Source organism: Elephas maximus, chromosome 23 (assembly GCF_024166365.1).
Source record: "Elephas maximus indicus isolate mEleMax1 chromosome 23, mEleMax1 primary haplotype, whole genome shotgun sequence".
Classification (NCBI taxonomy): Eukaryota; Metazoa; Chordata; class Mammalia; order Proboscidea; family Elephantidae; genus Elephas; species Elephas maximus.
The window spans coordinates 15,709,463-16,862,895 of record NC_064841.1 but is presented as its reverse complement, the minus strand read 5'-3'; the positions used below and the strand labels follow the sequence as shown (position 1 = coordinate 16,862,895).

Here is a 1,153,433-nt window from a genome sequence, read left to right as displayed (position 1 = left end):
TTGAGCACTGAAGTATGGAACAACAGGCAGTTGGTTTCAAGCATTGCTGGGTAGAGCCTGAGCTGCTATAATCCTTGGGAAAGTTAATTGCAAAATCAATTAAAACTATACATGCAAATACTTTTTAACTCAGCAATTCCACTTTTTAAAATCTAGCTTATATGATAAAAGCACCAATATTAAAGAAAGTTTGCTACAGCCTTTTTTGTAGACCACCTCTCCAACAAACAAACAAAAAACTGAAAATAATCTGAAGGTTCCTAAATAAAGAAATGGATGAACAAATTGTGGAATATTATGCAGTTCTTAAAAAAAAAAAGGTACTTATATGTATTGACCTGGAGAAACAAGAAAGTTCCAGAGTAATGACATAATAAGCCAGTTGCCTTGAGTGGATTCCGACTCATGGCAACCCCATGTGGTCAGGGTAGAACCGTGCCCTGTAGGGTTTTCAATGGCTGGTTCTTTTTCATAAGTAGATCACCAGGCCTTTCTTCCAAGGTGCCTCTGGGTGGACTCAGAACCTCCTACCTCTCAGCTGGCAGCTAAGCACGTTAACCATTTGCAACGCCACATAATAGCTAACATTTCCTGCGGATTTAAAATATCCTAGGCCATTTACAGGAACCCTAGTGGCATAGTGGTTAAGAGCTATGGCTGCTAACCAAAAGGTCAGCAGTTTGAATCCACCAGGTGCTTCTTGGGAACCCTATGAGGTAGTTCTACTCTGTCCCATAGGGTCACTATGAGTCGGAATTGACTCGATGGCAATGGGTTTTATGGTTTAGGTTGTTTACATGCAATGGCCTAAATGTGAGGGTTCTCTCTCACCTCATCCGTATCCTCCTTGGTGGTGTACGCTGGGTTTAGACTATGTCTGCTCTGTTTCACTTGATTTGTCTCCCAGAAATGTATTGTCCATTGGTGACTTCCTCTCGGTTCTCTTTGCTATTTTAATTTTCTCCCCTCTCCTCCTTTCTAAAAATATCTATACAGTGATAGTCTCTGGAACAACAGGAGGCAACTGAGTATGTTTAGTCAACTCTCATGAACACTTAATGTCGTTTTGTTAAACAAAAAATGGGGAAAGAGCAGGCTGCATATATATGCATTGATTTATATGCATGAGGGCAGAGGGAGCTATGAAAGGATGCACAAAACAGTTAACATTTTTAACTAAGAGAGGTAAAAGACTGAAGATTTGAGACATAGGCAATCTGTTGTCTGGAGTGGAAAAGCCCTGGTGATTTTGTAAATTACATTATTTCACATTGCAGCTGTGGCTATAACCTGAATGAACAAGGCACTCTGTTGTCATCACATTACTTTGTCTCTTTGGAATTAGTTACTCACAAAGAAGGCAAAACACTGTAACTGCTAAGACCAATCTTCTTAATTAAGGCCTCCAAGCCAAACAGTCTTTTCAAGTTCCGATAGCTAGGAATAACTCATACTGTTTAAGAATTTAAGAACACCGTTTGTCAGATTTCTCTTTAAAATTTTTGAAAGATCTGTAGAGAAAAGCCTAGAAGAGAAGAAAAAGGAAATTACATTTACGAACACTTTTGCGACGTGTTCTGGAGTATAAGGAGATTTAAAAGCTGAGGAGCTCTAGTGGTGCAGGGGTTAATTAAGCGCTGGGCTGCTAACCAAAAGGTGACAGTTCAAAGCCACCAGCTGCTCCGTGAGAGAAAGATGTGGCAGTCTGCTTCCCTAAAGATTACAGCCTTGGAAACCTTATGGGGCAGTTCTACTCTGTCATATAGGGTTGCTATGAGTCGGAATGGACTCCATGGCACCCGGTTAGCCTTGATACGTATGCGTTTGTAAAATTGTTTTCCTTGCTTCTGTTCGTCAGCGGAGTAAGCTCATTAAAAGTCAACTGAACAGCCTGTTCCACTATCAGCAGACTAAACCACAGGATTAACGAATATTCTAGTGAAAGCAATCAAATTTATTAATGTCCTCTTGGAGCTGTCGTCTAAATGATGAATGTAAACATAATAATTTGGTATCTATTAATCAAATGAATTAATTCCTCTGTCTGCTATTTCTGGTATACTCCAAATTTCCTGATAATAAAAGAAGAAAAAGTGAAAAGAAGTATTTTGTTTATTTTCAGAAAGGATAACTTTGGAAGAAGAATAAACTCGAAGGGGCGTAAACAATTAATTTGCATGATTTGGCAATTCCTGGTTTTGGCAAAAGCACAAGGAAAGAGCTTGTGAGTCTGACCGACTGGATAGATAACCACATTGTATAGTTGGGGGAATTTAGAGCCAAAATGATTGCCTCGGAAGGCCACAGGGGCATGAAAAGACAGATGGCAGAGAAAAGGAATTTTTTCCCTCATTCATTCATCAGATATAATTAAGTACCTCCTTTTTCCCAGGGCTAGAGTCCCTGGGCAGTGCAAACACTTAACACTCTGGCTTCTTACAGAAAAGTTGGAGGTTGGAGTCCATCCAGAGGCACCTCAGAAGAAAGGCCTGGCCATCTACTTCCAAAATATCAGCCACTGAAAACCCTGTGGAGCACAGTCCTACTCTGACACATATGGGGTCACCAGGAGTCAGAATAGACCTGACGGCAACTGCTGAGTGTAAAATAATCCCACATTTCAAAGACTTACACAAAAAGATCGTAAAATATCTTGTTAACATTTTTTAAAATATTGATTACATGTTGAAATAATAATATTTGGGATATATTAAATAAAATATATTATTAAAGGTAATTATAACTGCCTTTTTTAATGTGGCTGCTAAAAAATTTTAAATTATGTATGTGGCTCACATTACATTTCTGTTGGACAGAGTTGATCTAGAAAGTGTAGGGTGAAAGGTTGGGAAAGGGATCAATAGTGTCAGGAAACAGAGAAGTTAGGGAATAACGAGGCCAGGGTCAGGTCAGAGCAGGGCTGAGGATTACCCTACAAGCTCTGCTGAGGGCTTGGGGTCCCAGCATAGAAAGCAGTGTATGGGCCTGGTTAGTCAGCTAGAAAGATTGAGGTACCCTTGTTAGGGACCTGGTGGTAGAGACAGTTCAGGACTTTCTCAGATTCTCTTTTTCCCATGAAAATGTACTCCTCCCACTGGTCTTAACTTGGTTGACAATACCTTATCCTTTTACCCCTTCTAGATAAGTGAGTAACGTGGGAAGGGCAGTGGCATGATGGAAGGAGATATTTGGAAGAGGCCATACCTCTTCAGGTTTTCCTCACTTGTTTTATATAGTAACGTTCACCCCTGATTAAGACCAGCCTTTCTCATACACACAGAAAAGATGCACAATTCAATCATAATAAGAGAAAAAAAAATTTTTTTTTTTAAAGAGGAAGCAAAATACAAGGTACCATTTTCCAGCTAGAAGTTTAAACCCAAAAACCCGTTGCTGTCCAAATCAATTCCAACTCATAGCGACCCTACAGGACAGAATAGAGCTGCCCCACAGGGTTTCCAGGGCTGTAATCTTTATGGAAGCAGACTGCCACATCTTTCTCCTGCAGAGTGGCTGGGGGTTTCCTCCTGCCAATCTTTAGTTTAGCAGCCCAGTGCTTAACCACTGCACCACCGGGCTCCTTCCTAGAAGGTTGGCAAAGAGGAAAAAGTTAATTACATTAGGGTCCACTCTTTGGTCTGTACAGTTTTATAGATTTTGACAAATGCATAATATAATACCCACCATTTCAGTATCTTGCAGAATAGCTTCACTGGCCTAAAAACCCTCTGTGCTCCACCCGTTTGTCTCTTCCCCACTCTCCCTATGCCCTGGCACCATTGATCTTTGATCTTTTTACTATCTCTGTAGTTTTGCCTTTTCCAGCAAATCGTATAGTTGGAATCATACGCTATGTAGCTTTTCCAGACTGGCTTCTTTCATTTAGCAACATGCATTTAAGACTCCTCCATGTCTTTTACTGGCTTGATAGCTCTTTGCTTTTTCTTGCAGAATAATACTCCATTGTATGGATGCACCACAGTTTGTTTATCCATTCACTTATCGGAAGATATCTTGGTTGCTTCCAGTTTTGGGCAATTATGAATAAAGCTGCTCTAAATATTCACAGGCAAGTTTTTGTGTGGACAAAAGATTTCAGTTCATTGAGGCAAATACCCAGGAATGTGATGCTGGACCATATACATGGTAAGCTGATGTTTAATTTCGTAAGAAACTGCCGGGCTGTCTTCCAAAGTGGCTGTTCCATTTTTCATTCCCGCCAACGCTGAAAGAGGAGTTGCGTTGCTCTACATCCTCACAGCATTTAGCGTTTTTAATGTTTTGGCTTCAAACCCTAATGTAAACCATGGAATTTAGTTAATAATTGTGTATCAATTGTAACAAATGCACAATACTAATGGAAAAGGTTTGTCAGAGGGAAACTGTGTGCAGGGGGGAGAGGAGTACGTGGGAGCTCTGTATTTTCTGTAACCTAAAGCTGCTCTAAAAAATAAGGCCTATTAAAAAAATTGTAAACTGTGTGGGCAAGGTACAGGAAAACAGGGTGGTGGGAATTTAACTAGCACAACCTTGATGGAAGATGAATTGAAAGTGGCTATTTTTATTAGAACTTGAGGTCTTCCCTGGATGGTGCAGATGGTTCAGTGCTTGGCTACTAAGTGAGAGGTTGGTGGTTCGAATCCACCGAGAGGCGCCTCAGAAGAAAGGCCTGGTTATCTATTTCCAAATGGTCACAGCCATTGAAAACCCTACAGAGTGAAGTTCTATTCTGAAACACATGGGGTTGCTGTAAGTCAGAATCGACTCCACGGCAGCTTATTTTAGTTTTAAATTGTACATTAAAAAAAAAAAATTTTTTTTTTCTTCTTTGACTCAATCTTGATATTTATCCTACAGACATCCACAATGTAAAATGACATATGTCCACAAATTTTCATTGTAATTAATAGTGTAAAAGCAAAAGATTGGAAACAATTGAAATGTCTATTAATAGGAATTGATTAAATAAATTATGGGCATGATTTCCATAGAATTTTAAAATAATGTTATTATTTCAATAGCAGGCAGCTGGTAAAAATAAGGTAGATCGATATGTACAGATATAGAAGTATCTCCAAGACACATTGCTAAGTTAAAAAAAAAAAATAAAGCAAGACAAGAACAGTGTATATAGTACACTTCCATCTCTGCAGAAAAATCTCATTATGTTTACTCAGATTCGTTTGTAAATAGATTTTTTTGAAAGATGCATAATAGTAACAATGGTTGCTCCAAGGAGGGGAGCTATGTGTTACAGGGAGAAGAGGGACTTACCTTTCACTAGACACTGTTTTTCGCTTTTTAATGTTGCTGTCAAGTCGATTCTGACTCATAACAGCTCTATAGGACAGAGTAGAACTGCCCAGTAGGGTTTCCAAGGAGCCACGGTGGTGTTGGAATTGCCCATCCTTTGGTTAGCAGCGGAGCAGATTTCCTTTTATCACAATTCCATAGTTTCTTTTGCCTGTACTCCACAATATGCATAGCTCTCTGCTGGTGCTGCAACTCTCTCTTTTTGCTTCCTAAAGAGTTGGTTACCCCCTTTCCACTTAGTAACTCAGGTGACAATTTTATTTATTTTTATTGTCGAGTATCAAACCCGTTTCGGTCGAGTAACTCCAACTCATAGCAACCCTATAGGACAGAGTACAAATGCCCCTTAGGGTTTCCAAGGAGCAGCTGGTGGATTCGAACTGCCCACCTTTTGTATAGCAGCCGAGCTCTGAACCGGTGCGCCACCAGGGCTCCTATTGTCAAATACAGTAGCCAGATTTACCAAAATTTATGTTCTAAGAATTTTGATTTTTTCTCTATTTTGTCCTTTTTTTATACTTAAACACATCTTTGTTATAATTTTTTTCTAAAACAGTTACACTGAAAAAATAGCATCTGTCTTCTTTGACAGTCTCTTGAAATATACTTTATGCTGAATTAGAAAAAAATCAAACAAACACAAAGTGCCCTCTAGTGGTTAAAGAACTTTCTTTCAAACTTCTTTCACTGTCGTTTTAAGAAAAATGAAGGAATGCTGAATTTTAAAAATCTGATTGAAAGCTCCAAGTTCTAAAGTTAAAAAAACAAAAGCTACGAGAAACGTCAACGTATCAGATGATGTTTCTTAAACCAGAAATGAATAGTAACAAAGGAAAAAAATTATGAAAAATATATTTAATTTGCTTCACCATCCACCTCTCCTGAGCCAACTACACAGATGAACTGTGATTTTCTGGGCTCAGTTATATGGATAACTTTATTGAATTGGAAGTGGAAAACTACATAACTGTGACTTTAATTTGCCCAGGGAAGAAACAAAAGTTGCCTCCTAAACAGCCATTGGAATTGGTTAATGAAAGAATGCCTGATGTGGTAAATAATCCAAGAAGAGGATTCATAGACATTTTTCAAAAATTACATTGCAGAGGGTGAGGGTCAAGGTCCTTTGTCTGTACAAAGCATTGTTGACCTGGTCATGGTCAATGATCGTGAAGGGGTCTGGAGGCCTATGGAGAGTTGGAATGTGGTCTTTTGAGCGCACCTTTGTCCAATAGGACTAGAAGGTCAACTTGGAGTGGGCTAAGTTGCGGGCCACCTTGACGAAGGTGACTGGCAATTTGACCCAGGTCAGTGGTAGAAAAACGGAACATTTGTGAAACTACTTTTCAAGGAAGAACTCACAGTACGCACTCCCTGTGGAGGGAGGACCAGGTACCTCAGCCACTTTGGCTGAGTCCCCAAACATGTGAGAAAGTGGAAAGCAGTTAGAACAGTAGGACCGTCCACCTGAGCCCAGCCGAAACTGCGAACCCACAGAATCATGAGTTTAATAAAATGGTTGCTGTTTCAAGCCACTGAGTTTTGAGGTGGTTTGTTATGCAGCAATAGACAAGTGATACTGCCGCACCAGCAAGGTGTGATACTTCCCACCAATATGTGGCATTATCTGGCTTTCTAATTCTTGCCAATCTTATAGGTGTAAAGTTACTGTCTTGGATTTCTTTGGGATTACTAATGAAATGGAGTATCTCTTCACATGTTCGGTGGACTTTGGCTTTTCTTAAACTGCTTGTCAATACCCTTTGCCCATTTTTCTTAGGAAGTTGTTGTTTTTTTTAATTGATGGTAGGTAGGAGTCCTTGTATATTCTAGATGTTAATAGCATTTCATGTTTAGGCTCTACAGATACCTTCTACTATCCAGTCGTTCATTATTTTTTATCCGTGATGTCCCTTGCTGAATAAAACTCCTTAATTATTGAAGTAATCAAATGTATCAATTTTCACCTTATGGTTTGTGTTCGTGGAATTTTGTTTAAGACGTCCTTCCCAACTCCTAGGGTGACAAAGACATTCTACCATATTTTCTTCCCATCAACGTTAGAGTTCTCCGTTTCACAATTATATATGTCTTTCATTTTGAAACCATCCTGGTGATTTGGGAAGTGAAAAGGGTATTTTGCACCCCAGTTCCATGACCCTGCTTTGTGTATGATGATAGTAAGGCCCCAAGTTTATTGTTCTCACTAGTGAGCCACTTTTCCCAAGATCTAGTAAAGAATTCATCCTTTCTCCCATTGATTCATGGTGATACCTTTATTGTATGTTAAGTTTGCTTGTACAAACGGGTCTCTCTTAGAGATCCATCTTCTAGTTTATTGGCGAGTTTGTCAGTTCTTCTGTTATGACAATGCTTTAAAAATGCCAGAAGCTTTCATATTTTATTCTTCTGTGCCAGGTATTCTGCTGTGATTTTGATTTCAGAGTCTCAATCCCCTCTGAAACTCTGCCGGATTTGAATTACTATCTCTATTTTACATAGAAGGAAATGGAGGCCCAGAAAGTTTAAATCCATTGTCCCAAGTTCATATGCCATTAGATGGTAGGCCAAGGGTTTAAACTAAATCAATCTGGCTTGAGAGCCTTGTGTTTCCTGCTCCACAATTTGCCCAACTCATGTCAGCTCATGGTCTGGTTGTTCTTCGAGCTCACTGAAGTATCCTGGCCAATTAGGAAAGGGGAAAAACTTATTATCCCCATCTCCTGGCAAATACTGCCATGATTCCAGATTTAATTGCCTCACCCTCTCACTCAGACTCCATCGTATCTTTCTCAGGTAACAAGACTAGTACTACCAATGGTCAAAGTTTCCAAAATCCGTGTTCCAAGCTGGATTTAGGTCACATGTGTGATCATTTTAAAAGCAATTCTGCAGGTGCTAAAAGTGCTGTAATGCTTTGTAATTGTAATATAGACATTTTAGCCAAATATTTAAAAAAAAAAAAAAAAAGTACATGTAGGTCCTCACACGTAGAAGGCAGTGTTGGCTATTGGCCACTCTCTTCCTCCCTTTTTAGCATAACCCAGATTTTATTCAGATAATCCACTCTCCAGTCAACGCTGTGCTCACATAAGCTAGCCATGGGCATCAAGACATTTCTGGCCAACGAGATAATCAGGAAAAGTCTGCCGAGGTAGCTCCTAAGAAGCTGTGAAAAAAGATACACAGGCTTTCAGGAAGAAAGGGACGTTTCTTCCTCTGGTGTGATGCTGAGAGCTGTGGTAGCCATTTTGTGAGTGTGAGAGGAATGAGCCTGAGGAAAAGGCTAACCCTTTGAAGATGGCAACGCAGAGATAAAAAGAACTGGGCTCTTGATGAGGCTGAACTGCTGAATTAACCAATCCTGGAACAGTTTGACTTCTGAACTTCTTGAAAATTTCGCTACAGCTTGAGCCCCACAAGTGGGAGCTTCTGTCAGTTGTAACTAAAGATATTCTAACTGATGCATGTTATGTCAAGAATGTAAATGACCTCTATGTGGGCTAAGTGTGTCCACTCCCCCTGCTGGGTAGGACTATGCACTGGACATGGGAAAACAAAAAGGGTGTGTTATACCAAACCAAAAAAAAAACCAAACCCAGCGCCGTCGAGTCGATTCCGACTCATAGCGACCCTATAGCACAGAGTAGAACTGCCCCATAGAGTTTCCAAGGAGCGCCTGGCGGATTCAAACTTCCGACCCTTTGGTATTATACCAGAGTCCCCATATTCTTGTCCTTTATCTCTTCTCATTTCCAAACAGGGAAGACAAAAAATGACAGCTACAATAGGAGAAGACCTATCCTAGAGCTGAATATAAAATACAAAAGAATCCAAACCAAACCCATTGCTGTCATGTTGATTCTGACTCATAGCGACCTTATAGGACAGAGTACAACTCTTCCATAGGGTTTCCAAGAAGCACCCGGTGGATTCAAACTGCAGACCTTTTGGTTAGCAGCCTTAGCTCTTAACCACTATCCCCAAAGGACTGAGGGACAAACTTATTTGGGGTACATACCAGGAACATAATTGCTGGATCATAGGGTAAGCACATGAGGTGGGCTGGTGTAGGGGTGGGCTCAAGGGCATCAGAGGAAGAGCCTGGAGTTGGGTTTTATATTTTGCGCAGGAATTAGTAGGGGTAAGAACCTTGGAAGAAACGTATTCTAAGCAGAGAGAAGGTATGAGTTAAGGGACAGAGCCCAGAAGCAACAGGGCACAGTGGGGGAACTGGAAGTTGTGGTGTGGCTGGTACACAGGGGAGCTAGCCTGGGAGAGGCAGGCTATGAGGTTGAAAAAGAAGGTATTTTTCCTATCTTCAAAAAAGGTGAAAGGATAGAGAGCTTCTTTTTGATCTGAAGTGATGAGATACAAGCTCAAGTTAAAGAAGGAATGTAAAATCTTCTTTGTGAGTGAATAGCAAATGCATGTAGACATAGGAAAAAAATTCATATGAGAATTTTATAAATAGATACTTGAAATTGTTCCTGGAGAATATTTAAAATATTCTTATTCATTTGTCTGTGTTGTTGTTGCTAAAAAAGCACTACATTCAAATAGTCCAAATGGTACACAGTGAAAAGTGTTTCCTCCTACCCTGACCTTCAGAATCCTAAGTTCCCTTTCTTGGTGGCAAGTACAGTTGCCAGGTTTTAAAGAAATATATTTATGTATATGCATAAACAAATATACATGTTATATTAGTTATAGTATATTGGATATACCATGGACTGCCAGAAGAACAAACAAGTCTGTCTTGGAAGAAGCACAGCCAGAATGCTCCTTAGAAGTGAGGATGGCGAGACTTTGTCTCACATACTTTGGACATGTTATCAGGAGGAACCAGTCCCTAGAGAAGGACATTATGATAGAGGGTCAGCAAGAAAGAGGAAGACCCTCAATGAGATGGACTGACACAGTGGCTGCAACAATAGGTTCAAACATACCTACTATTGTGAGGATGGCTCAGGACCAGGCAACGTTTCATTCTGTTTTACATAAGGTCGCTATGAGTTGGAACCGACTCAACAGCGCCTGACAACAATAACATTAGTTATCTACTGCTGTGTAACAAACTGCCCCCAAATTTTGTGGCTTAAAACCACCAACATTTATTACCTCATGGCTCCTGTGGGTCGGGAATCCAGGCGCAGCTTAGCTGGGTTCTCTGGCTCAGGGTCTCTCGCAAGACTGCAATTAAAATGTTGACTAGGGTTGCAGTAATCTCTAGGCTGACTGGGGGAGACTCTACTTCTAAACACACTCTGCTTTCAAGCTCCCTCAAGTGGTTGTCAGCAGGATTCACTTCCTCACAGGGTGTTGGTCTGATGGCTACCCTCAGTTCCTTGTTGTGTGGGTTTCTCCATAGAGCAACTCATAACATGGTAAACCCTGGTGGCATAGTGGTTAAGTGCTACAGCTGCTAACCAAAGGGTCGGCAGTTCGAATCTGCCAGGTGCTCCTTGGAAACCCCATGGGGCAGTTCTTCTCTGTCCTATGGAGTCGCTTTGAGTCGGAATCGACTTGACGGCACTAGGTTACTGGGTGGCTTCATCAGAGTGAACCAATGAGAAGACAGGCAACAAGGTGAGAAGCCAAAGTCTTTTTGTAACCTGATCTCAGAAATGACACCCCATTACTTTTGCTGTATTCTATTCACTAGAAGGGAGTTCCTGGGTGGTGTAAAAGGTTAACACACTCCAAGTTCATCCAGAGATGCCTGGGAAGGCCTGGCCACCTACTTCAGAAAATTCAGCCATTGACAACCCTGTGGAGCACAGTTCTACTCTAACACACACGCGGTTGCCATGAGTTGGAGTCAACTTGATGGCCACTGGTACTGGTAATTTATCAGAAGCAAGTTGCTAGGTTAAGCCCACATTCAAGGAGAGGGGATTACAAAATAGCATGAATACCAGGCAGCAGGAATCGTTAGAAACTGCCTACCACACATGTGTTAACTTAGATGCCTTAAAAAAATACACACACAAAGTTCCATACCTTGCTTCTGTCACATAACAATGTACCTTGGAGCCAGTTCCAAGTCAGTACATAAAGATCTCCTTCTTTCTTCTCACAGTGGTGTAGCATTTCAGCCCCGCCTTCACACTGATCGTTTTTTGAGCATGCCATACCTTATTAAACAGTCCCCTGTTGATGGACGTTAGGGGCATTTTTTATCTTTTGCTACAATGACCTTTGCTGCACATATTCTTTACCTGTCTGAGAGTGGGCTTGGAAAGTAAATTTCCTCAAGTGGAATTGCTGGGTCAAATGCACTTAACATTTTGATAGCTGTGGCCAAATTGCTTGTACCAATTTATCTTCCAAGCCCAAAGTATAAGAATTGTCTGCTTCTCTACACCTTGTTTTAATTTTCACAAGTCTTAATGAAAAAGGAAAAGAGAAATCAAAGGAGTAAAAGTAAAAACCAAAGATTGAAGTCATTAATTCTTTAAATTGTTTTATTGTGGTAAAAATATGTATAACAAAATATTTGCCAATTCAACATTTTTAACATGTACAATGCAGTGATATTGATTACTTTCATCATGTTGTGCTCACCGCTGTTTCTAGATTATTCCACCACCATTAACAGAAACTCAGTGCCCCTCAGTGGAGTCATTAATTTTTTTTTTTCTAAATTTTATTTATTTTGTTGTTGTTGTTGGGAATAAATACAGCAAAAATATACCAATTCAACAGTTTCTACATGTATAATTTCATGACATTGATTACATTCTTTGAGTTGTACAACCATCCTCACCTTCCTTTCTGAGTTGTTCCTCCTTCATTAACTTAAATCAATGACCCCTAAGGGTCTATCTAATCTTTTGAGTTGCTATTGTCAATTTGATCCCATATAGAAAGATCTTAAAAGAGCATAATGCTCAAGGCAGGCCTTTTTTAAAACTAGTTAAGCTAAACTATTGTTCCATTTTAAGATGACTTCAGGGGATATTTTTGGTTTAAGGTTTAAAGATTATCTCAGGGCAATAGTTTCAGGGCTTTATCTATCCTCCCTGGCTCCAGAAAGTCTAGAGGCCATAAGGATTTGTAATTCTGTTCTACATTTTCCCCATTTTGATCAGGATTCTTCTATGGAATCTTGGATCAAAATGTTTAGTAATGGCAGCCGGGCACCATTCAGTTCTTCTGGTCTCATGGCAGAGGAGGCAGTTGTTCATGGAGGCAATTAGCCACACATTCCATATCCTCCTCCTATTCCTGACTGTCCTTTTCCTCTGTTGCTCCAGGTGAATAGAGACCAACTGTTGTGCCTTGGATGGCTGCTTGTAAGCCTCTAGGACCCCAGGCACTTCACAACAAACTAGGAGGTAGAAGAGAAGCACTAACCACGTTATTAGGCCAATTAACTGGGATGTTTCATGAAACCATGACCCTATACCTCCAAACCCAAAACCAAATTCTATGAGGCATTTGGTTGTACATAAGCAGCCTCAGTAGCTGCTCTTTTTTTTTTCTTTTTTGTCATTGTTGTAAATATTAACTCAAAATGAAACAAGGCTCTGTTGCAGTAATTGTTGAATTTGATCTGGATTTACCAGGGTACTTCTCTAATATAATACACAAATGAGAGTGCGGACCCCTGAGTTTAGGCTCCCGAGTACCTGACGATCTGTTCTGGCACCTGTCACTATAACCTAAGATAACATCTCCTCCTTTGAGGGTTGTGGGACTCTCTTAACAACACTCAACAGTTACTTTATCAGATTTGTTTCTATTTCCCCTGGAGGACACAACACTAATGGGTATCAAACCAAGTTTACAGTGAATAATTATTTACATAGAGAACTTTACAGCTTCAGGCATTAGAGAGATGGAGAATGTTGGGATGAAAGAAGTTATAGCCCAGATAGAGCTCAGATAGTCCAATAGCGTGTTAACCATTGGTACCACCTAGGGACTCAACTCTCCTCCAAATTCTGGAATCCTTCCTACCATCAGTCAGCTTCTGTCTGTATATTTTCATGGCGAAATACTTATTTCATTAAAAGTAGACTGTTCCATTTTTAAAGCATTCTCATGGTTAAAAAATTACTTTGTACACTGAGTTGAAATCAGAAATCTGCTCCTTTGTGCCTCTGTCCAGTGCTTCCTCGACTGGCTTATAGCACAAAAAGGAAAAAAGTCTTTGTTCTTTGAAAACAGGTCCCACTGTTTTCTCCAGTCTGCTTTTCTCCAGACTGACGGTTTTAATATGCATCATTTCTTCTTCCCAGGAATTAATTTCCGGATGCACCACCACTCTGATTCCTCTCCCCTGGACATATGCCTCTTCTCGGGTTCTAAATGATGCCAAGCATAAGGATCCCCATAACGTCAGTTTTTCTGCTGATCACCACGTGATTGCACATGTACCTTTAGGACTATTGATTGAAAGTATATATAGTGACAAAGAGCTGTTGTGAATTCAAGAACACTCTGACAAAAAAATGTGATGAAGATCAAGGACTACAGCCTTCAGTGTCGATTACACCTCAACATAAGGAAAACAAAAATTCTCACAACTGGACCAATAAGTGACATCATGATAACAGAGAAAAGACTGAAGTTGTCAAAGATTTCATTTTACTTGGATCCACAATCAATGCCCATGGAAGCAGTAGTCAGGAAATCAAATGAAGCATTGCTTTGGGCAAATCTGCTGCAAAGGATCTCTTTAAAGTGTAAAAAGGCAAAGATGTCACTTTAAGGACTAAGGTGTGCCTGACCCAAGCTGTGTTATTTTCAACTTCTTCATATGCTTGTGAAAACTAGACAATGAATAAGGAAGACCGAAGAAGAATTGACGCCTTTGAATTGTGGTTTTGGCAAAGGATATTGAATATACCATGGACTGCTGTCTTAGGCTGTGTTCTCTAGAGAAGCAAAACCAGTAACACATATAAATATATATAGAGAGAAATTTATATCAAGGAAACAGCTCATGTGATTGTGGAGGTTGGAACGTCCCAAGTCTGTGGATCAGGATAGAGACCTCTCCCAATTCAGGGAGCCATAGAAGCTGGTGAACCCAAGATTGTCAGGTCAGAGAGCAGGGTTCCCACTCACAAGCTGTGAATGCTGAGGAATCCCAAGGTCGGCAGGCAATACCTCAAGGTTTCTCCTGATTCATTTAGCTGCAGAGGCTGTCAAACCCAAGATCGGCAGGTTGAGGAGCAGGACTCCTGCTCACAGGCTGTGAAGATTGACGAATCCCAAGATCAACAAGTAAGCTTCAAGGCCCAAGAACAAGATGTTAGACAAGAGGCAGCTGCTGAATCCAGAACAAGCCAAAAAACTTTGGCAAGGTGAGCAGGAAGGAAATACGCGGTACAGGGCAGAGAGATGAAAGTTGAGTGGGTAGTGAGCTGCCACAGGCCCTGCCTCCGCCAGTACCACTCAGCAGATTCCATCATGGGGTGATCACATATCAAATTTCAACAGGGAAGTGAGCACATTATACAACTGCCAAAACACTGAGAATCATGGCCCAGCCAAGTTGACACATGTTCTTAATCATTGCAACTGCCAAAAGAATGAACAAATCTGTCTTGGAAGAACTACAACCAGAATGCTCCTTAGAAGCAAGGATGGTGAGACTGCATCTCACATACATGTTACCAGGTGGGATCAGTCCCTGGAGAAGGACATCATGCTTGGTAGACGGCCAATGAAAAAGAGGAAGACCCTTAATAAGATAGATTGGCACAATGGCTGCAACAACGGGCTCAAGCATAACAACGATTGTGAGAATGGCACAGGACCAGGCAGTGTTTCGTTCTGTTGTACAACTCAACAGCACCTAACAACAACAATAATCACAGCAGCATCTCCAAATACTTGAGAAATAATTGTATATGTGTGGAAGAACTATTATTCAGATACTTTACAGTTAGTTTTGGCTTACCACCCACTCACCCACTTCACCCCTCCCATAGGGAGCCTCTGGGAGCCATTTGTTGTATGTGGCACTATTCGCTGGGGCAGTTGATTAGACCAGGAATAAGCAGCTAACCTGAGATGGACTATTCAGAAGCTCTCTCCTGAGAATTTGGTATCAGAAACTTGTTGTTAGCCTCTGTGCATGGGTAAAGATGAGGGAATATATGGTTCGGGGCATTAAGTAATTGTTTTTCTCCATGTTCACTTATTATTTATTCGACAAATACCTATTTTTTGCCTACTACGTGCCAGGCACTGTGCTAGGTGCTGGGATTCAGCAGTATCCTTGCCCTATTGGAGATTCCATTCTATCGAGAAGCAGAGCAAGCCTCACTGTACAGATATGATCTTTAATGTTATCACCATCTAATATTTTTTATTATCTCTAATATTTTACAGGCTGTTCTCTCCTAAATCAACAGCACAACATACCATGGTTTTATCACATTTAGCTTCCCCTTCTAAGTTATTTTTGAGCACATTTTCAGCATCAGCACCAATGCTTAAAAAAAAAGCTTGATTGACGATGGCAGGATATTAGAGAGAGTTTTAATTATAACAATGAATGTGGAATCAGTCACAGAAGTTGGGATGTGTGGTCACAAGGCTACCTAAAAAGGACAGTGTTTTTGTTTATCAGCTGTAGCAGTGCCGCCAGGTGGCGAAATGGTAAATGATGGACTTACACAATTAAAAAATTTTTTTTTAATTGGGGATGAGAAGAGATTCATGCACATTATTTCAAAATCTGCACATGATGGGAGACTCTTCAGACTGTTTCAAATGAGCGTAGTTTGAATTTTCTTCAAATGCAATATTGTACTAAGGGCTCCATCTTGCTCTCTGAGCAGCCTCTAGCAACTCTTGGAGAGTTAGCCCCAGAGGTGAAATCTTGAGAACTAGACAGGACCCCCCAAAGGTTCTACAGCATCCTTTATGAAGTCTTTCTTGACGCTCCTCAAGCAGTGCCAATTTTCTCACGTGCTCCCAAAGAACTGGCTTTTATGTTAACTTCATTCATTAACATTCACTGAGTGCCTGTATGGTACTCACTCTGGCCTATTCTAGGCACTGTGGATACAGCTGTGAACAAGTCAGGTTAAAATTTCAGCCTTCACTTATTACACTCTGATTGTGACATATCTGTCTTCTTTATTGTCCTGTGAGCCCTTTCACAACAAGGATCTGTCTCATTCCTCTTCAACGGAACCACACCTCACACCTGTGGGGTCCCCCAGTAATAGTCATGCTTCTCTTAATGTCCACGATACGTCCACGTAGAACGTTATGTGATTTGGACATTCTGTGACCATCATATTGTATACAAGCAGTCCCTGTGTTACGAACATCTGACTTGTGGCACACAAGTATTTAAGAACAGACCGCCCTAAAGCCTATGTCACGGATTGAATTATGTCCGCCCCTCCCCCCCAAAATGTGTGTATCAACTTGGCTAGGCCATGATTCTCAGTATTCTGTGGTTGTCCTCCATTTTGTGATTGTAATTTTCTGTTAAAAGGATTAGGGTGGGATTGTAATGCCACCCTTACTCAGATCACCTCCCTGATCCAATGTAAAGTGAGTTTCCCTAGGGTGTAGCCTGCACCACCTTTTTTCTCTCTAAAGATAGAAAGGGAAGCAGAGAGTTGGGGGCCTTACGCCGCCAAGAAAGTGGTGCCGGGAGCAGAACACATCCTTTGGACCTGAAGTTCCTGCGCTGAGATACTCTCAGACCAAGGGAAGACTGAAGACAAGGCCCTTCCTCCTGAGCTGACAGAGAGAGAAAGCCTTCCCCTGGAGCCGGCACCCTGAACTCAGACTTCTAGCCTACGGGACTGTGAGAGAATAAACTTGTCTTTGTTAAAGCCATCCACTTGTGGTATTTCTGTTATAACAGCACTAAATGACTAAGACAGCCTATTATATTAAAATTTTTACTTAAATACATATAATGGTTCATAATAACGAATGCACGTGCTACTCGGTGATGCTCATGAAAACACTGCACTGTTTGTAAGTGTTTCTTAAGTGCTATGTCTGCTTCATCCACTCTCCAATCACACACTTTGGACATGTTATCAGGAGGGATCAGTCCCTGTAGAAGGACATTAGGCTTGGTAAAGTAGAGGGTCAGCGAAAAAGAGGAAGGCCTGTTACCAATTGCCAATCTGACACAAAGGGTCCTTGTCTTTTCCTGAGTAAGAATACATGTGAAAGACAAACTTTATCTTCAGCAGGCTTTATTTTGCTTGAGTCAAGCAAAAGGAGTCGGGGGGATATAAGCCTCTCCAAAAGACTGAGTCGAAAAGGGAAGCAAGGCTAGGGCTTATATGGGTTGGGTGGAGACAATGGAGTAATGAATATTTAGTAGGCTTCTTTCAAGGGGCCGGTATTTCTCAGAATGGCGGTGTATGTTAATTAGGTTGCCCGTGCATCTGGAAGGAATCTAAGATGGAACCTGCTGATATTCAAGAGGGAGTCCTCTCGGCAGCCCTTGGCATCATTTATTATGGGATATAGTGCATGCGCACTTGATCTTCTGCACCACATTGCCATCTTTGGAGGGCTAAGGAAGGTCAAACAGCACTCACACTCTGCTCCTCTGCGCATAGGCAGCCTGCAAAGGAGGAGGGACTAGAAAGACACTAAGAAGACAGTAATTCCTGGGCTGCCCCAATCCTATCTCATGTTGACAGAGTGGGTTCCTGTTTACCCAACTTCTAGATGGTCATCTTTTTAAAAGCTCTTTTGTTCCACCAGCACAGTTAACCCCATGTGTCTCATGATAGGGTGTGTTTCCTGTTTAGCCAACTTCTAGAAGATAATCTTTTACCAGCTCTTTTGTTCAGCCACGGGCACAGTTAACCCTATCTATCTCAGGTCCTCAATGAGATGTGTTGACACAGTGCCTCCAACAATGGCTCAAGCATAACAACAATTGTGAGGATGGCACAGGGTCAGGCAGTATTTTGTTCTGTTGTACATGGGGTTACTATGAATTGGAACTGACTCAACAGCACCTAACAACAACAACAACATCGTAACCTTATGGGGCCATGGCCATATATGCGGTAGAATGTTGCCCAAACAGACAATAAACGTAGCATGACAGTAATTTCAGAACTCAACTTACTAGACATGAATCTATTTATTAGGACTATCCCCACGTCAAGGAGCCCTGATGATGCAGTGGTTAAAGCAATGGACTGCTAGCTGAAAGGTCAGTGGTTCAAAACCACCAGTGGCTCCATGGAAGAAAGATGTGGCAGTCTGCTTTCACAGAGATTTACAGCCTTGGAATCCCTGTGGGTCACTGTGAGCTGGAATCAGCTCAATGGTAGTGGGTGGTGGTGGATTCCCACGTCAGTTCTCTGGTGGGATCGAAGCTGCACCCTGCTAAGCAAGGACAAAATACAGAAGCAGGAAGTTCATTGCGAATCCATGATCAGCTGAATAATGGCCCTCCAAAGATGTCCATGGAAACCCTGGTGGCGTAGTGGGTAAGTGCTACGGCTGCTAACCAAAGGGTGGGCGGTTTGATATCCACCAGGTGCTCCTTGGAAACTCTATGGGGCAGTTCTAGTTTGTCCTATATGAGTCGGAATCGACTCGACGGCACTGGGTTTGGGTTTAAAGATGTCCACATCCTAATCCTTAAAACCCGTGAATATGTTACCTGACGTGGCACAAGGGACTTTGTAGATGTGACTAAGTTAAACATCTCCAGATGGAGAGCTTTTTCGGGATGTTCCTGGTGGGCCCAATGTAATCCCAAGGGTCTTTATAAGAGGCAGGTAGTAGAGCTAGAGTTAGAAGATGTAAAAATAGAAGCCAAGGTCAGAGAGGAGAAAAGATGACCAAAAGGTCAGCAGTTTGAATCCACCAGCTGCTCCTTGGAAACCCTATGGGGCAGTTCTACTCTGACTTATGAGTTGGAATTAACTTGAGGGCAGCGGATTTGGTTTTGGTTTAGAAGCTCAAATAGACAAAGATCTCTCCCTATAGCGGGTGCCCTGAATTTGTACTTCTAACCTCCTAAACTGTGAGATAATAAATTTCTGCTCTTTAAAACCACCTACTTGTGGTACTTCTGTTATAGCAGCACGAAATAACGAAGACAATGCCTCAGAATAAACGTAACCTGAAATATTCAAGATCAATGTGGAGGGAACAGTAAAAACTTGAAAAAAAGGAAGGTATACCATATTCTTTGATATACTCAACATGATAGCAATGTCATGGTGGGCTTCTGTTACTAACAATCAAATGAAATTGCTGAGGGAGATGGTTGTTTCATTTTCTTTCCTTAACTGCATTCTCCACCAGCCCTTTATATTACCTGGTATTGTTTCAAGAGTCCCAGTCTTCATGGGTTCCTCACAGGCAGAAGGACAGGTCACAGATTAAGTGAGGTCTTATCTTTGGGTGGTCCAGGCCAAGCCCACCTTTGAACTGCCAGGCCATGAATGGCAAGTGAGGGCATCCCAAGAGATGTTGCCTTCTGCTGGTTCTTCTGATCTTCCACGGATACTTGCAGTCCTCCTTTATTACACAACACACACACACACACACACACACACACACACGTACACTCACTTAGGAATACTCATTTCCACAATACTCCAGGTAGACCACCATTCTCAGTTTTATTAATTTTGTTGATACAGTAATTGCTACACAGAGTACTATTCTCACCAGGGTTACAGTTAAAATAGTAATTTTATTCATCTTCAACATTTGTCACTAGCCCATGCTTGGGGAGCCTTTTGGACACCATTTTTATTGATCTTTTATCATCCAGGTATTTGTAGCTTTAAATTCCACTGCTCATTGTTATTGCTAAAGGAATTCTAGATATCATCAATAAGTGAAACCAAAAAACCAAACCCACTGCTGTTGAGTTGATTCTGACTCATAGAGACATTTTGGCGGGAGAAAGGAGAAGAAGGGAGAAGACGGCTGCTGTTACCCCTGAAATCTTCCTTGTAAAGCTAGCAGCGGGGGTGGTGTGGACAAGTGATCAATTTCATTGGAAAGATTCCTCTTCCATTCCATGAAGACCACATCCTCCTTGAAGGCTATTCCCTGACTATTCCTAGAAACAGAATCACAAGAGGCTAAGTCTGATTTTCCGCTGTAACGCCCTTTCTTTCTCCCTCTTCCCTTTCTTTCTTTAGAGCCTGGGACATACTAGAAATTCAATAAATGTCAAATGCACAAATGAATGGGGTTGTACTTTCACTAACCTCTGTCCTGAGGCTTAGAAAGCGGGGAGAGGGAGAGCTGCTTAAACATCTTCAGAATAAAAGAGCCACCAAGTAAGTAGGAGCAGCCCATTGGCACAAATACAGGAGATTTCGGCTCTCGGTCATCATTCTTAAGGTCTTTATTTTTCAGCTCTCCTAGTGACCCTGTAGCACAGTCAGTGTGGAACTGCCTCATCGGGTTTAGGAGGCTGTAGTGTTTTCAGTGGGTACTGGGTTTAGTGTGTTCAGAAGCAGACTGCTACATCTTTTGCCCACAGAGTAGCTGGTGGCTTCCAATGGCCAAACTTTTGGTCAGCAGCTGATCGCTTTAACCACTGCACCACCAGGGCACCTTACAGGGTTGCTAGGAGTCGGAACTGCCTCGAAGGCAATAGGTTATCTTTCAGCATATAAGGGTACCACAGCCACTCAATGGCTACCTTTGTTCCAGCCTCTTCAGTTGTGTTTTTTCTTCTTATTTTAAAAGAAACTAAAACATTTTGGAGGGCCCTGAGTGTACCGTCGGCCCTAGGCACTGGGCCTTCTGCGCCTAATAAGTCTGTCTGGTCCGGTCAGTGCCTGGGGGACTGGTGGTTAAATGCTCTGACCATCACCCCTGATGTCTTAGTTCTCTAGTGCTGCTGTAACAGGAAATACCACAAGTGGGTGGCTTTAACAAACAGAAATTTATTTTCTCATAGTTTAGGAGGCTGTACATCTGAATCTCACAGTTAGGAGGCTCTATGTCTGAAAAGGAGCCCTGGTGGCACAGTGGTTAAGAGCTTGGCTGCTAACCAAAAGGTCAGCAGTTCGAATCCACCGGCCGCTCCTTGAAAACCCTATGGGGCAGTTCTACTCTGTCTTATAGGGGTGCTATGAGTAGGAATTTACTTGATGGCAATGGTTTTTTTTTTTTTTTTTTTTTTTTAATGTCTGAATGCAGGGTGCTGGCTCTAGGGGAAGGCTATCTCTCTCTATTGGCTCTAGAGGAAGCTCCTTGTCTCTTGTAGCTTCTGCTCCTAGGCGATCTTCATGTGGCTTGGCATCTCTCTTCCCCCATCTCTCCTCTGCTGGACTGTTTAATCTTTTTGTATCTCAAAAGAGATTGACTCAAGATACACCCTACACTAATCCTGCCTCACTAACATAACAAAGACAACTCATTCCCCAATAGGATTATAACCACAGGCATAAACCCATTGCTGTTGGGTTGATGCCAACTCACAGTGACCCTATAGGACAGAGCAGTACGGCCCTGTAGGGTTTCTAAAGAGCAGATGGAAGATTCGAACTGCTGACCTTTTGGTTAACAGCCGAGCTCTTAACCAGTGCATACTGGGGCTCCACCAGAAGCATAGAGATTAGGATTTAAAACACATACTTCTTTGGGATACAACCCATATCACCTCGTAAGTCTTCAACTGTACGTCACAAGTAGAAAACTCAAATGCCTACCAGCAGGCCAGGTGTGGTGTATTGTCCACAATAATGGAGAGTGGTGAAGGCCCTGGCAAGTGGGCACACAGCCCCCTGCCTAAAAGGTCACTGCAGCTCACTTCCACTGGATCGTCACCCAGTGTTGGCAGACCTTCCCATTTTTCAAGAAAAGCTGGAAATCTTCTCAACATTGAGAAGCTAGCTCAAATTTCAAAGAACCACCCCACTGCCACACACACACACACACACACACACACACACACACACACAAACATCAGGCCATAAAACACCTCTGTGGACTCCATCTGTCACTACTTTGTAATCTCTGTTGAACACAGCTGCAGGGAGAACCCTTAACAACAAATGGCAGGAACGAACATTGGTTTTCAGGAAGGATAAGCAAGTCCCCTTGGAGATCTAAGTAGGTTTCCTTTTAGACATTGAGGCCCCATGCTGGGAACCCTCCTGAACCTCGCTCTTTTCCTATCTTGACGGGTGGTGGCTGCACCTGAGGCGCATTGGGCAGGAATCAAACCCTGGTCTTCTGCATGGAAGGCAAGTATTTTACCACGAACCACCACTACCCCTAAGTGGAATTTAACAGGATTTGAAATATGGCAGCACTAGATAACTAAGACAAGTTGTATGAGTTATTTATACATTCTGGATATTAAACCCTTATCAGATATATGATTTCCAAATATCTTCTCCCATTCTGTCTTTTCACTTTCTTAACAACGTCCTTTAATCCACAAAAGTTTATTTTGATGAAGTCTAATTTATCTATTTTTTTTTCTTTTGTTGCTTTTACTTTTGATATTGTATCTAAGAATCCATTGCCAAAAAACAAGGTCCTGAAGATTTACTCCTATGTTTTCTTCTAAGAGTTTTATAGTTTTAGCACCATGTTTGCCATTGATTCATTTCCAGTTAATTTTTGTAGATACGAGGCAGGGGTCCAACTTCATTCTTCTGCATGCAGAAATCCAGTTATTGTAGCACCACTTGTTGAAAAGACTATTCTTTCCTCATTGAATGAACCTGGCACTCTGTCTTTTTTTTAATTGTACCTTAGATGAAGGTTTACAGAGCAAACCAGTTTCTCATCAGTTAGTACACACATTGTTCTGACACTGGTTAACAACCCCACGACACGTCAACACTCTCTCTTCTCAACACTGGGTTCCCTACTACCAGCTTTTCTCCCCTCCCCCCACCTTGTAGTCCCTGTCCCAGGGCTGGTGTGCCCCTTTAGTCTTGCTTTGTTCTATAGGCCTGTTCAATCTTTGGCTGAAGGGTGAGCCTCAGGAGTGACTTCATTACTGAGCTGAAAAGGTGTTGGGGGCCATACTCACAGGGCTTCTCCTGTCTCTGTCAGGCCAGCAAGTCTGGTCCTTCTTTTTGAGTTAGAATTTTGCTCTACATTTTTCTCCAGCTCTATCTGCGACCCTCTATTGTGATCCCTGTCAGAGCAGGCAATGGTGGTACCCGGGCACCATCTCATTGTACTGGACTCAGTCTGGCAGAGTCCATGGTAGATGTGGTCCATTAGTCCTTTGTACTAATCTTTCCCTTGTATCTTTAGTTTTCTTTGTTCTTCCTTACTCCCAAAGGGGTGAGACCAGTGGAGTATCCTAGATGGCCGCTTACAGGCTTTTTAAGACCCCCAGACGCTACTCACCAAAGTAGAATGTAGAACATATTCTTTATAAACTATGTTATGCCAATTGAGCTAGATATTCCCCATGATCATGGTCCCCACAGGAACTTGATACTCTCGATGAAGAGTAACTGGCTGTTAATGTATGGGTCTGTTTCTGGAATTTCAATTCTATTCCATTTATCTATATGTCTATTATTATACCAGTACCACACCATTTTGGTTACTGTAGCTTTGCAGTATGTTTTGAAATTGGGAAGTATTTTTATTTTTCAAGATTCTTTTGGCTATTTGGTGTCCCTTGCAATTCTGTATGAATTTAAGGATTGGCTTTCTCATTTCTGCAAAAAGTCCTGTTGGAATTTTGAGGGGGACTGCAAAGAACCTGTAGATTGCTTTGGATAATATTGCCATCTTAACCACATTAAGTATTCCAATCCATGAACACAGGATGTCTTTCTATTTATTTAGGTCTCCTTTAAAATTTTTCAGCAATGTTTTATAGTTTTCAGAGAACAAGCCTTTCACCTCCTTGGTTAAATTTATTCCTAGGTATTTTATTCTTTTAGATGCTATTGTAAATGGTATTGTTCTCTTAATTTCCTTTTCTGGTTGTTCACTGCTGGTATATAGAAACCCAACTGATTTTCAAATTTTGATCTTGTACCCTGCAACTTTGCTGAATTAGTTCATTAGCTCTAGTAGCTTTCTTGGAGTCTTTGAAATTTTTTATATAGACCATGTCATCTGTGATTATAGTTTTACTTTTTCTTTTCCAACTGGGATGCCTTTTCTTTTTTTTTTAGTGTAAAAATGGTGTGACAGGAGTGTCAGACCTCCTCATCTAACTTCACAAGGGGAAGAGAGAATCATTATCAGCACCAACAGACCAAGGCTGATTCCTACGAGAAGGCAGACATACCTCCTCTCTTCAACCTTTTTAGTAATTCTGACACCAGCCATCCCTCCCACGGCAATCTCTACTTCTCTGCTGGGTTCGATAATTCGTTGCAATGGCCACACAAAACTCACAGACAAAACTCACAATCATGGGGTTTATTAGGGAAGTAAAAACAAAAAACCGGTTGTCATCCAGTTGATTCCGACCTGTAGCGACCCTAGATAACGGAGTAGAACTGCCCCATAGGGTTTCCAAGGAGTGGCTGGTGGATTTGAACTGGTGACCTTCTGGTTAGCAGTTGAGCTCTTAACCACCGTGCTACCACAGGCTACAAATCAGGATCAAAAGTCACTCAGAATATAGCTCTTCAGTCAGGACAGTCTCTTCTCAGCCATGCCTGCAGGCAGGCCTCTCTTCCGGCCCTTGGCCCCTCAGCCCCCGGCACCTCAGGCTGTCCTCTGCCCTGCTCGGGCAAGTGTTACACATCTCTTTAGCTTCACCAGTAACTGCCCATGGGCATCCCACCCTGCCAGTAAGCCTCGGCCCAGAGGCACTTGCTTGCTCTTCCTCCGTGGGTTGGTAAGCCTAGCTCTGCTGACAAGTGCACGGAGGCACCCCACTCGGTTAGGAAGCCTCCTGCCTGAAGGCATTCAGGTCTCTCACTCTGTAGGTGGGCAAACCCACTGTAGCTGCCTTGCTCTGGGGGTGAAGAAGCCTGCGGCACTGTCTCATGCCAGTCTCCTGGTTCTGCTGCTGCCGGTTCTCTGCTGCACTTGCTGCTGCTTCTCACCATCTTGCACCATTTCCAGTGTTACAGCTCTCTGTAACAGGGATCCCGGGTCCAAAGGACATGCACCACTCCTAGCTCTTCTTGGTGGTACAGGGTCCCCTGCTCTCTGCTCACATCTCTCACCTTTTATCTTTTATAAGATAAAACGTGTGACTCAAGTAAGGGCATGACTTGAAAAAGGATGGTAGGGTAGTGACTGAGGTAAGAGTGGTGACTTAAGTCACATTCTCTAGTAAGGTGGTGACTCAAGACACATCCCACCTTAATCTGCCTCGTTAATACAACAGACAACTCACTCCCAAATGGGACCACAACCACAGGCACAGAGGCTAGGATTTACAATACACCACCAAGTAGAGGCTAATTATAGCAATCACAAAATGGAAGATGATTACATCATTACATAACTGCCATAACATAACATGGTCCAGCCAAGGTGACACATAACCTTAACTATCTCTGGTTCCACATGCCTTATTTGCACAGTCTCACTCAATCACTGTGTGGGAGTCACAAACTATGGCTAGAAGGGCCATATTAAGTAATTCATGTCACCACACTAGGACTTCCACTACAACGTTGAATAGCCGTGGTGAGAGCAGGAGTCCTTGTCTTGTTCCCCATCTTAGTGGAAAAGCTTTCAGTCTTTCACCGAGTATAATGTTAGTTGTGGGTTTTAAATTTAATGAAGACAGTACATTTTTACTCGTCTTTGTAAGCCCCACAACACTTTGCACAGGGTTTTGTAGAAAACACAAGGCTCAAAAATATTTTGAATGAATTAGGGAACACGGTTCCCTGTCCCTTCCAATTCTCCTGCACCCCCAATATCTTAAGTTGATCTTCCCGACTTAAATCTGTCTTCCGCTATGCTCTGAGCAATCTTTTAAAATGAAAATCTGACCATATTACAGCCCCACTTAACCCTATTGAGGGCGACGCTTCATCCTTAGAATATAACTCTTAACTCCTAATACAGGGTTCCTGTATGGTTATCTCGGCATCCTGTGTGAACTTGCTCCCATTCACTTCTCCAGCCGCGTCCCCCTAAGCCTCTTGGTTTAATAAAACTTGACTGCTTGTGGTGCCCTGCAAAACGGGCTGCAGTCATTCATGCCACAAAGCTTTTATTCCAACTGCTCTCTCTGCCTGGAATGTCTTTACCACTTTCCTTGCCTGGCTTGGTTCCAAGCATGACCTTCTCAAGCAAGCTTTCCTTCTGCGAATCCAGATCCCGATTTAGAACTTTCAAAAAGTCCTAAGTACCTAAAAAATTTATGGCGCTCCCCCATTTATGTGAATAACAGGAAAACAGTACAGAACAGTAGATTTACATGTATGCTAGATTGAGAATACCGTCTTTCTCTCGTTCATCCTCTCTCTGCTCGTGTCCATTTTGCAGGCGCCCTAAACAGTCAGTTTACCTGGTAACCGCAATGCTGGATTCCCGAACTGGGTCAAATGCCCCTCTTCTGGGCTTTCCAGGCACAACTCTAGCTCAACATTGACCATTTTAAAGTAACGTGAGCAGATGCCAAGTTTGCCTTTGCCAGTGGGGTGTGAGCTCCCGAGGAGGCGCGAACTGCGTCTTTGTTCACTGAGCGCCAGACTCCCAGTTGGCTTCAAACCTATTTTTTGAGTTGAAATGAATGCTCCTCCCAGATGTTCAGTGCATTTCTCTTTAAGGAGCGGCTCCCTCCTCGCCTGGGAAATACAACCGGCTGGCACCTATTGAGTGTTGGCCCTGGGAAAGGAGTGTGAGATATCAGTTGGTCCTGAACATCAGAACAAGGAGATTCTCTCCTAAATTCACTAGCACAACAACCCTGTCACAGAGACACAGACAACAACCCGTGGAAAGACTGACCCCGGAAGTCACGTGACTCGGCCCCGCCCGGGCTCACTACCTCTTCAGTCGACTACTCAGCCTTGCAGGCGCCTCAGGCGGGCTCTGCCGAGATCTGCGCTTTCGGTGCTCGACTCTCCTGTGCTGCTGCCGCCGCCGAAGGAGGGGCAAAGCTCAAGATGGCGGACAAAACGCCAGGCGGCTCTCAGAAGGCCAGTTCAAAGGTAATTTCTTAGAAGACTTCGTAAGTCAGTGGCTCTGTCGCTGTCGTCTGGGGCCTACAGACAGTTCTGGTCAGCGGGAGGCGAGCGGGTTGGGGGTGTGCGTTCTGGTCGCAACGGTAGGCCGGGGCGCCGCCGCACCGTGGTGCGCATGTTGAGAGGCCTGGTGTCGCCCCTAAGCCCCAGCCTGCACTCAGCTCGACACTGGCGGGCCCGGGGGGACGGCGTAAGTCCTTCGGCCCGCGTTTGGCGCTGGAGTCAAACCAGGAAGTCACAGTGAGGTCCGAGACCTGTGAAAACGCGCCCCTGTGTCTCAGGTTGTTGAGTCTGAGGCCGCCGGACACAGCAAGGGAGAGGCGGGAAGCGTTTTTCGGGGCTTGTGCCTGCGTCCCTTTATCTTGGGTTCTTTAGCTCAGATCATTCCGGCCTTCCTCAGTTTCCCTCGTGTCCTCCAGGGAATAAATAACCTCTAGGGCTGCCTATGAGGGGAGGGCTAATAGTGGAGGGACGCGGGTGGGAAGTGCAGAGGCGGGAGCACTTTTCCTTTGCAGTGCTGCACCGCCAAGGTTAATGCTACACGCTACACGTGGTCTTTACCTCACTTTAGAGGAAGTGTAAAATGAGCACTTGTTTTTGAGGGTCCAGGATTTGGCTTCGGCTTCATCTCCATGTTGTGTATTCTACTGAAAGGAGAGCTTCCGTAGACTTGGAAGCCATCTAAGAGTAGTAATTTGCATTTGGTTTTACGGGAACCCTGTTCGTATACTGTGAAACCAAAGTGCTGTAGAGGAGTAGTTTGTTGTCAGTAAGGTTGTAGTTAACGTCAGATCCTAGTTGCCATATCGGGCAGGGCATTTAATCGTTTTTTTTTACTTTGAGTTTCTCGTCTGGAAAACATGTTGAAAGAAATAGGTATTTACTGACACGAAGTTGTTGTGAAGCGTTTTGATGCTGATGCAAGAAGTTGTGTAATTCTTGAAAGTTCTGGGGACTGTTAACACATCTAAACTGTGTATGTGGTTGTAAGTCGGTTAACAGGTTTACGTTTGCCTTGACAAACTGGTTATGTTACCAAAACAACCCGTTTTATACTTGATTTCTCAGTTTCTAATAAATGTGAATCTTCATGCCGTTTGGTGAATGATGCTCATAATTAGTTCATAATTACTTATAACTTTACTAGTCAACCTTTACCAAAAAAAAAAAAAAAAAAAACTCAAAAAAGCAAAAAAAAAACCCCAAACCCGTTGCTGTCGAGTCAATTCCAACTCATAGCCACCCAAGAGGACAGAGCAGAACTGCCCCATGGGGTTTCCAGGGAGCACCTGGTGGATTCGAACTGTTCACCTTTTGATTAGCAGCTATAGGTCTTAACTACCGTGCCACCACGGTTTCCAGTCAACCTTTAGTTTAAAAAAAAAAAAAAAAAAAAATTTTTTTTTTTTTTTTTTAGTTATGTAAAAAAGTATGGTAGAAGGCCAGTTTTGGCTGCATTACATCAAGGAACCCTGTGTCAGTTCCTCCTCTCCCCAACACACTTCCCCTGTCTTGTGAGGGAGAGAAACAGGTGTGTACCTTACTCTTCTGCCCACTCTTCCCCTTAACAGACTCATGCTAAAAGCAGCCCATTTTGTATTAAGGAGCCTTAGTAAAGCAAGCTGCTATTATATTATTGTTAGACCAGAAAAACCAAACCCACTGCCGTTGAGTCGATTCCGACTCATAGCGACCCTATTGTTTAAAAAAAGTGCCTTCAAATCAGTTCTGACTCATAGAGACCCTGTGCACAACAGAAGGAAATACAGCCTGGTCCTGCACCATCCTCACAACTGTTTCTGTGTTTGAGCCCACTCTTGCGGCTACTGTGTCCGACCATCTTGTTGAGGGTCTTCTTCTCTTTCACAGACCTTCTACGAGGAATAATGTCCTTCTGCAGGGACCGGTCTCTTTTGATAACATGTCCAAAGTACGTGAGATGAAGTCTCACCATCCCCGCTTCTAAGGAACATTCTGACTGTACTTCTTTCAAGACAGATTTGTTTGTTGTTTTGGCTGTCCATGGTATATTCGATATTCTTCGCCAACACCATAATTCAAAGGCATCACTTCTTTTTCAGTCTTCCTTATTCATTGTCCAGCTTTCATGTACGTTTGAGGCGATAGAAAATACCAAAGCTAGCTACATCCATAGTAATGTTTCATGCATACATTTCACAATTTTTGTTTCTTGTTGAAGTAAGTATCTCTTATTTGAGGCCTTGGACACATTAAAAACATTTCAGTGTACATGTTCAGGCTTCCTTCTCAAGGTTGTGTATGGCTGTATAAGTTATTGAGTATTCCAGTAATAAAATTTTTTTTAGTTTATGTCACTTTAGGTTATCATCTCTTGATGCTGTTCATAGATTTTTATCAATGTCTGTAAAGGGAATCAATATCTCAGTAATCAAATGATGTTGACATGATTTTTTTTCCATTAATATGGCTGTTGTTGTGTGCCATCCAGTTGACTCTGACTTGTAGCAACCCTATCAGATGAAATAGAACTTCTTTGTAGTGTTTCCTAGGCTGTGATCTTTATGGAAGCAGATCGCCAGGTCTTTTCTCCAGCAGAGCTGCTGGTGGGCTCAAACCACCAGACTTTCGGTTAGCAGCCAACCGCTAACCGGGGCCCTTCATTAATATGGAAGCATAGCATATTGGAAAGGTTATGGAGTTTGATAATAAACAAGAGTTTTGGATTTGAATTCTGGCTTGGTAACTAGCTAGATTTTGTGATGTTAAGGCAAATTGCTTAAACTCTTGAGCTTCAAATTTCTCCTGTAATACGGTAGAATATGGATATAATCTCTCTCCTTTTTTTAAACAGGGTCGATGTAGGATTAGAGGAGTTAATATCTGTAACATTAATAAATCTTATAAACGTAACAAATCTTAGCTCCTTTCCCCTCTCTGGTTGTTTTTACAGGAAATACAAAGTCCTCAAAATGTCAGGAAAAATTTTAATCCTGAGATATAGAATCTTAAGTCATCAGGTATCGTGATGACATTCAGGCCGTTGCTTTTTATTTGGAACAGAAACCCAGAATTTATTGGAGAGAGTCAGAGAACATTTTGGCAAATACTACGTACAATATTTGGAGTTTCTAGCTTTTGATCTCTGGTTCGATTTCCCTTTATCTGGGGAGAGTAGATGAGGGACTTCTTACAATACAGATGATGGAGTGAACAGATACTTTCGTTTCCTGCTCATTCTGCTTCTTTGGTAGTTAAATTCCTATTGACATGTTAATTATATTTCTAGACATTAAGGAAAACATTAATTTTAAAATGTAAAATATGAAAGTTTTCTACTGTTGACAACAGCAAAGTCACTTAAACATCTCTTAATTATAAAATAAAGAGATTAAATTAGATAACCTCTGTAGTTCCTTCTGGAGTCCCTGGGTGAATTCCAACAACAAATCAGAAGTCTCTAGAAGTTAGAGAAACAAGTGACAGCTGGTTGAATGGAGCATGGGAAAGGCTTCAAGAGCGTAGTGGTATTTGATTGATTGGGCTCTTTGAACAACATATAGAGTTGTGAAGGGTAGAGAGGTTGTTGTTGAGTGTCCTTGAGTTGATTCTGACTCATAGCGATCTTACAGGACAGAGTAGAACTGCCCCATAAGGTTTCCTAGGCCGTAATCTTTATGGGGGCAGGTCGCCAGTTTGTTTCTCCTGCGGAGCAGGTCTGGTAGGTTCCAGCAGCCAACTGTCTGGATATCAGCTGAGCGCTTTAGCCCTTGCACCACTAGGGGAAGGGTAGATTCTGCGTTCTAAAACAAGTGATGGATGAGGTGAGAAAATAGAAATTTCTGGAAGGTGGATTTGTAAATAATTTGGTTTAGCCAGTGCATACTGCACTTGCACGAGGAATAAAAGGAGCTGAGACTGGAAAGTTAAGTGGGCGCCAAATAGTGGAGGAGTTTGCATGTGAGGGAATAAAATTATAGAGCCCTGGAAATTTTGGTCAGAAAAGTCCATTAGGAAAGGTGGTTCTGGGTGCATCGTTTGGGAAGGATTTGGGGGTGAGGAGAAGTGTTTTGGAGGTTATTTGCGGTGGTGCAGTTAAATATTGAGGATTGCGTAAAAGTCTTACCTAAGATCCTCTCCTGGGAAGCTTTTCCTAATGTCCCTTATCTCCATTAAGATTTGCCTGCCTTTTTGTGCTCTGTGGCAATCCACCTTGTTTTGCTTGTGTCCCTTTGATTAGCTCCTAACTGGGGGAGGGGGGATATCTCTTATTTTACTTTGTATTTCAATGCAAGATACAGCACCAGTCTCATAGGAGTTGCCAGGTAAATGGTTGAATAAAGGAAAGAGCTGAATCACAGTGGCGTCTATATAAAGGATAAGAAGGGCCCTCACGGAAGAGCTATGTTAGAGGTGGGGTGAATGGAATCTGACTACTTACCAACTGGTTATGGGAGTAAAGAAGTAGTAGCGAGTAGTCTAGGATGACTTTATTATAATGCTGCTACGGGCTAACACTTATTGACCAGTTACTATGTTCTAAGCACTGTTGTAAGTGCTTCTCCCGTATGTGCCCTTCATAACAATCCTGAGGCAGGTTCTTTTAAGTTCTATAGACTAGGAAACTAGGCCCAAGGTTACAAAGCTAGTAAAATGCTAAAGCCAGCTTTCACACCCAAGAAGTCTGGCTCCAGAGCTTGCGCTCCTCTTAACGTTAGATTACTTCCAGATTGAGTGATTGAGAGTTCCACCCCAGTGTCAGAAATGAGAAGGTCAAGGTGAGAGGCTAACTCGAGAAGGATTTCAGGTTAAGATGAGCCGGAGGCATCCAGTCCATTTAAGAACAGATTGGAGCCCAGGAACTGGGACTAAGATTGAAGGTCAAAAATTAGGAATCATCTTAGTACAGTAAAAGCGTTGATAAGCTTTATTCTTTTGGATTTTCTGAGTTCTGAGTACCTGGAAATGGATGCATTTCAAGGTGTGTTTCAAAGTGCATTTCACAGAGTTAAGTTTAAATATCGTAAAGAATTTCTTCTGTACCAGTGTACCTTTCAGGAACGGTTAGCTGGGAGAGAAAGTAAATGATGGGGACCCAGTAAAAGTTAGGAACAGAAAGAAGATAGACAGGAAGAATGGGGGTAGGAGGTGCCTCAGTGTTTGGTTTTCTTGAACTGATTTTGCCTTGGCCTCTGCAGTGGAGTTCAGAGGAGTAAATTGATTCAGTATGATAATCTGACCAGCTGCTCCTAGCTTTATGCTTAGACAAGGTAAGGCAATACTGTATAGACCCATGTGAAGTCTTCCTATATTTACCATTTTCTATAACATACAGATCTTCAGCTTTCTCTTGAAAATTAATATAATGTCTTGTGAAATCTTACTACCCAGGACCTTCAAAAATAAAAACAGCTCAGCAATGAAGTTCAATTCTGGGCCTCTAAAAATTCAGAAAGTTATCATCTGTGTTTTAGTTAATAGTCTTTCAGCTTCTTTTTCCTTAGATGCATAGTGAAAAAACAAATTATTGTATGTCACATGTAATCTGAAATGCAGATCAATTATGAAAAACTAAGATCAAATTATAGCAGTTGACATTCTTGGGAAGTGCCATTATTTGAGGACTGAACTCTTCCTGTGCAAACAGCTAGCCTGTGGCAAGCTGGAGTAGGAGCAGCCCCTAAAAACAAGTTGTACACGGTAGCCTGTTGGGGAATTCGATAACAGGTTTTTTTTTTTTTTTTTTCTCTTGTACTATTTCTGAAGTAGAATTCGTACCCCTTACTAGCCAGCAAGGGCTTCTGTGTGGATTTTCTTGCTGCTAGAATCTGCTTCCTATGAAGCTTTTTTTTTTTTTGCTGTGTAATGAGAGATTGCTGCTTGCGGCAGTTTTGTGGCAGTAGATAGTGTATCTTATGACTTGAGGAGAGCTTTTGCACAAAAATCCTGTTGGAAAACTGGTGGTTAAATTTCTAGTCTATGCTATAAAAAGGTAAATGTGTCCCGTTAGCATTTATGTCTTATTTTGGAAAGCATACGTTCTGAATTTTAAAGAATTAACTTGCGCTCTTATTTTGGATCACAATCTTTTTATAAGCCAGGTTGCTGGTGTTCAGTTTTATTAACTTAGAAGAAATTGTTACAAGTTTGGAAACATTGTATAACATCAGAAATACTGTTTTGTTAACGTAATAAGACATTTTCTGATCATTTAAATATTGGCTTTATTTTTAATACTTGTAGACAAGATCGTCAGATGTTCATTCTTCTGGATCTTCAGACGCGCATGTGAGTATAAAAGATAACCTTTGTCTTTTTTTCTTTGAAATTTAATTTCTCTTTCTGCATACCCCTACACCTGGGATTTTACTTGATGAATAAATGTGATTATATTGTACGTGCCAGGGCTTCAGACTGGTTCTCTCTTGGCCAAAGAAGCAAAATTGGAACAGACCCGAATTTCTAGAATTTGGGTGATGCATGCAGAACTATAACTGGAATGGGAAAAATTATAGGCCAAAGCCCTGGAATGGGAGACCAGGTAGAAGTGTGGTGAGCTTTTTCAAGAGCCTGATGCAGTCTCTTGGATGTTGCCAGGACTGTGGAGAGTGACACACGTTCAAAGCTGCATAGTCAGTCGCTGTCTTTGAGCAGGGCATTGCTGTTCGGACTCTGCTATGCAGTGTCCACGCTACCCTTGTTTTTTGAGAGGGTTATTAAGTTTCTAGCAGGGCTTTGACCCGTAAATTTTCCCGTTCCAGTTATCGTTCCAGTTCACCCACATTTTAAAAATTGAGGTCTGTTCGGCTTTCACTTCATTGGCCATGACTGAACTAGGCAGAACCAGTTCTTTTACCCTTTTTGCTAGTCACTCTCCTTTTTTTCAAGTTCTTCTCGCGGTCATCTCTAACCATGTTAAAAACCTAGTATGTGTATTTCCCTGTTTTTATTGTACTTACATGATTTTGTACAGACATAAAGGTGTGTATTAATACATTTACTATGGGATTGCATTATACACATTCTTACTGCACAGCACACCTGTTGGAAATCTCTGGCAAGTCAACTGGCATATGTCTATTATATTCTTTTTAATGGCACCGTAGTGTTCTGTGGTGGGGAGGTACAATTGTTTATTCAGCTATTTTCTGTTGACGAACATATACTTGTTTTCACAGATTTGCATGTTATCCTTGCATAGGGGCCATGCAATCTCTGCATTGTTCTAATTTTAGTGTATGTGTTGCCAGAATGAGCATGGTGTACAGTTTTTATTTAAATTTTTTTGACATTGAATAGCACTGGATTCAACATTCCTTTATATATGTTGTTAATAGTAGTGCTCAAAGTGTGATCCTCAGACCCTTGAGGGCCTTTGAGAATCTTTCAGAGGGCCTGTGAGTTCAAATCTGTTTTTGCAATGGTAACCAGAAAAACCCATTGCTGTTAAGTTGATTCTGACTCATAGCGACCATATCGGACAGAGTAGAACTGCCCCATAGGGTTTTTAAGGAGTGGCTGGTGGATTTGAACTGCCAACCTTTTGGTTAGCCACCGAGCTCTTAACCACTGTTCTACTGCGGTTCCTTTGCAGTGGTACTAAGACATTATTTGCCTTTTTCATTGTGTTGACATTCGCACTGAGGCGCAGAGGCAACTGGTGGGTAAGCTGTTGACAACTTAGCATAAGTCAGGGCTGTAGCACCAAAAGGTACTAGTAGTCGTTGTATTCTTTACCCCTAGACACAGTAAAAATACGCTAGTTTCCCTTAAGGATGTTCTTGATGAAGCAATAAATGGTATTAATATTATTTGATCTTGGCCTTCTGTATAGGTCTTTTTAATATGCTGTGTAATGAAATGAGAAGTACGCATAAAGCACTTCTGCTTACCTAAGTGTGATTCTTTTGTTGAGGAAAAAGTACTTACGTGATTGTTTGAACTGAGGAATTAACTAATTGATTTTTTTTCATGGAATATTTTTACTTAAAGGAATGGCTGACAAACTGTGGTTAATAAGACAGGTATTTGGCAGACATTTTTCTCGAAAATGAAGAAAATGAACCTGTTACACTTCAAGGAAAGCTACTCTTTGTTGCTAAGAGTAAAACTTGAGCCTTCCAGTACAAAGTAGAATTATTGAAAACTTTACTTTTAAAAGACTTTTCTGATGAGATCAGTGATGACACAGAGGGATATGATTTTTGATAGTGTATAATGAAATTTATCGACATTTGGGCTATTTCTCGTTTTCAATAATATGTATTGATTTTTTAAAACCTTGTTTTACTTTTTCTGAAGATGGATTCATCTGGACCCTCAGATAGTGATATGCCAAGTCGGACACGACCTAAGAGCCCAAGAAAACATAATTATAGGAATGAAAATACCCGTGAAAACCTCTGTGACTCTCCCCATCAGAATCCCTCAAGAGTGAGTATTGATAAAGACAAAAAGAGACAGTGAATGATTTTAACCTGTCCTTGATTGTAGTGGTTGAATATCTCAGTTTTGTTACTTGTTTTTCATATTACACTGTCTGAAAATGTATTAATTATAGCATCGTTTATAGTATTCTGTTTTATAAAGGGTTGTGATAAACTCAGGTTCATGTAAGGAAATGTTCTTTAGCTTGTATGTGAAATATGTTTCATTTAAAAAACAAAGAAGGACATTGGATGTAAAATGACTGATGATCACATTTATCTTTCCTCCTTTTCATTATACATTTACTGAACCAAGTTCCAGATATTAGTCACTGAAAATACACAGATGATGAAAACACAGTTCTTAGTCCAAGAGAGTTTGTAGTGTAGCCCTGGGCAGCAGACACAAGCAGGTGCTGTTCTCTCCAGACGTGCCTGGGGCACTGTGGGGATATAGAAAAGGAGCTGCCGTATTCATGCATCTGCAAAGTGATCGTGTGCTCTTTCAGTCTTTTTTCTATTTCAAACATTTTTTTCTCATGGTTATATTTGAAAAATATACATAAAGTACACAGTCATCAGCAGCCAATAATACTACAAACTTTTTCAATTTTTTTGTGTAATATTTCTAAGCATATTTTAATTTTTCTCATATCCATTTTACAGAAGGACATTTTAGAATACCCTGTTTTCAGTTCTAAGCTTTCTTCTGTTTTAGCAAAAATTGCACAGACATACTTTTTAATGGATGATTGCATTCCTTTGAGTAAACATTCTGTAATTTCCTTAACCATTTCTTTCTTGGGTATCTAAATTTAGCTCTTAGGATATAAATAAAGTTTGCGGATAGAAATTGTTTGCAGAATTATCCTCATTGCTGAATTTATGTGTGATTTTACAGCTTTTAACATTGAAACTAAAGATGCTGATGATGGCGATTTTTTTTTTTTTTTTCCTATTATGGGAAAAATTTACTTTGAATCTGTTCTTGAAATCCAGTATTGACTTTTGGGTTATGTACTGTTTTATTTTTTCTCAAAAGTATTATTTTAATATAACTTTAAAATGATTTGTAGTAATATTAATCTTCCATTTGGCATCTTCAAGGGCAAGCTCATTTAATTATGAGGGACTTAACAAAGCCTAATTTTCTAATTGGATAACTTACTTTAGTAGGGGGCAGAGAGAAACTTTGAGATTTCAATTACAGATTAATATTTTAGGTTGTATTTAATAAATATTCCTCTCTTAAATTTTTGAATCAAAATCATAACTTTCAAATGAATAACTGATAAACAACTAAAGGTCTATAGACAATTTACTCAAGCCATGTTTTAGAGGGAAATTGTTTCTAACTTACATAAATGAAGAGTTCATTAAAATAGTATTTTCTTATATTCAAAATGAGATGGCGTAGCTTTACTTAAACTGAAACTGAAAATACTGTAGGTGATACATTCCGCATGAAGAAAATGAAGTTAGGCTCATAAATGTTGGTATCGTGGGTGAAGATTGAGGTAATTTACTGAATTATGAAGGAAGTGATGCCATTTCTGGTACCTGGAATGAGAGTTATAGGTGGTAGTCAGATCCCTGCTGCGGGACTGTATGCCCCCGTTGCCCTATCTCTGAGTGTTTCAGGTCCCTGCTGCGGGGCTGTGGGGATGTGTGCCCCCGTCGCCCTATCTGAGTCTTTCAGATCCCTGCTGTGGGACCGTGGGGATGTGTGCCCCCATTGCCCCGAGTGTTTCAGATCCCTGCTGCGGGACCGTGGGGATGTGTGCCTCCGTTCCCCTATCTGAGTGTTTCAGATCCCTGCTGCGGGACCGTGGGGATGTATGCCTCCGTCGCCCTATCCGAGTGTCTTTTCTAGCTCTGTTTCCTTTGCTTAGAAACACCTGTGCTTTGTCTCCTCAAGTCTTTTATTCTTACAGCCAGCAAGTGGGTTGCATGAGTTCTATGACTAGCTCTCTGTTTTGTTTCTTACCTTTTTTAAAAAAATGGCCTTTACGTGTTACTGACCTTGAGCTAACAAAGACATTCTTTGATGAATACATATATCAGAATCAAGCCCAAAGCACCACTTGATGCTTAGAGTAGCCCCAACTCTGCTTCTTTACAGCGAACATTTTTTAAAACAAGCCACCTATTCAGAAGACTTAGTAATCAGTTGAGGTGTATTAAAGTTATAGATCGCATTAAGAATGTATATTTAAAGGTATGCTTTTCATTTCTTTTCATAGCCTGTTCTAGAAAACAAACTTAAAGCATTCAGTATTGGAAAAATGAGTACAGCTAAGCGAACACTAAGTAAGAAGGAGCAAGAAGAATTAAAGAAAAAGGTAATGTTTAAAATGTATTTTGAATTATCCTTGGAGATGAATGTGTCTAAGGGACCATCAGTGTATAGGCAGGAGAGAAATGTTTCCCAGAGATTGTTCACGTCCAGGGTATCCTCATCTCCCACCCCCAAGTCAAATCTGTAACATGGGGCATATTCAGAGGATCCAGCTTCTACCCCTGCCCCCTTCACCCTGTTCCTCTCTTCCTTTCTGTATAGAAATTTTGGTTATTTTCTGGTCTATTCTTTTTGTATATAAGCAAGTACGTGCACACTTGTCATACCCCACTTCCCTTTCTTAGGTTAACAGTAGCATGGTATTCACAGTACATTTTTCTTGGCCTTGCCTTTTTTTAACCAAAAATTATATCTCAGATTATTTTATAGCAGTGTATAGAAATTTTCCTCACTTTTTTTTTTTGTTTTAAATAGCTGTGTAGATGTGTAATAGTTTTTCAACTGAAATGATACTGAGGGCATCTGTGTCTGGTATTTTACCATTATAGATAGTGCTGTTAAGACTAGTGTTGTTCATATGGTTTTTCTTTCTTCTTCTTTTGTAATTTTACTAGTGTATCTTTGGAAAATATTCCTATAAGTGAGATTACCGGGATGAACGGTAAGCACATAAATGTGGTTTTGCTAGACATGGTCATATTGCCCTCTGAGGTACAGGGTGATTCTGCGTTCCTATCGGCAGTGTATGAGTAGTGGTTTCCCCATAGCGTTGCCAACAGGATGCTATGAAAGAAGTTTTGCCAATTTGCTAGGTGGAGAATGGTTCTTGGTGTACTTTTTAATTTGCATTTTTCCTCTGGGCAAGGTTGAGCAGCTTTTTTTTGTTTGTTTCTGTGAACTGTCTGCTTTTTTCCTATAAGTTAATAGGTCATCTCTATTGTTAGAGTCTATATTAAGCAAATTAACACTTGGTCTCTGATGCAGAGTATGGTGTTTTTTCTCAGTTTGCCAGTTGTGCTTTTATTTTGCTTCTGGTGGTGTTTTTTTTTTTTCATGAGAAAATTATTTTTACATAGTCAAGTTTATCAGTCTTTCCCTCTGGTTTCTGGTTCTCCAGTCAAGTTTTTCTCCATTCTCAGGAATTTCCCCATGTTTTCTTCTATACTTGTATGGTTTCATTTAAAAAAAAAAAAAAAAAAATCTGATTAATTTGGAATATATCCTGATGTACAGTATGATGGATGAATTGGTGCATTTTTTTTTCTTCAAATGGCTATCCTGTTATCCTAACTTTTTTTTTGAAAAATCTGTCTATTCCCCACTAATTTGAGAACCCCCTTTTGTTGAATACTAAACTTCTACATGTGGTTGTATTTATTAAGAAGCCCTAGTTGTGCAGTGGTTAAACGCTTCACTGCTCACCGACAGCAGCTCTGCGGAAGAAAGACTTGGTGATCTGCTCCCATAAAGATAATAGCCTAGAAGACTATGGGGCAGGGGCAGTTCTACTCTGTCACATGGGATTGCTATGGATTGAAATGTAGTCAGTGGCAGGCAGCAGCCATTATATTTATTTGTGGATTGTTCGTTTTGTTCCACTGGCCTTTCTATTTATATGTGTTTTAGGGACATTTAGAATACTTATAATTGAAAATGATAAGGTTCTGACCTGTTTTTTTTTTTTTTTTAATAAATACCATCTGTCAAGAGTAGAAATTTAGAAATTGTAGCAGCAGTATCTAATACTGTATCCATATCTTGGATGGTTTGAGAAGTAAACCTTTCTGTTTACTGGATTAAATCATGCCTTGGAAACTTCATAAACAGTAGTAGTATAATGTGTCTTCGTATAGTCCATGGTCTTATAGTTTGGCACTTGAATTGTCTCTAAACAAATTTACATGTCAGCTTATACTTAGTAGATCCTTTTCTTGTTTCACAAATTGCCAGTAGAGAAGCAGAGCTTCTTTTGGTTTCAATATTAATTAATATCTGATATCTACTAAGCATTGGAGTCCTGGTGACTTAACAGTGGTTAAGAGCTTGGCTGCTAACCACAAGGTTGGCAGTTTGAATCTACCAGCTGCTCCTTGGAAACCCTATGGGATAGTTCTACTCTGTCCTATAAGGTTGCTATGGCAAGAGGTTTGGTGTTTTTTTTGTTTTTTAAACTAAGGATTAGTATCACTACTTATTAAGACTGTTTTTTCCAGGGAAGGGAGATTTTTTTTTTTTAATTCTGCTTTTGATGGCTTACAGAGTATATTAGTTTCTCATTTAACAATTAATACACAGCGTTTTGTGACATTGGTTGCCAACCCCACGATATGTCAACCCTTTCATCTTCTTGACCTTGGGTTCGCCATTTCCATTTGTCCAACTTTCCTGTCCCCTCCTGCCTTCTTATCCTTGCCCCTGGGCTGGTGTGTCCATTTAGGGTCATGCATGATTGAGCTACGTGTATTACTGTTTGTTTCATGAGCTTGTCTAATCTTTGGTGGAAGGGTGAACCTCAGGAGTGACTTAAGTACTAAGTTAAAAGGGTGTCCAGGGGCCATACTCGTGGGGTTTCTCCAGTCTCTGTCAGACCAGTGAGTTTTTTTTTTTTGTGAGTTAGAATTTTGTTCTACATTTTTCTCCATCTCTGCCTGGGACTGCCTGTTATGATCCCTGGTAGAGCAGTCGTGGTGGTAGCCAGGCACCATTTGGTTGTGCCGGACTCAGCCTAGGGGAGGTTGTGGTAGTTGTGGTAGTCCAGGAGAGGAGGCTTTGTTTGCATTATTCTCTGATGAATTTAACCATATATACAAAAATGGTTTTTATATTATTTGATAAGTAAATTTATATCTTTATGTATATTAGGAGGATGAAAAGGCAGCTGCTGAGATCTATGAGGAATTTCTTGCTGCTTTTGAAGGAAGTGATGGTAATAAAGTGAAAACATTTGTGCGAGGAGGTGTTGTTAATGCAGCTAAAGGTAAGTGTGGGTATTGTCTTTGAGCAAACCCAAGCCTTGACTGAGGGGCTATAAATAGGTACTTAGGAGAGAAGTTTGGTTGCTTTTGGGTTTCACATTTCCTTTTGATTAGCACCCTCTAGTGGTGATATTACCTGACAAAATAAATGGCTAAAGTGAATTAATGAGAAATTGGAGCCAGATAACTTTTGAAAACAATGTACCTTTCTGGTTTGGAAGCTGCAGAGCATTTGGAAAAATTTTAATATATTTCATAATTTTACTCTAAATGATTAATGTTTTTGAGAAGAGGACAGTAATACCAGAATTTAACTTAATTTTGTCAGTAGTGGTAAATCTTAATACTGAAAGCATTCTATTTTTGTTTATTTTTAAGTAGAACTAGTGAGTGAATAAAATCCAAATAATACGGAATTAGTTTTGAAACTTAATATTTTAAATTTCAGAAGAACATGAAACAGATGAAAAACGAGGTAAAATCTATAAGCCTTCTTCAAGATTTGCAGATCAAAAAAATCCTCCAAATCAGTCATCCAATGAAAGACCACCGTCTCTTCTTGTGATAGAAACCAAAAAGCCTGTAAGTTATACTTAAATAATTTATGTTTGTGTTCAGAGATGATGCTGCCAATGACACTGTCAGTACTTCCACTGTAAGCAGGACTTTGGCTTTTTGTTTTTAATTTTTCGGGGTAGAGGTTGAGTTTTAATCTTTCTAACCTAGTAAGCTACTTAGACGATGATAGATGATAAAATTAGAATAGGGCATGTAGTTAATATTCGTTCATGTTCTTCGAGCAGTGACCGTTTGTTGTCACTATACTCGTAGCATCTCGGTGTGCTGCTACTGAACTTAGGGCATGTTTCTCTGGGCTGAGCTGGTATATAGACACGTGTAATTCTTATTTCGTAGTTGTGGTTTCAATTAATGTAAGTCAGCGATTGACTGTCATTCTAGATATAGATGTAAAATAATGAAGTTCTTTTAAAAAAAAATTGTGAAGTGAGGCGTTTAAGTTATATTACCGTCTATAATGTGAGTGGAAACCCTGGTGGTGTAGTGGTTACGTGCTACGGCTGCTAACCAAAGGGCCGGCAGTTCGAATCTGCCAGGCGCTCCTTGGAAACTCTGTAGGGCAGTTCTACTCTGTTCTATAGGGTCGCTGAGTCGGAATCGACTCGATGGCACTGGGTTATAATGTGAGTTAATTTTGGAAGACGATACATGTATTCCAACAATGTCTCTCTTGCCCAGAATATTCTTGGAACTTTTTTGGAATTATTATCGGAATGAGTGGCATTTTCTTTTAAGTATTCTCAGTGTTAGAAAAATTTTGTTCTTTGAGGGCGAAGTTTTTTGGGGGATAGGAATAGATGTGGGTCAGTTCATTTGGTGCCAGATTTGGTGAATAAACCCACTGCCGTTGAGTCGATTCTGACTCATAGTGACTCTATAGGACAGAATGGAACTGCCCCGTAGAGTTTCTGAGGAGCGCCTGGCGGATTCGGACTGCAAACCTCTTGGTTAACAGCTGTAGCACTTAACCACTATGCCACCAGGGTTTCTGATTTGGTGAATACATATGATTATATTGAATAAGGAGTTCTTGTGTGGCTTTTAAAATATCTCTGAAAGCAATTTTTTCAAATAGTAGCTTTATCGAGATAAAATTCATATTCCAATAAAATTCACCCTTTTAAAAGTGTGCAATTCAGTGATTTTCTAGTATTTTCAAAGAGTTGTGCAAAATAATTATTGCTATCTGTTTTTAGAACGTATCCCATTAGAACATTTTCATCATCCCAGAAAGAAACCTGTGCTCCTTAGCAGGCATTCCCCATTTACCCCAGTCCCTGGCAACCGCTACTCTATTTTCTGTCTCTGGATTTCATACAAATGGAATCATACAACATATAGTCTTTTTTTTTAATCTGGCTTTCTCACTTAGCATAATGTTTTCAGGACTCATCCATGTTGGTAGTGTGTATCATTACTTCCTTCCTTTTTATGATCGAATAATATTGTTTTATTCCTGTACCACATTTTGTTTATTCACTTGTAGTTTGATGGGTGGTTTGACCTTTTCAGCTATTAGGAGTAATGCTGCCATGAACATTCATGTACAGGTTTTTGTGTGGACAAGCGTGTTCAGTTTTTTTGGATATACTGTATTTTTATGCAAATAATGCGAGCCTTCTGTGTTTGCCACTGCGCCCTCCTCCTGTGAGGCATTTTGTAAGCATGCTATGCTAGTTTTTTTTACAGCAGCATGTGAAAAAATTGGCATAGTGGTATTTAAGAAAATACCTTATGGGCGGATGGCACAGTTGGCAGACAAACATAGAGGGCTGTGTTATTTGCATAAAAATATGGTATACCTAGGAGTGGAGTTGCTGGGTCGTATGGTACCTCTTGGTCTCTGGGTGGTGTGAGTGGTTTGCGCTTGAAGATTGGCAGTTCAGACTCACCTAGCATCACCACAGAAGAAAGGCCTGGGAATCTTCCATATAGATTACAACCAAGAAAACTATGGATCTCAGTTCTGCTTTGTAACTCATGAATTGGAATTGACCCAATGGTAGCAGGTTTGAGTTTTTTGTTTGTTTGTTTGTTTAAGGTAATTATGCTTAACCTTTTGAGGATCTGCCAAACTCTTTTCCAAATTGGCTGTACGAATTTATAGTCCTACAGGCAATGTATGAGAATTATGATTTCTCCACATTTTCACCAACACTTGTTATTGTCTTTTTTTAAAAAAAATACAATTATTTTCGTTTAGTAAATGTGAAGTTGTATCTCATTGTAATTTTGATTTGCATTTTCCTCGTGTCTGATAATTTTAAACATCTTTTCATGCTTCATTCACTTGTATATCTTCTTTGGAGAAATGTCTATTCAAATTCTTGGCCAGTTTTTTAATTGGATTGCTTGCCTTTTTATTGAGTTATAAGATTATTTTATATAGTCTTCAAGTTCCTTATCAGCTCATTCTGTTGGTTGTCTTTTCATTTTCTTGAGGGTGTCCTTTGAAATACAAAACCTTTATCTGTGTTTTTTCTTTTGTCTGTTGTGATTTTACCCATTGCCATCGAGTTGATTCTGACTGTTAATAGTGATTAAGTGCTGCAGCTGCTGTCTAGAAGGTTGGCAGTTTGAGCCCACCAGGCCCGCCTTGGAAATGAAGGGCACTTCTGCTCCGTCCTTTAGGGTCGCTGAGTTGGAGCCGACTCGACGGCGGTGGGTTTGGTTTTTTGGTTTGGCTTGTGATTTTGGTGTTATAGCCAAGAACCATTGCCTAGTTCAGGGTTATGAAAATTTACTCGTGTGTTTTGTTTTTAGGCTTTTATAGCTTTAACTCTTAAATTTAGGTCTAATTTCCATTTTGAGTTAATTTTGTATGTGGCGTGAAGTAGGGGTTGAACTTTATTCTTTGCTTGTGGATATTCAGTTGTCCTATTTTCAGTACTGTTTGTTGAAAAGGAGCCCTGGTGGTGCAGTGGTTAAGCGCATGGCTGCTGACTGAAGGGTTGGCCGTTAGAACCCACCAGCAGCTCCATGGGAGAGAGAGGCGGCAGTCTGCCCCTGTAAAGACGACAGCCTTGGAAGCCCTGTGGGGGCGGTTCTGCTCTGTCTAATACAGTCACTTTGAGTTGGAATTGACTCGACACCGTTAGGTTTGGCTTTGGTATTTGTCGAAAAGACTATTCTTTCCCCATCAAATTGTCTTGGAACCCTTGAAAGCAATTTTAAAAGAGGGATTCTAAAGGTGTTACGGATTGTTTTAGTAATTCATATCCTCTTAAGGTGATTGCTTTGAAGAGTGCATATTTTTGGTAGTTGTTCGTGGCAGTTACTTTGTGTGGCAGTTGAGTTACTTTATGGTTATTAATTTTGCCCCCCGTCCTGCGCCCATAATATTCAGACCTAAGTATTGTCAGCTTTGGGAGATAAACTTAATGGCTCCTTTAAGACTGCTGATAGCGTCAATTGTTATTTTGGAGAGGCAGGAAGGGAGATTTAGTGGTAACAGAAGTGTTCTTTTTATGTAAAGTTTTTAGACCATAGAAATGGCACTAAAATAAAGCTGGTTTTTAAATGATTTAATTATTGAACCATTAGTTTTGTTTAAAGTATAACTTGTCATATCCTTCATAGCCACTGAAGAAAGGGGAGAAAGAAAAGAAAAAAAGCAATTTGGAACTCTTCAAAGAAGAATTAAAACAGTAAGTTTTATAGTGTGGAGGGTAACTACCATAGGTATGAGCTGATGCTTAACAGATGCAGGTATGAAGAATGTAGTGTACAATTAGTTATTACTAACCAGTTTACCATGAGGTCGTTTTAGGCATCATAGTGATATTTTGTGAGGTATGTTTTGAAAATTAACCTTTAATCCAGCATCTAGATTGTTTGCATTAAGTGGGTTCAATTAAATTGATTTATCTAATGTCCGGAGTCCTGTTTGCAGTGGAAACAACGTACTCACTTGTGAGGTGGTGGTGGAACTTAGCCAAGAAATAACAAATTCTCTGCTTTTGACGAATTCCCTTCTCACCTTAAAAATGAGCTTCATATTCCATTTTAATATGATAAATGAGAAATTTGCTCTTGGCTCGTTATAGCTGAGGACTCTGTAATGTAGGTTGTCGTCAGTATTGGCATTTGATTACCCACGTATATTTCAAGTTATTTGAAAGTGGTACCTGGGTCAGGTGTATTTTTATTAAATGCGAAACAAGCAAATTTTGGCCCATTATTAGTGACTTTAAATGTTTTCAACAGAATTCAAGAAGAGCGTGATGAAAGACACAAAACAAAAGGCAGGTTAAGTCGATTTGAGCCTCCTCAGTCAGATTCTGATGGTCAGCGTCGTTCTAGTAAGTGACATTTATTTTAATGTTTATATTTGTGATTAATTGTTCTAAAAACTAAGAATTATTTTCTTGTCCTCCTTTTTAAGTGGATGCGCCTTCAAGAAGAAATAGATCATCTGGTGGTAATACAGTTTTTTGCTCTTTTAATTAACCAGAATTGTTCAGACTTTGTATTTTATGGGTTATAACTTTTTTTCCCCTCTTGTCCATAGTTCTTGATGATTATGCTCCTGGCTCACATGATGTAGGAGATCCAAGCACTACTAATTTATACCTTGGGAATATTAATCCACAGGTAATATTGGAAACATAATAGGAATTTTGGCTCATACTTTTGGAGGAAAACGGCTTTGTCAGTCAATGAAGAAGTAAAATCAGGAACCTCAGGTTAATGTGTCTGGTGCAACTAGACAGCATGGAAAATTATAAACTTCACCCGCAACTGGTCTGGGCCAGAGTATCTTGCTACAGTTTCTTAAGAGCTTATTTTTTCTTAGTCTGCTTTGAATTTAAAATGCTTTATTAAGTGTTGACTTTGTTATAATCGTGTTTATCAGATCAGGACATGTCTGGTGCTGGGAAACGTTCTTTTGAGACCACCGTTTCTGATGCACAGCTTCTTATGGGTTTTTTTTTTCTTTTTTCTCCTTGTAAAAGCAAAGTAATACTTGTGCTTTTGTTTTTTATATTTTCATTACTTTCTTTCCCGGTGCAGTGTTGCTAATTGTGTTATGAAGATGTAGTGTTTGTTATATATAATACGTGCTTTTAAAAATTGTATCTGTTTTGGATCTTGTTCCGTGCTTGCGGTTTTGGTTTTCTCTGTTTCGGATTACACTGGGAGTTGGGCGCTTGAATGAGAAAAAGCGATGAGATCCTTTTTTTTTTTACTGTTCATAACCGACAAATACTTTTTCCTTAAATGCGTTAATCACTCCTGCCTGACAAGTGCTGCTAAATCCCTAAAACCAACTACCGCTGTAGAACAGCTTATTAGGATCCAGAATCCTAAAAGGGGAAAGGGGAAGGGAAGGGGGAGTTTTGATTTCTGCAGCAACTAGGACTTCTCACCCCTAGTCACTTCTTAAAGTAAAACAGAAGTGTTCTTACCTGTGCAGAGTTCTTAAAGGTTCTTAGTACTTGAATAGAAAATTGTAGCATTAATACGTTTCATTCCACAAAGGCTACTTTGCTTTCTGTTGCATAGAAATTTTTTTTTTTCTTTTCCTTTATTTCTGTTTTTGCATACCAAAACACTCTGCATGCCTTCTTATAGATGAATGAAGAAATGCTGTGCCAGGAATTTGGAAGATTTGGGCCATTAGCCAGTGTCAAAATTATGTGGCCTAGAACTGATGAAGAAAGAGCAAGAGAGAGAAATTGTGGCTTTGTGGCATTTATGAATAGGAGAGATGCTGAAAGAGCTTTAAAAAATTTAAATGGTAAGAAACTTTATCATCCACTTACAGAATTCAGAGTTCTTTGGTTCTGAAAAGTTTATAAAAATTCTAGGGGAGAAAAATAGATCAGAAATGAAAAGACTGAAAATGAAAACTAATTCACCCCAAATTTTGTATTTCCTTCCGAGGGTTACCAAAATGATCTTTCTTTTCTTACAGGAAAGATGATTATGTCTTTTGAAATGAAGTTAGGTTGGGGTAAAGCTGTACCTATCCCTCCACATCCAATATACATTCCACCTTCTATGATGGAACACACGCTTCCCCCACCTCCATCAGGACTGCCTTTTAATGCGCAGCCTAGAGAGCGATTAAAGAACCCCAATGCTCCTATGTTACCGCCACCTAAAAACAAGGAGGATTTTGAGAAGGTAATTAAAAAAATACATAGGGCCGCATCTAATTTGTAAATACTAAATCTGTGCCAGTATTTCTTTCGACAATTTTATAGAAAATATGTGTATAAATTGTTTGGCAACTCTTAAAAGAAATAAGTAGATGTGTTCCCTGCCTTAGCCCATGGAATCCCTGTATTGAAATACTAGGTCATATTTTTATTTGTGGCTACCATTTCCTTTTTTGACCACTTGTTAAGTTTTTTTTTTTTTTTCTTTGTCCACTGTTGTGTCCAGGTTGCTTAAGTGCAGTATCTAAATTTACTTTGTTCTGAGAAAGTGATAATTTATATTTGGTTAAGTGACTTTTCAATTAGGAAGACTCCTAAATAGTTGAACTGTTTGAATGGCAGCTAGCTAACTTAGTTCTCAAGATCTGAGGTATTAGAATATTTGAGAGCATATGTGGTTTTTAAAAAATAGTTAACTACTCTAGTAAAAGCAAAGGGTGAGTATTTTCTTTTTATTAAACATAAAACCAACTTAATTTGAAGTTTCAAGAATTTGTTGGTTCTCTTATGAATTAATTACACTTAAAAGGACAGGGCTGGTTTTAAAGGCTTGGGAACAAAGTAGTGAACTGTATGGTCAGAGACAAACAGTTAATTATTTCACAAATTAAAATCTTTATCTGATAATTCTCAGTGTAGTACCTATTCCAGTGCATTGATGTGCATTCTGGCAGGAATGTTCTGATTCTTTGCATTTGGTGAACGTTTATTGTTCACTGAACACATCCATTTGCATTTATGTAATTGCTTAGTGTATAATTACTTCAAATGCAGTGATTGCCTGCAAAACTTGTGATTAGATGTGTAGTATTTTCAATGCATATGTATATTTTTGCTTGTTACTTGTTAACAATACTCACATATTCTATGTTTATTATCTGATGTGACTTCATATACAGACTCTGTCGCAAGCCATAGTCAAAGTGGTTATCCCAACAGAAAGGTACATGTTTTTCTTTATTATTACTGATCTAAATATAGACAATATCCCCTTCTGAATTAAAAAAAGAATGGTGTTGAGGAAAAGGTAATATCTTGACTGAGCAATGGTTCCTTCCCAGTACTTTTTGGGGGGATATGTGAAATTTAACTAACTTTAATGTAGTTTGTATTTTTATGTCATTATCTTTTTGTTTTTATTTTTGCCAATGTAGAAAATCTTATACTTTTAGTATTAGAATGTATTTAATAGATTTAATCTGGAATTATTGATCAAATGATGTTAGCCTGTTACAATGGGAAGATAGGTGTTTTAAACGTATCTTAAATTCTAGATAGTGTTACAGTTAGTCCCAAATGTATTTTTTCTTGGTTTCTGAATTATGTACAGTTAATATACAGCCTTGGTTTGAGTTTCCCTTACTGAAGACACAGCTTGTTTTTTTCCTAATTGACATTAAGAAGAAATTGCAGTCATTTTCATGAGCATGGGATATACTGTAAACTTTTTTTCACGATGACAGAGATACTTGGAATTTTTTTCTTTTCCTTTTTTTATTTTTTAACATAACATTAAAGCAGAAGAACTCACGCCCTAGGTTTGCTCTTGCTCAGTCAAGCTAAGCCTTTTCCCAAACCCAGGAGCACACACTGGTTGGATAATAAATGAACACAAAAGAATACCAAATTCTCTTTGACATTGGCCTTGGTGAGCAACACCAGCTGAACTGTCTGCGGCAGCGGGGGACCAGGAAAACATCATGGGATGGATTGGGAAAGTATACAGTTTTTGACCAGACATTGGTACGATCGACTCCAGTAAATGTGGTTTTATTATAACTGAGAGACATTTTTTTGTTGCTCAAAATAAGATAATTACCATTTTAAAATAATGCACTTTAAAGTAGATCATCTTTTTGTACTACACTGTTTAATTTTGATATAAACTAGTCACTGTTTTTTAAATAAGACCTTAAACACACAATCCTTAGGGAAAAAGAGTATGATTATAATTCTTTAATAATCTTGAATTCAAGTTAGCAAACAACTAATTGTCAGATTTTGATTTTAAATAATCATATGAAACATTTTAAAACTTTTTTAAACTAAATTTTCTAAAAATAGATTTATCAGAGTTACAAGCCTATTTAAAACTGTAGTGGTTCCCCTTCAACCCCCCCACCCCCCCACTGATAAAGTGTTAGCAGGAAAGTAATTTTACAGCATTCAGAAAGAATATATCCAGTAGTCTCACATGTGGCTCCGCTTATTTATAAACCAAACTTCAGTTGAATATACATTTTGCTGTAAAATCTTGACTCACCGTTAGTGTGAATTTTCTGTTTTAAACTTGCCAAGCCATTTTTCATCTATCTTTAATGCTGAAGTCAAGTTGCTTTTGACTTAATTCCCACAAGTTTCTGGATGTATCTAGCATTTGCCCATTTGGTTTTATATATTATGATAATCACATAAAATTTCCCCTAGCTTTAATTTGGCTCATATCAGTAGGGGCCTTGGAACTGAGTCATAACTTTGCATTATCTCCCTTCCTTCAAAATAACGTCATTAACTATATGGATGCTGAGAATGCATTCTCATTTGAATATCAAGAACTGCATGTTTGCAGAACATTTAATATTTCTGTGAAAGGAAAGTAATTTTTAGATTTAAAATTAAGTGATGCTTTTGGTCTTTTAACATCTTAAGGTTGAAGTAATAGTTTTAAATGTGTAGTTTCCCCTTAGTAAAGATTTAAACCGTCCTACAATTTTTTTGACCTTTAGGCTTAAATTAATTTTTTCTACTATGCAGAGATTTTAGTGTCCACTTAAGTAGGTCTGTTTGAAAACTGTGAGAAAATAGCTATAATCACCATAAGATAAATTATTTTATTTATGTATTTTGAAGCAGGGCATTATAGAGCCAAATGAAAAATCTGTTGTTCTATAACGATATACTTATTTATATTCTAGCAGTTACACGAACTTAATTTGAACTGGGAATGCTAAAGGTGTAATTTAGTGTGTGCCTTGTACTAAGAGCCAATATCCTTTTGCTTTCCCAATTGTTATTTGGCAACTCTGTATGCTGGGGGACTGGTGAAATGAGAAATCATGTTTGCCTGACAACATAATCAGTGTCTAAAATTGTGTTTGGAGTCTAATATCACATGATTTTAGCACCCAGCTTTAGATATTAAAAATAAAGTTTTTCTATGAGTCCAACCAATAAAATGACTGCACTATAAAGTTATAAATGTTTATTTTTGGCTTAAGTATTAGAAAATAATTGGCATGGAAAATGAAGCGGGCATCTCACCGTGTCCCCATATTGGAATATTTTGGACAGAGTAAGACTCCCATTCATTTAAAGCTTTGGCACTATAATTGCTTCACTGACTCATAATTAATATATAGGCAGAATTATACGTTTCAGGAATGATATGAACTAGTTTGAAGTGTGATCCAAAGGGATGTTGCCTCATTAAAGGTCAGATTCAATAAAAACTCCATCTGGTATATGTGTACCAGAAAAACACAGGCATGAGATGGATTTTTTATTAAGTCAGGCCTTAAACTTGTTAAATAGTTTTGCATTTTTATAAATTATAGTCATGGTTATAACATTTCAGTACCACCTCAGAAGTGCCTGTTTTAGGGATATTTTCTTTTAAAACATAGTATGTAAGCTTTTAGATGGTTATGATAACATGTAAGCTCTGAGGTACTGATTTTATGTATTTACTGCTTCCCAGTTAGTTGTAATTCATAATTTAATGTTTTGCATTTAGAAAATAAAATTAAGTGGCACTTAGAAAATTAAGTCTTTACTACTATGAGGCTGTGTTGTGGTCTCCCACCCTCCCTTCACCTTTCCTTCCTTTCCCACTCCCCTGCCCCCACTGCCCTGTCCCCCCTTAATGCACAAGGCTTTAACATATGCTCCAGGTTACTTTTTTGTTTGAAATTCCATATTAGTCAGCAAAATAATCTTTTCCTGCGCAATTATAGTAACTTAGATCAAGTGTAGTTTTATATAGTGGTAGGTCTGAATCCATTTTCTTTAACTGTGTTGTTGTTGTAGGAATTTGCTCGCCCTGATACATCGCATGATAGAGTTTGTTGTACGTGAAGGGCCAATGTTTGAAGCTATGATTATGAACAGAGAAATCAACAATCCTATGTTCAGGTGTGCATTTTAAAAGTACTTTTAACTTCAAAATTAAAAAATATTTCCAAGAACAAAATTCTAAAAAGTGTGGGATTTGTAATAGTGTGAAAAGGCAATTTTAGTAATTAGACTAAAAAGTGCTTGGGTCAATTTTCCGCATGATTTTGATGTAGTCAATTAAATGGTATTGTTTTCAGGATTCTTCGGGAGGAGAATATTGTCCATTATACCTTTCAAAAATGAATCTTTTATAAGTGAGATACACTAAAACAAATGAGGTTTAAGGGAATTTGCTTGTCTTTGAATTATGTCTAAGAAATTAACATTTTTTGCTTAAACCAAAAAACCAAACCTTTTGCCATCGAGTCAACTCTGACTCATAGCGACCGTATAGCACAGAGTAGAACTGCCTCATGGTGTTTCCAAGGAGTACCTGGTGGATTCGAACTGCCAACCTTTTGGTTAGCAGCTGTAGCTCTTAGCCACTATGCCACCAGGGTTTCCACTTTTTCACTTAAGTAGTATAAAATCACTACTTTTGAAATTGTATGTTGTGAAAATTTCACCATTGCCAGACACAGTATTTGACACATAGTGTTCCATAAAGGTGGTTTTAAGACTTGGCAAGATGCATGAAGCCCTTCTGAATATTAATGTAAGTCACTAAGACAGGAAATCAGTTTCGGGCTGGGTTGGAGGGAGTGGCTGGTAGCAGTGGGGTGAGGATTTCTTTTCTGGGATCTTTGCTTTCAGTTTTATTTGGAACTAATTAGGCAAGTAATTCTCATTTGTTAATATTTACTTGAGGATAGCTCTTTGTTAAAGAATGTGATGTTTAATGTATTTTTTTCTTTTTTGTTTTAGGTTCTTATTTGAAAATCAGACACCAGCCCATGTTTACTATAGGTGGAAGCTTTATTCTATTCTGCAGGCAAGTACAGTCTATTACTTTGTTTATTTTGACTCTGAGTTATTAGACCTTTCTAATAACATTCTGGGCTTTTATTAGGGAGATTCTCCAACTAAGTGGAGGACAGAAGATTTTCGAATGTTCAAAAATGGATCTTTTTGGAGGCCACCACCATTAAATCCATACCTGCATGGGATGTCAGAAGAGCAAGAAACAGAAGCTTTTGTTGAGGAGCCTAGTAAAAAGGGAGCACTGAAGGAAGAGTAAGATTTTTTTTTTCTTTCTATTACACATTCAGAAAAGTCACATACTCTTACAGTAGTCTTTCTAGAGATGGTAACCTAAAAGAAAGTGGTTTTTTCACTTGTAAATATTTAAAATGGTAACATTTTTTGTCATATGCAATGTAATTTTAAACAAACATCTTGGCAAATACAACTATGTGTGTGCTGCTGACCTCGGCCTCTTCTTACTGATAAAATTAATGATGATCTCTTAAAGATTGACTCTTCCTCCAGCATTGGAATACATCAGATTGTCACAGAAATTGTCTATGGACCTTCAGTATTCTTGCCTCTCTGAATACAATATAAAGAGGAAAAATTACTGTATGGCCAGTAGGGTCAGATGGTTGACTATGCAAAGCCCCTCCACAGAGTTTGTCAGTGTGTGGTGAGTTGTTAGGTGACCGAAGTATGTGTTGTTATTAGTACTCAGTCAGAACTGCTGTGGTTTTAAGAAGCAGGAACCAAGTTAACTATCGAATGTTCAGAGGAAGTTCTGTATACCACATGGGAAAAAGCTGAGTAAAAGAGTTTTTAGCATATAGGATTATATATTTTACTGCCTAGTCTGCAAATATTAATATTGGTTGCATTGATGTATTGTTTGTGAGACGACTCGTGAGTAGAGGGCTATAGTAATTATTTGAGGATATGCTTCTGAAGATAGGTGTTAGTCATTACCCCAGACGTTGGTACCATCAGCCCACAGGGCAAATCTGGCTACTGCCTATTTTTATAAATAAAGTTTTATTTATGGTTGCTTCGTTAGTACAGCAGCAGAGTTGAGCACTGTGATAGAGACCTTATGGCCTGCAAAGCCTGAAATATTTACTACGTGGCCCTTCATAGGAAATGTTTGCCAGTCCTTAATTTAGGCTGTCCTAATCCTATGCTATGCCACAGTGCTGAAGAAATCAACTTCTTTCAAAGAAGGGGAGTAAAGAACATGAAGGGTCTTCTTCAGTGTATGGAATAATAGGGCTGGCTGCACTTAGAGACACTTGAAAAACACCTGTAATTTTTTCCATGTGCTTACTGGCCATTTGTAGATCTTTTTAGAAATATGTATTCAAGTTCTTTGAGTTTTAAAGAAATTAGTTTATAAGCAGAAGGTATGTATTTGAGATTTGTATCTGTAAAGTATAAGTTAAAAATATTTGTATTCAGACAGAGGGATAAGTTAGAAGAAATCTTACGGGGATTAACTCCAAGGAAAAATGATATTGGAGATGCAATGGTTTTCTGTCTTAATAATGCTGAAGCTGCTGAAGAAATAGTGGATTGCATTACTGAGTCATTGTCCATCTTAAAGACACCCCTTCCTAAAAAGGTATGGGAATGACTTCTTTTTGAATGTTTAAGTAAAGGTGAGGTAATAGTTAACTTCTTTTTGTATTGGAAATGGTTGGCTTTTTTGCATGAAGAGCTGGACTAGAAGAAACCTTTCCTAAGCAGTCTTGTTTTCCTTGTACCTGAGAGCTTGTTATGTTCATTGCTGTACGAGCTATCAACAGGTTGAAATGTAAATGAGCTACAAATTTTATCACAGTTGTGGTGCTGTTGAATTTCTCATGGCTCTTCTAATTAGCAGCAATTATTAAAACACAGCTAAAAGTAGAGTTATGCCCCTGATTCCAAGAAATGATGGTACAGAATTTTTTCTAGATAATGACTTATGATTTTTTAAAGCTTTTTTTTTTTTAAGAGTTGTGTTTACAGAAAAATTACACAGAAGGGACAGAGTTCCTGTATACTTGCCCCTCCCCCCGTGTCTCTTATTAATATCTGGCATTAGTGTGGTACATTTGTTACAATCAGTGAGCCAGTATTGATACATTATTATTAACTAAAGCCTATAGTTTACGCTAGAGTTTACTGTCTGTGTTGTACAGTTCTGACAAATCCCTAATGTTATGTATCCACCATTACAATATCATACAGACTAGTTTCACTGCCCTTAAAATGCTCTGTGCTTTGCCTATTTATCCTCCCGTTCTCCCCCTGAACCCCTGGCAGCCACTGTTCTTTCATTGTCTCTGTAGTGTTCTCTTTTCCAGAATGTCATTTAGTTGGAATCGTTTCCCTTTGTGGCTTTGTTCACTTAGCAATATTCGTTTATGGTTCCTCCATATGTTTTTGTGGCTTGGTAGCTAATTACTTTTTATCACGGAATAATACTCCATTGTATGGATGTACCAATTTGTTTGTACATTCACCTTTTGAAGGATATCTCAGTTGCTTCCAAGATTTGGTAATTATAAATAAAGCTGTTATAAATATTTTTGTGTAGATTTGGCTAATGATTTTTGTTCCAAGTATACCACCATTTTTAATCTGCTTTGTATTATATTTCTGGTATTCTAGATTGCCAGATTATATTTGGTTTCTGATGTTTTGTACAACTCTTCAGCCAAAGTTGCCAATGCTTCATATTATAGAAAATTGTAAGTATAATACTTTAAACTGGTAATCCTGAAATAAAATACTTAAAGATAAGGAATTCAGAAAAAGAGGATTGTTTTGTCAATTGATACCCCTCCCCCCATAATACGATAATTTGAATTTATTCATGGTTGGTAAGATTAAAAAAATTTTTTGATTTTATTGAACTATAAACCACTGTAAGCTAAATTGTCAGAGCTATCTGAAAGTTTTCATTTCCTATTAGTTTCTTGACAGTGAAACAAACAGGTGGAATTAAAAAATAATTTCATTTTTATTGTATATTTAGCCATTTTTATAACAAGTTTGCAGTACAAATGATGGCAAGCACAAAGAAAAAAACTAAAGACAACTATAGGATCTGATCATTATTGTGTTGATTGTAATTCATTGTTAATATTTTCTAAGGCAGTAAGAAATTATGTTGCTGTACTGTAATTAATATGTTAACTCTTCCTTAGCTCTCCAGAGTTCTCCTTTATTTTAATTTATAAACTAGGCTCAGGGAAGCTGTTCCCTAGGAACTGATGATATCCAGTGTTCTGAAGGGAAATTTGGAGAGCTGGGTTCTAGTCTTAGCTCTGCCATTAGTTTCTTTTTCTTGGACAAGTTGCTTAACTTTTCTAAGCTTTTTATTTTATAAAACAAATCACAACTCGATGGCTTAAAGGATCCTCAGTGTAAAATTTCTCTTAATAAAGGGAACTAGTCTATTAGGACTCTTGGCAAATTTGCAGTAGAAAAATTCTGAGGAATAGAGTTAAAGCATTTCAGTTGTGGTTTTAGACTTCTTGATGTTCTGAAATTGCTTAATTAATTTATTTCCTAAATATTTTAAGTCTAAGAGAGGCTTTCATTGGCTAGCACATTGAAGTGGTTAGGGACTGGTTAAACAAGTTCTCTTTTAAAGAATAAATTATTTGAATTTCAGTTTTGAAACAAAGTTATGTCAGATATTTTCAGACCTCAATGCTACCTATCGTACAATTCAAGGCCATTTGCAGTCTGAAAACTTTAAGGTATGTGCATTATTTTACTATTTTTTGCCCTAGGTTTTTTTTTTTTTTTTAATTGATTTATGTGAAAGTTTACAGCTCAGTTTCTCATTCAAAAAATTTATACACATAGTTTTGTGACACTGGTTGCAGTCCCCACAATGTGACAGCACGCTCCCGTTTTCCACTCCAGGTTCCCCGTGTCCATTTGCCCTAGTGTTTTAAAAGGGTAGGGAGAGTAGTGGATGGTTGTGGAGGGGAGTGGGCCAGGGTGCATAGGAGGGATAGAAAAATACATAACACAAGTGTATGATGGTAATTTAAAACTTGGGTATTTTAGAAAATATTCCTTTAAACTTCTGCTACCACTGATTTTACCGTCATTGTCAAAAATGTCAGAAATTTAAAAAAGTATATTGACGAGTGTTATTTTTTTTTTTTTCAGGTATTTAGTTTTGGTGTTTTCATTTAATATTTTAAACAGTCTTTCCTAGAATGCATTTAGAAGATCATTTGTTTTGTAATGGTAGATATAATTTGACTGGATTAGGGAATATACATTTAGTATTTGTAACAGCAGTGGGTTTGGTTTTTGTTTTAGAAAATAGATTTAGTAACTAACTTTTTAATCTCTTAAGATGTGGACCAACTTTAAGAAAAGCTAAACAAATTACCTTACTTATAATTGAATAAATAAGTGTACTTTCATAGGAAGAAGACTTTTTGTTAGGGAAATATTTTAGTTTGGGAAGATTCCCAGTGACCCCACCATTTAGGGAACTCAAACAACTTCATTTTATTTTAGGTCATAAATCAGAACTTGCAGAAAAGTTTAGGGAAGGACAGAGAAAAGTATTAGCCAGAATTAGAAAGTACTTTATTGGACCATAAGGGATTCAGGTCAAGATTCGGCTATGCTGATTTCCAACTTCATAATTCTCTGTGATGGTGTCTCCTAGAATGTCGTCTAATGGTAGCGGTAGTGGTGTGGGCGTTGGCCGTAGCTGGTCAGTAGCAAACAGTTACTGTTTCTTTTTCATTATACTTATAAAACATTATTTTATGAACAAGTTTATTTTTTAGGGCTGCTGCTTTTCTTTTAATTAGAAGGCGACTTTGATTTTTTTTAAGTTACAATAGTGGTATATTATAATTTTCTTTACCTAAATTTTATAAAGAATGTCAGTTTAAAAGAAAATAGAGCAAGTAATAATGGTACTTCTCATAAACTGATGTTTGACACATGTTGTCCTACAAAAATAATTTGTTTCCTATTTTAGCAAAGGGTAATGACCTGCTTCAGAGCATGGGAAGATTGGGCAATTTATCCAGAGCCATTTTTGATCAAACTACAAAACATTTTCTTAGGGCTTGTAAATATTATCGAAGAAAAGGAAACTGAGGTAGGCACTCAGTGTATTTGTCTTTTTTTTTTTTTTTTTTTAATTTATTTGTGGGGGACACTGGAGGGTGTGGTATGTTATAGATGCACGTAACATTTTTTTGTGAAAAGTATCTTCTGTTTACCACTACCGAGTGGATTTTGTTGCTGGCATTGCCAGAGCTCTGGAGTTGAAATTATATATATAACAGTATTCTGTTTTGTATACTTATGTTAACATTGGTGGCTGATTTTTCATTTGATGACATGAAAAGATTTATATGTATGTGTGTATATGTATGTATAGCAACATGTATTATATGTGTGTATATACAGCAAGTAGAGCAGAAAAAGCAAGTAAGATCAATGTAGCATAATTGCATTTCGTTAAGTTAACCGTTGTTGTATAAGTAAATAAGGAGCCCTGGTGATGCAGTGGTCGAGTGTTTGGCTGCTGACCAAAAAAAAAAAAGGTCAGTGGTTACAATCCACCAGCCACTCCATGGGAGAGAGTTGTGGCAGTCTGTTTCCGTAAAGATTAAGCCTTGGAGACCCTATGGGGCAGTTCTACACGGTCCTACAGGGTTGCTATGAGTTGGAATCAACTTGATAGCAGCGGGTGTTTTGGTTACGTAAGTGAGTATGTACATGAAAAGTTCTGCGACTATGGTAGCAGATTGTCTTCATTACCATTCTGCTGTTTTTTACTTCCCAAATACTTGAATCCTTCTTCTTCTTCACTTCTACCACCTCAAGTTTGGGAATATGAGTGGATATCCACCTGGTTGATTAGTATTAGATTATAGATTACTATTGTAGCAACATGACTTTAGCAGGCAAAGGAACATGCCACGATAGTGCATGTCTCTGTAGGATGTACCAGATGACCTCGATGGTGCCCCCATTGAGGAAGAGCTTGACGGCGCACCTCTTGAAGATGTGGATGGAATTCCTATTGATGCTACTCCCATTGATGACCTCGATGGAGTCCCTATAAAGAGTCTTGATGATGATCTTGATGGAGTACCTCGTAAGTTCAAAATGGTTAGAATTTCTGATTAAGAAGGTGTCGAGTTATTAACTTTTTTCTTTTATCTCTTCACCTTTCAAAATTCAAATACCCAGTAGTACAGTTGAAAGCGCCAAGAAAAATATTCTCTTTCTGGTCGCATTTTTGTGTTGGGACAGTCAGCCTTCTATAGATTAGCAAGTTTTTGTTTTTTTGGCTTGATCGTCAGAAAATTATAGGCTAAGTCTTGTGCTTAATTATATTCATAGTCCCAGGTGCCTGGTTTTATCAGTTTTGTTTTTAAGATTAGTTTTCTTGGTAACGCAGTTATGCTAGCTGCCTAAAATAATTTTTGGAAATAAGTATACACAGTCTTAAGTACATTTGAATTATGTGTTAAAAGATTGAGCAATATGTGAATGCTGTAGTTAAAACAATATTTATAATAAAGTGCTTAAGATTTTTTACTTCCTCAACTTCTCCAGTGTTTGAAATACTGGTAATCTGTATTTTCTGAATTGGCATACTCTTTGAAAATTGGACCTCAGGTGTAAAGAATTGGATTAGTCATAGTCCTTCTCCACACTATCATCATTAGTCCATGCGTGGCCTTATTTTATTTTACTGTTCAGTAAGATAGTGAATACCAGTGAGTCCGTTGCTTTGGGTCAGCCTCTAGTAGACACTATCATCATTAGTCCATGCGTGGCCTTATTTTATTTTACTGTTCAGTAAGATAGTGAATACCAGTGAGTCCGTTGCTTTGGGTCAGCCTCTAGTAGACACTGTCATCATTAGTCCATGCGTGGCCTTATTTTATTTTACTGTTCAGTAAGATAGTGAATACCAGTGAGTCCGTTGCTTTGGGTCAGCCTCTAGTAGTCCACGTTAATGGTGCACCTCTCTCCAATAGTGGATGCGACGGAAGACTCAAAGAAGAATGAGCCTATATTTAAAGTTGCCCCATCAAAATGGGAAGCTGTAGATGAATCGGAATTGGAAGCACAGGGTGAGTGTAAAAGTATAATAAATATTGAGCGTCAGAAAATTAAGTGCTTATAAATTAAAGTTTTTCGTGTGTGTGTTTTCCTTTTATGTTTTATAAATGTTTGAACCTTAGCACCCAGTGTTAGCATATTTTGTGTCTGGTGGCTAAACTTCATTGTGGTTGCTGTTACAGTTTTCTTAAATCCTTTGGTGTGGAAGCTTACTTGAGTAATCAGAGAAATCACTAAAAACCTCTTAAGCCATTTCAGTAGAAAATGTAGAGTAGAGGGGTACCTATTTGGAAATCTACTTAAAGGTCAGTTTCAAAGAAACCAAGCTTTGACCCTCTCATAATGTGTGACTTACTAGATGCAGTTTAGACCAGCCTGCCTTTGATGACTTCCTTACTTGGACACATATCCTAGTGCTTATAACCTGTAGTTCTTAATATTTATGGGTTCTAATTAGATAAATCTTACCTGCCAGCACAGAAATGAGGATGACAATATTATTTGTCATTTTGTACGCTCGAATAAAATTATAGGTGTGAGGAAAGATTTATATTATTTAGCACATAGAAATGGCTGTTAAAAGAATAGGTAAATGTAGATAAAAACTTACGTAATACAAACTTTCAGTTCTGAAGCTGGGCTTCTACTGTGCTACTGCAAAATGCTAATTTACCTTATGGAATTACATCCTTTTTTTCCATCCATTCAGCTGTAACAACTTCTAAATGGGAATTATTTGACCAGCATGAAGAATCAGAAGAAGAAGAAAATCAAAAGTAAGAATCTAAGTTTCGAATATACTCAGCTCCTTGTGCATATACACTCTCTTTTTCATTAAGAGGTATGGTTGAAATAATGGTGAAGAGGAAAACTTGACTCTTAAAAAAACCTTGTAAGAGGATCATTTGTTTTTTAAGAGGATCATTTTTAGTTCCCGTTGTTTTCCCAGTGAATAAGGAGTTTTTGGTTTCTGGTCTTGACGCATCTAGTCTTGCCTTGCTTTCGCGTTTACTTTCTATGCTAGGTTATGCATTTTCACTTTGTAGTTGCTAATTGATCGACTGTATGTGTTTCAAATCTTTGTCATCAGATATTGTTTTGAGCTCTACAGAAAGTGATTTTTAAGATGTAAGTGGGAAGGTTTTCTTTTGGGTGTACATTACTTTAAAAAAAAATACTGTATTATGAATTAAGAATGAGTAAGAGAAAAAAATCTTCATAGAGAAATTATAATTTCGATTTTTGCTCTTTGGTGATTATCCCCAGAGTGTTTTTGCATTTGGCACTGAATATGATTTTAGGAATTCTTGCTCCCAAATTTTCCTGCAATGACCTTTAAAATCATTGCAAAGGAAGTTGATTTTTAAATAGGAAGAGAGATGACATCAAAAACACAGCCGAGCTCTTCACCACTGCACCACCAGGGCTCCAAGTGGGCATTAGTGGCATTTAAATTGTTAAGGAAATGTGGTCAACCAGCAGTTTGTGGAAACGCTATTTGATGGGATGAGGAAAACCTAGCAACAAACATGTCTTTCCAGAAATGGTGGTATGATTAGAACAAGTCAGCAATGATTATGACAGAATATTTACAAAATATAGATGTGGCTTGCTAATGGAAATAACTGTCTGAGGCTGTTGAGTCCAGGAATTGGAAACAGTTCAGTTTACTTTAAAGAGTGGGTTTTTTTTTTAACCATTTTAATGTCCATGAGCCTGTCATTAGTAACATCTCTCATCATTTTAGAGTTACTTCATTAAGAAGAGTTTATGTACTAATAAAATCATGATTATTTAATTTAGGGGGTAAGGAAGGGTAGAAAAACATTTACTTTTAAATTGTCATTGTAGAACTCAAAATGCTGTTCAATTGATTTTGTTTCTGGGTTTTTTTTTTTTGTTTTTTTTTTTTTTGCATAAATTTAATATTCCTGTTAACTTTGGAGTATCATTTTAGATGGATTTGAGTGTTTGACGTTGGGATGGTCATGGATTGATACAGTGAGGCATGGATCACTAGAAATATTTTTTTTTTTTAAGTTAGGAACTCCAAAGAAATCATACTGCTATAAAAATGACTTCATAAAGGTATAAAGGAAGGAATTTGAAATCAAACATGCGGATAGGTGATGGCCTGAATGGGAAAAGCATATCCGTTCTACTTTACACCATACAATTCAGTAATGATATTACCAGAAAAACAATCATTATTGTATTTATGTAAATTAATTCAAAAGTAGTTTTGTTTTGAATAAAATTAATGTGTTTCTGAACTTGCTACTTAAATCTAAAATGAAAGACAGAGTTCTTTTTTCACCTAGAACTTCCTAATTCTTGAAATTTTCTTACGCCTCGCTCCTACTCTCTGTTGGCTGGATTCAAATGCCTTTTTTTTTTTTTTTACTTAGAGCTGCTTGTTATGATTAGGAATTCTTGCCTTAATGGCAGAAATGTGATTTCTTTTTTTAAAAAAAAGCACTACTAACACTTTGGACAAAATGTTCAAGAAGCGATTTCATTTGTAATGAATTCTGTATGGATTTAGAGCCTCAAATTTCCAAGAAGAGAAAGAGCAATAAGATGTGATTCAAACCTAGAACTACTGGTAACAGTTAAAGCTAAAAGAGATTGCTCAGGCCTTTAAAAACTATAATAGGATTATGAAGTATATTTTTAAATTATCATGGTAGCGTAGCTCACTTAAAAAGTCTTAAATAATACAGCTAATGTTGGGTGTCCAGTCATCCAGACCTTTTCTGTGCATACGTAAGCACATATGTTTCTATTAAACATAAATGACTTAATATCATGTATGCTCTTCTGTTTGGGTGGGGATACTCTTCTGTGATCCACGGTTTTCACACAATTGTCGTAGGTATTGTTTCATGCCAGTCTATGTATTTATCTGCTCTGTATTCACCTATGGTTGAAAGCAGGCATTCAGATAAATATACAAGGATATTAACCAAGGAATATTTGAAATTGCCAAAAACAGAAACATTAACATTGGAAATATGTAAATAACAGGCTGGAATTACTTATTTCCACTATGTAGATACCACAATTTAATCAACAACTTCAGGTCCTTATTCCAAAGTAATTCTTCAGTAAATATCCCTACTTACATACACGGACATGAGTATGTGCATGCGTGTGTGTACACACACATACTTTAACTCTTTAAAAACATTTAAAACACTTGAAAAATTTTGTGTACTCTAAAAGAAGAAATACTTTGTTTTTAAGAACTAACCAAAAATTACATTTAAAAAATTTCTGACAAATGAATGAGAAATAGTAACTAAAAGGTTTATTTCCAAAAAGAATATGGCTTTTGTTTGTTTTATGATTGGTTTCGAAGTTTGTCATCCTTACCTGAGTGTTGTATTCAGTTGTAACTATATGTGGTATAAATGATTATGAGGCTCTGTGTATGAAGTATAAAACAGTTATCATCTGGAAAGAAATTTTTAACGGGAAATTGAAATGCTAGTAGCAAAGTCTTCTCTTAGTACCCATTTTATTCTAAATTGCTAGCACTTTTCTTTTTATCTGCCTAGCTTAAAAATTTTTCATGGAGAGTGTGTGTCTATTTACGAGATTTCTTTAAAATTGTTTAATTTTTATTTGGAGAGACTTTGGTTGTGTGGAACTATTTTTATAGAATTATGAATAATCTTTATACTAAAAGAACTCCTGCTTATGGTAGAATGTGTTTAGTATCTGAGTATCGACATCTAAGTGCTTAAAAAACTTACCAGGTTTAAATATTAAAGGGAAAAGGACATATTTTATAGTCTTTGCCAGTAATGTTAATGTTATAGTCAATATTATTGGTAAGGAATTTTGTTTATAAACATGCTTGTACTTACATGGATGTCTCATTTTGCCTGGGTTTCTTTGCCAATACTAGACACGCACAAAGCTCAGTTCCAGAACGCATAACTTTTTTTTTTTTTTTTAAGTCTTTTCATTCATTATGCTTCAAGAGCATTTTGTTAATTCTATTATACCACTGAGAAGCAGTTTGATACATAGTCACCTGCCTGCCTGTTGCCTCTAGAGTGCTTCTGGATGGCCAAGGGAATATTTTTCTTCTTGTATCCCAAGTGACTTTCACATGGCAGCCACTCCACTTTTCAATTTTGACTTGTCTGACCTAGAACCAATACAAGTACTGGTGCTAATATTTAAAATTTATACCTTGCTTTATGTCAGGGTTCATGTGCTAATCATATAAGGACTTTACTTGTGGCATTGATTGTTTTATTCTAACATAAGTGATTCAAATTTAAGACATCTAGCTGATAGGCTCTGCTGAAGGAATGGTAAACACTTGGCTTTTTAAGCATTAAGCTTCATGAAATCGTTCTGAACTGTGAAGTATGCAGAAATCATGGGCTTGATTACCCATTTCACTTCACTGCTGCAAGGGAAGCTGGTTACAGAACGAAAGGCGCAGAGATCACATTTGCGTAAAGCAGCGGTTGTATTGAAGCTCAAACCTTTTCTGGAGAAAACAGACATTTTTACAGAGTTGTTTATAAAGTAAGATTTGATCAAATATCTTACAGAATAAGTTAGTGATTAATTGTCCTCTGATGTTTGACTAACATTATTTAAGCTTTTAGGCAGTGAGAAACAAAACATTCAGGTTAAAAGATGTAACACCTCTTTTTGCTGCCTTGACATGGAGTGTATTGTGTTTATTCCCAAAGTCAAGAAGAGGAAAGTGAAGATGAAGATGACACTCAGAGTTCTAAATCTGAAGAACATCATTTGTACTCTAATCCAATTAAAGAAGAAATGACCGAGTCTAAGTTCTCTAAGTACTCTGAAATGAGTGAGGAAAAACGAGCTAAGCTTCGTGAAATTGAGGTTAGTAAACAGTGAAATTTAAGCTGCACCCCTGGCCTTTCTCTTCCTCCCCCAAGTTAGCCTCCTTCTTGGCATCACACCTTTGTACGTACTGTTTCCTCCCTCGGCCTGTTGCTGTTAGTTGCTGTTAGGCGATTCCGACTCCTGGCGATCCCGTGTGTACAGAGTAGAACTGCTCCATAGGGTTTTCAAGGCTGTAACCTTTCAGAAGGAGATCACCAGCCAGGCCTGTCTTCTGAGGCTCCTCTGGGTGGGTTCCAACAACGTATATAGTATGTATAATACATGTATAAAAACCCAAACCAAACCTGTTGCTGTTGAGTCAATTCCGACTTAGAACAACCCTGTAGGACAGAGTAGAACTGTCCCATAGGGTTTCCGAGGAGGAGCTGGTTCAAACTGCTGACCTTTTGGTTACCAGCTAAGCACTTAACCACTGCACCACCAGGGCTCCAAGATATATATATTTTTATATACATATATGTGCGTGTGTATATATTTTAAGCTGTTTTCTTCTCCAGATGTGTCCTATTAAAGGTGCCTATGTCTGAACACTTTTTAGCATGGGATTAATAAAAACCAAAGGATTCATGTTATAAAATGTTGACATTCTCCACGAAGCACTTAGAAAACATGCAGCTGTATGATACTGCAGTGTTGACTAGAAGCAAATTCTTAATTTTTCAGATTCCACTTAGAGCAGTAACTAACCTGGAGTTGTCTTTTTCTATTCTGTTATCCTCACTTCTTCCAACAGGGGTTGGAGGAGTGCAACAGTAGGCAGGGAGCCAGGCGCAGTGTCTTGTTTGTCGTGTTGTTTGGCAGGAAAAATCCCTTTGTGCCCTGGCTCCTGAAGAAGGAGTGGACAGTTGAGTGGGAAGGTGATGCCTGATTCATTGTCCCAGAGCAGCAGGGGGTTGGGTGGCTAAGCAGCCGTTGTGAGGACTGCTTCCTCTTGAGTTGGGACCTGAGACCACCCATTTACTGGGTGCTCTGAACTTGTTCTTGAACCTGAGTTAGACCTTATCAGCAGGAATTGTACCTAGGGATTTTATAATGATTTTTAAAAATGCTCCTTAGGAATGCCTCCTTTCCTCAAGTAACATTGAGATTTCTTGTTTGACTCTTGGACACTTAATTCTTACACTGATTTTCTACAAATACATTCTTAGAAGAGAGCTTGGTTGTTATGGGAGGCTTCACACAGTGGTGTACTCAAGCATTTAAATGTTTTTTCTCTCTTCACTCCCTCAGTCATATATCTTACTATCTTTTTAAATGTAACCATTAAAACAGGAGGAATCTCTAAGCAAAAAGGCAAAGACTTCGAGTTTTGGAAGAGGCGAGTGAGAACCTCAGAGCTCTGGTTGTAGAAGACAGCTGTAGAGTGAGACCTTAGACAGTGCAGCTCTGTGTTTGGTCCTACCTGGGCTGTGTTCAGAATGCTGCAGTTTTTTAAGCTGCTTATCCTCTCACCTTCTGCTGGCTGTCATATCTAGCTGATGGTATGTTTGCCTTTAGCAATCTAGCCTTTCTAATTTAGAGAACCAGATACCAACTCATTGTCATTGTGTTGAGAGAATAAGTAAGTTCTTAAGGGCATGCATGAGCCAGTTCATGGTTTTTGAGACATCTTAGGTAGCTGTGCGGAGAGTGTGTGGGCCCACACTGGATCATTCAATTCCTGCATAGTTGGGGTTGTGTGACAGGTGGCCTTCAGATAGGGGAGTTTTATGTTGAAGTTACATTTTTACTGAGTTCTGGTCAGTTACTACTTTGTATTTATGTTCTTCCTTTGTACACACTTGTTTTGAAGAAAAACGTTTTTTAAAAAGGGAGCAAAGCAGTGCTTAACTTGATTTTCTCTGGAAGTTGTAGTGATGACAGTACTTATTTTAAAATACCTTATTTTACAGCTCAAAGTTATGAAGTTTCAGGATGAGCTGGAATCTGGAAAAAGACCTAAAAAACCAGGCCAAAGCTTTCAGGAGCAAGTAGAACACTATAGAGATAAACTTCTTCAACGAGTAAGGAATAAGTATACTCAATAATAAGTATTTTCTAAAATTATTTGCTTGACTACCTAGAATGTTGGTATTTTTCCTCCAGGAAAAGTATATTGCAAATGATACCCTTTGATGTGTAAATGCTGAGTATTGGTATATAAGTAGCAGCATTTGAAATTTGGTGTTTTAAAAATACTTCCCTTTGGGAAAGGGATCTTACGATAGCAGCATACTATTTTATTCTCAACACTACCTGTGGACTAGAAGAGGAATCCTGCTAAGAGCATGTTTTCAGAAGTGGAAGACTACAGGAAGAGTCACGCTTGTGACACTGAGGCACCAGCAACCCTGAGAGGTGTCACAGAGACAGAGATGGAGTTGGGGTTTGGGAAGTTCGTTTGGGACTCCTTTCCCATTGTTGCCAAGGAAGGACAGCAAGTGGTAGAATACTTCATTGGTGACTGGGAACTTTTGAAGGACCTCATGTTATTCTCGTACACATAAAAATATGTAAGAATATGCAGAGAATTTTAGAACCAGGAGCCCCACATGATAATTGTTGAAGGGACTCAAGAATTTTGTTGGTACTGCTTTTACCTATGTAATGGCTGTCATTGCAAAGAAAATAATTAGGTTATATAGGAAGAGGAAAGAAATAGGGAAAAAGGTAGAAGAGAGCTTGCAGCCAGCAAGGAGCTGTTAATGGTGCAGAGTTGGTAATGGGGAACAGCAGGATGAAGTGATTTGGGGGCTGCGCCAACCTTCGGACACTGGCACCACTCCCTGGGGCATCCCTGGGCAAGTCACTGACTCCTGCTTTTTCTCAGATTAACCAGGGTTATATGCCCAAGCTTGCAGGCTTGTGAGTTAAAGTGTTTTAAAATATTTCAATGCATCCCACTTTGAAATGTGGCGTCTGGGGTCTTAAATGCTAACAAGCGGCCATCTAAGATGCATCAATTGGTCTCAACCCACCTGGAGCAAAGGAAAATGAAGAACACCAAGGCCACACGACAACTAAGAGCCCAAGAGACAGAAAGGGCCACATGAACCAGAGACCTACATCATCCTGAGACCAGAAGAACTAGTTGGTGCCCGGCCACAATCGATGACTGCCCTGACAGGGAGCACAGCAGAGGACTCCTGAGGGAGCAGGAGATCAGTGGGATACAGACCCCAAATTCTCATAAAAAGACCAAACTTAATGGTCTGACTGAGACTAGAGGAATCCCGGCGGCCATGGTCCCCAGACCTTCTGTTGGCACAGGACAGGAACCATCCCCGAAGACAACTCATCAGACATGAAAGGGACTGGTCAGCGGGTGGGAGAGAGACGCTGATGAAGAGTGAGCTAATTATATCAGGTGGACACTGGAGAGTGTGTTGGCAACTCTTGTCTGGAGGGGGGATGGGAAGATAGAGAGAGAGGGAAGCTGGCAAAATTGTCACGAAGAGACTGAAAGGGCTGACTCGAGGGGGAGAGCAAGTGGGAGTAGGGAGTGAGATGTATGTAAACTTATATGTGACAGACTAGATTTGTAAACGTTCACTTGAAGCTTAATAAAAGTTAATAAAAAAAAATATTTCAAGCATTTTAACTGCAGTATGCTTCCTATAAAACTATCAGTCAGGAAAGTAGATCCTATAGATCGTCAGAGGTAGTTCGTCTCCTTGGTATCAGCTTTTAAATGTGTAGCCTGTATGTTGTATTTGGAAAAAGGATAAATGAGATTTTTTTTAAAGATGCTACTTACCTGTACTGCATGGGGCCCTTTTGCCATCTGCGTGGAAGGCTGTACCTTGAGAGGTTCGCTCATCCTGGTGGTAGTAAGCTGAAAATGAGTATCGCCACTTTAGTCTCCTTGCTTACCGTAATTGTAGTTGTAAAAGGATGTGTTTTTTGAAAGTGTATGCCAGGGGTCAGCAGGCTGTTGTCTTCGGCTGATTTTGTAAATAAAGGTTTATTGGAACAAAGCCATACCCATCCCCTTCATTTATGTATTGTCTGTGGCAGCTTTTGCGCTATAGTGGTAGAGTTGAGTAGTAGTGACAGAGACCCTTTGTGGCCTGCAAAGCAGAAAATATTTACTACCTGGACCTTTACGCAAAAAACTTTGCTGACCTCTGATACAGGCTTTTTCCCCTTTTTAAAAATTAGAAGAGTCAGCTGTTGGATAGCTTTCTTGACACACACAGATAATAATAAAGCAGTTGCCTTCGAGCTGATCCTGGCACATGTGTGTCGGAGTAGAACTGAACAGGGTTTCCAATGGCTAATTTTTTGGAAGTAGGTCACCAGGCCTTTCTTCTGAGATACCTCTGGATGGACTTGATCCTCTAACCTCGCTGTTAGCGGCTGGATGCATTAACTGTTTGCACCACCCTGGGACTCCATATAGATTATAAAGAAATTAAATTCCTGTTAGTTAAGACCTGAATTGGCTTTGTGGTTAATTGCCTGTAGCTAGTCTTTTAAATATGCTATTATCAGCGGAAATCAGAATTTCAAGTCGGAAGTGGCAATTTGTAGCATCTGGGGATGAGCAAATGTGTTGTTTTCCTGGTTTATGTAATTTTACAGTCATGAAGTTAGTTTATATTTTTATAAATTAGGATTTTAAATTTCCAATGCAGTTGGTACTTACCTCTCATTAATACAATTTTCGGATAGAAGGTTATTGTGAATTTTAAGCCCATTTCCTTGGTAAGAGCTCTCTTTGAGTAAATCAGCTTGCCTTGACGTACAGCTAAAATCACACCTTACATAGCGCTATTAGCCTTTTCTGATTTTTTTGAGGGGGATGCTCTATAGGTAGTACTTAAAGTCTCTGGCTGTAGGGCTTGGGTGCAAATCTTGACTTCACCGTTTACTTGGTATGTGACCTGGGACATGGTACCTACCCTTCCTGAGCTTCATTTTTCATCTCTAAAATGAGAATAATAGTACTACTCCTAGGAGTGTTACAAAGGATTCTATGAAATGGTATATGGAAGGTTGTTTAGTGTGTTATTTGGCTTATGGTAGGCATTCCCAGAAAATGTTTACCCGCTGTCCCTGGTACCCCTATTATTATTCAGTAGAAGTAGAAGAAATGACTCGGTTTCCTGGAAAGGCAGACATATTTTTGAAAATGATATTGTACTTTAAGTAGTGATTTAAAAAAAAAAATAGTTCCCTGAAAGAGAAAATATTGTGAAATTAACACAGACTGATATGTTTTAAACAATTAAATATTCTTCCTTTAAAAAAAAACAGGAGAAAGAGAAGGAATTAGAAAGAGAACGAGAACGAGATAAGAAGGATAAAGAAAAATTGGAATCTCGATCCAAAGACAAGAAGGAAAAAGATGAATGTACTCCAACGAGGAAAGAAAGGTATGCATTTCTCATATTTAATGCGTGTACTGCTTTCAGGTTGTGGAATGGTGTATTATTTTGTGATACTTTTATCATTGATGCTGGCAAACTGGAAAAGTACTTTTCTATGATTAAAATGTTTGATTTTTGCCTGCAGGAGGCAGAATTAGCTGAGAAATGGTGCAGTTAGTTGGCTCTTGGCTTAATTAACTGGGGCATCATCCCTTCATGTCGCCCTAGTGGTGCCCTTAGGTTTGTTCTGTGTTAAGACTTCAGTTACGGTGTCAGGTAACAGACTTCAGACTTAAATAACAAAGCAGCTTGCTCCTTGTTGCGTCCACTATAAACATTTTGTCCAGTCTCTGTGTACTGTGGCTGCTACCTGTAAACCTCAATCTCTCAGTCTTGTCTTGAAAGGGGGGGTAGGCCATAGGGACTTACTTGGCACCTTACGTATTTATTGTAACCAGAAGTTTTTCTCTCAGTTTTTATTTCTTGTGTTCACAGTTCCTAAACCTGATTTAGTAAAGAAAATTGTTAACAGTTAACCCACCTGAGGTTTGCTAATAAAAACCAAGTGATTGCAAATAGAAAAATTCTAACTTAGTCACTGTATAAAAAAAAAAAAAAAAATAGTTACAAATAACATAGTTATACTAATTGGTTAAATAATAAACTTATCACTTTTTTGTCTTTTATTATTTTGACAAGACTTAAGATTTACAGAAAAGTTGCAAGAGTGGTACAAAAAATTCCGAGACACCCTTCAGCCAGATTTCCTAAATGTTAAAATAGTCTACTTTTGCTTTATTTTCTCCTTTCGCATACTCTTCCCCTGCTTCCTTCTCGCTGAACCATTAGTAACTTGCCAACATACATCCCTTTACCCCTATATACTTCAGTGGATATTTCCTAAAATAAGAAGGCCTCCTTCATAGCCACATTAAAAGTATCAAAACTGGGAAATTAACATTATCATACTACTATCTAATCCAGAGACTTTAATGAAATTTTGTTGGTTATTCTAGTGATGTCTTTTAGAGCAAAAGAAAATCCAGGTTAGTTGAATTCCATTGTTTTTTGATCAGCCCATCTTTAAGACTTGTTTTTGATACAAAGAGCTTTGAATGTAATTGGAAAGGAACATTAATAAGGTTAGTGAGAATAAATTCAGCATAAACTCGTAGGAATTAAAGCTAATTGAGTAGAAGAATGGAGAATGCCTGATCCTTTGCTCACTTCACAGCATTTGGGGGATTTGTTCCATAGGAAAAGGCGCCACAGCACATCCCCCAGCCCATCGCGAAGTAGCAGCGGTAGACGGGTGAAGTCGCCATCTCCAAAATCGGAGCGATCAGAGCGTTCAGAAAGATCTCATAAAGAGAGCTCACGGTCCAGGTCATCTCACAAAGATTCTCCTAGAGATGTTAGCAAAAAGGCCAAAAGGTAAAAATGCAAGTCATTTTTGTAATATTTCAAATGCCAGTTTCCTTGTTATTCTACAAGCTTTTAAAGATAGCTTGGTCGGCAGCCATTTTTTAAAGGACTTTAGAAAACCAAAGAGATAGACTTTCGTTTTATACTGTCTCTCCCTACAACACTCCCCCCAGTCTCTTTCATGACTAAGCACAAGAAGGCTTCCAACAAGTAAAAAGACCTGCCAGGAATTTTAAACATATCCAGTGTTTCATATATGGAACAGGGGTAGCTGCTTTAGTTTTCGTTCTATTCTTTAGTTTCCATAGAATATTCTTTGTTCCAAAACTGAAAGAAAAATACATTTTTTTTCCACAGCAATCTTGTTAGCAAGTTCATGGGCAGAGATTTGTGGAAGTAAATACCATAAATATCATCTCTTCAGTATGTAACATAGTATTTTATATACTTTTTCCCTTGTAGTTCCAGAAAAGCAGTTCAGAAATGTTATATATGTCTGGTGTTAAATAGAGGAATTTTCCTGAATGCTAAAATTGCTTTATATGCTAAAACTTTGTTATCGTAACCATTTTTAGTAAAATCCTTATAAAATAGATAATTTTCTCCGTTTCTAAATGACACTTGCTATTTACATGTTAATATGGATACATTTTTTTGAGGGGCTAATCTCTGTGAACAGCTCTTATAAGACTACGCTGCCTTAAATGATGCCCTTGAATGTTACTGCAGTAGTTGGTGCTTGTTTACCCTTAAGATAACAGGCTACAAAGCCACTGTGGTTTTTTTTTTTTAAATAGATTTTGTGAATGATCTTAAATGCCAGTTTTAAACTTTTGTAGATGAGAGGTTCAAACTTGGGAGTGTTACCAACCACCTGGGGAGCCTGTTAAAAATGCAAATCCCAGTTCCTTCCTCTAGAGATTTTAATTAGGTAGATCAGTGGTAAGGCTTGGAAATCTGTCTTTTTAAACAAGTGCTCTACTGATGACTGATGCAGTGCATAGTAAGTACAAGATCAGTCCTCTGTGTGCGCGCGCACTGCGTGTGTTTATGTGTGCACGATAGCAAAGTATAAACTTGAGAAATTTACACTCTTGTTTGTTTCAGTGACTTATTGTGCTCTGTTAAGGATCATTTTAGATAGTTGAAGACTAATCAGTTTTGATCATATGACTACTTTGATAAATTGTTTTTGTTTGCTTCCTTTTTCAGATCACCATCTGGTTCAAGGACACCTAAAAGGTCTAGGCGATCACGGTCTAGATCCCCTAAAAAATCAGGGAAGAAATCCAGATCCCAGTCCCGATCTCCACACAGGTCTCACAAAAAGTCAAAGAAAAACAAACACTGACATAGCGTTCACAGTTTTTAAGATGCTGTCACTTCTTGGAAATGCGATTTTGTTTTGTGCCTGAACAGTCTGTTTTTTAAAAAAAAAAAAACTCAAAGAGCATTCCTGGGGTTTTTTTGTTTGTTTGTTTATGAATGCATGTGTAAACTCATGAGTAACTGCATCTGTAGAATTGTCAATTGTTTTATATTGTACAAATTACTTTCGTTGTGGCTGTTTCTCAAGATAAAATTTTTATTGTGTTAATGAATTTCATCAGAAATGTGTATAATGGATCTGCTGGCAGTAGTAGTATTTTGTTTTAGGATGTTGTGACTTAGCAAAAAAATACAGATGTCTTCCCCCCCTTTTGTAGCTTTGAAAATTGGAATTAGATTTCAAATAAAATCTGAACAGAAAACTATAATGTTGTTTTTTTGCCCCACTGGTGACAGCAAGTCCCTGAAAGTTCTAAGTGAGTCTGCACTGCTGTTATGTTTCTTTCACTTAATGCACTTTACAGGCTCCAGTGTTCAAGTAGCTAACCTTCTGTGTTTAGATGGCTATCAGAACTAAAGAACCTGAGATTCCTGTTTGGTAGGTTTGCCAACCAATGTCTTCATTAAGATTCTCTTTGTTGGATAATACCAGTACCCAGAGATAAAAGACAGGTGGATATGGCATGGTGCTTTGTTAATGGAATGCCTGTCTAAAACATTTTTCTTTTTACAAATTAGGAGCAATATGATTTCAGTACACCCAGCCAATGTTCTGAGCAACTACTTATTTTTAGGGAAAAATCAAATGGCTATCTTTTGATTTTATCTTCTATCAGAAATGACATTTATTTATAAGAAATTTTCCAATAAGAGTTGGCCGTAGAGTCTTCTGTATGATAATTGCCTCTTTATAGACCTCTTAAGTTCTCTTTCAAACCCTGGTATCAGAATATTTCTACAGGCTTCTGTTTAAAACAGCTTAGTGTTTTAAAAGGATTTGGTTTTAGGCGTAACTTTAAAATTAAAAAACATAAAATAGTTGTCAGGAAATTGAACATCCATTTCCAGATGCAAAAGTTGCAAGGCAATTCAGAGTGCAAAAAGGTGATTTTAAACTGTTTGCCTATTTGAAATCTGTTATACAATAGGAATAAAATTACTGTGATATGAGGAATAAGAAAATTTGTGTAATGGTTATAATTTTCCTATAAGTATAATGTTATAAAGGGCTCTGTAGACTTGAACTGATACTACTATTTGTGAATTTTGCTTTTGGTTTTTTGTTTAGGCATTTAATTGTACAGTGTTTTTTTTTTTTTTCTGATAGAGAATGTAGAAAGCTATTTTCATAATGGATTGTTTTGGTTTAGGTTGATTTTTTTTAAAAATTTTGTCTAGTCACAAAATAAATACTTTACCCATGATTTAGAGAGTAGCTCTGTTAGCTGAGCACTAACTACTGTGTTAACTGAGTGTGCTCCTTCCAAACTAGGCAAACCCATAATAGTTTTGGAAATCAGCCAATCAGATTATTTTGCTTAATGGTTCTTATCAGCATGCAGTATTGCTTGAATAGTTATTCCCTTATCGTTCGTCCATTTTGTTAGGAAATGTTAATTCCTAAAAGTTGCTCAGAATAATTAAACGTGAACATTTGGTGCTGATTTTTAAAAACCTATAAATACAGCCATTTTATAAAGCAGCATGTTTTTCTCCTCGGTTCATCGCCTGGGAGAATGAAATTTTATATAATCTTCCTTTCCTTGCGAAAAATAGCAGTAGAGTTGCTGTTGATTTTGGCATTCTGTCATTCACTGTTGGAAACCCTGGTGGCATAGAGAAGTGCTATGGCTGCTCACCAAAAGGTCGGCAGTTCGAATCTGCCAGGTGCTCCGTGGAAACTATGGGGCAGTTCTACTCTGTCCTGTAGGGTCGCTATGAGTCGGAATCAACTTGATGGCAGTGGGTTTGGTTTTTGGGGGGAGGTCATTCGCTGTCATCTAGTATAGGCTTACAAACAATTGGTTAGGTAATGATTTTGCCATTCCAGTTTTACGGAATGCTTATTGCTCTCCCTTAAAAAATATCCTAGGGAAGCAGAAAATCTTCAGTCAGTTTTGGGTGCTTCTTTGTCATGTGTTTCTTCCTGGAATGGAATTTAGCACTTGTCTTTATCTGGCTCCAGATGAAACTATTACAGTTTGACAGTGAGTGAGACGGGCTTCCATTTATGGTGGGAGGATTGCTTAAGCCTGATAGAATGTATTTTCTGTGCAGTCTGTTAATGTATGTATTAGATCATATTGAATTTTTTCTTGAATTGCAAATGGTATTGGTAGATGGGTTATTTCCAATTTATGAGAAAATATCTCGATTAAGTCTGTTTATTTCGCCTTGGACTCAGTGAACGTTAAATGGGATCAGAAACTGGTGAATTGTGAAGGGGGGAGATAGTCTACCATATTTTTATAATAGCCTATTCAACTGTTTCCAATGTAAAGAACAGTCTTAAGTTACATAGTAGAATTCTAGAGGTTGACTAAAATGTTCATAGGCCCGACCTTCTAGTCAAGAGGAAGCACCCTGTTCTGGCTCTGTAATAAGCAGTTATTGTCCTCCCACAGCTACAGGGAAGAGGACATCCTCTTGTCTACTCTTCTTATAGAGGAGTATCTTGGGCTCTCTCCTTTCTAACCTAACATTAATACACAGGGGGTGTATTAATACCATTAAATAACAGGTTAATACTGTTCTTAACTCCTCTCCCTTCTGCAGGTGAGAGAAAGAAAATAAGTGGTAGTCAGTTTCTTGCCAAAGAAGCCCGCAGTTGAAGAGGATCATGCTTGTGAATCTTTTCTTTGGCATTGTTTTTCTTACTGCTAGTAAGTGAATGGGGATTTCTGGTCTGTAGCATGTGGAGATATTAGAGATTAAAGAACTAAAAAACAAAGATTCCTGACTCAAAAGGATGCTTTTATTTGGCTCAGAATGTTCTTGGCTTTTCTGCTTAAGTTTGCAGAAATTACTGTACACTGAGCTAATTTTTTTTTTTCATTGCCTACCATTCCTGTGGGCTTAACCTGAGACTTTTATTCCAATTAAAAAGAACTTACCAGAGAGGAAATACTTGCTTACGACTTCTGTTCCCCCCCGCCCCAAATTTTAAGATTCTTGAGCACTAGAAAACATTTGTAAGAAGTTCCAATCATGATCAAGTGTAGTTTTCTTAAAAAGTTCTCTACACATTTGCCTCCATGGTGGTGTACGTTCTGAAAAATTATATATCCATGATGGTAGTTTATCATTATTGTTGTTGTTATTAAAAATAAGAACAGAACTCTGTATTCCCACAGTGACTTAACCTGCTCTGATGACCACACAGTGCAGGGTCTTTAGTGGAGAAAGTTACTTTTAAAAATAAATGATACCGTTTTCCTAAGACTGTCCTATCAAGACATTTAAGAATTCAGAGCTTTTTGTTGTTTGTTTTCCTCTTCTAGTACATTTTAATGTAAAAGCCAGTTATAGAAAACTCAGTGCAGATGCTAGTGAAGATGTTAGTTTTAAGTTTAAAGGAACATGTGACCATTTGTAAAAACTCACACTTACAAAGTGTTCTCTTTGTATTTCACATGCATGTGTTGGAATAGATTTTAGGGGGTGTTTACTTCCTTACACTTTTCTCTTTAGTTTTGTTTTCAGCTTCCCAGGACTTAGATAATACACCAACGCAGATCCCAGGGGAAGTGTTACAATGATAGACTGCAAGGTGGGAACGTGCTGCTGTTCAGAGCGAGCCGAGTTCCGCTGGCGAAGATGCAGTGCCTCAGTGTTCATTCAGTGCCGCCTCGCGGAGCGTCACTGTAAATGGTTCTGTGTGTACTTGGTTATTTATATAGGTTTGTAGATCTATAGATAAAAGGCCCAAATTCATTTTCACATGTCTTTGTGCTTGGAGTATTTGTGTTTTATCCTTTTACTTCAACAGGCTCTTGTATATTATATATCTGATGATTTGAAATATCAGGAAAGACAGTTTTTCAGAAATGAGAATAATACAGTCAAAATCAGCTCGACTGAAATATCCTGTAGCAAGACAACTTCAGGTGAACCGATTCCAGGATTCACTTACTTTTGATGTAAGGGTTAAGTTTATTGTGAGCTGCTTTCCAGACCAGACTGTCACTTTATAGTTTTTCTACATAAAGATTATATAGCTGCAAACAAAGGTTGTGGAATTTCCCTTTTGTTGTTGTTTTTTGACTCTTAATTACTTTAATAAAAATACATTGTTTTCATAGCAAACTTAAGACTGTTCATGTAATTTTCTCTATATAGTAGCTTTTCTAATGCAAGCCTAATAAAGCACGTCTGGTTTTCAGGAGCTTTCTCCCAGGTGAGGTAAGCAATACGCCACCTTTATTGGTTGTGGCTAAAATGTTACTGCATTTCTCATGGGCTAGATGTTTAGCCTACAGTCAGATATGTTCATGATACATCATTCTGTTGATTAGGAAATTTTATTTCTTCATGAGCTCCCCCCCTTAAGAGTTATTTTGTTCTTTTTGTTTCATTGAGGAAAATTTCAAACATACAAAAGTAGAATAGTCAAACATCTATATAACCATCAACCTGCTTTAGCAAATATAAATTCATTAGTATGTATTTCTGAAAGGTTTGGTTTAAAACAACCATAATATCACGTTAGAAAATAATTGATTGGTTCCTTTTTAAAGCCCACTTTTTCTTTTAAGCATCTATTTCCCTGTAAAACTTGAAAAGGATTTTCTCAAATGGTACATTAACATTTTCTATTTCAAGAAAACTCCAGAAGAAAGCATGGAGTAGTACCAGGTGTCTGTGCCATCTACTCCACCATCTCATTAAAATCTTTACCATTTTTACCACTTACCAGGCTTGTCTTCACCTTAACGCTTATGTATGATGTCCTTTCCCGTGAACATGTCATAGCATGGGGTACAAAATAAGCTGAACACAAGCTATGAGATTTTGTAATTGTAGTGCTAATATTTTAATGACCATACTCAATTTTTTTTAGTTGTATTTATTGCCTGACACGAAATTAAAATTTTTTGGCAGTGTTTGTTTGGATTAGTTACTTTGCCACAATAGAAAGGGGAAAAAAAAAACCTTTGTTCTAATTTTTTATTTTTCCCTATTCTCAGAAAACAGAGCATCAAACCATTTTTGAATACAGAACTTTTTTAAAATGAGACATAGCATGGCACAGTGGTTGAGGAAGAGAACAAGCATGGGCTTTGGAGTTACATTTGGATTTGAACTCCAGGCCTTGTAGCTGTGGTATTTCAGAATCTTATTTCCTCTCCTGTAAAATGGGGATAATATTACCTTGCATAGTTATTGTAAGGATGAAGTCACATGTAAATCACCAACACATGGTTGTCATACCAAACCCGCTTCCATCGAGTCAATTCCTACTCCTAGCGACCCTATAGGACAGAGTAGAACTGCCCCATAGGGTTTCCAAGGAGCGCCTAGTGAATTCAAACTGCTGACCTGTTGGTTAGCAGCCATAGCTGTTAACCACTGCACCGCCAGGGTTTCCAGTTGTCATACAATGGTATTTAAAATGAAACATTGATTCAACATTCCTGAAAACTAATAAGGTGAACATCTTATAACTAGAACAGTAGAGTGACACCACAATTCCATAGCCCCAGGGCCTTCAAAAGATAGATTTTAATACGTACTCAGTTTGTATTTGGTTTAACAGATTGTTATAAATTTATACTTGCAGATTCATTAGCACGTTTATTGCACAATTAATACAACTTTATAATACGCTATCCCAATCTTAAAGATGATACTTAATTTCCTTTGAGAAAAACATTTTTATTAAGTAGATTTTAAAAAATATTTTTCTTTAGTTGTCGTTTTTTAGTAGATTTCACTAACCAGAGTTTCTGAAAGGAAGCTCATAAAAGAAAATCTAAATGTAATGCAACTGAAATAGGGTATATGCGGAAAGAGACTGGAGAATAGAGTGAAATATAATGAAGCACACTGGATTCTTTGTCCAAGGTCAAAGTAAAAAAAAAATCCTATCCAAATTACCAGAGCTGAGCAGCAAGATGCAATTTTCGCAGAATGAGTGGTCTGAGAACAGTATCCTGAGAGGAGAAGACTAAAAGCAGGGTTAGTAATTTGAGTGTAATTGAACTCTAGTGTTTTGTGTATGTTTGCAAGTTATTGTTTGTATTTTCAGGTTATGCAGGAGTAAGAAATGTCTCCTAAAACTACAGTAATTTAGTTTAATGTAGAGAGCTGAAACTACATAGAATTTGAAAAGGAAATTACACTTTAAATTCTACTCAGAAATAATAGCTTTGTAGTAATGTCCTCAGGACATTTGTAAAGCTCTTTGGAGTTCTCACAGCTGCGCAAACATGAACCTGGAAGAGCAAAACTCTGATTAAAAACGCTGTTTGGCCCGCCATGTAGCTGAAACATTGGAATAGAAAAGAATAAACACCTCACTGTAGATTGGCCACCTTAACAGCTAAATATTCCTATTGCGTGGCGTGGTATTAGATGATTTTTCTTGTTTCAGCGTATTTTGTTTTATTGCGTTGTGCAGTAGCTATTGGGTGTGAGCAGTTATTAAGAGCATTTAGGAAATGTTTTTCAGATGGCTTTTGACCATTCTAACGTTTTAATAAAGAATCTGTCAAATCTTTCACTTCTGGGAAAGTAAACAGTTCAAGCCTACTATAGGTCTCTTTCACATGGGGTATATGGCAAGGTATCAAAAACCAAAGGATGCTCTGAGTACATATTTTATCTTTATACACTTCAATTGCAATAACATTTAGCTAATGTAAATTTAAATGCTGTAAATTTCAATATCACGTATTACATGTAGCTTACATATTTCGTAGGACTAAAAAACCCAAACCACACCTGTTGCCGTCGAGTTGGTTCCGACTCATAGTGACCCCATACGACAGAGTAGAACTGCCCCATAGTGTTTCCAAGGAGTGCCTGGTAGATTTGAACTGGCACCTACTTGGTTAGCAGCCGAGCTCTCTACTTACCCTGAACTCTCCCTAATATAGCCTATCTTATTTTTTGTGTTTTTGGTATTTAAGAACGTGTATTTTCTAGAAAAATCTACAACTCTGCCACATATTGTGTATGTGTAAGTGCCACAAAGCAGAAATAACACTTGTCAAATATTTCTCAAGAGACATCAACATCTAAAAATACCGGTTTAATTCTCAATTGATGCGGTGAATGTACCCTTAATTCAAGATTTAAATAGCAGGCGTATGTTAGGGAATGCTTTTAAGCAGGGAATGATCTTTTTACTTGTTCTCATGACTGACAAAATTTCCAAACCTCCCTGATATTTGTTTGGGTATGTTTTGTAACAAGGCCTAGTATATTCTTTATTTTGTATATATTTTGTTGTAAAACCATCACCAACAGTATACGAAGAACGAAGGAAGTGTTTGATGCTAAGATAAAGAATTATTCTGCCTAATGTCTATTTTAGAGCTTATACCATTTATGATAAATTGCAGATTTCAACTATCTAGACTTGTTTAGCAAATTTCTAGAACAGTGTATCTTATAATACTCTTCATGATTAACAATCATGACATGAGTACTGATACTATTCTGCTTAGTGAAGAATTGGGATGACTCTCATGTGCCATAGCTATTGTAATGGAATTGAAAGTACTTAGCTACACACATCACCATCTCATATTTTTCCTTGTACCTTGTATGTCCTTATATAACTTGGATTGGTAGGGGAAAAAGCCTTCAAGCTAGTCCTTTGAGCTCTTTATGTATTTTGTGTGGAATGTGTTTTGTATAGATGAATTTCTGACCCTGATCATCTTTGATAATTTATCTAGATTAGCTGCTACAGGGCTCAATGAGACAAAGATCCAAGGCCTTCTGAGCCCATTTCCTCCTCAGCAGCATGAGTTGCCGTCTACAGGGTTCATCTACTATGCACCCCAGAATTAGCTACATCTGGCCTCTCTTAAACAGAAATCCAACCAATAGATGGTCAAGACATAGCACTCTTGCTGCTCTTGGACTGGTATATGTGGAAATCACAGATTTTATAGAATGCATAAGCATTCTTTTATATCTTCAAGTCACTCCCACCTATTGCAGTATACCCTAGAAGTATAGGGTATTAATATATGTTACTTGGAAAAAGGAGTTCTGGGGTCAATAAACTGGAAAAAACTAGCCTAATTATAGCAGTATTTCTCAGAATCTTTAATATGTATTACATTGCCTTCAGAGCCCTGGTGACACAGTGGTTAAGAGCTTGGCTGCTAACCAAAAAAGGTTGGTGGTTAAATCCACCAGCTGCTCCTTAGAAACCCTATGGGGCAGTTATACTCTGTCCTATAGGGTCGCTATGAGTGGGAATTGACGGCAACAGGTTTGGGGTTTTTTGTTTTTTTTTTTGGTTGCCTTTGAATTATGGCGTTGGTGATGAATATTGAATATACTATGGAGTGCCAGAAGAACAAACCTATCTTGGAAGAAGTACAGCCAGAATGCTCCTTAGAAACAAGGATGGCGAGACTTCATCTCACTTGGAGATGTTATCAGGAGGGACCAGTCCCTGGAGAAGGACATCATGCTTGGTAGAGGATCAGCGAAGAAGAGGAAAACCCTCAAGGAGGTGGATTGACACAGTGGCTGCAACAATGGGATGAAGCGTAACAAAGGTTGTGAGAATGGTGCAGGACCGGGCAGTGTTTTGTTCTGTTGTACATAAGGTTGTTTGAGTCGGAACCGACTCGACGGCACCTAACAACAAGAAGACCATGTTTCCCCAAGCGGGAGGCATCGTGTCATATTTCCCAAATTTACCTGATCTTAGAGGGCTGAAGTTCCACTGGGCATGCCTTGAGAAACATTTCGTAACTGTGATCCGGCATCTTGAATGTTTAGTGTCCGATTATCTACTTAATGGGTTGGTTAGGTGTGTCATGGCCCTTTGGTACAAACAACAGATGCCACCTCTAATCAAAAGGGAATTAAGTGGAAGCCTATGGATGCTCAGAGAATTGACTGGAGTTGGATAGCCAGGTGCGGGAATCAGCAGGACAGGAGGCAGCAGCAGGCTGAGGAAACTGAAACCACAGTGGGGGGCTACGGCCTGAGCAGTGAGGCCAGGCCTCCACCAGGAAGGAATGCAGCTCCAACCTCTTTCTGCCTCTGTCCTGAAGGTTCAGATTCCAGGAAGGGAGCGCCTGATGGATCTGGCTTTCCATGTTACAAACTTGGAGAAAGTATAACTTTAATGACTGCGTACTATTTCATTCAGTGCAACATACTGTAGCTTACTTTGCTAATAAGCTCCTGTTGTTAGAAATGGGCTGTGTCCACTTTTTTCTATTATATCTAATGCTGTGATGAACATCCCTATGCATAAAGCTTGTTTTCATCATCATTATTTTTAAATTGGGTTATTCTCAGAAATGGAATTATTGGGTTAAAGGGTATAAACATGTTAAAGTTCATGTGATGCATGTCATCAATTTTTTAATCCAAAAATGTACCGTTTTAGACTTGCTCTAACAGGGAATGAGTATTTCACCACACCTTATATCCACCAGCCGCTCCTTGGAAACCCTATGGGGCAGTTCTACTCTGTAGAGTCACTATGAATTGGAATTGATGGCAACAGAATTGCCAGCAGTGGGAATTTGTGGCATACTATTTCAAAAAGTAATTCAAATTGAATGAAATTATTTGCTCCCAGCTGGAGAGATTTCTGAAATCTGTAAAACAGGTTTTGGCAGGATATATAGATGAGTGAAGTAATTGGTCTAGTCATCTGAAGAAATTTGTGGGTCTAAACCAATCCCACCTGCAAAAGCCATACTGAGTGGCAGCCATGTCCCTAGATTCACACTGATTTCCTCTGACAGCTGAGGCAAAAAGCCAAAGACTCCCAATATGAATCAATTGTAACTGAGTTTTTTTTTTTTTAAATCACTATTTTATATTTGGAAAAATTGTATAACAAACCTAAACGTAAGTCTTTGGGTGACTTCAGCTGTTTTCAATATTTTATGTGTAATTTTGCCAAGTTATTTTTTCGTGTGTGTGTGTGTATGAGTGTTGGTGTGTGTGGTGGGGTAGGTGTTGGGGGATATAGAAAGGAATACATTTCTGACAAATGATAAAACACCAAGCAGTGCAATGTCCTATTTTCTAGACAAAGGAACATTTTGGTGGGTTTCCATTTTTCTACTATATACTGGTATGTAGTTAGAGGAAACCTTGTTCTTTTCCTGAATGATTTCTTGAGATGGAATGCTGCCAATCCTCCTATTTGATTAACCTGAGGAGTAGCAATGTTGAATGTCAAAATGTGGTGTGGGGTGACCTACACCTCCCCTCAGCTTCCTACCGTCATCATAATGAGGCACACCCAGCTTCCGGGCCAGGGAGGAGCCAGTGCATTTGGTCTGGGTTTGCCCCTCTTCCCATAGGAGTCAGGCTGGGAGTGAACCTCCCTTAAGCCTTTACCCCAATCACAAGGGTCAAGAAGGTCCTCATATTAAGCAGTGGTCAGGAGAAAAACCACAGACCCATAACCTTCCCTCCTTCCCTTCCCTCTCACAACCTCACCTACCACCATTTTCTTAGAATTCACCGTGACCGAATTCACCAAGCCCTTTATCCCAGGTCTTGTCAGTTATCATAAGAAGCCCCAGATTCCCAGGTCATCCTTCACCTCCAACATTCTAATATCCCTAGGACTGAATATCCCCTATTCTGTTTCCTTCTTCAACCCCGTGCGCAAATCAAATCTTCAGAACTCACAGTCCAACATGAGCAAAATTCACCATACGTGCAACCTTTTTTTCTGAATATTCCTATTTCTGTTGTAATGGAAACCTGACCCTGCCCTGAAGACATTGCTTCCTCTGTGGCCTTCACGAGAAGTGGTTTTTCCTCCCCCCCCCCCCCCAGAATTCTAGTTCCAGTGGGCTTGGTGGTGGGGTAGGTGTCTTCTCATTGCAACTTTCAGGCCATTGTTCCCTCTACTTACCTCTACCTCACAAGCGCACATCTTCAGGTTTTATCATCCATTATCCTTCGTTGTTGTTGCCAATTTCCATTGTTGATCATCTACGTTACTGTTGTCAGATGATTCCCCCTCATTTCACTTGGCCACTGCCGTGTGTTCCTACAGTATCTCTGTTTCTACTTTTTGTGATTTCAATATTCACATAATCCTTCTGACACTCTGGCCGCAGTTCTTTGCACTGCTCTTTTCCATGATCTTGCCGTCCATCCAGCCTCTACCACTCACTTCCATGACATGACCCAGACTTGTTGTTACCATCAACTAGAAGCCTTCCAAAATCTTGATGTCATGCCTCCAACTCCCTTACTGCTACTTTCCACCTTTCCAACTCTCTTCTTTAGCATTCCAGTTCCAACAATACTTTGACCCACCAGGACATCCAGTCCATTGATCTTACCTTCATATCTTATTCTCTGATATCCTCTTGTCTTAGTTATCTAGTGCCACTCTAACAGAAATACCACAAGTGGATGGATTTAACAAAGAGAAATTTATTCTCTCACGGTCTAGGAGGCTAGAAATCGGTATTCAGGGTTCCAGCTCCAGGGGAAGGTTCTCTGTCCCCGTCGGCTCTGGGGGAAGGTACTTGTCATCAACCTTCCCTTGATCTAGGAGCTTCTCAGCGCAGGAACCCTGGGTCCAGAGGACAGGCTTTGCTTGTGGCGCTGCTTTCTTGGTGGAATGAGGTCCCCGACTCTCTGTTCGCTTCTCAAAAGATAAAATCTAATCTTGTAGATTGAGTCCTGCCTCATTAACTGCCTCTAATCCTGCCCCACTAACATTTTACCAAACCAAAAACCAAACCCATTGCCACTGAGTTGATTCTGACTCACAGCAACCCTATTGGACAGCATAGAACTGCCCCATAGGGTTTCCAAGGAGTGGCTGGTGTATTCAAACTGCTGACCTTCTGGTTAGCAGCCAAGCTCTTAACCACTGTGCCACTAGGGCTCCCATTAATACTATAGAGGTAGGCTTTACAACACATAGGAAAATCACATCAGTTAACAATAACAACCACGCAATACTGGGAATCATGGCTTAGCCAAGTTGATGCATATTTCTGGGGGACACAATTTAGTCCAAAACACCTCTCTTCCCTTTTTACATAGCTTAAATTGCATGGTCACCATTATAATCACACCATTGCACACACCCTTCACTCCCTTGCTCTTCTTTTAGTGACAATGTGGCAAAAGCACAATCCTGCCAAATCCAGCTCTCCACATACTCCGTGTCTCCATGTGGGAAAAAAAATCCACAGCCACACGAACTTTAAATCTGTAGTCACTAAGCCTAAGTGCCCCATTGGCAGTCGAGTCAGTTCTGACTCATAGTGACCCTACAGGAGAGAACTGAACTACCCCACTGGGTTTCCAAGGAATGGCTGGTGGATTCAATCTGCCAACCTTTTGATAACCAGCTGTAGCTTGAAACTACTGTGCCACCAGACTGCTAACCAAAAGGCCAGTAGTTCGAATGTACCAGCCCCTCCTTGGAAATCCTTTGGGACAGTTCTGCTCTGTCCTATAGGGTTGCTGTGAGTCGGAATTGACTCCATAGCAGTGGGTTTGGTTTTTTGTTTTTTAAGCCTAAGTTGGCCCTTGGTGCTGCCTGGCAATCACCCTATACTACTCTAGTCCATTCACTCTTCCTATTGCCCAAATGACCATTTTCGCAGATTCTGTCTTCAAAATCCATGCCTTCCCCATCTTCCCCTTCAGCTGATGACTTTGTTTCCTGGGCCATGAGAAAACGTCATCAGAGAACGTCCACAGACCCCCGCTAGCACTTGTGTCTACCTATCATGTCTGTACTCAATATCCTGTCTTTTCTTTTTTTACCACAGGTGAGGATTCTGTGCTTCTAAACAAAACTATCCCCCCACTTGGGGTCTGGTCCCTCTCCCCTTTTGCTTCACAAGGGTGTCACTCTAACACAGCTCTCTTGCTCTTACATCATTGTGTTGTTGTTGTTGTTGTTAGGTGCTGTGGAGTCACAGAACGAAACACTGCCTGGTTCTGCACCATCTCTTAATCTTTGCTATGTTTGAGCTCATTGTTGCAGCTACTGTGTCAACCATCTCTTCAAGGATCTTCCTCTTTTTCTCTGACCTTCTACCTTACCAAGTACGATGTCCTTTCCCAGGGACTAGCCCTCCTGGTCATTACTTTTAAAAAGTATTCCTAAATTATTCCCATCACATAGAAGCATGCTGCCTTTCATCTTTAAAAGAAAGCTCCTCTTGACCCCACTTTGGCCAGTAACCTCTCATTTTTTTTTTAGAGAAAACACCATCTACTGTCAGATCTATAATTGGGATCAGGATTTGGAGAAATACAGCCTTGTTATGTGGATCAGAAGGAACTCTGGTGATGCAATGGTTAAGCAATTAGCTTAACCCAACAGTGGCTCCATGGGAGAAAAGACTTAACAATCTTCTCCCGTAAAGATTACAGCCTAGGAAACCCTATGGGGCAGTTCTACTCTGTCCTTTAGGGTTGCTGTGAGTCGGAATTGCCTCCTTGTCACCCAGCGACAACATGTGGACCAGAGCGCTAAGAGATGAAGTTACATTGTTGATTATAACAGGAAATATGTGTGCCTGTCTTCTACTGCAGTGACTGTTGTCTTGCTAATAGGGGAGGAAAAACAAAAGCCACCCACAGAGTAATATATTTTCTGAGAGCCTGGGTGGCGCAAAAGCTTTTGACTTCTAGCTGAAAGGTGCAGTTCGAACCCACCCAGAAGTGCCTTGGGAGTCAGGCCTGGTGATCTGCTTCTGAAAGGCGATAGTCTTGAAAACCCTATAGAGAAGTTCTACTTTGCACACGTGGGGTCGCCATGAGTTGTAATCAACCCTGTGGCAACTAGCAACAACAACAAGAACTCTAGAACAAGGGTCTTCCATTTTTCTTCACTTCGGCACCTGGCATAGTTCTGGATGAGGAGTAAACAGGAGACACTCACTGATTGGTTAAGGGTGTGTGGTGGTGAGAACAGGAAGCAGGAGTTAGGCCAAGAAAGAAGACTCCTAAGCACGAGGTTTTCTCCCTGTTTTTATTCAATGTATTTTTTCTACAGAATAAGGAATCCTATTTTTTTTTTTTTTTTTTAGCAAGGAGATGGAGATGCAAATTAGCCCATGGTAACAGGACTGGATGTAATTACAGCTCATCTAACAATAAACATGGAGGCAGTGAACACGTATGTGGCCTCACTATGTACCATGCACATACAAGTTCACAAAACCCTATGAGGTAAGTACTCTTATTATTCTCATTTTCTAGATGAGGGTATTGAGCTGAAGTGACTTGCCCCAAGTCACGTTAGTAAGCTACCAGGGGTAAGATCCGGATTCCAATCCAGATTGTCTTGCAGCAGAGCCCAGACACTCTCCTGCTTCCTCCGTCTGCCAATAGAAAGTTCCATCACACTGTTTGGCCTGGTGTCTCAACTGGGTTGGGCTCTCCATCATCTTGGTGATAGCTAGCTAGTTACATGGTTGTTTAGTAGGAAACACGCTCTCACCAGGCTTGTCCACTGGCCACGCCCACCACACTGCAAGAAGGGCCTACAAAGGTGGAGTTAGACCCTGGCTATTTAGTTCCATTTTGAGGCTCCTAGTTTAACAATAATACTACTAAAAATTCAGAGAGATTCCAAGCTACATAAATTAGAGTTTATCTTAAAAGGTAAAAAGTAAATTAAAATTTAAATTGTGAGATGTAAATTTCACAAATTAGTGATTTCACCTAGAACACAAAAAGATTGCAACACAGAATATTTATGCCAGTCTCAAGCTAATTACAGGACGAACACAAAAATTAATTCCTGTGCACTCTACGTGATGTGGCTCAGGAATGGGACCCAAATTTGAAGTTGTAGGAAGCACGCTTGCTCTCTCCCAGGCTGCCAGTACACCCCTGTGACCTCCACGTAGAATTTCATGTGGAAATAACATTGGAATTTAAGTTTGGGTTCTCATGTGCAACTGTGGCTTAAAAGGTCCCCTCCTCTTCCGTGACAGACACCGAGGTCCTCCTGGAGTTTGCAGCTCCAAGGAGTATGATTTCAGGGGTTTTAAAAAAAAGATCCCAGAGAACTCCCAAGTCACCTTCTGAACACTGCATTTAAACTGGGTCAAAGCATCCTGTTACCAAGAAACGGAGTACACCCAGGAGCATTTGCATTCAAGAGACTGTTATCTCCAGAGTGACCCTGGGCTAGAGTCCGGCAACTTGGGTTCTTCCAGAACCAGCTGCGTGAGCTTAGGCAGGAAATTTACTGTCCCTGTGTCAAAAGGTCAGCAGTTCGAATTCAATAGCCACTTCTTGGTAACTTTGTGGGGCAGTATTACTCTGTCCTATAGGGTTGCTGGTGGCGTAGTGGTTAAGAGCTAGAGCTGCTAACCGAAAGTCAGCAGTTTGAATTCACCAGGCACTCCTTGGAAACCTTATGGGACCCTGTTCTATAGGGTCACTATGAGTCAAAATCGACTCAACGGCAATGGGTTTTTTGGTTTATAGGGTTGCTATGAGTCAGAATCAACTCGTCAACAACAGTTTTAATGCTTCAGTTTAGGAGTCCTGGTGACACAGTGGTTAAGCATTTGGCTGCTAACCGAGAAGCCGGCAGTTCAAACCCACCAGTTGCTCCTCGGGAGAAAGATGTGGCAGTCTGCTTCCGTAAAGATTAGAGCCTTGGAAACGCTGTGGGGCAGTTCTACTCTGTCCTGTAGGGCCACCATGAGTAGGAATTGACTCTACGGCAATGGGTTAATGGGTATGCCTCAGTTTCCTTGTTAGCCAGATCCCTGTTTCCCAGACACCAGTCCACAGACAGCTACGTCAGAATCACGTGAGGAGCTCTCAAACCCCAGACCCAGGTCCTGACCTCTGAGGTTCTGGTTCAGCAGGCCTGGGGTGGGGCCTAGGACCTGCTTTTTTCTTTTAATTATGGAAAATTCAAACATACAAAAGTTAAGAGAATAGTATAATGAACCCTCTGGCGGAACTCAAGAGTATTAAACTGCTCTTCAAGTAATGCTGACCTGCAGCCAAGTTTGGGAACCACTGGGTTAAATCTGTGTTTCCTTCCAACTCTAAAATGCTATATTTTTTCTTCCTGTCAATTAAAGTAGCAAAAATATATTTGAAATGATTTATTTAAAAGGTATGTATTAAATAAAAATATTTTTTAACAGAAACCCTGGTGGCGTAGTGGTTAAGAGCTATGTCTGCTAACCAAAAGATCGGTAGTTTGAATTCACCAGGCCTTCCTTGGAAACCCTACAGAACAGTTCTAGTCTGTCCTGTAGGGTCACTATGAGTTGGAATCGACTGGAAGGCAACAGGTTTGGTTTAGGAAACCCTGGTGCTACTACGGCTGCTAACCAAAAGGTCGGCAGTTTGAATCCACCAGCCACTCCTTGGAAACCTGATGGGGCAGTTCTACTCTGTCCTGTAGGGTTGCTATGAGTCAGAATTGACTCAACGGCAATGGGTTTGTGTCTTTTTTTGGATATTATTTTTCTTTGATAATTGCACTTTAAATTGGTACAACTTTTTAAAATGCAGTTTGACCAAATGTGTTATGCCCTAAACATTTTTTCATACACTTTGACCCAGAAATTCCAGTTTTAGAAATCCAGTCTAAGGAAATAATAATAAAAAATACAGAAAAAGCTACATGTATCAAAGCTTTATTTGTAAACTATAAAAAATTAGACATAACTCAAACATCCCAAAATAGGGAAGCAGTTTGGTAGCTGGCAGAGAATTTACTGGAAAGAATATTATGAGGCCGTTAAACCATGCCTGGAGGACTACACAGCCAGATGAGAAATTGTATTTATGGCATTATGTTAAAATATGCATACAAAAAAAGTATGAAATGGTATATATCAGAATGATAACAGTGGGTTAGTAGATTTAAGGGTGATTTCCTTCTACTTCCCCTTTTTCAATTTTTTTTCCAAAATTACTTAAAAATGTATTTTAAATTTTCATAAGTCTGTGGATATTACTTGATTAACTGACTTTCTGTCCCTTGTCATTTAGCAAAGAATGAGGGTCAGGGAAATGAGGCAGAGAACATAAACTGCAGCCCAGAGTTGGGGACATTACTTGGGGAGCAATTGGGGGCAGTACGAAGCACTGGGCTGAGAATGGGCGGTAGGGTTGACAGTTGACACAACTGTGCCTCCTCTTGGGTTTTACCTGGAGTTCGTCCTCATTATGCTCATAAAGAGTTGAGTTACAAATGTGGGCTTGGGATCTTTAAAGGCCCCTTGGTCTCCCTGTTGGACATCTCAGATATTTCATCACTGGTAAGACTGTGGGTCAGTTTTCACAGCAAGGGCTTCAATAAATGTGGCTTAGTGGCAGGGATGATAGACCAGCTGGCATGCTAAGGAATATGGCTTCAGTATATTCAGACAACTAAGGAAATCAATGGAAATATTCTGGGAACTGGTTCTTTTGATTATTTATGCTTAGAGTAAGCTCCTTTGGGTTGCATTTATCAGTATATGAGGCATCTCTTCTCAAACCCCTGCTCACACTTGGAATGCCCTTCCCTGGCTTTCCCTCTCTTGATAGGAGATGCTATCTGATGGAATCACCACTTGTCTGTCAGCTCATTGTACTGTGGTGGCTTTCATGTTGCTGTGATTCTGGAAGCTATGCCACCAATATTCAAATACTTGCAGGATCATCAATAATGGATAGATTTCAGTGGAGCCTCTACACTAAGACAGACTAGGAAGAGGGCACTGGAGATCTAGTTCTGAAAAAAATTAGCCAGTGAAAACCGTATGGATAGCAACAGAACATTGTCTGATATAGTGTTGGAAGATGAGTCCCTCAGGATGGAAGGCACTCAAAATATCACTGGGGAAGGGCTGCCTTCTCAAAGTGGAGTCAACCTTAATGACGTGGATGGAATAAAGCTTTTGGGACCTTCATTTACTGATGTGGTATGACTCAAAATGAGAAGAAACAGCTGTAAACATCCATTAGTAATTGAAAGATGGAATGTATGAAGTATGAATCAAGGAAAATTGGAAGTTGTAAAAAATGAAATGAAATGCTTGAAGATCAATATCCTAGGCATTAGGGAGCTGAAATGGACTGGTATTGGCCATTTTGAATCAGACAATCTTATGGTCTACTACACTAGGAATGACAAAATGAAGAGGGACAGCATCACATTCATTGTCCAAAAGAACATTTCAAGATTTGTCCTGATGTACAATGCTTCAGTGATAGGATAATATTGATACATTTACAAGAAAGATCAGTTCATATGACTATTATGCATCAACTACTAATGCCAAAGATGAAGAAATTAAAGACTTTTACCAACTTCTGCGGTCTGAAATTGATCAAACATGCAATCAAGATGCATTGATAATTACTGGTGATTGGAATGCAAAAGTTGGAAACAAAGAAGGATCAGTAGTTGGAAGATGTGGCCTTGGCGATAGAAATGAAGGCAGAGATCACATGATAGAATTTTGCAAGACCAAAGACTTATTCATTGGAAACACTTTTTTTCAGCGATGTAAGTGGTGACTATAAACATGGACCTTGCTGGATGAAATGCACAGAAATCAAATTGACTACATCAGTGAAAACAGATGATGGAGAAGCTCAATATCATCAGTCAGACTAAGGCCAGGGGCTGACTGCAGAACAGACCATCAATTGCTCAAATGCAAATTCAAGTTGAAGAAAATGAAAACAAGTTTATGAAAGCCAAAGTATAACCTTGGGTATATCCCACCTGAATTTAGAGACCATCTCAAGAACAGATCTGATGCATTGAACACTAATGACTGACGACCAGATGAGTTGTGGAATGACATCAAGAACAGCATACAAGAAGAAAGAAAAATCTCATTACGAAGACAGGAAAAAAAGAAAATATCGAAATAAATGTCAGAAGAGACTCTGAAATTTGCTCTTGAATGTAGAGTAGCTAAAGCAAATGGAAGAAATTATGAAGTAAAAGAGCCGCACAGAAGATTTCAAAGGGCAGCTCAAGAAGACTAAGTAAAGTATTGTAATGAAATGTGCAAAGACCTGGAGTTAGAAAACCAAAAGGAAAAAACATGCTATGCATTTCTGAAGCTGAAAGAACTGAATACCCGAGTTGCAATACTGAAAGATTATATGGGCAAAATATTGAATGACACAGGTAGCATCAAAAGAAGATGGAAGGAACATACAGAGTCACTGTACCAAAAAGAATTCAACCATTTCAGGAGGTAGAATATGATCAAGAGCCGACGGTCCAGAAGGAAGAAGCCCAAGCTGCACTGAAGGAACTGGTGAAAAACAAGGCTTCAGGTACTGACGGATACCAGCTGAGATATTTCAACAAACGAATGCAATGCTTGAGGTGCCCACTCATCTATGCCGAGAGATTTGGAAGGCAGCTACCTGGCCAACCAACTAGAAGAGATCCATGTCCTCCCTGTTCCAAAAAAAAGGTGATCTAACAGAATGTGAAAACTATCGAATAATATCATTAATATCACATGCAAGTAAAATTGTGCTGAAGATAAAGATATTGCAGCAGTACATCGACAGGGAACTGCCAGAAATTCAAGCTGGATTCAGAAGAGGATGTGGAATGAGAGATATCATTGTTGATGTCAGATGAATCTTGGCTGAAGGCAGAGAATACCAGAAAGATGTTTACCTGTGTTAGTAGGGTCACGGGTCCTCACTCGCGCGGCTGTAGAGACACGAAACGAGTGAAAGTGAGAGAAGCAGCTATGGCCAAGCAAAGGAGCACACTGGGACTTGTGTTGCCAAGATAGCCCCCTGAACAATGGCTGAAATAGTACTTGTTAGAAGGGTCCTGGCAGAAAGGAGCAAGATCGTTGATTGGTCTGTCCCAAAAAAGGTGTTTCTGGGGCAGTTCCATCATCTGTGCTTGCTCAGTCCAAAAATTGGGGGGTCTCTCAAACCGGATCTTAGGCTTAGACCCTTCGCTCCTGAAAGTCTTTCCCCAACTTTGGGCTGCTAAAATTTGGTTCCTTCTGGTGGGAGGAAAGTTCTGGGGCCACCCAGAGTATGGTGTTGATGGTTCTGAGCAAGTCAGGTGGGCCAGATTTGGTCTTAACTGCTTCTGTGGTCTGTAGACCCCAGCCTCTTATTTTTCTTATCTTGGGCGGGAAGTTGGCCGATTGCCTAAAAAACGTCTGGAGAAACCAGTTAGAAGGGGAGGTGGATGTTGGTAATGGTGCCCAGAGGCTGTTGGCCTCACCTGCGTTTTATTGACTATGCAAAGGAATTTAACTGTGTGGATCATGACAAATTATGGATAACATTGCGAACAAAGGGAATTCCAGAACACTGAATTGTGCTCATGTAGAACCTGTACATAGACCAAGAGGAGTCACTTGAATAGAACAACGGGATACTGCATGGTTTAAAATCAGAGAAGGCTTGCATCAGGGTTGTATCCTTTCACTATACTTGTTCAGTCTGTATGCTGAGAAAATCATCTGAGAAGCTGGACTATATGAAGAAGAATGTGGCATCAGGATTGGAGGAAGACTCGTTAAGAAACTATGCAGATGACACAACCTTGCTTGCTGCAAGTGAAGGAGGCTTGAAGCACTTACTGGTGAAGATAAAAAACTATAGCCTTCAGAATGGATTGCACTTTAACATAAAGAGGACAAAAATCCGCACAACTGAACCAATAAGTGACATCATGATAAAAGGAGAAAAGGCTGAAAGTGTCAAGGGTTTCATTTTACTTGGACCCACAATTATCACCCATGGAAGCAGCATTCAAGAAATCAAAGGACGTATTGCATTGGGCAAATTTGCTGCAAAAAATCTCTCTAATGTTAACAAGTAAAGACGTCACCTTGAGGACTAAGCTGTTTCTGACCGAAGCCATGATATCTTCAGTCACTTCATATATATGAAAGTCGGTCAATGAGTAAGGTAGACCAAAGAAAAGCTGATGCATTTGAATTATGGTGTTGACAAGAATATTGAATAAACCAGGGACTGCCAAAAGAATGAACAAGTCTGTCTTGGAAGAAGTACAGCCAGATTGCTCCTTAGAAGCAAGGATGGCGAGACTAAGTCTCACATACTTTGGACATATTGTAAAGAGGGATCGGTCCCTGGAGAAGAACATCATGGTTGGTAGAGGGTCAGCAAACAAGAAGAAGGCCCTCAATGAGATGGACTGACACAGTGGCTGCAACAATGGGGTCAAGCGTAACAACAATTGTGAGGATGGCACAGGACAAGGCAGTGTTTTGTTCTGTTGTGTGTAGCGTCGCTATAAGTCGGGACTGACTCAATAGCACCTAACAACAACAAAAAATATATACACACACAAACACATATGTGTATATATATGTATATATATATACACTTATATGTGTGTGTATATATATATGTATTTGGTGCTATTTTAGAAATCAATGAACAGTCTGAGAAGAAATAGGCTTTACACAAACAACACACACAATACACACAGCCCAAACAAGCAAAGATTCAATAGTAATAGGACAATGACAAAACATTTTAACAGCATCTGATTATGTAACATGTGATGGAAAATAAATGTCTAGCTACTTATTTGCAAAATTTTATCTTAGAGGCCTGTGATAGTTAAGGTAGTGTGTCAGCTTGACTGGGCCATGATTCTCAGTGGTTTGGCAGTTATGCGATGATGTAGTTTGGCAGTGTAAAAAAGAGGCGTCCTCTAACTTCACAAGGATGAAGGAGAATCAAGAGCAACAGCCCAAGGCTGATTCTTATGAGGCAGAGGGCAGATATACCTCCTCTTGCCAACCCTTTTTACCAATTCTGACACCATCTCGTTGTCAGGAGAGATGAGTCCCTGGAGAAGGACATCATGCTTGGCAGAGTACAGGGTCAGCGGAAAAGAGGAAGACCCTCAGCGAGGTGGATTGACACAGTGGCTGCAACAATGAACTCAAGCATAACAACGATTTTGAGGATGGCGCAGGACTGGGCAGTGTTTCGCTCTGTTGTGCACAGGGTTGCTATGAGTCAGAACCGACTCGACGGCACCTAACAACAACAACAACGACACCATCTGTCCCTCCCACTCTCTACTCCTTTGCTGGATTTGGTAATTGGTTGCAATGGCCACACAGAACTCACAGACAATGCTCATAGTTACGAGATTTATTAGAAAAGTAACAGGTTATAATTCAGGTTCAGGAATGCCCAGGATGAAGTTCTTTGATCAGGATAGCCTCTTCTCAGCCATGCCTGCAGGCAGATCTCTCTCTGGCCCTCGGCCCCTCAGCCTGGCCTTTGCCCTGCCTGGCAGGGTTTACAAAGCTCTTTTGGCTCTGCTGATAAGTACCCAGAGGCACCCCACTCTGCCCGTAAGCCTCGGCCTGAAGGTGCTCAGTTCTACCTTCGTGGTTCAGAAAACCTAGCTCCACCAGGTGCCTGGAGGCACCCTACTCCACAAGCAAGTCTCTTGCTCAAAGTCACTCAGTTTTCTCGCTCTGTGGACTGGGAGGCCAACTGCATATTCTCCTGTTGTCTCCTGCCTCTGCTGTGGCTGTTTTTCTGCTGCCACTTTTCTGCCATCTTTGGTGCTACAACTCTCTCTCTTTCAGTCTCCTGGTTCTAGGAGCTTTTTGGCGCAGGGGTCCCGGGTCCAAAGGATGTGCTCCACTCCTGGCTTTTCATTCTTGGTGGTGTTGAGATCCTCTCTCCGCTCTTGAGTTACCTCTCTTTTAAGCTTAGTGGGTTGACAAAGCTGACCAATTCTCTCGTTAGGTTTCCATACACCTTATTTGCATGGTCCCACCCCCACAAGTTTGACATGCACTTTATTTACATTGTTAGCAAGCTATTTAATCCCCTTGCCTAGCCACAAGCCCTCATTTGCATAGTCCCACCCCCCAGTCTTTTGGTGGGAATTACAAGATCATGGCAAGAAAGGCCATATAAAAGTGATCTATCACACTGCGGGCAGTTATGTAATGATGTAGTCATCCTCCATGATGTGATCTGATGTGATCAGCCAATCAGTCATAAGGGGAGTTTTCCATGGATGTTCTGGCAAAGCTTGCTCACTTGTTCTGGATACTGCATCTGGCTTGTCATCATCTGACCTCCAGTTCTTGGGACTTGAGCCAGTGGCCTGCCGTATAGTCTGCTGATTTGGGGATTCACTGGCCTCCACAGCCAACAACCTGCTGTCTTCCCTGCTGATCTTGGATTTGTCAGCCTCCACAGCCCATGAACCAGTGGCCTGAAGTCTGACCTGCGGATCTTGGGTTCATCAGCCCCACAGCTACGTGAGTCAGGAGATGACTTCAGCCTGATGCCTGACCTACAGACTTAGACCTTGCCAGCCTCTACAACCACGTGAGCCATTTCCTTGAGATAAATCTCTCTCTCTATGTATATGTATGCTTCACTGGTCTTGCTTTTTTGGAGAACCCAACCTAAAACAGAGGCATTATAAGCTTTGTACACATTTCAAAGAAAACCAGCTTTCATTAGAACTGTCCCTCAATGAGGTGGCCTAGGACCTGACTTATAATGGAGGGGCAATATGAGGATGAGGCTCTATGGAGATGAGGTAGACCTGTGGGGCTATGGTACAGGGATACGGATGTCAATGTGTGTGGGAGCCGGGACTGTCAGGGGAAGTACTGCATAGAAATCCAGTATAGTCAAAGAAGGGAACCATGGTAAGAAGGGTTTGGGTTTTGCACACGTATACAAAATGCAAACACACAAATTGGAAAACTTGTGGTGGAGTCCCAAAGACCACAGGCCTGTTGTGGTTAATAAATCATGAAGTTGTAGACCCAGGTTGCCTCATGTTCTTGAAGATAGCAAGGAAGATGCCCATTCACTTTCCTAGAGGGCCCCCGGGAGCCATCTGGGCTCTGGTCATGGAACATGTGTTCCCTGCCTCTGCCACCTGTCTGGGGGGCTTGGTCTGCTTAGAGAGGGGCAGTGGAAATCAATAAAAACCATGGAAGCAGTTGGTGATGAGCAGAGGTCAAGGAAAGGCTGGGTGGGGACAGAGTAGGGATGGCCTTGGGTCCCTGCTAGGAAGAGCCATCCTAAGGCCTGTCTATGAAGCATCACCACACAGGGTGTGTACAGGTTTGTACCCCACTCATTGTTCAGTTTTTGCTGCATTTTCTAGAAAATTCTAGAGCCTGTGTTCATTCCCTCCCTTTGGGTGCCCCAAATCAGTGATTCATCTTGGAAACTAGTGGTTCTCCAAGTGTGATTCCAGACTTGCTGCATCAGCATCACCTGAGTACTTGTCAAAAATTCAAACCCTTGGGTTCCACCAGACCAACGGAACCAGAAACTCTTGGGCAAGGGGAATAGAAATCTGTTTCTTCACAATCCCTCCAAGTGATTTTGATACAAGCTCAAGTTTGAGACCATTGCCTAGACCAATCTGGAGTCCAGAGCGGACATCTCAGAGTAGGCTTCCAAAGAGCATCAGCCTTCTGACCTCTCTAGGGGGCTTCAGACAGGACCCACGGCCAGAAATGAGACCTATGAGAGGAGACTCAGGAGCCCAACTTTTCTCTTGGCTCCCAAATACTTTCAGACTGGGGCATCTCCTTTCTGTTTCAGCCTGAAGGAAAAAGTTTGGACCATTATATGTCTCCTGGGGTGTTAACTTGATTTCTCTCCCTCTCCCATCATGAACATAATCTATTGGGCTAATAAAATGGCACGCAGACCTCATTTCTGCGGTCCCTTAGTGGATCCAAGATATAGTCTATAATAAGCCCTCCCCACACAGAGGGGATAAAGGAAAGCTCTGCAAAGATGAATATCCTAAAAGACTTATTAATGACGTCAGTTCTGCTGTGGAGAAGCTAAAAGCCTCTGTGTAAGCTAATAGCTTTATGATCATATTTTAGACTCCTGGAAGCTACACACATCTAAGGTAAATATCTTTGTCAGGAGAGAGGCCTCTTGGGATGCACAGAATATGAGAATATTAGAATTGGAAAGGGCAGCTAGAGATGGTAACAAAGTTGTGACTTATCTAGGAATAATATTGAAAAATGCTAACACAAATTGTTTAAACTCTCCAAAGAGTTAGATCTCTGTGGTGCTGCCCAGTAGAGTGGATTATGAATGCACTGTTTAGAACAGGAATTCTAGAGCAATGCTGGGCGTGGTGCCTGCACCCAAGTCTACACCCCACCCCTCTTCCTCACTGGCCACGGGTAGTGGATGCCCTTTGAACTTATAGTGGCTGAAGCTTAGGGATCCGAACACATTCGGAAATTGTGCACAAGAAGCGTCTATCTCTAAGTGGAGGCCTTTTGGACTAGTCGTCTAGGACTGCTGTGACAAAGTACCACAAAGTGGGTGGCTTAAAACCACACAAATTTATTGTCTCACAGTTCTGGAGGCTAGAAGTTCGAAATCGAGGTGCCAGCAGTGCCTTGCTGTGAAGGTTCTAAGGGAGAATGTTTTCTTGCCTCTTCCAGCTCCTGGTGGTTCCTGGCAATCCTTGGTGTTCCTTGGCTTTAGATGTATCACTCTTATTTCTGCCTCAGCCTTCACACGGCCATCTTCCCTCCATGTTTCTCTGTGTCTCCTCTTTTTTTAAAGAATACCACTCAGATTGGATTAGGATCCACCCTACTCCAGTATGACCTTACGTTAACATCTTCAAAGATCTATTTCCAGACAAGGTCAACATATCTTTCTGGGGGATACAATTCAACCCATAATACCTTTCAACAGAATGCCTCATTATGCCCTGAGTAAGGGATATAACAGGTTAAGGGCAAACCTGAGGTGCTCAGCAGCCCCTACAGTGGGGGCTGGCACACCCCAGACCCCTTCCCTGGCCTGAGGCTAACCTGTGGGGCCACTTCTGACTGGACAAGGCTGTGCTTCAGGGAGAGGTTGGGGCTGGACTCCTGTCTTCCTTCTCTTAATTCCACAAGTATTCTCTGAGTTCTTCTGTATGTCGGGCTGTCCCACTAGGAGTGCGGAAGGATGAACAAACTCAGCCTTGAGCCCCGGAGAATAGTCATCCTTCCCCTGCCCCCTGGTCACCGGGGGCATCTGGGACCATGGAGTCAGCAGAACGTCTGTGCACCCAGATTTTGATGTTCTTATGGGAGCACCTTCCCCAAAAGGAGTTTCTGTGTGGGCCTTAGCCAGCTGGCCATGAGCATATCTGTGCCTGTTGGAGATATGCCGAGGGCGGGCGGGTGACAGACTGAGTCACAGAATTTTCTCTAATCTGCAGGTGTGAAAAGAATATGGGCTGAGGGTATCATAACTGATGAAAAAGGCTCCGCGGAATAAAATTGACTTTCCAAGTCACTAACACTGACAGGAGCGTGTTAACTCTGTCTGAGCAGCTTGTTCTGGTCTGATGTCCTGGAGCCCCTGGGGGCCCTGTTCCTTCCGGATGGTGTTGGCCCAGGGGCTGCCTCTTGTTAAGATTCTCCAACACATTCACAGTGACAGGGGGCACGATGCTGTTGGATGAATTTGCAAATGCGAGTGCGTGATGCTCTCTAAATTTTATGGACGCGGCTACCTCCTAAGATTAAAAAGAAAGTCATAATCAAGTAACGTTCTTCAGGTGTACTGCCTTTAACATCCTTTTTCATCTTTCCCCTTTAAGTGACCTTTTCTTGCAAGAACGGGCCTCTAACCTTCAGGGTTTCCTTGTGTTTGCTGCCTTTCTCTCCATCGCGGCTCATTGGTGGTGACATGATTTCCAGGTCCCCAGCCTCTTCCTCTGATGCTAGGATTGGAGGTTATAGCCGGCGAGAAGAAAACGGCTTGCAGAGATGGATTCTTCAGAGACCAAGGTCCTCTGTTTATCTCAGCAGCTTAAAAAAAGACACAGGGCAGGGAAACACCACAGCTGTGACAAAGAGGTGGAATTATGGCTAAGGGGAATGCTTTTCAAAGCTTTAGATGGCATTGTTGATCGTGTGAAAGGAATCTTCCTTTCTCCCAGGTGGCTCCGTAAATTGTGAAACACAGTCAGGCCTCTGCGCACACTCCCTCTGTGTGGGCTGGCGCCCACGTACGGCCTCAAAGAACTGGAACACAGATATGGCACAGCATTTCTTCTGGAGTCTTTTTTTTGTTTCTTTTAATTCTCTCCTCTGGCTTTGAAATTTGCATCCCGTTTAGTAAAATAAGCTGGTTCAAAAACGTGTGCACATACTTGTTTTTTTTTTGTGTTTTCACGAGTTATTCTTTTCAAGAATCCAGTGAAGTGGACGCTAGTGTTAAACCAGTTGCTGTCCAGTTGATTCCGACTCACGGTGATCCCATGGGTTTCAGGGTAGAACTGTGTTCTGTCGGGTTTTCAAAGCTGTGACCTTTCTCAAGATCACCAGGCCTTTTTGCTGAAGTGCCTCTGGGTGGCCTTAAACTGCCAGCCTTTCAGTTAGCACCTGAGTGTGTTAACCATTCGCCCTGTCCCGGGACAGAGGCTAGTGTTAGAAGCTTCGTATTCTAGGCGGGCAACTGAAGCGCACCCGAGGTCTGGCCTCTTCTCCGAGCACAGTGTGCTTACACTCCTGATCTAATACTGTACAAGTCAGGGTCCTTAACTGCATGCAGCAGAAACTGCCTCATGCTCCTTGAGGTCAACTCCCAGAATCACCGGGAAGGCAGGTAAGCCAAGCTCAGAGGATGGGTCGTGTCTTAGTTTCTTCGGGGTACCAAAACAAATACCACATTGTCTCATAGTTCTGGGGGCCAGAAGTTCCAGCTGAGGGCATCTGCAGAGCTATGCCCTCTTTCTTGTTGGCTCTAGGGGAAGATCCTCCCTTGTCGCTTTCAGCTTCTGTAGTCCCAGGTGTTTCTGGGTGTTCCTCGGCTTGTAGGTGATCCTCACATGGTGTCTTCCCCTTGTGCCTGTGACTCTGCTTCTGTATCTGTCTTTCTGTTTTCTAAGACACCAGTCGTTAAGATTAGAACCTACCCTACGCCGGTGTGACATTTATTTTAACTGATAACATCTGCCAAGAAAAACCCCATTTCCCCAAACAGGGTCATGTGCACAGGTACAGGGGTTAGAACTTCAACATATCCTTTTGGGGGGCACAATTCAATCCATAACAGGCAGGAATAGAAGAGCTAGCAGTACAGATCCTCAGCTGCCCCTGCCACGGCCAGCAGACTGGATTCTCCACCATTCCTGCCTGTGCATGTCAGATTGGCCTAGCTGAGGTCACAGGCCTGGGCCCTAAATGCAAAGGAGTTTGAGCATATCAGCGCTGGTCCCCTTTTGGCTTCTCTAGTGGGAGATGGATCTTGCTGTCATGGTGGAGAAGTTCCCAAATATGAGAAAGGAATTTGGTTGCCGGTTTACCAAAATGAGACATCATTAATGCCATCTGGCCCATAAACCTACACCAAGTGCCTCTTTGGAAGGCTTTTGGCTCACCTGCCATTGCAAAGTCTAAATACTAAGTTACTATGGCCTGAGTCCTTGAATAGCACAAAAGGTTAAGCATTCGACTGACTAACTAAAAAGTTGGTGATTTGAACCCACCCAGAGGCACTTCCAAAGAAAGGCTTGCAATCTGCTTCTGAAACACCACAGCTATGAAGATGCTATGGAGAGGTTCTACTCCGAAGCACATGGAGTTTCCATGAGTCAGAATTGATAGGATGGCAACTGATCTGTTTTTCGGTTTTTATGGTCTGAGTTGGTAGGGACAGTTTTGTGTGAAGATTTTGAAGGCTGCCAGAGCTGGGTTTAAATTCTGACTCATCCAGGTACCAGCTGTATGACTGTAGGTTCCCAGAAGAAACAGTTCCACAGTGAGATGTGGGAAGGGCTGACAGAAAATTTGAGAGGAGGCTGATACCATTTTTTAACAGGTTTATTGCAGTATAATTGATATACAATAAACTGCCCATACCCAAAGTTGATGCCTTTGAATTGTGGTGTTGGCGAAGAATATTGAATATACCATGGACTGCCAAAAGAACAAACAAATCTGTCTTGGAAGAAGTGCAGCCAGAATGCTCCTTAGAGGCAAGGATGGCGAGACTGCGTCTTACATATTTTGGACATATTGTCAGAAGGGATCAGTCCCTAGAGAAGGACATCATGCTTGGCAGAGTACAGGGTCAGCGGAAAAGAGGAAGACCCTCAACGAGGTGGATTGACACAGTGGCTGCAACAATGAGCTCAAGCATAACAACAATTGTAAGGATGGCGCAGGACCGGGCAGTGTTTCGTTCTGTTGTGCATAGGGTCGCTATGAGTCGGAACCGACTTGACGGCACCTAACAACAAGAACCCAAAGTGTACAATTTGGTAAGTTCACCTTTAAGTATCCATCCACATAACCACCCCCACAATCAAGATAATGAACATACCCATCAGCCCAAAAAGCGTCCATGTGGCTGCTGTGATCTTTCCCTTCTGCCCCTCCCCACGTCCCCCTGCACCACCTCAAGGCTAACACTGGTCTGCTTTCTGTTACTATACTGATTCTCAGTATTTTCCAGAATTTTTCCTAAGTGGAATCATACAGTATGTACTCCTTTTGTCTGGCTTCTTTCACTCAGCATAATTATCTTGAGAGTTATCCATGTTGTTGCCTATATCAATAGTTCATTTGCTTTTATTGTGGAGTAGTAATCCACTGTACTGGGGACCACGACCTGGTGGACATTTAGGTTATTTCCATTTTGGAGCTATTACAAATAAAGCAAATACAAGTCTTTGTGTGGATGTATGCTTTTATTTCTCTTGGGTAGATACATAAGAGTGGAATGGCTAGACCATATAGTGGGTGTAAGTTTACCTTTTTAAGAAACCAGTAAAGTGCTTTCCAAAGTGATTGTGCCATTTTTCATTCCCACTAGCAGTATATAAGGATTCCATTTGTTCTACACCCTTGCCAACACTTGGTATGATCAGTCTTTTTTAATTTTAGCCATTTTAATACATGTGTAGGAATATCTCATCGTGGTTTTAATTTGTATTTCCCTATTCACTACTGTTGAGTATCTTTTCATGTACTTATTTGTCATCTGCCCATCTTCTTTGATGAAGTGTCTGTTCAAATTGTTTGCCCCTTTCTTTATTGGGTTGATAATCCCTTAAAACAATACTTCTTTCAGAAAAGTTCTTTAAGGGTTCTTTCTTCCATATTTATCTTTCAGAAATCTGGGGAAGCAATAAAACACTTAAGAAGCTTGAGAAGCTTATCCCTAAACCATAAATTTAACATTTAATAAGTTTGTTTTTCAGACCAAAATATTCATTAGCAGCAGTATATTGTATGGGGTTACTTGGACATGTTTGATGTATACATCAATAGGGTGTCCTGGGGTGCCTTGATTTCTCATTTTTCTTGCTATCAGGCACAGTCCCAGAGGAGAATGAAAATAATTAAGCAGTTGAAGAAAAAAGAGCCTTGTTTGTTGTATTTTGATTTTTCAGGAAAGGCAATGTTCTAGAATTTCAAATTCTCAATGGAATCCACTGTCTGGAGCCACTGAGGCTGGATGAACCCTAGAAACCATGGCCCTATGTTAATCTTTAAACTTTAAACCAGAACTGTCCTCTGAAGTCTACTTTGAACCAAAAAACAATTTATCTTAATAAGTAAAGTATGTCAGCCTTGAGCATTGTGCTCCTTTAAAGACTTACATGAGGTCAAGTTGACAAATCAAAAGGTTAGATGAGAAGCTTAGGGCGCAGTGAGTTTAAGTCAATGGTGATGGAACAATTTGGAGAAGGATGATGAGAATGGCTGCGCAACTTGAGGAATGTAATCAATGTTGTGTTTGGAGAAATTGTTGAAATGATGTATGGCTGTGTACGTTTTCACCAAAATAATAAAGAAAGGGAAGAAAAAGAAACTTAAGTGTAAAGAAAAAAAAAAAGATAATGTTCTATACTTAAAACCTCAGAAAACTAAGGAACAGCTTCTTATTTAAAGTGATTATTTGAATTGCTAGTTTTTCTGTAATTGTAATAAAAGCATTTGACTCAGAGTGCATTGATCTAGAATTTCACACCACTTGCTTTAAACTGCACAATCCATTCTTCCTACCACATCTGTTAAAATGTATTGAACATTCACTACAACCTATCATTAAGGAGACCTAGAGAGACCCAATCCTGAGGCATTTACCAATTAGGTGAAGTGGGTCGCTTCCCCGTGAGAGCAGTGCATTTAGCGACCACATTCCCTGAAGGAGCAGAGCTGTTTAACCTCCCAGCCTGTGGAGAAGTCAGGCAAGGGCCTCCCCACTTGAATTCTGGTTTGACAATCTGATCAAGACATTTCACAGGCTCTCCTAATGTTTGGGGACAGTGGTGGTTCAGTGACAGAATTCTCACCTTCCCCGTGGGAGACTGGGTTGAGTTTCCGACCAATATACCTCAAGCATAGCCACCACCCATCTGTCGTGGAGGCTTTGTGTTGCTGTGAGGCTGAACAGGTTTCAGCAGAGCTTCCAGACTCATACTGACTAGGAAGAATGGTCGGGTGACCTACTTCAGAAAAATCAGCCAGTGAAAACCCTATGGATCACAACGGTCCCATCCATAATTGATCATGGGGATGGCGCAGGACTGGGCAGCATTTTGTTCTGTTGTACTTGAGGTTGCCATGAGCCGGGGATCATATTCTGGTGTCCCATTTTCTCCTTTATCCATTTCCTGTTCAGGCTCTGCACATACCTGACAGCCATGGGGCTGTGGCCTCTGTCAGCACATTTTATGAGAAAGGGGACAGCGCTGTCCAGTCCTTAGGGTCAGAGAATACCAAGCACCAAAAAAAGCCAAACCTATTGTTTTCTAATCAGTTCTGAGCAATGGCAACCCCATGCATGTCGGGGCAGGACTGTGTTCCACAGGGTTTTCAATGGCTGTGCTCTTACAGAAGTAGACAGCCAGGCTCTTCTGCATTGCTGTTGGTTAGATTCGAACTGCCAATATTTCAATTAGCAGTGAGTGCAAACCATTTGTGCCACTCAGGGACCTTTTCTGAAAAGACCAGTGGTGGCCAAATGTGACACAAAGGAGAACTCTGAAAGCCCCCAGATCAAGAAAACAAAATCCAAGGATCCCTGGAGGAAGTCCAGGCATCTGGGTGGAATGACTTTTTCGCTAGATCTAAAACAATTATGTGGTCCAATCTCAAGGAAGAGCTTCAATTAGTTCAGTGATAGGTTTTCTTGTGGAATGATGTAGACTTGCATCTGGGTACTTCGGGATCCATGCGGGGTGGATTAACCAGGAAGCACCATATGTATTGGCTTATGGTAAGCAAGGTGCACACGAGTTTATTTGTGCTTACTTAGTAATCTTAACAATTGTGCACTACAGATTAGTAAATAAGCACAATGAACCCCGGCCATACCTTGCTTATTGGGTAATCTGTCCCTGGATTGACGCTGTGGGAAGAACTGATTCCTATGATCTCAAGGTTGTGTGCTAAGATTGTGAGTTTGTGTAACCGATGTGTTGAAAGAGTAGGAGTCTTGAGGACTCAGAAGAAACAAGGTATTCACTCCCCTCGCCCTGTAACTCATTCAAACTCACTTTGTGGGACTGAGTTTTCTCTACTTTTTGGATGAAATCTGGGGTAGGTCCTAAAAATTTTCTTGGCACACACAGATAATTAAAAACCCTCCAGTCACTTTGGATCACATTAATTGGAATGTCCGGTTCTATGTAAGAGTCAAAACTCCCAACATCATTGAACATTAAAGAGTCTTCACTGTCAAGGGGAGGTAAGAGTCAAAACAAACCAAACCCGCGGCATCGAGTCAATTCCTACTCACAGTGACCCTATAGGACAGAGTAGAACTGCCCCGTAGAGTTTCCAAGGACCGCCTGGTGGATTTGAACTGCCGACCTTTTGGTTAGCAGCCATAGCACTTAACCACTATGCCACCAGGGTTACCAGGGAGGGTTTAGTCAACCAGTCCTGTTTTGAGCTGGCACTGGTGCACTCTAGACCTGACTAACAGTTGCAGCTGACTCTTTACCTGGGGGTACTTTTGTGGATTTCTCGGAGATATCCACCTGTCCCTCCCATGACAAGGGTTGATGCATGCTCCAGCTGACCTCTTTCAGTCTCCCCCAGCCCTGCCCTCCGGGGTCCACCCCAGTCGCTTCCTGGCAGTGACCCCTCACCCTGTGGACCACACTTTTGTTCAGCGTTCTCCAAGAGGGCTCCAGCCCAGATACCTTTTGTGTCCTTCTCTTGTCCCACGGGAACCTCGCACATCCTTGTCCTTGCTCATGTTGCTGTCTCTTTCTTCACCCCCCATCTAGACATTCTCAGGCATCACCTCTCACCTAACTTAGTCTTCTTAGGGGTGGGGCAAACACTAAGCCCCCCAGTTCTCAGAGGACACAGATCAATCTCTGCAGGAAGTCATCTCAAAGCCTTTCTTACCAAGCTTGAGGTGAAGGGAAAGCACTCACCACTCCCAACTCTCCCCATGGAAGGAAGGAGAGGAAAACATTTACCTTTTGCTAACAGCTTTCTCCTCAGCCTCCCAGCCTTTGCTGCCTCAACATTTAATACCTTTGAGGCGTATGGGGTGAAGGACTGAAATTTTTGATTCCCTCTTTCACAAGTCTTGTGTGGGTGGTCTAGTGGAATGTGGGAGTACTTGCCACCTATTGCTTTGTTCTTGGCCATATGGAGCATTTTAACATCTTGTGTGTTAGAAGCAAGGAGAATGAGGCTTCGTCCTGCTTATTTGGAGACATCATCAGGAAAGACCAATCACTAGAAAAGGACATCAAAGTAGAGGGTCAGCAAAAATCAGCAAAACCGTCCATGAGATGGATTGATGTAACAGCTGCAGCAATGGGCTCGAGCATACCAACAATTGTGAGGATGGCACAGGACTAGGCAATGTTTTGTTCTGTCATACATAATAAGGTCATTGTGAGTAAAAGCCGTCTTGACAGCAACTAACAACAACAACAACAACAAGGGTGTATATCTGTACTGCATCATCATCATCATCAAGAACGGCAGCATCTCTCACCTTGCCGTGTGTCAGATTTAAGGTAGATTACGAGGATACAAAACAGAGAACGATTGCATAAAGGGAAGTAGTGGGGCTTAGGAAGGAGTAATAGAAAAAGAAAAACAAGTGTGGGTACATAAAAATGGAATGAGGCTAAAAAACTACACACAGTTATTATAAAAAAAAACTAAAAAACCAAACCCATTGCCTTCGACAGTCATAGTGACCCTGTAAGACAGAGTAGAACTGCCCCGTGGGGTTTCCAAGGAGCGGCTGATGGATTCGAACTGCCAATCTTTTGGTTAGCAGCCACCAGGGCTCCAACAGCAGCCAAAATGTGGCCCTGCACTTTCTAGCTGGACCAGGAGGAGCCCAGCTGGTCTTAGAATATGAACCAGAAGGACTTTCTCTTGAGCCCGAGCGATCAGTAGATTGGTGCTTGAAGTCATTTTTGTCTATTTAAGTTGGATTTCTTTTTAAAAGCTAGACCATTAGGGTACCATGACTATCCTCTCTTGCCCACCCTTCTTCCTAAAAACTGCCACATCAAACAAATCAGCAACATAAAAATCCCCCCAAAGAATCAAATCTGACTAAAAGACTCAAAATTATCTTTGAGTCCACCTTAAATGTGAAGTTGGTGAAATGCTCTCCCTACAAATATTGTTGCAGAGACGGTTTCACTGAGGAAGGGAACACGAGTCCTCTTGTTGGAGATCATGGCGTTTTCTATCATTGCTCCATGCCAATAGCCAAGAGGTGGGCCAGGGGCTCAAGCAGCTGTTGGGAATTTCCTCTCTGGGATCTGAATCAGAGTGATGTAAAGTCGGAAAACGCTTGGCTGTCATTCGCTTCGGTGTGTGGCAGTGCCCGGACCCTGTGGCTCCCCAACCCTGGCCAGACCTTCTGGCCTGTCCCTCGCAAGCCTGGTCTTCTGCCTTCTCCTCTATCCGTTGAGACAGCCGCACCCCCTCCCCCACCCCATAGCTTTCCAAGAAAATCTCTTGTGACTGGAAAATGACTTCAGGTGGTCAGAGTCATCTCCTGTTTCTGGCAACCCAAGTGTTTTGATGGCTGCACTCTCAATATGGCTTCAGAGTGAAGTATGATCAGCGGGATGATTTGAGGTGGCACACAGGGATATTTAAAAATTTCAGTTATGTAATTATTTTAATGCGTGTTGGGGAAAACTATAAACAGTGCATCGAGCCCACAGTGTCACGGGTGTTATTGCTTAGGTGAGTCATTTTTAAAGAAAAGTACTAAGTGTCTGTGGATGTTGAAAAAACAACTCAGGGGCTGTATGTATAGCTGGTGGAGGCCATAGGGAAACTGTTGTATTTTATGACAGGAAAGGCGGCACCAGATTTGAGTTTGGGGAAGTTCACTTTGTGCCATTGTGGGGGCAGGTGAGAGAAAGGGAGACAGACGGTGGCCAGAAGCCAGGGAGGAGCCTCCTTCTAGAGCCCCAAGGGGGTGGGGGCAAGGCAGCCAGGCCCAGGCTGGAGTGGAGAGGCTGAATGTTCTGTATCCCCAGATGGCCCCTAATCTTCCCCTCTGACCTGCAAGCTCAGAGAAGATCAATGGAGGCAGGGTTGGAGGAAGGGCGCATCCGGGGAGCCCTGTCCTGGGTTTCTTGTTTTTCTCTCTTCTTTCTTTTCTTCCCCTCCTTTCCTTCTCTTGTCATTCATTGTCCCCTGATCACACCCACTGCCAGCTCAGGCCCTTCCGGCTTTGCTGCTGAGCAGCCCAGGGCGGGCCTGTGGCACGTGGGGAGCTTCAGAGACCACCTTGCCCCAACAAGGGAGTGAGTATGGTGTTTAACCCAATTTTGCAGCCTCTCATCTGAGGCTGACGGCAGCAAGAGAGGATCCCCTATGATGCTTTTTGATCCTTTCTGATATTGCTCCCATTTGTCAACCTCTAAGCTGAGACCCCACGGACAGGACAGGGTGGAGGGACTGTCCAGCCTCGGAAGCCAGGCCCCTCTCCCTCCCACTCCTCCCCCACCTACCTCCTTCAGTAATCGTGAGGTCACCTGGGTTCTTCGGCAAGTCAGGGAATGGGGAGGATCTGACCACTGTGACCTGAGCTGAGACTGACTGCTCATTCACCTCTTCTCCACCTACCTGGCTTTGCTCCCTGAGCTGGCCGTCAGTCCTTCCAGAGCATTGTGGATGCAAACCCATGATTCTTTATGTCTTCCTTTATTCTTTATTGTGCTTTAGGTGAAAGTTTACAACTCAAGTTAATTTCTCATACAAAAATGTATACACATATTGTTATGTGACACTAGTTGCAATCCCTATAATGTGACAGTACACTCCCACCTTCCACCCGGAGTTTCCTGTGTCCATCCAACCAGCTCCTGTCCCTTCCTGCTTTCTCATCCTGCCTCTGGAGAGGAGCCACCCATTTGGTCTCGTGTATTTGATTGACCTCAGAAGCACACTCTTCACGAGTATTATTTTATGTTTTATAGTCCAGTCTAATCTTTGTCTGAAGAGTAGTTTTCAGGAATGGTTTTAGTTCTGGGTTAATAGATCATCCGGGGGGCATGGCTTCAAGAGTTCCTCCAGTCTCAGTCAGACCATTAAGTCTGGACTTTTTATGTGAATTTGAGTTCTTCTCCACACTTTTCTTCTGGTCCATTAGTGGCTCTATGTTGTGTTCCCTGTCAGGGCAGTCATTAGTGGTAGCCTGGCACCATCTAGTCTCTGGTTTCAGGCTGGTGGAGTCTCTGCTATATGTGGCCCTTTTGTCTCTTGGGCTAATATTTCCTTATGTCTTTGGTGTTCTTCATTCACCTTTGCTCCAAGTCGGGCAAACCCACAATTCTCAGTGACTCCCTAAGCACAGGCATTGTTCGTATAGACAGCAGTGGCAGGGGCTCTATCTTAATTCTGCTTTATTGTTTTGTTGGGTTCCGTGCAGTCAATTCCAACTCATAGCGACCCTATGTGTTACCCCCATAGGGTTTCCTAGGCTATAATCTTTATGGAAGCAGGATGCCAGGTCTTCCTCTCTTGGAATGGGCAGGTAGGTTAGAATTGTTAGCCTTTTGATTAGCAGCCTAGTGTTTAACTGTTGAGCCACCCAGGGCTCCTTAATTTTGCTTTAAGGAACTGGTTAATAGCTTTCCCTCTAGTTCCTCAGGTGTAAAATTAGCGAGCCGTGCCATCTGATCTCTGTATCAGTCATCTGTGGTTGCTAACACACCACCCCAAACCTTAGTGGCTGAAAACAACAATGACTTTTAATTTTATAATTCTTTGGGCTGACTGGTCTTGCTGACTCTTGAGCTGCAGTCAGCTGGTGGGTCGGCAAGGGGTAGATGCAGCAGGGCCATGTGGGCTGGCTGGTGGTCTCTCTTCTTGTGGCCTTTCATCCTGGGCTTCTTCATGCCATGGTGGGCATACAGTGTTCTAAGAAGACAAGGGCCTAGACTCAGAAGTCTCACAACTTCACTTCCACCACATTCTCTTGTTCAAAACAACAGACAAGTTCAGCCCTGATTCAAAGGGTGAGGAAATAGACCTCCCCCTTGATATGAGTAGCACCAAATTCACTTTGTAAAGGGGGTGGACCTAGGGGGTTATGAATCATGGAGAAGAGGGTCGGCATTACTATAACAATCTACCTAATCTCTAAAATACCTTCTGGCACAAAGTACGATTCTGGGAACCAAATAATACCTAAAAATATTGGGGGAAAGAAAACATTGCTGTTAAAGGTGTGTGCAATTTCCTGGATTCAAATTTCAACCCCATCTCTTTTGAGCTGTGTAGCCTCAGGTAAGTTACTTTTACTTTACCTCTCTGTGTCTCAGTGGCTTCAACTCAGACATGGAGACACTCATAATGACACCTATCTCGTAGAGTCATTGTGAGTCTTGGGTAATGAGCATGCGTGGAGAACATTTAGAGTAGTGACTGGTGTGGAGGAAGTGTACTGTAAATAAATGTGTATTGCCATGAAAATTGTTAGTTGTCCAGTTGCGTTTTAGACAATAGAAACTGGAACCCTGGAACTACCGTTGAAACCATACTTTCTCTTCAGTGTCTCAGTCTCCTCAGATACTGCAGAAGACAGACACTTTGTTCTCCCAGATGTCTTTCCTCACTCCCCACTAAAACACCAAGCTACATTTTTTCTAATACGAATATTCTGACACTGGTTTGGTTTTCTCTCCACACACACACACACACACACACACACACACGTACATCGCCAAGGGAGTTGTTGAGACTTCTTAAACTCTCAGGCAGATGTTCTCAACCACACGTCTTTCTCATTGGCTTGAGTTGCAGTTGCTATTGATGCTAAATGTCTAGCTTGGGTGGGGAGCAATGGGTATGCCTTCAGCTTTTGGGGAGCGGCAACCTTCCAGAACCAAGATCTTAAAGGCCTTAAAACCTGCTGATACCAGGGTGTGAAAGATTCTTGCTTGTAATAGCCAGACTATACGTTTTTATTGCTGCTCTACAAAGATGACAGGGCTTCAGAGGAGGTACTAAGAGCAGAACAGTTTTTCCAATTACTTTATAAAAAGAGATGTGGAAAGGGCACCAGGGACTTTCAGGATTATTTGCTAAGATATATGTTTATCCTGATGATGAGGATATATACGTATATTTTTTTGTATGTATAGTCATAGGGCTCTTGATGAGCTCATCACTCAGAAAGAGGGTAAAACCTTCAAAATGACGGTAAAAGTTTTCTCCTTAGTATTGACATGGAATATTTGCAGGCAAAATCAATAGTTTTGGAATTACATGCTTATAAATTAAACTGGTAGAAGGTCAGTGAAAAAGAGGAAGATGCTCATTAAGACGGATCGATCCAGTGGCTGCAACAACAGGCTCAAGTATACCGACAATTGTGAGGATGGCACAGGACCAGGCAGCGTTTCATTCAGAACTGACTCGACAGCACCTAACAACAACGACAATGTCAAGTTAAACTAAAAGTGTGCATTTTTTTTTGAGTTCTCACACAAATAAATACTCATTTTTTCTCTCGAGAAAAAAGAAAAAATTTCTAAGACTTTATTTGATCTTTAATATCCAGCAAAATAAAATTCTTCAAAGATAAGTGGATTTTGAAATCTGGTGGAATAGGCCAGGAAGCTACTCAATTTAGCATGTTCCTCTTAACTGCATTTGAAAAACATTGGTGAAGATTACTAGGCTATAAATGCAAACATTCATTTTTTAATTTAAAAATTCCATTAAAAATACACCTATCTTAAAATGATAAATTCCAAATGCTTAGAAGAGCTAAAAATAAAAAGCAAAAATATCCTTCTCCAGCTACCAAGGAAGGCCTATCCTCACAGGCAACTACTGTCAATAGCTTCTGTCATCAATTCTTCTGGCACTTACCATCTTAACTTCATGTGATATGCTTATACCTCTGTTTCTTGATTTATCAACTTTACATAATTTCTGTTATCTTCCCTCTATAAACACAAAGAATGGAGACTCTCAGCAGTGCACGGTAGACACTCAGCCACTAGCAAAAAGGTTGCGGGTTTAAGTCCACCCACAGGCACCTTGGAAGAAAAGCCTGAGGATCTACTTTCTAAAGATCACAGCCATTGAAAATCCTGTGAAGCATAGTTCTACTCTGACACCCATGGGGTTGCCATGAGTCGTAGTTGACTTGATGGCAGCAGTTTTTTTTTTTTTTTTAATAAAGAAAAAAAAAGCTCAGCTAACCTACAGTACTGCCCTCTTCCTGTTCCTCATACTGATTGAGCTTCATATTGTTTCTAATTGTTTTAGTGATTGCCTCCATCAGTGGGGAGAATCCCAATAGATTACCCACTTACTTTTCCTTCAATCTCTTCTTTTTATATTTATAATGTCATGGTTTACCACAGCTACATTCTGGTCACAACACTATAACTAAACCTACCATCCTGTATTGAGGTAATTATAAAAATTGGAAACCTATGAACAGGCTTATAGTATTGTTACTGGTCATTAGAGAGCCACAAATGATTTAAGCCGTTCAGTAGGAAAGGTAATCTTTTTTTTTTTTTGATTTTGATTGTGCTTTAAGTGAAAGTTTACAAATCAAGTGAGTCTCTCACACAAAAACTTACATATACCTTGCTACATACTCCAATTGCTCCCCCGCTAATGAGACAGCCTGCTCTCTCCCTCCACTCTCTTTTCATGTCCATTTTGTCAGCTTATAACCCCCTCTACCCTTTCATCTCCCCTCCGGACAGGAGATGCCAACATAGTCTCAAGTGCCCACCTGATCCAAGAAGCTCACTCCTCACCAGCATCCCTCTCTATCCCATTGTCCAGTCCAATCCCTCTCTGAAGAGTTGGCTCATTTCTCACCAGCACCCCTCTCCATCCCATTGTCCTGTCTAATCCCTGTCTGAAGAGTTGGCTTTGGGAATGGTTCCTGTCCTGGGTCAACAGAAGGTCTGAAGGCCATGACCACCAGGGTCTTTCTAGTCTCAGTCAGACCATTAAGTCTGATCTTTTTATGAGAATTTGGGGTCTGCATCCCACTGCTCTCCTGCTCCCTCAGGGGTTCTCTCTTGTGTTCCCTGTCAGGGCAGTCATCGGTTGTAGCTGGGCACCATCTAGTTCTTCTGGTCTCAGGATGATGTAGTCTCTGGTTTATGTGGCCCTTTCTGTCTCTTGGGCTCATAATTACCTTGCATCCTTGGTGTTCTTCATTCTCCTTTCATCCAGGTGGGTTGAGACTCATTAATGCATCTTAGATGGCCACTTGCCAGCTTTTAAGACCCCAGGTGCTCTCCAAAGTGGGATGCAGAATGTTTTCTTAATAGATTTTATTATGGCAATTGACTTAGATGTCCCCTGGAACCATGGTCCCCAAACCCTCCCCCCTGCATTCAGCTTATTCAGGAAACATCTTTGCTTTTGGTTTAGTCCAGTTGTGCTGACCTCGCCTGTATTGTGTGTTGTCTTTCCCTTCACCTAAAGTAGTTCTTATCTACTATCTAATTAGTGGATACCCCCTCCCACCCTCCCTCCCTCCCCCCTCTCGTAACCATAAAAGAATGTTTTCTTCTCAGTTTAAACTATTTCTCAAGTTCTTATAATAGTTGTCTTATATAATATTTGTTCTTTGCAACTGACTAATTTCACTCAGCATAATGCCTTCCAGATCCCTCCATGTTATGAAATGTTTCACAGATTCATCACTGTTCTTTATCGATGCATAGTATTCCATTGTGTGAATATACCATAATTTATCCATTCATCTGTTGATGGGCACTTTGGTTGCTTCCATCTTTTTGCTATTGTAAACAGTGCTACAATGAACATAGGTGTGCACATATCTGTTAGTGTAAAGGCTCTTATTTCTCTAGGATATGTTCAGAGGAATGAGATTACTGGATTGCATGGTAGTTCTATTTCTAGCTTTTTAAGGAAGTGCCAAATCGATTTCCAAAGCAGTTGTACCATTTTACATTCCCACCAACAGAGTGTAAGTGTTCCAGTCTCCCCACTACCTCTCCAACATTTATTATTTTGTGTTTTTTGGATTAATGCCAACCTTGTTGGAGTGAGATGGAATCTCGTTGTAGTTTTGATTTGCATTTCTGTAATGGCTAATGATCGTGAGCATTTCCTCATGTATCTGTTAGCTACCTGAATGTCATCTTCAGTGAAGTGTCTGTTCATATCTTTTGCCCATTTTTTAAATTGGGTTATTTGTCTTTTTGTAGTTGAGGTTTTGCAGTATCATGTAGATTTTACAGATCAGGTGCTGATTGGAAGTGTCATAGCTAAAAACTTTTTCCCAGTCTGTAGGTAATCTTTTTACTCTTCTGGTGAAGTCTTTGGATGAGCATAGGTGTTTGATTTTTAGGAACTCCCAGTTATCTACTTTTTCTTCTGCATTGTTAATAATGTTTTGTATACTGTTTATGCCATGTATTAGGGCTCCTAACATTGTCCCAATTTTTTCTTCAATGATCTTTATCGTTTTAGATTTTATATTTAGGTCTTTGATCCATTTTGAGTTAGTTTTTGTGCATAGTGTGAGGTATGGGTCTTGTTTCCTTTTTTTGCAGATGGATATCCAGTTGTGCTAGCACCATTTGTTGAAAAGACTGTCTTTTCCCCATTTAACTGCTTTGGGGAAGGTAATCCTTTTTAAAGAAACTTTGCTCATTGAAGGGGAATTTTCCGAGCACCTCAGCCTGATGGGTTTTTCCTTAAATTCTTCCAGTTTCCTTCACGTCTATAAGATCATATTCAATGGCCACTCTTTTATTGCTTAATGTATGTTGTTGTTGTTAGGTGCCATTGAGTCAGTTCCAACCCATAGCGACCCTGTGCACAACAGAACAAAACACTGCCCAGTCCTGCGCCGCCATCCCCACAATCGTTGTTATGCTTGAGCCCATTGTTGCAGCCACGGTGTCAATCCATCTCTTTGAGGGTCTTCCTCTTTTTGCTGACTGGCTACTTAATATATGATTTCCTTTATTTCATTTTGTTTGCTTAGTTCTTTTTTCTAGTGTATGTGGCTGATAAATCTTTTGGTACTTGTTTGGCTAGAAGTATTTTTAGTTTACTGTAACATTTGATTCAGTTCGCTGGGGCATAAAATTCTAGGTAGAAAATCATTTTTCATTAGACTATTAAAACAATTGCATGGTTGTATTCTAGAGTCCCGTTCTGCCTAAGACGAGCTTGATCTTTGTTTCTTCCTGATAACCTGATTTTTTTTTTCTGGAAGTTTTTGGGATTTTCTCTATCATTGGAGTTAGAAAATGTTAGCAGGATGTGTCTAGATGAAAGTTTTTTGTGTGTTTGTTCTTTTCATTAACTTTGTTCAGTACTTAGTACACCATTTTGATCTGAAAATTCATATCTTTCTTCATTTCAGGACATCTTCTTTTATTATCATTTTGATTATTTCCTCTCTTCAGGTGTGACTGTGCACTCCTACTGCAGTTACTATTACGTAGACGTCAAATCTCTTGAATATATCTTCATGTCTCAAGGTTTTTGTCAGATTTTCTATCTCTTTGTCTTTTGGCTCTATATTTTGGGAGATTTTGCCTCTGCCTTTAAAATCAACAACCAGTTCTTCCATCATCTCCACTAATTCCTTCCATTTTTGTTTTTATTTTGATGACTATGTTCCTTAATTGCTAAGACTTCTTTTCTTCTTTCTGACTGACTGTTTTCTGCAGCACCCGGTGGCTGACATGAGTTTCCTTTACAGATGTGTAGGTCTGATTTTTTCCTGAAGCTGGAAACTTGTACTTTCCACTAAGTGGATGGGACACTGACAAAGTCAGGTAGGTGGCCTTGGGGGCGGGGCATATATGCCATCATTAACCAGTAATTAGTTGCTGGGATTCCTTAACATTTCTAATCTGCTGTTGATGGCTGGAGACGGCGGTGAGAACAACGGGGGGGGGGGGGGGGGTGGTGGCTCAGTCTGCCATCAGGAGCTAAGAGACTTGAAATGTTTTATCTTGTGTTGTTCAGAATTCTGCTATAAATTCCTCCTCATGAAACACTTCCCACCAAAGAGTCTATCAAGTTTATCTGCATGCTGAATTTCTAAGGTAGCTAATTTGCCTTGGCATCTAGATACAGCTCCTGCACGTTCTTTGGTTAATGAGATCTGCTATGAAATCATTCACTTGAGGACCACCCTAATGAAGCTAATAAAAGCCTTTCGTGCAGCGTCTATTCTTCGTACCTTAAGTACTGTACCTCATTCAGCTACACAGGCAGCCGAGCTCAATGACTCATTATCTCCCAAATTCTGATGTCTATTTTCACGCTCCGATGGTTTCATTAGATACAAAATAAAATCGCCACCTATTAAAGTTGCGTTAAAGCGCTAACTTAAACTGACAAAAGCATAGAAACTTAGAGCCAGAACAGTTGTCCTGCCTCCTGTCTGTGGGAGGTTTCTGCATTTTGCAGACTGTGTGGCTGGGGCCTGGCCTGGCCTTTATGGCCTAAACAGGCTGCATTTCTCCAGGCGGGGTGGGGAGCCAGGAATGCAGGCTGCCAAGGAAATTACCTACTTTCTCATTGGTCAGTGATTTAACAGTATATTAATAGTTCAGGGATTATTTTCTGATTTCACTGAATTTAGCGAGGTGAAATGTGAGGGTGGGAAGAGAGACGGTTTCCACATGACCTCTGCAGTGCTTGCAGAAAAGACCACGGATGGGACATTTCCAGCACTGATGGTTTGGGGCTGTGTGTAAAGAGGGCAGTAGGGTGGTTATAGGAGCCCTGGTGGTGCAATGGTTAAGTGCTTGGCTGCTAACCCAAAGGTTGGCAGTTCAAACCCAACCAGAAGCTCTGAGGGACAAAGACCTGGCGATCTGCTCCTGTAAAGATTACGGCCTAGAAAACCTTATGGTTCCATTCTGTCACATGGGGTTGCTATGAGTCAGAGCTGACTCGATGGCACACAACATCAACAAGTGTGATTATACTTCATGTATCACATCTAATCAATGTTACATTTCCCTGAGATTGAAAAACAAACAGAGACTGGAGAAACCCTGAGAGTAGGGCCCCCAGACACCCTTTTAACTCAGTACTGAAGTCACTCGTGAGGATCTCTCTTCAGCCAAAGATTAGACGGGTCCATAAATCAAACAATAATACCCGTAGCTCAACCACGTATATGAGACTAAATGGGCACATTAGCCCAGGGGCAAGGACGAGAAGGCGGGGGGGGGGGCAGGAAAGCTGGATGAATAGAAATGGGGAACCCGAGGTCGAGAAGGGGAGAGTGTTGACACGTTGCAGGGTTGGCAACCAATGTCACAATGCTGTATGTGTATTAATTGTTTAATGAGAAACTAATTTGCTCGGTAAACCATCAAAAGCGCGCACACACACACACAAAAAGAATACGAGGAGGAAAAACAAACAAACGAACAAAAAACAACCTTAGCTCTTGCAAAAAATAGGGGCAGAAGGTTAATTGTCTATGGCTTTCTAAAACCAATATGTAACCTGACTGTATCCAGGGGAATGAGACACAGTGGGCATCTGTGAGCAGGTTCTGGAAGTATACAGCTGGCACTTGCTGGGGAAAAGACATTGGCTGAGAAGCCAGGTGAACTTTGTTCCTGGCCCATACTGAGATCAAAACAGGCACACAGCAGCTTTTCAAGTGCCTTGGCATTCAAGAGAGTTTACCGTGCCATTAAATAATATAATACAAAAATGTACAGAAAAACTGACAACCAAGCCACCATTTATCAGCTGCTGGCTAGGTTTCAGGCTAAATCCTTATCTGCATCATTTCAAATCCTTACAACATTCTGACAAGGTAAACATTCCTGTCCCATATTACAGATGAGAACACTGAGGCTCAAAGGGGTTAAGTAACTTGCCCACGGCCTCAGAGCCACTTAAGTGGCTGGGTCAGGACTGGAGCCTGGAATAGTTAATGAGATGGAGAGGAAAGGGCAAGGCGTCGGGAGCTGGGGTTTTTCCCTCCATAACTTGACCTTTAACTAGTTCTGCCCTTTCAAATTCTCTGTATCTTTTGATCTTGCTTCCATATGGTTCTTCCTGGCTCTGAAATTCGGTGACCCTTTGAGAAGCAGACAAATAATTTGTGTTCTAGGCGTTTAGCAAATGGCAAGGTTATTGTTTAAAGCATGGAAGTCCCTGAAAGCACAGAGGAGATGCAGGTTATTCGGGGTAGAGGGTCAGCAGGAGCAAAGGAGGGAACTGGAACCCTGAGTGTGCAGGAGTCGGGGAGGGGGAGCTCACGGGTGGGGCTGAGAATGCCGAGCTTCCTGCTGTGGGCTGAGGCTGGGCAACGCCTCACTGGCAGTGGGGAACTAATGAAGTTTTCATATCAAGAGAATGAATTGATAAAAATACATTTAATTCTGGGTTACAAACACCTCAGAAGACAGGCAAGTGCCATGAGAGAGTAAAGTAGACCAGATAGGAGCTATGGTGAGTTGAATATCACATGGCCCTTCTGAGGGGCAGCCACCACTCAGCTTGGGCAGATTAGCTCACAGGAAGACAGGTCCAGAGCTTCTAGATCTTCAGATTTTTGTCAACACAAGCCAGAAATGTGGATGTTTTCTCTGAAATCTCCTTCATTTACAATTTAGACAACTGTATGAGTTATGGTAAAAAGCAAAGCTGCTATAACAAATACGCCTCAAAATACAGTGGATTTAAGAAGATGGAAGTTTATTTTTCCAAGGAGATGGCTCAGGCTGATGGGAAGCTGTACTCCACAGGATAATTCAGGGACCAAAACTCCCTCCATCTTGTTGCTCACCATCCCATATGGCATTGCCTGCATAAGCAAAGCTGGGTCATAGGTCTGTTGGGGTTCCAGTGGCTCTCTGGAGCTGAGGCCAACCCTGAAGGAGCTGAGAGTCGTAGGGAGTCTGCTGACCATAGTTCCTGCAGCTGGCCAGCAAGTCCTTCATTGAAGGAGTATCGGGGAGGTACATCTCTGTGTCTGCCCCACTAAATGACCCATCATGCCAATAAATATACTTTTACACCCATTCTTCACTCATCTACATGGTTAGGTTCCAAAAACCAGGTCGTTATGTGAAAATTGTCATTATCCGAAAATGGAGGATGACCACATCAGATCACAAAATGGAGGATGGCTGCATCATTACGTAACCGTCAAATTACATCATTACATAACTGCCAAATCACATCATTACCTAATTATTGCCAAACCACAGAGAATCATGGCTCAGCCAACCTGACACGTAACCTTAACTGTCACAGCCAGTATTACTCTCGCCTCACACCTCAGCATTTGTTACTGCCAGACGAACATAGCTAATGTGCAAAATAGTTGGATAGTAGATTTTTGACTGGTATCATAAGTGTGAAATGTCGGATAATTAGTTTATAAGTGAGGAGTAGATGTTGCTATGTAATGTCTTGCATAATAGTTACACAGACTTTGATTCTGTGGAGCTACCAGTTAACTCATCTCCTGCCTTGTTTTTGGACTTTTGGATTGTTTCCCACATTTGCTTTTAGAAAAAATGTAATGAACATTCTTAGCTAAAACTGTTCACACATCCTTATTATTTGTGTTTGGTAAATTTCTTAAATAGTATATTGGTCAGAGAGTATGTATCTTTTTATCTTACGTAATGTATTACAGGAAAACTTGGTGGCATAGTGGTTAAGTGCTATAGCTGTTATCCAAAAGGTTGCTGGTTCAAATCCATCAGGTGCTCCTTGAAAACTCTGTGGGGCAGTTCTACTCTGACTATGGGGTTGCTATGAGTCGGAATTGACTCGACAGTAACAGTTTTTTTTTTTTTTTGGTTAATGTAGTGCAATAGATTCTTAAATGGTCTTCTTGTCCCCAATCTCTTATTTCTTGCTCAGTCCCTCTTCTGCCCTCCCTCCTTTCTTTTTTCCTTCCCTCTCTCCCTCCCTTTTTCCTTCTTTCCTTCCTTCCTCTGTTCTTTCCTTGCCTTGTCTTCCTTTCTTATTTCCTTCTCTCTTAATTTTCTTATCTATTATAAAATATATCACACACAAGAAAAATACATGAATATAAATGTACATTCTAATTTATGCTGATAAAGTGAACACACGTGTATTACCATCTAAATCAAGAAATATAGTGTTGCAAGTCCCCAATGTTATCCTTGTTTGTCCTTCTCAGTTATATACCTTTCTCCACCACAGAGGTAATCACTGTCTGATTTTTGTAGAAAGCACTTTATTGCTTTTTAAAAAAAAATTAAAATTTATTCTTTATGTATGCATAAAGAATATAGTTTAATTTCACCTGTTTTTGAATAAAATCAAGTCCGCAGGTGATGCAAACAGTTTGCACTTGACTGCTAACCTAAAGGTTGGCATTCTAACCCACCCAATGGTACTGCAGAAGATAGGCCTGGCAATCTGCTTCTGCTAAGATTATAGCCAAGAAAACCCTATGGAGCAGTTCTACTCTGCACACTTGGGGTCACCATGGGTTGGAATTGACTCCATGGCAAGTAACAGCAACGACATGAGTAAAATAATACTCTACGTCTTGCTCGTTTTACTCAATACTGTGTCTGTAAAATTTATCCATGCTTTTCTTTTTACACTATTTCATTTATCATTTTCATTGCTGTATTGTATTTCATTGATGACACAGTTTAACTCTTTTGCTGTTTGTGATTTTATAAACAATGTTATTTTGAAGATTCTGGTCTATGTCTCCTGGAACACATAACCACAGAGTCTCTAGTGGATATGCCTATGAGTAGAATGGCTGGGTCATCAGGTATGGACATTTTTGAGTTTATTAGATAATACCAAAAACTCTTTTTCAAAGAAGTAATAATTTATGATTCTAAAGAGCAGTGTATGGGAGTTCCCATCCTCACCAACAGTTGATACTGCCAGACTTTTTTTTTTTAAGTTTTTGACAATTTGGTGGTATATATTAATATCTCATTGGGGTTTTTAATTGCATCTCCCTGATTATTAATGACACCGAGCACCCTTTTATGTTTATTGGCAATTTCAACTTCTTCCTTTGTGAGGTGTCTATTCAAATTTTTGCCTCTTTTTCCATTAGATTATCTGCCTTGCTCTTGCTGCTCTGTGGGAGTTCCTTGCGCAATGTGGATAGAAGGCCTTTGTCACTTACATGTGTTACAAAATCTTCCATACCATTGTTTTTCGTTCCATTTTCTTTATGGTGTCTTTTTGATGACCATAAGCTATTACTTTTCATGTGGTCAAATATATATGCATTTCCTTCGTGGCTAGTGCTCTTTGTATGTTGTCTAACAGCTTCTCTCCCTCTGGAGATCAGTAAGCTATTCTCCTACATTTATCTTCTAAAAGCATTATTGTTTTACCTTTCACGTTCAGGTTTATAATTTAGCTGAACTTGATCTTTGTGTATAGTATGAGGTATGTATCCATATTAGTTTCCTAGGCTGCTGTAGCAAAACACCACAAACTGGGTATCTTATGTTGTTTTATTTTTGTTAGATGCCGTTGACTCAGTTCCAACCCATAGCAACTCTACAGGACAGAGTAGAACTGCTCCATGGTGTTTCCAAGCAGCGGCTGGTGGCTTTGAACTGCCAACCTTTTGGTTTGCAGCTGAGCTCTTAACCACCACCACCAGGTGGCTTAGAAGAACAGAAATTCATTGTCTCGCAGTTCTGGAGGCTAGAATTCCTATGAACAAATCAGCAGGGCCTTTCTCCCTCCAAAGCCTCTATGGAAAGATCCTTCCTGGCCTCTCTCAGCTTTTGGTAGCCCCTGTCGTGCATTGGCTTGTAGACGCCTCTTTGCCTGGCCACCCTTCCACTGTCTCTCTTTTCTTTTATAGGACACCACTCAGATTGACTTAGGATATACCCTACTCCAGTATGACCTCATGTGAATAACTGACAATATCTTCAAAGATCCCTTTTCCAAACAAGGTCATGTTCACAGGTGCCAGGGGTTAGGATTTCAACATATTTTTTGGGGGGGACACAATTCAACCCATAACAGTGCCTACTGTCATTTTTTTTTTCCCTATATAGACACACAACTGTCCAAGCATCATTTATCAAAAGACTGTCTTGTCCCACCTTTTTGAAATGCCAGCTTTGTCACAGCTGAGGGTCTAGACATGTGTGAGTCTGTGACAGGCTTCCTAGTCTTTTCTAGGGCATGGTCTATTTGTCTGTCCCTGCACCAATATCACCCTGTCTTTGTTACAAGAGCTTTATACCATGTTTTGATATCTGGAGTAAACCCCCCTACTTATTCTCCTTTAACATTCTCTTGGTTGTTCTTGGCCTTTTCCATTATATATTGACCAGCTTCTGAAGTCACAGTGTGTGCTGATTTAAATAATGTAGCTTGTCATTCATGAAAGCAAAACCTTCCAAGTAAAACGTTTTTTAAGGATTTTGACATGTCACAACAAATGGCCCTCTGGGAAGGGTGATACCAACACTTAACCCATTGCTGTCAAGTCAATTCCAACTCATAGCGACTCTATAGGACAGAGTAGAACTGCCCCCATAGAGTTTCCAAGTAGCACCTGGTGGATTCGAACTGCTGACCTTTTGGTTAGCAGCCATAGCATTTAACCACTACGCCACCAGGGTTACCTGGTGGATTCCAACATGCCCTCCCACAAATAGGTTATAACAAGATTTTCAATGGAAAAGGATTACAGATATGTTTTGAGATTTAATTTGGATGGGAATACAATGTCAACCTCATACCTTTAGTAGCTGCTGAAAAAATATATGTTGAACAAATGAGTCTTATTAGGTTTTTGGCTTTTGGGTGAGTGAAAACGTCAAGCCCAATGGCAAGCCAAATGTATTTTCCCTTATCGTTGAAACTTTCATGTACAGTACCCATGTGGCTCTGAATTTTGAATAATTGGTTATATGGTATTCTGAAAAGAAGCAAAGCAAGTGCTTTTAAAAGGTCTTTTTAAAAAAACTATAAACCTTAACAACAAAAGCAAATTGTATATATATATATATATATATATATATATATATATATAGTTTACACAGCATTTCAAAGGAGTTCTCAGGTTTGCGGTGCATGGAGCTTGCTAGCATCTTTTGCAACACTCATGAGCCAGCGCTGGAAATACTCACAGTTAAGTTAATAGGACAATAGCATGAGAAAGTTGTTCAGAGGGCTGTAGCCAGAGCTGCAGGTTGCGTGAAGCTGTTCTCGGTTGCACAGCTGTAAACTCAAACCTTCAGGGTCAGAGAAGTTAATGTGACTGGAGGATTGGTTTTAGACACACAACCCTAAACCAAAACTTGAATTCAAAAACCAACCAGTGTCTCCATAACCTCTGTGGTTCGTGCCCTACCATAAACAGAAGGGGTGATTTGGCACACAAGATGAAAAGTGCCATAAACAAACAAAAAATCCACTTCTGCCTCCGTTAATGAGCATCCTGACCACAGCCAAATCCCACGCAAATCAGGAGCTATTAACTTGAATTGTGTCATGAGAGTTCACCCCCCCACCCCACCCTCCGGGGAAGGAATTCATAGATGGCATTTGTATTGTACTAGGGAGACACTGAACTGAGCCCCCAGAGACGAACGGAGCAGTTAAACTCAGAAAAGGTGCAGAATCAATTTTACAGCCTGGATATTTGTACATTCCTTCATTCATTCACTCAACAAATATTTGTTCAGTACACTCCCTATGCAAAGCACTCGTGCTAAGTCTTGAGGTAGTTCTAAAGATGTACACGACGGTGCTAGAAAATGTCCTGCCTGATTTCTCACGTGGCAATAGGGCTGCTTCTTAGCTGTTACATCTCCCACAGAATGAGGCCTTTGTCTCTGAGAAACTTTTCATTTCTGGGTCAGTGTTTCTCAAAGAGCAGGAACGTTACTAACTCACGGTCTGTGAGATAATTTTCTGGGGAGTGAGAAAGGATTTGCAACTTCAGTTTGGGGCCCATCTGTCTTCAATACTTTGTAACAGTTGCTAATCTCCCTCCTCTTTTTTTTTTTTTTTTTTCAAACAAAGAGAACAAGTCAATGCCTTTTATAGGCTATCATCTAACCAGAATTTAATAACTTCCTTTTGTTTTTATTACATTTTTTGGTTACTTGTCACTGCAGAACGTGATAATGGTTTTCCATTTATGGTGGTGACATTCAATTTTTATGGAAAGTAAACATAAGTAAGATCTTGAGCCGTTATGAGTCAGAATTGACTCGATTGCAGTGGGTTTCTTTTTTTTGAGGGGGGGTGTTAAAGTCTTGAGCAGTGAGTCAGTTGAAAGAAAGTAGCAAGAAAACAGTAGGGCAAGTCATATCTACACAGGGCAAGAAGAGCGAAAGTGGTAGAAGGACGCAGGGGGTTTGAGAAGGGCACACCCACAACTCTACAATATAAGCTAACTCAGTGGTTCAGGCATGAAGCACAGAAGGAGTCTGCTGCCTTTTCTTTCTGTAGCAATTACGGAAGGCTCCCTGGAGGTGGTTTTCCAGCCTGGCTTTCTATGGGCAGAGACTGGAATTGGAGCAAGAGGCGTTCCAAACAGAGGAAATGACTGAACGCCCGGGGGTCTGGGCGTGGGCTGGAGGTGACCGTGGCTCTCCAACCGGAGTGTGCATCAGAATCGGCTGGACGGCTTGTCTAGCTGGCTGAGTCCCAGCACCCACCCTTGGAGATGAGGTTTTGGTGTCTGGGTGAGGGTGGATAAACACCACTTTGAGAAGGTCCTGGGCCACAGTTTGAGAAACCCTGTGAATCTAGAGAATAAACACAGAGCTGGAGGTCAGAAACCCCTGAACACAGAGTCAGCATTCCGTTTGTGGCCTTGAAATACAACCGGGCTGCTTCCAGCTTCCTTGGCTCCTTAGTGCAATCAATGGCTAAGCTCAGTTTCAGTATATTTATGTCATCAAACCCTCTCAGAGTCCCTGGGTGGTGTGAACGATTAACATGTTCAGCGGCTAGCCAAAAGGTTGAAGTCCCGAGTTCACCCAGAGGCACCTTGGAAGAAAGGCCTGGTGATCTATAATTTTCAGTAATCAGCCATTGAAAACGCTATGAAACTTAGTGCTACCACGCATGGGGGCGCCATGAGTTGGAATCAACTCTATGGCAACTTTTTTTTTTTTTTAAATGTATCTCTCATGTGGCTTTCAAGCTTATTTGCTACTAATTAGGTAGAGTTTTTGTGGTAGTGACCAGGAGGAGAATGCCTGGATGTGGGAGAGTGGAGACAGAAGAATTTTTCTGAGTTCTCTCTTTGTGTTTTCCATACAAGCTTAATACAGGGTTCATTCAGTGGTCCGTGGCGGGGGGCTGGGGGGCGGGGTGGAGGGGATGTGGAAATTAAGATGCTAAAGTTCTGCTGGACCTATTATTTATGGGCAAAATTAACACCATGTTTCCAGTCTTTTGTCGTCTCTGGTGGCAGATGATAAGGACTAGAACCTGCCAATTGCTTTGAAAGTAAACCACGATGGTGCAAGTCAATGACATTCTCTGCCTTTTCCTGACAGCAAGAATTAGTGGCGTGGGAGGCCTTGTAGGTAAACAAGGACTTTTGAATCAGGAGGAACCGTGGGATTTGACGAAATGTGAGCCCCGAATGCACACATCACAGATTCAGCACTTTGCCTTCAACTTCCCCATGGATAATATTCTGTTAGGGGGTAATTGTGGGAGTTATTTAAAAGAAAGTGAAAGATTGCTGACCCAGGCTGGGACCATGGGCAAGCTGTGGGCACATCTGTAGTTCTGAGCACTTACTTCTCAGGGGTTCCAGCAGAACGTAAGTGGACCACTGCCTGCCTGAGTGACATGGGAGTTTCACAAAGGCCATAAACACCGAAGCTAATGGCCAACACGGCTGGCCAAATCCAGCTGTTTACAGAAACAATGCCATACAGCCAAAACACACCAAATGGCAATGTCTCTCTTGGGTGCTGCTCCAGCCTGCATTCCAGGCAAAAGAGCCACACCTGAGAGGTGGACACCCAAGTGCTCTGACCTGGTGACACCAGCAAAAAATGCTCCAAAAATGTGAAGATGTTGCAACCTCTTCATCACTGTGGTCAGAATTAAATAAGCCAGGGATCACAAAGCTTCCAAACAGTGCCTTGCATATCAATTGAGAAGAATTAATTTCTACCATCGGGATAGGGCTTGCTTCCGTCATTAGCAACTGATAACGTCCACCTTGCTGGCACTGCTGTTTTGTCAAGTCCAGCACGACGTGTTAGTTATGGTGCTGCACCCCAGGTCTGCACTCTCCAGGCAGTTTCATGATGGCCGAACATCTGCCATGGCTCTACAATCATGAGTACAGAGTGATGAATCGGAACAACCAGTCTAAGGCCCAATCTTCAATATTCCAGTCAGAAGAGATATTGGGAAAATCAAAGCAAAACAACCAACCTCCCCCCTACCCGCCCACCCCAGAAAACAACAACAAAATATCTGTCCTTAAAATGATGTTGGAAAAAAAAATCTGGGTGAACCCCAGCTACTTTTCATAAAAATCAAAACTGATATAATCTCAGTATGATACATTCCCAATTTCTTACGTTATGCTGACATTTCATCAAGTCAATTAGAGCCTGAAATAAATGACAAATCGGGTATTGGTTGGAGATGAAGAAAAGCATGTTTTCGTATGGAGGCCAGGGATTTAGATATTTGTTGAGTTGGAATTTGACCTGTGGCATTACAATGCAGATTGCCTTCCAAAAACTGTAAGTGGGGCGTGGATTTGCAGAAGAGACTTTTTCTGCTTCGTAAGTTGTGTTCTAACAATGAAGTCTTGCATAAAAACAGACAGCTAACAAGGCAAAGGGAAAGAAACAGTTCAACAAATCCACAAAATATTTCGTGCTCTGGAAATGGCTGTGGCAGAAACACTGCTTGAGCCGAAAGATTGCTCCTTTGAAATAAGTAGAACCATATGTTACGTCGTGACTGAGAAAGGGGAAATCTGTGGAAGGACCAGGATACATTGTCTGAAAACTAATGAGACATTCCATTTTGAGCCAAAATTGCATCCAACTTTTCAGCACGTAGCTAGGCAAGATCTGAGCCAAAGTATAAAGAATTGACATAAAACTTTGGGAATTCAGAGCTCAGACACTGTGATAGAAGATGAAAAGGGGGGGGGGGGAAGACTAACAGTAGAGTTGAGAACATGCAGAATCAAATAGTGTAGGTTGAGAGCTACTTTCTTTTTCCAGCTTTTTCCCCTGTTGGATTTTCTATCTTGAGTCTGTCAAAACAATGTACCTATGAAATTATACATGCCACCAGGTTCACAAATACACCAGAAAAATTAAACGTGTAAACACGGAGGTAACCCGTGGAAAATGGGCGTCTCGGGATAATAGTGTATCTATGAATGATGAGAAGAGAGATAAAATTGCCTAGAACGGAACTGGCTTCTGTGTGAGGTAGTGTGTACCCCGAGTCTCGTGATATGCCCAGAGCACTCTTCTTTTTTCAGAAAGAGCTGACGTTACAATGCTTTCCATGTGTCGACACTGTAATTAAGTGCTACCATATATATAGTTTTTCCTTTCAGTTTAATGCAAGCGAAGGAGGTGTTTTTTTTATTGCTCTTGGAAAATATGAAAGTTGACGGTGACAGACTAATTCTGGGGATTTATAAGCAATGTTTTCTTTACTTTTGTGCTGAGGACAGGCTCTCCATACGGTTGTGCAGGTTGTGTACTGAACAATGGCTCCGGTAGGGGAGTGAGTGGCCCTAGAAATCCTACCTACATCTGCTCAGGAGCTTTGCAACCTAGCACAGGGCTGTGCCCAGAGCCCTCTACTAGCCTCTGATAACCCTGGGCAGCAGAGAAGGAGGGAAAACCAGTCCACCCACCAGCATGACTTCCCAAAGTTTAATATGCAGACTGAGTGCTCAGGGGTCTTGTTAAAATGCAGATTCTAATGCAGAAGGTCTGGGAAGGGCCTGAGAGTCTGCATTTCTAACAAGCTCTCAGGTGACTCTGATTCTGCTGATCCACTGACCACACTTTGAGAAGCAAGGCCCAGAGGACATCCAGTCCAACAAAACACACAGGTAAGCTCTGACCGTGGCAGGCCCCAACCAGGAGGAGCACAGGCCCATAAGGCTCTTGCTCTACCCTCCAGCTGACTCCGGAAACTGCCACGATGTGGCCTCGACATATGACAGCTGGTAAATGCCACAGGGATCGTCTACGGCAGGGGCTTCCAAAGTGTGGTCCCCTGGATGGACAACATCGTCATCTCCTGGGAACCTGTGAGAAATGCAAATTCTCAGGCCCCACCCCAGACCTAGTGAATTAGAAACTCTGGAAGGGGGGTCAAGACTCTGTGTTTTAACAAGTTCTCCAGAAGATTCTGACGCCCAGCCAAGTTTGAGGACCATTGGCTTTACAGCAGTGTCTCTCAACCTTGGCTGCACTTTAGAATCACCTGGAGAACTTTAAAAAATGCTGATTTTTTTTTGAGTCTCATCTTAACTGGACTGCAACGGAATCTTCTGAGTGGGGGCCCGGGCATTTGTGTTTTTTTTAATTCTAATTTCCCATCGAAGGCTGAGACCCACTGATCTAAAGCAAGGCTTTGCCCTGTTGCTGGCCGTGTTACAGGCACTCCCGGACAGCACAAGAACTGGATGAGGCTGCACTGAGAGTGAAGGGGCACCAATTTGCCATGTTTCTCAGTTATGTTGTTGTTGTTAGGTGCTGTCGAGTTGGTTCTGACTCACAGCAACGCAATGCACGAAACACTGCCGGCTCGTGCGCCATCCTTACGATTGTTACTATGCTTGAGCCCATTGTTGCAGCCACTGTATCAATCCATCTCATTGAGGGTCTTCCTCTTTTCCGATGACCCTCTACTTTACCAAGCATGATGTCCTTCCCCAGGGACTGATCCCTCCTGATAACATATCTAAAGTACGTGAGACATAATCTCGTTATCTGTGCTTCTAAGGAGCATTCTGGTTGCATTTCTTCCAAGACAGATTTGTTCATTCTTTAGGATCTGCAAAGGGGGCACCCGGCCCTGTTTATTAAACCAAAGGCATAGCTCTGCCCCCAGACTCCCTCCCCATGGCCTCCTTTCTGCTAGCCACCAAACCCTCTTCCCCATCTTTCTGCCCCTACAAACCTGAGCCAAAGCACACTATTCTCCAAACCCATCCAGAGAAAGCCTTCACCAAATCAAACCTCCAAGTGCCCCTACAGAGAGAAGGATAAAGAAAGTGATACACCATCCTTCTTTCTCGTTGACCCTGAGTTCCTTTTACTTGCCGCATTTTCTCCTAAGGAGACCAAGCCACCAAACCCACAGCCGTTGAGTCTTCTGACTCATAGTGACCCTGTAAGACAGAGTAGAATTACCCCATAGGGTTTCCAATGCTGTAAATCTTTACGGAAGTAGACTGCCACATCTTTCTCCTTTGGAGTGGCTGGTGGATTTGAACTGCTGACCTTTTGGTTAGCAGCCAAGCGCTTTAACCACTGCACCACCAGGGTTCCTTTCCTAAGGAGAAGAGACCCTTAACTCTGGGCTTCACCTGAGATGGGGCAGGAATTACTATGTTCTGGCCACTCACCCAGGGCTATGCCCTGTGCATTACCTCTGTGCTCTTCCTGGATTTTACTACCCATGCTATGAGGTATGACCTTGAGTATATTCTACCTGGATTTAGAGACCATCTCAAGAATAGATTTGATGCATTAAACACTAATGACTGAAGACCAGACGAGTTGTGGAATGACATCAAGGACACCATACATGGAGCAAGCAAGCAAGAGGTCATTAAAAAGACAGGAAAGAAAGAAAAGATCAAAATGGATGTCAGAAGAGACTCCAAAAGTTGCTTTTAAATGTAGAGTAGCTAAAGTGAAAGGAATAAATGATGAAGTAAAAGAACTGAGCAGAAGATTTCAAAGAGTGGCTCGAGAAAACGAAGTAAAGTATTATAACAAAATGTGCAAAGATCTGGAGTTAGAAAACCAAAAGGGAAGAACATGTGTAGCATTTCTCAAGCTGAAAAATCTGAAATAAAAATTCAAGCCTTGAGTTGCAATATTAAAAGTACAGGGAAAATATTAAATAACACAGGAAGCAACAAAAGAAGATGGAAGGAATACACAGAGTCATTGTACCAGGAGGTAGCATATGATCAAGAACTGATGGGACTGAAGGAAGAAGCCCAAGCTGCACTGAAGGAGTTGGTGAAAAGCACTGCTCCAGGAATTGATGGAATACCAGTTGACATGTTTCACAAATGCATGCAGCGCTGGAAGCATTCACTTGTCTGTGCCAAGAAATTTGGAAGACAGATACCTACTGGAAGAATATCCATATTTGTACCCATTCCAACAGAATGTGGAAATTATCAAACAATATCATTAATATCACACACAAGTAAAATTTTGCGGAAGATCATTCACAAGCGGTTGCAGTAGCTTTCGCATGCATATGAGGCGGTTGAAGATACTACGATGGTTTGGGTCAGGTGCTCCTTAGTCCTCAGAGTGACATCTTAGCTTTTTAACACCTTAAAGGGGTCTTTTGCAGCAGATTTGCCCATTGCAGTATGTCATTTGATTTCTTGGCTGCTGCTTCCATGGGTGTTGATTGTGGATCCAAGTAAAATGAAATCCTTGACAACTTCAATCTTTTCTCCATTTATCATGATATTGCTTATTGGTCCAGTTGTGGGAATTTTGTTTTCTTTATGTTGAGATGTAATCCATACTGAAGGCTGTGGTCTTTGATCTTCATCAGCAAGTGCTTCACATCCTTTTCACTTTCAGCAAGCAGGGTTGTGTCATCTGCATAATGCAGGTTGTTGACGAGTCTTCCTACAATCCTAATGCTGCTTTCTTCTTCATGTAGTCCAGCTCCTCAGATTATTTGCTCATCATACACACTGAATATGTATGGTGAAAGGATACAACCTTGACACACATCTTTCCTGATTTTAAACCACGCAGTATCTCCCTGTTCCATTCAAGCGAGTGCCTCTTGATCTACGTACAGGTCCCACGGGAGCACAGCTAAGTGTTCTGGAATTCCCATTCTTCATAATGTTATCCGTAATTTGTTATGATCCACACAGTTGAATGCCTTTGCAGAGTCAATAAAACACAGGGAAACATCTTTCTGGTATTCTCTGCTTTCAGCCGGGATCCATCTGACATCAGCAATGCTATCCCTGGTTCCATGTCCTCTTCTGAATCCGGCTTGAATTTCTGGCAGTTCCCTGCTGAGATATGGCTGCATAAAGAAGTGGAAAGAGATGGCTGAAGCTGGATCTATTGTTTTGGTCAGCAGTTTCTCCAAAAAGTCTTTTCCGAGAAGTTATTCCTCCCTACGTACTTTGGCGTGAAAAGTAGATTTGCACAGCATGCTGAGATGAGCCAGCAAGTCAGTCCACCACAGTGGTGGACAGAGGGCACACTAACTTGCCTTTAGTGAAATAAGTATTGACATTAGGTCATTAGATTACATTGATTGGACTTACAAGAAGTTAGTCATTCCTCCCAAATTTACAGTTGTTTTTATTATAGATTGTAGAGATATAGTTATGAACATAGGCCACTTTCTATGCCACGTGATGTATAAGAGCCCACAGTAAGTCAATCAATAAAAATTTCTTGAGCTCTTGGATGCCAGACACTGCTATTATTGGGAATATAGCAGTGGCCAAAGAGATCACAAGAATTAAGCTTACAATGTAGAAGGAAGATACATTTTTTGGGGTCCCTATGGGTGGTGGGTATGTCAGGCAAAGCTGTCCATTTCCTGAGCAACTTTCCTTCTTTACTATGGCTCCTAGGAAGCTCAGGGCCATCACTTTTGGCAACTGCACAGGACCTCATGGAATGAACAGTTATACAGGCCATAACCCTGGCTTCATGCTATTTTCCCTTTGATCAATTTTCTTGTCTTTTCTTTTGAGGCCCATCCAGTATCCTTATTACACTTATTTTTAAACAGGGGCCTGTAATTAAATATTAACAAAAGAGCCCAGAGGTCAGGAGAGACCAGTGATAAGATGTGGATGGTGGAAGTAAATCCAACTAGAAATATGAACTAGTTAGAGTGAGGCAGGCCTGCCTGTGCGGCTAAAGGTGTCAGGAAGTCACAGGGAGCTGCCCAGCCAGTGTTGGTGATAAGCAGGGCCAGGTGAAAATTTGAGCAGTGAGGTCAATGACAGTATGTGAAGGCTGGCTTGATACCAGAATTTAGAGGTGGAGCCTACTCTAACAGATTGGCAGGATGGTAAGTCAGGTGTAGCATGGCAAAGAGGAATCAGAGAGGGCATGAAATGTAACTGGGTTTGTTATAGTCACAGTCTCCAGTGGCAAGAAGGCACAGCATGCCATGCCATACAGGGGATTATACCCAGTGGCAAGATAAAAGAAGCTGGAACTGTAGGTGAGGATGGCCAGGAGGGTGGGGTTGGTTACGTTTTAAAATCCCCTGGGGACTGGGGATTTTGAATAATTCTGCAGGCTCAGGGGGCACAGCGGCTGTCCCTAGTTGTTGGGTACCTGGTCCTGTGATGATTAGGATGGGTGCATAGTGGCCCAGAAGTGTAAGAACTTGGTAAAGGGAGTATCTAGAGAGTGCCTGTAGCTGCTTAAGGAGGGGAACGGACCGGCCTCTAGCCAGGGCCTCAAAAGTGTCAAGACAGCATTTTAAGAAAATTATATTGCAGGGTCTCTGTAGTGCAATTGATTACTTTTGTGTGGCCTTTCTAGCCATGGTCTTGTAACTCCTACCCAGCTGATTGGGCAGGACTATGTGATAGCGTCATTGTGGCTCACCAAGGGAATTGGTCAGTTTTGCCTTAAAAGAGAGCCAATCCCAGAGCAGAGAGGAGAATCCCAGCACCACCAAGGAAGAACAGCCAGCATGTCCTTTCGAACTGCATCGCTGTGCTGAGACGCTCCTGGACCCAGGAGATGGAGAGTGAGCTGTAACCTTGAAGATGGTGAGAAGTGGTGGCAGGAGAGACCCAATAGCAGAGACCCAGCAGCAAGAGATGATATGTGGCCTTCCCGGCTCACAGACAGAGAAAGCCTAGTGCTTTTGGGTAGAGGCTGAGGACCAGAGGCGTGTCTGCAAGCATAGCTGGGGAGAGGCTGTCCTGGTGGAAGAACTGTATCCTTGAGTGTTCCTGAGCCTGAATTATAACCTGTTACTTCCCTAACAAACCCCATAATCGTGAGTACGGTCTGTGAGTTGTGTGTGGCCACTGCAATGTCTTATAGAACCCAGCAGAGAAATAGAGTGCCAGGGGAGGGACGGTTGGTGTTAAAATTGGTAAAGATAGCGGAGAGAGGAGGCTTGTCTGGCCTCCGCCTCATGGGCGTCAGCCTTGCGCTGTTGATCTTGATTCTCCTTTCCCCTTGTGAAGTTAGAGGAGGTCAGACACTGCCCCCACACTGTTTTTGTAGTCTCAGAAAGTACCGCTTTGAAGGCAGATGAAAATAAGGCACAAAAACAAAGGTGTGAATAAAACCAAATCTTTAAATGGTAAGGTATCATGCCATTTAGGAATTTTTGGTTATAAGCAACAGAAATTAACTATAACTTAGTGGCATGGAATTTGTGGAAGGATTTGGGGGTAGCTCACAAAATCTAAAGAAAAGCCAAATAGGCTTAAAAGGACAGGGTCCCTTCTTTAGGGCTGCACTGTTGGAATGAAAGGGCAACAACCATTGGCTGTCTTTGGGTCTCTCTGCTGAAGATTCAGATTGCTTGGCACATAGTAAGAGCGCGATCCATATAGGTTAAAAGAACAAATGAATGGATGGAACTTCCATGGGCAGAACAACTAATTAGTTGAATTTGGGTCACATACCTGCCCCTTGTGGGGAGACCAGAGCACACTTTGACTGAAGGTCCCACCAAGGCCACATACAATGGGGTGGGTAGTTCAGACACTGTTACCAAAGGAGTAGAAGATGGATGTGGGGCAGACCCCAACAGGAGGACCACCATAGGCTCAGGCAGCACAGTAATGGCTGGTGGACTAGAGAAGGTGGTGGCTGTAGCAGTGCTGGGGTGGGGCGGAGGGTGGTGGACCTGGTTCAGTTAGCTCACCCCTGTCCTCTGGAATGAAAAATGTCTGGAATGAAAACCTTGAGAGAAACTCCAAGGCTTTGGTGACAACTTTCAAGGTTGAGACCCAGAAAGTAGACAGCAGGACTAGGGCTATGGACCCTGATTAGGTGGAGTCCAGGGAGGAGACATTGTTGCTCGAACAAGGACAACATGGGGCCAGGCATTGGGTAATTAGCTGCATACGTTTCTGGAGAGGTGAACCTGAGCCCTCTTCTCCCGTAATAGCCTTTTTGAGTTTCGTTTCTTCTTGTTTTTTTTTTTTTTTTTTTTTGCCTTTAAAGAACAAACATTTGTTTTCTCACAGTTTGGGAGACTAGAAGTCTGAATTCAGGGTGCGGCTCTAGGGGAAGATTCTTTTTTTATAAACCTTTTTTCGGGTGGTAAAAATATATATAACAAACGTTTGTCACTTCAACAATTTTTCCATATACAATTCAGTGACAGTGGTTATGTTCCTCATGTTGTGTAACCATTGCCACTACGCCCCCTAAGCAGTGACTCTCTTCCCCCGGTAACCACGATTAAGCTTTGGTCTGTGCACATTTGCCTATTTAATATAAGTGGGATCATACAATATTTGCCCTTTTGTGACCAACCTATTTTGCGCAATGTAATGTTTTCGAGGTTCAGCCACATTGTAACATGTATCAGGACTCCATCTCTCTTTAGGGCTGAGTAATATTCCATTGTACATATGTACCACATTTTGTTTACCCATTTGTCTTAGTCTGGGTTCTCTAGAAGAGCAAAACCAGTGAAGCATATATGTAAATTACAGGGAGAGATTTACTTCAGGGAAATGGCTCACACAATTGTGGGGGCTGGAAAGTCCCAAATCAATGGGTCAGGTGACAGGCTGAAGGCTTCTACTGGTTGAGGTAGTTAAGTGGACTGATGAACCCAAAATCTGCAGGTCATGTGACAGGCTGAAGGTTTATGCAGGCTTACATACCAAGAACCAATGTCAGGCAATGAGAAGAGTGCGGAGTGGAAAGAGAGGGAGCTTTGCCAGAATATCCATTTATATGCTGGAGGCAGACCCCAACTCCAAGGAAATTCTTTCGACTGATTGGCTGCTTACATCAGATCACAGAACAGAAGGTGATTACATAGTGTCTGCCAAATCACCGAGAATCAGCCTAGCCAAGAAGACAGGTAACGTTAACCACCACACATCATTCGTGTGTCAATGGACACTTGTTTCTGCCTTTTTGCTGTTGTGAAGAGTGCTGCAGTGAACACTGGTGCACAGGTTTCTGCTTGCATCCCTGCTTTCAATATTTTGGGGTATATACCTTGGATTGGGATTACTGGGTTTTATGGTAATTCTATAATTTCTTAAAGAGCCGCTGAACTGTTCTCCACAGCAGTTGGACCATTTTGCATTCCCATCAGCAAGCGATTCAGCCTCCAGTCCTGAACTGAGGTTTAATCATCCAACCGGGCACTCTAATGCCCAATCAGGGTTCGCGAGGTATTATAATTGTGCCATTTTACAGATGAAGTTGAGGCTATTTCTTAGCCGTTTTTCGTTCACTAAATTCAGAGAGAAAAAAACTTTCCCTTATTACCTTAAAAAAAAAAAAAGGCAGTGGTTAAACCAACCCAAGCCAAATAAAAAATGGCTTTCCAACAACGGTGTTTCCTTTGGGGTCAAGTCCTTTGATCTCATATATAAAACCAAGAAGCGGGACAAATATTTTACAGTAAATTAGAACGCAGAGTCTCTCCCATCACCCCCAATTTCCGAGGACGTCAATCGCAACCACGCATCTTTGCTAGAAGAGATGGAGGAGCATTCGCCATGGGAAAGGGGGACGTAATAAAACCCAAGGGCCCTGTCCACAGAACCAGTAAAGCTGGGGCAAAGACGCCTGATGGCACACCACCCGGAAAACCGAAGCGTCTTCTTTGACCGCAGGGTCATAAAGATTTACTACTTCCTCCAGGAGAAGCCACAGGCCAGCTGGGACACGGGAGCCGGAATTCGGGACCTTGCGTTCCGTGTCCTTGGTGCGCTCCAGGGCGCGGCTGAGTTCCGGGCGCGCGGCTAAGTCCTCGGCTCCAGAGAGCCCGGCCGCGATGAGTCCGGGAGGAGAGCGGAGCTGGAGGCCGCCGGGGGATTTCTGCCTAAACTTTATCACCAACTCTTTCCGAGAGCACAAACGTGGGGCCGAGTCCGGCAGCGGCGCGCAGAATGCCAGTATCTCCAAGCTCGAGGCACCGGAGCGCTCCGAATCCCGCGCCCGCCCCCCGCAGGCCTGGCGCATGGAGAGCTACACCCTCGGCCGAGCGGAGAGCGACCTGAGAGGCGCCACCACAAACCTGCACCCGCATCTCCAGCCCCCAAAGCGGAGGCGGCGGGAGCTGGAAGCTGGGCGAGGGGCGGGCGCGCGGCGGGCGGAGGAGGAGGGCAGCGCGGTGAAGGGGAGGAGCCGCGGGGACAGACGGCCGCGCGCACCAACCCGGCGCCGGCTGGCAGGAGCCGCGCAGAGGCTGGCCGGAGCGCGTTGCAGCCGCTCGGCGTAGGGAGAGTCGGGTAGCAGCATTCTCCGGGCGCCGCTTTCGCTTGGCGGCGGCAGCGGGGTCTTTTCGGCTCCTATACCTTGTTGGCTAGAAGCTAGTGGTGCCAGGGGCGGGGTGGGCAGGGTAGCGCTGGGGATCCGGGCGCCTTTGCCCAGAGGTGTGATTGCGGGGTCCTTCGGGCCAGTCGGAGACTGCGGAGCGGCGTCGGCGCTGCCCGCCCGGGCATCCTCTGGGTGATGGAAGAAGAAACCGCTGCCTCTGCAGCCGTTGCGGGGTCGCGCTGCTCCCCATCGCCGCTGCTGCCAGAGAGATGGGAAGATTCGCGGCGCTGAGGCCGAGAGCGAAAGAGGCAGAGCCGCTGTGCCGGGGACTGGGTCCCATGTGAACCCCCTCTCCCTGCCGCCCCCAGCCGGCTTCGCCCCCCGGAGCGCCGTGCGCGGGCGAGGAAGGGAAGCTGCGGTCTCAAGAGAGTGGAGGAGACGCCGTTCGAGACAAGGCGCTCCGGGCACTCGGCGGAGCGGGGAGCAGGAGGTCGGGCCCGGTGAAAGTTTCCTTTCCCGAGCCGCGGGACGCCCGCTGCTCGGACACTGTTCAGGACTCAGGCTGCCGAGGGCCGGTGAGTCCCGCGGCCCTTTCTAAGGTTCGGGGACCCGCGGCAGGAGAGAGCGGACAAGAAATCGAGGGACGAGTGGCAGCTGAACCAACCGCCGGGCCGCGTACCCGGGCCGCTCCGGGACGCGCCCTCGGCTCCAGGTGAGCTGGGGAGCCGACCAGACCCCGGGCTTTACTTAGGCGGAGGTGGGGGGCTAGAAGGAAAATGGGGCTCTCCCACTCACTGCACTTCCCTTCGCAGGTCCTTCCCGGAGCCGCTGCCATGGGAGAGCTAGCTCGGGGCGCTGGGGACCAGCCGCCGCTGCCGCCGCGCCCGCCTAGGAGCAGCGGCCCCAGCTCCCGCGCCTGCAGCGGGTCCGCTGCGTCCCCCACCCGGGCTGCAGGGCCTCCGCCGCTCTGCCGGCCCGGGCAGTGCCTGTGATGAGCCGCAGCCCGCCGCGAGCTCTACCCCCGGGCGCACTTCCCCGGCTTCTCCCAGCCGCGCCCGCCGCCGCGCCGCGCGCCCTGCTCCCGCCGTGGCCCCGGCGCCCGGGCCGCCGCTGGCCCGCGTCCCCGCTCGGAATGAAGGTGTTCCGCAGGAAGGCGCTGGTGCTGTGCGCAGGCTATGCGCTGCTGCTGGTGCTCACCATGCTCAACCTCCTGGACTACAAGTGGCACAAGGAGCCGCTGCAGCAGTGCAGCCCCGACGGGCCTCTGGGCGCCGCGGCGGGAGCTGCGGGAGGAGGCTGGGGGCGTCCGGGGTCGCCACCCGCAGCGCCGCCCCGCGCGCACACCCGCTTGGACTTCCGCACGCCGTACCGCCCGCCCGCTGCTCCCGTCGCGGGGGGGGTGGCAGGGGCCGCGCCCCCTCCGGGCAATGTCAGCCGGGGCGGCGCGGGCAAGAGACAGCTGGTGTACGTGTTCACCACGTGGCGCTCGGGCTCGTCTTTCTTCGGTGAGCTCTTCAACCAGAACCCCGAGGTGTTCTTTCTTTACGAGCCAGTGTGGCACGTGTGGCAAAAGCTGTACCCAGGGGACGCCGTTTCCCTGCAGGGGGCGGCGCGGGACATGCTGAGCGCTCTCTATCGCTGCGACCTGTCGGTATTCCAGTTGTACAGCCCGGCAGGCAGCGGGGGGCGCAACCTCACCACGTTGGGCATCTTCGGCGCGGCCACCAACAAGGTGGTATGCTCCTCGCCGCTCTGTCCCGCCTACCGCAAGGAAGTCGTGGGGCTAGTGGACGACCGCGTGTGCAAGAAGTGTCCGCCTCAGCGCCTGGCCCGCTTCGAAGAGGAGTGCCGCAAGTACCGAACGCTGGTCATCAAGGGTGTGCGGGTCTTCGACGTGGCTGTATTGGCGCCGCTACTGCGCGACCCGGCCCTGGACCTCAAGATCATCCACCTGGTGCGTGATCCCCGCGCCGTGGCCAGTTCTCGCATCCGCTCACGCCACGGCCTCATTCGCGAGAGCCTGCAGGTGGTGCGTAGCCGGGACCCGCGCGCCCACCGCATGCCCTTCCTGGAGGCCGCTGGCCACAAACTGGGCGCTAAGAAGGAGGGTGTGGGTGGCCCAGCCGATTACCACGCGCTTGGCGCCATGGAGGTCATCTGCAACAGCATGGCCAAGACGCTGCAGACGGCCCTGCAGCCCCCGGACTGGCTGCAGGGCCACTACCTGGTGGTGCGGTACGAGGACCTGGTGGGAGACCCTGTCAAGACTCTGAGGAGGGTGTACGACTTTGTGGGGCTGCTGGTGAGTCCTGAGATGGAACAGTTTGCTCTGAACATGACTAGTGGCTCGGGCTCTTCCTCGAAGCCCTTCGTGGTGTCGGCCCGCAACGCCACGCAGGCTGCCAATGCCTGGCGGACCGCCCTCACCTTCCAGCAGATCCAACAGGTGGAGGAGTTTTGTTACCAGCCCATGGCCGTGCTGGGCTATGAGCGGGTCAGCAGCCCGGAGGAGGTCAAAGACCTCAGCAAGACTCTGCTCCGGAAGCCCCGGCTGTGAGAGGGCTTCTGGGGTGATCTGACTCTTAGTGGAGACACCCACAGGATTGTGGTATGTTTAAACAAACACAGCCCAGACCCAAACTGAGGAAGCCCACATATTCTATTATAGATATATAATATAAATAACCACACAGGCATTTGCTGTCCATGTTTTGAGTCATTGAATTCCAAGGAACAGCCCCAACACACACCTCTTGGAAAAGGCAAGACTTGAAAGTTCTGACCAGCCACCTCCCCTCACCTCCCCTGGCCTTTTCTCCCTTCCACTATCTCCCATGTCTTACCCTCTCCCCCACCTGCTTTCTATTTTGAAGTGGGATGCTGATGATATCAAGTTCCAGTAATCCAAATCTTGTTTACAAACTTTTCGTGCTATCTGTGAACATGTAAAACAGTAATTTGGGTGTGGGGGGTGGGGTGGAGAAAGGGGAAGTGATCCAGGAACAAAGAGTCCCATTGGGTATGATCAGCCACCTGGAGGCATTCATCTAAAGTAGACTTTTGTGTCAAAAGCAAAGGTTACATGTGAGTATTAATAAAGGAGATAGTAAATAATACTGTTTTTATATTTGCCTCCATTACTTTGGATTTACCTGTGCTACGGGTCCCATGAAGCTTCAGACAGAACCTGCCCCCACCATCCTGTTTTTCCAGTCTGTTTCCTGGAGGACGGCTAAGGTGGTTGGGGGCGAAGCTTCTGACTCCTTGACAAGAACCAGGGTGGTTTTCTCACATAGATCACAGTTGGGTGCCCCTTCCTGGGCTTGGGAACAAACCTTGAAAACCTTAAGGCAAAAAACAAGAGTAGCAGAGAAAAAAAACATACACTATTTTCCTGTTTAAATGCAAGTGCAGAAAGGAAGAAGCAACACCTTGAAGTTCTGAAGACATTCAGTTTTGACTTAAGACCAGGGAACTTTGAAGCAGCAGAGCTGGTCCTGAGATTGGTTCAGAAAAAGGAGTTTTTTTTTTTTTTTTTAAGTATGTAATTAAAAAAAAAAGAAGTTTGAATGATCCGAACACCAGCCTCAGAAATTGGTTGGAACATATTGATGATGGAAGAACTTCTGTGGCTATAAAAGTGACAGAAGAACATGTGTCTGGAGTGTTTTCTTTCTTTTTTTCCCTGCCTCTGGCGCAGCACTTGAAGGCATCTAAAAACAGGGAAGTTTTATCTGAGAACTAAAAGGGCATTCACAGGCTTTCCTCTTCTTTCTTGCCTTCCATCCAAGTTAATGCAAAAGGGCATGTGAATTTGTAATGTTTTACTTGGGGTACTCAGTGGGGTATGTTGCTTTTCTTTGTCATGTTCCCTAAGTAAATTTGCAAAGGAAATAACATGCTGCTGATAAAATAAGGGTCCAGACCAAGAGCTTTGAGATGTGAAAATGAGTTATGGGGAAGGGGAAAAACAAGTGAGTTAGGAGTTAACGTGTAGGATTTTGAGATGTGGTATCTTCCAGGGAGAAAACCATTGAATTTTCCAGCAGTGGCAATGGTGTTGCTGCCGCCCTGAGCCCGTGTTGCACTGAAGCACTCTGGGGAATGTCATACTACAGTAAGAAGTTATAAGCCCAAATAGGAACAAGAGATAGTGTAGTTATAACCAAAAAAAAAAAAAAACCAAACCCGCTGCCGTCGAGTCGATTCTGACTCATAGCGACCCTATAGGACAGAGTAGAACCACCCTGTAGAGTTTCCAAGGAGCGCCTGGCGGATTCGAACTGCTGACCTTTTGGTTAGCAGCCGTAGCACTTAACCACTACGCCACCAGGGTTTCCAGTGTAGTTATATGTTACATTAAATACGGTACGAGTTCAGTATCATCCTGGCTTTATCTTACTGTGATTTATTTTGAGCTCTCTGAGGGCCAACATGTATAGGTTAAATGCTGAGAATTTCATTGTAGGAAAAAACGTGATGAAAAATAATACGAACATGGGAAAATGTTTTAACACAAGATGATTCTTAAGTATGTAATTCTAACGTAACATCTTAACTATTCACACTTAAGGATTTCAAGAGAAAGCACGGGTTCTTTATTCTTTGAAAAAATAATAATTAGGAGTTGATTTTATAACACATTCTAGAAAGGTTATTAATTTACTGAAATAGTTTATAGTATTTATTAAGCTAGATTACAGCTACCCCACCTGGATCAGCTTTTCCATGATACTTTCATGACACTGTATTCAATGGTGGTAGAATATTTGTAATGGTTTTAAGAATAAAATTAACTGAACAAAGTAAATACTAATGTCGGATGAGTATAGATGTCACAGGTTTAACAGGAAATTAAGACAGCATCGTTAAAGAGCCACCATTCTGGATAAAATAACCATTTAAAAACAAATTTCGTGTGGTATTAGAATCAGCTTTTACCGCTTCACCACAGTCAAATTCAGGCCTCGTTTTTAGAGTGAGGGGTTTTTTAACAGTTGGGTTCATTCTTCTCAGTGTTATCTGAGGACTTTGATTACGTTAAAGTAGAATTACAATGTGTTGGGACCTTGTTTTTAAAGTGATATTAGATACTATGTGGAATCTTTGTAGCTTGCAGAGGCTTCCTGGGCCTCTGCTCTGATGAAATTTTAAGCTAAACATCAACAGTTCTCCCCTTGCTGTGTGAACAGGCTGTGCTCCTGTAATTCCCTTGTTTTGAAGCAGCCTGGTTTGCTCCACTCCGCCACTCCTCGGCTCCGTAATTTGAGAAGCTGAATTGTTGCTCCTGGAGATGTGTACCTAGGTGCATTCTGGGAAAGGGAGACAGGTGGTGTTCCCACTAAAGGCCGAGATATCATATCAGTGACAGTCAGCTTCTGTAGCTTGGAGAAGGAGAGAAGCACTTTTTAGTGTTAACAAGCTCCTGTCACCCCCTGGCGTAAACAGACCCATGCCACAACGAATTGCCGCAGAGCCCAAGACCAGTTCTGAGGCAGGAGATTTTAGAGATCCTTTCACGTTTCCTAACCTGGCAATGTGTCCATCAGCAGGAGGGAATATTCTGCAGAGCAGGTTATCGGAGTGATTTCTGTTTTCAAATTCTGCTCAGTAGAGAGTGTACCTGACTTACCCCTTTGACTTTGCAATGCCTTGGTTAATTAGAAATGTCTCTTTATAAAGCAGAGTCTACCCAGTGCATTTAGTCAACAAATACTAGTTTGAAATAAGGCGGAAACACAGGGTTAGGCTGGGTGCTTGAGTTTCAGGGAACTCAGAGCCCTCAAAGACCTCATTCAGACTGACCCCAGCACAAATCTGCACCCTTCAGCGACCATCACGTAGTGAGTGCTTGATAAACTTAATAATGAGTTGATTGAAATATGCAGCTACCAAATTTTGAAAATGCTCAGAGGGAAAGAATGGAAGAATGCATTACCTGTTTGGAGAAAGTGCCAGGCTATTTAGTCACATTTGCTCAAGGCAGTGGGGCCTAAGCTGAGTTTAAGATGTAGGGAACGGGCAATAGGAGCGTCTTCAGATTTTCAGGGGTGGCCATGTGTAGACCACTGTTTGCCACTCCCGAAGTGGAAACAACTACGGGATTTCCAAACGTGGGGAAGTAAATGATTCCAAATAAGGAACTCAGTTTTTATCTGTTTTGCCAGATGGCATTAACAACACAGGGGCGGGGATCCAAGCTGACCTGCAGAGAGACTGCTGCCCGGGTGCTAGGGGAGGGCCAGAGAGTTGCTCATTAGTGCAGAGGCTGTGCCACCTTTCGGGGCTGTGGATGTGCAGTCTGAAGGCCTGCCCGGAGGATTTCACCAGGCACAGGGATACTTGCTTTCAGGAAGTTTGTCCTGTTGTGGGTGCTGAATGAGACAATGGCTGCCTGTTCCCATGTTCCCTGTCTGGCTGTGGCCAGTTTTGTCCAGGGTTTGTCTTGTACTCGGAGTACAGTTGTGGCTGGATTATGCTGTCGGTTTGAAATTAATGTGACTCTGGATGAGCCCATTAAATTAATATGGGCCCTGAGCAATGAAATAAAGATCATTTGTGAAACCCCGTCTCTAGAGATGACTTCAGCAAAATCAAGAGGGAAATAAAAAGGCAGCTCATCTGGAGTCATGGCAAATAAGGACATAAGGAGTAAGGAGGGCGTCCCTTTACTGCCTTTCCCCCTTCCCTCCCTATGCAACCCAACACACACACACACACATATACACACACACACAATTACTTTCTGCACCATCTTGAAGATACCTGCAAAAAGCGAATGTTTTAATACGGGCTAATGGGGGTGTAGAGTGAGGCAAACTTTTGATCTCAGGCCTCCCGAGAGCAAGTGACCAATTATTATATCACAAACGGTGACAGTTCTGTGTCAGGATCCAGTGTGGACAGGTAGGAAATGACAATCGCAATTTGAGGAATGGCTTCAGGTGCGTGACGGGCTGTCCCAGGGTAAATGCTTAGTTTACAGACCCATCGTGTCACTCAGCCTTGAGAAGGACCTTTTCAAATCTGTCACAACGTAAGGAAATAATTTGTTCAAATACTTCTCTCCTTTCTGGGCATCCCAGCTGCTACGTTTGCAGGGCAGGTACAAGCCACCAAGCTGCTCTGGTACAGGGTTTGGTACAAGTGTTTAATCATTGAAATTATGGTAATTGGCTTTTATTACACCTGATGAAATTCTGCACACCCTTAATCAAATTATGCTAAGGAAATTGTTAAATTCTGCGTAACACATTAAGTTTGTAGAACAGGAAAGTTTACGAACCAGTGTTTGGGGGGCGGTATCGTTTATAAACTTGAAGGAGCCTTGAAGGAGCAGGAGTCTCTCTGTATGCTTGGTAACAGGCTGATAAAGGGTGGCCACGGGCAACCTTAATTTGTGGTTGAACCAGTCATCTCTAATCCGATGTCAGAAGTGTTTTTGGACTGCCTGAACTTTCAGGTTTGTGACAGTCACCCTGCCAGGTGAATGACGGTGAAAATGATCACTGTAACCAAAAGCTGTATTCAAAACCATTCTGTGATGGCTCTTGCCCTGGGTGTAGAGGCAGGGCTTGATAGAAATTCACCTTGAAGCAGTTAGTCCTCCAGACAGGGCCAGCTACATAATTTGCAGGGCTCTGCAAAATTAAAGTGCTGTCTTCCTTGTTCTAAATGCATTAAGCATTTCAGGATGGCAACAGTGGAGGGTTAAACCAAGGTTGGCAGGGCCCTTCTGAGCGTGGGGCCCCGTGCAGCTGCACAGGCCACGTGCCCATGAGGCCAGTCCTGCCTCCAGGTGCAGACGCTGAGAGACCTAATAATGATGTCCCGGAGAATGGTCATGAAGATCTGAGTTGTTTTGTATAACCATAATTCAAGAAGTCCCAATGAGACAAGGACACTTTGCATGCCGCAATTCTAAGGAGGTGAGTGCACACGTGACAATGATCCTTGGTGATGGCTGCAATGATTGCCACTGCTCTCTCGATCCTTGGCTGGGTGTGAGAAACCGCAAGATGGATCCTGGTTGGGCCCCAGACAGCATGTACTATTGCCACGATCCTTCTCACAAGAACAGGTGAGATGTCTCCCATGAGGATGGAGAACGTGCCCTGACCCTTGTCCTTAGCATCTGGCTGCTGGCAAGTTCTGCTAAAACAATCCCCTTCCCTTTGCTTAATTTATGGTAGAGAAATCCCATCCATGGAAAAGCAAAAGGTCACGTGACAATAAACTCAAGAAGGAAAGGTGCGCCATGTGCTAAACCAACTGGTATGCCTCCTCCTTATAAGTACAGCTGGGTAAGACTGTTTTTGTTATATGTTTGACATGTCCTGTTTTTCTCTGGTTAACAGTTCTCCACCCTCTCCTAACCGTCTGTTTGCTTCCCATTTCTTCTCCAGGTTGTGAATTCCTACTCGTTGTTTAAGATCCTGGATCTTCTTGAAGCATTTAGTATCATCCCTGTTCCAAGATGCAGAAATGTTTTCCTGTCCCCTCTCTGCCTTTCTGACTCATGCGTTAATCTATTAGGGCATGTCAGTGTAGACTGGGATTATTTGTTTACAGGCCTGCTTCCTTTCCCAGGCTGGCTCCTTCAGGAGGGCCAGGACTGTGTATGTGTGCATCTTTTCTCCCCAGTACCAAAGGCGTGTCTTGTACATAGGTGTTTAATAAATGAGTGGTAAATAAAAGATGTGTCCCTGGGTGGCACAAATGGTTGAGTGTTTGACTACTAATTGGAAGGCTGATGGTTGAAACCCACCCAGAGGCGCCACAGAAGACAGCCTGGGGACCTGCTTCTGAAATGTCACAGCCATGAGACCCCTATATTCTGCACACATGAATCAGAATTGACCTGATGGCAACTATTTTTAAGGAGCTCTGGTGGTGCCGTGGTTAAAGTGTTCAGCTGCTAACTGAAAGGTTGATGATTCAAGTGCACCAACCACTCTGAGGTAGAAAAGATACGGCAGTCTGCTTCCATAAAGATTTACAGCCTTGAAAACCGTACAGGGCAGTTCTACTCTGTCCTATGGGGTCGCTATGAGTCAGAATTGACTTGATGGCAATGAGTTTGTGTTTGGTAAATAAAAGATACAGTCTCAAGAAGCCAGAGCAGAAAGATTGAAGGGCAATTTGTCAAAGAGACTGCAGAGTCAGTACTGCTGTGTTCCACCCTGTCCAGTATTTCACATGTGTGGCAAACAGATGCTGGAAAAGCAAGACAAATTAATATGGATGAGAAGGAAGACCGAACAATGCCTGCAGAAGGCCTCAAATGTGGTCTTTATAAATTAATGCCTGTAAAAGAGAAACAAATCATGTACAGAGGCCAAAAGAGAAAGGTAACACCCACGTTCCAGTCAAACAAAAACGATACAATTGTTGAAGGGCTGAGGAGGAGAAGCTATCGTTGTAATACATGCTATGGCTGTGTAGTATTTGGTTTTGACCTGTGGAGGTTCCTGCCAGCCTGAACATCTTTTAACCATTTCAGGGACTGGCAAAATTTCAAGAAACAATGTCTAAACCCAAACACATTGCCTCTGAGTTGATTCTGACTCATAGTGACCCCACAGGAGAGCGCAGAGCTGCCCCGTACAGTTTCCAAGGCTATAAATCTTTACAGAAGCCGATGGCCACATCTTTGTCCCGTGGGGTGGTTAGTGGGTTCCAATTGCTGAACTTTTGGTCAGCAGCTCAGCGCTTTAACCACTGTGCCACCAGGGCTGTTGGAAACAACGTGGCGGTCTAAATATTACATTTCCATTTTCAGATGTCCCAGTTACTCTGGCAAACTCTCAGTCTCTCTAGGGCTGAACTAGTTCCTGTGAGGAGTTAAAGTATTTGATGTTCTCATGTTGGGTCTTCAGCATCTTTAGATGAAAGATGGTATTATGTTATTCCTTTTAAAATAAAAATAGAAATAACACATTTCCTTTCTGAGATAATGGCATTCATATCTGTAGTGTCTAGCCTTGTTATTTAACCAGCCATACCTGTGGCACAAAGTTTAAGGGCTAACTGAAAGGTCGGTAGTTCAAATCCACCCAGCAGCTCTTCGAGAGAAAGATCTACCAATCTGCGAAAACCTTACGAGGTGATTCTACTCTGTCACGTGTTGTCACTATGAGTCAAAATTGACTTGATGGCACACAACAACATCAACACCACCTGCTGGTAAGAACAGGACCCTCCCAAGGAACACTGTGTTCACTTAGGTTGAGTCATTGCTGCACGTCGGTTTTCATTTACATTTTCACATTTCCCAACTGACTTCTCTGTGTTCTGTGCTCTTCTTTATAACTATCACCATTTTTATTTCACCTTCATTGCCCTAAATTGCAATAAGAGTGATGATGGTAGCACAACAATAACAACAACAACAATATAACAGTACTACTATTTAACCTTTGAAAAGTGTTTGTTATGTACTGGTCACCGTGCAAAGCATTTTATATGCGTGATTCCATTTGGTTCTCCTAACAAGCCTATGGATTAAAAAAGTGCTGTTATTGACCCCCTTTTATAGATGGGAAATACAAGTTTAGATATAAGCTAAATTATAGTAGTTAGTAATCTTCCTAAAGTCACACAGTCTTTGTATATCAGAGATGTATCAGAGACCACACTGTTTCCATTTAAGGGATACCAACAAAACAGCAAATCTTTTTGCCCCAGCCAAATGCTTTCTGAGAAAAGCACCCTGAATGCTGGCGGCATTTTGCCTTCGGCTAAGGAAGAGGTGACATCAGTATCTTTAGGGAAGCATTTCTGTGCAGTGGACCAAAAAACCCAGTGCTGTCGAGTCGATTCCGACTCATAGTGACCCTATAGGACAGAGTAGAACTGCCCCATAGAGTTTCCAAGGAGCGCCTGGCGGATTCAAACTACTGACCCTTTGGTTAGCAGCTGTGGCACTTAACCACTACGCCACCAGGATTTCCTGTGCAGTGGACAGGGCCAGTTTAAGGCATGTGATAATCTGTGGTGGCCCCTCCTTTGTTCACTCAAGCACTCAAACAGGGTATGTGAGTTAGCTATTTACTGCTGACTGAAAGGTCGGTGGTTCGAAACCACCAGCGGCTCCACAGGAGAAATGTGACAGTCTGCTTGTGTAGAGATTTACAGCATTGGAAACCCTATACAGTCACTATGAGTAGGAATCGACTCCATGGCAGTAGGTTTATGTGTGTGTGTGTGTGTGTGTGTGTGTTAGCTGTCCATGATGTAACTTCTTTTTAAATGTGACTATAACTTTAGGGAACGAATGCAAAAGTGACATATGCCATTTAGCAGAATGAGATGAACTGGGTTAGAAAATTCTTAGTGGGTGCAGGGTACCAAGATTTTTACTATATACCTACCACATTTTCTTCAAAAAGAATATTCCACATATTCTACAACAAAGAAAATGAGTCGGTGAACTTAATTGTTTCAAGAATCAAGGTAAACGTCTGTTGCTCTACCACCACGAAAAATTGACGTTCACCAGTTTTGCTTTAAACGGCTCATACTTTAATTTTGATGCTTGTTTTGCAATAAATGCTATAATTCTAAATGAACAAATGAAAAGATGTCCTAAAAGAAAATTTCATGATCGGAAAACAAATATTACAACAAATTGCTATATTTTATTTTTGATAAATCTTTCATCTCTAACATGTTATAATTAAAAACATTTCTTTTTATTCTTTGCTCTTACAAAGTCATCAGTGATTTTGTAACAATTAAGCTGCTGAACAGTATCTACCTTAGGAGGCAGATGTCAACGAAGGTGCTGAGGTGGTAGGGGCCTTATAGCTTAAACAACCTTGTGCACGGGCACCTCGTGACCCTGCGTGAACTTTATTTCCAGCCAGCACATTCCCACGTGCTGGAGCTGGTATCAGTTTCATTTAGTGCCCTGCCATTTCCCTTCCACTGTGGCACTCGCTTTTCCTTGTGTCCTCTCTGCTTGGCATCTATGGGTCTTTGCTTTGGACAACTGTTGCCCTATTTTATTTCCTTGGTTCCTACCCACTCTAGCATTCATCATTGTCTTCAAAGAATGCCTAGGGGTCAGAGAAAGAGTGCTCTTTGGTGTCCTGGTTAAGCTTTAGCAGGAAATGGGGCTGAAACTAAAGCAGTCAACTGAGTTTCTGGGTGACAGTCTTATTCTGTTAAGCACCAGTCAATGTTCTTCGGTTGCAACACTGACTCAACTAGATTGAGCAAAACAGGAAGTTAACTGGAAAAGATGTGGGGAGCCCCCAGGATTGAAGGAACCGTGAAGAGCCAGGCAAGGCATTCTTTTTTGTTGTTTGTGCCTCACATGTTCAGAACTCAAAGTCCTGGAAGAGAGCTGAATTGGCTGAGGTTGGGCCGATGTCTGTTCCTTGGCACCTGAGCAGCACCCTTGACTGACAGTTCCACAAATGTGCACACAATGTGAGGAAGTAGTCTCCCAAAAGAAAATCAGGGTGCAATTATCAAAAGTAGGGGAAATGAATGCCAGGTGGCCTCAAACCAATAAATGCCCTTTATATTCAATTATTTGCTTTATTGTTCTCCTGTTACCATAAATAATTGGAGGCTATTTTCTTTAGAGTCCAGTAAACACAAGATGATTTATTCTGCATTGCCTTGCTAAAATGTGGGCAGAGATGTGCCTCATAAGTTAATTGGGCTGCCATGTTTGTTGGACATAAATTAGACCATTGACTTATTTAGTCCTAAGTAATGCAGATAAATGGAACTCCAGATGGAATTAACATAGTGAAATTCAGGTAGATAATGTATTTTGTGATGTGCTTTCCTTCAGGTTTTAATAATAATGCCACCTTACACTTCCATAATGCTTTGTAGCTTACTGAGTATGGCAGACTTTGCTCGTTTCCCACCCATTATCCATTCTCCTTTCTTACTCATAGAACCTTAATTTTGTTTGGAGAGGCAATATGCTCAACTAAAAATATTTCCCAGTCTCCCCTGAAAGTAGAAATGATTATGTGATAGTCAATGAGATATAAATGCAAGTCTGCTTCCAGTATCTGGGTAAATTTTACGTTTTTGATATAGACAAAGCTTTTTCTTGCTTGTTTCTCCTTCCTCCCTCTGTCCTCCATCACTTCCTTCCTTCCCCCTCCTTCTTCTGGCTGGTTTGAAGTTGTGAATCTGGAATTGGAGCCTCTATCTTGTGAATGAGAGGCAATCATAAGGGTAAAAGCCACTCGTAGAAAGATGGGAGAAGTTGGGGACGTTGATAGCATCATGGAACCATAGCACCAACCATAGACCACCAACACTTAGAATATGTGTGATTTGGGAAAAATAAAATAACCTTCTTGTTTAAGCCACTGCTGTCAATTTTCTGTAAGTCATAGTCAAATTCAATCTTTTTTTTATAATTTTTATTGTGCTTTAAGTGAAAGTTTACAAATCAGGTCAGTCTGTCACGTATAAGTTTATATACATCTTACTCCATACTCCCACTTGCTCTCCCCCTAATGAGTCAGCCCTTCCAGTCTCTCCTTTCGTGACAATTTTGCCAGCTTCCAACTCTCTCTATCCTCCCATCCCCCCTCCAGACAGGAGATGCCAACACAGTCTCAAGTGTCCACCAGATATAATTAGCTCACTCTTCATCAGCATCTCTCTCCTACCCACTGTCCAGTCCCTTTCATGTCTGATGAGTTGTCTTCGGGGATGGTCCCTGTCCTGTGCCAACAGAAGGTTTGGGGACCATGACCGCCGGGATTCTTCTAGCCTCAGTCAGACCATTAAGTCTGGTCTTTTTATGAGAATTTGGGGTCTGCATCCCACTGCTCTCCTGCTCCCTCAGGGCTTCTCTGTTGTGCTCCCTGTCAGGGCAGTCATCGGTTGTAGCCGGGCACCATCTAGTTCTTCTGGTCTCAGGATGATGTAGTCTCTGGTTCATGTGGCCCTTTCTGTCTCTTGGGCTTGTAATTACCTTGTGTCCTTGGTGTTCTTCATTCTCCTTTGATCCAGGTGGGTTGAGACCAATTGATGCATCTTAGATGGCTGCTTGCTAGCATTTAAGACCCCAGACGCCACTCTTCAAAGTGGGATACAGAACGTTTTCTTAATAGATTTTATTATGCCAATTGACTTAGATATCCCTGGAAACCATGGTCCCCAACCCCCTGCCCTTGCTACACTGGCCTTTGAAGCAGTTTATTCAGGAAACGTCTTTGCTTTTGGTTTACTCCAGTTGTACTGACCTCCCCTGTACTGTGTGTTGTCTTTCCCTTCACCTAAAGTAGTTCTTATCTACCAACTAGTTAGTGAATACCCCTCTCCCACCCTCCTACCCTCCCTCCTCTCGTAACCACAAAAGAATGTTTTCTTCTCAGTTTAAGCTATTTCTCAAGTTCTTATAATAGTGGTCTTAAACAATATTTGTCCTTTTGCAACTGACTAATTTCACTTAGCATAATGCCTTCCAGGTTCCTTCATGCTATGAAATGTTTCACAGATTCCTCGCTGTTCTTTATCGATGCGTAGTATTCCATTGTGTGAATATACCATAATTTATTTGTCCATTCATTCGTTGATGGGCACCTTGGTTGATTCCATCTTTTTGCTATTGTTAACAGTGCTGTAATAAACATGGGTGTGCATATATCTGTTCGTGTAAAGGGTCTTATTTCTCTAGGATATATTCCAAGGAGTGGGATTGCTGGATCGTATGGTAGTTCTATTTTTAGCTTTTTAAGGAAGCGCCAAATCGATTTCCAAAGTGGTTGTACCATTTTACATTCCCACCAGCAGTGTATAAGTGTTCCAATCTCTCCACAGCTTCTCCAACATTTATTATTTTGTGTTTTTTGGATTAATGCCAGCCTTGTTGGAGTGAGATGGACTCTCATTTTAGTTTTGATCTGCATTTCTCTAATGGCTAATGATCGTGAACATTTCCTCATGTATCTGTTAGCTACCTGAATGTCTTCTTTAGTGAAGTGTCTATTCATATCTTTTGCCCATTTTTTAATTGGGTTATTTGTCTTTTTGTAGTTGAGTTTTTGCAGTATCATGTAGATTTTAGAGATCAGACCCTGATCGGAAATGTCATAGCTAAAAACTTTTTCCTAGTCTGTAGGTAGTCTTTTTACTCTTTTGGTGAAGTCTTTGGATGAGCATAGGTGTTTGATTTTTAGGAGCTCCCAGTTTTCTAGTTTTTCTTCTGCATTCTTAATGATGTTTTGTATACTGTTTATGCTGTGTTATTAGGGCTCCAAATATTCTCCCTATTTCTTCTTCCATGATCTTTATCGTTTTAGATTTTATATTTGGGTCTTTGATCCATTTTTAGCTCGTTTTTGTGCATGGAGTGAGGTATGGGTCTTGTTTCATTTTTTTGCAGATGGATATCCAGTTATGCAAGCACCATTTGTTAAAAAGACTGTCTTTTCCCCATTTAACTGTTTTGGGGCCTTTTTCAAATATCAGCTGCTCATAAGTGGATGGATTTATGTCTGGATTCTCAATTCTGTTCCATTGGTCTATGTATCTGTTGTTGTACCAGTACCAGGCTGTTTTGACTACTGTGGCGGTATAATAGGTTCTAAAATCAGGTAAAGTAAGGCCTCCCACTTTGTTCTTCTTCTTCAGTAATGCCTTATTTATCATGGGCATCTTTCCTTTCCATATGAAGTTGGTGATTTGTTTCTCCATCTCATTAAAGAATGTCGTTAGGATTTGGATCGGAATTGCATTAAAAGTATAGATCACTTTTGGTAGAATAGACGTTTTTATAACGTTAAGTCTTCCTATCCATGAGCAAGGTACATTTTTCCACTTACGTAAGTCTCTTTTGGTTTCTTGCAGAAGTGTTCTGTAGTTTTCTTTGTATAACTCTTTTACATCTCTGGTAAGATTTATTCCTAAGTATTTTATCTTCTTGGGAGCTACTATAAATGGCATTAATTTGGTGATTTCCTCTTTGATATTCTTTTTGTTGGTGTAGAGGAATCCAACCGATTTTTGTATGTTTATCTTGTATCCCGATACTCTGCTGAACTCTTCTATGAGTTTCAGTAGTTTTCTGGAGGGTTTCTTATGGTTTTCTGTGTATGAGATCATGTCATCTGCAAATAGAGGTACTTTTACTTCTTCCTTGGGAATCTGGATGCCCTTTATTTCTTTATCTAGCCTAATTGCTCTGGCTAGGACTTCCAGCACAATGTTGAATAAGAGCAGTGATAAAGGGCATCCTTGTCTGGTTCCTGATCTCAATGGGAATGCTTTCAGGTTCTCTCCATTTAGGGTGATGTTGGCTGTTGGCTTTGTATAAATGCCCTTTATTACTTTGAGGAACTTTCCTTCTATTCCTATTTTGCTGAGAGTTTTTATCATGAATGAGTGTTGAACTTTGTCAAATGCCTTTTCTGCATCAATTGATAAAATCATGTGATTCTTATCTTTTGTTTTATTTATGTGATGGATTACATTAATTGTTTTTCTAATGTTGAACCATAAATTCAGTCTTAATGAGTACACAAGACATTCTCACTAATATTTTATAAGATTATTTAAAACGTGCAACCACCAGACAGAAGTAGGATTATGATCCCTCTTTCATAGCAGAAACTGAGACTCAGAGACACTAAGTGGCATACTAAAGATCTCAAATTTCAGTAGATGTCAGTTTTGATGCCCAATTTACAGCTTTTTCCTCCACTTACCTAGATCTCAACTAAGGAGCCCTGGTGGCACAGTGGTTAAACATTCGGCCACTAACTGAAAGGTAGTCAGTTTAAACCCACCAGCCACCCCAGGGGAGAATGGCAGTCTGCTTTGGAAATTCGATGGGGGCAGTTCTATTCTGTCCTATAGAGTCACTATGAGTTTGAATTGCCTCCAGAGCAATGGGTAGGGCTCAACTAGAAGTGGGACTCTCCCTGCAATCTTGTGTGGGAGTGGGGCTGGGGGACCCCTTTGTAAAAACTTTTTTTTTTTGCTTGTTGTTGCTTTGTTTTGCCAGGACTGGGGAGTGATACTGGTATTTAGTGGGCTGTGAGCAGTAATGCTAATTGCTCTGCCATGCACAGGACCATCCCTTGTAATGAAGAATTGTTCTGCTCCAAACGGCAATAGTGGTTCCTCTGAGACACCCTGAGCTAAATGAAGCCAAAAAGAATTATGTACTTACTGACTCAGAACAGAGAGGAAGGCTGGCTCATAACAATACTCGATAAATGTTAGATGACAATATCACCATCGTCATTGTCATCATCATCATCATCACAACTATTTCGGGCATTTGTGGCTATAATGAATTTAAAGCTGCGTGATTTTCTCCAGCTCCATTCTGCTGTTTTGGGCTAGGTGCGGAGAGGATGGCTAGTTGGATGATGGGCAATAATGGATAGGGAACGAGTAGGAGGACGCTAGACTGGAATGCTCGATGAGATTGAAAATTTGTGGGGGCTCTGGCAAGAATTCTTGAAACTTACATTTCTGAGGTGGTGCAGTTGCTTGCTGTATTGGATCGAAGGTGACGATGGTAAGGAACTGAGAGATCAGGATGTCGGATGAGTCCCCCACATGGATGCTGAGCTCATGGAGAATGGTGGCAGGGGTTATGGTGGAGAGGCAGTCATTGATCCAGGCACTCAAATCTTGCAGTTGCCCTTGGTTTTTGAATGGCACTGACCTTGCCTATGACTTGTTTGGTCTCCTCATGTCCCATTGCATAACCTAGCTCATTTTTGCATCTGTATGTTCATGCCTGTGGAAACTTTTGTTCCAGCCCACACCAACTGCTCTTTTCTTTGATCACAAATTAGCACTCAGTTGTATAGTCTTTTATACTGGCTTCAAATTATTTGGTGTGTGACAATCCTGCCTAACTCTAAACTTAACTCTAAACTCCTCAGGAGCAATCAAAGCACACTTTTTATTTCGTCTTTATCTCCTACACAGAAAACAGTAAAAGAAATATATCTGGAATGACTGGTGTCCAGTACGGCTGAGGTGGGGTGGCTGAGTGTTGTGTTAAAGGCCCTAAGGAACCAATCCATCTATGTTGGCTTTGCCCTGTGGCTGATGATGACTCTTTCTCTCTCTCTCTATATGTTATTTTGTGCTGTTGAGTTGATTCCGACTCATAGTTACCCTATATGATAGAGTGGAACTGCCCCATAGGGTTTCCTAGGTTGTAATCTTTGTGGGAGCAGATTGCCAGGTCTTTTCTCCCATGGAGAGGCTGGTAGGTTTGAACCACTCACGTTTTGGTTAGTTGGTGAGTGTTTACCCATTGCACCACCAGGGCTCCTTATCTCATAGCATTTATTAGGTACCAGTGTCTTTTTCAGGCTCTCATTGCCCTCCTTGACCCCTTGTACATGCTTCTATCACAGCTCTGTAGAGGTGACTATGGGGTTTTGGCTGTCCAGCATACAACTCCTGACTTTCTTTTGAGAATCCATGCTTTCTTCTGATCAATGCATATGGTTCTGCTGGAACTAACTCCATCCCAAACTCTAGGATTTGTCATGCTGCCAAAGTCTGACTTTCCCCAGACCATAGTGATTGGTTAAGGGCTGAGCACATGACCCAGTTAGGGCCAATGAGATACACTGAGACTTTTGCTGAGGCTTTTGGGATAGGCAAGCACTCTTTCATAAGGGAACCAAACCACAGGAAGCAGAGCTAAAAGAATGATGGTAGATGAATAGATAACCACCAGTTACCTAAATGATAGATAGACAGACAGATAATCACCAGTTGTTGTTGAGCCTATTTGGATTTATGGTGGCCCCATGTGTGTCAGAGTAGAACTGTGCTCCATAAAGTTTTCAATGGCCAATTTTTTGGAAGTAGATAGCCAGGCCTTTTTTTTTTTTTTTTCAGAGGCACCTCTGGGTGGACTTGAACTTCTAACCTTTTGGTTAAGAGCCAGGTGTGTTAACTGTTTGTACCACTCAGAGACTCCAGATAGGTAAATTGATAGATAGATAGATGGATGGATGGATTAGATAGATAAGATAGATACATAGATAGATAGATACATAGATAGATAGGCAGGTAGATAGATGGGTAGACAGCTGGGTGGGTAGATGGACGGGTAGGTGGATGGATGGACGGATGGATGGAGAGATAGGTGTATAGTTAAACCAGGCACTGGTGGAGAGAGAGAAACTAAGTACTGGTGACATCATCTTAACCCTGCTTCAGGCTGGGCCTGAAGTCAGCCTTACTCTGGGCTTTGTAGTTACAGGAGCCAGTGACATTTCGTTTTTGCTTGATCCACTTTGGATTGGGCTTTCTCTTCCTTGCAATGCAAACAATCCGAGTGAATGCAGCACTAACCCAACTTATTGTAAGCATTCTCTCTTATTCCATTGCAAGCTCCTTTGGGGAGGGCCTTTATCTTACCATCTTTGTGCCTCCAGCCAAGCCTGGCAACTAGGACAGCTCCAAACCGTGTTTAATTGTGAATGGACTGGTGTGAGTGCTTTTGTTGTTGTTGTTGTGTGCCTTTGAGTTGATTCTGACTCACAGTGACCCTATAGGACAGAGTAGAACTGCCCCATAGGGTTTCCAAGGAGCGGCTGGTGGATTGGAACTGCTGACCTTGATTAGCAGCTGAGCTCTTAACCACTGTACTGCCAGGGCTCTGTGGCACTTTACAGCATTGTTACTCTAAGTGGAGTCCTCGGACCAGCCGCATACACCCCCTCAGGCCTGCTGCATAAGAATCTGCATTTTAATAAGATCTCCAGGTGATTTATGTGCACCTTAAAGTTTGGGAGGACTGCTCTACTACAGCTATGGCCAACTGCATTTTGCCAACATCCAGCCTGGAGTGGTTCGGCCCTGAACGGGGAGCATCACCCCGAGTCAGGAATTCTGGCTGCATTTCAGGCCTCCATCAGCAGGTGTCTTGCCCGCAGGGCCCCAAAATGATAAAGACGTTCAGAAAGCCAGGTGTGGTATCTGCCACTGTCCTGGTCCCACAGAGTGAGGAGATGAAAGACGGCCATGGCTCCTCCACAGATGCCCAGGCCCCTCCCCTGCACTGCATCCTGGCAGCCTGCCAAAGGACCAAAGGTTTGTTTACTTATGAATATGTTAACAACCCACTAGATTCTTTCCAGTTTTGGGATCCTGGAGAAGGCTAATTGAAACCTGAATCTGTCACAGACTAGGGAATACCCTACGTTAAAATGAGTTCTGGGCTTCCAGCCTGCAGCAGTTTAGCCATGTGGCTGGCTCACAAATTTGATTTTTAGAGTTTCCTTGAGCATGTATGATTAGAAGAACGAAAACAAACAAAATCAAGCATTGCATAAATGACAACAACAACAACAACAAAAGGCCAATATTCCCATTTTTTAGCTTTTTTTCAGGGAATGGGAAGATTTGACTGGCCAGACCCTCTAAAAATTCTATGTAAATGACAACACAGATCTTGTTCTTTTTTCTGATTTCTGCTCACCCCATATTTCTACCCTAACAGTCTTATCACCCTACTATCATACATGCATTTCAAATGAATATATAAAGACAGGATCTCACTTAAGGATCATGTATACATGTTTCTATACATATGCACACGTAACATAAAGCTTAGTGAAAATGATTTGCACAACTTTTGAATAGCTCCGGCAGAAAGAATGAGTCGTTTATATTCTGTAACTTAATTTGTTTAAAAATGGGTGTTGGGAGACTTCAAGGTGGGGGCAGGGGAAGAACACACTTGTGTCTTTTGTGACTGCGGTTTGCACTCCTGGAAGTGGGAGTCATGACTGACTTAGCACTGTCCGCACTGTCCCTGTGGAGACCGTCCCTGGCATTGACTGTCCCTGGCATTGCCTATCGACAGTTGCTCCTCCAGGCTTCTCAAATCACCTGAAAGAATTTCATACCTTGGTCGTCATTTCTGACAGTCCCTAGCCAACAACTGTGGGTCAGTTCTCTGGGTTGTGGTAGTGTTATCCTGCTCTGCCCCATAATATTACAGGGCTTCCACAAACCCCTAATTGCTATAGGTCTTCACCTCACCACTCTGATGAAAATATCCCTGTTGTGGTAACTTGCACTTTAATATCCAACATGATATTTGTCTTTATTTCTTTGTGGCAGGATAAGTACCTTCATTTACCTCATTTTTGACAGTCGGTGTGGTTTACAACTGTGCTAGAACTCCAAGTAAATGGCAGAAAGCAAAGCCACCATCGACTAGATAAGACCCATCATAGAACATGCTCAACTTGGGGTAGCCTGGAGGAGCACCCATTGGCAAAAGTGTTCTGGACAGTGGGCCACACAGGCTGTCATTGGGGAAGGCCCAGAACCGCCCGGAGATGGTGGGGAAAAACCAGCAGAGCATGGCCATAGCTGGGTATCTACATGTTGTATGTGTATGTGTGTGTATGCGTATGTAAGGCGTATAGTTACACATCTATGGCCATGTTCTGTTGATTTTTTCCCATGCTCTGGTGTATTTTTAATTAAAAAGAAGTTTTAAGGAAGGAAGTGATTTCGTAGACAAATAGCATTTTAGCATATTAGAGCGGTGCAAAGCGGGGCTAGATAGGATTTGAGTGCATCTACAGCCCAAAGTTCAGCTGATGCAGGTAAATCCCTCCTTCCATTGGCAGAGATACCAGTCCTTTTAGATTTGCTAAGCTAATGGTTGGTTCACTTTTCAAAAGCAGCTCTATATTTGCAATGGGTGAGGATGGCCTTGACTTCCAGGAGATGATAATAATTTGCCAACCTTGACTGACAGCAGTGTTCTAGCCACTGTGCTGTGCATGTATTTAATCCTCACAGTGACCCAATAAGGTAGCCACTTCTCATATTCCCATTTACACACAAGGCTCAGAGGGTTGGAGAAACCTGCCCAAGGTCACACAGCTAGGAATCGGTTAGAACCAGGCAGTCTCACCCGAGAACCTAATCTCTTAACCATTCAACTCTCATTCTCCGTTAGAGAATTTCTAGTAGCTCTCATTTTAGACCAACACTGCTGTCTTCAGTCAAGTTAAAAACCTAGAATGGGTCTGATTATTTGCCAGGTAGAGGGAAATAGCACTCAACCCCTTCCTCAGGTATGGGTAATTAGTGTGGGATCTTTATTTTTCTTTTTCCATTTTTTTTAATGCTTCAAGTTATCTAATCCAAAAACCTAATTAGGATCTAATTTCTGATTTGAATCGCTATCAAGGGTCATCCATATTTTGAAACAAACGAGCAGTTTTAATGGCAATGTCCTTTCCGAGTGTACGAGGAAAGCAATTATTTCCATTTTGATGCCATTTAGAATCAGGTGATAATGGAATGATTTTGGAGGGCTTATTTACTTGTTCTCTTAGACAGAAGTGTAACCGGGGTACTTTAGTGACCCCATTGTTAATAAAAATTCACACTGAGAACTTAGCAACACGTGAATACTTTTTTTTTTTTTTAGATCAGGTCTTCAAGACGTTATGACGATATCCTGTGATATCCAGGATAGGCTGAAAAAAAATTCCTCAAACCTGTCATCTTCCACATTATTATGCACTTAAAAGTAGCGATGAAAGCATTGCTTGTGTGTTTGTGTGACAACTATTACTATATCGTACAGTATCTTTGTGTTCATTGACAAAGGAGATGGCTGCAGAGCATAGATCTGATTGTACGTTGTCTAGGTAGTACGCTTAAGTCATTCTGGCCTGTTAAACATCCAGAAAGAGGCAAGAAGTCAGGGAGTTTTAGGTTAAAAATGGTGTCATCAGCCAGTCACACCACAGACTGGTAGGGACTAAGAACCCAGAATGATCTAGGGGGTTGTTAACATCCTCATAAAAGAGCCCTTTGGGCCCCTTAACTTTCAGGTACAGAAAGCATTGCATCTTTGACTTCTTTTCCAGATGCTCTCTGATGAGAAGACACCGTCATTTACTGGTTGGGAACCACTCTGAACCCTGTTTTGTTACTGACTTTATGTGTTTGGCAACGTCATTAAATGAGATGAAGCTTCCACTATAGTCTGACACTTAACAGGGCTTGACATTTTAATATTGAAAGAACACTAACCCTTCCTTCCTTAAACAAACAAAGCAAATCCTCAAACCACAAACTCGTGTAAAACCGCGATTCGGAAGTGAAGGAAATGGCATTAAACAAGGAAAGGGGGTAAGGAAAGGACCCTAAGCCTAGTAATAAAGTTAAAACTAGGATTCACAAAAAACCAAACCCATTGCCGTCGAGTTGAGTCCGTCTCATAGCGACCCTATAGGACTGAGTAGAACTGCCCCATAGGGGTTTCAAAGCTGTAATCTTCAATGAAGCAGACTGTCACATCTTTTTCCTGTAGAGCAGCTGCTAGGTTTGAACTGGCAACCTTCCAGTTAGCAACTGAGCACTTAACCACTGAGCCACCAAGGCTCCTTAGAGTTAGGATTCCAAAAACCAAAAACCAAACCTGTTGCCACTGAGTCGATTTTGACTCACGGCAACCCGATAGGACAGAGTAGAACTGCCCCATAGGGTTTTCGAACTGCTGACCTTTTGGTTAGCAGCCATAGCTCTTAACAACTGTGCCACCAGGGCTCCGTGGAGTTAGGATTAAAAAAAAAAAAAAAATTAGGTTAACTTTAATAAAACTTTTTTTTCCACTTGCCTACCAGTCGATTCTGACTCACTGCGACCCTATGTGTGTCATGGTAGAGCCGTTCTCCCTAGGGTTTTCAGTGGGTGCTTTTTCAGAAGTAGATTGCCTGGCCTTCTTTCTGAGGTACCTCTGGGTGGACTCGAACCTCTAACCTTTTGGTTAGCAGCTGAGCATGTTATTTACACTGCCCAGGGACTCCAGAACATCCTTATCAAAAGGTAACTTCTCTTTATTCTTCCATCTGAGCTTGATATTTTTCTTTCACCTCGTTTGTTGAACTTAGGCAAGCAAAACAACCAGGAACCATATCCTTTACTCTCCTTCCAAAGATAAACAAAAACAAACCCTGAATTCACAAACACATATTGAAGACTCTGATTTGGAACTAACGGAAATGGTACTAAGCAAGGAAATTCAGTGTTTTGGTTGAAATGCCTCTTCTCCTTGACTCACACAGTTTTCCCTTCAGCTCACAGGGCACCAAAGGAGAAATTAATCTGGAAAAAAAAAAATCAAAGGCTTTTAACATTAAACAGCCTTTTCATGTTCATAAGCCATCTGTGCTGTGACTTCAACCAGCAGAGCCCTGATGTTGCCTCACCAACTCTCTAGCGTAGGACTGTGAGTATTTGCCATTGTGAGTCCAGAAAGCCACAGCTGACTTCACTGAGGGAAGAGCTGGGGATGGGGCTTTGTTACCCTCCAGCTCAGCCAGGCATAAAAACCAAAGCCAGGAACCAGACAAGCTTTCCCGGGGGCCTGTGGGGCCCATAGCATGTGGACTCCTTTCTTCCTTGAGCAATGAGTCTGATTTCACTGGTACCTTCACTACTACCTGTCTGGGTCCAGGCCACACCCCCAGAGAAACATCCTTTCAACTGATTGGCTGCTCATATCTCATCATGGAGGCGAATACTTTACATTAGATCTCATTATAGAGGTAATTACATCATTGCATAGCTGCCAAACCATATCATAACTGCCAAACCACTGAGAATTATGGCCCAGCCAAGTTGACACACAATCTTAACCATCAATACCTAAAGGCTGGGGAGGAGTGCAGTAGAGCTGGTGTATAGAATGTGAGCAATGAAGCTGGAGAGACTGGCAGGACTACTGGTGGCTCCCCAATACTCATTCTCCCCTTCATCTGTAGTAAAAGAACCACCAAATTTTAGACTACATTTCCCAGCCTCCCTTGCAGGTAGGTGTGGCCTGTGTCTAAGCTTTGGCCAATGAGAAGAAAGCAGAAGTGATGTGCATATGTCTTGTGGGTTGTCTCTTTCCTCCTTTCCAAAATTTGCAAAATAGCACAAAGACTTTCCATATACTCTTGACCGAGTTTCCTGTATCTGCTGGCTGGAAATCTGGGAATGGGTGTGCCATAAGAGAGAAGGAACATTGGTCCTGACACTGGAGACACCTTACAGTCATGGACTATTCACACTGAGATGCTCGTGTAACAGAAAAATAAACTTCTGTCTTGTTGAAGTTACTGGTAATTTGGATCTCTGTTATAGCAGCCATATCTATACCGTAAATAATTCAAGAGATAAACTGGGGCCTTATATTTTCTTTCTTCCATTTAAAGTGCTGGGGTTATGATGGTGGCCAAGCTGGACAGAGTCCCCCCTCTCTTGGAACTAGAGTCTACTGAGGAGTTTATGGGGCTTTGTAAGCAAGATAATAGAAATAAAACTGATGAAGAAGATGACGATTAGAGCAGCCAACATTTATCAAGGTCTTTCTCTGTGCCAAACATAATGCTCTGTATTTTTCATGCTATTTCATGTCATCCTCACAACAGCCCTGTGACTTAATTTAGCCCCTAAAAAATTCAGTAGCTTGTTCAAAATTCAGAAGCTTGTTCTTCATTTTGATAGCAGTTGGGAGCAGGGCAGGGTCTGAAGCCTCTGTGGGTATAAATGGGTAAGTGGGTTTAGGTGGAATGGTTAGAGCAGAGACCAGGCTTTATCTAAAAACTTGTACCTCCAGGAAACCCTAATGGCGTTGTGGTTGAGTTCTGCTGCTAACCAAAAGGTCGGCAGCATGAATCCACCAGGTGCTCCTTGGAAACTCTATGGGGTAGCTCTACTCTGTCCAAAAGGGTTGCTAAGATGAGCTGAAATCCACTCAGTGGCACCAGGTTTGGTTTTTTGGGTTGCACCTCCAGGCTACTGCTGCACCCTGTTGGTGGCTAATTTCTCACCTCTCTGACAGACCACACAAGGTCTCTACAAGGCTGGTTCTAATGATCCCCTGCCTCCCACTTGCCAATTACCAGTCAGAACCCCAACCCGAACCATTGAAAGCATTTTATTTCTTTTTTTAACACTTCATTTTGAAATAATTTTGGACTTATCAAAAGTTGCAAAATAACACAAAGACTTTCCATATACACTTGACCGAGATTCCCCAAATGTTAACATCTCACATAGCCACTGTAAAATTATAAAAGTTAGAAAATTAATATTGATGCAATACTATTATATAATCTAGAGACCTCATTCAAGTTTCAACTGGTGTCCTGCTAATGTCCTTTTTCTGGTCTAGGATCCAATCCAGGACCCCACCCCACATTTATTTGTTATGCATCCTTGTCTCCTTGAATAGATGGCAGCTTGCTTGTAGGTCTCTGTTTGTCTTTCATGACCTTGACACTTGTGGAGAGTTCTGGCCAGTTACTTTGTGGCATGCCCCTCAGTTAGTGCTTGTCTAATGTTTTATGATGATTAAATTCAGGTTATGCATTTTTGGCAAGAGTATCACAGAACTGATGTTCTGTTCTCCTTTGTGTGGTGTAGCAAGGGCCACGTGAGATTTATTTGTTCCATAACTGATGATACGAACTTTGATAACTTGGTTAAGGTAGAGCCTGACAGGTTTTTCCATTGGAAAGGTACTACTTTCCCCTCATGTAATTAATAAATATTCTATGGTGAGACATTTTGAGACCACATAAATATCCTGTTTCTCATTACTTGTGCCCATTAATTTTAAAGCCTATTGATAACTCTTGCCTAGAACGATTATTACTGTGGCATTTGCCAGATGTATCATTTTGATCTCTCTCTGTCAGTTATTGAGCATTTCTTATTTTTTGTCACCAGAAAATAGTCTAGGCTTAGCTTGTTCTTTCCCTTCCCTGGTCTGGAATCAACCATTTCTCCAAAAGAGCCCTGGTTTCTTCTGTTGCAGAATGGTATTAGACATTAAGACCTGGGTGCTAGGTCTGCTCTTTCAATCAGAACAATTCTAAGCCTCAATACAAAGGGGCTTGATTGTGGGTTGCCAGTTTTCAGTCTTTCCTGCTCAGCTATGTCTTTATTATCAATCTATTTTTATGGCCTGGGAGGTTTCAGGACACAAGCTGCTGTGTTCTAACAGCTACAGAAATACCAGTCTATGCATTTACCTTTATTTACTGTGTTTCGGTGAATATTTATTGAATATTTGCTGTTCTAACCATTCATCCATTTACCCATGGGTACTAAAATTTATTGCCGCTAAAGCTGAAAGGACAGCTTGTTATCGATACTCTAACTCTGATTACATACTTGTGTGTTTTAGTGTGAATGTATTACCTATACAATTTCTTATCAACTGGTTAATTCATCCCATTTGCTCGAAGTACTATTTCATTCAGTAAAAATTGGCTTCACTAATTGTTTGGTATTGTTAGATCCTAGTTAACTACATTTTTTTATTTTGTAAACAATTGTGCTATTGTGTATATACAAACCTGAGGTAGAAATTCAATTTCCCAGTTAGTAATGCATTTACTGAGATGAATCATATCAAATCTCAGTAGATCTGATATTCCGGAACACCCGTTCTGCTGACGGATATCATAGAGTTATATGCACAGTCAACAGGTAATTTCTGATCTTCAAGGCCAAAGCTCTCAGTACAAAGCTAATCTGCTCTGTTTTGGTGAAGGATGTCTCTACTTCATTTCCTATGGATTGCTCATCAAAATCACTCTATAGATCAAACAGGAGTGCAGTGGGAAACCTTTGGAGAACACAATTCAATCATGTTGATTTAGCCAACAATTTCTCACGTAGGTAATGTGGTTAGAGCAATCATATAAATCAAAACACCTCATCCTTCTTATCTAGAAAGTCGAAGACTTTTTTACGTTGTGTTTGATAGGCTTGGTGGCCAGTGATAGATCAGGAGGAAACGATGCAAGATTTAAAGAGAGAAAAGTTAGGAAGAATTCTATATATTCTTCTCATAAATTTTTTGCTGTTGCCCAGGGTCAGTTTCCCAAAGGATGAGCAGCTTCTGAAATGATCAAACTTGGGTCGTTATTATAAAAGTAGTTACTGTTCAAGAGATACATCTGAGTAGGATGTACACCAGACTTTACGATGACAGTGTTCTTCCAAACAGAGGGACACTCCCAACAGCTTGGAAAGTACATCCAGATATTTCCATGAGCTTCTGTGAACCACAAGTGACTGTTTTAACAGGAGAGTAGTTCTTATTAGTCGTTGTTGTTGTTGGGTGCCATCAAGTCAGTTCCGACTCATAACGACACTAAGTACAACAGGACGAAACACTGCCTGTCATGTGCTATCCTCACAGCCACCACTGTTGCAGCCACTGTGTTAATCCACCTCGTTGAGGGTCTTCCTCTTTTTTGCTGACCCTCTACCTTACCAAGCATGATTTCTTTCTCTAGGCATTTGTCCCTCTTGATAACCTGTCCAAGTAAGCAAGAAAAAGTCTTACCATCTACTCTTCTAAGGAGCATTCTGGCTGTACTTCTTCCAAGGCAAATTTGTTCGTTCTTCTGGCAGTCTGTGGTATATTCAATATTCTTCACCAACACCATAAATGAAATGCATCAACTCTTCTTCGGCCTTCCTTATTCATTGCCTAGCTTTTGCACTCATATTTTGCTTGCATCCTCACAACTGGACCAACAAGCAACATCATGATGAACTGAAAAAATATTGAAGTTGTCAAGCGTTTCATTTTATTTGGATCCACAATCAACACTCATGGAAGTAGCAGCCAAGAAATTTGCATAGGATAAATCTGCTGTAAAAGACCTCTTTAAAGTGTTAAAAAGCAAAGATGTCACCCTGAGGACTAAGGTGCCCCTTACCCAAGCCATGATATTTTCAATTGCCTCATATGCATGCAAAAGCTGGACAATGAATGAGGCAGAGTGAAGAAGAATCGATGCATTTGAATTATGATGTTGTTCTTATCAGTAGTCTTGCTTTTATAATTGTGATGTGAAAACATAGGATCAATTCAAGTTTTCCATGCCAGCCTCTTAAACATAACATCATACTGTTTCGCAGCCACTTGGGAACATTACTTCATCCAAATTTCCTCCAATTATTATTATCCTCCTGTTTGTAAAGGTTAGAAAAGATGGATTTTGGTGGCAAGTGAAGGGCTCACCTCAGAAAGCCCGATTATCTCACCCCAGCACACAGAGACTTATCCACCCATTGGCTTCTGCTGCCCCAGTGGATAGTCCTCAGCTCCAATTCTCCCTCATAGCTTACCCTTGAGGACTCGTGACTCACCTGGATCAGCAAAGGTGGCAAAAGGATACGTGATCCATTAGTGTTTGTTAAAAACTTAACAACCTGATATTTGTTCAATACCTTCTCAGAGTTTCCCTAGCCCTTTTGATTCCACGATTATGTGGCAGCTGTTGATTATTGCCCTGGAAGGTTCAGAAGGGGTTTCTGTAGACCAGCTCTTGCATCTCGAAAACAGCACTTACATTTTCCTACTTTCTTGGGATCCTTAATACCCACAGGCACTACATTCACTTCTTCAATAAGGTGGTCATTTTCTGGCTGAGAAGCTTGCCCACGGTACACCCTGAAGAGCTGGGCCATCTGTTTAAGAAATGCTGCAGAAGGGAACATGGCACTGACTCACCTCAGGGACTTTGCACCTGCAGTGCCCTCTGCCTGGAAAGCTTGTCCCTGAGATCTTTGCATTGGGATGTTCCCCTCTTGCCGCTCAGGTCTCAGCTCACACATTCCCTTATCAGAGAAGCTCCCCTGACCCCACAGGTGCTCTCTTCCTCAGTCCCTAGTTTTATTTTTTCATGTTGTTGTTAGTTGCTGTTGAATTGATTTCAACTCATGGTGACCCCATATGCACAAAGGGATGCATTACCCAATAAGCAAGGTACTCATGGGCTTACTTACTAATCTGTAGTGCACAGTTTCACCTGTTTTTTGAAAAACAGTGTGAAATTGTGCACTACAGATTAGTAAGTAAACACAAGTAAGCCTGTGCATACCTTGCTTACTGTAAACCCAGGTATATCTTTCCTTACTGGTTAATCTGCCCGTGTGTGTGCAGAATAGAACTGCTCCGTAGGGTTTTCAAGGTTGTGTGAGCTTTCAGAAGCAGATCGCGAGGCTTGCTTTCCGAGGTGCCTCTGGGTGAGTTCGAACTGTCAACATTTTGGGTAGTAGTTGAGAACTTATTCGTTTGGGCCACCCATCATTACTGGATATCATTTTGTTAATTTGTTTACTTAACAGCTTGGGCTAGAACGGAAGAGCAAGTTCGTTTTGTTGGTGAATGTATCCCCAGAGCTTGGAACAGACAGCGGATCTGTCTTCAAATAGGTCTGCAATGTCTTTGTCAATTCATACACAAAGCTCTCACCTTTACCTTCATTGGTGTGCAGTGATCTCAGGTACGCTTCTGAATTGTAAATCCACATGTTTCTTTAGCTGTCTTTCTTCTGGCATCTCATTATTATGATCCTCCTCTTTTTAAAGGTTAGAAAAGATGGATTTTGGAGGCAAACGTAGAGTCATTTGCCTTTTACTTACGTTCAAGCCTTCTTCCCTAGCTGAACATTACATAAATTAAGCAGTCTCGGTGTCCAGGCTAGCAAGCTGTCAGCCCTGTGGGGAGGGTACTTCACACTGTAAGTCATCCTGTAAAGTAAAGAGGGTTTGCTTTACTGAGAAATCCCAGCTGGCAGCTCCTTCTGAGGAGCTGAGGGGGTCTGTGCTGCTGGCTGCCTCGCCACATGCTCAGAGAAGCCTGTCACTGACATCTCTGTCCTTGCCTGCCTCTCTCTCCCCACCCCAATTAATATCACGAAAGGGCAATGTTTATGCAAAACCACATGCCAAGAGGCCTTTTGCTCCTAATTTAAACTATTAAAATGCCATTAGAATTGCACAGCACATTTCAGCTGTTTTCCTTCATTATTTCTTGCTGAAGAACAACCATGTGGAAAGGAACGCTTTCTGTTTCCGTACAAAGTGGGGCTCCTTTTCCAGGACAGTTTATGGTGCATATTGGTGGGATTTATAGTCCCCAAACACAGTCCCCCGACTCAGAGAGGAAGTTAGCAGATCCAATTTCTTTCTGATTTCTGTCAGTGAAAATAAGTACAATCAATACAAACAGACCCAGGCATTTATTTTAAAGATGTGGCTGAATAAATAAATCATCGGGGCCACCACGCTGGAGACAACCATCACTGCGCAGGGCTGTGAAGCCTGTGATATTTCTACCCTGCTGGCTTGTTCCTTTTCAATAAAGCACCAGCATTTGCTGTATCAAGGTAAGTACCTCATCCGATGTTTCATCTCGCTGCTCAGATGCAAAGCTGGTTATCCGAAGACCGGTTCCTAAGTCACGGGAAACTTTTCAGGAATACATGGTCTACCCGCAGGGCTTGTTATTTTTGAAATTTTGGCCCAATTTTACTTTTTTTTTGAGATTAAAACACACGCAGTTTGATCTCAGCTTTGACCTTTTGAATTAGTACCAGTTTTTTTTTTTTTTAATCTTTGGCTAAAAGCATGGAGAATGGGAATGATTATATTTTGCGAAAGAAGCAGGTTATGTGCACAGAGGGTGACCTCGGTTATGGCAATGCGTCTCTTAGACAACATGCCGGTGCTGGAAATAGTATAAACAAAGAAAAACAGTATTTTCATGCATTTTTATTTAAAAAGCGAACTTGGATTCTGGATGGCTGCTTTGCAAACAAGCCGCTCCTGGGTGTTTCCCTTCGCCTCGCTCTTCTCCGTGTGAGCCAGCGTGGCCTGATCTGAAGCAGAGTCCCTTCAGGCGATGTCTTACTGACCTTTGAAGGAAGAACAGTTTTGTATCCTCTGGTGGCTCAGTGGTTAAGCTTTTTGGCTGCTAACCAAAAGGTCGGCAGTTCGACTCTACCAGCCGCTCACTGGAAACCCTATGGGGCGGTCCTGCTCTCTCTTATTGGGTCGCTATGAGTTGGAATTGACTCGAAGGCAACGGGTTTGGTTGGGTTTTTTTTTTTTCCTCCTCCCCCCCTGTTAACTACCCGCAGCTGGGTGGAAGTGGCTCCTTTGGGACCCTATACTTCCAGCTGGAAAAGACAGAAGTAATAGCTGAGCTTGTTAAGTGCCAGTGCTGTGCTCAGGGCTTTACATGCATTAGCTCATGCAGCTTTCACACCCCTCCCGGCTGAGGAACGTGCCAGTGACCCTCATTTTACTGATAGGGAAAAGTGAAGGGTAGAATTTACTTACCTGGTGGGTGGCAGGGGGAGGAGTTGGACCCAGGTGTGTCTGACCCCAGAGCCTGGGCCAGGCTTCAAGCCATGGAGGCCACGGCCTGTCCTCTAATGATCTGTGAGACCCTCCAATCCCACAATCCACTTGAATGAGGAAACGAGCAGAAATTCTAGAGATCACTGAGCCCTGGAGTCCAGGGAAATAAGTTCTATAGACAGCCTGATGATGTTTTCCCCCTGGGGACAGGAGCCATCAGGGCATCCCACAATGAAGTCTCGTTAGTTGTGACTACAACGTCAACTCCTGTGGGTGTGGTGTCCCCCAAAGTCAAAACCTGAGCCAAGAGGAACTTATTTCAATGGTGCTGCCAGTCCCTACAACGTTTTCTCCTTCTCCTTGGCCTCCATTCTGGACTGGGCACTGAAGTTCCTCTTTGCTAGAAATGGGGGAATGAGCACAGGAATTGCAGTCAGAAGATGTGGGGTCAAGCCTGGGTGGCATGGATGACAAAATAAATGACCTCAGCCAATTTACTTAAACTCTGAGTCTTTACTTTCTCCTCTGCTAAATAGGGATAATTATAACTGCACCATCATCAGAGTGTCGCCAACATGGGCCAAGTTTTTTCCTTGGAGGGTAGGCTTGGTTTTTTGGAACAGAGCTAAAAAATGTTTGCGGAAGGCTGTGAATAAGGTGGATTGTCTGTCTGGGAGAAGCTGGGCAGATAAGATGTAACTACTGTGTAATGATGCTCCTTTCCTCATGGGGTTTGTGAACTGGCTCTGCAATGATTTCAGAAGTGGGTTCCTCTTTGGCGCCGTTGTTGGAGGAAGCGTAGCACCTTTACTCATGGGGATGGGAAAGTTCTGTTCGTTAAGCTCCCTTATGGGTCATATTTGCCTTATGGATCTTGATTTCCTTGAGCTCATGGGCAAATGTTTGTTGTTGTTACTAGCTGCTATCGAGTTGACCCCCAATTCGTGGGCCCCATGCTCACTTGTTGTGATCCATAGGGTTTTCACTGGCTGACTTTTCGGAAGTTGATCTTCAGGACTTTCATCCTAATCTGTCTTAGCCTGGCAGCTCCACTGAAACCTGTTCAACATCTTAGCAACATGCAAGCCTCTCCCCAGAGATGGGTAGTGACTGTGCTTGACGTGCAGTGGCTGGGAATGGAACTGGGTTTCCCACGAAGAGGGCAAGAATTCTGCCACTGAACTACCACTGCCCCCAGGACAAATGTTTACTGCTCCTTAAGTTTTTCTTTTCAGGGCCTTAGTCCTGGGTGCTTAGGTCCTTAATTCATTCACAATATGGTGAAACCTGGTGAATGGGAGGGAACACCCATCAGGCATAACCCTGGTCCTCCACTTACTCCTTATGCCGCAGCCTCATACAATTCATCGAAAGTCTTGATGCCTCAGTTTCCTAACGGAAAACGGGAAAAGGTTACCTTCTTTGCAGGATTAGGCTTAACCTATGAAAGGATTAGAAATAGTCTATGTGTCCAGAACAGTGCCGGCATGAAGTAGGCACTCAATAAACCATAGCTTAACGGGATGTGGCAAAATTACGTTCGCCATCGTTGGAAGTCCTTGAGCAGAAAAGGATAACCTTTTCACAATTGGCTTTAAAATGTACCTTGTTTTCAACAAACTGTGACTCTCACAAGCACTTAGGGACTTTAACATAGTTTTTAATAAACAGAACTGTCTGTTTTGTGCCCAACTAATGAAGTGTTTCAAGAGATCTGGGGTCACCTCAAGTAGTGAGGAAATGAGGCCCGAGAGGGAGAGAGAAAAAGATTGGGAGGTAAGAGTAGCTGCAGAACCAAATGAGGATTATAATACATTCCCATGTTAATGTGGCAGGGACAGCAGATAGGCCCTGCTACAGTGTAGAGGAAGAACTGAGTAGTGGCTAGTGACATGGCTCTGGAGCCACTGTCTGGGTTTGAATCCCAGCTCTGCCATTCACTGTGTAACCTTACCCTCTATGAGCCTAAGTATTCTCGTTTGAAAAATGGGACAATAACAGCATTTACCTCATAGGGTTGCTGTAAAGTTTAAATGAACTAATATGTGTGAAGTATTTAGGAGCGTCTCTGGTAATACTCAAAAAATATTTGCTTAAAATAAAAATTGGACTAACATTTATTGAGCATTTCTATATGCCAGGAATTGCTCTAGGCACAGGAGAGAGTATTGGCAAAGTACCTGTCTCATGGAGCTTTTAGACACTGAACCAAGACATGTATAATAGGAGCACCATGAAGGAAAACAAAGAAAGGCAAGGAAACATCAACTGTGTTAGGAAAGGCAGCCAGGGAAAGGCTCCCTGAGAAAGTGACATTTGCCATGACACATGATGAATTCAGGGTTATCTCAATGCCTGTATTAGGATTGGAGATGGAGAAAGACTTTTTTTTTTTTTAAATTGCACTTCGTGTGAAAGTTTACAGCTCAAGTTAATTTCTTATTCAAAAATGTATACACATACTGTTTTGTGACATTGGTTGCAATCCCCACGATATGACAGCATACTTCCCTTTTCCACCCTGGGTTCCCTGTCCTTCTTGCCTTCTCCTTCTGCTTTTGGAAAGGAGCTGCCAATTTGGTCTTGTAATTTGATTGCACTAAGAAGCATGTTCCTCATGTGTGTTTTTTTTTTTTTTTTTTTACAGGCCTGTCTAATCTTTGGGAATGATTTCAGTTCTGGGTTAGCAGAGTGTCCAGGAGCCATAGTCTCTGGGGGAGGAAGACTAACTTTTAACAGGGTTTCAGACCTGTGACATAATCTTATGGTCAGGGACTCCCTGAGACATTATTTTATTCCATATCATTCCTTTTAATGAAATTGGAAAAAGAGTAATTATGGGAACAAATAATCACAAATGGTAGTCTACATGCAGCTGAGGAAAACACTTAAATTAGATGCATGTTTGACATTTTTAGGAGTGCTAATTTTCCCTTGTACCCACCAGATAATCCCAACTCTGTTTAGACTCATTTTATGGATTTTAGGCAAAACTGAGAAAACTGAGTCACTGACAAAGCAAACCCATATACAAACTTATCAGCAATGCATATTTGTACATTGATATCAAATGTCAGTGTGCTTCAGGCTGCCATTCAAACTCAGCAGATTACAATGCTTGTAGTGAATGATAAACCTGATGCCGTTGCATCGATTCCAACTCATAGTGACCCTATAGGACAACAGAGTAGAGCTGCCCCCTAGGGTTTCCAAGGCTGTAATATTTATGAAAGCAGACTGCCACATCTTTTTCATGCAGAGTGGCTGGTGGGTTTGAACCAGCGACATTTTAGTTAGCAGCCTAGCACTTAGTCACTGTGCCACCAGGGCTCCTTCATTGAATGATAGATTCTGCTAATTGTCTGGGTTGCTGCTTGTGGATGTACGTGGTGTAGTCAGGCCAACTGTCATGGTGGCTCTGCTGGTTGCCCATCCAATATGTTTTCATCTTATTAATAGAGCGGTGATTTTGTTAGAGGTTGGCAGGTTGGCAATAGGCCCAGGTAAAAATGCTCAGACTCCGTTATAGCTAAGAGTGACCATGTGACATCATCCTGGTTACTGAGTTGTAAGCAGAATGCTTCTGGGGATTTTTGGAAAAGTATTTGCTTTCCAGATATAAAGGTTTCTGTTTCTTTCTTCTTCCTGGAATGTAGATGTGATGACTGGGGTGCAGCAGGCATTTTGGAACCAAGAGGCAACAAGCATGAGGGTGGTGCCCTAAAATAAATGACTGGTGGGGCAGAAAGAAGAGAAGAGCCTCGAATCCTAATGCCAATGTTAAGTCTCTGAGCTATTGCCAGACTCCTGACTCCCAGACAGCTTCTTGCTTAAGACCAATAAGCCCTTATCTATTTAAGTCCTGATAGTCAGGTTTTCTGTTACTTGCAGCTGAACACATTTCTAAGTGGTACAAATAGCTCCCACAACAATAGGCTAGCAGACACATATAAAGGTCCTCTGTTTATGTGAAAACAGAGTATATAAGCAGATAATGAAAACAATATGCAGTCTAGTTCTATGTAGGAGAACTGACCTTTTAAGCTACTGCTCTGTCTTAAATTATGGCCTCTGGTCTCAGGTGTCTTTTCTTCCTCAAAAACATTTAAATTGAAGTGATCCAGTGTGAGAAAGCAGATGGCTCTCTTCTGTATCCAGACCGGGCTGGGCTTAGTTCTGCTCTTATTTAGCCTGATTTCTTATCCTGACTCTTTTGTTTTTGGTCACATCTCCTAGCTTCTTCTTGGCTCTGTTTGCCATGCAAATGCTGCCCTTTTGGCACTTGTAATGTCAGAGACAGGTTTGCCCCTTCATTTTGGCCAAGGCTGACTTGACTTAAGCTGTGAGAAAGGCCAGAGAGAGACCAGCAACAGTCCTATTTGCTTTTCTTGGCCCTTTAGAAAAAATTCAACGACCAAGTGCATCCTGGTAATTGTATTTTTTTCACCCAAACCCCTCTTGCTTTAGCCCCTGCTTTGCTGGAAGAGAAAAAGGGACAAAGATTTGGCAAAAGGTCCTGGTGTGTAGTTGCAGCTTGGGGTTTGATGGTCCCCCCACCCACCCCACAGTGTGGCTTGGTAAGAACGAGAAAATGCTGGAAACAGCACGTACCTTCAACCATCAGCAAATAGTGCCTTTGATGCTCTGCCAAGATGTGACACAGCCTTCAGGCTCCTCCTGGCTGCACAGAGATTTCTCAGAGAAAAGAAACCCAAAGATTTCCTCTTCCAAGGTGATGAGGGTCACTTGAAGAAAGCAGGGGGTGAAATGCAGAAGTGAGTATAGTACTTAGGGACTGCTCCTCTGCTCATGGAAAACAATCTCCCACTGGTTCCTTCTCTGTCCAATAAACATATAATTACATCCTAAATCAACACGTGTCAATACCACATACCTGCAAATGCCAAAAGTGGTAAATAAAATAAAATAAAACATTAAATTGAAATGGGCCTCCCCTAAGACATTCTGCCGTCCTATGTGCACTGGCAGCCTTGCTTGCTGCAGAAACATGTCTCATCCAAACTCCTTGTTGTGAAAAAGAGATTTTTTTTTCTTGTCTCCAATTTCATTTTCCTCACCCCTGTGTCCTTGTGTTATTTATGGGAGAAGGCTGAGGAGTGAGTTGCTGAGGCACTTCTCAGCATATGCTTCATAAGTTTTATGAACCTCAGTTGAATTTACTTTTTTGTCTCCCTGGTGTAGGCTGAATAACACCTCTCTGGGATATAACCTCTCAGAGGGCTGGAGGCAGTCAACACCAACCCCCAGCCCTCCCAGCCAGTCGTCTGGGACCCTTCCTGATCATTTGCTCCTTTTCCTCATGTGTTGGGGTGTCTGACATGGGTGCATCATTTCAGCCAAGGCCTTGTGGGATGTGCCTTCAGTCACCCCCTCTGCTCCTCAGCTCAATAAATACTCTTCACATGGACACTGCTGCCAAGTCCCTTTTTAGAAGTGAGGCCACCTCTGCTCTGTGGAGCCTCCTCCCCTCCCTCACAGGGTTTGTAAAGTGCCAAGCTAACTCAAAGTGCTCAGAAAACCAGAAGCAAGTGAATTTGCTAAAACCAAAAAGCCCAAACCCACCGTTGTCCACTCAATTCCGACTCATAGTGACCCCACAGGGTTTCCAAAGCTGTAAATCTTTATGGAAGCAGACTGTCACCTCTTTCCTCCTGCAGAGCCGCTGGTAGGTTTGAACTGCCGACCTTTCAGTTAGCAGCTGAGTGCTTTAACCACTGCTCCACCAGGGCTCATAAATTTGCTCCTGAATTTGCTAGACCCAGGCAAATGGATAGGCAGGTGGGGCACCCGTTTAATAATCAGGCAAATCTGCAGTTGAACTATCCAGGTGTGATTGACATCCCTGTTGGCCTTCTCAGCCTTCGAGTACTCTTCTTCTGAGTGACAAATTTCTCATTGTGAGGCTCTTGGAGACAGGCAGGGCCCTCACGCCCACTATGAAAACCAGAGACGTGGGCTATGCTGTCGTCAGCTGCTGCTGAGTCAGCCCCCCGACTTACGGCAACCCCATGCACGATGGTACAAAATGCTGCCCGGTCCTGCGCCATCCCCGTGATTGGTCGTGATCATCAGACTGTCGTGATCCATAGGGTTGTCACTGGCTGACTTTTTTGGAAGTAGATCTCCAGACCTTTCTTCTGAGGCACCTCTGGGAGGACTTGAATAGCCCAGCTTTCAGTCAGCAGCCGAGTGTGTTAACCGTTTGCACCACTCAGGAACTCCAAAGAGAAGGCAGATGCTCCTTATCTGCGTGGCTAATAAGATGCTCCCACCAGGATTTGGGTTTTTGGGGAATGACACAAAGATGCCAGGCCAGTTGGTGATGGGTGTGGCAGATGGTACAGGGTGATGCTGGCACTTTGGGGGATGACCTAAAACACCTGCCTGGGTGGGCACTGGCCTGTGTTCATGGCTGCCCGGACTCCCTTCTTCTGCCTGTTTTCCAAGGCTACATCTTCAGTCTTCCAACTGATTCAGGAAGTGTCTGTATCCTTCTCATGTGTCCCCTTTTGTACAACTTACAACCCCAACTGGCACAAGAAGGAAAAATTAAATCCACTCTGTCCTCCCTCCACCCTCCAGTCCACTAGATCCAAATCATGAGAAACTGGCTTGACGTGTTCCATTTTGATCATCATCTTTACCTGTGATGGGCAGCAGTTCATTACTTAGAGGACAGGAATGTCACCCCCACGTTTCCCGTCACGATCTGAATTAAGTCCACGCTTGTTTCCTTCAGTACATTTTAGGGAGGAGTGTGGAGGAGGTGACCAATTACTGATTTTTTTAAATCACACAAGTAATACATGAATGCATGCTTCTCATAAAAGATTCAAACAGTGCGGGGATATTGGGAGGAAAACACCACTTCTTCCTTAACACCACTCCCCTATCACTCTTGCTTCCTACCCCAAGTGGCAAGTGCTATGTGTACTGTTTTGCATCTGTTGGGTCTAAACACTTCTAAAGGACATCAGTGGGGCGTACTGTGGTCTTTGCTTTGTGACATGTTTTTTTCATTGAACAATTTGTCTTGGAGAGCTTTCTATTATTCTTTTAATGTGTTCTTCAATGTATTCTTTTATGGCTGCATAATATTCCATACCATACTTTATTTAACTTCTTCCATTTAGGGGTGTGCTTCAGTGAATAACCTTGCATGTTCATCTTTGTGTTAGTATGTAAATAATTTTTTCTAGGATTAATTTTTTTCTAGAATGTACTTACTAGATCAAATGTTAAATACACTTAGAGTTTTGAAAGATGCTGTCCAACAGCTTTCCAAGAAGTCTTCACCAGTTGACAAGCCCTGTAACAGAACAGTCTAGAGCTCAGTCCTTCAGTTGGTGGCTCAGTATTTAAGAGCTTGGCTGCTAACCAAAAGGTTAGCAGTTCGAATCCACCAGCTGCTCCTTGGAAACCCTATGGGGCAGTTCTGCTCTGTCCTGTAGGGTTGCTACGAGTCTGAATCCATTCAGTGGCAACAGGTTTGGTTTTGGTTATAGTCATCTAATTCTCTTTTCACTTAAAATAGCTGAAGTGGTTTTGATTTCTCACAGCAGAACCCTGCCTCTTATATCGTACTGTGATTACGAACACTACTCCTTTGTTTAAAACTCTTCTGTGGCTACCAAATATAGTTTAAACTTAAACATTACATTGCTTCCCGCAAGCCCCACCTTTACTCAAGGGCCAGCCATAGCTTCTTTGGTGTCAGGAATGACTCAGCCCGTCCTTCAGGCCCTCTCTCTGAGTCTCCACTCCTTAGTCAACCAGTTGCCTTGGAGTTGATTCTGACTCAGGGTGGCCCCGTGTGTGTCCACAGGGTTTCCACTGGCTGATTTTTTTGGAAGTAGATCACCAGGCCTTTCTTCCAAGGAGCCTCTTGATGGACTCCAAACTTTCAGGTAGCAGCTGAGCACGTTAACTGTTTGCACCACCCAGAGACTCCATTCCCTAGCCAGTCAATATGATTTCTCTGCTTCCTCACATCTATCTTGCGCTCCGGGTATCTCCCACTGGTCTGCTCTTTCCACAAGGTGGAGATACCTGACCCCCAAGCAGATTCACTTTGCTTCTTCCCATCTCTGGCTGGACTGGTGCTCCCAGCCCCATCCTTTCCTAATCCATGCACACTAAGCTCGGGGCAGTCTGCTCCTCTTGACTTCTCCAGGGATGGCTGCTCTGGTGCACGCTGTCCCAGTCTCTAATTGAACTCAACTTGACATAGAGCTGTTATTTGGTAATTATTTCTCACGTGTATGTTTTGTTTCAATCTAGATTATAAGGCCCTGATGTAAAAGGTACCATATCTTGTTTTCCTTTTGTATTCTAAAATGTTTAAAACAAAAGATAATGAAAGAAGGGATATTTACTGAGTACCTCTTATGGATAAAGAGCTTTCTTAACCATGAAACTTAAAATTCACAATAGTCCTGGAAAGATGTTTTTATATTTTACAGAGGAGGGCGTTATGTTTCAGCGATATGAGCCTTAACAAATGGTCTCTGATAAACTCCCCAAATTCAAACTCAGATCTTAGTCTTTCTACTGTGCTGCCCCCATCACCACCGCTGCTAGCTACCCCTCTGGCCCCGCCCCCTGTGGCTCCCTGCAGCTCCTTTCCTCTCCCATTGGCCAAGGCGGAGACCCACCAGATCTTTCGCCCACAGCCGGGCCACCCGCCAGCTTGACTGGCCTGTGATGGGGGAATATCATGAGTTATGCATTGGGTGATTGGTAACACCAACCCTAGTGTTGCCACTGCTGTGGCAGCCCCTTCCCTGAGTGCCAGCCTGCCCACCACCACCAGCCCTCTTGGACCCTGGGACATTTTGGTGTCATCCTCTTTGGCAATGTCAGGGGGTGCAGTCTGCACCAAGTGTACCCCCTTATTAACGCCACTGGGCTTCCAACCGCTGACAGTTCGGTCAGCAGCCAAGCACTTAACTATTGTGTCTTCAGGGCTCCTTTTTAAGGTGCCATAAAAAGCCAAACCAAACCCGCCATGGAGTCCATTCAGACTCATACTGACCCTGTTAAGACAGAGTAGAACTGCGCTGTAGGGTTTCCAAGGAGTGGCTGGTGGATTGAAACTGCCCACCTTTTGGTTAGCAGCCAAGCTCTTTGCCATTGTGCAACCATAGTACCTCCCAATGTGTTGACTATCCAGTTACCCTTTGTCGTTGTTGGGTGCCATCAAGTCAACTTCGACTCATAGCGACCCCATGTGACAAAGTAGAACTGCTCCATAGAGTTTTCTAGGCTACAGTCTTTACCGGAGCAGATCACCAGGCCTTTCATCTATGGAAGGGCTGGCTGGGTTCAAACTGCCAACCTTTCGGTTAGCAATTAAGTGCTTACCCATTGTGGCACCAATTACCCTTAAGGCCTTTATATTCCTGGGTGATGGAGCCGGTGAAATGCCTAACATGAGTAATAAATTAAAAAAAAAAAAAATTGAAAATGTGTGTTCTTTGACCAGAAAGCCAATATTTCAGGAGCCTTCCTTCAAAATATTTACTCTGTGTACTTTTTCATTTTTCCTTTAGATAATTAAAAAAAAAAAAAACCTTTTTATTTTGAGATAATTTTAAACTTACAGAAGAGTTACAAAAATAGTACAGAGTTCCCATATGCCCTTCACCCAGCTTCCCCTAGTGTTAACATCTTACATAACTGTGGTATGATTATGAAAACTAAGAAAATAACATTGGTACGATACTATTAACTAAATTACAGACTACATTCAAATTTTCCTACTAATGTCCTTTTTCTGTCCCAGGATCCCATCCAGGTTACCACTTGCATTTAGGTGTCACGTCTCCTTAAGCTCCTTCAGTTTATGACAGTTTCTCAGTCTTGTTTTTCATGACCTTGACAACTTTGAAGAGTACTGAGCAGGTATTTTGTAGAATGTCCCTCAATTTGGGTTTGTCTGATGATTTGTCATGATTAGACTACAGTTAGGGATTTTGGGAAGAATACCACAGATTGATGTTCTATTCTTGGAAAGTTCTATCAGGGGCTACATGGTGTCTTCATGATATCACTGGTGATGTTAACCTTAACCATTTGGTTAAGGTGGTTTTCCTGCCATAAAACTGCCACCTTTCCTTTGAAATAATAAATATTTGGGAGGAGATAGTTTGAGACTGGGGACAGTGGTGGTTCATTGGTAGAATTCTCACCTCCTGTGTGGGATACCCAGGGTCTATACCTGGCCAGTGCACCTCATGTCAGTGGAGGCTTGTATGTTGCTGTGATACTGAACAGGTTTCAGGGGAGCTTCCTACTTCTGAAAATCAGCTAGTGGAAAACCTTAGGAATCACAACAGTCCAGTCAGTAAGTACTTGATCGTGGGGATGGCGCAAGACTGGGCAGTGGTCCAATACACTGTGCGTGGCGTCGCTTTCAGTTGGGGGCTGACTCGAAGGCAGCTAACAACAACAAGTTTAAGATTATGCAGATACTCTGTTTCTTTGTAAATTTTCACCCACTAATTATAGCATCTATCAGTGGACCTTGCCTGCAACAATGATTCTAATGGTAATTATCTATTTCCCTTATTCTATCTACATTTGCAATTGGAGTTCTTCTGTAAGGAAGTACTATTCCTTCCCAACCCCCCCATTTATTTATTTATTTAATAATTTATTTACCTCTGTATAGCCTCAGGGGTATTTATTTTATTCTTTGGGTTGTAAGTCAATACTATTGTTATTTAGTTTGTTGCTCAAATCATCCCAGCTTTAGCAGTTGGGAGCTTTCAGGTTGGCGGCTGTGCCTTTTCAAAAAAAAAAAAACCAACTCCGACTCATAGTGACCCTATAGGACAGAGTAGAGCTGCTGCATACAGTTTCCAAGGAGCACCTGGCAGAATCGAACTGCTGGCCTCTTGGTTAGCAACCGTAACACTTAACCACTACGCACCAGGGCTGTGCCTTTTAGCATGGCCTTATTTATTTATTTTTAATTCTTTATACTTTCTGCCACCATGAGATGTTCTAGGCTCATCTTGTATTTTTCCTGCCTTAGCCTTGGAATCAACCAGTTCTCCAAGGAGCCTTTGTTTCTTTAATTGGAGAATGGTATTTAGAAACCAAGATCAGCGTGCTGGGTGTGCTGATTGCTACTGGGTTATTATTGCTTCTAGGGCCTCTCAGCAGGCAGAGCTAGGCCATATATGTGTGCCTACTAATCTATATATACACATACATCTATATTTCTTTCTGTATTTATCTAGCTGTACTGGGTTTATTCTAACCTTCCTCCTTTCCTTATTTGTAACTTCTTTCTCTAACAGTAAGAAACTTGGTTCTCACAATCTATATTTACTTATATCTTCAGCACTGGTATACTTATAAAGTAGCTTCAGGATTGCTAACCCAATACCTCTGTGAGAAACAAATTCATCCATTAGAGAACAGTGCTCATGTATAATTCATTTTGTCTGTAGCCTATGTTATCCAGTCAAGATACTATTTTCCAAAGTTACTTAGCTCAGTTCTTTTCTTCCTCACTTTCTTCTGTGTGGCTATGTCATTCATTTGTAATACAGTTACATTCATTTGTCACAACTGCCTTCTTGATGACCAATGAAATAATGCATGTGAAGTGCCTAATGCACTACCTGGCATGGAGCAGGGTCTTAAGAAATATGAGCAGAGTCCGAATTTGTGACACTGATTAGTGATGTACATCAGTTTCATCACTCTAGGCCCCAAGCAAATGTCAAAAGAGATTTTGACCAGGTTTCCAGTGCCATTAGTGTGTGTGACTCAGAATTGAGGTAACCAGCCCATAAGGATCCACTCAGAAATGCTGCTTTCATTAGCATCATGCTCTAACCATTGGAGCTACTAATCACAGGACATTAAGTCTATAGCTTTGAATGATGAGTAGCAGTGAAAGGTGTGAATCACGCATGCAAGGGACACAGGATCTCAGAGGTGTGAAACTATAAAAAAAACTCAAGAAAATCGAGCTTATATCCATATCTTCTTGTTTTTTGAAACAGCCCCCATTTCTCCACTTAGCCATTCTTCCATATTTGCCACCTCTGGGTGGGGTTTTGGGGTCTCTACAGTGAATTCTGACGCTGCAGTTTCACCAGCGCAAAATAGCATCTCCCCTTGGCCAACTGGAGATTCAGTTAGGATTCCTTGGTTGCAGGCAACAGAAACAAACCTTAGCTAACTTAGGTGGAAAACGATTGTGCTGGAGGATACGGGGTAGCTCACAGAACTGAAGGGAAAGTGTGTGAACACTGTTTCAGAATGACAGGGACTGGAGAAGCTCTGGAAATCCCAGTAGTTGGAGTCAATGGTCATTGTGCCCGGGGCATGGCTGCCAGGATGAATCAACTCCAGAAACTTCTCCTTGTGCCTCTCCGTTCAAGATTCAACTCCTAGAAGTGTCCCCTGGATCTAGTCTAGGTCATATGCCTACCTCTGGGCTGTGGGAAGGCAGAGTACCTTTAATAGAGAGTCACCAGTGGGAAAGTGGTGGTAAATCCCAAACAGCAGTTACCCACTACACACTGTGATGTTCTCATCTTCATTCGATCTATTCTGAGCACTAATTTACCAATAAGGCAATAAGCAGTAGAGACTCCTTCCCCACATTTAGATTCAGTTATCTGTATTAACTGAAAACCCCAAATAGTTTTCCCTTCACTGCCAGGGCAGATATGAGCCAGACAGTGATGTGGGTTTGGCTTTGCTGTGGTCTGAGCGGTGCATTGGTGGTCACTTGGATATCCATCCAGCTGCTCTTTAGCTCTTTAGCCCTGTGGGCTTAGGTGTTGGTTTGAAGCACTGAGCTTTCCGAATTTCATATTTTATGAAATTCTCAAATAAAATCCAGATAGAAATTAGATTGGGTGTGAGAGTCAGTTTAAAACAATATCAAGTGTCATGGATTGAATTATGTCCTCCAAAAACTGTGTATCAATTTGGCTGGGCCATGAATCCCGGTATTGTGTGATTTTCTCGTATGTTGTAAATCCTGCCTCTATGACGTTTATGAGGGAGTATGGATGGCAGTTGTGTTAGTGAGGCAGGACTCAGTCTACAAGATTGGATTGTGTCTTGAGGCAATCTCTTTTGAGATACAAGAGAGAAGTGAGCAGAGAGACAGGGGACCTCATACCACTAAGAAAGCAGTGCTGGGAACAGAGCGCCTCCTTTGGACCCAGGGTCCTGCATGGAGAAGCTCCTAGTCCAGGGGAAGATTGATGAGAAGGCTGACAGAGAGAGAAAGCCTTCCCCTGGAGCTGACATCCTGAATTTGGACTTTTAGCCTACTTTACTGTGAGAAACTAAACTTCTCCTTGTTAAATCCATCCACTTGTATATTTCTGGTATAGCAGCACTAGGTGACTAAGACATCAAGCTTAAGAAGATGGGCTTTGGAACTAGAAAGACTGGAGTTCAAATCCCAGTGTTATTTAACTTCTCTGAGTCTCAGTTACCTCATCTATGAAATGTGGATGCCATCTAGCAGAATTAAAAGCACGAGCTATGTGATCAGACACCTAGGTTCATATCCCTGGTCCACACACACTGGTTATATGATCATGGACGAGTTATTTAGTATCTTTAAATCCTTTTCTTATCTGTAAGATGGGGTAATGGTAATACCTCCTTCCAAGGCTTGCTCTGAGAATGAAATGACATAATTTCCGTAAATGTCCAATGTTATTATTATCACGGATTTTCTTGAGGATTAAATGGGCTTGTATGTGAGGTGCTTGGCACTGGCCTGCCTTATGGTAAGCTCTTAATAAATGGTGGTCATTGATGGTACTTGGCTTGATGGCTGTTTGTAAATTATCTGTGCTTTCTTTCACTGATGTGGGCAATTGAGTTCCTGTGTAGGTGCATATATTTTAAGCAAATTGCCTTGTCTCTGGTGAGAGACTAGCTGCTGCTGTTATTTTCTTCAGAGGATTCTAAAAAATGACAAAGACCTAAAGAGACTTTTAGAAAAATAGCTATAAACTGATTTGATTCGGCAATCTAACTTCCTCTTGAGTTACTGAAGTGGTGAGACTTGTCCTTAATCGCAAAGCTGAGCTTATTTTTAGAAGGGTAGAGCTGAGAATGTGTTCTGAAAATTTAGAGGAAGAAAACAAGAATTGGACAATCTTTTTTTTTTTTTTTTAATTTAAAGCCTGAGTCCCTGGATGGCACAAATGGTTATGTGCTAGGCTACTAACCGAAAGATTGGTGGTTTGAATCCATCCGAAGGTGCCTCGGAAGAAATGCGTAGTGATTTGCTTCCAGGTCACAGCCTTGAAAACCCTTTGGAGTACATTTCCGCTCGGCACACATGAGGTTGTCATGAGTAGGAATCAACTCCACAGCAACTGGAGTATATAGATACAGTTTCACAGTGATTCACTGAATCCGCCATTTTACTTTGCTGTGGGGACGGACACTTGACTGTATCTTCATGTTGAGCTCAGCCATTGGCTCCCATGAACTTGATTTTAAAGCCAAACTCCTTATAGCCTCCTTCATCAGGGGTGTTTCTCTTTATACCATTGGGATTTCATTTCTTCTGAGTTTGTGGCCATTGCTCTCCTGACCTCAGCTTCCTCTGGGAGCTGTTCTTCTGGAGACTTCTGGAAGGTTATGAAGTCTCTGTCACTGCCACCCATGATTTCCCCCTGACAGTGCCCTTGGGATGGGAACTGCTCCATCAGCTCTACTAAAGGACGGGCGTTTTGAAGAATTAATTTCTCAGTAACTGCATCACCACTTGAGGGCCCCAGGCCTGAGGATTCTCTGACTTCCAGACACCCTGTCCTCTGAGGGGCTCTGCTTCTTAGCGGTGTTTCTTGGTGCCCTTGGGCTTCCACTGTGGGCCTCCCTGTCTGTAGCTCAGCTCAGTGACCTCACATCCTCTGGTGAGACTGGCCTTTTAAATTCTTCAAAGTGACTTCTCCAGGACTTCTCTGAAGTCCCCTGGTCTGCCAGTGTCCCTATATTCAGTCCTCAGTCTCTTTTGTAATTCTTCTGTGTCCAGTAGGACATATGCAGTTCATATTTACAACAACAGTTCTCTGCAATTCATAGTTTGCAAAGCAACTCACTCACACTGTCTCCATTGACCCTCATAACACAGGTGGGAAGGACGCAAAGAGGAGCTGTGTCTTACATGAAGGTTCAGATTCTAAATATAGTACAGAAGGTGAAAGTTGCATGTGGTTAGAATTACCTTGCAAATTCTCAAATCTTCCATAAAAAGCAGCGTTCGTGGTTGGGGTAAGCAACCCTGTAGGTAGAATGTATGTATAATTGTATAACGTTGTAAGGGAGACCGTCGTTGTGTGCTGTTAAGTTGATTCAGACTCATAGCGACCCTGTAGGACAGAGCAGAACTGCCTCATAGGGTTTTCTAGGCTGTAATCTTTATGGAAGCAGATTGTCAGGTCTTCTCTCCCGCCAAGCCTCTGGTAGGTTTGAATTACCCACCTTTCCGTTAGCAGCCAAGCACTTAACCACTGCCCCACCAGGGCTCCTAATGTACATATGCAGAATCTAATTTTACAATTTTTAAAAATTATTGTCATTACTTTTGTTGAACCTGTGTAGTTGAAATTGTCTAAGTTAAAGAAGTACATGATGTGATGCCCCTAGGTAACTAACCCCCTTCCTGAAGGAGGGACTTGGGATATGACTGGTTAAGGGAAGATGGTTGTAAAGCCCTTAAGTGTAGTGCTTGGCCTTGAACTCATGTCTCCTGACTCAGATTCTTGTGTTCTTTTCATCTCCCCATGCTGCTGCCTCACTGTGAGTGAAGGGGGTTTAACTATTACTTTAAACTCCCCCTTTAAGTAATTGTTCGTTGTTCTTCTCCTTAATTTCCAGGTTCTACATAGGAGAATCCTCCCACTAAAATTACCTGCAAATTTTGCAAAATAAGCCCAGTGTCTTAGTTATCTAGCTCTGCTATATCAGACCCACCACAAGTGCATGGCTTTAACAAAGAGAAATTTATTCTCTCACAGTTTTGGAGGTTCGAAGTCTGAATTCAGGGTGCCAGCTCCAGGGGAAGGCTTTCTCTATTTGTTGACTCTGCGGGAAGGTCTTTGTCATCAATCTTCCCCGGCTGAGGAGCTTCTCAGTACAGGGACCCTGGGTTCAAAGGAAGCGCTGTTCTCCTGGCTCTTGTTTCTTGGTGGTATGTTGTCCCCCTGTCTCTCTGTTTGCTTCTCTCTTTTATATCTCAAAAGAGATTGACTCAAGGTACAACCTAATCTTGTAGTTTAAGCCCTGCCTCATTAATGTAACTGCTTCTAATCCTGCCTCATTAACTTCATAGAGGTAGGATTTACAACATCCAGGAAAATCACATGAGTTGACAAAATGGTGGACGATCACACAATACTGGGAATCACAGCCTAGCCAAGTTGATGCATATTTTGGGGGGACACAATTCAATCCATGACCTTCTACCCTTTGGTCCCCCAAAATTCATGCCCTTGCCACATGTAAAACATTCACCCCATCATATCATAGAAAAAAGTCTTAAATCAACTCCACATCCAAAATCCCAAAACATCTCTTCATCTGTGAAATCAAGAATACAAGTTATCTGTTTCCAAAGTACAATTGTGGAACAGGTACAAGCTAGAGCTTTCCATTTCAAATGGGAGAAATTGGAGGGAAAGTAGGGATAACAGGTACCAAGCAAGTCATCACATTAGCTCTCAAGGCTTGAAAATAATCCTCTGTTCTCTGAGACCATTTATGCAATGGCCCTGTCCTCCAGATTTTTGGGGTTAGCCACATTTCTCTGGACTCTACTTGGAGGCCCTTTGGCCCTGGGCTTTGCTCCGCCTTCCAGGCCCACTGGAATGTCAACTCTGCTCCTTCACATCTGGGTGGCTCGAGTCCACCAGGCGCTCCTTGGAAACCACATGGGGCAGTCTTACTCTGTCCTACAGGGTCACTACAGTGTTGCTATGAGTTGGAATTGACTCAATGGCAGTGGGTTTGGTTTTTGGTTGGTTTTATTCTCATAGTCCATCTGATCTTGTAGTTTGAGTCCTGCCTCATTAACATAACTGCTTCTAATCCTGCCTCATTAACATCACAAAGGTAGGATTTACAACACATATGAAAATCACATCAGATTACAAAATGGCGGACAATCAGACAATACTGGGAATTATTGCCTGGTCAAGTTGACACATATTTTTGGGGAACACTATTCAGTCCATGACACTGAGCATTAGACTTCTGTCCTGAATCTCTCCAAATAGTATACTGTGTATGGATTTTAGGAAATGTATTGCGGGAAATGTCATTGTATTCACCAAAATATAAATAACTTCAGTTTTGCTCAGGAATTATTTGGCATGATAAAAACTTCTTGAAATTAATTCCTCTTAGCTTCTAAAATCCACCATCCTTCTGCTAATCTATAGCATCACCTGGTTACCCAAACGGCTGAGGACATAAACCAATCTGGACAACTGGGAATTGGGGTGTTGAGGGGTCTTCCCTGTTGTCTTGGGAATCATTTTCTGAACCTCTGTATGAGTGAGCGATGACACTGTTCATTACTGGGGCAACTGAGGCAGGATCTGGTGACCTCACATAAGAGTCAAAGTGCCTTGAACAAGGTACCAGGGACACAAGCCTTCATTGTTCAAACGAACACTTCTTTTCCCACCCAAAGAAAGTATTTATTGTGCACCTACTATATATCTAGCACTGTGCTTTATGATATTTGTTGTCGTTGTTGTTAGGTGCCGTTGAGTTGGTTCCAACTCATAGCGACCCTATGCACAACAGAACGAAACACTGCCCGGTCCTGAGCCATCCTTACAATCATTGTTATGCTTGAGCTCATTGTTGCAGCCACTGTGTCAATCCACCTCGTTGAGGGTCTTCCTCTTTTCCGCTGACCCTGTACTCTGCCAAGCATTATGTCCTTCTCCAGGGACTCATCCCTCCTGACAACATGTCCAAGGTATGTAAGATGCAGTTTCGCCATCCTTGCCTCTAAGGAGCATTCTGGCTGTACTTCTTCGAAGACAGATTTGTTCGTTCTTTTGTATTCTTCGGCAACACCACAATTCAAAGGCATCAATTCTTCTTTGGTCTTCCTTATTCATTGTCCAACTTTCACATGCATATGATGCGATTGAAAATACCATGGCTTGGGTCAGGCGCACCTTAGTCTTCAAGGTGACATCTTTGCTCTTCAACACTTTGAAGAGGTCCTTTGCAGCAGATTTACCCAATGCAATGTGCCTTTTGATTTCTTGACTGCTGCTTCAATGGCTGTTGATAATGGGTCCAAGTAAAATGAAATCCTTGACAACTTCAATCTTTTCTCCGTTTATCATGATGTTGCTCATTGGTCCAGTTGTGAGGATTTTTGTTTTCTTTATGTTGAGGTGCAATCCATACTGAAGGCTGTGGTCTTTGATCTTCATTAGCAAGTGCTTCAAGTCCTCTTCACTTTCAGCAAGCAAGGTTGTGTCATCTGCATATCGCAGGTTGTTAATGAATCTTCCTCCAATCCTGTTGCCCCGTTCTTCTTCATATAGCCCAGCTTCTCGTATTATTTGCTTAGCATAGAGATTGAATAGGTATGGTGAAAGAATACAACCCTGACACGCACCCTTCCTGACTTGAAACCAATCAGTATCCCCTTGTTCTCTCCAAACAACTGCCTCTTGATCTACATAAAGGTTCCTCATGAGCACAATTAAGTGTTCTGCAATTCCCATTCTTCACAGTGTTATCCATAGTTTGTTATGATCCACACAGTCGAATGCCTTTGCATAGTCAATAAAACACAGGTAAACATCCTTCTGGTATTCTCTGCTTTCAGCCAGGATCCATCTGACATCAGCAATGATATCCCTCGTTCCACATCCTCTTCTGAAACTGGCCTGAATTTCTGGCAGTTCCCTGTAGATATACTTCTGCAGCCGGTTTTGAATGATCTTCAGCAAAATTTTGCTTGTGTGTGATATTAACGATATTGTTCTATAATTTCCACGTTCAGTTAGATCACCTTTCTTGGGAATAGGCATAAATATGGATCTCTTCCAGTCAGTTGGCCAGGAAGCTGTCTTCCATATTTCTTGGCATAAACGAGTGAGCACCTCCAGCACTGCATCCATTTGTTGAAACATCTCAATTGATATTCCATCAATTCCTGGAGCCTTGTTTTTTGCCAATGCCTTCAGAGCAGCTCGGACTTCTTCCTTCAGTACCATCGGTACTTTATGATATAAAATAGAATATGATTAAATTTAAGACCTGGCTTCTGCTAACCTCCAAATTATTAGATGTGACTAAAACATCCATTAAAAAAAACCTGTTGCCGTCCAGTCAATTCTCATTCATGGTGATCCTATAGGTCAGAGTAGAACTGCCCTATAGGGTTTCCAAGGAGCAGCTTGTGGATTCTAAGTGCCATCCTTTTGGTTAGCAGCCATAGCTCTTAACTACTACACCACCAGTGCTCCAAATACCCACAAGAATGACTAAAATCAAAATAACTGATGTACAAACAACTGCAACATTCCTATGCTGTTGGTGAGAATTTAAATGGTACGACCGCTTTGGAGAACTGCTTGACAGTCCTTACGAAGTTAAACATACATCTACCTTATGCCTTAGTGATTAAACCTGTAGCTATTCATCCAAGAGAAATGGAAACAGGTCCTCAAAAAGACTTGCACAAAAATGTTCACAGCATCCTTATTCATAATAGCCCCAAACTGGAAACAACCTGTATATCCGTCAACAGATGAAAGGATAAGTAAATTGTGGTATAATCATAGAGTTGAATACTGTTCAGCAATAAAAAGGGACAAGTTATTGATACACGAAACAACATGGATGAACTTTATTATGCTGAATGAAAGAAATCAGACACCAAAGAGCCCATATTTTATGGTTCCATTTACATTAACTTCCAGGACAAGTGACACTCATCTTTAGTGATAGAAGTCAGAACAATTGCCTTTATGGGAAGAAACTGATTGGAAAGTGGCACAAGGGATTGGTCTGGGGTGATGGACATAATGTCTATTTTCACTGGAATGGTGGTTACATGGCTCCCTGGTGGTACAGTGGTTAACCCACTTGGCTGCAAACCAAGAAGTTGGTGGTTTGAACCCAGCAGCTGCTCTGTGGGAGAAAGATGTGGTAGTCTGCTTCTGTAAATCTTTACAGCCCTGGAAACCCTATGGGACAGTTCTGTGTCCTCTAGGGTCACTATGAGTTGGAATTGACTTGACAGCAGTGGGTTTTTTTTTTTTTGCTTGGTGGTTATATAAATGTGTATAATAGTCAAAACTCACAGAAATGAACAATTTAGCTTTCTATGGTATGTAAATTATTTCTAAATTAAAAAAAGACAGTATGATAAAATGCATAATACATGGTAAACTTTTTGGTAGTGGTAGCCATGAGTATTGTGGGTTTGGATAACAATGCTATTCTTAGTTGCCATCCAGTGGATTCTGACACATACCCGCCCCACGCATGCAGAGTAGAGCTAGCTGCTCCATAGGGGTTTTAAGGCTGTGACCTTTTAGAAGCATGTCACCAGGCCTGTCTCATGAGGTATCTCTGGATGGGTTCGACCTGCCAACCTTTTGGCTAGTAGTCAAGCGATTAAATATTTGTGCCACCTAGAGATTCATGGATAACAATACCAGGCATTTTTGTTTTGACCTCCTACCTCGCTAAGGCAGTGGCTTCGTCAGTGGTCTCCCTTACCCATCGGGGTCCTATGGGACTCACGCAGGGCTCTTGGCAGATGTCATAATGTTTTCATTCTCTCGTCCCCAGTGACGCACTTTGCCAGGACAGTTTTTCTGGAGAAAAGTTCAGGAATCAAAAATCAGGCAATCTGTGCTTCTTGAATTCTTAACTCACACATTCTCTGCCTCTCTCTTTGTCTCTCTGTATCTCTGCCTTTCTCACACACACACACACACACACACACTCATGATTGTGTCTTCCTTCTCTTCCTTCTTCTCTCTTTCACTGTATCCCTCCTTCCCTTTCTCCTTCCTTCCCTCCCTTCCTTCCTTCCTTCCTACTTACTTATCATCTTTACTCCACCTGATTCCAAAGTCAATTTAATGGGCTTATGAAAATACATATCAATCACTGGACAAATTGATAGAGGAAATAAAAATAAAAACCAAAGCCACAATGAAACACAAACCATGTGGTCCTGATCCCTTGCTAGAGGCAGGCTACAGATTTGGCTCCAAGCTTCCTAGTCACTGCAAGAAAAGGGAAACATGATTAATTACTCAACAGACCACAAAGCAGATTTGCTTTATCCCAAAGCAGGGTCTTGAGTGCTACCTGCTCCTCAGAGCCCCGGGTTTCCAGTTTGTTTGCCTGAGTCGTACACTGGCAGTGAGGAGAGAAGGGGCTGGAGATTTTTTTGCTGGAAGCGAGTGGTGCTGGGGCTTTCTCTCCGGCAGAGACAACATTATTTGTGTTCTGAGTCTCTGTGGTCGTCCCCTGTGTGGGTCATCCTGCCCCACTGCACATTTCATCCTCAAGCTGTTTTTCTGGGATCTCAGTTTTGATGCTGACACATTTTCTTGAGTTATATGCTGGCAAGACAAGCTTGTTGCCGAATGGCCATCTCAGCAGAGGTCTCTTTCATTCTTCTCGGCTATTTTCCTTTGATTGTGGTAGGCTTACTTTTTTCCCTTCCCCTTCTCAGAGTTGTTTTAGATTTTAAAACCTTCTTTAGGGACTTAGCTGGAGCTATCAAGCACCTGGATGCAGTCATTTTTTAGATGGAGAGCCCTCTCCCATTGACCCTGTGAAGAATGAGCTTCCAGGATACAGGCAGTCATTGGTCTTGCAATATGTTATAGCTCCATCTTCTCCTTGTCTTAAAGGGCTACTTCCCCTAAAAGTCTGTCTTTTGGTAAGTGGAAATTAGATTATTTCCAGACAGATGAATAGCCAAAGCAGCCAGGAGCTGCTTGGCCATTAACAAACAAAACCTTAGGTGATGGTGATGGGTGTGGCTCAATTGGGAGCTGCTCAGACCAAGTAAAACCTGCCCCCTCCGGTCCATTGTCCTCAAAGCCCTGGATGTGGCTCAGGCCCATCAAACCCAGTTTACTAGCCTACATGCCAGAGAAAAAAATGCAATTTGTCTTATTTTGCCTGTGCACCTTGATAACATATGTAGTCCATATTTGTCTGTACTTCCTTGTGAGAGACGGTATAAAAGGTTCTGACTCCCTTTGTTCAAGGAGCTTGATTTGAGGTACACACCTCCTTGCTCCTTGCCTGCTTGCTTGCAATAAATGCTCTTCCTCCCTCCTCACCTCTGTGTGTCTTTGTTGACGAGAACCATACTGAGCAGAACTTACTTTGGGTGATGAGATCACTGGAATTAAATCCTGACTTCCGAGAACGGGCAGCTTGTTATATTGTCAGTTATACCAGACCAGGGGTGGTGGTATGGATTCCAGGCTCACTTCTGGGGCTGGCTCACCCTTTGAGCTTAGGCAAGTAACTCAGTGTGCAAGGGAGGAAAGAATATCAGAAGGTTGTTGTGAAGGTTAAACAAGACGTAACACTTGAAAGCGCTTTGAAAACCTGAGTGTATTAAATTGTAAGTCTGTAAGGGAGAGGACAAGAAGGAAAACTGGTTTGTAAGTTTGATCACCAGCATTGAATTTGCAGGTTGTATTCAGTAACTTTGGTGAAGACTTCAGTGTGTTGAATATACCACAGACTGCCAGAAGAAACAAACAAATCTGTCTTGAAAGGGGAATAGCCAGACTGCTTCTTAGAAGCAAGAATGGCGAGACTTCATCTCACATACTTTGGACATGTTATCAGGCAGGACAAGACTCTGGGGAAGGGCATCGTGCTTGGTAAAGTAGAGGGTCAGTGAAAAAGAGGAAGACTCTCAACGAGATCGATTGACACAGTAGCTACAACAATGGGCTCAAGCAAAACAACTATTGTGAGGATGGCCCAGGACCAGGCAGTGTTTCAGTCTGTTGTACATAGGGTTTTTATGAGTCGGAAACAACTAGATGGCACCTAACACAACATTCAGCACCTTAAAGGAGCCCTGGTGGCACAGTGGTTAAAGCTCTTGGCTGCTAACCGAAAGGTCGGGGGTCTGAACCCACAAGCTGCTCTGTGGGAGAGAGACGTGGCAGTCTGCTTCCGTAAAGATTACAGCCTTGGAAGTTCCATGGAGCAGTCTGCTTTGTCCTATAGGGTCGCTGTGAATCGGAACCGACTTGATGGCAGTGGGTTTGGTTTTGGATTTGGTACCTTGGTAGAGGGACAAAGGATTAGGAAACATATTCCCTGTCCTAAGGAGTTTCAGATACAGTCTGAAGATTGTAGGTAAAACGCAAAACAGTTACTGAAGATTCTGGAGTCACGCTTGTTTCTTTAATATTTCTTTCTCTAAATAATTACCTTCTTCCTCCTGACATGCAATCTAGGCATCCAAATGTATCTCTTCTCTTACCTCCCTTGAGTGGTACATTTCTGATAATGACTTATATGACTCATCATGTTTCCCTTTTTCCTTTGGCAACCAGCAACCTTAGAGCTACACCAACTTCTTAGTCTAAGTAATCATGACATTCAAGGTGGTTGAACATTACCTTCTTACTTCTTTCTCCTACCTGATGTCTGGTTTTTCTTTTGCATTTGAATTGCCTTATTGAATACACCCATTTTGGAGTAAGTTGTAGATTCTTTTTGGCAGTGGCCAGGCGTATAAATAAAACCAACTCATGCAAACACTGTCCTATGGGAAAAATGAATTCCGAGTTCTAATTGAGGTCATGAGGAGCAGCTCTCCTGTCTCAGTGGTTGAAAAAAGGGCCCCTGAATTCTAAAGCTGCTATAGCAATCAATGGCTCCCACTGAAGGAATTGGGTGCCAGGTGGGATGTGTTGACCACTTGAGAATTCTCTAGATGTGTAGAGAAGGACAAGCTTAGATCTAGTTCTTCCACAGCGGCTCAGAATGCTCTGCTCAAGCTGATTTCCTGGTCTCCATTTATACATACATGTATAGTCAATGCTGGGCACTCAGAGCAGTGTAACATGTACACGAATGACCTGGGGATCCTGTTAAAATGCAGTTCGGGTTCATTAGGTCTAGGCTGGGGCCCAACTGTCTGCATTTCTAACAAGTTCCTAGGTGATGCTCATGCTGCTGATCTGTGGACCATGCGCTGAGTAGCAAGGACTTTAGAAGTCACTCGACCCAGTGTGCTAAATGCGTGAATTTGACTTGTTCATGAGTCATACCTTATAGTTTGAGAGCTGTCTTAATCTCTAGCCTTGTATTTCTTAAGCACCCTCGATCTTCACAGTTCCTAATTTCTAACTCCCTGCTGAGCATCTTCCTCTGGAAATTTATCGTCCTTCTACCTCTTGCTGACCTTCTTCCTTCCTTTCCTTTCCTCCTGACTCCCACCACACTTGGGAGTTCATTCCTAAAAGGAATATGAGTGACCTTTGGTATCATTGGATGAGTCCAGTCTCCCTAGTGTCAGAGGTAGACTGGCTTGTACTTTTCCATAGATTTAGGGGTCTCACAGGGCTTTGTGCCTATTGGGTGCTTCTTAGATGTTGATTGATTGGCATGTGATTCTGAATATTTTAGATAACTGAGAAGAAACTAGGAAACTGGCAGAAATTGGCTACCATTTGTCAGCTGCTCCCTGCTTGCAAAAGTAGAGGCTAATGCATGCTGCAGGTTCTCCAAACTTTTTATAAATTGCTGAGTAGATTAAGGCCCAAATTTGTAAGAGGCCAAGGAGTGAAGATTGGTATCTGTGTCCAAGCACTGGTGAATTTAGTTCAGGCATTCAGACAGTCCCCATAATGCTGATTCACCACATGTTGGACCTCAGAGACCAAAGGCATTCACAACACATAGGCTGTGGTTGGAAAATGCTATCAAGGGTGCTGTGAGGGTGCATGTGTGTAGCTGCTGACATTATCCCACCCCTGGCAGCCCCCATGTTCTCTACCATGGCCACTTTCCACTCTCTTGATTCTCCATCACTTTCCTCCCTTCCTCAGTCAGGGAGGTAACTCAGGGATACATGATGCAATTAGCCATAATTTTTTACCTGCCCACATGAAATGTAATTTAGTAATGCAAAGTATAATGCAAAGAATAAGGAAGACTGAAAAAGAATTGACACCTTTGAATTGTGGTGTTGGCGAAGAATATTGAATATGCTATGGACTGCCAAAAGAACAAACAAATCTGTCTTGGAGGAAGTACAACCAGAATGCTCCTTAGAAGCAAGGATGGCGAGACTGCGGCTTACATACTTTGGACATGTTACCAGGAGGAATCAGGCCCTGGAGAAGGACATTATGCTCGCTAAAGTGGAGGGTCAGTGAAAAAGAGGAAGACCCTCAACAAGATGGATTGACACAATGGCTGCAACAATGAGCTCAAGCATAACAACAACTGTGAGGATGGTGCAGGATCAGGCAGTGTTTCGTTCTGTTGTACACAGGGTCGCTTTGAGTTGGAACCGACTCGATGGCACCTAACAACAACAACTGCAACAACAATAATGAGAAGTAGTACTTAACACTGACATCTTAGGACTTTTATAGCTGCCTGTATGGACCTCTCTGTATTGAGTTACTCACCTTGGAATGAGAATATAACAGTCAGAGTAAAGGAAGGGCTCTGTTCATGCTGCAAAACATGGTTTGTGAGGTGTGCCAAAAGAAACTTGTTATTTGTAATGCTTAATGAGTCTATGTTTCCTAATAATATATTAAAAAAAATAAATTAGAGCAAATTCAGGGGTTTCTGTGTAATAAAGTCATTCTTACAAGTGAGTGGGAGAGGTGTTTGGCTACAATCAGTGAGCAGTGTCTTGTGTCAACATCAGATGTTGAATGGCACTTCTGCTATTTTGAAATTGGGAATTTGGGATTTCACCCAGAGCCCTCAGACTGATGATGATTGGATAGTAAGTTCATAGGGAGTTGCTGCTGGACAGGTCTCTACAGCACCTACTTGAAAACCAAAACCCACTGCAGTAGAGTCAATTCTGACTCATAGCGACCCTATAGGACAGAGTGGAACTGCCCCATAGAGTTTCCAAGGAGCACTTGGTGGATTTGAACTGCTGACCTCTTGGTTAGCAGCCGTAGCCCTTAACCACTACACCACAGCACCTACTAAGAGGGGACCAAACTGGTCCTGGCCCTGAGACCTTCATCCCACCAACCACCTCTGCCCGTATGAAGGGAAGGCTAGGAATTTAAAGGGGTCATCAATGGAATGAATCAGAGGCCCTGAGGGAGAGGGCTTTGGCTCCTTCTCCCAAGCCAGGTGTAAGGGCTCCCTCAGGGCCCTGGCACCAAATCACCAGGGAACCAGTGAGGTAGCATACTTGCCTACTTTCCTCCATTCCCCTTCTCTTGCTCCAACCCTGGAAGAGGGATGGGTGGAGCTGGAGAAAATGTGAAAGGCAGGGGAGTAAGACCACTCTCCACCTCCATTGCAGGTCAGGGCTATACTGGGGGTTGGGAGCCGGTAGTGGAGGAAGGGGAGGCTGAGCATTGAATTGAATGAAATTAATATTTTGAATGAGACTGGATTGGGCCTAAAAGTGAACCTTGATTACCAAAACGAGGCTTGTTCTGAGAACTGACGGCTAACTGGAAAGTAAGTTGCCATCAAGTGGAAGAAAAGGGAGATCTGACAGAGCAGGTCTGGAGAAAGTGGGTGGAGAAAAAGAAAGCTGTGTCCTGTTTGAACCCTGTGTGATTCAGGACATTCAGTAAGCTGGTTTTCTGCATAAGCCTGAGCGGGTCTATGGGAGTGTGTCGTGTCCTGGGTGTCTCAGGGGAAAAGGGTGGAGACCTTCGGGCTATATCTTCTTTATATCCCAGCAATGGGCCTCATGAAATACAATCTTGGTGTTTGAGAGGTGATCTGAGGAGTGGTTTCCAGGCAAAGTGGTTAAGAACTCGGCTGTTAACCAAAAAGTCGGCAGTTCGAATGCACCAGGTGCTCCTTGGAAACCATATGGGACAGTTCTACTCTGTCCTATAGGGTGGCTATGAGTCTACTCAATGGCAATAGGGTTTTTTTTTTTTTTAACCCAATATATGTCCCTTGCAGGTATTCTCTCAATTGGCACCTATTTCTTTGGATTAGGGATCACCTGAGGCAATATCCGTCAGTGACTTTAGGGATTGTCTGACAGGATCAAGTCCCCATCCCTACTTAGAAGCCTTCAGTGATTCCCCAGTGGCTATGTGATTATGTCTAAACAATTTTGCGTGCTCTCCATGGATTTCTGGGAACTGGTCTCATGCTACCCTTCTGGACTAGTCTTCTAAATTCTCCCTCTCTACCCCACATGTTGATATTACAGGTCTTCTGGGGTCCACGCACTCTCTGGAAGATGCAGCTCACTTTTCCCACCTTTTCCCATCATGCTCTTCTCCCCATCTCTACCTTTGAAGTCTACCCACTGGGCTGGGTTCAGAAGACGTTCTCCTACATAAAGCCTTCCTTGAGCCTTCCAATTGCTTTCTCACTCTCTTAGTGATCCTCAATGCAGAAGCCAGCCTCTCCAATGATATGATGGCACTACACATCAGGAGTTTGAGAAAGAGAGGTAAAATCTCAATAAAATGGCAGCTCATAAAGGTTTTACTGGGTAAACACTTCTTTCTCTCAAGTGGGTTTTATCAGCACCTCTTTCCACACATCTTTTTGAAGCTTCCTAATTCACAGCTCTAAGGTTCACCACCCTTAACCCCCATATAGATCACCATGAGATCCCATCTCCCTTCTCTGAGTGTTAAAGCTTCCCGGTTCCCTGCTGACCACAAGGCAAGTCTCAAGGGGGATCCCCTGTAAATTTAATGTGCTAAGGAACTGACTAGGGAGCACTCCCCTCCTCCTTTCCTGAGATGCAGATCTTAGCAAATGACAAAGCCTTTTCAAAATTCCTGAGCCTGTGGACTTCAAGTTTGTAGCTTTGTCTGTACACAATTCTCGAACACAGTGCTGCCTGGCAGCCGTAGAATTTTTTTCTGATTCTCTTGATAGATAGTATGTTTTTTGGAAATCCCTTCATTGGGTGTACCTATTCTACTCCATGCAGAATACTTTATACTCTGTAAGTGATTAACCAGTGTTTGGTGAATGACAGGTGCACGAGATCTAAACCTACAGGAAAAAACTCCAGAGAGAAGCTAAGTGAGAGTGAAAGGAGAACTATTGGAAGAGGTGGTAGAACTAAGGACTCTGTGGACCAGCTTCCATCATGCCGCCATTTTGCCTGAGATTGGCCTGGGATCATGCTGCAACATCCCTGTTCATATAAGGCTGCAGACGCCCAGCCTATAAGGAACTCCATAGCCTTTTCCAGGTTTTACCTCTTCAGACATGCTCAGGGGCAGGTGGCATAAACATGGACTTGAGAAGGAAGGAAGCTGAAGTTTTGACCACTTCAGTGTATGCGGAAGAGGATTTAATTTTCAACAAATTCACCCAGTGGGGAAATACATGTCCCTACACCAGATCTGGAAAACCTGGTGGTGTAGTGGTTAAGAGCTATGGCTGCTAACCAAAAGGTCGGCAGTTCGAATCCATCAGGTTCTCCTTGGAAACTACATGGGGGCAGTTCTACTCCGTCTTATAGGGTCGCTATGGGCTGGAATTGATTCCATGGCAACGGTTAACAGTTACACCAAATCTGTGGAGCCCTGGTGGCACAGTGGCTAAAAGCTTGGCTGTTCACCAAAAGGTCACCCATTTGAATCCACCAGCTGCTCTTTGAAAGTCCTATGGGGCAGTTCTACTCTGTCCTATAGGGCGCTATGAGTTGCAACCGACTTGACTGCAACGGGTTTGGTTTGGTTTAAACACCAGATCTACTATAAGACCCTCTTTTGCTGGCTGGCAAAATGTAAAACAAATGTTACACCCAGACCAAAGAGGGTAGAAGAGACACACTAGTGTTCCCAGGGTTAGAGTCTTCCTTCTCCATGCAGCCTTCTCAGATAGGTCTGGTCCCATGAGTCATTCAGAAGAACCTACAGCTCTTAATACTTAATGCTGTGCAACTTAGTCACTGATTATAGTGTCTTGTTATTTTTGTTAGTTCTTTAAAAATATACCTTCCTTCGTCTATTTACTTCAAATCTCATCTCTTTCACTGCTTCTTTGCTTCTAGTCACATGAAATACAGTGTTGAACCTGGAGGAGCTCTAAAACCCCACGCCAAACCTATTGCTGTGGAGTAGGTTCTGTTTCAGAGTGACCCTGCAGGGTGGAGTAGAACTGCCCTATGGGGTTTTCAGGGCTGTACTCTTTATGGGAGCAGACTGCCACATTTTTCTTCCGTGGAGCAGCTGGTGGGTTCAAAACACTGACCTTTCAGTTAGCAGCTGAGTGCTTAACCACTGCGCCACGAGGGCACCAAGGAGCTCAGTAACTATTAATTGTTTGACTTTCTAATTAGACCGTCTAAGGATTAGATGCTACAGGGTTTTGGTTTTGAAAGGGGTATGAAAACAATTCTGGGGAGTCATCTTCAAAGACCGAATGTGCAAATCGTAAGGGAGGTTGCCACTGCTCAGTTCTCTCTCAAGTTCTCAGGGAACTGGAAGCGATCAGCAGGCTTTTGCAAGAAATAAACCACAAGTAGCTGAAAAACACAAAAGTTCAAGACTCATCCGGTACAACCCCGTGAGAGACTTTCTGCAGCAGGAGGAAGTCTGTTATTCTTGACCTGAACTTTGGTATTCTGCAGCAACTTGGGGGCTGCAAAAAGCTTCTAATCTCGCTGACAGTGTGTGTTCTTATCGCAGATTAGAGAAATCAACTGACTGATAGCAGAGGAAAAATTTCCTGGTGACCGTAGGCAGTGCATATACGTACATGTGTTTATGTATCCCTGTTTGCCCTCAAATCGGTCCTGACTCACAGGTTTGAACTGCCACCTTTAATTAAAAAAATGGACTGCAAATTTTTTGCACTGCCCCAGGAACCAATGTGTATATATATGTGTGTGTGTGTGTGTGTGTGTGTTAGCTGCCATCAAGTTGAGTTGATTTTGACTCATGGTGATCCCACGTGTCGCAGGGTGTAACTAACTGTTCCATAGGGTTTTCAAGGCTGTGATTTTTCAGAAGCAGATCACTAGGCCTTTTTCAAGGGCCTCTGGGTGGGCTCGAACCACCAACCTTTTGGCTAATAGCCTAACATTTAACCATTTGCACCATCCAGGGATCAATCGATTCTCTCTCTCTTTCTCTCTTAAAAAAAAAAAAACAACTAATTGGTTAATATTACAGAAGCCTCATCTCAATTTTAAGTGGCTGTTTCTTCTTAATTTGACATGCATGGTTTTAAAACATGGCACAGACATGCTTTTATTCATACTGACGCTTTCAACCAGTCGGCTTAGAAAGTGCTTTTTAAGCACAGCTCACATCATTAGAGTTTCTGCTGCCTAAGCAGAAAAAATTGGGATGCAGCTTCGTAAGAGGCCAAGGAAAACATAAAATACGCAGGGTAATGAATCTGTTTCTCGAACAGTTTTCCTGCATAATGAGCCTCTTCATGTGTCTTTTCAATTAAAATATTTTCACATGTCTCAGAAAAAGAAACCCAGGGAGATTTTGTTGGGATAACCTGTATTTACCAAGGATGTGTTCACTTTGGGGTCACTGGTCTTCACTCGGTTCTTGGTCTGCAAAGCTCCCCAGGCCACCTCACTTCTTCTGGGCCCCTACAGCTTGATGTCGGCTACTGATCTTGCTTCTGGGTTTCAGACTGTACTTTCCAGCTTCCTGATAGACATTTCAGAAATGTCGTATTGATATTCCTAACTCAACAAGCTAAAAGAGACCTCATTATATCACCTCCAAGTAACATTTGAGTTAACACCATTGACAGCCTCCACAAACCTGAGTCAACTTTGACTTTTTTTTTGGATCTCCTACATTCATTGGCTGCCAGGTCCTGTTGATGTTGACTTTGAAATGTCTAGACAATACTCTTTCATGTTTCCACTCCTATTTCTGCTGCCCTAGTTCAAGCCACACTCTCTCTTGCTTGGGCCATGACAACAAACAGCTGTCTAAGGGTCTTACGGAGCCTCTGGGTGATGCAAATGGTGAATGGGCTCAGCTGCTGATAGAGAGATTGGAGGTTCAAATCTACCCAGAGTTGCCTCAGAGGAAGCCCTGGAGATCTAGGTCTGAAAAAAATCAGCCACTGAAAACCACACGGGTTTGCCGTGAGTTGGAATTGACTCAACGGCAACTGGTCTTTTTTAAATGGGTCTCATTGCCGGCCATGAACTTGCTCTCAAAGTTACCCTTCAAGTTGCCCCCACAATGCTCTTCTTAAAGGACAACTCGGATTACGTCCCTCTCCTGAAAAACTTTTTTTTTCGTTGCCTAATGAACTTGTTTTCAATCTAACTCTTTAGACTCATTTTCTGCAACTTTCTGCCATCTTTGTATACTGAGCTCTAAGAAACCACTCACTGTTGCTCAAGGAGACATCTACTTTCATACTTCGGTGCCTTTGTTTGGGTTGTTCTCAATCCCTTGAACCTTCAGCAAGAGAACAGGCAAATGTCCTACAACTTCCCTTTCCTCCTCACCCCTGCCGGCCCCAAGCATCGCTCTTTCTCTGAGGTCTTCTAAAATAATTTTTGCCAGTCTGTAGGGAGACTTCATTTACATTTCTGTCTCTTGTCCACATTAAACTTTGAACTCCTAGGGGCAGGGACTATGCCATTTTTATCTTTGTTTTTCTGAGATTCAGCTTAGTCATGGATAAAGTGCTCAATAAATTCTAGTTGAATGAATCAATCAATTGGTGCCTCCTCTATGAATCTCTAACTGATTCGCCAAGGCAAAATTATTTTCTCCGTTGTGTAATTAAAACATCTTTACATTTTTCTAAAATTCTTCTTCTTGTATTTATTTTCCAGCCATTTTCTATGACGTGCCTTCGTGTGTTTTCCTTTATATTTATCCTGCCTGGGGCTTGAGGGACTTCTTGTATCTGTGACTTGTCTTTTGTCAACTTTGGAAAATGCTTAGTCATTATTTCTTCTAATATTGTTCTGTCCCTTTTTCCTTCCTCCTTTTTGGAACTCTAATTCTATATAAGTTAATCTGTCTACTGGGTCCCATATGTCTCTTGCAGTCTTTTCCATCATTTTTCTGTGTGCTTCACTCTGGATAATTACTACCGTCCATCTTCCAGATTACTAGTCCTTTTTTCAGCTGTGTCTAATCTTCTGTTCAACATATCTATTGTGCTGTTAATTTCCGATAGCAGTTTTAGAATTTCTTTTGATTCTTTCTTATAGATTCCGGTTCTCTTAGCTATTTTCCTTAACCCATCAATCACAGATGTTTTAAAGTAGTGAAATAACTCCTGGGTTTTCTGGAAGTTATGTTTCTATCGTGTATTTTTTCTTGATCATGTCTCTTAGTATGTCTAGTAACTTTTTAGTCAATGCCAGACATTGCATATTAGATATTGGAGAGGTTCTAGATGATACTTTCTTCCTCCAGAGAGATTAAAAAATTTTTTTTTGGCCTGGAACTATAGCACTGCTAAGGAACCCTGGCAGTGCAGTGGTTAAAGCCATTGACTGCTAATGCAAATGTCGGTGGTTCCAAGCCACCAGTGGCTCCAAGGGAGAAAGATGTGGCAGTCTGCTTCCATAGGGATTTACAGCCTCAGAAATCCTATGGGGTCACTATGAGTCAGAATTGACTTGATGGCAGTGGGTTTGGGTATGATAGTTCTATCTAGCTTCTCATTGTCTTAGAGGCCACTCTCTGCTTTTTCATAGGTGCTGCCCATGAATTAGCAAATGTCTCAAAAGAAAAGAAAAAGTAGCTCAGATTGTTAAGGTCACTTCTCTGTGCTTCTCTTCTCTCCTGGATCTTGGAGCTTTAAGTCCTTGCTGTTTTGCTAATCCTGAACTGCAATTTTTGTCTCCCTAGCCCTGTGAGATACTGAAAGCTCTGCTCAGGTTTTTTTTTTTTTTGCCTCTTAGCAGCTGCTTTCTGCTCATACTGCTTCTATACACGCCACTTATGAATCAGCAGATGCTTAGAGGAGAAAAGTGGTATGGGGGAGTCACCTCAGTGAGTTTCCCTTCATTGTGGACTCCTAGCCCTTCATTTTGGCTGCCTCGATAGTTTCCAAGGAGCCCTGGTGGCCCAGAGGTTAAGAGCTATGACTGCTAACCAAAAGGTTGACAGTTCGGATCACCAGCTCTTCCTTGGAAACCCTGTGGGGCAGTTCTACTCTGTCCTGTAGAGTTGCTTTGAGTCAAAATCAAGTCAGTGGCAATGGGTTTGGTTTTTTGATAGTCTCCAATGCCTTCAAACGTTTTTTTATTTTTGCATTTTATTACTTTTGTAGTTTTCTCTGTGGGATGCTTGGACGACTATAAGCTCGTATGCCATAACTGGAAGTAGGAGTCTATATTCTTCTATTAGAGAATTTCTTTTACTCTAAAATACCAAGTATGTTTCTTTCTCCCGTTTGTGAGTTCCTTAAGAGCAAAGGCAGTATCTTATTCTAGTTATATCTTGTAAAATGATGATTCATTCATGAATTCATTCAACAAATACTTTTTTGTGCACCTAATGTGGACCAGGTGCTGAGGATATAGCAGTAAGAGAAAAGGAGCTCTGGTGATGCAGTGGTTAAAGCACTTGGCTGCTAACCGAAAGATCAGCAGTTCGAACCTACCAGCCGCTCCGTGCAAGAAAGATGTGGCAGTCTGCTTCTGCAAAGATTTACAGCCTCGGAAATCCTATGGGGCAGCTCTGCTCTTTCCTGTACGGTTGCTATGAATGAGAATCGACTCAACTCGACAGCACTGGGTTTAAGATAGACAAGACCTCAGCAGTTGTGGAGCTTCTGTCCTAGTGGGGAGAAAACATACGCACAAAAAAACAGCAGAAAATCTAATAGTGAGAGGCGTTATGTAGAGAATTAAGGTGGAATGCTGGAATAGAGAGTGGGTGGCTGCTTAAAGCTTTCAGTGGGTAAAGGTCGAGCTGAGGCCTAAATGATAGAAAAGTCAGTCAAGAGAAGATCTAGAGAATTCCAGGAAGAGGGAAGAGCAAGGGCAAGGGATCCAAGATGTTTCTTAAAGTGCGTTCATTTTGTGAGAATCTGAGTAAAAATTTTCAAAATGAGCTTTTTTTTTTAAGAGAACATGACACATTTTGAAACTTTTCTAATTTTTGCTAAGTAATTTTTTCTTGGTTATGTGTGCTGTATATGGAGTACTTTAGCTCCTTCAGGAATCATGAATATTACTTACGGCTCCTAAAAAGCGGAAGATATCCCCAACAGGCATGACTTGCCACAGGAGAGCCCCTCACCCACCTGGAAGATTTTAAAAAAAAAAAAAAAAATTTTTTTTTTTTTATACAGCTGAATAAATACTTTATTTCCATTCAGAAGCAATAATTGTCTTTTTCCTTACCTTTGGGACTATATTCATATATGGAGATACTCTTTTCTTCCCTTTAAGGACCACATTCATGACATGGTTATATAAAATTATATTTTTGCTAGGGCTCTGTATCCATCAAGGTCTTAGCAACAAACAGAATCTAATTCACAGAGTTTGAGAGACAGCAAAGAAGAGGCTGCTTACAGGGTATGGGCAAGGCTAAGAGGACAAGCAGGAATGCCGAGGCCCCAGAGACCAGGAATAGCGCACATGAGCCATTACCACCCAAGCCTGAAGGGACAATAGGAGAAATGTGAGTTACTTCAGTCCAGTGGGAGCTGGCATCAGGAAGAGATGCAACCATTGCCAGAAAACATGGCCAAGAAAAAGAAAAGAGCAGGGGGAAAAAAAACACCCTGTTCTCTCTTTCCTTCTGCCTCTCCTTGAGGTGCCTCCCTTGGCCAAATTCAACCAAGACCAAGAGCCAGCTGGCAGTGAAACCTGGTGGATGAGTCCATTGGAGTCAGGCTTCCGGGTCTAGATCAGGGCAAAGAAGGGCTAACGATGGACCTGGGGGGAAGGGAGCAAACCAACAACAATGCCAGGCTCAATTTTGAAATAACAAGCAATAATGAATCTGAAGAGTGTTTATAGGGCTCTCTTGGAGACCCACTGTCACTAGGACTTATGTGATATAAAGTGGCTTTCCTAAACTAAAGATAGAGAGCCCAAAGGATTTTCAGTCATTTATTATATCTTCAAGGACAGAAAATTATTTTTTAAGAAAGTTGAAATTAGCTTGTGGAGTTTTGAAGGAATGTTTCAAGGAACAGTCTAGTATTTGTGCTAGTGGGAGGAAAAGCCAGTCCAGGCAAGTGAGTGGGGACAGGAACACAGGTCAGAGGGAAGTCCAAGAGAAAACGGGGATTGGATTTCTTAATGCGTCACCATCAATAACTAGAAAGACTCCTTTAAATCTAGTTACACGCTGAAAATCTGTTTGCTAAAAAATGTTTATAACATAGATACTAGTGTGGTATATGACACAGAAGTAACTGTCTTATCAAGCCAGTAAAATCTTGAAATTTTATTTCCCAGTGGGATAGTTGATTTTATGTGTCAACTTGGCTAGGATATATTTCCAATTGTTCGGCCAAACACTAGTCTAGTTGCTGTCATGGAGTAGTTACATGTGGCTAAGTCAGTCGGCCTTGGGTAGAGCAGATTACCTTCTATAATGCAGTGTAAGGATTTCCCCAAATTCAAACCCATTGCTGCTGAGTCCATTCTGAACTCATAGCAGCCATATGGTGACACTGTAGGACAGGGTAGAACTGCCCCATAGGGTTTCCAAGGCTGTAAATCTTTACGGAAAGAGATTACCATTCTTTGGAGTGGCTGGTGAATTCGAACCACTGACTTTTGGTTACCAGTTGAGTGCTTTAACCACTGTGCCATCAGGGCTTCTGTAATGACTTTACATGTAATGTAATGTAATATAATGTAATCAACCTCTCTAAACCAAAAAAACCAAACCCATCGCCCTCGATTCAATTCCATCTCATAGCTACTGTGTATCACAGAGTAGAACTGCCCCACAGGGTTTCCAAGGAGCAGCTGGTAGATTTGAACTGCAGATCTTTTGGTTAGCAGCCAAACACTTAACCACTGCACCGTCAGGTCTCCAACATCAGCTTCTATAATGTAATGTAATATAATGTGATTCATTAGTCTGTTGAGGTATTACCAGTGTAGGGTGGATCTTAACCCTAATCACTTCTGAGTTATGAAAAGACCAGAACAGACAGAGAGATACACACATGCTTGGAGGAAGGCTGATGCCACGTGAAGATCATCCACAAGTCAAGGAACCGAGGAACCAAAGGACCAAAGAACCAAGGAATGCCCAAACCCAAACCAAAACCAAACCCAGTGCCGTCGAGTCGATTCCGACTCATAGCGACCCTATAGGACAGAGTAGAACTGCCCCACAGGGTTTCCAAGGAGCGCCTGGCAGATTTGAACTGCCGACCCTTTGGTTAGCAGCCATAGCACTTAACCACTACACCACCAGGGTTTCCAAGGAATGCCCAGGACTACTTAAAAAGAAGGAGTGGACACAGTAGAGACCCTGATTTGGAATTTTAGCCTCCAAAACTGTGAAAAATAAATTTCTGTACTTTAAAGCCACCACTTGTGGTATTTGTGTTACAGCAGCACTAGGTAACAAAGACTTCTAGCATATATAAAAACAGCCAAAAATTGATGGTTCAAACCCGCCAGCCACTCCACGGAAGAAAGATGTGGCAGCCTGCTTCCGTGAAGATTTACAGCTGTAAAGACTGTCTGCATATCTGCCCATGTAAAACGTCAATGCGTTCCCAGACCCAGGGATTTTGTGTCTTTAGACTGAGTTACATTTAATCCATTGCTGATATTTTTCTCTAAAATAGTTCAAACCCAACAATCTCCCATTTAAACATCTGAATATTGTATAATTTTTCAGTCAAGAATGCTTCTGTGAATGTGTGACTTAAATTTCTATTGTTTCTTTCCACACTGAAAATAGGACAGCTCTTACTTGAGAAAGGGAAATGGGATAAATGTTATTGGTTTAAAGGATATACACACCATTTTATTCTGGGGGAACTTGAAATAATTTGTGCCACATATTACTTTTCAAAAGCTATATTGGTATATACCTTTCTAAGTACTCTACAAATTTTAACTCATTAAGTCTTACATCACCTCTATGAAGTAGGTACTATTATTAACGTCATCTCCATTATACGTTTTGGGGAGCCAAGGGCTGTGGCATGAAGAGGCTAAATAACTTGTGCAAATAACTAGCACAAGGCTGCACAGTTAATAAGTGGGGGAAGCTGGGGTTCAAACCCAGGACGCCCAGCCTCGGAGTCTGTGGGCTTAGTCATAATGCTAGGCTGTCTACATTGAATGGGGATTTGGGCTTAGGTAATTCCACTGCTATGAGGTTCAGATTCCCATATTAGGAATTTATGTGTTTATCAAACATTTAAACTAACGTTTTCAAATGCATCTGGGATATAAGGCCTCACCTTAAAAATACTAGTATTGATTATAATATTACCATAAGAAAATCCATTAATGTTTCTTTGGACCAATAGAAGGGGAAGATCTAATTTGGCATTGCCCAAAATGTGTTCACTGCAGGACTGTAACATGGCTCCCATCATCAAATAAGGTTGAAGAACATCGCGTGTCATATCCATATATTTGAAGTTCACAACACGCATATTGTTGCTGTTGTTGTTAGCTGCCATCTAGTTGGTTCCAACTTGTAGTGATGAAGTGAACTACAGAAGGAAACACTGCCAGGTCCCGTGCTGTCCTCATTGCTATGTTTGAGTCCATTGTTACAGCCTTTGTGTCACTTCATCTTGTTGAGCGTCCTCCTCTTTTTCACTGACCCTTTACTTGACCAAGCATGATGTCCTTCACCAGGAATTGATCCCTCCTGATAGCATGTCCAAAGTAAGTGAGACTAAGTCTTACTATCCTTGCTTCTAAAGGAGCGTTCTGGCTGTACTTCTTCCAAGATAGATTTGTTCCTTCTTCCGGCAGTTCATGGTATATTCAATATTTTTTGCCAACACCATAATTCAAATGCATTGATTCTTCTTCGGTCTTTTTCATTGTCTTGCTTTCACATGCAGATGAGGTGTTTGAAAATACCATGGCTTGGGTCAGGCACACATTACTCCTCAGAGTGACATCTTTGCTTTTTAACACTTTAAAGAGGTCCTTTGCAGCAAATTTGCCCAGTACAATATGTTCTCTGATTTCTTGACTGCTGCTTCCATGGGCTTTGATTGTGAATCCTAGTACAATGAAATCCTTGACAACTTCAGTGTTTTCTCTGTTTATCAGGATGTTGCTTATTGGTCCAGTTGTGAGGATTATTTTTTTTTTTTAATTTTTATTGTGCTTTAAGTGAAAGCTTACAAATCAAGTCAGTCTCTCACACCAAAACTTATATACCTTTGCTACATACTCCCAATTGCTCTCCTGCTAATGAGACAGCCCGCTCTCTCCCTCCACTCTCTCTTTGCGTGTCCATTTTGCCAGCTTCTAACCCCCTCTACCCTCTCATCTCCCAACATAGGAGATGCCAACATAGTCTCAAGTGTCCACCTGATCCAAGAAGCTCACTCCTCACCAGCATTCCTCTCCAACCCATTGTGCAGTCCAATCCATGTCTGAAGAGTTGCCTTCTGGAATGGATCCTGTCCTGGGCCAACAGAATGTCTGGGGGCCATGACCACCTGTGGTCCTTCTAGTCTCAGCCAGACAATTAAGTCTGGTCTTATGAGAATTTGGGGTCTGCATCCCACTGCTCTCCTGCTCCCTCAGGGCTTCTCTGTTGTGTTCCCTGTCAGGGCAGTCATCGTTTGTAGCCGGGCACCATCTAGTTCTTCTGGTCTAAGGATGATGTGGCCCTTTCTGCCTCTTGGGCTCGTAATCGCCTTGTGTCCATGGTGTTCTTCATTCTCCTTTGATCCAGGTGGGTTGAGACCAATTAATTGATGCATCTTAGATGGCTGCTTGCTAGCGTTTAAGAACCCAGACGCCACTCTTCAAAGTGGGATGCAGAATGTTTTCTTAATAGATTTTATTATGCCACTTGACTTAGATGTCCCCTGAAACCATGGTCCCCAAACCCCCATCCATGCTACTCTGGCCTTTGAAGCATTCAGTTTATTCAGGAAATTTCTTTGCTTTTGGTTTAGTCCAATTGTGCTGACTTCCCCTGTATTGTGTGTTGTCTTTCCCGTCACCTAAAGTCGTTCTTATCTACTATCTAATTAGTGAATACCCCTCTCCCACCCTCCGTCCCTCCCGCCTCTCAAAACCATCGAAGAACATTTTCTTCTCTGTTTATACTATTTCTCAAGTTCTTATAATAGTGGTCTTAAACAATATTTGTCCTTTTGCAACTGACTAATTTCACTCAGCATAATGTGTTCCAGATTCCTGCATGTTGTGAAATGTTTCACAGATTCACCACTGTTCTTTATTGATGCATAGTATTCCATTGTGTGAATATACCATAATTTATTTATCCATTCATCCAGTGATGGGCACCTTGGTTGCTTCCATCTTTTTGCTATTGTAAACAGTGATGCAATGAACATGTGTGTGCATATATCTGTTCGTGTAAAGGCTCTTATTTCTCTAGGATATATTCCAAGGATTGCTGGATCATACGGTGGTTCTATTTCTAGCTTTTTAAGGAAGCACCAAATCGATTTCCAAAGTGGTTGTACCATTTTACATTCCCACCAGCAGTGTATAAGTGTTCCAATCTCTCCACAGCCTCTCCAACATTTATTATTTTGTGTTTTTTGGATTAATGCCAGCCTTGTTGGAGTGAGATGGAATCTCGTTGTAGTTTTGATTTGCATTTCTCTAATGGCAATGATCGTGAGCATTTCCTCAAGTGTCTGTTAGCTACCTGAATGTCTTCTTCAGTGAAGTGTCTGTTCATATCTTCTGCCCATTTTTTAATTGGGTTATTTGTCTTTTTGTAGTTGAGTTTTTGCAGTACCGTGTAGATTTTAGAGATCAGGCACTGATCGGAAATGTTATAGCTAAAAACTTTTTCCAGTCTGTAGGTTGCCTTTTTACTCTTTTGGCGAAGTATTTGTATGAGCATAGGTGTTTGATTTTTTAGGAGCTCCCAGTTATCTAGTTTTTCTTCTGCATTCTTAATAATGTTTTGTATATTGTTTATGCTGTGTTATTAGGGCTCCAAACATTGTCCCTATTTTTTCTTCCATAATCTTTATCATTTTAGATTTTATATTTAGATCTTTGATCCATTTTGAGCTTGTTTTTGTGCATGGTGTGAGGTATGGATATCCAGCTATGCCAGATGGATATCTAGTTATGCCAGCACCATTTGTTAAAAAGACTGTCTTTTCCCCATTTAACTGCTTTGTGGCCTTTGCCAAACATCGACTGCTCGTATGTGGATGGATTTATGTCTGGATTCTCAATTTTGTTCCATTGGCCCATGTATCTGTTGTTGCGCCAGTACCAGGCTGTTTTGACTACTGTGGTGGTATAATATGTTCTAAAATCAGGTAGAGTAAGGCCTCCCACTTTGTTCTTTTTCAGTAATGCTTTACTTATCCAGGGCCTCTTTCCCTTCCATATGAAGTTGGTGATTTGTTTCTCCATATCATTAAAAAATGTCTTTGGAATTTGGATCGGAATTGCATTAAATCTATAGATCGCTTTTGGTAGAAGAGACGTTTTTATAATGCTATGTCTTCCTATCCATGAGCAAGGTATGTTTTTCCACTTATGTAGGTCTCTTTTGGTTTCTTTCAGAAGTGTAGTTTTCTTTGTATAAGACTTTTACATCCCTGGTAAGATTTATTCCTAAGTATTTTACCTTCTTGGGGGCTACTGTAAATGGTATTGATTTGGTGGTTTCATCTTCGATGTTCTTTTTGTTGGTGTAGAGGGATCCAACTGATTTTTGTATGTTTATCTTGTATCCCAATACTCTGCCAAATGCTTCTATTAGTTTCAGTAGTTTTCCTGAGGATTCCTTAGGGTTTTCTGTGTATAAAATCATGTCGTCTGCAAATAGAGATACTTTTACTTCTTTCTTGCCAATCTGGATGCCCTTTATTTCTTTATCTGGCCTAATCGCTCTGGCTAGGGCCTCCAGCACAATGTTGAATAAGAGTGGTGATAAAGGGCATCCTTGTCTGGTTCCTGATCTCAAGGGGAATGTTTTCAGGCTCTATCCATTTAGGATGATGTTGGCTATTGGCTTGGTATAAATGCCCTTTATTATGCTGAGGAATTTTCCTTCTATTCCTATTCTGCTGAGAATTATTATCATGAATGAGTATTCAACTTTGTCAAATGCCTTTTCTGCATCAATTGTTAAAATCATGTGATTCTTGTCTTTTGTTTTATTTGTATGATGGATTACATTAATTGTTTTTCTAATGTTGAACCATCCCTGCATACCTGGTATGAATCCCACTTACCAAAAACCAAACCAAACCCAGTGCCGTCGAGTCGATTCTGATTCATAGTGACCGTGTAGGACAGAGTAGAACTGCCCCATAGAGTTTCCAAGGAGCACGTGGTGGATTTGAACTCCTGACCATTTGGTTAGCAGCCGTAGCACTTAACCACTACGCCACCAGGGTTTCCTGGAATCCCACTTGTTCATGATGAATTATTTTTTTGATATGTTGTTGAATTCTACTGGCTAGAATTTTGTTGAGGATTTTTGCATCGAAGTTCATGAGGGATGTAGGTCTGTAATTTTTTTTTTTTTTTTATGGTGTCTTTACCTGGTTTTGGTATCAGGGATATGCTGGCTTCATAGAATGAGTTTGAGAGTATTCCGTCCTTTCCTATGCTCTGAAATACCTTTAGTAGTAGTGGTGTTAACTCTTCTCTGCAAGTTTGGTAGAACTCTGCAGTGAAGCAGTCTGGACCAGGGCTGTTTTTTTCTTGGGAGTTTTTTGATTACATTTTCAATCTCTTCTTTTGTTATGGGTCTATTTAGTTGTTCTACCTCTATTTGTGTTAGTTTAGGTAGGTAGTGTGTTTCTAGGAATTCATCCATTTCTTCTAGGTTTTCAAATTTGCTAGAGTACAATTTTTCATAGTAATTTGATGTGATTCTTTTAATTTCATTTGGGTCTATTGTAATATCACCCATCTCCTTTCTTATTCAGGTTATTTGCTTCCTCTCCTGTTTTTCTTTTGTCAGTTTGGCCAATGGTTTATCAATTTTTTCAGAGAACCAGCTTTTGGTCTTGTTAATTCTTTCAATTGTTTTTCTGTTTTCTATTTCATTTAGCTCTGCTCTAATTTTTATTATTTGTTTTCTTCTGGTGCCTGAGGGTTTCTTTTGTTGCCTTGTTTCTATTTGTTCAAGTTGTAGGGATAGTTCTTTGATTTTGACCCTTTCTTCTTTTTGTATGTGTGCATTTATTGATATAAATTGACCTTTGAGCACTGCTTTCACTGTGTCCCAAAGGTTCTGATAGGAAGTGTTTTCATTCTCGTTGGATTCTATGAATTTCTTTATTACATCCTTAATGTCTTCTATAATCCAGTTTTTTTGCGCAGGGTATTGTTCAGTTTCCAAGTGTTTGATTTCTTTTCCCTGCTTTTTCTGTTATTGATTTCCACTTTTATGGCCTTATGGTCAGAGAAGATACTTTGTAATATTTCAATGTTTTGGATTCTGCTAAGGCTTACTTTATGACCTAATATGTAGTCTATTCTAGAGAATGTTCCATGTGCACTAGAAAAGAAAGTATACTTGGTTGCTGTTGGGTGGAGTGTTCTGTATATGTCTATGAGGTCAAGTTGGTTGATTGTGGCATTTAGACCTTCTGTGTCTTTATTGAGCTTCTTTCTGGATGTCCTGTCCTTCACCAAAAGTGGTGTGTTGAAGTTTCCTACTATTATTGTGGAGCTGTCTACCTCACTTTTCAGTGCTGATAGAGTTTGTTTTATGTATCTTGCAGCCCTGTCATTGGGTGCATAAATATTTAATATGGTTATATCTTCTTGGTATATTGTCCCTTTAATCATTATATAGTGTCCTTCCTTATCTTTTATGATGGGTTTAACTTTAAAGTCTATTTTGTCAGAAATTAATATTGCCACTCCTGCTCTTTTTTGATTGTTGTTTGGTTGATATATTTTTTTTTTCATCCTTTGAATTTTAGTTTGTGTCTCTAAGTCTAAGGTGTGTCTCTTGTAGGCAGCATATAGACGGATCATGTTTTTTTTTAACCATTCTGCCACTCTCTGTCTCATTATTGGTGCATTTAGTCCACTTATATTCAGCATAATTACGGATAGGTATGAATTTAGTGCTATCATTTTGATGTCTTTTTTGTGTGTGTTGTTGACAGTTTCTTTTTCCCACTTAATTTTATGTGCTGAGTAGATTATCTTTATATAGTGCCCTTTCCTCATATTTGTTGTTGTTGATTTTGTTTCTGCTGAGTCTCTATTTTTTTCTTTTCTTTTATTTTGATGTGTAGGATAGTTTGTCTCCTTTGTGGTTACCTTATTATTTACCCCTATTTTTCTAAATTTAAACCTAACTTTTATTTCTTTGTATTGCCTTATCTTCCTCTCCGTATGGAAGATCTATGACTACATTTCCCTCTTTATTCTTTCTTCTTTTACATAAGAACATTGCTGTTTCCCTGTTTTGAGCATTTTTTTTTTTTTTTAATTTGATTTATTTCTGTGATTTCCCTGTCTGGGTTGATGGATTTTTGTTTTCTTTATGTTGAGTTGTAATCCTTACTGAAGGCTGTAGTCTTTGATCTTCGTAAGTAAGTGCTTCAAGCCCTCTTCGCTTTCAGCAAGGAAGGTGTTGTCATTTGTGTATGACAGGTTGTTAATGAGCCTTCCTCCAATCCTGATGCCCTGTTCTTCATATAGTCCAGCTTCTTGGGTTATTTGCTCAACATACAGATTGTATAAGTATGGTGAAAGGATACAGCCCTGATGCACACATTTCCTGATTTTAAACCATGCAATATCCCCTTGTTCTATTTGAACAACTGCCTCTTGGTCTATGTACAGGTTCCATATAAGCACAATTAAGTGTTCTGGAATTCCCATTCTTTGAAATGTGATCCATAATTTGTTATGATCCACATAGTCGAATGCTTTTGCATAGTCAATAAAACACAGGTAAACATTTTTCTGCTATTTTCTGCTGTCAGCCAAGATCCATTTGACATCAGATGGATATCCCTTGTTTCATGTCCTCTTCTGATTCTGGCTTGAATTTCTAGCATTTCCTTGTTGATGTAATGTTGCAGACATTTTTGAAATACTTTCAGCATAATTTTGCTTGCATGTGACATTAATGATATTGTTCAATAATTTCTGCATTCCACTGCATCACCTTTCTTTGGAATGGGCAGGAATACGGATCTCTTCCTGTCGGTTGGCCAGGTAGCTGTCTTCCAAATTTCTTGGCATAGGTGAGTGACGGCTTCCAGTATTGTGCCCATTTGTTCAAACATTTCAACTGGTATTCTCTCATCCCGGAGCCTTGTTTTCCACCAATGCCTTTGGTGCAGCTTAGACTTCTTCCTTCAGTAGCTATGCTACCTCCTGAAATGGTTGAATGTTAACCAATTCTTTTTGGTACAGTGACTCTGTGTATTGCTTCCAACTTTTTTTGATGCTTTCTGTGTCATTCAATTTTTTTGCCCACAGAATCCTTCACTATTGCAACTCAAGGCTTGAATTTTTTCTTTAGTTCTTCCAGCTTGAGAAATGCTGAGCATGTTCTTCGCTTTTGATTTTCTAACTCCAGGTCTTTGCACATTTCATTATAATAGTTTGTCTTTTCGAGCTTTCCTTTGAAATATCCTGTTCAAGTATTTTACTTCAACATTTCTTCCTTTCGCTTCAGCTACTCTATGTTCAACTGCAAGTTTCAGAGTCTCTTCTGATGTCCATTTTGATCTTTTCTTTCTTTTTAATGACCTTTTGCCTTCTTCATGTATGACGTCCTCGATGTCACCCCCTAACTCTTCTGATCATTAGTGTTCAATGTGTCAATTCTATTTTTTGAGGTAGTCTCTAAATTCAGGTGGGATATACTCAAGGTCATAATTTGGCTCTCGTGTTGTTTTAATTTTTTTTCCTGCTTCGACTTAAACTTGCATATGAGCAATTGATTTTCTGTTCCACGTTGGTCTTGCTCCAACTGATGATTTTGAGTGTCTTCATTGTCTCTTTCCACAAATGTAGTCAATTTAATTCCTGTGTATTCCATCCGGCGAGGTCCAAGTGTATAATTGCCATTTATGTTGTTGAAAAAATGTATTTGCAATGAATAAGTCATTGGTCTTGCAAAATTCTACCGTGCCATCCCTGGTGGCATTTCTATCATCGAGGCCATGTTTTCCAACTACTGATCTTTCTTCTTTGTTCCAACTTTCGCATTTCTGCATCTTGACTGCATGTTTGATCAATTTCAGACTGCAGAAGTTGGTAAAAATCTTCAACTTCTTTATCTTTGAGTTTAGTGGTTGGTGTGCAAATTGGAATAATGGTTGTATTAGCTGGTCTTCCTTGTAGGTATGTGGATATTATCCTATCACTGATAGTATTGTACTTCAGGATAGACCTTGAAATGTTCTTTTTGATGATGCATGTGGTGTCATTCCTCTTAAATTTGTCATTTCCGGCCATATGATTGTCTGATTCAAAATGGCCCATATCAATCCATTTCAGCTCACCGATGCCTAGGATATTGATCTTTATGCATTCCATTTCATTTTTGATGACTTCCAATTTTCCTTGATTCATACTTCATACATTCCACATCGCTAACGGATGTTTGCAGCTGTTTCTTCTCATTTTAAGTCATGCCACATCAGCAAATGAAGGTCCTGAAAGCTTTACTCCATCTGCATCATTAAGGTTGGCTCTACTTTGAGGAGGCAGCTCTTCCCCAGTTGTGTTTTGAGTGCCTTCTAAACTCAGGGGCTCACCTTCTGGCACTGTATCAATGATCTGCTGCTACGCATAAGGTTTTCATCGGCCAATTTTTTTCAAAAGCAGATTGACAGGTCCTTTTTGCCAGTCGGTCTTAGTCTGGAAGCTCTGCTAAAATCTTTCCACCATGGGTGACCCTGCTGGTATTTGAAATGCTGGTGGCAAAGCTTCCAGCATCACAGCTACATGCAAGCCACTACAGTATGAGAAACTGACAGACTAGTATGGACACACATGTTAAAGGTACTAAGAAGTCCTATAGTTATCTGTTTAACTTTCTTTCAATCAAATACTAACCAAGTTAAATTGGTCAAAGAATTCTTTTTTTCACAAAACACTTATTAACATCCCATAGAACCAGTATTCTACGGTATGCATTTGGCACTTCTACTGATTCCTTAGAAATCAAAGCATCAGCTCTAAGATTTCTAGAAGGCAAACAAAAAGTAGAGAGTGGCCGAAAAAAGAGCCAGCAAGAGAAACCAGGATACAGACTGTCATCTTTTTGCCTGTGTTGTCTGAATTCACCTTTTAAACTCTATAATAATTTGCTAAACTGATATTTCCTATCATTGGATAAAGTTGTCTTTGCTGGATTTCTTTCTGATCTTAGGCGGCTCTAGAGGTACGCTTGGGAAATATAGCAGTGAACTTCACTTGCCCTCCTGGCATGTGCTGGGGACATCTCCTCATATAGCCCTGCTCTGTTTGACATTTTAAAGTGATTTCTGAATGCTCAAAAAGGGCAGATTCTAAATCCAGATATGGTAAGAAATGCCGTTACTTATCTGAGAAGAGCAGCCATGGGGTATGCACACATATGTGAAAAGGAGGTCTTTCAAAAACACAGAAATAAGAGCGAGAGAGACCTTGATGAAGGGATTTATTATTTAAGGCTCTGTTTTTTTTTAGTCATAGCAATCATGTCATGCTCTGAATTATCTACATCTGGGCTGGGGTTTCAGCCACATTCTAAGAATATGGTTCAAGACATTGTATTCCTTCTTCCCTACCATCACACACACACACACACACACACACACACACACACACACTCTATCTCTCTCAACACCATATGTCATGTTTAGGTTTACCGCATTTCTGGAAACCAGTCTTGCCTGTGGTATAACCTCTGCCTTTGTCATCTCTTCCAGCACCTGTCCAATGGTGGCTTCACACATATGCTGGGTCTTTTCGTCTCTTCTGAACAAGTTACAGCCCCAAGAGCAACACAGAGAACAACTTCAGTTCCCACAGTCAGTTATTGCTCCTGTTTCTCTCCCTCAGCTGGGATGCAAAGGCCCAGGACTACCAGGAACCACTGTGGCACGGACCCACCTTGCCACGCTTCGATTTTCCATTAGACTTGGGCCTTCCCTGGCAGGGAGGAGACTGCTCTCTGGATGTTCACCTGTGACCTGTGCAAAATGAATTCACTCTACCATGGCACCAGAGGACTATTTAGTAAATTACTTTCATTGCACAAAATACTATCCTGGTGTCCTGGAAGATGGAACTGATGTCACACAGGTGAGTAATTTTCTCCCTGAGAAAAAGTGTACTTACACAGAGGGCTCTGGCATGTCAGTGGGGCCTGAGTCAGCTAGGAGGACTGAGGAAGTTTGCCTGGGGTCTGCCGGGACGGGCAAGCCTGCCCGAGATGTGCTAGTAATACTGGGATTGTTTGGTCCTGAAAGCTTCTAAAAAGGGAGTTAATAGGGTTTGCTGGGGACTCTAAAACCAAATTCTTGACTAAAATGGGGAAGCATTTGCCACAGTAACATTGATTAATGGTAATCGCAAAACCCGTTGCTGTCAAGTTGATTCCAACTCATAGCGACCCTATAGGACAGACTAGAACTGCCCCATAGAGTTTCCAAGGAGGGCCTGGTGGATTCAAACTGCCAACCTTTTTTTTTCCAATGATAATAACAGCAACTTCTTTTTAGGTCCTATTAAATTTGAGCACAATAGAAGATACTTCGTAATATAATATCATTTAATTTAGCAACAACACTATGAGATAGGTTTTTTTATATCACCATTTTGTGGATTAACAAATGAAACTTCAGAGAGGTTAAGCCCCTTGTTCAAGATCATGCACCTAGAACATGAGAGAGTGAGAGTGAAAGTTCATTCATTTAGTCAATAAATATTTATGTGACAGATGCTGTTCTGGATGCCGGGGACACAGCAGGAAACAAAACCCTCAAAAGTGAATATAGTACATTAGATGATGAGAAGTATAATGGAGAGAAATAAAACAGGGTAAGGAGAGAGAAAGCATCTATGTGGATGACAGTTCTATTTTACATGGGAAGAGATCAGGGAAGATCTTTCTAATAAGGCAGAGAGATGATGGGCATGCAGAAGCAAGCCATATACATATTGCAGAGATGAGGAAATAGCAGGTGCAAAAGGCCTGTGGTGCTTCATTTCTTGACTCTGCTTTCCTCTGAACTGGCTTCATGCTCAGGCAGATTCTTTCTATCCCTTGGCAAATATGGCCCCAGCAGCTCCAGTCTTACATCCATTCACATAGCCGCCCCTTAAGGAAGGACTCTTCTTCCTCAATGATTCTCCAGCAAGAGGCCTTGGGCTCCTCTCTCCGGAGGGCTTGGTTCATGTACTCATGTACTGACTTAGTCACTGTGGCCAAGGACATGTGAGACTGTAATTGGCCAGGTAGACCTCATGCCTGCCCCCAAAAATAGTTAATATGAACTGAGAGTGTGGAAGGGGTAGGTCCCTAAAGGAAATTTATTTAAATGTTTTTGACCACATCTATTTGAAGGAAATTTGTGTGGGAAGAATGAAGACTGTGGGGATAGTGTGTTCTGCCTTCCTCTAGTATCCCAAGCAATTCAACATTGACCCCAATTTTGCCTATACTTCAGCCAGATGAAAGCCTAGCAGTTTATTAGACCCACGCACCTTGGAAACAATTTAGGCATCACCCTGCATCAATTAGAATAGGCTAGGTTTTGCTGCAGTAACAGCCAACCACTAGAGTCTTAATGGGTTAAGTTTTCTTAATGCTTCTACAAAGTCCATTGTGGGTCCAGGAGGCCCTGTGTCATGTGGTGACTCAGAGATCCAGGGTGCTTTGATCATGTTGTTCCATCATCTCAACATGAAGCCCCATGTAGGAGTACTGCACCAGGATAGGAGACTGGGGAGTTGTGAAGGGACTTTTCACTGCCTCTGCTCAGAATTGACATACTTCACTTCTACTGACATCTCATTGGTCAGAACTGCTCATGTGTCCAACAGGGAGACACAGGTACTCCTTTTTGTTGCCATACTTCCTGTGTACACCTTTGTCATAGCACCTGCGTTACAGTGTTGGAACTCTGTGTTTATGTGCCTGGCTTCCCCACAAGACCGTGGGCTTCTTGGGGGGTAGGGACTGTTCCTAACTCATCTTTGTATCTTTGATGACCAGCACAAGTGCCAGACATAATATCATTGAAAAAATGTAAATTGAACTTGTCCAGTCTCCTTATTTGGCATAGGGTAGGAGACACAGGAGACCCCAAAAGATGAATACACTTAGAGAGGGGAAGACTGACCCAAGTTTATGCAGTAAGAACCCAAATACAAACCCAGTGCAGTTGATATTTAGTCCACCTCTACTAGTGCCACCAAGCACTATGTGCGGGTTGTGTATTATAATGGGGCACCTGGCTGAGCCCATGTCCATCCCTGTGTCTTTCCTATGAGCTGTGTCTGCTTTGAGGAAGGAGAACCTGTTTAATCCAGGTACAAGCCATGTACCTGGAGTACTTGGAGGGCTGCATCTGACAAGAAGGGGTAACTTTTTTTGATTTGCATTAAGCCATTGTAAAGGCTGGTGATAGTCCCTTCTCTAACCATGGGATATGTCAATCACTTGATACTCTTTAATCTCCTTGAATCAGGTGACACAGCCTCTATGCCCCTGGAAGAGAATAATCACCCTTAGGGTAACAATCACGCATGGATGGGTCACATGGGTATTCCAGTTGTTCACCCTTCCAACTATGAGATGGACTGACAGACACCCTCCTCATCACTCCCCCAGGTACCTTTTCAAACTTGGATAGGGAGGTAAGTTGCCCAGCAGAATAGCCCAGACAAGGCCCCTGCCCATGGTCCAGATCCATACACCACTTTGAGCGACAACAGTGAATATCTTGTCCAGATCTTCCCACATTTGCTCTGGAGAGACTTCCGAGATGAACCCGACTGTGGGTCACAAATCCTTTTGCCTTAGTCCTTAATCCTCATCAGATAACCCATCAGAGCATATCCATTTATCCCCACACTGCTCTGTACAACCTGAAATCTGACCCTTCTTCTATTCCTCTGCATCTGCCCAAACCCATCCACTGTGCCCTTTGGAGCTCATGGTCTGTCAGCAGCAGACATACATTCTCAACCCATAAATTCTCAACCCTTTCCCTGAATGTTTCCTTTTTCTTCTCATTCTAACTGGAACATGGCTCTCCCCAAGGACACTGCTTCCCCTGCAGCCCTCTCAAGCAGAGACTTTTTATTTCAGACCCCATGGGCTTTGGAGCCTGGAAAAAGGGTAAGTCTCTTCCTTACTCCCCTTTGATGCTTTTAATTAATCATTTCTCCTGCTTCCAACTTCAAAGACCACAGCTTCTTTGAAGCACATCATTAGATGTTACCACCTGCTACCCTACCTTGCTGCTGCCATCCACTAACCTTAGTCCTTGGTGCCTCTAGCACCTGCTTTGCTGTCTTTATTGCCAACAATAATCAGAGTTAGCATTTACTGAGTGCTCTCTTGCCCCCGGAACTCTTCTAAGCACTCGAAACACATTATTTTATTTAATTTCCGTAGTACAATGAGATAGGTACCACTATCAAACTCATTTTACAGATGAGTGAACCAGGTGCAAAGAAGTAATCTGTTTTGGCTAACATCACACAGTGACAGTCAGGACTAGGGATACGGTTTGGCTCCAGAGCATGAGTATTACATCAAACTGTTTCCTTGCCACTGTTTCTGGCAACTCTACTATCCATGCAGGTGACCCACCTAACACCCTGGCCTTTATGTTCCTTGACCTCCTGTCTTAGTTATCTAGTGTTATCATAACAGAAATACCACAAGTGGATGGCTTTAACAAAGAGAAATTTATTTTCTCACAGTCTAGTAGGTTACAAGTCCAAATTTAGGGTGTCGGCTCCAGAGGAAGGCTTTCTATCCCTCTTGGCTCTGGAGGAAGGTCCTTGTCCTCAATCTTCCCCTGGTTGAGGAGCTTCTCAGGTGCAGGGACCCCGTGTCCAAAGGATGTGCTCTGCTCCTGGTGCTGCTTTCGTGGTGGTATGAGATCCCCTTGTCTCTCTGCTTGCTTCTATCTTCTATATCTCAAGAGATTGTCTCAAGACACAGTCCAATCCTGTAGGTTGAGTCCTGCCTCATTTAACACAACTGCCGCCCATCCTCCCTCATTAACATCATAGACGCAGGATTTACAACATATAGGAAAATCACACAATACCAGGAATCATGGCCTCGTCCAATTGATACACAGATTTCGGGGGGGACATAATTCAATCCGTGACACGTCCTTAGTTCCTCTGCTGCGCCACAGCCACCCAAGCCAGTGGTTTCATGTCCGTGACCTTTTCATCATTTATAACAGCGTCATCTCAAAAATATTGATTTCAAGTTTTCCACGGTCTGGCATCATCTCCTGTCTTTTCAACCCTCCTGATGTAGTACTTCCAATTCAGAAATTCTTCAGCCCCATGGAAACCTCAAATCCAACAACTCTGCTGACTCTGCTACTATTTCTGTTATGTTAATGCCCCCTGAAAACCTCATTTCCTTTCAGTGGATGATAGCAACAAGGTGGGGGAACCTAGGTTACCTCGGGATTCAGTTACCTAATGCTGTGTAACAAACAAAGCACCCCAAAGCTCAGTCATTGAAAACAACAAATGTTCTGTTTTCTCACAATTCTGTCAGTCAGGGATTTGAGCATGACTTGGATGGATAGTTCTTCTGCTCCATGTGGCATCAGCTGGGGTTTTTCATGATGTTGTAGTCAGATGGTGGCTGAGGATGGAGCATCCAAGATGGCTTCACTCGCATGTCTGGAACTTTGGTGGGGGCATCTGGGATCTTTCTTTTGCTCTTTCTTTCTTCACAGGGGTCCCTCCGGGTGTCCAGCTTGGGCTTCTTTTCATGGCAGCTGGTCTCAAGAGTGAGCATTCCAATTAGCAAAAGCAGAATCTGCCAACCCCTTAACACCTTGTCTCAGAAGTTACAGGAGTCCCTGGCCTGCGTGGTGCAAATGGTTAAGCGCTTGACTACTAACAGAAAGGTTGGCATCTCAAGCCTACCCAGAGACACCTTGGAAGACAGACCTGGCAATCTGTTTCCAAAAGGTCACAGCCTTGAAAACCCAATGGAGTGCAGTTCTACTCTGAAACACATGGGGTTGCCATGAGTTGGAATGGACTCGAAGCCAACTGGTTTGGCTTTTTGGTTTTCAGAATTTGCACTGTGTCACTTCTGCTACATTCCATTAACATGATATAGGTCAGCCCAGATCTAAAGAGGGTGGAGAATAGACTCCACCTCTTTGTGGGTGAGTGGCAAGATCACACTGCAAAAAAGTAGGTGGAATGAGAGATATTGTTGCAGCCACCTTTGGAAACCAAATTTATCAGCAGTATAATTTCTCCTTTGTACCTCCCTTGCCCTCTTCCCTTTCCTCCTTGTCTGGCAATACTCCTGACCTGGTGAAATCCAACTGTCACTTTGCTCAATGTGTGTACCTGAGTAGCTGACTGTTTCTGGAGAAAAATCACACAACTTTCCTAACTAGTCTCACTTTTAAATTATTACCATGAACCTCAAATGGTCTCAGAAGACTGTTAGACAATCCGAACACAGTTTATTTTTACTTTCCCTGTCTACGACAAGACCATGTCATACTGCTTCTCCCTCCTTAAATTCCCAGCAACATTCCACCCCCTTCCCTGCTGTGGGGTTGACTTCAACTCACAATTTATAGAGAAAATAGGTGCAATAAGATGAGAAGTACCTCATTTTCCTACCATCATATCTACCAACTTGCATGTATTTATACTCATACACTTTGCCTTCCATTTTGTTTCAAAGGAAAGAGAATCCTTGATCTCATCCAAGGCAAACCCTCCACTGGTATGTGACATCATCCATCCTTTCTCACTTTATCAAAGACTTCATTCTTGCAACATCATCAATTTCTCTCTCTTCATTGGATCATTCCCATTAGCATACAAACAGACCTCAATATCGCCCATATTAAACAAAACAAAGCAAAACAATTCCACTCCATGTCTCTCTCCAGCTACCAAGACATTTCTGTACTTCACAAAACTCCTGAAAAGAACTATTTGTACTCCCTAATTCTTAAATCCTTACCTCCATTCCAATCAAGTTTCTGTTTCAATCCATTCCAGTCAAGCTTCTGTTCCACTACTCACTGCAACAGTTCTTGTCTTATCAAAGCAAAGTTAAGTTCTATGTCTCCATGTTACCTGACCTTTTGGCAGTATCCAAAGCTGTTGGCCACTCTCTTATTCTTGGTTCTTGGTCCTCTCTTGGTTTCAGTGATGCCATAAACATGCCTGGTTCACTTCTTACCTCACTGGCCTTCTCAGCCTTTGCTGGCTTCCCCACCTGTATTGGACCTTTAGATGCTGGAGTTTCCTCAGTACAAAAGGATGCCTTTTTTTCTCTATTTACCTTCTCTTCGTGGTGATCACATCTAATCCCATGGCCTTAAATGCAATCCAAACTCTGATGACTACTAAAGTATACACCAGGACTTTTCTCCTGAACTCCAGACTTGCATATCCTCCTGCCGACTTCACGGGTTCACTTGGATGACCAACAAGCATCTCCAACCTAACCCCTACTCCTATCCCAAACCGCTGCTACTCAGAGTCCACTTGAGCAAAAGACACCACCATCCATTCAGTTGCTCAGGTCAAAACATCTGTTCAAATGTCACCTTCTTCCAGAGGCCTTCTTTGATCCACTAGCTAAAGTAGTTTTCACATGCCCCCTATAGACAGTCTATATTTTGTTACCCCATTTTCTTCATAGTTATCGCCATCTGAAATTAGCTCATGCATTAAATTGTTTCTGTGTTGCAGTCTCCCCAACAGAACATCAGCTTTTTGAGGGCAAGAGGTTTTCTTAATACCCAGAACTTGGGCAAGGCCTGGCACACAGTAGATATTTTATACATACTTATTCACCGTCTGGACCAGTGCACTTTGATTTATTGAATAATACAAATAATTCAAGTACATGAGAACTTTATATACGTATATACAAATATATAAATTATATATATATAATGCTTTTGTCTGCCCCTAACACCTCCCCATCCAGGTTCTCCTCCCAGGAAGTAAGCTGGCTTTGGAACTTATAGAATTTAGCTCATTAACATCACTCCTCTCTTCCTTTTGTCCCAGTTTTTGAAGTTATATTATTACTTAAAATGTCTTCTTTTGGTTACTTTTATACCCATAAACAGTATAGTTAAGCCAGTATTTCTTAAATCTCCACTATGTTGGAAGAGAAAATGTACAGCCCCTATAATTCCTTCCTCTTTTTTTTTTTTTTTATTCCTCCCTCCCTTCTCAGCCTTGGCCATTACTCTTACATGATCAAGGTTTATTACATTTATATTCTGATCTGTTACTATAATTAAGTCTTCTTTGAGGATAGGTTGGTTTCTTAAAATTGAATACCATTAAGTGGCAATTGGAAATTATGATTATGTAAATATTATTCAAGGGAGAACCAAGCAGTTTGATTAGACTTGTAGAGAAGGAAAAATAATCCTAAATCACTAAACTCGTGATACGCAAAGAAGAAAACGCCAAACTTCAAGGTCAAATGGATTCCTTGTTTTCTGTTTCATATTCCTTCACTTGCTCAAAATTATACATTTTACTTTGCTGTGATCTGACATATGACATGTCTAGACAGCTTTATTTTGACTTTTTCAAAATCTCTAATTGCCTCTTTTTTCTTGTTGATGCAAATATTGTAATAATAAAAAGAAATCTTTTCAGAGAACTTACTAAGGGCCAGGTACTAAATATTTTGCATGCATTATCTCATTTAATACCTATAATGACCCCATGAAGTAGGAATTATTTTATATTTTTTGCCAAAGAAACTGAGCTGTAGAGTGTTTAAGTAACTGCCCAACGTCAGATACATTGTTTATGATTTGATGGAGGCAGTCTGATTCTAGATTGTGATTTTAACCACATTGTGATGTCTTTACCCAATTGGTAAGCTCATCAAGGTTCTTATTTATGTTATTTTTGAAGTGAAACTACTTCTTTATTGAAGACCTTCTTGTGGAAACTTCTGACTTCCCTTTTTGTCTTTTCAGTTTTAGTATTGCTGGCATAGCTGTCATTCTGGGATTTCGCGTCATTCCACTTCTGAGTTGGTTCACATGTCTTCCTTTTTCTTCTCTTTCATTAAATATTTTGCTGGCATATGATCACAAGTTTTTCAGAAAGGGTAATTGGGAGATAAAATTTCTGAGGCCTTGCGTCTTTGAAAATGTCATTGTATTTCCCTCATACTTAGTTGATAGTTTCACTAGCTAGAGAATTTATATTGAAAATAATCTTCATCAGAACTTTGCAGCTTTCCATTCTCTTCTAGCATCCAGTGTGATTGATGAGGAGTCTGATGCCGGTTCCTTTGTAGATATATATACTATGTACACTCACAGGAAGTTTTATGGTCTTTGTCTGCTGTTTCAAAATTTCATGAGGCTATGCATAGGTGTGAGGCCTTTTGCTCAGTAATTAGTGGGCCCAAGACTTGTGATTACTTCTGCCCTAGGAATTTTCTTCTATAGTTTATTTGATTATCTCCTTCCTTTTTTTCCCCTTTCTTTCTAGGACTCCTATTAGAATGGTGTTGGAGTTCTTTGACTAAAGTAGTTGTTAGCTGTCATTGAATCAACTCCAACCTGTGGAGACATTATGTACAACAGAATGAGACGTTTCTTGGGCCTGTGTCGTCCTCATGATTGCTAGCATATTAGAGTCCCTTACTGTGGCTATTGTACCAATCCATCTCACTGAGCATCTCCTACTCCTTCGTTTGCTCTCTACTTCATCAAACATGATCTCCTCTGGTGATTGATCCCTCCCAAGGACATGTCCAAAGCAAGTGAGTCAGACAGTGTTCTTTTGTGATCCATAACGTTTTTATTAGCTAATTTTTGGGGTAGGTTGCCAGGCCTCTCTTCCTAGTCTGTCTTAGTCTAGAAGCTCTTCTGAAACCTATCCACATTGGTGACCCTGCTGGAATTTGAAATACAGATGGCTTAGCTTTCAGCATCGTGACAACTCACAAGCTACCACAGTATGACAAACTGATGGTGGAGACTAAAGTTAGATCTACCATATCTCTTAAGTTTTTCTCTTTTTATTTCTTGTTCCTTTTCTTTTTTCTTTCTTTTTAATCCACAGTCTCTCTTTGACTTTGTCTTCTAGCCCTTCTATTTTTTTTTCTGACAAATATATTTTTAATTTCAAAAGGTCTTATTTGCTCTCTGCACCATGTTCAAATATGTCTCATTTTGATGGATGCGCTTTCTTTTCATATGTGTACATATATCCTTGGTGATCAGTTACTCTGTTTACCTTAGAGATTCTCTTTCATGCTGTTGATTTTTCTAAAATATTTTTTGAGCCTTGAGTGCTGTTTCTATTTGTAATAAAAGGATTAGATTATAGCTATGTTGACCTGCTCCACGTAGGTTTCACCACCCTTTCCTTCTCCAACCAAACCAGACCAGACCAAACCAAACCAAACCAAACCTATTGCCACTGAGTTGATTCTGACTCAGGGACCCTAGAGGACAGAGTAGAACTGGCCCGTAGGGTCTCCACGGAGCAGCTGGTAGATTTGAAGTAGCTACCCTTTGGTTAGTAGCTGAGCTCTTAACCACTGTACCACTGGGGTTCTTCCCTTCTCCACCAAAGCCAAAATAGGTGGATTTTACTATGGGGCACCAACACCTCATGAAGCCTCAGCTTTCCCAGGGCAAACATTCACTCTCTTTAACAAAACTTTAGCTTTATGTGAAGGCCAGTAATGTGGCTGTCACCTTCTCTAATATATGTGGAAGTTGAGGATATAGAAGATCTGGTCTGGATGTCTTGTACACAATCCTTTGATTCGTTATGCTGATTAAAGAAAATTTTTGCTCTCTGAACCTTTCAACTCTGAGCTTGGAGACTCAGTGTCTCCTCTAGGAAGAAAGATACCAACTTCTGCTTGACTTTTATCTTCTTTGAATTCTGAGATGCAGTTTCCTATGTACTGGTTTATTCCCCAATAGAATTACATCTACTTTTTCACCAAAGTCCCTGGGTATTGGTGGTCTGGGACAGTTCATACTGTTTGGCCTCCATGTATTTTTATTTAAGTGAAATCAGAATAGTGATTGAGGGCAGTCTTTCAGAAAAAAAAAAAAAGACATAACAAAAGGGGTGAATGTGAAGAAGTCTGTCTTATAGGTGGTGATTCTAGCATGGCTTTGTGTTTAATGGGGCTGATCGTATAGAAGGAAACCCTACAGGATTTTTAACGGCAGTGGGCTTTTTCTCCACTCAAATGCCAGCAGTCAGAACCATCTCCTTCAGCCCTGGGTACCTCACAGTATCACTGCCCAGAACCATTAGCAGCATAGTGGCCTTCTGGGACTCAGAATTTAAAGAGAAACTGTTTAAATCAATGTTGTCTGGAGAAGGTGCTGGACATGCTACCTTTGGACCAGGTCTGGGCCCTTCCTAATTTAGTATCCTATATTCATTTTAGTAATAACATGTTCCCCCTTTAATAAACCTATAAAATCATAGAGAAATGTGGTTTGGCCCAAGTAGTCCTAGACCAGGATTCTTGTCCCAGCTCTGCCAGCAACTGTCTGGATGAACTTGGACCTGGAACATCTTTGAGTCTCAGTGTTTCTACCTATAAAATGGGGAAGTCTTGATATAAAGTCTCTTCCAGCAACAACAGTCTGTGATTCTATGAATCATATGCAAAATCTATATAGAAAATGGCTCCCCCCAAAACAAGTAATATTACAATAGCTCACTGCACCATCATCACAGGCCTTAGCAGAGCTTTGTAGAATATATCCAGCCATTAAGAAACAGAAGAACTGTGTATACAATGGAATTAATTCCATTTGTTGCATTTTCCGGCTTTCAGTGCTGTGACAAAACAAATTTAAAACCACTCTACATGTCATTGTTTAAGTTCCAAAACAGAGGTGAGATGTGAACCCTCAATGGGAGTAGGTGGGCCTCATGTTGGAGGCATGAAGCCGTACCATTTTACAAAGCTCTAGGGAAGCTGAACAAGAGAAACAGAGTGGCTTTGAAGGTTCCTGCCAAACTCTTCTTAAGTGCAAGAGGACTAGAAGGAAAATGAGGCTTCTAAGAGCATGACCAAGCATTTAATATTCCCTTGGAACCCACAAAACCACAGTCATCTTCATTTCATGATTAAAAAAGAAAACACCACGTACAGTGGCTTTGTTTGATCTCTTTAATTGGATTATAAAGCTTAGATGGAAATTTTTACAGCAAAGTGGCCAAAGTGTTATAGCCTGGACAAAATAACTCAAAGCAAAGCTTCAGGTTCACCCAAGACCTTTCAGCCCCAGAAAAATGGGACTGAATTTCTATATCAGAAATGGTTTTAATCTGTACAAGTTTTCCTACTGCTTCTGAAACAATCCAAGAACAATGAAAGCTCGAACTCAGTTTGGTGGTGGCCATTTATAGCTCTCATTTGGATGAATATTTTCGAAGGCTTTTTTTTTTTTTTCATTGCCACACACACAAAATGAACTGGTGATGCATAAACAAAACATACTAGAAGAATAGCTTGATATACTGGCAGATAAAAACACGGCACATAATGAAGGAATGCATTATGGACATATGCCATAAAAATGTTTTCAATTCCTTTTGGTGTTAAGACAGAACATAAGAAACCTAGTCGATTTCTGAAGAGTCACTTGAGGCAATTTGCATATAGAATGTTTATTGCAGAATAGCAGATGTGATGGAACAAGCCCAGTCAGTTCTTGTGGATTTTGCTCCTCTCTCTGTCCTCGCTCCCAGCATCTGGAGGATGGGGCCACCAGCATTAAGAAACGTGACTCAAGGGATTGAGAGACAGTATTAGGTTTTCCGTACAAAGTTTATATAATCTTAACTTAATTTGCAGCTAATGGACATAGTGCAGGTAGAAGTTACTGTGAGCAGAGTTCTATTCAGAACTCTTTCAATATCAAGAGAAATATGTTTTTTCCCAGCCCCAGAAACCTTTTTATTTATTTTTTTAAAGATAGCATAACATAAATTCTTCCTGTTTGTACACACTGAGATCCTTTCCCGTTTTATGATGGAAGACAGCTCACTGCAAACTTCATTTATAGCCCGGTACTGGGGAGACATTTAATTACACATCGAGGGGAGGGGGGCTCGGGGGGAATACAGTGACCAAAGTGCTACGGAAAGTGACAAAGATGGAAAGACAGGATAATACGCCAAATTAACAAACCAAACAGATAAATTTCTTGGACTTCACTCAGACGTAAGAATGACACAGAGTGAACTAACTTTTCTGCACACAGAAGAATGTTGCCTCTAGGCCGCCCTGGGAGTGGAGAGGAGAGGCTGAGCCCGGCCACAGGTAGCAGCTCCTTCTGCATTTCTCATCCGGAAGGTAATGCTGGCTGCGAGGAGCTCCACTTCCTCTTCCGGGTGCCTTTGGGGCGGGGTCCCGGCCCTGAGATGTCCACGAGGCCCTGCCAGACTGACCTGTTTCCCGGAAGCCTTTCTCATGAGCAGATATCACCTCCTCAGGAAGGCCTTCCGTGACCTGCAAATCTAAATTAGATCTTCCAGTTATACTAGCTCACTGTATCCCGTGGGTTTCCTTTGCAGCTCCCACCGCTGTAAACGTGCATTTATTTGTGTGTTTGTTGGTAAAAAGAAATTACCTTTCTTTTTGGTTTCTAGGACGCCCAGCCTGGCCTCACTGCTACCTCCCCGGTACCTGGGAAAGGTCTGGTGCAAAGAAGATACCTAGCAAATACTTGGTGACAAATGAATGAACTTCATGGTTGTGGTAGGAAGACTGGGCTCCTCTCCCCTGCCTTGTCCACGTGGAATTCTCCAATAATTTGACTGTCATCTGTCTCCTTTTTACGTCGTCTCTCCCTTTCTCCTTCTTTCCCCACTTCATTTGTAACAACTTTATTGGTTCTTCCCCCCGCCCCCCCCCCAGCCCCGTGTTGTTCAAGAAGGAAACAGATGGGTAGAGGATTTCATCTGAATACCGAATAGCACATCCCCATCGATGAGATCATTTCAGAATTTTCTAAAATTATTCTTCACGGTTACATGGCCGGGGAGAAAATATCCCTGGATTTTTGAGAGTTGGGTTGCTGCAGTCTGTGCTTAAGTCATTGTTAAAAAGACAAAGGCTGGCCGGGATAAAGCTGCTGGGATGTTTTCTTTAACAGCAGAGAATATTCAATAAATGGAGCCCTGACGGCATAGTGGTTAAGAGCCTGGCAAGCTAACCAAAAGGTTGGCAGTTCTAATCCACCACCCTCTCCTTGGAAACTCTATGGCACAGTTCTGCTCTGTCCCATAGGGTTGCTATGAGTTGGAATCGACTCGACAGCATCTAACAACAACATATTCGATAACTAGCACCCACCTGGAGGAACAGTGCCAGAGAGCACCTTCCTTTGTGTGTGTGTGTGTAATTACTTGTTACTATATCTAAATGTCATATCCCGGAGAGCTATCTTCTTTTGGACATTCACAATTACATCCACCTGGGGAATACCAACAGGAGATTGCTCGGCTCAGGAAAGATTATTTTTAATGGGACAATATTAATAGCATGAGATATTTTCCCTCCCTTTAAAAAAATATGGGCAAATGTGTCAGAAGGGAGATTCCACGCCTTGAGCATATGAAAGGAGTGCCAGGTGCCAATTGTCTGCTTACCATGTTCGCTTATCTCATTTCTTCCTCTCTGGCAAATGAAGTACATATGGACATGGCTCCTTCAGGAAGCCAAGCTGAACTTTGCCAAGGTTAAGCTCATCAGTTCGGTGTTGAACAATCTCTGGCATTGATACTAGAAACAGAGCTGTTGTGTTAAAAGAGCAAGCAAACACAGCCATGATGTCTTGTGGCTTTCCAGTGATGTTCATAGCAATTTGACTCTAGGTCAACCACTTCTTTCTTCCACCTTCATGTCAGTCCCAGAAAGGCTGCCCTGGTGCAAAGCTGCAGCAAGTCTTGACATCTCATTGCAGGCAGGGAGGTCTGTCAATTACCTAGCAATGTGGCAACAGAAGCACCCCAGATGCTGTTTAGTTTTTTAGATAATGAGATGATAGTCACAACATTTTGCATTTAGGCAGCACAGTCTCCAAGGACCTCAAAGCCTGTCGTGAATAGAGGAAAGCCTCCAGGTATGGTAGCTCCATTTTGCAGATGGGAATACTAGTGCAAAACAGGGCACAATGGTCCATTCCACATGAGCCAAGAAGCATCCAGAAAGAACTTGCAACCTATGGAAAATCTAAAAAATGGAGCTATAAACTATCCAATTTTTCCTCATTAAAACTTCACAACTCCTAGGGAGCAGAGATTCTGTTCTTCATATATTTTGAAAATTACCAACCTTATTGATTGATAAATTATAGATGAAATCCATGAATAGGTGCTGATTGGGGAATCAACTACAGGAAAAGTTTGTATGACATTATTAGTTATCTAAAAGTGTGATTATCTGGGGCCTGTTTTCTGAAAATGTAATACATTTCCTATCTGAAGGCAGATACTGTTTACTTCTTTGCTAACAATGGTGGTTTAAAAAAATGATCACAAATTCTTTGACACTCTTTCCATTGAGAGATAGGGTCTTTGTACTCTTCTCTTTAAAGCCTGCACAGGCTTGTGATTGATTCAACTAGTAGAGTATGGCAGAAGTTGATGCTATATGACTTCCAAGGCTGAATCATAAAAAAGTGATACAGCTTCCAACTTGTTCACTGGAATATTCACTTTTGAAGCCCAAGGCAACCACGTAAGAAGTCTGATTATCTTAGCTGCCATGTTGTGTGGAAGCCTAAACCACACAGAGAGGACAAGTGCAGGTACTCTGGTTAACTATCTGAGCTCAGCCCAGCTTTTGAGTCATTCCCACCCAGACACCAGATACATGAATGAAGAAGCCTCCAGATGATTATTCTGGTCTTCCCTCACACCCCACCAGTCTATCTCATCTTCCCATTTTACACCCTAGATATCGTGAAACAGATACTAGCCATCTCTGCTGTTCCTACTCCAAACTATCTATGAACATAATTAAATATTTTTTGTTTTATTCCTCTAAGTTTAAGTTAATTTCCTCAGCAACAATAATAACTGGAACGTTAACAGAATCCCAGTTGTTCATCCTCCTCTGTGTGTTTATGTCCTGGAAGAGAGGCTGTGGCTCTTCCTTGACTCCTGAGGATGAATGTTTATTTATTCAAGACAATTATGGCCATCTCACTTCCCTTATGATGTGTTTAGATTGAGTGTGGTGGTGAGATGCAATTCTGGCCAATAAGTTCAGTAGAGAAATTTGTTGGAATTGCTTGCTGCAAAGTTTTTTTTCTTACTCTGGCTTAGGGTTGCAAGGCAGGGTGATTCTCAGTGCTACCTTTGGATGTTGTCCTCGCATGATGCCTGCATCTGTGGTACCCATCCTGGGACACCTAGGGGAGCCAGCAGTCTAAGAGGGCAAACCACAGTGAGGTCAGCAGGGCAAAAAAAAAAAAAAGGATGGCGAAGTTATGTCTTTGAGGATGCTCAAAATTAAGCCAGTAAATTAACCAGTCTCTGGGATTTTCACTTGTCGTTACGTGGTGAAGCTTTCTCATTGTTTAAACTTTTTGCCTGGGGTATTATGAAAGCTTCAGCCAACTGCTCCTAACTGGCTCTTTTCTTCCTTCCTTCCTTCCTTGCTTTCTTTCTCTCTCTCCCTCCCTCCCTCCCTTCCTCCCTCTCACTTTGTCTTTTTTAATTGTGCTTTAAGTGAAAGTTTACAGTTCAAGGTAGTTTCTCATACAAAAATTTACACACACATTGTTATGTGACCCTAGTTGCTCTCCCTATAATGTGACAGCACACTCCTCCTTTCTACGTTGTATTTCCCATGTCCTTTCAACCAGCTCCTGTCCTCCTCTGCCTTCTTATCCCACCTCTGAATAGGAGCTGCTGATTTAGTCTCATGTATCTACTTGAGCTAAGAAGCACACTCTTCACAAGTATCATTTTATATCTTATAGTCCAGTCTAGTCTTTGTCTGAAGAGGTGGCATCGGGAATAGTTTTGGGCTAACAGAGAGTCTGGGGGCCATGTCTTCTGGGGTCCTTCCAGTCACAGCCCATTAAGTCTGGTCTTTTTATTAGAATTTGAGTTCTGCACCCCACTTTTTTCCTGCTCTGTCAGGGACTCTGTGTTGTGTTCCCTCTTAGGGCAGTCATTGGTGGTAGCTGGGCACCATCTAGTTCTGGTCTCAGGCTGATGGAGCCTCTGGTTTATGTGGCCCTTTCTGTCTCTTGGGCTCATATTTTCCTTGTGTCTTTTGTGTTCTTCACTTTCCTTTACTCCAGGAGGGTTGGGAACAATTGATGCATCTTAGATAGCCACTTGCTAGCTTTTCAAACTCCAGACACCACTCACCAAAGTGGGATGCACCACATTTTCTTAATAAACTTTGTTATGCCAATTGATCTAGATGTCCCCTGAAACCATGGTCCCCAGACCCCCACCCATGCTACTCTGTCCCTGAATTGTTTGGTTGTATTTAGGAAACTTCTTAACTTTTGGTTTAGTCCAGTTGTGCTGACTTCCCTTGTATTGTGTGTTGTCCTTCCCTTCACCTAAGATAATTCTTGTCTACTATCTAGTTTATCTAGTTAGTGAATATCCCTCTCCCTCCCTCCCCACTCTGGTAATCATCAAAGAATGTTTTCTTCTGTGTTTAAACCTTTTCTTGAGTTCTTATAATAGTGGTCTCATACAATATTTGTCCTTTTGCGATGGACTGATTTCACTCAGCATAATGCCCTCCAGATTCATCCATGTTATGAGATGTTTCTCAGATTCATCATTGTTCTTTATCGTTGCGTAGTATTCCATTGTGCAAATATACCATAATTTGTTTATCCATTCATCCACTGATGGGCACCTAGGTTGTTTCCGTCTTTTTGCTATTGTGAACAGTACAACAGTGAACTTGGGTGTGCATATTCGGGTGAGGGCTTTTATCTCTCTAGGATATATTCCAAAGAATGGGATTGCTGCTATGTGCCAGACGCCGTTCTTGCTTCTGGGGAGATTGCTTTGAGTGAGACAGATAAGCTTCCAATCCTCATGGTGCTTAGATTCCAATGAGGGAGACAGCTAATAAGCTAATACAAGACAATTTCAGATAGTGGCAAGTGTTATAAAGATTAAATGAGTCGAGGTATTCAAAATCCTTAGCACTGTGTCTAGCACACAGCAAGCAATCAGTAGATGACGTCTATTGTTTTTATTATTGAAGTTAATTGTATTCAATCACTATTGGGAAAAGTGAGGGACAAAGAGGGCCTGAGTGAACTTTGATTTTGGTCTGGGTACTGTAGAAAAATAATGTTCTCCCTATTTCCATCCACTAGGATTAAGTGGTTGAGGTCTGTTCTGGAACATATTGGTCTGAATTTTTACCCCTTAGGATCTTGTAACTGGGGTTTCTACCTCTGCTCTGTCCCCCTAACTGAGCTGTAAAGAAGCTCATGAAAAGTGTGGCTGTCATGGAGCAGAGTCTGTGAAGGGGTTCTCAGTGGCCCTGTTTCAGTAGGCACCTGGGACTCTCCTCTGGAAATCACCTGCTGCCTGTCTGAGGCCACCCAAGTGTGCAACACGGGAGATGGGAAAAGATGGCTCTCAGGGTCCACATGCCCAGGCCAGTCATTGAGTGGTGGGAGGGCTTGGGTTGTTATGAGGATAGTTTAGCCTTTGCAGCAGCAGTTCTAGGTCTAAATACTCTAAATATCTAGCAATTGGAGCATCATGATAAAAAATCAACCCAGTGTATGTTTTTGTAGGGAGGTATGGACCAGGCATTTGTAAAGTATCTTTAAATTGTAGTGGTGTCCACGAAAGATTAACGTATGAAAGGCCATGAATCCCAATTCAAAGTAACAGAGAAATCCTGTACAGCGACCCTCTTCTTATCCCCATCGTTGCAGAGCCCAGACTACTTCTGTGCATTGTCTCATTTCTCTACTGTGTCCAACTACTCTTGTCAACGATGAATAGGGCTGAACAGCAGTTTTGGTACCTATTCCTGCCTCTAGCTGAGAGACTTAGAGGTTTCTTTGCCTGTGTATTTCAAGGCAGTGCTGTGCCGTGTGCTGCCTTGAACCTAGTTAACCCAAAGAATACGCCCTTCTCACATTTCAGCTTTCTGAACTGGGTGAGAATTCAACCTGGTTGGCTTGCCAGGCAGCCCTTTAGACCTGGCTGAGGGCTCAAGACTGCTGCTGTCAAGCTCATGGGCAAGAAAAACAAGTCACATCTGCCCAGACCTGGCTGCCAGGCTCCTGTGTGGCTTTAGTGTCATGAGTGATGGGCCATGGCCACTCAACTGTGCAGAATCTTGACTCCAAAAATGCACATGCAACCCTTTCTGTGTGTGTGAATTTGCTTTGCTCACTGAGGCATTTCTCCAGAGCTCAGGGTGGTGTTTTGTTTTGTTTTAGATCACCCTGTCACAAGTACTTCTTGCAGCCTTGCAAGGAAATCTTCTGAATCACCACGGTGGTCAAATACTGTGGCCAGAGCTGGTGTTCAATGGTGGCGCTGATGAAGAAGGCCACCCACAGTTCACTCTTTAGGACTTTGCAAAGGGAGGGCATTTTATTAGGAAGGGGAGTAGGAAGGTTAGTTGTTGCCTTCTGGGGCCACTACCTGTCATCCCACCTTTATCACTTCTTTTGATTATTGAGAAAATACCCGGGCTCTCAAATTAGCCAGATCTAGTCACTGTTTGAGCTTGGGTAAGTTACTTAACCTCTCTGAGTCTGTGTCTGTTGAGATGATGATAATGTGTAACTCGCAGGGCTGTAGGAAGGACTAGATGAGCGCACTGCATAGCACCGTTCTCAATAAATGTCTCAGTTTGAAAGTCCTCTTTAAAAATGCAGGGGTCCCATCAAGGATTCCCATAATACAAGGAATGCTTATCAATGAGCACTCTTTTAACACCTAATATAACTAAGGCAAGGACTGACAGGAATTAAGTAGAGAGGGTTTGAGGGGAGAGAGAGAATCTTGCAGAAAATGGGTGATAATACCAAAGACTCTGATTTTTTTCCCCTCACAGCTTTCTTCTCCTAAAGGGCCAAACCCTTTAGGAGAAACTACTATGTAACTACTATGTGTGTGTGTGTGTGTCCCTGATGGTGCAATAGTTAAGTGCTTGGCTGCAATCTGAGAGGAGAGGTCAGCATTTGGAACCCACCAGCTCTGCTCTGTGGGAGAAAAGACCTGGTGACCTGCTTCTGTAACGATTACAGCCTTGGAAACCCTATGGGGCAGTTCTGTTCTGTTCTGTCCTATAGGGTCACTATGAGTCAGAATCGGCTCGACGGCACACCACAACAAATACGTATGTCTTGAGTTGATTCTGACTCATACTGACATTATAGGACAGAGTTGAGTTGCCCCATAGGGTTTCCAAGGAGCATATGGTGGATTGGAACTGTGGACCTTTTGGTTAGCAGCCGAACTCTCTCTCTCTATACATGGAGTCTGTGGGTGGAGCTGGCAGTTCGAACCTGCTCAGAGGCACCACAGAAGACAGGCCTGGCGATCCACTTCTGAAAGGTCAGAGCCTTAAAAATTCTATGAAACAGTTTTACCCTGCATGCATGTGGTCACCATGAGTCAGAAGCGGCAACCAACAGCGCATACACAAATGCACACACATATATACATATGTACATAGACTATATACATAGTCTAAGATACACTTTATCACAGTTTAATATCTCTGAATTTTGAATTCATTTTCCAATTTATGGCACTTATAATGACAATTGTCATTTTTGTGGCATGTGAAATAACAGTGTATCTTAAATTGATGGCATCTTAGTTTCGATGAATGTGGTAATACTTTTTATGTACATAAGAATAGTCTCAGGAATCTGGGGCCTTCATTTGGCTTAGAGCTGATCGTTCAGTTCGGAGGCTGCCAGTCACATGTGGATTTTGAGTACTTGGAATGTGGCTAATCCAAATTAGTGGCAGCGTAAAATACCAGATTTTGAAGACTTAGTATGAAAAAGAAGTTAACTATCTCATTAATAATATTTATATTGATTACATGTTGAAATGATAATATTTTGGATATATTGTGTTAAATAAACTATATTATTAAAATTGATTTCACCTTTTTTTTAAGGTAGATAACTGAAAATTTAAAATTTCATGTGCAGTTTGCATTACATTTACCCTGCACAGTACTGCCTTAGAGCAGCAATCTCAGAGAATCTCTGTTTTGACGACCCTGTAGTAACGTGACAGACCCCCACCCAAAATTTGGTTCAGATCTCGAGACTAATGACACCACACACACACAGCGAGAGGGTACGAAAAGGTTAATTACTCACATAATGAGGCTTTCTGAGGAGAGCAGGAGACTCCCAAGCAAGTGTGAAAATGGCTTGAGAGAGCAGGGACAGGAGATTGGCTAGTGGTTTTTATGGTTGTTATGGGTGGGGCTGGGGTGAGGGGTCCCATGTGCTGGCAGGGGCTTGGGTGGTTTGAAACTCCCACCTACTCCAAAGGAGTGAGCACCCAGGCTTTTTCATCAGCTTGCCCAAATATTTTATTCTTTCTGCTCAAATATAGGGCAGAGGGAAAGAAGGAGGGGTGAGGTCTCAAGGCTGTCAGCAGTCAAACATCAAAAAATGGAGTCAGGCTGTTTATTATTTTATCTCACCCTGTGTCTTCATTTAACTGACAAGGATTCAGACACAGAGAAGGGATATGACTTGCCCAAGGTCACACAGCCAGTTAGTGGCAGGGCTGGCAGTAAATCCACAAAGACTCCAGAATCTCTTCCTTCTCCTCCATAGCACCATACGGAAAGCCACCTTGGGGGACAAGAAGATTTCTTTCTTGAGGGTATGGCTGCCATGTTTTGCGAATCTGTTGGGAAAGAGGAAATGCTGAAGGTGGCGGTCAGGCATGGCCTCAGCAGCCAGGGTCTCTCTCTCTCTAGGGCAGCCCCAGGCCAACTTGCTGACAAACAGACTCAGGAAAGGGAATTGAAAAGCAAATACTAACTCAATATAAAATAAAAAGAAAGTGAAGATTCTAAAAGAAACACAAAACAAAAACAAACCCCGTTAGAAGAGAGTGGGCATTGTTTGCTGTCTTCTTTTGACATTCAAGTGGCTTTGAATCGAGCCAGAAAGCTCTGACGTCTACGTCCCACTTGAGGATCACAAACTTCAAAGAGAGGTTATGAGTCCAGGGATGGAGTTCTGACACTGCAAGAGCAGAGCTTAAACGCTTTAAAGAGAAAAGGAAATACAGTTATCGGGGGCTTGTTTTAATACTTCCAGGAGAGTTGTTTTGAGTGTACAGGTGCATCTTGGAAGCTGTGACTACTTAAAAACACACTTGGGAAGGGGTTGGATTTAAAACCTGAATCTTCGCCTGCCTCTTGGCTTCTCTGAAGTGTCAGTAGTTTAAGTGTTTTCTGTTTATTGTGCCACACAGGAATAAATCCGAATTTGTCTTGATTTTTCTTTTTCTCCTACTCGGGAAGTAGAGTAGCCTACTTGGTGGCAATGACTTTGGATAAAACCTCAAATAATTAATTACCAGTTCGAGCTGACAATTGCTGGGGTCTTGGAACACACTTAATCTCCTACTATCTGGGAAGAATGAAGGATGGAAAGAGTTTGTAGAGAACCAGGTAAACAGCTCCTTCTATACTGTGGCCAACTAAGGGAATTTAATAAATATTTGCATGTACAGTCAGCCCACAGCTGTCTGGTGAATGGGGCATGATGGATAATGAAAGGTAAAAGCCATGGATGATAAACATTACTTACATTTAGCTTTGAACTGTCTTATATTTGCTACTGTCTTTTGAATATGGAGAATTTTATGGCTAAAACAATATCAACATATATTAAATGTGTATTCCATGCCAGGACTCCTGTAAGGCAATTTCACATTTGTGGTAGTATCTCTATTGATTCTATTATTTACTGCCTGGAGGTTTTATGCTTAAAGGGGGACACTCACCACTACACATCTTTCCTTTGGTGCCCAGTTTATTAACTTTTAGAACTTCATGAAACAATAAGTATTCTTTTAACCATTCAATAATTAATATTCCTCTAAATATTTACACCCTACTAAACTAATAAGTCCAATTAGGTATCTGAGAAGATATTTTCCCCCAAACATTTGAGTTTGTTGTTACTAGTTGCCATCAAATTGTTTCTGACTCATGGCCACAGTAGGGTTTTCAAGGCTGTGATTTTTCAGGAGCAGGTCGCCAAGGCTTTCTTCTGAGGCTCCCACTGGGTAGGTTCAAACCACCAACCTTTTGGCTAGTAGTTGAGTGCTTAACTGCTTCTACCATCCAGGGACTCCATAAACATAGATTGGAAATTTATTTAATTAAATTAGTTTTAGCAATTTTCACAAGTCTAATGTATCACATTCTCTTAACTGCCTTAAACATCCTAAGGAAACAAGACACAAAAAACATTGCAGTGAGTACAGAACCTATTATTATATTACAGTATGAATTTAAGTGTTTTGTTGTTTTTATCCATGTCTGTAGCCTCATTCTCACTCTTATTCTTACATCTTCCCAGGGAGCAGTAACTTCACCAGACCAACTTTACCAAACTCAGATAGCAGACTGTGGGTTGTACCAGCTGATTCTTGGACTGGACATACACCTATTGCTGTTGAGTTGATTCCAACTCATAGTGACCCTATAGAACATAGTAGAACTGCCCCAAGGGTTTCCAAGGAGTGGCTGGTGGATTCGAACTGCTGACCTTTTGGTTAGCAGCCGAACTCTTACCCACTGTGCTACCAGGGCCCCAGGACTGGACACTGGACTTGCTTTTTTAAGTTCAAGATGATTTAAAACAGAGCCCTGGTCATTGGGCTGGGCCTACTTTTTAATTTGTTTCTCTTGCTACATCATGAGATATTTTATTTTTTTAAAAATTGTAAATAAATAACAAGACATTTGACATGTAAACAATCTTCACATGTACAGTTCAGTGACCATCACCTTTATCCATTCCCAAATGGTGCCATTGTTCTTAACAGAAGCTCAGCGTCCCCTAACCACTGGGTTCTCCTTTCCACCTCCCTCCCACCTGCCTGTCCCTGATAACCATTAATAAGCCTTGGTCTCTATACACTTACCTAGTCTAGATATTTCATATGAGTGGGATCATACAATATTTGTCCTTGTGTGTCTGACTTATTTTGCTCAGCATAATGTTTTCAAGGTTCATCCATGGCGTAGCCTGTATCAGGACTTCATTTATATTTATGTCTGAGTAATAATACTCCATTATATGTATGTATCACATTTTGTGTATCCCTTCATCCGTTGATGAACATTTAGCTTGTCCCCTAAAGGGCTATTGTGAGCAGTGCTGCAATGAATACTGGTGTGCAGGTATCTGTTTGCATTCTCGTTTTCAATTCTTTTGGGTATAAACCTAGGAGAGGAATTACTGGCTCTTATGATAACTCTATGTTTACCTATTTTCCACAGCACCAGTACTGTTTTACAGTCCCACTAGCAATGGATAAAGGTTCCAGTTTCTCTACATCTCACCAACACCTGTTGTTTTCCATTTTCTTAATCCTAGACAGCCTAGTGGAGGTGAAGTGATACTTCGTTATGGTTTTGATTTGCATCTCTCAAATGACAATGAGGATCCCCTGGTGGCGCAGAGGTTAGATTGCTAGACTGCTAATTGAAAGCCCGGTGGTTCCAACCCACCAGCTGTTCCATGGGAGAAAGATGTGGCATCTGCTTCCGTAAAGATTTACAGCTTTGGAAACCCTATGGGGCAGTTCTCTTCTGTCCTACAGGGTCACTAGGAGTCGGAGTTGGCTTGAAGGCAGTGGCATTTTTTGGTTAATGACTAATGACGTTTTGAGCATTTTTTCATGTGCTTGTTGGTCATTTGTACATTATTTTTGGTGAAATATTTGCTTTTTGAGACTTTTAGGTTTTTAAGGTTGTTGTTGTTCCTTTTGTCCTGCCATTATTGTATGTTGGCCAGGTCCTTATGTATTATAGGAAATATAGTTATGCTTTCCAAGTGTTTTAGATGGAATTATGTTCCCCCAAAATATATGTTAAAGTCCTAACCTCTGTACCTGTGAATGCGACTGTTTGGGGAAATAAGGTCTTTCTTTGAAGCAGGGCTTCGAACCAGTTAATTCCAGTTCACACCCCTGCTGAGAATTTGCATTCCTAACAAGTTTCCAGGGGATACAAATGCTGCTGTTTAGGGACCAATTCTGAGAATCACTGGTAGAGCAGTGGTTCTAAAAACTTACTATACATAAGAATCACCCGGGGATCTTGTTAAAATGAGGATTCTGATTCAGTACATCTGTGGTGGAAATACAAATTCTCAGCAGGGGTTTGAACCAGACCTAATCAGTTTGAAGCCCTGCTTTGAAGATATTATCCATTAAGTCATACTGGAGTGGGGGGGGGGGTGGTGTCCCTAACCCTAATCCCTTCTGAGTGGGGGACAACAGACATGGAGACAGAGTTGCACCCACAAAGGGAAGATGGATGCTATGTGATGGCAGCGTCTGTAAACAGCCAAGAAACACCAAGATTGTTGCAGCAGCCAGAAACTAGGAGAGAGGATGGAACAAATCCTCTCTTAAAGCCCCCAGAAGGAATTCATGCAGCCAAGACCCTGATTTGGACTTTTAGAACTGTGAGAAAATAAATTTCTGTTCTCTAAAGCCACCCACTTTATAGCATTTTGTTACAGCCCTCAGAAACAAAGGTAGCTATTATCTCATTATAATAAGACCATTTGGAGAATTAGGTTTGCATAGTAAATTCTTTCCTTTGGACTCTGTAGTCATCTGACTCATAGCGATCCTATAGGACAGGGTAGAACTGCCCCATAGGGTTTCCAAGGAGTGGCTGGTAGATTCAAACTGCTGAGCTTTTGGTTCGCAGCTGAGCTCTTAACCACTGCGCCACCAGGGCTCTATGATGAGTCAGAATTGACTCGACAGCAACGAGCTTGGTTTGGTTTTGGTGGGCTCTATAGTGGATGCTGTGATGCTTCAGGATGGAGGTGCTCATTCTGCCAGTAGCCAGGCAGGTTGCCTACTGATGACTCGCCAGGGGCCTATCTATGGAAAATAACCCCTATGGCGATTAGTTTTAAATTGCTGAATGATTTCTCAAGGCTGGCAATGGAAACTGCTCATTAGCACCCCTACTCAGGCAGTGACCAGGGCACGCACCCTACCTCCCATACCTTAGTTATACATCTGCGGGCCACAGCAGAGTCCTTCCCAGAAATTTTCCTCAGCCAAGGGTAGCTGCCTCACCCCAAGGACTGGTCAATGTGGGGGTACAAAGGCCCAATGCCCTTGCCTCAATATGGGACATCTCTGAAGGGCCATTCCAATGTCAGAGCTCCCTATGGGGTCAGCCAAGGCCTCTGTTGCACCTGCATTACATCAACTCCCCCCACTACCTCATTCTGCTTCCCTCACTGTCTTACAGAAGTTGTTCCCAAGAGTATACCCCAAAAAACCTCCATCTCAAGTTTGTTCCAGGAACCTGCCCATGAAGGTTGGTGCCAGGTGTAGTCCTAGGTGTTCCCAAGAGTATACCCCAAAAAACCTCCATCTCAAGTTTGTTCCAGGAACATGCCCATGAAGGTTGGTGCCAGGTGTAGTCCTAGGAACCAGAGTGCTAGCCCCCTGGCATGTGGTGTGATGCAAATGTTAAAACTGTCACTAGTAGTGGCCTGAGATGGGACACTGGTGGAAAGGAACTCACTGGTAGGTGTAACGTGTAGTATCTCAGGCATTTGAGAGGTTCAAAGAAAGTAGAAATTTTTTAGGGTTATAGACTTAGTGTCTTAGGGTTCTCTAGAGAAGCAGATTAAGTAAGATATATATATCTTATGATTTATATGTAGGGTCGCTATGAGTCAGAATCCACTCGAAAGCAACAGGTTTGGTTTTTTTGGTTCGGTATATGTAATACATATACGTATATGTTGTGTATGTATTTATAACATGTACGTATATAAATATATATCAAAAATATATAAAGCATATATATGTAGAAAGAGAGAGAGATTTATTTTAAGGAATTGGCTCACATGATTGATGGGGCCGGGCTAGTCCAAAATCTGTAGGTCAGGTGATAGGAAGAGATCCTTGTAGTCTTGTGTCCCCAAATCAGGGGTGATAGGAAGGGTGAAAGGGTCTGGCAACGTGTTTATTTATAGTCCAGAGGCAGGATACACACTAGGGAGAACTCTCTTTTGCCCTTAAGGTCTTCAGTTGGTTGACTGAGGCCCGCCCACATTATAGAAGGTAAACTGCTTTACTTAATTAAGGCCAACTTACTTAACCGTGGGTAACTAGGGTTGCTATGGGTTGGAACAGACTTGCCGACAATGTTTTTTTTTAAATTATAACAACAACAACAAAAGAAAAATGGAAACTGTGGTGGTATAGTGGTTAAGATCTACAGCTGCTAATCAAAAGGTCGGTAGTTCAAATCCACCAGGTGCTCCTTGGAAACTCTATGAGGCAGTTCTCCTCTGCCCTCTGGGGTCGCTATGAGATGGATTGATGCAGTGGCTGCAACAATGGGCTCGAACATAGCAACAATTGTGAGGATGGCACAGGACCGGGCAGTGTTTCATTCTGTGGTGCATAGTGTCGCTGTGAGTTGGAATCAACTCCACGGCACCTAACATCAACAACAGATCAAAAACCAAAAATAAAAAAACAAAACACCAAACCCGTTGCTGTTGAGTTGATTTGGACTCATAGCGACCCTATAGGACAGAGTAGGACTGCCCCATAGGGTTTCCAAGGAGCGCCTGGTGGCTTCGAACTGCTGACCTTTTGGTTAGCAGCTGTAGCACTTAAACACTACGCCACCAGAGTTTCCACAACAACAACTATTACTTTATAACAGCAGCAGCTGGACTGGGCACCATAGCATAGCCAAGTTTTCACATAAAATTAACTATCTCAGATGGTTGTTGATGGGGGCTATTAAGGCATTTGAGAAGAGGTAAGACTAAGGTTGATTAATTACCAATTTAAGGTAAAGTGTGAGAACCAGAGAGACTCTTTGGAAGGATGTAAAGAGACTCTTCCCTGCAGCCAAAAGGCAGAAAAAGTTCAGTACAGGTCTAGAGCTTAATTATAAGGGTGATAGAGCTCCAGAGGAAATTGAGCTCTGAAACCCAGCAAGCCTGCTACACCAAGGCCAGGGTCCTGAAGAGGAAGGTGTGGGACTCTGAGACTTGGGATAAGGCTATCTGGGTTGATATATTTGAAGATCATAATCCCTAGATTCCCCCAAACCCTCTGAGCCTGTAGAAATGGCCCAGTCCTTAAAGACCAGTGCACCCTTTTTCTTGAAGACAAGGCAGAGGTCTCTGTTTTGGAAGACAACACATGCCCCCACCCCTGGCAACCCCAGGTTCTATTTACACCCCTTCTCTGAGTCTCCGGATCAATAACTGGAAATAACTCACAACATGACTTGACCAGAAGAGTGCTGGGCCTACTAAGAGAGGAAAGAGAAATGCAAGACCTGGTCAGCATGTGGCAGCTGGAGCGTGGCTAGGATGCTGGGTCAGGGGAGGAGGGTGGAAATATAAAGTTAGTGAAAGGAGAGTTTACCTATATGTGAGCACTCTCTGAGGATACATGAATTATTACCTTGGCAAGGACCCTGGGAGGTGATGCTAATGCATTGTGCCTTGGAAGCTTGGATAAAGTGATGGCCCACAAGAACTGAAACAGAAATGCCAGAATAGTTGTGGCAGGTAATAGAAGGAATCAAAGGCTCAGAGAAGTGAGCATGCTAAAGTGGACGTATTACGGACAAAAAACCCCACCAATTAACCGTGCTCCATGGGAAAGCCGGAAGAATTCTCCACTTAACAAAGTATAAGGAAAGAGCTGGTAAGAAGGACATTAGCATCAATGAAAGTTCAGTCAGGGCTTCAAACCTGTTCATTCTGGTTCGAACCCCTCCTGAGAATTTACATTTCTAACAATTTCCCTGCTGAGAATTTGCATTTCTAGCAAGTTGCCAGGAAGTTACACACAGGAATTACCCGAGATCTTGTTAAAATGTAGATTCTGATTCAGTATATCTGGGGTGAAATGGTAAATTCTCAGCAGGGGTTTGAACCAGAATGAACCAGTCTGAAGCCCTGAGTTCAGTGGTGCCTGAGCTCTGAATGCCGGGGCTGACAGTAGGAGACGCTGTTACAGCACTGAATTCAGTGATAGCAATGGGGCTGAGAGGACGCAGGTGGTGGTACCTAACGATCAGAAACAAGACGACAACAATCACAACTGATGGCAAAGTCAAAGTGGCAGCCAAAGGGGCCTGACCCACTGACAGCTAGGGAGTATCACAGTATCCCTACATGCAAGATAGATGGACAGACAACAAAGACTTGTTCAATCCATACAATCAAAAGAAAACAAGGATAGATTATCAAGAGATTGAGGGCTATGACTCCATTGACTGAGTAGAGGCAGAGTCCCAGGAGGAAGGATCCTGCAACACCACCACGGCAGTCGAAGATGGTAGTGAGTCCCCCGGCCTTTCTCCCAAGGGCCTCCAACCATTTACCCAGTTAATTGTACACTGGGTAAAGGGGGATGCTCAAACATTTCAAGGACTGTTGGAAACAGAGTCCGAGTTGACATTAAAACACCTCATCATGTACCTGTGTACGTGTGCACAGAGAACCAGGAAGGGCGGGTCTGCAGAGTGAAAAGAGAAACAGATTGGCAGAGAGTTTTCTTCTTTTTGACTTCTGCCCCTCCCCGATCCTACCGCCCTTTTGCCCTTCTGAGATACTCCTATATCTTCATAGCTCTTCCTGCCCCCGCTTTAAGCCAAACTGGGTTGGCTAACTGTTGTTTGTTGAGTCAGCTCCAACTTATGACAACCCCATGTGTGCAGAGTAGAGCTGCTCCACAGAGTTTTCAAGGCTGTGACCTTTTGGGAAGTACATCATCTTGCCTGTCTCTCTGTGTGTCTCTGGGTGGGTTCCAACTGCCAACCTTTTGGTTAGTAGCTGAGCACCTGACTATTTGCACCACCCAGGGACTCTGCCTTATAACTAAAGAGACTTAACTAAGACTCCCTGTTATCTGGATATCCTTCTGGATACATGTTGCTGTGTATATGTTGCTGCATGTTCTTCTTTCCTTCCTTCCTTCTTTCCCTCTTTCTAGTTTTTCTCCCGAGATTGTATTATGACTGTACATTCAGGTAATAGAGAGTCCCCATTCCAACCCAAAGCCATTTTCTTGCCAGGAATCCCATAGCTACAAACTCTCAGCTTTAAAGAGTGAATTAAGTTGAAGGGTCTACCTCCCAGAATATAGCTCGCAAAGTATTGTCTGAAAAAAAAAAAGCAGAGATATTGTTCTTCCCTAAAGGCAGGCTCCTCTTAGTTAAATGTGTATGTCTAGTTACATTTCGTGACCATCAACAGCTCCTTTCAGTGAGAAGGGAATAACAAGCACCCAGTTGATAAAGGAAAACAAGAGGGCCTTGTGGCCTTTTACTTGAGTTTTTTCATCCTTGTTCAAGGTTCTTTTGTATAGAAGAAGAGAGATATGACAGTCCCCCACCTGTCAGTCAAGGAGACTTAAAAAGCAATGGGCTTGTTTAAACATATTTTATAAATCCCCATTCAAATTCAAGTGTTCTTGCTTGTCATAGCAAGAAAAAAAAAAGAAAAACTTGGAAAACTCCAAATTTTTGGAAATAGGAAAATGGTTGTATTAACTATGACATATCCATACTTTAGGAAGCTGAGTGGCTGTTAAAAAGAATAGTTTAAAATAACATGTACTGTAGCTGGGGTAAAGTGTACTAGTTACTCCTTCCCCTCCTGCACCCTCATAAGTCTATTTCGGTCCATCATTTTTAGCTAGGCATTTAGCTGCCAGAGAAAAAAGACTACAGTTATCAACTTCCCTTGCCTGAGGGCATAGACCTGTGACCAGGTCCTGATTAATGAGATATGACGGAAGTGAGATGGGCAACTTAACTGATATGTTCTCAAAAGCAGGGCCAGTTTCCTTCTCCCTTTCCTCCATTTTGTTTCTTGGAATGTGGCCATGATGGAAAACCATCTTAGGCATGTGAATGAGGGGGACCGCCTGGGGAGTGTGGAACAAGGCAGAGAAAGCTTGGATGCCCGGCTCACTGTGTGGGGCCTAATTCCAGAGGTCCCCTGGACCATCTGCCTTGAGACTGTTAAGTCAGACAGATAGAACTTCTGTCTTGTTCATTTGGATCTCTGACACATGCAGCCAAGCTTATAGCCTAATTAATACCTTATCTGAGTAGGAAAAGAAATTCAGTTGTAGAATAATGTGTTTAGCATGATATCATTTTAAAAAATCTGCAAAAGAAAGGTTCTAACTTGAACATATGGATAAAAAAAGCAAAATCAAACCCATTGCCGTAGAGTCAGTTCTGACTCATAGCGACCGTATAGGACAGGATAGAACTGCCCCATAGGGTTCCCAAGGAGTGGCTGGTGGATTTGAACTGCCAGCCTTTTGGTTAGCAGCCACGTTCTTTACCACTGCGCCACCAGAGCTCTATACATATGGATGTACACTTGTAAATGTTTAAGTAATCAAGAAGAAAGGTGGAAAAATATATCCCCAAGCAGCCAACTTTGATTTCCTTAGGGATGGTGTGGGGAGAAAACCTGTTGCCATAGAGCCGATTCCGACTCATAGCGACCCTGTATAGGACAGAGAAGAAGTGCCCCATAGGGTTTCCAAGGAGTGGCTGGTAGATTAAAACTGCTGACCTGGTTAGCATCCAAGCCCTTAACCATTGCACCACCAGGGCTGTGGGGTGGGGAGAAGGCTTTAATATTTTTCTTTCAAAATCTTTTTTTTTTTTTTTTGTCTATTTGACTTATTATACTTTTTTTTTAATTTACAGAAAAAAAAATTATTTCAGGTCTTCCTGAAATGGGAGCAGTTACAGTGAAGGTGCTTATTTAAATCATGCATTTGAGTATTTGGGATAAAGGTTCAGGAGCAGAAACCCCATGTGTTGTTTTGCCATGGTAGGGGGGCTACATCTGAGAGATTTATGTTTGTGAGGTCTTTTTCACCAGTTGGTTTCTAGGTAGAGGTCTTGATGACTCTGTTATGTGGCTAGATAAATGCTTTGGGGGAAGACTGATTATTTTGTATTAAAAAAGAGGAACTGTTGTATTTTGCACAAAATTGTCTCTACATTTGCTTCTACCATGAATAAATTGTGGGAAGAGGCTGTCTAAGGCTGGGTTCTCTAAAGAAGCAAAACCAGTAAAGTGTATAAATATATATAGAGAGAGATTTACGTCAAGGACATGGCTCACATGATTGTAGACGTTGGAATGTCCCAAGCCCATGGATCAGGATAGAAGCTTCTTCTGATTCACACAGTCGCAGGGGCTAGCAAACCCAAGATTGGCAGGTCGGAGAGCAGGGCTGTTGTTCACAGGCTAAGAAGATCAACAAATCCAAGATTGGCAGGTAAGCCGCAAGCTCGAGTCCCAAGAACCGGAGGTCAGATGAACAGCAGGCAGCTGCAGGACCCAGAGCAAGTAAGAGCCAGAATGTCTACATATATGTGGATGCAGGCCACACACCCATGGAAACTCCCTTTCAGCTGACTGGCTACTCACAGCAGATCCCATCATGGGAGTGATCACATATAAACACTGAGAATCACGGCCCAGCCAAGTTGACACACAATCTTAACCATCACAGAGGTAGGCAGAATGAGTGAGGAAAATAATTAAGCTGTGGGAACACATTCTCCTAGTGACTCTTGACCAGCTGACCAAGTGGTCAAAGTTGAGGGTGGGCAGGGGTTTCAGAAAGCCTGCATTTACTGCCCACAATAGATAAGACAACATCACCGGCTGGGTGCAGAGAGATTTATGCATTTGTTGATACGGCCCCAGTTGGACATGAAAATTTGGAAATCACAAAAAGTCAGTAACCAGCAGCAAAACTTTCAAATACCTTTTCCAAGTCCTTATTCAGAAAAATATTCTCTTTTGCACTTCACCGTACATCCCTATTTCCCTAAGGGAAGAAGTGAATACACAAAACTATAGCTTGACAAAGGTTAAAATCATACTATTTATTGAGTATAGATGCTGTTTTTTTTTTTTTTTTAAAATGTTTTTTTCTGCTTTAGCAAGGAAAGGAAAACCAATGGTTTACTTTGTTTTTTCTTCCTGTAGTAAAGAGGAAAAAAATCGACAGGAAGGGAAGGATGTGTCACACACACAGTTAGAAAGCGCATCTTTTCCAGGACCAAAATGAAGACTACCAAAAAGTATTAAACTAGTTAGAAGTAACATCCTTAATTTGACATAAGTGGCATAATAGAAAGAACATGGACTTTGGAATCAGGTACTGTGGGTTCAAATCTTTGAACCACTATATTAGTATAATATTGTTATATTAGTATAATATTGTTGTTAAGTGCCATTGAGTAGGTTCCCCCTCATAGTCACCCTATGTACAACAGAAGGAAACATTGCCCGGTCCTGCACCATCCTAACAATTGTTATGCTTCAGCCCATTGTTGCAGCCACTGTGTCACTCCACCTCACTGAGGGTCTTTCTCTTTTTTGCTGACCCTCTACTTTACCAAGCATGCTGTCCTTCTCCAGGGACTGAGCCCTCATGATAACATGTTCAAAGTATGTGAGACATAGTCTCACCATCCTTGCTTCTAAGGAGGGTTCTGGTCATACTTCTTCCAAGACAGATTTGTTCTTTCTTTTGGCAGTCCATGGTATATTTGATATTCTTTGCCAACACCACAATTTAAAGGCATCAGTTTTTCTTCGGTCTTCCTTATTCATTGTCCAGCTTTCACATGTATATGAGGTGATTGAAAACACCATGGCTTGGTCAGGCGCACCTTAGTCCTCAAGGCGACATCTTTGCTCTTCAACACTTGAAAGAGGTCTTTTGCAGCAGATTGGCCCAATGCAATAGGTCGTTTGATTTCCTGACTGCTGCTTCAGTGGTTGTTGATTGTGGATCCAAGTAAAATGAAATCCTTGACAACTTCAATCTTTTCTCCATTTATCATGATGTTGCTTATTGGTCTAGTTGTGAGGATTTTTATTTTCTTTACGTTGAGGTGTGATCCATACTGAAGGCTGTGGCCTTTGCTCTCCATCAGTAAGTGCTTCAAGTTCTCTTAGAATGTTAAAATAAAACTTTTTTGGTATCAGTTTTGGCTCGGCCTCGTGGCAATGATATTAATTTACATTCCAATGTGAGATGTGAGACCACCAAGCAGGTCTTGCAAAGGAGGTGTTCAAAACCAGTTAGGGGCCTCTTATCCCCTTAGCCATACTAGGGATATAAAAGGGTTGAATAGTGATGAGAAGAATATTTTTGTTTGGAAAAATGGGATATTTTTCTTTTGCCTCAAGTCTAGGGAGAGACCTTCGATGGGGCCACCCAGTGAACTGACATGTGTGGGTATGTGTGTACTGACGTCTGAGTCACGTCTGAGACATCAGAAAGGTAAAAGCCTGTGGTTGCTTTATTGTTTTGACAGAGGAGTGAAAGGATGTTGCTGCCAAGGGGATGACTTTCACTTTGGCTGGGGCAAAGAATTCATGATTCCTTTTGACCAGATGTTGCCCACAAGTGTGACAGAGCTGATGAGGGTGGTCTTAGGTACCATTCAAGAGGACTGCCTGGAAGGGCAAGGTACCCCAGCAGAGTGCCGTTGGGTACTGCTGGGCCTGGTTAATGGGAGAGACCTAGTGTTGGGGAGGATCTCTGAAGAACTCACAAAAATGCCCCTTGAAACAAAGTACCAGTTGTATACAGCTACCAATCCTAGAAGGCACTGAGGGTTGCTGTTAGGGTTTGACTGCTAAAGAAGACTCCAGTTGGACCAGTTGCTGTTAAGTCAATTCCGGCACATGGTGACCCATACGTGTCAGAGTAGAACTGTAATCAGAAGGCTTTCCAATGGCTGATTTTTCAGAAGTAGATCACCAGGCCTTTCTTCCACGGCACCTCTGTGTGGACTCAAACCTTCAATCTTTTGGTTAGCAGCCAAGCAGGTTAACTATTTGCTCCTAAGAAGACTCATGAGATCCCAAATGACAATGCTTACTAACCTTCTGCCTGTTGCAGAAAGGATAAAATACAGTTATAGTATCAAGGCAAGAATATGTATCGCAGCCAAAGGCTGCCTCACTACAAAGTATCAGAAGAGACCAAGTACAAGCTCCTGTAAGGGCTGTAGCAGGATGCCCTTGCTTTCTCAGATCAGGACCCACAGATGTATGCACAGGATTACCTAGGAACCAGGGAACTGGTCACGCAGGCATATTTTTGCTATGCAACTAGCCCTAATGGCAGAGCCTTTTGAGGAGTCTTGCCAAGACCAGACGCAAATCATCAACCTTACTGTTGTCAATAAACAATGCCGACAAGTTGGCATAAACCACCCCAAACAGTGTTATAAAGTAACACTGTTAATCCTGCCTTGATCAGGAGCCAGTGCCATGCAGGTACATTTCTTTTTTGAGTAAAGCAGCTCAGGTTTATTCCAGGCTTGCTGGAATTAACCCTCATACCAACCAACTGCTGACAGTATCTGTCTAGTAAGAACCTTTCTGCCTCTTTCTTCTCCCTGCTTTCCTATGCTAGGGGTGGTGGAAGCAGCCTTGAGGATGAAGGAGGAGAATAGAAGCTCAAATGGAGAAAGAGAAGAAGAGTTGACCCCACTTATTCCCTTCTCAAAATAGTCTGACTTGGAGGACAGGAAGAATATTTAATTCTAAATGAAGTTGAATCTTGTGACTATTACATGGGACTTGAACGGAAACTGTTTTCATGACAAGAAATAGCTGAAAACCTTTTTATTAATGACGAGTGACCATGAAACCATAGGACTTGCCTTACGTTTCATCTACTGGGCAGAGGAAAATGAACTTCACAGAATGAGTCTGGATTGTAAGAGAAGAAACTATCAAGCTATTTATTGGTTACATCACTTGAGTTGGATTCTTTTAATATATTGCTTATATACGCTATTCGAAGTAAATTCGACAAATGCTAAGAAATGTCCACACAAAACTCAAGATGTTAAAAATAAAAAAATGGACAAAGAGATGTTGTTGTTGGCATTGAGTTGAGATCTTTTTGCTTTCTTTAATAAAGCAAACTGTTTACATACATCATTTGGTTTCATGATAAAGAAATAGAGATTTAAGATACCAGCTTCTTGAGCATAAAAGCATTTTGCAGGATTAGGGGTGTCTTGCACAGCAGGGAAGGTTGCAGGGCTGAGAAGCGAAACATGCTCTTCAAGTCTCTTAAGGCAGGAGACCAGAAGCCAAACGAACAGCCTCCCTTGCTGCGTGATTGAGTTCTGGCCATCGGAGGACAGCGGAATAGTGTATACCTCTTAGAGACCTGGTTCCTAACATCCTCTTGGGTGGACCCGCCACTATGACCTTTAAAGGTTATGTTTTCTAGATGGACTAGTTACAAGACAGAAGAGGTTCTCCTGACCTACAGAGGGCTTCGCATGAGCAGCTGCAGCCACAGACGTGTTGGGGTTAAAGTACAGGTTAACCTATTCTGACTCATACATGGGGAAAGAACTCCAAAGAAAAGAGGGAGCAGGAACGTAAAGCAGTTTTCACAGACAAGGGTCTAAAGGTGGAACTGATATTTTTTAAGGTCAGTATTTGTTGGAGAGAGCAGGCAATAGGGAGAGAAGGAATGACATCAAGTAACTCTATCTGATGGTTACATTAAAAGAAAACCCTTTTTTAAATGACAAATAACATATGTATAGAAATATATAAATCAGAGTATGTAGCTCAATGAATTTTCACAAACTGGACACACCTATGTAACCACTCAGACAGGTAATAAAACAACAACAGCGTATTGCCAGGATCACAGAACCTCTCTTCATAGCCCTTTTCCATCACAAGCCTGCAGAAGTAGCCACCATCCTGACTTCTAAAGCTTTGGCTGCACTTTGACCTTTGCTTGACCTCACAGAGGCCTAACTAAGGTGGTTGGGGGGCAGGTAGGGTGCTGTGCTCTGAGAGTCATGTGCATGCCCTGGGCACTGCTTAAGGCAGGGTGCCAATTAGCAGTTTCTATGCATAGTGGTTAAATGCTACAGCTGCTAACCAAAAGGTTAGCAGTTTGCATCCACCATCCGCCCCTTGGAAACCCTATGGGGCAATTCTACTCTGTTCTATAGGGTCACTATGAGTCAGAATCAACTAGACAGCAAAGGATTTTATTGGCCATATATTGAGCCCTACGGAGCACTGGTGGCACAGTGGTTAAGAGCTCGGCTGCTAACAAAAAGGTTGGCAGTTCAAATTCACCAGTTGCTTCTTGGAAACCCTATGAGGCAATTCTACTCTGTCCTATTGGGTCACTATAAGTCGCAATCAACTTGACATCAACGGGTTTTATTGAGCCCTGGTGGCACAGTGGTTAAGTACTTGACTGCTAAACAAAAGGTAGGCTGTTCCAACCCTCCAGCTGCTGCATGGGAGAAAGATGTGGCAGTCTGCTTCCATAAAGATTACAGCCTTGGAAACCCTATGGGGCAGTTGTACTCTGTCATGTAGGGTCGCTATGAGTTGGCATCAACTGGACGGCACCCAGCAACAGCATTGGCCATCACAGTTTTCGTCACCAGCTGTAAGAGATCATTCAGCATTTTAACACTAATTGCCCTAGGCACTATTTTCCATAGTTAGGCCCCTGTGACCATGTGGTTCAAAAAGAGTCAGTTAAACAAACAAACAAAAAAAACCCTCCATGTAACGTCCCATATTAACCAGAAACACTGGGCTTCTTGAAATTTCTTGATTTTTTTAGTTGTTCGTAAAACCAAACCAAACCAAACCATCAGTTCTGACTCGTTATGAGTTGTTTATAACTAGTAGAACAAACAAACAAAAAATCAGTAAAGACAGAGGAATTCAATGAAAGAATCATCAAACTGATTTTAACTTTTACCAAGAAAAAAAACCAAACCCACTGCCGTCGAGTCGATTCTGACTCATGGTGACTCTATAGGATAGAGTACAACCGCCCTATAGTGTTTCCAAGGCTGTCGTCTTTACGGAAACAGATTGCCACATCGTTCTCCCTCGTAGAGGCTGGTAGGTTCTCCCCACTAACTTTTCAGTTAGTAGCCAAGTGCTTAAGCACTGGGCAACTAGGGCTCCTTAACTCCTACTGTGAAGCTTATTTTAATTTTGTTTTCTTCAAATAAACATTATATGTTTTTGGCTGTCCATTAAAAATTCATACCCCATTGCTGTCGAGTCGACTCCAACTCATAGTGACCCTATAGAACAGAGTAGAACTGCCCCATAGGGTTTCCAAGGAGTGGCTGGTGGATTTGAACTGCCAACCTTTTTGGTTAGCAGCCGAGCTCTTAACCACTGTACCACCGGGCCTCCAAATAGTTTGTAGAAATAAGTTACATATGTTACCACAAAAGACAGCTTAACACATTTTTAAAGGTAGAGATTTCACAAGGTAAACTGTATAGTCATAATCCAGTAAAGCAAACCCTGGTGGCGTAGTGGTTAAGTGCTATGGCTGCTAACCAAAGGGTCGGCAGTTTGAATCCACCAGCCACTCCTTGGAAACTCTATGGGGCGGTTCTACTCTGTCCTATAGGGCTGCTATGAGTTGGAATCGACTCGATGGCACTGGGTTTGGTTCTGGGTTTTTTTGGTAATCCAATAAAATTAAAAACAAATACTGGAAAGTAAATAAGAAAAAAAACATAACACTTGGGTACAATTGGAAATCAAAATGGAATTTACAGTCTGTTTAAAAGCAATGAAAATATACTAAAATGTAACAGTCACTGCAAAGTCTGTTCTCAGAAAAAAATTCACAGCCTTGAATTTCTTCGTTATTATAGAAGACTAAAAGTAAAGAAACATACTACTGACCTTAACAAATTAGAAAAAAAAAAGATATAAAATAAACCAGGAATTGAGGATTACTCTATTTCATGGATTCAAGGCTCACTTTATTTTTTATTTTGACATCTCTGAAATCAGGCTGTGTCCTCAATTTCTGTTGAGCATGCAGCAGTGTGATGCAGTTGTTGTTGCTTGTTGCCTGGACATGTAAGAACTTGGCTGTTCTTCTTGGTGGCATGATTGAAATCCCCTTGGATGTCAGTCAAAAAACCATTTAAGCACTGTTTGAGGAAGAACTATGAGTACTGGCTGATGTCTGAAAATTTTCAGTTGCTAGAACTAGCACTGAGATTTGCAAAATGGGAATCATCTGTTTGGAAGAAAATCTTGGAAACAATAGTGCAACACTCTTATAAGACATGCTGCATTGGCAGCCCAGAGGATAATATTGGATGGAAAAATATGAACATTGATGATTAAGTGGGCAAGTGATTCCAAAGAGCTGGGCTCTCAATGAGAAGACATTTTGGGAACACCCCAAGCAACTTTTTTTGGACTATATTTTCCTTTTATGGATTCACAAGAGGGATAGGATTAAAATTTATAACTAAATAAATCTAAAAGAGCTCTTTCAACAAGTACAAAATAAACACTCTAAGTGATAAGAAGGCCTTATGTCCCAGTTTATGAGAAAGCATTTTGTCTCACTGGTATCCAAAATAATGATGAAATGTGGTAACATAGCCAAAAGCTAAAGTTAATGAAATAGAAAACCAAGAGTAGATGTATAAATAAAGATAAAAACTGGTTCTTAAAAAAAGATAAAAAATGTATACCTAAACCCTTCATGAGCCTGATTAAGAAAAAAAAAAATGTGAGGACAAAAACATACAAGATTATGAGACAGAACCACAGATAATGCAGAGATTAAAACAACCATTGGCAAGATTTTTGAAAATCAAGAACAGGGGTTGACAAACTTTTTCTGTAAAGAGTCAGGTAGTAAATATTTTAGACTTTTGTGAGCTAAGAGGCAAAATCAAGGATATTGTTTAGGTACTTATATAACCACTTAGAGTCCTAGGGCGATACAAATGGTTAATGTGCTCAGCGGCTAACCAAAAGGTTGAAGGTTCAAGTTCACCCAGAGGCAGTTTGCAAGAAAGGCCTGTGATCTACTTTAGAAAAATCAGTCATTGATATGGGGCATAGCCCTGCTCTAACATATATGGTGTGCCATGTGTGGGAATTGACTAGATAACAATTGGTTATATAAACCCAAAAAACCCAGTGCTGTCGAGTTGATTCCAGCTCATAGCGACCCTCTAGGACAGAGTAGAACTGCCCCACAGAGTTTCCAAGGAGCACCTGGTGGATTCGAACTGCCGACCCTTTGGTTAGCAGCCGTAGCACTTAACCACTACGCCACCAGGGTTTCCATTGGTTATATAGCCATTTAAGATGTAACCATTTAAAAACCATTCTTAGTTCAAGGGCTGTGGGAAAACCATTCTTAGTTCAAGGGCTGTGGGAAAACCATTCTTAGTTCAAGGGCTGTGGGCTATTGTTTGTTTACCCCTGATCTAGAAAAGAAGAATGACCAGACTAATATTATTTCTAAAACTGATCCAAGAAGAAGTGGAAAATTTGAAAGAACAATTACTGTGGAAAAAATTTAGAAAGGCACTTAAAGATCTACAGTATGAAAGGCACCAGGATTAGATTTCACAGCTGAATAATATTTAACCTTTGAGGAACAGATAATGCCGATGTTATTTAAATGATTTTGAATCATAGAAAAAAGATGGAAGTCTCCCAAATTCATTTAACAAAACTAGCATAATGTTAATACCAAACCCATTTTTGGCACAAATAGTACACAAAGCCTATAGACCAATATTACTTATGGATATAACCACAAAAAATAAAAATAAAATATTAGCAAAAAGAATACAGTAAGTTGCAAATGAATGGCAAGAAAGGCAAGGATGGTTGGATCTCAAAAATTTATCAGTATAAACAAATTATCAATAAACTAAGAGAAAAATCACATGATCCAAGCAGTAAATGCTGAGTAAGCATTTAATTAAAAAACAACCAGCAGTTATTGCTATTAAAAAAACTAAATAAATGGCAATAAAATAAAAAAACCTAAATATGATAAAAACAAAATATGATAAAGGCTACTTTAAAAAAACCATAGTAAGATATGTATGACACAACAAAGCATTTGCCACTACAACCATTTTCACACGTACAACTCAGCGACATTATTTATGTTCGCCATGTTGTACAACCACCACCACTACTCATTTTCAAAATTTTGCATCACCCTTCACAGGGACTCAGTGGCCTTTAAGCATCCTTGGTAAGCCCATCCCTGGTAACCACTAATAAACTTTGGTCTCTATGTATTTGCTTATTTGATGAGGTCATTTCATATAAATGGGATCATACACTATTTCTACTTTTGTTTCTAACTTATTTCACTCAATACAATGTTTTCAAGGTTTACCCATGTTGTAGCATATATCAGAACTTCATATCTCTTCATAAGTAATATTCCATTGTATGTGTGTACCACGTTTTGTTTATCCCTTCATCTGTTGATGGGCATTTAGGCTGTTTCACTTTTGGCTATTGTGAACAGTGCAATGAACTCTGGTGTACAAGTAGAGAAAGACTTCTTTTGAGAACAAAACAGTAAATATTCTACTTGATGAAATACTGAAGAGAATGAAAATCAGAAACTGGATATGATGTCAACTATTAACCTTCATTGTCCAATATTGTTTTGGAGATTCAAGTGAATGTACTAAGCAAACTAATAAAATAATACATATAAGCAGTGGAGAAAAAAAGAGCTAAACTGATCATATGATTCTACACGTAGAAAAACGGAGAAACTCTAGTTTTAAAAATGACTGGAAGAGTTGAGAGAACTTGGTAATACGGTTGGATACAAGTTTTCAGTACTCTGGAAATAAGAATCTAGAAATGGAAATAGGAAAACATTCCATTTAAAATGCCAACGCCATGTAGGTCAGCACCTATATGAAGTAAACTATTATATTAAATAAAAGGATATTTTATTAAAACTATAATATTAAATAAAAGAAACATCTGAATAAATAGAAAAAATTATCATGGTCTTGTATGGGGGAATTAATATAGAAAAATCAATATGTCAATGTAAATATGTTAACTTATGCAATTCCAATTAGAATCTCAATGAGGGCTTTTGGGAGGTAGTTGATTATGATGATCTTAAATTTCATATGGAGGAGAAAATGACTATGAATAGCCAATAAAGTGTAAAAAGAAACATAGTAAGGAGGCACTAAAACAGGTATTAAACAAAAAACTCATTGCTGTCGAGTTGATTCGGACACACAACAACTCTATAGGCCAGAGTAGAACTACCCCATAGCGTTTCCTAGGCAGTAATCTTTATGAAAGCAGACTGTCACACTAAAAAGCCACCATAATAATTCTGTATTATATAGGCATAGGGATAGTTATATAAATCAGAATATAGATGGACAATTTAGAAAGAGATTCCCTTTTAGATGAGAATTTCATACAAGAAAATGTGGTATTTCAATTCAGTGGACAAAGAATAAATAATGTGAGCAGAACAGGCTATCCATCTGGAAGAAAATTAAAGTGGATTCTTATTTTGTATCATTTATGAAAATAAATTCCAAATAGTCTTAAGGAATAAGACTTGTAGGTATTTTTTAACCTGGTGGACTTCATATTTTGAAAGTCAGCCTATTTTGACCACCACGTCTTGGGTCATTGTGTCCAAGATTGTCACAGGATGAAGGGGAAGCTGGAAAGACAAAAAGACATGGACTGGCCAAATCTGCCTAATTGCAAGAAAGCTTGGAAGTGAAGATTTTCAACATGGAGAAGAAAAGGAGAATGGATATTGGGTAGGTGACTGACTGGTGGTGTCTTCTAAAGAAAGCCAGCTGGAAAGAGAGAAAGAACGAGCCTATGTTGGTATGTTCTTGAGGTGGGCTGGGATCAACTTCTCTTACTGCAAGACAGCATGGTTTTCATTTGCTTTGCTTTGCTTTGACTTCTGACCAGATCTTCACCATGGTCCCTGCAGCTGCCCCTAGCATAGGAAGACTGACTTCTGTCTTAGGTATTAAGATAGAAAAAGTCCAAATATGGGTCTAGTACCCTACCCCTCTAATGCCCTCCCTACCTGATTCTGTACAGTAGGTTTTTCACAGGAAGGAAAGGGAACATAATGATTCTGCCTCTTTCTTTATACTTAATTACTTTTGGGGGGGGGGTGGGAAGGAATGAAAGCAAGAAAAATAAGCGGACAGCAGCTTGCTTTCTTTGCTCACTTTTAAGAGACTTCTGCTTGATCAACAGAAATGGGCCAGGAAAGGTCATTAACCATTTTCCCGGCAGCCTTAGGAGGAGGTCCTCCAGAAGAGTGGGCAGAAGTGGGCAGTTAAGACCCATTGGATAGTTGTTTCTGGCATCTGACCCTGAGAGACAACCAGACCCAGGCATCACCTGAGCCAAACAGTGGACATGGGGAGGAAGAAGCCTGAGGCTGGCTGAGTAGCAGGGCCCGGGAGAGGCCCATCCACTGCCCCCTCAGGCCTGCTACTGGCTGGGGGTTTCGAGGAGAACAAGAAGCACTTCACCATGCTCATCAAGGATGTGGTACATTTGAACTCCGATCCCAAAGGCGCAACATTGTTGTCATCACAGATCACCATTTTAAGGCCAGAGAAGTATTGGGGAGGGCCTGGCTGGACCCCAGCAGGGCTGGGAGCATCTCCAGTTGCTAGATAACCCTGCCCCAGGCCAGAGAGGATAATTCCCTTAAGGGGTAGTGGGGATAGAGGCAAAGCACTTCTAGGACCTTCAGGCCACTGTCAGGGGTTCTCTGACAAATCCAGGCTGGGTTGGGGCCTGTGTCCATGAGTTGTGGCAAAGAGGTACAACACTACAGCACTGGCAGCGCAGCCCTATCTGTCTGGCTCTCACCACCCTCGTCAGTTTGGCTCTCACCACCCACGTGTGAAGTGGTCAGGACTGGCTGCCCCTCAGGAGCAGTGTTTGAGGGAAGGAGTACAGTTTTGGAATCAGACACACCTGGGCTTGAATCCTAACTGACCCACTGCCTGACTAGCTGTTTCATCTTGGGCAGGTGGCCAAACCCTGTGAGCCTCAGTTTCCTTAGTCACTCATGTAAGAATAATGAGGCCTTACAGAGTTGTCAAGGGAATTAAACAAAAACGATGACAAAGAAAGCACTTAACACAGAGTCTGGCACAAAATAGGTGCTTAAACAATGTGAATTTTCTTCATCCCCATCGAGGAAACCAGAGAGGCCTTCCACATAGGACTTTGGGTCCATTTTCCTTTAGTTGGGCTCACCTGTTTGGAGCCCTGGTGGCACAGTGCCTAAGAACGTGGCTGCTAACCAAAAGGTTGGCAGTTTGAATCTACCAGCCGCTCCTTGGAAACCTTATGGGGCAGTTCTACTTTGTCCTATAGGGTCACCATGACTTGGAATCGGCTCGACGGCAATGGGCTTGGTTTTTGGCTTTAGGCTCACCTGAGCTTTATCTCAACTTACTATTTTATCACACTGCTACCTGCAACTATAACTTTGATACTGTTGTATCCCTTTGCCTGGAATAGCGTCTGGCACATAGGTGCTTAATAAATATTGTGGAGTGAATGAATTAACCAGTCTCTTCTATTCTTAGATGACTGAGTAATTGGCTTAGGCTGAGTTCTCTAGAGTAGCAAAACCAGTGAAGCATATATATATATATAGAGAGAGAGAGAGATTTATCTCAAGGAAATGGCTAACACGGTTGTGGAGGCTGGCAAGTCCCAAGTCTGTGGGTCAGACATCAAGCTGGAGGCTTCTCCTGACTCATGTAGCTGCAGGGGCTGATGAACCCAAGATCTGCATGTCAGATGGCAGGCTGCTGGCTCACAGGCTGCAAAAGCTGACGAATCCAAGATCAGCAGATAAGATGGTAGGCTGCTGGCTCGTAGGCTGTGGAGGCTGATGAATCCCAGGATCAGAGGTCAGATGGTGATGAGCCAGATGCAAGATTCAGAGCGAGCAAGAGCCAGCTTTGCCAGAACATCCGTGTATATTGGGTGCAGGCCACACCCCTGAGGAAACTCCCCTCATAACTGATTGGCTGATCATATCAGATCGTACAATGGAGATGATTGCATCATATCACAAAATGAAGGATAACTACATCATTATATAACTGCCCAATTACATCATTACATAATTGCCAAGCCACTGAGAATCAGGGCCCAGCCAAGTTGACGCATAACCTTAATCATCACAGTAATACCCTAAAAACCTCCCTAATTTTCACATGGACAGTTATTGTCACGTGGGCAACCATCTCCCTTTTCTCAGCCTATAGTTTTTGAGAAAGAACTGTCACATTTTAAGGTGAACACCAGGTTCCAGATCTCACATCACATTATACATATCAATGGACACCTGCCTCTACATTAGAAAATCTACCTTGCTGTATAATAAGAAAAGGATTTCTGTATGATTCTTTACAAATTATTGGCTACTTGGAAACTTACTTAATGGACAACTTGCTAGGATTTTTTGGCAATCATCATATCTGCTCAGGATTTTCTGCAAGGTGAGCAATCCTAACGTACAAATAGTTTTCAGATGTAATGAAATTTTTATGAATACTAAATCGAACAATTAATGAGGTTAAAAGAATACTGTATTTTGGCAATAAATAGTTATGAATTTATATTTTGTTGGTTTCTTTTCATATTTGGGAGTCAATTATTTTATATTCTGGCCTCAAACATTTCTGTAGGTCCCTGGAAGACTCACAGGACATGGGCACTGGGGCTAGAATGCCTGAAGGATAAAATAGTCTCCCAGGATTGTAGATTCAGCATATTTATAATTTATTCTTATCTAGAGTGGGTCTAGATGCTGTCTTGAAGAAGGGAAAGGATCTTGGGACACTTTCTTTCAGCTCTAGCCTCCTCTCCATCTAGCTCTGGTTCCCCTTTGAGCATCTTAGCCCTTACTTAAATTACGTTTTTGGTTTTCAACCATTGTAGTGAAACCTGTCTGTTCCATCACCTGCCCTCAAGGCCACAACTCCTGGCTAATTGGACACACTGATCCGTATCGTTAAATCTTGCAATGGGGATTGAGTCACTGGAATTTGTATTCCCTTAAAAAGGCACATGAATGAATATGAGTTGAAGGAAAGAAAGAGTGGATGAATTCTTTGCATCTTCCTCTCTCTGCTAAGGTGACTATCTAGAGTGGCCTTCCAGTGAAGTGTTCCTGTCTGGAGATCCCCCTTTATTCTGTCAACAGTCTCCAGTCCTAACTCTGTTCAGACAGTAGACGATGGAATGGGGTGGGAAAAGGCTGGAGGGCAAGTATCTGAGACCTGTTTATCCAACTGCCTTATTTGACCCTGCGACCCAGAGTATGAATATGATCTGAGGATAGGTAGTATCTGTACCACCTGGGAGTTGTTAGAAATGCAGAATCCCAGGCTCCATTCCAGACCTGCTACAGCAGAAGTTGCATTTTAACAAGCTCCCTGGGTGATTTGTGTGCACATTAAGGTCTGAGAAGCCCCATACTGACATCACCACCTGGATCTACCTTGTTATTAGGTGCTGTCGAGTTGGTTCTGACTCATAGTGACCTTATGTACGACAAAATGAAGCACTGCCTGATCCTGTGCCATCCTCAGGGTGGTTGCTATATTTGAACCCATTCTTGTAGCCACTGCGTCAATCCATCTCATCTATAGTCTTTCTTTTCTGATGTCCTTTAGGCACCTCAATGTCCATTGGTCCTAGTCTGACCCCATCATATGCCTCTATAACTTGTTCACACTCCTAAGGTTCCTCACTTCCTCGGGGTTCCTGTGGTACCTTAAACATAATTTTATTGTTGTTTTTGTTGGGGAGGAGCCCTGGTGGCACAGTGGTTAAAGTGCTCAGCTGCTAAGCAAAAGGTTGGCAGTTCAAACCCACCAGCTGCTCTGCAGGAGACAGATGTGACAGTCTGTTTCCATAAAGGTTTACAGCCCTGTAGGGCGGTTCTACTCTGTCCTACAGGGTTGCTATGATTTTGAATTGACTTGATGACAGTGGGTTTTGGTTGTCGTTGGGTGCCTTTTGCTGATTCCGACTTCCAGCTGTCCCATGTAACACAGTAGAACTGCCCCATAAGGTTTTCTTGGTTGTAATTTTTACAGAAGCAGACCACCAGGTCTTCCTCCTGCAAAGCCACTATGTGAGTTTGAACCACCAAACTTTCAGTTAGCAGCTGAGTGCTTAATCATAGTGCTGCCAGGGCTTCTAATTTTATCAGAGGAATTGTTTATTGTATGTTGTATTTTCGTTGTTTTCTCAACTAGATTATAAGCTTCCTGAGGACTGGTACTCTGCCCACTCATTTTCTATCTCCAGTAGCTTGCATTGAGCCTGAAAAGTGCTGAGTCAATGACTTCATTTCTCTAGACCTCAGTTTCCTCATCTTTCCTTTCCCTCTTGCCTCATTCACTACAGACACTCTGGCTGCTTTTGAGTTCCCCAAATATGCCAACCTCCACTTGCCTCAGGGTCTTTGCAAAAGCTGTTACCCTGCCTGAAATTTTCTTCTCCTCCCCCCTCTGAGTACTGTCTCCTTTTCATCCTTCAGGCCCCAGTTTAAATATAACTGCCTCAAAAATGTCATCTCTTACTGTTATATTTAATTTGGAATTCTGTTCCTTATTTTACTTTCTATATAGCACATTGAATGAATGAATGAATTATAATAGTGATTCTAGTCTTATCCTCTGGGGCCACCAGAAACAGCATCATCCCTCTTACACAGGCTACTCCTTCAATTTCCTGAAAAGACTCCTTCACCAGCCCAGGCAAGACTTTCCCCAGGAAACATAAAATATTTTCTAACTATTCCTTTCTCACATGATTTTGATGTTACCACTCTGGCAATTCCCTCAATGAATTCATTCAAGAAAATAAACAAATATCAGTTGCCCTCCTTTGGACAGGTTCCATTTCCATTTTGTCCATGTGCTTCTTCATATGTGCCTCCCCTCCCGCCCATGAATGGATGGCCTTTAGAGTTTGACAAACTCCCGTAGATGTTGACCGACAGGCTCAGAGTTGAACAGGACTTTCCCATTCCTCATTTTAGAATTTGCACTTCTATTGATTCATCCAAAGTGGGAATTTCATGAGGTGCAGGAGGGAAGGTGTTGTGGTGACAGTAGTGGAGAGGTGGGAATGTATCATTGAGGTGACTTGGGCTGCAAGTAATAGAAAACACAACTGTAACAATGGATTAAACATTTAGTATCTCATATGACCAGAAGCCATTCTGTAGGTAAGCTTAATACAGTAGTTCAGAGATGTCACCAAGGACTCAGTTCTTCTCCACCTTCCTTCTTTGCTGTCTTCAGTGTGTGTCTCGGTTCTTCAACTAACCTCTGTCATGGCTGCAAGATGGCTACAGTAGGTTCAGACATCACCAAGTCTGGAGGGGGAAAACAGGCTTCTTCTCATGCATCTTTTTAAAAATCCCACAAACCTTCCCCATGGCCTGTGCTACATCTCATTGGTCAGAACTGAGTCACATACCCGCCCCTAAACCAACCAATGGGAAGGAAACAAGATCATCACGGTGGACCTGATTAAGAAAGATTCTCTGGGGTGGAGAAGAACCAAGTCTCCTCTGAAGCACAAGGCCACCTAAGCCCTGAATCACCTCTCGGTTCTGTTAGCAAGGAAGACAGTGTGGGGAAATGGCAACCGATAAAGTCTGCTATAGGGCACGTGAAGCCTTTGGGTGTTCAGAACATATCTCTGTCCCTAATCAAAGTCTTCAAGTGGCTTCTATCTCAGGAAATGTGAACTCACCCTATTACCTAAATGCATATTCTCAAGTACTTTCAAGGGTACTTACGTGTTTTCCTGGGGGTAAAATTTATTCTCAACATACTGTATTCCATCAAACTTAAGAAACCATTGAGTATAAAATGCAACATTATTTTACAAACCTCTAAGAAAAAAAGAAGGTATTTTAGACTCTGACATAATGTGTCTTAGTTATCTAGTGCTACTATAACAGATATGCCTCAAGTGGATGTCTTTAACAAAGAGAAATATATCCCCTCACTTTCTGGGAGGCTAGAAGTCTGACTTTAGGGTGTCAGCTGTAGGGGAAGGCTCTCTCTCTCTCTGTCAGCTGTGGAGAAACGTCCTTGTCATCAATCTTCCCCTGGTCTAGCAGCTTCTTTGTGCAGAATCTCCAGACCCAAAGGTCATGCTGTGCTCCTGGCGCTACTTTCTTGGTGGTTTGAGGTCCTCCTGTCTCTGCTCTCTTCTCTTTTATATCTCAAAAGAGATGGACTTAAAACAACTTAATTTGTAGATTGAGTCCTGCCTCATTAACATAAGCACCTTTAATCCTACCTTATTAACCTCATAGAGGTAGAATTTACAACACATAGGACAATCACATCAGATAACAAAATAGTGGACAATTGCACAATACTGGGAGTCATGGTCTAGCCAAGTTGACCAATATTTTTGAGGGATACAATTCAATCCATGACATAATGTCTTAACAGCAGTCCTGCATGGCCCTTCAGTCTGTAATACTAGCCTCTTATTGCTTTGAAATTTCTCTTATTTCTTCTGAGGTATTTGGCAATTACTCCCGCCTTCATTGCCTGCATTGCTTCATTCGTTCCATTGCTTGACTTGAGGCAAATGTAACGGCTTTATTTTCCTGCAGATTTCTCCCTTTTTTCAGGTCTGTAAAGCACTTGGTTGTTGCTTTGTGAAAAAGCATGGAATTGCAGTTGTTCCTGTAACAACAAATATTTGTTTCACGGATGTCAAATGTATACCTTGCTCCTCTGTTTCTGTCTTTCTGCATACACAATAGCTTTTTGTCCGAATGCCAAAATGTAGGGTCGTCTTTTGAGAACATTTTAAAAGTATCATTGAACCTCAGCACCCATAGTTGCAACCATACATTTAACTCAGTTGAAATGACAATGTGAACAGCCATGACAAAAGTTTGTACATGCAGAGGCCTTGATTCTAAGACACATCCTAAGTTTAAAGATGTTAAAATGTAGGGGGGAAAAGGTGTGTCTGAGAATTGATGAAATATGGTGCCTCTGAACAGCTTGATCCGAGGCTTAATCGCAACTATTGATGGCTTCACATCCCTCACTAACACCCGAGAGAGCATGAGCACTGCAGCGTGCTAAGCTGCAGGGGAAGGCAGGTCACTCGTGGCGTGAATGGTTCCAATTAGATCAGAGGGACGTGGAGCCCAGCTCTTTGCTGAGCTGGTTGTTCAACATGAGTGGTCACCATCAGCGCTTGTAATTTTCGTTTTGCTAATTGAACAAATGCTGTGTCGTCTGTCACTTCCTGCATTTGTTTTCTGCTTCACTGCAGTCCTCACCAAGGCAATACGATTTTGCTAGAAAGGAAGGGATGTGTGTGTGTGTGCGTGTGTGTATGAGAGAGAGAGACAAAGAGAGAGAGAGAGAGAGGCCAGTCTTGTGTTTAGTGAAGAAAAACACACACCTTAAACAAATTGGTTCCTGAGGTGGTGGATCCAGTCAGTCATGTGGAGTAAAGAAGGAAAACACAAACCCTCTGTGGGATTCCATGGAAGGGGCACATCAGCAAGTTCCCCTCAAGAATCCCCTCTCTGAGATGAGGTCACGCACCTGCTGGGCCTGCATCTGAACACTGCAAACCATGGAAAATAAGACCACGCTCAAGACCACTTTGCTGTGGTATGGATTTTCAGGAAAAAAAAAGAGTGAGAAACATGTGAGAACAGTCTTGTCTGATGTCAAGAAAGTGAGCGAGTACTTTGTTTTTTGATAATTCACTGAAGAAAATAAGCTCTTTTGTCAAAGTTCCACTCTGCCTAGAAGTTTGTTGTTCTTCAGCATCTTGGCCCCTGGGCCACCCACCCTGGGTCATTCTTTCCCATGTGGCATGAACTACACTAAAATGTCAGCATGTGGCTGTCAGATGAGGAAAGGAAAGACTGGGCTAACTGACCTCTGTTCCCACGTTGCCCTTTTGCCCCCCTGACGCCACCAGGGAAGATGTGGCTGAGGCTCTTTCTGATGCAATTTTACAACGGTACTTTGCTTCTTGCTTCCTCTAAGTTTCTTCTTCTAGTGTTTACATTTTTAAATTTCATCTGTTTCTTGACAAAGAGTAGAAGGGAAAAAAAGGCTCTTTCTTTTTTTGTAACTAGTATGTGGTATCAAACCATTGTATGTACAGTCATTAAAGGGTTTGTCCTCTGTAAAAACTAGATTTAAAACTTGACTCCTCACTAGTGTCTTACCTTGGGCAAGTTTGTGTATCTCTACAAACTTCAGTTTGCTTATTTGAAAAATGAGGATAATAATGGAAGACGCTCCCTTGGGTTGTTTGGAGGATTGAATAAGATCACTAACACAGCCTTGTGCTACCTGGCACCTGCTAAGTACTCAGTATGCGTTAGCCAGCACTGGTATGTTATGTTTAGGCATTGGAGTTTCTTATTAGGCTTTACAAACTCCAACACTATTAACCCATATGTTCCCCGAGGCAGGGCTCTGGCCTTGACCGTGTTCTCAGCTCACAAAAAGGCATTCCATGGGCAATTGCAACTACCCTATCCTGTATCTCTTCCCAGCCTCAGGTTTGCAAATCCATCTGCTGACAGGATGAAGCTTGCAATTAGTCACTAAATTGTCCTGTCCACACATGCTAGTCCCACTCTGTTCCTCTCACCACCATCTGTCCATCCATCCTTCTGTCCGTCCGTCCTTCCATCCGTCCACCCACCCATCCATCCACCCATCCAATGCAGGGCTTGTCCCAGCTTCCTCCTTCGCTCTTACTGTTCACACCCAGTGATCACCAAGTCTCATCTTTCTTCTCCACTCTATCCTCACTCCTCTTGTCTTGGTGCCCCTGATGTTCAGCCTGGGGTTTTACCATAATGGATGTTCCCAACTGGTCTCCTCATTTCTTTCTTCTCCATCTCCCAGCCAATTGTTCACTTTGTTGATTGTTGATCGTATTTATTCACCACACTCTGCTTAAAACCTTCAGTGGCTTCATGTAATCTTCAGTGCAAAGTCCAAACTCATTAGCAAAAACCCCCAAACCAAACCCATTGCTGCTGAGTTGATTCCAACTCATAGCAACCCTGTAGGACACAGTAGAACTGCCCCACAGGGTTTCCAAGGCTGTAATCCTTACAGAAGCAGACCGGCACATCTTTCTCCCACAACTCCTTAGGAGGGCCTGTAAAATCTCTCCTGATTTGGGCCACTTCTCTTGCTCCATCTCTTTCTTTTTGTCTTCAAGTTCTGCACACAGTAGCTATATCCGAATGCTTGGAACAGTTGCAGATTGCTAGTCCTTTGCATAAACTCTCCCAACTGTCCGGAATGTACTTTCCCTAATTTTTTCATTGGTTTATTTATTTCTTTGAGATTCAGCTCACGTGGCACTTCCACAAAGCTTTTCCTGACTCTTTTCCTCAAATCTGGGTTAGGTTCCCCTCCCATTGTATCCTAAACCAAAATCAGTTGCCAGCAAATCTGACTTAAGGTGACTCCAAGTGTTTCAGAGTGGAACTGTGCTCCATAGTGTTTTTAATGGCTGTGATCTTTTGGAAGCAGATCACCAGGCCTTTCTTCCAAGGGACCTCTGGGTGGATTCAAACCACCAACCTTTTGGTTAATAGCGGGGTGCTTAACTGTTCTACCCAGGGACTCATTGCATCCTACCCATTGCCATCGAGTCAATTCCAACTAATAGCGACCCTAGGCCTTCCCTAATCACAACTCTTATTAGGTTCCTTCAATGCAGGGAATATGTTTTTTTTAGCTCTATAGCCACTGTATCTAGCATCAAGGTTGGCACACAAAGGAAATGTAGCAAATATTTCCCAAAAGGGTGAATAGAAGAAAGAAGGAAGGAATAGATACGATGTTAACCATAGTTTGATGAGAATACATCTAGCAGGTAAATGGTCCTCCAAGGCATGGTGTCTACACATTGGTAGTTAACAAAAGCAGAGAAACAAACAAACAAACCAAACCCATGCCCATCATGTCAAAGTCGACTCATAGCAGCCCAATAGGACAGAGAAGAACTGCCCTGTAGGGTTTCCAAGGAGCATTCCAAGGTGGATTGGAACTGCCGACATTTTGGTTAAGCAGCTGTAGCTCTTTACCACTGTGCCACCAGGACTTTAATTATGAAATGAATTGCCTGTGCTCCATCTCAGTTATCTGCACCTGGATAGATCCCCAGCTACTTACTCTGCTCCCCACAATCAAAGTAACATTGACCACTAGGGCCAGGTAGCTGGGCCTGAGAGGAATTAGCCAGCCTGCCTCCAGGTTCAGTTCTTCTGATAATGCGGTTCACATAAAGAGTTCAAGTCTGTCTTCTCAGCATGTTACTTGACTTACAAACATGCGTAAGACTTTGGAAGAATGAACGTTGAGATGCACTGGCATGTCAGCCCATCCCCAGCCTTTCTCCCTGGGTACTTTGTTTAGTTTTTATGCGTCAGTTTTTACTGTCAAGGGTTCTCATGATGGCTAATAACATCTCTTTCACTTCAGTTTGTATCATTACTTCCTGTTTCTCACTAACAAAAAGGAAATTTTGGCACTGCATGGGTGTATCTGTAGATCTGGGGTGCTCTTTGAAAGCGTGTGGGTTTTTATGCTTTTTAGCAGAACATTGAGACCCTGAAAGTCTTTCAGTTCTGAGCAGCTCTGATCAACTTAATTTTCAAAGCATTTGTCTCCAGTACACTGGGAGAGTTTTTAAAATGTCCTTTACCTGGTTTGATACATTTGGTTTAAATAAGAGAATTAAAGCAATGGGGGAGGGAGGTGTTAAGTTTGCATTTATTAGGAGGGCTCGCTCAACTCTTCCATTAGCAATGCCTACTGGAAGACTTTTTTTTTTTTTTCCATTCAGTTATTATAGATCAAAGGTTAATTTTAGATGACAGTTGTCTTAGTCATCTAGTTGTGCTATAACAGAAATACCGCAAGTGGATGGCTTTAACAAAGAGAAATTTATTCTCTCACAGTCTAGTAGGCTACAAGTCCAAATTCAGGGTGTCAGCTCCAGGGAAAGGCTTTCTCTGTCGGCTCTGGAGGCAGGTCCTTGTCATCAGCCTTGCCTTGATCTGGGAGTGACTCAGCGCAGGAACCTTGGGTCCAAAGGACATGCTCTGCTCCCAGTGCTGCTTTCTTGGTGGTATGATGTCCCCATGTTTCTCTGCTCACTTCTCTCTTTTATATCTCAGAAGAGATTGGCTTAAGACACTCTCTAATCTTGTAGATCTCATCAATATAACTGCCACTAATCCATCCCATTATATCATAGTGATAGGATTTATAACACATAGGGAAATCACATCAGATGACAAAATGGTAGATAATCATACAGTACTGGGAATCATGACCTAGCGAAGTTGACAGATATTTTTTGGGGACACAATTCAATCCATGATAATGGCTAATGTCTTTTCCTTCTTTAAAACATCTTTTAAGTACCAAGAAGGACATACCCATTCTGTAAGTGGATGAACTTGGCAAGGGACGTTAATAGATTTATCCAAGGTCATGTAGCAAATGAGTGTCCGAGTCTGGTAAGAACAATGCTCCTTCCCCAAGGCCCCGGCATGCTGTCTTTGCAAGATCTTGCTGACTGATCCTTCATAGTTTAGGTGACAAAATTCTTTCACCAGTCACTGTCCACCTTTATGACTAGACAAAGTTTTTTTTTTTTCAAAAGACAAGAGTGTTGGCGCCTGTTAAAACTGACTCCAGACCCTTTAATTCATAAGCTTGTCATCCTCAGGCACTGAAGACACAGGAATGTTCCTTGGACGCTTGCAGATATCTTTTCGCAGGTGGCACTAGCCTTTAGGTGAATCGGAAATGCTGACCTGAACCTGATGTCCCAAGAGTCCCAGCATCTTCTATACTTTAGTTCTCAACTCTGGCTGCACATTTAAAAAGAAACCTCCAGTACTTAGGCCCAACCCACAGAGACTCGCATTATAATTGGTTTGAGGTGAGGCCCAGGCATTTTTTAAAAAATCTCGTTGAATGATTTTAATGTGCAGCCAGGGTTAACCAATATTCTTGGCTCTCTTGCCAATTTGGTGTGAAACCACTTCATCCTAAAAAGCAGGCTTTGTAGAGCCATTGCCAAACAGGCCAAGAACTTTGGTCTATTTTTAATTTAAGCCACATTTATTGTAGTCTGCAGATGCTGAAGAAAGAATGTTGGCCTATCCTTGGGAATTGCTGACTGATGATATAACTCCTCTGTAGCCAGGCTGAGACAAACGGAGCAAGCTGAATCATTCAAGAATCTTTTAAAGCACCTGCAAGGGTAGAATTTGAATAGAAGAAGCCAGGATCCCTTTGGAAAGTGTAAAATTATGCCTCTTGAACCTGTCAGAAGTCCTTGAAATAAAAGGGACTAGTGGCTATAATTTATTTAGTCTTTCCAGAGGCATTTGATAAAGTTCTTCAGAAGAAGGGAACTTGGTAACCACGGAGGGAACTGCAGAACTGCCAGGGATTAAGGACTGATTGGGAGATGAGATACCTCCAGCCAGGAACAAATGGCCATTTTTCAGGGTAGTCAGCTTTGGCAGAGTCCGGCACAATGATCTGATCAACAAACTTCATGATTTTGAAGTTTTTTTTTTTTTTTTTTTTTTTATTACTCACTTTCAGAGCACCCTTTGAGGGTCCTCAAGCAAAGGAATTAATTACTAGCTCTCTGACCTCCCCTCCCAGCTCATATCCTTCCCTTTACCCAGCTTGTCTATGACAGAGCCGCAAGGTTAAGTGGCTATTTGTCTGGCTTTAACCCCAACCTTAGTTCACACTCAGAAAATGTGAGCTTCTCTAACGTGTTATAAAGAAAATGAATCATGGACATTCTAGGGACTGATTTGAAAGGCTGACGTGATGTGAAAATCCACCTAATGACGGGCAGATGGGCAAGAACTGTAACCTGCAGAGTGCTTAGAAATTACATGTCATTCCTCCTGTCTCTAGGGCCTGCCCCGTCTGCCCGGAGCTCTTCTGCTGCCCTGTTAACCTCATGTCCAGCATCCACATCTACTTCTTCTAATCTTAGCACTGTGGTTTTTCTTTGGAAAACTATTTATCGCTCGCTCTCAATCCATGGAATTCAGGTTGGAGCTGACCTCGCTTCCCAACACATGTGTATCTTCACTCCAAGGGTGGGCGTATCTATCACCTGTTATTGGTGTTAGGTGCCATTGAGTCGACTCTGAGTCATAGCAACACTATGTACAACAGAACAAAACACTGCCTGGTCCTGCACCATCCTCACGATTGTTGTTATGCTTAAGTCCATTGTTGTAGCCACTGTGTCAATACATCTTGTTGAGGGTCTTCCTCTATTTCGGTGACCCTCCACTTTACCAAGTATGATGTCCTTCTCCAGGGACTGATCCCTCCTGATAACATGTCCAAAGTATGTGAGATGTAGTCTCACCATCCATGCTTTAAGGGCCATTCTGGCTGTACTTCCTTGAAGACAGATTTGTTGTTCTTTTGGCAGTCCATGGTATGTTCAATATTCTTCTCCAGCACCTCAATTCTTCTTTGGTATTCCTTATTCAATGTCCAGCTTTCACATGCATATGAGGTGATTGAAAACACCGTGACGTGGGTCAGGCGCACCTTAGTCTTCAAGGTGACATCTTTGCATTTCATCAGCTAGGCCTAGCCAATTTGCGTATTCCACCCTTTTGGCCTCAGTGATTGGTATGGAACCGGCACCTGACCCAAGTTGATCCGAAGAGTGTTGGCCCAGGGACTTTGCTGGAACTATTAAGAAAGAGAGGGCAGTGGTGGGTCAGTGGTAGAATTCTCACTTTCGTACAGGAGACCCAGGTTTAATCCCTGGCCGGTGCACTTTATACACAGCCACCACTACTCAGCCAGTGCAGGCTTGTAAGCTTCTATGATGCTGAACAGATTTCAGTGGAGCATCCAGATGATGACAGACTAGGAAGAAAGGCCTGGTAACCTACAAAAAATCAGCCAATGAAATCCCTATGGATCACAATGGTCCTATCCCGTTGTACATGGGGTTACCATGAGTCAGGGACCTGCTCAATGGCAGCCAACAACAGCAACAAAATTGAGAAAGAGGTTCCCTCTGTGCTTTGAGTTTGCTAAGCTGGTGAGCAGGCACCAAGAGGGGGTTGCTTCTCGAGAAAGGGAAACAAAACAGAAGAAAGCAAAGCCAAGAAATAGAGCATGAGTACTTGGATCCAGTTGTTTTTTACCAGATGTGCCCACTGGACTTTTCTGTTACTTCAGTGAAGCCTTTTAAAGCTGCATTTCTGTCACTTGCAGGGTCCTTTCATAGAGGTTCCCAGTGGGTACCATTCATCTTCCTGCACAGCTTAGTGTCCCATCCCATTAAAACTAGCTTGTTCTGTGTCTTTTGGGCAAGGCTCTGTGGGCAGTGGTGCAGAGTGGGTTCATCTGAAAAAACAAGTCTGTGCCAATGAGCCAATGGGAGAGGGAGTGTCTCAGATAACAGGTGTGTATGTCAACAGCAGTTTTCTGGAGTCAGTAAGTCTCCTTTTTGATTAACCTGACAGAGTGATTGTGAGGATTGTAGTGGTTGGGAATCAATCCTGAGTATCTTCGATGTCGTGCCAGGTACTGTGTCCTGTGCTTAACGTATGTTACTTTATTTAATTCTTACAACAGTCTTGTGTATATTATTTTCTCTGTTTCACAGATGAGAATATAGTATCAATAGCAGTAATCACTGCTATTTACTGAATGCTATGTTCCAACAGCACCCCTGGTGGTGCAGTGGTTAATTGTTCAGCTGCTAACCAAAAGGTTGGCAGCTTGAATCCACCAGCTGCTCCTTGGAAACTCCATGGGGCAGTTCCACTCTGTCCTAAGGGTCACCATGCGTTGGAATCAAGTAGGTGACAATGGGTTTGGTTTTTTTTGAATGTCCCAACAAAGGGGTCCTGGTGGCGCAATGGTTAAGTACTTGCTGCTAACAGAAATGTCAGCAGTTGAAACCCAACAGCTGCTTCGTGGGGGAAAAAAGACCTGACAATCTGCTCCCGAAAGGGTTACAGCCTGGGAAACCCTATGGCGCACATGGGGTTGCTATGAGTCAGAATCGACCAGACAGCATGCAACAAAACAACACGTTCTAATATTATGTATAATTCTACATTATCTATTTCAATCATAATGATCTGAGGGGTAGAGAGGTGGAGATTATGATCTATATTTTACAGGAGATGAGACTGAGGCTTAGAAAAGTTAAGTAAATTGTTCCTGATTTCACAGGACAAAGCCTGTACTCAGACCTGGTTTGGAAATCAAGTTTGATGTTTGACAGGCCTTCATTCATAGGCTCATGGAAGGACTGACTGGGGAGATAGCTTGGGATAAGGGGGGCTGTCAGAATGTCTGACATTAGAAGGTGTGGCACAGTCAACAGGCATAGGTTGTGTATGGTGTTGACCCTTAGCTACCAACCTCAGGCAGTGTGTTAAGGGCCACACCTTCAGTTAGCACCTCTGGTCAGATTACTTGTTTAACAAGATCTAAAGGAATTCTCTATCCAGGTCTTTTACAAAGGCAACAAGTAGGAATAATTAAGAACACAGTATAGACAGAACCAAGTACAGCTTTTATCCAGCTTATATATTATGAAATAAACCCACATAGATCCTAAACATACTAGATGCTCTTTATGTGTGAGCATCTGGTGTTAATTACCAGTTGGTGAAATGTGGGGCTGGCTGGCATTAGTGGGGTGTTTGCCAGGCCCAATTAGGACTCTCTCCTTACATTGTGTAGGTCCTGGGTATCCTGTTGATCACATCAGTGTCTGATGGAGATCCATCTCTCACAATGATCCATACCAGCCCACTCCAGACACTTGTCTTCTTCCTGAGTCAGGGTCAATATCCAAGTTCTAAAGAGTTCTCTGTCCTTTAGACTGCAATCATTTGGAGCTCAGTCTGTAAGATTTATCAATTGCATTTCTGTCTTATCCCTGCTCGTGGCTGTGACAACCTGTGGTAAGCTGAGTAATGGTCCTCCAATGAGGTCCACATCCTAATCCTCAGAATCTGTTACCTTACATGGTAAAGGGGCTTTGAAGATGTGATGAAATTAAGTCTTTTAGTTGGGGAGATTATCCTTTACTGTCTGGGAGGAACCAATGTAGTCACAGGGTCCTTATAAGAGGGAGACAGGAGGCTCAGAGTCAGTACTAGGAGATGAGATCATGGAAGAAAGAGACTGGAGTGAAGTGAGGAAGGGACCATGAGCGACCTCTAGAAGCTAAAAAAGGTAAGGAAAGGGGTTGTCTCTTTAGAACCTCCAAAAGGAACTAGCCCTGTGGACACCTTGACCTCAGGCCAGTGAGACTGACTTCTGACTTCCAAGACTGTAAGATAATAAATTAGCATTCATTTATTAACCAGCATTAATAAAAATCAATAAATGAAAAAGAGTAAAAAAAAGGAAACAACCAAATTTGTGGTTATTTTTTACAGCAGCAATAGGAAATGAATACAAGTCTACACAACAAAGCTCAGATGCTAGAAGGATTTTTTTCCCCTCCAGCAAATGCCAGCCCTATGGGTCAGTTCTACTCTGTCCTACAGGATTGCTATGAGCTGGAATCTACTGGACTGTAAAAAGTTTTTTTTTTTTCTTCTCCCAGCAAATGCTTTCTACAAACACCTGCCACATGGTAGTTTCGTGACTTACCTGTGAAGGTGTACAAATGACTTCTGTTGCATCTGTGTAGGTTTCATAGGTCTCTCTGGATTTGAGGGGAGAACAAACAGCTTTTGGTTTGTGTGCATCCTCAAAAACTTTACTTACAAGGCTTCTACTCTCCGTTCACCTCCTGTGTCCCACTAGAAATCACTTTTCTGGTCACAGCAGCTGCCAATAAAAAATGTCTACTTGCTCTTCCACTGGGTTTTATGGTGATTGAAGAGTCCTTGTCGGTCAACTAACACAAAAACCCATTGCCATCTAATCGATACTGACTCATAGAGACCCTATAGCACAGAGTAGAACTGCCCCATAGAGTTTCCAACAAGGGTCTGGTGGATTCGAACTGCTGACCTTTTGGTTAACACTTAACCACTAATGCCACCAGGGTTTCCGAATTAATGCAAAGTTAACTGTTTAATTCACACTTACCTGTAGTACTTTGAAGAGAGCCTTGAGAGTAGTGAGTTCATCAAGGGGCAGGGGTGGGTCTCCTGTCAAATAGGACTGGAGGGTAACTTGACTTGGAATCTGATTTGAGTGTTATTGGAGTCAATTAAACTCAGGAGAACTGATGATTATACAGGATTTTATAGATTTGCAATTGGGCGTATTTAATTCTATGACTTATATTTATACTTGCCATTTGGGAGCCTTCTTCCTTCTAATAGGGAAGATGAATTACCATCAAAAGATTGCTTGGTGGCCATGAAGTTAGAGCAAAGGGAAGTATTAATATGTAAGAGAGTCTTGGGGAGTATTTAACTCAGGACAGCTGCTTTCAGATGAAGGCACTTAGTATTTTTTTCTACAATGAAATGTTCAATGAAGTCTAGTATGTGGGAGTTATCAAAGGAGAGCTGTCCTGGATGCATGAGGGTGAAAGTTCCAGAACAGGGCTGCTGGCTTCCTCCTCTAGAACACACCCCTGAAGCCCCCCTTGGGAACCACCTTGGCTCTGCCACCTGGCCATGCCAGGATGTCTCTTTTTGATAATTCCAGCCTCGGTATCTCTTGCATCCAGGCTAAGCTGGATGAGTCCTACCAAAGACGGGCTCTTTGGGCTTCTCCTTTTTGGGCTCCAGGCCAGGCATTCCCTTGTGTCCCAGTCTGTTCTTCAACTGCTTACAATACCATTGATTAGACATTAGATTTCTAAATTACAATTACAGTTCAGTTTTGTTTCTTTGAAATTATACCCCGGCCCCTTTGATTGGAGTTTTGAATGTTTCTAATCTCTTCAGTCACATGTTTTCAAATCTTCTGGTTGATTTCCACAGATGGCTGGGCTCATGCGTTACGTACAGGTTTTACTGGTGATGTCTCAGAGGGCGAGTTTATTTCGGGTTGCTCGCTGGGTACCATGGTCACTCTTATGTTCTAGCCACATGTGTGACAGCCCTCTTATGGGGCTCAGAGGGCTGCCTACTCCTCTCATGGGAAACCCGCCCATTAGCATAACAAAGACGCATGTGTGTGTGTTGGGGCATATAGAAAATATATTTTCATGTTTCCCCCCAAATTCCCAAAGAAGGAGGAAATTATAAGTGTTGAAATTGGATCAGAACGGTCAAGAGCATAAAAGCTCAGCTTCAAATCTTGAGAAAGACAGGCCATGGTTCTCTTTGCTCTGCCACAGTGCAAAATCCTCATGTTTTTCATCAGTCTAGAACAGAAAAGCAAAGAGCCAATGTCGACACTCTGGTACCACTCAGCTGTAATGACAGGTCAGCCACAGCATCTCCATCTTCAATGCGACCATGCTAACTTGGCCTTGCTTAGCTTAGCACTCATTTTGTACTCTCCTTCACAACTGCTATTTCAGCGGTGGTTGGTTGTGACTTCTTTCTTGTAATTGTGTTTAATTAAAAGTGATGTTGAAACAAGAGTTTTCTCTTCCCCTAGCACCCTGCAGGGATTGTGCACATATAGCTTCTGGTCTCCCCCTCTGCTCCCTTTCCTCTTTCATCACCACCAGCTCCTTCCTAACTTATTTCCTGGGAGAGGTTGAAGAAGAATCATTCATGACCTAGAAGAAGGGACACACAAATCGTGTGCTTTCCACCACCCCCAGCTCTTTAGTCTTATACCATGTGGTTCCAACTATTGCCTTGTCTCCCAGAGCATCAATATTTGCTCAGAGACCCTCATCCACCAGCCTCATCCCCACGCAGGGCTCTTTGTCATCATATGCAGCTGTGCTTCCTGCCTTCAGCCCTTAAACTTGACCTACTAATGCTGCCCTCCAGAGGATCAGCCCAGTGTGGAGATGCATCAAGGAGCTAATTACATGCAAGAGAGGAAAGTTTACCCTTCAGAGCAAGAACTCTTTTGAGGTTAAAGCCACCATAAATGCTTGTGAAATGCTGATGCCTGGAGAGAAAGAGCTAATAGTTCCCCTGTCATTTCCAGATCACCTGAGAAAACCAAGTCTAGTGGGTGTTAGAAGGAGGAGCTGTCATTGTACCAAGTGTGATGACTAGAGGTCATTTTAATTGAGCTGCTAAATGGAGTGGTGTATATTTTTTTCTTTTTAATGTGGATGGGTCACTCTTTTTATGGCTGTACTTGTTTCATTTTTCTTATAACTGGCTTGGCTTATGGGCTCAGCTGGGTGCTGTGGGCTGAAAATTACTAGAAGTATTTTTTTTTTCCTCTCAAAATGGAAAGCCTCCCCTATGTCTTCGTAGGTTGTATGTCAAAAGTACTTAGTATAAGCTGACTGGTGGTAGGTGAGTGTATGAATTGGATTTGCTTCCAGCTTCTTAGCACCTGCTCCTCAAAATTCTAGTATCTATAAACTACCTGGAGGAAATTTGGTACACCCATGGACCACAACTTTTGTGGAAAAAGGATTCAACACAAATTTTAAATTATAAAATGAAAATAGTATTCAAAATGAAAAACCTAAGAGTTTGGTCCAGTGAGAGAAACGATATATAGTTTATAGTTCCTCATCAACCTATTCATTCCCTTCTCAGCAATGGGGAGTTTGAGCTTCTCTATCCAGCCCATTGCTTTTCTTAGTTCGTATTTCTCCTAAATTTGAAAATCCTAACTCATATTTATAAGTTGTTGGTAATGGAGGCTGTGATCATTAAGGTGTGTCCACTTGACTGGGCCGTAATTCTCAGTGGTTTGGCAGTTATGATGTAGTTTGGCAGTCGTGTGATGATGTAATCACTTCCGTGATGAGATCTCATATAATGTGATCACCTCCATGGTGGGATTTGCTGTGAGTGGCCAATCAGTTGAAAGGGAATTTCTTTGGGGGTGTGGCCTGCATCCAATACAGGGGAACTCTCTGGCAAGATTTGTGGGCTTTTGCTTTTACTGGATCCTGCAGCTGGCTCCTGTTCATCTGACCTCCAGTTCTTGGGACTTTAGCTAGTAGCTTACATGTTGCCTTGCCTGCTAATCTTGGGATTTGTCAGTCTCTGCAGCCTGTGAGGCAGAGCTCTGCTGTCTGGCCTGCTGATCTTGGGTTTGCTAGACCCTGCACCTATGTGAGTTGTGAGAAGCCTCCAGCCTGACTCAGGGACTTGGGACTTCCTAGCGTCCACAACTGCATGAGCCATTTCCTTGATATAAAGCTCTCTCTATATATTTATATGCTTTACTGGTTTTGCTTCTCTAGAGAACCCAGCCTAAGACAGAGGCACATATAGGGTGACTCCAGCAGATAGTTCTGAATACCTGACTAGAACATGAACTCAAAATTACACAGGCATTTCTCACTCTAGTCTTGGTGTCCATCAGCCACTATGTGAATTAGTACGTTCCACTGTGGAGATCTGGGTATTTCAACAAGGAAGATGATAGTGGGTGGGTTCTTCCTTTTCTCTTTGGTTGTATTTAAATCTGGTAAGTTTCATCATATTCTGTCATTTGCATTTAGATGTAGCTTTTAAATATGCCCATTAATAAACGATGTATTTCTCTCTCTGGCAACAGAAGAAAATCCTCAGCTTCTAAGAAATCATCACTGCTGGGGGATGGAGTCTGCACCACAGTGCTTAAAAATCCTGAAGCTTTTCCCCCAAATTATAAATACGGTATTTCAACTCTGAAGTGGCTCAGACTGTTCAAGACACTGAACATACAACTGCAATACATAACTTGAGCAGCCGAGTTGAAATGGATGATAGGAATAGTCTCTAATGATGTCCAGTGTCATGAAGTCAAAACCATTAAGTCTTATCACCCATTTAAGAAAATTCCATGAGCCTCTTTTTCTTTGACAGAACGTTTAGGTAAGTCAAACAGCAGAAAACTCGATGCCCATTCTTTATACAGCACACTGAAAAACTTGGCACTCGGTAGCCACAGTTCAATTTGATTTGCATCTTTTAGTATTAAATCAAGATCATGGCTTAAAATGTTAACTATATGCCAATGATTTCCATGAAAAGAAAATGCCTAGTCTAGCTTGCTGGAAGAGAGACAGGTGGAGCAAAGCTAACCTCAGTGCGACTGTCTCCTTGTGACCCAGCCTAGGTAAAAAAAAAAAAACCCTTTGCCATCCAGTCGATTCGGACTCATAGCGACCCTATAGGACAGAGCAGAACTGCCCCATAGAGTTTCCAAGGAGTGCCTGGAGGATTTGAACTGCTGACCCTCAAACTGCTCACAGACACACATAAGTTAAATAAATGCTTGCTGTTTTGTATTGTTGAGATTTTGTAGTTGTTTGTAATGTAACAGTAGCTAACCAAAACACCTATTTCTACCTTTCCTGCCTGGAGCCCATTTTCAACTCAGCGGCTGGAGTGACCCTTTTAGAAGTCAGATTTTGTCAGTTACTTGTCACCCTGTGATTGGCTGCAGTTGGCTCCCATTTCCCTGAGAGTAAAACCAAAGTTCTCACAAGAGCTTACAGGAAATGTCCCCTCCCTCCTACCCATTTCCTCTCTGACCTCATCTCCCACAACCCTCCCCTCGCTCACTCTGCCTTAGCCACACTTGTTTCCTTGCTCTCCTTAAACATGCCAGACACGCCTGGCACATCCTCCCTGCAGATATCTCCATGGTTTACTTCCTCACCCAAGCCTTTTGCTGAAATATCATCTTCTCACAGAGGTTCACCCTGGTCACCCTATTTAAAATTCCAGCCTCCCTACCACTCCCCACCTTACATTCTCAATTTTTATTAAAAAAACCTACTGCTGTTGAGTCATTTCCAACTCATAGTGACCCTGTAGGACACAGTATATAGCCCATAGAGCTTTCAAGGCTGTGATCTTTGTAGAAGCAGGCTGCCACATCTTTCTCCGGCAGAGTGGCTGTGGGTTTGAACCACTGACCTTTCAGTTAGCAGCCAAGTGCTTAACCACTGTGCCACCAGGGCTCCTTCCAATTTCTCTCAGCAAAAAACAAATGAAAAACAAAAACCAAAATAAGCTGGTTCCTGTCAAGCCGACTTCGACTCACGGTGACCCCGTGTGTATCAGCGTAGACCCGTGCTCCACAAGGTTTTCAGTGTCAGCGTAGACCCGCGCTCCCCAGGGTTTTCAGTGTCAGCGTAGACTCACACTCCACAGGGTTTTCAGTGTCAGCGTAGACCCGCGCTCCACAGGGTTTTCAGTGTCAGCGTAGACCCGCGCTCCACAGGGTTTTCAGTGTCAGCGTAGACCCGCGCTCCACAGGGTTTTCAGTGTCAGCGTAGACCCGCGCTCCCCAGGGTTTTCAGTGTCAGCGTAGACCCGCGCTCCCCAGGGTTTTCAGTGTCAGCGTAGACCCGTGCTCCCCAGGGTTTTCAGTGGCTGGTTTTTTGGAAGTAGGTCACCAGGGCTTTCTTCCCAGGTGCCTCTGGGTAGACTCCAACTTCCAACCTTTCAGTAACAGCTGAACTCCTTAATTGTTTGCACCACCCAGGGACTCCCAACTTTTATGTCTACCCCCTAGCCCCATCCTGCTCTCCAAAGGTGCTATCGCTTGTTAACATACTACATAATTTGCTTACCGATTTTCATTGTTAGAACCTGTCTTCTGCTAGAATGTAAGCTTTATGAGGGCAGAAAACTTTGTTTTGTTCAGTGATATATACCAAGTACCTGGAATGGTGGCTGGCATTTTATACCAAAACCAAACCAAACCCATTGCCATCAAGTCAGTTCTTGTTCATAGGGACCCTATAGGACACCATAGAACTGCCCCATAATGTGGCTGGTGGATTCAAGCTGCTGATCTTTTGGTCAGCAGCCGATCTCTTAACGACTGCACCACCAGGGATCCAGGATATTACAAGCACTCATTGAGCATTTGCTGAATAAATAAAAGTCAGGAGGTATATTGGTGACCACTGAGGATCTCTTTGAATAAAGCTGTGTGGATGGGCATGTTTAGTGGCCTGGCAAAGGCCTTCCTGGCCACCTTACCAATATTTTGTCAGTAGGATCTGAACACACATGCTCTGGTCTACCTTAGAGTGCACAAAAACAATCATTTTCAAAATGGGAAGTCTTTTCTAAAGCAAGGACTTTCAGTAACAAAGAGAGCAAGAAGGTATAAAACACTTATTTCATTTCTTTATCACATGCAAGCCAAGGGCTGATATACTCTATTCACGGGTGGTATTATCCCACTGAAAAGTGAAATACCAGCTGTCAAACACACATGATGATAAACAGCTTTCCACACTGAAATACTACAGCTTGTTTTTGTTTTCTTTGTGAATATAATAGTTATAACTGAAGTGGTTTAACAAACTTTTTGGCAAAAGTCTAACTTGACATATTTTCACTTGTAGGTGCACAACTTTGAAAGATACTCTTGTGGGTTGTGACTTCTTTAACTTTGGGCCAAATTTGTCAATTTTGTACTGAAAAGGATACTTTTGTGATTGTTCTGGAAAAATTCATGGATCTTGACAATGAAGGCTCAGAAGCTGAAGTTAAAACTTTGCTAACATCATGTCCCCTTCTGACAAGTTTCATAATAGATAACAGCCACAGGAGAGGAATGTCTTAGTCATCTAGCGCTGCTATAACAAAAATACCACAAGTGGATGGCTTTAACAAACAGAAGTTTATTCTCTCACAGTTTAGGAGGCTAGAAGTCTGAATTCATGGTGCCAGCTCCTGGGTAAGACTTTCTCTCTCTGTTGGTTCTGGGAGAAGGTCCTTGTCATGAATCTTCCCCTGGTCTAGGAGCTTCTTAGTGCAGGGACTCCAGGTCCAAAGAATGCACTCTGCTTCCGGAGCTTCTTTCCTGGTGGTAATGAAGTCCCTCTCTCTCTGCTCAGTTCTCTCTCCGCTCACTTCTCTCTCCTTTTGTCTCTTGTAAGATAAAAGGTGATGCAGGCTATACCCCAGGGAATTTCCCTTTACATTGGATCAGGGCTGTGACTGAGTAAGGGTGTTGTATCCCACCCGAATCCTCATTAAAATAAACTAATCTTGCCTCATTAACCACTGGCAGAGGTTAGGATGTACAACACATAAGAAAATTACATCAGATCACAAAATGGAGGACGATCACACAATACTGGGAATCATGGCTTAGCCGAACTGACACATATTTTTTGGGGGATGCAATTCCATCCATGACAGGAAGTGTACAGGTAACTGCCCAGTTTCCAGGTGCTTTCGTGGCTGCTTGCATGCCATCCTGACTCTCATGGATTCACCTGCCTGACCCACTGGAACCCTGGGCTGTGTTCTCTCCGGAGCCTTGTTGGTTACCTCCATGTACCCCACTCCAAATCGTAGTGTTCATGTTACTATTCCGTCACTATGTTTATGCTCGAATGAACTGCTTTTGAGCCACTGACCCATTTTTCCAAATTGCCACGAGATAATACCAATAACATAAATGCACATTTGCCAAATGTAAACAGTGATGCCCCCAAAAGGTGAAAATACCCTGTTATCTGGAGATGAACTAGGGCAAACTGACCCATACCTTCCTTATCATACATGGGCATACTTTAAAAATAGAAGGATTTCTGTGAATACCACAGTTATTATTACACTTCACACATTCTGAGCCCGAGAAACACTGCTCTGGCCCCTTGCTACTCAAAGTGTGGTCCAGGGACCAGCTGATCTGCATCGTTTGGGAGCTGTCTAGGAATGCAGAACCCCAGGCCCCAGCTCAGGCTTCTGACTCTGAACCTACATTTTCAGAAGATCTTCAGGGAATCCAAGTGCACACTGAAGTTTGAGAAGTGCTGATCTATGCATCCCTTTCTGACTAAGTTGGCTATCAGAGGGTTACTTACTCTATTAATAAACAACAGTGGCGATGCAGTGATTTAAGGATGGCAGTGAACTCCAACTTAACTGGCAACCCCGACTCCATCAAAATACATCTCCCCATTTCTGGCTCTGCAGACTGTGCATGGGGGCAAGGGAGGGGGTGGCTGTGGGTCAAGGTTTCACCAGGAAAAGGATCAACTGAGAACCCATAGCCAAGGTTCTGAGCCAAAGCTGGGCCAGACTCCGATGCATCATTGGATCCAGTGTTATGAAAAGGAGACAATTTGAAGTGATTTGGTGGATGACGTTGTGTGGTCACAGGGGCTTGAAGGGAGAGGTTATTTTTTCTTCTTTTGTTCAGGCAGCAGCTGTGGCTCCCTATAAATGATATCCCAAATGTGTGGCTTGCCAGGGACCCAGAACTTGATGATTCACAGGTTTTGCGAGTTGGTCTTGGTAATAGTTACAGAATTAGAATTAGAATCTCAATGGTAGTACTACTCATCACCTTGCAGTTCCTTTTAGCTTAGATGTGTCTTACTGCTCCGACAAACAGGCTTGCTCACGTTCTTCCTTTTTCCTGGACTCTCAGCTTTTGAAATCTTTTACAGTCCATCCCAACTCCGTCTCTCTGGGAAGCTTTTGATGATTTCCTGCAATCAGATGATATCTCTCCGTGCTGGCAAGTCCCCATAATCTACTGGTTGTCAGCCTTGGATGCTCATTGAATCACCTGGGGAACTTAAAAAAATCCCGAAGCCTATGCCACAGCCCAGACAAATTAGATCAGAGTCTCTGAGGGTAGGACTCAGGCATCAGTATTTTTTTAGTTTTTATTGAACTTTAGATGAAGGTTTACAGGACAAACTAGCTTCTCATTAAATAATTAGTACACATATTGTTTTGTGACATTGGTTATCAACCCCACGACATGTCAACTCTCTCCCTTCTCGACCTTGGGTGCCCTATTACCAGTTTTCCTGTCCCCTCCTGTCTTCTAGTCCTTGCCCCTGGGCTGGTGTGCCCCTTTAGTCTCATTTTGTTTTATGGGACTGTTTAGTCTTTGGCTGAAGGGTGAACCTTAGGAGTGACTTCATTACTGAGCTAAAAGGGTGTCAGGGGGCCATACTCTTGGGGTTTCTCCAGTCTCTGTCAGGCCATTAAGTCTGGTCTTTTGTGAGTTCGAATTTTCTTCTGTATTTTTCTCCAACTCCGTCTGGAACCCTCTGTTGTGATCCCTGTCAGAGCAGTCAGTGGGGGTAGCCAGTCATCATCTGGTTGTGCTGGACTTAGCCTGGTGGAGGCTGTGGTAGTTGTGGTCCATTAGTCCTTTGGACTAATCTTTCCCTTGTGTCTTTGTTTTTCATTCTCCCTTGCTCCCAGTAGGGTGAGACCAGTGGAGTATCTTAGATGGCCACTCATAATCTTTTAAGATCCCAGACGCTACTCACCAAAGTAGACTGTAGAACATTTTCTTTATAAACTGTGTTAAGGCATCAGTATTTTTTTTTAAGCTCTTCAGGTGTGTCCAATGTGCCACCAGGGTGGAGAACTAGTACCATAATCCTTTTTCTCTCAAGGTTCCCCTTAAGCCTAACTCTGCTATGGATAACACAAGAGGCCACTGTTTTTACTTTGTCTCTACATCCAGATTGTAAGTTCCAAGAAGTCAGGGGCAGTGTTTTCTCACCTCTGTATCTTCCCCATGGAGACACTGGGGAATGGAAATGGTTAACGTGCTCGGAGGCTAACTGAAAGGTTGAAAGTGTGAGTCCACCCAGCGGTGCCTCGTAAGAAAGACCTGATGATCTACTTCTGAAAAATCAGCCATCGAAAACCCTATGGAGCCCAGTTCTACTCTGATATACACAGGTTTGCCATGAGCTGGAATCGACTCAATGACAACTGGTTTTTTAACTGGCATCATGCAGTGTATTTGCAGAGTGTTTCTCCTTCCAATCATTCACCCTGCTGTTGGGCCCTTGGGTAACCACAGACCCTGATAAAAAGGGTTGTGTGGTACTGCTCCTATCACTGCCACCGTCACCTCCATGTCTAGATTCAGGGGTTAGGGGTATATATATTGGCAGATATGTATGTCCTGAGACTAGGAGAGCTGAAAGCTCTGGTATTCTAGTGCCTTTGTCATTGAGCAAAGGGTTCCAGTCTACTAGAGAAACTGTCCTTAAAGGTATGAATGGCTACAGACATCTTTTTGTCTGTACAGGAAATTTTCCTTTGCAGAGCTATATTATCTATTGCTACATAACAAATCATTTTAAGCCCAAGACTTAGTGGCTTAATATAACAGTAAATATCTCTTATTTCACGATTTCTGTAGGTCAGGAATTTGGGAGCTTAGCTGGATGCTTCTGTCTCACTGTTTCATGTGAAGTTGCAATCAAGTTGCCAAGCAGGGCTGCAGTCATTTGAAGGCTTAAGTGGGTTGGAGGATTCCCTTCCAATATGGTGCATTCATATGGCTGAGAAGTTGGTTCTGGCTGTTAGCAAGAGCCCTCAGTTCCTTGCCACGTGAACTTCTTCACAAGACAGCCGAAGTGTCTTCATGACATGGCAACTGGTTTTCCCTTTGGAGCGAAGATCTAAGAGAGCAAAGTGGAAGCTGAACTGTCTTTTACAATTATGCACCATTATCTCTGACTGGCTATTAAGGTTGATGGGGGGGGCACACCACAAAGGACTTGATTTTTTTTCACCTGCAGGAGCCGTCAATTAGATGATGCTACTGACTGATCCTTTATAGGATGGCACATGATACAGGCTGGCCAACCCAATAACTGTGTCCCTTGGGCCAATGTGATTAGTGCAAACAAGGGCATATGACTCAGGTTGGGCCAATCACTGTCATTCCTAGGATTTTGCTAGAGCGGTTGGGAGAGAGCTGCACTCTAGGGTTGGGGATTACTGGCTGTCAGGATGATGAAAGCCCAGAGCTGTGGCGGACATTTTTGCCTTCACATTGGGCCTGCTGAGAATGAGGCCAAAATGATGAGAGCAGAGAGAACAGAGAGAGATAAAGAGACAGAGAGAGAAGCATCTTAGTGATGTGGTTTGGATCATTATATTCAGTCACACCAAAGCTGACTTCCACCCCTGGCCTTCTTAGTTACGCAAGTGAGGACTTCTGTTCTTCAGCTAAGTTGATTTGCCTCTTAGTATCAAATGAGTCCTAACCTATTCAGGGCCCAGAAGCCTGGGCCCTCTGGGCTGACTCAAGGCCACTCTTCTGTGCTCTGCATGTGGCTGTTCTCCAGTCTCTGGTCTGACTGTCATAAACCTTATAAAATTGGGGAGCGTTTTCCTGGTTCCCTACCCCAATCCTGGGGTATGGGAGATTCTTAGTGCATTTTGGTAGATTTGTGCCAAAGCTACTTGCAGAGTGAGAAAAATAATCACTGTTTCTGAAGCTCAGGACTTCCAACTGGTTCATTCCACTTCATTTGCATTTCCACCCCAGATATACTGAATCGGAATCTACATTTTAACAAGATTCCCCAGGAGATTCTTACGTATAATAAATTTTGAGAACCACTGCCCTACTAGTGGTTCTCAGAATTGGCTCCTAACCAGTAGCATTAGCATGGCCTGGGAACTTCTTAGAAATGCAAATTCTTGGCAGGGGTTCCAACCAGAACAAACTAGTTCTAAGCCCTGTTGGAGCTACAGTCCTGGGTTCAAAACTTCCCTCCACCATTAATCAACTGTGTGATCTTGGGCTAAGGGTTTAGCATCTTTTTCTCTCTGACTTCTGTGGACATAAAGCTTGTAATATGAGGCCCCTGGAGTCATTGTGAGGATAAAATATACATGGAAAAGTGCGGTCCATATCAAAGGGTCAACTAATATTTTTTTCCTTTTGCCTCCTGTCATTTTTCCTTTTCCTCTCTAGAAACTGTGCCAGGTACGATCAAGCTCTACCTAGCAGGATTTCATTAAATTCAGCTCAGCTTAATAAGCATATCCTACATGTTTGCCATCTGCAAAAGATGACGAGCAGAGAATAGGGTTTCAGGAAGGATGACTTGACAATTTTGCTTTACTGAGGGTTGCCATTAAACTAAGCAGGGGATTGGTGAGTTTCACGGTGTGATTCTGCGTTGCTTTAGGCCATGTTATGCAGTAGGAGGCATTTGAATCTGATTCCTCTCATTAGGTGCTGCTGAAGTGCCCCCCTCCCACTGACCAGTTCCTGGGGGGGGACACGGAGTAGGATGCCGACACAGAGAGGAACTGACCACTGCAGTGCTGTAGTTCAGCTGGTCTAGCCTCACCCTTTATCTGCAGCCTGTCTTCTTGGAGCACATCTCTCCTTGCCAGGCCTTGCCAAAACTAGCCAGTCTGTGTGATGAGGTGGGCCAAAAGGTCTCCACATTAATATGCTTTCTGGACTCTATTGTTGCTCCTTCTGTCCTGTCTTTGTCTATCCCATTAATGATACTTACATTGGCAATTCCTAACCTTGATTATCAACTAGTTCATTGCAAGGATTTAATAAATGTTTGTTGAACTGAATGAACGACAGATTGATGGACAATATTTGGGAAGCATATGAAACCTTCCATATTAAGTAAGTAAGCTTCTTAGCTTCCCCATCCTTCCCCACACCTTCCCCACAGCTGCTCTGCCCTGAATAACAAGTGCACCTGGATGCTCCTTCATTAATATGACAAGTACTTCAGGGCCATCCTTAAGAGCATCAGTTATCCTTGGACTGTGCTGTAGATGGAGAAGGGGTAGGAGAATATACCAACACCACGGGAAAATCAGGACATGGCATGGAATGGGGTTTTAAGAAACAAACACCTGAAGGGTGCCTCTCAAAATATCCTTTAATTCATCAAATAATCTACTGATTTCATTCCTTTCTGGAGAACATCTCTCTTATAGCCTTCGTTCTATTGTTCCTGTCTGGACTGGTTCATCTCTTCTCTGTGGCTGAGCTCTCACCCTGGGTGGCCATCACGCCCAGACTCTGCTTGGCCCCTTTGTGCCTTTCCTGGGTCTCATTTCTAAAATCTCTTGTCTTCTTCTTGTTTACATTCTTCCTGAGTTTTTATGAAGCATAGTTTCCAAAACTTCCTGAGAAGGATACATGTGGGATAAACATTTTGAGTTCATGCTTATCTATAAGTATCTTAATTCCACTCTCACTCTTGGTTGATAGTTTTGCTGTGTAGCATTCTAGATAGGAAACCATTTTTCCTCAGAAAGTGGGAGGCATTGCTCCATTGCTTCCTTGCTTCAGGTGTTACTGTTAAGAAATCTGATGCCATTCTCATTCCTAATCCTTTATATGTGGTCTGTCCCCTTCATCCCCATCAGAATTCTTTTAGGGTTTTTTTTAATCCCCAGAGATCTAAAATTTTATGGTGATGGATCTTGGAGTGGGTCTTAACTGCACTGAACAATTAGTACAAAAAAAAAAAAATCTTTGCTGTCGAGTCTATTCCAACTTATAGCAAGTGACCTATAAGATGGGGTAGAACTGCCCCATAGAATTTCCAAGGCTGAAATTTTTATGGAATCAGACTGCCACATCTTTCTCCTACAGAGTGGCTGCTGGGTTTGAACTGCTGACCTTTTTTTGGTTAGCAGCTGAACACTTTCACCACTGTACCGACAGGGCTTCTTGGACACTTAGTAGGCCTTTTCAATCTGAAGACTCAGGTATTTTAGGCCTCAACCAAGGGGGTATATATATGTATATATTTTAAAAATTGTATGTATATTTACAGGTATATATTTTAAAATTAGAAGAGGCCCAAGCTGCACTGAAGGCATTGGCAAAAAACAAGTCTCTGGGAATTGATGGAATACCAGTTGAGATGTTTCAACAAATGTATACAGTGCTAGAAGTGTTCACTTGCCTATGCCAAGAAATTTGGAAGAGAGCTACCTGGCCTATTGACTGGAAGAGATCCATATTTATGCCTATTCTAAAGAAAGGTGAGCCAACCAAAGTGGAAATTATCAAGCAATATCATTACTATCACACACAAGTAAAATTTTGCTGAAGATCATTCAAAAGCAGCTGCAGCATTACATCAACAGGGAGCTACCAGAAATTAAAGCTGGATTCTGACGAGGACGTGAAATCAGGGATATCGTTGCTGATGTCAGATGGATCCTGGCTGAAAGCAGAGAATACCAGAAGGATGTTTACCTGTGTTTCATTGACTATGCAAAGGCATTCAATTGTGTGGATCATAACAAATTATGGATAACATTGTGAAGAATGAGAATTCCAGGACACTTACTTTTGCTCATGAGGAACCTGTACATAGATCAAGAGGCAGTCATTTGAACAGAACAGGGGATACTGCATGATTTTAAGTCAGGAAAGTTGTGTGTCAGGATTGTATTCTTTCACCATACCTATTCAATCTGTATGCTGAGAAAATAATCCAAGAAGCTGGACTATATAAAGAAGAATGTGGCATAAGGATTGGAAGAAGACTGATTAACAACCTGCATTATGCAGATGACACAACCTTGCTTGCTGAAAGTGAAGAGGACTTGAAGTATTTACTTATGAAGATCAAAGATTACAGCCTTCAGTATGGATTACACTTTAACATAGAGAAAACAAAAATCTTCACAACTAGACAAATAAGCAACATCATGATAAATGGAGAAAAGATTGAAGTTGTCAAGGATTTCATTTTACTTGGATCCACAATCAACAGCCATTGAAGCAGCAGTCAAGAAATCAAACGACATATTGCATTGGGAAAATCTGTTGCAAAAAAACCTCTTGAAAGTGTTAAAAAACAAATGATGTCACCTAGAAGACTAAGGTGCACCTGACCCAAGCCATGGTATTTTCAATTACCTCATATGCATATGGAAACCCTCGTGGTATAGTGGTTAAGTGCTACAGCTGCTAACCAAGAGGTCAGCAGTTCAAATCTGCCAGGCGCTCCTTGGAAACTCTATGGAGCAGTTCTACCCTGTCCTATAGGATCGCTATGAGTCAGAATCGACTCTACAGCAGTGGGTTTGGTTTGGTTTTTCATATGCATATGAAAGCTGGACAGCGAAGAAGGAAGGCCAGAGAAGAATTGATGCCTTTGAATTATGTTATTGGAGAAGAACACTGAATGTACCATGGACTGCAAAAAGAAGGAACAAATCTGTCTTGTAGGGAGTACACCCAGAATGCGCCTTAGAAGCACGGATAGGTAGACTTATCTTACATGCCTTGTACATGTTATCAGGAGGGATTGGTCCCTGGAGAAGGTAAAGTGGAGGGTCAGCAAAAAAGAGGAAGACCCTCAATGAGATGGATTGATGCAATGGCTGCAACAATGAACTCAACTGTAACAATGATTGTGAGAATGGCACAGGACCAGGCAGTGTTTTGTTCTGTTGTACATAGGGGTTGCTGTGAGTTGAAACAGACTCAATGGTACCTGACAACAACAACATATAAAATTAAAAAAAAATTTTTTTTTTTTCTTCCTGGGACTCTAAATATTCTGGTTATTAAATCTCCTGGTCTGATCCTCTAATGTTCCCTCTTTATTTTCTATATTCTATTCTCATTAAATTCTTTTTGGGATATTTTCTCAACTTTTTCTTCCAACTTCATTATATTTCTAGATTTCTGCTATAATTTTTTAAGTTGTTTTGTTCTTTGAATGTTTGATAACACCCTGTTCTTATTTCATGGATGCAATATTTTTTCTTATCTCTTTGAGGGTATTAATTACAAGTTTTGAGCATTTCTTTTGCTCCGTATGTTTTTCTCTGAGTTAAAAAAAAAGTTCGTTTTAATCTCTGTCTTTCATGTGTGAGGCTTTCAATAAGTGTCTGTTGACCCTTGCTCCTCATTTATATTGAAGAATGAAGCAGTAAAAAGCTAATTGGAAGCTTGTCAAATGGAAGCAATCACTCTAGGGTAATGAGGCAAGTGTCTAGCTCTTTTATGGAGGGAGTGTCTGTGGCTGAGGTTTGCAGGCCTTTTGAATGGATTAGTTTTCCAGAATGGATTCCTCCAGTTTCTTGCTAGTATTTTCTAAACTGGTCAGAGTAGGGGCCTGGAGGTGTTACCATTTAGTGTGGAGACTCACTTCTCCTCTTGTCAATATTACAACCTATGACTCAGTAATGCCTCTGACTCAACCTTCCACTGGGCAAGCCTTCTGCCTTAGCTAAGATGGAGGAGGGATGAATATCTAAATGTGTGGGGTCTCTGATGGGGAGGTAACTCTAGGGCTCTGTTTCTTATATAGATTTTAAACAAATCTCTTGTTTCTCCAGACTCTCAGCTTCAAAGATTCCAGGTATCTGAAATTCCTGAGATTTTTTGGAATCCTATAGAATGAATCAACTTATTATTGGTGTTCTCCATCTGCAGCCACTTAACTTTCTGTTTTTTATTTGTTTGCTAAGTCAGTTACCACTAGTTCACTTCTAAAATATTGTTGACCACTTTCTCTGCTGTTGTCGCCTTTCCTGTCCTTGTGGGTTTGTTCCATTTTTATCCCTTTACTATAATTTCAGTTGGGCTTCAGGAGCAGCAAGTGTATTTGTTATATCCGACATGTTTATTAGGATCCAACACAGGAACTTCCAAAGTCTAAGTAGTGTGAATGTTCCTCAGGCACTGAAAGCTTGGAGGAGGTAGGCTGGTCTATCAGCCAAGGTTACACTAGACAAACAGAAAATGAATATCCATGGAATGGGTCACTCTGTCTACTTGGGAATTAAAATCATTCTCTGCTGAGGTCATCCTTTGATGAGCATTCATATGGGACACAAATATCTTCATGCTTTTTGCCTATTCAGAGAAGTCCGTTCACATACCTGTTCCTGTACCTGCTTGTCACCAATTTTCTAATCATATTATTTCCAAGTCCGTGTCCATATCAAGCCAAACCACTGGCCACAGCCCATGAGTTGGTAAAGACTCATAGTCTAGCCATTTCTCCTTCTGAGCAAAATGAACAAGCAGGTACACTGCTTTAAATTCTGTTCACTGGCAAGTTTTCCTTCACCACTGTCCTCCACGGATGTCACAGACAGGGGCTGTAGTGTTACACCTGTCCACTTGTGGGTGGTACCTGCATATAGTGCAGAACCATCTGTAGGCCAGGCCCATATTTTCTCTCCCTCAGTGAACTATAGAGAACTCCTCATGAAGCCATAGGTGTGGGCTGGGAGAGAGAAAGTAACACAGCAGAAGTAGGGATCATGGGTATTTAGTCTACTTCCTCGTGTAACTTACTTGCGCTTATGCCTTCGGGGCCTGCTTGAACCTTATATATACTACTTCCATTTGATAACAGAGTGCGGATGTACATACCAAATGTTATGGCATGGTGGGTCAGATAATACACAGTTCGTGATGGGCAGCTTGGGTGGCATATCTTGGTGGCCCATGGTTATGTGTTCAATCTCTATTAAAGCCCAGTAACAAACCAAAAGCTGTTTCTCAAAAGGAGAGTAGTTATCCACAGAGGATGGCCGAGCTTTGCTTCAAAATCCTGAGGGCCTGTGGTGTGATTCACCAGTGGCCTGCCAAAGGCTACAAACAGCATCTCTATGTGCCACTTTAAGCACTATTCGATCTGCTGGGTCATATGGCCTAAGTGGCAGAAGAGCTTACATGGCAGCCTGGATCTGTTGCAGTGCCTTTCCTTGTTCTGGGTTCCACTAAAAACTCGCAGATTTTTGGGTCATTTGATAGATGGTCCAGAAAATCAAATGAGGGGTATGTTGCCTCTAAAATTCAAAGAGGCCTGCTAGGTGTGCCCTTTTTAAAAGAGTGGTGCCTTCTGAAGAAAAACATGTTTGTCTTCTCAGTGAGTCTGGCATGGGGAGAGGGCATATTATAATCTCTTGGCAGAAGGTAGAGAAAGGTGAGGAGGGTCATGTGGCATTTATGTGAAAAACTCTTCAGTGAATCTGTGATGCACATTTTGCCCTCTAAAATATGTATCTCCAGCCCAGATCTTTCACCTAAACTTCAGATCAGTGTAGACAATGTCTCCATGTGGGTCTCTGTCATGGACTGAATAATGTCCTCCCAAAAATGTGTGTATCAGTTGGGCTAGACCATTATTCCCCAGTATTGTGTTATTTTCCTGTATGTTGTAAATCCTTCCTCTATGATGTTAACGGGAAACCCTGATGGCATAGTGGTTAAGTGCTACGGCTGCTAACCTAAAGGGATGGCAGTTTGAATCTGCCAGGTGCTCCTTGGAAACTCTATGGGGCAGTTCTACTCTGTCCTATAGGGTCGCTATGAGTTGGAATCGACTCGATGGCACTGGGTATATGGGTATGATGTTAATGAGGGAGGATGGGTGGCAGTTGTGTTAGTGAGGCAGGACTCAACCTACAAGATTGGATTGTGTCTTGAGGCAACAATCTCTTGAGATATAAAAGAGAGAAGTGAGCAGAGAGACAGGGAGACATCATACCACGAAGAAAGCAGCACCAGGAGCAGAACACGTCCTTTCGACCCAGGGTTCCTGCACCTGAGAAGCTCCTTGACCAGGGGAAGATTGAGGACAATGACCTTGCTCTAGAGCTGACAGAGAGAGAAAGTCTTCTCCTGGAGCCAATGCCCTGAATTTGGACTTTTAGCCTACTTTACTGTGAGGAAATATACTTCTCTTCATTAAAGCCCATCCTCTTGTGATTTTTGTTATAGCAGCACTAAATAACCAAGACAGTCTCCAATAGGAACGTCAGGGTCAACATATCCAAAACTGAATTTATGGGCTTTCCCCTCAAGCCTGTTCCTCCTCCCAACTCCCTACCTCAGTGAATGGCAGTATCAACAAATCATTGTCTACTCCTTAAACTTAAGGTCATTCTGTGCTCCTCCAGCCTCCTGTCATTCCATATCCAACAGCTACCAACTTCTGTAGGTTCTACCTCTGAAATTTATGGGTTCCATGTCTTCCTCTCCATTCTTCCCATTTCTGCCTTAGTTGCGCCTCTCGTCATCTCTCTCCTGGGTTACTTGTAATAGCATCTTAACTGTGCTCTTTTTCCTCCTCTTACTTGTACTCCCTCTCCCCAAATCCATTTAATTATCGTTTCTAATTAAAATATTTCAATACCTCTCTATTCTCACAGGATCATGGCCTGATGCCTTAGTTTTATCTGTGCCTCCGGGGTTGTCTCTTATTCTTCCATTTCCCTGCCCTCAAACACATAAATACCCTTTCTGCAGCCATGTGGAATAATGTATAGTTTCTTTAATGTGTCAGGCTGCTTCACATCCATTTGTCTTTCCCAGGCTATTCCCTTCAACAGGAATGCCTTTACCATATTTTAGTCATCCAGCTTCCACCTCCTGCCACCTGGGTCAGCACCAATCATGTCTGCTTGGTAAACGCCTCTCATCTTTCAAAACAATATTTTATCGTGCATTAGGTGAAAGTTTACAGAGCAAGTTAGTTTACCATTTGATAGCTTGTACATAAAGTGTTCCATGACATCGGTGTCATTCTCCATAATGTGTCAACACTCTCCCGGTTTCCATTCTGTGTTCCCTGTTTCCTTTTGTCCTGATTTTCTACCTCTTCCTGCCTTCTTATCTTTGGTTTTGAGCAAATATTGCCCTTTCGATCTCATATAATTGATTGTTGTAAGGAACATGGTCCTCTCTGGTGCTATTGTTTATTTTATGGGCCATGGTTTGGCTGAAAGATGGTCTCTGTGAATAACTTCAGTTCCAGTTCAGAAGTGTGCCTTAGGGACCATAGTCTCAGGGTTCCCCAGTCTCTGTCAGACCAGTAAGTCTGGTCTTTTTCGTGAATTTGGTTTTTTGTTCTACAATTTATCTCCACTCTGTCTGGGACCCTCTGTTGTGATCCCAGTCAGAATGGTTGGTAGTGGTAGCCGGGAGCCACCTAGCTCTTCTGGTCTTGGGTCATGAAGACTATAGTTTATGTGGTCCATTAGTCCTGTGGGCTAGTTGCGTCTTTGGTTTTCTTCACTCTCTCCTTTCTCCTGATGGTAAGAGATCAATAATTGTATCTTAGATGGCTGCTTGCAAGCTTTTAAGATCCCAGATACTACTCACCGAAGTAGGATGCAGACCTTTGTCTTTATGAACTATGTTGTGCCAATTTTGTGGCAAAAATTGATGAGTCTATGGTCCTTTGCCTTTGAGCCTAGGAAATTCATCCCAGGAGGTGTTTGGTTATGTTAAGAAGTTGCCCTGACTATGGTCCTTTTGTGCTCTATTGTCTATGTTGATATATAAGCAGCACCTACAGTTATGTATGTAGAAATATCCACCATGAAACCTATACCTGCAAGTGGCTGTGTTCCTTTACAACCTCCCACACCTCTTGGCATACCTGTCTACCTATGTATCCATTTGTAAATTATTGCTTGTTAATACTATTGTTGCAGGATTGTCTATGCTATAGTAATTACTGTTGTTGCCCTTTGTTCTTGCGTTCCTCTCAGTGTCCTCCCATGCCTTGATCATGTTTTGCTAACTTCCCCCATATTGTGTATTGCCTTTCCCTTCACCAATATTAACATGTGTCTTCTATCTATTTGGTAATTTCCCCTCCTTCCCCCTCCCATCCCTGGTAACAATCAAAGAATTTTTTTTTTCCTGGGTGTAAATTGTTTCTTGTTTCTGTATGAGAGTGTTCTCATACAATATTTGATCTTTTGTAATTGACTTATTTCACTCAGCATAATGTCTTCCAAATTCATCCACGGTGTAAGATGTTTTGTGAATTTGTCATTAGTCTCCATTGCTGAAAACTTCCCATCTTTCAAGATCTCACTCAAATATACCATCTTCTTGGAAGGCTTTCTTGACCATGCTTTCTTCCCTCTCCCCCATATTGAAACCAGGGCCATCCTTTAAAATCGACCACTTCTCTCTCCTCGGACAGAATTCAAAGACAAATCCTATACTTCTTTACTGACTTATATTTCTTAAACTTTTGAATCAAACTTAATATATAAGAAATACATGGATATAATATCATTGTAAAAATTAAAAACAATACAGATAAACCGAAAAGTCCTCTTGATTCAGATCTCTTAGTCCTGTTTCCCTCTTCGTCATTACCTCGGAAATATTCATGTCAGTGTATATAGACTCACTTCAGGCTTTACAATTGCTGCAGAGTATTCCCTAGTATGGATGTGCTGTCATAGAACTAATTCTTCTGCTATTAATGGGTATTTTGGTTATTTCCAATATTTTACAGTAAAAACCAGTGCCATACTGAATATCCTTTTTATACTTCTTTATGCACATATGCCAAGTGTTTATTTTCTACAGATATGCCTAAGAGTATAAGTTTTGGGCACCAAACCCACTGCCATCAAGTTGATTCTGACTCATAGTGACCCTATAGGACAGAGTAGAACTGCCCCATAGAGTTTCCAAGGCTGTAAATCTTTACAGAAGCAGACTGTCACACCTTTCTCCTGTGGAGCCACTGGTGGTTTTGAACGGCAATCTTTCGGTTAGCAGCAGAGCACTTTGACCACTATGCCACCAAGGCTCCCTAAGCTCTGGATACCCGAAAAAACCTACTCATAGCAATCCTATAGGTCACAGTAGAACCGCCCCATAGAGTTTCTAAGGCTGTGAATCTTTACAGAAGCAAATTACCACGTCCTTCTCCTGTGAAATGGCTGGTGGATTTAAACTGCTGACCTTAAGGTTAGCAGCTATGTGCTTAACCATTGCACCCCCGGGGCTCATATTCTTCACACATTTTTGTATTTGACAGTTTATTTTTCCTTTTCTCATGTGTTTGTAAGAGTTCTTTGTATGTTCTGAAGAATAATCTTTATTCTGATACACACACATATATATTTTTTCTCTCCCAGTTTGTTTCTTGTTTTTAAAATTGGTTATTGTCTTTTGTCAAAAGAAGTTCCATATTTTTATGTAGTCAAATTTATCATTCTTCTCTTTTGTTTGAGTCTTTCTCAGGAAGACCTTTCCTACTCCAGGTTATTTACGTATTCTTTTTTTTTTTTTTTTTCTTGTTATTCTATACCAAAACCCATTGCCATCAAGTCAATTCCTACTCAATGCCAACTCATAGCGACCCTATAGGACAGAGTAGAACTGTCCTATAGGGTTTCCAAGAGTGGCTGGTGGATTTGAAATGCCAACCTTTTGGTTAACAACCAGGCTCTTAACCACTTTTTTTTTTTTTTTAAGCTGTTTAAATTACTTGGAATTTAGTTTTGTGTGAGAAGATGTTACATAATTTTCTTTCTTTTTCCAAATGGAAAGCTAATTGGTCCACACCAGTTATGGAATAGTCCATTCCTCTCAACAACCAAATTGAAATGCTATTTTTTTCATGAACTAAATTTCTAAATATGTTCATGTGTCTGTTTCTAATAAGATTTCCTTGAATATTTCTTCAATATCATGCTGTTTTTGTTACCACAGCTTTATCATATACTTTGGTATCTAATAGGAAATATGTTTATTTCTTTAGCTGTCTGTCTTCTCATACTAGATATTTATGGATAGGACCAAGTCATATTTTATTCTTGAATTCCAAAGATCTGTTTGTATCCAAGTGTGTTGAATGATACAAATGAATAAATTCGAAATCTACTGGTGCTTCTTCTCAGTGTAGAAGTTGTTAGAACATTTTGTATTCTTTAAGTCTCAAAAAGAGCGTGATGAAAAATCACGATTTTCCCGTTTTCTACCTTATGTTACAGTTCCATACTAGGAATGAGTTATTTCATAGGAATCTTACTTACTTTCCAAAAATAATTAATGTAGGTAAAGTACAAAAGTGAAAAGCCTAGTCTCCTCCTAGTTGTTAAGAAGCAATCATATTACCAGCTTTTCCTACAGTTTTTCAGAATGATGGAGTCCTGGTGGTTAGAACTTGGCTGCTAAACAAAAGGTCAGCAGTTGGAATCCAAAAGCTGCTCCTTGGAAACCATGGGAGGCAGTTCTACTTTGTGCTATAGGGTCACTATGAGTTGGAATTGACTTGAAGGCAGCGGGTTTTGTTTTTTTTTTTCAACATGGTAGGACGCCATGCACACTGTTCTGCACCTTGCTGTTTCCATTTAACAATGTATCTTAGAGATGGTTCTGTATCTGTTCATATGATGCAGCTTCATGAGATGACTGTGCCAAGATTGCAATTCAGTTGTTGGAACAAACATCCTTATGTGTTATTTCTCAAATATCTAGAATGAAAATCCTGTGCATAAAATTGGTGGGCCAAAGGGTATTGGAATTTTCAGTTTTGGTTTATATTGTTACACTGCCTTCCAAGAAGTCTCCAGAAATCTCATGAAAGAAGACCCTGATGATACGGGCCACCAGTCTTCAGTGTTGTTCAGACATGTCTGAGTACCAGGGACACAACACAGAGGCTCTAGCTAGGACCTGGTAGTGAGAGAAATTGTGTATGTGCGTGTGTGCATGTGCGTGTGTGTGTGATACACACATGGCAAGAAGTTCCAGGAAGAATTGTAAGTTAATTAATTAATTAGAGTCCTGTTTAAAGCTCTCATAATGAGTGGAAATGTTAGTAGTTTGAAAATAAGCTCTTTTGCCTTTATTATTCATTAGAAACTGGCAGTAAAGAATAGGTTTAAATTTCACAGTCCTGATGCTGCTAATCAAACACAGGGCATTTCTTAAGATAATAAATTATCATCCTTCACAACAGGACCATAAAGGGAATTTGGCTTTATGAATTGTTAACTGGTACAGTAGCCTGTGTCTGGGTCTGGGGCTGATTGAGAGAGAGGGAGGCTGATAATCATATCTCGAAACCGGAATATTCTTACACATTGGGCAGGGCACAGTTTCTTCAATCTCATAATAGCCTACTTGCCTGATGTCAACTGGGTCAAGGGGCCCATGCCAGCTTAAAAAGTGCCCCCCGCTCCATTGTTTTGGTAGCAGTGTTCATGATATTTACCTGGAAAGAATTTTTTTTTTTTTTTCCTAAGCAAGGGGAGGGCTTTACCAGTGGGGCAAGAGGATATTTTTGCTATCTTCTCTGACCAAGTTACTGCTGGTTTTAGATTTGTACCTTTCTTTCCCACCCCATCCCAATTCCATCTACTATGCCATATTTCTCTCCCTTCTCTCCACCCCTGGTCCCCTTGATGTTTGTCTTTGGGAGGGGTGGGGGGACTTCCTCTCTTTTCCTGGTATGTCTTTCTCCATATAAAAGGAAGGAAAGAAAACACCAAGTTCTCATCTCATCCTTTCACACGATAGGGGCAGAAATAACATGATCCCTTCTGTCTTTCTTTCCTTTTCCCTCTTCTATCTCCTCCCTTTATATATGAAGCTCTTCCGTGATTTCGGGTCACCTACAGTGTGAAAGGAGAAGGCTGTTCCACTCTGCTTGACTCAGGTGTCCCTTCTCTGGTGCAACCTCCCAGCCCAATGCCACTCTCTTCATCCCTTTAATGACTTGGCTTGCCAGCCCTGTGGATGTTCCTGGGCCACAGGACCCTTGCATCTCCTTACATTCACTTCAGTGCCTGCTTCATTCAGCACTTTGAGTATGAGGGCTTAGAACTGCCAACTAGCAGCAACAGAGAAAATGTCTTTAGATAGACCATCAGCCAATGCAATTGTACTTTATAACAAAATTTTATTAGGAGTAAGTCAGATTAGAAAACGTCATGCTTCACCATCATTATTTACCCGGAATGACCAGAGTATACATAGCTGAGTACAAAAAACTTTGTGCCCCTGGAGTCCTTGGTTTGGAAAGTAAGAAGATCGATGCACGGAGTGGTATGCCTGACACCGCTGTGGTTACTGTTTAAGGCCTAGCAAGTGGTCAGCAAAGCTTTGGGCTGAGGAAGACGTCATTCCCTACCTCCCTCAAAAGCAGGCTCATCATAGCCTGGGCACCTAAGACTGGAGCCTACTTTTTGGAGTTTGATATTATAACATCTGTATTTCAAGAGAAGGCAGGCTTGAGGTATCTTTATGGCTTAAAAGGCACAGGTCATGCAGCTGAATGGAAAGCTGTTATGTTGGTCTCTCAAGTGCCAGCCGTGAGCCACGCCTGGTAAGGGGGTTCTGGCACCCGTCCCTGACCCCTCAGTGTGGCCCCCTCATCATGGGCTCTGTGTCTCTCCCCTGGCTCTGCGTGCTCACGAGCTGCGAGCGCTGGGGCCACAGGGCAGGTGGCTGGTCGGGGCTTCCGGCTCAGTCTCCTGCCATGTGGAAAGCAGCCTGTGCTGCAGAACCTCATGACCCAGGACACAGAGGGGACCCACCTTCAAGCCTAGAAGGGACTCAAGTGCAAGCAAGGACAGGGAGGATCACTCTTCATGTACAGCGCGGTATGGCGAAAAGAAAGCCCCTCTCCCCGGAAGGGGTCCTACCAGCCAGAAAGCGGCACTGCATGTTGCACAGAGCACCCAACCCCTTCCACAAACAGAAGCAGCAGCTTGTAAGGGATGCCAATAAGAACAGTGGGTCCCCCGACCCTGAGTGGGTCTTGTTAGGCATCAACAGTGGGTAATCGAGCCTTTATCTGCAAATAGTCCTAGGGTCATTTAGAGTAAGTGGTGATGGGGGCGTCTAGGCCTTAAAAACTTATCACTTAAAAATACTGGGCATGCCCTTAGGAGCAACATTTTACACTCAGAAGCTCTTTTTCTTATTTTTAAACTCTCCTTAATGAAAGGAATAAAGAGCCCTGGTGGTGCAATGATTAAGTGCTCAGGTCCAGGGTTCAGATCCACCAGTCACTCTGTGGGAGAAAGATGTGGCAGTCTGCTTCCCAAAAACGTTATAGCCTCGGAAACCTTATGGGGGGGCAGTTCTACTCTGTCCTATAGGAATCAACTCAAGGGCAACGGGTTTTGCTTTGGTTAATGAAGGGAATAAAATTCATAATCTAGGTGAAGGGCGTGGGGAGCTGGGCACAGAGAAGAAACACCCTGTAGACACAAAAGCATCAGTTTCATCCTCATAACAACTGGACTCCAGAGCCTGTTCCCTCTCTGTTCCACCCAATTCATTAATAAAAATGACTGCTGTCAAAAGTTGCATAATATAGAGGGATGACCATAAATCCCCATTTCTCCAGGCTCCAGAGGATATATGTGACAAGGTTTTGATTCTCTCCAGTCTATGCTCTTCGGCGCTTCTCCACCCTCTCCCTAACACTGCCTCATTAGCTTGGCTTGCGTTCCTCCCTCGGTGAGCCTTGCGTTACTTGTGATGACATCCATGCTGCTCAGGCCAATTAGTTCAGCTGGAATTGACCTGGGGTTTGCTCAAGTTTGAGTTCGTAGCCTCCCAGGCCGAGGTCCCCCTCATAAATGTTTTCCTTGCTTGGAGGCTGGGGTGAAGCGTTCAGGTCCAGTCCCAGCTTTGTGGGAGGGGCGCCAGGTGAGGAGGCTTGCTCCTGGTAATTCATGGCTAGTTCGTCTTGATTGACAATGCATTCCACATCGTCCTCTTTAAAATGTTCCTGGATTATGGAGACAGAGAGAGAGAGAGAGAGAGAGAGAACGATCACTTCATGATGAAGACAGAAAGCAGTAACGGCGTCCTAAAAAAAAAAAAAGCGTCCTAGAGTGCAATAAAATAGGGTGTGCGTTTCATTTTTTTTTAACTGCCCTAGTTTTGTCTTGGCCATAGCTTCCACCTAGGGCAGAAACCATCTTTTCCAACCTGTGGGCAGAGGGTAGCATGTCACTAAGTCAGCAGTAAGGATGTGAAACCTAACACAGTACTAAGGGATCTCTAAGGAACCCTGGTGACGCAACAATTAATTAAGCACTGGGCTGCTAACCGTAAGTTTGGAGGTTCAGACTCACCCAGCAGCTCCATGGGAGAAAGACGTGGAAATCTGCTCCTGTAAGGATGACAGCCTAGAAAACCCTATGGGACATTTCTGCTGTATCACAGTTGCCCCCAGTCCATCCGACTCGTGATGATCCTACGTGTGTCAGAGTAGAATTGTGCTCCATAGGGTTTTTCTTGGAAGTAGGTTGTCAGACCTTTCTTCTATGGTGCCTCTGGGTGGACTCCAGCCTCCAACCTTCTGGTTAGCAGCTGAGCGTGCTAACCATTTGCACCACCTGGGGGACCCCCTCCTTTGGTCAAGAGAAAAAAAAAAACCCGTTGCCATGGAGTCGATTCTGACTCATAGCGACCCTATAGGACAGAGTAGAACTGCCCCATAGGGTTTCCAAGGAGGTCCTGGTGGATTTGAACTGCCAACCTTTTAGTTAGCAGCCATAGCTCTTAACCACTGTGCCACCAGGGTTTCCAAGAAGTAAAGTGGAATTCGATGACTATTTCTTCCATTGGCTGAGGAGTTGAGTGGAGTTAGGAGTTGGCAGAATTCTGTGACCTCAGAGCACCCAGTGACTCTGTGTTGGTTTTGTAACAGCCCTGCATATCATCATGAAACTCTCACAACACAGTTTCTGTTAACTTCTGTTTTAGAAGCGTGTCTTCACAGAATGTTTCTTGGGTTGGGTGTCACAAGGCTAAAGAGTGGATAATGGCTGAAACTAACTGGATCTGGCCAATCCGGTTTTCCTCAGACAAAGGTTTCCTCGAAGCAAAAAATTAAGGTTTCAATTCTTCTTTCACTGGCTTTGGGAAAGCCACACACAAAGTTAAATGATCTTAGGCCACGGGTTTCCAACTTTGGCCTGTATCAGAGTCATCTAGCTGTCATTGCTGGGTGCTGTTGAGTCAATTCCGACTCATAGCGACCCCATGTGACACAGTAGAACTGCCCTGTAGGGTTTCCTAGACTGTAATTTTTACAGGAGCAGATCGCCAGGTCTCTTCTCCTGAGGAGCAGCTGGTGAGTTCCAACCGCCGCCATTTTGGTTAACGGTTGAGCGTTTAACCACTGAGCCACCAGGGCTCCTTTCTGAGTCACCTAAAGGGTTTGTTAGAAAACAGATGGCCCAGAGTTTCCGAGGTGGGGCCTGAGAGTGTGCATTTCTAGCAAGCTTCTCAGAGATGCTGAGGCTGCTGGTCTGGGGACCCACTTCGAGAATCACTGCCTTAGGCTGTTGTGCCCTGAATTCATCTAAGATCCACTGTGTTTATGCAAGGTGGTGGCCAGCTGGACAACATCTGAGGGCACTTCAAACTCGAAGATTCTGCTCGTCTCCAATCCCCTGACACTCCGATTTGCTGGTAATGATTCTAATTGCTTCTTTGTACTTTCTATTCCACTCCCTTGATCCATAAAGCACAGGCCTAATATTCAAAACCTCGACACACAGCAGTTTGCGGGGAGGCCACTTTACTTCTTTTACATTTTCTAAGTTCGTTTTATGGTTAGAAAATATTGGTCACAATAAAAAATTGCATTTGTAAAAGAAGAATAAGCCAACAGCAGCAAGAACTGAAAAGAGAAGAGAAAAATGCTTCTCGGAGCGGCCAATTTTAAAAAATGCTTCCTCTACTAGCTGAGAAAAAATAGCCTGAGGTTCCTAGGCTTATCAACGGTCACCGAGCCTGTCCCATGTGGGACGTTTACTCACCCCGTAGGCCTGCGGACTGGTGAGCAGCCTGGAAATTGGACTGCACCATTCTGGTAATGTGGTGGTCAGCGGAGGCCCAGAATGGGTTAAGATGGGTTTCAGGTATCTGTGAGGCCTGTTAAGGAATACTTGCCCAAAGGTAGTTAGGATTTAACCTGGTTAGTTTCTCACACAGCACAAACCTTTGCCTTCCTGTTTAAATCCCTTACTCCATCATTTAGGTAGCAATTCAGCACGCTGAAATTGCTCTTTAACATCTTTGCTCACACACCTTTGCAGCCCCCCTGGTAGCCTTCAATCATGAAGAAACGCCGAATTGTCCGTGAAACGTCAGCAAGAGGTATGTGCTCCTGGGCCCATCCCATCTCTCACTCAATGTCTTGTCTGTTTAGACAAGGCATTCTTTTAACACTTACCTTAAACAATAGCATAAAAGACTGTGTTTTCTTAAAACTGTGTACACCGATTAGGCCACCAGTAATTTTTGCAAAGATGCAAGAGGTACTTCATAAGATGCTCAGTTATTTTAGAGTGGGGTAGTGCACACAGGTTGTTTTCCAAAATACTTTATTTTCACTGTTCAACGCAGTCGCTTTCTACTTCATACATCAGTGCATCGCAATACAAAATTATGTAAATGAGCTGGTGCCAGTTTTTTTTTTTCCATTGTCTAGCACCTGTCTTTCTCATCTTTTCATCCCAAAGTGCTCTAACAAGTTAAAAGAAAAACCTGCTCATCTAAAGCCATTATGTTCCCCTCCAATCTATGAGTAATGAAATCCCCAGTGGCTGCCTCGGGTTGTCTTATTTTTTATTTTTTTGCTCAAAGAAAAGCAGTGGAAGTATTTCACCATTCCATCAGAAACGACTTTTAAGCTTTCTATTATTTCCTCTGCTGGAGAATATTTCACCTCATCAACTTGCTGAAAAGCTCTAATAAATAGGGAAAGGGAAAAAAATGGAAAGCAGTTAACACTGGCTGGCTTGTGGAGATCTGCAGTCTCCCACCAGGCACTTAGGACACGAGAAGATCTTGGTGATGGCTCCCCTGGGACCTGCCTGTGGCTGGACGACAGCACTCTGTCATCGCCATAATGCCCTGGGTGTGTGGGCACAGAGGGAAGAAGCAGCACAGAGGGGCTGGGATCTGCTTCACTCTGGTGACAGACAGCTCCCCACCACAGAAGTAGCAAACGGGGATGCTCATGAATACAGCTAGTCCTGATGTGAGGAGAGCCAACGAAAAGCTGCCTAAGACAGCCTGTAATTCCAACTGTGAAAGGAAAAATGAACTCCTTCTTTCAGACCGGCAGCTTTTGTGCCCAGTTCAGGACCAGGGAAGACATTAAAGTTCAGAGCCTGGCATTTGCTGCAATCCCTTGTAATTATACCTACAAATCTGAAAGGCCCTTGATGATCTCCCATTAATTTTCATTACCGATTGCTATTTCTTTCATTTTATGGACAAAGAAACTGGAGCCTAGAGATACAATGATTTAAATAATTCAAAGGCTCCCTTTGCTATTTGAATCCACCGCCATCATTCCTAGGGGAAAAGAATGATCAAGGCAGAAATATGCATTGTGACCAGCTGGGTTCTGCAGGATAAAGCACACAGACCTCTTCTCAGGCGGGGCACGTGTCAGGGCTTATGGTATGCATAAACCAAAAAACCAAACCCAGTGCCGTTGAGTCGATTACGACTCATAGCGACCCTACAGGACAGAGCAGAACCGCCCCACAGAGTTTCCAAGGAGCGCCTGGTGGATTTGAACTGCCGACTCTTTGGTTTGCAGCCGTAGCACTTAACCACTACACCACCAGGGTTTCCTATGGGCCAATACAAAATGCTTTTCTAGGGAGGTGAGGTGGACGAGGTATACGTACAATGGGAGTGTAAATCAAGGAAAATCCAACCAATTTTATTTCCAGATGGGAAAGTGATAGCAGGTAAGCAACATTTGTAGAGATGTCATGTGAGAAAAAGGAAGAAGTTTGTGGAGGCTCTCAGAGTTTGAGAGAGGCTTGAGCAATTTTCATTGTTTGAGGTTCTCAGTATACTAAAAAATACACATGCCAAATGCCAAAATAATGTTACAAAAGTAAAGCACAAATTTAGAGTTGCATAGTGTCATGGCTGGAATTGTGTCCCCCCAAAATATCTGTCAACTTGGTTAGGTCATGATTCCCTTGTGTGATTGTATAATTGTCCACCATTTTGTGTGATTTTCCTAAATGTTGTAAATCCTATCACTATGATGTAATAAGATGGATTGGCAGCAATTATATTGATTAGGTCTACAAGATTAGGTGGTGTTTTAAGCCAATCTCTTTTGAGATATAAAAGAGAGACGCGAGCAGAGAGACATGGGGACCTCATACCACCAAAAAGTAGTGCTGGGAACAGAGCATGTCCTTTGGACATAAGGTTCCTGTGCTGAGATGCTCCCAGATCAAGGGAAGACTGATGCATCACAAGGCCCTTCCTCCAGAGATGACAGAGATAGAAAGCCTTCCCCTGGAGCTGACACCCTGAATTTGGACTCATATCCTACTCGACTGTGAGAGAATAAACTTCTCTTTGTTAAAGCCATCTACTTATGGTATTTCTGTTATAGCAGTACTAGATGACTAAGGCATATAGTGAACATTTTCTTCTTTTAATTCTGATGATGTATGTCTTTGACTCTGTGTATAATGTTATTTGAAAACTTTAAGGCTAAATTTGCAGCATTTTGTGAGTGTGAGTCCTGAACAAAACAGGCATTTGGCCCCATCTGAACGGGGTCTCAGATTTGACTCAGAAGACCTGGGCATGAATGCCAGCTCTTCTGCTTTACGGATTATATGATTTGTGGTCTAGTTATTTACCCTTCTAAGCCTCAAGTATTGTTGTAAATATTAACTGAAATAATATGTGTAGAAGTGGTTTGTAAACTTTTGTGTGATATTCAAATGCTGTCTCTATCATCTATCTGTCTATCATCTATCTCTCTCTCTTTCTATCATCTGTCTATCTGTCTGTCTGTCTGTCTGTCTTTCTATCTACCTACCTATCATTCATCCATCCCCATCCATCCATCCATCTATCTGTCTGCCTATCTATCTTTTCAGAGCAATGCTTTCTGGAGAAATTGGTATCTCCATCATTGTTCAAATAATGGTGGAAAAACAATACTGAGGTGAGACAATGATATTTTAGGCATTTGGTGTAGTGTCAGGACTTATACTGTATTTAACTCCACTGGACAGAGTAGAATTGCCCTATAGGATTTCTAAGGAGTGCCTGGCAGATTTGAACTGCTGACTTTTTGGTTAGCAGGTATAACTCTTAACCACTACACCACCAGGGTTTCCATAAGCTATTTAGTAGGTGGAAAATCTAAGCTGCTCTTAACATCAAAAACAGCTAATTGGGTTAAAGATTGTTGTATGAGAAGCTAGCATGAGGTGGTAGGGAGAATTGGTTGATATAAGACTCTTTGGGAAGCACATGAATCAGTTTTGTGTGTTCTGGTATCTCTGTAGCTGTGAGTTAAAGGAAGGGGGCATAACCCTGTGGCTGTGAATGGAATGGGCAAGGGAGGCACTGTCCATGGCCATTGTAAATGTCAGGGCAGAGTCTATGTTCTCCAACATCTTGGTCTGCCCAGTACTTGCCATACAGTATGTGTTCAATGGGCTTTTTTTTTTTTTTTTTTTAATATTTTTACATGTTTAATTAATACATTTGAAAATAATCTTATTTTAGTGTCCATAATTAATTTCTACATTTCTACCTTTAATCACCTCACATAAGCAAACATGCAAGCACTGGGGTGGCCAAGGCTGAGGCTGGCTGAGTCATCCTGTCCACTTGGTTCTTTGGTGTCTCTGCTGTAGTGGCTGCTTTTTGTCAGAGGTTAACATGTGATGCTAAGATTCTCACACTCTCTGCTCACTTTCTTGTGTACATCCATCCACATATCTCTTCCCCACAAATCCTTATCCATGTTCTTCCAATCTTTGTCCTTCTGAGTGCTTAATCAACCAGCCATCTTATGAGGAATTGATGCTGGGCTCACCTGACTTATGACTTAATGATCCTGATAGTCCAGCACATGATGGGAAGTTCAGGTTGGTATAGGAAAAATATAATGGGTGGGGGCACTTGTTGTTCAGTAGTAGAATTCTTACGTTCCATGTGGGAGACCCGGTTTGATTCCTGGACAATACACCTCAAGCACAGACATCACCCCTCTGTCAGTGGAAGCATGTGTGTTTCTACGATGCTGAACAGATTTCAATGGAACTTCGAGACTAAGACAGAAATCAATCATTGACAACCCTATGGATCCTAGTGAATTGATTCCTTGTGCATGGGGTTGCTATGGGTCAGGAGCCAACTCAGTAGCAGCTAACAATAGCAACATGAGTAATGGAATAAGATTCTGAGTAACTGTTTTTTTTTTTTTTTTTGAGCTAGAGAAGAATGGAGAGGGCAGATTATAGCCGGTAAATAAGGCTTTCATGAGAATAAAAGAATGTAAGATGTAAAAACTAACTCAAAATGGCTCAAAAGCCTAAATGTTAAACGTAAAACTATGAAGTTCTTAGAAGAAAATATATGGACAAAACTATGGGACCTAATTAAAAAACAAAACAAAACTAACAAGCACAACTATAGATGCATGAAAAGCAGAGGACAAATTAGATAACAGGGATCTCATAAAAATTAAATACTTATGCTCATCAAAAGACTTTATCAGAAGTAAAACGACAAAAAGTCTTCAGAAATGACAAATCCAATAAGGGTCTAATCTCTAAGATATGTGGAAAACTTCAACAACTCAACAAAAAAAAGACAACCCAATTCAAAAATGGGCAAAGGACATGAACAGACACTTCACCAAAGAGGACACTCAAGTGGCCAACAAACACATGAAAAATATTTATGATCATTAGCCATAAGAGGAATAAAAAATCAAAACTACAATGAGATACCATTTCACCCCTGCTAAAAATGATAGAGGAAACCCTGGTGGTGTAGTAGCTAAGTGCTACGGCTGCTAACCAATGGGTCAGCAGTTCAAATCTGCCAGGTGCTCCTTGGAAACTCTATGGGGCAGTTCTACTCTGTCCTATGGGGTCGCTATGAGTCAGAATTGACTCGAAGGCAATGGGTTGTTTTTTGGGTTAAAATGATAGAAACAAAAATGAAAAAAAAAAAAAACCCAGAAAACAAATGCTGGTGAAGATGTGGGAAGACTGGAACTCTAATCCACTGCTGGTGGGATTATAAAATGGTAAACCACTATGGAAAACAGTATGGTGCTTCCTCAAAAAACTAGAAATAAAACTACCTTATAATTCAGCAATCCTACTTCTAGGTATATACCTTAGAAATCTAATAGAAGAAACATGGACAGACACATGCCCACCTATGTTCATTGCAGTACTATTCACAATAGCAAAAAGATGGAAACAACCTGAGAGCCCATCAATGGATGAATGGATAAACACAATGTGGTACATACTTACAATGCAGCCATAAAGAATATTGATGAGTTCTCGAAACATGGATGAATCTGGAGGACGTTATGCTGAGGGAAATAATTAAATCACAAAAGGACAAATATTGTATGATCTAACTTTTATAAAAAGATACGAATAGGTAAACATACAGAAACCAAGGTTCGTTGGTGGTTATTAGGGATGGGAGGGGGGAGAGAGGGGGAATCATTGTCTAGATAGTAGACACGTGTTATTTTTGGTGATTAGATACGTGACACCGAATGTGGGTAAAGTGTGCACAGCTCGACCAAGGTAAATGATGTCACTAAGAAGTACACAAGAATAACAGATGCTTTTAGTAAATGCTACAACATACAGTATTTTGCAACAGCAACCAAGAAATGTGTGTGGTTACATATGTAGGTATGTATGCATATATGTGTATAGGTAGGTATATGTGTATATATATGTGTGCATGCATAGGTATATCTATATGCATATGTATATACATGTATATTATATATCCATATATATAATAGGAGCCCTGGTGGCACAGTGGTTAAGCGTTCAGCTGCCAACCAAAAGGTCGGCAGTTGGAATCCACCAGGTGCTCCTTAGAAACCCTATGTGGCAGTTCTACTCTGTCCTGTAGGGTTTGCTATGAGTTGGAATTGATTCAATGGCAACGGGTTTGGTTTGGGTTTTATAAATATAATAAAGCACATGGGGACACAGTTTGGGTATGTCCTAGACATAACCAAAAACCTTGCAGGAGTGGTTTACTGGGTTCGAAGGCTTAGGACCATAGTCTCATGGGACAGCTCAGTCAATTGGCGTAATATAGTTTATAAAGTCCACAGACTTTATAAACGAATTTGGTGAGTAGTGTCTGGAGCCTTAAAAGCTTGCAAGTGGCCATCTAAGATGAAACTATTGGTCTCTACTCATCCAGAGCAAAAAAGAAAGAAGAAAACCAAAGGCTCAGAAAAGAAACTAGTCTACAGGATTAATATCCTACATAAACCATGTCCTCATCTACCCTGAGACCAGAAGAACTAGATGGTGCCTGGCTACCACTACCAACCATTTTGATCAGGGCCATAAATAGATGGATCCTGGTAGAATGGGAGAAAAATGTAGAACAGAACTCAAATTCTTAAAAATTCCAGACTTACTGGACCTGTTGAGACTAGGAGACTTCCTGAGACTATATCATCCTGAGATACCCTTTAAACTTTGAACAGAAACTACTCAGGAGATCACCTTTCAGCTAAATAACAGATTGGCTCATAAAATAACAAATATCACCCATTATAATCCTTCAAAAAAAATCTATATGAGACCATATGGTCAACATTTACTATAAAGAAAGATAAGAAGGTAAGGGTTTAGGGAAATTAGATTACTAGAAACAAAATTAGAGTGGAAATAATGAGAATGTTGACACATCGTGAAAACTCAATGTCACTGAACAATTGGTTTAAAAACTGTTAAATGGGAACTGAATTTGCTGTGTGAACTTTCACTAAAAACACAATAAAATATTATTTAAAAAAAAAAGGGGGATGTGACTTGTAAGATGGAACTCCTGGGCTTAAGTTATAGGACAAAGGGGACTAGGAAAAGAGTGGTAATGCCATAAAATAAAGGTGGTTAAAAATAACCTTTTTTGTTTCATTTGCTCACTCATTCATTTGGTCCTTCATTTACTCACTTTTTTTTTTTTTTTTTAATGTGCCCACCTAGTGAGTGACAGAGACCAGGCATTCACACTAGGAAATTGACAATTACACCACAGAATGGAAAGCTCCTTGTCTCCAGAGTATGATCTTCTTGAGGGCAGGGCTGTCCCCTTCACCTGGATACAGTACTTGGCCCATTTTGGGGGCTCAAGAAATAGTTGTTGAATTAATAAAGACAACAGGCTCAAAGAGGGGAAATAAATTGCTGAATGCAACCCAGCCAGTTAGCGGCAGAGCTGGGCCCCAGACCACGGGCTCTTCCACCACACCAGGCCTCCTTCTGATACAGAGATTCTGAGGAACTGATGTGGAATTGGGGAATTAGTGGCTTTCTGAGTTCTCCATCGCTGAGTAAGCTCTGTAAAGTGGCTGAATCTCCAGGGTTACCTGAATTATTAAAAAGGAAGAAAGCTCTTCTGATGTAAACAAAACAAGACCTCAGCTGCAGATTTGGCAAAATGTGTTCGGTTCTCACCGGGGTCTAGTAAATGTTTGAGGAGGGAGAGTCCCCAGTGGGTATTTTTGGTATGGCTAGTTTTGCTTCTCAAATAAGCTAAAAATGCATCGAGAAGAAATGTTAAACTCTGAGGGGAAAAAACCCCCAAACAATGACCTTTCTCATCTTCAAAGGGCATAGTTTGGGAAGTGCAGTGTGATTCAGGAGATGTAAGTACAAGTTGGAACTCGGCTCAGCATTCAGCATGGGTGAAACAGAAAATACAATTAGGGAATGCAGTTCTCTTTTGGCCTGAGCTATTTTATCTGCAGGTTCAGAGCTAAAAAAAAAAAAAAAAAAGGTAGCGCTTAATTGAATTAACATCCAAAATACCTCGGATTTGATTTCTCTCTCTCTTGTTTGTTAGTTTTTGTTTAGACTATTTAAAATCATCACGTTTTGTCCACTCTTAGTTGCTGTCATGGATTGAATTATGTCCCCCCAAAAATGTGTGTATCAGTTTGGCTGGGCCATGATTCCTGGTACTGTGTGATTGTCCACCATTTTGTCATCTGATGTGATTTTCCTATATGTTGTAAATCCTGCCTCTATGATGTTAATGAGGGAGGATGGGCAGCAGCTGTGTTATCGAACCAGGACTCAATCAATCTACAAGATTGGATTGTGTCTTGAGGCAATTTCTTTTGAGATGTAAAAGAGAGAAACAAGCAGAGAGACAGGGGAACTTCATACCACCAAGAAAGCAGTTCCTGGAACAAAGTGCATTCTTTGGACCCAGAGTCCCTGTGCAGAGAAGTTCCTAGTCTGGGGGAAGATTGATGAGAAGGCCTACAGAGAGAGTGCTGTGAAGAAATAAACTTCTCTTTGTTGAAGCCATCCACTTGTGCTATCTCTGTTATAGCAGCACTAGATGACTAAGACAGTTACCAAAACCAATAGGTGCACAGCTTGCTCATTCCTGTGCCTCAGATGACGCTGTCCTGCCTAGAATGGTGAGAAGCAAGAACCCCAAGCAAAGGTCCAGCTCCACAAGGTCCAGTTTCAAGAGGAAAGAGCTCCATTGGCCCTCTCTCTGTCTCTCTTTAAAAGTCTTTGAGAGTCTTGTGGAGTTGTGTTCCACCTTGGTTTTCTCTAAACTTGCCTGATAATGAAGCTCATCTTGGACATTTGTTAAAAATACAGATTTATAAGTCACTTCCTGGAGATTCTGATTCAGCAAGCCTGGGAAGTGACCTGGACTCTGTATTCTTAACAAGTGCCCTTGGTGAGGCAGATGATTAGACAAGTTTGGAATACAATGGTCTCTCTCCAGAGCATTGCTCTCCATATGAGATTCGAATCTCAAATAAGAAGACAAAATAACATGGTCTTTCTATGTCTATAAAGCTATTGTTTTTAGGGTAAGGAGAACTATACCAAAAAATCCAAAGCCCACTGCCGTCATGTTGATTCTGACTCAGGGACTGCACAGGATTTCCAAGCCTGTAAATCTCTATGGAAGCAGACTGCCACATTTTTCTCCTGTTGAACCACAGACCTTTCAGTTAGCAGTCAATCACTTTAACCACTGCGCCACTAGGGCTCCTTGAGGATAGGCCTAAAGTAAGCTCATTTGGCTCAGAAGCCAGACCTACCTAATGGCCTCTACCAATTGTCTTATCTAATTCGTGGGATGGGTAAGATGCTCAGGCTCAAGAAAATGAAGATTTGATGATGTTACACCTGGGAGTGGATTAATGAAGAGCACATTTCGACTTAAGTAGGAAGAGTTTGTGCCCATCGGGAGCATTTGTATGTATTTGTATGTGTAGGCTTGACAAACGGTCTTGTTACAAGGATAAAACTCTTGTCAATGCACAGCTGTGTCAAGAAGGAAAGCACATTTATCTCTGTATAGGGTTTCAGGAATACTTCTCACCCCCACATCTTTTCACTTATAAAGCATTTTCATACGTCTCATCTTATCTTTACAACCACAGGGTGGATATTGTATTTCCATTTTATACATAAAAAATGTGTAAACAGATGGCATTTCAGTACTCTTTTAATCTATTCTTACCATTATTTCCAGGGTGCTTTTTAGCTTCCTGTGCCAGCTTGCCACTAGGGAAGGCAAGGATCAATGCCAGGTGTGGGGGCAGGGGGAGGGCAAGTACAACCTTGGAGTGGAAGCCAACCTTGCCCTCGAAGCCCAAATATCCCTGCAGCATAATCAGGTCCCATTTGCTATTGAGTTACTGAGTCCTCACACTGTTATTTCCACAGCATCCATGAATGAAGCTAGCAGAAGACACCCAAAATTTTACACACTCCACCACTCTTTGATTCCGATGTACAAGCCACACCCCTTATGCTTGTTTCCCAGGAAGTGCAGCCTAACAAATTGAGTCTGATCTCCTGCTTCCCTTTGGATATGTTAGTTTCTGCAGTTGAACATTGATCATCTTGCCTTCTTGGGTGAGTACGTGATGAGCCATTCTGTTGAGCTGGTGTCTAGGATTCAGGTCAGAGGACAGACTTAGAACCCAATTGAAGAGCCTTCTTCTCTAAGCTGTTTAATCCCATCATCCTCTCTGGTTTGAGGGAGGAATTCCAACTCTCCACCAGGCAATTGAAGAGAACATGGCTGGGTGCAGTATCCTGCCTTTGCAGCAATCACTCTATTTGAAACAAAAGCTATCAAGATGGCACCTTCTTCTAGACTGTCCCTGAAGCTTTGATTTAAAAAAAAAGGAAGACACCCTAGTTTACTCTTAATGAGATTCTTGTTGTCTTTCACACACACACACACACACACACGAACACATGCTCCTTCCGGTTGATAATCCTAACCTGTGCCATCTTAACGGAAATCGCCCTAGACAGCAGCAGCAGAAGCAGAACGGAAGCAGTGATGCCCTGATGGACTTATTCCGAGAGCTCACAGGGGCTCTGCTGCGCCAGCCTCTTCAGTCCTCCTCACTAGGACCCTGTGATCACCCGTATTAGAGACGACGGTCTCCGCTCCCCGCTACCCCCACCCCAGTTCCAGGTGTATTTTCGAAGTGGCCCAGGGAATGTTGTTGTCGTTAGTTGCTGTTGAGTTGACTCTGACTCATGGCGGCCTATGTACAACAGAAGAAAACATCGCCTGGTTCTGCTTCATCTTCACAATTGCCAGCTCGTGTTCAAGTACATTGTTATGGCTATTGTGCCAACCCATCTCCCTGAGGGTCTCCCATACCCTTGTTGGCCTTCTACTTCACCAAACATGATGCCCTTCTCTGGTGAGTGATCCCTCCTGATGACAGCTAGCAAGGACAATGTTCAGTTGTGATCCACAGGGTTTTTATCAGCTAATTGTCAGAATTAGGTATCCAGGCATTTCTTCCTAGTCTGTATTAGTCTGGAACCTTAGCTGAAACCTGTCTACCGTGGGTGACCCTCCTAGTATTTGAAATACCAGCGGTATAGCTTCCAGCATCGTAACAATGTGCAAGTCACCATAGTATGACAAACTGGCAGACAGAAGGTGGTCCCAGGGAAACCAAACCAAACTGTTGTTGTTGAGTTGGATTCTGACTCATGGCGACCCCGTGTGTGTCAAAGTAGAACTGCACTCCATAGGGTTTTCAATGGTTGTAATCTTACAGAGTGGATTGCCAGGTCTTTTTTCTGTGGTGCTGCCAGGTGGGCTTGAATCACCAACCTTTCAGTTAGTAGCCTAGCACAAACCATTTGCAGCACCCAGTGACCTTGCCCAGGGAATACTTATTGGATGTTTAGGGGGCCTTCTACCCTGAGGCCCATCAGACACTACCTGATTGCTTTGTTCCTCCTGCTGCACAGACGCTAGTGCTATTGGTGACTTATCTTCACCCAGTTGTAATGTGGAGTCTGTGGAGATGCCTTGTCTCTGTGAATACGTGTCCATGCGTTTTTGGTTTTGTTATTTACTTGCTCTGCCTGTTTTTATGTAGGGATTTGGAGAGATTGAAAGACTATGCTGTTGACACCACTACCATCTCCCCAGAGTCCCCTAGGAACTGCACATTATTCGATTTTCTGCTTTTGGTGAACAGTAAGTGTCTAGCATGTTACTAAGGAATGGGGATCTGGTCTAGTTAGATTTTCAAATTGCACTTTTAGTGTGAGCTGCCTATGCTGGCTAGGAACTTTCCATAATTCAAACTGTGTAGCTTAGAATTATAAAAATGAACTTACTATACTACAGCCAGGATGCCAGGTGAGTCTGAAGAGATCTGGTGCCATGGTTCTTGACCTTTGTTGGCCATGGACTTGACTCACATCTCTGCAGAAATGTCCTTGTGGTTATCATTTGCAGACAATTTCACATGGCATTTCAGAGAGTTCCCAGATGGCCTTGATACCTACCCATGCTCCTCCAGAGGCGCAGAGTTAGGAAACTCTGGTCAGGTGTGATTAAGGATTGAGAATGAGGGCCAACTAAAACCCGATAAATGGTATGCTTGCTATCCAGTTTTTATTGGGAGTTGGTTTTTATCAGGGATAGTTAGAGGATCTACCTATCAAATGTTGAGATAATTCTAAGTATGAAGCTCCTCAGATCCTGACAAACAATTCAGGGACAGAGAAAGGTCAGTGGAGTTTGCTGGAAAGGTTGAAGGAAAGAAGACGGTTGTAGGATATGAAAGCAATTGGCTTAAGTAGGACAACTGGATACAAGATAAATAGGGGTACACCTTGGAGTCACGAGGCTGGAGGAAACCTGAAGCTTCACCTGATCTACAGCCTCAGATCTTAACGTAGGAATAAGTCTAAACCCAGGTTTTTCCAAATGTGGTCCCTTGACCATCTGCAGATTGTTAAAATATAGATTCTTGGTCCCTATACCTTTTAACCTGACCCCACCTGGGGGTGGGGTCTGGTAATCTGCATTTTAAAAATTCTCCTGAAAACCACTGGTCTAAATGATGTAGAGCAGAATGGTATCTGGTCTTAAGACTCTGGGTGTGGTGGTGCCACGTCTATGAGCTGCACAGTCTAACAATGACAATAATAATTTTAATAATATTACTCTTATTCCTCCTTTTCCTCCTGTTCATATTATTGTGGACACACAATGGGATTGATAGATTTCCAGGGATCTTTGCTGCCCACCAGATGTAGATGAAATCCATTTGGGTCAGAGAGAGTGTGACATCTGCCTCAAGTTATTTTGAGAGGAAATGATCCTGGAGAAAAATGTTGGTGCCACTCACATGGAGTTGACCTTGGCTTTTGGTGGCCCCTTCCTATTAGAAGATGTGTTACTTACACCTAGACCCTCTCTGTTAGCTCTCGGTGATTTTGACACCAGGCCTTTATGGGTCACCTCCTTGGTGGAGAGCTGGAGAATGGGGCTCTGAGGAGTAACTCTGCTCCAGGGTCCCAAGTCTCCACTCTGGTTTGGGAGAAAATTTCCAGTCGATTCTAGACCCCACCCCGATACTGACTGGATGTGGTCTCATGAGATTTGGAGCCTCAGCCAGCTACCCCAGAGTTCACGTTTCAGGCAGAGATGGCCAGCAGTGCCCAGGCCCTCTTGGGTTCATTCCAGTACCCAAGGGGACTGGGTCTTTCCCTTCAGCTCCCAGAATGGACTATAAGCCTGAAAAAGAACCAGTCCCCTGGGTGTGGATGGGCAGGGATCCCAGGGGCATGCATACTTGTACCTCATCGTCTACCTCTGGAGAAATAGGAATGATCACTTCTGCACTGACAGCTCCAGTGTGGACCGCATAGATCAGGATTTTCAGAAGTTAAGCAGGAAACTACCTTCTGTATTTTCACAGAGAGGGAAAGGGGTGAGGGTCTGGCTATTGTGACTGCCTCTCAATTTGTACCAAAGTCTCCAACTCTTTGTGCCTCAGATTTTCTCATTATTAAGGAGACATCCTAGGTCTGGTTAGGTAATTATTTGGAGATTGTAATTACCCTGCTACTTTTGAATAACCCCATGTCTTCTGTTTATCTTTTCATAGTGGTTAAGAAGACACTGGGGTTTGAATCCTAGCTCTGCTGCTTATTATCTGTGAGATCTTGAACATGTTTCCTAGGCTCTTTGAGCCTCATTTTAGTCATCTGTAAAATAGAAATAATTTACAGTAGTGACCTCATAGAGGAGAGGATTAAGGGAGATAAAAATAGGTACAATTTTTAGCACAGTTCTAGGCACATAATAAGCACTCAGTAACTGTTAGCTAATATTTTATTTTTTCACTGTGCCCCTTGAGGAGTTATAAGTATTAGAAATATATTTCAAATATCCCCAAGTCAATTTATTCTTGTCCACCCACCACATGGCTTTCAGAGTTCATAATATTTCTTCTGCTGGAGGCCTGAGAAAGATATTGCAAAGTTTCTCCCAGAAGGCTTCCTTCCAATTTTTGGAGCCCTGCATGGAGGAGCCAAGGGAGGCAGTGCCCATTGTTTCATGACTAATACTGCAGTTTCTCAGCAGGATTTCAACCAAGAACTTACATTATGAGGGTCCTCACAGGAATGATCTGTGTCTCCACAGAAATGAGGTGCGTACTCAGAGGTCAGTGTTTTCATTACTGGATGTCAGGTTTTGGTGTTACCTTCCAGCAGTACTCTCTGTTTATCAGGTTTGTTTCTCAAGGTCCTGGTTGTCCTTGAGGCTGCCCTCCAACACTCCCAGGGTCTACGGGCACCTTCTCTTCATGACTACTTACCAAACACCTCAGTAGAATGCATGGCCTGAGGCTCTGAGGAAAACAAACAAGAACATAGGCATGTGCACACGATAGCCCGCAATTCACACAACCTACTGAGTTTGTTATGGGAATCAAGGTATGTGGCAGTGGGTTCAGGAGGCATTAGAAAATATGTTTTCTTTGACTGAACAGACACAGAGGCTAGCCCTTTGTTGTTTCAGGGTCATATGTCACGAATAATGTTCTCCTCTCCAGGAACATTTTTCTCTCAGATGTAGCCACTTTCAAACTTTTTTTTCTGTTTCAGTTTTTTAAATGCTGACCCTGAGTTACCGAAATGATTCCACGACCCATTATGGGAAGCCACCTACAGTTTTCAAATCATTTCTCCAACAACCCAACCAACCAACCCATTGCCATAGAGTCAATTCTGAATCATAGTCACCCTATAGGACAGAGTAGAACTGCCCCATATGGTTTCCAAGGAGCCCCTGGCAGATTCGAACTGTGATCTTTTGGTTAGCAGCCGTAGCACTTAGCAACTATGCCACCAGGGTTTCCCATTTCTCCAAAGCATCTGCCAAATCTATAGCTTTCTGGGACTGTCGACTAGAGAGGAATAAGTGATTGTGTAACTAGGAACCCAGAGAGTCAGGGTGCAATTGCTTTGGTCGGGGAAGCACCAGGGACAAGTTCCAAAACTGACTGACTAGTGGATTTATTCTTTCTGTAGGAGTTTGCCTCTTAAATGTCTATGGATTTGGATTCAGGCCTCATGCATCTTGAGCTTTCTCAATAGGCCTATGGGCATTGAGAACCCAGATTACAAAGTGTACCCTGTGCATTATTAAAAGAACTGCACTGTGATGTACTATAAAGTGGTACAATCAGGAGGCCTATAGTATGGAAATTCCTCCGCTCAGAATACTTGAACTTCACTGCTCTGCACTGATCTGGCCCCACTTCTCTTTCCATCCTTATTCCCCTACTCTTTCATAAGCCTTAGTTTCAGACTAATGGAATCAAGCACTGAGTTGTGTTTGTTTCACTGTCTGCTTGGGCCTTTCTTTGCCTGTGCTGTTCCCTCTACTCGAACAGCTTTTTCCTTCGCCTTGACACTTGGAAATCTTAAATCTATTCAGGGACAGCTTAACTGTCATTGCCTTTGAAATCCCATTGATCTTTCATTAACCTCTCTCCTGGGTCTTGCCACTCTCTACCTTACATTATCATTATGAAAATGCATTTCTTTTCTGCATATCCCATCTTCAACTAGAGCTATTTCTCTCTGAGCATTTCGATCTTGGAGTTCCATATCAAAATCCATCCAAATGAAAGGGTTACTACGCAGCAGCAGCAACAACAGCAACAACACATGCCCAGAAGTTAGAAAATCCGCTGATCTAACAAAGAAAGATTGATTTACTGAGGCTGACATGTAAAGCAATTTTAGGCTACTCACAGTTACCCATGTCCCCCAAATACTTTACAGACTTTGTGTCTTTGCCCACTCTGTTTACACAACTTGGAATGTCCTTCTTCCCTTTTTTTTTCTGGGAAGGTCTATTTATTCTCTAAAGCCTGTGGCATAAATTGCTATTTGGGCACCCAATATCTAGTCTCCCTTTCTTCCATAAGATAGAAGCTCTAGTCTGTTGGGGTGTTCTATTGCCTTAGCAGGTTGAGAAAGCCAGTGAAATGGAAGTTGTTGGGTAGGACTTCCAGAAAAGCTCCTTCAAGAGAGCATGCCATTTTGAGGTCATGAAGTGAATTTGAGGATCAAAGCCATACGCTAAAAATGGCAGAGAAGAAAGATAGAAGGACCATGGGGATACTAAAGACATCGTGGAGCTCCATTATCAGCCACAGATGGCCTAACACCAGACTTATTTTATATGAGACGAATACCTCTATTTCGATAAAGCCACTGTTTTTTGGCTTTTTTCTGCTATAGGCAGCCAAACATAATCCTAATGGATACATGGCCCAATGCAAATAGGACCTCTTCTTTCCAGCTTTCCCTCTACCCCAACGAGATGAATTTCTTTCCTGGAGCTCTCACAGGCCTTCACTTGGACCGCTCTGATTAAATTTATTGTAACATATGAGACTTCCTTGTCTCTACATCTCCTCTACTGTTGGACTGTTAGCTTCTTGAGGGAAAAACATGGCCTCATTCCCCATTGTATCTGCAGCGGGTAAAGCCTGGCAGCCAGAAATGAGTCCTCTCAACCTGTTTGTTTTATTGAATTGAGACTTGAAAAGGATTCAGGGTTTTCTGTTAATGCACAAATTCTTTTGGGAAGGGTATTATCTGAAAGCTGTACCTTATTTGGGATTTAGTTGGCAGGCAACAAAGCCTTGAGAAATGACCCTGGGATGGAGGGGTGCGTGAGATGGGCCAGCCACTGGAAGGAAAGGTGGAGAAAGCTGCTGCTGTGGATTTTAGCCCGTCTGGATTTCCCCAGGGTGGCTCTTGTGTGCTGTTAGGTTTTCTTGGATGCAAAACCTTACTCTGCCTGGCAAGCCCTGAGAGGAGGCTGACAGTATTAGTAGTGCTTTTCGTTGCCCAGCTTCTCTAAGAGGCAGCCCTTCTCTCCTGAGACTGGGTATCGCAGATAACTGGCTCCATGGGTGTACCTGCGAGGCCCTCCTACTGGCCCCAACCCTGTCTCGATCTGTCCCCCCAAACCACTTTGGAAGGGTCCGTCACTCTTGAGTTGCAAGATTAAGTGAATGCATGTTTGGATAAGATGCTTTTGGGCCCAAGATCAAAGTCTTCACTGCTCAGGGTCCAGACCCCTTTCAGAATGAGTACAAAACCTGCCTTCCCCTTTGAATGCATTATGGGAGCCGAAGGAGAGGACGTACCGCCCACGTCCACCTATCAACGCATTTTCTCAGTAGTAGAGCCCAGATGGCGTCCTCAGAAGCCAGGGCGCTGAGAAAATGGAGAGCCGCACTTTCTATCAAAACCACTGACAGATTTTACTGGCAAGAACGAATATGATCCTGTGGCTAAATAAAACCACGGGGCAGCAAATTAAACCCTGCCTCACGATATTATTATTCTCGTCTTGTGAAAATAACAATGTTCTGGTAGCTTTGCTGGGTGCCTTTGTGTGGCCACTGTTATCGACAGATCTAGGCCCTTTTTTGTAAGTTGCAGATCTAGATGTCAGCCAAACGTTTCCCACCAGTGGCAGGAGCTGTCCCTCTCCTCACAGAAAAGAAAGAGAAAGCACCAAGTCGTTACATAATTTCACTCTCCTAAATCAAACCTTACATTTGTCACGATTATTTACCATGGCTTGGTAATTGTGAGCAGACAGCTGAGTGGAGCTGGAAGTCTATTCATCCTTTAAAGTGACATAAAGTGGCACTTGGGTTCCCAAATGATAATTGTTCTCTTCTCCTCGTTAATACCCAACTGCTGCTCGTAGTTCTGCGAAAGAAAATTCGTTTAGTGCCAGTTCCAGAAACTTCTGTGGAATTTAGTTCTTGGCCTCTTTTTGAAACCCAATTTGAAATCACCCTTAGGAATTAGGAAGGGCGAATTGATTGTGACTTCCAGTCAGAATCCCTCTCTAAATATTTTAGCAGGATAGAGAACTTCTCTCATTTACATCCATCTACTACCCAGCAGTAGCCGTAGCTGAAAAGTATTGGTAGTTTCTCAGAAATATGATTAGTTTGAGGACATTTCCAGTTCAATCTGGATCTTAGGGAACTTGATAAGGAAACTGGGTCTTAGGAGATTTCCACCTCAACTAAATAGGACCTTGGCACCTGGACAATCTCTTAATCATTTAAAGAGTGCTTCAAAAAAAAAAAAAAAAAAAAAAAAAACAACTCAAAGCTTATGGGAACCACTCTGCAACGGTAGGAGGGTCCTTGCTCTGCAGCCATGCTCTGGAGGACCCCTCTTTCCCTCCCCCCGTGACATCGCAGTGACCATTTACAGGCAATCTGCCGAGCCCAGCAAAACTTTCTGTTGACCAAGTGAAGGATGCAGACATAGGCGTCATTTGGGTTTACATGAGGTTTCAAATCCCCTTGAAATCCCTGTTGATCAACGACAAATAGGGATGGGGAGGGTAAATACGTGCTGCTCTCAGTGATGCTGCCCATACTATGGATGAGTTCCTGCTATTCCTGTCCCCTTCCCTCCCCCTAGTTTAAAATTTTATGCCACACTGTTCACTTCTGACCTAGGTTAGAATCAAAAGCAGCAGCCTCATGTCTCTCTGATCCTCCAGCTCAGGATTGCAATATTAATGGTGCCCAACATTTGTGAAACACTACGTTTCAAGCTCTGTGCTAAAACACTTCACATAAATAATCTCCTTTAAACACAGATACTTATACACCAGTGTTCACTGCAGCACTATTCACAATAGCCAAAAGGTGGAAACAGCCTAAGTGTCCATCAGCAGGAGAATGGATAAACAAAACGTGGAGCATACATACAATGGACCATTTCTCAGCCCGGAAGAGAAATGAAGTCTTGATACGTGCTACAACACGACTGGCCCTTGAAAACATGGTGCTGAGTGAAATAAGTCAATCACAAAAGGATGAAGACTGTATGACCTCAATTATATGGAATACCTAAAATAGGCAGGTGTATAGACCCCCGGATTTATTAGTGGTTACCAAGGGCAGGTGCGAGGGAGGGAGAAAGGGGACTTATTGCTTAGGGGACACCGAGCTTCTATCAAGGATGAGGGAATAATTTGGAGATGGACACTGGCAATGGCTGAACAGCATGATGAGCGTAGTTGATGTTGCTGTACTGTACTGTAAAAAAATGTTGAAATGGCAACTGTTTTGTTACATCTAAATTCACCACGATAAAAAAAAAAGCTTTAATCCTGGAAGTTTTATCATTATCACCATTTTATGGAGAGGAAGCAGGGAGGTGAAGGAGCCAGCTTGTGGCCACACAGCTAGGAAGTGGTGACTAAGCTTGCGCTCAGGCTCTGGACTGATCTGATTCCCCCTCGCCCTGGTTCTGGAGCTCAGAACAGCATGATCACATCCCCAGACTCAGAAACAGTCCGCAGAGGCACCTCGTAGAGAAGACTTTCCCTTTCTGCATTCGCTGAGGCTGCTTGGGCATCATTCACAAGTGAAGCCACCCCTAATAAATGGCTGTAACCCAGGAGCTTTGTGGCATGATTCAAGGGATTGGGCTGGGAGCCAAACTAGCCAGTGTTTGGTATGAAAAGATTTGCCATGGGGAGTTGACTGGAAATGTCGCTGCAATGATGGGAGTTTTAATATTTTGTCCCAGGTATCCCCAATTCCTTGAGGGGAAAGAAGAGCAGGAGAGGAAAACTGGGACACCACAGAAGATGAATTGAGATCTCTCACCTCTTCCTTTCTCTCTATCAAAAGTTTTGGGGTGGTCTTCGTGAGCTATGGTTTTTGAGCATTTTAGAAACTGAACACATAGTTGAGGAAGAGATGTGGCTTATAACCCAGAACCCAGAAGAGATTGGAATCTAGAGGTTAGTAATGTACCCAGAACTGAAAGTTTCTGTTTCAACCAATACAAGAGAGGCCGAGGACATTTAAAAGTTGGTAATTTTGGCAGTTGGAATGATCATATTCCATATGACATCTGGTGACTGAATGTTAGTTATAATTTTCTCCTGAGTTTTTTCTCCCCTATTACTGGTTTTAAGAGTCATTGTAAAGGAACAGGTGTATATGCAATGGAGGTGGTAGTGGTAGGGACAGGATAGAGATCTTGATGACCTTTCCCAGGACCTGCCTAAGAGCTACAGCAAGGCCCAGGGCCCATGTGGACGATGTTGACGGACACAGAGGCTCTATGGCCAGGCCTAGCGTGCCAGAACTCTTCCTGTTGGCATCACAGGGCTCCTTGACGTCAAGGCATTCTCTGTACCAGTGGTGCCCAGGGGCCCTGCTGATCACTGACTTTACTGCCTGGTGATGTCCCCTCCCAGCTCTCACCCATTCTTTTGGCTGCGGCCTCAGAGAGTGTTCTTGCTCAGGTTCAGCCCGCACAGTATTGTACTATGGAGTGGTTCTCTTTTTCCTCCACTGATTCCTCCCAGTGGAAGGATAGGGGTCTAGATCTAAATGGATCTGGCAATCACAGCAGGTTTCAATGACTGCTGATAACCATCAGAATGGTTCCTTGGGTGTTCCCCCTAAGAAGCAAATAACTCAGACTAACATCAAACGCTTTAGAATAATACTTCATGGTGCCTGACGGACTGTGAAAACTGGTGCCAGTAGAGGTCGGACTGTGAAAACTGGTGCCAGTACAGGTCACCTTTGAGTCGCTGTAGCCCACGTCATTAGGCGTCTTAAAGAAAAATGAGGCTCCTCTATCTTTGGAACTCACAAGGTGTGTGTCAGCAAAATTCCCCATCTCCCAGGCCCGTCTCTGTCCTGGTACCCAGGCTGGCGTGGGAAGGAGGATAACTGCTGGTGAGCAGGGGGGACCAAGAGTGTCCAGCAAGGCAGCTGTAGGTGGGCAGTTAGCATCGACTGGAAGAGGTAGAAAAGCTGATAATATTTTCCATTTTGTGTTTGACCTTTGGCTTAGCCAGCTCACACCTTGAGCAAGCATTTTTGCTTTGCCAACTTAGAAACTTGCTAATAAAGTAAACCATGATTTATTTGATAACTTGAAAAATTGGCTTTCAAGGGAGCAGATACCAAAGAGGTGCTGCAAAATGGAAAGAAAAAAAAAAAAATCAAAATCCCTTGACCTCTTCTTTATTCTCCGGGAGCTTCCCAACCAGTGCTTGCCATTGCTAATGTCTCTTGTGAATTTGTGTTTTTTTCTATGATTCACAGATTCCTCAGGTTGGAAGAAGAACCCGGAGCAGATTGTCCATTGTATTATCTTTGCAAATTCTCTCTTTCTTTGCCTACATAATGACAGAAATGACTGTATAGGTATTCCCTCAGAGTTTGGAATGATTCCTGTTGCTGCTATTCAGGCAGGCCAGTACAATCATTTTCCTATTTTCTGCTCAGCACCTTGTCCTTCACTGGTAATGGAATAATAGGGAGGTAGTTTGTGGAATCCTCCAACCTACAGACCTTTGCAGTTTAATTAGGAATGGCCTGGGTAAAGAGGAGAATTCACACGAAGAGATCTCCAAAGGGGATTTTGAGATTTAAAAAAAATCCTAGAGATAAGCTATTTGATTTTTCCTGAAGGTCTCACCCAAGATGGTGTTCTTCAGCAGATTCTGTCCTGTGCCAAAAAAATGTCTTCCTGGGAAAAAAGGAAAACAAATTTACGCTTTTGATCAAGTTGTTTCTATTCAGAAAAGCTGGAATGGAATTAATTTTACATGGGACAAACTGGATGCCCCTTCTCCTGCTGACAGGACTACAATAGGAAAGAATGGAACATTGCCCTCTGAACGGAATTGTAATGAATTGAGAACTAAAGAGCTTATGGAAAATAGCTTTCAAATGATTATTTTTGTTTGTTTAACTGCTTGATTACGATGATTGTAATTCTAGCTATACACAAAGAGAATGTGGGAAAAGAAAGCTAAGCCTGGGCTCCTGTTATAACAAAAACCAAAGAGTGCATCACACTTTATGTAATCTAAATGCTGATAGGTTTCTTGGGACTGCTAAGTGGGAAAAAAAAAAAAAAAAAATACAGCCTAGGTTTCACTTGTTTGCATCTTCAGGGTCAAAAGTTCCCTCATCAGTTCTCTTTAAAAGACTTAACTTGGCCTTAGATCACTGTAACAACACTTGAATTTGGAATTTTCTGACTTTGTACGCAAAGGTTGGCCCTCTTAATTATAACAGGAAGTGTCTGGGGGCAAACAATACATCTGCAGATGACCTGGGGTTGCAGACACTGGTTGGAAAGAGAACCTGGATGAACTGATTTCATTTTTTTTTTATGAGGTGATGGCTCCTGCTAAATACAGTATCATCTACCCACCAGAGCCCTATTGATGGCAGTGTCCTACAAAAGAATTTTTTTCTTCTTTGCTTGGAAAAAAAGAAAAATCAACCCCATTGCCATCAAGTTGATTCTTACTCGTAGTGACTCTTTAGGACAGAGTAGAACTTCCCCGTAGGGTTTACAAGGAGCGTGTGGTGGATTTGAACTGCTCATCTTTTGGTTAGCAGCCATAGCTCTTAAACACTATGTCGCCAGAATTTCCCTGCTTGGAAAGAGCAGGGTTATTACAGAACAGGTAGCTGTTTTAACCATGACCAAGATGGAGAGTATTAATAAACATTGAATCCAAGAACCTAAAGCTAAAAATGGTCAGACAATCAGGTAGAGGATTTCAAACAGCTTTGGAAGATCCAAGGGCTACCATGGGAAGTTAAAGCTCCAGCCCTCTTTGGCCAAAAGCAAAACAAATTCCCTTGCCCCCTGACCTCTTCCAACCTGCACAACAGCCCAGGGGTATGTAGTGGGCAGGGAAGTGGCAGCTAGTGAATGGACCCAGGGGGTGGATGGCTTAGGGTGCGGTCAATGGCTTCTGGAGTGTTCACCTTCAGACTTTAAGTCTACTTCAACCTGAGAAGGGACTGTGACCATTGGACAACTGCTGGACAACTACTGGTTCCCTCAGCTGGGCTGTTAGTGGTAATACAGGCTGGAAGCAGAAGGCTCTGTGCTCAGGGTGAGCGGGGAGGGAAACTTATAGGGTCCTTGTCTACACCACTCTGTTGTGTAGCTAAACAGAGGAGCTTGGCATTCGAAGCTCAATTCACTGCCTCCCAAACAACAGTAGTCAGTGATATGTAGTGCCGGTAACAAGGCTGCCCTGGTACACTTTGTCTTGGCTTTTTGTTTCATGAATGTTTCTGAATCATTTGTGTTAAATGTCCCTTTGTCGTAATTTACCCTTTAAGCCCTGGATCTCTAGAAACACAGCCAAGGACTCTTGGAGACACAGCATGGGCACTTCAGATTTGTCCTGATCAAAACTGAACTCAATGTCTTCTCCTGTCCCCAGACCCGTTCCTCACGCTATGCTACCTGTCTCATTGAAGGGGCCATCATCCGCTTGCTCAGGCTAGAACTCTGGGGGGTGTGACCTTCAACTCTTTCCTCTCCTTTTGCCACCACAGTCAGTCGATCACCAGGTTCTGTTGATTCCACATATCTAAGATCTCCTGATCCATCCATCCATCTACTTTCTTCCAACCCACGACTACTGCCCTCACCCAGGTTGCCTGTACCTCACCTTTCCCCTAGGTGGCTGCAACTGACTCTTCAGTGGTCTAGGGGCTCTCCTGCCCTGCTCCAACTCACTGCTCCACCTCCACACAGCCAGAGCGCTTCTTTCAAAATGTAGAGCAGGTCATGGTCCTTTCCTGTGTACAACCCTGTCAAAGATTTCATGTGGCCCTTAGGAGTCTAAACTCCTTAGGCTGGTACAACTGGACTCTTTGTGACCTGTCTTCTACCTGCTATAACTACATGTGCTGTGTCTTCTCTTATCCTTTTCTTTGCACCTGCTATTCCCCCTGAATGCTGACCCCACCACCGTCCCTACATACCTCCTTCTCAGTTATTCAGGACTCCAAGAAGCTTCCCCTGACCTTCCCTTCTCTGGACTTCCACAGCCTAAACCCATTATAGCTAGGAGGATCATGTAATGTACTGTCAAATTTGAAACATTTATGAGACTGAAAGGCACCTGTGTAAATACTATGCAGGGACAACAGGTGTAAATTGGGACTATCTCAGGCAAACCAGGATTTATGGTCACCCTAATCATGGCATTTATCATATCCTTGAAATTATTTGTCAACTGTTCATCCCCTCTCCCACTCCTAGCAGACCTTAAGTTTCTTGATGAGAGAAAATGCCTATGTTTTAATGTAGTTGCTTCCATAGTAGGTGCCCAATAAATACTTGTTAAATAAATAAATGAAGGGATGAATATGATTGGAAAAAAAAATAGGCGTCTAGTCATATGGTCCCAGATTCCAGTGTTCAATGGGAAGCCATCTGCCCCCAAGCCTCGCCTACGGACTTTGATGTCTAACAGAGCTAGATCTTTCTCTGCCACATCTCAGTCATCACAAATAGCAAAGAAAAGAGAGGTATACCATACTGCTTTGCTAATGTCCTCAAATTCTGAATTCCAAAGATATCTGGCTGAAATGAAGCAGAGCACGGGTCCCAATGTGTGTTCCCTGGTAGACAAGCTCCTTAAGATGGTGATAGATGCTACATGGTATGTGATGGGTCCAAATACTCATGAAAATGAAGCATATTTTCTTATTGCTAAGACCTTTCTAAACGTTGTAAAGTAAGCATTGTTTCTCAAATTAGATAGCCAGAGAACCTACCCCTTCTACCTTCCCATCTCCCAGACTTCACGTTCCATAGAACCCACTTTGAAAATCATGCTGCCCAGACATCTATGTGTAGATGAAAGTGTTGAGTCCCTGAAGGACAGGGTTGTGCTTTATCTATCTCTTTCCAATGCTAGTCTAGGACCTGGCACAGAGTTGATGCTCAAAAAATATTTGTTGGATGTGGATTAGAATGTCGTGTGTTATGGATTGAATTATGTTCCCCCAAAAGATATGTTGCAGACCTAACCCCCCACCTCCACCTGTGAATATGACCCAGTTTGGAAATAGGGTGTTTCTTTGGTTATGTTAATGATGTCATGCCAGAGTAGGGTGGGTCTTAAACCTGATTCCTTGTGAATGTAGTCTCAATAAGAGGGAAAACAGAGGCAGAGAGAGACACACACAGGGAGGAAACCACTTGAGGATCCATCTACAAGTCAGGGAATACCAAGGAATGTTTGGGGCTGCGGACAAGGAAGGCCCCTCCCCTACAGCCGAAGCCCTGACTTGGACTTCTAGCCTCCAAAACTATGAGAAAATAAATTTCTGCTCTTTAAAGCCGCCTATTTGTGGTATTTTTGTTATGGCGGCACAAGGAAACTAAGACACTGTGCTTTCAGCTGAGGGCAGAAGACCTTGGGGTTGGGGGAAGTCACGTAACCCTGCCAGGGCAGCACTTGTCTGGAAATGCCACTGGAAAATGGTGAGGTTGGTGAAGCTTGTCTTTCATACCCTGTCACCCTCCTTTTGAGCAGCTCGCTGCTCCTAGGTCCTCACATCCTGTTCCATCCCCACCTTCTGAGCCTCCACTCCCATAGGATTTGGCTGTCAGTGTCCGTTCACTGAAGCGCTGAGCTACGAGCCTTAACCTCACCCGGTGGCGTTCGCCTTAGATGGTTCCTGCTTACTAAAATCGCTTCTGGCCTCTAAGGAGAGCAGCTTGAGTGGCAGAAGGCCAGGTGGCAGGGCTAATTTTGAGCAGAAGCCTGCCCACTGCTCCCTCACATCATATTTCTCTCTCCACGCACTTGTGAGGCTGGCCCTGACCACGTGCCAGAGCCAATGTTCTCTCCTTCCACCCAAAGGAGAGAGCCAGGGGGTTCCAAGGGTCAGCATTCAGAGAGGCAGAGGATAAAGCTGTGGGGCTTGAGATACCAGGAAAGGAAAACACAAACCCAACTTACAACCACCCAATAATGGAGGTAAAAAAGATGACAGTTAAATTCAGCTCCCTTAGAGCAGGTTAAAAGGTCTGTCTTTAAGAATTTTTTGCAGTGTTCCTTCGATTTTTTTTTCCTGAAATATCATTCCTTCTTTCAAATTAATTGTATATTACAGATTGGCAAAATTCCCTGAAGCTGCATGTTGAAGCTCTTCCTTTTTCTCTTTTCGTTCAACTGCTAACCAACAGGCCGGCAGTTCGAATTCACCAGCTGCTCCCTGGAAAACCTATGGGGCAGTTCTACTCTGTCTGATACGGTGGCTATGAGTTGGAATTGACTCGACAGCAGTGGGTTTGGTTTGGCCTGGTTTTATGGTTTATAAGGGCAAAAAAAAAAAAAAAAAGTCAGGAAATGCCACAATGAATTTTGCAGCTGAGCCAGTAGGAGCTTCAGATGGGTCCAGGTGAAGGAACTGTCACCCCACACCCCTGCTGCAAGCCTGAGAGGGTGGGATCCAGAGGGGAATCTCCCACACACTTTGTTTGCTCCTGTAAAGAAAAGCCATTTTCCTTCCTGGCTCATTCCGGGTCTAATCTGTGGTCCAGCTGGAGCAGCAGGAGTGGGCTAACACCATCAGAAGCACCTGTACAGAGCATGTGGGACGAAGGACATGGTGCCCAAGGCCCCACATTTGGCTTAGAAGCCCTCCATTGAACGCAGGCACAGCACTTGGCTCATATAAGTGTTATGGGTTGAATTTTGCCCCCCCCAAATTTTGTTGTAAATCCTAACCCCTTTACCTGTGGCTATAATTTCATTTGAGAAAGGGTTTTCTTTGTTATGTTAATGGCAGTGTTAGTGTAGTGTGTGTTTTAAGTCAATCTCTTTTGAGATATAAAAGAACAGATTAAGCAAGCAGAGATGGGGGAAGAGAAATGCCAAGCCACGTGAAGATCACCCAGGATCAGAAGAAGCTGAAAAGAGACAAAGACCTTCTTCCAGAGCTGAGAGAGAGAAGGCCTTCCCCTAGAGCCGGCAGCCTGAATTTGGACTTCTAGCCTCCTCAACTGTGAGAAGATAAACTTCCATCTGTTAAAGCCACGTACTGGGGGTATTTCTGTTGTGGCGGCTCTAGATCTTTAATATAACAAGATAATAAAGAGGATGCAGAGCACACATCACTTCAGGTCAGTGAGTCCAGCAAATGAACTATGAAATCCTTCTGGTTTTCAGGTTGTTTGGATGTCTGAACTACAGACAACAGATTGTGGATTTACACTATTATTTCCATTATACAGATGAGTAAACTGAGGATTAGAGAGGTTTGGGAATTTGCTGCAGTCCATACATCCGAGATTTGAACCCAACTTTGCGTAGCTCCAAAGCCCATGTTCTTTCCACTGTCTCCTGCCACCGCCCGGCCACACTAAGGTCCGCTTTCCAGTGTCTGCTGGGCAGCCCCTGTGCCTGGGGGACATTTCTTAGCTGTAGAATGAGGGGTGTAGATTAGGTGATCTCAAAAGTCCCTTCCTGCCCTGGCATTTCATGACTGTGAGCAAACACATGCTCCAGTGTCTAACATGGGGTCCTACCTGAGTGGATACCTAGAAGAGCAACCTACTCTCCTTAGGGCCCGTCTTTCAAAAGGCAAGGCCCTGGTGCTTTTTGGACCAAGTGGCACATGTCAGTTCCCTGATCCCTCTGGGGGCTGCAGCATGGGTGGTCTTACAGAGACAGGATCCTGGGGCCGGTTAATGCTACATCTGCTTGGGGACATAATAGAAGACACCAGCTACAATAAGTCCCCGGAGGTGTTATTAAAACCCTGATTCCTTTTTTTTTTCTTAATTTTGGGGGAGAGACCCTCTAAATGAAATGGGAATCTGAGATGGAACCTGCAGCATTGGAGAATGTCTGGGTATAAATCTCTCTTCCCACCTATCTTTATTTTGGAGTGTGTTTAAGGATACATATTATATGCCTTCCTCTCCCCACATATCTCTATGCTTATATCAATTCATAAATAAAATATACAGCTGCTGGGCTAAAATGTATCACTTGTCTGCAAGATTTCTCCTGCAGGTTAATGTCTCCTGCCAGGGGAGCTGCTCTGGTTAGCACTGACTTTCAATGACCTACTTGTATGCACTGGATCAGGCAGCGTTTAACAAGTGGCCTGGCGGATATGTGTGTCTGCATGAATTCCTCATTTTTACGTTATTTTAATATTATCTGGCTTCACTCCGCCAAAAAATCAATACTCTGTGCATAAAGTTAGCTTGCAATCCCAAAATATTTTTGGATACTTTATAATTTATACAGCCATTTTATGGCTGTTCTGTTCTTGGCATAACTGGCCATTTTCCCTATAACTGCCCCTCTGTATCCTCGGTGCCTTCTGCGAGTGAGGACCTTCAAAATGGAATCCACCCAAGGACTGGGTGTCAACGTGCAAGTTCACTTTCCCGTTGTTGAAAACGATCTGAGATTGAGGCTGGTGGCTGTGAATTGTAGTGTGTTCCTGTCAGTCATGGGAGCTTATCTCAGGTTCGTTTGGCCTGGAATTGGAAATTCCTGAATAATGTGACAACTGAGCATTGGGTATTCTCAGAATCAGAGGTTGGCTTAATCACCCTGATCGGATTCTAAAATATGATTCTTGCAGTATTTAATAACACTGAAGTATTCCATCTTTTAGTAAAAGTCAATGTTTTCAATGCCTCTGTAACCCTTGCAGGGGGTATGAGTTGTTAAAAGCAAGCATTTGATTAGGCACCAGAGAGTAAAACAACAAAAAGACAAATTTTCCAAATCTCTTTTCTTCACCCATCTGTAAAAACCAATAGAACACACACGATGAGACGGTGAAACATAAATTCATGTACGTGGGTAGAGGCAGGCGCTGGGTGCACTGAGAATAATTCTGCTTCTTGTAAAGTAAATTGCAAAAAGTTGGATAAAAAAATCAATGGACTAGTATTTATGTTCCATTTAATCTAGGTGTTTTAATAATGTCTATCTGGCCAAATACAGTATTGATTTTTCATTGCTGTGGGATTCACTTAACCTCAAATAAAACTAAACAAAACGAAACCCAAATCGCCTACCCTCTCTTGCAATTATTGGTGTTAACAGTGGGAAAGGACACACTGAGGGAGGAAGAAGAAGGGATGTGGGAGCCTTGGCTTTCTGTTTGCTCTCAACTGCCAAACACCTGTAATAGGGTAGGACTCAAATCCTTAATGCACATTTGCAAATCTCAACAAGGCAAGGCCACTGCCAACAAAGGTACCAGTAAGCGTGCAAAAGGGAAGCATAGAAACCTAGTAGAGAGCCTCCTTCAGACAAAATTAGAAGCTCCAGTTTCTATTTTGCATTAACTTTTTGAAAGAATCAGCTGGATCCTAAGTGGGCTGCCCAAACAATGAATGAAAAGAAATTCACAGATAAGGGAAGGTAGAGGGGGCGGGTAAAAAAAAAAAAAAAAAAAGACAGTGGCAAATTCCAAGGCCTTGACCAAGCTCTTCTCGGAGAGGCTTTGTGTATGATAACTTCTAGTCATTGCCTCTTTTAAATCTCGTCTCGACTTTGTAGTTCAAGTGTCAGAATCACCATATAGCAGGTGAAAAAATTGATTGTTCAGAGAAGTTAAGTTGCTTGCTCAAGGTCATTACAGCTCCTACTTAGCAGGGCTGGGATTGCAACTCAGGTGTGTTAACGCCTGTGTTCTTCCTACATGTGGTCCATGGAAGAAATAGACAAAATCATATTTAGAGTAACATTATCGTGAGGATTAATATTTACAATTTTAATTAATGTTTATGAGTTATTGTAAAATTCTCAGCTGCAAAATGAAGGAGCAGATCAGAAGATCTCTGAGGTCCTGTCCACCATAAAATTTCAGGATTTGGTATTACCGGCCTAGGAGAAGCTGAGGTTACCTCTGGTAGTCCACGAGCTGAACTGGGTGTGCAGATAGGTTTTGTTTTGCCCGTCTGATGGTTAAAAATCTTTTGAACCAACATAAAAAAATGTAAAACGGGAAAGATGGTTTCAAAATCTGAACTTCCAGTTTCTTCTTAAAAAATCAGCAGATCTGGCAATTGGATCTGTATTATTAAAAGCTAACAGTGGGCTCTGAGTAACAGCTGTTCACGTTATATGGGTCTGCAATTCTCCACTTTGCCAAAGTCCCCACCAATCCTTAATGTTCCCCGACACTGAAACCAAATGTCTATTGCCTTTACTTTTTTTTTCCCCCTTAAATTTGGCAGTTCCCATGCCTTACATGACCCCTGTATGCAATTTTAGGTGGGCTTCCAGTACAGAAAGCAGCAGAAGATACAAGACAAGAGACTTGGTTTAGAACCTACCATGCCAGTAATCAGTTCTGTAATCTCAGGAACCTGAATCTAAGGAATAATAACATAGGAGTGAGGAATGGTCTGGGAAAGGTTAAGTAAAAGCCCATGAGATTATGGTCAGTAGATGTTAACTGGCTCTAAGACAACCTTAAAAGACATTTCTTCAAAAAAGTCTTGCTCTTCCCACCAATCCAGAGGAAGCTAAAGCTGATAATGTATCTAAAACTGTTCATGTCAATTCTCACAGGTAACCTTCCCCTCTCTCTTTACTTATTTTTCTATCCAAGGGAATCAGACCATTTCCAACATTCCTGCAATTCCATGGCAACATCTTTTGATAATAACAAAATACGAGTGACCAGAAACGTGTGCAAGAGCTCCTGCATCCCAACATCCCTCCACACAGCTGTTCATGGCACCTTCCTTTGCCCATTGTGTATGGGTATTTCTGGTATGTGGACACCACTTCCCATTATCACTCCTGTTTCAAGGGCCTGCGATAGTTAATAATACGGCATTGACCATCATGGCTGAGTAACTGTTTTTTTTTTTGGCTTTACTCAAAGTGTCCAGCCATGGTGGTGTTGTATATCCCTGAAAGGTGCAGTAAGGAGTGGAACTTGGAGTCTCTATAGTGACAAGTAAATGGAAATCCTTGAGCTGGATGCAGGTTTACAGGCAGGCCCAGCCCTGACTCAACCTCAAACAAGGGGAAAAATGGCCCAACATGCCCTTATAGAAATGACCTGCATTTTGGCAGTAGCATATAATTCAACTAAAATTACTCAGAATGGAGAACGGTGTTATTCTTGTGTGAGTGAGAAAGGCTGAGGCAACTTTGTTTTTGTTTTGCCTGCTAAGGTCTCTATAACTTTAGCCATTTGAGCCAAGAGTTGGAAGGACTTCCTCATCTTGGGGTTGAGGTTAACCACTGCGTGCCCACGCTGTGGATGAATGTGATAATTGGGAATTTGGTATTTAAAGGTTGTGCTGGGCAGGCATTGGGGCAAGAAGACAGGGAAGGACAGCAGTACGGATACACAACCCATGGTGGACCTTCAACCAAGGTCCATCTCTTTTTGTTCTCCTTGTTGGACCATAGCCAAGAGCCTTGTTGCATTCAATGGCATGTCTTACTTGGGAGGTGCAGGTGGGTATGGCTCACTAGCACTGTCTTCAGGTGTTCCTTTCTCTTGAGATTTCGTTTCCCAAGTTTTAGATGTGGCAAAGAGGTTCTCTGGTCTTCTGAAGAACAAAGCTCAAGGCTGCTCAGCAGGGTGTTCGGCAATGCTAGACCTGCTGCCTTGAACAGATGCTGCTGGTTACAAGCGATGACTAGGTGTTTAGCATGCTCCAGCACAGCTGAACTAGCTCACCTTTTGTGGCTGGTCTCTTCTGATGGTTCGAGAGCAACTTTTATGGTGCAGGAGAACACGGAACACCTCAGCACAGGGCCTCTCCCAGACACAGCACGGGTTTGTTGAGTTAGGCATTCCAGGGGTTTTGCGTAGGCAGATCTGTTATGGGAGCTTGCCCGGGGCATTCTGGAATCCAATCATTCCAGATACTGTGTGTGTGTGTTTGTGTGTCTTAAATTCATTTCCTTTCCTGCTGGAGGGCAAGAAACACCAGAGCACAGACTTTGAGACATATCCTGGGGAAACCATTGCATGCTGTGATCTTATGCAAGTTGCTTCATTTCTCTGAGCCTCACTTCCCTCGTCTGTCAAATGGGGATCCCTGTATGAAGTGAGAGGATGGGTGAGCAAGGTCCCATCCTGATGCCTGGCACACAGTGAGTGCTCAGGAAATGTCGGCTCTCTCTTCCCTGTTTGATGGCCACATGTTTACTGCCCCAGCAGAAAGTGGGTTGAAAGCACGGAGTGTTTAATATTTTATGTTACCCGCCATTTATGTTACAGCTCTTTCTTAAGAGATAAAGAAAGCCATAAGAAGATTAAATCAGCATGTAAATTTCAGCTTAGTTCAAAACTAAGCCCCTTAAGAAACCTTTATCTGCAGAGAAGCTCCAGTAGCAGGGGCTCAAGCATAGAAGCTCTGCGAAAGCACAAAGTGGGGCCGGGGGAGGGACATCGGGGTGACTTGACTCAGTGTGCTGGTTCTCAAACTAGGGAACATCAGATCACCTGGAGGACTTCTTACAACAGCTTGCTGGGCCCCACCTAGAAAGGTTCTGATTCAGCAGATTTATGGTACCAAAAAACCAAACCCAGTGGCGTCAAGTTGATCCTGACTTATAGCGACCCTATAGGACAGAGTTAGAACTGCACCATAGAGTTTCCAAGGAGCGCCTGGCGGATTCGAACTGCCAACCCTTTAGTTAGCAGTCGTAGCACTTAACCACTACACCACCAGGGTTTCCTAGCAATCTGCATTTTTACAAGTTCCCAGACGATGTTGAGGCTCCTGGTCTGGGGACCACACTTTGAGAACCACTGCTTAGTGGAAGGAGGCATGCAGGCAGTTGGGACACCTGGATTCTGAGTCCACCCTGGCTTTAAGGACCTGGATGGCCTTCGGTGGGTCACTTAAACCTGAGGGGACACAGTTTCTTATGAATGGGCAAAAGGTATAATTTGGAAAAATATAGTTTATAGCAGAGTTTTCTAATCTTTTTCATGTACAAAAAAGGTACTGCTACACTGATGGAAGGTGAGGGGATTAACATCTTGGCACATCTAGAACCTGCCTAGAATGCTCGGCACCCACTGAGGCAGTCTGACTAAGTGGGTAAGAGCATGTGCTTTCAAGTCCTGGAGACTTCGGAGTGAGTCTTCACTCTGTGTACTCACACGGCCTTTCAGCTGTCCACCTGTCTGAGCCTCAGTTTGGCCATCTGTGAAGTAGGCATCTACTTGTACCAGTAATTTAGGGTTGTTATTGTTGTTAGGTGTCGTGGAGTCGGTTCCGACTCATAGCGACCCTATGTACAACAGAATGAAACATTAGGCAATCCTGTGCCATCCTCACAATCATTGTTATGCTTGAGCCCATTATTGCAGTCACTGTGTCAATCCCTCTCATTGAGGGTCTTCCTCTTTTTTGCTGACCCTCTACTTTACCAAGCACAATGTCCTTCTCCAGAGACTGATCCCTCCTGATAACATGTCCAAAGTATATGAGAAAAGTCTTGCCATCTTTGCTTCTAAGGAATATCTAGTTGTACTTCTTCCAAAACAGATTTGTTCGTTCTTCTGGCAGTCCATGGTATATTCAATATTCCTTGCCAACACCACAATTTGAAGGCGCCAGTTCTTCCTTGGTCTTCTTGATTCATCATCCAGCTTTCGCATGCATATGGGGCGACTGAAAACACCAGGGCTTGGGTCAGACGCACCGTAGTCCTCAAGGTGACATCTTTGCTTTTCAACACGTTAAAGAGGTCTTTTGCAGCAGATTTGCCCAATGCAATGTGTCTTTTGATTTCTTGACTGCTGCTCCCATGGGTGTTGATTGTGGATCCAAGTATTTAGGGCTGTGGTGAACATCAAATGAAGTAATTCATGTGGAGTGCCTGGCAGAGTGCCTGGCACACAGTGAATGCTCATGTGGATTAGATATTATTTCTTACTATTAGCCGTTATTTCCGTTTCTCAAATTCTGTGATTCACTATGAGCTTCTATATTCTGCACCTAATTGGAAGAAGGAGTAAAATTCTCCTGTGTTTGCAAATATAATCACTTATTTTTGGAGGGGGGGTGCTCTCACACAGCGCTTCTCACACTTTAGTATGCAGACACAGTGCCTGGGGCTCCTGTTAACAGGCAGACAATGAGTCAGCAGCATTTCTAAGAAGCTCTCAGGCCAGGCCCTGGCTCCTGGTCCATGGGGTTATACCTTGAGTAGCCAGGCTCTATAGCAGTGGCTCTCTGACTACCAGATGCACGTTAGAATCCTCTGAGGAGCTTTTAAAAACCCTAGGCCACACCCCCAGCCAACTGAATCACAGTCTCTGAGGGTGGGGATAGAAGCACCATCATCCATGCTCCCCAGGTGGTGCCGGTGTGTACAAAACTGAGTACCATGGCTCTCCAGCGCTGCTTCTCAAAGTTGGCCGCATACTGGGGAGTTTGAAACAATAATGATGCTTGGGTATCACCCTCCGGGAGTCTGACTTCATCTGTGGTGTGGCCTGAGCATCCGGGGTTTTAAAAGCTCCGGCAGGTGCCGGAACTGAGCAGTAATGTTTGAGAATCACTGTGTAGAGTCTAGAGCGCAGTTCAGCAGGGCACCAGGAGAAGTCAAACTGAATTGTGTTCCAGGAGCTTGAAGTAATTTCCCTTCAGAGGGAGCCCCCTTTTCGTTAAAAGATTTGTACTGAAATCGGGCCAAAATAAGAACATTTTTTACTCTGATTTTCAAGGCGAAAGCCTGTTTAGCATCTGCATTCAGGCAGCTGTGTTGTGCGGTAGCTCAGAAAGAGGCCTGAGAGAAAGAACATTCACCTCCTAATCCCCTCCATTACTGCTTTCAGCATGACCTTGGGGAATCTTTTCTGTTTATGTTTCCATATTTTCCGTTTTGCAAACCTTGGCTAATCCTACCAAGTGACCACAGGACTGGTGCATGACAGTCACGGCTTCAAAAAAACACTCCTGCCTCCGGCCTCCTAAGCTGCTCTGATTTGCTGACGCAATTTTGACATTTACGCAAAATGCATAATTTGTGATTCTTGAAAATCTGCCACATTTAAAAATTAAAGTCTTGCCTCTCTCTCTCTCTTTTAATGGTATCAATTGCTTCGTGTCCTAGGGTTAGTGTACCCCAGAGATGCAGAGAAATCAGCAAGAGGGTGGAAGTGATTTTTTAAGAGTGGTGGCGAGAAGGCTGACCTTTCAGAATGAGTCCTTTTTGGTTGTCCCATGGAAAAGTCGACCTAATCTTGAGACGGGAGAAGCTGACAGAAAGGCTGAGGATCCTGGGGACAAGAGGAATTCAGTAGGCAGAGCTGAATGGAGTAGCTGCGTATTTGGGTGTCCCTCTAATAGGGACAAGCCAGAGCAGTGGTTCTTGAACATCATGGGTATCAGAACCACCTACAGAGCACGTGGAGCCCAGGCTGGTGAAGTAGGAGAAGGCCTGACCCTTATGTTTTTGCCAAGTTCCCCTGGTGATTCTGACACTAACCAAGTTCGAGAAGGTGCAAGAACTTTGCAGTCAGCTCCTAACTGAAAGGCTGGACGTTCGAATCCACCCAGCAGCCCCACGGAAGAAAAGCCCTGGCGATCTACTTCTATAAGATTGTTGTTGCTGTGTGTCATTGATTCTCACTCATAGTGACTGTATATGACAGAGTAGAACTGCCCCCGTAAGTAGAACTCCGAGGCTATAAATCTTCACAGGAGCAGATCACCAGGTCTTTTGTCCCATGGAGCCACTGGTGAGTTCAAACCACTGGCCTTACAGTTAGCAGCTGAATGCTTAACCATTGCACTACCACGACACCTTGCCATAAGATTACAGCCATTGAAAACCCTAGTACAGTTCTACTCTGAAACACATGGGATCACCATGAGTCAGAATCAGCTCCACATGACAGGTTTTCTTTTTTGGTCCTAGGGCCTTCAGCTTTCCTTGGTGTCTCTCAGATAGAAAAAAGCTGTATTGGCTTTTTCTTGGTGTGCAACTCACCTGTCTGTGTTAATTCTTAAGCCACTCAGGCTCTATCGGTGGAGGTGTTGTGATAAGACTGGAAGAGGACAGTCCTCACAGAGAATGGGATTGAAAAGCAGGCTCAGGGTCCTCCTTGTCTCACCGCCTCCTCTCTCACCCTACAAAGAGTGAGAGGGCTGAGGTAGGAAGGGATTGCTGCCTGCTGACCTAGCTTATTCCAGTGAGCCAGGGCGGGGGAGAGAGACAACGCAGGGCTCAGTCCTTCGTCTTCTGACCAAAATGTGACTTCAGTCTGTACCTCAGAGTCTCAAGAGGCGGGAGACAGGGCCAGCTTCCTGTGTGGACACACTGCCTTGTGACCGTGTCTCCTTCGGACACAGCTGGCTGGGGCCCTGGGAACTCTGGGTAGGGATGGAAGGGGTGAGGAGCAAGTTGCTTTGAGCTTTAGAGACATGTGGGGGTGGGGGCAGTGAGTGAGGAGGAGGGGTGAAGGCTGGCAGCCCACAATTCTGGATGATTCCTATACTTCAGCTTTTGTGAAGTAGGTTCATGTGTCTTTGTTTCACTTGTGCTTGGCATACTACCAAGAATAGAGGAGGTGCTTAAGAAATACCCTTCAAACAAATCAGTGAATGAAATGGTAGAAAGAGATAAAATCAGGTAGCACCAAAGAGCCAGAGGATTCCAGAAAACAGAAAAGAAACTGTATAGAAAAGAGGGAGGAAGTGAAAATAAGATTTTGAGGGAACTGAAGTAAGGGGCCAAAAAGGCCGAAGAAAGTAGACACAGGAAAGGCCAGGAGTCCCAAGACAGTGAGGTTTGTGTGGGGTGGGGACGGTGAGAGGGTCCTGAAACAGCTCGAGAAACAGGGAAAAATGACAGGAGAGAAAGGGAGAAAGAAGGGCAGTGACAAGAGACAGAGTGGAAATAAAGATCGAGGAAAAAGAGGAAAGAGCCAGGAAGAAGGAGGAGGGCAGAGAGGGAGAGCTGTCTAAAGGATAGCACCTCCAAGGGCCAGGAGGTTGGTCTTACTGCCCGCTGAGGCCAGACTGACTGTTTCTCCAGGGTGACTCAGGCCCGAGACAGGCAGAACTGGAGGGAAGAGCCAAACTGGTTGGAGTGAAGTGGGTCACTGTCAGGGCTAATCACGTTTTCTGGAATTGGATGTTTTCAAATTGCATAATCCTCCTTGTTCTCAGTTATCCTCCACAAGAGAGTAGAGTCCCTCCCACGCTACAAATCCATCTCAGTTAAGCCTGGGCCATCCACTACTAATACCACAGACGACTCCTTGGCAGCCTGCCCCGGCCTCCCACTCCCGCCCGCTACATCCGGCCCATTCCCTGCAGAGGCTCTCCAGGCATTTCCCTTCCCGACTTTCAGGCACTTCCCCCAGGATGACACACAGGTTCTCTGGGCCGCCTTCCTGTCCCCACAGACCCTCACCCTCCAGAGCTGCTGCCCACTCATAGCTTTTGTGCACTTAGAAAAAGGGGCCCCTTGGGCCCTGAGCAGATTGATCAGAGAGAGGCGCAGGTAAGGTAAGAACCAGGCACTAGGAAGAAGCTCCGCGCGCGCGCGCGTGCTGGGTCGGGGAGAGGAGCGCAGGGGAGTGTTCAGGGGAAGTTTTCCATAGAAAGTGGTATCTGAACTGCATTTCCAAAAGAAATATTTATAAACGACCTGCTTCATGTCACACAGTGAATGCAGAACCGCACCGCAAACCCTGTGCTAAGGGTAGGGCTCTTCGCGCACACCTCAGGCCTGGGTGAGGTCTGTGAGATTTTCCAGAACTTTCTTGTCCCGTCTCACCTCTCTCAAATTCCAAAAAAGATTAGATTCAGGTCAGCAAAAGTATTGCCTCTCGGGTCCCTAAAGACAGGATTAAGGACAGCTGTTTCCTCCATTCCTACACTACCACCACTGGTTGCCATTTTAGTCAACCCCAACTCATGGTGACCTACTATGTGTCAGAGAACTGTGCTCCATAGGGTTTTCAGTGGCAGATTTTTTGGAAGCAGGTTGCCAGGCCTTTCTTCTGAGGTGCCTGTGTGTGGGCTCGAACCTCCAACCTTTTGTTTAATGACCCAGTGCACTAACTGTACCACCCAGGGACACCCCATTACTTAATGGAAGGACTTTATTCATTCTAGGTTGAAACAAAACAAAATAAAACAAAACAAAAAACCTGTTGCGGTTGAGTCGATTCTGACTCATAGTGACCCTATAAGACAGATTAGAACTCCCCTTAGGTTTCCAAAACTCTGTGGGGGATTTCTACTCTGTCCTATAGGGTCCCTATGAGTCGGAGTCGACTTGATGGCTGTGGGTTTGGTTTAGGGTTTCCAAGGAGCTGCTAGTGAATTTGAACTCCCAGCCTTTTGAGTAGCAGCTGTAGCTCTTAACCACTGCACCACCAGAACAGTTAAAACAAAATGTTCTGCTTGAGGTTTTTAGAGTTGATTTCCAGAAAACATTTATACAGAGTGTCAGCCAACTTGAGGGCAAAAGAATCCAGAGATCCCCTTAGACCTTCCTGGGAAGATGGCAACTAAAGTCAATTCTCAGCTGCCCACTAGGATGCCGGACGAGGAAGCCGGGTTATGTCCGCTGGTCTGTTCTCAGCTGCCCACTAGGATGCCGGACGAGGAAGCCGGGTTATATCGCTGGTCTGTTCTCAGTTGCCCACTAGGATGCCGGACGAGGAAGCCGGGTTATGTCCGCTGGTCTGTTCTCAGTTGCCCACTAGGATGCCGGACGAGGAAGCCGGATTATGTCCGCTGGTCTGTTTCTTCAGCATAACTTTTTACCAGGCCTGCTGATGATAACCAAATGGACTTTCTTAAGTGTTTTTTCTTTTCCTATTTCTCACACATAAGTAAAGTTACTACCTAAACAGGGAGATGGCCTGAGGACTTTGGAAATCCAGAACTTGGGATAATCTGAATCACTGGTTGGCTGAGCCATCCAGGAAACACCCACCTTAATGGCTGAGACGAGGAGGAGGCTTCGTTTAACTCCAGCAGCAACAAGTAGGTGAGTTAACCGGGAATGTTCCGTGGAATCTAGGGGAACTAAGAGTCTCTTAGTTGTCTGGAGTTTTACAAGAGAGGCACTTTGGTACAAGAGAGGCACTTTGGTACAAGAGAGGTTGTTTATGCCTTGTTTAGACTTGGCTTCATTTTGGAGGCATCCAGGCTTTGACCAAGAACTTGGTTTCAAGTTGATAGACTTGTTAAAAGTCCAGCCAAGGCTGGTTCATAAACAAGACCTCCAAGGCCTAAATTCAGAGAAGGCAATAAATTACTAGTATCACTGCAATGGGTTATCACTGCTGATAAGGCTGAGTCTCTCTGACGTTTCAACACAGATAATGTGAATAAAAATGACTCTCCCTAAAATATTCCCTCAGACATTCAAGATTCAAAATCCATCTTCTCTAAATAATTTTTTAGAAAGTTGGTTTAACATTCTATCTTCATTCTATAGTATTCCTATTAAAATGTAAGTCTTGTTGTTGTTAAGTACCATTGAATAGATTTTGACTCATAGTGACCCTGTGTTGCAGAGTTCAACCCCCATAGGGTTTTCTAGACTGTAATCTTTATGGGAACAGATCGCGAGGTCTTTCTCCCACAGAGCTGCTGGGTGGTTACACTGATATTTCACTTGGCAGCCGAGTGCTTAACCACTGTGCCACCAGGGCTCCCTTAAATTTAAGTCTAGGGGCATTGAATGTCTGAAGTTTAACATACAAATCTTTCTAAGGGTTGACTGCTTATCTGCAAGCTCCTGTAAGGAGCACCCTACCCTTAGGTGGCCCCTTTTTCCCCTTCCCACACACACTTTGGCAGTCTAGCTCCTCCTGCTAGTGACTGCTCAGCTCTGCTTTGCTTACAACCCAGGTTAAACCAATTTACTTGGGTCTTTAGATATTAATTTTGGAGAATATTTTTAATTTATGTGATCTGATCCTGGACCAGATATCAAAATCATATTAATTTTGGGACGAAGAAACATAGCCCTCTTTCCTTTGTTCAGGCAGCAACAAGGCAAAATCATAACTTTTACACCAATATCTGTTTGCTCTAGAATCCTGAACACCACCTGATGTGCGCCATTTAGGTAGGCTGGGAAAGGAAGGGTTGAGGGCTATTTTTTGGGAAGCCCCATCAAAAGGTTCTTCTGCTGCTTCCCACCATGTACTAGCAGGTGACCCCTACTCCTGTTCCCTCTTCTTTAACCCCTCACTGAATCATCATCATTTGATTAGAATGATGATGATAGCAACAGACGCACTGAGTGCTAAGCACTTTATATACTTTACCTCATTGACTCTTCTTGACCATAATATAAGCTAGGTAATACCGTATTACAGCTGAGAAACTGAGGCTCAGAGAAGTAAATTTCGCAGGGTCATGCAGCTCAGAAGTGTTGGAAATCAGGACTCCAACTGGGTGCCTCTGATCTTAAAGTCCCCAAGGCAATACTGTTTGGCTTGATAAAAGTGCACAGATACATAGGTTTTAACCTCTTTGTGACAGGGATGCTGGAAAGAGAGGAGTTGGTAGGAAGAGAAATTTTGGGAAAAGGCTGCCTATGTAAAAAAAAATATATATATATATATATATATATATATATATATATATATATATAATAAATAGATAATGGGAAATGGTCCTGAGGAAATTTTTTGGCAAATTTGATGGATCTAGTTAATGCAGCTCAATTCTCTTTAAAACCTCTGATCAAAACTAACTGCCCATCACCTCATAAAAGAGAAATAACTGAAGATAAAAAGAAGTGTGTCTTTGACCAGACATGGGCTGGCAGAAAGCACGGCTTGAGTCACAGAACTGTCTCCTCGGCTTCTTTCCTGGATCGTCTCAATCTCTCAGTTGTCAAGGGGTGGAGGAGAAGCCTTGTTGTTTGCCAATTTCCTATTTGTTTGAGAATGGACAAGTTGGTCTAATAAATCCCCCCTTTGTGGTATATTCTAATTGGGAATTTAATCAGAGTATGAACATTTTTTCCCTCTTTCTGGATATGATCTGAAAGTCATGAAGATGGAATTTCTTAAAAAAAAAATCTAAAATATGAGACATGGACAAATACGGGTGTCATTTTCCTTATGGCCCACTCTGGCCTGCTTTCCTTCCTGAATGGATACCATTCTAAAACATCTGAGAAGAGTCATCAGGAAGGTGCTGGGGGCACCAGAGAAAAGGCATTGGGCTGGAAGGCAGGGGGTTGTTGGGAGAAGGTTGAGGGCTCCCAGAGGACCTGGCCCCTTCCTCCATCACTCTAGCATTCACACGCCTTCCAGCCCTCATCGTTTCAACCACGTAGGGCAGCTAAAATCCAGGGCAGAACCTGCCTGCTTCTACTTTACTCCCTAGTACCTCAAACAAGGGAAACATTCAAATCTATTCCCCAGACTTGTGAGAATTAAATGCGATAATGCATGCAAAGTGGTAAGTACAGTGCCTGGTGTGCAACAGCACTCAAGCTAACTGTTATTCTGTCTTTAAAAATATTTCTGTACCTGCCTATAAGCTCCACGAAGGGTAGCCTAGTGTTCTGTTTGATTAATTACAAGTTCTGAGCACAGTGATTGAGGCCCTCGGTGGTACAAAGAGTTAATGTGCTTGGCTGCTAAACAAATTTTGGTGGTTTGAGTCTACCCAGAGGTGCCTTGGAAAAAAAGCTTGGCGATCTACTTCTGAAAAATCAGCTATGGAGCACAGTCCTACTCTGACACACGTGGGGTCACCATAAGTTGGAGTAGACACAACAGCAATTTGAGAAAGAGTACTGAGTACACAGCACAAGCTCAATAAATACCTGTTAAACAACTATTTAAAACTGCCACTCTGGCCCAGGTTGCTAGTATCCTTTGCCCAAGATACTGCAATGGCCTGATCTCAGTGCTTGCCGTCTTCTCCCTCAACACATTCTCTACATTTCAGCCAGAGTAATATAAGTATTTTGCCAATGGTTTCCTTAGGATAAAATCCAGTTCTGGAACATGGTGGCTTTGCCTTCTGCATTTTTCTGGTCTCTGTTCCTCCCTAGTCTTGGCCTCTCAAGCATGCTTTACTCTTCTGCCTCTCTCTCTCTCATTCTGGATGGCGCACATGCTATTCCCTTACCCTGGTTACGTCTATCCATCCTTCAGGTCTCAGCAGAAATCCCACTTCCTCAGGTAGGCCCTCCCTACATCTGTGTCCAAAGTGATATTGACCTGTTTCTCCCTTTACTGCCTTTTCTAAAATACTCACCATGTCATAGATTAACTGTCTGTGTTTCCTAACGGAGTTAGCCTAGCTGGTACAGGCTTCCTAAAAGAGATAATGCATGTTATCTTCCCAACTCTGCGTTCAGCGACCTCATGTTGGCAGCTTGAAATCAGCCATGGTGGGGGTATTTATACCATGGGAATTGGCAAATGTTACAGTTTTTACTTTTCTTCCAGATTGCTGGTTGTTAAACACTCATCAGGGCATCACTGGTTAGTCCCATGAAAATACCGGGTATCCTAGCCCCTCCCACAAAGTCTGGCACATAATATGGCTCTATAAATATTTATGGAATTAAATAAACATGTATCGAGCCTTCCAGGGTGCACTTTGTATGTATTATCTCTTGTCTTCATCTCAAAACCTGGAGGTTAGTATTGCTTTCCTTACCTTACAAATGAGGCAATTTAGGTTCAGCACAGTAAAGTGATTTGCCCAACGTCACAGAGCAAGTAAGCTGAAGACCCCTTGGGCCTGCATACAGTAGCTCTGTTCCAACCTGTTGCCTTTCTGCTTACCTTTTGCTCCTGGCTCTTTGTACTCATGTGTTCTTTGGATTGGCTGCCTGAATGTGACCCTAAACTTGCCTGTTCTCAAGCTGTGCCATCTCTGTAGCTTCCAGCAGGCTCTACCTCACTTGCCTGATCCCTAGCCTAACAGTGACAAACAGCTTGGCCCCAGCCCTCTGCCGCAATCATGGTCTTCAGCCTGCCTACCGATGGGCACTGCCTTTGGGGGCCTGGCTGTGACCCACTGGACAAGGACATGGCATGACAGATGACAGCTGGGAAGTCCCGTGCCTATGAATGGGCAGTACGGTGACTAATTCACCCCAGTTTGCCTGGAACTGTCCCAGTTTTAGCACTGAAAGTCCCTCATCATGGGAAACCCAGTAGTCCAAGCAAACTGGGAATAATTGGTCAACCTATTTGGCAGCATGACCCCAGGGCACAGAGAGACCTGAAGCCATCTAGGAAGGGGAATTCCATAGGGGCTCTGAAATCACAGCATCCACTTGGCCACTCCCTTAGGTCAGTACTGTGTCCGCCTCCCATCTTCACTCTGTCAGCTGACTTGAGGTCTGTGTCCCCACCTTCATGAGTGGCTGGGACCAAGAGCAAGTCACTTAATTTCTCTAAGCCTCTGTTTACACATCTCTAAAATGGAGATAATGAGGGCCAGCTGTGTAATTAGTCAGGCTCAGTGCAAAATGAAAATGTGGGACCACTTGTCAAAAATTATTAAGATGGCGACAGCAGAGCATTAAGCCAAGTGTGGGACCCTTCAGGATGGGTTTCTATGCAGCTGCACTGGTTCCACGCACAGGAAGCTGTCCCTGGAGATAATACTACCAATCATTCAGAGTTGTGGGGGCTAAATGGCCCAAAGGATCAGTGACACTGAGCAATGTGCCTGGCCCAGGGTAAATGTTCAGTGGATGGTGGTGGTTTTTTCTTAGGTCCAGCCTGGCTCCCCATGGCTTGCTTGGCCTCTCCTAGGACACCTGAATTCACACCTGGGTGCTGATGTGAATCGGGTGATCTTTTCTAAGTCCCGTTATCTTTTCTAGGCTCAGTTTTTTTCCCCTATAAAACATAGGGATTGCTGGGAATCTCTAAAGAGCTTACCAGCTCTAAATCTGTTTCAGCCAACTCGTGACATTTATACATATGAGCAAGGTCTTAATGTTCTTTTGGAAGCACTTTCTCCCTCCGTGGGTTTGCTGAGATTCTATTTGGCCTTCAAATTCCACTCATATCAAATAGTCTCTCCCTCCAACCCTGAATACATAAATCAAAGGTTCTTAGATTATTTCTGAAGTGCCTCTAATTCAAAGGTCAACCCATTTTGTGCATAAGCAGTCTGAGGTTTGGGGAAGATTGAATGACTCACTTGGGGCCATATAGTGAGATGGGGGAGAGGGCGAGAATCAAACCCTCCTTCTCCATAATGCTAGGCTGTTTCTTTCCTGGCTAAGAAAACACCAGAGGACTCCTTTTTAAAACTTTTATAATTGTACTTTAAAATTATTCTTTCTGGAAAATTTCTCATAAAAATAAAATAATGAAGAAATAGAAATAAAAAAATTAATTTTCATTTGGGCTTACTACAGGGTTTTTTTTTTTTCCAGGTATGTTCCTATTTTTCTCAAACTCTGGGTACCTGACCCAGGCTTGGTTTCATTTCTTCGTTAGTGTTTAGTGGTGCAAACAGTGAATGCAGTTGGCTGCTAACTAAAAGGTTGGATGTTCAAGTCCACCCAGAGGCACCTTGGAAGGAAGGCCTGGGGATCTACTTCTGAAAAATCAGCCATTGAAAACCCTATGGAGCATAATTCTGCTCCCACACACTTGGTGTCACCATGAGTTCGAATTGACTCCGTGGCAACTGGTTTTCCTGTGGTTTATTTAGTAAGGAAAGGGTTTTCCTCTCTTCCTAGTCGAGCACAAGATTTCCAGACTCTTTTTTTCTCACAGTTCTGTACTCTAGAATGAATAAGCAGATGTTCTTTTAAAGGTGCATCTTTTTAACCTTTTCTTTCCCTTTCTCAAGTGGTCTTTTGGGAATATCTAACCAACAAAAGGTAGAAAAGAAGAAAGGTTTGCCTCTCCCAGAACAGACACAAGGGTTGGAAACAAAAGGTTGAAAAGAGGAAAGAAATGTTCTCAGCCATTCTCTGTGTCTGGCCCACGGGAATTCCCACCAGACCTCTGTGTGGGGCAGCTGGTCATGTGACTGGCGGTTGGAGATTTCTGAGTTTTTCCCAAGAATTAGAGAGAGAGAGAAAGTCTTCTGTCCCTGGAAACCCTGTTGCTTCCTCAAATTGTGTCCGACTTCATCTATACTTGTCCTTTCACTGATGGAGCCCTCTCTGGGCAGTGGATCCAGCTCACTCCCTGTATAATTTATTTTTTAATTTCAGGTTGTACTTTTCACATGAATTGGCTCAGGGCCAGACAAAACATACATTGCTTTAGTGGGAGTAAAGACTGTGATTTCATAATTTTTAGCGTCTTAGTTGAATCCAAATTTCTTCTGTTGCTGTGCTTCTGAATGAACAGACACATCAGAGTCAACTATAAAGGATTTTTTGGTGCCATCCCTTGACATTCATTGAGATCTAAGGTAACACGCCATTTTCTCCATTTTCAAGCAGCTTAGAAAGGAAGCCCAAAAAGGCTCCACTTCTAAGGAGCTCTGATTTGCCAACCAGCATGAATCTGCCTGTTGAGTGAGGTTGGTAAACAGTTCCCAGTGGGCAGTTTCTTTTCCAAAGGGCTCTGTAACAATCTCCTTTCTAGTAGAAAGTCACGTTAATCTGGGGCTGCTATGAATTTTCAACTGGTATCAGGCCAACATGAGGCTGAGATGCTTGCAGTGAAATGTGGGGGCGGTGTGGCCTTTACAAAACAAAACCAGAAAGTTTTACACTTTTTTTTAAGAAATCTCAATTTAGTATCCAAGCTTGCATCAGTTTCAGAAATGGAAAATTCAGCTTCCTGCCTGCTATCCAGACACGGGGGATGGTCTCTATTGGTGGAACTTTTGGACAATTACTGACAAGAGTGTGTAGGTAGATGGAACATATGATAGAGGGACAAAGAAAACTAGCTGGCATTATCCTGTGCCTGTAGGAAGGGCAACAAAGAGAATTAGGGTATCCAGAAGAATTTATTGCAGGGGGCCCCTCACATGCTCATGAGGCTTTGTAAACACAGTTAAGCATACAGTGGTCCTAATTTTTATGACCAGAAAAGCAGAGGGGAACTTTAAGTTCTAGAAAAATCTTCTGGACCAAAAATTATTCAGGGCCAAGAATGTCCTTGAGTCAAACTAGATTGTTTATCTGGGAGGATGTGGGATGTGTTCAGGCCTCTCCTTTTAGAGATCAGGAAATGGGCGTCCAGAAAGGTTAAGTGGCTTGCTCGAGGTTGTAAAGGGGAAGAACTCTATGTATAAACAACTTGATTTCCAGTTCAACCAAGACTACAACGGGCTTCTTGCAAAGCATGGTTAGTGGGAGATAGTGGTTGTTTCTTCAAGATCAAGTCCATTGTGCACTAATTGGCCCTTGGTCAACAGACTTGTCTACAGCAGCCAGCCTCTTCTTATCTGCCCACATCTCTCTCACATAGGAAGGTTTATACTTTATGAATGAGTAAAGAGAAGAATGTCTCAATGAGCAGAAAAGATAGTAAAATATCCCTGATAGCCAGAAACCAAGACAAACATGCCCCAATATTCCAGATTTTGATAATTTGGGTCTACAGGTGGAAAACAGAAGATATCACATGGTTTGTGACGTGAAAGGGCATATTATTTTGACATGGGATCAGAAATAATTCTTCATTAATAAATCAATGTGTTGGCTTTCTCTACTGATTTTATGGCCCTCTCTCTGGTTACTTGGGAAATTAAAGAGAATCAAAACACTAAGATATGCTATTTTATACATTTGTAGGGCACATAACAGTTTAAAGACTTCTCAGATTCGTCATCTCATGTGCTCCAAACATCTGTTTTGTGAGGTATGTGTTCCCATTTTTACCAATAAGAAAATTAAAAGCATAGGAAAAGAATGACTTGCTCAAGGGCAGACATTTAGGCAAGTGCCAGAAGTGGGGCTTGAATCCAGGACTTCTTATTCTGATTCAAAATTCCCTTTCAACTACATCACCATTCAATTTTTCCAGGTTTAGACAGATTTCTTCTCAATGAGATTTCACTTCCGGGCAAGGTAGGTGCTTCAACTATCAGCAACTACACCTTTAACCTTGCAGAACAAAAAAACAGAGTAATGGCAAGATGAAGACCAAGTAAAGCTGTGTTAGAAGCAGGTCATATGTCAGGTTTTGTTACATAAAATAAAACATTGGGAAATAAGTCTCTCCTCTCTGTAAAAGAATTTTTTTTTTTAAGGATGTGCTTGTTGACAGTGGTGGGATGGTGGCTGACTGTATTCTGAAGTTTCTTGTCTCTACCTCTTGCTCTGGTTGACTCTGGTCCCCTGTCTGCTGAATACCAAGCCTAAACATTATGAGACTGAAGTGTGAGGACTGTGATCCCGCATTTTAGTTTATCTGAGGTCTTTCTAATGTCAGCCTTTGAAAATATATCACATTTCCCTGCCCAACTGGGGAAAAAAAATGAAATGAGTTTGTCCTTTTGAAGAATGAGGCACATTCTACTTATCTACCTGAAGGTGGAAAAAGGCGTGATGTTCTGAGCTCCACGGAGGAACAAGGCCTGAATGCTGCCAATTTTGCCTGTTAAATCTTTTTTTTTTAAGTTACAGGGAATCAAAACATCCCAGGAAAATACCCAATTTCCCTCTCCCAATGTCAGAGGTTACAGTGTAACCTACTTCTGTCATTTACTGAACAAGAACTGGTGTGCCTGGCAAGGCTCAATCCAATAGAAAGTCAAAAGGAGCAGGAATCAACTTGAGAGGAAAAACCAGAAATGGTTTCCAAGCAGCTGACCCTGAATTGCAATGTCACAAAAGTACCTCCACAAATGGTCTGGTCTTGCTGTTTTTGAAGCATGGGCGTTTGTCTAGACTGAGGCTGTTCTCAAATCTTTGCTCAAACCTCCATTCTGCTTATCTCTGAATCTGTCCCAAAGGAGAGGAGCAGGTGAGCTGCCTGATGCCAGTCCAAGGCAGTAAACATAGCCTTTCTGAATTGGACACTAGCTCCCCAGGCCGGAAGGTGACATGGGACCCAGTGAGGTCATCTGTTCCATCATTCTGACTTTCTGTCCAAACAAACCCAAACCAATCCCACTGCCATCCAGTTGATCCTGATTCATGGAGACCCTATAGGACACAGTACAACCAGCCCATAGGGTTTTTAAGGCTGTAAATTTTTACAGAAGCAGAATGCCAAATCTGTCTCCCACAGAGCAGCTGATGGGTTTGAACCACTGACCTTTGGTTAGCATCTGAATGCTTTTGCCACTGTGCTACCAGCTACTCCTACTCCACATAGCTGGCAAGAAGTAATACTCTGTACCTTCCTTCAGGCAACTCATTCCTTGGGTAGCAACCGCAGTGTTGGGCCACTGCCTCATCTTCCTTCAGTGCAGCTGGTCACTCATTATTTTCTAATAGTGCCATACATTTGGGGACTGAAGTCATTCCCAGGTTTCTGCCCCCCTCACCTCTGACCATGGCTCAGAACAAGATGGTAGGCTGGACACCACAGCAACCCCTGCCTTAGGTTGCGGACTTGAGAGTTCTTTGATCCTCTACCTCAGAGAACAGGCCCTTCTTTAGATATACCCTGCCTCTCTTTTCAAACGTCCTCCTTTGGTGGGGTGGGGGCACTCTTCTGGACAAGACAGATAACAAACTCTTTTATAAGACTTTGATGAAGCCAAATCATTACACAAGAAACAAACAAAAAAGCTGAGGAGATGAAACAAAAAAACAAACTAGAACTAACTGATCATCTACTGTAGATCAAGTACCATGCTGAGGACTTCCACAGAGACTGTCACTGTTAATCCTCGTGACGGTCCTTCAATGCAGCTTGGGCTGTTGCTGTTTTTGTGGATGAGGAAACAGAGCCTCAGGGAGGTTATTTAACTTGTCAATGAAAGAGCTGCGGTTCAGTGTCTTGCTGATTCTAAAGCTCTGCTGGCCACGTGGCTACTCAGGAGGGCAAGGGATCAGTGATGGGGAAACATTTCCTTCTGAAGGCTAATTCCTGTTCTTGTCTCTTTTTTTGTGTGTCTCCTTGTAGCCATAGGAAAAGGAGCCCTGGTGGGACAGTGGTTAAATCATGCGACTGCTAACTGAAACCCACCAGTCGCTCCACGGGAGAAAGATGTGGCAGTTTGCTTCCATAAAGGTTTACAGCCTTGGAAACCCTATGGGGCAGTTCTGCTTTGTCCTATAGGGTTGCTATGAGTAGGAATCAGCTTGATGGCAGTGGCTTTTAGTTTGGTAGCTAGAGGAACAAGGAGCCCTGGTGGTATAATGGTTAAGTGCTTGGCTGCTAAAGGTTGCAGTTCAAACCCATCCAGTGCCTCCACGGGAGAAAGGCCTGGCCATTTGCTTCCATAAAGATTTAAAAAAAAAAAAAAAAATCCAAACCCCTTGCTGTTGATTCAATTTCAGTAGTGACCCTATAGGACAGAGTGAAACTGTCCCCTAGGGTTTCCAAGGATTGGCTGATGGATTCAAACTGCCAAGCTTTTGGTTAGCAGCTGAACTCTTGACCACTATACCACTAGGGCTCACCATAGAAACTACAGCCTAGAAAACCCTGTTGGACATTCTACTCTGTCACATGAGGTCTCCATGAGTTGGAAATGGACTCGCCGGCACGCGGCAACAACCATAACAACACAGCTCAACAGGCAATCCACAAAACAAGCAATCCCCAGCTAGTTTGGATATTGGCAGAACAATCTAAGCTACAGTCTGCACCGTCCTGGCAGCCACATGACAGGAAACACTGCTCCAAGCCTTCTTAATCATAAGATTTCTTTCCAGAACTCTAATCATTCTATTTTCTCCCTGAATCCTCCCAAACTGTTGCAAGGGTTATTTCCAATCCACAGATGGAGAAACTTGTGCCCTGAGCACGATGGAAGACTGAAAGTCACAATCACTGAGCCATTGGCAGCCATCTTTTGACCTCTTGGCTTTTGAGAAACACTTGGGTTTCTCTTTGTCCTCCATTCTGGGCACAGCCAAAGCAGCGTCTCTCTCTTCTCTAGTCTGTCCTGCTGAATGGCCTTGGCTGGGATGCTGGCTTTTGAAGTGGTCCCACCACTCATGGGACAGGGTGCAGCTCAGTGAGGCAGCAGCACATTCTTGCTGAGCAGAACCCATTCCCAAAAAGTGACATGGCAGGCCCACTCACTGGGCTCACCAGGCCACCCATGCCTGCCTCTTTGTGGGACTGAGGAGGTGGGTGTGCAAGGTGGGGCAGAGAGGGAGTTCAGCGACCCTTGTCTGAGCAACCATTGTACCTTGAACCATCCTCCATCATAGTACTTACTCCCTGTATTGTGATTTTTTTAAGCATCCGTCTATCCCATTGAACTGTGAGCTCCCTGAGAGCAGAGTCTGCATCTTCTCATCTTCATCCCTAGTTGGCATCATAGTTTGCTAGCGCATAGTAACCGTTTACTAAGCATGCGTTGGATGAATGGAAGGAGAAACACTGCTACCTCATGTACGTTGGTCCCTTGCTGCTGAGATTCTTTGCTATTCCATCAGATGTCAGGGTCCTGGGCTTCTCCGGGCTCACACTGCTCCCCCTGCGTGGTGCTGGTCCATCTCTCCCTGGCTTGCTTTCTCCACACAGGGACTGGTCCCATGGATTAGTAGTAAAGGACCCGCCATACAGAGCCACACAAATGAGCATTCTGAGTAGGCTTGGGGGTAGGGAGAGGATGGTTTGAATTATAGTTTTCCAGGGCTTGAAGGGGGACAATGAGAGTGACACAGAACAGCTGTTTCCACTTAAAATTGATTAGCAAGTATCACTACAAACGAACTCAGAATTTAAAACAAAACTCCATGGAAACAAATCATTCTAAACTGGTCGACAGCCTATGGATACAAGGAAAAGAAGTTTTTCCAGCCAAAGACCAAAAAGAGTTTCTTTAGTCGGCTTCTCCCCACTGGCCAGCCCTCCTTGAGGCTACAGTTCCCCAGATCACAGAGGAGAAAGAAATCCCAATTGCTGCCTGCTGGTTGCTTGTCATGATCTTTAACTGGCCCTGAGCAAATGCCCCATCCATGTCTGCAAAGCTGACAGTAAAACGTTGCCTGAGACAGAAGCAGCCAGGAGAGCCCAGCTCTGTTTTGGGAAAAAGAGCCATGTTCTTGGAGGTGAACCCAGGGCAGCTCTCAGAACTGGCCCACTGCTGCACTCAACAGTGAGTAGCTGAGAAGCCCACGGGCAGTGCTGTTTGCATTTGCCCTTCAGCCCCTGGGAAGTTAAACATAAGATACTGTTTGGTTTTCGAAATGTTCTCATTAGAGAGTTAAGAATGTAATCTGCAGAAACAAATAACCCCAAGGTGTGATATACAAGGAAATTTCAGAGAGGCCTGTGGTTATTAATGGCCAGACAACTGGGCAGTCTTGGTAGAAGGTCTAATAGCGGAGGTAAATCAAATAAAGAAAATCAATTTTTGAGAATAAATTAAATTTAAAATGCGTCAGCTGTAGGGCCCAGTGATGGGGCAGTTACAGTACACCTTCTGGTCAGCTAACTAATGGAAGTCACATTTTATTCCCATTTAAAAAAAAAAAAATTTTTTTTTTTTTATACTGGGCACATATTACCAAGCTCTGATCTCTCTAAAATTAGATCTTTGTGAAGATTTAGTCAGCTCATCCTGACAGGGCTGATGGGTGGTGAAAGCGTCTAACAGCAAACGGTCCATCTGGGCAGGTTCTGTTCTGCTCAGCTCTGTATAGCATTTTTTGTGTTCCAAGAGTTGATGTACTGCTACGTGGAAGGACAAAACAAAACTCCGGGGTCCTCTTCTCTTTCCTCTGCTATTCTACACACAGAGCAAGTACAAGGCCTGTCCTTGCCAGACGTCCCTGTCAACTCCAACAAGAATTGAAACATGCTGTTTAGTCACTTTCCTGCCTGGTTTCCTATTCTATTTTTTTTTCCCTGCTTAGTTTTGCTTAAAACCACGTGTCAGAATGGTGGTTCAGGAGCAGTAAGATAATAAAGGCACAAGAGCTGCTTGTCCTCTGGCCAAGAAGACTTAATGACACATATGGTCTGTACCAATTTTAGGTTTTCACATTATCTTCTTTAATTGGAAGAATTCCCGCTTGGGCAGAGATAAAATAATTAACCCAGCATTAAAGCCTTCCTGGGATAATGCTGAAATGAGTATTAATTGGGTAGCAGTGGAGTGAGCACGATCCCATGGCTCTGTGCTATAGAAAGTACTAGAGAAGATGAAGTCTGTGATCTGGATGGAGAGACAGGTCTCCAAATGGCAGCCAGCAGGGATCCTTGACTGGAGAGAAGAAGCCAGAGAGGGAAGGTGGTGACACATAGTTTCCCTTTCCCAAAGCCACACCTACAGGGTTCCGTGATGTGCCTCTGAGTTTCTGAGCAGACAAGTGGGATTACATTCAGCTGAGGCAGCCAGGATGGAGGGATATTGGTGACAGAGGCGTTGGGGGTCTGAAGCTAAGAGATGAGGAAGGAACACTGTGTTTCTGCAGCTACACAGGCAAAAGCTTTCCCGCACATTCAGCCATTGAAAACTACCTGTCACTCACAAGACCTTGAATTTGGCCACATGGGCAAAGGGGTGGCCAGCTTTATTTCATTTTATGAATCAATCCACTCAACATTTATGATGTATAATTCCTATGTGTCAAGCGCTTGGCTAGCCTGTGGGGATATCACAGTAACCATGACAAAGATCCTGCCCTCAGACATGCTCCTACCCTTATGAGGGAGACAGGAAGTTAGCAGCAGCTTCAGTACCTTGTGCTCACTGCTCTGAGAGGGATTGGATGGGAAGCTTTGGGAGGACATAGGACTGGCAGCTATTACCAAACTCCGTGGCAAGACAAGTTATAGTCAGCGCTTCCCAGAAGAGCTGGTGGACAACAATGTGCCCAGCAGTCAATATTCCAGGTAGTGAATTACCTTAGGGATGTGCCTTTAAGATGGCACTGACATAGAACTCACAGTGGTACTAAAACCTGCCAGACTGGAACCTGTATAAGGCAGAAACATGTCAAGGAAAACACAAATATTTTCCACTAAAACGAGTGAGAGAAAAGTGGTAAGATGGCACCCTGTCAAAGTAGGAAAATTTGGGAGACCCAGAAAAACAAGGCAGTCCCATCAAGTTCCGGCTCTCACAGGTTTCACTGTACCTTGCAGCGTGTGTTCCAACTTCGTTGGCCCCACATGAGGTATGTAAATATGAAAAACACACTCTGGATGGTTGATAAAACCCTGATCATCTGACCTGGGCCAAAAAGAGGATAGTGGGAAAAGTTAGCCCTGTGGGAAATCAACTGAATAGCAGGATATACATAATAAACTCGCCAGGAGAGGCATGGAGGATGATATTGATAATATTAAGAGAAAATTCTTATTGAGCACTTAAAATATTTTCAAGTGTTACCACATTTAATTCTCTCAACAACCCGCCAAGGAACATTTCATCATTATTTCCATTTGTAAACTGAAGCTCACGGAAGTCAAGTAGCTTGCCTATGATCACACTGATAGGAAGTGATGGAGGCAGAACGCAATCTTAGTTCTGATCCTAGGGTTCTTGTGAGGATTAAATCAATTAATACTTGTTAAGTCCTGGGAACATGGCCTGAAGCATAGTCACCACTCAATAAGCATTAACCATTATTACTAACACAGATAGAGCTCTCTCACACACCTCTTCCAAAAGAAAAATAAATGATCTCCCTTCAAATAACTGACCTCATCTGAACTCCTCAGTGATTAAAGGCACTAATGATCTGCCTCTAAAGTAGAAAAGAAATGAGGCAGGACTTGCCAGCTCCCTCTGTCCAGCCAAACAGCAGGCTCGCTGTGGAATGAGAACTTGGTACACACTGCTAGGGCAGCTCTCCTCAGAGGCTGGCGCCTGCCTGCGAATCTGCTGCTCATGTAAAACTCATGGTGACAGCTCTCACAGGAGCCCACAGCTGAGGGGAGCTCCCGCCTCACCTGGCCCTTCGCTGTCCTCTCTGACTGAATGTCTCATTGTCACCTAGATTAAAAGACTTTCTTCTGTCAAAATCCTCTTGATCCCCACACCAGCAGGAGGGTGTGAGGTCTTTGGGGAGGTGGATGACAGGTGCGATTCAGTGAATCATATTTTCCAGCAGTTTTTTGTTTTTCAAGATGTAGACCCTGTGGCCACTGGGGTAAGCAGACATCTATTTTTAAAGAAATTGGAGCTACAAGTTTTCATTACTTATTTCTAGATGTTTGAAATGCTCTGTGTTCCATTTTCATCCTTCTCTTCCCATCCCAATCTCTTCATAGGGCTTTGCTACCCAATGGGCTTTCTAGAAGATTGTTACAACCACAAGCAGTGGGGCTGGATGTTGACTATAGTCTTCTTTTCATTTTTACTATTTTTCAGAAAGTCTACTTTCAAAAACTGTACTAGGATTGTTTTGCCACTGACTAATAAATGCCCACAAATGCTTTCTACCCTTCTTTTGACAAATCAGGGCCAGGATACCTTGAAGGGAAGATGAAAAAAACCAAACCAAACCAAAAAAACCTAAAACTGTATTAGTAAGAAGTTGTCATTACTGTAGTCCTTAAAATAAGAAAGGTAAGCTGGCATTTTTCTGTAATTTCTTTGAGAAACTCAGAAGTTACAGTTAATTAACTTTGTGAAGTAAATATGAGAGAAATGTTATTAGGTGCATTTTTCTAATGAGGAAACAAACATGGACTGAAAAAGTGATTTGCTTGTTCAGAACACAATGTAGTCAAGCAGACCTCACAATTAGCAAGCAAATGTAAGAGCTAATTGTGCAGAAATATGAATTGGCCTAAATAAAACAAAACAACCCGTTAACTACAAATGGCTGCCCTTTAGATGGGGCACCAGCCTTCTGGTTTGCCAGAGTCTCACCATGTTTCCCTGATATGGGGAGGAGTCTCAGCTGTCATTCCTGGTCTTTACTCAGCCTATATGCCCAGTTCTGTGACCTTCCCGAGTACAAGACCCATGACCACACAATGTAGATATTTCTCGGATCCTTGAGACTAGTTGCATGGGACAGAAAGTCAGGGCAAAGAAAGTTAGAGATGCTGCTGTGGATTGAAGACTTCTTGGGAGAGGTGATCGTCCTAGGCCTTGTAAGAGGGGGCCTGGCGAGTTGGAGAGGACTGGAAGTGAAAAGGTAACAGAGAAGACATAGATTGTGATCATGCTAAATAAAGGAGTTGGTAAAGTAGGGCTGGGTTTGGGTTGTCCTCTGATTTCGCCTGTCACTAGCTCTGGGTCTCTGGAAATGTCTCTTATTTTGACTTTGATCTCTCATAATAAATGTCAAACTAAAATAAGTAAAAAGAAAATCCCACTATGTAAAGATAACGGAAACCATAAAACCAAAACCAAACCCGTTGCCATCGATTCAATTCCAACTCATAGTGACTTACTAGGACAGAGTAGAACTGCTCCATAGAGTTCCCAAAGAGTGGCTGGAGGATTGGAACTACTGACTTTTGGTTAACAGCCAAGCTCTTAACCACTGTGCAACCAGGGCGCCAAAGATAATGGAAATTGCCGGAAATTTGGCCTCTTGAAGTAGCACCTAATAAAATGCGAGCTTCCTCACTTTGGACCTGATCAATGACTAGGCATGCTGGAACCCATGTCCCTATACCTGGATTGATGGAGAAAGTCCCTAATATCTATTTGAAAATGAAAGTGAAAGTGAGGCTGTGGTCCTCAAGGTGGGCCCTGGGTGGCCAGGGCTAAGGTTCTCTTCTTGAGTGTCATGAAAATTTCCTTTTTGACCTTGGCAAAACCACCTTGGCTGTTGCCTCATGCTTCCCACGTGCAAACGGTAGCTAATGATACCTACCCACAGGGTGTGGGGTGGATTAATTAGCTAATATTTGTCAAGTGCTTTGAAGAGCGGAGCTCTGCCTACTGCAAAAGCTTTTTAACTGCTGTTCCCGAGAAGCCACTTCCCTTAGAAAAAGAGGCTGCCTCACTGGGCAATGGCTGCTCTCCATCTGATGGGATAAGATCTTTCCCACGTTTTCATCTGTCAGAAGAAAGGGCTTTGTTTAATTAGTAGGGAATGTTTTTCTGGAAACAGCCTTTGTGAATTAGCCAAAGGGCTGCAACTGTTAGTGTATTATCTTCATTTGTCTTTCCCCCTGGTTGATATTTGCAGTCTGTTGCAAACCACAAATTCCTAAAGGATAGATGTACTGAGGGGAACGCTAAGGGGGGAAGGCGACAAGTCACTAAGGGTTTCTACTGAAATTGAAATTTTGAGCCCTCACGGAAAACATCTGTATAATCATCAGGGCAAAATGGCGGCAGAGAGAGTGGAGGCCTGAAGGGACTATGGGTGAATGCCTTCACATTTCATGTTTCCATTTTCCCGACTCTGAAGTAGGAGTGGTAGTCCTCCACTGGCTCTTTGCTTCCCCAGCATGTTGTATGGGCTGGAGTGGTCATCTGTGTCCACTGTTTCAAGATCTTTGCCACAGCATACCCTATAAAATGAGTTATTTGTCCACCAGAGAGCCACTTAGTTCTCTGCCACCTGGACGGCCTCTTTGGAGTGGCTGGGATGATAGTTCTTACCACCGTCCAGGTTATTTTGTTTTCTTGTTCAGAATCTGTGTCTGGTCACTGCACTGTGAGCTCCCTGAGCACAGGCCCCTCATCTGGCTTACTCAGTATGGTATCTTCAGTGCCTGGAACTGGTCTGGTGCATAGCAGTTGCTCAACAAATGTTGGTTGAATGAATCACCGCGTGTCCTCTGTATACTACCACTCCACTGACAACAAATTCCTGTTTAGAAGAAGAGGGAGTTTCTGTTTCTTTAAGGTTATTACACACTAATAAGAGACCGTTGAGGAATGAGAAGGGAAGCCCTTTCACTTTTGCTTGGAAGCTCAGTTTTCTTATTGCTTCCAAAGCAATATGTTTTTAATCGTAGCTGATTTGTCAGAGTGGTAACAGATATGGATAGGAAGGGCAGGGTAGTGTGTGGGGTTTACAGAGCCCTTCCCTTTGTGCTGGGAGCCCTGGTTGCACAGTGGTTAAGAGCTTGGCTGCTACCCATCAGGCACTCCTTGTAAACCATATGGGGCAATACTACTCTGTCCTATAATGTCGCTATGACCTGGAATCAACTCCATGGCAACGGGTTTGGCTTGGTTGGTCCCTTTGTGCTAAGGGGGCCTCTGATCCTTCTGATCACTGCTGGTCTGTCTGGTCTTTAAAGACAGGCACCTGGAGTCCTTTGCATTCCAGGGGGCATTCCTCCCAGGGTTAGCTTTGCTTGGCATGTTCATGACCATGGATACCACCAGCTATTCACCAGTTGTCCTTCATTCTGGAATTTCATGTTCTTACTTTGCATGGTCTGTATTCTCTCTTTTCAGTGAGACCAAAAGATCAACTGTGGGCACTGTGGATAGTGTGATAACTATGTTTTAGAACATTGCCTCTCATGAAGGCCCCAGGAGTCCACTCAGATGGTACATACATTGCTCTAAAGTATATCCTTTCTTGTAACTAAAGAACATTTAAAAATTTAATTCAAACATATATGGAGTATCAGTGGTTCTTGGTTCTGATTTTAAATTCCTTAAGGAAGACTCTACTCATTCTGAAGCAGTGGTACTTTATATATACATATGTGTTGTTGTTAGGTGCTATGGAGTTGGTTCCTACTCATAGTGACCCCATATACAGCAGAATGAAATGCTCCTTCTTCCTGTACCATCCTCACAATTGTTGCTATGTTTGAGTCCACTGTTGTAGCCACTGTATCAATCTATCTCATTGAGGGTCTTCTTCTTTTTTGCTCACTCTCTACTTTACCAAGCATGATGTCTTTCTCAAGGGACTGGTCCCTCCTGATAACATGTCCAAAGTACATAAGACAAGGTCTCACAATCCTCATTTCTAAGGAGCTTTCTGGCTATGCTTCTTCCAAGACAGATTTGTTTGTTCTTCTGACAGTCCACGATATATTCAATATTCTTCAACAACACCATAATTCAAAGGTGTCAGTTCTTCTTTGGTCTTCCTTATTCAGGACCAGCTTCCACATGCCTATAAGGTGATGAAAATACCATGGCTTGTGTCAGGTGCACATTAGTCCTCAAAGTGATACCTTTACTTTTTAACACTTTAAAGAGGTCTTTTGCAGAAGATTTGCCCAATGCAATATGCCATGTGGTTTCCTGACTGCTGTTTCCATGGGGGTTGATTGTGAATCCAAGTAAAATGAAATCCTTGACAACTTCAATAATTTTCTTCATTTATCATGATGTTGCTTATTAGTTGAGTTGTGAGGGTTTTTGTTTTCTTTATGTCAAGTTGTAATCCATACTGAAGGCTGTAGTCCTGGATCTTCATCATAAGTGGTTCAAGTCCTCTTCACTTTCAGCAAGCAAGATTGTGTCATCTGCATATTGCACGTTGTTAATGAATCTTCCTCCAATCCTGATGTCATGTTCTTCTGCATATAGTTCAGTTTCTCAGATTATTTGCTCAGCATACAGATTGAAAAAGTATGGTGAAAGGATACAACCCTGACACATACCTTTTCTGATTTTAAACCATGCAGTATGCCCTTGTGGTGAAAATATACTTAACAAAAAATATGCCATCTCAACAATTTCTACATGTACAATTCAGTATGAAACAGTGGTTCTTAACCTTGTTTAGGTGACAGATCTTTTGAGAGTCTAAGTATGGTCATGAAGTCTCTCCCCAGACAGACTGAACATCTATACAGCATCCAGATGATGCCTTGAGGACCCTGGGTCTCAAGTTGGAAACCACCCCCCTTGCCCTAGACTTGATCATATCCCTTATCTCAGCTTGTCAGAAGGGGAAGCCCCTTGACCCTTCCTCTTCCCAACGTCTCCAAACACAGGGGAACGTGGCAGGGCCCTGACATCTGACTTGGGGGAAGACAGGGGAGGAGCCCTGACTTTGGGGCTGATCTCACCTGGCTCCTCTTCCTTTTTTAGATAGTTCACCGGGACAGGAGGAGGTGGAATCTGCACCTCCTTTTATCTGTGAACTAATTTTTCCTCAATGGATCTAGGTCTTTCTTTTATGTATATTCAAATCAGAATTTCCAAGGGCTATTTTAGGGTGTTAACTAGTACAAAATAGGATGCCCACGGATTAAAGTAGGAAAAAAGCTTATCAGACCAGGGAGTCTAGCATGGTCTTTATGCAATTGTAATCATAAAAGATGGTTATATTTGGTTTGTTTCTAGCGTATAGCCCCTGAGGTACTGATATTTTTAGAATGGATTCTTGAAGCTGGCTTCTGTTAGTCTTCAGTTTGTCAACCTACAAAATTGGTTACCTAATCTCCCAGTTATTTAGTCATTCCTATATATTTTTTTGGTCCCAACGTATCCGTTTTTCTTTCCATTATGTTCATCGTTCTGCTCTTGGCAGTGGGGTGATAATCCAGGTGAAGTCACTTCCCTCTAAGAAGCAGCAGCTGCTGTTTGCTGTTATCGTCACCTCGCTCCTTTGTTTGACTTAAAACACCTGCTCTACAGGGATGGGGCAGGGGGGTACAGGGGGACAGGGCCAAGTCTTCCTTGAACAACACCCACTGAACAAGCAGGAGTTCCGTGGGGCCATCATAGTGATCCCTGGCAGTCGGTGAGCCTGGTCTGTGTCTAGAAGGCTCTTCTTCTCTGTCCCCATAGCCAGTCCTAGGCCCCTACAGCTCCAACAACACAGTCTGTCAGACCAACCGGGGCTTGAATTGCAGCTAGTTACTTGGGACAAGTTCCTTGACTTCTAGAAACAAAACGAAACAAAACGGTTGCCGTGAAGTTGACTTCTACTCACGGCGACCTCACGTATCTCAGAGGAGAACTGTCCTCCACGGTGTTTTCTGTGATTGATTTGTTTGAAAGAAGATCACCAGGTCTTTCTTCCAAGGCCCCTCTGGGTGGGCCTGAACCACTAACCTTTTGGTTAGCAGCCAAGTGCATTAACTGTTTGCAGCATTCAGGGACTCCCTGAAAACAATGGCTGCCTGTGAGGGCCGAGTGAGGACCAGGGTGAGTGTAAAGGACTTCGGACGGTGTGTGCAGCCAGGATGCTCAGTAGACGAAGCATTAATTCGCTCGCAGCATTAATGCTTTCATGGCAGCCTCTTAAACGGCCTCGTTTCTCTTCTGCTTCTTCCATCTCATACACACTGTCAGCTCATCTTCTTAAAATAATGGCACTTCCCTGAGCAAAAACCTACAAGGGAAAATATGTGAAAAGGCCCCAAATCCTTTACTATGGTTGGTGAGATTGTGGATAACTGCTATTTTTTCTTCATGTGTTTCTGCCTCTTTTCACAGACAAGAAGCAAAATAAAGAATAAAACTAGCCTCCAACACATCTCCTGTTTCCTCAGTACTGACGGTTTGGGCTCACTCTCTGGGTGGACAGATAGTTGTGTTTGAAGTCTGTCCTTCCTGGCCATGCTGGCCTGCCACTTAACCTTCCTAAACCCTAAATTCTCCACCTCTGTAAAATAAGGTTTGGGCAAGGATTGAATGGAAAAATGCAGGTAAAACACCCAGCGCAGTGCTTAATCAGTGGGAGCTTTGAGTCCCGGAAAAAGTACCTGAAATACTGACCTTGTTAAGTGTTTGTTACCATATCTGGGATCTGCTCTAGACTACTTTTTTCTCATTTCCAAATCCTCTTTAAGTCCAAGCCTTGCCCTTGGTTTCCGTTCAAGCAGAACTGAAAACTCTCTGACTGGGTTTTGCTCCAGCAGGGTCCGACTGGCTGGCTTTTAGGTGTTTTCCTCTGTCTCTGACTGCAGGCTTCCAAGGCCATGGCCTTGCCTTACACAGTACATGTACAAGTCAGGACTTCCTTAGCATTGCTCAGGATGAGTATGCTGTGGACAAGAGCAACTGAGCTGAGCACCAGAGATGCTCCTGGAAGGCTGAGGTGGCCTGTTCCACAGGACATGTCCCCTTAAGCTCTGTAGGGCTTTCATATCTTTGGAAGTCCATGGCCTTAAACCAGCCAATATTAGCGGCAGCAGCTGTGGACTATTTATTGGTGCTTTGTCAGTAGCTATTTAAAGTGAATTCCGCAGACCTGTTCCCTACCTGTAAGATCAGCTCATGGCAAGCAGAGAGAAATGTGTCAGGCATCACTTACTTCTGTTCTGGAATGTACAGACATGCCCTCAACAAATAATTAGGCATCACAGTGCACCTGGTTTAATGTATTCCTTCAGGAAGGATGTATCTGTTTTCTTGTGGTTGAGGCTCTGATACCACTTGGTATTGGTTTTCTATTCACGTATGCAACTGCTCTGTGAGTACTTTATGCACTCAGTTGTATGTGAATTTTTATAAGAAAGTCAGTAAAAAGTTGCTAGCAATAATGGAAAAAAAATATCTACACACTACAGCTGTGAGGTAAAAAAAAAAAAAAAAAAAAGGAGGTTTGGGGCCCAATTATTGGAGAAATGAAAAATTTGAAGAGGATGAAGGAAGAATGAGAAGAAATTCCTTCCAACATCCATTTCACCCCTCTTTGGCAATACAACGTTTGGGTTTCATTTCCCTGAAAGCTTTGCAGCCTGGCAGGCATATCTAAGCTACCAGGTGTTAGCACCTGAACAGGGACACGTTTCTGGAAAGTCAGCTGTCTTTCTCTGGGGCAAGTGAATATGTTTCTCTCTGGACAGCATTGGAGAAAATTACTCAACCCAGCTGTGGTAACAAACATTAATTGGGATACTTTGGCCTGCCAGATGACCCTATTATAGTTGCTTAGAAGACTGGCTTTCCCACTCTCTAAAATGATGCGTCCTACCTTTCTCTCCTCTAACTTCCTGCTCTACCCTCATTCTCAGCTGATGACCTTGGCACTTAGGTATTGAAAACAAAGAGGATCCATCAGATGCAATAGATGGGAACCCCTCATCTTCCCACTGCCCTGTCTCTCTGCACTCTCTCCTTTTCCTCCTCATTTGCCTCCTCTTTCTTCCACTTGTTTGTCTCTCATGTTCAAAGGCCAGTCCCTCCCCATGGAATCTGGATTCCCATTTTAGGGACTTCCCTTTTGATTCACTTCTTCATCATTGCTGTCTCCCCCAGCACAGTGCTTAACTGATACAAATCTGATCTAGTATCGCACACACTTAACTCCCACATTTTGCACCATTTTTCTTCCTCCGTCCCTCCCTCCCTTCCTTCCTCTCTTTCTTTCTTTTCTTCCTTCCTTCCTCTCTCCCTCCTTCCCTCTTTCTTTCTTTCCCTTTAGAGCTCAACAACTCAAAAGAATTAATTTATGCTCATTGTCTCCAATTCCTTATTTTTTTCACTCCTCGGTCTACCCCCATCTGGCTTTTGCCCCAGCCACTCCACAGTATTTGCTCTTGTCAAGGTCAACAATCATCTCAGTGTTGCCCAAACTAAAGGACTCCTCTCCGTGTCCCTCAGCAGCCCTGGCACAGTGGACACTTGTCCACACACTCTCCTCCCTGAGCTTTCAGGACCCTGTGCTCTCCTGGCTGTCCCCTACCCATAGGCTTCTCTTTCTCAGTCTTCTTTGCAGGCTCCTACTCAGGGGTGGGTGAACCAATAAGCAAGGTACGTACTGGCTTGATCGTGTTTATTTACTAAATTGGAGTGCACAATTTTACCTGTTTTTCACCATATCATGTATTACAATACATGTGAAATTGCGCACCACTGATCAGGAAGTGAGCGCTAGTGAGCTCGTGCATACTTTACCTGTTGGGTAGTCCGGCCCTGTCCCTTGGCCTCTGTTGCTGTTAGTTGCCCTGGAGGAGATCCTGACTCATGGAGACCCCATATATGCAGGATAGAACTGTGGTCCATAGAGTTTCCAAGTCTGTGACTTTTTGGAAGCAGATCACCAGTCCTGTCTTCCGAGGCACCTCTGGGTGGGTTCGAACAACCAGCCTTTTAGCTAGTAGCCAAATGTTTAACTGCACCACCCAGAGACTCTTCCTACCCTACTCACCAAAAACCAAACCCGATTCTGAATCATAGCAACCCTGTGGTCCCTCTACCTATGTCTAAATAGTGGTGTCTCTCTCTTCCCCCAAGGACCTTCTCTCTAGGTAAGGTCACCCAGGGTTTTAATTGTATCTATAGGTTAATAAATCTTGTTTTTTTAAAAAAACTCTAGAGACTTACATATCCAGTTGGCTACTCAACATTTGCATTGGCCAATCTCCAACTTAACAGGTCTAAAACTGAACCCTTGAGTTTTCCCTGCCCCCACCCCCATCCGTCTCTATCTCTGTAAATGGTGCCACCTTCTACATGGTTGCTTAAGTCAGAAGCCTGGGAATCAATCTTGAATTCTCCTTTCCCTCACCCCACCCCTCATGTCCAAGGCATAGAAAGTCCTGAGATTCTGCTTCCAGACTAGATCTCAATGCATCCTGATTCCCTACGTTCTCTGCCACCGCCCTGGTTGAGGCTACTATCACCTCTGGTGGCAACAGCCTCCTAACTGGTCTCCCAGATGCCACGCTCACTCTCTTACAAACCTCCACACAGCAGGCAGGGTGATCTGTAAAAAAGTAAATTAGATCACTTGATTTTCCCCTGATTGAAATCTTTGGCTGGATGCCCCTAATTCATGTAGGATAAAGTTCACACTCCTTACCCTGGCCTCCAAGGCCCAGCATGATCTGACCCCTGCCTGCCTCACTGGCTTCCACCTGGGCCTCCCTCCTTTTCGCTCACTCTCTTCTTCACCACACATCAGCCATACTGGCCTCCTGTTTCTGAAACACACTAAGCTCTTTGCCTTCTGGGCCTTGGCACAGGCTTCTCCTACCTGAACACTCTTCTTTCAGCTCCTCATGCGGCTGGCTCCTTGTCATTTTCAGTCTCAGTCTCAGAAAGCCCTTCCGTGACTACCTTCTCTAAAGTAGCTTCTCCCCGCTCCAGTTATTTTCCATTGCCGCAAACAATGATCACACTTTGTAATTTTATTCTACTTGTTTGTTTTTTTTTCTCTCAACTGGATTGCTAGACTATAAGCTGTATGATAACAGGGAGCATGTCTTTTATCCTTAGCATTTAGTACAATGCCTGGCACTTAAACAAAAATAACCAAATCTATCACTGTCGAGTCGATTCTATCATAGCAACCCTACAGGACACAATAGAACTGCCCCATAGTGTTTCCAAGCAGCAACTGGTGGATTCAAAGTGCCAACCTCTTGGTTAGCAGCTGAGCTCTTAACCACTGTGCTACCGGGGCTCCACCTGGCACTTATAAATTATAGTAGGCGCTAAATAAATATTTGGTGAATCAATGAAGTGTGGTAATTTTGTGCATTTAAAATCAATGGTCACATGTGTCTCTCTGTCGGGAGCCCATTTTTTCTTGTCTTGTGCTCACAGTTCATATAAATGATAATAGAAGCCACTCATATATCTTGTGGTGAACTAAAGCAATTTTTCCCCCAACAGTAATGATCTCCTTGACTTTGTCAGTAGACAGAGTACACACGTTCAGAATTCAGTCTTCTTAAGATAATTCCAGGTGAAAAAACTCAGAAATGGTCCTTGCAAGTATCCTCCGAGTAGAGCAGGGGGGCTGGAAATATATCCCTCTAGAATTTCAATTAGAATTCACTTGTCGAGGCTCTTTCAGACAGGAAAAAATAAGGAAGGAAGTCTAAATGCTCCAAAAATGGCAAATGGTAAATCCAAGAGAGAGCTAAACTTCCTCTCTCAAAAAACCACTACCTTCCACAATTAAAGGGAAAAAAAAAATCTATTAAAAGTAGACTTGTGGGGGTGGGTTAGAGGAGATAGAGGTGAATGGACCGTCCAAGAACGTTCCTCCTGTACGTGGGGGGAGAAAAGGGACAACCAACTTAGACGCTGGATCAGACAGTGCAACGCGGAGACATCTCTTAGCATGTGCCAGACGCAGCAAACAGGAATCTTCATTTAACAGCAAAAAAAGAGACAGAGGTATTCTCGGTTTTATTTTTTCCATCTCTTCTTATTACTATCAGTAGCTTGGTTTCATTTCTCGTGCCCTGAAGCTTTTCCTGTTTCCTATTCATTTGAATTTGGAAGGATTCCTTCACTTCCCCCACCTTGTTATTCTTGGTTCTCCCACAAACACCTTCCATCTACAGGCCACCCACTGGACATACGGGAATACTGCCCTGACAGCTTTCTCATTCTGTGTACTTGGGGGTAAGGCTGTGAAGGCATCTCAGGATTAACAGGATATGCTGATGTAAAAAATCTTGGTGAGTTAGTTTGCACACTGTTCAGGAACTTGGCAGTAGCTGCAAATTTTCTGGGCTATCTTGGGGAAAAAAATCAATTATGGGCAATTTTTTTTTTTTTTTAATTTTTTGAGGAGCAGGGCCAGTTCTTCCAAATTCATCCCAAACTCTTTGAGCGCTCACTACTCCAGTTCCCAACTTTCATGTTCCATTGGCAGTTGCAAACTTGGATAAGAAATTCTTACTAAGAATGTTCTGAAAGGCTGCTCCCTTCCTGCTTGCAACACCTATCAACAGGTCAAGTTTTTCAACATGGCAATGGTTTCTGCTGTATGCACAAGTACTACCTGTTTTTACTGCCTGTATGTGTTTTCATCAAGAATAGATCTCTAGAAATCAGGATCTCAGCTTCCTTTCAAAAAGTACAAAAATAATGTCTAATCTCTTTCATTTTAAGATCTTGGATGATATCAGAAATTGTCTCACTGCGCTTTTGTGGACAGCTGAAAACACGGCTATAAAGAACCACAAAGAATCAGGTGAACTTCTCCCATTGTCTGAATGGAATGTGATATAATTCTGAAGTCTAGGTGTCCCTGGTCATGTTCAACACCTCCTCTTCCCCATCTTCTTGATTATAAAACCTGCACAGAAATTCAAAGCACAGCCCAATAAAAAAAAATACCATCCCCTTTATCAGGCCTTCCCAGGCTCCGCCTGGAAGTCATTTCTGCCAGGTCTGAACACTGGCGGGAATTTGCTTGAACTTTCTTCGCCTCCACAGGCTTCTCCTGTCCCTATCACCTGCTGTCTTTAGCTGCTGCAAAGTATTTGAGTTGTTCTCCCTGGTTAGCTTGACCCATCCCCCTAACATCCTGTTCATTATAGACCCAAAGACCGCTACAAAAGTACCTGGATTTTCTTCCTCTGGTAGGGCTCTGCTTGCTTGTCTGTGGGTCTGCGTGTTTGGAGCTGTTTCATATTCTGCTGTCAACTTTGCTTGACCACATTTGACCCATTTAAAGATCTTGCCAAAGAGTCCTGAAAATATGACCTTGTTTCCTGCTGTGGACCCCAAACTTTCCACTCAAGTTGACCTTTGCATATAACACTTTAAAAGGGTCATGAAACCAAACAACCAACTTAAGAATCTAAACATTAAAGACCTGGGGGCCATTTCAGAGGTCTAGCCCAACTATAACCCAAACAACATATTGCTCTATAATGCTCACAATAAACCCTGTGGTAGAAGGAATGTTTTCTATTAAGGGCAACCTTACCAATCTGGTAATTTATTGTTCTGGACAGTGTGTGTGTGTGTGTGTGTGTGTGTGTGTGTGTGTGTGTTTGGGGTGGAGGTAGCAGTAGGGGAATTGAGTAAAGGAAAAAAAAAAAGATGAGAATTGGTGACCAGGGGCAGTGACCAGGGGCAGAGACCATGGCTACTCTGTGCCATGGAGGAACTAAATAGTCAAAATGAAAACCAGAGCTGCAGAATCTATTTAAAAAAAAAAAAAATTCCCCTTTGTGTGTTGTTAGCAGCGGGTCTGTACTGACATGAAAGCTGAAATCACTTATTAGCAAAACAATTTTGATTTCTCCTCAAGTTCTTAGCAAAGAGGGAAGGAGTAACACTAGTGAAGCTGGGTCACCCCGACTCCGCCTCCTGACAGCCCAGGCCTGTGGGCCGCCTTGGCCCCTTGGCCTCCAGCTCGTGCTGGCTGGGTGGCCGGCTGGGTGGAAGGGTGCCCGCCCCACCGGCCCCCCGGGGTGGGTCGTCTCGCGGTCCTCGCTGCTAATGGAGCCGCGCTCACCTCTCCAGCCAACAGAGCATCATTTCCGTTCCTTTCAAGTCCTGGCTGTTCAGCAGTTTCCCCCATTCCAACACGGCAGTTCTTCCTCCATAAGAGGCGGCGGGGTTCTCACGGGCGGGACTTCAGGGCCCAGGTCCCGGTCCCTTCTTGGGTCCGCCCAGCCTTCTGCACTCTGCCCTCAGGTTTTCTTGCGCGCCTTTACTCCCTACAGCTCTCCCTCCCGGCCCTGTTTCTGACCAGCTTTTTTTCCCTCCACTAGACAGGTGAAAGGGTAATTAGGAGGAAATCCTGAGAAAGATGCTCCGAAATACTTATAAAATGCTGGAGGTGCAACTGGTGGAGAGGGGCACTTGGCCTGGCCGTGATCCCGGCACCAGGCTTTGACTCCAGGCTGGAGGAGACAGATGGTGAGGTGAGGACCCGTGTGTGACCTGACCGCGGGGCCAGAGCAATCTGCGGGAGCAGGGATGAGCAGAGAACGGCCGGACTGCATTTTAAAACAAACGTGGACGTTCGGGCAGGAGAATAAAAGCATGAAGCTTTACAAATTGGAAGTCAAGACGTCAGTGAAGGGAACGAGCTCAGTCATTTTATTTTAAATTCCCTGCCACATGATAGGGGTGGGCTCTATTAGCTTCCCAAACCTCGCATTCCACATCCGGGGCGGCTCATCCGAAGCTGAAGAGGACAGTCTTGGTCCCTTTCTGAGCATGTGCCTACTGGTCAACTGATCAGATCTGAACTGAGGATAGCGGTGCCTGGAAACATCTCTCTCATTAATCTGCATTTAGAAATAGACAGTTCAGTAGTTTGGATATTATTTTGAGAGTATCTCTTTAAAGTAAAAGCTTATTAATAATGGAAATTATTTTAGGGCAGGGTTAGCTGCATTTTCCTGGGTGTCAAACACATGCTGTTTCCTGAAAATCATAAAATATCTTTCTCCTGTTCCTAGGAGAAGTGACATATTACAGAGACATCCCATTCTGTTGTCACTGTGCTTAACTGTCTTACAGCAAATGTCAATAACGAATTAACTAGCCCTTTGAATGTTTCAAATGTGGCTTTTAATTAAGCATATTAACCTGATGTATCATCATTTGAGCAGAAACTAAAATAAGATTATATGCATTTTAAACTTTCGGATGCCAGCGCAACATGAAAAGCACTTCACAAGGCTTGCATTAATGCGTATTTCATTCTAATGTAATTCTATATTAGACATTCCACTTACGCATGGAGCCAAAATAGCTCCTGCTCTGCAGCACTGCCGATTTAAGTGAGGAAACCACAAGGAATAGAGAGGGGAAGCTTAACTCTCTGTGGATCTCAGCACTGTTGTGTTTATAAAAGAATTCTTTTGGGGCGGACTGCCACCTTTAGATAACAGAGAGAGCGCATATTTCAGGTGGGATCAGGGGTGGATGATCCAGTAGGCAAGGTAAGCACAGTGCTTACCTTGCTTACCAGATCATCTCTAGTGAGCAATTTCACATTTTTCCACTACATCAAAGATTCTGCTTCTAGGTTTGGCTGGCATCTGTCTCTCTTCCAACCCCACAGCACCTTCCCACAGAACCAAAGCCTCTTTTCCAGTTTACAATCCCTGACAGGGACAGATGACCCAGTAAGCAAGGTAAGCACAGGCTTACTCGTGCTTACTTACTAATCTGTAGTGAAATTGTTCTGGTAAGCCAGGTAAAGCACTGTGCTTACCTTGTCTGTTGGACAACCCCCCCTCGGCGTGGGATGGGCTGAGAAAGGATGGACAAAACATTTCTTCTGGACAACATTAACTGATTCGGGGTATTTCTGAGCATAGCGGAGATACTGCCTTTACTCACCCGTAGACTGCGCACCAGTTTTGCTGCACTGAGCTTTCAGCAGGGCTGAGTTGCACAGAGAGGTTAGTGGGGGGGCTGGTGGGCCGCCTTGGCCATGCAGATAAGAGAGCGCGTGTAACATAAACGCGTAAAGAAACTACAGGAGCTAGATGCATGGCAGGGCTACCATAAAGCATCTTGTGCCACATTACTATAGACCTTTTACAGTTTTTACAGCTTCCCGAGTTATTTTTGAGTCAGTGTTAGCATTCAATTATTTCCTGTTGAATAAGGAACAAAACAGGCCTAAAGACTGAAAGAAAAGCTGCCGTGGGGAGCGGGCTCTCCAGATGGACGTTTTCTGGCAGATTGTGATTTGTGACTCACAATGAGCCCAGATTTCTGTGCCATATGGGTGGCAGCAGAGCCTGTAGACACCTATTCAGCCACTCAGACTCCTCCTGAACTCCTACTATGTACCAGTTCCTGGCCGGGCACCGGAGAAATAAAGAAGAGCAAGAGCTAGTCTTTGCCACCAAGGAGTCCATTCATTCATTCAACAAACATTTACTGAGTATCAACTATGTGCCAGGCACTGTGCATCGTATATGAGGGAAGTGGAATGTGTAAACATAGAGTAAATTACCATATGGTATGACAAACTCAGTGATAAAGATAGGGAAAAAATGCTACGCAAGCATAGAGGTGGAAGGAATGACTAATTATATCTGGGGCAGTCAAAGGAATCCTTGCGGAAAAGGTGACCTTCACCCTGAATCTTGAAGAAGGATTAGGGGGTTATTGAGGGTCAAGGAGGGAGGGCAAGGCCATCGCAGACAGAGGGAACAGCATGAGCAAAGTCAAGGAGCTGAGGATCATGTTAGAGAAGAAAAATTAAGAAACTGAATGTGGATATAGCTTGTAGGTCACAGGCAGGAAATGCAGCTGGTGAAATAGCCTGTGCAGGGTCTTCTGTGTCATGTCAGAGGTTTGACTGTATTCTGAATGCTGGAATGGCAAATCCCAGAGCTCTCCCATTTTGATCCTCATGGTAAAACCTGCTGCTGTCTGCTCGATTCTGACTTATAGCAACTCTATAGGACAGAGTAGAACCGCTCCATAGGGTTTCCAAGGCTGTACTCTTTACAGAAGCAGACTGCCACATCTTTCTCCTGCGGAGCAGCTGGTGGATTCAAACTGCCGACCTTTTGGTTAGCAGCTGAGCACTTTACCACTGTACCACAGGACTTCTTACTTAAGTAATACCACCAATAATGACTATGCTTTCTTGACGGTCTTCTGTGTGTCTGCTGACATATACACACACATATATATAGATATAGCTATATCATTTCATTTAATCCTTATATTAATCCTCTGAATATGTATTTATTACCCCCAACTTACAGATGAGCTAACTGTCTTTCAGTGACGTGAAGTAACTTGCTTGAGATCGTAGGGCTATCAGATGGCAAAGGTTATATTCTCTCCACTACTCCATGTTACTTTCAGGGCTTTTCTATAAATTGCATACAAAACACAGGGAATATATTAGAAAAAAGAACAGCTGAAGAGCATGCTGCTATTCTCCAGCATGATCAAGTTCACCTTCGGGAACTAAAGCCTGAGCTTCCTGCTGTGAAACAAGCAGGCCCAGTAAATGGGTGATTTCACACCTACTGGAGTCCTGGTGGCCCCGTGGTTAAGAGCTCGGCTGCTAAACCAAAAGGTCGGCAGTTCGAATCCACCAGTTGCTCCTTGGAAACCCTACCGGGCAGCTCTACTCTGTCCTATAGAGTCATTATGAGTCAAAATCCACTCGATGGCAATGGGTTTATGGGGCAGACTTTGTGGGCAAGACTGACGGGAACGTGAGCATTTCTGTCCGAGTCCAGACAGAGCCCGGACAAGGACGTTCCGACCCGGCAGGAACCGTGCTTCCCCTTTGTGTTCTGATTGGCTCAAATCCTTGCGGTATGCACCACACACAACTGCGTGCTTAGGTGAGTTTGCTTGGTTGTGACTCCCGTGACCACCCCGTCCAAAGAAATACCCAAAATTCAGAGACACAGTGACTTACTTTAAATGTCCTTTTGCAAACTTCTGTAAAACTTGGGTTTGTCCCCCCATTGCTATCTAGCAACCCCATGATGCTCCACGGCTGCCTAATTATTTGGATTGCTTCAGAACTTGGTAGGCAGGAAACCAGTAGTAGCAGTAGTGTTTAGAGTAGAGGCCAAGTTCTTACTTGATCTGAAACTTCAGTTCTAGACTTTCCCTCCATAACAACAGCAACAAACAAAACAAAAAACCAAACCCTTTGCCATGAAGTTGATTCTGACTCATAGTGACCCTACAGCCAAGGCAGCTGTAATAGCTAGAACCATGGTGTACGTTTAAGTTGGGAACCTGGATCTCATCTACAAGCCAGCAGGCTCCTTCGTGGCCTGAGTGGCAGGTCATGGAGGGTGTGCTCGAGGAGGGGTAAGCTACTACAGCCAGGCGAGCCTCATGGCCTGCACTGAAGGACACCAGCCGTGGACTGCACAATGGAGTGCAGAATTCCTGACTCCGAGGCTAACGCTTTCAGTGAAGATTGTATTAATTCATAGCAATGGAGTTAAGTAAAGGTGTTTTATTTATCTGTTATGGTTTACCCTCTTGGCAAAATCGTGTGCATTTTGTAGGCATCTGCTTTGTTATTTATCCAATGGGAAGGAGTCTCTAGAGCCTTGGGTTTCCAGCTGTGTTCTGTGGCATCCAGGATTCCTTGGTGGGTGAGGGGGACCTCGGTGGATGTCATGGGGAGGAGCAGGAGGTAGGGAAGAGGTTGGACTCTAGGCTCTAGGCCTTTCATCCACTCCATGTTCAACTAAAGAAGCTTTGCTTTCATTAATTTTATAAGTGAAAAAATAAAAATCTGCTAAATTGGTGTGGGAAACCCTGCTGGCATAGTGGTTAAGAGCTATGGCTGTTAGCCAAAAGGTCAGCAGTTCGAATCTACCAGGTGCTCTTTGGAAACCCTATGGGGCAGTTCTACTCTGTCCTGTAGGTTCACTATGAGTTGGAATCAACTTGACAGCAATGGGTTGTTGTTGTTTGTTGTTTAAATTGGTGTGAAGAGCATTCACTAGACATAACTTTCTGGAAAAACTTTTACATGTGTTACTCAACTAGACTTCTTGCAGGTTTAATCATTCGGAAATCCAGTTTTGATCCTGTACATGTCTGGAAAAAGTGGACCAAGCATAGCATAAAAAAGTTGTCACAAAGGCCTTGAACTCAGGAGAGGTCTGGACTCACCTTCAAGTCCTTATGCCATGGCCAATGGACTTAACAATGGATATAAAGACAAGGTTTCTGATTTAACAATCCTTGCTACTAGGTTTCAAGAAATAGCATGTTAGCAGAGAGCTGTTGGAAGCTGACATGCTGAAAAGTATTAGCTCTGACAAGGGAGGAAGCTAGTTAAGCCTTAGTCACTCACTGCACTGGAAGGAGTATCTCATAGTGGATAGGAACATGGACTCTGGGATCTGACAGATATAGATTCATGGCCAAGTTTGACCCTTAACTTGCTTTGTGACGTGGAGTCTCAGTGTTTTCTTCTGTAAAATGGGCATAGTATCAATACTTGCCTCATATTGTTACTGTGTAGATTAAATGAAATCATGCATGTAAATGAAATCATGCTCCTGGCAGAAAATAAAGACTCAGTAATAAGAGCTCTGATTATAAAGCGAGTCTGAGTCATTTTGTGTCAAAACCAAAAACTTTTGAGGGCATCAGAGCTTTATAACTATACATATTAACTAATTCATTAGGATGACTCTAAATCATAAAGATGTACCAAGTCACATCTAATAAGACAGAAGACTACGTAATACATTTTAGAAAACTTTTAAGAACAAAAAACACTTTTAAAGAATTAGTTTGTAGAATTCTTGCCATCCATGCAGGAGACCAGAGTTTGATCCTGGCCAATAAATCTCACGGGCAGCCATCATCTGTCTCAGTGGAGGCTTGCACGTTGCTATGATGCTAAACAGATTTCAGTGGAATTTTCAGACTAAGATAGGCTAGGAAGAAAGGCCTGGCAATCTACTGCCAAAAATCAGCTGATGAAAATCCTATGGATCACAACGGTTTGAGCTTGTTGTTCATGGAGTTGCCATGCATCGGGGGCTGACTCAATGGCAGCTAACAACAACAACAAGAAGCTCCAGTTATCTGGAAAATTGACACAAGTTGCACATTACTAGGCCCTGGTGGTGCAGTGGTTAAGCATTAGGCTGCTAACCAAGAGGTCGGCAGTTTGAATCACCAGCCACTCCCTGGAAACCCTATGGGGCAGTTCTACTCTGTCCTATAGAGTCGCTATGAGTCAGAATCGGATTTTAGCACATCACCATGGCAGTGATCATGGTGTGCGGCAAAGTTCTTATTAATTTCATGAAAAAGTAAAAACTCCAAGTTATCTCAAATTGGATGACTAAACTACAGTTAATTGTTACATTTTAAAGAAGATTATTTATGGACTGTAGGAAAGAGAATATCAATTTTGTTAACAAATACTAAGCCCCTACCAGGAACAAAAAGTTGCTAAAATTGCTTGCTGGACTCCAAGAATATGACTGGCATTGCTCCCCCTTGGACTGAATTTTTTCAGCCTCAAGTAAACGAGAACCTTCCCTTTTCCCACCCCTCCCAGCCCGTTATGAACTGGTCACTCTGGATTTCCTGAGTCTTTTATGGCCTTCCGTAAATTGTATCTTGGTACCTGTGTTCTACCTGGATGTCACCTGTGCGCTACCTGGTTGTTACCTGTACTCTACCTGGATGTCATCTGGTAGAATATGAGCTGAAATGAAATGATGCAAAAGGCAAACTTCCAAAGAGTTAAGGAGAACTCCAGCACTCCCGCTACCTGTTCATTTATCGGAGCTGATCATTCACAAATACCCTACAGGAGTCAGGCTGTACTTGAATCTGACAGGGAAGCTCTTTTGCAGAACGTCTGAACTTTCCCAAAGGTTTTCTGTGGCTCTGCCACAGCAGAATTCCCTGGGACACTGGTTAAACATACAAATCCCCCGGCTCTACCCCCAGACTGCCTGAATCAGAATCTTCACAAGTTGGGCCAATGAACTGAACCTTCAACAAGTGCTCCAGGGGATTTGGAGTTGCCTCCATATTGGAAACCCTACTTTAGAGGCAGCTTGACAAACCCCGAGGAAGGTTCTTGGAGAATGAGAGAATGGGAAGGGCAATCAATCCTCAGCCTATGGTAACCTCAATCTTACACCCACGCCCCTTTCTTCCTAGACCTGTGCCCTCTCTGTTGGGAAAGGAGCATCTGCTTGGGTTCTTTGAAAGTCAGCCCATTACTGCTTCTTGTAAGGGCCAGAGTGGACCAGCCATGGATCATGAAGGAGATTCACATGCTTTTAGCTTTTTTGTCCTTGAGAAAAGGGTAAAAGAAGGAAGGAGGGATACTTGAACGCCAATTAAGTGACTTTTGTATATAAGAGACTGATACGGACGTCTCCCTAAATAAAAAGTTCTATTAAAACATATACTTATTTGTATTTGGAAAGGGATGGAATGTGTACTTCTTGTACCAAGCTGAAAAACTGGCTCCGTTATCATAGAGGTCTTGGAGAGGTTCAAGAAAGAAAAGAAAGACCTCTCATATTGATTGCAGTGCCAAAGTGTTATGGTTGTCAACCCAGTTGTGCTAAATACATTTTAGGAGGCTTCATTGTTAGTAAAACTGAATCCTGTTTTTGAATATTTCAGTTTGCATGGAAAAATGTGACAAAGAGAAAGATATTGTAAACGTTTCGGGCTCCATTTGGTTATTGTGTCTTTCTGTGTCAGGCTGAAAATCCTGATAGGCAAACAGGGCAGTGTGATATTTAACAAACACCTTTGTGAAACCCATAAGGGAAAGAAGAAAGGAGGGAAAAGGGAGGGTAAGGGAGCAAGTGAGAGCTAGTCAGCTCAGTTTAATCATTTATTTCTGATTTAACTATTCCCAACCCAAACAGTACGTACAGATGTAGACATGCACGCATTTTTAAATGATTCTTTAGAAATAATGATACACTGAACTGTACCCCAAACCAGGTGATGTCTTATAGGTGTTTGCTTCTGCTCACAGCAGCCACTGGGTAGAAAGAAAATTAGAATGGTCCAGGGCAAATCTATTACTTTTATGGCAAAAACAACTTAAAACAGTCTGAGGGTTGTATATCCAGGCTGCCAAGGTATTAAAATAATCATAAATGTGTGTACGATGCTTGGCAGGTTACCATGATCACACCAGCGCTCCTCATTTTAAAGATTAAAAAGCAGAAATTTAAAAAAGTTAAACGACTTGCCCAAGTCACTCATTTATTGAACTCATGTGTCTTGAATCCAAAGCCCTTCTGAGTTCCACATCACACTGCCTTTAATTTATAACGTAAGAGAATACTGTGTGAACTGAAAATTGGTTACCGAACTTAAAATTGCTTCTCTTCTCTGCTAGGCAGTGCTGGCTTATTAGTGAGTTATAACCAAAGAGCGGTTGAGAATGCTAGGACCCTTCAGGCCCCATAATTTAAATCTTACTGATGCCTCCTACACAAGGCTCTGTGTCAACCAACAGCCTGAGGGGAAAGATTTTGGCTTCCTTATGCCACTACCTGCCACCAATGGCTTCACTCTCAATCATCATCAATAATGATTTGTGAGTCCTCTGGAATCCCGCCTTGCTCTACCTCACAGTAATTTCGTTAGTGCTCCCTCCCAGTGTGGAGGTTCGCCGTGTCACTCCTTGGACAGGTGCCCGGAGCCTCCTTCTTTGCTAGTACGTATTGTCTGTCATCTTTTCCTTTCATAATTAATTGCGATTTGTACAGCTGCGTATGAGCAGGGTGGTTGGAGGCAAGAAATGTAGCTCCTGGCTCTCTTGCTAACCCACTCAGCTCAAGCCTTGGGTGAGGAATTTCTCTGCTTGAGTCCCAGGCTGCTCAATTCTCACTCGGTGGGTGGGCAACGTTCCTTTTTTCCCTCCTCCCCCGTTTCCATTGTACCCCCACGCCCTTCTACATCTGTGTGTGCCTTTGTTTCCTAACACGAATGAATTACCCTTCAGGTCCTTTTTACTGATGTTGTTTAGTAACAAGAGTTGTTACTAAAAGATCAGATTGTCGAGGTGTACTCTGGAGTTCTCAGTAATCACATCTACTCTGATCATTTCCTTTCCTGTCCTAAAGCTGAGCTTGGCTGTATTCAGTGCTGATCGTTAGATTCGTGTTAACAACTGTTGCTCAGTTCCCTGTTTTCCTACAGTTATTAATACAACCCTGGGAGTGACAACTGCTTCTATAAAAGTGTCATGCTGCCTGGATTATGGGGTATGCTACCTACAGATACAGCTCTCACGAAGATGTTAACTGATACGGGGGAAATAAAAAAGCATCCGAGTCAGAGATTAATGTATAGGAGACATCTCAAAAGCATTAAGGACACAACATGAGGACTTTTTTTGCATCATGTCATTGTAAACAAAATAGTAAGTGACTCGGAATCATGGTTGATTAAGTTCATGTTAGAAGCCCTCTCTACTATGATATCAGGCTTAGTCTCCTGGGCACTCTTGCACATTGTCAGCCAACAAACTATAATTTCATGCTTGACTGGCCTAATACAGACTTAGGTTCCCAATTCTGGGTACCAATCATGCCACGGCCCAGAAGTTAAGTGAAAAGCAAATCAATAAATAAAACCATGGGCAGAGGTGGAAAGACAACACTAATCACTAACTTGAAATAGAGCAAGACTTCCGTTGGAACACGTTAGTGTTTTTACTGTCATTTAACTAAAGGATAATTTTGATTATCTGCTGATTCAGCATTTACCAGACATTTATCAGAGCATCTGCTCTATGCTAGGTATGGAGCTAGGACTTGAGGCTATCCAAAAAAAACCAAACCCGTTGCCATTGAGTCGATTTCCAACTCATAGCAACCGTGTAGGATAGAGTAGAACTGCCCCATAGAGTTTCCAAGGAGCACATGGTGGATTCAAACTGCTGACTTTTTGATTAGCAGCCATAGCTCTTAACCACTACACCACTAGGGTTTCTTTGAGGCTATAGTGATGAGAAAATATGTACTAATGAGTGGTTGGAATTTCTCAGTGGAAAACCAGTTGGGCCCCCATCTGAACCGCTTTACAGCTGATGGAGTCTTTAGAGAGACTATCTCAAAGAAGTTGCAGTTCAGGCTGTTGGCAGCTTTCCCATGCTTCTCTGTTCGCACTCTCTTCAAGGTGCTGAAAAGAGACTGCTTTCTCAGGTGCGATTCACATTATTGCTCTTACTGTATTCATCTGTCTATTTTTCAAAGGATACTTAGAAAAGGGCTCCTGCTCAGTCTTATCTCCACTCTTATAGAGATCCCTTAAGATCCAGAAACCTGTCTCCACGGTGCCTTTTCATCTGATTTTCTAAGGTGACAGTATGAATGACCAGAATGAGGAATGTAAAGAAGGGAGATGGAAATTCATTGAGCTTCATTAGTTGTTATCAACACAAAAGGCTTTATTCATTAGAGAAGAACCTACCTTTCATGTATTTTGTGCAGTTAAGATCATCTGGACTTTATACTATTATTTGTGGTAGAACTGCAGTTAAAGCTGAAAAGGGCACTTAATTCTAAGAAAATTCTTTAAAAATTCTTAAAACTATTCCTCTTGCTATCTTTCAGGCTATAAAATCTTTGTCCAAATTCCTTTTGGCACTTCCTATTAAACATAATCCCTTTCTCCAGGTTTATCTCGCACTAGCATTAATTTCATGTGATTGGGAGGCAATTTGCTTTAACTAAGTTTTTTTCTTTTTCTTTTTTTCTTTTTTTTTACTATTTTTCAGTGCTTCTTGTATAGGCCCTTTGAAGCAGAAGGCTTAAAAAGTGCAAACAGTTGATGCGCTGAGCTGCTAACCAAAATGTTGGAGGTCTGAGTCCACCCAGAGGTACCTTAGAAGAAAGGCCCGGTGATCTAACTTTGAAAAATCAGCCATTGAAAATCCAGTGGAGCACAGCTCTATTTCGACATGCATGGGGTCGCCATGATTTGGAACTGACTTGATGGCAACTGGTTTAGCTCCCGTGAACTTTTGTCGTAAGAACATAGACTTAAGATGGGTTCAGTTTGGGAGCCTCAACTGCACAAAAGATTTGTGGTCTTTTGGGTGGCTTGAGGGGGTCCAGGTTTAATAAAAATAATTATCAGTCCATAACTGGATTGAGTTGCAAAAGGAGGCAGGAGAGTCATTCTAGGTCGTGGCTGTACAATGCAAATTTAGACTGAAGAATGAGAATTTTATTCCTTGCAATGGTCATTACTGGGTACCTGCCAGTTTAAACACACTTGGCAAGAGGTGACAAGTTGCTTGCCATGGCGTTATGAGCAGGGAAACTATGGTAAAGGGGCTAGGGGAGAGATACGGGGAAGAATAACATTGGCTCCAGATAACCATACTAAGAATTAAAATTCCTGAGAAATTTTTGAACCCTGCTCAAGTAAATGGAAGATAGTTTACTTACGAAATCTCCTCTCCAATAAACAAATGTAGAAAATAGTGCTATATGGGTGCTAGGGATCCAATCCTTTCACAGTGATGTAATTAACTAAATATATTACAATTGTTGTTGTTGTCAGGTGCTGTTGAGTCAGTTCCGACTCATAGCAACCTCATGTACAACAGAATGAGACATTGCCTAGTCCTGCACCACCCTCATAATCATGTTTTGTTTGAGCACATTGTTGTAGTCCCTGTGTCAATCCATCTCATTGAGGGTTTTCCTCTTTTTCTCTGACCCTTCACTTTACCAAACATGATGTCCTTCTCCAAAATATGTTATAACAAGAAGAGTGTGTGTCTTTATCATGGTTTCCTACAGCGCTTACTGACATGGACAGGAGTGGGTCAGATTTTGTGAAACCCAAAGGTTACCCAACTTGGAGCACCCTCCTTAACAAAAAGAAGACAAATTTTGAATATAAAATAAGCACAGGCCCCTTAGAAGGGGCTGTGCAAGCGAAGAACCATGAAACTTGAGCTTGATTGATTTCTGATGAGTCCATCTCTGGATGTGAAGCTGTCATGGAGCTCTCCTGCCTCCTCAGCCCGAGTGAGCCTGGAAGGTCAGAGACAGCTTTCTATGACTCAGAGATTGTCCTACAGCTATACAACCAGCAGAGGTAAGTGTGGAAATGATGGTCCTGAGGTTCCTAGTTTACTGAGCCCAGCTAGCACATCTCAGTGCTTTGCTGACCATCATAGAAGCTGCTGTCTGGATCCCTTAGGCAGGGACCTCGCAGTGAAACAAACATCTGAACTTCTGCTTCCTTATGACCAGCAGGCCCTGATCCATAATTCACTAGCTGGAAGGTTCCTCGTGAGGTACTTATAAGGCTTGTTGCTGACATGTTCCTGTTTATTGTTGGACCACCTTAGATTTAAAACACTTTACCCAATGCCACTATCTAGCGGCATCCTCAAATAACATTCAAGGCCAAACAGCTGCGAAAATCCAGATCTGCCAAGATTAATTTGAGCAAGTTGTTAAAATCAGGCAACACTTCTAGACACATACCCCTGTGCACATCATAAAATATTGCCTTATTTTAAAAGACTGAGGGAACTAAAAATGAGCTTCAAAAATTCTCCCTGTGTGATCTAGTGAATCACTCAGGTTGGATATGGTGTGGCTAAAGCATGTTCAAGTTCAAATACACTGTCACACACGCACACTCATAAAAATGTGTCTCTTCTTTTATTCCTTTTTTCCGTTCTGTCAGTGAACAAATTGTCAAAACAACCCTCAAATGCTAGATGATATAATCCTTGAATGCGAGTAATATAAAAATGACTGTAATGATGTAAGTGATACCATGGCCATCCACGGCACCAGCACTTTAACTGTTTCTTAAATCTGCCACTATCCTATTTTCAGTCTTTATTCCTTTCTTCTCTGAAATGACTGATATGGGCAGCTTGGACGTCCAGAGGGAGAGAAAATGGTTTTGACTTTAATGGATGGTTTGACTCTGCAGTGCACCCCATAGACTTAATACCAAAAGGGGTTACAGATGTCCCCCCCCCGCCGCCGGATTCTCTTCCTCTTTATTCTTGAGGAGACTAATGGTATGTGATCACGTGCACATGAGCATGTGTGTGACGGGAAATGTTAAATTCCCTTTGATTGTGTGTGTGTGTGTGTGTGTGTGTGGTGGCAAAAGCAAGAGAGCATTCTTTTAAAATTCTTTTCTGTTTCTAGGCAAAGTGTGGGTACAGAGGGCAAGAGTGAGTCAATGCTCAGGGTAAGGTGTTCTACCAAGATGTAAAGAGGAAAACCTAATCTTCAATAGCTAGGGGAGAACTGCCACAGGTGGTCGTCGATCAAATCAATGACATGGCTTCATAATGTGATCTCGAATTCAGCAAGAAAACACTATGGAAAGCAAATTGCAGGAGTCCCTGTTTTGTCCCCCCAAATGAATTTAAGGGGTCTGCTGGAACTTAGAGAGCTATGAAGGTGGCATATCTACCACTGATGCTTCTGATGGAATCAAAGATGATTCATGGTTATGTATAAAGAGAAGCACTTTTGTCTGCTATTCATACATCAAACATGACAAACGATACAGATTATCCCCTAGGGTATTTACCCAACAGGCCTGCCTCAGAAGCATGGTTCTAGGTCCCAGGAGTTCCCATACAAGGAGTTTCTGTCTGTGACCTGAACAAGGCTCTGAGCCGAATACCTGAGCAACATTCTGTCTAAAATTACAGCCAGGTGTAGTGATCAATGATCTGAACAACTTGCAAGTTATGGCTGAAAGAATGGTTTACCCATCAAAACCGTGTAACTCCCAGCCTAATTATGACTATAGTTTTTGGGCTGGGAATTATTTAAACCAAAGATTATTTATAAAAGGAACAGCAGGTAGAAGAATCATGTAAATTAGATTCATTAAATGGACAGATTCATTCACAGTACATTTTGGGATAATTTATGCCAGTTTTCTCTGATGTCATCTGTTGTTCAGGTTACTAATTAGTCATGCTCATTAACTGATGGAGGTTACTTTGTCCATTGGCAGAGGGCTATTATTTGCAACAGCCCCTATGAATATTGAGCTTTCCTTATGGGTACAATGGTTTATTTGCAAAAATGTAATTCTTATTTTCCCAAACAATTCAATATCCTGATGCATTTAGCATTGTATTCTCAGGAAGTTTGCAAAGGAACATACATATATATATATATATATATATATTTATTTTTAAACTAGTGTGTAAACAGTCAAGACCAAAAGAGAATAGGGTAAACAGTTCATTCCAACATTGTCGTGTTTTCTGCTAGAACTAAAGATAACATTTTCAAATACACCGAGATGACTTTTTTATAAGTTATGAATCTCTTGAGAAACCCAATATGATGATGCCCATTTATACGATTCTGTAAGAAAATTAGCTTTAAAACTCTGTTTTACAAGTCCACCACATGTAAGAAATGCATGTATCTACATAGATATGCTATATATCATTTAAATCTTTGATATTCCTGGTATAGCTTGCAGTTCTTTATGAGTCTCAGTTTTGTGTAATTTAGTGACTGTGACCTTGAGAACGTAAGAAGAATGGTGTCAATTATTAATGTTTTTCCTCTTTTAAAAAACAAAATTGTGTCCTGGCATGTACTTGTTCTTTTTTTTAAAAAAAGGACTTGACTCTGTGCAGTGTTACTCTGACATCACTTCCCCATTTGTAATTTTTTTCTTGTTTCAGTGTGTTGGAGAAAAAATTAAAGTTTTACGTAGTCCTTGAAAAACATTCAACCAAAAAATAACAATCACAACATTCTAAACAATTTTTCCTGAATATGAATTCTGGAGGCAGTAAAATTGGTGAGAAATGATTTACATAAGAACTGAATGAATGAAGGAATATCCAGCACAACTCTTGAGCTTTTTATTTCCGTGACAGAATGGATAGAACACTGAAGCGGAAAACGCTGAATGTAGATTGGATTTGACATAGACAAGTGAAGATATCAAGTAAACCGCATCTGTATGTCTGGAGTTTGACAGGGGTATAAATTTGTGACTCATCTCTGTTTCCATGTTATTTTAATCCAAGGGTGTAGATGGAATTACTTAGGGATAGAGAATAGAGTGAGAAACTATTAGGGCCTTGGATAGAACCTTGATTAAATCCATCATCTAACAGACAAAGAAAGATGAGTCTTAGAATGACCAGAGAAGTAAAGGAAACTGAAGAGTGTTGTGTCAGGGAAGACAAACGAAAGAGTATTACAAAAGGAAGTATCACATGCTGCTAAAAAGATATTTCAGAAGAGACCTGAAAAATGTCCATCTGCTTCAGAGATATGGAGGCTATGGTTAACCTAACAAGCTGCCTTAGTAAAGCAGCTGACGTGGAAGCCAGATCTACGTGGGAAGAGAGCAAATGGAAACAGTAAGTATAGTCAACTTTCCTGAGAAGTTTGACTGTGAAGGAAAGGAGATGGAAGAAGATAGATGAAGAGTTAACAGGCTAATGGAAGTATTTATTTATGCTGTTATTGTTAAATGATTAAGACTTAAACATGTTCAAAAGCCAATTCAAAGGACCTAGTTCAGAAGGAATTGTTGACTCTAGAAGACCAAGAAGATTGGAGAGGATTTAATGCAAAGGGCATGTGGAAAGATTGGAAGGAAAAGAGAAGGTGAAGGAATCAATTGGTTTTACTTTATGTTTGACAGAATGTTGGGAGCCATTCCCATCTAGGTTTCTATAGTCTCTGTGAAGTAGGAGGTGAGCTCATTTGTTGGGAGTAAGATGGGAGGTTAGGGAGCTGAAGGTGTGAGGAGAGTGAAGATAGGTTTGAAAAAGTAATTGAAATAAAAAATGACGAGAGAAGTGAAATAGGATAGTCAGAATTAGTAAGGTTCATTCGAGGTTGGTGTTCAAGAACTTATAAGAAAATCAGTCTTCACTGGTGTGTAACTCTCTCCAATAGGGCAGAGCTACTCAGAGGCAATCCGCTCAAAAGCAGAGAGTTGGGTTCATCGCTGATTGGGGTTTTGCCAGGTGGGCAGATCAAAAGATAATGGGCAAAGGAATCTGGAGTGTCTGCGAGGGCGTTATTGAAATCATGGAGCATGGATTCCAACCTACATAAGGAGGGACATGAAGAGAGGGTAGACATTAGTGAACTAGAGCCCCTATCAGGTCAAAGAAGGGTCTCAACTATTCATATGCACCTTTAATATAGTTTGTCGATAAACCAAAACCTGTTGTCATTGAGTTGATTCCGACTCATAGAGACCCTACAGGACAGAGTAGAACTGCCCCATAGGGTTTCCAAGTAGTGGCTGGTGGATTCAAACTGCCAACATTTTGGTTAGCAGCCAAGCTCTTAACCACTGTGCCACCAGGGCTCCAATTTGTCTATAGAAGGAAGAAAAAGAAATGTCTTCTTCAAAGCTATCCCTTTAATGCCACTTAGTATAAAGACATTCTTCTTGATGAAGTCCAAGAGCAAAAGAAAACTAAATCCAATTTTAACAAATCCCTTTCCTCCCCGCAAATCTATGAGGGCCCAAGCATATGTAAAACAAATGTCAAAGACAAGCCCAAGTTTGACTATGTTCTCCTCTGAATATAGATTCATCCCTACATACCAGTTGAAACTATCTCGGCACAAAAAACTTAAAAAAATCCCAAACTCCCTCAAAGCTCTGTTCTTCTCATTTTTACTAAGGATTAGCAGACATCATTGTATACAAAGAACTGTAATCCAAATTAGGAAACAAACGGAAGATGAGGATGAAAACCATAATTTTACTCAAAGGGGAACATCCTTTAATTTTTCCATTATTTTCAGTAAAATGAATGCTGAGCTAATTGCTAGAGAAAACCTATTCTTCATGTTGCAAAAAAAATTTTAAAAGAATCATTATAAAGTTTCATTTCGTTTTCTGCACAGTGTGGCCTTTTTATATTATTTTATTTAAACCTTTTGGGTAAGATGAAAAGGGAAAGAACTAAAATGCTAGCTATGTAGGGAAGAGGAAAGAGGAGCTATATAGGAAAGAGGAAAGAGGAGAAAAAAATGTGCAGAACAATTTTACATTCAAACTTCACAAATTTTTTCAGATGACTGTTGTTGATTTCCCTCACCAAATAATAAGTAATATCACAGCCAAAGGGCAAGTCTATTTGACTTCTGTGTACCCCTCCTCCGATAGGAAAATGGCTAATTATTCTGGAGAAACAAATGAAAGGAAATGGAATTTTTTCCTCACCAACCAAATCTTAAATAAACAAAAAGCATCTAACAATTCAAGGACTTGAACCTGGAGCTGGTAGGAGACATGTATTGAAGCAGTTGCTAGAACTCTAGAACATGCCAGTCTATGAGCCTATGAGATGCTGGATCAAATGTTTTCCGAGCAAGGAACATCTAAGAGATATTTCGACATTGAACTTGACCACGTACGTCAGTGACTTTCACAAGCATGGCAAGCAATCATTTAGGGCTTTCCTAGAAACCAAAAAAACAAACCCACTGCCGTCGAATCGATTCTGACCCATAGTGACCCTACAGAGAAGAGCTTTGTGTCTGGTTTCTTCAAATGGTAGCTGTGGGAAAGGGTTGGGAGTAGTTTTGTTTGTTTTAACAAATGCAGTGGTGACAAAGACAAAAGGGAAAATAAAGAAATTACTCAAAGGGAGACAATAGAGACATCAAAGAGTGAAAATTAAATTCAAACAACCCCTAAAGAGAAATTGCCCTAAGAAAATACAGGCACTTTCAGCAAAACCAGAAATCAAATGGAAAATATATCCATTTGAGGCCCAGAGTTATAAAGCACCAGATAGCAAGAGGGCCCATGGACGGGAGTGTGCTGTGCTCTGGGTGTTAATTCCAGCTTTGCTGAGCCTCAGTTTCCTCATCTTTAAAGTGAGAGGAACCCACCTGATCCGTGCTATGACAAAAAAACACCAGAGTTGTAACCTTGCCCCCTCTCATCCAGAGCCATTTTACTGACTTAGAATACCTATCGCGTCATCTCTTTCTTGCGAATACTTGAGGTGTGGGTGGCGCAGATGGTTTGTGCTCACCTACTAATCTAAAGATTGTTGGTTTGAATACACCCGGCTACACTGCTGAAGAAACACCTGGTGATCTGCTTCCATAGTGATTACAGCCAAGAAAACCCTATAGAGCACTTCCACTCTGTCATGTGGGGTCGCCGTGAGTCAGAATCAACTCGTTGGCGACAAGTTTCTTTGTTTTTGTTTTCTTTTTAATGAGTGAACAGCTATTTCTAACTTCACCTTGATAGGATTACTCCAAAACCAAGATAATGAAGGGGATCCCGTTAGAGAAATTATTTGTAAGGTGACCATTTAAGGAGCCTCATAAAAACAAGATGAGTTCATGCTTGTGTCAGGAACAAGATAAGATTGCTTGCCTTGTTCCTACCAGAAATACAGTCATGCCCGAAGCTGGATGAGGAATTAGCAGCTATCGACGGCAGCATGTTGGACTTTATTCCATTTATTTCTTTCATCTTCATGTGTACTTCCTGTGATCCAATAACAGGAAGTTAATATGTCAATTATTTACTTCCTGGGAGTCTCAGAAAGCACTTTCATTTACTATGTGCCATCAAACAGGGCTATTACATTGTTGTCGAACTTGTAAGGATAAAAACATGACAAGTGCACCATATTTCTAGAAAATAGATGGCAAGCGTGTAACAGAGAGCCAGATCTCTTTCCCTTCGTCACATAAAGCCTGAGAGAATATACACTCCTTTCTATAAAAGTGGCTTGTGTTTGGCCAATGAGAGGCCAAATCCTTACAGAATAATTTGTTAAAAGTGGTGCTATTGTGCACTATGGTTTTGATAGAACGCATAAATAAACACACCAGGCTGAAACACAAACTCTCATTTCCAAGCCTATTAAAAAATGTGGGGATACTGTATGGGAGTCATCAGGGGTTCCTGAACTTGAACCCAGACTGCTCTGTATTAGGGGAAGTTGTTCTTGCAGTTAAATGACAAGGAAGGGCCTTTTTTACTTAATAGATGAGGAAACTGGGGCTTGGAGGAACCGGCTCAAGCTCACACGACCAGCAAAGCCGGGGATAGAAACCAGGGCTTCTCACTCCTAGTCTTGCTGCTTTGTGACCTCTGGGGCCCAACTCCATGTTCTTTGAACATGATTTTTGGTTTAGCTGGAAAATGCTTGACTTTTCTCACAATGAACACTCTAGTCACTTAAATTAGTAGAAGATCATACATAATGCCTGCAATCACATATAATGGTAAAGAAATAGGCAATTTATGGTCATGGCCAGATGGGATTCCCCAAGGCCTGTACTCATGGGGACAGAAGGAACCAGCTGCCCTAGGTCCCTGCAGACTGTAGCCGTGGGGGCCCGCTCTCCCCTCACTTCCCATGACACTGGGAGCCCAGAGTAGTGCTTGTGAAGTGCTCCACCTCTGTGTGCTCATTCCCAGTGAGAGATAGTTGGCAAAACACAATGGCACTTTCTGACTACCGATGAACTGGAAAGAAAGTTATTTTGCCTGAAGAGCCTGTAGCTGGGCTTAAAGTGTTTACCCGAGAGAGAAGGTGCAGTGATGATGTTTTGGCTCCAGCAAAGGCTGGTGCTGCCTGGTCGGCCCTGGCTGTGTCTCTCCCTAGGCAGAACGCAGGTAACCCTCACCCCATGGAACTAGGGAAAAGCTGCGAGTGTGGTTAGGAAGGAGGGCAGGCACATTCAATCACGTCCTTGAATAATAGCAATAGCTGTCTTTCTGTTGTCAGTTGCCATCAAGTGGGTTCCGATTCCTGTTATTGAGGATCACTATGAGTTGAAATCAACTAGACAGCAACGGGTTTGGTTTGGTTTATTTATGGTGAATTGGTGGGTGGCACAACCAATTAACGTACTGGGCTGCTATATTGGAATCGACTCGACAGTAACTGGCTTATTTATTTTATTTCTAGGCCCTAGGCCAGGTATATTAAGTATAATATCATATATCTCACAACTATTCTTTAAGATAGATGTTATTATCATTATTTTCATCTGTAATCTGTATCGTTTTGTGGATTAGGAAATCTAGGTTCTGAGAATTGAAGTAATTTCCCAGAGTCCCACAGTTAGTAAGTGGCAGAGATGTGAACTGGATATTCGACTGATGCTCCATGTTTCTCTAGCAAGTAAGTTTGAACTTGACACTGCAGGATGTGTTACAGCAGTGCTATATTAATAACATGAGCTAACCTTAGGGTAAATTTAGGTGAAGCCTACAAATAGAAGACATGTTGATAAGACTGAATTAGCACAAAACACTAAGTGTTCTGCCTCTTTTTGAGTAGGGTATTAATTGTGGAGCATCCCCCTACGAGGGAGCAGCTAAGAGAAGAAAACCAAGGTCGCTCAGAGGTCTGGAGGACTCCATCTGTGAGGCAAGACTGAGAGAGTAGCTTTTTGTCCCAAAGGAAAACAGTTCCTGCAAGAATATGGCGCAGGTTCATATGAACAGGTTTCCACTCATTTCTTCCCCACGAGAGTAGTCTTCCTGCCTTCTCTCTTTCTGTGACTGGCAGAGCAGAGTGACAATTATGTGTGCTGGAACCCCATGGTCATTCAGGTGCCCCCTCTTCTTTATACCTTGCACCTTCCTGGACCTTCCTCTCCATAGTCTCAGTGCCCCTTGACAATGCAGCATCAGATTCTGTGGATTTGGGGTGAGAGATTTTTCTAGCATCTATCCCATTCCTTTCCATTCCCATTGCAACTGCCGTTATTTAGACCCAAATGACTTCTCCCTAATCAATGCTGGTGGATCAATCTTTCTAAAACTAGACTCCGTGTCACTTTTGTGTCTACAAATCATCCAGTTCCCCATTATCTACCGAATCGAGTCTAGACACCTTCATCTCATTCTCAAAATCTTTATAGATTTCCCTAAACACAGTTTTTTTTTTGGGGGGGGGGTCCCTTCTTCTCAAATCACCAACCCTAAATGTTCTATGCTTTAAGCCTCACTTTATCCCAAGCACATACAATACTTTCCCACGTTCTCACCTTAACTCGTGACCTTTGCTTTGCCTACAAAAAAGTTAATGAGCGTATCTTGTGTTTGTTTGGCACTTCCCAGTTTTCAAAGTGGTTTCATATACCCTATTCCATTTGAAAATTATAGTCACTATGTGGGTCAGATATGATTATACTCATTTTACAGATTAGAAAATAGTGGCTCTGGGAGGTTGATAACATATCTATGGTTCCACAGCTGAGGGGCTGAGGCAGTTCTAGCAATCAGATCTTCCAAATCCTGTTTCTGTTGTACACTCTATATTGTTGCTGCACTCCTCCAACTGGCCTTTCCTCTGGCTCCCTCCAATTTCTACTTGCCAAATTCTACCCTTTCCTTAAAGCCTGGCTCAAATTCACCAACCCCAAGAACTCTTCCAAACTAACCCCAGATGAGTAAATGGTTCTCTTCTTGAGCTCTTCCAGCAGCTTGTCCAACTTGCCTGTCACTTAAAGCAATTAGGTGAAAAAGCTTGAGGGTTCCTGCGTGGAGATTTGAGGAGAGCGTAGATCAAGGTTTTTAAAATGTCTTTGATCATGACACCCATGATCAAAAGAAACACATTTTGTATAACAACCCAGTGTATACGCATACACACACACGTCCCATGAAATAATATTGACTTCTAATTCTATAATGCAGTATCGTATTTTCTCTAGAGTACTCTCATTTATTAAAAAGTGCTGGTAAGGAACTCACTAAATTAATTTTGAGAACCACTAATGAGTCCTGATGATCAATTTGAAAAACTTGTGGTTTAAATTTTATTCTTAAGGATTGGTAAAAATGACTGAGATAGAAAGAGAGAGATGTCCATCATGGATTTAATCTGTAATTCAAACAGGAACACAAGCAGTTCTGACACCAGCTTCTACTTGTGGGAGGGTCAAGAAGACAGATTCTTAATGGTCTAATTGATGAGTGGGTGGCATCTATTCTAAGCCAGGCATTTTTAAAAGTGAGACTTGTGGGAGCCAGAGATCTGAACAAACAAATGTCTTGGAAGATATACAACCAGAATGCTCCTTAGAAGCAAGGATGGGGAGACTACGTGTCACATACTTTGGACATGTTATCAGGAGGGATCAGTCCCTGGAGGATATCATGGTAAAGTAGAGGGTCAGCAAAAAAGAAGAAGACCCTCAACAGATGGATTGACACAGTGGCTACAACAATGAGCTTAAGCATACCAACGGTTGTGGGGATGGCGCGGGACTGGGCAGTATTTTGTTCTATTGTACTTCGGGTTGTTATGAGTTGGAACCGACTTGATGGCACCTAACAATAACAACAATGAGATCTGAGGAGGATGATTTCTTAATAAGGCATTCTTGTAGACTGAGAGGACACTTACATGCTCTTCATAATCTTGAAGATAGCAGGAAATCAGCTAGAATTTAAAAATAATAAAAATGTAATAGAATTTTTTGTTTATATCTGCATAGCGAGTGTGAAGGCCTTCAGGCCTATAAACCTGTCACTGAATTTAGTAGCATTTCAACTTTACGAAGCACTCTATGTTTGCAAAGTGCTCATACAATTACCAATTACCATAACGTTCATTTTCTGAACATTTCAGTTCAGAGAAGGCCTGAGGATGTCAGACTAAGTGTGAAAGAAAGAAAGAAAAGTGGGGACAAATTCGGTCAAGCTAGTCAAAGGCCAGGCTTATAACAGTGTGCTAGTGGAGCTGTTTAAGGGGTGACTGCTTATGAGTGCTTCAGGGGCCCTCTCTTCCCTCAGCACCTGGGGTCTGCAGTACAGGCTGCACGCCTTGGTCGCTCTCTCTCCTGACCGGTGCTGGCACACTGCTCCAGGCATGGTTCTGTGTCTACATGAAGGTGTTTTTGCTGTGTACCGTCGACTCGATTCCAACTCAAAGGGACCCTATCTGCCAGAGCAGAGCTGCCCCATAGGGTTTCCAAGGCTATAATCTTTATAGGATCAGATTGTCAGGTCTTTCTCCCCCGAAATGGCTCATGGGTTAGAACCATCAACCTTTCGGTTAGCAGCTGAGCACTTAACCACTGTGACGCAGGGTTCCTTCAACATGAAGCCAAACCAGAAAACCCACTGTCACGGAGTGAGTTCTGACCCCATAGGGTTTCCTAGGCTGTAAATCTCTATGGAAGCAGACTGCCACGTCTTTCTCCCGAGGAGCCACTGATGGTTTCAAACCGCTGACCTTTCAGTTAGCAGTCGAGCTTTAACTACTTCACCATCAGGACGCCTGTCATTCTACATGAAGCAGGGGAAGGAAAAGACAGAAGATTCGGCAAGTTGCAACAGAGAAGGACGTGGGAAGAGGCGTTTGAGGTTGCTGGGAGAAAGCAGCGAGGCAAGGGTCAGAGCGGTTACCTTCCTTCCCATTCCAGCTATGACACACATAATAAAGGATTATAGAAAGATTTGCTCAGCAGCCTGTGTGAGGGGGAAATCAGTTCTGGCCATATTTGCAGGCAACAGGTCAGTGAAACCTACTGCTGGTGGATTTCAAGGAATTCCAAGGGAATAGCTTCAAGGCATGTCGAAGGCAAAAGTCTGAGGATGTGTCTGTTTCCTTTGGAAAAGGTTAGCTCTCCTGTGCTTTTCCCTGCATTTAGAAGCCCTCAGCGCCAGCCGTCACTAACAAGTAGCTGCCCAAGGAGACTCCATGTGGCCTGAGGGTTGGAAACATTCCAGCTTAGGGACAAAAAACAGCTTTTCCTTTAGAAATGAATTTTAATTCGAACATTTTCTGTTAGCTATCAGAAATTCTCTCACTTCTCACTGTGGGTAGGTAACTGAGGTTCCAGAAGCTGAACTGAGAGAATAACTCAGCTTTGTGACTAGAGAACATTCTGTAGACTTCAGCAATTATACCACTGGATCGTTTTTGTTAGTGGAAATTTAAGAATCAATCTCTTAATGAAATGATCCATTTGGATTTTAACTCGCTTATTTTATGTTGCCTCTTTAAAAATATCTTTCAAACTATTTATGTTGCCTCTTTAAAAATATCTTTCAAAGTAGACAGTAGAAACCTTCCTGTCCTCATTTTTATCCATGTAGGAAACTGGTGGGTGTTTTCTTGAGCAACTGTCCTGGGTCGCTTGACATTTACTGTTCTCCTTACCACAGTCCTGTCTTTCCCCACAGCCACGAGTCTTCATTATAGCACACTGGGCCGTGTGACTCTGTGCTTGAAGTATCACGTTGGTCTCCTGCTGTCAATAAGATGAAATCCACTTTCTTGACCACATACGCGTGGTCCCGCATAATCGCTGGTGATTGACTATCCTCCCCTCTGACTTCATAACACTCTTTGCTCTTACCTTTGCTGTAGTTCTTAGTGCCTTTGTGGCTGCTCTTTCTATCTCATTAGGGTGCTGGCCTCTCGAGGGCAGCCACCATTTTGTATTTATCACTGTGGCTTCAGAAGAAGCTAAAAAGACATAATTTTTTTTGAGGGAAGAAATATTAAAACTAAATTCAGTTTAAACAGCTGAATAAAATGTAAACAACATACTTACGTTTTTCTGGGGGAAGAAATATTAAAACTAAACCCAATTCCGGAGACCTTAACTGTGTAGATATCCGCTAAATGTCTGTCACATGGATGAGTCAGATTTGTGACAGGAAAAAAAAAAAACATTGCTCTACCTTTGATCAAACACACATGTAAAATTAATACTGGCAAGAGAGCATTCCAAGTACACTAGGCATTGGGAATATGAGTTTCATCCTTTGCTTCAAAGGCTCGCTACATTGTTCTCTGGAGACCACTTCTCTCTTCTTTCTTCTAATTCTGTACCTTTCAGGTGTATTTATTCAGGTTTTCTTTCATCTGTTCATGCCACACTTGCCATAGGACTTTCCACCATGTTTTTCTCTCTGCTCACAATGTCCTTCCTCCCTCCCCATTATTTAATTTCGTGTTACCAAATCCCAATTCCTTCAGGAATTCTTTCCCACATGACTGGAAGAACAGTGCTTATTTTCCCAACAAGCTCTTCCTCCATTAACCGCCAGTGTACTTATCTCTCTGCCTACTCTTATTTGTGAGTTGGTTTGACATATGTTCAAACTCTATCATCGCCACCCATCTTGTGAAGTGAACTTTAATTAGGGCAGAGCCAGGTGTGCCCAGCACGCTTTGTGTGGTGTCTACCATGGCAAGGACAAGTGTTGAATAACTGCAGTCACGAGGCAGACCCAGGCCTCCGCCTCACTGTTGTCAGGTGGTAACATGTGAAGCTGGCAGCCACGGCCCAGGCTGACAGTGTGTCTCTGGATGCTCATGAATTTGTTGGCGGCCTGTAAATACCTTGGCTCCTATAGTTGAGAAGGAGTGACCAGGTAGTAATTAAAGAAAATTTAACCCAGATATTCTTTTTTCCCCCATGAGGAAGAGATATTAAAACAAAATTCAATGTGGGCAACATTAAGGTAATATATTTTTGTAAGCTTTAACAGTTTTTCTTCTTTTTTGAATAAAATGATTCAATACCAACCGAGAAATCTTCAAGTATAATATCACACTGCTAATGACAAAACACCATGGCTGCACCTGAAAGGTGCAATTGAAAGATTGCCTTTATCACAGGAAGGCAGAAGAGGAATAATTACCATCAAAGGCTTATATTGACTCTATTGTGGAGCACAAAAATTGCTACACTTCCCTGGCAAGTTGAAATTGCTGTCTATGGGGTAATTTCTGAAAAATTACCCTGGGATGATGGACTATATCTTAGAAAGATAATAAATGAAACAATTGCATGTGAAGAACAGGGAACACAAAAGAACTGCCTAACTACATCCATTTACTCAAGATCATATAAGAATTGGGTCTGATTAAAAGCCTAAGTGAAACCTTTTGTTTATTGAGACTGAAGACTTTGTTATGGCTTTAAAATACAGCTGTTGCAACTAGAAGTTATTATAAGCATATCAAACAATGGGAATTTTGGTCACTTGATAAATAATTTGACCATGACTACTAAATACATTGCTTGATGCCTTCCTTTAAGAGACATGGATATCAACAGGGAGTAATAATAATAAAACTAATACTTACTGGGCACTGTTCTAAATGTTTTGTTGTTAGCTGTCTTTAAGTTGGCCCCTGACTCATGGCGACCCCCATGCCCAACAGAACAAAACCCTGCCCAGTGCTGTGCCACCCCTTGAATGATTGAGGATCTGGCTGTTGTGATCCATAGGGTTTTCACTGGTTGATTTTTGGAAGTAGATTGCCAGGCCTTTCTTCCTAGTTCATCTTAGTCTGAAACCATCTTAGCCCATCTGCTAAAACATGTTCAGCATCACAGCAACACGCAAACTACCACTAACAGATGGGTGGTGGGGTGGTGGCTGTGTCTTGGGTGTACTAGTGGGGAATTGGGCCTGCATCTCCAGCATAGAAGACAAGCATTCTGAACCACCAAAGTCCTCATACTGTGTTAGGTGCTTTACATAAATCCATTTCATCCTCGAAACATGGGGGTCCATGAGTAACCTTGGATGTGCCTTTTTCCTCCTTTGGGGTCAATTCCCTCGTTTATAAAACGGGGATCACAGAGCTGACATTCCTTACTGCTTGTAAAGCAAACTCAAGTCATTCACAAGGCCACCGTACTACCCCAATAAATAATTCATGGATGCTCAGCTAGTCAGAATAGGGAAAAACTGCAATGCAGCGATTGTCATTTAAAATGGAAATTGCTGCTCACACTATTCATACCTATGATTTAAAATAAGCACGACTGTTTGGGAAATAATTCTGTCAAGTTTTAGGAGGGGAAGGTTCCTTCCTCCCTCCCTCCCTCCCTCCCTCCCTTTTTCCCTTCCTTCCTCTCTTGTTTGCTTGCTTGCTTGTAGACTAAAATACCGTTACATTTAAATCCTTGGTTCAGAGCATCATTTTGAATGACCCTGATGTTCACGTTTACTTTTCGTGGAATAAAGCCCCTGTCTGTCACCCCGAGGTACAGGAGGGGCTCTAATACCTGCCACTTCCCTTGCCAGTCTCTTCAAAATGGAAAATGAAAGATCTGCAGCATCCAGGGCAAGCACTGCGGCACCCACACATGCCGTACATTTACCCAAATAATGCACGCCATCTATGTTTGTTTGCCAACTGCGCCCTCTCACCCTTGAGGTATTTTCATAAATTCCACTATGCCAATTGTTTTTAAGAGCTGCTGTAAAAAAAAAAAAAGGATAGCCTGCTTATGAAAATGCCTGCAAGGGGGAGGGGGCAGCTGGCAAACAAGCGTAGAAGGCGATGTTATTTGTGTAAAAATATGGCACTCCCCTGGGCCTTTCAGCTTTGTTGGTAATATCCCAGTGCACTCTTCATCCAAATCAGTGATGGGAAGGACATCTCTGTCCGTGTGGCTTTATGCAATTCCGTTACTGTGTCAACTTGCCAATCCATTGTTATCTCTGTGCTTTCTTTACGCTTATGTAAAACGTTGGCAACCACATGGTAACTCCTTATTTTCAGTTGATGTCAGGAGACAGGAAGTGCTAAAAAATTATTTTAGCCTGCCCTTTTTTATTTTGGAAAGGTCATTTTTATCCTGTGTCATTCACATTTGTAGCACTAGTATGTACACGTTTACGGAGAGAGATAGTAAATGATAGAACGGAAGGAGCCTCTAGGAAGCGGACAGCCCAGCAGGATCATTAGTTACCTGCTAACGAGCAACATAAGATTCCCAAGCCAGCTGTAATGTGGTGGTCCTAAGCAAATAAGTTTATTGGACTCCTGAAAATCTGAATAAGGGGGCGTCAATTTCTGCTTCTAATCTTCTCACTATAAGAGATAAATTAGCGAGGGTGATGGGCCTCTCTACAATGCTGAGTTTGTTACTAATACGATCGGCGAGATAAGATGCAGTCAAAGTCACCCAGAGAAAGAATGGTTGCTAAGCCGGAGCCAGGCTTGAATGCACCACATCAGTTGTCCTATCCTAATACATCCCAAGAAAAGGGAGGCGGTCAGTCATGGGGAAGAGGTCAGCTGAGAAAACACAGATCCAGTTCTGCCTTGAGTGGCTCTCACCATCCAAGGAGAGAGGCTGGGAGGCAGGGGTGCTTGCAGAGAGTGAGCCCTTCGGGTGCCAAAGGGGAGCCTGGGTGAAACATTCTCAGTATTATCTACTCTGCTTTGCTCTGCTTTCAGATTCACTTAAAAAAAAAAAAAAATTAGCAGCCTTCTAATAATTAATTTTCCTACAACAGTGGAAACCCTGGTGGCGTAGTGGTTAAAAGCTATGGCTGCTGACTAAAAGGTCGGCAGTTTGAATCTACTAGGTGCTCCTTGGAAACCATATAGGGCAGTTCTACACTGCCTACAGGGTCACTATGAGTTGGAATCGACTCGACCGCAATGGGTTTGGTTTTGGTTTACTACGACAGTATCTGGAACAAAGGTGCCCTGGATAGAAAATATTGATTGATGCTTGCTTGCTCATTCATTCAGCATTGTTCATTCACTATGTTTCAGGCACTGCTCTATGGCTTGAGGATATACTAAAACCCATTGCCATCAAGTCGATTCTGACTCATAGCGAACCTATAGGACAGAATAGAACTGTCCCATAGGGTTTCTAAGGAGCACCTGGTGGATTCAAACTGCCAACCTTTTGGTTAGTAGCCCATAGCTCTTAACCACTACGCCACCAGGGTTTCCAAGGACATACTAGCTAATGAAAACAGACCTAAATCCCTGCTCCCAGAAAGCACATACATCCTGGTTGGAAGAGGCTGTCAATAGACAAATAAGTAAAGTGCACGCTACATGATATGGCGATAAGTGCTATGGCAAAAAATGAAGCAGGAGAGGGTTAAGGGAGTGCTCTTGTTGGGGCTGGTAATTTAAATATGGAGCCAGGAAGGTCTCACTGACAAGTTGAAGAGATGAGGGAAGGAGGCATGCAGATGTCTGAGGGAAGAGCATCCAGGCAGAGGGAACAGCCAGTGGGAAGGTCTGGAAGCAGAAATGTGCTTGGTATATCTGAGCAAGCCTGAGGTAGCCAGAGTGAGCACAGTAGTGAGAGGTAGGAGAGGATGACAGAAGGATGCTAGGGACCAGAGTGTGACTTGAGCCTTCCCGTCACAGGAAAAGGATATTCCCCCATGGGAAGATCTAGGAATTTGGTGTCTGGTTTATGCTTCTATCTCCTTTGAGTTTGGCTAGAGTCAGTCCATCTCTATGAGACAGAACCACTCTTGGATCTTTGGCATAATTAACTGTCCCTGAAAACTTGAAGATCTGACTCAGGACCTTGGAGACTCATTCCTGATGCTTCACTCTGGGTGACCAACCCTGACTAGGACCTCTAACCTTGTTATCACCCCATGTATCTTCAACAGATTTTTTTTTTATCTTCAACAATGTTTGAGGACATGTGAGCTCTGTACTACACAATGTAAAAAAAAAAATACCCAGTGCCATCGAGTCGATTCCGACTCATAGCGACCCTAAGAAGTCATAATTATTCATTGCCTCAGTGGTGCCTTTATGAACATATTGAGACATGGGCCTTTGCATATAGAATAAGGGATATCATGGACATAGAGTTGTCAACATTGAAGTTCATTTAAGTATATTTATGGAATTTGGAGTGAGATAGATCTGGTCTTGATTCATGGAATTGACATTTATTAGCCATGGGATCTTAAGAAAGTTGTTTAGGTCCTCTAGTAGCCAGTTTCTTCCACACAAATAGGTGTTTATAAGAATAAAATGAAATATGCCCAATGGCAAAGTGTCAGTGCTCGGTAACAAACGTTCCCTTGCTCATCTCCCCCCTTCTCAAATTCTTCTTGGCATTGCATGATTCAGAACTGCTGCACACACCAAATCGTAATAAAACCTTAAACAGTTATCTATGTTGACACCATAGCTCTCCAACGACGCTATCGCATAGAGGAGCCCAGGTTGGTTCAACAGAGGCCAGTGCAGTTATCAGTCCATTTGTGTTGTGGTGTGCTCTCTAGACCCTCCCAGCCTTTTAGGGAGTTGAGGAGGTGAAACAAAATAATAACACAACACTTGACACAGTTCTTGGCCACTGTTCACCCTCCCTTAATATTAGCTTTCATTATTTTTACTCTCCTGTATTTCTTGGGAGATTTTATGGACTCCATGCATTTATTACTCATGCTATAAAAAAGTAGGAAAAAAAAGTATGAGCAAATTCGGTTTGTTTTATTGATAAAACACAAACAAACAAACAAAATACAAACTCGTTGCCGTCGAGTCAGTTCTGACTTATGGCGACCCCATGTGTTGCAGAGCAGAACTGCTCCATAGGGTTTTCAAGCTGTGACCCTTTGGAAGCAGAGCGCAGCCCTTGCTTTCAAGGCACGTCTGGGTGGGTTTAATACACCAACCTTTTCAGTTTGTAGTTGAGCGCTTAACCATTTGTGCCTGGTGAATTAAGAGGGTCTTTCTATTCTTGGGTCTGAATATTCGGCATAAATTGAATGTGAACGGGGTGCTGTGATGGTTGTTAGTTTTTTGTGTCAACTTGGCTAGGCTGTACTACCAGTCATTCCATCAAACACTACTTTAGGTGGTGCCGTGAAGGTATTTTGGAGATGTGGTAACATCTACAATCAGTTGACTTTAAGTAGAGGAGATTATCCTTAATAACATGGGTAGGCCTCATCCAATCACCTAATCAGTTGAAAGCCCTTAAGCGTAAAAACTGTTTCCCTCAGGAAGAATAAATTTCTACCTCAAGACTGAAGCATCAACCACTGAGAGCTTTCAGCCTGCCATCTGCCCTACAGATTTCAGAATTACCAGCACCTACGGTGTCTGCCCTACAGATTTCAGAGTTGCCAGCCCTTACTGTGTCTGCCCTACAGATTTCAGAGTTGCCAGCCCCTACAGTGCATAAGCCAAATAAAATAAACTTCTTACTATGTACACACAGATACATTACATATGTGTATATATATTTTTTCTAGTGGCGCAGCAGTTTAGAGCTCGGCTGCTAACCAAAAGGTGTGCAGTTGAAATCCACCAGCCACTGCTTGGAAACCCTAAGGGGCAGTTCATAGGGTCGTTATGAGTCAGAACTGACTAGATGGCAATGGATTTGGTTTTTACACACACACACACACACACACACACACACACACACACGTGTAGATACATGCACAGAGCCTTGGTGGCAAAGTGGCTAAGAGCTTGACTGCTAACCAAAAGGTCAGCAATTCAAATCCACCACCTGCTTCTTGGAAACCCTATGGGGCATTTCTACTCTGTCCTGTAGGGTTGCTATGAGTCAGAATAAACTCGACAGCAACCAGTTTGGTTGGCTTTTTTGGTACACACACACACACACACACACACCCACACACACCCACACACACCCACACACCCACCCACACACACCCACACACACACACACACACCCTGGTTCTGTTTCTCTGGAGAACCTTGGCTGATCCACATACATAAAAAGGCTTATTTATTATTCTTTTCCCTTTTTTTCAGTAATTCTTTAAAATGCCTCATTTGCATGATGCAATTTTACTGAAATGAAACTTCAGCAGCTCCAAAATGTACAGTCAATTTCTTTCTGCCTCCTGACAATTTCTGTTTGGCCCAGGCCAGGCAGCCTGACCCCAGGGTGGAGAGATCACCCATACCCTGGTGATGGTGGGCATGGCTTGTCTACGAGGTTCATGGACACACAACCTGGGTTCTAAGTGAATGACGGAATGAACATAAAAACCACGTGGATGATTTGTCTATAAAAATACAGACATATCAAGAGGTCACAGAGTCAAAACTGGTTGGCTTGCTACTCTCCGAGTATAAATTCAGAGCATAACTATGATCTAAAATCCATTGTCTAAGTGCAAATATATTTGTGCCGTGATGGCAGCGCTGCAATCTCTAAAATGAATGCCCAGGGGGACAGATCACCAGGCGAAGAGATATTGCTGAGGGTGTAAATCTGCTCTCACTTTTGCTAGCCTGTCCATAATCACATGAAGATAAACCCCTCACGAGAAGTGAGACAAAATCTATGACATCATCTGAATGTCCGCTAAAAACTTCCGAGGGCTCCCATGTTCATTTTCTTGCTTCCAAGTTACTTTTTCCACCTCATTCCTTTTCTTCATGGTGCAGCCTTCCTCAAAGCTCTGTCACAATTTGAACAAATGCATCTTCTATCTCATTTTCGATTTAGCATTTTCCTGCTGTGCATTTCAGCATACCCAAGCAACCTTTACGTTTACTCTTTAATCGAATTGCTATAATTTCATACAAATCTGGTTATCAGATACCTATAAGCAATGGCAGGACCAAATTCTGTTTCCAGATGAGAAATCAACCAGAGGCATAATCCAGCATAGCTTCTAAGAACCAGTTTCTCTTAGACAGACCAGGGAGTCTTCTGGTAATTAATGAGATACCAGAATCTCCGGAACCAAAACCAAACCAGTTGCCATAGAGTTGATTCCGACTCATGGCAACCCCATGTGTTCAGAATTCCACAGGGTTTTCAATGACAGCGATCTTTCAGAAGAACATTGCCAGGCCTCTCTTCTGAGGTGCATCCAGGTAGACTTGAACTGCCAACCTTTTGGTTAATAGTTGAGTGCTTAACCATTTGTGCTGCCCAGGATTCCTACCAGAACCTCTAAGAGGTAGTTAATAGCCAAGACAGACTGCTTTTAAGGCGGAGGCAACATATGTGGCCCATAGTCTTAGTCATCTAGTGCTGCTGTAACAGAAATATCATGAGTGATGGCTTTAACAAAGAGAAACTTATTCTCTCACAGTCTAGGAGGTTAGAAGTCCAAAGTCAGGGTGCCAGCTCCAGGGGAAGACTTTCTATATGTTCTGGGTGAAGGTCTTTGTTATCAATCTTCCCCAGTCAAGGAGCTTCTCAGCACAGGAACCCTGGATCTAAAGGACGTGCTATTTTCCTGGCTCTTGTTTCTTGGTGGTATGAGGTCCCCATGTCTCTTTGCTCACTTCTGTCTTTTATATCTCAAAAGAGATTGGCTTTAGACAAAACCTCAACATAATTGCTGCTAATCCCACCTCATTAACATTTTAGAGGTAGGATTTACAACACGTAGGAAAATCACATCAGCTGACAAAATGGTGGACAATCACACAATACCGGGAATCATGGCCTAGCCAAGTTGACAGATATTTTGGGGGGACACAATTCAATCCATGACACCCATACAAGCTCAAGATTGAGTGAGGCAAAACATCTGGCCACAGATAACAAAACTATGGAAAAACAAAACTGTAACCTCAAAAGAACGTGTGCCTTCTATATCACCATTTTGCAATTCTTGAAATGCCCTGCCTTTACAGAATTGCTTTTTAGTTCTCACTTGGTTTTCCTTTTGCTTATCTCGTGATCTTCAATTAGCTTTTCTTCACTTCCTTTTAAATTTCTTTTTCTGTTATTCGCAGTCATTTCTCTAATTTGTTTTCCTTTCCTTCCTACTGTGAGTTTCTTGTATTTCTCTTGCCTCCTCTTCCCTTTCCATTTTTACCTCCTCTCCTTTGCCTGTTCTTTGGAGTTTTTTTTTTCCCCCATATTTCAATTCTTTATCCTCCCCCACTGATCTGTTGTGTCCTTAATCATTGCTTATGTGCTTAAAATCAGCCAGGGACTGACATTTTCTCCCTGAAAGGAAAGAGATTTGTGAGTGTGGAAAGCTAGCTACAAAGACCCTAATGCATTCAATTTTCAGCACAGTCCTTTCCTTTCTTCTGGGGTGCCTTGTGCCTGGGATTAGAGATGGACCACTTACTGCAGCTCACAATGGCAAAGCTCTTCAGGCCCGACTTCTCGGCCCTTTGAATCCCAGGGCAGGGCCAGGTGTATCTGAGCTACTATGTTTACGCTGATTGCCAGAATTTTTAAATTGCCCTTCGCTGGAAAAACAAACAAGCAAACAAACAAAAAACTTGCTCAAGTCTGCCAGGAACACGAAGTGCTTCTATTTTATAATATTGTGAATCAGACTTATTCTCCTCAGACCCATCTTCGTTTTTCCCACAGCATGAAACAAAAGCACACAAGTAGGTTCTTGGGAGAAAGGTGTACAAGCTTTTTCTGGGTCATCTTGACCAGAGAGACTGTTTGTATAACACCAACTTGACCAGGAGGAGGAAGGACAGTAAAATAGATCAGTTCTTTAGGACTGTATGATTTTATCATCTGGCGTTAGAAAATAATATGATATAGCCATAAAAAAAAAACCATTGATTCCAACTCATAGTGACCCTATAGGGCAGAGTAGAACTGTCTCATAGTGCTTCCAAGGGGCAGCTGGTGGATTTGAACTGCTGACCTTTGGTTGGCAACCATAGCTCTTAACCACTGTACCACCAGGGCTCCTAGATTGCCATGAACACACCAAATACATTTGACCTTGAGATATTTCACTTTAGCTTTTTGTAACACTTAAGTATGGACTAACCAAAAAACCAAACCCAGTGCCGTCGAGTCGATTCCAACTCATAGCGACCCTACAGGACAGAGTAGAACTACCCCAAAGAGTTTCCAAGGAGCACCTGGTGGATTCGAACTGCTGACCCTTTAGCAGCCATAGCACTTAACCAGTATACCACCAGGATTTCCTAAGTATGGACTACACAACTTTTTATTTTTTGAAACCATTCTTTCTCATAAGCATGGCTATGAATTTGCTTTACCTTTCTGTGTTTCTTGATGAGCAGGAGTACACACCACAATGATGAAGCACTTGAAGTCATCCTCTGCCATGTGGCAGTATGCGAGAGACTGTAATAATCAAAGGATACTTGTGGTCAAAGCCATACCACACTCTGAAGAGCCAGGCACTCTCTGTTTTTGTCGTGCTTTTATCCAAGCTATTCGCTTCCTGGAGAGAAACCAGCAAAAAAGGCATTGGATTAATAAGAGAACACATTTCAGTACAAAAAGACATGTCAAACCAAACTAAATTTAACCAAATTTGAAAAAAAAAAAAATTTTCTAGGTATAGGCATTTTCATCTAAACGGTGAAGCAGTTGCCAAGAAAATTAGCTCATAAATCTTGCCCTGTGGATGGGGCTCTCATGGCATGATTCAACATTTACTTTTCTTAATAATCCCAATTTTATTAAGTGGCCAAGAAATGCCATTTTTTGATGTCAATAAAAGTGATATTTCTGTCAGATTGCCGTTGTGGAAATTTTGCAGCTAACTTCTGTCAAATTTGGATGGAATTTATTTACGGCTTACCAAAAGGTCAAGACTAAAGGGATGATGACAGTCTAATAATTGTTACACTAGTTTTCATTCATTTTCTTTTTGGTAGATCACTTCCAAAGTCCCTGGTTAATTTTTGATATCTTCCTGCTTAGATTTGTGAGTGTTTTGAAATAGGGAATTCTCATAGGAGACCTGTAATAATTGTTCTTGTCTCATTCCCCACTATCCCCACCCCACCAAGGGTCACAGAGGGAGGGAGGAAGAAAAAGTATTAAGAAAGATAAAAGAGATAGGTGCTTATGTGAGAACAGAGGGTGAAAAGGTCAGAAAAAGGAAAGAAGGTGAAAAATTTTGTGAACTTTAGAGGCAGATGATAATGAACGTTATAGTGTGGTACGGAGGATATTTAGTGACACTTTGACTTTTTTTGTGAATTTCATTTTGCATATTAAGAGAATCGAACACCAAGCTTCAAAGGGTTCTAATTATCCCCATCATTAAAAGCATTTATATCGTAATGTGGATTTCTTTGTTTTTGGGGGGCTCACATTTTCCATCCCCAAATTGTATCAAGAATTCCCAGTCTACAAATAATGCAAACATTCTTCTGTGGCCATGATGGCATACAGAATGACAATCCAATCAATGTACGCAAGTCAGCCCTTAGGTTAGCCCAAATTGATTTGCTTTCATTTTATTATTTTATTTTATTTGCCCTTTTCCAACCAGTTCCATTGTTGGTTAATGATAAGTAGCTGTATTCTGGCTTCTGGAACATATGTGTACCAGTAGATGCTATAGTTCCATCACTCACAAATAATATCAGAATACAAGAAAGTAAAACATGGTCTATTTTTATTAAGCCATTTATGTGTTGTCTAATGGTTGAAATGGCGACTCGAAATGAAATTAAAACCCAAACTGGCAGGCCTACTCATCAGTTGTCTCAAGATCTCTGATTTACAAACCTTGTACACTTTCCCAAACATTGTCCCCTAGTATGCCACTGTTCTACATGATGTTGATAGGAATTCCATCCCAATGGTTCAGGAAGGATGAGTTCAACAGCATTAAATAGGTTTCATAAATGTAGAACTTCTCAGAGTCTCTAGTTTATAAATACATGTCATAAATCTTCAAGAGGGAAGTCTTTCTAAAACTTACTTGTCCATGGAACCCATCCTCCATTCCCAGTTCCCACTGCGGGACATGTATTATCTTTTCCTGGACATTGAAACTCCAAGAAATAGTTGTCTGATAGAGCTGGAGTGCCATGTCTTGTTATTTAGAATTTATTCATCATATTCTTTAAAAAGGAAACCAGGGTGTCCAGTTCAATTTCCATCTTTCCTTTCACCTTTCCCTAGCTATTTCTACCCAGGCAAATGTGTCAGATTTGTAGAATCACTGCTGCACACAGTGTTTTCTTCATCATCTTTGCAAGTTGTTTCTGAGTCACCATCTTTCCAACAGGCACAGCATGTTGGGATTCAGCTGGCAGAATGAAATCACTCATGTTATACTAAACTAGTTAGAAAAAGATGTGTTTTCCTCTCCCTCACCCCCTTTTCTTTTCCTTCAGAACAATAAGGACTTAGAGAATTTTATCCATCAGTAAAACAAAAACAAAAAACTAAAATCATTGCTGTTGAGTTGATTCCAACTCATAGTGACCCTATAGGACAGAACAGAATTGCCCTATGGGGTTTCTAGGGAACAGCTGGTGGATTCGAACTGCCGACATTTTGGTTAGCAGTCAAGCTCTTAACCCCTGAGCCACCAGAGCTCCCTCCATCAATTTTTTATAATTTTGATAGCTTATAATACCTACTGACAACAAGATGATCACTGAGGAAAACTGACAAAAAGAAAAATAAATGTCACCAAATTTCTGTTTTTTGCTTTGCTAAAGTCAGGGTGGCATAGTGAGGAGCTCGACTGGCAGCCAGGAGACCAGAATTCTAGCACCCACGCTGCCTCAGCCCAGCTGAATGATGCTGTCAGTAACAACAGCTCCCTGCTATTGAATGCTCATTAAATCCTAGGCAATGTGCTAGTCACGTTATCCTGTCATTAATTTTTTCAGTCATTACGTTTTAATTTTTACAACAATCCAGCAAGGTAGGTTGTGCTATACTTATTTTACAGAGAAGCCCAGAAAAGGGAAGAAATGATTCCCCAGGGTCACACAGCTAGCATATGACACAGCTGGAATTTGAATCCAGAACTCCTAGACTCCAAAGACTGTATTCTTTCTGCTGATACTTCACTTAGCCTCAAAATTCTGGAAAGCACAGACATTCTGCATTAATCTACTGAAAGTTATTGTGGTACAGTTTCCAAGTTTGTAAAATGGATTGAGGAAATTGGATAGGCTGGTCCCTAAGGTCCTAATCATATGGAAAATACTGTATATTTTTTATTAATGACAAAAAGGACAGGTAACATTTCTTGATCACTTAACATGTGCCCAGACAGTGTTCTAAGTGGTTTCCATATATTAACTCATTTAATTCTCATAACAATTTGATGAAGTAGTTCTATTATTATTATTCCTATTTTACAGATGAGAAAACTGAGGCATCTGGGGTATGGAGAAGTTTCAAAGCACACTTACAGCCTCTCAGTTGCCAAGATTCCTCCCATCCAGGTGGGGTCCCAGGGGATAAGTAGGGAGCAGAGGTATCTGAACAGAGACATGAGGTCAAAATACTGGGGTACCCATGGAGGCTAAGACAGAGCAGCCATATATACCCCCAGACATAGTGAAAATACGTGGCTTCCCCTCCACTGAGTGAACTGCTTATGGCTTTGAAAGTATCCCTGCAGAAACGAAGCTTCAGTGTTAGGAATTTCCACAGACTTCTAGATGCTGGTTTCAAGGGTTTCTCAAGGTCTGAGAAAATTTCCTTGCCTCTCCTTCCCTTTTTTGTTTTATTTCTTTTGGGGAGTCCATCGGAACTCACAGGCATTCCTGAAAGAGCCTACAATCTACTTCCAGCAAAACTTTCAGGGATATTTTTGTCAGCTGATGGGAACAACACATATTAGTAGTAGCATTTTGAAAAAATGTTGATTCATGCATTCTTTTTTTTTTTTACTTTATTTTACTTGGGAGACTGGAGGTGTTATTCACTTCACTACTCTGTAGAGAAATAAACTGGGATCCAATTAGAAGAAAACATTTGTGAAGCATGTTTTTCCAGGTGGGGAAAATACCACCAATGACCCAGCCTTGACTTTTCTGCTGATCCTAGATGAAATTTTCAGTGTATATCTTAAATATCTATTGGTCCAGATCTAGATCCATTCATTTGCTTCTCTGAAGTTATTGATGACTTAATAACTTGCTTATGAAGGGCCATCAATAAGTGAGTAGAAAAAAATGAGTTAGTCTAGCATGTGTTCTGTCTGTGCACTGGGGGTTGAAGATAAATGTGCCAAAGGAAGGCAGGCCTTTGCAGTCACCCTGGAACACGGAAGGCATCTGATGAGCCAGCACAGAGAGCAGACCCCTGGGAGGCTCCAGATGGGCAGAGGACAGCAGGTAGCATCAATCTACCTGGATTATTCTGAAGCAGAGAGCAGCTCACACCCCAAGGACCATGGATATGAGCAGTCATGAGAAGTAGTGTCTGGAACTTGCTGATATTTTTCTTTATCCATAACACTATTTCTTCTCTTTTGAGTTCCTTCATCCCAGAGGGGAAGTGGTATGCATGTTAGAACAAGCATAGAACCTAGAAACTGAAGACCAAGATCTGAGATCTGACTCTCTACTCTTTAATAAGAATAATAACACTCACCAACTCTGAGCCTCATGTTTCAAAACTGTAGATGGAACTGGAGATTCAAGGGTATTGCATCTCAACTTTTATTTGCCCCTGATACTTCTAAGAAGCAGAATTTTTGATGTATATGAAACTTCTGGCCCCTTTATTATCCTCTATTTTCGGGAAAATTTAAAAATGACTGGGGCACTTAATATCTTTCTTTCTTCTCCTTACACAAAGGGAATAGACCACAGGTTGGGAAATGAATGAGCCCAGTAGGGAGTAGGCAGTTGTATTTTTTTTCCCATAGATATGTTGGTCACTTTATTTATTTTTAAGTAATATTTTATTGTGTTTTAGTGAAAGTTTACACAGCAAATTAGGTTCCCCTTTAAGAATATTTATATAAGTTGTTTTGTGCCATTGGTTACAATTTTTACAATGTGTCAGCATTCTCATTATTTCCATTCTATTTGTTCTGTTTCTATTAATCTATGTTCCCTTGCTTTCTCATCTTTGCTTTTAGGTAAATGTTGACTCTTTGATCTCATATAGTTAATAGCTTAAAGGAGCATATTACTTGTGGATGATGTTGCTTATTTTATAAGCCAATTTATTGTTTGGCTGAAAGGTGACCTGCAGAAATAGCTTCATTGCAAGTTCAAAGTATATCTTAGGGAGATAGTATCAGGGGTTCCTCTAGTCTATATTGGTCCAGTAGGTCTGGACTTGTTTAGGAATTTGAGTTTTGTTCTACATTTTCCTCCCATTCTATCTGGGGTCTTCTATTGTATCACTGGTCAGAATGGTCAGTAGTGGTAGCTGGGCACCATCTAGTTCTTCTGGTCTCAGGTTAGAAAAGGCTGTGGTTCATGTGGGCTATTAGTCCTGTGGACTAGCTTCTTTGAGCCTTTGATTTCCTTCATTCTCTGTTGCTCCATACAAGTAGAGACCAATAGTTGTATCTTAGGTGGCTGCTCGTAAGCTTTTAAGACTCCAGGTACTACTCACCAAAGTAGGATGTAGAACATTATCTTTGCGAACTATGTTATGCCAATTGACTAAGTTGTACCCTGAGACTATGGTCCCAATACTTTTAATCCAGTAGAACAATCCTGCAAGTGGTCTGTTTGGATATGTCTAGGAAGCCTCTATAACTATGTCTCCTATGTGGTTTGTTATAGATGTGGATATATATGCAGTACAAACATGTGTACTCACATGCCTACAGATACACCTATATATGCATGTGCACTTGCTCCCATATGCCTTCCTATACATGTATACGCCTCCATATCTACCTGTGTAATCACACACATATTTTTTGGTTGTTTTTACTGTTGTTGCAAAATTGTATATGTTATAGCACTTACCGAAATTGTCCCTTTTTTTCATGTAATTCTTAGTGTCTTTTTTTTTTCTTGGTCAGGTTGTGCTGACTTCACCCATATTTGGGATTGCCTTTCCCATCACCAAAAGTAACAAGTGTCTATCTAGAAAGTGATTCCCCTTCCCTTTCTTTCCCATGGCTGCTAACCACCAAAGAACTTAGCTTTCTGTGTGTATATCTATTCTTGACTTTTTGTAATAAAAAAAATAGTGGGACCATATAATATTTGTCTTTTTGTGATTGACTTATTTCATTCAGCATAATGCCCTCCAGATTCATCCACTTTATAAGATGTTTCGTGGCCTCATTATTCTTTATAGTTGCACAGTGTTTCATTGTATGTACCGCAATTTGTTTATCTATTCATTCACTGATGGGCACTTAGGTTGTTTCCATTTTTTGCTATTGTGAATGATGCTGCAATGAACATGGGTGTGTATATGTCTATTCATGTCACTGCTGTTATATCTCTAGGATATATACCTAGGAGTGAGGTTGGTGGACCATAAGGTATTTCTATTTCTGGCTTTTTGAGGAAGTGCCATACTGTTTTCCATAGCAGTTGTACCACTGGTAGTTATCTTTTAAGTGAACCCTTTCACCTTTAGCACCACCCCAGAGAGCAAGAACAACAGGAAAATTACAATGGTACTCTTTGTTTTATGCTTATTTGAACCCCTGGGAGAGAGAAAAAAAAAAAAAAAAAAAGGCTCTGGCCAGAAATCTGTGAAAACCAGACACTGAAGCCAGAAAGGATTGTTTGTTGTATTAACTTTAATTAAAAAGAACTAAGCAAATGTAAATATAGTCCTCTACCAGTATTCAAATATGGGGACTTTGTACGTGAATGGATGAACTCTGCTCTGGGCTAATCATGTGGGATTCCTCCTCATTTCAGGGGGATTCAAGGGATTTCGAGAACTAGAGTGAGAGTGAGAGGAGATTTTCCTTCTTATGTCTTAAGATTTTATATTCAATATTAATGTCAGTGGAAGTTGCATGGAATGATAAAAAACCAAATAATTATCATAAGAAATCTGTAGATCTCCTTATGAGTTCCAAAGTACTTTTTTAGATATTACATGTGGATGGAATTTGATAGCAGTACTTTCCCCCACCATCTCTCCCAATTTGGACTGTATTTATGTAGTAAGTTCAAGTTCATTGCCTTGCTTTTCAAATTATCAGGGAGTGGACCAGATTCTGTGCACCCAGTGAGAAAAACTTGATTCGGAAGAGACAGCATAGTATAATTGGGGGTCACATTTTTTTTCTTTCAAATTTGCAGTTTAAAAGGCACATCATTAATTCTTAGCCTCCAGGTTGAATGGATTTTATGCAAATATTCTCACTTTCCCCATCCCAAGATAAATTCATGAATGTTCCCAAGAAGGTACAGTCAGAAAATACATGCTTAGGGAGAAAAAAGTGAAGGAGAAAACTTGCCAAGGCTGGGTAAAGCTGTTAAGATGACACATAGACATCATAAATATACTACCAGATGGCCTAAACTCATGGCTTAGCTAAAAGAACCACAGGAAAGGGTCTGTCCAGGTCACTTTGTCTGTATAACAGGTCCAAGCTAATCCAGGGAAAAAGAAATTGTTTCACCAGGTAAATATAATATTGTGATGGTTTTTAAAATATATGTCCACAAATTATTTAATATCTCTCATTTTAAAAGATGGACTCTAATTTTCTTCCCATTGAGTGTGGGTTGTACTTACTGATTCATTTCTAATGAATAAAATCTGGCAGAAGTTATGGTGTGTCATAGCTCATAAAAAAACACTATGGTTTCCTTCTCACTGTCTCTCTTGAACTTTTCACTCCGAGGTAAGTCAGCTGCCATTTTGTAAGGACACTCAAGCAGCTCTATGGAAAGGCCTATGTGGGAAGGAACAAAGTCTGCTTGCCAACAGCCATGTGAACCATCATAGAAATGAATCCTTTGGCCCTAGTCAAACCTTCAGACTACTGTAGCTCAGTTGAACCTCATGAGAAGACTAGTTGAACCTCATGAGAAACCCTGAGTTAGAAACACTTAGCTAAGTTTATTTCAAATTCCTGACCCATAGGAACTGTGAGATACTAAATGTTTGCTATTTTAAGCCACTAAGGTTTGGGATAATTTGTTGCACAGTAATAAAAAGCTAATACAACTATATACTGGAATCATAAATTCTAGATGTGAAAGGCAATGAAGTGGGAGTTGGAAAGAGGTAATAAAATAATGAAGCCTTGTAAACTTTTGCCTACATTTGTGTAACTATTTATAGCTTACAAAGTATTTTCATAAAGGTAACATATTTGAGGTGCAGGAGACATGTTTTCCTCCTTAAAAGTATATAGAAAATTATCCTGTGTCCAATATTCTCATGCTAAAGATTAAAAATTAAGTGCAGAGCATAAAACGACAGGCCAACTTAGAGGCAGGAGGACGTTCACATCCTCTCACTGTACCTGCTTCACGTTATTCTTAACTAATGCCTGATTTATTATATAATTTACCTATTGTGCTAATCCTTTTATACATATGTATACACACACGTACACATATGTACACACATACACATCCTAAGGGAAATTGAACCTGGGAACAAGGAGATGATGGCTTATGTGGTCACCTAGTGACAGCATCCAGAACCACAAACAAGATAACAAAGAAAGATAAGAATTTCACTGTTAGACTTGCGATTATAGCATATAGGATTCTGTATTTGTATGAAAACAAAACAATGTTTCCCCCTAGAAAACTACTTTAAAATCTCTTTTAAAATATATAATGGCTGGCTATGATAAAATAACTGGTATTAGACCTACCCTCCCTCCATAAACAACCAGAAAACTGGGCAAAACATACATATATATTTAAAAAAAAAAAAAAAAACTAATTCAGGCATTGGATAATAGGCAGCAAGGGGCCTATGATTCTTGAGAAAAGGGAAACAAGTGAGGTGAGCCTCATATTCTCCCTGACTATACCTGGAAGCTCTTTCCTAATTACATTGGATGGAGGTAGAATCCAAGCATAGAGTAGTCACACTGAATTGAGGAGCTAGAGATTGGAGTTTGGGTACTGCTGAAGTGGCTGTAATTTTTACAGTAGGAAGGAGCTGGGCAGAAAGGGCACCCAGGTGTCTGCGTAGATGTCTTCCTCAGGTCTTTGGCTGAGGACTTAGCTGAAAGTGAGATTCATAAGGCCTTTCAGAGAGCAGCTGAGCAGAGAGCTGAGAAATAAATAGTGAGATTAAGATCACACAGTGCTGGGAAACATTGGAGTTTGGTTCAGTCAAAGTGGAAAGTCAGCTGCTCTGTTGAGAACCCAGAAAAAGTAAGCTTTATGAGTAAGGATGATGTCTTAGATTAAGGATCTTGGCCTAAACCTAAGGACAAAATGAAAATAGGTCAGTCCAAGCAAGCATAAAGCCAAGACTTACAAAGCTTTAATTGACTGAATAAAATTCAACACCTTTTACAGAATGACGACACAATCCAGACTTGCTACAATGTGATATGCATAATTTCCAGCATATGATCAAAAACTACCAGACATAGGAAAAAGCAGAAAAGCATGACTGACATTCAAGAAAAAAAAGTACTCTATAGAAGCAGACCCCAAGATGCTCCAGATGGTGGCATTAACAGGCAAGGGCTTTAAAATAGCTATAAAAATATGCTGAAGTGTTTAAAGAAAAAGATGCATGCAACAAAGGCACAGATAGGAAATCTCAGTAGAGAAATATAAACTATAAAAAAGAACAAAATGGAAATTCTAGAACAAAAAGTACAATGTTTAAAACAGAAAATTGACTGGTTTAAGGGCAGACTGGACACTACAAAAAAAAAGTGATGATTAACTTGAATAGAGATCAATAAAAAATGTTCAATTTGTAGAACAAAGAGAAGTGACCAAGTGGTGTAAGAAAAAAAATACATAAAATAGTCCATGCTCCCACACTCCAGGTACCAGAGTGCTAGAAAGAGAACAGAGGGAGCATGGAAAACAAAAATCTTTGAAGAAATAATAGTTGAATATTTCCCAAATTTGATGAAAAATATCTACCTAGAGATTTGAGAAGCTCAGTGAACCCAAATATGGATAAATACAGAGAAAAACAAATGACATAAAATAGCCAAACCTCTGAAAATCAAAGATAAAGAGAAAATTTTTTAAAAATTCAGAGGATAAAAGGGCATCTCATGTTTTGGGAAACAAAAATATACTGCTGGCTTACCATCAGAAACAATGGAGGCCAGAAAGTAATAAAATGACATTTTCCAAGAGTTGAAAAAAAACCCTGTTCAACCAGAGTTCTATATCTAGTGAAAGTTTTAAAATACATGGAGCAATATCTGACAGAACTAGAGAGAAATAGGCAAATCCTCAATGACAGTTGGAGATTTTATCAGTAATTGATAAAATAAGTAGGCAAAATCAATTTGACGTTATTAGCACTTTTGAGCACAACAGGGTAGCTCCGAGTTACGATGTATTTGAGTTACAACGAACTGCACTTAGAAACGTCCATTTTTTAAAATGATTTGTGTATCTTTTTATGTATGTATGTATTAAAATATATCTGTAGTTTATATGTAATGTTTCCAACCACTAAAGACAAATAAAGATTGGATTTATAAAGATACTGGTAACAAAAGGCAATAATAATGAAAACTTGCTCATGGAGGTACGAGGGCATAAAAAAAAAAAAAAATGAAACCTGTTGCCATGGAGTGGATTCCGACTCATAGCGACCCTATAGGACAGAGGCGACCTCCCCCATAGGGTTTCCAAGGAGCGCCTGGTGGATTTGCACTGCCGACCTTTTGGTTAGCAGCTGTAGCACTTAACCACTACACAACCAGCGTTTCTGTGAGGGGATAGTAAGGATGAAATAGCGTCTGGCTTTAGTCCTGGCTCTGAATGTCAGTGGTTTGTTGTCTTGGAGAGGTTACTTTAATTCTTTGAACTTTGATTTCATCATTTATAAAATGGGGGTTATACTAGGTATCTTGATTGGTCAGGGTAGAGATTAAATGTGATGATGCACACAAAGCACCTAATGTATAAAAAGTACCCTTCCTCTACCTCATTATGATTTCTGCTTTCTGGAACATGTAATTATAGAAGCTACTGGTAAGATAAACATATGGAATTCAGCTGTAAGCAGTAAAAAGTTAGCATGGAGGGGGATATTTTTAGATATATAAGCCATAAGTAAGTACAACCAAAATAAATTCAAGTTGGCCAAAGGAAAACACAAGATATTTACTCTGTTATATTGGTGTCTTGGAAACCCTGGTGGCATAGTGGTTAAGTGCTATGGCTGTTAACCAAGAGGTCGGCAGTTTGAATCTGTCAGGCACTCCTTGGAAAATCTACAGGGCAGTTCTACTCTGTCCTATAAAGTGACTATGAGTTGGAATCAATTCGATGGCAGTGGGTTTGGTTTTTTGGTTTATTGGTGTCTTAGTTTCTAGTGCTGCTATAACATATATACCACAAGTGGGTGGCTTTAATGAACATAAATTTATTTTCTCACAGTTTAGTAGGTCAGAAATCTGAATTCAGGGCACCAGCTCTAGGGAAAGGTTCTGTCTGCTTTAGGGGAAAAATCCTTGTCTCATCTTTCCTGGTGATTTCCACATGGCCTCTATCTTTCCCCTATTTAGGCTAGCTTTTCTCTCTGTGTCTAATCTGCTCTTTTTATATCTGAAAAGTCATTAGATTTAAGACACATCCTACACTGATAATGGCCTCATTAACATAACAAAGAAAATTCTATTCCCAGACGGGATTACATCCACAGGTACAGGGGTTAGGATTCCAACATATATTTTGGGGGAACACAGTTTAATCCATAACAATTGGTTTTATTTTTCTCAAAATACCACTAGTTACAATGTAACAAAAATTCTCATCTGAATCAGATCAATTTTTGAGCCTAGTATTCCACTTCTGAAATACTGGTTGGGGAGTGGCATGGAACTCACATTCTGTGAAGCTAACTCCAACAGTATAGGAACAATGAATGGAGCCAGTGCAGAAAGGTGTTGATAATTGTTAAATCTGGGGGATGGGCATATGGAATTCATTATATTGTTCTTTATACGTTTATTAGGAATATTTGCAAATTTCACAAAAAGTAAACTTTATTTAATGACCTAGATGACCCTACCATCTGCTAATTAATGTCTTCTCCTCCTGAACTTATTTATATTTCCAATCCTAATAACTCTTGAAGACCAGGGATAATAATTGTCTATTGTACAGAAGAATAGATGCTTTTGTTCTTCCCCAAATGGACTCTCCCAAGTTTCAAGGGTATTCCAGGTTACGTTGTTTGAAAAGTTGGCAAACAGGTCCTTATTCACCTTGCTCACACCCTTCATATTTTTACAGACACTGCATTGTATCCCTTCTGAGATCTAGTCTCTGTAAGGGAAAAAATCCTAATCCTTTCAATCCTGGATTGTTGGGTGGCAGCTCCCTCCACTGAGTTATTGAAGTTGCCCTTCTCTGGACTTTTCTCAGCTCTGCAATGGCCTTCTTGAGCTGCAGTGACCAGAACGGATTCCCCTAGGTTACACATACCAAAACCCTGTTGCTGTTGAGTTGATTCTGACTCATAGTGACACTATTGGACACAGTAGAACTGCCCCATAGGGTTTTCAAGGAGTGGCTGGTGGATTCAATCCGCTGACTTTTTGTCTAGCAGCTGAACTCTTAACCACTGTGCCACCAGGGCTCTAGGTTATACGTAAGCAAAAAGGAAATGAAAGATAGCATTAAGAGAGTATTTAGAGAGATAAGCATAGCATAGCATTAGAAAATGAAATTGTGTTAAAAAAGATAAAAATTAGCCTCATTGTAAGAGTTGGCAAGGTGGAGCTGGGAAAGAAATGAGTTTTTAAGAAGGTTGATAAAGATTTCATTACTTCCTAGCTCCAGACCTTCAACGGTAACTATCACGTGTACAATACAACCAAAGTCACCACCATTGCCATCTGTCTCACCTCAATTCCAGCCAACCCCCCTTTTGCTCACTCTGTTCCAATCACACTGGCCTTCCTGCTGTTCTTGGTGCACACCATAACCCACTGTGACTCCAGGCCCTTCATCTACCCACTGCCTGCACCATTCTTTCCCCAGGTCCCATAAGGCTCAAATGCCACCTCCTCAGAGATGTCTGCCCTGACCAGCGAAAAGCCTCTTCTGAAATTTTATTTATTCTCTTACTTGCTTTATTGCTACCAACCTCTGATCTTACAGCATGTGGTTGTTTACCATTTCGTTATCAGTGTCCCGCATTAGAGTATACACCTTGTGAGGGTGAGGACTCTGAATAGGTAGCTGCTGCATCCTCACACCTGGATTAGTGCTTGACCTGGATAGGTGCTAATAATCACTTGTCATAGGATAAATGAACGAAGGAATGAATAAGGAAGGTAGGCAAACAAGCACAGTGTCTTGGTTATGTAGTGCTGTGACAACAGAAATGCTACAAGTGGGTGGCCTCAACAAACAGAAATCTACTCTCTCAAAGTCCAGTAGGCTAGAAGCCTGAATTCATGGCATCAACTCCAGGCGAAGGCCCTCTCTCTTGTTAGCTCTGGAGGAAGGTCCCTGTCATCATTCCTTCCCTGGTCCAGGAGCCTCTCAGGGCAGGGATCCCGAGTCCAAAAAACACGCTCCGCTGCTGGCTCCACACTCTTGGTGGTATGACGTCCTCTTCTGTGTGCAACTCTCTTCTTTATATCTCAAAAGAGATTGACTCAAGATACAATCTAATCCTGTAGATTGAGTCTTGCCTCATCAGCATAACTGCCTCCAATTCTGCCCCATCAACACCTTGGAGGTTAGGATTTACAACACACAGGATAATCATGCCCGATGACAAAATGGTGGACAACCACACAATACTGGGAATCATGGCCTAGGAACACAATTCAATCCATAATACATGGATACCAGTTAAGAGTGTGAATGCTGGCACCAAATTGTCTGGGTTCAAATTCCAGATCTGCCAGCTGTGTGCCCTTGGGCAAGTTATTTAACTTCTATGAATGTTGTTATTGTTTGCCATCAAGTTGATTCCAACTTATAGTGACCCTATAGGATAGAGTAGAACTGCCCCATATGGTTTCCTAGGCTATACTCTTTAGGGGAACAGATTGCCAGGTCCTTTCTCCCACAGAACCACTGATGGGTTTGAACCATTGACTTTTCGTTCACAGCCAAGCACTTAACCACAGTGCAACCAGGGCTTCTCAATTCTCTGTACACAGTTTCCTTATCTGTAAAATGAGGATAATAATAATACCCAGTCATAGGGTTATTTTGGGAACTAAATGCTTAATACATGAAAGGTTCTTAGAAGAGTATAAAGAACAAATCAGTGCTCAACAAATAGTAGGATGATTATGACCCAATGGGAAAAAGAGAGGCACTAATGGCAACTCTTCTTGGGTAAGAGCACCTTTACATGAAAGGATTAAGGTGGATGTGATGCTCTAGTGGTTCTCGCCTGCCCTGCAATGATGCTCTTCCAAGGACCAGGAATTAATTAGAAGGAATACTTGCTATCTACGGAATGTCCGAGGTTTTCCTTTTTTCACTTTTGAGAGACATAAAATTCCCAACGGCAATATCTTTAGTTTCTCAAGTAGACATTTGTATAGGGTATGTACTGAAAGTTTAATACCTGAGTGGAACATGCTCTCTAAAATCCCTTGGTCTGGCACAAGTAAGAACAAAGTGCCATTCACACTGCAAGGTGTTACAAGGCAAAAAGGAAAATTGAAACGTTACTGGTTAGCCACAGCCACAAGTTCATATTTACCAAAGATTATTTTACTTTCCACAAACAAAGAGAGATGAAATTCCTTTGAAATATGTGCATGTAATTATATATGTTCCAATTATCAATGGATGTTTGCAGCTGTTTCTTCTCATTTTGAGTCGTGCCACCTCAGCAAATGAAGGTGTCAAAAGCTTTACTTTATCCACGTTATTAAGGTTGACTCTATTTTGAGGAGGCAGCTCTTCCCCAATTGTCTTTTGAGTGCCTTCCAACCTGAGGGGCTCATTTTTTTTATATCAGACAATGTTTTGCTGCTATTCATAAGGTTTTCACTGGCCAATTTTTTCAGAAGCAGACCAACAGGTCCTTCTTTGTAGCCTAAATCTGGAAGCTCCGCTGAAACCTGTCCACCATGGATGACTCTACTGGTATTTGGAATACTGGTGACATATCTTCCAGTATCACGGCAACATGTAAGCCACCACAGTACAACAACCTGACAGACGCATAGGGAAGAAACAGCTACTAACATCCATTAATAATTGGAACACAGAATGTATGAAGTATGAATCTAGGAAAACTGGAAGTTGTCAAAAATGAAATGGACCACATAATGACTGATATCTCAGGCATTAGTCAGCCTAAATGGACTGGTATTGGCCATTTTGAATCACACAATCGTATAGTCTTCCATGCTGGAAATGACAAATTGAAGAGGAATGCCATCGAACATTTCAAGATCTATCTTGAAGTCCAAAGCTGTCGATGACAGGGCAATATCCATATGCCTACGAGGAAGACCAGTTAATACGACTATTACTCAAATTAATCCAGCAACCACTAATGCCAAAAACCCAAAGATGAGGTAGTTAAAGATTTTTACCAATTTCTGCAGTCTGAAATTGATCAAACATGCAAGACCTGGAGTTAGAAAACCAAAAGGGAAGAACATGCGCAGCATTTCTCAAGCTGAAACAACTGAAGAAAAAATTCAAGTTTGAGTTGCAATATTGAAGGATTCTGCTGGCAAAATACTGAAGGAAGCAGGAAGCATGAAAAGAAGATGGAAGGAATACACAGAGTCACTGTACCAAAAAAAAAATTAGTCAACTTTCAACCATTTCAGGGGGTAGCATATGATAAAATAACCGGTATTATTGAAGAAGTCCAAGCTGCACTGGAAAGAATGGTAAAAAATAAGGCTCCAGGAGTTGACGGAATACCAACTGAGATGTTTCAACGAGCAGATGCAACGATGGAAATACTGTCATGTATGCCAAGAAATTTGGAATACAGCCACCTGGCCAACTGACTGGAAGAGACTCATATTTGTGCCATTCCAAAGAAAGGTGATCTAACAGAATGTGGAAATTATTGAACAATATCATTAATATCACACACAAATAAAATTTTGCTAAAGATACTTCAAAAGTGGTGGCAGCAGTACATCAACAGGGAACTGCCAGAAATTCAAACCAGATTCAGAAGAGGACATGGAATGAGGAATGTCATCGCTGATGTCAGATGGATCTTGGCTGAAAGCAGAGAATACCAGAAAGATGTTTACCTGTGTTTTATTGGCTATGCAAAGGCTTTCTACTGTGTGGATTATAACAAATCAATAACATTGTGAAGAATGGGAATTCCAGAGCACTTACTTGTGCTCATGAGGAACTTGTACATAGAGCAAAAGACAGCCGTTGGAACAGAACAAGGAGATACTGCATGGTTTAAAATCAGGAAAGCTGTGCATAAGGGTTGTAACCTTTCACAATACTTATTCAGTCTGTATGTTGAGCAAAGAACCCGAGAAGCTGGACTATATGAAGAAGAGCAGGGCATCAGGGTTGGAGGAAGACTCATTAACAACCTGCGATATGCAGATGACTTAACCTTGCTTGCTGAAAGTCAAGAGGACTTGAAACACTGATGAAGATCAAAGACCACAGCCTTCAGTATGGATTACACCTCAACATAAAGAAAACAAAAATCGTTATAACCGGACCAATAAGCCACATCATGATAAATGGAGAAAAGACTAAAGTTGTCAAAGTTTTCATTTTACTTGGATCCATAATCAATGCCCATGGAAGCAGCAGTCAAGAAATCAAATGACATATTTCATTGCACAAATTTCCTGCAAAAGACCTCTTTAAAGTGTTAAAAAGCAAAGATGTCACTTTGGGGACTAATTTCTGCCTGACCCAAGTCATCATACTTTCTATCACCTCATACATATTTGAAAAATAGACAATGAATAAGAAAGGCCAAAGAAAAATTGATGCCTTTGAATTACAGTGTTGGCGAAGAATTTTGAATATATCATGGACTTCCAAGGAGACCTTCAACAAGATAGATTGACACAACGGCTGAAATGATGGGCTCCAGCATAGTAACGATTGTGAGGATAGTGCAGGGCTGGGCAGTGCTTCATTCTGTTGTACATTGGGTGTCTATGAGTTGGAACTGACTCGATGGCACCTAACAGTAATAAATATGGACTGCCCGAAGAATAAATCTGTTTCAGAAGAAGTTCAGCCAGAATTCTTCTTAAAAGTGAGAATGGCCAGATTTTGTCTCATGTAATTTGGACATGTTATCAGTAGGGACCAATCCCTGGAGAAAGACATCATGGTTGGTAGAGGGTCAAGCACAAGAAGGAAGACCCTCAACAACATGGATTGACACAGTGGCTTCAACTATGGCCTCAAGCATAGCAATAATTGTGAGGATGGCGTAGGATTGGGCAGTGTTTCCTTTTTTTGTACATAAGGTAGATATAAGTTGGAATGTACTGGAAGGCACCTAAAAACAATAACAACCATATTCTGGAACTTGAGAGTGTAATATCAGTAATTACCATAACTACCTGTGAAACTTTTGTAGCTTTGGGTAAGTAAAAAGAGAGTCTTCTTTTTTTTTTTAAGGTTGACCAGTGCAAAGATTATAATATTTGTTAATGTAAACCCAATTTAATAAATGTGAAACAAGTGGAATCATGCAATCCTCTTAAGAATTAGGGTGTATGCTCTGTATTCTCAGAGACAATGAATGCAAAGAGCTGTCAGGCAAAATGAGGGCAGAGAAATTCTGGATACATGGTTTGGAAAGTACCAATGAAACTCTGTAGGGGTCAAGAAGCAGGTGCACAGACTCTGTGGTTTGTCACTTCCCGCCAGACCCTGCTCTTTCCTGTGCTTGACTTCAGATAAGAATTATTTTAAGGTGCCAAGAAAATGTCCTTCTGAAATGGAACTATTTCAATGGTAAAACATGATTGCCAGTAAGAACACTTCCAGGACGCTTCTTAAAAATCAAATTATTTTTAAGCAGCTGCAGTTCAGTAGCGATCATGCAAATTATAATGAGGTTAGTTACTAAACATTTAGATAGCTTTTTTTTTCTTCTCTACATAAAGGCCTAAGTGAGAAATTTCTTTTAAAACACATTTACCTGTGAAGTTTTGCATTGCTTGAAGAAAGGGTTTGATTTTTCTCAAACGATATAAATTTAGTAGATTACTGATTATTATTTCTTCCCCTCCACCCTTTAGTAACCAGAAAGGTTACTTCTGGTTTGACTATAGCAAGTATGCAGGACCTTACGATGTGCTTATTCGTGTTTCTTTTTACCCCCCTGGTTTTAACTTTCTGCTTTTGTTAATTTTTACTGTATTTTAAAATCCTTTTAAAAGTATTTTAGTATTACCATATGTGGTGATGATGCAAACTGTCTCAAATCCTTCATAAAATGGGGTGGGTTGAACTTAATTAAAAAGGTCGCTTGGTGACAACAACGGTTTGAGCTTGACTGCTAACCAAAAGTTTGGTGGTTGGAAGCCACCCAGGGGCGCTTGGATGAAAGGCCTGGCGGTCTACTTCTGTAAAGATTACAACCAAAGAAACCCTATGGAGCAGTTCTACTCTGTAACACATGCAGTTACCATGAGTCAGAACTGACTTGATCATAACCAGTTTTGTGTTTACCTCTTAGTTTAATTAAGCTGGGTAGTTTTCGTAAATATAATTTCCCTCGATTCTTGTAACAAGATGGAGAGGTAGACATTATTACCCTTTGTATTTTATATAGATGAGAAAGTGAGACTGAAAGACGTAAAAATCTCACCCAAGATTAGACAGCAAGTGAACAGCAAAGTCAAGACTAAGAACCAGGGTCTCTGACTCCAAATACCACGTCGTTTTCACTGTACTATGCTGCACTATCCCACTTCTCTAAGAAAAATGCTTTCTGTGGCTGTAACCAAAACCAACCAAACCGGTTGCCGTCGAGTCGATTCCGAGACTCATAGTGACCCGTTGTACAGAGTAGAACTGCCCCACAGAGTTTCCAAGGAGCGCCCTGGTGGATCTGAACTGCCAACCTTTAGGTTTGCAGCCACAGCTCTTACCCACTACGCCACCAGGGTTTCTGTAAGCATCCTTAAGTACTAGTTATTACTGAGTTAACAATGGCGAACTTTGCTTTAAAGTGCCACATTAGCTAATTTGAAACACATTTAAATCGCAGGAGGAAGGACTTAAGGTGGTGAGAAATCTTTCCAAAAATTATATATTATCGTAAAATAATAGGTAGTTGGAGGAAGGTGAAGAATTTTCTTTGATGAACTTTCTTATTCTGCCTCTTTTTTTCTTTTTTAAATGTTAGAAGGATACAATTTAGATAAAAGCTTTGCTTGAAGGTAGGAGAATGGATTAGTTGACCTATACAAAATGAAAATGTTTTCTAGAAATCAGCCACCACAGGGCCTCACTAACTATTCATTCTAGCCTACCAGTGTAAGAAGGTGGCTTTGATCTTCCGAAGGTCATCAGGCTGGCCCTAATCCTAGCATGCTAGGCACCCTGCTGAGTTCAATCCTGCCGTTAAGTGTATCTCCTGGGCAATGAAGTCCGTGAAAACAGCCCCAGTCTGGTCTTGGAACATATATGACAAAAAAATTCAAAGTATGTGTGAGCCAGGATCGTCAGCAACTTAAATTTCCCTGCCCTTTCTGCAGAGCATGGGGCCCTTTCTTCTTTATAGCTAGAGAAACCAGGAAATCAGCATCTTCCCCAGTGACACTAACCCGATGTGACTCATGAAGGCATTTTTAGAAAGGAACACAAAACCCGCAAGATAGAAGAGCGATAGATCTTTCAAATTTAAACTTGATTGTAACACAATTGATCAAGCAACATCGCTTATTTAAGACATTGTCCTATCATGTTTGCCTACTTTCAATTTTAGCAAAAGATGCAAAATCTTACGCCTTTTTTTTTTTTTTTTTTAAGTACTGATTTAAAAATGGCTGATTAGGAGTCCTGGTGGGGCAGTGGTTAAAGCCATGGACTGCCAACCAAAAAGTTGGTGGTTGAAAACCACCAGTGGCTCCCCAGGAGAAAGATGTGGCAGTCTGCTTCTGTAGAGGTTTACAGCCTTGGAAACCCTGTGGGGTCGCTACGGGTAGGAATCAACTCCATGGCAGTGGGTTTCGGTTTGGGCAATGCAAAATTGCCAGTGACAAATTTGACCATGGTGTCAGGTTCAAGTCCAGAGTTTGGAGAATACTTTTCCCTTGTTTACTTGAGGAAACTACACATTGTTCTGAATAATTTTCCATAAGAATTTTCAGGTCTCTGCAGATAATGGTTGCTCAGTTAAGTCAGGAATGGATCACCTGGACGGTTTCCCTGTGTTTTGCCCATTTCAATATTTCTGTGCACTTATGGAAGGCACTGGTGTTTCAGTGGCAGAGTTTTCGTCTTCCATGTGAGAGACTTGGGTTTGATTCCCAGCCAATACACCTCATCTGCAGCCACTGCCTGTCAGTGGAAGCTTGTGCGTTGCTATGATGTTGAAGAGGTTTCAGTGGAGCTTCTAGACTAAGATAGACTAGGCAGAAAGGCTTGGCAGGCTGCTTCAAAACAATCAGTCAATATATTGGATTATGATGGTCTGATCTTCAGTCAGTCATGGAGATGGTGCAGGACTGGGCAGTGTTTCATTCTGTTGTGCATGGGATCACCACAAGCTAGGGGCCAATTTAATGGCAACAGACAACAACAACATACTTGATACATGAGAAGTTGTGCAGGAGAAGCAGGTCTATTTTTTGTGTGCCCAGCATGCACTGGATCACTATTCTTATTTTTATAAAATGAGCAAACTGAGGATAAAAGAGTTTGAGCTAATTTCAACAAGATCAGCTGGCTAGCAAGTTGCTGGGCAGGGATTTGAACCCTTGGGTATCTCATTCCAAGAGCCATGCTCTTACCCCTATATTGTACAGTGAGTCAGAATTGACTCAATGGCTAGTTCTAAGCATTCATATGCTAAAGTTTATTGAGCACTCTGAATTCTCCTGCTTTGTTTTATGAGAGAGGCAGCCCTGTTTAGAATAAGCCCCTTGGCCACATGCTGTACAAGCATCTCACATTGCTGTAGTCTACACAGAGGCTTCTAGGACTTGCCTGGTGTGAGGAAGTCCCCTCCTTCAGATCTACATCCGGATCCACACCAACTCTGTTAAAAGAAAACAGGAAAGCTGGTAAGTGCCCTGCTGCAGGCAAGATGGTCATGTGTGTCAGGCTACATAACCCAAACGTGATAGGAATCAGAGGAACGATTTGGCAGAAAACCACTCTACCTCTCCTTGCATTAAAAGAACCTGAAATAGATTCATGGCAGAATGAGGACTTGTACAGCTGGGCTTCAGGACAGCTGGAGAGAAATCAAGCACCAGCAGCTGTTCCTCACTCTTGCCTTTCTCAGCCAGAGCAGGAGCCTGAGAACTGGGGATGAGAACCATCAGGAAAAGACCTTGTAGCCCTGAAAACAGACCTGGGGGAAGAGCGGGTTGACGTGGTACCCTCGCAGGACAACTGCCCCGAGAATGTGGGAGCCCTGGCTGGAGTAGGGCTCCAGGGGCAGAGAAACCTGGTCCTTTGTCCAGGTGCTCACCCTGGCTGCCAGCAGGGAAGATCCAGCTCTGTGGGACCTGAGACTTATACAATTCAGGGGTCCTCTTTAATAAAAAGAACATAAAAAATACAAATACAAAATTAGTACAAAAATGATTCTTTAGAAGAAGAAAATAAATCATTAAAAAAGTACATATTTTTTAAAGATGGCAAATCCGAAAGATAAATCAAAATCTAGAAAAAACAATATTTGCATTAATTAGGTACCTGACATCCATCTAGGATAGCTTTTCCCCCTGTAATTTTCAGCTGCTTGCTCTTTGATAGGCTTTTTATATAATGATTTTGTGTTAGAGAGACTAGAAAGACAAGGTACTCTTTGCTCTAGCAAGATTGATCAAAATTATTGATAGTTCGGTGACACTGCAGCATTCTTTCTCACATGCAGACACACTTGCTGTGTGTAGGACTGCTATGAATTCTGTTTTTTTTTTTCATTACTTGTGATTCCCGTAACAATGTGCAGTCTTTTTTTTTTAGATTTTTTTAAAAAAAATCAGAGTAAATATAATGAAACACTTGTCAAAAACTTTTACTTGCACACTTCACTGACATTAATTATGTTCACCATGTTGTTCAATCATTACACTTATCCATTCCCAAATTCTTCCCTCACCCCTAACAGAAGCTCAGTATCACCGAAGCACCGAGTCCTGCCCCCTTTCTGACCATACCTGGTGTTACAGATTGAATTGTGTCCTCCCAACAAATACATGTTGTAAATTCTAACCTCTATGCCTGTGGTTATAATTCCATTTGGGGATGGGTTGCTCTTGTTATGTTAATGAAGCAGGATTAGTGTAGGGGGCACCGTATTTTTACGAAAGTAAAGCAAACAACATGCGCCTTCTACATTTGTTTGCCTAATACCTCTTGCCTCTACGAGGTATTTCTGTAAGTATAGTATGCTAATTTTTTTTTTTATGGCAACATGTAAAAAAAATTGGCATAGCGGTGCTTATGAAAATACTTCAAGGAGTAGGAGGAGGGTGTGGTTGGCAAACAAATGCAGAAGGCACATGTTATTTGCGTAAAAATGTGGTATCTTGAGTCAATCTCTTTTGAGATATAAAAGTGATTAAATAAGCAAGCTAAGAAACAGAGATGGGGGAAGACAGATGCCAAGCTACATGAAGACTGCCTAACAGTGGATGCTCAAAGAGACAAGAACCTTCCTCCAGAAAGAATAGAGAAAGACTTTCCCTAGAGCTGGCACCCTGAACTTGGACTTCTTGCCTCCTAAATTGTGAGAAAATAAATTTCTGTTTGTTAAAGCCATCCATTTATAGTATCTCTGTTAGAGCAGCACAAGGTAACTAAGGGGTGCTACTCTAACAGATGCCTAAAATGTGGAAGTGGGTTTGAAATTGGGTGATGGGTAGAGGCTGGAAGAGCTTTCTAATAGTAAAAGCCTAGATTGCCTTGAAGAGACTGTTGGTAGAATTATGAACGTCACAGGCAACTCTGATGAGGGCTCAGAGAGAAGAGAGGAGAGCTATAGAGATAGACTCTACCATCTCGGAGAATACATATGGCGCCAGCAACACAACATTGCTAGAAGTATACACATTAATGTGCTTCTGGTGAGGCTTTAAAAGAAAATGATGAGCATGTGATTGGACAATGGAGGAAGGGTGATGCTTTTTATGCAGTGGCAAAGAACTGGTCTGCATTACGCTCAAATGTTTGGTAGAAGGTAGAACTTGTAAGCGATGAACTTGGATATTTGGCTGGTGAGATTTCTAAGATCTAAAAGGGACTGCGTGGTTTCTTCTTGCCACTTATAGTAAAATGTGAGAGGAAAGAGATGGACTGAAAAATGAACTGTGCAAAATGAAAACAAAACTTAATGATTTGGGAAATTCTGTTTTACAAACTAAGGACACATGTCCTAGAATTTCACCAAGGATGTAGCTATGCAATCTTTTGTTAAAGAGATTAAGCCTGTGACTGATGGGTCTAACCAATTACCGGAGGAGAAAATCCGTATGCTTAGACTGAAAGGGACAGAGAAAGAATGAATGGAGAGAACACTGTCTGCCTCTTGGAATTCTGCAGATGGGAAATAGGCCAAAGGAGCTACATCTGTTGTCTTTCAAGGAAAGCAAAGGACCATCCCTGTAGCAACTTGGAGATCAACAGAGCTGTTGGAAAGAGCACAGGAAGCAGGGCTGCACTGGTTTCAAAGGGTGGGGCCATGGCCTCAGGGGTCTGAATGTGTGGGGCCACAGCTTCTGTGGTGTCAAAGGGTAGAGCCACAGCTTCCTAGCACCCATCTGCTCCCATGTCAGATTTCAGGTCAGGATCTGCTCGTGGGACCAGGAGCTCTTCTGGACCTAGAGGAGAATGAACATCTCAAGTGGCTTGCAGAAAAAGAACTTTCTGTTAGTTACTTCCCTTCTGGAGAAACCAGGGTGAACAGGACATGGTCTCTGCCCTCATAGGGTGTACAGTTTGGGAAGGTTAATTAGAAAAATCATTTTTTATAATTATATTTATAATGATATAATAATAAATACAATAATTTATAATTATATATTTTTATAATTATAATTATATAATTTTTTATAATTATAATAATTGAAGTGCCACCAAGGAAAGACACATAAGTACAATGCCTTCCTTCACCTGTAATTTTAACTTTTTTTGATAAAAATCTTGCTAAAATACATTCCCTGGCTCCCTGCCTCCTTAAGCAGAGCATAATGAGGGTAGGTTAATCTTTCCTTGAGGTCTCAGCATCACCACTGGCTCCACCACATGTCACACGCACTGCATTATAGTCATTTCCTACTTCTGTAGGAGCCTCTTTATGCCCATATTAAATGTTCCCTGGCTACTTTGTCTTCTTCTTTTTTTAATTCTTGTATCTGCCAGTTAGATGCCTTGTTTTCTGTCTGCAGCAATATGTTACAATATTGTCCCTCATGTCCCCTCACCCTTTTTAATTTAGTATGGGACTAACTAACAAACCAGTTGCGGTTGAGTCCATTCCAATTCATAGTGGAATAATCTATAAATTGGAATTATCTAACTGCACTCCATAGGGTTTTCATGGCTGTGATCTTTCAGAAGCAGATTGCCAGGGCTCTCTTCCAAGGAGCCTTTGGATAGGTTCGAACCTCCAACCTTTCAGGTAGTAGCCCAGGGCTTAACCATTTGCACCACCCAGGGACCGGAATGGGACTAGATAACCTGATAATCAAGCTTAATACTTTTTTCTTTTCAAGTATGTGTGTGTATTTTTAAATAATAAAACCCAAATATTACAGAAGGGTCTAGGGTAAAACACAGTTGTTCTCTGCCCTACCCCTGCACAGCCCCAACCATCTCTCCATCGCTTCTGAGAGCAATTTTCTGCATTTCCTCAATTGTGATATATAAACTTCTATTGGCATGCCTGGCACATTCGCACAACATCCCCGGGGTTATGCAAACATGCCAGCTGCATCAGTGTCTCTTACTCTCTAGTTCAAGGAAGCAAGTCAAGGTGTGAAAGTGTCATAATTTTAGGGCTAACCTTGAATCTGCTCACATTTACACATAAAAGATCATTTATGCACTTTAGTTTTTGGAAGGTTATTAGAAAGAAGACGTGATGTCACCTCAGTTTATGGTTCCACATTGTATATAGCAGCTCCCGAGGTGAGAATCACAGGTGTATAGGATGAAGTCCAACCTTCTACAGTGATAGCCAAGGCTCTTTATCGCCTTTCCCTCAGCATCGAGCTATCCTTTCTGCTCATCTAATCCGGACACAGCGTCCCAGGTCTGGTAGATGGACTTGTTCTTATTTCCGAGCCCCACTACCTACTATCTTCCCTGAGCTCTAGCCCTGCCTTGATCTGCCAGTGATTCTTCCATAGACCGAACCCTTTCTGTCCAAATTCCAGGCTGCTGGTTTGGGCATGCTGGCACCCAGGGACCTAACTATGGAAAACAGTGCCTAGGGCAATTAGTGTTAAATTGCTGAATGATCTCTCACAGCAGGTGATGGAAACTGTGATGGCCAATAGAAACTGCTGATTGGTGCTTCACCTCAAGCAGCACCCGGGGCACGCATGTAACACACCCTGGGCATGACACCCTTCCTGCCTCACCCACCCCAGTTAGGCCTCTGCTGGCACCACTGGGCTTTTGTGATACACCTCCTCCCTCCTGCTTTTCTGAGCTTTCAATTACTGCCCATCCCCTCCTGGTCAACAGCTTGGCCCATACGTGATGATGGCCTTTACGCAGGCTCAGGTCCCCCATCACTTAAATTTTTCACTCTCTTAGGCTGGAAATAGCTGTATTCCTCTGTTAGGGATTGAATTGTGTCCTAAAAAGATATGTTGAAGTCCTGACTGCTGGTGCTTGTGAATTTGACCTTGTTTGGAAATAGGGTCTTTGAAGATGTTATCACTCAATATGACACTGAAATCACAAGCAACGAAAGGCAAAATAGATAAATGGGATCTCATCAAAATTAAAAACTTCTGTACATCAAAGGACTTTATTAGCAAAATGAAGAGGCAAACTACAGACTGGTAGAAAATCAGGTAAGGGTCTGATATGCAGAATATATAAAGAACTACTACAACGTAACAACAAAAAGACAAACAACCCAATGGACAAATGGGCAAATGACCTGAACAGACAGTTCACCAGAAAGGATATAGAAATGACCAGAAAGCACATGAGAAGATGCTCATCGTCGTTAGCCACTGTAGTTGTGCTGTTGAATTGATTCCAGCTCATAGCAACCCTGTAAGACAGAGTAGAACTGCCCCATAGGGTTTCTTAGGCTATAATCTTTATGGGAGCAGATCATCAGGTCTTTTCTCCAGCAAAGTCTCTGGTGGGTTCAAACTGCTGACCTTTCTTTCACAGACAAGCGCCTAACCATTGCACCAGCATTAGCTATTGTTGTTGGTTGTATGTTGTTAGGTGAAAAGAAAATAACAAGTGCTGGTGAGGATGTGGAGAAACCAGAATCCTCATCTGCCTTTGGTGGGAATGCAAAATGATACAGCTGCTGTGGAAAACAATTTGGTGGTTCCCCAAAAAGTTAAACATAGAAGTACCATGCCAAAAACCAAACCCAGTGCCGGCGAGTTGATTCCGACTCATAGAGACCCTATAAGACAGAGTAGAACCGCCCCATAGTTTCCAAGGAGTGCCTGGCGGATTCAAACTGCCGACCCTTCGATTAGCAGCCGTAGCACTTAACCACTACTCCACCAGGGTTTAGAAGCACCATATAACGCAGAAATTCCACTCTTAGGTATATATACCCAAGAGGCTTGAAAGCAGCGACACAAACAGACAGATGTACACCAGCGTTCATTGCAACATTATTCACGATAGCCAAAGGTGGAAACAACCCAAATGCCCATCAACAGTGAATGGATTAAAAAAATGTGGTATACGCATATGTGATGGTTAAGGTTGTGTGTCAACTTGGCTGGGCCATGATTCTCAGTGGTTTGGCAGTATTATGGATTGAATTGTTTTCACCCAAAATGTGTGTCAACTTGGTTAAGCCACAATTCCCCATACTGTGTGACTGCCCACCATTTTGTCATCTGATGTAATTTTCCTATGTGTTGTAAATCCTACCTCTTTGATGTTAATGAGGCAGGATTAGAGGCAATTATGTTAATAAGACAGGACTCGATCTACAAGATTAGGTTGTATCTTGAGTCAATCTCTTTTGAAATATAAAAGAGAGAGTCCAGCAAAGACATGGGGAACCTCATGCCACCAAGAATGAAGAACAAGGTGGGAAGTGTGTCCTCTGGACCCAAGGTCCCTGCACTGAGAAGCTCCTAGGCCAGGAAAAGATTGATGACAATGACTTTCCCCCAGAGCTGTTATAGCAGCACTAGATAACTAAGACAGGCAGTTATGATGTAGTTTGGTAACTATGTAATAATGTAATCAGCTCCATGATGAAATCTGATATAATGTAATCACCTCCATGATGAGGTCTGTCATGAGCAGCCAGTCAGTTGAAAGGGAGTTTTTAGAGGGTGTGGTTTGTATCCAATACGGGTGGACTCTCTGGCAAAGTTTGTTAGCTTTTACTCACTCTGGGTCCTGCAGCTGGCTCCTATTCATCTGACCTCTGGTTCTTGGGTCTTGAGCTAGCAGATTACCTGTTGATCTTGGTATTTGTCAGCCTCTGCAGCCTGTGAGCCAGAGGCCTGTTGTTTGACCTGCTGATCTTGGGTTTACCAGCCCCTGTAGCTATGTGAGTCAGGAGAAGCCTCCAGTGTGACCCACAGACTTGGGACTCTCCAGCCTTTAAACCACATGAGCCATTTCTGTGATGTAAATCTCTCTATATACGTATTTAGACACTTTACTGGTTTTGCTTCTCTAGAGAACCCAGCCTAAGGCAGCATACAATGGAATATGACCCTGCCATAAACAGAAATGAAGTCCTGGTACATGCCACAACATAGATGAGCCTTGAAAACTTTATGCTGAGTGAAATAAGTCAGTCACAAAAGGACTAATATTGTATGATCTCTCTAGTATAAAATACCTAGACTAGACAAATGCATAGAGATCGAGTTTAATAATGGTTACCTTGGACAGGAGGGAGGGAAAAAGGGGAGTCACTGTTTAGGAAGCACTGAATTTCCATTTATGGTGGTGGAACATTTGGCAATGGATATTGGTGATGGCTACACAAGTACATGTGATAAATGTTCAATTGCCAAATGCTGTGTTATCTATATTTTTACAACAACAAGAAGACAGAGAAAAAAAAGAGATGTTATCAGTTCACATGAAATCATACCGGCATAATGTGGGTCCTAATCCAATCTGAGTGACTCCTTATGAAAGAGGAGAAGAGGCACAGAGAGATAGACAGAGGGAAGACTGCCATGTCGCTATGGAGTTACGCTGTGTCGGCAAGCCAAGGAACATCTGCAAGAAACCAGGAGAGAAAGAAAGGATCCTCCTCTAGAGACTTTGGAGAGAACATGGCCCTGTGGACACCTAGCCAATAAATTTCTGATCCTATAAGCCACCCAATTTTTGGTATTTTGTTATAACAGCCTAGGAATCTAATACACCCTCCAACTTGTTCTCTGCTTCCAGACTAAACTCCCTCTGGGGGCACCTGTGATTGTCTTGCTCTATTTATGACAAGCCCCGGTCCACACTGTGCTCACCTATCTTGTTGTACCCAGCCATGCAGTGCAACCTAGTTCTCTGTATGATATGGCAGCCACAGCTGGAACCTGAGGATTTCAGTACTCCCCCGAATTGCTGGGGGGTCAATGAAACCAAGTATCAAGTGTGGCCTGGAGTCAGATGGCTTGGGCTTAAAACTATGACTTTCCGCCTCTAGCTTGCTGTGTGAAGTGAATCACTCACTGTGCCTCGTTTTCTCATTAGTACAATGGGGATAATTGTGGATCTTACTTCCCAGGGTTGTGATGAGGATTAAATGAGTTAATACTTGTAAAGTGTTTAACTTGAGACCTGGTACATAGTAAATGCTCAAGAAATATTAACAGCTATTATTACTATTGGAGCCCTGGTTGCACAGCGGTTAAGAGCTTGGCTACTAACCAAAAGGTCAGCAGTTTGAATCCACCAGTCACTTCTTGGAAACCACACGGGACAGTTCTACTCTGTCCTGTAGGGTCACTATGAGTCAGAATCAACTCGACGGCAACGGGTTTTTTTTATTATTGTCTGTACTTTTCATCAGTGGCACCAGAGTCCTGCCATGCTTGATTGTTCACTAATTTTAGAGATAAAGCTTTCTAGTTCCCGGTTCTGCATTGGGCAACCCTTGAATATAGAGCGGGTAACCCTTGAATACAGAGCAACAGCCCAGTGGAGCCACAGGGAATGGCCAGCGTGCACCAGGGAGTTCCAGTTTTACAGTAAAACATCATTTCTATTTAAGGAGGGCCAACCTTCCCAGATTAAAATTTATAATTTATTAGTAGACTAGTAGGACTAGAGGGAAAGAAGGTGTCTAATGATCAAGGAGAAAGAAAGGAGAGGAAGATCTGAGCAAAAAGGGAGCAAGGAGAAGGAAGGTGAAAAGGAAGTTGCTAAAGAAAGAAAAAAACAAAACCAAATCGTTGCCATCGAGTCAATTCTGACTCCTAGTGACCCTATAGGACAGAGTGAAACTGCCCCGATAGGGTTTCCAGGGAGCGGCTGGTGGATTCAAACTGCTGACTTTTTGGTTAGCAGCTGAGCTCTTAACCACCGTGCCATCAGGGCTCCAAAGAGAGAAAGGAACCCATTATTATAAAGAATAGGTGCAGGTGGTGAATAAATAACTGTAATGGCGCACGCAACGAGTGGTGGATGGGTGAACAACCACGCAGGCCAAGAAAATGACTAAAAATATAAATACAGAACCAGGAAAGGATTAAAAAGCAACTAAAAAGGCTAGTAAAAAATTTATACGATGTTTTGCATTCTCGATGTTCCTTTTAATTTTCAGCAAGTCTAGTGCTACCTCTATGGCATTCAAAGGGAAATGGAAGTGAGCTTTGCACAGATTCCCAGCTGTGCTCTCGAACATCTCACTCTGGGTTCCTCATTTACAGTGAGCATCCAGCTCCATTTTCATAGCAAATGCATCCCTAGTGCACCATTACACCCCTCCTTTCCTATTGCGCCTCCATTCTTTGGTGAGTTTTATTAGACATATTAAAATCTCGGGATGCTCCCGTATCCAATCACAGCCAAAAAGAATGCTTCCAAGTTGAGTTTTTCTTAGAGGAAGAGCAAGGTAAGTAACTAACAGAAGGCTCACTTTCCCCATTAAAGCCAACAAGATCCATTCTGATCCTTATCACTTAGCACCTCTGGAAAGGCAGTGAAATATTGTTAGGGCTTAGTTCCATTGTATGAATTCCAATGGTCTTAGGATTGGTTTTGATTCTTTTGAGCCCTGTGCTGACAGAGGATGGGTGCTGGGGGAGGAGAAACCATTTCCTCTAAGAACTGTATTTGATGGCTAAGTGGAAAAAATGACATTCCCAGTAAGGGAAGAATGAGTGGATATTGAGCACATAAATACAGCAGGACAATGAAAGAAACCCGTGGAGTTTGGGGGTACTGTGCAATTGTGAGAACATACACAGGGTCCCAAATCTGAGGCTTTGCTCTGTCCCCGCCCCTGTCACACATCATTTGCATAAATATTAGTGGCGCTTGTGTATAAACAAAGTTAAACTAATTCAATTAATTGTTTAAATATTTTTAATGTGTTTTAGGGAAATAAAAAGATGAACTAAACTTGGTGGAAAAACTGACCTCAGTTCATTTTATTTCAGTGTGGCACGGTAGTTGTGAGTTTGGACCCTGAAGCTAGGCTGCATAGGTTCAAATCTCACTTCTATTACTTACTACTTATGTAACTTTGGGACAAATTACTTAACCTCTCTAAATCTCGGTTTTTCTCAACTATAAATGGAGATTAAACATCTGCCTACTTTATGGGTTATTATAAAGATTAAATAAATTAACACATATAAAGTATGTAAAACATTGGTGGCCACTTAGGGAATACTCATGAAATGTCAGTTGATGTTTTGTTGTTATTCCTATTTTTATTAGGGATAAATTGAGGTACCCTAAACTGGGAGGTCCACCACCCATTTGTCAGTTTTTCCTACTGTGGCGGCTTGTGCGTTGCTGTGATGCTGGAAGCTATACCACCAGTATTTCAAAAACCAGCTGGGTCACCCATGGTGAACAGATTTCAGAAGAGCTTCCTGACTAAGACAGACTAGAAAGAAAGGCTAGGCAATCTACTTCCAAAAATTAGCCATTGAAAACCCTATGGATCGCAGAATATCGTCCGAATCTTCGACTTATTTATTTGGACTTGTCATCAAGAGGGACCAATCACTAGAAAAAGACATCATGCTTAGTAAAATGGAGGGCCAGTGAAGATGAGGGAAACCTTTAATGTCATGGACTGACACAATGGCTGCAACGTGGAGTCAAACATACCAACAGTCATGAACATGGCAGGGCTGGGCAACGAAGGTTTTGTTCTGTTATACATGGGGTCTCCATGAGTTGAAGCCAACTCAACAGTGACTAACAACAAAATTGAGAGGTAAATACAATACAGGTTAAAGCCTAGGGTGGATTTTCTGTAACTTGTATTACCCTGAAAGATAAATGGCCTTATTTGTTTAAATGAATGTAGTAAACATTTATTTAGTATCTACTTTGACTTACTCTGTGATAGATGCTGGGACATAAAGGTCAATGACAGGATTCCTTCCATCAATGACCCAAGATCTATTGAGGGAAGACAGACACTGTAAATGAAGAGTTGCAGTATGGTGTGCTAAGCATTGCACACAGAGTTATTTGAACACACCAAAAAGAGAGCCCAAACTAAATGGGTTGTAGAAAGGTTAAGTATATTTCACGGAGGAGCTGAGTGATGAAAAGCGAGGGTGAGTTTAACAGCAGGAGAAAAGGAGGCTGAGGGAGGGCACTCCAGACTGAGGGCACAGCATAGACAAAGGTATAGAGGCTTAAAAGAGCAAAGTAAGTTTGGAACACGGTACACAGCTGCACCACTGGACTGTGAAGGTAATGAAAGTTAAGGTGGGCAGAGTTGTTTGGATGGGATCAGAAAGTAAGCAGAAGCCAAGTTACACAGTATCTTCAATGCTATGCTTTATTTTGGTGGTGCAGTGGTTAAGAGATCAAGCTGCTAACCAAAGGGTTGGCAGTTTGAATCCACCAGCCACTTCGTGGAAATCCTAGGGGGGCAGTTCTACTCTGTCCTGTAAGGTTGCTATGAGAAAGAATCAACTCATTGGCAATGGATTTATGTTCTAGAAAGATCACTGGTGGCATATATTGTGATATTAAGAAGCTAGAGGTATGGAGGCCATTTTGTAGACTACTGTAATGTTTAGCCAAGAATCCATTAGGGCCTAAACAAAGGTAGTAGTGGTGAAGAAGAGGAGATAGATTTGAGAGATGTATGCATAGGGTTGGAGGGAGGGACTGGTACATGACAAACTGACTGGAGCGAAGGAGAGGAAAGTATTGAGATGCATCTGAGTTTCTACTCAGGGCACCTGGATGGATTGCCCCTGACATCATCCCTATTAAAGGAGGAGGAGCATGTGTGGTAATCATCCCCAAGGGACACGCTGTTAAGAAGAAGAAACTGAAGCTCAGAGTCAGTTGGGTCTGAGCATTTCTTTTGTGGATGAAGCAAGGCTGGCTCTCTATATTTTTATTAACTCAAGCAAAACAGCATCCTGCTCCCCCCTTTAAGAGTTTTGGCTATTTACTTGTCTGAAGCAAGACAAAATGGTAAAATTCTAGGAATAAAATTCAAGGGATAAGGGAGTGATAATAGGTTTTTTAAGACCAAGATCAGTGGAATGGGAATACTCATGGAAACTGGAGAAGGCTGTGACACGGTCAATGTTTGAAGACAGTGTGGGCATTTTATAAGATGGACTTTGGGGAGGCTGGAGTCCCTGAATGGTGCAGATGGCTAAAGGACTCAGGTACTAACCAAAAGGTTGGAAGTTTGTGTCCATCCAGGGACACCTTTGAAGAAAGGCCTGACAATCTACCTCTGAAAAAGCAGCCATTGAAAACCATATGGAGCAAAGTTCTACTATGGCACGTAGGTGGTCACCATGAGTCGGAGTTTATGTAACAGGAACGGGTATAGATGCTAGCAGGAAAGAGGCCCAGGAGAGTAGATGACCATAATCTTGGAGAGACATGAACATTTTCTGGAGGAAGGTTATGATGATGGACATAGAAAAATTTTGGTTTGGATTAATGTGTATCAGATGGGACAGTATCACATGGGAGTTAATCAAATGTAGTCAATGTGGGCTCAGTATCAGGAAAAGCAACTGCTTCCCAGATCTGTATCCTTGAGTGTTTTCAAACAAAGGATGATGAGTCATATTAGAGATGTCATAGTGAGTCCCCTGGTCAGCGACTGGGTAGGTGGTTTTACACTTCTACCGAAAGACTGATTTTAGAGGACAGAGGCTAATGTGTACTCAGAGACAACTCTGATTCTGAATCTGGGGAGTGATAAGATAACATATCTGCCAATGAACTAAAGGCAGAAAGGGAGTGTCTGTAATTTGGGGACATGAAGTATGTCACAGCATAGGAGTGTAAGATGTGAGGCTGGAGATGCTGCTGAGAGCAGAACATGGCTTTCCACCAGGGCACGGACCCCTATCATCTGCTGGTCTCTTGTATGCTTTGCTGGTTTACATGTTGTCACTTCCAGAAGCTGTCTATGTATCAAACTGAAATCTGATATGGTTCATCTGATAGTCCTGCCCTGGTGGCACAGTGGTGAAGAGCTACATCTGCTAATCAAAATGCTGGCAGTTTGAATCTACCAGCTGCTCCTTGGAAACCCTATGGGGCAGTTCTACTCTGTCTTATAGGGTTGTTATGAGTTGGAATCAACTCCATGGCAATGGTTTTTTTTTTTTTTTTTTTGGTATCCTAAGGCTGCACACATAACATTGCTTATGGAGGTTGTCATAGATTGAATTGTCTCCCCCCAAAATGTGTGTCAACTTGGCTAGGCCATGATTCTCAGTATTGAGTGATTGTCCACCATTTTGCATCTGATGTGATTTTCCTATGTGATGTAAATCCTACCTCTGTGATGTTAATGAGGTGGGATTAGCTGCAGTTATATTAATGAGGAAGAACTCAATCTACAAGATAAGGTTGTGTTCTAAACCAATCTCTCTTTTTTTTTTTAATAATTTTTATTGAGCTTTAAGTGAACGTTTACAAATCAAGTCAGTCTGTCACATATAAGCTTATAGACGCCTTACTCCATACACCCACCTACTCTCCCCTTAATGAGTCAGCCCTTCCAGTCTCTCCTTTCATGACAATTTTGCCAGTTTCTAACCCTCTCTACCCTCTTATCTCCCCTCCAGACAGGAAATGCCAACACAGTCTCAAGTGTCCACCTGATACAAGTAGCTCACTCTTCATCAGCATCTCTCTCCAACCCATTGTCCAGTCCCTTCCATGTCTGATGGGTTGTCTTCGGGAATGGTTCCTGTCCTGGGCCAACAGCAGGTTTGGGGACCGTGACCGCCGGGATTCCTCTAGTCTCAGTCAGACCATTAAGTATGGTCTTTTTGTGAGAATTTGGGGTCTGCATCCCACTGATCTCCTGCTCCCTCAGGGGTTCTCTGTTGTGTTCCCTGTCAGGGCAGTCATCGGTTGTGGCTGGGCACCATCTAGTTCTTCTGGTCTCAGGATGATGTAAGTCTCTGGCTCATGTGGCCCTTTCTGTCTCTTGGGCTCATAGTTATCGTGTGACCTCGGTGTTCTTCATTCTCCTTTGATCCAGGTGGGTTGAGACCAATTGATGCATCTTAGATGGCCACTTGTTAGCACTTAAGATCCCAGATGCCACTTTTCAAAGTGGGATGCAGAATGTTTTCACAATAGAATTATTTTGCCAATTGACTTAGAAGTCCCCTTAAGCCATAGTCCCCAAACCCCCGCCCTTGCTCCGCTGACCTTTGAAGCATTCAGTTTATCCTGGAAACTTCTTTGCTTTTGGTCCAGTCCAGTTGAGCTGACTTTCCGTGTATTGAGTATTGTCCTTCCCTTCACCTAAAGTAGTTCTTATCTACTAACTAATCAGTAAATAACCCTCTCCCACCCTCCCTCCCTCCCCCCTCGTAACCACAAAAGTATGTGTTCTTCTCAGTTTATATTATTTCTCAAGATCTTATAATAGTGGTCTTATACAATATTTGTCCTTTTGCCTCTGACTAATTTCACTCAGCATAATGCCTTCCAGGTTCCTCCATGTTATGAAATGTTTCACAGATTCGTCACTGTTCTTTATCGATGCGTAGTATTCCATTGTGTGAATATACCACAATTTATTTAACCATTCATCCGTTGATGGACACCTTGGTTGCTTCCAACTTTTTGCTATTGTAAACAGAGCTGCAATAAACATGGGTGTGCATACATCTGTTTGTGTGAAGGCTCTTGTTTCTCTAGGGTATATTCCGAGGAGTGGGATTTCTGGGTTGTATGGTAGTTCTATTTCTAACTTTTTAAGAAAACACCAGATAGATTTCCCAAGTGGTTGTACCATTTTACATTCCCACCAGCAGTGTATAAGAGTTCCAATCTCTCTGCAGCCTCTCCAACATTTATTATTTTGTGTTTTTTGGATTAATGCCAGCCTTGTTGGAGTGAGGTGGAATCTCATAGTAGTTTTAATTTGCATTTCTCTAATGGCTAATGATCGAGAGCATTTTCTCATGTATCTGTTAGCTGCCTGAATATCTTCTTTAGTGAAGTGCGTGTTCATATCCTTTGCCCACTTCTTGATTGGGTTGTTTGTCTTTTTGTGGTTGAGTTTTAACAGAATCATATAGATTTTAGAGATCAGGCGCTGGTCGGAGATGTCATAGCTGAAAATTCTTTCCCAGTCTGTAGGTGGTCTTTTTACTCTTTTGGTGAATTCTTTAGATGAGCATAAGTGTTTGATTTTTAGGAGCTTCCAGTTATCTGGTTTCTCTTCGTCATTTTTGGTAATGTTTTGTATTCTGTTTATGCCTTGTATTAGGGCTCCTAGGGTTGTCCGTATTTTTTCTTCCATGATCTTTATCATTTTAGTCTTTATGTTTAGGTCTTTGATCCACTTGGAGTTAGTTTTTGTGCATGGTGTGAGGTATGGGTCCTGTTTCATTTTTTTGGAAATGGATATCCAGTTATGCCAGCAGCATTTGTTAAAAAGACTATCTTTTCCCCAATTAACTGACACTGGGCCTTTGTCAAATATCAGCTGCTCATATGTGGATGGATTTATATTTGGGTTCTCAATTCTGTTCCATTGGTCTATGTGCCTGTTGTTGTACCAGTACCAGGCTGTTTTGACTACTGTGGCTGTATAATAGGTTCTAAAATCAGGTAGAGTGAGGCCTCCCACTTTCTTCTTCTTTTTCAGTAATGCTTTACTTATCCGAGACTTCTTCCCCTTCCATATGAAGTTGGTGATTTGTTTCTCCATCACATTAAAAAATGACATTGGAATTTGGATCGGAAGTGCATTGTATGTATAGATGACTTTTGGTAGAATAGACATTTTTACCATGTTAAGTCTTCCTATCCATGAGCAAGGTATGTTTTTCCACTTAAGTAGGTCCTTTTTAGTTTCTTGTAGTAGTACTTTGTAGTTTTCTTTGTATAGGTCTTTTACATCTTTGGTAAGATTTATTCCTAAGTATTTTATCTTCTTGGAGGCTACTGTGAATAGTATTGATTTGGTTATTTCCTCTTCGATGTTGTTTTTGTTGATGTAGAGAAATCCAAGTGATTTTTGTATGTTTATCTTATAATCTGAGACTCTTCCAAACTCTTCTATTAGTTTCAGTAGTTTTCTGGAGGATTCCTTAGGGTTTTCTGTGTATAAGATCATGTCATCTGCAGATAGAGATAATTTTACTTCCTCCTTGCCAATCTGGATGCCCTTTATTTCTTTCTCTAGCCTAATTGCTCTGGCTAGGACCTCTAGCACAATGTTGAATAAGAGCAGTGATAAAGGGCATCCTTGTCTGGTTCCCGTTCTCAAGGGAAATGCTTTCAGGCTCTCTCCATTTAGAGTGATGTTGGCTGTTGGCTTTGTATAGATACCCTTTATTATGTTGAGGAATTTTCCTTCAATTCCTATTTTGCTGAGAGTTTTTATCATAAATGGGTGTTGGACTTTGTCAAATGCCTCTTCTGCATCAATTGATAAGATCATGTGGTTTTTGTCTTTTGTTTTATTTATATGGTGGATTACATTAATGGTTTTTCTAATATTAAACCAGCCTTGCATACCTGGTATAAATCCCACTTGGTCATGGTGGATTATTTTTTTGATATGCTGTTGAATTCTATTGGCTAGAATTTTGTTGAGGATTTTTGCATCTATGTTCATGAGGGCTATAGGTCTGTAATTTTCTTTTTTTGTGATGTCTTTACCTGGTTTTGGTATCAGGGATATGGTGGCTTCATAGAATGAGTTAGGCAGTATTCCGTCATTTTCTATGCTTTGAAATACCTTTAGTAGTAGTGGTGTTAACTCTTCTGTGAAAGTTTGGTAGAACTCTGCAGTAAAGCCATCCGGGCCAGGGCTTTTTTTTTGTTGGGAGTTTTTTGATTACCGTTTCAATCTCTTTTTTTGTTATGGGTCTATTTAGTTGTTCTACTTCTGATTGTGCTAGTTTAGGTAGGTAGTGTTTTTCTAGGAATTCATCCATTTCTTCTAGGTTTGCAAATTTGTTAGAGTACAATTTTTCGTAATAATCTGATATGATTCTTTTAATTTCAGTTGGGTCTGTTGTGATGTGGCCCATCTCGTTTCTTATTCGGGTTATTTGTTTCCTTTCCTGTATTTCTTTAGTCAGTCTGGCCAATGGCTTATCAATTTTGTTAATTTTTTCAGAGCACCAGCTTTTGGCTTTGTTAATTCTTTCAACTGTTTTTCTGTTCTCTAATTCATTTAGTTCAGCTCTAATTTTTATTATTTGTTTTCTTCTGGTGCCTGATGGATTCTTTTGTTGCTCACTTTCTATTTGTTCAAGTTGTAGGGACAGTTCTCTGATTTTTGCTCCTTCTTCTTTTTGTATGTGTGCATTTATTGATATAAATTGACCTCTGAGCACTGCTTTTGCTGTGTCCCAGAGGTTTTGATAGGAAGTGTTTTCATTCTCATTGCATTCTATGAATTTCTTTATTCCCTCCTTAATGTCTTCTATAACCCTGTCTTTTTTCAGCAGGGTATTGTTCAGTTTCCAAGTATTTGATTTCTTTTCCCTAATTTTTCTGTTATTGATTTCCACTTTTATGGCCTTGTGGTCTGAGAAGATGCTTTGTAATATTTCAAAGTTTTGGATTCTGCAAAGTAAACCAATCTCTTTTGAGATATAAAATAAAGAAGCGAGCAGAGAGACAAGGGGGCCTCATACTGCCAAGAAAAAAGAGCCAGGATAATAGCGCATCTTTTGGACCCAGGGTCTCTACACTAAGAAATTCCTTCACCAGGGGAGACTGATGAAAAGGATCTTCCCCCCAGAGCTGACAGACAGAGAAAGCTTTCCCCTGGAGCTGGGACCCTGAATTCGGACTTCTAACCTACTGGACTGTGAGGATAAATTTATGTTTGTTAAAGCCATCCACTTTTGGTATTTCTGTTATAGCAGCACTAGATGACTAAGACAGATTTCATGGGAGACTATTAGTCTGATCAGACTAAGAAAAGGGTCTGGCCTGTCTTTAACTCTCTGCTGACACAGATTACTAAAATACTAAGCAACAGCTAATAAGTGACATATAGTTAGTCTCCCTGACTATCTGGTTCCACCACTTGCTTGTGTGATTATAGGCAAGAAACTGTGAGCCTTAGTTTTCTTTTTCATAAAATAGGGATGTGGATAATAACTATCTTATGAGGTTTTTGTGAGATAATGCACGTAAAGTACTCACCACAGAGCTTGGCACCTACAAAATACTCAGAAGTGGTAGCTGCTGTTCCTGTTGTATTGGTTGTTGATATTGTTTTCCTACCTAGGCCTTCTGAATAAGGCATTAAGTGTTATGTCTCCAGCATAAAAGGTAGGTTTTACCCCTCCTTGCCTGGTTTTGAAGTAGATTTTCCTGTGACTCCTAGGTCCCAGTGGAGGCTTATTTATAGTAGAGGTTTGGAGTGTAAAGACCGAGAAGAGTAGGTGTGCTTTGGATGCAGAGATGAGCTGTGGGGCCAGTGTTTACATGTCTGATAATTTATAAATATATTTGGAAACTTAAAAGCATGCCAAAAACATTACATTCTTGTAGAAATAAACACCAATAAACAAGTGCATGTCACAGACACAAATTCAGATCTACATCCTGTTCCTTATGTTTGGCAAAACTTCCCCTGAGTTTGGAGCGCTTAGTTCTGCCAAGAGGTAAGCTAATTCCAGCCTACAGACAAGAGTCAATTAGAATCTGGATTGAGACCGAATATGCAGACTAATGTCGTTTGACCTAAGCCGCAAGCACATTGACACCCTTGGGGGGGGGGCAGGAGACAGATATAATAGCTTATCAAGGCATCTGGCCGTTCTTCCCTAAGGCATCACTCTGGGTGCCCTGCCTCGGCAATTAGGGATTCATCAGAGCCAAGTGCACATCCCCAGCAAACCCATCCTTTCAAGTGCTTGTTTAAATTCTAGAGTGTTTCCAGGTGGGGCGTCTTCTCAATGTCAGACCAAAGATGTTGCACAGGAAAAAGAGAGACATTTTGTTACTGAATATAAAGTAGTTGTAGAAGCCAGCTTTACATGTTGGTGTGAAACCAAAAGTGGTTGAAAAAAGAAATCCCAGACTGTCAGAGGTCTGGGCAAGAAGTGGCAAACCTAAAACCTGAAAACTATTGTGATTACTTCATAGTTGAACAAACAGACCAATATGACAGTACCAGATGTGTATCCCCTTCCATCATGTATCTCATTCCAAACCGTCCTGAAGTATAAGTAACAGACACAAGTAAGTCCACACAGAACCATGGCATAATCCCTGCTCTCATTAAAGACCACACTCAGTGTGCAATGTGTGTGTCTGGAGTGTGCTCTCTGAGCAAGCCTTCACATTGCTGTTTCTTGATGTGCTCAGTGGAAGCCTGAAAGGGAAGGATCTTGGGTCTGGAATGTGTTCTCTTGATGCAAGGAGCATATTCCCCCCAGTGGAATATCATCTACAAAAATCAACAGTGGACTTTAACAACGAGGGGAAAAATACATGTCACATGCATTTAGAGAATCAAAAAACTCCTCTATGCAATGATCCAGGAGAAAATTTGAGCCAGCTAAAGCAAATGACAACCAGGAGATATTTATGTGAGATGATGCCCTGGAGAGAATCCTAGGAGGAGAACAACAAAGCTTTATATCGGAACTGATGCAGAAGGTAATGGTCCAGTGGTTGGTTCTGAACCCTACTCTCCAAATTGGCTTCATCTCTTAGGAGGGCAGGTAATCTACAAGATGTTTTGAAATGGCTACCTCCCCAAATAATGACCTTCTGTAATGATTAATGCCTGAAGCTTCTTAGTACAGGACAAAGCTCTTCATCTCCCAGTAAAGGTTAGGCTTACCAGGCAAGGACTCAGCAAGCATTCATACAAGGTACGAAACGCTCAAGAGACTGAATCAGACTTATTCCTAAGAGCAGACAGAGGTGAGAAAAAAAAAGCCAAAGGGCACCAGGGTATTGAAAGAGGGCACCATGGGGCACAGAAGGAAGGGCCAAAAAGACCCACAGTGCACACCGAGAGGTACAAAATGGCAGCTGGAAACACAAAATTATAATAGTAGCAACTAACATGGATTGAGTCCTTGTGGAGTTCTAGAAACTTCATTAGATGATATTCATGTATTATCTAAAGCATATGGAGGTTGGGAAGAAGATCTCAAGTTATTGTAACCCCATGTATTTTAGTAATTAAAAAGAAAAAAAGAAAGATTTATAACGCAATTTTTTAAGTTAGCCATTAAAAAGCAATTGCAACTAGGCTCTGTAATAATTTTGTGCCAGTAAATCTGTTGCTTCTGGCTATCCATCACAAATACCCTCCAGTCAGCATGAATTATTAACCATGTGGACTTAAAACAAGAAAAAATAACCAAAGAAGACTGTTTCACCAACACTAATAAGTCACTAAAATTGAAATTAAAGCAGCTTCAGGATAAATAATGGTTGCCAAAACCATTATTTAAACCTACAGTTAGAAGTAGATTGTGATCCGAAATCTCTATGAACTTAACAACTGAAATCTTATTTCCCTTTGGAGTGGTTAATACTTTGTAAGGCCACAAGATGCTATTGGTAATTAATATCCAGCTTTGTGATATATATATATATATATATGCTTTTTTTTTTTTTTTTTTAATAAGAAAGCTCCATCCCTATTCCCAGAGAACTGTTCAGTAAGAAATACTGGTCTTAATATTACATCATCTTGCTTTTTGCTAAAAATGAATAAATATCTTAATTTTAAGAAGGAAAATGACAGAAAGATAATGGGCAAGCTAGGAAGCTGTTACTGCATGATTCATTGAAAGAGAAGAAAATAATTTTAGTTTCTAGCTGAGAGGGATTAAAGAACATTACGAGAAAAAATAACGTTTTTCTCTGGTTGAACCAACTGCTATCAACGCTGAGGCTAAGGCGCACGCTGGCATGCATGATTGGCTTAAAATGAAATTAAAAGCTTAAACTTTAAAAAAATAAAGAAAGAATTCATGGTGAATGCTAGAACTGCATTGAAAACTGCGCCTTGATTTCCGGGTGGGAAGTTTCAGGTCAGGAAAACGGAAGTGAGTGAAGAATTGATGAAAAGCGCAATCGGGAAGAAGTTGTCTTAAAGCAGATGAGAAAGACCAAAGACATGGGTAACAATCTGCTGGAAAACAGGTTCTCGCATTATCCCAAAGACTACGGAGAGGGCATAGCATGGGGACGCAATTAGCATCAATTTGGCAGAAAATGAAATAATGAGAGTTAAGTGGGTGCTCATGGCTAATGCGACATCCGGGCTTTTTCAGCCTGTCATTTCCAGAGGCTCATGATGGGGCCGCTTAAACAGGCCTTGTATATGAATTCGTATTTTTCCTGACGCCACACTCTCCAAGTCCTAAAACAAAATATCAGCTAGGACAAGTAAATGTTGTAATTTATTCCCTCATTCATGAAATACTAGTTGAGGATATAGCATGACCTCCAACTCAGCGGCACACAACATTACATGCGAGATATTGTGGTCAAAACCAAACCAAACCCGTTGCCATCGAGTCGATTCTGACTCATAGTGACCCTGGAAGACAGAGGAGAACTGCCCCATAGGATTTCCAAAGCTGTAAATCTTCACCGAAGCAGACTGCCATTTTTTTCTCCCGAGGAGCAGCTGGTGGATTCGAACCACCATCAGTTAGCAGCCAAGAGCTTTAACCACTGTGCTACCAGGGTTCCTTTGATTTTGTGGTAGATATTAAAAATATGTTAAACCTAGACCCATCCTCAAAGTACTTACACTGTATTTCTTTGAACCTAAGATGCCATTACTTATAAGATATATCATTGTTTTACGTACCTACAGGAGGAAAAGCGATGTTAACTATATTTGTGACACCACTGATTATAAGATACACCTTGATTTCAGAAATGTTAGGATGTGAAAAATGTGTGTTAAAGAAAAAAAATCAATGAATTGTGTACATAAAATAATCAACGTTCAGAGTTCAGTAACAAAGCCAGAGCACTAAACATACTAACATCTGGGCATTTCAGGTAGACTTAGTGTATTATTTGCCCTGTGGAGTGTGTATTATTTGCCCTGTAATTGGGGGAAAAAAGGTCCAAAGGGATATTCTGAAATCTTTAAAGAAGAACATTATTTTAATGCTTACAGATGAAAGAGTAATTCATTCCCTTTCTTAATTCTATTGCAAGCAAATCCAGATTAGTGGATGAAATCAGGGCTGGGACTAGGCTGTTGTTGTTAGGTGGTGTTAAGTCAGTTCTGACTCACAGGGATCCTATGCACAACAGAAGGAAACACTGCTGGGTCCTGCGCCATCCTCATGATCACTGTTATGCTTGAGCCCATTGTTGTAGCAACTGTGTCAATCAATCTCCTTGAGGGCTTCCTCTTCTTCACTGACTCTCTCTCTACTTTACCAACCATGATGTCCTTTTCCAGGGACTGATCCCTTCTGATAAGATACCCAAAGTATGTGAAATGAAGTCTCAACATCCTCTCTTCTGAGGAGCAATTCTGGCTGTACTTCTGCCAAGACAGACTTGGTCATTCTTTTGGCAGTCCATTCAACATTCTTCCCCAACACTCAAAGGCATCAATTCTTCCTCAGTCTTCCTTATTCATTGCCCAGCTTTCACAAGCACAGGAGGTAATTGAAAACACCAGGGCTTGGGTCAGGGACTCCTCAGTCCTTAAAGTGACATCCCTGCTTTTTAACACTTTAAAGACCTCTTTAAAATGTTAAAAAGCAAAGACATCACTTTGAGGACTAAGGTGTGCCTGACCCAAGCCATGGTATTTTTAATTGCCTCATATGCATTTGAAAGGTGAATAGTAAATAAAGAAGACTGAAGAAGAATTGATGGCTTTGAATTACACTGTTGGTGAAGAATATTGAACATACCATGGACTGCCAAAAGAATGAACAAATTTGTCTTGTAAGAAATACAGCCAGAATGCTCCTTAGAAGCTAAGATGGTAAGAATTCCTCTCACGTGCTTTGGACATATTATCAGTAGGGACCAGTCCCTACAGAAGGACATCATGCTTGATAAAGTAGAGGGTCAGCAACAGAAAGGAAGACCCTCAATGAGATGGGCTGGCACAGTGGCTGCAATGATGGGAGTGAGCATAGCAACAATTGTGAGGATGGTGAAAGACCAGGCAGTGTTTCATTTTATTGTACATATAGTTGCTATGAATCGGAACCAACTTGATGCCACCTAACAACAATAACGGAAACCCTGGGGGCATAGTGGTTAAGTGCTATGGCTGCTAACCAAGAGGTCGGCAGTTCGAATCCACCAGGTGCTCCTTGGAAACTCTATTGGACAGTTCTATACTCTGTCCTATAGGGTCGCTATGAGTTGGAATCGACTTGACGGCAGTGGGTTTGGTTTTTTGGTTTAACAACAATAACAACACCCCCTGTGCTGGTTTTTTTCTCCCATTTTCCCCTCTAGATCCACTCAACCCTTTTGCTACACCATCCTGGGCTCTCAGATGATAACCAATTTGGACAGCATGAATGAAAATTGACTCAGTGGCAGTGGGTTTTGGCTTTGTATTAAATTAACATTTTCTAATGTAGTATTTTAATTACTTTATTGATCTTTAACTTTTTTTTGTTATTTTATTGGATGCTCTAGGCATTACAATGTACATCTTAATTTATCAGACTTTAGATCAGGTCTATACAAATGTAAATCTAGCGTGGTACAGAAAATTTGCTCCACTCTATCCCCTCTCCCTTCCTTTGTGCTATTGTTGTCATATATATATATATGACTATATGTGTGTATATATATATTGGAGCCCTGGTGGCGCAGTAGTTAAGAACTCAGGCTGCTAACCAAAAAGTCAGCAGTTCGAACCTACCAGCTACTCCTTGGAAAACCTATGGGGCAGTTCTACTCTGCCTACAGGGTCACTATGAGTCAGAATTGACTCAACGGCAACAAGTTGGTTTTATATATGTATTACATCTCAACAATACAGTGTTATAATTGTTGCTTTATATAATCTTACATCTTTTTAAGAGACTAAGATAAAAAAGCAGAAAAAATATATTGACAAAAATGTTATATTAACCTTCGTATTTACCATTTCTGATACTCTTTATTTCTTCCTGTGGATTGGAGTTACCGTATGATGTCATTTCCTTGCTCCACTGTAGCTTCCTTCCCTACCTCCTCTTTTGAGCTTTTTTTTTTTTTGGCATATATATTCCTATAGGAATATGCTTTAGGAAGGAGGCCTGGTGGCAAAGTTGTTAAGCAGTGGGCTGCTAACCAAAAATGTCAGCAGTTCGAATCCACCAGCTGCTCCTTGGAAATCTCATGGGGCAGTTCTACTCTATCCTATAGGGTCGCTATGAGTTGGAATCAACATGATGGCAAGGGGTTTTTGGTATATGCTATAAACCCCATGATTCAATTTTATAGATGGTTTTATGCTATTGTTTCTTTAATTAAGAGAATAAGTATGTAATTATACCGTCTTTTATAGTTGTTATAGGATTACCTTTAACAGAGCTCTTTGTTTTTTACGTGGATTCGAATTACAGTCTGGTGTCACTTCCTTTCAGTCTGAAGAATTTCCTTTAGTATTTTTTGTTAGATAAGTGTGCTAGCAACAAATTCTCTGTCTTTGTTTATCTGGGAATGTCTATTTTGTCTTCATTTTGAAAGATGGTTTTCCTGGTTAAATGTTTTTGGTTGATAGTTTTTTTCTTTAAGCACTTTGAATGTGTTACCCCACTATCTTCCACCTCCATTGCTTAAGCTTAATTTTATTGGTGTTCTTTTGTAGATGATAAATCATTTTCTCTCACTCTTTCAAGATTTTCTGTCTTTCAACATTTTCACTATGATATGTCTAGATATGGCTGTCTTTTTATTTTTCCTACTTAGAGTTCATTGAACTTCCTAGATGAGTGGATTGATGTCTTTCATCATATTTGGGAAGTTTTCAACTATTATTTATATGAATATATTTTCTGCTCCCTTTTCTCTTTCTTTCTGTGCTTCCATTATGTGCATACTGGTAGACTTAATGATGCTCTGTGATGTTCCGTTCATTTTTCTACATTTTTTTCTATTTTTCATATTGCATAATTTCTAATAAATCTTCAAGTTCACTGATTCTTCTGCCAGCTCAACTTTACAGTTGAGCACCTCTAGTGAATTTTCATTTCAGTTATCATACAACTTCAAAATTTCCATTTCTTTAAAAAAATTTCTTTTTATTGATACTTTCTACCAGGTAAGTAATTCTCATTATAAAAACTAACAGAAACCATATTTAAAGAATTAAAGGAAAGTATAATTCTCATTATACTTTCCTTTAATTCTTTAAATATGGTTTCTGTTAGTTTTTAAAATGTATTTATAATAAAAAAATAGTTGCTTTTAATTCTTTGTCCCTAAGTCCAACATCCGGGATTCCTCAAAGACAGTTTCTATTGCTTGCATTTTTTCCTACACAAGGAGTTGTACTACCTTCTTTCTTTCCATATCTCATATACATACTTTTTTTTTGTCAAAAAGTAGATGTTTTAGACAATATATTATAGCAACTTTGCATTCTGATTAGCCTCCTCCCACATACTCAGAGCTTATTGATGTTCCTGGTTTTTTTTTGTTAGTTTATTTGTTTAGTGGCTTGCCTGGACAAATTCTGTGAAATTTATTTTCCCCACAGTGTGTAGCCTTTGATGTCACTGCTCACTTTTCTTTTCCTCTTGTTTTTATTAAGTCTAGCTTCCTAGAAATTGCCCCCTGGATCAGCATGGCTTAATGTTCAGCCAGTAATTTTGGTCAGAGATTATGCTTAAACCCCTTGAGCGTATAAGGTTTTGGTCCTTTTCTGATGGATCTTTGGGTGGCGTGGGAAATATGTGCAACACTGCCCCACTTTAGGCCAGGAAATAGCAGTTCCTAAGTGTCCACTCTGTTTGCTCCTCGATGGGTACAGCCTCTGGACCACCAGGGATGAATGTGATATTAGCAGGATCCTTTTTAGCTGTCCATTTCCCTGTTTTTTCCTGTTAAACTTCTGGTTGGCCTATCATTTTGTTTGTTTCTACAGGTTTTGTGGAGCTATTAGCTTTCACTGAATTGCTGGTCACTATTTTTTTTTAAGATCACTGTTGATTTTGACAAACCTTAAGGCATGAGGAAACCCTGGTGGCGTAGTGGTTAAGTGCTACAGCTGCTAACCAAAGAGTTGGCAGTTCGAATTCACCAGGCATCCCTTGGAAACTCTATGGGGCAGTTCTACTCTGTCCTATAGGGTCGCTATGAGTTGGAACTGACTTGATGGCACTGGGTTTGGTTTTTTTTGGTTAAGGCATGAGTTCCTACATAATGTATTCCAAGTAAAATCAACAGCCTCAGCAGAACTGTGGAGTTGCCAGTCCTCCCATCTTACCTCTCCCAGAGAGAGATATCCACCCTAGAAGTGAGAGCCAGGAGAGAGGATGGTAGGCCCTGTCTTCTTGGCTTGCCCTTCCTGGCATGGATACTCTACCCTATGTGTAGGAGCTCGGAGGGGAGATGGTAGTCTGTGATCTTCTCAGTTTGCCCCACCTGCTGTGGTACCTCTGTCCTATGAGTGGGAACTGAGAAAAAAAAAAAAAACCCAGTGCCATCGAGTCAATTCCGGCCCATAGCGACTCTATAGGACAGAGTAGAACTACCCCATAGAGTTTCCAAGGAGTGCCTGCTGGATTTGAACTACCGACCCTTTGGTTAACAGCCGTAGCACTTAACCACCATGCCACCAGGGTTTCTGAGGGAGGGTGGTAATTGGTGCCTCAGAACTCTCAGCCTGCTGTGCTTCGGGTGGAGCCTCTGTCTTACGGTTGGGAAAAGGGAGTATTATTTTTGTTAGCCCAGAATAAAGCTTCCACTACACAGAGCGAGTCGGGGAGAAGAATGAGAGACACTGGTGGCTTGCCCCTGCCAGGGTGAAACCATAGCCCTACAACTGGAAAGATGGGGGGAAAGGGAGCACATGTGTTCTTGGCTATACCCACCTGGAGTGGTGCTTCCATAACAGGGAGCACTTCTGGTTTAAATGCCACCAACTACTGCTGTTCTTACTAAAATTGAGTAGATTTTCTGAATAAATGCTTCTAGATTTGCTATATCAATTTCCAGAGGCTTTAAATGTCTGTGTTTTATATTTTTACCAGATAAATGGTTGTTTTACTGAGAGGGTCTGCCAAGCTCTTCACACAGCCATTTAGGAAGTCCAGCTCAGTTGCTTTTTATAAGCTTGTTGTTAGCTGCCATTGAGTCAATTCTAACTCATGTCGACCCCATGTGTGTCAGAGTAGATCTGTGCTCCATAAGATTTTCAAGGATGTGAACTTTCAGAAGCAGATCTGTAGGCCTGTCTTACAAGGTGTTTCTGGGTGGGTTTGAACCACCAACGTTTAGGCTAGTTGTTAAGTGCATAACTGTGTGCATCGCCTAGTTTTATCTTAAGCAGCAATATTTATTAAATCATAGTTTGATATTCTAGCTATAAATTTTAATACCCCTTAATGCTCGTTATACCAACAGGGTCCACTGGACCCAATTTTAGTTTTCAAGTTTCTCTTTTGAGTATTTCTATTTGTAAGGATTAATATTTCATGACTCTTTTTATTCTTTCTTACAAGTCTTTTAAACCACAAAGAGAAATCTCACTTATATAAAATAAAACAAAACAAAACAAAATAAAGCTCATTCTGTCTTAAAATTACCACATAGGTTCATTAGACCCTTTCATAAATTTAAGAGATATTATAGGATCTTAGTGATTTTATTTTTTCTGTATCTTCAAACATTTTCAAGATGCCATTTCATCATCCTGGAAACCGTACCATCATAACTCATTAATTATTTCCAATGATGGTAAAAAAGACTAAATTAATAAGAAAACAAATAAAAACTTGTGGTATCACCTAGATACAAAAGTGAAGTAAGTCATCAATATTTTCTCATTCTTCAGTTTTCTTATTATGTTGCACAAAGTATTGCATCACCTGCCAAAAATGTGTGAGACAGGGGACATTCTCTTTGTAGTCTACTTTTAGCTTTCATTAAACACAGTTGAAAATTCTGACTTTTCTCTTTTCTCACCCATAAGGGCAAAAAGAAAATACTTGACATTGGATGGCATTTCACAGTTATTACAAAAAATCAGAAGAGAGATGCAAAGAGACAGCAAAACTCTAAACTCTAAACAATGGTGGTCAAATTGATTGTATTAGCGAACTCTCAGACCACGAGTTTTCGGATGACAGTATCCCAGATGGCTTTTTTTTTTTTTAACTCAAGAATCTATGAGTAAGCAACATAGTTTTAAAAGCAAAAAGGTAGTATGGAAGTCTCACCCAGTTAGTCATTGAACAGGAAGAATTTTACCATGTAATGTTTTTACAAGAACTTGGACCATCCCGTTTTTCTTAAAGGACATGGGTCATTATTCTTTCGTCTGTAATGGTGTTCTTGTGCCAAAATTTACTTGATATGATTTGTAAGTGGACAGATGCTGAATCAGGTATGTATGTAAAGATGACTGGAAGAAAATTAAAACAATTCAATAGACTCATTGTTCTAATTGTTACTAGAAAACTGAAAACGGAAAAAAGTTTTTGTAATATGGAGCCAAGAAGACAGCCTTCTTCACTTCAACAAAATTATGAGTCATCAAAAGTTTAAATAAATTCTTTAAGTATTGCATTTTGATGATGCAAGTACAAGAAGAAGAACAAGAAGTATTAATAAGCTAAAACCTCTTAGGGATGTATTTGAAGTCTGGAATAAGTATTGATGAGATGGATATGTATGTTCCAGGTTCATGAATGACAGTTAATGAGCAGGTAATTGTATGCAGAAGCCGCACATATGTATGTATATGTACGTATATGTGTAGCTTACCATTATCTCTGGCTCTTCTTGTACTTGCATTCTTTTCTTTTTCTCTTACCCCTGAGACTACATGTGTAAACTATCAGTTTATAGTAATTTAATTTATGGAACACTCTGGACAATGCACTCATTTTCTCAGTTTATGTGGCTTTGAATACTGTATGTTTTTGTCATTACCCGTTTGAAGTCTTCACCTCCGTCAAAGCAACAAAAGCACAAGATAATAATAATGAAGGCTAATATTTATAAAACACTTATATGATGCTGCTGCTGGTCCTTGAACCACACTTAGCATATCAAAGGCCCCAGGTTGAGCTTTAGGACAGAAGTGAGGGTGTTCAGTGATGAGTGGGACAACACAGAGTTAATTAGGTTAATAAGGCCTGTTCAGGAATGATACCAATGACAATATCAGCGCTGTGTCATATTTAGAGCCCTGGTGGCAGAGTGGTTAAAAGCTACAGCTACTAAATGTCCGTGGTTGGAATCCACCAGCCGCTCCTTAGAAATCCTACAGGGGCAGTTGTACTCTGTCCTATAGGGTCATTATGAGTCAGAATCTACTCGAAGGCAAGAGGTTTGGTTTTGGTTTTGGTGGTGTCATATTTATGTTTAAGACGTCATCAAGGAAAGCACAAAGACATGAAGATTCCCACAATGGCAGCCAATTCTTCAACAAATGACCCCAAGTGAAACCACGTTGAGTTCTAAGTTGAGTGTCTTTCAAACGACTGGGCCTTTTCTAAACCACTGGGCCTTTTCTAAGCCATATGAAATTCTCCAGATTAAATGCTCTGTACCACCAAGTCTGAAATCCTATTACCAAAACCCCCTTCTCTGGGACATTATTAAAAGTTGGTTTTCAGTTGATGAGAAGAGACAGAAACACCAATACCTTATGAGAAAAATAATCTTAGCACAGGGAGGGGTGAGAGAAAACCCCACCTGAATTTCCTAATTGGTACTTTTACTAGCTCTGCAGATATAGGTTTAGTTTTTAAAAAGATCAAGAATTAGGCCATTTTGCCATCATTTTACTTGGACTGCTAATGAGCATCTCCAGCCAGGAAAAATGAGAACTGACTTTACAAAAGATCTGCATAAAAATAACAAGAAAAGAAAGAGAAAAAAGCACTCACATCCAGATGTATTTTGAGAATTTTCTACAAATGAGGCTAGTTAATTCTTGGCTCAGGAATACCAATTGTCTCTAGTGATTATGTCAGTGGTTCTCAGAACTGCTTTGGGTGTCTGTGCCTTTCTTTGCCTTGAACATGAATTGGGCTTATTTGGATGTGAGGTCAGGCCATTGGGCCCATATTTCATCACCAAACTAAGGCACTGGAGGTTTGTAAATGGTGCAATGTCCTTCTATTCCTTTCAACAAAAAGGGGTAGGCATAAAAATAGTTACTGCCCTTCTGTGGCTTGAACTTGGGAGAACCCTTTTTGGGATACTGTGTGGACATTCTCAGGCATAAGTTACATGGCAGGAGGACCAACCTGAGGCCTCCATATTGTAGCATCCCTGGGAGATGGGAAAAGACATGCCTTGTCTAGAATGGTGGCTTCGTCTCTCTGGCCTTTGTTTCACAGCCACAGACAGTGCACCAAAAAGGTTTAAAATTGGTAATCAAAGTTCCCATTTCATTCACAGTTTAAGCCTTTTCACCAAGAACTAAGTTAACATGGGGCACAAATCAGCGGTAGAGGATTAAGCAAATATACTTTGCCTGAAGCTATGATTGTGCATCAAGGAAAAAATCAAGATAGCATAAGGAGAGACACTGGAGAGAAACAATTCTTTCCAGGATGCTCTCTGCCTGGCTCTTTTTGTTTTTTTTCCAAGTGAATATTATTGTTGACCTGCTACTTTTCCTAGAAGCTCTGCAGCAAGGCCGCCTTGGATAGAAGCCAGAGCATTTGTTAACAGATTTGTTGGAAAGAGTTATCTGAATATTAAGAGATCTTGAGCAGAGATTCTTTGTTTTTTTTTTATTCCTCGGATCTAGATTTCTCCATGATGTGTTGTTGGGGTACTGGGGTGCATTGGCAGGGAAGAAGAAGGACAAAGAAAACATGAGTTGAGTTGCAGTGTCAAAGTCTTATTCAACATCTGTGAGCTATAACTGTGAAGTTACGTTTAATTACTTCAGGGACATATCTTCTCAGAAGCCCTCATTTCCTTAGTAGGGCCTTTGAGTGAAATAATGAGCCCCAATTGAGGAAATGTTGCCCTTGCTGTCTCTCTGATCCCACCTCTTATTCCCCATCTCCTGAGACCATCCCTCTGGATTGTAATAGAGGAGAGGCTTGGAGACAGTGGAGCCTTCTTCTAATCCACTCCAGAGGCTTGGTGTGCCAACTTTTCTGGGCTGATAGTAAGTGTAAACTTTTTTTAGTGTATTTGTCACCTTGCGATGTCAACTCCAGCCCTGGACTAGTGACATAGGAATCTGGAGTGAGCAGGGGTGTGTCCAGATTTACAGTGAGTACACAGTGCCTCATACAGTGCCTTCTCCATAGAGGGCACCTCAAACTCCGTGTAGTTAAAATTGAACTTCTTGGATTCTCTCTCAAATTTATTCTTCCTTCTTTATTTCCTATCTTACTGGTAGTATTACCTTCTGCTTGGTTACCCAGGCTCAAACTCTTGCTCATCTGACTCCTCCCTCTTCCTATTCTCCACTCGTAGATGACAGAATCCTTCCACTTCCAGAGCAGCTTCTGAATCCATCTCTTCCTTTTTGATCCTCCTGTTCTTGTCTGCCAGGCCTTGATCCTTACTGCAGGGTAACTTCTTCCTTTATCACAGGCCACAGATGCCAGAATTGTCTTCTTGTGCACTTTCCTATTCGTTTTCTAATTTTTAAAGTTGAATACTTACATTTTACTTATTCTTAGTCTTTCTTGACCTTCATTTTGATTTTTCTAAAATACTAAAAGCATTTCAGGCATTTTCCTTTGAGTACAAATTTAGATGTGTCCTGTATATTTTGGTATGAAATGTTTTCTTTTTTGCGACTGTCTGGATCATATTGACTTTTCACTTAGATTTCCTTTTTATCCAAAAGGTTATTTAAAAGAATGTTTTTTAATTTGCAAGTAATTAAAATTTTTTTTTTTTAACAATCCTTTGTTGTTGATAATTTACAATATCTTTGGAATGGGGCCTAAAATTACTCCTTCTTTGTAGTCTCTCAGATGAATAACACTTCGGCTGGATATAGAATTGTTTGATTATAATCCTTTTTTTCCTTAACAATCCTCATTTTTTCTTTGTTTACGCATTGTTTTTGTGTTCTCCAGATTCTAGTGTTTTAGACGATGCATTATTAAAGTGTCCTATCAGGAAGCGCCAAAGATTTTCTCCTTATCTTTGAAATTCAGCACTTTTACCAGGGTATGTCTAAGTTTTCTTCTTTTTTTTTTTTTTTTTATTCCTTAATTCATCTTACCTAGAACTCATTGAAGGAGGGCGCTGGTGGTACAGTGGTTAAGCCCTCGGCTACTAACTGAAAGGTCAGCAGTTCGAATCCACTGGCCACTCCACGGAAGATGTGGCAGTCTGCCTCTGTAAAGGTTACAGCCTGGAAACCCTGTGGGGACAGTTCTACTCTGTCCTATAGTGTCCCTAGGTCTGCATCAACTCAATGGCAATGGGGTTGGTTTGTTTTTTTTTTTTCAAGACTCACTGAGACTTTTAATCTGAAGGGCAAAGTATTTTTTCAGTTTAGGAAATATTTTTCTTCTATTATTTGCTTAATTATTACTTTGCAGGTACCTGTGGCTTCATAGCCCCTGGCAGTGCCCTTGTTAACATGGTCGATATTCCGGATATGTTCTCTAAGACTTTTTTCTTTTCCCACATGATTTCTACTTTTGGTGGCTAGTTTTCTGTGTCTTGAGATATTTCTGTAACTTGATCTTCCAGAACTGAATTCTATTCTCAGCAGAGCATTCTTTTTTTTTTTTTTCAATTTGTCTATTGAAGTTTTAAAATTCAGAAGTATCATTCTTAGTTCCAGAAAGCCTTTTCTGTGCTCTAATTATTTCTCCTTGTTCTAATTACTTTTATTAATGTCTTCTCTTTCTCTTCCATTAGTTCTACTATAAATGAAGGTGCCGGCTCTAGTTGGTTAGCCTCATCTTTCTCCTGCTGGTTACAAAGTCCCCTTAAGTCGGCTGTAATTTTTCATTACCTACAGGTCACCCCGTTGGGGTGGCTCTACCAGTGATGAAAGAGCAGGAGGCCAGAGGCATGCCAGGTCCATTTTTGTGGGTAGGTGGCCAGCGAGCAGGCCAACTGTGGCCCTTTTGCCGAGGTGCTGATTGAATCCTCCCTCCACAGAATGGACTGGGTACAATCCTGCCCATCAGCAAGTCCCCATTTAGGTCCAAGAGGGCCATTACGATTCGGTGACCTGTTCAAATACTACGACCAGTAGTTAGGAGAGACACTGCACATTTCCAAGGGGAAGAGGGTAGGCTGTGGGAGGGAAACAAGAGCCACAAATTCCTGGAAAACCCTTCACTTGTCACCGGACAGCTGGGTGATTTAGAATGAGCAAAGTAAAGGCTGCTGGATATGCCTGCCCTTGAGCTAGTCTAGACATTCCTCTGCTAGGGGGTTGCTTTAAGCAGCTGGTCTCACAGCACCATTTTTCTAGCTCTTGCTCTGGAAGCCATATTGGAAGCACTAAAATATAGAAATCAGTATTATTGACTATGTATGTGTGTGTTTATTGTAAAGTTGTGTTAACATGCTCAACAAGGAACAAACAGCCTTCCTTGAATGAGAATATACTGCAGCTTTTCATGGCAAAGGGCTTGTTGCCCCCTTTGAAAATCCCATTAAGCATGCTGTTGCTTCAAATGGACCATTTAAAGACAAGGGCCAATACCTCGCTAGGGCTGGACACACAGCAGGCTCTTGAAAAATGTGCTGAAAATGGAATAGTCAAGATTCAGTGGGAAGGTAGAGACTTAGTCTGATCTTCTTTTCCTGTCTTTGCCTCATTTGCACTTTCAACTGCTTTTCAATTCTTCTTTTCCCCTCCACAAACCCTCTCCAGATTATGTGTACATCTGTGTGTGTTTATGTATGTATATTTATATATATGTGTGTGTTGGTCTGTAGATATGAGTGTATGTGTATATATCTGTATGTGTGTATATTTGTATACATGTGGGGGTCTGTGTGTATGGGGGCTTACCTGTTTATGTGGATGTGTATATATATGTGTATATGTGGATACATATGTATACATGTGCTTGTATGCATTCATACATGTACATATGTACATATTAGACACACAGTGCAGGCTGGCAATCAAGCCATTTCTGGGTAGAAGCTAGATTGAAAAGATGGCTAAATGCCTTCTTGCTTGGGTTTATTACCTGAGTCTTGCACACTTCCTGAGGAGGATGGAAGGGAAAGGTAAAGAAGAGATGGTTAATTTAGTAGGATGGGGTAGAGCAGAACATGTTGGTGTGCTATTGTTAGCCATCCAGTAGAAAGGGAGATACTGATGGTGTAAGAGAGAGGGGAGACAGAAGGAGGGAGAGATGGTGCTAAGTGAGTGAAGCTCTGAAGAAGAGAAGGGCTCAGGGGAGGGGTTGCTGCTGGGAGGAGGGTCACTCCCAACTTCAAAATACCCCTTAAGAACTCTCCCCCTGTGGCCATTAATCTGTGGAAGTGTGGCCTCAAAAGTCCAGAGAGCCTCTAACTATGGGGAAAGTGTGTCCTTGTTTCATGTGACAGTCACAGAGGCTGGAATAATGGGAGACCCACAGAGGAAGAGTATCAGGATACTGTAATGCTCAGTCTCCAGCTGAAAGAGCTTCATTTCATCTGCTTCTTGTGCTCCCTTGCTATACAATTCTACTTGACTACTTCCTACTCAATCTCCCCAAGAAGGAATTGGGGTCAGCAGGAGGCTCTGTTTTGAGCTCTGAAAAGTTGACATAAAAATGCATGAGTTATTATCTCTTCTTTCTACATCTGCTGCTCAGTCTTCATGGTGAGGCTGTAAGGCATTAAGAATTCAGGTGCTGAAGTCAGATGGCCTGGGTTTATCACTGTTATGGATTGAATTATGCCCCCCAAAAATATGTGTTGTAAATCCTAACCTCTATGCCTTTTTTTATGCCTCTGATAATAATCCCTTTTGGGAATGGATTGTCTTCGTTATGTTAATGAGGCAGGATTAGTGTAGGGTGTATCTTGAGTCAATGAGAGAGCAAAAGAGAAATGGAGTAAGATAGGTGCCAAGCCACATGGAGATCTCCAAGGAAGCAGGAGCTGCAGAGACAAGGACGTTCCTCCAGAGCTGACACAGAGAAAAAGTCTTCCCCCAGAGCTGGCACTCTGAATTTGGACTTCTAGACCCCTAAACTGTGAGAGAATAAATTTCTGTTTGCTAAAGCCACCCATTTGTGGTATTTCTGTTATTGCAGCACTAGATATCCAACATAGCACTAGATATCCAACATAGAATTTGGTACTAAGAAGTGAGGGAGCTGCTCTAACAAATACCTAAAATGTGGTAGTGGTTTTGGAATTGGGTAATAGGTAGAGGCTGAAAGAGTTTTAAGGTGCCTAATAGTAAAAACCTAGATTGCCTTGACCTTGAAAAGACTATTGGTAGAATTATGGACGTCAAAGGCAATTCTGGTGCAGGCTCAGATGGAAGTGAGGAGAGCTACACAGAAAGTCTCTATTGTCTTAGAGAGTACATATGGCGCCAGCAACAGAATGTAGCTAGAAATGTGGATGTTAAATGTGCTTCTGGTGAAGCTTTAAAAGAAGATGATGAACATGTGACTGTACAATGAGGAAGGGCCATGCTTTTTATGCAGTGGCAAAGAACTGGTCTGGATTAAGTTCAAATGTTTGGTGGAAGGTAGAACTTGTAAGTGATGAACTTGGAGATCTGGCTCAGGAGGTTTCTAAGCAAAATCTTAAAGGTGCTACATGGTTTCTCCTTGCAGCTTTTAGGTAAAATGCAAGAAGAAAGAGACGGACTTAAAATGAACTGTGCAAAATATAAACAAAACTTAAAGATCTGGAAGATTCTATTGTATAAACTAAGGACATGTGCCCTAGAATTTTCAACAAGGACGTGGCTACACAATCTTTTGTTAAAGAGACTAACCTTGTGATTGATAGATCTAACCAACTACCACAGCAGAACATCCATGAGCTTATACTGAGGGGACAGAGAAAGAATGAAAGGAGAGAATGCTGTCCGGCTCTTGGAATTCTACAGGTGGGAAACAGGCCGAAGGAACTGCATCTGTTGTCCTCCAAGAAAAGAAAAGAACCATCCCTGGTGCATCTTGGAGATCAGCAGAACTGTTGGAAGGAACATGGGAAGCAGAGCTGCTTTGGTCTCAAAGGGTGGGGCTGCAGCCTCTGGGGTGTCAAAGGGTAAAACCATGGCCTCCTAGGTTTCAAAAAGTCAGATCTTCACCACCTCAGTTCTGGTGTGTGGGGCTGCCATTCAGTTTGGTCAAGAGGATGGTGCCACTGCCCAAAGCTAATGGGGTGAGGCTGCCATGCCCAAGGGACAGAAGAATGGGGCCTGTCTGTGCTGAGGGGTGGGGTCACCACTCAGATGGACTTGGAGAATGGGGCTGCCCAACACCAAGGGAGTAGAGTTGCCATCCCAGTGGGCTTGGAAGGCGGAACTGAAGCCCAGGCCCAAGGGGCCTCCACCCAGAATTCTGAGAGTGTTGCCAATACCCAGAGTCTGGAAGGCAGTGTCGTTGCCTGTATGGTCTCAGAGAACAGAGGATTATTTTCAAATCTTGAGAACTAATGTAATTTGTTTTGCTGAGTTTTGGACTTGCTTGGTCCCCATTTTCCTTTATTTCGCAATTTCTCCTATTTGTATTGGAAATGTCTACCCTGTGCCTGTTCTGCCATTGTACTTTGCAAACAGATAACTTGTAGTCTATACTTCACAGGGTCACAGATGAAGAGGAATTTTGCCCCAGCAGGGAATACACATTTGATTTAGATGCTTCAGAAGATGAAATTTTGGACTTGGAGTTGACTGAAGACTTTTGCGATGATGTAATGGGGTAGGTGTATTTTGCATATGGCAAGGACATGAACTTCAGGGTCGGGGGGCAATGTCATATATGTATTATGTCACACTAAAATATGTGTTGTTAAATCCTAGCCTATATGCCTTGGAAACCCTGGTGGCGTAGTGGCTAAGTGCTACAGCTGCTAACCAAGAGGTCAGCAGTTCAAATCTGCCAGACACTCCTTGGAAACTCTGTGGGGCAGTTGTACTCTGTCTATAGGGTTGCTATGAGTCAGAATAGACTCAACAGCAGTGGGTTTGGTTTTTGGAACCCCTGGTGGTGTAGTGGTTAAGTGCTACAGCTGCTAACCAAAGGGTTGGCAGTTCAAATCTGCCAGGCGCTCCTTGGAAACTCTATGGGGCAGTTCTACTCTGTCCTATAGGGTTGCTATGAGTCAGAATTGACTCGACGGCACTGGGTTTTGGTTTTATGCCTTGGTTATAATTCCACTTGGGAATGGGTTTTCTTTGTTATGTTAATGAGGTAGGATTACTGTAGAATGTATTTTGAGTTAATCTCTTTTGAGATATAAAAGAGATTAAACAAGCAACAGCAGAGGAGAGATGGGGTAAGAGAGATGCTAAGCCACGTGGAGATCTGTAAGGAAGCAGAAGCTGAAGAGACAAGGACCCTTCCCCTGAGCTGACAGAGAGAGAAAGTCTTCTCGTAGAGTCGATGTTCTGAATTCAGAGTTCTAGTCTCCTCAACTGTGAGAAAATAAATTTCTGTTTGTTAAAGCCATCCACTTGTGGTATTTTTGTTATAGCAGCACTAGGTAACTAAGACAATCATGTACTAGTTTTGTGATGTAGGGTATGTTACTTAACCTCTCTGTGCCTTGGTTTTCTTATCTGTGATGGGGGAACAATAATATTACCTACCTGGTAGGCTTGTTGTGGAAAGTCAAAAAAGTTAATACATATAAAAAAGTCTTAGAGCCGCACTTGGCACATGGCAAACTCCGTGGTAGCACTTAGTGTCATTTACTGCCCCCTCCCTCATTAGTGGGGTCCCAGTGGAAGTTCCTGGAACAGACACATGGGCAGCTAAGGCCTAGGTGCTTGCTTCTAAACGCAGATGCTTCTTGGTTTTCTCAGGAGACTGGAGTGAGTGGGGCTGCAGGTTGGCGGTGGGAAGTGAGGGGGCTCGTGCCTGTCAGCTTCTGATTTCTCAATGAAGTGTGAAACAGGGTCATCAGCTGATGCAGAGCATGGAGGAGTCCCTGTGGGGGCTTTGTGAAGGATGGAGAAGGAATGAATTAAATGTCTCAGTGAGAGGGAAAATGAACCTTCTGGAGAAACCTAGTAAGCTTGCTGAGCAATACTGAGTGCCAGTCTGAGTTTTGAGATCATGAATTTGAAGTGAAAACACAGGCTTGATTGTGTGAATTTCTTCCAACATGCAGCAGCCCCGGTGCGGGCAGGGAGAAGGTGGGAGCTGCTTTCTGATCAATCATCCTCGTTTGTGGGGATGTGTGCCCACCGTGCCCTGAAGCCTGCTTGCATACCACAGTGACTGTGCTGACTTTCCTTTTTTACATAACGCCTTATGTTAATGATGAAGGGAAATAGGGTTGAGTCCTCTCACTTTGTTGGGGCTCCATTTTCCTCTCCTTGTCTCTTTCCCCAGAGACTACTTGTGTAAATTACCAGTTTATGGTAATCTAATTTGCGGAACACTCTGGACAAAGAAGCCATTTTCTCAGTTTATGTGGCTTTGGATACTGTATGTTCTCATAATTACCCTTTTGGAGACTTAATCTCTGCCAAAACAACAAAGGTACAAGGTAGTAATGATGAAGGCTAATATTTAACATGCACTCTCTGTGCGTCAGGCACTGTTGTAAGCACTTCACATATATAACTTGCTTCCTTCTAACAATAACCCCATTTTATAGATGGGGCACAGAAAGCTTAGGTAACTTACCTGAAGTCACACAGCAAGCAAGCATCAGAGCCAGGATTTGACCCAGGCAGCCTAATGTCCAAGCTGTGTACCTCTATGCTCCTCTAATATACCGTAGCTTGAATATCAGTTAAAGCACTTGTGTCTCTCTAAAATATTTACTTGCTGAGAAAACTTATAACAGGCCCTATCTATCTCTAACTGTGCCATACCCTCCTTTCCTATCATGTTGCGTTTACCTCCCTCCTCCCCACATCAATGAGGATAAAGAATACCGGTATCGTCCAGCCAGCTTACAAGCCCCAGTGGCACAACAGTTAAGCACTCGGCTGCTAACTGAAAGTTTGGTGGTTCGAGCCCACTCAGTGGCTCTGTGGGAGAAAGGCTTGGCAATCTTCCGCTGTAAAGATTACAGCCTAAAAAACCCTATCGGGCATTTCTGCTCTATCCATGGGCCCACAGTGAGTTGAAAATTGACTCAACGTCACCTAACGACATTTGGCCACCCAACATATATTTAAGGTTTATCCCATTTTAGCATGAGTGACACAAAGATGACAAACACACTCCTTGCATCCCCAGAACTCACAATCTACTTGGCGATCCAGGCAAATAGGTAAATTACAACAAAGGATACAGGTAAACTCCTGTGGATACAAGTTACTATGGAAAACAACCTAGAGAAAGAGAAAGAACAGATCAATGATGACAAATTTATTTCAGCCTCAATGGGAGCCTTTTTAAGTCTTGAGCAGATGCCAATTCATCTGGTTGGGTTCGAGAAACACTCTGGCAACAACATGCCAAGACTCCAGTCATTGTGCTCTTGAATTTCCTGAACACGGGGATGCTGGGGTGCTGGGAACTGAAGTGATATTCTCAGCTAGTTTTAGGAATTTTAATTTCTCTCTTTGTCCAAATGGGCCGTTTCTGGCTGGGGTTACATCCTGGGTGTGTTTGTCATGGTTGGTAATGTTGATATGATAGTGGGCTGAACAGAAAAAAGGAGTCCTTCACGCATTGGACCCAATTTGAGCCCCAACACTGACTGGCTATGTGGCTTTGGAGACAATATTCAAACTTTCTCAACCATACTTCCCTAATTTATGAAATGGAGAAAGTAATACCTTCCTTGCAGGGATGTTGTAAGAATTAAAAATGAGTTTGTAAAGTTACTAATCCAATAGGCATTCAATCAACCAAAGCCATCCTTATTTATTATTGCACAGGGTTAAGCATGAACATTACAACTCTATGGCAAAAACTTTCTCATATGTCTTCTTTACTGCAGGAATACGCATCTGTCCCTCCTAGTTTTAACAACCCAAATCTCATTTTGGGGATATTTAGAGAGGGTTAACGTGCCATAAAAATTCTGCTTATTATTGCACTCGATTGTGTTTTTTAGAAGGTTATCACTGGTCTGTACCTAAGAAATTTCATAATCATCTTAACTTGGGTCTGGCCTTCTATTAACCTATAAGGTATAATTAGAGCTGTTGCCATTATTATTGCTATTATTACTTAACATTGTGGTGGGGAGAAAGGTGAAGGAGATAATTATTTTATTGATTGTTTCTATCTACCAGGCACTGTGCCAAGTGGTTTCATGTACATTTAAATACCACAGCCCTCTTGGGAGCCTGGTGGCAGCATTATTCACACTTAAAGATGTAGCAAGCAACAAAGCTCAGAGAAGTTGGGTTACTTGCTCAAGGTCACACAGCTGGTGAGTGTCAGAGCTGGCCTGATCCCATACCTGGTGCTCTGTCTCCTAATCTGTATAGCCTCCTGAATCTGCTATTATGATCACAGCTATTTTTCAGATGAAGGATGGCAAACTCAGAGCCATTAAGTGACTTGTTCAAGGTCATACAGCTATTGAAAATAATATCCTAGACTGAATGACAATTTTCCTGGCACTTGGTCCAGTTTTCCTTTTTTCTTGAGCCACTTTGGGGTAGACAATATAGTACGGTGGCTAAGAATGCAGCCAGCAAGTTTCTGGCTGTCTGCAAAGGGAGTTACAAATATGGGGGAAAAAAAAAAAACTAGAACAAACCCTGTGGTTTTAGAGTGGTATTGGAGGTATTGGTGTGAACTCACCAGTTCTTTAAACTGAGAGGGCCTTGAAGCAGAATGAGCACACCTAGTACCAGGTGTGCTTCTAAATGCCATTCTCCACTAAAAGGAACCAGGGCTACTTAGAGAAGTGGTTTATTCCGGGGCTGGAGCAGGGAAGGTACAAGATGAGCCTGAAAAATCTTATTGTGCCCGTTAATAAGGAAGTGCTGTAAACTTTTTGGCAGCATGTCAAAAAGACAGAGCAGACAGGTCAGAGAAACTCCCATTGGCCAAATAGAAGATAATTTGAAAATCTAAATAAAGAATGATATCAGCACATCATAACCCACTGAATAAAACAGAAAGCCATGAGTTCATTCTGATCAACAAATGGATGACTTGGATGCTGACGAGGACCAGGATATTTACATAGTTTCAAAGTACTGCCCCACAAAATACTAATTATGGAAGGAAAAAAGGATAGCATCACAGTGGAGAGACCCTGGTGGCACCATTTTAATTAAGTGATCAAAATGGAGCTCACCAATAAGGCGACAAGTTCAAATCGTGTGCCATCTGGTAGGATGCATGGCTTCTGTGATATTCCTGCTAAAGATTTGAAACCTGAACTAATCATAAGGAAATATCAGATGCACCTGTATGCCCTCAGGCCAAGTTACCTGGCCTGTAACCTTCAAAAGCTTCAAGGTCATGAAAGCTAAGGACTGATTGAGGAACGAGACATGACAAGTGATCGCAGTGCATGCTTCTGGACTGCAGTCTGTTGGTTTGAAGGGGATCGTTGATACAGCTGGAAAATGCGCATGCGGCCTGAGGATCGGATGGGAGTGACGTTCTGAACGTGAGATTCTGATCGTGCTGGTTGTATTGTGGTTTTGGGGGGAGCATCCTTGTGTGTCAGAATTACACACCAACATACATGAAGGTGCAGGAGCATCGGGGGGATTTGTCGCTCTCAAATGGTTCAGGAAGAATAAAAAGGTCTTTGTATTGTATTAGAAACCCTGGTGGCATAGCGGTTAAGTGCTATGGCTGCTAACTGTAAGATCGGCAGTTTGAATCTACCAGGTGCTCCTTGGAAACTGTATGGGGCAGCTCTACTCTGTCCTGTTGGGTCACTATGAGTTGGAATCGACTCGATGGCAATGGGTTTGGTTTTTTTGTTTTTGTATTGCATTGTATTGCAACTGTAAGTTTGATATTGTTTTCCAATAAAAAGTTCTCTCTCTCCACAATGAAAACCTCAAAACAAATACCACAAAAAGGAGCACAAATGCTGCGTACAGGTGTATAGCAAAATGGAGCCAAGGATGTCACAAACTTAAGCACACCGCTACTAGTTGGACAGTTGGCGGTTCGAACCCACCCAGAGGCACTTTGGAAGACAGGCCTGGTGATCTGCTTTTTAAAGGTCACAGCCTTGAAAGCCCTATGGAGCAGCTCTACTCTGCACACATGGGGTCACCATGAGTTGGACTCAACTTGATGGCAACTAATGACAACAACAAAGTGATAAAGAACACAACGCTGGATTTGAATTCTGGCTTTGCCACTTAACTACCTATGTGAATTTAGGCTTAAGTTATCTTGGTCTTACTTTCCTCATCTGTAAAATGGGCATAGTAATAACACCATCAAAATAACATAGGGCCTGTGTGAATTTAAATGAGTTGGTAACCAAAATGTACTTAATATCAGGAGGCCTGTAATCAGTACTCAAGACTTGTTGTTACTATTACAGGGAAGCAATGAGTCTCTGTGGTCCCTTTTCCCCTCAGGACATAAGCCAGGGAGCATGATCTGGTGGGACTCAGCTGACTTGTTCCGAAGAATATAACTCAGCTATAAATATTTGCTATGTAATCAGTCCTATTATTCAGGCATATCTTTGTAGATTTCATAGACTGAGAAAGTTTAAAATAACACAGATATGTTGATAATCTTTGGATATACACTTTAAAAAAACTTAGTTTTAATTAATGTGAGGCACAAGGAGGCTTAGATTTGCTTTTTTTAAAAAATTATACCTAGTCACTAAATCAGGCCAAAAGATTGTGTTCGGAATAATTCAGGCATTAGGGTGTAGAAAAAGTGATGATCACATTGACAAGATATCTCCGAAGCAGTTTAAAAATATACGTGCAGAGTCCACTACAAAGGATTAAAGTGTATCCACTCTCAGGAGTGGCTAATTCAATTAAAAATGGAAAATTTTAAATTGTAATTAAAACAGTGTTCTGGTTGGAAAGGAGATAGAGATAGCACTTTGATGTTGGTTCTTTGAATTTCTTTCTTTTCTGCCCTTTTGGATACTCAAGGTTAAGCTGCAATAAAGAGATAGAGGAGTCGTTGGAGTTTGGGGGTGGGGAGAAAAGCGAATATTTTGCAAGTCATTTTTGGACGCATGTTTTTCGGTCCATCTCCACTAATCAAATTCAGTTTCAAGAACCCTGAGTTCTTTTTCAGTTAGCTTCAGTTGAAGCCAGAGCAGATGGCCTTTGACAAAGCTCCCTTGCTCCCGCCTTTGAGTCTTTTAAAATATTACTTTAAAACATTTTAGAAGGTTCACAATGACTGCTACTAACAGGACAAAATGGGCTCCACCCTACCCCATGGAAAAGAGTGAAAAACTCCAGCTGGGCCAAACTCTAGCCTCGACCCAGGCCTGCGAACTCCCTGTTCCAAAGTAAAGACCCATGCAGTCTTTTTTTTTTTTTTCTTCTCAAAAGGCTGAGGATTTTTGATGCACCTTCAAGATTCCATTTTTATCAGTGACATAATGGTGTCAGCTCTTTGCAGGAAGGAAGAACAGGCACTAGATAACTAAGACAGGCAGCAACTGGTATTATATTGTTAAGTGCCCAAGAATCAATTCCATCCTTGCTGAGACAAGAGGCAATTTTCCCATTTAAACTTCACAGATGTACGGACTGGCAAATTATTGTTGGGTTGTTGCTGCTTTTATTATAATTAACAATTAAAAAAAAAACCCATGTTGCAATGTAATTAGCTGTTTACTGGCTATTACTGGCACAGGTCATAACAGAGATTTTACTTTCAAGGGTATGAACTACTAAAAAAGTATCTTAATCAACCCTTTTGTAGTCAGTCACTGGTGTGGAACCATTTTGGCCCCTCACAATTAAGCCACAGGAAATTTCCAGGCTGATCCCGGTTTAGAAGAAGCATCTTGTGCAAACCCATCAGTTTCCTTCCTTAAAATATCTAGCTCAGTGTTGACTGATTCTCCATTTCAGGAAAATGTGGTAGGAATTTTCTTGGACCCCCCCCCCCCGCCCTTGCTCCTATTCATCCCTGAATACATTCTTTTATCTCAGTGTAGGCTCATATTCTTAATTCTTCACCCATTTTTTCACACACACACACGCGGCATGCATGAACAACACTATTTTTGCTCCGGGTCAAGTAGACATTTTGTGATCACCCTTACGTAGGCAGTCTGTTTGAAGGAAGCAAATGGTTTAGGTAATAAGCAATACCATTTTGGAGAAAGGAACTGGAAGTGCAAATTATTAGGGATAATAATAGATGACTGTTCATAATTATAAGAGCTAACACAGGGTACTTACTAGGTGTCAGGCACTGTTTTAAATGCTGTCTACATACTAACTCGTTTAATCCTCACAAGGGCCCTCTGAGTTAGTTTCTATTACAATCCCTAGTTTACCAAAGAGAAAATCGCGGCACTCTGAGGCTGAGTAATTTGGCCATGGCTTTTTTTTATATAACTTGCAGGAGCCTGGTGGTGCAGTGGTTAAGAGCTCGGCTGCTAACTCAAAGGTCAGCAGTTCGAATCCACCAGCCGCTCCTTGGAAACCCTATGGGGCTTGTCCTCTAGGGTCACTATGAGTTGAAATCGACTCAGCAGCGATGGATTTGGGTTTTGGGTTATGTAACCTGCCAAGAGGCAGAGCTGGGTTTCAAACCCTCGCTTTCAACCACTACAATTTCCAAAGCATTGTGATGACTATCAAAGCAAGGCCTAATCAATTTTTGTTTTTTTAAAAATCCATAAAAAGCGAACTAAAAAGCAGTTTGAAAAGCAACTTCTTCATATCCTGCTTGACAATCAGCACTGATTGGATTCCCGGAGAGTGTTCCATTTGCTTGCTGTGTGCCAGGCTAATGCGTGAAGCAGCTTAAATGCCCAGAAAATATCCATGGAAATGATGGCAAAACTTAGGTTTGTGTAACACATTCGTGCACATCACAGGTTGTTGAAGTCACCCTTATCTTGTTACATGGGTTTGGGCTCTAGATTGAAGAAAAGATACCACCATATTGTATCTCATAATTAAAACTATTTAAGAATATTTAAGCTGTTTTAGATATTTAAAATTGTTCTTGGATCATTTTTGTTTTGCATCACAGCATCTTGTGCTGAGGAGTGAAATATCTCTAACAATGATCAAGGGTGGTGCCTCTTACTTGTACCCCATCCCTTTATGAAGTTAGGAAGGGTTGAGGCAACTTACAATTAAAGACTTTGAATAAGGACAAATGTTGGGTGATGAAAAGTAGATGTGGTGAGTTGAAGTGGGTAGAAAATGACAGTTCCAAAAACTTCGGCTGGACATAGTTACTGCCATGAGCCTGGTATTTCATGCTTAAATGGCATACGGCAACCGTGTGATGCTGGTGAAGTGTGTCTTGGGTTCTGGTATCTTTTATCCTTGTTCCCTGCCTGGTTGCTAGCACTTAATGCTGATATTTTTTCCCAGGCATGTCTCCTGTAGCTCCTTCCCCCCAGGGTCTCTCAGCTGGCTGTCAGCTCATCTCTTAGAAACTACAGCTTGATATCTACTCAAGAAACTACCTCTCCCAGGAGATCTGGGGTAGTGTAAATGAAAGCACTTTGAAAACTTGAAAAGGCGTTACCGGTATTTATTGTTATTATTAACGGAACGTTGAAAGCAGTAATCCGTTTAAATTAACCTCTTGCCGTCAAGTTGATTCCGACTCATAGCGACCCTATAGATTAAAGATTAGGGGACTGAATTAATGGCATCTCAGACAGTGATGATAGGCTGCGAGGATGTTTGGGGTCTAATTTCATAAAACTCCAGAATATGGGAGTGCAGAAAGCAGGCTTTGCCTGGCATTAGGGTGAGAGAAGGTAGGTGAAGGCAAAGCCCCACTGTGTCTATTTGCAGGGAGAGAAGAGGAGAGAGAAATCCATCCCTGCTACCCTTCTAACCACAGTTTGGGCAGTTCATTTTTACAAGCATTTATTGAGCACCTGCTGTGTGCCAGCACCATGCTGGATGCTGGGAGCAATGCATGGTGAACCAGACATGGCCCTGCCCTCAACCATTGATAGTCTAGTGGGTGATATCAAGAAGCAGCTCCTTTCTGTTGCTGTCTACACGCAGATACTCACCTTTAGAAGGAGTCTGACAGGGGTCTGGGAGGGAGGGGTGTACACCTGGAGGGGTGTCACCCTGGAGAGTGAGAGGCTGAGAGAGTGCAGAGACCCAGGTCTCAGAGACTGTATAGGACGAGGCCTGTGTATCAAGTGCATCTACATGGCTGCCAAGCCTCAGCCAGCCCCAGAAGCCACACAGCCTGGGCCTCCTCACCTGGCTGTAGAGACCAGAGAGCAGGCAGGGCCTCAGAGGTCGTCTTGTCCAAGTTGGTAATTTTACAGATAAGGAAACTGAAGCCTCGAAGATAGATTAATTCACTGGGCACTGGGTGGTAGGGCTAGAAACAGAAACCAGACGCTCTGATGTCCTGTCCATGCCACACTAAGGCCTGAGCCAAGGGGGCTTGGCGGCTACTAAAATGAGGACACCGCTAAGGGAGGGGACACTTTCAGACGTATCATTCACTTATAAAAAAATATACTTCAGGGTTAATGACTTCTTAGAGCCTTTTGGAGAACAGATTTGGAAAGAGGCTGAGGGAGGTGTGGCAACAGCACGTGAGGTAGGGGGGAGCAGCCTGAGGCCACTGAATGAAGCCTACACACTTGACTTTCTGCTCTATCACTTACGATGACAAGACAGAAAGTTCTTCCGACAAAACAGAAGTAACTGCTGAACGAATCTCCTTGGGGCAATTCCGGGTGTCAGGTACACTCACACACACCTCTTCTCCGCGGACAGGCAGAGCCCATACCCATTGCCACTGAGTCGATTCTGACTCATAGCGACCCTGTAGCACAGAGTAGAACTGGCCCATAGGGTTTCCAAGGAGTGGCTGGTGGATTTGAACTGCTAACCTTTGTGTTAGCAGCTGGGCTCTTAACCACTGTGCCACCAGGGCTCTTGTTAAAAGGCAGAGAATAAGTATCGAATAAAGGAAGAATAAGAACCAAAACATTGATTTAGGGGGATTACTTCATTAGAATCACATTGCTAATTTATGCAGAAAAAGGAAAGAGATGGTTTCAGGCTTTGGAGAACTTTATAAAGAAACGTTGTTACAAAGAGCAAAGTGCCCTGGAATCTCTTTCCCCAAGAATGGTGGCCGGCTGGCTGATCTTGCCACATTTTATCCCAAGTGAAGGTGCTTCTCACCTTTGGACTATGACTGAGAAATTAGAATCTCAGACATGATCTGATTAGACCAATAGCACCAACCAGTTCCCTTTGGTATGAAGTCACGGCCCTGGGAGCAACTTTCCTTTCTTTGAGCTTAACAATGTGAGGATTTAAGTATAACCTTTGGGCCGTCAGAGCTTATTATGCAAATCTAATTAGGCTTGATCACAGGATTCAATCTTGATAAGTTTGCTCTTTATTTTACTGAAGGGTGGACAGTTTACCTTACAGCTGCAAATACTTTCTTTAATCAAATACGTCAGGGCAAAAAAAGCTCCTCCCAGCTTTGTGGCTTTTCTGTAGGCATGGTTGCTTTGTCATTTTGCGGGGTTCTCTACAAGTAGCATGGAGATTTATTTACTTTTATTCAAAAATATTGTGGTGGATAATTCTTATTGTGTGTTTTGACTCTGCTTATCTCTTTGATGGGAAAGTACTTTATAACTGATAGGCATTTCAGCGAACCAAGGAGATTCACTATCCCGGTGCTTTTTCATTTTCAGATAGAAATGAGTAGAAATTATCCAATTTCTCTTTTTACAATAATGTCCAATACATTTAGTGTCCAATTTCACACTGCCCTTTGATTTATAGCATTTGCCAGATTAATCGAGAGCTGCTGATATTATAAAAGGTTGGGTGTCTCTTAACCCTTTAAGCTACAGGAGGCAGGAATAGAATCCAATGTTGGGAAGAAACATGCCTGACTCTTGAACACACTCCAGAAAGCAATTGATTTATATTCTATTTACTCATATCCTACCTATCCCAAATCTTCAGGAAATATGCAGATTCTTGGCAGCAGAAGAGAAGAAGCCTCTTTGAAAGCTTTATCAAAACCAACTGGAAAGTAAAGTAAGCGGAGAGGCGCATAGCAAACCTTTAGGGTTTTGATGGTTTGGAAGTTTAGATACCTTACATCTTCGGTACCATTTCGTGCCTTCCCACCTCCTGTCTCTCTAGAAGGCAATATGGTGTAGTGGGTAGTAAATGGGCTTTGGTGTCCCACTTTCCTGGCTGTCACTTCTGGGCTGTGAGACCTTGAACAAGTTATTTAATTTCCCTGGGCTTCAGTTTCCTTATCCTTAAGATGGGCACAATAATAAGATTAGAAAGTAACTGACTAGAAAATGGTAGTCCCCCACTGCACTTAAAAAAAAAAAAATTGCTCTCAAGTTGATTCTGACTCACGGCAACCCCATGTGTGCCAGAGCAGAAATGGGCTCCATGAGGTTTTCAGTGGCTGGTTTTTTGGAAGTAGATTGCCAGGCTTTCTTCTGAAGCACCTCGGGGTGGACTTGAACTTCCAACATTTGAGTTAGCAATTGAGTGCTTTAACTGCTCGTACCACTCAGGGGCTCCCCACTGCACTTAGTTTCCCTTAATTTAACCAATGTTTTGGGGTCACGTGCAAGTCCCAGCCCCATTATCAAGGCTTCCCCACCATAATAGCTCCCATTGCCCATTGTTCTGAGTCCTGTGGCCCTTATCATGAACTCAAGTATATGATGCTATGTTGGCACGTGGGTGCAGGTTCTGTCTCGGCAAATCCATTGAGAGTCATTTGAGGACAAGGACTAGGTGTTGTGTTTCTTTGGTTTCCTACATAGTGTAGCTGCTTCATAAATATTTAATGACTGGTGATTTAAAAAAAGAAAGAGAGGCAGAAAGGAAAAAGGAAGGCCTCACAGGTTATCTTTTTTGCTTCTTTGGAAATTCTATGTTTAGCTTTCATCTTACTGGCATCTCCTCCAGTTCCTCTGAGCTGAAGAAGTCCTCATGGAGGAACACCCTGTAAATTTCCTTCCCGGCCTCTGTAGGGTGCTGTATTTTTCCTTTGCAGTGACCTATTGCAACTCCTAACCATCTCAGCCTTTCCTGCCAGTCCATTCAGTCTAAGGGCATAGGTTGAAAGAAAAATCTACTCTACTCCATATTTCTCCTACAAATTCTGCCTCTGAAATGCCTCCTGCTCCCTCCCCTCCTCTCCAGCCCCAAGGCTACTCTCCCACATCAGGGGCTCATCCTATCTCACCTGAATTCGGTTGGATAAATGTCCATATCTCCACCCCGATCCATACCAACTTCTGGTGCTATTTGACTCAGGTATAGCTCCCATCATACCATCCCTCATCTCAATGCCCCTGACTGCAGAATCAACTCCCCCGGCCTGGTCCTGGGACCCTCCACAACTATTCTACTCTTATCCCTCTCAGTCTCACCTCTATCCCTTCATGTGTCCTGTGCTTCATCCTAACCACACTATCTGGTCCATCCCATGAGCCCCTCCTGGTGTCTCTTCTACCCTGATCACTCAGCACTGCCCTTGTCTGCAGCTCTGGCCCTGTTTTCTTCCAGGCACACACCTGTACCCCTCTGCCCAAGCTTTCCCTCCTTCAGCTGGATAAGCCCTTTCACTGGCATCCCATGGACCATCTCAAGACCCCTCTTAAATCATTTAGCCCTCTCAGTCTTACAGTTACATTTTTAGATGTTTTTTTTCTCTTACCTGACTTTACTGTAAGCATCTGGAGGACAGAACCCATGACCAATTTGTCTTTGATTTTTAAAGAAATTTCTCTTTCCCATTATAAAGCCAATGCACCTGGTTCTCTGGGTTCACGGGAATGGATTTGTGGATAGACAGCCAGAGAGTTTAAATCCAATAGCCTCATTTTTTTCTTGGCAAAGAAGATAGCAAAATCAAACATTTAAAGTAAGAGATTCCAGTAACCTTTTAAGAAAAGTAATCATAATTTATTTTCCAATTCTATTAAAAATGCTCAGTTTACATATGCCCTTTCTAGATATAATTCTATAGCAAACTGTACTATACAAAATAATATTGTAGGCTCATTACAGAAAATTCAGGAAAGTAGGAACCAAGGAAAATATCTTCACCTTGAGTCTAACATGTTGCCTGGTACATTAGACTTTCCAGAAATTGTCTTTGAAGGAATGAAGAAATGAAATTGAGCTTCTCAGGAGAGTAGAGCTTTTCAGGAGAGATGGGGCTTTGGAATGAGAGGTTAGGGGCATGTAAGCCTAGGGCAAGCTTCAGGAGCAGGTCAGTGGAGCCACGTGATCTGAGGGGTGACAGGAAGTCCCATTAAGATCTCTCTCAAGACCCCCTTCCCCCTCCACTGCAGTGCCACTCAGTCAGAAATGGCATATGAGAACCCTTCCCTCTCCTCTGCTCATCCAAGCCCTCATACACCTGGGGGGCTGACAAGAGCACACAGGAGACAGGATTGCTCAGCAATTCTTACATCCTTCGCTTCCTCCCTCCCTGCAGGCACCCACTGGGGTGAAGGCAGGGGCAGAAGCAAAGCCTGTAGAAAGGGAAGCTGCAGATGCTGACATCCTTTAAGGTGGCTGAGTCAGCTTTAATGTATCGCTTATGAACTTGGGTTGGTCCTTCTATTATAAGGTATAATTATAGCTGATATTATTATTATTACTTAACATTGTGGTGAGGAGAAAGGTGCAGGAGATAATTATTTATTGATTGTTTTATCTAGCAGGCACTGTGCCAAGTGGTTTCACATACATTTAAATACCACAGATATCCTGGGAGCCTGGTGGTAGTGTTATTCACATTTAAAGATGAAGAAACAAGGTTCAGAGAAGCTGAATCACTTGCTCAAGGTCACACAGCCAATGAGTGACGAAGCTGGCCTGGCCCCAGACCTCGTGTTCCGTCTCCTATCCTGTCTGACCTCTTGTAATACATATTGAGAGGAAGAATGGTGAACCCAGAGCAGTTGACTGACATATTCAAGGTCATACAGCTATTGGAGAGGAGAGATCAAAGACCAGGGCCCAACCCACATTTCTCCTCACCCTGGCTCGTCCTCAGGACAGGCCTTTCTTGTTTTTCTCTAGACTTCCTTTGCCATTCTCTTGCCCCTCTAGACTGGGCTCCTGTCAGTCAGCCCTCAGGGTGCCTCTGCAGGCACCAGGACCACCAGCATCAGGAGGAGTGGGTTCAAGCCAACTGAGGTTCACACGCTTTGTCTTGTGATGGCAGCATTGGGCAATGGTAGTCCTACCGCTGGCAGGGTCAGCACATGGCCCCGTCCTCCCCCCACACCCCTCCTTGCCGCAGCTGGCTTAATAAGCCAGAGCCTTAGCCCGTGACAATTTATTATGGGAGCACTTAGTATTGGAGCAAGGCCTCTTGCCCAACACTGCTCACAAAGCATTTTGAGGCCTTCAGCTGGAAAGCGTTATAAATGCAAAACAGCCCCAGCCACATCTTGTTCCGTCCATCAGCGAACGACAGGTGAATTACTCTCTTGTTCCAACGAGTCTCTTCCAATTTGATCAGATGATTTGTGGAAATCACAGAAGCAGCCAAGGTCCTCTCCCTTGCTTTCTTTGTGGAGCAGATGCAAGGGGAAACACTGAAAATTATGGCTGCCCTGGTTCAGTACAGCAAAACAAAGCTTTTCTTCTTTGTGGATTGTAAATTGGGGCTAATTAGGTGTAAATGCATTCTGGCTGACCGACTCCAACCCAGGGGTCACCTGGCGTGTCTTCTGATGGGCCAACAGGAGAGAAGGCGAACGGTCATCCAGGGAAATACGCGTCCTCGTACAGGGACGAGGACAGGGATGAGCAGCATCGCTCCTCAGTCAGGGGGTGTCTGCTGAGATCTCTTTCTCCTAGGGAACTCCTACTCATCCTTTACGTGCCCACACAAAAGTCACTCTTCTGAAGGGCCTTCCCCATTCTCTGGAATATGCATAGCCGGGCACTGAGCTAGGTCTTCCAGATGCACCTCATAGCGCTGTACACCACGCATGTATAATGCTACTCAGAGTATTGTCATCCCACATTGGTTTCTGAGAATGCCCATTCAACCTCCTCCCACCACCAGACTCTGGACTCCATGCCACAGGGAAGAGCTTGGCTTGCATTTTGCACTACTGCCCCAGTCAGAGGCTGGCACATTGCAGGTGCTCAACAAATTTTGAGTGAATGAATCACAGACTGTTAGCATGCAAAGAGGGCACTGAAGTCCCCAAAATTGATTTGATCTTCCCAAAGATACAGTACTCATTTGTGGCAAATAGTATTTCCCAATTTCTCACCCCACATTCCTTCCTCTGAAGTCCCTGGGTGGTGCAAATGGTTAAGTGCTCGGCTGCTAACCAAAAGTTTGGAGGTTCGAGTCCACCCAGAGGTGCCTTGGAAGAAAGGCCTGGTGATTTACGTCTGAAAAAACAGCCATTAAAAACCCTATGGAGCACATTTCTACTCTGACTCACATGGTGTAGCCATGAGTTGAGAGCAACTGGTACTAGTCTTCCTTCTTCCATTCACTTACAAGCCCTGTCTCCTCAGAACGCAGCCGGGTCAGGGTGCTCCCAGAACCACCCTGACCCTTGGCCAGATGGGTTCTGACTCTAGGATGGTAATCAGTGAACACAGAGGTTGCTGGAGGAAGGAGATACCCAGCAACAGCCTTGTCATATCCAGCTTCCTCAGATGGCTAATGCCTTTGAGGCCCTGGGATACTGTACTGAGCTAAAGATCTAAGACCTTAACCCAGATAACAGCCGATTTCTACTAGAAGAACATTTGAGACCTGAGGCAGCTCAAGGCAGAAAAGTAGGTCAAGTGAAATTCTATACCTGGGGGGAGGTTCATAGTTTAGTGACTGGAAAGATGTAGAGATCCCACTGCTAGGGTCTTGGGGCAAGAAAGATTCCCCGACCCCAGTCGCCACACTGGTGGTGGAAACAATTAAAGGACTTTACTTACCAGAAACATCCATTCTGCTCAGGCAAGAAAAATAGCTCTTAAGAGTGTTCATGAAATAATTTCCATCAAGAGCAAGGCTATAAACATAACAGCATGAACGCTACAGAAGGATATAAAGAGCCAGGTGCGCCGGGAAATGCACTGTCTTTAAGTTAAATGGCTGGGTTCCCTCTTATGGTCACTAGAAAATTATAGCAGGGCATCGTTGCCTTGACATTGCCTTTTTCAATAGTAAATCAATGGATCCTTCATTTTCACTAAATTGTTTTCCTGCCCTCCAGGGAAAGTATAACACAAGCATAATGCAGATGAGGAAAGGACAGGCTAGGCTGGGACAAAACATTTAATTAAATCCCCTTTTATAAAGCAACCTTTCTTCAGCTTGACAAATGGATAAAGCAAAATGTGCTTATGCAGGCAAAACAATTAACCAGGTCCATAACAGTTTATAACTAACCCAGTAGCATGGATCAATCGCAGCTGGTCGTTCATCCCATTGCTTGTCCTGTGTGTGTTGGGGTGGGGAGTGGGGGCTGGGGAGCCCAGTCTTCTCAGGATCCTGGCTTCAAGGCAACGCTGTGGCCTTAACCCTTCACTCCCGTCAGAGAGCAGGGGTTTGTGGGGGTGCTGGTGGTGCCCAAGGTTATGGGCTTAAGGAGCAGGGTGGAGACTGGGTTCTACCTGCCATTCCCCTGGGGTACGTGTGTGAGTGTATGAGTGTGTGTGTGAGTTTAGTATGCATGTGTGTGTATGAGTGTGATGTATATGTGTGCGTGAGTGTGGTGTGTGTGTGATTGTGCTGTATATATGGGTATGTATGAGTGTGGTGTGTATATGTGTGTGTGTGTGTGAGTATGTATGTGAGTGTGGTGTGTGTGTGAGTGTGTATGTGAGTGTGGTGTGTGTGTGGTGTGTGTCAGTGTGTGTGTGTGAGTATGTGAGTGGTGTGTGTGATGTGGTGTGAGTGAGAGTGTGGTGTATATATGTGTGAGTGTGTGTGTACGTTGAGTGGTGTGCGTGTGGTACGTGTGAGTGTGTATATGTGAGTATGGTGTATGTGCATAAATGTGGTGTGTGTGTGAGGGGGGTGTGTGTGTGAGTGTGGTGTGTATATGTATATATGTGTGTGTGGGTGTGGTGTGTATATGTATGTGTGAGTGTGCGAGCATGTGGGGTAGAGGGTGGGAGAGGGAGGAGAAGAGCAGTATGAAGACAGCCACAAAAAAAGGAGACTTGAAAGGCCTAGTCCGCAGCTGTCTCTGCCTTCCAGCCTGAGAAATAACCTGGTCCAAACCTGTGTCTGCTATTCACAATCACCTGGGGAGCTTTTTAAAAACACAGATCCGCTGGCTGCACCCCAAACAGAGGATTTAGAGTCTCCTTTTTTCAGGGCAGGGTCAGAAAGCTATTTTACAAAGCTCTCAGCCTGGAATGATCTGCAGGGTGGGGGATGTCTGGTCTGGTGCAGCTGCTTTGGCAGATAAGAAAACCAAATTTGGGGGTTACTCAGGCCACATAGTTCTTGAACTGCAGAGTGGGGAGTGGAGCCCAGCACCTCAGCCCCCTGAGCTGTCTCCCAGAGCTGCACCCCACCGACTTCAGACATGTCCGTGCTGGAGAGGACTCAGGGTCTCATCTGATCAATGAAGGTCATAGCACTGGCTGACCTCAGGTCTCCTGGGTCTGAGCCCAGTGCTTTATCTGCAATGAGACACTGCTTCTTATCTCCCTACTAAGGCCCATTCATGTGTTGATCTGTTCACTTATTCAATTTCTTTGGTATTAAACTAGAGGTCCACGCTGGGCCAAGTGCAGCTGCAGGTGATGGAGATATAACGAAAAATGAGAGTGTCATATTCTGGAGAATCATGCAGCCTAATGGGAGTGACAGCAACAGTAATAACACAGCAATTACAAGCACTGACCGCATGCTGGGCACAATGCTGAGCCCTTTCCATGGGTTAACTCAGTTCTCCTCCACAGTGACCCTACGTGGTAGGTGCTACTGTCCCCATTTTGCAGATGACAAAACAGAGGCACAGAAAGGTAAAGTAACTTGCCTAAAAGTGACACAGCTAATAGGAAGATTCAGGGTTAGTGCCCCAGCCATTGGCCTCAAAGTCCTTCTCTTAACCACCATTCTGTGTGGCCTCTGGCTCAGCTACTGTACTTTCAGAGTCCAGTGGGGGCACCAAGAAGCAAAGGTCGGTTCTTGGTGGGATTAGGAAAGGCACCATGCAGGAGAAGTCACCACCGATGAGCACTGGGGAGAGGTGGAGTGTTTTGGATTAAATGTATCCCCCCAAAATGTGTGTTAACTTGGCTTGTCCATGATTCTCAGTATTGTGTGATTATCGACCATCTTGTTATTTGATGTGATTTTCCTATGTGTTGTAAATCCTACCTCTCTGATGTTAAAGATGTGGTGTACTTAGGCTAATTGAGCAGGACTCAATCTGCAAGATTAGGATATGTTTTAAGCCAATCTCTTTTGAGATATAAAAGAGAGAAGTGAGCAGAGAGGCTTGGGGACCTCATACCACCAAGAAACAAGAGCCAGGACAATAGTGCATCTTTTGGATCTGAGGTCCCTGCACTGAGAAGCTCCTTGACCGGGAAATATTGATGACAAGGACCTTCCTCTAGAGTCTACAGAGAGAAAAAGCCTTCCCTTGGAGCCAGCTGAATTTGGACTTCCAGCTTACTAGAGAATAAACTTCTGTCTGTTAAATCCATCCACTTGTGGCATTTCTTTTATAGTAGCACTAGATAAGGCTAAGACATGGAGTAAAGAAGGAGAAGTGGGGAAAGAAAAGCAGAGCCTGAGCAATGGGAGATTCGAGAAAAAAGGCTCGAGGGCACAGCAGAGGGCTGGCTGTCACACCTTGGCTTGTAGAGTTACGTAGCTTTCATGAATGTATGACTTGTCCTCCAATAAGGTATCAAATTCCTTGGTGTCACGCGGTCCTTCTCTGCACCCCCCATCCCTACCTTATTACCCGATTGTTTTTGTTGGCTGCCATCAAGTCACCCTCGACTCATGGTAACGCCATGCACAACGAAATGAAATGCTGCCCTGTCCTGTGCCATCTCCATGATCAGCTGCCGATCAGACCTTTGTGATCCATATGGTTCATGCTGGCTGACTAGCAGACGTGGATCACCAGGCCCTTCTTCCTAGCCCGTCTGAGTCTGAAAGCTCCTCTGAAACCTGTTCGACATCATAACAACACACAAGCTTCCACTATCAGATGGGTGGTGACTATGTATGAGGACCATTGGCTGGGAATTGAACCCCGGTCTCCCACATACGAGGTGAAAATTCTACCACTGAACCACCACCGTGCCCTCATTCCTGAGAGTACCTGATAGATACTAACTGAATGAAGAGAGTGTGGGACAGAGAACATACAGACTTGGGCTCTCAGAGGAGGATGCTGAGGTGGTCTGTTATGGGGCCTAGGAGGTGGGTAGGAGGTGGTTCAGGGGGACATGTGGCCATGAGGACAAAGCAAAGCCAGTCAAGTCAGGAGCAGAGGTGACCCTTCTAAAGCTCTGGCACATACATTTAACCTACGGTCATTGAGTCTATTCTGACTCCTAGTGACCCTATATGATAGAGCAGAGCTGCCCTATAGGGTTTCTAAGGAGTGCCTGGTGGATTCAAACTGTCAACATTTTGGTTAGCAGCCAAGCTCTTAACCACTACACCACCAGGGTTTCCTGGCACCTACATCTAGGCTATAAAATTAACAACTGCTATATGGGTGCAAACTCTATGGGGCAGTTCTACTCTGTCCTATAGGGTTGCTAAGATTCAGAATTTTTTTTTTTTATATGGGTGCAAACTCTATGGGGCAGTTCTACCGTGTCCTATAGGGTTGCTAAGATTCAGAATTGACATGATGGCAATTTTGTTGTTGTTGTTGTTTTATATGGGTGTAAGAGTTTAGAGCCAACTCTGGTGTCAAATTCAGGCTGCCCCTGTCACTGTGGGCTTTTCCAGGCAGAACAATTAGCCAAAGGAAGTTGCATTGTCTTCATGCTCACTTAACCCACATTCAAACTCTGCTTCCAGCAGGAGAGGAGCCATTAGGAGGAAGTGGATAGCGCAGAAAACAAGGGAGAAGCACGCCTGGCCCGGAATGTGTTTGACTTTTGTTGCTGCTTTGCTCTGCAGGGGAGACCCACCTAAGGATTTTGCAATCTCTGAAAACACAGCAATTTCATGTTTCCTGTAGGAAATCAAAAGGTCCTGTAAGGTATTCTAGTAATTTCTTTAATAGCCACTATGCTCATGCTGCTTGAATTCTGTGAGGTCTCACTATTGTCTATTGTTGGCAGAGTGGGAACACACCCCGTTGGGTACATGAAGCTACCAGCGAAATGAGCAGTAGAAACTGGAGGAGCTAGCTTCGCTTCCTCAAGCTGGGTCTTCACTGAGCATAGTTGTCCTCTCTTTGATGCAGAATTCTGGAATGATCACAGAGGGCTTTGTGGTAGAAAACCACTCAAATAGTGCATCCCCCAAGGAGCTTTCCTAGCAAAATGGAAGCTGTTTAAATATGTGCATGTAGAAGAGGCTTTAAAACAAGCCTGGCATGACTCTGGGGGCTGTTAGTCTACAGAGCTTGATCACCAAACAGGAGATTTAAATATCTGGGTGCTGTTTTTGGGAACTCTATTGACCGAATCTGGGCCAGCTCCATTTTGTGGTGGCAGTAAGTTTGTCCATTTTTCTGCCTTACTCTTTCGGATGGGCCGCCCTTCTCCAGGATCTTGCTGTGTTGATACAGACATTCTCACTACTCCAGTCTCTTTATCTTTCTCAATGCTTCCATTCCCCACTCCTCCTCCCCAGATTCACCCATCGCAAATCCCACTTCCTCTGGTCCCTACTTTCAGTTTGCCCAAGGGGCAAACAGTAACTGGTAATTTGTTTGTACCCATGAAGAAATGGAATGAGCTAAAACCTCTCTCAATTCTTCCCCCAGCCTGTCCTCTCCTCTGTGGTAAAATATCTGTTTAACAGAACTTCTTCTGAACTCCAAAGGGTATTTCAGGCCAGGTGAGGAAGGGTGTGAAGCCATGCCAGGGAAGGTGGAATCATATTTGTGTATAAAGCGGGGCCCTCACAAAAATATCAGAATGAACATTTTTTTAGCATCAAACTGATATTCCTCCTGTGTCAGAAAACCAAACCAAAACCAAACCCGTTGCCGTCGAGTTGATTCCCACTCATAGCGACCTTATAGGACAGAGTAGAACTGCCCCGTTCTATAAGGTCACTATGTGTCGGAATCGACTTGACAGCAACAGGTTTGGTTTACTTTTTTGGATAAGTCTTGTTGGGAGGGAAAGGTTTGCTCCTCAGAAGAGAAGGGTCATTTTAGGTAGGAAGAACAACATAGGCAAAAGCACTGGAGTGTGAAATGTATGGTGTGTTTGCAGGTTGAGTGGTTTGGCGTTGGTGGAGTAGGGAGAAAGTGGGAGGGTACAAGGGGCCTGCAGAGGGTGGTGCTTACAGGATGGAACTCTATTCTTTAAGTGCAGTGTAGGCCACAATGGACATTAACCAACCAAACCAAACTTACTGACATTGAGGCAATTCTGACTCATAGCAACCCTATAGGGCAGAGTGGAACTGCCCCATGGGGCTACAAGGAGCAGCTGGTGGATTTGAGCTGCCAACCTTTTGGTTAGCAGCTGAGCACTTAACCATTGTGCCACCAGGGCTCCAAAATGGACATACAGTGACGATTTTATAAAAACAGTAAGATGGGCTCCCCACAAAAGAATCAATATCTTGTTATAGGGCACCATCTCGGTGGGGATGTGCCCCCCATTTCAATATAACAGAGAAGGCATTCCCAGCTCCCCAGTTCAGGATGCTCACACCAAGCTCTCACACACTTTAAAAAATGGACAGTTGCCTTATTGTTGGTTTTTGTGGATTCCTTGTACCCAGACAAATACTAACTTTTTAAACCCGTGTGTTACGAGTAACTTTTATTAAGACTGGAACAAGAAAGGAGATTGGCGATGTCAGTAAAGACTGGCAGAGACTTGTTTAGATGTAGAACAGCAGGATGAAGACACGGTGTTGTGTAAGGAAGCTGTGTGTGTTTGTGGGGCCCTGTGGGGTGGGAGAAGGGGCCAAATGACAAAGATTTCCCTACTTAAGTTGGAAGAATGAGGTTACGGTCGGTCCTTTGATTGTTTCCAGTACTTCAGCGTGATGAATTGCCATTTAAGCCATGTAAAGTATGACTAAGGATTACCATTTAAAGTCTCTGGGAATGAAAGGCTCCTCTGTAACCCTTTCCGGCTAAATAGCTACATTAAGCATGGTGTAAAACCAACTACACCTATAGTTTAACAACAGAGTAGGATGGGTGGAGGGGAGGTGGAAAAGACTACATTTTGGGTAATATGAATCACTGCATGTTTAGCGTCTAGGACTTCTCAGACCAACAACAAAGGTTCCTGTAAGACTTGCATGTGTGCCTGCTTGCTGAAGAGGTGAATTTTTAAAAAATATTTTAAGCATAGTAGTTTCTTAAGATGTAACCTCATCTGCTGCTTCATTAATTGATGCTTTGTAACATTTTATCTATTTTAATTATTGTTTTAATGTGCTGCTTGTACCCCGAGGCCCTCTACAAAGGGCACCATTTTAAAAAATGAAGAACTGGATAAACAAATCCACAGGTGAGGGATCACTCTAGTCACATCTGTGTCTAAATGAACATTTTTTTGTTTGCCTGGTGTTGAGTGTCAATGAGCAATAGTCTCTCTTTCAAGTGGAAGGACTGAGGTGTGATGCCCAAGGACAAAGCCTGGGTAGAACCAGGAATGGAAGGCAATAGTCCCAATAGCTTCCTATAGTTTCCAATAACTAGAATTCATGCTATCATGTTTAAGTTTGGTCTTATGTTCTCAATAAGCCTTTAAAAGTAACAATAGCTGTACTGAAAGCAAAAGTATATATTTTCCACTTAACACTAGTAGCAATTGAATTGTAGTTCCCTTGGCCAGGAAACAAATTCCATAGACCCAGTTCTTAACCTGAGTCATGCTACCCTTAGTCACACAGTCGACTGCATTTCTTACTTTAATAAAGTAGGAAATGGCTGGTTGGTGAGGTGTTTCCTCTCTTGAAGTAGGTAGTGTAATGACAACATCCCTCTGCCCCCCCTCCTTCACCAAGCTTTTATTTCTGTATTTAAGCGCAGGCAAGGTCAAAACAATAGATGAAATTTCATGAAACAGTAGTAGTTACGCCTAAATGTTTTTACTGACTTCTTAAAAACACTTTGGAATCAGCTCCAACTGTGTTTATAAATGAAAAAGGAAATGAAGCTCAACACCCGAGCCGCAAAAATTCTTCGGTCCTGAATGGGCCAGATGCCTAGATTTCCTTTACGTAAACAGGGTCAAATGTGAGGCAGCCAATTGTAAACTAAGGTTCTGGCCTCCCATATTCTCATGGCCAAAGATGTCAACGAAGGTGCCATGCTGCCACAAAGCTGGGCTGCAACTTCTTAGTGTCACAAAGCTCAGACAGCTGCAACCAGTCCAGAGAATAGCACAGGAATCTAGAATCCTGGGAACAAATGTGGCTCTCAGAATGCAAAAGAAAGCAACTTTATCACACCCCCTTCCATACCTCTGTGGAGTTGGGTCCTAGGACTTTTTATGACTCTATTTTATAAATACCTCTGGTCACTTCTAGGAAACCCTGGTGGCCCAGTGGTTAACAGCTTGGCTGCTAATCAAAAAGGTCGCAGTTCAAATCCACCAGGAGCTCCTTGGAAACCCTAGGGGCAGTTCTACTCTGTCCTGTAGGGTTGCTATGAGTCGGAATCAACTCAACAGCAATGATTTTTTTTTTAATCGGTCACTTCTAATCAAAGGGTCAGCAGTTCGAATCTGCCAGGCACTCCTTGGAAACTCTATGGGGCAGTTCTACTCTGTCCTATAGTGTTGCTATGAGTCGGAATCGACGCGACAGCACTGGGTGGGTAATCACAGAAATAGTCTCGGTTCAGTAACAACTATGTTCAGTTGCATGTAATAAGAACAGAAACGGAATTTCTTTCAAAGGGACTCCCTTCCACCAATGTGGACCTGATGCTGGAGGCAGGACCTGTGATCGGTTTCTTTTTTTTTCTGTTTATCTTCCCGGTTCTTCCCTACCTCACTCTTACTTGCTGGTTGGCTTCTCCAAGGTTAGAGGGGACAGGAAGGAGAAGAGGTAAGTGGGCCGGAAAGATCTTATTTGACTGGCATGCTTGTGGCACTGTTTCCCTTTGGCTATGGCGGATGTTGGAAGCTGGCTCTGCTGAACGTTTCTGAGGGTTCTTCGGAGGCCCATCCACCCCTGATCTCTCTACCCTGCAGTTCTCTGATGTGGATTGTGTACTCCATCTCCCCCTTCCTCAGCCCCTGAGTATCTTCTGGCTGCACATTCCCAGCTTTCTTCTGCTGTGATCTCCTCGCCCTTCCAGGAGAAACTCTTAGGTAGGGTTTAAGACAACTCCATACCAATTCTCTCTACTACGTCACGCATAGCAATCAATAGCAAACACATTCCTTAGATACATCTTTGGAGAGAATGTGGAAACTTCCCAAACTATGGCTCTCATTCTGCTATTGCAGCCTTTTTTAGCCAACTTCTCACCCTTTGGGTTTCTCAAATGTGTGTAAGGCAGTGGTCCACTGGGCTCGCAAACCTCCTGAGAACATGCATCAAGCTTGTCAATGGTCTCAACAAGCAACCTGCTATCCTTTTTTCATGGGAGGTGAGACTCTGAGAAGGAGCTTTTAGAGGCATTGAGAGTTTCAGCACTCTTGCTCCCTCCCTCTGCCAAGAGAAAACATGTTTCAGATAGACTGAATCTTAGCATGTGGAAACCAAGGGCACAGAGCCCCAGCCAACCTGTAGCCAAACCAAGTCAAGCAGAGGTGAGCTACAGATAAATAGAGCCCAGCAGAGTCAAGCAGACCTGTAGCCTACTCCTAGCCCTTATATAATGTAAAGAAGAAATATATCTTTGTGCTTGTAAACATTTGAGATATTAGGGCTCTTTGTTCCTGCAACAAAAACAGATTCATATACTGGCAAAGGAGTGGCCAGAAAAATCTTAGTAAAATTAGGGGAGTGTGTCTAGAAGACTCTGTCCTATAGGGTCGCTACGAGTCGGAACCAACTTGCCAGCAATGGGTTTAGTTTTTTTTTTTTTTTTGTCCTAGAAGCCAAGTAAAGGAAGTATTTCAAGTAAGAAGAATGTTTGGAGGTAACTGATGAGCAGTACCCCAAGGTCCCCGAATGTCTACATTATGCAAGGCACTGTGCAAAGACCTGGGAAAAAAAAGAGAGGAGACCCAGACCTTACCCTCAGGAGTCTCATACTCTAAGGTGGAGAGCTGCCGTACAGACACATAAAACCCATTGCCGTCAAATCGATCTGACTCAAAGGAACCCTTATAGGATAGAGTAGAACTACCCTGTAGGGTTTCCAAGGCTGTAATCTTTATGGAAGCAGACTGCCACATCTTTCTCCCGTGGAGTGGCTGGTGGGTTTGAACTGCCAACCTTTTGATTAGCGGGGAGCGTTTAACCACTGTGCCACCTGAGCTCCTTAGAGACACAGAAACATACCAAGAATTAGCACTGTGAGTGTGATCTATTGCGATGGTGGTGGGAGCCCAAAGTAGGAAAAAACCTACCCCAGTGGAGGAGTGGTTATGGTGATGGTGGTGGTGGTGATGAAAGAAAGCTTCTCAGAGGAGATGACTGACTCCTGCTCTGAGATATGAAGGAGACATAGGAGTCATCCAGAGATGAAGGGGGAAAAGCTGTCCTGATACAGAGAGAAAGCTGTATTGACGAGGTAATGTGGTCTGTTTGGAAGAAATAAGTGTACTTCAGTATGGCTAAGAAATATGTATATGTGTGTTTAAGTGTGAGCATATGTATATTAGACTTATGTGCCTACAGGTATGGAAGAGGGGTATGCATGTGGCCAAGTAAGTTCCAGACATATACATGTTGAATGCCACGATCAGCAGCATTCTACCCATTTCCATATGATATGTGTCATATACTTGAAACTCCTTCGCTACCTCCCCTTACATCCCCACCTATTGCAGATATACTTGGTGGAAGCCAAAATTATGGTATTGCCACTTATTTTTATAGTGTGCATTAGGAGCTATGGGAAACATTGAATAGTTCCAGCCCAATGAGAAATTATCTGTGAAGATGTAAACACAGGCCAGATTTCCATTTCACCTTGGTGTCCTACCGAGCTCCACGGACCAAAGAGTTGGCTCAGTGACTGAAAAAAAAAAAAAAAATCTAGCCAGATGTTTGTGTTAAGGATTGGAGGCAGAAATATTAAGTAGAGCAACAACAAGAAAAAACAAATCCATACAATACATCATTTGTTTTACAAAATATATTTTACTCAAGATAGATTTCGTGTTTCTTCTGCCCCCAGTACAAAAATGCTTCCTCTGAAAACAAATTGCCTCAAAGTTTATCTGGAAAACTGGAGCAGGGCAAGTTGTGGTTTACCAAGTCCTACAGGACTTCTGTTTAAAATGGTTTCCAGTAAGTAATTCCCTCCTAACTTCCTATGAAAATGGTTTTGAAGGCCTAGCAAAGGCACCAACTCGAATACTGCTGAAAGGCCAAAAAAACGGACAAACCAGTGTGAGAATTGCACAGGAGTCTTCAATAGTTATAAGGCTGATGGAGTCCTTTTGAGAAAAGCAACCAGTGGCCTATCCCTGCCCCACCTCATGGAATCTCTATTCTCACCTGTCAGCAAGACAACAGAAACCCACTTTGTTCATAGCCATGCTATCTGTCCTGGTTTAGAGAACTTGTGTTTTTGTCATCCAAGGCACTGCATGAGTATTACTTGAAAAGACAGTCTGATTTAAACTCTAACTCATGCTCCTGCATATACTCAGAGGCTGTACTTTCCAGAAAATCAGAGAGAAGGAAGTTATAGGGCAGGGGTGGAAGGTGGGAGTTAGGGGTGTAGTGTCAGCTGTTGAAGGCAGGGGCTTCTGTCTCTTCTGTTTTATGCTTTATCCAGTGGATGGCAGAGATAAAAGCTCAATAAATCTTTGTGGAATAAAAATGAATGAAGGAAGAAGGAAAGGATGGGGACAGAAGATGGCAATGGCACACAGCATCCTGGGGGGGGGGGGGTATATGTCCCATAAATAAAATGGTGGCCAAGAATGGAGGTGGGGAGACGCCCAGCAGTAGAGTGCAGCTGGTTTCTGATGGCCTGAAAACTAAGCAGTGAGGACAGCAGAAAATCCTACCTGTGAAGGGCAGAGCTTCATTGAGTGATATTTGTGAGATCCTGTTGCCTGGGTTATAAATGTTGAAAATTGGCTTGCTAGCAATAGCTCCAAGAAAAGCATGTGATGAACAACCAGGTGGGCATTGAGATGAGCCGGCAGCAATCCATACACCTTTCTGTTGGCAAATACCTCATCTGGAAAGATTTTTCCATATTCAAAGACCAGCAAAGATAAGAAAGTCACCGTGAAGCTGATGAAAATGTCCTACATAATGGAGAAAAAGGAACTTTCTCCTAAAGACTCAGAAGAAATGAACCTCTGGAATCAAGACAAAGTTATTGAAAACTCTAAGGCATCCTTGGAAATATACAATATACCTCTAGACTCTAAGAAACAGGTTGGAAAGCTACCAAGGAAAGAATAGGTTACAGTTGGTGTTTAAATTAATTCAACCTTGCTGGAAAGCAATCAGGGGAAATAAATCTTTAGTTCTAACACATATTCTACCCTTTGACTCCCTAATAAGAATTTAGGAATCTATCCTGAAAATAATCAGAGATATGAATATTTTTATAAATGGATGAAATCATTACAGTATCATTTATAATGGTTAAAAATTACTTTAGTCTAATGTACAGTAATAGGGTGGTTCAGTAGTAAATTCTCATCTTCCATGTGGGAGTCCTCGGTTCGATTCCCAGTCAATGTACCTCACGCACAACCACACCCATCTGTCAGTGGAGGCTTGCACGTTGCCATGGCGCTGACCAGGTTTCAGCAGAGCTTCCAGACTAAGATGATAATCTACTTTCAAAAAGCAATCAGTGAAAATCCTATGGATCACAACAGTTTGAGCCGATCGGACAACAGTTTGAATGACCAATCATGGGGATGGCACAGGACCTGGCAGCTCTTTGTTTCGCTGTGCATGGGGTCGCCATGACCGACTAGATGGCAGCTAACAACAATAATGTATTCTAATATCAATTAAATAAGTGATTTTATTATATTCATATTATTTTTTGACTTTTGGTCCTTGAAAACATCATTTTAAGGGATAACTAATAAAATTAGCAAGTGATCATGCTACATTTTAGGTAAAATATCACAATATCTGAATTTTATGAAAATTTTTTTTGATTGCCAAAAAACATTTCTAGAAAAATGTACCAAAATGTTAACAGTAATTATCTCTGTGTAAAGAACATCAGGTGAATTTTATTTTTAAAATACATTTTAAATTTTCTAATTATTATGTAATAAGCATGTATTATTTTATACTCTAAAAATTAAACATTTGTTTAAATGCCTGGTATTGGTTAATGAGAAATAGAGTTAAGATTACTATTTCAAATATCAAAATATCCATTTTCTCTCTTTCCTTTGAGAATCCCATTGAAGTGACAAAAATGCTTTATAAAAAGGCCTAGATCCATGGTGACGATGAGCTAAAAAAAAGAAACTGGTGGGATTATTTTGAAGGCTAGACCAGAATAAGCTACAGTCCAAGCAGGCAAAGCCTGCAGCAGAGGTGGGTGGAGTCACTCCTGGGAAGAGCCCTGGAAAGACCAAGCTAGAGGTGGCAGGAGAAGAAACCCAGAGTGCTCTGTGGGTGGTCATGGAAATAGAGCTGACCAGACTGTGGGCTGGCCAGTCTCACCCATTCTCCTCAATTCAAGTGAAGTTTCTGAACAAGGAAGATGGTTTGCCTGGTGGGGATTTAAGTGGGGTCCTGTACCTGAGGAGAAGGAGAAACACAGAGAAGGCTTGAGGGGACAGCAGGTGACCCCTGATGTCCAAATTGAATCCCACAGAGAATAACCCAGTGTCTAAGAAGTGACCTGGCGGAGATGCTTTTCAACCAACACCTCCAAACCTGGGAGCAGCTTCATTACTGACCAATTACACCCTACACTGCCAATCTAGCACTTTCCCCATTTAAAAAAGAAAAAAGGAGAAGAAAAGATCATGTTTTTCCCAATATTCCTCTAGTGTTTTTGCAAAACGGTTATATTGAATACAGTAAGTCTGCCTTAAAGCAGATTTTGTCTTGAATGTGCAGTCCCGTCTTCAGCAATTTCTTCAGTGTGACTGTGGTAGAATTCAGCACTTATTTTTTTAAAACTCCAGTTCAAATCTCATATTTTGGCTATGTAATCAATATTTACAGTAGATGCAAAATGGGAATTTTATTGCAACTCTTTGGATTTTACATAGTAATATTTTCTAAACAGTTTCATTAAGGCTTAAAATGCATACCAGCGGGTAAGAGATTATAATAGATTAAAAAAGACTTTTTTTTTTTCTTCCTGAAGAGAAGCTAAGGAGCCCAGGAGATTAAATGATGTTGATCAAAACACTGAAATCTATTTCAAGTGGTCCTAGCTCACTGCTCACTGATAACCAAAATGAAATGCAGAGGGGGGAAGGTAGGGCCCCCACTGCCTAGTGCTTATAAAAATGACTTTTTAATACTGTGTTCACTTCATTTTAGGATTCTACATTACCAGGACTAGAGGTTATAAGAGGGCCATGAACATTTTTAAGGAGGACATGACAATTTTAAGTTTTATTTCTGAGATGAGAAAGACACACCAGACAAATGTAGTTATGTCAATGTTAATATCAGAGTGGAGTTTAAAAATGAAAAGCATTAGGGCCAAGAACGTTACATAACCATTGTAAGCAAGCTGAAGATTCACTTATTCTCCTAGATGATACACCACCTATAACATACCAGCTAAACACATGCACACACACAAACAATAGAAATATGAGTCCTTGATTAAAAATAAGTTATAGTGGGACATTTTATTGTAACTCCTTAGAACCTAATACATTTATCTAGTCAAAATAGAGGTAAAGATATAGAAAATTTGAATAACGTAATTCAGAAACTCAATGTAAAAGACGTATATAGAACTTTTCTTCTTAAAAATAGAAAATATATATATATTTTTTTCATGTCCACGGAACTTATGCCCGAATCAATTATGTGCTTGGTCACAAAGAAAATTTTATATTTTAAAAAGTGGAGTTATTAGAGCTTATATTTTCAAAATTCAGCAAACTAGAAATAATAATTTAAAAAAAGGTGACCAAAAATTATAATCACTTGGGAACTAAGAAACTCTCAAAAAATTATTTATCAAAGAGAAATGAAAACAGAAATCACTCCAAATGTCAATAATAGAGTCAGAGAAGGATCGTCAATGGATGCTAAAAACACTAAGCAAAGGTTTGTTGAAAACAAGATGTTCATACAGTGTACCCAGGTATCACCCACAGATGAGGACTAATGACAAAGCAATAATGCCCCTTTACGATGGAGGTTGTCACTGTAACTACATGGTCAAACTTAGCATCACTAATAGCGGAACAACTTGACCTTATGTGCCTGCTGATATGAAATACGAATCATTAAGCACACAACATCACCAATGAAATATTCCTGCCAAAAATGTTCAGCCTGAATCTCGAGTCTCGACCTAATTTCCAGTTTACAGGCAATATAGCAGAGGGAAGATGTATTAATTGAGGCTATGAAGAAACAAAAAATTCGAGAATGTGGGAGAGTCTACAAAACAACCGACCCGGTTTCCCTAAAAATCTATGTTACCAAAAAAAAAAAAGGAGCAGAAATTGATTAAAGAGACTGACAAAACCAAACCAAATGCAATTTGTAACCTGGATTGGATTCTGAATTTTTAAAAATTTATAAAATACTTTATTTACAAAAAACAAAAATAAAACTTAAACCCATTTCCATTCCGACTCATAATGACCCTATAGGACAGAGTAGAACTGCCCCATAGAGTTTCCAGTGCTGTAATCGTTACAGAAGCAGACTGCCACATCTTTCTCCCTTGGAACGGCTGGTGGGTTTGAACCACTGACCTTTCAATTAGCAGCTGAAAGCTTAACTGTTGCGCCACCAGGGCTTCTTTCATTTACAATAACAGGGCAAATTTGAATATGTACTGATATTAGCTATACTGTTATTTTTTTATTAGGTATGATAATGGTGTTTTGATTACTTAAGAAAATATTCTTAGGAGATGCACGCTTCAATATTTAGAAGTATATGGTATCTGGCCTTACAACCAAACGGCGCAGTAAAAATATAAAGGTATAAATAAAAAAACACTCATATATAGATATATTTAATACATGCATGGACAGAGATAGATGAAAAAGCAAAATGGGCAAATTATTAACAATGGGTAAAACTAGGTAACGAGCTCCCTCCTCTCCACTGACTCCCTAACGCTTTCTGGCTCCTCAACCCCCCCTTACCTGGTCCTCTGGCTAAAAAGCCAGGGTTTTAGTTTCCCCACATAACTATGTATTTTCCACAATGGCATCTGTTTCCAAGGACTAGTGGTAACTACGTATTTTCCACAATGGCGTCTGTTTCCAAGGACTAGTGGTAAGAGGATTAAGAGAGGAAAAAATGCAAGGAGAATTCCCCCATGCTCTTAGGCCCACTGTCCGTGTGATTGGAATTTTAGGTGGCTGCTAGCTATTTGAAACCCTGGTGGTGTAGTGGTTAAGTGCTATGGCTGCTAACCAAAAGGTTGGCAGTTCAAATCCACCAGGTGCTCCTTGGAAACTCTATGGGGCAGTTCTACTCTGTCCTATAGGGTCGCTATGAGTCAGAATCCACTTGACAATGGGATGGGTTGCCTAGCTGTTGCCTCAGGATTGCCTGGGGCTGCGATGGGAGACAGGGAAGAAATCAAGGACAACAGCAGCAACAAACACTAGGGATCTGCCCCACTCTTCTGACTCATAAAACCCGTTGCTGTCAAGTCAATTCCAACTCATAGTGACCCCATAGGACAGAGTAGAACTGCTCGACAGTGTTTCCAAGGAGCAGCTGATGGATTAGAACTCCAAGCTTTTGGTTAGCAGCAGCCCAGTGCTTAACCACTGTACCAGAGGGGTCCTCTTTTCTGTTCCTTGAAGCAGAAATAGAGAATCTCTCTTGTAGCTCTTTCTGTCCTGATGCATAATTCTGGTTTTTGAATTGCCTTTGAATTCAGGCCAAGAGATCCAGAGGGGGGAAAAAGAGAAATTCATTGCTGGTTAGTAGTACTGTTTTTCAGAGTCCTCATGTAACTGCTCCATACATTCTTTCCAGGGCTTTTTGTTGTATTTAGTGAGAGAGATAGGGTGGAGTATGATCGCTCCCTCTTGATCAGCCCCTCCACAGCCTATTAGATAACAAGTACCACCAACTGTACTGAAAATCACTTTTTTTTTCCAGACTTCTGCTACCTAAAGATACAGCTATTACCTAAAGTAAGGCACCTGTATTGGATTGTATTTTATGATAACAGTCTAATAAATTCTCTTCAATAGAGCAGAACATCCATTGTTTGGTAAAATTAATAAATGTGTGAAACTTATCGATATTGATGTTCTCAAGAGCATGTTCAGAGAAGATAAATAAGAACATGCCTAGTAGAGGCTAGCTGGCAGTTGTGGAGATACAAACTGTTATCTCTGGAACAGGGAAGATTCTGTTGGTAGAAAGAAAGCATATATTAAAGAACCCAGATGGCACTGGAAGAAAATTTAGAAACTGGTATTTCATAACACTTATTATAGACCTAAGATGTTTTTTAAGATGTTTTTACTTCAGCAAGAGGTTACCACAGTTATCCAATATCTCTAATGTGTTTATATGTCAAACTAGACTGATTTGAGCAATAAATATTGCGATTTATGAAACAATTTTAGGACAACCTAAGAAAATCAAAATTTTAAATGGGGATAGGGCATATAAAGTATAATTCTATGCGCAAATCAGTAAATTGGTTTTCTGTGTTTCTTGACAGAGGGCATTTCTAATTTCTGTCCCTGGATATAAAGTAGACAAACGAACACAAAATCAACACAAAATAATAACATTGATATGAATTGAAGAAATGGTGCCAATTATATACCTGAAAAGCTGGTAAGCAAAGATTATCATTTTAGGAAGAAAATGGAAATAGAAGTATGCTCAAGAAAGAATCTCTCTGAGCTGGCAGATAAATACAATGCTTTTTGTGGGCATTTTCCTTTAAGAGGTTTATCATTTTGAAAGCAGAAATAGGAGCTGCCTGTGAAACTGATGAGTCTAGTTACCACACAAAATGAACTAAGCTACTTAGAGACAATTTCCGTCTATTTGCCACGTACGCTGTGTTTTCACAAATACAATTAATTAGTAACACTTTGGGTGTGTATGTGTGTACCTCAGGTAGTAGAAAAGTATTTGGATAAGAAAAGGTTTATAGGTGGCTGTCTTGGTCATCTAGTGCTGCTATAACAGAAATACAAGTCAATGGATTTAAAAAAGAGAAATGTATTCTCTCAAAGTCTTGTAGGCTACAAGTCCAAATTCAGGGTGTCAGCTCCAGGGGAAGGTTTTCTCTGTTGGCTCTGGAGGAAGGTCCATGTCATTGATCTTTCCTTGGCCTAGAAGTTTCTCTGAGCAGGAACCTCAGGTCCCAAGTATACACTCTGCTCCCAGCACTACTTCCTTGGTGGTATGAGGTTCCCCTGTCTTTCTGCTGGCTTCTCTCTTTTATATCTCAAAAGAAATTGGTTTAAGACACTAATTTTGTAGATCTCATCAGTGTAACTGCCACTAATCTATTGCATTATATCACAGCGATAGGATTTACAACACATAGGGAAATCACAGGAAACCCTGGTGGCGTAGTGGTTAAGTGCTTCGGCTGCTAACCTAAAGGTCGGCAGTTCAAATCAGCCAGGCGCTCCTTGGAAACTCTATGCAGCAGTTCTACTCTATCCTATAGGGTCGCTATGTGTTGGAATTGACTCTATGGCAATGGTTTTTTTTTTTTTTTTGGTTAGGGAAATCACATCAGATGACAAAATGGTAGACAATCATACAATACTGGGAATCATTACCTAGCCAAGTTGACAGATATTTTGGGGGGACACAATTCAATCCATGACAGTGGCCATTTGGGTGTTGTTATAGCAGTATTTGCTGAGCACTTACTGTGAGCCCAAAGTTCTTTACATATGCAACACTTAATCCTTATGACAATCTGAAGAGGTAAGTACTATTAACCCACTTTTACAGGTAAGAAAATTGAGGCATAGAGAGGCTTAAAGTATTACTCAAGGCCCCACAGTTCCTACAGCAAGAGAAGGAGCAGGGCTGCGACCTACATGGTCTAACTCCAGTGTGTGTGTGCTTATTTGCTTCATTAATATACCGATGAAGCAAATTGTTAAGCATGCATGAGACTTAGATGCTAGAAAGGAAACTAAAAAGAAAGCAGTTAGATATTGAGGGAACTTAATTATATGTAACGCTCCATTATATTGAATTGATATTGCCTCACCTCAGTAATAAAGGAAATCGGTAGGTAGGCAGGTGTATTTCACTGTGCTATCATTTAAGAACATGCTTGGCATTACTCAAGCTGAAAGAACTCAAGAAAAAATTCAAACTTCAAGTAGCAGTATTGAAGGATTCTATGGGCAAAAAAATGGAATGACTCAAGAAGCATTAAAAGAAGATGAAAGGAATACACAGAGTCACTGTACCAAAAATAATTGGTCAACCTTAACTATTTCAGGAGGTAGCATATACTCAAGAACTGATGGTAGTGAAGAAAGAGGTCCAAGCTGCACTGAAGGCATTGGCAAAAAACAAGTCTCCAGGAATGAACAGAATGCCAACTGAGATGTTTCAACAAACAAAAGCAATGATGGAAGTGCTCACTTGTCTATACCAAGAAATTTGGAAGACAGCTACCTGGCCAACCGACTGGAAGATATCCATATTTATGCCTGTTCCAAAGAAAGGTGACCTAATGGAATGTGGAAATTGTAGAAAAATATATCATTAATATCACTTGCATATTATGACATAATATCAGATGTCATAAGTAAAATTATGCTGAAAATTATTAAAAAACGGTTGTAGCAGTACATCCACAGGGAACTGCCAGAAATTCAAGCTGGATCCAGAAGAGGATGTTGAAGGAAGTATATCATTGCTGACATCAGATGGATCCTGGCTGAAAGCAAAGAATACCAGAAAGATGCTTACCTGTGTTTTATTGACTACGCAAAAGCATTCGACTGTGTGAATCATGATAAAATTACGGATAACATTGTGAAAAATGGGAATCCCAGGACACTTAATTGTGCTTATGTGGGACCTGTACATAGATCGAAAGGCAGTCGTTCAAATAGAACTACTGCATCGTTTAAAAAAAGGAAATGTGTGTGTCAGAGTTGTATCCTTTCATCATATTTATTGAATCTGTGTGCTAAGCAAATAATCCAAGAAACTGGACTATACGAAGACGAATACGGCATCAGGATTGGAGAAAGACTCATTAACAACCTGTGATATGCGGATGACACAACTTTGCTTACTGAAAGTGAGGGCCATGAAAATCAAAGACTACAGCCTTTAGTATGGATTACACCTCAACATAAAGAAAAAAAAAAATTCTCACAACTGGACCAATAAGCAACATGATAAACGGAGAAAAGATTGAAGTTGTCAAATATTTCATTTTACTTGGATCCACAATCAACACCCATGGAAACAGCAGTCAAGAAATCAAACAACATATTGCATTGGGCAAATCTGCTGCAAAAGACCTCTTTACAGTGTTGAAAAGCAAAGATGTCACCTTGAAGACTAAGGTGCGCCTGACCCAAGCCGTGGTGTTTGCAATTGCACCCTATGCGTGTGAAAGCTGGATGAGGAATAAGGAAGACTGAGGAAGAATTGACACATTTGAATTACGGCATTGGCAAAGAATATTGACTATACCAGGAACTGCCAGAAGCATGAACAAATCTGACTTGGAAGAAATACAGCCAGAGTGCTCCTCAGAGGGGAGATGACAAGACTTCGTCTCACCTACTTTGGACGTGTTATCAGGAGGGACGAGTCCCTGGAGAAGGACATCATGCTTGGTAAAGTAGAGGGTCGGCGAAAAAGAGAAAGACCCTTAATGAGACAGATTGACACAGTGGCTGCAACAATGGGCTCAAACATAGCGATGATCACGAGGATGGTGCATGACTGGGCAGGCAGTGTTTCGTTCTGTTGTACAAAGGGTCTCTACGAGTTGGAACCGACTTGATAGCACCTAACAACAACAATCATTTGAGATGAAAAATATTATTAAGGACACTTCCCTCTTTATCTCTGTGTGCATTTCTATAACAGCTGTTACTTAATACTTTGTAGCCAGTGGGTATAGATGATAAATCTGGGGTAGTATTAAATGGGAAAGGTTCATAAACCCAAAATAGAATTTAAATATTCACCTAAAGTAATGATAGTGGAGGCACTGCACTGAAGAACCCACACACACTGGCCTGTGTCCACTGCAGGGTGAGTAACTGTTAGGTAGTGCAATGCCTCCACTATCAAAAAAATTAATCACTCTGCAGTGGACACAGGCCAGTGTGTGTGGTACTTTTGTTTGGTTGATTTGGGAAAGAGGCCCAAAGCAGGCTGGCATGGAATCCCAAATAGAGTTGGGAGATGGGCATGCAGGTGACAAAGGGTGCAAAAGGGGACACTAATTGAGAAAGACAGACTTCCCCAGCTGGCTACCTTGGGGCCAGGGCTGGCCCTGCTCACCTTTAACTGTTCCAGGTCAAAGAGAAAACCTGCACTGAGGAGCTTCTGTGTGGCATGAGCAAGTCAGGCCAATCACTCATGACAGATGAAGATGTCCTGTGTTTGTTTTTAACAGGCCTGTCTTGGTTATAAAAGTCCATCTCCTTTTCACCAGAGGATTTGTTAATCAGGAAGATTGCAAGCATCAGGAATAAGCTTATTTATTCAGGGTGACAGGAGAATACACAGCTGGGGTATGCAAGTTCTGGGCTCAGTCTCCCTGAGCTGGGTCCTGGCTCTGTGTCCTAATGGTGGTGTAACCACGAGCGACTTGGCCAGACCTCACCCACCCTAGGAGGTGGCTACTATTATCACCTCTATTTTATAGATTAGAGGCTGAGGCATACAGAAGTTATGTGACATGAATTTTATTATCTAATATCTGCCACATGATAAATAATCAAAGGAGCCTGGTGGCACAATGTTTAAAGCGATCGACTGCTAACTGAAAGGTCGGTGGTTCAAAACCACCAGCAGCTCTGAAGGAAAAAGTTGTCGCAGTCTGCTTCCATAGAGATTTACAGCCTTGAAAACCCTATGGGGTTGCCATGAGTCAGAATTGACTTGATGGTGGTGGGTTTTGACTGCTAACATTGTTAGAGATGTTTAGAGGCCAAAACCTGGAAGCTGTAGAAGTCATCTTGTTAAGGGCAATTTGTAATGCCATCCAGAAGACAAGCTCAGTATTACTCCTCAGTATTACTCTGGTATGCAATGCTTTTCTCACTGTGGGCTGGATATTTGGTAGAGATGGGCCAAACATTCCTATCTAGAGAGACCAGGAGAAGTCTGCTGTGTGGTAGGGACTCCATTCTCACGTGCTATTTACTCTAGTTTAGTTGCCTTTGTAAGATGCCTAAACGAAGGATGAGATTACCACCCCCAAATTAATTATCTGGTGCCACTCCGAGGGGGCTCCGCCCTGTTGGTCTTGGAGGTCTATTTGTAAGCATGTGTGATCATTTGGGGGATAATCCTGGTTCCCAGCTTTGCAGGACAAACCCTGGCCCCTTTGATCTCTTTTGTTTCCTGGCTAACAGCAGAGCTGTTTTTTGTTTTTTAGAGACTGGGAATTGGGATTTCCTCACTTCGCCTCTGGTATTAATGTATTTCACAGAAGGGAGGAGACCCAGATTCTAATCAAGAAACCGGTTTGCTCTCTTTTACATGAAAACCTGCAAAATAATGTAGGAGTCTTTTATTTTCTCCATAATTTTAGGACACGGAGGACTGGGATTTGTTTGAAATGTTGCATTAAAGAATGTTTTAGTATTATTTAAAGAGAAGAAACCAACTTCTGGCAAGAACTCTAAATGGTGCTTAGGATGTAATCTGTGGGGAACCGAGTTCCTCTTAGCACAGGATCATTACTGTTTTAAAACTATTTCCATCAAAGTGCAATTCATATTAATACCATCAATTTGTACCTTATATAAAACATTTCATTTGCATCCTACCATGGTAGTTTGGTGGCTGAATGGCAAATTTTATAGGGATAAAAAAAAAAAAAACAGCTCAAGTACGTGCCTAATAATTTAAGGGGAAAAAATGCAGACTTTTGAAAAGAAATCAAGGCGGGAAGGTGCTCTAAAGTATATAAACAAATCATGCACCAAGCAGGGATGCTTGGGTTCATTTGGTGTCACATTTGCATTCCTGTCCCTTGAGTTTTCCAATTTGTGTCATTTTATTAAAACTCCAATTTACTTACGTTCTGGTATTTTATGGAAAGAGCCTGACATGAACGTTGGTTAATGAGACGTTGCTCTGTAAACAAGCAAAGCTTGCTAAATGTAGTCTCAATGACTGGCAACTATGAGTTTAAAAGCTATAAATGGAATTGAGGATTGCTTTGATAACATTATAACCCATGACAGAAGAGTGGATCGTATGATGGTATCATTATAGTATCATTCAACCAAGTTTATGGCATGTGTGTGTGTGTGTGTGTGTGTGTACATGTTTGTACATACACTAACTTATGGTTCTGTTCTTTTATATTCATTCTGTAATGTCCTGTTTCCTCTCATTGATCAATACACAATTACTTTTCCTCCTAAAACAAGCCCCTGCTTCCCTCTAGTATAGGAGATAAGGAATTTCAACTGTAGGCTCAGGTATGCCTGGGCCTGGGCAACTCCAGCCAAATCTGGCTGTATTTAATATTACTCCCAGCTCATGGCACTAGTTTTTTTTTTTTTCCACCAGGGGGTAAGAAGTTTAAACCTAGGACCAGCAGCATCAGCATTGCCTGAAATAGACAGAAATGCAAATTCTCAGGCTCTGCTCCAAACCTCCTGAATCAGAAATTCTACGGGCGGGCCCAGCAATCTGGGCTTTAACAAAACTCCAGGTGGTTTTGATACTCAGATGAGTTTGAGAGCCATTGGTCTTAAGTTGATCTTGCTGCCCTGTATCCTGTCTGTCTCAGTTGACTTCCTGGGCACTCATATCTATGAACTTCAGCTTTTTCCCTCTGGTTTTCTCGTGACTTGGTCTCTGGCCTCTATGGCTGGCTTTCTGCCCTAGTTTTCAGATTTACACTCTAGTTCTCACCTGAGATTTCAAGCTTGCACAATAGACTGGGGCCCTGTCATCACTTTTCCCTAAATATACCACCAAAACCCAACCAAACCCATTGCTATTGAGTTGATTCCGACTCATAGTGACTGTATAGGACACAGTAGAAACGCTCCATAGGGTTTTCAAGGAGCGGCTGGTAAATTCAAACTGCCGACCTTTTGGTTAGCAGCCGTAGCACTTAACCACTGGGCCAGCAGGGCTCCAAATATACCACAGTTCTACCTTTAATACTGTCCCCTCTTGGCTGGTTGTTCAGTCTGGCATTTAATACTGTCCCCTCTTGGCTGGTTGTTCAGTCTGGCATTCAGCCAGCAGAGCCACTTGGATCCAGTTTCTACTAGGGCATCTCCATGACCAGGCAACCCCATGCTGTGCCCACCCAGCAGGCCCTATTAACACTGGCCAGGAGGAGGCTGATCTCCAGGCACCTTGCTCCTGGACACTATGGTTGGCATCACTATCCTTCCTTATGAGGCTCTGTCCTATAACCTGGATTATTGTCCTACCCTGTCTAAAGCTGCACTCTCATACTCTCCTCTCCCTGCTGATCCAGACATCAAGAGACTGCATAAGCTATGACAACTATTTGAAGCCAATGGATGTCTTTAGAAAACACTTACAGAAGAGTTGGGTAAACACGGTAGGATAAAACATGTTACTGATTTGGGGGGAACCTCTTCAAAGGAAATAATGACAACAATGGAAAACAAGTTATACTTGAATTACTTTAAACTGTTGACATCACTACTTTCAAGTTCTTGAATATTTTAATTTACGTGATAGGCTATTCTGTATTTTATCTTGTGAGAATCATTGTCCTCTAGCCGTGCTTTAGAAAGCACCAGTGAAGGCCGAATTTTTCCATGCATGGATCTACCTACTGAATTTCGTTTTCCAGAAGCCTGAACACACCACTATCTTACTAAGAGTTCGCAGGGGATCCAGCACTATGGAGTCTAATGTAATGTGTGTACTCATCCATAGGAGCCTACAGGTAAGCACCACTGTGAAAGAAATTGCAGGTCACGTTTATATGCCCAGAAAATAATTCAGCAAGCATTTCAAAACACACTTCATTTACCTTTGGTCCAAGCTCTTTTATGTGTTTAGCAATATTCACAGTACTTCGAGAGCTCCATTTTTCCTTGAATTTGATTTAATACATGGCCACGTCTAAGCACAAGCTTTCTTATATTAAACTTGTGAGACCTGCTTCTGCTTCCTTCTTGTCCAAAGGATAGGAAATCATCAGCAAGTGCTTCACAAACGCAGTTTGCATTTGTGGCTGTATTCATTTCTCCCTTCACACAGCAATTACTCATTCAATGCCTCCTATGTGCCAGGTACTATACTAGGTGCTGGAATAACAGAGTGTTGTTTGTCTTTAAGAATCTTCTTGGAAGACCTTTGCCAGTCAGATGGATTTTTTTTCTGTCAGATGTCATGGGTATAAATCCTCCTTACAGAGAATGGGCAAGCATCAGGGAGGGACTATGTGATCATCAAGACGTTATGTGCTTGGGAAACAAAACACTATTTACTTAAAGCGTTGATGCGTTTTGGGATATGAAAATGAGGATCCTGGTCAAAGACACACTCAAATAAAGACGAAGACATTTTTAAATAAGTTTACCGATTTCCACCATTGGTACAAGGTATCCCTTCTTGTCAAATTGCTACTTGCCTATTTTAGGTTTATAACAATGATTTTTGAGGCACTGTTTATCAGAGGCTCCTTGATTGACGTCTTGAGCCCCTTTCCTGTGAGAAAATGTCTAATTTGTGTCTACAGCATCCCTCTGGCCGAATATATGGCTGATCATTCACTAATCAAATATTTTTAAGGTTTTCCTGTGTCCCTAGTTCTATTCTAAGTGCTGTGGAGAGTTGATAACAAAGCAAAATAAAACACAAACACACACAGACCTACACAAAGTCAAGATCAAAGCAAAATATGAGTCCTAGCTCACCACACGAATTTACAAACCACTGAATGCTCTAGAGAAGAAGCTCCTCGCTGGGTAATAGACTCTCTCCTGACTAAACTCTGCCTTTCCTTTCTCCTTGGCATTGTAGCTTTCTCTGTATAAATCCTACTGGATTGTGTATATCTTGTCCTAATGATATACACAATCCAGTAGGATTTATACAGAGAAAGCTACAATGCCATTGTTGTCATTGTTGTCAACTGCACAGGATATTACATGGCACTCAATAAACGTCGAAGGGAAGAATTAATAGATAAGCAAATTCATTTATACTGACGTACTGTAAACAGACATCATCCTGGGGTTGCTAGGACCCTTGGAAAAATCCACGCGGTTGGCGATATGTAATCACTGTTGTGCCTTCTGAGTGACAGTCAAGTTCACCCTGGGGGAAGTTAGTGTACAAACCTGCCGTTGTACACTTGTTCGAGTCAGCAATATCAGAAATCAAACAGCACAACTGTTCCTGGTAATGATTTCCTTCCTTAGATAATGCCACTGACCTGATCTGAAGCCAAGTCAGCATGGGTGTCGTTCCTCCTCCAAATACCCAGACGGTGAAGAAAACGATGAGCAGCGTGGTAGTCAAGACCATTTGTTTGGGCTGAGAGTCAGTGTCCCGAATAGCCAAGGCAAAGGCTATCGCTCCTCGCAAACCTTGCCGAGAAAACCATAAGAGAAAATCAACGTCTTGCACTTCTACATTTCTCCTCATCTAATTGGATTTATCCTTACAATTTGCTAACACAATTACTTTTTTTCATTAAATTTTTAATTTTGAGATACTTGTAGATCGACACACAATTGTAAGAAATGATACAGAGCGATCCTATGTAGCCATTCCCCAGTTTCCCCCAATGATAACATCTTGCTAAGCTACAGTGCAATATCACAACCAAGATATTGGCATTGACACAGTCAAGATACAGAACATTTCCTTCATGACAAGGATTCCTCATTTCCCTTTAATAGCCATACCCACTTCCCTCCTGTCCCCACCGGCTGTCAAGCAATAATCTGTTCTTCATTTCTATAATTTTGTCATTTCAAGAATGTTATATAAATGGAATCATACAGTATATAACCTTTTGGAATTGGCTTTTTTCACTCAACATAGTTCTCTGACAATTCATTCAGGTTGTTGCGTGTATCAACAATTTGTTCCTTTTTATTGCTGAGTAGTATTCCATGACATGGATGTGCCACATCTGAGTTGTTCCTGTTTTTGACTATTATGAACAGAGCTGCTGTAAACAACACTTGCATGTAGGTTTTTGTGTGAACGTAAGTTTTCATTTCTCTGAGATAAATGTCTAGGAGTGCAATTTCTGTGTTGTAGGTACTTGCATGTTTAATTTTTAAAGACACTGCCAAACTCTTTTCCAGGAAGACTGTACCATTTTACATTCCCACCAGAAATGTATGAATGATCCAGTTTCTCTGCATTCTCTCCAGTGTTCGGTGTTGTCATTATTATTATTTTTTTATTTTTAGCCATTCTGATAGGTGGATGGTTTTAATGTGTACTTCTCTAACAGTTAATGTTGTGGAATATCTTTTTACCTGCTTATTTGCAATCTGTATACCCTCTTCAGTGAAATGGCTGTTCGTGGTGTTTTTCTCATTTTTTAATTGGATTATTGGATTTTTGGTTGTTGAGTTTTGAAAATCCTTTATATATTCTAGATATTACCCTTTGTCAGATATGCATAATGTAAATATATTATCCCACCCTGTAGCTTGTCATCTTCTTAAGAGGGTCTTTTGCAGAGCAAGTTTTTAATCTTGTTGAAGTCCAATTAGTCAATTTTTCCTTTTATGGGTTATACTTTTGGAGTGTAAACATGGCGTGGCATCAGAGGTCCTCTAGCTTCATGCGGAGAAGAGATGAGAATCAAGATCAGCAGCATCACCCCAAGGCTGATGACTCTTGTGAAGTCAAGTCAAATATACCTCCACCCTCCAACCTTTTTACCGATTCTGACACCAGCCATCCCTCCCATGGCACTCTCTACTTCTCTGCTGTGTTCAACAATTTGTTGCAATGGCCACACAGAACTCACAGACCATACTCATGATTATGGGGTTTATTAGGGAAGTAACAGGTACAACTCAGGATCAAGATTAACTTGGAAGTAGTGTGAAGGACTCAGGATACAGTTCTTTGATCAGGATAGCTTCTTCTTGGTTGCACCCACAGGCAGGCCTCTCTCTAGGTCCTCAGCCCTTGGTATGGCCTCTGTCCTGCTTGGGCAAGTGTTACAAAGCTCTTTAGCTCTGCCAATAAGTTCCCAGAGACACCCCACTCTGCCAGCAAGCCTGAAGGCACTCAGCTCTCTCACTCCATGGGTTGACAAGCCTAGCCTGCCAATCCCATGCCACTGCAGTCTCACGCTGTCTTCAGGGTTACAGCTCTCTCTGTCTTTTGGGTCTAGGAGGTTCTCAGCACAGGGACCCTGGGTCCAAAGGATGTGCTCTGTTCCTGGCTCTTCTTCTTGATGGTAGTGAGGTTCCCCTCTCCAACCTCTGGAATTGGCTCCTTTTAAGCCTAGTGGAATGGCAAAACTAACCAACCCCCTACTAGGGTTCCATGTGCCTTATTTGCATGGTCTCACCCCTGAAAGTGTTCGAAGTACCTTACTTGCGTTAGCAAAACTGTCCAATCCCCCTGATGGATCACAAGCACCTTATTTGGATAGTTCCACCCAATCGTTTTGTAGGAGTTATACGACCATGGCTAGAAGGGCCATGTAATAGTAATTCACTGCACCGCATGCAGTTAAATCTAAGAACACTTTAGTCCTAAATCCTGAAGACTTTCTCTTATGTTTTTTAAAAAGTTTTCATAGTTTTCTATTTTACGTATAAGTCATGATTATATTGAGTTAATTTTTCCATGAGGTATGAGGCTTAGGTTGAGGTTCATTTTTTTATTTTTTGGTCTATGATGTCCAATTGCTCTACTGAATTGCTTTTGAACCTTTATCAAAAGTCCCTTGGGCATAGTTGAATGGGTCTCTTTCCGGGTTCTCTGTTTAGTTCCATTGACATCCGTGTCTATCCCTCCACTAATACCACATTGTCTTGATTGCTGTAGCTACATGTTGTTGTGGCTAGCTGCATCTAGTCGGCCCCTGGCTCAGAGCGACTCCATGCACAACGGGACAAAATGCTGTCTGGTCCTACACCTTAACAATGAGTAGAGCAATTCCTTCTACTTTATTTTTCACTTTAAAATTGTTCTACCTACTCTAGTTTCTTTGCCTTCCCATAAAATTTTAGAATAATCTTGTTTATGTCTACAAAAAAATCTCTTTGGGAACAATTACTTTTTAAAATTCAAACATGTTACACAACAAGGAAAACCAAGCCTACTGACCATCAAAAATTAATAAATAATTAAATAACATTTAAAAATTACTCCAGAATGAGGACATACTCTTTTTGAAAGTCTGTAAATTAACCTATGAAAATCTGCTTTTGTGTTTTATTTTTTCTTCTTTAATAACAATATGCTAAGTGAATTTTTATGAATCCATATTAAATATATTTGCAAGATGATATATTTAAAAAGTTAAGTGTTAAAACTTAAAATTAAAGTGAGATGACATTAATAAAAGTAGAAGGCTTGACTTTGAAAAAGGGTAAGTAAAAGCACAGGTAGTAAAGTAAAAGGATTAAAATGAAAGGGCTCTCTCAGGCAACCCCAGCCTCACAAAGCATTTATGGTCCCTGTTGCATCATGTAACAGAGCAAAGAAACATTTATAATAACAGCAAGGGTAAATCAAAGAGGTAATGATTTGGTTATTTTTAGGTATGTTTAAATCAGGTGCATAAAATTTCTATGACGTACTTTTTATATTTACTGTAGTATCTAGGGAGTCCTGGTGGTTCAGTGGTTAAGATCTTAGCAGCTAGCCAAAATGTCAGCTGTTCAAATCCACCAGCCACTCCTTGGAAACCCTATGGGACGGTTCTATTCTGTCTTATAGGGTTGCTATGAGTCGGAATCGGCTTGACGGCAGCGGGTTTTTGGTTTTGGTAGCAACTAGGTTTCTAAATTTCAAAATCTTGATTCATATATTAAAGGCATTTTAAAAATTGGATACAGGGTAGGATGAGAAAAACTATAACCATCTTGGTTTCTATCCCTAGGTTCCCAACTTAGAAGGCAATGCTCCTTTCTTATCATCTCGGTGAGAATATGTAAGAGACAAGTGGCATAACAGGAGATTCAGAGGATCAGACTACAGAGACTTAATACATTTTGCCTGAAACAAGGAAGCCTCAGAAAGGGAGAAGAACATGAACTCTGATTATAAAATACCTTCAAGGAACAAAATATAATGGAGGAAGGAAATTATTCTATATCCCCATGTAGACAAGGAAATGGCCCGAAGATACGGAAGATAACATTTGAAGTAGATATTAATAAAAATGTTCGTCCCAAAAAACCCAGTGCCATCGAGTTGATTCCGACTCATAGCGACCTTACACATCAGAAATTCTTACACATTAGAAATTCTGAACACTTGAGATGGCTGTACTCAGGAAGAAAAGTCCCCCCACCAGAGGTGCCACTGCATTCAGACCCCGCTTGGGACAAGACGGTGGGGACATTAACAACGCTTCATACTGGGGAATATTTTAATAATGTTCTCTCCAGGAAATATGAGTAGGGAATAAGAATTCGAGGAAGCGGTCTTGCAACAGACTTCAGCACCTGAGCAGAGAATTTACAGGTCAAGGTAAAGCTCCTAGCAGTGTTCAATCAATGTATAAGATCAGAGATAGGTAATCATTTAATTTTTCTTTCCTCAAGCTCATATTTCTAGGATGTTCATAAAGTAGCAACACCCCAAATTAGATGGTGAGTATTACAAGTACTAGGTAATGGGACTTTAAGTATTTGTTTTTATTATTATGAATATTTGTCTTCTTTACTTCACGTATTTATGAGAAACAAAGGAATAAAAACGGGAATAAAAATAAAAGCTGGTTACATCAAACCAAAACCAAAAACCAAACCCAGTGCCATTGAGTCGATTCCGACTCACAGCGACCCTATAGGACAGAGTAGAACTGCCCCATAGAGTTTCCAAGGCGCGCCTGGCAGATTCGAACTGCCGACCCGTTGGTTAGCAGCTGTAGCACTTAACCACTACACCACCAGGGTTTCCGGTTACATCATGCTTATTGTAAACACTTTCATGTTAGGTATTAAGGGCAAGGAAGTATATAATCATTTTTCTTCCAACTATGTTTAATAATGTATTGCTATTATGTTAAACTACTATAACTATGCTCTTAAATCTAAATTATCTATACATGAGCAGTTCTTGCTTTAAAAATACACTCGAAAGATATCTGTTATTCTGACTTCCAAAAATACATATATTCTATGTATACATAATTCTTTATATTTACAGGAGATGTAATGTAGAGATCCCTACAAAAGTGGAACAGTGCAATGTCTGCTCTGTACTTGTGGCAGGTTGGGAAACATTGCTCATTAGGGCCAAACTCCAAGATGTCGACAAGAGAATGCCTTCTCGAAATGAGCAGACCACCTAAAAGAACACAAACATAGATTGTTTTTGGAAAGGGACCATCTGTCTGTAGCCCTGGTCACATGCAACACATATGACATCTGTCATCCATGAGATGGATGGCAACCTGGGAAGCATGGGGCTGAGGAGGGTAGTTGCTAAGTGGACAAAGTGAAGTTAACTTAGCACTCCAGAGAAAAGGAACTATTTCCTATATCCCACTCATTCTTTATGACCCAAAGTTACTTATAGCACACTTGGAGCCCAGACAAATGCCAAATCAATGGCCATTCCTTGCTTCATTCAATACATACATATTGTCTCCTATGTGGAGGCTTTGTTCACTCCGATACTATCTTCTTAACACTATGGATTTGGGAATAGAGGACTTTAAGGTTGAAATAAATTACTTTGATCACCAGCAAATTACTAGGAATGAAAAACTAATGTTGACTTCGGATATTCTTTTTAGCAAAATACTATTTCCAAAGAACACATACTAATCACTTAGAAACTCAGGAAATCCAGAACTCAAAGCTTATTTATTTATTTATTTATTATGGGTTCTTTGACTCTTTGGATATTCCTACCCTTTTCTCTTTGTTCTGGCCAACTAATGGAAATAATTATATACTTTTGGGAGGTGAGAAATTACTCCATTTCATTTTAGATGGGTTTACTTTGCAGAAATTTTGACCTATCTCATATATGCTGATGGAAAGTTAGCATCATCTTGGGAAATAAAAGAAATACCTGCAATTAAACGTGGTTTCATTTAAAATTGTCCTCAAAGGAATTCTTATGTTAATTATGTTGATGTTATGTTCATAACAATAGAAGACTACTGAACCAAGGAAAGCTTTCTAGCAAGAATCTCTGCTGCAGAAAATATGCAGTTTCCTGTTTATCTTTAAAGGGCAGAAGTGAAGCTTTTAACCAGTTATAATTTCCCAAATATGTTCTGAATGGTTGAAGATCAGTTACAACTACATTTAAGTCACAAGAATGTAAGCACCCCTTTTGTTGTTGTTGTTGTTATTGTTAGCTGCCATTGAGTCGGCACCAATTCATGGTGACCTCATGTGATACAGAGTAGAGCTGCTCCATAGGGTTTTCTTGGCTGCTTAAGTACTCGAGTACTAGCCAATAGGTGGGCACTTTGAACCTACCCAGAGGCGCTTTGGAAGACAGGCCTGGCAATCTGCTTCTGAAATGTCACAGCCTTGAAAACACTACAAAGCAGTTCTACTCTGCACACATGGGGTCACTATGAGTTGGGATTGATTTGATGGCAACTAACAACAACAATCTTATGAAAGTAGATTGCTGGGCCTTTATTTCAAGGAGTTGCGGGGTGGGTCCGAATGGCCAACCTTTAAGTTAGCAGCCAATTGAAAACTACTTGCAGCATCCAGGCTCTTAGATTGCCACCAAGCTGATTCTGGCTTATAGCAACCTTATGAGACAGGGAAGAACTGCCCCATAGAGTTTCCAAGGAATGCCTGATGGATTCAAACTGCTGACCTTTTGGTTAGCAGCTGTAGCTCTTAACCACTATGCCACCAGGGTTTCCAAATACCCTTTTAGAGAATCTTTATTCAAAGTGCAAAGCAATAGACAAAAACTGTAAACTTTTATTGAGCATTCTCTATGTGCTAAGCATTACCTAAGACTCAGTGGAGGATTGGAATGATGAGGAAGTTTGAGCTTCTTGATTCTAGGGTTCATGATCCTACAAAAATGACTGTCCAACTAAACCAAAAGCAAAGAAGTTTTCTGAATACAACCGAACGCTTTGAAGGCCATAGTATAAGGAGTGGGGGTCTGGGAACCATGGTTTCAGGGACCATCTAGGTTAACTGGCACAACAAAATGTATTAAGAAGACATTCTGCATCCCACTTTGGTGAGTGGCATCTGGGGTCTCAAATGCTAGCAAGCAGCCATCTAAGATTAATCAGTTGATTTCAACCCACCTGGTGCAAAGGAAAATGAAGAACACCAAAGACACAAGAGAATTAGGAGCCCAAGAGACAGAAAGAGCCACATAAACCAGAGACTACATCAGCCTAAGACCAGAAGAAGTAGATGGTGCCCAGCTACCACCAATGAAGGCCCTGACAGGGAACACAACAGAGAATCCCTGATGGAGCAGGAGAACAGTAGGATGCAGACTTCGAATTTTTGCAAAAAGGCCAGACTTAATGGTCTGACTGAAACTAGAAGGACCCCAGAGGTCAAGGTCCCCAGGCCTTCTGTTAGCCCAAGACTGGAACCATTCTCAAAACCAACTCTTCAGACAGGGATTGGACTGGACTATGAGACAGAAAATGATACTGGTGAGGAGTGAGCTTCTTGGCTCAAGTAGACACATGAGACTATTTGGGCGGCTCCTGTCTGGAGAGGAGATGAGAAGGCAGAGGGGGACAGGAGCTGGCTGAATGGATGTGGGGAATACAGGGTAGATAGGAGGAATATGGTGTCTTATTAGGGAGAGAGCAACTAGGAGTACCTAGCAAGGTGTATATAAATTTTTGTGTGAAAGACTGACTTGATTTGTAAACTTTCATGTAAAGCATAATTAAAAAAAAAAAGACCACCCAAAAGGTAGACTATGATAAAGTATATTAGAGGTACAAAGAGTATGCTTTGTGAGTATCAGTTGATGAGGAGAAAGATAAGATTGCTGAACCTCATGAGTACCCAAATCATAACCATTGTCAACAACGGGCAGTGTTTAAGGCACTGAAATCAATGGTAGGGTCAAAGAGGACTTTGCATACATAGATTTCTCTGCCTGGATTGTTTTCTCCCACCCAAATTCTTCTAGTTATTTCTTCCATAACCCATACCGAAATGTCACCTAATTCTAACGAGTCTTCAGGGCTCAACTGAGACTCTGCTTTCTCCATGAAGCCTACTCTGACGCCAGAGCCTGGATTGGGCTGCCTGTATCTTCCGAGTACAGTCCAGACTTGTTTTATATGATCACTTACTACATTACATCATAACTGGCTGGCTCCTTGTTAAGTTACAACTCCTAGAACAATGCGAAACACATAGTAGGTGCTCGATAAATATTTGTTGAACAAATCAATAAGTGAAAGAATTTTCTATCTAATTCATGATTCCAGGTCTCCTGTGGAGAAGCGATTGATACCTCATAGTTTAATGTGATGGTTGACTGTTTCTGTAGGTTCAACTTCTGCAGTTTATTATTTAGTCAGACCCTTGTAGCCTTATATTGAGAGTAGAGAGACTCCAGATCTGTTCTCAGGCTTGCTCTACAGGTTGCATTATCATAAGCAGGTTGCCTCATCTGGATTCCTGTTGCCTCATCTTTAAATGAAAGTTTTAAGACTAGCCTTGTGGTCTTTAGCTAGAAGTACACAGCAGAATTGTCTGTGGAACTGCTGTCTTCCCATAAACAATTGTTATCCTTGCCTTGGTGCCTTGATCACACTGTTAACCCTCTGCTTCACTTCTTGTGGAATTCTGTCTTTCCTTTGGGCTCCTCCAAATGTCACCATCTGAACTACCTTTCTGCAGCTATTCCCTCCCCGTGAAGCTTTCCTGGAATATTTCAGTCCACATTGTTCTCTCTTTCTTAGGAATCATGTAAAACATACAGCTTGTACAACTCTTACTATTAAACCATAGGCAGTGCTTTAATGCAGTTTGTCCTTTCCCTCCAATTCTTAATCTTTTAAAAAGTTTGGAATTACATTTCCCTTATACAGCTCTTAGAAACCCTGGTGGCGTAGTGGTTAAGAGCTACGTCTGCTAACCAAAAGGTCAAAAGTTTGAATCCACCAGGCGTTCCTTGGAAACCCTATGGGGCAGTTCTACTCTGTCCTATAGGGTTGCTATAAGTCGGGATCGACTTGACCACAGTGGGTTTGGTTTGGTTTTTTATACAATTCTTATATCTCCCATAGTACCTGCACCCAGAACATGAAGCTCAGTGAGTGCTTTTAAATTGAATTATTGTAATCGCTCCAGGTTTATTAGATACGAAAAAGTGATGTTCATTCATTCATTCAGACTCCAGGGGATAGTAGCAAACCAGATAGTAGATGCCTTAAAGAAGCTTCCAGATTAGTTAGAGATGACAATAGAGACATACACCCATACATATATACCACATAAGATGCTGTGAAGAAAACTAAAGCAGGTTACAGGATAGAGAACCATGGGGTCTATGTGTGTGTGTGTGTGTGTGTGTGTGTGTGTGTGTGTGTGCATGGTTAGGTTTCAGGTGGTTAGGAAAGCCTTCCTGGTTAGGTGGCATTTTAGCAGATACCTGAACTGGGCAAGAGAGAAGTGATGTAGGTCTCTGGGAGAGGAGCATTCTAGGTTGAGGGAAGAGTAGGTGCAAAGGCCCTGAGGCAAGAGTGTGCTGGGCATGTTGAAGGAGCAGCAAGGTGGCCCACATGGCTGGAGTGGAATGAATGAGGAGGGAAGAAGATAAATGCCAGAGAGGTAACAAAGCCAGATCAGGATGGCCTTTTATTTTATTTTGAATTTTATTCTAAGATGGAAAGGTTTAAGAGGATGTTAGGGAGAGTAGTGATACTATCTGTTCCATGCTTCAATGAGCACTCTGGTTCCAACATGGAGAAGAGATTTCTAGGCCAGAGGTGGGAGGCCAGTGAGGAGGCTGCTATGTGAGCTGACACAAGAAGCGAAAGTGAGCCAGAGCAGACTGGAAGTACTGAAGGTGGTGGCAATGGTCACTGCTTGATGTATGTCAAAGGTGGATAATATTTGCTGATAGGTTGAATGAGCGGTATGAGAAGGAGAGAGGACTCCAGGGATTTATGGCCTGAGCAAGAATCGAGGGAAGTCTTGGGAGGAGATGTTTGGGTATGTGGAGGGGATCAAAAGTTATGTCTGGACCACATGAACTCTGAGATGCCTATTAGTCACCCAAGTGGAGATGGCCAGTGGGTGGTTGGATATAAGAATTTGACGTTCAGAGAAGGAGTTTGGGCCTTTTTACTGTTGAGATTGGGAAGATGAAAGAATAGTTTGGAGACTGAATAGTGTAGGAAAATAAAATTTAGTTAGTTCTTGCCTCAAGGCCATTGCACTTGCTGTTCCGCCCATGTCCAGCTACCCTCCCAGGCTGTCTGCTGGCTTCCCCTCATGATCTCAGTCCCCAGAAAGGCTGCCTTGACCATCCAATTTCAGGGTCTCCCCCTTCACCCAGGTGTTCTCTGTCTTTCATTGTGCTTATCAACAGCTGAGATCATCATGTATTATGGATTGAATTGCGTCCCCTGAAAAAAAATGTGTTGGAATCCTAACCCCTATACTTGTGGTTGTTACCCTATTTGAGAACAGGATTTTCTTTGTTACGTTAATGAGGTCATATAAGTGTCAGGTATGTATTAAACCTAATCACTTCTGAGCTTATAAAAAGGGCAGATTAGACACAGAAGCCGGCATGAAATGGGGAGAGAGGAGACAGGTGCCATGTGAAACTCAGCAAGGAGCCAAGGAACACCACAGCTAAACAAACAAGGATCTTCCCCCAGAGCCAGCACAGAGAGAGAGAGCTTTTCCCTATAGCTGGTGTGCTGAATTCTGACTTCTAGACTCTTGAACTGTGAGAAAAGACATTTCTGTTCTTTAAAGCCACCCACCGGTGGTATTTCTGTTACAGCAATTGCTGGGCAACTAAGACATCATGTTTATTTTTTAATCTTTGAGATCTGTTTCCCTCTACTAGGAAGTGAGCTCCATGAGAGCAGGCTCCTCCCAGTCGTGTTCTCAGCAATGACCCCAGCGCCGCCACAATGCCTCTCAGGTAGTGTGTGCCCCTTAAGCACTGGATGAATGAATAAATGAATGGTTAAGGGAATGGTCCTCTTTGGGGCTTGAAAGCACAAGGAGAACCCAAAAGGAAGTGAGCAGGAGGTGAACAGGGATGCAGACCCGGCCCTGAGACATTCCACTATCCTTTCCTAGAAGAAACGTCCTATAGATGATCTATCTCTTTCTTTCCATTTGAAATATAATCCATTGTATTCCTCCCCCCCGCTTTTTTTTTTTCCCTCTCTTTCACTTCAAGTACTGTTTGGAGGTAGAGTTCAAAGATTTAATACATTTTTATCATTACTTTGGTTAATCAAACCCTGGTTTGGGTCTGCAGTGGAATTATGTATTGCTTTTACTTTCACGCAAGTCCCATGACCTTGGCAAGGGTAACTACTTTCAGCGAAAATGTCAGTCTGGTTTCCAAACACATTTTCCGGGAGAGTGCAACCTTGCTACACAGTTCCATTTTCAGTTCAACATCATTTTATCACGTGGAAGTGAAGCCAACAGATTGTTTCAGTGGAAAAACCTTTTGTATTCAAAAATAAATTGAGTTTTCTGGAAACTAAGACTGAGTTAGGCAAGTACAACTTTCTTTCCTTCGTCTCTCCTCCTGAGCTTGGATCACTTTAACTGGAAGGCCACCGAGAAGGAATGCAACATACCTTCAGTATATTTTTGCATCAAATGAGGTTTGTGTTTAGAAGCCCTGGGCAGCCATGAAGGGTAATTGTAAATAGGATTAGCTCTGTCACAGCTCTGAAGTCAACATGCATACATGCCTCTGGCTTTGGAAGTTTATTTTTATGTTGGTAAGGTGGATGTGGTAGTAAACTGTGGGATAATCTTTATCAGTAGCTTAAATCCTCAACAGAGGGATTCAAGAGGAAGGCTAACAGAGATCAGGAGAATGTCAACATTCTGTGAGAGCAGAATGGGCAACTCACGGGCAGATGGTATTCGAACGTCAACTTCTAAGTTTTGTGTTGAGACCAGTTGTTCTCAACTGGGGAGACTCTCCTCCCCCAGTCTTCCCCCTCCCTTTGGGACACTTAGCAATGTCTTGAGACATTTTTGGTTGTCACAGTAGGAGAAGTGCTCTGTCATCTAGAGAGTAGAGGCCAGGGATGCTAATAAGCATCCTATAATGCACAAAACGGAGCCCTGGTGGTGCAATGGTTAAGAGCTTGGCTGCTAAACAAAAGGTCAGCAGTTTGAATCCACCAGCTGCTCCTTAGAAACCCAATGGGGCAGTTCTGCTCTGTCCTATAGGGTTGCTTTGAGTTGGAATTGACTTGGTGGCAGTGGGTGTGGTTTGATTTTTGAATGCACAGAATAGCCCCCTTGCCCCCCTCCCCCAACAAAGAATTATCTGGCTTAAAATGTCAATAGTTGCTGTGGCTGACAGAGCCTGGTTTAGACCCTGGAATGCTTCTTTCCATAGGAACGATGTTACCAATGGTGTCAGTGTTCCTGCTGCAGAGGGCTGTTTTGGCAAAGATGGTTATTTGTCCACTAAAATCCATTCTCAGCATCCATGGTAGGGTCCTACCACTGCAGCAACCACATTTTCTAGCATCCCTTGCAGCTAGGTGTGGGCACATGCCCACAGTGAGATGAGAACCTAAGTGTGGTTTGTCACTTTTGGGCCAAGGCTTTTAAGAAGCACTATCCCTACTCTCTGGCCAGCCCCAGGGTCTCTTTTTCCCTCTGCCAGCTGGATGTAAGACATGATGAGTCCGTATAGTTGTGGTTCTCAAACCTGAGATACATCGGAATCACCTGAGGATTTGTTCAAATCCAGGTTGTTGGGCTGTACTCTCAGACAGTCTAAATCAGGGATAAAAAATTTGTGTTTCCAACAAGGCCCCCCATGGAGCTGGTACTGCTGTTCCAGAGACCATATTTCTAGGATCCATGTCTTGGGGTATTAGGATGGCACAGGTGGATGGAGCCTGGTTATATGTGAATCACCATCTGGAGGAGAGGCTACTCCCCTGCCTTCCATGTTAATATCACACCTCGACTGTGACATAAGCTAGAAGGAAATTACTTCTGTGATTAAGCCATTGAATTTTGGGTGTTCTATGTGGTTCTTTGGAAACTCTGGTGGCGTAGTGGTTAAGAGCTATGGCTGCTAACCAAAATGCTGGCAGTTCGAATCCAACAGGCACTCCTTGGAAACTCTATGGGGCAGTTCTACTCTGTCTTATAGGGTTGCTATGAGTTGGAATCAACTCAATGGCAACGGGTAATGTGATGTGTTTTTTTTTTTTTTTGTCAGTCCCTGGGTGGTGCAAATGATTAGACACTCAACTACTGGCCAAAAGGTGAGTGGTTCGAACCCACCCAGAGTCACCTTGGAAGACAGGCCTGGCAACCTGCATCTGAAAGGTCACAGCCTTGAAAACCGTGTGGCGTACAGTTCTACTCTGACGCACACAGGGTCACTATGAATTAAAATCAACTCAACAGCAACTAAAAACTTTTTTTTTTTTTTTTTTAATGTGCTACAGAAGCTTAGCTTATCCTAAGGCTCCCTATACCTACCTATCCAACATCTACCTACCCTACACCTCTCTACAGAATCACAGAATTTTTATTTTTTTGACAGATGAGGAAATAGGTGCTGGGAGAGATAGAGTGACTCGTCCAAGATTGCACAGTAAATGGCACAGCTAATTATTAAACCTAGGTTTCATTATCCCTGTTGAATGTTCGCAAACCCTGGTGGCATAGTGGTTAAGTGCTACAGCTGCTAACCAAAAAAGGTTGGCAGTTAGAATTCACCAGGCGCTCCTTGGACACTCTACGGGGCAGTTCTACTCTGTTCTATAGGATTGCTACGAGTCAGAATCGACTCGATGGCAAGGGTTTTTTTTTTTTAATACCCAACCCGTAACAAAACTCATACTTCCTGGTTATAGTAGAAGTTTGAGTTTTTAAGGAAAGATGAGAAGAACATGTTCTTTCCTTTTCTTAAAAAAATTTAGGCAAAGATCAATTCCAGACAATATTTTAAAACAGGCATTCTGCCTTTTGCCTCCCTCCCCATCTCTTCTATCACCCTGCCTTTCTGTCCCTTTCTCCGGCATCACGGACTCCTGGGCCCTTACTTCGCTCTAAACTCCCTCCTCTCAAAATGGGTTTCTCCATCCCCCCACCCTAGTCTAAACTGATGAAAGTCCATTTCCTCAGGCAGCCAAAATGAGGTTTGTGCCAGGAAGAAAACTACCGGAAGAGATTTGTTGAAGAATGTTAGCAAACGACCTTGCCTGAGGGGTGTGTATTTTAAAATGATTGTTAATACAAGTACTTTCACCTCTACTTGAGGAGTTTTGGAAACCCTGGTGGTGTAAGGATTAAGAGCTACGGCTGCTAACCAAAAGGTCGGAAGTTCAAATCTACCTTGGAAACCCTATGGGGCAGTTCTACTCTGTCCTATAGGTTTGCTATGAGTCGGAATCGACTCGACAGCAATGGGTTTTTTGGGTGTGGAGTTTTACATCAGCTCCAAGAAAGTGCAGTGAAATTTCGGGGGCACTGTTGGAAACCCTGCTGGCCTAGTGGTTAAGAGCTACGGCTGCTAATCAAAAGGTGGGCAGTTCAAATCCATAGGCGCTCCTTGGAAACCCTATGGGGCAGTTCTACTCTGTCCTATGGAGTTGCTATGAGTCGATTCCAACTCAACAGCTACGAGTCTGGTTTTGAATGGGTAGGAAGATGAGTGGTGAGTGTGACCAGGGTTCCTGCAGAGGGAGGGAAAGGCTGCAATTCATAGGTAGGACACCTTCCCTGGTGTCCACTCTACCCTAGTTGTTGAACCACGTTTCCTCCCAAAATTGTGCTTTTGGGAAAGGCTTCCTAACAGAGTCAGTGAGTCTCGAGGTAGAGCTGCTCACACAGGACTCAAACCTCCCAAGTGAAAATTTCTGAATAACTTAATGATCCTATGGAAAAAAAAAAAAAAAACTATTTTTTTGTTAGAATATTCACAGCAGAACATACCCCAATTTAACCATTTCTACACATACAATTCAGGGACATTGATTACATTCTTCCAAATTGTACTTCCCCCACTGACATAAACTCACTGCCCCCTAAATTTGCTATCTAATCTTTTTTTTTCTTCTAAATTTTATTTATTTTGTTGTTGTTGAGAATATACACAACAAAACATACACCAATTCAACAGTTCCTATATGTATAATTTAGCGACATTGATTACATTCTTGGAGCTGTGCAACCATTCTCACCCTCCTTTCCTGAGTTGTTCCTCCCTCATTAACATAAACTCCACTGCCCTCTAAGGTTCCTATCTAATATTTTGAGTTACTGTTGTCAGTTTGATATCATAGAGATAGTTCTTAAAACAGCATAATGCTTGAGGCAGACCTTTTTCGCTAGTTAAGCTAAACTATCGTTTCATTTTAAGACGACTTAAAGGGATATTTTTGGTTTAAGGTTTAAAGATTATTTCAGGCAATAGTGTCCAGGGATTCATCCATCCTCCATGGCTCCAGAAAGTCTAGAGTCCATGAGAATTTAAAATTCTGTTCTTTTATTTTTTCTCTTTCGATCAAGATTGTTCTATGGAATCTTTGATTGAAATGTTAAATAATGGTAACCAGGCACCATCCAGTTCTTCTGGTCTCGTGGCAGAGGAGGCAGTTGTTCATGGAGGCAATTAGCCACACATTTCATATCCTTCTCCAGTTCCTGACTTTCCTTCCTCTGTTGCTCCAGGTGAATAGAGACCAATTGTTGTACCTTGGATGGCTGCTTATAAGTTTTTAAGACCCTAGGCACAATTCAACAAACTAGGAGGTAGAACAGAAGCACTAAACACGCTATTATGCCAATTAACTGGAATGTCTCATGAAACCATGACCCTAAACTTCCAAACCAAGGAATCAAATCCCAGTGAGGTGTTTGGTTGTACATAGGAAGCTTCGGCAGTAACTCTTTTTTTTTTTTTTGTCACTGTTATATAAATGTATCTATCACACAACTTTTGCCAATTCAGCTTTTTACACGTGAACGACTTACTGACATCAATTATAATAATCAGCTTTGCAACCCCACCCTTAATGTGATTTTTCCATCACTGTTAACCTCCCCTTTTCTTCCTCCCTCCCACTTCTGGTAACCACTAATAAACTTTGTTCTCTATACATTTGCCTTTTCTTGTCTTTTTGTATAAGTGAGGTCATACAATATTTGTCATTTTGAGATTGGCTTATTTCACTCACCATAATGTCTTCAAGCTCCATCCATACTGTAGCAGGTAGCAAGATTTTATTTCTCCTACTGGCTAAGTAGTATTCCATTGTATATATATGCCACATGTCATTTATCCATTTATCTGTTGATGGGCATTTAGGTTGTTTCCACCTTTTAGCTATTGTGAATACTGCTACAATGAACACTGGTGTGCAAGTCTCTACTTTCCAGTCTTTGGGGTACATATCTAGGAGCGGAATTGCTGGGTCATATGGTAGTTCTATTTTTAGGTTTTTGAGGAACAGCTACATTGTTTTCCATAATGGGTATACCATTTTGCATTCCCACCAGCAATGCATAAGGGTTCCAATTTCCCCACATCATTGCCAACACTTTTTATTTACTTTTTTAGCCATCCTAAAAAAAAGGGCAAACCCATTGTCATTGAGTCAATTCCTACTCGCAGTGAACCTATAGGACAGAGTAGAACTGCCCCTAGGGTTTCCAAGGAGCAGCTGGTGAATTCGAACAGCCGGCCATTTGGTTAGCAGCTGTAGTTCTTAACCATTACGTGACCATCCTAGTGGGAGTGAAATTTTTATCTCATTGTTTTGATTTGCATCTCCCTGATGGCTAAAGTCACTGAGCATCTTTTCATGTGGTTGGCGGCCATTTGAATGACATATTTGGTGAAATGTCTATTCAAGTAATTTGTTCATTTTATGATTAGGTTATTTGTCTTGTTGTTGTTAAGTTGTCAAAATTTTATATACATTTTTGTTATTAGATTCTCATTGGATATATGGTTTCCAAAGATATTGTCCTAGTTTTTTCACTTTTTTTGAAAAGTCTTTTGATGAACAGAAGTTTTTCATTTTTATGAGGCCCCATTTATTTATCTTTTGCTGTTTGTGCTTTTGTTATTATATTAGATAATCCATTGTCGAAAGCTAGGCCTGACAGTGTTGCCCCTGCTTGTTCTTCCAAGAATTTTATGATTTTAGTTTGTGCATTTAGGTTCTTAATCCATTTGAATTTTTTTTTGTATGGTGTGAGGCATGGGTCCTGTTTCATTTTTCTGCACGTGGAAATCCAATTTTCTCAGCACCATTTACTAAAGAGAGTCATTTTTCCCCATCAAATGGACTTAACACCCTTTTCAAAAGTCAGTTGACTGTAGATATGTGGGTTATTTCTGGATTCTCGATTCTTTTCCATTGGTCTATGTGTCTATTGTTATACCAATACCAAGCTGTTTTAATTACTGCAGTATGTTTTAAATCAGGAGGTGTGAACCCTCCTAATTTGTTCTTCTCTTTCAACATTACTTTAGATATTCAGGACCTCTTACCATTCCATACAAATTGAGGATCAGTTTTCTATTTCTGTAAACAAGGCTGCTGGAATTTTGATTCGGATGCATTGAATCTATAGATCTCTTTGGATAGTACTGATATCTTAACAATATTAAGTCTTCCAGTCAATGAACATGGAACACCTTTCCATTTATTTAAGTCTTCTTTAATCTCTCTCAGCAGTGTTTTATACTTTTCATTGTATAAGTCCTTCACATCTGTGGTTAGATTTATTCCTAGGTATTTTTTCTCTTAGATGCTATCGTCAAAGCATCAAAGAGCACATTATTAAAGACCACCACCTTCAGTATGGATTACACCTCAACATAAAGAAAACAAAAATTCTCACAACTGGACGAATAGCAACATTATGATAAATGGAGAAAAGATTGAAGTTGTCAAGGATTTCATTTTACTTGGATCCACAATCAACACCCATGGAAACAGCAGTCAAGAAATCAAAAGACACATTGCATTGGGCAAATCTGCTGCAGAAGACCTCTTTAAAGTGTTGAAAAGTAAAGATGTCATCTTGAAGACTAAGGTGCACCTGACCCAAGCCATGACGTTTTCAATCACCTCATATACGTGTGAAAGTTGGAAAATAAATAAGGAAGACCAAAGAAGAATTGATGCCTTTGCCTTGTGGTGTTGGCGAAGAATATTGAATATACCATGAACTGCCAAAAGCAGGAACAAGTCTGTCTCGGAAGAAGTACAGCCAGAATGCTTCTTAGAGGTAAGGATGGAGAGGCTATGTCTCACATATTTTGGACAAGTTATCAGGAGGAATCAGTCCCAGGAGAAGGACATAATGCTTGGTAAAGTGGAGGGTCAGCGAAAAAGAGGAAGATCCTCAATGAGATGGATTGACACAGTGGCTGCAACAATGGGCTCAAGCATAACAAGGATTGTGAGGATGGTGCAGGAGCAGGCGAGTTTCATTCTGCTGTACATAGGGTCACTATGAATCGGAATCAGCTTGACAACACCTAACAACAACAAGATGCTATTGTAAATGGACTTGTTTCCCTAATTTTCTTTTCAGATTTCTTGTTGCTCACGTATAGAAATCCAACTGATTTTTGTGTGTTGATCTTGCACCCAGCAACCTTGCTAAATTCCTCTATTAATTTTAGAAGTTTTCTTATGGACTTTTTGGGATTTTCTATATATAGGATCAAATCATACATGAATAGAGATCATTTTACTTCTGATTTTCCAGTCTGGATACCTTTTTTTTTTTCTTGTCTTATTGCTCTGGCTAGGACTGCTAATACAATATTGAATAGAAGTGGTGGGGCAGGAACCTTTGTCTTGTTCCTGATTTCAAGGTGAAAGCTCTCAGTCTTTCTTTGCTAAGTATAATATTGGCTGTTGGTTTTTCATATATGCCCTGAATCACATTGAGGAATTTCCCTTTTATTCCAATCTTCTTTAGGGTTCTCATCAAGAAAGGGTGTTGTATTTTATCAAATACTTTTTCTGATGTGGTGTATTATGTTGATTGATTTTCTAATGTTGAACAATCCCTGCATTCCTGGAATAAATCCCACCTGGTCAAGATGTATGACTCTTTTAATATGCTTTTGGATTCTGTTCGCTAGTATTTTATTGATTTTTGCATCTACATTCATGACAGGTATTGGCCTGCAGTTTTCTTTTCTTGTGGTGTCTTTGTTTGGTTTTGGTACCAGAATTATGTTTGCTTCATAGAATGAGTTAGGGAGTATTCTTTCCTCCTGTATCTTTTGAAAGAGTTTAAACAGTATTGGTGTCAAATCTTCTCTAAATGTTTTGTAGAGTTCCTCAGTGAGGCATCTGGTCCACAACTTTTTTCTTTTGTTGTCGAGAGGTGTTTGATCACTAATTTGATCTCTTCACTTGCTATGGATCTGTTGAGGCTTTCTATTTCCTTTTGAGTCAGTCTGTGTATGTTGTGTGCTTCTAAGAATTTGTCCATTTTATCTAGATTATCCAGTGTGTTGCCATACAGTTGTTTGTAATATTCTGTCATAATTCTCTTTATTCTTATCAGGTCAGTTGTAATGTCCCCCTTCAATATTTTTTTGGTTATTTGCATCTTTCTCTTCTTTTCTTTGTCAGTATAGCTAAAGGTTAATCAGTTTTATTGATCTTTACAAATAACCAACTTCTGGTTTTATTGATTATTGTTTTTCTGTTTTTGATATTATTTATTTTTGCTCTGATCTTTATTTCCTTTCTTGTTAGGTTTACACTCAGATGGCTCTTCTCTTTCTAGTTCCTGGAATTGTTGAGTTAGGCTGTTAATGTAAGATCTTTCTTCTTTTCTTGTGTAGGCATTTATCACTGTGAGTTTCCCTCTGAGTACTACATTTGCTGCATCCCATAAGTTTTGGTATGTTCTGCATTCATTTTCATTTGACTCTAAGAAATTTGTGATTTCTTTTTTGATCCATTGATAAAATAGTGTTGTTTAATTCCCATTTATTTGTATATTTTCCAGGTTTTTTTCTGTTATTGGTTTCTAGCTTCACTCCATTGTGGTCAGAGAAAATGCTTTGTGTAATTTCAGTCTTCTAAAATTTATCAAGGCTTGCTTTGTGACCTAAAATGTGATCTATCCTAGAGAACGATCCATGTGCACTGGAGTAGAATATATATTGTGCTGTTTTGGGATGGAGTGTTCTATATATGTTAAGTCTAGTTGGTTTATAGTATCATTTAGGTCCTCTGTTTCATTGTTGATCTTCTTTTTAGATGTTCTGTCCAATATTGAAAGTGGTGTATTGAAGTCTCCAACTATTGTTGTTGTACTCTCTATTTTTCCCTTCAATTCTCTCAGTCTTTGCTTTATATATTTAGGTGCCCCAATGTTGGGTGCACATATATTTATAATTGTTAAATCTTCTTGATTAACTGACCCTTTTATTATTACATAATGTGCATCTTTAGCTCTTTTGACAGATTTTGTCTTAAAGTCTACTTTGTCTGGTATTAAGATTGCCACCCCAGCTCTCTTTTGGTTATTATTCGCATGGAATATTTTTTTTCCATCCTTTCACTTTCAACCTATAGAAATTTAGCAGGAGGGATTTTTAAATATAATTGCTTTTTGCTCATTTGCACATATAACTCACCTGAGTCAATCTTACTGACTTCTTTTGAACATTAACCAAAGTACCTGAGGGCAGAATTAGGGGGATTTGTGCCTGGTACAGATAGACTTCATATTTTGAACTTGGTTTACTTGTGTTGATAGTTTTCTAAGGTTATGTCTACTCATTGGCAAAGCAAGCAGGCAATTAGTAAATTCAGGCAGACAATGGGAAAAAATAATGCAGTCTGTCTGCCTCAATGGAAGCATTAAGTGGGTTAAAACTATAAATCAGATATCCCAAGTGGAGACACTCTGGGCATCCTGAAAGACCTAAGTGTACAAGGGAAGTTCCTATATTAAATTATGAAATTACCTATTTTCCTGTATACTTTCTAGGACCCAGAGAGAGGTCACAGGTATCTTGGATTATCTCTTTTCATTATCCAGTGTTTCTCAGGGGCTGGTGTGCCCTTGTTGGCTGCACTATCTCAATATATGGGATGGTCTGTGATTGTCTGGAGCACTACTCGGTGATTCAAAGGGTTAACACTCTTGGCTGCAAATCAAAAGGTGGAAGGTTCAAGTTCACCCAGAGGTGCTTCAGAAGAAAGGCCTGGCAGTCTAATTCCAAAGAATCAGGTATTGAAAACCCTATGGAGCACTTTTTTTTAATGGAGCACAGTCCTACTCTGACATGACATACAGGGGGTCACCATGAATTGGAATTGACTTTACAGCAACTGGTTTTTTTTTTATGGTTGCCTACAAAATTGTGCCACTTTTTCAACTTGATAAATGTCTAAGTAGATTGTGACATTTTACATGTGCTAACTTGTTCCAGAGGGAGCTGTAATATATTTCCCTCACAAAAACTTGTACTTTGAGTTACGACATTTTGATTCATGTATTAATGCGAGGAATAAGTCACTGCTGGAACCAAAAGTAAAATATCAACAATTGTCCTTAAATGAAGGGATGGAAGAAGGGAAGGAGGAGCCATTGGTCTTTGACTGAGCTGGGCAGTGATTTGATAATCAAACCTTCTTTGGAATGAAAATCTCAATCTCTGATAGGAGATTTTCCCAAGGACAGTTGTAAGTTTACATAAGTCATATCTCTGTGGAAGCACCAGTGGCTGTCTTGTCATCTGTGGTGGTTAAAGAAAGTGAGGGAACTCCCATTTGTTGAGGGCCTCCCTGGTGGCAGACCCTGTGCCAGGCATTTTTTATGGATTTTCTAGTTTGGTTTTCCACACTGACCGTAATGGTTAAAATTGTGTGTCAACTTGGCTGGACCATGATTCTCAGTGATTTGATAGTCATATGATGGTGTGATCACTTCCATGATGAGATTTGATACTATGTGATCACATCCATGATGGGACCTGCTGTGAGTAGCCAATCAGTTGAAAGGGAGTTTCCTTGGGCATGTGGCCTGCAATGAATATAGATGGATATTCTGGCAAAGCTTGTGGGCCTTTGCTCATTCTGGATCCTGCAGATGGCTCCTGTTCATCTGATCTCTGGTTCTTGGGACTTGAGCTAGCAGCTTACCTGTGGCCTTGCCTGCCAATCTTTGGATATGTCAATCTTCATAGCCTGAGAGCAAGAGCCCTGCTCTCCAACCTGCTGATCTTGGGTTTGCCAGCCCCTGTGGCTACACACATCAGAAGAAGCCTCTATCCTGACCCAGGGACTTGGGATGTTCCAGCCTCTACAACCACGTGAACCATTTCCTTGATATAAATCTCTCTTTATATTTGTATATTTATATGCCTTACTGGTTTTGCTTCCCTGGAGAACCCAGCCTAAAACACTGACCATCTAAGGTGAGTATTATTATCCCCATTTTGCAGCCTAAGAAGCTGAGGTTTGGAGAGGGTTAATCTCATAGCTCTACGTGGTTGAAACTGATTCAAAGCCTGAGCTCATTGTACTTCTCCAAAACAAGTACTTTCTATTTAGAAAATGTTGTGGTGTGCCAAGCAGCAAAACCTAATTTGTTGCTTAAAAATGCAAGAGCTAGTACTTTTCATGGTAAATTTACTCTAGAGTTAAGTGAAGAATGATACTGTTTTAACCTAATAATAGGAGAAAACAACTCTATGGGGCTGGCCACAGTTCAAAGCTATTTCTTAGATGTTCTGAATTCATCATAATCGCATAAACATTTTTCAGCATTCCAAACTGTGAGTACTTAATGGGATCTGCAATTCATACCAGTCTACTGTGCTTGTCTGCCTTGTCACAGTGGTGTTGCTTGTGGTTACTCATGATCCAAGATGAATTTGTCTTTGACTGCTTGACACACTGGTCAAGACGTTTCCATGGGTCATTTCTTGCATAGGCTGACTAACCTTGTCCCATTAGAAGATCTCAGAAGATCTACTCCCACTTTGCTCACAAATGCCTAGCTGGGGCCACAGTGGATACCATGTAAGAGAGATGGAGGCTCAGTGGAAGTCCATCTCCTCGGAAGGAGAGAAAGTTTTGAACCTATGCCCCAGTAGCTGGTTAGCGGCCTTGTACTGGTCAGGAAGAGACAGTGGTCTAATTAATTGCACAGGATATGTCCCGGGCAGGGAGGAGATGTAGTTGGAGGAGTGAGAGAATACTGAGATTCTGGGCCAATGGGCTAAAAAAAGGCAGACCTGGGCAAGGGATGTTTGATACCCCCTTGCCCTGGCCCATGTGATGGTGTTATATAGGCTGCCCCTGTCTGGAAATATGACCACTGTAAGAGAGAAGAAAAAGAAGAGTCCTACTGCTTAAAGGGGCTTAGATTTTCAAATAACCTTTGTGTCCATACTTTTTTAGAAATCCTTTTTCCTAAGCTTTGAAGACGGGTTTAGTTTGAATCGCTTGAAAGCCCCAGGGTTATTAATTATATCTAAGGATTTTAATTGGAAAACAAACACTTCCCCCAGCACAAAGCAATCTAAGATTAAAAAAAAAATTCTCAGCTCCAACTCTACTTTTGAGAAAGTGTAAACAATGTTTTCTGTTATCAATACTCAGAAGATTTTTTTTTTTGCCAGAAGTAAATAAATAAAAAATATTTTCTTTCATTAAAAAAAAAAAAAAAGTTCATTTGTTGATCTCTTTTCCTAAAATTATTGTTGCTTAGCTCTCATCTGTGGATCTGGGCAAGTCTGGTTGGTGAGCTGCCTACGGGGACAGCTCTGTGTGAGGCAGTTCCTAGGCTGCTACCATAGGAACGAGTTAGTTGTTCTTTAAGTAGTAGCATGAGTAAAGTGGAGAAGTTTGGTTGGGTAAACATTGCCATTCATTCATTCACCTATTCATTCACCAAGTATTTGTGGAGTATCTATTGTGTTTCACATAGTGACCTGGATGCTGAAGCATAGAGTGAACAAACAGGTAAGCGTTTACCCTCACAAAGCTCCCAGTCTAGATGAAGATACAAACAAGCAAACCAAAAGTCATGGCAGAGTGTGTGGGTGCTAGGAGAGCAGAAGTATTGCATGCAATGGAAGCAATGAGAGGGACACCACCCCAGACACACTTGAGGAGTTATGAAGGCTTCCTAGAGAAAAGGGTGTCTCAGGTAATATCTAAATAATACAAGGAATTAGCTGAGCAAGAAAATGGAGATGGGTGGATACGGAAAGGGTTCTAGATAGAGGGACAGCTTGAGTGAATAGTGGGGAAAGACTTCGGCATGTTCAAGGAACTGGAAGAAATTGAATAACTGGGTAAATGGTGCTATGCAGATCACATGGCAAATGGAGGAGCAAGAAAGCAAAGTTGGCATCCAGGAGGGTCTAAAGCAAAACAGAATGAGGTAGGAGGAATGGGTTGATGACAGAGGTTCAGAACAGAGACTTGCGACTGTGCTCTGGCATGTCCTTCTCAAACTTCAATATGCACACGAATTACCTGGAGATCTTGTTAATATGCAGATTTGGATTCAGAAATTGGATTTAGAACAGGCTCCCAAGTGATGCTGAAGATGCTGGTTCACAGACCACACTTTTGTGAACCAAGGTTCTAGAGCATGGAACTGTCTCTTTTACATGGTGGCTCGTATTTGTTGTGGGACAGTGGTTGCAGCTTAATGGAGTTTCATTAGCCTTTGTAGTCACAGACAGATTCCTATTTCTACTCACTGCTGAAACAAGGACCTTGCTTGCTTTTCACTCTCATGGATTCCATTTATGTTTCCTTCCTAGATGCTATGGATACGCCAGCTGGACAAGGCTACTTTTGGGTCAAAGCCTCAATTTGGCTTCTGACCGAGGCATGATAGATAAGTCACCAAAAAGGCACAGGGAAAGGTGGCCTCCCACCTTGGCAGTGATTCTCAGGCAGTCCTTCCATAGAACACTGTTGTTCTAAGAGCTGTAGAACAACAGTGTTCCATAACTCCAATAGGAATGGCGGTCTTTTTAAAATTGAGATGGGAAAAAAATGAATGCTAATGGAAAAATGGCCTGAAAGTTTCCCATCCATGCCTTTCTCTTAATCCTCTGGTGCTGGCAGCTATCTGATTGTTAATGAGTGCTGGTGGACAACCAAATGAGCGACAAACAACATTAGCAGCAAAGCCTGGCCACTGATGATGCTGTGGTTTTTCCGGCTATGTGAGCTCATGGATGAGGCTTTATATTATATCTGTACACTGTGGTCACATTTCCCTGGTAAAAACTCTGTCTCAGTACATGATAGGACACATTGGGGTTTCAATGACTTCTTCCAAGTGCAGCAGAAATCAACACATTTGGGGACCAGTGTTCTCTGATATATTGTCTGGCACCTACCACCTGCCCAGGTGCTTCCCTGGCCTCCCTCCTGTCCAGATAAGCATGCTGGCTCTGCACCGTGGCTCTTTAGCCCAACAGCCACATCCCAAAGTCAGAGTGGTTTCAGGAAAGCTGCCAGGGCTCAATTGGGCTTGGCATTTCCCCTCCTTCCAGCAACTCCCGGCTCCTATTTAGTTTTAAATTAAATAAAAATTGCAGCACATGGGTTTGAATTAAAACAAGAGGCCTGATCCTTGTAATATGCACCACATCAATAGGAAAGCTAATTTGTGCGAAGCACATCTCCTCCTTTAATTTAAACCACAGAGCGCTGCCTCTTTGGTTTCAAGGGAGCTGAGAGCCGGGGAGGGGCTGCTTACTCATGGCGCTAACTAGGGCTGTGCTCAAGAGCAACCTGAACAGTTTCGGAAGAGCTTAGCTGCCTCTTAAGCTCTTTGTGCTGGGTGTCACACAATATACCACAGCAGTTCTGGCCTTCTGGCCTTGAATTTAAAGAAGGTCTTAAAAATGTCTCAGGCTGAACTTCCCTGAATGACTCTTAACTGCATCCAAGCTGCTAAGAACAGAATGTGCATTACTAACAGCTTCTCAAGACAACAGACAGACCAGTACTCCTGACCTTGAGATCGGTTCCTCATTTTACTGGGCCAAGGCAGTGTGTATGCAGATTACCAAAGTCTTTAAAAATAAATCGGGCCAAGTCTATGCTGGGTGAGAAATTCAATACGGGCCTGACAGTTGTTTCTTTCAGCTTACTTGTCTCTAGAGGCAAAGGGTGGCTGTGGCAGTGGGGTCACCCATAGACAATGTGAGTTTTCCTCAAACCTACTGATGAACTGGACCCATCTACACAGATCAAATCCCTTATTTCAAACTCATCGACAGCCCCTCTCACTTCCAGGAGATGAGTAATAAGCAGCTGCATCTGCTCTGAAAATTTCATCTCCAGGTGCATTCAGATTTGGAGGCAAGTCTGATCCAGGTTTTGTAGGGCCTAAAGCTTACACACAGGAGAGGCACCGGTGGTGCACTGGTTAAGCGCTGGGCTGCTAACCAAAATGTCGGCACTTTGAATCCACTAGGGGCTCAGTGGGAGAAAGATGTGGTCATCCGCTTCCGTAAAGGTCACATCCTTGGACACCCTCTGCTGCAGTTCTACTCTGTCCTATAGGGTTGCTATGAGAATCAGCTTGACAACAGTGCGTGTAGTTTTCACGGGCAGTGGTGGTTCGGTGATAGAATTCTTTCCTTCTGTGTTGGAGACCTGTGTTTGATTCTCAGCCAGTCCACATCATATGCAGCCACCACCTGTCTGTCAATGGAAACTTGCGTGTTGCTATGACGCTGAACAGGTTTTAACAGACCTTCCAAACTGGATGGGCAATTTACCTGAAAATCAGCCAGTGAAAACCCTTTGGATCACGATGGTCTGATTCCTAACCGATCACTGGGGTGGCACAGGACTGGGCAGCATTTCATTCCGTTGTGCAGGGGGTTGCCATGAGATGGGGACTGACTCGACAACAGCTAACAACAACAACAAAGCTTACACAAGCTGGGGGCCCTCTTTGGGAAAAAGAGTACGACTATATCTTAGTTTTACAAGCTATCTATACCCAACAGAGCACAGTCCCAGGGCCCTTTCTAGGATCTTGGAAGGGGCCTGTATAAATGAGAGAACCTGAAGTTTAAGCTTCATTCACTTCACACTGAATCCTATTGTGCTTGGAGAGCATCACCAACTTCTCTCCTGCTCGGGGCCAAGAGGGCCAGCATAAGGTGGGGGTGAAGATAATGGAGAAGGATTTATCAGATGGAAGGTGTATGTGATGAAGAAAGAAATTTTGGGTTCTTCACTGACCAGCCTTTGAACTGTTTTAGGTATACTTTCTTAAGTCTACTGAGCTTAGGGGACCCCAAGCTCTATCTCTTAGGCTCGCTCTCTCGTAAGAGAGGGCCCATATCTTTGCCAGTGTTCACACAGGTCCTACCCAATATGGTGTGCCAGTGTGTGCCTGCTGAATGAATAACTGGGTGGCTGTAAATGAGTGGATCTACAAATAAATTCACACTCCCATTTTAGATACAGGGACTAAAGGACTCTTTGCAAAATGTTTTGAGTCAGGTAAAGAAAGGGTCCAGTCCTTAGGTGGTACAAACAGTTAAATGCTTAACTACTAACTGAAAGGTTGGCAGTTCAAGCCCACCCAGAGGTGCCTCGGGAGAAAGGCCTGGCTATCTGCTTCCAAAAGATCACAGCCATTGAAAACCATGTGGAGCACACTTCTGCTTCACAAACATGGGGTCTCCATGAGTTGGAATTGGCTTTTTTTGGTTTAAAGAAAGGCTCTATCTAAATCCACTATTGAAGCATGGATGATTAAATTCAGCCAGAGGATTATTTAATTCATCCTCCTTATTGGATGACTAAAAGCACTACAGGCATAATTAAGAACATTAGACTACATTAAAAAGCAAATATTCTTCAAGGGGACTCGCTTTTCCATCTGGTTTTGGCAAGCATTGTTCTCACATACCCACAAAACGCTAGACAGTGTGTTATCTGATCTGCTTTGTTAACCTCCTTATCTGATCTGCTTTGTTAACCTCCTTCTCTGGCTTACGTTATCTTAAGCTGACCTTTTAAGTTCTTTATTTTCTGACAAATACATTTAAAACTTTAGGTTTTGAGTGAGGTAGAGCATATCAGAATTCGTGCGGAAAATCAGCTGAGTCTGGAGCTCTTCTGCTGCACACGTGGTGATCTCACCTGGTCCTTTATGGATACTGAGGGGTTGGGGTACAGACTGAACAACCTGAGTCTGTGGCTGAGGGGAGGGGGCTGGTCCCCACGTACTTGGTTTGTTACGAACTGGATGGGTGTTTACATGAGGGATGTGTTAGACATGCTGGGCTTGGCCTGAGTTAGGAAGAACATGGTTTTGATTCTAAATTTTGTTCTCATGACCTTGAGGGTAAATCTGAGGCAGTGTCACGTAGATGAGAAGGTTCTAATCCCAAAGTCAAGGGGCCTGGGTTCAAGTCTTAGTTTCAACTCTAATTAGTTTTGAGATTTTGAGCATGTTACCTAACCCCTCCATCTCTCTCTCTCTCTATTTAATCTGCAAAAAGAGATCAATAGTGACTATGTTACCTCTCCCTGGCTATGAGTCTCAAAACAGTGTTTGTCAAATGTCTTAGGGAGTTGTAAAGTGACTTTTGAGTTGTACCATCTATGGTTCTATTACATAGCCATAAAATGTTACTATCTCCTCATTTTTAAGCCAAGAAAACAGATTTTGGTAGAAAGTACAGTGTTCTTTCAGCCATACTGGGGAGCATCATGAATATTATTTACTTTTAATTAAAACAACATAAAATATAAAGGAGTAACCCAATCTCTTTGTTGTTCAAGTTCGTTTCAATGTGAAAAGTCTACAAGACAAAAAACAAAAGACGCAGTCAAATCTATAAAAAGAAGGCTACTTTGGCCTAAGATGACTGTAACCCTTGAGGTCAAGCAGCTGAATTGCTAATGGTGAGCTAGTCAATGCCTGACAGAAGACATGTATCCTCGGTGTGGAGGACTATGGACACCATTATGTCGACATCACAATCATACCTACGTAGGTGTCCTGAAATTTTGGTATGCTGGCCCTTTTAATGATGCAGATTCCTGATTGGCATTCCCATGAATTTAATAATGTCAATTCCATTAATGTGACAGGGTTATTGTTTTCCTTTTTGAGGGCTTAGATGCTTTAGAACAGGACCCAATAATAAATATTTTAGGGTTGGCAGGGCATATAGTCACTGTTGGGACTACTTAACTGTGCCATTGTAGTGTGAAAACAGTCATAGACAATATGTACACAAATGGGTACGCCTGTGTTCTGACTTTATTTACCAAAACAGGCCCAGGCCATATTTAGCTCGAGTGCTTAGGATGGCTGGCCCTCTGCTTAGAATATCATAAAGACATCACCAAGTTCCGGACTCCTCACAAGCTCTGGCTGCAACTTACCCTATTGCTGGTGTCTATCAGTTTTTAATGCATCTCCAGCAGCTACGCAAACATAGAAAGCCCCAAACCCTAGAGAAACCACCAGATCAGGAGATCATTTGGGCAGCAACTTCATATCCCAACATGACTAAAACTTTACATCTTTCTCAAAGCATTCTTTGACAAGTAAAGCATTGTTTAAAATGTAATATTCAAGCTTTAAAAATAAGCCAGTGTTCTCCAGAGCAAAGCTGCTTAAGTTTTGTTGGGAAGGAAGGAGAAGTGCTTTCCAGCTCCTACGAACACTGCAACATGGTGCTGGTTTCCTATTTATAAGTGATCGAATTTGCCTTTGTTTCTCATAATAGAAGTCAACGCATTGCCAAAATTCACTGCTGTTGTAAGCTGAAGTTCACCTAGCAGTCCAATTTCTCATCTTCTTTTTTTTTTTTTTTTTTTGTTACTGTCTCTCTCTCTCTCACCCTATCATGCTTGGAAATGTAGGGAAGCATTGTCAGAGGACATCAGGAGGGTGATTTTCAATGTTAGATCTCCATTTGCCCATACTTGATTAAACAACTCATTCTCAACCCAGGAACTGCCCTGCTTTATTGCATAGATCAGGATAGAATGGGACTGAAGGTGAAATAAACCTTTTATTCCTTATGCTCCTTCTAGAAATGTGAATTATGAGGCACTTGGTTAGGTTTGAAGTGCAGTCTCACAGACCTGGGTTCAAGAATGCTTTTTTATGAACCTCAGTTGTTTTCCCATCTACAAAATGGGTTAATACTTGCTTCACAGGATTGATATATGTTGTTGTTGTAGTTATCAAGTCAGCTCTGACTCATGGAGACCTTATGTGTAACAGATCAAAATGTTACCAGGTCCTGTGCCATCTTCATGAACGTTGGTATGTTTGAGTCCGTTGTTGTGGAGGTATAACTAAATGCTGTTTCCGTTGCTTTTTCCACATTCTCCTTTATGTCTGAAATTATATTTTTTTGCCCTATTCTGCTAGCAGTTTTCTTACTCTAATGAATCTCCCGGTGAACTGCTTCTGAGTGTGTATACACATAGTAGGCATGGAAGGAGAAAGATCTCTGAACAAGGGAAGACTGATGTAGAAAAATTGATTAGACAGAAAGAAACTGTAGTCCCCAGAGGAGTTCAGGGTCAGCAAGTTCATCTGTTTTATTTTCTCCTGGAAAGGAGCCTTCAGCTATGGTTTAAGAAACTAGAACATAAGCTTCTTGAGAGCAGAGACCTTGTCACTTTCATCCACCAGTGCCCAGAATTGCTCTTGCCACCTGGTGAGCACCAGATTAATATTTGTTCTTTCAACTAATAGCTGAGCATGCTTAGATATGATTTGTTCTTGTGTTAATCATGAGAAGCTGCTGGAGCTTTGCACGAGAACGGAGCAGGAATTCCAAGGACAAACAACTTTAACATTAGATACGAGTGGCGCCATTTACCCACTGTTTCCCTTGAAGCCTGCAATTTGTGAAATGATAATTCAAATTCCCTGATATGAAAATTGATCTGAAACAGGCCAGTGGGAGGCCCAACTGCCCATTCCAGTCCAGATACTATACCTTGAGGTCATTCCAACAAAGTTGCCTTTAATTTTCACCTTCCTTCTAGTTTTTTTTTTTTTTTTTTCTAGAAAAGGAAATTGTGCTATTGCTCAGAACTTATGGAGTATAAGCATGGTGCCGGGTACAACGGGGTGAAGAGAAGTTATGTCTCCCCTAGACCTTGAAGTCTCCTCCCTTGGGCCTTCCTGTTCTGTGAAAGTGCGAAAACATCAAAGCTACCATTTAATTTGGCTCACCTACCTGAAAACATCATCATATGCTGGAAATTCCAGGGGATCTTATGTTTTCGCCCCAGATTCAGGAGGAAGGAGAGGGGATAGATGTTGCAGGCTCTGGCAACAAAAGTTGCTAGCTGTAGAGAAGCACAGGGAAGCATTAAGGAAGACATTGCTGCAATCAACTGAAGCCCCTTCTGCTGAAAATCACTTTCTACGATTAGGACCCTGGAAGCAGGAATAAACGTGTCGCTACATGTCTGCCCAACTTACTTCCAAAATTCACATTTTGGTGTCAGTTCCATTCCAGAAATAATAGAGAATGCTGCCTTTCTTTGAATACATGCTTGGTTTAAAATTGCGAACCCAAGGCTGTTTCAATCATTGGAAATTTTCTCATCACATTTATGCTGCTGATGACGGACTCAATCCTGCTGTAAAATGTGAAGCAGGGACCATTCAGATGATGCAGGATTATCTCCTCAAGCAGCACTTCAGATGAGAGAAATGTGCTCCTGCTCATCCTTCCCATCTTATTTTCCAACAGTTTATACTCTCTGTGTCTAGCAGGCTTCCCCCCCCTTTTTTTTTTCTTTGAGTGGATTTAATTTTTTGAGAGGAATTGCCTGTCTAAATGTATAATACAATGACTGCTTTAAGAGGCCTTTTACTAAAATCCAAGTTTTATGGGTAAAAATCTACAAAAATATTGACAATATTCACCTCTCCCTTTTTGTCACCTTTGACTTCTTCCTCAATAGTCTATTTTTTCCAGTTTGTCCTCAAATGGGAGGGAGTTTTTTTTTTTTTTTTTTGGAAAAGGGAGCTTTCTTTTGAGATCTAAGTTTTGGATGAAATTTGAATTTAGCAGAACGCTCATTAAAAAGAGAATGAGGCAAATAAATGCAGGCACTTAGTTGGAAAGGGTCGTATAGAGACGTTGGGTCTCTAGACTGTTCTGATGATCTGCCTGTGATCTGAGGGGGCTTTCTGCCCATTTTCCAAGTAGAAAGAAAGACAGTAGCTGCTGAGTGTCCTTATAGATACACCGACTGGTTCAATAATCTTTCTGACAGACATTCATTGGCCCTAGGAATGTCTTCTGCCCCAGCTGGAGCTAGAAGAGTCCTCTGCATTAAAAGTGAGGCCTAGATTTTATCTGCACTGTTCCTTGTTCCTTACAGGAAAGGTGCTATCTTATTAAAATAAACTCATATTGCATAATGCTTATGATGGTGAAGACACATTCATCATGCTAATTTTATTTAATCTTTATTCTGTCTACCTTATTTTCATAGACCTCCTTGAAATAAAAAGATTTTACCATCTTGCAAAGAAAACATTGCCAAAGCTCAATAATCCTGGCTGTCAGGAGCATCTTCTGATACTCTCTTATGCATATTAAACCCATTTCTCCATGTCGAATGGATCAACATAATTTTTCATGTAAATAATTCATAATTTTAGTTAAATGTCTTTTGAATCCTTGAAAAATGTTGCTCTCTTTTGGTTTTTTTCTCTTGATTTTCCTCAGTCTTTTCTCAATGTCTTTTCCTGAACTATAAGCATTTAACAAAGGCTCCAATTTCTTAGGGTGCTTTTCTGCTCTAGCTAGAAGTTACCTATCTACCTTCAGTTCGAGTCTTGTAGCAAACCTGAGGAAATTGCTTTAACAATTTAACAGAATAATCTGAAAACGTACGTAGTTTGTTCCTTTCCCTAATCACCCCACAGGCTATATTTCAAAGGATACAAAGGCTCCGAGTATAAAAAGAGCATTAAAGATGTGATTCTGGAATGTGAACAGCGCCAGGCCCATGTAACAGAAGATGACGTTCTCAGCCAAAAAGTTCATAAATTCAAACAACTGAAAACAAAACAGAAACCAAATTCATTAATTACGACCCAGATTTTAGTCCAGTAACTATCTTTGATGACGGAAGGATCTTCGTTTATCTGGGAAGCTCATCCCTGCAGCGTTGGGCTCAGCCTCTGGAGGGCGCAGGGGCCCTGCTTCTTCTGTCAGGTCAGCTGACTGCCCTGGCTCTCCATCTGTAACAGATGCTATAGCCATGTCAACATCTCATTGTTTCCAACTGCAAGGCTGCCAGAGATACCCCTGGGTAATATTAACCAGCACGATCCTTCATGGAACAATTCCTACTAAGATGACAAAATATTCCCTGTTAAAGAAACTGAAAAAATAAAAAAAAAAAATTTTTTTTTTTTTTAGCTAAGTAATTTGCTTAAGGTTTACTGTCATAAACAATAATGCTTGTGTACCCCTTTTGCACCTCAGCCAGTAGATATACTGAAGTGCCCAGACTTTGAAGAACTAATTAAAAAAGAAAAGAAAAAAAAAAAAAAACGCTTTAACTAAATTAACTTCCTCAAGCAGACAGGAAGGAGAAACTTGGGAAACTTGGAATAAGGATGAAAGTAGATTATATTTCCACATTAGAATCATCAGTATATTTCAAAGCCCAGACAACGAGACTCATTACATTGACTGATGTAGGTACATCCATTAAATGTCTACAATTTCTAGCTGGTAAAAAGAAAATGATTAATCCCAGTGATCAGTTTATGCAGCAAGAACACAATAGATACATCAAATTCACTCAGAAGAATGGAGTAATAATATGCTATGCTCAGGGATGCTCCCAAGAGTTATTCTTAGACCATTAACTAAACAATTTAAGTTGAAGGTGAAAAACACTCTCCATCTTCCAGATTAAAAGTACGAGGGAAGATCGTCCAGGGTCTACAATAAAGGCAGATGTGCAAGAGACTTTGTTTTATGTTCTAGACTTTTCATTTGAAGTTTCCAAAACTTCATTCTTGGACCTACATAAATCTCCACGTTAGGTAAATGTCTCTGGAGGCATTTCTCTGGGCTTTTTAAGGACTCATTATTTTTTCATGTAATGTATTTACAGCTCCACAAATAATGTCCCATACCAGTTCACTGACAGTCGACAGAAAGAAGAGCAGAATCTTGTCAGAAACATTATTTAAAACTAGTAATAGAAGAAAAGGATTAAATAAGACATAGCTCCTTTGCTACAAGATGGTCTTCTGCAGCGGCAGCAATCATCAATTATCCTGAGCGCTTGTTTTATTTTCTAGGCCAACTCATCAAAACAAAACTGTCACCCAAGTAAACAAAGGAAATGTGAAAACATAGGAGGAGATAGACGGAATGGGGAACATGTTTCACATTATACCTTTGCTTTTTCAAAAAGTGAGATTTGGCTATCTAGTTTTCTCATTAAAGAAACAAATGCTGGGCTAAATGCATTCCTCCTGTCCCCATTCCAAGTATATTTTACCCCCAGGTGGACGTGTTTGCCACCTGGGATCTATTCAGCCTCTTCTTAGTAGCCACATCTCAATTTCCCTCTAGAGGTCTACTTACTTCCCCATGTGTTGATGTCTCTGTATCTCACAGGTGGTTGTTGTTGTTAGGTGCCATCGAGTCAGTTCTGACTCATAGTGACCCTACATACAACAGAATGAAACACTGCCTGGTCCTGCACCACCTGCGCAATTGTTGCTATGCTTGAGCCCATCATTTCAGCCACTGTGTCAATCCATCTTATTGATGGTCTTCCTCTCTTTCCATGATCCCCTACTTTACCAGGCATGATGTCCTTCTCTAGGGACTGATCCCTCCTGATAACATGTCCAAAGGATGTGAGATGAAGTCTTACCATCCTCCCTTCTAAGGAACATTCTGGCTGTACTTCTTCGAAGACAAATTTGTTAATTTTTCTGGAAGTCCATGGTATATTCAATATTCCTTGCCAACATCATAATTCAAAGGCATCAATTCTTCATTCTTCCTCATTCATTGTCCAGCTTTTGCATGCAATGTGGTGATTGAAAACACCATGGCTTGGGTCAGGTGCACTTTAGTCCTCAAGGGGACATCTTTGCTTTTTAATACATCATTTTATTTCTTGACTACTGCTTGCTAAATTCATTGAATAATTCTCATATTTTATCTATAGATTCTTTTGAAGTTTCACAATCAAGTTGTTTTCAAACAAAGATAGTTTCATTTCTTCCTTTCAAATCATTATACATTTTGCAACTTTTTCTTGCCTCATTACACTTGTTAGCACCTCTAGCACAATGTAGAATATAAGTGACAGGGGAGTCTTTGTGTTTTTCCCAATAACACAGGGAAAACTTTCAATATATCTCCACTAAATTCACAGAAACTCTTCAACAGATTAAAGAAGTTTCCGTCTATTTCTAGCCTACTAGGAATAGATTTTTTAAAATCAAGAGCGTGTCAACAGTTTCTACATGTTCAATTTAGTGACACTGATTACATTCTTTGAGTTATGATTACATTCTATGAGTTATGAGTTAGTCACCCTCCTTTTTTGAGTTGTTCCCCGCCATTAACATAAACTCGCTGCCCCGTAGGTTCCTATCTAATCTTTGAAGTTACTTCTGTCAGTTTAATCCCATACAGGTAGTTCTGTAAAGAGCATAATGCACAAGGCAGACCTTTTTCACTAGTTCAGTTAAACTATTTTTTGGTTTTACAATAACTTAAGGGCATATTTTTTTTGATTTAAGGTTTAAAGATGTAGGATGATTTTTAATTATAGATATAATTATTTTAATAGATACAGGAATAGTCAGATTTTCTACTTACTTTTGTATCAGTTTTAGTAAGTTGTATTTTTCAAGGCATTTGTCCATTCCACATAAAATTTCATATGGAATTTTACTGGCATATAATTGTTCATAATATCCTCAATATCTGTAGGGCTTGCTGTTATGTCTTTTCCCCCAACATTGGTAATTTGTATCTTTTTTATTCTTGATAAAACTTGTTTAAAAAAAAACCTGTTACCATTGAGTCGATTCCGACTCATAATGACACTATCTATAGCACAGAGTAGAAGTGCCCCACAGGGTTTCTGAGGAGCACCTGGTGGATTCAAACTGCCAACCTTTTGATTAGCAGCCATAGCTCTTGACCACTACGTCATCAGGGTTTCCAAATCTTGCTTAGGGGTTATCAATTTTATGAGTGTTTTCAAGAAGCAACACTGGCTTTGTTAATTTTCAACATTGTACCCCCCCATTTCATTAATTTTTCCCGCCTTCAACATAATTTAGTTTTAATATATATATATATTTTTAATTCAGTATCTTGGTCCTTCAAGTCCTTGATGCCTTGGTTGCTTGTAAATTTCTTCAAACATCTGCTTTTCTGTATTTTATTCAGCTTTTCTAGTTGTTTTCTGAAGAAGAGTTGCTCTAACACTTCATAGCCAACTTTTCTTACTTTTTTTTTTTTTAGGTGAAATTTAATATCATTTTATCAATTCTCACCCTCTTTACCCCCAAATTTATGGTGTTTTATTTTTTGGATACAAACATTAATTTAGAGAGAAATAACAGTTTTACAATGCCATTGGGGTAAAAACAGACTGTTCAGAAAAGATTGCAGAACAAGTTTAGCTAGGCACTTGGGAAAAAAAAAAAAAAGAACAAAAACTAAAGATGTATTCCTAACTTACTCCTTATGAGACAGGCAAGAGATTGGACTGGCTATAATTAAATAACTTCTGATTCAGTATTCTTGGTATCTAAACCTAAGTGCAGACTACCATATAACTTTTACTGCTAGCACCCAAGAACTACTTGTGATTAACAAACTATGTGCTTAGACAAGATAAGGGGCTATATTCCAAGGCCCTGTGTGCTTGACCAGCTATAATTAAATAACCTCTGATTCAGTATTTTTGGAATCTAAACCTAAGTGCAGACCACCATATAACTTTTACTGCTGGCACTTGAGGATTAGTTGTGACTAACAAACTAGGCGCTCAGACAAGATTAGGGGCCATATTTCCTATTCCTACGTGCTTGACCAGATATAAATTACTGACAACCCTCCTGAGTTGTTTTTCAAGTCCCCTACCAGGTGCAGAGTATGAGCAGTAAAAATCAAGGTAACCTATGAATGACCTTCCACATGAGATAATCATGAACAAAGATCCCTTGCTGGGACTCAAACCAAGATCCAGAGACATCATGCATGTGCAGCATCCCAGAATAAGTCCTGTTCTACACCCCAGCAGCCCTTGCGACGGACTCCATCTTAGTTCCGACAACCTCTGCGAGGAAATCCATCTTGAATTCCAACTGTGCATGCATTTGATTTTCATAACCCCTCCCCTTCTCCTGAAAATCTCCACCCATCTAATGAGTGAAGAAAACCTTTCATAAACCCTAGGAAATCCTTTGTTGATGACAGACTGGAGGCTAGCATAGGTGGAAACCCCTCTCCATCTCTCTCTTGCGAGCATTTTTACTTTCTTTCTGTCCCCAATAAACCTTTGTTCGTGTGGCACCTCTGAGCCTCTCCTGGTCATTCTTGGTCAGAAGAAGGTAAGAACCTAAGCAGGGCTTAGTCCCGAGCTGGGAAGCCCTGCCCTGTAACACTTATACCAAAATAAATTCTGGATGCATCAACAATTTAAATACAACAAGGAAATTCTTTATAAGCATTGTTAAAAAAAACAAAAAAAGAAATCCATTGTTGTTGAGTCAATTCCAACTCAGTGTCAGTATTAGTAAAAACTTGGAAACAACTTAAATATCCACAATACGAGAAATGGTTAAATAAATTATGGTTCATTTGTATAATAGCAGACATTTTAAGCAGTTCTTCATGTGTTGATAGAGAAAGATATCTAAGATCCATTGTTAAATAATAAAAAATAATTTGGAGAAATAAATTATAGGTTTATGTATACGGAATTCTACCTGGGAGTATTTACATAGACATCTATCGATAATGGAGCCCTGGTGGGTAGTGGTTAAGAGCTCTGCTGCTAATCAAAAGGTTAGCAGTCCAAATCCACCAGTCACTCCTTGGAAATCCTATGGGATTGTTCTACTCTGTCCTATAGGGTTGATGTCAGTCAGAATCAACTGAACTGCAATGGGGATTTTTGCTTTCTCTTGATAATTTTCACTTTCCCTTTATTAGCAGCTGTGTTATTTATTATTATTATTATTTTACCATGAGCATATATTACTTTCATAGTTTAAAAAACTAGATTAAATAAGAACAAACATTTTAGAGGAGACTAAAAAATTTTGCAAATGTCTTGGTCCTTTAACTTCTTCAGCAACAACTCAGCTTTTCTATTTTTCGGAAAGCTGTCAAGCATTTTTTTTTTCTATTTCTAATCTTTTTCTTATTTTGTTAAAAACAATTTTAAGTAAAGAAAAATGCAAAGAATAATCACAACAACCAAAAGGCTTATCTTTGTGTAACATCCTTTTCAGAGATTTTTTATGCATATATACATAGATGTATAGACAATGTGGAAACCCTGGAGGCATAGTGGTTAAGTGTTCAGCTGCTAACCAAAAGGTCAACAGTTCAAACCCACCAGGCACTCCTTGGAAACCCTATGCAACAGTTCTATTCCACCCTAAAGGGTCACTATGAGTTGGAATTGACTTGATGGCAACAGGTTTGGTTTTGTTTTTGGTTTACAAACAACCTGCATGATGACACGTCACCAGAATGTGTATAGCTTACTTTAATTAACTCAATAACATTCATAAGCCTCTTTCCATGGCAATACATTTGTATCTACTACGTGATTTTTAATGGCAGCACATTGTGCTGATTTTTTTTCACTGTTACCCATTATCAGACACTTGGTTGTTTCCATATTTTCCCCCTTATGAACAACTGAACAAACAAATCCGTCTTAGAAAAAGTACAGCCAGAATGCTCCTTAGAAGCAAGGGTGGCGAGACTACGTCTCATGTACTTTGGACATGTTATCAGGAGGAATCAGTCCCTGGAGAAGGACATCATGCTTGGTAATGTAGAGGGTCAATGAAAAAAGAGGAAGACCCTTTAGGAGATGGACTGACACGGTGGCGGCAACAATGAGCTCAAGCATAACAACGATTGTGAAGATGGAGCAGGACCAGGCAATTTTTTGTTCTGCTGTATACAGGTTCGCTATGAGTCAGAACTAGCTCAATGGCACCTAATTACAACAACATAAACAATGCAGTACTGCACATGATTGCACAAATCTCTCTCCCTGCTTTAGTGATTACTTCCTAGTTAAAATTCCTAGATACTGGCTTCTTCTGTCAAAAGGCATGCTTTAATTTTTCTTTTTAAGCATACTACCATTTTTTTTTTTTTTTTTTACCAGTCTGCCCTTCAGAAAGAGTGAACCAATTTACATTTCTACTAATGGTGCAAGCGGGTGCCCTTTCCTCACACTCTTGCCAACATTCGTTTCTCATCAATTTTTAAAAATCTTTGACAACCTGAGAGTCACTTATTTTAGATTGTAGATGGTTGTTAGCATTTTTAAAAAGGTTCCTTTCACAGTAACATAGCCACACTGATTAGCACTCTTTTGTCTATTTATATCATGTAACAGCATTTCTCTGAATGAACAGACTTCATAATAATTTCCTTCTTGGGCACTTAATGAAAATCTGTGGGCGAATGTAATTTTGTTTTGCATGCAAAAATCCCCAGAAGAATTTCAAAAGGAGAATCTATAGCAAGGCCAGTCTGACAGACACACCAGTTTGGCCATTAGGACTTCAGTGCCTGACTCTAGTTCACAGTAGTTAATCATTGAGGGAATATTTTTGTTTGATTTATTGGTAAATTTGGGGGGAAAGAAAAAACAATATGCCAAAATGAAAAACATATTTAAAAAAAATAGTAAATCTCGAACTAGTCAATTCAATATTCAAAAAGAATAATCTCAAATCGACTTCCTCCTCACTGTGGGTCAATGAAAATAACTTGACTAGATATTTTACGTACAACATTTAAACAACATTTATTTTAATTCCATGAATTCAGTTTGTGATCCTTTGGATTGGACTCAGCTTAAAAGTAATCTTTACTAACAAAGTTTTTCTTCAGGAAAAAAAAAAAAAGGCAAGTTAATAGGGCAAATAAGACTAGGGAAATACTTAAAGTGCATAAGAGGACAATCTGTCTTTAAGGATTCTGAAAGTTCATGGAAACCATTCATATTTTAATTAAGCAACTTAATCTGCTCAACAAACCATGTTTTCTGAAGGCTCTTACTAGACCCCATTTTTAGCGAAGGGGAAAAAAAGTCTTACATCTATCTTATAAAATATGTTTCCCACTAATTCTGACTGAACTTTTCTCCTGTTGTCACACAGGAATGAAATTTCATCATATTACTATGGTTTAATAGATGCTGGCTAACAGTAATTAAATTCACATGATCTCCTCGCATGACTTTTATTTGGCTTAGTATAGTTTGACACAATCTACTTCTCCAAGAAAAGCACTTAATTTTAACTGGGATGTGAAAGTACTTACAAAACTATAATTGAAATGAAAGGAAGAATGAAAACGTTCTCTCATTTTCTCTCTATTCCGCCCCCCCCGCCCCCAGGATTAATGCTGTCTTGTTTTATTTTGTTATAAAATTTGTCTTTATTTCTAACTGGCAACTTTCTTCCCAGAATATTTCAGTTTTCATTTTTTATACACTAGTGAGTGTATCTGTAGGTGTTTTGAACAAGCTGGCATAGAGGTAAATCATTTTTATTCCAGTGTTGATAAATTTGCAAACAAACATTACAATGAATTCTATTGAAATTATCCACTTTGCTTCTGGGGTTCTAAAATTCACTACCTCCAAGTACTTGGGAAATGTGTTCAAGGTGAACAGCTAATAGTCAATAATTCCTATGGGCTATATAAAAAAAAAAAAAAATTTTTTTTTTTTTTTAGAGGTGCCATAGAGGGTGAACTGTACTGAAGACCTATGATTATTACCACCAGGACATAAATGGTCTGAAGGCTTTGTCGCCAACAGAGTAATGCCTCCCAGTGTGCAGCTTCCCCTACAAGGCTGAAGGTATGAGTACAGTCTTGGAGATCCTTCCAAATTTAGGACATACTGTGAGAATATCAGTATTACCACTTCCAAAATAATAATATTAGTAGAACTCCTATATCTTTAGGATCTAAGTTGTGCTAGGGAATGTACTAAAAGCTTCCTCTTACTTTTTTTTTTTTTAAACAATTTACATTATCATAGCAACAAAACTCATGGATTGGTTCTGTTATTCCCATTTTACAGTTGAGGAAACTGCGCTCAAAGGCGTTAATGAATGCACCCAAGTAAAACACAGTAAAGGGAAGAATTGAGTTGCCCTGAGTTTTGTCCAAGGCCCACACCACTTCTGCCTGACCAAGTTGCCTCCCATTATATAGGATTCAGGTTCTAGAGCAGCAAGATGTTTCTTTGTAATAAGTTTGGTGGATATTTGTAATACTTGAGTGGTTTCAAAGTGTACTGTCATTCATACGCCTTGTTTGGTGATCAGAGTTCTGGAGTTGTCAGGGAAAATATTTGTGACTCTGACCACATTTTCTTCAAACAGAGAAACCCAAAAGGTAAATTCCTTTGTACTCAACTAATGGAAACAACAAGGGGTGGTTTGGGGGGGATACTTATCTTCTCACAAGTGTCTACCACCCCCGTCCAACTACCCAAGCCAATGCCTCCCCGGCCAAAAAAGCAAAAAACAAAACAAAACAAAAACACAAAAAGTGAAAACAAAATTCTCGGTGTGCATTTGTTTCCAGACAAGTCTCTTTCCCTGCCCCTTTTCCAACCAGATTTCCTCCTTCAACAAATTCTAGACTTTTGGTTGTGCCCTAAGGTACCACGGGGATGATTTTATATATATAGCTTCTGAGATGACCTACAATCAGACACATTTCATCCAGCGTGGGTGTTCTCGCTTTGCTCCACCTGTCGGGGGCAGGCTCCATACCCAAGATAAAGTCTTCGTGTTGTTAGGGCTATACACATTTGGTAGCTAGTGGAGGAACTGCACTACCTAATTGTTCACAAAGCTCTTGCTTTGTCATATATTTCTTTGTTTGAGAAGTCTTGGCTTCCCTGGCCACTCTGGCCTGCTACCCAGCCCTCTCCTGTGTCCCGCATTTCATTGTCTTCTTTTAAGCGCAATTTAAATTTTTAAAAACAGACTTCCAAAAGCACAGCCTGTAAAGAGCACAACAAAACACATTTTAGGAAGATGAATAAGCATCGTTAAGTAAATTTAATACAGAATATAAATGTAGTTAAACTGACAAGGAATTGAGCTTCATTCAACTGAATAAATACTGTAGCCAGCTTTTCTTGAAATTCTCTAGTTTATAACTTAAGGGGAAGGTTATTTTCTCTGAATTTGCTGAATTACTTTAGCCAGTAAACATAGATAATAGTGTTCTTATTTCTGGAGATTTTCTACTTTTGATCCTTCCTTTTTTATTTTTGGAGGGAGGATTATTGAAGTAAAAGTCAGTACAGGATTTTGTAAGGTGGCATATAAATTAGTATACTAGTAACAGTAGTTTCTCATGTCTGCGGCTTCACAGAGTGCTTATTAACACGGTATTAATCAGGAGTGCTGGCCCTCTAATAAGATTGGCTTTGGATCTATTTCAATAAATGTGAACATTTCACATACACACAAACTAGGCACAGTTTAGGATCACACGATTTTAAGGGTGGAGTCACCTGGTAATAATGTATGTGGTCCAGACATGTAGTCAAGGCTTGATTGCTCCAACACTCTTGTCAAGGGCATGCCCAGCTTGTCATTGAAACTACCAAAGGCAGAACCCTCACTACCTTCCAAGAAACTGAATACCACTTATAAACAGCTGAATCCTGCTGAAATTTGGCTCTCGATCCCTTTCACCCACTTCTACTTCTTCGCTCCATAGAAAATAAGTCAAGTGGAATGTCATTTTATTTTATACTGCTTGTTCTAATAGCAGAACGGGGATTTCTATCAGAACAGTTGCAGAAGTAGGCTATTCTACAGTTTAAGCAGCAACGGTCACTTTTCATTTATCAGCCTTGTTACTCTTGAAAGTTAACTTTTTGCTGGAGTTTGTGGTTGGCATACGGGCCCTCAAGTTTAGAATACTTGAAAACACTGGGGGCTATTTGAATGATTGTGTTGGCAAAGAATATTGAATAAACCATGGACTGCCAGAAGAACGAACAAATCTGTCTTGGAAGAAGTACAGCCAGAATGCTTCTTAGAAACAAGGATGGCAAGACTTCATCTCAGGTAGTTTGGACTTGTTATCAGGAGGAATCAGTCCCTGGAGAAAGACATCATGCTTGGTAAAGTAGAGGGAGAGGGAAAAAGAGAAAGACCCTCAACAAGATGGATTGACACAGCGGCTGCAACAATGGCCTCAAACTTAGCAATGACTGTGAGGATAGCGTAGGACTGGGCAGTGTTTTATTCTATTGTACATAGGGTTGCCAGAGTCAGAACTGACTTGATGGCACTTAACAACTGTAGTAACCTGAATCAGAGTCAAGTAAGTGCTTTCCAGGAAGATCTTCTCAGGTAAATCTAATATTACTGGCACTTAGCAAAACAATGAGCTGAGGAATAACATAATTAGTTTCTCTGTGATTGTGCCCATAAATACAAGCTAAAAAAAAATCACCTAGATGAAACAATATATTTTCTGTGCAGAAATTAAAACGATATTTAAAAAAAACCCTTTAATGAATATACCAAGAGAAACATTGGTATTAATATTAGGTACCACTATGACAAAGTCACACATTATTAATTTTTTAAAGGTTAATATTTCTTTTCCTTAACTTTTTTCATTTAGCTATTATTTTTTTCCTAAATTTTGTTTACGTTGTTGTTACTGTTGAGAATATACACAGTAAAACATATACTAATTTAACAGTTTCTACATGTACAATTTAGTGACATCGATTACATTCTTTGAGTTGTGTAATCATTCTCACCTTTCTTTTCTGAGTTGTTCTTCCTCCATTAACATAAACTCACTGCCCCCTAAGGTTCCCATCCAATCTTTCAAGTTGCTGTTGTCAATTTGATTCCATATAGATAGTTCTTAAAGAACGTAATGCTCAAGGCAGTTTGTACTAGATATGGTAGGCTATTACTTGGTTTTAAGAAGACTTCAGGGGATATTTTTGGTTTCAGGTTTAAAGATTATCTCAGGACCACAGTTTCAGGGGTTCACCCAGTCTTCATGGATCCAGAAAGTCTAAGTCCACGCGCATTTGAAATTCTGTTCTGCATTTCCCCGTTTTGATCAGAGATTTGTCTATGGAATCTTCGATCAAAATGTTCAGTAATGGTAGCCAGGCATCATCAAGTTCTTCTGGTCTCATGGCAAAGGAGGCAGTTGTTCATGGAAGCAATTAGCCACACATTCCATAAAAATACATTCCATATCCTCCCTCTATTCCTGACTCTCCTTCTTTCTCTGTTGCTTCAGGTGAATAGAGTCCAATTACTGTGGCTTTGATGTCAGTTTGCAAGGTTTTAAGACCCCCAGATACCATGCAATGAACTAGGAGGCAGAAGAGAAGGACTAAACATGTTTTTAGGCCAAATAATTGGAATGTCCCATGAAACCGTTATCCAAAACCTCAAACCGAGAAACCAAACCCCAAGAAGTGTTTGGTTCTACACGAACAGCCTCAGTAGTTACTCTTTTTTGTTGTTGTTGTAAATATATCTATGACACAATTTTTGCCAATTCGACTTTTACAGGTGAACAACTTATTAACGGCAATCACCATAATTGGCTGTGTAACTCTATCCTTAATCAGTTTGATTTTTCCATCACCATTAACTCCTTTTCCCTCTACCTCCCGCCCGTGGTAACCACCAATAAACCTTGGTCTCTGTACATTTACCTTTGCTTGTATTTTTTATATGAGTGAGATCATACAACACTTGTCCTTTTGTGATTGGCTCCATCCATACTGTAGCATGTAGCAAGGCTTCATTTCTCCTACTGGCTAAGTAGTATTCCATTGTATGCATGTACTATGTTTTCTTCATGCATTCATCTGCTGATTGTTTCTACCTTTTGGCTATTGTGAATACTGCTGGAATGAACACTGATGTACAAGTCTCTTTTTGAGTCTCTGCTTTTGAGTCTTTGGGGTATATACCTAAGAGTGAATTGCCAGGTCATATGGTAGTTCTATTTTTAGTTTTTTGAGAAATTGCCACACTATTTTCTACAACAGCTGTACCGTTTTGCATGCTTACCAGCAATGGATAAGTGTTCCAATTTCCCTACATCGTTGCCAACATTTTTTATTTATTTTAATTTTAGCCATCCTAGTGGGAGGGAAATGGTATCTCATTGTGGCTTTGATTTGCATCTCTATGATGGCTAGTGACACTGAGCATCTTTTCATGTGTTTTGTGGCTATTTGAATGTCTTCCTGAGTAAAATGTCTATTTAAGTCCTTTGCCCTTTTATGATTGGGTTATTTGTATTTTTGTTGTTAAGTTGATGAAGTTTTATACGTATTTTGTTTATTAATTTCTTATCAAATATGCAGTTTCTAAAGACATTCTCCCAGTGGGTAGCTTGCCTTTTCACTGTTTTGGTAGTCTGTTGAAGACCAAAAGTTTTTAATTTTATGAGATCCCATTATTTATTTTGTCTTTTGCTGTTTGTGCTTTTGTTATTAAAATAGATAATCCATTGTTAAAAGCTAGTCGTTACAGCATTGCCCCTGCTTGTCCTTCTAAGGATTTTTTGGTTTTAGTTTACACACTTATGTCCTTAATCCATTTTGAATTTGTTTTTGCTTATTGGGTGAGGCATGGGTCCTATTTCATTTTTCTGCATGTGGAAATTCAGTATTCCCAACATCATTTATTAAAGAGATCCTTCTTTCCCTATAGAAAGGACTTAGCACCCTTGTCAAAATCAGTTGACCATTGATGTGTGGGTTTTTTTTGGACTCTCCATTCTATTTCATTGGTCTATGTGTCTATTGTTATACCAGTACTAGGCTGTTTGGATTACTGTAGCTGCACAGAAGTATGAGTCCTCCTATTTTGTTCTTCTCTTTCAAAATTGCTTTAGCTATTTGGGGCCTTGCTATTCTATGTAAAGTTGAGGGTTGATTTTTGTATATTTGTAAAAAAGGCTGCTGCAATTTTTATCAGAATTGCATTGAATCCATAGCTCTTTTTGGATAGTATTGGTATTTTAACAATATTAAATCTTCCAATCCATGGACATGGAATATCTTTCCATTTATTTAAATCTTCTTTAATCTCTTTCAGCTGTGTTTTATAGTTTTCACTATGTATGTCCTTCATGTTCCTGGTTAGATTTATTTCTAGGTGTTTTATTCTCTTAGAATCTGTTGTAAATGGAATTGTTTCCCTAATTCTGTTTTCATATTTCTCATTGCTGGTGTATAGAAACCCAAATGATGTTTTGTGTTGATCTTGTACTCTGCAGCTTTGCTAAATTCCTTTATTAGCTCTAGGAGTTTTCTTGTGGACTCTGGGATTCTCGATACATAGGATCGTATCATCCATGAATAGAGATCGTTTTACTTCTTCTTCTCCAATCTTGATACCTTTTATTTCTTTTTCTTGTCTTATTGCTCTTGCTAGGACTTCTAATATAATACTGGATAGAAGTGGTGAGGCGGGCACACTTGTCTTGTTCCTGATTTCAAGGCAAAAGCTCAGTCTTTCTCCATTAAGTATAATGTTGGCTGTTGGCTTTTCATATATGCCCTGAATCATACTGAGAAATCTCCCTTCTATTCCACTCTTCTTTAGGGCTTTCATCATGAGAGTATTGGATTTTATCAAATGCTTTTTTTGCATCCATAGAGATGATCATGTGGTTCTTTTTCTTCTATTGATGTGGTGTATTACGCTGATTGACTTTCTAATGTTAAACATTCCTGCATTCCTGGAATAATGCTCATTTGGCCATGATATAAGACTCTTTTAATACACTGTTGGATTCTGTTTGCTGGTATTTTGTTGAGGAGCCTATTCTTTTTTTTTTTTTTTTAATAATTTTTATTGTGCTTTAAGTGAAAGTTCACAAATCAAGTCAGTCTCTCACATAAAAACTTATATACACCTTACTACATACTCCCACTTACTCTCCCCCTAATGAGTCAGCCCACTCCCTCCTTCCAGTCTCTCCTTTTGTGACCATTTTGCTAGTTTCTAACCCCCTCTACCCTCCCATCTCCCCTCTAGACAGGAGATGCCAACGTAGTCTCAAGTGTCCACCTGATACAAATAGTTCACTCCTCATCAGCATCTCTTTCCAACCCATTGTCCAGTCCAATCCAAGCCTGATGAGTTGTCTTTGGGAATGGTTCCTGTCCTGGGCCAACAGAAGGGAGGAGCCTATTCTTAATCTTCTTTCTTATTCATATTGTGTGCCTTTGTATTGTTGTAGTTAGCCTATGCTAAGTTCTTTCTTGAGTGGAAGTATGAAGAATACACAAATGAAAAAAAGATTTCTAATGATGTCATTTTTTGATCTCTGAGTTGAATACCAATATCTTAGCCCTTGCCAGTCATCTGAGTGACAAGCACCCAAGACATGTCTAAGGATATACGACTCCATGCAGTATGAGAACCATGTACTCTTTGTACACGAAGATTTACTCCAGCAACAAATGGAATATTAAGCCTCAAATGTCAAAAGCTGTGTTTGATAACTTCATGCCTCCTATTTCCTTGATGAAAGTGTTTCAAACTAAAATACCTAGGATTTAGAGCATTAGTCAGTGTTGTTTCACAATCAGCCGTTTCGGAATGAAATGTGTTAGATCTTCCGGACAATCGTGAAACACTACAATCAAACCATCATTCAAATAGGGTTTGCCTCCAGTGTTTTAGAGCCAGATGCTGAAGCACGTGTCTGAAACAACACTTAACTGTATCACCAGCTTGGAGATTTCAAGGGCTTTTTTGCTTCATGTTATGTTACTGCCAATAAACACAGTCATCTATGTTAGTACATTTTTCTCTGTCTCCTATTTTTGAGGGAAAAAATGTAAGGACTAATTAAACTGATTTTCTATTTAACCTGATCAAATTCTCTGCTCAACTTTTCCTTTGGCTTCAGGGTCACCTTTAGGGGAATGTTTGGAGGTAGCTACATCACAGTTTAGGGCACAGATGCTTTTTCTTGTGTATTCCAATATAATTTTAAGTCTAATATATGCAGATGACACAGTTTATACTATACGTAAATAGTAATATTCAAACTCTTAATTTTTTTGTTCCCCAGATGGTTAGATTTAATTGGTTTGAGTGACAAAGAAACGGCCACAGCAAAGAGTTAAAAAGCATTTTTCTTATGCAGAGGCTTTTGAATACCATTTTTGAACTATGGTAGAGTGGACAATGGAGAGGCATTCAATAGAAGGCTTGAAGCTTAGAATAGAACATTGATTCTACTGGGCGTGATGAGAAACTGAGAGTGCCAGTCTTTATAAATCAGAGAAATCAATGAAAATGAACAGCAAAAAATATGACATTTGAATAATGCTATTCAATTGGAGAACAGCTATCAAATGATTTTTATGGAGGCACAAATATCAATAAATCCACAGCTGATGAAAAGTAAGTTTGCTTGACTTGTTCCTTTATAATACCCAGTTGCAATAGAGTGAATGTAGATTATCAGTGATTATACTGAATTCCAGAACACTCTTATTTTGTGCCGATTAACTTCATTGAGCTTTCTTTCTTCTTTTTTAGCGAGACTTGTAAAGCCCCCTTCTTCAAGCCTCTTTGTATTGAAGCTACTGCAAAGCCACAATATAAACAAAATGTCAAAAATTATGAATTATTACAGTGCAAGAATGTGTTTCTGTTTGTTGCCAAGGGAGGCAGTTGTATTTTCACATACAGCCCGTGCATACATACAGCAATCCTGAATGAAAGTTCTAGCTTTGACTTATTTTGGTGGCTTGGGGCTCATTTTATTTTTGTGCCAAACTGTTTGGTTCTTCAAATTATCCCATAAGATTCCTCAGAAAGTTCTCTTGGGCTATGTGTGTATGTGTGATGATTTTCTTAAAGTAGTTTATATGCTAAACAAATCATACACATGTATAGAGGGAAAGCCTTTTCTATAGACATGCACTAGAAGGTCTTAATCAATCTCCACTTTCTAGATGAACCCTTTGTTCCTTCTGTAAAACATACTGACCAGTGCCTTCTGCACACTTAATATGGATGTTTACTCTCCACTCTGTCCAAGTAACTTCTGCTCCCACCATAAGAAATTTTTTTCTAAGTTTTATTTTGTTGTTGTTGTTGAGAATATACACAGCAAAACATACACCAATTCAGCAATTTCTACATGTACAATTTAGTGACATTGATTACATTCTTTGAGTGTGCAACCATTCTTGCCCTCTTTTCTGAGTTGTTTCTCCCCCATTAACATAAACTCACTACCTCCTAAGGTTCCTATCTAATTTGTCAAGGTGCTGTTGTCAACTTGATCTCATATAGACAGTTATTAAAAAAGCATAATGCTCAAGGCTGACCTTTTTTTGCTAGTTAAGCTAAACTACTGCTCTGTTTTAAGATGACCTCAGGGGATATTTTTGGTTTAAGGTTTAAAGATTATCTCAGGGCAATAGTTTCAGGGGTTCATCTACCCTCCAGGGCTCCAGAAAGACTAGAGTCCATGAGAATTTGAAAGTCTTTTCTGTGTTTTCCCATTTGATCAGGATTCTTCTATGAAATCTTTGATCAAAAGATTCAGTAATGATAGCTGGGCACCATCCAGCCCACCATATGAATTTTATGCTTAGCCTGAGTCAGTTATGCTTGTTCCCAAATTCATTTATGTCTGCTTTAAGTTGGTATTTGTAATTGGGTAGTTTAATGATATAAATGAGTTAAATATGTAAGTGAAACACAGTTGATGTTTTTCAAAAAACTAAATTAAACATGTAGAAATGTCCCTATAAAGGCGAGTTGCTTAGAAAACGCTACTCAATCAGTTGTGAACAGGACATCTGTAAAATGTTGCAAATATATATTATAAAGATCCTTAACGTATATTGCTTTGCCTTTGCCAATGTCTTTTAATTCTTGGCTCCAAACCAAAGAAACAGAAATAGAAACTGGAAATTCTGGTTGATATATTTTGGGTGTGCTTTGTACAAGAAAGACAATTTAGAACTCTAATATTCAAAGAAAAAGCCTTGACATTTTACAAAAAGATTAGCAAAGGAACATGCATTTCTATACTATAAGTGAAAATGAAATGCAGTCTTTTTTTTATGAGTCCTTGTTCTAAACAACGTTTCCTTGAATTAACCAGTTCTGATTATGTGTTGGATAAAAAAAAAAAAAATTAAATGCAGTCTTTTTTTTATGAGTCCTTGTTCTAAACAACGTTTCCTTGAATTAACCAGTTCTGATTATGTGTTGGATAAGAATGTTTATATTCTGAGTGTGTGTCCCTTTTCTATATCAACTATTCTATTTTTTTATATTTAATATTTCATTTGGTATTTTTGATGACCTTGTACCTCCTTCATATTACTAATATTTCCTTTATCTCTTTAAGTTTACTAATTCCACCTATTTTAGATTCTTGGTTTTTCTGTTCCAATGATTCTGCTTCAGGTGGTCTAGGTTGCTCAGCTTTTGGTCTTTCCTTTGGAGTGGTTGTACTCACTTGGTAGGAGCCCTGGTAGCGCAGTGGTTAAGAGCTTCACTGCTAACCAGAAGGTCAGCAGTTGGAATCCACCGGCTGCTCCTTGGAACCCTATGGGACAGTTCTACTCTGTCCCATAGGGTCGCTAAAAGTTGGAATCGACTCGATGGCAAAGGGTTTGAGTTTTTTTTTTTTTTCTTTTACTCACTGGGTATCTAGTTATTTGACCAGTGAACTCATGATTTTTTTTATCCTGTACTAGTTTTTTTTTTTTTTTTTTTTTTATCCTGTACTATAGGGTCGCTATGAGTCAGAATCGACTCGACGGCAGTGGGTTTTTTTTTTTTTTTTTTCGTTTATCCCGTCCGATGGAAACCCTGGTGGCGTAGTGGTTAAGTGCTATAGCTGCTAATCAAAAGGTTGACAGTTCGAATCTGCCAGGCTCTCCTTGGAAACAATTTGGGGCAGTTCTACTCTGTCCTGTAGGGTTGCTATGAGCCAGAATTGACTCGACAGCACTGGGTTTGTTTTTTGTTTTTTATCCTGTCTGGTAATGTGTATGGCAAAAAGTCATGGACAGACCTGTCTGTGTCTCTTCCAGAGTTTGAGGGGCAGGGATAAGCTTCAAGGTGGACAAAACCCATAGCCCTACCAATTTTTTTCTTTTGAAACAGTTAGCTTTAATAAATACACAAGATTTTATCATATACAGATACTTTTCTTAAATATCCCCTGCTATTTTTAACCCATTACAAGGCAAAACTGGGGATAAGATGTAGCCCATGGCCTATGCCCCCAGCCTCTGTGATGTGGTCCTTTCCCCCCTTTCAAAAAGTGAGAAAATCGTACATTTCTGAGTTTTTGAGACTGCCCTATTTTCAGATACTTTGTTCTTTTGTCCCCAGCTAAGTACAATGTGCTTTTTCTACCATGTGTCCTATTTTTGGCTTGGAAAACACAGTAACTCTACTTAAAGAAATCTCATTTCCTGTTCCCCTCCTACTTCAGATGCTGAATACCCGAGAATCTCACCTTCTGGTAAATCAAACTGAATATTCAGGAAACTGGATAAAGTCACGAACAGGCAATTCCATAAAAAAGCTATGCAGATGACCCAAAAACTAGTCTGTAAGCTCCACCAAGGCACAGACCACATTTGTCCTGTTTGTCTCTACCCCAAATCTAGCAGAGAGCTGAGCGTATTACAATACTATATATTATATAGTATTATAAATATTAGTTGAATGAATGAAAAGGGAAGTCTTAGGCATTGCTCGGTGGTACTGTAAATGTGTAAAATCTTCCTGCATGGAAATTTGGAAATACATCATAACATTTATAGGATCTATAACTTGGACTGAGCAATTTTGTTTCTTGGAATTTATCCTAAGAAAATAATGTGACTAGTGTACACAGATTTACATCTGGGACGCCCGATGCTTAAAACAGAAAAGATGAAAAACAACCAAAACATACATCAATAGTAAAATATTTAAATAAACGATTCTAAAAGGATTATACTTCTAAGGTTCACCACAGTGTGTGATGTTTTTAAATGGGTTTTTAATAGATTCTTTTTTATCAGAGAAAGGAAGTTCCCCTTCTATACTTTACCAAGGATTTTTTTTTTATCATCAATATATGTTGAGTCTTATTGAATGCATCTGTAGCTATTGAGATAACATTTTTTCTTTCATGTGTTAATGTGGTAAATTACATTCACAATTTTCTACTATTAGAGTGTCCTTGCATTTCTGGGATAAACCCAGTTTAATCAAAATATCCTTTTTTTTTTCACATTGGTGAACTTGGCTTGCTAATATTTTGTTCATAACAAAACAAACTGGCCTCTTAAAGTGAGTATATAATTTTACCTTATGAATCTGTGTTTGTAAGTGAGATCTGTACATGCTTTTCATTTTTTTCATTTTTGTTCCTGCCTTTGACTGTTCTTGGTTTTAAGATTATACTAGCCTCAGGAAATAATTTGAGGGGGCCATTTTTTTTTTCTTGTTTATCTTTTCTCTTGATAGCATCAAATTGTTTTCTAAAGTTATTCAGATTTGAACTCACACCAGCAGTGTGTAAACACCCCATTTACTCCACATCTTTGCCAAAACTTGACATTTGTCCGTTCATTTATTTGTTGATACAACAAAAAACCAGTGAGGACTTACTATGTACCAGACACTGTTCAAGGTGCCGGAGATAATAGTAGTGAAAAAAAACTGACAGAAGTCCCTGCCTTTTAGAACATAAATTCTGTGGTGGAGGCAATAAACAAGGTAAATAAGTAAAATATATAATAAATTTGATAGTGATAAGGAACTACAGAGAAAAAAATAAAGCAGGAAGGGAGATATGAAGGCTTAGGCAGATTTTGAAACTGTAGTTAGAGTGTACAGGAAGGGCATCACTGAGAAGGTGACTTTTGAGTAAAACAAGAGAGGAAGCAAGCCATGCAAACCTCTGGGAGAGGATCATTCTGGGCAGAGCCAGCAGCCATGCAGAGGCCCCGAGGAATGGCAAGGAAGCCAGTGTTGAGAATAGCCTACTGGGGGTCAGGGAAGCAGGAAGGCTGCTTTGAAGGTTATTGTAATAATCCAAGTGGGATATATTGGTGGCCTGGACTAGGGAAGTGGCAACAGTGCTGGTAAGAAGAGATAAAATTCTTTCTATAATTTGAAGGTAGAGGTGAGAAGATTTGTTAAAGGACCAAAAAAAGAGTGTGGGAGAAACAAGTGAGTAAAAGATTACACCAAGATTTTTGGCCTGAACAAATGGAAAAATGTAATTGCTACTAATAAGAGATTAATGCCTGCATGAATTTCTGGGTTCAGGAGGCTGTTCTGGACATATTAAGTTTGAGATGCATATTAGATATACACAAGGAAATGTCTAGAAGGTAGACGGTTAAGTGACACTACAGATTAGAAGTCCAAGTTGGAGATGCACATTTGGTAATCATCAGTGAATAAATGAGATTAAAATTCACGAGTTTGAATGAGATCATCTAGGAAGTGAGTGTAGATAGAAAACAGGAGAAGTTCAAGGGCATTCCATAATCATAATAGCCAACGTAGTTAACAAGTAGGTCTTCCAACATGCCAAGTCTTGTTCTAACATTTTACCCATTACCAAAAAAAAACAAATCCGTTGCTGTCCAGCTGAATCCAACTCATAGTGGCCCTATAGGACAGAGCAGAACTGGCCCATAGGGTTTCCAAGGAGTGGCTGGTGGATTCGAACTGCTGACATTTTGGTTAGCAGCCAAGCTTTTAACCACTGCACTACCAGGGCTCCACTTTATCCACAGTAGCTCACTGAATCATCACAATAACCCCATGAGGTAGAAAGAATTACTAGCTTCATTTTATAGATGAGGAAATCAAAGCGCAAAAAAGTACAGTTACTTGCTCAAGAGCACACACCTAGTGTGTACATATGGGATTTGAACACAGCTAGTCTGGCCCTGGTCGCATAGTGGTTAAGAACCAGAGCTACTAACCAAAAGGTCAGCAGTTTGAATCCACCAGGCTCTCCTTGGAAACCCTGTGGGGCAGTTCTACTCTGTCCTTACAGGATTGCAATGAGTTGGAACAGACTCAACGGCAATGGATGGGTAGTCTGGGTCCTGCTGCAAATAGTTAAGTGCTCGGCTGCTACCCGAAAGGCCGGTGGTTCTAACTCATCCGGAGGTGCCTTGGAAGAAAGACCTGGTGGTCTGCTTCTGAAAGGTCACAGCCATGAAAATCCCAGGAAGAGTAGTTCTACTTGGAAAAACATGGAGTGGCCACAAGTCAGAACTGACTCGAGGGCAACTGTATGTTGTTTGTTTGCTTAGTCTGGTTTCAGGGTCTGTGCTCTTTGTCACTGTACTATATATTTTTTATATTTCATTTTTTCCAATCTGGTAGTTGAAGTTTCAACTTGCATCCCCTGTACAACTATTGATGTTGAACATTTTGCAATATATTAACGGCCACTACGATTTCCTCTCCTATGAAAAATATGTCAATTTCCATTGTCTATTTTTTCAAAACAGTGGGTAGTTTGTCTTTCTCTCATTGATTTATAGGAATTTCTTATACATCCTGGATACTGATCCTTTGACAGTTACATGTCAAATGGCAAATATTTTCTCCTGTTTTTGGATAGCTTTTCCACTATCTTTATGATGTCTTTTGATAAACAAATATTGTTATTTTAATGGACTCAAAATGATTAATCTTTTCCTTTATGTTTAGTAGTTTTTGAGTCTTAAGAATTCTTTCCAAACTCTGAGATCACAAACATCATCTCCTATACTGTCTTTTGAAAATTTATGTTTTTTGCCTTTTATATTTACATCCTTAATTGAATTTGAATAAAAGGAAAACTAATTTATGCGATCAGATGTCAAGATAGTGCTTACTCTTTGGGGTAGGACAGGGAGATGGCTGAAAAGGAGCATGGGGGGCTTTTGAGGTGCTGGTGATGTTTTGTTTCTTGATTTGGGTGCTGGTTACATAATTGAGTTCAGTTTGTGAAAATTCAGCAAGCCGGACACTTACATGCACTTTTCTTTCTGTATGTTGTTGTTGTGAGGTGCCGTGGAGTCAGTTCCAACTCACAGAGGTACTATGTACAACAGAACGAAACACTGCCTGGTCCTGTGCCATTCTTACAATTGTTGTTATGCTTGAGCCCATTGTTGCAGCCACTGTGGCAATTTTTCTCCTGTTTTTTTGTTGACCCTCTACTTTACCAAGCATGATGTCCTCCTCCAGGGACAGATCCCTCCTGATAACAGGTGCAAAGTATATGAGATGAAGTCTCGCCATCTTTGCTTCTAAGGAGCATTCTGGCTGTACTTCTTCCAAAACAGATTTGTCTGTTCTTCCAGCAGTCCGTGGTATATTCAACATTCTTCACCAACACCATAATTCAAAGACATCAATTCTTCTTTGGCCTTCCTTATTCATTGTCCAGCTTTCACATGCATGTAAGGCAATTGAAAATACCATGGCTTGGCTCAGGCGCACCTTAGTCTTAAAGGTGACTTCTTTGCTTTTCAATACTTTAAAGAGGTCTTTTGCAGCATATTTGCGCAATGCAATGCATCTTTTGATTTCTTGACTGCCGCATCCATGGGTGTTAATTGTGGATCCAAGTAAAAAAAAAATCCTTGACAACTTCAATCTTCCCTCCATTTATCATGATGTTGCTTATTGATCCACTTGTGAGGATTTTTGTTTTCTTTATGTTGAGGTACAATCCATATTGAAGGCTGTAGTCTTTGATCTTCATCAGTAAGTTCTTCAAGTCCTCTTCACTTTCAGCAAGCAAGGTTGTGTCATCTGCGTATCCGTAGGTTGTAAGTCTTCCGCCAATCCTGACGCCATGTCCTTATTCATATAATCCAGATTCTCATATTATTTGTTCAGCATACAGACTGAATAAATATGGTGGAACAATACTACCCTAATACACACCTTTCCTGACTTGAAACCAATCAGTATCTCCTTGTTCTGTCCGAACAACTGCCTCTTGATTTATGTACAGGTTCCTCATGAGCACAATTAAGTGTTCTGGAATTCTCATTCTTTGCAATGTTATCCATAATTTGTTATGATCCACACAGTCGAATGCCTTTGCATAGTCAATAAAATACAGTTAAACATCTTTCTAGTATTCTCTGCTTTCAGCCAAGATCCATCTGACATCAGCGACGATATCCCTGGTTCCACGTCCTCTTCTGAATCCAGCCTGGATTTCTGGCAGTTCCCTATTGATATACTACTGCAGCCGTTTTTGAATGATCTTCAGCAAAATTTTACTTGCATGTGATATTAATTACATTGTTCAATAATTTCTGCATTCGGTTAGATCACCAAATTAAATGTATACTATATTTTAATAAAAAGTTTAAAGAAGTCAAACCTGATGGTCTCTCCTTTTTAACAGGCTTGAGTTTCATCTATTCACAGTTCTGTTTACTACTGATGTATCTGAATTTTATTTCTGTCATTTGCTTTCAACATGCCTTTCCTTTTCTATGCTTTTGTTCCCATCACCTATCTTCTTTTGGACTTGTTGTCTTTTTTATTTCTTTACTAGGCCGGAAGATATACATTCTATTATAAAATGCATATTTTACTCAAAATTATTACTTAATTAATTACTTAAATTACTGTTAATACCCTCTTTCAAGGGTATTAAAATTCTTCAATCTGTCTGCTTTTTATATTAATAGTTTATGTTCCTTTCTCATATTTTTGTTTCCATTTTTCATTTCTTCAGTCCCTCCAAATATATACATTTTGTACTCTTTATCCAATTATCCCACTGCATGAAAATCTAAGGGTCTAATTAATTCTGTTGTTTGCTATTTCTGCTGTCCCTCATAGTGGTTTGTTTCTTTGCGTATTTTCAATTTTAGACTATGAACTAATGTTGATTGGCCTTAGAAAAGGTAACATTTTGGTGGCCTTGGCTGGGACTGTGACTCTCCACAAATGCACTGTCTTTGTTTTTACCAGTTGTTTCAAGGTGTTTTCAACCCAAGACCATGCTTTAAATTTATTTTTCAGTTTGGGTTTCTTGGATTACATAGGCTATATAAATTTAAACCAAAAACCCTCATAAAAGCATGCCTGAGGTTTACATTTCTCAGGAGACACATTTTTCCCCACCTGGAACTCACCATTACCTTCTGAGATACTGTAGTTATAGTTGCTACCATTTAGGAACTATTTATCAGACTAATCTAGCTCATAAGTAGGACTTGAAAAAAGCTTAAAAACCATTATCTGGAATCTTTTAATTCAATTTCCATTCATATCCAAATATTTTTTGATTGCCTACTTTGTTCTATGACTATGTTAGCTACTGGGGATACAATAATGAATAAGACATAATTCTTGTCTTCAAGGAATTAATAGCCAAACAGAGGGGTTTACAGTCTGGTTATACAGAAATGTCCAGGACCTAGTATGGGCACCACAACTTCTCCCTTTGATGCCTAGGGCAGGCATTTAATTGATCCAGCTCTCTTCTCCATTTATTATAGAAACAGCCATAAACTCCAGTCCATATTGCACGGTGAATTCATCTGAGTCTTCACATATCATTCCTACTCCCTGATCTAAGAGAAAGGCCTGACTCCTCTAGCATTGCCACCAAGCATAACCAGCTTCCAAGATCAGAAAAGACTGACCACATTCGGAGTGGCACGGAAACAATCAGATTTACTAGAGACTTCCCTGTGCTGTTTACCTATATCAGGATACAACCTTGTTCTTTTGTGTAATTATAATCAGCACATCTGAAGCCTACAAGGCTATAGAGAAGCATGTGAGAAAATTGGCCTTAAATTCCTGTAAAACACACCCTAAAACATTACCCTGAGAAATAGAGAAAAAGTAATAGAAAGCAGAGACAGTATGCTAAGTTTCTCATTAGGCCTACTGCCTGCTTCTCATTACGCCTCCTGATTCTCATTAGGCTTGCCCTGATTTCATTTAGGTCCTGGGTCATTGCTTATTTTTATATGGGGTCTACATAATAAGGTCTCTTCCTGTCCCAGAATTCCATGGGGAGAAAAAGAGAAAATGTCAGTATTTAACAAGCAGCCAGGAGACACACTTTAGCACCTTCTGAATTATGTAAAACTTGCTGGTCCACAGGTCTTGGGAGTGACTAGCAAAGGACCAGTATTTAACTTTTCTGAATGCATTTCCATATTTTTCACAAAATAAAGCTTAGCTTTGTTTCCAAAGATAGAAAAAGAAAAAAAAAAAAAAAAAGACTTCTGAATTGATGTGAAAAATATGGAGAGAAGTGACTTATTTTTACTTTTGGAAAATCCCAAAACCTACAAGAACTTTGTATTTTTCTTAGTTTTTTGAAAACAAATTAATAAATAAAATGGAACTATGTGATTAATTTTATCAAAACTCAAAGCTAACCCCAGTAATCACCCCTCCTCAGAACTCCTACCTCTTAGGGTCGGTTATATTTAGTGTGGAGTCATGAAAACAAAGTGCTGAATTAGACACAGCTCGATTTTCAGCTTTTACGTTGCAAGCTGTGTGAACTTGAGACCACCAAGCCTTAACTTTAATCCTGTAAAACTGGGGGAATTTAATACCTATGGCACAATGTTGTTGTTCTGTAAAACTTCTGGCAAACAGGAAGGCTCAATGAAGAGTAATGTTATCATTATATTTTTCTGTAATCTCCTCAATGTCTAACACATAAAATTCTTAATTATTAATTTTTGGAAGACAATAAACCATGAGAATATTCCATAAAATCTTTTTATCTGTGATAAGCAGGTAATGACAATGTAACAAAAATACTGATAGTACATACATCTCTCTATTTATCTACCTATTTATTTTTAGCTCTGCCACTTAAGCTGTGTAAAAACTAGAAACAGTTGAAGGTGGATGTCTCTTTCTTTCTTTTTAAAAAAAATTTTTTACTGTGCACTGGCGGCCTGGTGGCACAGTAGTTAAGCGCTTGGCTGCTAACCAAAGAGTTGGCAGTTTGAACCCACCAGCCTGTCCTTGGAAACCCTACATGGGCAGTTTTATTCTGTCCTATACAGGGTCGCTGTGAGTCTGAATCGACTCGATGGCGACGGGTTTGGGTTTTTGGTTTATTGTGCATTAGGTGAAAGTTTACAGAGCAAAGTAGTTTCCCATTTTGATAGTTTGTACGTAAAGTTTTACGTGGCATTGGTTTAATTCCCCACAATGTGTCAGCACTCTCCCTATTCCTGTCCTAGTTTCCCCGGTTCCTTTTGTCCTGATTTTCTGACCCTTCCTGCCTTCTCATCTTTGTTTTTTGGCAAATGTTGCCTTTTTGATCTCGTATAATTGATTGTGTTAAGGAACACAGTCCTCTCAGGTGTTATTGTTTATTTTATGGGCCTCCCTATGGTTTAGCTGAAAGGTGGTCTCCGGGAATGGCTTCAGTTTAGTTCCAGTTCAGAAGGGTGTCTTAGGGCCATAGTCTTGGGAGTTCCTCCAGTCTCTGTCAGACTAGTAAGTTTGGCCTTTTTTGTGAATTTGATTTTTTGTTCTACAATCTTTCTCCCACTCTGTCCAGGACCCTCTGCTGTGATCCTAGTCAGAGCAGTAAGTAGTGGTAGCCAGGCGCCATCTAATTCTTCTGGTCTGGGGCTGTGGTTCATGTGGTCCATTAGTCATTTGGACTAATTGCTCCCTTGAGTCTTTGGTTTTCTTCACTCTCCTTTGCTCCGGATGATAAGAGACCAATAGTTGTATCTTAGATGGCCACTCGCAAGCTTTTAAGACCCCAGACACCACTCACCAAAGTAGGATGCAGAATTTTGTCTTTATGAAGTATGTTGTGCCAATTGAGGTAGATTTCCCCCGAGTCTATGGTCTTTTGCCTTTGAGCCTAAGAACTTCATTCCTTGAGGTATTTGGTTATGTCTAAGAAGTTGCCCTGACAGTGGCCCTTGTGTGCTCTATTTTTTGTATTAATATATAAGCAGCACCTACAGTTATGTATGCAGAAGGATTCACCACCAAACCTATATCTGCAGGTGGATGTGTTCCCTTACACCCTCCCATGCCTCTTGGCATATCTACCTTCCTATCCTTCCTACTGTTTGTTAATACTGTTGCTGCAGGAGTGTCTATGCTATAAAAAAAAAAAAAATAGTATTTACTTTATTTTTTTTTTACTTTATGGTATTTACATTGCCCTTTATTCCTGTGTTCCTCTCAGTGTCCTCCCATGCCTTAGTCATGTTTTGTTGACTTCTCCGATATTGTGTATTGCCCTCCCTTTCACCAATATTAACACATATCTTCTACCTATTTGGTAATTTTCTCTCTCTCCACCTTCTACCCCTGGTAACCATTAAAGAATTTTTATTTTTCTGTGTATAAACCTTTTCTTGTTTCTTTATAATAGTGGTCTCATACAATATTTGTCCTTTTGTGATTGTCTTATTTCACATAGCTTAATGTCCTCCAAATTCAGCCATGTTGTGCAATGTTTTGCAGATTCATCACTACTCTTTATCATTGCATAGTATTCCATTGTGTGTGTATGTACCAGTTTGTTAATCTATTCATCTGTTGATGGGCACCTGTTTCTATTTTTTGCTATTGTGAATTATGCTGCAATGAACATGGATGTGCATATGTTAATACATGTCATGGCTCTTACTTCTTTAGGGTATAAACCTAGGGGTAGGATTGCTGGGTCATATGGTATTTCTATTTCAAGCTTTTTAAGAAAGTGCCATATCATTTTCCATAGTGATTGCACCCTTTTATGTTCCCACCAGCAGCGTCTACGAGTTCTAATCTCCCCACAACCTTTCTAGCATTTGTTATTTTCTGCTTTTTTGATTAGTGCCAGTAATGCCAGGGAGAGACAGTATTTCATTGTAGTTTTGACTTCCATCTCTCCAATGGTTAATGACTGGGAGCATTTCTTCATGTGTTTGTTAGCCGTCTGAATGTCTCCTTTGGTGAAGTATCTGTTCAAATCCTTTGCCCATTTTTTTTTTTTTTTTACGCAGCAGCTACGTATTTATTAGCTTCATGGTTTCCACATATAAAGCAAGAATACTTTCGTTCCTCCTATATGTTTTCCCCTCAAATATATACTGAATATTAACAAAACATATTATATTTTGTAAACTTCCAGTATTTTCTACCAAATAGGTTTACAAAGTGAATTACTTTGGCATAGTGCCTGATATCGTTTTAAAGTATTCATAAGTAACTTTAAAGTATTCATAAGTAACTTTTGTAATAATTCTAGGCAATACAGCAATTTGAAGATGCCACATGAAAATAAATATTAATTTCTTACTGGAAAAAAAAAATGCAAACTAAAAGCATTTGCCTTTGTTTTTGTTCTATCCAGCTCCAGTCTCTAAAGTTTTGCCTTTTTGCCTTCTCCCAGTCTCTTTTCGCTCCTTACCTCAACATGACAGAAAATCAAGATAAATTATGTTGTACCTTTTTCTGGCAGTTTTCTCCTCTGGTTTATGGTCTGCTTTCCTTCAGGTTTTTTTTTTAAATAATTTTTATTGTGCTTTAAGTGAAAGTTTACAAATCAAGTCAGTCTCTCATATGTAAACTTATATACTCCTTACTACATACTCCCACTTACTCTCCCCCTAATGAGTCAGCCCACTCCCTCCTTCCAGTCTCTCCTTTTGTGACCGTTTTGCCAGTTTCTAACCCTCTCTACCCTCCCATCTCCCCTCTAGACAGGAGGTGCCAACATAGTCTCAAGTGCCCACCTGATACAAGTAGCTCACTCCTCATCAACCCATTGTCCAGTCCAATCCATGTCTGATGAGTTGGCTTCGGGAATGGTTCCTGTCCTGGGCCAACAGAAGGTTTGGGGACCATGACTGCCAGAATTCTTCCAGTCTTAGTCAGACCATTAAGTCTGGTCTTTCAGTGAGAATTTGGGATCTGCATCCCACTGTTCTCCTGCTCCCTCAGGAGTTCTCTGTTGTGCTTCCTGTCAGTTGCCCATTTTTTAATTGGGTGGTTTGTCTTTTTGTTGTTGAGGTGTTAAAGTTTCTATAAATTTTAGAGATTAAACACTTATTGGATATGTTCTAGACAAAAAAAAAATTTTTTTCCCAGTCTGTAGGTTCTCTTTTTACTCTTTTGGAGAAGTGTATTGATTTTTTTTTTTTTTTTATTGATAAGTATAAGTGTTTAATTTTTAGGAGATCCCATTTATCTAGTTCATATTCTGCTGTTTGCATATTTTTAGTTGTGTGGTATTCTATTTATGCCTCTAACATGGTCCCTATTTTTTCTTCCATGATCTTTATAGTTTTAGGTTTTATATTTAGGTTTTTGATCCATCTGGAGTTAGTGTTTGTGTATGGTGTGGGGTATGGGTATGTTTTAGATGTTTCTTTAACCCAAGTTAAACAATGAAATCTAATGGTAATGGTATATTTCTTTGACATGCTGAAAGAATATGATTTGGGGGTCCTTTCTCAATGTGCACTTTCATGCCTTAGCAGAGCAGGTGGAAGACTGAGAAGGGAAGACCAGAAAAGTAGGAGGAAGATCAGGAAAGGACTGTCTCTGAGGGTTTGAAGAATGTATCTATTGTCCACGATGAAAAATGCTATGCTGAGGAGAAATGGCTAGGAGAGACTGAGAGGTTGAAGATACAAGGGGAAAGAGGATGGTCCAAGTTCCTGAGGAGATGGTTCCTTACCCGTTGAGATAGGTGAGAAAAATAATAGCAGCTGAGCTCTAATAGGGGGCCAGGGTTAGTATACTTCCTATCTGATAGCCTCAGTTGTCTCAGTCAAGCTGAAGGCAACATCATTGGTGGATGTACCACGGAGGAGTGGGAATGAAGAATGTGCAGAGAGAAGAGGGAGTGAATCTACTTTAACACTTAGGTAAGTTACCATGCTGTTTCTTTATATATCAGTGCCTCTTTTGAAAAGGCTTGACAGTACTAAAATCAACTTATGCACATATTTTTTTTAAATGTCGCTTAAATTTTATTTATACTATGATTCAGAATCAACTCAATGGCAATGTGTTTGGTTTGGTCTTTTTTAATCATTGGATTCCTGAGAGCCACCATTATTATGACAAATAAGTGGATGTAGACTTCTTGAGAATCTACACCCATACTCAACCGAGACAAACAAAGCATATTAAGTGCTATACAGATGTCAAAAGAAATTGTCAACCTAGACGAAATATGGGTATATTGGTTATCTAATGCTGCTATAACAGAAGTACCAGTAGGCTAGAAGTCCAGTAGGCTAGAAGTCCGAATTCAGGGCACTGGCTCCAAGGGAAGGCTTTTTCTCTCTGTCAGCTTTGGAGGAAGGTCCTTGTCATCAGTCTTCCCTTGGTCTGGGAGCATCTCAGCACAGGAACCTCAGGTCCAAAGGACACACTCTGCTCCAGGCACTGCTTTCTTGGTGGTATGAGGTCCCCATGTCTCTCTGCTCATTTCTATCTTTTATATTTCAAAGGAGATTGGCTTAAGGCACTATCTAATCTTGTAGATCTCATCAAAATAACTGCCATTAACCCATCTCCTTACATCATAGTGATAGGGTTTACAAAGCACAAAGAAATCACATCAGATGACAAAATGGTAGACAATCATACAATACTGGGAATCATGACCTAGCCAAGTTGACAGATATTTTGGGGGGGCACAATCCATGACAATGGCTACCTGTTTAAAATGCTAGTTGAATGGGAATGCCATAAATTTAGGAACTTATTCTCATATATTTAAGGCTGATAGAAAGTGTCATTTCTATATTTTTATAAACTATTACTTATGTTAACACAGATCTGCTATGAAAAGACCTCATTGCAGACAGGGAGGACAAAGCTCCAATTAAAAAAAACAAAAGAAAACAAAACAAACCCAACCTGTTGTTGTCAAGTTGATTCCAAATCATGGCGACCCAGTAGGATAGGGTAGAACTGCCCCATAGGGTTTCCAAGGGGCAGCTCCATTTAGCACTGATTGTATACTAAACACTGTACTTGTGTAAAGTAGGTACTATTTTACTCATTTTGCAGATGAGGCCTCTGTGGGCTAGGAAGGTTAAATGACATATTCAAGGTCACACAGCAAGTGGCAGTGAAGACCTCATCTGGCTCTGTGGGTCTAGTGGCCGATGCTTTCTTTAGGATACTGAGGCAGTGTCTTAGTTATCTAGTGCTGCTATAACAGAGGTACCATAAGTGAGTGGCTTTAACAAACAGAAATTTATTTTCTCACAGTTTAGGAGACAAGAAGACCAAATTCTGGGCACCAGTTCTAAGGGAAGTCACACACGCTCTCTCTCTCTGTCCACTCTGGGGAATGTGTGTGTCTCTTTCAGTTTTTATTCCTAGGTTCCCTGGCAATCATGTGGTGTTTGTCTTTCCCTCCATCTGTGCTTGCTTGCTTGCTTATTATGCTCTTTTATATATCAAAGGTGATTGGTTGAAAACACCCCTTACATTGATGTGGTCCCATTAACATAACAAAGTCCTATTCCCAAATGGAATAACATCCACAGGTATAGGAATTTAGGGTTTATGACATATATTTTTGAGGAACATAATTCAATCCATAACAGTCCACCCTTTGACTTCCCAAAATTCATGTCCTTCCCACATACAAAATACATCGATTCTATCACCAAAAACGACAAAACCAAACCCATTGCTGTGAGTCGCTCCTGACTCATAGTGACCCTATAGGACAGGCTAGAACTGCCCCACATGGTTTCCATGGAGTGCCTGGTGGATTTAAACCACTGGCCTTTTGGCTAGCAGCTGTAGCTCTTAACCACTACACCACCAGGGTTTCCGATCCTATCACAAAAAAAAAAAAAATCACAGCAGCATATAATAAATATTATCCTCAAAATCTTCCCAGAATTTTCTCTTTGCTCTGTAAATCTCCTGGGGAAGGATTTTATCCTTTACTCTGGGAATCAGCATTCTAATGTCATCACAACTTTGGCACATATTTCTGGGCCTATGATTACTGAGGAACATTTTATCCCTTTAAAACATACCCTTTCACTTAAGTAGTGCCAATGAGTTGTTGTGGGATCTGATTTAAATTAGTACATAAATAAGAAAGCATGAAATTCTAAAAATCCATAGGTTGTAAGAGAAGAAAAATAGATGGTATCCAGATGCATATATTTGGCCAGTAACGACACAAGAGAGAAGAGCAATTAGAATTGATGGGAAAATGCTTAGGTTCTAACTGTCGAGTAGAAAAGGCAGGATGCTGAATTGTACACACGCAGTTTAGTCTTGACTAAATTAAAATAGCTAAGAAAGACTGGAAGGAAAAAATGCCAAAATATTGACAGCAACAGTGGTTGCCTTTAGGCAGCAGGTTTTTTTTTTTGAGTCTCATTATTTTGTTTTATATTTACTGGTATATGACAAGAATTATGTTATTTTTATAAACAGAAAAAACAAAAAAAAAAAATCAAAGCCATTATGGTAATCTTTTGGCAGGTAACAATGATGTCTGGGTCTTTTAAATCCACAAGGGAATGCACCAAGCCCTCACAGCACAGAAATCACTGATGTTCAGGGCCCAGAGTGGGCAAAACAGATGCCCTGATGTACCACAAGGAGAAGTCTCCTGTGTTTGTTCTCTCCACATAGAAGATAGAATCATTCCTATCTCTGAGTCTCAATTCACTCATGTCAGAGGGGTAAGAACACAGTGGTACCCAGGTATGCTCACGGAGCAGGCTGCTCTGTGGGCATTCAGTAACAAAAGAAAAGAGGCAGTAATGGCCCAGAAATTCCAGTTGTTTTAATGTAACTCCAAGCTAATAACCTTACCTCCTGTATTTTAGTATCTATACCAGGTTGAAAGAAATGGACCTGCCAATAATTTAAGAGAACAAAGCCCCCTCTCAGCCCCCGCATCGTCCCCCACACAGAGCCCTGCCACGCTCTGCCTCCTCACAGCAGTGCTCACCTCGAGCAATCAATTCCATTTCTAAGGAGACAGAGAACAATTTATTCAGCTTCAATTTGCTGAGAGGAAAACCTCCTATTCTCTAAGATTAATTCTTGAAGAAGATTCAAAAACAATTTTCGTTCCTTGCCAGGGTTTGGGGCTTTGAAAGATATTAATGTAGACAGTCTTTGAAATATTAGGAGTTGGCAGCATTGTCAGGATCCTGAACTTCGCAAGGGATAAAAGAGAGTCTCAGAGCAAAATATATGCTATCTTATGTGTTGAAATATGTATCAAGCTTTCTATGGGGTAAAGGGCTTGGGCATCCCTCTGGGATCTATGGACCTGTACATAGATAACGGTTGCATTTATTTAAAGTAGATTCATCCCATAATATGGATCAGCGTTATTTGGGAAGATACACATTTTTTAATTTTGAAGTATTTTTTTTATACATCTCTGGTTCTGAAGCTCCTTGCAAGCAGTTTTAGACTATACACTTGGAATCTATAAGCAGAGGACAATGGTAACATGGTTTGATAGCACTTTAGCCCGTGTATTTATCTCTCAGATTTAATGCTTTATTTTTTGTTTTCGAGTCTTACCATTTTTCACAGACATCATGAAATGGGTTCCTACAGCCCCCTTTTTAGGCTTTTCCATAAGATTAAGAAACTTTATCATTTTGTACCAAATAATTAGCCATGTTGTAGCATGGTAGGCTCCAACATGGCTAATGAGTTTAACTGACGGGGACAAAGCTTGACAACCTGTTTCTTGTTAAAATTTTCTACTGATTCCAGAGAATAAAAATCAGGGAACATTACCACAAGGCTGAAGTAACTGGATTAGGTTGATTTTGTCATTTAATTGACTAGTTGTCTTGGGGTCACACAGTACCCATTTAGCAGCATTACATCAAAATTTGTCAGGTCTCATAGAATTAAGACAATCCTTTTGACTCTGCTCCAGACCATCTTCCATTTATCTTGCTAAAACACAGATGTGCTCAAGCAATTGGTTATAAAACTTGGCTGGTTCCTTACTGTCTGTGGAAAAAGAGCCCAAACTCCTTAGCATGATATTCAAGACTCAAGGCTGTCTGAGAGCTAGTAGTCACCTCCTGGTACATAGTAAGTGCTCAAGAAATATTTAGTACTCTTTCTCTCTTTGGAGCTAGAGGGACAAAAAATATCTGGAGGGAAGTTAAAGTCTTCCTTCCTCTCCTCAGCCTCCTCTTAGGTACATCAGGACTTTTTATTAAGTTGGCCATATGAAATTGCTGCTATTTGATAGTTTAGGCCTACAAAAATGATAATGTCATATGATTTAACCAATATCATGGTTAAATGCCTTGCCTCCTGATACCTAACTCACATCCCCCTGAAGCCCCTCCACATGGCAAGAATAACCAAGGGCTTCAGGGGCCATAAAGGTACTTGTCCTGCAAAGAGCAGTGGTCCTGGCAGAGTGACACTGTCATTTTTATAGGCCTAGATTATCAAATAGTTCCAATTTCACATGGCCAACTTAATAACAAAGTCCTAATGTGCCTACAAGGAAGCTAAGGACAGGAAGGATGACTTTAGCTTCCCGCCAGATATTTTTGTCCCTCTAGATTCAAAGAGAGGAAAGGTAGTGAATATTTATTGAGCATTTACTATGTGCCAGGCATTATTGGGGTATCTGATAAATCGGTTGTTTTTGTGTTTTTTCTCTTTACTTTGGTTGATCTTCATGACTCAGGAGAACCAAACACATGAAAAGATGATCATACGGAACCAGCACAAGCACTAACCCTAAGGGAAGAAGAAAGCCTGGAGGAGAACATGCACACGTTAAAAATGAGAAGAGAGCCAGGGCCACTGAGCAAAGAGGAGACGAAGGGCTTCAGAATGAGGTATGGTGAGCCACTGTGTGTGCTCCTGGCTCCTGGCTAATCTAAGGTGTTGTGAGGTTCAAAGACCCAGCCAGGCCGCTCTGGTAAGAATCCCGCATCTCATCTCAGGGTGGGAAATGTCTTTTTGGAAGGATGTCAACTTCTCATGGCTTAAACCACAAAACCCTGGGTAGTAAAGGAAAATATAGACTAAACTTTAGTTTCTTTTTTTTATAAAAACACAGAAGGAGGAAAAAGTCCAAGTTCATTTTGACTTTTGGAAAAGAGCCAGAGGATTTCTTAGTTCATTTGAAGCATGTTGGCTCCCTTCCTATGACGAAGTTTCATCTTTGATATGTAATCCCCTCTAAGGGTTTGGATAGAGCAAGAGCATTATGAAGTTCTGTTTAGGGACTGTCATACTATGAAGGATCTGTGACTAGATTTTGGAAGAATCCAATACTGTCCTGTTGGATGGTTTTATACATTGGGTGAACTGAGTATATTAGATCAGAGATTTCTAACTCTTAAGAAAACTTGAAGTAAACTTTAACAAAGAGAAGAGAATAGAAGTCATGGCTTTCAATGTCAAGGACTCTGTGACCCATGAATGTACTGGCTTCTGAGGGAGAGACTAAAAAGACAGAGTAGCTATATTTACAAAGTCATCGTTTTGTACCTTACATGAAAAAAAAAAATGAAAAATTCACCAACAGAAGGCTAGAAGGATTGGATACTACATCTGATGTCATATTTCTAGTCAATTTAGCAAAAGACTGACAAAAGAGCACCATATTGTATTTCTGAATTTCCGATGACAGAAAAGATGCTACTCCCAAGACTTCAAGATGGAGAAGTGAGAATGAGGAGCCTGAAGCTGTATTTGCCTGGACTCTAATCCACACATCACCTGTTCTTAGACACTGGGAGGCAGCCTGCAGCCTTGTTTTAGCGTTGACTTATTGCAGCCACCATTTACTGAGTTTGTAACTCACATTGTGTGAGGTGAGGGGAGCGAATTCCTACCTTTGAGGAGTTTGGAGGATTGTGACTAATACATAAGATGTAGCTAATAAACAAATTAATATTGTGGTTAGTAAAATAGTCAAGTTATAGTTACTTAGTAAGTTAGTAACTTTGACCAGATGGGAAAGTGCATGCCATTTTCCCAAATCCATCACAAACTTGAAAAACACTATCCAAACAGTTGTTGAAACATGTAGAAACTGGGAGGCAGGAATCAGACGGCTATTAAGGCAGAATCTGGCCTCTCACTGCTTTGTCAAGACCTGCATTTTTCACTATGCCTTTTCTGAGCTAACCAGCTCAGATTGTTAGCTACTAGGTTTAAATTCATTGAAAAACTGCCACCATGTGATCCAGGCTTTGCCAGTGTCAATCCATTGTCTTTCAGCATTTTTTACTTAATTTTGTGGAATAAAATAATCCCATTACAGATCGGAAGTTTGAACTAGAAGATGCAATTAAAAGTCCAAATTCTAGCACTCCGAAAAAACGAAACAAATCAACAAAAACAAAACCTAACAGGCATATAGCACTTGTTATGAGCCACAAATATCTGTGATAACTAATGTGTAAAACTGAATTTTATTCTCACAACAAACTTATTCATTCAACAACAGCTATTTGATGAGTATCTACTATGTGGCAGAGGCTGCTATAGATTCTGGCACTCTTCTGGGTACCATGAAGTAGGAGCAACCATTCTCCCCATTTTCAGATGGACTCAGCTCACCACTGCAAGCCTCCTCTGGGCATCCAGGTCTCACTCAGCTCTTGAGATTTCAAATGCTCCCTTGACTAGGAAAGCAAACCACAATCCCCGTATTTCTTCTTTCCTGATCTCGGCTCCTAATTCCCTAGAGACCATGATAAATCCAGCTGAGTTTTACTCTTTGAGGTCTCCTCAAAAGAGTGGGAAGGGTTCTTGTCTTTGGGGACAGGGATACAGGTGAGGAGGGTGAGGGAATCAAAACCATAAATCATGCGCACACAGGACAGCTTGCTGCAGGACTCATTGCCATTGAGTTGAGTCTGGCTCATGGTGAACCTGTAGGACAGCGTAAAATTGCCCCACAGGGTTTCCAAGGCTGTAAATCTTTACGGAAGCTGACTACCACATCTTTCTTCCACGGAGAAGCTGGTGAGTTCGAACTGTTACCCTTTTGGTTAGTGGCCAAGAACTTAATCACTGCGCAACTAGGGCTCCTTTCAATGTATGGGAAGCTTGCCTTAAAAATCTTTAGGAAAGAGGCCATCTACCCAAACTTTCACTCTTTCTTCTCATTTCTCCTTTATATTCTCTTCCTCTCAATAAGATGCAGTATGTGGGTGTAAATTAAGAGAAAAGATATGGAAAAAAGATAAAAGGATCTAAACCAAAAAAACGAAACCCACTGCCATCGAGTCGGTTCCGACTCATAGCGACCCTATAGGACACAGTAGAACTGTCCCATAGCGTTTCCAAGGAGCACCTGGAGGAATCGAACTGCGGACCCTTTGGTTAGCAGCTATAGCACTTAACCACTACGCCACCAAGATTTCCAAAAGGATCCAGGCAATTGTTATTCAGCATATATGGCACTAGTCTCATTTTAACGAAAGTAGATCTGTATCTTGGCCTCGGAAAATTGCCCATGATGTAGTAACTTCATGTGTAGCAATATCTCTCTAAGTGGGGCCCAGGGCTCCCTGGGAGCTCCTGAGAACTTTTCAGGGGTCCCTGAGGTCAACACAATTATCCTAACATTACTAAGACATTCATTCTCTTTTTAGTTCTCATACTTTCCTAAATAGAGGGTGGAAGTTTCCAGAGACTACGTGCTGAGTGAGATCACAACAGACTGATAGGAAAGCACAAGCAGATAGGAAAATCCAACTGTCTTCTATTAAAGTATATGTTAAGGAGATGTGCAAAAATGTAAAACAAACAAATTATGTTAACATTCAGTGGGTTTACTCTTATTTTAAAATCAATGAATAAATATCTCTAAAATCCTCACATTTAATCTCTAACATGGTAAACATTGATATATATATATAAAATCAGTAGTATACTGATAAACGTTTAACAACTGGTTCTGGGGTAGAGGGGGTCACACATAAACCCTGATTTGTAGTTTGTAATTTGCTGATTTTCTTGGTGTAAGTATTCCCAGCATGTCTGATTTCAAGCTACCAGCATGATGTCATTGAACATGGGCTTGGGAAGAGACGCACACACTCCTCTGTCCTGAGGCAGTTCTGGCTGACTTCATTATACCACTGGCTAGTTTACTTACCAACAAAAAGGTCAGCAGTTCATATCCATCAGCAGCTCCTTTGACCCCCTACGGGGCAGTTCTACTCTGTCCTACAGGGTCACTGTGAGTTGGAATTGTACTCAATGGCAAAAGATTGGGTTGCTTTTTTATACCTCACGTAAACAAAAGCTCTTTGGGGACCTCAATAATTTTTTAGAAGTATAAGGGGTCCCGAGATCAAAAAGTCTGAGTTCACATTTAAAAATATAAGTATGTTGGAAAATTCTGGAAGGAAATACATCAGTCTCTAATAGTGGTTACCTAGGGTGGAGAAACTTAAATTTTACTTTACAAACTTTTGAACAGATTAAATTTTTATTAAAGCATGAAACTCAAATAGTAAATTAAAAAAAAAAAATGGAAATGAGCTTGCTCAGAGAGCTCTGGGCCTCTGTTTCCAAATTGGTAAAATGCAGCCATTACATGTTGGTTCGAGTAATAGGATTCCTTCCACCTTCAGAATTCTGTGACTCAGTGATATTTCCACTCATCTTGATTTATGCTTTACTTATGTAATCACTGTGGGGATGCTGGGGTAAAAAGATGGAAATTGGAGAATGGATAAAGAGAAGGGAGGTCAATGAAGAGGAAGACATAGAAAACAGAATCAAGGGTAGTGTTCCCTTGTTTAAAAATAACCAGCTAGTCAACAAATATTTATTGAGTAGCAATCATATGGCAGTAACTTTTCTAGGCTTTGGAGATACGGGAGAAAAGAAATAAAACCGTGAAAAGAAAGAACAGAACACTGGAGCCAGAGTGCACTTTAAAATGTAAATAGGATCCTGCCATACCCATTGCCAAGACTTATAGCGACCCTATTGGACGAGTTGAAATGCCCATAGGGTTTCCAAGGAGCGGCTGGTGGATTCAAACTGCCGACCTTTTGGTTAGTAGCAGAGCTCTTAACTGCGGCACCACCAGGGGTCTGGATCCTGCCATACTACAGTTTATACCCCCTGATTCCCACTGGTCTTATAAAAAGACCAAACACTGTAACATGGGCTATAGGTTTCTGCCACTGGTTACTCCCTACTCACCTTGTACCACCATGCTGTCCTAGTCTGTCTGTGCTATAGCCAGTGGGACCCTTCAATCCCTCAAATGAACCAGGATCTCTCCTGCTATGGGCGCTTCTGCCAACAATGCTCCCCTCTCTTCCCAATGCCTTTTGCCTGTTCACCCATGGTTATTCTTTAGATCTCAGCTGAAGGGGCTTTTCTCAAAGACTCTTTCTCTGATTCCCCACCCCACCCTTTGTTATACAACCCCAGGCCCCACATTATTCTGCCTTGGGGAACTCAGTGCAGTGTAGGGTTTCCAAAAAGAGTGCGGCTTATGTGAATTTTCACTGATTTTTTAGTGCATGGAAACCCTGGTGGCTTAGTGGTTAAGTGCTACAGCTGCTAACCAAAGGTTCAGCAGTTCAAATCCACCAGGCACTCCTTGGAAACTCTATGGAGCAGTTCTACTCTGTCCTATAGGGTCGCTATGAGTCGGAATTGACTTGACGGCACTGGGTTCTGGGAGTGCATGGGGGTGTTGGGCCTAGGGCCTTTACAGAGGAGAAGAGTGAGACTCATTCATTTGCCCCACAAATATAAATTTAGCATCCCCCAAGTGCCGGGCACGTTGCTGGGCACTGCCATGTAAGAGTGAACAAATCAGACAAAGTCCCTGCTCTCATGAGGCTCACATTCCATAGCTCACGGCTCCCAAGTGCCTTGTTCCAAGACACATCACCAGTGCTAGAACAGACTCGGGCTGAGAGCCTGGGTCTCCAATACCTAGTCGAATGCTTGTCCCCCTCCCTGCCTTATTTCCTGGCTGCTGAGGGTGTATAAAAACTGACCCGGAGACACACAGGATAATCCAGTACTTGTATTCTCCCAGCTCTGGAAGGCATTTGTGTCAGTCGTCAGTAATTCAAAAAGCCATGGCTCCAGCCTGTAGAAGATGCTTTGAAAAGGAAGCACGCATTGAAATCTGGAAAAATGCAGTAAAAGAGGCTAAATAGATAGAAGCAGTCAGCTAGATGAGCATGCCATATCCAAAACATAGCAAAGCTGACCTTTGTTGTATGGCTGATGCATAACCGTGGAGGGGAGGGGGGAACACTTAAAATATCATATATCTTAGAATCACTTGGAGGCAGAGATATATTTTTTTAAATGTGTCTGGGAGAGAGAAAAAAAGAATTCAAAGCAGACCATTGTTGCAAATGTGCCTCTGTCAGGGAAAGGTCTTTGTAGCTAAAGTGAAATGCCATTTCTTTGCTAATGAGGTGAACATTTAGGAAGAGTTATGCATATTTTTCAAAAAATAATAATGTAGATCTATCCTGTAATGCAGTAAATGTCTGGGTTTAGTCCACCTAACCTATTGTCTAAAACATAATGTAAATTCTAACAAGCATCTATGAATAAATTGAGTCATATCTTACAAGTGGGAACAATTCACAAAGCTGTGGCAAAGGCTTTTCTTATTAAAGGTTTCAGATCGTTAAAAAGTAAGTGTCATAATCACCTTGCCTAGGTTTCACTTAAACAAACATTTCTGTTTATGGGCAGAAAGCCCACATTTTATTCATTGAAAATTAATTCAGTTATCAGATGGTATTTAGAAACTCAAGACCAGCTCATAGTAATTAAAAGATGATAATGTTTCAAGAATCAGGTAAATCTGGACCTCAAAGGAATACAAAAACGATGCATTTGGAAATGAATTCTAAAATGATTTTACATGGTATGTAACTTTGCTCTACCAGAATCATAAATTAAAGCGTCTCTCCGTTCAACTAGGTTAAAGTTGGAAATGTAGTGTGACTTCATGAAGTCTGGGTGACTCTAAATTGTGAATATATCTTTTTCCCCCAAAATGATCACTACGAAGTCTGATGCCCAAAAGGTCATGCTCTTTCCCAGAACCCACTGCACTGGATGCGTTTCCCCGAGCCTGGGACCTGCTCCTCCCCCCGGTCGGGCAATGGTGCTTCTTGGATGCGGACTGTGTGCAAGCGTTAGCAGTGAAACCATTGGGTCCTGGTGAGCTTCAGGGCATTGACAGACTCTGACTGTCATCCACAGGGCTCAGGTTTACTCCCAGGCCATCGTGGCCGGGCAGAGCTGGTGGCCGACACCCCCCTGAGTCCCATGTCTGACCAGCAGGGCAGCTTTAAGTGTTTCTTTATCGACCCAAGAGGTTGCTTGGCTTGACATTTGGAAACTCCGATGAATAAGTTGGGGAGCTGGGCAATGGGATCAGAAGAATGTATTTGGCATAAACACATTCAGGTTGGCGTGAGGTGTTCTTGAAATTACAACTCTTACTGAAGTCATTGGGAGATTACTGGTATACCTAACATTTTGCTTTAAAAAAAAAAAGCTTAAAAAACCAGTCACTATCTGTGTTCTCTGGCATAACCTGAAGCTTCAGACACAATTTAAAATTGAGCAGTTTCTTTTCAAATAGAATTCCTGGCTGGAGTTCTTCCAAAAAAAAAAAAAAAAGATAGAAAAAGTAACTTTGATCACATAAATCACCAGAATGCTCAGGTGAACAACAGAAAGGAAAGCAGCCCTCTTTTAAAAGCAGGTCTGAAATCTAGCTCTTGTAGGTTACCACTTAAATTGCCATCCGCAGCCAAAGCAAACACGTTCAGGAAATAATCAGTCATTTAACAGCACTTTAAAGTGTTGAGAAGACATATAATGTATATATTCAAGTCAAAGTAAAATTAAGCTATTGATGAGCACACAGATTGGAGTAAGTCGTAAAGACAGCTTCACTTTAGTTTTTGCTGTGAAAATTGGTATACTTTCTATATCTCAAAACCCACCGCTGTGTATTGTTTCTGAACAGAACGCTGCAAGTTAAAAGCAGAAACCTGGCGTTAGGTTCTATCCTATAACTTTCTACCAATCAAACCTTCGTGGTCTGTTTTCATGTCCACTTATCAATGAAATTACAGTCACTTTTTTTTTTTATTTAACTCTTTGAAAAACATTGTGTGACTTGCTTAAAATGAAGCACTAAAATATGCTTTGGAGACAGGATTTTCTTCATCTATTACCAAGTAGTTGGATATTTCCCTTAGGTGATATGGGCTTGTAGACTACATATGACTTATGAAATACAGTTATATATAGTCTAAAGTCATATGTTGTCTCTGTGGAGTGGGGAATTAGATTATTAAAATAAGTTATCCTAAAACGAAGCTCTTGAGCATGTTGAAGAACCTAAAATTTACTCTTCCTAGAATTATTCATAGCATAGTATAGAATAGCATCAATAAGTATAGATTCTACACTTAGCAACTTTCTGAGTGTATTTCATGAAATGCATCATATGTAAATTACTATATGAAACTAAAACTGGAAAGTGAGAGTTAAGCTGCAGGACACTTTTGATTCACTAACTAGAAATAGAAGAGAGGCATACTGGTGAGGATGAAAAGCTTGAGAGTCTATTCCGTTTCCCCACCCGTATCTACTTGTGTGAACCCAGGTAAGTGAGTCTTCTCTGTCTCCGTTTCCTTCTCAGTAAAATAGTTGTTAATAATCTCTAATTTACTGGTGACTCCCATGAGGATTAAATATACTAAATTTCACTAAACTGCTTTGGATAGAGACTGGCAGCTATTAGTATTTGATCAATATTAATCAAATCTGTGTTTTACCAAGTGAAAGATTGAAGAGGTGAAAGCCGATACCCCTACACAACTCATTCTGATTGGTTTCCATTTTCCACATGGTGTAACAGGTTTATATGTTGTGATTATTACAATGAATCTGGGAATCTTAAAGTGAGAACTTTATTTGTGAGCTTCAGGCAGATGAGCAAGTCACCCCATAAGGGCTCTGTCAATTGCTCTTTTTGGTTGGTAGTGTGTCTCCTTTACCAGATCTAAGAACTGTGGAAATACTTATTTGGGTAACGTCTCTGAAACATCTCAGCCTGTGAATATAAATGTATTTATACAAACACCCAAATCTGGATGGCTGAGTTTCCACCTACTCACCAGGAATATAAAATCCTTCCCATAGTTTCCTCTTCTCTTAAATATTTCCAGCAATCCCAAAGAAGAACTTCATAAGTGACCTTAATGTCCCCTAGGCCAGTGGGGCATTCTCAAATGTTGCTGCACATTAGAACCATGTTGTTGTTGTTAGGTGCCATTGAGTCGGTTCTGACTCACAGTGATCCTGTGTACCACAGAACAAAACACTGCCCAGTCCTGCGCCATGCTCACAATAGTTGTTATGCTTGACCCCATTGTTGCAGCCATTATGTCAATTCATCTCGTTGAGGCTCTTGCTCTTTTCAGTTGACCCTGTACTTTACTAAGCATGATGTCCTTCTCCAGTGACTGAACCCTCCTGACAACATGTGGGGGCTTGCATGTTGCTGTGATGCTGGAAACTATGCCACTGGTATTCAGATACCAGCAGGATCACCCATGGCGGACAGATTTCAGCTGAGTTTACAGACTGAGACATACTAGGAAGAAGGACCTGGCAGTCTGCTTCTGAACAGAATTAGCCAGTGAAAACGTTAGAACCATGTGGGGAGATTTAACTAATCCTGCTGTCCAGGCCACTCCCCATTCCAAGTAAATCAGAATCTCTGGGGGAGGTTCCCAAGCATCAAGATTTTTAAAACTCCCCAGGTGATTTCAAGGTGCAGCCTGGTTTGAGGACCATCGCCTCCAATCCACCAGTATATGAGTCCCAGGTGAAGTCACTGGGGCAGTTTGTCTCTGATCTGCTTGTATCAAAACACCCACCTGCCAAATGACAGGACTTCAGCCCTTCCCCATCCATTATCTTTGTATATTCTCAATTCCGCAAAGAATTAAAAAAAAAAATACTGCAGCCCAGGGTCCATCCCAGGCTAAATAAATCAGAACGCCTGAATATGGGGCTCAGACATCTAGGATTTGTAAAAGCTCTTCAGGTGATTCTAACTTGCAGCTAGGGCTGAGAACCACTGCTCTGGGAGCTTCCAAGATGAGAGAGCAAGGATTGAATATATTATCAGAGCCTAGAGTTTTCCATGTTATGGATTGAATTGTGTCCTCCAAAGATGTGTGTCAGCTTGGCTAGGCCACGATTCCCAGTACTGTGTGGTTGTCTACCATTTTGTGATCTGATATGATTATTCTACGTGTTGTAAATCCTAACCTCTGTGATGTTAATGAGGCAGGATTAGAGGCAGTTATGTTAATGAGGCGGGATTTAGTCTACAGGATTAGGTTGTATCTTGAGTCAATCTCTTCAGGTAAAAGAGAGAATTGAGCAGAGAGGAGAGGGACCTCATACCACTACGAAAGAAGATCCAGGAGGGGAGAACATCCTTGGGTCCCTGTGCTGAGAATCTCCTAGACCAGGGGAAGGTTGATGACAAGGACCTTCCCCTAGAGCCGACATAGACAGAAAGACTTCCCCTGGAGCTGGCGCCTTGAATTTGGACTTCCAGCCTCCTAGACTGTGAGAGAATAAATTTCTGTTTGTTAAAGTCATCCACTTGTGGTATTTCTGTTACAGCATCACTAGATAACTAAGACACCAACCCTCTGCTCTGGCTGCCTATGTTGTTGCTTTGCTAAACCATGTTGATTCTGCCTGGCACCAACATGTCATTGCTTTATTCCAAGCTGCTGACCTTTCTCTGCACTGTTGTCCACACTGCAGCTGACTGCCACCTGCGAGTCAAGGACTGCTTCACTCTTTGGGGCACCTGCTGTTTCTTCTGCTGTAGTCTGAAGCTCCCTATCTGCCTGCCTCCTGGTCTCTGCCACTTATCTCTCTCCAATGAGTAGGTGAGTACTTCATTTTCTTGTGCCCAGTTCTTTTTGAGATCATCCCTTAGTAGAGTGACTTGTGCATCCTCTCAAACTCTTTCAAGTTTAGTGCCCAGCATTTTAGAAGAGGGAGGGTCACAGCACAGCCATTTGTGTCCCTGATAAAACAACCTTGTCCCCTTCCTATCAATGTTACCAATTAGTGCTCAGAGTTACCTCAGAGTGTGGGCATGCAACAGGAGATGGGTTGGGATGACCAAGTCTAGTCTCACAATGTACCACAAAAGAATATGGAACTTCAGGCCTTGGCAGACTACCTCCCCATTTACAGGAATTTTCCTCTTAAGGGTTTAGTTATCCCTGTCTATGCTTGATTTCCTTCATTAACTTATTAACCCCTTCCTCACCCACATACTTTACTAGATGCCTGAATCCCAATTATAGATAAAATTCAAGTTCCTTCCTTTGGGTTGGCCAGGCCTAAGACAAATAGAAGCTAGAACTAGATACCTGTCTTAGTGCCTGGAACATTCTGGAGCCTTTACTAGAGTGTATTCTGCCCAGAACTTAGGGAAGACTCTTAAGGAATATTGTTGCCTTATTCCTCAGGCCAGTGTATCTGAGTCCTAGCAACAGTCAGCCATTACATTAAACATTCAGTAGTGCTGAATAAGGAAGAAATGTTTCCTTAAAATCAGAATACTTTCCCCAGAAGCATAGATGGACCCAAACTCTTTCAGCCTCTCATATACATGGATGAAACAAGAGATTCCTGTAGACCACCTGCCCCAACTTGGTACTATAAAAGAATAAAAGCAAGTCGACGACCAAACAATAAACTGGCATGAATGGGAAGAATGGTGGTGTTTTTCCTAAGAGGACAGTATAAATTATTAATTTATGCCAGAAATGAGTATGGGCAGTATCATAAAAATAAATAACCATGACACCAACCTGCAGACCATTACAGAACACCTGCATGAGGATATAAAAAGTTAAGACATATTCCCCTTGTAGCACTCCAGAAGACCTCAGGGTCAACTCACAGAATTGGATGTAACTTTCCAGAAACCTGCTATGCCATGATCTGTTCTAAGTCAGAACTTGGGATCCTGAAACTCTGCCAGCATTTGTACCATGTGCTAGCTCTGACCTTCTCTCTCTGCCTATTTCTCATTGACCAAGAGACCTTCCACCCTGTTCTTATGTCGTAGGCTCCCAGACTACCATCAGGGTAGCAACTTTTAGAAAGGAAAAGCAAGTCAGAGGATGAGCTGGGTGCTGGGGCATGAAGTCATATCATCTTGGAAACCCAAAATAACACTTTCTGCAGATGTGATCCCCAGTGACCATGTTTTCACAGATCTCTGGGGTAAGAGAACAGTTTCATAAATTCAGTTACCGACAATGACTAAGGAAAGGAGATTAGACATTCTTTCCCAGCAGAAGAATTCCTTTATTTTTGTTTAGGTATCTGTACCCTTCTAGTTGGTCCTTGAAAATTAAATTTGAGTGGAGCAAGGCATGGAAAACAAAGGGAAAAGAAATATGTTTTAAAGCATGGTTATATCACAACTTGGAACCAATGGAAAAATTCATCAGAAATAGTTTGTTTCTTGGGTGTTCACTGTTAAAGCAATCTTCTCCTTCAAGGACAGATTGGTCACTGCTGACTCCAATCAAGTTCTTTACAGTGCAAACCAGAACAATTGCGTTAAGTCACTTTCCTAAAAATGAGACTCTTATTTTCACTTATTAGATTTCCTCCACAGGCACTCTATTCAGAGTTCTATATCATATCTCCACTGATGAGATTCTTTGGATTTTTGAGCTGTGCCTCCAGAAGCAATTCAATTTCTCTTCTGAAGGAATTGCTCAAAGACTTAACATTTTATTAAATCCATTTGCTATATCTTTCAAAGCCATCAAGGAAATGATATACTGAAATTTGGCAAAATTCTTTAACAAACACATACTTGGGCACACATATTCAGCCTTGATGTTTTCTGTGCTGTATCAATAAAATTTAATTAAAATGGGTGGAAAAATTATAGTAATTTCCATTTATCATCCCAAAATGCCATTATGAGACTGAAGCCCTTCATACCTGCACCTAGCAAGCAGGGTGATAAAACTATAATGGGCTATTAAAGGGAGTTATGCCATTGCCATCCTTAGAAATTTTAAGGTAATTATGAACAACCATCTGTCTTGAATGTCATCAACACAGGGACCAGGCCAGCTGATCTCTTAAATCCTATTCAGATAAAGTCTTCCATTGTACATTGAATCAGACCCAAACACAGAAGGACACAGATTATATATATTTATATGTTGATATTTAAGCATTAATGATGGCAATTTTGGTTTTTTAAAAGTGAAAGAAATAGGAAGACAAGAATACAGGAAGACAAAAAGAGACAGAAAGAAAGAAAGGAAGAGTCATCTACATAATTACTAAAAAGAATACAAAGCTATTATTTTGTGAAAAACATAATAAAATAAAATTTTACAAAGCGCCAAAAAGAGGTAAATATATTTTCTTAGGGTTTTGGAAGACGAGGACAAAAATTAAGAGAAGGCTTTGGAATCTTTGGTGAATATTAATTGGAATAATTTATGTAAAACAAATATTTATAGTAACTGACACAATAACCCACCCACTGCCGTTAAGCCGATTCCAACTCATAGCGACCCCGTAGGACAGAGTAGAACTGCACCATAGAGCTTCCAAGAAGCGCCTGGAGGATTTGAACTGCCAACCTCTTGGTTAGCAGCCATAGCACTTAACCACTACACTACCAGGGTTTCCTGACACAATATAGTGTTCAACAATTTGTTATATTAAAAAATTTAGAAAATCTATATATAATAGATGGTTCACAAGGAAAGTATGTATGACCAGAATTGACTGAAGAAGTAAAAAACCTAAGTGTCCAACCATGAAAGAAACTGAAACCATTATCAAAGAATTACTTCCAAAAAAGTTATGCTCCTCCCTTCAAGAGGTGCAACTTGATTCCCCTCCCATTGAATGTGGACTCATCTTAGTGACTTGCCTCTAACAAACAGAATATGGCAAAAGTGACAGCGTGTGACTTCAGAGACCGGTTAATAACAGGCATTGCTGCTTTCTTGTGTGGATTCACTGGCTTTGGGGGAAGTCAGCTTCCATGTCAAGAGGGCACCCTATCATTCCTTTGAAGAGGGATACCTATGAGGAGTTGAGGCCTTCTGCCAACAGCTGTGTGAGTGAGCCGTCTTGAAAGTGGATCCTGCACCCCTAGTCAAGCCTTCAGAGACTGAAGCCCTGGCCAACAGCTTGACTGCAACCACATGAGAGACCCTGAGCCAGAACCACCCAGCTAAGCTGATACTCTTATGTTCCTTGTCTCAGAAACTGTGTGAAATAACAAACACTTGCTATTTTATTATTGTGCAAAATTATAGGTAATTTGTTTTACAGCAATTGTTGTTGTTGTTATGTGCCGTCCAGTTGGTTCCAACTCATAGCGACCCTATTGGACAGAGTAGAACTGCCCCATAGGGTTTCCAAAGAGTGGCTGGTAGATTCTAACTGCCAACCTTTTGGTTAGCAACCCAGCACTTACCATTGTGCCACCAGGGCTCCTATATGACCCAGTGCGACAGATAACTAATATACCGAATGTCAGTTTTACAGGTGGACACTGTGTATTTTTAGCTTGTTGTGGATACCCTTGAGCCCTGGTCTATGTCAAGGTTGGCCCTTGGGTTAGAGAGCTGGCTTTACGCCTCCAAGCAAGTCAATGAACTTCCTCGGGCTTCAGTTTTCTTCAATGAAGTTGTGGGTTTAGAAGTTTATCTTTACAGTCCCACCTAACCCTGAACTTCTTTGACTTTATGACTTAAAATTCTCAACTGCAATTATATGCTATGTAAGCAAACACAGATGCATGGTTAAGAAGAGTAATACAGATTTGATTGAAAAGTTGTAGTCCAGCTATAGTTTGGCAGAGAAAAAAACATTAAACGAAAAAATTTCAAGGGGAAGCACCGCTCATGCCTTAACCAAAACTCAAACCCACTGCCATCGAGTCGATTCTGACTCATAGGGACCCCAGTCTCACAGTGTACAACAAAAGAATATGGACTTAGAACATTCTGGAGCATTTACTAAAGTGTATTCTGCTGAGAATACACTTTAGTAAAATGTGTTCTGGGCATAAGGTTTAGTAAAGTGTATTCTGCCCATAATGTTTCCAAGGCTATAAATCTTTAGGGAAGCAGACTGCCACATCTTTCGAACAGCCCACCTTTCACTTAGCAGTCAAATGCTTTAACCGCTGCACCACCAGGGCTCCTTCATGTCTTTTTATCTTTATTTCCCCCAGTCCCTAGCATATAGGAGGTATCCCCCACTGAAGATACCAAACGGTCATCTGTGGCTCACCACTATCATGTAAGTTGGGTGTGGAGTAAAGTTCTTGACTAAAGTTCATAGACAATAATTCTTTCCGGGCACTGAAAGTACAGTGTGTTCTTGCCACGATGTGTGAGTTCCATTCTAATTAGCATTTTAAAGGGAACACTTATTAGCTGAACTACTAAATGTCCTTTACACAAGATAATGAGTTTCATTGAAAAGAATCACCAGCTTAGCTAAGGAGAAATTTAAACACTCTGCCATCATGTATAAATCCAACCCTTCTAGAATGATAGTTTTAAAGTACTTTGAATGAAGGGAAGAAGAAAAGTGGTAGAAATCTTGACAAAAGAAATGTAATTAGAGAGAGAGAGAGAAAAGAAAAAAGGCAATTCTGTGCTTTATGAAGATTTCTTTGATCTCACTTCTCAGAAGGTAGGGAGGCAGGGGCATTGTTGCCCATGACACTCCCTCTCCACTGTGCCTTAGGATAGGTAACTGGGATGGAACGTGCCTGCTTTTTTTAAAAGTAATGGAGAAAAAAATGCACAAAATCATAATCAAAAGCTACTGTAATGCCAATCAATAAGGTACAGACACACTGCAGGAAACTCACACAAGTAACGGAATTGTGCTTGATCTTTCTTTCAATATCTCAGGATTACCCTAGATGTTTGCCTTATGCATCCGACTCATCAAATTTAAATTAATGCATCATATCAGAATTAAATAAAACCATTAATTAGCATATATTGTTTCCCTTCTTTGTTTTTTATCTTGGAATGTTAGTGGTCATCATTCATTCGTTTATTAATTCAGCAAGGATTTATCAAGCTCCTAAATTCAAGGGAAAACCAAATGGCAAATTTCCATAAGCTTTCCATAAAAATATAGACTACAAAATCCTAAGAAATTAACCAAAACCATTCTGACTCTATAAGACAGGGAAGAACTACACCATAGGGCTCCCAAGGCTATAATCATTATGGAAGCAGACTGCCACATCTTTCTCCAGAGGAGAAAGATTTATAGCTTTGGGAGCCCTATAGGGTCACTACAGAGCAGTGGGTTCCAACCACCAACCTTTCGGTTAGCAGCCAAGTTCTTAACCACTGTGTCACCAGGGCTCCTCCTAAGAGATTAGATGGGACAGAAAATTGTCTAGAGCTGCAGAAGGTTAAGATGATTTAGAGGTTGGATGTGTAAGTAGTTCCTCAAAGGCAAGTACAGTAAAGCAGATGGAATAACCCCAAACATTGAGAATGATGTCATGGAAGGCAATTACTATGTTTGCTCATAAACTAGCCCTTAAAGCCACTGATAGAGACAAGAACACTACTGATTTCAAAGGATCCTTTCTCCAGTTTTCCTCAATGATGCTACTGGTGTTATCTTTTGGAATCTGGTTAAAAGCCCTAAACTGTTATTAGCCTAAGAGGATATAGTTCTCTTAAACGGAACACAGTGAGACACTTAAAGATGGACCGGAACTTATCTCTCCACACTTAATTCTCAGTTCTCTCCCGCATGCATACCCTGTGCTGGTGCCCAAACACACCCTTACCTACTTTCCCAGGCAACCCAGGCCCCATTCACCCTGAGTTGCTGTTTTATTTCTGGGACTTACCAAGCTCTTTCTTAGCTCTATGATTTTGCCTACTCTTTGCTTTCATCCCCCACATTTTCTGCACAATAATCCGCTAATTATCTTTATGTTGTTCTTGTTGTTAGGTGCCATGGAGTTGGTTACGACTCATGGCGACCCCACACAACAGAGTGGAACTGTCCTATAGGGGTGTGTAGGCTGTAATCTTTATGGGAACAGATCGCCAGGTCTTTTTCCAGTAGAGTCAACTTTTCTGCTAGAAGCTGAGTGCATCACCATGGTACCACTCAACTTTAAAACACTCAACGTCCAAATCAGCTTCCCATGAATGCTTTGATTACTTATTAATTCAGTTCTCTGGTTCCCTGACAATGATGTGCATCCCTCTATGTTAACTTTTGCCACATGGGGTTTTCATTTGTGTGTGCATGTGTGTGTGCATGTGTGTGTGTGTATTCCCTGCTATACTGGAAGCTCCTTGAGGGATGGAGCCTTTGTCTCCCTGGTGTCTAGCATGGTGTCTGCCATGCAATCACTATAGCGCTTAATCCACACTTATTCTGTGCTTGAATTGAGAAGCTGGAAAGCCCTTGTGTCAGGTCCTGAGAGGCTAAGTATCAATACAGGCTCTGTCCTTTTTACCCCGAGGCTGCAGGCAGCTTAGAAAAAGCCATTTCAGCCGCTCAGGAGCCGAGGATTTTTCCATGGAGAATCGCCCAGTGTGAATGTACTTTGGCTTTTTACTGACTCATCCTTCGATTTGATTTGACAATTATTTAAAAGGTCTTTCCAATAATGAAGCTTCAAGGTCAACAGCAAACACAGATCCCTCCTGTCACTGCAGTCTGTAAGAAAGTGATCCCTGCCCAACATTAATCTTGGAAGGAGGAACCAGATGGGGATCTCGCACTCTATGTCAAGTCACAGAATATTAGGTCTAGATCATAGTCTTTAAAACCCAGTCATTTAGTTCAGTTGTTCATTTTGCAGATGAAGAAACTGCGGCTCACAGATGTTAAATTGCTTATTTAAGGCCCCACCATTACTAGTGCAGATGGGAACAAAATCTAGCTTTCTGGGTCCTCAGTCAAGTGCTCTTCCCATCCCATCATTTTGCCTTGCCCACATTCAAGGTCCTTTTCCTGAGTTTTCTTACAAAGTCATGCAAAGCACATCCAATTTGGCTCCCACTATCTTTTTTTTTTTAATTGGAAATTTAAATTTGGAGTTGCATTGCTACTTTTCCATTCAGTGGTGATAAACACTAAAAATATCATCTGGGGAGAGAATGGAAATAAGCAACTGGAAAGAACGTGCTGTAATGAAGATGTCATTGTTTGCCCATAAATGCTAGACAAAGAATTTGCTTTTTCAAAAGCAAATGCAAGAAAACGTCTAAGTCCATGTGAACCTACATTTTAGTGAAAAAACTAAAATGCTGCTGAAATTGGTAGATTTTCATAGATGATGGAATCCAGTATAAGACAAATGACCAATAAGCTGAAAGTGTAATATAGATAGCCAATCATCCATCCATCCACCCATCCATCCACCCACCCACCCACCCATCCATCCATCCATCCATCCATCCACCCATGCATCCACCCACCCACCCACCCACCCACCCACCCACCCACCCACCCACCCACCCATCCATCCATCCATCCATCCATCCATCCATCCATCCATCCATCCATCCATCCATCCATCCATCCATCCATCCATCCATCCATCCATCCATTCTGCGACCCACCCACCCACCCATCCATCCATCCATTCATGGTTTACTGAAAAAATGATGCTAACACCACAGTTGTTCCTATCCTGCCTACTAATCAGATAACATTTAATAAGAGGCGACGTAGTTTGACCCAAGGTCAGGAAATCTAATTTTGAAATTTGCCTCTGCCACCTATAAGCCATGGCAATCCTGCTCACCCATCTTTTCTTTATTGTATATTCCTAATCAGCATATGGGGAAAAAAAAAAAAAAAAACGTTGCCATAGAGTTGATCTCAACTCATAGCAACCCTCTAGGACAAAGTAGAACTGCCTCCAAAGGGTTTACAAGGAGCAGCTGGTAGATTTGAACTGCCAATTTTTTGATTAGCAGCCAAGCTCTTAACCATTATGCCACCAGGGCTGCAATCACCATACAAAAGTAGTTATTATTTCTCCCACCTTAAAAATGTTTTTCTTATGAGCCTCCTTTCTCTACCATCTGTTGACTCATTTCTAAAATTTTTTTCTTTACAGCAAACTGCCTTTAAAAGACTGTCTCCATTTTCTTTCCTCCCATTCTCTCTTGAACCCATTGTAGTCAGGCTTTACCTTACCCCTCTACCAGTATGTCATCAATGTCATCAAATGGTATTTGACCTTTCAGCAGCATTTCACACCAGTTTATCACTCCACTTGAGACATACTCTTGATTTCTAGGATAGCATACTTTCTTGGTTTTCCTTTTGCTTACTAGCTACTACCTTTCAGTCTCCTTTGCTGGTTCTTGATCTCTTTTTTTGTTGTTGTTTTGTTTTAATTTTATTTTGTTGTTGTTGTTAAGAATATACCCAGCAAAACATACACCAATTCAACATTTTCTATATGAACGTTTCTGTAACATTGATTACATTCTTTGAGTTGTGCACCCATTCTCACCTTCCTTTTCTGAGTTGCTCCTCTCCATTAACAAACTCACTGCCCACTAGGGTTCCTATCTAATCTTTTGAGTTACTGTTGTCAATTTGATCCAATAGAGGTAGTTCTTTGACGAGCATAATGCTCAAGGCAGACATTTTTTTTTACTAGTTAAGCTAAACTATTGGTTTTAAGATGACTTCAGGGGATATTTCTGGTTTAAGGTTTAAAGATTATCTCAGGGCAATAGTTTCAAGGGTTAAAGGCACTTGTTCATGGTTAGCTACACATTCCATTTCCTCCTCTTATTCATGACTCTCTTTCTTCCTCTGTTGCTCCAGGCAAAAATAGACCAATTGTTGTGCCCTGGATGGCTGCTTGCAGGCTTTCAAGAGCCTAGGAACTACTCCAGTGAACTAAGAGGTAGAACAGAGTCAGCAAACATGTTGTTAGGCCAATTAATTGGAATGTCCCATGAAGCCATGATCCTAAACCTCCAAACCAAGGAACCAAATCCCATTGCGTGTTCTGTTGTACATAAGCAGCCTCAGCAGCTACTTTTTTTTGTGTGGTAAATATGTCTATCACACAACTTCTGCCTATTCAACTTCTTATAGGTGTACAACTTATTGTAATTTTACACTTACGATAATCTGCAATGGTTCTTGGTCTCTTAACATTGAATTTTCCTAGAACTTGGTTTTTGAACCTCTTTTTCACTACTTCTTCGGTGATCTAATTTGGTGTCATGTTTTCAATATGACCTCTACACTAACACCTCCCAAAATTATATTTCTAGCTTAGACCTCTTTCCTGAACTCCAGAATCCTATGTCTAATTGGCTATTCAACAGCTCCAGCTGCTTGACTAATATACACCCCAAACATAACAATACTGAGTTCCTGATTGTCCCTAAAATTTACTCCTCCTGCATTCTTCCCTAGCTAATAAATGGCACCTCCATTCTTTCAAAACTTAAGTCATATTTTGTAATGCCTCCTCTTAAAAGCCTCCAGTATTTTCCCACTTCTCTCAGGCCCTCAGGACTTGTTCTTTGTCACTGCCTTTATATTGTCTTTCATATTCTCCCCCGGTTTATTCCACCTCTGCCACACTGGTCATCCTGCCCCAGGTGGTCTTTGTATTTATTGTTCCCAATTTCTGGAAAGCTCTCCCACAGATGTCTACATACCCATTGCCATTGAGTCAATTCCGACTCATAGCGACCCTACAGGACAGAGCAGAACTGCCCCATAGGGTTTCCAAGGAGTGCCTGGTGGATTTGAACCGCCAACTTTTTGGTTAGCAGCCATAGCTCTTAACCACTACGGCAACAGGGTTTCCAGATGTCTACATGGTTCCCCCTTTTACTTCCTTCAGGTGTCACTGTCTCTTCCAGGCATTCCCAGGCCACCCCATCTAAAATTACGACCCTACCCCTGTAACACTTCCTAACTTCCTTCCCTGCTTTATTATTAGCTTTATGACTTACCATGAACACACTATACATTTTGTTTATTTATCTTGATTACTATTAAGTCCTGCTACCAGAAAGGCTTTTTTATTCACTGTTGTGTACCCAACACCTTGAACATTGGCTGGCATAAAGTAGGCTTGCAAAAAATATTTGTTCAATGAATAAATGGTTGAAGATAATAGGCAATAATAAGAGCCACCTCTTAGGTAGAAAGATAAGTAGAAAGTAAATGAGATAAGTACTTCACCGTGTTAATGCACAATAAATGTTAGTTATTGACATTATCATCATATACTCATTGGATCTGTTGGAAATAATTTTAAGTGAGAAGTGTGAGAAGAGAAGAAATTCCAGTTAAAATAAGGGGTAACATAGAAGGAAATAGTTTTGCAAGTCAGCCTCAGGCAAGGTAAAGACAACTGATGGAAATGCCCTGGAGTCTGGCCCTGATAACAAGTTCCTAGATCTACCTGGAGGTGAGGGCATGAGGGGGTAAGGAGGTGGGAGGCAGGCTGGGAGTTGTAGGAGTGGGCTCATGGGAGCTGTAGGCAATTTTCTGTATGGTTCAGGGTGAGGCTGTGTACTGATCCCTTTTTTCCATCTTGAGTATACCTAGTAGCTCTCCTGCTTCTAGGGTGAGATGAAAGGCTGGCAGGCTCTGTATCTAGCACTACATGTACATACCCGAAAGCAAGCGAACCACTCTAAGTCCAAACGGTACATACGTTCATAGACTTTTTAATAGAAATCTTTTCTACTCAAAGTATAAACCTACTTTGTGGCTGACAGCATCAGAGCATCCCTATTATGCTGCTTTCTGCCTAAAACACAGTGAAATCACATACCTTTTTTTTTTTTCCCCACAGATTGGAGTAAAAAATAATTTACCTATGTCTAGAGAAAAAAATTTTTATTTTTTGTTTAGAGGGGCACTATCAGTTACAAAATATATTTTAAAGTGAAAATGCAACTTAAAAAAAGGTACTCTAATTCTCGAAGCTATAAAGGATATATAATTCTCAAGAGCCTTTGTATCCAGGTGTAGATGTATTTGATTAGCTGGTACAGTCACAGTCCATGAATAAAATTCCTTCATAAATCATATTACCATTGCATTTTATAACATCAAGTTGATTTACATGGATTTTCCCTAGACTTCACTAATCGACTTCCTATACTCCCATTAATCAGTTCTGGGGACAAAGATAAAGAGGCTTCATAACTGCTACCTTTCTTGTTGACTGTATGAACACAATGGGGGAGATGCAGATGGAGATATTATGTTCTGTGACCATGTTATAAGGAGCCCTGGTGGCTCACTGGTTAAATACTTGTCTGCTGAAAGGTTGTCAGTTGGAACCCACCAGCTGCTCTATGGGAGAAAGATGTGGCAGTCTGCTTATGTAAAGATGTACAACCTTGGAAACTCTGTAGGGGCAGTTGCACTCTGTCCTATAGGGTCACTGTGAGTCGAAATCAATTCAATGGCGATGGGCTTTTTGGTTTTAACCATGTGACATTACATGATACTTTCCCAACTTCATCCAGTTTTAAAGAGGAAACAGTGGCAACCTCTATATCATGTGCCTCAGTTTTTCTCTACAGTTTGTAATTGGTTTCCCGTGTGGAGTGTGAACTTCGCATGTTACACAGGTGCAGACATGGCTAAAGACATCTAACCTGTGAAGTTAATTAAAAGGCTCTATCTTATTTCTTTCAAAATGGTAACCGCAGACTCTATAAAGTGTAGGGTATGTGTATACATGTATAAATACATTTATATGCAATGTATACATATATCATAAGAGAAAAAAATAAGTAGGAAATTACAGATTCTGATAGAAAAAGAGTAGGGAAAGGGATGAGAAGGGAAGGGAATTAGCATTCATTAAGCTCCCACTCTGAACCAACCCGTTGCTGTCAAGTTGATTCCAACTCAAAGCGATCCTACAGGACAGAGTAGAACTGCCCCATAGGGTTTCCAAGGACTGACTGGTAGATTCAAACTGCTGACCTTTTGGTAAGCAGCTGAGCTCTTAACAGGATATCAGGGAAAAAAAGGCAATGGGGGAAACTGGAATAGAGGCTGCAATTACCTAGATGTTAAAGAACGAACTTGTAAAAAAAAAAAACTCCTTCCTTAAAGGAGAGTGCTGTAAAAATGGAAGCTAGTAGCCCATCAGGGAGTGCTTGTCAAGCCATTCAGAGAGAGCAGAAGGCTGTGGGGCACTGACTTGGGCCTCTCTCTCCGCTAGGTACTGGGCTGCTGTCTAGCATGAAACATGTTATCTTTGAAGTTCTGCTGAGCAGTCTAGACAGCAGGACTTAAAAGTGCAAGTCCCTGAACAGGGTTCAGCTTCCCAGAATACAAATGCTCAGAGAAGCAAACAAGGTCAGGAAAAGCCAACCCAAGACATTTCCTTTTAAACCCCAGAGAATGGTAATAGTCCCTACAATTAAAAGAATCCCGGAAGAATATACATTGGATGTTTCTGGGTTCTTTATTAAAATATACTTGTCACGGGTGCTTAAAATGTCTTTAAATTGTGTCTTTGTGATTCCTCTGAGGCATTGAGGTGATGGAGGGAGAAAAAGGGTGGCCTTACAGAGTCTCTGGGAAGATGGGAGCAGGGTCAGGTCCAGCTGAGGTTGGAACATGACAGGGAGAAAGGGATGAAAGCAGTAGTCATTTTGAACTTCTTTCCTTAAGCCCCCAAGAATTTCTGTTTAACAACTCCTGGCCAGTTACAGGTTGTCACTTAGATGTCACTTTTGCTTCCCCCATTTCCACTGCCCCAGCATCACATCATACATCCTCAGCATCATTGGGCTTATTATAGGGACCTCTCTACTGCCATTTGTATTTTGGGGTAGATAGCAGGATTTGGTCCAAATTCTTCCTCATTCCCTATATCTGTGGCTCCTTGCCAGGTAATTTTGTAGGGCTCTTCCCCCATAGGTGTGTGCCCTGCTTGGCCTCTTGACTCTGGACTCAGCCATCTGGTTTTCTTTTACTAATAGAATGTTTAAAAGATGTGATGCAAGCAGAGGCTTAGATGCAGTTGAACACTTGACCTTGCTCTTTTGCCAGGAGAAGAGTGAGAGACACATGACACTGGCTAAGGTGCCCCAGCCAAATTCATAGACACGAGTGAGCCAAGTTGGAACAGGCAGAACCACTTGACCCAGCCCAGCCTAGAACAGCTGATGCCACTGGGTTGCGTGGTTGGTTGTTACACAGCAAAAGCTAACTGATAGCAATGTCATTTGATCTAGTCTCCTCATGTCTGCCAGAGTATTATTTCTAAAATGGAAGTTCAATAGTCTTTAAAATTATGTTGTATAAAGCATTTCAATGACTCCACGTTACCTTTAGGATAAAGTCTAAACTCCCTCGAAAGGCATATATAAGCCCTTTCATAAGAGGGCCTCTGGATATATTTCTGGTCTCACGGTATCCCCACTAGCTTCAGCCTTACCCACTGAGCCACACTGAACTCTTTACAGCCCTTGTCCATGTTGTTCCCTTGGCCTAAACACCTTTCCTGCCTGGCCCCGCTGGACCCCAAATCTTTATTTAATTAACTTCTATTTGTATTTTAAACTTCAAATAAGGCATCACCTCTGGAAGGAATCCTTCCCCTGACATTCCCAAACGTATCTATGGGAGGATGCCCAACCGAAGGCTCCCTGAACATCCGATACCAGATATTTCTGTCACAGTAGTTATCACGCTGTTGATAATGAATTGTTTGTTATACATCTTTATCCCAATCAACTGACTTCATAATGAACTTCTTGAAGGCAGGATCGTATACTTTCTGTCCTTGTATCCCTAGGACCAAGCAGAGTACTTAGCACAGAGTGGCTGTGCAGCAAATGTTTGTAGAAGGAATCGATGCAGGTTCATGTGCAAATATCCAAACAGATGTGTTCTTGGCATATGGGAGGCACATTCTGCTAGTGTGACAATCGGCAGTTGAGTGTGCTTGGAAGCCAAAGCACCCAATTAAGGACCAAACATCACTCCCTTATTCTTCTTCATTCTTTTCTCTCTCAATCTCACACGCTTTATAATGTGTTTAGATGTAAGTGACTGTGAATTATTCTTTTCTGGGCCTTTCATCTTCAAGACTGACAGTCTACGTTCCACGTCTCTCAGGAAGGAGAGACTATTATAACTATAGTTTTGCTTACCAAGAGAATTGTTAATGGTTATCCTGAAGGGGAGAAAAAAAAAATCTATAAATACCCAACCCGTAATGAAGCCATAAACTTACTTTCTTCCTTCCTTTACTAATGAAATTCTTTCCGAGTGCACTGCCAGAATTGCTACATAACCATTACACTGAGAAAGGAGACGAAGCCTGTAGTGATTCTTTTTTTTCCTCTTACCTGTTTAGTCCTCATTTTGGAATCTGACGACAGATTGTTGTAGGTATAATGTGCCTGTGTGACTCCGCAGAAGAGTACAGCAACTATCCCTGAAATTAAAAAACAGACCAGTCAAAACCAATTTGCTTTCCTGTCTAAGTCAAAGGGTAGGGATATCCCAGCTTGAAAATGGACTTGGTGACAGTAGAGTTGAAAATGCTAATGGTTGCCATGATAATGGAACCTAGGTATATCTTGCTACTTGCTTTAAATACAGGTTTTGCAGGATTAAACCTAAAGAAAAGCATTAAGAAGTAGATTCTTCCTGGGGATAAATGAATCCCTGGTTAGGAAAGTTAGAGTTGGAAACACATGGACAAGACTGTGGAGTCAATTCTGGACTTCTCATAGTTAGTGCCAACGACTTTGCTGCATTTTATGCTAAATGCTGGCATAATAGCTAAAAGATATTTGCTTTCCATTGCGTACCTTGGGGAGTCTGAAGAGGTTTCTGTCATCTCATAATTTAGTATTAAGATCCATGAGTCACACGCCTAAGACACCTACAAGTGTTTTGTTGCCCCTGCCAATGCTTCTACTTGCCAAGCAAGAGAGAGAGGTCTTTGTTTGCTCCCATATCTGCTTGGCAAAGCTGGGCACTCAGTCTTTCTGCTGCTGAATAATTTAATGAATATGCCCAAGGCACACACTCCCTGAAGGTAAGTGGGCCTGCTCTTGTGTGCTTGCTACCAGCAAGTGGGCTCTCAGCTGCTCCTTGGCTGGCTGCAGGATTTATTTCTTAATCCAGCATAATACCCAGCTTTAGAAATCAGTGTTTTGTTGGTAGAATTCTTGCCTTCGACGTGGGAGACCTGATTTGATTCCTGACAAATGCACTTCATGGGCAGCCACTGCCCATCTGTCAGTGCTCGGATGCTGAACAGGTTTCAGTGAAACTTCCAGACTAAGATGGACTAGAAGAAAGGCCTAAGGATCACAAAGGTCTTATCTGCAACTGATCATGGGAATGGTGCAAGATCTGGCAGCACTTCCTTCTATTGATCATAGGGTCACCATGAGTCAGGGGCTAACCATACAGCAACTAACAATAACAATAACAACAAACCCAGCTTTATATGCTACACGAAGTCACATGTATGCTAGATGCTCCCAGGAACAGAAAAGCAGCAACCAAGGGGCAACTGTGTTATTTGTCCTTGGGCTGGGGTGGGTAGAGAGTGGGGGTTGAGCTCTATTTTGGATCAAAGATTAGATTAATTATGGGAAATTGGGCATAGAGGAGGGCTTTGAGAAAAACACAAGATATAAGTATTCCTTAACTCAGACGAAGGGGATTGAATTGAATTTTAAGCAGCAGAATCTTTTCAACTAAAAACACTCATAAATTAAATGCTGATGATTCTTAAGAGTATAGAGATATGTGAACTGAATACTGACATTTCAAATGGATCTGCAGTGAAGAATTTTAAAGAAGGGATCTTATTTTTTAATATATAGACTGTACGATTTTATTTACATGTTGCGTATTTTTCAGATTGACGTTGGATAAAATATTGCTAAGGCACATTTACATAATACAAGGGCATAGACATTTACATTATTTATTTCCTTTTAATATTATGCTATAAAATTTTAAGCCAAAAGAATAAAAACAACCAGGAAATTTTGCCAAGGAATATATATTCTGGAAGCATTACTACAGCTTCTTTTGTAACTTCAATTTCTTAGCCTGTCTTCAGAAATTCTAAGAAAAATGCTTATAAAATACTATATTTCACTCTTCATAGAATTCCTATTAAAAAACAACCAATACCAGGGAAATTTTTACAGTGTGGATGCAGTTGAAGTACTAGGAGGATGGCCATGCATGCTGTTTTGGCATCAAACACTTTTCTCTATTTATTAAAAAATGTGATTTCTCTCTTTCCGCTGGTTCTGTAGTCTGTTGCAGGTTCTTTCCGGGTGAGGTTTTAGCTGACCCTCTCACTGTTCTGGAACTAGTTTGAGTATATATTGATCTGTGGAGAAGTAGTGAATAAAAAAGGGGGAGGGTGAGTAGTGAATAAATTCATTCTGAGAACAAAGATAAGTAACAAAGAAGTGTTATAAAGAAAAGGAAGGAGGCTAAGATTGAGTGAAGACCTACGGTGGGCCAGGAACCCTGCTCATTTCATTTACATCATCTTATTTATTGCACGGATTCATTATCTTGCAACAGGATTACCACAATTAAAAGGACTTCACACTCTCTTGGCCCTCTGGGTAGTGCAAATAGTTAAAGCACTCAGCTGCTAACCAGAAGGTTGAAGGTTCGAGTCCACCCAGAGGTACCTTGGAAAAGAGGCCTAGCATTCTACTTCCAAAAAATCAATCATTGGAAACCGTATGGAGCACAGTTCTATTCTGACACACGTGGGGTCACCATGAGTCGGAGTCCACTTGATGGCAACTGGTTCTATCCATTTTCCCCTTTTCAGTAATAACATCTCCTTTCTCCCTGCTGCTCAGAACAAAACAATAGGATCATCCTTTAATACTTCTCTCTTACTGGACATCAGCAATTTTGTTGGATCCTCCTTCAAGACTTACCCTGAACCCAACTATTTCTCAACACCTCCTACCCTAACCTCCTTGTCCAAGCCACCATCACCCTTACCTGGTGTCATGGGTTGAATTATGTCCCCCCAAAAATGTGTGTATTAACTTGGTTAGGCCATGATTTGCAGTATTCTATGGCTGTTCTCCATCTTGTGATTGTAATTTAGCGTTAAAGAGGATTCGGGTGGGATTGTACCACCCTTACCAGGGTCACATCCCTGATCCCTGATCCACATCGACTGCACCACCTTTTCTCTCTCAAGAGATAAAAAGGAAAGGGAAGCAAGCAGAGAGTTGAGGACCTCAAATCACCAAGAAAGCAGCACCAGGAGCAGAGCACTTCCTTTGGACCCAGGGTCGTTGTGCCCGAGAAGCTCCTAGACCAGGGGAAGACTGAAGACAAGAACCTTCCTCCAGAGCCAACAGAGAGAGAAAGCCTTCCCCTGGAGCCGACACCCTGAATTTGGACTTTTAGCCTACTTTACTGTCAGGAAATAAATTTCTCTTTGTTAAAGGCATCCACTTGTGGTATTTCTGTTATAGCAGCATAGATAACTAAAACACCTGTATTACAGCAATAACCTCCTAATTGGCCTCCCTACTTTCCTCCTGGAGCCCTAGTGGCACAGTGGATTAGGCACTACCAATCAGCCATTCTGCTGAAGAAAGATGTGGCAGTCTGCTTCTGTAAAGATTTACAACCTTGGAAACCCTATGAGGCAGTTCTACTCAATCCTATTGGGCTGCTGTGAGTTGAAACTGACTCAGTGGAAATGGGTTTTGGACTTTTTTCTTTGATTCTCAACAGTGTATTCTCCATCCTTCAATACTGATTCTTTAAAATAAGTCAGAACATGTCAGTCATCTGCTCAAAACTTTCTACTGGTTTCCCATCATTTAAAAGGTCCTGTATGAGCTGATCCAGATCTCTCCTTCTATCCCCTCCGCCCAGCTCTCTGATCTTGTTGTTGTTGTGAGGTGCCATCAACTCATAGCGACCCTATGTACAACAGAATATAATGCTGTCTGGTTCTGTGTTGTCCTCACAATCATTGTTATGCTTAAGCCCATTGTTGCAACCACTGTGTCAATCCATCTCATTGAGGGTCTTCCTTTTTTTCCACTAACCCTCCTACTCTATGAAGCTTGATGTCCTTCTTCAGGGACTAATCCCTCCTGATAACATGTCCAAAGTATGTGAGATATAGTCTCCCCATCCTTGCTTCTAAGGAGCATTCTGGTTTTATTTCTTCTAAAAGAGATTTATTTGTTCTTTTGGCAGTCTTTGACATATTCAGTATTCTTTGCCAATACCACAGTTCAAAGATGTCAATTCTTCTTTGGTCTTCTTTATTCATTATCCAGCTTGTGAGGTGACTGAAAAATACCATGGCTTGGGTCAGGCTCACCTTAGTCTTCAAGGTGACTTTTTTGCTTTTCAACACTTTAAAGAGGTCTTTTGCAGCAGATATGCCCAATGCAATGCATCTTTTGATTTCTTGACTGCTGCTTCCATGGGTGTTGATTGTGGAGCTAAGTAAAACGAAATCTTTTACAACTTAAACCTTTTCTCCACTTATCATGATGTTGCTTATTGGTCCAGCTGTGAGGATTTTTATTTTCTTTATGTTGAGTTGTAATCCATACTGAAGGTGTGGTCTTTGATCTTTATTGGTAAGTGCTTCAAGTCCTCTTCACTTTCAGCAAGCAGGGCTGTGTCATCTGCATAACGCAGGTTGTTAATGATTCTTCCTCCAATTCAGATGCCCCATTCTTCTTCATACAGTCCAGCTTTTCAGATTATTTGCTCAGCATATGGACTGAATAGGTATGGTGAAAGGATGCAACCCTGACACGCACCTTTCCTGACTTTAAACCACGAGGTATCACCTAGTTCTATTTGAACAACTGCCTCTTGATCTCTGTACAGGTTCCTCATGAGCACAATTAAGTGTTCTGGAATTCCCATTCTTTGAAATGTTATCTGTAATTTTTCATTATCCACACAGTTGAATGCTTTTGCATAGTCAATAAAACACAGGTAAACATCTTTCTGGCATTCTCTGCTTTCAGTCAGGATCTACCTGACATCAGCAATGATATCCCTGGTTCCATGTCCTCTTCTGAATCCGGCTTCCAATTTCTGGCAGTTTCCTAGTGATATAATGCTGTAGTTTCTTTTGAATGATCTTCAGCAAAATTTTACTTGCTTGTGATATTAATGATATTGTTCCATAATTTCTGCATTTGGTTGGATCACCTTTCTTGGGACTAGGCATAAATATGGATCTCTTCCAGTCAGTTGGCCAGGTAGCTGTCTTTCAAATTTCTTGGCATAGACGAGTCAGCACTTCCAGCACTGCATTCATTTGCTGAAACATCTCAACTGGTATTCCGTCAATTCCGGGAGCCTTGTTTTTTGCCCATGCCTTTAGTGCAGCTTGGACGTCTTCCTTCAGTACCATTGGTTACTGATCATATGCCACCTCCTGAAATGGCTGAACATTGGCAAATTCTTTTTGATACAGTGACTCTGTGAATTCCTTCCATCTGTGTTTTGATGCCTCCTGCATCGTTTAATATTTTACCTGTAGAATCCTTCAATATTGCAACTTGAGGCTTGAATTTTTTCTTCAGTTGTTTCAGCTTGAGAAATGCCAAAGCATGTTCTTCCCTTGTGGTTTTCTATCGGCAGGTCTTTGCACATGTCATTATAATACTTTACTTTGTCTTCTTGAGCTGCCCTTAGAAATCTTTTCAGCTCTTTAACCTCATCACTTCTTCCTTTTGCTTTAGCTACTCCATGTCCAAAAGCATGTTGCAGCGTCTCTTCTGACATCCATTTTGATCTTTTTTTTTCTTTCCTGTCTTTTTGATGACCTCTTGCTTTCTTCAGGTATGATGTTCTTGATGTCATTCCGCAACTTGTCCAGTCTTTGGTCATTAATGTTCAACGTGTCAAATCTATTCTTGGGATGGTTTCTAAATTCAAGTGGGATATATTCAAGGTTATACTTTGGCTCCTGTGGACTTGTTCTAATTTTCTTCAATTTCAACTTGAACTTGCATATGAGCAATTGATGATACGTTCTGCTGTTGGCTCCTGGCCTTCTTCTGACTGATATTATTGGGCTTTTCCATTGTCTCTTTCCACAGATGTAGTTGATTTGATTCCTGTGTATTCCATCTGGTGAGATCCATGTGTATAGTCACTGTTTATGTTGGTAAAAAAAGGCATTTGCAATGAAGAGTCATTGGTCTCGCAAAATTCTATCATGCAATCCCTGGCATTGTTTCTGTCACAAAGGCCATATTTTCTAACTACTGATCCTTCTTCTTTGTTTCCAACTTTTGCATTCCAAACACCAGTAGTTATCAATAAATTCTGATTGCACATTCGATCAATTTCAGACTGCAGAAGTTGATAAAAATCTTCAATTTCTTTATCTTTGGCCTTAGTGGTTGGTGCATAAATTTGAATAAAAGTTGTGTTAACTGGTCTTTCTTGTACTAAAAAAAAACCCTTGTAGGTTTTTTTTTCCTTCCTTGTAGTTATATGGATATTATCCTATCACTGACAGTGTTGTACTTCAGGATAGATCTTGAAATGTTCTTTTTGTCAATGAATGCAATGCCTGCCATTCCTCTTCAAGTTGTCCTTCCCGGCATAGTATACCATAGGATTGTCTGATTCAAAATGGCCAATCTCAGTCCATTTCAGCTCACTAATGCCTAGGATATCAAAGTTTATATGTTCCATTTCATTTTTGATGATTTCCAATTTTCCTAGGTTTAAAAAAATTTTTTTTTCTTTTTTTTATACTTCATACATTTGATGTTCTGATTATTAGTGGATATTTGCAGATGTTTCTTCTCATTTGAGTTGTGCCACATCAGCAAATGAAGGTCCCAAAAGCTTGACTGCATCCACATCATTAAGGTTGACTCTACTTTGAGGAGGCAGCTCTTCCCCAGCCGTATTTTGAGTGCCTTCCAACCTGAGGGGCTCATTCTCCAGTGCTATATCAGACAATGTTCTGCTGCTAATCTTAAGGTTTTCACTGGCTAATTCTCTTCAGAAGTAGACCGCTGGGTCCTTCTTCCCAGTCTCTATTAGTCTAGAAGCTCTGCTGAAACCTGTCTGCCATGGGTGACCCTGCTAGTATTTGAATACCGGTGGTATAGCTTTTAGCATCACAGCAACAGACAAGGCCCCAGAGTAGGACAAACTGACGGACTCATGGGGGTCTCTGATCTTACCTACTACCTTAGTCCCTACCTGGCTCACTGTATCTCTTGCACTTCTAGGTCCCGATGCCTGGGAAGTCCTGCTTCGGGTATCTACATGTCTCCGTCCCTCCCTCCAGATTTCTGTTCAGATGTTATATTATGAAAAAAGCCTTCTCTCTCCTTCTATAAAAACTATTCCCTCTCATCACCCTCTACCTGCTTGTCTTGCTTGTTTTTCTCCATATTTCTCTGCACCTAACATTTTACATATGTATGTGTTTATTTTCTACCTTCCCATACTGCAATATAAGCTCATTCAGGGCAGGAGGGCTCATTGGTCCCGAGCCCCTACAGCAGTATAGGGCACATAGCAGGTACTCAGCAAGCACTTGTTGAATAAATAAATGAACATTCCCATACCCATATTATGAGTTAAGAAACTAATTTTCAAGGTCACCTTGAAAGCAGAGCTGAGATTCAGATTTGAGGCATGTGGCTCCAAAATTCCAGACTCCCTGTGCTTTTTCTGTTTGTGTTAGACCTTTAGTGAATGTCTTAAGGTGATCTTATTGTCAGGCGCCACTGAGCGGATTCTGACTCATAGTGACCCTACGTAAAACAGAAAGAAATGCTGCCTGGTCTCGCGCCATCCTCACAATTGTTATGCTTGAGCTTGTTGTTGCAGCCACTGTGTTGCTCCATCTCGTTGAGGGTCTTCTTCTTTTTCACTGACCCTCTGCTTTACCAAGCATGATGTCCTTCTCCAGGGACTGGTCTTTACTGATAACATGTCCAGAGTATGTGAGATGAAGTCTTGCCATTCCACTTCTGATAAGCATTCTGGCTGTACGTCTTCCAAGACACATTTGTTTGTTCTTCTGGCAGTCCATGGTATATTCAATATTCTTTGTCAACACCATAATTCATATGCAATCATTCTTCTTCGGTCTTCCTTATTCATTGCCCAGCTTTTGCATATATATGAGGCAATCGAAAACACCATGACTTTGGTCAGGCACACCTTAATCCGTAAAGTGATGTCTTTGCTTTTTAACACCTTAAAGAGATGTTTTGCAGCAGATAAGGTGATCTTAAGTCATCCCAAAAATCGTTTCTTCTCTAGAATTGGCAAATGTATAGAGATCAAGGTTTATTAGTGGTTCCCAGAGGCAGGAGGGAGGGCAAAAGGAGGAGTCATTCCCTAGAGGGCACTAAGCTTCTGCCAAGGGTGATGGAAAAAATTAGAAATGAATAGTGGTGATGATTGTACAACATGATGAATGTAATTAAAGTCACTGACATTTTTGTTTTTGCAAAAAATGTTGAGATAGTTTGTTTTGTTATATATATTTGTACTTAACAGAAGCAAACAAGTAAACAAACAACAGTAACATTTCTGATGTCCCAGGGAAATAGCCAGAGGTTCGCTGATGAAGATTACACACTGAGCTGGCTGGGCTTCTCATTGTAGGATATTTTTCCTAGTATCCTGGCCCTGATTAGGACAATTACAGTGATGTTCCCTCTGAATACTTTTTTAGTTTTACGTGTAGGTACGTCACACAGCAACAAACAATCAAGAGTGTGGCTATATGACCAGAGGCTTGGTATTATGATTAAAATAAAACAACGAAGTTGATCTGACCCTTAGTATTGGCATACATAATCATACAGCTTAGTAATTAATTAATCCACATAAATTACTGTAATTGGTATGACCTTTTTTTTTATAAGCCAAAAACACATTTTAAAATGTTATCTAAATACATCTATAATCTATAAAATTCACTGCCATCCAGATTCTGACTTGACAGTTTTCTACATTACACATGTACATTTTAATTGTCATTACATTTTATACACCCATGCCTCCTCTGCTAGTACTGGTTGTACCACTGAAATATGGGCTCCAGGCAACTCTCTTAAATACACTGGATCTCCGGTTCTCATGTGTTAAAAATGATGGAGGAGACCAAGTGTTCTTTGGGCTAGTCGGGAAACCAGCAGCTCAGCTCCAAATCCACTCTTCTCCACTTGCTGTGATCCTGGAGCTGGTGCTGTGCAAGCCCCATTTGCCCTTTGCCAGAGGCTCTCTGTCAGGCTCTGCCAACATGGGGAACCAAAGAGAGACTAGAACGTAGGAGGGGAGAGAAGGACTTCCTCCTTCCTGTTTGCCAGCTGATACTGTCAGGTTTTTTTCAACAATGGCTCTTCACTGTGGGTTTGGCAGTTGGTTCCAGCCTCTTTTTTTTAATTCCCCTGCACTGCAGAACCAACTTCGTGGTACCCCCCTCAGAGATATCATTAGCAAAAGGGCAGTGTCCTCAGAGATCTGGGTCCTAGCTCAGTGGTTCCTTCTGAGGAGCTTCTAGATTCTCTTTCCTTTCCTCCTCCAGTTCTAGGATTTGTACTTGCTTCCTGTAATTGCTACCTCTGCATTACCCAAGTGCCGCCACCTGCTCACCAATTTCCTGCATTAAACTCTGTAAAATATCTGGGATGGTTTCTGCTTTCCTACTAAATCCTGACTGACACTCTCTTGTAGATCCCGTCACATTCTAAATTCTGATGGCTCTCTGAAACCACCGATGGCTTGTCATTTGGAAATAAAATGCAACTTGTGTCCTTCCTGTTCTAACTAGGGAGATGGGGTATGCCAATGGCAGCTGAGACATTATGCCAAATCCCAGAGGACTGGGCTCAAGTTCTTTTCAATCCTACCCTCGGTCCTCACCTAAGGCTAAGGACTAAGGTGCGCCTGATCCAAGCCATGGTGTTTTCAATCACCTCATATGCATGCAAAAGCTGGACAATGAATAAGGAAGACTGAAGAATTGACCCCTTTGAGTTGTAGTGTTGGCAAAGAATATTTGATATACCATGGACTACCAGAAGAACAAACAAATCTGTCCTGGAAAAAGTACAGCCAGAATGTTCATCAGAAGTGGGATGGTGATACTTCGGTCTCACATTCTTTGGACATGTTATCAGTAAAGACCAGTCCCTGGAGAAGGACATCATGCTTGGTAAAGTGGGAGGTCAGAGAAAAAGAGGAAGACCCTCAACGAAATGGACTGACACAGTGGCTGCAACTATGGGCTCAAGTATAACAGCAATCATGAGGATGGCACAGGACCAGGCAGTGTTTTGTTCTGTTGTACACAGGGTCACTATGAGTTGGCACTTAACTACTTAAGGCTGGGATTAGTACTTTTAAAAGTGATGTGAGTTTGAACCTCTGGATTGGGACAAGTGGCTGGGGATAGCAGTGGGTTAGGCCTAGTGAGTCATGGCCCAGACTCAAACATGTGTCTTCTGATTTCTAATTCCATGATTTTTCCAAAATGTAAGAGCTCTCCTACATTGTGGTGGCAGTCTTGAAGTGTGAGAAGGTCCCCATCATTTGAAATGTTTTGGCTGAGTAAGCATCTGCCTGAGGTGTTGTAGAATTTTTTTTCCTAAAAAAAAAAAAAAAAAAGAAGTCTGTATTTCCTCCAGTTTGCAGTTCTAGTCATTTTCCTCTACATCGTTTTATTAATCCACTAGGATTAACAAATCCACTGGTTTCCTCCATTCAGATTTTTTTTTTAAGTTCAAGACAAGGAAGAACACTGGTTCCAAATGAAACCTTAGGCATTTTGAATAGAGGCAGTCCAACTTTCTCAAAAGTAAGCACAAGATAAACTTATAGACTTTCAAATACCCTTGGTAAAATTGAAAGTCAACTTTTCAAAAGTAAAATTTTAAAACCTATGTCATTACCATACCCTCTCATCATAAATAAGCTACGCATTTTGAAAAATAAACTCAGAAAGTTTTCTCTGTGTGGAAAAGGATGTTTCTAAATCTCTAGACAGGAAACTTTGAAGTCGATGGACACTGAAAAGGTGACTTCTGATGTCCACAGCCCAAGGGACAGAGGCAGTTTACCTCCCAGTAACGTGCTTCCTTTCTTCTTCTCTTTCTCCCTTTACTGTCATTTCTCACCCTTCTATGTATGATTGTACTCGTCATTCCCAGGCTGTGCTTAATTTACTGCTTATACCACCATCTTCTCCAGACAACAGAAGCCGCTTAACTCCACCTTAGGTGGAACTGTAGCTCAAGAATCTGCAGCTGAACCTGGCTAGGCAAGAGAGATTTCAGAATGTAATCCAGTGATTCTAAACATTGTATTTCCACATCACCCGGACCTTGTTAATTTGCAGATTCTGACTCAGGAGGTTTGGAATGGGGCCCGAGATTCTGCATTTAGACAATCACATGATGTCCATGCAGCTGGTCCTTGGGCCAGACTTTGAGATGCAATTCTCTGACCAACACTGTGGTACGAAGCAATCAACTTATGCGTGTTATGGCTTGGCCTTGGCCTTGGATTTGGCCTTGTATGGTCCTAAAAAGAAACTTGAGCATCTAGGAACAATTAGAAAGAGTCCCACAGGACCAAAATGATTTTTGTTACCTTTTTCCCTTGACTTATAAATATCTTTCTGCCAACTTTAAAAAATATTTTATAATTATATTTTTGTTTTCTATCTATTTTTCTTTCTAGAATTGACATGGGTCTATGAAATAATTTTAGTTTCATGGATCAATTATTCACCAAGGATATTTGAAGGGTTTTAAATTGTTTTCTTTGTTTTTAAATTATATATTTATATATGCACTTAAATATCAACAATACTAGAATGAGAAATAAGTTACTTTAAAAGGAAACCCTGGTGGCATAATGGTTAACCAAGTTGTCGGCAGTTTGAATCTGCCAGACACTTCTTGGAAACTCTATCGGGCAGTTCTACTCTGTCCTATACGGTCGCTGTGAGTTGGAATTGAGTCGACGGCAGTGGGTTTGGTTTTTTTTGGTTTGGAATGGAATAAAATTAACTATGTATTTTGCCATCAAATGCTTCAGAAATAAATTCTCTTCTCCTCACCAAAAAGAAGGCAAACAGGTCACATACTTCGAATAAAACCGGAAATTAACAAAAAAAGGACAGCTAAATAAATGTATCCATTTGGGATTTTAAAATCATTTTACTAAATAAAACTGAGGTTGAAGATGAAATCAAATTTATAATTTCAGCTTATTTAGAAACAATTCACAATGAGCATATAGTACCTGCCCTATCAAAACCTAGGGGATGAAGACAAAAAATTATTCAGAAGAAAATTAATAGCCTTACATGTATTTTATTAGGGAAGAAAACACAGATTGAAAATAAATGTGCTATTTACCTCAAGAAGCTATAAAGAGACATAAAAATGGACTCAAAGAAGTAGAAAAAAAAACTTAATAAAAGAACAATGAAAAAAATAGTGAAGGAGAATATATAAACAAAGTGGACTTTGTCAATAAAATTAAGAGTTGTAAAACAACAGTGGAAACCCTGGTGGTGTAGCGGTTAAGTGCTATGGCTGCGAACCAAAGGGTCGGCAGTTCAAATCCACCGGGCACTCCTTGGAAACTCTATGGGGCAGTTCTACTCTGTCCTATAGTGTCGCCATGAGTCGGAATCGACTCAATGGCACTGGGTTTAAAACAACAATATAGAACTTGGCCTCTTAGTCCGCAGGTAGTCTCAAGTTTCCATCCTTCCCAGCATCCCATTCTCTGGCCATGGCTGCAGGTATAAAGTGGGTGATGGTGATCAATGGCTTCGCCTTTTTGAGACTCAATTTTTCATCTAGCACCCACCTGCCTCAAAGGGCTGCTCTGAGTATAAAATAAGATGCTGGATATTAAAATGCTTTAAAAACTAAATACTACGAAGTAAGGAGCTGTAATTATCATAGCAAGTAAATGCAGGAAGAAATCATTAAAAGAAGGAATAACTTGGTGAAGTTCACTCTAGAGATAAACACAACAACATTTCTATTTCACACTTTGCTGGGACATAAAATGCAAAGCATCTAGGACATGCCTTGTACATCCTATGTCCTTACTCAGTATTTGTTGCCTTTGCAACTCATTAAGCTCCTGCATCAAGGAAAGCAGGTGAAAATGTGCTTCTTCCGGGACCAGTCATCTAAGCTCAGACAATTATCAGTAATACTAGAGTTAAGTACTAGACTTTGGTGAGTTAGCTTGGGTATCTGCCATTCATCCACTCAATTGCTACTTGTCCATTGAGGTCATACAATGAGAAAAGCATTGATTACGGCTCTGGGGAACAGAAAGATAAATAAACTTGGTGCTAGGCCTCAGGCAGCTTTATGTCTCCTAATAGAGGTAACACGTACACAAAGACATCTAATGAAAGGTAGAATGTAGCGAATGACAATAAAACAGGAATTCTGAGAGGCAGCGATTACTTTCTGGTTGGGGAAGGTGGGAGAAAGATGAGGAAAGTTTTCCTGGGGGATGAAGAAGTACTTGAGTTTTGAAAGATGAGAGGAATTTAGGGGTGCAGAGTGCGGGGAAATCAGTGTGTAGAAAGGAGACAGGAAGGAAACTGTGTCATTAAGAGAAGCATGCATGTTACCAGCATACGTGGGTTTTAATCTGTGATAGTTTAGGGAACAAACACACCTTGAATTAATTAATTGCAATTTTTCTAAATACAAAACTTACAGTAGAAACAACTAACATATTCGATGCAAAATTTTCCAATTAATTGTTACAAGTACTGAAGTGTATCACAAACCTTATTAGCCCTAGTATTCATACAAATGAGAACTAGGAAATCCCCTAATATGTCTATCCTTGGCTGGCAAAACCTTTTCTTTTCCAGCAAAAATAAAATCTGATTATTTGGTTTCCATTTCTGCTGGAAAAACAAGTAGATATTAAATGTAACTACCATGTTGCATGTCTAAGATCTTGGATTCAGGCTGCATTCATGTGGTCCCGTGGCAATGATGAATGGAATCAAGTACATATATCCAGGTCTGCATGAAGTGTAGCATGCTCAAAATATCTGGACCTAAAATAAGAAAGGTGTTCTAAAAGAAATGAGGAAGTGGCCTAAAGAAAATAATAGTAAGAGTTTCTGACTCATGCTTGTGCACAAGATTGCTTTTCAGTGTTTCCATGGTGAGACTTCGGTGGTGGGCAAGATCTCCAAAGGGCTGACTGCAGGGACTCACTTATGCGATTTTCAGCAACAACTACATCCAACATTTTTTGACGCTAGCTGAAAGAGCTGTTTTGAGAAACCACAAAGAGGCACACAATTAAGGTCAAATTAATTGGCAAGTGACGAAATTTAGGAAAAAGCATGAGGAGGTCCATAATTCTTTAGGAAAAACAATGATTCTACTGGCAAGTAAATTCTTTCCAGAGAGAATAACTGTCAGATGACAATTAACTCTCTTTGGTTAACAGAGTACCTTTACACTGCTCTCTGTGATTCCCACTCTGGATCCTCTCGGAAAGCATTGTTGTTAGCTGCCGTTGAGTCAGCCGTGGACTCTTGGTGACCCCATGCACAACTGAACGAAATGTTAACATAATTGGTTGGGAATCAGATCTTTGCAATCCAAAGGATTTCCACTGGCTGATTTTGGAAAGTAAACCGTCAGGCCTTTCTTCCCAGCCTGTCTTAGTTGAGAAGCTCCTCTGCAATCTGTTCAGCATCATAGCAACATAAAAGCCTCCACCGACAGAGGGGCAGTGGCTGCCTATGGGGGTGCGTTGGCTGGAGATTGAACCTGGATTTCCTAGATGGAAGGCGAGAATTCTGCCATTGAACTACCCCTGCCCCCAGTCAGCATTAGAGCTCACTAAATATTCTACGTATATATTTATATTCTTAAGGAGCCTTGGTGGCACAACGGTTAAGTGCTTAGTTGCTCACTCGAAGGTTGGTGGTTCAAACCCACCCAGTGGCTTCAAGGGAGAAAGACCTGGTGATCTGCTCCCATAAAGATTATAGCCAAGAAAACCCTATGGGGCAGTTCTACTCCGTCACATGGGGTTGCCATGAGTTGGAAGCAACTCAATGATGCTCAAAAACAACAACAAAATATTTATATCCTCACATGATCAAGGCTCCATGTGTGATTGTAAATTATGTAAGAAAAAATGTACTACACTGGGAGTCAGGAGACATGGGATCTATCTAATTTGTAGTCCTGACACTTAACTAGTTGAATGACCTGTGCAATTTAAATTCAATGCCTGGGCCATTGTTTTCTCCTCCAAAGGTTAAGGAAGGTGGTCTGCATTAATGGTCTTTATAGTGGGGTGAGACCACCCATCGATGAATGGAAGAAAACATTAAGAACATCATAGTTTTTAATTAGAATTTTTGTGTGCTCTAAAGCAAGTAATGTAAGTGCCTGTGTGGGCAAAAATGAAAACAGAGATGCATGTAGGGGGCGCGTGATAAAATTCTTTCTTTTTTTTTTTTTTTTTGCCAATAAAGGTATGTTATCAAAAAACACTGGCAAACATTGCTCCAGATGACATCTGAACACCTTGCCATTGTAAATGTCTATGGTCTGAATGGTTAGCTTTTTATATTTACGTTCAGGTCTGCATACGGAATTGAAGAATTGCATGAGGTCCCATGGTTTCATGTTGACTTTTTGACAACTATATTTTCTCTCCTGACCCAGGTCTCCTCAAGAACAGTGTCTACCACCATCCTGTTTGTGTTGCCTCTAACCCCAATGCAGTGCCCAGCAGACAGCAGGTACTCAAATGCAGGTTTGTCAAAGGAATGAATCTCTATTTCTAGAAAAGTTTATCTGTTTCGAAAAGAGAAAGCAGGAGATTAGTTTTTGGTCCTCACATACAAATAGTTGTTAATCTAGATTTATTGGTAACCAGGTCCATTTTCTTCTAACATTTAAATTTTTTATATTCAAGACTATTGTCACCTACAGTCAGTACTACTGATAACATCATTCATAGTTCTTTTCTCATTAAAAGTTGATGAAGTCTTCAGATATGGAAGCTGAAGAATAAACGCCTGACACACGGAGCATGATTTTCTTTGACATTAAATGCAGACTTGAGGGGTTTCTAAGACTGGAGAATATTGCATTTTTGGACAGGAAATATTGATTATATCATCAGAACACAGAAAGAGAGCGAGTGAGAAAGAAAAAATGTGGCTTGTTCCCAGATTGTACTCTTAGGGGTTTTAAGGTTGATGGGTTATTTTTCCATGCTGCACTTTTATTTATTTTTGATCTAGTAAAAAGAGACATTTCTGACAGGTTCTGTACCACCACCAGTGAACGTCAACCTGGAACTGAGAAGCCAAAGTTTTAAGGAAATGGAAAACTCCTTCAGGGAATATGAAAGACTCCATTTCCAAAGAGTACAATTACTGTCTAGTTCACCATATTTGGCAACTCCATAGTTGGCAAATTAATCATGAGTCTGTGGCATATCAGAACATCAATCTAGAAAATAGCACAAATCTATGTTCCTATTCTTGGTTTCTCCAATGGCAGAGTGCAGACATGCATTTAAAAACTTACTTCTAGCCTATGGTCCACCGTTCCTAAATTTCCATTTAAAATAATAATAATAAAAAAAAATCCCCCTTGTAGGTTCTTTATAATCTAGCAGTAAGTATTTATGCAAATAAATTTGAGGCCTAGAGAAGAAGAAACCTTTTTCCCTTAGATCCTTTGGTTTCCATCTCAAATGTTAGTGTTGCTCAGGCTTACCCCTTGTCTCATTTCAGTTTTCATTTCCTTGGAGTCAGCTAACACATTTACATCACTGCTGCCTAAATCTTTAATGAGCAACCTCTTCTCAGATGTCCATGTCTAACTGCCCATTATGCCATTCCATGTAGACATTCCACACTTGTGTAGAATCCAGAATGTCCCTGAATGAACTAACTATGGCATCTCCTTTCTCCTGTGTGTTCTCATTCACCTCTATTCCCCATTTTGATGACATGAACCATCAGTCCAGGTGATACAGGGACCTGAGAAAAATCCTCGACTCCTCTGTTTTCATCCTCTATCTGCTTGTTGTTTTTGCCACCTATCTTCTGAAAATTTTTGACATGCCTGTGTAGAATATGGGTTTTGAGAAAGAATGAGTGACTGTCTCTTTTTCCCTGTGCTCCTGGCACCACGAGAAGATATTAAATAACTACTGAAAACATTTACAATGAAGAAAGCAGGGGTAAATTGGTCCAGTACTCCAGTTGCATGTGCAAGGTAGTTTGAGTATTGAATTGATGAGCTATTTGGTTCTAGAAAGTGCAGGTGTGAGTTAATGAGTTCTTATGCCAGGAGATGTACTCTGCACCTGTGTTTATTGAGATGGCATCATGGCATGTTTGCCCTTGGTTTGGTGTGTTGGTTAACTAATTCCCTTGAGAATTTTAGGTGCCTATTAATACAGCTTGAATGCTTAATATTTTGAGACTCTAGGTTTTATTTTTGACTTGGGACACACACTCAGCACACCTCATTTGTTGGTGAACTGTTGGCAGACTACACTGGGTCCACGTGGCCCCATCAATATGAAAGCAAGAGCAGTCTTAAGCTACGATGTCAGCTAATAACGTGTACTTAGAAGCTGAGACTGGCCAGATTTGTTTTGAGAAACAATTCAAACCAAATCCCCTGCTAGTGATTTGTTTTATTTACTGAGATCCAGAAATATGTTTTCCATCCAGTCATGCAATGGATCAGTGGCGAGCCAAATGGCACACATTCACCTCTGAGCTAAAAGCCTTCACAGATTCAGACTGATTTTTGCCAGACTGAAAGATGATGGAGATGAGAAGTAAAAAGCCAACTTGAATCAAGTGGAATCTCAACATATCCACTAATATTCATTTCGTTTGGAAATCTTCCCTCTATGTCTACTGTAAAAAGAAAAAAAAAAGACTTTCCCAAGTTCCCCTTTTCCTGCCTGTTTATTCTACAAAAGCCTTTCAAGAATTGACCTGACAGATAGTAAGACCTGAGCTTCCGTCAGCTTTTCCTTATCATGACAATGTAATTAGGCCCTTGTCATTTGAGACTAACAGGAGAACATGCTTGGATGATGGGATTTAGATGAAGTAACTGTTTGTGTTGTGGTTGACTTCACGCTTGTGTGTGTTGAATGTGTCTTTCTTTCAGCCATTTTGGTCGAATCCTTTGTGAATGGGTGAGAGTGTCACTTGATTTTACCTTCCTACATTTAAAAATGTTTCCAACACTTTGTCTCTTATGCCCTAGGATAAGATTCTCCAGAGTTTCTAGTTCCCTGACATCTGACTACAAAGCCCAAGAGCATTACTTAGCAATCAGTACATTTTTTCCATATGTTTAAATGTTTATTTTCTTATGTGGAAATCATTCTACACCAAGTACATAGTAGGCTGTGCTTTTTAATAGTTTGGATGAGAAAATGAGGCATTCCAGCGGCCCCCTCCTCATCCTTCACCTCCAGTGGACATAAAACATGCCCCAGGAATCTAAAAATGGAAGCAGCCTTTATTACGGCAGTGCCTGGAAGCAGGGAAATCATTAGACACAGTGTCAATGTTGCCATTAGAAATCTTACTCTTTGGGTGTTTAATGACAGTCCTGGAAGTTTGCTTCTGGCAAAAACCTGACCCCCAAAGTCTCAGCTGGGAAACAGACTACAAAAATGAATTTTCCAACAACCTGTCCAGCTGCACTTTTTGGTTATCTTTATAAACCGAAAAACAGCTTCTATGACAGGATTCAATTCCATTAGAGGTTATGCTATAAATAATACTGCTGAATTATTTTCAATATTCAATTTAAAATAATGGCTCAGTAACCCCATGACTTCTAGAAAATAGGCCCAGCACAAGAAAATATTTTACCTGATCAGAAATTAGGTATGTGTGTGGACCAGGCACCTCACAGGGAGAATACGCTAGGGTCGTATATTCACTTCAAAGCCAGGTTCTCAATGTGCATAATGTCCTTCCATTACAAAATAATAAAATCCTTTTACCTTAATATTGGGGAAAATGAAGTTACCAACTAATGGGATGGCTTATTCCAATCCCTCAGCAAGTCAGAGGAAGAGCCAGAAACCAGAGACATGTCCCTCAGTGGCTGCATTCGTAAGTAGGGCAGACACATGCATATACAGTCTCTTCTTTCTGTGTTCTCCCGCTTGTGAGGCCTTCCCAAAGTTCATTTCTAGCTAAATACTCTGAGCCCCTGGAAAGACTTTTTCTCACTTGCATTTTGCATTCTGTCCAGACTTCCCAAATAAAAGTTTTCTCAAACTGTACTTGTATATTTCCAATAGCAGAGAATCTACTTCTGGGTGGCAGAAATGCCAGCCTTCATTTGCATGTCTAAGAGCCACTTGTTTCCATAAAACCAAGTTCTTCTCTGTGACTGCTGAACATTTGCAGATGCAATTTCCAGGAGACTGAGATGAGGCAGCTGCAAATGTGGCCCTTCAAGTAAAAGATGATCAAAATAAATCAAATGATCATCATCAAATTAGTAACAACTGACAGTGCAAGCAGAAGATGTGGTAATGAGCAAGCCCCCCATACTGAAGTGCTCCTAATGAATCTTATAAGAAGCCGAATTGAAAAGGATAATGAACACTGTGCAAACTGTCTTTAAAAGCTTGATTCTTTTTGTCTAGTGGTATGCACCTGGCAGAAGATGGTCCCAAGGAGCCCAGCCTGGAACCTGCGTTGCCTTTGAGCCTCTCTTCCCTTCTGATCTGTCCTCAAGTCATGCAGTTTCTTCTGTGGAAATGCCTCCTGGATTATCCCTTCCCTTGTACCATATTGGTTTCTTTGTTTGCAAGCAATAGAAACTGACTATGGCTAACATAGGGGCTCTGGTGGCACAGTGGTTAAGCACTAGATTGCAAACCAAAAGGTTGGCAGTTCAAATCCAACAGCTGTTCCTTGGGAAAAAGATGTGGCAGTATGCTTTCATAAAGATCATAGCCTTGGAAACCCTGCGGGGCAGTTCTATTCTGTCCTCTAGGGTCGTTATGAGTCAAATCGACTCAACGGCAATGGGTATGGTTAACATAACTAAAAAGGAATTGATTGGAAGGAAGTGTGGTGATGTTCAGTAAGAAGCCATCAGGGCAGCTCCAGGGAGATAGTGGCAAGTCTAAATAGTTTCAGCAGGGCTTTGCTTTTGGAAAGACTTGTGCCAACATTTATATATCCTTCTATCCGCCTCCTAAATGTTCATGCCCATGGAGAGAGTGTCTGGTTAGCCTAGCTTCGGATGTCCCCATTCTCCTGGGCAGGGGAAGGTGGAGCACCTTGATTAACAGGATGATACCCAATGGAGCAGTAGTGGTTCCTTAAGTAACATCTGGATGGTATTATAACAAGTGAGAGTAGATCCTGGGCAGCCCGAACCAGCAGATGCCCACCACATTCTTCTAGAACAGGCTCTTGCCTCCCTTCCCTATGTATACACGTCCCTATTTTAAGTTAAAATTTTCAAAAATGAAGTTATAGATTAATGAAATTTATAATACACCTGCCAGTTGATGTACGGATCTGCTCTAGAAAATCCTGACCAGTGAGTCTATAGAATTTGCAGGAATATTATCAGGTACAGGGCACTTATTACCTTATAAAGCAACATGTTATTCATTTTATGGAAGTCTTTATTGAGCAAAAATCATTTATTCCATCACTCAAAAGGTATTTATCAAGTGCCTACAATGCTTCAGCCACTCTGCTGGTGCTGATAAGGCCCCTGTGAAGCTGATATTCTAACACGACTCTGCCCATCAATTCTAATTCTACACATCAACTGCCATTCTACACTCCACAACGATCTAGGGTAAGTCAGATAGTGTGTTGAAATCTAGATGAACATATACAAAAAAAAAAAAAAAAAAAAGTTAGAAGCAATAATGGACGTTCTTATTTGTTATAGCATGTAAAAATACAAAATACTGTCGCTAAAAAGGCACTTAACAAGAAATTGTAGGTCCAATGTGAAGACAACTATAAAAATTTACTGAGGGCCATAAAAGAAGACTTGAATTATAGAGACACATAACATATTCCCGGGTGGGAAGAGTCAAGATTATAAAAACATCACTTCTATTCAAATTCATCCAAAAATTTAACACAACCGTATCATGATTTTCTGTTTGGTACCTAACAATGTTATTTTCAGGTCCGTTTGGAATAATAAATATACGAGTATAGCAAAGAAACTTTTGAAAATGGGGAATGGGGATTGACCTGCTAGACATAAAAATGAACAGTAAATAATTAAAACAATGAAAATCAGTGGAACAACAGAAAGCTCAGAACATACATGTACATACATGTACATATAGTCGTTATATTTTACATTAACAGGAAAAGGGTGAAGGATGTTAGGACAAGTGGGTAACCATCTACTATACCCACACCTCATAGTACAACAAATTCTATTTGGATTCCAGTGTAAAACTAAAAACAGACAACTATTAAAAGGAATTATATACATTACATTAATAAAATCTTGGGCTTTCAGAAAGTGGGGCAGGGAATAAAATTAACCACATACAACTTGAGGAGGTCTATAGCAACCCTTTCCAGTGCCTAAAAAAACAAAATATAACATATTTAAAAGATACAATCACAAATTGGGGAATGTGTACAGCCTACATGGCAGTCAAAGGTTAATTTTCTTAATAGATTAAAAAGTTCCTAAAATTGAACTCGACAAAGATAATCGTCTCAATAGGAGAAAAGCACAAAGGGCATAAACAGGTAGTTCACCAAAAAAAGAAACACAAATAGCCAGTGACATGTAATTAAAATGCTTGTCCTCCCTAATAATATAATAAATGTGAATTCGAATAAAATGGAACTTAATGATGACCAAATTAGCAGTGATTAATAAGATTTCGGATGGTGAAGATGTGAGTGGATGAACTCACTCTTACATTGTTGGTAGAAATATAAAGACACGCATATATTCTAGAGGACAATTTGGACAACTTTCTCCAAAATCTTGTAATTTTAGCCTTTTTACTAATCTAGAAGTTTTATTACTTTTAGGCAGTTATATAAATAAAAATCCATATATCTAGCTATAAGGATTACTACTGTAATAATATTAATAATACTAAGAACTGTAAACAATCAAAAGGTTGGTAGAATAAATTATGGAAAACTCATATGATGTAGTACTGTTGTTATTGTTGTGTGCCGTCAAGTTGATTTTCACTCGTAGCGACTCCATAGGACACAGTAGAACTGCCCCATAGGGTTTCCATGGAGCAGTTGGTGGATTTGAACTGCCAACCTTTTGGTTAACAGCTGAGCTCCTAACCACTGTGCCACCAGGGCTCCGATGTAGCACTAACCAAAAAAAAATAAATAAACAACCAAACCCGTTGCCGTCGAGTTGATTCTGACTCTTGGCAACCCCACAGGACACAGTAGAACTGTCCCGTAGAGTTTCCAAGGAGTGCCGGGTGGATTCGAACTGCCGACCTCTTGGTTAGCAGCCGTGACTCTTAACCACTACACCACCAGGGTTTCCGATGCTGTACTAGGCAGCCATTAAAAATGATAATATGGGAAGAATATTTAATGTCACAAAAATTTTTAACTATAAATTATTGAGTGAAAAAAGCAAGTTACTTAAAAATAAAAATATAATTTGATGTATGTATATACATGCATACGTTCTTAATTAAATGCATGTATGTATGATGTTAGCTGCCATCGAGTTGGCCTCTGACTCTTGGCAACCCCATGCAACAAGTAATGAAATACTGCCCAGTCTTTCGCCATCCCCATGATTGAATGCAAATCGAATACATGTATGTAATTAGATGGGCATGGCCAAATATTAATAATAGTTATTAATGAACAGTAAGAATACAGGTGATTCTAGTTTTATTTCCTTCTGTGTATCTGCATTTTCTAAATTTTCTACAATAAATATGTACTACTCAGTAAAAAAAAAATTAAAAATATGTTTATAGTTAAAGATGTCTTTTGTTTAAAGCAGCAGAAATCTTTTTTGTTTTGTCCCCAAATAAAGTTTTTTGTGTAAGCCTAATACACAGAACCAATAGAAAGGGCGTTTGGAGGGCACAGGTGGGGATGGCAAACATAGAGCCCTGCTAACTGCCTTGGTGGGAGTCCTTTGAAACGTGAGGGCTTTGGGAATTCTACTCAGAAACCATTGCCTTATGTTAGCAACGTCTCTGTAACTTACATGATGCATTGTTAGTGAATGCAAGCAGAACTCCAGGGTTGCTGGTCATCTCTACAGTTAACTCATACACTACTTCATAGTTCTATTTTAGTTCTATATTCACTGCCATATATTCATTTGTTAGGTGCTTTTTTTTTTTTTTTTTAAGTTTTCTAGGTTCTGGCTTCACATCAGATTAATTTATCTGTGAACTAGAACTAGCAGGATTTACACTGAAATAGCCTCAGAGAATTATAATTTGATTCCTCATCCTCAGATTGTATTGAAGATCAATGTGAGAAATGGCTCTCCATCTGAGCTTCCAGACTGAGACAGACTAGGAAGAAGGGCCTGGCAGTCTACTTCTGGAAAGAATTAGCCAGTGAAAACCTTATGATTAGCAGTGGAACATTGTCTGATATAGTGCTGGAAGATGAGCCCCTCAGGTTGCAAGGTACTCAAAAGACAAATGGGGAAGAGCTGTCTCCTCAAAGTAAGTTGACCTTAATGACATGGATGGAGTCAAGCTTTCGGAACCATCATTTGCTGATATGGCACAACTCAAAATGAGAACAGCTGTAAACATCCATTAATAATCACCACATGGAATTTACAAAGTACGAATCTAGGAAAATTGGAAATTGTCAAAAATGAAATGGAACACATAAACATCAATATCCTAGGCATTAGTGAGCTGAAATGGACTGGTACTGGCCATTTTGAATTGGATAATCACATGGCCTACTATGCCAGGAATGACAACTTGAAGAGGAATGGCATTGCCTTCATCATCAAAAAGAACATTTCAAGATACATCTTGAAGAGAAACATGGTCATTGATAGGATAATATCCATATACCTATAAGGAAGACCAGTTTATATGACTGTTATCCAAATTTACCCAAAGATGAAGAAATTGAAGATTTTTACCAACTCCTGCAATCTGAAATTGATCAAACGTGCAATTAGGATACATTGATAATTACTGGTGACTGGAATGTAAAAGTTGGAAATGAAGAAGGATTGATAGTTGGAAAAATATGGCCATAGTGATAGAAACGATGCCAGAGATCACATGATAGAATTTTGCAAGACCAATGACTTCTTCATTGTAAATACTTTTTTTTTTTTTGACAACATAAATGGAAACAGTACATGTGGACCTTGCTTGATGGAGTGCACAAAAATCAAATAGACTACATCTGTGGAAAGAGATGATAGAAAAGCTCAATATCATCAGTCAGAACAAGGCCAGGGACCAGCTGTGGAACAGATCATCAATTGCTCATAGGCAAGTTCAAGTAGAAACTGAAGAAAATTAGAACAAGTCCACGAGAGCCAAAGTATGACCTTGAGTATATCCCACCTGAATTTAGGGGTCATTTCAAGAATAGATTTGACATATTGAACACTAATGACCAAAGACCAGCAATTCAACTCTGTTCTATAGGGTTGTTATGAGTCGGAATTGACTCAACGGCAATGGGTTTTGGGTTTTATCTTACCTAAAAGTATTATTAAACATGTTGCCCATCATGGTGCTCAAAGGATGCATATGTTAAATTCCTCTAAAATTTTAGTACCATAAAAAAGTTTGCCCATTTTTATAATAAGTATAGCTTTCTTTTATAATGCTGTATTATTCCTACATAACTCATCATGTTTCCTTTTTGGCTTTGGCTACCAGAAAGCTCAGAGTAATATTTACTGCCAAATTACAGCAACGAACAGCTGCTTAATTTTCTGGAAAAACTATACCCCAGAGGACTTGAGTGTTTACTCTCAACAAAATGATCCCATGACATACGTGGTTCATTTTATGAGTTGTTTCAAATCCAGTTTGGAAATAGGCAAGGATTAAATAACAAACAAATAAACAAAAGCATGAGTAATTTGGACTAAGCAGGCTTGGTCTTTTGCAATAGAAAACACTCCTACCTAGCCTTTGGTTTGTATCAAATGTCTATTAGGCACGTTGCCTAAAACTGGAATACTGCTCTGGAGGGAGTCTGCTCTTGGTTGCAGCCATGGTCATTGGGGTCTTTCTGATACTGAGATCCACACCTGCATTCACCCACCCCATGTTGTATCGCACCCAATAAGGATATCAGATTGAAAAGTCTGGTAAGAGAGCAAGGTTCAGATAAACTAGCCAATTTTACAGCTTCTTGTAGACTGTAACATTTAAAGTAGCTAATAAAACAAGACCTTACTGAAATGAACCAGGAAATAGAAAGACCATTTTCATACACAGAAATGTACAATTTTTAAGAAATATTGTGTGTATTTATTACAATGCTCAATAGTAGACTAAAAATATCAGGTGAGCTAAGGTTTTTTTGTTTGTTTCTTACTATTCTGGAAGGTAAAATATTTTTTCTGATGGTTAACATTACTTAGATCATTTTACATGTTAAGTGCTGAGTAAGGCACAGAATATGGAGGAAAGGGAACTAAAGCTTTAAAAATGACTATGACATAAATGCTTTATTGCCATTATTTCATTTAAGGGACACTTAAAAAACAAGCAAAAAAAACCACACCAAACCAAATCCATTGCCAATCGAGTTGATTCCGACTCAACAGCGACTCCATAGGACAGGGTAGAACTGCCCTATAGGGTTTCCAAGGAGCAGCTGGTGGATTCAAACTGCTGACCTTTTGGTTAGCAGCCAAGCTCTTAACCACTGCGCCATCCATCGGGGCTCCTAAGGGACACTAGTGTTTCTTTTTCTGGAACGCCTAAGCTCTTCAGTGGCCTCCTTAATAATATTGTGGTGATGCACTGACAGAACACGCCTCCTGTTAAGATGATTTGGATCCAGTGGCTGCGTAAGGTGAAACGTGGTAATGTAGCCTCGATTATAGCGTCATAAGAACTAGCAGGGTGACCTTCTATATCAGCAACCAAAAAACCAGTTGCTGTCAAGTTGACCCTGACTCATGGCAACCCCCATGTGTCAGTAGAAATGTGCTCCACAGGGTTTTAAATGACTGATTGCAAGCCCTTTCTTCAAGTCATCTCTGGGTAGGCTTAAACCTCCAACCTTTTGGTTAGCAGCCTAGCACACATGTACCACCCAAGGATTTTGTATCAGCAACAGATACCCTCAAAGCCTGTGGGAATAGTTTGACCCTTGCAGATCTGCAGCCTGTTGGTTCAGGTGCCTAGAGCAATAGGTTATCATTACAAAGAGACTTGCCTTGGTATGCACAGGAGGGAAACCCTGGTGGCACAGTGGTTAAGAGCTATGGCTGCTAACCAAAAAGGTCGTGCGTTTAAATCCACCAGGCACTCCTTGGAAACCATATGTGGCAGTTCTACTCTGTCCTATAGGGTTGCTATGAGTCGTAGTCGACTCCATGGCAACAGGGGATGTGCGGGAGAGCCAAAACCAGCCTAGGGGCAAAAGGACAAGGTGGGCTCCAAGGGCATCAAATACCTTCCTACTGTTGTGGGCCTACCTGCTATTCCACAGATGGAGTTTCATTCATAAGGCCACAATGCTGAGAATTTCCTACTTTTAAACCCCAGCTCCACCAGTTACTATTGATTGAGTAAACTGGGAATAGTCCCTTAATTTCAGTCTTCCTGTAAGTTAATGAGATCATCCATAAAAGGCAAATAACCAGCAACTGGCTCATGGAACACCCTCAATATATGTCAACTTTTATTATTACATACACTTAAAGTATGTCCTATTAAACTTCAAATACTCGGGGAAGGATGTCTTTTTCCCAATTAACACTTGGGGGGTGCGGAATTCTGACCACTTAACTGTCAGTTAAGAAGTAGTAAGAAGAAAGGGACCCAGGATTAAAAGCAGGGAACTAGGCCAAAGGAGAGAAAGAGTTTTGACATTTTGCTTGGAGCCACAGTGATTCTTCTACCTGGAAAAGCACCCAATCGTTGCAGCTACCCAAGCGCAAACTCATGCTGTTGCAGAAATGTAATCTAATTGTCGGATTCAGATCATGGAATCAGTGGCCCCCTGGACCTTAGGGACTGCACCTCTCTCTGTCAATGGTTCTACCCTGAGGACTCTATATATAGACTTTCTGTGGTAGAAGGTATTCAAATGTACAGCCACCCCATTTGCTCTTTGTTTTCTGACCTGCTACAGACCATACGTAGAGATGTTAGGCCCTGAAGTATGGGCCTGCTTGCACTGCTACCTGTTTCTGTCGGCCAATGCAAAGCCACAACCCTCCTTTACAAAGCAGATGTGTGTATCCCTTCACATCCAAGTGGAGATTTCCATTTGTAAAGTCATCTATCACCTCTATATATTGGTCATTTGTAGTTTTCAACAGCCTCTCCTGACCAGCAAGGAGAGAAGAAGAAATGGCATTTTGGAGACTTTCTGTTCAGCTGTTTTGTACAAAATGAATGAATGGTTATTATTATTTTTTCTCTCCTCAGGGTATCCAGGAGAAAGGCTGATTCTGACACAAACCTCTTTAAGAGAAACTTCATTTCACCTCCCGCTGGGTCCGGGAGGGGTACACATAGACACCCACACCCACACCCACACACACGTCTTCACACATCCAGTTTGCTGCACAAAATGAAGCACTGACCTGTTAGGCCGGCGGCCTCAGCAGACAGGAAGGCACTCCAAGACAGGAGGAAGAACAGGCCCGTTTCCAGCATAGGGAACTCGCACAGCTTGGTAAATTTGGTCAAGTGAGGGAGATGTGTTAAGGGAAACAACAACTGCTTTTACAGCTAAACTGCATTTCTGGCTGCGAAAAACTAACCTGGTGACAGTTTTAGAAAAAGAGACCTGATTTTCAGGTCTGACGGGAAGGCCATAACTCACTGGTATCTACTTTGAAGGTCCACATGAGCATCTTGCTTCAGCGGAGGCTGAAAACTCCTTTAGAAATCCACACATGTGTTCAGATAGAGGTGTCTTACTAGTAGGATAGAATCAGCTACCTGTGGGCACTCAACTTCTTGAATTGTGTTCAATCCTTGTGGTGTCCTCCAGAGGAATTGCAGCAAATATGGGAAAACCAAGCCAAGGAGAATGTGGCTGGGGTCAGGATGCTGTGAGTGTGTCAACACTGAAGGAGGCCACCACTCCCTAGGGAATCCTGGCCTGTGGGCAGATGGCCTTGTAGAGTCTTCTTTCTTGGGCATGGAAATAGGATCAGGAGAAGCATTTACATTCAGTGATAGGAAAGATGCCAGTGCCCTTTTGGAATAAATAGGATGGAGGAGAAGGTATATTATTTCTAGGTCAGGCAAGATGCCCTTGGGCAGGCTATGATTCATTTTGGCTTGGATGACACTTGGTCAATAGTCTATAAATTGCAAATAGGACAAAGGGATAGTGATCCAAGTCAGGTAGATAATGGGTTATGGGGAGATAATTAGGGGTATGTGATCGATGGAAAAGTGTTACATTCCAATTGTGTCCACATTAGACCGAAAACTCTCTGACAAGAAGGAGATGTCATCATGTGGCATTTCTTTGCTTCTAGAACAAAATCTAATGAAGATTCCACATTAAGAGACATTTAGCAGCAGGCAGAGAAGCACAAGCATGACCTCTGGGGTAGGTGATCTGGGTCTGACTCTTGGCTCTGCCAGTAACTGGCTGGGTGGTTTCTACTCAGTATGTTAACCTCCTTGAGACTCATTTCTATTTTCTGTGAATTGGAATAGGAAAATACCTACTTTCACAGCATAGAGAGTAAAATGAGATGAAGTACGTTAAAAATGTTTTGTAAAGTTTTAAAAAGCACAAAATACTGAGAGACAGAATAACATACTGGTTGGAGTGTGGACTCTGGAAGCAGACTGCCTGGGTTAAAATTCATGTATTCGTTTGGATAAGCCTCTTGACCACTGTAATCCTCCGTTTCCCTACCTGAAAATGAGGATAATCATGCAACATACATTCTGGGTATATAAACCCATTAATATACATTACGTACTCAGAACAATGCCTGTTATTTAGCAAGTGGTATGTAAGTTTTTCTATTCCTTTGAGTTCAACTCATTTGTTTTGTAAAACATCTTTATTGGAAATAGAACCAGTAAAGATCTACAAGTCTTTATCTGGAGGAAAAAACTGGCTGCCCTTAGAGACTTTTTTCTCTCATTATTTGAAGAGAAGGGTTTGTTTCTAGTGCAGTTTGTTTTAAAGAGAAGCCTCAGGCCAGTTTGAGTAACAGAATATCAACAGGCTGTGGGGCATTCATTTCTCTCAGCCTCCTCTAGAAAGTAATTCAGTTTCCGGTCAACCCCCAGACTCACAGCAGGGGCCCCGGGAGCCTTCACCTCATTTGGGACCAGGTTTTGAAGTCATGACTGTGGAGGAGATGACCTTACATGCCTGCCCACTTCATAGCTCGTGGCACTAGCTAAAGGCCGTCAAGTGCTGCAAGACTGATCTGCCACTGTCACCGAGTTCATGTGACTTCATCTTTATACCCTTTCTTCCAGAACTGACTCCATTTCATGGCAGACTTCCAATCACCAGGAAATCTCTTCTTCTCTTATCAGCCTGTTTACTTATGTGTCCATACCGTTCCCTCACAACAGACAGGGCGTCTATTTTTTTTTACCCAGTAAAGACTCTGAAGCTGAAAAGCCCGGTTTTAAATCCTGGCCCTGTGATGTGCTAGTTGTATGGCCTTAGACAAGTTGTTTAACCTTTATGTGTCTGAGTTTCTTCAGCTGTAAAATTGGTATAATAACAGTATCTACCTCCCAGGATTCTTGTAAAGTCTGAGATAATCCATGCAAAACGCGTAGGGCAATGGCTGGCATGCAGTAAGTTCTCAATAAATGTTAGATGATATTATTATTATCATGCTCATTATTACTAATCTCTAACCCAGAGTGAGCTGCATAAGCTCCTTGAGCCTCAGTTTCCTCATGTGTAAAGTGAAAAGGTAATAATAACCTGTCTTGCAGGGTTGATTCAAACGAGGAAATGCATGTAAAGGCCCTGTCACCTGGGATGCATTCAGCAAACACTGCTATCTTCATAATCATTACTCTACTCTAAATAACACAAGACCTTCATCACAATACCACCCAGTAATTAAGAGGCAAAAGGAAGTAGTGATTAAGAGCATGGCCTGTCTCTAGGTTCTCACTCCCTGGGTTCTAATCTCTGTCAGCTCTACCATTCTCTAGCTGCATGATCTTGGGCAATAGATCACTCTTTCTAAACTTCAGTGCCCAATAAAAAAAGAACATCTGTGTGGTATGAACGCTGTGAAGATTAAATGAGGTACTGCAATCAAAACAAGTGGCAAGGAGCCTGGCTTATCATAAGTACTTGGTAGATCACTACTTGTTATTTTGGTTGGAAACCAGCCCCACCTTTTCCTGACTCATTTTATTTCTGTCAATGGTAATGCCATTCTCTGAGGTTTCCAGGGAAAATTCTTGGAGTGGTCTTTAATTCCCTTCTTTTCTCTATTTCTTATAACCAACCAATCATCAAATCCTAGAGATTGTTCCTGCTAAGAGTTGGTCTCTTTCCTGTTGGTTCCTTTCCAAAGTTGGTGTCATTGTCAATAGTTCATCATTATACCTTCCTTTGATTCAAATCTGCTTCTCTGATTCATCCTACATACAAGTTCCATGCTTATGTTTTAAGAACAGGACTTTTAGCTTGTCATTCTCCAATGCGGAAATCTTCTACAGACCACTCTCCTTGTGTCTTACAGAAAAAAAAAAAAGCTCAGAATCCTTTGAATAACACCCTATGATGCTCCATAAGCTGACTCCATCCCACCTGTGCCCTCTCATCTTCCATTTCTTACCAGCCCGAGCCCTGTGGTTCTTGTGGACACATCTGTCCATGTGCCACACCAGTCTCATCTCCACACCTTAAAGAATTCTAGTCTTTCCCTCCTGAATCACTTACCACCATAAGCTTTGCCCATATCCTACCTATCTTTCAGGCCAAGCCCAAATCCCACTATGCATATAAATACTACTTTTCAAATTATTTTCCAGAATCATAAGGTTGGCCACAAGTCTACCAGATTATTCCAGATACAACTGCCTCATCCCAGTTTGAATGGTACAGTCTTAATCTCTTGGTTGTGGCTTTGGCACCCATTTTGTATCCAATTGTCGTTCTATAATATGTGGCTTATCTCTCCAAACTTGTCACTGGTTGAAGGCAGGGTCCATGTTTTATTCATCTTCTGACTCTTCTTAGAAACATTTAGCGGAATATGTTGTAAGTCAGGGACTACCTGTATATCCTTTTAGCAGATGCTCAGTAAGTCTCTGGGTGAGTCCCCATGGAAAAGGATCCCAACATTTTGCTCTTTCCTTGGCTGGAATCCTGCACTCTCCTTCCTTCCCTTTTCCCAAGGTCTTTGGCCCTTGATCCTTTGTGCTGTCTCTTCTCTGGCCTCCATTTAGTCCTCGCACTTGACATTTATCTTCTGGCTTTCCTCCTCAACTTTAACTCACCTCACCCACAGTTGCTCCGAGTGTACAGTCCATCAGACCCGCTTGAACCCTCTGGACCTTTCTTCTCATAGCTCAAATTCTCTAGGGACTCTACCCATCTCCCACCCCCACTGCATAAGAAGGAATCAGGCAACTCAATTGTCCAGATGTTACAAACATGTCTTTTCCTTATTGCTCACAGATCGCCTTTCATAAGTTGCTCTGGGCGCTTGTTTAATATCACAGTGATTTTGGGCCTTGGCCTACCCTGTGAGCTAGTGATTGACAAGCTTGGAAAAGAGGAGAACATACCCAATTTATCACTCCCAGTCAATTCTATCTTGTTTCTGACCCTGGATCCTCAGTTCTTCCTCTTGACCCTCATATGGACAATCCTGATGCCTTCTACCCACTACTTTTTCTAGATGGAATTTTTTTTTTTTTTTTTAGAGACTGTTGATATCTTGGACTCAGCAGTATCAACTCTGCTAGAACAGACATTGGACAAGAAAAGGGCCAGGCCCATCTGCCACTGGTACCTGCCTGTGCCTCCAGGAATCACTCAGAACCAAGATGGCCCCAAAGGCGCTGTCTTACACTCCAATCAGACTAGTTCTTTAGAGGCCTTAGGGTTACCCATCCTCAGTTACATCGCATGGACATTGTCTGACTCTTAAAAGTCCCCAACTTTTGACACATGGACAAAGGATATGAGGGCTGTGACAACAGCATATGCAGATCCCATTGCAAATGAGCCGGCGAAGATCCCCAGGAAATTCCCCACGGACTGGAAGAATGCTGCAGCATCAAACACATTTGGATTTTCCTTGGGACTGTATATGGATATTGAGCTGAAAAGAGAAGAGGTTGAAGATTAGTCAGTGACTTCCATCTTACAGTTCTAATACCAGAAGTCAGGAATTAGCACCCACTTTTGGGAAAGTCACCTTTTCCTGTAGGTAAGGTGCTGGTTGGGAGAGTTGGAGAAGGTAGGTAGTATTCCCCTTCCTTAAAGTCCAATCCCATGGTATCCATACATTGGTGCCAGTCAATAAACATTTTTATATTGGAAGGACCATAACGGATGTTGTTTCTGAGCAAACTAGGCATTAAAACATGGTGGGTGTATAAGGAATATGCTGAGAAGATAGATAACTGTGAATTATTTAGTGGCCATATGTCTTCAGTGCTGCTATATATTCACAAATGTTCCTGATAAAAAGTGCATTTTTATGGCCTATGCACAAATGGGCGATACAAATCACAGCGTATACAAAATACTGTGCCGTGATCTTGTCATAAGCCACAAAGCATTTCTCTTCTCCACTGTAACCCTTCAGAAAGAGAGCCCTGCCGGTGTTCAGAGCATCACAGTATTAACCCCTGGGGAGAAACAAAACCCTCATTTGCCCAACAAGACAAATGGCAGCAGCTACCTGAGGTCATCTTTTATACCCCAATTCTGGTGGCTGCCAACAGATTTATCTCCACAGAGAAAAATCAATCCACCAATAGGCAGGCTGTTCACCTAAATATTTTTGAGGACGTCATTTTTGTTGTTGGCTTTCTTTTTTTTTTTTTTTCACCAGAGTCTGAAATCCTTGTGTGTTAATATCGAGGACAAGGAGTGTCCTATTTTAAGAAATACAAATTCCATATTGTAGCATTAAAATGAGCAGATGTGCTAAGACCAGTAGGTTTTGGGAGACGATAAACAGTTCAGATTTTTTTTTTCCTTTTTTTGGAGTTTTCATTTTAACATGTGGGGGTCTTTAAAATCAATCAGGGAAAAATCAGGTTGAAGCAGTATCAAGAGCAAAATGTATACTAGACACAGCGAACTGAGATGAGATGGGCTTTTACAGAGCTGTGAAGGAATCTTCTGGGGCTCAGGTGGTTAGAGCATGTTAACCCTCTGACCTGACTTTTTGGATCCAGAGACTAGTTAAGAAAGAGGAGGAGGAGCAGGCTCAGATTCACAAAAGGAAAACCTGCGGCATAAAAAAAAGGGTAGTTTTAAGTGTTCTTAGTTTTTCCCTCGATGTCTTAAAACCTCCAAAGTAGGCTAAATGCTTCTGCTTTGATCCCGTAATTGGATAAGGAAGATGAATGTGGATCTCCAAAAAGGCCTTGAAATTTATGTGAGAAAAGGACTGCCTTTGAAGTGTTTCTCTTTCTGTAAACTGTTGTGCTTCACAGACCAAAAAAAAAAAAAGAAAGAAAAGCAATCCCATATGTGGGTGCTCTGTATCTGACAGTCAGGGGAAAAAGAGTGTTAAAATCCTTTCACCTCTAAGAACCCTGGTCCCAAGGCTGTGAGGCTGGCTGTTTGCAGTGACATCCACTAGCACCTTTTTCAATCCACTGAGGAAACAATGTTGTTGAGTCGATGCGGACTCATAGTGACCCTATGGGACAGAATAGAACTGCCCCATACGATCTCGTCTCCAGTGGAGTGGCTAATGGGTTTGAACTGCAGACTTTTTGGTTAGCAGTGGAGCTTAACCACTGTACCACCAGGCCTCCTTGAGAAAACAGTAGGAATGAGGAAACACTGCAACTGCACCCTGCCTTCCCAGCAAGGATCTTTGCACAGTAACACAGGTTCCTAAGTTATTCCGCTCCTTCCCGTTTCAGAGGCAGCTTCTAGGAGATGGGTCCGCAGCGCGGCACTGCTTCACCCCGTCTTCCCCTCCACACTCCCGGGAGTCTTTTTTCTGCCCCGGGGCGTCTCAAACTTGGAGAAATCAACTCATTTTTTATTAAAACGCAAGAGCCTTTATTAAAGACTATCTATGAAATGATAGGTTCGATGTCCTAAACATATTTCTTCTTAATACACAAGAGATTATGTAATTATTAAACTCAAAAAAAGTTCACTTGTGTGCTACCTAAAGTTATGTGGGTAATCCCATAAATTTGGGGCCCACACTTTGAGAAACATTGTTCTCCTTCTGGGTTCTGAATCCCACCCAGCAGGATACATGATACCCACTGTTCTCCAAACTCCATATTCTTCCCTGTGATATTTGTCTTACATGGAGGAAAAAGCAAATCCCCTTGGCCTATGGAGACTTGTCCACTGAAGATGCCTTCAAGCTCCCCAGACTGTATGCACTGGGGGTCTGCTATGTGCCAGGAGATGCGATAGATACTGGAGTATTGTGGGCAGGCAGAGAAACGCATAGGGAAGAAAAGCAGACTTTGATTCAACAAAAATGTTATTGAACACATAACTGCAAGACATAATTAGGCAGAGAACCCTAAGACGTAGATGACGAATAACTATAGTCTCAATGCAGAGTGTGATGTTGTGAGAACTGCACGGCACTCAGTGGTGCTAAAGAGGCAGGGGTATTACTTTAGGATAGAGGAGATGGCATTTGAGCAACCTAGGAGGTGGGCAGTGATGGGGAGAGGGTGTTCCAGGCAGTGGGAAGAGTGTAAACAAAGGCAAGGAGGCAGGCCAGTTCAGGGCACATTCAGGTCACAGCCAAGCGGTCATGGCGCCTGGAACCCAGGAAGCCTGTATGTGGGCATGTGTAAGTGGGACTCAGGGTAAAGGGGGAGCAAAGGTGAATGGAGGCAGCATCACTGGGAGCCTTAAATTAATAACACACAAAAGCGCTCATATTTACATAGCACTTTGTCCTCTTGCCCTACATTACAACTTCATTGATCCTATGACATCTCTGTGAGGTAAGCAGGGCAGGTATTATCATCCCTTTTTTCTTTCTTTCTAGATATATATATTTGTATTTATAAAATAAAGACCAGAGGAACTACATGATTCATCCAAGATCACATAGTACTAAGTTCAAAATGTAGACTTCTTTGTTCTTTCTTAAAAAGTGATGTTGCTGGGAGGACATGTGTGCTCATAGCAGGACAGTCAAGTGACAGTGGTAGGCTGACTCTGGGCAACAGCAGTTGAAACTGGGACTTATTTTTATGCCTGGCATGAACCTGGCAGCACCTTCCTATATACAAGGGTGAGAACAGAGCCCATTGTACGGGGTAGCAGCACCCCTCTCCTGTCCCACCAGCAGGAGACAACCAGGGCTTCTCACAGAAATCTGTTCAGGCTTGGCTTCCTCTCTGGACCTTAAGCTTTTGCTGGTTCTGGCCTGGGCCTTGGTCCTCCTTGTGTGCCCAGGACACAGCCTGGTGCCTGGCACATGGCAGGCTATAAAAAGACCGACCGAATGAAGGCAGGAGAACTGGAAAGCAGAAAGGAAAGAAGGAAGAAATGCAGGAAGGAAGGAGGCTTGCAGAAGCGAGTCATCTGTTGACATGAATCATCCCACAAGATGATTCATTGGGCATTATGTAGACAGATAGTGGGTCTTTTCAGAGTGATCAATCCAAGCGTGAAGGTAACACTGGATCCTCTTCACAACACATCAAAGATTCTACACTTATTGGCTGTATAACCTTGAGCAAACTACTTAATCACGCTTGACTCAGTTCATCATCTGTAAAATGGAGATAACAATAGTACATATCCCTCAGCGATGTTGTGAGGATATGAGATATATTTAAAACTCTCTATCCTATGAATTGTAGATCCATGCATTGAGTGCTTATCACGTGCACTCAAAATAAACATTCAATGAATGTTAAGCATTGTCATCATTATCAGTCTGCTAAACACTTCCACAAGACTCACACTGGCAGATGCTAGAGTGTGCTGGCTGAACCAGGCCTGGGTTCCAACTGTGGGCAGGTGGGGTGTGGCTCCCCTCACACCAAGCTTCGGGGTTGCTGGAGAACACTGGTCACTTTCATGGGACCAGAAGGATCTCCAGGGAGAAAAGGCTCCAGGCAGGCACCCCTGGAAAATGACCTTGGAGTAAGGTTAAAAGTTTCTTGTATTTATTCAGGAGCCCTCAGCTGGGTGAATCAAGGAGAGAAGGAGTGTTCTCAACAGACTGGGCAGGGATCTACTGCAGGAGCAAGGAACAGGCCAGGAGGTTCAGCTCGAGTTGCATTTCCCGTTTAGTAGGATATGGTCTTCAGGCAAAGCTTCTTGCTTTGAGTGAGGAATGAAGCCAAGGAAGCAGGAGCATTATGGCCTGGGAAGGTTGCTTTTCTCCCAAGTGCCAGGATTTTTGGAAGTTGTTCCTCCAGGCTTTAGTCTCTGGCAATGGGGGCAATTCTGTGGACTCTGGTTTGTAGGTGACACACTGGGCCTCTGGATTGAGGAACAGCAGCTGCAGAGGTCATTTTTTGGAAATAGCCAGGAATGTGAATTGCAGGTGTGGAGTTTTCCGATTTCAAAACAAGAGAGGGATAGCTTTGTTCCAGCAACTTCAGCCCTTTAGACCTGCAGAGTAAACTCATCTTCCCCCGCCCCAAGGGAGAGTCTTGAAACGTTATGGATGCAGGTGCTGCAGGGGCAGGGAGAACCTGGCAGAGGAATTAGACTTTCTGTTAACCTGTGTCTTTGTTCTTGGGAGCCCACTCTGAAGAGGCACTGTTGTAGCACAAGCTGGTGAAGAGGGATCTACAATCCCCAAATTTCTGGGAAAGAATCTTGGAGTTGGATGGAACCGATATGATGTTTAAATATGCATCTCATAAATTAGAAATAAATCTGGGTTATTGATTCATTCTGCTCAGGAACAGATTACTCAGCAAATACTAGTTTGATGGCAGTGTATTATATCCTTTCTCAGAAATGAATTGTGCAGCTTCTTTTATTCAAAAAGTTCAAGGTGGACAAACTATCCTAAATTCCTTTGATGAAAGCAACATGAATCAGAATCACTCTGCTCACCGTACCATGTAAGATACACAGACAATATTGTGACCCCGGTGTTTCTCAACAACCCATCTTTTCATCAGTATGATGTTCCTGCAGGGAATGGGCCTGCCAGCTGAGCTAGTTGTGAAGAGCATGAAATCTGGAAGCTGAAATCAGAGTGAAACTTTCAGCTCTGCCACTTACTGGCTATGTGACCTTGAGCAAGTTACTTAACTTCTCTGTACCTGAGTTTCCCATAAAACAATGATAATAGTAGAACCTACCTCCTAGGATTAAATGAATTGGTGTGTTCATAGAGCACTTGAAATGGAGCTACATGAGCATTCTTTAAATAATCTTACAAATAGCACATCCTTGCTCTCTCTTAAACTGAATGCTTGGTTTAGTTTTAAAAGGAGCGTCTCAAACTAGATGTCCAGTCGGTACCTCAACCAAACAGGACGAGATGTCATCACCCATCTCCCCTCCACGCTGACTGGCTTTCAGTCTAGGACCTCTGGCTCACTGGGGTCATTTGATCTTGTAACTGTTTTGTGCAGAATGGTGCCTTGTACATAGTAAGTGTTCAATAAATGTTAGTGATGAAGAAGGAGAAGGAGGACAAGAAAAGGAGCAGTAGGAAAAAGAAGAAGATGAAGAGAAGAGGTACTGCCACGATGCTGAGAGTGAAAATGAGATAATAGGAATGGCAAGTATTGTATGGATGGTACCACCACCATTGCTCCAATGCTATCCACTTGTGACTCTGGCCACCTTCCCATACTGGATCTGGGCCTTCTATCTTCTGATTATTATGATCTTCCTTGAGGTCACTGTCATGGATTGAATTGTGTCCCCCAAAATATCTGCCATCTTGGCTTGGTCATGATTCCCTTGTATGATTGTATGATTGTCTACCATTTATCTTTTGATGTGATTTCCCTAAATGTTGTAAATTCTATCACTATGATGTAATAAAACAGATTATTAGCAGTTATGCTGATGAGGTCTACAAGATTCTGTAGTGTCTTAAGCCAATCTCTTTTGAGATATAAAAGAGAGATATAAGCAGAGAGACACATGGGGACCTCATATCACCAAGAAAGAAGCGCTGGGAGCAGAGCGCATCCTTTGGACCTGAGGTTCCTGTGCTGAGGTGCTCCCTGATCGAGGGAAGACTGATGACAAGGACCTTCCTCCAGAGCCGACAGAGGGAGATAGCCTTCCCCTGGAGCTAGCTCCCTGAATTTGGACTTCTAGCCTACTGGACTGTGAGAGAATGAATTTCTCTTCATAAAAGCCATCTACTTATGGTATTTCTGTTATAGCAGCACTAGATGACTAAGACAGCCACCCAACTTCCAATGCCGTCCACTTCTATTATTCTTTACCGTCACTGATAAATATCTTCACCCCACAATCACTCACAGAAACTACCCAATAACCTCAAGCTCCTGGAGCAGCTGTTCTTTCCCATCTTCCTCTGACTGGTTCTCAACTCCCACAGGCCCTCCGTCCTAGAAGCCTGATAGGAATACCCTTGATTCTCTATCACCCTGCCTGTTCTCACTTCCTTTGTTGAAATGAAATCAATGTCACTTGAACACTTTTAAAAAGGAAGTCTTAAGCAGACACTCTATCCCCCTCAGAATTTCTATGAATTTAATAATTTTTAAAAAATGAGAAAGAGATTATTATAGTCAAAGATATGCAAAATGACCTTCCATTTTCTCTGCCAAATCTTTAATCCCTAACACAAATTTTCTAACTACTGGCACCAGTTTACTGACTAGTTGGGATATAAATAAGATTTTTTTTTCCAATCACTGCTTGCAACTATACTATATCGAATCCCTCTTCATGCTGGGTCCGTTGATGATGTCTTGGTCAAATTCTATTACTCAGTTCATTTCAGCTATTAAAACATAGTGCGGTTCAGCTTAAAACCTTATCTTCAGAGCCGGATTCTTCCCCTCCCAGCAGCCTCTTCTAGAGCAGCAGGCAGGATGGCATGGAAGGGAGGAGCCGTAACAACTGTGTTCCTCATCCCTTCTTCTTGGTACCAGAGTCCCCTCGTGTTGGAGGCACAAAGGAGGGATGGTGAGGCCTTATGTAGCTGTGTGTCAATGGTGGGCAAGGGTCCCTGGCCCCAACCTGGTTCCTGTTTGATCCCTTTTCCAGAGGCCTCTCTCGGCTGACATGGTGGTGCCTCCATTTTGTTGAGAACCCAATTTGCCATCAGCTCTGCCAGCTATACACATTCCTAGCCCCTTTACCGTGGTGTGGCTCAATGGCTCCTTGGCCAGCTTAGTGGCTCTCATCCCTCTCTTAACCTCTAATCTCCTTAATCTGGGGTCCTCCAAGCACCCTCTATCAGCCAGAGAGCACTGGGCTGGGTGAGGTAGCCTCTCCTGTTCCCCGGATATACCAAACCAGGGAGCCTTCAGGTCCTGCTGGTACAGACTGCCCCCATAGCCTCCTGCCTCAGAAATCTTCAGGCCAGAGGAGACACCAGTCCTTGTGTTTGTGCCCACATCCACAGCAGCCTTGTCTAAGGACTGCCTTCCTTTGACTTGCCTTGAGAGGGCCTCAGCCCTTTTTCAGTTCCTCAGCAGGGGAATGAGATGACAGCCCCTCTTTCTTGCAGGCAGCCCAGACTTTTTGGGAGATTCCACAGGAGTCTCCCTCACTTGGCTTAGGGGAGGGATAAGAGGCTCATACGTCAAACATTGCATTCTCTCCAAAGATTACACGCTTTTCTTTCTCTAGCTCTTTCATATACTGATTTGAGGAAAGGGGGATGGGTTGGGGATTGGGGGAATATTGAACAGGTTTTAATATAAATCTACATTCCAGTTAATAAGCCGGTTTGGAGGTGTGCGGTCCTACCTGCTGTGTGTGGGGGTGGAATGGAGGGGGTGGAGAGGGAAGGAAGGCCTGTTGCTCGTTTTAGCATGAAGCTAGTTAGCAACTTTTGTTTTCAGGCTACGGGCCCCCACCTCAATTTAGAAAACAGGGAAAGGCCACAAAAATACAACTTTGTGACTGGCCAGGAGGATTTCCAGTTTCTTCTCTCCCTACCTAGAGTTGCTTTGTCATTCCACTCATAAGGACACATTTTAAGGAGGAAAATAATATAGAGGGTCAAGGAAAATGTGTAAAAGCTGTGACATTTAATTGGGCCTGAGCATCGCAGGTAAGAAACAAGGAAAAGAAAAATAATTACAGTGCTTTTTGTGTTGAAAAATTCTTTATTCTACCTCCCCCCTGCAAAAAAGAAAAGAAAAAGAAACAAGCAGATCCTTATCTATTATTTATCTTTTAATAACTGTAGCAACCTGCCCTGTCTCAAAGAAGTTGCTTAATTATGAATAAGGAATTGATTTTTACGGGGCCAAGAACTGTGTGTGCACATTGGAATTTGCTCTGGCATCTGCTTGCCCATTATTCTGGCTTATGTTCTGCCCAAGGCCAATGAAGCTCTGTCAAGAGAACCTGCTGTAAAATATAATGACTTCAGGAATTGGGGGCATTCCAGGCACCCTGGGATGTTAGAAGGGCTGCCTCTTCATAATAAGAGGTTCTGGCCAGAAGTTCCCTGAGCTTGAGTTAGAACTCATAGAGTGTCATCTTCCCAAGGGCCAAAGACCCTGGTGGGTAGAGAACTGCATGTTTGGGGAGGCACATAAATTAAGTATTTTAGCGTCCAGGAGACCATTTAGTTAATGACAGCTCCCTAAGAATCTCAACTCATATCAGAGAGTGAATGAGCTTCTGCAGATTCCCCAAATCCCTGATAAAGACCGTTTTACCATACTGATGTCTGGCACAAGAGAAGAAGACCTGGGGAATATTGTGGGAAGTATGAGTTAGTGTATCATGGCTGCCCCAGAATAATACAGTCTCAGGTTGAATTAACTGATTCACTCCATCAGCAAATATTTATTGAGTATCTACTATGTCCAGATATTTTTCCAGGCACTGAAGATACAGTGGGGAACAAAACAGAGTATACAACCTCATGTTCCTTACGTTCCAGTGGAGACAACACATAATAAACAACTAAGCAAACAGACACGTGATTTAACGATCGAGAGTGAAAGGAAAAATAAAGCAGCGTGAAGGGATGGGATAGAGAGTGAGGAGGGTGCTGGTTTAGTCCTGGTAAACCAGGAAAGTCTTCTCTGAAAAAAATGAATAAAATGAAAGGAGGAAAGCTTTCTAGTTCCCAAGGCAGAGCGAGCTTGGTGGGTCTGAAGACTAGCAAATACACCAGTGTGACTGGAGTGAGGTCAAGTCAGGGAAAAAGTTGTAGGAGTTAATGCTGGAGAAGGGGTCAGGGGCCAGGTCTTGTGGGGCCTTTTAGTCCATTTTAGCACTTGAAATCTTCCTAGGCATGAAAGAGCAGCCAACGCTGAGGTTTGGGGCAGGGTAGGTGCTGCTGTTAGGTGCCGTTGAGTTGGTTCCAACTCATAGTAACCCCATGCACAACAGAACGAAACACTGCTGGGTCCTGCGCCATCCTCATTATTGTTGCCATGCTTGAGCCCATTGTTGCAGCCACTGTGTCAATCCATCTCATGGAGGGTCTTCCTCTTTTTCACTAATCCTCTACCAAGCATGATGTCCTTCTCCAGGGACTGCTATTAGTAGATATTTTTTTTTAGCAGCTTTCCAGGGTAGACATGGAATATTCCAGGTGGAGGAAATTTATGCATTAGACAGTTGGATCATGTGGTCTCCAAGTACCCCTCTCCACAAGAGTCACTGACTTGATATCCTTTTTCTAACTTCTTCCGGATCTACCAGGAAAAAGCTCTAGAGTATCTGGCTTTCCCAGATCCTGCCACCAGAAATGGCTGAGCCTGAAGTGAGCAAGGAGCAGTGCTTCAACAGAGGATGCAATGAAGGCACCGAAGATTTAGACTGCAGCCACGTTGACAATGACATCAAGAATGGTGACAAATTTGAACATGGAATAAAGCCTTTGACAGATTCCTAAGTGGCTCTGATCCATTACGTTCCAACTTTAAGGTGACAAAGAGAGCTCTGAATTTAAAATTGGTTAAAACGGAAGAAGAGTTAAAGGAGGTTTGTTATGAATTATATGTGCATTTTCTTTGAGAGGAGAGCTTAAATTACTTTGCAATTTAGCCTGAAAAGTCCTGTCAGAATTGAATTAGTCTGTGGGCTTCGAGAAATTTTCTCTTACACCTAATATTGAGAGGAAAGTGAATTTGAGATAGCCCCAAAGATAAAAGTCATCTGCAGATACCCTTCTTCTTTTTCTTTTTTCCTTGAAGCAGAAGAGGAATTTGAATGCCATGACTGTGAGCCTATTCATTTTAAAAGAGAGAGAGCGAATAATTCTCATGATCTAATGGGAATTTTGACCCTTTCTCCAATTTTACAGTTCCTTTATTCCTCACTAATGAAATCGTAACTCCAAAGAGTGCTGTGATATGTGGAACTTTCAGTCATAATAGATATAAAAAGATTAGAAAAGTAGGCTAATAGCTACTAAAGATGGAAAGCTAGTTAAAATTAAAATATAATCATAAACGGGTATAAGCAAGACCCAAAATTGATCTCCAAAGTTGAAAATAGAGAAAGAGGTCTGGTTGCCCAACATCTATTGAGAACTCCAAATAGTTACTATTCCTCCGTACTCATTACCATGGACCACCCACTATGTCAAGTACTATGTTAAGCATTTTTATAAATATCATTTCCTTTAATCCTCATGGTAACCCTCTGAAGTAGGTTCGATTATTACTTCCATTCTACAAATGAGGAAACTTTCACTTAGAGAGATTAAGTAACTTTGTGTATTTCACCTCATTTAATCCTTTTAACAATCACATGAAGAAGGCATGATCCTCATTTCACACATAAACAGACTTGGTGAGGTGAAATAACTTGCCTGAGGTAACTTGCTAGTAAAAGAAGTGGTAGGTATTCAATTCGTGTCTCACTGATTTAAAGCCTGTGTACACTGCAGACTAGGGAATGAAAGGCTTCTATCTAACCTCTGAGTGTGCCCACAGATCAACAACTCCACAAAGCCTTCCCTTTTATAGAATTGCAGCAAAGATCACTTTTGCAAGTGTAAGATCCAAGGAGTTCTAGTCTTAATTTGCAAAACAAACAAAAAACATTGCATTACCCAATATATCCATTTCAATAGGAGTTTTGTTGACAACCTAGTGCTACTTACAGGCCAGCAGTTCTTACTGGAGACCTCTCTCCTCCATATTGAACAGGTTTTAACAATGGAACTACATCTCTTATGTCTGGGCATTCCTACCAACACCGACTCAAGGCCTGTTTCCCTAAACAGTTGTCACCCTGTTCTCCCATGTGGTGACTACTGTTCCCTTTTAGTACTCATCTGTGGCTCTGTGTCTTCGTCTAAAAAATGGAGATGATAACAATTGTGCCTCCTTCATACAGTGGGGATTCAATATAGGTACAATGCTTAGAACGCTACTGGAACATAGAGAGCACTATAAATGTTGGTTGTTACTGTTGTTATTGCTATTTGTACTACATTATTGTTGGAATGATTATTGTTTCTTTTACCACTTGCTTAAAAGAAATCAATAAAAAACCCAAACTCTACTTCTAAGAATATGGAGGCATTTAGAAATTTCAAATAATATATCAGAACACTATAAGAATGTTCTGGGCTGGGACGAGCAATAAGCTTACAGTTAGATCAAATATTGAATTTGTCCTTTTGTTGATGAGGCCTGTGGAGCAGAAGGCTCCTGGGATAGTATCAAACAAGGGGATGCATGTCAATTGTAAACAATAACTGAGCACAAAGGATCCATGGGTGCCTTGCAAATCCAACAGGGCTGTACTTCTAGTAGCCTTGCTGGGGAAGGGAATACCAAGGTAGACATACCACAGAAATCCTGTTGCTATACCTGAAGCAAAATACATTTGTGAACAGAGGGTGTCTAATGAAGTTGTGTGGAATTGCTGATTAGCAACAATCAAGGAAAAAAACATAAAACCAGCGGAGTTGGCGATCACCAATTCACAGCTCACCTAGTGCTACATAGAGATAAAGAGGAATCAGCAAATAGGTATGTGCTTGGATTGGGGCCTGCAGTGCATCACAAATGATGTGTGCTGAGGACAATGATGAGTGGTTGAATAGAATTCTTGTTTTCTCCGGCTGGGTCAAAGGACTTTTCATAGGCAATGGGCTGCCTTCCCAATCCGGGAGCCTTTCATTCATTCCTACATTAGACAAACCTCACCCCAATTATAAACAGCTGCCTGGGACAGCCTGATGAAGTTTAACCTGGTGACAAGCCAACTCCCAGAAAATATTTGCACTGATCAATTCATTTCCATAGACCCTTCTTCCTCCCTTCCATTTATCAGCAATTAAGTGAGCATCTGGGCCCCAAATTACAACTTAATTTAATTAATCAAGGTCCATTTATTTTGTTTTGATTTTTTTTTTTTTTTTGGATACCATATGTTTTCATTAATGGAAGCATGCCAAGTCATGGAGTGTGTTTAAATTTGTGGTTGGTAATATGGACTTTGAGAAATATCTGGTACTACATGGTTACTACAGAACTTTTAAGATTCTCAAACCCATACTTAGCAGTCATGCATCTGTACCACCAGACCTTGATTGCCAATGTTTTTCATGGTGCTTTCCATTAAGTTACATGGGGAGGCTCTGATTTTCCAAATGACACACACACAAAAAAAAACAAACCAACAACAAAAACAACAAAACCCACCAGGGCTCCCTAACTGTCACACAGGAAACCATAAACATGCTTACAAGGCTTATCTAGTGTACAACAGCCAAAAGAGATAAAATTTTTGCCCAATCACACTTCCTGGTTGTACTACCTTACTTGTAAACTTCATATCCCAGCTATTTTGCTTCAACTAATGTTTCTTTCACCTTTTTCCATTATGTAAGTCCACAGTGTTGTTATTGTTATTGTGTGCTGTCAAGTGGATTCAGGCTCATAGTGACCCTAAAGGACAGAGTAGAACTGCCCCATAGGGTTTCCAAGGAGCAGCTGGTGGATTCAAACTGCCGACCTCTTAATTAGCAGCCTGAGCTCTTAACCAATACTTTCAGTGGTGAAAGTATACTCCCAAACAACCTCTGGTGGTTAAGAGCTCGGCTGCTAACCAAAAGTTCGGCAGTTTGAATTCACCAATGGCTCCTTGCAAACCCAGTGGGGCAGTTCTATTCCATCCTATAGGGTCACTATGAGTTGGAAGTGACTTGATGGCAATGAATAAAAAGAATCTGAGAGCTGGAAAAAGTAGGTAGTACACTGTATATACCACAGACCATGAAAGAGTTAAGAATCTACATCCATCTTTTTAGAGCTGCAGATAATTTCACTTGCATTCATACTTATCTTTAGGAGCAAAGCACACAGTTATCTTCTTAACCTGATTTATTTTACCAAGGCAGTTGGCTCACCACCACCATTTCAATTTTGTGTTGAAACATGGGACCTGCAGAGCAACACATCTTGCTGAAGAGGGTTTTGCCTCTACATAATATTTTAAAATTACATCACATGTTTCTAGCAGTTGCTATAAAGTAAAGATCACAGTATGAGTAAATTCCACAGCAGAGTCATTACTGGTACTAGATCTTCGGGATGCAGCTTTATCAGGGCTAAGAATGTGGACTGTAAGGTATATTTGAATCTCAAACCAACACAGGTTTTCAGCATTGAGATTCCTAACTCAAGCAGTTAATAGGCCTTTCCCACCCCATGTAATAAAGATGCTAAACATAAGGATGAATACTCAGAGTCTGAGGCTAAGCATGAGGATGAATACTTCACTTATGAGGCCCATTGCTGAAACTGTGGAGGAGCATAAGGTATCTCTTGGTGCCAGGAGCTAGGGCTTAGGGCACTGAAGCTGATTTGAAGAACTTTGCATATCTAGCCAGAGACTGGGGGAATATGTAGGCTGGGGGACTAGGTAGCTGTTTGGAGGGCAGTAGAGTCAATGGAAACCCTGGTGGTGTGGTGCTTAAGAGCTACAGCTGCTAACCGAAAGGTTGGCAGTTCAAATCCAACATCCAGCAGGCATTCCTTGGAAACCCTAAGGGGCAGTTCTATAGGGTTGCTATGAGTCAGAATTAACTTGACAGCAGTGGGTATAGTTTTTGGTTTTAGGTCAATGGAAGGCTTTGAGTCAAAACTGGGTAAGCAAGCCACAATCAATAAGTGATCAACCAGAAAGGGGGGAAGGAAATCAATGATTCTGCAAGTCCAGGGTTGGAAGTGAGCCCATTGTTTGTAAATGCACATACGTATTTTTCTGGGAGGTTCCTTAACTTACGTTGCCTTCTCAGTGTGGTCCATGACCTCAAAAGTTAAAAACTACTGAACTATGGGTACATGAATACTGATAGGCAGAACAAGGAGGGAGTGATCAAAAGCTGAGGCAAACGGCAATCTGCAGAAAGAGGGCGAGACAGGGGGAGAATAAGATAACCCATGCAAGGTACTCCAAACAAGAGGACAATGATCTTTTGATGCTCCCTGCTCAGGTAGGACCATATGTGGCCGCTTGGGGGTAGCAGGCAACATATGGGAAAACGTGGGTAAACGAGTAAGGACAGATCAGACCTAAGTTTTTTTTTTTTTTTTTCTGAGTCTTAAGTATATGTATAGATAGAAAAGAGAGTTTTTGAGGGCTGTACACACATGGGGGTGGTTGACAGAGTTAGGCAATACAGCAGGTAACTCTATGAAGAATAAATTGATTTACAGTCTGGCTCAACCCTATTCTCTCTTCCTAATTTTGCATATGTTGACCTTATTGATTGATCACATGCAGGACTCCCTACACCACTTTCGGGGCTGGGCCCTCCTTAGATCAACCAGAATGTGTGAAAACTAGCAGCTCTCAGGTCTGCTTTGGTTAACTCGTGGCTAGATCTTCCAGAGATCCACTGTTTTTATTTACATGTCACGGGATCAAACGGAGAAGCGGGCAGATGCTCCCCTGGGATTTGGGGGAGAAATGTCCCTTGAGGGTTAAGGTGTGAAACAAGTAACATTTTAGTGATAAAAACCATTTGTGATGAGAGGCCATTTTTCAAGTGGTTAGAACTGAGAATTGTTCATATGGTTTCTAAGTGAGGGAAGGAGGAGGTGGCCAGGGTGTGGGTCAGCACGAGGAGCTGGGACAAGATGCTCAGAGAAGGGGTTTCTCTCATTTGGGGGACAAGTGGCAGATAGTGAGGGATGACTCTTTAAAAATTCCCCTCTACTCCTTTTAGGCTCCCTGGGCGGTGAGAACGTTTAAGCACCTGTCTACTAACAGAAAGGTTGGCAGTTTGAAACGACCCAAAGGTGCCTCAGAAGATAGGTCTGGTGCTCCACTTCCAGAAGGTCACGGCCTGGGAAACCCCAAGGAGCATAGTTCTACTCCACACACATGTGGTCACCACGTGCGAGAATCCACTCAACGGTGACCGGTTAGGTTAGGTTTACTCCTTTCAGCGGCAGGGGTCTCTCTCTCTGTCTCCCATTCTCTCTCTTCGTGTGTGTGTGTGTGTGTGTGTGTTTGTTGTTGTTGTTGTTAGGTCTATTTTGCATTACCATTCTACTTGTTTCAATGAGGAGGCTAAAGGCTAAGGCTATGCTTATGTGGGCCAAAGGCTATATATAAATTCCAAATTCTTTGGGAGAAAGGGCAGAATTCAATAATTATACCTCACTCTAGATTAAGTGCATTTATTATACTTTTATTCAAACCTATTACTACCTTCTTGTAAAATCCAGTTTTTTAAAAAAAAAAAAAATGCCTCAGGACCATTGTTAGAAAGCATCCAAATGGAAACAGGTGAGCTGGTGACAGGAAAGAAGGAGAATGCCATTTAAATGAAAAAAAAAAAAGGGCTGTGGCTCCTTTTAGACCCATTAGGGGTGTGTGTGTGTGAGAGAGCGAGAGAGACAAAGAGACAGATAGAGAGAGGCTCTAAACAATTTCTGCTGAGAAATAGCTAAGTCCCTGTTCTAGTTTAGGAAAGCCTGCTGTATCACTCAATGCTAATGAAACATTGTTAGGGGGCGGTCAGTGCCCCCTAATTAGAGATCGTAGAACCTTGATTGTGAAATGTGATGGTGAACGCGTAGGTAACTTCACTCACAGTAAAAGTATGATAATCCCCACGACCCTAACGCCAGAGTTTGGGGGCTGTAATGAAAGGGAAAGTCGTAGAGAACAGGAACAAGTACTCCTGCCTACTTCGGCCATGGAGTTACCTGACAATCTCTGGTACAGGTAGCAATGGACAGGAGGGTGGGTATTGGTTATTTTAAACTGTTTACATTGAAAATGTTCAGCCTTTAAAATTCTGTATTTTTCATTAAAACAAACTTAATTAGCAACTTTCTAAAATGATGCAAAAAAAAAAAAAAAAACTCAGCTTTTCAAACCATAATAGAATAAACTAGTAAGATATAAAAAGATAGTTTGTTGGTAAAGTTAGTGATCTCCCTGTGTAATGACGGGTTAATTTTAGAGTCTTAAACACTGAATTTGAAAAGCATATATGGTCTATTGCTGCAAAATGTTCAATATTAAAATTCTCTTGGACTTCGTGCCTTCTGTATTGCAATGTTAATACCAGTACCAGTTGCCTTCAACTTTGGCTCATGGCGACCACATGTGTGTCAGAGTAAAACTGTGCTCCATAAGGTTTCCAATGGCTGATTTTTCAAAAATAGATTGCCAGGCCTTTCTTCCAAGTTACCTCTTGGTGGACTCAAACCTCCAACCTTTCAGTTACCAGCCAAGCACTAACAAACTAACTGCTTGCACCATCCAGGGACTCTGCAGTGTTAGTAGCTACCATTTTCTGGGGGTCTCTAGTGCTCTAGAATCATGATATGCATTTTATATACATTATTTATAATCCTTACAATAACCCCATAGGATAGATAATAGTATTTACTTATTGTCAGGGGAATTTGAGAGAGGGAGGTTAAAAAATGTGACGAAAGCCATGTGGCCGGTAAGTGGTAGGACTGGCTTTATAACCCAAGGCAATTTGGTTCCAGGGGTCTGAGTTGCTCTCTCTACCTGACTGCCCATCTGTATGTTGCCAAGTTGTTGCATTAACAAATTGTTAGTTTACATGTGGTGATCCTGTTGGGTAAGTTCCTTCCTTACATAGTCCTCACTGATGAGGATTTCAAAGTAACTAGTTTAACTTGAAAGCCCTGGTGGTACAGTGGTTAAGAGCTTGACTGCTAACCAAAAGGTCGTTAGTTTGAATCCACCTTGCTCCTTGGAAACCCTATGGGGCAGTTCTACTCTGTCTTATAGAGTCTCTATGAGTCAGAATCGACTCAATGGCAATGGGTTTGGTTTTATTTCTTTTCTTTTTTTAGTTTAACTTGTATCTGTACATTTCTTTAGTTCTTTCTTTGTGTTTGTTTTAATATCAAGCCCCTCTCCCAAACCCCACCCCCTCCCAAGATAGGGCCCCAAGGACTGTCATGAGAAAGATGAGTCTTTGAAACTGAAGTGGACCAGGGTTAGCTCTCTTCTAGACTTTCCCTTTGGCTTGACAAAATGTTGACATTTGAAGGGTGAAATATTTGGCTTGTTATCTGGTGGGAAGTAGCATAATCTGTTCTTCGCCACTACTAAATTTTATTATTCTATCAGAATGGAATGTATCACCAAACAGAGGTGCCTCGAGGGGCAGAATGATGGAAACCTCCACCATAAGAGCCGACTTGAGGACACCTAGACAGGATGTCACTAAGAGATGGTTCTTGGGGAGAGTTTTCCTTGACTGCATGATTTGTGCTTCAAGATATGCAGGGCTTGAGGCAGTGGCTCCTTGTAAACCTACCTCATCAGCAAAGAGTTAAAGTGGAGCCTGTGGACCTAACTTTTCTTGCTGAGCTATGGTCTTCCTAACAGAACCATATTCCTTTTGCCTTCAGAGGTAGTTCAGCAAAGTTGATTGCATTTATTAAATGAGAAACTAATTATACTAACTGCATTTTATGCCAGATGGCGATTCCTTCTCTTTGCACCATAACCCTTATCAAGCATCTGCCTAAGGCTACCATATTCAGGGAAATGTATGAACTTCTTATGGAGAGAATGATTATTGGCCTTAATTATTGCTGCATTGCTTTCAATGTTTGCTCTTCTGCTTTAGGAAGAAATCAGCATGTTCTCCATTCTTGCCTAGTTTAGTGAAATAAAATGGTTAGAGCTACATTTTCTTTTTCTTTTCTTTTTTGCATCTCTAAACTAAGATCTGATGCAATGCCATGAATAAATTGTTTATGGAGGTGTGGGTGAAGTGAATGGAACTGCAGAAATGAGGTAGAGAGAGAGACAAAGAGACTACCGAACAAAATCTATAAGCCTTGCAGAGGCTCATATTGACTGAAAAACTAACGTGTGTGCCAGGGCAAGTGACACATGGAGTCAGTGCGGACAGTCATACAATGAAGATTTCTCTGGAAAGACTCCATCAAGTGGTGTTCTAATCCTAAATTCTGGCTTGGTTGGCTGTAACAGTTGCTGGGTTGATTTGAATGGGGAACAGACTTGGCAGCAGAAAGGAGGGAGGTGGGACACACTGCTTACTACACAATGGATTCTAATATGCTGCCTTGTCCTACAATGAAAATAAAACAATCCCTGGTGGCTGGGCTGAGAAGGGGAGAAGGTTTTGTTTCTTAGTCATTTCCCAAAATAGGATGAGATGGCGTCTTTTTGCAATGTTTTCTTTCTCCATCATAGGGTTTTCTGAGTGATGGGAGGAAAACAAACCAGGGCAGAGCATAGTTTAGCAAAGTTTGAATGAAATATAATGTTGGTGTCAAAATACATACTCTAAAGCTTTAGGACTCACAACTACACACACACACACACACATATATATATATATATATATAAAATCATCTCCTCAGGTGTCAGAGCTCTTTGGAAGTGAGTGGAGGATTTTAGTTTTGATAGATACCTGTGCTAGCCTTATTTGTCTGTTGTCTCAGAGACCACAGCTTTCTGAGGTTTCATAATTTCCATAAATTACCCAGTACTGATATCACTTTTCAGTTCCCTCATAGACAGGCAGTTCCTGTTGAATTGACTGGCTGCTTCCATCAAGGACATGGTCTTTGGGATCGTTAAAATGACATGACATCATGCTTAAAACCCAAAAAATCAAGCCCGTTGCTGTCGAGACAATTCCGACTCATAGCGACCCTATAGGGAACTGGAAAAACTAATTTGAAAAACTCAGCATAAAGTACCCTGCAATGTACGAATTCTTGGGCACACATCATGGCAAATCTTTCTTTTCTAGCTTTCCTCTTCACTCCTCTTCTTAATGTTCAGCAAAAAGAAAGTCCTGGAACATTTAGCACGCGACCATGAAAGATGTTACCAATCTCAGAACTGGGTAAAGAAGAAACTTGAGTGTTTACTGTTCAACTATTGTTGCTGTGAGGTGCCGTCGAATCAGTTCCAGCTCATAGCGAACCTGGGTACAACAGAACTTAAAGCATTTCCTACTTATTGACTGAGATGGAAGCAAATTGGTTCCTATAGTCCCAAAGTTAGAGGTTCCTAGAAGTTCTAGGGAAGGTACAGTGGTGGGCAACCGTTCAGTCACTGAAAGAAGCAGCAGGAAACTGGCCTCACTAATGCTCTAATCATCATTGTCATTGCTTGATGCCCCTTCTGTTTAGTGGAGCAGATTAGGTAAAACCAACTGCTGTCAAGTCCGACCAGCTCATGGCTACCCTCGTGTGCCAGAGCAGAACTGTGCTCCACAGGGTTTTCAATGATTGGTTCTTCAGAAGTAGATCGCCAGGCTTTTCTTCTGAGCTGCCTCTGGGTGAACTTGAACCTCCAACCTTTTGGTTAGTAGCCAAGCATGTTAGCCATTTGCATCACCCAGGGGCTGCAGCACATTGGGTAGTGTGGGGTTAAAAATAAGCTGTGGGCACTGCCCCCCCCTAGAATCTCAGGATGTAGATTACCAATTCCCAGAGTTTTCCAGTTTCCTGGTAAATTTTTTTGAATACCTTCTTCTTTCTTAAAATGTAAATATTAGTGGGGAAAATCTACTCTAGTGTAAGGGGCACATTATTCCGAGATCATAGCTTTCCCCACAAATACCAGTGCCACCTCCACGGCTCTGTAATAAGTGGCTGCAGCTGTTGCCATGGTGATTTTCATTTATTAAAAATGTATCCACACAAAGACAGGCAATGCAGCTGTTTCCATGAAGCATCGCAAAATAAGCCCAGATGTAAGGGTGCTCCTGCCTTTCGCTAGAGTGAGGGGGCATGGTGGCAAGTCTGGGCAGAAGGCAAGGATGGACTGTGGCTAGGCCTGGATAGGGGCCTCTTGCTTTTGTTCTAAGCCCAGGAAACTAATGGAGGGGAAATTAGAGGTAGTGAGAGTCCGATTTCTAACCAGGTTCTCAGGCAAAGACTTAGCACCAGGTCAAGACTGTTTATATAATTTCATCCAATAGACTCCTTTTTGCTTTCATTCAAATAGTCTCCTTTTTGCCCTTACTCCTTTACTTTGATCCACAATCAACACCCAGGGAAGCAGCAGTCAGGAAATCAAGAGACATATTGCGTTGGGCAAATCTGCTGCGAAAGGTCTTTTTAAAGTGTTGAAAAGCAAAGCTGTCACCTTGAAGACTAATTCTGACCCAAGCCATGGTATTTTTAATCGCATCATATACGTGCAAAAGCTGGACAATGAATAAGGAAGACCGAAGAAGAATTGATGTCTTTGAACTGCGGTGTCGTTGAGGAATATTGAATATACCGTGGACTGCCAAAAGAATGAACAAATCTTTCATGGAAGAAGTACAACCAGAATGCTCCTTAGAAGCAAAGATGGTGAAACTATGTTTCACATACTTTGGACATGTTATCAGGACAGATCAGTCCGTGGAGGAGGACATCATGCTTGGCAAAGTACCGTGTCACTGGAAAAGAAGAAGACCCTCAACGAGGTGGATTGACACAGTGGCTGCAACAATTGGTTTAAGCATAACGATGATGGTGAGCATGGCGTAGGACCAGGCAGTGTTTCGTTCTGTAGCACACAGGGTCGATATGAGTCGGAACTGACTGGACAGCACCCAACAACAACAACAACAAACCATGAAAAGACGCTCTCGTTCCCTAAACCTCCTGGAGCTACCCCAGAACTTCACAGGAGCTAGCACTGCTGACTGCCCTCAGGGCTTATTTATCTGAAGCCCCATGGCCCCTGCTCCGTACACATTATGAAAATGCAACGTTTAAATCGTTCTTCACTTTCCAGTTAGAGGGAGTACACTGCCCTTCAGTAGGGAAGGGGCTGGCATTCTGTCTGTGTGGTCTGGTGGGTACCAATAAGGACAAAGGTAACTGACAAGCTCCCCATTTCCTGATCAATGGATTTTCTGTTACTCAGGGGACAGGAATTTTTTTTTTTTTTTTAATACTTGTTATTGTGCTTTAAGTGAAAGTTTACTAATTGAGTCAGTCTCTCACACAAAAACCCATATACACCTTGCTACACACTCCCAATTACTCTCCCCCTAATTAGACAGCCCGCTCTCTCCCTCCACTCTCTCTTTTCGTGTCTGTTTTGCCAGCTTCTAACCCCCTCTACCCTCTCATCTCCCCTCCAGACAGGAGATGCCAACATAGTCTCAAGTGTCCACCTGATCCAAGAAGCTCACTCCTCACCAGCATCCCTCTCCAACCCACTGTCCAGTCCAATCCATGTCTGAAGAATTGGCTTCGGGAATGGTTCCTGTCCTGGGGCAACAGAAGGTCTGGGGGCCATGACCACAGGGGTCCTTCCAGTCTCAGTCAGACCATTAAGTCTGGTCTTATGAGAATTTGGGGTCTGCATCCCACTGCTCTCCTGCTCCCTCAGGGGTTCTCTATTGTGTTCCCTGTCAGGGCAGTCATCGGTTGTGGCCGGGCACCAACTAGTTCTTCTGGTCTCAGGATGATGTAGTCGCTGGTTCATGTGGCCCTTTCTGTATCTTGGGTTCGTAATCGCCTTGTGTCCTTGGTGTTCTTCATTCTCCTTTGATCCAGGTGGGTTGAGACCAATTGATGCATCTTAGATGGCTGCTTGCTAGTGTTTAGGACCCCAGATGCCACTCTTCAAAGTGGGATGCAGAATGTTTTCTTAATAGATTTTATTATGCCAATTGACTTAGATTGGGGACAGGAATTTTTGTTTGTTTTCTGTTCTTTTGGTTTATTTTGGGGGGCCTTGATTTGCTTGTCAAGCTAGATGCTGAAAATTATTCCTGACTTCGCTAAGAAAGGAGAATACAGCACACAGCTTCGAAATTTGGGTGGGCTCAATCCTCCTGTTCTAAAGAGGATAAAACTAGTTAGCTCCTCACTGACCTGGAGAGAGGTTTCCTGGTGTCATATAGGTACTGCACAGCATAAGGGACCTTGAAAGCTGAAAACCTAGGGAAAGACAGCCTGCCATGTGCCTCATGGGGAAAAAGGTTTGAAAAGAAATTGCATTCCCTGACATTCTCCCCAACTCAAGTCATTGTTTAACTCCTAAAAAACTTAATTATGCTCCTGGATTTCTTTATATTTTACCAAACAGTGGGTTACAGTTGTTTTGTTGCTACCAAAAGCACTGAACTATAAACAGTATAAATCGCCAAATGCCCAGGAACCTAAACACAACGGGACTTTGCTTGGAAAGCGTAAGTGGTTCTTTTATTCTGGGCACAGAGCCTTTGTTGCAAAGAAATACAGCTGTGCCTCACGTCTGAGTCATCAGCGATGCTTGTGGTGGTGGTTGTTATTAAACATCAGGTTTCGGATGCGACCCACAAATAAGCCACAAGAAGCAGTAGGGCTTTATGAGCTTAACAATTGCCTGTGTTTGATCCTGACTTGCCACTGACACCCTCAGTGACCCTGCAAGATATCGCTTCGTCCTTTGTGCAGTTGCACAAAGTGAGATTGCAAACGGGGCTGCCAGCTAACCACAGACAACCGCTCTGAGGAGCAAAGAGACCAGAATCCCTCCAGGTGCTGTTAAGTGTTAGAATGTCAGACATAAAGAAATACTGCACTTTTTCCTCTAAGTTTGTTTAAAAAAAAAAAAAAAAGTACAAAAAACAAGTGTGAGAACTCTAAGAAATCAAATTGTTCCAAAATAGTTCGCCTATCTTCTTCCTGTTGCTCAAAGTAAGATATTGGTGGCTGTTTCTATTTTTTTTAATGCAAAAACCAAGAAACTACCCGAGAATGAAGTCACTTGCCCAAGGCCATGCAGCTAATCAGTGACTGTCCCCACTATTGTTTTCTGGCTTGTTATCTAAGCCAAGGAGCCCTCGTGGCACAAATTGTTAAGTGGTGACTGCTAACGGAAAGGCTGACAGTTCCAACTCACCCAGTGGCCGTGGGAAAAAACACCTGTCGATCTACTCCTGTAAAGAATACAGCTTAGAAAACCCTCCAGGGCAGTTCTACTCAGTCACATGAGTCACCACAAGTCTGCATCGACTCGATGGCACCCAACAACCTATATGCCCAGTGTGGCTTCCAGACATTTTGCACCCCTGAAAGGCAGCAAGAACTCAGGTGAGTTCCCTTAGCACTGACTAGAATTCTACAGTCTGTTAAAAATAAGCAAGCTGAGAGGGGCGGAGCCAAGATGGCGGACTAGACAGACGCTACCTCGGATCCCTCTTACAACAAAGACACGGAAAAACAAGTGAATCAATCACATACATAACAATCTACAAACCCTGAACAACAAACACAGATTTAGAGACGGAGAACGAACTAATACGGGGAAGCAGCGATTGTTTCCAGAGCCTGGAGCCAGCGTACCAGTCAGGTACGGCACAAGCGCAGACAGCTGCTCCACCCCCCTGAACTAACCCCGGGAGGGGGACCAGCTGGTTCCGCGGGCGGCGTGGGACGCAGCCGGTGGGAGAAGTCCCCGGGAGGCAGTGCCTGGTCTTGGAGCAGGAAGAGCAGCGTCCCAGCCAGGGAACCGTTCCCGCCGGGATTTGGACTGGACGCAGGTATGGCATAAACACGGAGAGCTGCTCCACCCCCCTGAACTAACACCGGGAGGGGGCCCGGCCGGTTCCCGTGGGCGGCGTGGGATGCAGCCGGTAGGAGAAGTCCCCGGGAGGCAGTGACTGGTCTTGGAATGGGGAGAGCAGCGTCCCACCCGGGGAACCGTCCCGCTGGGATTTGGACTGGACGCAGGTACCGCATAAACACGGAGAACTGCTCCACCCCCCTGAACTAACCCTGGGAGGGGGCCCAGTTGGGTCGCGCGGGCGGCGTGGGACGCAGCTGGTAGGAGAAGTCCCCGGGAGGCAGCGACTGGTATTGGAGCGGGGAGAACAGCATCCCAGCCAGGACACTCGGTCACGGCACAAGCACGGGGAGCTGCTCCACCCAACTGAGCTAACCCCAGGAGGCGGCCCAACTGGTTCGCGGAGGCGGCACGGCACCGCGACTGGAGGGACGAGAAGTCCCCGGGAGGCAGCGACTGATTTTGGAGTCGAGAGTGCACCGTCCCAGTAGGGGAGCCTCGAGGCTGGGCGTGGGGCTGGAAGCGGAGGATCTGACCTTGACTCCAGCGGGCCAGACCCCCCGGGGGCAATCTCCACAGAGCCAGCACACATAGGCGACACGCCCCACAGGAATCTCACATATAATAGTCGTTCCAAGCAAGACAAGCAACTCTGGCTATATTCTGAGGTTTTACTCTCCTATCTTCTGTTCCCTCCCCCACCCTCCCCAGGCGGCTTCATTAACATCCGAATAGCCTGAGCCAGAGGGAGAACTCTGATAGGGATCTGACTGCATTTTTTTGTTAGTGGATTTTCTGGAAAAACTAGTTTCCCAGTGATGGCTCGGAGACAACAATCCATATCAAACCACTTAAAGAAGCAGACCATGACAGCTTCTCCAACCCCCCAAACAAAAGAATCAAAATCTTTCCCAAATGAAGATACAATCCTGGAATTATCAGATACAGAATATAAAAAACTAATTTACAGAATGCTTCAAGACATCACAAATGAAATAAGGCAAACTGCAGAACAAGCCAAGGAGCACACTGATAAAACTGTTGAAGAACTCAAAAAGATTATTCAAGAACATAGTGGAAAAATTAATAAGTTCTGAGAATCCGTAGAAAGACAGCATGTAGAAATCCAAAAAATTAACAATAAAATAACAGAATTAGACAACACACTAGGAAGTCAGAGGAGCAGACTCGAGCAATTAGAATGCAGACTGGGACATCTGGAGGACCAGGGAATCAACACCAACATAGCTGAAAAAAAATCAGAGAAAAGAATTAAAAAAAATGAAGAAACCCTAAGAATCATGTGGGACTCTATCAAGAAGGATAACCTGCGGGTGATTGGAGTCCCAGAACAGGGAGGGGGGACAGAAAACACAGAGAAAATAGTAGAAGAACTCCTGACAGAAAACTTCCCTGACATCATGAAAGACGAAAGGATATCTATCCAAGATGCTCATCGAACCCCATTTAAGATTGATCCAAAAAGAAAAACACCAAGACATATTATCATCAAACTCGCCAAAACCAAAGAAAGAGAAAATTTTAAAAGCAGCCAGGGAGAAAAGTAAAGGTTTCCTTCAAGGGAGAATCAATAAGAATAAGTTCAGACTACTCAGCAGAAACCATGCAGGCAAGAAGGGAATGGGACGACATACACAGAACACTGAAGGAGAAAAACTGCCAGCCAAGGATCATATATCCAGCAAAACTCTCTCTGAAATATGAAGGCGAAATTAAGATATTTACAGATAAACACAAGTTTAGAGAATTTGCAAAAACCAAACCAAAGCTACAAGAAATACTAAAGGATATTGTTTGGTCAGAGAACCAATAATATCAGATATCAGCACAACACAAGGTCACAGAACAGAACGTCCTGATATCAACTCAAATAGGGAAATCACAAAAACAAACAAATTAAGAGTAATTAAAAAAAAAATACACATAACAGGGAATCATGGAAGTCAATAGGTAAAAGATCTCAATATCAAAAAGAGGGACTAAATACAGGAGGCATTGAACTGCCATATGGAGAGGGATACAAGGCGATATAGAACAATACAAGTTAGGTTTTTACTTAGAAAAATAGGGGTAAATAATAAGGTAACCACAAAAAGGTATAACAACTCTATAACTCAAGATAAAAGCCAAGAAAAACGTAACGACTCAACAAACATAAAGTCAAACACTATGAAAATGAGGATCTCACAATTTACTAAGAAAAACGCCTCAGCACAAAAAAGTATGTGGTAAAATGAAATTGTCAACAACACACATAAAAAGGCATCAAAATGACAGCACTAAAAACTTATTTATCTATAATTACGCTGAATGTAAATGGACTAAATGCACCAGTAAAGAGACAGAGAGTCACGGACTGGATAAAGAAACACGATCCATCTATATGCTGCCTACAAGAGACACACCTCAGACTTAGAGACACAAACAAACTAAAACTCAAAGGATGGAAAAAAATATATCCAGCAAACAATAAGCAAAAAAGAAGAGGAGTAGCAATATTAATTTCTGACAAAATAGACTTTAGACTTAAATCTACCACAAAGGATAAAGAAGGACACTACATAATGATAAAAGGGACAATTGATCAGGAAGACATAACCATATTAAATATTTATGCACCCAATGACAGGGCTGAAAGATACATAAATCAAATTTTAACAGAATTGAAAAGTGAGATAGATACCTCCACAATTATAGTAGGAGACTTCAACACACCACTTTCGGAGAAGGACAGGACATCCAGTAAGAAGCTCAATAGAGACACGGAAGATCTAATTACAACAATCAACCAACTTGACCTCATTGACTTATACAGAACTCTCCACCCATCTGCTGCAAAGTATACTTTTTTTTCTAGCGCACATGGAACATTCTCTAGAATAGACCACATATTAGGTCATAAAACAAACCTTTGTAGAGTCCAAAACATCGAAATATTACAAAGCATCTTCTCAGACCACAAGGCAATAAAACTAGAGATCAATAACAGAAAAACTAGGGAAAAGAAATCAAATACTTGGAAAATGAACAATACCCTCCTGAAAAAAGACTGGGTTATAGAAGACATCAAGGAGGGAATAAGGAAATTCTTAGAAAGCAACGAGAATGAAAATACTTCCTATCAAAACCTCTGGGACACAGCAAAAGCAGTGCTCAGAGGCCAATTTATATCGATAAATGCACACATACAAAAAGAAGAAAGAGCCAAAATCAGAGGACTGTCCCTACAACTTGAACAAATAGAAACTGAGCAACAAAAGAATCCATCAGGCACCAGAAGAAAACAAATAATAAAAATTAGAGCTGAACTAAATGAATTAGAGAACAGAAAAACAATTGAAAGAATTAACAAAGCCAAAAGCTGGTTCTCTGAAAAAATTAACAAAATTGATAAACCATTGGCTAGACTGACTAAAGAAATACAGGAAAGGAAACAAATAACCCGAATAAGAAACGAGAAGGACCACATCACAACAGAACCAACTGAAATTAAAAGAATCATTTCAGATTATTATGTAAAATTGTACTCTAACAAATTTGAAAACCTAGAAGAAATGGATGAATTCCTGGAAAAACACTACCTACCTAAACTAACACATTCAGAAGTAGAACAACTAAATAGACTCATAACAAAAAAAGAGATTGAAACAGTAATCAAAAAACTCCCAACAAAAAAAAGCCCTGGCCCGGACGGCTTCACTGCAGTGTTCTACCAAACTTTCAGAGAAGAGTTAACACCACTACTTTTGAAGCTATTCCAAAGCATAGAAAATGACGGAATACTACCCAACTCATTCTATGAAGCCACCATCTCCCTGATACCAAAACCAGGTAAAGACATTACAATAAAAGAAAATTATAGACCTATATCCCTCATGAACATAGATGCAAAAATCCTCAACAAAATTCTAGCCAATAGAATCCAACAACACATTAAAAAAATAATTCACCCTGATCAAGTGGGATTTACACCAGGTATGCAAGGCTGGTTTAATATCAGAAAAACCATTAATGTAATCCATCACATAAATAAAACAAAAGACAAAAACCACATGATCTTATCAATTGATGCAGAAAAGGCATTTGACAAAGTCCAACAACCATTTATGATAAAAACTCTTACCAAAATAGGAATTGAAGGAAAATTCCTCAACATAATAAAGGGCATCTATGCAAAGCCAACAGCCAATATCACTCTAAATGGAGAGAACCTGAAAGCATTTCCCTTGAGAACGGGAACCAGACAAGGATGCCCTTTATCACCGCTCTTATTCAACATCGTGCTGGAAGTCCTAGCCAGGGCAATTAGGCTAGACAAAGAAATAAAAGGTATCCGGATTGGCAAGGAAGAAGTAAAGTTATCACTATTTGCAGATGACATGATTATATACACAGAAAACCCTAAGGAATCCTCCAGAAAACTACTGAAACTAATAGAAGAGTTTGGCAGAGTCTCAGGTTATAAAAATAAACATACAAAAATCACTTGAGTTCCTCTACATCAACAAAAAGAACACCGAAGAGGAAATAACCAAATCAATACCATTCACAGTAGCCCCCAAGAAGATAAGATACTTAGGAATAAATCTTACCAAGGATGTAAAAGACCTATACAAAGAAAACTACAAAGCTCTACTACAAGAAATTCAAAAGGACATACTTAAGTGGAAAAACATACCTTGCTCATGGATAGGAAGACTTAACATAGTAAAAATGTCTATTCTACCAAAAGCCATCTATACATTTAATGCACTTCCGATCCAAATTCCAATGTCATATTTTAAGGGGATAGAGAAACAAATCACCAATTTCATATGGAAGGGAAAGAAGCCCCGGATAAGCAAAGCACTACTGAAAAAGAAGAAGAAAGTGGGAGGCCTCACTTTACCTGATTTCAGAACCTATTATACAGCCACAGTAGTCAAAACAGCCTGGTACTGGTACAACAACAGGCACATAGACCAATGGAACAGAATTGAGAACCCAGACATAGACCCATCCACGTATGAGCAGCTGATATTTGACAAAGGACCAGTGTCAATTAATTGGGGAAAAGAAAGCCTTTTTAACAAATGGTGCTGGCATAACTGGATATCCATTTGCAAAAAAATGAAACAGGACCTATACCTTACACCATGCACAAAAACTAACTCCAAGTGGATCAAAGACCTAAACATAAAGACTAAAACGATAAAGATCATGGAAGAAAAAATTGGGAAAACCCTAGGAGCCCTAATACAAGGCATAAGCAGAATACAAAACATTACCAAAAATGATGAAGAGAAACCCGATAACTGGGAGCTCCTAAAAATCAAACACCTATGCTCATCTAAAGACTTCACCAAAAGAGTAAAAAGACCACCTACAGACTGGGAAAGAATATTCAGCTATGACATCTCCGACCAGCGCCTGATCTCTAAAATTTACATGATTCTGTCAAAACTCAACCACAAAAAGACAAACAACCCAATCAAAAAGTGGGCAAAGGATATGAACACACATTTCACTAAAGAAGATATTCAGGCAGCCAACAGATACATGAGAAAATGCTCACGATCATTAGCCATTAGAGAAATGCAAATTAAAACTACGATGAGATTCCATCTCACACCAGCAAGGCTGGCATTAATCCAAAAAACACAAAATAATAAATGTTGGAGAGGCTGCGGAGAGATTGGAACTCTCATACACTGCTGGTGGGAATGTAAAATGGTACAACCACTTTGGAAATCTATCTGGCGTTATCTTAAACAGTTAGAAATATATCTACCATAAACCATACAACCCAGAAATCCCACTCCTGGGAATATACCCTAGAGATACAAGAGCCTTCATACAAACAGATACATGCACACCCATGTTTATTGCAGCTCTGTTTACAACAGCAAAAAGTTGGAAGCAACCAAGGTGTCCATCAACGGATGAATGGGTAAATAAATTGTGGTATATTCACACAATGGAATACTACGCATCGATAAAGAACAGTGACGAATCTGTGAAACATTTCATAACATGGAGGAGCCTGGAAGGCATTATGCTGAGCGAAATTAGTCAGAGGCAAAAGGACAAATATTGTATAAGACCACTATTATAAGATCTTGAGTAATAGTAAACCTGAGAAGAACACATACTTTTGTGGTTACGAGGCGGGGAGGGAGGGAGGGTGGGAGAGGGTTTTTTACTGATTAATCAGTAGATAAGAAATGCTTTAGGTGAAGGGAAAGACAACACTCAATACATGGAAGGTCAGCTCAATTGGACTGGACCAAAAGCAAAGAAGTTTCCGGGATAAAATGAATGCTTCAAAGGTCAGCGGAGCAAGGGCGGGGGTCTGGGGAACATGGTTTGCGGGGACTTCTAAGTCAATTGGCAAAATAATTCTATTATGAAATCATTCTGCATCCCACTTTGAAATGTGGCGTCTGGGGTCTTAAATGCTAACAAGTGGCCATCTAAGATGCAGCAATTGGTCTCAACCCACCTGCAGCAAAGGAAAATGAAGAACACCAAGGCCACACGACAACTAAGAGCCCAAGAGACAGAAAGGGCCACATGAACCAGAGACCTACATCATCCTGAGACCAGAAGAACTAGTTGGTGCCCGGCCACAATCGATGACTGCCCTGACAGGGAGCACAGCAGAGGACCCCTGAGGGAGCAGGAGATCAGTGGGATACAGACCCCAAATTCTCATAAAAAGACCAAACTTAATGGTCTGACTGAGACTAGAGGAATCCTGGAAGCCATGGTCCCCAGACCTTCTGTTGGCACAGGACAGGAACCATCCCCGAAGACAACTCATCAGACATGAAAGGGACTGGTCAGCGGGTGGGAGAGAGACGCTGATGAAGAGGAAGCTAATTATATCAGGTGGACACTTGAGATTGTGTTGGCAACTCTTGTCTGGAGGGGGGATGGGAGGATAGAGAGAGAGGGAAGCCGGCAAAATTGTCACGAAGGGAGAGACTGAAAGGGCTGACTCAAGAAGGGGAGAGCAAGTGGGAGTAGGGAGTGAGATGTATGTAAACATATTTGTGACAGACTGATTGGATTTGTAAACGTTCACTTGAAGCTTAATAAAAGTTAATAAAAAAAAAATAAGCAAGCTGAACTCATTAATTTATCAGATTTAAATGTTAACATCAGTAAGTCAATCCTTAAAGCTAGTGACTCCACTATTTCTAAATACACAATGGATGGAGGTTGGTGACATTCTTATTCCCTAAATAGATTGGTGATCAACCTCCCAAAACTCAACTCACATAAAATCAGGAAAAACTAAACAGTGTGAAAGCATCCATGTTGGTCAGCAACCATTGCTAAGGGAAGAATTAGAAAATCATTTCCTAGTTCTCAAGAGGAGCTAAGGAAATAAAACATAGGAGAGGTGCACTGCTAAATAGGCCATAAGGCTGAACTATTTCTTCGTAAGTGCTTTCCACTCCTCTTTTTCACTGCACCCAAGGCTGAGAGAAATGACCACTGAGCCATCTCTCTGGCTCCTGGCAGGGCTTGTTGAAGATCAGAAGAACAATGTAGGCAGAAAGCGATTTTTTTTTTAACTGATCCTAAGAAAGTGGCAAATGGGGATGTAAGCTGAGATACTGCAAGTGTACTTGTTTAAGTACACATTTCATTTTTCTTAGACATGGGGTGCTGACAGGGAGAAACTCAACAATGAGAGTAGAGGAGTTACTTTTTCAAAATTTCCTGTCTTTGGTGAAACCCTGATGTGATTATTTGTGTTGGAATTCATGATTATTCATTCAACGGATATTTACTTAGTACCTACTAAGTGCCAGGCACTGTTGTAGGTGCTGGGATATACAGGTAAATATTGAGGTTAGGCAAGGAGAGACAAACATGAGCTGACAAATAATCTGTTGAGGTGGTGGAATGACTTGTGCCTCTCCCCACATGGATTTAAATTAAACAGAATTTAGAATTATAAAGTGACTTCACAGACAATACTTCATTGTGTTGCATCACAATCCTATGAAATAAGTTTTGTGGTGAACTTCACATTGTAAATTTGAGGATTAAAATTGGATGAAGTTACAAAAAAAGACCAGACTTATTGGCCTGACAGAGACTGGAGAAACCCTGAGAGCATGGCCCCTGGACACCCTTTTAACTCAGTACTGAAGTCACTCCTGAGGTTCACCCTTCAGCCAAAGATTGGACAAGCTCATAAAACAAAACTGGACTAGACACACCAGCCCTGGGGCAAGGACGAGGAGGCAGGAGTGGACATAAATGCTGGTAATGGGGAACCCAAGGTCAAGAACGGGAAAGTACTGACATGTTGTGGGCTTGGCAACCAATGTCACAAAACAGTACGTGTATTAATTGTTTCATGAGAAACTAATTTACTCTGTAAACCTTCATCTAAAGCACATGCACACCAAAACAGGAACTAAATTAAAAAGAAATTGGTTGAAGTTAAGTGCCTTGACCAAATTCATTTCAGTAGTAAGTGTGAAGCCAGTGTTCAGGAGACCTTTCTTCAAAGCCCTTACTCTTTGACTGTCTCACCATCCCTGGGTGGTACAAATGGTTTGCGCTTGACTACTAACCTAAAGGTTGGCTGTTCAAACCCACCCAGTGGTGCTGTGAATAAAAAGGCCTGGCGATCTGGTTCCGTAAAGATTACAGCCAAGAAAACTCTGTGGAGCACAGTTCTCCTCTGTAACACAAGTTGTTGTTGGAATTCCACGAGTTGGAACTGACAGCAACAGGTTTGGTTTGGCTTTTTTACTTTATCGCAGTCCCCCTATAGATTTGTTTTTAAAAATTTGTTCTGTATGGTTTCCAAATCCAGTATTAAACAGCACTCCAAAGTCATGGATTTTTCCCTCCCACTCCTTTTTTACTCCTAGTGCTAAGTTATAGCACTGCAGATTTCAAATTAAGTTTACCGTGCCATACCCATTGTTGGAGCCCTGGTGGCACAGTGGTTAAGAGCTAAGGCAAATCCATATTTGAACGGCCGACCTTTTGGTTGGCAGCTGAGCTCTTGAAGGAAACTTAAGTGTCTAGGAGTTTGAAGTCCAGAATTACATTTCCATTTCAGCCACTAAATAATTTATTTCTTCCAGAAATGGATTGAGTGGCAACTGTCTTCATTCCAGAGCTGGGCCTGGGATCGGTAGATATTCAGAAGATAAAATATGCTCCCTTTGCCCAAGAAGTTTATAATTGTGAAGAAGAAGAAGAAGAAAAAAAAAAAAACCATTGCCTGTTAGTTGATTCTGACTCACAGTGACCTATAGGACAGAGTAGAACTGCTCCATATGGTTTCCAAGGAGCTCCTGGTAGATTCAAACTGCCAATCTTTTGGTTAGCAGCCAAACTTTTAACTACTGTGCCACCAGGGCACAGTAATATTTTACAACACCAGGTCTACAGATCCAAACAGGCATAGACCACATGGTTCTGGGGTTCAGAGAAGGGAGAGAACATTGAGGCGTGTGTCTTGCATTTTTATATTATTCTATCCCTGTTCCATTGCCAGAGAAGCAAGAGCACTGTGGAGAGCTGGAGTCAGACCCTCTGGATTTGAGAGTGAGCTCTCCCACCCCTGGAGACAGTAAGGCACCATCGCTGAGCGACAGGGTTCGCCATTTTCTGGACAAGTAACTGAGCTTTCTAAGCACAGTAACGGACAGGGATATTGGAAGGATTCAGTGGGGTCCCTGCCTGCCAGACACAATGTGATTGCTAGATCTGTAACCGTGGGAGTTAACTATTTTTCTTTGCTTCCTTGGCTCATCTGCAAAAAGGGGGTGATAATAATTTTACCATATTTATCTCTTAGGGTTGTCATGAGGGTCAGGATTTATAATAGATGTGGCTTTGTGAAACGGTTAAGTGTTATATTGTAATTATCACTAAAAGGATCTTCTAAAATAGGTGTGTAAGAGAAAACATAGCTAGAATAGGCCTCTCATTATTTCCATTCGCAAAGAGAGAGGACCTAAGTCTTCTGCTGAAATTCTTTGGGTCAATGACAGGGTCTGGGCAGAACTCTGGCTAACCTGGTGGTCTAATTCCTGTGATACCAAAGCAGTCCTGGGAAGCGCACCTGTAGGGGCTGTTTACTGAGCTCATTTCAAGCCCTCATCTAGAAGCACCTGTCACCAAAGGCCCAGTTCTACGTAATTTGATAAATGCCTACATCAGATGGACTGTGTCCATGACATTGCCTGAGCATTGCTACTCCTGCGGACCTTCCTCGAGGACATACCCTCACTTCTCACATTCCTCTGGCTGGGTGCTGAACCCCTCCCTGCGCCCGCACCCCCTCACTGGGCCCACACCCCCTCTCACTGCACCCACACCCCCTCTCACTGCGCCCACACCTCCTCACTGAGCCCGCATTCCCTCTCACTACGCCGCACCCTCGCTGTGCCTGCGCATCGTTACTGTGCCCACACCCCCCTCACTGCCCATGCGTCCTCCCCACTTACCCCTCCACCCCCTACTGCGCCCACACCTCCTTCACTGAGCCCGCGCCCTCCCCACTGGTACCCCCCACTATATCACACCCCTCTCACTCTGCCCACAGACCTAATTGCACTCACACTTCACCCCCCCACACACCCTCTACTGTGCCTACTGGCCTTTACTGTACTCACATTCCCCCCTCTCCCCACATACACCCCCCACTGTGCTCAAAGGCCCCCACTGCACCCACATCCCACTCTCCCCCTCCCCTGCACCTGCACCGCCCACTGTGCTCACAGACCCTCACTGTGCCCACACTCCCCCCACACATGCGCCGCCCACTGTACCCACAGGCCCTCACTGAGCCTACACTCCCCTCCCACACATGCGCTGCCCACTGTGCCCACAGACCCTCACTGTGCCCACACTCCCCCCCCACACACATGCGCTGCCCACTGTGCCCACAGGCCCTCAATGCGCCCACACTCTCCAGGTAAGGCTCCAGGCCCAGCTTTTCCTCCACTGCATTTCCAGCTTGCTTCAAGAGTATTCCCTGTCCTCTTGCCTATCTCTTTTAAATTCTCAGTCAGTGCCTTTCTTCAGTTTTTTTAACCTTATCACTCCTAAAGGTTTTATTTGTCCTTAATACTGTGATGTAAAAAATGAACTTTGCTGTTGTATTAGTGGACGTTTCAAAGGCTGTCAAGAGTCGGGGAGAGAGGAGGCCTGCTTGACTGCTTGGCTTTGGCAAGTCACTGGCTGTTCAGTATGGGAGCAGCAGCATGTAGCCTCTCTAGGAGCAACAGGCCCCCTTCCTGTGCAGGCTGCCGGCCTAAGCTGGAGCCTCTGGCTCAGGCCCAAGGGCTCTGGGTCAACACCTCTCCAATGTGGGACCTGAAACTCTGCCTCTAAAGGCCCGCTGCTTGAGAAGTTCTCCCCAGTGACAAAGCCCAGCTGTTTTATGTCCAGTTGCTCAGAACATGTTCATTTTTAGCAAATACTTTTACTCTTGAGAAATTCTTAAACCTTAAGTACATTGCTTTAACTCTGTTCAATAATACTTATTGTGCTTCTTTTAATTAATATTTCATTCATTTTTAATGTTCTAATAATTCCTTTTAAAAGGCGATAGGAAATACAGGCCCAGAAGGGGCAATTCTGCATGCAGTCTAAAATGAGAGAGGCAAGAGCTATTTGTCCTAGTTGAAGATGATATCTGATGCCTAGATTAGGTAAATTACTTAATCTCCCTGTAAAATAAGGATGACAATAGTACGTGGCTTTCCCCCAAAGGAGTTCCTTTAGCATGAAAAAAATATTCAGTTTCATGCCTGCCTTGAGCTTTGTGCTCTTTTGAAGAACTATCTATATGGGATCGAATTGACAAGAGCAACTTGAAAGGTTAGATGGGAAAGGAGGGTGGAAATGGCTGCACAACTTGAAGAAAATAATCAATATCCTGATTTGTTCATGTAGAAATTGTTGAATTGGTGTATGTTTTGCTGTGCATATTTTTAATGACAATAAAAAAAGAAAACATTTGGTTTCAAATCTGTCCTGAAGGGGCTTTAAGGTGCAGTCCTACTGAAAATCAGACATTTCAAGTGGCATTTCCAAGACTTGTGTCTGAGAATGCCAGTGTCCACACATGAGCCTAAAGGTTTTAACCCTCTCCCATATTCTCTGTTTTGAAATCTGCAGTCAGAAACTCTTTAAAGTAACTTCAGATTTCTTTGGAGGAAGCTGTGGCCTTTATCACTGCAGAGATGGGAAAGAAATTACAAATCGGCTTGTACATTTTCATACCATTTGGTCCAAGTTGTCACCTTGGGTTGGAAATATATAGATCCCTCATTAATCAACAACATTAATATTGACGGCCAGCCACAGACGTCAGCTCTGAATGGTATTCGTTCAATACCTAGAAGGTTCCCATTTGAAACTTGAGAGGGATCATCTAAAGTAGATAACTGCACATGAATCCAGGTGGCTGTGGTGGCCAGCCTCTAACATGGCTTCAATGGTCCCTGACTCTTGGCATTCACGTTCTTGTGTAATCCTCTCTAACATTGTACTGAGCTTGATCTGTGTGACCAACAGAACATGGCAGAAGTAATGGGATGTCACTTCTGAGATTAGATTTAAAAAGTCACGAGGCTTCCATTTTGGTTGCCCTCTGGCTCTCTCACATGCACTCTCTCATGATCTTTCTCTTGGATTGCACGCCATTTCATGAGCGGTCCTATGGAGAAGTCCCTGTGACAAGGAACTGAAGCCTCCTGCCAAAAGCCATGTGAGTGAACTTGGAAATGGAACCTCCAGTCCCAGTCAAATCTTCAGACACTGAAACCCTGGACAACAGCTTGACTGCAACCTCATAAGTAAATCTGAAACCAGAACCACCCAGCCTAAGCTGGACTCTCAGAAATGATGAGATAAATGTTTGATGTTTTAAGCAGCCACATTTTGGAGTAATTTGTAACACAGCAATAGATAGTGAATATTGTTACTTAGTTCTAACTTAATTATCAGGAAATAACTTTATGGAACTATTATTATAGCTCCATATAGCAGTGGCTTTATTCAGTTAGGAATTATTGCTTTACTTTCAGTTTTTACAGAGAGGTGGATTTTAGAAGGTCTATTTGAAGAACAGGAAAACCTGGTGACGTAGTGGCTAAGTGCTACGGCTGCTAACCAGGAGGCCGGCAGTTTGAATCTGCCAGGTGCTCCTTGAAAACTCTATGGGGCAGTCTACTCTGTCCTATAGAGTCGCTATGAGTCGGAATCGACTCCACAGCACTGGGTTTTGTTTTTTTTTTTTGAAGAACAAGGTCCCTGGGAGGTACGAAAGGTTTGTGCTCAACTATGAATCAAAAAGGTTGGTGGTTTGAACTCACCCAGTGGTCCATGGAAGAAAGGCATGGCGATTTGCTTCCATAAAGATTACAGCCAAGAAAACTCTATGGAGCAGTTCTACTCTGTAATACATGGGGTTGCCATGAGTAGGAATCTACTCGACAGCGACAAGTTTATTTGAAGAATACTTCTATGTCCTTCATAAAACTATATTCAAGAACATTGTTCATTGTGTTCTCCAATCCCTATTTTTTCTATAGCTCAACAACAACAAAAAACAAAATCAGCAGATGATTTATGTGCTTTCTTTAATGAACCTGGAGAACCATAAAAACTGATATACTTCCTTTTTCACTTTGCTGCTAGGAAGTTGTGAATAAAACTTCGTGCTATATTAAGTATCTAATTTCTGCCAGATACCCATTTTCTTATTTCTTTTAAGGGATGTCTTATCTTTTTTAACTTTAGTTATCCTTTTTGAAATAAACATTCTTTAGCCCTGTAAACCAACTCGAAGGAGCCCTGGTTGTACAAAGGTTAGAGCACGTGGCTGCTATCCAAAAGGTAGGTGGTTCGAAACCACCAGCCACTCAGCGGGAGAAAGATGGTGGTCTTGGGAACAGTATGGGGCAGTTCTACTCTGTCCTATAAGGTTGGTACGAATCAGATCTGACTCAATGGTAGTGGGCTTCAGTTTTGTTAAACCAACTTAGGTCTTTGTGGAAGTAAGTAAGTTTAATTCAAGATACTGTGACTTTCTAGAGTACCTGTTACATGCCAAGCAGAAAGCTCAGCTCTGGAGCTACAGAGATGTGGAAGATAAAAGTAGGGTTTGCTCTTAAGAAGCTCAAAATCTAGGGATGAACAGGTATATAGAGACAACCAACAACAAAACCAGGTGATGAAAAGCTTTCCTAGAGGGAACAAAGTGGGGTGGGAGTGCTGGAGAGAGAAAATCACTTCTGACCTGGGACTGCCACCAGAATTGGGCCTGAGGTAGAAAGAGAGGCTGATACAGTCTGGGCTTGGGGACAAATAAGAGTTGCCCAGGTTATGGTGAGAAGTTTCATGTGACTAAAGCATGGGGCGAAGCAGAGGTGGAAGTATATGGGGTACAAGTCAAAAACAATTAATATGCTTCAGACTATTTGGGAACACAATTTCTATGGAAGAGATTGCTGCACAATAAAGGTGATTTTTCCACATTAGTACCAACCAATCTAATAAATAGCTAAGCTACCAGGGAATAATAAAGCTATTTAATAGCCACAGCACTCCTACTCTGCTGTGATACAGTTGAATACTTGCAAAACTAGAAAGAAGAAATACTTTAGAACTGGAAACATGTCCAACTCTTATTCATTACGCACAGATTCTGTCACGTTTCCAGTGAAGGTCCCACTGGTTGAAATGACAGAGAGCTCTGGAAGCTCTGCTTCCAAAGAGACCACTAAACCTTGCAAAGGTATAAGCAAAGGTATAGACACACCAATACAAAGCAAAAACACAAGCCTGTTTTCTGCTTATCTAAACCACACTGGAATCCACTATATTCATATTAACTACATTTGGTCTACATGTTTTCTTTATAGGACCTCAGATTGTTGTTGTTGTTAGGTGCTGCCCAGTCAGTTCTGATTCATACCAACACTATGTACAATAGAATGAAACACTGCCTGGTCCTGTGCCATCCTCACAATCATTGCTATGTTCGAGCCCATTGTTGCAACCACTGAATCAGTTCCTTTCATTGAGGGTTTTCCCTGACCCTCTACTTTACCAAGCATGATGTCTTTCTCCAGAAATTTTTCCCTCCTGATAACATGTCCAAAGTAAGTGATATGAAGTCTCGCCACCCTCACTTCTAAGGAGTATTCTGGCTGTACTTCTTCCAAGGCAGATTTGTTCATTCTTCTGTAGTCCATGGTATATTCGATATTCTTTGCCAACACCACAATTCAAAGTCATCAGTTCTTCTTCAGTCTTCTTTATTCATTGTCCAGTTTTTGCATGCATATGAGGTGACTGAAAATATTATGGGTTTGGTCAGGCGCACCTTAGTCCAAAAAATGACATTTTTGCTTTTTAACACTTTGAAGAGGTCTTTTTCAGCAGATTTACCCAATGCAATACATTATTTGATTTCTTGACTGCTCCTTCCATGGATATTAATTGTGGATCCAAGTAAAGTGATATTCTTGACACCCTTCAGCCTTTTCTCCATTTATCATCATGTTGCTTATTGGTCCAGTTGTGAGGATTTTTTGTTTTCTTTATGTTGTGGTGTAATTCATACTGAAGGCTGTGGTCTTTGATCTTCATCAAGTACTTCAAGTTCTCTTTCAGCAAGGAAGGTTGTGTCATCTGCATAACGCAGGTTGTTGATTAGTCTTCTTCCAAGCCTGATGCCGCGTTCTTCATCATATAGTCCAGATTTTTGGATTATTTGCTCAGCATACAGATTGAATAAGCATGCTGAAAATATACAGACCTGATGCACACCTTTCCTAATTTTAAACCATGGTGGCTATGAGTCGGAAGTGACTAGACGGCAGTGGGTTTGGTTTTGGTTTAGTGTCCCCTTGTTTTGTCTAAGTACAGATTCCTCATGAGGATAATTAAGTGCTCTGGAATTCCTATTCTTCCCAATGCTCTCCATAATTTGTTATGATCCACATTGTTGAATGCCTTTGCATAGTCAATAAAACACAGGTAAACATCTTTCTAGCATTCTGTGCTTTCAGCCAAGGTCCAATGATAGCCCTCATTCCAGGACCTCAGATTACTTCTCAAAATAAATCTGCTTCTTTTGGAGCACATCGAAAGAGCAGGATCAGCATTCTGACCTCGCTGTGTTAAAGAAGTGCCCAGCCGCTAAAACATTCAGCAGCTAACCAGATTAATCAGCCTTTTATATATTTATTAGCATCTTAATGGTGATTTATTTGATGACCCTTCATGAATGTTTCTGCTTCCTTAGACCAGAATTTGCAAACTCAGGTGCCTGCAGGGCCACACCTGTAAGGTAAAGGAACAAGTTGTCTAGCAAAACAAAAGAAACTTGTGGGGACCCTAGTACTGGGACCAGCAGCTATTGAGTCTGGCGCAGTGTTGCAGCGTGGGAACATTTGATTCTCTGGGTATTTTTATCTGTTTGTTTTTAAGGGAAGCTGAAAATCCAAATCATTATGTGAAAATTGCCAATTTTTAAATGTTGCCAACTAATATGAAAGATTTAAACTTTGTGTGGCCTAAACAAAAACACATCTGCAGATGGATCTGGCTTATGGACCACATGTTTGTAATTTCAGCTTTGGACAATCATATTAGCAGATATTACCTTTGGCACATATTAAAGGAATTTTACAGAAGTGACTTTTAGGACCCCTAATTGGTTTTCAGAGACCTTATGGGACCATTCAGGGCTGATGGGAGTAGAGGGCAGTGTTAAGCCAGGTAAGCCTACTTGGAAAGTCACTAAGAGGTGATTCCAGCAACAGGTAGAATAAAAAAATGGAGAATTCCCACCTAGCATGAATGTATATCAATTTATATGTAAACCATAACAACCTTTTAAGCACATAGCTGAACTCACAAAAAGAAAAAAAAAAGGAAAAAATTTAAATCCCCAGGGTTAAGAAACAATGAGAAAACTCAAAGCAAGAATGATAAATTATATGAAACTATAGATTTTTTTATAAGAAGAAGAAAAAAAAACCCTCACAAAAGGTGAGTTTGTGTGCTTTCTTTAGCTGTCCTAAAGATCCACATAAGCTCATATACTTGTCTTCTTTCTCTAATTTTGTTTAACAGAAAAAAATTATATATCTATATCTATACATGTCGGAATCAACTTGACGGTACTGGGTTTGGTTTTGGTAGTTTTATACATACATAAATATAATATATAAAAAATAACCATCATGAAGGAGAGGCAGAAGAGAGAATAAGAAAAAAAAAAAGGAAGAACTAGTACCATGACAAATAGAACAGTAACACAATTTGAAAGACCCCCCAAAACATTTAAAATATTAAAATTATCTTAAAAGTAAATATAAAACATAATGAAAGAACAACTCTAGACGGCTTGAAAAAGAAACAAACTAAAATCTTGAAAGTAAACTATATAAAAAAAAAAATTAAAAACTCAGCTGGCCTAGCTAAAAAGGGAATTAGTGAACAGAATCTGAGGAAATCATCCAGAACACAGAAAAATAATGAGAGGGAAAATATAAAGGAATGTTTAGAGGCTTGTGGAATAAATTGAAAACATCCAACATACCTCTAATAGAATTTCAGAAGGAAGAAGAAAGAGGAGGGAGAGGCAATATTCCAAGAGAATTCTGTAGAATTGAAGAATCACATTAAGTTCTAAGTAGAAGAAAGTAAAATTAATAAACACTTTGACTTGCTGTAGTGAAACTGCAAAATTATAATATATAAAGAGGAAATGAAGTCATCTAAAGAGAAAAAAACAGATTACATAAAAAGGAATAATAATTACAGAACACATTTTTAATCAATAACAAAACCAAAAAACCAAACCCATTGCTGTCAAGTCGATTACCACTAATAGTGACCCTATAGGTCAGAGTAGAACTGCCCCAGAGGGTTTCCAAGGAGTGACTGGTGGATTTGAACTGCCAACCTTTTGATTACCAGCTGTTGCTCTTAACCATGGCACCACCAGCGAATCTAATCTATAATAGCAGAGTCCAAACTACCCTTTTCTAATATCTCCAAAGTTCTGAGCAAAAATATTTGTCAACCTTGAACAATACAGCTAATGAAAGAAGACCAGATGAGTTGTGGAATGACATCAAGGACATCATACCTGAAGAAAGCAAGAGGTCATTAAAAAGAAAAAAAAGACCAAAATGGATGTGAGAAGAGACTCTGAAACTTGCTCTTAAACGTCTAGTAGTGAAAGGAAAGGAAAAAATGATGAAATAAAAGAGCTGAACAGAAGAATTCAAAAGGCAGCTTGAGAAGACAAAGTAAAATATTATAATGACAGGTGCAAAGACCTGGAGTTAGAAAACCAAAAGGGAAGAACACGCTTGGCATTTCTCAAGCTGAATGAACTGAAGAAAAAATTCAAGTCTTGAGTAGCAATATTGAAGGATTCTATGAGGAAAATATTAAATGTTTCAGGGAGCATTGAAAGAAGATGGAAGGAATATACAGAGTCACTATACCAAAAAGAACTGGTCGACATTCAACCTTTTCAGGAGGTAGCATACGATCAGGAACCAATGGTACAAAAGGAAAAAGTGCAAGCTGCACTGAAGGCACTGGCAAAAAACAAGGCTCCAGGAATTGATGGAACACCAATTGAGATGTTTCAACAAACAAATGCAGTGCTGGAAGTGCTCACACATCTATACCAAGAAATTTGGAAGATAGCTATCTGGCCAAATGGCTAGAAAAGATTCATATTTATGCCTATTCCCAAGAAAGGTAATCCAATGGAATGCAGAAATTATCGAACAATATCATTAATATTCACATGCAAGTAAAATTTTGCTGAAGATCATTCAAAGGCGACTGCACCAGTATATCAACTGGGAACTGCCAGAAATTCAAGCTGGATTCAGAAGACAATGTGGAACCAGGGATATCATTGCTGATATCAGATGGATCCTGGCTGAAAGTTGAGAGTATCAGAAAGACGTTTACCTGTGTTTTATTGACTATGCAAAGGTTTTCAACTGTGTGGATCATAACAAATTATGAATACCATTGTGAAGAATGGGAATTCCAGAACACTTAATTGTACTCATGAGGAACCTGTATATAGATCAAGAGTCAGTTGTTCGGATAGAACAAGGGGATACTGCATGGTTTAGGCAGGAAAGGTGTGCACCAGGGTTGTATTCTTTCACCATACCTATTCAATCCGTATGCTGAGCAAATAACCCGAGAAGGTGGACTATATGAAGAAGAACATAGCAACAGGATTAGAGGAAGTCTCATTAACAATCTGCATTATGCACATGACACAACCTTGCTTGCTGAAAGTGAAGAGGACTTGAAGGACTTACTCATGAAGACCAAAGGCCATAGCCTTCAGTATGGATTACACCTCAACGTAAAGAAAACAAAAATCCTCACAACTGGACCAATAAGCAACATCATGATAAACGGAGAAAAGACTAATGTTATCAAGGATTTCATTTTATATGGATCCACAATTAACATCCATGGAAGGAACAGTCAAGGAATCAAACAATGTATTGCATTTGGCAAATCTGCTGCAAAAGACATCTTTCAAGTGTTAAAACAGCAAAGATGTCACCTTGAAGACTAAGGTGTTTTCAATAGCTTCATATGTATGTGAAAGCTTGAGGATGAATAAGGAAGATCAAAGAAGATCTGATGCCTTTGAATTGTCATATTGGTGAAGAATATTGAATATACATGGACTGCCAAAAGAATGAACAAATCTGTCTTAGAAGAAGTACAACCGGAATGCTCCTTAGGAGCAAGGATGGGGAGACTACGTCTCACATGCTTTGGACATGTTGTCAGGAGGGATCAGTCCCTGGAGAAGAACATCATGCTTCGTAAAGAAGAGGGTCATGGAAAAGGAGGAAGACCCCCAAGGAGATGGATTGACACAGTGGCTGCAACAATGGCCTCAAGCATAATGATGACTGTGAATATGGTGTAGGGCTAGGCAGTATTTCATTCTGTTGTACATAGAGTTGTTATGAGTTGAAACTGATTGGATGGCACCTAACAACAACATGCCTTGAGAAAAGAATCGCTGAAGGGAGAGCATCAGAAAGAAGTAAACTGAGCACAGAAGGAAAGAGTAGAGCACGAAAAAATGTTAAGCAAAAAAACATTAAACTTACAGATTAATAAAAACCAGTATTAATTATAAAAACTAAGATTATTTAATGGTTAAAAATGAGGTGGAACTAAAATGCAGGCAAATAATAACAGGAATGATGGGAGAGGGTGAAAAGAGTTAAGGAATTTTAATTTCTCTGTGTTGTCCAGGCGGATGCTAGAGATATTGCTTTATTTTAGACTTTGTTAATTACGTATGCATGTTAAAAAATCAATCACTCCTCAGTAGTAAAACAACAATAAGAAAGGGACAAAAAGAAATCAATAATCAATTCAAAAGAAAGGAGGAAAGGAGAAAACGCATAAGCACAGATGAAGCATAGAAAAACAGAGAAAGAGCACAAAAACATAGAAAATCATAAAATGTACATTTAGGTTGTAAGTACAAAATAAGCATATGTGTAGGAGATATATACAAGAATTTTCACTTAACCTTTTTGTAACAGTGAAAAATTATAACAACATAAACGTCTGTCAGGAAAATGGACAGATAAATTGTGATATATTTATATAATGTAATATTATAAATATCATAAAGCAGTTAACATGAATGAATTATATCTACATTTCCCAATATGGATAAATTGTAACATCTTAATGGTCAATGGAAAAGCACGTTGTAAAAAAATAACATAGCAGACTTAACGGCTTCCTTTCTTTCCCAGAGCCTTTCTCTACAAAGAAAGACAAAAAGCTAAAATATTCAACTTCTTGCCCTCTCGTGCAGCAAGGGGTGCTTCAGTTCTGGCAAATGAGATGCAGTGGAAGTCTAGGTGTCATTCCCTTCCCACGTAAAAAGACGAAACTTAACAAGGAAAAGGTGTTTGGCCTTTTGTCTTTTTCCTCCCTGGAATGTGAACTCCTGAAGTTTAATAGCCAATTTGCAATCGGCAGGTAAAAGTCACTCTGTAAGATGATGAAGCCGGACGGTAGATAGCATCTCTGCCATCTCTGATGACATCAATGAGCCACTGGACCCACCCCCATGCCACCTTTCCCTAGACTCCTTGTTACACGAGACAACGCTCAATTATATAATACCCAATAGACAGATTTTTCTGTTATGTGTAGCTAGATGCAATCTAATTCATACACGTAAGTACAATGTGATACTATTTATGTCAATTTATAGAACACAAAAAATGTATTATAGATTGTTTAGAGTTACATGCAGATATGTTATTGTTGTTGTTGTGTGCCTTTAAGTTGATTCCAACTCATAGTGACCCTATCTATTTAACAGAGTAGAACAGCCCCATTGGGTTTCCCAGGCTGTAATCTTTAGAGAAGCAGATCACCAGTTATTTTGTCCACGGAGCCACTGATAGGTTCAAACTGCTGACCTTTTGGTTAGCAGCCGAGGGCTTAACCATTGCGCCACCAGGGCTCCTACACACAGAAATAAAGCATATTTAAATATGGTCGGGAAAGACACACACTGACTTTAGGATAGTGCTTGCCTACAGGAGTGAAGGTTGCTGGGGGAAGGTGGAGAATAGGAAGGCACACGACTAAAACCGTCTTTAAAAAGAGTTCTGAAGTAAACATCGATCTTTTTAAAAAAAAAAAAATCTGGGTGATGGGTACAGGGTTTTCCCTGTATACTGAATTATTTTAAAGTGTTCTCTGAAATAAAAGAAATTTGAGATTATGTAAATTCTCCAATTATCTATGATGGAACACAGTTCCTCGTGTCCTCTGTGGGTGGTGTTCTATTAACTTCCTTATCTGATCCATTTCTCCAGGTTAATGAGTTACAGAACGGATAGGTCTACTGTAGATCGGTCTGTTCTATGTACAAATCTGCTATGAATGCACCAAGTGACCTCAAAGAACAGATATTTGGGAAACTTTCGTGTTGCAACAGGATAATAAAAGAAAAAATCTGGGGAGAGTGCTCCAGATGACTGCATCTAAGGACGGCAAGCAAGAAAACATGACATTTAGCACTTGGAGCTGGTTAGGGTAAAGATATGGAGTGATGAAAGCTTGAAGAAATCCCAGCTCAGGGGCCAATTTGCTTTAGGGTAGGCCAGCCTAGAATCAATATTTTTTCAATTACATTTAAAAACTGTTTACACAATCTAATATTTGGGCAGCAAACTAGCCAATGTCGTATTTATTAGTTTTTAACAAAATGTTAGCTATATGTATTCTCCATAAAAATGAAAAAAAAAAAAAATCAAAGAGTACAGAGGATACAAAGTGAAAAGCGAAAGAATCTTTCCCTCCTTCTCCAACCCCCAAGTTCCACTCTCAGAGGTAAGTACTGTTTATAAATATTTTATGCATAAATTACTAAATATGTTGTTGTTAGGTGCCCTTGAGTTAGTTATGATTGATAGAGACCCCATGTACAACAGAATGAAACACTGCCCAGTCCTGAGCCTTCCTCACAATTGTTGTTATGCTTGATCCCATTGTTGCAGCCACTGTGTCAGTCCGTCTCATTGAGGGTCTCCCTCTTTTTCGCTGACACTCTATTTTACCAAGCATGAGAGTAGTGCCTCCTGATAACATGTCCAAAGTATGTGAGACAAAGTCTCGCCATCCTTGCTTATAAAGGAGCTTTCTGGCTGTACTTCTTTCAAGGCAGATTTGTTCATTCTTCTGGCAGTCTATGGTATATTCAATATTCTTCACCAACACCATAATTCAAAGCATCAATTCTTCTTTGGTCTTCTTTATTGATTGTCTAGCTTTCCTATGCCTATGAGGAGATTGAAAACACCATGGCTTGGGTCAGGCGCACCTTAGTCCTCCAAGTGGCGTTTTTGCTTTTTAACACTTTAAAGAGGTCGTTTACAATAGATTTGCCCAATGCAAATGTCATTTGATTTCTTGACTGTGCTTCTGAGTGTGTTGATTATGGATCCAAGTAAAATCAAATCCTTGACAACTTTAATCTTTTCTCTGTTTATCATGATGTTGCTTATTGGTCCAGTTGTGAGGATTTTTGTTTTCTTTATGTTAAGGTGTAATCCATACCGCACACTGTACTCTTTGATCTTCATCAGTAAGTGCTTCAAGTTCTCTTCACTTTTAGCAAGCAAGGTTGTATTATCTGCGTATCTCAGGTTGTTAATAAGTCTTCCTCCAATCCTGATGCCGAGTTCTTATTCCAGCTTCTCTGAGTATTCGCTCAGCATACAGATTGAATAAGTATGGTGACAGCATGTAACCATGATGGACACTTTTCCTGATTTCATTGCACACAGTATCCCCTTGTTCTGTTCAAATGAGTACCTCTTAGTCTATGTACGGGTTCTGCACGAGCACAACTAAGCATTCTGGAATTTCTATTCTTCATAATGTTGTCTGTAACTTATTATGATCCACATAGTCGAATGCTTTTGTATAGTCAATAAAACATAGGTAAACATCTTTCTGGCATTCTTTGCTTTTAGCCAAGGCCATCTGACATCAGCAATGATATGCCTGGTTCCATGTCATCTTCTGAATCCAGCTTGAATTTCTGGCGGTTCCAAGTAGATGTGCTGCTGCAGCTGCTTTTGAATGATCTTCAGCAAAATTTTACTTGCTTGTGATATTAATGATATCGTTTGATAGTTTCCGCATTCTGCTGGATCACCTTTCTTTGGAACGGGCACAAATATGGATCTCTTCCAGTCAGTTGGCCAGGAAGCTGTTTTCCAAATTTCTTGGCAAAGACGAATGAGCACCTCCAGCATCTGTTTGTTGAAACACCTCAGTTGGTATTTGGTCAATTCCTGGAGCCTTGTTTTTCATCATTCCCTTTAGCGCAGCTTGGACTTCTTATTTCAGTACAATTAGTTCTTGATTATACACTACCTATGGAAATGGCTGAACATCAACCAGTTCTTTTTGATACAGTGACTCTGTCTATTTTTTCCATCTTCTTTTGATGCTTCCTGTGTCATTTAATACTTTTCCTCTAGAATCCTTCAATATTGCAATTCAAGGCTTGAATTTTTTCTTCAGTTCTTTCACCTTGAGAAATGCCCAGTGTGTTGCTCCCTTTTAGTTTTCTAACTCCAGGTCTTTGAACATTTCATTATAATACTTTGTCTTCTCGAGTTGCCTTTGAAATCTTCTGTTTTGCTCATTTACTTCATTGTTTCTTCTATTCGCTTTATCCACTCGATGTTCAAGAGCAAGTTTTAGTCTTCTGACATCCATTTTGGTCTTTTCTTTCCTGTCTTTTCAGTGACCTCTTGCTTTCTTCATGTGTTTTGGCTCTCGTGGACTTGCTCTAACCTGCTTCAGCTTCATTTTGAACTTGCGTATAGGTAAATGATGGTCCTTTCCACTGTCGGCTACTGGCCTTGTTCTGACAGATGATATTGAGCTTCTCTCCATCATCTCTTTCCACAGATGTAGTTGATTTGATTCCTGTGTTCTCCATCCAGTGAGGTCCACGTGTATAGTCACAGCTGATGTTGGAAAAAAGGTATTTGCAATGAGTAAGTCTTCGGGCCTGCAAAATTCTATCATGTGATCTCTGAGGTCCTTTCTATCAAGGCCATAATTTCCAACTACCAATCCTTCTTTGTTTTCAACTTTTGCGTTCCAATCACCAGTAATTATCATTGTATCTTGATAACATGTTTGATCAATTTCAGACTGCAGAAGTTGGTAAAACTCTTCAATTTCCTCATCTTCAGCATTAGGGATTGGTGCGTAAATTAGAGTAACAATCATATTAATCATTTTCCTGGTAGGCGTATGGATATCATCTTATCACTGCAATGTTGTACATCAGGATAGATCTCGAAATGTTCTTTTTGATGATGAATGCGATGCCACTGCTCTTTTTAAATGTTGTTCCCGACATAGCAGACCGTATGATTGTCTGATTTAAAAGGCCCAATACTAGTCCATTTCAGCTCACTAATCACTAGGATATTGATTTTCATGTGGTCCATTTCATTTTTGACAACTTCCAATTTTCCTAAATTCATACCTCGTACATTCCATGTTCTGATTATTAATGAATATTTGTAGGTGTTTCTTCTCATTTTGAGTGGTGCCACCTCAGCAAATGAAGGCCCTGAAAGTTTTACTCCATCCACATCATTAAGGTCTCTCTACTTTGAGGGGGCAGGTCTCTCACAGTTGTATTTTGTGTGCCTTCCACCCTGAGGGGTTCATCTTCTGGCACTATACCTGACAATGTTCTGCTGCTATTCATAAGGTTTTTGCTGGCAGATTTTTTCAGAAGTAGACCACCAGGCCCTTCTTCCTAGTATGTCTTAGTCTGGAAGCTCCACTGAAACCTGTCCACCTTGGGTGACCCTGCTGGTATTTGAAATACCAGTGGCATAGCTTCCAACATCACAGCAACTGGCAAGCCACCGTAGTATGAAAAACTGACAGATGAGTGGGGTTCTTGTCTCTATTCTACCATAAATTTGTTAGTCCTTTCCTTTATTAGTGCCAAACTTTATGACTGAACTTTATGATGCATTTTAGTATTTGGTAGAGCTAGTTCCCCAGCATTACTCAGAACTTTCAAAAAATTCCTTGACATTCTTGCATGTTTATTTTTCCAGATGAACTTTAGCATCATTTTTCCAAGATTAAATGTCTAGTCTATTTTTCTGAACAGCCAGCCATTATCACATACCCTACTTCAGCAGGATTTACTCTCTTGAGGAGTTGAACTAGGCATGTTCTAGACTAGAGACAACAGGCACAAGGGAAGGAGAAATGGGATGTACTACTGAAAACAGGTGAGTTAAGAGAAAGTCCTTATAATGAACTGTAAAGAACGCCAAACCATTTTCTCTAGAATGTTGGCAGTCAATTTATACCCCATGTTGGTACAGTGGTTAAGTGCTCAGCTACTAACTGAAAGGTTGGTGGTTCAAACCCATCAGCCACTGTGCAGGAGAAAGATGTGGCAGTCTGCTTCTGTAAAGATTTACAGCCTTGGAAACTCTATGGGGCAGTTCTACTCCAACCTATAGGATCACTATGAGTTGGAATCAACTCAACAGCAACCAATATTACAGGAAACTTATCTGAAAAAAATTACTGGTTCACAGACACTAGGATTTGGAGCCGCCTGGAACCAAGACCAGGTAGGTCCCCCAATCGCCCTACAGTGAGGCTCACCAGTTGACAAGCCCAGAACTTCCCATTTGCCCAACTCCAGTGTCTTCTTTTTCTTAGACTTTTTAATTTCTTTCTCTTAAATATGGAAAGTCAGTTAAGCCTCTCCCAAGAGCTGAGAAAAAACAGAGAGCAAAACAGACAGAAAAAGAAAATAAAAAAAATATTTTCAGAAAACAGACACAATTTAAGGCACTGATAAAACTTCCAAAAAGTATTTTCAATATGCTCAGAGGAAAAGAACTTTCTGCATTTATGACAGAAAATAGAAGGCTAGAAAGAGAAACATTCAGAAAATAAGAAATGGCTCTTAAAAATAAAAAACACAATCGTTGGAAGGAAAATTAAAAAAACTGAGGAAATATGCCAGGAAATACTTAGATAGATAGACAGATATAAAGAATTGAAAAGCAGAAGCCAAAAGATAAGAAAATGAGAGGATTGGGCCAGTGGGTCCAACAAAAAAGAGTAGAGAGAAAATAGTGGATGAAATTATCAAAGAAATGCTATAATTTTTTTTCCAGACTGTAAGATATGAGTTTCTACAATGAAGGGCCCACAAAATATGATGTAAAATTAATGATAAAGTCACATTATTTGGGGATTTCAAAACAAAAGGGTAAAAAGAATAATTTAAATGATTTCTGAGAGACAAAAGACAGATCACAAAGAGATAGAAATTAGATGACACCGGGTTTCTGAAAGTAGCACTGGAAGCTAGAAGATAATGAAATATGTTTTGAAAATCTTGAGGTAACATGATTCCTAACCTAAAATTCTATACCCAGCTAAATTATCATTCAAGCACAAGGCGAGTAAAGCTATGTTCACTATGCAGTACAGTAAAATAATTGACTTTCATGCTCCCTTTGCAGAAACCTACTGAAGCATATGCTCTACAAAAAACAATAGGGGTAAGTGAAATAAAGAGAAAGGATGTAAAACTACGAGAATAAATATGCTGTTAAAGGGGAAAAATGCTAAAAGAGAAATAGAGCTGAGGACAAGCTTAAGGCTCATTCACTGGTGTGATCAGGAGAAAGAAATGCAACAAGTCGAAACACAAGTGGCAGCTAGGAAAAGACAGGTGATCTAGGTTCATGTAGCAATGGGAATGGATGGAAATGAGGAGAATCCTCAAAGGTGGGAGGTTAAATAGTTTTTGATGCTTCAGAGAAGCAGGTGGCAGGGTTGCAGAAAAGGTAGTCTGAATAGAATAAAAGGTGTGGAGAAGCAGGTTTGGCTGAGTGATGGGCTGGAAACCACTTTATAGGGGTTAAGTAGGGATGTGAGAAAGTAGGGTAATACAACTTGTTTATTAGTTTTGATGAAGCATGGAAGAAGAAACCTAGATTACAAATAAAAGTAGACAGCAGGGACAAGCAAAAGTACTATTTAAGAAAGGGAAAGTATGGGCCTAGCTGGAAGAAAAAATAAAGGAGATGCTGCAGAAGAAAAGATTCAAGATAATAGAGGAAGAGATAAGTTTTGAAGCAAAGTCTTAAAATGGATACAAAGGGAAGGGAATTCAAGTAAAGGCATTTACTGTAACAAGGAGGAGGGATATCTCCTCTGAGACTGAAGAAATTATTAGGAAAATAAAGGTAGGAACAATATGTTATCTTAAGGTCTGGTTAATGCAGTAAGAGTTAATTTATAAAAGATAACTTGGGTATTCCTCTAAATCAGAGCCTAGGTCAATACCTGGAGGAGAAAAAGGGTAGAAAAACTGGAAGTTTAAGACTCAAGAAATAGATCTGAAATACACTAAACATGTAGACCACCTGGGGATCAGAGAGGACCTCTGAGCCATGCTGACAGCCAGACATTTGCAGTAAAATCTTTAACGGGACTGAGTGAAGGGACTTGGTATTAGAAAACAATTAGTTCAAATCATTATAAAACTGACCTGTGGCAGGAATATTCATTTATGAAAAAAATTATAGATGGATTAATTTGTTTGCAACCAACTGGTTTTCTAAGTTATTTTAAATTGAATATTGTTCTGCAAGATGTTGAATAAGATAATTTAACAAAAAAAATGAAATGATGAAAATAATTATCAACAATATGTTCTTTCACAAATAATTTGGGTGTTCATTTAAGTTTGCTTTACAATCTTTAATGTATTTTTAGATGCTTTTGGCAATTTTCAGAATTTTTTTTCTTTTTTAGGTTTCCAATTTTTATTTTTACTAATTATTATGGTACATATTTACAAAAAATAGGAAGAAGAAAAAGAAAACACCCAAAACTAATACCCAGCAATAGGGGTTAATTAAATACATGATAGTAAATTCTTGAACACTAAGTACGGTATGACACTATTTCTGAAAAAAGGTATATGTGTAATATATTTGGTATATTTATGTGCAAAGAAATGATCTAGAAATATATACACTAAGGAGTTAACAGTCGTAGTCTCTAAGTAGATTGGATCATGTGGCATTCTTAATATACTTCTTTCTGCTTGTCTACAATTTGTGATTTTCTTCTAAAGTGCATAAATTACTTTTATTTAAAGGCAGGAAAGCAACAATAGAGGACAAGAAGGAAAAAATACTGAAAATTTTAGGGCTTGGGTTTTTTGAAGTTGTTTCTGTAATAAATTTTGAGCTAATTCTTAGTCAAGTATGTCCACTCAGCTGTAGGTCTGCTCTTTGCTGTCTTCATACACTACCTCATACTCTTTATACAAAGGCTGTAAAATCATGATATAATGACTGGAAGCATTCATTTTTAACTAATTTTTTAACGCTTAATCCATTAAAATCCTTTTCATCCAAGCACAATTGCCAACCACTGAGTACTTAGGTTTTTTCAAAACAATATAATTGTTTTTCAAAATAATACAATTGTTTGAGCATTTAGTTTCCCCTGTATTCTAGGGAAAAAAGCCAAAACAAAACAAAAAGACAGAGCTACTCAAAGAAAAAATCATTATAAAACTGACCTGTGGCAATCATATTCATTTATGAAAACAAATTATGGATGGATTAATTTGTTTGCAACCAATTGGTTTTCTAAATTGTTTTAAATTGAATATTGCTCTGCAAGATGACTAGAAAGTGTTCTGTGGATGGGAGCACGAGTGAAAAAAATACAAAGTGGGTTGACCCAGAGTGTGTCTTGGCTGGAAGGTCAAGAGGCTAAGCACTATGATATTACACAGGTCGACACGAAACAGTTAGAGATTAAAGCAGGGGATACTTTTAAGTTGGAACTTTGGGTCAATCAAGCGTGTTAGAAGCATGTAAAAGACATAGTGAGCGCCGGTCTTAGCACAAGACAGCATCACAACCTGTGTCAATATGGTGCCGGCCACTAAACTGTGGCATTATTCCCGTCCTTAGACACAGGCGGTGATTGCCATTGGCAGTGTTGGGTTTAAAGAGAAATGGATACCACTATGGCAGCACAGTAGTTAAACTCTTTATGAATTTTCAGCCTGTTTTCATTCAAACTCTCAAACCCTGAGCTCACGTGAATTTGCATTGGCTGCAGCCAATTTAAATAGAAAACTGTCTGCAGCAAGGTAGAACCAAACGCCCTGCAATCTTCTTGGCTTCAGACATTCTCTCTCAGTAACCTTACAAGAATAAGCAGAGCTGGCCTGGTTTAAAGTCACACTGATCTTGAGGGTGGTACCCTTGTGTTCTGACATGTTCTCAGGAGGAGTATGGGATTAGGATGCCAGGCCACCGACATGGACGCCTGATTGAAAGCAGAGGTAAAGAATTGCTTCTCTGAGGTGATTACAAGGTTCCCCAACAATACTACATGTATCACCAAACTTCCATTCCATAGTAGCCATTTGTTATAGCAAAACAGACCAAAATACCTGCAACTAAGGCTGAGCTGATTTGAAATGACACGTATGGAAATTTCCAGTTGAGATGCACCAAGTTACATTTTCATACATCCCTGAGGGTAGACTCCGTGACACCTCTCACTGAAATGTCCCGGCTTGCCACAGGAGAGGGGGACTACTGTGATTTCAATTTGAATATTACACATAAACAGAAGGAATTAGCTCAATAGCAACTTACTTAAAGAACTGCCTTAGGAATCTAAAGCACTTTAGGAAAGCCAATCTGTACAATATAGATTTTTTTTTTCCTATTGCAGAAAAAAGTAACACAGCGGGGGCTGAAATGTGTGACAAACAATTCAGAAACAGCTGTGCTGATTGCAATAGACTCCCAATAATACACTGCTTGTGTTCTCAGTTTGATTCCTTGACTCTAGGAAGTACTGAAAAGATACAGAACATTTTCTTATGGCAAGCTGCTTTTAACATGATCAATTAATTACCTTTCTCTCTGTATTTGCCGTGCTATGGTTAGAACCACATGATTCAAGTCTGACTCAGGGGGAGTCTGAGGTATACTTTTTTTCCCCTTTCTTTTCAAAAACCATCTTAGAACGTGAAAAAGGAATTCCAAATATCAATAGGAAGTGGTTAATTCTCTGGCAGTTACAGTCATTAACTTGCTAAAAAGGAAATTAAGTATAGGATCGTGAGCAATTTATGAAGCAACCTGTACTTTTTATATGTTTAAGGCACTGGCAACTAGAGGCTTCAGAATGTCTAAACTTCTCAAATTTTGCAATCAAATATTATGACCACAGCCAAAAAATTATTCCTCAAATGTTTATTAAGTGATTACTAAGTGGTCGGTATGGCCTAGTATTTTTGGTGATTCTGACTCATAGTGACCCTATAGGGCAGAGTAGAACTGCCCCATAGAATTTCCAAGGAGTGGCTGGTGGATTCGAATTCCCTACCTTTTGGTTAACAGCCTTAGCACCTAACCACTGCACCACCACGGCTATATATATCCCACCCCCCAAAAACCCCACTGCTGTTGAGTCTATTCCAACTCATAGCGACCCTATAAGACAGAGTAGAACTGCCCCATAGAGTTTCCAAGGAGCTCCTGGTGGATTCGAACTGCCGACCTTTTGGTTAGCAGCCATAGCTCTTAACCACTAAGCCACCACATATATGTATATATCTATATTTACATTTACATTTATGGAAGTACATTTAAGGAAATTCATCTGAAATTTATTTCCACATAAGATGTAATGGTAGAGTTATAACTTTCTTTTTTTTGGCTTTTTATAATTGGCCAGCTAAATGGCCAAATGCCATATTTTTTTCTTCTCCCCCTGTATTGTAATACTACTTTTAAACATATAACACCTGTGCGTGTGCATACACGGACACACATCTGTTTGTTTCTGGGTGCTCTGTTTTATTCATGTGGCTGTCTACTCCTATACTGATGCCACATTGCAATAATTATAATATTTTATAGAGAATAATATATATTAACATTTGGCAATATAAATCCCTTGCCAATATTTTTTTCCTTTCCAAAATTGCTTCATATATTATTGTAACTCATTTTCTCTTCCACATAAAACATAAATAATTCTATCCAATCACAGGGAAGAGAATGAATATATATTTTTTAAACGAATAGCATTCTATTTAAAATGCATCTTAAATATTGACTTTTCCTATCCAAGAAAGCAGTATGTCTCTTCTTTATTCAAATTTTATAATATCCTCTCTACAGTTTCTGCATATCGTTTCTGCTAGTGTTTCTAGTTCCCACCTGGTCCAACTACGCATAGCAGCTCTCGATCACATGAATGAGCCTGTCATTGTTGTTGTTAGTTACTGAGTCCATTCCTGCTCATGGCGACCCAGATCTTTCCTTTGTTTCCTTTGGGAGTCATCACCAAAGCATGCGATGAGGGCACCATCTCTGAGGCTAAGACTAGTATTTTCTGGACTCAACTTCCTGGGCCTGCTTCTGGTTAGCTCCCTAAACAAGTCTTTTTACTCATTTGTAATGTGCTTGTATCGATCCCTTCTTCTCCTCCCAGCCTTGCTATGCATCATTTGACAAGGTGTATATTTAGCTCTTTGATCAGCCCTTCTGGTTCTCAATCATTTCTGCCTCTCTTTTCTAATGAGCCACAAAGCGTATTCAGAGATACCTCCAGCTTGGGAGAAAACAGACTGGGCAGCACTCTTCAGATTTCAGGCACTTTAATTCATAGTTCTCCAACAGACAATGGAGTACATCTCACTGATTGCCTAATAAAAAGAGGAGAAATTGCTCTCTGAATGTGCTGTAATTGGATCATGTCTTTGCTCACATGGTATTCAATAGGGATCCAGGACGATTTAAGGTTTTCTGTGTCTTTATTAGTATGAGAAAGATATAAACCAGAGTTAGGACATTGGAAACTTCCCACTCCTGGTAAGTGGAACTATCAATTCAGATTCCACATTTATGGGGAATCTTTTATGTGCCAGGTGTGGTGTTTGGTGTTTTCTCAGATACTAGAGGATTATATAGCAGTCTCAGCTTTTCAAAAGACAGTTGAGAGTCTGGAAATTTGGGAATGAGGTGAGCTGGGGAGGAAGGCCATGAAATTGTACATCCATACATTAAAATTATCACAGGTGATAACTCAGAGTCAATAACAATGGCAAAATAAATATAGCAACCATCATCTGTTGAGTTCTTAATAATGTATTAGGCGTTGTAAACTATTTATCATCTTGTACCTTCACAACAACTGCAAAACAAAAACCAAATCCATTACCGTTGAAATTCCAAGTCATAGTGACCCTACAGGACAGAGCAGAATTGCCCCATAGAGTTCCCAAGGAGCCGGCTGGTGGATTTGAACTGTCGACCTTTTGGTTAGCAGCCGAACGATTAACCACTGCACCACCAAGACTCCAACAACTGCAAGGGGTATGTATAATTACCATCATTTTATGGATGAGAAAAACAGGTGCTCAGAAAGATTAAGTACCTTCCCCAAGGCCATACATTGTAACTGATGAAAGGAGGAATTGAATCTGCACTTGAATAAATTTAAAGTTTGTGTTCTTTTTAGTGCAATATTTTGCTACCATCCATCCTTCCAAAAAACCAGTTGCCATCGAGTTGATTCTGACTCATGGTGGCCCCATGTATGTCAGAACTATGCTCCATTGGATTTTCAATGGCTGAGTTTTTAGAAGTAGATTGCCAGGCAATCTCTGGGAAGACTCAAACCATCAAAATTTAGGTTAGCAGCTGAACTGTTTGCACCTCCCAGGGACTCTCCATTCACTTTTACCTTCTGTATAAATCTAAGAAGTTTAGAGAAGTTTGGTTATCCACTTTTATAATGTAAAGCATATTAACAAGGGGAAATTAGAAAAAGTCTACAGATGTCTAGTAGCATAAAACTTGGAATTGAAATTTAAGAAGGAGAAAAAAACTATAAAAAATACTACAAAAAATAATAATAATCTAGGGGATATTGAGTGAAGAAACACAAAACTCTATGTCTTTAACAACCTCTGAGTACTGGATTATGACATGACAAAAGGGTTAAATTACATTCACTTTATTCTGCTTAAAAATGTTGAAAAGTTTCTCAAAGGATATTAGGGATGTGAAGGACATTTAAGGTCATTATGTCAAGCTGACTTTTCAGATAGAAACAATCAAAAACCAGAATGTATAAGAGTTGACTCAGCCAAGTGTTGGTCATTGGCAAAGCCCAGCACAGACCTGTTTTCCTAATTGCTGGCCCAGGAGGCTAAGGGTTTCTCCAGGCCTCCCCTAATGCCACCTCTCAGGAAGTTCTCATAAATATGATAAAGAAAACAAATCTCATTGTTTGACATTGTTAAATTAGATGTCTAAATTTTACTTCTAAATCATATCAGTTGCTCCTTTTCACTTAATAAATTAGATATTAAATAAGTGCCTGCCTGAGAGATGATCATGGTATAGTCAGAGAGAAGAGAAATGAAACTGAGAAGGTACAGCGTTGTAAGAGGGATGTCAGGGTATAATGGAAGCCCAGAAGGACGCCTAACACAGCTGGGCTTTAGAAAGAATCAGCATGGTTTGTAAGACAGGTGTTCATGAGATCAGCCTTGTGATGCATGCCGCGGGACGAGACAGATGAAGGAGGACCTGGCATCCCAGGCAAGGGAACAGAATCCATCATGCCACGGAGTCCAGAGAAAGATCAGATACCTCAGTTTGATTAGGCAGAATTCAGTAAACTACGGCTAGGTCTGCAGGCCTCATCCAGTCTGTCACCTGTTTGTGTAAATAAAGTTTTATTGGAACACAGGACACTCACTCATTTATATATTGTCTATAGCTGCTTTTGTACTAAAACAGCAGAGTTAAGTAATTTCCACAGACACCATATGGCCTGCAAAGCATTTACTAAAATAGATACTACCTGGCCTTCAGAAAGAAGTGTCACCCCGGTATTAGAGTAGATGAAACCAATGGGGTAGATTGCACACTGAGGGCCCACAGCCTTCATCTAATTGTTATATTTAATTTGGCCTGCATAATGTACTTTTGTTTGTTTTTAAAGAAAAATATGAAATATTTTCAGTACTTAACAATTAGGAGAATGCACATAAAAAAATACAGATTTCTAGCTTCTATTGAAAAATCAGATCTATCCATTTTGGATCTACTTTTCTAGAGGGCAAGAACTAGACAGAGCTGAGTAGCAGCTGCTACCTCCAGATGGGGCCTGAGCTCTCCATCTTCCTGTTGTCCTCCCACTCTCTTCTGGCCCACTTTACTTGCCTGTCTTTCTCAGCCTTGCAAGAATCTGCGTGTACACATTCCAGAAGAGGCTGGAGAGAAAGGTAGAGGCAATCAATGAAGAGCTGGGAATGCCTTGTTGAGGTGTTTGGATTTGATCCTCAGGTGATGGGGAGCCACTGAAGGGTTTGAAACCCACTGACTTGACAAGATTAGCCTGTTAAAGAAGAAAGCTCTGATGGCAGCATGAAGAGTGAACTAATGGTGGGGATGGGAGGCAACGAGACCAGTTAAGAGGCTTTTGAAGAAGCACAAGAAGCACAGGCCTTAACTTAGTGTCAGACGGAAGGAAAACAGAAAATGGATTCTAGGCATATTTACATACCAGCCAAGATCAAGGCTGAGAAACAAGAAAGGTATATTAAAATAACAAAAACTGACCCAAATCGCCCTTGCTGGAATGGCGAGGGAAAGAGCACTAACACCTCCCATTTCCTAAATCCCACTAGAGATTATCAAGAGTCCTAAAGTCAATAAGGCATATAATCTGCTTATGTGGCTGACTGACTGACCTTGTGGCAATGGAGCCTTATACATCCGGAGCTCTAGGGATAACAGAAGTTGGGGTAGAGAAGCTTTGAAAGAGACTGCAAATGGACTATCTGGGGACAGTGTCCGTGGTCTTCCATACGAAGGGTAGAATATGAGGGTATTTGAAGGGAGAAAGTCTAGGTACCCAATGTGCACCTCAGATTTAGAAAGTTCGGTGGATGTAGATAGATGCAGATATCACACAGGAGTTCAAAGGTAGTACAGAATCCAAGTGTTCTTTCATTCTTTCCTAATTCTGTCTCCAAAATCAGGAATGGTTCACGATTATGGGAGGGAGCGGCCTTAGGCACTATGGCTGGCACTACAGCATGGGATTAAGTGTTCTTCTCAGCTTCCCTGGGTGCGCTGCAAGCAAATTACTGCTTGACTGGTGGAAAGACCCTTATAAGCCTTCAAATAAGGGTCTATGCCCATCTAACAGTACTATCACCTTCCCATTGATCCGTTGCCATCGAGTCTATTCTGCCTCATAGAGACACTATAGGACAGAGTAGAACTACATCATAGGGTTTCCAAGGCCGTAATCTTTACAGAAACAGAGATCCACATCTTTCTCTTGCAGGGCAGCTGTTGGAATCGCTGACTTCCGGTTAGCAGCCCAGCACTTCACCGCTGTACCACCAGGGTTCCTAGTATCACCTTACAGAACTGAAATGCTACTTTTACTTGTGAATGTAGAGAGAATTTCAAAGCAGTTATTTATTTGAAGGAAAGAAACCACGTAGATAGGATTTCCTATAAATTTTAGTCTTGTCTTCTCCAGGGAGAAAATGAAGGACACACAGGGTTTCAGCCACATCTCTGAGAAGAAGAGAAATGGCAGTTTCTATGGAGCATTGCATCAAAGGAACTGTAAAACTATGACAGCCTGCGTTTTGAAAATTGCGATAGCTTCCCCAATCAAGTTCATCATAGCAATGAAAAGAAGCTTGCAAAAGAAAAAAGATTTCTCCTCAACAACCCACAAACCTCTATTTAACTCATTCAGAAGAGCTGTCGAGGCAATTTTCTAAGCCCTGTATTTTATTAGTACTATAGAGAGATGTTGAAGAATGTCCACAAGGAGTAACTGGAAGACGAGGGAAAGGAAGGAAGTTATAAAGAAAACATAGAAAATGCTGCCACTATAAAGAGTAGTTTCTGAAGCAAAATCCCAAACAGTGCTCAGTATTTGAGAGAACTTGTAATAAATGCTCTAAACAGAGTAATTTTGTTTGTGTCTGGGGAAAAAAAGAAAGAAAGGAAAAGCATTTCCAAACAGTAACTAATATTTAGAAAGGAAGCTTATTCGAAGCAAACCAGAATCATTATGTCTGTCTGATGAAAATGGGATTTTCAAATTTGCAAAAATTTACATTTTATACATAATGCACACACATTTTCCATGCATAGCATTCAAATACTCACGATTTTACAGAATCTTTTATTTAGTGTAATGTGTGCATACAATGTTTTGCCTTGCCCCAGATAAAAATTCATCTCGTGGTGTCATGCTGTGTCAATCCTGAGAAAAGACACACAAATCCTCATTTTACCGAGACAATAGCTTTAGGTAAGAGGATAAACTAGTCTCCCTTAATCTCCATCACCCTCCAGCTGACTCCAAAGGCCACCCACATGGAGAGAAGGTTGGGGAATAACTGAGGTGAAGCACTTCTCATAATAGTCTTTTCTTCCCCAGTATCTCAGAAACTTCTGGCTCCAAGAGAAGAGGCCAATTAATAAATACCATACTTACAGTGTTTTACAGTTTATAAAGTACTCATTTCACTAAGTTTTCATCAAGCTTGTCACCCCTATTTTGCCGATGACAGTAATGATGCTCAAGTAGAATAAGTAACTTGCCCAGGACCACTAAGAAGTGGCAGAGGTGGGGCTTAAACGCAAGCTGCCTTTGGGTCACCCCCTCTTCACAGTGAGCCCCTTGTCACAGCTTTACCTTGCTCATGAGACAGCAGAGGCTGAGGAAACCCCTCTTCCCTCAGCAGCCTTTGTTTCTGGGAATCATGACATGGTTCCATGGTTCATTTTCAGGGAGGGGTCCTTTTCTTGTAGGGCCTTTTTTTCTCTTGACACTTATTCTGTTCATCTCACTTCAAATTGTGCTAAAAATCTGAAGAGTGGATCCATTACTAAGTTCTGTCACTTTCTAGCTGAGGATCTTGTAGATGAACTCCCCTGAGCCTTGGTGTTCTCATCTATTAAATGGGGATAGTAACTACCTGTCACATAGTATTGTGGAGAGGATTGAATGAGATGGTCATATAAATCACTTAGTATTTAACACAGGTTTTTTTTTTTAAACACTAAATAACTACCGAAAAAAAAAAGAATTATCAGGAAGCTAGTAATACAGAAGCTCTGGAGATGCACATTTATTTCTCTAGTTCAACTGTGAGCTTCCAGGAGGGCAGGTCATTATTTATTTAACTTATGCTAATATTCTGTATTCTACCCAGGGGCAACTCCCAAATATATGTTCTTCCTCTCCACCCCCCTTAATGAAAAGATACTTTCTCACTGTCTTAGATGTCTTAAAAGGATCATGCTTTTACTTAGAATGTAAGCAACTAGAGGGCATAAACTATTTCCCTAGTAGACAGATGAATGTAGGATGGAGGGACAAAAGGCTCAAGGATAGAAAGAGTACTATAATAACCCAATCTATGATACTCATTGTTACTAAGGTAGAATATAGGGACACATTTGAGTCATTTAAATTGGTTATTTCTGTTAGACAATCATCTTCTGAACTTTGAAATTATTTTCTGAATTATTCTTTAGTGGTATCAGAGTTATATTACATAAAATTAGGGGGTCATCTAAAAAAAAAAATTTTTTTTTTTTTCTAGTCAACACGCTCCTTTTATAGGTGAGGAAAATCAGGCCCAATGAGCACTTTCAAATTTGTCTTTGAAATGTCATAATCAAAACAATTTTACTTCCTTCAAAGGTAATATACTTAAAATTTCTTCTTGTTCAAAAAAAAAAAAAAAGTAGCTCACTTAAGTATTTCTTTTTTGCCAAAAAAGACTAAAACAAACACAAAGACCATCAGTAGGAGAGTGTCACTATCAACACTTTACCAGCTAAAGTCTCTCCTGGGTAAGTTCCTGACCATCTCTCTGTTTTCTGCTGGAACATCTACATGTGGAGAGGTCATCTTTGTATTCACTTTACCAAAGGCAAAAGGTAAAATTCTTTAAATGTAATCAACTGCCATCAGTCACCACATGGGGGGAAGCATAGTCTAAAAGAAACAAATGATCTAGTCTATTTGATTCAGCAATCAGTTAATGGATAATCATTTATTGAGCTTGGCAGCATATCCAATCTCCAAACTACTCATTTGACAAATATGCATTGAGCATCTACTAGTGCAAGGAACTGTGCTGAGTGGTAGGGATGTATTGGTGAGTAAAACAGACAAGGTACCTGTCCCCGTGGAGTTTATAATAAGTAAAGGGTAACTGACGATAAATGAGTGAACAAACAAGTAAATATATAATTACGAAATGTGATAAGTGCTATGATCAGGGTGCAAGAATTAGACTTGACAGTATTAAATTTACTTATACTAAGTATACTGGACACGTTATCATGAGGGACCAGTCCCTGGAGAAGGACATCATGCTTGGTAAAGTAGACGGTCAGTGAAAAAGAGAAGACCCTCAATGAGATGGATTGACACAGTGGCTACAACAATGGGCTCAACCATATTAACGATTGTGAGGATAGCACAGGACTGGGCAGTTTTTCATTCTGTTGTACGTGAGGTCTCTTTGAGTTGGAAACAGCTTTTTTTTTTTTTATTGTGAGCCAGGCACCAGACACTAGGATACACTGCGAACAAGACAAAGCACTCTCTACCTTCATGGAGCTTTCAGTCTGAAGAGCCAGTTGGGATGGTGTTACTGGATGGAAACCCCAAGTTCTTGCTCAGCATGACTCCTTTGGGCTCAATAAACTGAGACTGAGGTGGGAGAACAAGAAAGATACCTATATTTTGTTGTACAAGGAAAAGGAGTCATTCGGAGTTGTTGCCTCCAAGGCTGCTCCCCAAGGGCAAGCAGACAAGTTACTTTTAAGGGGTTTACGAGTAGAGCATTCAAACAAGCTACATCAGCAACATTCTTAATCATACTACTCAGGCGCAATAAGGTTTCCTATAGCCTCTAACCAAAAAAAAAAAAAAAAGCAGGATTCAAATGCAAAGCTGGGCGGCAGGAAGTCCAGCAAAGGAAGTAGGATTTTTAATCCAACACTGTGGGGCTCCATCTCAGTGGCAAGACACAGCAGCAGAGAAATCACATTTAGCAAGGCAATGAAATATAATCCATAGATACCATTTAAGCTTCCTTAGGTGCTCATACGGGGCTTAGTGAAAAAACAAAATCATGTATTTTTTTTCTGATAAGCTCAACAACCATTTATCCTCAACTTGTCCAGGGAAAAAAAAAAAAAAAAAAAGCTGGCGGACATCCTTTTGTTATTCTATATAATAATTGTCTTTGGATTAGTTACCAATAAAGTACCTGGAAATAAATGAGAAGTGAAACGAATTCTCTAGAGAGACTTCAGTCTTATTTAAATAACTCCCCAACCAACTGACTCAGTTGGGAAAAAAGAGCAAAACGCACAAAAACAACAGTACAAAGCAGCCACCTGTCTGGTCCAGTCACCCCTTTGAACAGTAAAGATGTTTTGGATGTGAGAAAGGAAACAAACTCTGGATAAATTCTAAAAATGTAGCCACCTTCAGGGAAGTCCCAGGATAACCACAGTACCTTATACTCCAGTGGGCTGTCTTTTTGCTCTGAAAACCGGTTCACTTGTGGGAAAGAAGTGATTCTTCTGAATAAGAACACAGAGCCATCTGTTATATCAGAGAAGCTAAGGTAGAGCCTTTCTGCCTTTACTACTATCTATGAGATTTTTCAGATAATATCCATTTCATTAGTGATAATGCAGTTTATGGGGAAAAGTGATCAGAGGCTAGCTTTCAGGTCCTAGGTTGAGTTCATTATGTGAAAATTTAAGGGGAAAAATGGAATTCTGATTTATGGCTCATTTTTTAATTTGGTCATTTGAACAAATTAAAACCTGAATTCATATTCTGATGTATTTTCTTTATATCTCTTTGGAAATATTCTTATCTAGGGTTATTCATTAGTTAAGGCCTGAAACAAAATTTGATAGGGTGATTATAGTATCTTAATTCAATAATTCAGAGACTAGATATGTCAAACTAATCTTACATGTCTATGGTAGCCTATTTCTCTGGCCTGTTGATAGCTTTTGGGATCTTGATGTTTTATTCAGAAGGTCTGCTGTACCTCTCAAGTTCATATCAATTGAAAAATTGACAAGTCTGCAATCTGTCTCTTGATCTCAGTTATTGATAAAACTATTAAACAGGGTAAGTTCCCAAACAGCATCCTCTGTCAAGCTACTAGAAATATTTGGCTTTTATTGGTACATGAATCAATACCCAATTACTTAATTTCACTTACATCTACCGTATTTTTACACAAATAACTTACACCTTCTATGTTTGTTTGCCCAACCATGCTTACGAAAATACTTCGTGGGGGGCGGGGGGTAGGGCAAACAAACACAGAATACATGTGTTATCTGTGTAAAAATACAGTAATTCTCCATATTAGTCCACAAGATTCTGAGAGAGGCCAAGCACCCTGTGCAAATCCAAACAAAATTTAGTAGGGATTAAAAATAATCTTTGCATTCGGGTCAAAAATTCTAGTGCACTTTGGAAAACATGGAGACAAATTCATTCACAGGAGAGCAACTAGGATGATGAATGGAATTAGAGCTATGTCTTATGTGGAACAGAAACAGGGATTTGTAGAGGATAAAGCATTTAATTCTTTTTGATAGTTTTTTTTCCAAATGTTTTTAAAGGGCTTTCGAATGAACTAGAGGTTGCTCTTGTTCAATGTTAAGGGTGACAAACTGAGATTTCCACAGGGATGGGGCAGGCGATATGAGTAAGGATAGCCACGTCAATCTTTTACTCTTCCTCCTTTGATAGAGACATGAGTACAAGAAGTATTTCTTTTTCACTGTGCAAACACAATAATTCATGGCAAATGGGCACTCCTCTTGGTTTAGGGGCAATATGGGGTGGTGGGGACTGTGACTAAATGGGAGTCTTGTCTCTGGATTAAAGGGGAGGAGCAGTCATTTCTTAATACCAGCTGATGGTTGTCAGGGGAGATGTATCAATACTGTTCCAACATCACTAGATATTTCAGGTTTTTTCAAAAGAAACCAGAAATCTGGATTTTTATGTGAATTCTCCTGATTTTAAACCAGGGCAAAAAATTTAAAATTTAAAAAAAAAAAAAAAAAACACTTTGCAGGTCAACACGGGTCAGATCCTACAAAACATAAACTGCCAGTTATAATACTGATTTTCAGTGGTAGGACCAGGATCAATGGCTAGAAGATCAATATTGAAGGAGTAAGGGGCGAGTAGAAGGATGAACTTACTACCCCGTGAAGCTTCCCTGGCTTCCCTTGAGATCACTGAGTCTGGCGGAGTGACTGCATGGTAGACATATTAGAAGGCAGTCCTATCCGTGACCTTTAACCCTTTGTCTCATTCTGAGAGTCTATGGCTCCAAATAGGAGCCCTAGTGTCACAGTGGTTACGCACCAGGCTGGTAACTGAAAGGTTGGTGGTTCAAACCCACCAGCCAGTCAGTGGGAGAAAGATGTGGCAGTTGGCTTCAGTAAAAATTACAGTCTTAAAAACCCAGTGAGGGTAGTTCTACTCTGGGTCTCTCCGAGTAGGAATCAACTCAACTGCAACATTTTTTTTTTTTTTCTGGATTCAAACAAAGCTGTCTCTGGGAGTTCAGAGAACAGATGGCTAGAAAGTTCTTGAGAGGGTTTTTCACAGGGGTAGGATGTGGCCTCAGCTTTGCAAAATGATTGCCATTTTGGGGCAGAGGACTTGAGAAGGAATTTCTGGCTGATAAAACAGCAAAAACAAAAGCGTTGAGGTGGAAATCAGAGTGGCCTGAGGTAGTGTGGCAAAGAGAACATGCTAATGGAGGTGGAGGGTACATGACGATTAGACCTGTGATCACAAAATGGCTGCCTGCAGTTTCGTTTGGCCCTCACACCGTTTAAAATTAAAAGTGAGCCTAAAAGCTCTTTTGGAGGCTTGCACTCTTCACTTAGACTCAGCCCCTCACCTCCTGTTGTCTTGTATCCTGGAGTATCACTAATTTACGTTACCTGCCTGGCTCCAAAGTACTTAGGTTTCTCAGCCCTGGCAATAAATTCTGATTTTATAGAAATATATTTTTCCAAGTCAAGTTCATGGTGCATAAATCTGATACCTCTTAAACATTATTGTATGGTTAGGAATTTGGAACTTCAAATAAAAGGTAAATGGAAAATTTGTGATTTGGTTGGAAGCTAGAGGAAAGTTTCATTTACATTTTCCTAAATTCACAAATTGGGTCATGTGTCTTTCATATTCAACTGGTTCGATAAGGTGTTCCCATGGTTTGGAGACTGATGCAACTGTCCCAAAAACCTGGATACAACTCTGAGCAGGGGTGGTGCTGCTGTTAGTCGGCCCCAACTTATGCAACCCCATGCATAACAGAATGAAATGCTGCCTGGCCCTGCGCCCTCCTCCTGAGCAGTTTCCTCCTAGAAGGTTGTAATCTGCTTTTCTGCCTAGTCCATCTTAATCTGGAAGCTCCATTGAAACTTGTTTCTGCATCACACCAATATGCAAGCCCCACTGACAGACAGGTGGTGGCCGTGCGTGGAGTGGGTTGGTAGGAATTGAACCTAGGCCTCTGTCACTGAGCCACCCTTGCCCTCCTGAGCTAATACTCCCTGAGCAGGGGTATTAGAGCTGTATAAAGTATGACTGGGCCTATTTTGTCCCAGCAGCTGATCAAGTCCTCAAACAAGTCAAACAACTGGTTAGTTGGCCTAAGATACCAATATTTAATCAATTATCCTGGTATCACAGACATATCCATCCCTAGGGATTTACTCTCATGATTTAAAATTGAGTTTTGCTGTCACATACTTTATGGCTTTTACAAGCATCATTCCACTGGATCTTCACTACTTCCCTATTCATTCATTCATTCATTCATTCATTTGTAAACAGAGGCCTACCACATTTTTCAAAAATAACGACCTCACACATATAATGCGCATAGCATGCCTAGGAAGATAATGTGTGAGGGGGTTGTGTGGCTGGCAATAAACGTATAACATGCATTATTTGCATAAAAATACAGTATTAATAACAGAGATATGACTATTATTCTGGTTGTGGATACTCAGGATACAGCAGTAAAGATAACTTAAAAATTCTATTAGGTGATCAGGGGAGATACTTTTATTCCCATTAAAGAAGTATTTATTACTTAAATAGTTTTTGATTATAGACATAAACAGGAATACACTCTCCCCATAAAAGATTAAAATAATACAAAAGTGTATAGAATAAAATGTGAAAAGCCGTTTCCTTACATTTATACGCACTTAGGGAGTCCCTGGGTGGCGCAAATAGTTAACATGGGTTAACGTGCTTGACTGCTAACCGAAAGGTTGGAGGTCCAAGTCCACACAGGGGCCCCTTGGAAGAAAGGCCTGGCAATCTACTCCCCAAAATCAGCCATCGAAAACCTTATGGAGCACAGTTCTACTCTGACACACATGGGGTCACCATGAGTTGGAATCGATTCAACATCAACTGGATATGTACTTATATGCAAATGTCATTTTTTGTGAATAAATGGTATTATACAACATATATCATATACATTTTTCAGAAACTTTATTTTCTAATTTAAGAGGTTTCTCAAAGTCATATACTTTTGAAAAGCTCCAATGTTTTCCACAGTATATAGCACAATATATTTAATCTCTCTTTATCAATAGACATTCTAACCATTTGCCTTTTTCTTTTTTTGGCTATTGCAATAATGCAAAAATAAAACACATTTTTGTCTATATAAGCAAATATTTTTGAGATAGGTTATCAGATGTAGCTTTGTTGGGTCAAAGATATGCAAAATTAATATTGTGGCTGATATAACCTTCCGACATCCAAAAACTGTATGAATGCCTGATTCTCTTCATTCTTGCCAACAATGAATATGAATAAACTTTAAATTTTGCAGATTAAATGAATGAAAACTAATGTCACATATTAATTTGTATTTCTCTACTTGTAAATAAAGTTAAATATAATTTACACCTTATAGTTGTGTGCGTGTATATATTTAGAGAGATCTGTAAATTACTTGTTCATATTTTTTACTCTGTTTTCTATTGACTAGTCTTTTTCACATATATTTGAAGGTACTCTTTGTGTATTTAAGAAATTAAGATTGTCTGGTATGTTGCTAATATTTTCTTCTAGTCTGTTGTCTTCTAGCTATTTATGGTGCTATTTACGTTTTTTAATCTGTGTGTAACTGATTAATTTTTTTCTTTATTGTTTCTAGGCTTGGAGTCTTATTAGACTGTTAACTTTCAGAAATTATACAAATGGCTTCTGATATTTTCATATTTTTTTCCTGAGCATTTAGCTCTGAAGCCTCTTTAGAGTTCCCTTTTAGGAATGATGTGAATCAGGCATTTAACTATTTTTCCCCAAAGGAATAGACTACTGCCCCAAACTATTTATTATTAGTGCTGCCTTTATATTGGAAGGGCAGTTTAGCTTGGGTTTCACATTATTTCTCTCAAAAATGAATATATATGTGCTCCTTTTCTATCTCCTGAAATTGAATGTCACTGTGGTTAGGTCCAAGGCCAACCCGATTATTCTGCTCTTGTGAGTGACTTAACTTTTTTTACCTAGAGGCTCCCTTATGCTCTATGCAAACTTAAAATTCAGCACCTTTATCAGATTATCTCATGTTTCTGATGATTTCAAATGAAATTTTCCTGGAACCTAGTGGGCTTTTTAAGTCTTTCAATCAATTTATATCATTTCAGAAGAATGTTTATCATATTTTTTAATATTTCCCATGTTTTCTTCTTCAAAGCTTGCAACTGTCCATCATCCATTTCTGTCATATTCTCCATACTATATCCTTGATCTTTTCTACCTCGTTTTGTGTTATTTCTTCAAGTTAGTCTTCTATGTCCACAACTTTTTTAGCAAAGGTCACTCTATTTTTCTTTCTTTTAGAGTGTCTTTTATCTCTTTAATGGTTTTATCCCTCTCACCAGCTTTTCTCTTGAAATCTGCCAGCACCTTAAAAAATCTCCCTTAATTATTTCTACGTCTTTTCTATAAAATCTTAAATCTCTTCTCTGAGCATTTTTGTTTGCTTAATTTTTAGAGCAAGAACAATCCACATTGTTTGTAGGTCCTTTGAGATAATGGAGAACTCTAAGTCTAAAACTCTTGCTGTAATACTTCGGTAGATTTGTTTAAGCATTGAGGGCTATTCTTTGGCTTAAATTTCTTTACTCCACCAAAAACAAAAAAAAAATTACTTTAGAGTTTTGATAAACATGTTCCAATCCCTCCTTTTTGTTTATTACTCATTTTTAAATGAAACTGACTATTTATTGAAGAATAGCATAGAGAAAGAGGGTACAGTAAAAGGAGCCCTGATGCACAATGGCTAAACCTGCTAACCAAAAGCTTGACAGTTTGAATTCACCCAGCAGCTCCGCAGGCAAAAGTCCTCCCGATCTGCTAGATTAAAAAAGAGCCTAGAAAACCCTACGGAGCAGTTCTGCTCTGTCACATGAGGTCGCTATGAGTTGAAAATCTACCAGACGGCACCTAACAACAATCTGAGGCAGGCTGCAGTTTTAATGTGGGTTTTATTCTGGTTATATATTGCTGCATAATAAACTACCCCAAAACCCAGGGGTTTAACACAACAATCATTTATTTTGTTCACAAATCTGCACTTTGGGTGGGGCTCAGTGGGTTTAGCTCATTTATGCTCCACATGGCGCCAACTGGAGCAGCTAAAATGGGGCTGGTGAATCCGCTTCAAGGATGGATCACACACAAAGCTGGCAAGTCTTGCTGGCGGTCAGTTTCTCTCCAGGTGGGCTTCTCCACAGGGTAGCTGGGCTTCCTCACACTGTGATGGCTGGGTTTCAAGAGCTAGTGTCCCAACTCAGGAAGTACAAGTTGCTAGCTTCTCAAGGCTGGTTTTGGAAACCGGAATAGTAAATAGCAACCATTCCTCTGTATTCTACAAGTCAAGTAGTCACAGGGTCCAGATTCAAGGGGAGGAAACACAGTCCCCACTTCTCGATGGGAGGACTGGTAAAGAATTTGGAACCATGTTTTAAAACTGCCACTGGTTCCTTGTCTCAAGCATCCGTTATCAAATCTGCTCTTCTTTTCTGCTGGTAATGCATCTTTTTGCAGTTCATGATATTTAAATTAATGCAGCAGAGAACACAACGTCCCATAAGATACAGATGTTTTGATTTGGAAATTTCCACCACTCCTTCTCCCACCCAAATAGCTAGCACTATACCTGGCTAGGAAATTAGAATGTGCATCAGCATGATTTCTCTTCATCTGCCATTTTGAAGGGTCAGGTTATTTTCCCCCATTTCTCCCAGGGCCCATCCACCTGATCTTATCTGCACTCTACACAAGGGAATATTGACTGTACCTTTCAGTAAAGTGATGTGCCATCAGGTCTGAGAGGAAGAGTCTACTCTTAGTGTCTTCCATCACTTGTTCAGGATTTCACAATATTTGGTGGGGATACTTCATATTTAAATATTTCATAGTTTATGGCTTGGAGTTATGACTATTTTCTGCTTTCATGGGCTGTGGTATTTTTCTATTTTTCAACATTTTTAGTTTGTTTCGAGGCAATCTAGTAGAGTAAAACATTTTATCCTGATGTCTTAAGGAGAAGCTCCATATAAACTTTAGAATCACCTTTACAAAATATGTTGGAATCTTAGAAGTGAGAAGACACTGGAGGTAAAGATTGCTTGGAAGACAGTTGACTTTATTACAGTATTGAATCTTCCCATCCTGTTTCTTGGTATATCTCATTCGTTGAGGTTGTCTTTTTTTTGCCCTTTACTAAAGTAAAACTAAAGTTTAAGATTTTTCTTCTCAGATATCTTGTACATGTGTTATTGAAGACTATTCTGTTTTATAGTTTGTAATGCTATTTTGAACAAGACAATTTCCCCACTACATTTTATCATTAGTTCCTGAAATAATAGGAAAGCTATTTTTATGTCAATCTTCTGTCCAGCCAGATTTTTGAGTTCTCTAATACTTTGCCATTTGAGTCTCTTAAATTTTCTAAATAGACAATCATATCAACTCATCTATTCAGTATTTTATTTTGATTTTCATATTTTAAATTTCTATGAGTTTATTTTTTTAATTTCAGCTCATCCCAGTTTTATGAATATAATAGGCTTTTATATCCATGTTAGTAGGTAATTATACATGTTTGGGGCTTTGGTTTTTCTGTAGTTTTGTTTTCCATAAAGTTGATCTTATTTGCTTTTATAATCTATAGCTTCAGTATAATCTCACTTCTAAAATCCCAACAGTTTTTTTTTTTTTTAATTAAGGTTGGATGTGTATACTGAAGCTGCCATATAGATGAAATGAGAAAACTGAAACTTGAATAGGTTGAGTGACTTGCTTAACGTTATAAAGTTAGTAAATGACAGAGCTAGAATTTAGACTCCCAGCCCAGCCTTTATTTCTCCACAGAGGAGTGAAATATACACTATCCACACTTGAGGTATGTTCTGAGATTGAATGTTTTCCATCAAGACTTTTACCAGAATTAGTAATTAAAAGGAAATTGAATGCATACATATATGTTTTTCTACCTTTCCCAACTTTTTCTTGTGAATACACTAATAAAAAGACTGAGAGTGGCCAGCTATTATAACAATGGACAATGTCTGAAAATCTAGATGGTCCACAGTCACCTAACTAAGAATTAATTCTGCTTAGAAGATATTCTGAGTTTTGTAAAAGCGAGATAGGGAGATAAGGATAGGGATAAAAATGAGAAAGGACAAACCTCTGACCGTATTAGAGTTAGGATTTAATTTAATGGCCTCAGTTATTAGCATGCTCTTATTAATGGTATTAGATCAAATTTGACCAATTAACTGCCATTCTGGGGAAGGGAAAAAAAAAGCAACATTTGGCACAGGCTTTAGAATTTGACTTTCATATGTTCATTTTCAAGAAAAATTGGATGAAGCTACAATGTGATTCGATATTGCAGAATAACATCAGCAAAGGGTAGTCTGGATTTTACGTGTCTCAGTTCATGAAAGAATTTACTGGGCACTGGCTCCACTATTTTCCTGTAATAAGAAACTCTTGCTGTTAACCCACGAAGAACAAACTTTAGTTTCCTCTTCCCTTCGACACTGCCTGCCATTCTGGCAATGAAGAAAATGATGTATTTGAGGACCCTTGGGACAGGAAAATTGATAAGAGCTAGCAACTTCTTTCCCATAAACAACCGATATTTTAAAGCTATTAACACAGGAGCTGGGCATTCATAGACAGTCCATTTATCTTTGGATGGCTGGCGAGGGTGTCAGGCCTTGCAGTCAGCCTCTGAAAAATGGGCCCTGAGTTCACCCGTTATAGCCAAACAGCTGCTCCTTCCTAAAGTTTTAATCAGATTCCCTGAGCACGACATCCCCGGTAAGGCAGAGCCCCCATTAAACCTGCAATAAGCCTGCCATGTAAATTCATTATGGAGTCCCAAGTAATATGAACAGATTATATTCTCTAGGCCAAGAGAGATTTAATTTTGATCAAATTTATGATTGCATATTGATTTGGCCCCTTGTTCTCTAGAAATTTTTTCTTGGAAAAAAAAAAAAAACTCAGAATAGATCACCTGAAATAAAAGGCATTTTCTTGGTTGTTCAGAATGAGAAGTCAGCCTTACACATATAAGAAGAAAATATGCCTTTGGACTAAAATTCTTAACCCAAAGTTTTTGAAACGATTTTTAGAATTTTGTTTTTCTGTTTAGATGCACTTTTTTTTTTCCTGAAGAGAGAGCTATAGCTTTCTCTAGACTCTAAAAGACATTTGTGAGTCCCCTGCCATCACCTCCCCACCTCCCCTAGAAAAAAAGTTTCACATGTACTATTTTATTTTAGATCAAAGTGCTGTTAATAAAAGCCAGTTTGGCAGCATTTGGATATCTTACCTGACATTAAGCCGAAGCCATGATTGGTTCTTCTCATAGACAGAGATGCATTGAGATCTAGGTATGAAGAACCCCCTGTCACTAGGCCACCATCTTGTAAAAGTATGCCACTAGTCACAACAGAGAGGAGAAGGAAAGGATCACTATCAAACATTCTCCCTCTGACACACATACATCAGATAGTAAAGGACATTAGATAGGGACAGATGGCACTCATCTACAATGGCAAAAGTGCAATGTATTCATCAGAAGAAGGGTTGGTCAGTCATGGAAGAATTGAGAAAAACTGCAGAAGCAAACACTACAAGTGACTAGCCCAGGTATGTGCAGTGAGGAGAGAGTCAGATTTAGTCATCCTATCAAAATTTGAACAGGGCATCAGGATTGGAGAAAAAATCATTAATAACCTGCATTATGCAGGTGACATAACCTTGCTTGCTGAAAGTGAAGAGGACTTGAAGCACTTACTGACGAAGACCGAAGACCACAGCCTTCAGTATGGACTACACCTCAACATAAAGAAAACAAAAATCCTCACAACTGGACCAATAAGCAACATCATGATAAACGGAGAAAAGACCGGAGTTGTCAAAGATTTCATTTTACTTGGATCCACAATCAACATTCATGGAAGCAGCAGTCAAGAAATCAAATGAATATACTACATTGGGCAAATCTGCTGCAAAAGACCTCTTTAAAGTGTTGAAAAGCAAAAACGTCTCCTTGAAGGTTAAGGTGGGCCTGACCCAAGCCACAGTGTTTTCAATCACATCATATGCCTGCGAAAGCTGGACCATGAATAAGGAAGGCCGAAAAAGAATTGATGGCTTTGAATTACGTTGTTGGCAAAGAATACTGAATATACTATGGACTGCCAAAAGAACAAACAAATCTGTCTTGGAAGAAGGACAACCAGAATGCTCCTTAAAAGCAAGGATGGCAAGACTACGGTCTCACATACTCTGGACATGTTGTCAGGAGGGAACAGTCCCTGGAAAAGGACATCATGCTTGGTAAAGTAGAGGGTCAGCGAAAAAGAGGAAGACCCTACATGAGATGGATTGACACAGTAGCTGCAACAATGGGGTCAGGCATAGCAATAATTGTGAGGATGGCGCAGGACCAGGCAGTGTTTCATTCTGTGAGTCAGAACTGACTTTACGGCACCTAATAACAACAATAGCAAAGTTTGAGTAGTTTTCAATTATCCCAAATGTGGATAGTGGATTCATGGGGTCATTACCAAGCACTTCAAAAAGTCAAATCTCATTGGAAAAATAATAAGTTTGGTGTGAAGGATGAAGACAAACACCTGATTCATTCATCTACACTTGTCTGTCTCCACACTCACCACACAACCCTCTGGTTATTACTGTCTTTATATGTAAGCCTGCCTACAGGAAAGACTGCTATTATCACCTGTAATCCCGGTGACAGTAATTTCCTGTGGTGAATTAATACAGTGGATGCTGATTGTGATTCAGCTTCCTAAGTAACTTGACCATAGGAAGAAAATGAGCTGATCATGCCAGCGAGGATATTTTGGTCCCTGGGTCAGTAATTTCTTCATGTTTATTATATTAGCACCCTGGTGTCCACCCCTGCCTTATGTGCACTTTGCTTAGTGCAAGCCACTCTCTTACTTCATGGCTCCTCATCCTGGGCCCAGGCTAGCAACCATCACTGGGCCCTCCAAACTAGAGCCCATTTTTCAGTGTGGGACTAAACTGAATAAAGAGCTACTATAACTTACCTATGATATCTAGCTGAAGATAGAACAACCTCTTCCAATTTTGTCTCAAAACTTGTTTGTTACCTGTAAATGAGCTCAACGTCATTTACGCACATAAAGCACAGCTTTTCAAGCATCCCCCTCACATAGCATTTCAACAATTGTTGTGGCAGAAAATGTCCCCTGCTTACCACCCATGGGGTAATCTGTTCCCAAACAGGAGAGAACTGAACAGGTGGATTCCTTGCATGGATCATAAATCTGACAATAAAAGAGCATTAGAATAGAGAGTAACAGAAACTAAGACTACACAGTGTAAGGTGAAGGACAGCCTCCAGGGAGAACATAATGAGGTGCCATGGCTGGAGACACGACAGCTACAAAGGAGAGAGCCTAAAATCCCAGATAGAGAAATAGAAGGGCCCCAAGGAAAACACGTCACCAGCTTCCTAACATGTAAGAACTCTCTGTGCAGTGTGAGAATGCTAAAGACTACCTACAGTTTCGTAGCAGGTATAAACTGATTTCTGCATTTCTAAACTAGACTGAAAAAGACTATCTGTTGTCAAAATCTTTTGCACCATTTGGAGAGACAGATGAACATGGCTGCTTAAGTAAAAACCGGATTGCTGTAACAAGGTCTTTGTTGTATCTCCACATTCTCCATACCACATCTGTTCTCTTTCAAGTACCATTAAAGGTCCGCCATCTTTGAATATTGCAGTGGATTATGGAGTAATTGGTTCTACCTTTTTTTTAAATCTCTCCTCAGTAGTCATCACTATTATTATTCTCACAGTCATTGCTTATCAGATTCATGAATGTTTCTGTCAATTTCTTTGCTCACTAATTCTTGCAACCCAGTCCTTCTTTCTGAGTTCAATTTCTACTTCTACTTAAACTACATCTTTTGGAAGTTCTATCACTGAGAATCTATGAGTGGTAAATTCTCTACTAATGTAAAATGTCTTTATTTTGTTCTTAATTATGAATAATAGTTTAGTTGAATTTAGAACCTAGGTTGTCAGTTATTTTCCCTCAATACATTGAACGTATTATTCTACTATCCTCTGGCAGCTATAATTCTCATTGAGAAAATTGCCATTATACAAATTGTTTTCTATTGTAGGTAATCCATCTTTTCTCTCAGGTTGCTTTTAAGATTTCCACCTTGTCCTTGAAGATCTTGCATTTCTGGACATATAATGTTTTAATTTCTCTATTCAGTTCTGAAAAATTATCACCCATTATCTCTTCAAATGCTGCCACAAATTTATATATTTTTTTATTTTCTCCCTTTGAAATTTTTATTGATGTATTCTGGATTTCTTCATATTACCTTCTTCTCTCTTAACCAGTCATTTCATACTTTTTTCATTTGTAATACATTCTGGGTCACTTCTCAACTCTGTCTTCTGCTTCATCAGCTGGATTTAATCTGGCAGCCATTTTATCCATTTACTTTTTAATGTCAATGTCTTTATTTTCATTTTGAACAATTATTTTTTTATACTATACTAACTACTCTTTCTTAATGTTTTTCTGATCCTCCATTCATCTCCTTAGTCATTTTGAATATGCCCATTTTGTAATATTTCTAGGATTTTTGTAATTTTGGCTTAGTTTCTAAGGGTGCTAGTTTTTCTGACTTAATATTTCTTATCTTCTGGCTCTTCTTCATGGTGAAGTTATTTCCTTCATGGCCTGTAAATTTTTATTGTAGGCTCATTTTCAGCAAAGGTTGTTCTTTTCCCTGTGGGATTTCCACATGCCTGAGCTGTGAAAGTATCACCTCAGAGCAGTTTTGGTTTACTTGGGAATAAGGAGGGGGAAAATAAAGCTGGGATGGATGTTTCAATATTCCTGAAATTTTTAACGGTAATTTATTGGTTTGTTTTTTCTATATCATAGCCACCTATGGCACAGGCCAAGAACTCTCATTTCTCAATTTCCAGATAGATGGCAAGTTTCCTCACTATTTCTCAAGACTAATGGACAGAGTCTGTATAACTGAGCAGGCACTTTAAGACTTACGCTTTATTCAAAGAACTCTGCTTACCTTCTGTTACCATGAGTGAGCCTATGGATTTACTCACAGAAATAGGACACCAGCTTCAAAACCTCTGGGCCTACATTGTATACAAAATCATCATGGCCACTGACAGTGGTAAGGAGCTGTGGTGGTGCAGTGGTTAAGAGATCAGCTGTTAACCAAAAGGCTGATCATTTGAACCCACCAACTACTCTATGGCAGAAAGATATGGCAGTCTGTTTTTATAAAGATTACAGCCTCAGAAACTATGGGGTAGTTCTAGTCTGTCCTACAGGGTTGCTGAGAGTTGGAATTGATGGTAAAGGGTTTTTGGTTTGGTAGGGAATTTCCTTTTCCCTTCTTATACTTAGAAAATAATTTTTGCCTTATTTACTAAAGCATTTCTTTGTGTTTATAGTAGCATAGGCCTATCTACTTCATCTCAATCACTGTGTTTCTAAACATTCTGTTTTCATTAGATACACTTTTTATATGTTTGTCCTCCAACTACCTTTTCTGGACACAGGGATGGGGATATAATCCAGATATGGCCAATTACCATGCTCAGTTCCCTTGATGTACTATGTGATTTGTGTAGGAATTATAACACAAGCAGAGCCAATCAGAGTCCTTCTTTGTGACCGATATGCAAATAAACTGATTTATTTTGATGCTTGTCTAGATACTGGTATGATACATAATTAAAAAAAAAAAAAGAAAAGAAAAAGCGCTCTTGCTCTTCTTGCTTAAGGGAAAATATTGGGAGCATGAAGTGTTATTTTGAACAAGAACAACATAAGCCTGGAGCTGCCATTAACTACTTTCTCCTGCTTTGCAGAGTAAGCTATCTATCTGCATGAGGAAATCATGAGGCAAACCCTCAGAGAGAAGCAGGGTCATGCACAAGAGAAAAAGAAAGAATAGACAACCATGTTTGAACTGGCATGGCTAGAGTCAGCTCAACTTAAACCAAACTCATTGCCATCGAGTCAACTTTGACTCATAGCAACCCTGTAGGACAGAGTAGAACTGGCCCACAGGGTTTCCAAGGCTGTAATCTTTAAGTAAGCAGACTGCTACATCTTTCTCCTGCAGAGCCACTGTGGGGTTCGAATCGCCGACCTCTCGGTTAGCAGCCAAGTGACTTAACCACTGTGCTACCAGGGCTCCTTTAGAATCAGCTCAAACACTGTTAAGCGGGCCAATGAATTGCCTTTGCTTAAGCTAATTTGAATCCATTTTCTGTCACTTGCATCTGACTTATACACTAATAAATTAAACAAAAATACAATGGAACTGAGATAAGAAACTGTCAACATGAACTTCCTTCATTTATTTATTTTCTGGTAGGCTGATTTGTTATGCATGGCTTGACAGAGAGCAAAGCCAGTTCTAAGTCACGGGGCTGAGCTCCATAGAAGCAGCAAGCAAATGTCAGATCTAATCTGAGAGACAAGGGGCAGAGTCACAGGATAAAGCCAAGGTCAGTTCCCAGTAATCTGAACAGGGGCATTAAGAGCTGGGCTAGGAGAGATGCCAGAGTCATAGCCAGGAAACAGGAATCAGGGATCAGGAATGAGAAAAAATTAAATAAAAAAATAAGGCAGCAGCAGCAGCCAGGAGTGTGGGCAGCAAACACTGAGTGTTCTGGTTAAAGCCGGAGGTCAGGGGAGCGCTGCCTCCCAGTCCCCTTTTAAAGATCCCAGGTGGCTTCCCATTCCTGCCATGTGATGCCACCTGGCGCCTGAAGAATGAAGCTGTGTGGAATTGACTGCCAGGACAAGGAGTTCTTAAGCAAAAAGGGCAAGCAAGCACTTTTTAAAACTATGTATCACAGCAGTATCTAGACAGGCATCACGATAAATGAGTTTCACGTTGATTATCAGTTTCCAAGGTAACTATCAAAGTGAATTACCTTCCGAAAGATGTGTCAAGACATACGACAGTTGTTTTTAAGTTAAGCAGATTGATGAGAAATGTACTTTCTGAGTGTGAAACAGTTTCAGTTTATTCTCATCAAAAGGGGACATCTCTTTATCACCTTCTATGTTTACAACTGTGGGGTCGAATGGGAGAAGTGCTAACGAAGATAACTAATAAGGCTTCTCAAATATTGGAAGAAGCATTACAATGAATATTAAATATTCATCCTCTAGAATAAAACCAAAAAAAAAAAAAAAAAACAAAAAACTCGTTGCTGTCAAGTCGTTTCCGACTCATGGCAACCCTACAGGACAGAGTAGAACTATCCCATAGGATTTCCAAGGAGCAGCTGGTGGATTCAAACTGCCGACCTTTTGGTTAGCAGGCGAGCTCTTAACCACTGCACCACCAACGCTCTGCATCCTCTAGAATAGGGCTTACTTAAAAAGAGGATTGGCACAGTGTCTCCAGTCACATCTGAAAGGCTGTATTAACCCACTCATTCAGTGATTATTTGAGAAGCTACCAGGAAATTAGCTGCGTGTTGCGGGGACAGAGGGAAGTATAGCCTGCCTCTAAGAGGCCTGTGATCTACTTAGAGATGACAGTGCCAAGAAAAAGAAAGGAATTTCCTTCATGACATGATTTTACAGCCCATTCCTACACGGCTATTTTCTGGGATGACTTTCAGAGCAAGGTTTTGTTGCCCGTATTAAATTCGGATATAGCTACTGTTTGCCTGTTTTGATGAGGAGTCATTAAGAGCTGGGATGTCTGACCGTGTCCATCCAATCAGCTTCACCAGAGCTCAGCATAATGTCTGACACGTCAAGGTGCTCAGTACATTTTTGTTGCATGGCTGGACAATACCTCAAGGTTTCTCTTAGTCCCATGGTTCTCTGAGTCTCACAGCCATCCCATCAACTCTCATGTTACATTCTCCTCAAGACACATGGGCTAGAAGAAATGAGGTATTTCAAAATGTTACTCACTCTGAGTGCCAGGCATTCACTGGTATCACATTTTAAATGATAGTTTCTAGAAAGAACTCTGAGCAGCATAATAGTCTTATTTAAAAAGAGAAAACTGGCACTCCATTTCTCCTTTTCTTTTAATGATCCACATTGAATTTCCTCGTAAGTATTTGTTTGACAGGGGATAAATAAACTTGGTGTGTATTTATTGTCATCCAAGAGCCAGCTGTTTAATGAGGTTCTTATTTTATCTCTAACAAAATGTGGAGGCATTTGCACGCTGTGGGATTATTTCACAAGTAGATGTTTCAGTACAATACTGGCAGTATTTCTGTTTTGCAGATAAATGACTGAAAACACCCAATATTCTCTCTCTGATCTTTCGCTGGCACCAAAAAACCAAAAATCAGACTTCTACTTCTGTAGAATCTGCATTTAAATGAAGGTTAAAAAAATTATCAAATACGTTAAGGGGAGAGTCTTTGGGCCAGGGATGATCATAAGTAGTTTAATCTATTTCCAATAAATAAACACATCTAGTGCTGTTATAGCAGCACTAGATAATTAAGAAAATTTTAAAAATGACTTAAAGTTTTTATTATGTATACATAAAAATGTGGCTGCAATTTTTCAAACCAAAATGGGATTTTATTGTACACACCATTTAAAATTTTTCTTAACAGTATATTGTGAACTTCTTTTCACACCAAGAAACTTTTTCTATGTTGTTTTTTTAAATGACTGCATAAGATTCCATGATATAAGCGTATGACAATTTATTCAACCAACTATTAACCCTTCAGTACCAACTCTTGCTTGATTCAAAGCACTTATCTCTATGGAGAAATTTTTGCACATGCTTGTAATTATTTCTTAGGATAAAATTCTAGAAACGAAATTACCGGATCAATGAATTCACAAATTCTAATACAGGGTCGCTATGAGTCAGAATCAACTTGAGGGCAACAGGTTTGGTTTTGGTTTTTAATGACTCTTATTTTTTTTTTTTTTAGTAAAATACCAAATAATCTTTGTAAAAGCCTTATCACTTCTCTCTTTCCCCACCAATGTAGGAGGGTTCCCATTTCTCAAACGCTGACTTACCACAAGCATGATCTTTTTTTTTTTTTTTTTTTGAGTTCTGCAGATTTGAAAGGCAAAAAAAAAAAAGACACTCCATTACTGGTTTAATTTGACTCTTTATATCCTTTGCTCATTTTTCTATTGGTATGCTTATCTTTGTCTTATTGCTCTTTGATAATAATAGTAGTATTAGGAGCTAACATTTAACATTTCTTGAATTTTATAAGCCAGGCCATGTCTGGAAAAAAAGTCTAGGTACCTGATATTTGATCTTACCCAGTGAGGCAAGTGCTATTACCATTCTGTCATGGAATGAATTGTGTCCCCCAAAAATATGTGCATCAATTTGGCTATGCCACGATTCCCAGTATTGTGTGACTGCCCACTGTTTTGTCATCTGGTGTGATCTTCCTATGTGTTATAAATCCTATCACTATGATGTTAATGAGATGGATTATAGGCAGTTATGTTGATGAGATCTACAAGATTAGGTTGTGTCTTAAGCCAATCTCTTTTAAGATATAAAAGAAAGAAGCGAGCAGAGAAACATGGGGGACCTCATACCACCAAGAAAGGAGCACCAAGAGCAAAGTGTGTCCTTTGGACTGGGGGTTCCTGCACGGAGCAGCTCCTAGTCCAGGGGAATATTGACGAGAAAGGCCTTCCTCCAGAGGCAACAGAGAGAGAGAGGCTTCCGCTGGAGGCGATGCCCTGAATTGGACTTCTAGCCTACTAGAGTGTGAGAGAATAAACTTCCATTTGTTGAACCCAGCCACTTGTGGTGTTTCTGTTATAGCAGCACTAGATAACTAAGACATATCCTATTTTAAAAATGAAGTATGTGAGGGTCAGAGAGGTTAAGTAATTTACCAATGTAACATAATTATTAAATCTGATATATCCAGGATATTAACAATTTTTGGCTGCTAACCAAAAGGTCGGCAGTTTGAATCCACCAGCCAGTCCTCAGAAACCCTATGGGCAGTTCTACTGTGTGCTATAGGGTCGCTATGAGTCGGAATTGACTCGACGACACTGGGTTTGGATATTTTTGTTTGTTTATTATAAAGATTATTAACCTATATGCACACCCATGTTCACTGCAGCATTATTTACATAGCAAAAAGCTGGAAACAATCTAAGTGCCCATCAACAGATGAATGGATAAACAAACTATGGTACATACACACAATGGAATACTATGCAAAGATAAACAACAATGATGAATTTGTGAAACATGTCACAATATGGATGAATCTGGGAGGCATTACGCCGAGTGAAATACATCAATCACAAAAGGACAAATACTGTATGAGACTGCTACTATTAAAACTCATGAAAATGTTTACACACATAAAAAAAACCTTGATGATTACAAGGAAGGGGAGGTTTAGGGAAGGAAAAAACAATTAACTAGGCAAGAGATAAGAGATAAGTGGCAACTTTGGAGAAGGGTGAGACAGTACAAAATACTGGGGAAGTCAGCAGCACAGCTTGACCAACGCTAAGTCAAAGAAGACTCATGGACACATTCAAACTCCCTGAAGGACCAAGCTACTAGACTGAGGGCTAGGGACCACAGTCTCAGGGACTATTTAGCTCAATTGGCATAACATAGTTTATAAAGTAAATGTTCTATATCCTACTTTGGTGGGTAGCATGTGGGCTCTTAAAAGCTTGTGAGCTGCCACTTAAGATACTCCACTGGTCCCACCCCATCTGGAGCAAGGGAGAATGAATAAAACCAAAGACACAAGGGAAGGCTTAGTCCAAAGTACTAATGGACCACAACTACCACAGCCTCCACCAGACTGAGTCTAGCATACCTAGATGGTACCTGGCTACCACCACTGACTGCTCTGACAGGCATCACAAAAGAAGACCCCGAACAGAGCTGGAGAAAAATGTAAAACAAAATTCAAATTCACACACAAGAAAGAAGGAAGGAAGGAAGGAAGGAAGGAAGGAAGGAAGGAAGGAAGGAAGGAAGGAAGGAAGGAAGGAAGGAAGGAAGGAAGGAAGGAAGGAAGGAAGGAAGGAAGGAAGGAAGGAAGGAAGGAAGGAAGGAAGGAAGGAAGGAAGGAAGGAAGGAAGGAAGGAAGGAAGGAAGGAAGGAAGGAAGGAAGGAAGGAAGGAAGGAAGGAAGGAAGGAAGGAAGGAAGGAAGGAAGGAAGGAAGGAAGGAAGGAAGGAAGGAAGGAAGGAAGGAAGGAAGGAAGGAAGAAAGAAAGAAAGAAAGAAAGAAAGAAAGAAAGAAAGAAAGAAAGAAAGAAAGAAAGAAAGAAAGAAAGAAAGAAAGAAAGAAAGAAAGAAAGAAAGAAAGAAAGAAAGAAAAAAGATCAGACTTACTGGTCTGACAGAGACTGGGGAAACCCCAAAAGTATGACCTCTGGACACCCTTTTAACTCAATACTGAAGTCACTCCTGAGGTTCACCCTTTCCACCAAATATTAGACAGGCCTATAAAACAAACAATAATACTCGTAGTTCAACCATGTATACAAGACTGAATGGGCACACAGGGGTAAGGACCAGGAGGCAGGTGGGGACGCGAAATCTGGATGAATGGAAATGGGGAACCCAAGTTCGAGAAGGGCAGAGCTTTCACACAACACAGGGTTGGCACCCAATGTCACAAAACAATATGTGTATTAATTGCTTAGTGAGAAACTAATTTATTCTGTAAACTTTCACCTAAAGCACACACAAAAAATAATTTGGTGAATAAATATCGAAAATGGAAAAAAAATATTAACCTATCAACATGTGTGTTAAAGATGTTTTTCTTGGTTTATCACTTGTCATTTAATTTTATTTGTCGTGATTTTTGCTTGGCTTGCTTGATTCTATTGTCATCGAATAAATCAATTTTTCTTTTATAGTTTTTGCTTTGGATATCTTAGAATGTTATAAATAAATAAAATTCAAAAACATAAAAATATTCAGAAAGTACAGAAGGATATAAAATGAAAGGTCGAATTATCTTGTTCCCTTTACACAAATCACTGACCTACATAGCAAAGGTATCTCCCTCTAACCATTCATGTTTTTATTTCTTCTGAAGGTTGTCTTAGGAAACTAAATGATACACAATACTTTCATTTCTTGATTTATTAACTTCAGACAGTATCTATGGACTTCTTACTATGAAATATGAGAAATTTTAGTTAACTTGCTTCCTTTCCCTCTCCACTCCTCCACTTAACTTCACAACTTTAAATAATATACTTCAACCTCTGTTTCTTCATCTATCAACTTATAGACTGTATGTATTAACTAAATGGATTTTTCTTATGGTAGAAATCATATTTAAAAATGGTTATTCTCCATATTCCTTAGATCATAAAGCCCCACATTTATGGAGGAATACTTCACTAGAAACAGATCTGTCTGTGGTCATTTTAATGAAATCAGAGACATCCGTTTAAATAGAATTAAAATTTTGATGTACCAATTAAAAAAATGGGCAAAGGAAATGAACAGACACTTCACCAAAGAAGACATTCAAGCAGCTAACAGACACATGAGGAAATTTTCGTGACCACTAGCCATTAGAGAAATGCAAATCAAAACCACAATGAGATACCATCTCATTCCGGCATTACTAGCACGAATCAAAAACCCAGAAACTAACAAATATTGGAGAGGCTGAGGGGTGACTGGAACTCTTATGCACTGCTGGTGGAAACGCAAAATGGTACAACCATTTTGGAAAATGATATGGCACTTCCTTAGAAAGTTAGAAATAGTAATACCATATGATCCAACAATTTCACTCCTAGGAATATATGCTAGAGAAATAAGAGCAGTCACATGAATAGACATATGCACACCCGTGTTCACTTCAGCGTTGTTCACAATAGCAAAAAGATGGAAACACATACATCCACAGACACATCAACAGATTAATGGAAAAACAAACTGTGGTACATACACACAGTGGAGTACTAAGCAATGATAAAGAACAAAGATGAATCTGTGAAGCACCTCACAGCATGAATGAATCTGGAGGGCATTATACTGAGTGAAATAAGTCAATCACAAAAGGACAAATATTGTATGAGACCACTACTATAAAAACTGATGAAAAGGTTTACACACAAAAAGAAACAATCTTTGATGGTTACGAGGGAGGGAAAAATACTAAATAGACAATAAGTAAGTAATAACTTTGGTGAAGGGTAAGACAGTACAATACTGGGGAAGCTAGCAGAACTTGTACAAGGCAAGGTCATGGCAGCTCCACAGACACATCCAAACTCCCTGAGGGACCAAATTACTGGGCTGAGGGCTGTGGGGATCATGGTCTCAGGGAAAACCTAGGTCAACTGGCAAAACATAGTTTATAATGTTCTACATTCTACTTTAGTGAGTAGCATCTGGGGTCTTAAAAGCTTGTGAGGCTCCATCTAAGATACTCCACTGGTTTCACACTATCTGGAGCTAGCGAGAATGAAGAAAACCAAAGACACAAGGGTAAGATTAATCCACATGACTGATGGACCACAAGTACTACTGCATCCATCAGACTGAATCCAGCACAACTAGATGGTGTCCAGCAACCACCACCAACTGCTCTGACAGGGATCACGATAGAGGAGATAGCTGGAGAAAATGTGGAATAAAATTCTAACTCACACACACACAAAAGACCAGACTTAATGGCCTCACAGAGACTGGAGAAACCCTAAGAGTATGACCCCTGGAGACCCTTTTAGCTCAGTAGTGAAGTCACTCCTGAGGTTCACCTTTAAGCCAAAATTAGACAGGCCCATAAAACAAAACAAGACTAAAGGGGCAAGGACTAGAAGGCAGGAAGGGATAGGAAAGCTGGTAATAGGGAACCCAAGGTCGAGAAAGGGGAGTGTTGACATGTTGTGGGGTTGGTAACCAATGTAACAAAACAATACGTGTACTAATTGCTTAATAGGAAGCTAGTTTGTTCTGTAAACCTTCATCTAAAGTACAATAATTAAAAAAAAAAAAAAAGGAGAAGCAGCAGCTAGTGAGTGAATTAGTGAGAAAAAGTGAAGAGCACAACACACGGAAAATTCAGCAAGGGAGAGGAAATGCTAAGCAACAGGTAGCGCAGATGGTCCTGTCCTGACCCAGATCACCTGAGGTACATGCTACTCAGTAGAGCTCATGGAAGGAGCTGGGTGGGATCCTAATGTCCAGGGGGAAAAAGAGTCTACAAATTGCAAAGTGCAGACATTTGCAATTCAAGTGTTTTAACTCAGGAATACTTTTATTTTAAAAGGTTGGAACTCATTGGGATCTGTTATGGATTCAATGGTGTCCTCCAAAATGCTATGCTGAAGTTTTAACCCTGGGTCACTGTGAGTGTGAACTTGTTTGGATATAGGGTCTTTGAAGGCGTTACCAGTTAAGTTAACATGAGGTCATACTGGAGTAGAGTGGGTTCTAGTCCTATCTGAGTGGTGTCCTTATGAAACAGGAGAAAAGATACAGAGAGACAGAGATGAATGATGGAAGCTGAGTGACAAGAAAGGATCTTCCCCTAGAGCCTTGAGAGATAGCATGATCCTCCTGACACCCTGAATTCAAACTACTAGGCCCTAGGACAGTTAAGACTATTAATTTCTGGGGTCTAAAGCCTCCACTTCATGGTATTGTTATGGCAGCCCAAGGAAACTAATACAGGGTCCATATGCATGGTCCATTGGTAGTGCAAATGGTTAAAACTCTTGCTGCTAGCCAAAATATTGGAAGATTGAGTCCACCCAGAGGTGCCTAGGAAGAAAAGTCTGGCAGCATACTTCCAGAAAATCAGCCATTGAAAACCCTGTGGAACACAGTTTTACTCTGACACGCATTGGGTAGCCATGAATCAGAGTCAACTCAGTGGGGATCTTTTTTTTTTTTTCTTAACCACAATATCTGAATCGCCAAGACTGAGAAACACAGGATTTCACCTAGAATGGCAAATGTCTTACGCTTAGAAAGAAAAAGATCTTGCCATAGAGTGAAACACATTTTATTATTAAGACATGCAACAACGAGTGCAGGGGGTATGAGAGGCACATCACTGGCACTGCCCATAATAACCAGGTATTGACCTGAGGAGTCACTAAATAGACTGTCTCAAATGCTCCCCCAGGACTGTGCTCAGCAGTATCAACATTCATCCTTAGAGTCTGCATTTTTAAGGGAAAACTACTGTGAATGGTGGAGCTGAAGACAGAAAGGCCAGGCCCTCCTTTAGTTGTAGCTTCCTGATTCTTTCTCAAGCTCATTTGCACTTCAGTGGTTTTGCTTTGCTTGGCCTTTTCCAACTTGGCAGCTCAGGAAGTGAAAATGAGGGACTCAGCAGAGTTTTTTTTTTTTTTTTTTATACTCCAAATGTTCCTTTAATACTGGTATTTCTTGGACAGGGATTTCTGATGTCCTAATTAATTGTTCTTGGAGTTTCTTTAAAAGCACCCTTTAGCATTTGTGAATCTGCCATGGCTTTTGCTCTCAGTTTGCACTCACATATTTTCCTTTAAAGTAGGAAGGGCACTACTACAGTGGCCAGATGGAATGTAAGTTTACTTGGAGACTCTCGCTCGAAAGTTGCTGAATTCAGTTTCAGCTTTAGGGAGGTCGTCTTAAGAAATGTCAGTAAACCAAAAAAAAAAAAAACAGACCTGTTTGCAAACTTATAGGACACAGCAGAACTATGCCATAGAATTTTCAAAGATCAGCTCGTGGATCCAAACTGCCAACCTTTTGGCTAGCAGCCAAGGTCTTAACCACTATACCACCAGGGCTCCAGAAACATCACCAGGCAGAAAAAAAGACAAGGGTGGCTCTGTTGCTTCCTATTCCTCTCTGTGAGACCTGACTTTTAAAAATCCTTTGTATTTCACCATACGTTTCCAAATGCATTTGAAGTAATTAACACCCTGAATAGAATCCTGTTGTCACATTTAATGATTAGATAAGCTGCTTGCCTTTGGGATATTTGACAGTTGCCCAAAATGTTGGTCTTAATCTAAAACAGAGAAGGGACCTCTGACATAGTGAGAGCCACCAAAGTGGCATTTATTAAATATAAATGGTAGGTGTCTAAAGTGGAACTGAGGAAAGAGCACCAGCTCTTATCACAAAAAGAAAATTCTTCCAGGATGATGGGAAAATTACAGGCGCTCTTAGCTGAAGCTCCACCAGTTTTACCTGACATGTGATGATTGAAGATATGTTTGTCCCTATAAAGCATTACATTACATTAAGATATAAAGCGTATTCTGGGCCTCAAGTTCGAGCTCCAATTTTCCAAACTTACTACAAATACAAAGGTTTCTATTAGCCAATTGTCTGGAAAATGACTTGTGCGAGGGCAAAAATTAAACGATACTGATTGGAAATGAAGAAAGCTCATTTATGTGTATTTTAGGAACCCACAGTGAATCAACTAAATACATATGCTGAGGAAAAAAAAAAAGTCTTGTAATAGGCAAGAAATCTTGAAACCCATTAATAAAAAAAAAAATTTTTAGCATTAGAAATTAGGTGCCTAATGAATTGTGCCCGTTATAGAGATTTTCTGTGATGGCAATTCCTTAACAGCTAGAAATTGCCTCCATCTCTGACGTGAGAGAAAAGATACTTCTCAAAGCCATTAGACATTATCTCCAAGTAGAAGTATATTTCACATGGTAAAAGAAATGGACGCGAAGTACTGATACTTACTATGTGAGAACTATAGCCACTGCGTCGTTCAACACACTCTCCCCAAACAAGAGTGTGTACAGGTCGGGGTCAACGTGCAGTTCATGGAAAATGGCCAGCACCGTCACTAGGAAGACACACACATACAGCAGAGTTAGCTGGGAAACAGCCATGGAGTTTTCATCAGTTGTGGTCACCTCTAAAATGCATTCATCTAATGCTGATCTCAAATCCATCTTCCATACTGACATCAGACCCTTGGTCTCAAAACAATCTGATCATGTCACTCCCCTGCTTAGAGATTTCTCTGGGCTCCCCACTGCTTATGGAAAAAGTTGGAGCCCCTTCATATGTCTTCTACAATCTGCACCTGCTTATCTGCCCAACATCTCCCTCTGCCCTCTCCCCTCCCCCACCCTTGACTGTCTCCTTGAAGCCACATTGAACTACTTGCCCTAATTTTCCAAGAGTATTTTTATCATAGAGTTTCCCAAATACCTTTGCACTTTGGCACCTTCTATGTGGATCTCGATTTCTTTCTCATCCACCTGCCATTAGCCTGCCTTTCCTCCTATACAAAAGCACACACACTCTCATCACATAATTATTGGTACGAAACGTATTCAGTTTTTAGGAAACTCAATTGTCCCCCTCACTCCCTCAGCAGAGACTCCACTCACTTCTTCATGCTCCCTGCATTTCGTTCAAGTCATAGAACTTATCACAGAATGGACTGTGAGCTTCTTGGGGAGAGGGCCCGTCTTTGTATCATATGGTACCTGGCAAACACCAAGTGTTTGATGCGTGAATGACTAAATGAATGAATGAACGAATGTTGTTGCAGTGCCTGCTTCTGTGAAAGGAGAGGTGGTCAACAGCTGGCTCTCAGTCTCTGGGATTGAGGTCACACTCATCTATGAAGATGATACAAAGCTCCTAAGAGTGGCACCTCAGGACTTGTTTCTGCTGACCTGCTGCCTGGTTACTATCTGCCATGGACTTGCACTGAGCTTCTGTGAGTACATCAGGATGGTAAATGACCACACTTTGATTATCTGTATTCATCAAAACCATTCAGTGTCTTGATATCTACAGTCAAAACCAAAAACCCACTGCTGTCAAGTCGATTCCGACTCACAGTGACCCTATAGGACAGAGTAGAACTGCCCCACAGAGTTTCCAAGGAGCGCCTGGCAGATTTGAACTGCCAACCTCTTTGTTAGCAGCCTTAGCACTTAACCACTACACCACCAGGGTTTCCAATATCTACAACAGTTATACGAAATGTGAACAGCAGTCGTTAGGAAGATGGTCTGTTTAATTGGTTGCCAAAGGGGAAAGAGGGTGGTTGAAATGATACTGATGGTAAATTTTTAAGGTAGAGTGGACATTTTCATTTCTGATCTTTGCTTTCCTTTCTATGAACAATATTTGGCTAATTTGCTTGGTGACTTGATTAATTGTTCTGGAACAGAATAGGTCCAACCTGACCTAATACACCCCTAACACCCCTGCTCAGAGTCCAGGTTTGTGGAGCAGTTGCACCCATCTCCAAACCATGGGAACAGCTTATTAAACAGTTGAATATCAAAGCTTTACTTTAGATGCATACTAAAAAAGGTTGTCTTTTCTCAGGTCCCAAATAAATCATTACAATGGTGTCTAATAAGTGCTATAATAAATATATGTGAGACCTGCTACGAGTTCAGAAGAAGAAACAAATGACTTTTCCTGAAAATGTTGGGGTAGGTTATACAAGAAGTTTTTAACAGTAAGTAGGAGAGAAAGGGTCTTATTCCAAGGGTTCGGTGGTTAGTAAGTATGCTGTATAAAAGAGACTTATGGAGGGGGGAAGTGGGGAAGCAAGAGAGAGAGGTTGAGACCAGAGTTAGAAGGTTTTATGAGTAGTATCAAGAACTTGGGAGCTTGTCTTGCACAACAGCAGCGAGTCATGGGAGGGCTTTCATCAGAAAAAAAATGAGCTTTGGAAATAAAACACAGGCAGCAGTGCAGAAGGCAGGTGGACACATGAGTGGAGGCCTCCCCAGTACTTCTGGCCAGATGAGTTGTACCAAGGCACAGAAGAGCCATCTTTTGATTCAGGCCCCCAGAGATGGTTCCACTCTGCACATCCACTGCCCGGGCTTCTGATAGGCCAATGATCACAGTGCTGTGTACCTCACTTATTCATTGGTGTTCATCTTCCTTTGTGCATCACTAACCCTTAGTACAGTGCTGAACAGGTTGCTGTTGTGTGCCTTTGAGTCGATTCCGACTCATAGCGACCTGTACAGTGCTGAACACAGTAATTCTTTAACAAGTGAATGAAAGAAAGGCAATGTCAGTGAGGAGAGAGTAAAGACTGCATTCCAAGATGTTTGGGTTGGAGAATTGGTGGGTGGTGGCGACTACGAAACAGCAAGGTGAGACTTTGGTTTCAATCTTAGGTAATTGGTAGATGGTGCTGCAGAAAAGAAATCAGTGTTGGGGCAGGGAATCCAGTGGGTTTGGTTTTCAATATGTTGACTTAAATAGTCAGGTGGAATTTCAAGTGAAGAATTCAAGAAGAAACTGGAAATAAAAGGCTGGAACTCATAGAGAACTTAAGGCAGAAGAAAAAAATTGGAGGTTACAAGTATATAGACAGAATATAAAGCCATGAGAAAGGCCTGGGCAAAGTCTGGAGAAAGAGAAGAGTGGTTATGAGCGATCCCAGAGGAACACTACAGCTGAAGGGGAGTGGAGAAAAACAGCACGAGAAACACAGCGGGCATTGGCCAAACCTGGTCCTAAGCTTGAACATAAAGTCGGCTGGAAAGAAATGCATCGTGCATTTCTCTAAACAGATTTTCATTTACTAACAATCACCTAGAGGAAGGAGTACTGAACTAAATAACTAGCTTTAGATAGAAGAGACAACAGAAATAAAATGTCATGAATTGGAATGACAATTGGCCAGACTCCATTTTATCAGGCATAGAATTAATTCATTATTCTAACTAAATAGGTCCTTAATCATAATAGGTAAAATGGTAGAAACCTACTCTTTACCACTGCATAGCTGCTCACATTTGCCACCGTCCTTAGCCTTTGCAGGTAGCAGTGGGAGTCAGGTAGCCAGTAGCTCTGCTAAGTAACATCTTTCTCCTTCTTGGATAGAAGCAAGACACTGCATCCAATCAAAACCAGCGATTTGAATTGTAGGTTTTAATTATTAGCATTTTCCTTTTGCTAGGATTCTAAACGTAAACTTACTCTTAAGCTAGAAAATTCTATCATGGCAGCTGTATTGTTGACTTTAGTCTCTATGGCTGTTGTATTTGCAAGCTCTGGAGATGACTTGATGCTCATCTCTACCCCCCAGGGAGACTTCACAGGCCATGAAAAGGGGTGTAAAATCCTGGGTTTCCAATTTCCATAGAGTACACTCTGCCCTCTGGGGATGTACCGGGCATCTTTTTTCAATGAGAGCTTTGAACCTCTGGGAGGAAGGGCAGTCAATTGAAAAAATAGGCAGTTTTGTTTAAAAGTGCTCTGACGCTCCCATGATTCCTTTTGCACCAAGAACTGAACTCCAGTTCATAAATGATATCCCACACAAAAGAGAAAGCTATGACTTTGCACATTCCTATCTACCCTGAGAAAAAAAAATGGACCAGTTTCGAAAGAAAGCCAGGCAGTGTGTCCTACAAGTAGGAGTATTTGCTGGGACCACAAATGCGTCGAATAGGTGAGTCAGGAAAATTAGCCACCCACTCTGCTGCTGAGCTTGGAGCTTTTAAAAAACACATTCAATTAGCTCGCTGGCAGGGCTCAGTCTTACACATGATGACCAGAACTCTTTGTGATGCCTTTCCAGGAGAGAAGCTCTTCAAACAGCTGTGACCATGCTCACAACCAGCTCTGCCCACACCTTGTTGGGCTTTGTAAGCACACCTCAAGCCCAAGGCTTGGCTAAGAAGCAATGTCCGTTTAGATAAGCCTTTCTGTGACAGTGCGAAGGGGAACATTCTAGACACCACGCGGATAGGAAGGGGAGAAGACACAATGTGATTTTTTAACCTTTGATTTTATCAGAGGATTCGGCCATTTTGCATTTGTCATAATTTAGTTCTGCTCATCTCTCAGTAGCAGCTTCTCATGTGTTACCTGTAGCTTGGGGATCCTCCTTCTCTGCTCGTCATCTTCCTACCTGACATATTGGCTGAAGAAAAAATCCCCTTCGTCTCTCAGATTGGTAATAAGGGGCACAAGCACATATGCTCTTACACCCAAATAGATAAACGCTTATGTGCACATACACATAACCGCCCCCTGGTAAGAGTAGTGGAGGACTCTGACAGCAGAGAAACGCTATTGAGTCATTGAAGATCTTTGAGAAAACAGTTTCAGTGGTGAAAGGATTTTGGAGGGAATGAGTCAGTGGGTATGGACTGCACTTCTGAGAAAGTGATGATGAAGGGATGGAGAGTATTATGGGGTATCAAGTCAAGCAAGGCTTTCTCTTACGCTGAGCAGAGTTAGCCAAAAGTAAGCGAGGTTAAGGAGCCCTGGTGGTGCAGTGGTTAAAAGCGCTTGACTGCTAACCAAAAGATTGGTAGATCAAAACTCCCAGTGGCTCTGTGGGGGAAAGATATGGCAGTCTACTTCAGTAAAGATTTACAGCCTTGGAAAACCTGTGGGGTCACCATGACTTGGAGTTGACTTGATGGCAGCGCGTTTGGTTTTGGTTTCTGGTTTTTAAGAGAGGTTAAAGACAGAGGTCCGGAGGAAGGAGGAAGCAGAGGACAATGGAAGGGTAGAAGGAAAGCATATGTCTTTTCAGTAAAGCAAGATTGTCTGCTGTGAGTGAGAAATCAAACAATGTGTGAGTTAGTGGCTAGAGGAGGGCAGAAAACATCCAGAATATCTGCTGTGTGGAACTAAGTCAAGTTCCGTGAAAACCTGTTAAGGTCAAATGTCAGAGAATTCTCAATCTTCAAAAGAAAAACCCTAACACTGAAGTAATAGGATATTTTGATTGATTTCTTCATAGTTTCAAGAATCTTATTCCCTACTACAACCCTATTATTGCATCAAAACTAATCTTTTCTCATCTCAAAGGTAGTAACCATACCTTGAGATAAAAAATAAATAAATAAAAACAGATAATGACTTCCTGACCCCAACACCAGCTCAACGTGTTGACTGTTAAAGCTGTTATTGGTTTTTTTTTTTTTTTTTAAACTGTATCTCTGCAACCAACCACTTTCCTGTTGCTCTTTCAGTAACTTCTAAGTCTCCAGGGTGCTTTAGTGACAGCCTTTCCCACAGAATCTCTATTAGCAGCTATCTGACCCATATTTTCTTGGTGTTTTACAAGGAATTTGAATTTCGAATGAGATTTCAACGTGACAGCTCTCAGCAACCTGGCATAAGATCTACCTGGGCCGACAGACAACCACACACAGTAGTTCCGACCCCTGTTGTTTTAAGTCTTCATTCACCTTTCTCAAAAAACTCCCTGGAGACTGCTGTCTGTGGTTTTCTGTGCAAATCAGCATGTATGACACTCGTCCCCGACACATGGGGAATCAAAAATGTCTTGGCTTCTGAGCTGAATCTGTGTCAGGCCTGACAGGTATTCTCATAAGTAAGGTAGAAATTTTGCATTTCAAAAAGTGATCATTGTGAAAATGTGTTTACTTTTTCACAGAGAGAAGGTAGAGGAGGAAATTTTTCTGTAACGTTTCCCACTTTCCTGAAATATTGTACATAGTGAGATTTAAGAAGAGACTCTTCATAAAAATTGTGGTATTGAGAACAGGCTGGGATACTGGAATTATTTTGAGGTTAAACCTTGTCAGTAAAGACTCTTGCAGCAGAAATCAGTACATGGGTTTGTTTTGTCAGTCAAGATCTGCCAATCATAATCCAGGCAGAACGACTACAAAACCTAACCCTTCTAAACTAGGTCAGAGACATAACACCAGATCTAGAAAGTAAATTGCTAGATGTTACTTCACTGAGGTGAGTTTAAATTAGAAGTTATATAAAACATCAGGAATGACGTAGCCCTAAATTATTGTAATTTCATTCTGACCATCTATGTGTTGTATTATTCTGGTATTGAGTTAGTAGTGGAGGAAATACAATATGTAAGCAATATGGAGAAAATATAACATGTAAACACGCTATTACTTACATATTGTATTTTCTTACTGCTTTTGTTTTTTTTAATTTTACCCATTTATTTTATTTTATTTTTTTTAATTAATTTTTATTAAGCTTCAAGTGAACATTTACCATTCCAATCAGTCTGTCACATGTAGGTTTACATACATCTTACTCCCTTCTCCCACTTGCTCTCCCCCTATTGAGTCAGCCCTTTCAGTCTCTCCTTTCGTGCCAATTTTGCCGTCTTCCCTATCTCTCTATATTCCCATCCCCCCTCCATTCAAGAGTTGCCAACACACTCTCCAGTGTCCACCTGATTTAATTAGCTTTCTCTTCATCGGCATCTCTCTCCCCGCCACTGACCAGTCCTTTTCATGCCTGATGATTTGTCTTCGGGGATGGTTCCTGTCCTGTGTCATCAGACATTCTGGGGAGCATTGTCTCTGGGATTCCTCTAGTCTCAATCATACCATTAGGTATGTTCTTTTCATGAGAATTTGAGGTCTGTATCCCATTGGTTTCCTGCTCCCTCAGGAGTTGTCTGTTGTGTTCCCTGACAGGGCAGACATCGATTGTGGCCAGGCACCAACTAGTTCTTCTGGTCTCAGGATAATGTAGGTCTCTGGTTCATGTGGCCCTTTCTGTCTCTCGGGTTCTTAGTTGTCGTGTGACCTTGGTGTTCTTCCTTTGCCTTTGCTCCAGGTGGCTTGAGACCAACTGATGTATCTTAGATGGCTGCTTGTTGGCATTTAGGGCCCCAGGTGCCACAATCCAAAGTGGGATGCAGAATGTTTTCATAATAGAATTATTTTGCCCATTGACTTAGAAGTCCCCTCAAACCAAGTTCCCCAGACCCCAGCCCCTGCTCCGCTGACCTTTGAAGCTTTCATTTTATCCCGGAAACCTCTTTGCTTTTAGTCCAGTCCAATTAGGCTGACCTTCCTTGTATTGAGTGTTGTCTTTCCCTTCACCCAAAGCAGTTCTTATCTACTGATTGATCAATAAAAAGCCCTCTCCCTCCCCGCTTTGTAACCACAAAAGTATGTATTCTTCTCCGTTTTTTCTATTTCTCAAGATCTTATAATAGTGGTCTTATACAATATTTGTCCTTTTGCAACTGACTCATTTCGCTCAGCATAATGCCTTCCAGATTCCTCCATGTTATGAAATGTTTCAGAGATTCGTCACTGTTCTTTATCGATGCGTAGTATTCCATTGTGTGAATATACCACAATTTATTTACCCATTCATCCGTTGATGGACATCTTGGTTGCTTCCAGCTTTTTGCTATTGTAAACAGAGCTGCAATAAACATGGGTGTGCATGTATCTGTTTGTGTGAAGGCTCTTGTATCTCTAGGGTATATTCCGAGGAGTGGGATTTTTGGGTTGTATGGTAGTTCTATTTCTAACTGTTTAAGATAACACCAGATGGATTTCCAAAGTGGTTGTACCATTTTACAATCCCACCAGCAGTGTATGAGAGTTCCAATCTCTCTGCAGCCTCTCCAACATTTATTATTTTGTGTTTTTTGGATTAATGCCAGTCTAGTTGGTGTGAGATGGAATCTCATCGTAGTTTTAATTTGCATTTCTCTAATGGCTAATGATCGGGAGCATTTTCTCATGTATCTGTTGGCTGCCTGAATATCTTCTTTAGTGAAATGTGTGTTCATCTCCTTTGCCCACTTCTTGATTGGGTTGTTTGTCTTTTTGTGGTTGAGTTTTGACAGAATCATGTAGATTTTAGAGATCAGGCGCTGGTCGGAGATGTCATAGCTGAAAATTCTTTCCCAGTCTGTAGGTGGTCTTTTTACTCTTTTGGTGAAGTCTTTAGATGAGCATAGGTGTTTGATTTTTAGGAGCTCCCAGTTATCTGGTTTCTCTTCATCATTTTTGGTAATGTTTTGTATTCTGTTTATGCCCTGTATTAGGGCTCCTAGGGTTGATCTTATTTTTTCTTCCATGATCTTTATCGTTTTAGCCTTTATGTTTTTAGGTCTTTGATCCACTTGGAGTTAGTTTTTGTGCATGGTGTGAGGTATGGGTCCTGTTTCATTCTTTTGCAAATGGATATCCAGGTATGCTGGCACCATTTGTTAAAAAGGCTATCCTTTCCCCAATTGACTGACACTGGTCCTTTGTCAAATATCAGCTGCTCATACGTGGATGGATTTATATCTGGGTTCTCAATTCTGTTCCATTGGTCTATGTGCCTGTTGTTGTACCAGTACCAGGCTGTTTTGACTACTGTAGCTCTATAATAGGTTCTGAAATCAGGTAGAGTGAGGCCTCCCACTTTCTTCTTCTTTTTAAGTAATGTTTTGCTTATCCGGGGGTTCTTTCCCTTCCATATGAAATTAGTGATTTGTTTCTCTATCCCCTTAAAGTATGACATTGGAATTTGGATTGGAAGTGCGTTATATGTATAGATGGCTTTTGGTAGAATAGACATTTTTACTATGTTAAGTCTCCCTATCCATGAACAGGGTATGTTCTTCCACTTAAGTATGTCCTTTTGAATTTCTTGTAGCAGAGTTTTATAGTTTTCTTTGTATAGGTCTTTTACATCCTTGGTAAGATTTATTCCTAAGTATTTTATCTTCTTGGGGGCTACTGTGAATGGTATTGATTTGGTTATTTCCTCTTCGGTCGTCTTTTTGTTGATGTAGAGGAATCCAAGTGATTTTTGTATGTTTATTTTATATCCTGAGACACTTCCAAACTCTTCTATTAGTTTCAGTAGTTTTCTGGAGGATTCCTTAGGGTTTTCCATGTATACGATGATGTCATCTGCAAATAGTGATAGCTTTACTTCCTCCTTGCCAATCTGGATACCCTTTATTTCTTTGTCTAGCCTAATTGCCCTGGCTAGGACTTCAAGTACGATGTTGAATAAGAGCGGTGATAAAGGGCATCCTTGTCTGGTTCCCGTTCTCAAGGGAAATGCTTTCAGGTTCTCTCCATTTAGAGTGATATTGGCTGTTGGCTTTGCATAGATGCCCTTATTATGTTGAGGAATTTTCCTTCTATTCCTATTTTGGTAAGAGTTTTTATCATAAATGGGTGTTGAACTTTGTCAAATGCCTTTTCTGCATCTATTGATAAGATCATGTGGTTTTTATCTTTTGTTTTATTTATGTGATGGATTACATTAATGGTTTTTCTGATATTAAACCAGCCTTGCATACCTGGTATAAATCCCACTTGATCATGGTGAATTATTTTTTTGATGTGTTGTTGGATTCTATTGGCTAGAATTTTGTTGAGGATTTTTGCATCTATGTTCATGAGGGATATAGGTCTAAAATTTTCTTTTTTTGTAATGTCTTTACCTGGTTTTGGTATCAGGGAGATGGTAGCTTCATAGAATGAGTTGGGTAGTATTCCGTCTTTTTCTATGCTTTGAAATACCTTCAATAGTAATGGTGTTAAGTCTTCTCTGAAAGTTTGGTAGAACTCTGCAGTGTAGCCGTCTGGGCCAGGACTTTTTTTTGTTGGAAATTTTTTGATTACCGTTTCAATCTCTTTTTTTGTTATGAGTCTATTTAGTTGTTCTACTTCTGAATGTGTTAGTTTAGGTAGGTAGTATTGTTCCAAGAATTTATCCATTTCTTCTAGGTTTTCAAATTTGTTAGAGTACAATTTTACATAGTAATCTGAAATGATTCTTTTAATTTCATTTGGTTCTGTTGTGATGTGGTCCTTCTCGTTTCTTATTCGGGTTATTTGTTTCCTTTCCTGTTTTTCTTTAGTCAGTCTAGCCAATGGTTTATCAATTTTGTTAATTTTTTCAAAGAACCAGCTTTTGGCTTTGTTAATTCTTTCAATTGTTTTTCTGTTCTCTAATTCATTTAGTTCAGCTCTTATTTTTATTATTTGTTTTCTTCTGGTGCCTGATGGGTTCTTTTGTTGCTCACTTTCTATTTGTTCAAGTTGTTGGGACAGTTCTCTGATTTTGGTTCTTTCTTCTTTTTGTATGTGTGCATTTATCGATATAAATTGGCCTCTGAGCACTGCTTTTGCTGTGTCCCAGAGGTTTTGATAGGAAGTATTTTCATTTTCGTTGCATTCTATGAATTTCCTTATTCCCTCCTTGATGTCTTCTATAACCCAGTCTTTTTTCAGGAGGGTATTGTTCATTTTCCAAGTATTTGATTTCTTTTCCCTAGTTTTTCTGTTATTGATTTCTAGTTTTATTGCCTTGTGGTCTGAGAAGATGCTTTGTAATATTTCGATGTTTTGGACTCTGCAAAGGTTTGTTTTAGGACCTAATATGTGGTCTATTCTAGAGAATGTTCCATGTGCACTAGAAAAAAAAGTATACTTTGCAGCAGTTGGGTGCAGAGTTCTGTATAAGTCAATGAGGTCAAGTTGGTTGATTGATGTAAGTAGGTCTTCCGTGTCTCTGTTGAGCTTCTTACTGGATGTCCTGTCCTTCTCCGCAAGTGGTGTGTTGAAGTCTCCTACTATAATTGTGGAGGTGTCTATCTCACTTTTCAATTCTGTTAAAATTTGATTTATGTATCTTGCAGCCCTGTCATTGGGTGCATAAATATTTAATATGGTTATGTCTTCCTGATCAATTGTCCCTTTTATCATTATGTAGTGTCCTTCTTTATCCTTTGTGGTGGATTTAAGTCTAAAGTCTATTTTGTCAGAAATTAATATTGCTACTCCTTTTTTGCTTATTGTTTGCTGGATATATTTTTTTCCATCCTTTGAGTTTTAGTTTGTTTGTGTCTCTAAGTCTAAGGTGTGTCTCTTGTAGGCAGCATATAGATGGATCGTGTTTCTTTATCCAGTCCGTGACTCTCTGTCTCTTTATTGGTGCATTTAGTCCATTTACATTCAGCGTAATTACAGATAAATAAGTTTTTAGTGCTGTCATTTTGATGCCTTTTCATGTGTGTTGTTGGCCATTTCATTTTTCCACATGCTTTTTTGTGCAGAGACGTTCTTCTTAGTAGCTTGTGAGATCCTCATTTTCATAATGTTTAACTGTGTTTGTTGAGTCGTTACGTTTTTCTTGGCTTTTTTCTTGAGTTATGGAATTGATATTCCTTTTTGTGGTTACCTTATTATTTACCCCTATTTTTCTAATTAAAAACCTAACTTGTATCCTTCTATATCACTTTGTATCCCTCTCCATCTGGCAGTTCAATGCCTCCTATATTTAGTCCCTCTTTTTGATTATTGTGATCGTTTATCTATTGATTTCTATGATTTCCTGTTATGTGTATTATTTTGTTTATTTATTTATTTTTTAGAATTAGTCTTAATTTGTTTGTTTTTGTGCTTTCCCTATTTGAGTTGTGTTGATATCAGGACATTCTGTTTTGTGACCTTGTATTGTGCTGGTACCTGATATTATTGGTCATCAGGCCAAACAATCTCCTTTAGCACTTCTTGCAGTCTTGGTTTAGTTTTTGCAAATTCTCTAAACTTGTGTTTATCTGTAAATATCTTAATTTCTCCTTCATATTTCATAGAGAGTTTTGCTGGATATATAATCCTTGGTTGGCAGTTTTTCTCGTTCAGTGCTCTGTATACGTCGTCCCATTCCCTTCTTGCCTGGGTGGTTTCTACTGAGTAGTCTGAACTTATTCTTATTGATTCTCCCTTGAAGGAAACCTTTCTTTTCTCCCTGGCTGCTTTTAAAATTTTCTGTTTGTCTTTGGTTTTGGCAAGTTTGATGATAATATATCTTGGTGTTTTTCTTTTTGGATCAATCTTAAATGGGGTTCGATGAGCATCTTGGATAGATATCCTTTCGTCTTTCATGATGTCAGGGAAGTTTTGTGTCAGGAGTTCTTCAACTATTTTCTCTGTGTTTTCTGTCCCCCCTCCCTGTTCTGGGACTCCAATCACCCTCAAGTTATCCTTCTTGATAGAGTCCCACATGATTCTTAGGGTTTCTTCATTTTTTTTAATTCTTTTCTCTGATTTTTTTTCCAGCTATGTTGGTGTTGATTCCCTGGTCCTCCAGTAGCCCCAGTCTACATTCTAATTGCTCGAGTCTGCTCCTCTGACTTTCTATTGCGTTGTCAAATTCTGTAATTTTATTGTTAATCTTTTGGATTTCTACATGCTGTCTCTCTATGGATTCTTGCAACTTATTAATTTTTCCACTATGTTCTTGAATAATCTTTTTGAGTTCTTCAACAGTTTTATCGTGTGTTCCTTGGCTTTTTCTGCATTTATCCTAATTTCATTTGTGATGTCTTTAAGCATTCTGTAAATTAGTTTTTTATATTCTGTATCTGATAATTCCAGGATTGTATCTTCATTTGGGAAGGATTTTGATTCTTTTGTTTGGGGGGTTGGAGAAGCTGTCATGGTCTGTTTCTTTATGTGGTTTGATATGGACTGCTGTCTCTGAGCCATCACTGGGAAACTAGATTTTCCAGGTAATCAGCTAAAAAAAAAATGCTGTCAGATCCCTATCTGAATTCTCCCTCTGGCTCCGGGTATTCGGATGTTAATGGAGCCGCCTGGGGAGGGTGGGGGAGGGATCAGAGAGCTGGGAGTGTAGCACCACAGAATATAGAGCTAAACACCGTGTTCACACTCCGCCCCCGTCCGCCAAAATCCGGGCGGGACGGCTTCCTGGCTAGGACTTCCTCCCGGAGACTTCTCCCTCCGGTGTGCGGCACCGCTCGCGCGCACTGGGTGGGCGTCTCCTGCACGAACTGGTGGGCCGGCCCCCAGGGTCTATTCAGGAGAATATAATTGGACCCTGCGCTTGCGCCCCGCCCGCGCGCGCACCCAAATCCCAGCGGGACGGCTAGCCGGCTGGGATGCTGTTTTCCGCGATCCGAGACCAGTCACTTCCAGGGGTTTCTCCCTCCGGTGCGCCGCACCACACGCGCGATCTGGGTGGGTGTCAGCCGCACGACCAGGTGGGCCCGCCCCCTGGGTCAATTCAGGGGAATATAATTGGACCCCGCGCTCACGCCCCACCCACGCACGCCCAAATCCCAGCGGAATGGCTCCCCGTCTGGGACGCTGTTTTCCCCGCTCTGAGACCAGTCACTTCCGGGGATTTCTCCTTCCGGTTCGCCACGCTGCATGCGCGGACTGGGTGGGTGTCCTCCCGCACGAATGTGTGGGCCCCGCCCCGGGGTCACTTTAGGGAAATATAGCTGACCTCCCCCCCCCCCCCCCCGCTCACGCCCCGCCCGCTTCCTGCCAAACTCCCGGCGGTACGGGTCCCCAGCTGGGACGCTGTTCTCCCTGCTCCAATATCAGTCACTACCTCCCAGGGGCTTCTCCCTCTGGCTGCGCCACTACGCCGCCCACGCCAACCAGCTAGACTTCCTCCCGGGATGTGTTTAGGGGGGAAGGGTTGGGCCCCCCATCTGTGCCATCTGCCCCCCTGGGCTCTGCCCCAGATCGGGCTCCGAAGTCACCTGCCTGGTACGCTGGCTCCTAGTTCTGAAAACGGTCGCTGTCTGCCCGTATTTGTTCGTTTTCTGTCTCTAAGTCTGTGCTTATTGTTCAGAGTTCATAGATTGTTATGTATGTGATCGATTCCCTTGTTTTTCTGAGTCTGTTGCAAGAGGGATCCGCGGTAGCGTCCACCTAGTCCGCCATCTTGGCCCCGCCTTCTTACTGCTTTTTGCAGCCCTCCTCAATCAGGGTTCCACAGGAGAAGTTAAGTACTAGTGCCCCAAGGTACCTGAGACCTATTCAGAAAGACCCCTCATGTATGAACATGTTATGTGACTTATTCATTCTTATTCCCTCATCAGTGTACAGTGGAATACTCCAGATGCCACACAATGTGCAATACCACAACAGATGGAATGCAGAAGCAGATGTGAGAATCCAGCTATCTTCTATTGAATCACACATTAAAGATTCAAAACCAAAAACCAAACCTGTTGCCATTCAGTTGTTTCCGACTCATAGCGGCCCTATAGGACAGAGTAGAACTGCCCCATAGGGATTCCAAGGAGTGGCTGATGGATTCGAACTACTGGTCTTTGCTTAGCAACCAAGCTCTTAATCAGTGTGCCACCAGGGCTCTGTCACATTAAAGATATTTGCCAAAGTTTAAAACAATGCCATTTTCTCACTTTTTGTTTTGAAAAATAAATTTACTTTTCATAAAAATTTTATCTATATTAACATGTAAGTTGTTTATTATTGTTATTTTAAAATAAATCAATGAAGGTATTTTTTCAATTTTTAATATGGTAGATACTGATACATATAACATATGTAAACAATAACTCTTTGGGTCCTTCCTAACTGTGAACAGTTCCAAAGGGGTCCTGTTACAAAAAATGCTTGAGGACCACTATCGTAAGACATTTGTTGATTGTAATGAATCTCCTACGCATCTAGCATGATACCAGCTAGCCACCATCATGAAGAAAAACTAGAAAATAGTTGTTTCAATCATTTTTTGTAGAACTTAATTCTCTCACGGAACTCCTGTTGAGAAACGTTGCCTAGATATTAATATTTTTAGTCACACAGCAACTGGCTGATTCTTTTGGCATGCAGGAACAGGATTTCAAATGACTTTTTTAAGTGAGGAAAATTACTTTCTTTACATTAACTCCTCTAGCACATTTCTAGAATCACATTTCTGTCGTTTATTCAAGGCCTTTCTTTGGAATGCAAATATTTAGGACAGAGATATTTTCTTCAATGTATAGATGCCCAATAAAAATGTTGACAATCACATATCCTTTCCTTGACTTCAAACGTTGTTGAATTGTGTTCCAGAATAATGTTTTTCCTCTTTTGCTTAAACTCCAGCAGTCTAGTGCCCACCAGTCACTGAGAATAAGTGCCTTTGCATTAAGAAAAGTAAAACAAATAAGATACATAAAGAGTGGTAAGGGGCAACCTGGAAATAAATTTCTTTTGTCTGAGAACTTACAGACTAAAATCTGCTAGCACTTTAGCTAGTGCCTTTAAGTGTTCCCCAAAGGTATCTACTACAGGATTACTCTAAATGTAACATTAGCAAAGAACATAAACATTTAACAAAGACCCAATTTTCTCCTCAATGGGGCTTAATGAGCCATAGTGCAGTTTAATGGGGAATCTTTGCGGTATGACCCATACCTGAGAGAAGACGATTCACCCTGTTGTACAAGCATGCCCCACTCAGGATTATTACTTAAGCATTTTGACATTTAAAAAATGAAAATGGTAGGCAAGGGTTTGCCTACACATCATAAAATAAATACAGAGATAAGCTCAGTGTAGCCACAAAGCGCCAAAGTTTGGATGGCTCACCAAGAAATCCACATATGTAGGTAAAACTATCACTGTGGCCCATTACATGTAATAATTGTAAGATAAAAACAAATCCAAAAGGCAACTGTATTAGTCATGACTGTGATACACATAAAGTAAGTGGGCTTCAAAAACAAAATTTTCTTTGGTTACAAAACGATATGAAATAAACAGATGCCTTGTACCATCATTTCTCAATCCATGGATTAAGACTCTAAGGATATTTTTTAAATGTTTCAAAGTGGAGTGTGAGTATTCCTGCTTTCTAAACAAATCAGCAAAGCTGCTGAAGGTTAACAAGAGTGACATTGAGAAGAGTCAACACCGGCCTGTGTGAGAGGAAGTGAAAGAAGATAAGAAGAGTCACAGTGTGGATCTCCTCATTTCTGTTACCAAATAATGTCTCCCCACGTGATGCCCACGCCCTAATCCCTGGAGTATGTAATGTTACATGCCAAAAGTGACTTTGAAGATATAATTAAGGTTATAGGATTTAAGATGGAGAGATGGTTTTCCTAAATTAATCCAGTAAGCCCAACATAATCACAAGAGTCCTTAAAAGCGAAGAAATTTCTCTGGCTAGTGTCAGAGAGGTACAGCAAAAGAGAAGATGGGAGAGAAAGGGAAATGAAGGAGGAAGACGGAGAAACAGGGTAGTCAGGGAGATTCCAGTGTTCGAAGGATTCAACCCACCATTGCTGGTTCCGAGATGTAGGCACCCATTTGCAAGGACCAGAGAGAGGCCTCTAGGAGTTAAGGTGACCTCAGCTATCACCAGCAAGAAAACAGGGGCCTCAGTCCTGCAACTGCAAGAAACTGGACTTTTCCAACAGCCTGGATGACCTCGTAAGTGGATTCTTCTTATAGTCCCCTGATAAGAACCCAGCCAGCTGATGCCTTGATTTTGCCTTTGAGACTCAGAGCAGGGAACCCAATTGAGCTGACCTGTACTTCTCACCGACTGAATTGTGAGATAATAAATTTGTGTTGTCTTAAGCTGCTAAATTTATAGTAATTTGTTACAACAGCCTAGAAAACTAACACACTGTCCTCTTCTTTCAAAATGGGAACTATAAAATAGCAGCTAAGCCCCAGTCAGTTGACTTCTCAATATATGAGTTACCGGATGGGAATGTTTCTAGAATGTTCCCTTATTTTTAGCCATAAGAACAGCACTTCCTGACCCTACCTCTGCCACCAACAGAAAAGCAGTCTGTAAAAATGGTGAAGTGGAGGCATCTGACCTCCTTTAACTTCATAAATGGGAAGGACAATCACGATCAACAGACCAAAGCTGATTCCTATGATGTGGAAGTCAAACATGCCTCCTATCTCTGTCATCTTTACTAATTCTGACACCAACTGTCCCGCCCATGGAACTCTCTACTTCTCTGCTGGGTTCGATAATTCATTGCAATGGCCACACAGTACTCAAAGACAACACTCATGATTGTGGGATTTATTAGACAAGTGACAGGTTACAATTCAGGTTCAGGAACACTCAGGATACAGTTCTTCCATCAGGACAGCCTCTTCTAAGCCATGTTTCTCTCTGGCCTTCGGCCTCTGCCCTGCTTGAGCGAGTGCTACAAAGCTCTTTTAGCTCTGCTAACTGATGCGTGCCCAGAGGTACCCCACTCCGCCCATAAGCCTCCTCCCGAAGGTGCTCAACTCTAGTACTGTGGGTTAGCAAACCTAGCTCCACCAAGCGCCTGTAGGCACCCTACTCCATCAGAAAGCCTCCTGCCTGAAGGCACTTGGCTTTCTCGCTAGCTCCCTGGGCTGGGCCATCTCCTACCGGTCTCCTGGTTCTGCAGCTGCTGTTTCTCTGTTGCTGCTTCTCGCTATCGTCTATGTTACAGCTCTCCCTCTCTGTCTTCCTTGTTAAGGCTCTCTCCCTCTTTCTATCTTGGTCTCTGGTTCCAAGAGCTTCTCAGCACTGGGATCCTGGGTCCAAAGGACGTGCTCCACTCCTGGTGGTGGTGGTGAGATCCTTTCATTCCCACCTCTGGGATGGTTCTATTTTAAGTCTAATGGGATAGCAAAACTGACCAATCCCTTTGTTAGCCTTCCATAGGCCTTATTTTCATGGTCCCACCTCCACACAGGTGCCATGAACTTTATTTGCATTATCAGCGAGCTATCTCATCCCCTTAGTGGGCCACAATAACCTTATTTGCATAGAATCACCCAATCACTTGGGTGGGAATTACAAGGCCATGGTGAGAAAAAAAAAAAAAAAAAATTTTTTTTTTTTATGGTGAGAAAGGCCATATAAAGTGACCCATTGTACTGCAAATCACTTAAAGAAATGCATGTTTTAGGTTTTAGCAAGGAAAGGCATGGACCAATGAGCAAAGCTGTGGGTTTCTGAGTATATGTGCCCTTCGTGCTGATGTAATTAACTGTGTATGTCATCCTTTGTGTGATCATCACACACATTAGATCACTCATTTACTCAGAATGTATGGCTTTATAGTTCATCAAATCATTTTATTTTCTAGTCTATATCCTATCTGGGCTTCACTTCTGAGTACAGTCATTATGATGAACTGGTGCAAAGATGGCAATGGTAAAGTCTTAAGCAGATCTTATGATAAAAGCAAACAATAGTCAATTTCATTTTCTTCTTTGAGCTTTTTTTTTTGTATTTTCTGTAATAAATGCATTATTTTTAGAGTCAGAAAGGGAAAAAAAGCTACAAAAATAGGAAAACTTAACAAGGAGATAAAGCATTGACTCAGAGTCTTTTCCCAAGGCCCAGAAGGCTATATATGATGACCTTTCCCCATCTCAGCCCTTCTCAGCTTTTCCTTCCTGGGTTTCCAGACTGCTTGACTCATCTTTGTGACATGACACTGTAGAGACTTCCATATCTTGAAGTGCTCTCCTCTTTTGGTTTGGGGAGATTAATCTCTCCAGGTTTTTCTTCTACTTCCCTGGCCTCTCTTTTCCCGTATCATTTGCAAACTCATAGATATATTACAGGTGCTAACCAGGAGTACCTCTTCAGTTCTCTTCCCACCTCACACTACAGATATGCCCTGGGCAATCTCATCCACACCCAGTAATCTTGATCTCCAGCCCATTCCTTCCTCTTTCTCAGCTACTGAATCCCATATCCAGCTACTGCCAAGACAACTCCACCTGGAGTCATTCTATATGAACAAATATTTATTGACCACTTACTGTGTGCCTGGCACTGGGTATAGATATCCTGCAGATCCCCCACCCCTACCAGCCTCAGTAAATTTGCTACTCCTGCTCTTAGTTACCCATCTCAGGGAACGGCATCATCACTGACCCGACAGCTTTTTGTTTGTGTTAAAAATGTTGTGATTTATCTTATTTGCAATGGAAAAATCTCTGACTTTAGAGAAGGTAATATTAGGAGGCACTGTGCAACTCAACAACAAAAAGACAAACAACCCAATTAAAAAAATGGATGAATGACTCGAAAAGATATTTCTCTAAAAAAGATATGCAGATGGCCAGTAAACACATGAAAAGGTGCTCAACATCATTAATCATTAAAAAAAAAAAAAAGTTGCCATAGAGTCAATTCCAACTCATGGCAACAAAAGCCTCAATGAAATTCCACTTTCTTTGCACCCACCAGGATGGCTATTATGAGAAAAATGGAAAATAACAAGTGTTGACAAGGATCTGGTGAAATTGGAACCCTGGTGTATTGCTGGTGGGAACGTAAAACGGTGCACCTGCTGTGGAAAACAGTTTGTCAGTTCCTCAAAAAGTTCAACAGAGAATTATCATATAATCCAGCAATTCCGCTTCTAGGTATACCCAAAAGAATTGAAACCAGGGACTCAAACAGGTACTTGTACACCAGTGCTGAGTGCAGCTTTATTCACAATAGCCCAAAGGTGAAAACAACCCAAGTGTTCATCAGTAGATGGATGAATAAGCAAAATGTGGTGTATACATACAATGGAACACTACTCAGCCATGAAGAGAAACGAAGCCCTGATACATGCTATGACATGGGTGAACCTTGAAAACATTATTGTGAGTGAAATAAGTCCAACACACAGAACAAATATTGAATGATCATACTTATTTGCAATATCTAAAGTAGGTAAAGAAATAGAGACTAAAGTTTATAAGTGGTTACCAGGGACTGGAAAGAGAAAGAAATGAGGAATTACAGCTTTAAGGAGTACTGAGTTCCTGTTAAGGGTGACAAAAACATTTGGAAATGGGTAGTGGTGATGGTTGTTCAACGTCATGAATGTAACTAATGTCACCAAATAGCACACTTATTAAAGATGGCTGAAAATGATTTGCTATATATATTTTGCCACAACAAAAATACAAAAAGGAGGCACTGGGAGACAAGCCATGCTTTGCAATTCAGTAGCTTACAAGGTCAACCAAGGACAGAAAAAGCAATCAATTCCAAAGGTGCTATATTACATCAGATACTCCAGCATGAATGAACTAGCTTTGCCATCTCTGAAATTTCAGCCCTCTACGTGAATCCTTTCTGTACTGGAGGCTAATGTGAGAACACAGAAGTTCAGTTGCAGATAAATGCATTTTCTTATTTGAATGCAGCATTTTTAAAAACAACCCCTGCCCCTCTCCCCTCAAAAGAAAAGGAGCCTGTAAGCATTTTAACTTTTCTTTGCATTGGTCCTCTTGGATAAAAAGTTGGCGTCACTCACTGGTAGAGGTTTGTCCATCCACATGTCATCAATGCCTTCCATATTCCCTGGCAAACAGTAGGCAATGAATTCATGTTTAGTGAATGAATGAATGAATAAATGAAACTCTGGAGGTCACACAGGATGTGGTCAGGCCCACGAGGATCAGGCATCTCCTGCCTCTCTTATAGTCTCTCATTTGTGACAGGTCACTTCTTTACCCTCGCTGATCTGAAAGCCCTCCTTAAGAAAATTGTGCCCATTTCAGTTTTAAATAAATTGAACAACACAATGTTTCTTATCTGTAATAACTAGGGAAAAGGTCAGCCCCTGTCTTTTCCTTAGCCAGGTTCCAGAAAAAGGAACGCTGCTTCTCAAGGAATCCTAATTACTCAACCCAAAGGACATTTTAGAGGTTTTGTAGAGCAAAAGGGCCCCATCTGCTATAATTGAGCACTCTCCCACCCTAGATGCCTCACTCTTAAGGAGCTACTCACTTTCAGTGTTGTGCAAGTACTGACTGTATTTGCATGACCCTGAGAATGAGTGCCTCCTTAAATATTGGGCCTTAGCAACCTCAGTTCCCTCTCTCTAGTCCTGGCCCTGGTTTTGGCCTCAGTCAGTCTCAATGAGCCCTAAAGGCAGCTCCCCAGCTCCCCAAGGAGGCAGCTCAAGGAAATACCATCTAAGAAATTTCTGACTTCAATTTACAGTGATGGGGAACATCTTTAACACATAAATGCAATGTGTGGGCGGGACACTGACTTTCAAAACTCCTGTCCTACGCCTCTGTCTTTGAGTCTTGCTGAGAGTAAACTGCTTTCATTTAAACAGAGTCATTCTGTTCACCAAAGCGGTGAGCCAGAGAGGTCTGTCATCCACAGCTGTTCTCCAGCTGTCCACAGAGCTGTTGAATGGCTACAAACGGTTTTTCAGTGTGTTCTTGAAACCCCACCCTCAAAACACCTGGAGCCCTGCTTGATCCACTTTCAGTACCCCGAAGCGTTTGTAGAGTTGGTTGTCACCTATTATCACCTCTAATTTTGTTCTGTGGAGCTGACTTTCCATAACGAGGCTTCCGATTTCTGGAGGGAGACCTTTGTGCCAAGACCTTGCGATTCACAACTCTGTCCAGAAGCAGAAAATGGTGGTTGGGAGCTTGGCTCTGGTGTCAAATTGGCCTGTATTCAGATTCCAGCTGTGATGCAAATGAACCCGGTGGTCTTAAGTCAGTGCTTAAGCTCGCTAAACTTCAAGTTCCTTCATCAGTAAAATGGGGGTAAAAATATTCTCTCCATCATAGGTTTTTGGAGAAAAATGAAGTGGGATACTTTACGTAAAGTGCCTAGCATACTGTAAGTGTTCAACTAATGGTAGTAACTATTACTGGTACTTATTCGTGGCATCAAAACCGTTAGTGGGACTGTTACCACTCTAAAATGGAATCACAACTTACACCTTTTTGTTTTCTCTTTGACACTCCAAAAGTACTTCAAGAGAGGAAAATAGATATCATCCTGTAGGAAAGCTATGAAGACTCTTCTCTACCTCCTTTCCTTTGCCAGAAATTACCCCTTGAACTTCTGAATTTGGAGAGAACACGTAATTCCTATTGTGTGTGAATTTGCTTTCTCTTTCTGGGTCTCAGGGTTCCTGCTTAAAAGCGAGGATCCTGGATGAGACAGTCTTTAAGATCCTTCCGAACCTAAAATTCCATGGCCCTTAAACCAGCTTCAAACTGTAGACTCCGGAAGGGGAATGTGTGTATTTCCCTAATTACATGATGGCACTCTAGTGCCGTGTTCATATCAGGGGTATTTTCTGTAGGGTTGCAGAGGAGCAAGTGCTGTGGGTGGAACAGCATCGAGGACAAATGATCATGAGTTTATTCTTCTTTCCACGTGTCAGAGGAGACCTGGCATAATAGCAAGTGCACCTACCCTTGCCATGACCCCTGGCCCCCAGGGCTGTCAAGGAAGGACACCCTCAAAAGGTGTCTGAGTCCGGGGAGACCTTGGTAATGTTGAGCAGCTCATGTTATCTGTGTCTTTGGATACAAATGAATAACTTCTACCCACAGGGACATTGTTGTTGTTGTTAGCTACTGTTGAGTTGGCCCCTGATTCATGGCAACCCCAAACCAAAAATCCACTGCCATCAAGTAGATTCTGACTCACAGTGATCCCACGCACAACAAAACCCAATGCTGCCCAGTCCAGTGCCAATCCCATGATCAGCTGTGGATTGGGCAGTTGTGATCTATAGGGTTTTCGTTGGTTGATTTTCAGGTCTTTCTTCCTGGTCCATCTTAGTCTGAAAGCTCTGCTTTAATCTGTTCAGCATCATAGCAACATGCAAACCTTGCTGCACATGAGGTGCATTGGCCGGGAATAGAACCTGGGTCTCCCACATGGAGGGTGAGAATTCTATCACTGAGCCACCATTTCCCCCCTAAATGGACATTAGGAGAGAAATGTGGTTCATGGTTCCTCCAGCTGACATGCTATCTTCTCCAATCAGGCAAAATATTGGCTTGAGGTGGGGGAGACTTTCGGCCTTTCCAGAGCCCTCTCCCAACCTGGGTGGTATACAGGGCCCATAAGGGCCCTTTTTCTGTGCTTCCATAATTGCCTAGGCTACCTCTGTCTTATCTTTGAAACTTAATGCCAGTTTCAAGTTTACTGTCATATATACATCCCCGTTTAGCCTCTGAGCTTCATGTGGGCAGGCTCTGTGTCTGGTTTAATATACCACTCCGTCATTTATCTCTACAATGCCAAATATATAGCAGGTAGTGAATACATGTTAAGTGAAATCAATAATAAAATGAGACCTTGACTATTGGGTTGCATTTTCACCCAAAATCTGACTCGCACATCACTCTCCTTTTCTGAGAAACAGCTGTGGTGTAGGACGAAGAATATTGGACATGCCACCTCTGCCACTTATTAGCCTTGTAAACTTAAGCAAACCACTTAAGTATTCTGAGCCTCAGTTTCTTCCAATGGAGGTAATTGACTGGCTGTGATAAGAATCATATCAGATAATGTATGTTTACATGCTTAGTTAATGGTTGTTGTCACTGGATGACAACTTCTCCAGACAGAAAAATTCAGATGGGGCTTTTAGTTTACTGCCAGTCTGTGGTCTTGGGTTGCGAGTACATATTGACTCAAGTGCAACCACTGCTGTGATGACTGGAATAAACTTGTTTCTAACTGATTTTAGTTAACTATAAGTTAGCTGAAGTCAATGATACATTATGATCACTTAGATGTTAATGTCTTATAAAAACAAAGTCTAGTAATCTGAGGACACAGAAGTCCTGGCTTACGTAACAACCTTCCATTGACTTGCTGTGAAATCTTGAGAAAATCATGAAGTTCCCTGGGTCCGAATTACATCACCTAAGAAATGGTTTCTCTCCCCAAGAAAACAGGGTGAAAATAACTGAAATACTGCGTGCAGAAGCTTCTTGAGTTCTCTGAAAGAGACACACAACGTAAATCCAAGCTGCTCTCTTTATTTCTGAGTAAATTTGCTCAAGAATAGAACTTGGGTTTGTATGAGGGTGTTTTATAGACCTGGGTTTACGTCGACACTTTTAAACTGATGCTACCCCAGTGTGCTTAACACGGACTTGCAGAGGCACAGAAGATGCAGTCGAGTACTGTTGAATGACCCGGTGTGCAAGTTTGAAAAACAGATGGCATTGTGAAAATGGCTGGTCTGTCTGCTGGTTTCTGGAAGCCTGCTGCCTTCAATGGGAAATACTCTAATATTCTCTGGCTTCCTTGGAGGTGTGATATTTTTCCTCCTGGAATTCAATCAAAGCACATGAAAAAACCCTGAATATTCCCTCATGGCTCCCTCTTTCTCACAGTATTACCAATACAATGCTTCTCTAACAAATACTAGGTACTAAAAGTGCAGTCACCCAAGTTTCTCTACAGATAACTGGCCATATAATTCAGAGGCATGAACTAGTATGTGGGCCTTTTTTTTTTTTTTTCCAGAATATGGGCATACAACCATCTCTATCTCATCCTACGCTGCTTAAAAAAAAAAAAAAACTAAATGAATGCTGTCTTTATTCTCGAAGCCAGCCCTCGTACTGAAGGAACTGCTTTATAAATTACATCTTATATTTGGTCCGCGAATGGGAAGTTATTCAGTCTTCTCTCGAATTTCTCTGTAGAATGTTGGTAACACCAGTGATGAGAAAGCACAAACTTGGTCTGAAACTCTGAAGTGAGGAGGTAGAGAGGGTCAGAAGGTGAAAAAGAACAATCTCTATGATTTTAAAAAGAAGACACAACCAAACAAAAGAAATAAAGATTACAATTAAATACTGAAAAGTGACAGTGAATACAAAATGTGATCAAAGGGGCTGAAGGAAAATAAAACTAAAAAAATAGGAACTCTTTGGGTTATGTTAGTAATCATTTCTCTCATCTTAAAAATAAAAAAAAAAATAAAGATTCTAACCAAAGCCTTCAGTGACAAATGAAAACAAAAAAAAGAGCCCAATTAAGTTACCCTAACGGAAAAGGCATTTCTCCAAAAATAACAGTTCTGCTTTTAATTATAGGTTCTTGGGTCTGTTAATCAGCCATCTTCCTTAGGGCTAAGCTCGGTGCAAACAACAGAGAAGGATTCAGCAAAATGCCCTGTTTAATTAAAAAGAATTTAATTAAAAATATTTTTATACACATGACCAATTGCCATTATTTATGCAGATGTTCCCTCACGCTTCTTTGGAATGGCTTTTTTTTTTTTTTTTTTTTAAATATGCTGTGGTTTTGCAAGAGCTACTGTGAAATGAGAAGCACTACGACTGGTACTTAATACCTATTTTTATCAAAACAGCAGTGCCGCTCACACGTCGTTGCCTGCGCAGCCGTAACCATGGTAACCCCAACTAGAAAGGGTCTTCAGATTATCAACACGATCAAAGGTAAGATAGTCCATGTGCCTCTGGAATAGTTACGCTGCAGCAAACTTTAAAGGATAAATAGTGGTTCCCTCTCCCCTTTAAAGGTTAAGAGAAAACAGTGACTTGCAATTATAGTGTATAAAAATGCCTTTCATTTTGAAAGACTCTTCATTCCTTAAAGCGTTAACAAGAGAAAAGATGAAAACTCAGTGCTGCTCACTTCTCTGGTGCGTCTTTCTGATTCTGTCAAGGCGACAAGAACCACCATTTTACCGAGTAGGGGAATTCTGTTATAGGGAGAAGCTCCGCCCCAGGGCGCCCTGCGGAATGGGAAGCCATATTGTGTGTCCAGGCAATCCATTAGAGGATGGTTGGGGTTAGTGGATGAGGTGTCCTGTTGGCGCAGCGGTTAAGCATTGAGCTGCTAACCAGAAGGTCGGAGGTTCAAACCTACCAGTCGCTCCAAGGGAGAAAGATGTGGCAGTGGGCTTCCAGAAAGATTCACAGCTGTGGAAACCCTATGGGGTAGTTCTACTCTGTCCTGTAGGGTCGCTGTGAGTCAGAATTGACTCCACAGTTGTGGGTTTGGTTTGATGGTTAATGGGGATTGTAGGCACACACGTTACATGGGATAAGCTATAGGCAGTGACTCAGGGTGTGGACTGGCAGCGAAATTATGGGGGGTGGAGAAAAGGCGCCTTTAATTAGAGGAGCAGTGGAACTGATTTGAAAGAGCAGTTATGTACCAACCCAAACACAGATCTGAATTTGACTTTATAATTTGTGGTTGGGGTGAGGAGGGGTGGGTGGGTAGGGAATAAAAGGCTAGATAGAACCCATGGTTAATCATTCTATCAGAGGAACTATGATTTATATAATCCAAAACAGGCTGGTGTACAAGCCCTTGTAATGCCTGATAGGTCTGCAAGACCAGCATCTGGAAACAAGGGGAAACTATTCTGAATTTTAAATATTTAAATGTACAGTGAATATCACAAAAAGTAGAGAATCCATGTGAAGATAAACATAGTTTGGCTGTATTTTCTTTTTAATCTCTTCATGTTTGGAATTTACAATGGAAGTAGATGGACACATAATAAAATATCATGAGAAAAAAAAATTACTTCTTCATGGCCACTTAAGAAGAGAACGGATATCTGGTAATTTTATGTCCAATAATAAATAAGAACATTCTGAAACCGTTACGTAAAAAATCCAATAAAATGAGAAGAACTAACTGTTGGTAAGAATTTACTTTAAAATATTTAACCATCTACAGGTAACTTTCTGTACAATCTTTCATTTGATTTTACAATAATTCTGTGAAGAAATAAAAGGTACTTTTTGTTTTGTTTTGATTTTACAGTGCTATTTTGAAGGGGAAACTGAGGTTCAGGTAAGTAAAAGTCTTGCCTTAAAATGCGGTGTTTCATTCACAACTCTAATGTTGTCTTAATGAATAAAAAGTTGTCTTTGAGTTAATTCCCTCTCGTAGCAACCCTACAGAACAGAGTAGAATCACCCTATAGGTTTTCCAAGGTTGTAATTTTTATGGAAGGAGACTGTCACACCTTTCTCCCTTGCAGAGCAGCAGGTGGGTTTGAACTGCCAACCTTCGGTTAGCACCCAAGCACTTAATCACTGTGCCAATACTATTAATTCTAGGATGATTTGGCCATCAGAAGACCTGATCCCAACCTTATTTTTAGGTAACTCTCCTACCCCATCACACGCCTGTTTTATTTTTGGTGCCTGGGATTAAAAGTTTATGACCCATCCCTAACTGTAAATCCTCTTATCCAGAAAATTTCTCAGGAGCTCTCCTGGGTGTTTTAACCCACAAATGTAGAAGCTGGGGACATATTCCCTAGTGCCTCACCTCAGGCTTCTTCTTGGGACCAAAATCTCCTCAAAGTTAGAGTAACACCTAACTGTGACCGCAAGTAGTGGATGTTGGTGGCATCTCAGGAGGGAGGACATTGCTCCCAGAGGCAAAAGTCTCAGTGATTTTCTAATAGCACTTTCTACGCTGCTGCAGGCTCTTGGGAACAAAGACTTTTGCAGTTTACATTCTCTGAGGAAAGACCGCATATGGTGGGGGAAATTTATCTTTGCTTTTTTTTTATAACTATACTAAAAAGTCAGAGGTGCCTTGAAATTATATACATGGCCTACAAGTCACAGTGTTGTATTTACTTCAGCCCAAAATTAATCAGAAGTGAACCTACTCCCTCGACTCAATGGCAACAGGTTTTTTTTTGGGGGGGGGGGAGGGTTTGAGCCTACTTCACTATATAATTTGCCACTTTGCCAGAAAGACAAATCTGTCACTCACAATTCTTACACTTATCAGGTCTCTGGAGTAGCATCATTAGAATCACCTGGAAGTTTGTTGGAAAAGCAAATTCTTGGACGTCACCCTAGACTTACTGAATCAGAATCTCTAGAGTGGGGTCCAGCAATCTGTATTTTAGCAAACTCTCCAAGTGAGTTTCTAAGTACACTCAAGTTGGAGAATCACTAACATAGAGCAGGAAGTGGCCCTAGCAATCATCCAATTCCTCTAGGAATATATGAAGAAACTAAGACCTAGAAAGTTTACGTGGTCAGCCCCAATTTTCCCTGAGTTAGTAATAGGAACTGAACAAGACCTCAGGTCTCCTAATTTGCAATAATAAAAATAACACCATGCTATGATGCTCGTCAGGTAGAGGCTGGCTGAGCTCAACATTAGCAAAACAGAGATTTTGATTTTGTATCTATATTCTTCTTGGCTTCTAATTTCAATAAATGAATTACCATCCATGCATTTAATTTAGGCTCCAGACAGGATAATGCCAGAGTGAATTTTCTAAATTCAATTAACATGGGCCAGTAGTCTTCTTGTGAAAGCCAAAATCTAGTGCTCAGGGTTTCATCAAGCACTTGGGATTCTTAGCACACTTTAGCAGTTGGAGCAAGTCAAAATGTGTGACTTCCATGTAATAGGCAAAGTCATTGAATCTTTTTTTTTTTTTCTTTAACTTCATGGCATGCACACTGAGTTTAAAGATTGCCATTTCAGATCTTCTTCTTATACTCCATAGTGATTTACTAATATAATAACAAAGACCAATTAATTAACTTTCTCATTTTTATGAAATTTTGAAGTTCTTTTTTTGCATCTAAAGATATGCTTCCAATTAATGCCTAAATGTGATCACATCATGGCCACTCTTTGTTTGCTTGCCTGCTTGTCTGCTTGATTTTAATAGTCTGGTTCTTTCTTTTTCTTTTCCTTTTTGGCGTGTCTCTCTCCTCCCCATCTCTTCCTTTCCTTCACTCATATGCCCCTCCCTCCAAGTGACTCACCTTTACAATCTAGTGTCTGTCCTACCAGTTTCTCTTTGTACTCACACAATTATACACACACACACACACACACACACACACACACTCACAGAGAGAACAGATGTTAAATTGGAAGTTTCTACTGAGAAACAAGGAAAAAATACAACATTTTCTAGAGTGAGATGCACAATTTTAAAGTATTTATCTGAAAACCAGTAACGCAACCCCCTTGACTCTCTCACTCACTTTAAGGATGTCAAATGGTTTCTAGACTACAGCCTAGAGGTTAAGCTGTCAGTCCAAATCTTTCCAGATTTGTGGAAAGAGTGTTTTCGCTACTTCTCTAGTTATGGATCCCACACTTCCACATAGGAAGGGCTGAGGGTGTTTGACCTTCATCTCAAGTCTATGGAAAGGGACTTCAGCTGGACCATCAGGAGTATAGGTGAGACTCCTGGAGTCTGGGAGCACAGTGGAATGCTGTTTGACTCTCACCTGAGAAATCTAATGGGCAGGAGATTGTGGCTATCCAGGATGCTTTGATGGTGACTTATTATCAGTCGAATACAAAATCTCCAGTTCTCCTTACCTCATCTCTTCCCCCACTTTATAGGAGTTAGAAACTGCATCTACCAAGGGGTAGACAGACGAGGCATGTGAAAAAGAGAAAAGATGTCAGCCACACCTGTTCTTCCAAAACTTGCATTATTAGGTAAGCTTGGGCATGTTCATTAATGAATTGAGATTGCAATTGCAGCTAAAGACCAATGTTTTTATCTAGCTGCTGGGAAATGAGTAGCCCTGTTGAATACTTTGAAAGAGACAGTGGGAGGAAATATGTAGTTTTTATGGTTATACTCCAGGACTGCTGCTTTCAATGTACCTGTTATACACATACAGAAACACAGGCATGGGGATGAGTGATATATGCATAAATACATGGGTGGCGGGGAGGGATTGATCACTGTCTTCAAAAATTTAAATCATATTTTATATATACTTCTCTGCATCTTGCTTTACACATTCATCAGTGGCTCCTGGAAAACCCTCAAGTCAGCTGGTCAAGCACTAACTTACCTGTTTTAATGGCCACATGATATTGTGTAAATGTTCTGTAATCTACCCAGCCATTCCCTTATGGATGGGAATTCATTTTGCTTCCTGTTTTTTTCCTCCACTAAAAAAAAAGTTGCAATAAACATCCTTGTTACACATATCCTTTAAAACTAGCATATTTTTACTTGCATGGGATAGATTCCCAGGAGTCAGATTGCTGGGTCAGCAGGGTATATGTATTTTTAAATTAGAATAGCTGTTGCCAAACTGCTTTCCAAAAGTCTGTTAACGATTTAAATTTCCACTAGAAACATGTAAGAGTCCACTTTTCCCTGCATCCCTGCCAGCGATGACTATTACTTGGCCTTATAAATGTTGCCAGCCTGCTAGGGGTAAAATAATACACCGTTACTTTATTTTATATTTCTCTGACTTCTGGTGAGTTTGAACAACTTTTCAAGTTGGTAGGTCAAGCGGATTTGCTCATCTATGAATTGCCTCTTCATAGTCTTTGCTCATTATTTTGTTGTTATTTATCATCAGATTGTCATTTTTAAAGTGCTTTTTTTATATTTGAGACAATAATACTTTGTCCTTGCATTTAAGTAGTTTTTCCCCAATGTGTTACCCATACATCAACTTTGTTTATGACATCTTTGCCCATTTAAAAATGTTTTATATTTATATCACTGATTATGTCTATTCTTTATTTATAGATTCTAGGTTTCCATTTGGAAACCCTGGTGGCATAGTGGTTAAGTGCTACAGCTGCTAAGCAAAAGGTCAGCAGTTCAGATCCACCAGGCGCTCCCTGGAAACTCTATGGGGCAGTTCTACTCTGTCGTATAGGGTTGCCATTCTTTGTTAAGAAGGATTCCCCTACCCATAACCTGTTAATATAAATTTACAGGTTTTCTTGCTGGAAATTTTTAGTTTTCTTTTGTTTTTAACTTACATTTTGATTCTTCTAAATATATTTTTGTAAATGGTTAGATTAGTGTATGAGTTCATCTTTTAAATGCACAGTCAACTGTGCAAGTGCCACTCGTTAAATAAACCATCTTTTTTTCCTACTGAGTTGAAATGCTACCTCAGTCAAATTGTCATTGATACTGGAATCTATTTCTGGATCCTCTGTTCTTTTCCACTGGTCTCGCTATTCCTAGGCCAGTAATCAAATCAATATGATATTGGCTTAGGAATAGCGAGACCAGTGGAAAAGAACAGAGGGTCCAGAAATAGATTCCAGTATCAGTGAGAATTTAACTGAGGTGCCATTTCAACTCAGTGGGAAAAGAAGATGGTTTATTTAATGAGTGTCACTTGCACATATCTGTTTATATCTGTTTATGGAGCCCTGTTGGCACAGTGGTTAAAGCATTTGCCTGCTAACTGAAAGGTTGGTGGTTCGAAACCACCAGTGGCGCCATGGGAGAAAGATGTGGCAGTATACTTCTGTAAAGATTTACAGCCTTGGAAACCCTATGGGGTTGCTTTGAGTCAGAATCAACTAGATGGAAGTGTTTTTTTTTGTTTTTTACATCTGCTTAGGCAGTTCCCCTCATGCACTGGTAAACTTTAAGGTAATTTTCTGTGGTTCCAACTTTTTAAGTTGGAAATTGTATTACAATTTTATATTAGTTTGTGGATAACTGACTTTTTTATGATAGCATTCTTCCTATCATCACAGGATACTGGTTTCCTTCCCAAAAGCAACAGTGGAGAAAATATAGAGAGAAGCTTGGATTTGGAACAAGAGCCTCAAACCATTTCATTCTGGTTTGAACCCCGGCTGAGAATTTGCACTTCCCCTCCAGATATCTTAATCAAAAGCTACATTTTAACAAGATCCCCAGGCGATTCTTAGGTATAATAAATTTTGAGAACCACTGCTCTACTAGTGTCCTCAGAGTTGGTCCCTAACTAGAAGCATTAGCATAGCCTGGGAACTTGTTAGAAATGCAAATTCTCAGTAGAGGTTCAAACCAATTTGGAATTAACAAGAATAGTAACAACCAACCCATGAGAAATCCCTAGGGAGAAGGAACTCTGTTTTGGGTTGCCATGTGTGGAAGAGAAGAGAAAAAGGTAGGAAGAGTGCTACAGATTCCAGCAATAGGCAGCTATACACAGTGGTGAAAAGAAAAATTAGGAAAAAACAAAACAAACACATAGCAGTTTAATCTCTACCCTTTTGGCTCACTGATTTTTCCAAAAGAAACAAACAAACAAAAAACAGTTGCTGTCAAGTTGATTCTGACCCTCTTGTTGACCCTATAGGACAGAGTGGAATTGCCCTATAGGGTTTCCAAGGAGCGGTTGGTGGATTTGAACTGCTGGCCTTTTGGTTAGCAGCTGAGCTCTTAACCACTATACCACTAGGTCTCCACGTATTTTTCCACGGGGGTAATTGTTGCTTACCTTCTTGCCACACAAAGCATACACAATTGACCAGACATTAGGATAGATGATCATGAGGGTAATATCAGGGCAGTGGAAAGCACTTCCTGAGCTGAACGGTTGAAGAGAACAGGTACAGACTAAGCAGCCTCTGGCATTCTCTTTCCCTAGAAATCCCAGAGCTGGTGAATTACAACCTGTAAGAATCCTTCCTACTAATGCTGTTTCCCCTTAAGGGTTTAGACTCTCACCTGAGCACTTGGTTAGTACAGGGATTCTCAGTCTCAGCAGTATTGACATTTGGGGCCAGATAATCTCTGTTGTGTGTATTATAGAAAGTTTAGTAGCATCCTTGGCCTTTACCTACTAGATGTCAATAGCAACCCCTCCTCCCTAGTTGTAACAACCATAAAATATTGATAAATGTCCCCTGGGAGGCAAAATAGCTCTAGGTACAAACCACCTGGCTAGTGAATGAAAAGTGATTAACTGTAGTTTTGAGGCCCTTCTCCAATACATGTTACCAATTAAATAGTTGATACTCCCAAAGGAACATGAGGAAACAGTGCAAAACAACTAGACACCTGAGAGTTGTAACCAATTAAAAAGATCAGCAACAAGAAGAAACAGAAATTTTTGAATGGACATAAGAAATTTAAATAAGCATATTAAATATATTTAAAGAGACCAAACCTGTTATAGTTGAGTCGATTTTGACCCATAGTGGCCTTAGAGGACAGAGTTGAACTGCCCCATAGGGTTTCCAGGGAGCAGCTGGTGGATTTGAACTGCCAGCCTTTTGGTTGGCAGCCATATCGCTTAATCACTATGCCACCAGGGCTCCATTTAAAGAGACAGGTGAACATAAAAATTAAGTAAGAAGAAATATTAAGTATAAAAATACAGGAGTTAGAAAAAAGAACATAATAAATGGGATAACTAGGGTAATGGATATAGCTGAAGAATTAGTTAAATAGGAAATCTGAACAAGGAACTTTCCCAGCAGAAAGCAAAAAAGATTGAAGAAATACAAATAGTTTTTTTCTTTTTTTAAGATATATGGTTAAGAGATACTTCTAGAAATAGATATATATCTAGATTATCTAGATAATAGGATTAGCAGAAGTATGGTAAAATAAAAATGTAGAAAATAAATATTTGAAGGAGTAAGAGTAGGAAAACAACTTTGAACTTAAAATTTTATATTGAGCCAAATTACTGTTCAAATGTGAGGGCATAATGAAAATATTTTCAGGTATGCAAAGCCTCAGAAAGATTGTTATTACACAAAGATTGACATTAAAATTATTTTTGGAGGAAGTACTCAAATAAGATGAAAAATCCAGAAGCTATTGGGGGGTTTATAAGAAGTAACAGGGATCATATAGCTTGTTAAAGTTTTTTGTTGATTAAAAAAAAAAAAATGCAGTGGGAAAAAAATCTAGGAGCAAAAAAAGGAAAAGGGAAGTATATCCATAATTAAATCTTCTCATCCTAGAACATGCTATGTCTCTTCATTTGCTCATATCTTGTTTTATGTCCCTTATTAAGATTTTATACTTTTCTTTCTTATTAAAATTATTCCCAAATATTTGTAAATGTTGCAGGTATTGTAAATATAGTACTTTCAGATTATATTTCTAGATGTTTGTTGCTAAAACAGAGAAAAGTTATTGGATATTGTATATTTATCTTCTATCCAGGCACCTCACAAAATGTTCATTTGAATTCTAAGTATTTTTTTCAATAGACTGACGTCAACAAAAAGAGGTAGCGTTATTTCTTAATTTCCACTGTTTATGCCCTGATGGCACAGTGGTTAACAGCTTGGCTGCTAACCAAAAGGTCGGCAGTTTGAATCCATCAGGTGCTCCTTGGAAACCCTATGGCGTAGTTCTACTCTGTCCTTTATGGTCACTATGAGTCAGAGTTGACTCAACTGCAATGGGTTTTTGGTTTGGTTTTGCACTTTTCATTTTTTTTCTTAGTATATTTACTAAAACTTCTCTGCCAGATATTTTCTATCTGACCCTCCAGATATCTGCCCTTCTTTGCCTACTTTGGGACACTGACCCCGTTCACTGTGTCAATAGATTCTCATGCCTTCTAGTTTCTGATTAGGCTTGGTCAATGAGGAACTCTAGTAGAGATTGGAGGGAGGGTGGAGAGGGAATCTACGTACTTATTCTATTATTTTTTCCCAAAATGTTGCCGTGACCTGAAAGTGCATCTCAAAAGATTACTGTTCCCTGCAAGTTGACAGACTCTACAAATTTCTGTCACTCTAATAAACACTCCCTCTGTCATCCCCTTGGACCTAGGGGTAACAACAGCTTGGTTACTGCCAAACTCCAGATTATTGTACTATTTGTTGTAGTTTTCCTACACCTACAACTTTGCAAAAAAAAATAACGTATTCATGAATTATCCTATTTCAAGTTATTTAGGATAATATTTGCTATGAGATTTTGGTAAATACTTTGCATTATATTTAAACAGTTTTATCTTTTACTTAGAATTTTTATTATTAATGCTCCTGCATATTATTAAATGCCTTTTCCTCACTGATGTGATCATCTGTTTTATTTTTTAACTTGTTTATGTAATGGATTATGTTGATGGATTTCCTGATACTGGACCACTCTTACTTTCATGGAAATGCTTGTCAGAGCTATTATTCTTTTCATGCATTTATTTATTTGACAAATGTTTACTGGTGGTCTACTCTGAGACAGGTGATATTCTAGGTATTGGGGATGCATTAGTGAACAAAATCTCTGCCCTTGTTCAACTTTCAGTGCAGGATTTTATTTGCCAGTGTTTTATTTCAAACTTTCATGTTTATAATCATAAGTGAGATTGGTTTACAGTTTTCCTATTTTATTGTTCTTTTTTTCAGGTTTTAATTTTAATATTACACCATCTTAAAATAAATGGGGGAGATTGTCATGTTTCTAAAGTATTGGCATGCAACAGTTTAACTTTGATCAGAATTATTTGTTCTTTAGAAGATAGATATAATTCAGCCATGAAGATATCTTACCCTCATGCATTTTCAATAGTAGATATTTAATTATCTTTCCAATCTCTTCTGTGGTAGTCTATTCAAGTTTTCCATTTATCTTTATGTCAATTTTTATTATTCCTTTCAGGGTTTTATTATTATCATTTCCAAATAGTTGCATGAAATGCTATTTTAATCTATGTGTATGTCTGTGTGTATGTCTCCTTTCCAGTACCCCATCTCGTATATTTTTTTATTTTTCTCTCTTCTCCTTGGTCACGCTCATAAGGATTTCATCTATTTTCATGGTAATTTTAAAGAACTAGTTTTGGAATCTAGTTATCTTTTCACTTGTTTTTGTTTATTTTCTATTTTATTATTCTCAGCATTTGTCTTTATTACATTCCTCTTCTTTATGTCTTTTGGGTTATTTTGTTTTTCTTTTTCTATTTCTTATGAAGCATTTTTAAATTTCTTTATATTTTGTCTATCCTCTTTAACAACAAAGGTATTTAATGCTACAAATTTTCATCTGACTTTCCTTCATTTTTTTCTTGTATCTCTTAAGCACTGGTCCAAAGCTTGTCTTTTAGTTTGCATTCTAGATATTGAATAAGTTTTCTCTTAATTCCTTCTTTGATCCAGAAGTTACCTCTTATTTTCTTCTTTGATCTAGAAGTTTATTTCTTAATTTTCAATTTGATAAGAGACCATATGCTCTTTTTATTTATTTTTGAATCGAGCTGGGAGAAAATTGCCAGTAAAATATCTACTCTTAAAACCTATTTATGTTTCCTTGGGGCTAAAGATATGATCAACATTTTAATATTTCCTTGGATATACAGAAAACAGTTTTTCATTTTTGAAAGAGTTTAGGGTCTATAATTATCTCCTGTATTAAGCTGATTAATTGTATTATTCAATTCCTTACTTTTTATTTCTCTTTCAGATCTGTGTAATTGTAAAAAAAAGTTTTTATTGTAGTTATTCATGACAATTGTGTTTTTATCAAATTCTTGTATTTCTAAAATTTTAAAGCATATAATTTGCAATTGTTTTTGGTGCATGTGATTTTGTGACTGTTATATTTTCTCTGCAAATTATGATATTTATCATACATTATGTCATCTTTAATCTTATTCAGTGCTTTCAACATTAAATTACACCTTGTCTGATATTATTGTCACGCAACTTTCTTTGTGTTTGTGTTTGCATGGTGCTTCCTAGCCCGTCAATTTATTTGCAAGATTTTTTTTAAATCACTTTTTTAAGTATGTCTTTACAAACTCCATATAGGTGGATTTGGGTTTTAACCAGTCAGAAAACTTTCTGTAAAAATTCAGCATGTTCAGATTTATAACAATTGATTCCACTGCTGTTTGGTTGGACCATGGTCCTCAAATGTGGTGTTCATGTCTATTCTAAATATCTTTCTTTCACACAAGCAGAGAAATGATATCTTGGCTGAGCGTAGGATGCCTGAGTTGCAGTTTTTTTCTTTCAGTAGCCTGAAGATATTATTCCACTGTCTGTCTTCTAACATCAAGTGTTGCAGATGAGAAGTTCAATGATATGCTGTTTCTTTTCTATTTGTAGATGATCTTTCTGGTTTTATCCCTGCAAATCGTTTTCTTCTTCCTTGCAGTTTAGGGATTTTGCCTGAGTACATCTTTGGGATTTTCTCATCAATCCTGCCTAAAACTGGATGAGTTCAGATGGCTTTAATTAGCAGATTAAGGTCTTTTATTAACTGGAATAACCTTCACCTTACTTGTTTAATTATTCCCTATTCTCCATCTGTTCATTTATCTCCTCCTGGAGCTGCTATTTTTCACATATGATGTCTCTCGGATTTATCCTCCAAGTTTGTTTTCTTTCCTTTATGATTTGAATCTCTGTATTTTTACTCAATGATTCTATTTTTATTTACTCCGCCATGATTTCAGGTCTTGACTGCACCATCGTCTCCTTTATCTGCTGAACCGCATAGTTGGAAAAGCATGATTTTTATCTGCCCTTAAATTCTCTTAACATCTTTTATTAAGTCGTTGTTCAGATTGTCTGTTGACTACCCCAGGAGTGTGCCCTGTTTATTCTGATCAATCGTCCTCTCTCAGGCTGCTGGGAAGCCTTGATGTGTTTTTGCTTTTCTTTGTTGGCTTATTGGCGATTAAGACTGGTTGTTGGACTACCCTCCAGGATAGAAGTCCTGTAAGTGGTGGGAGGTGGGCCAGTGGTGTAGAAGCAGGTGGGCTACCCCTCAGGACCTGGAGGAGGCTGTCCTGTTATCCAGTAGCCAAGGAGACTAACTCCATTTATCCCGGGCCAATTTCAACCTGCCCCTACCCTTCTCCCTCAACCCTGCTGACAAGGTCCACAAATGTCTATAACTCATACTCTTTTCAGATCCATAGCTTTCCAGTCCCCATCGAAAGACATCTCTGAAGCTGGTGTCTGGGCACTCATGCTACTCACGGTACAGAAAGCCCAAAACTTGTTATTTCTGAAGGAACTGCATAGCGCTCAAGGCTTCACTGGTACTCAGCTGTGTAGAGGCACCAACAGCTGTTTGCCTTGGCAAAACCAGATAGATTGAGGTTGATAATAAAGGCCAAGGGAGCCAAATTAAGGTCACCACTTTCCCAGAATCCATTGTTGACCTTCATGGATTTTATAGAGTGATTATAACGTGAAGTTTTGAAATGACTCCCCTAGGGCCGAGCCACTCACCTCTTTAAACCTTGGTTTTCTCTTTTGTAATGTAACGACTTTAGATTAAATCATTCCTAAAATCTCTTTCAGCAAAAATATTCTACAACGTTATTATTTTAAACCACTCCTTATATTATCTAAGTAGAATGCACAGGCACTGCCTGTGTTCTTGATCAAAGAGAGCAGCAGTAAAAACAATTTAGGAGGTAATTTGAGAAATCTAAACTCTAACTAGATATTAAAAAAAATTGTATTAGTGTTCTACTGCTGCTGTCACAAATTATCACAAATTTAGTGACTTAAAACAATACAAATTTACTATCTTATAGTTCTGTAGGGAAGAAGTCTGACAAGAGTCTTACTGGGCTAAAATCAAGGTGTTGAACCTCCCCCTTCCACCTTTTTTTTTTTTTTTTTTTGCCATTTCAACTTTTAGAGGCCATCCACATTCATTGGCTAGTGGCCCCTTCAAAGCCAACAAAGGTGTGTTTCTCTGTGGCTTTCTCCCCTCATCACTTCTTTCCCTCACCAGTCAGGAAAGATTCTCCAGCTTTTAAGGACCTATGTGAATAGATTGGGCCCACCCAGATAATCCAGGGTAATCTCCTCATCTCGATGCCCTAAGCATTAACTTCATCTACAAAGTCCCTTTTCCATATAAGCTAACATATTCACAGGTTCCAGGCTTAGGACTGCACGTCTTTAGGAGCCATATTTTGACTACCATAAAAATCAGTGTTAATATTTTAAGTGTGTTGATGGGATTGTAGTTATGCTTAAAACCATATGTCCAAAATGTAAATTTGTTTACAGCTGCTTCTTTTGACAAAGGATGGAGACAAGATCTGCACATTGCTTCTAGCTGATAGAAGGAGTGGCTTAGAACAGTAAGATTATAGGATGCTTTTTTCTGGAAGAATAATTCTAGCTAATAATTTGGAAGGAATGATAGAATTAGAAAAAAAAAATTCACCCCTAAGGAAAATAATGGGTTCAGATAATTCGCATCAATGGATGAAACCATTAGAGGAAAGTTTGATGGGGAAATTCACAATGGAGGGATCAGCCCGTCACCCTTGAACCCACTGATCACACTTGACATCACTAAAAGTCAACAACCAGAGATTGTGTGACTTCTGTTACGATGCAACATGATCTATACAGTATCACCTATGCAGTGTTCTTACCAAAAAAAAGGTGAACTTGTGTCTAATCAAGATCTTTGAAGCTAATTTTCACTTATAGAAATAAAGGAGTACAGAAACAAGTTAAATGACACCACAAGGAAGCAAACAGACAAATCCAGGATGTGAAGCATTCTATAGAACTGATCCACCTTCCTCAATAAGTCAATGGCATTAGAAATGAAAGGCTAGGGGGGAACATTGCTCTGGACTAAAAGAGAATGCAGAGATGTGACAACTAAATATTATGTATGAACCTTGCTTTTGTCCTGATTAAAGGATAAATCAGGGAAATTGGAATGTGGACTAAGTATCAGCTGATACCAATGGGTTAAGGAAAATTTCATAGGTTTAGTACGGCTTCATGGTGACCTGAGAAAAATGTCTATACTTTTAGAGATGCATACCAAAATACATAGGGGTAAAAACATCACTGTGTGAGATTTTCTTTTAAAGTTACTATCTTCCACCTATGAAAATAAATATAGAAGTGTATTTGTATTTTAACCGAAGAAAATAACCACATTATATATATTACACCCCAACTCTAACCAAGCAACTCACAAATGAATGTAGATGGTCAGGGGAGAGTTCAGCTAACCAAGTATGAAGATTTGTACAAATACAGTACTATTAGCAGAAAAACAAGCAAAAATATGCATTTCTTAGTCTATTATGCTGATAATAAATAGCAGCTCCATCTTAGCATAGCATAACATTAACAATAAAATAACAATAATGCATATATTATATCATTTAATCTTTATAATGAACCTTTAAAGTAAGTCTTAGTATCCTCATTTTATAGATGCAAAACTGAAGCTTGGGTTGGTCAGGGCAGAATGGGGATTCAAACACAAGTCTGTCCCACGCCATGGCCAGTGTTCCTAAATAACATTCAATGACTATTTTATTTCTTCAGTAAATATTTACTATGAAAAAAAAAAATTTTTTTTTTTTTTTTTTTTTTACTATACACTGTACAAAAATAAACAAGCATTTCTTTTGAGGCATTTGTTACTCAAATGAGGCACATTCTTAAATGCAGTCATTAAATATTTAATGCTGATGATTCTGTCTTAGAAGAGGTACAGCCAGATTGCTCCTTAGAGACAAAGACGGCGAGACTATATCTCACATAATTTGGACATGTTATCAGGAGGGATCAGTCCCTGGAGAAGGACATCATGCTTAGTAAAGTAGAAGGTCAGCGAAAAAGAGGAAGACCCTCAACAAGTTGGGTTGATACAGTGGCTGCAAGAACAGGCTCAAGCATAACAATTGTGAGGATGGCACAGGACCCAGTAGTGTTTCGTTCTGTTGTGCATAATAGGATTGCTATGAGTCAGAACCAACTCAACGACACCTAACACCAACAACAACAATGTTGATGATGATAAAAATAAATGGATCCTATTAAGCACCGTACATAATTTGAGTTGTTTAAATGGAAAATGGAACTAATAATTTATATCGACTAGATTTTAAAACTATAAATTTGATGAGAAAATGAGCTAACTGGCTACAAAGAAAATCTCTACTTCTTTTAGATAAATATTGATATCTGACATTGGGTCTGCCCAATTTAGGAACATTAAGTGTGTCAATGTACTTTGAAACAGGGCTAACATAATATGTCAAGTTTTTCAGATCTGTGACAAGCTATATAAAATAAAACAGTAATGGGCATTAAAAGAAAAACAACTCTGAGCTTGTCAGGCTCTAAAAACTTTTTATTTATATTCTACTAAGGAAAAGAACAATTGAGACATTTGGGCAGAAACTCATCTAATCCGCTGTTCTCAAATCAGAGGCTGTAGTATTTGTGGTTCTGTATCGCAAATACATGATATTTACATGATACGGATTTTTTTTTCTCTGGCTTTGCTTCAGGAGCATGTGTGTAAACTAGTTTATGGGTTGTTATGTGCTGGAGCAGAAAAATGAGGCTGGGAAAAGAGACTTTACAGAGAAAATTTCAGACGTACCAGTTCAATCTCATAAAAACAAATTGCCTGTATTTCACCAAATGCCATTATCTGTGCAGTGCATTGTACCTGTGCCTAATTCTTTTACTCAATTTTAATTGTGGTTTTTCTATTAAGGATCATATTTTTTGGCCTACAACAGTTCCATTTCTATACTGTTTTAGAGAACCACTGTCCCATAGAAAGATAATGCAAGACACATGTGATTTAAAATTTCCTAGCAGCCACATTAGAAAAGTAAAAAGAACCAGGTGAATTAATTTTAATCTTATTTTTATTTTACCCAGTAGCAAATGAATATTAGCCTTTCAACATGCACTCAATAGTAAAACTATTAATGAGATATTTTATATACTTTTTTTTTAAACATTAAGACTTCAAGATCCAGGGTTGTATGTTACACTTACAGCACGTGTCAGTTTAAACTGGCCCTATTTCAAGTGTTCAGTGTCCATAGGTGGCTTGTAGCTACCATATTGGGCAGAGCAACTCTAGAGTATGTCATACGTATGGTTACTTAGGAGTCCCTGAGTATTGCAAACAGTTAACGTGCTTGGCTGCTAACCAAAAGGTTGGAGGTTTGGAGACTCCAGTACACTCAGAGGTACCTCCAAAGAAAGGCCTGGCAATCAACTTCCAAAAATACTGGCCATTGAAAACCTATGGAACAGGGTTCTACTTTGACACACATGGGGTTGCCATGAGTCAGAGCCAACTCAAAGGCAGCCATTCATTTTTATTTATTTATTTTTTGTGGTTACCTAAATTAGAACACTATGGATTAATTTTCTTGGGAGAAAATTAGACAAGCCTATGAAGTAGAAAAAAAAAAAATGAAGTAGACTTACTTCATAAAGAATTATTTTCTGGTTTTGAATACTGAACTAATACTTCCAGAGTTCAAAATAGTGCAGCTGTATTTGAGTGTCAGTACAGCTGCATCATATAAAAGGAAGACATTTTAATCCAAGTAGGACACAGGCAGACTGATGAAGTGAGAAAATGCGCAGACCACATGAGTTTGAATGAGTGGCTTCCTGGAGACCCTGAAGGAAATGTCAGTTCTGTAAATGCCAGGATGAGTTTCTGGCATTGTCTGGGCGAATATTTAATACTTAATGTAATCAGGTGAGTTCTTCCTTTTCCTAAAGGAAGCTACTATTTTGGACATCTTCCAACCTACAAAAAACACAGTATTAGAACTGCTTCTGCCGGTCTATAACGTGTGGCTAGTTGCTCTCCAGAGAAAGTGTTAAGCCACTGACCACCAGGTGAGAGGGGCAAAAGAAATGTTAGTGGCATGGCTGCTGGACAAGAAGAAAGGTACACACATTTCTATTTTAGTTGACTACATCTTTTTTGGAAGACAGAAAACAACAGTGCCACTGAGCTATTCTTGGGGTTCAGCTACGGGCTGGGAGTTCTACCCTGGTCTTGGGCCACTGTCCCAGTGGGGAGTGATCTGGGACACTTAGCTGCTTCCCAGTTCTTATTTGGAAGAGATTCCCCTTTCATTCTCCACACTTGCTCTGGCAGTTTCCTTCACATTCTTATTAATTCATTAATTTAACAACTTATTGAACAACTAGTGTTCTGGATACTAGAAATAAAAACGTGAAAAAAGTAGGGAAAAAAGATGAAACAGAAAATAATTCCCTTCCTCATTGGGTATGTATAAATAAATAGAGCAATAGTGACTAGTGCGGTAGAGAAAAATAAGAGAAGTAAAGGGGATAGGGAACACTGGGAGTTGGGAGGGCTAGTGGTCAGGGGAGAGGATGCAATTTTTGATAGAATGGTCAGGGAGGGTCTCGTTGAGGTAATAGTTGAACAAAGACTTGATGAAGGTTGGGAACAAGCAACAATAAGTGCAAATGTCCTGAGGTTGCAACAAGCCTGGTCTGCTCAAGAAATAGCACATGGAGCCCTGGTAGTGCAGTGGTTAAGCACTTAGCTGCTAACTGAAAGGTTGGTGCTTCGAACCCACCCGCTGCTCCATGTTAGAAAGATGTGGCAATCTGCCTTGGAAACCCTATAGGGCAGTTCTATCCTGTCCTTTAGAGTCACTTTGAGTTAGAATTGACTCAAAGGCAGTGGGCTTGGTTTGTTTTTATGCTGGAATACCCAAGTCTCTTTACACATCTTAAATACTCTATCTCACCCATTCCATATAAAGAAACATTTCAGACATATTAATTAAAATTGTTATCCTGGATTGTCTAAATTTACCAAACTGTAACCCAAGTCAAAGATAAAAGAGGTGTGAAGATAAAGGGTTCCCAGACAGTCGTTGGCCATTTGCAAAATAAAGGATATTAACTAAAGCATCTATTTCCAGTTGTTCGGGGCTCTTACTCTACTGCCATTTTGTTTATCCCCTTCCCCCAAATCTTCTACTTGTCCTTTTCTGGGCATACCTGTAGATGAGTGGGCTCGTCGAGCTCTCTAAGTCCTTCTCTCTTTCTCTCCCCTGCCATTTACCATATGCTATCTCTTGGGAGGCTCTCCCTTATTTTACATACTTATTGTTAAGTGTTGCTGGTAACTTTTACATCATCAGCAAGATCTTCATCAGTGACTAAAGGTGGAAACAAAGTCAATCAAATGAGAGTCAAATCATCTGAATGGGAGCAAAACTGAAAATTGGCTGAGGAGAGTCTGAAACATGCAGAAAGAATTACATTGAAGCTTAAATTTGTATCTGTAAATATGAATAGGTAATAGGTAATAACACCTAGCTAAGATTTAGCTAAGTGGGAAAGAATTCATTTAAAGAAGGCCAAGAAAAATCAGGCGTGGAAAGCATAGGTTCTCGTTCGTAAATTAGTGAGTCACACAAATTTAGGCAATAAATGAATAATTGTGGGGTAAGATTAACTAGGTGTTTGAAGCTTGTTGAACATCTTAAACTGCACCAATTTAGCAGAGAACGGGTTCAGGATGTTTTAATATAACAATTAAAAAAATTAGCTCCCAGTAAAAGAAGGAAACTTAAGCATTTTTATTCATGTGCAAATCTCTCCTATGTGAGATCATCTCTAGCATTTGCTGAGTTGGGGGTTCCCAAAACTAAAACCCATCTCCGTCGAGTTAATTCCTACTCATCAAGACCCTGTAAAACAGAGAAGAACTGCCCCACAGGGTTTCCAAGGAGCAGCTGGTAGATTGGAACTGTCGACTTTTTGGTTAACAGCTTACAGCCCCCCGAATGTCTCGGTGGTGAGCTTTGGGTTGACTTTTACTTTCTTCAAAACAAAAACATGTTTTAAAATAACAACCAATCACACAGAAATAATCACAGAACATTAGAGCTGGAAGATTCCTTGAGCTCTAGCCAAAGCTCCACATTTTACAGATGACAAGTAAGTCTCCTCATCTGTAAAATACAGGAGTTGAAAGACATGAAATCAAATATCTTCCAGATTCAAGAATCCATAAACTCTAGGGAGGCTAAGTGGATGCCCAAAGTTGCATAGCAGGACTTGGTTCTCAAGATTCTCTGTATAGTTGTGAGCCAATGTTGTATTTTAAAAAATTCAGCCAGCTCAGTTTCTTGACACAATGCAGATAATCATTTTACTGAGTTTTTTTTTTTTTTTTTTAATTTCAATTAGTTTTCTTGGATCATGTAAACATAACCTCAGGGATATCACCAGCCACAGAAGGAACAAAGCTTGAACACAACACAATCTTGCCTGAAGACAGCTGAGTCATTGAACAGAATGTGACAAACTTAAATTTCAGTGTTGGGACCAGAAAACAATGGATAAAATGCTTCTCAACATGTTGATTTGTACAAAGGTGACCTGAAATGGGAGCGAAACCTGAAAGGCAAGATGCCCATATATGGCAGAAGAGAACAACCCTAACTAACTGGAAATCACTGATAGGCTAAAAATTCTTTGTCCTGAGCCCATGTCTTTCCTAGCTGCCAAGGAAATTATGATTTCCCTGGGGCTGTGGGAGTGTAATGTGAAATCCTCTAGCAATGACTTAGTGTGGTCAGGTCTTCCCTAACCACGTGGATGGAGTAGCCAATCCCCAGAAGCCATGCTGGGGCTCTGCTCCTCTAAATCTACACTAAGGGTTCCAAACCTGTGACCTGTTCTTACTTCATCTTCTTCCATGAAAGAGGTTAAAATCATGCATGATACTCTGAGACCAGAAGAACTAGATGGTGCCCAGCTACTACTACCTACCACTCTGACTGGGATCACAATAGAGAGTCCAGGACAGAGCAGGAGGAAAATGGAAACAAAATTCAAATTCACGAAACAGCAACAACAAAAACAGACTTACTGGCCTGATAGAGACTGGAGGAACCCCTGAGACTATGGCCCAAAGAGACCCCTATGACTTGGAACTGCAGCCATTCCTGGAAACCATCTCTTCCAGCCAAGCAATAGACAGGCTTATAAAATAAAAAATAACACCTGAAAAGAATGTGCTCCTTAGAGCAAATAATTATACAAGACCAAAAGGGCAACATTTGCCCAAAAGCAATGCTGAGAAGGCAGGAAACAGTAGGAAAACCAGTCTAAAGGAAACAGGGAACACAGGGCGGAAATGGGGAGAGTGTTGACACAGTGTGGGGATTGCAACCAATGTCACAGGACATATTGTGTACAATTTGTTGAATGGGAAACTAATTTGCTCTGTAAACTTTCACATAAAACCCAATAAAATAATTAAAAAAAAAATCATGCATGATAAAAAGCCATTTTCCCCCTCCATACCATAAGAAAAATCAAATAACAGATGGCAAATTAGGAGAAATATTTGTAACTGAGATTAAAGGCTAAAGATTAATATCTCTAACACAGTAAAGTCTTCTGAAACTTGAAAATTGTAAGATCCACAACTCTACTGAAAAAGGGCACCTTATAAACAGTTTTCAGGGGACCTTATACCACCAAGAAAGTGGCACCAGGAACAGAGCACATCCTTTAGACACAGGGTCCCTGCACCTGAGAAACTCCTCAACAGGGGAAATTTGAGGACAAGGAATCTTCTTTCAGAGCCGACAGAGATAGAAAGCCTTCCCCTGGAGCCAACGCCCAGAATTTGGACTTGTAACTGACTAGTCTGTGAGAAAATAAATTTCTCTTTGTTAAAGCCGTGAGTCGGAATCGACTCGATGGCAGTGGGTTTGGTTTGGGTTGGTTATTAAAGCCACCCACTTGTGGTATTTCTGTTATAGCAGCACTACATGACTAAGACAGAATTTGGTGCCGAGAGTGGGATGCTGCTCTAACAAATACCTAAAATGTGGAAGCAGTTTTGAAACTGTTTTGAAGTGGCAAAGGACCAGTGCAGCAGAGAACCTGCACTGGCAAAGCAGCAATAACAGTAGAGAACCAACGTCAGCAGAACTAGGAGACCAGTGCAAGATTGTGCTGGAGCCAACACACAGAGCGAGAGAGCTGAGTGCCTGTGTGTCTGCGGCTTCCTGGCAGAGTGGGGTGCCTCTGGGCACTTACTGGTGGAGTTACAGAGCTTTGGAACACTGCCCCAGCAGGGCAGATGCAGGCGTAAGGCCCGAGGAACTGACAGGCCAAGAAACCAGGAAGCAGAAGCTGAAGAGAAAAGAAACACAAGAAGCCGAGCTGCCTCAGTCTCAAAAGGTATGGCCAGGACCTCTGGGGTTTCTAAGGATGGAGCCATGGCCCCTGGTGTTTCTAAGGGTGGAGCTGCCACTCAGATGGACTAGGAGAATGGTGCACCTAAAGCCAGGGGAGCAGAGTTGCGGTCCCAGGGAGCCTGGAAGGCAGAGTTGAAGCCCAGGGCCAAAAGGCCTCCACTCAGAATCCGGAGAGTGTGGCCAATACCTAGAGGCTGGAAGGCAGGGTTATTGTGTAATTTGTCTCAGAGAACAGAGGTTTATTTTCAAAGCTTTGAGGGCTAATGTAATGTGTTCTGCTGACTTGTTTAGTGCCTGTTATGCCTTCTTTCCCTTCAGTCTCTCTCATTTGTAATGGAAATGTCTAGCATGTGCCTGCTCTGCCACTGTACCCTTAGAAACAGATGACAGATTTCACAGATGAAGAAGAATTTTTGGATTTTGGACTTGGAGTTAAGACTTTTGCTATGATACGATGGGATGAATATGTTTTGCATGTTGCAAGACATGAATTTTGGGGGGCCAAAGGGTGGAGTGTAATGGATTAAATTGTGTCCCCCGAAAACATGTGTCAACTTGGTTAGGCCATATATAGTTGTCCTCCATTTTGTGATTTTCCTATGTGTCATAAATCATAATCTCTGCCTGTGGTTAAAAGGATTACTCATGTTACCTCTCTGATCCAAAAGAGAGTTTCCCTGGGGTGTGGCCTGCACCACCTCTTATCTCTGAAGAGATAAAAGGAAAGAGTAGCAAGCAGAGAGTTGGAAACCTCATACCACCAAGAAAGCAGCACCAGGAGCAGAGTGCATCCTTTAGACATGGGGTCCCTGCGCCTGAGAAGCTCCTCAACTGGGGAAGTGTGAGGACAAGGAATCTTCCTCCAGAGCCGACAGAGAGAGAAAGCCTTCCCCTGGAGCCAGTGCCCTGAATTTGGACTTGTAACTGACTGGTCTGTGAGAAAATAAATTTCTCTTTGTTAAAGCAAAAAAAAAGAAAAAAACCTATGTCCCCTAAGCATATGCAAAAACGTTCAACCTTACTAATAAAAAGAGAAATGCTAATTGAAATCACATGGAGATACAAATTCTTACTTATGGATAAAAATCCAAAATTGTGATGGAATACTGTGCCGGCAAGGCTGTGAGGAACACGTACTGTCCTACATTGCTGGGGGAAATGTAAAATGGTATAAATTCTGTGAGGAGAAATTTGGTATATCTAGGAACATTACATACTCATTTACCTCTTAACTTACCTCTAGAAATTTATCCCAAAGATACACCAATGAAAATATGAAAAGCTAATAATTTCAAGGTTATTAATTACAACATCATTCACAACTGCAAAAGACAAGAAAGAATCTAAATGTCCCTCAAGAGAGGGCTGATAGAATAAACTATGGAGTACTAAGCAGCTATAAATGAGAATGAGAAAGATCTCATATATTGCTACGGAGTAGCCTCCAAATTGCTATTAATTAAAGAAAAGCAAGGTGAAGAGCCATGGGTAATAGCAGCATATAATGTCTCTCTGTGTGTGTATTTGCTTAAATTTTAAAATGGAAGGATAAACTTAAAAAATATATATAAATAATTGGAGAATTAGGGTAAAGGGGACAGGGATGGAAGCTAGATTTCTCTTGTTTAGTTTTGTGATTTTCATGTTGGAATACCATAGGTAAAATTAATCTAATTTTAAAACAAAAATCAAAAACAAAGGGAAACAAATGAACATTACTATATTACAAGTGGCTTAATCACAGAGAGGAATTAATTCAAGTGGTTTTAAAATGGAGGAATTTTTAACTATACATCCCTAGTGGGATGTACCTTAAAGTTAAAAAGAACCATAAAAAAATCTTAAGCAGTTTACACCAATCATATTGTTCATAATAATATATACATTATAATTTTGAATATATGTATATGTTGTAAATCAGACAATCTTATAGTCTCCTATGATCTGACAATCATATGGTTTACTACAATCCTATGGTCTATTATGAAAATCATATAGCCTACCACTTTGAATTGGGCAATCACATGGTCTACTATACCGTGAATGACGACTTGAAGAGGAGTGGCATTGCATTCATCGTCAAAAAGAACATTTAAAGATCTATCCTGAAGTACAACGCTGTCAGTGATAGGATAATATCCAAATGCCTGCAAGGAAGACCAGTTAATATGACTATTTTTCAAATTTACGAACCAACCACTAAGACCAAAGATGAAGAAACTGAAGATTTTTCCCAACTTCTACAGTCTGAAATTGATCGAATATGCAATCAGGATGCATTGATAATTACTGGTGATTGGAATGTGAAAGTTGGAAACAAAGAAGAAGGATTGGTAGCTGGAAAATACGGCCTTGGTGATAGAAATGATGCAGGTGATCCATGACGGAATTTTGCAAGACCAACGACTTCTTCACTGAAAATACCTTTTTTCACCAACATAAAAGGTGACTATACACATGGACCTTGCCAGATGGAATACACAGGAATCAAATCAACTACACCTGTGGAAAAAGGCAGTGGAAAAGCTCAATATCATCAGCCAGAACAAGGCCAGGGACTGACAGCAGAACAGACCATCGATTGCTCATATGCAAGTTCAAGTTGAAACTGAAAAAAATTAGGACGAGAGCCAAAGTACGACCTTGAGTATGTCCCACCTGAATTTAGAGACTATCTCAAGAATAGATTTGATGTGTTGAATACTAGGGACTGAAGATCAGATGAATTGTGAAATGACATCAATGACATTCTACCTGAGGGAGCAAGAGGTCATTAATAAGACAGGAAAGAAAGAACAGACCAACATGGATGTCAGAAGAGACTCTGAAACTTACTCTTCAATGTCCAGTAGCTAAAGCAAAAGGAAGAAATGATGAACTAAAAGAGCTGAACAGAAGATTCCAAAGGGAAGCTTGAGAAGACAAAGTAAAGTATTATAATGACATGTGCAAAGATCTGGAGATAGAAAACCAAAAGAGAGGACTCCCTAGGAATTTCTCAAGCTGAAAGAACTGAAGAAAAAATTCAAGCCTTGAGATGCAATACTGAAGGATTCTACAGGGAAAATATTAAATGACACAGGAAGCATCAAAAGAAGATTGAAGGAATACACAGAGTTGCTGTACCAAAAAGAATTGGTTGACATTCAACCATTTCAAGAGGTGGCACATGATCAGGAACTGATGGTATTGAAGAAAGAAGTCCAAGCTGCACTGAAGGCATTGGCAAAACACAAGGCTCCAGGAATTGATGGAATACTAACAGAGATGTTTCAACAAACAGGTGCAGGGCTGGAAGTGCTCACTCCTCTATGCCAAGAAATTTGGAAGACAGCTACCTGGCCAACCTACTGGAAGAGATCCATATTTATGCCTATTCCCAAGAAAGGTGATCCAATCAAATGTGGAAATTATCAAACAATATCATTAATATCACCCAAAACCACACCCACTGCCGTCAAGTCGATTCCGACTCATAGCGACCCTATAGGACACAGTAGAGCTGCCCCGTAGAGTTTCCAGGGAGCATCTGGTGGATTCAAACTGCCGACCTTTTGGTTAGCAGCCGTAGCACTTAACCACTGCACCACCAGGGTTTCCCATTAATATCACACGTAAGTATAATTTTTCTGAAGATCATTCAAAAGCGACTACAGAAATTCAAGCCGGATTCAGAAGAGGATGCTGAACCAGGGATATCATTGCTGATGTCAGATGGATCCTGGCTGAAAGCAGAGAATACCAGAAAGTGTTTACTTGTGTTTTATTGACTATACAAAGGCGTTCGACTGTGTGGATCATAACAAATTACGGATAATGTGAAGAGTGGGGATTCCAAAACACTTAGTTGTGTTCAGGAGGAACTTGTACGTAGATCAAGAGGCAGTTGTTTGAATAGAACAAGGGGATACTGTGGGGTTTAAAGTCAGGAAACGTTTGCAAAAGGGTTGTATCCTTTCACCATACTTATTCAATGTGTATGCTGAGCAAGTAATCCGAGAAGCTGGATTATATGAAGAGAACAGGGCATCGGGATTGGAGGAAGACTCATTAACAACCTGCGTTATATAGATGAAACAACCTGCTTGCTGGAAGTGAAGAGGACTTGAAACACTTACTGATGAAGCTCAAAGACCACAGCCTTCAGTATGGATTACACCTCAACATAAAGAGAGTGAAAATCCTCACAACTGGACCAATAAGCAACATCATCATAAATGGAGAAAAGATTGAAGTTGTCAAGGATTTCATTTTACTTGGATCCACAATCAACACCCATGCAAGGAGCAGTCCAGTAATCAAAAGACACGTTGCATTAGGCAAATGTGCTGCAAAAGACCTCTTTAAAGTGTTGAAAAGCAAAGATGTTACCTTGAAGATTAAGGTGCGCCTGACCCAAGCCATGGTGTTTTCAATCATCTCATATACATGTGAAAGCTGGACGATGAATAAGGAAGACCAAAGAAGAATTGACTCCTTTGAATTGCGGTGTCGGCAAAGAATATTTAATATACCATAGACTGCCAAAAGAACAAACAAATCTGTGTTGGAAGAAGTATAACTAGAATGCTCCTTAGAAGCAAGAATGGCAAGATTACGTCTCACATACTTTGGACATGTTAACAGGATGGATCAGTTCCTGGAGAAGGACATCATGCTTGGTAAATTAGAGGGTCAGCAAAAAAGAGGAAGACCCTCAACAAGATTGACTGACACAGTAGCTGCAACAATGGGCTCAAGCATACCAGTGATTGTTACGATGGCGCAGGACCGGCCAGTATTTCGTTCTGTTGTAATAAGGTCACTATGATTCAGAACTGACTCGAGGCATCTAACAGCAGCATATGTTTAAGCAAATAAGAAATTATATTAATGTAGTAGGAAAAAGAAAAGTCAGCAAAGGAAAAACAAATGTATAAGTACAAGTTCAAGGAAGTTAAGTTAAATCCCTGTTTTCCTAAATTTGAGCTGAAAATATTAATATAAAATTGTGATATAATTTTTCTTAAAAAAAAAAATAAGGTCTAGAAACAATCCAGTTGCAATGAAAACCCCTGGTGATTGTGATCTCTAAATAAATTTCTTTTAAGAAGAACCAAGACTCTTTGGAGAAATGATTGAGCCCATATCAGGGGCAGAAAATATACAAGACATACATCTTGTATACCTAAAATCAAGAAACCTATAAAACATTACGTCAGAAGGATTCAGGAGAAAATGAAAAGGCTCCCACTTGCCAAAGATGGAATACTTTGATTATAAATAATAATAATAATAATAATAATGGCCCCAAATACCCAAAACAACCTTAAAAAAGAAGAGCAAGTAGGACTCATATTTCAAAACATACTATAAAGCTACAATAATCCAAACAGTGTGGTACTGGTATAAGAACAGACATATAAGCCAATGGAATAGAACTGTTAGCTGAGAAATAAACCCATACATTTATGGTTAATTGGTTTTTGACAAGGGCACCAAGTCCATTCACTGGGGAAATAATAGTGTCTTCAACAAATGAGGCTGGGACAGTTGGATCTCCATATGCAAAAGAATGAAGTTGGATCCATTTTTCATACCATATACACAGATTAACTCAAAACGGATCAATGATCTAAATATAAGAAATAAAAACCATAAAACTCTTAAAATAAAACATATGAGTAATGTTTTAGGATCTGGTTTTTGACTATGAGTTCTTAGATATGACAACTAAAATATGAGCAACAAAAGAAAAATTACATAAATTGGACTTCACCAAAATTAAAAACTTCTATGCATCAGAGGACTTTATCGAGAAAGTAAAGAGCAACCCACGGAATGATAAAGCTTTAATGTCTAGACTATATAAAGAACTCCTACAACTCAACAACAAGAAGGCAAATAACCCAATCAAAAAATGGACACAGGAGTTGAATAGACATTTCTCCAAAGATGATATAGAAATGGCCAATAAGCACATGTAAAGATGTTCAAGATACTTAGTTATTAGGAAAATGCAAATCACCACTTCACACCCATTAGGATGGCTATTATGGAAAAAAATGAAAAATAACAAGTGTTGGTGATGATGCTGGAGAAACTGGAAGTCTTATGCATTGCTGGTAGGAATGTAAAATACTACAGCAACTGTAGAAAACAGGGGGTTCCTCAAAAAGTTAAACATAGACAATCCCTGAGGTCACCTTGTAGCTAAATAACAAATTGGCTCAAAAAATAATGGAAATCACCCATAAGTACTGTGTTCCTTTAAAAAATCACTTGTATGAGGCCAAAGGTCAACAATTACTTTAAAACAAAGATGAGAATGTAAGGGGGCAGGGAAACCAGACTAATGGAATGGAAATGGAACTAGATTAATTGAAGGGAAATGGAACAAGCAGAAAGGAAATACTTAGAATGTTCACGTATTGTGAATAAGGTAACCAATGTCACAGAAAAACTTGTGTAGAAATTGTTGAATGGGAACCTAAACTACTGTCTAAACCTTCACCAAGAACACAATAAAATATTACTTAAAAAAAAAGTTGAACATAAAATTATCATACCTATTGCTGCCGAGTCGATTCCAAATCATAGTGACCCTATAGGATAGAGTAGAACTGCCCCATAGGGTTTTCAAGGAGCAGCTGGTGCATTTGAACTGCCAACCTTTTGGTTAGGAGCTGAGCTCTTCACCACTGTGCCACCAGGGCTCCAGAATTATCATATGACCCAGCAATTTCACTCCCATGCATATACCCAAGAGACTTGAAAGCAGGGATCAAACAGATATGTGTACACCAATGTTCACTGCAGCATCATTCACAACAATTAAAGGTTAAGTGTTCCTTAACATATGAACAAACAAAATATGATATATCCATACAACGGACTACTGTTCAGCCATAAAGAGAAATTAAGTTCTGATATATGCTACCACATGAATGAATCTTGAAAACATTATCTGAGTTAAATAAATCAGATACAACAGAACAAATATTGGATGATACCACTCATATGAAATATCTTGGATAGACAAATACATAGAGACAAAAGTTTCTTAAGGGTTACCAGAGGTTAGGAGAATGGGAAATGGAGAATTATTGCTTAAGGGGCACTGAGTTTCTGTTTGGAGTGATGAAAAACTTATGGAAATGGATAGTGTGGATGGTTGCACAACCTGATGAATGTAATTAATGCCAGTGAGTTGTACATTTAAAAACTGTTCAATGGGAATTTTTTGTTATACATATTTTACCAAATTTAAAAAAGAATAATGACAGTAACAGATTGAAATATATCAAATACATTAAAAATCCATATGTTCATAATGATACTTAAAAAAAAAGACCTCATTGGTCAAATTTAGAGAATACTAGAGACATAATTCATTATTTTGAAAGTTAATAAAGACAAAGAATACTTATCTGATTTTTCTCAAATTATACTACAGAGTATTCAAATAGTTGATTGGGCAAGTACTTTCTTTATAGAAAAGTACCAGTTAACACCAGTTGCCCTTGAGTCGGTTCTGACTCATGGTGTTATAGAACAGTACCAGCTAATAAATGCAAAATGTAGGGTAGAATTAGCATACCACTACTTTGTAACCACTGTTAAATACTGGAGTAGGCAGTGACCATCCATGGTTACCAGTAGGTAAAATGAGAAATTCTGGAATGTAGCATTTTTCAAACTTTTACCTGCATATGAATCACCTGAGGATATTGTTAAACTCCAGAAGTGGATTAAGTTTGGGGTTGAGTCTGAGATTCTACATTTATATCACACCACCAGGTGATCCCAATACTACTGATAGAAGGACCATTCTAAGAAAGAGAAAAGCAGCCCTTGAAATTTGGGAGCTGGCTTTGGTGTTCTCCTGTTGGACATAAAAAATTTCACAGAAGATAAACATAAAAAAAGTCAGATTGTTATAATGAGAATTTAAGACGAAAACAAGACCACTGTGTAATCATCTCTAAACACAAATAATGAACTTTGTCCAAACTACCAAATTGACCAAACAACCCCCTCTCACAGCTAATATGACTGACTGCTGCTTCTTTATCAACTGTGAATTTAGGCTCAGTCTAGTCTTCTAGATAAGGTAAAAGAGCCCTGGTGGCACAATGGTTAAATGCTCAGCTGCTAATAAAGAGGTTGGCAGTTCAAACCCACCCAGCCAGTCTGTGGGAGAAACACCTAGTGATCTGCTTCCGTAAAGACTACACCAAAGAAAACTATGGGACAGTTTACTCTGTCACATAGGATCACTATGAATTGGAATTGACCCGGCGTTACCCAACAACAACAAGAAGATACCCAATCATGGAATTTCCCCCACTTCCTGACCGTATCTAATCCAGAGCAAAGCCTTGATTGCTTACACCCTCCTTAAAATCACCAAACGCAAGCCAAATCCTGTATTAAGTTTTTTCTAACATTCTTTCACTGAGATATCCGATGGTTCTCCATGGTGTGTATTCTCCCTCTCTGCAACATGTAATAAGCCCATCTTGTTCAATTGTGTGTTCTCGTGGTCTTTGCTGAAGTAGCAATTCGATAATGTGATGAATCAGGTGGACAAATGAATCACGACCCACCGAGAGTCAACCAGTCCCTGCGTAGTGCAAATGGTTAACAGCTTGGCTGCTAACCAAAAGGTTGTTGGTTTCCAAGTCCACCCAGAAGCACCTTGGAAGAAAAGGCTGGAAATCTACTTAGAAAAAATCAGCTACTGAAAACCCTATGGAGCTCAGTTCTGCTCTGACACATATGAGGTCGCCATGAGTCATAACTGATGGCAACTGGTAAGAGTCAACAAGATATTGTGTGTTTCCGGATGTGATGCAATAGAAGGCTCACAGTACAACCTACAGTCTTATGTAAATCGAACCTTAGTCTGATTAAGCCTCTAGATCTAACCATTAATTTATAAGAAATTCATATTAAAGAACCACATTCAATTCAACCACAAGCCAAACTAGCTCATTTTTTTCAACAAATAAATGGCAAGAAAAATAGACAATGGTGGGTCAAAGAGACTTAACAGTCATATCAATCAATTGTAACATGAAGCTCTTGTTTAGATCCTGGTTTGTACAAGCTACAATAGAAACTGATAATGATAATGGATAAAGATAAGGAGATGGACAAGGATAAGGAGAATACTAAGACAATTTGGGAAATTTGAATAGTGAGTACATCTTTGAAGATATTATAGAAGTATTATTAATCTCTCTGGGTTTTATAATGGCAATGGTCATTTTTTTTAGTACTTACAAATAAAATAATATGATGTCTGAAATTTGCTTTAGGTGGCATAGTGGTTAAGTGCTACGGCTGCTAACCAAAGGGTCAGCAGTTTGAGTCCGCCAGGCACTCCTTGGGAACTCTGTGGGGCAGTTCTACTCTGTCCTGTACGGTCTCTATGAGTCAGAATTGAGTCGACGGCACTGGGTTTGGTTTTTTGTTTTTAATGCTGTCATGGGGAGTAAGGAGGATATAGATACACAAGATTTTCCATAGCTGATAATTGATGAAGGGTATATGGCAGTTCATTTTACTATTCTCCCAACTTCTGCATATATTTAAAAAGTTCCATAGTAAACAGTTCTCTTAAATCTTTTCTTTCTTTTTTTACAATTTAATTCAATAGATCTCTTTTGAAAGAAGATAAGATATGGAGAAAAAGAAAGAAATACAGCTGAAAACAGTTACACATTCTAGAGAAGTAAACTATAAAGACTTTTTGACAGCCTTCCCCACGACTGCAATTGCTTTCTGATGCAATGCTTGAGAGAATATTTCATTTATTGGCAATCACTAACAGATGTGTCCACTGCAGGGCAGAAAGCATAAGGAATTGTTATGCGGTCAGAATATGGTCTTTAGAGAAAGATTCAATTTAAATGTTTGGTACTTAAGAAGAAAATATATTATTTGAACAATTACCTGGATCTGTAGCAGACAGCAGTGAACCAAAAAATAAGCAGTCGGTGAAATGAAAGTCTCCGTTTTCCAACTGGCCAGCATGTGTCATAGCCTTCACAGAACCGTACAGGATTAACCTGTCGGAGAGAAGAAGAAGACCTTCAGCCGTCAGGCTGGATCCTGTATCCACCCGTGTCCTGGTAGCCGACATTCTCACACGCGTCCTGAATGAGCACCACCACACATTACCACCATCCTGCCAACTCATGGCTATGCTAGCTCTCAGTCCACTCTGTTCAAAACCCTTGGCTGTTAAAGAAGACACTTTTACCAAGTATCACAATTCATTTGCCTGGCAAAAGGCCACAGAACACTTGATAGTATATTTCAATGAAAGTAAGGTGAACCTCAAGAATATAAAAGCTAATCTTTCAAGTGTGGACTAGCAGAGCGTGTCCACAAATACAGAAGCCACGTTGACATCTGTAAATGGTCTGCCTTCCGGTTTCTGTTGGTTTGTCTGCTGGGGGGCTGGGGTTGGAAAGGGTTCAAATTTCCAGTCTGTCGCTGGGGTGAGAAGGACATTTGCCTCTCACAGGGCACTCAGTCAACCAGTCACTAAATGAAAGATGAGCCTCTACTACTGGCTGGTATCAGTACACTCCACACTGCGTGGAGAATTACCTTTAGGTTATAGAATGTATATCTTTACATACTGTTGAAAATACATTCTGAAATGGTTACATTTTGATCTGGCAAGAAAAGTTGTGCTTTTCGTGAAGATTATACAAGGTTTCCAACCTTACTGTCCCCACACCATGGAACCCAGCATGTTTGTTTTGGTCAAGATTTGCCACTCTATAATTTTTTTTTTTTTTTTTAGCTTTTAAGTTGTACTTAATTGACTGGTTAATTTTGCTAAAATTCTAGTAAATACAGAGATTGGTGAGCTAGACCACAATATAATCACTTTATAATTCTGACTGTTTTGCCAATTGCCACTGAATCGATCATTTCCGGCCCATGGCTAGCCCATGTGTCCAGAGAACTGATCCATAGGATTTTCAAGGCTGTGACATTTTGGAAGCTGATAAGCACCTTCCTTCTGAGACACCTCTGAGTGGGTTTGAACTGCCAACCTTTCGGTTAGTAACCTAGTGCTTAACTGTATGCGCCACCCAGGGACTCCTTTATGTGACTGTAAGAGTCCTTAAAAATGACAGACCTCGGAGGCGGAGCCAAGATGGCGGACTAGGCAGACGCTACCTCGGATCCCTCTTACAACAAAGACACGGAAAAACAAGTGAATCGATCACATACATAACAATCTACGAACCCTGAACAACAAACACAGATTTAGAGACGGAGAACGAACTAATACGGGGAAGCAGCGATTGTTTCCAGAGCCTGGAGCCAGCATACCAGTCAGGTACGGCACAAGCACAGAGACCTGCTCCACCCCCCTGAACTAACCCCGGGAGGGGGACTAGCCGGTTCCACGGGCGGCGTGGGACGCAGCCGTTAGGAGAAGTCCCCGGGAGGCAGTGACTGATCTTGGAGCAGAAAGAGTAGCATCCGAGCCGGGGAACCGTCCCACAGGGATTTGGACTGCACGCAGGCGGCTTCATTAACATCTGAATAGCCTGAGCCAGAGGGAGAACTCTGATAGGGATCTGACTGCAGTTTTTTTTTAGCGGATTTTCTGGAAAAACTAGTTTCCCAGTGATGGCTCGGAGACAACAATCCATATCAAACCACTTAAAGAAGCAGACCGTGACAGCTTCTCCAACTCCCCAAACAAAAGAATCAAAATCTTTCCCAAATGAAGATACAATTTTGGAATTATCAGATACAGAATATAAAAAACTAATTTACAGAATGCTTAATGATATCACAAATGAAATTAGGATATCTGCAGAAAAAGCCAAGGAACACACTGATAAAACTGTTGAAGAACTCAAAAAGATTATTCAAGAACATACTGGAAAAATTAATAAGTTGCAAGAATCCATAGAGAGACAACATGTAGAAATCCAAAAGATTAACAATAAAATAACAGAATTAGACAACACACTAGGAAGTCAGAGGAGCAGACTCGAGCAATTAGAATGCAGACTGGGACATCTGGAGGACCAGGGAATCAACACCAACATAGCTGAAAAAAAATCAGATAAAAGAATTAAAAAAAGTGAAGAAACCCTAAGAATTATGTGGGACTCTATCAAGAAGGATAACCTGCGGGTGATTGGAGTCCCAGAACAGGGAGGGGGGACAGAAAACACAGAGAAAATAGTTGAAGAACTTCTGACAGAAAACTTCCCTGACATCATGAAAGACGAAAGGATATCTATCCAAGATGCTCATCGAACCCCATTTAAGATTGATCCAAAAAGAAAAACACCAAGACATATTATCATCAAACTCACCAAAACCAAAGATAAACAGAAAATTTTAAAAGCAGCCAGGGAGAAAAGAAAGGTTTCCTTCAAGGGAGAATCAATAAGAATATGTTCTGACTACTCAGCAGAAACCATGCAGGCAAGAAGGGAATGGGACGACATATACAGAACACTGAAGGAGAAGAACTGCCAACCAAGGATCATATATCCAGCAAAACTCTCTCTGAAATATGAAGGCGAAATTAAGATATTTACAGACAAACACAAGTTTAGAGAATTTGCAAAAACCAAACCAAAGCTACAAGAAATACTAAAGGATATTGTTTGGTCAGAGAACCAATAATATCAGATATCAGCACAACACAAGGTCACAAAACAGAACGTCCTGATATCAACTCAAATAGGGAAATCACAAAAACAAACAAATTAAGATTAATTAAAAAAAAAATACACATAACAGGGAATCATGGAAGTCAATAGGTAAAAGATCACAATAATCAAAAAGAGGGACTAAATACAGGAGGCATTGAACTGCCATATGGAGAGTGATACAAGGCGATATAGAACAATACAAGTTAGGTTTTTACTTAGAAAAATAGGGGTATATAATGAGGTAACCACAAAAAGGTATAACAACTCTATAACTCAAGACAAAAACCAAGAAAAACGTAACGACTCAACTAACATAAAGTCAAACACTATGAAAGTAAGGATCTCACAATTTACTAAGAAAAACGCCTCAGCACAAAAAAGTATGTGGAAAAATGAAATTGTCAACAACACACATAAAAAGGCATCAAAATGACAGCACTAAAAACTTATTTATCTATAATTACCCTGAATGTAAATGGACTAAATGCACCAATAAAGAGACAGAGAGTCACAGACTGGATAAAGAAACACGATCCATCTATATGCTGCCTACAAGAGACACACCTTAGACTTAGAGACACAAACAAACTAAAACTCAAAGGATGGAAAAAAGTATATCAAGCAAACAATAAGCAAAAAAGAAGAGGAGTAGCAATATTAATTTCTGACAAAATAGACTTTAGACTTAAATCCACCACAAAGGATAAAGAAGGACACTATATAATGATAAAAGGGACAATTGATCAGGAAGACATAACCATATTAAATATTTACGCACCCAATGACAGGGCTGCAAGATATATAAATCAAATTTTAACAGAACTGAAAAGCGAGATAGATACCTCCACAATTATAGTAGGAGACTTCAACACACCCCTTTCGGAGAAGGACAGGACATCCAGTAAGAAGCTCAACAGAGACACGGAAGATCTAATTACAACAATCAACCAACTTGACCTCATTGACTTATACAGAACTCTCCACCCAACTGCTGCAAAATATACTTTTTTTTCTAGCGCACATGGAACATTCTCTAGAATAGACCACATATTAGGTCATAAAACAAACCTTTGCAGAGTCCAAAACATCGAAATATTACAAAGCATCTTCTCAGACCACAAGGCAATAAAACTAGAGATCAATAACAGAAGAACGAGGGAAAAGAAATCAAATACTTGGAAAATGAACAATACCCTCCTGAAAAAAGACTGGGTTATAGAAGACATCAAGGAGGGAATAAGGAAATTCATAGAAAGCAACGAGAATGAAAATACTTCCTATCAAAACCTCTGGGACACAGCAAAAGCAGTGCTCAGAGGCCAATTTATATCAATAAATGCACACATACAAAAAGAAGAAAGAGCCAAAATCAGAGAACTGTCCCTACAACTTGAACAAATAGAAAGTGAGCAACAAAAGAATCCATCAGGCACCAGAAGAAAACAAATAATAAAAATTAGAGCTGAACTAAATGAATTAGAGAACAGAAAAACAATTGAAAGAATTAACAAAGCCAAAAGCTGGTTCTTTGAAAAAATTAACAAAATTGATAAACCATTGGCTAGACTGACTAAAGAAATACAGGAAAGGAAACAAATAACCCGAATAAGAAACGAGAAGGACCACATCACAACAGAACCAAATGAAATTAAAAGAATCATTTCAGATTATTATGAAAAATTGTACTCTAACAAATTTGAAAACCTAGAAGAAATGGATGAATTCCTTGAAAAACACTACCTACCTAAACTAACACATTCAGAAGCAGAACAACTAAATAGACCCATAACAAAAAAAGAGATTGAAACGGTAATCAAAAAACTCCCAACAAAAAAAAGTCCTGGCCCGGACGGCTTCACTGCAGAGTTCTACCAAATTTTCAGAGAAGAGTTAACACCACTACTACTAAAGGTATTCCAAAGCATAGAAAATGACGGAATACTACCCAACTCATTCTATGAAGCCACCATCTCCCTGATACCAAAACCAGGTAAAGACATTACAAAAAAAGAAAATTATAGACCTATATCCCTCATGAACATTGATGCAAAAATCCTCAACAAAATTCTAGCCAATAGAATCCAACAACACATCAAAAAAATAATTCACCCTGATCAAGTGGGATTTATACCAGGTATGCAAGGCTGGTTTAATATCAGAAAAACCATTAATGTAATCCATCACATAAATAAAACAAAAGACAAAAACCACATGATCTTATCAATTGATGCAGAAAAGGCATTTGACAAAGTCCAACACCCATTTATGATAAAAACTCTTACCAAAATAGGAATTGAAGGAAAATTCCTCAACATAATAAAGGGCATCTATGCAAAGCCAACAGCCAATATCACTCTAAATGGAGAGAACCTGAAAGCATTTCCCTTGAGAACGGGAACCAGACAAGGATGCCCTTTATCACCGCTCTTATTCAACATCGTGTTGGAAGTCTTAGCCAGGGCAATCAGGCTAGACAAAGAAATAAAAGGTATCCGGATTGGCAAGGAAGAAGTAAAGTTATCACTATTTGCAGATGACATGATTATATACACAGAAAACCCTAAGGAATCCTCCAGAAAACTACTGAAACTAATAGAAGAGTTTGGCAGAGTCTCAGGTTATAAAATAAACATACAAAAATCACTTGGATTCCTCTACATCAACAAAAAGAACACCGAAGAGGAAATAACCAAATCAATACCATTCACGGTAGCCCCCAAGAAGATAAGATACTTAGGAATAAATCTTACCAAGGATGTAAAAGACCTATACAAAGAAAACTACAAAGCTCTACTACAAGAAATTCAAAAGGACATACTTAAGTGGAAAAACATACCTTGCTCATGGATAGGAAGACTTAACATAGTAAAAATGTCTATTCTACCAAAAGCCATCTATACATTTAACGCACTTCCGATCCAAATTCCAATGTCATATTTTAAGGGGATAGAGAAACAAATCACCAATTTCATATGGAAGGGAAAGAAGCCCCGGATAAGCAAAGCACTACTGAAAAAGAAGAAGAAAGTGGGAGGCCTCACCTTACCTGACTTCAGAACCTATTATACAGCCACAGTAGTCAAAACAGCCTGGTATTGGTACAACAACAGACACATAGACCAATGGAACAGAATTGAGAACCCAGACATAGATCCATCCACGTATGAGCAGCTGATATTTGACAAAGGACCAGTGTCAATTAACTGGGGAAAAGACAGCCTTTTTAACAAATGGTGCTGGCATAACTGGATATCCATTTGCAAAAAAATGAAACAGGACCCATACCTCACACCATGCACAAAAACTAACTCCAAGTGGATCAAAGACCTAAACATAAAGACTAAAACGATAAAGATCATGGAAGAAAAAATTGGGACAACCCTAGGAGCCCTAATACAAGGTATAAACAGAATACAAAACATTACCAAAAATGATGAAGAGAAACCCGATAACTGGGAGCTCCTAAAAATCAAACACCTATGCTCATCTAAAGACTTCACCAAAAGAGTAAAAAGACCACCTACAGATTGGGAAAGAATTTTCAGCTATGACATCTCCGACCAGCGCCTGATCTCTAAAATCTACATGATTCTGTCAAAACTCAACCACAAAAAGACAAACAACCCAATCAAGAAGTGGGCAAAGGATATGAACACACATTTCTCTAAAGAAGATATTCAGGCAGCCAACAGATACATGAGAAAATGCTCTCCATCATTAGCCATTAGAGAAATGCAAATTAAAACTACGATGAGATTCCATCTCACACCAGCAAGGCTGGCATTAATCCAAAAAACACAAAATAATAAATGTTGGAGAGGCTGCGGAGAGATTGGAACTCTCATACACTGCTGGTGGGAATGTAAAATGGTACAACCACTTTGGAAATCTATCTGGCGTTATCTTAAACAGTTAGAAATAGAACTACCATACAACCCAGAAATCCCACTCCTCGGAATATACCCTAGAGATACAAGAGCCTTCATACAAACAGATATATGCACACCCATGTTTATTGCAGCTCTGTTTACAATAGCAAAAAGTTGGAAGCAACCAAGGTGTCCATCAACGGATGAATGGGTAAATAAATTGTGGTATATTCACACAATGGAATACTACGCATCGATAAAGAACAGTGACGAATCTCTGAAACATTTCATAACATGGAGGAACCTGGAAGGCATTATGCTGAGCAAAATGAGTCAGAGGCAAAAGGACAAATACTGTATAAGACCACTATTATAAGATCTTGAGAAATAGTAAACCTGAGAAGAACACATACTTTTGTGGTTACGAGGGGGGGAGGGAGGGAGGGTGGGAGAGGGTTTTTTTATTGATTAATCAGTAGATAAGAACTGCTTTAGGTGAAGGGAAAGACAACACTCAATACATGGAAGGTCAGCTCAATTGGACTGGACCAAAAGCAAAGAAGTTTCCGGGATAAAATGAATGCTTCAAAGCTCAGCGGAGCAAGCGCGGGGGTCTGGGGAACATGGTTTGCGGGGACTTCTAAGTCAATTGGCAAAATAATTCTATTATGAAATCATTCTGCATCCCACTTTGAAATGTGGCGTCTGGGGTCTTAAATGCTAACAAGCAGCCATCTAAGATGCAGCAATTGGTCTCAACCCACCTGGAGCAAAGGAAAATGAAGAACACCAAGCCCACATGACAACTAAGAGCCCAAGAGACAGAAAGGGCCACATGAACAAGAGACCTACATCATCCTGAGACCAGAAGAACTAGTTGGTGCCCGGCCACAATCGATGACTGCCCTGACAGGGAGCTCAGCAGAGGACCCCTGAGGGAGCAGGAGAGCAGTGGGATGCAGACCCCAAATTCTCATAAGAAGACCAAACTTAATGGTCTGACTGAGACTGGAGGAATCCCGGCGGCCATGCTCTCCAGACCTTCTGTTGACACAGGACAGGAACCATCCCTGAAGACAACTCATCAGACATGAAAGGGACTGGTCAGCGGGTGGGAGAGAGACGCTGATGAAGAGTGAGCTAATTATATCAGGTGTACACTTGAGATTGTGTTGGCAACTCTTGTCTGGAGGGGGGATGGGAGGATAGAGAGAGAGGGAAGCCGGCAAAATTGTCAAGAAAGGAGAGACTGAAAGGGCTGACTCAAGACGGGGAGAGTAAGTGGGAGTAGGGAGTGAGATGTATGTAAACTTATATGTGACAGACTGATTGGATTTGTAAACGTTCACTTGAAGCTTAATAAAAGTTATAAAAAAAAAAAAAAAAATGACAGACCTCATCCATGGCAGGCTCAGCCACACTTATCCAGGGAAGGGTACTCTGTCAGTCTACCAGGTGTCCAGTCTCTTGGCACGTCTAGGGTAGCTGCATTCAGCTTTATTTGTTCATTCAATAGACATTTATTACTGAATCCCTACTATGTGTCAGGCTCTGGGCTAGGTGCTTAATATACATCAGTGACCAAAACAAACATCCCTACTTTCATGGAGTGTGCATTCTAACAGGAAAGACAACAGTAACAAAGAATCATAAATTTGAATTGTATCTGTTGTCCACATCACTCTCTGCATTAGAATCTTCTGGGAGGCTCTGAACCAGAAATGGTCCTGAGTACTCTCCTGCATAGTCAGCCCGTAGGGCTCCCCTGGTGTTAACCAACCTATCTACAGTCTTTTTTCTTTTGAAGTACATTTCAGGTGTTGCGCATCAACAGAGTCTGTGATCAATATATAAACTCCATGGTCTGTGACTATACTTCTGAATTCTGTACTTATCAGTTAATTTTACAGGTTAGAAATCTGAAGCTCAGAGAATTAAAATGATTTGCTCCATATTGAGTGCAAACAAAACGAAACAAAGCCGCTGCTGTCGAGTCGATTCCTATTCCTAGTGACCCTATAGGACAGAGTAGAGCTGCCTGTAGGGTTTCCAAGGAGTGGCTGGTGGATTCGAACTGCCTAACTTTTGTTTACCAGCCAAGCTCTTTGCTCCACCAGGAGTAGAAACCAATAAATTAGGCAAGATAAAAAAATATATGTATATATCCTACCCAGGCTTGGCAAGATTGCCGGAAACCAGAAGTCTTTTTACATTATTGGTGGAGATGTAAGACAAATATAAATCAATAATCCTTATGGAAGCCAATTACACAATTTATTTTAAAAGCACTAAAATTTTTTATGTTCTACAACTTGGTAAATTACTTTCTAAGAATTTATATTGGGAAATCAATCAAATACGTACAAAAAGATACCCATTTAGACATGCTTATTATTGCTTATAATAGTAAAAAACTCAAAACAATCTAAATGTCCAATAAATAAATTACAGAACACACACATGACGGACAAATATAAACTATTAAAACTGTATAGATAAGACTATATGCTGGGCACAGAAAATTAAATTGAAAAGGTGTATTATAAAATGGCAATAAATAGTAACTGAAATTTTTATAAGCATTGCATATACATAGACATACATACATATGAACAGAAAAAGACTAGAAGCAAATAGTTGAGAATGTTAATAGTGGTTATGTAATGGAATTAAATGTAACCATTTTCTTTTTTCCTTTTTTGCATTTTCTTTTTAATAATGATAAAAGGCCAACAATGAACATTAGTGAGCCCTATTGTGAGACATAACAGGCATTCATTGTGTCATTTAACCCTCCTAACACTATGAGTTAGGTACAACAATTATCCCTGTTTTACAAATGAGAAAACTGGAACTCAGAGAGGTTAAGTAACTTGCCAAGGGTCACAACAGCTTGTGACAGAGCTGGAACTGAATTCAAGCAGTGAGATGCCAAAGCCTATGCACTTAACCACCAACACAATACTGCTTTTGAATTGCTTCTGAAATCAAGAGAAACACACACATTGCAAACAAAAAACAAACTGTAAATATCTTATTTATGCCAAATGAACTTCTAGACCTAAAATAAATATAATTCCAATTGCTTCCTTGAGATAATACCAAAAATAAATGCCTAGTCCAGTACAAGCTCAATATTGTCATTGCTATTACTAACATCAATTGCCATGATCGCTGCTAATTATAATAAGTTAATCGTTACTGTGCACCTACTATGTGCCAACCAAAAACCAGACCTGTTGTTGTCCAGTCACTTCTGACTCATAGTGCCCCTATAGGACAGAGTAGAGCTGCCCCATAGTGTTTCCAAGGAGCAGCTGGTGGACTCAAAGTACTGACCTTTTGGTTAGCAGGCGATCGCTTAACTACTGTAGCACCAGGGATCCACTATGTTCCAGGCACTGTTTTATAAATGGTAGCTATCATCATTATTATCACCTACTTTATTATTAATAAAAATGAATCAGTTGTAAATACATTAACTAGGAGGCCAAAAAAGGCGCCCATTAGCAGGCGTCACATTTTTACAGAGTGGTTTATTCTCTTAGCATTTCAACAGGAAGTGTTTCTGATCCACAGGAGACCGGACAGAGGTGGCCTAATGGCGAGAGGCAACCAGTGAAATCCAGTACACGCAATGCTGTGATGATGGCGGACCTGAGTGGGATGTCATCCAGGGCTCAGTGTGGGGTTAGGGGGAGCCCGGGCTATGGGGATGGAGATCGGGTGGCAGAGGCAGGAATGCCTCATGAAAGGCAAAATAGTTGAAAACACTGATTTCAACAAATAGCCACTTCGTGCTATTCTTTGAAAACCAAAGTGCTGGTGCGGTAGTGGATACAAAGATGAAAATCCGTGACCTGCCCTCAAAGAGTAGAGTATCACAGGATAGCAGTCATGTAACTTACTTTAATATAAGGCATTTGATGAAAGGGAGTTTGGGGATATGCTCAACATGACATTGCTTATTTTACGAAGTGTTATGATGCAGGTCCTGATTTTAACATTTATGAACTTGTTTCTCACTGTTAAAGTTTCACACCTAAAGTCATGTTGCGAAAATGTTTTGAAACAAAAAATTCCAGAAGGTGCGATTGCTTGGATGATTTTTAAATTTGTCATCTGAATTCCAGTGTCTTTTAAAAAAGAATGCATTTCTTTATATTTTTAAAGTAGCCTTGACCAGCTAGGAATAGATCTACAGCAAAGGCATTTCTTTTTAATTACTAGGGACAAGCAAGGAAGCGGGGTTGCTGTCAGCTTAGAGACACAGCTGCGCGAACCAGTCACGTTAACTGTTAGATGAGCCACATCCCTGTCCATGAAAAGACATGGAACAGGCCACTACATGGATCTCACTCTGCAGAGGGAAAACTGCATCAGCGGGCTCAGGAAGTAATGAATGAATGAATGCTATGGTCTGTGTCTAGATCTCTGAATTCTATGCCTACATGCTTTCCTTTTGATATGACAGGTATCTTTCCCCATTTATTTCTGCGTGTTTGTATTAGTTACCCATGGCGGCTGAAACATGGTACCACAAACTTGGTGGCTTAAAAATATAGAAATTTATTCTCTCAGAGTTCTGGAGACCAGAAGTTGCAAACCAGTTATCACTGGGACAAAACTAAGGTGTCAGCAGGGCCATGCTCCCTCCGAAGGTTCCGGGGGAGAATCCGTTCCTTGCCTCTCCAGCCCTGAGCTTTTGTCCACATTGTTCCAATCTCCGCCTCTGGGGTTACCTTGCCTTTTCCACTTCTGTTTGTGTGTTCTCCCTCTGCCTCCATCTTATAAGGATACATGTGATTGCATTTAGGGTCCACTCAGATAATCTAGGATAGTCGCCAAGCTCAAGCTCCTTAACATAATCACATCTGCAATGTCTTCTTTTGTCATATAAGGTAACATTCATATGTTCTAGGGACTAGGATGGGGTTATATTCGGGGGGCAATATTCAGCCCTCCACAACGTTTTATGGATACTTTCAATATCACACTGTCTCCTTTTTTATTTGTTTTTTTTGGAGGGGGGCATGCATTTAAAGATAATACCCCACTGGAAAACTCATAAATTCTTAGTGCCGGACTGGATGTGATTAGGAGGAGCTTGTAGCCAAATTCAGTCATTCAGGCACTCATGCATTTGATAATTCACTAATTTATTCATTCGTTTAACAAATAGTTACCAACAGACATAGTTGCTACTCTTTGAGAGCTTACATTTTACTTAGGGAGCCAGACATTTAATAGCTAACTTATAGTTGACTAGTGTTGTGATTAAATGCTATGAAGAGAAGGATACTATAAGAGTGTATAACTACGAGACCTGCCTTAGGACTCAGGGAAGGCTTCCCTGGAAATATGACATTTTGCTGAGGTTTGAAGGAGAGGAGGAGGTAAGAAAGCAAACAGTGGAGGGGTGGAGGTGGGGGTGTGAGGCCTATTGGAGAAAATGAGGAAGGAGTCCAGTGTAGCTGAAGCACAGAGATAAAAAGTGAAAAGAGCCAAGATTTGGCTGCTGAGAAGGTAAGCATCAGATTATGTAGGGGCTTATACACCATGCTAAGGATTCTAAGCTTTATCTTATGAGCAAGGGGAAGATGTAGAATGGCTTTAAGTAGTATGTGTGTGTATGCGGGTGTACTTTGTGTGTGCATAAGTGTGTGCATGTGTGTGCATACACACATGCATGCTTCCACTAGCTGGGGAACTGGGAAACAATGAAAGGGTAGTTTATTTTATGAGGGCGATTGCAAGTTCAATTTTGGAAATGTTGAGATTGAGAAGGTGGTGAGACAGACTATTGGGTATACAGATTTGGATGTGTATGGACTCCCAGGGAGTCCATCCATTTTATTTAGGGGCATCAGGAATACAGAGGCTACAGCAAGATTAGAATGAATTAAAGAGTCCACGGGAAATGAGAAAACTGAGACAGGCAACATACCCAACTCTTCTTCAGATTTCGGCAATAAGGGGAGTCAGCCAGGGACAGATTACCCAATAAGCAAGGTACACACAATGTGGTAAAAAGCATGTGAAATCATGCACCACAGACCAGAAAGTAAGCACAAGTAAGCCTTCTGTACTTTGCTTAATGAAAGCCCTCGCTTACTGGTTAACCCACCCTGGAGCCAGGTATGACTCCAGACAGAGAAAGAGGATTGGAATAGACTTGAGCTGGTGGTAAAGGAGTGAGGAAGAGCCCATGAAGAATCTCATATCCCACAGGAGCTCACAAACAGGGTGTACAGACTGATAATCCTGCTTTATCAATATTAGTGACATAAGGCGGCAAGTCTGACTTTGAGTGGTGGTTTAGAGGGTCTGTGGGGCCATACGGCTCCTAGACGTGTGAAAGGGATGATTTTCCCCTCCTTTTTCACTATCTCTCACATTCCATTTATATATATCAAGCATTTACTATCAAAAAGCCTTTACTAAGAAACCATAGTCTCAGAGAAGAAACTAGTCTACAGGGCTAACAGCCTACACGAGCCATGGCCTCATCTACCCTGAGACCAGAAAAACTAGATGGTGCCTGGCTACTACTACTGACCCTTCTGATCAGGGGCACAGTAGACAGAGCCTGACGGAACAGGAGAAAAATGAGGAACAGAACTTACTGGACCAGTTGAGACTAAAGGACTATTTAAGACTATTACCCTGAGATACTCTTTAAACCTGGAACCAAAACTACCCCCTGAGGTCACCTTTTAGCGAAATAACAGATTGACACACAAAATAGAGGATATTACCCATGAGTACGGTGCTCCATTAAAAAATCATCTGTAAGACACCAAAAGGCTAACAATGACTCTAAAATAAAACATGAGAAGATAAGGGGGCAGGGAAACTATAGCATTGGAAATGAAACAACCAGAACACAGTTAAAGAGAATGTTGACATATCATGAAAAATGTAACTAATGTCACTGAACAATTTGTATAGAAATTGTCAAATGGGTGCCTAATTTGCTGTGCAAACTTCCACTGAAAACACAAATATTATTTTTTTAAAAAAAAGGCCTTTACTAAGTCCTGTGATCAATGCAAAGGTGGGTCAGACATGGTTCCTGCCCTCAGGAAGGAGAGAGAAGTCCCGTAAGCAGAATGCATGGTAAAACCAAAAACCCATTGCTGTTAAGTTGATTCAAATTCCAATTCATAGCGACCCTATAGGACAGACTAGAACTGCCCCATAGAGTTTCCAAGGAGCGCCCGGTGGATTCAAACCGCTGACCCTTGGTTAGCAGCCGTAGCTCTTAACTCCTATGCCACCAGGGTTTCTGAGTGCATGGTAAAAGGTGCTAAACACTAACTGTCCTGTGAGAGGTGAAGACCAAGTGCACTGAGCTGACAGGAAAGGGGGTCCTCTCCTTCACTTGGGAAATCAGAAAAGGCTCTGAGAGAAAAGCGGGTGATTGTTAAGATGACATTCAAGTACGGAGGCTGGCCATCAACGGTCTACCTATACGCAGGATGTCCCAACTACTGATTTTTTCCCACCTGGACTGTAAAATCTTTCCTTGTTGTTGTTGTTAGTTGCTATGGAGTCAACTCTGACTCCTGGCAACCCCGTGTGTGCAGAGTAGAGCTGCCCCACAGGGTTTTCAGCACGGTGCCCTTTCAGCAGCAGATCGATAGGCCTGTCTTCCAAAGTGCCTCTGGGTGTGTTTGCATCACCAACCTTTCAGTTAGTAGCTGAATGGTTAACCATTTACACCACCCAGGGACCTGAAATAGTACAAAAACCAATGGGCAAAAAAAATGAAACTCCTCCTATGGAAATACAGGCAGTGATCTGCCCTCTGCCACCCACTGCTGAGATGGATGAGAAAGCCCTGTCCTGTCGGAGATGTGCTGTCACTATGACTCTCACCTCAGTGCCCAGCATGGTCTTTTCTTCCCCAAGGAGCCCAAGAATCCTGTGCAGCCTTCGACTGTAGTTAAGCAGGGGCTCATATCTCACAATGCTAGATGACCCCTTCGGCTCACCCTACTTTTCCCACCCCCTTGCAGCTTTGTCCCTTCCACGTCATTAGAAGGGTAGGGAGGAGAAGAGGACACAGGAGTCAACTGGGTGACTTGTAGGCATGTTAGAAGAAAATGAGGGCCAGGCGAAGCCCCGCTCACCTTTGCTATTATGACAGGTATACCCCTGTCCAGTTTCTATACCAGATATCTGTCTTAGAAGGAACTATGAAGACTGTGGACTGCCTCCACTTTATCCTCTCTCCTCTGGAAGGGCTGGAATGGGACAGGTTTTACGGGAAGGAGATGCTTATATCCATTTTTTTCCCCCAAAGTTGAAAGAGAAGGCTATGCCAGGAATGGGGTTGGGGTAAAAGGAAGGAGAGAAATGTTCATCGTAAGGAGCATAAATGTGTGTGTTGAGGTTGGGAAATTCTGTGCCAGGACATTTGACCACCAAAAAAACTTTGTTTGCAAACGCCATCACCAGGACACATGCACCACTGCAGTTCTCACTATCCCTGGCCTCTGCCTCTTTGTAGCTGTCAACCAGCCCATAGAATCTTGGCTCTTCTCAGGGCACCTACCTGTCATTGGATACGGGGCTCTCTGGCACTGAGAACTGAAGAAGACTATGGTAAGAATCAAATCAGATTTAGGGAAATGGGGAGAAAGAAAAGCGAGGGGAAAACTAACATTTGTTAAATACCATGTTAAATGCTTTTCATGTATTACATTGTGTAACTTTCACACATACAGACACACACACACACCAGAGTTGCATAGTCATTATGATTCTTACTTAACAATGAAGCCCAACAAGTGGTAGAGATGCGATGTAAACATATGTTGCTTTCTGGTTTTTACTATTTGATACTGAGTAGAAAATCAAACATATGTTTGCCTTGGTTTCCCAAAACTTAAAAAGCCAGTTACTGCATTCTTTGTTCCTGGTAGAATGTCTTCGACATGAATATCGTAAAGGCCCAGCTCTTCAAGGGTTGGGAGTGGCCTAGGAGACATTCATTTTAGGCATTTCACTTGGCTATAAGAGAGTACAGAAGCACTATGCCTTCCATGATTTTCCTTTCAAGCAGTTCTGTTATCTGGCTCCCTGTGGGCCTGAAAATGGCTGCCATGTTTTGTCAAGAATAGAATATGCTGCAGACAGGTGGTTGTGAAGAAATACATTGTTCTTTAGCTATGCCCGGGGCTCCAGGCCCTGAGGCATTGGGACCCTTGGAACAAGGTTAAGTGGGTCTATTTCCCACATACCCTGCTGCCCACTTGCCTGCAGATTTGCCATCTTCTTGCCATGCCTGGAGGCTTCACTCACCCCTGCACTTCTGTGCCAATTTCTGCTCCTACAGCAGCCTATGCCATTGCCTGCAGGGAATAAAATCTCCCTCTGTGAAGGGCTTCAAGGTTCTTGGGGAAAATATGATACAAATACCAAGCATGAATATGGAAATGGACATAAATTGCAATGTTGACATGCCTGTGAGAGGTAGAGATCTAAGGAAAGATGAACTACACACAGGCGAGAACTTGACCAAGCATCCTGATTGCATGTCTACTCATATCCATTACCTGGGAGAGTGCTGGCCTTTTCAGATGTGAAAGGGATCACTTACAGATCCTGTATCCAACACAGAGCCCCACTTTTCTCTGACTTAACCTGAAGTGCAACAGGGGAGAAAGCTGAGAGGAGCCATGAAGACAGTCGCATTCACTAAAGGCACCATTCGTCCCAATGACAGCCTCCCTTGCAGAGCTTATGAGCTGCACCAGTATCCCAGGATATGTGGCCCCTAAAGGATTCTGAGGAATCTCAGCTTCTCACCTCTCTCTACTTACAGGGCACACTGCCCTCTCCTCCTTTCAGAAAGCTGTGCTCAGTGTTCACTGGATATAATCCCTGCCCACTCTGTTCCATCCATCTCTCAACTGGTAGCCCCAAAGTCCATCCCCTGACCCAGTTTACAAACCTCTCTCCTTCATTTCATCCAGGTCCTAAACTAAACCCATGCATTCTTCATCTACCCATCTTACCTAACTAATTTGAAGAGAGGAAACAAATTTGGGGTCTTATGCCTTCTGTCCTTTCTGTTCCCATCACTACTCTATGCATATATTACCCAGGCTTGCTAGGTGCCCAGGGGTTACAAAGATGAATTGACTATGTCCTCTAGGAGCTCAGAGCTCAGAGTACAGATAAGCAGCACGTGTAAATAACTGAACTTCTAAGTGAAAAATGACAAGTTCAGGAAGAAAGATAAAGTGATATGGGGTTCAGAGAAGGGAGGGAGAAAAAAATGTCTGGGGGAAGATGGCATTGGAGGTGAGTCTTTCTTGAAGGACAAATGGGGTCAGACATGAGTTGTGGCAGGAGAGAGAGGGAGAAGGGCAGTCACTACAGGAAAGGGTAACAAAGGCCATCAAAACAAGTGGGTGGTAATACACAGGGTGTAGACAATGAAAGTTGGATAATTCAGTTTGGTGGTTTCTTCCACTAGGTATTGCTATATAGCCTAATTCAGAGGGTCTCAAAGTTTGCTACATATTAGAATCACATGGGTAGCTTTAAAAATCAAGATGCCTATTAATGGTGATGGAAAAATTGTATTATTAAGGGTAGGGTTGCACAGCGAATTATTGTAATTGCTGCCAAAAGTTGTTGTTGTCAGGTGCCGTCGAGTTAGCTCCGACTCATAGTGACCCTAAGTACCACAGAATGAAACACTGCCTGGTCCTGCGCCAAGTTCACAATCATTATGCTTGAGCCCACTGTTGCAGCCACTGTGTCCATCCATCTCATTGAGGATCTTCCTCTTTTTTGTTGATCCTGTACTTTATCAAGCATGATGTCCTTCTCCAGAGACTGATCCCTCCTGACAACATGTCCAAAGTATGTAAGATGCAGTCTCACCATCCTTGCTTCTAAGGAGCATTCTGGTTGTACTTCTTCCAAGACAGATTTGTTCGTCCTTTTGGCAGTATATGGTATATTCAATATTCTTCAATATTCAATATTCAACTCTATTCAATAAGGTGTATGCCTGTAAAAAGTTGTACTGACAAAAGTTGTATGATAGATATATTTACAACAATGAGAAAAAAAAAAATAAGAGAAGCTGCTGAGGCTGCTTATGTATAACCAAGCACCTCATAGGATTTGGTTCCTTGGTTTGGAGGTTTAGGGTCATGGTTTCATGGAACATCCTACTTAATTGGCCTAATAATGTTTTTAGCCCTTCTGTTCTACCTCCTAGTTTGTTGCATAGTGCCTGGGCTCTTAAAAGCTTGCAAGTGGCCATCCAACACAACAATTGATCGCTATCCACGTGAGGAAGGAGAGTCAGGAATAGGAGGAGTATTTGGAATGTGTGGCTAATTGTCTCCATGAACAACTACCTCCTTTGCCATGAGACCAGAAGAACTGGGTGGTGCCCAGCTGCCATTACTGAACATTTTGATCCAAGATTCCATAGAAGAATCCTGACCAAAAGGAGGAAAATGTAGAACAGAATTTCAAATTCTCACGAACTGCAGACTTCCTGGAGCCATGGAGGGTGGAGGATGAACCCCTGAAACAATTGCCCTGAGATAATCTTTAAACCTTAAACCAAAAATATGCCCTGAAGTCTTCTTAAAACCAAACAATAGTTTAGCTTAACTAGTAAAAGAAGTCTGCCTTGAGCATGAAGTTCTTTTAAGAATTATCCATAACTATCCATCAAATTGACAACAGCACCTCAAAAGATTAGATAGGAACCATAGGGGGACAGTGAGTTTATGTTAATGAGAGAAGAACAACTCAGAAAAGGAAGATGAGAATGGTTGCATAACTCAAAGAATGTAATCAATGTCACTAAATCGTACACGTAGAAACTGTTGAATTGGTATATGTTTTGCTGTGTATATTCTCAACAAAAACAACAAAATTAAAAAAAAAAAAACAAGATGCCTAGTCTACACCCCAATCAACTAAGTCAGAATCTGGGTTGGGACCCAGGCATCAGTATTTTTAAAGTCCTTCTGTGATTCCAGTGTGCAGTCTGGGTGGAGAACCAGTGTTCTAAATTACCACTTCCGGAACTGACATGCATTCCAATCACTGGGGAATCTTGCTAAAGTGAAGATTCTGATTCAGGAGGTCTGGAGTGGAGCCTGAGGTTCTGAATTTCTAACAAGTTCCAGGTGGTGCAGAGGCTTCTGGTCCCCGGCCTCCCTTTGAGTAAGGAGATTCTAAACTGCTAGCTCGGGCTTTTGTATGCATTCCAACCCTGATGATAAGGAGGTGCCACTTTGAATTCACAAGCAGAGCTTGGCCGAAATGCAATTAACACAGGTCCACGTACAGATAAGCACTGAACACCCACTGCTTGGTGACTTGGTTTCCCTGCTGATTTGTGAATGGGAAATGATTATTGAATAATTATGTGAGGATTCTTACTTCTCAGCTCCAATTTGGAGCTCTTTGCAGAAGAAAATGGGGAAAGGGGTCATGGAGGAGGGAAAGAATACCTTACTCACTAAAATGTAAAATTTCACAGAACTCGTTTATCCCTTTGATGTGCAGCTCCATAGAGACATGCGTTTCCTAGGCACTCCCCTGCCGTTGGGAAGGAGATAGATGATTGCTTTGGTCTCCTTACATCTGGTGCTGGTCACTGCAAAGGCATACTGAGTTTTCAAGAGGTAAGAAGCTTTTTTTTAAAAAAATATAAAAAAAATCCCCACTGCCGTTGAGTCCATTCCGACTCACAGCGACCCTATAGGGCAGAGTAGAACTGCCCCATAGAGTTTCCAAGGAGTACCTGGCGGATTTGAACTGCTGACCTTTTGGTTAGCAGCCATAGCACTTAACCACTATGCCACCAGGGTTTCCTTTTAAAAAATAAATTTAAAAAATTTAAAAATTAAAAAAAAAAAAATACTAGCAGAAATTGCATATTTATTCCAACTCATAGTGACCCCACAGGGTTTCCAGGGCTGTAAATCTCCATGGAAGCAGACTGCCACATCTTTCTCCTGTGGAGCCGCTGGTGGTTTCGAACTGTCCACCTTTCAGTTAGCAGTCAATTGCTTTAACCACTGAGGGCTCCATATATTTGTTGTAGGAATACTGATACTGTGCCAGTGAAATAAAACAACAGGTGTCTTTGTTTGGGCTGAGTTATGTCAACTCTAAGGATTACATGGAGATCAGAACCTCTCATCACCAGCCTGGGTGTGTGTGTGTGTGCATGTGTGCGTGTGTGCATGCATGCGTGTGTGTGTGTGTATGAGGTACTATTGTTAGCTGCCCTGCTGTCAGACCCTAACTCCTGGTGACCCCATGCATGATGGAACAATACACCACCAAGTCCTGCACCATCCACATGATCAGTTGCAGATTAGACTGTTGTGAACCACAGGGTTTTCTTTGGCTTGTTTTCAGAAGTAGATTTCTACATCTTTCTTCCTAGCCCACCTTAGTCTGGAAGCTCGGCCAGCACCTGTTCAGCATCATAGCAACACGCAGGCCTCCCCTGACAGATGGGTGGTGGCTGCGTATGAGGTGACTTGGCTGGGAATTGAACCTGGGTCTCTGGCATGAAAGGGGAGAATTCTACCATTGAACCACCACTGCCCCGAGTATACATACACACATACACATATAATTATATGCATATACATATAAATGCAGACATAGATACACATAATCTTTGGTTAATAACAAGTAGAGGAAGCCTGTCAAAAACGTTTCAAAGCATAAAATTCACCCAGGCGAAAGAAGCAAAGGAGGGGCCCAGCGCCCTGTACACCTACTCCTGGTCCTTGACCACTACTTTTGACCCTTAAAAACATGCCTCGCTGTTACCTCATTTACTCTGACTCTTCCTGAGAGGTAGACAAAATTAACGACCATTATTCACTTTTCACAGATGAAGGAACTGCCGCAAGGGCCCGGTCACCTCTCCACCACCACATGGCTTGTGCTCTGCCATTTCTCCTCAAGCGTGCAACTGAAACACTGGAATCAGTCTTTTAGAGCACAGGGGGAAAAGCCCAACAACTGAGACATTACTCAGTTCAGAATCAGTATTCTACAAATAAAGAAATCAAGGCCCAACCAGGTTAATGGCTTAGCTAACACCAGCCTGAACCTGGCTGGCAGCAAAGTCAGAACTGGAATTCCAGTTTTCTCCTAAAAAGGATTTTCTAGAACTGGCAATTTCCATAGACTCTCTGCTGGGCCTGGGATTTCCGTAAAGGGAATAAAACCTGTGATTTGAATATTGCTCAATCTATCACTCACAGAGACTTTTCTATCCCTTTCCATATTCCCTAAAGCACGTTTGTGTTTTTCAGCCGTACCATGTGAAACCCTAAAGCCAAATTGCTGGTTGCAGAAGAATGTAAATAACAAGAAAATGCAACTCTCTGGGTTTTTCCCAATCAGACCAGATTTCCAACAAATAGCAAGCTCATAAATAATGTAACTGCTTAAAACATATTTAGCACCAATTAAGATGTTACACTACTCCGTGATAGATGGCTTTAAAACATATTATCATTACCAATGATGAGACAGAATCAACAGTTCATCTTGTGAGTGATGAAAATCAAACATCAATTCCTTGCCCCGATTCTTCTTTTTCAACCATGTCTATATAGTTTTTTAAACCTTTTTGATCTAGAACGGAGAGCTTCAGATGACCTGTTTTGCTTATGATGCACGCAGTATAACTTGTTACGTTAAACTCCTTTGTAACCGTGGTGTGTTTCTTTTGTTATATTTCAAATCACTTTTCAGAACAGATGGACTGTTCTCTGGGGCTTCTCTTCTAATAGCAGAGCTTACCCACTAATCAAATATAGAAGAAACCACCAACATGCTTTACAGAACAAGCAAGCAATAGAACATTTACTCGGATAAAGTCATTATTCCCTGATAGACCCTAAGCTTCGAGACTGCTACTCCTGCTTCTCACGGCCCCAGCAATACAAGTATCTGTTAAGGAAGACAGATGGATTTGCTAAACTTTGTTATTCCCAAATTTCCCGGGACATAATATTAAGTTACCAGACTCCAGAGCTAGATCTACATGAGGCCAGCCTCAGCAATTTATGGGAAATGTTCTGACAATCACCTAGTCATGCTCTACACAATACTAAACAGTTGACATAACTTACTCTTCCTCTACGCTCCCATTTTCCCATCCACTAACCTGCACCGGGGTAACCTGCACCAATGTGACATATAGACTAGTTTTACACTATGCAGCCATGGGAAGTACACATAGGCAGCTCTATATATCTCCGTTTGATCTGGGCATTGAATGGGCTTTCCATTCAGTTGTAAGACAGAACTAGGTGAACCATCTGCAGGAAAGGGCCAAGAATAAATGGGCCAATAGTTGATTTGATTTTTTAACAACTTTGTTCAATATGTTATTTGTTGAGTATCTACTGTATTTGGAGCACCATGCCAGGTGCTGGGAGTGAAATGGTAAGAAAGGTAATAGGGAGTCTACTGGGGTCACAGAGCAGTAAACAGACTGTTACAATATCCATGATAAGCAACTCTGCCACCTTCTAGCTCTTTGATTATGGGCAAGTTATCTACCTCCTCTTTTCCTCAGTTTCCTTGTAATTAAAATGGGGATAATGATAGCACTCATTTTTGTGTTGTTACCAGAGAATCACTGATAAATGCTCCAAGGTTCTTTCATTCTCCAGCTATCACTTTTGTTGGAAAACATAAAAGGGCATTTAGCATTAACCATCTCCTTCAAATAACTAATGGATTAAGAAAGGCTCATATTTGAGAGCTGGCAAGAGAAAGCTTTAATTAATTGCTTTGAACACAGAAACATATATTTTCATCTAATTTTACTATAGAAAGTTGCCAAGACCTCACTGGTAAGTTTATTCCTTTATATGATTCTTCAAGACTGGATCTGGGGAGTACAGGTAGTTCTGTTGCAGGCATGGATCAAAGTGACTGCCTCTCCCCACACCACCAAATCCAATCTCAGGTCCACCCTGAAGAAAGTGGGCAAGTGCCCAAGCAGAAGATGGTGAAGGTGAGGTTGCCAGGAAGTCACGGATAGCTTAATAGGTTTAGTCACACACATAATGAAAATATTCAAACAAACAAAACAAAATATCCAAGGCTGAGTGAAGTGACAACAGAAGATGATATAAAAAGACAGATCTATGGCAACAGAAGGAGTAAGGGGGAAAGAGGTCCATATTAATGGAAGCATTGTGTGCAGATGTCAGGACATAATAAACCCATTGCATTCAGCATTGGTCAGGGATCAGTAAAATCATTTCTTGTTCAAAAGATCCATTTTGGAAAATGCCTCTTAAGATACCACCAGGGCTAGAAACACATTGAGTGGGCAAAGGATGTAGGGCTGAGTTTGCTAGCTGGCTGAAGACCAAGAAGCACAGCACTGAAGCATGGTCATAAGGAAGAAGGAACGATAATTGAATCAGTGTTGTTCCAGAAAACCAGGAAAATATTAAGGAGTGGATATTACAAAGAACCAAATCAGCCTATTGAAAAACTGTCCAAAGAATGCAATGGTAATAGGCCATTTTAGGGAGTAGTGAGCTCCTTCCCTGAAGGAATTTAAGCACCTCTTAAATTTTTTTTTTTTTTAAATATTCTATAGAAAACATACTGGTATATTTTGTGAAAAGGATACAGGTATACTTGGAGGGAATTAGGGGAATAAAACTAAACGACTTCTAAGGTGACCTCAAACTCTAAACTTTATGGTTTTATAAAAATGTGAATAAAAAATAAAAGGAAAGACCAAGAAAGGAAAATGGGAATCTTCGTAAGTAACAGTATTTTCTAGCATTTAGCCAGTGATCAAAGCAAAAATAAAGAGAAATTTGACAGGACCCCAAATCAGGCACCAGTAACTGATTTTGTTCACCACCACTCTTATCCTAACTTGACAGTAGCTTCTTCACAAATGCTCAGTTTGGGATTAGAATGAGAACAGATGAAGTTATCCTTGTCTGTGCTGAACACCTCAACCCTCCCAGGAGACAGGAGGGGCGTTTACAAAACTCATTGAACTCCCCAAGTCTGGAATTAACTAATTTCTCTTTACCAGGGTAACCCTAAGCAGGATGTCTACTGCTGTTTCCACTACATTGGACACCAAGGAGCCTGTTCCAGCTGCGAAGAGGACCGAAGGCACCTCAAATTCACTAGTCTAAGACTGAACCAGGGCTTCAAAACGGCTGAAACCCCTGCTAAGAACTTACATTTCTAACAAGTTCCCAAGGAGTTATACATAAGAATCACCCAGGGATCTTGTTAAAATGTGGATTCTGATTCAGTATTTCTGGGAGTGGAAACGCAAATGCTCAGCAGGGTTTCGAACAGGAATGAACTGGTTCAAAGCCCTGGACTGAACCCAGGATCTTATTGAGTACCGTGGTGTTACTCTAGTGCCTATCAGTAAAGGCACCGACTTACACCCAAAAACTGGAAATCATCTTGGACATGTTCCTACCTCTTCACCTTGCCGCTCCCCATATGCAACTCATCACAATAGACTCTCATTTTACCTCTTCAATAGGTCTTAACTCCATTCACTACCTAGTCTAAGCTAACACCACAATTCCCCTGGATATTTCTATGGCCCCTGAAATGTTCTCCCTATGTACCCTTGCTTTCCACCAATGCACAGCCATAATGATCATTTTAAAACACAAATATGATCATGTATCTCCATGCTTAAAACCCTCTGATGACTTCCCATTGCTCTTAAGTTACATGTTAGCATACTGAAGGTGGTTAAACCTTTCCAGATATTTTCTCTGGCTTCTCCACCCTGCTTTCTGCCCCAAGAGGCTGACCATCAGTGGTCTCCCTTGCTCTCTGGCTTCTGGTTATATCAGACCAATGAGGAGGGGGTCAGGGGTAGAACGCTAGCAGGTCAGCGAGGAGGGAGAAGAGCAAGGCTGGGGTATTTATTCTTTTGGTTACTTCCTTATGGGCTCACTCTGACCCTCAACCAGAGGTCACTTCCCCTCCAGGTGGTCCTGTCCTCACAGTTCTCTCTCCAGGTTATAGTAACTACTTCATCTCCTTCCCCTTCAGATGTTGAAGGCACTCTGTTGGGATACTAAAGCAGCCCACATGGTTTCTCTTCACCCTGCCTGCATCTTTTAAATATTCCTCAAACATCACTTTCTCAAGAAAGCCCCTCTGGACCTCCTGCAAGAGTCAGATCTGTCTAATACAAGTTTTTATAAGGCCTATACGTCTTCATTACACTCACCATAGAATTAAATGATTAATTGTGGAACTGATGTTCTAATGTCTATCTTTCTTGCTAGGATGAGAGCAGGGACCATCTCTGTCTTAGACACCCCCAGAGCCCTAGAGCATTTACATATTATAAGTGCTCAATAACTATTTATTAAATGAAAAAGATGGTAAGAGTAGGAAGGAGGGAGCAGTCGGGAGGAAAGCCAAGGCAAGAATGAGAGAGCTCTGGTCAGGGAGATAAGAACCATCACAAACCAAGGATTCTCACACTGTGTGGTCAAGAAGTAGAAGCAGCACAGAATGTCCTTTCATTGTCGTATAAAAGCTGAGTGAGAAATGACACTAAAAAATTGTTTGGCAGGCCGCACTTCCAAAGAGGGTATCTTCCATTAACTTTGTTTTAAAAACATGAGGCTTATACACAGACGAACAAGTAATTTATTCTATTCTACTGAACATGCCACTACAGTCCATGCCATTTGGCTAGATGGGACACAGGTGTTACCTTGAACTTTTTCAAAAGAGGAGTAGTGCTTTTTGTTCAATACTCAAATATCAATATTTTAGAAAAGCCACATATCAACTTCTTATTATCTGAATTATCAGTTCACATCAAAGAAGAGATTATTCAGAGTGCTTCATCCCAGACTCATGGTAGGTGGAGAAGAGGGGCCACTATTGACCTGGGTGTCTAGGCAGCAGCACTCAGGCAAGCTTCTCCTTTTCTGAGATTGTAAGAACCAAGAGGATGAAGGACATTCCAAAAGAAGCACCCTATGGGAATGCAAGGCCAAAGCCTGGAAATCAGTCTATAGTGGGATTTCCAGTTCAAATGCAATGGACAATGGTCGAGGCAAATGAAACAAGCAAGGCATAGTTGGTGAGTAAGGGACTTTGCAACAGGCAGAGAGAAAGAAAGAAGAGAGAATTCCAGAGCAAAATTGCCAAAGTTTCTGTTACCAAAGCCCTTTATGTTCCTCTTCTGATGTTGGCCTGGACCTCTGGGATGTCTGCAGGGGCAAGAGCAGCACATTCACTGACCACAACTAGTTAGACCAGAATCGGGGCAAAGGAAGAAGGGATGTAGAAGGCAGGGCTGAGGGTGAATGATAATCTCTGGCGGCTTTGTAATCTGTGGCTCCTAGAGTTTAATAAAACTGGTGTCTCCAAGAGAGGGCATTACATGGCAGAGCCCCTCTCCAGAACACCAAATAAGTCCTTACACTAAACATAGCCTCATGCAGATATCTGTGCAAACTTTGATGTGCACACCAATCGCCTAGGGATCTTGTTAAAATGGTGTGGGGCCTGAGACTCTGAATTCTAGTAAATTCCCAGGTGATATTGGTGCCGTTGGTCAATGGACCACACTTTAAACAGCAAGGTCCTAAACTATACAAGTTTAAAAAAAAAAAAAGAAAATCATTGCCATTGAGTTGATTCCAACTCAAACTCACACACATAGGATAATCATTTTCCAATGAGTGGTGCTACCTGAGCATGGCTTCTCTCTTTTATTCCTCACCTACCAAAGATGTTGTAAACTGGCAGCTGAGTACTTTTAAAATTGTTTGCACAGGTGGAAAAATTAATATTGGTAGCTTCTCTTGAAAAATGAAAAGATCTGGCAACATTGGGTCGCTGTTCCCTCATGGCAACAATCCGTTGGAGTTGAGTAGTGTTTGCCCCCTTTGGATGAAGCATGTCCTTTCTTCCTTGCCACTGTCTGAACTACTCCATATTTTACATCTAAGTGGCTTCAACCTCTTATATCACCTGCCTCAGCCCTCTTTGTATTTTTGTGTGAATTCTGATGTCAGTTTGAACTGACATATGCCCTATTTATTGGAAAAGTATTTTGCTTCCAGTAAGGTCCTTTTAGTGTTCAATACTATTCTCCATTTTGGAGAGCTATGTTTCTGGGATGGAGGACAGAAGCAAGCCCACAAAAATCATATTTTCAGTTGCAGGGTGGCCTTGACCCTTTGCAGATAAAAAAGAAAAAATAGTTGTAGAAACAGTAGTAGGGTTAGTAGGTCTACACTTCACAATGTGGACGTAACATTGCCATTGGGATAAATTAAGCAGCAAGTCATATTCAATGGCAATTGAAGAATCCAAACGGTGCTGGAAAGTTCAAGCCACAGAAGATGAAGATCAAATACGTTACGGTAACTTAAACAGGAGAGAAAAGAACAACAAACTAAGAAAGAAAGTAAAAAAGAGAGAGAAGAAGAGAGTGTGTCCCACCTAAGCCGTTTCTTAGGAATTTGGCACATTTATGAGCCTCTGACTTGAAAACATTAAGAATAAAAAAAAAGAAACATCCAGAGAAAACAACCTAAAGCTGAAATAACCCTTTTTTCCTCCTTGCAATCTTCAGATGTGCAAGCTCGCCTACTGGTTTGATTTGCACTGTTTTCTTACATTTTTTCAGTCCCTCTTACATATTTCTCTCCCCCACACACAAGATTTTGAGAAGAAACTCAGGGGAAAATGCTTTCTTTGCATAATTCTTCCATGTTTTTGTTGAAACAGTATCTATAACACCAACAGAGTCCTCACAGGGTGAACATTTCTTCCCTTGTTCTGGAATTGAGAAGTGTCAATTAAAGATGCAGGCAGTCACATACCAGTGAGACTAGGTCAGCTGTATGTCCCTCCTATCCCAGCACTTCTCACTTAGGGCTGAAACCCTCAGGGGAGTGAAATGCCAGGGTCTCCACACTTTCGCACTTGCCAGTTGAATGTTAAGGTCTGCTGTTCCCCTTTGAACCCTTCATAGCGCCCCCTATAGGCTTCCCAGAACAGTTCGGCAGCAGCTTACCTGGATCGGCCCACCCAGGTGGCGTCTTATGTATTGAAATTTTACTTTTCCTCTCTTCTTTGATCACAAATTATCAATCATGAATTCCATTCTTTTAAGACACTGCTTTCTAAGCTTCGAGGTGATAACTGAATATAAAAAAAAGAACATTTGTCTCGTAGTCCAAAACTTTGGGTTCATCTCCAAGCACTGCTGTTTAGGAGCTGTTGAACCCAGGTCAATTTAGCCTCTTAGAACGTCAGTCTCCTCCTTGCACAATGAGATTAAGCATACTGACCTGGAGGGCTGTCATGGCTTACCGTATGATAAAAGAAAAAAACAAACCAAACTCGTTGCTGCTGAGTCAATTCTGACTCATAGCGACCCTATAGGACAGAGTAGAACTGCCCCTATAGAGTTTCCAAGGAGCGCCTGGCGGATTCGAACTGCAGACCTTTTGGTTAGCGGCCATAGCACTTAGCCACTATGCCATTCAGGAAGTTCGATTAATGATTGTTGAATATTAGACAAATAAAAGAAAAATCCACACTAATGTGTTCATGGACATTAATTTCTTAACGTATTCTGACAATTTGCTTCTTAATAGGTTGTAAGATACAATTACTGGGAAACTTTAGCTGTTGGCATTTCTGTTCCATGGTAGATTAAGGGCTCAGACTTTCCTTGTGCAGACAGCTCTTTGAAGTCAGCCTCAGTGACTTGCCATCCCGTAGTCTACAAAGTCTTTGGGGCATGACTCATAGCTCCTTCAAGGCACCCCCATTCCTATGGGGAGACATCTGGGGCTGCAGCCACTGACTGGCACTGAATGCACTGAGGCTTCAAGCATGATGCTTGATAATAAAATACATTAAATTTTTTTTTTTAACTTGGGGGAGAAAAAAAAAAGCTCCTTTATATACCTTTGTCCTGATTAATCTAGTCACTATTTTATCTAAGAGGTTGCTTTGTTTTTTTTCTGACAAAGAGATGGTGAAATTATTAATGATGATGTGCAAGATAATGGTGCTGGAGAACTCCCAGAATTCATATTTTTACTTGCAAACAAAATGCATGCAAATATGCACACAATATTCCCTGTTGAACAACGCGTAGAGCAAATAATATTAGACTGTTCATTTTCTTTATGCCCCACACCTTGGTACCTGTTTCCTTCACATAGACTACCCTCCACCTCCACCATTGCCACCTGTCTATAGCCACCTGAAATAGTCCTACTCATTCTTCAAGCCTCCATTCAGGAGTCACTGTTTTTGCAAAGCCATCTTGATCTGCTGCCTCCTTTTCCCCGCCTCTTCCCAGGTAGTATGTTGCCCTCCTTCCTTCTGCTTCGGGTGCAGATGCAGCTTATCGTGTTGTTCTCCAACGTTTGTTTACTTGTCTTAACAAGACTGGGAGTGCCCCAGGGCAGGCAGGCTATGCTCAGCGCCTATTTGTCATAGGTGCTGAACAACAGCTTGTTGAGAACTGTCTTAGTCATCTAGCGCTGCCATAACAGAAACACCACCAGTGGGTGGCCTCAACAAAGAGAAATTTATTTTCTCACACTCTTTTTTTTTTTTTTTAAATAATGTTAGAAGTCCAAATTCAGGGCATCAGCTCCAGGTGAAGCCTTTCCCTCTCTGTCAGCTCTGGAGGAAGGCTTCTCCTGGTCAAGGAGCTTCTCAGGCGCAGGGACCCCTGTCCGAAGCATGCGCTCTGCTTCTGGTGCTGCTTTCTTGGTGGTATGAGGTCCCTAACTCTCTGCTTCCTTCCCTTCCCATTTATCTCTTGAGAGATAAAAGGTGGTACAGGCCTTGAATCAGGGAGGCGACCTGAGTAAGAGTGGTGTTACAGTCCCACCCTAATTCTTTCAACATAAAATTACAACCACAAAATGGAGGACAACCACTCAATACTGGAAAGCATGGCCTAACCAAGTTGATACACACATTTTTGGGGGGACATAATTCAATCCATGACAAGAACATTTATGATAAATTAAAAAGAAGCAATGCTATGGTTAAAAAAAAAAAAATGCATTGCTATCCAGTCGATTTGACTCATAGCGACCCTACAGGACAGAGTAGAACTGCCCTACAGGGTTTCCAAGGAGCGGCTAGTGGATTTGAACAGCCGACCTTTTGGTAGCAACCAAACGCTTAACCACTGCACCATCAAGGTTCCAATGCTATGGTAGTGGTATTGAAATGGCCTCAATTCCTGGAATATCAGCCTTCATTCTTCACTCATCGACCCACACATAAATCGAAGGTGGTGATATTTTTTGAAGGCCTGGGTAAAGAGACCAATGTTCAATCAGGGAATCAGAAGTCCTCTTACATGGAGACCCCTTGCAGCTTGCTGCAGGAAAACTTGTTGCTCCTACTACTGCGTAGATACTCTGTAATTATTCAATTAAATAACTAATTAATATTTTTCTGTCAGATTGGCTGTAATGCCCAACCTGAATAGCTAGCAGTTTTTTTAAAGGCTTTTGAATGAGTGTTTCTAAATCAAGCCCAACTGATATGGTTAAGAGCTCAGATGCTTACCAAAAGGTTGACAGTCCAAATCCACCAGCCACTCCTTGGAAACCCTATGGGGCAGTTCTGCTCTGTCATATAGGGTCGTTATGATTTGGAATTGACTAGATGGTATCGGTTTTGGATATTTGTAAAGATTGTGATCAAGGTATGTATATATATATACACATACATATATGGGTGTGTGTGTGTATGTCACACAAGGGTCTTGGGTACTTTACTGGAAGTATGAAGCAAATATGCAAGGAGATCTATCCATATAGCTACACGGATGAGAAATAATTTGAAAAAAAAAGACAGATTTCCACCTAAGCCCAAGGTTTTTTCCTCTGTTCTTTTCCTGGCAATCAAAGTAAGGAGAAGCACTGTGAGGACGGAGGCCACCTGAGGAGCATGCAGTTGGCTGCCAACACCTCGGGCCTCACTGGCTGAGGAATGAACAAATGAGCAGGTGCAGAGTTCGATTTATTTATTTATTTATTTATTATTCAACCCAAAAGTATAGAGGTGTCAGAAAACCAGGACCTCCTGCCAGTATAAGCTTCCTTGAAATGTCTCCCAGGCCAGCAGGCATTCTGACGCACCCTTTCTAACTGCAAAGAGCTAGCATCCCTTTCTACTTCCACCTTCTGTTGCTGCCAAGAGTCTCTCAGCTTCCGCCTCCCAGCTCCGCGGTGTCCTTGCTCCCCCATTCCTGAAGAACACACAGGCCCTTCAATAGGGAAATGGGCAGAGCACTGAAAAGTGCCCCTCATGTTCTCATGTCTCTCCTTTCTAGGTCCAGTTTAGGAAGGTAAAACAATAAGTAAATGAAAATATTGGTGTCTAGGCACTAAAACCAGGTGCCATTGAGGTGATTCTATCTCCTGGCGACCCCACGTGTGTGTGCGTCAGAGTAGAACTGTGCTCCGGAGAGTTTCAATGGCTGATTTTTCAGAAGTAGGTCACCAGGCCTTTCCTGAGGTATGTTTGGGCGAACTGGACCCTCCAACCTTTCAGTTAGCAGCTGGGTACATTAATCATTTGCACAACCCAGCGACTCTGTCTAACCAAACCAAGCCCGTTGCCACCGAGTGGATTCCAACTCATAGCGACCCTATAGGACAGAGTAGAACCGCCCCATAGGGTTTCCAAGGAGCAGCTGGTGGGTTTCAACCACCAACCCTTCCATTAGCAGCCTAGCGCTTAACTACTGCGCCACCAGGAATCCTAAGATTAGCCCATGTATAGCTCAGTCTTCAGTATTCCTGAAACTTTTCCTTAGTTAAAGGTACAAAATCCAGGCCACCAAGATATTCTTATACCCCAAAAAGATCCCCAACAATACCTCTTAAACCCCCCACTATGTCTCCTCGGGGCTGCAATCACATGTCACAGCCTCAGAGCTGTGGGATGGAGAAAAACGAGTGAACCAAATCAAAAACCCCTCATATGGGCAGAGAAAGGGAGAAATGCTGGGGACTCCCGCTTCTTTTTTTTTTTTATTGTGTTTTAGGTGAAAGTTTACAGCGCAGATTAGTTTCTCATTCAAAAATTTATACACAAAATGTTTTGTGACATTGGTTGCAATCCCTGCAATGTGTCAGTACTCTCCCCCTTTCCTTTTACACCTGGGTTCCCCACGTCCATTCGTCCAGGTTTCCTGTGCCTTCCTGCCTTCTTGCCTTTGCTTTTGGGTGGGTGTTGCCCATTTGGTCTCGTATATTCGAAACTAAGAAGCACCTTCCTCAAGTGTGTTATTGCTTGTTTTATATGCCTGTCTAATCTTTGGCTGAGAGGTGGACTTTGGGAGTGGCTTCAGTTCTGAGTTAGCAGGGTATCCATTGGGCCATAGTCTCAGGGGCGGACTTCTACTTCTTAATCTTTGCTTATGATATCGTATAAAGAAACACTGAAGTGGTGAGTTTTCAACCCATTTAGTCTCAAAACCTGGTGGGGAACCTCTGGAGGAGGAAGTAATGAAAAGAGAGTGGAGGGAAAGACCTAGAGGTATCCCCAGTCATCTATGCCTGGGTCCCCGGGGAGAGGCACTATTATGGTGGGACTGTGAAAGTGGATAACTTCCCCTCACACCCTTCCCCCTAGCTTCCTTCCAGCAGTCCATAGAGCCCCTCCTGCCAACCTCGGGCTGAGGCAGGCATAGGAGAGCAATGGCCAGTGATCACAAGGCTCGGCAGTGGTAAGGGGAGGGGAGCGGAGGGAGAGAAACAGCCACACCTTAACAGCTCAGAACAAGAAGAGTGGAGAGACCCTTCCCTGGTAGCCTCTGCAGGGAGGGTTGGAAGGTCAGATGGACATCAAAACCCACTGCTGTTGAGTGGATTCCAATTCATACAGACCCTGTAGGACAGGGTAGAACTGCCCCCATAGAGTTGCCCAGGCTGTAAATCTTTACAGAAGCAGGCTGGCACATCTTTCTCCTGCAGAGCTACCAATGGGCTCAAACCACTGACCTTTTGGTTAGTAGCTGAGCACTTATCCATGTGCCACCAAGGCTCCCTAGATGGACATCAGAGAAAGGCAAGTGAGGAACAACCTAGCAAAACTTCTTTTATTTTTTGCTTTTATGTCTCGGCAATCTGACTAGTCAGTGTCTAAAACAAGTATTATTTAACGGATAGTCTTTTTTTTTTTTGGTCTTTAAGAAGATTTTTTAATGCCAAAACAGCTTTAAGTTAGTCTTTAAGAAGATTTTTTAATGCCAAAACAGCTTTAAGTGAATGAAGGGTAGCAGTGCCATGTTGAGGTTTACAGAATTTGACGGGTGGAAGGGAGGCAGTAGGGGGTTGAACTACTGTTTTGCCAAACCTAAACCTGGTAATACTCTCCTTCCTCCTGAAAACAACATTTCTTCTGGCAGGTTAAAATGAGTCATCATCACCAATAAAAGCGGATGGAGCATCCTTAAGGGCCAGCCCCTATACCCATGGCCTGGCTTCCCCGAGTCCCACCCAAGCTGCAGAATCACATATGACTCAGGCTTCTCTCACTCTCTGCTTTGTCCAAACCCTCCAGCCTTCACTTTCTTCTTCTGTTGTTTCCCTTTCCTTGCCTGTGGTGACATTTTCTTTTCACTCTTCCATTCCTCCTGAACTTCCTTTTCATTTTTAGCCAATGTTGTCTTTAGTAGCTGCTAATTGCTCTCCATGTGACATTTTCCAAGACCATTTTCTGTTTATCTACGCATTCTCTACTCCAAAGACTCAATTATTTCTGATAATTGCTGTTTTAATATTTGCTGAGTACCAACAGGGCTCAAGACACTAATAACTTCCCTTGGCTGTCTCCTACTCCTCCACTTCATTTAAAAATGAGCTTCCGTGTAATCCTTATCCCATATCACCAGTTCCAGCTATTGCTAACGCTGCCTATTCTTTCTGTACAACTTTCAAATTGTCTTTTCTCTCTCTCTTAGTCTCCTGACTAAAGTTTTATCATTACTCTTTGCTTCATTCCTTTCAAGTCAACCCAATAGGCTGATGTAGTTCTGGTAAGCCTCCAGATAAATAAACTCAACAACACATAAATCTGTCCTGAGTTTCAGCATCTGCCTTCTTTAGGTGATAAAAATAATATGTTTCTCTGGATATGTGATTGATGGAACAAAGATTGCTTTCAGAAATCAACAAACCAATGAACAGAAAAAAACTATATTCCTGAAAAGCAAGGTCAAGACAAAAATTTAATCATTCTCCTGTACACGTGGTATTAGATGTTAAACTCCAAAGTCAGGTGCCCTGGATGGAGGGGCCAAACCTGCCATGCCTCAAGTTTAAGTGCACCAGGAGGCCAGGACAGTAATGAAGGGCACATTTACGCCTGGTATACAGGAAGGTCCCTGGGGATGTAAGGTTTTCATATTTTTCATACTAATTTGAAGGAACAAGCATTTTCTAGCGAGAAGAGTCAACTAGCAAGTTGGCTAGCCTATTGAAAATGTGTATTTTCAATAACATTTTCTGCACCGTCAGAGTGCTAACTCTATGCTGGCTTCAACTTACAAGAAGCACATTCCCTGAATAAGCTGACATTTCTAAACTACGCAAGTTATTGAACATAAAGGGCAAGAAGGAGAGTGGTTAGTGGATCAGTCATCCAGATAAGGCAAGCCTTCTCCAGCCTCACCACACCAGCAGGAAACATGGGCCAGGAGCAGCCACATCACCAGGGAGCTTATTGAAAATGCAGGACCTCAGGTTCTGCTCCAGACCTACTGCATTCTAACAAGATTCCCAGGTTATTAGAGTGCTCGTTAAAGCTTGAGAAGCATTGCCTATGGAAGGAAAAGAAAGCATGCTGATGGTCAGAGATACTAAAACAGCATTTAGATAACTACATATTCAATTATCCAGTGCGCTCCTGGAGATGGAAGTTTTGCCATTATTGGAGATCTGTCCCATGTCTTCACTCCCTATCTTATTCCCTGTTTGAGTGATTTTAGCTTTCTAGAAATTTAACTTTGTGTAAGGCTACCTGTGGGTAGCCCCACCCCCGCAAAAAAAAAAAAGAATTGATGCCTTTGAATTATGGTGTTGGCAAAGAATATTGAATATACCATGGACTGCCAGAAGAATGGACAAATTTGTCTTGGAAGAAGTCCAGCCAGAATGCTCCTTAGAAGCAAGGATGGTGAGACTTCGTCTCATATACTTTGAACATGTTATCAGGAGGGACCATTTCCTGGAGAAGGACATCATGCTTGGTACAGTAAAGGGTCAGCAAAAAAAAAGGAAGACCCTCAACGACATGGAATGACACAGTGGCTGCAACAGCAGGCTCAAGCATAGCAATTGTGAGGATGGGCAGGAACGAGCAACTTTTCTCTCTGTTGTACATGAGTTTGCTATGAGTTGGAATCAACTCAACGGCACCTAACAACAACCTTTGGGTAAAGGACGCCTGAGTGCAGGGTAGATTATGGACGGCTGAGGACAGCTTCTTGTAGCTATTTCCTGGCTGGAAGATACCAATTAACATATTTCTCAAAACTGAAACAAAAAGTAGCTCCTTCAAATTATTTTGAATTATGTAAATAAGCTTCAATCATTACTTCTGATGAGAACAGTCTAATATGCTAAACATTAAAAACATTAACTTTTATGAAAAGGTATTTGGTGCACAAAGTCAGACATTTTCCCTACTACAGAGTAATTACAGACTTCCTCCAAATGACGTCTCCAGGGAGGAGAGCAGTCACTCCTCACATGCAAAGTAGAAATGAAAAACAAAGGACACTCAAAAGGCCTTTGGAGGTCAGGTGGTTCAAGCTCCTCTTTATATATGTGTGAAAACCAAGGTTCAGAGTTAGAGACAGATTGGCACCAGTCTCCAGGCCTCGTTAGCTTAAATCAGAACTCTCTACCCCACCATTGCCTTAGCCCCTGTAATGTTCCCTTCATACTTGAGCATATTGCTATCTTGCTATCAAGTTGCTTCAGTGTTTACTCTTTCCACTCCTATTACTGTAAAAAGGAAACCCTGGTGGTGTAGTGGTTAAATGTTATGGCTGCTAACCAAAAGGTCAGTGGTTCCAATCCACCAGGTGCTCCTTGTAAACTTTATGGGGTAGTTCTACTCTGTCCTATAGGGTCACTATGAGTGGGAATCAACTTGATGGCCACGGGTTTGTTTTTTTTTAATTATTATCGTATAAAGACTATGAAGATTGGAGATGTGTGTTGTTTTTTGTTCTAGCCCACTGATTAGTATAAAGTTAGAAACATAGTTCTGATCAATGCTTGCCTGTGGCTAGGTGTGAGAAGGACTGGCTGTAAGGGAAAATCCTAGGTGATGGAAATGCTCTATATATTGACCAGCACGGTGTTTGAAGGGGTTATACATTTGTTAAAACTCATGCCTTTTATTATACGTAAATTAAATCTCAAAGTTAACTTTAAACCCAACCCATTGACTCATGGCGACCCATCAGGACAGATTAGAACTGCCCCAGATGGTTTCCAAGGAGTGGCTGGTAGATTTAAACTGCCGACCTTTTGGTTAACAGCCACAGCTCTTAAGCACCGTGCCACCAGGGCGCCAAGTTAATTTTAAAACGAAAAAAGGAGGTATCAACACATATGGTTAATTTTTCTCCTCAAAATACATAATTAGATTTGTGCTTGTCCCTGAATATTCTGGACATAATCTGTGACACATTTTATGGATAAACTACCATACTCTTCAGTGGATAAACTACCTGTCCACAAATAAGCTACAATGTAAGTATGCTCAGAATGGAAGGCAAACGGAAGTAAAGGTACATTTCGTGGCCAGAGTTTTAAAAAGTACTGACTCAGCTAATTAAATAATGTTTTCATAGGCTGAGGAAAAAAAAAAAAAAAAAACCCATCTCCTTTCTAAAATGCTTGAGGGAAGAAATTATACTCTGGGAGGATATGGCTTATTTGGAATATAGTAATCAAGATAGTAGTAGTAGTTATCTTTCCTTTATTCTCAAGAAATTCATCATTGCAAAAGCTCCCAGCATAAGGTTTAAAGCATTCATCCAGTGCCTCTCAGATTGGATTTACTGTATCTGTGGGACTTCTTAATAATCACTGGAGAACTGAGAAGAATCACAGAAGCTTTTGAACATAAGAGATCCTCACCCCCACAGAAAGTCATGGGGGAAAAAATGAAGTGTAAGAAAAGAAGCTACCACCCTAATTATAGAACAAATAACAATAAAGACCTAGAGCTTTTCATGAGAAAAGAGAAACAAACTTTAATTAATAGTATCTGGCAACAGCAGTATTCAATAAATATTTGTTGACTGATAACTAGGAAGAAAAATGTGTCCCTGAGTACTCTGAGAAGAGGATACAACTGTCTAAAATCATATCTTTTATTTCTAGCCAATGTAGCTCAAACACGCAACTGCATTTCCAAATATAAATGGTGAACAATAAAGAAAATCTGCATTATAAAATGCTTTCTCTAAGAATGCTACTCAGGGAGCATCTATGAAACCCTTGTTGTCTTGTAAAACCCAAGTCCAACAACCTAGTAAGCTGTAGTGTTTGAATTACAAACATGTACAGGTAAACCTATGCCTATCTACACTGCCTTAGCCTATACGGACCAACATTTTCTCTGGCCACTCTTCCAGGCTTGACACTTGTTTCTCTATTATTAGATTAGTCTTTAGTGGATCATATTTTATTCACTGTCAAGGGAAAAGGCTCTGTCTCTATCCTGCTAAAATTTTATGGCTGGCAGGGCTCATCTTCCATAACAAAGTGAATCTTGGCTTCAGATTTGGATACAAATAGCAAAGAAAAAAGACAGCTGAGAAAATAAAACAGATTATCTTACTGAGTGCTTTCCCTTCCCAGATGAAGTAAATGCTTTTGACGATGACCCATCTGTATGTACGCTATTACTTTTACTTGCTACTATGGAGTCTGTTCCTATTGGATTATTTGTCTTAGTCAAAAGACTCAGGCAATCATTTAGGTAGCATTAATTTATTTGACACAGAGTAGTCACAAAGTCCCCATGTCTGCTAGATAGAAGTTAGGTGGCGCCATACTTCCCTCCATTTCCCGCACACACTCTTCCATATTCTCCATGTATTTCTAGATCTTATACTGGCCCTTACACCTGTTCTTAGGTCTCCAGTATTAGTAGGTGGATGTGCTATTAACAGGGGTTCAAACCGGTTCGTTCCAGTTCAAACCCCTGTTGAGAATTTGCATTTCTAACAAGTTCTCAGGAGATGCTAATGCTGCTGGTTAGGGACCAATTCTGAGAACCACTAATAGAACAGTGATTCTCAAAATTTATTATACACAAGAATCACCTGGGGATCTTGTTAAACCGTAGATTCTGATTCAGTATATCCGGGGTGGAAATGCAAATTCTCAGCAGGGGTTTGCACTGGAACGAACCAGTTTGAAGTTGTAGTTATTAAATAGTTAACTGAAGACAACCACATTTTTAAGAACTGTTGCTATTCTGGGCTAGGCACTGGGGGTAGAGTATGAGCCAAACAGACATGGTTCCTGTCCTCTTGGGCGTTTACAGACCAAGAAAGGAGACAGACCGTTAACAAGTTAAGTATACGCTGATTACTTATGGCATGGACCCTGAATAAACAACATTATCAATGAGAACAAATTGGAGTGGGATAGAGGGGGATGGAAGGAGGGACCAAGCAAAGCCTCGTTTAAGCTGAAATCTGAAGGATGAGAAGGGGAAGTCATGTGAAGCTCTGGAAGAAGATCACTCCAGGCAGAGAGCAAGACATGGACAGAGGCCTCGAGGCACAAGGAGCACAATGTCTTATGGGATCCAAAGTGAAGTAGAGCAAAGTGGACAAGAAAAAGGGATCAGATGAGATTGGAGAGGAAGGAAGGGCTTTGTCAGCCATGATAAGGAATTTGGACAATATCCAAAGCAGGAGAGAAGCCACAGGAAGATTTCAAGGTGGGAAAGGATATGGCCTGATGTAAGTTTTTAGAAGACTGCTGTGGCTGCTGAGCAGCAATGCAGAGGTCATGAGGGAGGCCTTCCTCATACACGAGGTGAAGAATGATGATGGCCTGGACCTGGGGGTAACAGTGAGGATGGGGAGAAGGACAAATTAGAGATATATTTAGAAGTAAGAAATAACTATACCTCCTGATTCATTGAATAGGAGTGTGGAGGCAATGGAAAAACCCAAGGATGACTTGCAGAGTCTGGCTATAGCAACTGGACAGATGGTGGTTTATAACTGATATGGTGGAGAAATCGGCAGGGGAGTGCAGTGAAATTGTTGAAATGTCCTTTGGTCACGTTAGGATTGACAGTGTCTGACTGTGATGGTCAATATTATATGTCAACTTGGTTAGGCCATGATACCCAGTATTGTGTGGTTGTCCAACATTTGTGATCTGATGAAATTATCCTCCATTTTGCAATATTATGTAATTATTCTCCATTTTATGTGTTGTAAATCCTAACTCTATATGTTAATCAGGCAGGATTAGTGTGGGGTGTATTTTGAGTCACAGCCTTACAAGAGCCTTACAAGTCACAGCTTTATTCATCACATCCTTACTCTGATATAGGGTAGGTTTCCTTGGGGGTGTAACCTGCATTCAATACATATATGGATGCTCTGGCAAGGCTCTCCCTTGCTCTGGAAACCATATCCAGCTTGTCATCATCTGAATCCCAGTTCTTGGGACTTACTTATGCCTGTTATCTGACCTGCCGATTCTGAGATTTGCCACTTTCTGCAGCCCTGTGAGCCAGCTGCCTGTCATTTGACCTGCTGATTTGGGGATTTGCTAACAGCCTACCATCTGACCTGCTGATTGTGGGTTTGTCAGCACCTGCAATCATGTGAGTCAGGAGAAGCCTCCAGCCTGACCCACTGATACGGGACTTGCCAGCCTCCACAACTACATCAGTCATTATTTTCTTAGGAAAAAAAAAAAAAAAAGTATATATATATATATAATTCACTGGTTTTGCTTCTCTGCAGAACTCAGCCTAAGATACTGGCCCTCTCTTCATAATGTAAAGGTCATCCTTGATCTGGCCCCTGCTTACATGTTTAGGCTTATCTCTTCTCCTTTCTGCCTCATAATTTATGCTTTAACAACACCTAGTTCCCTGGGCCACCAGGAAGTTTCCTGCCTCCATACCCTTGCTCATGCTGTGCCCTGTGCCTGGAATGCCCTCCCTCCATTACCTGGGCAACTTTTTCTCATTTTTAAATCTTAGCTTATGCATCAAGCCCCTAAGAAAACCTCAGTTGACACCAGGCTGAATTAAGTACCACTCCACTGAGCTTCCAAATTTCCATATTATTGTGTTGGCCCTGGAATCTTACATATCTCGGTTTGCATCCAGACTCTTGCACATTTTAGCTGTGAGGTCTTGGACAAGTTATCTGACCTCTCTACACTTCAGCTCCTCATCTGTAAAATCGGCGTAATAGTATATATTTCATGGGATGTCGTGAGGAATGAGGGATACAATGTAGGTAGAGCACTGGCAGAAGGTCAGGGCTCTATCATATGTCTGTCTCCCTCAGTGATCCACGCCTCCTTGAGAGCAGGGTGTGCCTATGTGTGCCTTGTATCTGTGGCTCCTAGCAGTTCTAGGCATGTGGGAGACACTCAACAAATGTGTAAGAAATGAAATCCAGACTCCTCGTGGTGGCATATAATACCTTTATTGATCTACAAGCCCTCCCCTGTCTTGTCACCTCAGGCTCCTCTCAGTCCACTCCTCTGCACGCTCCCCCACAATCCACCTCATTGTGACTTCTTGGCTCTTAGAAGATTCTCCTTTGCATACCCTTTACTTCCAGGGTTCTCTGCCTTTGTTGTTCCTTCTACCTGGGATACTTTTCCTGTTCTGGAAGCTCCTACTGCTACTTGTCCTTCAAAATCCAAAATAAATATGATCTACTCATTATTTTTGGGGGGCAAGCTCCCCCAACCACAGCCCTCAGTGATTTCGCCTGTGTACATCATCTGTTCTAATGTGTTCCTATTGTATGATTCCACTGCTATCATAAGGTTTTCACTGGCCAAGTTTTTAGAAGTAGATCACCAGGTCCTTCTTCCTAGTCTGTCTTAGTCTGGAAGCTCCACTGAAACTTGTCCACAATGGATGACCCCGCTGCTTTTTGAAATACTGGTGGCATAGCTTCTAGCATCACAGCAAAACACAACCCACCACAGTACAACAAATTGACAGAAAGCAAAGGGATATTAAGAAGAAAGGAAAGAAGACCAGAATGGATGTCAGAAGAGACTCTGAAACTTGCTCTTGAATGTAGAGTAGCTAAAACAAATGGAAGAATTGATCATGTAAAAGAGCTCAATAGAAGATTTCAAAGGGCAGCTTGAGAAAACAAAGTATTATAATGAAATGTGCAAAGATCAGGAGTTGGTTAGAAAACCAAAAGAGAAGAACAAGCTTGACATTTCTCAAACTGAAAGAATTGAAGAAAAAAATTCAAGCGTTGAGTTGCACTGTTGAAGCATACCATGTGCAAAATATTGAATGATGCAGGAAGCATCAAAAGACAATGGAAGGAATACACAGAGTTGCTGTACCAAAAAGAATTGGTCAACATTTAGGCATTTCAGGAGGTAGCATATGATCAAGAACCAATGATACTGAAGAAAGAAATCCAAGCTGCACTGAAGGCATTGGTGAAAAACAAGTCTCCAGGAATTGATGGAATACCAGTTGAGATGTTTCAACAAACAGATGCAGCGCTGGAAGTGCTCACTCGTCCATACCAAGGAATTTGGAAGACAGCTACCTGGCCAACTAACTGGAAGGGATCCATATTTGTTACCATTCCAAAGAAAGGTGATCCAACAGAATGTGGAAATTATTGAACAATATTAATATCACACACAAATAAAATTTTGCTGAAGATAATATAAAGACAGTTGCAGCAATACATCAACAGGGAACTGCCAGAAATTCAATCCAAATTCACAAGGATATCATTACTGATGATAGGTGGATCTTGGCTGAAAGCAGAGAATACCAGAAAGATGTTTACCTCTGTTTTATTGACTATACAAAAGCATTTGACTGTGTGGATCCTAACAAACTATGAATAAGATTGCAAAGAATGGGAATTCCAGAACACTTCATTGTGTTCGTGCAGAACCTGTACATACACCAAGAGGTAGTCATTCAAACAGAGTAAGGGGATACTGTGTGGTTTAAAATCAAGAAAGGTGTCTGTCAGGGGTATCCTTTCACCATACTTATTCATTCTGTATGCTGAGCAAATAATTGGAGGAGCTGGACTATATAAAGAACGCAGAATGAGGATTGTTGGAAGACTCATTAACAACCTGCATGATGCAGATAACACAACCTTGCTAACTGAAAGTGAAGAGAACTTGAAGCACTTACTGATGAAGATCAAAGACCACGGCCTTCAGTATGGATTACACTTCAAACTAAAGACAACAAAAATCCTCACAACTGGACCAATAAATAACATCATGATAAACGGAGAAAAGATTGAAGTTATCAAGAATTTCATTTTACTTGGATCCACAATCAACAGCCATGGAAGCAGCAGTCAAGAAATCAAATGATGTGTTGCATTGGGCAAATCTGTTGCAAAAGGCCTCTTTAAAGTGTTTTTTATATGTGTATATATATATATATATATATATATATATATATATATGTATACATACAGTCATGCCTCACTTAATGTCTACAACAATATGTCACATGAAATAGGACGTTCTGTGATTTGGGTGTTCTGCAAACACCTGGGCCCACAGGGCCCCAGGAGACACACGGCCAAGGGGCTGCTGTGCAGCACTCTGCCCTGCAGCTCCATGACGGTCAGGGCAGAGACGCTCTGGGCACTGGCCAGGGCCGCAGGGGAGCAGTCTTGGAGACCCAGGGCCCTTGCCCTGGCAGAACCACCAATGCCTGTGAACCTTGGGTGCTCGTTAACAGGATCAGGTGCCCACTCCTTCCAGTGGTAGGGGCACCTGTTCCCATGGGTGGGGTGGCAGTGGGGCAGGCTTGCTGCCAAGTTGGGCTGTGGGTATCCCCTGGAGTGTGTGCTCCAGATCACAGACATTTATGCAGTCAGGCGTTGCCCGAACAGACGTTATGTGGCCCGTGACTGTATATATCAGTTAAAATGCCATTGTTGTTGTTGTTAGGTGCCATAGAGTCGGTTCCAACTCATAGCGACCCTATGCACAACAGAACGAAATACTGCCCGGTCCTGCGCCATCCTTACAATTGTTGTTATGCTTGAGCTCATTGTTGCAGCCACTGTGTCAATCCACCTCGTTGAGGGTCTTCCTCTTTTCTGCTGACCCTGTACTCTGCTAAGCATGATGTCCTTCTCCAGAGACTGATCCCTCCTGACAACATGTCCAAAGTATGTAAGACGCAGTCTCGCCATCCTTGCCTCTAAGAAGCATTCTGGCCGTACTTCTTCCAAGACAGATTTGTTTATTCTTTTGGCAGTTCATGGTATATTCAATATTCTTCACCAACAACACAATTCAAAGGTGTCAACTCTTCTTTGGTCTTCCTTTTTCATTGTCCAGCTTTCACATGCATATGATGCGATTGAAAATACCATGGCTTGGGTCAGGCGCACCTTAGTCTTCAGGGTGACATCTTTGCTCTTCAACACTTTGAAGAGGTCCTTTGCAGCAGATTTGCCCAATGCAATGCGTCTTTTGATTTCTTGACTGCTGCTTCCATGGCTGTTCATTGTGGATCCAAGTAAGATGAAATCCTTGACAACTTCAATCTTTTCTCCGTTTATCATGATGTTGCCCATTGGTCCAGTTCTGAGAATTTTTGTTTTCTTTATGTTGAGGTGTAATCCATACTGAAAGCTGTGGTCTTTGATCTTCATTAGTAAGTGCTTCAAGTCCTCTTCACTTTCAGCAAGCAAGGTTGTGTCATCTGCATAACACAGGTTGTTAATGAGTCTTCCTCCAATCCTGATGCCCCGTTCTTCTTCATATAGTCCAGCTTCTCGGATTATTTGTTCAGCATACAGATTAAATAGGTGTGGTGAAAGAATACAGCCCTGATGTACACCTTTCCTGACTGTAAACCAATCAGATGCCATAGGCTGCAAGTTTTCTGAAAGGTAAGCATGACTTAAAAAAGAAAAAATATATATATATGTATATATATATGTATATATATATGCATACTTATATATGTATATATATATGCATACTTATATATGTTATTTTTCAGCTCTGCCATTTTCAGCTTACTAATATAGAGTGGTTCCTTTATGGTCACGAGATGGCTATAGCAGTTCCAGTATGAGGAAGCAGCCCTTCAAGTTACTCCCCATGCCTCCTCTCTGCTAACATCTTTAGGCTTTGGGGACAAACCAACCCCCTACCCAGCCTAATGGTTTGTCTAAATAATCAGCAGGGTTAAAGAAACAAAATTCCAGGCTAGACCCCAATGTGTCTGACTCTCCCTGACCCCCAGGTGGAAAAATCTACGTTGTACTTTGTGTAGTCTTACTTAGGCTTTGAGGTATAAAAATGGTTAGGGAAGGGACTTTCGGGGTTCGTTGGCTACCGTACTAGGTGGAACATGCGTAGCAAAGTTTTTCAGACCACCTAAATAGCCTACCCAGTCAGGGGGAATCAGCTGAAGGTAGGTCTTCTTTGAGTCCCTCACACATGGTGCCAGCTGGAGGCATGTGTAGAAGAGGTCTCCATCTCCACTGGGACAGCTTCCAGAAGCCAGAGGGACTGACTCTGTGACACTGTTCTCTGAGTTCCTCAGTCATCTTGTGCTTTACAAGAACGTGTAAAAGAGCTGTCAACTCTGCCCAGACAGTATTTCCAAGACATAGGCAGGACCAGCTCAAAAATGGAACCACATGTGTGCTGTCTGCTTCTTTTTGTAAGTAATAAAAGCTATTTTCCATGGGCTAACAGTCTGGGAGAATCTTGAGTGTTCAGGAGCTGGACAGAAGGATGTGATACTCATGGAGGAATCACTATTAGTGATTAGTGCCTACTTCTAATAATACCCGACTGGATAGGAATCTGGGACAACCTGTGAGTGTATCCCATCCAACCATTACATACAGACCCAACAACCTTCATAGATGGAAGCATTATCTATTTCCTCTTAGGAGAGATGAAACCTTTCCCAGAAACCCCACAGAGACATCCCCTTTAGTCTCATTGGCTAGAACTGGCTCACGTACCCACCCCCAACCAATCTGGCAGTGGGTCCATCTCAGACCTATCAGGACTTACACTTGAACTTGGGAAAAGGCCACTATCAGAGTCTTGAGGGTAAGGGATGAATGCCTAAACAAAATGGGGCCTCTGTTAGCAAGGTGGGAGGAGGAAGGATGTTGGGCAGGCAGCCAACAGTATATGTTCCCAATTAATTCATTTATTCAATATGCATACCCAAACAAGAGTAGATTTGAGTTCTATTGCTCCTTCCTGAAGGGTCAAGAGTGAGGAAGTGCTCCCGCTTGTTATCAGCCCTCTCTTAATTTCCTCTGACTCATGATTGTCCAGCCCCACAGCTGCTCCCACTCATCTTCCCACCTGCAGGCTCAACCTCATTGTGTGTCCTCAGCCCTCCTTCTGAGCAGGAAGTACTTGGCTGTACCTGTTGCCATCTCACAGAAAGTAACCCTACTGTCAGGATGATCTGGATGCAGTGCCCATGATGACCACAGGACTCTTCAGATGCGACAAAGTCACCCTTGCTACATCCCTGACAGAGGGTACAATATCCTGGAGGTCACTGTTTGTCTTCTTTCTTGGTGCCCAAGTTGCAATCAGTCACCCCTCTATATCCATTGCCCTATTCTGAGTATGCCTTACTCTGTCCTTTGCCCAGGTTTCTTTTGGACCAAAGTATTCCTTCCTGAGTGGTAATACATCCCTATGATTGGTTTGCTTCTATCACTTTATGACTGTCCAAGGATGTGAGACATCACTTGAAATTGTGCTCTAGTGGCTCCTTTAAGTACTCCTTTTGCCTGCCATCTGTTCAGCTACAGCAATATGTCCAAGAATTTCCTTGATGTCTTAGTCTGGTTTGCTCTCAGCATATGACCTGCCCAACAGAGTGTATTTACATAGCTTCTGTTCCTGAGGATTGGATCTACTCCAGGAACCCTGTGTTGGTTAGTGACTATGAGCTGTCACTTCACATTTATTGGAGTACATGTCACTGACTTAGAGAATGAACTTGGTAACAACAGAAGGCCCAGATCTCACACCTCAAAGGTAGGCACAGTAAGCCATGAATTTAAAATATTTTGCTTTGTTTGAAACTTGGTGCCAGTTTATGCCTCTCTGTCAAAAACCCTCAAGTTCTGTCCAGAATTTAGTCTTTGTAGTAGGCTGAATAGTGATTCCCCCCAGCCCCCGCCAAACTCATGTCCACCCGGAACCTTATTTGGGAATAGAGTATTTCAGATGCAGTTAGTTAAGATGAGGTTATACCGGATTAGGATGGTCCTTAAATCCAGTGACTGGTGTCCTTATAAGAAGAAGACACACATATACATGTAGAAAAGAAGGCCATATGAAGATGGAGGTGAAAACTGAGTGATGTAGCTATAAGCCAAGGAAAACTGAGGTTTACCAGGAGCTGCCAGAAGCTAGGATAAGACAAGGAAGAAACCCTCCCTAGAACCTTCAGAGTGAGCATGACTCTACTGACACTTTGATCTTCGACTCATATCCTCCAGAACTGTGAGAGAACACATTTCTGCTGTTTTAAGCTGCCCAGTTTGTGTACTTTGTTATAGCAGCCCTACGAAGCTAATACAGCCTCCTAAATCCTATTTAGTATTTCTTCTGTAGCTATTTTGTTTTTGTTGTTGTTAGGTGCTGTTGAGTTGGGTCTGACTCATAGGGACCCTATGCACAACGGAACAAAACACTGCCCGGTCCTGAGCCATCCTTACAATTGTTGTTATGCTTGAGCTCATTGTTGCAGCCACTGTGTCAATCTACCTTGTTGAGGGTCTTCCTCTTTTCCACTGACCCTGTACTCTGCCAAGCATAATGTCCTTCTCCAGGGACTGATCCCTCCTGACAACATGTCCAAAGTATGTAAGACGCAGTCTCGCCATCCTTGCCTCTAAGGAGCATTCTGGCCGCACTTCTTCCAAGACAGATTTGTTAGTTTTTTGGCAGTCCATGGTATATTTTACTTCGTGCTTAATCTATGATTTATCCATGGACAAAATAGAGAACCTACAAAGATGAGTGGAGCACTCTCTCCCCAAGTGCAGAGATATTTCAAATTACGTTAATGACCCTTTTCTTACAAACGAGTGTGTTTATGGTGTTAACCTCAAAGAAAGAGCTTAATACAATGTTGTCTTCAGCTGCATATGTGAATATCTCAGTAAGACCCATGGGAATTGGGAATGGGGATTTGAGGACAACCTCTGACCACTTTGACTTTAACTTCTCATTAACAAAGCCATCACTTAAACGTTTAATGTTCAGTTTTACAACAGACAAGTCCACGCTTCAACAGAGTCCATCTAAATACTTCATTAACCTCCCCCCAGCCACACCTCCTGGGGATCCAAGGCACCACAGAGTTATCTTCTGTAAAGGAGCTTTTCTTACTCACAGAAAATAATGGTGACCAGTTTGTGAACTTCAGAGAAAGGAAACTAGGATCAGAGAAATGAAAAGTGGTAAAACGTGCCATGGTTATCACTAGAGTAAATTCAGCTCAGAACATAAGACTGTCTTAGGCTAAATATACCAAGTGATGACCAGTACTCTGAGTGGTGAAACTAAGACTGTAAAGTGGTCAAAGCCATCAATTGACCTAAATTTCACTGAGTTGTTTATTTCAACATGGTTAACTTTATGCTACGTGAATTTTACCTTGATAAGTTTTTTTTTAAGTTAAGGGGGGGGAGGGGAGCCTAGGTTTTGACTATAAAAGTATAGGTCGTGAAAGACTCAGGTCATAACAAATAAATATGGAAGGGTAAGACTTCAGACAGAGCCAGTGTTTTCTATTCCCCTCACCCTCAGCCCAGATCAGAAACAGTTTCCAGGCTAGGAAGAAAGAAGAACTAAGGGTGGGCAAGGAGGAAGAAAAGATTTGGTGTGTCCCTGGGTTGGGGTTTGGGAGTGAGGGTGGATGAAAAGGTGCCGCTCCTCAATAGGCTTGGGGCCATTTGAGAGGATAAACTGACGGATTGTTTCCTAGATAGACCCCAGGGAGAATGCCCACCTCACAGCAGTCACCGGTGCTGCATGCTTCGGTAGAAGTAGAATAGTGAGGGGGGTATGGTGCCCACCCAGATGGGTCTGAGGCAACCTTCCCTACACACCTCAATGTGACTCCTGGCAGAGACACAGATAATACAGCCAGGAGGCCTTGCTAGACTAACAAAGACATGGAGATAATCTGCTTGGATTAAAGATGACAAACTATCCAGGATGTAGATCTAACTGGGGACTGTGGACAGGGGACAATGAGAGGCCAGATGACCCCACCTCCCACCAGCAATGCAACTCCTGGAATGTAGAGTATCAACAAGAAAAGTGAAAGAGAACTGACTGAGGAGCACTTGGATTGACTAAGAAAATCTTGAATCGATTGAGGTTAATATAACTGGTCAAAATGCTGTTTCTGCCCTCTGGCGCAATAGTGATTTGAGGTACACAAAAAACAAAGTTGCATAGCTTATACACCTAAGTCTTTTGACTGATTTTATACATACATGATTTTTAAAATATTTTCCAAAAGGAATTCGCACTTCTCTAATATTAGAAACTTACAAAAATATTAGTTTCCCAAAGAGAATAGTTCAAAGTAAGTAACCAGTTTGTGAACCTCAGAGAAATGAAACTTCAGTAAAAGCAGATCGCATCTAAGCCCTTCCCACCTGGCAAGCTATTGTAGAAGACCCTGTGCACACCTCTGTCCCAGGATGTAGCAACTCCCTTTCTTCTTCTTCTTCCTTGCCAACAGAATGCTGCTTGTTCAGGTGGGCTTCCGTCATACACTCTGGGTCAGGGAGGCCCCACGTCCAGCCCCAGAGGTGAATTATGATTCATCTAAGCCAGTGTGCATGTAGGGATTTCTGGCCAAGGAAACATGAGGGGAAATCTGCTGGGGGTGTTTTGTAGCTCTTAAAAGGAGACTTAAGGAAGACTCTTTAGCAAGTGGTGTGGGAACAACTCAATCTCCACAGGCAAGAGAATGAAACCAGACTCATACCTCACACCATATTAAAAATTAACTCAAAATGGATCAACAACCCAAATATAAGAACTACAACCATAAAACTCTCAGAAGAAGACATAGGAGTAAATCTTTGAGACCTTGTTTTTGATAATGGGTAGCTAGATAGGCCCCCAAGTATCTGTCAGTTTGTTGTACTGTGGGGGCTTGTGTGTTGCTGTGATGCTGGAAGCTATGCCACTGGCATTCAGATACCAGCAGGGTATCCATGGAGGACAGGTTTCAGCTGAGCTTCCAGACTAAGACAGACTAGGAAGAAGGACCCAGCAGTCTACTTCTGAAAAGCACTAGCCAGTGAAAACCTTATGAATAGCAGCAGAACATTGTCTGATATAGTGCTGGAAGATGAGCCCCCCAGGCTGGAAGGCGCTCAAAAGATGACTGGGGAAGAGCTGCCTCCTCAAAGTAGAGTCGACCTTAATGACGTGGATGGAGTAAAGCTTTCGGGACCTTCATTTGCGATGTGGCACGACTCAAAATGAGAAGAAACAGCTGCAAACACCTGTTAATAATCGGAACCTGGAATGTACGAAGTATGAATCTAGGAAAATTGGAAATTGTCAAAAATGAAATGGAATGCATAAACATCGATATCCTAGGCATTAGTGAGCTGAAATGGACTGGTATTGGCCATTTTGAATCAGACAATCATATAGTCTACTATGCTGGGAATGACAGCTCAAAGACGAATGGTGTTGCATTCATCGTCAAAAAGAAAGTTTCAAGATCTATCCTGAAGTACAACACTGTCAGTGATAGAATAATATCCATACGGCTACAAGGAAGACCAGTTAATACGACTATTATTCAAATTTACGCACCAACCACTAGGGCCAAAGATGAAGAAACAGAAGATTTTTATCAGCTGGTCCAGTCTGAAATTGATCAAATATGCAATCAAGATGCATTGATAATTACTGGCGATTGGAATGCGAAAGTTGAAAACAAAGAAGAAGGCTCGATAGTTGGAAAATATGGCCTTGGTGATAGAAACAATGCTGGAGATCGAATGATGGAATTTTGCAAGACCAACGACTTCTTCACTGCAAATACCTTCTTTCACCAACATGAACAGCGACTATACACATGGACCTCGCCAGATGGAACACACAGAAATCAAATCAACTACATCTGTGGAAAGAGACGATGGAAAAGTTCAATATCATCAGTCAGAACAAGGCCAGGGGCCGACTCTGGAACAGACCGTCAATTGCTCATATGCAAGTTCAAGCTTAAACTGAAGAAAATCAGAGCAAGTCCACGAGAGCCAAACTATGACCTTGAATATATCCCACCTGAATTTAGAGACCATCTCAAGAATAGATTTGACAGATTGAACACTAGTGACTGAAGACCAGACAAGTTGTGGAATGACATCAAGGACATCATATATGAAGAAAGCGAGAGGTCACTGAAAAGACAGGAAAGAAAGAAAAGACCAAGATGGATGTCAGAGGAGACTCTGAAACTTGCTCGTGAGCATCGAGCAGCTAAAGCAAAAGGAAGAATTGATGAAGTAAAAGAACTGAACAGAAGATTTCAAAGGGCCTCTCAAGAAGACAATGTAAAGTATTATAATAACATGTTCAAAGAGCTGGAGATGGAAAACCAAAAGGGAAGAACATGCTCCGCGTTTCTCAAGCTGAAAGAGCTGGAGAAAAAAATCAAACCTCGAGTTGCAATAGTGAAGGATTCCATAGGGAAAATATTAAATGGCACAGGAAGCATCAAAAGAAGATGCAAGGAATACACAGAGTCATTATACCAAAAAGAATTAGTCGATATTCAACCATTTCAAGAGGTGGCATACGATCAGGAACCGATGGTACTGAAGGAAGAAGTCCAAGCTGCTCTGAAGGCATTGGCGAAAAACAAGGCTCCAGGAATTGATGGAATATCAATTGAAATGTTTCAACACACAGATGCAGTGCTGGAGGTGCTCACTCGTCTATGCCAAGGAATATGGAAGACAGCTTCCTGGCCAACTGATTGGAAGAGATCCATATTTATGCCTATTCCCAAGAAAGGTGATCCAACTGAATGTGGAAATTATAGAACATTATCATCAATATCACACGCAGGCAAAATTTTGCTGGGAAAAAAAAACAAAACAAAAATGACTGCAGCAGTATATCAACAGGGAACTGCCAGAAATTCAGGCCGGTTTCAGAAGAGGACATGGAACCAGAGGTATCATTGCTGATGTCAGATGGATCCTGGCTGAAATCAAAGAATACCAGAAGGATGTTTACATGTGTTTTATTGATTATGCAAAGGCATTCGGCTGTGTGGATCATAACAAACTATGGATAACACTGCGAAGAATGGGAATTCCAGAACATGAGGAACCTTTACATAGATCAGGAGGCAGTTGTTCGGACAGAACAAGGGGATACTGATTGGTTTAAAGTCAGGAAAAGCATGCCTCAAGGTTGTATTCTTTCACCATACCTATTTAATCTGTATGCTGAACAGATGATACGAGAAGCTGGACTATATGAAGAAGAACGGGGCACCAGGATTGGAGGAAGACTCATTAACAACCTGTGTTATGCAGATGACACAACCTTGCTTGCTGAAAGTGAAGAGGACTTGAAGCACTTACTAATGAAGATTAAAGACCACAGCCTTCAGTATGGATTACACCTCAACATAAAGAAAACAAAAATTCTCAGAACTGGACCAATGGGCAACATCATGATAAACGGAGAAAAGATTGAAGTTGTCAAAGATTTCACTTTACTTGGATCCACAATGAACAGCCATGGAAGCAGCAGTCAAGAAATCAAAAGACGCATTGCATTGGGCAAATCTGCTGCAAAGGACCTCTTCAAAGTGTTGAAGAGCAAAGATGTCACCCTGAAGACTAAGGTGCACCTGACCCAAGCCAAGGTATTTTCAATCACATATGCATGTGAAAGCTGGACAATGAATAAGGAAGACCGAAGAAGAGAATTGGGGTGTTGGCGAAGAATATTGAATATACCATGGACTGCCAAAAGAATGAACAAATCTGTCTGGGAAGAAGTGTGACCAGAATGCTCCTTAGAGGCAAGGATGGCGAGACTTAGAGTCAAGGATGGCAAGACTGCATCTTACATACTTTGGACATGTTGTCAGGAGGGATCAGTCCCTGGAGAAGGACATCATGCTTGGCAGAGTACAGGGTCAGTGGAAAAGAGGAAGACCCTCAACAAGGTAGATTGACACAGTGGCTACAACGATGAGCTCAAGCATAACAAAGATTGTAAGGATGGCGCAGGACCGGGCATTGTTTCGTTCTGTTGTGCATAGGGTCGCTATGAGTCGGAAACCTACTTGATGACACCTAACAACAACAACAACAGCGAGATAGGACACCAAAAGCATGAGCAACAAAAGAAAAAATAGTTAAATCTTTTCACACATCAGAAGCTGTGAGCAGTCTCCTGCAGAAGGCCCTGCTCAGGTGGCAGACCTCCAGAGCAGAGCAACCAGTGTGGATCTGCAGCCCAGCCTCCTACAGTCAGCTCCTGAGCAGCTAATGCAGCATATTGCACAGGTTCCATCCAAACAGGCATTCTAGTATCTTTTTCTCCTGTTATTTCCTTCATCCGTAAGCCTCTTTGTCAAAGGAATTTATTTTCTGAAACACCTGAATCCATTTTAGTGGACTGTGGTTATTTTTAATTTTATTATGAACTATGTAAAATATTCAAAAGACACAAATCATAAATCAACATACACCCATGGTTACCCTCATACCTGCCTCAGAAATAAAACGTTATCAAATACAGTTCAAGGCCTCTCCATAATCTTACCTCTAATCTCTTTATTTCTCCAGATGGAAGAGTTTCATCCTCCCCTCTTAGTAATAAACCAATGTTCAAGAAACACAAATACTAGAAAATTATTTTAAATTTAGTCATTAGTTCATGTTTGCTTTTGTTCAATGAATGCATCGAGTCTAATGTGCACAAAGCATATAGGAAGAGCATACCTAACCCATGCTCCCCATTCTACGCGGTAAGCCCCATGGTCCTACTCTGCATTCAGTAAACGACAAACAGCTGGTCACCACCGCTCATATTACTTAACACTTATTAAATTCGCATCTCTAATCTCATGAACTTCAGCCTCTACAGTCTTCCATCTCCAAGCTCATCCTCTTATCTTTTAGCCAATCTTGTGACTCATCTCTGACTCTTTTCAAATGTCTCCATGTCCTTCCGTGTGTGTGTGTTGCTACAGTAATGAGTAAATGATCTACGGTTTCTGGATAATAATGTTAGTTCTTACCACTTATTGAGCACTTATGTTCTGGTTACTTTGCATACATGTGCTGTCTCTAATTCCCACAAAAACCCTGCTAGGGACATTCATAGGTAAGTGGACTGTGGCAGGGAGAGATTCAGTAATGCACCCAAGGTCACAGGTGTGATGGAATCGGGGGTCATCAAAGGTAAATTACCTGGTCTTTACTCTCCCTCTTCACATGGCTAAAGGAAATCCCAGGCGAAATATCTTGTGATTACACCACAATAAAGACAGCCAGATTGTGAATTGTGCTGCCACCTGCACTTTGATCAAGATGCATTGATTCAAGTTGGCTACAGTCCAATTGGAACCACTTGATAAATGACAATAATTAGCATACTGAGTCAAATATTTGCCTTGGGTAGAAAGAAGGGCCTTATCCCTTGGGACACAGGATGCAATCCTTGAAAATATCAAAACCAATACATGTGAGAGCCACACTCTTGTCCTTCTGGTAAGATAAGAATGAAAGTAAACTGTCTTCTTTCTCGCCATTCCCCAAAGAGAAAGCAATTGCAGGAATGGCTTTTGAGAACCAACTGGCTAAACGAAAATCTTCATAGTGATTAAGGCTTCTTCAATCAATAATCCGAACCAGAAAAGTAGACAATAGACCCCAAGAGGCCTAAAATAGAAAGACTCTTGACCTTTGGGGAAATCAGGAATTACTTAACAAATTAATATTGTGTTCAACCCCAGAATCCTAGATTTAAAAATACATGTTATTAGTAAAATTAGATTTGTATTAACACACCAATGAAACTTGGAAGCGTAAAGCTTCCAAGACTTTTCTCGTTGTCTACTCACCAAAGCCCAGGGCAAGGTATGCTATTATGAATTAATGCCCAGCTTACTACCTGGCACACAGGAGTGTAGGTCTAGGAATTGCTGACTGACTGAACGAAGCAATGGATCACATGAAAGTTAGTGGGAAAGTAGGATTCTGTAAAAACATTCAAACTTCAGGTTTCCTTTTTGTCAGATTTCATGGTTGCCAAATAAATCTTTGAATAACTACTTTGATTTCTCAGGTATAATAATAAGGAAAGGATGAACTAAATGGGTGCCTCGCAAAAACTGTTAACAGTACTGTGTTTGTGTGTAAGATGACGGGTCCTAGCACCAGAGAGATAGGAGTTCAAATCCCTGCTCTGCCATTTGCTACCTGTATGACTTTGAGCAAGTTACTTAGCCTCTCCAAGCCTCAGTTCCTTCAATGATTTTAACTGTACCACCTTCATATTCTCCTTTCAACTAATCTGTTCCTTCTCGTGTGTTGTCATTTCTCTGTTTGAAAATTATGACCATGAAATAGTGAACATTTATGGGTTATGCAAACAACTTCTCTTGGTCTATTTTTAATAGGGAATGCTTTTTCAGGAATCCAACCTTTACATATGTTGTGGGGCTTTTGTTGTTTGTTTCTGAAACTTTCTGTTAGACTTGCTGAGTTCCATGAATTCTTGAAGACCCATGTGTCCCCACCCCTGGGAAGCTTGCTCTGTTCCAGCGTGTAACTCACCACCTCCTCCTGACACCAAATCCAATTTCTTCCGTGTTCCCATGCTTTCTTGTACCTGTACAATAATAATTCATCACCTACTGCCTTATTTTACTTACTTATACATCTGTTTCTCTTCTAGCCTGGGGGCTACCTGGAGGTAAAAGCCATATTCTTAAGCATTCATTTATTCATTTAAGAAACATTTGCTAAGCATCAACTTCGTGCATCTAGGCATTTGAATTCAGAGGTGAAGAAGATAAAATCCTGTCCTAGAACTTACGTTCTAGTGGAAAGAAGTAGATGTTCGATAGATGTTGAGCAGACACCAAGCACACCCGCGACCGGGGCCTCTGTAGAAGTGGCTATTTATTTACTCTACTCCCTCTTTTTATCATTTCAATTTGTACTTAAAGTTCTGGGGCATTTTTTTTTTTTTTTTAACCAATACCTCAGCAGTGAGAAGGCTGAAGACTGAGAAGTCTCTCTTCTATTTGCTTTTAGTTCTCAGGATGTTCAAAATAAATGACAACGGCCGGTGACGTCTGTAAAAGACGAACACACCGTGATTCTTACTCTTGCCCACTAAGGAGAGGGTAGTTAATTAGCTTACTAATCAGCTCTTGAGCAAGGGGCTAACAGGATAATGGGCCAGTAATGAGACCACTCTTCCGAGCCAGGCTGCCAGCTAATCACATCTGGTTTGTAAAGTATTAATCAGCTCTGAGTCAGTGGGTATGGAACATTAAGAATGTGGTTACTTCCTAAATAAATTATTTTCCACTTACTCTGACAATCATATGTGGTGTATTTGAAAAAAATTATTTTAATACACTAAGTAGAGCAAAGCTCAGATACTGAGTCATCGTAATAACATTCTTTGATTAAAAATACCAAGTTACAATATTTTATATTATTAAAGATTTATGGCAATAATAACTCCATAGACTTCCTGCCATGTTCAAAATGTCAAGGCGGCATGTCACATTTTTTAAGATTTCTTCTGTAAGGCTCACACTTTCTAGATCTTTTCTATCATTTCATCGTGAAAACAACATTTCCAGCCCCAATATATTAATTAGTCATTTAACTGGAATTGTCTGTCAAGGTTCACCGAAAAATTAGCTCTTTTCATTTTCCTATTACTTGCTATGTTCCTAATGCATTTAACGTGCTTCCTATTAGTCATTCGCCTTTTCCATTTTCTACCAAGATGTTCTCAGAGGGGTTGGGAGCATTTTTATTTTTGGGAAGACAGCAGGTAAAATAATTAAGTTTGAATCGCAGAAATAAAGTCCTGATTCACAATTCACTCGATTTCTAAAATAAGAACTCTATTAAAGAGAGTTTTGGAGCCCTGGCAGCACAGCGGTCAAGAGAATGGCTGCTAACCAAAAGGTCGACAGTTCGAATTCACCAGCTGACTCTTGGAAACCCTATGGAGCAGTTCTACTCTGTCCTATAGAGTCGCTATGAGTTGGAATTGACTCAGTGGCAACAAATTTTGTTTGATTTAAAGAGAGTTTTAAAACTCTCATGAGTGACAAGGCTGGAGAGGACTGTGCTAATGACATGCGTCAATCTCGGGTTTCAAACGTGTCCAGGAAGAAGCCCTATTTGTTTTGTGTAGAAAATATATGTTTCTTACAAGCTAATACTACAGTTTTTTCTAATATGGTATCCTATATTAATATTTTGCATGAACCTATAGGAAACATGATTTCCTAGCATTCATGTCGGCATTTTATTAATATTCTTTTAAATATAGTAGAAGTAACACATTTTTATTGTAGAAAATTTGAAGAAGTATGGCACAAGACAGAGTATCCATAATTACACTCACTGAGACCCTGTTATTATTATCATCATCACGATGGTCACCATTATCACCGACAAGAATGCTTAAACTTACTAAATACTTAAGATGTGCCCATATCCTTTGTTTACACTTGACATGCATTGTATGAGATTGTGTCCTGGATTTTTTTGTTATTTTGGTGTTTAAGTGGTTAGTATTTACTCTCATGTTCTTTTGTGTTTTCTCCTTTCAGGTAGGGGCTGGAAGACCAAGAAGTACATTTTCTAGACCCCATTACCACTTATCACCACTTAGGTTCTGCATGCAATTTACATGTTGCCCTCTAGTGGGATGAATTAAAACTAGATTTGGGAGACAAAAGGGCATCAGAAACCAGTCTTCTTTATCCTGCAGTGGGAGCTATGTAATACTTAGTGGAAATTAGTTTTACAGTGGCCTCTGGGTCCGCTTCCAGCCACAGGCTGCAGGGCTGAAGGGGAACTGGGAAACTAGCAGGGTTCACGCAGTGCCTCACTCAAATGGTATCTGCAGTTCCCCTACTCTCAGATGCACAACTGTAAAATCTCATGGCCAGCCCCCTGATTTCACACTCTAGCCCTTCCAACAGTTTGTAGGCCCTCAAATACCATTACATTCTTTTTGCTTGGAATACCCACAGTGAATTTATTTTCCTGACTGAACCCTTACTGTCACAAATAAATAACAATATTACTCCTGCTTACTGGTAGTGGAGGACACAAAGAGGGAGCTCACTTAAGGCCACATGACTAGAAAACGTTAGAGCTGGGTGTTTACCCACTGGGTCTGTCTCCAGAGGCAGCGCTCTTAACCCCTATGATAAATTGTTTCTCACTTTGGCATGTTTTATGTCAGTCTAATTTTTATGCAGCTTACTCATTTTTTACTTGTACCATTTATAAAATGTTGTGATTTGCTCTTCTTTTATATGGTAACATAAGGATTCCTTTGTTATTTACACTTTTCACTTGTAAGACACGCAGAATATTCAGTTGTATTTAACAACAGTCCCCTAATTTGGGTGAATTCTAATGTTTACTCTTAAGTAATAATGAAATCATCTCTGTTCCCAATCTTTGCCTCTATTTCATAGTGTACCATAAACAGAATATTATGGGTTGACTCGTGACTCTGAAAAAGATCTGTCAAGTCGTAACTCCTGGTACCTGTGAATATGACTTTATTTCGAAACAGAGTACTTGCAGATCTAATTAGTTCACAGAAGGTCATACCGGAGTAGGGTAGGCCCTAATTCAGTGTGACCAATGTCCTCACAAAAAGAGGAGAAAAGACACTGAGAAACGCACAAGAAGGGTGCCATTTGAAGACAAAGGTGGTAGAGATTGGGTTTATGCTGCCAAAGCCTGAGGCCACCGTAAGTTGGGAGAGACAAGAAGAGATGTATCCCTACAGCATTCAGTGAGAGCATGGGTCTGCCAACACCCTGATTTTGGACCTCTAGCCTCCAGAACTGTGAGACAACACATTTCTGTTGTTTTAAACCCCCCAAGTTGTGGTAATTTGTTACAGCAGCCCAAGAAACTAAATTTGGTTACCATGTCTTAGGGTACAAACCAAAAAAAACCCAAACCCAGTACTGTCGAGTCGATTCCAACTCATAGCGACCCCATAGGACAGAGTAGAATTGCCCCACAGAGTTTCCAAGGAGCACCTGGTGGATTCAAACTGCTGACCCTTTGGTTAGCAGCCGTAGCACTTAACCACTATGCTACTGGGGTTTCCATGTCTTAGGGTACAGAGATCTTTAAAATTTTGATACTTAAGTTTTAAGACAGCCTCCAAATGGGCAAATAAAGCAAATTTTAGGTATATTTTCAAACTAAACAAAGTAAAAAAAAGAAAAGAAACAGATTTCCTGCCTTCTTTTCTCTGCCCCAGACTACTTTCTCTCCTCAGCTAGCACCACCACCGATAACAAAAGTCCCTGATAAACAACAAAAACAAAGGCAAACCCAAACTGAGTATTTATTTGATACTTACTAAAAATCTGAGGCTCTTTGCAAATAGTTACAAGGCTAATGATGTTGATGACTGTCACTTTTATTAAATTTCCAGGTTAGTGCTTCTTCACTAAGGAACCCTAGTGGTGCAGTGGTTAAGCGCTCAGTTGCTAACCAAAAGTTCAGTGGTACAAAGCAGCTAGCAGCTCCATGGGAGAAAGATGTGGCCGTCTGCTTCTGCAAGGATCACAGCCTTGGAAACCCTATGGGGCAGATCTACTCTGTCCTACAGGGTTGCTATAATTTGGAACTGACTCAACAGCAATGGGTACTTCCTCAGTAGTCTTACCTTGCCTTACGATTAATGATCACAGTAAAATCAAGACAATTTTAGGGTCCAAGTTTAATTTCAGTTAGATACCTATAAATTCATTTTAGGATTTTGCCTCTAATCAATGATATTTATCATAATAACATCTACAGGATTAATCTTTGCTTTGCTTCCCTTAAGCCACTGCCTGGACATCTGGACCAGTGGTTCTCACAGTTTGGTCCCTGGACTCAGCTTTGGAATCTAGCTGCTGTTGTTGTTAGTTGCTATCTAGTCAATTCATATCATCGTCTTCACCCATGTCAAGCTATATCAGTTTTATCTATGGCCCCTCTGAGATGCTATTCCTCTCAGTTGGGCTTCCAAAGAGTATAGTATGGCAGGGGGAGGCAAAAAGAATAACTTTATACTGGGGAAACGTGACAGACACTACCTCAAGATCAATGTCAACAGTCATTAATCATGTTGATAGTATGTTGGTACTATGTACCCTTGATATAATGTGATGAAAATGACACTTTACCTCTGTGGTCTTTCTCCCCAAAATCCATAACCCCAGTCTAATCATGAAAAAAATATCAGGCAGATGCCAACAGAGGGACAGTTTACAAAATATCTCACCAGGACTCCACAGAACTGTCAAAGTCATCAAAAACAAGGGAAGGCTGAGAAACTCTCACAGCCAAGAGGAGCCTAAGGAGACACGACAAATAAATGTGATGTGGTGTCCCAGATGGGATCCCAGAACAGAAAAAGTGCGTTAGTTAAAAACTAAGGAAATCTGAATAAACTACAGATTTTGGTTAATCTGAATTGATAATGTACCAATACTGATAATGTATCAATATTGTTCATTAGTTATAACTAATGTACCAAGCTAATTTAAGATATTAACAATGGAACTGTGTTTCCAGAGGGGAGGAGGGGGAAGGTAATAAGGGAACTCTACTATCTGCTTGATTTTTCTGTAAATACAAAAACTGCTCTAAAATATAAAATCTATTAAAAGTAATAGGAACCTTGGTGGCACAGTGGTTAAGCACTTGGCTGCTAACCAAAAGGTCATCGGTTCAAACCCACCTTTGGGAGAAAGATGTAGCAATCTGCTCCCATAAAAATTACAGCCTGGGAAGCCCTATGGGCAGCTCTACTCTGTCCTATAGGGTCATTATGAGTCAGAACTGACTCGACAGCAGTGGGTTATTAATAAAAATAATCATACTTCCCCAAGATGAAGTGTATGTTCCCAGGAGGTCCTCTTCAGGTCATTAACAGAAGTGTTGTGTGCTGTGTAGGGTTGTGCCAATTTAGGACAGTGATTGGGGCTGAAACACAAACCCCACTCTGCTTATAGAGCCCATGCCCAGGTAAGAGGCTGAGCAGGCAGAGAGGGGCACTTTTGTGTAATTTGTGTAAATGTGCTGGTATTTGCCAGTCCACACATTAGTTTCCCACGGCACTTCTAATTACATCAAGAAGCAAGGCATGGTGTGAGAAGACAGTTTTTCCGCTGCACAATTCTTTAGGTATGAATATGAGTGAGAAGTTTAGCTTGAGTAATTTTTGACACTTTTAAACCTCTGAAGGCAGAAGGATGGACCAGAGGACAATCAAGGCTTATGAGTTCATGGATCACAGTAGCTAAAATGATTAGTAATAATAACAGTTGTTGCTGTATTCTGTCTATTTCGACCCATAGCGACCCCATAGGACAGAGTAGAACTGCCCCTAAGGTTTCCAAGGCTGTAAATCTTTACAGAAGCAGACAGTCACCTTGCACTCAGTGGCTCAGCTCTTACCCATTGTGCCACCAGGGCTCCTAGAATAATAGTAAAACAAACAAACAAACAAAAGCAAACCAAACCCATTGTCATCGAGAGGATTCCAACGCATAGTGACCCTACAGGACAGAATAGAACTCCCCCATAGGGTTTCCAAGGAGCGCCTGGTGGATTTGAACTGCCAACCTTTTGGTTAGCAGCAGTAGCTCTTAATAACTACAGTGCCTCCAGGGCTTCTGTAATAATCATAGCCAACATCAGTTAAGTGCTTTCCATGTCCTAGGCAAGAGAGGACTCAAAGTAATTTTTAGCCTTGAAAAGTCCTGAATCTCTAATGTCCCCAGGTTAACCTCAATCCTCCACCTTGCTTTAGAGCATAGCTATGTCCCCACTGTGCTCCTTGATAGCAGTGCCCTCAGACAACCACTCAGCTGGCAGTAACCTGCAGACGCTGCCCTCCCTCTTCTGGAACCTGGGCATGGGGCTGCTTCCTATGTGTCAGAGATATCGGTGGGGGCGCCGGCACATGCCTGGGATGTCTGGCGGCTCCATCATCATGGGACTCCAGGCTGTTAATCGTAGATGACAGCCCTACACAGCTGTTTCCCACACCACACAGGTGTCCCTCACCCAAAATCCCTTGGCAGCTGAACCACAATCGGAAAACCGGCCCCCTCCTCCCAGAGCCCCATCCTACACCCACCCGCCTGCGAGGCCCTGCATGTGTTCCTCTCACCGGAGAGAATTTCCTGATTCCTTTTCTTCCCTGTCTTTATTCAGATAGTAATTAGAATTCACCGTTTCATGCTCTAATGGTTTCAGCAGGCTTGAGAAATCTCCACTGGTCTAGCAGCTTTTTAGTCAAAATGATTAAGTGAAAAACAGCTTTAAATATTTCCTGAATTAGGCAAATGAATAATGATTAGGTGTGATTAGGTGGAGAATCAGAGGAAGGGGGCATCAGCCAGGGGTGGCTCTTTATCCCAGGTATTCACCATGCCAGCACACAGGGGAAGTTTTTAATGAGAAAGGAATCTGGTCGTATGTATCTGACGTGTGCCCACTAAGGGGCGCTGCCTTAGGGTATGGTAGATACCCTGGAATGAATGCAGACTTAGGCTTCCCTTTTAAATCATTCCAGTTAAGGCCCATTTGTCCAACTTCACTGTCCTCTTTTGTTGTTTACTGACTTCTTCAGCTTTGAATGCCAGAAGCTGCTTAAAAAGAGCTTGACTTTTACACAAAGGAGCTTTTTTCGGTTTAACCTCTAATTTAGGACGACTGGCATGCAAAATATACTAGTTTGATGCTGAGAGGAGCGAGAGATGAGCCTTTTAGACAAAACACAGCATAGTGACTGATAAATGAAAAATACTGACCTCTCAGTATTTTTAAGCAGCCAAAACATGTTCTTACAATAAACTTCACTGGTTGCAAAGCACTTAAAGATCATTTCATTGTTGAAGTTCAGAAAAAGGCTCCAGAGAAGAAAGATACATTTGGAAATTATCATGAGAATTTTATCTCTATGGATCTTCTCACTTTTAAAGCAGCGCTGTAGGTTTTTAAGTTCCATTTTTACTCCAGTGTCATAATTCTAACTCAATGACTAGCCTAGGATTCTGGAAAGAAACGAACACTGAAATCGTCCTTCAGGAAAACTTCACGGCTGTGCACTATGGTCTTTATGGGATTAACTCTTAAACCCACTAAAAGACTTGGAGTGATAATGGCAAAAGGTGAAGACGCTTAGCTGCTAACCAAAAGGTTGAAAGTTCAAATCCACCCAGTGGCACCTGGGAAGAAAGGCCTGGTGATCTACTTCCCAAAAATCAGCCCTTAAAAACCCTGTGGTGCGCAGTTCTGCTCTGACACACGTGGGGTCGCCATGAGTCAGCGTCGTCTCCGTGGCAACTGGTTATTTAAAGAAAAAAAAAGGTAGAACAAGAGAAACTGCAAGGATGAAGGCCCCATGGCCGGAATAAACTCAGAGGCTACAGAAGAGAAAGAAGGCCAGTTAGCTGGAGAATGGGAAGCAGAAGACAGAGTGGAACAAGGAAAGGTCAAAGGGCGGGCAGGGCTAGATCATGTCGGGCCCAGCTGACCATGGCAAGCAGATGGAGTCTTATGTCTAAGATAGTGGGGAACAGTTGGAGGCTCTCAGGCAGAGAAGACGTGATCTGATTCACTGTGTGGAAGATGGATTTGGGAGGACAAGAGTGGCAGTGGAGGACCAGTCTGGAGGCCATTAGAGTGGTTCAGGCAAGAGGTAATGGTGGCTTGAATTCAGCAAGGGGGGAGTGTGGGGCAGCAACCCATTGAAATATTTATTGAGTGCTTCCTGAGTTTATTTAGTTTCTCTTTTTTCTCCTTTTGGCCCCTTATCCCCAGTACTTCAAGCATAACCTTCTCACAGCACTTAACACATCGTATTTTCATTTTCCTAATTGTTTGTTTCTCTTTCACTCTCACATGCTAAATTTTGAGCTCTCTGAGGACATGCATTGGATATAATTTATCTTTCCATTTCCAAAATCTAGCCCAGTGCCTGGCACCTAGTGATCGCTCAAGTAATGCCTATTGAATTTAATTGAAATGTTGAACTGAATTCAAGACTTCTATCTCAAATTCTCAGGAAGAAATCTTGTCGTCAGGCCCTGCCAAATTGAATACATTCACCTTTTTTTAAAGTGTTCAGATAATTTCTTTCAAAGGTGGTGAGGTTTGCCACCTACCTATCACAAATAAAAATAGCACTAAAGAAAATTAGAAAAATAATTGGTTAAAAATCTTTGTCTCAGTCATCTTCTATTAATTTTTTTACCCAAACGTGGAAAAAGTGATTGAAGAAAATATTTTTGTCATCTTTGATGATGGTCTTTGTCTCCTCATATTATACCATGTAAGGAGTAGAATCACTTTTTCCCCTGAAAGTAATTTTTCAAAATCATTTTTTGGGCAAATATTGTTACTTGGCTTATTAGGCAATGACAATGCTGTAATAGACTGAACAATGGTTCCCCAAAGATATTAGTTCCTAATCCTTGACATGAGTGAATGTCACCTTATATGGAAACAGGGTATCTGCAGATGTGATTAAACTAAGGATCCTGAGATGGGAGATTATCCTGGATTGTCCAGGTAGGCCCTAAATGTAATCATATATATCCTTCTAAGAAAGGGACAGAGGGAAATTTGACACAGACAGAGAAGAAGGCAATGTGAAGCTGGAGTGAAGAGAAATTTGAAGACGTTGGCCTTGAAGATTGGAATGGTGCAACCACAACCCAAGGAATGCGGGCAGCCACCAGGAGCTAGAAGACACAGGAACAGATTCTTCCCTAGGTCTTTCGGAGGGAACATGGCTTTGATAACACCTTGATTTTAGACCAGTGGTACTGGTTTTGGACTTCTGGCCTCTAGATCATGAGAGAATAAATTTCTGTTGTTGTTAAGCCTGCAAGTGTGTTGTATTTGTTACAGAAGCCATAGGAAACGAATGCAACAATGCTATGCTCGGAGTTGTTTATTTTTAGAGTTCTCCTTTAGGGCCTGGTCTGCTTTTAATCCTTTGCAGCTTTCTACTTCACTTTTCAGCTTATCAGACAAGCAGCACTGCCCTGAGACCTAACAAAATGACCTCCTGCCCTGAGTCCTATGGTTTAGAGACCCACCCTGGGCCTTGTCCAGTATATGTGGAGTCAAGGAGATGTGGCCACCCTGAGTGCACAATACTCCTATCTAGGCCACAAGCCAAGTATCTAAGACCCTGGAATCCTCTGCCCTGAGAGTCTCAAGTCTGCTCCTTAGACTCCACAAGTCCTTTCTCCAAGCCTGAGGTGGAGCAAAAGTGAAATTTTGAGGATTCCAGATTTGAACTGGCCTTCCAGGTCGATACGAAGGTATATTTGTCAAGGTAGAAACCAAAACCAAACTCACTGCCATAGAGTCAATTCTGACTCCTAGTGACCCCTATAGGACAGGGTAGAGCTGCCCCATAGAGTTTCCAAGGCTATAATCTTTACAGAAGCGGGCTACAACATCTTTCTCCCACAGAGCAGCTGGTGGGTTCGGACCACCGACCTTTTGGTTAGCAGCTGAGCATTTTAACCACTGTGCCACCAGGGTTCCTTGTTAAGGTAGAAGTGTGGAAAATATTTCTGATCTTTTTAACAAGAAAACCAGATCACATTACTCTCCTGTGGAAAACTACCGAAATATTTCCATTATACTTAGAATAAAAGCCAAACCCTCAACAGTAGTCCACAATCTAGCCCATCTCTGACTTCCTCACTTCCTCTCTTCCCCACTTTTCCCTTGCTCACCTTCCTCCAGGCTACCTTTTCGTCTGTTCCTTGAAGACGCTCCATTTATTTCCACCATCCAGCCTTTGTACGTGCCTCGATTTTCAGCCCACACATCGCCTCATGACCAGCTCCCTTCTTCCAAGTTCATCCCAGGTAACTCTCACTTCCTGATGTCATGCTTGTACTCACACTCTATCACCTCACTGTTGGAACCTTCATTCTTGCTGGTTTGTTTGTTTATTGACTGTTGGTTTCTCCTAGTGGAGTGGAAACCCCACATGGGCAGGGATCTTGCTGACTTGCTCCCTGCTGTTCCCTCCGTGCCTAGCACAGTGCTTGCTCTGTAACTATCCCCTGAATGAGCCTGTGTTACAGGGTTGCATTGAGGGTTAAATGAGTCTGGTACCTGTCTCGCACAAAGCCCTCCGTAAATGCTGGTCTTCCTCATCCTCCTCCATCTGACAGAATACGCAGCTCATGACCCTCTGGCCTCACTACCTCTCCTTCATGCTTCGTTTGACACAGCAGAGCCTCTCTTTCCATCATAAACAAAAAGAATCCATCCCTCCATTGAAAATCTCCGAGGTTTAATTACTTTATTCTTGCTGCTTTTGATTTTCCTGGCTTCATTACAGAGAGGATCTTTGTCACATGGAGTTCCTATTCTTCCTTTAAGCCTAAGGACAAGTATTTCTAGAACTTATCTCTAGTAATGATGGCTTATATGCTCTTCTGTTCTTCTCTCTTTTTCTCATGGACCATGAGCCCCATGAAAGTGGGGTTACATTTTATCAATCATTTCTTTCCCAGCAGGTGGGAAGCACACCCAATAAGCCCAATGAGTGTTTATATTCAATACAGATGTTTTATACATATACACTCTTGAAACAGCTTTCCTCCTGATTGCATTCATTTGTTCATTCAAGTACAGCCATGCAAGAGATGCAAGATCACATATGCCAATTTTTTTTTTTTTAATGTATTCTTTTATTTACTTGCTTACCCAACCCAAGCCTATTGCACTGAGTGGATTCTGACTCATAGTGACCCTGTAGGACAGAGTAAAATTGCCCCATAGGGTTTCCAAGGAGCTGCTGGTGGATTCAAACTGCCGACCATTTGGTTAGCAGCTGAGTTCTTAACCACTGCGCCACTAGGGCTCTGCTTGCTTGCTAGCTACTGCCCTACCTTCCTTCTCCAATGCACGCACACACAGACACATGTACACTGCCTTGGTTTCCAAAGGTTCCCATAACAAAAACATCCCAAACTGGCAGTTTACAAGAGCAGAAATCTATTGTGTCACGGTTCTGGAGGCTAGTCATCTGAATTCATGGTGTCTGCAGGCTCACGTTCTCTCAGGAGGCTCTAGGGTTGGATCCCTTCTTATCTGTTCCAGCTCCTGGTAGCCCCAGGCATTCCTCGGCTTACAGCTGCAGCATCACTTCGCATCACCAAGTTATGATTTTCCCTCTCTCCCTCTCACTGTCACTTCTTTTCTTTTATAAGAACACCACTCAGATTGGATTAGGACCCACCCTGTTCTAGAATGACCTCATGTTCACTTGACTGATGACATCTTCCAAGACCCTACATTCAAACAAAATCATACTCACAGGTTCCCAGGATTAGGACTTCAACATTATCTTTTTTGGGACACAAGTCGATCCGTAACACATACATACATACGTAAACTTTCTTTATGAAAAAGATTCCAGAAGCCTTAATGGTATAATGTAAAATATGAAGGATGCTTTTTAACTACATAAAATGCTAAAAAAAAAAAAAAAAAAATTTTGTTGAGTAGATTCCAGCTCATAGCGACCCTACAGGACAGAGTAGAACAGCCCCATAGGGTTTCCAAAGCTGCAAAATCTTTACAGAAGCAGACTGCCACATCTTTCTCCCGGGGTGGCTGGTGGATTCAAACTACCAACCTTTCAGTTAGCATCTAAGTGCTTAACCACTGTGCCACCAGGGCTCCTCTAAAATGTTAAAGAAGGATAATACAAAATATAAAAATAAAGATGGGACTAAAATTGCTGACCAAAAAACCTCAACCTCAAACACACTAAAAAAAAAAAAAAGATATTCATAATAACATTTCATACACCTGTGAATAATAAAAGTGTAATTTTTCAAGGAAAATAACAAAATATGGTGAATCTATTTTCTAACTGAACTTAATTTTTTTTTCTTGATTTCTTTCTAGACCTTCACTCACTCCATGGGTAATATTAACAAAGGTGCAAATATAGTCTATGAAAGACATTTTAAAGGATTATTATGTTATTATAAATATCGTGAACACATGGTTTTATATCTTTGCATGTTACTTTAAATTAATATTCATTCATAAATGCTGCCGATATCTCTTCATCAGCATTTGGCATATTTGGAGGCATTGCTGCTATTGTGTTAAGAACAGAAATAACTATAGTGTCATTCTTTATCATCCACAGACCAGATGTTTTCTTCTATTATTCCTTGTTTTCTTCCTATTAGAAAATGTATCCATCATTAAAGTGAAGAAGAAAATTAGCTCTAAAATCACAGTTCACAAAAACTACAGTAATTTGAAAGAGTCACAATTCACAGCAAAAAGCCACTGCGCAGAAGAGCTAGGCTACGTTCCGTATCCGGAGACTTAGCTGGAATTCTCTCTCTCCCATTCTGGAAAGCGTCCCCAAATGCCAAAGTTTAGGCATGCAGCTTTGTGGGACTGATTTGTAAATGCTCTCTAATTCATTCAAAAGAAAAGGCCAATCACTCATAAAATTCAGCAAACAGTACTGATAATGTGGCAGAGCAATCATTGGGTCACATCTTAGAACCAGAGTTGAGGAGAAGGTCTGCTTTGGGTAACACACTTGCACTGATCGGTTGAATCCCAGGCTGAGTGGCTCAATAGTTAATTTTTTTCTTACTATAATTCCCAGATAATCAAAACCGCCCTTGGAAAGTTCTTAATGGGTCCATGAGGTGCAGTTATCCTGGTTTCAAAAGGGTATTCCTGTACAGCAATCCTGATACCAAAGTGTGAGAACCACTGGCTAAAACCAGGAACAAAAGGGAAGCATATATGCAGATACCTAGGCATTTAAGGAAACCCTGGTGGAGTTGTGGCTAAGTGCTATGGCTGCTAACGAAAAGGCTGGCAGTTCAAGTCCACCAGGGGCTCTTTGGAAACTCTATGGGACACTTCTGCTCTGTCCTATACAGGGTTGCTATGAGTTGGAGAGGCAATGGGTTTGGGGTTTTGGTTTTAGGCATTTAAATTACCCTGCCTTTAAGACAAAAAAAAAAAAAAAAAAAATTTTTTTTTTTTTTAAGACATGAAAAAGCCCTAGCAGTGAGTAAGGGAGAAATCTAAATCATGCAGGCACCCTGCAGGTGGTACCCCATTTTATTGTAACATTAAACCTCCATGACCTTGACTTTTGTTAGCAGATCCTTTTTATCGTTGTAAGGATAAAAGCTCCTAGCAGAGAGAGAGAGGGACTCTCTCAATTTAGCTTCATGGTGAAATCCATGATACTGTGATACTGTATTGTCTTGATACAATACAGTGGCCTTAAATTTAAAAGGAAGACGATTAACACATCAAAGCAGTCTTACTTACAATTGTATATTCAGTTACAATAATTTGTTTTGAACTTTGTTCAGACTTTCAATGGAGTCATTAATGGCTTCAGTAAATGACAATGTGTTTAAATTTTCACTGGCATTTTCTACTCTAAAAAGCTTCACTTTTCTTTGGAAAGCCCCAACCTCCGTTGCATTGTATTTTTTTTAAATACCTGTAATGAAGGCCTTAACCCAGGTCTTCAGCAAAGCTAACAAATAATTATCCTTCACAATAAAGCTAAAAACAGGAGTCTAATTAATTAAAGCACTAATTGAACTTCCCCATTACTGATACATTAGTTCCTGCACTGACATAAACATTAATCAAATTCACTGAATAATTCAGCTCACCACTTCCTTCACCTGTGTAGACAAATTTGCCCACTGTCCTGTGATGGTAATGCAGAAGAAACTGTTCCATGATGCCATTTGGTAATGTCTTTCTTAAGTACCAACAGCTGATGACCATTCTAAAGAACAATGGGAAGACCCCCCCAAAAACCCAAACTCGTTGCCATTGAGTAGATTCCAACTCATAGGAACCCTATAGGACAGAGTAGAACTGCACCATAGGGTCTCCAAGGAGCACCTGGTAGATTCAAACCGCTGAACTTTTGGTTAGCAGTCAAACTCTTAACCACTACACCACTGGGGTTTCCAATGAAAAGAGGGTACAGTATAAAAGCAAAATACAGTTTAAAAAATTACGTACACACTCACACGCATATACGTACATAAATAATACATATTTATATATTTATTACTTAAGTTATGGAGTCCCTGGGTGGTTCCAATGATTAATGCACTTGGCTGCTAACTGAAAGATTGGTGATTCAAGGCCACCCAGAAGCTCTTCAAAAGAAAGCCTGGTGATCTACTTCCCAAAAAATCAGTCATTGAAAACCCTGTGGAGCACAATGCTGCTCTGACATACACGAGTTGCCTTGAGAAGGAGTCAACTTGATGGCAACTGATTTTTTTTTCTTTTTTATGTTGTATATAAATATTTGTTTCTTCCTTTGAAAAATAAACCCATGAGGAAAAGAGCCTTTTGAGGAAATAGTTTTAAAGTATTTCACAAGAATTTTTGCATTTTAATGAAGTGGGCCATTTGGATTGCAACTGTACAGGGGCGGTGGATTCCCTTTAATTATGTGATAAGTATTTATGTATTTTTTTTTCTCAGTTGAAATTCAGGCTTCCTGTTGAGTCTAAGTGTTGGCTCTCTCCTCGCCAGCTCTCAGAACCAGATTCCAAGGCTGCTGGTGAATATGCACATCAGATACTATTTCGCTGGATATAAAGTCATCATCCATGTGCAATTCTGTTTTTGAAGCCAGGCTAACCGGACCACAGTCGGGTACTGCAGGGAGAGTTCAGGACTCTCTCTTGCCACTGTGCAACCAGATTATGGCTCTGTGGGGAGGAGGATGCGCCCTGTTGGAGGCCATTCTCATCTCTAAGTATCTATCATCCCCAAGTCACCAGGAGGATGTCCCAGGCAGACCCACCTAAGGGGAAGACTGCGATGGATACTATCATGCATGGCCTGGAGCTTCAGAGATGCAGGGCTTATTCCTTCTGATGCTGCAGAGCAACCCTTAGCTGTCAACTCCCTGTGGGGAGTGCCTTGGGTGAAGTCAGCTACCTCACCCAAGGGCTCGCTTCCTTCCAGGGACAGCCTGCACCAACGATATAAAGGTATCTTGTACTAATTCAGGACAACTCTGAAGGACTATCCTTGCTCTAGGATCCTCCACCCCTATGGGGTCAGCTGAGGCTTTCGTTGGGAGTGCACTGCAGCTCAGCTCCTCCTTCTGCCCCATCCTGCTTCCTTCTCTTCCCTTCCACTGGCTTGATCACAAGAACACTCCCTAATCTCTGCTTCTGAGGGAAGTGACCCGTGACAGAGATGACAGGGAGTTTCCCCCCAGGGGAGGTAAGTAGTGGGACACTGATGAGAGTCAGAGTACTATGGTGGGCATGAAATCAATAGGCACGTGCTGAAAGGAGGTGAAAGTAAGCAACTGGGAGGAGACCATGTGTGGTGAAAATGGTTAAGCACTCAGCTACTAACTGAGAGGTTGGTGGTTCAAATCTACACGGAGATGCCTTAGAAGAAAGACCTACCTGATGATCTACTTCTGAAGGGTCATAGCTATTGAAAGAAAAAAAGAAAGAAAGAAATTGGGGATACGGAGGAGATGCAGACCACAATGAAGACTGAAATGAAGTAGGCAATGTTGTCCCTTTTCTTCAGGACCGAGTTGAGTTGAGTTGTGATTCTGGGACAGGCCTGGGGCAGCCTCAGTGAGTCTGTCAGAAAATCTGCTCCCACCAACATGGCCGGCTGTTGAGAGAAAGGGGCAACTAGGTTTGGGAAGAGAAGATAATTCCACCACACAGAGTCTTTTTAATCACCTCAGACACTCATCAGACTCTTCAGAAACAAGTTCAGAGTTACTTCAAAGTAGATTTACTTCAAAGTGATGTTCAGAGATTTTAAAATAAGCCGCAGAGTTCTCAGAAATCTCCTCATCTGCAGAAGCAGAGTGGGTACCACCCCTGCCCTTATTGTAGAAGGAAAATGAGATTCCAGAGAACAGCGGTCCATCTTGAGCACTGCTGATAGCGCAACAAACTATTCACAGAATTTCTAGCAAACTCTGATCATCATCCTATCTACTTTGAATTCAGCTTTTTATCACCTTCACCACAGGCTGTCTAGTGAATCTCTAAATGAGACCGTGAGTTTAGACATCATTGCCTGATAAAGGTGAGACACATGATTTAACGCAGGAGATCCTCACTGGTCTTTACTCACCAACGTGCAAAGAAAAAACATAATGGCTGCCTACACACCCTAGGAGGCTGCCTGTCTCTGGAGATTTGGGGGCAGAGATTGTAAGAAAGGCAGCAGCTAGGGACAAGAGCGTGGCGATAATTTTAAAGAAGAATGAGCGTAGACCTAATCCTTGGCGATGTCTTTGTCCTCAAAAGCTATCTCAGGCCTTGCTGTCTGCACAGAGCCCCAGCTCATGCAAGGGTACCAGGAGAGCTGTGTGAAAAGGTTCTTTCTTTTTTTTTTTTTTAAGTTATCTGCTAGATGCTCTGAAAAGAGCTTTTTGTATTGAGCTTAAGGCAGCTCAGTTTAACGAGCAGTAGGTAGAGCATTGTTAAGATGGATAAAAATGGGAGATATGCTATGCTCCCACCATCTGCTTCCAACGCATATGGAAAAGAAAAGAAGTGGCTCCTTAGAGGCGCACGTTTGCTGCACTCCTTGGGCTCAAAGGCCTTCCTCTGGAACTAATATTTACCTCCAATTACAGTTTCCCGGGGCAAGGAGTCCCCACGATGATCCTGTTCTGAAAAGCTTTGATTTAAGGAATAGGCAAATCCACTCACTTGGGTACCGCTTCCACAGAAAGGGGCTGAGGAAAAGATTAAAATCAGAGCAGGAGGAATTTTTTATTTACATTTCTTTGAAGTTCAGGCCTTGCCCCTTCTCTCTCCCTGCACCCTGGAGCAGAATGGCTCCAACAAGTTTTGCTGTGCTTTTTGAAAACTCACATCTGCCTCCAGGCTGTAGCTTTGCCTGCCTCCTTGTATTTTGCCACATTTGGAAGGTTTTTCTGCCTCTATGGTTTCCCCTGAAATTAGCATTTGGTCTACTGTGAAAAAAGGCATATGACTTTGCCCAGATCAAATACATGCAAATTAGGGGGAGAGTTCCTGGGTGGTGCAAAGTGTTAAGGCCCCTTGCCCACTCCTAACCCAGAGGGTGGAGGTTCCAGTCCACCCCTAGGAAGAAAGGCCTGGCAATCAACCATTGAAAACCTCGTGGAGCACAGTTCTATTCGGACACACACGGTGTCTCCATGAGTCGGAAACAACTTAAGAGCAACTGGTAAGACTAGCTGGGATTTGCAGAGACACCAAACTTTGAATAAGAGCTCTTTTTTCCATTCTCCTTCATCTGTTAATTGCAAGCCTTACAGAGTTCCAGCCCCTTCTCTGGTTGGATGGATGAACAGGTGGAATTTTTTCTCCAAGAGAAGAAGCCAACAGAGGTATCTCCCATAGTTTGATGCAGCACTGACCTATTGTTCTTTCCTAAATCCATTCAGGAGACCTGGTGGCTCAGTAGTTAAGAGCCTGGCTGCTAACCAAAAGGTTGGCAGTTTGAACCTACCAGCTGCTCCTTGGAAACCTTATGGGGCAGTTCTACTCTGTCCTATAGGGTCACTATTAGTCAGAATCAACTTGACAGGAGTGGGTTTGGTTTTTGGTTTGATTAGTACCTTTCAGGGCCCTCATTGCTTACCACAACTTGAGTTTCAGCCTAAGATGGCTCCTGTACTTTGTTGTAGCGACTTTGGAGCTTTACGAACCTTCGATAGATAGCCCTTAACTCTTCACTCTAGCTAGACAAAGCTGAATGGTGGAGGGAGGACAAGACTTAGTCAACTCAGGCCTTAAGCCTTGGTTTCCCAGGCCTTGCTGGGATCACCTTCATACCAGCTCTGCCCATGTTGTTGTCATTAGAAAAAATAAAAAAAATTTTATTTTTTTAGGCGTCATCAAATCTGGCTCGCAGCAACCCCATGGGACAGGATGGAACTGCTCCATAGGGTTTCCAAGGCTGTAATCTTTATGGAAGCAGACTGCCACAGCTTTCTCTTGCAGAGGCACTGGGTAGGTTCAAACCTACAACCTTTTGGATAGCAGTCGAATGCTTAACCATTGGACCACGAGGGCTCCCCGGCTCTGCCAATAAGGGCGTGCAATAATTATAGACATAAGAAAGGGTCTTGGTATTCATTTTCTAGTTTAGTTATGTGGAGAAGGGAGAAGAAAGGTGATTAAAAAAAAAAAACACAACTCTTTTTTTAAAAAAAAGAGTATAATAAAGTCTATCACCTTTTACTTGACACAGACTGCCTCTGACAGGGGAGGGCCAACATATGCACTGGGTCGTCCCCTGACATCAGGCATGTCCGGGTGTCTCGGGATTTCTTTCTCTTTCTGGAGGCCAGGAGAAGGACTCAGGCCCAACCTTCTCCAGCGTTTTCAACAGGCCTTTCAGAGATCACCTCTGAGAGACCACTGAGGCAAAAGTGTGAGAAGGGATGACCAGATGGCAGGATTAACCACTCAATCCGCAGCAGTGGAAAAGTGAGAAGGAGGGAATAGAACACAAAGAAAAACATAACTACTGAGATGATAAAATAAGTAAAGAAGCCTTTCAGCCATCTTTCTCTCATTAAAAGTCAGTCCTGATAGGCAACCAGAGGGCCAGGGGAAGAAGGTTTGGGACATTTTCCCTGCTCTTATCCTTCTGCACGCGAGCAAGGCCTGTGGCTGGGAAGCTCTTGACAGGGAATATTTTCTATTCTTCCTCTGTCAGGGCTTTCCTTTCCAAGTCCCAACAAGATCATTTTGCCAGGGGAATGTCCTCTTGTGTGTGAAGGGTTTCAGGGTCTGTTTGTTGTGAGAAACATCTGTAGATAATAATGTGGGAAATGTGTTAAACCTGCCATCAATTTGCTTTATTGATGTAGAAGGCTCAGTGGGTCCCTGTCAGAATAGACTCTTCCCCACGTGTGTGAGGTACTGAAAGGACTGAACCACTGAAAAGAACGGGTCAGACCGAGGCAGACTCCGCCAGGAGAGGAGGGTAACAAGGGGGAAGAGAGAGACGGAAACCGAGCCAGAATTCCTGAGACAAAGCCTGTGATAAAAACAAAAAATTCTGGAGATGTTCAAAGGGAAAGCTAGATATGACAGAAACACCTCCAAAAAAAAAAAGGAATCTGCAAGGATTAAGACAAGGGTGGGTGGTGAGGAGAAGGAGGAGCTATGTGTATCAAAAGAACCCCATCTGGGTGGCATGGTGCCTGTCAAGCTGTTTCATTTCAATAAAAGCTTCTTCCCCTTATAAAGCATTTAGTTCTGCCATGGAGAAGTCCGAAGGTGCTTGACTTGGTTTATGGCACCTGGACAAAATGTAATTATTTTTAATTCCATTAAGGGGAGCTGATGTTTCAATAAATTATAAGAGCTGAGCTTGAGTGGTTTACAGCACCATCAAAGTCTTGCTGTGGACATATAATCTTATAACCACTGCTTGCTAGCGAATAGGTGTTTGCACAATGGGTGATTAATAGTGGCCAGCCCTTCTGAGAGAACACAGAGGCCTGGAAGGCTGCTCCCCAGCTGCCTCCAGGCTGCCTCTGAATGGAGGTGAGGACACTTCCCGCCTTGCTGTGTCACCAGGGCTCGGTGTCTTGCCTTCTACAAGGTGAACACATCGGATCTACGCTGGTGTACACATTTCTAAGATTTGGTGATCCCCCAAAATAGTTACATGATCCCAGGTGTGTTCTCAAGTGTTCAATGTGTTCACAGGCAACCCAGACCAAGGGGAGGTTTCACATACTATATCCAATGACACACGAAAAGAGGAGGTGCCTAAATCAGTATACAACCTTGATCATGGTAATTTAATACTAAAATGACAAAATCTCCTGTTTTGAAAAAAATGTGCTAAAGTCCTATTAAAAGAAAGAGAGCTCAAGATATTAAAAAAATGCTTATTGTGAGGCTTCTATATGGCCACATAGTAATGTCCTTGTTAGAGTCAGGTGAAAGAGAAAAATATGGCAGGATGGCTACTCTCCCTATAAAGCACTGAAAGCAAATATCATATTTCATTATTCATTTAATTCATTTGTAATATATACCCATCTGACTTCCACAGTGTTTTAAGTCACTTAGAATATATTGCCATAATATATGTACATATACAATTTTTTTTCCTTATATATATATGCACATATATCTGAGTCATCTAGTGCTGCTGTAACAGAAATACCACAAGTGGATGGCTTTAACAAAGAGAAGCTTGTTTCCTCATAGTAAAATAGGCTACAAGTCCAAATTCAGGGTGTCAGCTCCAGGGGAAGGCTTTCTTTCTCTGTCAGCCTTCTCATCAATCTTCCCCCAGACTAGAAGCTTCTTCTTGCAGGGACCCTGGGTCCAAAGGACGCGCTCTGCTCCCAGCGCTGTTTCTTGGTGGTATGAGGTCCCCATGTCTCTCTGCTCGATTCTTTCTTTTATCTCTCAAAAGAGATTGGCTTAAGACACTATCTAACTGCCACTAACCCATCTTATTACATCATAGTGATAGGATTTACAACAGGGAAATCACATAAGAAGATAAAGTGGTAGACAATCATACAAGGGAATCATGACCTAGCCAAGTTGACAGATATTTTGGGGGGACACAATTCAATCCTAGACAATATATGAATACATATATGCCTATATATGTGTGTATATCTACTATATATGTATACATATATATATATATGATTTTAAAATTTTCAGGGACAGGGTGGGAGAGAATTGTGTCAGTAATCAAGAAGTTAGAGCAATTTGACTCTAGATTTCTCTTTGAGCTTTCTAGAAAAAGAAAGGAAAAGGACTACAATGGACACCACATAACTGTTAGGGAAACTGAGGCTCCTGTAAGAAATTTGCTCAATGGCATGCCTTAGGTAATGCTGTGGTGGCTCTAGGGGTCTAACCTGGGACACAATGCCAGGTAAATCACCAGGTCTTACCAATCAGGTCTTCTTCCTCCTCTCTGCACCTGCATGAAGTCAAGCAAATCACTTTTCTTCCACCACACTATCTCATACAGAGAAAATATCTGGAGGTCTTTCTGTGCCTGTGGTCACAAAACATGGAGAACACAATCTCATAATTAGACCTCAGGATTTGGGAGAGAAAAGCTCTTCTTCATAGACCGGTGACGGTAACTGGATTTTATAAATCCTTGGACTATATTATGGACCCCTAGTGGCTCAGTGGTTAAAGTGCTGACTCACTAGGCAAGAGCTATAGCATAAAAAGAGACGTCATTTCCACAAACTGCTTGACAACCTTTGGTATCAACACCCATTTGCATTAAAATGTTACCCTACATATGGTATCACTGTCCATAAGACATACAAAGTACTTATTTTCAACAGCATTTATTGGCTCTCTATATCTCTGCAAATCAGAACCCAGGGCACTCTGTGGCTAGTGTTGGCTTGTTGGATGGATAACCCATTTTTGTAGCATTAAATACAGCCAGGCTGAAAATATTAGTAGGAATAGTCACATTAAAGAATTCACATAAGAAAATACTTTCAGACTTCGATATCAGCTCAAGAGTTGTCTGGTTAAAGGTGTATGATTCCCTTAGCGGACAATAAGAGTAATATAGTCTATGCTTTGATTTACCCCAGGAAGCTCAGTAAATGTTTGACTGAAGTGACAAATTAATCCTGGTAGTTCTACTCCTTTTAATTGATCTTTTAAATGCTCCTGTGTCTATTTTTAATTGTCCTGTTACTGTAAGCTAACTCAAAGCTTTTTAGAAAAGGTTTAAATCACGTATAAACAAATATATAAAATAATTTTTTTTTTTTTTTTTTTTTACAAGGGTTTACTTAAATTATTGGAGGAATCAGTAGATCCGTATCAGGGCACTAAGAGAAGATGGAGAATTACCAAACCAAAACCAAACCCATTGCCACTGAGTTGATTCTGACTCATAGCAACCCTACAGGACAGAGTAGAACTGCCCCATAGGGCTTCCAAGGCTGTAATCTTTATGGAAGCAGAAGGCCACATCTTTCTCCTGTGAAGCGTGGAGTGGCTGGTGGGTTCGAACACTGACTTTTTGGTTAGCAGCCGAGCATTTAACCAGGCTCCTTTGGAGAATAACAGCTCCCTGTAATGTGCCAGGAATTGCTACTTGGAAGCGATATCAGAGACCATCCATACGGTCAAACAATTGACAGATGCCAGAGGACAGAAAGACCAAACAAATGGTGAGAATTTAGAGCTTGCTTTTTGTTTTCAGTAATAGAGATTTATGGCACCTAAATCTAAATCATTCCACAGATTCAAATGACTTCAAGTTCCAAGTGGGTAACATTAGTGAGTAGAGTGGTGAAAATAACACAGAGGTGGGGCCTAGGGGCATCCAAATTAAAATTTTCATAAAACATGCCCCAGGGCAAGCGAAACACATCTCTTGGCCATAATCTTGGCTTGATGGCTATTTTGTCACCTCTTATCTAAATGATCAGTATATTTCACTTGACTAAGGTGCTGGCGAAGGATATTGAATGTACCAGGGACTGCCAGAATGAACAAGTCTGTCTTGGAGGAAGTACAGCCAGAATGCTCCTTAGAAGGGAGGATGGTGAGACCTCATCTCACATACTTTGAACATATTATTAGGAGGGATCAGTCCCTAGAAAAGGACATCATGCTTGGTAAAGTAGAGGATCATCGAAAGAAAGGAAGACCCTCAACAAGATGGATTGGCACAGTGGCTGCAACGATGGGCTCAAACATAGCATGATTGTAAAGATGGCGAAGGGCCAGGCAGTGTTTCATTCTGTTCTACATAGGGCTGCTATGAGTCAGAACTGACTCGATGGCACCTAACAACAACAACAAAGGTTTGTCAGCACAAGTTTGTGCTCAACTGCTAATCTAAAGGTTGGCGGTATGAACCTGCCCAGTAGCTCTGCAGAAGAAAGGCCTAGTGATCTGTTCCTGTAAAGACTGTAGCCAAGAAAACCACATGGAGCAGTTCTACTCTGTAACACACGGGGTTGCCATGAGTCAGAATTGACTGGGCAGCAACAGGTTTGGGTTTTTTTTTTTTTTCCCTTAAGTTTTCCCAACAACGGAACTCCTGGCATCTGGTGTGGGACAATTCTTATTGTGCAGGACCTTCCTGTGCATTGCAAGTCATTCAGCATTCCAGGTTCCCCAGGAACCAAATGCCACAATGCCATTCAGACAACTAAAAATGAACCACAGGATTTCAAATGATGTTCCCACACCCCTGGGTAACCGTGTGCCTACTCATTCCATCTCTTGGTATCTCCACATCTCACGTCATATTTTTGCTTCTTTGCAATAAAAGTAATATGATTTTCAGAGTTTAAGAAAGACATTGTAATAGGAAACTCTTTCTTTTATCATTACTGGATTATAAAGGGTACTATGACATTTTTTGTTTTTTTTTATGGAGGGGTTGGCAGCAAATAGGAAGATAATGAGAGGAGGAGGAGGAAGTGATCAAAGCGCAAGTCAAGGCGGTCACTAGGCAAAGGAAACAGCAGGGAAAGTATGTGGGGAGGGAGGCAGGACCAGCGATTTGATTATTGCAACTGCCACTCAGTTTTTCAAAGCTGCTCTCTTTCATCCCCTTCCATCACCTTGGAACTTTCCCAGGATGCCCAATTTGAGAAACTCTGCATTTGTTTCCTTGGTCTTTAAATAAAGGTAGAATTCTGTCTTAATGACTACCATTTATAACATCCAGTTCTACATAATGAGTCCATTGCCAACTCATGGTCAACAGCCCACGCTAACCCAAGCTTCCTGTTATGGATATAATTAGCTTCGTTAAATGAGAAACTCACATAGGACAAATGTTTTCCCAAGTCCTTGTTCATTTACAAGCCAGCCTACTTAACATACCTATTAGTATACTGTTGCATTCATAAATAGAAATCGATTTTGGATGATCGTATGTTATAATATTCATAGTAAGCTTATCATTGGTTCTCAAAGTAGGGCTTTGTTTGTTTGTGTGTTTCCTCTGAGTAGAGAATGCTTGCTACCTATGGGGACCTCATGGCTGTAGGCATTCCCACTGATGAGTCAATGGCCCACACAGTTTTTTTTGTGTGTGTGCTTTAAGTGAAAGTTTACAAATCAAGTCAGTTTCTCATACAAAAACTTATATACACCTTGCTATATACTCCTAACTGTTCTTCCTCTAGTGAGAGAACACACTCCGCCTCTCCATCCTGTATTCCCAATGACCATTCAATCAGCTCCTGCCCCTCTCTGCTTTCTCGTCTCACCTCCAGACAGGAGCTGCCCACATAGCCTCATGTATCTACTTGAGCTAAGAAGCTCACTCCTCACCAGTATCATTTTATGTCTTATAGTCCAGTCCAATCCCTGCTTGAAGAGTTGGCTTTAGGGATGGTTCCAGTCTTGGGCTAACAGAGGGTCCAGGGACCATGACCTCCAGGGTCCCCCCAGTCTCAGTCAGACCATTAAGTCTGGTCTTTTTATAAGAATTTGAGGTCTGCAATCCACTGTTCTCCTGCTCCATCAGAGATTCTCTGTTGTGTTCCCCATCAGGGCAGTCATCGGAGGTAGTCGGGCAACATTCAATTCTTCTGGCTGATGTAGTCTCTGGTTATGTGGCCCTTTCTGTCTCCTGGGCTCATATTTACCTTGTGTCTTTGGTTTTCTTCATTCTCCTTTGCTCCAGGTGGGTTGAGAGCAATTGATGCATCTTAGATTGGCCCACACATTTTTAAATAAGGTGGCTAAGTGGTTAAGAGCATGGCTGCTAACCAAAAGGTTGGCAGTTCAAATCCACCAGCCGCTTCTTGGAAGCTCTGTGGGGCAGTTCTACTCTGCCTTGTAGGGTTGCCATGAGTTTGAATTGACTCACAGCAACAGGTTTAAGAAGATCTGAGGGATATGCAGACTTGAAGCTGTTTGAACATAAAATTGTTAAGAGAGAATAAAGAATGAGCCAGGGGAGAGAAAACATAGGTTTCAGACAATTTTGAAAGTTCAAGGTGGAGGAAAAGAGTCAGAGATGGGTAAAGGAGAGCAGAAAACACAGCGTAGGGGAAGGTCAGGAGCTGTAAATGAGACTGAGCTTTGTTCTGGCAGAGTAGAAAAGACTAGCAGACGTATGGAGGCTGATTCAGGTAACCCTGGACATTTTTTTTTTTTTTAACATCAACACCTCTTAATAATTACAATAGCAACAAATAACATTTATTATTTAGGTGGACACTTATTATTCGTTCAGCAACTTTACACAGGTAAACACTTTTCATCTTCTCAACAATGCTATGGACACCCTCATTTTACAGAGTGGAGAGGGTTAAATAACGTGTCCGAATTCACACTGGTACCAAGGAGTACTAAAGGGTACTAAGTGGTACTAAGGGGCACAGAAGGGATTTAAATGCAGGCATCTGGTGCCAGAGTCCTGCTTCCAACCATCAGGCAACACTGCCTCCCCTTCCACACCTGACGCTGTTCTTCGCATGACAGGTACCTTGAGAATTGCCACTGCATCCCCTTCTCTAGCACAGAGTTGTTCAAATCAAGATGGGCACCTGGCCCCAGTTAATCCACGCAGATTTTCTCTCACAAGAACTTGGGTTTCAGATAGAAATAACTAGTCAGCCTGTGTCAGTCTTTTTTGCTGAGACACTGTCAATGCACGGGCTGTGGGGTGCTCATTTTCTTCCCTCCACGTCTACTGAGCGGCAGCAAGAGGGGAATGAGTAGAAGGACACAGAACAGATAGATAGTAAGTGCTTTCCAAGTTTTTAGTGGTTTTCCAGCTCCTTATTCCAGGTCTTTCCTGAGATCCAGCTCCTTTCCTGGTGAGAACCCTCTACCTTTATAATAAACACACCTTTTTGCTCAAGCTGATCTGAGCTGGTTTCTGTCACTTACAACCAAAGAATTATGACTGAAACACCATTAGATCCCCAGTGGGTGATTCATACCCTGCCCCCAATACGTATTTTACCCTCCGACACATTTATCCCTTTCATCAACAATTTCTGTCTCCTTTGACTGGGACCCTTTCCCAAATCGCCCTGATATTTAGTCTTTGAACAATAACAATGTCATAGGCACCAGCAGAATCCATTTCTTGTTGGAAAGACTGGAAATAGAATAGCCCAGTCAAACGCACTGCAGTTTGGATCTCCATGACCAAATCTCCCACACTTTATTTTGAACATGTCATTGAACACCCCACCTAGGAACTGGACAAATAGATACACTCAGAGAGAGACATGCTCTGTCATATATTACTCCTTTGAAATCCCTCAAACAGCTGCTTTTCTCGCCATTTCCTGATGAGTTTGTTAACATTGTAAATACAGAGAGGACAATAAGCATTTGCTTTATGAAAACTGGTTAAAAAAGTAAACATAACCACTGCTACCATCACATCTGCTATCATAAACACTGATTTTTCTCTAAAGAGTAGGCTCCAATGTTAATGGTATTTGGGTTCTTTTGATAGCCTACCTATTTCATTAAAATGGAATTCTACCGGAACACCTAATAAATAATTAAAATGGCCCCTGGTGGAAACTTAACTTCTATATTCCCAAACACAGCTTTGCAAGGGATTGCTTTATTAGTGTGATGGCCTCAAGTGAACTGTGTTTTCATGGGGGAGATGGAGGCAAAGTGCTACCTGTGATTATTTTCTCAATTCAGCCTGAGGCTGCCTGAGCAATTACTATGTCCGTGGAAGAGAGAGAAGATTGTCTTCTCTGTACCCTTATCTTACAGATGACGATGCTGAGGACTAACTAGTAAACTCACAGCATTTAGTGGCCTGGCAAGCACTGTATCTTGAGTCTGCAGTGTATTCCTGATTTAAAGCTCTTTACATTTCGCCGCTTTGAGAAGCCTTTGTGGTGGACTTTTACAGGCTTCACAACCTTAGGAGGCAGGCTTGTGGGTGAGGAACTCAGATCAGCTCACGACCAGCGGGATGGCCCAGGCAGTAGAGAAGCAATTCTGTTCCACTTTGCCATTTAGTCACACTGAGCTTTTGTGCTCCATTTGTAAAAAAGAGGAGGGAATTTGACTGTTGGTTCTAAGGGTTCTTGACATTCTGTAGAGTTCTTGGATGCCTTCCACTGGGGCTCTCGGTGACATCTTCTACCAGCTCTCCTAGTCATATGGAGCCCTGGTGGTGCAGTGGTTAAGAGCCCAGCTGCTAACCAAAAGGTTGGCAGTTTGAATCCACCAGCTACTCCTTGGAAATCCTATGGGGCAGTTCTACTCTGTCCTACAGGGTCACTATGAGTTGGAATCAACTTGATGGCAATGGGTTTGGTTTTCAGGAGTTTTCTAGTCATATGGAAATTCATATGCTCTTCTTGTGTGCCCGAGGAGTGCCTTGTCCTCTTCCTTCAGAATCCAGGTACCATGTACGAGATACAACCCACAGTGACATTCAGATATCCCCATCAGTCACTGCAGCAAGAGCCGTTTAGTTCACAGGCCTTGGAAACCTATGTCCTTCTACTTTTTTCCCTCTTGACTTTATCTAACTAGACTCTGAACAAATAAATTTTTGGTTGAAAGAATTCAGTCATCTGATTTAAGGCAAATGTCTTCCTCAACAGCTCAGTGCAAATAACTGCTCTGTGATTTGGTCACTGTGATTTTAAAGAAAAGCATAACCCCCTTCCTCTTCTCTTTTATAATAAAACACCATCATGGATTTTATACTCCTGGTTTCTTGGATCAGTTCAACCTCCTGTGACAGGTGTTACTAAAAACCTTTGAAGTGCTTGTTTGTACATGTCAAATTTTCTTTAATATACCAACCAATAAATAATTCCACTCTGCAATCCTTCCAAAGAAAAAAGCCATGGAAAAAAAAAGAAGTAAAAAAGCAAAATAAAAATGTTTTCCTATTTCTTCATTTTTGTCATAAACCATGGAGTATAGCTCAGGATCTCCACCTAGTGGAACCTTTAACGTGATAACTCTTGTGAAGTCTCTGAATAGGAACTTTGGGAAGAGAGCCATCAAGTTAGACAAATTATCATTATTATTTTTACACAAAATGTGTTCACTGAGAGTCTGATGTGATAAGTCAGTGTTGCTTCTTTTTAAGTAAGAGGATTCACATTTTCCAGGTTGTTATTAATAGGTCTTTCTCTACTCAGATCTTTGACCCCTTTAAGTGACATCGTTTGTCATATTGTAGGCAGCAGGATAGCTGGTTAAGTGCTACGGCTGCTAACCAAAGGGTCGGCAGTTCAAATCCGCCAGGCGCTCCTTGGAAACTCTGTGGGGGCAGTTCTACTCCGTCCTATAGGGTCGCTATGAGTCGGAATTGACTCAGAGGCACTGGGAGGATAGCTGGGTTCTTCCTCGTTCCCTTTCCCAAACATAATGATAGGACTTCACTAGGTTGTTTGTTTCTTTGTTTTAATCCACGCTGATGTTTTTTTGATGGGGTAGAGAAAGGGAAAGAAATAATGGCTCAAAAAATGACCGTTTTTTACTAGTTCTTAATTCTTATCCAAAGTTTGCTGGAGAAAGTGGTAAATGGCATCTCCCATGTACTGTGAGTACTCTCAGGTAGACTGTTGCTGTGTGCTGTCGAGTCGATTCAGACTCATAGCAACTCTATAGGACAGAGTAGAACTGCCCCATAGGGTTCCTAGGCTGTAGATCTCTACGGTAGCAGAGCGCCAGGTCTTTTCTCCCACAGAGTGGCCTGGAGGGTTAGAATCGCCAACCTTTTGGTTAGCAGCTGAGTGCTTTCCGTGCAGCAGGCTGGAGCAATCTTGAGGAGAGCGTGCCATTTTCCAGAAAGACCACTTCTAATCCTTCCACCCATTGGGAGGTAAAACATATGCAGGCTGCTGAGAGAAACTTTTGGAGATCCTTAGGTGCACAGCCACCACCTCGTGTGGCCACTGCAGTGATCTAGAAAAACAGGAATCACTTCATTGAATTTTCCAGCTTCTTTTCATTATGTCTCCTATTTTGTTTCAGACACCTGAGCCCATCACCAATAAAACCAAGAGAGACTCCCTGTTTTCTAGGTCCTCAGACTCATACCCTCTGAGTCTGTCACTTTGTCAATATGCTGCCTAGAGAAGATGGGGACTATTTGGGGTTATAGAATTGACTCGATGGCAACGTTTTCTTTTAGAGACCTCACGGAGTCCTGGTGGCATAGTGGTTAACAGCTCGGATACTACCAAAAGGTCCGCAATTCAAATCCACCAGCCGCTCCTTGGAAACTCTACACGGCAGTTTTACTCTGTCCTATAGGATTGCTATGAGTCAGAATGACTGGATGGCAACGGGTTTGGTTTTGGTTTTTAAGGGCCTCTTGTTATAATTATGGAGCCCTGGTGGCACAGTGGTTAAGTGTTTGGCTCCTAACCAAAAGGTCAGCAGTTGGAATCTACCAGCCGCTCCTTGGAAACCCTATGGGGAAGTTCTACTCTTTCCTATAGGGTCCCTATGAGTCAGAAACGACTCGACTGCAGAAGGTTTTTGGTTTGGTGTTATAATTATGCTTATTCATGACTAGCACATCTTAAGTGGTAAGTAAATGTTTATTAAATTGAATAAAGTAGACATACATTTATATAATAATTGTTCTCCACTGCTAAAAAAAATTTTTAAAAAGCCTAAAATGTCAGCAGGTGCTAAAAACTGCTATCTATGCTAGATATACATTTGTGATCACCGATGTAAGTCACTGATGTAAATCTGTGCCTCAAAGTCAACCTGCGCTCTGTGCAGCCAAATTCATTACTACTTTCATGACAGGTTTGACTTTTTATTTAGAATTCATGATACAACCATTGCATTGATGACCCCAGCCCGCACTCTTCCATCCTTTTGCCAGGCAGCTTTGCATTGCCCTTCAGTTCTGACATTGTCTTCAGCCACATGGCTTGCTTTGGCCAATAGGATGTTAGCAGATTTAGCTCAAGCAGAGAGGCCTGGAAAAGTGTTCACACATTTCTGGTTCCTTTCATACCTTTGCTATCACCATAAAAACATGCCCAGGCAAGCCTGCTACAGGATGAGAGGCATGCGGCCCAGTCACTCTTGTCGTCTCAGCTGACTGTCAGACACATGAGACCTGTTGATACAAGAAGAATCATGCACTGGACCAAAGCCTAAATCCATGACCTGCAGACTCTTAAGGCTTTATTGTCTTAAGCCACTGAGCTTTGTGGTGGTTTGTTATGCAGCCTTATCGAGGCAATAGATAACTGACAGAGAAGGCAAACCAAGCTTTGGGGTTACAGAGAAGAAGTTTTGAATGGACAACAGTTCAGCATATCAAAAGATGAGAGCCAGAGGGGGCAAAGGTAAGAAAGAGCCTCATGCTGAAGACAGGTTGACATGTTAGGAGAAAAAGTTGGAAAGTACACAAAACCAGGTGATAAGCCCCAAATCAAAAATAAACACGCTTGGCTAATATGTATGGATCCCAGTGTGGGAGGAGGACTACCATAAAGGGTTTGCTCTACTGCACCTTCAGACACAGCAGGGTGCTTGCGGTAACCATTAAGGAACTGCAAGTATGATCATATTTGCAAGTAGGTCTCAGTTTTCTTAGTTGTAAATGGAGGGGGAGATTAGAAGAATTCTAAAACTCCTTCTACGTGTCCTACAGTTCTATCATTTCTGTATACCAATTAAAAGGTTTTTTGAAATCACCCTTAAAAGGTATGGTGGTGATGCCCGCAATTGCTGCTGTTGTTATTTTTGTGTGCCATTGAGTCAGTTCTGACCACAGACCTTTCGGTTAGCAGCTGAGCACTTAACCACTGTGCCAACAGGACTCCCTACAATTGCTACATGCAATTGGAAATCAGTATCTGTACCATTAACACTATTATGATCAGGGTGCATCAAAGCTGGAGAATACCTCATGAGAATCATACTAATAACCCAGGCAGGGTGTTTAGAGCTTATGTCTCATCCACGGAGCACACCTCTTGCCTGTATCTCTAGATGCTTCTGCCAGGGGACGGAGTGTGGGGATTGAGTTTGACTAGAATAACATGGTCATATTTTTCATGCCAGAGTATCTTTGGGTAGGATTGGGCAAAAAGAACTTGGGAGATGTGGACGATACCCTATTTACTCACAATGTCTCTTGAGCCCTTGGTACAATGAGCCCCATTTGAAACGCGGATGGCAGCCTGTCCCCCCACCATGACCCCCTTGCCTAGGAGCCAGTCAGCCTACCTGCCTCTTCAGAACTTGAGGCTCAGCTACTCCTCAGCAACATTCTGCAGCCCTGCTACTCCTCAGGTTGGGGCAGCCTGGGAAACAGCAGGGGTGACAATAGGTATAGGAAGGTGGGTGGTCCAGCTGCTACTCCCATTAAAAAGTACAAAAAAAAAAAAAAAAAAACCCAGCAACTAAAGTGAAATGACAGAGTGACAATATGTATGTAAAATATTTAGTTACTGACACATCCAAGCCAAACCCACTGCTGTCGAGTTTGTTCCAACCCATAGCAACCTACAGGAAAAGGAAAAGCTGCTCCATAGGGTTTTCAAGGCTGTAAATCTTTCTGGAAGCAGAATGCCACATCTTTCGCCCATGTAGGGGCTGGTGGGTTCGAACTGCTGACCTTTCAGTTAGCAGCCAAGCATTTTACCCATTGTGCTACCAGGGACACCCTACAGGCACATAAACAAAAGTCTGTTTCCACTGAGTCAATTCCAACTCACAGTGACCTTGGAGGATAGAGTAGAACTGCCCAATGGGGCTTCCAAGGAGCGACTGGTAGATTCAAACTGCCAACCTTTTGGTTAGCAGCCAAGCTAGTGGATAGTAAATGTTATCATTACTACTAATAGTAGACAGAGAACTGCTAGAAATGCAGGCCAGATTCAGAAGAGGATGTGGAATGAGGGATATCATTGCTGATGTCAGATGGATCATGGCTGAAAGCAGAGAATACCAGAAAGATGTTTACCTATGTTTTATTGACTCTGCAAAGGCATTCAATTGTGTGGATCATAACAAATTACGGATAACATTGCAAAGAATGGGAATTCCAGAACACTTAATTGTGCTCATGTGGAACCTGTACATAGATCAAGTGGCACTTGCTTGAATAGAACAAGGGGATACTGCATTGTATCCTTTCACCATGCTTATTCAATCTGTATGCTAAGCAAATAATTTGAGAAGACAGACTATATGAAGAAGAATGGGGCACGGGATTGGAGGAAGACTGATTAACAACCTGTAATATGCAGATGACACAACCTTGGTTGCTGAAAGTGAAGAGGGCTTGAAGCACTTACTGACAAAGAACAATGATCACAGCCTTCAGTATGGACTACACCTCAAAGTAAAGAAAACAAAAATTTTCACAACTGGACCAATAAACAACATCATGATAAACAGAGAAAAGGCTGAAGTTGTCAAGGATTTCATTTTATTTGGATCCACAATCAACGCCCATGGAAACAATAGTCAAGAAATCAAAGGACACATTGCATTGGGCAAATCTGCTCCAAAAGACCTCTTTAAAGTGTTAAAAAGCAAAGAAGTTACTTTGCCTACTAAGGTGCACCTGACCCAAGCCATGGTATTTTCAATCGCCTCATATGCATGTGAAAGCTGGACAACAAATAAGCAAGACCGAAGAAGGATTAATGCACTTGAATTACAGTGTTGGCGAAGAATATTGAATGCACCATGGACTGCCAGAAGAACGAACAAATCTGTGTTGGAAGAAGTACAGCCAGAGTGCTCCTTAGAAGCAAAGATAGCAAGACTTGCGTCTCATGTACTTTGGATATGTTATCAGGAGGAAGGACATCAAGCTTGGTAAGGTAGAGGGTCAACGAAAAGAGGAAGACCCTCAATAAGACGGATTGACACAGTGGCTGCAACAATGGGCTCAAACTTAGCAGTGATTGTGAGGATTGTGTAGGATAGGGCAGTGATTAATTCTATTGTACATAGGGTCACTATGACTCGGAACTGACCCTACAGCGCCTACAACAACTACTGGTTAAAGCTGAAACAAGAATCTGCCAAGGTAAATGAGGATAAAATTGTCTTTTATAATCTTAAAAATACGAGTGATTTCCTCAACCTTTGCTTCAGCCTGAACTTGCTTTGCGCCTGCTCTGCAGCACGCTTTCCCTACACACAAAGACCTAACTTGTCTTCATTCCCCTTGGTGGATTCACGAAATCCTTACCCATGTTAACATGAGTACTCTGGAAACAAGCCCATAGTGAATTCAATTGCTGATACCAAACCAGCCTATTTATGTTTTATTCTTCATTCCCTGAGGTATTCCTCCAAAACAAAAGCAAAATTGGGAGAAAACATGAGAATTGTTTCTTTTACACACAAAAACAAAGGCTCTCTTTTGCTATTTCCTAAGAGAACCCTCGTGGCCCCCAAACCTCTAGGCATCTATGCTAACTTTAATTCCATGTAAACTAATGAATAAAAAGTACATGCAGACATATAAAAATACAGCAGCAAATTAGGCCAATACTCTTCTGAAAAGGCAGTACTCCAGGAAAAGGTCAACAAAGGACAGCAAATTTGTGTTAGATAAATAAGAGCATATACTCTGGCTGCAATTCAAAACCTTTTTGCTTCCCCAATGTGACACAAAGATGGATGATGTTTACATGCAGAATACACTCTCTTCAGTGCAGAGATAAGATAGGCCAAGGGGTGTCTGGAACTGTGGTCCTTTTCCCTCACATTCAAGAGAAGGTGTATCCGAGTGCAAGTAAATATGAATGCTAAAAGATCACCTGGAATTCATTCTTAGTGTATAAAAAAAAAAGAAATATTTTTCTCTTGTTAATACTTTATTATATATAACTTACTTGCAGCATATCGTATTTCTTGACTAGAAAGACTCAACTTTGTAACAATATAAATTTTCCACACTCTAATCTATAAATTCAATACAATCCCAATAAAAATGCCTAGTCCTAGATGATTTGAGTGAGTGTTGTGTGATTAAACAAAGCAATTCTTAAGTAAATATTGAAAATGAACTAGCAAGAATAGTTAGAAAAATATTGGGAAAAAAAGAGCCTCTAGTTCTGTCAGATATTAAAAAATATTTTACAGGTATAATAATTAAGATAGTAAGGAACGGGTGCTTAAAAAGAAAGAAAATTAATAGAAACAATACAATGTCCAAAAATAGATCCAAACAAATATTTAAATACATTATATGATGAGATGGTACTTCAAATCTGTGGGCAAAGATGGATTATTCAATAAATGCTATAGAAAGAACTGGGTAGCTCTCTGGAGAAGGGGTGGGATGAAGTTAGATCCTTACACTGCAACTTTTATATTAGAAATTGTAAATAAATCAAGTCATTAATCCAAACATAAACAAATATGAAAGTACATGAAAAAACAAGAGGAACATTTTTAATATTTATCAGAGTGAGAAAGGCCTTTCTAAGAATAAACTAAATTCCACCAAGAAAGGCATGATAACATTACCCATATGAAAGAAAATATTCCTGCAAGCAAAAAAAGAAAACAATAAACAAATAACAAACTGGGAGAAATACTTTCGAGTCACATCAGAAAGAGTAGATATAAAGAACTTCTAAAATTCAGTAGTAAGAAAGACAAAATAGATAAAGAAGGCTATTCACAAAAAGGAAATATAAATTTCTCTTAAATTAAAAGCTGCTCAGCTTTACTCACCATAAGAGAAATGTAAATGAAAGCTACAATAAGATATTACTTTTAACCTATCGAAATGGCAAAGATCAAAAGGCTTGCAGAAGGAACAATCGATGGGTCAAAGAAAAAAACCACAAAAGGAAATAAGAAAATACTTAGAGATGAATGAAAATAAAGGCAGAAGTACCAAAATTTAAGGGATGCAGTGAAGGTAGTGCTCAGAGGGAAATTATAGCTGTAAACACCTGTATTAAAAAAGAAGAGATACTTCAAATCAATAACCTAACTTTACACCTTGAGGAAATAGAAAAGAAGAGCAAACTAAGCCCAAAGTGAGCAGAAGGAAAGGAATAATAAAGATTATCGTGGAGATAAATGAAATAGAAAAACAATAGAGGGAATCAACGAAACCAAAAGTTGTTCCTTTGAAATAGAATTGACATTTAGTTAGACTAACAAAGAAAAAAGGAGAGAAGACTCAACTAAAATCAGAAATGAATTTGCGGATCATACAGAAATAAAAAGGATTATAAGAGAGCACTATAAACAATTATACGCCAACCAGTTTGAAAATCAGGGAAATTCACAAATTCCGAGAAGCACATAAAAACCCATTGCCATCGAGTGGATTCCAATTCATAGCGACCCTGTAGGACAGAAGAGAACTGCCTCATATCGTTTCCAAGGAGCACCTGGTGGATATGAACTGCCAACTTTTTGGTTAGCAGCCATAGCTCTTAACCACTACACCACCAGCGTTTCCTAGAAACACATAAACTACCAAATTAACTCAAGAAGAAACAGAAAATCTCAACAGACCTAGAACAAGTAAACAGATTGAATCAGTTATCAAAAATGTCCCGAGTAGGGGGCCAAGATGGCGGACTAGGTGGACACTACCGCGGATACCTCTTGCAACAAAGACTCGGAAAAACAAGTGAATCGATCACATACATAACAATCTACGAACCCTGAAAAACAAACACAGATTTAGAGACGGAGAATGAACAAATACGCGGAGGCAGCGAATGTTTTCAGAGCCTGGAGCCAGCGTACCAGTCGGCGGATTTTCTGGAAAAACTAGTTTCCCAGTGATGGCTCGGAGACAGCAGTCCATATCAAACCACATAAAGAAGCAGACCATGACAGCTTCTCCAACCCCCCCAAACAAAAGAATCAAAATCTTTCCCAAATGAAGATACAATCCTGGAATTATCAGATACAGAATATAAAAAACTAATTTACAGAATGCTTCAAGACATCACAAACAAAATAAGGCAAACTGCAGAAAAAGCCAAGGAACACACCAATAAAACTGTTGAAGAACTCAAAAAGATTATTCAAGAACATAGTGGAAAAATTAATAAGTTGCAAGAATCCACAGAGAGACAGCATGTAGAAATCCAAAAGATTAACAATAAAATTACAGAATTAGACAACGCAATAGGAAGTCAGAGGAGCAGACTCGAGCAATTAGAATGCAGACTGGGACATGTGGAGGACCAGGCAATCAACACCAACATAGCTGAAAAAAAATCAGATAAAAGAATTAAAAAAAATGAAGAAACCCTAAGAATCATGTGGGACTCTATCAAGAAGGATAACTTGCAGGTGATTGGAGTCCCAGAACAGGGAGGGGGGACAGAAAACACAGAGAAAATAGTTGAAGAACTCCTGACACAAAACTTCCCTGACATCACGAAAGACGAAAGGATATCTATCCAAGATGCTCATTGAACCCCATTTAAGATTGATCCAAAAAGAAAAACACCAAGACATATTATCATCAAACTTGCCAAAACCAAAGATAAACAGAAAATTTTAAAAGCAGCCAGGGAGAAAAGAAAGGTTTCCTTCAAGGGAGAATCAATAAGTTCAGACTACTCAGCAGAAACCATGCAGGCAAGAAGGGAATGGGACGACATATACAGAGCACTGAAGGAGAAAAACTGCCAGCCAAGGATCATATATCCAGCAAAACTCTCTCTGAAATATGAAGGCGAAATTAAGATATTTACAGATAAACACAAGTTTAGAGAATTTGCAAAAACCAAACCAAAGCTACAAGAAATACTAAAGGATATTGTTTGGCCAGAAAACCAATAATATCAGATACCAGCACAATACAAGGTCACAAAACAGAACGTCCTGATATCAACTCAAATAGGGAAATCACAAAAACAAACAAATTAAGATTAATTACAAAAAAAAAATACACATAACAGGGAATAATGGAAGTCAATAGGTAAAAGATCACAATAATCAAAAAGAGGGACTAAATACAGGAGGCATTGAACTGCCAGATGGAGAGGGATACAAGGCAATATAGAACGATACAAGTTAGGTTTTTACTTAGAAAAATAGGGGTAAATAATAAGGGAACCACAAAAAGGTATAACAACTTCATAACTCAAGATAAAAGCCAAGAAAAACGTAACGACTCAACCAACATAAAGTCAAACACTATGAAAATGAGGATCTCACAATTTACTAAGAAAAAAGTCTCAGCACAAAAAAGTATGTGGAAAAACGAAATTGTCAACAACACACATGAAAAGACATCAAAATGACAGCACTAAAAACTTATTTATCTATAATTACGCTAAATGTAAATGGACTAAATGCACCAATAAAGAGACAGAGAGTCACGGACTGGATAAAGAAACACGATCCATCTATATGCTGCCTACAAGAGACACACCTTAGACTTAGAGACACAAACAAACTAAAACTCAAAGGATGGAAAAAAATATATCAAGCAAACAATAAGCAAAAAAGGAGTAGCAATATTAATTTCTGACAAAATAGACTTTAGACTTAAATCCACCACAAAGGATAAAGAAGGACACTATATAATGATAAAAGGGACAATTGATCAGGAAGACATAACCATATTAAATATTTACGCACCCAATGACAGGGCTGCAAGATACATAAATCAAATTTTAACAGAATTGAAAAGTAAGATAGACACCTCCACAATTATAGTAGGAGACATCAACACACCACTTTCGGAGAAGGACAGGACATCCAGTAAGAAGCTCAACAGAGACACGGAAGACCTACTTACAACAATCAACCAACTTGACCTCATTGACTTATACAGAACTCTGCACCCAACTGCTGCAAAGTATACTTTTTTTCTAGTGCACATGGAACATTCTCTAGAATAGACCACATATTAGGTCCTAAAACAAACCTTTGCAGAGTCCAAAACATCGAAATATTACAAAGCATCTTCTCAGACCACAAGGCAATAAAACTAGAGATCAATAACAGAAAAACTAGGGAAAAGAAATCAAATACTTGGAAAATGAACAATACCCTCCTGAAAAAAGACTGGGTTATAGAAGACATCAAGGAGGGAATAAGGAAATTCATAGAATGCAACAAAAATGAAAATACTTCCTATCAAAACCTCTGGGACACAGCAAAAGCAGTGCTCAGAGGCCAATTTATATCGATAAATGCACACATACAAAAAGAAGAAAGAGCCAAAATCAGAGAACTGTCCCGACAACTTGAACAAATAGAAAGTGAGCAACAAAAGAACCCATCAGGCACCAGAAGAAAACAAATAATAAAAATTAGAGCTGAACTAAAGGAATTAGAGAACAGAAAAACAATTGAAAGAATTAAGAAAGCCAAAAGCTGGTTCTTTGAAAAAATTAACAAAATTGATAAACCATTGGCTAGACTGACTAAAGAAATACAGGAAAGGAAACAAATAACCCGAATAAGAAACGAGAAGGACCACATCACAACAGAACCAAATGTAATTAAAAGAATCATTTCAGATTACTACGAAAAATTGTACTCTAACAAATTTGAAAACCTGGAAGAAATGGATGAGTTCAACCAGGAATAAATTTAACCAGGGAGATTAAAGACTTGTGTACAGCAAACTATAAAACATTGCTGAAAGAAATTAAAGGAGACCTAAATAAATGCAAAGACATGCTGTGTTCATGGGTTGCAAAACTTAATATTGTTAAAATGTCAACGATATCCAAAATGATCTGCAGATTCAACACGATCCTATCCAAACTTTGTCAGCTTTACTTTTTTATATTTGTTTTTTGCAGAAATGAAAAAGCTGATCCTCAGTTTCATACGGAATTGCAAGGGGCCTTAAATAGGCAAAACAATCTTGAAAATGAAAAAACAGGAGGACTCACACTTTTTGATTTTAAAACTCACTATAAAGTTCCAGTAATCACAACAATGTAGCACTGCTATAAGAACACACATACAGATCAACGAAATAGAGTTAAGAGTTCAGAAATAAACCCATGCATCTACAGTCAACTGATTTTCAACAAGGGTACCAAGTCCATTCAGTGGGGAAAGAATAGTTCTTCCACAGACAGTGCTGGGGCAACTGGATATTCACATGGAAAAGAATGAACTTGGACGCATACTTCATACCTTACACACAAAAGAACTGAAAATGGATCAAGGATCTAAATATAAGAACTACAAACACAAAACTCTTAGAAGAAAACATAAGAGTAATGCTTTGGGACCTAGTTTTTGACAATCTTTTCTTAGGTGGGACACCAAAAGCATAAGCGGCAAATGACAAAATAGATAAAATGGACATCATTAAAATTAAGAACTTTTGTGCCTCAAAGAACTTTATCAAGAAAGTGAAGAGGCAACTTATAGAATGGGGGAAAAAATCTGCAAACCATATATATGGTGAATGTTTCATATCCAGAATATATAAAGAACTCCTACAACTTAACAACAAAGGACTTGAAGAGACATTTCTCCAAAGATAAGATTTAAATGACCAATAAGCACATGAAAAGGTGCTCGATGTCATTCATCAGGGTTTCCAAGGAGCAGCTAGTGGTTTCAAAACTGCCAACCTTTTGGTTAGCAGCCAAGCTCTTTACTGCACCACCAGAGCTCCTCATTCACCGTAAGGGAAATGCAAGTCAAAACTACAATGACATACCACTTCATATCCACAAGGATGGCTATTATCAGAATAATGGAAAATGGCGGTGTTGGAAAAGATATGGAGAAACTGGTGGAAATTGCTGGTGTATATTGGTGCAGCCACTGTAGAAAACAGTTCGGCAGTTTCCTCAAAAGTCCAATATAAAGTTACTATATGACCCAGGTAACATATGATCAGAAACAGATGATATAAAGGAAGAAGTCCAAGCTGCACTGAAGGCATTGGTGAAAAACAAACCACAGGGAATTGACGGAATACCAATTGAGATGTTTCAAGAAACAGATGCAGCGCTGGAAGTCCTTAGTCACGTATGCCAAGAAATTTGGAAAACAGTTACCTGACCAACTGACTGGAAGAGACCCATATTTATACCTATTCCCAAGAAAGGTGATCCAACTGAATGCAGAAATTATCGAACAATATCATTAATACCACATGCAAGCAAAATTTTGCTGAAGATCATTCAAAAGCAGTTGCAGCAGTATATTGACAAGGAATTCAAGCCAGATTTAGAAGAGGACATGGAACCAGGGATATCATTGTAGATGTCAGGTGGATCCTGGCTGAAAGCACAGAATGCCAGAAAGATGTTTACCTGTGTTTTATTGGCTATGCAAAGGCATTCGACTGAGTGGATCATAACAAATTGTGGATAACATTGCAGAGAATGGGAATTCCAGAACACTTAATTGTGCTCATGAAGAATCTGTACATAAATCAAGAAGCAGTTGTTCCAAAAGAACAAGGGGATGCTGCATGGTTTAAAGTCAGGAAAAGTATGCGTCAGGGTTGTACCCTTTCACCATACCTATTTAGGCTGTGTGCTAGGCAAATAACCCAAGAAGCTGGACTATATGAAGAAGAATGGGGCATCAGGATTGGAAAAAGGCTCATTAACAACCAGCATTATGCAGACGACACAACCTTGCTTGTTGAAAGTGAAGAGGACTTGAAGCACTTACTGAGGAAGATCAAAGACCACAGCCTTCCGTATGGATTACACCTTAACATAAAGAAAACAAAAATTCTCACAACTGGACCAATAAGCAACATCATCATAAATGGTGATGTTGAAAGATTGAAGTTGTCAAGGATTTCATTTTCCACAATCAACAATCAACACCCATGGAAGCAGCAGTCAAGAAATCAAAAGACGCATCGCATTGGGCAAATCTGCTTTAAAGTGTTAAAAAGCAAAGATGTCACCTTGAGAATTAAGGTGCGCCTGACCCAAGCCATGGTATTTTTGATCGCTTCATATGCATGTGAAAGCTGGACAATGAATAAGGAAGACCAAAGAAAAATTGACGCCTTTGAATTGTGGTGTTGGCAAAGAATATTGAATATACAACGAAGTGCCAGAAGAACAAGTAAATCTGTCTTGGAAGAAGTACAACCAGGATGCTCCTTAGAAGCAAAGATGGTGAGACTATACCTCACATACTTTGGACATGTTATCAGGAGGGATCAGTCCCTGGAGAAGGACATCATGCTTGGTGGAGGGTCCCAGAAAAAGAGGAAGACCCTCAATGAGATGGATTGATACAGTGGCTGCAACAATGAGCTCAAGCATGACACCGAGTGTGAGGATGACACAGGACCAGGCAGTGTTTAGTTGTGTTTGTGCATAGGGTCACTATGAGTTGAAACTGACTCTATGGCGCCTAACAACAACAACTTATGACCCAGCAATTCTATATGACCCAGCAATTCCTAAATATATACCCAAAAGACTTAAAAACAGGGACTCAAATAGATACTTGTACAGTAATGTTAATTGCAGCATTATTCACACTAGCCAAAAAAATGTGGAAACAACTCAAGTGGCCATCAACAGATAAATGGATAAACAAAATGTAGTATGTACATACAATGGAATATTATTCAGCTATAAAGAGAAACGAAGTTATGGCACATGCTACAACATGGATGAACCTTGAAAGCATTATATTGACTGAATAAGTCAGACACAAAAAGACAAATATTGTATGATTCTACTTATATGAAATACCTAGAAGAGGCAAATGCGTAGGGACAAAAGTAGATACACGGTTACCAGGAGATGGGGGAGGGGGAAGAAGCGATTGGGGTATTAATAGATACTGAGTTTGTGTGTCGCATAAAGAAAAAGTTTCAGAAATAGTGGTGATGTTTATCCAATCTTATGAACGTAATTAATGTCCCTAAATTATACATTTAAAAATGGTTAAAATGGCAAATTTTAGGTGATATCTATATCACAGCAATTTTTTTTTTTTTTTTTAAAGTTTGTGGAAGGAGAAACGCCTTCCCTGTGGTATTCCACTTGGAGTCTTGATTCAGAGCACACACCAAGAAGAAGCAAAGGGATCTCATAGCAGATCTGGATTGGAATGGCTGCTGAGCACATCTGTGGGGAACTGGGAAAGGAGAGCGGAAACTTCTTGTCCTTGTACCTCCTCTCTAAATAGAAGAAATGTTCGTTGCGTGCTAATTGTGTTAAGATGCAGTTTATTTTCTTTCTATGACATTTTGGGTGGGATCATGATTAGACTGTACGTAATGTATGTTTATCCAAGAAGGGCAGCTATGCAGTAAACAGATGGATGCTTGCCTTTCCTTACTATTCACACACACATAGACGTAAACATAGACATGAACACACGTCCTGAGCTTACGGAGATTAGGTGCCATGGGGGAAACACTTGAGTCTCAAGCTCAAGTATAGCAAGAGATACAGAATGGAGATTTATCCTCATTACTGTACTGTTCCATTTTAGCCTCACATGTAAGTGAAATTCTATGCAACTCCTTAATTATAATTGGGGATTTCATTGACATTTGAAGTAGCTTGCTTAGTGAGACACTATGATTTTATTCCTACTCCCCTTGCTGTTTCTTGTCATCTTCCTTGCTGTGAAAGTAATGGCAACCACTCAGATCCTCCTCCTCTGGCCACCACATGGAGTCAGCCAGCAGAGGACTCACTCCTCGTTCACCAGGGGGTGGAGGAGTGACTCCATCCTGTCCTGAACCAATGGAGATGAAGAAGCAGCCTTCTTTCCAGATCACCCTCCAGCCTGGGAAGCAGGGACGGAAGAGAAAATGCTCAGGGATGGCCAGATGGTCTGTTGAAGCACAGCTGGGCCTTATCTCCAGGCAGATGGGTTCAAGACAGCCTCAGAATAACCCCAGAATGTGTGTGTGTGGCGGGGGCGGGGGGGGGTTGTGTGCAGAAAGTTTCTAATGGGCCTGAGAGTGGCACAGACATGACCCAGACTGCTGGCAGCCTGGTGAGACTTTGCTGCCAGAAACAAGGATGCAGAAATGCGGTGTACAGACTAATGCCTGAAGCCCAGACTAAAGCATCTCGGTGAATGCCAGTGGGGGTAGATAACAACCAAGACCAGAGGCCCGTGCTGCTGAAAACCTGGCACTCAAAAGCCTCCAAGGATTGGATATAATCCCAGAAAAAGAGATTTAGTTTCAGCCACCCAGCATATAAAAGCTTCAAAACAGAAAATAACTTTAGTTCTAGGGAAAAAAAGTAAAGAAATTTACTTCTTGTACATGCAGGCTGGTGGATTATAATGTGCTTAAGTACTGAAGTTTGGGAAAGAAGGATCTAGTTAGAAAGGCCTTCAATGCCACGTTAAGTCATACGCAGTTTATTTGTAAACCCAGGCATTCTGTGGATGTTTCTGAGAGTTCTCTCTGCCTAGTCATTATCTGACGTGAAAGCAGGTCTTCAAAGGAACGGTAACTTCTACCACAGCGCTTGAACCTATTAAATACTTCAGGTGCCTTTTCACCTTGAAAGAAGAGTCACCACCACTATTGTGAGGTGCTGATCAGTAAGCTGAGTGGTTGCTCTAAAGTGAATTAGTGGAAAACACGTCACAGAGCTGTAACTAGAAACATTAGAGACACCACTGCCCCCCAAAAGATCCCACTCAGCTGATACCAATTTCAGGAGCATGGCATTGGTTCTGTACTAAAAAAAAAAAAAAATTTTTTTTTTTTTTTTCTGTACTACCATCCGCAAATTCCAGAGAACACTGATGTCATGGATTGAATTATGTCCCCCAACCCAAATGTGTGTATCAACTTGGTTAGGCCATGATTCCCAGTATTCTGTGGTTGTCCTCCATTTTGTGATTGTAATTTTATGTTAAAGAGGATTAGGGTGGGGTTGTAACACCCTTACCAGGTCACATCCCTGATCCAATGTAAAGGAAGTTTCCCTGGGGTGTGGCCTGCACCACCTTTTATCTCTTAAGAGATAAAAGGAAAGGGAAGCTAGCAGAGAGCTGGGGACCTCATACCACCAAGAAAGAAACACTGGGAACAGAGCACATCTTTTGGACATGGGGTCCCTGCTCCTGATAAGCTCCTCGACCAAGGGAAGATTGAGGACAAGGACCTTCCTCCAGAGCCCACGGAGAGAGAAAGCCTTCCCCTGGAGCCGATGCCCTGAATTTGTACTCTTAGCCTACTTTACTGTGAGGAAATAAATTTCTCTTTGTTAAAGCCATCTACTTGTGGTATTTCTGTTATATCAGTACTAGATGACTAAGACAACTAACCGACTTGTTGGAAAATATGATTCACTTTAACTATCTTAAAGGGTTAAAATTATCATTGTTAGGGAGAAGAGTGGGTCTTGGTGTTTTGTTCTGCCTTTTTGTGTGTGTGTGTAATTTTGGATGTTGCCTGCTAGCCAAATCTCTAACTCTATTTGACAAAGAATGTTTTTTTGGTAGAAAAAACAAAACAAAACCTATTGCCATCAAGTCAATTCCAACTCATAGCGACCCTACAGGACAGAGGAGAACTGCCCTATAGGGTTTCTAAGGAGCAGCTGGAAGATTCAAACTGCCAACCTTTTGGTTAGCAGCTGAGTTCTTAACCACTGTGCCACCAGGGCTCCCTATATTAATCTTCATCATAATCAGTGGTATGCTCTTAAATGTTTAACAACCAACTCCATGGAGGAAAAGCACTGATTTATAGCATTTGCCAAATTCCATGGTATAAATATTCTCACAATGATCAAGTTCAAGTTACCTACATGAGGTCTCTGAACAGCAGAATTGGGAAGAAATGCCCAGTTTCACATTCTTATATTGTATTTACACCATACAGATATCACGCACACAGATAACCTCAACAGCATGGATAAGAGTAAAACATACCAAAAAATGAGAAAGTGATGAATTTGGGGTCTTGAACTTTGATTTTAATATGTGGCGCCAAAGGTTAAGCAGTGAACTACTAGCCAAAATGTTGGTGGTGTGAACCTACACAGAATAGCCTCAGAAGACAGGTCTGTCAATCTGTTTCCAAAAGGTCACAGACTTGACAACCCTATGGAGCAGTTCTACCCTGCACACATGAGTTGGCAATAAGTCAGAATCAACAGTACCTAGCAACAACATTTATTTGTATGTTTGTATAATTTAATTTTTAACAATAGCTGTATTTGACAACTGCTTCACAAAATTCCTAGAATTTCAACAACTGACTTTTGCAAATCAGTACAAGCCAATTCCAGAGTACCACTGATTGTAACCCTGTACCTACTGTAATGATTGCCACCCCGTAGGGGTTTTACAAATATTTGATGAATTAATTAGTCAATAAATGAATGAATGACTATCAGAACCAAAATATTTTATACATGAAAATGCAATAAAAAGTCAAGTTAGTTTGTTTAAACTCAAGAGGTAGGTAAGGGGGTAATCCCTACACCAAAAAAAAAAACTGAACCCATTGCCGTCGAGTAGATTCCGACTCATAGAGACCCTACAGGACAGAATAGAACTGCCCCATAAAATTTCCAAGGAGCGCCTGGTGGATTCAAACTGCTGACCTTAACCATTATGCCACAAAAATTTCCTCAATCCCTACACATAAGACAAAATTCTATTTTGTTGGACTCAAAAAATAATAAATCAACTAATAAACTTCACTTTTGTTACTATACCATCCATATAACTCAGCAGTTGTATTTTGAATTAATCAAAATACAGTAACAAAATGTGAGCTAGTCACTTAGCTTTTTAGGGCTGTTTTCAACTAAAAAGTATGTTACATAGTCAGGGAGAGGTGCAGAGAAGCCTTCGCTGGTACCTGTGATGGCCTGTATTTTTAGGTTGGGCCAGAGGTTATATTTATTAAGCTTCGTACCTTTCTGTGGCCATTGCTTACTGGTTAGGAACACAGGTTGAAGCCAGATGGCCTGGGTTCAAAGCCTCGTTCTTCACACTTACTGCCATGTGGCCTTTGGCATGGTACTTATTCTCTTTGGGCTTCAGTTCCCTCATTGTTAAATAAAGGACAATAACACTACCCACTTCATAGGGTGTATGAGGACTGAATGGGTTAATATACGTGAAGTGCTTAGGACATAATACATGATGTCGTTGCTGTCAAGTGCTGTCAAGCTAGTTCCAACTCATACAGACCCCACTCACAACAGAATAAAACACTGCCTGGTCCTGTGCTATCCTCAGTCACTGCAATGTTTGAGCCCACTGTTGCAGCCACTGTGTCAATCTATCTCGTTGAGGGTCCTCCTCTTTTTCGCTGACCCTCTTCTTTACCAAGCATGATTTCATTCTCCAGGGATAGGTGCCTTAAGTGTTAACTATATTGCTATTATTATGTAAATCATATATAATAAAGAAGAAAAAGAAAGCGTAATTTTTAAAAAGCCAAAAAGTGAACTATATAATTGTTGCAATATTTTCTAATTCTAAAAATTTGTATAGTCTACATGTATTTTGTCACTCTGAGCCCTTCAAATTGACTTGGCATACCTGGACAAACTCACCCCAAGGCTGGGTGAAAATACTCCAGCATGTTTCCAGCCCCCCCAGTGCCCTGTCAGCCCTCCACCTGCCACCTTGGTTCATTTTCCCCTCAACTTTCCTGGCTTCACGAGCCCCAACTGTGACTCTCCACTGTGGATCCTGGTCTCCACCTGGCCCAGGAATAGGTGGCCTGGAGCTAAATTTTCCAACCCCACCACTGACCTCTAGGCCTTAAAAGCCCTAGATAGAGCAGCACCTCCTGGGACCTACCCTGACAGGTACTGCCCCTCTCAGATCCCTCTCTGAAAGAGGAAGAAAAAAAATAACATACTCAGACACTGAATATGCCAAGTATCAACAGACTGGAGAAATGGTTTTAGTCCTGGGAAGTCCTTAAACTGACAAGAAAATGAGGGAAAGTGTTGCATTAAATTCAGAGTTAATGAGATTAAATGAAAGGATGCTTATGTATTATCTAGCAGTTAGTAGGTAGTCAATAATTAATACTTTCCCTGGGACACAGAACAGAATTAAATGGTTGCTTCTTTAAAAAAAAGACAGTGAGTTTGTTTAAATTATCATATTCAGTTAAACCTAGGAAGTTGGATTACTTGATACCTAAGGCAACTTCTACCTCAAAAAACTGTCACGTATCTTCTCTGACACTGGCGTTTGACTCTACATAAAGCCTAGAAGTAAGAAACAACAAACCTCGTTTTCAGTCTATTCAAAACTGTTAAAATTGTGATTCATACATTTTGCCATCAGAGGGCAGAATATGAAAGCCAATGGCTGCTGAGCGACAGCTGGTGGCTGGTTCACCGTGTGTAATTATTTCATTCTGTTGATTTTGGAATGACGGTTCCGCTTCCTAGGTGGTGACAGTTGCCCCCTCCTGTGTAACATACATTTTAATATAATCCACACTCTATTCTTCACATGTTTAGGATTCGCCTGTCTTTGAAATCTGCAAATAATTTTACCAAAATGGTTTTTCACATGTGCTTATTAAAACAGACCTTTTTCTAAATTCCAACTCTTCTTTCCAACAGGCAAAGAGATTGTAACTTGAAACGTTCTTGAAATGCAAACGTGCAATAACACACTGGGGTGCCTTTAAACACTGCTACAATCTGGTTTCAGCTCTGTGGGGGCGTTAGCGGCTGAAAAACACCTGTGCTTTCATCATGTTTGTTTTGTGTCCTGAATCTATGTAATCCATGGGATAATGAAGCAATTTACATGTTCTTGTCATGTTCTAAATAAAATCTATCACCCTCAAAATCTAAATGTCTATTCTTTAAAACTAAAACACAGTTTTTTTTTGGGGGGGGAAGGGTATAATTTACTGTTTTTTTTCTGCTTTCTCAAAACTTGTATTATTCAAAATACTGGTAGTTTGTCAGGATTTAAATACATATGATAACAAACTATAGATTATTCCTGTCCCTAGAAGGTAACTGGTATAAATGTCATTACTAACGGCACTCTGAACCTTTGGGCCAATAATAGAATTTTTCTTCCGCTCAAACCAGACTTTGTTAAGGTCAAGGTCATTCCCCCAAGTATTGTAATAATACTATAGTATCAAAGGGAAAAAAACTTCACCATCGAGTTGATTCTGACTCATAGTGACCCTATAGGACAGAGTAGAACTACCTCATAGGGTTTCTAAAGAGCAGCTGGTGGATTCGAACTGCTGACCTTTTGGTTAGCAGCCAAGCTCTCAACCACTGCACCACCAGAGCTCCACTAGGGCTCCACTACAATACTAAAAAAACAAAAACAAAAAAATCCAAACTCATTGCCATAGAGTCAATTCTGACCCATAGCAACCCTAAAGGACAGCGTAGAACTGCCTCATAGGGTTTCCAAAGAGCACTTGGTGGGTTAGAACTGCCAACCTTTTGGTTAACCCCCATAGCTCTTAACCACTACACCACAAGGGTTTCCACTAGAATTCTGGGGGAGTCAAAATACTAGGGGGAATGACGGTATAGAGTTGTAGAAAATGTTAAATCTGAACAAAAAGACAAGGTGATGAGAACACAAACTCTAGAGCATTGCAAAGTCAATGCTTTTATTCTAAGGAATAAAAGTTATATTTTCTTTCTTTTTTCTTGAAAGGAAATAAACTATTAAAAAGCTATTTTCCATAACTATAACTTGTCTTACAGATTAATGAATTTTTATAAACTGTCTAGTTAGGGGACAAAAAGATGAAAATTCAAATGAATTAAAGAAGAAAAATCTCAAATAATATTGGACAGTAAAATTTTAAAAATGGGAGTGAATCTAAAAAAGAGAGGTTATTTTTCTAGGTCATAATTCTTTTCAATCATAAGGAAAGTCCTAGAGCAATATTTTATTTCCCTTTCAGCTTGACTGTATTTCACATATAACCATGGGTGGAATATTGTTTCAACTGAGGAAATTACCCCTACATATGTTTTGCTATTTTAGAGATACTGCAAACTTTGAACACTTCCTATCACCAGAGCAAAGGATTTCGTAAATTTACTTAAAGGAGTTCATATTCTCAATATAAAAATTATCTTTTGGGGGAATCAGAGAAACCACAATATTCAGGAACTGAACATTCATCTGGTGAAAGACACATTAACTTAGTCCTTCAGGGGAACAAATGGGACCACTAAATGGTGTTCTGTTGCTGCTTCTTTGGACGCATTCACTCAGCACCAGGTCGGCATTGGAGCACCCATCACAGAGCTCCTCAGCACTGGATGCCTGAAGCCCAGCTCTACTAGGACAACTTGCTGGAAAAGGGTCCTTGTCACTTAAAACTGGACAACCAGGGTTACTTGAAGCTCAGTTGCCCAACAAATTGGCTCCAACTCATGGTGACCTTATACATAACAGAACAAAGCGTTGGCTTGTTCCCCGCCATCTCCATGATCTTTGATGCATTTGACTAGGAAGGAATATAGTTAACCCAAATTCCAAGCATTGAACTGCTTCTCTCTTCTCTATGACTCCAGTCAAAGAAAATCTGAAACAAAGTTTATCTGGGTCAGAATCATTGTTTTATCAAAACTAATGAGCACAGCAGCCCAAAAGCAAAGATGAGAAGGCAGGAAGGGACAGGAAAAATGGAAACAGGGAAACTGGAGTGGAGAAGGGGAGAGTGTTGACAACCAATGTCACAAAACCACTTGTGTATTAATTATTGAATGCGACTCTTAATTGCTCGCTAAACTTTCACCTAAATCACAATTAAAAAAAAAAAATCTCCCACTAGGGAGAAAAAAAAAAAAAAGCATCCTTAAAAATGCTCAAGTAATTTTCTGGTGAATATTAACGGAGTTAAGATTTATTCTGAGAACCTACTCACTCACCTAGTGAACTTTAACCAAACTTTTATTTTTTTATCTAAAACATCCTGTATTCATTTTCTTTTCCTACATGAAACACCCCTCCTGAGGGAATCTTTGAATTACCGCCCCCCCCGCAACATTGCATTGTTTCTCAAACTCTCTGTGGTGAAGGAGCTTTTAAATACATTTGTGTGTGTGTGTGTGTGTGTGTGTGTATATATATATATAATTATTATTATATATATGTGTGTGTGTGTGTACATATACATAGAGAGAGCGAGCCCTGGTGGCACAGTGGTTAAAAGCTTGGCTGCTAACCAAAAGGTCGGCAGTTCAAATCCACCAGTCACTCCTTAGAAACCCTATGGGGCAGTTCTACTCTGTCTTATAAGGTCACTTATGAGTCAGAATCAACTCTACCACAATGGATTTTGGCTATATATATACATAAACCAAAATAATATATAATAATATACAACTAATATTATTTCCAGCTCTTGCCACCAATGCTTTTTATGAAGTGCAAAAAAAAAAAAAAAAAAAAAATTCAAGAAGAACAATATTTTTATGATATAGAAAACACAAGCTCCAATCTTTTTTTCTTATCAGATTCACCAGACACAACTCTCAGATCACAATGAATATTCATAACGGTAACTCTCAGTTTTTGGACTCCTTCTCTCGGACCAGTAACTCAGCTCACAGATGAACACAGGACAGCAGACAGCACTTTGAATAATGTTGTAGTAAGGACCTTTTCCCCTTTCAGCAAGATTGTAATACAATTTTGACATGTGCTTATAACTAAATTGTCTCAAGAGCAGGACTTAACAGGACTCAAAATATGTTTCAAAGTATCTAAACAGCTATGAATAATTCAAGGTTAAGTGAAATCCTTTTCATCTTGTGGGACTCCAAAACAAAAGTCCCATAACTGTGTCTGTATGGTGTAATTCTTCAGTGTGGGAGGGATGGAAGCCAAGAATTGTTTTTTGGAACTATACCAATGCCTAAGTATGTCCCTTGTCAACTTATCCTACTAAGAGGTAGGGAGGAAGAGAAAAACAAGGGTTAGAAATCACCTGGCAACTGTGTACAACAACACAGTTGATCTTCATTAGTCACAGATTCTGTATTTGTGAATTCTCCCGCTCGCTAAGATTTTTCTGTAACCCCAAATCAATATTCACGCACAGCACTTTGTCATCATTTGTGGACATGCATGGAGCAGTGAAAACTTTGAATTACACAACACGCCTGCTCCCAGCCGAGGTTAAGGCTCTGCCGTCTTGTTTCAGCTCTTACACTGTAAACAAGGGCCCTTTCTGAGATCCATTCAGTGCCACAGTTTTTGAATTTTTGTGTTTTTTGTTGGTGATTTCACTATTTAAAATGGCCCCAAAACCTAGTGCTGATGGTCTGTCTAGTATTCCTTAGGACAAGAAGGCTGTACTGAGCCTAACGGAAAAACACACGTATCTTAGATAAACTTTGTTCAGGTGTGCATTATAGTGCTGTGGGCCATGAGTTCGATGTTAATGGATCAACAATATATATTAACTAAGGTGTCTTTAAATGGAAACACACAAAACAAGGTTATATACTGATCAGTTGATGAAAATATTGTGACCAGAGGCTCACAGAAATCTAGCCCTATATTTTCCCTAGGAACAACGGTTCAGTATTCCCTAATTCAGGGTTCATGGTGACTTTGTAAAACATAACTACTGTGAATAATGAGAATAGCTTATATGTTAAAAATAGCTATGTTTTTCTAATCAGATATATGAAGAATTCATTAAATTCAAAAGGAAAAAGAGAAATACCTTTGTGGAGATTTCTGTACTTTTTTCCTATAGGAAAACCATTTTCCTTACAAAAAGATTTATTGGCAGTGACCAAGCTAAACTGCACATAGGTAGAAGTAATACATCAGTCGAGGGGGAAAAAGATTAGATATAGTTCCTGAAAAGTATAATCTGGGCTGCAATTGAGTGATTTAATGCTGGTTGACTTGCATGCTCTGTGTATGTAATTTTCTCTTGACATTACCTACATTCAGGTGTCCAGGCTTCTATGAACATAGCACTATTATCAATGCCAGAGCCTTTCAATGACATGAAGTTTTATACCTTCAGTGTCCTAAAGGTTTTCATTGGAATTTTATTCATGTCTGGATCTTGTTTGGGGATGTCTTTGGGGGAAACTTCATATCCTGGCTGAACTGATGGGCAATTGAAATAATATGTATATTAAAAAAAAATTAACACCGAAAGCTATGGATACATATATACATATAGACACACACAAGTATATATATATATATCTGTTATTATTTATTACATCTATCATAAATCTCAAACTCTACTTACTTATATTCAGTGTTTAACAGGGGAGGGGAGTTGGGGGTGTGGTAGGCCCTTAACCTATGAAAAGCATTTGTACAAATCTAGGAATTAACAGGAGCCTGGGTGGTGCAGTGGTGAAGAGCTCAGCTGCTAACTAAAAGATTGGTAGTTTGAATCCTCCAGTCTCTCCTTGGAAACCATGTGGGGGAGTTCTGCTCTGTCCTGTGGGGTCCCTATGGGTCAGAACCAACTTGACGGCCCCTAACAACAACAACAACAGGAATTAAAAAGTAATAGATATTATTCCCAGTTTTGACCAATACTAACTAAAGGTGTTTGAGAAAGTAATTTAACTTGTCTGAACCTCAGTTTTCTTATCCATAAAGTAGGATAATTCCAGCCCTTGTCTGTCTTACATGGTGATTGTGAAATACCACTAAGTAACCTACAGGAAAACACTTTGTGAAGAGTGTAAAGAGCTATGAAAATAACACGTTTTTGCCCATTTTTTTTAACATCAGAGTATCCTTCCTATATAAATGTTTGGTCATTTCGAAGTGAAGTTCTTTTCCTAGACCCCAATAAACCACTTAATTCTTTCCGTTTGCTTCCCACTATTAAAGGATAATGTTTACTTTTTCTACACTCTTAATTTCTCTCTGCTGGGATAAGGCTATAATTGTATTTACCCCTGTAAGCCACAGTGGACAACTTGTTAAATAATCAGGTTATTGATTTCTGTGGAGGTCTTAAGTCTGTAACCTAGAATAGATACTTTTGGGCTGCAAATTAAAATGAACACCTTCACAACCATGTAAGCTATTTTTCGACATGTATTAGAAGGCATAAATTTGCCTGGGTAGAGGAGAGCCCAGTGATGGGAGCCAAGTTAAACAAAATCGATAGGAAAAACTAAACACATAAGTAAGCTTTGAAATAGAAGTAGCACATTAAGACCAAGGAAGAAAGAGCCAATTAGTAACAGGTGACAAAATTATGCTTAGTATTTGGAGGGAAGACAATGTTTGGCACATTGCATGCAACCAAAAAACATTATGAGGATATTATGATCATAGCCATTGAGAAAATGACCCTCAGAAATGTGACTATTGAATCACAATCAATTAGAGGCTGAAGAAAAAACATGATCACTCTCATGAAAACCTTGTATCTAATCATGACTTTGTCCGTAGTGTAGTTTGGACACTTAAAGAAGAGAAGAAAGACCCTCAGGAGAGCTAGTATCCATTCTGGAAAATAGAAGAAATAAGGTTAAATATAGGCAATTAAGAAAGCATTGTCCACATAAGATATATACTAAGGGATTGGGGGGAGGGGACACCATAGAGTTGAGGCTCATCAGAGGGAAAGCTTCCAATTAGCCATACAGAGTCCAGTTTCTAGTGCTAGTTTAGGACCCCCTGATACAATGATGGAGCCCTCATGGTGCCGTGGTAAAGAGTTTGGCTGATAACCAAAAGGTTGGCAGTTTGAATCTACCAGCCACTCCTTGGAAACCCATGGGGCAGTTCTACCCTGTCCTATAGGGTCGCTATGAGTTGGAATTGACTTGATGGCAACAAGCTTGGTTTGGTGAACTACAATGACAGATACAGAACTGTGGATGGGCCATCGTCAGACTGGTCAACCACAGCACTACCCAAAACAAGGTGGGTAGACTTTGAGTGTTTTTAAACTTAAGGGGACAAAGAATCTCCAAGTTTCACTCAATGTTGGGCTGTGGGGCCATAGGAAATATCTGGTATATTCTATTCATTAACAAAGACAGGTGTTGTGTAAAAGATTCGTAATGTGGACATTCTTTTTCAAGAACACTGAGCTTCTAATGCAAATTTTAAAAATGTTGGGCAAGAGTCCATTCTACAAATAAAAATATCTATAAAAATACCTTTCTAAGCTCTTTGACATCCTAAAGAAAAAGTAGGAAATTGTTACAATAAAGAAAATGGGAGAGAATTCTATAATAGAAATAAATATATAATCCTATGATGACAAAAAAAAAAAATTTTTTTTTGGGGGGGGGCAGTGCCTGGTAAGTGAATTCACTTAATGAATGTAAAATGCCCAGCATTGACTGGCACAAAGTAAATGTTCAATAAATGTAAGCAATTATCATCATTATAACCATCATATCTCATATGCTATAGAACTTATTTGAGGAGGGGAACCAAATGATATGGTGTCTCTGACCAGAAAAGGAAAAGATTGAGTAGCCTACTTCACAATGCACTGCAACAGTGATTCTAAGAAAAATCCAGTTAAAATCAGATCAAATTCACATAGATGTTGAAACCATATTGACATTTTGCAGGAAGGATAAGTGGGATCAGGATATGCAACCACTGGACATGAGGGCAAGACCATGTGAAAAGGAGGACTGTGGGCTCCTATCACCCAGGAGCAATAACCTTCAAGATTACACTTGCTCATGGCAGCTAAAGCAATGATGTCATCGTTCATATTCATGATCCTGTTGATAATGCACCTTGCCTATTGGAAACCTTTTTTTACAGCTACCTCTAATGCAGTGGGAATTAATAAGTAGGGGTGAAATTGAGCAATAAAGCCTCTCAGAGCTGTAGTTAAGATTGACTTTTATTCATTTTATTGGGGCCATTTCATTTTAATGACATCAGGGTGTAATTGCTAAATCAGGTAGAGCACCTCCCACCCTGGGAGTGCTAAAATCCTTAGACCAGAAAGCTGAGCATGTCTCACTGTGATGGTTCTGTGTGCCTGACTAACAGTTTTCTACCAATTATCTTCTACATAATGTACACACAGTATTTGACCCAGACACTTGCACAGACACAGACAGCCATATAAATCTTGTAGACGTGAATTATAAAATTAATTGATTTGGTTTAGTTTCAATGAAGCCTGGATAATATGGATTAAATGCAAGTCAAACGATCTCCATTCTTACAGTCCATTCTTACTAAATTCTAAGTAAGATGTTAAAACTCTCTGCCAAGTTTGGGAGTGCAGGATAGCAAAATTCTTGGCAGCAATTACCTGGGGCTTTTGTTAAAACACAGGTTAGGATTCATGGGGTGCAGGGTGGGCCTCAAGAGTCTGCACCTGTAACAAGCTCCAGGTGATGCTGATGCTGCTCGTCCAAGGACACAAACTGAGTTGGAGGGGTGAATTTAGCATACACAGGCTCTGGTGTTTGTTATGAAGATTAAATGAGATGACAAATGCAAGATGGTCAGTTCAAGGTCAGGTACAAAGTAAATAAATGCACCAGAAAAGCTAGTTCTTATCACTTTTGTTATTACTAATAACTCTTTGGAGCCCTGGTGGTGAAGTGGTTAAGCATTTGGTTGCTAACCAAGAAGTCGGCAGTTTGAATCCACCTGCTGCTCCTTGGAAACGGTATAGAGCAGCTCTGCTCTGTCCTATAGACTTGCTAGGAGTCAGAATTGACTCAATGGCAACGGGTTTAATTTTAGTAACTCTTTGTTAACAAAAGGATACGCATTTCTCAAATCTTTTCATTAATATATTGATTCACTCGATGGAGATAATTTTTGACTTGTACTGAAAGCAAGATAATGACAACTAAAAGGTTAAGTCTAGTAGTGAACATAAGGCAAGGATGGAAGGAGTTAACACATGAGGTCTAAATTGTGCCGTATTTGACAGTCAAATCCAAGTGAGTTTATGGTAGAAACCAGAAAATCGATGGTCGATGATGACAGCATTTGTCTCTAAAGCTGATCAATAGCCAGTTCTATCCACTTAACCTCTCTGCCCCATTCAGATCATATCACCACCTAACTACTCTCTTACCTCCTTCCTTGATCTCCTCATATAAATGCCCTGAAGATATTTTATAGTTTCTTCCTGTGGTAGATTGTTGCAAAAATGATCACAGTTCTTCCCATCCTTGTATACATTCTCTTTTGGAATGTGACTTTACTGCACCTCCCATCAAGAGTCTGTTTTCCCATGACTTGAACCCTAGGTGCTTTTGTAATAATTTGACCAATACCATACAGTAGACGTGACATCATGTGACTTCTGGGGCTGGGTCTCAAGAGACCTTGTATTTCTACTCCCGTCCTCTTGGAATGCTGCCCTGAGACCACCATGCGAAGAAGCCAAGTCTAGCCTAAGGAGATATGAGAGGCTACATCGAGCAGAGAATAGCTGTCATACCTGAGCCCCTCAGACAAATCAGCTAACTATCAGACATGTAAGTGAGGCCCTTTTAGACCATCCAAACACAGTCAAGCCACCACATGACTGTGGTCACATGAGTGACTTTGGATGAGGCCCAAAGAAGAACTGCCTAGTTGAGCCCAAGCCAAACTGCTGAGCTACAGATTGTAAACTAATAAAATGGCTGTTGTCTTGAGCCATTAAATTTGGGGGTAGTTTGTTACACAGCAACAGATAACTGATATACTTCCCTTATTTATTTTTACCATTCCTCTGAATGAAGTTGGGGTGTGTGTGTGTGTGTGTGTGTGTGTGTGTAGCAGCCAAGCCACATTTACTGTAGCTCTTCTATCAGGTTTCAGTCAAGCTGAGAAAAATATTTCATTTGGTGTTTAGGATATTGAAGAATGAAGGTGAACTGGGACATTCCAAAGCTTGAATATTTCATTTAAAAGGAATCGTGTAGTTAGAATTCTTAGGATAAACTGTTTAATAATGAGACTTCTCAGGTAAATTCTTTTTCAGAACAGATTACTTTTGAATTACTCTTATACCGTTTTATTTCTAAAGATTTCTCTTTTTTCACATCAACAATCTCACATATTTTTTTTTCTCCTACTTTGACTTTCAATGTTTCTCTTCCTAATTGGAAGTTAGGCCTTATTTGCTTTGCTTTTTGATTCCTTCAGAGGTTGATTCTTTTTCTCTGTCCTGTCCTATCATTCTATCTCCGGCATCCTCAAGGCTCTGATGGAATGACCAGATTGGTGAACAATGCATAGATTCACAGGACTCTGATTACTTTGCCTCTTATACCTCCAGACTACATCTCTGATGTTCTCCATGGTCCCATCTAACCTACCTTTTGTTTCTTTGTCTTATGAACTTCACTTTTCTCTCTGCTGCCAGAAATACAGTCCTTGCATGCTGTGATATGAGAAACCACACTGTACTTGACAGATTAGAGATTATCTTTTTCTATTTGGCTGTGTCAGGGCAGCAGTGTATTTATTTTCCTCTCTGACACCACTGACAGCTATTACTGTGCCAGCTCAGAATACAGAGAGGAAATGAATGCATGGAGGAGACATGGGGCCTTCTAGCCTGACTCAACACAGCTTCCCTGAGCTCTGCTGTTTTGCAGCCCACTGAAAATGGAGTCATAGAGAGCAGCAGCCCAGGCACTGTCACAAGAGGCAGTGAGGAAAACATGGTTGGGACAGAGCGGAATAGAGTGGGGAGAAAGAAAAGAGAAGGTGAGGACAGATGAGAGAAGAGAGAAGGAAGACATAGGGGTTTTGTGGTTGATAAGCGCTAACCCAGGGATATGGGAAATTACACTCGTGGCTCTTTTGCCTCTCTGGTGCTGCCTGCTAGCCTGAGTTGTTCATGTTAAAATACACACAGAGGGAAACAACAGAAGCATCAGGCTTTCCCAAAAATGGAAGAGAGCACTGTAATCAAGCAGAGTTTTAGAAATCTATTAAATAGCTCATTCTGTTTGTTGTTCTTTTTATTTTCTTTTTAATATGATTGACACATGTAAGAGAATAATGCAGAAGACAGATGTAAATTATAAATTTTAATAATATATTGAATACCTGGAAATACACCCCAACCCCAGAGCCAGAATATTTCCAATAACTTATCTTTTTCATGTTTCTTCCCATCCCATCCTTCTGCCTCTCTCCCAGAAATGATCCTTCCCCTGAATTTTGTTTTTTAATTCCCTTACATACTAAACATATGCATATACCATATTTTACACAAATAGCACGTGCCAACCACTGCCTTGCCCTGCGAGGTATTTGCGTAAGCTCCGTTATGCCAATTTTTTTCACATGTTGCTGTAAAAACAATTAGCATAGCGTGCTTATGAAAATACCTCAAGGGGACAGGGAGCAATTGCCAAATAAACAGAGAAGGCATACATTATTTGCGTAAAAATACGGTATGTCTTCATGCTTACATGCATGTGTGCCTAAAAATATTAATTGTGGTTGTTTGTGAACATTATGAAATGATGTCATAGCACAAGGAATCTTATGGGGCTTGATTTATTGATCCTACATTATGTTTCTAATATTCATCCATACGGTCATACCAAAAATCCAGTGCTGTCGAGTCGATTTTGACTCATAGCGACCCTATAGGACAGAGCAGAACTGCCTCATAGTTTCCAAGAAGCGCATGGTAGATTCAAACTGCCATCCCTTTGGTTAGCAGCCATAGCACTTAACCACTATGCCACCAGGGTTTCCCCACATTGTCATAGATGACTTTATTTCATTGATTTTTACTGATGTGTAATATCACATAATGTGAACTGATTTGCCTATTCTCCTTTTAATGGCATTTGGGTTGTTTCCAGATTTTTGCTAATGTGAACAGAGTTGCTTTGAATATTCTTATACATGCCTCCTGATAAACATGTGCAAGCTGCTCCTTAAGGAAATGCTCAGAAATATAGTTATAAGGTATATAAATGTATACAAAGTATTAAAATATATCTATAAATTTAAAAATCATATACTCAAAGGTACATATACTGGACTACATTTATTAAAAAAAAATTTTTTTTTTTTTTTACATTTATACGAAAGAATAATAGACAAGGCACTCATGAGGAAGAAGGATATCCTTCATGTCTTACCCTATAGCCCATAGAGACTTATTTTGAAGGTATAGTCACTAAAACAATATAGTATTGGTACAGATCTTGGTTATAAATCAATCAAATAAAACTAAGGGTCCAGAAACAGAAACCACAAGACATTGCTGAGAAGCATTGCTGATCCTGGGGAGGTGGGGCTAGCCAATCAACGAGGTTAGAATAATTGTTTATCCACCTGAGAAAATAATCAATTGGATGTCTATTTCACATCATACACAGGAATCAGTTCCAGAGGATGGACTTAATGCGAAAGGCCAAACTTTAAAACACTTTAGAAGACAGTATCTTTCTGACCCTGGAGTTGGAAAGGATTTATTAATCAATATCAAAAATACTAATCATGAAAGAAAAGATTTATAAATGTGTCTACATTAAATTTAAGAACTTCTGTTTATTAAAGTGAAATAAATTTGCAATCATGAATAAAGTGACAATACAAACCGCAAACTAGGAGAAAAATGAAAATGGATTGTATGTTGAATGTATAAAGAACTCAGTCAAATTAGTGAAAATATGACAAAACTCAATAGAAAGATGATAAAAAAGCTTGAGCAGGTACCATATGAAAATATAATCAACTTCATTAATAATCAGGGGAATACAAGTGAAGGCCACAATGAAAGTCTATTTCATTCCTATCCACTTGGCAAAAATAAAGAGTTGGAGAGAACATGAAGCAACAGGAACTTGTATACATGGCTGCCACACCAAAAACCAAACCCGTTGCTGTCGAGTCGATTCCAACTCACAGCGACCCTGTAGGACAGAATAGAACTGCCCTATAGAGTTTTCAAGGAGTGCCTGGTGGATTCAAACTGCCGACCTTTTGGTTAGCAGCTGTAGGACTTAACCACTATGCCACCAGGGTTTCCATACATTGCTGATGGGAGAGAAAATTGGTACAACCATTTTGGAAACAATTTGGCATTAGTTTGTAAAAGTAAATATTCATTCATAGAACTTATGACTCGGAAATTCTACTCTTAGGTGTATATACAGAACGGCCACCAAGTCTGGAAACACAGGCAACTAAATAATAAACAATTTATTGTCATTGTATTACAGTACATGGTCAAATAAGAGCACACATGTCTCCAGACCTTATGGTCATCTTGTATGCATCCTAGAGAACCCTTCAGTTCTAACTGAATATGCAGATATATAAAATCTTCTTTGCCCCAACTATTTATTTGCTCATGCTCTTGAAAAACATAGTAGTTCTTTGCCTTTTAGATAGCAACTCCTTAGAAAAGCAGATGAAGGTGAAAGTTATGTAGATTGTCTCCCATGAAAGATTTATGGATAATTTAAGGGGGCTTAATTTTTTTTTTTTTTAATATCTCCTCGAAGTCTTTTTATGTACCCCCTCAGGTCCCTGGGTTAAGAACCTTGCTCTAGAGGCAGGGCCAAGATGGCGGACTAGGTGGATGCTACCTCGGATCCCTCTTGCAACAAATACTCGGAAAAACAAGTGAATCGATCACATACATAACAATCTACGAACTCTGAACAACAAACACAGACTTAGAGACGGAGAACGAACAAATACGGGCAGACAGCGATCGTTTTCAGGACTAAGAGCCAGTGTACCAGGCAGGTGACCTTCGGAGACCCGGCTGGGGCAGAGCCCAGGGGGGCAGACGGCACAGACAAGGGGCCCAGCCCTACCCCCCCGAACCCATCCCAGGAGGGAGTCTAGCTGGTTGGCGCGGGTGGCGTAGCAGCGCAGCCGGCGGGAGAAGCACCCGGGAGGCAGTGACTGATCTTGGAGCGGGGAGAGCAGCATCCCAGCCAGGGAGCCGTCCCGCCGGGAGTTTGGCGGGAAGCAGGTGAGACGCGAGCGTGGGGATCAGGTATATTTCCCTAAAGCGACCCCTGGGGGGGGCGCCCAGATGTTTGTGAGGGCCACGCCCACCCAGTTCAAGGCGAGCGGTGCGGTGCACCGGAGGGAGAAATCCCCGGGAGGAAGTGACAGGTCTTGGAGCGGGGAGAGCAGCGTCCCAGCCGGGGAGCCGTTCCGCTGGGATCTTGGCCAGAGCGGGCGGGGTGTGAGCGCATTCCCCTGAATAGACCCCGGGGGCGGGCCCAGCTGTTCGTGAGGGCCACGCCCACCCAGTTCACGCGAGCGGTGCGGTGCACCGGAGGGAGAAATCCCCGAGAGGAAGTGACTGATCTTGGAGCGGGGAGAGTAACGTCCCAACCGGGGAGCTGTCCTGCCGGGATTCTGGCGGACGGGGGTGGAGCGTGAATGCGGGGATCAGCTCTATATTCTGTGGTGCTACACGCCTAGCTCTCTGATCCCTCCCCCACCCTCCCCAGGCGGCTCCATTAACATCCAAATACCCTGAGCCAGAAGGAGAATTCAGATAGGGATCTGACTGCATTTTTTTTTAGCTGATTACCTGGAAAATCTAGTTTCCCAGTGATGGCTCGGAGACAGCTGTCCATATCAAACCACATAAAGAAACAGACCATGACAGCTTCTCCAACCCCCCAAACAAAAGAATCAAAATCTTTCCCAAATGAAGATACAATCCTGGAATTATCAGATACAGAATATAAAAAACTAATTTACAGAATGCTTAAAGATATCACAAATGAAATTAGGATAACTGCAGAAAAAGCCAAGGAACACACTGATAAAACTGTTGAAGAACTCAAAAAGGTGATTCAAGAACATAGTGGAAAAATTAATAAGTTGCAAGAATCCACAGAGAGACAGCATGTAGAAATCCAAAAGATTAACAATAAAATTACAGAATTAGACAACGCAATAGAAAGTCAGAGGAGCAGACTCGAGCAATTAGAATGTAGACTGGGACTTCTGGAGGACCAGGGAATCAACTCCAACATAGCTGAAAAAAAATCAGATAAAAGAATTTAAAAAAATGAAGAAACCCTAAGAATCATGTGGGACTCTATCAAGAAGGATAACTTGCAAGTGATTGGAGTCCCAGAACAGGGAGGGGGGACAGAAAACACAGAGAAAATAGTTGAAGAACTCCTGACACAAAACTTCCCTGACATCATGAAAGACGAAAGGATATCTATCCAAGATGCTCATCGAACCCCATTTAAGATTGATCCAAAAAGAAAAACACCAAGATATATTATCATCAAACTTGCCAAAACCAAAGACAAACAGAAAATTTTAAAAGCAGCCAGGGAGAAAAGAAAGGTTTCCTTCAAGGGAGAATCAATAAGAATAAGTTCAGACTACTCAGTAGAAACCACCCAGGCAAGAAGGGAATGGGACGACGTATACAGAGCACTGAACGAGAAAAACTGCCAACCAAGGATCATATATCCAGCAAAACTCTCTCTGAAATATGAAGGAGAAATTAAGATATTTACAGATAAACATAAGTTTAGAGAATTTGCAAAAACTAAACCAAGACTGCAAGAAATGCTTAAGGAGATTGTTTGGCCTGATGACCAATAATATCAGGTACCAGCACAATACAAGGTCACAAAACAGAACATCCTGATATCAACGCAACTCAAATAGGGAAAGCACAAAAACAAACAAAGTAAGATTAATTCTAAAAAATAAATAAATAAACAAAATAAAACACATAACAGGAAATTATGGAAATCAATAGATAAACGATCACAATAATCAAAAAGAGGGACTAAATATAGGAGGCATTGAACTGCCAGATGGAGAGTGATACAAGGCGATATAGAATGATACAAGTTAGGTTTTTACTTAGAAAAATAGGGGTAAATAATAAGGGAACCACAAAAAGGAATATCAATTCCATAACTCAAGAAAAACGTAACGACTCAACAAACATAAAGTTAAACATTATGAAAATGAGGATCTCACAATCTACTAAGAAAAACGTCTCAGCACAAAAAAGTATGTGGAAAAATGAAATGGCCAACAACACACATGAAAATGCATCAAAATGACAGCACTAAAAACTTATTTATCTATAATTACGCTGAATGTAAATGGACTAAATGCACCAATAAAGAGACAGAGAGTCTCAGACTGGATAAAGAAACACGATCCATCTATATGCTGCCTACAAGAGACACACCTTAGACTTAGAGACACAAACAAACTAAAACTCAAAGGATGGAAAAAAATATATCAAGCAAATAATAAGCAAAAAAGAAGAGGAGTAGCAATATTAATTTCTGACAAAATAGACTTTAGACTTAAATCCGCCACAAAGGATAAAGAAGGACACTATATAATGATAAAGGGACAATTGATCAGGAAGATATAACCATATTAAATATTTACGTACCCAATGACAGGGCTGCAAGATACATAAATCAAATTTTAACAGAATTGAAAAGCGAGATAGACACCTCCACATTTATAGTAGGAGACTTAAACACACCACTTTCGGAGAAGGACAGGACATCCAGTAAGAAGCTCAATAGAGACATGGAAGACCTACTTACAACAATCAACCAACTTGACCTCATAGACTTATACAGAACTCTCCACCCAACTGCTGCAAAATATACTTTTTTTTCTAGTGCACATGGAACATTCTCTAGAATAGACCACATATTAGGTCACAAAACAAATCTTGCTAGAATCCAAAACATCGAAATATTACAAAGCATCTTCTCAGACCACAAGGCAATGAAGCTAGAAATCAATAACAGAAAAACTAGGGAAAAGAAATCAAACACGTGGAAAATGAACAATACCCTCCTGAAAAAAGACTGGGTTATAGAAGACATCAAGGAGGGAATAAGGAAATTCTTAGAAAGCAACGAGAATGAAAATACTTCCTATCAAAACCTCTGGGACACAGCAAAAGCAGTGCTCAGAGGCCAATTTATATCGATAAATGCACACATACAAAAAGAAGAAACAGCCAAAATCAGAGAACTGTCCCGACAATTTGAACAAATAGAAAGTGAGCAACAAACGAACCCATCAGGCACCAGGAGAAAACAAATAATAAAAACTAGAGCTGAACTAAATGAATTGAGTAAATGAATTAGAGAACAGAAAAACAATTGAAAAAATTAACAAAGCCAAAAGCTGATTTTTTGAAAAAATTAACAAAATTGATAAACCATTGGCTAGACTGACTAAAGAAAAACAGGAAAGGAAAAAAAATAACGCAAATAAGAAACGAGAAGGACCACATCACAACAGAGCCAAATGAAATTAAAAGAATCATTTCAGATTACTACGTAAAATTGTACTCTAACAAATTTGAAAACCTAGAAGAAATGGATGAATTCTTGGAAAAATACTGCCTACCTAAACTAACACATTCAGAAGTAGAACAACTAAATAGACCCATAACAAAAAAAGAGATTGAAACGGTAATCAAAAAACTTCCAACAAAAAAAAGTCCTGGCCCAGACGGCTACACTGCAGAGTTCTACCAAACCTTCAGAGAAGACTTAACACCACTACTACTGAAGGTATTTCAAAGCATAGAAAAAGATGGAATACTACCCAACTCATTCTATGAAGCTACCGTCTCCCTGATACCAAAACCAGGTAAAGACATTACAAAAAAAGAAAATTTTAGACCTATATCCCTCATGAACATAGATGCAAAAATCCTCAACAAAATTCTAGCCAATAGAATCCAACAACATATCAAAAAAATAATTCACCCTGATCAAGTGGGATTTATACCAGGTATGCAAGGCTGGTTTAATATCAGAAAAACCATTAATGTAATCCACCACATAAATAAAACAAAAGATAAAAACCACATGATCTTATCAATAGATGCAGAAAAGGCATTTGACAAAGTTCAACACCCATTTATGATAAAAACTCTCACCAAAATAGGAATTGAAGGAAAATTCTTCAACATAATAAAGGGCATCTATGCAAAGCCAACAGCCAACATCACTCTAAATGGAGAGAACCTGAAAGCATTTCCCTTGAGAACGGGAACCAGACAAGGATGCCCTTTATCACCACTCTTATTCAACATCGTACTTGAAGTCCTAGTCAGGGCAATTAGGCTAGACAAAGAAATAAAGGGTATCCAGATTGGCAAGGAGGAAGTAAAGCTATCACTATTTGCAGATGACATGATCGTATACATGGAAAACCCTAAGGAATCCTCCAGGAAACTACTGAAAATAATAGAAGAGTTTGGCAGAGTCTCAGGTTATAAAATAAACATACAAAAATCACTTGGATTCCTCTACACCAACAAAAAGAACACCGAAGAGGAAATAACCAAATCAATATCATTCACAGTAGCCCCCAAGAAGATAAAATACTTAGGAATAAATCTTACCAAGGATGTAAAAGACCTATACAAAGAAAACTATAAAACTCTACTACAAGAAATTCAAAAGGACATACTTAAGTGGAAGAACATACCCTGTTCATGGATAGGAAGACTTAACATAGTAAAAATGTCTATTCTACCAAAAGCCATCTATATATATAACACACTTCCAATCCAAATACCAATGTCATATTTTAAGGGGATAGAGAAACAAATCACTAATTTCATATGGAAGGGAAAGAACTCCCGGATAAGCAAAGCATTACTGAAAAAGAAGAAGAAAGTGGGAGGCCTCACTCTACCTAATTTCAGAACCTATTATACAGCTACAGTAGTCAAAACAGCCTGGTACTGGTACAACAACAGGCACATAGACCAATGGAACAGAATTGAGAACCCAGATATAAATCCATCCATGTATGAGCAGCTGATATTTGACAAAGGACCAGTGTCAGTTAATTGGGGAAAAGATAGTCTTTTTAATAAATGGTGCTGGCATACCTGGATATCCATTTGCAAAAGAATGAAACAGGACCCATACCTCACACCATGCACAAAAACTAACTCCAAGTGGATGAAAGACCTAAACATAAAGACTAAAACGATAAAAATCATGGAAGAAAAAATAGGGACAACCCTAGGAGCCCTAATACAGGGCATAAACGGAATACAAAACATTACCAAAAATGATGAAGAGAAACCAGATAACTGGGAGCTCCTAAAAATCAAACACCTATGCTCATCTAAAGACTTCACCAAAAGAGTAAAAAGACCACCTACAGACTGGGAAAGAATATTCAGCTATGACATCTCAGACCAGCGCCTGATCTCTAAAATCTACATGATTCTGTCCAAACTCAACCACAAAAAGACAAACAACCCAATCAAGAAGTGGGCAAAGGAGATGAACACACATTTCACTAAAGAAGATATTCTGGTAGCCAACAGATACATGAGAAAATGCTCCCGATCATTAGCCATTAGAGAAATGCAAATTAAAACTACGATGAGATTCCATCTCACACCAACTAGACTGGCATTAATCCAAAAAACACAAAATAATAAATGTTGGAGAGGCTGCGGAGAGACTGGAACTCTCATACACTGCTGGTGGGAATGTAAAATGGTACAACCACTGTGGAAATCCATCTGGCGTTATCTTAAACAGTTAGAAATAGAACTACCATACAACCCAGAAATCCCACTCCTCGGAATATACCCTAGAGATACAAGAGCCTTCACACAAACAGATATATGCACACCCATGTTTATTGCAGCTCTGTTTACAATAGCAAAAAGCTGGAAGCAACCAAGGTGTCCGTCAACGGATGAATGGGTAAATAAATTGTGGTATATTCACACAATGGAATACTACGCATCGACAAAGAACAGTGACGAATCTGTGAAACATTTCATAACATGGAGGAACCTGGAAGGCATTATGCTGAGCGAAATGAGTCAGAGGCAAAAGGACAAATATTGTATAAGACCTCTATTATAAGATCTTGAGAAATAGAAAAAACGGAGAAGAACACATACTTTTGTGGTTACAAAGGGGGGAGGGAGGGAGAGAGGGAGAGGGTTTTTTATTGATCAATCAGTAGATAAGAACTGCTTTGGGTGAAGGGAAAGACAACACACAATACAAGGAAGGTCAGCCTAATTGGACTGGACTAAAAGCAAAGAGGTTTCCGGGATAAAATGAAAGCTTCAAAGGTCAGTGGAGCAGGGGCTGGGGTCTGGGGAACATGGTTTGAGGAGACTTCTAAGTCAACGGGCAAAATAATTCTATTATGAATACATTCTGCATCCCACTTTGAATTGTGGCGCCTGGGGTCCTAAATGCCAACAAGCAGCCATCTAAGATACATCAATTGGTCTCAACCCACCTGGAGCAAAGGCAAAGGAAGAACACCAAGGCCACATAACAACTAAGAACCCAAGAGACAGAAAGGGCCACATGAACCAGAGACCTACATTATCCTGAGACCAGAAGAACTAGTTGGTGCCCGGCCACAATCGATGTCTGCCCTGCTAGGGAGCACAACAGACAACTCCTGAGGGAGCAGGAGGCCAATGGGATACAGACCCCAAATTCTCATAAAAAGACCATACCTAATGATATGAATGCGACTAGAGGAATCCCAGAGACAATGCTCCCCAGAACTTCTGATGGCACAGGACAGGAACCATCCCCGAAGACAACTCCTCAGGCATGAAAAGGACTGGTCAGTGGGGGGGAGAGAGATGCTGATGAAGAGTGAGCCAATTAAATTAGGTGGACACTGGAGAGAGTGTTGGCAACTCTTGACTGGAGGGGGGATGGGAAGATAGAGAGGGAAGATGGCAAAATTGGCATGAAACGAGAGACTGAAAGGGCTGACTCAATAGGGGGAGAGCAAGTGGGAGAAGTGAGTAAGATGTATGTAAACCTACATGTGACAGACTGATTGGAATGGTAAATGTTCACTTGAAGCTTAGTAAAAATTAATTAAAAAAAAAACCAAAAAAAAAAAAGAACCTTGCTCTAAGTCATCTCCCTTGCCTCCCAGGATTAGAGCTTAAGATACTGAAGTATTGCTTGTCTTCCATATATGGACTATATATCCTCAGGGTTTGGTTCTATAGTAGCAAATGTGTCCCGTCTATTAGGTTGAGTCAGCTTTTTGCAGTTACTTAGCATCGCCATAATTTATCTTAGTTCAGGACAGAGTAACAACAACTCCAGAACCAGTGCCTAAGGCACCTAGGTCTGATGGTTCCCAGGTCAGCGGACATGACAACACAGAGGGCGGAAGAAGAACATTCATGCCCCTTCACTCTTATGCCTCATGGACAGATGGGCGGGGATATTAGGCATGACCCTGAGGTATGTATTAGAGCCCAACAGGAGAATCAACATTCCGGAGGTATGGATATAAATAATGTTAACCACCTAACACTTCTAAATCCACATTTTCCTGAGTGGGTTACCAATTTTAACTAAGTAAAATAGATTCACAAAATCTCTCCAACTACTTCCAGTTAGAAAAGCTGGGTTCTATTTCTTCTTTGCAATTATATTCACAGCTAACTTTTAAATATCAGATTTTTCATGATGGCTAGCTATAATGATAAACGTAAGAATCTGAAATTATTGAGGGTTTGGTTTGTCTCACAGATAGAGCTACTAACTGCAAAACACTACAAGAACTGTAAAGCATAATGTTAGGAGGAGGAGATTCTAAGGCAGCGTGTTCTGAAGTCAGACTTGCTCTGCATTTACTACCTCCCACTTCCTTACTGTGTAACTTCAGGCAAGCCTCAACCTTAGCATCCTCATCTGCAATACGTGGATAATAATGGTGCCCGCCTCATAGGGTTATTGTGAGAATAAAGTGAAGTAGTACATGCAAAAAGCTTAGCTGAGGGCCTGGCATGTGGGATGAGATTTGAAAAGTGAGTTCTTCATATAATTAATAACCCACTCTTGATTGCTTAGATTCACCTCTCTTCCTCAAATTGTCTTGAAATTGTAGCTCTTTGTTTTAACTCCTCGTTAACGGAGAAACTAAAATATAGTTTTCATTTTTCTTAAAAAACCTTTTCATGTATACCAAGGTGTTGTTAGGACAAAGTGTGTATGTTGACAGTGAGCATTCTGTAGGTTATCATTGTGATACATCAGTGTGGCACATGTGGGTGGAGACAGAGGTTCAAAGATACAGGAATAATCCCCAAAGATGGAGGAAAAGAGTAGAGAAGTATTTCAAACACATGGGGCTATTTTTTTTTTTAAGAGATAATAGGTTCCCTATGTGGCTCAGAGGGTTTGCTCTTAGCACTAAGCCAAAGATTGGTGGTTTGAATCCACCCAGTGCCAACATGGAAGTAAGGACTGGTGGTGTGCTTCCATAAAGATTACAGCCAAGAAAACCCTATAGAGGTGAATTCTATGCTGTAACAGATGGGGTAGCCATGAGTTGGAATCATGGTGATGGCAACAAGTTTGGTTTTGGTTTTTTTAACATTTCTTAAGTGATAAAAAGGGGAGGGGAGGGTCTCTGAAAAGGGTGGTTGAATTCTTCAAGAACCATCTTTTAAAAAAAAACTTTGATTTTATTTTCAGAAGGGATATTATTAAACTTTCTCATATAATATAAAGATGGCTTACATCTAATTTCTAAAGTGGTATTAGTTCATAACGCTTACTTAAGAATTCTTTCATTCAGATAAAGCAATTGAGTCCAGCACTATAACTAACCTGTAGTTTGATTAGATACAGTCTTTACCTACAGAAGACTATACTTCATCTGTGAGACTAAAATACTGTCGATGAATTGCAAACCCTGCAAGATTTGAGTTTAATTTACATCCCACAATTGTTCTCCATGGCCTTCACATCCTCTCAAATTTCTGTCCTGAGCTGGGTGGACATCTATCAGCTGACTTGCCAGCATTTCTACTCCCACACTCCTCCGGGAAACCTACTTTCCAACCTGGAAACTTGTATGATGTTCCCACCAGGACTAATGTATTTGATGGCATGAAAAATCCTGCCTCATCCCTCTCCATTCAATAACTACCCAGGATCTACCTCCTCTATGAAGTTATTCTCAAAGAGACCAATCTAACTGACTGTTCTGAATCTCTCCTCCTGATCATTCCACCCAAGTATGAATATATCCACATAAATCCAGGCAGCCTTTCTTCCTCTTAATTAACGCTGTGAACTCCTTTTGGTAGAATTCTCAAATCAGAACCTCCCAGGTCCATTAGAACTCCTACTGTGCCAATAAGAAACCTGTGTCATCTTAATGAATATTGATCGATTCAGACATTTTTCTTTTTCATTGCGAACATTCAACAAACGGAAGTAAAGCAATCTTTTCACATTAAGAATCTGACTCTGGAGCCAAACTATTCAGTTACTAATCCCAGTTCTACTACTTACCACTGTATTATTCTTTTTAAACCCCAGCTGTCTCATCTGTTAAATGAAGGCAATAATAGTATCTACTTAATAGGATTATTTTGAGGATTAAATGAGATAATCCATATAAAGTACTTAGGAAAGGCACGGTACATATCAAGCACTCAATAAATGTTTGTTGTTACCATTAATTTGTCAGAAAAACGTAACGGGTCATTTTCTAAGGCTTGAGTATATCTCATATAATGGGGTCACCACGTTATAGAAGTGCCAATTTGGTCTGAATTTAAGTATGTGACTTGCCTCCAAAAATTCTGAAATTATATCCTGAGATCTTCAGCATAAAAATCAGTTCTTACTTCTCATCTTACAGTACCCAAAACAATTGGGCTTGCCAGTACCCTTTTCTCATTTCCACCCATAAACTAAGTGTGAAGTCACTCATCACCCTTTGGGTGCTATCCACCCAGTGCTGTCGAGTCGATTCTGACTCATAGTGACCCTATAGGACAGAGTAGAACTGCTCCATGGAGTTTCCAAGGAGCGCCTGGCAGATTTGAACTGCTGACCTTTTGGTTAGCAGCTGTAGCACTTAACCACTACGCCACCAGCGTTTCCCCTTGGGTGCTGAACCCTATGAATTCTATAATCCCTATCCCACTTGACCTCCCTGTGTATTAGACACTGTTGACCCCACCCCCCTTACCTTTTCCCCTGACTTCCACGATACCTGCCCTGATGGTTTCCTTCCTATTTCCTGGGTTCAATACTTCTCAGTTGCTTTGAAAGCATCTCTTCACTTTCTGCACATAGGGCTGTTCCCTAGGTCCCTTCCCTTCTCACGCCACACACTTTCCCTGGCTGATCCCATTCTTTCCCGGGATTTCATTTAGCTGATGACTTCACACCCACCTTTACTGCCACTGCCTGTGCCCAGGCCCTCATCATTTGCAACCTGGCATATAGAGATTGCTTCTTAAGTGGTCCCCTGTCTGCCATCTTTCCCCTACTTTAAAATTTCTCCTTCACACTGCCATCAGAATGACCTTCACAAAATACAAATCTGACCTTGTCATCCTTAAGCTAAAACTCTAAAATGATTCCCTTGCCTTGCTAGAGACAAAAAAAAAAAACCCAAACCTATTGCCGTCAAGTCGATTTCGACTCATAACAACCCTATAGGACAGAGTAGAACTGCCCCACAGGGTTTCCAAGGAGCGGCTGGTGGATTCGAACTGCCAAACTTTTTGTTAACAGCCAAATGCTTAACCGCTGCACCACCAGGGGCCCGCTTGCTAGGTAAGATCCTAAAATCCTTAAGTTGTCTGTCATTTCTGCACTTGAATCTACTGTAATGACCCACATTAAGAGAACAATCTACAAGTTTTTGTTGTTCAAATTATGCCCAGGTCAAACAAAAAACATTGTTCTAAATGTTTTCCCAGGGCTTCACTTTTCCTTCAAAACACTTTCCTTTATAAATTCTTAATTGTATTCTTAAAGTCAATTAAAAGAGATTCTTATTCTTTTACCTTCAGTAAATAAAAATCACCAGATTTCATGAACTGACAGTTTTTAGAACAAGTCAATTATATACAATTTACAGTTATACACACACATACACTGTACCTAGATGAGAAATAGAGAGATAGATCATTAGAGACTTATTTATAGAATACTGAAATATCCAAGAAAGAATTTAGATTTGTCATGATAGTAAAAGCATATAATACAATGAACATACTGATGTATACCTGAACTAAGTTGTACAAAGGAAACAGGGTAATAATGAAAACTCCATAATTTGACAGCATTGTACGTGAGTTTAGAATTTGGATCCATTGAGTGTTTCAGACTTCCCGTTATTATAGGACTACTAGAACTAATCTTTGCTATAACTCAGTGAGCACTTGTTAGAGTTGACAAGTGTCAGAGACTTCTGTTAATGTATAGGAACTGACTTCTACAGAGATTACCATAGGAAGAGGGAGCGATGGTGGGACCTGCTGGATCCGGAGCCAAAGACCTGAATTCTGTTCTGACTACATCCTGCTTCTCATAGCTGGGTGAACCTGAACAAATTAATTAGCCTTTCAAGATGTCACTTTCCTCACCTAAAATGAGGATACATCTCTAAGGCCCTTGCCAGCTCTGAAATTTGAATACTTAGCTACGGCATAACCATAGAACAGAAAAGTTCTCTCCAGAACATGCGTTGAGAAAGATCAAGTACCCTGTGTCTCAGGTCACAAACAGTTTAAAGACCTCTAGCTTGGGTGTCCAGGCTTGATGAGGCTCCTCAGTGTACATTTCTGCAAGCCTCCAACAGCAGGTGCTAAACTCTGAACTCTCTCACTGCCTTAACCATGCTGGACATTTTTATTATATGAATGTATACGTAATATGTACAATGGACATTCATATAATGTGGCCTGAGCTGCTCAGTGCTTTAACCAACACAACATTTTCTTGCTTTCAGGTACAATTAAAGACAGCCTTCCAGAGATACACATTAAACACTCCAGAAGAGAAGGCCTGGAGGAGTGAATATTGTGTGTTTTAGCTTCAGTTTCTTGTGTTATGGTTTTAACAGCTGTATGCAGTAAAAGTCAAGGGCAGAGTTGGCTGCATCAGACAATTTCAGACATCATCATAGTTCTAACAGCTGGATTTTTTTTTACAATGTGAGCTTAAATACGTCAGATAGGATTATAAGTGAATTGGATTGACTTTGTTGTTTCGTTCCACACTTGGTTTTACAGTGAGCTGCAAACCACAGTCTGTGTAGTTAAACTTGGGACTCAGCAGCACAACCAATAAAATGTAATGGGAGGTGGGGGGGAGTCTGCATTCTCTAGTGTATTGACCAAAAAGCCATCCCCTCCTTAAACAACTCTGATGATATCTAGAGGTGTTATGTTTCAAACTGCTCTCTTGTAAATGTTCCTTTAGAAACAAAACCCCTGACATATGGTTACTATCGTACTTTTGTCAAATACGCACAGGGTCCTGCAGAGAGGATAGAAAATGAATGCAGCGTGCTTATCTGCATTATTCAAGCCAAAAAAGAATGCAGTGTGCTTCATATAACTCAAGCCAAGTTATCTAGATTCCCTAAATCAGAAGCCCAGAACTCAGATAGAAACTCCAGCAATCCAGTTTGCTTTGATTTGAAACCTTGTGTTTGTCAGAAAACCTGGAAGCCCAGGAATGGAGTCAGAAAAATGCATAAAGATGTGGTCCGCTGAAAAACAATAGACAATTCACCCAGCCAGTGTGAGTCCTGGAAGTGTGAGATTCCTCTCTCAGATCACTGAGCCCACTGCCACCTGAGTTTCCAAGGTCACTTACCCTATGACGATACAGGAGATGGCCGTTCCCAAGAAGGCATAAGTTAAAATAGATCCTAGGTTTTGAAAAAAGTGTTTCTGAGGAAAAAAAAAAAAAAAAAACAAGTTATAGCGCATCAGCATTTTTCTTAGTGTAACAGGAAGTAAAAATTAATGTAGGCATTTTCAAAGCCTCTCCCTCCCTCACTGCTTAGGCCAATTTTGTTTTTGGAGGCTCAGTCCCTGGCCTTACTGTGCAGATAGAGACTTCACTGATTTACACTTGCAAAGGTCAGAGGTTACTCAGAGAAACAGGAAACAGAGACACATCTGGAGGGTGACAGGGAAGGGATGAGAGAGACGAGAGTCAGGACTGACTGGAGGAGAGAGAGGGTAGGGACTGGGGCAATTTCCAGCAGGAAATTAATGGAGGGACAATTCGTGGAGGACGTGGTTTTTGAGACATTTTCTGCTAAATGGAAGCTCTTCGGCGTTTCCTAAAACACTGCACTAAAGGATTTAAGTTGCTTTTTGACTTTTATTGGATCTCTGCTTTGTATGTCTTCTGAAAGGATTGGGCAAGACCTTACAACCTACAACAATTTACTTGGTTTTAATGAATCTGACACTTAGTGCTGGGGTTGGGAAATGAAGAGGGCTGACCTGAATAAATCCAGGCTTCTAAATCTTTCCAAATGTTTACTTTGGGCAATTCCCTTCCAGTGTTGAAGTGGGATCTGAGTAGCCAGAACTGACAGCAAGAGGGAGCCTGGAGCATGTAAGAAATGAAGGTCTGTAGTGAGTAAGCTGTCTCGATGTTGGTGATGGCTGGTCCACTTGGAGGAGAGCTCCAGGGATCTCCCATGGTTGGAGATGGACAGAAGAAAGGCAATCCTCCTACCTCTGCATCTCAGAACTCATCCAGGCCCCTATGGCACAGGGATGGCAGCGCTTAGACTATTATGTGAGTGACTGACTACGAAATATGCACATTCCAGGCTATGCCTAAGTGATGTCAGGCAAGCAGATAGAAACTGCAAAACTGGGCTTTTTCTCTGTGAGTATCAAAAGTTTCAAGAATATTAGGAAAGCATTCTTGAGTTATTACTCAGATGGATGAGCCCAACTTTAATTAACAAGCAAAATCCTTAGTTATAATCACAGAGAATAGCACCGTGAAACAAATATAATGTGAGACATACATCATTTAAAGTGTTTTCTCGTAGCCACATTAAAACTAAGCAAAAAACAAGACAAAAACTGGTTAAATGAATTTTAATAATACATTTTATTTAACCCAGTACATCCAATATTGTGATTTTAGCATGAAATTAAAACAGTATTGAAATATCTTACATTCTTTTTTTTTTTTTAATACTACAGTTTTAAAACCCAATGTGTATCTTACATGGAAAAGCACATCTTGATTCAGACTAGCTACATTTCAAAGCTCAACAGGCACGTGTGTAGCTAGTGTGTGGTGTATTGGACAGTGTCAGATTTGAATTGGTATCACGTAATTCAAGGTAATGATATTCTTACAAAATAAAGTAAGTCCATGAAATAACTGTTTCTTCATTACCAAAAAAACCAAACCAAACTCGTTGCTGTTGAGTCAATTCCGACTCATAGCGACCCTATAGGACAGAACAGAACTACCCCACAGGGTTTCCAAGGAGCGGCTGGTGGATTCCAACTGCTGACCTTTTGGTTAACAGCCGAGCTCTTAACTGCTACACCACCTGGGCTCCATTTCTTTATCTGTAGAGGTAAATTCTCCACTTGATGATAAAACAGGGAATTGGTCACTATATATTTACCTTCTTTAGGCTGTATCCTGCATGAAATATAATCGGTGGCAGTAAAACATTGAAGAAGATTTCTGGATCAAATGTCATCTGCCAGAAAAGACAAAAGTGCAGTTAGAAAGATGCTCCTTTGGACCACTAACAGTACGTTTTTTAAAAAGACAGCTGTAAAAGGCATAGAATTGAAAGTCGAGTAGTGGTTCCCAGGGGCTAGCGGGGAGGAGGCACGGAGGGCTATTGCTCAATGAGTACTGGGTTTCTGTTTGGGTGATAAAAAAGTTTTGGGAATAGATACTGGTGATGGTTGTGCAATATTATAAATGTAATTAATGTCACTGAATTTTTACACTTAAAAATGGTTAAATTGGCAAATTTTATGTTACACATATTTTACCACAGTAAGATATAGAAAAAGAATAAAAACTACTGTCATTGAGTGGATTGTGACTCATAGCAACCCTGTAGGACAGAGTAGAGCTGCTCCATAGTGTTTCCAAGGCTGTAAACCTTTATGGAAGCAGACTCCACTGGCCATCCATTAGCAGTGAGCACTTAACCACTCTGCCACTAGGGCTCCATAGAAAAAGAATAAATAGGAATATTTTCCAAAAAAAATTATAGTCATTTTTCCTAAAGTTGTATGAGACATATTAACACACTATTAAATTAGCAGAGATGAAAACAGAAAAAAATGCAAATTTAGAAATTCATAAATGCAGTATAACTATAAAGTAATATTTTTAATGTAAAATCTCTACTTTCACTTTATAGCTAATAACAAAAATAACACCTCTATGAAATCTCTCTGGGCAAAGACAATGTTTATCTTTTATTTTGATTGGCTGTTTATTCCTCATTATCTTAAATGTTTTTATTTTCTTTTATTCTGGCTAAAGGAATTAGTAGTTTTCAATTATTTTGGCTTCCGGCTAGGCTATATTGAGAGTTTTCCCCAAATAAAGCATTTTTGGAAATTTGGTCTTGGTTATCCCTGTTTTATCTCATTCCAAAGTTTAACATATTTTCTAGACCCCATGGCAAAACCCATTTGAAAGTGAAAATGGATTTTCCTAGTATTTGTTTATTGGCTTTTACTTAAATGTTAAAAGGAACTTGGTCAGAAAACAAGTATGACATGGTGTGAAGCGAAATGAAATGACATGTAGAAATTCTTGAATCTAATATCTGCTATTTGCTGGGTAATCTAAAAATAAAAACTCCTTTAATCTTTAAAACCTTCCTAGGCTTATCCCCTTCTCTTTCTACTTCTCTCTATCCTTTTCTTTCCTATTTCTCTCTCTCTCTCTCTGTCACACACACACATACACACAAACGCACCATTTACTATCTTACCACTTGGCAGCTCAAGGCCACCCACTAGTGCCTTGGAAGAAAGGCCTGGCAATCTGCTTCCAAAAGGTCACAGCACTGAAAACCCCATGGAGCACAGTTCTACTCTGCACACATGGCACCAACTCAACAGCAAAGAACAACAACAGCAACAACGTTTTACCACTAACGTTTTCTCACTGTTACCAGTACTCACTAATTTTTCAGATGAATAGGGTTTACACCTATAATTTCCAACTTCCTTCCCCTTTTATGTCTGAATTCTTACTTATCCCTGAAGCTGGAACTCAAAAGCTACTTCTCTGTCAAATCGGCCTTGATTTCCCCAGTCAGAACCACCATTCTCTGTTCTGTACTCCTTCAGCGTTCTGGAAGCTCCCTTATAGCATGTGTTTCATAATTTACTTTGCATGATTATTGGTTTGTGTTTGGCTGCTTCCGTTAATTCAGGACCTTATCAAAGATCAATGTTAATTTCGTCAATTCTGCATTGCTCCATCCCTCCCAGTGCCTAGCGTACTGTCATGGACTGAACTGTGTCCACTGAAATATGTATCAACTTGGTTAGGCCATGATTCCCAGTATTGCGTGGCTGTCCATTTTGTGATTGTAATTTTTTTGTTAAAGAGGATTAGAGTGGTATTATAACACCCTCACTAAGGTCACATCCAGTGCAAAGGGAGTTTCCCTGAAGTGTGGCCTGCACCATCTTTTATCTTACAAGAGATAAAAGGAAAGAGAAGCAACCAGAAAGTTGGGGACTTCACACCACCAAGAAAGAAGCACCAGTAGCATAGCATCTCCTTTGGACTCGGGGTTCCTGCTTGGTGAAGGTCCCACTCCAGGGGAAGACTGATGAGAAGGACCTTCCTCCAGAGCCGACAGAGAGAGACAGCTTTCCCCTGGAGCTGACACCCTGAATTTGGACTTCTAGCCTACAAGACTGTGAGAAAATAAATTTCTCTTTGTTAAAGTCATCCACTTGTGGCATTTCTGTTATAGCAGCACTAATGACTAAGACACCCTTTGTTCAATAAACATTTACTGAATTGAAAAAAAAAATTACTTTTGAGAGCTAATTCTATTAAAACAAAATGAATTATGCTTACCCACATCACAAGTAAAGATTATTGGAATAAAAAAAGCCTGACAAAATCCACTCTTGGTTCTAGTTTTCACTTTGAGACCAGGCAGACACTGTCAGAGTCCCTCTCCCCTGTCCCCATACTGGCCCCTCAGCTCTGCTTATCTAACTTTAGGGAAGAGGAAGGTACAAAAGTAGGAGCTGCCCTCACTCTGCCTGGTTCCCACCCGCAAACCTAGTCAGGCACTCATTGATGCCACGGCTTCTTGGCCCAGGGAAAAACCAGGCCACCTCAGACCGGAGGGTCAGCTATGGCCCCATCTCAACCCGGAAGCCTTCTACTACTCTCTTAGCCCTCTTCTGGGCCCTATGGGTCTTGCTCTTATCATCTCCCTTAGTCCACTAGCTCCCACCATGTCAGTACATCTTGATTTAAATCCATAAGAAAGAGGATGTGATGGACTCGACTCATTGCACCAGGCCTAGTGGTCCCTAGGCACTGGCGGGTCCATAGATTCGCTGACTTTCGCTAGGTGTGAATACCCGGCTCCATCAGCCATGTGTGGGGGAGTGAGGACCTAGGTCCACGCAAAGCCTTCCCTTCTGGAGGTGTTGTGACTGTGGCAAGATTTCTAAAGGTCAGCCTGCCACATGTACCCATATGCACCCACATATGAGCATTTAACAGGAATTGTACATGAATATACAGAAAGAAGAAGAATAAACAGAATAAATTTCTTATCCAGTCCTGCTCTGCATCAGGCCAATGATCTCACTCTCTCCTGTGTTGATAATTGTTTCATGTTTGTTACTCCAGTTTCTCCCATTAAAAGATACAGTTCTTCCACTAAGGACATGCCCTTATCTTTTGTTTGTTTCTCCACATAGTAGCTAGTTCATTGCCGAACAGGGACTTAACACCTTTTGTTGTTTATTAAGTCACTGGAGATCACGCCTGCAGAGTTGTCAGTTTAAGAACGTCACTTGCTCTTCAAAGCCTTTCCTTTGCTTAAACCAGGGCTGCGCGTGAGTACCAGGGCACTGCCTTCAACAAAACACCTGAGGAAAGGTGAGATAGGTCAGCAAGGAGAAAGGAAGAGACACATTCTGAGCAAGTGCCTGCTCTGTCCAGGAATGACACTGGGTGCTTTCTGTGTGGCATTTCATGTAGTTCCCGCAGGAAAACAGAGAGATGGGAATTTATCCATTTCATTGGCTCAGTCATTAGGTCATTCATCCCAGTAGCATGCTAGGCACTGGGGATCCAATGGTGAATAAGTCCATTTCACAGAGGAGAAAAGTAAGGCTCTGAGAGGGTGTGATGTGTTGAGGTCAAAAAAAAAAAGTAATTCATGAAGCTGAGATACAAACCCAGGTGTTTGAGGCTCCAAAGCCTGCCTATTTCTTAGGCACTCTAACATGCTGCCTCCTGGAAACCAGCGAGAAGCCACCTTCCAATGTGCCATGGTGAAATTCATGCTTCTTAGCCTCTAAAGTCCTACTCTGACCCACACTTGGCTGTCCTTGGGGGAACTTTCATGATTAGTGCTGTAAACACACTAGGCTGCTCACTATGTGACTTTAAACAGTTTACCTCAGCGTCACTGTCTCTAAAAATGAGTGGAGACTCTCAGTGGAAGAATTCACTGATTCACAAAATAGTCACGGAAAACTTCTTTGAACCAGAACCTGTGCTAGACACCAGAGGCAGAGCGGTAAACAAGACAAAGTTCCTACCTACTGGAGCTTCCCTGCTTGTTGTAAAATGCATATCCCTCCCGAAACCTCAGAGTAGACCTTCTTTGGAAACAGAGTTATTGAAGATGAAATTAGCTAGGATGAGTTCATATTGGAGTAGGGTGGGTTTTTAATCCAATACGACTGTCATCCTTATAAGAAGAAGGGAAGAGACAGAAAGAAACACACAGGGGAATGCCAGGTGACCATGAAGGCAGAGATTGGAGTAATGTGTCCTTAAGCCAAGGAATGTCAAGGACAGCCAGCAACACTAGAAGCTAGAAAGAGGCAAGAAAGGATTCTTACCTAGAGCCATCACAGAGAGCGTGGCCCTGCTGGCACCTTGATTTCACATGTCTAGACTCCAAAATTATGAGAGAATAAATTTCTGTTGTTTTAAGCCACCCAGTTTGTGGTGATCTTTTTTTATGGCCGTTCCAGGGAACTAACAGGGGCCAGTCAGGGGATTCGGTGGTAGACTTCTCACCTCCCACGAAGGAGACCCAGTTTGAACCCTGGCCAATGCACCTCATGTGCAACAACTACCTGTCTGTCAGCGGAGCCTTGCATGTTGCTTCGATGCTGAACAGGTTTCATGGGAGCTTCCAAACTAAGAGGGACTAGGGAGAAAGGTTTGGTGATCTCCTTCTAAAATCAGCCAGTGAAAACCTTATGAATCGCAAAGGTCAGATCTGCAAACCAATCGTGGGGATGGCACAGGACTCAGCAGCACTTTCTTCCATTGTGCATGGGGTCACAACGAGTCAGGGGCTAAACTGATGGCAGCTAACAACAACAACGAATCTAACAATACACTAATAAAATTATCAATTAATTACACTGACCAGCAATAATTCCAAAATATAGTAAGTGCTCTGAAAGACCCAAGTGAGGAGGGGTTATTCTCTGAGTTTAGGAAAGAGTCTTCTCTGAGGAGGTGATATTTCAGCGGAGATCCCAAAGCAGAAAAGGACCAAGACAGCAGATGAGTGGAAGGAACAGCAAGTGAGAACACCTGAGGTAAGTAGCCTGCGTTTGAGACACCCAAAAGTGGTCAGAGTGGCTGGGCAGAGTGAACAAAGGCGAGAGTGTGTGACATGAGACTGAAGAAGACAAGCTGAGATTGGACAGCTGGGGTGGGATTCCAAATTGAAGAGGCACCTGGGGAGGGTTAGAGCAGAGGTGAGAGAATTTATGCTTTCAGAGGATCACTTGAGTGGCTCTTGTAGAATCCAGGTGCGAGGATGGTGGTCTGGAGTCAGGGCAGAGGGTGGCTTCCCGAGGAACTGGGACAGTCAATGGATTCTTATACACCCTTACCACGCTGTTGTGGATTACCAAAAAGGAAGCAATCACTTCCAGGTTTTTTTGCTTAAGTAACTAAGAAGGCCTAAGGGCAGTACCTGCAGGATAGGATCTCCTCAGTAAATGTTGGTTTTCTCTCATTTCCACATATTCCAAAATTGTAGAAAATTTATGTTACTTATATTAGGATGCAGACATGTTTGAACCCTAACAATTTCTTTTGTTATATTGGTTTACTTAAAAACCTGAGTAAAAGTTCCTTTGATGCAATAGTCAACCCAGGGGTAAAAATGCTAATTGGAACATTCCATATATAAAACCAACTTTCACATGTTACATCATCTTATTCTCTGAAAATCAGCCTCGTTTTGTGCTATGTAATTCATTTTGGGCTCTTAGTACATCTGACCTTTGGTCTAGAAATTTCGTAACGGCTCTTGGCTAGAAGCATTAATGTTTTGACCTGACTCTTTATCTCCTTAACCTCTGGCTTTTAACACATAAAAACCGAGGCAATAACTTAGGGGAAAAAAAAAAACAAATCATTTCAGTTCATGGTCTGGATTCCTTCTCTAATACGAATTCTCTAGAGTAGTGTTTAAATGAACAGACACTCAGAGCCAAGGTACCTGAGTTCCGATTCTAAATTCTTTGAATTGGACAGTTATTTAAACTCTCTGTTCCTCAGTTTCCTCATTTTTAAAATGGAGATCATAACGTTGTACCTAATATGAGTCAGAATTGACTCGACGGCAATGGGTTTGGTGTCTTGGTTTAACTCATAAGGTGGCTATGAAGATCAAATGAATAAATATTTGTAAAGTCCTTGCCACAGTGCCTGACATCCAGTGAGAGCTTTATAAGTGTTTATTACTAAAGATGATTAAACTGAAAAGGTTATGACACTGTAAAATCTGGGCAAAGGTTTTAGTTTTTCTTCTAAGTTTGCTCTCTTTTCTAAAGTTATCAGAAACACAGTAATTGATCTGTATTTATGAGGCCTCTTTGAAAGTATATCTGTTGCATATTTGAAAGCTTTTTTTTTTTTTTTTTTAGCAAAAAGATGCATTTCTAAGCACTGGAGGGATGAAGCAATGCAGCTGTGGTCATCTGGGAGAGAGGAATCCAGTGGCACAGCCTCCTGGACAGAAAAGTCCTTGCCTTGGCAGTTTTTCTGTTAAAATCAGGTTAATCGCCTAAGCAGGATGTTTCAATAATCAGAATGCCCCATTCCCTGCATGCAGGTTAACTAATGTGCTATTAAATTATGTTTTCTGGAGGAGTCAGATGAAGCTGGCAGACTGAGAATGGCATACGGCATCCGAGGATTTATTTGTATATACAAAACAGATTTGTGTTCCTTTCAGACTTGCTGTAACTGCTAAATCAGAGTTCTGGGAGTAACTCCAAACGCAGGAAATTTCTCAGAAACGGCTGGATCTGCCACTGTGTCAGCCTCCAGATGGCGATTCCGCATGTCATTTTCCCCAAACTTTGTGTTGAAATTGTGGCCTCGGAAGGGAGGCTGTTTTTGTGACCCAAAACAATTTAAAAAATATATATTACAATTTGAGGGAAAACAATTTAAGGAGAGATGAGTGGGGAGAGGAGGAAATAAACCATGTTCCAGCTAAAGCACTTTCCTTAGTTCTCCAAGATGCAAATCTTATAGACCAGCACTATCCAATAGATCTCCCTACGATGACGGAAATGTTCTACCCATGCTATCCAATATGGTAGCCACTAGCCACATGAGCTACTGAGCATTTGAACCGTAGCTAGTGCAACTGAGAGACTGAATTTTTAACCTTAACACATGTGGCCAGTGGCTAGTGGACAGTACTCTCATAGATACTTGCTAGAATTTAAAATTCATACCATGCAGTTTTTAGATGGTCTATTTTTTTTTTTTTATTAAGCTATACAAAAAAACCAAACCAAACCCATTGGCTTCGAGTCGATTCTGACTCATATCAAGCCTATGGAAGGTGTGGCTAATTTGGAACAACAAAACTGGTGGAGGAGATTCTGAGATGGAAGTATTATGTAAGCTTCATGAAAGCAGTGAGATTTTTAAATATTTGGATTCAATTATTAAAATATCAGATAGTATGGGAGAGAGAAAAGCATCAATCTGTTTACAAGAATGCAATAAGTTTTAAATAATGTCTCACATATGCGCTAGTATTTGGCTAAGAGTGGCCTAAGCGTGTGTTCACAATGCTATTCAACTTGAAAACTTCCAAGAATAGAAATGAAGTGTACCACATTTAATTCCCAAGTTCACCCTAAGATTACAGATGCAAAATTCTGTTTGGACCAGAAAGTTAAGGCATCCAGTGACTCAGTATGATTTAACTGGGAAGAAATACCAGTGTTCTATGGAGCTACTAAATAAATGAGCACCAGAAGAGCCGCCTTAGTGAGGGGCTGTGATTAATGTGGCATATTCCTTCCTAAGAGGCCTTTTAAAAACACTGTTTCATCAACTCTGACAGCATTCCTGAGTGGTGGCTGGCAAATGTAATTATCCCCATTTTCCAGAGACAGGAGAAAAAATTAATGGCATGCCCGGTGTCAATCAACGTAAAAGAGATATCACTGGGAATTGGACATGCACGCATGGGCAAACGAAATGTGCGATTTCCAAGAGATCACCAGGCTAACATAACTAGTTAAAGTAAGATTTAGGAGTGTTTAAGAGGAGTTGGAATTAAGAAGCAGACTCTTGTTATTTTGGCAATTCCTGATTCCTTTGAAAGATAAAAGTAGTTAACACAATAATGTGTACTATCATGTTCAAACAGAGCCCTAGCAGCGCAGTGGTTAAGAGCTATGGCTGCTAACCAAAAGGTCAGCAGTTTGAAGCCACCAGCCACTCCTTGAAGATCTTATGGGGCAGTTCTATTCTGTCCTGTAGGGTTGCTATGAGTCGGAATCGACTTGACGGCAGTGGGTATGAGTATCATCTTCAATGCTTTGTTGTTCATTAAAAATTTAACATGCCTCTTCTCTGCTTGAAGATATATGAACTTGAAGAAAACCGACAGAACAACTCCATGAAGCCTACAGTCAGAGAACAGTAAGATGCTGTGCAATTTCAGTACAAAACACTGGGGTAAGCTGAAATTCAGAGGTCTGTGGGACAGAGACAGCACTCTGGGCTTACTGTTAATGCCACAGGAGGGCTGGATGTTGAGTAGCTTATGAGCTGGGTTTGAAGGATGAGTAGGAGCCCATCTGTGGAGAACCAACATGCAGAACCATGCTCCTTTACCTGCTCTAGGGGCAATGGACCAGGGGTCACTAAACCACCAGGTAAATTAGCAGCTTCCTGAAACTTAAGCTATACTTGTATCAAGTAATGTAAAATGTTAAAATGAATGCAGATATATTAAAAAGTGAAATTCAAAGTCTGTATGGATTAATACAAAAAAGAGACTTCAAAGAAAACTTTCCTTAGGGCAGACAGCTTTGGGATGCCCCTAGGGATAACTTGAAAGTGTGCCTCGTCTTTCCTCTGCCCTAAATTATGCTTTGGCTTCAGCATGGGGAGAGAGGTTGATTCAGGATACCTCATGAAAATATACCACATACTAACTAAATGAACTTGGTCTATTTACTTTCCTTCTCTGGGTCTCAGTTTCTTAATTTACAAAAATAGGTGTGCAAATGCCTAATTCTTAGAGTTGCTTTTGAGGTTTCAATGTAATCATGGATTTAAAGAGTTCCACTCAATACTCAGCCCTGATTGTTTCTCAAGAAGTGTTCACTGTAACTCGATCTAAGTGAACGAAACTATTGAAGCAATGGTTTGAGGATAGATGGCACAAGGCACACTTGGGGAACAGAATTTTCCTGCAGACATGCTTGTACATGCATGACATAAGTACAAGTGTATTTACTACAGACGAAAGACTGGAAACAACTATAACACAAATGAACTACAGGCTGGCTAAATAAATTATGGTATGATCCATAATATAAAATATTATTCAACTGCAGGAAAGCATGAGGAAAGTTCTATGAGCTGCTCTGGTTGCTCTCCAAAATCTGTTGTCCAGTCAAAAGAGCAAGGGGTGTGGAACAGCACATTCAGCGTATGTAACAGAATCTGCTAGAGGCTTATCATCTCCCATCTCCTCTTGTTCTCTGCCAGATACCTAGACTACATTTCCTTGTAGCTAGGTGAGACCATACGACCAGTGGAACATGGACCGAAGTAATATATATAACTTCCAAGTCCAGTCCCTAAATATCTCCCAGATTACCCATCCTCTCTGTCTTCCTTCCTTTATCAGTCGATTTAGAGCATCCAGCAGGGGTCTCTGAAGCCCTAAGAACTGGCGGAGCCGTGAGATTAAAGGACCAGTAATGGTTCCTGGAGAAGACCGCAGTGTTCACCTCACGCTCCAAGACCCACACGAAATTGAGATGTGAGCAAGAAACAAGCCTTTATTGTGTTAAGCCACTGAGGTTTTTAGGTAGTTTGTTAAAGGATTTGGCCTATCTCACGATTTGTGTAAAAAAAATGAGGGGGTGTGTAGAATATTAAAAATATTGACCTGTAACAATTGCCTTCCTCTGGGGAGGAGAACTTGGTGGTAGGAAGGCTGGGGTGGAACCTAGTGAGGGGTTGAGGATGATCTCCTTTCCCTTCACATCTCCAGATGACCACTGCTTAAAGAAGTGCATCCAGGCATTTTCCCTGTGGGGCACACACAGACAATGAGGACATTGGGTCAATGGGTAACCTGGGGCGGGAGGTTAGAGTCTTGATGAGGCTGCTCACAGCTGAAGGCGAAGAGTCTAGGGCTGTAATCATCCCCCTTCCCCCTGGGACAAAGGGATTAATATCTCACTGCACACCAGCTGGGGAGTGAAGGATTGAATACCCTTGGCCCTGCTCCCACCTTTCACTCACACTGCCCACGGAACAGGGAGTGACTAGTCTGACTGGCGAGCTGGAGAGAAAGAACTGAGTGTGTGCAGCTTAGCCCCCTCCTCTCTCATGTTGGAATCAGCCTGCTTGCTGAAAATGGCTGCCCCCGGACTCCTCCCTGTCCTAAGCTTCACAAGGGCAGAGCCCCCGCAGGAAGGGCTCCACTGTCCAGCTGGGCCTGCAGCTGGGTGGTGAGACTTTCTGAGTGAAAGATGAACAAGCCAGCCCATAGGCTAGAACTCATTATTTCAACTAGTTTTTGATCTCTATCTTTCTGACTTCTAGATCTGCTTTTAAACTAGTTACAAAATCGGGGAGGCAAAAAAGATGATACTGAAGGGCCCTTTCAGATTACAAAATACCCTTTGTATTTTTAAACATTGAGCCATAGGAATGTGTTATCAAGTAAAAACATAACGTCTTTAAAAAAGAAGAAGAAGAAGATTTTGGGTAGATTAGTTTGGAAGAGCAAAAAGATTGGCCCTTGTCAGGCTGCTGTTACCCGAGTGACCACAAGTAATGACAATGAGAATGATGGTGGCTGTGACAGAATGGAAAGAAAGGAAAAAAAACCCAAAAGACATCCTTCCATTCAACAAATATTTACTTAGTATAAGCCAGGCATATGGCAGGAAGATTAGCAGGGCTTGCAGGTGAAGTAAAAAGAAAGGCAAGAATGAGAAACCCCAAAATGAACCTGCGTATTTGCATCTGGGTTGGATACTGAGAGACTGGCAGGAGAAGAGATGACTAACCAAGAGGAAGGAGGGACCGGAAAAGCCCAGGCCTAATTAAGACTTCTCCCTGGGTGGCACAAAGGGTTAAGCACTTAGCTACTAACCAAAAGCTTGTTGGTTTGAACTCGCTCAGAGGCACCTCTGAAGAAAGGCCTGGCAACCTGCTTCCAAAAGGTCACAGCACTGAAAACTCTATGGAGTGCAGTTCTACTCTGCATACATGGGGTTGCCATGAGCCGGAGCTGACTCGATGGCAACTGGAGGTGGTGGAATTCAGTCCATGGGTGGGGCAAAGGCTAACATGCTCAGCTAGTAACCTAAAGGTTGGAAGTTCAAGTCCACCCAGATATACCCTGGAAGAAAGGCCTGGTGATCTACTTCCAAAAAACTAGTCATTGAAAACCCTGTGGTGCACAATTTGGTTCTGACACACATGGGGACTTGTCACCAGTCAGAATTGGCTCAATGGCAGCTGTTTTTGTTTTGTTTTGTTTTGTTTTTTGTTTCATTAATTAGAATAAGGCTCTTACCCCATTTTATCTCCTGTTTGATTCTGTTATTTGGTAAATAGCATGTGCTACCAGTTACTCCCAATCCCAGGACTGTCCCCTGAGTCCAGCCATAGAAAAATCTGCTCCCATAAAGAGGGTGCCCTTGAGGATGATTTTCCCGGTTTCCTCAACTTTCTGAGGTGTCTCTGGGTAGCGCAAATGGTTAAACGCTCAGCTGGTAACCGAAAGGTTGGAGCTTTGAGTCCAACCAGAGATGCTTAGGAAGAATGCCCCAGTGACCTTCTGAAAAATAGATCATTGAAAATTCCATAGAGTACAGGCCTACTCTGACACACATGGAGTCGTCATGAGTTGGAGTCAACTCGACGGCAACGGGCTAATTAAGGCATCATTTCACTCAGTTCCAGGTGTCTATAAGACACTGGGAAATACGTGCTTGGTGAAAAGGTTAGAGATATGATCCAGAATCTTCAGCACAGAAAAGATGATTTTGTGAGTATTGATGGGATCTCTGAGCGGGTAAGTGCCATGGAAAAGAGAAGAAGACCAATGGCACCTGGGAAGGCAGAGACCACAGAGGAGCAATGAGAGACAGGAGGAGAATGAGGCACAGGGTCATGGACACTGGGGAAAAGTAAGTGTGAGAGAAGGTGCTGGCCTCTGATGGAGGGCTGCCAGGTTCGGTGAATAAAGATACAGGACACCCCGTTAAATCTGAATTTCAGATAAATGAAAATAACTTTTTAGAATAATTTCTTAGTCTCACATTCGGGATATATTTAACACTAGAAAATTATTCATTATTTATCTGAAATTCAAATTTCACTGTATCCTATCTGGCAACCCTACGCTGATGTTCACTACTGAAAAAAGTTAAGGAGCAGGACAGGTAGTGAAGGCAAAGCGAGGGATGAGAAAGGGGGCGGTAGGTTTTGGGCCCCTTATTTAGGAAAGGGGGAGCAGCGGCAGAAATTGCTGAGCAGGTTGGTGGCCAGAGTGCATGCTCCTTCAGGAACCTGATAAATGGCTCTGGGATGAGACAGTGGAATGGAGGAACAGGGAGACAAAGGGACAGAGGCCACAGGAGGGAAGGAAGAAGGAGAGGGTATCAGGGCACAGGGTGGTAAGGGCAATAATGAACATGTGCTAAGTAAGTTAAAAAAAAAATAAGGGAGTTAAAGAAGGGACAAGAGCAGCAAAAACGATAGAAGTAATTAATGTTAAAAATGGAGGAATCCTACTCAAGACGTTCAAATCTGTGGAATGGCCACATTAGAGGATTGTCATTTTATTTTTACATATATGTATGTATAGTATATATGCATATGTTTATATATACATATATACACACATATTGTGTATGTATATACAATATACATATATTGTGCATACATATACATATATACACACATATATGTTTTTTTCAAGTTTACAGAAATAAATATCTTTTTGTGCCCAGCATTGTACTTTCAACATCATTTGTGAAATTTATCCCAGTCGATCTATACGGATCTTGTCTGTCCACTTAAAGTGCTATATAGCATTCTCAAATAAATATTTTGTTGTCATTTAGGAAGTTCTGTGATTTATACAAAAATCATAATGTTTTGTAAATGGCAAAAATTATAAGCATCTGGAATAGAACAGGAGCTTTTAAAAAGATCAAGGGGTTATAGAACATGACAAATAAAATATGAGGAAAAGCTAAGAATTGGGTGGGGACCCAGATTTGTTATGATTTTTAAGTGTGCTAAAATATCTGGAAGTGTCTAATACAGAAATAAGTAGGTGAGCAATAAATGCTAGTGGAGTGGTTAACCCATACTGTGCTCAAATTTATTGAGTTATTTTCATCTTTTTCAGAAATTACTAGAAGGCTGAGGATAGTCCCCCGAAGTAGAAAAATTAGCCCCATAACATGGTTAAGAATGGTGGATCACTGAAATTTATACAATTTGCACTGAAGTTTGTAGAAGCAAAATTAAATTACAGAGAAACGGCAATATTCGTGTAGATGAAAATTTAGTAGTCATAAATTATTATGGAGAAATTATGAAAATGGTTGGCTTTTTTAACCCACCCAGCTGCTCCGAGGCAGAAAGACCTGACAATCTGCTCCCGTAAAGATTACAACCTAGGAAATCCTAAGGGGCAGTGCTACTCTGTCACATGCAGTCACTATGAGTTAGAATCAACTCAACAGCACCCAATGACAACAAAAAATATTCAAATAGGTGGCATGTGGTGATGATATCTGTTTGCCTTATGAAACAATACCAAAAAAAAAAAGTTGCCATGGAATTGATTCCAACTCATAGTGACCCTACAGGACAGAGAAGAACTGCTCTACAGGGTTTCCAAGGAAAAGGTAGTGGATTTGAACTGCTGACCTTTTAGTTAGCAGCCGACCTCTTAACCACTGCACCACCAGATGCTGGAAACTACGCCACCGATATTCAGATACCAGCAGGGTCATGCACGATGGACAGGTTTTAGCTGAGTTTTCAGACTAGGACTAGGAAGAAGGACCTGGAGGTCTACTTCTGAAAAGAATTTGCCAGTGAAAACCTTATGAATAGCAGCGGAATATTGTCTGATACAGTGCTGGAAGATGTGCCCTCCAGGTTGGAAGGCACTCAAAATATGACTGGGGAAGAGCTGTCTCCTCAAAGTAGAGTCAACTTTAATGACACGGATGGAGTCAAGCTTTCAGGACCTTCATTTGCTGATGTGGCATGACTCAAAATGAGAAGAAACAGCTGCAAACATCCATTAATAATCGGAACCTGGAATGCACGGAGTATGACTCTGGGAAAATTGGAAATAATAAAAAATGAAATGGAATGCATAAGGATTGATATCCTAGGCATTAGTGAGCTGAAATGGACTGGTATTGGTCATTCGGAATCAGGGAATCATATAGTCTATTATGCCAGGAATGACAACTTGAAGAGAAATGGCAGGCATCACATTCATCATCAAAAAGAATGTTTCAAGATCTATCCTGAAGCTTGACCCCATCAGTGATAGGATAATATCCACACGCCTACAAGGAAGACCATTTAATATGACTATTATTCAAATTTATGCAGCAAACGCTAAAGCCAAAGATGAAGAAATTGAATATTTTTACCAACTTCAGCAGTCTGAAATTGATCAAACATGCAATTAGGATGCGTGGATAATTACTGGTGATTGGAATGTGAAAGTTGGAAACAAAGAAGAAGGGCTGGTAGTTGGAAAATCTGGCCTTTCCAACTGGTAGTTGGAAAATCTTAAAAGCCTGTGAGTGGCCATCTAGGATACTCCTCTGGTCTCACCCCTTTGGGAGCAAGGAAGAATGGAGAACACTAAAGATACATGGGAAAGATTAGTCCAAAGGACTAATGGACCACATCTACCACGGCCTCCTTCAGTACAACTAGATGGCACCCAGCTACCACCACTGACTGCTCTGACAGGGAACACAATAGAGGGTCCTGGACAGAGCAGGAGAAAAATGTAGAACAAAATTCTAACTCAAAAAGAAAGACCAGACTTGCTGGCCTGACAGAGACTGGAAAAACCCTGAGAGTGTGGCCCCCAGACACCCTATCAGCTCAGTAATGAAATCACTCCTGAAGGTCACCCTTCAGCCAAAGATTGGACAGGCCCACAAAACAAAATGGGACTAAAGGGGCATACCAGCCCTGGGGCAAGGACTAGAAGGCAGGAGGGGGCAGGAAAGCTGGTAATAGGAAACCCAAGGTCGAGAAGGGAGAGTGCTGAGATGTCATGGGGTTGTTAACCAATGTCATAAAACAATATGTGTACTAACCATCTAATGAGAAACTAGTTTGTTCTGTAAGCCTTCATCTAAAGTACAATTAAAAAAAAAATGCAAGTATGACTTTGGTGATAGAAAGGATACCGGAGGTCACATGATTGAATTTTGCAAGACCAACCACTTCTTCATTGCAAATACCTTTCTTCCCCAACATAAACACTGACTGTACACATGGACCTTACCAGATGGAATACACAGGAATCAAATCAACTACCTCTGTGGAAAGAGACGATGGAAGAGCTCAATATGATTAGTCAGAACAAGGCCAGGGGCCGACTGCAGATCAGACCATTAATTACTTACATTGCAAATTCAAGTTGAAACTGAGGAAAATTAGAACAAGTCCACGAGAGCCAAAGTATGACCTTGAGTATGTCCCACCTGAATTTAGAGACCATCTCAAGAATAGATTTGACACGTTGAACACTAGTGATCGAAGACCAGGTGAGTTGTGGAATGACATCAAGGACATTATCCACGAAGAAAGCAAAAGACGGGAAACAAAGAGAAGACCTAAATGGATGTCAGAAGGGACTCTGAAACTTACTTTTGAAGGTCGAGTAGCTAAAGCAAAAGGAAGAAATGATGAAGAAAAAGAACTGAACAAAAGATTTCGAAAGGCAGCTAGAGAAGACAAAGTATTTTGATGACATGTGCAAAGACCTGGAGATAGAAAATTGAAAGGGAAGAACACTCTCAGCATTTCTGAAGCTGAAAGAACTGAAGAAAAAATTCAAGTCTTGAGTTGCAATACTGAATAATTCTACGGAGAAAATATTAAACAACACAGGAAGCATCAAAAGAAAATGGAAAAAATACACAGAATCACTATACCAAAAAGAACTAGTCCATGTTCAAACTTTTCAGTAGGTTACATATGATCAGATGGTACTGAAGGAAGAAGTCCAAGCTGCACTGAAGACATTGGAAAAAAAACAAGGCTCCGGGGAATGACAGAATACAAATTGAGATGTTTCAACAAACAGACGCAGCGCTGAAAGTGCTCACTCGTCTATGCCAAGAAATTTGGAAGACAGCTGCTTGGTCGACCCAATGGAAGAGATCCATATTTATGCCTATTGCAAAGAAAGGTGATCCAACCGAATGAGAAAATTATCAAACAATATCATTAATATCACATGCAAGCAAAATTTTGCTGAAGACTTTCAAAAGTGGCTGCAGCAGTGTATCGACAGGGAATTGACAGGAATTCAAGCCAAATTTAGAAGAGGATGTGGAACCAGGGATATCATTGCTGATGTCAAATGGATCCTGGCTGAAAGCAGAGAATACCAGAAAAATGTTTACCTATGTTTTATTGACTATGTTAAGGCATTTGACTGGGAGGATCATAACAAATTATGGATAACATCGTGGAGAAAGGGAATTCTAGAACACTTAATTGTGCTCATGAGGAATCTGTACATGAATCAAGAGGCAGTCGTTCTAACAGAACAAGAGGATACTGTACAGTTTCAAGTAAGGAGAGGTTGCATCAGGGTTGTATTGTTTCACTACACCTATTTCATCTGTATGCTGAGCAAATAATCTGAGAAACTGGATTATATGAAGAAGAACAGGACATCAGGATTGGAGGAAGCCTCATTAACCTGCATTATGCAGATGACACAGCCTTGCTTGCTGAAAGTGAAGAGGGCTTGAAGCACTTTCTGTTGAAGATCAAAGACCACAGCCTTCAACATGGATTATACCTCAACATAAAGAAAACAAAAATCCTCACAACTAGACCAATAAGCAACATCATGATAAATGGAGAAAAGACTGAGGTTGTCAAGGATTTCACTTAACTTGGATCCAGAACAACACTCATGGAAGCAGCAGTCAAGAAATCAAATGATGTATTGCATTGGGCAAATCTGTGGCAAAAGACCTCTTTAGAATGTTGAAAAGCAAAGATGTCACCTGGAAGATTAAGGTGCATTTGACCCAAGCCATGGTATTTTCAATGGCCTCATATGCATGTGAAAGCTGGACAATGAATAAGGAAGGCCGAAGAAGAATTGATGCCTTTGAATTGTGATGTTGGTGAAGAATATTGAATATGCCACGGACTGCCAAAAGACCGAATAAATTTGTCTTGGAAGTACAACCAGTATGCTCCATAGAAGCAAGGATGGTGAGCCTACGTCTCACATATACTTTGGACATGTTATCAGGAGGATTCAGTCCCTGGAAAAGGACATCATGGTTGGTAAAGTACAGGGTCAATGAAAAAGAGGAAGGTCCTCAATAAGATGGATTGACACAGTGGCTGCAACAATGGGCTCAAGCACAGCAACAATTTTGAGGATGGTGCAGGACCTGGCAGTGTTTTGTTCTGTTGTGCATAGGGTCGCTATGAGTCGGAACCAGCTGGATGGCACCTAACAACAACAATTAACAAACTATCATGGAAAAGGTAGTCAGGGAGGGCTGAAGTTCAGATCTGTCTTCTTTACTTACAGTCTGCTGCAGTTACCACTATCAATTAATCCTAATAATAATTATTAATAAAAATAATAACTAACATTTCCATAAAGTGGTCCCGTTTTTAAAAGTGCCTTCCCACACTGTGATGCATTTTTTCTTCGCAACAATCCTGTGAATTAAGTACTGTGAACGCCCATTTTTACAGAGGTGGAATCAAGGCTCAGAGACTTAAGTGACTTGTCCAAAGTAAGTAAACAGTTCTCGATCCAAATCCTGGCTTTTAAATCTGAGTCTATGGCCAATACCGACAATGAAAACAAAACTAACAGTTAATGTACATTGAAAACTTAACATTGGGCACTAATCTAAGTGCTTGACAAGCATTTTCTCATTTACAGGTCACAATACGGTTGAAATGATTTGGAATCGACTAGATGGGAAAGGGTTTGGTTTTTTTTTTTAATGACTCTTTGAAGTAGGTACTAGTATCCTATTTTACAGATGGGGAAATTGAAACACAAACTCTTGCTGTCAAGTCGATTCTCACTCATAGCGAACCTATAGAACAAAGTAGAACTGCCCCATACGCTTTCCAAGGAGTGGCTAGTGGATTCAAACTGCCGACCTCTTGGCTAGCAGCCAAGCTCTTAACCACTGCGCCACCAGGGCCCCATTCTGTTTTACAGATGAGGAAACACAGGGAGGCTAATTATCTTACTCAAGATCATGCAGCTGGCAAGTGGCATATGCTCCAGGGGCTATCCTCAACCACCACGTCCTTCTGCCACCCACCTGAACGTTCAGTCACCCACGCCACAGCTGGTTGTGTCCTCTTTAGCTCCAAATACATAAAAGGCTTCTGGGTTTTCCAGATTGTTGCCACAGCACCAAGTCACCCATGGCTAGAGAGTCATCCATTTCTCTTTATGATTTCTGCTGTATGAACTCACCTCTGTTACCTTTATGGCTCTTTGCTAAGTTGACCACACATTCTGGTTTGTCCAGAGTAGTCCCAGGCAATGCCTGTTGCCCTGGCCCAATTATTAATAGTGCCCTCTCTCACACTCAAAAGAGTCCCAGTTTAGAAGATAAGTGGTATGGTTTCCACACTCCAGACACAAGATGCCTAGATTCCTGGACTTTTAACTGACTGCACACATGGATTGGTTGCTGCTGGCCCCCCATGGGGCTGCCATTCATGGAGGTTTCCTTCCCACTCCCCGCTACCATAGTATTGACATGGCAGTGTAACTATGGCGTGCCTCTATGTCTCTAATCTAAGACCAGCATAATATCAGCAGAAGAAATAAGAGGGGTCAGCAGGTCCCTGTGTGGCACAAATGGTTTGTGCTCAATGGCTAACCTAAACATTGGTGGTTTGAACCCAACCAGCAGCACCACTGAAGAAAGGCCTGGCAATCTGTTTCTGTAAAGATTACAGCTTAGAAAACCCTATAAAGTAACCCCATAGAGTAGTTCTAATCTGTAACACATAGAAAACTTAGAAAACCCTATAGAGTAGTTCTAATCTGTAACACATAGGGTCACCATGAGTTGAAATCAACTCAATGGCAATGATTTTTTGGTGGGAAGGGCTTGGTCCTCCATCTCATCAAGAGCTATTTATTCCTCAGCACCAAGAAAAAAATTGGGCAAAAGGAAAGGCATTTTCAACCAGGGCTTTGAATCAGTTTATCTGTTTCGATCCCTTGCTGAAAATTTGCATTTCTACCCCAGATATACTGAATCAGAATCTATATTTTAACAACATATCTAAGAATCACCTGGAGATCTTGTTAAAATGTAGATTCTAACTCAGTATATCTTGGGTAAACCCCAAACCCACTGCCATCAGTCATTGCAACTCATAGTGACCCCACAGGGTTTCCAAGACTGTAAATCTATACAGAAGCAGACTGCCACATCTTTCTCCCGAGGAGCTGCTGGGGGCTTCTGGGGTAGAAATGCAAATTCCCAGCAAGGGGTCAAGCCAGAACAAACTGGTTCAAAGCCCTGCATCCAACCACAAACCAAACCCTGTGTATCATGAGTGATTTCTTTTTTTCCAATCTGAAATTTTTTTTATATTTTAGGTAAAAGAAATTGTGCTAACACCTCAGAATATACAGTAGCTTTCCAGTCCGACAGTTCTTCATTCGCCTTACAATTTTTCTGAGTTTGCATTATCTTTATCGGGCCTCAGCTTTAGTGTGTGCATGTAGCTTCCCCAATACAAGACCTCACGAGGGAGCAACTGGCCCGGGGAAGCTGGACAGGGACAGGCTGTGTCAGCAAGGACCACATTTAAAGCAGGCACGCTTGAGGGAATTTGAGGGGGTGCTGAATTAGCAGAAAGTAGATGCCAAATGACTCGGATTTAAAATTAAAATGATGCATTTTTAAAATGTTGCATTCACCTTAAAAATGGCACATTAAAAAAAGTACAAAACTTTCTCCATCATGCCCACCTTAGGCCTCTACCCAAGCAGCAATGCATGCCCACCACAGGCAGATGCTGTGGAAGGGGAAATGGAAGCTGACTAATAGTTACAGCATGCCTAACACTAAACATACCTTTTCTCACTTAGCTCTAAGAAGCAATTCTTTAAAGTAGGTTTCACTAATCCTTGTTTTACATAGATAAGAAAAATAATGCTCAGAGAAGTTAACTTGTCCTAGGTCTCAGTGCTAGAAGGGGCATGGAGGAGACTCAGCCCCAGAACACTTGCAAAACCTCATGCTCTTTCCTATGTCACCTTAGAGGCTTTCAGAGTTTATGCTGAAGATGTGAAGCTCTAACAGTGGAATTTCAAGTGGGAATTCAGTGGTGTGCTAGTAAATGGTTTCTGGGAGAAGTGAAGGTGGGAGAGGGAACTTATTTGTAGCATTTGCCAATTTCTGTGGTGTAAATACTCCTACCATGGCCTATTTCAAGCTACCTAAGGTTTATGGTGGTATAGTGGTTAAGAGCTTGGCCACAAACCAAAAAGGTCAGCAGTCCCAGTCTACCAGCCACTCCTTGGGAAACCTACAGAGCAGTTCTACTGTGTCCCGTAGGGTCGCTGTGAGTTGGAATTGATTCGACAGCAACAGGCTTAAGGTTTAACAATTGGCTTGCAAAATTCCTGAATATTTAATAATCAGCTCTCAAGAATTGACTCCAGCACTCCACTGCATCGATTTTCTCCAACTATGCATTAGCTCATCATTTGGGTACCGTTCTTGGGTATGAAACGTGTTAGGTTCCAAGCCTGTGGAGGGTCAGTGCATTGGACACTGTGATATGCCATCCAGACCCCCTTCAGTGAAGGACTTGTAGCCCTTGCTTCTAAGTGCTTTCAGACCTTCAGGGGTCAGCAAGGCTGCAAAGAGCTGCCTAGCCCAAGGTCATACCTCTTTCCAGAGTGGCTCACATCGAAAGACAAAATGATTTGGTATTATAAAGGCCTCAGTCCAACTTGGGATAATTCTGAAGGGTCATTCTAGCTTCAGAGCTTCCTTCTCAAGCAGTTAGCCAAAATTGTTGGGCCTGAATTATAGCTTAACTTCTCCCTCTGCCCACTCCAGCTTCCTTCCTTTTCCTTTATATGTGTTGATCCCAAGAGCATTTGATAAAAATCCTGCTCACTAAAATCCATCTCAGAGTCTGCTTCCCAGGGAACCCAACAGGCCACAGTCAGAGAAAAAGGTGAAATCACCTGGCTGCAGAACTCTGCAGGGCATGCTTGCTGCTTGCACCCAGCCAGAGGCAGAACCTACAAGTGTCAGATGGTGCCCAGGTGGCCTTGTAGTCAGAAATGGACCTGAATGGAGCAACTGGGAGAGCCCCTAACTCAGGACTGGCTGAAATGGCAACAGGAGACAGCCCACTTAAATGTACATGGATCCTACCTTTGGGCTGTCTCAGCTACTTATGAGGACCTTAATGACTTAGGAAAGAACTAGGGAAATGCAGTCCGATGGAACCTTACATAACTACTAGCTGGAGACCAGCAATGATAAATGTGTACTCTTCCCACAGCTTAATGTTTTAGAAGGATTAAAGCAAAGGGAAAAAGAATTCAAAGACCTATTTTAAGTTTTATCTACTCAGGCTAAAATTCTGATGAAAACCTCTCTTCCCTCTTCCCTCTCCCTCTCTTTGTGTCTCCCTGCCTCCTTTTCTCTCTCTCTCTCCCTGTCTTGCGTTTCTCTCTGCCTCCCTCTATCCCTACCTGATAATTTGAAAATGAGGCTTCTGGAAGTTGCAGCCCTTTGAGTAGCAAACAACCATCACAGAGCCCTTGTACATCACTCTGAGGGGCTATGTGTGATTGGCACTTGGGTATGAAATAGCCAGCAACTTAGACAGGATGGGACATGCTTCAGTGAGACATAGCAGCTGACAAGCAGAGAGTGATACCTCCTGTGATGGTTAAGGTTGTGTGCCAGCTTGGCTGGGCCATGATTCTTAGTGATTTGGCTGTTATAATGTAGTTTGCCAGTGGTATAATGATATGATCACCTCCATGATGAGATTTGATATAATGTGATCAATTCCAAGATGGGATCTGCTGTGAGCATCTAATCAGTTGAAAGGGAGTTTCCTTGGGGGTGTGGCCTGCATCCAACATAGGTGGACTTTCTGGCAAGGCTCGGGGACTTTAACTCAAACTGGATCTTGCAATGGGCTCCTGTTCGTCTGACCTCTGGTTCTTGGTACTTGAGCTAGTAGCTTACCTGCTGTCTTACTTGCCAGTCTTGGGGTTTTTTGGTCTCTGCAGCCTGTGAGCCACAGTCCTACTGTCTGACCTGCCAATCTTGCATTCGCCAGCCACTGTGGCTACATGAATCAGGAGAAGCCTCCAGCCTGACCCATAGACTTGGGATGTTTCAGCCTCTACAACCACATGAGCCATTTCCTTAATATAAATCTCTCTCTCTATATATTTATATGCTTTACTGTTTTTTCTTCTCTAAAGAACTCATCCTAAGACACCTACTTACATCATTCATTCATTTGTCAAGATCCAAAGAGTATCTACCATGTGCTGGCACCCTTCTATGTGCTGGGAATGAAATGTGACCAGAAAACAGAGCTACACCCTACCCTCCTGGAGGAGATGGGCATTATTAATAAGAACATGATAGATATAAATATTAACTTACAACTCAGCTAAGATATGTGGGGGAACAACACATGGTGCTGTGACTCTGGACTTACGTGACAAGATCTGGAGACTGAAGTACAGCAGTGTGGGTACATTTGGTGTGTAAATGAGTGTTCCCATAAAGAGAACCAGCCCCTAAAGACATCTATGTTCAGGCCAAGAGCCATGTACATTCTGGTGCCATTGAGGCTCGGAACACAGTTTTTAAGATTTCAAAAAAAGTAGAATTTTTAAATAAAGATATTATTAAAAATAGTTTAAGTAAAAATAAAACTTTAATAAAATATGAGACATTGTATTGGTCTCAAAGTTGAGGTGCACATAACCTAGGGAATAAATGAAAGATGTACTCAGCTATGCAAAAAAATATTTGAACTTGTTTGTTTTTATATTTCTCGTTTATCTCCTTTTTTCACAGTTCGAGTTTGATATCTCCTTTTTATAATATACAAATTAGTACAGGAGTACTTGCATCTATTTTGTAAGTAAGTATATATTAGATACATATACTCAATGGTATTTTATTGATGGAGTACATAATCAAAAGTTTCAAGATTACTGCTTTAAAGTGCTTAGCATTTAGCTGGTGCTCAACAATAATAGCTAATGTGCTGAGAACTTATTACATGCCTGGCATATTACCCTTTTGCATGAATTATTTCATTTAGTCCTCATAATAACCTTTTGAGGTTGGTACTAATACTGCTTCGTTTGCTGAAACTAAACCACAGAGTGTTAAGTCATGTTCTAAAGATCACCCGTCAGGTTAAAAGTAGACTCGGAATTTGAACCCAGGTATTCTGACTTCAGAGCAGAATTCTAACCACTGTATTACGCTGCCTCACATATGTCAATTCCCCAACACGATTGTGTTTCCAGGAAAGGTTACTAAGGTGGAACACTTTGTCCTAGGATAATACCTAATAAATATTTGGCTTATTAATAAACACAGGAAATTGTATAAAATAACAAGTTATTAGTCACACTTTTTAGAGGCTTCTCATGGAACATGATAACTCTGTGTCTTAGTCATCTAGTGCTGCTGTAACAGAAATACCACAAGTGGATGGCTTTAACAAAGAGTAATTTATTTTCTCACAGTCTAATGGGTTAGAAGTCCAAATTCAGAGTGTCAGTTCCGGGGGAAGGTTTTCTCTCTGTTGGCTCTGGAGGAAGGTCCCTGTCATCAATCTTCCGTTCGACTAAGAGGTTCTCCGCACAGGAACCCCGAGTCCAAAGGATGCACTCTGCTCCCGGCACTGCTTTCTTGGTGGTATGAGCTTCCCTTTCCTTTTATCTCTTGTAAGATACAAGGTGGTGCAGGCCACACTCCAGGGATTACATTGGGTCAAAGACGTGACTACTTAGTAAGCGTGTTACAATCCCACCCTAATCCTCTTTAACACAAAATTACAATCACAAAATGGAGGACAACCACATAATACTGGGAATTATGGCCCAGCCAAATTGATACACACATTTTTGGGGGGATGTAATTCAATCCATGACACCGTGACAGTTAATTTTACCTGCCAACTTGGCTTGGTTATGGTTCCCAGTTGTTTGGCCAAACAATAGTCTAGTTGCTGTCATGTAGTATTTGCTGGTGACTAAATCAACTGGTCTTGGTTAGAGCACATTACCTTCCATAATATAATGCAATGTATTGTAATATAATGTAATGCAATGTAATGATCTTCCATAATGCAGTCTAATGTAATGTAATCTATCTGTTGAGATCATACAAGTTAGGGTGGATTCTAAACCTAATCATTTCTGAGTTATGAAAAGACCATACTAGACATGGACATACACATACGGAGGGAAGACAGACACCATATGAGGACTGTCTCCAAGCCAAGAACCTCCAAGGAACCAAGGAATGCCCAGGCCTACTGACAAGGAAAGAATAGACACAGACAGGACCCTGATTTGGACTTTTAGCCTACAAAATTGTGAAAAAACAAATTTCTGTTCTTTAAAACCACCCACCTGGTATTTCTGCTATGGTACCAAAAAAACCAAACCAAACCCAGTGCCGCCGAGTCGATTCTGACTCATAGCAACCCTATAGGACAGAGTAGAACTGCCCCATAGAGTTTCCAAGGAGCGCCTGGTGGATCCGAACTGCGGCTCTTTGGTTTGCAGCTGTAGCACTTAACCACTACGCCACCAGGGTTTCCTCTGTTATGGTAGCACTAGCTAAATAAGACAATAATGCACTATGATCTTGAACTGAGTGGGCTAGGGTATTAGGTGAAGGGGATAGCTCAGCAGTGCCCAGCCACTCACCCCTCAAAAACAGCTACAGAAATCTATTCTTTGAAACCTAGGTGGGTGGCAGCTAATCAGCATCCTGAAGCAGTAGTCTATGGCATGCTCTGCTACACTGGCTCCCCAATGTTCCTGGACAATATGTCTGCGCTATCACTTTAAGTCCCTTCTGGAACTAAACAAATGGAAGGAGAGATGGAAGAAGCCATGGGTTTCTATACATGGCCAAGGTTGCAAAGGCCAAAGAACTACCTTTGTATTCTTGCTGACCTAAGATGGTCCGAGACTAGGCAACAGCCAGGAAGCCAAGGTAAATGGAAGGTGGAATGAGCATCCTGGTTGTTCATCCCCAAGGCAGTCTGGGATATTTTCTGGGGCTTGAAGTAAGGAATATTTCTGAGAATCCATTCCCTTCCCTCGCATAGCTCCTTTCCTTTCATCAAATTTTGTTATGTTAGAAAGAGCGCCAGCCCCAGTCTCAACTTAGCCATACACTTTTGTGTGAATCCCTTCTCCCCTATCCTTTTCTAATCAAGAATGAGTGTGATAGATGTCTGTATCTGTGTTCAAATCACACGGCACTCCAAGAAATCATTGTCACCAACACTCTTTACACTATTTCGAGTAGCTATGTTTTTTTTGGTTGTTGTTGTTACTGTTGAGAAATAAGATTGAATAGCTGGCTGGAACACAATTTCTGTCTCCAAATAAATGTTGCAGAGGGCTGTTGCTTTAGAACATTAGTCCTGAGCAATGATCTGTGAAGAAAGAGAGGGAGAAAACAAAGTCCCCTTTCTGGAGGTCAGAAGAGTTGCTGAATGCCACATCTTGTAGCCCTTTCTCAGAAAACCAAGCTGCATCCCAGGTGGAAGGGGCTTACCCCACACTCTCCCAAACATATCTGTTGAAGGGACACAGTTTAGGATAATTCTTAATCTTGCATTTAAGGTGCTCTGAGTCACAGTCAGAGTGGGTTGGAGTTAGAACAACTCTTGGGTGTTTGTACTGCACATTCTGAAGGCAAGCCTCACTTTACGTACAGTCAGGAGCTCTACAGGCAGAGTGTTCCTGCTGTCTTTCTGTTTCTCACTCCCTATTCCATCTTGGACTCTGTTCTTCTCCACCCTTCTCTACCTCAACTAAAATACTTTTTCTGAGACTTTATATAGATGAAATGGATCTTGGAAAGCTGATGAATAAGACAGTAAAGATCTGGCAAGGGAAAAAATGACTTCCAGAAAGCAACGAGCACTTCATGTCATTTATTTATTCCCTCTGCTTAAAAACTTCCTTATTCCAGATCTCTGCTTGGCTTACTCCCAACTTCTTTCAGGTCTTGGCTCACACTTCGCTTCCTCAGCAAGGCCTTTCCTGATGAACACATCTAAATATTCTTCATTCTCTGTCTTCTCATTTTGCTAAGTTTTCTTTATAGCACTTGGTTCCTTCAGACATTAGATTACAAATGTTTGTGCTGATTTGTTTCACGTCTATCTCTCCTATGGAATCTAAGCCCCGCAAGGACAGGGACTTTGTTTTGCTCACTGCTGTACCTGCAGCTCATAAAACAAGTGCCTGGCATACAGCAGGTGCCCAATAAATACATATTTGTTAAATGACAAAATAAATTAATAAAATTCATGTTGTTCAATGACTAAGTCAAAACCTAATGGAACATTTAAAGCCTAGGGACATTTCTGAAGTCATCTCACAGGCCAACTTTCTATAAAGTTGAACAGAGTGGAAGAAAACAGCTATAACAAATTTTACATCTCTTTATCAACAACAGATCTCTTAACTAAAGTGTAGAATAAAAGTAGCGAAGCCTGTCTAAACAGCCTCAACCCATTCACTACCAAGCTTAAGATTCTCCAAGATTTTCATGTGGCAAGAGCCAAGAGTTGTCATGATAGACAAAGACAAAAATCACTAAGCCTATTTCTCTGTAGAGAAATAATTGACGGCATCTTACAAGTGCTTTCCAAACCTCAGACACTGACTTACATCATCATGCTGCTTATTTTCTCTCAGTGTGCCTAGTATAGTCTTAGAGGAGATTTCTTTTCAGCTCTTTCTTTATCTTCCCCAAGAGTGTCCCTGTGTTAACTGCACATATTTATCTCCTGGTTCAAAGACTCTCTCTGGCCAAGTTGTTCCTGTTGCCAGAACAGCTTTGCCCTCTGACTTCTGCAGCCAGAATAATCAAGACTGAAAAGAGCAAAATTGCCCACAAATAAATACATTAGAACTGAAAGTCTAAACCACGAAAAGTCAAAATCACCTTTATAAAAATTGAACTGTGGGAGAAAAATAAAGACACTGATATTTTAATGCTGCAAAAACAAAATTGTTTTTAAAAGTCACATGATCATCTATTTTTATAAGGGTGTTATGGATTGAACTGTGTCACTCTCCTTACTCCCCAAACACATGATGAAGTCCTAACCCTATCCTTCTAGACCTATCCCTATGAATGTGATCCTGTTTGGAAATAACGTTTGTCTTTTGTTAAGTTAATGAAGTCATACAGAGTAGCCAAAAGACTGTTGCCATTAAGTAGGTTATGAAGTCATACAGAGTAGCCAAAAGACTGTTGCCATTAAGTAGGTTCTGACTCAGCGAAGCAGGGACAGGGGTTTGGGGACCATGGTTTCAGGGGATATCTAAGTCAATTCGTATAATAAATTCTATTAAGAAAACATTCTGCATCGCACTTTGAGAGTGGCATCTGGGGTCTTAAACGCTAGCAAGCAGCCATCTAAGATGCATCAATGAGTCTCAGTCTACCTGGATCAAAGGAGAATGCAGAACACCAAGGACACAAGGTAATAAAGAGCCCAAGAGACACAAAGGGCTACATGAACCAGAGACTACATCATCCTGAGACCAGAAGAACTAGATGGTGCCCGGTCACAACCGATACCTGCCCTGACAGGGAACACAGAGGAGGACCCCTGAGGGAGCAGGGGAAGAGTGGGATGCAGACCCCAAATTCTCATAAAAAGACCAGACTTAATGGTCTGATTGAGACTAGAAGGACCCCAGTGGTCATGGCCCCCAGACCTTCTGTTGGCCCAGGACAGGAACCATTCCAGAAGCCAGCTTGTCGGACATGGATTGGACTGGACAATGGGTAGGAGAGGGATGCTGGTGAGGAGTGAGCTACTTGTATCAGGTGGACACTTGAGGCTATCTTGGCACCTCCTGCCTGGAGGGGAGATGGGAGGGTAAAGGGGCTTAGAAGCTGGCAAAATGGACATGAAAAGAGAGAGTGGAAGGAGGGAGTGGGCTGTCTCATTGAGGGGAGAGTAATTGGGAGTATGTAACAAGATGTATATAAGTTTTTATGTGAGACTGACTTGATTTGTAAACTTTCACTTAAAGCACAATAAAAATTATTAAAAAAAAAAAGTAGATTCTGACTCATAGCGACCCTATAAGACAGGGTGGAAATGCCCTATGGCGTTTTCAATGAGCGCCTGGTAGATTCGTACTGCCAACCTTTTTGGTTAGCAGACGAACTTTTAACTACTATGCCACCAGGGTTTCCATACAGAGTACCAAAACCAAAAACCAAACCCAGTGCTGTCGAGCCGATTCCGACTCAGTGACCCTACAGGACAGAGTGGAATTGCCCCATAGAGCTTCCAAGGAGCGCCTGGGGCATTCAAACTGCCGACCCTTTGGTTAGTAGCCATAGCACTTAACCACTATACCACCAGGGTTTCCACACAGAGTACAGTGGGTCTTAAATTGAGTCTGAATGGTGTTTTACAAAGAGGAGTACAGACACAGAGTCTAGGCAGACACACACAGGAGTGAGAAGCCATGTGAAGAAGGGGTAGGTGTACACACAAGTCCGGGAACGCCCAGGATTGCTGGCAGCAACTAGAGGCTGAAGGAGACAAAGAAGGGCTTTCCCGTAGAGCAAACACCCTGAATTCAGACTTCTAACCTCCTGTACTGTGAGAAAATTAATTTCTGTTCATTAAAACCACCCACTTACGGTATTTTTGTTAATGGAGGATGAGGTTACAAGATAAAAGGCTTCCTTAAAATATCTCTGAAATAGACAGTATTATCATTATCACAATTGATATTAACACCAGTGACCTATTTGTAGCCTGCTAATTCTCTTTATCAAAAAAAAAAAAAAAAAAATAGACATGACAGATTGCTCAGCAGTGACACTCACTCCAAAATCACTTCCCTTACCACGCGATAGTGTCACTGGTCACATAGGAAGTGGAGACTTGGCAAAATTTTCACTGGGCATTTAGTTTCCTTTGACGTTTTAGATCATGGTCAACTGATTTATGTATGATAGGAAATTTTGTTTTTAGGAAGTATAAATTTAACTATGCTGACAACTTTCAAAAAAATGTACTGGGTCTGCAAGACCTTTCCGGCTAAATGACTTTCTCGTCCTTTAGACTCAATATGGTAAACACATAAAGTGTTAAACAGACGACGAATAAATCAGTGATAAAATAGATTCGTTTATTCATTCATAGTTGTAAACCATATTTGTGATTTTCCCTGAAAAATCAGCTCCCCCTCGAACTTCCAACTTCCCCACTTCTGCACCACCACTGTTCTGTGAACCCATAAGGACCAGGGTGGCAGAATGAGCTGTTCGCTGCCTTCCTTTTCCCGATAGTCGGCCCAAGCCTTACGGCTTCTTTCTTCCTCATTTCACTTCCATCAGCCCTTCTGTTATTATCCAAGCTTAGACTCATCTGTCTCCCTTCTTTCACTCTACACTGAACACAGCAGCCTAACTATCCCTTTGCTTTGTCAACACTATACTCAAAAGCTCTTAATTTCTTCCCACTGACTACAGAGTTGGCATTACTCAACGTGGCATTCAGGGGTTTTTGTAACTTAGCTCTGCCCTTATTTCTTGTCCTATGTTTCCCTGGTCTCCGTGCTTCAACAAATTGGAAAAGTTTTCCTTCCCTTGAATATTCTCCATCCCTTCTCCCATCTTCAAATTATGCCTTTCCCTCTGCCTAGAATGCTTGCCCCACCTCCACTCACCACGGCCACACCAACACTCCTGAAATTCTATTATCCTTTACAGTCAGTTACTCTTCCTTAACATCCTCCCTATCATCCCTAACAAGATATCATAGTACCCTCTTCTGAGTGTCTCTGGTACTCTGTCTATTCCTTTGATGCCTGCCTTGTAGTGTTATTTATTAATTTATTCATACACTATGTTTCTCCCCTATTACTTCCTGAAACCATGCCTTATTTCAGAATCAGACCTCAGTCCTCTACTAATAGGACTCACTTAGTTCATTTGTCTTGAAAGAACGAATAAATAAATGAGTGATGGAGAAAGTCCTTTTAGTATCTCTCTTTGAAAACAACTTTTGAACTTCCTGTTGATATGAAATTCAGAAATGCTTAGTAGACATTTTGGTACTGTTTCTTATTAAATTGCACAATTAATTAATGTTTGTAAAGCCTATATTATATTATAGGCTCCAAAAAGTTAAAACTAAAAAGTGGTGTTGGAAACACTAACTGAATAAATACTGAGCAACACTTTTAAAAACACGGGCCAACTACCCGCCTTTCGTATGTACCACAAAGGACCCAGTACCAGCGAGGCTGTACCCATGACCTCTGAGAACCGTAGTACTAGACTCTTCCTGTAGCTCTGATCATCTTTCTTTCTGATTCTGGTTCTCATTTCCTTCTGCCCACCTAACTGTGAAATTTTCCAGGTCTCAGCCCTGGGCACCCTGTTCTTCTCTGTCCATGGGGGCTGTTGGGGAGACTGCCCTGTAGTGTGGGGAATGATAAACTACTCAGGACTTAAGGCCAAGTGCTACAGATCATGGTTCTGTCTCTGCTCTGACAAGTAGTTAGACCCTAGACTCACCATGTAATTTCTCTGGAAAGGAATTATCTGTATGTACACACTTAAGCTTAGATAATATTCCAGGTTTCTTCAAGCATCCAGGGTGCTAAAATTCTACCACCTCCATGAGGATAATTTTCAAATACTGTATATTTCTCCAGTCATATGTACTCTGCCAAGTTCTTATGCTATCTTTATTTACTCAGTGCCTAATATGTCTCAGGCACTGTGATAGGCTTCAGGAACACATTGGGCAATTAAGAAAAGGAATGGTCTCTGCCCTTGTGAAGTTTACAGTCTAGGGAACAATAAACAATATAAAAATGGTGATAAACAAGCAACCAAATACATATATAATTTCAGATGGTACTAAGTGCCATGAAAAAAATTGAATAAGCAAAATACAAAGTAAGAAAACAGCAAGAACAAGGCATTTCTGAAGAGATGGTATTTCAAGCCAGGACTTTAGGGATGAGAAACCAAAAAACCCACTGTCATGGAGTGGCTTCCAACTCATAGCGACCCTAGAGGACAGAGTAAAACTGCCCCATAGGGTTTCCAAAGAGTACCTGGTGGACTCGAACTGCTGACCTTTTGGTTGGTGGCCTAGCTCTTAACCACTGTGCCACCACTGATGAGAGGGAGCCTGATATTTGAAGGACAGGGATAGGAGAATTTTAGTCAAAAAGAATGGCATGTGTGGAGATCCTGAAGCAAGAAAAATGCTTGGTGTATTAATTAAAGGAACAAAATACAAGGAGTCAGCAGGGGGACTGAGGGTAAGAAGCCTCTCTTTCTCTCTTCACTGTTTTCACAGAACTCAATGTAGGGCTTCAGTTAGTGGTTCCCAAACTTGTCTGCCCATTAGAATCACCTAGAAATGGTCTAAAAATTCCAGAGCTCAAGCCACACCCTAAACCAATGAAATCACAAATTCTAGGGGTAGAAGACAGATATCAGGAATTTTAGTGATTAACTTCTTGTTTTCCTCATCTATAAAATGTCTGGATTCATCTGAATCAGGTCAGGTTTCTTTTTTGCTCTAAATTGTTGTTAGTTGCAGATGATTCCAACTCATAGTAACCCCTGTGTACAGAGTAGAATGGCTCCAGAGATTTTGCAAGGCTGTGACCTCTCGGAAGAAGATCTCCAGGCCTGTCTTAAGAGGTGCCTCTGGGTATGTTCAAACTGCCAGGGACTCCTCTGCTCTAAATCAGGTAAATGCAGTCGTAATAACAGCAACAGTGGTAGTAAAAGTGGCAATGAAAGTGGTGCAATATAAAGGTGCCTACGGTAGCCAGGCAGCTTAAATACATCATCTTATTTAAACATTAAAACAGCCATACAAAATAGGTTTCAATTTCCCAACTTTCCAAATGAGAAAATTGGGGATTAGGAAGTTTAAGGCAGATCTGTTGGAATTCTAATTTTTTTTTTTCCATTACTCCATGTTACTTCCTAATAAACCTTCTAGTGCATGGGCCCTTGTTTGGAATTTTCTGGCATCTGACACATACGAATTGATTGATTGATATGAATATTTGCATCCACCAGAGAATTTCCAATAAAGTAGACTGGCTTTGGGCTGTTCATTTTTGCTGACTAACTAGGGTCCCCCAACACTGGCACATAAGCAACAAGGATGCGTAAAGACACACTCTGGCCATTTATTTGCAGATATCTTTTCCCTTTAAAGTTTCCTAACATATCAAGTGTACCAGTAAACACCCTTCCCCACCAGCAATGACCAGATGATTTACTCTGGGTGCTGAGTCACCTTTTGCCAAACCTGGTTGATTGGAGCAACAAATGCTGATTTTGAGTCCACAAGTCACATGATAAACCTTTGGGTTTATCCAGGAAAGACTTGAGCCATTCAAGGTCAACTAAATATTTTGTGTAGAATTCATAATCTGCACCCCCTCCCCACAAAAAACAAGAAGATCCCAGGAATTTAGACATTTTATTCATCTTGCCTTAATTTTTGACTTGGCTGCTGATTTAGGGATCATTTTTTTTTTTTTTTATATATCAACAATAGGGTCTCTATGAGTCGGAATCAACTCGATGGCACTGGGTTTGGTTTTTGGTATATCAGCAATATAATAACAAAATTTCTGATCAGTAATTCACTGAATCCTGTTAAAGAACAAAATTGCTATAGCAACGAGTACCATTATCAGCATCTTTGGAGGTCAACCAGCTCGGAGAAATAGTACTACTTAGAAATGCAGGTAACAATAGGTAGGAGAGTGGAGAAAGAAAGACCCTTAATTTGTCTCCAGGTACCAACCAAAGGTAAAATTGAAGACTGTGTTTGAAATCAAAATCTTACATTGCTAACAAGGTCATTTTACCAATTATTTATTTCAGGATAGATTATTTTTCATGCAAACAAGAAGATCAGTTGGGAGAGATAATCCAAAAGGGGAGAAGGTCCAGAAGTTTCTCAGGTATATTTCAGACGCATATTATTTAATTTGCTTTTTGTGTGCTTCAGTTCATTTTCCTAACTAAGTCTGACTTAAAACTGAAAAAACACAAAACCCATTGCCGTCAAGTTGATTCCGACTCATAGCAACCCTATAGGACAAAGTAGAACTTCCCCACAGGGTTTCCAAGGAGTGAATGGTGGATTCAAACTACTGGACCTTTTGGTTAGCAGCCATATCTCTTAACCACTACACAACCAGGATTTCCAATGTAGGTGTTTACAGCTATAAATTTCCTTCTGAGCAGACTTAGGCTAATGTTATAATTAGTTTGACTTTCCGGAGCCTTCACCCAGTGCTGGAAGGAAGTTAATCTAGAAATGTGCTAGAGGAAGATAACTTGGAAAACTTACCATAAATTACCCAAAGCATCTTGAATGAGAAAAAAATGGCAGACCAAGTACCTCCCCTCCTGTCTTAAATACCTCCAAATTAAAAAAAAGTAAAGCTTAAAAAATTTTAAAATTTTTAAAAGAATTAATTTTAAATTTTTAAAAACAAATTTTAAAAATTTAAAAAGAAATAAAAATATTTTAAAAAGAAAACTATGGGAAAAAGGAATAAAAAATGCACTTCTATAATGTCAAGAAACTTCTCAGCTTTGACCCAAAAGGATCTAGAATAAGTGCTTTTCTGGTATCAGACTATGTGAGAAAAGCTTGTGGGAAAACTTCTTCTTTGCAAAAGAATTCACTTACTCCAAGAATGATCCAGGGCACACAATATACCACATAAGGTAAACCTCACCTGTTTTGTGACCCAGAGTTCTGCAATCAGAAGAAAGTTTTCCATCCAACAACTGAAGCGGTTCACAAATTTTCAATAATAAAACCATTTTTAAAACGAGTCACTTCCCATTTTCTTTTTCCACTTAAAAAACAACCTTGTATATTTTCTTTTTCTAACTAAACTGATGGAATCAAGACCTGTTGAGACTGACTGTATGCCAGTATTTTACAAACAGTCAAGTGGCCAGTAGCTTCTGTTGGTACCCAAAAGCCAGTCATCCTAGATCAAGGTTTGCAAGTGGAAATTTTTTCATTCCCTTCCCTTTTCCCTTTGGCTCAAGGAAGATGTGAACCCAGTAGCCAGCTGGCAAGGTACAATGACGTTTAAAACACAGGTGTGAAAATTTGGATCAGGTAGCATGAGAGGAAGAGTCGATGGAATTGTTATTAGCTTTTTACCTAAAATAATTGTGGCTTATAAAAACAATTATATGAAAAACATTTTCCCCCAACTTCTAGGAAAAATACAGGCAACTGAACTTACAATAACAGTGTAATTCAAGATGTCAACCCCTTAGTCAACTAAATTGTTCCAACGGTGTGGTATTGAAAAAAGGAGATTATATATATATATATATATATATATATATATATATATATATATATATATATATATATATATATATAAAACAAGATCATATGTGTGTGTGTGTGTGTATATATAAATCAATAAAACCAAACCCATTGCCATTGACTTGATTCTGGCTCATAGCAACCCGACAGGATGGAGTAGAACTACTCCATAGGGTTTCCAAGGCTGTAATTTTTATGGAAGCAGACTGATACATCTTCCTCCCACAGAGTGGTGGGTTCAAACCACCGACCTTTGAGTTAGCAGTCAAGCGCATAACCACTGCATCACCAGACTGGTGCAAACAGTTTGTGCTTGACTACCCACCTAAATATTAGCAGTTCAAACTTGCCCAGCAGTACCATGCAAGAAAAGGCCTGGCAATGTACTCCCATTAAGATAACATCCAAGAAAACCCTCAGAGCAGTTCTATTCTGTTACACATGGGGTCATCATGAGTCAGAATTTACTCGATGGCAACTGACAACAACATACAATCACAAAAATATGTGACCAGGTAGGATCTTACCTTTTCAAGTATAGCATTGCCTTGGTGAGGACTGATGTTGTGCTGGCTTATTTCTCTTTTGTATTTGTATTCATAAACTTGGTCAGTGATGTTGACCAGCAGAGTTGATGGACTGAAGGCCAGTTTTCCACAATCATAGACAGTCCCACTTTCAATATCAGTTGGTGCTGTAGCATACCGTAAAATCAATCCCATAATGAGGCCTAAAATAAAGAATAAATAATTGTACTGGAGAAGGGTAATCAACAATTTTCAGTATTGGATGCTGTTAAATATATGACTTGGAATCCATAGAAGTTGGCAGGAGAAAAGGCTGGGCCATTGGGTGGTTTAGAAAATCATTCACTTTTCCATAGAGACCATTTCAATAGATTTTATGGTTAAAATATTTGCAGTGGATGCTATTGCTTGAATACCCAGCATATGCTCTCCTCTATTTTCTTCCTAATGGACCCACAAGACATGGAGAAAAGAGTTACCTGCCTCTCCCATCCACCTCAGTTCTTCAAGAAAACCATTGCTCTTGCGATAGATACTGAGTAGTCTAATCAAACAGGAGATGGAATTCCTCTGGTGAATGTTTCTGGTCCACAGATCAGCACATGATCAAAATTAGACCATTCAGACTAAAAAGACGCACTTATTTTCCATGTTTGAGGAGAAAGATGTTCTTGCTCTCTCCCTCAAGACATAACCAAGACAATATGCTTCTCTAGTTTTTGTCGGAAGGTGTTTTGTGACCACAAGGGGATCCAGCCCAAGAAAAAAGCCAATACATTAAGGATGGCAGAGCCAAGATACAGATGGAACCAGATGATGGATGGCATCATTGAGCCACTGACTCAACCTACCCTGAAACTAACCTAATTCTAGACTCCTTGTTATGTAATGCAATATATTCTCTAATTTTTCAAACAATTTCGAACAAAATTTCTATTTATCCACAGCCAAAAGCATTCTAATAATGCAACATTCCTTTTAGCGAAGAGTTGAGCTTGAGTGACAATCCTTGACTTTGAAGATTATAAACTCTGTGAGGATGCTCATGGCAATCTGATAGCTGTGAACCCTTTTAATACAATGTTAAGGAGTTCTACTCTGTCCTATAGGGTCTCTATGAGTCGGAATCAACCCCACAGCAATGGGTTTATTAACAAATAGCAAAGGACCCTCAGATTTTTAAATATCCTTCAATTTTTGAAAGGTCCCCTGTGTGGTGCAAAGTGTTTGCATTGGGCTGATGTCCAAAAGGTTTGTGGTTTAAACCCATCCAATGGCTCTGCGGAAGAACCAGGCCTGGCAATCCACTTCCGTAAAGATCACAGCCAAGAAAACCTTATGGAGCAGCTCTGCTCTGTAACACATGGGGTCTCCTAAGTCACAAATCAGTAACAAAAACAAAATCCACAACAATAAAATGAGAATTGACGTACGAGTTTTCAGATAAATAAACATCACACGCTAAAATATCAAATGTTAGCAGTCTTACCATTCCCTTGTGAATCCAGTCATCTAATAACTTTTCATTTATATAATAAAACATTTTTGGTGTGTATTTTGTGCCAGACATTTATAGATTAAAAAGCATACTCAGCCCTGCCGGAGCTCCTGTTTGTATAAGGGAAGACTAGTAGGCAAACAATTATAATACAATGTGACACCAGCTATGACAACTCCTAAGCACTGCGTGTTACTTGAGTATAGCCAGGAGACACTCCAAAGCCCCTTGAATGATGCAAAGCTTGAGATGAATCTTAAATGTTTGCATAAGATTTTTCAGGATGAGTTGCATCAGGGAATGAGCTGGGATCCAGGCTTCACGTGTACGTGGCAGCACATGAGTACAGCAAAGACACCTAAACGTCCACCAGAATTTATGCTCCTCCAACACGTACAACGGTTGTTGGGAAGCAGCTGCTCAGCCAGGAACTACATCCCCAGCCCTCTCTCATCTGTTTGGAGCCATGTTCTCACCAATGGAATATACATGAAAGTAACATGTGCGACTTCTAGGCTTCAGCACTGAAAAAGTCGGTGCATTCTCTCCCTTCTCTTTTCCCATCTATCAGCTGGATGGGGAGGAATCCAAAGCCTTCAGTGTAGACAGAGTCACCAGACTTACGGAGCCTGGGTCCCTGAGACACTAGATGAGGGAAAGCAACCCACCAACCAGGAATACCTGCTTCAGACTGTCATGTGAGCTAAAAAAAAAAACAAAAAACTTCTGTTGCATAAAGTCACTGACATGTTGGTGTTTCTGTGTTAATTGTCGCTAATGATAACCTGAAGACCTGGTGGCTCAGTGGTTAAGAGCTCGGCTGTAAAGCAAAAGGTTGGCAGTTCAAATCCCTCAGCCACTCCTCGGAAACTCGGTGGGGCAGTTCTACTCTGTCCTACTAATACAATGTGAAAATACAGAGGGGCTTAAGAAATCGGTGCATTTAGCTAGTCACTAGCAGCGTAAGAAGAGAATAAAGAGAGAGAAAAAGGGGAAAAGAGAGAGAAAGAGAATCTGGACAGCAGACAAGAGGCAAGGATCAGTTCATAATTCTACTGTGTCCTATAGGGTCAGTATGAGTAGGAATTGGCTCGACAGCAATGGGTTTGGTTTTTATGTCATACTAAAAAGCTCTGATTTTTTTAACCCAGAAAGATTTTAGGCAGGAGAGTAAAACAATCAGATTTTCATGTGAAACTACCATTTTGGCAACAATATGGAAAAGTAATTACAATGAGGAATGAAAATGAATACAGATATTTTTAAAAGATTTTTTTTAATTTCAGTTATTCCTGCTCCAGTATTTAGCCAGCTCCACCGTAACAGTTACTTCTCTTTGTGATCAAGAGAAAATAAATGGTGGATGTGTAACCTTCATCCAGGGCTTGATCCCCCACAGAACAGTGGGCAACCTTCCAGGCACAGCAGGTGAACAGCTACAATAAACTAGTCAGGGCAGAGGCAGGAAGACACATCGTTTACATACCACGTGGCTTAGGGTGTCTGCACAAGAACACCACTCTTCCAACGCTCTTCCTAGAAAGAATTCATTTTCTAAAAGATATACAGCAGGTACCATTAATAGTATCGTGACCTTTGCTTTCTACTCAAGTGGGATATAAAGAAGGGGAGTAGAGATACTATCAAGATGGCGTCCGAATGAAAACAATGTGTATTAATATCATTCAAAATTCCAATTAGAACAAACTTGACAGGTGAACCACTTGTTTTTGCAATGTGCTTTCGCTGATTCCCAGGGAAAACAAGTATTTGTCATTACAGGCGGTGCTAGTATCTGGGCCCCCGTGGTTAAATTCATATGAGACCTAAATGGTCCTCACTGACCCGCCACACTGGGCCCAGCTCCAACCTCAGAGAAGAGGCAACTGACGTAAACGGCGGAGCTGCTTACAGCCAGAGGTGACCAGATGTACGGGCTATGAAAACATGCCTCTTGTATAGATTTTCTACTTCAAGGAGAGCACTTGACCAATGGTGCCAGCTCTGTGCTCTAGAATGCAATATCGCATTCAAGCTGAGGCCATATTCCCACCAGCTGCTCCCAGTCAGTGCCTGGGCACAACGGGGGCACGGAGGCAAAGAGATAGGGACTCCTCTGATGGGCAACTTTGGTTCAAGGACACCTAACCAGCCTTGCCGAACCTTCCTTAGAATGGCACTGTGGCCTGAAATGTTTTCCTACCCAGCCTTTCTTCCCTCTCACTGTAGAAGCTGGCCTGCATCAAGGTCCGACTGCTGCTCAGCCTTCTCTGGTTCCCTCCCCATTTTCCCTCAAAGGAGTTCTCCTCAATACATCTCTTGCACCACTAATCTCTTCCCAACATCTGCTTCTTGGAGGACCCATATTAACACACTAGCCAAAAGACTCCGACCCTGCTTTTCCTACAATTCCAAGCATTGAGAAGAATAAACATCTTAGTAGTCAGACTATAACAGTCAGTGGAAAACCCCAGCCTCACAGTGCTCCTGGCTAATAAGCACATGCGCCCATGTGTGCACCCCACTGCAGCAGTTAAAAACAAACGAACAAAAAACCTTGCCCTTGAATGGATTCCAACTCATAGTGACCTTACAGGACGGTGTAGAACTGCCCCAAAGGGTTTCCAAGGAGCATCTGGTGGCTTTGAACTGCCGACAATTTGGGTAGCAGCCTGAGCTCTTAACCACTGTGCCACAAGGGCTCCTGGAGCAGCAGCAACTGGAAAATCCTCATTTGTCAAGGACAAGACACCTGTTTGGAAACCCTGGTGGCACAGTGGTTAAGAGCTATGGATGCTAACCAAAAGGTTACCAGCTCAAATTCACCAGGTGCTCCTTGGAAACCCTTTGAGGCAGGTCTACTCTGGACTATAGGGTCGCTATGAGTCGGAATCAACTAGGCAGCAATGGGTTTTGTGTGTGTGTGTGTTTTCTTTTAAAACACCTATCCATAGAGCTAGTAATGCTTTTATAGTCAAAACATCCATTCAGTGCTTTAGCCACATGGTGACAGAGATATGGAGTATTGAGTTAACTTACTCCAGTAATAGTATTGTTTGAGAGTAGGTGACAGATAAAGTAAGACTGCTAATAAGGAAATGCTAATAAAAGCGTTCTTTTTGTTTGTTTACATCCATGCAAAGATATAGGACACAGAAAGCACCCATCATTTGCATGGAAGGAGAAAGAAGACTGACTGCCACAGGTAAAGTCACCATTCCAAATGGTAAACAATGAAACTAGGAACCTACCCTGCTGGGGGAGAAAACGGGACAGTCTGCCCCAGCAAAGTGGGATAGATAACCAGCACAAGGGCACACAGGCTTGGTCCCCACAAGCACTTCACTGAGACCTGCCCCCTGCCCCTGTGCTGGTTGATGGCCTCACCTTCTCCAGACAGAAACTCTAGTCAAGATGCAACCCCTGCCCCGTAAGTCTGGGCATCCAGGCAGCTGGAGTGACAGCAATGTAGACCTGTTCTAGGGATGAGCCCTCTGTGCCTCCCTGTTGTTTTGACCTCTCTCCAACAACACACAAGCCCCCCATCAAGCTGCAGGATGGCTTCATCCCTAGAACACTCACTGTGCTACAAGGTCCATCTCAAGTCCCAGCTCTTCTCAGATGCCTACTCTGATGGAGCCTGTACTCATTGAGCACCCTCATCTTCAAGCACTTACTGTACTTGGAGTTGGAACCACATCCGTTAGGGCCCAATGTTTTAAAGGCTTATGTGGTTCAGCATAATTTTGCAGACCTTGGCTTTGTCTTGCACAACAGACAATGAGAGTATTCAAGGCAGAAATTATGTACTACATTTCATCCCTTCCCTCCATAAAAGCCAAACACTTTAGGGAGAGTTGTAGCCCAACTTTCTCTAAGTCCACAATCTCCCCGGAGTCAAGAAGAAAAGCATCCTCTGAGTTTGTCTAGTTAGTCATTTACCAACGTTCCTAAGTGTCCCGCATGTAAAGAACATCATGCCAGACACTATGATGGCTCTGTCCTAGCAGTGCTTTCAATATAACTCTTGTATAGCAGGTGCCTGATGCACAGCTGATGCCATGATGTTTGTGGAAGAAGGAATGATAGAGGGAGGGAGGAAGGAGGAAACAGCCACATGAGCCACCGATACAAGCAGCATTTAGAAATATGAGTCTTGCCTTTCTGGTCTGGTTCTCCCTTCCTTATCTATATGGAAAATATGAGAAAACTCTATTCACTCACCCATTCTTCTCACACTACAGATGCGTAGGACATTGTTCTGGGATATGTGGAGGCTATAAAAATGAATAAAAAAATGATTCTATCCCTAAAATATTAAAATACCTTCATACAACCAGGCCCTTTGTTCCTGACCAGCCCTGTGATCCTGATTTCCAGTAAGCATGAAGTGTTTAGGCTAGTGTTTCCTGAAGTTCTTCTTATATTAAACCTGCATTTTATAACCAATTCCCTTTCCAACTGATTGACAGTTGTTTTACATGATGCTGAAGCATTTCCCTAAAGGGGCTTTTCTTAGAGGAATAAAGATGATTTATATATATATATATATATATAATTTTAATGGAACAGATTACAAAACGATTTTTAAAACAGAAAAGTGTTAAAGCTTTTGGCTATGTTCAGAACTACAGCGGAGTGCATACACTATCACACACAGTGCCACACTGCATTGCACAACTCCATGGGGCTCCCTTCATATTTTATTTCTATAGGAATAGTGTCCCCCTGGAGTTGTACAATGCAACAAGTCCAACTACACACACGTAGCTAACCAGATGGTTGTAAAGGTATATATTAAAATGCTGACATCTGCTGCAAAAGACCCTTTAAAGTGTTAAAAAGCAAAGATGTCACTTTGAGGACTAAGCCAGGGTATTTTCAATCGCCTCATGTGCATGCAAAAGCTGGACAGTGAATAAGGAAGCCTGGAGAAGGATTGATGCCTTTGGATTAAGGTATTGGCAAAAAATGCCGAATATACCATGGACTGCCAGAAGAACAAACAAATCTGTCTTGGAAGAAGCACAGCCAGAGTTCTCCTTAGAAGCAAGGAAGGCAAAACTTAATTTCACGTACTTTGGACATGTTGTCGGGAGGGATCAGTCCCTAGAGATAGACATCATGCTAGATAAAGTAGAGGGTCAGCGAAGGAGAAGAAAACCCTTGATGAGATGGACTGACACAGTGGCTGTTCCAACAGTGGGCTCAAACATAGCTATGATTGTGAGCATGGTGCAGGACCGCGCTATGAGTTGGAACCAACTTGATGGCACCCAACAACAACAACAGCAACAAAAGCGGATGTAGTTAATACATGAAGCTAGGAGAAAAACTGAGTTTTGAAGTTCTTTCAATCTCAATGCATTGAGTGGCTACCAAGAATAATCTGGATAAATGAGGCATTGTTCCTTCCCTAAAACAAGAAAAGAAATTTTTAAACTATGTCATATTATATAATGTTATATTTCAACTTGATAAGTGTATCAGACATTGTAGGTTACCAACCCAGCATCTATCCCTCCTTTTACCTAACAAAGCCTTGATTTGTTCAGCTATACACCCTCCCCACACAGCTATGTGCTCAGTGTAAATTGAACTTATTCTACTTGCAGGGATGTTCCCATTCCTCTTGGAGATAATTGGTTCCGGAGTGAGTATTTTACCCTATTCTGGTCAATAAGAAGTAAAGGGAAGCCAGCTAGGGGACTTCCTAGAAAAATTTTGACATTCTAAGAGAGAGATACAGGAAGGATGAGCCCTCTTCTCCCTCTGGAAATTACTGGGCCTAGTTGGGACACCAGGAACTTCCATAGCCACCTTGCTGCCAACCTGATAATGAAGTCAACACTGAGGATAACAGAGCAGAGAAAAGGGAGAACCTGGGTCTTAATGAATCCACCAGCCCCAAAGACTGTTCTTCTCTGGATAATTATGGGAGGTAATAAGTGCCCTCATTGCTTAAGTCTGCTTCCGTCAGGGTCTCTATAACCTGCAGCTGAATGTATCCTCAGAAATATGAAAGGTTTTTTTTCTTCCAAGTGCATGTATAAAGTCCTAGGAGATCCTAAAGGAGAGACCAGCTTAATCCCTGCCCAAAAGTGTTGAAGTTCTTAAGGATGAGGAGGAGTTGCTTTGTCGAGAAAAGGGCATTGACATTCTAGAGAGCAGCATAAGGAAATAAATGAGCACAGTGCTAATCAGGCGCATCAAGCTGTCCAGGGTGGCTGACTAGGGCAGCTAAGATAGAGTCCCGAGAAGCAGAGAAGCAGAGAGTGCTCCAGAGGGAGGGCTAATTGGTGGGAAGGTCTGGAGGAAGAATGAGTGAGCTACTTGTTGGGAAGCAGAGGAAACAGCATTTGGAGATGAATACCTGAAGGGAAAAAAGACAATTGAGGTAAGGTGGAGGCATAGAGAAGTTCACATCAGAATTCATTTATATTTATATGAGGGGCTCCTCAGAAAGTCTGAGCAGAGAAATGTCAAGGTGCAAGGAGCAAAATCAAGCCCAAGGAAGAGTGTTCTTTACCATTATTAGGACTTTTTATAATGGGAGATTCTTTAAGGCAAGTAATCTGTGATGTTATTATTTCAGTCACTAAGATTCAAAGAATGTGAACTAGGGATTCAAAGAGGGGAATGAAGACAAAGGAAAGGGTATGATGAATATTCTAAGGAGGCCAAATCAGTGGACAACATTCCAAACCTGTCTGTGAGACAGCAGTCACAAATACCAGACTTTAATTAACTGACTTCTCCAAAATTTTATGCTTTTTAGTTGATATTTACTCACTGTCTAATCAGATCAAGGAGCTCTGGTTGCACAGTGGTTAAGAGCTCAACTGCTAACCAAAAGGTCAGCAGTTCAAATCTACCAGCCACTTCTTGGAAACCCTATGGGGCAGTTCTACTCTGTCCTATGGGATTGCTATGAATCGGAATCGACTCAATGATAATGGGTTTTGGTTTAATCTGATTAAAGTCTTTGAAAGAATATTTAGAGATGACATGGGTTTCCAAGTTCTTTGAGTCGCAATCGGCTTGAGGGCAATGGGTTTTAAAATACATTTCCTAAAATTTTCCTTTTTAGTAGTTTAGTTTTTCCCTGAGGTTAGTCAAGGATGAAACAGAAAGTAAAAATGTACAACGCCTTCTGATTATCTCAGAGCTATTATCCTGTCTCTTCTCTCCTACACCCTTCCAAACTCAAAGGATTAAAGGAAAATATGGGTATTGCTAAAAAGGATACAATTCATTGCCTTGTGCTGGCTCATTATCAACTTGCTTTGGGGAGGACAAGAGTCCTACAGAATGGGTCTGGGAACCTGTCAGTAAGAGCAACCCCATGGTATTACAAGGTGGAAAGTGGTCCGTGAAGTTGTCCCACTTTGGGATGCCTCATTCAAGCTTTCCATCCTCTCATCAAGTAGAGTTATGACATGGAAAATAACAGTCTCAACCATCAGATCCTCCCACCAAGGTGGGGTGTCCAAGATTCACCATCTATCATTGGTGTCATATCCAACAACACACACCACACACACAGACACAACTTACTTCATAGGACTCTGGGATTCCGATCTTGGCTTCCTAATACGGAATTATAGACAACTTTTTTTCTCAAGCAAGAGATGGGGCTATTATAAACTGTTGTGGACAGTAGAAGAGGGACAAGCTGTACAATGAGTAGAGATGTCTCTCAGAGGGTGATGGGGTGTAAAAGAGAAAAGAGAGGAGGAAATACAGTACACAGCACTAGGAACGACATGTTGAATCTTATTTTTCTAGCAAAGTAGTTATCAAACTTCAGCACATCATAACCACCAGGAAAAAACCAAATTCATTGCAGTGTAGTTGATTCTGACTCATGGAGACCCTAAAGGACAGAGTAGAACTGCCCCATAGAGTTTCCAAGGAGCGACTGCCTGGTGGATTCAAACTGTGGACCTTTTAGTTAGCAGCGGTAGCTCTTAACCACTGGAGGGCTTGGTTTAAACACAGATTGCTTGGCCCTAGCCCCAGAGTTTCTGACTCAGTAGGTGTGGGGTAGTGACTGAGAACTTGCATTTCTAACAATTTCCCAGGCGATGCTGGTGCTGCTGGTTTGGGAACCACTGTCGTATAAATAAGAGTTTCTACCAAGATGTATGTCATTGCACAGTATTGGAACTCCATCAAAATCCATGCCACCTAGGGCTCATGCACACAGGTTTCATAGTGTTCGGGGAGCCCAGAGGAATAACAAATGATTCTACCTTCCGTCTTTCCAAAAAATTAAGTTTAATTAAACTAAGATATGTAGACAGTCTATTTTGCATGATCTGCATGAATAAGGCACAGTTCCTTCTCAAACTATTTACAGTACCTGCCACACCCATTCAACAACCACAGGCATCTAAAACCAGACTGGCAGTGCACTTGCAATACTGCTTTTCCTGATGCTGCTGCAAGTGTTTTCTGGTCAGGCCTTGTCATTCTCCGGGATATTTTAACTCCAGCTACTTGGTATGGATGGGCTTTCACAGTATATTGCTCTTACTGTTTCTTCTATGTGGGCTTTTTGCTATGGACAATGGAACATTTCTGAGGCATGAAGGTAAAAGAAAAACTTACTTGACCCCCCTCCCCCACCAACGTTTCTCCATCACTGACTTCATGAGAGTTACATATCTAGAGCGGATGGATGAGAAGACAACTCTGACCAAAATTTGAGAACCCTAGCTTTCAAAAATGTGCTTTTGCTAATTATTCTACACAGCCTTGGCCAAGTTGTAAATTTTCTGAGTTCTGTTTCCTTATCTGCAAACTGGAGATCATAATGTCTATTTTACATGGATCATGTGAGGATCTGTGATAATGTACATAGTTAGATATCTCAACCTCTATATTTCTTCTGTAAACTTCCTAAGGTACCGAGTCCATCAGCTGGCACAGAGTAGACATTTATTAAATAACAGCAGTCATTGTGTTTATTCTAGGGCACTGGGTTTCTGGGATTCCAGGGTTGGAGCCCTCATGGCACAGTGGTTAAGAGCTCAGGCTGCTAACTAAAAGGTCAGTAGTTTGAATCCACCAGCTGCTTCTTGGAACCCCTATGCGGCAGTCCTACTCTGCCATATAGGGTAACTATGAGTCAGAGTTGACTGGACGGCAACAGGTTGATTCTAGGGCTAAATGCTTGCTGTAGGTGAGGGAACATGCATTTTACAGTCCTGGATCTGAAGCATGGTCCTGTCAGTTACCAACAAGTTACTTTATGTCTCTGAGTCTCAGTTTCTTCATATGTAAAATGAAAATGATACTCCCCCCCGAACACACACATACACACTCAGGTTTGTGATAGCTGGTGGCTGTCTGAATCCTAGCTTTGAGTTCTAGCTCCGGCGTTTAGAAGATACGTGACCTTGGGCAAGGGATTTTATTTTTCATACCTCAGTTTCCCCATATATAGAAAGGTTGTTGGGAGGATTAAATGAGCTAATATATGCAAAGTACTTAGAATGGTACAGTTCACACAGTAAATGCTATTTGTATTAGCTATTTTTATTATATGTCAACTTTTTGACATAATAGTTGTTTAACGAAAGTTCTTTGTGTTCCCACTTCACTAGCCACATAATTTTAATTGAATTTAGGCTACATATAATATCAAAATAAATAAATAAATAAATAAATAAATAATAATATCTAAATAAATCGTTTGAATTTCTAACTCACTTTCCCGATGTGCACACTCATTAGAGGGAAATCCTCAGAAGCACTACAGTAGCTTGTGGTTAAGGGCTTCTTCTGTAGCTCCTGGAAACCCTGGTGGTGTAGCGGTTAATTGCTTCAGCAGCTAACCAAGAGGTCAGCAGTTCAAATCTACCAGGCGTTCCTTGGAAACTCTATGGGGCAGTTCTACTCCATCCTATAGGGTTGCTATGAGTCGGAATCAACTCAACAGCAGTGGGTTTGGTTTTTTTGGTTTTTCCGTAGCTCCTCTGGAATTCAGAAGCACAGCAAAATATACAGGAAGTTCTTTTATTAAAATCAACTTTTTAAAAACTATAGAGAGCAATATGTCTCCATTTCTTCCATTACTTCACCCTTTCTGTGGCAAATGCCTATAGCATGGAAAACCTTGCCTTGATCTCAGAAATTCCTTAAAATCAAGCTTTTTACAACAATAAAGACAGAAGGTTTAGTACACTGGCCTCCTTACCCCAGTTGTCTTTCCTATACAAAACTCGTTGCTGTCGAGTTGACTCCGATTCATAGCAACCTTGTAGGACAGAGTAGAACTGCCCCATAGAGTTTCCAAGGAGCAGCTGGTGGATTTGAACTGCTGACCTTTTGGTTAGCAGCTGTATCACTTAACCACTACGCCACCAGGGTTTCCAGGGTTTCATATAGGCCCCTTCAAATTAAACTAGAGCCACTATGGCTTTCATAAGGAACATGCCCACAAGCCCACAGGCAGGGTCCTGAATAGGGAGCCAACCCTCTCTGTTCCGATAGGGTAACTTGTTCTCACCTTTCTGACATGAATTCAACAGAATATACTGAACACTTATTACAGAGTCAAAGCAGTACCTCTGAAAGAAGTAAAAAAAGAGTGGTAAAATCACGCTAACTAAAATCCTGTCCAGGAGAACGGACTAGATAGCACTATAAGCTGAGGGTTCTGGGAAGAAAGCAGCTGGTTTGGGCTGGAGTGGCTGAGAGATGATGGTTGAAGTCAACCTTGGTCTAAATTTTGAGGGACCCTGAAAAATCACAGGCCATGGAGGCTGGAAGGGAACTCAGTGATATATTTATTTTCTCTTCATTGTAGAAATGAGAAAACTAAGGCCAAAGGTTAGGTCACTTGCCTAAAGTAATACACCTAACTACTGAAAAAAAATCATCAGCATTAAAACTCAAATCCCCAAGAAATTGCCCAATGCTTTCTCCACAAAGCACACCATATTTGGGTAAGCAAGGAGACTTGGAAGGAACTTCCAGGCATGGGGAAAGGGATGAAGTGGGAGTAAGCATCAACCATGGGCCCAACACTCATAGAGCAGAGCTGGACTGGTGAAGTCAATGTTGGATGGGTAGAGCAGAGCCATACCAGGTCCCAGAACCCAATCTTATCCTGGGGAACCTCAGGAGAGTGCCAGGATAAAATTAATGCCGTAAGAAGATTTTTCAGGAAAGATGGCTTTTAAAACCTTGGTGGTTCACTACGTAACTGTATTTTCTTTAAGTCTGGGGGAAAAAATTGCAATTGGGTGAATTAAATTGGTCCTATTAAAACATTAAATATACTCACAGAGCATCAGGAAATATTTTAATATGCCCTACTTTAATGAATTCAAAATCTAAAAATCTGTGGCTTAAAATTTCCTTTCTGCCACTAACGAATGAGAAAAATGTTCACCTGAATTCAGAGACTGTCCCTTATATTGTGAGGCCATGAAATCAAACGTCGAATTCTAAGAGGTTTAAATTGTTCTTTCTCTAAGCTCAGAGTCCAGCCCTCAAAGTCATGGCATTCTGAATGTCCTGTAAAGTGTAGGAGTCCCCAGTGGTATATAATGGAATTCTTAATGCAATCAGGGAACAAGGAGCAATTTTTCCTTTATGAACAATGAGTAAGGGATACAGGGCCCTAAGTGAGCAGAGCTAAGTACACCAGAAAAAAAAAAAAAAATTTTTTTCCAGCTGCTGTCAATCAATATTTTGACCATTAATAGTCATCTAAGCTTTTAGTCCAATTTAAATGAACACCACTATGGCTTACATTTTAAACCAGCAATGGGTTATAATCCTTGCATTTTGAAATAATGAGAGGTGCAGAAATCATGAAAGACAAGTACCCATTACTGTTCCTCATGAAACAAAATGTATTTTTATAACGTTGCCACTAATTTTTAAAAGCATCCTACGACCCTTAATAGCATGAGAAAATCCATTCTTCATATGGCGAACTATTTTTATTTGGAGTATCAGATTTTTCTTCAATCAATGCAGAGTCAAATGGAACACCACACATGATTTCTCTTGGCCCCAACAACCCTCCATATGATACTTTAGGGCTGACAACTTGGAACGTTTTTGCTAAAAGTGACTATAAAAGAGCAGTTATGTTCCATTGGATTGATTCCCCCCTCATTTTACTTATATGGGTCATTTTCTAAGTCCCTGCTCCCTAGAATTTTTTATTTTTTGGATTTCCAGGTGTGCTGAAAAATGCATTACCATCCGTTTCATCTTCCAAAGAACATTTGGCACGAGCCAATGGAACCCCAGCAGAATGACAGATGGTGGGCTGGGCAGAGGTAGGACAGAAAAGTTGGTACTTGAGAAAAATATTTATGGTTCTTGGTAGAGAGGCAAATGATACATTATACAAATTGCCCCTAAGCAAGAGCAGCATTCAGTACAGTAAAGAAAACAGCCAAATTCGTTGATAAGCGTCATGTAAGGAATGGCCAAACCTTAGAAGGCGTTTCATTACAAGTATATGTGTCTCTAGGATGGAGATGACTGAGCTACAGTTTACTCTCAAATATTCATCTCCTTTAAAAAAAAAAAAAAAAAAAAACTTTTAAATGTTTTAATATGAAACCATTTTGTTTCTTTTCTTCGCCATTGATTATCACCATGCACCTGGTAGGGTTTCAGCTAAAACCATTAGTTGGTCTGACTGATGAAATTCACTGAAATTTCACTCTTTTGGACTTTCTGAACAGGAGAATCTATCTGACTAATCCTGAAAGTATAAACAGTCTAAGGATACATTTGGATCTCACAGACACATCTTCTCTCCAGAAAGCACATTGAAAAAATTTAACTATTTTAGAATACCTTCTATATCTCTTAGTAAAGAGATGCAGGTCGAATCCCAGCTCAGCAGCTAACATTGCATGAACTTTACCGTGCGAAGTCTTTGTTTCCTCATCTGCCAAATGAGGATGTTGGATTTACAATCTCCAAGGCTCCTTCCTAATCTGTGAATTCCAGTTTCATTTATAGCTGCTGGGCAATTAATTCACTTGACATCTCCTTTCCCTTTATCATTAAAAAGTGTTTATTAGAATGTTCTATCTTGTTCCCCTGTTGTAGCTTCAGAGTATTTTATTCCATCAGTGGCAAAAAGTCCCCAGTAAACATTTTAGATATAACACTTAGATCATTACTGGAAAAGAAATATGAGAAGTCACTAACGCCATCCATATGGACTATATTCAGAGAATATCAGTGAGAGCTCTTTTAAGATGGACATGGGCTTTATTAAGAGATGAGGACGAGGGAAAGCGAGTATCGACCCTGCCATGATGGCTATTTAGTTTAGGGAAGTCCCTTCGCTTCTCTGGGATTCAGCTTCTTCCTCTGTAAAATGAGGAGGCTGGAATCGTTCTTCTTAAATTCCAACAGTTGGGATTCTATGCCAAGGAAAATATAAACAACGCTGAAAGATAGGTCTTTCCGTATTGTTTTATATAGTTCAAGATAACTCAAATGTGCTCAAAATTCCAATAATGGGATAATTATCTACATATACTATAATTTGTATAATGCTTTTGCATTATACATTGTTTCAGAATTTGCTTTCAATAACTTTAACATAAAAAATAAAAATTCATGAAAGGACAAAGACAGAAAGCCCAACTTAATTCCTCTCTTATAACCCTTAGCTTAAATTGTTTTAAGAATAGCAACTTACAGAAATGCTATCTCAACAGTGGACAATGTGCTAATACTTTATAATTTTGACAATTATGATATATTTCACGGACTTTCTGAGGATTAAAAGTAACCTGAATTTTTTCAAATTCAAAAGTAAAAATTACATTTATGTATTTTGAAGGCAAAACATGCTTGAATTTGAATAGGTCACCAAGATTTAACCAAACTTTATTAAACAATATCCTCATCACAAATAAGCTGAGACTGACCAACGATTCACGGTTCAAATTTAGGGCTGTGAAGAAATAGTGTCCTCCAACGGAGCTTTATAATCATCTAAAACTGTGCTTTTTTGCTAACCACACACAGCCCTTCAATTTAATGCCAGGAATTACATTGTTTCTAGCTTCTCAGATTACACACTGTATCCGCGTTGTTTATTTATTAGTAAAGTCAAGAAAAAGAGCTGGTCCACTGATGGAGAAGGTCGAAAGACAGGCTGCAGCCTAGGGCTTTATGGCTGACAGCACCACGTCCTTTCTGTTTGACTATTTGCCAACCAATTACAATTTTTTTGTTTGTCTTTGTTTCAGATGAGAGTTTTGCTGTGTGCAGTAAGAACCTCCATATAAAGGAACTGAACTCTGGGCTCTGAAGGGATCAGCACATCATTCTGATGAAAAGAAATTACACTGCTTAGCCTGAAACTCCCACCGAATGACTGAAGTATCTCACAGTGGGATCCAGCTAAGGCATAGGACTTCTTAAGCCTCAAATCATGACTATACATCCTTCAGTAATACACTATGGACACCACATGACTAACACATAAAACACGTGTTGATCCTGTTCCCTGAACCTCAGGAACGTAAAAGGACTTGGGGACTTTCAAAAATGAGGGAAGCCCAGATATAAACGTACATTCCTTGTTATGAATTATAACAATGCCTAAGCTGTTTCCATATGTTCACAAGTTATTATCCATCATCACGCTAAGAGTCATGAAGTGAACTATTGCATCGATAACATCAATTTGAAAACTACTGAATGCCTTGCATTTTACTTTAAAAGATGAGAATGTAGACTGGGTAATCTCTGTCATACTTTATCAAACTTCCTAAAAAATGAACGACATGGTAAATTGCACAGAAAGAGCAATATTTTGGGAGTTTAAGACCTTAAACAAATGCTTTTCCAAACCTTGAACTCCAAAAATATAAACAAAAATGATATACATCACAAATAATACTCATAAAGACAATAATGATAAATTTACAAGTCTGAACCCAGGCTAAGATAGGAAAAGTACTGCATGAAGGCACTCGACATATATTATGAGAAAATAGAACATTGTTCACAGAATTAAAATGGATTTGGAAATAATCATTCTAGTGGGGGGGTGGGGTGTGTTTCTGCAAGAGTTTTCTTCTTGGAACTGGTTGATCTAAGAGGATTTACTCCATACATCTTTAAGTGATGTTATTTCTAGAATTTTAAAACGCTCATCAGTCCTTCCTGGGAACGAAGGCTGGTCTTTATGGCTACAGAGCCTTCGCTTAATATCATTAAAAAAACAAACATTGAGTCCTCACATGACAATGGACCAGCATCTGTCAATAGACTCGGATTATGTGCCTTGTGAGAACATGACTGTGACATTTACTCTTGTGACAAGGCATATTTCGGCGGCTTGTCTGGAAAGAGATGAGCGTTCATTCTGCCGCAGCAACTTTCATCAAGCTGATGACACTTCAATCGGCACATTTTCTCCAGTTTCGGTCCTTTGCCATCTGAGCACAAGTCTCTAATTATGCCCAAGCAACAAGTTTCACAGCAATCCCACAATGAGTGCACTCACCATACACCATTGCTCCTCCTGTTTCATGCAAGAAGCGAAATCGATGATTTTTAAATAACCAGATTGTCAGAATGGTAAGGATGAGCAAAAAATTAAAGACAAGCAGCTCCACGGCTCCCTGATGTTGAAACTGAGACTCATCCTTCCCCAACTTGAACCTTCTCTGTCTCTCCATTCTCCAGTCTCCGCGGGATTCCTTAGATGAAAAGCTGGATAACGACTGTCAAGGTTTGCCTAAGACAGTCTGGCTGCCTGAGAATTTCAGAATAAACACTGCCACTTAAGTTGCTACTTCACAAGCATTCTGCCCTGGCTTAGTATTCAGATGGCTTCTAGTTACAACTTCCTGTTTCTCTCTTAAAGCAGCCCCGTCTCTTTTCAAGCTCCACAGTGTGGTTTCATCATCGACTCTCACTGTCTTTAAATGATTCATTTCATGAAAATGGCTTTCATATTGCACAAAATTTTCAAGTGATGATGCTGAGATCCGGTGTCAGGATCTCAGGTTTCAAATAAGCCTTCTTAAAGCTGCGTCGCTGGTGAGTTGTAGATTAATAGTGAAAAGGATCACCTCACATCAGCAGCATTTTCTAAATTCAAACAGCCAATTCCCAAGTCATAACCTTGCCACCCATGAGAGGTCTTTTCCTTTCCAGCCAAAGTCTGCCAGTGTGATGGGGATTAAGAGCTCTGGTTCGACCTAAAATGATTTCACAGTGATTTGTTTTTCTTTCCTTTTTTGCTAACTTTCTGACTTTCTTTTCTCCTTCCTTTCTTCCTTTCTTCTGACTTTCTTTTCTCCTTCCTTTCTTCCTTTCTTCTGACTTTCTTTTCTCCTTCCTCCTTCCTTCCTTCCTTTTCTCCTTCCTTCCTTCCCTCTTTATGAAGCAAAAAAGTTGGTATAGGCTTCTCTGACTTTACATAATTGGTAGTCACAAGAGCATCATTTAAACTCTGAATTGATTGTTTTTCTTTTTAACAAGAAAAAATGAAAGCGAAAGACAAAAAGAAAATTCTACCCCCATCTCTACAGCTGTGCTCATTGGCTATTTTGAGTCAAAAAAGAAAAGAAATGAATTATAGATCTTTGAAGGAAAAACCATACAGCCATCCTAGGCAATGTCACATACGTGGATTTCTCTTTACTGAGCTTCTTCCCCAGACGTCCAGGACCCACAGAAATCTGTGACAGATCACAAACCTCCTCTGTCCTGTGGCAAAACAAGGTTGCTTATTGAGCAATGGTTCTGCCATCAGAAACGAAGGCTCCAGAGTCACAGGGCTCTGTCTATAACAGTAATGGTTCTTCAAATCGTCTTCCATTTGCCAGACTAGTGCTGTTTGAATTCATATATTTGCACTATTTGATAAACCTTCAGACAATATTACTACGATGGGCTTTGCTTCTTTCTAAGTAAATGTTATGACTTGTTTGCTTTTAACAATTGATCCTACAGTGCAATTACATATGGTCTAAGGTTGAGTGAATTTTCTCATTATTTCATAACAGCATTGTAATTTAGGAGTATTAGTCATCTGGTATCCCCATACACACTTGACAGAATTAGTATTCAATTTATAAATACAGTGTAAGAGATTCGCTGAGTAAGATGAGCCCAAATAAGTCCTGAAAAGACCTCCTTTGCCACCCAAAGCTAGAGGTCACACCTGTAATGTTTGGAGGTAACTAGCTTCTCAGTAACTGTTTTCATCCATAGAGAAAGTCTATCAGTCACTTAACATACAACTCTGCTGTTTCAGCTTCTTTGTCCTCCGCAGCTTTCGAAGTGGATTTCCTCTCTGGGTGTAACTCAGCAGGGGGTATTTATATGTGCTGCAGATGTTCTTCTAACACACTACCCTTTTTGGCAGGCGTATGTGTGATGACTAATATTCAAACTGTTTTGAAACCTGTCGGCTAGCTAATGCTTGCAAGCATTTCATGGAGCTTTGCTAGCAGGTTCTACCTTTATAATTTTGCAACCCCACAGGTTTAGTCATAAGTTGCTAGATTCATGAGATAACCCAAATTCAAAACCTGTCAACTTCCAGTTGTTTTTTTAAAATATCATCATTAAAGGACTTTGGTTACCTTTTATCAGGATTATTCATCCGGGTAGAATACACTTTGTCTGGTTGTCTTATTATGACATCAATTTCACTCTGTTACCCAATGAAGCAATAAGGACCCATGGAATATTTTGATTGGCTTATACATACATCATTTTTAGAAGTTCAGAATTTGATATTCAAATCAGTATATTTCACACTAAAAAAAAAAGTACACATGACTTCTCTGGAAAAAAAAACTCCTCAGATCTGGCACAGTGGGCTTCTACCCACATGGTCAGAATCTGTCAGGGGTGAGTGGTCACTTGCTCCACTCACAGCCAAAGTTCAATTCTTCCCACCTCACACACTGATGTTCCCCATCTGGACCCTGAAGTCATTTGCATGTGTGGCCCTGGTTTAGACTTTCACTACACTGTTGTCCGATGCTTATGCTGCTTAACATTGAGATGGAAGGCTGAGAAAAAAGGTGAGCTCAGGAAACTTCTCCAAATTTTTCACTCAAAATAATTCATTTCCTTCTATTTTGAGTTTTTTTTTTTTTCTCATAATATCATTTAAGGAAACCCTGGTGGCGTAGTGGTTAAGTGCTACAGCTGCTTACCGAAAGGGCAGCAGTTCGAATCCGCCAGGCGCTCCTTGGAAACTCTATGGGGCAGTTCTACTCTGTCCTATAGGGTCACTATGAGTCGGAATCGACTCGACGGCAGTGGGGTTTTTTTTTTTTTTTTGGAATACCATTTTATACTCTACTGTGCCAATAAACTGAAGCCCTGGCAGTGCAGTGGTTAAGATCTGAGCTGCTAACCAAATGGTCAGCAGTTGGACTCCACCAGCCACTCCTTGGAAACTTTATAGGGCCTGTCTGTCCTACAGGGTCCCTACGAGTTGGAATTGACTTGACAGCAATGAGTTTGGGTTTTTTTGTTTTTTTTTTTTTGCTATCAGTAAAAGAAGCTAAAGAAAATAGAACCAAATATCCATTGAGCATTTGCTGTGGACTCAGGAAATACTGCTAAGGACTTTAATTCAGTGTATCTAATTTAATATTCCCCCATGCATATGTTTCTTGTACTGTGGGGGCTTGACTATTGCTGTAATGCTTGAAGCTATGCCACTGGTATTCAAATGCCAGCAGGGTCACCCATGGCAAAAAAGGTTTCAGCTGAGTTTTCAGACTAAGACAGACCTGGAAGTCTACTTCTAAAAAGAATTAGCCAGTGAAAACCTTATGAATAACAATGAGACATTGCCTAATATAATGCCAGAAGATGAGCCCCTCAGGTTGGAAGGCACTCAAAAGACACCTGGGGAAGAGCTGCCTCCACAAACTAGAGTTGGCCTTAATGACATGGATGGAGTCAAGCTTTCGAGATCTACATTTGCTGATGTGGTACCACTCAAAATGAGAAAAAACAGCTGCAAACGTCCATTAATAATTGGAGCGTGGAATGTAGAATTATGAATCTAGGAAAAGTGGAAATCGCCAAAAATGAAATGGAATGCATAAAAATTGATATCCTAGGGATTAGTGACCTGAAATAGATGAGTATTGGCCATTTTGAATTGGACAATCATATGGTCTACTATGCCAGGAATTACAACTTGAAGAAGAATGGTGTCGCATTCATCACCAAAAAGAACATTTCAAGATTTATCCTGAAATACAGTGTTGTCAGTGACAGGATAATATCCATATGACTACAAGGAAGACCAGTAAATATGATTATTATTCAAATTTATGCACCAACTACTAAGGCCAAAGATTAAGAAACTGCAGATTTTTTACCAACTTCTGCAGTCTGAAATTGATTGAATTAGGATGCATCGATGATTACTGCTGATTGGAATTTGAAAGTTGGAAACAAAGAAGGATAGGTAGTTGGAAAATACAGCCTTAGTGACAGAAATGGTGCTGGAGATCATATGATAGAATTTTGCAAGAACAAAGACATTTTCATTCCAAATACCATTTTTTTAACAGCATAAACAGCAACTATACACATGGACCTTGCCAGATGGAATACACAGGAATCAAATTGACTACATCTATAGAAAGAGATGATGGAAAAGCTCAATATAATCAGTCGAACAAGGTTAGGGGCCGACTGCAAAACAGACCATCAATTGCTCATATACAAATTCAAGGTGAAGCTGAAGAAAATTAGAACAAGTCCATCAGAGCTAAAGTATATTCTTGAGACGGTCTCCAAACCTGAATTTAGAGACAATCTCAAGAATAGATTTGATGCGTTGAACACTAATGACCGAAGACCAGACAACCTGTGGAATGACACCAAGGACATCATACATGAAGAAAGCAACATACAGGAAGAATAGCAATTAAAAATTAAAGTGCTGTTTTATTAGCTGGTGACCATAATTCTTAGTGCCAGGCTCTCTGATGAAGTTTGACCAGAAACCAAAACTTAGGCACAAGGCCCAAAATGGAATTCTTTACTGTCTCTAAATCCTAGTCTGAATGAATATCTGCTGGCCACTGAGTCCAAGGTTCTTGCTGCAAGATTCAACATGCAGATGAGAGAAAGCAAAGAGAAAGAACAGGATGGCCCAGCCTATTGTTGCTGCCTCAGTTTGTGCATTCAATCCTATGACAGGAAAGAATTGAAGAGAGGAGTCCCCGGGCCAGAGTAACCCTGTTTAGCTGGTAATCTCCTCTTTACGAGCGTGACCCAATCAATGTTACAGAATCAAACCAATCATTTGAGAGCTCTCTGTTCTTGGAAACGGCAGAGGAGATTGTGGGGTAGAAGAATTGAGAAGGTAAGGTTTCCTAGGGTGGGGAGAGACACTGAGAATTCCCTTTCCACCTCCTGGAGCCCCACCCTGCTCAGTCTCAGTTCTTTCTCAACCATTGTTATTGTTAGCTGCTGTGGAGTTCGCCCTCGACTCATGGTGACCTCATGCGCAGCTGAACAAAATGCTGCCCAGTTCTGCATCATCGACAAGATTGGTTATGGATCAAACCATTGTGATCCAAAGAGTTTTAACTGGATGATTTTCAGAAGTAGACACCAGGCCTTTCTTCCTGGCCTGTCTTAGTTTGGAAGCTTTGCTGAAACCTTTTCAACATCATAGCAACACACAAGCCTCCAATGACAGACGGACGGTGGCTGTGCATGAGCTGCCTTGGCTGGGAATCGAATTCAGGTCTCCCGTATTGAGGGCAAGAATTCTACCACTGAACCACCAACATCCCAACAAAAAAAGACAAGTCAACCTGTACTCTCTAGGAAAGTTCCAGTGTCTCCTTCAGGTGGCCTCTCCCCTTATATTTATCTCTCTAAGACCATTGGTGGCGTAGTGGTTAAGTGCTACGGCTGCTAACCAAAGGGTTGGCAGTTTGAATCAGCCAGGTGCTCCTTGGAAACTCTATGGGGCAGTTCTACTCTGTCCTATAGGTTCGCTATGAGTCAGAATCGACTTGACAGCACTGGGTTTGTTTTTTTTTTAAGACCATTGAGGTACGAATTTCATATTTTGCCACTGGAAGCTTCTGAAATTGGCCAAGACAGGACTGTAATTAAGTTTACTTGAAGTCACACATCCACTAAACCAAAAATTAATTCCCTGTTATATTTTCAGGAGCCCTGGTGGTGCAGTGGTTAAGAGACTGGCTGCTAACCAAAAGGTCAGCAGTTCCAATCTACCAGCTGCTCCTTGGAAACCCTATGGTTCTACTCTGTCTTCTAGGGTTGCTATGAGTCAGAATTGACTCAATGGCAACGATTTTTTAATTGTATTTTCAAACTTGCCATACTTGCATCTTAGCTTCCTCTACGGAAAAAAAAGTCACATTTGCATAAAAATGCCCCCAGTTTGAACAATATGAACCTCTCCCATTAGTAAATACCTACAAAAAAATGAGAGTTCAAAGTTTTACAAGGAAGTTTAAGTTCATAATGAACTCTTGGACAATTTTAAGTCCCAAAGAAATTTACTGCCCAATGCGCAGCTTGCTTCTTCAACCTCTGCAGAGTCTGGATCTCTGGGATCCAGGACTATGAGCCCAGGACACGACTTTCAATCTATGTTCTTTCCACTGCTCTTTATCATGACGGCCAGATGAGATAAAGGTCACTTTAAAGAAGTGAAAATGAGAGTGTTCGTATAATTTTATTAAACAACTGGGGCACATAAAAATGTGTGATATGACTAGGGTCCCTTTCTTCTTTAACTGTTTCATGAGGTGAGGTCTTATCTGTGCATAGTTGATCCTTGATTCCCAGGAGTCCATAATAAGCCCTTCCACTTCCTGTTCAGTCCAACCATGACCACAGGGGGGCAGAATTCCTTCCACCTGGGATAAATGTCACTTTGATGGCCTTTCGCCAGCAAACACGCACTGGATCCCATTGGTTGCTTTGACAGTTCTTCAATGTAGAGTCCCAAAGCTCTACAGAGACTAAGAAGAGTTAAATCTGGCATTGTTCTTGTGATCTAGCCATGTTGTCTCTTATGCCATAAGAGGGATGATGGCCTCACAGTGGAAGCCTTGGGAGACAGAGTCCCAGATGAATATCACTTGATTACTAATTCAGCCACTCCTCACTCTGTTTCTTGTAATCCTTCCCCTTTTGTCCCTAGTCTTCTGGCCTCAGTTGACACTACCTCTTTTCTTTCAGAGAGGGTATGTCTTCAATTGAAAAAATAAACTTCAGTCCATTGGACCCTTTTCTCTTACATGTCTTGAAGGATCAAGTCATGAGAAAAAATTCACTCATTGGCTTCTTTATTTTATCCAGGTCTCTGCCAGCTCTACCAAAGGCAGGTTAAGTGCTGACTGGCCCCACTGGTTGTCAACCTGTCCCCCATCCAGCGTAGAAGATTCAGAGATAAAAGAAGTATGATCTCTGGAGCCAAGGACAGGGAGGAAATGACGGAGCACTGCCACTCCAAGCTGTAGCTTGTTTTTAACCCAAAATTTCTGAAATCAAAGGCCTAACAGAATTTGTTTCTTTGATCTCCTATTAAATGTCTACATGATAATTCACTTTCTTCTTAGGATATAACTTCAACCGTGTCTTACAAACTAATTACTCTGACCCCATTGTCTAGAAGAGGCTTTGCCCTATCACTTCTGTGTTACATTGTAAAATTTTCCTACATAAGCTTACAAAGATGGGCACCACATCCATCACCTTTCCCTAATTTCTACATTCTTCTCTGGAAAAACAAGAGGACCCAGGAGAGAAGACAGAAGTTGAATAAGCTGGGAAATATTTTTCTGAAATGAAGTATGTAAATTCCAAGTAGACTTTGACAGAAAGGTTTTTTAGTGGCTCCTAAAAAAACAAAAAAAAAACAACAAAAAAAAAAACCCTTTGCCATTGAGTTGATTCCAACTCATCGGCTGCTCGCAGAATTCTTCAAAAGAGCACAACACCCAAGGAAAAACAGTATTACTAGTTTATCTGGACCATTGTTTGACTCAAAGGTGGCTTTTAAGAACCAGTTTTTTTTCAAGGTTCAAGGTTCAAAAGGACACCTAAGGGCAATGGCTTTTGTGGGCTACCACAACTTTCATGAAAGCCAGAGATGTGGATTCCAGGAAAAGTAAAATGATTTTGTCAATTCCCTTATATGAGATGGATTGACATATAGCCACAACAATGGACCCAAACATACCAATAATCCTGAAGATGGAACAGGATTGGGCAACATTTCATTCTGTTATTCATAAGGTCACCGTGAGTTGGAGCTGACTCATCACAACTAACAGCAACATGTTTATGTTAACACCAGTGTGGTAAAGTGGTAATTTTCTGAATTTGTCCAATCCAGCCTTCTTTTCATAGCTCTTCTTTCAGGAGGTAGGGATAGAATTAAGAAGCTGCCCTTTCTTTTCTTTCCTGCCTTTTTGCAAAGCTTCTGACCAAAGGTTATAAATTCTTCTCTGTTCTGTTGCTCCTGGCTATTACTATTTTGTTTCCATTTCATTAGGAATTTGAGGAGGAAAACACTTTGATGCTGCCATGTTTTCCATCTTTCTTCAAATGTCTTAGAACGCCTATTTTAAAATTATTTTTGGACCAAAAAAAAAAAGTTCAAACCTTTAAAAACCTAATGCTGGTTCTGTAAGCCTATGAAACCACACATGGGGGGGAAAAAAAAAAGGTATAAATTGACTGTACCCTTGCTGCATCATTCCTTTTGTAGCCATTTTATTTAAAAAAGTTTGTAAATTACTTTATCTGTTAAATTGCTCCCCCACCCAACCAGGTAGAAGAAAGCTTTTGAAAGCAACTAAAAAGTCTTTATTAGATACAGACCTGATCTGTATATTTTTGAAATAGCTGCTATGTTTTGCGTGATTAGAGTGTCTCAGACAGGCGTTGTGCTACGTCAGAGATTCCCAAATTTTAGTGTCCCTTGGAATCATCTGGAGAGCTTAGTAAGCACAGATTGCTGGGCCCCACCCCAGAGTTTCTGGTTCAAAAGTTTTGGATGGGGTCCTAGATTTTCATCTCTTCAAAGTTCCCTGGGGATGCTGATATTGCTGGGCCAGAGACCACATTTGAAAACCACTGTGCTAAACACTTAAACCCAAAAAAACCTACTGCCGTTGAGTAGATTCCAACTCATAGCGACCCCACAGGGTTTCTGAAGCTATAAATCTCTACGGAAGCAGACTGCCACATCTTTCTCCCACCGAGTTGCTGTTGGTTTCGAACTGTTGGCCTTTTGGTTAGCAGTTGATCATGTTAACCACTGTGCCACTGGGGTTCCTATCTGGAGCAGAAATGCATTCTTACTTTTCTATGGTTTAGGAAGTTAAACATAGAAGTGAACAGTTTCACTAAGACTAGGAAATACCTTTTTTTCAGAAATAATATTTTTAAGTCTTACTGTAGCCTAATCCATCCCTCATATTTATCCAAATCTTTATAGGGTCTGTGCACTTTGAAACTTTAATAATTTATAAGTATGCTCAAAACATTTCTTAAGCCGCACCTGAGATAATTTTATATGTGCTTAAGTCAACTAAATTACATAATAAATTCCATGACAAACAATATGGTTCTCTCAGATAAGAACGTAAATCGTGTCCCATGGGCAGCAGAGTGAAAGCCCCATATCATCTGTAAAGAGAAAATTCAATTTCCTTTGAAATGTCATTTCCTGATGGTTATATCACATCTACACTGTAAGTTTTAAATTGAAAGTCTAAAACTATACTGGGGCTTTTTGATAACTGTGTAACTTGGTGTAGGCACATACAAACACACACGCTACAAACACACACACAGTGTTCCAAATAAATTTTAAATCAACAAAACCACATATTCATTTTAATCCAGACTAACAGATTTTAAAGAGCAACACAGGACAATGTGATTTTATTTCTGTAAAAATGTCTTGCATTATGTGAAGGGAAAAATCACAAAGCAAGACAGCTTACAACGGCTTTTTTTTTTTTTTTTTTTAACATCATATGTACATCCAAGAATGTTTCTTTGTTACCTAGGCTATTGTAGATACTCAAATAATGACAATTATATTATCCCATTAGAAGATGCAAGTATCTAAATGTGATGGTTAAGATTGTCAGCTTGGCTGGGCCATGATTCTCAGTGTTTTGGCAGTTGCATAACGTTGTGATCACTTCCCTGTTGAAATTTGACACGTGATCGCCCCCATGACAGAATCTGCTGAACGCTACCAGTGGTGGTGGTGGTGCCTATGGCGGCTCACCGCCCCCTCAGCCTTCATCTGTCTGCCCTCTGTTGCCTACTTCCTTCCTGCTCTCCTTGCCAAGGTTTTTGCCTTGTTCTGGATCCTGCAGCTGCCTCTTGTTCATCTGACCTCCAGTTCTTGGGACTTGAGCTAGCAGCTTACCTGCTGATCTTGGAATTCATTGATCTTCACAGCCCGTGAGCAAGAGTCCTGCTCTCCAACCTGCTGATCTTGGGTTTGCCAGCCTCTGTAGGTACGTGAATCAGGAGAAATCTCTATCCTGATCCAGGGACTTGGGATGTTCCAGCCTCTACAATCATGTGAGCTGTTTCTTTGATATAAATCTCTCTCTCTATATATATATGTATATTTATACTCTTACTGCTTTCGCTTCTTTAGAGAACCCAGCCTAAGACACTAAATAACTCATTCTCATTTTCAAACTCCAGGTATAGGAAGGAATTATTTCTCAGAACATAATCAGGACCCTGGTGGTGCAGTGGTTAAGAGCTTGATGCTAATCAAAATGGTCAGCAGTTCGAGTCCACCAGCCACTCCTTGGAAACCCTATGGAGCAGTTCTACTGCGTCCTATAGGGTCACTATGAGTCTGAGTCAACTCAAGGGCAATAGGTATACATCTCAGTTAAAGGTGTGTCTTAGTTATCTAGTGCTGCTATAAGAGAAATAACATAAGTGGATGGTTTTAACAAAGACAAATTTATTTTCTCACAGTCTAGTAGGCTAGAAGTCCAAATTCAGGGTGTCAGCTCCAGAAGAAAGCTTTCTCTCTCTGTTGGCTGTGGAGGAAGGTCCTTGTCATCAATCTTCTCCAGGACTAGGAGCTTCTCTGCACAGGAACCCTGGGTCCAAAGGACTCACTTTGCTCCGATTGCTGCTTTCTTGGTGGTATGAGGTCCCCTTGTCTCTCTACTCACTTCTCCCTTTTATATCTCAAAAGAGGTTGGCTCAAGACACAATCCAATCTTGTAGATTGTGTCCTGCCTCATGAACATAACTGTTGCCCATCCCACCTCACTAACATCATAGAGGAAAGATTTACAACACACAGAAAAATCACATCAGATGACAAAATGGTGGACAATCACACAGTACTGGGAATCATGGCCTAGCCAAATCGATACACATATTTTGGGGGGACAAAATTCAATCCATGACAAGGTGTAACAGGAAACATCGTGTTACAGGGACTGTTGGAAAGACTCTTTCAGGTTTCCAGACTCCTCAACAGAGTCATTAAAAACAAATAATTATGAATATTTTCTCACCCTTAGTATTCTTGCTAAAAGAATAATTTAAATAGTTGTTGGTTGTTTTTTTTTTTTTCTTTAGTTCACTTGGGCTTCAAAAAGGACTACAAACAATATATACTTTCTAAACATTAAATGAAAAATCTTATTTTTTGAACAAAAATGTCTTCCTAACTTTATCTTGAATGTACCTAAACCTTATCTGTTAAGGCACTACAATCTTAAGAAATGTCAAATTAGGAAAAAGCAGAACCACATGTCACCCCTGCAAGAATGGCACTGGTCACTGGTGTTGATAAATGCAGAAAATAATAAGTGCTGGGAAGAATGGATGGCACTGGTCATTGGCACTGATAAACTGAGAAAATAATGAATGCTGGCGAGAGAATGGCACCCGTCACTGGCACTGATAGATTCAGAAAATAATAAACGCTGGCAATGTTGTTGAGAGATTGGAACTTTTACATACTGCTGGTGGGAATGTAAAATGGTACAACCACTATGGAAAATGATATGAGGCCTCAAAAAGCTAGAAATAGAAATACTATATGATCCAGCAATCCTACTCCTAGGAATGTATCCTAGAGAAATAAAAGCCATCACACAAATAGACATGTGCAAAACCATATTCATAGCAGCATTGTTCACAATAGCAGAAAGATAGAAACAACCTAAGTGCCCATCAACAGATGAGTGGCTAAACAAACTAATGTACATAGACACAATGGAATACTATGTAATTATGAACAATGATGAATCTGGAGGCATTATGCTAAGTGTAATAAATCAATCACAAAAGCACAGATACTATATGAGACCACACATAAAAAATCAAGAAAAGGTTTACACAGAGAAAGAAATAATCTTTGATGGTTACAAGGCGGGGTGGGGAGGGAAAACCACTAACTAGACAGTAGACAAGTGTCCCTTTTGATGAAGGGAAAGAGAATACATAATATAGGGGAAGTCAGCACAACTTGACCAAAGCTAAGGAAGACACTTAGAGGTACACAAGGGAAAAAAAAGAGGCAGCCACAGTAAGTACTACAGCATATACAATACCATAACAACAGTAAAAGCAAACAATAACTTACAAGCAGATATATAAAAAAAATAGGCAGATACATATGCTGAACAGGGGAAGGAGGTCATATAGGAGTATGCCCATGTACATATATACGTTAGGCTGATGTTAGCTGGACCCTGGCTGAAAACAGAAAATACCAGAAAGATGTTTACCTGTGTTTTATCGACTAAGCAAAAGCATTCAACTGTGTGGATCATAAAAAATTATGGATAACATTGCAAAGAATGGGAATCCCAAAACACTTAATTGTGCCCATGCGGAAGCTATACAAAGACCAAGAGGCAATCATTTGAACAGAACGAAGGGCTACTGAGTGGTTTAAAGTCAGGAAAGGTGTGCGCCAGGGTTGTATCCTTTCACCATACTCATCAATCTGTATGCTGAGCAGATAATCAGAGAAGCTGGACTATATGAAGAAGAACAGGGCATCAGGATTGGAGGAAGACTCATTAACAACCTGCATTATGCAGATGACACAACCTTGCTTGCTGAAAGTGAAGAGGACTTGAAGCACTTACTGATGAAGATCAAAGACCACAGCCTTCAGTATGGATTATACCTCAGCATAAAGAAAACAGAAATCCTCACAACTGGACCAGTGAACAATATCATGATAAATGGAGAAAGGTTGAAGTTGTCAAGGATTTCATTCTACTTGGATCCACAATCCACACCCATGGAAGCAGCAGTCAGAAATCAAACAATGCATTGGGCAAATCTGCTGCAAAAGACTTCATTAAAGTGTTAAAAAACAAAGATGTCACCTTGAGGACTAAGGTGCACTTGACCCAAGCCATGGTATTTTCAATCGCGTCATATGCATGTGAAAGCTGGACAACAAATAAGGAAGACCAAAGAAGGATTAATGCACTTGAATTACGGTGTTGGTGAAGAATATTGAATATACCATGGACTGACAGAAGAATGAACAAATATGTCTCGGAAGAAATACAGCCAGAATGTTCCTTAGGAGCAAGGATAGCAAGACTTTGTCTCATTTACTTTGGACATGTTATTAGGAGGGAACAATCCCTGGAAAAGGATAGCATGCTTGGTAAAGTAGAGGGTCAGAGAAGAAGAGGAAGACCCTCAACGAGATGGATTGACACAGTGGCTCCAACAATGGACTTAAACATAGCAAAGATTGTGAAGATGGCACAGGATGGGGCAGTGTTTTGTTCTATTGTACATGGGGTCGCTACGAATTGAAATCAACTCCATGGTACCTAACAACAACAAAGCTACGAATCGAAATCAACTCCATGGCACCTAACAACAACAAAGTCTGGCTAACATGGATATCAGTGATCCAGAGGCCACTCTCAGCAGTGGGTTTAGTGAGAAATTCCAACTCATAGCGTCCGTATAGGACAGAGTAGAACTGCCCTATAGGGTTTCCAAGGAGCGACTGGCAGATTCAAACTGCCAACCTTTTGGTTAGCAGCCACAGCTCTTAACCACTGTGCCACCAGGGCCCTGATGGAATCGACTCGAGGGCAAGGGGTTTTAGTGAGAAATTGCCCACTCATTGTAACACTATACTTCCCCCACCAATGGAAACTTACTTGGTATACACTGTCTCTTCATTAGACAATGGCATTTGAAATACTGTGTTCTTCCAAAACTTTGAACTGTGCAGTGGTGGCACCTCTAGTCCTCAGGTCTAACCCAAGACTTCCTTGGTTCTTCTGTGTTCATCATGTACATAGAAAACCTCTTCATTGTTTATTAGTGAAATGACATGACATCTGTACCTTTAACATAAAAAAAAAAACAAAACCTTTAACATACTCCATCATAAAAACATGTGAGAGAATAGTTGAAGCAAGAATAACAGGAAGTGTATGGTTGTTGAGGTTGCATAATGGAGACGGTATATCATTCTACTTTTGTGTTGTGTGAAAATTTCAACAGTAAAAAAAAAAATTAACTGTGTTTCTATATCCCTCTTGATTGCTGCATTTGGAGGCCCCAGGTTTCCCTGAGCTTGAACTCTGCCTAGTGACATAGCCTCCATTCCCTCTTTAAGCACATTCATGACCTGCATTCTCCATAATCCCAACCTCCTTCCCTTCTCTTTCTCCATTCCCAATAGAAATCTAAGAGCATCTCCTCTGTCCTGTAGGGTCTCTATGAGTCGGAATCGACTCGATGGCAAGGGGTTATAGCAGCTTTGGCCCCCGGAATTCCTTTGTTCTAGGAACCCTCTCTTAATGATGCAGTTCCCGCTTGTCAACCAGGTGATCTCAATCAGAGAAGAATTACCCTCAGGAAATTCCTAACTGAAGCCACTATAGATATTTCCAAGTAAGGATCATTACATCCTTTTCATGCGATTTTTCCCAAAACCTTGCTTTCCTCAGTTTTTCCATTTTCCAGACCATAAATACCTCTTTCCTACAACATTGGCAGTGGAAATATTCCTTCAGCTGTATCTTTTCTTGCACCAGTGGGATATGCCCCTAATGTTTCATTTCCTTCTGTTCTTCCATGAATTCTGCAGGCTCAGCAGAGCTTCGCATTTTTTCCTTCTGGGTAGCACTGATTGCTGGATCAGAGTTCCTGACTTCCTTTTTCTTTAAGACCAGACAGTTGTTGTGGAGTCTCCCATATGAAGTAAGTCTGGTGAGCTGAACGTGTCCATTATTCAAACACATCCAGTCACTTTCATCATCCTGAGCTGGGTGATTCTAACTCTAAGGCACCTTCCATCAGCCCATCAGCTAACCTTGGACAAAATCTCTTTTGAACCTCTGAGCTCCCCTTCACTGTGCCTCATTTTCTCCAAACCTTTGCTCAGAGTCCTAACCCTGTATGCTTCCTGGACATCTTCCCCAAACAATGGGCTATATCAACTGCATCACCCTCAAACTTATCTAACAATGTCTGATATATTCTCTGTCAAACTTCTCAGTCCTTCCATCATAAATGTTGTCCAATTTTTTGTAAATCACACAGTGAAGCTGTTTCACAAAGTTTCCCAATTTCTCTCATTATTGTAAGTTTGAGAAAATATCTCTCAAAATTCTATAGAATAAGTAACCAAGTATCTTCAAAAAATAAATGGCAAGAAAAAAAAAAAAAAAAAAAGAAGGGAGAGGAACTCTTATTAGATAAAAAGAAACTTAAAGGCCATATCAATGAAATGCCATTTGAAGGCCTCATTTGTGTCCTGATTCAAACAAATCAATTCTTTTAAAAAAGAGAGAGAGAGAGAAAAAAAGGCATTTGTGAAACAATGGTGAAATTTGAACACTGGCCAGATATGACATAATGTAATGGATTTGTTTTTAATATTTTTAGGTGTGAAGTGGTATTGTGGTTAAAGTTTTTATAAAGGATCTATATTTCTTTGAGATAATCCAGATGAAATCATACGATGTCTGAGATTTATTTTACAATAAACCAGCAGGTGGTAGAGGTTGAGGGAGGAGCAGGGGTACAGATGGAACAAGATTGGCCATATGTTGATAATTGTTTAGCTGAGAGACAGGCACATCAAGGTTCATCATATTATTGTCTTTTGTTTCTGTTTTGTGTAATTTGGAAACTCCCATAATAAAAAAGTTCAAAAGAAAAAAAGAGGAAGAAGAAAAGATAAAGTCTTCTCTCTATTGCTTTTCCTATCTGGGCTCTCATTGGCTAAGTTACCCCAGTTAGCTCTCAAGGTTTTGCCTTCTTTATTGAATTTCTTTGAGTCTCAATACTTTCCCTGATCTAATTACAGCTAAAATATTTCCCTGTTTCTTAGCCCTATCTTTCTTTCGTGGGAATTCAGCCATTCTCCTTCTCAATGCACATACCTTCATTTTCCTTTCATTTTTTTGTTGTTGCCGTTCTGATTACATGATTAAGTGTCTTTAAAAAAATTTTTTTTTTTCTCCCAATACATCACTTACCACATTTCTTATGACAGAGTGTTCTGGAAATCAGTTAAAGAGAAAGTTTTCATAGGTTCCTCTTAACCTTTGGTTTGTGATGATGTTGGTTTTGTTTTGTTTTAGCCTCTACTTCAGTTTCAAAATGTAACATATCCCATAAAGGAGAAGCTCCATATTCCTCTCTGTCTGTTCCACTACGCTTCTGTGGCTGAAGCCACAGTGGGGCTCTGAAATCCGCACCCATGAGCAGACATTATGATATACCCGTTCAGTTAACTTAAGACTTTGATAACCAAAAAAATAACCCAAACCTGTTGCCATTGAGCTGATTCTGACTCATAGCAGCCCTATACTACAGAGTAGAACTGCTCCATAGGGTTTCCAAGGAGTGGCTGGTGGATTCAAACTGCCAACCTTTTGGTTAGCAGCCAAGCTCTTAACCACTGCACCACCAGGGCTCCAAGACCTTGATGCAGGCAGGGTAATCCCAGAACCATATGCAGAAACCTTATGAACCCAAGTGACTCTCTGGCCCTTGGTATTGTTTAAAGTAAGGTAAAGGAATCAGAACACACAGCAGGTGATCCGGAGCTACTACCCATACCTGACCCTGGCAACCTGGAGGCCTGAACTCACACTCCGTGATCTGTGGCCAGTGGGAAACTGAATCACCTTTGCAGTCTGGAGTTTTGATCTCAGACCTGTCTAAGGAGCACTATTTGGGGGTGCAGGGGTGGGGGGGGCACTATGAAGGCAAAAATTCTCCCTCCCATCAATGCTTTAAAAAAAGCCTCACATGGTGAAGACCCCCTCTTCTGAGGAAGGACTCAAATGCAGTTCTTTCTGATCGCCCTGTGCCTGAGTGCCAGTTGTGGCATCTTACAAGCATAGTGAGCTGCTCCAACCCAAGCCATTCCCAAGTCCTACACCAAGTTCCTCAGTCTCCTGGGTGGCCTTTGCTGCCCAAGTGCCCATATTATGTATGTATTTGCTTCCCAGCCTACATTTTAAAAGTTTTGGAGATCTGAGACTCTCCTCTGCTTCTCTCCTGTGTGCTGGCTAAATGGAGGAAACACTCAAAGAACAGGTAGCCAGCTGCATGAATGGCTTAGCAGGGCTTCTGCTAAAGCATGTTGGAGAATGCAGCTTACACCTGAAGCTTCCTTAGATCCAGAATCTGTACATTCACCCTGGGGGTGTGTCCAGGCTTACAGATCAGACTCTGAGTCTGCTTAGCCACCGGAACTGCACTGTATACTGTTTCCAGCACAGCCAGGAAAGTAAGAGCAGGGACTGCTACCTGTGGAATGGCGGCATAAATGGTCAAGTGCTCAGCTACTAACCAAAATGTTGTTGGTTCGAACCTGCCCAGAAGTGCCTTGGAAGAAAAGCCTGGTGATCTGCTTCTGAAAGGTCACAGCCTTGAGAATCCTATGGAGAACAGTTGTACTCTGCACATGGGGTTGCCATGAGTTGGAATCGACTTGGCAGCAACTGGTTTGTTTTGTTTTGTTTTAGGTAGGCTTACCACATGGCGATAGGAGTGGAGGAAACTTGTTGCCATTGAGAGCTCAGGGGGTCAAAGAGAGAAAGGCGGCAACTTCCTCTGTTTTGAGCACAGTCCTCTAATGTATAACTTCCAATGAATATCAGGCTCTGTGGGGAGTGAGTGAAGGGAGGGGTACAAACTCCCTCACCAGGATATCCTAAGAGCACTGGAGTGTTGGTGAAAATAGGCTTCTCTACAGGCCAGGTTGGGATTATGCAGAGAAGAGGAGAAATTTCCCTCCACAGCCCTTAGGTTTTAGGTTTTAAAATCAAAGGGACTGCATTGGGAAGATCAGAACTTGAAGCGAGTCATCTAACCTGAGAAAGTCACAAATCTCAGAGGTTTTCCCTGCAAAATGTCACAGAATTAACTTTACTGTTGATGTAATAACATAACTGATAACCTTTCCTTTGTATACTCATGCTTCTAGCAAATATTTCCCAAATTTCACCCTTTGAAACATAGTCTTGTATTTAAATGTTTTTTTTTTTTTCAGTAACAGTGTTTCCACAGAGTAGGAACACTATTTTTTGTAAAGCTCTGTGGTTTCTCAAAATGAGGTCCCCGGACCAGCAGCGGAAACCCTGGTGGCGTAGTAGTTAAGTGCAATGGCTGCTAACCAAAGGGGGTCGGCAGTTCAAATCTGTCAGGTGCTCCTTGGAAACTGTATGGGGAAGTTCTACTCTGTCCTATAGGGTCGCTATGAGTCGGAATCAACTCAACGGCACTGGGTTTAGACCAGCAGCATCAGCGTTGCCTGGAAACTTAGAAATGCAAATTCTTCCATCCCAGACCCACTGAATCAGAAGCTCTGGGGCAGAGTGAGGCCCACGAATCTGTGTTTGACAAACCTTCTGGATGATTCTGAAGCTCCTTAAGTTTTCAGAACCAGTAGTCTAAGAGTTGGCTTGCCGCATGTGTGAATCAATAAAGCAATTAATGACTTACTTGAGAAAGTAAACGGAGTCAGCGCACAAACAAAAAGTACTAAGGGCTGGTTTAAAAACAGATAGTAAAGTAACTGGTCATAACATGACTTGTGGGTTGTTAGGAGATGGATTGATCCAGTGGCTGCAACGATGGGCTCAAATGTAACAATGATTGAGAGCACGGCGCGGGACCAGGCAGTGTTTCTTTCCAACTCATAGCTGCATAGGGTCGCTATGAGTTGTAACCAACAACAGCACCCAACAACAACATCACATGTAAACAGCTACCACGTGTGCTTATGCCTCAAGACAACAATTAATTAACCCAGTGATGGAGAGATCAGATGCCGATGTGTTTTTCTTTAAGAAACAGTTGTGTGCAGCCAGTTGCTATGATCTTTTTTTTTAACTTGCAAAAAGGCAATAAACACCCTGTGCGTCCTCAAGGGTGTTGCATCACTTGTACTCCCAAGGGTTCGTGCCAGCCTCTCTGCAATGTCCCTCTTATGTCCGCCTTCACCGTTCATCTGATTTCTCCCTCCCTTCACAGTCTCTGCTTTATCAAAGGGAATCATTGCTTTGAAATAACGTGGTTCTGCCCCCAGTGTCACCAAGAGTTTTGGCACAATAGATACAAAGATGATTAATTGTTATCTAGTCCTCAGGGTCTATCTTATCTCTGTATCTCTTCTTTTCTCTTACCTCTTCAACTCTCATTAGTTGCACTTTTTCCTTCCTCCATTTCTGTATCATACTCTAGCTCAGCTACCTAGTGAAGTCTTTCTGAGTCCATGCTTGTCACATTCTCATATTTCTTCCCCATATTTTATCTCATTTTCTTCCTTCTTTTGTTTTCTCGTTCTTTCTTCCTTAATTTTCTCTTAATCCTTCCATAATTTCCATTGCCATTGCCATTGAGTCAATTCCAACTCACTGCAACCCCATATGTTTCAGAGTAGAACTGTGCTCCATAGGGTTTTCAATGGCCGTGAGCTTTCAGAATTAGATCACCAGGCCTTTCTGATGAGGCATCTCTGGGTGGACTTGAACCTCTAACCTTGAGTAGTAGTAGCCAAATGCTTAACTGTTTACCCTATCCAGGGACTCTGTGTTCTCCATTAGATTCCCCAGTTCCCTATTGTTTTCTTTTCTACCTTTCCTTCATCTTATTATCCTGAGTGGATCCCCCCACCAGCTGAGCCACCTGGGAGGCAGGCGGGAAAGATTAGAAATGGTCTTGGGACTTACGGCACACTGAGGGTGAAGGGCCCCAGTTCTTTGCTGGGTACACTTGTACTGTTTCGCATTAAGACATTGTTTTCACAAATATAAGGAGTCCTGTATTATTTAGAAACCAGGACCAGCCTGACATTCGTGTTTTATGCATACTTTTCAGGAGTTTGCCTTGTTTAATTCTTGCAGATTAAAACTCTAGTTTCGTCTGTCCTCATTTTTCCCTTATTTCTTTCCCATTTTACCCCCAACTCCACAGCACCCCTGGGAATATCTGCTACATGAAATAGGCAAGATTGTAACCACAACTCCTTGCCCTTATGAGTCCAAACCTATTGCAGAAGAGGTAGCTAACAAAACGCACATATGTGACAGCCTTTAAATCTCCAGGTGGCAGATCACTGTGAACATCTCAGAAAACCCTCATTCTGCCAAGATGTGCACTATTCCCGTGAAGTTGTGGGGCTCAGTGAGAAATCCAAAGGACCCACTATTCTAGCTGGGCTAGGAAAGTAGGTCTGACTACAGATATGTGTTTTTAACTATCCCACCATATCATCCTTCTCTGGGTTTGAAAATAAAGATGATAGTAATATAGACTTAATAAAGGCCTTTTTTGTATTTCTGTTTGAACTTCTTTTTTCTTTTTCCCCTCTGTGATCTCATATCATATAAATCTTACTCAATGAGAATTAGGATAAAAGATCTTGAAATGCATATATCTGTTCTTGAAAATAACATCAATTAAAGGCCACGTTTCTGTTTCATCAAACAAAACATAATTGAAATTGCCAGAATATTTTCTTGAGTTGAATGTGGAGGGACATTCTTAGCACCACACTTTTTTTTTTTTTTAATTGCACTTCAGATGAATGTTTACAGATCAAATCAGTTTCTCATTAAACAATTAATACACATATTGTTTTGTGACATTGGTTGCCAAACCCATGACATGTCAACATTCTCCCATTCTCAAACTTGGGCTCCCCATATCCATTTGTCCAGCTTTCCTGTGCCCTCTTGCCTTTTCGTCCTTGCCCCTGGGCTGGTATGCCCATTTAGACTTGTGGACATGGTTGAGCTACGTGTATTAGTATTTGTTTTATGGTTTTGTCTAATCTTTGGCTGAAGAATGAACCTTAGGAGTGACCTCAATACTGAGTTCAAAGGGTGTCCAGGGGCCATACTCTCTGTTAGACCAGTAAGTCTGGTCTTTTGTTGCTGAGCGCCACACTTTTGAATACATTTTTGATCACTAATTATTCTTTGCTTCCTTTATTAAGAGTGAACATGAACCCAATTCCTGCTTAGGCAGTTAGCTATGTCTTTTTAATTTGCCCCTGTTTTTTTCAACATGTAGTATCAAAAGAACCACCCTTCTACTGCTTACAGTGATGTACATCAGGAAAATAGCAAAGTAATCTGATGCTATTTTTCTTATATTGGGATTGAATGAGACTCTCAGTGCACAAATAGACTTCAGTTCATTACTGATAAAAGATATCCTTTCCTTGTTCTCTTCTAATGTTGTGTGTATAAAGGCATCTTTTTTACAAATATAAGGAGTCCTACATGATGAGATGGACTTTATTTGGAATGTACATGTAAGGAAAACTTTTATTAAAAAGTGCTAAGGGCTTCCTTGGGCTGTGTCATGCCCTTAGTATCAAACTTACATGTGAAAGCCAATGGCACACTGGCCTGTTTGATTCTTTGATTTTTCGTTCTGAGTTGGCCATGGGCAGGCTTTCTGTAAGAAAAAGGTCTTTGAAAAAACGTTACTTTTCATTTCTTCCCTTGTAAAATGAGATTTTACAATCTGTTAGGGAAAATCTGAGGATTAAATATCAAATGATGGCAAAGTGCTTTGAAAGTACTAAATGGGTTATTAATAATTTAAGAGAAATGCAAGCCTTCATCTGAGTCGCTGAAAGGAATATGTGGCATATTTATTTCAGGCATTTATCGTTTCATTGAAACTTACTCTACCTTGAGCTACTCGGAAAACATCTGACTGATTCCTTTTAAAATAAGACTTTAAAATTAGTTTTCTTTTTATAGTTTTCAAAGTACTTTCATGCTAGTCATCTTATTTGGTCCCTACAAAAACCCCAGGAAGTATAAATAATGTATCACATAGGAATAAGGCTGCAAGAAATAGAATACCCTACAGTTGCATAAGTAACTAGGGATTTATTAATCTCATTTAAGGAAAAACCCAGGAGCAAGACGTCCAAAGCAGATGCACAGGCTCAACAGGCTCCTTCTGTCTTTTGCCTCCTTATCCTTGGTAAGTTTGGCTTCTCAACTCATGCTCATAAAATGGCTGCTGTGGCTCCAGATGGAGCCCCAGTGGTGCAATGGTTAAGAGCTCAGCTGCTAACCAAAAGGGTGGTAGTTCAAATTCACCAGGCACTCCTCAGAAACTCTATGGGGAAGTCCTAATCTGTCCTATAGGGTCGTTCTGAGTCAGAATTGACTCAATGTCAATGGGATTTTTTTTGGGGGGGCTCCGGAGACCAGATTTATCTTCAAGGCAGGACGAATGGAAGAAAGGATTTCCACCAACCACAACTGTTCGTTTATTAGGAGAACAAAAGCTTCTCTAGAAGCTACTCCAAGAGGAGTCATAGAACAGGGTCCAGAACAGGGTCATAAAGCCATGCTAAGGCAAGAAAGGCCAGGGAAGCACGTGTGTAGTTTTCTATGCTTTGTGGATAGAGGCGGCAAGGGGGTGAAAACAGCTTTGAAAAAGCCTAATGCTAGTGTTTATGAAAAATGTGAGACATTAAAAAAATCTAAGAGCTTCCTTGGGCTGTGTCATGCACTACATAATAACTTTTCAAAGTGGCATAGCAGAGGAGATTCAATTATATCTGAATCTCTCTGCTCAAGTGAAAATATCAAACATGTAAGGCCAACTGATATTTGTTAAGGACTGACCATGTTGAGGGTTACTTTGGGTGCTCTCACCTATATGACCCCACTGCATCCCCATAACAGAAGATGAGCGCCTTTGCCTTTGGTGCACATGTTCCCCCTGTTCGTTAGTGTTTTTAAAGAAATGTCCCTTATCTGTGGTCTCACCAACTCAGCCTGCCCCTTCTTGTTCTTGTTCTACTCAATTATAAAAGAAAGCTAAGAGAAAGAGAGTGAGGTTACACCAGGTATATTAGAAAAGTGACTTGCTTGTCACTTGAAAGAGGACTCCAGGGTGAAGACTTAACTTTAGTAGATCCTTGTCTGATTCAGCTGAAGCTTGGCTGCAAGAAATAGAGCTGAAAGGGATGCAACACAGGGAACTGAGTGCTTACGTAATTGGAAGGGCTGGAGAAGTGACTTCCAAAAATGACTTCATGATCAACATCAGAGAACAGATTCACTAACAGAGCTTCTACCTCTGACACTTTCAGAAACATAGGAATTCAGAAGATGGCTTTGGAATTGATTGACTTTGAAACACATTCCCAGTGCTGTGATCTGGGGATCAGGAAGCCACAGCCATTGCTTTCACCATTGCAGCTGCCTCTCAACGCACACAGAGCTAGTAAGAAAAACCCAAAGTTCTCAGGACCATGTCTGTCGGTAGAAAGAGCCAAAGCAACAGGAAGATGATCCTGGTGCATGCCCACCTTCCAAAAACTCTGCATAAGTGATCTGACGGACAAAGCCTAATTCCTATTCCACAACCCATCTGTCAGTTTGTGATACTGTGGTGGCTTGTCTGTTGCTATGATGCTGGAAGCTATGCCGCGATATTTCAAACACCATGAGGGCTCACCCATGGCGGACAAGTTTCAACAAAACTTCCAGACTAAGACAGACTAGAAGAAAAGGTCTGGTGATCTACTTCCAAAAATTAGCCAATGAAAACCCTATAGAGATCATCACAAAACAGTGTCTGATCACCAGCAGTCATGAAGGTGGCACAGGCAATGTCTTGTTCTGTTACGCATGGAGTCGTTATGAGTCAGAGGTGACTCAGCAGCAGCTAAAAACAACAACAACAACAATTCATATTCAGGACACCACCTCCATGGGAGCTTGAGGAAAGTGGATTCGGGTTTGTCAGCCTCTGCAGGACGGCAGGCAGACTTGGAGGAGGATGGAATCGATGGTGAGTGCCAGTCTACCATACCCATAACATTGCTTTACCTCTCACATATGGACGGGAGATAGAACCAAAGAGTTAGCAACATAAAGGAGTACTTCCTGAGTTTTACTTAGCTACAAAGCCTAGTGAAAATTAAGGCCTAGCTTAATTCAGCATGAAACACACAGGATGTCGTATAGTATGCCTTGTATATAAAAGCAGTAGTAATAGTCATTATTCATTGAGGACTTGCTTTGTGCCAGACACTGTTGTAAGTGCTTTACACGTAATAATTTATTAAAACACACAGCAGCCTTTCATGGCAGTGTCTTAGTTATCTAGTGCTGTCATAACAGAAACATCACAAATGAGTGGCTTTAACAAACAGAAATTTATTTTCTCTCAGTTTAGCAGGCTAGAAATTCAAAATCAGGGCGCTGGCTTGAGGGGAAGGCTTTCTCTGTCAGCTCCAGAGGAAAGTCCTTGCCTCTTCAGCTTCTACTCCTTGGTTCCTCTGTGATCTTCATGTGGCATAGCATCTATCTTCCCCCATTGCTGCTTGCCTGTTTAATCTCTTTTTTATGTCAAAAGAGATTGATTTAAGACACATCCTACACTAATAATGTCTCCTTAACATAACAAAGAAAACTGGTTCCCAAATGGGATTGTAACCACAGGTATCCAAACAACCAAACCCATTACATTGCCTTGGCGTCCATTCCGAGTCATAGCCACCCTATAGGACAGAGTAGATTTCTCCCATAGGGTTTCCAAAGAGCATCTGGTGGATTGAAATTGTTGACCTTTTGGTTAGCAGGCGAGCTCTTAACCACTAAAAAAACTAGGTGTTAGGATTTACAACACATATTTTGGGAGACACAATTCAATGCATAACAGGCAGGATCTGTTGGTGGATTCAATTTACAGATGAGGAAATTGAAGCACAGAGGAATTACATTACGTGTTCAAAGTCTTAAAAATAACAGTGAGGGAGCCCAGATTGGAACCCAGGCAATCTGGCTCCAGAATCCCTCTTCCTAACTATAGTACACTGTTGCTCCACAAAATAAGTTTACATATAAAGCCCTGCTGGAAGAATTTGTCCTTCACAATCTCCCCTTTCATTTACATCAGGGTCCTGCTGGCTCCCTAATCAATGGATCTTAATCATTGCTATAAGAATAATCCAAGATGGTACTATTGTAAGAATTTCTGTCCAAGTAATCCTATTTGCCACTGATGTCTATCTTAAAACTTGAGCTGTATTTTGCTTGAGATTCCCCCAGAGATTTAAATTCACACCTAAAGCAATTTATAATTCATGTAAGAGTTTTCCCAAAGTCAAAACAGAAGACTATTCATTATACAGTTTCTCCTCCTCAGAAAATAACCCCAGTTTTAGGGATGAGTCCCCAGGGACCAAATATCATAGGACCATGCTCTTTGCTACATTTGATTGTTTCTGAGTTTGTTCACAGGATATACAAACTTAGAACCAAGAAAAGAGGCTTAGCTCTTCTTGGGTGGCCAAGCTGTGAGTTGTGTTTGGGAAGCACACCATGTAAATGAAACCAGATGATCTGAGAAAATGACTCCGAGAAGGAGAGAGGAAGTGAGAACCAATGGAGAGAGAAGGAATCCTGGCAGTGGCCAACTGTAGATTCCAGCTGTGCCTGAGATCTAGTGATATTCCTGCCTTTACTTTATTTCATGAAGGTACGCCAGGAGTCCTCCCATAAAGCTCCCCAAATTTCTTGTCTTCTAGTAACTTTTTGCTGTGTAACAAACTATCCCAAAACTTAGTAGTTTAAAGCAACCTAACATTTATTTTGCAATTTGGACGAAGCCGGGAGGAGATAGCGCAACTCTGTTCCAGTCAGCATCAGCTGGAGTGGATTGAAGCTGGGACTGCAAGCATGTGATGGCTGACTCATTCACTCTCAGGTCTCATAGCTGATGCTGACTGCTAGCTGGGCCCTCAGCAAGGGCTAGGAGGAGAACACCTTCCCCAGATCTTTCAGTGGGACTACTTGGCTTCCTTACAACATGGGCAATGGATTTGAAAGGCAAGAATTCCTAGAGAGAAAGAGAGTCAAGGGAAAGCTACAACACCTTTTATGACTTAGCCTTGGAATTCAAATAGTCACTTCCACCATGGTCACAAGTCCACCTGGATTCAAGGAGAGTGTCACGTCACATTTGTAAGAAGAGCATGTAGGAGTGTGTCTTAGTCATCTAGTGCTGCTATAACAAAAATACCACAAGTGGATGGCTTTAACAAAAAGAAGTCTATTTCCTCAAGTAGAGTAGGCTGAAAGTCCAAATTCAGGGTGTCAGCTCCAGGGGAAGTCTTTCTCTCTCTGTCAGCCTTCTCATCGATCTTCCCCCAGACTAGGAGCTTCTCCACACAGGGGCCCCAGGTCCAAAGGACATGCTCTGCTCCCGGTGCTGCTTACTTGGTGATATGAGGTCCTCCTGTCTCTCTGGTTGCTTCCCTTTCCTTTCATCTCTTGTAAGATAAAAGGTGGTACAGGCCAAACCCCAGGGAAACTCCTTTTACGTTGGATCAGGGATATGAACTTAGACCTTAGTAAGGGTGTTACAATTCCACACTAATTCTCTTTAACATAAAATTACAATCACAAAATGGAGGACAACCATACACTACTGGGAATTATGGCCCAGCCAAATTGATACACACATTTTTGTTGTTGTTGGGTGCTTTCAAGTCGGTTCCGACTCATAGCGACCCTATGCACAACAGAACGAAACACTGCTCGGTCCTGCACCATCCTTAAAATCATTGTTATGCTTGAGCTCATATGTGTTTGGGGGGACATAACTCAATCCATGATATAACTGTTTTTGGAAAATGTAAACTGTCATACTCTCTTTAAGGTGATTTTGTGTTAGTTGAACATATACAAGAGGTTTTCTATTTTTTTAAATAGGTAATATATTTGTATGGTTCAAAATTCAAACATAGGAAAAAACATGTCTGTGTGTATGTCTGTGTGTATGTGTGTAGATAGACAAAGATATAGTGAAAAGTCTCATTCCTCCCTACTCCCCAGGTTTCCAGTTCTCCTCTGCCGGGGCAACAGACGTTAGCAATTTCTTCGTGTTTTTCCAGGCATATTTTTGTGGCTCTATAAATACTGTGCATCTACATAGACCTCTCCTCCAAGGATTCTATGCAAATGGTAGCACATCTGCCCGCTCCTTCAGTATTTTGTTTTTTTCACTTATATTTAGAGATCAAATGTGTATATATACATATATTTGGAAACCCTGGTGGCATAGTTGGTTAAGTGCTACAGCTGCTAACCAAAAGGTCAGCAGTTCAAATCTACCAGGCGCTCCTTGGAAACTCTGTGGGGCAGTTCTGCTCTGTCCTATAGGGTCGTTATGAGTCAAAATTGACTGAATGGGAATGGGATGTGTATATATACACATATATACACACATATATATATGTATGTATTTCCTCAGTCTTTTTAAGACCGCTTAGTATTCCAATGTAGGGATGTACCATAATTTATGTAACCAGTGACCTATTGATAAACATTTAAGGTTGTTTCGATTGAAGCGTTATTACAAAAAACACCCCAGTAAATAACGTGCTACATCTTTTGCTTTGGATGTGTGAGTATATTTATAGGATATTTTTCCTGAAAGTGGGATTTCTGGATCAACAAGTATATGCGTTGACAAATTTGATAGATTTTACCAAACTCCATCACCAGTTTTGAGAGTGTCTTTTTTCTAACATCCTGCCTAGCACTGTGAGTTATTATACTTGTTGATTTTTATCAGTTTGCTGTGTGACAAATGCTGTGGCGGAGTAATTTGCATTTCTCTCATTGTAAATGCTAAGTATTTGCTGATGTGAAAGTTAAGAGACGACTATACTTCCTTTTCTTTGAACTGTGTTCATGTCCTTTGCCTTCAAAGAAGGTTTTCACAAGTGTAAACTTTATCTTTATCATTATTATTATTTAGCTTCTTTGCAATGAACCAGCTCTGACCCACTGGCAGGCATCCATAACCACTGCCCTAGGCACCTTTCCCAGTGTGGAATCAAAGACAGGGACAAGGACAGGTCTTAGCATGGGCCAACATCAAACCAAACCAAACCTACTGCAGTCGAGTCGATCCAACTCATAGCATTCCCACAGGGTTCCCAAGGCTGTAAATCTCTACGGAAGCAGACTGTCACATCTCCACTGGTGCTTTCGTTATACTACCTTTTGGTTTGCAGTCAATCGCTTTAATCACCAGAGATCCCATCCTAGCATGGTCATTGGAAAAAGAGGAAATAACTTTCACAGAAGGTATTAAAAAAAAAGAGTTATCCTAAAAGGTTAAAATTCCTCTGAATGAACCAATGATAAGAGGGGGTGTTTTTTTATTTTCATAACTTAAAAGAGGAATCCAGTGCATGTCAAATATTTAGAGGAGGAAGAAGACCACTAAGGGCTAACTTGGATGGACTTCCAACCTCTAGAACTTTGCCTCTAGGCAGATGAGATTTCTTGAAGGGTTTTTCCTCCCCTTAGTTGAGCCTTTCAAAGCAAGAAAGAAACTAATTTTACAGTGATGTGGACTGTCTGTTGACTCAATGTTTAGGAAAGGTTTTTTGATTAAAGTGATTATGGTAACAATACCTGAGTGAAAATGATCCTTTTTTTTTTTTTTTTCCCTACTGTAAGCACAATTGGTGGTTTTTGTTAGTTTGCTGTTCCTTTTTATTTGCCTTAGAATGTTCCCAAAATGGAAAAAATTTATGATTATAGAATAGAATTCCCTGGTTTTCTGATCGTCAACTAAAAGTCTAGCTGGGGATGGGGATCCTGGTCAGGAGCAGTTAGGATGCTTCATGGCAGTGAACCTGAACCAGGGAGAAGGACAAGGTTGGTTGTCAACTAAAATGGTTATGGACTGCATTGCGTCCACCCAAAGTATGTGTGGGAATCCTAACCCCTATACCTGTGGATGTAATCCCCTTTTGGGAGCAGAGTTTTCTTTGTTATGTTAATGAGGCCATGTCAGTGTAGGGTGTGTTCTAAGCCTAAACACTTCTGAGTTAAAAGGATCAGCTTCGACTCAGGGAAAAGCAAGCACATACTGGGGAAGATTGATGCCCAAGGAACTGGGGAATGTAGGGCCTACAGAAGCTGAGAAAAGGATCTTTCTTCGGGGCTAACACAAAGGTAGTCTTCCCCTATACCAGTAGTCCTGAGCCCTAAACTGCAAGAAAACGAATTTCTCTTCTTTAAAGGTACCCACTTGTGGTATTTATTTTACAGCAGTGCTAGATAACTAAGACAAAAACCAAGATGCTGGCAAAGCCATCTCGTGTTAACAGTCTGTGATGTCGCTGCTTTGAATGTGGCCGACTTTGGATTTCCTGTTATACTGAGGACAGTAGGGCAGAAAGATGTGGACTCCATGGCAAATAAAAAGAAATAAAAGGCATTTGCTCTCTCCTGGGGCCCTTATAAATAGTCCAAGTGGCTAACTGGACTTTCTTCTTCTTTGCTCTACTTACAAGACAGAGTAGGTACCCCAGCTAAACCCCAAACTGGGTAGCTTACATTTGTTTTTTTCATTGTATTCTTACTGCGCAATAGTTAAGCACTTGGCTGCTAACTGAAAGGTTGGCGGTTCGAATCCACCCAGTGGTTCCATGGGAGAAAGGCCTGGGGATCTGCTTCTATAAAGATTACCATTTAGTGCAGTTCTACTCTGTCACATGAGGTTGCTATGTCAGAATCAACAGCACCCAACAACAACAACTGTGCTCCAATTACTAGGGGGGAAAGGCAAATATATTGTATGCATTTTAGTCTCCAAATAGAAACGGCAGCATCAAGTTTTTATAAGTCAAACGGAGTTAATAGTGTGTTGAACAGCATCAGTAATGTGAGCCTGAACAAAAGCAGAATTGATTATCTCCCACTCACATGAGGGAAACATTACTTGGAATCTGGATATGTGGACAAAAATTAAAGATATCTGCTGAGACTTATATCCTTACCCTTGTGGTCTCCACAGGTAAGTTGAGCTGCAAATGTTTTCACTACAACAAGTAGCACAATAATCCCTTTGTGCAGTGAGAAGAAGGAGGAAAAGAGGGTCCATTCAAAATGCTGATGGTCTTCTGTGTGCTCCCTTCTAGAGTTTTTTTCCCACTTCTTGTTTGTCACAAACAAGTTAATGTAGCTAATATGCCAGCTTTTGACGCTTAAGGTTTTACTTTCACCAAACAACAACAACTAACAACCCATTGCCGCCAAGTCAATTATGATTCAGAGCGACCCTATAGGACAGAGTAGAACCGCCCCATAGGGTTTCTAAGGAGAGGCTGGTGAATTTGAACTACCGACCTTTTGGTTAGCAGCCTGAGCTCTTAACCATTGCACCACCAGGGCTCCAAAGTAGAATTTGAACAAGGGGCCTCTGAAGTCGAAGACCCTTCTAAAGGCCAACATGAACGACAGAACTTAGGTATAAGAGCTCACAAATGTGTGCTGGAAGAGCGGGGGGATTGGGTGGAGCCCACCAAGACAGGAAGGGTTGGTTTCAGGTGGGGATGGCCCCCAGCTAGCACGGATTAGTCAGGATTGAAGAGTATAAGGTGTGATGTTTTGAAATACTGCCCAACATACTTTTTGTGTAATTCAGGAACTACATTGTTCTCTTCTTCAGTTCTTTGCCTAAAGACCATTCCAGGAAAGCAGCAACCTCTTAACACCTCAAGCTAAGAAGAAATGTTTAAACTTTTCCCCTAAGTTCCTAGCAAGGCTTTCTTTTTCTCTTAATAGCCTGCCTTATTAATGATCTTCTTAAAAAGCTGAGTTTTCACACATCAAGGTCTAAAGCTTAAAAATCAAACAAAGAAGAGAAAGAACAAAGCTTGAAAGGAGAAAGCTCTCCCAGGAGCTGAAGGAGCTGGTGAGAAAGAATCTCCTTGAAGTCCAAGGAAAGGAAAGCTCTAGAAAATTCAAGGTCTTTAGGACAAGTTCCCTTTTCCCTGTAGAGAAGCCTGGGGAAGCTGCAAAGCTCTCATTCCTGCCTCCACCCCAGCCTGGGAGAGGCAGAGCAGCAATGGTTGGGGATTCTATATGCAGGTGCCTTAAGTCCACCTCATAGAGCATCACCACTCCAGGGTGCTGTGGAGAAGCAGACAAGGGTTCCTGGATCTCATGAGATGAGAAGGCCTTGAGGAAAGGGATCAGAGGAGAACTGTGGTCAAATGAGGAGGCCACAGGGTGAAGAGACCTCACAGCTAGGGGCAGTGGTAAGGTCCATGACTGCGATCAAGATTATTAGTCTGAGTCTCAGGATCTTTATCTTTACCTACATTATAGAGCTGACGTGAATATTGCATGAACTAGAATGCCTTGAGTTCTTAGAATATTGCCTTGCACATAGTATATGTTTCCAAGGAGAGCCGCTGGTGGATTTGAACTGGCGAACTTTTGGTTAGCAGCTGAACCCTTAACCACTGCATCACCAAGGCTCCTTGTACATAGTATGTGCTCAATAAAAGCTAGTCATTATAAACATCAGTCGCAAACACTGCACTGAACATCAAACAGGACCAGCTTCACCCCTGTGACTGACAGAGCAGAAGCCCCAGTGGCCAGGTAGGCTAAGAGACATTGTGACAGATGTGGCAAGGACTGAGGCCAGGGGCCGAACAAAGTAAGACACTGTAAGCAGATCCATTCTTAGTTGTTGTCAAGTTGGCCCTGACTCAAGGTGACCCCATACACAATGGAACAAAATGCTGCCCAGTCCTGCCCCATCCCCGTGATCGGTTGCAGATTGGACCATTGTGATCCATTGGATTTTCACTGGCTAATTTTGGAAGTAGATCCACAGGCTTTTTTCTTAATCTGCTGTCTTAGTCTGGAAGCTCTGCTGAAGTCTGTTCATAGCAACACGCAAGCCTCCACTGACAGACAGGATGGTGGCTGTGCACGAGGTGTATCGGCCAGGGATCAGACCAGGTTTCCTGCAGGAACGGTGAGCATTAGGACCAAACGGCACTTCCCTGGAGCCGCTCATGAACGAACCCCCAGGTTCACGTCAACCCACAAGAGAAGGAGGAAATGGAAGAAACCCTGATAACACAGAATAATTATTCGATATATACTATTTTCAACTGAATAAGGCTGAAACAACTTCATCTCACAAAGGCAAATATTTTCTATTATTAAGAGGCATGAGAGAGGGTAGGATAAAATGGGACCAGACATAAAAGAATAAAGGGAGTTCCTTTTTGTGCATATCTGAGCCTGGAAGTGAAGTTCAAGCTTGCTATGTGAATGTCTGGCCTTCTTCTGTAAGGGAATGAACTGAGTTTTGCTCATGCTGAGATTCATGTTAACCAACCCACTCATCCACACCTGTCAGGGGAAGTGATAATGGCTACCTGCACTCATTGATCAGCAGTTTCTCTGTCAATTAAAATGATTTTTAAAATAAATCCTATATACTTTTCTGATTCTAAACACACATTTTAAAATTTTTAAATTAAATCAAGGGTAAAGAAAAAAGGTAAAACACTAATTTATTCCACCAATCAGAATTAACTACAGTTAGCATTGCAAGGATTTACTCATATTTAAATTTTTATATTTTGCTTTTTTATTTAGAATTATATTTAGAATTGCCTAGGAATAGGAATTTGTTAGGAAATCACTTTAGGGCCTATATAATATTCCATTAAGTGAGTAACTAAAAATTTATTAAGCGTTTCCCCTATTGTAGGACATTTAGATTGTTTTCAATTTTTTGTCATGATCAATAACGTTTTAATGAACTCCTTTTACCAAAATCAACTGGCATGTCGTATGTTGGATTTCCAGAATTGAAAATACTCAGTCTTAAAAATGAGAGCAGTGGTGCTTCAGTGGTACTATTCTCGCCTTCCATGAGGGACACCTAGATTTGATTTTCAACCAATGTACCTCAAATGCTGCCACCAGCTGTCTGTCAGTGGAGGCTTGCGTTTTGTGTGTTGATTGTGCAGGACCAGACAGCATTTAGTTCCACTGTGCATGGGGTGGCCATGAGTTAGGGTGTTGACTCCACTGCACCTAACAACAACAAGTCTTAAAAAGGTATCAAATTGTATACTTAACATTCTTATTTCCAAATTGCTTCCAAAAAATGTTGTTTAAATTTCCCTAAGCAGTATATGCGTAAACCCTGGTGGCGTAGTGGTTAAATGCTACAGCTGCTAACCAAAGGGTCGACAGTTCAAATCCACCAGGCGCTCCTTGGAAACTCTATGTGGCAGTTCTACTCTGTCCTATAGGGTCGCTATGAGTTCAAATCAACTCAATGGCACTAGGTTTGGTTTTTTGGTAAGCAGTATATGAGAGTGCCTTTATCGACTAGCCAGTAATGAAGGGTATCATTTCTTTAAAAATCTCTGCAAATTTCATTAGTGAAAGATATCTGTCTTAGTCATGCAGGGCTGCTATAACACAAACACCACAAGTGGATGTTTTAACAAACAAAAATTTATTCTCTCACAGTTTAGGAGGCTAGAAGTCCAAATTCAGGGTGCCAGCTCTAGGGGAAGGCTTTGTCTCTCTGTCAGCGCTGGTGGAAGGTCCTTGTCATTAATCTGTCCCTGGGTCTAGGAGTTTCTCAGCAAAGGGACCCCAGGTCCAAAGGACATGCTTCGCTCCTGGTTCTGCTCTCTTAGTGATGGAAGGTTTCTCCCTCTCTGCTCCCTTTTCTTTTTATCTTTTGTAAGACAAAAGGCAATAGATGCAGGCCATACCCCAGGAAAAATCCCCTTATGTTGGATCAGGGCTGTGACTAGGTAAGGGTGTTTCATCCCACCCTAATCCTCTTAAAAAATAACCTAATCCTGGCTCATTAACCACAGGCAGAGATTAGGATTTGCAGCACACAGGACAATTATATCACATCACGAAATGGAGGACAACCACACAATACTGGGAATCATGGCCTAGCCAAGTTGACACATATTTTGGGGGGACACAATTCAATCCATGACAGTATCTTAGTATAAATCACATCTGATTTTTACTGAGACTTTTTTCCCCCACATGTTTACTGACCATTTGTATTTATGCTGCTGTGAATTGTCTGTTTATGAGGTGTTAATCTTTTTTTTTTTAAGTCATCTGTCATTAATTCTTCAACAAGAATTTAGTGAGTGCCTTTTCTGGGCCAGACGTTGTTCTAAGTGCTGGGTTATTGCTATGAACGGCAACCCGGCCTTCACGGAGGTATATATTACCTAAAAATGGTTGGATAAATTAGAGGACTTGCCTGCCCAGGACAGCACCCACGTACAGATACAAAGGAAGAAAGGAACTGACATGGAAGTTGTGCAGAGGGGGCAGAGAGAGACTGTAAAGCTGACTGATGTTGCCTCCTGTCTTCCAAAGTCCCAGTCACTGTGTGACACAGGCTGAGAGGAAGGTATTAGTTTCCTGTGGCTACTGTGACAAATTACCACAAACCTGGTGGCTTACAGCAACACAAATTTATTCTCTTACAGTTCTGGAGACCAGAAGTTCAAAATCAGTATCAAGCATCAGCAGGGCCACAGTTCTCCCAGAAGCTCTAGGGGAGAATCTGTTTCCTTGCCTTTTCCAGTTTATAAAGTTTCATTCCTTCGCATCCCTTGATTCATGACCCTTCCTCCATCTTCAATGCTGTCAACATAGCATCTTCAAACCTCTCTCTGCTTCCTTCACATCACCTTCTCTGTGTTCAATCTCCCTCTGCTTCCTTCTCATAAAGATAGTTGTCATTACACTGAGGGCCCACCAGGATAATATCCCCATGTCAACATTCTTAATCATATAAGTAAAGTCCATTTTGCCACATAAAATAGCGTGTACAGATTTCAGGGATTATAATCTGGGTATCTTTGGAGGCCATTTTCAGCCTACCGCAGTGTAATGGATTGAATTATGTCCCCCAGAAATATATGTTGAAGTCCTAACCCCTGGTATCTGTAAACATCACCTTATTTGGAAGTAGAGTTTTTTAAAGTGTTATCAGTCACGTTGACATGAAGTCATAGGGGAGTAAGGTGGACCCTAATTCAATTTGAGTAGTGTCCTTATAAAAGAGGAGGAGACAGAAAGAAGAAAGATGGCCGTGTAAAGATGAGAAGATGGGCAAGCCATGGTATACCTGAGGCTACCAGAAGGTGGGAGAGACAAGAAAGAATCTACTCCTAGAGATTGCAAAGAAAGCATGGCCCTGCCGACGTGTTCATTTGGACTTCTAGCCTCTAAAATGTAAGACAATAAATTCCTTTTCTTAGAAGCCACCAAGTTTGTGGAATTCTGTTACAGCAACCCTAGGAAACTGACATACATAGGGTCTCACGGGATTCTCTCAGAAGAGAGATCTCACTGATTCATTTTCTGAGTTCTAACCCTTCTTTTCTAGGTTTGTATATTGTTGTTGTTGTTAGGTGCCGCTGAGTCAGTTCCGACTCGTAGTGACCCTATGTACTACAGCACGAAACACTGCCTAGTCCTGTGCCATCCTCACGATCGTTGTTATGCTTGAGCCCATTGTTGCAGCCACTGTGTCAATCCATTTCATTGAAGGTCTTCCTCTTTTTCTCTGATGGTCTACTCCACCAAGCATTATGTTCTTCTCCAGGGACTGGTCCCTCCCGATAGCATGTCCAAAGTATGTGAGACAAAGTCTTGCCATCCTTACTTCTAAAGAGCATTCTGGCTATACTTCTTCCGAGACAGATTTGTTTGTTCTTCTGCCAGTCCACGGTATATTCAATATTCTTAGCCAACACCATAATTCAAAGGCTTCGATTCTTCTTCTGTCATCCTTATTCATTGTCCAGCTTTCACATGCATATGAGGGGATTGAAAGCATAATGGCCTGGATCAGGAGCACCTTAGTGCTTAAAGCAACATCTTTGTTTTTAACACTTCAAAGAGATCTTTTGCAGCAGATTTGCCCAATGCAGTGTGTTGTTTGATTTCTTGACTGCTGCTTCCACGAGCATTGATTGTGGAGCCAAGTAAAATTTTGTATAAGTTCTTGCAAAAGTTTGTATATGAAGCTGTATATTAAGCTTTGATATTGATGGAAAAAGTCTAAGTTGCACGTTAGTCAAAAAACAAAGTTCCAGGAGTTGATGGAATACTAGTTGTTTCAACAAACCATGGACTGCCAGAAGGGCTCACATGTCTGCGCTAAGAAATTTGGAAGCTATCTGGCCAGCTGGTTAGAAAAGATCCATATTTATGCCCATCCCAAAGAAAGGTTATCCAACAGAATGTGAAAATTATCAAACAATATCATTAATATAACACACAAGTAAACTTTGCTGAAGATAATTCAAAAAATGGTTGCAACAGTACATTGACAGAAAATTCAAGCCAGATTCAGAAGAGGATGTGAAACGAAGGCTATTATTGCTGCTAATGTCAGATGGATCTTGGCTGAAAGCAGAGACTACCAGAAAGATGTTTACCTGTGTTTTATTGACTATATGGATCATAACAAGTTATGGATAACATTACAAAGAATGGGAATTTTAGAACACTTAATTGTGTTCATGTGGAGCCTGTACATAGGCTAAGAGTTAGCCACTCAAACAGAACAAGAGGATACTGTGTGGTTTAAAATCAGAAAAGGTGTGCATTGGGGTTGGATCCTTTCACCATACTTACTCAATCTGTGTGCTGAGCAAATAATCGAAGAAGTTGGACTATACGAAGAAGAACACATGCATCAGGATTGGAGGAAGACTAATTAACAACCTGCGATATGCCGATGATAAAACATCGCTTGCAGAAAGGGAAGAGGACTTGAAACATGTAGATCAAAGACTACAGCCTTCAGTATGGATTACACCTCAACGTAAAGAAAACAAAAATCCTCACAACTGGACTAATAAACTACATCATTATAAACAGAGAAAATATTGAAGTTGTTAAGCACTGTATTTTACTTGGATCCACCCACAATCAACACCCATGGTAGCAGCAGTCAAGAAATCAAACAACATATTGCATTGGGCAAATCTGCTGCAAAAGACCTCTTTGAAGTGTTAAAAACCAAAGATGTCACTTTAAGCACTAAGGTGCTTCTGACCCAAGCCATGATATTTTAAATTGCCTCGTATACATATGAAAGCTGGACAATGAATAAGGAAGACCAAAGAAGAACTGATGAACTTGAATTATGGTGTTGGCAATGAATACTGAGTATACTACGGACTTCCAGAAGAACAAACAAATCTGTCTTGGAAGAAGTACAGCCCAAATGCTCCTTTGAAGCGAGGATGGCGACAGTTTATCTCAAATACTTTGGACTTGTTATCAGGAGGGACCAATCTCTGGAGAAGGACATCATGCTTGGTAAAGCAGAGGGTCAGCAAAAAAAGAGAAAGACCCTCAACGAGATGGATTGACACAGTGGCTGCAACAACGGGCTAAAACACAGCAACGTTGTGAAGATGGCGCAGGACCAGGCGCTGTCTCGTTCTGTTGTACATAAGGCCTCTGTGAGTTGGAACTGTCTCAATGGCACCGAACAACAACAATATTAAGCTCTTTGCTAATTAGTATGGAAACATGGTATTTCAGTTATTAGAGTTTAATAGCATGTAGTCACGTGTTTATTCTTTAAGATTCGCTTTAAAAAAAATTCACAAATTTTCAACACTTAACCCATTAGGATTTTAACTGACATTATTTTAAAATACATTATTCTGGAAAACTTGACATTTTAAAAGCGCAGTCTTCCCAGACTGTCTGAGTTTGAATGACGGCTTTGTAACTTGCAAGTTATGTGGCCATGGGCATGCTATTTAACTTCTCAAGGCTTATTGTACTCGTTTACAAGATGAGGCTAATAAGCGTACCTACTTCAGAGAGTCGTGGTGAGAATTAAAATAGCTAAATGAATGTTTAGAAAAGTGTCTAGTATGTGGTAAATGCTATGTGTTTGCAATTGTAATATTATTATTATTCATGGACATGATATACATGGTGGCTTTATACAGGGCCAGTATCTCTGGGTGGTACAAACGGTTAAGCGCTCACCTAGTGGCCGAAATGTTGGCGGTTTGAACCCACCCAGAGGTATCTCAGAAGACAGGCCTGGCGATCTGCTTTTGAAAGCTCACAGCCTTGAAGACTCTATGAAACAGTTCTACTTGCACACATGGGGTTACCATGAGTCAGAGTCGACTTGACGGCAACTAACAACCAAATACAAAGTCAACTAAACAAGGCTGGAACTACGCTTTCCAGCCTTTCCTTGCCTGTACGGTTCTGGTTAGGGTTAACTCAAGATTTGTTTGGGGTGTGGGGATGAAGCAGCAGCCGGGCCCACAGCTCCTCCAGCTCATGCTGAAGGACCTCCTCACCTCCTCTGAATCCTGGACCAGGTTCATCTGCAGCATCACAGTGAAGGGTGTCAGCTTATCCTGCAGGTCACCCACATCACTGAGGTTGGAAGTGATGAAAGACACAAGTTCTGGCTCTCCCCTACTTGAGACCGTCTTTGTTTCAATTTGCCAGCCCTGCCGACATGAGGCCAGCACCAGATGTAGAAACAACAGGCATATGCAGACTTCTCAATCAGTTCCCACAATTACATAAACTTTCACTCTTTAGTACATCCTTTACTCTGTATCACTGATAATGATTCCGCTTCAGCAACTGATTCAGTATGTCTCTCCATGTATTCCAGTTTTGTGTTGTAGCTCACTTCATACAGTATATGCTCCCGATATTTCTTTTTTCTAATTTTTATTGTGCTTTAAGCAAAAGTTTACAAATCAAGTCAGTCTCTTACACAAAATCTTATGTACACCTTGCTACATACTCCCAATTGCTCTCCTCCTAATGAGACAGCCCGCTCCCTCCCTCCACTCTCTCTTTTCATGTCCATTCTGCCAGCTTCTAACCCCCTCTATCCTCTCAGCTCCCCTCCAGACAGGAGATTCCGACATAGTCTCAAGTGTCCACCTGATCCAAGAAGCTCACTCCTCACTATCATCCCTCTCCATCTTATTGTCCAGTCCAATCCCTGTCTGAAGAGTTGGCTTTGGGAATGGTTCCTGTCCTGGGCCAACAGAAGGTCTGGAGGCCATGACCACTGGGGTCCTTCCAGTCTCAGTCAGGCCATTAAGTCTGGCCTTTTTATGAGAATTTGGGGTCTGCATCCCACTGCTCTCCTGCTCCCTCAGGGGTTCTCTGTTGTGTTCCCTGTCAGGGCAGTCATCGGTTGTAGCCGGACTCCATCTAGTTCTGGTCTCAGGCTGTTGCAGTCTCTGGTTTATGTGGCCCTTTCTGTCTCTTGGGCTCAGAATTACCTTGTGAGCTTGGTGTTCTTCATTTTCCTTTGATCCAAGTGGGCTAACACCAATTGATGCATCTTAGATGGATGCTTGCTAGCATTTAAGACCCCAGATGCCACTCTCAAAGTGGGATGCAGAATGTTTTCTTAATAGATTTTATTATGCCAATTGACTTAGATGTTCCCTGAAACCATGGTCCCCAGACCCCCGCCCCTGCTACGCTGGCCTTTGAAGCCCTCAGTTTATTCAGGAAACTTCTTCGCTATTGATTTAGTTCAGTTGTGCTGACCTCTCCTGTATTGTGTGTTGTCTTTCCCTTCACCTAAAGTAGTTCTTATCTACCATCTAATTAGTGAATACCCCTCTCCCCATCTCCCACCCCCTCTTGTAACCATCAAAGAATATTTTCTTCTCTCTTTATTTCTTGAGTTCTTTTAAGAGTGGTCTTATACAATATTTGTCCTTTTGCAACTGACTAGTTTCACTCAGCATAATGCCTTCCAGATTCCTCCACATTATGAAATGTTTCACAGATTCCTCACTGTTCTTTTTCGATGCATAGTGTTCCATTGTGTGAATATACCATAATTTATTTATCCATTCATCCGTTGATGGGTACCTTGGTTGATTCCATCCTTTTGCTATTGTAAACAGTGCTGCAATGAACATGAGTGTGCATATATCTGTTCATGTAAAGGTTCTTATTTCTCTAGGATATATTCCAAGGACTGGGATTGCTGGATCCTATGGTACTTCTATTTCTAGCTTTTTAAGTACAAGCCAAATCAATTTCCAAAGTGGTTGTACCATTTTACATTTCCACCAGCAGTGTATAAGTGTTCCAGTCTCTCCACAACCTCTCCAACATTTATTTTGTGTTTTTTGGATTAATGCCAGCTTTGTTGGAGTGAGATGGAATCTCATTGTAGTTTTGATTTGCTTTTCTCTAATGGCTAATGATTGTGAGCATTTCCTCAAGTATCTGTTAGCTACCTGAATGTCTTCTTCAGTGAAGTGTCTGTTCATATCTTTGCCCATTTTTTAATTGGGTTATTTGTCTTTTTGTAGTTGAGTTTTTGCAGTATCATGTAGATTTTAGAGATCAGGTGCTGATCAGAAATGTCACAGCTAAAAACTTTTTCCCAGTCTGTAGGTAATCTTTTCACTCTTTTGGTGACATCTTTGGGTTCTGGACATTTCTTAGATATTTTATTGACATTGGGAATGGGATTCTTTGTTTTCCTCATCATCTTCCTAATGGTAATCTCAGAGAAACTATTGATTTTTGTATATTTTATGCTGTGTCTGGTCACTATAGCAAACTCCTTTGTCAAAACTTTTTATAGTTATAGAAGTTTTTTTAGGTTCCTTTACTCCGCTTAGGAAAGGAAAAAGTACAGGAAGCAAAATAAGGCACCCTTGCCCTTTTTCTTAGGCGTGCCTCAGCCTGCCCCATAACAACTCCTTTTTGTTCTCCTCCCAATCTTCCCTCTGCCCTGGCAGCTCAGGGCACCAGGAAGTGTTTTCCACTTCTTGGTTCTTCAACAACAATTTCAAGCTTTTCTCAGTTGTTCTTTGGAAAATGTTATTTGTGAAACTCTTCCAGGATAGTCCACTGCTGAGAAATAAAAGAGAAAGCAACTGCCCTCCAGACTCCCAATTTCTCTCTGTGCTACCCCAGCCCTTGGGATGGTTATCCAGTTTAGCCCACATAATAAAGCTCTTAGTCTTTCTTCACAGTCAGTGATAATCAGATCAGATTGCAGACTTGAAATGTAAATGACCCAGAATCTAAATGAACACGCCTTTGGTGAAATTTCAGCCCCACAGAAAATTGAGTCTGGCTTCACTCAGAAACTGTAGTACTGAGCCAACAGTAGCCAAGGCAGCCGAAAGAGGGGACTAAGCTTAAACAAGCAAATCATAAACAATTTAAAAAAAAAAAAAAAGAAGAAGAATTTTTCACAGTCAATGAGCCTATTAAAGATTCAGTTCTTAATGACCAGAACATAGTATCATTGCTTACATAAAAAGGCTATTCTTCATTCACAGCTCTTCTTAGCTGAATCACTGGTATTTAACACACAACAGAAATTATAGTTTAAAATGTTGTAAGTGAATAGAAATGAATGAATAAATAGTTTGGCTGAATGGTAATATTATTCTTTCTCTAAAATAGATGGAAGCAAAAAGTTTTCTCTTTGCTCACACCACAGGCCAAGTCAGACCCACTACTAGTTTTGTAGGGCCAGCAACAAGGAATTTTAATTCATTTTTAAGTTTAAAGACATTTTTAGATTTAAATACTTTTTAAATCAGTAAGAAAAAAAATTGAAAAGTAAAAGTATTCTATGACATATGAAAATTACATGAAATTCAGATTTCGGTGTCCATAAATAAAGTTTTATTGAACACAGCCATCTCATTTGTTCACATTTCATCTATGGCTGGGTTCAAGATACAGCTACAGAGTTGAGTAGTTGCAACCAAGTATGGATGAAAATACTTTCTATCTGGTCCTTTGCAGAACAAGGTTGCTGACACAGTTTCTGGATCTTGGCCCTGTTGATATTTTGAATTGCTCCTTGCCCTTCCCCACCCCCATTAACCCATTGCCATCTAGCTGATTCATAGTGACCCTATCAGAAATGTCTCCAGGCATTGCCAAATGTCCTCTGGGGGCAATGAGGGATGGGGCAGAAATCTCCCTGGTTGAAAATACTGCTGTAGACAATGAAGATAAAATCACCACTGTAATCTGCAAATACTACGAGGAAACTCTGGTGGCATAGTGGTTAAGAGCTATGGCTGCTAACCAAAAAGGTTGGCAATTTGAGTCTTCCAGGTGCTCCTTAGAAACCCCATGGGGAAGTTCTACTCTGTCCTATAGGGTCGCTATGAGTAGGAATCAACTCATTGGCAATGGGTTTGGTTTTGGGTTTTTTTAAGGGCAAGAAAGGAGCCCTGGTGATGCAATTTTTAAGTGCTCAGTTGCTAACTGAAAGAGAAAAGACCTGGCGAAGTTCTCCTGTAAAAATTATAACCTAGGAAACTCTAATGGGGGAGTTCTACTCTGTCACATGGGGCCACTATGAGTCGGAATGGATTCAAGGGCACCTAACAACAACCAAAAAGGGCAAGAAAGTAAGGAAAGAAGGAAGAGATGGAGAGGGAAAGGAAAAGAAGGGGAGGGGAAGGGAGGGTACTGGAGAGAAAGGAAGGAGATACATTAATATCCCTTGCTGAATTTTTAAAATATCATTTTTACTTTAAAAACTCCCAAGTATGGAACATATAATGGTATGAAAAAATAAAGCACACATGGATTCTAAGTGTGCAGTAACCATAAAGTTACTCTTGGTTCTCCAGAGATCAGCCTTCCTCTTAGCAGCTGCACTAGTATGATGTAGCACCTTGTACTCGCAGAGTTTTACATTTTTATTTTATAATAAACTCTCAGTTATATGCTAGGTAGGCTATACCTTTATTTTTTAACCATCCCAGGGCTCTTCAGGAAAAATTCAGGAAGTATCAGGGTTGCATTTGTTAATACTCATGCCCCAACTAAATCCTAGAAGACCGCTGAGATGCAATTGTCAAGGACTCATACTCAGAATGATGACTTTTTCCCACAAATGTGGGCCCTTCCTGAGGTGAGGTCCCCCAACGCAACCACACATGAGTAGAAAATGTGTTTTTCCATGAAAAGCAAAAGTGGACGTGATTAGAATACTCTGATCCACCTTGTGTCAAATTTAGACTTGGTTTATGTCTTCAGGTTCCAGAGTGTTCTATGCTGAAGGAGAATTGCCTCAGTGGGTAGAGGATTCACCCTGGGGAAGAGTCTTTCCCCTCAGAGTTCTTTTTGGTTTAACCAAACCAAACCTATTGCCATGAAGTTGCTTCCGATTCACAGTGACCTTATAGATAGAGTAGAACTGCCCCATAGGGTTTCCAAGGAGTGGCTGGTGGATTTGAACTGCTGACTTTTTGGGTAGCAGCTGAGCTCTTATCACTGCACCACCAGGGCTCCCTTTTTGGTTTAACCTTGTTAAAATCTTCTGACCTCGGTTTCCCTGACCTTACACTTGCTATGATCCCAAAGACTAGCTTCCCACCTGTCTCTGGGAGTCCCAGCTTGAGTTTAGGCTGAGATTCAGACATGTCTGGCATTTCTAGAGACTGGGGGAGGCTCAGTAGTAGCCTGTTTGTCTGAGGAGCAAGAGCTTCCTGAGAGAGAACTCTTCCTGAGGGAATTAGGTGCCAGGGAGCTCAGCCCAGGGACTCTAGAGGGAAGAGAAGGCTCTGGGTACAATGAGCTATCTGCCTTGGGCATTTGCCTCCAGTCCCAGCCTCCACTAGGCGGGGACACAGTTACAAAAATAACTATTTCCATAAAGCACCATATGTGTCACTTTCTAACTAAATAGCAAATTTTAATAGTTGAAGAAGCATTTAGTTTCCAAAAAGTTAAAACCATAATTTTCATACAAATATAGTGAGCATGTATCAAATATTTATTTAATTCATTCATGAACAATGAAGAAACCAGCAGGATGAGACAGCTGGCTCAAAGAAGAATACGAGAAATGAATACATTATACATATAACTGTGTATATCAATATATATATCCACCAGCTATCTGTCAGTTTGTTGTACTGTGGTGGCTTGCACATGTTGCTATGATACTGGGAGTTATGCCACTGGTATTTCAAATACCACCAGGGTCACTCATGGAGGGCAGGTTTCAGCCGAGCTTCCAGGCTAAGACAGATTAGGAAGAAAGGCCTGGAGATCTACTTCCAAAAATTAACCAGTGAAAATTGCATGGATCACAACACATCATTATCCAATATAGTGCTAGAAGATGAGCCCCTAAATTGGAAAGCTGCAATAGACTCAAAAATACCAAGGACCATGAATTTGGTACAGGACCAGGCAATGAGTCATTTTGTCATACATACGGTCGCCATGATCAGAGCCAACTTGATGACAACTAACAACAACAACACACACACACATATATATATATATGCATATATATATAAGATGTGTGTGTGTGTGTGTATACAAAGAGAGAGAGATAGAGATGCTGGAATAAAATTGCAAAGTTAGATACAAAACTGGTCAATGGCCATCAAGGAAATAAAACTCTTCTGCTAGACAGAAATCATTTGCAGCTTATCCATCTTCTACAAGTTAACTTTCAGCTTTATAGAGTGAGTCTAAGACCTAATCAACAGTAAGTAGAAAATCAAACAGTTACGGTCCCCTAGAGCATCAGATGACCCTGAGCAGGCTCAGTATCTATCAGGCTTGGTAAACAGTGCTCTAGTACAGGGTTTCCCCACCTCAGCACTACTGACACTTTGGGCCAGCTACTGTGGTGGGGGCTGCCCCGGGCATAGTCGTATGTTCAGCAGCCACCCTGGCCTTTACCCACTAGGCGGTGGTAACACATCCCCCCAAATGGTAACAATTAAAAGTGTCTCCAGACATTGCCAAACATCCCCTGGGGGACAAAGTCATCCCTGGTTGAAAACCACAGGTTGAATATGACTTTGAAAGGGCACACAGTTATCTTTTTGCCTATGTTTCAAGTTTTGGATGATTTTTCTTAATACACTCAGAGAAAGGAATAAAAAGATGTTCTCACTCCGCTTTGCAACCATACAGGTATGGAGCCTTCAGAACATGTATCACAGTTTATAGCCATACACATATGTGAATCTTGTTTACTTTCTGTCTTCCCCACAGTGGGAGGAGGAAGCACAGTGCCAGGAACATCCAGTGGGAAGGCATGAAGCTTGAAGGTTCCAGGCTCTCAGGCCAGGGTGAGGCGTAAGGGGCGGGGATGCAAATGGCAGGTGCTTGAGGAAACAGAGTGCCCTGCTAAGCCAACCTATTGCTGTCTATGTGAGCCATCTCCCTGGCATCCCAAGGACTTGAGGGCTGCAGTGTATATGGGATGAGGCTCTGACTCAGCAGGAAGCAAGGAATCTAGTTGTAATTGTGACCCCTTTTGTACCCATAGGCTCCTGAGGCCTGGAGAAGCTTAGACACTGACATCAGCCAGTGGGTGGTTGTCCTAAGAGTTGCTCCATAAAGGCACTCTGGGGAGCTCATTGTAGGATCAGAACCTGGAGGCGAAATGGCTTTAAGTCTTGGATCCTCCACTGGTTAGCTGAACTTCTCTAAGTCTCAATTTTTCCAACAATAAAATGGGGATAACAGTAGTAGCAACCTCATAGCATGGTTTGGAGGATTAAATGAAAAATTTACACTTAAAGCTCCTCGCACAGTGTCTGACAAATCATAACTCTTGACACTTTAACCAGAAAAGACAAAATCTGAGCTCACAGTGGGTGGGGCTGACTGCTCAGCTAGCTGACTTGGATATGCCCCTTACATACACTGTATTTCTCCTCTGTTGCTAAAAGTTTTAGGTCCAATGGCACTTTGACAGCAGCAAATGTTGCTCCTTTTACATATGTATTTTAAAATTAGGATTGTGAAACAATACCTAGTCCCCCAGCGTGTACCTACATTCCCACATCTGATTATATCTACCAAATGTATATTAGGACAATCTATGCCAAGCCAAAATCAAACCCATTGCTGTCAAGTCAATTCCAACTCATGGTGACACTACAGAACAGAGTAGAACTGCCCCATAGGGTTTCCAAGGAAAGGCTGGTGGACTCGCACTGCCAGCCTTTTGGTTAGCAGTCAAGCTCTTAACCACTGCGCCACCAGGGCCTCAGGCTAAACTGTGAGAGCAGATTAATGGATGCTGCACATTGTATTCCATTTTTGCCCTTCTCGATAGAGCCATATAGTGTGTGATCCGAAAGAGTTCTTATACATGCAGGAAGTGAGGAGTAAGGTACTGCTCAGCACAAGACTAAACTTGGCAGGTCCTAGAAAGGTAGCCACGTGCTCTGTACGTAGCAGCATATGAATGAGTGATCCAAGCAGAACACCACGTTTTTATCACAGGACATTTCCCACTGTCCTTCACAGGGGCTATTGTCACTGTCGATACCTGACAAGAATCTAAACCTTATTTATATCACCTTCTCTGTCCATTTTCAGCTCCTTCCACATTTGTTTGTAAAATGGCCATAAAATCACTCAGAAAACAGGCATTATTCTTGGGTATTTAGAACTTTGGTCAATAAAGAGCAGGCCAAAGCTAAAATGAGGGATAATTTTTAACAGTTCGGAGCAAAGCTTTGTATGACACACACCAGATATCTCAGAGACTTCCCTGAACACATTTCCTGGAAGAAACTTTGTCCCAGAAAAAAAACTTGATTTAGGTAAGTGTATGAAAACCAGTAAAGTTTCTTTGTGTATAATGTTTGGAAAGAAAACATTTCTGATTTAGAACATTTGTTTGAACATGTTGGTGTAATTGTGAAAAATGTAGCCAATGTCACTGAACAATTTGTATGCCCTTCCAAGCCCACTGCCATAAAAATAAAAAATGTTAAATGGGAACCTAATTTGTTATGTAAACTTTCACCGAAAACATAATAAACTATTATTTGAAAAAAATGTGTAACTATGTTAGGGTATACAAGATGGCCTTTTGTTTGGGAGGAGAGGATTGGAGAACAATAATAATTTTTGCAAAAGCTTTTCCCTTGTTACTTAAATATAAATGCATTTATAGAAATGCTGACAGAGCACAGCATGGTCCTGAGATCAAGAGCAAAGGAGGTCACCACTTCCATGAACTCATGATGCCCATGGCTGTGAACATGGATGGGCAGAGGGTCAGGGTCGCCAGCACAGCCTGGAGAAGTATTCCTCCTGCCTCAGTCCTCTTCCAGAGCTAAATCATGGTGCTACAAGTGCCCTTTAGAAGTGTTATCCCTGTGGCTTTGGGAAGATTTTTAGGTGTAGAGAGGCTTCATACCCTAAGCCAATTCCTGGCTAGCAACTTAGTAAATGAAGTACACAGAATTTTACCCAGATGTGCAAGAAATAATCATGTTTCTTTAAGTCAAATTCGATCTCAGTCTGTCTTGATCTGTCAGAGCTGTTGGGAAATTCAATCTCAGATTATTAGGCCTGCTGTCCAGGGTCCTGGGGATTTTATGCAGAGAACATTAGAAAGGCCTGAGAAGCAGCCTGGAGTTGGGTGGCTGTTTGCTTTGTGCATTATTAGCAAAGCCTACATGGTCTCTTGAAGTCATGGGCTCTGATCCTCTCGGGCCCTCACTGGGCCTGATGGCAGCCATTGCCTGACATCTACCCAGGACACCTTCAGGTCTCCACAGACCTCCGACCCCTTCCTAATCTGGGAAAATTGACATCCCTTCTTTTGCTACTTCTGAAGTACCCTTGGAACATTCTCCTCTCTGCTTTATTTCTATCACAGTGGTTCTCAAAGTGTAGTCCTGGGACCAGCAGCATCGACATCACCTGGGAGCTTATTAGAAATGCAAATTATCAGGTTCAAACCCCAACCTACCGAATCAGAAGCTTTGAGATAGGGGCCCAGTAATAAGTGTTTTAACAAACCTTTCAGGTGATTCTGATGCAACGTTAAATTTTGAAGGCTATTTATTGACCTAGCACAATCCCCTCAATTAGCTTATATTTTGGAAAACAAAAGCCAAGAAAGCAAAAACATCAGGTAACTTCTGCTTTTAGCCTGCAATACACCACCCGCTCCTCTCCCATTCAAGGCAAGGGAACAATATTAAAAACTAAAGATAAAATACAAGCATCTCTCACTCTCTGACTTTTTTTGTAATAGGAAAAGGAAAACACCAATTAATTTTGCAATAAATATTTCAGTCAATTATCCTGACACATAAGGATTAAGTTTAACAATAATAAATATCTGAGAAGCAAGTTTCAGGACAATGAAATATGGAAGAGGCAGGGGTTTGGGGTCAGGAGTTAGGAATGAGATTAGGAAAGCAGGATAATAGGTGAAAGAAAGGTGCTACATTAAGGATGGGGAAGAAAAATTCCTGGACCAGCGTAAACTGCTACGTAAGTTGATCATCAAAATCTTTATTTCCAAAAATGAGGCCTCAGAATGGCTTTGTGGATGGTACAAAGCTGGTGGCCTATGCTGTTCAATTGACAATGGGTGAAGCATAAGAAGCGCTGATTGTCCTGACAGGCTGACAGACCACTAGCCAGCTACCAGCTTCCACTCTTCCTTTCCTCTGTGCGGAAGGAATTGTACCTGGGCGTGTGGCCACTAGCTGGGGTCTTCCGATTCCTGGGCCCCTTTACATCCAGATGTGACCAGTGCAGTGTGGGCAGAAGTGATGTGCATCACTTCCAGGCCCGGGCAGCAAAACACTGCATGCACAGGTCCCTTCCCACTTCCCCTTTCCATGAGGTGTGATAGGCAGGTACCCATGACCCACCTTTGACCGTGCACATGAGGGTCACTCCCTAGAAGGGGGGCAAGAAGGAAGCTGGGTCCCTGAGTGGCCATGTGGGGCAGAACAGCACACCTACCTATCCTCCACCATTAAGTGAGAGGAAGAACTTTCCTTAAGCCACTGGTTTGTTGGGTTCTTTGTTAGAGTAACTTAGATTTTCACTGTAACTAATATAGAATCCAAGGGCACATTTGAAGGATCAAGGTAATGCCTAAAATTCACTGAAGTCCAAAGTGCCCCAAACCCCCCAACAGTGTCTGGCACTCACTGAAAAAAAAAAAAAAAAAAAATTGCCATCGAGTCAATTCAGACTCATAGTCCCTATAGAACAGAGTAGAACTGCCCCATAGGGTTTCCAAGGAGTGCCTGGTGGATTCAAACTGCTGACCTTTTGGTTAGCAACCATAGCTCTTAACCACTACGCCACCAGGGTTTCCAATGGAAACTTGCTAGGTGCTCCATAAGTAGATACTAAATGATTAGGAGTCTTTGGAACAAGAGATGCCCAACTGTCTCATAAAACAATCTTCCTGAAAGCAAAGCTAAGTGATGTGTTGCATGCAATCTATGATGGGAAGAGCAAACAGCACACAAACGGCAACAATGGGTTAAAATTGAGCAACAGCACACAAATAGCAACAATGATTTAAAATCAATGCAGCCTTTGTGTGTATAATGTAGAAAAGATTGTTAATTATACAGTAGTCATTTAAGTGATCTGCAGATAGTAATCATAGTCATTGTCATTTTCTGAAACAATAGACTTATAAATGCACAGACAAATACAGACAGGTAAATTCTTTTAACCAGTTTGATGAGACATCAAAATTGCTGTGCTGTACATGGTCCGTAAGAAAATAGAAATCCATTGCTGCAGTATGCAGAGTGAATACAAAGCTGCTTTTTTACTGAGTCTACGAGAGACATTTTTGTGCATACAGCATAGGACTCCAACTCCATTTTCTTAACGTTTTTGAGGGTCTACTATGTGAAAGGTATCAAAGTGAATACTACAAAGAGTTGAAAGACACAAACAAACACATGAAGAAAGATATAGGAGGGAGAGTGTATTCCATAAAACAGATGCCTAGTTTCCCAAGACATGACAATTAAGAGGTATCAGTACAGCTCTGGCTGTGTGGAAGCTCCCTGTGGTATCTCTGTTTAATGTCTATCGCACAAGTTGTTCTGGGGTTTACATGAACTTACATACATAAAGCACGTGGTACACTAAGTTACCCCCGGCAAATACTACTTCCTTCCTTCATAACCTCTAATACAATGTTTAAAAAAATGGAAAGACCTTTCAAAATATTTCATCGGTGATTATTCTAGAATCACAAAAAGTATTTTTGCCTACTCCAAGCCCTCGACATGCGTATGTGTGCACACACGCATTCTCCATCCAGAGCAAGTAGAGACCTCCGTTTTGCAAACCACGGGACAATGGGCTAAGGCGGAGATTGGGGTCTCAGATGCAAACCAGAGAATTCCACTCTGATGACTCAAGCTGAAGCTGGCTTATTGGCAAGAAATCCAGTAGCTTACAGAGTCCACAGAGAGCTTGAAAATAGTTGTTCACTTCCATTTTCCCTTAGCCACGGAAACAGTTACGTCACCCCTGGTACGGCCACTTTAGAACTTTAAATGCGCCCTCCGATAATCTTCAATTGTTTGCTTGACAGTTTACTGGTACCAGACTCAGTTTTTGCACCACAGGGAGCGGCTGGTCTCTCATGCCCGCAGGCCGCGCTCAGGCAGATAGCCCCAGAAATGGCTCGTGCTGTTGCTGAGATGCTAAAAGCTCTGCTGCAAACATCAGCTTCTCTTCTCCCACCAGCTACCTTGTCAGTCTCCCTCTGGGCTGGGTTGGGCTTTGCATTGTCAACATCATGCAGGTGTGACAGGGCCAGTGTGACCTGTCTGCATCTACAGGGCCTTCCCCAGAGTTACCCCCAAGAGCAGGGGCATTAACGCCCAGTGTGGAGGATTTTGATCAGTGGGAGACAGAAGACAGGAAAGAGCTGACAGATAACTGCTCAGTCTTCCTCTTCCCTGCTCCCGCTGGCCTGTTCCGAGGCAGGACTCTGCACACCCATTCTTGGCCTGTCGTATGTGATTGAGTCACCAGGCTTCTTGAGAAGCTATGACCAGCTTAGCAACAGACCACGCTGTGTTTTCGTTCCTTTCTGCCCTGTCTGGCTTCCCTTTTCCCCTCACTCTTGCTCTCTGGGATTGCGCCTCCCAAAAAAGTGTGAGCATCTAAGTTTTTTCCCAGGCTCTGTTTTTGAATAAACCTGTGCCAAACCAGTGTCACACCCTTAAATTACGGATTTCCAAACAGGAGCATTTATTTGGCTGATACTGGGCTACATGTCCACGTCCTTGCTGCCAGGGAGCTGGGAGAAGGAACATCTGCTCCACTTAGGATGCTATGATGAGAGGTGGAGTCCTGCCTCTCATCTATTCAGAATTAACCTCAAACAGGTAAAGCCTTTAGATTCTGAGCAGCCACAAAGATGACAAGCGTCTCCTCTAAACCGGCTTGGCTTCTCAGCTCCCTTCATGGGCTTCTCCATGTGAGGTGTCTGTGCAAATGGCACCCCCACCACTTGCATCTCCTAACCCTGCCAAGTCAGCCTTCTTCTGCTGTAGACCCTTTGCTTCTGATGTGGTTGTGGTTCCCATCTTCCCTATTAGCCCCGACATTCCATATTGACCCATTCTTCCTAATTTCCCCCTCCCTAGATACAGAATTCAATTATCCTTTGCATTTCACAGGCCAACCAGCCAACTCTCACACCTGGCCCTGGTATGAAGAACCCTGTCTGGATTAGCATCCCAGTTCTTTACTACCTTTAAGTTAAGAGTAGGTGGTTCCAGGTGCAAACAGAAAATGTTGGACATGTAATATCCTTTAGGGTAGATGAAGACTAGGACAGAATGGACAGGAAACAATTATTTGGATTTGAACAAGGGAACCAGACACCCCAGTCTTTCTTTTTAAAGAAGTGCCTGGGGAAAAGCCTTGAACTGCCTTCAAAAGAGACTTTCCTGTAACTGTAGATGTCCTAAGCTAACCTGCAGCCTAGTTTGGTGAAAATGCACGCGTTCTGTGGTTGTTCAAAAGCATCAGCTTTTCATGCAAACAGAAACGGTGATGTTCTCTTTACCGCTGCATGAATTAGCAGGTTCTAGCTCTCAAGTGCCTCTGGGGATCCCCAAGGCGTGCTGACGTATTCCATCTGTCCCTCTCATTACCAGAGATGATCGTGAGGTTGTGTTCTGCATGAGGACACTACACCTAAGGGGGTACACTTCTCAGTGTAGACATCACAGATTTGTAGTTTACTGTAGTGACTTTCTGGTAGACAGGAGTGAAGCGCCTTATTCTAAGTGTATTAGAACTAAATATATTAGATCAATTTCCCAGCAGAGGTAAGTAAAGGGTACTGAAGAATGCCTGCCTTTTTCTCATTTTTACACAGGTGCTGTAAGAGTTAGCTGCAGCTCTGTTTGTCACTTATCTGGCCATTTTGCTCTGGACCCAGAGCTTCTTGGGGCACATCATGAGGCACCCTGACAGGTCCCTTGCTGCTTCATCCTGAAAATGGACATTCCCATTCACTTATTTCCCCAAAGTTTAGCTGAATCTAAGCTAGAACGTTTAATAGAACTTTATTAAAGGTTCGTGTCTAACAGAGGGAATCAAAATATAGAAGAGGAAAAGTAAAGCTCTTTATATATCAATGCTTTTCCCTTCACTTGGAGCCCTTTGGTGGTGCAAACAGTTAAGGCACTCAGCAGCTAACAGAAACGTTGGCAGTTTGAGTCCACCCAGAGGCACCTCGGAACAAAGTCCTGGTGACCTGCTTCTGAGACATCAGCCACTGGACACCCTACGGAGCACCGTTCTTCTGTGACACACGTGGGGTTGCCACAAACTGGAACTGAGTCCACAGCAAGCGGTGGCTCCCTCTCCTTGGACGTGTCTGCTGCCCACCCTTCTTCAGGCCTGGAGAGATGCCGCATTTCAGGGGCCAGTCTATCCCGCACACTTGCAAGTGCCTTTGACCATGTGACAAGGGAAAGGAACGTTATTTCTTTAACCCAACCCGTCTCCAATCTGATGCTCCTTGAATGTCACGCTAGTCTCTGCAGAAGCGACACTTTGATCACAATGAAGCCAGTGCTTCACTGAATATGCTAATGAAGCTCAGTTTAGCTTTTCTGTGTCTTGACTTGGACATTCTGGAATTTAATTTGTCTTTATCTTTAAGTAAAAGAGATCCATTAAGATATTTTCTTAAAAATAAATATAATCTGCCTGTTAGCTGAAACAGCAAATTGTCTACATTTCAGCTACCACGCCTTCAGAATTTCTAGGGTATACTCTTAAAACACTCTGCTACACATATAACAAATACATAAGGAGGTCCTTTAGGAGCCAGGCCCTGGACTAAGCCCTAAGAACGCCAACTAGAAGAAAATGTGGTCCCACACTTACTTTGGAGAATGTGTGGGGTAAATAAACAGGTTCAAGAAATTGGCAAAAAGGTGACCATGAACGTACTCCCAGGCTATAGTGGTAGCCTGAAGTAGGAAATGGTTCTTCTTAACTGAGGCTGGAGCAGAAGGACTAGAAAAGCTTCAAAAAGGAAGTGGTCACAAGCGTTGGCCTGGTGACTATGGCAGGTGAGGGATACTCCAGTTAGAATGGCAAGTTCAGAAAGCCCCAAGCAGCTGCGAATTTCAGAGCATAGGGATGTAGGAAGTGTCTCCCAAGAGACGGAACTAAACAACTAAAAAAGACTCTAGGTGATGGAGAGCCATTTGTGCCAAGAAGTTTTGGCCTCAAATTCTGAACACTGAGACGGAATATTTTAATTATAAAACAGCTATGATTTAATTCCTGCCACTTGGATAATTAATTAGATAGAAGCATCAGTTCTTAGACTGTTACAATAGTCTGGGTGAAAGATTACGATGACCTTCACTGGGGCAATACCAGGTGCATTCTGGTAGCTGGAATGAATACAGAACATGTTAAGCCAAAACCAAACCAAACTCATTGTTGTGGAGTCAATTCTGACTCATAGTGACCCTATAGGACAGAGTAGAACTGCCCCATAGAGTTTCCAAGGAGCGCCTGGTAGATTCGAATTGCTGACCTTTTGGTGAGCAGCTGTAGCTCTTAACCACCATGCCACCAAGGTTTCCACAGGACATGTTCCCACTGCCGTCAAGTCGATTCCAACCCATAGCGACCCTGTAGGACAGAGTAGAACTGCCCCATAGAGTTTCCAAGGAGTGCCTGGTGGATTCGAACTGCTGACCTTTTGGTTAGTGGCCATAGCACTTAACCACTACGCCACCAGGGTTTCCATATAGAACATGTTAGGAATCAGGAATTACTTGAAATTGGTGACTGCCTGAGAGTGGCTCTAGGTGAAGGAGAGAGGGAGGTGAGAATAGTAGTATCCAGGGTTTCTAGTTTTGTAGTACAGGGCTCCATTCCGACGACTTCCTCGTAAGTCGGTTCTGACGTTAAGTTGAATACCTCATTTTTATTTATTTATTTAGTTAGTTTTTTTTATTATTATTGCCTTTTATTATCAGCATCTTTATAAATCTAATCTTTGTCTTTGGGGGTTGAAAACATTACATATGAATTTACAGAGCTATCTTAATACATACATTAAAAAAAAATACATTAAAAAATACACAAATCACAAAAACTTACACCAATGATCAAGGAGAGTTGCACGATGCTGGCATTTTAATGGTTGAGGTAATAACTCTACTTGTGGAAGGTTCTGGATCACCTGTATTATCCCTGGGAATAAGTTGGCATTTTTAGTCAGAAAATTAGTGAAAGTTGTCTGTACGGCCCTTTTCTTTTTTTCTTCATATATTTTGCAGTAACATCTCACTGCTTCCTGAATCTGCCTATTGTCTTTAGCAAAGCAATCAGCTTCTCAGTCCATGGTTTCAAGCAACTTAAATCCTTGATTTAGTTTAGAAAAAACTTCAGCTAATCACTTCATTGTAAAAATTTTTTTGACAACTTCTCTCTTTCCTCGTCCTCATTATTTCTTTGTTCCTCAGCATTTCTGTCCTCTTCAAAATCCACTAAGTCCTGATCTGTCAATTCCCTTCATCATGAAATATAAGCTGGTCCACATCAGTGATACCAAGTTCTTACTTAATTCAGCGTCCTTGCCATATAGATGATTTTTCCACCATTCTCTTCCATCATATTATCGTGGTCAAATGCTAGGGGCATGTTCAATTTTTTCCATATCCCCTGCATGTATTTTCCCATAACTTCCTCCCAGGAAGATGCAATGTTCCAGATACACTGAACGATGTTATAATTCTCCAGAAATCACATAATGTTACCCTACCTCTATCCATTGCAGCTATAGCCTGAGCAAGCCTAGACCATGGATAGCGTGTCTGGAAGGTGGTGATTGCACCTTGATCCATAGACTGAGCCACAGCTGTGGTATTGGGGAGTAGACACAGCACTTTCACGCCTTCACTCAGATCATCTACGTGAGGAGGACATCCTGTACATTATCAGGTAGTGGCAGGGTCCTGAAAGGATGCTCCTTTCAAGGCAGTAGGTGTGCACTTCTAGGATGAAACAATTTAAAAACCAGTCTTCAAATAACACAATCATCACCCAGGCCTTGGTGTTACTTCTGTAGTAGACCAGCAGCTTATTTTTGTCAACTTTTTTGAATGCTTGGGGGTTTTCAGAACAGTACACAAGAAAGGTTTTAATTTAAATCCAGCAGCATTTTTTCTAAGCAGCAGCATGATTCTGTCTTTATATGTCTTGAAACCAGGCATCAGCTTTACCTCTTTGTGGAAGCAGACAGTCAGAAGTCAGGAACTGCTTGTTATTTTGCTAAGAGAGGAAACATGGAAAGAGAACAGGAATGGAGTAGGGTGGAGGCAAGCAGCTTTAGATAAAAATAGACTGGTACAGGTTCTAAAATTCTCATCATTCCCATATTCTAGGTGCCTGAATCCTCTAAGTGTTTCCCATTCTCTACAAAAGGAACTTTTTTAAAACACTTGCAACTCCATGGGGCTTGGGAGAAGGAATTGCTCCAGCCTTTACCTTCCTACTCCGTGTCTGCAACATCCTCGTCCATCTATCACTGAAATTCTGGATTAGCTGTCAGTTCATCATATTGTGGGGGCTTGTGTGTTGCCGTGATGCCGGAAGCTATGCCTCTGGTATTCAGATACCAGCTGAGCTTCCAGACTAAGACAGACTAGGAAGAAAGACCCAGCAGCCTACTTCTGAAAAGAATTAGCCAGTGAAAACTTTATGAATAGCAGTGAAACGTTGTCTTACACAGTGGCTGCAACAACGTGCTAAAGCATAACAACAATTGTGAGCATGTCGCAGGACTGGGCAGTGTTTTGTTCTGTAGTACAGAGGGTCGCTATGAGTCGGAACCGACTCCAGGGCACCTGACAACAGCAAGATTAGCTTGGCTTTCCATCTCGGTTGGCACTCCTCACCAAACGACTGGCTGGAAATTCAGTCCTCATGCTTTGCAGCCCTTGACCCCAGGGATACTGCAAGTGGAACCTCAGTATGCAGTAAGTACACAGTAGTAAGCTCTAGAATAAATTCAACCACTTAGTGGAGAAAGCGTAAATGCTCTGGCTCCACCTGACTGTGAAAATCCTGTTCTACACTTTGGAGTCAATTGTCTTCTCCACAGACAGTGCACACCCCATGTTTCAAACAGTTTGGAGGAACAGCTGAACTAGAAAACAGTGCCAAAGAGAACCTGAGGAGTGGCCATCGCACCCCATAGGGCAGAGCTCTCCAGAAGCATCCTGGATACATAAAAAGATCCTTCCAGCAGAGTCCAAATAAATAGGGATCTCCAGGCATGCGGATAAAAGTTAGCTGCGACTATTACCCATGGACTACCAGAAGAAGGAACAAATCTGTCCTGGAAGAAGTGCAGCCAGAAAGCTTAGAAGTTTGGCTGATGATACTTGTGTCACTTACTTTGGATATGTTATCAGAAGGGACCAATTCCTGGAGAAGGACACCGTGCTTGGTAAAATAGAGGGTCAGAGAAAAAGAGAAAGACCCGCACTGAGATGGATCGACACAGTGGCTGCAACAATGGGCTCAAACATCAACAATCGTGAGAATGGCACAGGACTGGGCAAAGTTTCATTCTGTTGTATATGGAGTCAGAGGCGAATGGAAGACACCTAACAACTGTAACAGTTACCCAAGCTTGGAGATCAAAAGAAAATAGAGAAGTAAATACCAAGGAAAACTCCAAAGCCTCCCCTGCCATAGAAAAATTTTTATGGTTGAGATCAAATATTTCCTATTTCTTGGAATAAAATGAGTTCAGAAATTTTATCTTAAAGCTTACAGATTCATAGCTATTTCTTTTACCATACTGTTACTCTGGGTTGATTTTCTCCTTAAAAAAATAAAACAAAAAAAGCTCCAGCAGGGGTCTCTCTCTGCACATGATACAAAAATTCTTAGCAGTTGCAATGGCATATTTATGTTTTGCTTATCTTATAATGTATATGGATGTGGTTGCAAAATATGTCAAAAGTTTTATACTATTAGAAACCCCCTATTACACATATAACATTCTATTTCTTAATCTGGGTGGTGATTAAACAGGTGTGTTCACTATGTAATAATTCATCAAGCACCAACCTTAAGATTTATGTACTTTTCTGTATGTATGTTATTTGTTAACAAAAAGTTTATGTTTTAAAGGTATAATCCCTAATTTGACTTCTGCTTGCATGATTCCTCTCTTTACTGGTTTTGTTTCTTATGTACTTAGAATACATTTGATGTTAGCTTTTAATTTATATCTTTCATTGACTTTTATACATATTTTATAAATAATTACGCTTGGTGTGTGTATTAGTAAGGAAATAGGAAAACAAGTTAAAACACTGCAGTGATATTCAAAAGAAAAGCGAACTTTGTTTGAAAATGAGGATTCTCCAGTAAAAAGCTTTGCATTGGTTCTCCAGTCGTGACCTTTCAGGAGGAAGCACTGTCATTGCTGGCATCCAAGCTGGTGAGGTGGATTCCAAAGGTCAGATGGATATTAGTCTTATGGTGTGTTCTGTGGTTTGCTTTGTGCTTCCAGTGGGAGCAGGTCAGCAAGGTCCTCTAGCCACTGAACACTTGGACCTGTTCGCAGAGGCTTGCCCATCTCTGCTGTCAACCAGTTGGCTTATTCTGAGAAGAGAGAATGACCATAAACCATTCCTTGCCAAGTTAGCAAATGGAACCTGAAATACAATGCTTGAGAGAAATGCCTACCATTAAAAAAAGGAAAAAAAAAAAGAAAAAATGATCCTATTAAAATTTTTGGGTCTAGATTCCTATAAAGTACCCAGGCTGCTGGTTTTATTTCCTATGCTTTAATCCCAAGGTTCTGTTATTTGTCTTTTGTTTATTCTTCATGACTGCACCTATCACGTCTTTTCCTGTCACTATGTTCATTCTCTCTTTAACTTCTGAAAGTCATTTCTTCATTCTTAAGAGCATGTACCAACACTTTAGTGGCATCTTTTAATAAAGTGTATAGTTTACCTTAACAACAATTAATTTTGGCCCATAAAATACTTAAACCCTGCCTGACTACTAATAAAACGGGAAATATTAAGTGAAAATGTTTTATTCCAAATAACACTGCCATTCACTTTTAATAGTATTAATTACCTTAATTCTCTCATGGAAAAAAAGAAGTCCATTAGGATCATCTAGTGAAGGAAATATGTATTTGTAATGGACCAAATGGCAACATGCCCTTGTTTGAAACAGTCATATTGTCTGATAAAAAAAGGTCCACATTCAAATGAGTTGCCTCTGAACACCAAGTACTACAAGAATTCCTAGTCAGCAGAACGCTAGGGCAAAAAAAAAAAAAAAACAAACCTCCCCAAATTGGTTTACCCTTTCTTACTATCTTGTGGTCTCATTCTAAGTATTTTTCCCATATTAATATTAGCATACTGGATACTTCTGACAATATTGACCTTAATGTCTTATGTTTATCTATCTCTGGACTATTCAAATCAATACATATTACAAATTCTTGCCATATGAAACATTTCTTCACTATTTTTTTTTTTTTATACACTTCTTCCTTCCTTCCTTGTTCCTTATGCAAGCAACATCTCTGCCCTCTGTTTTGCTTACTGTTTCCTTTCTCTCTTCTTACTCATTCGGTTTCTGTACAATCATTTCTCTTTCCTCTGGTCCTTGCTCCGGCCTCATGTTCACTTCAGACTCTGCTCGTTTTCCCTCACAAATCTTTTTGATTCCAACTGACAGTTTTAAAATTTTTTCTTTTACTTTCCAGAGGTTTCTGTTGCCATAGCGATACTTGAGGATTACGAAGACCATGACTGCTTCCATTGGCACTCTGGTTACTATAACAATGTGAGTTAGCTGAGAACTCTGTGGAAATTTGTGAGAAGGGTGCAAGTTCACACCTTTCTGTGGGACAGCCTGCCAGGAAATGTTTCTTACTTAATGGTTGTTTATAGCACTAAAACAAGTCCATAAACCTAAGGGCATTCCATACCTTGGTGACTAAAAAACTGAGACCAATATTTATAACTTCACACCCTGGGAAATTCTCCCTTTGCTTGCCCTTCCTTCCTATTCTATTAATTTCTGATATTAAAACACAACTTAATAATATTTAACATTTAAAGATACTGTTTAGTGCTTTGGATTTTTAGAGACACTAATTTCTGAAAATATACCCAAATAAGGGAATCATATTTCGCTGTGTATTATCTGTGTTTCGCCATTGAACACTACATGAACCAGGAGAAAAAAAACTCACTATTCATGGCATTTTTATCTGATTTTGTAAAATATTCTTTTAATTCTCAACTTCATCTTTATGAATACAACTCATTTATGACAAACTAAACAAATATTTTCTTTTATTTTATTGCAGTCATGTCACTTCCCTAGATTGTAAAGCCAAGCAACTCACAGCCATTCACATTGCTCTTCCCATTTGTGCCAACTCATTTGGAAGAAGGGACAGCTACAGCATGGATGCCTACTTGGGCCTGATGTCAAAAGGCCTTTCTAACGACACATGTTCTTTTACACAAAATGCAAGGTAAAGGTCAAAAACTGACCATGTGCAACTAGGGAGGAAGAAGAAACATTTGGCATATCTCCAATGGTGATAAAGTAAAAGACATCAAAACATAAAATTTTGCTAATAAAGATGTCACAGATAAGCTCATTCATTGGCTCCTATATTTGCTTCTACCAAAGGTGTCGATCAACATAGCAATAATTTATTTGAACAGACGTGAGGCACCTCATGCCAAAAAAAAGGGTGTCAGCGTACTATATTATCAGTACATAGTTTTACAAAAAATTATGGGGTGTAACTACTCTGAAATTGTTTGAGAGTTCTTAGGGAATTTCAAGGGAAACGAAAGTGTTGCTTGTAGGATAATGTGGAAAGTAGTTTCTAGTTATTTTAATTTTTCTAATTGTGCTACAAAAACCAGCTAACTTTCCTTATTATTACGGTAGAACAAGAGCCCTTGTGTTATTATTATTAATAACGTTAATAATAATAGCTTTCTATCACATGCCACCACCACCCGTCAGTTTGTTGCACTGTGCTGTCTTGTATATTGCTGTGTTGTTGGAAGCTATATGGAATTTTTCTAAAACTGGTCTTGATTATACATTGCAACGATTTCTGATCTATTGCTCATAAAATGTCTAATGAAATTACAAAATGCAGTATACGCCCTTCCTCTTTTGCTTGCTCGATTTCTCCTCTCTCTCTCCACACACATACAGTGTATTTCAAATACCATCAGGGTCACCCATGGTGAACAGGCTTCAGTGGAGCTTCCAGACTAAGACAGACTAGGAAGAAAGACCTGAGGAACTACTTCCAAAAATTAACCTTTGGAAACCTTATGGATCACAACAGAATATTGCCTGATTTAGTGCTGAAAGTTGAGCTGCCTAAGTTGGAAGGCACTACACAATAGCCCCAACGATGGACTCAAACATGACAACTGTTGTGAAGATGGCGCAAGGCCAGGCAATGCTTCCTTGAGTTGGAGTCCCAATGAGTTGGAGCCGACTCAACGGCAACAATAACAACAAATTACATGTCAGGCATCATGCGAAGTGATTCACATCTATAATCTTTAATTCTCACCACAAACTTGAAAAGTGAGAAACTAATAGATGGAAAAACTGAGGTCTGAGAAGTAGGGTCACTTGTCTCATATGGTCACATTTCCAGTACTCTCCTTAAGGGTCAAGAATTTGAATTGACACTACAGCTCAAAACATGACAAGCCAAGGGAGTATACCAGGACCCTAAGGTTGGTCCTATATTTTGTTACGCATGTTCTAGAATCACAACTGAATTAAACTATTTGAACAATTGCTGAAAACACATATTACCTTTAATTTGACTGGTTGCTTTGCTTCTTGGACTATCTAGACATTAACACCAAGGACTTTTCCTCACCACTCCGCCTAAATAAACTGGGTGGAATGCAGCTTGCAAAAAGCAAATGAGATTAACGAAAACTTAGGTGATTTGGGGCTGCGTTTAATTATTCAAGAGACATTCAAGCCTGTAAATGTTGAAACTTTGATCTCCAAACTGCTACAGCTTTGAGCAACTGAGTTGCAGAAGGATGTCTGTATGTATGTGGAGAGAGAGAGGAGAAAGTGAGCAAACAAAAGAGGAAGGGCATGTATTCACTCAAAAGGAATCAGGTCTATTGCTACATTTTGTAATTTAATTAGACATTTTATAAGCAATAGATTAGAAATTGTTGCAATGTATAATCATAACCAGTTTTAGGAAAACTACATATTGCTAATTGACATATGATATAAATAAATTGTTTTTCTGAATGTTGTGATTTTGCACACACTTTGGTCCCTGGGAACTCAAAGCATAAATGATTCTGTCTAGTACTTGGGTTTTTCACAACAAACCTTTCATGTTCCATAAAGGGAAAAATCCTATCAGTAAAATATTCTTCAAAGAACTGTCCTCTCTTTGAAAATGCTTATATTGTACTGAGGTTCTCCATAGAAGTTTGAGGATTCTCATATTCCTAGGAAGCATTCCCACTCAGAGAAGAGGAGAAATTGGAATTTTAGGAACAGCAAGGAGGAGGGCTGGTCTAACCTACTGAGTAATGAGGCAAAAGCATGTGGATCACTGGGCTATTTAACACACAGTTGCTCTGTGGTCCCTCTGTCCCCAGCTCCCTTCATGAGCTAAGCCTGGTTAGACCAACAGGCAGTCATTTGAACAGAACAAGGGGATACTGCATGGTTTAAAATCAGGGAAGGTATGCATCAGAGTTGTGTTCTTTCACCAGACTTGTTCAATCTGTATACTGAGCAAATAAACCTAGATGTTGAACCATATGAATAAGAATGTGGCAACTGGATTGGTGGAAGAATCATTAACAACCTGCGATATGCAGATGACACAACCTTGCTTGCTGAAAGCAAAGATGACTTGAAACACTGATGAAGATCAAAGACTACAGTCTTCAGTATGGGTTACAACTCAACATAAAGAAAAAAAAAAATCCTCACAACTGGACCAATAAGCAAGATCGTGATAAACAGAGAAAAGATTAAAGTTGTCAAGGATTTGATTTTACTTGGATCCACAATCAACACCCATGGAAGCAGCAATCAAAAAATCAAATGACGGTGAGGCAGGGCCAAGATGGTGGAATAGTCAGACGCTTCCCATGGTCCTTCTTACAACAAAGACCAAAAAAAAAAAGTGAATTGATTATATATGACAATCTAGGAGACCTGAACACCAAAGACAAAGTTGAGGAGTCAGACTGAGCAGCAGGGGGAAGGAAAGACAGTTCAGAAGCAGTGAAGAAGTGCCAGACTTAAGCTAGCTTGCACCCGGCAGGCTGGATCAGCTGGCATATGCAGGCTGAGACAAGCAGTAGCACTCAGAATGCATTGTACCACGTTTGGAGAGACGGGGCAGTGGAAAGTCTGCACAAACTTCTGGAGCTAGGGGGAAGCAACGCTGGATCTGCAAAAGTTAAGTGCAAGTGTCTAACCTAATACACTGGATCAAAATAACCCCTCACCCTCTGGGACATTCATAATGCAGAACTGCCTCTTTTCCTCTCATCCACCCCATCCCCGCTGCTCTCTTACCAGTCCAACAGTATTCAACAATTGCCATGCCCCGAAGCTGGAAATAGGAGCTATCACACCCGCACCCAAACCAGTCTCACAGCTTTAGGGAAAAAACAAGCAAACAAAAAAAACTGCCAACTTCCCTAAGCCAGGTACTCAGGAGTAACTGTGCCCAAACAAGTTTCGCAGCTTTAAAAAATCACAACATCCCCTAATCTGGGAACAAAGGGCAGACACTGCCCCTTTGCCTAGGCACAGGCATAAGAGGTCTACAGACTTTGAACTTCCTTCACCCCCGCCTAGACCTGTATGGGCTAATTCAACTAGCGTTGGCCCTCATGAGCATAGAACAACAGGGTATATATTTGAAGCCTATTTTCAACTGCAAAAGCCAAGGGAGAGTTGCAGATTTGTGATATTTGACACCACCCTGTCCATTAAGACGGGTCTTCACCCACACATATCAGGGACCTGAGGACTAGTGTATTCACCCCTTCCACTTAGCCACCCACAACAGGGATCTGAGGATAAGTGGTGCTTCCCAGTCCTTACAGCCACAGCATTAGGTGCCCAAAGTCCACCTGCAAAACTCACCCACCTATGTGCCTAGGGGACAGGGACACCCCTTCTACCTAGGCACTCAGGGGCAGCCATCAGCCCCCTATTTGCTCAGCACATAGCCCTCTACTGCAGCCGGATACCTGTGACTGCTCCAATCACCCCTATGTAGCCATGCCTATCTAGGACTGTAGGTGAGAGTGTGCACTACACATGCAATGACTGATGACCTGGACACCTGAGCTGAATCCACACAAAAAAAGGAAATGAACTCCTGGGCTTACACACTTAGTACCAGCTCTAACCACCTGGTGACAGGACGTGAGAGCTTCAAAGATGCCAATAACCAAAGTAGCTCACACACCCTGCCTATCTGGGCACATCAAAACAAAATAAAAAGTATAGACACAATAAGCAAACAATAAATAAATAAATAAATAGAATAACTTATTGATGGATTGGAAACCCTGGTGCATAGTGGTTAAGAGCTACGGCTACTAACCAAAAGGTCAGTGATTCAAATCCACCAGATGCTCCTTGGAAACTGTGTAGGGCAGTTCTACTCTGTCCTATAGGGTAGCTATGAGTCGGAATTGACTCAACGGCAACAGGTTTGGTTTTTTTTTTTTAGGTTATTGATGGATTGGAGAACACAGTCAATATCAAATCACATAAAGAAGTAGATCAAGATGGCTTCTGTAAGCAACCAAAACAAAGAACCAGGAAACCTTCCAGAGAAAGAGACGACCTTGGAATTACTAGGGGTAGAATTCAAAAGATTAATATATACAGCTCTTCAAGAGATCAGGAAGGAGATCAAGCAAAATTCAGACCAAGCCAAGGAACACACAGACAAAGCAATAGAGGAATTCAGGAAACTATACAAGATCACAATGACAAATTTAACAGGCTGCTAGAATCCATAGTAAGAGAGCAAACAGAAATCCAAAATATTAAGAGTAAAATTTCAGAATTAGACAACTCAATAGACAGAAAAGCACAAAGGAAGTTAGAATTAGTGAGGCTGAAGATAAAGCACTTGACATCAATTTATTTGAGGAAAAATCAGACAAAAGAATTTAAAAAAATGAGGAAACACAAGGAATTATGTGGGACACTATCAAGAAGAATAGCCTACGAGTGACTTGAGTACCAGAACATGGGTGGATAACAGAAAATACAGAGAGAATTACTGAAGATTTGCTGGCAGGAAACTTCCCTGCTATCATGAAAGAAGAGAAGATATCTGTCCAAGAAGCTCATCAAATCCCACACAAGGTAGATGCCAAAAGAAAGTTACCAAGACATATTATAATCAAACTTGCCAAAACCAAAGATAAAAGAGAGAATTTTAAGAGTGGCTACAGGTAAATGAAAAGTCACCTACACAGAAGAGTCAATAAGACTAAACTCTGACTACTCAGTAGAAACCATGCAGACGAGAAGGCAATGGGATGACATATATAAACCCTTGAAGGAAGAAAAACTGCCAGTTAATAATTATACATCCAGCAAATCAGTCTCTCAAATATGAAGGCAAAATCAAGGCAATTTCAGATAAACAGAAGTTAAGGAATTTGTAAAAACCAAACTAAAATCACAAGAAATATTAAAGGGAGTCATTCGGCTAAAGAACCAACAATATCAGATAACAACCCAAAACTAGAACACAGGACGGAACAATGAGATATCAACCCCAACAGGGAAGTCACAAAAATAAGTCAAAACTAAGACACTGAAAATAGGGAAACAGAGACAGCAATACGTAAATGATGGAAACATTAAAACAAAAAAGAGGGACTAAATACTGTAGTCATAGAACTTTCAGATGGAGTGGAAGTTAAGGCAATACCAAGAAATAAAAGATTGCTTTAAACTTAGAAAAATAGAAGTGAATTTTAAGGTAACCACAAAGGAAACTAACAAACCTACCCATCAAAATAAAAAAGAAGAAAAATATAAAGACTCGGCAAGTACAAAATCAACAATGATGAAAAAGATGAAAAGAAAATACATAAAGAAAAATGACTCAGCACAGAAAATTAAGTGGAACAAAGAAACTATCAACACCACACACACACACAATAAATACATTGAAATGGCAGCATTAAACTCTTACCTATCAATAATTACACTAGCTGTAAATGGACTAAATGCACCAATAAAGAGACAGAGAGTAGCAGAATGGATAAAAAAACACAATCTGTCTATATGCTACCTACAAGAGACACACCTTAGACTCAAAGGCATAAACAAACTATAACTCAAAGGATGAAACAAACAAACAAACAAAAAATATATATATATATCAAGCAAACAACAACTGAAAAAGAGCAGGAGTGGCAATATTAATCTCTGACAAAATAGACTTTAAAGCAAAATCCACCACTAAGGATAAGGAAGTACACTATATATATAATGATTAAAGGGTCAATACACCAGGAGGACATAACCATAATAAATACATATGCACCCAACAACAACGGGGCTCCAAAATATACAAAACAAACTCTAACACCACTGAAAAGAGAAATAGCTCCACAATAATAGAAGGAGGCTTCAACACATCACTTTTGGTAAAGGACAGACTAGAAAGAAGCTGAATAAAGACACAGAAGATCTAAATGTCACAATCAACCAACTTGATCTCATAGACATACAAAGAACTCCACCAAGCAGCAGCAAGTACACTTTCTTTTCCAACACACATGCAATACTCTCCAGATTAGATCACATACTAGGCTGCAAAGCAAGCCTTAACAGAATCCAAAACACTGAAATATTACAAAGCATCTTTTCTGACCATAAAGCCGTAAAGGTAGAAATCAATAACAGAAAAAGCAAGAAAAAAATCAAACACATGGAAACTGAACAACACCTTGCTCAAAAACTACTGGATTATAGAAGAAATGAAGGATGGAATAAAGAAATTCATAGAATCAAATGAGAATACATCTTACTAGAACCATTGGAACACAGCAAAAGCAGTACTCAGAGGTCAATTATAAATGAACACATCCAAAAAGAAGAAAGGGCCAAAATCAAAACATTAACCCTACAACTCATAAGAATAGAAAGAGAGCAGCAAAAGAAGTCCTTGGGCACCAGAAGAAAGGAAATAATAAAGATTAGAGCAGAAATAAATGAAATAAAGAATAGAAAAACAATTGAAAAAGCTAACAAGACCAAAAGCTGGTTCTTTGAAAAGATCAACAGAATTATTAAACCATTGGCCAAACGGACAAAAGAAAAACAGGAGAGGAAGCAAATAACTCAAATAAGAAATGAGATGGGCAATATCACAACAGACCCAACTGGAATTAAAAGAATCATAAGAGAATACTATGAAAATTTGTACTCCAACAAATTTGAGGAAACCCTGGTGGTGTAGTGGTTAAGTGCTACAGCTGCTAACCAAAGGGTCAGGAGTTTGAAGTCACCAGGCACTCCTTGGAAACTCTATGGGGCAGTTCTACTCTGTCCTATAGGGTCGCTATGAGTAGGAATTGACTCGACAGCACTGGGTTTGGTTTTTGGGTTCACAAATTTGAAAACCTATAAGAAATGGACAAATTTCTAGAAACACACTACCTACCTAAACTAACACAAACTGAGGTAGAAAAACTAAATAAACCTATAGTAAAAGAAGAGATTGAAGAGATAATTAAAAACTTCCAACAAATAAAAAATCTTGTCCTTCCCGGTTTCGCTGGAAAATTCTACCAAACTTTCAGAGAAGAATTAACTCCAGTACTACTAAAGGTCTTTCAGAGCATAGAAAAAATGGAATACTCCTGAACTCACTCTATGAAGCCAGCATATCCCTGATAACAAAAGCCAGGTAAAAACACCACACAAAAAAGAAAATTACAAACCAACATTCCTCACGAACATAGACACAAAAATCCTCAACAAAATTCTAGTCAATAGAATTCAACAACATATCAAAAAAATAATTCATCATGAGTAAGTGGGATTCATACCAGGTATGCAGGGATGGTTCAACACTAGAAAAATAATCAATGTAATCCATCACATGAATAAAACAAAAGATAAGAACCACATGATCTTACCAACTGATGCAGAAAAGGCATTTGACAAAGTCCAACACCAATTCACGATAAAAAACTCTCAGCAAAATAGGAATAGAAAGGAAATTCCTCAACATAATAACAGCCAACATCATCCTAAATGGAGATAGTCTGAAAATACTCCCCTTGAAAATGAGAACCAGAGAAGGATGCCCTTTGTCACGACTCTTATTCAACATTGTGCTGGAGGTCCTAGCCAAAGCAATAAGGCTAGAAAAAGACATAAAGTGCATCCAAATTGGTAAGGAAGGAGTAAAAGTATCTGTATTCACAGATGATATGATCATATACACCAAAAAATCCCAAAGAATCCACAAGAAAACTACTGGAACTAATAGGGGAGTTCAGCAAAGTATCAGGATACAAAATAAACATACAAAAATCAGTTGGATTCCTCTACACCAGCAAAGAGAATTTTGAAGAGGAAATCATTAAATCAATACCATTTACAATAGCCTCCAAGAAGATAAAATACTTAGAAATAAACTTAACCAGAGACATAAAGGACCTATACAAAGAAAACTACAAGTTGCTACTGCAAGACACCAAAAGAGATATACTTAAGTGGAAAAACTTACCATGCTCATTGATAGAAAGACTCAACATTGTGAAAATGTCACCTCTACCCAAAGCGATCTACAGATACAATGCAATCCTGATTCAGACTCGAATGGCTTTTTCTAATGAAATGGAGAAACAAATAACCAACTTCACATGGGAAGGGAAGAAGCCCCAGAGAAGTAAAGCATTACTGAAGAAGAAGAACAAAGCGGGAGGCCTCACACTACCTGATTTTAGAACCTATTATGCCACCACGGTAGTTAAAACAGCCTGGTACTGGTACAACAGATACTGAGACCAGTGGAACAAAATTGAGAACCCAGACATAAATTCATCCACCTATGAGCAGCTGATATTTGACAAAGGTCCAAAGACTGTTAATTGGGGGAAACACGGTCTCTTTTACAAACGGTGCTGCTATACCTGGATATCCATCTGCACAAAAATGAAACAAGACCCATACCTTACACCATGTACAAAAACTAACTCAAAATGGATCAAAGGCCTAAATATAAAATCTGAAACAATAAAGATCATGGAAGAAAAAATAAGGACAAACTAAAACCCAAAAAAAAACCCACTGCCTTCGAGCTGACAAACTAGGGGCCCTAATGTATGGCATAAACAGAATACGAACCATAACTAACAATGCATAAACACCAAAAGAGAAACTAGGTTATGGGGAATGCCTAAAAATCAAACACGTGCTCATCTAAAGACTTCACCAAAAGAGTAAAAAGACAACCTACAGACTTGGAAAAAGTTTTTGGCTATGTATATCCCATCAGGGTCTAATCTCTGAAAAATCTTCAAGATACTACAAAACCTCAACAACAAAAAGACTAGTAATCCAATTAAAAAATGGGCAAAGGGTATGAAAAGACACTTGACCAGAGAAGACATTCAGGTGGCTACCAGATACATGAGGAAATGCTCATGATCATTACCCATTAGAAAAATGCAAATCAAAACTACAATGAGATACCATATTACCCCAACAAGGCTAGCACTAATCCAAAAAACACAAAATAATAAATGCTGGAAAGGTTGTAGAAAAATGGGAACGTTTTATACACTGCTGGTAAAAATTCAAAATGGTACAATCACTTTGGAAATCAATTTGGTGCTTCCTTAAAAAGTTAGAAATAAAAGTTCCATACAATCTAGCAATCTCACTCCTTGGGATATATCCTAGAGAAATAAGAGCCCTCACACAAATAGATATATGCACACCCATGTTCATTTCAGCACTGTTCACAGTAGCAAAAAGATGGAAACAGCCTAGGTGCCCATCAACAGGCTAGTGGATATACAAACTATGCTACATACACACAATGGAATACTACACAATGATAAAGAACAACGATGAATCTGAGAAACATCTTACAACATGGATGAATCTGCAGGGCATTATGCTGATTGAAATTAGTTGCAAAAGGACAAATTTGTATGCAAACTCTATTATAAGAACTCAAGAAAAGTTTTAAACAAAGAAGAAATCATTCTTTGATAGTTACGAGGGTGGGGAGGGAGAGAGAAGGGAATTCACTAATTAGATAGTAGATAAGAATCATCTTAGGTGAAGGGAAGGACAACACACAATACAGGGGATGTCAGCACAACTGGACAAAACCAAAAGCTAAGAACTTTCCTGAACACAACCAAATACTTTGAGGGACAGAGTAGCTGAGGCTGGGGTCTGCGGATCATGGTTTCAGGGAACATGTAGGTCAACTGGCATAACGAAGTTTATTAAGAAAACATTTTGCATCCCACTTTGGCGAGTGGCGTCTGGGGTCTTAAAACCTTGCAGGAGGCCATCCAAGATGTATCAATTGGTTCCAACCCACTTGAAGCAAAGGAGAATGAAGAATACCAAAGACACAAGGAAAATATCAGCCCAAGATACATATAAACCAGAGACTCCATCAGCCTGAGCCCAGAAGAATTAGATGGTGCCCAGCTACCATCAATGATCGTCCTGACAGGGAACACGAGAGAGAGTCCCTGACGGAGCAAGAGAAAAGTGCAGAACAGAACTCAAATTCAAATAAAAAGACCAGACTTAATGGTCTGACTGAGACTGAAGGAACCCTTAAAGCCATGGTCCCCAGATGCTCCGTTAACCCAGAACTAAAACCATTCCCGAAGCCCGCTCTTCAGACAAAGATTAGAGAGGACTGTAAAACAGAAAATAATACTCGTGAAGAGCGTGCTTCTTAGTTCTAGCAGATACACAAGACCAAATGGATGGCTCCTGTCCGGAGGCAGGATGAGAAGGCAAGAAGGGACAGGAACTGATTGAATAGATACAAGGAACTCGGAGTGGAAAGGAGGAGGGTGTTATAACATTATAGGAATTGCAACTAATGTCACATAACAGTATGTGTATAAATTTTTGTATGAGAAATTAATTTGAGCTGTAAATTTTCACCCAAAGCACAATTAAAAAAAAAGAAAGAAATCAAATGACATATTGTACTGGACAAATCTGCTGCAATAGACCTCTTTAAAGTGTTGAAAAGCAAAAATGTCACTTTGTGGACTAAGGTGAGCCTGATCCAAGCCATGATGTTTTCAATCGCCTCATATGCATGCTAAAGCTGGACAAGGAATAAGGAAAACTGAAGAAGAATTGACACATTTGAACTATGGTGTTGTTGAATAATATTGAATATATCGTGAATTGCCAGAAGAATGAACAAATCAGTCGTGGAGGAAGTACAGCCAGAATGCTCCACAGAACCGAGGATGGTGAGACTTTTCACTTACTTTGGACATGTTAACAAGAGGGACCTGTCCCATCAGGCTTGGTAAAGTAGAGGGTCGAGGAAAAAGAGATGGACCCTCAATGAGGTGTGTTGTTGACACAGTGGCTGCAACAATGGGCTCAAACATAGCAATGATTGTGAGGATGGCGCAAGACCAGGCAGTGTTCCGTTTTGTTGTACATAGGGTCACTATGAGTTGGAAGCAACTTGGTGGCACCTAACAAAACAACAACAACAGTGCTTAGGTCTTGGTTGATTGAAAGCATAACCCTAAGGTTAGTGTTTAGAACATAAGTCCATTTGGAATGAGAGGCAATGACCCTCCTTGACTGATCCTGAGAAATTAGCAAACAACCAATTGTTGATGTGTGTATAGTGTGTCGTAAGGACTAGATAAATAATGGAACACCTGGGTTTCTTCCCCAGCTTTCTCACTCTCTGAATAACCATATTTCTAGGCCTCAGTTTCTTCTAAAAATTTAGGGGTGTTTCAGATAGAATTTGATGGTACCTCCACAATTACTGCTATGGCTGAAACGCTGAAAAATAATTTACATGCATTTCTGTTATTCAGACCAGGCTGGTGTAGAGTTGTTCCCTAGGAACACAACCAAGGCAAGGAAGGCAAAGGCCAGGATGAAATGAACCTCTGGTTCCTTGACTTCCGAATCCTGGCATTTTACTGTTAAATATCTTGCTAATTAACTTCTTTACACTTCCTTGTTGCAAAAAGTATTTGAAGTAAGCTTCTGTATAACAAATAGGATAAAATAAATCGGTGAAGGAACTGGACATGAAATATAAATGGGTGGCGACTTTGGTTCTAACTCTCGGCTAAATTAAACAGGGAAAAAAAGATTAGTTACAAAACTCACTGTCTTTAAGTACTGTTTGTTTAGTTGTCATGAGAGTGTCGGATGGGGTGATGTTTTCCAAACAGTTATTCCTGAGATGAGAGAGAAAGGTTTTCTACAGTTTCTCATAAAAGAGGAGTATGTGATGTACTATGGTAGTTCTCAGATTCTTGGGTGGTGCAAATGGTTTGTGCTCGGCTGCCTATCAAAAGGTTGGCTGTTTGAACCCTCCCAGCAGCACCTTGAAAAGAGTCCTGGCAATCTGCTTCTGTAAAGATTCAGCCAAGAAAACTCTATGTAGCTCAGTTCTACTCTGTAACAGATGGGGTCACCATGGGTCAGAGTTGACTGGACGGCAATGGGTTTGGTCTGGTAGTGGTTCTCACCCAGGATATGTAACAGAGGGACATTTGTTAACATATACTTCAAGGTCTCTGGTCCCAGGCTTATAATTTATACCTTTGCATCTGTGCATTTGACAAGAACGTTAGGTGGTCTTGATATAGTCAAGTCCATGGACATGCTTTGGGGAACCAATCTTACGATAAAGATGACATTGATTTTTGAGGGCTGTATTTCAAATGTATTTTTCAACATAGGTGGATGACATAATGTACAATTAAGTAAAAGCATTTTTGTGAGGGCTAAAAGGGTTCAGTTTGTATATACATCTGTCTGAGATTCATGCTGGATCCTATGCTAAAATTTAAAAAGTTAAGAAAAATTCAAAAAGTGGTAACTTTCGCACTGTGCCTTTTAGAGTAGAAGGGAGGCCAGTACCAAACAACCACACTGTTAACCAAACAAATACAAAGAGGGAGTCTGGACGCATGTGCGAAATTGTCTCTTCCTTTGGTTCAAGTTGATACACAATTCACAGAGGGCTGAGATTCGGGGATGGCTTCTTGACTCCTACTTGTCTACAGTTCTTTAAGAATGTGAAGCCTAATTTCTAAACTGTCAAGACACCCCTATGTGGCTACTTCTCTGAGACTGGAGATTGGCCAGAAAAATTCTCCCCTTTTGATCTTCTCCCTCCTGTCCCTCTCCTTCCTACCACCCCATGATCATTTTCACCCTTGGTTCCCTAACTCTTTTATTTTTTAAACAATTTTATTAGGATTCACTTTTGCATACCATAAAGTTCACCTGTCTAAAGTATATATGATTCAATAGTTTTTAGTATATTCACAAAGTTGTGCAACCTTCACCACTGTCTTAGTTATCTAGTGCTGCTATAACAGAAATACCACAAGTGGATGGCTTTAACAAAGAGAAGTTTATTTTATGACACTCTAGGAGGCTATAAGTCCAAATCCAGGGCACAGCTCCTTGGAAAGGCTTTCTCTCTCTGTCAGTTCTGGAGGAAGGTCCCTGTCATCAATCTACCTTTGGTCTAGGAGCTTCTCAGGCGCAGGGACCCTGGGTCCAAAGGATGTGCTCTGCTCCTGGCGCTGCTTTCTTGGTGTTATGAGGTCCCCATGTTTTTCTGTTTGCTTCTCTCTTTTACATCTCAAAAGAGATTGGTTCAAGACACAGTCTAATCTTGTAGCTTGAGTCCTGCCCCATTAACATAACTGCCACTAATTCCATCTCATCAACATCATAGAGATAGGATTTATAACACGCAGGAAAATCATATAAGATGACAAAATGGAGGACAATCATGTAGTATTGGGAATTATCACCTAGCCAAGTTGATACACGTATTTTGGGGGGACACAATTCAATCCATAACAAACACTAATCAATTTTAGAACATTTTCATCACCCCAGTAAGAAGCCCTGTACCCATTAGTAGACACTCCCCTTTGGGGCTCCTCCTAAGCCCTGGTGATCACTAATCTACTTTCTATATCTATTAGGTTTGCCTATTCTGGACACTGATGTAAATGGAATCACACAACATGTGCTCTACTCTCTTTTGCAGAGTTCCTTATCTTTTACTGTTCAGCCTCTCGAGTGGCAGGCCTGCTCTGCCCATGTCCCTAGGGCGTGACCACTTCCCTGGGCTCCAGTACTTCCACTGGCCAGTAACTGCATTTCCACTCCCAGGCAGCAAAAGGCCACTCTATAGCCTCTCCAGGAAAATGATGGTAAAAAATGAGGGGAGTCAGCACTCCCAAGAGCAAAGCCCAACCAATGACTGACTGGCAGAGTTGACATATAAATACTCCTGCACCTTCTCCCCTCCTCTCGAGTGGGATTACAAGCTATCCCAGAATTTCCCCGTAGGATTCGGCTCCAGTCACTAAGGCGCTGCCTTCCCTTTCCTGTATCATTTCCCCCGCTCATGCTTCCCAGATAAAGCACTCGTCCTCCAATCCTCCTCACAGGGTCTGCTGCCGGGACCTCGAGTGAGCAGCCTGGTGGGAGACTTGGAAGCAACTGGGCAACAGAGCTAGCATGCACCCTGGAAAGCACCCAAAAGTGAGGCTGGACCAGAGTATACGGGGCTCTGATTAGAGTTGCCAGATTTAGCAAATAAAAATGCAGGCTGCCCAGGTAAACTTGAATTTCAGATCAACAAAGAATAATTTTTTAACATAAGTATGTCCCAAAAATTGCATGGAGCATACTCATACTTAAAAAAATTTAAAAAATTATACACCTGTGCGCCTGCCCACAGAGTGATATGCCTTTCCACGCATGCAAGCATTCAGCCCCCCTCAATCAGGTTGCAAGAGTGGTTTTTGGGCCTGAACACTCTTCCTGAGTTGCTCTGGTGACCTCCATTAGAATGGGCTCAGCACAGCCCTGTTCCCATATGGGCTCCTGACCAGCACCTCTGGTGAGGGCTGACAGGCTGTTCTGATCAATCACCAGCTGTTCACGGCAAGGGGCCCTGAGGAAAAATAAATTCTCTTGTAGCTCGTTTTTTCTATGTTTTTTTTTTTTTTCCCTGAGATAGATCTTGCCCTATTAGATAACCCCCAGCCATGGTACCTAAATTCCTCAGAGCAATGTCACTGAAAATCCATTCTCATTATGGAGATGAAATAGGAGGTACATTTGGTATCACACAGCCTTCTCTGTGTGAAGAGCTCTTCGGTTTCATTTTAACTTTCATGAAGGAAATTCTATTCCCATGGGAAGTCACTTCAAAAACAATATATTAAAAAGAAAGAAGAAAAATGAAACCCATTACACCAATGGGAGAGTCCCTTCTCAGTTTTGTTCTGTTTTTTCAATTTGTAAAATGCATACCAAAGGGCATTATGGAACATAATTTGAATTGCTTCACTCCAAAATTAAAGTGTTGAAAGAAAAAAAAAAAAAAAAAACTGTACCAAAGTGAAAACAGGCCTTCATTCTCTAACACCTGAGTTTGAATGTAACTTTCATTTCTGAAATTGTATAGGACTCTTTCCTCAAAATAACTATAAATACTTGTATTAGACATTAAAGGGGATATCTGTGAATCACATAAGGAGCCCTGGTGGCACAATGGCTAAGCACTTGGCACTTGGGTTAGCAGTTCAAACCCACCCAGCCATTCCAGCAGAGAGAAGTATGGCAGCCTGCTTCTGTAAAGATCACAGCCTAGGGAATCTTATGGGGCAGTTCTATTCGGTCACATTGGGTTGTTATGAGTCAGAATGGACTTGATGGCACCTAACAACAACAATATGAATCACATGGTTTTCCACACACATCCACATACACAATAGGCAGAGTAGTATGTGCAACTGTGTGAGCTGCTGAGCAACACCCACTAGTTCAAGACACACTACCAGGATCTCTGGGTCTACTCTGTGCCAAGGATCGTTTTGGTTATTTGCATATATTATGTAGGTAATTGTCACAACAACCTCATAGAGTGAGTATCACTCTCCCCATTTTACAGCTGTAGAAACTGAGGCTCAGAAATGTTAGTTAAATAACTTTGCTAAGGTCGCGCAGTCAATAAGTGATCAAGCCAGAATTTTCACCCGGTCTGTGAATCTCCTGAAATTGTGCTTTTTTCCATAAGGGAACCAAGCCTGGGAGGAAACAGGCCTAAGGGGGAATTGATTTAACTTATCCCAAGGCAAACTGGGGTTTAGCTTAGGCTGACAAGTTACCCAAGGTGACCCAACATGGTGGCGAGTGTTCCTGGGAAGGGAGGCATAGCAGTAGAAGGTCTCAGGCAGTAACAACTCAAACCCAGAAGAAGGGGCAGTGGCATCATTCTTCCAGGTGATCAGTTTATTGGGAGTCAGATTTCCAACCATGACCAGGGCCTCAGAAACAGGATTCAGTCCTCCTCACATGCGCCTGCATAGGGAATGGCAAAAATACAGTACGAGACTCTGTGTTCTTCTCCAGGGCATCCCCTCTCCACCCAGTTTCCTGGATATTAGAGACCTGATGGCCACCAGAGATCTGCTGGGGTAGAATCTGACCCAGGCCTAGTCACCTGGCCAACGAAAGGGCCTGTCTGAACCAGGGCTAAGTAATGACCCAGACAAGCTCCCCAGAACACTGAAGGAGACAGGTTCTTTTTCCCACACTGCACATTTCCCTCTCAGAATTTCCAGCGCCTCCCAAAAGAGACACAGGTTATCTAGGGAACTCAGTTTGCTTAGATGCCACTTTGAGTAATAAGAATAGCTACTGCTTGTCTGGTTTCCCAGGGCCCCCCTCCCTACCACCAACACACTCACGCGCCAGGGTTCTCAGCCCCTGCATTCTCTGGCCTGAATAGGCACCCAGTTCAGCTCCTAAATCTCACTGTTAAAATTCCCATTTGCTCTATCAGTTACCAAACTTTCAAACAACCTTCTCATAGTCTTTGCAATTTGATATTTGCAATCTGCAGGCCCTCCAAAATCCTGGAGCAAGGGCGGGGCCCTTACTGGCCAGGTGTAAGGGCTGTTCTGGGCTGTATAGTTCCATGGAGAACTGCAGTGCCAAACAGAAAATTGAGGCAGAAATGGTACTGACCTTGATCAGTCCCTCAGGGTAAGGCTATAGCAGTGTGCAGGGCTTGTACTTTCAAGATACACAAAGACCCAGTGCTCACTAAATATTTAACCTAAAGTCAAATCCAATACTATCCTATACCATCCCCACTGGCATGATGAAAGCTCTTAATGCCCACTGTCTTGTCCTGCCATGGTCAGAATCTGTCAGAATGGGACTAAGTAAAGACATCAATGATGGTCTAGGGGTGAGCACGTCTTGCCTTGATTAGTATAACCACTGGGGACTTTAATTGCCAGAAGAGTCCAACCCTGGAATGTGCTTGTGTGTGGAGGGGGGTGGGGAGCCTCTGGAAACAACCTCAAAGTACTAAGATATTGAAGTTCCTGGTGGGTCTGAGGTGGACAGTAAACAGTGTTACATCCACAACTTTGATGTGGTAAGTGTAACAAATTCATTTAGGGTGGGATAGAGTACTGCAGCACCTGAACCTGTAGGTAAGTAGCAGCACTGGTCCATTGGTCACCTTCTTGGAATGGATGCTCTCTCTCTCTGTGGAAGCTGCCTAGGCTGTCATTGGGGATCAAATCGCATGGTCAGAGTCAAGTACAATCCAGAGCCTCTAACCAGGGATGCAATGTTTAAGAATGGGGAGAAGAGAGCAACGGCATGGACACCTGGTTCTTTTCTCTGTAGTGAGGTTCTACCTCCTGTGATTGGTTCACCTAGGAGTACTGCTCTTCGCATCCTTGCTATGATTGGCTATATGCAAATTAGGCTGACCTAACACATTAAAAACAAAAAAAAAAATTTTGTTTTTGTTTTTAATATGTTGAGGGAAACCCTGGTGGCCTACTGGTTAAAAGCTATGTTTGCTAACCAAAAAGTCGGCAGCTTGAATCCACCAGGTGCTCCTTGTAAACTCTATGGGGCAGTTCTACTCTGTCCTATAGGGTTGCTATGAGTGGGAATTGACTTGACAGCAAAGGGTTTTGTTTTTTTTTTTAATATATTGATGCTAGAAAGATGAGGGGACCCTCACTGACAGTAGGTGGCTTTCATATGTTGGTATTGATAAATTGTTGTGACTAGAGCTGGAACCTATAGTCATAATTTATATAATCATACCCTCTACACAATCAATATTGTTTTCCTCAGCTACTTCTCAATATTTCAGCTGCTGAGGTCTCTGCACCCTGCTAATATGTCATCCAGAACCAGAGAATCCATGCATGTTAAAATTATAGTGAACAGCCAGACGTCATCTGAGCCAAAGCACCGCCTGAAAGAGGAAACTCTTGCCATGTCTCTAATAATTGGCAAACACCCCTTCAATGCTTCCAACGTCAGGAAGTTCACTGCTTCATGAAACAACCTCTTTCATTGTTTTACAGCTCTAAATGAGCATATTATTTTGTTGTTGTTGTTGTTATTTCTGTTTTTCTTTTTTTCCCAAATTGAGCTGAAATCTATCTCATCCACTTTCCCTTCTTAGCTCTTCCTCCTGAATCTGCTGGTGAGCCCTTGCCCAAAGCCAGTGGCTCTCAAATTGTGCCTCCAAGAGCCTACAACCCCATTCCGTATACACTCACCCACCCTATCCAGCAAAACAACTGTCATCAGATGGTCACACTGGGATCCTGTGTACTACTTCATTTTCGGATTAGCACTTAAACTCCACGCAAAGGGGCCTCTCGTTAATCCTGCAAAATGTACAGAGAGCGTGCTGGATACTCTGAGCACACATAATTCGTGCCCACTCTCCAGAAAAATCTGACGTGCCTATTCCCATGAGGTAATTTACATAAATTAAAATAAGGGCAAGAAAACAAAAGCGTGCAATGCTCTCTGAGCTTCATTGCTTACTCTTTGTCGGAGCAATTGTCCATACTGACGATTTTATGAATCTGTCAGAGAGCAGATGAAGCTGGCCTCTTCTGTGCCCCAAACAAGAAGTGGGAAGTTGTAGGTGATGTCCACACTGCCAGATATCCCTTTTGGGTATAAAAGAGAGAAGAGGAGAAAGAGTGACCAGGTTGTGCCACAGACTTTGACCACGGATGACTTTGTTTGGGTCTCTCCTTCCTAAAATGTCTTTTTGTTCAGATTTTTGAAACAGCTGAAAGAGCAAGCCCTCACCTGTCAGGGCTGAGCAAACAATGAAGCAACATTTGACTATTACCTCACATTTTCCTGAATAGAAAATGAATCAATTTATTCAAAAGCTTGACTTCTATCAAAACTTGATTTGAATATCTTTTGGCACTTTGAACCTTTTATTCACTGCCTTATAAAAAGAATTTATTATTTAGAGGCCTAGCAGAGAGACAGAAGACTTGCCTAATCTTTAGTTAGGTATTCTCTTAAAACATTCTAGAAGAAAGGGGGAGAGGAGAAAGAGGAAAGGAGGAGTGGCAGGGGAGGGAACATTTCCATCTCTTTGACGTCTAACAGGCTCACCTGTTTCAGCTGCCTACTGGGGGTAAGTGGCCTGTTTGACTGCAGCCCTGTCTAGATAGTAAGCAGATAACAGCATCAGTCATGTCGACCCCTAGAATAGAGTCACATGCCTCACAGGGGCTCCTGGATCTGGAGGCCTCACTGTCCTCAGCATGGGTTGCTCTGTATGTTGTAGCTTTCCACTGGGACTCCTGAGAGGGAATACAATCTGACATCCCTATCAAGTGAGCCAGGCCTGATTCCCATGTGTTCTCAGCCAGCCTCCAAAGCTGGATCCCACTTCTGCTTTCTTGAGTCTTTAACTAAACTCAAGTCTCTTGGTACCACTTACCTCAGAATCTAAAGCCTCAGTACTATAAGAATACACCCATCAGCCTGGTTGCTCCTGGGTCAGCCCTTCCTGGATCCCTGATGCATAGTAAAAATAGACACCACTCCCCTGTGCCCTGGCTCAGATTTGCTGGCATGACTGTCAGCCCTTCCTACACCAGGGGTTTAACATATACAGGTAAATAAGACACCAGCCTGCCTCACAGTCTTCCAAGGAAAATGTGGAAATAAGTGTGCGTGCATACATACCATCAGGCACTTCACAAAGGGTTTTCACATCCATTATCATGTTAGAACTTAACTGCAGACCTGAAAGATGCATTATAATTCTCGCTTTACAAAAGGGGGAAACAGGACAAAAGAATGAAGGTGAATTGTGCAGTGACACCTGGGAGTCAAAGTCTGAACTTGTACTCAGACCACTGTTCTTTCACAACAGCTAAGCTGCTCTCATAAAAGCCGATCTTCACAGCATGATGTCATGTAAAATCTGACAAACAGGTTTCAGTATCTTTACACAAGCCTCAATAAAAGTGTTTTGGGGGGCAATTGTTAGTCATATTCTCTACCCTAATGATGACAGATGGGTTTCATCATGTAAGCTGATAATGAGTGATTGTGGCTGCCTGAAACTTTGTATTGACAAGGATCTTGAGGTCACATTAGGTAAGAATACCTAGATTAACTAACAGTGTCTGCCACGGGCACAGGAAGTGGGGTACACAGCATCTGTACCTGTCATCACTGATGCTACTCAAAGCCCAAGGACAAAGTAGAGCCCTTGTAGACAAACAAAAGAGCCTTTCAGTGTGAGAATTGAAAAGATTGTAAGCAAGACTGGCCAAGGACAATTTTCCTTAAAATTATTTATTTAGTTACTTCTCTGTGGTTGATTCTCTTGGACTTCTCATTCTTCTCTGTTGGTATAGAAAGTTGGGGCCCTCAAAGGTAAAATGTCAAAGAAGTTCCTCACATGAAATCTTATATGGAATATAATGAGTATCTTAGGGACAAGGTCTTTAAGAGTTCATAGCAAATGCAGAAGCAGATTTCATGAAGGACTGCTAAGAAGGGGAAAATTGGTTCTCAAGAACATTTCTAGCAACTGTTTCATGGTTGGTAGAACAATTGGACATATAATCAGTGAGTATACAACTTTGATTATAGTGGATTATACCAAGAAACATAATAATACGACTGTAATTATATATCAGCAGTTAGGCCTCAAATTCTTTTTATAGAAAATAACTACTACAAGATTTACAGGAATAGATCCATGATAATAAGAGACATAGGAGTCACAGTAAGAGCCCTTTGTGACTAAAGAAATGGCACGAAACTGGAAAGCATACTCATCTTTTAACTGAATTTTTTTTTCTTTACGATTGTGTCCTTCATGAGTTAGATGTACATTTTCAAAACAGATATATGTTCAGAACTATTTAAGAACTAAATTGGCTTAAACAAGATTGATTAATTTGACCATACCTGCTAACAGAAGCAACTTCATAAAACTGCTTTTCTTACCGAAAGCTTACAAAATGCCACTTTCATTTATCGAAAATGATTAAAGCTTTTTTTATTGTTATGGAAACCAGAAATACATAAAGGAAATTATTTTAGAATAAAATCAGAAAATGTTTTAATTCCATCTTCTTGATTTCTAGGAAGTTATGATTCTTGATGCCTAACTCTTTTTCCAGTAACTTTGAAAAGTAATTTTCCTAAAGGTCTTGTCTGAAGCTTCCATATGAGCCACTATATGGCACCACTGCTAGTATTTACATTCCTGAGAAAAGCTCCCTGGTAAAATAAATAATGCAGTTGAATTTCTAACATAGCTCTACGTGAAATGAAGGTATAATAGCTAAATTACAAACTTGTACACAGAAAAACAAGCTTGAACTAAATTAGGCTCTAGCAAAAGCCGATTAAGCTAATATAAAAACTAAGTGAAAAAAAAAAATTTTTAAGTGAAAGAAAACAGAAATTCAAACAAATACATGTATATGAATGTTCATAACAATACTATTCACAATAGTCAAAAGGTGGAAATAGCCCAAACATCAATCAACACATGAATGGATAAACAAACAATGGAATATTATTCAGCCATACAAAGGAATCAAGTGCCGATTACAAGCTAGGACGTGAATGAACCTTGAAGACATTATGCCAAGTTAAAGATTTCACATATGAAAGGCCACTTGTTGTATGATTCCATTTACGTGAAATATCTGTTGTTATTGGTGCGTGCCATTGAGTCAATTCCGACTCATAGTGACTCTATAGCAACCCTATAGGACAGAGTAGAAGTGCCCTGTACGGTTTCCAAGGCCGTAAGCTTTACGGAATATCTTTCTCTCACGGAGCGGGCTGATGGGTTCAAACAGCCAACCTTTCGGTTAGCAGCCTAATGTTAAACAACTGGTGCCACCAGAGTGCCTTATGAAATGCCTAAACTAGGTAAAGTCGTAGAAACAGAAACAGATTGGGGTAACGGGGCAATGGAGAGAAACTGCTTAATGGGTATGGGGTTTCATTTCCCATGATGACAATGTTTTGGGACTAGATAGAGGTGTTGTTTTGAACAGCATTGTGAATGTACTAAATGGAACTGAGTTGGTCACTTGAAAATGGTTAATTGTATGTTATGTCAATTTCACTTCAATAAAATTAAAAAAATTTTTTTTAAACAATTACGACATAAAACTAAGTGAAGAAAATCTCAGCCACAGGTTTGTCTTCAATTAAAATGCAACATTCTATCTTTATTCCATAAAATACACTACTACTTCAACAATTGACTGATAACTCAAATATTCTTTCTTTGAAAAGAGTTCAAATGAGATAAGATAAAATTAATCTGAGTTCTAAAAATACCCAAGAGGTCTCAAACATAAATTTATTTTAAAAATTGTTATAAAATTGGACACTTAAAATACCCCATAGTATTTATATCAGACATAAATTTTTGATACAAGTTAATGCACAAGATAATAATAAACATAATAATATTTTAACTTTATAAAGTGCTTTAGTGCTCCCAAGTCCCCATTTGATATTCTTAAGGTCACTTCCGAAACCCTGGTGGCGAAGTAGTTAAGTGCTACAGGTGCTAACCAAAAGGTCGGCAGTTCAAATCTACCACGTGCCCCTCAGAAAGCCTAGGGGGCAGTTCCACTCTGTCATGTTTGGGCGCCATGAGTCAGAATTGACTCAAAAGGAATGGGCAATGGGTTTAAGGTCACTTTAGCCTCCAAGCTCCTTGTACCTCAGTTCCACAGCGTCAATTCAGATATAAAGCATACCTTTTCTTAAGTTCTACAAAAAACATCTGCTCACACAAACCATCTGAAAGTGTGCCAAATTTTCTGAAAATTTGGGGGTCATGGGAGACTTGAAAGGGACCTAAGACACGGCCATACAGATAATCTCAGATGAACATATTCATCTCTGTTGCTCCATCACCCTTCAGTCTCTTTATTGCTGGGAGTATGCTCTGGCCTTTCTCGCCATGGAGATTCTTACCCCAAATCTTCAGGTAGTTCCAGCCTCTCCTGCCTTCTCCCCCTGCCTCCTTCTCTCAGGAGCAAGGCAAATTTCTATCTTCCTATCTCCAGAGTCATAAGTTCTCCTTCAAACTTCTCAGCAAGATACCATAAATGCCTGAATATAAGGAGTCCAAGAAAGTAAAAAAAAAAAAAGAAAACAGTTGCCATTGAGTATACTCTGGCTCATGATGACCTCATGTGTGTCGGAGAATTGTGCTGCACAGGGCTTTCAGTGGCTGATTTTTCAGAAGCAGATCCTCTCCAGGTGCCTCTAGATGGACCAGAAGCTCCAGTCTTTTGGCAAGCTGCTGAACTCTTTGAACATTTGCACCACCCAGGGAGGTACCCTTAAAAAGTTCTTTGGCCAACTTGAATATGTAAATGTTGAGATATAGATGAAGTAATAAAATGTCTTCTTATAATATTGAGTTTATCAGTTTAATTACACAATCATACTTGAAATCACGTATTATATATATAAAAAAAAAAAATACTTCGCTTTTTGAAATGCAGCTCCCCTTCTTCCCACTTCCACAGTTCACGAGCATTCTTCACATTTGACATGGGTGTCTTTGCCATCAATGGAGTCATTGTTGAGTCATCTAACACAGTTTTCCAGGGCACAAGTTCATGTCTTTCTAACCAGTTTGAAATAGAGCCTTTTTAAATCCAATCAGGCTGCTTTTGCTGATACTTTATCTTACGTCGGAAGTCCTCACTTGCTATTTACGTTCTCCATAATGTAACCACTTACTTTATTGCTTTTTAAAGTGACCTTTAAGACTTATTTACAAGGACATTCAACACTTGCGATTGAGAGGCTGTACTCTGGGACAATGACTACAGCTGAGCTAAATTTCTTTGCCTCCTTTTCTGTATCCAGTTCTCTTGTGTGACCTTTATAAACGATTGAAATTTACATTGATTGAGGCTGTTTCAGGCGAATCCTCCCCAAACAGTTTTTTGTTGTTCAACACGAAATTATTGAAAGAATGCCCAATTTAAAAAAAAAAAAAAAATGCTGTTGAGTCGATTTGGACTCATAGCGACCCTATGAGTCTAAAAATTTAAGGTTTCTATGTTTTTTGGAGAGAGAAATAATTTGGGGGATAAAAACAAATTCTCACCTTATGTTCAAGCATATACACAACTGTCCCTTAACTTGCTCAGGAAAAATTGTGGTGGCAATTGTTAAAATTTTCCCCTTAGCACACACATTTTTTTTTTCTTCACACACATATTAATTATATCCTTTATTCTCCATAACAGGGCAATTATTAACCCTATCTTACAAATGAAGAAAGCGAGGTTCAAAAAAACTTAATGAGTTGCCTGGCATCACATAACTAGTAAATGAAGGAGTTGGGTCAAGTCTAGCTAGGTGATTTTCCGTTAGAATAAAGTACGTAAAAACAAAACACAGTGACCTTGGTAATGACCTCAGATTAAGGGGAACACTTTTCTAGCAATCGGCTCTGTAATGTCAAAAATAAAAACAGTTCTTTTAAATATCCCTTCATGATCAACCATTTTCAAATAACCTTTGGAATTCTTTTCAAAGCCCCCCTTCTTTTTTTTTTTTTTTTACCTGTGAAAGGGTCATTTATTACCAAATTTAAAGGTTTAAATCAACATTTTCTCTCAATATGTTATTTTTACATTTTTAAAGAATTTGTGCCTGTGCTAAAATAGGAAATCATCCATTTGATACTTCCTTATTTTTAAAACAAAAATGATTGATACATTATTTCAAAAACTATCTTTCCAAAGAGGTCTTTTGTTTCCACTACTGTACTGAGCTGGAAGGTTCTATTCTCCAGAATCTCAGGGGAATCGTTCAGCAGGGAAAAGTACTTAAGAGACAAGACAGAAAGCCCTTGTGGGGGAAGGGCAAGTAAGAAGTCAGGTGGCAATTTGAAAGGGATAGGGCTTGGGCTGAGGGCTGTGAAAGGTAGGGGATGTGGGTGAAAGGACCCCCTGCAGAAAGAGAGGAGGAGGAGGAGAGATGAAAGATTGATTTTTAAACAGCTGGTCCAAGTATGAAAATGTGGAGAAGGAGAGTTGCTAACAGATTTTTTTGGGGGGGGAGGCGTTGCTGTATGATTGCACCATGTGTAATTACTGTGCCGCCCCATTAAGAAAATTCAACAAACATCCACGCTTTTCTTCAAATCTTTTGAAGTTTCTTTGTTCGTTTCTTCACCACAGAGGTGAAAGTCTGACTTTGTAATTTGTGTACAAATCCCATTTTTACTTAAGCCAGAGAGAGTGAGTGAGCGTGCACAAAGTAGCCAAGTTTAGTTCTTGAAGCAGAGACTGGCTGGAGCTTTATTGGGCTCCTACACCCTGGGACAGGTGAACGTTTTATATGTCCAGGACTCCGCTCAGTCAGGAGTAATAAGGTCTGAGCAAAGTTCATGGTTTCTAAAATGAATCTGAGCTGGAAGAAGATACCAGAAAGCCAGTGTCATGGATTGAATTATGGCCCCCCCAAAAATGTGTGTCTCAACTTGGTTTGGCCATGATTCCCAGTATTCTGTGATTTTCCTATATGTTGTAAATCCCGCCACTTTGATGTTAACGAGGGAGGATGGGCAGCAGTTGTGTTAGTGAGGCAGGACTCAACCCACAGGATTAGATTTCTTCTGAGGCAATCTCTTGAGATATAAAAGATAGAAGCAAGCAGAGAGACGGGGGGCCTCATGCCACCAAGAAAGCACCAGGAGCAGAACGCGCCCTTTGAACACAGGGTCCCTGCGCCTGAGAAGCTCCTTAACCAGGGGAAGATTGAGGACAAGGACCTTCCTCCAGAGCTGACAGAGAGAGAAAGCCGTCCCCTGGAGCTGGTGCCCTGAATTTGGACTTGTAACCTCTAGACTGTGAGAAAATAAATTTCTCTTTGTTAAAGCCATCCACCGGTGGTATTTCCGTTATGGCAGCATTAGATGACTAAAGCCGCCAGCTTGTTCATGGATTACGTAAACACTCTCTCAGAGGCTGGAATGTCTACTTCATCAGCATGAGCACCTTACCAGCCTGAAGCCAAACACCATCAGAAGCCACTTAATTAGCTCACCATAAGTATTAACCTCTATCACGGAAATCCAAAAGAACCCACTTCTGTATAATTGGTGTATTTTTCCCCTCTAGGCGAGCAACCAAATTAGGAGAAGGCCCTTTGTTGATAAGGAATCAGACCAAGCAGAAACACTCACTTGGGACTCAGAATAGGGATGGCCTTCATTTAAACTAACAAGCAAACAACGAAAACCTTGAAAGTCCACTGGCCACACCTCTGCATTCATAGCAACACTAGGGCTCCTCTGAAGGGAAAATACTCTGGAGGCAACCTGCTAGTCTAGTTGACATTATCTTTTTTTATACATGGTGATTCAGTCTGTCTGGGGACACCCAAGACTCTTGTCTTTCCGGTGACTGTGTAATTATCCCCTCTGCTTTGATCTGCAAGTTTCATTGTAAATAAACAATCTTATTTCCTTCATTTTTTACATCCCACCAAAGCCCACACTGCAGGTTCCTGAGAAAATATTATTCCCTCCAAGATAACAGGGCTATAATTTTTATTCGAGAAACTTTGCAGCCAACCATTTCTTCTTAAAAGGAACCAAAAATCCAAACCCATTGCCATCGAGGTGATTCCCACTCACATTGACCCTATAGGACAGAGTAGAACTGCCTGCTCCATAGGGTTTCCAAAGCTGTAATCTTTCATGGAAGCAGACTGCCACATCTTTCTTCTGTGGAGCAACTGGTGGATTCGAACCACTGACCTTTCAGTTAGCAGCTGAGCACCTTAACCACTGTGCTACCAGGGCTTCTATTAAAAGAAATTCTTCCCAAAATTGTATTTCTCCTATTTGCTTAATTTTAAAGGCTGTGAGAAACTTAGACTTAAAGATACAAAAATCTGATTCAAAAAAATGACATTCTTTCTTGAGGTCTGAGAATTTGAACATCAGTAGAAGGAAGGTTCCAGAACACTTAATTGTGCTCATGAGGAACCTTTACATAGATCAAGAGGCAGTTGCTTGGACAGAACAAGGGGATACTGATTGGTTTAAAGTCAGGAAAGGTGTGCATCAGGGTTGTATTCTTTCACCATTCCTGTTTAATCTGTATGCTGAACAAATAATCCGAGAAGCTGGACTTTATGAAGAAGAACAGGGCATCAGGATTGGAGGAAGACTCATTAGCAACCTGCGTTATGCAGATGACACAACCTTGCTTGCTGAAAGTGAAGAGGACTTGAAGCACTTACTAATGAAGATCAAAGACCACAGCCTTCAGTATGGACTGAGCCTGAACATAAAGAAAACAAAAAATCCTCACAACTGGACCAATGAGCAACATTATGATAAAGGGAGAAAAGATTGAAGTTGTCAAGGATTTCATTTTACTTGGATCCACAATCAACAGCTATGGAAGCAGCAGTCAAGAAATCAAAAGACGCATTGCATTGGGTAAATCTGCTGCAAAGGACCTCTTCAAAGTGTTGAAGAGCAAAGATGTCACCCTGAAGACTAAGGTGTGCCTGACCCAAGCCATGGTATTTTCAATCACATCATATGCATGTGAAAGCTGGACAATGAATAAGGAAGACCGAAGAAGAGTTGACGCCTTTGAATTGTGGCATTGGTGAAGAATATTGAATATACCATGGACTGCCAAAAGAACGAACAGGTCTGTCTTGGAATAAGTGCAGCCAGAATGCTCCTTAGAGGCAGGGATGGCGAGACTGCGTCTTACATACTTCGGACATGTCAGGAGGGATCAGACCCGGGAGAAGGACATCATGCTTGGCAGAGTACAGGGTCAGCGGAAAAGAGGAAGACCCTCAATGAGGTGGATGGACACAGTGGCTGCAACAATGAACTCAAACATAATAACGATTTTGAGGATGGTGCAGGACCTGGCAGTGTTTTGTTCTGTTGTGCATAGGGTCTCTATGAGTCGGAACTGACTCGACGACACCTAACAACAACAACAGAAGGAAGATTAGAAGAAAATTAGAAGATATTTCTTTGTAAGTATTCCTGTTAACGCCTTGTTTTGCCCATATCATTTTCCATTTCAATAGAAAATTCTTCCCTAACCCCTTCTTCATTGTAAACTCCAAATGGAATTCCAGCACACCAAATGCTTATGTAGTTCATTTGTTATTTGTTTGTGTGTTTTGTTTTTCAGTAAAGGTTAAAAAAAAAAAAATGGAGGAATTCATTTCAGAAGATTCTGTGTTTCCTGTGACAGTCCAGTAACACAGCAAACACCAAGTCTGAGGGTCCTGTAAAAAGCAAGCCTGGGAGCCTGGGTGACATTTACTCAGCCTGTCTGTGTACTGGGCCTGATCCCATGTCATTCCAAGATTTAAATAATGCACAGAGCCTTTCCCTACCAACACTGAGTAATTATTCATTCACAAATATTTATTGAGCATCTCTACTCTGTATCAGGCACCTGCCATACAATATACAATACAGGACAATGTAGTTTGTATCTAGAGTTAGCGCCTACAAACTTTTTGAATTATGTACTGCTAGCAGGAAAAAAAAAATGGCAGTATATTTCCTGTTAAATATATTCATTTATAAATTATATACACATATTCCTGTACTAATATCTTACATATTATGGGAATTTCATAAAAACAGCCATTTTAAGTGAATGAGATATTTAAAAAATAACAACAAATACATGCTCTAATGCTTTCTTTCCACACTACAGTGGATTTGCATAGCAACTAAAAAGTACCATACTTTGAAAACTTGATGACCAATGTTTAATACATCTGTCACTGTGATGGTTAATTTATGTGTCGACTTGGCTAGACTATACCAGAATCAGTTGCAATCAAGACGACTCCTATTCATGGTGACTCATGGCAACCCCATGTGTGTCAGAGTAGAATTGTGACTCATAGAGCTTTTAATGGGTGATTTTTTTCTGAAGTAAATCACCAGGCCTTTCTTCTAAAGCGCCTCTGAGTAAACTCAAACCTTCCAACTTCCAGTTAGCAGCTGAACATGTTAACTGTTTGCACCACTCAGGGACAACTAGGCTATAAACCAAAAACCAAATCCACCACTGTTAAGGTGATTCCAACTCATAGCGACCCTATACCATAAACCCGTTGCCATCAATTCAATTCCAATTCATAGTGACCCTATAGGGCAGAGTAAATCTTTATGGAAGCCAACTGTTAATCTTTTTCTCATGGAACAGCTGGTGGGTTTGAACAAATTGGTAGGTTTGAACTGCTTTGGTTAGCAGCCGAGAGTTTTAACCACTGCGCCACCTGAGCTCTTACCAAAAAAAACACACACACACATTGCCGTAGAGCCAATTCCAACTCATAGCGACCCTATAGGACAGAGTAGTACTGCACCATAGGGTTCTGAAGGAGTGGCTGGTGGATTTGAACTGCCGATCTTTTGGTTAGCAGCCGAGCTGCACCGCCAGGACTCTGTACCCATTTATTTAATCAAACACTAGTCTAGGTGTTGTTGTAAAAGTATTTGGTAGATACAGTTAACATCCACAATCAGTTTAAGGAAAGGAGACTGCCCTCAATAATGTGGATGGCCTCATCCAATCAGTTGAAGGCCTTAAAAGCAAAAACCAGTACCCTGAAGAAGGAGGAATTCTGCCTCAAGACTGCAGCATCAACTCCTGCCTGAGCTTCCATTCTGCCAGCTTGCCTTACAGATTTTGGACTTGCCAGACTCTAAATGGCATGAGCCAAGCCTTGAAAATAAATTTCTTTAAAAACACACACACACTCACTCACATACACACACACATATGCATTATATATCATATAATGATATATATATATCATACTGGTTCTATTTATCTGTAGAAATCCACCTGATAGTGTCATTGATACTTAAATAGTGGAATTTGTAAAATGAAAGCGTATTCATTAAACTATTTTACAGATGAATAAACCTCTTTCAAAATGTAATATGCATATACTACAATAAAAAAATGTAAAATGAATTTAAGAGCTACATGTCAATGCAGGAAAACAATTTAAGAAGGAAAATTTTTTTCAAACTTCTGCCATTTTCCAGGAACAAAATTATTTTATGACTTTAGATTGGGAACTTAAATAATAGATGGCATGAAATGAGTATCCCAGCTTGGAATTCTAAATGAGAGTATAAATATTTTATCCCATAGTTCTATTTCCTGACCTTTGCACTAATCAATATGAATTAACTTTAATGGCTTGACAATATACATAAACTATAGTCATTAAATAGAGGCTATTATTATACAGGCTATTATAAACGTTATTAATAAAATACTGATTGGCTAATAATTGCTATTCTTTCATTTTTTTCTTTAACAAATAGTAGAGATGTTGTTTGTTGTTGTAATTTATCTTGTTGCCACACTAATAATTATTAAAAACATTTTGGAAGATGGATTTAAAAAGGCAACAGCAACGGATCTACTTGCCGAGTGTATGTTGAGTAAAGGGAAACAGCCTACTGTTTTTAAAGATCCTAGAATTTCCTATTTAAAAACATATGCCTATTTATCTATAAATGGATGTATATGTGTGTATATGTTTGTATCTACAAGTCCTTAACTTTTGTTTTTTTTTTTTATTATTAACTTTTATTGAGCTTCCAGTGAACGTTTACAAATCAAGTCAGTCTGTCACATATAAGTTAATATACATCTTACTCCTTACTCCCACTTGCTCTCCCCCTAATGAGTCAGCCCTTCCAGTCTCTCCTTTCGTGAAAACTTTGCCAGCCTCCAACTCTCTCTATCCTCCCATCCCCCCTCCAGACAGGAGATGCCAACACAGTCTCAAGTGTCCACCTGATATAATTAGCTCGCTCTTCATCAGCATCACTCTCCCACTCCCTGTCCAGTCCCTTTCATGTCTGATGAATTGTCTTCGGGGACGGTTCCCGTTCTGTGCCAACAGAAGGTTTGGGGACCATGACTGCCGGGATTCCTCTAGTCACAGCCAGACCATTAAGTATGGTCTTTTTATGAGAATTTGGGATCTGCATCCCACTGATCTCCTGCTCCCTCAGGGGTTCTCTATTGTGCTCTCTGTGAAGGCAGTCATCGATTGTGGCTGGGCACCAACTAGTTCTTCTGTTCTCAGGATAATGTAGGTCTCTGGTTCATGTGGCCCTTTCTGTCTCTTGGGCTCTTAATAATCGTGTGACCTTGGTGTTCTTCATTCTCCTTTGATCCAGGTGGGTTGAGACCAATTGATGCATCTTAGATGGCCGCTTGTTAGCATTTAAGACCCCAGACGCCACATTTCAAAGTGGAATGCAGAATGTTTTCATAATAGAATTATTTTGCCAATTGACTTAGAAGTCCCCTTAAACCATGGTTCCCAAACCCCCGCCCTTGCTCCGCTGACCTTTGAGGTATTCAGTTTATCCCGGAAACTTCTTTGTTTTTGGTCCAGTCCAGTGCAGTTGAGCTGACCTTCCATGTATTGAGTGTTGTCCTTCCCTTCACCTAAAGCAGTTCTTATCTGCTAATTAATCAGTAAAAAACCCTCTCCCTCCCTCCCCGCCTCGTAACCACAAAAGTATGTGTTCTTCTCAGTTTATACTATTTCTCAAGATCTTATAATAGTGGTCTTATACAATATTTGTCCTTTTGCCTCTGACTAATTTCGCTCAGCATAATGCCTTCCAGGTTCCTCCATATTATGAAATGTTTCACAGATTCGTCACTGTTCTTTATCGATGCGTAGTATTCCATTGTGTGAATATACCACAGTTTATTTACCCATTCATCCGTTGATGGACACCTTGGTTGCTTCCAGGTTTTGCTATTGTAAATAGAGTTGCAATAAACATGGGTGTGCATATATCTGTTTGTGTGAAGGCTCTTGTTTCTCTAGGGTATATTCCTAGGAGTGGGATTTCTGGGTTGTATGGTAGTTCTATTTCTAGCTGTTTAAGATAACGCCAGATAGATTTCCCAAGTGGTTGTACCATTTTACATTCCCACCAGCAGTGTATAAGAGTTCCAATCTCTCCGCAACCTCTCCAACATTTATTATTTTGTGTTTTTTGGATTAATGCCAGCCTTGTTGGAGTGAGATGGAATCTCATTGTAGTTTTAATTTGCATTTCTCTAATGGCTAATGATCGACAGCATTTTCTCATGTATCTGTTAGCTGCCTGCATATCTTCTTTAGTGAAATGTGTGTTCATATCCTTTGCCCATTTCTTGATTGGGTTGTTTGTCCTTTTGTGGTTGAGTTTTGACAGAATCATGTAGATTTTAGAGATCAGGCGCTGGTCGGAGATGTCATAGCTGAAAATTCTTTCCCAGTCTGTAGGTGGTCTTTTTACTCTTTTGGTGAAGTCTTTAGATGAGCATAGGTGTTTGATTTTTAGGAGCTCCCAGTTATCTGGTTTCTCTTTGTCATTTTTGGTAATGTTTTGTATTCTGTTTATGCCTTGTATTAGGGCTCCTAAGGTTGTCCCTATTTTTTCTTTCATGATCTTTATCGTTTTAGTCTTTATGTTTAGGTCTTTGATCCACTTGGAGTTAGTTTTTGTGCATGGTGTGAGGTCTGGGTCCTGTTTCATTTTTTTGCAGATGGATATCCAGTTATGCCAGCACCATTTGTTAAAAAGACTATCTTTTCCCCAATTAACTGACACTTGGCCTTTGTCAAATATCAGCTGCTCATATGTGGATGGATTTATATCTGGGTTCTCAATTCTGTTCTCTGCCAAACTCTTCTATTAGTTTCAGTAGTTTAATGGAGGATTCCTTAGGGTTTTCTGTGTATGAGATCATCTCATCTGCAAATAGAGATAATTTTACTTCCTCCTTGCCAATCTGGATGCCCTTTATTTCTTTGTCTAGCCTAATTGCTCTGGCTAGGACGTCTAGCACAATGTTGAATGAGTGGTGATAAAGGGCATCCTTGTCTGGTTCCCGTTCTCAAGGGAAATGCTTTCAGGCTCTCTCCACTTAGGGTGATGTTGGCTGTTGGCTTTGCATAGATGCCCTTTATTATGTTGAGGAATTTTCCTTCAATTCCTATTTTGGTGAGAGTTTTTATCATAAATGGGTGTTGGACTTTGTCAAATGCCTTTTCTGCATCAATTGATAAGATCATGTTGTTTTTGTCTTTTGTTTTATTTATGTGGTGGATTACATTAATGGTTTTTCTGATATTAAACCAGCCTTGCATACCTGGTATAAATCCCACTTGATCGTGGTGAATTATTTTTTTGATATGTTGTTGAATTCTATTGGCTAGAATTTTGTTGAGGATTTTTGCATCTATGTTCATGAGGGATATAGGTCTGTAATTTTCTTTTTTTGTAATGTCTTTACCTGGTTTTGGTATCAGGGAGATGGTGGCTTCATAGAATGAGTTGGGTAGTATTCCGTCATTTTCTATGCTATGATAAACCTTTAGTAGTAGTGGTGTTAAGTCTTCTCTGAAGGTTTGGTAGAACTCTGCAGTGAAGCCGTCCGGGCGAGGGCTTTTTTTTTGTTGGGAGTTTTTTGATTACCGTTTCAATCTCTTTTTTTGTTATGGGTCTATTTAGTTGTTCTACTTGTGAATGTGTTAGTTTAGGTAGGTAGTGTTTTTCCAGGAATTCATCCATTTCTTCTAGGTTTGCAAATTTGTTAGAGTACAATTTTTCGTAATAATCTGATATGATTCTTTTAATTTCAGTTGGGTCTGTTGTGATGTGGCCCTTCTCGTTTCTTATTTGAGTTTTTTGTTTCCTTTCCTGTATTTCTTTACTCCGTCTAGCCAGTGGTTTATCAATTTCGTTAATTTTTTCAAAGAACCAGCTTTTGGCTTTGTTAATTCTTTCAATTGTTTTTCTGTTCTCTAATTCATTTAGTTCAGCTCTAATTTTTATTATTTGTTTTCTTCTGGTGCCTGATGGATTCTTTTGTTGCTCCCTTTCTATTTGTTCAAGTTGTAGGGACAGTTCTCTGATTTTGGCTCTTTCTTCTTTTTGTATGTGTGCATTTATCGATATAAATTGGCCTCTGAGCACTGCTTTTGCTGTGTCCCAGAGGTTTTGATAGGAAGTATTTTCATTCTCGTTGTATTCTATGAATTTCCTTATTCCCTCCTTGATGTCTTCCATAACCCAGTCTTTTTTTCAGGAGGGTATTGTTCAGTTTCCAAGTATTTGATTTCTTTTCCCTAGTTTTTCTGTTATTGATTTCTAGTTTTATTGCCTTGTGGTCTGAGAAGATGCTTTGTAATATTTCGATGTTTTGGATTCTGCAAAGGTTTGTTTTATGACCTAATATGTGGTCTATTCTAGAGAATGTTCCATGTGCACTAGAAAAAAAGTATACTTTGCAGCAGTTGGGTGGAGAGTTCTGTATAAGTCAATGAGGTCAAGTTGGTTGATTGTTGTAATTAGGTCTTCCGTGTCTCTATTGAGCTTCTTACTGGATGTCCTGTCCTTCTCCGCAAGTGGTGTGTTGAAGTCTCCTACTATAATTGTGGAGGTGTCTATCTCACTTTTCAATTCTGTTAAAATTTGATTTATGTATCTTTCAGCCCTGTCATTGGGTGCATAAATATTTAATATGGTTATGTCTTCCTGATCAATTGTCCCTTTTATCATTATGTAGTGTCCATCTTTATCCTTTGTGGTGGATTTAAGTCTAAAGTCTATTTTGTCAGAAATTAATATTGCTACTCCTCTTCTTTTTTGCTTATTGTTTGCTTGATATATTTTTTTCCATCCTTTGAGTTTTAGTTTGTTTGTGTCTCTAAGTCTAAGGTGTGTCTCTTGTAGGCAGCATATAGACGGATCGTGTTTCTTTATCCAGTCCGAGACTCTGTCTCTTTATTGGTAGATTTAGTCCATTTACATTCAGCGTAATTATAGATAAATAAGTGTTTAGTGTTGTCATTTTGATGCCTTTTTATGTGTGTTGTTGACAATTTCATTTTTCCACCTACTCTTTTGTGCTGAGACGTTTATCTTAGTAAATTATGAGATCCTCATTTTCGTAGTGTTTGACTTTATGTTTGTTGAGTCGTTACGTTTTTCTTGGCTTTTATCTTGAGTTATGGAGTTGTTATACCTTTTTGTGGTTACCTTATTATTTACCCCTATTTTTCTAAGTAAAAACCTAACTTGTATTGTTCTATATCGCCTTGTATCCTTCTCCATATGGCAGTTCTATGCCACCTGTATTTAGTCCCTCTTTTTGATTATTGTGATCTTTTACATTTTGACTTCAGTGATTCCCTGTTATGAGCATTTTTTTTTTAATTAATCTTAATTTGTTTTTGTGATTTCCCTATTTGAGTTGATATCAGGATGTTCTGTTTTGTGACCTTGTGTTGTGTTGGTATCTGATATTATTGGTTTTCTGACCAAACAATATCCTTTAGTATTTCTTGTAGCTTTGGTTTGGTTTTGCAAATTCTCTAAACTTGTTTATCTGTAAATATCTTAATTTCCCCTTCATATTTCAGAGAGAGTTTTGCTGGATATATGATCCTTGGCTGGCAGTTTTTCTCCTTCAGTGCTCTGTATATGTCGTCCCATTCCCTTCTCGCCTGCATGGTTTCTGCTGAGTAGTCTGAACTTATTCTTATTGATTCTCCCTTGAAGGAAACCTTTCTTTTCTCCCTGGCTGCTTTTAAAATTTTCTGTTTATCTTTGGTTTTGGCAAGTTTGATGTCTTGGTGTTTTTCTTTTTGGATCAATCTTAAATGGGGTTCAATGAGCATCTTGGATAGATATCCTTTCGTCTTTCATGATATCAGGGAAGTTTTCTGTCAGGAGTTCTTCAACTATTTTCTCTGTGTTTTCTGTCCTCCCTCCCTGTTCTGGGAATCCAATCACATGCAAGTTATCCTTCTTGATAGAGTCCCACATGATTCTTAGGGTTTCTTCATTTTTTTTAATTCTTTTATCTGATTTTTTTTCAGCTATGTTGATGTTAATTCCCTGGTCCTCCAGATGTCCCCGTCTGCATTCTAATTGCTCGAGTCTGCTCCTCTGACTTCCTATTGCGTTGTCTAATTTTGTAATTTTATTGTTAATCTTTTGGATTTCTACATGCTGTCTCTCTATGGATTCTTGCAACTATGTTCTTGAATAATCTTTTTGAGTTCTTCAACAGTTTTATTGGTGTGTTCCTTGGCTTTTTCTGCAGTTTGCCTTATTTTGTTTGTGATGTCTTGAAGCATTTTGTAAATTAGTTTTTTATATTCTGTATCTGATAATTCCAGGATTGTATCTTCATTTGGGAAAGATTTTGATTCTTTTGTTTGGGGGGTTGGAGAAGCTGTCATGGTCTGCTTCTTTATGTGGTTTGATATGGACTGCTGTGTCCGAGCCATCACTGGGAAACTTGTTTTTCCAGAAAATCCCCTAAAAAAAAATGCAGTCAGATCCCTATCAGAACTGCCTTTGGATTATAACTGCCACCTTGTTCCCTGTAAGGATGAAAGTCTGAGATTTGGATCATATATGCTTGGCTGTATCTGGTTCTGTGTTTTTAGTCCAATTAGGGATGGATTTTTGGTCCCTGGGTTTTTTGTGGTTCCTTCTCTCAGGCCGGAAGAGTGGGTTAGGAAAAGACCAAAAGAAAAAAAAAAGGGGGGGGGAAGCAAAGCCGCTGCGGATCCGGAGCCGTTCTCCCTTTGGCTCAGGCAATTCCAATGTTAATGAAGCCGCCTGGGGAGGGTGGGGGAGGGATCAGAGAGATAGAAGAGTAGCACCTCGGAATATAGCCAGAGTTGCTTGTCTTGCTTGGAATGACTATTTTATTTGAGATTCCCGAGGGGCGTGTTGCCTATGTGTGCTGGCTGTGTGGAGATTGCCCCTGGAGATCTGGCCCTGTGAAGCCGCGGTTAGATCCTCCGCTGCCAGTCCAAAGCCCAGCGTCTAGGTTCCCCTGCTGGGACGCTGTACTCCCGACTCCAAAATCAGTCGCTGCCTCCCGGGGACTTCTCGTCCCGCCAGCCGCGTCGCCGCGCCGCCTCCACGGACCAGCTGGGCCCCCTCCCGGGGTTAGTTCAGGGGAATGGAGCTGTGCCCTGTGCTTGCACCGTGACAGGGTCCAGTCAAAAGCCCGGTGGCAAGATTTCCCGGCTGGGACGCTGCCCTCCCAGCTCCAAAACCAGTCACTGCCTCTCGGGGATTTCTCCCACCAGCTGCGTCGCCACGCCACCCGCGCGGACCGGCTGGGCCCCCTCCCGGGGTGAGTTCAGGGGGGTAGGGCTGTGCCCCTTGTTTGCGCCGTCAGCTCCCCTGGGCCCTGACCTAAACCTGGCGCCAAGGTTACCTGACTGGGACGCTGGCTCCAGGCTCCGAAAACAGTCGCTGCTTCCCCGTATTTGTTCATTTTCTGTCTCTAAATCTGTGTTTGTTGTTCAGGGTTAGTAGATTGTTATGTATGTGATCGATTCACTTGTTTTTCCAAGTCTTTGTTGCAAGAGGGATCCGAGGTAGCGTCTACCTAGTCCGCCATCTTGGCCCCGCCTCAGCCCATAACTTTTGAAGAGAGAAAGAAATGATGCTACATGAGAAATTCTCTTAGCAGGAGAGCAAATCTTCACGTTAAAGATAAAAATATTTGAGGTAGAAAAGGAGAACACCACTGATCATCCCCCAGAGCTTTGTTAAAGCCTCACGGTAGATCTAATGTGGAATAAGAATATTTCAATGGGAAAAGGAAAAAAAAAATACCTCAGGTGAAAATTAATCATCGGGTCTATTTAAAAAGGGGGATAGCTGTATTTGAGATTTCTTGGTAAGAGTGTTGAACTTCACATCTTTATGAATGGAGAAAAATGAATATGAAGAGTTGGGTTTTTACTGTTTATACCTTTGAAACATGGTTCCAACCGGGAGGGATAGAACAGGATTTTTCCCGTCAGGTTTTTTCACCACAGAGCTGTATTTGTGAATTAAAAAAAAAGAATGGAAGGCACTAAATGGCCAAGGTGGCTGCAGCTTTTGACCGGGGAGGAGAATTCTGTCATTGCTAAAACAGACTTTTCCCTTCTAGACCTTCGCTCTCTGGAGAGCTTTACCTCCCTGGCCTCTGCAATACATACATATCTTTATGGTTTCCCCTCCTAGACCCACCAAAACCTTCTCAGGGCCTTCCTGATCAATTCTCTCACAATGAGGCATAAAAGATTGCCAAAGATGACTATGCTTCCTTTCCAAGGTGAATTACATTTAAGACAAAAGAATAAATCTCCGAAGGTAAAATTTCAATTATCAATACACAGCTGAAGGGTATATTTTTGGCAAGAAGTCTTTCCCAGCTACAGCACTCCATACTCCTGAAATCTTGCCATGTATGCAGTTAGCTGCTTGGCAGATGAATAAGTGTGACCCATGGGTAGGTTTTATGAAAGCACTTTGGCAAGGATAAATAACCATAAAAATTTAACTTGGGGAAGTAATTATTATTAGGCTACTATACTTTCTCACTAAACGCCTTTGTTTATGATTTTATCTAATATCACACTGTCTTTGGTTTTATCTCCCTCATACCGTCTCCATAATTCTAGCGGGAATTTTTTTTTAACCTGCAGGTATTGTTTGAAAACTAAGGTATTAGGTATTATTGGTTTAAAGACACTGTGATATTATAATAGGTGAACTGCAATAAAGTCACTCTTCGAATACAGTCGTCATGAACATCTATGGCAACTCGTACCAAATCAGCCACCGCTCTCCCCCAACCCTCTCCTTTTCATAGCAATTGCCTCTCCTTCACCACTGGATTCGCTAGTTCTGGAAGAAGGTTCCATGTTCCTGTATGTACCTGCCTCTCTGGCTACAGCTGATTGGTCCAGAGACCAGTCAGGGCCAGTGACATCTCCTCGGACATTTTTTAATTTGAGCCTGACTGATGCTGAGACGTACAAATCAGGATTAGTCAGGGGCCACGTTTTCTATAATGTGGACGGAGATAAGCACAGAACTGAAGACTTGGTGGCATTCAAGCAGAAGCTGTTTTGTAGTTCTTGAGGCCTCGCTGCGTTTTTATTGTTCTGAGGCTTGGTGGTCGGGTACCTCAGTATCCAGGCAATACCACCAGGTATTGATATTAAGTTGGGTTTCTGTCAATTAATATGCTTCTCAAAGAATGGCTCTGGGACCCAACAGCAGAATCACCTAGGGAATTAGCTACAAATGCAAATTCCAGGGTCAGATCTAGTAAATGAGACTCTCTGGGATTCTGCGGATGAATCTAATTATGAATATTAACATTTAATAACTGGGAGAAGTGAGAAGTGAGAGACCTCAGGATAGGGGGTTCACAAGGAAGATTCAGGGCAGGAAGAGGCTTAAGAACAAGGTGTGGCATTTGATGTTTGCTTTTACTTTGTTTGACCCTAGAATTTCTTGCCAAAGGGAGAGGAGAGAGGACTTTAAGGGCAAAGAATGACTTGTCTCTGCACCTGCTTGGTTTTCTTTTTGGCAATAAAGTAGAGTTCTCTTAAATATTTACTTATAAATTTGTCACAAGAGTTGGCAATAGATAAAAAGCTATAAGCTCTGGTATGCTGCCATTTTTTAATAAGTAACAAATACGCTTTTCGTCCCCAAGTAAAATTGTAATATCGTTTCCTCAAGTTTTAACTAAAACATCCCATTATTGTAATTTTACAGTGAAATCATATGACTAAAATGAGCCACTTACACATAGATGGCCCAATTAGTATATTAAATATTGACCAAGTTTTGGTTGTTTGAACTAGTTTTCTATAAATGCCATTCATTGCCTGTTTCTGTACTTTTGTCTGAGCAAATCAAAGTAATGATTAATTGGAAAATATTTTCAGTTCCGCATGTGCTCAGAAAAACATGATTACATATTCAATAAAAGGCCATTTTGGAGATTGTGACTTGAAGTTAAATACGAGACTGAATATAAGGCAGATACTAGATCAGGTTAGAAGGGATTGTCAGGCAGTGGGTCAAAGGAAAATTATTTGGCATCCCCATACCCTTCTAATAGCTTAAATCTGCCTTACAAATATTAGGATAGCTCTATAGGACTGAAATTTTTATCCTCAAGGCAAGTCCCAGGGGAGAAAATGTTTTACTTTTTGTGTTTTATAGCATCTACCTCATTATATACAGATGTTAGCATGGATGCCTCACCTTCTGACAATGCTGTCTCAGAACTTTTGGTGTTGTTAGTAACAGAAAACCAGACTTAAACTGTGACAGGCTGCTGGCCGGCCCCGTAACTCTGTTTTCCTCTTGTTTCTAAGTAAGCAAGTTTTAGCTGGGCATGCAGCTAGAGACCATATTTCCCAGCCTTCACTGGAGCTTGGTATGGCTATGTGGTTAAATGTAGGCCAATGAGATATGAACAGAAGTAACGTTTACCGTTTCTAGGCTTTGGCCTTAAAACATTGGGGATGTGCTTCTCCACCCTTTCTTTCCTCCTTCCCTATAGGCTGGAGTGTGAACATGCAGTGACCCAGTTTAAACCGTCCTGAAAAGAAATCACCCAGTGATAACAGAGGAGCATGATAGAACAACCCTTGGTCCCTGAATGACCTCGTGGAGCCCACTTGACTTCTTAGCCTTTGATAGTCAGATTAAACTATAGCACAAGAAAGTAACTATCAACTTATTACAACTTTTTTTTTTTTTTTTTGTCTTGATTACAGCAGTATAGTCTTTAAGACAAAACAAATTTAAAAATAAAAGAGATTTATTGAGTCATGTAAAGTGGAGTGTTGGGTGGGATGCTGCCTCCCAATAGCAATAAGGTAGTATGGGGTAGCAGATGAAGGGCTTAGAGTTCAAAACGGCATTAATTATGAATTAAAACAATGTCATCTGTGTTGGAAAAAAAAAGTCTCATACTAAGAAAGAGCAAAGGAATTGTTTGGAATAAAGTTACCAAAAGTGGAAGAGAGTTCAGGCAGTAACGGGAAGAAAGAAAACAGAGAGTGAGTCAGCCAGAGTGTGGAATCTGGTACACAGAGGTGTTGTGTTTAGCCAACCAATTGTTTTTAACTGGTTCAACTCCTTTAGACTCAACAGGTACACTGTAGTTAGCAGGAGTGCCCACCTTTCTTTTTTCTTGTGCATTTACACGACTTGCCCGGTCCCTGAAAGCACTGTAGTTTACCTAATGACTAAGCATGAGGGGCCTGCCGATGAGACTGTGCAGGACAAAGGGTGGGTGTTCTGGCGACTGGAAGGATCCAAGGCCTTCTATACCCTGTCTTCTGGGAACAGGCCTCTGGTGACCACGTCCAGCAGATCCCTTTCTTTCCTCCCACTGGTGGTCTAGGAGGAGAAAACCCAACAATGCCATACTGAGGAGAAACCTGAAGTCTATATTGTTGATAGGTGCCATCAAGTTGATTTTCGACTCATAGCGACCCTATAGGACACAGTAGGGCTGACCCATAGGGTTTCTTAGACTGTAATCTTTAGGTGAGCAGATTGCCAGGCCTTTTCTCCCAAAGAGCTGCTGGTAGGTTTGAGCTGCTGGTAGGTTTGAACTGCCAACCTTTTGGTGGGTTCAAAACGCTTAACCATTGAACCACCAGGGCTCATATATATATGTATACACACACATACACACACACTTGCACACACAGAGAAACAGAAACCGTATATTTATAACTAATTATGTTTATAAACCAATTTATATTTATGTTTGAGTTACTGTTTAGAAAACTGCTTAGTTCACATATGAGAATACCGTTCATTTCTTTGTTCTCTTTATGCAATTATTAAAGTTACAGCTGGTCGATCTCCAGCCCGAACCCCAGCTGACAATGGAAGACAAGATTGTGGTGATCAGAGTTGGGGAGCAGGCCAGGAAAGCAGCTTGCGAAGAATACTGTCTTGAAGAGTTTATGCCATTCAAGGTCTACCACCCTTCCCAGAGGCACTTAGGAAGCAGGAAAACTGTAGACTATGCAGAGCAAAGCCTATCATCCCAACCTCTGAAGTCCATCTTGTCCGCACAGACACACTGCAGCAAAACACGCCCTTTGGGCTTCTCCCAGAAACCATCTGTTCTACTTGAGCAAAAGCAGTTGGCCTTGCGGCTACATCCTGTGGCCCACATCCAAAGGAAATATCCTTTTTTTTTTTTTTTTGTCTGAGCTAACCATAGGGTAAGTGTTGTAGAGAACTAGATTTTAACGCTAGACTGATTTTAAAAATTCTCCTTAGGAAAGAAAGTTTTATCTGACAAAGCAGACAGTGGTGAAAGATGAAAGGCACATAAGATTCATAGCTACTAGATTATAAACTTCTTGAGAGAAGTATCATGTCTAATGTGCACCCTGGGTCCTCCAACAACTGTCTCAAAGAATGTCAGGAATGATTTCTTTCTATGAAAAAGTTATTCACTGAGAAGAGCCATGTTGTTTAATTGAACTGAAGACAAAGAGTAAATAAAATCATAGTAGCTATTACAACACCTAAAGTATTACAAGATACTTTAAATAATTGCTTTGATAAAGTATAGCTAGATACCTGAGATAAGTCAGAGCCAACTTATCAGCAGCTAATTATATACTTGAAAGGGAGCACCTAAACATTATTCTTGTCTAATACTAAAATACTAATCTATTTTATATTCATTTGTCCAAGCTAGTACCCAGTTATTGCACCTTTTTATTTCTTATGAACAACACAAACGTTGTTAAAAAATGTCTTTTATGGGCAAAATTAACCTATATAGAAGTCAGAATTATGGTTATGGGGAAGATAAATATTTACAGGGAAGGGGCAGAGGAGAACTTTCTAGCAGGATAGAAAAGTCTCTATCTTGATTGGGTAATGGTTAAAAAAAAATTTTTTTTTTTTTTTTTTGGTTACAGAGGTTTATATGTTTATAAAAATTCACTGAGTTTTACGCTTAATATCTGTGTATTTTACTGTATGCAAGGTATACTTTAATTAAAATATATTTAAAATATGACTTTTGTTTACGTGGAATTCTAGATTTAGATGCTTCTACTTTCAAATATTCATTTTATTTGTAATAACACGAGCATAAATATTGGTTGGTACATTGTGTAGGCAGCATTTTCTTCATCTGTGGTCAAACTACAACTGAAATTCTGTAGGGGCATCACATATCATAGAAAGACTTAGTTCATAATGTTAATTAATGTCCCTAGAAACTAATGGTCTTTTAAGGTCAATCCTTTTCAGTAGGAAAACAAGAAAATTCTACAACTCCAGCTAATTTTGCTGTGGTTTTATGTCAGTGAAAGTATGTCTTTGTCTGTAGTCCAACCACCACAAAATCCTGTATCTCCAAGATTATAATTTTGTGGCTATGATTATGTCACTGGTTGTAATATAACTCTTCCAATAGATTTAAAATTTGAGAATAAATAAAAAATTAGAAGGGAAAAAAATATGTGGTATACCCAAAGTTTTGAACATAAAATTCAGTGTTAGGGTCAACTCAAAACATTTCCATTTACTTTTCCTTCCTTCTTTATATGTCTTCCCTATCCTTTTCTCCCTCTACCCCTACCACCCACCATTGCTCAGAACACAAAGCTTATTTAGGACACCTTCAACCCTATCAGATACGATTATTTATTGAATGACTATAAATTCACAGGTACTCCTCCAGGCAGTTGGGTAGTAAAGAAAACAAAGTACTAGCCTTGTCCCCAGAGAATGTGCAATCTAAACAAGAAGAGAACTCATTCTTAAAAATAATTATTTCATAAAAAAAAATAATAAAAGGCGTAAAGGAAACCTGGCTGAGTGCTTGGCTGCTAACTGAAAGGTTGGTGATACAAAAGCACTAGTCGTTCTGCTGGAGAAAGAAATGGCAATCTGCTTCCCTAAAGATTACAGCCTTGGAAACCCTATAGGGCAGTTCTACTTTGTCCTATAGGGTCCCTATAAGTCAGTAACAGGCTAACCAGGTATAAAATGTTAATGCACTAGGCTGCTAACTGAAAGGTTGGAGGTTGGAGGTTCAAATTCATTCAGAGGCATTTTGAAAGAAAGTCTCAGTGATCTACTTCTGGGAAATAAGCCATTGAAAACCCTACGGAAGACAATTCTACTCTCATACACATGGGATCATCATGATGCAAAATTGACTCAACAGCAACAGCAACTGGTTATTTCTTGTTTGTTATACAGAGGTATGCAAAAAATGTTTAACAACTGGCTTAAGGGAGGAAAAAAAAAAGCCTTGATTTGTAGCTTTTGCCAATTTTGGTGGTGTATATATTCCCACCATGGCTCAATATCAAGGTACCGATGTGAAACCAATTGGCTTACTAAATTCCTCAAAATTCAACAATTTACAATCATGAGTTAGTACAAACCAGCTCTAGCACACCGGTGCTTAAATGTCTAGTGAGAGAGCAAATTATTGCTACTGAAGCCTCGGGCCACATAGAACTCTCATATGAATTCACTTCATTAAACATCTACTAAAAATCAGGTACTGTGTTAGATACTAGACAAAAAGGTTTAATTATAGTCTGCCCTGGAGGATTTCATAATACAATGGAAGTGAGACTTAGACAAATAAACTACTGACTGTAAACACTATCATCAGGTGTTACAATAAGGGAAACATACAGGAGGGGGCAAGTAACTAGATGATGGGTCAGAAATGCTTCCAAGTGGAGATGATACTTGAATTGAATGCTGGACAATGAGTAAGTTACATTGGCAAAGGCAGTGTGTGAAATATATATATACCTCAACATTACTGAACATTTTGATCAGATTCTAGAGAAGAATCCTGATTAAAAATGGGAAAAATTTATAACAGAATTTCAATTCTCATGGAATCCAGATCTCCCGGAGCCACTGAGGCTGGATGAACCCCCAAAACTATTGCCCTGAGATATTCTTTAACCCTGAAACCTTAAATCAAAAATATTCCCTAAAGTCTTCTTTATAAACCAAATAACAGTCTAGCTTAATAGTAAAGGATGTCTGCTTTGAGCATTGTTCTCTTTTAAAGAACTTACTATATGAGATCAAATTGATAACAGCAATTGGCAAGGTTAGATAGGAAGCTTAAGGGGAGGTGAGTCTCTGTCAAAAGGGCAGGAACAAGTCAGAAAAGGAAGGTGAGAATTCACAATTTGAAGAATGTAATCAATGTCACTGTATTGTGTGCATGTAGAAATTGTTGAATCAGTGTATGTTTTCAACAACGATAAAAAAAAAAAAAATAGTTGCTGTAGAATTGATTCCGACTCATGATGACTCCATGTGTGTCAGAATAGTGCTCCATTAGGTTTTTGGTGGCTGATTTTTCAAAAGTAGCTTGCCAGACCTTGCTTTCAAGGCAGCACTGGGTGGACCTGAACCTGCAAGCTTTCGGTCAGCAGCCAAGCGCTTAACTATTTGTACCACCCAGGGACTTCCTGGGCAATGAGTAGGAAGTATTTTTTTCTCAAGTGATGTTGGTGACCAGACATCAGCAATCCTAACACTGGAGGCAGGCAGTTTACCAGATGTTTTTGGGAAAGCCTTGTTATTTTCTCCCCCCATAAATATAATCTTTTCGAAGACAAGAATTTTAAATAAATAATAGTCAAATCAAGGACAGATGCCAAAAACACTCCAGCGAAATACTAGCAATTTTGCTGGTAATTAAAACCAAACATCTTTATACCTTCTGCCAGCATTTCCCGAAGTAAGTTCCACGGAATGTTAATAAATCACCTTCAAAATGAGAATTTCATGTTTAAAGACGCTTGGGAAATATTTAGTGAAGAAAGTCAAACAGGTTAGTGCAGTACTTCTCAGAGCCTTTAATCTGCTTCTGTGCATTATGACCTTTAGGAGCAGGCTTCTTTACAGAAACTCACAGGATTAGCGTTCCAAGAAGTGCACCTCAGGAAATATGAATGTACAAAAGGCTCATTAACAGGATTTTAAAGTAATTTTTTTTTCAAGAATAGGTTCTCTCTGTAGACACATAGCTAGTCAAACCAGTAGCATCTCTAACTGTCATTAAGATAACGTGAAAAAAAATTACTTAAATACCTTTATAATAATAATGCCCTTTAGTTCTGGTTCATTATCTCTCAATTATATCATGGGTGGCATAACACCTGACAATTGGGAGTAATTTTTCAATTTCTCAAGAATACTAATTAAGGTGGCATCAAGCATGAATAAGCATTACACTTCTTTTTAAAAACCTACTGGCGTTTGGTGAGATGATAAGACCAACCTGTGCCCCCAAACCTTGGTTCATTGCCAGTATCGTGGCTGGCCTTATGTATAATGAATTATCCTCATGGTAGAAGTTGCCAGAATGGCTATTTTGCCCTCATTTTCCATAAGGCTGCTTTTGGTTCCATCCTTATAAGTTCCTTCCTTACTTTTTAAGGCATTTCTAGGAGTCTTCTGATTAAGGAAATCCCACCCTGAGGGTTAGTTAACACTTAGCAGATTTATCAGACACTTTCTAAGTGACGATCAAAACGATGCTAACCCTGAAGGAATAGATATGGAAGCAATATGCTCTAGTATGGAGGAAAGGGGGAAGATTTGTGTACAGTATGGCACCTCCTAAGAGACAGCAGGCCAGGTTTGGCAGACAGTGAAGTCCCTGCATCTGGATGAAGCTTCTCTTTCCTTCTGACTTCTCATCTTCTGCTGGTGTCACTCAAAAGCCAAAGGGTGATGGAGTATGTTCAGGTCAGCCTCTGGGAGACAGAGGAGGACAGAGAAGGGAGAGCAAATGGGAGAAATGGAGGATAGCCATCACATCTTTAGGGTCAACTGGATAGTGATAGATGGCACAATTTTGAACTTTCCTCTCCCTAATCTATGAGAGCAAATATTTACTTAGTATCCAAATAGAATGAATCTTTAAAAGCTTCATCAAAAGAGTAAAAAAGAGAACCTACAGACTGGAAAAAAAATTCAGGCTATAACGTACCCGATAAAGGTCTAATCTCTAAAATCTATAGGAAAATCCAACACCTCTACAACAAAAAGACAAAAAATCCAGTTAAAAAGTGGGCCAAAGATATGCACAGACACTTCACCAAAGAAGACATTCAGGTAGCTAATAGGCACATGAGGAAATCCTTGCAATCACTATTAGAGAAATGCAAATTAAAACTACAATGAGATACTATCTAAGGTACTCTACTAGCCCCACCCTGTCTGGAGCAAGGGAGAATGAAGAAAACCAAAGACACCAGGGAATGATTAGTACAAAAGACTAACAGACCACAACTACCACAGCCTCCAACAGACTGAGTCCAGCACAACTAGGTGGTGCCTGGCTACCACCACTGACTGCTCTGAAAGGGATCACGATAGAGGGTTCCAAGCACAACTGGCGAAAAATTAGTACAAAATTCCAACTCACAGAAAAACACCACTTACTTGTCTAACAGAGACTGGAGAAGCCTTGAGAGTATGACCCCTGGACACTTTTAACTCAGTACTAAAGTCATTCCTGAGGTTTACCCTTCAGCCAAATATTAGACAGGCCCATAAAACAAACAATTATACATGTAGCTCAACCATGTATACAAGACTAAAGGGGCACACCAGCCCAGGGGCAAGAATGAGTAGGCAAGAGGGGACAAGAAAGCTGGACAAATGGAAATGGGGAGTCCAAGGTTGAGGAGGAGAGAGTGCTGACATGTCACTGGGTTGGCAACCAATGTCACAAACGATATGCATATTGATTGTTTAAAGAGAAGCTAATTTGCTCTGTAAACCTTCAACTAAAGCACAAAAAAAATAAAGAATCTGGACAGTAACAGCTAGATCCTGCAGACAGTAAGTAAGATCTCAGGTTCTCTCAACTCTGGTCTCTTTGACAGTAATAGAGTTGGTTTATCATTTGCAACTTACTGAACCCTTTCTATATGTGGCACTGAGCAGGGTACTATTGTTTTGAGATTTTTTTTTCCTAGTTACTTTGACAATAATTTTTGTACATGATATTTCTTTAATTCATTCCCTTAAAACTAAGAACTTTTTGAGCAAAACTTTTTAAAAAAATGTATTATTTTAGAAGTTGGGTTATAAAAATCCAAAATAGAAATATGTAGAGCAAAAAAAAAAAAGAGTGAATCTGGTATCTTAACTGCATTTAGACCAGGGTCTATCAAATGCAGCCCACTGCTGCTTGCTTTTGTAAATAAAATTGTATGGAATCCAGTCACACCCATTCACTTTACAAAATACAAACAACAACAAAACAAAACTGGTGGCCATCAAGGTAATTTCAATTCATGGTGATTTCATATGTGTCTCTGTGCTCCATAGGGTTTTCAGTGGCTGATTTCTGAAAGCAGATTGCCAGGCCTTTCTTTTGAGGTGCCTCTGGTGGACTAGAGGTGCCTTTGGGTGGACTTTCAATTAGCAGCCAAGCATGTTAAGAGTGACCACATGGCCGGAAAAACCTAAAACATTTACTACCTGGCTCTTGACAGAAAAAGTCTGCCAACCTTTGACTATGATAGACCTTTATCTTTCCATTCTAATTTCCTAGAATGTTTTCAAAGTGACTTAGAGTTCATATTTTTGGAATTGGATTTTCTCTGTGAAAAGATTCAGATTATTTTACACTAAAAAGTAAATTATAGTTAAGTTGGTGTAATAGGCTAGCGCATGTAGTTGAAAAGTGGAAAAACAAAGTAAGTTTGTTTTGGAAATATCTTTTTTTAAGACCACAAACATCTGGATATTTCCCAAGACATCTGGAACACTGACTGATTGACTTATTTACATCTAGTAGGTGCATTTTATAAATGCTAGAGGTAAAAAACTACACATTAGAGGTAAAAATAATAAACATTTGATGTAACGTCTCTGCACAAAATACTTCTAACTTTAGATGAGATAGGGTGCATCCAGGGTGGTATGGCCATAGACGGTATTTTTAATTTTAAATATCAGCTTTCTTGTTCTTCTAACGTGCACCATGAGGTGTAAATAAGTTCAAAACTCTGTCACACATTTTGGAGAATCTAAGGAATATATTGTCCTTTTTTCTTTCCTTATGTATTTGGTTACACAGTCTTTGTATCCTCATCGTCTGAATGACAGAAGATAATATTGTAATGTTTATGAAAGGGCTTCAAAACTCAAGATAAACATGTTTTCCAATTATTATATAGCAGAGCATCAGCGAAGTGGTATTTGGAGGGTCCCATCTCTTAACTTTAAAATTGAAAAAAAACTTGTCCCTTGGTATCTATGTCAGCTCTCTTAACGTCAGAATCGCCTTTAGTTAGAGACATCAGGAAAGCCAAATTTAGCATGGTAAAACTGTCGTGAAGGAACGGGTCTTTAGAGTCTGATGTGTTTGACTGGTGGTATAGCTACCTTCTAACTTGTGTGGGCCTAAATTTCTACTTAATAAAATGGAGATCATGTTTTTCTTGGAGATATGGTATATAAGTTGTTGTTGTGTGACGTCAAGTTGGTTCCGACTCATAGCGACCCGACTGGACACAGTAGAACTGCCCGTAAGTTTTCCAAGGAGCAGCTGGTGAATTCGAACTGCTGACCTTTTGGTTAGCAGCCAGGCTCTTAACCACTCTGCCAGCAGGGCTCCATGGTATACATAGTGCCAGAAAAATAACAACAATAATTAAACAATTGCTCTTATTTACTGATTTCTTTACTAGGTGCCAGCCAGTAAGCCTAGTTAGTGTATCATATACCTTGTATTATTTAATTCTCACAAATAGCCATAAAAGGTAGGTAATATAATTATCTCTATTTCACAGATGAATTAATTGAACAGTTAACTTCCAGTTTACAAATTCTACCTTAATAACAGCAGCTACCAATCATCTAATGCCTTCTACATTGGAGGGGAGCTTTGCATGTATTATCTCACATAATTACCTCACTGAATCCTCCCAACAGTCCCAGGAAGTGTATATTATTATTTATTTCCAGTTTATAAACAAGGACTCTAAGGTTTAGAGAGGTTTGCCAAAGTTATGGAGCTGGGGTCAGAACCCAGGAAGATAAACCCCCAGGGCCTTTGCCTTTAACTTTAGCGCCTCTGCAAGGAGTAGCTAGTGTCATTATTTTTCCCATACGGATTAGCTAAAAAAAAAAAAAAAATAAAGTCAATGCTCTACAAGAATACGTATGTTTGAAACTTGATAAATGTAATCAGGGAATCAAATAATTTTAAGTACAGTCTCTTGAATTAGGAGCATCCACTTTTGTACAGACTTGCAAAGTAAATATGAGGGCAGCTATAAAAGTCACACAGCTAAGAACTCTACACCTGGATCCATTTTCCCAGCACAAGCATTCTGGGAACAACATTTGAAATTCTGTATTCCAAAGTTAACATCCACATCTACACAGGTACCTTAAATATTATGTGTTGCTGAGAATTGACAAAGCCTGGGTTTACGTTATCTACAACCCTGGTGGCGTAGTGGTTAAGAGCTACCCCTGTTAACCAAAAGGTCAGCCACTAGGTGCTCCTTGGAAACTCTATGGGGCATTTCTACTCTGTCTTATAGGGTCGCTATGAGTCGGAATTGACTCGATGGCAGAGGGTTTGGTTTGGTTTGGTTTTATCTGAGGCTCTGAAAAAGGAGCAGAAATGTTTATGAAGGAACATGGTGCCAGATAGTATTCCATATGACAAAAATTGATTTGAGTTCCTATGTTCTTGCGTCTTCACCACAGATTGTCAGCCAGAGCAACGTGCAGAAAATGTATAGCTTGCCTGACCTTGCTTTTGCAAAAACAGTCTCAGAACTACAGGATAAATGGATCAGAATTTCTATTTGGAGAGAACTTTTTCTCTTCTGATTTTTTTTGTTTGGTTTGGCTAAACATTATTAAAAACAGAGATGGCTGCTAAGATTTCTGCAAAGAAATGACATATAACTGGAGAAATTGCTGCAAAAATTTGGACATTTTGAAGAAAAAGTCTTCAAACAATGAAAGACAATGTCCAGGTAAAATCAGATATTTCCTGACTACCTAACTCTAAGCAGACCACTTTGCAAAGTCTGCAGGAAGCATAGGACCCAGTCCCTACCATGCACCTGGTTTGGAATGGGAAATGTCAGAAATCTGAAAAGTTAAGAATTAGCCTTTCCTGTTTTGCATTTTAGTCATTTCATTCTTTCCACACTCATAATGAACCATAACTGATACTTCTTCAGGTCACCTACTCATTGGAAAATTTCTGAATATGTGAGTATGCCACCTGGTGGTGGAAAGGTGTTTACCTGCCATTTGCAAAAGATTGACTAGAACTTTTCAGGGCCTTTTACAAAAAAGGCAGTGTCCTTGTGGTTTCTCCTTGCCAGATCAACTATTCAACTGATTTGTTTCAGTATTTTATTTTTCTAACATTGAAGTAAAGTCTTATCCATTACTACTTAAACTTAGTTTTGAGGAGCCTGGGTGGCACAAGAGTTTTGCTACCTACCGCTAATGGAAGGTTGGTGGTTCAAATCCACCCAATGGCTCTGTGGAAGAAAGGCTGGTGGACTACTTCCATAAAGATTACCGCCAAGAAACCCTGTAGAGCAATGCTTGTCTGTAACACATGGGTTCGCCATGGTTGGGGCCTTACCCAATGGCAGCTAACAACAAGAAGCTTGGTTTTAGCTGGTCAGTATAATGAACAAAAAATAACTAGGGGGAAATAAGGGTTTATAGCCTTAGGGATTCGCGTCTTTCCTATGCGTCCAAGGAGAGAATTCAGGATACAGCTCTGTGATGTAGCCCCTAATTCAGAGGTCATGCTGAAAGTATAGTTTATAAATCTTAAAACACTTTTGAAATTTCCTTATTGCTACTCTAGGGTATTAGTTTCAACAGTTAAAAAACAGATAATGAAGAATTTAAATTCCAAGCTCATTTGGAAAATCTGTAATAGGATGCCTCATTTTCATGATTACTCTATTAAAAACTTAAAAATGCAAAATCAGGTTCATTCCTAAAGATAATAGACTGTGTTTAGGGTAGCTTTGTACGGGTAAAGATGGAAAAGGTTAAATTGTTGCTTCAACAGTGAATTGTTTTAAATATTTTAATAACAGGATGATTTTTACAAGAGAATCTTAACTATTCCCTCATCAGTAGGTTGGGTTGCCAGATAAAATACAAGATGCCCAGTTAAATTTGAATTTCAGATAAATAGTAGATACTTTTTATGGTATAAGTATATCCCATGCAATATTTGGGACAAACGTTACTAAAACTAGTTCCTTATTTATTTAAACTTCAAATTTAACTGCAAGTCCTGTACATTTATTTGCTAAATCTGACAACCCAATCAGTAGATCAAGCTCTTTGAATGGATTTAAAGTAGTGTTCATGAGTTCAATTGACAATCAACATTCTTTGGTTTCATTCATTCACTTATTCATTCATTTAACAAATATTTGCATAACTCCTATATTATTCTCAGCATCAGGAATAGCTGCTTTCAGGACCCAACTTCCGGTTTACCGGCATTCATGGATAAAAAAGTTTGACTAAAATTAAAGACAAGAGTGGTGATTTGTCAGGCTCTGTTCATCTCTACATGGAGCTCTTACATTTGTCTTCACTTAGTAGTTTTAGTTTTGCTAAACCCCACCACCTCTTAGATCAGTGGTTCTCAATCTTGGCCGTCCACTGTAATCAGAGGGGGAACTGCTAGTGCAACAGTTTCTTTATATATGGCTTTTCTTGCCCTAGGTTTGTAGTTCTGCCAAGATGATTTGCCAGGCCACAGTCTTGTAAAAGCGTTGGACAGTTTACTACACAAATAAGGTGGGTAAAACCCTTGCAGAGATTGGAGAGGTTACTATGAAAATAAGGTGCCTATGGCCTACCTACAGGATTGGTCAGTTCGTGGTCTTGGTGGGAGGAGTAGGCTTAAAAAAGGACCAACCCCACAGAGGTTGAGGGGGTCCTCACTGTCATCAAGAAGAAGAACCTGTAGCAGGACACACCCTTTGGACCTGGGGTTTCTGTGCTGAGAACCTCCTAGACCCAGAAGACAGAGAGAGCAGTAACACTGGAGTTGGTGCAAAAACCAAACCAGTTGTCATTGACTAGATTCTGACTCATAATGACCATATAGGACAGAGTAGAGCTGTCCCATAGAGTTTCCAAGGAGTGCCTGGTGGATTTGAACTGCCAGGCTTTTGGTTAGCAGCTGTAGCACTTAACCACTACCCACTATGCCACCAGGGTTTCTGGAGTTGGCTCAAGACAGCACAAAATGAGCAGCAAGAACCAGGAGATCAGCACAAGATAGTTTTCCAGCCCATGGAGTAATGCTGCGGTGGGTTTTCTGGCCCACGCCTTTGGGCAGAAGGCTTGCTGGCAGAGTGGGGTGCCTCCAGGCACTTGACAGTGGAGTCAGAAGAATGGTAACGTTTGCCCAGGCAGGGGCCAGCGGCAGAGCCCAGGCCTGAGTATGGCCTGCCAGCTAGCATGGCTGAGTAGGAGCTGAGAGCTATCTTGGTCGGAAGCTGTCCTGATTGAAGAACGGTATCCTGAGTTGTATCCTATTACCTCTAAGTTGATCCTGACCCTAATTATAACCTGTTACTTCCCCAGTAAATGACATAATTGTATGGTCTGTGTCACAGATTGAATTATGTCCCCCCAAAATGTGTCAACTTGGCTAGGCCCTGATTCCCATTATTGTGTAGCTGTCCACCATTTTGTCATGTGATATGATTTTCCTATGTGCTCTAAATTTTACCTTTATGATGTTAATGAGGTGGGATTATCAGAAGTTATGTTAATGAGGCAGGACTCAATCTACAAGATCAGGTTGTGTTTTAAGTCAATCTCTTTTGAGATAAAAGAGACGTGAGCAGAGAGACATGGGAACCTCATACCATCAAGAAAGTAGAGCCAGAACCACATTTCCATTCGAGACAGAAAGCCTACCCCCGGAGCTGACTCCCTGAATTTGGACTTCTAGAGCCTGCTAGACTGTGAGAAAATAAATTTCTCTTTGTTAAAGCCATCCACTTGTGGTATTTGTTACAGCAGCACGAGATAACTAAGATAGTCTATGAGCTCTGTAGGTTCACTGCAATGAATTATTGAACCTAGTAGAGAAGTAGAGAGCGCCATGGGGAGGATGGCTGGTGTCAGAACTGGTAGAAAGGTTGAAAAGTGGAGTTATGTCTGACTTTCACCTCATAGGAATTAGCTTTGGGCTGATCCTGATGGTGATTCTCATTACCCCCCCCCCCCCGAAGTTAGGTGGGGTCTCTCACTATCACCACAGCATAGGAACTTTTTAAAAAGATGTTGATGAAGTCCCGGTTTCCAGTCTCAAAGGTTCTGAATTACTACTCCTTCTGCGGTGCAGCCTCGTTATTAAACTTTTATAATGTCCTCATGTCATGCTATGTGTGGCTAACGTTGACAACCACTGCTGTAGATGTTTTCTTAGGCCTTATCTTTGCAACACCTACACCTGCCACTAGGTGTGTCATTAGTGGTTGATTCAATCAGCACATCAACTCTTCTTCAGAGAAGCAAATTGGCGTATAATTTTAGCTGATTAAGATTTTTCCAGAGCAATATAACTCTTTATTTTAAAATTAAGCTATTTGGCCTTGATTTTAAAACAATGAATATTTAAATAAATGTATTCATTCATTCAAAATGCTTGTTTCTAAGCACTGGCCACTCACCAGGCACTGGGGATAGAGCCACGAAAAAGACAAAGCTCCTCTTCCCATAGGAGGGACAAACAGTTAATATGGAAACAAAAAATAAATACCATGGAGAAAATGAACCAAGGAGTAAAATGGAATTGAGTAGTGGGGAGGGGAGAGGCACATTTTAGAATAATCAAGGAAAGCTTCTCAAGGAATAAATGACCAGATACCTGAATGATGTGAAATACTGAATCAGGCAAAGATCTGGAGAAAGGCAAAAGAAAGAGCAGATGGAAAGGCCCTAAGTCTCAAACAAGCATGGCATGTTTCTGTGAAGAGCTGGAATGAGGGTATGATGGAAGCAGTGGGAGGGAAAGAGTGGTACAAGATGAGGCCAGACAGAGGGGCACAAGCCAGAGCATGTAAGCCCTTAAACCAAGGTAAGGTCATTTGGCCATAATCTAGATGTAACGGGAAAACACTCGAGGGTTTTGGGCAGCTGGGTAACAGATACAGTCTAATTCACATAATAAAAATATTACTATGACTTCCATGAAAAGAATAGATGGTAGGATGAAGGTTGATTGGAAGCAGGTAGACAATTAGGAAGCCACTGCATTAGTTCAGGTGATTTGGACTAGGATGATAGCAATGAAGGTTTTAAGAAGTGGCTGGGCTTAGCATATATTTTGAAAGAAAATACAGCCGTACTTGCTGTAGATCAGATGTAGAAAAGAGGAAACAAAGATGTCTTGATTCTTGACCCAGGCAACAGGGTACCATCTACTAAGCTATGGGTAGGGGCTGATGGAAGAATTCTGGTAGGGCCATGTCAAGTTTGAGGTCATACCAGTGGATATGTGAATATGGCAGTCAGATATACATACTTGGAGCTCAGAGAAGCAATCGGGGCTACAGATATAAATTTAGATCCTCAGTTATATATAAAAAAAAAAATACCCATTGCCGTTGAGTTGATTCCAACTCATAGCAACCCTATAAGGCAGAGTGGAACTGCCCCACAGGGTTTCCAAGGGGCGCCAGGTGGATTCGAACTGCCGACTTTTGCTTAGCAGCTATAGCTCTTCACCACTGCGCCACCAGGAATTCTGAGTTACATATGGAGGTGTGCTTTTCTTCTTTCTTAAATTTAACACACTGGAGTGCTTTTAAACAAAGTGGGCAGTCATTTCCTTTCAAAGTGAATTATCTTCTCTATACCTGTTACCTTCTAAAGAACATTGGTATCTGCTAACTTATAATCCTTTACTACAGAAAATGTATATAAAAAGAACCATTGTCCATACAACTTTTTAAATATCCTTGGGAAATAACTGTGAAAATTATACTGAATGATGCATGAAAAATTTTTTTTAGGGTATAACTAAAAGAACTTTCCTATGACTAAGAAATGATCATATTAGGCTGCAACTGCTATTTTCCTTAAAATTGTATTACCACATATTTTAATATACAATCCAGAACTATTTTTTTAAATAATAAGTGATGAATGGGAAATTATGTTTTTAAGCTATTATATATTTTTAGAACAAGGATCATACAAGTAGCATTGTTTTCTGTAGTTTAAAAGAATTTTATTATATCAAGTAAACCCTATTATAATATTTACTAGAGTACATTCAGTTTGTGAAATTGTTGGAAAGCTGAGTTGTAATGCAAAACACAGGATTTGAGCTTCATATTGGTCACGTAACTAGTTGTGAGACTGAAGACAAGTTGTTTAACTTCCCTGAACCTCAGCTTCCTTATTTATAAGAAAGCAATAAATCCATCTCAAAGGTCTTTTGTGAGGCTTAAGTGAAAAAGTATACATAAAAGTATGTCATAAATAATAAAATTATACACAAAAGTGAGGTACAGTAAGTCATGGCATAGTGTGTGCATATTGTTCTATTGGTAATTACTATATATCCAGTACTCAAGAACTCAATATATATGGTAATGATGCTAATCTCAGTATGATAAAGCAGTGAAAAAGCATTTTAAATTCAGGAAGATCAAATCTAAAAGTCTAGCCTTTTTCTTCTTTACCTTATGTCACTAGTGGCCTTACTTTCTTTTTCTTGAGCTGCTAACATGATTGAGTTTATCTTTTTTTCCCCCTAGTAGGGGTAAATAACTTATTTGAAGTGGAAAGAGAAAGAAGTAACTAATATTTTATGGAGAAAGAAGAGAGCTGTGATGAATTCAGGTGAGGCACAAATAGACTGCAACCCAACTCTCCTTTAAAATTTACTGTATAAACAACATATGATTACATATAATTATTTAGATTAGTGATTATTGTTGAATTTTTTTATTTTTGAGAGTTAATTTTAACTAGTCAGCAAAGCACTATTTTTGGTCAGTCTTTAGCATGTGGGAGCAGTTGTGCTAAACAGTAACAGGACTCAGAATAATGCCATGGTTTGCAACCCTTGTTCTCATCTCAACAGACTTGATGAGTACGACACAACCCATTAACAAAGCACTAGTTTGATGTGGCTCAATAAAGCAGTGATATTTAGAATCTCTACCTGGCAGAAGAGAAGATACATAATTTATGAAAGACTCCTTAGCTGTTACTAATTTGATGTATGCTTGAAGAGTGGGTAAACTCTTCTCTCCTCCTTTATTGCTCATGATGGATAAGATTTCCAAACATACAAGAATTCTTATATTAATAAATCTTCCAAAGGGTCCCTTCTATCAAACAGATCCTTGTGCAGGGAAGAGTTTGAAGGTTGTTGAAGACTATTTTAGCCCAAGTTCCCTAAAAAATGGGGCACTGGTGGCATAGTGGTTAAGAGCTATCGCTGCTAACAAAATGTTGGCAGTTCAAGGCACTTCACTAAAGAAGACATTCAGGTAGCTAAACAGATACATGAGGAAATGCTCACAATCATTAGCCATTAGAGAAATGCAAATCTAAACTACAACGAGATTCTACCTCACTCCAACAAGGCTGGCATTAATCCAAAAAGCACAAAATAATAAATGTTGGAGAGGTTGTGGAGAGACTGGAACAATTCTACACTGCTGGTGGGAATGTAAAATGGTACAACCACTTTGGAAATTGATTTGGCGCTTCCTTAAAAAGCTAGAAATAGAAGTACCATACGATCCAGCAATCCCACTCCTTGGAATATATCCTAGAGAAATAAGAGCCTTTACATGAACAGATATATGCATACCCATGTTCATTGCAGCACTGTTTACAATAGCAAAAAGATAGAAGCAACCAAGGTACCCATCAATGGATGAACGGATAAGTAAATTATGGCATATTCACACAATGGAATACTACGAATTGATAAAGAACAATGATGAATCCATGAAACATTTCATAACATGGAAGAATCTGGAAGGCATTATGTCGAGTGAAATCAGTCATTTGCAAAAGGACAAATGTATGAGACCACTATTTTAAGAACTCAAGAAATAGTTTAAACAGAGAAGAAAATATTCTTTGATGGTTACAAGAGTGGGGAGGGAGGGAGGGGGAGGGGTATTCACTAATTAGGTAGTAGACAAGAACTACTTTAGCTGAAGGGAAAGACAACACACAATACAGGAGAGGTCAGCACAACTGGACTAAACCAAAAGCAAAGAAGTTTTCTGAATAAACTGAATGCTTCGAAGGTCAGCATAGCAGGGGCAGGGATTTGGGGACCATGGTTTCAGGGGACATCTAGGTCAATTGACATAATAAAATCTATTAAGAAAACATTCTGCATCCCACTTTGAAGAGTGGTGTCTGGCGTCTTAAACGCTAGCAAGCAGCCATCTAAGATGTATCAATTGGTCGGTCTCAGCCCACTTGGAGCAAAGGAGAATGAAGAACACCAAAGACACAAGGTAATTATAAGCCCAAGAGACAGAAGGGGCCCCATAAACCAGAGACTACAACAGCCTGAGACCAGAAGAACTAGATGGTGCCCGGCTACAACCGATGATTGCCCTGACAGGGAAAAAACACAACAGAGAACCCCTGAGGGAGCAGGAGAGCAGTGGGATGCAGACCTCAAATTCTCGTAAAAAGACCAGACTTAATGGTCTGTCTGAGACTGGAAGGACCCTGGAGGTCATGGTCCCCAGACCTTCTGTTAGGCCAAGACAGGAACCGTTCCCAGAGCCAACTCTTCAGACAGGGATTGGACTGGGCTATGGGATAGAAAATGATACCGGTGAGGAGTAAATTTCTTGAATCAAGTAGACATATGAGACTATGTAGGCAGCTCCTGTCTGGAGGGGAAATGAGAGGGCAGAGGGGGGCAGAAGCTGGCTGAACGGACACAGGAATAGAGGGCGGAGAGAAGAAGTGTGCTGTCTCAGGTGGAGAGCAACTAGGAGTATATAGCAAGGTGTGTATAAATTTTTTTATGAGAGACTGATTTGATTTGTAAACTTTCATTTAAAGCACAATAAAAATTAAAAAAAAAAAAAAAAGTTGGCAGTTCAAATCCAGTAGTCGCTCCTTGGAAACCTTATGGGACAGTTCCATTCTGTCCTACAGGTTGCTATGAGTCAGAATCGACTTGACGGCAATGGGTTTGGTGGGGTTTTTTTTTATTATTATTATTATTTTTGTTTTTCCCTACAAAATAGAGCCTGACTCTAATCTTGCATGGTTTGCTTTATTGGGGCAGAAGGTACAAACACAAGGAAGCAAGGAATATAAAGTGCCGTGTTACTGAGCTGGCCACAGCTACATGGGAAAAGATGGCTAGTTTCTTGGTCAGCTGTTCAGGAAGTCTCCAGAGGTACTGCATCTTGGAAGAGTACGTCAGGGAAAGAAAGACTAGCAATTTTCTGCTGCTTCTTTCCACTTCCTGTCTCTCTTTTTTCAACGTGTACCCCAATAGGCAGTAACTCCCCTGTGCTTCCAGGTTCCAGACCCTGTATGGTTCAAACCAGTCAGAATTGGGTGCTGGAGCTGCCGTGGCTCCCACCATCATATAGCACAAATGTGGTCTTGCTAAAGCCCTCCTTTGTCCCTGAGGAGCCTGAGACCACTGGAGGTATTAGGAGATGACTATGAGTTTTACGATCAATGGAGAGGTGAGTAAAACTGGACTTGGTACAATGACCAAGAAAACCAGATGTTTCTGAAATTGAATCAAAGATATCTCTTATGTAATAAATGATCTTTCCTATTGGTGGGGTCAAATCTGTATTTGATAATTTTTAGGTAAAACACTATTTTGATAAATCCTTCAGACATAAATGAGGCACAACGTTTCTTTAGGAAGATTTACTGTTTTCTAGGGACTACTGGCTACAAGGCTATACTTCTCTTTCAAAAGCAGTTAACGAAGTACAGAAAGGTATATAGGAATCAGGTAGTACAGTAGTTAAGTGGAAAAATTATTTATGTTGTCCATTAAAAAGGTCTCTTTCTACTTTAATAGAACAATAGGGGGATTCTAGATATGTAATTATGTTGGCAAGTAGACTTGAAGATATGAGCCAATTTATAACAAGGAAGATTTAACATCTATTGATGGACTTTCAAGCTTTACCTGAGCCAAAGGTCTAAAAGACAAGGGAGACCATTATGTTGCCGAAACTCTTAAGCAACATTTGATTCAGGCCAAGGAAGTACAGACATTCCAAGTGGGTGGGAGGATGGGTATAGCAGGGAGAATTTTAAATTATCTCATAAGAAAATTTTAAAGAAGTGTAACAGCCATCATTTTGTCACCAGTGATTTGGTTAAGGTTGAGATTTTAGAGCAGTTCGATAAGACTTTGAAATCTAACATGTGGTATTATTTTACTGCTCAAAACACATTTTAATACATGAATATAATTCAGTGCTTTATTACTAGTTAAAACCACAAGAGAATCAGTCAAAAATTCTATAAATTTAAGAGCCACAAATTCTTAGATCTTTAAGATGAAAACGCAGAAAAACCCATTTTTTCTGAGAAAGAAAATCATGAGATAGCATCTGGATTAAAGGAGAAATCTGAAAAGTGGTTTTAGGAGAGAACAATATATGAAGCATGCTTAGTAACAAAAGTTGTAACCAGGAGTTAAAAAAAAAAAACAACAGAAGTTAGCAGCTAGTTTATACTTAAAAGATCACTAGGAGGCAGAGATCAGATGGGCTTTTACCCAGAAGAACCAAAAACCATAACTATATGTCAAGAGCCAGTATACAACACAGGGAAAAAAAAATATATATATCCAGACAAAAGGAAATGATAGGTGATCATTCTCATCAAACAGTTGGGCTGACTTGAAAATGTTAACAGTTGGACAAGGCTTTAATTGGCAACCTCCACATAGTGGAAAGTAAGTGAACGAAAATGGTTTCTATATTGCTCAACCTAGTATTATCTTGGAGCCCTGGTGGCGTGATGGTTAAGCACTCAGCCTCTAACTGAAAGATTAGTGGTTTGAACTCCCCAGCCACTCTGTGGGAGAAAGATGTGGCAATCTGCTTCCATAAAGATTTCAACCCTATGGGACAGTTCTACTGTTTTATAAAGTCATTGTAAGTCGGAATTGACTCCACAACAGATTAATGGCAGTATTATCTTAGCATTACCTTTCACCTGGAGCTCAAAAATATCTAGTAGGTGGTATCTGAAAAGTTTCAGGCCTCAGGAGCTAGGATACCAGTCTTGAAGATGGTACCTTTCTGTGTGTAGGACCATGCTCTCTACCCCATACCCCACTAAAAAAAAAGGGGGGGGGGATAAATATAAACTACGAACAAATCAGTCGTGGAGGAAATACAGTCAGAATGCTCTCTAGCAGCAAGGATGGCAAGACTTTGTCTCACTTACTTGGGACAAGTTATCGGGGGAACCAATCACTAGAGAAGGACATTATATCAGCCTTCGCAGAGGGTCAACAAAAAAGGAGACCTTCAATGAGATGGACTGACACAGTGGCTGCAACAATGAACTCAAACATAGCAAGGACTGTGAGGATGACAAAGGACTGGGCAACATCTTGTTCTGTTATACACAGGGTCACTATAAGTGGGAGCCGACTTGATGGCACCTAGCAACAACAAATCAACTAGTTATGTTGATATCTGGAAGAGCAAATTAGTTAAAGCCATCTTCCATGGCCTCCTCAGTTTTCTGCTGGATCCTTTACTTTCAGCTCAGCAACAAGAGAAAAAGTGAAGATCAAATGACACATTTTATTGCCAGGCCTACAAGTGGGTACACCACTTTCACCACATTACTTTGGCCAGAATCAGCACAAATTAGTTTCTCATTCAAAAATGTAGACACAAATTGATTTGTGACATTGGTTGCAATCCCCACAAAGTGTCAGCACTCTCTCCATTTCCTTTACATTCCAGGTTCCCAATGGCCAGGTTTCCTATCCTTTTATGCCTTCTTGTCTTTGCTTTTGGACAGGTGTTGCCAGTTAAGTCTCCTATACTCGATTGAACTAAGAAGCATATTCCTCATGTGTGTTATTGTCTTATAGGCCTGCCTAATATTTGATTGAAATGTGGACTTCGGGAGTGGCTTAAGTTCTGAGTTAGCAGGGCGTGCAGGGGCCATAGTCTCAGGAGGTGGGGGAGGGGGTCCCTCCAGTCTCTGTCAGACCAGGAAGTCTGGTCTTTTTTTGTAAATTTCATTTTTGTTCTACACTTTTCTCCCACTTTGTCCAGAACCCTCTATTGTGATCCCTGTGCGAATGGTCAATGGTGGTAGCTGGACACCATCTATTTCTTCTGGTCTCAGGCTGGTGGAGGCTGCGGTTCATTAGTCCATTGGACTGATATTTTCCTTGTGTCTTTGGTTTTCTTCATTCTCCTTTGCTCCGAACATGATAGGACCAATACATGTATTTCAGATAGCTGCTTTCAAGCTTTTAAGACAACAGATGCTGCTAAATAAAGTAGTTGTAGAACACTTTTTTTCGAACTGTATTATGCTGGTTGATCTAGATGTCTCCCAAACTCTCAGCCCCAGTAACTTGGTCCCTCAAGTTGTCTGGATGTGTCTAGGAAGCTTCTATGCCTCTGCCTTGGTCAAGTTGTGCTGCCTTTCCCTATATTGTGTGTTGTCTTTCACCAAAGTTAACACTCGTCTATTATCTGGTTAGTGATTCCCCCCCCAATCCATCCCACCATTTGTAACCATCAAAGGTTGTTTTTTAATGTGTGTCTAAGCCTTTTTTTTTAATGATAGTGGTCTCATACAGTATTTGCCTTTTTGTGATTGACTTATTTCACTCAGCATAATGTCCTCCAGATTTTTCCATGTAGTGAGATGTTTCACATATTCATCATTGTTCTTTATTGCTGTGTAGTATTCCATTGTGTGTATGTACCATAATTTGTTCATTCATCTGTTGATGGGCACGTACATTGTTTCTATATTTTTGCTATTGTGAATAATGCTGCAGTGAACATAGGTGTGCATATGTCTATTAGTATGATGGCTCTTATTTCTCTAGGATATATTCCTATGAGTGAGGTTGCTGGATCGTATGGTACTTCTATTTCTCGATTTTTAAAGAGGTGCCATATCGTTTTCCACAGTGGCTGTATCAATTCACATTCCTGCCAGCAGTGCAAAAGTTCCAATATCCCCGCAACCTCTCCAACATTTGTTATTTTGTGTTCTTTTGATTGGTGCCAGTAATGTCAGGTTAAAATGGTATCTCAATGTAGTTTTGATCTGCATTTCTCTAATGGCTAATGATTGTGAGCATTTCCTCATGTGTCTGTTAGCTCCCTGAATGTCTTCTTTGGTGAGGTAACTGTTCATGATCTCTGCCCATTGTTTAATTGGATTATTTGTCTTTTTGTTATTGAGGTGTTGAAGTATTCTATAGATTTTAAAGATTAGACTCTTGTTGGATCTATCATACCAAATTTTTTTTCATAGTCTATAGGTTCTCTTTTTACTTTTTTGGTGAAGTCTTTTGATGAGCATAAGTGTTTAATTTTCAGGAGCTCCCAGTTATCTAGTTTATCTTCTGGTGTTTGTGCGTTAGTAGTTACGGTACGCGTTGAATTTATGCCATGTATTAGGGCCCCTATTTGGATGAATCTCTTTTATCTGCAGCTTATGCTTGGGTTTTGATTCGTGACTTGATCTAAGAGTTTTCTGTTAATAGGCTATTTTATTCCATTTCCATTTATTGACCTGACAGTTATCTTTGGTCTTAGTTTTGTCAATTTATTTTATTTCTTTTTTAAATTTTTAAATGTTTGCCATTTAAATGCTTGTGTAGCTTCTTTTTGATAATTTCCAATGTTGTTTTTTAAAAATTAATTTATACTACCATTTATGTAGGAGCCATGGTGGCTCAATGGTTAAGCACTTGACTGCTAACTTGAAGGTTGGCAGTTTGAATTCATCAGCAGTTTCTACAGGAGAAAGACCTGGCTATCTGCTCCTGTAAGGATTACAGCCTAGAAAACCCTATGGGGCAGTTCAATTCTGTCACGTGGTGTCACTGTAAGTTGAAATTGACAGCATGTAACAACAACTATAACGACAACCGTTTTTATAGGTTTCAAAATATCTGCTTATTGGCTTTAAATCTGAACAATAATCAGATTTTCCTCTTTGCTGAGGAAAAATATAAATATTGCAGTCTTCTGGCACTGATTGTAACTGGAATAAAGTCTAAAGCCAGCAAGATTTTCCATATAATTATCTCTTTATTTTTGAAATAAGGTAACTTTATAGGATATTTCTTCTTTTTTATTGTTCTTTAAGTGAAAGTTCACAAATCAAGTCAGTCTCTCATACAAAAACTTACATACACCTTGCTATGTACTCCTAGTTGCTCTCCCCCTAATGAGACAGCACACTCCTCTCTGTGCCCTGTATTTCCCATGTCCATTCAGCCAGCTTCTGTCCCCCTCTGCCTTCTCACCTCCTGTCCAGACAGGAGCTGCCCACATAGTCTCATGAGCTACTTGAGCCAAGAAGCTCACTCCTCACCAGTGTCATTTTCTATCTTATAGTACAATCCAATCCCTTTCTGAAGAGTTGTCTTTGGGAATGGTTCCAGTTTTGGGCTAATAGAAGGTCTGGGGACCATGACCTCTGGGGTCCTTCCAGTCTCAGTCAGACCATTAAGTCTGGTCTTTTTATGAGAATTTGAGGTCTGCATCCCACTGCTCTCCTGCTCCATCAGGGATTCTCTTGTTCCCTGTCAGGGCAGTCATCGGTTGTAGCCAGGAATCATCTAGTCCTCCTGGTCTCAGGCTGATGTAGTCTCTGATTTATGTGGCCCCTTCTGTCTCATAATTACCTTGTGTCTTTGGTGTTCTTTATTCTCCCTTGCTCCAGGTGGGTTGAGACCAATTGATGTATCTTAGATGGCCGCGTGTTAGCCTATAGGCTATTTCTTGTCTTTGACATATTTGTATAAATGTTTTTGAAAATAAGGTGTGAAAGATTAACTTTTCATTCCAGCTCATCATTGATCAAGTGGGCAACATAAAAGTGGGATGTGGATTCCAGTTTCTTAAATGCATTTAAATCATAAACATGTGGTCTATTATCTGCAAAAATGGCCACTAACAATTTCTGCCATTACCACACATATATGTTGATCTTCCTATAATATCATTTTCTTCCCTGATAGCCATTCTTTCCACCAGATGCTTGGGCCTGATGCCATATCAAACATGAGTCTGGTTTTCAAATGAGGGCAGTAGGTGTTAGGACCTTCCCACTCCAGCAAACTTGCGAGTGATGGTTATGGCAAAACATATATAGTTATGATACTATTTATACCATAAAAGAATTGGCCAATATTCAACCGTTTTAGGACATAGCATATGATCAAGAACCAATGGTACTGAACGAAGAAGCTCAAGATGCACTGAAGGCACTGGCAACAAACAAGGCTCCAGGAATTGGTGGAATACCAATTGAGATGTTTCAACAAGCAGATGCAGCACTGAAGGTGCGCACTCATCTATGCCAAGCTACATGGCCAATCCACTGGAAGAGATCCATATTTGTACCCATTCCAAAGAAAGGTGATCCAAAACAATGTGGAAATTATCAAACAATATCATTAATATCACATACAAGTCAAATTTTGCTGAAGATCATTCAAAAACAGTTGCAGTAGTACATCAACAAGAAACTGCCAGAAATTCAGGCCGTTTTCAGAAGAGGACGTGGAAGGAGGGATATTATTGCTGATGTCAGATGGATCGTGGCTCAAAGCAGAGAGTACCAGAAAGAAGTTTACCTGTGTTTTATTGGCTGTGCAAAGGCATTTGACTGTGCGGACCGTAACAAATTATGGAAAACATTGGAAAGGATGAGAATTCCAGAACACTTAATTGTGCTCCTGGGGTACCTGTACAGAGGTGAAGAGGCAGTCATTTGAATAGAACAAGGGGATACTGCGTGATTAAAATCGGGAAAGCTGTGCATCAGGGTCGTATCCTTTCACCATACTTATTCAGTCTGTATGCTGAGCAAATAATCTGCGGTGCTGAACTGTATGAAGAAGAATGGGGCATCAGGATTGGAGGAAGACTCATTAACAACGTGTGATATGCAGATGACACAACTTTCCTTGTTGAAAATGAAGAGGACTTGAAGCACTCACTGATGAAGATCAAAGACTACAGCCTTTAGTATGGATTACAATTCAACATAAAGAAAACAAAAATCCTCACAACTAGACCAATAAGCAACATCATGATAAATGAAGAAAATCTTGACATTGTCAAGGATTTCATTTTACTTGGATCCACAATCAACACCCACGGAAGCAGTAGGTTAAGAAACCAAATGACGTATTGCATTGGGCAAATCTGTTGCAAAAGGCCTTTTAAAGTATTCAAAAGCAAAGATGTCACTTTGAGGACTAAGGTGCACCTGACCCAATCCATGGAATTTTCAATCACCTCATATGCATGTGAAAGCTGGACAACAAATAAAGAAGACCAAACAAGAATTGATGACTTTGAATTGTGCTGGTGAAAAATATTGAATATACCCACGGAGTGACAGAACAAATAAGCCTCTATTGGAAGAAGTGCAGCCAGAGTGCTCCTTGGAAGCGAAGATGGAGAGACTTCGTCTCAAGTACTTTGGACACGTTATCAGGAGGGAGCAGTCCCTGGAGAAGGATATCATTCTTGGTAAAGTAGATGGTCAGTTAAAACGTGGAAGACTCTCAACAAGATGGATTGACACAGTGGCTGCAACAATGGGCTCAAACATAGGAACAATTGTGAGGATAGCACAGGACAGGGCAGTGTTTCGTCCTGTTGTATACAGGGTCACTAATGAGTCAGAACCGACTCGACGGCACCTAACAACAATGGTACTATTCATAAGCAGTGTCTTGGTATTCACAAATATAATTATTACAGTGCCTTAGTTTCCTACTGTTGCTTTCACAGAAACACAAGTGGGTGGCTTTAAAGAACAGAAATCAATTTTCTCATAGTTCTGAGGCTAGAAGTTCAAATCAGGGTCTCAGCCATGTCAGTTCCTTCTTTATTGGCAGCCCCAGGTCCTTGGTTCCTTGTAGATGATTCTCACATACATCTGTCTTCTCCCATGTGTATACACATGTCTGTTTCTATGTTGCTCTTTACATAACTCAAAAGATTTTAGGTTTAAGATCCACCCTATACTGGTATGACCTCAACTGATTAAATGCAGCATATTAGAGTGTATTATGCAAGGTGATTAGATTACATGAGATTAGACTATATCCACAGCTATAGGGGTTAAAATTTCTACACATATTTTGGGGGTACACAATTCAATCCGTAACATTCCACCTTTTACCCCTCCAAAATTCATGTCCTTCTGACTTGCAAAACATATTCACCCTACCACATCATCCCCCAAAATCTTAACCCATTCAACATCAACTCTAAGTCCAAACTTTCATCTTCCGAATTATCTAAATCAAGTATGGGTGAAACTTTGGGTGTGTTCTCTCCTGGGGCAAAGTTCCTTTCCATCTGTTGACCTGTAAAACCTAGAATACAAGTTATCTGCTTCTAGAGTATAAAGTAGAATAGGCACAAGGTAGACATTTCTATTCCAAATGGTAGAAATTAAAGGAAAAGGGGTCATGTACCAAGCAGTACAAAACCCAACAGGGAAAATCTCATTAGCCCTCAAGGCTTGAAAATAATCCTGTTCTCCAGGACCATCAAGGCAATGGCCCTGCCCTCCAGACTCTGGGCATTGGCCACTTTCTGGATTCTGGGTATTAGCCCTGCCTTTGAGGCCCACTGTGACAGCAGTCCTGCACCCTCAGCTTTGGGTGGCCCCATTCTCCTGATTCACCTGAGTTATCACCACAGCCTCTTGATCTTGGGCAGCTCTGTTCTCCTGGCCCGTTACACAGCAGCCCTGCCCGCTCAACACCAGAAGGAAGTCCCATTTTTCCTGGCCCACTGAAATGTCAGCTCTGCTCCCTCAACTTTGGGCAATGGTCCCATTCTCTTGGCCACCTGAATGACAGACCCACCCTCCAGAACCAGGGTGGTAGCAGTGGTTCCACCCTTTGATATCTAGGAAGATATGGCTCCACCCTTTGAAATCTAGAAGGCTGCGGCTCCACCTTTGCTTCTTCCAACAGCTCTGGTGATCTCCAAGCTGCTCCCAGAATGGTGCCTTTATTTTCTTGGAGGACAACAGATGTTCACAACCAAGTAGCTCCATTGGTCCATTTCCTGCTTGTAAAGTTCCAAGAGTCCAACAGCTTTCCTTCATTCTAAGCTGATAGGGATTTCTCCTGCAATGGATGATTAGATCCATCAGTCACAGGTCTATAATCTTTTTAGTAAAAGAATGTGTAGCTACACCCTTGGTAAAAGTTCCAGGATATGCTTTGTTAGTTTGTACAACAGCATTTTCCAAACCTTTAAGTTCTGGCTGCATTTTGCACTGCTCACTTTTAAGTCTATTTCTTTCTTCCCATATTTTACTGTAAGTGGCAAGTAGAAATGATGTTGCTTCTTCAAGATCTTGCTTAGAAATCTCCTCAGCCAAATATCCAAGTTCATCATCTACAAGTTCTACTTTTCACCAAACAGTCAAGCATAATTCAGCAAGTTCTCTGCCACTTTATAGCAAGTATAGTCTTTCCTCCAGTGAAAAACATGTTCATCATTTCTTTTTAAAGCCTCACCAGAAGCATATTTAATGTTCACATTTCTAGTAACATTCTGTTCGTGGCGATAGAAGCTTTCCCCACAGCTCACAATTCTTTCTGTGCCCTCATCAGTATTGCCCTTAAAATCCATAATTCTATCAACATTTTTTTTCCTTTTTTTACTGTGCTTTAAGTGAAAGCTTACAATTCAAGTCAGTTTTTCATATAAAAACTTACACACATATTGTTATATGACCTTTGTTGCTCTCCCTACAATGTGACAGCACACTCCTCCTCTCCACCCTGTATTTCTTGTGTCCATTCAACCAGCTCCTGTCCCCCTCTGCCTTCTCATCTTGCCTCTGAATAGGAGATGCCCACATAGTCTCATGTGTCTACTTGAGCTTAAGAAGCACACAGGGGCCATATCCTCTGGGGTCCCTCCAGTATCAGTCAGACCATAAAGTCTCGTCTTTTTACTAGAATTCGAGGTCTGCATCACACTTTTCTCCAGCTCCCATCAGGGATTCTCTGTTGTGTTTCCTGCCAGGGCAGTCATTAGTGATAGTGGGGCATCATCTAGTTCTTCCAGTCTAAGGCTGATGGAATCTCTGGTTTATGTGGCCCTTCCTGTCTCTTGGGCTCATATTTTCCTTGTGTCTTTGGTGTTCTGCATTCTCCTTCGCTCTAGGTGGGTTGAGACAAATTGATGCATCTTAGATGGCTGTTTGCTAGTTTTTAAGACCTCAGACACCACTCACCAAAGTGGGACACAGAACGTTTTCTTTTTTTATAATTTTTATTGTGCTGTAAGTGAAAGTTTAGAAATCAAGTCAGTCTCTCACACAAAAACCCATATACACCTTGCTACACACTCCCAATTACTCTCCCCCTAATGAGACAGCCCACTCTCTCCCTTTCGTGTCCGTTTTGCCAGCTTCTAACCCCCTCCACCCTCTCATCTCCCCTCCAGGCTGGAGATGCCAACACAGTCTCAAGTGTCCACCTGATCCAAGAAGCTCACTCCTCACCAGCATCCCTCTCCAACCCATTGTCCAGTCCAATCCATGTCTGAAGAATTGGCTTCGGGAATGGTTCATGTCCTGGGCCAAAAGAAGGTCTGGGGGCCATGATTACCTGGGTCCTTCTAGTCTCAGTCAGACCATTAAGTCTGGTCTTATGAGAATTTGGGGTCTGCATCCCACTGCTCTCCTGCTCCCTCAGGGGTTCTCTGTTGTGTTCCCTGTCAGGGCAGTCATCAGCTGTAGCCAGGTACCATCTAGTTCTGGTCTCAGAATGATGTAGTCTCTGGTTCATGTGGCCCTTTCGGTCTCTTGGGCTCGTAATCACCTTGTGTCCTTGCTGTTCTTCATTCTCCTTTGATCCAGGTGGGTTGAGACCAATTGATTCATCTTAGATGACTGCTTGCTAGTGTTTAAGACCCCAGACACCACTCTTCAAAGTGGGATGCAGAATGTTTTCTTAATAGATTTTATTATGCCAATTGACTTAGATATCCCCTGAAACCGTGGTCCCCAGACTCCTGCCCCTGCTACGCTGACCTTCGAAGCATTCAGTTTATTCAGAAAACTTCTTTGCTTTTGGTTTAGTCCAATTGTGCTGACCTTCCCCATATTGTGTGCTGTCTTCCCCTTCACCTAAAGTAGTTCTTATCTACTATCTAATTAGTGAATACCTCTCTCCCACCCTCCCTCCCTCCTCCCTCTCATAACCACAAAAGAATGTTTTCTTCTCAGTTTAAACTATTTCTCAAGCTCTTATAATAGTGGTCTTATATACTGTTTGTCCTTTTGCAACTGACTCATTTCACTCAGCATAATGCCTTGAGGTTCTTCCATGTTATGAAATGTTTCACAGATTCCTCACTGTTCTTTATCCATGCATAGTATTCCATTGTGTGAATATACCATAATTTATCCATTCATCCATTGATGAGCACCTTGGTTGATTCCATCTTTTTGCTATTGTAAACAGTGCTGCAATAAACATGAGAGTGCATATATCTGTTTGTGTAAAGGCTCTTATTTCTCTAGGATATATTCCAAGGAGTGGGACTGCTGGATAGTATGGTAGTTCTATTTCTAGCTTTTGAAGGAAGCACAAAATCCATTTCCAAAGTGGTTGTACCATTTGACATTCCCACCAGCAGTGTAGAAGTGTTCCAATCTCTCCACAGCTTCTCCAACATTCTTTTGTGTTTTTTGGATTAATGCCAGCCTTGTTGGAGTGAGATGAAATCTCATTGTAGTTTTGATCTGCATTTCTCTAATGGGTAATGATCATGAACATTTCCTCATATATCTGTTAGCTACCTGAATGTCTTCTTTAGTGAAGTGTCTACTCATATCTTTTGCCTATTTTTTAATTGGGTTATTTGTCTTTTTGCAGTTGAGTTTTTGCAGTATTATGTAGATTTTAGAGATCAGGCTCTGATCAGAAACATCATAACTAAAAACTTTTTCCCAGTCCGTAGGTAGTCTTTTTACTCTTTTGGTGAAGTCTTTGGTTGAGCATAGGTGTTTGATTTTTAGGAGCTCCCAGTTAACTAGTTTTTCTTCTGCATTCTTTATAATGTTTTGTTTACTCTTTATGCCATATATTAGGGCTCCTAATGTTGTCCCTATTTTTTCTTCCATGATCTTTATAGTTTTAGCTTTTTTATTTAGGTCTTTGATTCATTTTGAGTTAGTTTTTGTGCATGGTGTGAGGCATGGGTCTTATTTCACTTTTTTGCAGATGGATATCCAGTTATGCCAGCACCATTGGTTAAAAAGACTGTCTTTTCCCCATTTAACTGTTTTGGGGCCTTTCTCAAATATCAACTGCTCATATGTGGATGGATTTATGTCTGGATTCTCAATTCTGTTCCATTGGTCCATGTATCTGTTCTTGTACTAGTACCAAGCTGTTTTGACTACTGTGGTGGTATAATAGGTTCTAAAATCAGGTAAAGTAAGGCCTCCCACTTTGTTATTCTTTTTCAGTAATGCCTTATTTATCCAGGGCCTCTTTCCCTTCCATATGAAGTTCGTGATTTGTTTCTCCATCTCATTAAAGAATGTCCTTGGGATTTGGATCGGAAATGCATTAAGCGCATAGATTGCTTTTGGTAGCATAGACGTTTTCACAATGTTAAGTCTTCCTATCCACGAATAAGGTATGTTCTTCCACTTATATAAGCCTCTTTTGGTTTCTTGCAGAAGAGTACTGTAGTTTTCTTTGTATAAGTCTTTTACATCTCTGGTAAGATTTATTCCTAAGTATTTTATCTTCTTGGTGGCTACTATAAATGGCATTGATTCAGTGATTTCCTCTTCGATGTTCTTTTTGCTGGTGTAGAGGAATCCAACTGATTTTTGTATGTTTATCTTGTATCCCGTTACTCTGCTGAACTCTTCTATTAGTTTCAGTAGTTTTCTGGAGGATTCCTTAGGGTTTTCTGTGTATAAGATCATGTCATCTTCAAATAGAGATACTTTTACTGCTTCCTTGCCAATCTGGAAGCCTTTTCTTTCTTTATCTAGCTTAATTGCTCTGGCTAGGACCTCCAGCACAATGTTGAACAAGAGTGGTGATAAAGGGCATCCTTGTCTGGTTCCCGATCTCAATGGGAATGTTTCCAGGCTCTCTCCATTTAGGGTGATGTTGGCTGTTGGCTTTGTATAAATGCCCTTTATTATGTTGAGGAATTTTCCTTCTATTCTTATTTTGCTGAGTTTTTATCACGAATGAGTGTTGAGCTTTGTCAAATGCCTTTTCTGCATCAACTGATAAAATCATGTGATTCTTCTGTTTTATTTATGTGGTGGATTACATTCATTGTTTTTCTAATGTTGAACCATCCTTGCATACCTGGTATGAATCCCACTTGGTCATGGTAAATTATTTTTTTGATATGTTGTTGAAGTCTATTGGCTAGAATTTTGTTGAGGATTTTTGCATCTACATTCATGAGGGATATAGGTCTGTAATTTTCTTTTCTTGTGGTGTCTTTATCTGGTTTTGGTATCAGGTATATGGTGGCTTCACAGAATGAGTTTGGTAGTATTCGATCCTTTTCTATGCTCTGAAATACCTTTAGTAGTAGTGGTGTTAACTCTTCTCGGAAAGTTTGGTAGAACTCTGCAGTGAAGCCGTCCGGACTAGGGCTTTTTTTGTTGGGAGTTTTTTGATTACCTTTTCAATCTCTTCTTTTGTTATGGGTCTATTTAGCTGTTCTACCTCTGTTTGTGTTAGTTTAGGTAGGTAGTGTGTTTCTAGGAATTCATCCATTTCTTCTAGGTTTTCAAATTTGTTTGAGTATAGTTTTTCATAGTAATCTGATATGATTCTTCTAATTTTGGTTGGGTCTATTGTAATATCACCCCTCTCATGTCTTATTTGGGTTATTTGCTTCCTCTCCTGTTTTTCTTTTGTCAGTTCGGCCAGTGGTTTATCAATTTTGTTGATTTTTTCAAAAAACCAGCTTTTGGTCTTGTTAATTCTTTCAATTGTTTTTCTGTTTTCCATTTCATTTAGTTCAGCTCTAATTTTTATTATTTGTTTTCTTCTGGTGCCTGTGGGTTTCTTTTGTTGTTATTTGTTCAAGTTGTAGGGATAATTCTTTGATTTTGGCCCTCTCTTCTTTTTGGATGTGTGCATTTATTGATATAAATTGACCTCTAAGCACTGCTTTTGCTGTCGCAAAGGTTCTGATAGGAAGTGTTTTCATTCTCATTGGGTTCTCTGAATTTCTTTATTCCATCCTTAATGTCTTCTATAATCCAGTCTTTTTTGAGCAGGGTATTGTTCAGTTTCCAAGTGTTTGATTTTTTTTCCCTGCTTTTCCTGTTAGATTTCCACTTTTATGGCCTTATGGTCAGAGAAGGTGCTTTGTAATATTTCAATGTTTTGGGTTCTGCTAAGGCTTGCTTTATGACCTAATGTGTGGTCTATTTTAGAGAATGTTCCATGTGCACTAGAAAAGAACATATACTTGCTTGCTTTTGGGTGGAGTGTTCTATATATGTCTATGAGGTCAAGTTGGTTGATTGTGGCACTTAGATCTTCAGTGTCTTTATTGAGCTTCTTTCTGGATGTCCTGTCCTTCACCAAAAGTTGTGTGTTGAAGTCTCCTGCTACTATTGTGGAGCTATCTATCTCACTTTTCAATGCTGATAGAGTTTGTTTTATGTATCTTGCAGCCCTGTCATTGGGTGCATAAATATTTAATATGGTTATATCTTCTTGGTGTATTGTCCCTTTAATCATTATATAGCATCCTTCCTTATCCTTTCTGATGGATTTAACTTTAAAGTCTATTTTGTCAGAAATTAGTATTGCCACTCCTGCTCTTTTTTGATTGTTGTTTGCTTGATATATTTTTTCCGTCCTTTGAGTTTTAGTCTGTTTGTGTCTCTAAGTCTAAGGTGTGTCTCTAGTAGGCAGTATATAGACAGATCTTGTTTTTTAATCCATTCTGCTACTCTCTGTCTCTTTATTTGTGCATTTAGTCCATTTACATTCAGGGTAATTATGGATAGGTATGAATTTAGTGCTATCATTTTGATGTCTTTTTTTGTGTGTGTTGTTGACTTTCTTTTTCCCACTTGATTTTATGTGCTGAGTAGATTTTCTTTATATATTGTCCTTTCCTCATATTTGTTGTTGTTGATTTTGTTTCTGCTGAGTCTGTATTGTATTTTGATGAGTAGGATAGTTTATCTCCTTGGTGGTTACCTTATTTACCCCTATTTTTCTAAATTTAAAACTTCTATTTCTTTGAATCGCTGTATCTTCCTCGCCATATGGAAGGTGTATGATTACATTTCTTAGTCCCTCTTTATTATTTTAATGTTGTCTTCTTTTATATTAAAACATTGCTGTTACCCTGTTTTGGGCTTTTTTTTTTTTTGTAATCTCGCTTTTTTTTTTTTTGGATTTCCCTGCCTGGATTGACTTCTGGTTGCCCTGCCCAGTGTTCTAGTCTTCTGCCCACAAATCTTCAACAATTTTCTCTGTATTTTCTGTTATCCCTCCCTGTTCTGGTACTCCAGTCATTCGTAGGTTATTTCTCTTGATAGGGTCCCACATGATTCTTAAGGTTTCTTCATTTTTTTTAATCCTTTTATCTGATTTTTCTTCAAATATATTAGTGCCAATTGATTCATCTTCAAGTTCAGAAATTCTAGCTTCCCCTTGCTCAATTCTGCTCCTCTGACTTTCTACTGAGTTGTCTAATTCTGTAATTTTATTGCTAATCTTCTGAATTTCTGATTGCTGTCTGTCTATGGATTTTTCCAGCTTATTAAACTTTTCATTATGTTCCTGAAGAATCTAATTTCTTCAGTTGCTTTATCTGTGTGTTCCTTGGCTTGTTCTGCGTATTGCCTCATTTCCTTCCCGATGTCTTTAAGGGCTCTGTATATTAAACTTTTGTATTCTGCATCTCATAATTCCAGAAATGCACTTTCATCTAGAAGATCCCTGGATTCTTTGTTTTGAGAGCCTGTTGAGGTGATCATGGCCTGTTTCTTCATGTGACTTGATATTGACTGTTGTCTCCGAGCCATCTATAAGTTATTGAATTAGTTTATGCTTGCTTACTGTGTCGTAGCTGCTTGCTTTGCTTTGTTTTGGTATACCCCTATGGGTTGCTTGAGTGAGGTAGCTTGATTATTTTTGCCTTTGGAGCTCTGGTGTCTTGTCCCCAGCTGGCTAGAGGTGTTATCAGGTATATCAGTCTTGGAGTCCATTCAGTTTTCTTGTATGAATTCAGCTCAGGTTTCCAGGTAGCTGATCATCAAGTGTGTGGTACAGGCTCTGTCCTACAGTCTTAGAGGGCCAGGGGTGATTGCCGTATGTACCTGTATCTGATTGCAGCAGGGGGTCACGCTCTGAACAAGGCAGGGGGCTGAGAACTGACCCCCAAGTGCTCTGTTCCCTAGAGCATGATGGTGGGTGGGTTCTGCAGAGGGACCATGGGCATCCAAAGTTTTGGCTGTAAGGACTGGGGGGTACCAGTTATCTTTTGACCCCTGTCGCGGGTGGCTGGGTGACCTGAGTGGAGCTACCAGTCCTTAGGTCCCAGATGTGGGTAGGTGAGGACTTTGTTTAATAGGCAAAGCAATGTCAAACATCAAACACCCACCACTCCACCGCACAGCTGAAATGGTTGGAGTTTGCCAACAAGGGCCTATTCTCCCGAAATAGGCCCACACAGGTCCATGCAGAAGGGAAAAGTGCTCAAGGTCCATGGATGGTTTATGCCTGGACAGGAGCCGCTTCTCTCCTGAGCTCCCCCAGTTAATGGAGCTAGCAAATTATCTTTTCACCCCAGTTGCAAATTTTTTCTTTCCCCAAGGCTGGGAGGATGGCTCTAGGTGCTCACCAGGGTCTATCTCAGGCCCAGGGATTCAGCCACCTAAGCCAGCTTGGGGGCGGGGGGCGGGTGTGGTAAAATATACACAAGTACTTAGCTTTTGCCGAGAGCGCCGTTCTCCTCAGGTTCAGGAGGTGTGAGTAGGCTGTGTGGCTGGTTGCTTCTCCCTAAGAAAACTGCAGCCAAACGCTAGTACCAGCCCGCTGCCACCGCCACTCCAGGAATGGTGCCTGAGGGCTCCCTGTGATTCAAGTCCAGTAACTCCTCTCCACTTCTGAACAGTCTCTTCCTCCCTCTGCCCCTCAGTTCGTTGTCTAACTTGCCTTTGACGCTCAGGGCTCCCAGCTTGTCACAAATATACTCATTTCACTTGTTTTTCTGGCTCTTTGTTGTAAAGAGGGCTCACTGGAAGTGTCTGTCTACTCCGCCATCTTGGCTCTGCCTCCAGAATGTTTTCTTAATACACTGTGTTATGCCAATTGACATAGATGTCCCCAGAAACCATGGTCCCCAGACCTCCAACCCTGCTACTCGGTCCCTTGAAGTGTTTGGTTGTATTCAGGAAACTTCTTAGCATTTGGTTTAGTCCAGCTGTGCTGACTTTCCCTGAATTGTGTGTTGCCTTTCCCTTCACTTAAAATAATTCTTCTCTCTAGTTAGTGAATACCCTTCTCCCTCCCGCCACCCTCCTAACCATCAAAGAATGTTTTCTTCTGTGTTTAAACCTCTTCCCGAGTTCTCATAACAGTGGTCTCATACAATATTTGCCCTTTTGAGACTAATCTCACTCAGCATAATGCCTTCCAGATTCATCCATGTTATGAGATGTTTCACAGATTCATCATCGTTCTTTACTGTTGTGTAGTATTCCATTGCGTGAACATACCATAATTTGTTTATCCATTCATTCATTGATGGGCATCTAGGTTGTTTCCATCTTTTTGCTATTATAAACAGTGCTGCAGTGAACATTGGTGCGCAAGTGTCTATTCATGTGAGGGCTCTTATTTCTCTAGGATATATTTCAAGGAGTGGCGTTCCTGGATCGTATGGTAGTTCTATTTCTGGCTTTTTTAAGGAAGCACCAAACCAATTTCAAAAGAGGTTGTATCATTTTACATTCCCACCAGCAGTGTATAAGTGTTCCAGTCTCTCCACAACCTCTCAAATATTTATTATTTTGTGTTTTTTGGACTAATGCTAGCCTTGTCTACCAACAGTCTCGTCAAGGCAATTGTGTGTCTTACTATCAAAGCACATCAAAATTCCTCAAGCCTCTATCTATTAACCAATCCTAAAACAACCCCCACTTCTTGGTACCAAATTCTTAGTGCTGCTGTAACAGAAATGCCAGAAATGAGTGCTTTGTAGAAAGGAAATTTATTTTCTCACAGTTTAGGAAGCTAGAAGTCCAAATTCAGGTTGTTGCTCTGGGAGGAGGTTCTTTGGCTATTTCAATTTCTAGTAGTCAGCAATTCATGGATTTCCTGAGCTTGTAGATTACTTTGCCTACCTCGTCAAATAGCATCTGTCTTCCCCATGTCTGCTCTTTTTATAACTCAGAAATGATTAGGTTTAGGACGCACCCTACACTGATATGGCTTCATAAATATAACAACAACAAAAAACTCTAAAACAGAATTACGTCCACAGGTATAGGGGTTGGAATTCCAATACATGTTTAGGGGGAACACAGTTCAATCCATAACACAAGCCATTACATTCTTGACATTGTAATAATATTCTTTACGTTCAAGCATAAAAACCATGTGAGATCACTGCTGACCTCAAGCAGTAAAAACTCTTGTTCTCTCTCATTATTGTGGAATGCCTTGCTAGTCATGCAAATGCAGTATCACTCAGTTGGATTCTCTTACATTAATCAAGCTATTATTTCACCTACATGAAGGACATACAAAAATATTGCAGCAATATACACACTTTTTTTTCAAAATTAAGTTCTATTAGGTGACATTTGTTTGATCAGTGGCTATAGATTACAGATGAAATTATCTACACTGTCACTGTGTATTTCTTTGTGGTGTGCAAGCCAGCATCTCAAACTTTGTAAATTATGAATTTCTTTAATAGTCATAACACTAATTTTTTAATTTCTTCCTTATGCCACTGTTATTTGGTCTTTCTAGAATTTTCTGTTTTATCCAAGCTGCAAAATTTTTTTAACAAAATATTTCCTTATTATCCATCTAATGTATATAGGGTCTGTAGATATGTCTCCCATTTCATTCCTGTTGTCAATTCCTGTCTTCTTTCATTTTCTTCTTGATCATTCTACAAAGAGGTTTATTAATTTTGTTGATATTTTCAGAGAATCAGCTTTTTGTTCAATTGATTTTCTCTATTCATTGTTTATTTTCTATTTAATTCATCATTCTACTCATTATTTCTTTCTTACTTTGGCCTTAATAACTTTTTCTAGTTTTTTAAAGTCAAAGCTTAGATTACTGACTTAAATTTTTTTTTTTCCTTCTAATATTGTTGTTAGGTGCCGTTGAATCAGCTCCAACTCATAGCAACCCCATGTACAACAGAACAAAACACTGCCTGGTCCTGCACCATCCTCACAATCATTACTATGTTTGAGCCCATTGTTGCAGCCACTATGTCAGTTCATCTCATTGAGGCCCTTCCTCTTTTTTGCTGACCCTCTATTTTACCAAGCATAATGTCTTTTCCGGGACTGGTCCCTCCAGATAACATGTCCAAAGTATGTGAGATGAAGTCTAGCCGTCCTTGCTTTTAATGAGTATTCTGGCTGTACTTCTTCTAAGACATATTTATTTGTTCTTCTGGCAGTCCATGGCATATTCAGTATTCTTTGCCAACACCATAATTCAAAGGCATCAGTTCTTCTTCGGTCTTCCTTATTCATTTTCCAGCTTTTGCATGCATATAAGGCAGTTGAAAATACCCATGGCTTGGGTCAGGCGCACCTTAGTCCTCAAAGTGACATCTTTGCTTTTTAACACTCTAAAGAGGTCTTTTGCAGCAGAATTGCCCAGTGCAGTACATCATTTGATTTCCTGACTGCTGCTTCCATTAGTGTTCTAATACCATTGGAAATTATAATTCTCTCTAAGCATTTGCTTTAGCTGTGCTGATAGTAATCCTTGTCTGATATTAGCTTTTTTTTTAAAGACTGAAGACCTATCTTTGTCTTTATGTTTAAAGTAATTCTTGTGGACACCACAAAGTTGAGCCTTGATTTTTGTACCCAGTCTGACAATCTGCCTTTTAATTGGATTGTTAGAACATTTGTGTAGATCCAAATTTCCATTAACATTTCTGGCTGTGTAGAATTATTAGTGATAAGTTTTCTTAACTTTGCCTGGAAATGTCTTTATTTTGCATTCAGTTTTGATGTATATTTTCACTGGATATAGAATTCATTTATAGTTTTTTTTTTTTTTCCTGGCAATTTGAAGGTATTTCTTCATTGCCTTCCAATTTGCATTATTTCTAATGAACAGTAGTTGTTTTTATACTTATTCCATTTCATGCAAAATATCTTTTTTTTTTCCTGGCTTTTAAATTTTTCTCTTTGTCACTGATTTGCAGCAATTTGATTGCAATGTACTTTTGTTTTGCTTTTTTCTTCTTTGTGTTTGCTCTCTTGGGGCTCATTGAGATTCTTGGAGGTCTGAGTATATATTTTTCATCACATTTGGAAAATATTTGACCATTATTTCATCAAAAATTTTTCTGCTCTTCTTCCTTCTGAGGCATGATTTATTCTTATTTTAGACTGCTTGGTATTGTCCTGCAGTTGTCTGTTCCTTTATTTTCAGCTTCTTTTCTGGGTGTTAGTTTCAATGGTTTTTACCACTAAGTTTTCAAGTTTTCCCTGATCTTTCATTTCACAGGATTGAATCTGCTGTTAGTTAAGCCCATTCTGGGTTTTTTTTTCTTTCTTCCTTTCATTTCTTTCCTTTTAGATATCTTATTTTTTAGGTCTACATGTTCACTTTAGTTTTTTTTTTTATAGCTTCCATTTCTTTGTTTTCATGTTTTTCTCTAAATCTTTCAAGACATTTATAATAGTTTATTTTAAGAACTTGTTCATCATCTCTTTCATTTCTATGTTTGTTTCTACTGATTGGTCTTTCTTCTGGTTATTGGTAACGGTTCCCTGAGGTCTGGAAATGATCAGCCTTATTAGCTTCTCCGATTTGCAACCTGTTTTTGTCCCCATGAGTCGGAATAGACTCTACAGCAACGTGTACTTGTTGTTTTCCTCCACTCTGGAAGACCACTTTGTTCTGTTTGAGTTCTCCCTCCCTGCTCTCTGGTCTGCAAAGTGCCTTCAATTAGAAAAGTGGGGTGATGTTAGGACTCACTTCATTTGTTTCCTTTCTTTTTGGGATCACGGTCTTTTGCAGCCTGTATTACAAAGTCTAAAAACAGTTGTTTCCTCTATTTTTTTTTTTTTTTTATGATGATAGCACAAGCCCAGTACTGGTTACTTCATCGTGATCAGAAAGGAAAGTGTCACATCAACTGTTTCATTTCAATTTTCATCTTTTTATTGTAAAAATAAAATTACAGAAAAACATACAAATGTTGCTAAATGAATCGTTATAAAGTTAAATACTTTTATATCCATCACCCTGGCCAAAAAAGAGACCTTAGTTACCTACCCCCACAAGCTTCTTTGCATGCCCTTCCCAACCATAGCCTCCTCCTCCTCTTATCCAATATCCTGACTTCTATATTACTTCCCTGGATTGTTATGGCTTTATTTTCCAAGTGGACATCCCCAGAAACCATAGTTTAGTCTTGTTCATTTTTGTTAACTTGAAGTCTTTCACATTTCTTTTAATATACAGGTGTCCCCTCCATCTCTTCCTTTTTGTTATTATTTCTCTGTTGAGGAACTGAGCCATTTGACCTGCTAGGTTTTTCACAGTCTGAATTTTGCTGATTGAATACTCAGGGTGCAGTTCAACATGTTCTTCTGTTTTCTCTATTCCTTGCAAACCATCTGCAGGATTCAGAAGCTTGATAAGACTACACGTTTATCCCTTTGGAAAGGCTATAATCACTGCTCTTTTATCAGCAGGCACATAGTAACTTGTTTTCACTGTATTTTGATGTTAGTAGCCATTGGTTCTCAACGTCTAGATTCATGAACTCACTGGTAGTTGGAAAACAGTGATATTCTATTTTTTTTTCATTAGGTAGAATAATTTTTTTAAGGAGACATTCTCTCACTTATTATTTACCAAGTGGAAGTTTATTTAAGAAGTGTGCAATAAATTCTTGCTTCTTTCCTTTTATTTATGTTTCCAAGGTGATTTGTGACTGTACTAGTTTCCTATGTTGTATGGTATAACAAATTACCACAAACTTGGTGGCTTAACCCAACACACATTTATCCTCTCAGAGTTCTGGAGGTCAAACCCCAAAAAACCAAACTCATTGCTGTTGAGTTAATTCTTACTCATAGCGGCCCTACAGGACAGAGTAGTACTGCCCAGTGGGTATCTAAGGAGCAGCTGATGGAACCAAATTGCCGTCCTTTTGGTTAGCAGCCGAGTTCTTAACCACCTCGCCACCAGGGCTCCTCCTGGAGACCAAAAGTCTGAAATAAGTCTGGACATAGCTAAAATCAAGGTGTTGGCAGGTCCAGGTTCACTCCAGAGGCCCCAGGGGACAATCTAATTCCTTGTTTTTTCCTAGCATCTAGGGTTGCATTCCTTGCATTCCCTGGCTCGTGACCGTTTTCTCCACCTTCAAAGGCAGTGGTGTAGCATCCTCTCTCTGACTCTGATCTTTCATGCTTCCATCACATGCCCTTCTCCTCTTTCTGTAGTCAAATGTCCCTCTGCCTCCCTCACAAAGAATTCTTATGATTATATATAGGACCCACCTGGACAGTATCTCCATCTCAAGATACTTAATCACATCTGCCAAGATCCTTTTTCCATATACAATAGCATTCATTCCAGGTTCCAGGGCTTAAAAAAACCTGGGTGTCTTTAAGGGTCATTGTTAGCTTATCACAGTAATCAATGAGGATTTTTTTTTTAAACATTAAGAACTCACAAATTTAAACATATTTGATCAGTTTCAATCCATTATAATTCATTTATATTCAGAAGCCAGTTAACAATCTTTGATTATTTCTGTGCTATGTGGTATTTCAAGATGATCTAGACTTACCTTGTATACTTTCTACTTATACATCCAGTATGATGTTTCTCCAAGGTGTGGTTTCTTTTAATGGGAAATGGTATTTTAAAACAATAGTTGGAGCTGGGGTTGCCATTATATACCAGTTGGTCATTTTTCTAGAGTTTTACAAATTCAGGACTACAGGGTTTTTACTCAACATCTTTTACTTTACACCTGCCTTTCCTTTCTTTCATACTGAGAATTCTGGTTCTCCAATCACAGGAAATGTTAGATTTAGAATATCTCATAATTAACTCATTTACTTTATCCCACTTTATAATCAAAGTTTTAGAACAATATTAATAATATCACTAATCATTACCAAAATCTAGATAAAAAATGTTTTTGCATGTGCTATGATCATTCTTCTCCCATTCTTATATATATTTTTTAGTTTTACTTTAGATGGTTTACAGAACAAACTACCTTCTCATTAAACAACTAGTACACATACTATTTTGTGACATTGGTTGCCAACCCCATGACATGTCAACATCCTCCCCTTCTCGACCTTGGGTTCCCTATTACCAGCTTTCCTGTCCTCTCCTGCCTTCTCGTCCTTGCCTGTGGGCTGGTGTGCCCATTTAGTCTCATTTTGTTTTATGGGCCTAAGCTTTGGCTGAAGGGTAAACCTCAGGAGCGACTTCATTACTGAGTTAAAGGGTGTCTGGGGGCCATACTCTTGGGGTTTCTCCAGTCTCTGTCGGGCCAGTAAGACAGAGAGAGTATGTGTGTGTGTGTGTGTGTGTGTGTGTGTGTGAGTTAGAATTTTGTTCTACATTTTTCTCCAGCTCTGTCCAGGACCCTCTATTGTGATCCCTGTCAGAGCAGTTTGGGGTGGTAGATGGGAACCATCTAGCTATGTTGGCCTCAGTCTGGTGGAGGCTACAGTACTTGTGGACCATTAGTCATTTGGACTAACCTTTCCCTTGCGTCTTTGGTTGTCTTCATTCTTCTTTGCCCCAGACAGGGTGAAACCAGTGGAGTATCTTAGCTGGCTGCTCACAAGCTTTTAAGACTGCAGATGCTACTCACCAAAGTAGAATGTAAAACATTTTCTTTATAAACTATGTTATGCTAATTGAACTAGATATTCCCCGAGACCATGGTTCCCACAGCCCTCAGATTAGTAATTTGGTCCCTCAGGGAGTTTGGATGTGTCTCCGGAGCTTCCATGACCTTGCCTTACACAAGTTGTGCTGGCTTCCCCAGTTGTGTACTGTCTCACTCTTCACCAAAGTTACCACTTATCTATTATCTATTTAGTGTTTTTCCATCCCGATCCATCCCCTTCTTCATAGCCATCAAAGATGGTTTCTTTTTGTGTGTAAACCTTTTCATGAGTTTTTATAGTAGTAGTCTCATACAGTATTTCTCCTCTTGTGATTGACTTATTTCACTCAGCATAATTCCTCCAGATTCATCCACGTTGTCAGACACTTTGCAGATTCATCACTGTTCTTTATCATTGTACCTCTTTTTTTAAATCAAAAAATTTTAAAAGTACTTTAATTAAAAATGAAGTGCAACCACTGTATGCTGCTCCATAAACTTGAGGAACAATTATATGTCATATCTTGTCAATTTTTACTTTTGTAATCAGCTCCACCCAGCTCCTATCGGGAAGATGCTGCTGTTGTTGTTAGCTGCCACAGAATCAGCTCCTGACTCACGGTGACCCCATGCACAATGGAACAAAATGCCTAGTTCTGTATCATTCCCATGATCAGCTGTGACCGGACCATCAGGAAGATAAATATTCCTTTTCATGTTTCTCCCTTCCCCAGAATTTTTCAAAGACTCTAATCAAAGGCCCTCTAACTTCCATGCTTGCTGGAGAGAACCCTGCAGTCCATAGGGGCTGCTACCCTTCTTCGTCTTCTCTTTTTTTTTATTTAGATATAATTCACATACTATGACATTCACTCCTTTTCTAAGTAGTTCAGTGGTTTTTTCAGTATTTCACACAGTTGTGCAACCACCACCACTATCTAATTCCAGAACATTTTCATCACCCCAAAAAAGAAACTACATACCCATTAGCAGTAACTCCCTAAACCTGCACTGTCTCCAGTCCTACTTCCTGTCTCTGTGGATTTGCCTATTCTGGACATTTCATAGCAATGGAATCATCCAATATCCTTACCCCTATTTTTGCTTTATTATATCTACATTGCCAGATCATATTGTCATTTCATACTTTAATATCTTTTTTTAGCCTTCATTTCTTCATTTTGGATGTCTAAGGCTTGTTTTCTGGTAGATTCCTTAGAATGTGCTCATTAAAACAATGGCCTCTGAGTTTATGCTTTTGACTCTTTATACTTGAGGGTAGTTTTGCTAAAATCCTTGGTTTAAATTTTCTTTCCTTGAGTTGCTTAAATATGTTATTCTATTTCTTCTGGCACAGAACACAGAACTTGTATTTCAGCTGTCAAATAACCTGATGATAATGTAATTCCACTACCCTTATAAAACCTGTGCTCTTTTTCCCTGGATACCTCACTCGCCACTCCCCAATTTTTTATTTTTCTTTAAAGTCCAGTAATTTTACCAGAATACCTTGGTTGTTCTAGGTCGATATTCTCAGGTAACACTGTGCTTTAACGCATATTTTCAGCAAATTTTTAGTGTTTCTTCTATTACTTAGATTAACTTTCTTTAGGGACTCCCATATCTGTATGTTGGATCTTCTAAAATTCAGTATTTGTCTCCTTTTTATCTCTTTGTTCATTTCTTCGTTTTTTAAAAACTTCCTCTTTTTCATCTACTATTTCTTGTAATGAATAAGGAAGACTGAAGACGAATCGATGCCTTTGAATTATGCTGTTAGTGAAGAATATTGAACATACCACAGACCGCCAGAAGAATGAACAAATCTGTCTTGGAAGAAGTACAGCCAGAATGCTCATTCCTAATGTAAGGATAGCGAGACTTTGTCTCACATACTTTGGACATGTTATCAGGAGGGACCAGTCCCTGGAGATTATCATGCTTGACAGAGTAGAGGGTCAGCGAAAAAGAGGAAGACCTTCAACGAGATGGATTGACACAGTGGCTGCAACAATGGGCTGAAACATAACAATGACCGTGAGGATGGTGCAGGATTCCTTCTGTCGTACATAGGGCCGCTATGAGTAGGAACTGACTCGATGGCACCTAACAACATTTCTTGTAAGGCACTATTTGGTATATATGTGTGTGTTGCTTGTTTTCTCTTATATTCTTCTAATTTATACTTCATTTCTGAATTTTTTTCTTGTATTTCTAATCTTCGAGGTATATCACCTCATTTCTGAGTTTTTCTGATTTGTTAATTTTTCACATATCACTTTCTTAATGTATTTCAGCTCATTTTAAAATAGTACGCTATCATTTATATAAGTGTGTTGAGCACATTCCTTTAAGTGTGGTTTCATTGCCTGCAGGATTTTCTGTTCCTTATTGTCATTTTTCTTTTAGCTACTTAATATCATATTTGACACTTCATTAAGTGTCAGTTTTGTGTGCGGTTGTCTGTCTCTTTTGCCATTTTTTATGTAAATTTAATTTTCATGACTCCTTAGAAGATTTGGTTCTGATAGCTTTCCTAACTTCTTATGCGCTCCCTTCTCTGTTTTCATATAATATTAAAACTACGCGGGCTTGTTTGGTGTGGTTTCTGTTTCCTTTTTATCTGAACTTTTTCCCTTCACTTCAGTTGTCCCTATACTGAACAATTTTGATTCATCCCAGCAGTTTCTCCTCAGTGTGGGGCCTTGTACTTGAAAGGAGACCTAGTGGGTCAGTTATGAGAATTTGTAGAGCTGCCTGATTCTCACCCCTTTATAACTTACCACAGATCTCTCACTATTGGAATACGCGAAACTTCTTCCAGTTTCAGGTGTTGTTCTCAAATTGACTTGCCACGCCTTCCAGGGTATAACTTCTAATTTATGTGGGATTCTCCTGTTCTCAGGTGAATCAGAGGCCCCAGTGCTTCACTCTGCTTTTTGCTGTATACACATCAACAGACCACAGGTCTTATGGTACTGGTGATTTGTCCCCATTTGCTTGCATTTGGGGGCTTACGAGGATCTCCTGTTGTCTTCTTTGTAAATATTTGGTTTTGGTTTTGTTATCTAGTTGAATGTGCTTTTATGTGTGGATTCAAAAGATTCTAAACCTATTCTATCATATCCACCACCATCTTCCCAAAATCCCACAGCAGTTATTTAATGATAAGTTCTTATAGATAAAATGTTTACTAGATATTTAAAAAACTGAAAATGCATAGTAAGAATCCTTGAATATCACAGAGCTAGCAACTTCAGGGAGCGACTGCTACATCTAGGGCTGGAGGACCAAAGGAGGGTCCACTGCTTGGCGAGTGCTGGCATTTCTGAGAAATGAAACTGGCTGGTGTTGGTTTCCTGGCAGGGGAGTGGGAGAAAAAGGACACAATCAGCATGATTCTTCATTTGAAAAACTGTCGACTGTTGCCACTGTAAGAAAACGTCATTGAAACGGTGAAGAAGATTTATGGGAGTGCTGCTAATAGGAACACAAAGCAAACAGTATGAAAAAGTAAATTCTTTCTTCTCCCTGCCTTTGGTCACCTTTTTAGTGGCCCCTATTGACAAAGACTAAAAGGGAACCAGCTGGCAAATTAGAAATGTGATTTGCAGGGTTCTTTCTTTTTTTTAATTCAACATCACAAAGCAAAATATAGAAGGGTAAATTTGAAGCTGAGAGAACAAAACCTTACAAACTGGCTTATAACAGTTCTATCCTCTTTGTAAATCATGCCTTTTATTATTGCATAACCTTTCTCTTTATTATGTTTCGTACTTAACTTTACCTGATATCAATGTTACCTCTCCCACCTTTTTTTTGTGCAATTATCTTTGTCCATTTTTTTATTCTCATCCTTTCTCACTACTTTGCTTAAATGTGTTTTTTGTAAGTAATATATAATTTTTTTTAACCCAATATGAGAATCTGTTTTTTAAATAGTGGAATTCGGTCTATTTCCCTTTTTCTGTATTCCTGTTTGATCGCTGCTTTCAATTCTCTTTATTCTTTTTTAAATTTGGAAATTCTACAGTATTTTTCATTCCACTGGTGATTACCTGCCATCTGGAGACATATAAAATGAGATCCATATGTTACATAAAAATAAGATTACAACTATTTCTTTTCACCAGGTGCCCTGTCCCTTTATTACATGAGCCCTTTACAACACTTTTACTTCCCCTCAGCACACCCCCAACTCCTAGGATTTGTTGCTATATTTGAATTGCCTTTAGTTATAGTCTATTACCAGGGTTTCCTTTGCAATATGCAGCTTATATTTCAAGAACCCACACTTAGCGCTTACATTACAAATTCCCAGCCACTCTACCATCTCTACTTAGATTTTTCTGTTGGTAACAGATGTGTCAGAGCTCATCAATCTTTCGTTTTCTCTATCTTAAGGTCTTCATTTTCTTTCATTTGTTTAATTACAGTCCTTTACTATTTCCTCAGAAGTGCCACTGAATGATATACTCTCTCAATTATCACACATTTTCAAACAATTTTTTTTTTAATTGACAATTTAATGGTATCTGAATTAGAACCACTGGATCTCAGTCCTTTTTCTCAATATAAATGATACTTTATTTACTTCTAGCTTTTAATGTTACAAATGTAGGAGTCTGTTCTGGTCTAATTCCTTTCCCTTCAAAATTATTCCTTCTCTGTAGATGCTAATTAGACTTTTTTTTCCTTTATTCTTATAACTTACGAACTTTACTAGATTAATTCTAGGTATGCCCCAAACAAAACAGCATTAAAATCAGTATGTGAACATTGCTGAAAGAAGTTAAAGACATTAAATAAATGGAAAGACATCCTGTGTTCATGAATTAGAAGACTTAATATTGTTAAGATGCCAATACCACTCAAAGCGGTCTACAGATTGAATGCAATCTCTACAAAAATTCCAACATCCTTCTTTGCAGAAATGAAAAAGCCGACCCTCAAAATCATATGGAATTGCAAGTGGTCCTGAATAGACAGAACTATTTGAAAAAAAGAACAAAGCAGGAGGGCTTGTACTTCCTGACTTCAAAATGTACTATAAAGTTACCATAATCAAAACAGCGTGGTACAGGTATAGACATATAGATTAATGTAATTAAAAGTCCAGAAATAAACCCACGTCTATGGCTAACTGATTTTTAACAAGAGTGCCAAGTCCACCAAATGGGGAAAAAATAATCTCTTCGGCCAATGGGTGCTAGGACAACCATATATCCACATGTAAAAGAATGAAGTTGGAACCATACTTCACAACCTTTTACAAAAATTAACTGAAAATGACTCGATGACCTAAATATAAGAACTGAAACCATAAAACTGTTAGAAGAAAATACAGGAGTAAATCTTCAGGACCTTATTTTTAACAATGGATTCTGAGATATGACACCAAAAACATAAGCAATGTAAGAAAAAACAGATACATTTGACTTCATCAAAATTAAAAACTTTTGTGCACCAAAGGACTTTATCAAGAAAGTGAAGAGACAACCTACAGAATGGGAGAAAATATTTGGTAGCCATACATCTGATAAGGGCTTAATATCCTGACTATATGAAGAACTCCTACAACTCAACAACAAAAAGACAAACAAACCCAATTAGAAAATAGGCAAAGGACTTGGATAGACATTTCTCCAAAGAAGATACACAAATGGCTAATAAACACATGAAAAGATGTTCAACATCACTAGCCATTCCAACACCAAACCAAACCTACTGCCATTGAGTCCATTCTGATTCATAGTGACTAGCCACTAGAGAAATGCAAACAAAAACTGAGATACCACTTCACACGCACTAACGAAAAATCAAAAATTCTGACTGATGGCAATACATGGGGTCACACCCACTAGGATGGCTACTATGGGAAAAACGTAAAATAACAAGTGTTGGCCAGGATGCAGAGAAACTGGAACCCTCACGCACTGCTGGTGGGAATGTAACGGTGTAGCAGCTGTAGAAAACATTTTGGTGATTCTCAAAAAGTTAAACATAGAATTACCATACCTAAACCAAAAAACCAAACCTGCTGCCGTCCAGTCAATTCCTACTCGTGGCAACCTTACAGGACAGGGTAGAACTACCTCACAGTGTTTCCATGAAGGAGCTGGTGGATTCGAACTGCTGACCTTTTGGTTAGCAGCCAAGCTCTTACACACTGCATCACCAGAATTACCATATGACCCAACATATGTGCAGTTGGGGTCACAAAAAGAATGGAGGAGAAATATTTAAAGAAATCATATCTGACAACTTTCCAAATTTGATAGTAAGCTGTTCCGTGGGAGAAAGATGTGGCAGTCTGCTTCTGTAAAGATTACAGCCTTGGAAACCCTATAGGGCAGTTCTACTGTGTTCTACAGGGTCACTATGAGTCAGAATCGACTTGATGGCAATGTGCTTTGGCTTCTGGATTTCTCCCAAGGATAACTGATAACCTAATTTCTAACTTCAAATTATCAATTATCTGACTCATGGCAGGCAGGAATCTACTCAAAGAAACTGGGTACAATGTAAATAAACTTTTTTGAATCTTAGTTCGTCTTGGAACACTTGTATTGACATTTGTACTGATGGTGAAAAAGTAACGTTGGTAAAACTGCTAGAATAAATCCAGTGTATGTCTCCCTGGATGTCTCCCTGGCACAAATATGCATTTAAAAAAAAAAAAAAGTTTCACTTAAGAATGATAAAGCAATAATTAATTTTATTTGTACAGATATGCCCTTATAGTATTTTGTGTGATGAATAGGAATACACACAAACTACTATTGAGTACTAAAGTACAATGCCATCAAGAAAATGACTTGTGTAATTCTTTAAGTTGCAAGCTTAGTTACCTTTTTAATTGCACATCATTTTTAATTGAAATAAGTGACAATGATTATTTAGTCTTGGGTTATTTGACAGACTTTTTCTTGAAAATAACTGAAGTAACTCTATCACTTCAAGGAAAAGAACTTAAAGAATTTGATGCTATTATGGATTGAACTGCATCCCCCAAAAATGTGTCAACTTGGCTAGGCCATGATTCCCAGTATTATGTGGTTGTCCACTATTTTGTGAATTGATGTGGTTCCTACGTGTTGTAAATTCTAACTTCTCTGTGACGTTAATGACGTGGGATTAGAGGCAGTTACGTTAAACAGGCAGGGCACACTCTACAGGATTAGGTTGTATTTTGAGTCAATCTCTTTTGAGATACAAAAGAGAAGAGCAGAGAGGAGAGATACTTCATTACCACCAAGCAAAAGGAGCCAGGAGCAGAGTGCATCCTTTGGACCTGGGGTCCCTGCACTGAGAAGCTCCTAGACCAGGGCAAGACTGACAACAAGGGTCTTCCTCCAGAGTCTACATAGAGAGATAGCCTTTCCCTTGAGCTGGCACCCTGAATTCAGACTTCTAGCCTGCTAAACTGAGGGAATAAATTTGTTAAAGTCACCCACTTGTGGTATTTCTGTTATAGCAGTACTAGATAACTAAGACAGATGCCAATAATAAAATTCAAATCATAGCTAGAGTTGGAACCAACTCTTCTGACTCCTCAAAGGCAGATCTAGGTTTGTGGGATGCCAAGATTATAGACTGGTAGCAGGGGGTGGAGGCACTGGAGATCATATTTAAGAAAAAGAATACAAAAAATACAAAATTAGGTAGAAAATGAATATTTTATTTAGAATGAGAAAACACAACAAATTACTGGAGGCTTAACAATTCAGGTCCATCACTTTTGAGATCACTTCAGGCAACTCAATCAGAAATGCATACATAGAAATGTTTCTGATTGCAACCTGGCTTCCCCTCCCTAGCAACTGCCAACACTTACAGGGTGCCATGAAAGTGAGGGGATCTGAAGCTTAAGTTTCATCAGCTGCATGGTGATCTGATTCTACGTCTACTCTCTCCACTACAGTATGATGCTTATGATGTTTCTTAGATATGCAAATTTGGCTAATGAAGAGAAAAAACCAAAAACTAAATAGCTTCATTTTTATAAACTAAGAACACATATATAAGCAGCATGTAGATCAAGAAGCAGAACATTATCAGCACTGGAGACAAGCTCCTTGTGTTCCTTCCAGTCACTACATGCTCCTTCTAACCTCCAAGGATAAAATCTCCAATAGCAGAATTGTACAGAATGTACTATTTTGTGTCTGACTTTTGTTCAATATTTTGTGAGATTAACGCAAAGTGTTTTGTACAGTTGTAGATTAATTTTTATTGCTATACTGGATTCCACTGTGCGACTATGCATTAATATAAATATATAAAATTATCTAATCTTTGTTGACAGACATTTAGGTGGTTTTGTTTTTAGTTATTATGAGTTGCCTTTATTATGGATTCTTTAAAAGGGGACCTGGTGGTGCAGTGGTTAAGATCTTGGCTGCTAACCAAGAGGTTAGCAGTTTGAATCCTTCTTGGAAACTCTATGGGGCAGTTCTACTCTGTCCTATAGGGTCATTATGAGTTAGAATTGACTGGATGGCAACAGGTTTGGTTTTTCTTTGGTTCTGATATTAGCGTAATTCCTCCAGCTTTTCTCTTCTTCAGGATTGAGTTGGCCATTGCTGACCCTTTGTATGTCTGTATAAATTCTCAGCTTGTCAATTAAAAAAAAAAAAAAATCTGCGGAGATTTTGTTGGGGGCTATCTTGAATTATAAATTAACTTCCTTATAGCTGGTATCTTTATAATACTGGCTCTACTGAACTTCGAATATGGTATGTCCCTCCATTTATTTAGGCCTTAATTTCTCTCAATAATGATTTAGATTTATTAAATCTAATCTGTCTTTAGATTTATTCCTAAGTATTTAATTAAAAAAAAATGATGCTACTGTAATTTATATCATTTTTGCATGGAGAAAACCCAAAAGAATGTACAAATGTTATAAATAAAAATGTTGCAGAATTGCTAAATGCAAAAACAATACATAAAATTTTATTTCCACACTGCAGCAACAAATAAACTAAATATAAAAAAGAGACTAATAGTTTTATTGGAAAAAACATGTTTACCTTAAATGTGTGACTTTTAAAAAGATTTGTGGAATTCAAAAAGTAATTTTTGGTTAAATTACTATGTAGGGCATTTCTTGAAGTTTCCTTTGTAATACCAGTTTTATGAGAGAATTTATAAAAATGTCAGTCACTTGAAAGCCATTCTGGAAAGAACACAACTTCCAAAAACTGAAAAAGACATACACATTAATTGTTTAGTGATTTTATTGGCAAATCTTTACTACTGTATCTCCTCTTGGTCATCTCTTTGGCATTTGAGACTTTAACACTGAACGAGCCCTTCCCCCTGCCACCCTTTTTTACTACTGGAGATCATGTAACTAGTTATTTTTTAAATTGTTGTTATTATTGAGTCGGCTCTGACTCATAGAGACCTATGTACAACAGAAGGAAACACTGCCTGGTCCTGTGTCATCCTCACAATCATTGCTGTTTAAGCTGTTTGTTGCAGCCATTGTGTCACTCCATTTCCCTGAGGGTCTTCCTCTTTTTTCCAACCCTCTACTTCACTAAGCATGATGTCCTTTTCTAGAGACTGGACCCTCCTGATAACATGTCCAAAATAAGTGAGACAAAGTTTCACCATACTCGCTTCATTTTTAAAATGAGTCTATCCTAATCTACAGTTTAATATTAAGTAATGATATCTAATATACTCTGGTACTAAAACCTAATTTAAAAAAAAGAAAAAAAAGTCCAGCATTATACAGAGTTTAGAAGTTCTTTGTTAAGAAATTTCTAGAACCGCAATAACTACACACTCACTACTGGGTCTGAGTCTGGAAACTGATGGCTGGTATTAGGCACTACCTTATCTTAGAATGATGTAACATTTATAAAAATATAAATTACTATGGCATTCTAGTCTAATCCACTAAATTGCTATTTTTATTTTATCAACAATTTCTAACTATCTTATTTTATGATTAAGTCAGCACAAAATATCTTACTTATCTATAATCATTCAAGTTCTATTTTCAAAGTGGCAAATAAAACTTGAAGGAAGCTTAATTATAATTGAAGAATATGTGAAATTCTTATTTAATTTGAGGTAATTTAAATTTTTCCTTCCTGGATTCTCAGAAAAACAAACCCAACAGGAAACCGAACAAAAAAGAAAAAATGCCTTCGTTATCAATCTACAGAAAAGCAAAGGGTGGCACAAGACAGGCAGGAGATAGTGGATGATCCGTCGAATCACACAGACTAGGCATCGGCTCTATCTCAGAGACGTGTAATCTCTTCTGTGAACTCATAGTTCTACTGGCCACTGTCTCTAATTAGATTACACTGGATAGTAATACACACCTACAGTTAGTTCCCCAAATTGGAAAATCATATTTACTTACAATGTTTTATAACTCCTTTTCTAAGGGAAAAAAAAAAAACAAAAACAAAAAACTGATGTTTCTCAGCCACATGATTTTGAACTCATTGTGTTTGAAGCCTAAGTATAAAACTTAATTGGCCCCCCAGCTGTGGCTGCTGATTTTATAACTGGCATAGCCATTATGGTAAAGACCATGGTAGACTTATTGACCCACACTGTGGTTTCCATGAAGGAGATTTCTAAGTCAGAAAGAAGCCAGAGCTTTAACTGCTCAGAAGGATGCTTTTGCCCCCAACAGGGCAGCTGCTCTTCACCAAGCTTTCTAGCATGCCTGATCAGAGCAAACGTAACTTGGGGTTGTGGGCTGTGGCTCTCATCCAGCAGAGGTAAAATGAACACCATTTGTGCAAGCAAGTAGTTGCTTTCTCAGAGAGGTAGGATGTGAGACTAAGAGGAAATAGAATGACAACAGAGAAAGAAACAAAATTATCTTAGTGTACATGCCTATTGTCCTAAGAGGACTGATATCAAGGCAAAGATAATGTCTGTAGTTATAAGAATTTCTGCCTTATGCTCCTTTAATACTTGCTTACATCTCACTATTTATCACAAACATGTAATAAAGTTGGTATGTATCTATCTGTTTTCTCCGTTGAACTCTGAGCAGCCTAGTAAGTACACCCTTCAGAATTTGTACTTGTTTGGTATTGTACTAAGGGACACATTCAGTAGGTAGGCCAACTCGTAAATGATGTTAATTTACACAGGTATAAATATTTTGGGTTAATCTATCAAAAGATCTTAGCAACTGGGTATGTAAGTGACCTTTAATTGAAATGTTGTTCATTTTTCTTTCTTTGCATATATTATTTCCTCTTCTGAAACATAAACCGGAAAAAAACAGGAGTTTCAAAAATTTACTGAGCAAGAGAAAAATGTGCCTGTCAGGATTATACTAGCCAAACTGGAACATTCTTTCCAACACAGCATGCTGATCTGAATTAATATAAGCCATGAATTATAATGTTGCCGTTGCATTTGAACTAATTTGCATTATTCTGACCAAGTTAGAAAACTATGTAATTCAATTATCTCAAGCAAAGTCATGGTTATGGTTTGTATGAGTTTGACAAATGTCTAACAATGAGTTTGACAAGAGCAGTATTTTTTGCATCCAATGGAGCCAACTATTTGATATTGAACCTGTCCCAGGAAATGCCTGTAGTCATTTTTTCAAAATAAAATGTTTAAAGTTCTACTAAAACACAGAAGAACTTTAAAAAAAAAAAAAATTAACTACAAAACATCTCCTAAAATACATAAATCCAATAATTAACATTACTTAATAGAAGACTTGCCATTAAGTATAGGGTCGCTATGAGTCAGAATTGACTCCATGGCACTGGGTTTGGTTTTGTTTTTGGTTTTGTCTGAATTTTAGGTGGAAACCCCGGTAGCATATTGGTTAAGTGCCACAGCTGCTAACCAAAAGGTCAGCAGTTCAAATCCACCAGGTGCTCCTTGGAAACTCTATGGGGCAGTTCTACTCTGACCTATAGGGTCACTATGAGTCAGAATCAATTTGAGGGCAATGGTTTTTTGTTTTTTGTTTGGAATTTTAGGTATTGAAGTTAAAAACAAAGGAGAAGACCCCATCATTTTGTGAGTAAATGACTGTGTAGGTCTTTTAATCAGACTGAAAGCGTTATACAATATTACTTATATTTTTGATAGATAACTACAGATTTCAACTCCTAAACTAGGCTTAGAAACACAAACATAGCAGTAAAGAAAACGGGGGGTGGGGGGAGGGAATTGTGTTCACTTGTATCATCTTCCTTCTTTCAGTTTCCCACATCTCAGTAAATGGTAACTCTTCCAGTTGCTTAGGACAAAAACCTCTTAGGATTCCTGATGCTTCCCTTCCTCTCACATCCAAATCTTGAGTAAATTTTGTCAGCTCTATTTTTCACTCAAAATGCACCACTTCTTACCAGCTTCCCTACTAAACCCATTGCTGTCAAGTCGATTCCGACTCATAGCAACCCTATAGGACAGAGTAGAACTGCCCCATAGAGTTTCCTAGGAGCGCTTGGAGAGTTTGAACTGCCGATCTCTTGGTTAGCAGCTATAGCACTTAACCACTATGCCGCCAGGGTTTCCGCTTCCCTACTATTACCCATCATTTCTAGCATGAATAATATTTAATCCTAAAGGGCTCATTCTTCATTTGTTCCTTCTTTCTACCCATCCATCAAATACTACTGAACAACCACTTGCACCAGGCAGTATACAGGGAGTTGCCCTTTTGGCCTTTGCAAAAAGAATACCTCTTACCCACCTTGAATTTTACTGTGGTGCATTGTCCCAGGAAATAACCTCTAGTGCACTAAACAGGATCAATTTTGAGAAAATTATTCTAATGCTAGGTAAGGAATTATCTTCTAAGTTGGGGTTCCAATGCTTGCTTACAACTAAACTGGGGAACTTAGTTTATATATATATATATATATCTTTAGGAATCTTTTGATGATAGATCACTATCAGTAAACGATTTGGAGCATATAACTCATGAGGAATAAAAACAACTGAGTGATGATGCTGTATCAACACTCCTTTTATTCCTCTCAACCTAAATAATCAAGATGCTCATCTCTAAAAATAAAAATCAGGAAGAGAACTGATGCTTAACTGTCAGATTCTAGCATGGATGGTGGTGGTGTTAGTTGCCATCAAGTTGATTTCCACTCATTGTGACCGCAAGTGTGCAGAGTAGAACTGCTCCATAGGGTTTCAAGGCTGTAACCTTTTGGAAGCAGATTACCAGCCTGTATTCTCACACAACTCTGGGTAGGTTCAAACCGCCATCCTTTTGGCTACTGGTGGATTGCTTAACATTTTTACCGCCCAGAGACTCCTTCATCCAAGGATACTTAGTCTAAAGGATGAAAAGCCCAATTTCATTAAGAAAGGCATTCCAAAATGTCCCTAGAGGGCAAAGTAGTCCCCAGCTGAGAAGCACTGCTGTAGGAGTTGGAATAGCAATAAAACTTCCAATTATTAACCCTGCTGGCATAGTGGTTAAGAGGTAAAAAAAAAAAAAAACAGCCTGCTAACCAAAAGGTTTGTAGTTTGAATCTACCAGGCGCTCCTTGGAAACCATATGGAGCAGTTCTACTCTGTCCTATAGGGTCGCTATGAATCGAAATCAACTCAATGGCAACAGTTTTGGGTTTTTTTTTTTTTTTTTGGCTCACTTTTTAAAAATGGATGATGGTGATTATCAAAATACTATGGTATTTAATTCTGCTAGATACATTTAAGAGTGATATAATAATTATTTTTAAATGACATTTTACAATGAAGTGTCAATGACATTATTTGCCATTAATTAAACTTAAGGTGAAGATCTTTGGATGCTAGTTTATAATCCATTAGCTGAAAGCCATCCTGTAGTTTCCTGGAAAATGTACATTAACACTCACTAACTGGTCTTTTTCCAAACCCTAACACGGTACTTTCAAACCCACTTGAATTTATCTCATGTGGCTGTAAGATTTTTTTTTTTAACCTTTTGAGGAATATTAAGTTCTTGAAGACTATCTTGCCTGATAAAAGTCTAGAAAACTTAACTGAAAAGAACATTAAGGCTTTTAAACAAATGTGAAATATATTTCACATTTGTTTAAAAGCAACTATTTTTCAAAATTAAACTTGTGTAGACTAATAACTTTTTTTTTTTCCTTCCACTCTTCGATGCACAGGCTATTTCAAAGATTTGGGGGCTGAGAATAGTTTAAGAACGCCAAACACCTTTTCCATACAGAGAAGTGCCTCCTTAACCCTGATACCAGTCACCTAAATAATAACTCACTCTGCTTCAATTCTTTCACTTTAATAGTTTATCAGCAAGAACGCCAGTTGGGAATCATTCATTCTAACATAAAAATAAAATTTTATGTAGTGCTTTTATTGTTTTAAAGCAATTCCACGTATTATTTAATATTAATTGAACAGATGTATAAGGTAGGGAGAAAAGATATGTTAGAGGTAAGAAAACTGCAGTTTAGTAATAATTTGGCTAGTCTACCTTCCAACAGCAGTGGCGCTGGAATACAACACAGATCTTCTGACCAATGACACCAAACTTTTTTTCACAAGAAACCCTTGTCTGAGCTTCTGCTAATTCTATGACGTTTTATTTGGAGCCCTGGTGGAGCAGTGGTTAAGAGCTCTGCTGCTAAACAGAAGGTCGGCAGTTCGATCCACCAGCCCACCCACAAAACCCACTGGTGTCCAGTCGATTCCGACTCATAGCGACCCTACAGGACAGAGTAGAACTGCCACCAGCAGCTCCTTGGAAAACCCTATGGGGCAATTTTACTGTTTTACAGGGTCGCGATGAATCGGAAATGACTGGGCCACAATGGGTTTGGTTTGGTTCTGGATGGAGTTTTATTTAGGATGCCTGAAGGCAAGTTAAATGAAACTACCGCCAAAGGTGGCATAAAGCTCAGTTGTAGCATTTAAACTTAAGTAGTCACTTGGCACAAGGCTTTGAAGGCAGTATCTTCCAAACTGTCTGTTTTCAATGTAATATTTAAAAATAACTTCTATGTTGAATATATTTAAACTGCCTAAAGTTTTTTTTCTTTTAAAGTATGAATTCTCCTATTACGAAAAATAAAAGCTTTAACCTCAAGAGTACCCCTCAAGAGAATGTCTCTGCTTTTTAAAATCAAACAGCTGTTGAGAGAACAATACCGAAAAGGGAATTTGAAAATCCAGTATAGATGTTTGTCATTAAAGCCTTGGAAAGAGTTGATACATACACGGCAGGCAGTCACTGTGGAAAAAAATCGCTGTTCAATCCCTAAGATGAACTCAGTTAAGATGCATTTAATAACGTGATCAAGAAACACCTGTCCCTCAGACTAACAACCACAACCACTTATTTCAACTATTCTAGAGCTCAAAATCAAAAAGCATTATAATAAATGATCTATTTGCAGCTGCTGCTAACGGGTCTGGATCCCTAGAGCCAAAGCAAAGCTGCTTTAGTTCAGCATTCCCGAGTTATTTTCGCAGTCTTGGCGTGAATCTGAGCCAACGTGTCCCCATGGCTACCGCCACAGCAACGCGTGGTGGCCCTCAGGGCAGGCCCAGGCGGGCGGGGACGACCGCCCTTCCCTCAGGGACCCTCAGGGGCGGCGCCGGGAAAGTCACTTCGCCGGGTGGACGGGGAGGGCTCCGCGGCCGGGCTGGGGACACAGGAGGGGAGCAAAGGCAAACCTGCGAACTGCTCATCCCCAGCTTCTCCGCGGCCGCGTCGGTTCCTTCTCCATGGGATTTTTCCTTTAAAACGGTGTCCTGGGGACTTCGTTCTTTGCGGGTTCACTCAGGAAAATTTAAGCTGCCTCCACAGAAACGACAGACGCCAAAGCTGATACCCACGCTGACTCATTGGTTAGCCTCAACTCACGCTTTTCCCACCGGTCTCTCCGCAGGCCCCGCCCCTACCGTGAGGCGCGCGAGCCCGCGGGGCGCGAGCTCCCGCCTGGCGCTCCAGGCCCTGCCCCGCCCCCAGGCGCGCGCCCCACGCCTCCGAGGCTCCGAGAGAACGTTGCCCAGCTTTCTGCGGCCCCGCCTCGCGCGCCTGTTCCAGCGGGGAGGGACTGCAATACGCTTCCGCGTTTCTTTTTTTTTTTCCTCCCCTGAAGGACCATTTCCTCCATGGCAAAACACAAATCCCAGTAAGACTCAGCAATCATAAAAGAAGTATTACTAAAAGTCCTTTCGCCATCAGAGCGCATAAGCTTACCCCGCCTCCAAAAGCTCGAGCTCCGCCCCCAACAGAGACGGCCTCCAAAACCGCCCCCGCGAGCCCGCGCATACGCTTTCGGGGCGGTGCGCGACGCGCTCGCTCCGCCCCGTCGGTTCCGCCCCCTGGCCGCCTCTCCTGCCTTCAGGACAGAGAGAGTGTACGAGCAGGGGCGTGCGGTGTCAGAGACGCACGAGCGTCTCCTCCTTCCCACCTCCCTACACAATTGCTACTTTTCGGTGCGAGGCATTCCAGCTCCTCTCCCCTCCGTGAGTCCGTCGTTCTCCTCAGAGATCCCGCGCGGCCGGCCGGCGACCGCCGCCGCAGCGCTGGCTCCCGAGGCGAGCAGTGCGCGTGCGCGCGGCCCACGGGCGCGCGGCCGTCGGGCCCCGTGTCTCCCTCCCCCTCCCGCTCCTCTATAACTTGGCTGGCGTGGAGGAGGTGCCGCCGGAGTCGGAGGGCGGGGAGCTCGGAGGAGGGAGCCCGAGAGTTGTGGAGACTAGTGACTGGGAGAAGTCGCAGCCTGCTCCGGTCTGTCCTTCCCGCTCCTGTCTCCCTCGCTCTCACACCCACTCCGCCTCCCGCCCCAGCCCGCGTCCTCGCGCCTTCTCTTGCTAGGGGATCCCTGCACAGCGCTCTCCGGTCCTCGGCGTGGCGGGGGCGCCCCGGGGGTGCCCGCGCCCTCCCGGTGCGGGCGGGCGGGCGGGCGGGATGTGGCGCTTAGTGCCCCCGAAGCTGGGCCGCCTGTCCCGCTCGCTGAAGCTGGCGGCGCTGGGCAGCCTGTTGGTGCTGATGGTGCTGCACTCGCCGTCGCTGCTCGCCTCCTGGCAGCGCAACGAGCTGGCCGACCGGCGCTTCCTGCAGCTCAATAAGTGCCCGGCGTGTTTCGGCACGAGCTGGTGCCGCCGCTTCCTTAACGGGCAGGTGGTGTTCGAGGCGTGGGGCCGTCTGCGCCTGCTGGACTTCCTCAACGTGAAGAACGTCTACTTCGCGCAGTACGGCGAGCCCCGCGAGGGCGGCCGCCGCCGAGTGGTGCTCAAGCGCCTCGGCTCGCAGCGCGAGCTGGCGCAGCTCGACCAGAGCATCTGCAAGCGGGCCACCGGCCGGCCCCGCTGCGACCTGCTCCAGGCCATGCCCCGCACCGAGTTCGCGCGCCTCAACGGCGACGTGCGGCTGCTGACGCCCGAGGCGGTGGAGGGCTGGTCCGACCTGGTGCACTGCCCCTCGCAGCGCCTGCTCGACCGCCTGGTGCGCCGCTACGCCGAGACCAAGGACTCGGGCAGCTTCCTGCTCCGTAACCTCAAGGACTCGGAGCGCATGCAGCTCCTGCTGACTCTGGCCTTCAACCCCGAGCCGCTGGTGCTACAGGTAGGCGCGGAGCCCTGGCGGGGGGCGTCTGCCCGGAGGGTCGGCGCCTGGGAACGGGAGTCGGGGGAAGCGGCGCCGCCCGCGCTCGGCGCCCCGTTGGGACCTGACCTGGCGGGGCCGGGTTGTGGGCGTGGGAAGGGGGCGGCGCTGGGGGAGCCCCGGGCGGCTGTCCGGGATTGCCGAGGGCGACCCGGCTAGCGGAGCGGCTGCTCCTGTCGCCTAGACGCGAGTCCATCTCGGATTTAACTGCGGATCCTTCAGCGGCAGAGGGAGTGCGTCGCGAACGCTCCCAAAATGTCTCTCCAGCGAGTTTCCTTTCTGTCTCCTCCCGGCCTTTCTGCCTCTCTCCGCCGGAGCTTGCACTTCTGTGGCGCAGGCTGTTCACGCTCCCTTGGACCTTTCTTAGTTCTTTCCAAGCGCTGACCCTACGCGTGTGCTGGTCCCCTCGCTACCCCTGGTGGCTGGCCTAACTTAGGCCCAAAGTCTTTGTTTCAGTCCTTATTTCATTTACCTGGCAGTCGTCCGGGCAGCTCATCTGGGGACACGTGGGCCGGAGAAGGTCAGAGAACGGGGACAGTGGTCAGGAGTAGGGCTAACAGAAGGGCCCTGGTTTAGGTAGGATTAGAGAAGAAGGAAAAAAGCTAAGCAGCGTTGGGCTTGGGGCTGGAAGGGCTTAAGGCCAAGACGGACATTTTCATCCTGATCTTGTGACCTGCCCTATTCATCTGATTTTAAAGGACTTAACTTCAAGAAGGAGATAAAATGTTAGACCAGGGCGAGAAACGGAAGGAGATTCTGACTTCGTGGGGTTCTTTGCTCTCTCGTGATTTTATTTTGAAAACAAAGTGTGCGCTTGAGGGGTACAGGTTGGGGTCTTTTTGCTGGTGACAGCCGAACAAAAACCAAAACAGAAGTCTGTTTATCTTTAGAATAGTTACTTAAGTTTCTGCACAGTCCCTCCCCTTCTTACTATAGTGTCCTTAGCTAGTGGTTACCACCCTGGGGCTTTGATCCTTCCTGATAACCATAGGGAAAGTTGTCATTCTTTTCTTCCATGCCAATTTTGCTGTATTTCAATATAAGGAAAAATGCAGGACTTAATATTGATGACAAGTAGTTTGGGCATACTTTTCTCCCTTTCTGCACAAAGAATGTCAGTGATGGCTAGAGGGTTCCTACAGGGTTTTTTCTTGTTATTTAAATCTAGAATGCGTGAGTAGGAATCTTCGGTATTTACTTATATTGCTTTCCTTTCTCAAGTTCTCCACTGTCCAACTTAGCTAAAAGAAGCCAGCTTTGTTTGATTAATTCTGCCAAATAATTTTAACACAAAATGTTTTGCCCCGTAAACAAAACTTCAGTGTGGGTTGTAGTAAATTTTAAGGTATAAGAGAATGTATCTAATGGGTTAATTTTAAAATACTGCTGTATTTCCTAAGAGTGAACCCATAAGGAGTGAATGATGTATAAAACTAGTTAAAGTTTACTGGAAGAAATCTACTTTATTCAGCAGCTCTAAATCTGTATGCACACTTGAGTTGAAACTCTTTGTTGTTGTTGTGGTTGTTTTTTCTTTGAAATTGGGTTTTTTTATTTCAGACATAGAAATCTTCCTGTTTACATTAGCAAGATTGGTCCCTGGAGAAACGTTTAGTGGTGTAGTTTGCTGAAGTAGAGAGTCTGTCAGATTTTCAAGGATCTGAAAATTTGGTAATAAGCTATCTGAGTATTTTAGAAAAAAATTAAATACACATTTCCCGCGCTTAAAATGCTGGCTTCTATTTAAAAGATTTTTATCAGGTAATTCTAAGTATCAATGTCTTAGAAACAACTAATATTAGAGCTAAGATTTTAAGAACATTATGTATCCAGTTTTGTTTTTTTTTTTTTAAATAAACATCATCTTGGTATCTGAAAATTAGAAACTTTAGTATTTGGTTTACACTAAGGTAAATTGCCTTTGTTTATGAAGTCTACATTTTTTTTTGAAGCTGAAGTTGTCTTGGTATTTTCAGTTTACTTCAGGCTTGAGATAGTTAAGTGTATCTGTCTGCTTTTCCTGTAACTCTTCCCTCAGACTTGACTTTCTTCTTCTGTTTTCATCTTTACCAAGAAACAATAACTTAAAAAAAAAAAGTGCAAGTATTTTCTTGAAATTTAAATTTGGTGACCCAGTTGCTGTGAGTGGGTTATAAGATTTGTTTTTAGTACATAAAGAAATATATGTATCAACATCGTGGACTGTGACATTTGTAAACTGCATTTCTAATGGTTTAAAGGTACTTGTACTTTATAGCTAATTACATACTGTGTGAAATATAAATTGGGGGTCATTAGTACCAGTCACACACATTGCTGTTTGTTTTAAAAAGCACATAAAATAAGACTTGATTTTCAACAACAGGTCTTCATAGAGCTTCCACTTTATTTATAGAACTACTTGATTTTTGGTAAAAACTAGTGAGGTAAGTATGAACAATATTGAGGTTTGATGATGGTATAAAACAACTAAAATGAAAGGAAACTCAGTCTTTTAATCAGGTACAGAGATTGTTATATAGTAAGTCAAATCATGATGTTTATTACTCTTTGTTAGTTAGGCAAATCTGTGCAGTTTAGGTATTTCTATAGGTTTCTATAGAGCTATTGTATAGCAGTTATAAAAAGTATTAGAATATTGATTGATAATGATGGAAATACTGCCACTTAATTTTGGCGGTTTATTTCTTGGTTCATGTATTTTTAGAAACATATTTAAGGGTGCATGTGTGTCTGTTTTACAGTTTAAAGAGGAACTCACAACTTTTTTTTTTCCAGGAGAGGGAGCTACTTATCGAATTTTTTGGTCAGCTGGTGACAAACTAGATTTTTCTTATGTTGTCCAAAAACTAACTGCTTTGAAAAACAAGTCTTTTGAACTGACTCCATTAAACTGTTCTCAGTAAATATGCTTCCAAAACAAACATTTAAAATATTTTTTTGATAAGGCACTAAAGAAAGAACGGGAAAACGTACAGATTAAACTCATTAAGCTTGCGTCTTCTCATTTTAAGGAGTAGTAAAATAATCATATATGCTTTGAAAGAAGACGTGAAAGATATTAAGTGTCTGTAAGATGTATACATACATGTCTTATCAATGTGGGACTCTATGGATTTGTAACAGATTTCCCAATATGAAATGATATGGGAGTACAAGTCTCCCCAGCTCTCTTCTCATTGTTGAATAAGTAGTAGCTTTACGAACTGACAGCAGCTTACCCAGCTCTAAGAAAAGTTGTTCTGCCATAGATTATTGTCTTCTAAAAAATTTTACAAACATGAAGCAACAAGATAATACGCGCAGTACCTTTGCCTTCTACTCTGATACCTTTTTTCCCTCTTCACATTTCCACTTCACCAAGAGGTGTATTTTAATGCCAGCTATGCCGTAATCCTATGGGAAAAAAAAAAAAAAATCAGGAGGGAGTAGCTTTGTTGATTTTGTATTGCGAAGTAGCATTTTTGGAATATTCACAAATTGAGGTATTGAAGTAGATAAGATGTTTTCTGTTCTTTCATTAAAAGGCTGTTATACGGGTAAAACAGTGTTTTTTAAATTATTATCCTTGAGTTTGTGTGTATTTGAGTGTGTATGAGAGGGCAAGAAGTGCTGTCTGGATTTCTCGAGTCTGGACTGTGTTTCTGACTTTGTAACCTGGAGGTAGTGAAGATGGTCTTCTTTTTAGAAAATGAAGAAAGCTATTGGCTGTTTAGTGGGAGGGGATGGGAATTTGCCTTACTAATATATTTATGGAAGCCCTGGTGGCGGTGGCGTAGTGGTTAAAAGCTATGACTGCTAACCAAAAGATTGGCAATTCGAATCCACCGGTCACTCCTTGGAAACCCTATAGGGCAGTTCTGCTTTGTCCTTGAGTGTTGCTATGAGTCAGAATCTACTCGATGGTAACGGGGTTTTGTGGTTTTTTAATTCATTGTATATTAACTAAGTACCATTGTATAAGCTATAGATTTTTTTAAAGCTTTCATGTCAGTTTTTGTAAATGGTATAATACATGCGAAACATTTCAGGCCCCTGGGTAGTCCAAAATGTTTGCACTCTACTGCTAACCTGAAGGTTGGAACCCACCCAGGGGCATCTTAGAAAAAGGGCCTGGCAATCAGCTACTGTAAAGACTGTAGGCAAGAAAACCCTATGGAGCAGTTCTACTCTGTAGCACATGGGGGCAAAGCATTTTATACAGTGCCTGATGCATGGTAAACCAAAAACCCAAACCCATTGGTGTCGAGTCGATTTCGACTCATAGCAACCCTGTAGGACACAGTAGAACTGTCCATAGATGCAGGGTAAGCACTCAATAAATGTTAGCTATTAAATAAGGCAAAATTAGCTTTAACCATCTAGCGCATTTGATTGGCTGTTTTGAGACTCGTTCCAGGTATGGCCCAAATACCCACCCAATGGATCACCTTAAAAATAGTTGTGATTCTGACCATGAGCCATATATATTTCACTTACACTTGGCTCCATCTCTACACTAAGGGATGGGTTTTTACAGAAAACTTTGAGCGAATGTTACCTGTTCTTGTCCTTAAAAATAATTTCTGTAGAAGAAGGTTATTAAAGTGAACAGCCTAAAATACTTTTGTTTTTTAAGTAAACAAAGGAAAGGTTATGGCCATCTAACTAACTGTATTACTTTGGACAAATGGGTAAACTCTTTGTATAGAGTTCACTTTCCTCATCTATAAAATGAGACCGTTGGATTAGAGTCTTTTCTTTCCAGCTTCCACATCCTGTGATTCTCAAACTTCTTGACATTTCAAGGGTTTTTTCCTAGGGCGTGAGTTAGAGTCCAACACAGATAACCTTGTTCCAAGCCTGTCTTTCTACCCTCAGATTTTTACACAAATGAAATCAGATTAAAAACAGTAAAAACCAGAGATTATCTTTAAAGGAAAAAATGTGGAACTAAAGGTCACCAAGAATCTTGTGGGCAACAGTATCTAAAATGGGTATTCCAGATTTTTGTCTCAGGAGATTTCTCTTCAAGTACCAGCAACCTAGTTTTGCGTTAGTAGCTGCATTTCTAGATTTAGGCTTCGAAACGCCTTTCAGGTAGTTCTGAGCAGTGTACTTTTTATCTGATAAATTGATCCAGGGTTTTCTAACATTATTACTTTTCCTATTTTTTCTTCCTAGGTTTTATTGACACTCTTGACACTTGAATGTCCATCACAAGAAAATGAAAAAATTAAAATTGAAAAAAACCTGTGTACTTCAGGTCCTAAAAAGCTTTTGTTTTGAAAAGACTCTAGAAATAGCCAGTTGCCCTTAGGAAAGCACCATTTTAGAATCAATGGAGCAAAATCATTTGACACCCTGGCCCACTTGTTTAATTTGTCAATGGATCGTTTGACCAGCTATTTATTTCTTAAATCTGAGGCCCTTCGTGTACTTTTGTCTGATCTTCTAGTTGTTCTCTTTCATATTTCCACTGCATGGGTGAGGACATATTTCTCACGCATGTTGGTGGGAATAGAACGTTTGGTGTTTTGGGGTTCTCCTTGCTGCACATAAGGTAGCCAGTTCACCAGGGTGTCATCAAGATGATTTTTGTTCTCTTGTTTTTCTGGCTTGATGGTCTTTGGCCTTCTCCTATATTGCTTTCATTGCTGCTGACTCTTCACAGAATGCTGACGTTTTTCTTTCCTCACTTTCCACTCGTTACTATATTTTAAACTAATACAGACTTGGAATGTAAACCCTGCAATTTTCCTGCACATAACGATAAACTTCAGTAAATTATTATAAAGTGTCTTAAGACTGAAAATTACTAGTGTAAGATGAGAGTGGCACACAGCAAGATGAGAATAGTTCTTCATCCTAGTAATAGACTCTGAGAGGTTTTAAATTATGTAATCAAATCTTTTGTTGTTGTTAGCTGCCATCTAGTCAGCCTCCGACTCTTGTTGGCCCCATGCACTGGTCCTGCGCCGTTCCCCATGAATGGTTGTGAATCAGACTGTTGTGATCCACAGGATTTTCTCTGGCTAATTTTCAGAAGTAGATTGCCAGGTCTTTCTTCCTAGTCTGTCTTAGTATGAAAGCTGCACTGAAACCTGTTCAGCATTATAGCAACACACTGGCCTCCACGGACAGATGGATGATGACTGTCCGTGAGGTGCACTGGCTGGGAATTGAACCCAGGTCTCCCACATGGAAGGCCAGAATACTGCTGATCCACAAATGCGTCACAATCATATCTCTTTGGAGGACACAATTCAATCCATAACACTTATTGTATGGAAGGTAGATATATATAAATGACTAATTACAATCAGTGTAGCATAACACGACCTACCAAAAAAAATGCGTGCACTGTGTCAGATGACTCGTTTAGAGAGAGACATCTGTGTGCATTATGATGGAGGTGGGTACCAGGGTAGGTTTCACAGGGGAATTGAGTTCCAAAGGGTGGATAGGGTTTTGCCCCTAGATGGAGCTGAGAGGAGTGGCAGGGCTACCACCAAGTTGTTGGGTGACATTGAACAAGTCACTCTTTCAGAGTCTGAGTTTTTTAATAAGTAAAATGAGGATGTTAATATATATCTAACAGGACTGTTTTAAAGATTAAGAAAGGTGAGAATTATTAAGACAATGTATGTAAACTGTCTTTAATTGTAAAGCTTTTTGCAACGTACTATTACTTTGCAAATCAACTTATTTCAATTTTAGACTAAAATAGCATTAAAGTAGGATTTAGCTGTAATAGTTGAAAAGTTTGTCAGTATATTATGTTGAAGTCTGCCTTGGAAATATGTGGTATATATTTTATTCTTTTTTTGTGACAGCCGTTCAAATGTTAGTCCCATACATGTATACACATCACGCATAGCGATGTCACTGCTTCTTAGATTAAGCATTTTTTTTGGAATAGTAATTAAAAATACAAAAGGGAAGGAGACAGCTCAAGATGGCAGCTTAGTCACAATCCATGCCATCCCCTACAGCAAAGAACCAAAAAACCAAGTGAAATAGATACAGATGACCATTTGGGAACGCAGAACAGCAAACAGAGGGATGAAGAATTAGATTGAACACCAAAGGGAAGGAGAAACTGTATGAAAACAACAAAGGAGGAAACTTATGGACTGTAGGCACCCCACTGACTGGCCCAGTGCAGCGTGCCTATCTGGAGACAGAGCAAGCAGCGTTCCTGGATGCGGAGTTCAGGAAGGCAGCTTCACAGAATCCTCGACAGGAGGCAGAGATAACTGTGTAGACAAACCTGGAGCGAAGCAAGGTGAGTGGAATATGAACTGGATCTACGGAGTGAAACTGCAGGAAGGCAGGCGAGAGCCCTATGGATCTAGGCTACCGTAGAGCAGGGAAGGAGCCAGAAAATAGGGACAGAACTACTCACCAGCAACAGTCCCTGATTATTTGGGCAGGTAGTGCTGGTGAAGTGGAGGATCTTCAGAGTGGCGGCTAGAGATCCCCAACCTGACCAGAGTCTGGGTAGCCTCCCACTTCCTCACTCTCATTTGGTCAGGGCTGGGTCCTGATTGCCAGCTGAACTTTGCAGGGAGTTCTCTGGGACCCACGCCAGAGACTGGGGGAACATGCTCCATCACTCCTCCCCACCCTCTGCCCTTCTGGTGACCAGTGGTGTCCATCTCCCCTCCCCTCCATCAATCCACGGTGCGCACTCCTGTGACATCAGACCTGCATCCAGAGGCTTGTGTCTGCCCTCCTCATCCCTGTGCCATCCCACTCACCCAGCAATCTGTAGCATGCACTCCCACACCTTCAGACCTATAACCAGAGATTCGTGCCTGCTGTGCCCACCCCTGCACCACCTCGCTTACCCAGAGATTGGCAGCATATGCTCCCACCACCAGACCAGCAACCAGAGGCATAAGACCCCTCTGCCCCCTGTACCCCACCCACCCAGAAATTGGCCATGCAAGTTCCTATGCCACATGACCAGTTACTTGTGCACCTTCGCCCCGACCACCCGACAGCTGGTGGAGTGCACACACAACGCCCAACCTGGCAACCAGTGAGAATGCTCCCTGCACCCACACCTTGGTGACCAACTGGACAGACACAGCAATGCCAGTCACATCCTGGCAGGCACCATCTGCCCTTCTTCCAAACAAGTAGAAGATCCTAGTGCCCTCATTCAGTGTCCGCCCAGCTACAGTGCCACACATCCCACACCCAGACAGTTCCTGCAGGCCATCTGCACTTGTACTGAAACCCCTTAGTACTCCACCACCTACTGAGATACCAATTCATGCATGCACAGCTTGCCTACCCTGTCCATTTGGGTAGCACTTCCTCACAACAGATACGGAGACACCCTGCCCTGACCTCCAGAGAATGTAATAACTGCTAGCACCAACCCAGAAGGACCCTACCGTCTGAAAAGGGCTGTGGAGGGACTCTGGCCACCCAGCACTTGTCACCCAATATCAGGGAAAGAACTTGCTGTCTCACCTCCACTCAATCCTGTAAGGGAAGACATACAAGCCTAACCACAGAGAGCTCTCATGTGGGTGTGACCCACCATACCCACTTGTTGTTGTTGTTGTTAGGTGCCTTCGAGTCAATTCTGACTCATAGCGACCATATAGGACAGTACTGAGAGAAAATCAAACCCAGCCATAGACACCATCAAAGTCACACCTAGAGCAGAACCACAAAACAAAAACAATTAAAATAATGCAAAGGAAGAAAGAGGTTCTAAAAACAAAGAGAAGAAACAAAGCTCCAGATATGTCAAAACAAAACCAAAAAATCAGCACAAAACAAGCATACATACAATCAGTAAACAAATAAATTAACACCGTGATGCCTCCCAAACAATAGATGATAACAGATTGTGTGAAGAAACAGGATAAGATGGCTCAAACAGGTGAGGAAATTTAAGGGGCAGAAAAACCTTCCTTAGGAAGGAATAGTAATGGAACTAACTACTTGGTAAGGAGTTCAAAAGACTATATATGGGATCCTTGAAGAGGTCGAGGAAAACAGACAAAATCCTAGAAAAATTCAGGAGAACAATACAAGAACAAAATGACAAGTAGACAATTAGAAACCATACAAAAACAACCATTAGAAAGCTGGAAGAGTAACAGTAAAATATCAGAAATAGATAACTCAACGGAAGGACGTAGAAATAGACTCAATGGAAGAATATCAGTGAAATAGAAGACAAATCCATTGATACTAATTTATTTGAGGAACAATCAGAAAGGAAAAAAAGAATGAAGAAAAGCCTAAAAGTTATGTGGGGCACTATTAAGAGGAATAATTTACACGTAACAGGAATTCCAGAAGAGCAGGAGGAAAAATAGAGTACAGAGAGAATTTTTGAAGATTTATTGGCAGAAAACTTCCCTAATATCATGAAAGATAAGACGGATTCCATCCAAGCTCAGTGAACCCCATAGAGGATAGAATCCAAAAGAAAGTCACCAAGACATATCATAATCAAACTTTACAAAGACAAAGAAAAAATCCTTAAGAGCAGCTTGTGAAGAATGAAATATCACCTATAAAGGGGCACCAATAACACTAAGTGCTGACTTCTAGGCAGAAACCATGCAGGCATGAAGGCAATGGGATGACAAATATAAAACCCTGAAAGAAAAGAATTGCCAACCAAGAATTATATGTCCAGCAAAATTGTCTTTCAAATATGATGGCGAAACTAGGACATTCCCAGAAAAACAGAAATTAAGGGAATTTGTAAAAACCAGGGCAACCTTAACAAGAAATATTGAAGGGAGTCCTTTAACAGAGCCAACAACATCAGACATCAACCTGAGATTAAGACACATGACAACATTGCCCAGATACCAGCCCAGTTAAAGAATTCTCAAAAGTCAAATAAAACTGAAAATAGGAAACTAGAGATGTCAATCTGTAAATGATGACAGCTTCAAAACAAAAGGGAATAAATGGTGTAGTTAAAGAACTTCCTTATGGAGAAGAAGTCAAGGTGATACCATATCAAGATATAACAGACTGTTTTAAACTTAGGAAGATGAAGGTAAATTTCAGAGTAATGACAAAGTATTAATAAATCTACTTACTAAACTAAAGAGAAAAATCAAGAAGACTCAGTAAACACAAAATCAGCAAGGAAGGATATGAAAATAGAATCCATAAACAAGAAGAACTCAGCACAGAAAATTAAGTGGAACAAAGAAACCGTTAACACCACACAAAAAAGGCATAACAAAGTAGCAGCAGTAACTTCATACCTATCGATAATCACACCGAATGTAAATAGCTTAATGAACCAGTCAAGAGACAGAGCGGCAGAATGGATTATAAAATATAACCCATCAATATGTTGCCTACAAGAGATACGCCTTAGACACAAAGACAAATCGGTTAAAAATCAGCTTCAACCTGGTCTGTTCCAGTTTGAACCCCTGCTGAGAATTTGCATTTCCATCCCAGTTATACTGAATCAGAATCTACATTTTAACAAGATCCCCAGTTGATTCTTACGTATAATTTCCTGGGAACTTGTTAGAAATGCAAATTCTCAGCAGGGGTTTGAACCAGAACATACCAGTTCAAAGCCCTGGTTAAAAATCAGCAGGAGGGAAGAAATACATGTATCAAGCTAACAGTAACCAAAAGAGAGCAGGAGTGGCAATAGTAATCTCGGATAAAATAGACTATAAGTCAAAATTTGTTATAAGAGACAAAGAAAGGTGTTGTATAATGATTAAAGAGTAAGTTTACCAAGAAGATATAACCATAATTAAATATTTACACACTCAGCGACAGAGCTCCAAAATGCATAAACTCTGGCAGAATTGAAAAGAAAAACAGACAGTGCTACAGTAATAGTAGGAAACTTTAACACACGACTTTTGGTGAGGGAGAGAACTAGAAGGAAACTCAACAAAGATGCAGAAGATTTAAATAACAATCAACCAGCTCAACCTCATAGCCATACAGAACATACCATCCAACAGCAGCATAGTACACATTCTTCTCCAATGCATGGGATCATTCTCCAGAGTAGACCACATTTTAGGCCACAAAGCAATCCTCAATAAATTAAAAACACTGAAATAACACAAAGCATCTTCTCTGATCATAACACTATAAAACTAGAAATCAATAACACAAAGAACAAGGAAAAAAATGAAATACATGGAAACCAAATAACACCTTACTTACAAACTACTGAATGGAAGAAATTAAAAGTGAAAAAAATTCTTAGAATGAAAATACAACATTCCAGAACCTTTTGGACACAGCAGAAGCAGTGGTCAGAGAATTTATAGCAATAAATGTACATATTAAAACAGAAGAAAAGGCCAAAATCAATAATAGCTTAACCCTACAAGTCCAACAGATAGAAAAGGAGCAACACAAGAAGTCCACAGTCACCGGAAGAAAAGAAATAATAAAGATCAAAGCAGAAATAAATGAAATAGAAAACAAAAACAGTAGCATCAACAAGACTAGAAGTTGGCTCTTTGAGAGGATCAATAAAATTAACAAAGCACTGGCCAAATTCACAAAGGAGAAAAATGAGAAGATGCAAATAACCAAAATAAATGATATGGGTGACATTACAATAGAACCAACTGAGATGAAAAGGATCATAACAGAGTATTATAAAAAATTGTACTCCAACAAATTTGAACACCTAGAAGAAATGGGCAAGTTTGTAGAAACACACTACCTACCTTGACTAACAGAAATAGAGGTAGAAAATTTGAACAAACCTATAACAAAAGAAGAAATTATACAGGTCATTAAAAAAAAAAAAAAAAAAAAAAACCCTGGCCTAGACAGCTTCACTGGAGAATTCTATCAAACATTCAGAGAAGAATTGACACCAGTTCTACTCAAAGTATTCCAGAACATAGAAAAGGAAGGAATGCCCCCTAATTCATTCTATGAAGCCAGCATAACTGATACCAAAGTCAGGCAAAGACACCACTAAAAAATAAAGTTACAAACCAGTATCCCTTGAATGTAGATGCAAAAGTTCTCAAAATTTTAGCCAACAGAATTCAACAGCATGTAAATATATATATATATATCATACACATCATGATCAAATGGGATTCGTACCAGAGAAGCAAGGATGGTTCAGCATTAGAAAATCAGTCAACATAATTCACATAAATAAAGGAAAAGAATTGCATGATCTTCTCAACTGGCACAGAAAAGACATTTGACAAAATCCAAAACCCTTTCCTGATAACTCTCAGCAACATAGGATTAAGGGCACATATGCAAAACCAACAGCGAACAGAGAGCATTCCCCTTGAGAATGGGAATGAGACAACGATGCCCTTCATTACCACTCTTATTCAATATTCTACTGGAAGTCTTAGCTAGAGCTGTAAGGCAAAAAAGGGAAATAAAGGGTATCCAAATTGGTAAGGTAGAAGTAAAACTATCCCTGTTACAGGTGACATGATCCTATACACAGAAAATCCCAGAAGAAAATCCCCAAGAAAGTTACTAGAACTAATAGAAGATTTAGCAAAGTGGCAGCGTATAGGATAAACACACAAAAAATCAGTTTGATTCCTCTACACCGACAAGGAGGACTCTGAAAAAGAAATCAGAGGATCAGTAACATTTATAATAGTGTCTTAAAGGATAAAATTCCTAAGATTAAACCTAACCAGGTACATAGAAGATTTATACAAGGAAAACTGTAAACACTACTGTAAGAAACTAAGAGATCCACATAAATGGAAAAACATTCCATGCCCATGGATTGAAAGACTTAACATTGTGAAAATGTCAACACTACCCAATCCAAATCCCAACAACATTCTTTAATGGAATGGAAAAACTAATCTCCAGCTTTATATAGAAAGGAAGGAGACCCCAAATAGCTAAAGCAATATCAAAGAACAACAGCAAAGTAGGAGGCCTCTCACTTCCCAGTCTCAAAACTTACTACACAGACACAGTAATCAAAACAGCCTGGTCCTGGTTCAATAACAGACATAAATGTTGTTAGGTGCCGTCGAGTCGATTCCGACTCAGCGGCCCTATGTACAACAGAACGAAACACTGCCTGGTCCTGAGCCATCCTTACAATCGTTGTTATGCTTAAGCTCATTGTTGCAGGCATATAGACCAATGGAATAGAATTGGGAACCCAGAAGTAAATCCATCCATCTATGGGTAGCTGGTCTTCAACAAAGGTCAGAGTTAATTCAGTGGGGAAAGATAACAGTCTCTTTAACAAATGGTGCTGGCAAAACTGGATTTCCATGTGCAGAAAAATGAATCAGAATCCATACATTACACCACGCACAAAAACTAACAAAATGGATTAAAGACCTAAATGTTACAGCTAAAACGATAAAGTTCCTGGAAGATAACATAGGATCAATACTAGGGAACCTAATTTTTTGGCGTAAATAGTCTATCAAACAAAACTTAAAAATGCACAAATGACAGAAGATAAACAACTGGGACCACCTAAAAATTCAGTATCAAACGACTTTATTGAGGGTAAAAAGAGAACCTATAGACTGGGAAAAAAAATCTTTGGCAACGACATATCTGATGAGGGTCTGATCTCTAAAACACACAGAAAACTTCAGCAATTCAACAACAAAAAGACAATCCAATAAAAAAATGTGCAAAGGACATGAACAGACACTTCGTCAAAGAGGATATTGTGATACGGCCAACAAATACATGAAAAGATTCTTGCCGTCATTAGCTGTTAGAGAGATGCAAATCAAAACTAAAGTGAGATACCACCTCACCCCTGCAAAAATAGCAGTGATCAAAAACACAGAAAATACTGATGAGGTTGTAGGGAGATTGCAACTTATATCCATTGCTAGTGGGATTGTAAGATGGTGTAAGCACTATGGAAAACAGTATGGCACTTCTCAAAAAGCTAGAAATAAAAATACCTCATGATCTAGCAATCTCATTCCTAGGTTCATATCCTAGAGATATAAGAGCAGTGACACAAATAGACAGGTACACACCCATGTTCATTGCAGCATTATTCACAACAGCAAAAAGATGGAAACAACCTAAGTGCCCATCAACAGATGAACAAATAGCAAATCATGGTACATACATACAATGGAATTACTTCTCAACTGTAAAAAATAATGAGTCCACGAAACATCTTACAACATGAATGAATCTAGAGGATATTATGCTAAGTAAAATACGTCAGTCACAAAAAGGCAAATATTTTATGGTTCTACTATTATAAAAAGTCAAGAATAGGTACATACACAGAAAACAAAGTTCTTTGATTATTACCAGGGATGGGGGTGGGGATCACTTTCTAGATAGCAACACTTGTTACGTTTGGTGATGGGAAAGGCAGTCCCAAATATGTGTGAAGTCAGTACAGCCTGACCAAGGGAAATAAAGATACTAAGAAGTACATGAGAAAAAGGGACAATTTCAGTAAATGCTATAACAAACAATTTTGCAACAACAGTAAGAACAAAAAATGTGTGATTACATAGGTAGATATAGATGCATACATGTGTATAGGAAGGCATATGGGAGTAAGTATACATGCATGTTTAGGTGTGTCTGTAGGCATATGTATATATACGTTTGCGTGTGGTACATATATGCACGTATATAACAAGCCACATAGGGGGCACAGTTACAGAGGCTTCCTAGACATATCCAGACAACTGAGGATTGATTTACTGGTTTAAAAGGCTTGGGACCGTAGTCTCGGGAGACAACTTAGTCCGTTGGCGTTAACAGTTCACAATGATAATGTTCTGCATCTAGTTTGGTGAGTAGCAACAGAGGTCTTAAAAGCTTGCATATGGCAACCTGAGATAGAACTATCGGTTCTACTCATGAAGCAAAAGAGAATGGAGAAAAACAAAGGTTCAAAGAAGAAACTTTTCCATGAGACAGCCCACACAAACCACAGCCACTTTTAATCTGAGACCAGAAGAACTAGATAGTGCCCAGCTACTACCACTACTGACCATTATGACCAGCAACACAATAGAAGGTCAGAGTAGAATGAGAGAAAAATCTTTAGAGCAAAACTCAAATTCCTAAGCAAAGCCCAGACCTACTAGATACCTTTGAACTTGAAATTGAACCTGTTTCTGCAAGTTACCTTTCAGCCGGATAATAGATTGGCTTATAAAATAAACAATATCACCTATGAGTAATGTGCTCCCTTAAAAAATTAACTACATGAGACCAAACAGTCAACATTTCTCTAAAAGCAAAGATGAGAAGGCAAGGAGGGGCAGGGAAGCTAGATCAATGGAAACAGAACAAACAGAATGGAAATAATGAGGATGCTGATGCATTATAAAAATTGTAACCAGTGGCACAGAACAATTTGTATAAAAATTATTAAACAAACAAACTTGTTGCCATCACCTGGATTCCGACTGGTAGCAACCCTGTAGGACAAAGTAGAGCTGCCCCATAGAGTTTCCAGGAAGTACCTAGTGAATTCAAACTGCCAACTTTTTGGTTAGCAGATGTAGCTCTTGAACACTACGCCTCCTGGGTTTCCAAAATTGTTAAAGGGGAACCTAGTTTGCTGTGTAAATTTTCACCTAAAACACAATAAAATATTATTAAAAAAATAAAAAGAGAACTAGAGATTTGTTCCACTGGAGTACAATGAGTAGACTGAATATTGAGGGAAACAAGATTTAGATAATCAGTAATACAAATAGTTTAACTTTTCTCTATTAGCAATAATCAAAGTTTAACCGTCGTATTTAGCACACTGCTAAATGATAATACCAAAATACATAGAAGTTAAATCTGGATTGTTTATGATTATTCTGACACTCTGAGACAGAAGTTTATTATCTGAGGTAGATGTGATGCCTTTGTATTTTCTTCATATTTTTCTGTTCCAGTTCTCTCTTGTGGTTTTGACTTTGAAGTGGAGGATCTGACAAGAATTGTGTGGCATTGCTCAGTAGTGCCAGCAACTGATCTGTATGCCCTTGGGGTACATTAAAGATGACAAGCCAGGGCACAGATTGCACGGCCTTTGCTTTTTGGGGGATTGGGTGTGAGCAAGGAAGCAAATAATCAAAAGAAAAATTTCAGATGGTAGATACTATAAAAAGAACAACACAGCCTCCTCTGATGGAGAATTAGGTTGGGTACAGGATACTTTAAATTGGGTGGTCAGAAAGAGTGACGTTTTGGCTAAGGTATGAATGATGGTGAACAGCCAATGATTTAAAGTTCGAAAGGTAGAGTGTTGACAGGCAAGAGGTGTGGCAAATCCAGAGACCCCAAAGGAGGATTAGGCATAGGAGCACAGAGACTTGGTGGTACAGTGGTTAAGAGCTCGGCTGATAACCTAGAGGTCAGTGGTTTGAATCTACCTACCACTCCTTGGAAACCCTATTGGGCAGTTCTGCTGTGTCCTGTAGGGTTGCTCTGAGTTGGAACGACTAGACAATAGGTTAGGGAAGCATGGTAGACTGTCGAGGTCAGGGTAGGCCAGATCTCATATAGCCTTGCAATCCCTGTTTAGGGAGTTAGGATTTTATTCTCAGCAATGGGAAACAATAGAAGTGTTTTTAAGCAGGGCCTGATTTGTGGAGAACGGCTTGTGAAGCGGCAAGACAGGGAGACTTCCAGCGTAGTTTATGGAAGATAGCTTGGTGGTTTAAGATTTGCAGTGGAGATTGTGAAAAATGGTCAGATCCAGTATATCTCAGAGAACAGCTAACAAGACTTACTGATGGGTTAAGGAATGAGGAAAAGGCAAAAATGAAGGTTATCTCCTGGGTTTTTGGTCGGAGCACCTGAGTGAGCGATGCTATTACTTAAGATGAGGAAGCCTACAGAAGGATCAGGTTTGTGTTGAGGAACCAAGAGTTTTGTTTTGGCTGTGTGAAATTTAAGGCAACAACAAGGATACAGATCTACTAAAACCAAGCACCAAGTATTTAACAGATACCACGTTACCTGTGGATGTTTTGCTGTTACTTTTGAACTGTTGTGGTTGAGTCCATCCCAACTCATAGCGACCCTATAGGACTGGGTGGAGCTGCCCCATAGGGTTTCCAAGGAGTGGCTGGTAGATTTGGACTGCCGACCATTCGGTTAGCAACTGAGCTTTTAACCTCTGCACCACCAGGGCTCATATTCTTTCAAAGGACTGTATTAAATCAGTTGTGTTTAAAGGAACCAGGGAAGTTAGTACTTTTCTATTTGTCAGACTATTAGAGAAATCAGATCTTGCCTAAAGGAAGTCAAGTAGCATTCTTAGGTTATTGGGTCCAAAAAAAACTTATTTCTTTAAAATTTTGTTTTTATTGGGAGCGAATGTTTGCATATAGTTTTTGTAGGCATATATTTTAACTTAGTAATGTGGATCACATTTGTGTTGTGAGAGCAGGTTGTAAGAAAAGAACAGTTGAAACTATTAAATTTATACGTATTTTATGACTTAAAATTTGATCCGAATGATTTTTTTTTTTGAAGGGAAGCATTTCTTGAACTATTCTAAAAGCCTATTTATTTCTATTAAGCTTGGGTAAATTTTTTTGTTGATGTGTTTTGACATTGGTTTCCAATTTTAGAAACAGCTGTTGGACATGCTATTCAGTGAAATAACACAACCTTGTTATTTACAAGGCATTGCTTAATATTGTTGGAATTTGAGGTGGGTGGAAAATGGCATTCAAAAAGTTATTTCCTGAGATAAATGGCGCATTTGTGAGGGCTTGAAAATCTTGAGATTGTTAAGATCCTAGAGTGTTGGCGATGGATTTTGGCCACCACTTGGCAGTATAAAATCAAGAAGCTAGGGTCATAGAAAAGTTTTCATAAAAACTAGGTAACCGTTTAGTCATCCCAATAATTTTACTATATTTTCCCTCCAGACAGATCACAAAACTGTGAACACATTAGTCTGTCACCAGTACAGTTGACTAATCTCTGCGAGCAGCTGTTGTAACATGCGTTACTACAGTGGGATTGCATTCAAATTGGAGCTTTTAAAAATAATTTTAAAACTTAAACGGAACTTTTTAAGTATTTTCTATGCTTCTGATACTTTTACTTTCAAAGACTGTTCTCAGATTTTAATTGTGTGTGTGTGTGCAGAAATGCCCGTTCTGTAGGAAACCTGATAACCAGATTTTAGATTATGTATGCTTCAATTATCAATAGATTTTCTTTTGAGGTTCGTGTTTATATTAGGAATTTCTTCCTTTTTTAGCAGTCAGCCTTGCTCTTGACCTATAGTCATTCATTTTAATTCTTTAGACAAACTGTAAAGTTGTGTTCTTCTAATGGAATGTTGTGAGGTAATGAATGATTATAAAAATATTTCATATTTCTTGTATGAAAAAATTGTGATCTTTTAAATTTAGTATGCAAGCCCTACTTTTAATGTTTGGTCATGTAGGGAGAAAAAATGGTAATAGAACACAAGCACTTCTAAAGTTGACCTCATTTTAATCAGTCTGATACCATGCTTTGTAAGTAAGTAATTAAGTCAAAGTAAATAAATAAAACTTAAAGGTACTGCTCTGTGTATCTTTACTCATACATCCTGGGTCACCCAGTCATGAGGTGATAGAATAAATTGGCCTTATCACTAACCTGGCAGACCAGTAGCTACTGATCAAAGAGTATTAATGTGATATTTGAAAAAGTTGTTTTTTCGTAGCACATCAGCCATGTTGAGGAGTTTGTGTTTTGTTCTGTAAGACCCAGTATGATCTGGTTCCTATCTCCCTCTCCAGACTCCATTACCTCAGGCCATTTTCCCCCTCACTCAGTTCTATGCAGCTATTTCCGAGAAGACAGTTTCCAGCTCTAGCATGTGCCAGAATGTTCTTTCTCCCCCCATCCTAGCCTGCCTAATATTACGCCCGTCCTTTAGATCTCAGCTTAAGCACTTCCTTAGAAGCTGCTGTTTACCAAGCAATCTGAAATAGGCCCCTACACTTCTTTCTCAGCATACTGTGTTTCTGTAATTTGTAACTGTAAATTCATTTATGTCTGTTTGCGTTTAATAACTGTCTTCCCAACCCAGGCTGAAAAGGCTTCCTGAGGGTAGAGACTGTGTTTTATTTACAACTGTTTACTTAGCATTTCATGGTGGAGCTAGACTAGATCTAAGATTTTCTTAATCCAAAATTTGTATTCTTCTCACTCCACAACTCACTGCCTTTTACTCTAGCTGCTTTAGTAGTCAATAGAATGTGGGTTCATCTACAATCCCTATCTCAGTTCCAAAATTTAAAAATTCGTAGGAAAATAGGTTTTATCAAACTTAAATAACACACACACACATCTGAATTGACAAAAGGCAAAGTTTGTGTTTTATTTATCCCACTTAGGGTGAATAATCTTACATTCATTTTGCCACACAAAGTGTTTGCTTGGGAATGCTGTACCAGATACCACTGGGGACGTTGTGTACTACGTGGGATGTACATGTCCACCTTTCTAAAATGTGAGAAATTCAGAGTTCTGAAATACAAGAATATTGGACTAAGGGGTTGTATCATGCAGCTTTGCTTTAGTTTGTCAGAGAGGTTGCAAGGATCAAAATACCCTTTGAATCCATTTTGACTGTTGGAATTATGGCATGGCCTGGCTTTGCCTCTTATTACTTGTGCAACGTTAGGCAAATCACTAACACTGTGCTAATAAGGAAATTGGACTAGATTTACCAGTCGTACCCTCCAATTCAAAAATCTATTGACCATGTAAAATATAATACCATTTCATTTTGATCCAGATAGGTGATAATGTTATTTTAGCATTTGGTGTTTACTTTCTGTCACTTATCAATAATAAGTGAAAACAAATTATAATGCTCTATGTATATACATGTTACCAAGTTTTTAATTTCTTCATTTTTCGTGCTTCTGGATACATTTCACATAGAACTGAGTCTAAAGTTGTGGTGACTAATTTATATATTCCATTGTAAATTAGAAATTACTAGGGGGCAGTTAACAATACATCTGTAATTTAGTGGTTCTTGTCATTATTTGTATTTGTCTTTCAGTAGGTGATATGAAAATAAGCACATCTCTTGATGGGTGAATAGACTTTTAATATAACGGACTTAAATAGCAAGTATAAAAGTTTTTTGGTAAGCAATCTCTTTATAGTTACTAAATTTACAAAGCACATTTCATACCTTTTTTCTTTTGATCTTTGGATTGTCCTGATGATGACAGTGCTATAAACATTATTCTAGTTTTACAGAGGAGGAAACCAAGTCTGTGCAACTTAGTTACGCAGTGCATGAGATGCAGGGGTAGAGATGGGCCTCAAAAGCTAGCCTTCTGATTTCAAGTCCGTTATTATGTTTGTACACTTTACCCATTGCCGTTGAGTCAATTCTGATTCGTGTGACCCTATAGGACAGAGTAGAACTGTCCTATAGGATTTCCAAGGCTATAATATTTACAGAAACAGACTGCCACGTCTTTCTCCCACTTACATACTTTATTGTCCTTTAATTATGGAAATTTTATAAAATATTATACAGTATGAAAAGAATATAAAATATTGATGTCTTTAATTTTTAATATCAATTATGTACATTATCACCTGAATTCTGTTTTTTTCTTACAATGGAAAATGACCTTAAAAAAAGCCTGTTGCCTTTGAGTTGATTGCAACTCATAGCAACCCTACAGGACAGAGTAGAACTGCCGCATAGAGTTTCCAAGGAGCAGCTGGTGGATCTGAATTGCCGACCTTTTGGTCTTAACCACTGCACCACTAGGGCTGCTTTCAGTTTTCTGTTACCCCCAAAAAAAAGACATGGTGATTTATCTTAGGTTTCATATTCAAAATACGTTTCCTTTTTTTAAAAAACTTTTTTTTATTATATTTTAGATGAAGGTTTACAGAACAAGCAAGCTTCTCATTAAATTAAACAGTTACTACACATGTTGTTTTATAACATTAGCTAACAACCCCACAACATATCAGCACTCTCCCTTCTCAGCCTTGGGTTCCCTATCATTAGCTTTCCTGTCGCCTCTTGCTTTCTAGTCCCTGGGCTAAGGTGCCCCTTTAGTCTTGTTTTGTTTTATGGGCCTGTCTAATCTTTGGCTGAAGGGCAAACCTCAGGAGTGACTTCATTACTGAGCCAAAAGGGTGTCTGGGGGCCATACTGTCAGGGTTTCTCCAGTCTCTGTCAGGCCAATAAGTCTGGCCTTTTTTGGGGGGGAGTTAGAATTTTGTTCTACATTTTTTCTCCAGCTCTGTCCGGGACCCTCTATTGTGATCCCTGTCAGAGCAGTTGGTTGTGGTAGCTGGGCACCATCTAGTTGTACTGGACTTAGTCTGGTGGAGGCCATGGTAGATGTGGGCTAGTAGTCCTTTGGACTGATCTTTCCCTTGTATCTTTAGTTTTCTTCATTCTCCTTTGCTCCTGAAGGAGTGAGACCAGTGGAGTATCTTAGATGGCTGCTGAAAGGCTTTTAAGACCGCAGATGCTACTCACCAAAGTAAAATGTTGAACATATTCTTTGTAAACTATGTTATGCCAGTTGAGCTAGATGTTCCCTGAGACCATGGTCCCCACAGCCCTCAGTCCAGTAATTTAGTCCCTCAGGGAGTTTGCATATATCTGTGGAGCTTCCATGACCTTGCCTTGGATATGTTGCGCTGGCTTCCTCAGCATTGTGTACTGTCCTACCCGTCATCAAAGTTACCACTCATAGGTTTTATGTTCTAAATTAACAGTGAAGGCATTTAATATTTCTTTAAATCTTAGCACTTACCCATGTTTGACTTCAGATTTCCATTTGTTATTTTTACATTTTTAGTGATCTGTAGACATCTTTGGGTTGTCCCCAACTTAATATTTTAAAAAGATGAAGTAAGAGAAAAGTGAATATGTAGTTTTATGTTTTGTACTTTTATACAATCTTAAACTAATATTTACTTTCAAAGACCTTACATATTTATACTTCTTGTGACGTGCATTCATGCCTGATTAAAAGCCCCCAACAATTGAGCGAAGCACTTCCAGAGCAATTAGAATTGAAAGTATTCTGTTTAAAGGCTCCTTTCCTTCAATGGAAAAGCATTTGTACATATTTTTTTCAGTTGTAAATAATTCATTAAATTTATCACACACTATTTCTGAGTACTTTAAACTATGTACTTATTTTTCCAGGCAATTTGGAAATCATATTTTAAGTTTTTGTTTTAAATAGTAAAATGTAAACCTCAGCAGTAAACTCATCCTAGCTACTCTGTTTTATGAACTGTGAGGGCTGGTAATCACAAAGTAAGAACTTGTTTTTCTTATAGCTTGATATATTTGCAAATCCGGGCTGTAACTTCTTAAAATTGGATCTCTCCAGCTCTGCTTAACCATGGTAATTTGTTTGTAAGCCAAAATTGCTTTAAGAACAATTTTAAAATATTTTGACTTTGACCATTTTTGTTTGTTTTTTGGTACTACAGTGTGCTCAGTGGAATTCTCCCATTAATGAAATCTATTTTGTTTAGACAATGAAAAAATAATTCTTGTTATAGCAGCAGTGAATTCATTTTTTAAAGTTCTTCTAAAAGATTATGTAGGTAGCAAGCTGTATGAAGGAATTATAGCATTCTTCTTACATTGAGGCCTAACAGGATTTCAGTTAACATTGTCAGAAACCACTGTATGAATATAAAGTTGCTCAGTGTGACATTTGGTCGGATGTTTTACCCTCTTCTTCTAGAGACTTGGGTGACAAAGTGTAGATTTGACTGTTGTCTGCCAGTTGGAAAGGCTCCAAAAACAAGGAGGCGTTTGTACATGTGCATATGTTGGCAGGGTTCCCTTCTCTCCTCTTGTCAAAGACCATTTTATTTTTACAGAGATATGTTTGTATCTGTTCTACAGTATGGCATGGGAAAAATATACCAGTTGTGTATTGGAGTTTTTTGTTTTCCTTTTTTGCACGACAGTGTTTGTCTCATATTTACTCATTTAGTGCTTTCACCTTTTATGTTGGGAACTTTACACATGAATGCTTATGGGAAAAAGTTAAATCTTCTATAATTTTGTTTAACTAAATCTTCAAGGTTGTGTAGGTAGCAGGAAGTTGAGGTACGAATATTAAATTAATAAGTTTGAACTTGAGAGGAAAAGTTGAGAATAGTATATGTTTAGTGTCTTGGTTTTATCCAGTGCTGCTATAATAGAAATACAACAGATAGATAGCTTTAACAAAGAGAAGTTTATTCTCACAAAATCCAGTAGGTTAGAAGTCTGAAGTCAGGATGCCAGCCCCAGGGGAAGCCTTTCTCTCTCTGTTGGCTCTGGGGGAAGGTGCTTGTCATCAGTCTTGTCTTGGTCTGGGAGCATTTCAGCTCAGGAACCTCAGGTCCAAAGGATGCAGTCTGCTCTCAGCACTGGTTTCTTGGTGGTATGAGGTCCCCAATCTCTACTTGCTTCCCTTTCTTTTTATCTCTTGAGAGATAAAAGGTGGTGCAGGCCACACCATAGGAAAACTCCCTTTACATTAGATCAGGGATGTGACCTGGTAAGGGTGTTACAGTCCCACCCTAATCCTCTTTAACATAAAATTACAATCTCAGAATGGAGGACAGCCACAGAATACTGAGAATCATTGGCTAACCAAGTTGATACACACATTTTTGGGGGGATGTAATTCAATCCATGACAGTTAGCAAACAGTGTTTTGCACTGCACATTGGACGTGAGCAATCTGTCACGTTTCCTAATGTCACAGAGAAATAAAGAAGCCTCAGGTACAAGATTAAAAATGTGCTTAACCATGATTTCTAAAGGATCAGTAGGTAGGGTCTGAAATGTAATTGAATCAATTCACTTACCATATTTAAAGATTCATAATATCACATCTCAATTTTTTTACTTACATCACAGAACTGCAGATACTAAAATTCAAAAAAGAGTTATATATACAAAGAACAAGTACAGTTATTGTTCATTGATTGAATTGAAAGGTAGCACACAAATGGAAATAGTTAAGTGATAAGATTACGGGTGAAGTTTAATCCTTAAAATTCTTTTTAAAGTTGATTACTGAGTTTTGGTGATTTTATAAAGCTCAGAGTAAAATTAATATTACGCATTTCCTTAAAGGTCCAAGGGGAAGAGCCTCATCTCTAGCTTCTTAAATCTGTGTAGTTTATTCAATGTTTTAGTAATAAAAGTAGGCCACATATATATTCCGTAGTGTTTTGTTTTGTGTTGTGATTATACGCAATACAGTAATACTGCCTTCCCAGTCTACTCTCTACTCTCCTGCAGTAGTTCAATGTAAATAGCACCTTCTCCTAATTTTGTTTTCCCTGATTGAGGAAAGGTATTAACTAGCTGAGGGAATGATTCTGAAAACACACCTCCTCCTGTTCAAGTGGTCTTATCCAAGAAGTTGTGTAAAATATTACTTGGCAGCCTTTTTCACTCCAAAACTCATTTTGTAGTCATGGGTGTTTCATTACTTAGAAGGTACCTTAAATTAAGCCCGTCACTTTACGTAAGTCGAAAATGACGTGTTCAAGGTCATGGAAACGTTTTCTTTTGATTTGGGATAAAAATACACTAGTAGCTATCCATCCATTAGGAAACCTTGCCAAGATTAGGAGAATGAATAATTTTGAGGCTGGGCTAGGGAGCACAGAAAATGTGGTAGTAGAAGGGGAAAGAGGATGGACGTGGGACCAGAGGTGTTTAGAGGGGAAGTTGCATTGAAAGATACCAGGTTGCTCCTTATCAACCTTTGCACTTTACCTTCTTGGTGTCAGCTCAAAATTCAAGTTCATGCTTAAAAGACAAGATCCTTCTTAAAAGACCCATCCCTGAATTCTATCCCTGTTCCCTTCTGGACTCGGTAAAAAAAAAATAAATAAAGTCCCTATTAAATGCTCCTATAGGACTTGTGCCACTTTTTAGTAGCTAACACTTAAACGATATTCATAATTGTTTTGTTTTTTTTTTTTTGGCTTCTGTCTTCTATTCTAAAATGAAAGTCCTATCACTCCAGAGATCAACCATTTAGTATGCTGTTTTTGCTAGCTTAGCACAATGCCTGGTACCCAGTAAATATTGCTGGTTGATAGGTTTGTAGTATTGGTTGATTGTGAAGAAGGATTGGTTGAAGTCAAGAAGATGAAGGACAGCGTAAACACTTTTAGACTTGGTAATTAAGAAAGTGTTTTGTCTTTCACTGATCAATTTGGTCCTGAGATTTTGATAAGCAAGACTTATCAGATCCTAATTTAGTTTTCCAATGTAAAGTTCTCTATTTACAATTTTTCTAGTCCATAGTTGGAAAAAAAAAAAAAAGAGGAATTTTATCTCTAACAAATTATTGAATACAACGAGAAAACCGGAGGTCATTCCTGGTAGAAATCTCTACTGAGAAGATCTAGGGGGCTAGGGTTAGGATATCTTAATCAGAATCTTTTATAATATTAAGATAATTCTTTTGTAGAGTTTTCCATCTGATGAAGGTTGGCCATTTGCAAAATATCTTGGAGCTTGTGGAAGAATGGTGGCTGTAAATTATGTTGGAGAAGAACTGTGGAGCTATTTTAATGCACCATGGGAAAAACGAGTTGACCTTGCTTGGCAATTAATGGAAATAGCAGAGCAGCTTACAAACAATGACTTTGAATTTGCACTCTACCTCCTGGATGTCAGCTTTGACAATTTTGCAGTTGGTCCTAGAGATGGGAAGGTAATCATTGTGGATGCTGAAAATGTTTTGGTTGCTGACAAACGATTAATTAGACAAAGTAAGTACATAACTTTTAGATTTGTTTTTTTTTTATACTCCTTTTTTCCTGTCAAAATAATGTTGACATTCATATGAAACAGGCTTTAATTTCTTCCTTAAATAATTTTGGCAGCCTTTTGTCTGCCATTCTTTGCTTTGTTTAACCAGTATTGGTAAACAAATATCATACTCTTAGTCAACACTGTTTCTCTATATTTAGTAAAATATCGTTTAATGTTCTAATGAACACGAATATACTGTGAGTGCGTATATGTGTGTGTACACACATCTTTAACTTATGATGTGCTGTGTATTGTGTTGTTTAGGAGCCTAAGGCAGAATTCAGTGTACATAGCTAAAGGCTACCAGAGAGACTGTACCATCCTCATGGAGCGCTTCTTCTATTACTCTGTGGGGCTGCTTGTAGTCAGTCTCAACACTGATGAACTCGATTTTGTTTATAACCATCTGGATAATTCCTGGCACTGCAGATCTGACTTAGACGTGACATTCTGATTATTACATCTCACCCAAAACCTTGATATTCAGAGGTGGGCAGAGTGTCTGAAGTGTTCTGAAAATTAAATGGCATAGGAATTTTAAAGTGTCAGGGACAAAGGCTGTAGCTCTATAACCGATCCAGTCAGAAAAAAGAAACGAAGGGTTATTGCCTCACGGTGAAGGTCTTTTATTTTTTCTCCCTTCCCCTCCCCTCCCCTTTGTAGGAAGATCTTTTGATGAATAAACACCAAAGATTTGTGGCACCTGTAGAATGCAGTGAATGTGACAGTATATCAGGTTGACCCTTAATTTTTGCATTATCGTGTAACGAACCTGTTAAATACTTGATTTTCCTCAGTCCCTTGTTCTGATTCCACACTCAACACACAACTTTCTGATTATTTCTGCACTTGTCACGTGGATCCTTCCACAGGCAGTGGACACTCTCCTCCAGGGTTCCATTATTCTGGTACCTCTGCCTGCATCGAAGACGGTTGCAGCAGCTGGCATCATGCTTTTCTTTTTAATGTCTACAAGTCAGTGGGTTTTTAGTGTATTCACAGCATTGTGCAACTTCCCTACACTTTTTAAATTTTCATTCTGGGGCTTAAAAAAATGTTTTTTTTCTCAAATTCATTTTATGCAGGTATTTCAGGAATACATATTAAGGCTTTTATACCAGCTGAGTCCTAATGTTGGATGAATCCATCCATGTAGTTTCTGTATTCTTACATTTCATCTAGTGAGCATTGCTCCAGTGCTACTTCATCTAGCCCTGGCCAGTTAGTTTCAGATGTCTCATGGTGGGACTGTCTAAATAGCCGTGTTGCAAAAGGCGCTATTATTCAAGTGTTCACATTCTTTTCTTTTCTTTTTGCAATAAACGACCTGTATATTTTTTTTCACAAGGAGATTGAAGTTTTGCTGTGGAAACTCCCTTAGCGTCCTTCCCTTTATCATCTAAACCTAGTTAAAATAGCATCCATTTACCTGTCATCTTCAGACACACTAGATCCTTCTTTGAGAACTTGTTGCATATGGTACCTTCTTCAGTTCCTCCCTTAATAACAAAACCCATTTCTGTGGAGTTAATTCCAACTCATATCGACCCTATAGGAAAGAGTAGAACTCCCCCCAAGGATTTCCAAGATGCGGCTGGTGGATTCAAACTGCCGACCTTTTGGTTAGTACCCGAGCTCTTAACCACTGTGCCACCAGGGCTCCTTAATAACCGTAGACACCCATAAACAAGTATATAAGACCCATTCCTGCTTTAAAAACAAAAACAATATCCAACTCCAACTTGAAATTACTGCTTCATCTCCTGCCTTCCCTTGTCTCTCAGCTGTTTTGAAGTATTGCTTACTCTGCCTGCCTCTTCTGAACCTCCGTTCATTCCTCAACCCCTTAAAACCTTACCTAGATGTCTGCTTACCATTAAAAAAAAAAAATTAGTAACCACCTAATTGGCAAATTTGTGATGCGACTCTGGAGAGTAACAACTTCCTAAAATTCGTCCTTCCTTTGGCTTCCTCCAACTACTTGCATGGTTTCTTTTTAAAAACAGAAATCTGATCTTCTCACTCTTCTGCTTAATGTCTTTAATGACTCCCTAATGTTCTTCAAGTCAAATCCAGGCTCCTTACCATGGCATAATCCCTGTGCCTTGACCCTTTTCTCTTTCATCTTTTAATGCCCTCTGTCCATTGATGCTTCAGTATTTTGGTTCCTCGAATGAACCTTTCCACCTCTGGGCTTTCCCAAATACAGTTCTCTCTGCCTGAAATGCCTCATCTTTTCTCCATATACAGCAAGCTACTTGTCCTCCAGGCCTTAGCTTAAACGTTACCGCCTAAAACGGACCATTCCTGACTACCATATCTAACAGCAGCGAGGGTTGTTTCCCTCATAAATCTTTGTACTGTTAGAAACTGCAGTTCCTTCATAGCATTTCCCACAATTTGTGATAGAAGTGCATTGATTTACTTACTTCATAGTCTGTTTCACAAACTCGATTGTAAGCCAGTGAGAGGAGGGACCATGTCTGTTTACCATTTTATACCCCTGCCTGCCGTGGGGTAGCCATTCCAATAATTATTAACGGAACGAATGAGCTGCTTCTGTTTCTTTCGCTGGCCTCTTCTCTGCCAGCCCCTTACGTGGCAAGGTTCTACCCTCAGTCCTTTTTCTTTTTTCCTTTGCTTTCAACTCATCCTACACAAGTTCGTTCATTCCTATGGTTTCATCAAGCACACATATGCTAATGGGTTCTAAAAATATGTGTACTGTACCTCAGAGTCCTGAGCTCTAAGTCTATGTATATGACATGTCCACCAGAACCCTTCACAGCTACTTGATACTTAAATTTTCTTTAATCCCCCACCCCACCTCCTCACCTGCTAAACCACATCATTTTTAATAATGTCAACCTGATCATCTAATTAGAAGTTTAAACTTTAATCATACACTCAATTTAAAATTTTTTTTTCACCACCCTGTTTTTCTTTCTGGTTCTTCTTTAGTTGCTGTTACCATCTTAATCCCTCCAGTGTTCAGGCCAGAGAGATCTTTCTTATAAAACAAATCATGGTCATTACCACATGAGATACAACCGATTTCTCTAGCCTCATTTGTAAGTCCTTCTGTACCCATGTAGCATGTGTCATGGTTCTGCGTGGCACTTGCCATGGATAATCAAAGTCTCTGCTAGAACCGGATCCTTCAAGCAATAAAGGCCTGGCATGGCTTGGCACTGGGGGGCACATATACTTAGATGTTTAAAATTAGAATACAATTCTAAGAGCAGGTACTATCTTGTTAATTAGTGAAACGTTATATTTTTGGAAGAAATGAAAACTCTAATTTAAAACATATTTTTCTTTTTCTGTTTCTCCCCCTTCCACAGATAAACCTGAAAACTGGGATGTCTGGTATGAAAGCAAATTTGATGACTGTGATAAGGAGGCTTGCTTATCATTTTCAAAAGAAATTCTTTGTGGTCGTGCCACGGTGGACCACAATTACTATGCTGTCTGTCAGAACCTCTTATCCAGACATGCCACCTGGCGTGGCACTTCTGGAGGACTACTTCATGATCCACCAAGTGAAATTGCCAAAGATGGCCGCCTTGAGGCCTTGCTAGATGAGTGTGCCAACCCAAAGAAGCGCTACGGCAGATTCCAGGCGGCAAAAGAACTGAGAGAATATCTAGCACAATTAAGTAACAACGTGAGGTAGTCTATGGTGAACTTTCTTCTTTTCTTTCTCCATTTTAATAGCACTGGCTGAAACTAATCCACCAAAAACTCTCTGGAAAAACAAAATTTGGAGGTATTAACGTTCAGAGGATGATAAACTTGCACTGATAGAACTCATGTTAACATCCATCAAAATAAGACATGACTTCAGAAATTACATGATGCTTCTGCAAATAAATATGTTCTTACACTTCGGAGACTCGAGCTGTCCTTGACTGCTTTGCCCCCTGAATGCCTGAATGGATTCCTGAGTATCGTTAAGCTATTGGAAATGAGTCTGATAGTCACATTGGCTTGTGTATCAAATGGTACATGGTACTTGACATAGTTCGCATTAGTCTCATGATTTTGTGAATCTCACATTTACGTTGAATGTCAAGTTAGATTGGCCTGTTTTATAGGCCACTTTTTCCTTCAGACATAAAGGGTTTTTTCCATTTTTATTTTTTTTTATTAAATTTTACACATTCAGGTTATTGTTGGTGTTCATTTAAGTTTTGACTAGTTTTCATTCAGTACTGTGTGGTGTATATTTACTATTAGAGCAGGATTCCCAGGTTTACTGTCTTTTTTTCTGAAAGCTGAACATTTTATTGTGTAAATACTTCCCCGCCTCCCGCCGCCATCTGTGGTTTCACCATTGCATGAGATTAAAACAAACCACGAGATTATTTCAGGTTATCTAACAGTTACATCCTTCTATGCCAGTGATTATAACTGTACACTAAACATGAAGTTTGGCATATGTTGCAAAATTGTTGGCTTGCCCTTCACCTAAAACTTTAAGAAGAATATACTAGCGATCTACACCTTGATGTTAATTTTGGTTCAGAAAAAAATATAACCCAGGATTTTTTAAAATGCTAACTAGTGCAAGATAGTAATACATACGCCAAAGAAATATTAGACCTAGTCCCACAGCTAGATTTTAAAATAGAATTGGCCACCTACTGAATCTCACCATTCCATTTCCAGTACTTTTATTTTGGCACTTTGATTATTAACTTCAGATCTCCGCAGTTACTCTTGAATGTTGAAAAATCAAGCTACTGCTTTCTAAGAATATGACTGAACAATAGCCTCCCTTTTATTCATTGGCAGTTTGGCCACATTAGCATGGTAGCCACCATTTGAATTTAATCAGGCATCATAACCTTTTAATTATCGATGGACTAACAGTTTTTCTTGGAAAGCAGACAATTTAGCCAGTCTGCCCACCGAGGTCTTCATCATCCAGTTGTCATTCTGAACATCAAAACATCAAATTTAAATGTGTGGATAAAAATTACCATGAATGTGAAATCCGTAGGCTATTTAAGAAGTGTTACAGTATAAGCTGCCTATTATTAATGTAGGTAATATTTCTCTGTTTTACTACTTTTGTTTACAGCAGATTTTGGTGCAGTATGCAGTGTTTAGTTCTAGACTGACCTTATTCTAAATCAGAAAGTGATTAAAATATGCGCAACCAAAGCCAAGTTCTTCTTTTCTTTTTCATTCGTACAGCAACTATTTATTGAGTATCAACTTTGTGCCAGGCACATTACTAGCTGCTACACGCTGTCTGAACATGACATACGGTTGAATAACTTTACAATAATTATCAAATACTTTACTGTGGGTATTTCTTAAGTTGAAGTAGCATTGTTTAAATGATGATGATGGGTTCATGTTGTTTTACTGTTGTGATGGAAATTCTGCTTTGTACCATCAAAAGGAGGTTGCTCTACAGAAGAGCAGGCTGAAGTCAATAAAATTAATCCCAGTTTGAAAACTGGAGGGAAAAGGGTAGGAGCTCTCCATTATAAAGTGGACTGCATTATGTTGATTTTTATATATCAATATATCACATATACCACCACCTTGCCCTCAATGACCATGTGAGTGCTGGAAATTTTAGTAAGCTGACTTTTTACGACTTTAGAAGACTTTTGAGGGGAGTAGGTTAAAGTTACTTGTCAACATTATCCTCTTACTCAAAACTTCATACATTCTCAAAACAGAGCACCTTTTATATTTGATAAATATTCATTACACACCTTAGAATGCTAGTCACAGAGGGGTTGTCTGTGATTTAGCAAACATTTATCTAATTTTTTTTGCAAGTGTGATTTTGATTGCAAAACAGGAAGTGAGAAAACACTGCCAGCAGTGATTGCTATTTGAGGTAGTTTTTATAACTACTATTTCCCCCCATGAGATTGCTGTGTGGGATTTCTTTTACCTTTGGAAAAGGTTGAGGAGAAGATAGTCAAAGAATTAGGAATAAAAATTACAGGGAATAATATGTATGTGAAAAGCAATAAATATTTTGTTGACTTTGCTATCAAGATGTTCACTATCAGATATTTATTATACAGCAGCAATTTATATTTTTAATCATTGCCCATGAATAGACACAGTGAAATATTTTTGAATCAGACATTTGGGGTTTGTATGTGCATTAAAATTGTCTTTTGTACTGTAAGTTACTGTTTAATTTGAATATTTTATCAAAACTGTCTCCCTGTGCCTTTATAATATAAAGTTGTTTCTACAACTTTTAATGATCTTAATAAAGAATACTTTAAGAACTGTACTTTTCAGACTATCTCTTAACTCAAATATCCTTATTTTCTTGAGTGGAAAGTGAGGTTGTAGATAAGTTTGGTTTTGTTTTCTTAATCCCCCCCTTTGCCTATATTTTGTTATAATTTTGGGAAACTGGTTGGATCGAGTCCCTGGGTGGTGCAAATGAAGAATGCCGTTGGCCGCTAACTAAAAGGTTGGAGGTTCAAGTCCACTCAGAGGTGCCTCCGAAGAAAAGACCTGGTGACCTACTTCCAAAAATTCAGTCATTGAAAACCCCGTGGAGCACAGTTCTGCTGTGACACACATGGGCAACTGGTATCTGGTGGGGTGTGAATTGGGCTTATGGTGTGTGTATTTTGTTTCGGTTTTCTGTACTAGGTTTTTTTTTTTTTTTTTGAGCTCTGACTTTTAAAAGAGGATAAGAAAATTCATTATTGAAATTTTTAG

At 41.0% G+C, this 1,153,433-nt stretch overlaps 4 protein-coding genes, 2 long non-coding RNA genes and 1 other non-coding gene across 9 annotated transcripts; 4 read left to right on the top strand and 3 right to left on the bottom strand.

The window, feature by feature from the left end:
- The first annotated feature begins 27,265 nt into the window (after window positions 1-27,265).
- Window positions 27,266-77,287, top strand: U2SURP (U2 snRNP associated SURP domain containing). Of its 3 annotated transcripts, none has more exons than XM_049867224.1 (28): window positions 27,266-27,368; window positions 33,624-33,668; window positions 35,682-35,813; window positions 38,050-38,148; window positions 40,968-41,082; window positions 41,529-41,662; window positions 45,239-45,306; window positions 45,866-45,960; window positions 46,044-46,076; window positions 46,170-46,252; window positions 47,234-47,399; window positions 47,577-47,788; window positions 48,723-48,766; window positions 51,850-51,954; window positions 52,801-52,867; window positions 52,946-53,109; window positions 54,298-54,460; window positions 55,495-55,574; window positions 56,504-56,591; window positions 57,848-57,970; window positions 58,822-58,978; window positions 59,871-59,966; window positions 60,665-60,731; window positions 64,674-64,833; window positions 66,750-66,860; window positions 70,096-70,214; window positions 71,466-71,642; window positions 72,846-77,276. In XM_049867224.1, the coding sequence occupies exons 1-28, from the start codon at window positions 27,324-27,326 to the stop codon at window positions 72,982-72,984; spliced, it is 3,087 nt and encodes a 1,028-aa protein (XP_049723181.1). In that variant the 5' UTR covers window positions 27,266-27,323; the 3' UTR covers window positions 72,985-77,276. The 3 variants fall into 3 exon arrangements, with proteins under 3 accessions (XP_049723181.1, XP_049723180.1, XP_049723182.1); XM_049867223.1 differs by having other exon boundaries at window positions 46,044-46,079; XM_049867225.1 differs by lacking the exons at window positions 27,266-27,368; window positions 33,624-33,668; window positions 35,682-35,813; ... (7 more) ...; window positions 47,234-47,399; window positions 48,723-48,766 and having other exon boundaries at window positions 47,641-47,788; window positions 72,846-77,287.
- On the bottom strand, window positions 34,537-34,639 carry LOC126066638 (U6 spliceosomal RNA). The gene has a single exon (XR_007515216.1). It is a non-coding gene; the product is annotated as a U6 spliceosomal RNA (small nuclear RNA).
- A 59,942-nt stretch (window positions 77,288-137,229) lies between the features above and the next one.
- On the top strand, window positions 137,230-140,848 carry CHST2 (carbohydrate sulfotransferase 2). The gene is made up of 2 exons (XM_049867610.1): window positions 137,230-138,022; window positions 138,123-140,848. The coding sequence occupies exon 2, from the start codon at window positions 138,302-138,304 to the stop codon at window positions 139,865-139,867; it is 1,566 nt and encodes a 521-aa protein (XP_049723567.1). The 5' UTR covers window positions 137,230-138,022; window positions 138,123-138,301; the 3' UTR covers window positions 139,868-140,848.
- A 159,942-nt stretch (window positions 140,849-300,790) lies between these two features.
- On the bottom strand, window positions 300,791-960,559 carry SLC9A9 (solute carrier family 9 member A9). Its single transcript, XM_049867356.1, has 16 exons — window positions 960,108-960,559; window positions 943,096-943,298; window positions 907,509-907,586; window positions 905,711-905,787; window positions 776,924-777,039; window positions 720,678-720,783; window positions 631,376-631,514; window positions 626,811-626,916; window positions 599,313-599,401; window positions 539,483-539,596; window positions 537,755-537,866; window positions 506,598-506,751; window positions 427,332-427,383; window positions 406,482-406,561; window positions 304,685-304,790; window positions 300,791-302,640 (listed from the first exon to the last, which is right to left on the bottom strand). The coding sequence occupies exons 1-16, from the start codon at window positions 960,280-960,282 to the stop codon at window positions 302,413-302,415; spliced, it is 1,935 nt and encodes a 644-aa protein (XP_049723313.1). The 5' UTR covers window positions 960,283-960,559; the 3' UTR covers window positions 300,791-302,412.
- LOC126066359 (uncharacterized) lies at window positions 369,828-382,439 on the top strand. Its single transcript, XR_007515069.1, has 3 exons — window positions 369,828-369,870; window positions 370,307-370,388; window positions 382,407-382,439. It is a non-coding gene; the product is annotated as an uncharacterized LOC126066359 (long non-coding RNA).
- Window positions 960,560-973,798: 13,239 nt separating the features above from the next.
- Window positions 973,799-1,119,868, bottom strand: LOC126066291 (uncharacterized). The gene is made up of 3 exons (XR_007515053.1): window positions 1,119,007-1,119,868; window positions 1,038,532-1,038,659; window positions 973,799-973,986 (listed from the first exon to the last, which is right to left on the bottom strand). It is a non-coding gene; the product is annotated as an uncharacterized LOC126066291 (long non-coding RNA).
- Window positions 1,119,869-1,119,883: 15 nt separating this feature from the next.
- On the top strand, window positions 1,119,884-1,152,986 carry DIPK2A (divergent protein kinase domain 2A). The gene is made up of 3 exons (XM_049867213.1): window positions 1,119,884-1,120,903; window positions 1,146,373-1,146,676; window positions 1,150,064-1,152,986. Exons 1-3 carry the CDS (start codon window positions 1,120,247-1,120,249, stop codon window positions 1,150,393-1,150,395), a joined length of 1,293 nt encoding a protein of 430 aa, XP_049723170.1. The 5' UTR covers window positions 1,119,884-1,120,246; the 3' UTR covers window positions 1,150,396-1,152,986.
- The last annotated feature ends 447 nt before the right edge of the window (window positions 1,152,987-1,153,433 follow it).

Coding starts and splice junctions, on each gene's coding strand:
- SLC9A9 (XM_049867356.1), bottom strand. CDS start 960,282: ATGGAGAGACAGAGAAGGTTCAAGTTGGGGAAGGATGAGTCTCAGTTT. Junction 777,040..905,710: donor ATCTCCTGTATCGTCATAGG/GTAAGTGACCTT, acceptor TCTCTCCGACAG/GTTAATCCTGTACGGTTCTG. Junction 304,791..406,481: donor TGGTATGGCTTTGACCACAA/GTATCCTTTGAT, acceptor CAGGCCTCACAG/ATACCTGAAACCCATCTTAA.
- U2SURP (XM_049867223.1), top strand. CDS start 27,324: ATGGCGGACAAAACGCCAGGCGGCTCTCAGAAGGCCAGTTCAAAG. Junction 41,663..45,238: donor TGATAGAAACCAAAAAGCCT/GTAAGTTATACT, acceptor TATCCTTCATAG/CCACTGAAGAAAGGGGAGAA. Junction 54,461..55,494: donor AGACACCCCTTCCTAAAAAG/GTATGGGAATGA, acceptor CTGGTATTCTAG/ATTGCCAGATTATATTTGGT.
- CHST2 (XM_049867610.1), top strand. CDS start 138,302: ATGAGCCGCAGCCCGCCGCGAGCTCTACCCCCGGGCGCACTTCCCCGG.
- DIPK2A (XM_049867213.1), top strand. CDS start 1,120,247: ATGTGGCGCTTAGTGCCCCCGAAGCTGGGCCGCCTGTCCCGCTCGCTG. Junction 1,120,904..1,146,372: donor CCGAGCCGCTGGTGCTACAG/GTAGGCGCGGAG, acceptor ATTCTTTTGTAG/AGTTTTCCATCTGATGAAGG. Junction 1,146,677..1,150,063: donor CAAACGATTAATTAGACAAA/GTAAGTACATAA, acceptor CCCCTTCCACAG/ATAAACCTGAAAACTGGGAT.